The 1,151,089-nt window shown below is 45.0% G+C and overlaps 12 protein-coding genes and 8 long non-coding RNA genes across 73 annotated transcripts; 10 read left to right on the forward strand and 10 right to left on the reverse strand.

Annotated features, from left to right (window-relative positions):
• Positions 1 to 2,629: 2,629 nt before the first annotated feature.
• Positions 2,630 to 44,334, reverse strand: SH3BP4 (SH3 domain binding protein 4). 4 transcript variants are annotated; one of them, XM_083841371.1, is made up of 5 exons: positions 44,195 to 44,334; positions 20,483 to 20,695; positions 14,798 to 17,160; positions 5,852 to 6,040; positions 2,630 to 5,554 (listed from the first exon to the last, which is right to left on the reverse strand). In XM_083841371.1, the coding sequence occupies exons 2-5, from the start codon at positions 20,598 to 20,600 to the stop codon at positions 5,330 to 5,332; spliced, it is 2,895 nt and encodes a 964-aa protein (XP_083697497.1). In that variant the 5' UTR covers positions 20,601 to 20,695; positions 44,195 to 44,334; the 3' UTR covers positions 2,630 to 5,329. The 4 variants fall into 4 exon arrangements, with proteins under 4 accessions (XP_083697497.1, XP_083697500.1, XP_083697499.1 ...); XM_083841374.1 differs by lacking the exon at positions 44,195 to 44,334 and adding an exon at positions 26,735 to 26,763; XM_083841373.1 differs by lacking the exon at positions 44,195 to 44,334 and adding an exon at positions 25,983 to 26,701.
• Positions 44,335 to 75,594: 31,260 nt separating this feature from the next.
• LOC310901805 lies at positions 75,595 to 81,281 on the reverse strand. The gene is made up of 3 exons (XR_014586181.1): positions 81,194 to 81,281; positions 80,436 to 80,684; positions 75,595 to 79,906 (listed from the first exon to the last, which is right to left on the reverse strand). It is a non-coding gene; the product is annotated as an uncharacterized lncRNA (long non-coding RNA).
• An 11,686-nt stretch (positions 81,282 to 92,967) lies between these two features.
• Positions 92,968 to 95,303, forward strand: ARL4C (ARF like GTPase 4C). Its single transcript, XM_083842208.1, has one exon. It carries the CDS (start codon positions 93,198 to 93,200, stop codon positions 93,774 to 93,776), a length of 579 nt encoding a protein of 192 aa, XP_083698334.1. The 5' UTR covers positions 92,968 to 93,197; the 3' UTR covers positions 93,777 to 95,303.
• A 49,051-nt stretch (positions 95,304 to 144,354) lies between these two features.
• Positions 144,355 to 211,499, reverse strand: LOC310901803. Of its 6 annotated transcripts, none has more exons than XR_014586175.1 (3): positions 206,803 to 211,499; positions 167,707 to 167,831; positions 144,355 to 144,949 (listed from the first exon to the last, which is right to left on the reverse strand). It is a non-coding gene; the product is annotated as an uncharacterized lncRNA (long non-coding RNA). The 6 variants fall into 6 exon arrangements; XR_014586176.1 differs by lacking the exon at positions 144,355 to 144,949 and adding an exon at positions 152,681 to 153,897; XR_014586177.1 differs by lacking the exon at positions 144,355 to 144,949 and adding an exon at positions 167,222 to 167,604.
• Positions 211,500 to 215,676: 4,177 nt separating this feature from the next.
• On the reverse strand, positions 215,677 to 228,742 carry SPP2 (secreted phosphoprotein 2). 5 transcript variants are annotated; one of them, XM_083842203.1, is made up of 8 exons: positions 228,545 to 228,722; positions 228,319 to 228,443; positions 226,951 to 227,073; positions 224,639 to 224,749; positions 222,660 to 222,714; positions 222,181 to 222,270; positions 219,363 to 219,398; positions 215,677 to 215,904 (listed from the first exon to the last, which is right to left on the reverse strand). In XM_083842203.1, exons 1-6 carry the CDS (start codon positions 228,651 to 228,653, stop codon positions 222,191 to 222,193), a joined length of 603 nt encoding a protein of 200 aa, XP_083698329.1. In that variant the 5' UTR covers positions 228,654 to 228,722; the 3' UTR covers positions 215,677 to 215,904; positions 219,363 to 219,398; positions 222,181 to 222,190. The 5 variants fall into 5 exon arrangements, with proteins under 5 accessions (XP_083698329.1, XP_083698330.1, XP_083698333.1 ...); XM_083842204.1 differs by having other exon boundaries at positions 215,677 to 215,985; XM_083842207.1 differs by lacking the exon at positions 219,363 to 219,398 and having other exon boundaries at positions 228,545 to 228,742.
• A 14,333-nt stretch (positions 228,743 to 243,075) lies between these two features.
• On the reverse strand, positions 243,076 to 253,198 carry LOC310901298 (maestro heat-like repeat-containing protein family member 7). Its single transcript, XM_083840619.1, has 11 exons — positions 247,843 to 253,198; positions 247,220 to 247,407; positions 246,993 to 247,130; positions 246,314 to 246,428; positions 245,751 to 245,888; positions 245,304 to 245,480; positions 244,981 to 245,136; positions 244,310 to 244,411; positions 244,079 to 244,181; positions 243,886 to 243,942; positions 243,076 to 243,418 (listed from the first exon to the last, which is right to left on the reverse strand). Exons 1-11 carry the CDS (start codon positions 247,975 to 247,977, stop codon positions 243,225 to 243,227), a joined length of 1,503 nt encoding a protein of 500 aa, XP_083696745.1. The 5' UTR covers positions 247,978 to 253,198; the 3' UTR covers positions 243,076 to 243,224.
• Positions 253,199 to 260,276: 7,078 nt separating this feature from the next.
• On the reverse strand, positions 260,277 to 274,388 carry LOC310901605 (maestro heat-like repeat-containing protein family member 7). Of its 3 annotated transcripts, XM_083841512.1 has the most exons (13): positions 270,650 to 274,388; positions 270,324 to 270,472; positions 269,830 to 269,977; positions 264,893 to 265,080; positions 264,665 to 264,802; positions 263,962 to 264,076; positions 263,500 to 263,637; positions 263,052 to 263,228; positions 262,659 to 262,814; positions 262,313 to 262,414; positions 261,134 to 261,236; positions 260,959 to 261,018; positions 260,277 to 260,648 (listed from the first exon to the last, which is right to left on the reverse strand). In XM_083841512.1, the coding sequence occupies exons 1-13, from the start codon at positions 270,695 to 270,697 to the stop codon at positions 260,464 to 260,466; spliced, it is 1,707 nt and encodes a 568-aa protein (XP_083697638.1). In that variant the 5' UTR covers positions 270,698 to 274,388; the 3' UTR covers positions 260,277 to 260,463. The 3 variants fall into 3 exon arrangements, with proteins under 3 accessions (XP_083697638.1, XP_083697637.1, XP_083697639.1); XM_083841511.1 differs by lacking the exons at positions 260,277 to 260,648; positions 260,959 to 261,018; positions 261,134 to 261,236 and having other exon boundaries at positions 261,304 to 262,414; XM_083841513.1 differs by lacking the exons at positions 260,277 to 260,648; positions 260,959 to 261,018; positions 261,134 to 261,236; positions 270,650 to 274,388 and having other exon boundaries at positions 261,310 to 262,414; positions 269,172 to 270,450.
• A 136-nt stretch (positions 274,389 to 274,524) lies between these two features.
• TRPM8 (transient receptor potential cation channel subfamily M member 8) lies at positions 274,525 to 415,233 on the reverse strand (the record flags this gene model as incomplete). Of its 21 annotated transcripts, none has more annotated exons than XM_083841493.1 (29): positions 274,525 to 275,302; positions 279,321 to 279,407; positions 281,694 to 281,727; positions 282,672 to 282,771; positions 285,225 to 285,415; positions 288,570 to 288,747; positions 289,108 to 289,279; positions 290,411 to 290,552; positions 291,531 to 291,622; positions 295,400 to 295,616; positions 296,047 to 296,159; positions 296,902 to 297,047; positions 300,037 to 300,166; positions 301,145 to 301,240; positions 302,348 to 302,638; positions 302,976 to 303,094; positions 303,337 to 303,399; positions 303,565 to 303,667; positions 305,810 to 306,007; positions 308,425 to 308,492; positions 309,555 to 309,729; positions 310,927 to 311,099; positions 311,446 to 311,623; positions 315,042 to 315,198; positions 317,978 to 318,051; positions 319,621 to 319,725; positions 379,242 to 379,333; positions 413,393 to 413,491; positions 415,035 to 415,233. In XM_083841493.1, the coding sequence occupies 25 exons, from the start codon at positions 319,708 to 319,710 to the stop codon at positions 279,357 to 279,359; spliced, it is 3,351 nt and encodes a 1,116-aa protein (XP_083697619.1). In that variant the 3' UTR covers positions 274,525 to 275,302; positions 279,321 to 279,356. The 21 variants fall into 21 exon arrangements, 20 of the variants coding, with proteins under 20 accessions (XP_083697619.1, XP_083697616.1, XP_083697618.1 ...); XM_083841490.1 differs by lacking the exon at positions 379,242 to 379,333 and adding an exon at positions 400,439 to 400,500; XM_083841492.1 differs by lacking the exon at positions 379,242 to 379,333.
• Positions 415,234 to 415,498: 265 nt separating this feature from the next.
• On the forward strand, positions 415,499 to 791,329 carry AGAP1 (ArfGAP with GTPase domain, ankyrin repeat and PH domain 1). 11 transcript variants are annotated; one of them, XM_083841478.1, is made up of 24 exons: positions 455,105 to 455,366; positions 455,752 to 455,882; positions 456,276 to 456,335; positions 460,238 to 472,462; positions 475,964 to 488,697; positions 525,640 to 525,698; positions 533,734 to 533,821; positions 534,557 to 534,568; positions 550,715 to 550,800; positions 553,454 to 553,595; positions 557,512 to 557,646; positions 587,223 to 587,350; positions 598,104 to 598,259; positions 603,138 to 603,230; positions 642,410 to 642,514; positions 655,131 to 655,299; positions 672,791 to 672,952; positions 694,599 to 694,760; positions 728,420 to 728,497; positions 736,952 to 737,106; positions 739,351 to 739,441; positions 745,597 to 745,819; positions 782,189 to 782,444; positions 782,944 to 791,329. In XM_083841478.1, exons 5-24 carry the CDS (start codon positions 487,521 to 487,523, stop codon positions 783,145 to 783,147), a joined length of 3,681 nt encoding a protein of 1,226 aa, XP_083697604.1. In that variant the 5' UTR covers positions 455,105 to 455,366; positions 455,752 to 455,882; positions 456,276 to 456,335; positions 460,238 to 472,462; positions 475,964 to 487,520; the 3' UTR covers positions 783,148 to 791,329. The 11 variants fall into 11 exon arrangements, with proteins under 11 accessions (XP_083697613.1, XP_083697614.1, XP_083697605.1 ...); XM_083841483.1 differs by lacking the exon at positions 728,420 to 728,497 and having other exon boundaries at positions 455,107 to 455,882; XM_083841482.1 differs by lacking the exon at positions 534,557 to 534,568 and having other exon boundaries at positions 455,107 to 455,882.
• Positions 745,827 to 780,784, forward strand: LOC310901606. Its single transcript, XR_014585932.1, has 2 exons — positions 745,827 to 751,201; positions 751,303 to 780,784. It is a non-coding gene; the product is annotated as an uncharacterized lncRNA (long non-coding RNA).
• An 8,749-nt stretch (positions 791,330 to 800,078) lies between the features above and the next one.
• Positions 800,079 to 803,899, reverse strand: GBX2 (gastrulation brain homeobox 2). Its single transcript, XM_083841613.1, has 2 exons — positions 803,189 to 803,899; positions 800,079 to 802,891 (listed from the first exon to the last, which is right to left on the reverse strand). Exons 1-2 carry the CDS (start codon positions 803,700 to 803,702, stop codon positions 802,368 to 802,370), a joined length of 1,038 nt encoding a protein of 345 aa, XP_083697739.1. The 5' UTR covers positions 803,703 to 803,899; the 3' UTR covers positions 800,079 to 802,367.
• Positions 803,900 to 810,980: 7,081 nt separating this feature from the next.
• ASB18 (ankyrin repeat and SOCS box containing 18) lies at positions 810,981 to 827,584 on the reverse strand. Of its 2 annotated transcripts, none has more exons than XM_083840587.1 (6): positions 827,409 to 827,584; positions 820,931 to 821,189; positions 819,715 to 819,982; positions 813,050 to 813,560; positions 812,352 to 812,465; positions 810,981 to 811,417 (listed from the first exon to the last, which is right to left on the reverse strand). In XM_083840587.1, exons 1-6 carry the CDS (start codon positions 827,442 to 827,444, stop codon positions 811,232 to 811,234), a joined length of 1,374 nt encoding a protein of 457 aa, XP_083696713.1. In that variant the 5' UTR covers positions 827,445 to 827,584; the 3' UTR covers positions 810,981 to 811,231. The 2 variants fall into 2 exon arrangements, with proteins under 2 accessions (XP_083696713.1, XP_083696712.1); XM_083840586.1 differs by lacking the exon at positions 827,409 to 827,584 and adding an exon at positions 823,403 to 823,840.
• A 1,418-nt stretch (positions 827,585 to 829,002) lies between these two features.
• Positions 829,003 to 938,126, reverse strand: DRC11 (dynein regulatory complex subunit 11). 5 transcript variants are annotated; one of them, XR_014586183.1, is made up of 20 exons: positions 937,531 to 938,121; positions 928,893 to 929,217; positions 925,189 to 925,302; positions 922,678 to 922,866; positions 921,913 to 921,984; positions 910,059 to 910,246; positions 885,945 to 886,029; positions 878,273 to 878,395; positions 873,613 to 873,688; positions 867,818 to 867,924; positions 867,507 to 867,602; positions 861,399 to 861,457; positions 858,662 to 858,744; positions 855,793 to 855,900; positions 852,126 to 852,325; positions 843,654 to 843,740; positions 840,494 to 840,671; positions 837,041 to 837,279; positions 830,474 to 833,127; positions 829,003 to 830,311 (listed from the first exon to the last, which is right to left on the reverse strand). XR_014586183.1 is itself a non-coding variant. In XM_083842214.1 (19 exons), the coding sequence occupies exons 1-19, from the start codon at positions 937,539 to 937,541 to the stop codon at positions 833,041 to 833,043; spliced, it is 2,427 nt and encodes an 808-aa protein (XP_083698340.1). In that variant the 5' UTR covers positions 937,542 to 938,121; the 3' UTR covers positions 830,444 to 833,040. The 5 variants fall into 5 exon arrangements, 3 of the variants coding, with proteins under 3 accessions (XP_083698340.1, XP_083698338.1, XP_083698339.1); XR_014586182.1 differs by lacking the exon at positions 837,041 to 837,279 and having other exon boundaries at positions 937,531 to 938,122; XM_083842214.1 differs by lacking the exon at positions 829,003 to 830,311 and having other exon boundaries at positions 830,444 to 833,127.
• On the forward strand, positions 845,411 to 885,935 carry LOC310901808. The gene is made up of 5 exons (XR_014586184.1): positions 845,411 to 845,529; positions 867,129 to 867,303; positions 880,684 to 880,763; positions 882,214 to 882,393; positions 884,190 to 885,935. It is a non-coding gene; the product is annotated as an uncharacterized lncRNA (long non-coding RNA).
• Positions 929,232 to 936,794, forward strand: LOC310901809. The gene is made up of 2 exons (XR_014586185.1): positions 929,232 to 930,830; positions 934,169 to 936,794. It is a non-coding gene; the product is annotated as an uncharacterized lncRNA (long non-coding RNA).
• Positions 938,127 to 954,136: 16,010 nt separating the features above from the next.
• ACKR3 (atypical chemokine receptor 3) lies at positions 954,137 to 988,881 on the forward strand. Of its 4 annotated transcripts, none has more exons than XM_083842217.1 (3): positions 966,469 to 966,607; positions 967,807 to 967,879; positions 986,932 to 988,881. In XM_083842217.1, the coding sequence occupies exon 3, from the start codon at positions 986,959 to 986,961 to the stop codon at positions 988,051 to 988,053; it is 1,095 nt and encodes a 364-aa protein (XP_083698343.1). In that variant the 5' UTR covers positions 966,469 to 966,607; positions 967,807 to 967,879; positions 986,932 to 986,958; the 3' UTR covers positions 988,054 to 988,881. The 4 variants fall into 4 exon arrangements, with proteins under 4 accessions (XP_083698341.1, XP_083698343.1, XP_083698342.1 ...); XM_083842218.1 differs by lacking the exons at positions 966,469 to 966,607; positions 967,807 to 967,879 and adding exons at positions 982,817 to 982,844; positions 984,503 to 984,707; XM_083842215.1 differs by lacking the exons at positions 966,469 to 966,607; positions 967,807 to 967,879 and adding an exon at positions 954,137 to 954,172.
• A 10,996-nt stretch (positions 988,882 to 999,877) lies between these two features.
• LOC310901810 lies at positions 999,878 to 1,010,365 on the forward strand. The gene is made up of 4 exons (XR_014586186.1): positions 999,878 to 1,000,295; positions 1,001,212 to 1,001,395; positions 1,002,019 to 1,002,067; positions 1,006,975 to 1,010,365. It is a non-coding gene; the product is annotated as an uncharacterized lncRNA (long non-coding RNA).
• An 18,708-nt stretch (positions 1,010,366 to 1,029,073) lies between these two features.
• LOC310901651 lies at positions 1,029,074 to 1,032,115 on the forward strand. The gene is made up of 2 exons (XR_014585976.1): positions 1,029,074 to 1,029,219; positions 1,031,475 to 1,032,115. It is a non-coding gene; the product is annotated as an uncharacterized lncRNA (long non-coding RNA).
• A 35,443-nt stretch (positions 1,032,116 to 1,067,558) lies between these two features.
• Positions 1,067,559 to 1,072,414, forward strand: LOC310901318. The gene is made up of 2 exons (XR_014585727.1): positions 1,067,559 to 1,067,926; positions 1,071,444 to 1,072,414. It is a non-coding gene; the product is annotated as an uncharacterized lncRNA (long non-coding RNA).
• A 29,862-nt stretch (positions 1,072,415 to 1,102,276) lies between these two features.
• On the forward strand, positions 1,102,277 to 1,112,251 carry COPS8 (COP9 signalosome subunit 8). Of its 2 annotated transcripts, none has more exons than XM_083841428.1 (8): positions 1,102,277 to 1,102,297; positions 1,104,267 to 1,104,337; positions 1,105,844 to 1,105,892; positions 1,106,821 to 1,106,953; positions 1,107,877 to 1,107,984; positions 1,108,426 to 1,108,488; positions 1,109,508 to 1,109,549; positions 1,110,781 to 1,112,251. In XM_083841428.1, coding segments are annotated over exons 2-8 (477 nt in total). In that variant the 5' UTR covers positions 1,102,277 to 1,102,297; positions 1,104,267 to 1,104,335; the 3' UTR covers positions 1,110,861 to 1,112,251. The 2 variants fall into 2 exon arrangements, with proteins under 2 accessions (XP_083697554.1, XP_083697553.1); XM_083841427.1 differs by lacking the exon at positions 1,102,277 to 1,102,297 and adding an exon at positions 1,102,303 to 1,102,468.
• Positions 1,112,252 to 1,151,089: the final 38,838 nt, after the last annotated feature.

Raw genomic sequence — 1,151,089 nt, forward strand, 5'->3', positions numbered from 1 at the left:
ACCCAAGCCCAAAACCAAACCTGGAGCAGGGCTCCCCAGCCAGATGCGCTGGGATGCTGGCAAAGCTGAGCACAGAGGGCAGAAGGGATTTCAAGGGACAAAACGAGACCGCCAGGGTCCCAGTCTCATAGTCCCTCGTTATCATTGCAAACTGCACCGGTCGTCCGGACACTGGGAGCTGGGGAGGACAAAGCGAGAATCACAGCTGCAGCAGCTTTTCTGTACAGACACTGATAACCCAGAGGTGACTTCCCTCCCCCCCCTCCCCCTTCTGACATATCTTCTTCATTCATTTAGCAATGAGCTGAGCTGATGCAAGATGATCATTCAATTTTGATGGCTTAAGTAGAGGAGAAAATGGTGCGAATGCATTTCCAAGGGGGCTTGTGCTGAAGTAGGTCATTCCCTTGATTGGATCTAGGAAAAAAAAGACAATTTCTGTGAAGCTGAAACGTTAGAGGGAGTCAGTCATCAGAGAAGCAGCTAATGGGGAGCTGCTCGAATTAGATGGCTAGTGCCCTTTCTGCCCAGACTACACAGGAACAATAGGTGTAGGGATGAAAGGTGTAACCTGACAGCTTTATCAAGACATAGAAAAAAAACAGGCTGCACAAAAGTGGCTGATCCCAGTCAGAAGTCAACCAGAAGAGGATGAAACGGGTGTGGAACAGCCGGCCTCCCCCAGCCCCACGGCCACCCCTGGGTGGTGCCAGGTGCTGGAGCAGGCAGGATGGGACCAAGAACCCCAGCAGAAAGCCGCTCTCTGCAGCACACGAGTGCGTGAAACTAGAAACTGCAGAATGGGCAATGGGAATACCCGGGGGTGATCCTCTCCGCGTGGAAAATAGATACAGGGGACCAGTGGTGGCGGCACAGAATCAGAAATAACTCAGACAAACCTCACAGCAGACCTTCAGTGGGATGTCATCTCACATATGCTCCCCTTTTGCTTTCTCGGCAGGCGTACCTGCGGAGGATGGGTTTTCACACCGCGCTGCATTGCAAGGTTCCCAACATCAGTCACTGCCCTGTCCCAGATTACTGGCACTGCCTGATTGCAAGGAGGAAAGGGAATAAGTAAGGACAGCTGAGTTAAGAGACCTTATCAGCACAGGCTTGCTAGTAACTGAACATCGTTAGCAAATTGAGGGAGAAGAAAGAAAGGCAATGGGACAGCAGCTATCTGCAGCTTTAAAGGAAGCGAGCCAACACATCGTTATTGGAGCAGCAGATCCATACGTGTAATCTAATCCCGGATCATTACTCCCTTGTTTTTCGTCTCGGTTTACGTGCATCTCAAAGCACAGAGCAAGCAACCACCAGTTCTGGGTGAGCAGCTGAAAGAAACATAGGGCTGTGGAGAAGCAGCAGCGAGGAGAGGTGGCTCTGCTGCAATGGCTGTGAGCTGCCAGGTCAAGCATGACCCGAACACGAGGAGGGCCACCAAGGTGGGAGTCGTGGTGGTCCCCAGATGAACCCAGTGCACAGATACATCATTAAAGCACTCTGGGGGCAGCAGGTGGAGGAGGGCGGCTGGGGAAGGCAGCTCTGGTTTGCTCGGTGCACTCGCTGCCCAGCCCTGTCCGTGACTGGAGCTGGCGAGGGATCTCCCAGTCCGTGCCTCGACCCTCGAGCCCCTCAGTCAGAGCCGTTTTCAGCAGAAAATACGTGGGTGAACTGAGGCTGTCAAAGCCTCTCCTGCCTCCGAGGATGGGCTGAGGCTTTCAAGAGAAGGCAGAGCAACACCCAGGCAGACACGGATGGAGCGCAAGGTGCCAAGCAAGGTCCCACCACATCCTCCTCACCACCTGTGAGGAGCGCTGGGCCTGGCCCAGCAGCCCAGCCAGCCTCCCTGTTCCAGGCCATGAGGTGCGTTTGCCAGGGATTAAATCAAACCGTCAGGTCTCTCCTTCACCCTTGGCAAGCTGAAGCCGCAGCCAGGGGATGACTGAATATTTCATATCCATAGCCTGAAATCTGAATTCAGTTCATATCGACAGCACTGCAACTGCTGGCCTGTGGTGCGAGTCCAAGGCCAGGTGGTTTGGGACAGCCAGGACTGATAAAGGCCTCCCGGTAGCAGAGGTCTGGCAATGTGAACATTAATCGTTCGGACAGTCTCTCCCCTGATCTAGTTCTGCTCTCTCACACTGGGCAAGGCAAAGCCCATTTTATGCACCCACCAACCTTGCACAACTGCCTTAACGGGTCTTGGCTGAACACAAGAATCTTTTCTCCATTCAGAAAACATCTTTGGACTAAAAGAGATCTTGCAATCAAATCTTTTCCTATTTTAAAGCTTCTTAAGCAGCAATTAGGAGGCCAGAATGGACATGCTTCTGGAAGGGAAATTACTCCCCAGGCTTTGCTTTTCTCTCTGACAGCCACCAGTCGCAGCAGGATTGTTTCCAGCAACTTTCCTCCCAAGAGGGCAGGATGGAAACACAAGCTGAGGGAGGATCTGCTTGAGATCAAATCGAGGACTCAAGACCCAGAGGACGGCTGGCTCTAGCTGCAGACACATGCTGTGAGAAACCGTTGTTTGTACAGTGAAAAACCTCTAAATTAATCTCACCCACCAAAGCTGCTTTGAGATGAAGAAACAGCAGTAGATGAAATGCACTCGATAGCACTGGAATAGTAACAGCTTTAATTGCAATATTTTTTTTCAAAAAACATTTTTCTTAAAAAAAAAAAAAAGAACATAAATGGTAAGTACAATAACCAGTTACTGCACAAACTGTGGCAATGCAGAGCCCAGACACAGGTTTCAGAGACGGGCTTGATGAATAGTGGGCAGAAGGCATCTGAAGGACGCACGCCCAGTCCCAGCACGCGAGGAGAGACTGGATTTCTGACCGAGGACGAGGACAAATTAATACAGTGGTTACCCCACGGACCCCGAAATGCGCTGGCCGTGCTCCCACGGTCCTCAGGGAGGGTGTGCGCAGCCGAGGGGCTGAGCATGGCAAGTTTCAGGCTGCCACTGTGAAATGTTAAGCTGGGTATACAGAGTACCTGAGGTAGTTAGAAAAACCAAGGGCGGGGAGGGGAAGTGCTGAAATTATTTGGGGATGTCCCCATCTTGTCAGAGTCACGGGAGGCTAAAACTTCTGCTCAGGAGGGTAGGGGCTGCCCTCCCCTGCTGCGAACAACCCGGCCCAGCTCAGCTGTTGGGGAGCCCTGCACAGCCCGCGCTGCTTTTGAGCAGCAAAAGCCAAGATCTGGACAAAGCAGGTGAAGCCGCCATCCCTCTACCTGCTGTCTGTCAGCAGATCTGCCTGCTGGCACAGGCTGAGTCTCTTGCAGGAGCTTTTCCTTATTGCATTAGAGATTTTTGCTTGGTGTAAGGAAAACGTGCTCTTACGGTGCCCTGCTGTTGTAGAGAGAAAGCAAACACATCGTGGGCTCGGCTGCTGGCAGACCCTGCTTCTGTGCTATTTTATGTTGCATAGGAAACTCCTTAAAGCCCCTGAGGAGAAACTAAGGTGCTATTTACTTCTTGTGGGGTCTGGTGAGGGTGACTGCTTCTGAGGACACAGTTTTGGGAAGAGGCAATGAGAGCAGTGATGCTGTGCCACAGGAGGACCATTCCCTCCGGAGGCTGCCGTGCCAGCACCGTCGGCCACCAAATGCCCGCATGCTGCCTGGACCGTACAGCCCATACCATGCTGTGCAGCATGAGCCGGCCAAATCACCCCACACATGTCTCTTGCTGGGGAGTTAATGTCACCTTCAGCTTCCTAGGAGCTTCACGGTGGAGAAATGAAGTCTAGTGCCACCAGCCTGCTTGGCAGCGAGGCCAACGCAGCCCTTCTTGTGTGCTGCTACCAGGCTTTTAAAAGGTACTTTCCCCACACTTTTTTTTTTCTGGTTCAACCTGAAAGAAAATTATCCTTAACAACTAACCTTTCGGTGGTAGCAGCATTTCGCTATAAAGAGACTTTGCACTTAAAATAAAGTAATTTTTCTGTGCAAAAATATTTCCCTCCCATGTAAAATATTTCAAGGCTCGGGGGCAGAAGGAAGAGGGGAGGTCATTCAAAAGTCAGCTATAAAACACCAGGGGAAAGTGTGGGCACTTGGTACCACAAACATTTAGCTCAATGGCACCAGCTTTATAGCAAAGGATATTTACAAGTTCATCTGGAACTCAGCAGCTTTGAACAGCCCCATTCAAAGCCCTGTGAAATCAATGGCAATGAGCATTAAGTCACATAACACATCTGGAACATCTCTGTTGAGCTCAAGAATAGATTTCAAATAGGAGAAACATTTTCTCTTTTTTTTTTTTTTTTGGTAAGGTGATAATATGTAGATTGCAACGATTCCCTCCCCTTTTCTGGCCTCCTCTCCAGAGCAAGAGATTCTGGAGAGGAGCACCCAAGCACTTTGCTGCAATGGCAGGGCAAACCACTCTCACCACCCTCCCACCTATCTCACCAGGCAGCAAGGAGCAGTTCTCTGCTGAACCCCAAACTTCCAGCTTCTTCCAGACACGTCCTGCAGCACCCAGGTGGGATGAATCATTGGCCAAGCGCCAGGGGCAGTGTCACTTCTCATGGTAAAAAACGGTACCCACGCATCTGAACACAGGCAACGAGCATCTCCCTGTCCACAGATGATAAAATGCATGTTTGCAGGCAGGCTAAAAAAATAAAAATAAAAAAATCAACCAGAGAGGTCATATAGCCTGTGAACATAGGGAAAAAAAAAAAAAAAAGCTCCTTTCTGGTGTAAGATGCTTGCTGGGCTGAGGACATCCCAAGTTCATATGGTGCTCTACAGTCATGTCTGGGAGTTCGCCAAAACCTGACCACGGCAGTGGCACAGGGCATTCACTGTGCTTTGTCTTAAATACATATTTACATGAGTCATGTTCATCTCAAAAACGATAATTTAAAAGCAGTTTCTACAACATAAAAAACAGCAACAGCTTCCCTCCAAAGTGGTTACAACCTTTACTGCTCATTAAAAAAATTAGATTTTTATTTGTAAATGCTTAAAAAATGTGTTTTCTTTTGTGATCCCTCCCACTCCCCTCCCCACCCCTTGTCCCCCTTTAAACTTCTTAGTAAGAAACAGTTTAACCAATATCAATTCCATATGAAAAGCCATCCCTTCTGGATGCATTCCCATCAGGTGGAGGGTCATCTGCTGATTTCCAGTCCTGCTGAGAACTTGCAAACTTTGGCCTCTTTAAACCTGGGGAGAGCAATCTCCACATGTTTTTAAAATCAACCGCTATAAAAAAGGGACAAAACACAGAGAAATGTGGACACCACCATCAAATGAGATGTGGACAAAAGTATCACTGCAGGGAGCTGTGCTAGATGGCAAAATCCTCGTGGTCCTGCGGGCTGAAGGCAGCTGCCCGGAGCATGTCCAAGGAGTTGACAAGGATGAGGGTGCCGGTGAGATGCTTCCAGCGCTTGGTGATGGGGTTCTTCATCTTGTCCAGCCCCGTGTGCAGCTCCTGAATCACGTCACGGTAGCTGTCGCCCATCTGGCTGCTCCAGGTGAGGAGGAAGTCGTACGCGGGCTTCCACATGGCCTGCAGGGCAGAGGGTAGGAGAGAGCAGAGCTGAATGTGAAATCCAAGCCTTTAACGGCCTGCCTCGGTGGCTGCCTTCCTCGTGTCTGTGATTCAACATCCAGCACACAAGTGGTGCCATCCCCAGCATGCCCTGATCACAGAAAACACCCCCAGGTTTCCCCCTCAACGCACCCAGATCCTTCTCATTCCCCAAAGACACACCAGAAAACCACGCAGGAGGTATAGTGGCCGCAGGCAAAAACATGCTTGGGAAAGGCACGAGACCCTCAGAGACCGAGGCCCGTCTGCTCTCACCTCGCTGTCCACCACCCCCGTCTTGTCCCGGTGCGGGGCCTCGTAGGCATCCATCTGCTGCTTGGAGACCTTGGCGAGCTTCTCAGCGAGCTCCCTCCAGCGCTGGGCCACCTCCACGGCTGTGGTCAGCAGCACGAAGTCCTGGATCAGCCTGACAACCAGCCCCTGGCAGTCCATCTTCAGCAAGGCCTGCGGGACCATCACGAGAAAACAGGAAGACAGAGTCAGGGTGAGCCCAGGGAACTGCGTGGGGAAGTCCCTCAAGAAGCCATCCCCAAATCCTCCCACCTCCTTTCTGGCAACAGCTGGTGAAATTAGGCCAACAGGCTCGACAGAGGAGTAATCCCATTGATTGAAGGAAATGCCGACCCCTGTTCAATGAGGCCTGTAGCTGGGGCTGGCCACCACCTCCTCAGCCTCATGTTCTGGGCCATTGCTCAAGATCCTCAGACACCACGTAAGGAGGTTACAGCAACTCAGGGCTGAGAAGAACAGAGGCCTTTAGCCAAGATACTTAATCCACTGTGCTCCATGCTGCTTGCACCCAGAGGAGCAGTGTTCCTTGGTGCAGACAGCACAGGTACCTGAGGACTGTCCCGAGCACCTGGTGGGCACGGGCCAGCCACAACATTCTGGGGCAAGACCTGGAGATTTGCCTCAGGAGACGGGGAAACCCAGACAAAGGGCCAGGCCAGAGCACTGCAGGACGTGACCGCAGCAGTCGCGTTGCTTGGGATGTGCTTACTATCTTCACGTGTCAGGTCAGAAACCACCTCCTTTCCTCATCAGTTATTAGCCTACACGTTGAGATTCTCTGCAATTGGCTTTGAAGAGGTGGGGAGGAGAAACTGCTTCAGTTAGGGACACCCACAGAAGTAAGTTTTCTAGGTACCAATAGCTTAGCCAGAAAGAAATGGACAGAGCAGGTCCAACTCCTATCTTCTGGTAACAAAATCCCATTAATATCTGTTCAAAACGCAAAGCAAGTTGCAACAGTGAAAACCCATGATGCAGCTCAGGAAAGGAAGGATTTAAATGGCGATTATCAGAGGACCAACAGAATCAGCATCCCCCAATGTATGCCACAGCTAAATGTGGTGGAAGGGACGACAGCAGCCTCAGGAGTAACCTGCGTCCCTAGATAAATCCTCCTTTCAACCTTTAGTGTCTATGGAAATGTGTTTTACATTATGGAACAAGCATCCTTTTTAAAAAATAAACAAGCAAACAAACAAACCAAAAAGAACATCAAAACAATGCAAACAAACCCCAGACAATGCCTTGGGGGACAGTTTACCACCCAGAAAGGTTTAATCATCCCTCTCCCTCCATGCTGCCCGCCTCAGCGCGGACTGCAGCAGTGCCTTTGCAGGTTCATCACGCGCTACAAAAAGGAGACGCATTTGCTAGCTGCTGCCTTTCCTTTTTGTCAAGTACCCTCTTTTTTTCTTTGTTTTTGAGAGCTGGAGCCGCAGCGACAGCAGAATCAGGATGGCAGCCCTAGGATGGCTGAAGACCAAGGGCACCGCTTGGCGTTTCAGCAGGGGATCTCACTAAGGATGCAAACCACAGCTTGGGGATAAAGAGGACAACCCCCCATGAATGATGCAGAACACCAGAGAGGCACACCTGCTCCAGTGTTCCCACTGGAAACATCACCAACACCTCCACAGCAGCACAGGGAGGTTATTAGAGAAGTCATGGATCTGGGGAAAGCTCTCAGAGGTCCAAGCATGACCTCCAAGCAAGCCCCAGCTGCTTTAGCTCTGAAGAAGAGGGGTTAAATCCTCACATGCACTGGTTTTCACAGGGACAGTAACAAACAGCTGGGAGAAGATGGTAACATCTGAAACCACTCCAGCAATTTGCAAAGCAAATATATGTTGATTCCCTTATCTGTTTCCAGCTTACACAAAGCAAAGCTGGGCTCAAATCTAATTACCACTGTGGACCAGCATTTGCTTCTCCAGCAAAGTGCTTACACATTTCTTCTCCACAGAGTGCTAAGAGAAGTAATAAGCCCTCTTGTTAAGCAAGTAAAAGACATTTTAAAAAGAGCTTTTTTTTTTTTTTATGGGCATAACCATTTAGATCTGATATCTGTGCCGCACTTGTAACCACCTCTGCAGAGTGTCCTAGGTCCAGCTCCCCAGCAGTATTATCGTATCATGCAGCCAACAGATTCACGCCCCTTTCCGCTTGAAGAAGAGGATTCAGATGGTCCTAAAGAGGCACAGATTTAGGATTACGCTCTGGGGTCTTCTCTCAGAGACTGCCCATCAGCAGGTATGAGCCATTAGAAATCAGATGAGACAGAGGCACCTTGTCCTATGCGCTCCTCTGGTCACCTGCGGTGGAGTTTGCCACTGCAGTTTTGCTGTCGTCAGCTGGCCCTGGCCTGGGGGAGATGCATCCAGCTGATATTTCTCAGCCATAAAGTCCTTGGGAGAAATACACTCTGCTTCCCCATGGACACGGGAAAAGGGAGTAATGGAGGGGGAGAAAAAGGCAGAAGATGTGTTTTTTTCACTCATCTTCCCCAGGAACAGGAAGGGTATTCCCAAGGTTACCACAGAGCTGGTACCAAGGTGGTAAATCCTTCCTACAGATGTCTTTGAAGCCTGCAGACCCCTGCAAGCTGTCACCCCGCTTCCGAGGCAAGGCTGGACACAGAAACCGGCCAGACCCATTGAAATTTGTGTTTACAGGCAGCCCCATCACCAGCATGCAAACGCAGCAAACACTCAGTATTTAGCAAACAGCAGGGCACGCAAAGGCGGCAGCGAGCCGCTCTCCTCTCGCGCTGGAGCCCAGGCAGGGAAGAGGCAGCGGGCCCCTGCAGGCACCCGAGCAGGCTGCCCAGAAAGCTGCTGGTTTTTGCACAGCTCGCATGGTAAAGCTGGGCAAGGCTCCTTGCTGCAGCACTTGGCGGCGGACAGCCAAAACAACAAGGCTTTTTGAAATGATGGGAGGAGAGGAGTGACGTGCTAGGAACTGGTACACTCGAAGCCACAGCTTTGAAAGAGGCAAAGTTGCTCCCCTCAGCTCAGCACGTTAACTCTGAAACCTACTGGTAACCAGAGAAATGCCTTCTCCCTTCGCCGTGCCTCTGGAATTTCAGCTGGGAGGCTCGACCTGTAAATCACGAGCAGCGAGCGAGCTGGGGAAAACACGGGGCAGCGAGGAGGGGCAAGGGGAGATGGAGGGCTGCGGCCAGACAAACATATTTATGACAGGCAGGCACGGGGCTCTGCTGCAAGCCCTCGCTGCCCAGCCGGGATTAGCAGGGTTTACAGCAGACTTAATCCTCCAGCAGGCGCTTTTGGGATTATGCTACCATTTCTTTCCATCCTCCTCCCTCGGCCTGAACAGACCTCCCCGGACAGCTGGAGGGACACAGCTGGCTGTTCTTCTCGCTCCGTCCCCGTCTCCTCGGTACCCAGTGATGCTCCCTGCTGAGGCCTGACCTGGGCTGCGCTATTTTTTTCCACTGCTTTTAAGCTGTGCGTTGTTAGTGCTCGCCAAGGCATTTATTAACCTCGGAGAGGCCCCGAGCCTGCTCCACCAGCCGAGCACGCGGCGTAGCAAAGGAGATGGTTTGATATTCAAATTCCAGTTCAAAGCAGAGGAGCCTATACTTAAAATGCATCCAGGGGAGGCTGAATTTGCATCCCGGCTCTGAAATGCAGAATCCCATTTCCAATCCTCTAATCACGGCAAACAGCATCTAAGCAAACAGGCAGCAGGGAGCCCCGAGGGGGTTTCAGCACAAAAGCTGAGGAAGGAGCTATGGAGCGGTGGCTCTCCTTGGTTGAAAATATGAGTGTGTTTCCTGTGTGCCCCTTTCTGCTCCCCCAATTTCACTTATTCTTATGGAGAAAAAAAAAAAAAAAGTAAACCAGCCCTAAAGACTGACTGCACATGCATCGGGGTCACTCGTCAGAGCACACTTCATGGTCGCTCCTGCCCCCAGCCCCGTGAGCACCCAGCCCTGCTCTCACCCACAAACTCAGCCCCCAGCACGCGGCTCCAGAGGAGCCATGGGGACTGTGGGCACATTGTTTCCTTCCTCCTCTTTGGCCAAACCGAGGGTAAAAACCTTTCTCCTTTGCCCCAGAAGTGGGAACTATCACCGAGTTCACTCGTGCCTGCCAAGTGCAGTGCAAGCCCCAGAAGGAAGCAGTGATGGAAATGGAGTTTTTAAATTAGTTAATGATTTTTTAAACAGCATTTAAATTAGAAAGCACCCTGGAGGGTCCAAGTGTTATCACGCATTAATCACTGCCTGAAACGGCTGGAAGGTATCTGGCAGGGGAAGCGTAGATGTGGTTACAGCAAGCAGTAATATTTAGTGTCCCATTAACCACCGCGGGAACGTGCAACGGGGCCGGGCCGGGGCTGACGGGGGATGCCTGGGGAGGGGGCACCAGCAGCAGGGCCACGTCGCGTAGCCCCAGGCCAGGTCGGATTTTTGGCCTGAGGGAGCCAACTCTGCACTGGTGCCCCTCTAAATAACCCTGACTTCAGGCATTAAACATCCCTTACATTTAGTTGCACCACGGGTGCAACTGCAGGAGACTTTTTTTGCAAGAGCAAAATTGCACAGGAGCAAGAACGGAGGCAGCAGTGATCAGGCACAGGGCTCCGAAACTCTGAGGAACAGGAAGGCACTAACAACCTCCTGCCAACCCCAGCAAATAAAAGCGGGTTGTCTTGTTCTGTCTGCAGAGCGAGGAACCTGCAGGAAGGTCACAGCCAGCACCTGTGCCGCTTCTCTCCCGTAACCTTGCTCTGGGCAGCCTGCTTGGCATGGCCTCGGTGAAAGCATGTTCCCTGCCAGCTATGTCTGAGGGAACACTTTTCTTTTGTTCTGCACACATCACCTGGGCCAGACACTGAAATAAAAAAGAAGTAATTAGAGCATCTTTTTCTTTTTTTTTATTGTCTGATGGAGGAAGGTAACTCCCTGGGGAAGGAGGAGCAGAGCACTGCAGCTGGAAGGCATTGGTAGCATTTCTGCAGCTTTTTATTACTTGTTAGGGGTGCAGGGCAATATGTATAACTTTTCTGTATAAAAAGCAGCTTTTGCTGGAGTCTTGCAAGCTGTCCCTCCTCCTGTGCTGTTTCTGTAGGAGAAGCCACGTCCTACAGAACCATCCCCACCAATTTCACTATGGCACCAGATAAGTTCCCCTGAAGGCAGAAGAAAGGTAAGAAAGAAAAAGAAAAAAAGAAAAGAGAAAGGCAGGAAGGAGGTTTTACCTCGGACCCACATGCTTGCAAGGACTACCACCAGCCAGCAGATTGCTGCAGGACGCAGGAGCAACGGGGACCCAACGTGAGCAACCCTGGGCTGGCAGGCTGCACCAGGGATGAGAAACCAGCTTCATCCCTTCATTGCTTCTTGGTAGAAAAGTGGCAGCATCACACAGCTGCGGTCACAACAAATACAGAGAACAAAATGGGGGGGGAAACATCTTTGTCCTGTGTAAACTTTAAAAGTAGTCTGGAGAAGAAAAAGCTCACAGGTTCTGCAGCTCTCCGCTGACATGCCTACTGGCATTTTTAAAAGACCAGTGCTTTTCCTCAAAAGAAGCATTTATTGGAAAGGGTGATAAAAGTGACAGCATATCAAAAACCCAGAGGGAAGGAAATGCTGTATCTCACCACCAATTTAACTCCAGCTCCAAGGACCAAGCAGTGCACTCACTGCACGGCAAGTCAGGTCAAGTTTCTCAAATGAAACCTGGCATGGCTCTCTGCGGCAGCCTGAGTGCATTTGATCACGCTGCGGTATGTGACTTAATGTTTCCAAAACCACCCAAAGCCTTTTCCTGAAACCTGTGAATTTTCTGGGACTCCAAAAGGTTGGAAACACGGAGTTAGCACCTGCCTGCTGGGCTGCTGTCACTGACCACAGGGATGCTTCTGGTGTGTGTGGGAGAAGCACGTCACCATAAAGCTTTTCCGTGGAGAGGGGAGGGAACGCAGGTCTCTTCTCATCAGTAGCAGCCAGGTCTGGCAGCCCAGGTTACTTGCTTGTCTCTAAGCCCAGAGATGTTTTTGGAGATAGTACCTGCTCCCCGTTGGGGCATGGCTTGGAGACAAGGCTTACCGAGGAGTACAACAAGCACCTGAAACCGGAGCACAGCTCAAGCATCCCTGCTGCTCCGGGAAGGGAATGCTGTCTGTAGTGGGCAATGAAGGACACACCACAACCCTGATCCCACTGAGCACCTGGCCCGGCCCTGTACAGCCTGTCTGAGCAGCAGCAGGCACAAGCTCAGAGAATTTTGCAGATCTGGGGCTTTGATTCCTACAGGCTTTGTTAGTGAGACGATCTGCGCGCTGTCTGGTTTTGATGGGCAGAGAGGGAGGAAGGGAGAGGTAGGTTTCTCCTTCCGATGTGATGACTAACTTCTGAGCAACTCACTTACCCTCACTTACCTTCACACACTGCTGCTTCTGCTAGATTAAAAAAATAAATGCAGATTATTTATTAACTAGTCCTCATGACAGGGCTTTTCCATGCTTGGCTACTGGTGTATGGCTTTGCCAGGGCAATTTTGTGTACTCAACACTGAAGTCAGATAAGGGTGCTTACCACTTCTCTCTTCACAGTCCCTTTGAGATGAGACAATCAACTCTAACATGAAATGGCCCGATCAGGTTTTAATCCAACCAGTTCTTGCCAGCAGACACCAGAAAGCAAGTCCATTTGTTGCAAATAAAATGAGATTTAAACGCAGCAAAATACATTACTGCTCAGTTGTCATCCCCCGAAACATCTATTTAATTTCTTTTGTTTTTAAATCATGCTCACTGATATTTCTTTGTAAGCTAAGGAAGTCTGACAGCAGCAAGGGGCTTAGAAGAAGCACAGCCTTCCATCAGGAAAAGGGCTCATCCTTTACCAACAGGCTCAGGCTCACAAAGATCTTGCACGGAATAGGAAATGGAGCCAATGTTCAGGATTAATCTCCATTTAGCCAAGGACAATAAAACCTGCTCTGGGACTCTGCATGAGATGCATCCCTTTGGGAGCAGTATGTTTTCTGGCAGCTTATGGTCCTCCCCTTGAGTTAGTTGCTCTGTGAGCACCCAGAGAGCCTTATCTTTTTTCTTCATCTCCCCAGTTAGGCTTGGCGCAGCTTTTCCATGACCTGCAGACTGTTTTTGACCCTTGGAAACAAAGGGAATAGATAAAAGAAATGCTGACATGTCTGCAAGCCAGTAAAGCAAACAGCACAAAGCCCAAGGAAGTACTCAGCAAGAGGAGCACACATTTCACCCCATCAGCTACGGAGGTGAACGATGAAAGGTGCAGAGCTTCCTTTGGAGGAACCCTGGGGCCAGGCAGCAGCCTCGGCTGGCACCTCCACCCACCCAGGCTGATCTACAGCCCGTCAGCCTTCAGCTTGCCAGGCTCCTCCGGGGAGCGCAACGCAGCTTTTTAATATCCTCGCCCAAAATGAATGTGCGCAAAGAGAGCTCCAGTGATCAGTCTAATTGCCCTGTAACAGGCGTGAGTCACAGACTTTTGGAAATGATCTTCCCATTTTCCACAATGACACCAACACTCAGACAGAGCTTCTTATAAAGAGTTATTAATTGCCCTGTGCTGTTAGGCAGAGGAAGTACATCCACAACTCATCCGCCCTGAACTCCCCAGAAAAAATTTCCATAAGTAATGAAGGGATCCATGCTCGTCATAATGCCTTACACCTAATGCTCAATCCTCACATTTCCCCATTCTTATTAAAGGGACGTTGGGATACGAAAGACTTCATTTAGCTGCAGCCCTCTTTACCCAGGTTGCCTACTCATAATTTCATTTTGCATGCTGCATGTTCCTGCCCTACTGCCTGTCCACATCATTGCCAAGCAAAGCTTTTGCTATTTCTTAATTAAATTGGCATTTTAAGACACATGATTCACTATAACTCAGTTATCTACTTCTCCAAGACAGACTGTTGAGACGTGAGAGCTGAAATCTCTTCTAGACACAAAGTCCTGCATTTTCTTTGGCCCACTTCCTACAAAACGCTAGAAGCTGTTATCATGAAGAGGATTTCTCATAAGAGACTTTCTAACAGCATCCTAGAAATACTTGCAGACGGCACTTCCCCAAACTCCTGCAGAAGCTGTCAGGACAGAAGCAAGCCAGGCATTTTGGCCGATTTGCAAACACGATCCACAGCTGCACATAAAGCACCCCGACACAGAAGTGCCCTTGGTTTAGCTGTTACTCAAGGAGAGGAGAAGCAGACATAACCAGAATTGTTACAGAGTAATTTTAGGTTGTTTCATAAACATAAAGTCGTAGCACCCATTCTCAGAGCAGCCATAAAACCCCTCTCCGGCATGCTTTGATGAATTTGATCCGATATAAACACACAGCCTGAGAGGTGGTTTGCCTACCACGCACCGTACAGGAAAACTGTTTGTTTCTTGCCTTCTTCCAGTTTTCCATGCTCTCATCAGTGTTGCCATGAAAGCCAGGAGCTCATGCACAGACATCACTTTGCCAGCAGCTCTCGGGTAACTCCTTGACAGGCACATCTTTTAGCTATCACCAAAGGCTATGCAAATACCCAGAAGCAAGGCCCAGTGCCATGAAAGCACTGGATCAAAATCACCTTGATTTTGAGGGCCTTCACATTAGCTACCTCCCAACGCAAGTCTGTTTGCTTCCCTCACACTATATGTACATGCAGTTTCTCACCCAGTGCTTCCCTCATTTATAGCCACGATCCCATTAGCCTGTCAGTGCATGTTACCACACGCCTGAATTCCCATCCGGCTATGCCGAGCAGCCTGCGGAGGACCTTTAAAATGCACTTCATTCTTCACAGACTGAATTAGGAAACCTGAGCTCCCACTCTCCCTAACCACTCGGACTGCACCACGGAGAATTAAGATGCCCTTGGCAAACCTTGGACTCACCGTCATCAGCTCCTTCTGGAAAGATTTCCTGTCCTTGTTCTCTGTGTTGTTGCAGTCTTCCTTCAGCTTCTCCAGCACGGAGGCCACACGCTCTGGCTCGCTGTCCAGCTCTGCTCGGCAGAAAAACGTGAGTGGCAAGTTCAAATACCCCAGTGCATCGGCAAAGGACCGCCAGCTGCTGAGGTTCTCCATGAGCAGAGTCCTCACGGAGGCGTAGATGTAGGTCAGGAATTTGCAGGGCCTCAGGATTTGCTCGAGCAACAGGCTGGTGGTGAGATCAGGCCCAGAGAAGTAGCTGGGTTTGACCTTTCCAACCACCAGCACATTTTTGGTGTGCACAAGGCCTATTTTGCCCTGGTAGTAGCCAATATACCACTCTTTTGTCCACAGCTGCCCCTTCAACCTGATCTTCTCCTCACTGAGGAGGGCTATGACATCTCCTTTCTTGTACTCCAGCAAATAGTGGTTCTTGCTTTGCCGCACCACTGTTTTCAGCAGCTTGCCATACTTCAAGCTCAGTACTGGCCGGTCCTGAAAAACTGGATACTTGGCAGTGGCAGCCAGAGGTGAAAGGATGATCTTTCCAACCTCATTCTTCTTAAGGAACCGCCTCTGCCCTGTCGGTTTGATGGCACTTTTAGGAGGTGGCTGTGGTGTCTGGACGCAGAACTGGGTCAAAATGGCATCCTTGTCGTCCTTGACCTGTATCCTTAGTGTGAAGTCTGAGAGCTCATTGGGGTCGTGGGAGGCAATGGGGAAGATGAGGCGGCTGACCTTGCCCAGCTTCATCTGGAAGCCTCGCACAATTTTGGCTTGCTCACTAGCTTTCACCTCGTAGTTGGTCATGTTGGAGAACATGCAGAGTTTGAGGTCCTGAGGCCGGGACAGAGCAAACTGGTGCTTACCCCAGAGCTGCAGGGCAACCGGAGCTGGGCTGTGAGACTGTCTCGTGACCTCGTTCACTAGGAGAGTCTTGGGTGCACATTCATGCCCAAACACGGCCACAACTGTTTTAAAGGAAGGGTGAATATGTTTTGGGCCGTAGACACCAACCGTGATCTTCTTGCTGATATAATCCCAAACAGTGTAAGGGTAGAGGATGTTCTGCCCTTGAGCTACGGCCGCAATGTACATGCAAGGCTCTAGATTCTCCAGCTGCACCTGTATCGTGTCCCCATATGAATAGCTCAGCTGCATGGGTGTGTATGGCCCCTCCTTCATGTCGCTCCGTAGGCACTGTAGTCCTACCAAACTCTTGCTCATGATGTCATTCTTGACCTCTGCTGACACCTTCATCTCCAGAATAATAAATGTTTTCACCTCCATGTTGCTGAGTTTGATCTGCAGGACCGGACTGATGGTGCTGCACTTGTCACTGTTCAGCTCCAGCGGTGGATCTAGCATAGCTTTCATGGAGATCTGTTGCGTTTCCCCAGGGCATACATGACCCTCTGGCACATGGATGCTGATGTTGGTGTCTGGAAGCTGAACAGCTCCACCAGAGCTGTCCAGTTTGCAGACAATGTTGGTCTCCACCGGTTGTGTCTGACCCCAGCCAGGATTTTGGCCAAGCAAATCCAAGTCATGGCAAGACCGGGCCAGCTTCCTGTGGTTCAACCACGCGGTTCTAAAATCTTCCCGGCTCTGGAATTGCTCAGGGGTGGGAGACTTCAAACCGTTGAAGAAACCTGACGATGCTGGAGTATCTGACTTCGCTTGAAGAACAGACAGTTCAGACAAGCTGTAAGAGCGTTTACTTCTGAAGAAGGGATTGTCCCTTTTCACAGGCTGTTCCAGGTCCAGCCTGTTTGTGGATGGAAATTCATCAAAAATATTACCCATGCTGCTATTAGCGACCGAGCTAGAAACTGTTGAAGTAGGAGGCCCTGTGTCAAAGAGCAACAAGTCAACAGACATTTTAGAGTTGGGCTCTCTGTCTGAGCTGGTCAATGTTTGTAAATTCCCGTTCAGAAACGGGTTTGTCTGGACTCCGTTCAAGAAAGGGTTGTTATTGTTGGTTTTCAGAGAGTTTCTTTTCACGTCGGTCCATTCTCCAAGCAGGTCTAACTCCTTGACCCCCTCGTCAGGGCTCTCCAGTAGATTGTCTATCATCCCGCTGTCCGTTAAGGAAGAGTTGCGGTAGTTTACAGGCTGGACGTAGGAAGAAGGGATGTAACCCATTTCTGTAGTATTGTGAGCGTACCACCACTCACCTCCTGATGTGTCTAAGACGTAAAGATGGTCCCCCTTGGAGAACTTCAAAGTGGTAAAATTAGTTGGACAGTAATCTTTGATTGCTATTACTTCCTTCGCATTTCCAAAGGATGTGGGATTGTCAACCAGCAAGGCACTAGGAGAAGGCACTGCAAAATGAAGAAAAACAAAGCTGTAAGCAATCCACAAGAGTCACAAGGTACTTAAAATAATTTCTTTCAGGTAAGCAATCCGCGCTACTTTATGCAGTAAAGCCAAGGTAGTTTTATAGCATCTCAAACCTATGTTTGTTTTTTTTCCTCTAAAATTTTTAAACAAGACTTTCCCCTTTACTATTTCTGATAAATTCATGCTGCAGAAAAGAATGCCTTCCCCAGAGTGATGGGCATCAACACCGCTGGAAAGAGCAGCAGGAGTTGAGATAGGAAAAACAGCAATTTGTTACCCTCCTGTGGAAGCAAGGCCTGGGCAGAGAAAGCAGGTCTCCCAGTGCAGTCAAGTGTCTTAGCAACAAGCCTCCCCCTTGATTCAGGACCTCATTCAGCTGCTTCTAGAAGAGACAGCCTCTAAATTCACGGATGAATGATGCACGAAAAGGTGTGTTGGAGGGAGTTTCAAGGGAGTCACAGCCCCTTCTTATCAGCTATCTCTTTTGCCCAGCACGTCCAGATCTAAGCTCCTGAGGGTGCATGCTACTATAGCAGGCACCCGCCTAAATTTTCACATTTAAAACAACAGAAGTTAATTTCGAAAGGAGTTCTCAGTGATGTGCTGCATGGGAAGAATTTACATGATCCTTCACAACCACTATCCTACAAATTTGGTCAGCGGTATCCCAATGTCTTTGGCCACCAGCTCTGTAGCACTGCCATTTTTCATTCTCCATGCAAATAGTTAACAACGCTGCTGAAGGTGAATGCCTCTTCTACAAGCAGATTACATGGTAACTCAGGGTAACGTTCACAGGCTAGAAATGTTCTCACTCTTCCACAACCCCTCTGCTGAATGTGTGAAATATCTTATGTTTCAGGGTAAGAAACAACCACGGGTACCCACTAAGAGCACATCATAGCCCTCCTTTTTCATGTCACACCACCCAAAAAATCAGCACCTCACTCCTCATACGTAGCATTTATATTTCAAAGCTCCTCAACAAAAAAACTCCTTTTCCAAACAACGTCATGTTATTCGAACCAGCAGAAACAAACACAGTATTGACCTCCCACGGCACTGGCACAGACCGAGGAGCATCTCCAATCTCCCTTTCAGCAATGTTGAGCAGCAGGTCCGGCTGCAAGTTGTTTTGCTAGTATTATCTGATCCCAATTGCAAACAAAACAGTTCAATTAACACTACGCATGTTCACACTGTCACTGTATTTATTGGTTTTGCTCTCACATTTAGGACATACTTCTGCTAAGAATCACAAGAAATAAGCTGGAGATGATGTTATATCAGTACTCAAATGTCCATTATCTTGCGAGACAGACCTAAAAAAAACAATACCAAGGGGGAGAGAGGGAAAAGAGCTGGATTTCTCAAATACAGAGCAGCAAGAGAACTGGGAAACCATCTGCTACAATAGGTTTGAGAGCTCTCTGGAGGGAAAAGGGGGATTTAAGAAAGACAGGAAGCCCCTAAAATCCCAGAGACAAAGTGACAGCAGAACAGACTGCTCATCCCTCCGGGCACTAACGGCAGGCAAGCAGCACTTCTTGGACAAAAACTACAAGAAAAGGGAAAACACAGAATGTCAGAATGCCTGACAGCCCTACATAAAATGTGGAAATCAAAAAAATAGACTCAGTACAGCCATGGCACAATTCACAATACCACTACTGAAATACACAGCAACTGAGGAGCAAAGAACAGTGTTTAGCTATAAGTACTCTAGGACTCAGATATTGGAAAAAGAAGAGTTTGTACAAACTAAACAATTCATCATTAACTCACTTCCCCTGCCCAACCTCTGCCAGCAGGTAAGGAAAGTTGTGAGGACATTTATTCAGTGTAAAACTATATATAAACTCTGCACTGAAACTATTTTGCCACCCCGGCAGGAAGCGGCTGTTAATTTAGCTCTGCAGCCCGAGCTGTTTGCTGGAGAGAAGCATGGTGCAGGGCTACCTGCAGTTGCTCCCCAGGGATGCTTCTGGTCCCGTGGCCAGCCCACATGGTGCCATGGCTAAAAGCAACATGTTGCTAGAAAGCAGCATCTCTCCTTGGTGCTTTGAAGAGGCTTCCCAGCTTGGGCCACTTAATCTTGCCAAGACCATGTTGTTTGAAGTGATGATGCAAAGCCAAGCCCCAGGACTTGAAGACATCCATAAGACCTCATCAGAAAGCCCCAGTAAGGGGTTTAATAACTGAGCTTTTAATAGCTGCGGTGAAGAGCTGCCAGACCTCCAAACAGGAAATGCCTGTGATTTCAGCTACCCCTGCTTAGGGCCACGCTCTGGCTGCTGAAGGGCTATGAAGCCATGGAGATAGATGCGGTTTCACTTCTGGTGAAACCACCCGCATCCACAGAGCTGCCGGGAACACGCTTCCAAACACTTCTTGAACTGCGGCAGCTTGGTGCCGTGGCCATGTCCCTGGGGAGCCTGTTCAGTGCCCGACCACCCTCTGGGTGCAGAACCTTTCCCTAACACCCAGCCTGACCCTCCCCTGTCCCAGCTCCATGCCGTTCCCTCGGGTCCTGTCGCTGTCCCCAGAGAGCAGAGCTCAGCGCCTGCCCCTCCGCTCCCCTCGTGAGGGAGCTGCAGGCCGCCATGAGGCCTCCCCTCGGCCTGCTCTGCTCTGGGCTGAACAAACCAAGGGACCTCAGCCACTCCTCATACGTCTTGCCTTCTAGACCCTTCCCCATCTTTGTATCCCTCCTTTGGACATTCTCCAATAGTTTTATGTCCTTTTTATACTACGATGCCCCAAACTGCACACAGTGCTCAAAGGGAGGCCGCATCAGTGCAGAGCGGAGCGGGACAATCACTTCCCTCATGAGAATGAGTAATGACTAAAAGGATGTGAGTAATTCCTATTTTCGCATTAAAAACAAACTAACGCAAAAGCATTTGATGTTCTGGTCTCTTCTTGCCCCTTGTGAAAAAATAATCACTTCTGTGCATGCTTATTTTTAAAGACCTTCAGCACGTACTAACTTCTACCTCCACCTGGAGTTACTTCTTGGGATCCATTTATAATGAGGAAACAGTAATTTCTCTCTCATTTGAATGCAACTGTTAGGCTGGGTAAGGTAAATAAAGTATAAAAAAAAAAGTGACAAAAGGAAACAAAAGGATTATTCAAACAATCTGTTCTGGGGAAGGGAAAACAACCCCGTGCAATTGTCTTGTCACTGGCTCTGTCTGGCGAAGCCATTTCTTCTCCTGCATGTGACAAGGTGGCACTGGGTCAATACGTGTCCCGTCCCAGGGGGGCTGTGACCCCTGCTGGCCCACTGGGCCCCCGCACCTTTCACGTCGCACAGGCTGCTTTCTGAGAAGCCGTCGCTGAGGTCAATGAGCGTCCCCTCCGACTTGCACCGTGGCAGGGCACTGGAGTTGGCTGCCCGGATCCTCTGCGCCGCCATCTCGAGCCCGCTGAGACACCCAGGGCTGGGGACTGCTAGGTGGTCATGGCCTCTCTGCAGAACCCGGTGTTACCACAGCACCCTGGGGAACCAGCCTGCAGACAGAAACAAAGCCCAGCACGTTAGCAAAGCCACCAGCTCTCAACACGACACCCACACGACGCACCTTGAAAGACGTGAGCTTAACACGTGCCACAGCTTCAGCCTCAAGCTGACTCAGGGCAGCTGCATCCTCCCTTTCCCATTTGCTTATCAAAAAAGCACTCCAGGGAAAAAGCCATCATCTCTCTGCACCTGCAAGCCAACCCTACAGTGCTGATTCAGGAGAACTTCCTCATATCAGAGAATCACAGAACGATTAAGGTTGGAAGGGACCTCTGGAGGACATATGGTCCAACCCCTCTGCTGAAGCAGCTTGTTCAGGACCATGTCCAGGGTCATATTGTCATATTCTCCTTAAAGCATCAGCAACGATTACCTCGGTACTCCTAATAAGCAAGGTGCTGCCTACAAATCACCAAGGACTCTGGATACTCTGGATAGCAAGGACAGCCTGGCCTCGCATTACACAGCTGCTCGCCACCACCCTGTACAAACCAGCCTCTGCTTTAAGAAGCTGCTCCCAAGGTGCCAGCAGCATGACAGATCTCACAGGCGTTGCACAGTCTGTGCACACCCCTTTGCAGCCGTTCTCCCAGACCTCACCAATGGGACTGTCCAGAGACACAACCAGGCTGGGACAGCACCCACAAATGCAGACCTCTTCCTCTGCCACAAAGCCTGTTCTCCTCCACCACCTGGCTTCACACTGCCCTCCTCTTCCCTGATCTCTTACCCTTTCCCCATTTCACTTACATCTATCAGACCCAAAGTGTAAATGGATTTCAGGGTGCTTAGAGCGAATACAGAAATTACCTTGTCCTGCAAACAGCACAAGGCTGCCCCAGGGGATTCCCTTAAAAAGTCACCACAGGACCCAAGCAACAAGACGATGACAAAAAGGCTGTGGGTTAGGTCTCAGGCAGCTTCTTTGAAAGCTGTGCTCTCCAGCAGGGCAGCATAGGACAAGAAACACCAGCTGCCAAGCCATCACATGCAGCTCTGGGGCCATGCCCCAGTCCAGCCCACACCGCTGGCATCGCAGCTGGCCACGCGGAGGAGGTAATGGGGTGGCATTTCTACCCTCCTGCCTGACTTGCTCAAGCTTGTGGAGCTGGTGGCTTATTAGAGTCACTCTCCTAAATCACCTCAAAACCACATCCCCGTGTGCTGTCTCTGGTATCCCACAGATGCTAGCGGAACTTGAGCAGCAGAGGATGAGGCTAAGCCTTCCTCTCCGTTGGCTGCTTGCAGAGTTTCCAGGCTGGTAAGTGGGTACTTGCTGGAGATGTTTACTGACATGGGATTTGGGGATTAACCCACGTGGCAGGGTGGTGACAGAAAGGTCCAGCAGCTGCTTTCTTTTTTTTCCAGAAACACTTGCAAAAATACTCTACAGGGTTAAACATTGTGGAAGAACAGACACATCGCTGCACTAGAGCCAAGGGAAAAATTAACCCATTTCCTGCTGCCTGCAGAACACGCTGGTCCTTTGACCACAAACACAGTGGCTGATGCAAGCACTGGCAATACCTCCTCTGGTGTCACCAGGGCTGCTCTGCAGCTTGGAGGGTGGCCAGAAAGGCCAGGAGCATGCGGGCGAGCAGGCAGGCTCTGCTGGCTGACAGCACCGCTGCAGCACAGAGCCCGAGCCACGCTTTGCTCTCCCAGGTTTGCACCAGGGAGAAGGTACACGCCTCCAGCACCAGCCTGGCAAACCCCACCATCCAGGTCAGACCCCCAGCAGACATGCCAGCCTGGATACAGAGCACCACCAGCTCTGAACATAAAGCCCTCTGCAATCAAAAGCTATATCCAAATCCAAATTCCCTGCTCGAGCTCAGCAACCCAAAGGGCTTTTAATCCCCTCCTAACATTGTTCTCCCTTCCTCCCCGCCCCATACAAGTTTTTCCCTTGCTTGAAAACCAGATCAAGCAGAAAATAACTCCCAAGCCCAAATTCCTCAGACGGTAGAGCTCTGCTGGGAATATGGAGATAAAGGAAACATGAAGACAAGCAACTGCCGGGGCTGCAGCTGGCTGTTATTACACCAGTGGGTCTCCGCAGGCAGGGTGAGGAGGAGCAAGCCCGGAAGGATTCAGTGCCCTTTTCTGGAATGCAGAAAGAGGAAATTTGCATCCCAGGCGGGAGAGTCTGAGCAGGAGATACTCCAGCCTGCTTGAGACACTTCAGAAGCCATCCCGGGGCTGGTATGCCAGGAATGCAGTTGGGGTAAGGATGCAGGAGGCTTCAGACGGAAAGGAAAGAGAGAACTTTTGTAGAAACACTTTTCCCTTGGAGAAGACAGTTGTTTTGGGTCCCGCTGGAACACTCTGGAGGGAGAGGGGTTTGCACACCCTGGGTTCTGCCCCTGGCAAACCGTGCAGAAACTTGGTAGGGTCTTGTAGGGATTCTGCTGCTGGGCTGGAGGGTTAAAGCCCTCCACGGCTCCACACAGGCACAGACTCCAGCTCTAGATGTGCAGCATTATTGTCACAGGAACACCTAAAGTGGTGAATTTTTCCCAGTTTCAGCAATTCTTGCACACAATCCTCTTAAAAGCAAACAAAAAAAACTAGACTAAACAAATACTTTGACAGCCCAAAGGTTACCCCTGCCTGGTGAGCACTGCATGAAGGCTTCTTGAGCAAGAAAGAAACCAGTCATAGATAAGTGGCTTTCCTGAGAATCGAAGTGCAAGCCACGAATACATTTTCAAATACCTGCTTGGTAGTCCAGTGCCAAATATTTTTACTATCAGTAATCACGGCCGTGAACTGACAAATCTCAGACATACCCACAAGCCTCGCAGTGCCTGGAATGTGCAGGGATGCTCCCCCTCCCAGTCTTCCCTTAACTGCTACATGGGAAGCTTTATGCTAAAGGTCTGTGACAGATGTGATCGTGCGGAGAAACAGCTGGGAAAATAAGCCCTACATGCATCCCAAATCTCAAAAGACAGCAAGAATGTACATTAAAAATGACTGATTATGAAAAACCATTTCCTCTCCCTAACGCAGGACCTTGTTCTGGATGTAGCAACGCTACCACATGCACAGAAGGATGTGGGTGCACCCACCCCTCTGCAATTTTTAGGGAAAATTTTTAGGGGAACTGGGTGGGGAGAGCAGTGTTTTGGAGCTGACAGTCCCAGGGGAGGAACAGGGCTGATTCTGAATGCAGAGCAGGGACATAACAAATCAGCAAGAATAAGACTGCGTCTTCAAACCTGGACTACGTGAGAATAAAAGGGGACAGTCGGGTGCTGGGTTGCCGTGGCAGGAATTGTTTAGAAGTCACTTCTATAGCCATGGCTGAGACAATGGTCTGCAAACTCCTCTGAAAGCACTTTAAATATAGAATAGGAAAAAAAACCACAGCTCCATCTGTTCTCCCACAGCAATAAACAGCATCCTTAATGAGTGGAGGAAAGGAAACGGGGGGTGAGTTAGTGAAGACCTTTTCCCCCCGTGTATGTCCCTGTCTGGCAGCACGCGGGGATGAGGCGAGGAGCCCAGTGCAAGCGAGGAAGATGACGATATCTCAACACACAACCAGCTCCAAAGCACCTGCATCCACTTTTCATGCCAGTTTGCTCCTCCCGGAAGGGAAAGGCAAAAAATCCAATCTACCAGCTGCATGCCCCGCTCTGACACGAAGCACAGGGCCACCTCCACTAAGACTCCCCCATTTTATTCTTCCCCAAATCCTAAATGGGCTCGGGGGGTTACACATTGGGCAAAGCTTTAGAGAAGCACCACCAAGCACGCTCCCACAGCTGCTGGCTGGCACCACGCTCCTTCTCGCTGTCTTTCCAGGGCACAGAAGCACCAAGGATCGCATTGCTCCTGGACAGGAACAGCGTGGCACCCAAACTCCCAACCACCAGCACAAAAACGAGTTTGCTTTCTCCGTGCACGGCTCCTTGTGCTGACATCCTACGGGGTGACAGCAGCTGTTGTCTCCTCCCCACCCTGCCTGCTGGATTTCTGCGCCCGGGGGACATCACGAGCCTCTGGACTCACATCCTGTGACTCACCCCTAAGAGAATCAACACAGCGATTTGCAACAGGGACTCGCAGAGCAGACTCAGCTTTGCATTAGCCTGGGCTACAAATAAGTTTTGTTTGGTGGGGACAACACCCAGACGGGACACGCGAACACCAGACCCTCATCACACTCCTCTCTGCGAGCCGAAGGCTCGTGGCTTCTCAAGGCTAATTACCTCCACGTGCTGTCCCCGGCGAGCAGGATCTCCCTGGTCTTGAATCAGAGCCATTTGGGGAATGCCTGCTCCCGGACCTCCCTTCCGTGGGCCGTGGGGGCTCTCCTGGTGAGCGGGATGAGGAGCAGCATCGAGACCCCGGTGGCAGCGGGGGACCAGGACGGAGCCGCCACTCCCTGCAGCGGATGCTGCTCCTCGTCGGGAGGGGTGGCTTAGCCCGGAAACCAAGCCCCAGCCCAGCCTGCTCCTGCTCCTCAGTGCTCCCTTCTCTGCTTTTCGTCCACCCCACAGACTCCGGTGCCCACCATCCTGCCCAGCCCGGCCTGATGGTGGCACGATGGGGACAGCAGCAGCAAGCCCCAAACTCCCCCCCCGTTATAGCCCCGTCGGTCACACCAAGCCAATACTGGTGGGATTAAAGTACACGTCCACCTCTGGCGGTTATTTCTACAGCGGTTATTTCTACCATCAGCTGAGCCTCCCCTGCTCAGCACCTCTGTTTAAGCCTTATTCTCACGCTGGATTGACAAAGAGGCCCGTATCTTATCTAGGGAATTTAATCACCGCTGAACTACAAATCAAAGATGTAGCACAGGCATCCCAGCCAGGCTAAACTGGATTAGTGCAGAAAGCAATTTCAGGAAAAATACTCATCGGCGGTCTAATCCCCACGTCTGCAGGCAAAGAAATACAATAAAAGCTCGGACGCACATAGAAGCAAAATCCTTGAGGGCAGGTATCAGGATTTGCTCCCTTCCCGGGGGTGGCTTCCTGGGAGCATCCCCAGGCATGGGGCAAAACGCACAAGCCCAGGGAGCTGCCCAACAGTGCTGGTGACCACGGCAAATGTCCAGAGCAGTGTACGGGGAAAACCTGAGCCCCTGCAGGGTGAGCAGCACCTCTGTGCTCGGCTCCCTCACGTGCTGCGAACTGAGAGAGCTGACTTTGGTCACTTCTGTCCTTGTCAACCCTCTCCCATGGCACAAGGGGACAAGTGAGCTGTGAGAGGCCCCTCCTCGACCTCCCACATTAGCTGCATGAAAATACCCTTGCTTACCACCCCGTTTCACCCGTCCCAAGGCTCCGGGGCTGCGAATCCCACCGGCACCAGCCCTCCTCCAACAAGCACCCGCTGCAACCAGGGGTAGGTGGGAGAGGACTGCAAGGAGCCTGCGCTCATCCGAGAGCCGGTGATGGAAATCTCCTGACTGCTGAGAATTTTTGCTGATAAGAGGGAGGGCTCGCGGGGCTGCCCGGTACCAAGCACGGGGCTGGAGACGGAGCCAGGACCTTCCACGTGCAGCCAAACGAAGGGCAGCAGGCATGGTGCTCGCTGCCAAAGGGTGGTGGGGAGGATGCTGCATGTCCCCGGCCAACCTGCTCCTCCCAGCAGCTTGGCCAAACCAGGGATCTGCTCGCAGCACGCTCACACCCATGGGGAACAGCAGGAAAAGAGCCACGGTGACACAAGGCAGCCAGCTAATCCTGCACAAACTGCCGTGCTCACAGGCGTGTTCTCTCCGGGTAATAATAAAAAGCCCATCAGATCCTTCAGGGGAAAAAGTTCAAGGGGAACCCTCCCCCTCTGGCTGCACAGACCCTTTAGCCAGAGGCACCTTCCAGGCTGGGTGAACCTCTCGCTTAACAGCCCGTGAGCTACCGGTCAAATCAGGGCTGCATCTTGCCACGGACTGAAAGGTAGAAAGAGAAGAAAGAGCTTGTAACCAGTCGCTCATCCTCCTCCTCCAGCTTCCCACACCAAAGCCAAGACCAACCCCAGTCACTTGCTGCTAATTATTTTTCACTTACCTTTTATTTACCAAAGTCGAGATCCCCTAGCTCTCCTAAAAAAACAACAAAACAAAACAAAACAAATATAACAGAAGTGGTTTTGGAAGTTTTAAAACATAGTCAGCATTATTTAAATACAAGTGAAGTTAACTCTTTGTAGCTAGAAATTCACTTTCCATAGCTACCCTACCCATGGAGCACATTCATCCTAGACAATAAATTCACTGAAAATGTTGCTTCTGTCACTGCTACTATACTTTATGTGACTCAAAACCATGGAGACGGGCACAGCAGAGACTCCTTCCAGAAACCCAGGCTGTTATGTGCACGGGGGACACCCCACGACCTGGAAGAGCCGATGAGCATCTGCTCAGACAGCGCCAGCTGACGTGTCTGGGAAAGCACGCCAGAATTACGCTCAGGAGCTGAGGCCATGCTGAGCCAGATCTCCTGAGCCTGCCCGACTCTCCAAAGCTAAGAAAACCCACTAAATCCATCCCCACACACTGCCGGGACAGCGCAGACCTCCCCCTGGAGCCACCACCACGGTAGCAGGGTCTTGCAGCCAGCACGCTGCAGTGTGAATCCCGGCTTCTTGCATGCTGCTGACCTTGGGAAGACGGAGTCCTGGGGACAAAGCATCTCGCCCCTGCCATCCTGGCCCCCTCTGTAAGGTACTTTGAGCCCTGCTGGTAAGGAAGAGCTGCCTGCTATTGTTTTTTCTCTAGAAGCCTGGCACAAGCATTGTGGGCCACATACCCTGGTGATTCCCAAGTTTGTCACCTTTCTGTTATCTCCTCCTCCTACTTTACCACTTACGTTTGCACAGCCAATGCTTTCATCTTTCCAAAAAAAACCCCCAACCAAAGATAAAACGCTCCTTAAGACAACACAAAACACAAGCTCTTTGTACCAGAAAGAACATGTTTGTGTGAACTCACGTACGCCCCGGAACAACTCCTGGGAGACGTGAGAGAAGAAAACGTGTTATTTTAGCAAACGAGAAGGGACTTGCAGAAACACGGGGACCTTCAGTCCCTCCCACGGTGCCCTCATCTCCCATGGGTTTGCTTCAGGTCCCACCCCGGGAGGCTGCGTGCAACATGGCACAAACCCTGCCAAGCCCCAGCAAAGAGGCTGTGGATTGCCTCTGATGTTCAAGTCCAGAAATAAGAAACCGGAACATTCAGAAAGAAAAAAAATATATATATATAGTTATCTGCGCCCACCCTGCTGATCGTGCTGGAGTCCCACTTTGTGTGCCGAGCAGCAGGGGCTCGATGCTGGCAGCTGGCAGCAGTGCTGGCCAGGGAGCACAGCCCGTGCCAAGTGCTATGGAAAAATCCAGCCCGCAAGGACAGGACGGCAGGGAAAATGCCAAGTGTCTCAGCCTGAGGTACACCCGCTCACACTGCTCCCCCAGCGAGGATGGGCAGCAGGGAGCCAGAGGAATGGCCGGACGATGCTGCACGCCCTCGTCTTCCTCCTCTCCTGAGGATGCTGGCATGCCGAGAGCTGCAAGCTGCTCCCATTTAGGGCTCCTTACGAGTACGGCGCTCTTTGCCAGCCCCAGCACGCAGGCCGGGCACAGGACGGATGAGAATTTGGCTCGTGCAAGCGATTCGACTCACAGCTCTTGGGGGCATGGGGGGCACTGCAGGGGAAAAAAATGTGATTATTGCTGAGCACATGTTCCCGGTGTCTGCTGGCACCTACAGAGAGGGAACCCGTTACAGCCTCCTTAACGGGTGCGTTACCCTTTGCAAGTGAGGCAAGGAAGGACAGGAAAGCTTCCTTTTATAGCAATGACTTTGGAGCACGAGTCTCATTGAAAGTCAATGCTGGAGACGGAGATGCAAGCGGCTAAATACAGATTAGGTGTCTTTGGGGTAAGAGAGCTTTCCCTGCAGCGCCTGCTGTGGCTGCCAAGCGTGGGCCCCAGCCCTACAGCTCCCCACTGCCTTCGTTATCCATTCCCCATGCAACCAGCCACGGAGCCAGGAGAAACCACTGCTCCAGCAATGCTCACCTCTGCTGCAGAATTCAGCAAGGGGACCGAAACGCCACCAAAGCCAGGTCAGGACGGCTGGGAGCTGTCACAGCAAACCCACCGAGAGGGCTTGCGAAACGCATCGCGCCACCGAGCGCTCCTCGCTTCCAGCCCCGACCCAGCAAACGCGAAGCACAAAGTCCAGCTCAGAGCGTGCTCGGCTGGGAGAGCGGCCCCCAGGCAGCCTTGGGATGTTTCTTCTGCCTAAATATCAGGCAGCACTTCTGTGCTGGGCGGGTGCCGCAGCCCTGGCACAGGCTGCCCAGAGCCTGTGGGGTCTCCTCCTTGGGGAGCTTCAGGAGGCGCCGGGACGTGGGGCTGGGCACCCTGCTCGGGGTGTCCCTGCTGGAGCGGGGCTGGGGCGGGTGGGCAAATCAAATCTCTTCCAAGAGAAAAGCACTTCCTAATTCAGGTAGGAAAGTCCTTTGGTTTTATGTACAGATGCAGATGGAGCCTCCTCCACCAGGGCAGGGGGGTTCTTCCAACCAAGTCCTCACGGGGAGCATCGAAAGCACGATAATCCCAAATCACATCCAGCGCAGAGCTCCCAGGGGTTAAGCAGAGAAGCCACAAACCCCAGTATAAAACCCCCAAAGGGAACGGGAGCCCAGGACGGTGCCTGCGAACGTGCAGAGCCGAGCGGTGAGGCAACGAAGCAGAGGCGGCTCCGGGAATCGCTGCTGCGAGGCACCAATTAGCAGCTTTAGCACGAGCCACCCTCCCGCCCAGGCTCCCGATGCCTATTTGCGCCCGGAGGATGTTTGCTGGGGCAGAGGAGGGCAAGGAGCCAGCGCTTCAGGAGCACACCGGGCGCTGCCTTCGTAAGCACCCGGGCTGCGGGAGTTCAACCAGGGCAACTTTCCCTGCCCTCTGCACCAGCTTCGTTAATTGCTTTCAGCTCAGCAGCACGGCAGTTTGGGGCACGGCAAAGCGTGTTCTTGCTTTGGAACGAAGAGACGGGTTTTGCTCGGTGCTGTTAGTGGCCAGCGGCTTTTGCAGGGGTCGGGAACAGCACCAGCTCTTCCTCCCAGCCCTCGCAAGCCCCTCCGAGGTCTTTGCAAGCCCCTCCAAGGTCTTTGCAAGTCCAAGAGCTCTGCCGATGGCTGCAGCTCCTGAGGTTTGCTCAGAGCCAAAAGCAAGGAACAATCGACCTTTCAGAAAACGGGGAACTGATATTTGAGCCAGTCCGGGCCTCAGAACAAGCCAACACAGGGAACCTACGACAAATGAGGAGTGAAACCCAGATTTCCAGAGGCACAATCCAGCCACTGACTACAGGGAGACATTTTAAGGAAGAGACAGCCTTGTCTGTCAGCAGAAATCCCCCCTGTGGCTCACAATCTTTTATCTTATGCCTTAGAAGAGGAGGATGGTTGGCCCTGATGATCTTCGGGGCCTTTTTTTTTTTCGTGTGATGCCACGGTGGAAGAGATGCTCCTCACGGTTCCCCACGCAATCTCAGGGCAATGTTCAGAAAGAGCAGGCTAAGGGCAGCCAGAAATGTGCCTTCTGGCGTAGGATATGCCAAGGCAAGCAAGTGCACCCACAAAGTCACATTATTGTGCTGCCGTGGCCACCGTATTAAGCATGGCAGCAAGCTGGTAAACTAAAATGTGAAAGCTTGAAGCACTGTAAAAGGCTTTCTTTGAGGAACTGGGAGCAAGTCACTCCCCCGCTACTCCCAGGGCTACAGTCCCAGCAGCGTGTCCTTCCTCAGATCATTTGGATGCAGATTTGGTCTTCAAGCAAAGTGATCAAGTGGCCAAAAGCTAAGTGGCCGAGTCCCTGAAAACCCGTGCTTCCCTCAAGTGGAGATGATGACAGGGCTTTGAACAGCATCAACACTTCAGAGTCCCGTCTCCATCACCCTTCACTAATTTTGCTTTTGATGGAAAGAAGTAGCTGTCCTCAGCGGTGGTGACTTGCTGGTGCAGCGCCCAGAGCCACGTGCTGGCTTTCCTTGTTTCCAGCTGCAACGTCGGGAAACCAGTCTCACGAGCGCGGTCAGAGAAGGGCAGGCACAGCAAAGCCACTCGCGCTGCTGGCTGGGCAGGCTGGCACCTCACCTGGCGCAGCGACACAGGGAGAGGACAACCAAAAGCTCCGGAGATGAGCTAGCCCCTCACTTACACTCCAGCTTGCCCCCAGACCAACACAGAGCCAACTCTGTACAGCTCTCTGCCCACGTACCCGGCCAGGACACATCTCCCCGACACCGACCATTTCCTCGCACGTAAAACATCGCGGGCTGAAAATCCATCCTGCGGGGTCCTCTGGACTTACCTGAGCTGCTGCACTTGAAAAGATAGGGTTTTTGCTCAAGACCAGAGGTACCACATCCTAGGATGGCCCCACAGCAGCCCCCACTTAGAGGACGTTGCAAGCAAGTAGCCAGATGGAGCCCCAAAGTCAGCTGGGCTTGCCGCTGACCTATTTTGAAGAATCGTTTAGGAACTTCCTTTGGGGAAAAAAGAGGGGTTTCATTCCCAGCTCACTGCCTGAGCATGCTCCACAGCCACCACCTAGCAGCCAGCTCCTCTCACTAATGAATAAAACCTCTTTGGATTATCATACAGGAGAACTCACTCAAGTGATGAGCTCGTGCAAAAGCTTAACCTTGATTTAATGTTCTTACACACCTTGTTGATTAGCCCAGGTACTGATCTGTTGGTGGATTACATGATGCTTTCAGCTATGCTGAAAATGCTGACAGGAGCCAAAATCTATCACAAGCCTGAATTAGGCAGAAACAAATGCAATCAGCACATTGCAATGAATTTCCTCAAAACAGCATTTTTAAGCACTCTGCCTCGGTAAACATTCCAAGGCAGATTCCCCATGACACCTGGTTTTAAGCAGCTTAACCGTTTGCTGGAGCTGACAGTCTCTTGCATGAAAGCGAGGAAGAAAATGCTCTGCTAAACCAGAGTACACGTTACTCGCTCCGTGGGATGCTCCGCGCTTGACTCAACCCTGGCCCATGATCCCGTGCTGAAAAGCTCATCCAGAGCAGTAAGATGCCTGGAAAGCAAACCCACAGCTCGTTCTGCCATTCCTCAGAAGGGCAGGCATGCAGCCTGAGGTGAAAGAAGTAGATGCGAGGGCAGGCAGCTGCTCAGACCCAGGGCAAGGATTAGGATGTGCGGCAAAAAGCTGCAAGCAGTCGGTACTTCTGCTAACTTGGTCAGCATCGCTTCCCCTGTGCTTTCTCCTCTCAGAGGCTGTGGTAAACTCGCACCAGGAAGGCTCTCTTCCCACTGCTTCTTCCTCCTGAGGAGCAGAAGCTGTTGAACACCCCTCTCGGCCCTGTTTGCATTCTTGGCCCTGTTCTTTCAATTTAATCTCATCTACAATTCCAGCGAGTCGCATACCTGTACAGGAAAGCACTACTGGTTCAATCCTGAGTGTGCTTTCAACACCAGACTCATTACATGGGCACAAAAGACCACGTGGCTGACTTCAGGTGGATTTCAGCAGCCGAGTTCTTACCTTAATTTAGATTAGAGCTCATCCACACACGGCATTTTAACCAACAAAGCTTCCCAGGTGCAGACACAACCTCTGTCAGCCAACAGGTTTAAGATAAACCAAAACAACCCTCTGTTTATGCAACATAAGAGCAAATACCATGGCTTCTTGAAATCATTTAATTACAGTTATCCCTTAAATGAAAACCTTGTGAAACTGCACGGAGGCTTTAGGCAACCTGCAAATTAACCAGGGTGGAACACAACCCAGGGGTCGGGGATGCCAGATACAATCTGATCAGCGCCTCAAAGCACTTCCATAACATCAATAGTGCCATGAGAGGAAAAAAAATAATAATAATACAACCCACACCCCTGTGCATCAGAGTTCGCTGTTTCAGTTGCGTCAGGTAAAAGCTGTTTGATCTCATCGTCGTAGGTCAGATAGCTGATAAGAAACCAATTTCATTATTTTCAGACCAGAGCATTTTTGGAAAGGTTTATCTGCAAAGAAAGGTACACACTTTGAAGTGTTAAATTTTGTTTTAGTTGAAACGCACCAGGCCCCTGCCTGGCTGCTCTCAAAGCACTCGAAATTAATGTGGTATGAAATGACACTGCAAGTATATCCCGTGCAACTTCTCGGTGTGCAATGTCAAAGCAGCGCTGCTTCTCCGTGCTGGGATGCAGCCAGACCCCCCAGCAGCCCCCCCCGCTGGGGTGAGGCATTTCGGGGGAGGAAGCCTTTCTTTAGCAGGATATTCAGGCACAGAAACAGTCATTTCCAAACATTTGGCAAAATGCTCAAAATCTTTCTCGCTCCTGGACGAAGCAGGGCTGAATCTTGGACATGATCTTTACAGTGTTAGTCAGTTGGCAAAATTAAAACAGCACCTGAAAGACATGGGAAGTCCACGAAGGATCTTCCCCACTTAAAGCAGAGCTGTTATGGTTCAGTGGGGGTGGTCTCTGCAACTTTCTGCATCACACTTTTTCTTCAAGCTGTTGTCCTGCGGCATCCAAACACATTCCCATTTCTGCATTTTATCACAGTGAATAACCCCTGTCATCCCTTTGTCTTCATGGGAGCTTCCCTTAAAAAAAAAAAAAAGACAAATCTAAGCCACCACGGAGAGCAGAGGAAGCATTTCTGAAGGACAAGTTATTCACTCTTTGCTTTCTCAGAAAAGACTGCCCCAGGCAAGGCTGGAAGATGTACCTGCTCTCACTCCTCATCTGCTGCTTGCCATCGGCACGAGGAAAGCCGCCCAAGACGCGAGGCTGAAAGCAACCTGGGCAAGCTGCTTGCAGCTCCCCTGCTCAAGCCTGAAAGCGGAGTGCTAAATTTATCCCCGCTGAGATTTCTATGGTAACAGACTACACCGTCAAATTTCAGATTATTGCAGCTTGAATTAGGGGTGAAGTAGAGTTAACAGACTCAGACGCGGTACAGGGTTGTCTGAAGCCAACACAAAAGCATCCGTATTAGAGAAAAAACAGACAAAGCTGTTACTGACAGCCATCCAGTGGGATGCAGAAAACCCAATTCTTGTCCTTTGTCTCTGGAGGAACGCCTTATTTCAGAAACTAACAGCTAAAAGTGGGTAAAAAAATAATGAACATACTTATGGACAGATAACTTCGTTGTGTCAATTGAGCAATGGCCATTTGCAGTGAAGAACTTACTCCGTTTATTGATTTTTATGGAAAGTAACTTCAGTCCGAGCAGCGCAGTGCTAGCTCTGCTTCACAGCTGCTTTAATACCCATCGTTGTATTTGCATTTTAATTGTAGCTCCCTATTTAAGGCTCCCTATCTACGGTTTGGGATCTAGGGGCAGGCTGAATTCTGGCAACAGGCTCTTGGCTAGAGATGACAACGTGCAGGTGCAACAAACATGCCACGGCACCATCCATGGCCATCTTTACCAACCGGCCTACTCAACTGGAGCTACGACAGGGTGCTAAGGCTAATGTGGCCATTAATTACTCCCTTTCCTGAGCTGCAAGGAGCTGTTTCAGCCCCCTGGTCACACCAAAGCCCCCTCTACAACAACAAAAAAATATGCATCAGAGCACCCAGACACGGACAGGCAGAATTAGATATGCTCTTGATGGGAAAACTGAGCCTCCATATCAAACCAACGCAGAGGGACTTAATCTCTTTTTTCTTTTTTTTTTTTTTCTAATTAAAACTTACTTGAAGTAACACATAAAAGACGTGAAAACAAAGGCACGGCTGATGCTCTAGGACAGTTTTATATTTAGAAGAATGACACAAGTACTCGATCAACAGAAAAGAAACGGAAAATTCTTCTTACACTGACCAGAAGGGAAAAAGAAAAACAAAAGGAAGGCAACTTCCACCACCATTTACAACCTTGCCAGTTCTGCTTTTACACGGAATTCAGCTGGGTTTTCCGTGTGCAGTCCCAGTAAACTACATTTACAGCTCACAGAGCCCTGATGACGAACATCAACTGAAACGCTGCGTGCATTCACAAGAGAGCAAGCATTTTTTAAATTCAGTGTTTACTACTGCCAGCTCTGTTTTCAAAAGGATAACTAACAATGTTTTAGTAATTCAGCATAAAACAAATACACCGAGGTGTTCAAAAAAAGCCATTTCTAAGTCTTATAGACCAGAGTTTTACTACAGAAGAAATATAATGCTTTATTCATTTAAGAGGTATTATTTCAGAAGTCAAAGACTTGCTTAGCTAGATATCTGATCATCAGCTAGACCTCATCCCAAATTTCTCCAACATTACTTGCATTTTTGTGGTGAAAAAGGCATAAAAAGTGACTTTTTTCATGATGCTGAAAGGCAAAAGGGAGGAAGAAGTGCTTGCAGCACTACATAGGAATTGTAACAGTTAGGCATATACCTCTGGGTCTAAGTGATTCCCGCATAACCTGTTCACGGACAGAAAAAAGGACTGGGGACCCCAGCCCTTCCCAAAGGACTCACTTCACCCTGCACAAACATCTCCACCTTCCCCACAAGCTACCCAAGGCACCAGAGGAAGAAGCAGCCCTGAAAGTGCTTCTGCAATGCCTGGTGTTCATGCTACACCTCGAAGACATCACAACTTCTACACAGTCCAGCAAGAGAGAGCGGTTTTCCCATCCCGACAAGCAGATGATTACTTGGACTTAACCAGAAGTGTGATCCAAGGCACATTACCTGACAGATTTTCAGATGGATCCATCCAATTCATACAGACAACAGGCCAGGTCACCAAGTCCAACCAGCACCTAACACTACCAGGTCCACTACGTCCACACCTCTCTTAAACACCTCCAGGGATGGGGACTCTGCCACCTCCCTGGACAGCCTGTCCCAATATTGACCACCCTGTCTGTGAAGAAGTTCTTCCTGACATCCAACTTAAACCTCTCCTGGTGCAACTTGAGGTGTTCTCACATCCCCTGAGAAAAGAGACACCTCCTTGCTACAGCCTCCTTTTCTCCAGACTCAACAGTGCCAACAAACAACTCCTGTTTTCCTACATGCTGTCCCCAAGCATCCACCAGGACAGGGCCGGGTATTGGTGGGTGCTGCTCCAACCCAGAGCAGCCAGGTTGCTCTCAAAGCCACCGATCTCGCTGAAACCAGACGGTTTGTGTCCAACATGGGACAGAAGCCTGTCCTACAGCAGGACGACTGTGTGCGTGCAGCCCTCCCTTTCCCCTCCTGGCAGAGCAGCGCGGCCCAGGCCCAGGCCCAGCTTTATCTGAGGCGTGACTAAGAATAGCTCTGGCCAGCGTGGAGCCCCTAGAAGAGAATGGCCTGGGTCTCTGCCAGAGAGCACGTTTCCTCTGCTGCCGAGCCTACGGCCAGCCAGATACAAGGCAGACACGGAGCAGAGGCTGCCTCAACACAGGCTGGGCCGGGTTTACTCAAATCCCATCACCCCATCCCTATGGTCTGCAGAACACCATCTTCTTTAACCATCTGGGCAGAGCACAGCCTCAGTAAATTTGTGGATGACCCAGAACTGGGGGAAGTGGCAGACTGACCAGAGGGCCATGCAGCCATCCACAGGGACTTCCCCATCCAGCAGTGCCGAGAAAGGCCCTGGGCACAGCCCGGAGCCCAGGAGGCTCCCTCTGAGCACCAGGCAGCACTTCTGTGCTGGGCGGGTGCCGCAGCCCTGGCACAGGCTGCCCAGAGCCTGTGGGGTCTCCTCCTTGGGGAGCTTCAGGAGGCGCCGGGACGTGGGGCTGGGCACCCTGCTCGGGGTGTCCCCACTGGAGCAGGTTTGGGATGTGTGGACCTGGGGGGTCTCTGCAGTTACACACTGCAGCACTCGTGTTTCGAGCAAACACCCCAGTGGAGCAGGGCGGCCGAGCAGCCACCACCAGCCAGCCACACCAGTATTTCTTCCCCTACGTCTCAGGCTCTCCCACAGCAGAGCGAGCAAAAACAAAGGAACGGGAGGAATCAAAACCCCAGCCCCTCCTCGACATGCACGCCCAGGAGCCGTAAGCAGGATTTGCACCTGGCAGCAGAAACCCATCTCTGGCTACATGCAGGGAATTACCTCCTGCCCTGCTTTCGCAAGCTAAATTGCCTAAAGCAGCATTAAGCCAGGAACCACCTGCCCTTTTCAAAAGCAAAACACCTCCCCTACCCCCTCCGAGCGAGCAGACCATCTGATGTAGCCCTGGCATCGCTGCTTTCCATTCACAATTCACTAAAAATTAGGCCAAACTGCAAAGATTTTTATTCCTTTTATCTTGCCTGCCTGTAGGGCAAACAGGACACTGTGACATTTTTTCCCCCGAATATGTTTCTGAAGTGACTTTGGAGCCCATTTTTCGTGGCATGGGCTCCGCAACTGCAGAGGCCGGGGTTTGACCCTGGGATCACAGTGCCCCTGGGCAATGCCAGTGCTCTGTGCCTCAGTTTCCCCCTCAGCACAGCAAGCCCAGAGCTATCAGCCAGATCTCAAACCCTTCAGGACACGCAGCTCTGGCAGGCAAGGGCCACCTCCGCAGCCCATTTAAGCTGCAGGAGGCATCACTGTCTCGCTGCGTTGGGGCTTCCCACCATGGCCAGGCAGCAGGAAAGGTGGCAGCAGTAGAAGGATGGCAAGCAGCTTTCGCCAGGGATGCTTGTAACATGAGATTAACTCCTCTCCCCATCACATTTAAAACAGAGGTCAACACACCAAGGTAAAGCTGGGACAGAAAGGTCACCCCCCGCTGCAGGGAAAACACACAGAGGGGGTTAAATGCTTGCCCTCCTCCCCAAATCCGTGTTGCAGGGCCCTGCATTCCTCTGCTCCAACAGCATGCTGGGCTAAGGCTTTTTGCTCACTATTTCCATGCCTGGCCATGTCCTGCATCCTGGACTTGGTTCACATTTTAACAGTTCCTATTAATAGGCAGAGCAGGAGAAGCACCAGCTGCTCCGGCCAGTCGCCCTGCTGTGCTCAGCAAGCTTGAGCCCCCCAAATTCATTTCTCCCCCAGCTCTTTGGTGGGCAAGGTGCTAACATCAGGTGAAAAAAAAAAAAGCCAAAAAAAAAAAAAGCCTTGCTCACCCACCAGCTGCAGCAGAGGTCAACACTGTCGGTGACCTTCAAACCCCTCGAGTTCAAGGGATCTCAGCTGCAGGTTTGCAAGAGGAGCTCTTTCGACCAGGTAATTTGGGGCACCGGTGAGGACACTCTCACTCACCACCGTACGGCTGTGGCATTGCATCGGCTGCAATGACAACCCCGTCCGCATCCCACTAGAAGCCCTCTGGGTCTCTGCTAAAGTCTACACAGTCCCTTGAAAACATTTCCTCTTTGCTGCAGGTACCACAGCGCTGGGAAAGCAGCGGCACCAGAAACCCATCGCCCATCCCACCAGCACCGTGTCGGAGCCCACAGCACAACCCCGAAGGGCTTGAAGGAGTCCGTCCCCCTTCCCAGGGTAGAGCTGTGACCTCGTTTTGTGGGATTTAACGAAGCACTGCAGGAGTCCAGATGGACTGTCTGGCTAATTGAGTTAATTAAAGCGTTTTCTGCAGTGATTAACTTTCAGGAACAGGGCTCTGCGTTACACATTTTGGAAAGGCTCCTTATGAGCAGCTCGGGCACTCTCCAGGGAGCACAGGCCACACCTCAGCAGCAGCATGAAGCAGGAGAACAATTACTTGGAAACTCTTACTGATCGCACTGAGCTGTTTCTCAGCAGTGTTTTCGGACTCCGAGCAGCTTACCAAATAAAAAAAAAATAAAAAAAATCCATTTGTTTTTCACTATCAGGCTGGCTGAACAGGATGCAGAGAAGGAAAGACTGTGTATGCAGCAGCCATGTGAACACACAGGCTGCACGAGGTCTGCCCGGCGGGCCTTTTTTTCTGGGATGGAGACTTCTCTAGAAGACACGCAGGAAGGCTGTAGCAGATGTGGGAAGAGATCTGTCGCCCATGACCCGATCCTAGGGCATCTTTCCCCCATTCCAGCCTACAGCAGACACGATAAGCCCTGGGAACTGTGCAACGCTGCCCGTAACTCGCAGGACGATAAGCTGGTCAAGGCCAGAGCCGGCAGAACACAAACAGGCCATCCTGCACAGAGACGTTTTGCTGACGGAGGTAATCACCATCTCCCAGGGACAGTAAATACTTTGTCTGCCCGCAGCCCCTGCCTGGAGATAACCAAGCAACGCTCACAATGGCCAGAAGAAAGGCTTGCTTTGTGGCCGCTGTGTTTTTCTCCTGGATGAGGAGACCAGCTGCCGCAAAGCTCTGAGAAGGAGCCACGTCCCGGAAAGCCGGTATCGAAAAATCCTTCTCCAAAGAAAGCCCCGGGAAAGCCAGGGGAGGTTTGGATTAGATGTAAGGAAGAAATTTTTCGCTCTGAGGGCGGTGAGGCCCTGTCCCAGGCTGCCCCGAGGAGCTGTGGGTGCCCCATCCCTGGCAGTGCCCAAGGCCAGGCTGGATGGGACCTGCTCTGCTTGAGGGGACCCTGCCCACGGCAGGGGTGGCACTGGGTGGGCTTTGAGGTCCCTGTCAACCCAAACCTTCCTGCGATTCTGTGAAAAGGAAAGCAAAAAAAGAGAGCAGCCTAAGGTACATAGCATCAGAAAAGCGTTGCATCTGTCTTCAGAAAAGCAAACTTACACATGGAGCGCCCTGGGCGTCCCCTGCAGCTGTGTTTTTCAACGCAGGATTTTCCACCCTCCCCAGGGGATGTCGGTGGAAGGGACCCCAGCAGACCCAAACCCCAGCCACCGAGGATACAGCTGCAAGGAGGCTGCTGAGACCGAAGCAGCCTGCTCAGCGTAGGATACGGCCACGCAGCCAGCACTAAACCTCTTCCCAGTGGGAACGTCAGGAAAATCGCCCTGTGGCAGCGCTCCGGGAGCCGGGCTCTGTGGCTGAAGGGGCAGACAGCCGCACAGAAGTGTATTTAAACCCGGTGGGATTAAAGTGAAGAGCTCAGGGATGCACCTACAGATCTTTGTTTTTTTTTTTTCCCCATAATTTCAAACCTGATGAATGGCAAAGAACAGGCTGTTCGCAGACCAGGTGTGTTATGAACTATTCCCTGAGCTTTCCTGCGGACTTCAATAGCTCCACCTGTACCACAGGCACGGCCACACACACACAAAAATGCCGACCACAGTTCTCACGAGGGCAGAAAACGGCACAGAGAGTTTTGGGGTCGGAGACGCAGCGCCTGCTGTTCACGGGGAGAGAACAGTAATTCCCAGGGCTCAGCATCCAGCTGGGAAACACTGCTTGTCCAGGCTGCAAGCAACCCCACCCTGGTACAGCTAATCTGATCGCAGGTTTTCAATGCTGCGGTCAGGATGCAATGGGCTGGGGAGGGAGGCTGGCGAGAGGGAAAGAAAGAGAGGAAATGCCACAGATGTGAGGACGCTTTTTCTGGCCAGGCAAAGCCTTGTTTTGTTTTCCTCCCTTAAGTTAGCTGCCATTTTCTGGAAGCTGGATCGGTTACAAAAAAAAGAAAGTTTCTCTTTGTTTAATTACAGCTCTCGTAGCCCTGTGCCCAAGAGACCCAGCTCACAGACCCAGCGTCCCCGCTGCCTGCTCTGGGCACGGACACGAACAAAGAAAACGGCACGGCCGCCGGGAATACCGCGGAGTTAAACTTTAATGTCTCCCACAAACACATGACTCGAGCTCGGCACTGACAAAGACTATTTTTACTCCCAAACGCAACTCGGCAGACGTTGCTGCTCCCGACTGCCAGTGCTCAGTGACAGCAGAGGCTTCTCCAGGACTCCACGCCACCACTTTCTGCTGCCCATCCCCAATTTGCACAGAGGTCTCAAACAGAAGATCCAAACTAAACTAACCCTGGTTAAGTCCTTCAGACCCATCACGAGTGGCCGCAGCAGTGAGGAGGCACGCAAGACCTGAAAGACTTTGGTCTCAGTTCCCTGCAGGACCACCGCTTTGGTGTCCAAATTTCTGCTCGTTTCACTCTGTCCCCCCATCCTGTACACAGGCTAAGTGGTTTTTGTCCTAAAACCCCACACGCCGCCTCTCGCCATGCAATGCACGGTGCATATAACACCCATGCGAACAAACCCCGCGCGCTTCCACGCCTGCACCAAGGCACCTGGCACAGCTAAACGGCTCAGAGGGGTGCCTTCGTCCCAAAGCCACCCCCTCGCCAGTACTTTGCTGCTGCACAGTTACCGGGATGGTTGCACACTGTGACACCTCCGTCATACGGGATGGTCATGCCAGGCAAAGAGCCACACAAAGCTAGCAGCGAGCTGGTCAACGCCTGAAGCCCACGCAGAGCTCGCTGGCAAAAATCGCAGCAGCCGTAACTAGTCCGCCTGACTTCTCCTGCCTTCCCTTCTCACTGACAGTGCCACAGGACATGTCACTGTTCAACTCCACAAAGCTTTTCTGTTCCTACGGAAACAGCCAACGGCGTTCAAATAAGGCCACCCGCACAAAGTACCATCCGAGCCGCTTCTCTCCCCTTGTTCTTTCACAGGGCTGCCAAACACACGTGTTCCCGTCCCCCTAATTTTCACCCGAGTGCCTGGCTGATGAAGGAACAGGAGAGATGAAAACAATGACTCAGCCACCTTCCACATTTGTATTTTAATGTACACAGCTTTGAGGCTACGAAGTTATGTTCCCATCCATCATTCCTGTCTGCTCACGGAGATGAAGCGCGTCGCCCGACCTCGGCCCTGGGAGCAGCAGCAGATAGCACCCTACATGCGTGGTCTCTGCTGCGGGGTGCAGAGCAATGCCTCCGCCAGGGGCCAGGTAGAGCTGAGCACCTTCAGGCAGGACTGCACAGAAATATTCAGCCCTAGGACTCCCCTAGGGCTCGCCACGGAGGAGCCTCATGCTGACAGCAGGATGGCAGAAACCTCGCTTCCACAAACGGTGGGACAGCAGCCGGCAAGGGCTGGGAATGCTGCTCGCGGCTCACCGCCTCATGTCTCCTGCCAGCAGCTGATGCTCTCCGTATTAAAGCCCCTGGGGCAGGGCAGAGAGAACCTGGCTCCACGAGGAGCACCTGCAGGTGCCGCGGGGCGCCCCGTGGCCGCTGTCCCCATACCCCAGGTGGACCCGTGCCTGCCAGGTCCTGCGCAACTTTCAACCAACCCACCCAAAACGTGAACCTTCCTCAGCACAGAGGAAACACAAATCCAGGGACTGGAGACTTGGAAGTCTTACAGCAAGCTCTTTGACCCGTTAAAGACCAAACCCTGTCCTGGGAACACTTCCAACATGCGCAGTGGAGCTTGGCAGCAGCGCCTGAAAACCGCAGGGACAGTGGGGTGCTCCCAGCCCCGGTGAGCTCCGAGCCCCCGCGCCAGACCAAGCCAAGAAGCAAACCCAAACCGTTCACAGGCACACAAACAGGAAACAAAAAACAACAGAAAAAATAAGGGGTAGCGCTCCTTCATTTTCCTGTTGCCATGAGCCATGGGGTATGCCCCTCTCCATACTCTCACGCTTCCCTTTCCGAGTCCAAGGGAGCAGAAACACACTGCCATCACTTGACTCCCAGCGCTGGGGCTTGCAGTGTTTGGTATTTTTCATCAAGCCCAAACCACATAAAAAGCCAGCAACTCTTCTGAAAGAGCAGGCAGGCAATCCATCGGCTCCATGCCTCCACTACGAGCAGGCAGGGTTTGGCTGCAAAAAAAATCACAGTCTGAGAGTCCTCTAAGGGAGACGAAGTAGTTACAGAGATGTATTTGATCTGTGCAACGTGTACGTGATGTCCAAGGGCCACTGGGAGAAATTACGGACCCCAGACCGCTATGAGGACAAATGCCGCAGGTGCCCTTCGCATCCTTGGGAATTAGCCCTCAATCAGCACGGCCCTGTGGATGGTTGTGGTGCCACCAGGACATCAAGCGGACATTAAACGAAGGCCAGATCCTCCCAACCGAGCTGCTGGGAGCAAGGCTTTGCCTCGTTCAGAAAGCCAGGCTCCTTGCTGGGAGGGAAGGAGCTCGTCAGGACGTGTGTGTGCCTGCTGAGGGACCTGCTGGACTCACCCAAAGAAAGTCACAGGCCCTGCAAGTGCCTTTTACTCTTTGGTTTTTCTTTTTAAAGCAGCATTTCTAGCCACAAAGCGAGCTCAGGCTGCAATTCACGCTTCTGAATTTCACAAACCCCGCTCCCAGGCAAATAACTTTTAAAAGCTGTGTGTCCTCTGCCAGAGCAGCAAACCTCCGGCCCGCTCGGCATCCCTCCTGCGCCACCTGCAAAGCTCAGGCATTTTCGGAACGGCGTTGGGAAAGCAGAGGAAGCACGGCTGGGAGACCTGGAGGCCGAGTTACCTGCATTTATTTCAGCTCCCCTCAAGGGCAGCTGCCTTAAGAAATCCGCCCACCAAAGCAGAACGCAACACAACTTTCTGTCCTCTTCAAAAATAAGAAGAATGAGCGGGATGCAAATTTCCCTTTCTATCCTGACCTCTACAGCTGCTCGCTTCCTCGCGCAGACAGGCTTTTTGGATGAAAAGCTTCTCGCTGTATTTAAATGTTTTTCTCATTAAAAAAAATAAAAAAAAAAAAAGCAGTTTCTAAACCACCTCCTTAGCATAGATACAAGCTCTTCAGAGCAACCCCACCAGGCTAAAATAAATATTTTGTTTCACAAATGGTTTTCTTCTCATTAAAACGAAAACATAATTACCGTGCCAAGCGCAGAGGCGAGGAATGGCTGTGCTCACCCCACGAGGCACCGCGCTGGTGCTCAGCTCACCGCTCGGGCCCCTTCCCTGGCCCGCTCACGGTTATTTCGGGGAGCTGACGGCCGTGCCACAACTTAACCCACGCAGCACGGGGCTTGCACGCTGTGCTACACTTGCACGTGCACACCTGCACGGTGCTGCGTGCGCATGCTGTGCGCGTTTACACTGGGCACACACACCGTGCACAAACACGGGTTGTGCATGCGTGTGTTTCCGCAGCGCACGCTTACACCGCGCACACATGCACGTTGTACACAGTTGCACGGCACTACACACTACACACTCGCACTGCTTTGCACACGCACACTGCACGCTGCGTAAGGACACTGCACCCTCATGCACACCGAGGGTTGCACACGCACGCTGAGGGTTGCACACACAGCGTGCACGCTTGCATGGCATTGCATGCACTCGCACAGCGTTGCACGCACTCGCACGGTGTTGCACACTCACGGTGTTGCACACTCACGGTGCTGCACCTCGCACAGCATTACCCGCCCGGTGTTGCAGCCCCTCGCAGGGCGTTGCACACCCTCTCACGGCGTTGCACGCTCTCTCACGGCGCTGCCCGCTCTCGCACGCCGTCGCACACCCCCCGCCGCCGTTGCACGCCCAGACCCGCAGCACCCCCCAACGCCGCCCGCCCGGCGCCGCCGCAAACTTTTCCCCGGCGGAGCGGAGCCCCCGGCGGGGCGGGGCGGGGCTGGGGGGGGGGGCCGCGCTGCCGCCCTGCGAGCCCCCGGCGCTCACCTGCGGGCGGGCGGCGGCGGATCCCCGCCGATCCCCGCCGATCCCCGCCGATCCCGGACCCCCGATCCCCGCTCCCGGCTCGCGCCTCCCCGCCGGCACCGGACCGCGCGCGCCGCCCGCCCCGCCCCGGCGATGACGTCAGGGGGCGGGGCCGCCGGACCGAGCACCGAGCGGCCCCCGGGGGGGGGGGGGGAGCGGGGGGGTCGTGCAAGGGGAGTGGAGCCCCTCGTGCAAGGGGTCCTCGTGCACAACGGGTGTGTGCAAGGGGGGTGGGAGCTCCTCGTGCACGGGCTCCCCGTGCAGAACGGGCGTGTGCAATGGGCGTGGGAGCCCCGCGTGCAAGGGGTCCTCGTGCAAAACGGGCGTGTGCGAAGGGTCCTTGTGCGCAATGGGCGTGTGCGAGGGGCGTGGGAGCTCCGTGTGCAAGTGGTCATCAAAAAGGGGTGTGGGCAAGGGGCGTGGGAGTCACGCGGGCAAGGGGTCCTCGTGCAAAATGGGCATATGAAATGGGTGTAGGATCCCCTCGAGCGAAACGGGGGTGTGCAACGAGTGCGGGATCCCCCCGTAAAAGGGGGTCCTTGTGCAAAACGGGTGTGTGCAAGGGGTGTGGGAGTCCTACGTGCAAGGGGTCCTCGTGCACAACGGGTGTGCAAGGGGCGTGGAAGACCCTCGGGAAAAGGGTCCTCATGCAAAACAGGTATGTACAAGGAGTGTGGGAGCCCCTTGTGCAAGGGGCAGACCTTGCACGAAGCAAGCCAGCACGGGGGCTGTGTGAGCGAGCCCTCGTGCAAAGGGATGCCACCCAGCAGCGGTACAAACAGCCACGCAGCACAGCGCACCGACGTTCAGGCCGTTTTCCACGCAGACTGGGCGTTTCGGTTCTGATCTCTTTTTTGTGTGTGTGTTTCCAACATTTTAGTTAAGCAAGCGAAGCAGCGAAGCCCAGCCCGTCACCCAGCCCCGTGCTCCCTGAGGCACCCTGGCTTCCTCAAGCCATTAAGAAAATCCGTGGCAGGTTTGCACTTTGCAACCCCTCAGTTCTGTCTTATCCCTGCTGCGGGAAGCTGGCCCTCACCTGGAGTCACAGCCTCCAAGGATGTCAATTCCTGCACCGGGGGAAAATAAAGGGAGGAAAATGCTAGATGGAAATCAAACCTTTATTCTTAATAAAGCAACGAGTTGTGCAATTCAATGTTTTTCTCCTAAGTGGAGCATTTCCACTGAGGGTTTCTGGAGTTAACTACAGTTCAGGAAGGTGGATGCGAAGCCTGAAATGGCTCCAGCCTCCAGGCAGCAAGCCAAAGGCAAAACTGCACGAAAAAATACTGGACTAACGAAATATTCGCTACCAGACCCATCAAACACAAGATCTTACACAGCTAAAGGAACAAGGGTGCTGCTTTAGGGAAAAATGGCATCATCGGCAGCAAATGCAACAGGCCAGGGATGGAAACAGTGCACAGCAAGTGCTGGTGGCCACAGAAACCCTCGCGGGTGGCTGGGCCGTCCCGTGTCGAAATTCGCCTGGGAAAAGCAGGAGAGCACAAAGCCGCAGGACATCGAGGAGGAGGCACAGGCAGCCACTGCGAGCCGAGCTGCCGCTCCTCCTACCTCCCCCTTGTTTTTTCCTGGGGAGAATGGGGACCCTGCTCGCTGCAATGATTAAATTTCCTCTTCCTGGGGCTGGCTCCTCCTGCGCCCAGGCTTCCAGCGCTGCAGCAGGACGCGGTGTTTCGCCATTTCGCTGGCTACTGAGCACAGACGAAACGAGCAGTGTAACCACTTCAAAGTTACTTTGGGAGCTAATTTCTCAGGCACTGTTTTGGTAGGTTTGGGTTTATCAAAGGAAAGCTCCCTGGAGCTGGAAAGCCCGGTTCTCTAATTGCAATGGGGCATTTTGATCTGGCTTTCTGGTGGAAACATTTTGGGTGGCTCCAAAGTCCTCCTGTCCCCCTGACTCCCATTCCCTCTGCTTCTGCACCTGCCACGCGAAAACTCTCATTAACAGCATTACTGGAGCTGCTGGCTTATTAAGTAATCTCTTTGGCACCTTCCAGCAGTTGCACAGGATGAGGCCATGGTGCTTTTTTAGATGAACTCAGGATCATCAGGCTCTGCACAGCCACAGCCTGGCACACGCCACAGGTGGCAGCCATCGTGGCATCATCTGTGGAGCTGCTCCGAAAAGTCACTGTTCAGCCTCTCCTTTATCGATGTCCTAGCTGCTTGGTATCTTTCTAAACTGACCCTGTAGCAAACCAGTGCTCTGTTCTCTTGAGTAAGATAACTTTATTTGCATTTATGTCCCAGTGATATCGAAGCATGGCATCCTCTTAGTCAGACTTGGTATCTCTCTGGTACTTTAAAGTCCAAAATGACTTGTCTTGTTGAATGTTTTCCTTATTGGGAATACTGAATTATTGAATCTCACTATCAAAGCAACCTCCTGTCCCAACCAGCTGACATTTCGCATAATTTATTGCCCTGCTTTTAAATGAGTTAGTCTGTGTCAGGGGGAAATCACACTGTCCTCTGCAGTCCCCAACAAAGTCTAAATGTACTCGTTCTGTCTCTCTTCCAAGCCCCAGTTCATTCTCACTCATTTTAGTAATTTACTGAATAGCTAAATTATTCTGCCATCCTGAGAAATGACTGTGGGGATCTCTGGATCATCTCAGGCCAGAGATAAAAGATGCCTTGAGCGGCTTTGGGGGCAAAAGTGTCTTTTCAGATGAGCTGTTTTTTGGGATGGAGGAGGCTTACATGCATCACTCAGCAGCCTCGTGATCTTTCTGTGGTAAACCCAAATCTCCTGGCGGCAAAATGTCAAACAGAAATGGACCTAAAACTGTCTGCTTAATTGAAAACAGGCAATTCATGTGTGTCGACTTCTGCCCATCCTGGGATCGGGAAGCTGCTTCCCCTCTCTGAGGAGGCACATTGGGCACGTTGCTGGTGGGAAGGCCTGGCCGAGATGGGGATGGAGAGACGAGACTAGCCCCAGAAACCCTTGCTTCCACAAGCACATCTGTAAAACACCACCAGTGCATCTCATCCCTGCCTCTGCACCTCTCCTGGAAGGTGTTTCATGAGGTGCAGGCAAAGCTCAGTCCCTCAGGGGCTGTGGGGCTCGGTACTCATTTGCAGGCCGGGTGCTGTAGGCAGTAGGGACCTAAGTCAGTGGGGATGGAAGCAGAGGCTCCCACCAGCACCCTTCACAGAACCAGGGAATGGTTTGGGCTGGAAGGGACCTCAAAGCCCACCTAGTGCCACCCCTCAACCAGAGCAGGCCCCATCCAGCCCGGTCTTGGGCACTGCCAGGGATGGGGCACCCACAGCTCCTCGGGGCAGCCTGGGACAGGGCCTCACCGCCCTCTGAGTGAAGAATTTCTTCCATAAAACTAATCTAAAACTCCCCTCTTTTAGTTTAAAGCCATTACCCATGTCCTATAACCACAATCCCTGACAAAAGAGTCCCTCCCCAGCTTTCCTGCAGCCCCTTCAGGCACAGGCAGGCCGCTACAAGGCCTCCCCGGAGCCTTCTCCTCCCCAGGCTGACCCCCCCAGCTCCCTCAGCCTGGCTCTGTAGGAGAGGTGCTCCAGCCTCTGGCCATCCTCGTGGCCTCCTCTGGACCCGCTCCAACAACCCCACATCCTGCTGGTGCCAGAGCTGTCAAATGCTTTTGTCAAGGGCAGGCCCCGGAGCTGTCAAATGCTTTGCACAAGTCCGGGTAGATGCCATCAGCTGCTCTTCCCTCATCCACCAACACCGTGTCCCCGAGCAGGGCCGGTGTGGGCTGCAGCAAGGCTCTCACCCCGTCCCTGTGGCAGCCTTGGTGCTCCCTGCCTGGCAGCGGGGCCATCCCACCTTTGGAAATGTGCCACTCTCGCTTCCCCTGTCAGGAAGCGATACTGATGAGCAATTAGACCTGAGCAGGATGCCCTAATGAGCTCAGGCTTTTGTATTGCACTGCAGATGATCTTGGAGGAATTCCATGTTAAAGTTCACGTAAGACTTTCTCTGTCCATTCGCCTGTGGTGTTTCTCAAGCGTGGAGGCAAAACTGCCCGACGAACTGAACTGTCATTGTCCCCTCTTGGCTAAGCAGCACTCAGAAGGGCTGGTCCGGGATGACATCCCCGTGACTCAGATACGAGAGTGTGTTTGGCTCTTTGAGGAAGAGAGCTTTCTTTGCTTAGTTGCTGCCTCTGAAATTGCAGATAGGAGCTGAACCTCTGCTTGCTGTGCAGCAAAACCTCGAAACGTACTCCCCTGCAAACACACCCCCACGGCTAATGGCTCTGAAGAGCCAAGGAGCAGAAATCTCTCACCAGTACTGGGGCCAAAAACACAGAAGGAAGCTCTTGCAGGCAAAGTGGTGGCTTGTTGGCCCAGCACCACCAGCACCGAGCTCTTGAAACCTTGCAGAGAGCATAACATGCTGAGTGCTCACGGGTCCAAGCCAGTCCTACAATTCTGGCCCTCGGTGGGAGCGTCAGAGCTCCCACTACAGCCCCGATTTGTTGCAGCCTGTTGCATTGAGGGAGCATGTTTTCTGTTATTCACGAATTTTGGCAGTTGTCCAGCAAATCCCCTTGCCCCTGCAATGCTATGCATTGCTTTCCAGAGCTATGTAAGGGAGCGCTTTGCTGCCAAGGTATGCTTCATAGCGCTTCATTACTACCGTGAGCCCAGCAAACTCCCTTGGGTGGGCTCTTCCAGGCCAATCTTCCCCTTGCTGCAAATCAATTACAGTCACGATGGTGAGTGATGGTGTAGGTAAGTGATAGGGACCCTTGGCAGCTGGCAGTTTTAGATGTGCCTCCTGGGTCGTGCTGTAGCAAGACAGATCTTCTCCTACAGAATTGGGTGGCAGAGTTACTGCTGGCTTCCAGGTGAGCAGGGCTCATTTTGCTTTTGCATCCCTTGGCAGGGAGCAAGGCGAGCTCCAGAAATCCCTGACACAGTCTGCACTTACAGGTGTTTGAACACTGTTCGGTCAGGGTACTCTGTTTTATGACTAGTATAAACTAAATAAATGATTCAGACGAGATTTATTTTGTATGTATAACTTTCCTGCTGACTTGATCTCATTTCAAAACCAATTACCCACAAAAGTTTCTAATAAATAATTCTCAATGCATTTCAAATGGGCAAACAAAGCATCATCTTCCTTCTGCCAAGCTCTCCAAATGGATTTTTCTGCTTCATTTTCTGAATTAGATTACACTGGGCTGTAATGAAAGCAAGGCAAACTTACTCCTCTGACACAAGTCTCTGCTTTGAATGTGTATTTACCCAATTTGTAGCTGGAGTTGGGAGGATTTTTTTTTCCATTCTTTCCTTGTCTGTGCATTACAAACATTGTGCAAGCTCTCCAGCTATTGCAATGGCTGAAGGCAAAAGCAGTAACTATGCTACGTCGGTAAACCTGTCTTCTTGTTTTGCTTTTCCTTGAGACGCCCATTTCCAGCCTCCACACGAATCTCACGGCCTCTGTGGCTACTCACACCAAGCATCCAGCCCCGGTGCGCGAGGTGAAGGCAAACACCCATCCAGGTAATGATCACTTCCCAGTAATAACAAGGATTATTTTGTTAAGCCGCGTGAGGAAGTATGCAGAGCAAATGACAGGGCTTCCGGAACAGCTTTAATTTCTTTGGCTGCTGGAATGAATGAACAAAAGAAAGCAAAGAGACGGAGGTGAGAGATAAGAGAGGCCCAGGGCGCAGCCTTGCGCCGCAGGTGCTCCCCAGCCTCTGCCACCAGCACTTGAGCATCTGCCTCATCCGCGTGCCTCTAGCACCCTGCACCCATCCCTGTGGGCAAACCATTTTGTGTTTGCACCCGTTTCCAGCCCTCTTTTCCTAGCCAGATTCCCTCTCACCTTCCCACTATAAGCTGAGCAATCCCCTCGCAATTCCTGTTCATAATTCCCAGCCTGGTGAACAAACCAAAGCTCCCGATTGCAATGGCAAGGCTGCAATCTCTGAGTTAATGCTGCGGTTTCCTGTACAGAGTTTCTCCTCCTCCCTGAGTCCAATTGCACAAAATAAAATAGCTTTTGTTCCTGACAGATATTCTGCTGGCAACAGAGTGATGGAAGCTGCAAAAAATGCTGGGGCTCAATGACAGCTCTATCTAAAACTAACCGCCAAGATGCGTTTGTTTTATCATATTTAGGAAAGAAACGGCCAAGCTAATGGGAAGGGGAAATCGCTGCTGTTTGTGAAAGCTCTGCAGATGGACAGCTATCCCTGCGTAGCAGAGGAGGCGTGAGAAAGAGCGTAATTATAAATGCATCACCATGAACCTTGAAATGAGGTTGAGAGATGAGAAATTGGCTCAGATTTACACCCTCTGCCCCCAGCTCAATTCACCTGCCATATGGGATTTGTCACCAAGGTCTGCTGCAGTCCATGAAGTGGCCCCAGAGGATTTCTGTGGGGCTGGATCAGGCCCAGAGCTTGCAGGAGGGTGTTAGAGGAGCAGAAAGGCTAATGAGGACTTTGAACTTTGGCACAATGGTCACCTGGGATGCCTTTCTGTGTCCCCTGGAGCCACCCTGGGGAAATTGGCTACCCAATTTCCCCCTGTACAGCCAAAGAGCATCACTACTTCTCTGGGTTGAAGATGTGGAGAGCAAGAGCCATTTAACGGTGCTGTGGGGTGACATGCCTGTGAATTATTCCTTTCCATCGAATCACTGCTAGACCTTTTCCACTTCTCACACAGCAGCATGATAAGAAGGGTAAACGTTTCAGCCTCATTTAAGTAGCGTAGGTAGGGCACGGTAATTTCACATGTTCGGTGACAGGCGGCCTCATTTAAGATTTTTGCTGAGCTCCCGTATTAATCAATACGGTTAATTGAATTGGTGATTGCACCGACTTGTGTTCGGAGCAGCTGTTTCACATCATCAGCACCACTTAACATGATGATCTGCCAGAAGAGCTGCCCACACTCGTCTCCACCACGCTGCGAGCAGTACGAGATGCTGGGCGGGTCGGACCACGCTGCTGCAGCTGTGCACCAGCCAGCATCGCCACCTCGCACCATCCGTCCTGGCTCCATGTGGCTCTGGATTAACAGATATGTGCTGGCCTGAAAGCTGGTCATTGGGTTCATCTGTCTGTCCCTGCAGCTTGGGGCCTCTGCTTCGGCTCGCTGTGAAGCAGGAGCACAGAATAAAAGCAGGGGCTCGTGTCAAAGGGGATCACCGCGACATTTGGGGCATGCTGGGCTGCTCCTCTGTGACCTCCACCACCACCGTGTGTCTTCCCACCGACACACTCAGAAAACGCTGTGCTGCAGCCAGCAGTCTCATTTCTAGTGCCTGCTGGTGGATGAATCAGGTCTGAGCCCAAGGGATGAACGCACCCGATACAACGCAGGGGGAACCCGGGGGAAGCATCATTTTCTGCAAAATCACCCCAGCGAAAGTGTGCACAAGTCTCCTGGGATAAAAGTATTAACAGCTTTGGCAATCTGCCGTCCCCTTTGCAGAGGGGCTGTCAAAAGATACAGGAGAAATAATGATTCCCAGGCCTCCAGAGGCACATGGAAACAGGAGCGAGGAATTAGCCCCAAAATCCAGAAGAGACCAGAGACATAAATCACACGGTACCGAGGGCTGGAGCAAGACCCTGCCCGTGCATGTGCCCGCTCAGCAGCATCACGGCGGCAGTCGGAGGGTGCATGAGGATTACTTGGAGCAGTTTTATTTTCCCTCAGCCAACACTGGGTGCCCAGGACCACATGGTACAACCAGCACAGACCCATGCTGCCCCACATCCCTACAGCGTCCCCCAGCTTACCAGACCCTGACAACTAGCCCTTCGTCTGGGCAGTAACTCAGATTATTTTTCAGTGATTGCTCACCCAATTTGGGATGCTGGTCAGCTGATTTTGCATTATATAGCATCTCCTGGATGTAAGGGCTGTGCAGATACTAACTCAGTGCAGTAATTAACAATTACTTACTGATTAATGTGAAGGCAGCTGCCCTGCCAAGAGATGCTTTCTCCTACCAGCTCCTCACAGCATCCTGTCCAAGCCAGGAATGCAAAGTCCCGGCACGGCTCGGCGCGAGCTGCAGCCTGCCAAACAAACCACGTACCAGCAGGGGAGGAGTGCTGTCCTCTTGGCTTTCCTCCAGAGCGCTGGGCCAGATGGGGCTGCATTGCTCCAGCTGAAGTTAGAGGCTTTTCCTCTCATCCCAAAGCCTTCGAGCTGAAAGTCAGCCTAGGAGGAAAACTTCCCAGCTCCAGAAACCTGCATTCATCCTAAGTGTATTGCAGCCTGTGTCAGAGAGCATGAAGAAGATCTGCATTTCTACTCTGGATAGCGAGCCCTTTATATTTAATGCTGTTTTTAGGTTTCTGGCCAAGGTGATGAACCTCCTAAGCCTCCTAAGCAAAAGCAATGCTGGGAGATGTCTCTAAAGGAGTGCATCTGCAGCCACCCTGACACCCAGTGTTCATGTTGGGGCCAAAGGAGAGCAAGCTTTCCCTGCCCAGGGGTGCCTGTCTCTTCCCAGGTGACAAGGGATGGGACGTAAGGAAACAGCATCAAGTTGTGCCAGGGAGGTTTGGGCTGGATGCCAGGATGAACTTCTTCATGGAGAGGGAGCTCAGGCATCGGAAGGGGGTGCCCAGGGAAGCGGTGGAGTCCCTGTCCCTGAGGTGTTTCAGAGAGGTGGGGATGTGGCACTGAGGGACATGCCTTAGTGGTAGGGCTTGGCAGTGTTAGGTGATGGTTAGACCTAGTGTTCTTAGGGGACTTTTCTAACCTAAAGGGTTCAGTGTTTCTGTGTGGACCATAATTGTCTCTGAGGTCCCATCTTGGGAGGTGCTGAGCACCACCAGGACACAGAGAGCATTCAGGACTTCGCAGTACCAAACACACAGACTTTCAATCCTGTCTCTTTTTCTCAGTTCTGGCTACACTACGTGGGAAGAAATATCCTTGCTGATGCCCTCAACCAAGTGCTCTCTGAACGGGCTCCTGGGCAGGTCCCTCACCCTGCCTCCAAGGCTCCTTTACAGGTCCCACCTCCGCTACCTAGAGCTGCCTCTGTGATGAAACCGGGGACATTTGGTGCCACAGGAGGGTAGCACAGGAGTGCTGCTGGTGTGCCAGCAAGCCCCTAAATCCACGAACACAGGCAAACCTCTCCCACCTGTGCCAGACATCCTCTGTCCCCCCACCCCGAGGACATTTCTTTGCAATGGTCCCTGCTCCCAGGGCCCTGCCCTTGGGGTTATCACACACCACCAAGGGCAAAGAGGGACAAGATGCAACGAGACCGTTGCAAAATGATGTTAAATGTCAGATGTGCGCCCAGCGCCAGGTGCTCCTCCACGGAGCCCTCCGCACATTGCCCTGGGCATGGCTCTTGTAACAAAGGTTGTCTTGTACAAGCCCTGCCTGGATGAGATTTGAGCCGCCAGAGATAACCGCTCGGTTGTTTCTTACTTGGACCTCAATACCTCCTCTTGCAGGGTAAAACACACTTCCTTTCTGTACCGCCGGATTTGCTTTTCAATGCTTCATTATGTTTCAAGGTCATGGCATATCAAGCAGTGTGGTTGACTGCTCTGGAAAGAAACGAAGTCACAAGAATTTTTTGTTGAATAAATGCAAGTACCAAGCCTGAATTGCTTTCTTGTAAGCATGTAAAGGAGAACGGAAAGTACTCGCGTTTGCATTTCTTTTCCCTCCTTCTTTTATGAGTGCATTATTTGCACTTATTTTCTATGGGGAAGAGAAGCTCAGGTCTCTTCTCTTCTCCCTGGCAGGTGCTGGGCTCTCATTTAGTTCCCAGTGCAGGGGGTTTATTGGCATAGATGTCACAAACCTTACCCTTTCCACAACAGCAGTAGCCATCGGACAACACCAGCCCAAAAGCTGAGTTTCCACCTTAGCAGGTACCAGAGGAAGGACTTGTGGAGCAAGGAGCATTCTTGTCATTTTAAAAGCAAAAAGACCGACCCTGCAGGTTATCAAAGCAGGCGAAGGCAGCACAGATGGGTTGTTGCATCCCAAAGAGGTGACAGTAGGTGCTGGCACAGCACGGGAGCAGCAGGCTGCAGGAGGAGGCAAAACGCTGGTTCTCTTGAAGTCAGTGCTGAATTTCCCCTTGGCAAACTCAGGACTTTGCAAACCTGCTGACAGCAAAGGTCAGGGCGCATCTGGAGCCTGTCTGATGGCATCCCATCCCCAGCTCGTTTGCAATATTAATTAGGGATGTGAGCCCAACGTGTTTTCCAGCTCTGTGGCTCCCATTTGCCATGTGGGAAGGAGCTGGGATGGGAAGTGAACTGCCCAGTGCAAGGTGTCTGAAACAGGTTCCTTGTCATTTCTGCTTCTGACAACACTCCTCTCTTACTCAGACCTGTCTTGGGTGATGCTGTGCTGCCCATTGCTCAAAAAGCTGGCCGGCAGGCTGCTGTCCCCCCTGGGGAGCCTCCAGGCTAATTTCAATCAAATCTGACACAAGTATGGCAATTCCGAGGATAAGTATGTCGTGGCAGAAGTTTATATCAAGTGACATCTGTGTTGAGAGGAAAGATCCTGTAAATGTCTCAGTGAGGAAAAAAAATGCATGAGAAGCTCATACCTTATTAAACATCAGAAAGCCCATGCTGGGAGAGAGAGAAAAGTCCATGAAGTGAGAAAAGCATCAATCAGACCTTGCAGTCAATCTCGGGTGCTTCAGAAGCATCCTGTGCTCATCCAGCTAGCAAGTGTGCAACTTTCCACTGGTGGTGGAATCGTGTTGTGTCATCGCTGGCATTTCCTTTTTTAAATAAAAAGATACACTAAGTGAAATCTCACTGCATCGTCCCATCGTTAGTGCCTGTCGTGAGAAATTCCTGGGGCTGGCAGCTCACGGATGGGGCTTCAGCAGCTGAAATAAATTCTCTGCTGTGGCAAGGGTGAAATACAGAACGGTGATAAAAGCCTCAAATCCATTGCCGAATGAGATTTTTTGAGACTTTGAGGAATAGAGCAAGCAAGTAAACAAGCCAGGATTTTCCCCTGTGCAGGCAGGAGTGTCTCAAATGCAGCAGAAAGTGCCATCAATAATTGAGCGAGAAGGCAAGCCGCTCTGAGCTTTACAGAGCGCAGGCTGAGCATCCACTATTTATTTTCAGGCCTTAAATAATGTATCTGAAAATGCTTCTAACTGGATGTATTAAGGCAAACAAATTTATGTCATGAAAAGTTAATTGGCAAGAGCATCTTTGAAGGAAAATCCGGAGTCACAAAAATACCCCTCAGCTCATCAACACCTTGGTCCCGTTTCTCCTCTTAAGTTTGGGGGCATTTCTATAATTTCTAATTAAGGAGTCATTCATTATCAATTAGCCCATGTAAGTGGATTTCACTCTTGCTGCTGTGCTCTCCAAGTTAAATCACTTAAGCCCCAGCGTTTCCTCCTGGCTGCTGCAGCGCCAGCTGCCAGCGAAGCGGGGCGGTGCCAGGACTGGGGTCAGGCACCAGTTTCCTACATGAGTTTGGTCGAATTGTTCACCTCCACGGGTTAGCTCACTCGGCAGACGTGTAGCAGACGTGTAGCTACCACAGGCAAATAGAAAATAAATAAATACTAAAAAAGAATTGACTAGAATAACAGAATCCTTTAGGTTGGGAAATGCCCTTAAGATCACCAAGTCCAACCATCACCTAACACTGCCAAGTCCTACCACTAAACCATGTCCCTCGGTGCCACATCCACACCTCCCTTAAGCACCTCGGGGACGGGGACTCCTCCACCTCCCCACGCTGAAATCACCCAGCTTCCAGACAGGTGGGTTGGGCTGGAGGTGGTGGAGTGGAGATGACCGACCTTTATCTACCAGTGGTAGATAAAGTATCTGCTGTTAAATCCCTGATTATTTTAATGCTGGTGTGTTTCCTGCCCACCTCATCCTTAACACCGCATGCTGGGCATGAGAAACCCCACTGCGGTGCCCACTGTCAGCCCTGGGGACGCATCTTTGATCCTGGAAGAGACACAAGCCCTACCACCCACCGGGGCAGGGCTGAGGCTCCCCCTGCCACCTCCCCACCCCAGCCCCTGCCCATGGGGTGCCCCCTGAGGGGCTCAGTGTGAGCTGCCTGCATCAGGCTTCTCCTTAAGGAACCGAGCAGATAAGATAAGAGAGGTTCACAACCTCTCATCACAGGATGAGATTTCTCATCTCCAGCAAGGCTGCCCTGTCTCTGACGTTTATTTGCTGCTATATCTCACATCTAGCAGCAGATGAATTGCCTCCGCTGGGATTCTGAGGCAATCAGATCAGAGGAAATTGGGTTTGATAGCTTTGTGATAGAAACGTCTTGGGACAAACTCACCCCTGGGGTCAGCAGAGCTGCTGTAGGGCCGGATTTGGCGCTGGCTGGGTGGCTGGCCGAATACAAACCAGTAATGAAAAGCCTGGAAACAGAATAACTTGCTTTGGAATGGAATGGAACGGAACGGAACGGAACGGAACAGAACAGAACAGAACAGAATAGAATAGAAATAGGGAACGTTAATCAAAGAAAGCCCCATCCTGGGGCTGTTAGCACCATTGCAGAGATTCACACCTTCCCAGGGCTCAGCACCACGCAAGGACCAGCCTTGGCAGAGGGCTGCCTGCAGCTCTTCTCTTTGGTCTGGCTCTTTCAGAGGGGAAAGAAGATGGTAAATAAACATTTATACGACAAACTGCTTGGTTCTCCTTGATGGCTCCTTCTTCACGCCTCATGAAGGCCACAGCTGAGCAGGAAAGGGGGCATCACGTCTGTGAAGTGCATTCATTATTTAGCAGGAGGTGCTTAAAGAATTAAAAATGTACACTACAACGTTTGGTTTCCCTGCAGATGGCTCCCCTGCCTGAGCAGAGGCAGATGGCTCTTTTTGTGCATCTCAGCTTTTCAGCACATGGACAGCTTTAGGTAGGACCACACCAGTGATGTGAAAAGCCTGTCTCCTCCATGCCCACATCTCCCACCCTAGGTGGGTAACTTCGTGCAGCGGTGTTGGAAAAAATGCTGTGGCTGCTGTAGCAGCTGTCACGAGACAGGTTACGGCAAATGTTTCTGCAATTCGGTCTTCATTTGGAAGGAAAACACCATTTTGAAAGTATATCACGAATTATGTGCTAACACCATAAAACTTCAGAAAAGCATAAATCTGATAGGAAAATTGTTACAAAAATACTGTACCTTTTTTCTCATTTTCAAGGCCAAATTTCATTCCCAGTTTTGCCGTCCATAATGCACTCATGCTGACTACATTAAAGTTTCCTGTAAATCATTCCTAAAGTCAGAAGCTTGCCAGTTTGCATGCAGATAAATGGCATGTTTCACTTTGCTATTGTGCTATTTATTTGTTTCAGACTGTGTGAAAAGTCAAGCCTGTCTTACTCAAAATCAACGAGAGGAAAATGGGTAATAGGAAAGGGAAGTTTAGACCTGAGCCATTCTGTAATTAGTACAGTAAGGGCTCATGAGCTTTTAGAATATGATCGTTAAAACATACATAAACATAAATTTAATATCTAAATTATATATATTGATGTACATAATGTACTAAAAACCCTGTGTGTGTATATATAAACATATGCACTTTAAAGCCTGTTACTTCCTCCCTCTCTCCCAGCAAACCCAACAGTAGAGATTAGGTTTTGGGGCCAATCCAAGCACTTTCATCTGCTTCTATTTACACTGCTGAAAAGCCCAGCAGTCCGAGGTCACAGCCCAGACATGTTGGGAGCTGCACATATTTTGGCCAAAGGCTTTCTCTGTCAGATCGTGACCTTCCAGCCAGCCAGGACAGAAACCCTGATTTTCTGCAAGACCGCTCAGCTCCTCGTTCCACCACCAGGCATTTCAGAGGATGGAGCAAGAAAACTTGTGGTAATTGTGTGATAAGACCACAACAGTCAGAGACCGACTGGGTTTTGAAGCTGAGAAGTTTGCTCCCTCCCAGCTGCCGGCTCAACTCCTTTCAGCAGCTGGCTTTTGCTCCTCAGGGTCACCAGCTACCCTCTAGGAGCTCAGCCGGTGAGTCCAGCAACTCCTGGGGGATTTGCCAGCCCTGAAAAGGAACTATGACCCTCCTTGGACAGGAGAGGATGGGATGCCCTTCCAGACCTGACAAATGTCACGGTCCGCTTTCAGGTGACCTTACCAGGTGTGAGCCACCTGCTTGCAAACTGTTTGCCTTCGCTCAGTCATGAAAAAAGGAATTCAGCTCCATATTTCACATCTCTAATCACCACATCTTGCTTGAGTGGCATTTTCATTAATCCCAGGGTTTTGTGAAACGGTCTCAAGAGACAGCTGTCAGAGCTGTCAGACTCTCCGCGTCCCCTCAGCAGCAAGCAGCCTTCCTCCTGCTGCAGCGTCTGCTGCGCCAGCCGCTGCTCAGCAGCAAATTTGGGTCATTCAGGGGCAATCACTTATTTTAAGGCATAGATGCAATCACCTTTGCTGATTAGCAGCATGCTTCACTGGACTTTCGAACTCATTTGACATTAGTGTTCACATCACTATCCACTATTCACAAAACTGCTGGCTCTTTGCTGGTCAGGTGTGTTATCTCATTTGCTGTCTGAGTGCATCAAACTCTGCAGAATTTCACCCAAAGCATTCCTTCCTAAGGGCTGGGTGTTTTCCATGATTACATTTTGAATGCATGGCCTGGACAATCTGATTTGCTGTGCTTTTGGCCACTTTGAGAAGCACGGGTCGTGCTGTGTCTCCTTCGAGGTGTCTGCATGCTGTTACTGGGATTGCCCTCGTCTTGTCTTGCTTCTGCGGCTGCTGCAGAGCTCCAGTGTATCACCCATGCTCTCTCGGTCTCTCAGAAGGCAGTGGGCCCACAAAACTCTACTTATTTCACAAAATACGGGGAGAGATGTCATGAGGCAGCTCTAAATTGGAGCAACTTCAACAGCTGGCATTTGCCAGTGGAAGTGAGTGATGTCCAAGGACTTCTGTGCACAAAGCCTATGTGCCTAATCCCCTCTATTGAAAAGGAAGCTTTTTGGAATAAATAACAGAATAGAATAGAATAGAATAGAATAGAATAGAATAGAATAGAATAGAATAGAATAGAATAGCACAGGATGGGATGGGATGGGATGGGATGGGATGGGATGGGATGGGATGGGATGGGATGGGATGGGATGGGATGGGATGGGATGGGATGGGATGAAATAGGATAGGATAGGATAGGATAGAAAATAGGATAGGATAGTTCAGCTGGAAGGGACCTAACAAAGATCATCAAGTCCAACTGCAAGTGGACTTTTACGTGGCTGCATTTCAGAAAGGTACAGGGTCGCCCCCTGTCCTTTCAGCCCCCCCAAGCCCATCCCATCAGCAGAAGCCAAGCAAAGACGAGGTCCCAGCACACAGGGTGTGTGCCTGCAGGAGAGCGCAGTGCCCTCCTTGGTGAGGCAGCTGCCATGCCCTGCTATGAAGGAGGCAGTGCTCACACAACAGACAGGCTTTTCCAAAGCTGCTCTAAGCCTCTTAGAAGTGCAAATCCCATTCACACCTTCCTTCCCCCCCCCTCCCCACCGTGCATGTATTTACCAGTGCGGGGATCCATTTACTCCAGCTTGGACTAAACCACGTGGCTGTTTATTCCTGCTCCAGAATAAGCCCCTTTCCTCCAGCACAGCATAATGTCATCCCACAGACAGGGATTTGCAGTGTACAGAAGTGAGCAACACATCTGCGTTGGAGCAGAGACTCCAGTGTCATGCTCCTACAACTCAGCCAAGTGCTGTGTTCCTTTCCTTGCTGTTCCCAGAGACCACAGGGAGCCTGAAATAAGCAGCAGCACTTTGGTATCCCGAGATGTTTCACCCCCAAACACAGTTCCTTTCATGCAACACCTCCAAGCCACAGGGCATACAGAGGACAACTCCATCCTTGGAGTGGCTATCACGGTTTTTAGATGTTGCATGTACACTTGTGGGCATTCACAGCCAAAAGGATCATGATAAAGGTGCCTGCAGCATCTTTGCTCTGCAGGATTGCCCTGGCCACTCATCTCTGCAGAGTTATGCGTGTCTTTGGCAAGGGGACAGATTTGTCTGCATTTATTTCCCTGCCTGCTCACAGTCTGTGGATCCTCTGGAAGTTAGGTCCATTAGGACCAAGGGCAAGTGCAAGCAAACAGTCTCGTGCTCCCCATTGAGAGTCTGTTACTCTGGAGGTTTAGTGCAAATGTCCATTTGTTTTTAAAGTCAAATGCTGCAGGAGCATCATTTCATTACATGTCTTCCTCTGGGACTTCTTCCTCCATCAGTGGCAGGGAGGAATCACAGAAGAGGGAGGGGGTTTGCCATCTCCCTCTCTGCTACGGTACTGTCCTTCCTCGTGGGGACAAAATGCCTTTCTGATTAGCTGAAGGACAATTTTCAGTTCATAAACATTTACTTTTCTCCTCGTGGTCCCTGCAATTGTGCACGTACATTGTTGAATATATGTGGGTGGCCAGAGGAATGCAGAAGAAATTACAGTGGGGACTTGGGATCAAGAAAACTCATTAATTCTTGGCCACTGTACAACTGTCCAATCTGGATGTTTTTTCATTCAATTTAATCTAATCTGGATTGCATATGATGCTTCCAAGGTGGCAGGGGAAGATCATGAACAGCCATTTTTCCAACTTTGTTGATAAATGATACGGCCCCACTGACTTTCCTAGCCTTCCCTCGAGTTGCTCTGTACCAGCCCCTAAAATGGTAGAAAATAGAAACACAACCTCGGAAAGGAAAGACGTAGGACTGCAGCAGGGGATGGTGTGTGCCAGCTCCTGGTGCATGCAGACCAAAGAAAAGCACCCTCTGGAGCAAACAGATGGGTACCACTAGGAACAGTTTTGTTTCTGTTTTCTTGTTTTCTCCAGTACCTCCAAGGCATCACAAGGTGATGCTGGCTAAGCCTGGTATCACGGTACAAAATATCCAAGGCAGTTTTGCCTCTGGCAGTCCTGCATTGCAGCACCTGGTGCTGTGGGTTGTCTTTCTTTCCCCCCCCCTTCCCTCTTGTCGCAGTTGGGAAAAGGGATTCTGAGGAGGAAATGCAAGCAGCTAACGCTGTCACCACCAGCACCAGCACAGGAACCTGCTGACCCCCAGCCTGAGCATCTCCATCCTGCACAGAGCCTGAAGGGGGGGGGTGAGGGGTGAAGTGGGATGGGGAAGCCAAACTCTCCTTGCTTTAGGAAAGACAAAAACCTCCCAAAGAGCAAAGCCCCAGGAGCTCCCAAACAGCAAAGCCCCACAGCTTTGAGAAGCCGAGTGAGAGGAGGGGCACGTTCAAATTGTTCCCACTCATTTACCATCCCTCCATTGATTCTCTGTCCATCCCTGCATTCCCTGGATACCACAGGCTCATTAGGCTGCCCAGACCTTAAATACCTAAAGCAAGTTAGAGCCAGAACAAACACAAAGACCCTTTGGGGACCTCTTCATACATGTCAGGAAAGGATCTGAGGCATCAATCTGCTGTTTTGTCCTTGCCAGGGGACCCTTCCCTGCAGGCTTCAGGTCGCGCACGTCCTGCAGAGCATGCTGTGCCAGGACTTGACTCCTGCAACCTGGGCCTGGCAGGGGCTGGGAGGAAGGGCATGAGGAAGAAGAGGTTTTGCCGTGCTGAATGGAGATGTTATCCTGTCTGCTCTGGCCTCCTCTTCCTCAGAGGTTTTTGGGTGCTTTGTATGTAAAAGGCGTGGAGTAATCAAATGTTCCTCAGACTGTACTAACTGGAAAAGGACAGAGCAGACTCAAAAACCATGGAGAAAGGAGCCAACAGCAGCCCTATCTTAAGTATTGCTTCTCAGCAACTCCCTTTATAATGCTAATATCCTGTGGAAAATAAGTGCCAAGAAATTGCTCGCATTCCACCCTACAACAACAAACCCACAAGCGCCAACCCCCCGACCCCATGCGCTTATCCCGAGCCAGGGCACAGCCAGCTCTTGCTTTCAGACTGTCGGTTCTGCTGGGGGCTTTCCCTTTCTCTTCCAGAGGGAGTCACAGCCCAGCTCCACTCCTCTTTGCGAACACTTTGTGAAATTCATCTGCTGGACACACCTCTGTCTTCCCTTCCCACCACCTAACTGGGCTCCCTCTGCCTCTCTCCAGCCTCTCGTTCCCTCCTTGCTACTTGTGAAGCCTCGAGGTGACGTTGGCCTGAAATTTTTGTAAGGAAAAGCAATCTGGGGGAATTTCTCATCAACTTCTTTGCCTTGGCGGGGTGCAGGCCTGAAGCAGGAGGAGGGAGCCGCCTCAAGTTGCGGCAGGGCAGGCTTAGACTGGGTGTCAGGAAGAATTTCTTCACAGAGAGGGAGGCCAAGCAAGTGGAGTCCCTATCCCTGGAGGTATTTAAGAGACGTGTTACCCATGCTAGCAGGGCAGGGCAAGGGCTGGCAAGGGCTGGCGTCCCCTTAGGCCGTGGGCAGGAAAAGTCCGTGCTGTGGTGGCTGCAGGGCCTCTGCCCCAGTGCCAAGTGGCTATTCTGCCCTGCAGAATTAGCACCAGGGAGAAAACTGCAGTTTTGGCCACTGGGGTGCTGACAAGGGGCAGGACAGGCCAAAGGACAGCCTGGGAATGGAACATGGAGCTAGGCGAGCCGGGTTGGGCCTGGCTCAGGTGCTGGAGGAGGAGGGCAGCCCTTCCAGGGACCTGCCGCCTTCACCCAGGAGCTTTCAGCTATCTCTAACTCTTTTCCACCAACTAGATAGGCCTGAGCTCCTTCTTAGTGAGCAATTAACTCTAATTAACAGACAATTAGAAGTCTTCTATTGTATTCTAGTAAATCAGGGGGGACAGGAGCACTGGGGACACTGTGCAGATGCAGCAGCAACCCAGAAGACTATAGCCTTGGGGTGAACCCACATTTTTGAGTCCTGCCAACTTCTTGCTCCGTAATTCCCTTCTCTAATTAGGGTCCAGACACCCAACAAGGCTGAACATCAAATGGCTACTGTGAAAGCTCCTCTTATATAGCTCTGCATTTCTGAGTGGAGCCATTCCTGGGTCGGCTGAATTCGAATGAGCAGATTTCCACATGAGGGACGGCTGCAAGCCGAGCACATGAGAATAGTGCTGGTGAGAAACTCTGCACATGGGCTGGCGTGGAAGCTTATCAGTGGGATGGAAAAGCAGGAAAGCAAAATAAGTCCTACTGAGTTCATGTTCCAGTATAAATCTGAAAATAATTGCTTAGGAGACAGATGAGAGCATAAAGCAGAATGAAAATACTTTTATGTTGTTTAGTCACCTAATTCCAAGGAAGACGTCCATTGACAGAGCATGGCGGGGTGCGCAGTGTTTATCAGCCCCTCGATTTACTTTGGCACCAGAGCCATAAACAAGAACAAAACAGTGCTGAGCCTCTGAAGTCCAGAAGAAGGCTCTTGGCTTTGGAAGGATTCTGTAAATATTAGGACAGACGTTATCTTAAAAGGCTTGATGCCTTTGATTATGTTCCCGTGTCTAGCTTCCTCCATTTATTTTTGTCTCATCGTCTCCAATGTTGCTCTGTTCTACATGTAGAGAAGGCTGTGAACTGAAACACCAGAGCATGTTTCTTCTGATGAAGCCTGAGCTCCAGCAGAGAAATTGGCAGTTAGATTAGGAGCAGTATTTCCACCACTGGCTCAAAAGATTATTATTATTTTTCTAATGGCAAAACTTTTGTGGCTATGCTAATCCAAGGCCATGGGTAAGGTCAGGTCTGTGAGAAGAGCTAACCTCTTTTAACCCAGAAAATCCCCCTTTCCAAAATCCCACCCCCCAAAAAAGCCACCATTTTAGACATACATTTTAGACAGTATTTGTCTAAAAATAGTTTCCAAAAAAAACCCGTAAGCTGGCAACGCTGAGTGACTCCTGTGATGGGTGTAGGACCTGTGGGCTGGATGGAGAAGGGTGTGTAGGTTGGTAGGGTGCAGGGCTTGTGGATATGATGGTGTAGGACATGTGGGTTGGGTTGTATAAAGCCTGTAGGTTGGGACAGCCTTGTTGCTTTGTCTCTGACCAGCTCCTTGACACTTGTTTTGGAGATCCTGTACTCTGTTGCAGACTCTGTGTTCTAGGACCTAGCTTACAGCTCCTGTCCCACAGACCACCAAGTGGAGGCTGGATTTGCCCATTGTCCCCAAGAGGAAGGCCCCCCCAACCCATCCTATTGCTAATCCCCTGAGCCTCCACTGCTTATGGTCAGTGATCCTAATGCCTCTTGGGCTGTGGTCTGTCATAAGGTCCTGTTGGTCTAATCACGTTCCCCTCCAGGACCATGGCAAAGTTCCCACCAACTTCAATGAGAACAAGGACCCAGCCATTGTCCGACACCTTTGATATTTTCTGTGACTAAAAAGAGCTATTTTTGTGTAAGGAAGGTCAAAGTGAGAGCAGAGACATGGGAGGAGGTTGCACAACTTCAAAGCTTGGCTCTGAAGTTTCTGTGGGCAGGAGGCCACAGAGCCATGTGGACGTAGCCAAAGCAGTGTCAGGCAACCTCGCTTTGAAACAGAATCCTGAAAGCTGCTTTTGTGGTGCAAAGGTCCTTCTAGAAGAAGGCTTCATGAGCTCTCCAGAGGGTATCAACCACTTGGTGTGGAAGTCAGGCTGGTCCCAGAAGTCAGCCAGAAGTGGCATGGCTGAATATTGTAGCCATTAAGCTGTTTCCCATAAGAAGTAACAGCCTGTGCTCCGGTTCAAAACCATGAGGGTCTTGGTGTCTTTGTGTAATGACTATTCATGTTTGCCATGAGGGAAACACTTGATGCTTTAGCAGAGAGAAGAAAATGTTCCTTGCAGCTAACAACCCCTCAGTTGGGATGTCTGCTTGACTAAGTCTTTACTCCACCCAAGAAACAGTTATTAGGACATGAATTTGACTGAAACATCAAAAGCAATCCCTTCCTCCATTTGGTGCTGGCAGCTTCCATACATCGTGCTGGCAACCTGAGATTTCAAAAGAAGCCAGCAAGTCAGGACTGTAGGGGAAAGAGAGTCTGTGTCTTTTGGTTTTTGTAAGAGAGATGTCAATGAAAATTTCACTGTGGTGTATCCATCAACTGGAAATCGCCATGCTCCTGTACTCCTCCAGAGACTGAGCATCTTTCTTGGGTGAGAGTATCGCATGTACTTGTTCAGCACACACTGGTAGCAGACAGCCTTACAGCTCACAAGTTGAATGCCCCAGTCGAGACATGGCACGGGATATGTGGTCTGCTGGGGCTTTTGGCCTGTAAGCAAAGTAGAAAAATAAGGCTACAGCTCCCATTAAATGCTATCATTCATTTTTTCTGCTGATGTGTTTTAGGTTTGGGCTGAAGAATGAGAACATTTTTTACTTAAGGGCACTTGCAATTTTTTGGTTTGGCTCCCTTTCCCCTCCATTAATACTTGTACTGCTTGCTAGACAAACAAAAACCTCACAGACACTTTCAATTGCAGCTTGGTTTAGCTGAGAGCCCATTTTTCCATTTAAAATAGAGCTTCTGAATGAGGACTTGTGCGAACTATCACCTACCAGCTTCTGCAGGGGACGAATTCAGCTCTGCAGAGCTCCCCGATGCCTGCCTGCTGTAGAAAACAGATGCAGAGAAAAGCATCGCAGCACAGACATGGCACCTTCACCCCTGCTCCTGGAGTGTTCCAGGGGGCCCCCATTTTCAGCTGAAGACAAAGCCTCCTCCCAAAACTCCACCAAGATGCCTGATGGCAGCAGATGCCAGCTGACTTGGGAGATCAGATGGCGAAGGTGATATCCTCTCCAGCTTTAGTAGGAGCAGAGCCAAGCTCAGGCAACATTTGAATGCTCTCTTTCCAGCTGCTCAGCCATCACTGCAGGAGAATTTTTGCTTTGGAGTGAATGCAGGCACACAACCTTTCCTGAAAAACCTCTCATGGGAGGTGTATGTTTTATTGCAGGGAAAGCCTGGCGATGAGCAGTGAAACCCTGTAAGCAACTGAGAGTATCCTGGGCACGCACCCAAAGCATCGGTGGCAAGAGGACCGGCAGGGGGGCAGTGGCACTCGCTCCGTGATGTCCCCAGGGGCTTGCTGGTGGCAGAGCTGGCACCTGGCTTTGTAGTGAGCCTCTGCTAGCGCTGAGGTTTCATAAATCTGATCTCTGCAGTGGGCGACAGGAGGAGACAGATGGAAGTCATTTAGGACGATTGCCTTTTCTCTCTCCCTGGCTTTTTGTTATTCACCCTCCACACACCTCACTCAAGCTCCATATGCAACTGCAGTTGCTGGAATAAAACAAATTGTCTGTCTGCAGCACTGCTGGAGGAGGAATGAGAGCACTAGAGTGCAGAATTTCTGGGAGACACAACATGTCCCAAGGTCCTGGAGCAGGTACAGCTAGACCCTAACATCAAGGCAGACTTTCCATCCAGTTTGAAGTACACAAATCTCATCTGCAGCTGGACTGGGGCCCCTATTGACAATCCAGTCTTCTGCATGCCCTTGTGCAATGCAATAGCACCGAGGTGCTGTTTTCAGAGATGTTACTTTCATGTTCTTGTCAGTGGTGCCCAGGAGGCTCCCTCTGAGCACCAGGCAGCCCTGAAAGCCCATTTCCATCAGCTCCGAGTTCAAACCCACAAAGTAGGTGCTGACCCAGCCCATGGTCACAGTTCAAATGCTGTGGCAGGGGCTGACAGAAAGGTGGCCCTCAAAGCATGTTCCATGCCTCATGCGGGACACCTTAGAAGCCCCAGAACATCGTCTGTGCAGATGTAGGACTTGAGGCCCCACGTCCCCAGCATAATATCGCTGCAGGCCTGCTGAGTGCTGTTTACTCCACTAAGACAACTCACATTCTTCAGTGATTTGCAGAGCTGGGGTATGTATTAGTTTCCTGAAAGATTCACATAGTTGGCAAGGGAGGTTTGGAAGCAATTTCTTTTTTTATTGCATTTTTTTTGCTTATTGTTCTTTACCCTGCTAATAAAGAAGTACATTCCACAAGCTTGATGTCACTTAAGGGAAAAAGAATGAAGGTAGGAAATGAAAACACAATGGAAAGCAGAGCCATAGGCAGAATCATTGCTCATTGCCTTATTTCTTGACCAGTTTTCCAAATACCAGGCTCCTTCAGGATTATCTACATCATAATTCAAGCAAACGTCTTTCATCGTACAGCTCTTGAGCAGCTAAAACATCTCATTCACCCAAAGTCACAGCAAGAGAAGGTAAAAATTTTATTTGATAACAAATAGTGGACCCTCTTAGGAGACACAAATTTTCCATTACAGTCTTTGGTAAGTAGGGTTGAAGAGTTGGCATTAGCTCTTGGTTCCAGCAGGTGCTCTGATGTAGGTACCTGGGTTTGGTGTACCCCAAGAAAAGGGGACATCTGTGCAAAAGAAGGCTGGATCTGTTTTGAAATCTTATCAGACACCAGGTTCAAGGCCAGGCATATTTGAATGAAATATTCCAATTCCTGACCGTCCCTAAGCTTGTGCTGTAAATAACAGGTATTCTGTTGCGTTTATCCATGGAGAAGTCCTTAGCCACACTGGTGAGAAGAGATTGCATTACTAGAGGCTGCAAGATGAAGCTCTAATGAGTTTTTAAGATAAGATGAACTCTCTTGCTACAGGGCATGAGCTAGGGAAGACCTGGAAGAAAACTTTTGGGATGGTCATTCCATGCCTGTCTACTTCTAAGTTGTTTTTGCCTGTTTTGGGGTCACAGCAGTGGGCTGACGATGCCAGCAGCTTGATTCGGCAGCCTCAGGTGATTTAAGAAACATTATACTGCAGACTATTGTGTCTTTTCTTTTTCTTGAGGATTCTGTGCAAGCCATTCTTAAGCAAGGTTCATACAGGACTGCATTTAACGCAAGTTTTTGACTGCTGTGCTTCTCATCCGTTAGCTAATGAGCTGCCACAAGCTCAGACTCAAAACAGGACTGGGCATTGCTTTATTTCAGTTAAATGAAACTGGAGAGCAGAATTTTGGTACCTCTAACTTCAAATCAACATCCAGGTTTTCATTACCGAGAGAAATTAATTAAGTATTTGGACCTTGATTCAACAGCACATTCAAGTATATGCCTACATTTAAGCCTGTATTGGCAGTAGGGTTATTCCTTAAATTAAAAGGAGGTGAAGGCTTAATTACATTCCTGAATCAGGGGGTTCCGGCGTGGAGAACTCGAATGTTAAATGTCAGCATGAAGGCAGATTCCTACGGCCAGCTACAAACCACTAGGATTTATAATCGCTTTATATCCTGGAAACGCTGACAGCTTTAAATATAGCACCATGGCTGTGATAAATTGTTGGCATTTTTTTCTGGTTAGCCTTTTGTAACTAAATTTAAGGTATCCATTTCAGCATGATCCAATTATGGAAGCATAATCGGAACGGCTCCCCATGCAAGAGGCCACATCTATTTTTGTCCAGGAAGCTTAAGTCTGCATTTCTGAGCTCATGATTTATGTCAGGCTTTAAATTAATAATAAGGCATCTATCCACAGGCAAATATTTGTATTGCAAGATCCATTCAGCACAGGCTCAGAAGCCGGTCAAGGCTTCCCAAATAGCGAAGATTCAGTTACAATGACAGCACAGATCCTATTTCAAACATCACCTGGTCTTGCACAGCTATTGTCAGCTCCTTCTTGCTAAGGCGAGCCTGAAACTAGCAGCACGTCAGTGTAAGCTATTGAGCCCCAAAAGATTCATTTCTGAGACAAGAGAGGCCATAGATCAGTTAGATTTCAGCCAGACGGTACCTTTGCCTGTGTTGCTGACGGGCATACTTCCACAGAGATTTCCTGTGACAAAATGCAGGTGTCCTGCCTTTGGGGACTCAAGCAGCTGAGCATGCACAAATATTAACCACACACACAAACCCAAGGGAGGGGAAAAGCTGAAAGGGAGAAAGATAAATCCTGTAACCACACTGTTACTTAGCAGGAGCACATTGCACACAGGAGGGACATTGCAGGTATGGGAACAAGTCCCACATCTTCATTGATTTTTTGAGTGGACACTCTCTCCTGCATTTATCAATGGAAAAATACACTGATTTCCTTTGCAAAGTGCTTTGAGATCTGCCGGTGACAAAAGCAAGGTAAGAGCCACACTGTTATCGTGAGCCAAGTTCAGGAAACTTTTTGCCGTTAGTCTTGTTCAGAGCAGCTCGTCCTGGAGTTAAGGATTTGTTCATTTTCTAATCTACGACCAGCACAGCTACAGCTTACCTGTGGAAATGACACCTTCAGCTTTCTTCCTCTCGATTCAGTAATACTTCCAAACAAGCAGAACCACACAGGAAACACACAAATTAAAACAGAGGAGTTACACTTCAAGCTGACAGCAAAACAAGGCGCTAGGTGACCAACACTGAGAGAGAAAACCACCTGACCACTAGATTCTTCAGTGAAATCGTAACAAAAAATAAATAAATATTTCACACAGAGTTTCCTAAGAGGGTAAACTCCAAATAATTCTGCAAGTGGTAAGTAACTCGGTGTCACACGTGCCACACAACTTCTTTCCCTGAGCTGCTCAGTAGATCTAGGTGGAGGAGAGGAGCATTTGAGAAACATGGGACTCTGCTGAAACGTCTTGTCATGTCACATTTCATCTGAGCAGATGGCAAAGCTGCTCAAAGCAGGGACAGAGATCAGAAGATTAAAAGGCACAACTTTCACCAAATGTAATACATGACCTGCCTGTTTAAATGAGCCCCACACAAGAGAACCAGCCCCCAAATCCTCCTTCCATTTGCATATAACACCCATATTACTCAGTGTTGGCCTGGGATTGAGAGCAGAAACGCACCCTGTGGAACGAGAAGTGTGCTCGTGGTGCTGTGCTGTGCGCATTAGGATCGGTGAGGCATGGAGTTGGTGCCCCAGCACAGCAGACAGTGATGCCTGGGTACAAACCTACCAGAAACCACAAGGGCAAGGGGCACTCCCTTTCTACAAAGGCCGCGTCCCCTCAGAGACCAACATTATGTCCACAGCACTGCTGACAAGCAGGCCTAGGCCAACCTTCACCTGAAGTCCGCATGGGGAGAAGTTTTAAGATGTGAGAAGGCTGAAAACTCCTGCCTGCCGTTGATGTCTGGAAAGGATCTGAGCTGGGCTCGGTGTTCTCCTGCCCAGCAGTGGCAGTCACGCTGCCAATGTCCTCACAGCCATAACGTGGAAGCAGGTACAGAGATACACTAAAAAAGCCAGCACATCCATTACAAAGTTCATGCTGTGTACTTTGCTATTGGGGAATCCAGTTCTGTGATTTTAGGCAAGGTCTTAAAACTTGACAGTCTGCTGACTAAGGAGATGCTGCTTGTTGGCCCTATAAACTTGCAAGCCATAGTTTGAGCTGCTGCATTTCACCATCACCTGCAGCTCCTGCGGTCACAGCAATCAGGACAACACTCCGGCCAGCAGCTTTTACCACCATTATGACAAATTTCTGTTCATTTCTCCTTAATCCAGACCTCCACATCCCATAGACAGCTGGTAGTACTGCCAGAGCACTGAGCTGTTTGTGGACAAGGGGGGTCAGACATCGGATACAGGCCGCGCTGTGTTTGGGGTTGTGCATAGGAACATGACCTGGCTAGCGATGTGTTGGAGGCAATCTCTGGTTCACAGCCCGAAATGTGCCTGCTTTATACTTGTGGATTGACAGCCTTGCCCCTTTGTGTGCTGGCACAGGTGTCTGTAACCACATAACACAGCAGCAGAGTGCAAATCAGCCACTTCTTTTTCAGTAATTCAAGCCTGTGTTCATACAGCCCCGTGGTGAGGTGTTCCTGATCCCCGGCTCTGCACTGACACCTGCAGCAGGGCTTTGGCTCTGGGGTTGATCCCAGTGTCTGGGATCCAGTGGCAACTCCTGAGCACTGCTGCTAGGGGATATATGTGAAGGTAGAAATGTATATAAATGTGTATGTCACCCTGCTCAGCCAGAGAGGGGAGCCATCTGCGAGTGCTCCGTGTGTCTGTCTGTGCATGTAGAGATGAATATACATGTTTTTTACATGTGTTTGGGGTCTCTGCTGTGATACACTGCTGTGCCAGCATTCCCAACCTGCTCTCCAGAGCCTTTGACCCCCTCTTTTTCTTGCCGGTGACTGCCCTGTGTTGCCCGATGTAAGTCTAGGTGTGCTGAGAGCCACTCGGATGCCAGACAAGCTGATTTAACTCTGTGGACGCACTCCAGATGCATAAGGCCCCATGTCATTGCTACAGCCTCATCTCCTCGCCACTGGCAGACAGTCTGATCAATAACAAAGTTAACAATGCATTTAATTACATCTGGAAGTTCCTCTCCATTGCCTTCGGACCGTGGAAGAATTCATCAGCTTTATTTCTGCTTTTCCTCTTCGATTTTTCTCTGGGAACTGTCAGCTTCCTTTAAATCACTTACACATTTCCACATGAGGGGAGGTTCCCTATGTTTTCATCTCACACTGCTGTTCTGCTGTTTTACCACTGGGCAGGGCAGGCTAACAGCCATTTCATACAGGCAGGAGGTTTATCCTGAGTTTGAGAAAGGGTTCTCCAGTCCAGAAAGGAATCCGGTGGTGGAACTGGTGGTGGAACTTTCCCCAGAACTCATTTCCTAACTGCAAAGTGGTTCCCAAGCTGCTTTGCTGAAAATGAACTGGTGAGCTCTGCCTTTGACTGTCACAGATGTTAAAGGAGGCAGGTATTTTTCAACCAGCCACTGCTGCGAAGAAAAAACCCTTTGGATGAATGCAAGCTCATGTACGGCCTCCTTCAGCTCCTGCTGCTGCTGCTGAAGGGTGCTGCCCAAGCTGTCCCCAGGCACTGCAGGGAAACATGGGGCAGCATCGCCCTCAGGCATTCCCAGTTTGCCCTAATTAGTGAGATATGACCCATTTATCATTCCTTACTGCTTATTGACACCATTAATACAGCAGAGCCCACGAACCTCGCTGACACCATTTCAGCCTGTTGCAGACAGCTAGCTCTCCCCCCAGCAGTGTGGTTTTCTCTCTGTTTTTCACACCGCCTGCATTCCCACTGCACTTAGCTGAACATCTTCTCCTACCTCCTCCGCTGCACTCATTTCTCACCCTATCTGGTGACAAACCAAGCCCCAGTGTGGTTCATATCAAGGTCAAAACCGGCCTGAGGATATGGGCAAGCATTTGCTACAAGACAGCCTGATGTTGATAGGGACAGATAACAACAGCAATTTGTTTTTAACGCATCGGAGAACAAAACATTTTTTTCTTTTCTCCTAGGTTTTCCTAATTGAGGGTAATTCTGGTGATGTTTTCCCTCTCCAGCTTGTTTGCTCAGGAATTTAGAGGGTTCAGTAGCAGTAACTAGAGACAAGCTCATTCAGTGGCATTATCCTTACTTCTTATGGCAACATCATTAGTGAAAAGTCATGTTAAACAGCAAAGTGTGATGCTTTCCTTTCTGTAAGAAAGAATTGAGGGCTTCTCACCTCTACTTGAAGACTAAACGCAGCTGTGCTGAATGAATATGGCTCGACAAGCTACAAACTTTGCAAGGCTGATGTTAAAAAGCAAAGACAGAGATACCCCAAGGCACGACTGAGCCCATGGCTCCCTTACCCTGGGACACAGAGAGCACCAGTGGAGCTGCAGTGCTGAGCCCCATTTTGATTTTCAAATAGCTCATTTATTCTCTCCTCACTGCCAGCCTCTGCAATTATTTGCCCTTAGTTTGCCCAGTTCAGGGCATGCAGCCTTTGTTTTGTCCTCTCACAGAACTGCCTGTGCAAGGGGTGAAATGAGCCCTGGCAGCAGGGACTGTTGTTGCAAAAGTCCCTGGCTCCACTCAGATACCCAAACCTTCAGGAGGCATTTTCACAGCTCTGTTTGCTTTTAAAACACAGTCTGTTCCCTGACCCTTCATATCCTTGTTGGTCATCCCACCCCATTAAACACACACACCATTTTTAGAGGGTCTGCTGGTGCACAGACCCAGACTGTCTTTAATTTTCACCCTGCAAAACAAGGAACAGAATCCCTGGACCCTTTCCCTCTGGTAGAACATCTCTCACAGACTTAGCCAGTCTCCTGCTATAGAGCTGAATTACCAAGTCCTGGTAAGAGCATCACAGGCTGGCTGCATCACTGCCACGAGGGTTTGCAAGAACTGGGAAAGAGCACAGGCCTGTCAGTGTTGCTTCTTACCAGCTCAGGGATCCACCGCCACGGGACCCTATTAAGTCCTTGCAGTTCTCCAGATTTCCCAGGAGGGACATTTCTCATCCCGTGTGCTTTCCACACACACAGGATGCTCTCCCCCCTGTTCTGTTTCACCAGCTTTCCCATCCTCCCAGCATTAATGGGGAGATGCCATAGGCACCAAGCTGCTTTACCTGATAGTCAGTGATGCCAGTCTAGGCAGCCTCTCTGCAGGGAGCACCGTTTCTCCCAGGAGCTGCCAAACCATCATCACATGCTTTGGGATCCCTCCAGGACCAAAGGTGGAAGAATAGATGCAAGTTGGGATCCAGCCGGCCTATCTGACATAAATTCAGTAAGCTAATACCAACAAGAGTCGGGATTGCTTCAAAGAAAAAGAAGGAAAAACAACACAACACAGACTAATTTCTGTCAAGATTCCCATTGTTAACTAATTGCACAATCAAGAAAGATTAGGGTGACAGCTCATTTTGGAACAGTATCTCCCCCCAGGGGCCAAGTCCTTTCAAACTACTACGTTGGATAGCAGCAACTGCGGTACTCCAGCACATCCAGCCTTGATAAAAGCCCAGATTCCCTAACATCTGGACAGTAGGGGCGAAAATAGCAAATGCAGAGAGAAGCAATCAGTGCAGAGTTTATTTTAATAAACTCTTGCAAGTTAAATAATCTCAGCTCTGATTAGCAATGGAGATTAAAAAATGTAAATATTTACCAGAACATCTTCAATATCCTCATGGAGTCAAAAGGCCAGCTTCTGCATACAGCATGTCAGTACTGCTATTGCAAACTCTGAGCTTTCAGCACTCGCAGACTACTGCAAAATTAGGCAAGCATCTTAACTATAACTACATTATTACAAAGCCAAAGTATTAGAGTTTTGTTTGCTTTCTTTTCCAAGTCTCAGGTTTCTACATTTTCTTCCTCCTATGTGAGAATCAGAAGTCTCCTTTGACAAAAGCTGTGATTCCCAGCTATTCACTTAGCTCAAGGGGATAGCTTGTAATGAAAAAATAACAAGCATCATGATGCCTGTAGCCAGTCAGGGCTGTGAGACCTCCACTGCCTTCAGGGTAGCTGCCTTTGATTCTCCTTCACTTCAGCAAACTCTCGTTCCAGCTCGGCTTGTTTACTCACCAGCCTGCCAGTCACCTGCCTTTCTACTCTGGGAGGCCAGCAAAGGTGAGGACAGGATATTTGCATCCCCATCACGCACACAAAACACCCTCACCCGCCTGGCTTCACCAAGAGTTTTAAGCTGCTTATTCTGGCTCTGCAGCGAGGGGACATCTGCCCTGGGTTGCTGGTGACAACAGTTCCCAGTAAGGCCACGTCAAAAAGAAATCAGTTCCCTGGCACCTTCACCAGATTTGTAGGCACCTTATTCGAGGAGGCTTAAAGATACTCTTAATTAACGAAAGCAGTATGAAAGGGCTGGGTCCTGTCTTACCCTCAGTAGTAAGACTGCATCTCAAAAACATGGACACAGTGCCCAGTGTGTGTGTCTGCTTTTGGGTTAGACTGTGAATTTGGGGGTGAGAAAAAAACAGGCAGACTCTCCCTGCTTACATGTTAGCATCTTCTGCTGAATTCCCACCTTCCTTTCAATGTTTCACATTTCACAATTCACAGTTTTTGTACCGCAGAAGCAGTGGATCAAGATGCCACGGATGCCACCTGCCTTTTGGTCCAGGCTTTCAAACTCACTCTCCAAGGCCATCTGCCTGCAGGATGGAGCCCTTTATGTTACTGGGATGAACAGCATCACAACTTTGTGCTTGCTCCCCACTCCTCTCTTCCTTGCCACTCTTCTTCCAAAACACAGCTTGCAGGATAAGACCTGCCTAAATCGTCTCTGCCACCACTGTGGTGGGGTTGGGGTGTCACTGATGGAAAAAAAATAAAACAGGGCCTCTGCTTAGCAAAGCCATCGCTGGCCCAAGGAGGCATGAAAACTGTGCAGTCAGGGAGTGGCATATTGCAATAAAGCTGACCTAAAGAAGCAAAGTGGCATTTAGTTTCTTCAAAAGGAGTGGCATTTGCCATGGCCTGACTGAAGGGAAGGAGGAGGGCTTGTTCCCCCCCCCCCCCCCCCGCCCCCCTTCCTGGTTAGTGAGAAATGCATGCACCTTTCCTGAGAGAAAAGGAAAGAAATGACTCCTCACATGCATTGGCTTCTAATCCTTTCACCAGAGCCCTTGCTCTTCTCTGAACACAATCAAGCAACTCAATGTCCTTTGAGGGGCCCAAAACTGAGCACAATATGGAAACATTGCATGTGCTGGGCCTGCTCACACCCACTGCAAGCTGCAGCCCCGTCTGCATGGCCTCACGTCCTTCCCAGGCGTGAGCAGGCTCCCAGCTGCAAGGCCCTGAGATCCATGCCTCCCTCAGGCAGGCCTGGTGTGTCTGCAGAGGCCAGCCCTCTCGCTGACACGGAGTTTGTCCAGCCTGGGGCTGCCTGGTGTGGCCTTGAGGGAGAGGTGGGCCTGCCAGGCCATCTCAGCGCCCCACCAGAAAGCCAGCCTGGAGACCCATCTGCTGGCAGAGCTCGGATTCCACCCCAAATCTGACACTTGGCACTGCTAATTAATCCATCTTCTTCTTCTCATGCCTCCAACGGAGGGAAATCTTTGCTTTTTGAGGCATGGGGCAGCGGTGATGCATCGGGATGCTCAGCAAGACACAGGTCTTCATTTGGGCACTTCTTGCCATGCAGTTGTTCTTACGAGTTAGCAACACGGAGTAAAATTGGAGTCAGACAGAGTGAAAGCCATGCCTAATAAACCTGCAAAAGCCACCAGCTTGCTGTGATTGAAGAGGCAAAACCTACCTATCCACAAGTTAAGAGGCAGCACTGTATGTCTTGCTCATGAAGCTCCCATCAACTCTTCAAGCACCATCTGCAAGGACCAGGGTTGGCAGAGTTTAAATGAAAAAAAAGACGAATAAAAACCTCTTGCTGGCATCCTTAATGCATCAAAAAAGGCTCCTACAAGTCTTCTTTTACAAAAATCTGTTTCAAGTCGAGATTAGCTCAATTCAATGTGAGCAGAATATGCAGTGCTCTCTGAAGAGGCCGTGCACTAAAAGTTCATACAGTCACCACTAAAAATGGCGTTTTTACTGTCAGAAATCTTGAACTGAGAAAGAGGAATCTGAGCCAAGTGGGATTTTTGACCTGCTCTATTGTTGGACCACTTCCCACTTAAAGTCTTAAGGCTGAATTTCACAGCAAGCCAACCATTTGATTTGGCAGACGTGCTAGGGCCAGGCCTGACTTTTAAGTAATAGCCGTAAAAAAGAAAATACACAGCTCCACAATAAAAAAAAAATAAAAAATAATAAAAAAACAGCTGTTCTTGAACGGCAGTCAAGAGGGACAATAAGTCTTCTCATGTTGGGAAAAATTAGCCAGCCTTTCCTTCCCACTGAGCCGATATAAGGAAGGGAAAGGCTCAGCACATGGCCAGCAATGCCGACACCCAGAGTAAACAGAGGTGAGCTGCAAAGTTGTCTCCGGACTGAGCTCACAAACAATGGGGCCCAAAGGGAAATGGAAAAGCAAATATTAATGTTTTGCCATTCACATGGCCTCAGAGAAAACAGAACAATGCCTTTAGTTGGACAACACCTTGATGTCTTCCTCCTCTAAAATGTCATCTTAGGACTCGTGATTTCTTTGGATGAAGCAAGCAGTTGTTGAGAGCTGCCTGCTGCCCAGTGAGCCCTGCTGCCTGCTTTTCCAATGCCAGAGGAAAGGAGAACATGTTTATAAAAGTATTCCCCAGGAACAAAGTCACGCTCCTCCCCGTGAAGCAAAAATCAGAAGCAAACGAGAATCCCTTTGGCCTTGATTGTGGCCATGAGGACAGGGCTTGGATGAAGAAACACAAGCACCAGCTCCTCTGGAACCTGGTAGAAAAAGAGTGAATAAAACTTAGTGAGAAAATAAACCTGGGAACAACTTCAGGGAGAGGCAGAGATAAGGTCTTGGCCCGTTCTTCCTTCTACCTCATCTCTGTCAGGGTGTTGCAATGTGGCTTTATCAGGCAGTCCCTGCCCTGCAAAACCACAGCATCTCTGGGAGCTCCCCCGGTCTCTGCTGACTTGGCTCCCACGCCGGTGCAAAAAACAAGGAGCTCTGCTGGGGGAGGGCAGTGTCTCCTGTGCCATTGCAGGGCTGTGCAAGCCATGCCGAGATGCGGCTGGGCTCTTATCCCACCGTAATTGTTCCAGAGGCAAAGGAGACCGAGCAGGAGGGGAGCAGAGAGCCCTCGTGCTTGGGCATTTGGGAGAGGAGGTTGGCATGGAAACTGCTGCATGATTAAAGCCTCCCTCTCCACTCTGCTCTGTAGGAGATAGGCTGCGTCGTGCCGGACTTTGCTCTCATTGTGACTCTTACAAAGCGAGCTGTCACAGTTTCTTCGTGAAATCGGGCTGTTTCGGCAACGTGCCCCTGTCTTGGAAAAGATGTGGTGATGCTGTCATCTGCCATCGCCAAACAGGAGCTGACCTGCAGCCACATCCATCCCAAGCTCTCCTTTAATTGTTGTTTGTTTGTTTGTTTTTCCACAAACCTCCCTGCTTGGGATGAATACCTGTTTTATCATTCTCACATTCTTTTCACAAGTCAAATGGGTTGCAGTAAGTTTTAACCTAGTAAAGACAGAGGAGTACACTGAAAAGTCTCAACAGCACTGTTTCCTCTGCGTAGCAGCCAATAAATCATGCTGTCCCCTGTAATGGAACAGGTTCATTAAATTGTACCACTTTGATGTTATCTTGCTGGCTGAGATGCAGGGAAGTCTGGGAAAACACATGATACTTTGAGGGGAAAACATTTGTTTTGTTCATTAGTATGCATTAGAGCTTGGCTGCCTAGGAGCTAGTCACCGCACAGTAAATAAAGCAGCTCTGATTTCAGGTGAAAAGTAAGAGAAACATCTCCCTAGCAGGTGGGGTTAGCCAAAAGCCATTCCCAAGCTCAGGTTTTTGCAGAGAACTCCAGCCCTGACGCCCTATTGCTGACTCCTGCAGTCCACCTGGGGGCAAAACACAGGGCTCAATGTCCAGTCCTGGGGACATGCCCAGCCTGGCTGTCCCTGTGCAGCGTCTCCCCTGCACGAGGCTTTCATTGCCACACGCAGCTCCTCCACCGCTGCCCGTGCTGGCTGATGGCATCTCTCCCTTGCAGCCCACACGTAACAAGAACAGGAGCAGGGAGGATCCAACCCATCTGGCTTCCCCAGGAGGGGAAGGTGAGGAGATAGGGCTTACCTCGGGGAAGGGAGAGACACCACGAGGGCATGGCCATCACAGCCAGTGGGAGAGGTGAACAGGGAGTGAGGGACCACTATTCCCAACTGTGCATCCAGACAAGCGATCCCCCAAATCAAAATCCTTTAACAGGCTCTGTCACACTGCAGGGGGATGTTCTCCTAGCCTGGACCAGCTTTGGGGCTGACCCTACCCAGCGAGTCTTCCCCATGCTACTTGCTACCAAAATGAGCCCACAGGGATGGAGAGTGATGTGCCAGAGCTCCAAGCTGGCGTGCACGGTGGAGACATAAGGCACATAGGGTGCAGGCACCCCGAGAGGCAGCTGGTGAGCTGAGGGGGGACACAGGTGGTATTTTCCCCACTGAACATTGTGCTCAGGTTTTAATGCATCTCCTGTGTTTCCAGGAAACAAAGAGAGCTGCTGGGATGTGCTTGTTGTGTGGTGGATGTCTCTCATCTCTGCAAAATTCTGCATGTTGCTTCAATTATGAACGGGAAAAAAAAAAGGAAAAAAAAAAAAGAAAAAAAAAGGCAGCTAAATCGCTGTTCCCCCCTCTTTAAATAATAATTTATTTTATTATCCAGCAGCAGGTGCAGTTAGCATTAGGCTTATATAATCCCGCTCCTGGAAAATAGATAAATAAATAAATAAAAACGTTGAAAAGAACATTATGGAATTGCACCATCAAGTGTTCAGATACTAAACTGTGCTGGGATAAAGCTTGCCTCAAGCAGCCTTAATCTGGGTGCCTTCAAGTGGGTCCTCATCACTCCACAGGAGCTCTGAGGCAGGGAAAAACCCCGGAAGGAAAGATGACAGCCAGTGGGAGGGTTTCTAAGAGCTTATTGCAAACAAACAGAAAACCCCAGGAACAGCAGAGGCCCTTTATTTGCTGGTGGTAGTAAAGTTGCCAATACTGAGATAGAAAAGCCTTAAACCCTCACAATGCACACAGGTAAGGAAATGTCTTCCCAGTCCGTAATACGATAGATGATGCCCAGCAGATGTGAGCATCAGCTGGCTTTGGCAAAAGCCATGGGAGGCCCAGCAGGGCTGGCTGAGGAGCTTCCTCACGGGTATCCCTGTGATTCCCATGGGAGTATTCAGCAGCTTATCTCATGGCATAACCAGTGCTGTGATCGGAAACCATGGGCAGCAGGCTCATCAAGATGTGAGCTGAGGATATCCACCAGATTTCAGATTTCCGCCCTATAAAACATGGAGAAAGAGTGACAGAAAAATAAGCTTTTGAAAACTAAATTCATACAAACTCACCCAATTGTGCATCTTCTTTTCTGATGTAATTTATATTGACAGGGAACTCACTCCAGTGATAGGTTTTTTCCCCCCTTTAATTATTAAAGCGAATTCAGGCTTGGAAGATTTCAAATTAACATAGACAGCAGCAAATGGAGGTGTCACATCTCACCCTCATGGGAGAAATCTGATGGCTGTAAGTAGGCTGCACTCGCCTATCTGGGAAAAGTTTGGATACATACAATCCTCTTGCTCTGAGTGTGGTACCCAAGAGGAACATGGTTCATTTAATTGCACCATGCTTTTCCTACATCTGCTCTGCTGGAAGACTGTTCCAGAGACTCTCCTCACCAGCTTTCCCAAAGCTGGGATGAATTATGGACTTCAGAGACCCCCAGCTCTCCATCAGCCAAACATGCCAGGAGCTTCCCAGAGGGTTAAAGTAGTGATCCGAGAGAGAAAGATGGAAAACAGCACTCACGTGGAAAACCCAGCTTTGAATGGTCCAGTACAACAAATTGGAGCTAGATTTCAGCTTCCTTACAAATACAGCAAGAAACAAGTCAGAAGTAGCTCATACATAAATGAGCTGTCAGTAGATGACCTGAATTTGGCAATGAGAGCTGGGTATGGATGTTCTGTTGAGCCCCCTTAAGCCATATGGGAGCTGTAGACTCACGGACCCCAAACTCCCAGCTCTGAGATGTGGCTGCAGCCCAATATCTAAGTGCTGAATATATCAATAAGTAAAGGTTAGCGTGAATATACGATCAACCACACGCTGCTGTAATTGCACTGGTATAGCTGAGGCCTCTCCTCCTCACTAGCAATAAGAATTGCAAAATTGTAGCATGGGAACTAATGATTCCCTTATATATTTGGGGGAAAAAATGCACACACACAAAGAGGTGAATGTTAAGTGAGAGTAAAATTGATAGATTTAAACCGCCGACTCAAATTACAAGGTGAAACAGTGAGCCTGTGATTTAAATAATCTTTTCTGACAATAAGGCAAGAAAGATACCATATATCCTCCTAGCTGACTTCTGTTACCATCACAGAGTAATATATGTCTAAAATCAAAAACCCAAGTGCAATTTCTCTACCCCAGGACCTGCTTTGCAATTTCAACTTCTATGTATATACAAAACAATCACAGCAGACTGATGCCTTACCACATTTTTTTTTATGACCTATTTGAATACTGTCTGCTACCCCCCCAGAATCCTGTATCATCACCTCTCCTTCCCCAGAGGCAGCCTCAGTTTATGTTCTGCTTTCCTTGCTGATGGCAGGGCGCTGTGAATTGGTGCCGGCAGTGTGCAAGGGCACAGCCAGGAATGCAGCCTCCGAAACGGCTGGCTGGGCATGTGCCCTCCTCAAAATATGTTCTCATACCCACATATTTCAAAGGCACCAGCTACAACGAGAGATTGTCCGGGTAGATGGCCTGACTACGGCTCGGACACGGGCCAAGAGAGGCCGGGAGGGTCCTGCATGAAAGCACATTAATTCTTTCTACAGGGAAGAGCTCTGGGCACCTCTTTGAACAGCCCCAAGCCCTTACAGAGACACAAGTGAAAATGGAGTTTTTGGAAACCTCCGCATCTCCCCAAAGCCCTGCCAGAGCTGATGACAAGGCGATACTTTTCCATGCTTTTAAAACAGCAGAGCACAGTCTGGGACTTGGCTGGGTGACAGACCTTGGCCGACAGACATTCACGCAGGCGAGCAGGTCACAGCAAAAGCATTTTTTAAAGAGAAATATATTTCAGGGGGTATTTCCCTAAAGGCATTCCTGCCATTCCCTGTCATTTCCTGGCTGCAGCAGCTGAGTCACAGCTGGCTCCAGAGGGCTGAGAAAGTTCAGGAGGAAAAAGCTCATCAGTTTTGGTGTCTTGGGTGACCTCTACCAAAAATCAGAGTTGAAGGTTTACAGGTGATGGTGCAGAGCCCCTTGCTCCCACACTTGTTCCTCCCCAAATCCCCAAGGTCCTTCCCTTTCCCCGCTGTTGGTTACTCCACTAGACATCCTTAAACCCTGTGCGATCCCAAACTGCTCCTGCAACCCACTGCGTGCCCCATGCCCTAGGTCCCAAAGGCCATTGACTCGATCGGCTGTCAGCAGGAAAATTTGGGCACTTCTCATCATTTGTCCTCCCGGACCAGGCTCGGTGCCAGCGGTGCCGCTGGTTTGAGCGGTGGAGCGCAATGACAGGGACATTTTTAAAGGAGAACAAATCACCAGGCTGCTGCTTCTCAGAGCCTCTTTCCTCCAGTTTAAGTGGTGCTAATGAGGGAGGTCAATCCGCTTCCATTTGTCCCTGCTGCACAAGCTGGGACATTTCTCTCTTTTGACAAAAAAAAAAAAAAAAAAAAAAAAAAAAGAAAACCTGCTAGAGCAGACTTTCATTTTTAAAGTTGCTCAGCAAGTGTGTCCCTTCCTGAGGATCAAAATGCTTCCAGAGGATGCAGCAGGCATGGCTGCACATCCCTGTGCCCCAGAAGATGGCAAGAAGTAGCCTAGGGCAACAGGATCCTAGGGCAAAAGGACCACAGGACAAAAGTAGACTGGAAAAAAGCCTGCTACCCCTGCCCAGGACTGCATGAGCTGGACTCTAGGTAGTAACATGGTGAGATTCACAATAGAATTGCAAGAGATGGCACTGCCACAGCCCTGCAAGGGGCTGGGAGCCTGGTGCCCGCTGCTCAGCACCAATGTCCGAGATGCAGCCTTCAAGGTCACCTTGCGGTGTGCTGGGGCTGTCCTGCACCACAGGGACAGGGATGTGGCAGGGCAAAGAGGGGATACCAGCAGGATCTTTGTGTGGGGACTAGTGTCTTGCTAAGGGGCATATCAGAAAGGATGTCTCAGAGCAACAGATTTGGAGCCCTGATCTCATATTCCAGCCGTCTCATATCCCAGTGACCTACGCAGGAAGCAGTCCCATTTCCAGAAGACAAGATGCCAGACCATGCCACATGCCAGATAATGGTGGCTGTTTGGATAAAACTCAGCCTACATCTCCCCACGTAGCCAAACCCCTCAACCTTGGCACACAGTCTCCGGGGAGCTGCCTTTCCTTGCTGTTGCAGCAGCTGGAAGTGGCTCAGGAGCTCCCATCTTCATGGCAGCAAACCTGGACTCCCAGTTCCTCCTCCATGGGCAATTTTCTGGGCTTTTGGGTCTGTTCCCCTGCCCTTTCCTGAGGGGAAAGATGTTGCCTCCTCCACATGCACTGGATGTTTCCAGGCAGGAATAAAATGAAGCCGAACAATTCCAGGGCGCTAAAAACGGCTGGGGAAGCAAGAGTGCATGGGAGACATATCAGTCATTCCTGCCACCACCTTCCTGCCATTGTCATGTGTCTCAGCCCCTGGAATATCCACCAAAAAGGCAAAAGTGTTTCCACATTGCTCTAATAAAAACCTGGCTTGTGAGAGCAGTGGTGGCAGGCACTCAGCTCAAGACAGACGGATGTGTGGAGCGGAGCTGCTGCGGTGTGTGCCACGCCAGATCTCCCCAGGAGGGTGTTTACAGAGAAGAGACTAAAAATAAGCAGCATGCCATGGCAGCACAGCTGGGAAAACATGTCAAGTAACATTTCTGGGAGAGGCATATCAGGGCGATGGACGTATCAGGCCCTTCAGGTGGCTGCCTCTGGGTGTGTTTGCTGTGGCCATACAGGCAGGGACTTCTCCCCCTGGCCAGCAATGCGATGCAGGGCAGGCTGTGCAAAATGGCTTTTGTCACCCGTGTAAAGTTTGATTATAAAACAGCAGTCACTTCTTATTTATCCTGGCTGAGCGCTATTATATTTGTCAGCTGAGGTGAGAGGGCCAGTCTGGAAAATGAGAGCCGGCCCTGTCAGGCACCACAGCCTCCTTGGCACCAAAACCTCTCCTCTGCGATTAACAAAAGCTTTTGTTTGTTTGTTTGTTTTTGTTTTGTTTTGTTTTTGTTTTGTTTTGTTTTCCTTATTTAAAAGGAGAGGTGTGTTTTAAAGAGTTCAGTGGTGGTTTTGGTCCAGTCTAAGAAAAAAAAAAAGTATGGACTGATTTATGGTCAATTCAGTGCAAATTTCTGGCTGAACCATCTTGAAAAATGCCATCCTCCACCCTCCTGCAGAACCAGCGATACTGACACTATACGACACCTCAGAACCCTGGGGTGGTTTCTTAAAAATCCTGAAGGATTATTCAGTTTTCACAATTCTTACTTTCTATTCTGTAACTAGCTCCAAAACCATATTTTATTATTTATTTTTTTTTTCAAGGAAAGCAAAGATTCACAAATAATCACCTCTCCCAAGGTTTAGACCCTACAGAACAATATAAAATACTGTAAGAAATAGTGGTGACACTCTCTGTGTCTCAGAAGATCTGTTTTTTGCTTTATTGTTACAGATTGCTGATTGATAACAAGCCTCCTAGAAATATTCGTCTTTGGAAAGGGAGGGGGAAAGAAGCCTGAAACAACTCTAAATTCTCTGGAGCGCTTCCATTTGGTGAACGGGCTCAGTGTGCCTGACACTAATTAATTAATCTTCTCAATCTAAATTGCTGCTTCTGCATCCCCAATCTACAGCAGAACTTAAACAAGACCTGAATACATAAGAGGGGGAGCTGAATTTATTTAAAGTATCATTTAGTAGCATCAATTTGCTTGTCTTCATTTTGGAAACATGGAAGTCTGTGCTTTGTGGCTGTAGTCTGTGAGTTGTAAAATTTGCTTGGATTATTTTAAAATCTTGGGTCATCTCCGCCTTCCTGGAAGGGGGATTTGCTCGTGTGTGTGTATGTGTGTTTGTGTGTGTGCAACTTCTAAATAAAATGGGAATCTGTGGAACAACAGCTTTCAGCATAGCTGGGCTCAGCCCTTGCTGCCCGTTGTGGCCTAATGGCAAAGCTGTGGTTAATTTGGATCAAGAGAGACTTTTTACAGCGTGTCACACAGAATAGATGCAGATATTAAAGCAAATAATATCTGATGAGCTCCGGACTACACCACTGAGTGTGCTCAGGGGAAGCGACCCCCGGGCCCACCCGCCCCAGCCCCGCTCCAGCAGGGACACCCCGAGCAGGGTGCCCAGCCCCACGTCCCGGCGCCTCCCGAAGCTCCCCAAGGAGGAGACCCCACAGGCTCTGGGCAGCCTGTGCCAGGGCTGCGGCACCCGCCCAGCACAGAAGTGCTGCCTGGTGCTCAGAGGGAGCCTCCTGGGCTCCGGGCTGTGCCCAGGGCCTCTCGGCCAGGCCCTCGGCCTGCTGGCCGCACTGTGCCTAACGCAGCCCCGGTGCCGCCAGCCCTCTCGGTGACCAGGGCACGCTGCTGGCCCCTGCTCAGCGCGGTGCCCGCCAGGACCCCAGGGCCCTTCCTGCAGAGCTGCTTCCCAGCTGGGTGCCCCGGCGCGTCCCGGGGCCTGGGGCTGCTCCTCCCCGGGGGCAGGACTCTGCACCTCTCCTGCCTGGGCTCCCCCAGGCTCCTGCCGGCCCATCTCTGCGGCCTGTCCCTGTCCCTCTGGGTGGCCGCACGGCCCTCTGCTCGCTCCTCCCGGCTGGGGGCCCTCTGCCACATCGGCCACATCAGGACTCGACCTGGTACTGACCCCTAAAATGAAACTCCAGTCCGAGCCAGGAAAAGAAACAGCGACCCAGACTTTTGGGGCCAGGCTTCCCCTGCGGGGACAGCAGCGGACCCGTGCCGGCACCGTGCCCATGCAGCGGCCAAACGCTTCCCCCTAGCGCCGCAAGAGCACAAGAGCAGGAGCCCCAGCAAGCTGCGACTGCAGCAACCGTGGGCTGAGTTTATATCCCTGTTTAGGGCACGGTTTTGTGGGTTTTGTTAGTGTGTTTGTTTTATTATCCTTTGGTTATTTTGTTTGTTTGTTTCTTCACAAGTCAGACACAAGGGCCATTGAAATGCAAACAGCCCTTCTGCCACCCGGCTTCCTGATGCTGTGCCCCGAGGACCAGCGGGTGCTTGAACTACAAAGGTGCAGCTTCAGAAGAGGATACGGTCGGGTGGTTCATTTATTATTCCTTTATTATTCACGTTAATGCGTGGCTGCTCTGGCATTGGCACCTCGAGACATCCCAGCTGACGCAGGGAGGGCTAGGAGGAGATGGCAAGGAAAGGCAGTAGGGAAAGGAGCAGGTGCAGGAGCAGCACGAGGAGCCAGGGAGCTGACAGGTCAGAGCACAGCAGAGAGCAACGCCGTGCATGGGGTGGGATGGAGATGGATGGGGACGTGACAGCTGCACCAGCAAAAACCTGCAAATGCCACAGGCAAAGCGCAGCTTGGGCCGGGTGGGAGATGGAAGTGGTTGCTGGCAGGGAAATGCTGCCAGCTGGGTGAAGGAGAAGCTGACAAGGCTTAACATGAGTTTTTGTGCTCTGGGTGCTGCCAACGTGGCTGCTTGCTCACAACTTATCTCCCTTCCTCTCCATGGCAAGTGTGGGTCCTCCCCTGCCCTCACTGCTCAGCCCCTTGGTGATTCACACTCTGTGGTGGTGGCTCACAGGGACAGGGACAGGGACGGGAAGGGCAGGGACAGCACTTTGCCAGGTGACAGCCCCTGGTAATGCCAGGTGCGAGGGGCTCCTTTGGGCCCCCAAAATCCATATGTGAGGCCTGTCTGTGGGCCATCACCAGGTGGCCCTAGAAAACAGCCTATGTCAGTCCCGAGTCTTGCTGAGCCTTAACTCAGATTGCTTTTATTTTCCAGAAAGGTTTTGGCTTTCTCAGAAGCATGACAGACTCGTGCCATCTGCAGTCATCCCTCTTAACCAAAGGAAAATTCAAATCCGAAAGGAGAATTCATGTGAAGATTTTCAAGTCCTTCACTTGCCAGTTATCGCAGGGGGCTGTGACCCAAACATGTGCCCCAGGGGCTGTCATCCTCCTTAGGAAATAGCACAGCATGTATGGGAAAAGCAATCGTAAAAATCCTTTGCTGCTGCAAAGCCCACACACCTGCTGTGAGCTTTGCTCTCTGCTGAGAAAACTGAAGGATTACCATGGGAGCAAGAGGCTGTGGGAGGGACCCCAAAGCATCTGCCCTGGGGTGATGAAGTGCTGGCTGTCCCGGGCTGCTGCAAGAAATGCCTGACCGGGCTCTTTGTCTGCCTCTCCAACCAGCTAGAAGAATTTAGTTCAGTGAATATAAAAGGCCAAAAGAGGGCAGCTTTTAGCTCGGATTCCTTCCCCAGCCCAGCTAACAGAAGTTAGCTGGCCGGGGCAGAAATGTGCAGCTAGGACCAGGACACCCACAGGGCGAGCCCACAGCACCCCAAGGCTCTGTGCCTGTGGCTTTCTCCCCACTGCCAGCCTGTGTGGATCTCACAAACATCAGCATGGGCCTCCCCCAGGGCATGGCTACACCACTAAGTCCTAAATCAGACACTTTCCCAGGTCATGTCCCCCCATGGTGGCCTTCCCAAGGCTGACCTTTCATGCTCCCTCGTGCTCATCTCCTAATGCAGGTGGGCTGCCTCCCTTCCCCAGGGATGGCATGCCGTGGTGAGAGTGGGCTGATGGCCCAAAAGCATCACTCGTGCTGTAACTCCAGCCTTGTGAAGTGCACACGCTGCGTGCACACTTGTGAAGTGCAGCCTTGTGAAGTGCACACTCAGCCCCAGTTCTATGCTTTGTTACATGTCCCAGGCCCCACTCGCCTTAGTTACAAGTTGGTTGCATCGAGCCTCTTGTATCAGGGAAAGGCTGCTGTGCATATATCGGGTGAGAATTAGCAGCCCAGACCTGACCTCCAACATGATCCTGGTGTATTTTATCTCTAAATCAGGCTACAGCTGGCTAAAGTAGCTGCAAACAACTGTACATCAGCTAAACACAGGTAAATCAGCTCAGAACAGGATTTTCCCCTCTAATCACCTTTAAGGAAAAAAATGACGGGGGGGGGGCAGGAGCAAGTAAGGTACTCTGGTATTTTTGGGGGTTAAGCAGAAATTCGTGGTGCAAATCACACAAGGAGGCAATCTGAGATGCTGGCATGCCACCAGAGAGCACGGGGTGATTCATGAGCCCTAAATCCCCACCAGCGCTGCGCTTTCACTCTTTGCCACGCTTGCAGCTAGGTAGGCTCCCAGATTTACTGCCCTGAGAAGGGTGCTGGGAAATTGATAGTTTTTCTAAGCCTCCTGCTTATCGCAGGCAGCAAGGCTAATCCACTTTTCTTTCTGTGACAGGGTTGCAGAAAAATTGTGGGGCAAAATCTGCAGGTTTGGGCCGGAGTGATGCCAGAGCAGGGAATGGCTGAAACCCGCTGTTATAGGGACAGGAATGAGGGAGGGTGAGGGTGTGTTGGCCACATAGGTTGTGTCTGCAGACAAACCTGAACCACCCTTATTCATCCTGCCTGTGTGTGTGCCTAACCATCCCAGATTCAGCATCCTTTCTCCTGTGTGGGTGTGTTTAGGCTTTGAGTTTCCAGGCTGCCACCATACCTGGTTGCACAGGAATTGCTGCCAGGCTCAGGCTTCCCCAGGCCTTTCCTCCTCTTCTGCGAGATGGGGAAATGATTACCCCAGCCAGAAATGTCCCCATCACCCTTCTGAGGGCAGCGGGCAATTTATGTACATGGAGCCCCTGATGCAGCAGATAAAACCCAGGGCTGCCGAATCCTCCACCCCTACAACACATCTGTGCTTAAAGGAAGACATCCTCCTTTGCTCACCCTCTGCACACCAGATTTTATTCCCTCCGGCTCAGGCACCCAAGCAATCAGTCAGGACAGCCAAATGAGCCCTTTTTTTGTGTGACCACGAAATACCAGTGCTGCTTTGCTCCATCCAGCACCAGACCAGTCCCTGGCAGAGCCCTGCGAGCACACCAGCCTCGCTTCTCCTCCCGGTGCACTCACTCGTGGCAGTAGGACCCAGCACTCGCTGTGCAAAAATGACGTCTGTCATCTCAGCAAATAGCAGGAACAAAGGCACAGAGCGCTCCTCTTTTGTCTGTGCCTGCTCAAGTCAGGCAAAGGTTTTGTTCCTCCTGCAGAATTGCAGGGTTGGGGGGGGGGGGGAGTGACAGGCACAGTCAGGGCTTTGATGCAAGCGTAGTGCAAAAAGAGAGTCGTCTTTGGTGCAAATCCCAGCATAACCTGTCAAAAAACCCTCATGCTCAACTGCACGTGCTTTAACCTGCAAGCCTGTGCTTGGTGTGAGTTTGCAGAGGCAATTTCTGGGCAGGTTCACACTGAGGAGGTCCCTCTTTGTCCAGCACATGGGTACGTGCTGGTATTCTGCCACAGGATGTAGAGAAGGCTATGTTTGTAAAGCTTCAGAGATGGGCGGTAGGAATTCATGGAGAAAAACAAAACAAAACAAAACAAAACACCAAAGATGATAATACACACCTGCCCTGTTCTTGTGTTCCTTCAAGGGCCTCCGCTCCTCGTTGCTTACAGGGCCACAGTGCTGGGCTGTTTTCACACGAACTCCTTTGAAGGAATTTTTTTTTCCTCATTTGTGGCTGTTTTAGTATTTCCTGAAGATCAGGCTGCAAAATTGGCTTTAAGCTGGTCCTTGAAGGACTCTGCTTGGCCTGAGGAGAGGCATCTGAGGTCATGAAATGGAGCTCAGCTGCTGAGCTGCAGATGACCGGATTATTTCTCATTCCTGCATTAGGAGCACTTGTGGATTCAGTCATTTCCCCGCTATCACGCTGCTTTTATCCATCCTTCCCTCCAGCCCTCCGCTCACCCCCAAGGAGCTCCTGGGGACCTCTCAGGATCTTCCTCCTCTGAGCCACAAGACCTCCTTGGTCCTAGGAGTCTGCAGAGGTCAGCCCTTAATGAACCTTCATTACCTGGTTTCATTAGCCAGGGAGGGCTGTGGCCAAGCCTGGGCAGGTCCTCAGGAAGGAAGGGGAAGTGGAAAGAAGGGAAAGCAGGAAGAAGGGGGCAAGGAAAGGTTGCTGAGCACAACAGGTCCAAGTGTGCCATCCCCAAAAAGCCTCCCAAAGGACTGTCAGAGCTCGCTACTGGTGAGATTTCCTACAGCACGTTCCTCATCCAGGAGAGCGACAGCCCTGGCAGAGCTCACCCCAGAATCGCTGGCAGAAGGCCGGGGGGTCCCCCAAGCCAGCTGGAGGTGCCAGCCCCATGCCTCATCCCTCCGCAAGCTATCTGAGGTCTGTCTCCTAGTGCAGCCTTCGAGCTGTTCCCACAGCCCAGGCGTTAGTCACAGGGATGCTATTAATTAGCCTCAGAGAATCCCCGGGAACAGGGGCAGTCCTAATTACAGGCCTTGCCTGTTAACTTTGTTTGGGCTGGTGTCTCTGCTTTTAAGGCAGAAACAAAAGGGAGCAGACTAAGACAACTGATGCTAGAGAGAATAAACGGGTGAGAGGCGCCTGCATGCTCTAGGAGTTGCAACACTCTCTGCAAACCAATTTCCCCCCCAGGTCACTGGATTTGCCAGAGACTGCTGACAAAATCTGCTGCTCCAGGGCTTCGTTTTGCCCAGGTGATACAGGGCTAATTGGGTATAGACCAAAAATCACCATCAGGGATGTTCTGTGTCTGTGCAGTGGAAGCACAGGAAGCATCCCTGCGTTGTCCATGGGCACGCTGCTGGTGGATGTGTGCCGTCTCCATCCCTTTGTGTGCCACCGAAATAAAAAAAAAAAAGGAAGAAAAAGGAAAAAAATATACATCGAAGCACAAGATTAGCTGGGGGAGGGGAGATGGGTTGGTGGGGCTGGGAAGAAATAATTGCCGTGTCTGAAAGCAGTTACTATGGCAGCAACAGCCTTCTTGCTGCCGGAGCGAAATGTTGGGGACCAGCGAGCGTTGCCTTTGTCAGATGCTCCCAGACACACATTTAGATGCTAATGCTGGCTTTAACCTTGGCTGCATAACCTCGGGGTGAGGGATAGAAAGTAGAGGGGGGGGGGATTTATGGAAAAGATGGGTTTCGTCTCCCTAAATTTGCCACTGAATGGGCTTGGCATACTCCTCTCAGCTGCGATTAACGCTGGTATTTCTGCGCTTAATATTCAGCGGAGGTCTTAACAGCTTATTTATGGATAGCTGGCATTAGCTGCAGCATAATTCACCACTGCAACACTCCTGTTTATCTCCGTCCCCTTGGGATCATCTGATATAAGGCCATTTTTTAGAACATCCCCTAGGTTTGATCAGCCTGTCTACCTAATCTTGCCTTTATTTATAACTCACAATCAATGCCGGGGTGAAGAAAGGAGGGGCATCTCTCCCTTCGACTTCAGTTGTTGGGAGAAGGAAATTTTGGTGGCCTGTTTCGACAGGGAAGCCTTTCAACCTGAGCCTCAAATCTGTCTCCAGCAGTGGGAATGAAAGAGGAGCAAGGGAGGGGAGCTCCGGCTCCTGCAGTAGAGGTGATGGAGGGGAGAGGGCTTCCCAAAGTGTGTCCCGGGGCTGGCAGTGCTGTCCTTCATCCACACAGGGGGTTAAGCCTGCTGTAAGCCCTCTGTAAGATCCAGCTATTTCCAGAGCTCATGGCACACCCCTAATCCTGCTCTGCTCTCGTGCTGAGCCCTCAGTCAGGATGTGTTGGTTTGGACATCACCAGCATGTGGGTTTGGCTTTGTGCAGTGAAACAGAGGCTGGAGGGGCCCCTCGTCACCTCCTCCCCCTGGAGCTGGCACAGCACCCGGGTCAAAACAAGGCTGCGATATCAGATGGAGGGTAAACTCTGTGCTAGGAAGCAAGCCCTGTGCTCTCCCTGGGTAGAAAGTGGTGCTGAGTCCCTCACCGGCTGGCAGGGGTGGGTGCTGGGATCCCTGGATGGAGGCAAGGGCAGCCCAGCCCCGGTGGTGCTGCGGGGCTGAAGGGTGTGCTGGACCCAGGAGCTCACAGCCCGAAGGCAAATTCCTGCAGTTAACTCACAACCCCGTTGCACACAGATCAGCCACTAATTCTGGCGGGTTGCACTGGCTTTGGGATTATCCTTAAGGGCAGCGTTCAAGAACTTTTGCTGGAGCAATTCAGGCAGAAGAGATCCGAGCGGTGACACTGCCTGCAGATTTAGCCCTGCTCTCCTATCCCTGCCATTTTTCTTTACTGCTCCAGCTCCTGCAGCCAGGTGATCTCTCACAGCATCCCCCACTTGCTCACTACCTTTGTGTGGTCGCGGAGAAAAGCTGAAATTCACAGCAACTCACAGGCCAGCTGAGCACAACAACCCTGGTGCACAAAACGTTTTTATTTTCCAGCCAGCCCTGCACCTGCGTGATGCCGGTGCCTTGCTTTCTGTGTGGATGTGCAGCGTGTGGAGGTGATACCGTGCCAAGGAGCCTTCCTCCCAGCTGCACACCGGGCTCGTGGGGCTCCCTGCACTTCTCACGTTGTCACCACGTGGTGATTTCCACGAGAACGGCGCTCAGTGTCACCTCCCGAGCTGCCTGTGTTTTTAATGCTGGCATGTGTTAGCAGGTAGCCGCGTCTCCGCGCAGAGCAGCGGGTACACATCCTCGGGATGAAATATGAATAGGAGACATGATCCCGCTCCAGCCTGACAATCCCCACTGCGCCTTAAATTAAAAGCAGGATCGGTCTTCTGCAGTACGCTTCTTTCTCCGGGGCTTTTTAGTTAAGCTGTCAGACCGAGCGGATGCCCCTTTAGCAAATGCTCTAAGAAGGGACGGGGAACATGGCAGGAACGACCCCGCCGCTGCTCTTCGGCTCAGACACAAGGCCAGGAGGAACAGCAAAGAGCCTGGCAGGCTGTCCCCAAGGCATGTGGCAGCTTCCCCGTACCCACACCGACACGGCAGGGCTTTGAGGTGCGGAGATGGCTCCGGCGGTGCTTAGAAAGCACAAAGAGAAATGTGCCCGGGCCTCCTCGCACACCCCTGCCTTCCTCGGCCGGGAGGGAGCAGGGAAGGCGGCAGGGAGGCAGGGAAGGAGGCAGGGAGGGCGGCAGGGAAGGACGGAATGAGGGAAGGAGGCAGGGAAGGGGGGAAGGAGGCCGTGAGGGAAGCGGCGGCGGCGCGGCCCCTCCTCCCGGGCGGGGCGGCAGGCGGCGGCCGGCAGTCCCCGAGCCCCGCCGCGGCGTGGAGCCGCGCTGCCCGCCGCTCCGCCAGCGGCCGAGCCGAGCCCAGCCGAGCCCAGCAGAGCCCAGCAGGGCTGGGCCGGGCCGAGCCGAGCCGGGCCGGGCCGGGCCGAGCCACGCCGGGCCGGGCCGCGGCGATGGGCGCTGGGTTGTGAGGGGGGGGCGGCGAGGGGCGCCCCGGAGGCGGCCATGGGGAACATCTCGTCCAACATCTCCGCCTTCCAGTCCCTGCACATCGTCATGCTGGGCCTGGACTCGGCGGGGAAGACGACGGTGCTGTACCGGCTGAAGTTCAACGAGTTCGTCAACACCGTGCCCACCATCGGCTTCAACACGGAGAAGATCCGGCTGAGCAACGGCACGGCCAAGGGCATCAGCTGCCACTTCTGGGACGTGGGCGGCCAGGAGAAGCTGCGCCCGCTCTGGAAGTCCTACAGCCGCTGCACCGATGGCATCATCTACGTGGTGGACTCAGTGGATGTGGACCGGCTGGAGGAGGCCAAGACAGAGCTGCACAAGGTGACCAAGTTCGCCGAGAACCAGGGCACGCCGCTGCTGGTCATCGCCAACAAGCAGGACCTGCCCAAGTCCCTGCCGGTGGCCGAGATCGAGAAGCAGCTGGCCCTGCACGAGCTGACCCCCTCCACCACCTACCACATCCAGCCCGCCTGCGCCATCATCGGCGAGGGGCTCACGGAGGGCATGGACAAGCTCTACGAGATGATCCTGAAGCGGAGGAAGTCCCTCAAGCAGAAGAAGAAGCGGTAGAAGCCCGCAGACGCGTGGACGGGTGGGAATGCAGACAAAGGAACCGAGGGGGAGAGAGAACCAAAGCGATCCTGTTTTTTGTGTTTTCCTTTTTTTTTTCTCCTTTTTTTTTTTTTTTTTTTTGTCCCTTTCCAAACGAAACGACGACAATAGCGGAGATAACAATACCGCTCCTGCTAGCCAAGCCCAGATCCTGACTGCGGGCGAGAGCCAGGATCTCCTTCTCCCGCTCTCCCCCTTGCCTTGCCCACCACCCTTTCCCTGGCCGGAGGGCGGCGTGGAGCACGGGGTGGCTGCTGGGCTCAGAGCTGGAGATGTCCTGAGCCCCCTGGCCGGGCTGGAGATGTCCTGAGCCCCCTGGCCGGGCTGGAGATGCTCTGAGCGGGACAAGACGCCGCGGGCGGCCGAGAGCCCGTGGAGCCGGGGTGGCTCCCCCAGCGCCCCTCCGTCCTTGTGGGGTGCAGAGGCCGAGGGGTGAACAGGGCAGGACCCTGTTAAAGTGCATTTGAGAGAGGGCAAACGCGCGCCTGGAGCTTTTAATGCAAGGTCAGCTGGCGGGGAGGGCGGCTCTCGGCTGCCCGCATCCCTCGCCAGGGGGCTGGAGCAGCGTAAAATGGGGGAGATGGCCGAGGGGACAAAACCTGGACGAGGGGACAAAAGCCAGCCGAAGAGACAAAAACCGGCCGAGGGGACAAATCCAAACCCCGCGGGCTGGTGTTTTAGGGAGTAGATGAGTGCAGAGCACAAGGGCGGGCAGCCTTCAGTAATGCCGCAGCGGCTGGGGGTGTGTAGCAGCTGGTGACTGGTGCTGAGCTTTAAGCTGTTTGCTTAAAAAAAAAAAAAAAAAAAGAAGAAGAAAAAAGAGAAAAGGGTGAAGTGAGGGGCGTCCAGGAGTCTCTGTTCTCAAAGGCTTGGTTGTGGCTTCTCCTGAAGCAAAGCCACAAGCAGGTCTTTATTGTGCCCAGGCATGCTCCAAGGTGCTAATTTGCTCCAATAGGGGTGACCCAAAATACAGATTACTTAAAAAAAAAAAAGCTTTGTACACCACTGGGTGGACTGGTCACCGTGCTGCTCTGCAGCTGGTGTGGGAGGCTGGGGCAGCGCTTGTTAAACGGGAGTTTGGGGAGGTCGTGGCAGGACGGACAGCTGCCGGGTGAAATGGGCAGAGCTTGCAAAACCCTGCAAAAAGATTGCAAAATGCATCAGGAAAAAGGGACTCGGCAGTGCCGGGAAAACAATGGGGTGTGGAGAGAGGGGGTGAGGCAGGGGGGAAGCATGGGGCAGGGGGGAGGTTATTTTTTTATGAAGATTTAAACCCGATGGAAAGCAGAGAGCCCCTGGTTGCCAGCAGGTGAATGTTTGGGCACCGAGGTGGGATCAGGCTAGGCTGGGGGCCCTGGGGACCGTAAGCCATTTGCTGTCAGTGTTTTGGCCCAGGAACCAGCTCTCTGCGGGACAAAAGCAGGGTCCCCGCTCCCCACGTTGCCCACAGATGGGAGGGAGACCCGGGCAGCCCTCGGGGCCGAATGCCCCGAGTTTGGAGCTGCACAGGCAGGCAGGAGTTTGTGGTGCTTTTTCACCAGCCTTCCTGTTCAAAAACCCTCCCCAAAACAGCCAAGGAAACCACCAAGCAGACAAAGAAAAAAATGCCCTCAGGTTTCAGGGAGTTGATTCTCCCCTTGCAGCGATGAGCGCGGTACCTTTCCAATGGCATTTTGTCAGAAAACAAACGCTGGAGCCAAGCAGTACGTCTCTTTTATTTTTGCGGGATTTGAGTTCCTACACGAGTCCTGACTTGTGCGCGGAGCGAGTGGGCTGGTCCCATCAGCTTAGGAGGCTCTGTTCCTGCTTCGTTGGGTTTCCTTTGCTTTGTCTTCACCCGGAACACTTTGGTACTTGCTGTTGGGAGAGAGAAAAAAATATTTATTTTTGATGCCACAGAAGCCAAACGCTTAAACCTTTTTTTTTGGTGAGTGACCCGTTCCAGAGGCAAAACACAGAACTCCCTTTGCCCGCCACCTCAAAAGCGATCATGGTTTAAAAAGAACAAATGCAGGTGTTGGTTGTGTGTTTTGCCTCCTTGCTGTCAAGGTGTGGACCTTGGGTCTGCTGGCACCAAGCATCCCCTTTGGGATGTGACTGCTTTTTGGCCAAGCTTTCAGGCATGCGCTTCGCTCGCGTGCTCGAAGGCTCAGCTGAGGCAGGTGGGATGCTGTCGTGGTGCCATTCCCACCAGCTCGGCTTTCTGCAATAATTAAAAGTACTTCTCCAATTAGTAGCTAATGGCTTCCGTGGTATTTCCGTAACGTTTCACGACTGTGTGCTGATTTTCCTGTATGAAGATGAGCATCGCCTACGGTGGGCTAGAAGAAGAGGTGCTTCAGCAGAACAGCAGTTAAAGGAAACTGCCCGTGTTGTTGCTCTGAAAACGAGCCGAGCGTTTCGCAAGGTTGTGCGTCCTCTAAATCTGTTTGAATGACCCTTTTTTTTAGCAGACGTCGTGAGGTGCGGGTCTCATTCCACGAGGTACCTCGCCATGTGCCCATCAGCGTTGGGAAATCCTGCGGCCTGTGTCTTAGCCCTGCCACTGACCGTCAGTCTCTGTCCCTCCTGTCTTTCCTCTTTTTTTAAAAGATGCAGACATAATGCTGTGAACTGAAATAAATTATTTATACAATGAAAGGGCCTGATAAAAAAAAACAACACGTGTCCCTCCGCTTATTTCTCCTTGTCAACACCGCATTTTAGAGCCGGTTCCCAGAGCTCAACACGAAGGAGGTTGCTCCTGCCTCCCTTGGGCACAGGGACAGAGAAGTGACCTGCTTTGGGCCAGCAGCCCAAAGGACAAACCCTGGGGCCGGACATCCTCTGCCACCCGTCTCTCTGGGGCATCAGGAGCATGGAAAGCTCTGCAGTGGATGAAATCCAAGACCTTTGGCAGGTCACTTAATTTTTCAGCATCTGCGCTCCTGTGTGTAAAAGGGGAGAACACTTCTCTGCCGTGCGTATTTTCTTCCCCTCTCCCTTTTTATTTTAAACCTACGTGAAGTACCCTGTGCACGGCCCTTAGAAGAGTGAGGTCTTGCTTTTGCTCGATGTAGGAGGTCGGGGCTTTTGTGGTGCAGCCAGGGGCACAGCTGGGGCTGCAGGGGTTAAGGCGCCGGGCAGGCATTTGGGAACAGGATGCTGCTGGGCTGAGCTGAGCTGCAGGCGGCCCCTGCTCCCGGGTGGCTGCTGACACAGGAAGCTTGGGTGACATCTCGGAGATGAGAGCCAGAGCGGGTGGTAAATGACTTTTTATATTATTTATTTATTTTTTTTAATGGTGACTTTGCAGCTGGCGAGGAAATGAGTCGAAGTGGTGACGGTGCAATTTGACGAGGCATGTATAGAGCACGTACCCTGCGAGAGGTTTGCCCAAGGCTCATCCCACACGGCCTCCAGCGTGCCTGGGTGCGAGGACGTCCTGTGTGCGTTGCAGAATCAGGCCCATGGGGGAGGCTTTCTTCCTCCTGGTGTAAAGGGAAGGAGCCATCCCTGAGCCGGGCTCTGCAATGGAAACAGCCAGAAGGGTCAGGGCTGTAGGTTTTGAGAGGCTGTGGCTTGGTGTGTGGCTTCAACAAGGTCTGCCGACCCGGGGCTGCGAGCAGCGGGGCTTAGTAGGGGTGTCTTGCAATTTATCTAACCCAGAAGCCACTGGCTTGCGGGAAGAGGGCTGTGCCTCCGTGCAAGCAAAGCTCCTTGTGCCTTGAGCTGTAAGGACGGACATCCTCCTTCAGGCCACGCAGCCTCTCCTCCTGGCTGGAGAGTGCCTTTGTCAGCAGGGGGTCTGTGTGTTCAGGCCAGTTGTCATGAAAACCTTGCACAAGGAGCTCCCTGACCTCGCGGTGCCCCGACGCAGCACTCTGGCCCTGATTTATACTGCTGCACCGTCTCCCCGAGCAGGGAGGCCAGCAAAACAGCCAGCAACGCTGGGGCTGTGGTCCCCAGCACCGCGTTTTGGGACCCTGATGGTGTGTGGGGCCCAGGACACCAGGCAGTGCCCCAGGATGCTGCCCCTGGGGGAAAAAGCAGCGAGGAAGCAGCTGGGGTGTCCGCTGCACCAGGTCTCTGCCAGCAGGTAAGAGGGACCCGCGACTTCTGCCATTCAAAGGGCAAGAAACTGCAAAGAGTGTCCCATCTCGGTGGGCTTTGCTCCAGCTGAAGGTGTTTGGGACAGAAATAAGCTCAGAGATGAGCTAGCTGCTTCAGAAACCCCTCCAACAGCCTGGCGTGCCCCACATTTTCCTGCACATTGTTTCATGATGCCTCCTTCATCCCAAGAGCCCTGCAGCTCCTCTTCTGCACTTTCTGCCTGTGCCTTGCCTCCTGCTCTCTCAGCTGAGCACATCCTTCTCCCTCCCTCCCTCCCTCCCTCCCCAATTTGCCTTATTAAGCTAAGTCCCTCTGCTTTATTTCAAATGGGATTTGCTCCCAAGCAAGTATCTTTAGAGGGATCATCTTGGTTAATGTAATTCCTAGAGCACTGAAGCTTTGGAGCACAGTGCAATGCAAAGAGATATTTCTTTGCACAGCACAAGGTACTTTTGCTCAAGGTTTGGGTGGCGTGAGGGTGACCATCTCTTGAAAACAGGCTAAGAAAACCAACCTGCTGATTCAAACTTAAACCCTGTTTGCTTTGCTTTCATTCATCCCGGAGCTTCTTCAGTGTGAATTACCCCCGATTTTTGTTTAAGCAGCCAAAGGTCACTGCGGTGAGTCAGGTCTGCAGGACACCAGGCACTTTGCGAGTATATCATGCAAAAAAAAAAAGAGACAGCACTCGCCCATTAAGACAAAATTGAGACATTTCAGCACAAGCATATTTTTAATGAATATAGTTTGTGATGACTAGGGAATATGGAGGGAATAGCCTGGGAATATCTGCTGTAATGAACAACTCTGTTTATTTCAGCCTAGCTTGTGTTTGCTTCCATCAGATATTTAAGTGAGGAAAGCTTATAAAAAAAAGCAACTCTCCAGCAACTACATTAAAATATTGGTGGGAGGTGAGTTATGAGCCCATCGATCCCGCAGGTGTTTGCGCTGGAGCCATACCCAGCCGCCAGGTGACCAGAAATAATCCCCCGCACCCTGGGGCATTGAATCAGCACTAACGACCTCTTTGTCCTCCCTCCCTGACAGTCTTGACTAATGGCATCTCCTGGAAAGGTGCTTGCAAAAACGCTTCAGGATGAGGAGTTTGCCAGAAGCGTTGCTGCGCCCATGGCCATGGGGTGCTCGCAGACACCGGGGAATGGGAGGCAGAGCTCAACTCACCCAGCAGAATTATTATTGCGTTGTTGTTAGCATTACTTTGGCCCAGTGTTTTCCAAATTTTGCAGCTGAAATGGGCTACTGTCAGCTTGGGAAGTTTCTTGTGACCCAGTGCTGGGGCTGGAGGATTCCTGAAAGCTGGTGTCTGGGGAGACAGGCGCACCGTGTGAAGCTCCTGATCCCACCCGGCGCTGCTTTGGGTCTGTAAAGGAGGGTTGATAGAGTTTTTCTTACTCCCAAGGCTAAAAAAAATAAATGGGTGGTGTCACGATACTCAGATCCCCATCCTAAAGATGCATAATGCATAGGATTTACGTCTCTCATACGCTGGGGAAAGGGTTTGAGTGGTATTGGGTCAGTGGGAGATCTCTGCGGGCACTCCTGCTTGCACTGCGGGCAGCAGAGCTACATCAAGGTTCAACCCTCAGCACCTCCATGCCACGCTGACTTTATTTTACGAGTGGTGGCTCTCTGAAACCCCACCAGCCTCCCAGTGCAAGTGGCTCCCCAACCAGGGAAAGCAGAGCTGGTCACTGGCCACGATGCCGTGCCACCATGGCACCATGGTGGTCCCCTTGCTGTGCCAGCCCCCTCGGTGCTCGGTCCTGTCCCGTTCTGTGGCTCCAGCCCGTGGTGCTCAATGTGACATTCCCCGCTCACACTTGGCTGGCTGAGGGTATCCCAGCTTGCTCAACCGTACTGTGGTTTCGAGTGAGCACAGAGGTGGAAAAAAAAAAAAAAGTGGTAATGGGAAATGGGAACACAGGGCAATTGTTGTGCTGGCTAATGTTTAAACAGCTCTTGGAAAGCCCCCTCCCTTGCTGCTTGCACTCTCTACCCCTTCTAACAAGGGGACCCTTTCAACTATTTGGCAACTTCCCCATTCTCTGGCTTCTGCTGCCCATGTAAAATCTCCAAAGGCAGGAGGAGGAATGGCAATGCTGCAGCTTTACAACGTTTTCCTGCCCACTGCATCCTCCCAGGACGGACCATGCTCTTTCCCAGCCAGCCTTAGAAACCACCTGAGAAGGAGGAATTTGTTAGAAGGTGGTGGGTGCCCAGATGACAAGGGGTTGTAGGAAAAAAACGGAAAAATAATGATAAACCACACCATTCTTGTCCTGTGCACTTGCTGCTCTCCACCCAAGCCTTGTAGCTCATGCGCCACATCCTCAGAAGAAATGGCCTTTGGCCTTGGCTGTGCAATTCCCAGGTCTTAGAAAGGGATGAGAGGAGGGGATGGCTCCTGGGCTCAGCCTGGCCCTGGGATCTGCTGCATTTCTTGTGGGACTTCCAGCAGCCCCAGGGCATCTGGGGCTGGGACTGGAGGTTAACTGGAAATTGAACAACCCCATCCCCTGACAATTTTTCTGCAGCTTTTGGCACCAAACCCAGCTGTCTTCCCACCCAGCCCAGCATCCCTTAAGGTGCTGCCCATCATCATCTTTTCGTCACAAGGGTGTTATGGAAAGAATAAGTCTAGGCTGGAAAGGGATGAAATAATTCCATGATGAATCACCCCTCATCGGCCACAAAACCTCAGCAGGACAAATAACTCGTCTGGGGCCCCCTCCTCCCTCCCCTGCTGGCTCCCTGTAAAACTCGATTAGAGCAAAGAAGGTAGAGAAGGGAGTAAAGCTGTTTTATTGAACCTTAGCATCAGCACTTCTTTACAGCCTGGCTGCTTTGTGTATGTAGCAATTTCTAGGGTGGAATGGGGGAAAACCAGCACGATTGCAGACGAGAGGTGCTGGTGGGACAGTGTTTGAAGGGAGCAGTGGAGCATAAGGCCATAAACCTGCTGGGAGGTCACTGATGGGGCTGTTTTGGGAACTGTGAGCCCTGCTGGAGTTTTATCGCTGTGGTCTGAGGGGCTGTAACCTCTGAGGATGCTCTGAGCTGAGCAGAGCAGAGCATTGCTATGATTTACTGGCTTATTTTAAGCTAAAAGCTGCCTTAGCCCTGGATGAGGGTTCAAGTTCCTTGCTCCTATGCTATATAACTTTGCAAATTAGTCCAGGGCACATTTTATATATATGGATCGGGCCAAGACTGTACCCGGAAGGACAGCCGAGGTGTATTTAGGGGTCACTTGTGCTTGAGCATATATGCATGTTGGAGATGGGGGGGGAAGACCACATAAATCTCCCCTAGACAGAAAGAGCTATTTCTGTGAATTCTGTAAAACTGAGCTCTGGCATTCTTTGCACTGAAATGGGGCCTGGAAGCCTCTGTTGCATTTGGGGTCCCCATATGCTTGGTGATCAATAAACCAGGGTGCGAGATGCCCTGCCCAAAATGTTGGTGCCTGTAACAGAGCTGCTTGGAAACCATCTGGTGCTCCTCCTCCCTCACCACCCAAAAATGATAATTGGTAAAAAATGAGCCACTCCATGGAAATGCTGATGGCAAAACGCCACCAAGGGAGGTGGAGGGGGATGGCGGGGAGGAATCAAGCAGCACTGGCCTCTTTGTTTGGATAATGCTGAAACAGCAGTGCCGGAATGGATCATGTTTGCTTTGAGATGGCTCTTCATCTGGAATTATTTTTAAGGCAGGTTCTGTTACTAAATGTATATAATGATCTGATGATAAATGTATATAAACATCTGAGCAGGGCAGAAGGGGAGCGTGTGATCCACAGCATCGTACCTCTGTCTGCGTGGCAGCTCTCACCTCCTCCCCGGGCAGCAGTGCTCCCTGAGAGCGGCCCACCCTGGCACCTTATGGCTTGTCGTGGCAACAGGACAGGCAAAGACACAAATGGCCTTTTCTCTGATGACAAGGGAAGGGCCGTGGATGGACCTCCAGGCTCTAGGAAGGGGTAAGCAGGACCGTTTTGCTTCCCCATCTCCTGGGTTCACGCTGCCCCAAGCTGCCCAGTGGGAATCTCCTTCCATCCTCTCCATGTCGTGGCCTTTTTCTGGCTGGGTATCCAGGAGTCCCTGCTATCACTAGTCCAGAAATCTCAGGAAACTCTCATCAGAAGAAATCCTATCCCTTTTCCTCCTGCTCCTAATCTCTGGCCTAGTTGGAGCTTCTTTTATCATGAAATATGCAGAAAATCGTTGGGTTCTACTAATCTGAACTCCTTCAGTCAAGACAGGACTCGGCTTGCAAAGAATGTGAATAATTTATGTGCAGATAATAATGAGAGAAAGAGCAAGAGGAAAAGGGAATCTGTCTTTCGTTCTCCTCAGTGCTGTTCCTGAGGCTCTGCTGTACCCAGAATAGCCACTCCTGATTATCCCAGGTGGCCTAATTCATGTGGGGACCATCCTCTGACCCTGTAAGCTGAGCCTCCTTTTCTGGTTTAATGCAATCCACTGTGCATGCAATTGCTAAGTGGGGAAAAAACAAATACTTTTCTCCTCCAATCCACCCAAGACCTGTATTCCCTTGCTTCCCTGCATACCTCGGAGCAGTTTTTGGCTGTAGGCAAGTCCCCAGGAACAGCGCAGAAATCCAGCTTCCAGTTCAAGCTCAAGCCTTGCAAATGCAATGACTCACTCTCAAGAAACCACACGCTGCTGGCATGAGCCAGAAGCCCTGACACATATTTTGAGGAGCCCTAGCAAGGGTAAATACATAGCTTGTGAAAAAATGTAACAGCAAAAGAACAGCTTCGATATATCGATTTAATATACGAACTATCAGGAGATTTTTGACTGCAGGAAAATGTCTGGGGGCCTTACGTTGTATGCTGTGACTTTGAGAGACAGATTCAGTTCTCAGTTGTTTCTAATGTCCTGCAATGCATAAATAAGATAAAGACACAAAATAATTGAAGATCTACAGCTCAGCTACTCTTTGAGGCAGGGGGAAACATTGAAAGGAAGGGGAAGGTGTTTGGAAGTAGAACAGAGAGAATCTAGCACGTTTCTCCTCTTGATGTGAGCTCCCAGGACACTGCTAAAGGCCGTTCCTGAAAAGCCTGGTCCTGTCGGCGAAACGTATCTGCAAGCACGAGGGACAAGCGGTGGTTAGAGCTGAAAGGTAAACCTGCTTAAGAAGATGCATGCCCTTTATGGAGAGCGGAATATTTGCAGCTTGAAGCCAAATTCAGCAAATAACGCAGGGAAAATTTTCAAAAGCTCAAACATTATTTTTTCCCCCTTTCCATCTCAAAAGGGGATTCAGCTGTTGGTTTTCAAAGCGAAGAGCAGTGCGTGTTAAGCCTAAAGCTGAATTCTTCGCTTCATCCCTACGTTGCTTTTTTCTTGTCCTGTCTTGACTTTGCTGTTGATTGGGATGCTTGAAAAAATAAAATAAAAAAAATAATAAAACAACAGCAAAACAAACCAGCCCACAAGGAGACATTTTCTCCTCCCAGTCCTCAACATCCGTCGCTAGCAGAGGTTTGCTCAGATCTGCTGGGGATAGGGTGGTAGTGGGGCTGTTTTTCTGTTCCTGCTTGAAACTTCCCCTTAAGGCAGTTCCACATTAATGGTGAAAATGTCAAAGTCCCTGAGAGTTATGTCTTTACTGATTGAAAAGGGGTGGAGCAGTTAAAGTTTAGGAACAACCACGGTTAAATAGACGAGCGTAGACTAAGCCAGCTGCCTTGAAAAACCGCAGCTGAAGAGCCCAGGTGCCTTGAACTGTCACCTGTTGGGTGGCTGGTGGTGGCAGGGAGGGGGCTCTGGTGGCACCCCGGGTGTCCTATGGGGCTGACGGAGAGGACAAGCTGGTCCCACGTGGGGCTGGTCCCGTGCTGGTGCCCACCCAGGCCCTTTCCCCTTGACTTCTGCCCTTGCTTGGGGAAGCTGGCATAGGGCAGTCACTGACGCAGGGCTGTGAAGGATGAACACGGACAACATGCCCACGGATAACGTCCCTTTAATTACTATTAATTACTTAATTGTGCTCTCCATGGCTCTGCTTTAGACAACCACATTAATTGCTCACAAGCAAGCTCTGGACACTTACAAGCTGTGACAGTCAGCAGATCGTTTAAATCCCAGCCCTGCAGGTTTGACCTCAAGGCTCTCCCTTGTTGTCCACCTGAGCAGTCAGAGCAACGCAGCTTCTGGTGAATTGCTCAGGGTGTTTGTGTTGGTTTTCCAGACAATTTTCAGGTTGACCCAATGCCCCAAGCTCGTTTTGGGGTGCTGTGAAGTTATTTATCAAGCTTCACTTCCCCAAATACAGGAGGATTTGTTCAGCTGGTGACTATGCGTGGAGGGCAAGGTGAGGACTCCGCCACCTCCTATCAAGGCTTGGGAAGTCACTCAGAGCAGCTGGAGGGTGATATCTCAAACTCTGGCTCTCAAAGATGGGAGGAATAGGGCAGTCCCACAGTGCTGTCCCTCTTCTCAGCCCCCCCGAGACCAGGTCTGGAGGACCACCCAAGCCAGGTGTCAAGCCTCTGATGTGCACAGGGCTAAAGACATGCTGAAAACCCTCCTCATGCATGCTAGCTTCAGCCTCACACCCCTCACCTAGCCTCTCTTACCCTTCATTTTCCCCTGAAGTCAAATATGAGGGTCTCGCGATGGGGACAGAGGCAGGCTTGCTGGTGGCTGGGATGGGGAAAATGTCATTTTTTTTCTCCCAGCTGTGCTCAGCAAACAGCAGCAAGGAGGCCAGGGCAGAGCTCCTTGTCCCCTCCTGTGCACAAAGGCAACCCCGCTCTCGGCTGGCAATGACCCCGAGGGGCTCTTTTCCTTTCCTGCTGCGTTAAGGTATCCTTCTCTCCGCCAGTGCTTCCCAGTTCAGCTGAGAGATGGCTCTCACAGCTGTCAGGAGAAATGGCAAGCAAAAGCAGGGAATAAAACCGAAGTCCTTGCAGAGCCCTGGCTTGGCTGCAGCAAAGTCCCCAAGCTCGGCTCACTGCAGCAAATTCTGCAAGAGAAAATGGAAGTCAGATGGGGTGAAAAAGTCCTAAACTTGGAGAGCACCTTCCTTTTAATCCTTGGAAGGCAAGAAAAACACTCCCTTTTGGAAAGGGGTACATGTGAAAAGATCTTGTTATTACAAGGGCTGAGGGAGACACAGCTCAGCTCTGCCCTGTTCAGGCCCCCTTTCAGCCAACTTTGTACCAGGCTTAGCATCTTTGGGGGAAAGTAGAGAGCTCTAACTGCAGACGATTTAAAAATATATCAATACACAAAACGTAACACTCACAGAATCTCAAATCAACACTGGCTCCAGGCAACAAAATCAATCACACGCACATTTTCCATGCCATGCTGGCTGCAAGACATGTTCTTAGTGCAGGGTGCGAGCCGCTGAAAAAAAATAAGAACTTACGTTCGTATGGATGAAACCAAGAAAGCCTAAGGTTGCGACATCAAGAATCATCACATCAGCCAAAAATACGTGAAAGCCACATGGCAACCATTCCCAAGATGAGAAAGGAGGAAAATTCATAGACAGTATCAGAGGTGCTTCATTCCTTTTTCAAGGGTTGTTGCATCAGCATCCAAAACAGGGGTGTGTTTGAATCAGTCCTATGATTCTCCTATCCCAATAAATTATTATTATGCTCTATTAAAAGGCAGAAACGCCTGACAGTCTGGGAAACCTGACAGTTTCTGACCAGCCCTCCTCTCAAGCTCCTCTCTCTTATCACCAGTTCTGGCTCCGCACAAGGGGCAGGAGGGACGTGCAGATCGGTGTGCACATGTGTGAGTGTGTGTGTGTATACATGCCTTGCGCAGCTGGACTGCGGGCACAACTCCCAATGGATGGTGTTCTCCTAATATTGGCTCAAACGTCCCCAATTATAAGCCAGCAAGACTCCTTCCTGAGGAAAAAAAGAAGAAGCTGGGGAAGGGAGGGGCTCCCTCGGCTCCAAAAGCGCATCGGGCAGTAATTAATCACTTCGGGGTATGCGCTGATATGTAATTACATGCAGCAAAAGATCTGGCAATGCTGTTTGCTATCAATTATCTCTGCGTATCTGTCACGTAGACTGGGTCATCTCATAACCTGCAAGAAACTTCAAATCCTAATGTTTAAGGTAATCTAAATCTAAACGTAAGGTAAAACCTAAATCTTCAGATTTAAATTCCAGTGTTTCAAGTGTCTCATGCCCAATTCCTGTTTTAAAGACCTCCAGCAAGATCCTCTCCTGTAATGACCTGAAGCTCTGGAGGATTCACGGAGCAAAGACTTTCCAGAACTGGTGCAACACAGTGCCTTTGAGGGCAGTCACCGTGGATCAGGCCGTCTGGCTGGATAACACGGGAGATTGTAACCCTTGCTGGGAGGTTAATTCTGCCTGCTAGAGTTGGTGCAGTCCCTTTAGCAGTCATTTATGCAGAAGTTTCATGCAAATACATGAGAAACGCTAGGGAAGTCACGGGGAGAAAATAGAGGAAGGCTGCAGGGACCGAACCCCAGAGGGCCAGGGTTTTCCACCCACAGTGAAACAAAAACCCAGCTCTCCTGGTCCCTATTCTTGCTTTCAAATGCATAAACACACCCCAAGACTGTCTGCAATAAGTGACTATATTTGTATATGTATGTCCTGAGGGTGGGATGTAGAACCACGCAACTCGAAAAGAGCCAAGTTACTGCTGCAGAGTCAAACATCACAGCGGCAGGTCACAAGTTCTCCTTTCTGAAGGAAAAAAGGAGTCCAAGACCTCAGAAGCCCTCAAACAAAACTGAGGGCAAGAGGCTGGTTGTGAACCCCTGTTAGAAGAGGGTCTGGTAAAGCCTATCTCGGCCAACCTACAAAATATTTTTGTTTGTTTGTTTGTTTTTGGCACAGAGGACACCAAGTGGAGAGTGAGCACCCATTTAATGCCCATGCTGTCTCCCTCTCTAAGTCACAGCCCAGCAATGTGTGGCTGTCTGTGGCAGGCTGTGACGGTGCAGGAGGGTTGTAATTGTTTTAATCAGCTGCTATTTCAGCTCCTTCTGCCCTGAACTGTGCAATGACAACGACAAAACACGATACACTAAAAGCCTTGTGCCTCCAGCACAGAAGTGCCCATCAGCTTAATTTATCTCAGTTGTTGCAAGAGTTGCAGTGTGGTGTTGGGAAATAGCGGGCACTCTTCCACCCTGCTAGGTCTCCACTTGCAGAACTTAATTAAACCTTCAGCGACCATTTTACTGTCTCATCTGCCTCTTTCCTGGGGAAAACTTAACTCCATCGAGGCACAGCTCCCAGCGACAATGCAAAGAGACGAGCTTCCCTCCCTGTGTCAGCCCATCAGCTGGGCCTCTGATGTGACTTCTCCCATTGCTAGCACAGACTGGAATCACTGGAAGGAAGAGGAAGAAGGGACGGAGGGGCTGATTCACCCCTGGCCCAGCGTCAGCCCAGCCCTTGTTGTTTTTCTGTGGGGAACGTGTCTCAGCTCACAACTGGACAGTGAGGCCTAGGGGAGAGATGGCCCCCGCTGGCTCCCTGGCCTGGTGTCAGGCTAAGGGTTGGGCCTGGTGATCTTAAGGCTCTTCTCCAACCTAAATGATTCTATGGTTGCATGAATTAAGGGCTCAGCGCAGGGGTGGCTGGTGGCACCTCAGCACCCCCAGGGGAGGAGAGAAGATGGCTGGCTGGATGGCTTCCCCGCCGCATGGCCTTGGCCCTGAAGGATCTGGGTCTGGCCAACCTCCCAGACAGTTTCTTTGAGCTTCTTTCCCCTCTCGCCCATTCCCTGCTCCTCAGAAATGTACCCCATCATCCCTAGGCTCCTGCCAGCTTAACCTCTGCCAGCTACCGCAGCTGCAGGATAACTTGGTGCCTGCCCCACACCTCTTCTCCCTCAGGCTCTCATCGAGTTTTGCTGATATTCGCAGCATGTTTCTACGGCAGGCCGTGAACATGAACAGAGCCACCATCAGCAGTTTACAGACAGTGTAGGGCTGGGTTCCAGTGTCAACGAATATGGCTGAGGGACACACCGATCTCTTCTGGAGTGGCTCTGGGAAGGAGAAAGCCCTTCCCGAGCCTGCATCCCTCCCCAGAGGAATGCGAGCTATGCGGGGACAGGAGGTCACTGCAATCAGGTGCAGCAAAGGGCGGCTATAAAAGGGAAAGATAAAGCCAATAAATCAGGCTGTGGGAAGAGGAGGAGGGCACAAGTGCACAGAGCTGCTGGAGGATGGTGTAACGCAGCCCTCGCAGGCAGCGGGAAGTGGCACGTGAACACTAACCTGGGCTACAAAGCAGCCTGGGGCTGGGGGGATACACGGCACAGGCAGCAGGATCATAGGGACAACATCTACAGAGAGGGAAAGAATAGAATAGAATAGAATAGAATAGAATAGAATAGAATAGAATAGAATAGAATAGAATAGAATAGAATAGAATAGAATAGAATAGAATAGGAGTAGAGTAGAGTAGAGTAGAACAGAATAGAATAGGGAAAAAAATAAAGAATCAGTGGAATAAGTACCTACAGAAGAAGTCTTCAAATTTTTGTTTTGCTCATTATTTTATTTTATTTTATTTTATTTTATTTTATTTTATTTTATTTTATTTTATTTTATTTTATTTTATTTATTTTATTTAATTTTTTTATTCCAACAATGGGAGGAGATGGTTGGTTGTATTCGTTGGTGAAGGAGAAGACACAAAACTCTCCTAAATATAAAAATTATTTTAAAAACTGCATATATTTTTTTCTGTTTAGACAGGAAACCTCCCCCAGGCTTGAATCTTCATTGTGCAAACATTCATTCCTGCAGCTCCAGTTCCCTATTTGAGACTACAAAACAGTGGCTTAAGGGTGATGGGTGGACATCTTGGCAACTCATCTGGTCAGATCAACCTGCTCTCCCCGCCTTCTTGAGCCCTCCAGATGAAAACATGAGTTCAGACACGTTTTTTGGGACAGAAAAGCAGTCAGGCAGCTATGCTTGCCCACCCAGAGTGCAGAATAGGCCCTTGGTGAAAAGAAACACACATTGGTCCTCATCCATTTTGTGCAAGCAGGCAGAGCTATAATAAACCCACACCAGATGCTGTGGGTCTCATCCCACCTGGTCTGGTCAGAGCTGATGCACCCTGGAAGAGATGCTGCCGACACGATTCCAATTTCCCCAGCAAAATACTGAGAACCCAGCTCCAGTGCAAACTGAGAAACAAAATGTTAGCTCGCCCAACTGTGGAGAAACAGATGGAAAACGCAGCCCTAGGTGCCTCCAAAAATAAAGGCTGAAATGTGTAGTCTCGTGGCTTTTAGCTCGGTTTCTTAAGATGCAAGGCTCATGTGGTGGGGTTTAAAGTAAAAGTGTGTGAGAGGGCAACCTCAGCCAATCCATCATCCCAGTTCTGAGAAACTTTTGAACCCTTTGGCCAATCTCCCCTAGATTTGGCAGAGGAGTTGAAGTCTCACTGACACGAAGCGCCTACAAGCTCTGCGAAAATAGGTGACTCGCCTGAGAAGAAAGAAAGACACTATAAATATCCCGAGTGAGGGAAGAATTCATCGCTCACTCAGCTCTTGATATGCATCAGAGAAAGCTGTTATGAAAACCCCTGCCACAAAGAGAGGCCCAAGCATGAATCATTCCCTATGAGATATCAAAAATTCTAACCACGGTGGTGAAATCCATGAGGACCCAGACAAACTTTGTGCCTCAGCTCTCAGGGCCATGTATCCCCTGCCTTTGGCTGCGCAGGGGGCATCCTGTCCCTTTCGGAAACATCTCCTGGGGGCAGAGGGAAAAATCTCTTTCTGTTTGGAAAGCGATAACATCTCCCTTTGTAGATGCTGACCGTACTCACAAGGGCTTCTACTTCTAAAAGACTGAAGAGTAGCAGCTACTTAAGCCTCTCTGCCTTCCTCAGCCTCAAGGGAAATGGCATTAGGATGTGTAAAATGGAAGAGAGGAATCAGCATCACAAGCCCGCAGGGACTTTCCAGCCTCCTCCCTCCCTCCATGGGCTCCCACTGTGCCTTGTTTTCTTTTTTCCCCATAGGCTGGACTCAAGCAGTCAGGGGCCGGATGGGTAAGGATAGCAATTTCAAGTCCCAGCCGGGCCAGTGGCTACAAGGACAGCTGTCACTGCACCCTGCCCAAAGCCCATTCCCAGATCTGAGCTTTTTTGAGCAAAAACAAAACACCCTGAGCATTGCATTTTGAGTGCATGATAACTTAGCAGCCCAAATGAACTTCCTACACCACTTTTCAGTGAATACGGTGAAATTAAGTGAGGTATGCTGGGGGGAATTGGCATGTGATGGCCAGGAGACAAGGGACAGCTAAAAGTTAAAAATTCAAAGCTGTGGGGGTGAAACTATCTACCAGTTTCTCACTGTCCGGGATCCGGAGGGGCTGGATACTGAACACTGAGATAAAGCAGATGCCTAGCATAACCTAAATACCTGAGATAACCCCCAGTGTGGGGTACGGCACACATCCATCCCTCACTGAATTAGAGGCAACATACGGCAAGGTGACCAGGTCTGAAGCTGTGGCTCTGACTTGTGCTGGAGGGCTCTGCTGAAGCAGCCAGGTCCCACCTGAAGGCAGTCACAGCAAGCTTTCGGTGTGCAGAGGTGAAACAGACTCGGAGCAACATGGCACGTGGGCAAGGGTGCCAAGAGGAAGCATGGGCAGTGACAACGTTGACAGGAGCGTAGTGGGCCACCAGTGCTGTGTAAGGCTGAGGGGAAGTGTCCATAGCTCTACAAATCCTCCATGGTCTATGATCAGGAGTGTGACACACAGTAAATCTGTGGGGCCCTGCTTTTTAAAAGCTGTGAGGTGTGGAAGGGGGAGGATCCTTATGAATTTGTTCCACCTGCTGAGTTCACATCTTTGCAGGAAAAATCTTAGTGGCTTATTTTTCAGTCTCTCCCCACCGTGCCTCAAGCAACGATGCCAGGTCTTTTACTCTAGGTAGAAATGGTATTGAGGGCTTTTCTGAGTCTTATCTGGTTTTTGACTCCTCCTTATTCTGTTATCTGTTCTCTCATTTCTCCAAGCCCCCGTGAGTGCTGTAGTCAAGTCATCTTTAAAGTATGAGCCCTCATCCACCAAAAGGTCAAACTGTACCCCAGCATAATCTTGGTAGCTAATGGCTGAAGCCAAAGCAGAAGCCACACATCTCCCCTCCCCAGAAATTCCTGAGGGTGGGGAGCCCTGGGAAAGGAGGGCAGTGCTGCTAACACAACAGAGAAAAGGGGAGATGGATGGATGGGGAGGGGTAAAAGGATCAGAAGAGTATTTGCTTAGTGTGCTCTTTGCTGTCTGAGAGGCATTTCTCACAACAAGAGGATCACATCGCCCAGCAGACACCCACAGCAGAGCTTGGGAGCCTAAGTCAGCTCTGTCTCCATGATCGCACTTCCCAAAAGCAATAGCTTCCAGTGCTGGAAGATTAAATCGGGCTTCCCTCCTAAATCAGCTTGATGACATTTGGTTTTAAGCAGTTCCCAGGCTGGCATTTGAGAGGCAATTTTAGAGGTATTTTCAAATTTCATCCCACACTGTTCTTCAGATGGAGTACTCAGATGGTGGAGTCCCCAGAGCCTGTCTCTGAAACCCCTGTGAGATGCCAGCAGCCCTGCTCCACGAAGAAGGTTCAGCTGTACAGGGGTGTTGTGCTCTGGCACCCTGCATGACACGCACAAGGGCTTGGTGCTTTGAGACACTCTTGCCTTGCTAGCAACAGGCCACAGCACCTAATTTTCTCTTAGATTAAGTCATTCTTCCCAAATTTCCTTCTTTTGTATAGGGATTCCCTCTGCTTCCTGCTACGGGCTTCATGGTCTCTGAACTATGAGCACTTGGAAGTATTTGTACTCTCAGAGAGATCAGTTCATCTGTTTGGCTATTTTTATTCTTCCTGCCATAGCACCTTGAAAATCGGTTTTCCAGAATAACCTCTGGAGGTCAGGAAGGGAAAAAATCATCTCAGATACAGTCAAATGGATTGAAGGCAATTTCCTACATAACTGTACCCTGCTATATCGTGCTGGAGCCTTTAGAAGCTTCATTTAGAAGGAAATTCAGATCAGAAGCTTGCTCTTTAAACAGTGCCTTCAGCATCAAACCAGATGTTCACACCAGGTGTGGGTGCCAATCCATTGTGGGAATTGTGGGGTAGGGCAGTCCGTTGTGAACACTCCCCAAAATTGCTCTTGCTGTCTGTGCACCCAGGTCTGGAGCTTAGAAACATGGAAAGATCAAGTCTCTGAAAAAAAAAAAAAAAAAAAAAGAAGAAGAAAAAAAAAAGAATTTGTTTGGAGAAAGGTAATCCAAATATTTCCAAGCTCATCTCATTCTTCTTAATTGTATTTTTGTTTGGCTGGTTGCAGGATCAGGTTCCCTCTTGCTTCTTCTTGAAGATACAAGGCCATGATGTAGCTGTTGCAGCCTTGCCCACTGGCATGTTGTAGACCTGGAGCTTCTTTTGTCCACGGCTGCTCTGCACGCAGGTACATGCACATACTGGCCTGGAAAGCATGGGCAGTGCAGTTTAGGAAATACTGCCGCCAGTCAGTAACTGCCTCCTCCCACAACGCTGTGCAAAGAGACTAAACTTTTCCAGCTTCTCTTCCCTGGCTCCTACCTTGTACCCAGTGCTGGCACCAACTGATACTCATCTGGTCCCAGCAAGCCCCAGTGCCTCAGCTGTGTCAGCCATCCTCCAGCTCACACTTCACAGGGGTGCCACAAGGATGGGTCTACACCTGGTGGTTAATTATACAGTATACAAGTCCAAACTAGAGCATCTTTCTGAATTACCTATGTGGATACTGGCAGTGTGAAGCTGCATTGAGCCAAAATGCAAAAAGGCTTTCTCTTTACTACATTAAACAAAACAAAACAAAAAAATCAAACCCACACATTTATTCCTGAATTAGAGCATTCCCTTTAATCTAGTCTAGAACATCTGGGGATCAGTTGCTGTGAAGCTAAGACAGAGAAGTAAAAGGCAGAAAACATAGGTAGAGTTTCTTTGGACCAGAACGGTGTTTTCAGAGCATGATTACAAATTATTTGAGGATCATTTGAGGGACATATCTGAAGGTTTGAGTGTGCTTTAAACACACCAGTCTTTCAAAATGTTGCATTTCCCCATAGCTGGTAGTTCTGAGGCCCTTGGAAGATGGGATGATCTAAAGCTTCTCTATACCACCACGAGGTTTAACAAGGAATCTTCTGTCCCCAGAATCCAAGCCCTGAAGTGTGTGAAGACCTTGGGGCTTGTGGTTAGGATGGTGCTCCTACTGCTCTCTGACTCCATCAGAGTTACGTGAGGTGGTAGCACTTGAAGCACAGCAAGTAAACCGTGGGTAAGCAAAGTTCCCTGATCACCACTCGTGGAAGCAGAGAGGGCTTCCACCTACTCAAAACAGTCTGAGCAATGGGTTTGGTTCCCAGACTATTGGCAGAAGAGGGAAATATAATGGGAATTATTTGGCTTCACATCCTCTATTGCTGGCTGGGTGCCTCTGCACATTACCTGCTTATCCCTAATGCTTCCCCAATGAACGTAACCTGTTTTCCCTGGTTTGTCAGCATCGCTGATGCTGCCAGGGATGGTTGCATGCTCTGCTCCACTGGCAGCCTCTTCTTGACTCATCTTCTCATCTCCCAGTGAACAACTGCTCTCTTGCCAATGATAGCATCAACTTTGAGGGTATGAATGTCTCCTCTGACTCTCCATCCTCACACACATGACACATCAGAGTCAGGTCTGAACTTGTACCAGCTTCAGTTTTGCTTCTGAAAGCAAAGCAAGTGGCTGTCATCATCTTCCTCTGCTTCTCACACGACGTGGGGACTTCACACACTGTGGCACAAAGCCTCTGGTGCTGCAAGAGGGGCTGGGAGCCAGCTGGGCCCCAGGCGTGACTGGGGAGAGGGGACAAGCGTAAGCACTTCCCTTTGGCCCTGATAAATCCACATTTTAAAAGTTATGATTCCTGGGCCCTCAAGATTGATTTGGCTTGGGTAATCCTCCTGGGTTTGTGCTGGGCTCCCTTTTATGTGGACTGGAGCTGCCTGAGACTGGGAGCTGAATGGCAAGTCTGGGAGGAAGACACCTCCAGGGGCAGCCCTGTCTTATGCCATTGTCTAAAGGCTAAGGTAGAAGTCAGTCAGGCTCAGGCATATGAGGCCATGACTTTCTGAGATGCAGTGGAGGCTTTTGAACAGAGCCAAAACAACCTTGCTTGTTGTTTGTTGTTGTTTAATGGTGTGTCCCCAACGGTTGTCTAAACACCCTTCTGGCCCTCCTTCCAGAGACCTGACCAGCTGCCCAAGGGCCTTTTCCCTCCAGCTGTCCCTGCTGGGGGCTCACAACGAAGATCTTCCTTCTACCAGGTCCATACATCCCTCTGGGCCTGCTGCAAGGGGTTCTGGAGCCAGGCTGTGGCCTGTCTTTGGGCCCTCACATGTGGGCACACGCGCGTGCGCTGCCACGTACCCCGCTGGCACGCTGCATGGCAAACCAAACAAGACGCCTGGCCACAGTCCTGCTAATCCTTCCCTGGCCTCTTCCCTATCGACACGTCATCTAAACCATTACACAGTCCTGCTGTTGACTTTGCTAGCCTTTGATCATTTATTACCGGCTGGACAGATTCTCTCCGTTATGAATTACAGGCCTCTAATTGGATTGAGAGCCAAGCCTGCACCTTCCCCTGTAATTTAGCTTTAATTAATGATCATTTATTATTAACCGTAATCGGCTGGGCTTAGTCTTAATGTCAGCTGGTTATTATCCGGAGACCAGCATGGATTGTTTTCATCTCCTTTATTACCCATTTCAATAATTTCCTCCTCCCCTGTTGACAGATGCACACAAAATGCGTACGTCAGCATAAACGACCACTGTTAAGGAACAACGGGTCTTTCAAAGCAGCTGAAGTCAAAGAAAATTCGCCCTGTGTCTCCAGGTCAGTACTCTAGCCAGAGCGGACAAACCAAAATGCCCCAATATTTCTACAGGAGCTACAGTTTACCTTTTTTTTTTTTTACTTTTTTTTTTTTTTTCTGATGCACAAAATCTGTAATTGAGAGTGGAAATCAGCAAGGAGTATTTTGAAAGAATTGGGGCATTTTCATATTCTTTTATATTTTCCATTTTCTCACTTCTGGCTTTAAGAAAAAAAGAATTGGAAAATAAATCTTTCCTTCCTCTTCCCTTTTATCACATTTCTACCCCAAAATAGCTGCAGTGAAAAGTTATCACAAAATAAACCCAACAAAACAGCAATCTGAGTACTCAGGAGAGGTCTTCAGAGCCTGCTTAAAAATAGAGAGCTGGAGAAGAAAGAAAAATGCTTTGCCTCTAGCCTGTGTCCATTCTGCAAAACCACTCCACAAGGTCTACTGAGAGTCCTCCAGCAAAGCCAGAGGCTTCAAAACCAATACAACCACGTGCCAGGGTATTTCTCCTGTCCCTCTTTGAACGTCCCTGCAAGCTGAGCATGTTAAAAGGAACAGTGGCAAAGGCAAGAGGAAGCAGTGAGACACGGGAAGGTCCCTTTCTCTCTTATCTGGGGTTGAAGACCTCTTTGAGAAAGATCAGGAACAGGTCAGAGGAACAGAAACATCCCCAAGGACAGACACTTTAAAATGTTCAGCGTCAGAAGGACTTGAAATCCCACCTTGCTCCCAGAGATGTACTCCTTGCCTCGGGGGTGCAGGGGAATGCTGAATCCTCCTAACACTTTGCAAGCCAAATGCAATGCAACACTCGTCTTCACGCACTCAACATGCAGATCTAGAACCTGGGCCAGAAGAGACTGACATCAATACCAACCTGCTTCTATTTCAGCCACTTCCCAGTTAAATCCACTCCAAGCCAGCAAATCCTCATGATTTCTGACAGCGAAGAGGTCTGAACACCCTGCAAGCTCTGATCTTGAGGGCACAGGAGCTTGCTGATACAGACACTGGGATGGGATGAACACTGGGATGACTGGGGCTGGAGGAAAGCCCGTGCTGCCCCAAAATGCCCTGTTAAACATATCCTCTCTGCAAGCCTGCTTTTTTACCTGTCCACAGACCACTGAGAAGCTCTGCAGAGGAGACACAGACCTCTTCTGAAGGGATGTGGTTATACAACTGCAGCATGACCTGCACGGATCGGTATTTCTTTGTTGTCTTTCCCAGACCCTAGGAACGCGATCCCACAAACTCCCTGAGTCCAGAGACGTGCAATAGCAAGCTTGCGCACAGAGGATTGCCCTGGCACCCAGCGTGGCTCAGATCCACGTCCCACCATGGGGCAGGTCTTCCTCAGGACCACAGGGAATGTGGCAGCAGGAATTATTCATGCTTTGGCTCCAGACCAAGGCTGCAACCCATGCAGAAAAGCGCTGTACATGTGGCTGCTGGCTGTGGCCACAGGACAGCGAAGCGTCCTGCACAGGGAGCACCAGAAATGTTTGCCTAAATTAAATGCAAAGCTTCCCAGTTAAATTGCTTTAAGTCTCTTTGTGGCTAGGCTTAAGAAGGATTAATGCAGCTGTGATTCAAAGTGAGGTAAGCTAGATCAAACAGGCACCGGTATCTCTGGGTGAGACCAAGCAGGCACGGGTAGAAGTCACAAACTACAGCATGGACTGAAAGCATGTCACGATGACAGGGAGCTTCCCAGGCACACACTGCCACTCACAGAAAACAGATAGCAGGGAGAAATTTCAAGTGACAGTGGCAAATTATCTCGTCCTGACCACAGCATGAGGGCTGCCCTGGTACAACGAGCCTGAGCTGAGTGCATTGTCCATCCAGGGACTCTTCCCCCAAAGATAAAATTAAAGTGTGTTTAATTACTCTAACTGAGAAGTCAGTTCAGACCAGCTTTCCTGAAGGTGCATGCCTACAGCAGCTCTTGAGGAACTTAAAAACAACTGAAGCTGTTTTAAGTTGTGTACCAGCTCCCTGGGGCTTGACAAAATTAGGGTAAACATGTCAACAAAACACTTTAAAAGATGTTTTCCTAACTTGCTTTCTACCCAGACCCTGCAGCTTTCAATGCAGCCAACTAATCTCCAAGCCTTCAAGGTTGGAAAATCCTACCCAGGGAAGAAATACCTGGTACCATAGGAGCCCAGGGAGTGTGATGGGGAAGGAGAAAGTCCCTGCATGCCCACATCCTCAGCCAGTGGCTCTCTGCAGCCCCTCATGGAGGAGCCAGGCAGCTGGTCCTCAGCAAGCAAGCAGGGTGGGGAGATGTCCAGGTCCTGCTGCCCACAGCCACTGCCTCCGAGGAGGAGATATGTTACCGAGATTTACCTGTGCTCTGAAGCTGAGCTAGTGAAGAGCATCGAGGTGCACAGCACCACGATGGCTGTGCTCCAGCAAGGTCCCCAGCAGGGGATGCCCAGGGGACCGTGCTATTTAATGTGCTGTGACCAGCACGCCGTCATGCAGCCCGGCTGATGGCCGGCCGCTCGCATCCAGCAAGCTGTCATCCACATCAGCCATGAGGGCCACTTGTGTTCCCGGACAAAGAGCCAACCAGGGCCATGCCAGTTTATTTTGGGATGTCTAGGAGGCTTTAGTCTGTATTTGCTTCACTGCAGGCGGCACGCACACCTGGCTGATGCAGGGGCAAGGTTTGGAAAGGAACAGCATGGTGATAAGGAAGGCTTTCAGAAATATTTCCTAGCACTCACTAATGAAGCAAGGCTAATGTCTCTGTGAAATTTCACTACACCTGGAAAGAAAAATCAAGTGCAAGCTAGAATCATAGAATGGCTCGGGTTGGAAGGGACCTTAAAGATCATCCTCTCTCCTCTGCTACCTCCCCCAAATTCCTCCAGAGTAGGGGCTGTCACTGCCATGATCTGTGGCTTCCCCAGGTATAAACTGAATCAGATTTCAGACATCTTTAAGCCAGAATCTGAAAATAAGCTCTGCATGGCCTCATGCGTGACCCAGAAACAAACAGCAGTGCAGGGTTCAGATCACAGCTTTTAAATCCCGGCTTTCCTCCTGCCATCAGCCCTTGTCACCAGCTGATAACCAGAACCAAAGGGCTGCCATGGCACTGGTTAACAGTGCCCTGGACTGATAGCCATGTCCTGCATGACACAGATGGCCAGGATGGATGCGGGCGTCATCTTAGTTTGTTTAAAAGACTCCCAGCTGCCATGGCCAGGTACTCTCCTGGCCTGGCTGGATGTATCCTGGCAGCTCTCTTGCAAAGCTTGGGCTGGAGCTGCAAGCAGGTTTTTGAAATCCTCTTTGCATTGCGTGGAAGGGGAGGACCCAATCTCTCAGCCCGGGGCCATCGGAGAGGGAAACACAAGCTGAGTGCTGACAGCACGGGGCCCACGCCCTTGTTGCAGGCTTCAAAACCTGCCTGTTAGAAGGCGTGATGGAGAGAAAGGGGGTGATGATGTGGGACCTCTGCAACCTGGGCAAAATGCCACCTGAGGCGGCAGCTTTGTGGGGCAGCGCTTTCCCTATTTAGCTGAGGGGAGAGGAGAGGTGGAGCTGTGCCTTGCATGTGCTGCCCCTGGGACAAGCGCAGACAGTCCCTGACCCAGCTGGGAGGTGGCAGAGGTGTGGGAAGGGCAGCTCTGAGGCTGCTGCGACAACGGCAGCAAAGGAGCCCAGGGAACCCGCATCGCTGGCAAGCAACTGTGGGGAGCTGGAAACATGTCTCAGGGCACTGCCTCGCTGTCTGCAAAGCCTTCTTCCCACGCTTCTTGGGAAACAGCATGCCCGAGGTGCGATTTCTCTCATCATCAGCCGGTGCCTGGGGAGGGAGAAGGCGCACGCAGAAGGTGATGCTGTGAGGAGGGCAGGCTGGAGGCTGCCGCAGCGCCTGGCTGCCGGGAAGCGCGGCCGTGCCCCAGCCCCTTGCCAGGACCTGCTGCTCCTGGCAGCGAGACAGCTTGGTGCGTGGCGTGCAGCCCATTGCTGAGCACAGAAACCACCCGGCCGGGCTCCTCCCGAAAGAGCCAGCTGAACTCATGGCAAAATTTAGCAACAAAAGCGACGGCAAAGCAGGGTATGTCTGTAATGTTGCTACCTGCCAGCTGGCCGGTGTGACGTCCTTGCAGCCACCCCTGCCCATAGCAGCAGTGCTTTTGCTTCACACCCCACATAGCAGGGGTGTAGTAGGGGCTGGTGTGCACGCCGGATAAACCCAGAGCCAAATCCTTCAGGCTGGGAAACAGAAGGGCTGGGGGCATCCACCTGTGAGGCAGTAATTCATGCTAGCCTCTGTCCTCACTCCATTTGCTAGTTAATTGTTTCTGGCTGCCAGCAGTAAGAGCAGAGAGCATCAGCAAAAGGCCATACCTGGGAGAGCCCCAGCGCAGGCACGGACAGCTTGCAAAACTGGCAGCCCTCTGCAAACAGTGGTTTTCTCTTTCTGATTGCTTCCAGTCCTTCCCAAAGCCTTCCTCAGTGCACTTTCCAAGTGGGGCATAAGGTAGCTGGTCTGGATTCTTTCTTACGGATTGGCAAGTTAACAAAATGTACACCCTCCAAACCCTAAGTTTATTTTATACCCACTGTGGTCAGTCCCTATATCATAAGTAGGGCAATAGAGCAAGCAAAGTAACAAATTAAAAATAAACCCCAGCTATTCTGACACAAAGAAAAACTAGCATGAATAGCTGGCTTTAAACTTTCCAGATTGCTCCTCTTCTCCAAGGAGCAATCCCTCCACCTCCCCACTCCTGCCCTGGTGCAGGGAAATTTCCTGAAACAGCTTCTTCTAACCACTTCGTTTTGGATTCAGCTCATTGGTATTCTGCAAGAGGAGCTCTCACATGGAGAGCTATCCTGCCAGGCCTGTTCCAGCTGATTTCCTCGTGGAGCTGAAGCCTTTCCTATAAAACCATCAGCCGCAAACCGCTTCCTAAGCTATCAGCCAGCATTCGCCTCCTTTCTTCTTTACCAGTCCCAAAATATCCCCTCCTCATTTTGTTTCCTTTTATTTCCCTTCCTTCACATCTCCATACTGTGGAACACTGTTAACAAGATTTACGGCTAAATATTATCTGAAATTCAGATAATTTAATAGGCACTTGCTGGTCCGGTTTGAAAAGCAAACAGCTTCTCTCATCACTCTGCTTTCGGCTCAGCTACCTTAATTGCCTGTGACACACCATGCAGAGGGTAAATATTTGGTCCGGGCTGTGAAGCCTAAAGGCTCCCCTCCTGCACCCTGCGTGCAGGGCAGCCACGATCAGAGGCTCAGCAGCACTGGGGGGATGCCCTCACCCACGCCGGGCAGTTGGGCAAGGGGTTTCACCCCTGATTCAGGTCACTGCTGAGGGCTGACAGAGCAGAGGAGAGGGGAAAAAGGTGAGCAAAGTGGCTCTGCAGGAGGCAGGAAGGACAGAGCTCAAGTGATTTAGTTTAAAAGGACTTCTGGAGGCCACCGGTCCAAACCCCTGCTCGAAGCAGGTCCAGCCAGATCCAGTTGCTCAGGGCTGTATCCAGCTGAGGTTTGAATATTTTGAGGGATGAACTCAGTTTGTGGGAAGATGCTTCCTTTCAGGCAGGATTTTCTCTGCTTTACTTAACTCTACAAAAGCAGAAGAGATGGAGAGTTTGTCCAGGAGAGAAGGCAGTATATTAAAACTAAGACATGGTATGCCTCCAGCCAAGAAAGGGCAGAAGATGGGAAAAATGACTTCTCCAAAAGTAATTATGCAGCTTAGTGATTGAATGAAGGAGACAGCTGAGGTAAAATTCATGCTATGGACCCTCTGGCAACAGCACTGCCAAGAAGACCTTGCATGGGGTTTTATGCTAGGCAATGAGCAAGAGAAACTTGAATTTTATCTACTCCAGTGAGCCCACCAAAACGGCCATATTCGGTCAGCAGCAGGGGAAAATGCCACATTGCAAAGGGCATGAGAAATTTCGTGTCTGGCTTGCAAATAAACAGTCAGTTCCTAGAGCTGGAAGAAGCCTGCAGTCATTCCCTGCAGCTGGCTTATGTGCTTTCTGCAGCAGCAATGGGCCTTGCTGTTGCAGACTGCAACCCTGGGAAGTAGGAATTCGCAAATAATATTACAGAAATCTTTCAAAGAGATGTAGTTCTCCTATTAGTCCTCACTAGGACCATGCTGGTGCCCGTTCTGCCATGCCAAATGCAGCCTGCTTTCCCTCGGTGGCTAGGCAAGGATAACTGCACTGTCCTCATGCTGTTTGGGCAGTGTCAAGTTTGTCCAGAACACCAGTCAGACACACTGTCCTGTTTCTACTTGTCTCTAAATCACAATAGAGGAGGAATTTGTCAAATTGCCAATTTCTGTGGCTTCTGAAGGATGTCCAGTGTCCACCTCCATGCTGCCTCTGGGGCTCTTCGTTGGGGTGCCCTGTGGCCCTTCCTCATCCCAGCCAAAGTTCCAGCTCTCCCAGTGCTGGCTGTGCATGCAGCTCCTGCGCCAGGTTTGGGTGCAGGAGGACAGATTTGGGGACAGAGTGCAGGACCTTACAGGAGGCAGTATCTGGCTAGTGAACCTGGCACATGCAGGAGAACTTGAGAAAGAAAACCACAAAACAGCTCATTTGGAGTCAACATGGCCACAAACAGAGCCAATGACGCTGAATTCCCTTCACCTTCAAAACAAAATATTCTGTATTGATGTATAAAACACTTATTTTTCCAGCAACTTCTTTAGAAATTACTGAAAAAAACATTCTCTAGAAAACCTCTGAGCAGATTTACCATCTTTTATTCCCTGTAAACTCCATCTGTCTTTTCATCCCTTCCTCCCTATCCATGCAATGTTCACTGTCTATCATCCAATTATCCCAAAAGGCTTTCATTATCCAATCACCTACACATCTCCCCCTGGCGAAAGGAATAAATTTTAATTATCGCTGTGTTTATGCTTAATAAATTGGAGGGCACAGAGGCACCACTGTGTAGGACAGTCCCTGCTTTTCTGTGCATGGGCCATGGCAAGGGATCTTTCTTCACCAAGCTGCAGTCTGACTGGCTCCTCAAAGCATGGTGGTAAGTCACGAGAGTTGGGGCCACGTCATAAGGAGCGTGGTGAAAGGAGAAGAGCCTTTCCTTCAGCACTAAGGCTCCCTGGCAACATCTTTGTGAAGCAACAGAAGAAAAACAGTGCCAAAATGTAAGCTGAAAAAGCGCCCAAATCTCTCATCACCAAGCACAGCATAACGAGAGGTCTGCCCTTGGACAGGAAATTTGTGTAACCAAGAAGTGCACACAACAAAAACAAACACAAGGGAACTCTGTTTTGCATCCTGGAGCTTCCTCTTTTGCTGGCTGCTCTGAGCTATATTTTCTTCTTTATCAGGTAGTATAGTGATAAGACAAGGGGGAATGGCTTTAAACTAAAAGAGACTAGATTTAGATTAAGTTTGTGGAAGAAATTCCTCATTCTGAGGGCAATGAGGCCCTGTCCCAGGCTGCCCAGAGGAGCTGTGGGTGCCCAAGGCCAGGCTGGATGGTTCCTGCTCTGGTTGAGGGGGTCTCTGCCCATGGCAGGGGAGGCATTGGGTGGGTTTTAAGGCCCCTGCCAACCCAAACCTTCCTGTGACTCTGTGATCTCGCAGATCAAAGCCTTTGTCCTCTTCAGAACCTCGGGTGAGACCACCCCATAAAGCATGAATTTTGCTGCTATGCACAGATTGACCCTGTGCACCCTGAGCAGACTTGCACACAGCTAAGAGCAGCAAGCAGAGGATTATCCATCCCATAAGCATCCTGGAAGGCCCACAGGCAAGAACCAGAGCGCGGAGAGGAAGATGGAGGCCACATACAAATTTGCTTTTGGAAACTGATGATCTGACTAGTTCTCTCCAGGCACTACCTTGCTGCAAGTACCGAAGGGAGCTCTGCTCAGAAAACCCATTGAGGTGTACTTGGAGGTCGTGAAACAAGGAAGCGAAGAGCTTCAGGGCCTAAGTGACTGCCAGGCAGCGAGACATGGTCACACAGCCCCAAACAGCTGAGCTGCAATGCAGTGTGACAAAGGAACGACTCTGTGGCAGCCCGGACCCTTGATGAGACCGCGCAGAGTGCTACGTGGGCAGTTTTCCCTTTAATGGAGAGCACTCCCTTGGAACAAGCGCCTGGCACCAGATGAGTGAGGAATGAGATGGCTCTAATCCCATAATTTAATTAGAGCTGCGTAGAGCTGCTTAACAAAAAGGCCATTTCCTGAGCTGGCCGCAGGGCTGGGTGTCTGGCTGCTCTCTCTGGGCTGGCAACCCAGACCCTCTTGCTCCTGCTCTGCCACAGCAAGGAGTACAGTGCTCTTCCACGCCTTATAGGTCTTAATTTTCCTTCTCGTGGGTTTACTATCAGCTCCAAGACTGCAGGCCTCATATTTGTCAGCAAAGGGCTACCCAGTGCTGTCTGGTGGGGAGAACAAGGGCCCGAGCTCTGGTTTTCTCCTGCAGGAGGTGGCTGTGGAAACCTCAGCTCCACATTTTCTTCCATGTGGGAGAACTGAAACGAAGCAAAAGTTTGAACCGAGGCAGGGATCTGCTGAAGGGCTGTGCTGTTGGGGGGTAGGCCCTTCCCTGTACCGACAGCAGGGTCCTGGCACCCTGCTCCCACACCATCCCATGAGCAGAGATCTTGCCCTCGGATTTTGGGACCTCCCCAGCTGCACTGAGGAAGGAGGCAGCGCTGAGCAGCCCCCAAAATATGAGAGGGAGGATCCCCCATGTGTGCCCCCATATCCACTGCAAGTGTAGGTGGGGATGGCATGGGGCATCACCTCAGAGCGCTACCAATAATCCCTCTTCCACTTGGCCACAGGGCTGGTGGAGGCTGCTGGCGGCCTGCGGTGCCACCATTCACCGAGCGAGGCTGGCAGTGCCCTTGTTGCCTGCCGTCCTCTTGTCCTCCCCCAGGAGGCCAACCCTGGAGACCACAGCACTCCGGGGAGGAGAAGGAGATGGTCCCCGTGCAATCCTCAGGCCTCCTTCGGCCAGGGGTGGCCGGGTGTCTCTCTTGCAAAGGCCCTGCCTGGGGCACTGAGGAGCAAAGGCTCAAGGGGTGCTCCTTCAGCAACCTCACTTCTGCTCCTTGCAGGTCCTTCAGGGGCAGCACGGCCAGGCTGGGGCAATCCCTCCTCACACTGAAATCCACCCTGCTCTTTCCCAAGAGCTTCAGAGATCTGGTAGCTATGGCTGTCCTTGTCACAGCTCAGTAGCTATTTGAAATAAATGACAGGTTGGATACCCAGCTTTGTGCCAAACTGGAGCCAAACCAGAAGACACATTGTTCTGGTGGTTCAGAAGAGCTCTCCTCATTTTACCGTGTCAGTCTGATTGTTCCCTAGCTCTGTGCAGAAACTACACGGCAGGGAAACCACAAAGCAGACTATTTTGGGTCCAGCAGAGAGTGCGGAACAGCTGCAAGATGTTTCTGTCCAGGAGGATCTCAGCACATGTCCGCTGCAGTGGTCAGCCACCTCCAGCTGCGCTTCCATCACCTCCGGGCTGCAGAGCTCCCGGCTGCCCTGGCTGGTGCCTCATCTCCTTCTTGAAGAAAGCACGAAGGGTAAGCATGGTGTGAAATCTGCCCCACGTGAGGTTTTGGATGGAGCCATTCTGGCCAGCCCTTGACCCAAGCATGCCTGAACTGTGACTCCCAGCAGCAGCTCAGCCAGCCACAAAGCTCCCCTGGTGCAAACACATTCCTGCACAGCAGCAAAAGCCCAGGCTAGCCAACAGCAACATGCCTAATTAACAATAATTGGCTCCCCGCCATGTATCTCCCAGAGCCGAGTTTGCACCCGCCCCAGTAATTGCTGCCCCATTATGTTTTCCGGATGCTCCAAGGTGAAAGGGAGCTTTGTACAGGGGGCCCTAGGATGCAGAAAGCTGGCAAGCAGTTGCTTCTGCATGCACAAAGTCCTGATGCAGGGAAAAAGGCAGGGCGGGGGCATCCCGTTGTGCTCCTCACAGACTCAGCAAGAACCCACAGCCCCAAGGGAAGCCCCAAGAGGAAGAAAGCAGTTCTGACATATCTCTGAGTGTCCTGGCCATGGGGAGTTCCCACTGCTGGATGCTTGTACAGGACACGTGCCATGGAAATGACCCCAGGAGGTGTCACTGGACTGGTGTCACTTAACCAGGTAAGGGTCTGCCAGCTGTAATAAATGCAGGTGTAGTGAATGATCCTGCTACCCTGGCAAGGAAAGAGCCTCCCGGACACAGCACTGCCCCGAGCTCAGCACGGCCTGTCTGTGGCTGAGCATCCTGCTTTTCCCTGCGACAGAGCCCACTGTTGAGTTCCCAAACAGACTTGCAGCTGAGGGAGGGATTGGAGCGGCCCAAGTATTTGATGTCTTCAGAGGAGGTAGACAACAGGCACGGACAGAAGCTGAAGGCTGGAGGGGATGGAAAAACTCAGCTTAAAAAACTGGATCTGGATGCCATCCCTGCTGGTTCCTCCTGAAGGACATTTATCGTTATCATTTACTGTGCACTTGCTACTGCCTTCCTCAAAGGACTACCCTCCTCCTCCACTTTCAAATTATTTATGCAAAGGCTGAAGCGTGGCGCTTCAAAACCCAAGGAGAAGAAAATTGCCCCGATTTAGCTGAGGCCCTCAGCCACGATGAATTCAGTGCCCTGATCCTGGAAGCTGAGCAAGCCCGGCCTGCCCAGTGTACCTGTAGGAAACCGCCTCAAAATATTTACACTCCCACTGCTGGCACCCAAGGCAATCCTGGGTAAGACCTGCTGATGTCCTGTTGCTCAGGAGAAACCCAGGTCTTGCTGAGTTGGTCTGCAAAGCATCAGGCAGGACTCTTCTCACCAGTTTTCTTTTTTATAGAGAAACTGCTTGTGCAGTTGCACTCAGCAGAAGCAGAAGATCAGCTGGAAGTTCCCTGCTCCAAAATCCCCAGATCTAGCCGGCAAGCGTTGTTCCCATGAACAACATCTCTCTGCTTCCTCCAGCCACACGTGCGCTGCAGCATTTCTGGCTTTCCTAGCAGAACTCCTCTGCCCAAACCATCCGTGAATCCCTCCACTGCTGCTGCATATTGCTGGTAATTCCTGAGCTGTAAACCTCCACCACTGCTCCCAGATCTGATGTGGCACAGACAGACTTTGTTGATCCTTCCTCTGCTCTCCAAAGAAAGCTCTTCATAGATCCTAGCTAGCATTGAAATTGTGCTCAGGTCCCTAGCACAAAAAAGGGGAAACCTGTCTTTACTTTTCACCCTACTGCGTGCTTCTGGTCAAAGTGAGAAAACATGAAGATGAATCATGAGTAACTCAATCACTTTGAAACTAAGGGGAGCTGGGTCTCTAAACACCATAAACTGCTGAGGCGACCTGGGCACTTAGTGCATCTTGGTGATCGTATCTGTCCCCTGTTGGTAATGGGGCTCTAGCATCCCTCCCTACGTGCTGGGGTGGGCAGTGAGGTTCTCTCTTGAATGCCAGCAATCACTCCAGTAGCCTGCAGCAGCCAAGAGACAGGCCCAAGCTCACAATCATTCAGCATCTGTGTCTGGGGAAGTTAATTGCTGCAATCAAGCCTTGCCTTTTGAGCTTTCACCACCCTTATAATTATATAAGGCAAGCTGAGGAGAGAGAGGAAAAAATATCACCAGTAAAACAAAAGACATTTCTGAGCAATGATTGGTTTCCCACAACTGCATTTCCATCAAGTCTCCAAGAATTTTGGAACATCCCACTCCTATGTCATCCTAAATAGTTTCTGGAGCTGAACAACTGCCTTTGGGAGGGATACAGCACTATCTTCCTCCAGCAGGAAACCAAAACGCTGGATTTCTGCTTTCCTTTTCTGCATGAAGAAATGTTTTGTGGTAGTGTTGAGGTGGTATTTACATCTTGTGCACACATCTGGAAAGCCCTTCCAGTCCGAGGGAGAAGTCAGACCCACAGGCTGTCAGACCTGACTGCCAGAAAGGGAGCTCACAAGCATGTTTGAAGCAGCAGGGGAGTCAAAAAGAGAAAATGAGAGAACAAAGGAGGGCAGCAACATGGTAATTAGCCTGGGTCTCTCAGCAGAAAGGTGTTTACAGCAGGAGGATCTTCTTCTGGCATAAATCTGGGATGGGACAGAGTTCATCTTGGTCCTGAGTCTATGTTGGTGCTCCTGACCAGTGCTCCCAGAACACAGGGACATGATGGGCAACTGGGGTCCAGCTCTCTGTCCTGCCACGGCTCCCTGAAGGAAGCTCTGCATCACTCAGGGGAGGGCACAGGCACACAGAGCCAGCCCGCCTCATCTGGTGCCAAGCAGAAAAAACACAATTCTAGTTTTATGAGAAACACCCAAAGTTGTCCAAGTTCATCTGAAAGACTTTGGTGGGGTGTGGGGGGGAATATTATTACATTTTAGTCATCAGTATCATGGCCAACAAGATATCCATCTTCCTCCTCCACCGTGTCTGACCTCAGGGTATGCATGGCCCAGTCTGCTCACTCAAGATGACTAAAGCAGAAGGTCTAGCATTTCACACAGCTTTCCGCAGCCCAGAAATGCACCTATACTGTATTTCTCCTCCAAGGAAAGGCTCTGTGGGTTGTTTTTTGCCAGTACACCTTACCCCAAACCAAGGACAGTCACCCAGGAGCTGTGATGCCCATGTAAAAATAGAATCACAGAATCACCTGGGTTGGAAAACACCTTCAAGATCACCAAGTCCAACCATCAACCCGACCTACTGAGCCTCATCACTAAACCATATCCCTTGGTGCCTCGTCCACACATCTCTTAAATACCTCCTAGGATTCATCTAATTTTATACCATTTCCTTCCTATAGAGACAAATTTATGTTTTAATCTTGACTGTACACCTCCCAGCCTGAAAAGTTACACTGCATTGCTTCACAAAGGTCCTGTGAAGATGAGACATTGCACCAACATCTCATCTTATGTAGCAGTGAGGGGCAGAGATAGCCCTAAATTAAGGTGCCCAACAGCAACTCTCTCATCAGTGTGTAAAAGGAAATACACACCTCATTTTTCAGTGTTCCCCTTGTGCTAAAATGTCTTCCATGAGCAGATGAAAATGTCCTTTAATTGAAGATGATGACACTGGGAAAGAAGCCAGGTAATGTTTCAGATCTACAGGGAAAAAATGAAGAATACAGCTCCTCTCCCACTAAATTTGCACTCCATAAAAATCACAGCCCTGAATGAGTTACTTTAGGTTAGAAATGAACAGTCTTTGGCATAAAGAGAAGATGGTGATTAAAACCCTGTGTGTTTGTCCATTGACAAAGAAAACGTCTAACAAAAGCTTAATATGATAGATGGAGCTACTGACCATAAACAGGAAGCATTAGGGAAAATAGCTACCAATATACACTCAGCTTGAATACCAGCTCGGTCTGGCTTGTTAACCACAGATCCAAACCCTTCTGGCTGTGTGGCAGACCTTCAAAGTGAGCTGACAGTGGCTGTGTTTCATACAGTGCATAAACACGTCGCTTGGGAAGTGAAGCTTGTAAAAGACCGGGTTCGGTGGCGATTACACTGAGCTGCTCTTCAGCTACTGGGGCATGGGATAAAACCATAAAGTCACTTCCCGTGAGCTACTGAAGAGTCAAAAGATGGGAAAGGATTTGGGATCAGGAAGACTAAGACTTCACAATGACCTTTTCTCTGCTCCCACCTCCACTGAGCCACCTACTTCTGTCCTGCCAGCCAAGACTGTTGAGCAACCTCTGCTTACCGCATCAGTTAGGGATGGACTGGTCCTTCTGGGGAACCGAAGAGCAGTAGAGAGGACAACACTGCTCTAAAGTGTTCCCTTTGCATGCACAGTGAGCAGAAGTGTGTGGGTATAGATCTGGTCTAGGTACTGCACAATGAATGAAGGCAGGTCAGGACCAGCCTGTTAACAGCGAGTGAGATCTTGCTCTGTAGCCTGCTTTGAAAAAGGAAGTCCAGAGGTGCTTACGCTGGACTCAGCTCGAAGTTTCTACACGCATGACTGAAGGAAGAGGTTCCTGGCTTGTCATGGGAGGCCAAGTGACTCAGTTGTGGTGGGTGGGGGCATAAGAGAGAAGGGGATGTGGTTAGGGAACAGGGCATGAGTCACCAAGGAAGCACATATGTTGATAACAGCTGGATAAACTCAAGACAGAGACATGAGGTCTGCTCAGGAGAAAATTCAGGCTGTGCTGGAAGCCAAAACTCAGGAGACAGCAAGTCCAAGGGCTAGAACAAGAGAGCTGTAAGTGCCTGGCACAGACTCTTCTTGCTCTGCAGCTCAGCAAGGGTTGCAGGATATAGGTCTTGCATCAGACAAGGTCCAACAGTAGTGTTGGCCGTGCTGTTGTGTCTCAGGTGCTGTGGCTTCAGCAGTCAGCTGAGGCTGGTCAGCCTTGTTCACAGAGATTGGTCAAGTGCTCTCCATTATCGTCCTGCAACCTCACATCATTACAAGGGATACACACTTTTCTCCCATCACCCAGGGCACAAGCCCTGAACACATAGGAAGTTAAGTCTCCTAAATGAGTGCCTTCTGCACACTTTCTTGGGTGAGAGGCATGAGCACATCTAAGACATGGGACAGAGCAAATGACTGGAAGTCTGCTACTGCTTCCTCTCCCCCATCGCTCTCAAAAGCTCAAGTGAAGCTGACGTGGCTTCAAACTGCCTACAATCCCACTAAAGAAAATGATGATGAGGGAAGATTTGACACAGTTCATTGGTCAGTGCTGAAAGCCTCAAGAGAGAAGTAGCATGGAGAAGAGCATAAATACATAGATTATTCACCCCCCTCCCACCCACCCACAGTAAGCTCACCAAATATCCAGACCTGTAGCTCAGAGTGGATCCTTTATCATTGTCCAGAAAGGCAAAACCACCTTCACCCACAGTGAATGACACATAGGATGCGAGTAGTAGGTCCTCCCAAAGCACCGTGAAGCTCCTTGTGTGCATCAGCCCAAACTTCCTTTTCTATAATTTACGTTTTGATATTTCAGTTCTTCCTGCTATATTCCCACCTTCTCTGCCAAGTCATTTCCAACGAACTGCCTCGCTGCTCCCTTGGACCTTGGGCTGCCTTTGAAGGAAGTTAAAATTTTGCATTGAAAGACGCTAGAAATAGGGTTGGATTTGCAGATACTTTCTCCATATTTATACATGTCAGGATATTCATTCAGACAAGTTCTTAAACAGAAGCTGGGAAAGTAATTTACACATTTTTCACATTTTAAGTCATTTAAATCGCTTTACATGATTTGCATGTTTTACAGTGGCTTGATCACTGAATGTCTTGCAGAAAGAGCATGGGAAATATGCTGGCAGGGATGATCAGGATAAGCTTGGACTGGATGCGTTGCCATCCTCCAGGCAGGCCTCTTGACCCTGCAAGGAGACAGGGACTCAGGCACCTGGTGCTGGCAGCACGACACCGATCCCAGCTCTGACAGTAGCCTCCAAACTGCAGACAGGTCAGATTGTCTCTGAGGAAAATACAGAGAGATGGAGATCACACTGTTCAACCTGGTAGGAAATGACGCTGAACACAACGCGTCGTCCACCATTTAAACAAGGTAAAAGTGCTGCCAGCTCAGTCAATCACTCGCACAGATCTGTGGTGACTGTTGTGCTCTGCTGAGAGCCAGAGAATCATTTAGGTAGGAAAAGACCTTCAAGATCATCAAGTCCAACCGTCAGCCTGACCTAACCTGCTCCAGCACCTTCCATGACCATTTGGCTTGGGACAATGTCACTGGAGAACACAGCCGGCCAAAGGATTCCTGCATTAGGGGAAGCCAGCAACAAACTATAAAATACTAGGCTACAGGAACGCATAAGGCATTGGTCCTGCAACTGCTGATGAATCTATGGTCAAGCTATGCTCACTGAGGTGACCAGCAAGACAAGAATGCAAATGCAATGACCACTCCCTGGGACACGGAGGGCATTGCTTACCCATCCACGCTCCGTTGTGTCCACAAGCCTGGGAGGCCGCAGAGGCGCAGGTGCGGGGCCGGGCCCCTTGCTGAGTGCTTTGAGGTGAATAATCACCAGTGTGAGGAGAGCTGGCAGCCTGCACCCCTGGCAGGATCAGGCCTCCCCCCTCCTGGAGGACCTCAAAGACAGTGTCGGGCTCGCAGTTCTCCTCAGCACCCCCTGCACTGCTCTAAAACATCCCTACAACCACCCCCCCCCCACTTCTCTAGCAGCTCTGTCAGCGTTAGCCTGTCCGTTTAGCTGGATTTGCCCTCATTTCCTGCCTCTCCTGTAAATATTTGGAGGCTGGGACTCATTGCTTTGGCCGGTTTGAAACCCGAGATGGTTATTGCTGACTAACGAAAAATGTCTCATAGTCACAAGCTTGCTTCTGTGCAGCTGACAACGTGACCCTTTGCCTGCGGGGGGGAAATGGGAGAGAAGTAGGGCCGACGTGGCACAACAGTTTTGCAAAGCCAGCCTGGATCATGGATAGGGAAAGAGACGCCTATCTGGAAACAGCAGCTAAATTCCTCCGTGCCCTTGGAGTCTCATCCTTAATGCAGACAGAGCTGGGCCTTGCCCACAGCTCTGCCACATGCTGGGCCCTTCGGTGTCTTGCTGATGGAGGGCAGGCCAGCAGCGTGGCGAAGCCTCAGAGCACGCAGGGAGATGAGATCTCTGAGAGGATGAGGTGGGCACTGGGCAGGAAAACTGAAAAAGATGGTCTTTGGCACAACAAGGAGCTGTGCGTGTCACAGCCACAGAACTGGGGGAAAACTGGCAATGCTCACAGGATGGGAGAGGTCAGGTGTGTGCCCTGGGCAGCCAACAAGTGTCTGGGTGCACCCCAGGCTCAGGAAGTCCATGGGGCTCTGGTGGCTGGAATGGACATGGTGGGTAAGGGAAGGACCCTGACATTTGGCTTAGATATTTGTATTCTCCATCAGCACCTCCTTCTGCCCACAGCTGGAGACAGGCCCATGGAGTATGTCTGGGTATCTCATCGCTCGCCATGCTGATTGCTCTGTCACTGGCAAGCACACCCAAGCAAGGCTTGCTGACGAGGCAGATGGCTCAAGGGCCAGAATGGACCATCATGTGCAGGATGGAGCTTCCCGTCATCCCTTGACAGATGGACCACTTGGTGGGTAAGGAATTGGCTGGATGGTTGCACTCTTGCGTCGTGGTCAATGGCTCAATGTCCAGGAGGAGACCAGTGACGAGTGGTGTCCCCGAGGGGTCTGTACTGGGACCACTATTATTTAACATCTCTGTCGGTGACATGGGCAGTGGGATTGAGCGCGCCCTCTGCAAGAGGGCAGACAACACCAAGCTGAGTGGTGCGGTCGACATGCTGGAGGGAAGGGATGCCATTCAGAGGGCCCTGGGCAGGCCTGAGAGGTGGGCCCATGTGAACCTCATGGGGTTCACCAAGGCCAAGTGCAAGGTCCTGCACCTGGGCCGGGGCAAGCCCAAACATGAATCCAGGCTGGTTGACAAGTGGACTGAGAGCATGTAAGACTGACCACGAGCCAGCAATGTGTGCTTGCAGCCCAGAAAGCCAATCGTGTCCTGGGCTGCACCCGAACAAGTGAAGCCAGCAAGGCGAGGGAAGAGATTCTCCCCTTCTGCTCTGCTCTCATGCGAGCCCACCTGCAGCGCCGCAGTCACTATAATAAAACCCATGTTCTTTCTGAATCGCAGAGTCCCAGACTGGCTGAGGTGGGGAGGGACACCTGGGCCCACCCATCCCAGCCCCGCTCCAGCAGGGACACCCCAAGCAGGGTGCCCAGCCCCATGTCCCTGACTCTTGTCCTCTGTGCCCTCCCTTCAGGTGTCTGTGGACGTGGATGAGCCCCCCCCTTGAGGTTCCTCTCCCCAGGGTTGAGCAGCCCCAGCTCTCTCAGCATCCCCTCATAGGAGAGGTGATCCAGGCCCTTCAGCATCTTGGTGGTGCTCCATTGGACTTTTCCCAGCATGTCCACAAAAGTTACCCAGAGCGGGGCTGCGGAGGGGAAGCCCCCCTCGTATTCCAGGACATGCAGGTGGAAGAGAGCAAGGGTCCACATGCTCATTCTGAAATTGCCTACAAAAGCTATTGAGGGCAGCTTGTAGGGTGTGAGCCAGAACTCAAAGACCCAGTTGTGCAGAGAATACACAATGCTGCTAGCTCCCCATGGTCCTGCCTCAAGGAGAAAGGCACCCACAGCAGGGAGATGGGCTGAACAACGAGTACACTCAAGGAAGACCACAAGAAACTTGCCTGCTCAGTGTGTTCCTAAAACCTGCCCTAGATCCTGCATCTTTATGAGCTTCTCTGCTCCTGAAGGGAAATGAACACAGGGCAAATGTAGCTAAAAGGCAGGTTTTCAGGGCTGGGTGCTTAGCAGGTGAGTGCGGCTGGCAGATTTACCACAGGGCTCATCCGGCTGTGCTCCCCACTTCGTGTGCTCCCTTGGAGGTGCAGCTCCCCAGGAAATAAGCAGCCACCACAGGTGTGCATGGGTTCGTATCAGAAGTTCAGCTTAGGCAAAGGAGGCTTGATTACTCTGAAGAAAAATCACATTAAATGGAACACGCTAGGGGTGAATTACAGCATGTCAAGCCTTTATTTGCCAATATGTGCTATAAATGAATATTTGATTATGTTAACAACCCCAGTGGAAAACGAGATTTATGTTACCGCCTTTGAACTGGATACAATATCTGGTGCCTGCATGTTGTGAAAAATAGATCCTCCCTCCAAACTCTCAAAGCAATGGGAACCACAATTCCGCTTTGTGGGCCCTCAGCGAGGGTTCGTTTAGATTTACTGAAAAAAAATAATCTTTCTTTATGGATTCATTAGGTAGTGCCTGCCCATAGGCGTTTTGCAAATACATCACAGATGTCTTTGCTTGCCAGTATTAACCTTGGTTGCTGGGAGTGAGGTATGGGTGCTAAACACAGAGCTCTGAAGATGTGCCAAAGAGCAATGATGGTTAGGAAGTCTTGTTCCAGGGCAGACCAGCCTCCCCGAAAGACAAGGTTTCCTCTGCGTGTTCTGAAGGGTCCAAAAAACTCATTGTTTTGCTAGAGGGTCATCTGCGCTCAGAACTTGGCATCTCGAGGGAGCCCTATGCCAGGGCATGTCCTGGGCTGGGCTCAGCAAGTCCCACAGGGCAGAGGGACTTGCAAAGCTGCAAGTACACAGTTCCCAAGCAAGCTACCTGCTGAGAGTGCACTTCTTACCTTGTTCCTATCCTCTCCCTCCCAAAGGCAAAGAGTACTACTGCTGAGCAGCCCCAGGCCTGAAGCTCCTATGGAGAGGAATTCAACTGTTGCACTGATGGTGGGATGTTAGACCACTAAGGTGCTTCCTTCTGGCACTTGGAGCACTCCCTTTAAGGGTTACATGAGTTAGATGCTCCAGTATTAACCTAATCTGCAAAAGACATGTGGGATCATTTCCTTGCCTAGATAACCTTAATGGTGTTCCTGTGTGGTAAGCTGGGAAGACAGCTAACAGAGAATTTACAGGGTTAGGGAGGCTGGAAATGGAGCCAGCTAAGATGGTTAGAGGAGATATACATGCAGACAGACGAGTACACACACGCGGGTGTAGATGTCGCACTGGTAAAGTGAAACCATTAGGATGCAATCTTCTTTCTTGCCAGTTTTCAGTATGCCCTAGGCATGCCCTTTGGACTAGGACAGTAGTTTTCCTGGGTGGGAATAGCTGTGCCATGGGTACAGCACTTTCAGAACAACATCGATGACCTCAGTAGGAGGACAGGGAAGAGACTATATTCGTTCTAAGCAGAAATATTACATCTAATTAGCAAAACTAGCCCCAAATGACTGCACGAAAAATCATTGGAGAATGTCTATTTGACTCAAGAACTTTTTAAATGCTGTGGTTGGCCACTGTGCTGCTAGTAGGACTCACGCTAAGGAGGATAGGACATGTAGGGCAGTAGGTGTCTTCCACTGTGCATGAAGCACAGGTCTAGCTTCTCTAGGCACAGTGTCAATGAAACACTGCCAAAGGGGCCAAGCCTGTGACGTTGCTCACTTTTCTCTTTTCTGGACATAGAGAAAAAGTGCATCACCTGCCACAGCTCCTATTGTTGGAAGTAATGCAATAACAAAACAGGCACCCATGGAGGAAGAAATTATATTTCATAATTTTCCTATGGCATGGGACTGTTTGAGAGTTGGTCCAGAAACTCTCTCCTCCCCATATGGCTCTGAACCACACTGAGATCCCATCCCATGCCTGATCCATATCCAGCCCATGTTAATCTGTCCTGAGGCACACTGTCCTAATGTGTGGACCTTTCTCCCTCATTGATATCCCATGAGGAATGCAGGTGAGGGTCAGAACTGTACTTGTATATGGTTTTCTATTTTCACAAGCCCACTGTTTCACATCCCTGTGTAGGACAGGGTTACCTCCACTGCCTACTCTTCCACACCATTTCCATTGGCAGTTTGCTCTTCCTGAGCTATAAGCAACACGCAGGACAAGGTGTAATCAAAGCCTCATACAAAGGCAGAAATACATCCCTCTCTGCTAAGTACATCTCTGAGGATTGTGTTAGTAACATCCGCCTGTGCCTATAGTTATCCTGCAATTAGTTACTACCCCACTTCCTCTTCCTCTAGTAATTTTGAGCATCCAGCTAATGGGAGAAGTTTTTATTAATAGATCCAAATGCACTGTGATATCTCATACTGCTTCTGTAATGGCACCCCAAGTCACTCCATGCTTCCTGTGTGACACTGAGATCCTCTTCCACATCGGCAATGACCTCAACTGTCTCATCTGCAGAAGCAATCCATACACTCTTCCATGCGTGCTCAGCTCATTAAAGAGGATGTTAACGAGGACAGGTTCCAAAGTGAATCCTTGAGCAGTGCTGTTCACTTCTGAACACATCCTGTTGACTCTCTTTTACCTCATTTCCCACCTGCTTGAAATTTTTGTAGTAATACTCAGGTTTGTTCACTTCTTCAGAAAGAAAAATAACTTATGAAAAATGGTAGTGAGTTACTTTGACTTCATCTGTTCAAGCTTGCAGTATAACTTAGATGTTCATCTGAGATGTTCACATTGAGCTCAAAATATTATCTTTGCTTACCTTGATTAAAAGAGGTCCTTCCATCTAACCAGTCTGGCCAGTAGGTCAGAGGAGACAGAAACAAGGAGATGGGGCTAGAAAAGGACATCTGTCCATGGCTTGGACTGTGGAAGTGGGTGGAAGCAATGATGTGAACAGGTATATGTAGGACACAGTGATGCATTTACATGTGGGGAAGAAATTTCTACATTAATTCAACCTTTGATTTTAAAAGATGAACAAGAAGCTGGGTCTACAAATGGAAAGGAAATTAATGGGCATCAATCCTCTGGCACAAATGCCAGTGACATATTCTTGTGCAAAGAACGTCTCTGGCACAGCCGTTGTCACCTAGTCCAAATTAGAACAGGTTCAAAACGATGCTGAGCTTCTAAAGTGAAAACTTACCCAAATCTGTCTCAGGTTAGTGTACCGCTGATGAGCAATAACATGGTTTACTGTTTTCAGGAAAACTAGCTCACTCTGGCAAGGACAGTGTCATGTGTTTCAGGGAGAAAAGAAGCAGGACCTCGACCATTTGGAACAGCACCGCTGGTTTCAACAGAACCAGCATTCCCCTTCACCCCACGACTGAAATAATGACAACTTATCAGAAGCTCCTATCAGACAGAGAGGTGCTAATTCAACATATTGGAGACAAAAGAGATGATGAACCTCTAGAAGCAAACATTATCCTTTTCCATATCATTTTGTATAAGCTCCCTGGGGCATGTAGGGCTGCTGTGCTCCATGCAAGTCTGACCTGGCGTGCAGATGAAGGACCAAGTGGCAAAGAAATGTCTGGTCTTCTGCCAGCACTAGCTTTGCTTGAGCCCATACCCTTCTGCAATGCAGGATAAGATGAACTTTATGCAATTGGTTCAAATGAGCATTTTCTACCTCACACATCCCACAGCCTAGCAGCATGTGCGCTTCCTACTGCTGGGATTCACTTAGGCTCAGTAAGCCGTGAAGGTGCAATGACTTGGTTGGCTTCCAGGCTCTGCCTAACTGTACCTTTGTGTCAAGTAACATTGGAAATAATTTCTGGAGACAGGGAAGGAGTAGGCATAGCCAAACCTTGATGCATTCAATGTCTGATGAAGCCACATAAGAGACAGAAGCCAAAAGAATAAGCCAAGGACCAATGTCCTCCTTAGCTTTACGTGAAATCCCAGCAACCTGCACACTGGCTGCTGATATACCACTGTCACAGAAAGCACCGTAAATGCCTAACATATGGAAAATTACAGCCTGGGTTATGGTGTTTTTTCCCCTGTCCTTGTGCTCAGGCAGCAATTCAGATTCCCTCTTGGGTTATGTGCACAGACTATAAACTCACTGGGGAAAGACTATCTCTTCCTAAGAAGCAATGAGAAGAGCCAGGGTGGAGGACAGAACCCCAGAAGTCAGTATTTGAGTATCCTCCATCAGCGGAGCTTCCTATTGTGGTGCCAGCAACCTAAAAGGATAACCCAACTTTCCTTACATATTTGCACAAAAACCATATCCGCAAGCTGCTCGAGATTAATCCAGCTGATCTCCACCATAAGGACTTCTTTCTTCCTGGAAATTCAGAGAACTGTGGACTCCAAAACTTTTTGGTGGATGGGAAGCCCTGCATCACTTGCCCCGCTTTTGTCCTGAAGGATTTGTCCTTTTATAACACTCTTTCCAACCGAGCAGCTTGATTTTGGGAGCTACTGCCTCCTCCATTAACCCCTTCAGCTGCCACCCCTGTGATATTTTCTGCCTCCAGCTGAGGAATGAGCTCACCCACAGCCCGGCACTGGGGTAGGACATACGGAGTCCTGTGAGGACAGACATACAAGCAGCACTGCGCAGAGATGGGCAGGATGCCCTCCTGGCAGTTTCCGCTTTTAGACGAACTGCAGCAGCCACAGAAATGGCCCTAGGTAATGTTGTAACTATTCCTAGCACTTCTCCCATCCTATGCAGGCAGCTGCTCCTCATACTCCTCCAGGACAGCCTGATTCACCGCGCTGTTGCAATGGGGTGAGGGACGCATTGCAGGGCACATGTGCACCCAGGAAACAGAAGGGAGGCCAGGACTATCCATGCTACTACCTGAAACCCCAGCCTGAGCTTGCAGGAGCCCAAAGATGCTGTGAATTCAGACACCTGGGGGGCACCCAGACCTGGCAGTGGGACTCCCACAGCCCCACAGCAGCAGTGGGGAGCATGGGGGACCCGGCTGCCAGCTCCCAATGCGAATCCGCAGCAGCACACAGCGTGGCTCTGACCTCCCGGGGTGTTTTCCCCATTTCCAGAAGAGTTGTCACTATGGCAACAAAGATAGTTTGCATTTTTAAATGCTTCCACAAGGACATCCATTAAAGAGCCTGATCGCAGGGAGAGCAGAGGGATGCGACGCTGATGTGGGGCAGGACTGAGGGCCTCGGCACAGGGCAAGCAGCTCAGCAGCAAGCCCAGGAGTCCCATCATTTAATGCAGGGCCATGCTGGAGTGCAAGAGCCTCCTCTTCGTGTCCCCCCTGCAGAGATGGCTGCTTGTGCACGTGTTGAGGCAGATCCAGATCCAGAGGCAGATCAAGATCCAGAGGAAAGAGCTCTGTTACTGGCAGCTCCTCAGAGTCAGGGTTAAAAACAACCAAACAGTTTCACAAAAGAAAAAGTCTTTTTTTTTTTTCCAGAAGATACTAAAATTGAATCCTCTGTTCTCATTTACATGGACAAGGATATTTAGGCAGCGTTCGCCAAGTTTCCTTCCCAAAAGAGTCTTAGAGAAAGTCCTGTAAGGGATAATTAACTGGCTAACAGGCAGGAAACAAGGATAAAAATAAGTGAAATATTTCCGCCATGGAAGAAGATTATCTGCAAGATCTATTCTTGTGATTGCACTGTTCATTACATAGTTATTCATAAGATAACTACCCGAGAGTTGTGCTTGGATGCCTGGCCATTGCCAGAGAAAGAGCTCCAAAATCCAGCAACTTCTGAAGGCTGCCGATATCGATAACATGCCCGCAGAGCACAGGGGGTTATGTTTGTGCTGACTGCAACCTGATCTCTCCCGAGAAACAAAATGCACTCCATCATCTCTGCCAGACAGAGGTGGCAGCGAAGGTCTCCCTTCCTCCCCTAAGCACAGGACAGAAAGCTCAAGGAAAAACATGTGGATGGGCAGGGGCTCAGTGAGGTGCCGAGCATCCCAAACCTGTGTGGGTGGTCGCTGAGCTGGACTTGTGGCTCAGAGCAACACAGCAATCAAGTGCCTCTTTGCCGGCAAGGAGCAGCTCCCTTAGATGCTGCTTGGACGGTCGTTGTGGTCCACCTGGGGCTGTCATCCCCAAACCTTTTCCCCAAGGGAGAAGTCCTCACCTTTGCTGCATGACGGATCCACTGCATACCAGACGTGTTTGACACTCCTTCCTCCTCCCTTCTGTTTGCTTAGTGGGTGATGTACTTGCTTATATGCATTTAAATCACCTGGAAACAGGGCGTGATGCAAAAGAAACAACCCCTAGCACCCAGCTAAGTACGGCGCCAAAAAAAAATGTAGCCCTTATGCCTTCACTGGAAGCAATGGGGGCTGGGTTCCTTTGAAAGGCCACCAGAAAAAAGACTTAATATCAATGAAAAAATAAATAAAAATGTTAAACTGAGCAGGGTGGTGCTGAATGAATGGAGTCCTCCTTCTTGCAAAGGAATCAGAAGGTTCAATGAATGGTTGACAGGAGAAAAGAGAGGGGAGTAAATGTCACGACACCCAGGGCTGAATTCCTCCTCTCCCAGATGGGCTCTCTTCTGCCGCTCTCAGATATGTCCCTGCAGATGATCAGACCGGTCGTCTGCTCTTTTTTACACCACATGCAGTGGATGGATAACTTACCAACAGCAGTTTGCCCTTTGGCTTTGAGGACTCCTATCAGAGGTGATGGATGCCCAGCACGGGAGGAGATAAGCACACAGGCAGGAGGAGAGCTCCTGCTCCAGCTACCAAACCCTCACTGCAACCCTCCCTCGGCCTTATCCAGACCTCACCGAGGACAATTTCAGAGGAAGAAACCTGCCCAGTCCCACAAATTAGATCCAGCAAGGCCTTCCCTGCAGTTCACGTGGGGGCTCCCCTGCTATTATTGCAGCCACTAATGACTAGGTCAGCAGCACAGAAAGCCTCCGAGTCCTCTGCTGAGACAGTAAGAGTCCACGTGTGTGGGGCAGGGTTTCAGAGAGAGCCTTTGCATCATTTCAGCTTGCTTTGACAGCTAAACAGCAGCTGCAGGTTGAAGAGTTAAAGCATATATTGCCAATGGAAATAACCTGAGATAAAAAGCACATCTGGTCTACGGGAAAGGTTGGGTTTTGCTGGCAGCCCCATTGGGACATCACCCTGGGACTGGGTTAAGAAGCTGGTGGGCTTCCTGCTCTCACGCCTTCAGGGCAGACAAAGTCCCCAGGGACTGCACAAACAGAAGAGACACCAAAATGCCTGGGTGAGGTCACAGCCCGGGGATGGAAACCTGAGATCCCAGTCCCACTGAAGCACAGGGAGAGAGGGTGTAGAGTCTGTGTTGGGAGCTGGCTGCATGTCTCAGGGCTGTCCGGCCAGCGTGGGAGCTGCTGGTGGCCTTCACCACCCCTGTCCCCTGCAACCCCCCTGTCACAGCCAGCTGCATGCGGCACTCATGTAAAAAAAAGGTGATTTTTATAGGCTGCACCAAAAATAGCCAGTTTTGGAGTGAGAAGAGGGGGAAGCGTACCAGAGGCAAACTTTTAACTCTCCCAGTGTGTGTGCAGCGATGGAGATGACGATGTTTCTTTCAGCAGCTCTAGCAGCTGTGGTTTGGATTCGTGATCCTGCCAGCCACATGCATTCAAGCAGCGTGAATGTCCCTAAAAGATGATGGCTTGTCAGAGGGTTTGTTAATTGTTCACAGTTGTTTCCTTCTGCCTTCTGGGCTTTCATGGTTTTCGAGCTTCCCTCTCACCAGTGGGGTTCATCACAAATGTTTTTTGGAAAAAAAAAATCTTTTGAAAAGGCCAAAGCATGTATTGTAGTACAATTATACACTTTCAGAGCTGAGGTTTTGAGAAAAATAAAACGGACAACAAACTATTGCAAAGGGCTGTTAGCAATGCTGGCTTTTGGTTCTGGAAGAGGCTCAGCATGGGTGAGAAGACATCTTCCTCTGCCAGGGAGATCCCAGTTGCTAGAAATCAGTAACATCCTTCACACAGCCCTGCAAACACGCTGGCTTCCTGGTGCCCTGCCCTTCTGCAAGCTCCCCGTTGTCCCGCCGCCCACCTGCCAGCTGTCTCTTGGAGCATCTCCATCCCTTCGTGCGAGCCCGCTGCAGCCAAGAGCAAACGAGAAGCAAAAGAGCTTGCCCCAAACACCCTCCTTGTCTCTGTGAAGAGACGATCCCTGAGGATCAGGGACCTTTTGTTCTCTGGGCTCTTATTTTGTTCCTCCTTTAGTTCTCCGTCCGCAGAGATGTACTGGAGCAACCCAGGTTTGTGCGTGCGTCAGTGCTCCTGTGCCAGCGTGCTTCGTGGAGGCACTCATGGGAACACTGAGCACAAAATGGCTTTATTAAAGGCAGCAGAAAATCCTAATCCTTTCTTCCTTCATGCTGCTCTGCCCTGCTGGGTCATGTAGCTATGGCTCATTTTTAAAAAGAGGAGAATATGGATCTGTAGTAGTCCCCTGGGTCTGGCTAAGAGCTCCCTGTGAGGCTGGCAGTGTTCCCCCCAGGAACTATGGACAAGCCTTAGGGTGATTTCTTTAGTACTTCAGCCAATCTGCTAGCCCTGAGTCTGCAGAAAGCCCTTGAAAGCTGGTGGAAGGCATGGATCCAAGGAAGACTGGGTGTCATGAGCTAGAAATAGCTTTAGGCTTTTTTTTTAAAAAAAAAAGGTTTTGGAAAATACTTGCCTATCTCCTCCTGACTTATACCCAAACCTTTTTTTTTTCTTTCTTTTTTTTTTTTTCCTGGCAGCAGTATTTGTCAAAGAACCTCTTGGCCAGCAGTGGCCATTTCTTCTCTCTTGCACATTTGGCATGTCAGGGTTTTACCACCCATCCTTGATACAGTCTACTCACCTTTTCCTGTGGTCTACCTCAGGTTCCCTACCACTAGAGCTTATTTTAGAAATTTCTTGCCCTCCTACCACCTGTCTTCTGGCAGATGTAGATGGGGCAGCATAAAAGACCGTGGAGATATTACCTGCGGGGAATTATTGCACTCCCTGTCGCTCATTTTCCCAGGGCTCTCCAACACCACCTTGCCAACTGGTCTGACCCCACAGATCAAGTCCTTCCTGTACTTTCAGGAGAATTAGAAAGTTCATTGTAAAGGAGAAGCAGTGGAGATGGCTCACTCCCTGTGTGCTTCTTGCTCTGCAAAAGGTGCCATATGGCAGCACTTAGTTGCACTTACTGTGCTGGAATTGGCCTTCTGGCTTTCTTCTTCAAGACTGCACAACTGTGCAATCGCCACCAAGCCCCCACCTGCCAGCCTGGCAAGCACTGCCCCGCTCGCTGGGTCTGAAACTCCTGCAGGCAGCTCCATTTCCAGATAAAAACAACCCAAAAGCATTGCCTTTATCTCACCTCGGGTCTTACTGATCTCACCCACCTCTGCATTAACCCCACCGACATTCAGGCTCCTGGGGCAGAAACCTCACAGAGCCACAGGCAGACAGTGACAATCACTGGAAATCTGGGATGTTTTACAGGGCTACGGCTCCTTTTCAACCTGCTCTGCCTGGGATTTCGGGTGGCCACTGGCTGGCTCTCAGACAGGTGACACCGCAGGTATCTAGTTGATAGCTTGAGCACCAGGACAGGTGTGTGTGGGAAGGGATGGAGGGTCTCAAAGACCCAGCACAAGAAAGTTTCAAGGAAGTCATGCCTTGAACAGCACTGTCAAATACCAATATAAGTGAAAGAGCAGCTCCCTTGTTTTAGGTACAGCATCCTTCACCTTCAGCTGGGACAGTGCTTGGGGGGAAAAAATGTCAGATAGGAGATGACCAAGCTTTACCTCGATAGGTTCTGCCCAGCAGTGTCATGAGACCCTGCTGAGGAGCTCAGGGCCCAAAGACAGCAGAGGACCAACCCTCTGCATGGGCCACAGCAATGCCTCTGTGCTGGCTCTGTGGGTACAGGGCATCAGGTCCATGCTGTCCTGATGCTGATGGGATCTGCGTTGCTGAGCCTGAGATCCCGGCTGAGCCCTGGCCCATGCCATTTCCCTGACTTTTAGCTCTAAGCAAGGATAAGTCAGAGACAGTCTTCAGGTTAGATATTTCCTTGGGAGGTCTTCCAAGTGCTGCTCCTGATCTGAATGAGAACCTATTTGGGACAAATTCAGTGCAAACTTGGGAATGTTTTTTCCCCTGCATCTCTCTGGCATGTGCTCTCTCCAAACAGAGTGAAGTCACAGGTAGGAAAAGACAAAACAAAAAGCCAACAAACCTGATCATGTCAACATCTGCTACTTCCACATCATGTTGTATCATGTCCGATGCCCACACCCTGCTCCAAACTGTGCCAGCTCTGCCAGGCAGGTTTCCTGTGGGAAGAAACCGTGGCTTGAGCAAACATCCCTTCCTGGAGCAAGAAGGCTCTTTTCTCTGCCTGAGGGTGGGTAAGTCATGAAGGCTTGAGGGCTGCTTGTACGAGGGTTACGGAGGGCTGTGACTCAATGAGGAGGGTTTGAGGTATTTGAGATCTGATCCCTGCTCTTCCAACCCCAAACTCTCGTCCTGTCCATAGAAGACAAGTGAGCACCAAATGCCAGGTTTTGGTGACCAGGACTTGTTCTGTGTATCAGAGCACTGGCAAAGCCCTCTACCGAGTGATCCCCGTCCCTTCCCAGCATGACGAGGACACTTCCACGCAACCCTGCCAGCCCAGTTAGCAGCACAGACTCCAACAGGTGGAAACCACGGGAAAGACAAGCCCTGTCTGCTCTGAAAGCAAACACAAAACCAGAAAACATCGTAGAGGAAGCCAGGCTGGTGCTAAATCACAACAGCAGGGTATCTGCCTTATGATCTGGTCCACAGCGGCGTTAATGATAAAATCAAGGTCTCTGCTTTCCTATCAAAGAGAAGAAAGCTGGGCAGCTATTCAGCATTATAAACCCACATGGGTAACCAGGACTGGGAGCCTCCTGCCATGCCCAGCGGGCTGCTGTGGGAAAGCTGAGCTCTGCTGTTATCCCAGCTCTGCTGTCAGCAGATTGCCTCCAGCAGCAGCCTCCCTGCAAAGTGCTCAAGCTCGAGCAAGGTGAGCAAGAGAGGAGGGTGCGACTTGTGCTAGCTTGAATCAATCCGGCCTCACGCCGGCAAACCAGAAGCATGAGTTGGGCAAAAAAAATCCCTTTTTGCTAGGCCTCCCTCTTCATAGAAAGTGCAAAAAGAGCACCCATTAATTCAACTTGCTTTGTAAAAAGTTTTTATTTTTAGTGCTTGTGAGTGGAGTCAGATTGGCAGCATTATAAATAGAAGACTTCTATTTATCCTACAGTCTGGGTACCGCAGCGCTAAGTCAGTTTTATGACCTCAATAAATCCAGATTAGGTGCTCTCAAGGATGTGTCACCATAGAAATAACATTTCCTATTCTCATTCATATGCGTGGCTAGTGGGATGGATTATGCCAAGGCAGGGTTCTGGCCTTGTAAGCCAGCCCAATGTTGTCTGATCTGTCATGATGTGATACAGGCTGACATTCAGACGAGTCTGTGGATCTTGGTTTCGGATCTGGGAGCCCTTTCTCAGAGGTTTTTACCTGCCATACCCACACAGAGCATCGCGCTGTCCCTGAGCGATGGCCAGCTGCTGCTCTGCAGCGTCCAGCCAGTGGACGAAACTGCTGTGTCCTTGTCCACATCAGCATCAGTCCACATCACCCGTGGTGACAAAACGCCGGGGCTGGGAGTGAGAAAAGCTTGCTGCTCTGCGAAGGCTGAAAAAAAGGAGGCAGCATGAGAAAAAAAACCTATTTGGTAGCATACCTTGGTTGAATAGCTTATAGCGTACTGCTAAGACGTTGCTTGTCTACCAATCTGTCAATAACTATTAAAACACCAAAATAATTGTTTTCCTCTTGAAAAAAAAAAATAAAAAAGGAGAAGGTAACCCCTCCAACCCTTCCACCCCCTCAATTCCCTTCCATTTCTTTCTCCATTCACCAAATGATGATGCTTCATTAAATATGTGGCACTGAGTCAATTCCCAGCACGACAAGCATTTTCTGGTGGTCACACGCCTCCCTCTCTGAACAGGCTGCGCTGCTGCCAGAGAAAGGGGATGCAGAACAGCTCAGCAGCAGTAAAATGCATCTCCTGCAAGACTGTCATTTGGGGATATCTGATATCTCCACCTGCATCTGGCTGTGGACACTCGCTGTCTGCCCTGCAGTGCTGCCAGCCCCTAACTGTGAGCTACAGTGGCAGCAACACGGCTGTGGTCTTCAACAGGAAAGGGCAAGGGGAAATGATCTGTGACCTTCAGTCACCTCAAAACCCTGAAATTACCTAGTTCCCTACCTGGGAACCGGCCTGTTTTCGGCATGAGTCAGACTTCTTTGATCTCTGCAGCTTCCACTGGGAGCCCAGAGAGCAAAGAGGCCGGGAAGCTGAAGGTATCAAAGAGCGTATGAATTACAGCAGCTGTAGGTTTCTGATCATTTTCTGTTAGATTTTTATAGTTTCAAAAGCTGGAAGACTGGACCAGTACAGGCTGCTTGGCTCAGCTGCAACATTTTATCTTTGGTAGAACTGCAGCTTCCAGCTTCCCTTCTCCTCCTCCTCATCTGACCTTGAAGGAGAGGTCTGGAGGGCAGGCAAGTGGAAAGGGGGTGTTTCAGGCCCACTGGAGCCCACCAAAAGCATGAAAAGGTGACTGTGGAGTGGAACAATATACTGGAAATAAGGTTATACTGGCCTTCATGTGCATGGGGATGGAGGCAAAATGCAGAATGAGACAGGGGGTGGGGAGAAGAAAAGGTAAAAAAAGAAAAAGCAATATTTGTGCACAGCAAGATGAGAAAAAAATGAGCCAAGCCTTGGTGGGAATGTGCATTATATGATAAACGTTGCTGTCTGATTTTAGAGTTAAAAGCCTGAGCACTAAAACTGCCATGGAGTCATAACAGAGTTGCAAATCCAGCCTGCACTGCTAAATGAGGATTTCAGCTAACATCCCAATATTCACAAATGGCACTATATAGCACAAATGCCAGGCTGGGATGAGAATTCATTATGACTGCTGAAAGGCACAAAAGGCATTGGAGCTCTCCGGCAAATGATGATCCCATTTCATGGCAGCTCTTGAGGTTTCTAAATAGGTTCCCTCTGTCTGAAATGAAAGCAGCATCCTTCAGATGTTTTCAAAACTGGAATTTTGTTGAGATGCTGACTTTGGGATTAAAACCTAAAGCCTTTTCAGGCGAGGAAGGACGGGGACATCATATTGCACAAGGCTCTGGCTGAGAGGGCGAGAGGCCTGCTAGCACCCCGACCTGGTACAGGATCTCTGGCTGCCCTTCCAGCCCAAAGCCAGCTCCCAGGGACACGCTGCTCCTGCCAAAGCAGCAGCCTCTGTGTTGAACTTCCCAGCTCTGGCCTCCTCTGCCTGCAGACAGGAGTCGTGTACTTGTTCCTGGTGTGAAGAGTTATTGCTGGAGGATGTGGAGGTGAGTCTCTTGTTCTTTTGTCGTGACCTCTGTCCGAGTTGAAGTGACTTGTGCCTGCAGTGGTCTCCCACAGTGGCAGCCGGTCAGGACCATTTTTTCCCATCCAAGGACCAGCAAGACTTGCAGCAGCAATGCACCTTATGAGGGCTTGTCTTTCTGCTTCCTTCCCTGTGGCTCCAAGCACCTCAGCCCTGCAGAGAGCAGGGCTCCCAGACACGCACCAGGATGCTCCAGAGAAGGAGCAAACCGGCTGGAAACAGCCAGCAGCTAGCTGATCCACTTGGCTCTGCTCAGATCTCTTCTTGAGCTACCAGCTGAGCTAGACAGAAGGCTGTTTTCCCATTTATTTAATATTTAAAGTGAAAGGCATCTTCTGGAAAGCCTCTTTGTTTATTTATTTATTTTCTCATTTACCAAACGAGGTAACAATATTCAGCTGTTTGCCCAAAGATTTATGCCATGCTGCTCACTGGAGTGCCAGAGCTTTATGGAGCTGGGGGTGGATGGAAGGTCTTGCTGGAGGGCAGGAGCTGTGTGCATTCACCAACTACATCACTGTTAAAGCAAGCTGCAGGCAGAAGTCAGCCATTTCCCTTCTGCTGCACCCAGCAGCACGTGGCATGGAGCCTCTGTGATCCTGTGTTCAGCCCAGGACTCCTCTCCTGGGTTAATAGTCCCAAAGTCTGGTCGGGGGGTCTCTGCTCCTCCTGTGCTTCATCTCCAGGGCTGAGGGTTGGCCTGGAGGAAGGAAGCACACAACCCCTGGCAGCACGACCCATGACTCCTGCAGTGAAGTGTCTGAGTGCTTTCATGTTCATTGCAGAGGAAAGCATAAGGGAAAGGTGTTTATGTGTCTCTTCCAAAGGGGTAAGTATGGTGAAGCCTGAAAGATGTCATTCATGGTGGCTCAGGTTTTGCCAGGGCAAGGAAAGACATCCCGCAGTGTCTTTAGGAATGCTGTGCTATGGGTGTTCATTTCAGGCCACAGCTGAAGAGCTTCCTTCTTGTCAGAAACTTTCTTCAGGTCACAGAGAGCTCCAAAAGCAAGTTTCAGAACAACATCGCTTGCTAGCGCCTGGAAAACACTATTTTCCATCTCTCTCTGCTGTAACTCATTTCAAGACCAGCTGTCCCATTGCAATAACCAAGAGCTAGCTGCAAAGCAGCTCCTCCTACTCTGAGTTGTCAAACTCCACGGGAAGCTCTTCAAGAAAAGCCTACCCCCAGCCAGCACAAAAGGAAGACCTGCTTTAGCACCAGGTCCTCAGCTGAGCTAGCCAGCAGCTCAATAGATCGTTTTAGCTATTTTTTGCATTGTTCAGCTCTTCTCTTGAGAGCTGCGTTTCCTGAACAAGAGGCACGTGCTGATGTGGGCAGAGGAGCTGGCAGGGTGGAAGAGCACCTGGGCCCAGCTCATCCTGCAGAGCCCAGGGAAGGGCTTGACTGCTCTCCCCAGGGCCAAGGCAAATCCCCCGAGCCACGAGATGCAACGCAGCAATGGTGAATTTAAAGAAGAAGGAGCACGGGGTCCATCTTCGCTTTCGCATTTCTAATCCTTGAAGATGGGCTCGAGTGACCCGGCACACTCATCTCGCAGACTCACCACCAGTTATTTTCCTCCGTGGAAGCAAAGTGCCTGACAGTCACCTGCCACTGCCACCGGCTGTCCCTTGTACAAATTGCACGGAGAGGCTCTCTGTGCCCTGCCGAGCAGCTGCTTCGCAAGCACAGCACGGCCCTGACCTCTCCAAGGGTTTTCCTTTTTTATAGACACCGAATTGAGGAGCCTCTGAGTAGCACCATGCCTGACAGGGCTGGGGACACCACTGAACTGTGACCTACAGCTGGCACTAAGCACTTGCAAATCCTGCCAACAAAACTGCTGTGACTTTGTCCCCCCCACCCTGTCCTTTGGCAGGAGTCTGTCAAGAGCAGCCACTTACCTAAATTCAAGCAACCCTGAGAGTGCAGTTTATGTATTTCTAGATCATTAAGCCTTCTCCTAGTGACAGCATTTAAAAGGCATGCTGACGTTTCATTCCCAAACCCCCCTCCCCTCCTTTTTTCCTTTTTTTTTTTTTTTTTTTTTGTTTTTGCTGTTTGGCTCTTGAAATTAAAAGATAAGCTTTGTAAATCTCACAGAGAAGAGGGAACTGTCACTTTAGCTTTAGAAGACAAGCCAGTAAAGAAACAAAATTCCTCTTTTGGCAGAGGAGGAAAAATCCATTATTAAAGGCTTAGAAACAAAGGCTCTCAACACAATTAAAGGAAAACCTAAGCCTTTGAAAGCAGAGGGCATGACACTGGAATATGCACAAGAGATAGAGATGAAAGCCTGCATTGTAGCGCTGTTGAAAAAGTAAAGAAAGTATCAATGGATGCATTTGCCTAAACCAAACTAGATGAGAAGCTTTCTGCAGAAGGGCTGGAGTCTTCCCATGTGTTTGCACAATGCCAAGAGCTGCTGTGCTCAGTCTTAATTAGGATCCTGGGGCATTGCTAGAATAAGTTGGGGAGTGAGGGTCACTACAGTCATTATCAGAGAGAAAACAGGGCTCCAACATTTTCCATGGGAAATTTTCCACCTGGGAAACCCAATCTTTCTTTCCAGCTTGTTGAGCTGAAGCAAAAAAAGAAAAAAAAAAAAGTTTTGATTTGGCATTGTCAAGGCATTCAGTTTGCAGGAGAGCTCGCTGAGGACATGGTGCTGCACTTGGGCTATGCAGGTGGCTTTCAGCCCAGCAGTGGGGCTGATTTTGCCATTCAGTAAAATGCTGGTTTCGCTGTCCATCCTATGCTGCAACAGCCCAAAGCCAGGTATGACTTGACCCTAGATAGCTGCAGCTTGCTGGCAAGGCAACGGGTCTCTTCTCCCTGTGATCTCCTGTCGTCGTGCTCTGCTCCTCAGCCTGCTGCCACCTGGCACTGCTGAGCTGGCAGAAAAAATGGGAAGGCTTGGGCTTGGCATATGAAAAGGGGCATGGAAGATCGCCCGGTCATCAACTGGACTGAGGGTTAACGCAATAAAAACTTGTGATGATTTCTGCTGTCCTATGATCTGTTTCTTCTCTAAAAGGCTTAGAAGTCTTTATAGGAAAGCACATTCCTCTTCTCCGCTGATCAGCACAGGCTATAATGGCTCACACTTCCTGGAGAAAGATGGCTCACACTTCCTGGAGAAAGATGCTGCTATACAAGCAGAAGTGATTTTTCCCTGCCTGGTGTGTCAGCACGAACAGTCTATACTCTTACCCCAGATTCTCGGATTAATGCTAGTTTTAGTCTAGGGCTCTGCAGGAAAAGCAAAAGATTCTTTATAGCAAACTCATCATCCTCACTGTGAGGTTAGAGATGGAGACTACATGGTAAGGATGGTCCCCAAGGTCACTCAGGTAGCTTCACGGAGCTGCAGGAAAGGGCTGGACATGCAGAACATTGCAGAGATTGTTTTCCTTGCTCACATGGGGGCTATGCTGGCAGCCTTTCCCCTCATGGGAAAGAAGGTCTATCACTACGCCTGTCTGGTGGTTTAACCCTGTTTTAATTCCCCTCTCCAGGGATGCTCCTGTGATGTATTTTGGGATGACTTGGGTTGCTTGCACACAGAACAGAAGTACAAGAGAAGGCAGGAGCTGTACCAGGCCTGCTCACCTCCTGCTCCTTAGCCAGAGGATGCCCCTTGTGCTGGTGGTGAGACACCGGGGAGCTGCAAGAAGCCCTTCCAGAGGGTGCCACATTTCCAAGCCCAAGCTGGGGAATCAGCCTTTCCACTCCATCTGCTATTCCCTTTCCCCTGCTCTGAAACCCCCTGAGGGTTTCCCATTAGTGCCAACTAATAACACAGTCTCTGATGAAAGCAGACATCTGGGCCGAAAGGAAAAAGGCAGCTTGTTCCACCCAGGTCATCAAGCAGCTTCTCACTGATAATGACTGCGTCTGTGGGCACCCACCCGATACAAACCTGGTGGCCAAAAGCTGAAGGATTATCTTTTTACTTTTCCCCGTAGCCTGGATTTCCTGCTCATCTTTGTCTATGGCAATCATGAATCCTCTTTTTTTTTTCATTTTATTTTCCCCCCCTTTATTTTCATGGATACCCGTCCATCATGAACAACCAAGAATCAAAGCAAGTGTCCTCTGCTGTTCACCCATTTCTGTGGATATGAAAGCAGACAAGAGCCAGGCTAATTCACGGTCCTCCACTCTGAAAACAAAAGCAGGGTCCTTGGAAGGTTTTATCTCCTTTTTTTCATGTTTCCCGTTGGTTGGTTTTATCACCAAGGAGACTGAATTCCTACACATGCTGTTTTAGACATTCACCAGAAAATAAATCCCTGTTTCTGTGCCAATGGCTATCACAGCAAAATTACATAAGCTATGTGTTGTGCTTGAGAGCTTTTCTCACTGTATGTGTGATCTGCTGGGTTGTTTTGCCTGCTGAAAGGGAAAACAACGTCCTGCACATCTACGCTAAGTCCACGTTCCTCCTAGCATCATGGCAAGGAGTTGCCATGAATCTGAAGCCTCTTGCTGCATGTTCTTCATCCCTTCATAGAAAGTACTGCATAAAACACATGGGTGCACACAGTAAGGAAAATGAATTCTGGTGTGCTTCTGAGATGAGGCATCTGAGATGAGGCACCACATCAGAACAAACTCTGTAATTGTGTTCCTGTCCTCGATGTGCAGGAATGGCTCCCTGTACACACCAAGCCTGCTCTCTCAATGATTTTTTTCTCCCCTCCTTTTGACACTGCTCCTAAGAGTGAGATCAGCTTTCAAAGCACTCAGCAGCACCACCACCATTTGATGCTGTTCAGGGGAATTCAGTGCTGGGTTGCCTTTCAGAGCATGCACTTGCTGAGTTTATACTCACTCCCTAAGGACACAAACTGTCTCCTTTTGTTTGTACGATACCTGTCACACTGGGCTCCCTCCCCACAGCAATCCACAGAGGCAAATACCTGACTGGGAAATCAGAGGCAGAGCTCATACTCATCTCAGTGGGACAATGACATGGACTCGGCAATGGGCAGTGCTGGCTGTTCGACTGGACGGGCACAGTGCAGCATTACCAGGGTAAATGGCCATGGGGCAGTGATGCCATCAGGGCTTTCACAGCTGTGAAATCTCAGTGCAAGGCAAACCCCTGTCAGGTCACATATAAACAGCTACCTAATGATGTGTCTTCCCAGATCTGCATCACAGGGAACTAATATGCTGAAGAGTTGGCTCTTATAACATGCTGTGGAAGATGTGTCAGGAGAAATTCTCAGTCCTGAATTTTGAAGGCTTCAGAGGTGAACACGCTGCCTCATTAAGTCTCCACAAACAGGCTCAAAGCAGTATCCATGAGAAAACCAGGCGGAGAGTTCATGAGGCAGACCCCCCAGTATGCCTCTCAGTATCTTTAGATTTCACCTGCTAGCCTTTCAAAATACAGTCTAAACACATCTGGTCTTCAGGGATTTATACATATATACATATATATATATGTATATTAGCTCCCATACTGTCCTTTTCTGGAATTAGCAAAGAAAATGTTTCCCAAAGCTGCTTTACATGGTCCTATTTTCAAGCCTGCTCCTTAACAGATCCTCTGCACCTTTCCCAACCCACCCACCTTTCCCCCAAGTTTTAGTGGTGTTACTGCTCCATCTGGGCCCCCTGTGCTTGGAGGAATGCCAGTACCTCCTTGAGGAAAAAAAGGTATAAAAAAAAAAAAAAGAAAAAGAAAACTTTTCAGCTTGGGTTTGTTGGGATAGCAAGAACAGGCATTGGCAGCATATGCATTTACTTCCCTTCTGATTTTGGACTACTTGAAGATGCTTTGAACAAGTCAGAGGCTGACCTCTTTCTGCTGCCCAGTAAAGCAGGTCTCTGTGGCAGAGCAGCTTGGATGAGACACTCCTAACTGCACGTGGTGTCCGAGCTTTGCCATTGTCCACTGGGCCAACCTGAGGTGCAGGCTGGGGCTGACAGCTCGTGAGATATGGGGATGAGTAGGTGGCAACATATGACAACTCTTCTGCTCAGGTTTTAGCCTGTTTGCTGACTTGAGGCATCCCTTTCCTTCTGCCCTCCCCTCCACAAATGACAACACAAGGCCTTCTAAAGATGCTGGTGAAGGTATTGCAGGGGAAGTCCTGCAATATTTCTCCATAATCCATCTCTTCTCTCTGTTCCTACATCATGCAGTACTTGAGCAAAAATCCCCCTTCCAGCTCAATATGTGCTGTTCACTCGTGCATTTCTTGCCTGTTGAATGGAGCAAAAGCACTGCACCAGCTCTGTTTTCCTGCTCCATCCTGGTCCCAAGCCCTCATAAATGCAGCAGCAATGTTTTTGTGAGGACTGGGGATGGAGAACCCATACCTTGTTGTTTCTGGTTAAACATTTTCCAGTCCTGAGAGCTTCCTCAGATAACCACTCAGAGCCTTGCTAGGGGGGATCAAAAAGAGTGGGTGGGTTTGTGCTCCCTGAGCACAGGCTTTGTTAGGATAGCAAATGAGGTGTGAGGTCCTGACAAAGGCGCTTTTCCCTGTTGATATCAGCCACTTTTTCCCCTAACCCACCTGGGTCCAGCCTACCAGACCACAAGTCTGGTATAACCCCCTGTACTGCCTTGGCACCCCAAGTTTGGATGGGTTTGCTTGTTCACAGGCACCAAGGTGAGAGCATAGGTTGGTGACATCAGTATGGGGTGGAACTGCAAAATCTGCAGTGCTGAGGACAGACCCAAGCTCCTGCCCTGAAAGCAGCTATGAGCGTGTGCTGAGGGCACAGCACAGGCTGTGGATGAAAGCTCAGTTTGGCTCCCCTGTGCATGCAGCTCACTAGCTGCTCCTGCGAGCCGGCTGTCTTCATCCAGCTCCTGCATTTGACAGCCTAATCAGAGCAGGCAGCAGGGAGACTCACACTGACAGGCATCCCCCTGAGAGTGTGGCTGTGCCTGCAAGGGAAACATCTCCGCAGCGCTTTCTGAGCTTTGGGAGGAAGGCTCCTGTGCTTCCACAATTGCTTCCCAGGCAGGTGAGGGGGCAGCTGGCTCATGTCTGTGCCATGCCTTCTTCACAGATGTGGCCTCCTGCTGCTCGGAGGTCAGCAGCATCGCATCAGGCATGATTTCCTTCTTGAGAAGGCCTCAGTCAGGAAAGGTCTCAGGTCCATTTGGAAGCGCAGAAAGGCAGCCTCGGTCCTTCCTAAGACCAGCAAAACTGGAAAAGGATTATCTTGTGCTTAGTAACACACAGTGATGTAAATTACTCTTTTCTTTAAAGCTAATATCCCCCTCATCCTGTCCTGCTATGCTTGCACAACATTTTTAGGTCCAGTTAAAGCGACTCCATATGAAGTGCACAAACTGTGGCCAGCAACATGGCAACAGTGCCTCAGATCCCCTGTGACTCCCCACCCCAGCAGCCCTGATCAGAGACAGGAAGGCAGCTCAGGAATTCACAGAGCTCCAGGTCTTTAATCCATGCAAAAATTAACCTTTAAGTAAGTTAGAGAATTTGCCCTTGGTGAAGCCATGTTGCCTGCCTCAAATCACCTCCTGTCCTCCATATGTTTTAAAATAGCTTCCAGGAGGATCTGTTCCCTGCTCTTCTCAGGAACAGAGGTGAGGCTGACCAGTCGGTAGTTCCCCAGGTTGTCCTTTCTATCCCTTTGAAAAATGGCAGTGATGCTTCCCTGTTTCCAGTCGCTGGGGACTTCACCTGACTGCCACAACTTTTCAGCTATGATGCAGCGTGGCTTGGCAACTACATCAGCCAGTTCCCCTAAGGACTGGGGAATTCACTCCCCCAGCAAGTTCAGGGACTTGAGAGATGTGGGAAGAGTGATTGCCAGTGAAGACTGAGGGAAAAACAAACACAGAAACAAATAGCTCAAGGAAGCCATGAGGGAAGGGCAGAGCTGAGGGGATCTCTCACAGCAGCACGGCCCTGCCACACACAGGTGGCTGGGGGTTCATGGGCAGGTGGCATGCCAGAACCCTCGCAATGACCCCTGTTTGGGCTGTTGTGTCTACAGCTTCTCTGAAGTGTTTGTAGCATTAAACAAAGAAATACGTGCAGTGTACAGGCATATTCCTGCTCCCATCCCTTGCTAAGAGGGTTGTGTTTGCCTTGAATTCATGGCAGGCTCCTGCAGACAGGCCTAGGCCTCAGTCCAGTCTTTGACAATGTCAGCCTTTTTCTTGCTAGGTGATGCATATCATGTGAGCCATTATTCCAAGCTCCTGTTGCTGACAGCTCACCCAAAGCATGAACATGCGATGCACCTACCCAAAAAGAAACATAATCTTCATATGATATGGACACGGCAGTCACATGAACCACCCGAGGAAACTCAGTCCCAAATCTTGCACGCAGGGACCTGCAAGCAGCACCATCAACCAAGGCCACCCTCGCTGCCTACCTTCTGCTGCTCAGCTGTACGAGGCAGACTTCCTTCCCTTTGAACCACCTCCGAACATTACTTCTGCTCCACGTGAAGCGTGACTCATTGATGGATTGGGTTGGATCTGTCACACAGCACGGCGATATGGCAGAAAATAAAAGGCCAGTGCCGTTGTGCAGACAGACCCTGACCCGTGGAGCGGGGAAGTAATCTTTCGTCTCTGTAGGACCCTGCTAATTGCATCTGGATTGCATTGAGCTTCAGGCAGGCCATTCCCAGAAAGGCTGACAAACCAGAGCAAGCTCAGAGCTGATTAACAACAAACAACAGGGGTCTGGAGGGATTGATTTATGTGGAGGGATTCGCAGAGTTCAATAAGGCTTGCTCAGCCAAGTTATGATTAAAGGAGATAACAGTCTGGAAATACCTGTGGGCTAAAAATCTGATGACCCAGCACTGTGGGAGTGCCCAGAGGTTAACCTGGGGCCTGTAAGGCCTGAAAGCCTGGAGATAATAAAACACGCTGTGTATCGGGGGACCCTGTATCAGGCACAGCCCTGCCGAGGATTAAGCACACATACCACAGCAGTGTTCACAGGAAGGAGCATGACCCAAGGGGCAAAGCAACATGGCCAAGCCAGGGATGACCTGCTGCAGAGGCCCAGGAGGGTTGCATAGCTGGATGAAGACATCAGGGACAGAGGCTTGCCTTTCCTGTGGGAGAGCAGTGAGCTGGAGAGGAGCAGGGCATAGGCTGTTGTGTGGCTCTGGGTTTAGGGCTCTCCTGGCTTCTCTTCCTCATGTGGTGTCCCCTGAAGCAGCTGCACATCAGCACTGCCTGCCCCGAACCATTAGCGCCAGCAAGGCTTGAGAGGGCCCAGCAGCTAGTGCTGTGCAGGGCTCCCTCTCCCCAGCAACCGATTGGATTTGCAGTGATTCAGCAACATATTGATTTAACTATCTGCAGACAAATGACCTCTCTCTGGGCCACGCTTTTTAGCGGAGGGCTGCAGTCATCTGCATGAATATTTTAGTAGATTTACTGTGTAGTCACTTCACCTCAGCAGAGGGAAGGAGGTGAGGACAGGGATGGGGAGAGGCAGGAAGGGGCTTGGAGCGAAGCACAGGTTTGGGTTTTCCTTAAAGTAGACACTGAAATGAAGGTTTTTCATTGTAAAGAGGTGCCACTTCCTCCTAGCCTCTACTTCACATTTGCTTAGCACTGCCCCAAGAGTTACCCGCTTGGCTGGGCTTCCCTAGCCTGAAGCTCTGCAGAGGGCGAAGGACCAAAAAGCAACAACAGCAGACACCAAGCTGGCCTGCTTGCGGGGCACTCAGCCCCCTCAGTATGTGCTGCTAGTAGGGGAGCAGAGCATGTGAGAAGGGCAAATACGCTCCCTGGGTTAGTGACGGTGGGGTTGCTCAGGGACTACCTTCTGCACTGAGCAGTCTGTCCATAGCAAGCACAGGCTTCCTCCTCAACTGATATCCCGAGGCTTTTGCACACCCCACAGGGACGTTTCTGCCTTGGCATGCTCCCTGGCCACCAGCATACCATGGTTTTGTGGGGAACACATCACACTCAGACAGGTCTGTGATGGACAGCTCACCTGATCTTGTTCAGCAGTGCAAGGGCATCACTGCAACTGTCTCCAGCTAGACCTGCTGAGCATGGTTCCTCTGCTTTGTGCTCTTCTGAACAGGTGTGGTTCAGGCTCATTTGCTTTCCATTAATAATGGATTCCTTCAACAACCGTGACAGCAAAGAGTTTAGCAGTAATTAAGGAGATGAACTTATTGGCAGTGGAGAAAAACCCTTTGGTTTTGAAATAAAGCCATACTGCTACACACCAGAAAACAGCAACAAAGCAGAAACAGGTACTTAGGCAGCCACAGTAGAGCTCCAGAGCACGTGGAATGAAGTGAACTCTGCACCCTTGACCACTTGATCTTTCTCACCTGCAGCTGCACCACCCCAAAGCTGTCTGTAACACCGGCACTGGTGCCAGCAGTGCAACAGCACTGGCAGAGGGTTTCTGGATGGCTGCATGAGATGCAGTGCAGCCAGGTGGGGGTTCACTCCTGAAATCAGCAGCCTTTTTTCTTAGGGATATGTTTAAGGATTCAGGTGGATTCTTTGTTGGGCACAAGACAGTGTCCTGTTCTAATTCTGTGTTAGGTAACAGGACGCAGATGGGCCTTCAACACACAGAGAGCTGAGACATCACAGCATCTGCTCAACTGTGCCCAAACCTGTTTTCCAAAAAATGTTACCTAATTTTTTCCTCTAAACATGCAAACAGCACACAAACTGTAAGCCAGGCCCCAAGCTGTTATCAGTTATCACAGCCTTGGAGGAATACACTCTGATTTACAGCAGCTGAGAGCCTGTGTCTCTGAATTGCAGATATTTCATCACCACGTGGCTACTGTGACAATTAAAAATGCAATCTTGAGCGAACCACAAGAGACCATCTGTATCCCAAATCCAAACATGCTGTATTATTCTCTGCATCAGAAACTGATTGCATTTTGCCATGAGCTTTCAGACCCTGTGATACAGCTCCCTCATGCCTCCTGCCAGTCAATACAAGACAATACCAGGACAATATAAGAAGGGGAATGGCTTTCTTCTGCAAGGAGTAACCATGAATGGGGTAGCATGCAGATGCGATGCATCAGCACGGACTCCTGTTTCAGCCCTGCCACTCTTTCTCTGCATAGTTCTACATACACCATTATACAAAATGAGTCCTCCAAGGAGTCCATTTCCACATAATTTTTTTTTCTTTTTTTTTTTTTTTCCTCTAGACTCTTTCTTCTTAAGTTCATGCAGGCCTCCTCTCTCCATGGGACCAAGCAGCTTTCATCTCTGCACAATGGAAGGGATCCCAAGCTGTTTTTCCTTTCCCCACAGATGTGAATCTACCATCAAACTCAGATGCAGCTGGGACCTTCCAACCTTAGTTTTTTCACCCGTTTATAGTGATCAGCTATTGCCACACCCCCTCAGGCTTGGCCATTGCACAAATGAGCTTGAATGGAAAAAGAAAACAAGAGCTCCTTGGCTATAAAGGCCCAAGTCGTCTCGAGCTTGCCCCCAACCCTTTCCTTGCATTGAACTAGGTGTGGTTTCCTGAAACCAGGACAAAAATAGGCTATCAAACCACATTAGACAGAAAACTACTTGGAAGGTCCCGTCCTAACAGCCACTGAAAAATCTGCAGCATCTCAAAACCGTGTGAATCATTCCAGCTCTTCACTCAATGCCAGTCTTTGTATGAAACATCAGCACGATTAATTCTTCAACTCAAGGAAAAGGCAACAGGCCAGGGAGAATCCCATCACTAGCCTCAAAGTTTGTAGAAGAGTTCTAATAAAAAGTAACAATCAAATAAATAAAAATCTGAAGTGAGAACCACAAATAACACCTATTGCTCCATGGAACAACAAAGACTGATTTAAGAGTCAGCATTGTCACCCATTGTGACAGCCTCACTCAATGCTGGTGAAGAAGAAGAATCCCCAGCAAATGTAGGTAAAAAAACACTATGACCACACAACTGACCAGGATACACAACACCAGGAAGGCTGCATCTGCTAACATATTTCCAGGGAACAAGTCAATCAGCATAGAAGAAATACTGTATTGGAAAAGGGAATTGGGGTTTGAAAAGATTCATTTAAAGAGAACCAACAGAGATGGTTCACTGAGATGTAGAAACTACTGATTTCTACCATTCGGCTTTAGTGAATGAGACATTTTCTTTTTGTCTCTTAGTACAAATGTCATTCTTCTTTACCTTTAATGTAGTTTTCCATTCTCTGCATAGCTAGAAGATGAAGTGGTACTGTTAAAACACGGGTTTTTAGAACAGGGAGACGGTCATCAGCTCCCCAGCCAGAGGCTTATTAGGGCACCTTTCTCTTGTGTCAAGGGCACTGGAGGGGCTCTTCTCAGCTACTGTAGCTGCCTCAGCCAAGAATGGGAGGAATGCAGGAGGACCCTTTGAGTCTGGTCTGCAGAGCAGATGACTCTGGGTCTCCATGAAAGCACTGTCTGTATATAAGCACAACCTTTGTCCCTGTCCATGACTCCACATTTTCAATAAATGAATAACAGAAATACACTTTTTTACCAGCGTAATGGTGTGTGGAAGGAGAGGGTTTCTGGTCAAGGACCTTTTTCAGTGCCACAAGGGATAATAAGAAGGGGAGGAAGCTGTGGGCTGTGATAAAAGGTGAGAGGCTGTCACCAAAGAGGACTCCAGAAAGGCAGAGGGAACCGCTCCTCAAGATTTCCTGGCCAGCAAGTGTCACTGAAGAGCTCTGTTAGATCTCCCACACTGCTGCGTACTTACATCCCCAGCAGGGAGACAGGAGAGAGGGTTTTGACACAAACAAACAAAAACCCTCGCTGTTTGAAGCCTGCTCTGCTTGATCTGCTGCCTTTGCATTCGTGCTGCTCTCTGAAGCTCTGTCTGCTGGCTCCCACCACGGCTCTTCACGAACGTGACGTGGTGGGACAGAAACACACTGCCTTCCCTCCCTTGTGCATGAAGAGCACGTGTCTCACCCCTTCCCTGGAAGCCTTTTAGAGAAGCTGTTAAATCAGGCATCACGCTGCCTCCTACCCTATCACCATCACAAATAATTTTCCAGTGAGGACCAAGTGTCAGGGAAGGCAGAATTGATAAAACCTCTGAGTAGCTCTGCTTGTTGCTGGATGCATTTATGCATAAGTGGACCCCAGCTCTGGATATTTTATATATTTATATGTATGCTTATATTTACTTATAATATTTATATATAAAATTACATACTATTTAATAATATTTGTTTTATATATATATATATATATATATATGTTTCTCCCCTCTGTGGCTGAGAGACTTGTGTGCGTGCACTTTGGATTCAAGCAGGTTTAATGACAATAAGCTGATCTGCAAAATATGCATCTAATCTTGGACAGATTTTTCCAGCTGTCTTTTAATGAGATGTGGTCCTCTCTCCCCCTCGAGCCCCACTTTGGGTTAACTTTGTTCTCTCCCTGATGGGTTGAATCCCCCCACAAAATATGCCTCAGAGGCTACTGCTTTGTGGTGGCAAAGGAAAGGCACCCTACACAAATAAGCTTTCCCCACCACATCTATGTCGTCTGCATGCAGAGCAGCACCACAGCAGAGGGAACTGTCCCCACGTGGCAGGGAGAAAGCTGAACGCTTCGCTGTAGGAACTGCTGGGCATCTAATTGCATGCACACGCTCACCACTAATCTATCCCATGTGCACACAAGCGTAGACCCAACACAGCCCGTGCTTTGATGCACCCGTCCAAGGAAGTGTAGCAGATGTCTCCTGCACATTCTGCAGCCAGCATCGGGAAGTTATCAGCACCATGAGGCCTGCAGGCAGGGATGTGAGCTGCCTTTGGCTGGGGATGAAGGCACCTTTCTGCTTCGGACAACGAGAGCTGGGCCCAGCTCACGTTCCCTGCAAGCGACCTTGTCTTTCAGTTCTCATCTCTCTATGCAGAGTCTGACCTAAATTTCATTAGGGATGGCTCCCCCGCCCCAGTCATCAAATGGAGACCCTTGTAGTGACTCCCTGGTGGTCAGGGGACAACGATTTGGTTTTCAGGGGGTTTCCATATACAGATATACTCCCAAATCTCCAGCTGAGAGTAAGGTCTCAGTCTCTTCTAACCCCATGAACCTGAATCAGCTGGGGCACCCAGCTGGGAAGCAGCTCTGCAGGAAGGGCCCTGGGGTCCTGGCGGGCACCGCGCTGAGCAGGGGCCAGCAGCGTGCCCTGGTCACCGAGAGGGCTGGCGGCACCGGGGCTGCGTTAGGCACAGTGCGGCCAGCAGGCCGAGGGCGGCGATCCTTCCCCTCTGCTCAGCGCTGCTGTAAGGCACCTGGAGCCATGGGCCCAGGGCTGGGCCCCAGCACAAGAGAGACCTGGAGCTACTGGGTGGAGTCCAAAGTAGGGCCTATGAGGCCCTACTCTCCTATGACGTTGCTCGCTGCTACAAACATCTGTGCATGAAGATGCACATTACCTACAGAGAGCAGAATGAACAATCTGGTCATCAGCAGTGTCCCAGCCATGGCTTCTCCAAGCTGCTGTTGGAGGATGAAATGCTTTCACTGCTTGGCTCTGAGCTTAGGCAAACTCCACTCCTTACCAATCAACTACCCAAGGGGAGAGAATTACATTAAGTTTTGCAGGAAGCGATATTCCTCTCTCCACACTAATATTCTACTGCATGTGAGGGGAAAGAAAGAAATTCCCCAGACTTTCAGTGTTGCTCAAAAAGGTACTTTCCACAGGGAGAAGGTGCAGTTAACTCCACCACAAGGTCTCAGGTGCTTCACCTCCAAGGCTAACCTCCCCTGATTTCAGACACACAAGACTGTAGACATAGATAAGCAGAAGTGAACAAACTCATGTCAAACAATACATGTTTCCAATACCAAAAAGGGGCTGCAGTGAGGGTGGCAGCAGGCCACCCTTGTTCACTCCGTGCTTTAACCCCAGAGGCACCTGCCAAGCACCAGCTAGCCCTGAGATTCCTCTAATTTTTACTCTACTTCCCCAAGGAGCCTGTGCACCTGCATAAGTGCTGTGCCCCTGGGACAGGCTGCAGAGTCTTACTGCCACCAGGGAGCCCTGAGGGGCTTCTGCAAGTCAGCAGAAAGCTATACCACAAAAATAAATAAATAAAAATAATAACTATAGATTTCAAAAGCATTTTGCAAGACTCAGATAAACTTGTTCCCCTACAGCAACTCCAGCAAAGCTGACAATATGGTGGTGGGGATACAGGTCAGAGGCTGTAGTTCTTTTGCAGATTGGTGGTGAGCACCGTACATTCAGTTTGTCTGGCACATATAAAAGGAAACACACCCTCAGCCTTCAGGGAGTCTGGTATAATAAATGAATAAGAGACTGCTGGGGAAATGTGCAGAATGAGGGGGTGGGAGGAGGAATGAAATGGTGTCTTTGGGAGAAGAGCTTCAGGCACCTTTGGGCAGGATCAGCCCCTCAGTCCTCGCTACATAGCTCCTTTTATGAAATATTTTTTTTTTTTTTATGAAGGGAATGTGTTCAGCGTATTTGGTTGCAGCTTGGAGCAAGCTACAAATATTGAGATGCATCTGCGGCTGTATTTCAGAAGCAGTGCTCTGACCCTTGATAAGGGATTCTCCTTATATCTACTATTTATTAGCAGAGGTTAGGCATACACTCTATAATATGACCCGTACCCTTTTCAACTCCTGGTCTAACCTTGAAACTTTCTAGCGTGAAAATGAAGTTTGTCTCCACACAGCTTCAGTGAGGAACAATCTGCAGCTCTAATTGCACCAGAATGTTTGCAGCCTGACTACTCCCTACTCACTTCACGCAGGAACAGGAGCTGCCTAACAACCCTGGGAACAGAAGGCAGAAAAAAATATACAGCTACATATGACTTTAACTGCAGTCTGGCTCTCTTTGAAGCACAGAGCTCAAGGCTGACCTTCAAGTAGAAGCATGGTGGATGCACCATCACCTCTAAAAGCATTATTTGGCCTGGCTTTTGCAAGAAGCTTGGGGTACAGCACACGTATCATAACTGTTTTCAGCGGGGTAGAGAAAGCGCCTTAGTAAACTACAGAGTAATTACAATGTTCAGCCTACCCATCCTGATTCTTAAAAGCCGAGGAAATTGCTATGGGCAATAAATAGAACATGGTGGTCTGGCAGTCTGGTCCCCTGAACAAAGTCCATAATTTCCAACTGGCAAGGAGATGCTAATCTGCCTTTCTTTTTCATAGCACCAAAAATAAAACAACCGTGGATACATTTGAAGTGGTTTTATTTCAAAAGCCAATGCCAATCATGGCCCAGTCTTTTCTCCAATACAAGTGTTTTTGGCTTTGATGGGTCCCTGAGATGTTGCCTCAAAGCCTGTGAGGACAGTGGCTTACTTGCTGCTCCAAGAAGAAAAAGAAGCGTCTAGGTCTGATCTCTCCTTGGGCCACCTACCATTCACACCTACTGTAACTAACCAGACACACTCAGGAGCATCCATGCTACATCTGTACGTGCCTTAGCAAAATAAAAGAGCTGCACAGAAAGTTTTTCAGCCTTCAGCAGGACAAATACAGAATACATGTCATTCAGGGGCCAAAGTTACGTGTAGATCCCCAGATGCTGCTGAACATCTGTGCTTTGGAGCACCCTTCTCAGCTGTTCTCAGAAGAATTTTAGTTTTGTCAACACACCCAGTTCTTGCAAGTATTGACAAAAAGATCCCAGACAGGCCATGCCTCCAGCCTCAAAGTATTTGAGCTGCAGAACGTTTCCCAGGGTTGCTTGCCCATTGCTGATCCTGCTGAGGCCCATAGAAATCTTTCCCCCTTTCTGTGGACAACAGATGAGGTTCATATTTTCTAATTTTACTTGACATGTGCTCTTCCCCTCCCCACTCTTTTTCCCCTCTGTTGGCTCAATTCCACTATCCCTCTCATTCATGCCAGAGCTCGTGGATATGGGATATAACAGTGAGCAGCACTTCTTCACAGCTCAGTACTTAATGTAAAAATTTAAGTGGTCTGCTCTGCTACATCACATTTAGTTGCATCTTACATTTCACTTTAACTGAGAAGTTTTACCTAGTAAATTCTGCATAACAAACAACTGAATCCTACTGAAGCACCAATGAGAGATCAAACTCTTGACGCCCCAATGCCAATTTACATGGGCACAAGCTTGACCAGACCACAAATTGCCCCAGTGAGGACATGAGTCCCCCCAGCTCAACCTTGTCATTAGTCTAAAAAGGCATCGTGGCTTCGTGGCGCAAAGAAAAAGACCTGGCTGAAGGAAATGTGGCTCCATCTCATTAGCAAGAGCCGTATTTAAGCACAGCAGTGACATTGCTGTTAGCATTTCAGGCTTGTGAACACTGCAGTGAAACTCTCCTGTCCCCTCAGCTGACTCCCCAGACCTGCAGGAGGGAAGGCCTCCTCTGGAGCCAAGCTGCCAAGATACTCTCCGGCACGTTAAGCATTTAACAGCCTCTGTTTATTTATTGCCCTTAAATGCGATTCATGAGGGAGGACCTGGCCCATTTGCTCTTATTGTGCTTGCTCTTTGCTAGTCTCCTGACTGCAGCACAGGCAAAAACATGATTTCATTAAAATTAGGACGGGAAACAAACACAAAACTCCTTTTGTTTGAACCTACTGGAGCAGAAATACAAACCCCCAGCACTTCACACTGGGCAGAAACACGAGGGTAGGCAGCGGCATGACCCTGCAGGGGTCCTTGCTGTTCGTCTGCTTTCACAGCAGGACTGAAGAGGGATTTAGGCTTGGCCAAAGGATGCTGAGGTCCAGCACATGAGACCAGACCTCTGCTTGCTGCCAGCATGGGAGCACGACCGGCGCAAACTGCTATGTCACCTCCTTCTATGAGGAATGCTCAATTAAGACGTGTAAGACAAGCATATCTTTCTCTACCTTCTGATGCTTTATTTTAGAGAGTGCTGCTTAATGTGTGTAGCCCGCAGTGCTTTGTGATAAAATATACAGTAAAACCGATGAAAGAAGGAGTATCACTGACTATAATTGTACCTAAATTAACAAGACTTAGAGTAATCCCACTCATTGAAGCTGTACTCCTTATGTACAGAAAGTAAGCTGGGGGTGGAGTTCAAAGCCAAGGGAAGGCAAAGGGAAGGCAAAGATAGCTGCTTAAGCACATTTGCACAGCTCCAAAGTCTGTCATCTTCTACAGCACAGGCAATGCAGAAGTACAGCCCCACGGTTAAAACAGAGCTCAAGACAGGTGGTGTGGGCTCTTCTCTTCCATGCAGGTACATTATTGTTGTATGTGGTACAGGAAAAGCTGCTGAAACCCTAAGCTGCAAGATCTGCAGAGAGCCCCACTCAGGAGAAGCCTGTAAAGTCAGATGGGTGCTGCCATGTAGCAGAGCAGTGTAAGGGCATTTTGCCCAAATCACCATTTGCACATGCTGGGGATTGACAGTGATGTTTTCAGAGGGCTTTGAGGTCAGGAGTCTTAAACAGTCTCAGAACACTGTTTTCATCCTTAAAATGACATAGCACAAGGGAGTGGAAGCTCTTGGACATTGACTTTCTTCAGAAAATAGGGCAAGAGAAGAACCAGCACAGACAGTCCATAACAGCTCCTTCCAGCCTACCAGAAACAGAAAATGCTCAGGGCAAACCAAAGCCTGTGCAGGAGCCACAGCTCCGTAGATCCCTTCCCAGCTTCTTGCACACCCCGAACCTCCTCACTGGCAGAGCAGCACAAGAAGCAGATATTCCCTCAGTGTTAGCACTGATGAGCAAAAGTTAAAACCCTGGTGTGTCATCAACATTACTTTCATCCAGCAGACATGAGTAGGAGAGAAATGCCAAGCAAATTCATCTGAATTTTTCTATTTACAGAAGTCAGACTATATGTTCTTATATCAAAACACCACTGCCTAACAAAGAATTTGGAAAGTTATTCAATATAAGGCAGCTTGTGACTCAAGTGAGTTTACAGATGGGACTACAACAGTGGAAGGAAGAAAGCACCTGCTGAAAGCACTACTCTGAGAAAGGGCATCACTGCTGCCTTGAAGCCACGAGAAATAGTAGAATAGGAACTTCAACTGTGAGCCATTTCTGGGCTCAGACAAAAGCCTGCTACCCAAACCTGGGCCAGGTTTTCTTGGGAACAGAGCTGCCTCCATGCCCTCTTGGAGCTGTGGCTGTCTCCTTGGAGAGTGCAATTAGACCCAAGCACATGCAGAAATTGCGTATTTCAACTGCAAAAGGAGGCCATGTCAGTTCACGGGCTAATTGATATGAGCACACTGTGTGTCTTTGTGCAGATATATGATCAACCTTGAAGGAAAACTACTGATCTGCATCATGAACATGGACATATTGGAAGTCCAGAGGAGGCCACGAGGATGGCCAGAGGCTGGAGCACCTCTCCTACAGAGCCAGGCTGAGGGAGCTGGAGGGGTCAGCCTGGGGAGGAGAAGGCTCCGGGGAGGCCTTGTAGTGGCCTGCCTGTGCCTAAAGGAGGCTGCCAGAGAGCTGGAGAGGGACTCTTTATCAGGGGGTGGGGTGATAGGACAAGGGAAATGGCTTTAAACCAAAAGAGGGGAGGTTTAGATTAGTTTTATGGAAGAAATTCTGTACTATAGGGGCAGTGAGGCCCTGTCCCAGGCTGCCCCGAGGAGCTGTGGGTTCCCCATCCCTGGCAGTGCCCAAGGCCAGGCTGGATGGGGCCTGCTCTGGTTGAGGGGTCCCTGCCCATGGCAGGGGTGGCACTGGGTGGGCTTCGAGGTCCCCTCCAGCCCAAACCTTCCTGTGATTCTGTGATTCTCTGCTCATTAGAAGAACCGACAAACATCCTTGGCTGACAGCAAATCAAACATACAGGATTTCTTGCTCGTTCCTGCAGAATCACAGGAGAGCAGCCAATGTGGCACAGAGCTTTAATACACGAAAGGCGAGTTCTTAATGCCAATTAAATTTAGGATTGGATTTTTTTCTTCCTTTGCCTCTCTCCAGAATCTCTTGAGGCTTCAAAGGCACCTTTCACATCACACCAGGATGTTTTCACATTACAGCGAGCAAGCTTATCAAAAAAACGCTACTTAATTCCACACATCAGCCAGGAAGAGGTGACCCAGATTCTGGTCTCCCCTAAGAGAGGAGAAGCTGGCCCATGAGTATTTCAGGCAGGATAACAAGACAGCTAGCCTGCCAGAACAAGGACCCAGCACAAGGGGAGGCAAAAGTATATGAGTCTGAAGGAGCCCAGGAGCTTTGATTTCATGTTGTCACAGACAAGTCAGATGCACAGCGATGGGCTCGTTCACTTAGCTCCTAGTCTAGGAAAGGGATTCTCCATACGACAAATGAGACATCCCTTCCCTGGAGGCTGTTGCAAGCTCAGACCTAGTTTATGAGCACTCTAGCAAAAATGTGCAGTAACCAGCGGACTGGGAATGGCATCAATTGACTTTGGTTGGGTAAGCCCCCTCAGAGGCTAATTTCCAGGTTGACAGGCTCAGCAGGGAAACGTGGAGTGTGAAATAAAACATTGAGAACTTATAAAGAAACCCAAGGAGATGAGTACAATATAAATCACAATTCATTTCACAAATGCATTACATGCTTGAGCAGGAATCTGAACACCTTGTTTCCTGTATACTGTGTTATATTAATGAAGACAGGCTAATAGCTGTCAAACTACAACCAAAATCACCAGAATCCCAGAGAGGATTTGATGTGCACAGAGATTACAACCCACACAACGGATGCTCCTATCTGTGCTGTCAGGAGGCTTTTGCAAGCCAGGTTATACACCTATTGGATTCCAGAGCCTGTGCCCTAACAAACACAACTCTCCTCTGCTTCTGTCTTCAAATGAAACTAGATTTCATGAAGGATGACACAGTATGCATGTGGTTTTCTGGGAGCTATGTTGCAGTGATGAAGAGACCTAATGCATAGAAGAGGTTGAATGTTAGAGGCACTGGAGTAATTTTGACATTTCCCCAAAAATGTAGTCATGCCCATCCCCAGCAAGGCTATTTTCACCTACCTCAGTACAGAAACTCAGAAGTATAATGCGTGCAAGGCGTCCCCAGGTGAAGAAGAGATCTGCTGACCCAGAGCAGGCTCTTTCCCACAGCTGGTCCTGATTTATGCTCACACCACATAGAGGCCCTGGGGAAAAAGAAGTTCATTCTACAGAATTAAGGAGACGTCAGCAATTATCAAGTATCAAGGCTTGATAGGTCTCAGAGTGTGCTTGCTGCAGGTATAAGAAAGTGTTTTGTAAAGAAACAAGATGTTTTCCTCCATCCCCTGGCTGCTAACATGCAGCCTGAATTTAGAAAGTTTTGCATCTATTACAGAGGATAAAGTGCTCCAAGTAACAGGACACATGCAGAAGTACCCAAAGAGACCCCATGGGAAGTTTGGGACTCATTTTCTCAGGGTAGAGATGCTTTTCATCCAGACAAACACAGAAATGCAAGAACACAGGGATGCACTGCCTTACACAACCCCAGTGCAGGCCCTTGGCATGGGAACTGCCTGCTTTTGTACATCTGGCTCAACAATGCTTGAAGGAAGCTGCTGCATCAGTGCTAAAGAGCTGTTTGCTCAAAGTCCCCACTTGCTGAAGGCTTACTTGAGACCCTGACTGAGCCCAAAGGAAAAGGCTATCAGGAAATTCAGCAATTACCTCCTATGGCTTGTAATTGCCAAAGCAAACCCATCGTCTAGGCATATCTGGGCATATTTGCAAAGAGAGCTGCAGGTCTCTTTCTGCTGATCCCTCTCATCTTCAATTGGCCTCCTAGATGGTTTTGATTTTGTCATCTGCCGCAGGCAGCAATGTTTTAAAGGCACCTGCTGTGATTCTGTTCCTTTTTTATTTTTTATTTTTCCCATCTCAGTATGCACACAGAAAAGCCGCTGTTTAGAAAAACCTGTTAACCCATTGAAGAGTATAATAGGATTTGGGACAGAAACAGCATGTTAAGTACTTAGAGGCTTTCCAGGGGAAGAACAGAGCTGTCAGGTCAGTATGTTCAGCTAATGATGTGTAGACACTCCCATCATGGCTTGTAAGGACCAAGTGACCCATCACAGTGAATACAGCAATGGCTAAAGTCTAACTTGGATGCGCTGCAGCCCCTGCCAACAGCCCAGACACTGCAGAAACTTTCTGCAAAAGCAGGGCATCCGTGTTCTTGCAGCCTCTTCCCACAGCACAATACCCTGCAGATTTCTTCTGTCCCCTCTCCAAGTGTACCCTAACAAGCTGCCGTGAAGTCTTTGCAAGCATCCCAGCCCTGCTGCTATCTCATCATTACCAGCCTTTCATTGAACTGTGTGAGCAAGCACCTTATCGCTGTCATTTTGCAAGTTAATGAGAAGAAATTTTGAGCCATATTTCCTCTCCAGGTACCAGGCATGATTTATTTTGAAGCTATGTGATCATAACAAACCATTGCCATTTCTTCGCTTTATGCTTTAATAGTCTGAAGTCAATACAGTCACCTAAAATCTTATCCTTTGCAGGTATCAAAGCATTATTTATTCCCACAATAAAATATTCCAGATGAGATAAACTAACCAGTTAGCACAGCAGTATTTACTGTGGTCCTTCCTAAGTCACACAGACATGTTCCTCCCCACAGATAAATCCCTCTCTCCCGATTTGGGCCACCATGTCATCCCTGCAGGTCCAGTACCACCAACCCAGGCATACACACATAAGTACCCTGGCTTTGTGAACATGTTTGCAGCTCTGCATTTCCCATGAGCAGAGAAGCTTGGGAAGAGATCATATATCACAAGTTATATGCAGAAATGGCACCTACTGGTGCTGTAGACAGTCACAGCAGGCTTCAGTTTGACAGGGCTGGTATTCTGGCAGGCATCATTTCACTTAAGTGCAGGTGTGTTGAAAAAGTCACCAGCAAGCAGGTAACAGCAGTAGGATTCTGCTGGCATCCCAGGAGAGGATGGCAGGGTTGATTAGCAGCTGTTTCCCTTGTCTGCTCCAGGATGTGGCTACAGGTTTTGATTTCAATAGGCAATGAAAGGACCTTGAGGTCTCATGGCACAGGTCACTAGCATCCGTGAACATTAAGGCAACAACTCTTTGGGTTCTCCCAACACCTGGGGAAGAGTTAAATGTCTGTCCTTGCCCACAGAGGCAACTGCAACACCCCAAAAGGGGGGATTTGCAATAATTTATGCAGATGACAGCTTTACAATTACTTTGGAAACAGATGAAACTTATCACATGTGCAGCTACAAAAGCCGTTGCACCAGAAGAGGTTCAAGGCTATACAGAAGGGATGCTGAGACCTCCCAGGTAAATGTCACTGCCCACAAGGGCTGGAGGAAACAACAGGAAACACCACTACCACCACCAACAAAAAAAAAACCATTAATTTCATTTAATTTGAAGTGATTGAACCACAAGTTTTCCTAGGAAAAGTTTAACTAAGTAGAAACCACAAGGTCATGTTGAATCCCTTTTTCAATTTTTTATTTATTTATTTATTTATTTATTTATTTATTTTTGAGGGAAACCACTTGGTGGTACTGCCACATCCCAGTCTCAGGCTTCTCTTCCATTGCCATTTGGAGGAGAGACACCACTTCACGTCCCAACAAGCTCTTCCCGAAGCATATCCCTGGTTTCCCCACCTGGTGGGACACCGACCTCTTGCTTTGATCATTGCCAAGTGCCTTTGAAGCCCTACTGCAGGCCTGGCCCCAGCGAGTGTGTCACTCAGCATGTGGCACAGCACCACTTCCCCCTCCGCATTCCTGGCTGCTCTCGTCAGCTCGGCAGTGTCCTAAAGGTGACAAATAGCAGGTCTAATTTGGAAATGGTTTCACCATAAAGTGACAGAGATGGCACCAACATCAGCTCTGTGTTCAAGCAAAAAGCTTCACTGCAGCAGGCTACGGGCAGGCAGCAGGGCCCCCCAGCCTCGTTATTCACTGCTGGATGCAGCTTGAAGAGCCGACATGCAGTCTGCAGGCTCCCGGGATGCGAGGTAAGAGTTAGTGGGGACCCATTAATCCATGTAAACATTGGGTGCTTGCTCCTGCACAAACTGCTCAAAAGAGGACCACATCCAAATCCCAAGGGCCCTTTTCCCATAGGAATAAAAACATTGAAATTAACACAAGGACTTGTAAGAGAAAAGCGTGCCAGATTAGTCCCAGAAAGCCCTGAATTAATTTAGAAGGATCCTCTTACACCAGCACCATTTTGAGGCCGTGCTAGGGAGCAGGTGGAGTCACACCAGCCATGTTCAGAGCGCTCTGCAGCCCGGCAATGGCCAGTTATGAATTGCCAGCCTTTACACCGCTCCAGTAAGGTCTTGTTGCCACTTCTGCTTGATCTGAGTCCTGACTCGGAGGACAAGCACAGGACAAGCCACCAGCAGATCCTATTATTCTCTCCTAAGTGCCTGTCATGAGCAAAGAGCCTTTGGAAAAAATGAATGGATTTTACTAGCCTTACTGTTCCTCACAATAAAAGGCAGAAGAATGTCTACTGTGAAATAATTCTCTGTGAGGATGATATTATGAAATAAGTGATTGTAAGACGAAAGTTACTGTGTGGAAATTATTGATTACACAAATATCCTGACATTCTCAAACTGTGTGCGTAGAGACACTGTTACATCAGGCCTATTCTACATACTTCTCTCTTTGAAGAACAGCTCTGCTTTTTTCACAGTATTTTCTCTTCCCTCTTGCAAGTCTCAATCTTTTGTGTGACTATCAGAACACGAGTGCACCAGAAGTCCTCAGCAGGACAAAGATCTGACTTCAAAGGCTTGTAAGAACAGGAAACAGCCCACCACTGGGGCAGATTCTCGTTACAAGCAATCCTGCAAAGCGTTTCATTTGCAATGTCAGTCTCTTCAAATAACAGTTCTGGAGGCACAGCTTATTTTTCATTATTCTAAATAAATAAATAAAATAAAATCAATCAATCAATCAATCAAACTAACAAAAACACAGAAACAAAATCAAAAAAGCAAACTTCAAGTGATTTTCACACCAGGCGTAGGGCACGGGAGTGATGCTGCATGGTGCCTACGGCTCTGCAAGGCAGCTCCTGGGACTGGAATTTAGCAAGGAAATAATCACAACCAAGTTGGAAACACGGCCATGGGAAGGGAAAACCTTCTAGGAGAGCATGGGTTGCTGAAGGGACATCTCAATGGTCGTTCTGCTTCTCCACACCTCCCTGTCCCAGCTAGTGCATGTTCTTGAGCACCATCTGCTGGCATTTTCTCCATCAGCGGGCTTTCCAAGCTCCTAGGCTGCTCGGGCACCCAGGGTCAGGCGATTTGGGTTGAGGATTGCTGGTAACCTGAGCAGCAGCACAGTGTGAGAACAAATCCAGTATTTCATACTCCAAAAGCAGCCGATCTGTTTTCCAGCAGAGCCGAGGCTAACACACTGTGGCTCTGTGCAGAACCGGCCCAGATCACAGAATCACCGAGTGGCTGAGGTGGGAAGGGACCTCTGGGTCCATCTCCTCCGGCCCCTGCTCAAGCAGGGCCACCTAGAGCAGCTTGCCCACCTTGAAGCTCAGAGGGACACCACCGTCACCTCCTGGGGTAGAGGTTCCCTCCTTGCACTGTGGTTCTCTGGAACAAGGCAAAGTGCTGGATTTCCACAGGCACTCATGTCTCAGCAGGATCTGTGCTGCAGCTGGATGACTGCTGCAGTGTTCCTGCAAAGACATGTGCAAACACATTCCTAAAAAGGCATGTGCCGGATTCAGCCTTCCTGTTGGGTGGGCACAGGAGACACTTACTACTAGTTTGTGGGAAATACGAACCTTTTCTAATAAAAATGAGGTAACTCTCAAGTTCTGTGCCCTTCCCCATGCAAGCACTTTAAATGCAGTATGAGCTGGCTGATCAGTATCCTAGTAATGTCTTTATTTTATTTATTTATTTATTTATTTTATTTTAATCTTTGTTACAGTGGAGCCACATCTATCTGTGGTGCACTGCTGGAAATGATTTGAGTGGATGAGAACGCTGCGTGCAGCTAAGGGTCATCCATCAGCTGATGGATCTGCCCCCTGCATGCATGCCTTCTTCCCTCCATCCTCCCTGCAACCCCTCTTTGTGGAACAACCACACTGCCCTCCAGGACAGGCTTGGATCAAGCTTCTGTAAGACGATCTGCTTCCTGCCTTGGATCTGCTTTTGGATGCTGGGTGGTTGCGGGAGCAAAGGACGTCCCTGGGACAAAGATCCTGTGCTCAGCCAGGGGCAGCCTGGCAGAGCAGCAGAATTATTATTGGTATATATATATATATATATATTTCTGATCTGGTGTCCTGTACAATGGTCAGAGTTAAATTACAGCCAGGCATATCCCTGTTACAGCTGAAACTGCTGGCGCTTTCCACAAAACGTAGCTGCATTTATTTTTATTGTCTTTAAGTGCACAGGACAGATAAAGAGCCAACTGCATGATTACATACAGGCCTCTGAACCACACATAATCTGTTGTCTGTAATTAACCAAACAACCTGGGAGAACACCAAAATACAAGCACGTTCCCTTTGGGAACAAGTGCCTTGTATTTCAGGAACAAAATGCCTTTGAAATATTACAAAGAAAAAAAAAGAAGTCAGGCATACTGAAGGGAAGACATGCTTCCTTTCCTAGCTATCATGAATATTTTAATTGTGATCCTCCTGAGATAATTTAGAACTCCTAATTAGAATACTTCAGGACTGTAATTTGCACAATGCTTTTTGAAATGACTTTTTGAATGTGCCAGGTTGATTGCTGCCCTTCATGTTCTGCATTCCCCTCACCCACTATGCGTAACCCCAACCCCTTCCCCACACACAATTACACGTGCACACACAGAAGCACATAAGCATGTTATCAGAAGAGGAGAAGAGAAACCTACAGCCTGCATGGTCATCACCTTAGGAACTGCTTATGAACGCGCCAAACATCACTGGTTTTCTGGTAGGCTTTAGCCAACAGAGCTGCCCAAGGAGAGCAATATGAGGACACAAAGACACCTTGGAAAGCATCAGTAATGATCTCCTCCCTGTGTCAGTAGCCAGTGCAGCCAAAGAGAGGGGAATTCGAAGTGTTAACTGATGTTGCAGTGGCTCAGTGGTCACATCATCAAAGCTTTATGGTGGACGTAGTGTGCAGACGTGCGTATTGTTTCTTTCTAAGCCCAGTTCAGAACCAGCAGCTGAGTTGGAAAAGCTTCTTTAAATAGATGGTGAAGCCCTCTGCTGAGATGGAAACTTTAGCAGACCTCCACTATTTCTCAAGAGCCGCTTTGTTCATAATAAATGAGCACTCTAGCCATTTACTTGAAAAACTGCCATTTGCAGCAATTTTTGAGGTTCTTGTGGTAAATAACACTACTGCAGCTTGTCCCCCAGGCAAGAGGGGGAGTGCCCCTCTAGAAAGCTCTAGAAACATTAAAAAAGAAAAAAAAAAAAGAAAAACACCAACAAACAAACTCTAGAAATACAACTCTAGAAACATAAAAACTGAAAGGATGTTGTGATCCATATGATGACACCAGTAAAATCTGAGCCCCATGTGCTGAGTGCTTGTGCTTTTTGCTGATACGAAGGCAAAATGGGAAAAGAAAATACAGCTATCAACAGTATGAAAAGCCTGGGAAGAGAGCTTCTGTGTGCTTCTGGTCCCTTCTTTGTATGGATTTTGGGCAGGCAGAAAAAGTGGAGTCAGCAGAAAGTCAGAGAAGGATTTATGGAAGGCTAGGACATTCGTACTGTGCTTGTTTATTCAGTCAGCTATGAAGTGCTCTGTGAATGCTACTAGGTTTCAGTGGGTCGGAGAGATGTGTATATGATGGGACCTGCAGCCTGGTGCTGTTCCTAGAGCAGCTCCCTACCCTAGATAGGAGCTTCTCCATCCTCCTCTATATCTAAGCACCAGGGTGGGAATCAACAAGGTTGTGTTCAACAGCTACCAGGCTGCCTGCCTGGCCCAAAAGACCTCTCTTCTTCCCATCTCCCTACAGCCCTGGAGCACATCTGAAACCCCAAATAGTCTGCCCCGCTTCTTCTGCACCATATGACAAACCATCATCTGCATCAGCATTGCTTGCCACCACCTCAAGCTCACCAGTAAAAGGTGAGCAATCAGCGTGCACCAGTTGTGTCTTCTCTCATTAACTTCTCCCACCTTTGGAGAAAACACTGGGCTGTCGCAGGCTGGAGCAGGCATGCAAGAAGCAGCTTTTACCACCTCAGCCTCCACCTTTCCTTCTCCTCCAAGGACAGACAGCAGAGTAGGGAGAGGCACCCTGCCCACAGGTCCACGTTGAGGCACTCTCAGCCTTCTGTACACGTCTTTAAGGCCTGTGCAATGTGTCAGCCACTACACACATGCAAGCATTTTTTACACTGAAAGGTTTAGCTTCAGCCCATAGAGAGTCACTTTGCAAGGCTCTTTATCTGTAACACCAACAGCAAGTCACTCCGATGGACTGCAGCGAGCATGGGAAGGAAATCCTTAATTTCACATTACGTTCTGTGCTCCAAACGTATCCCATTTTTAGCATGCTTAAGTATAGTGCAGCCAGACGTCACCCGTCAATTATGAAATCTTATGTAAAACCAAACACGGAGCAGTAAAACGGATGTCTTGAAATTTGTGTTTGTAGCTCCGAAGAAATCGTTTCAGGAATGTTTTATATTTATTTTCTGGAAATGTGTGAAAATTTACACCCAGATGCTGAGACGTCAGGGCACCTGACAAGCCTTGTAAGTAGCTAAGGATTAATGTGCAACATCTGTCAAAGTCAGAGAGGGAGAAAATAAATATTTCCACTTTCTGGCTGGATTGCCTCACACTGCTCTGGCTGAGTTGGTTTGTAGGAGTGAAAATGATGTATCTTCTTGTACGAAAGCCATGGTCTTGAAGACTAGAAAGTATGTCTAGTGTTCCTACAATGAAGGAAACAATCCATTCTCTAAAGACGCCTTCAAGGGCTTCATCTCTCACAGATGGTTACTTCAAAAGGAAGGAACAGAGGAGCCATCCCCCTGAGCAGACATCCAGACCCAAAGTAACTCCTCACTTCTTCAATCTGTTGGCAGGAAGAAGAGCAGCAGTAGCAGGTGTTTTTATGTTGTAGAAGAACAGCTCTCCTCGCTGGAGGATTAAAGACACAGACTAAGATCATGTGTCACTGGGGAGCAAGACACATGCCTGGAAGATTTTCAGTCCATGGAAACTACATAACCATCCCAAGGCCCACCTTGGTCACTTTTCTACAGAAGGTAATTCTAAAAGATGATTCCAAAGAAGATCATCCTAGAAATCACCCAGTGCAGATGACTCCAAGCAATGTGCACCCAGAGAGGAAAGCAAGCAGAAGAGTTCAGGTGGCAGCAAAACAATCACTTTCTCCTGACCAGCATCCCTTTCACAAGAAAAAGAGCAAAACCTAGCCATCCCATATGGAACCTGAGACACTCTCCCCCTTCTGATTGCTCTGGCTCACAGGTTCCAGGACCTCCATTCAGTGTCTCACTGAAGCACAGAATCGTAGACTGATTTGGGCTGGAAGAGAGTCATGGACACTTACAGATCCCCCCAGTGCCACCCCTGCCATGGGCAGGGGCCCCTCAAGCAGAGCAGGTCCCATCCAGCCTGGCCTTGGGCACTGCCAGGGATGGGGCACCCACAGCTCCTCGGGACAGCCTGGGACAGGGCCTCACCACCCTCGTTGTGAAGAATTTCTTCCTAATATCTACTATAAATCTACCCTTTTTTAGTTTAAAACCATTATCCCTGTCGTATCACTACGCACCCTTGCAAAAAGTCTCTCCCATCTTTCCTATAAGCCCTCCTTAAGTATTGAAAGGCCTCCCTAAGGTCTCCCCAGAGCCTTCTATTTTCTTGTCTAAACAACACCATCTCTCTCAGCCTTTCTTCATTTCTCTTCTCATCCAGGCAGCGTCCAGACAAATCCATTGCCAGACCCATAAAAAGCAGCTATTCTGAGCTGTTTCACCTTGGATTCACAGATGCTTTCACCTCCTCCTCTCACAAATCTGTCCTTCCCTGGAACAGCACTAGTCATACCTTGTGATTTCATCCTGAAATGGAAACCAGCTGCAAGACCAAGCTATCTGTATCTCCTGTCCGTCACTGAGCCACAGTCACAGTGGGGTGCTGAAAACGTCCTTCAGGCGTCAGTCAGTGGGTCGCTCATCTTATGCACAGCATTCAAAGCAAGACGGCCTCCAACTGGGTTCGGTGTTCACTGGCTGAAGCAAGAGATCCTATTTCTAGGCTTGCCCTATTTTCTGATCATAATTCAGTGGTGCATTAAGATCAAGGTTGCTTTGCCTACCTGTATGCATTTAAAAAGAGAGGATTTCTCTAGAGGAAGCTTTTAGAAGCAGTTGTTCATGTGGGTCAGAAACCAGCTGATGTACAAAAATCTCAATCACTAAGTTACAAAACACCAAAATTAAAAAAAACAAAACAAACAAAGAAAAAAACCAATATTGTAAACAGCAGCAAAAACTTTTCATATTGGTCAAGTGCATACCAAAATCCGGTTGGAGTTCTCATCAAAGCAGTTTGGAACCCTGAAATCAGCGCAGGGTACCACGTCCCATGTGACAGCACCCTGCAGAGTAATTTGAAAAGAAAAAATCAGGAGGAAGGCTCAGGCAGCCTGCTGGTGACTACTCCTGCACTAAGGCATACAGGTGTGGGGTTGTGAAGACAAGCTGGGTTTGTGGACCCCAAGAAGTGAGTCTGGACAAAATGGCTGCATCTCCACTCTTCTAGCAGACTGCCATGTTGCATGAGGAAGGATGATTTTAAATAGGGAGAAGCAGGAAATAAAAGGAGCAGGTGAGAAGAGGAAGAAGGGGGAAGAGAAGAGACAACAAATGACTATTCATTTAGCACATAGAAACCAAGATGCGATTAATTAAGATGCCAAGGGAGGAGACAAAATCCTGTAATTGCATCTCCACCAATGTAAGAAGCCTGGGTAATAAACAAGAGAAATGGGAATTGCTCACTTATAGAGCATAAATATGACCTAGTTGGTATCACTGAAACCTTCTGGGAGGAATTTGCATGATTAGAATGTATAAAAGAAATCAGTGCTCATAACCTGTTTGGGAAGGGGATGTGTTTGCTCTGAAATGGCATTATCTTTTCAAGTCATGGATGGTTGGAGGGCTGTTATCTGCAGCACGTACTCTGCCAGCGCACAGGGAGAGCACTAGCTGCTGTCTGCTCTTGAATGACTAGACTAGGGTGTCTGACGGGAGGGTCATTAGCCTCCTCCTCCGCAAAATGCGAAATAAATTCTTACCAGGGGAGCAGTCTGCATGATTCATCCTGACATTTGCAAAGCCTCCCCAGGACTGTAAGTCCTATCTAAAAACTCTCAGGATTTACCAAAAGCGTCTCTAAAGCTGGGTTCCCTGCAGAGCCATGCTGACTTAGACTTTTGTCTGGGCAGAGAAATATGGAAAGACAGCTAAAATGAAAGTCAGCCTCTTCTTCAATGCAAGCAATCACATTAAGCTTTTAATGCACTGACAAAGCAAATGCTAAATGAATGAAAAATCATCTTATGTGTTCAAAGGGGAAAACTTGAGACTTAACATAGTCAAGAGAAAATAGTTGTGAGAAAACAAAAGTCAAAGTGAGGTTACTGTTCCTCAAAAAAAAAAAAAGTACTAGACAATCAGAAATATCATGATTCAAGGAAGATTGCTCTTTTAAAAACCTTGGGATGAAAGACCAGTGTAAGTGGTGAGACATGTAATCTTCTTGAGTGGATAGAAAAGCAGGGATGGATTTGATGCAGTCAGTTATTTCACTTCTAGTTTATATTGATTTGGAGCAGACAGGACTTAGATAATTCAACATCCAGCAGAGTTCACAAAAACTTAAAAAATCTTTGCAATGGAGTACCAAAAATAACATCGCTAAGAATAACGCAGAGAGCTATTGTCTTCTGCATCCTTGTGGCCAACATCCTTGGGAATAGCCACTGTGTTGGATTTCTTTTTCACCCTCCAAAGAACAATCATGCATTTGCTACTTACTTACTTTGGGGCCATTTGTTTCAAACAAAATGCAATATCTTGGTAGGAACTGAACTTGCTGCAGCCTCAGTCCCTGACCTGGTACACCACACACTAACACTCCCAGCTCTTGCACTCCAGCATGCATTTCAAGAAAGTCCACAGGGAAAACCCCTCCAGCACTGCCAGGTCTGAAGAATGTCTCAGGTTTAGTAATCCTTTGTGTCAAAACCCCATCTCCCAGTCATTCCCTCCTATATCCCAAAAACATTACTTTCTGTGCAGGAAAGTACATGCCAATGGCGAGCCCACACCACAGTTCTCCTCTACGGAGGTACCTGATAGTGTTTTTCTCTTCTACACAGAAGCCTATATTCACAAGACTGGAAGGACATTCATGTCAGACAAAACAACTTTTCTAGTAAATTTTGACTCAATTTGATAATGGGTTTGAAAGCTATTGAGGTATGAGGCATAAGGAAATAGACAGCTTAATTATATATGTCATTTCCTTAGGAAAAAACAAGCTAAAGGAAGCATTCAAGTTATGTTAAAAAATCTTTTCATTCCAAGCAGTAATGTTAAGTGTCAACTACTAACAACAGATAATATTGAAGTTAGGAATCTTTTTTAAACAAAGCCCCTGGAATGGACAGGTTGGCTCTCAAAAAGTCTTTGATCAAAATTAGTCCCAAGATAACATGAAGATACCTTGCACTTTCTATCCAGTCTTCAGTTCAGTCTTTTATAGATGCCCAGAATCAATTCTGGACACAAAGCAGTAGTCAGGATGAAACCCGATTAAAAATATTTAAAGGATGATAATATTTATTGATATTAATTACATAAGCTTTATTAGGATAACATATTTTGAAGTTTCTACTTATAAATTTGGTTGAGAGAGCTCGTGCTGTTCTAAACACCAAAGGTCTTAGAAGCATGGCATAGAGCTGGGTATCACCATTTCAGTTACTATTATGTTGAAATACTAATTAATGTGTGCAATAGAACAAATTAAAGTTGTTAATTGACAAGTCTCAAGGTTTAATTATCAATAGGGAATCAGCAATTGCATAGTGTATGTTTAGGGAATCCTGTGGGATTAACATATGTTATGCTAACCCATGTTGTCCATCAAAACCAAATTATGGTGAAGTTTGCAGATAATGGAAACCACGGGAGAAGTCTAAATAGCAAAAATATATAAATAAATGAAAATTAAACAATAAATTAAAAAAAAAAAGTAAAAAAGTAAAAAAAAAAAAAAAAAAGAGCTCAAACTGTTACCAAGAGTCATGTTCAAATACAGCCACATAAAGTCGTATCTAGGAAGTGGAAAAGCAGACTATTGTCAGAAAACGCAACTGCCAGCCATCATAACAAAAGAATAAGCAGGCATACATTGTTAGTCAAAACCAAGTTCCATAAAACTTCCTAGCTAAAAAAGTTTTCACTCATTTCATGTATAAACTCTAGACAATGAAGAGAGAGTCCTTTTCTTTTTTCTCTTTTTTCCCCCAGGGCATGCTGTCCCCAGGGAGCGAGGTCATCACATATTCCCAAAAGAGTCAACTGTAAAAAAGAATACCAATGAAGGTCTAGAGTGCCTGAGTTAGCTGGGCCACAAGGTTTCCACAGCACTAAAGTAGTAATTGCAGACATGCACCAGGAAAAAGCACCAGGAATGACGAAAGGAAGCTTAAAATCATACTCAGCCCCATGTGCTGGACTTATCACAACTGGTTCAGTTCTCATAGACTATGCAGGAGGTGCATGGAGAGCATAGCTTGTTGTAAAAATGTAAACTCCAAAGATTCCTCAGTTCAGAAAACGACACAAGACATTATTCATCCTAAAATACCTTATCGCACATTTAGCCACTTCCAGCATGCACCACCATAATGTCCACATCGTTCTAGGAGGGAGTTTGTCATGAGCAAAGGTTATTTATTTTCCCAGCTCCCAAGAACAGCAGATGCTAGGAGTCTACTTTAAATCACTCACAGCCTCTAAACTCATCAGCCGCTCTCACCCACTCCTGTAATCATGTCATGGTTTGCTGCAAATATTACTTGGTTACAGGAGCTCTGCACCTTACATTGTTCAGGGGTGCATATTAGATTCCTCACCCTCTTCAAAACTGCAACCTAAATAGCCTCCTGGCCTGAAAATATTCACTACAGAGTCAAGAAAAAGAGAGTGAAAAACACAGCACAGATATATTTCTATTCTTTTTACTTGGGTTCTCTCTCAATGCGTTGTTCATGCAGCTACATATTCAGTGCTTCATTGTTCATCTCCAGAAAGACTACATATTCACTCTTTGCATAAAAGGGAAATGACATGAAGGAGGTCTATTACTTTATTGACTTGCAGAAAGAAATTTACTGCACGTGCCCTTGACTACCCAATTGGTATTATGCAGGTTGTCTACAAGCTGGATTGTTTCTTTCATTTACAAGCTTGTTTAAAGTGCTCTTATCTCTTCCACTCCAGATTGTTTTTAATTCTATTTCAATAACATTGCTGAAGACGTCTACTCACAGAAAGCTTAGCAAGTATTTTCCTACAAAGCCACGTGGTGTTCAGCTTCTTAATTGTGTTCATTCATTTGGAGAAGAGACAGGGGTGTGGCTATCTGTGGACATGACCTACAGTGCTGTTACAAATACTGAGCTTCTGTATTTACAGACAACAGTACATTTTAAAAGTGACGATTATATGTATAATTACAGATAATTATATGTATAATTATCACAAATATGCTACAATACAAAAGGAATTGGCTTCAGCATTATTGCTTGCAATCATCTGGTTCTCTCAGACTACGCAACAATAAGGTCTGCAATGTGATTGTCAACATCAGTTAAGCCAGGTGAAAAAGATTAAATATACACTTGGCATGGTCTCTAATTCTGGAACTCTGTTTACTAACAAAATGTGTAAGAAGGTTTTAAAAATTATTTTTATTTTTACTCTTTTTAAGCACACCAGGAGGGGATGGAAAACAGACATTCTCAAGCCACAGGGTGGCTCCAGGAGGATGACAGAGAGAGAACCCCACTCTTGTCTTGCCTCCGGTTTGTGTTTTCGCAGATGTTGCCCTGCCAGACGGGCAGTTAATTAAACTGTTTTAGGGCATTTTCTAATGCTCATCTACCAGACAGAAAATGAGGATTGTGGATTATGAAACTGAGCAGCACATCCAACATGCCCTAGACACAACACCTGGCAGGAAGGATTCTATTGAAGAGTTTGAGGTGCTTGCTCTAATTGCATGAATTAACCCATCATAGCGATATTCACCATGTAATGCAATTGTAGAATATCCCCAGTGATACCAAAAATGACAGAGAACCCTCGTCAGACAGACAAGGGTTCGTTTCCATTAGAGCTCTCAGCAGTACAAAGCTATCCATCCTCAAATAGCTGGGGCATTGGCATGGCAGGTCCTTGCTTAAGAGGCAAGCATGGAAAGGGCTCCATTGGGAAGGGGAGAGCCTTGGCCAAGCCCAGTGTGTGCTGTGGCACAGAGATAAGGATGTGAGATTGCAGGCTTCGCAGTCATAACTCCCTCTGGTTCTTTGTTGGGGGGTTGACTGGCACCCCACTTAGTATACTGACTCAGGATTCCTGCTGAAAGGCAGTGGCAGTAGACACTCAACTATCTTTGGGGATGGCAATTCCCTAAAACAAGAAGGAGTGGCAGTTCAGAGGCAGGCATAGCTTTTCTTTTCCTTTTCCTTTTTCTTTTTTTTTCTCCTTTTATTTTTTATTTCCTTGGATCTCATACTAAAAAGCCAGCAAAGAAAATGAACCCTGAATTACTGTCCCTCTTACCCTGCCTGTGCTGGGAGTCCTTTACAAAGCCTACAGACAGATCCCTAAGCCTTACAGGGTATCCTCAGACTTCTCAATTTCTGACAAGTAAATACATAGCTACTTTGATGCCTTCTGCCACAAATAAAGAGAGGGCACAAAGATAAGGCAAGTTCTTCTGTTACAGGCTTTGCACAGTAAGTAAAGCACATCCCTGCATCAGCAGCTGAAAACTGCACCTTTCCGCCTCCCAAGATGGTTTTTGGCTGTATACTCATTTTTCCATCAAGGCATCTTCAAAACTCACTATTTCATTTTATATGTAATGCATGTTGAAGTTTCCAACTGAAAAATTACTGTTCCCCAGCCCCACTGCTGTGGTATTTTATGGAACAATTGTTTTGAGATATAGCAATGTAGAAGAAGCAGAAGCTTAGTAAGCACAGCAAGCCATCAAAATTTGGAGACAATCAAAAATAATTTCACCAAGAAAGCTCCTTAGAAGAACACAATTGATTTTCCAGTCCTTTTCCAAGTCTTCCAGACCAAGTATTTTAATTAATAGTTATGCCACCCACTGAAATGCAATAATCTCTGTAATATTAAAACTGAAGTGTTCAAAAAATAGAGGCAGTAAATTCTATACACAAGGGCAATTCCCTATCCCAGATGCACAGGGAACCATACAGCAGAGAGCAGATATACTTTGCAGCATTTAACATGTGCTGAAAAAGCAACAACAACAACAACTATAATGCTGGAAGTGCTCGAGCAGATAAACGTTACAAGACAGGAAAGCTTCTCGCTACAGCAATGCTTCTTAAAGCATCAATTTTGTCTTTGCCCCATTTGCAAGAATGCTTGCCATTTAGCCTAAATCAACAACAATTCAAGTCAGTGCTTTGCACAGCAAACAGCTAATAGGCCAGAGAAAAGCGTTCTGCAAAGATTCAGCTCATAGCTGGCTCATCCGGGAGCTGCTAAGAACCAGAAATTTTGACTCTGCTTTCACTGGCTGTGGCATGGGGATGGAAGCAGGTTTCCACACAGGGCAAGCAGAGTGTGCCATGGTCATGGCACAGAGCCACCTCCACCACCTTGATATAGGGTGGCCTCTGCCTGGCAAAGACTCAAGGAGAATGGAGGGCTAAACTCTCTCATCACCGTGCATCTTTCTGGGCTGGTATTTTTGCAGCAAGTCCATCTCTGCAAAGGCCCTGTCCAATTCAAATTAAATTTACCCAGCACCAAGAGGTGGTCATCACCTGGGGAAAGAAAGCTCTTATCCAAGCTTCAAACTGCAGAGAATTAGAAATGGAAAAATCCTGAGACTTATCAGGGAGCCCTATTAAGCTCCTTATTCGCTGTCAGAGAGTCTTCAGGCAGGATGCAGCCCGTTCTATATATAGACCCACTTAAAGCTTAAAAAAAAAAAATCAAAGTAGCTTAGAATGGGGAATGGCATGAAGACAGACCCAGAGCAGCAGAGACAGACACTATCAAGGTGTTTTTTAAAAGCCAGCCTTTGCACCTCCTGGCCAAAGACCATTCGTGTTTCTGTGCAGGGCTTCTTGGACAGTGGATTTTCAGCAAAGAGCTCCAAAGCTCTGCTGCACGAGTGCTGCAGCGCTGTCAGGAATTCCTCCTCCTCCCTGTCCTGGGAGAATCCGATACAGTCCTTCCCCAGGAGGCAGCCTCTATTTGTGACATGCCCTGCAGATAACTAGCGTGTAAGTGCCTGTGACCTGCGCCTTGAGCAAAATCTTTTTCTTGGCTTTCTGTGCTCCCTACCAAGATTGCTGCAACCCAGCAGCTCCCAAGAGTTGGGTGCCCACCTGTTGTAAATTAAGTCAACAGGGGCACAGCCCTCACGGACTGTCGTTGAAGGAGTTGTTATAGGGAAAGGCACCCTCAATTTCCTACTGACCACAGACCCTGACCTGCAGGCCCCCATCCTTTCAGGCTGGAAATGGCTGTTTACGGTGGGGGCCAGCTCTGGCTGTGGTGCCTCAGGACACTGCCATCCGGGCTCCCAGAAGCTGGAGAAGCTGGAGAATCCCCATCAGTCTGCTTAAGCACGAGTAGTTAAAAGTGGCAGAGCCCCAGACACAAGGGCTTATATCCTTTTCAAAGCTCCAGTTCGTTTTAATATTTATTCCAAGAGATATTCTTGTCATTTGTGCACATAATCCCCTTGGGAATCCTGAAGCCGTGGCTCGTCAGAGACTTCTTACAGCACTAAATCTCATGGGCTGGTTATAAAATGCAGAAGTGCTTTTGATCATGGGTATCTGCCAGCTTGCAGGGTGGCTTTGTGCCTCTTTGTTCTCCCAGCAGAAAGGATGTTAAACAAGGGATTCTTTTTCCCTCTCTTTCCCTCCTCCATATGCCACTCACACAGGCGTAGCCTTTTCCCCCACTCATTACCCTGAAGGCATAACAAAGATGACCTCCCCATGTTGGAGTGCCAAGAGCAGCTCCTGCACTTCCATTACCTGATGTAGTGGATGGTGTCACCCCTGGTGTTCACCACTACAGCAACCCAGGTGAAAGGAAGCCCAGAGGGCACTTTCCTTTCCCTGCATGGTATAATACTGTCCATATGAACTGTTCTGTCCACAGGCAAGTCCAAAGGGCTTGTCAACAGCAAGGACAGGCAGAGGAGTGTCCGTTCCAAGTATATGCTTCCACAGACACCATGGGTACGAACATCCTTTTGAGAACAGCCATTCTCACTTCGCTCTGTAAGCCAGTACAAGTAAATCAAATAAAAAGTTAGTCTGATTCCAAAAGAGTGACTAGATTCACATTTAGTTTCTCGAATTCATCCGGATTAATTTTCACTGTGTAGATAAAACACAATATCCTTACGTTAATATATTGCCCAGGTTTGTAAGTAGAAATGCAAGGAAGATATCCAGCTGACCCTTCACATCAGCTTGGCAGGGGACCAAGCCACCTTGCAGCCATCTGTGAGGTCGGTTCCCATGCAGGAGAGATTTGCTGTGGGATTAGCAATGCACTAGAGGGCCCCAGGAAGGCAGACCGAGTCAGCTCCTGAGTCCTGAGCGGGACAAACAATTCTAATTTGGACGCTGCTCTTTAACACAGTTTTCTCCTGCTTTTGAGAAGTCTGTTTTAAGACAAAATGAAAGCTTTGAAGCAGTACTGAGTCCTAACAGGCCTTGAATCGCAGACACTGTCCTCCCAGCACTGCAGCTCTGGAGATGCCTCCCTCTTCTCCCTAGCAGTCGTTACACCACTGTGCTGTCCTCACAGCACTATTACAGTCCGGGTTCGGACTGTTTTGGGCAGCCTGATTTATGTTTTCAAACCTGCAGGAGCATCCCCTGCAGCCAGTTGAGCTTACCTGAAGGGGGCTCAGCTAAGGGTGGATGCTGCAGCGTGGTAAGCGTCATGGCAAGATAATACTGCCACACTCCGTCCACCTGAAGGGACTGTCCACATCTAGTCACAGGATGGCCTGTCTTCCTTTATCACAAGTGTGACTGCACAAAACAAGCAGAGCAGGCACCAGCTTTGAGACTGATGCAATCTGAACGTACCTGGAGAATACCACGGAGCCAGTGTTGATGCCAGTGCACTCATCTCACTCGTGAAAACCTCAGAAGAGTCTCTATGATTCCCTGAAAAACAAGCCAGAAGCTCCCCTTGGCCAAATGTGTTAACATTACCAACCCCTGAGGTCCGTCGTGCCATGCAAGTCCACAAAGACTCCAGAAACCTTGACCTCCATCTCCCACACAGAAGAAACCATTCCCCAGCAGCTACGTGGATCTGACTCCACCTGAAACAAAAAACATTCTGTTGCCACTAGCAGTGATCTCAGCAGTCACAATGCCAATCCATAGGCATGCCAAGCTTTCCAAGCAAACACAGAAGTTGTTTAAAGGAAGACCTAGGGCAGATTTTCTCCCCAAGAGCTCAGACACCACCATAATTTTAGAATCGATGTGCATGTGGTGTCTGTTTTTTGTGAACTGTTTGCAAACTAACACACTTAGGGTCCTCACACAAGTACGTATGATACACACTGACCGACTCTTTTTCACTGATATAATATTAATTGAAAAAGTGTAGGGTGCATCTTGGAAGACAAAGAAACAAATAAAGAAAAATGCCACCTAATTAGCTAGAGGTGATCCATCCATGATTAGATTGCGTGATCCAAGAAATCGTAAGTGTTCAGCTCTGTGCTGAACACAAGTGTGAAAGGTTTGAGAAGCAAGTGGCAGATCAAGTTCAAAGCCCCCTGGAAGTCATTTGCAATAAGTTTAAATTATACAAAGCTTTATTTCTGAGCTGAGTCCCAGAGCAAGTACTGATGACATTCAAGTGAGCCCTAGAGTAAAAATGTCTAATATCATACTTAAAAAAAAAAGAGATGACTGAATATTTTCTAATACTTGTACACAATAAAATTTATGAAACAGATAACAAAAGCCATCCATCTTCATTTAGAAGTCACGGCTTTTGCCTTTTGTTAAATTTAATTGCTTCCCCCATGGCTTTAAATCAAGGACAGATTCTAATAAAAGTAATTATTTTGCCGTGCAGCTAGCATGGCAAAGCTGCACGATAAAGGTTAATCTACTAAGTGATGGCAGCTACTAAGTGAGTGTGATAATTCCCATTAATAACTCCATGGCAAAGATGGGGCTTGAATTTATATATTCATTGACACGGCAGCCACAGAGCCAGCACCCGGTGACTCGTTGGCTCTAGTGTCCGGGTGTCATTGTCCCAGCTAACCACGGTGCCAGGACACACAAGACAATTTCCATGGGCTCTTGCTGCATACCAGCCAGATGCCAAGCTACCTGCTGATGACAGCCACGAACAAAATGCTGGAAGCCTGCTCATTGTCCACATCGCTCACTCTCAGACCCAAAAACGTGCAGACTAGTCTGTGGTCTGCCAAAGCTAAGGGCCAGCACCTTGCTGCTGCTCCAGTATGGAAGCAGCATCCCCGACATGATCAGCTTGTTCTCTTTTTTTTTTTTTTTCCCCATGGGAAAGACAAGCAGGGGTAGGAGACTCCTAAAAACCACGAGATGAAAGGGGACAAGGTGCAGGAGGAAAGGGGGAGTTATACTGCTTCAAAAAGCTCGTTTTTCTTTCTGTTCTTTCTCCCATTTCATCTCTTCTCCATGCAGACCAGCAGCCCTGATGTGCAACACTTTCTGGGCAGAAGGCTGCTGGTGTCACTCAAAATAATGGGAGAAAAAAGCAGAAGATTTAAAAATGAACATTTTTTTTTCTAATGCCTACTTTCAGCAGTTTGACAGTCTACTGGTGGATTTTGCCACTTCTACCACTTACAACCTATGTGTTCAGTTATACAGTAACAGCATTGCCATTCATTACACACTAGCTGTGATTTTAGGTACCAACATTCAGCCCAGGACATAGGTGTCCAGTGTCTGCACCAATTTTCTACAATAAAATTTTCAATTTTTTACAATATTGTAGAATAAGTCAAGTCTCTTCGTGGTTTTAGTTATCAACTAGAAACACAGAATCTGATTTGAGAAGAACACGGTAGACATTTCATAGAAAGCTAGACTAGCTGTCTCAAATACAGTTGAGTTGTAAAACACAAATGACTCTGAAATCAGGCAAGCAAAAAGGTGAGAATTAAAACCCTAACACTGCAGCTATTTTTAATACAATACTGAGAGTAACGCCCTCCAAATGACAATACATATGTTCTATGAATAAACTAAAATACAGCCTTTTGCACATGCCTGCCCCTCTCCCAAGGAAGCTGCCATCTGCATGTTGGAAGGATTATTTTCCATGTGGGAGGCCAAGGAGGGATGAGAAAGAAAAATCCCAGAAATCTACTAGCAAATGCAGTCAAAATGGCAGGTTGTCTCCTGTTCCAGTAAGCAGAGGTAGTCCACACTGAACAGCTCTGGCAGAGGAAAGCAATGGCTTTCTAGCTTTATAACATTAATCCTACCTAAACCCTTCTTGCAGTACACTCTGTGGGGACAAAAGGGAGTATGGTTTTCCTGCTCTCCATCCCAGGCAGCCACAGTCAGCAAGATCCATGTTTTTTAGGACATTTTAAGCAGTGGGAGGTGGACACGAGGAGTTCAAGCACAGCTTGCTTTACACCTCCTATGCGCAGCGAAAACAAGTGCATCAAAACCAGCAGGCTTTCATCTGTTCTGTTCCTGAAACTCATGTTTCAAGACTGGGAACCTTCAGGCCAAGGGTCAGGGCTGCACTGTGCCGTGAGATCTGTCAGGAGGTGGTGGCAGGAGTCCCATAGCTCCTGGGAGGCTTCAGTGTCTCCAATGTTTGGAGGCAGCCAGCGGCTGTCCCCCTTCTCTCTTGGGGAGGGTAAAGCCAGAAGACAAAGCAGCAGTAGTTTAACATTGACATTGCTCTGATGTTTGCAGGTCAGAGGGGGGGCTGCAGCAGGGAAGCATGGAGTGGAGGGGGCAGCTGCTCCTTCATTGGAGGTGCTTTAGCCTGAGAGAAGAGATGCTGCAAGCTCTGCTCTGTGCCCTGGACTACACCTCTGCTTGCTCCGCACTTTCATCCACATTTCTATGTAATGGAAGAAACCTGAATTAAATACTCTGCCACCACGGCACACACACCTGCCTGCCTCTGTTTGAGAGGCACCCAAAAGTCGTAGCTCCACCAGGAGAACATCAGCAGCAGAACACACCTGGAAATTTCCATGCCAGCCCCTGGGGAGGTGGAGATTGAAACCACCTGCAGCCTCTTTGTTCCACACAAAGGGATGCCTGCTATGTTCCCCAACTGCTTCAATATTTGCCTTTAACTCAAACCTATCTTCCTGCTAGCAGGTAACCCCTTTACATTGTTCCTTCAACCCAAACTGCACCTTTTTCACCCCACTAACTATTGTTATGTCCAAACCTGCTAAAAATTTCAGCTACCACAGCCTGGCCAAACTAAGTCCCTGTTTTGGGTAGTTCCCAGACTGTCCTAACACCACTTTTTTTGTTGTTGTTGTTGTTTTGTTTTGTTAATGCACAGCCACAACCAGCACCACCACTACCAGCTCCCCATTACTGCCCCAGGTCTGAGTGCTGAAGGCCAGCCAGAGCAGCAGCAGCAGCGGACACTGCTGCTCCTTCCTCACCTCATTGCAAATTGTACTGAAAAGTCACACAAAGCTAAAATATTCCTGGTACTAGAAAGAAAAAGCAGCTAGTTATCTCTGCAGTTCTAGCAAGTGAGAGCCTAAAAGATGTAACGCTGCTGCCAGCTTAGCTACACATCCAAAAATAAATGTGCTTTCCTGGTCGTGGTGAGTGAATGCATGTCACTGAGGAAAGTGAAATCAAAATGGAAAGCTGGTGAGGAAGAGAGATTTATTCAGACTACGCCTGTCATTAGGGTCTGTTCCTATTTAGGGCTGTGCTATTGCCCATGGGCCACCTGAGAAACATGAGTAGCCACATCTGCAATTAGCAGGGCACTTGGAAAAGCACAAGTGCTGTTTGTAGCCTTTGTAGCCGAAGTAGCCAGGCAAAGACAACTCGAATTTAGCTCAAAGAGGACACTCAGACCCAAAACTCCATGCTGCTCATGTGTTTGAGCATCACAGCACTTGCTAGCATCCTCAGCAAAGGGCAAGGGCTGTGCCTGGGTTCCCAGCGAGCAGAGTCAGAACAAGCGGCAATTTTGCTGGAGCCCTCTTGAGTTTAATCAAGGCTTCGTGAGATAAATGAAATGGTATCAACGGTGCTGCCACATTGCCACTGCTCCCTCATTGCTGCTCCAGGGGACAGGTTACAGAGGAGGCAACTAATAACTCAGGGACACAAGAGGATGATGTTTTGAGAGGGAAAGGATCCGGCCTCAATGCACTGGACAGCAACTGCAGCAGTCCCTGGTGCAAAAAGATCAAGTTTAAGACAAGGCAGAGCAGTTAGATAAATTTATAGGCTGACTCAAATTGCAATCTCTGGTAGCAGTAAAAATAAAGAGGCATTTTAACCAGTGTTTTAGTGCAACCAGTTACACGGATAAGTCATATGGTTAGAATCAGGACACAAGTACATCCCATTTCCCTGTCCAGGTCTTTTGTGTGTGTGCATGTTCGTTGTTTTCTGTTGACTAATTTGCTAAGAAAATTAGTCTGGAATTATCAAAATGGAGAGAAAACAGAGCCCCATGCACCATAGTGGGGATGCAGCTCTGCTACTTTCAGTCTGGTCATGCCACACAAACGTGTTTCATACTCTTCCTCTAGCTGTGCATCGCAGCTAAGTCTGAGCTCCATGGATGGTTTGTGTGGGAAAATTGGCACCATCAGAGGACATATGAGCTGTCTAGATGAGTGGCACCATCAGTATCCCCCAGTGGTCTCTCCGATCAGCGTGCGGGCTGTCTGTGCTCACAGCATCATTAACACCCACACAGCCCCTGAGGCAGGGTGGGATGGAAGCTGGGAATCTTCTTCCCATCCAGCTCGCTTCAGCTGTATTCAGCACCAAGCAGTCTTTGCCCTGTGAGCTAATCTGACCATCCACACAGTTACAACCTAGTGCTCTTCAAAGCACTAACCTCAGTTTCAAGAATTTACACTAGACGGGATGTGCTTTTTATGCAAAGATGAATGAAATGACCAAAGCAGTTGCAAGACCATGCCGCTGTTCCTATGTCTCTAGGCAGAAACCTGTGTGATGAGAAAATAGTATATATGAATGTACATGGCAATATATGAAGACCCTTCAAGGGCAGAACAACACCTGTAGCATTGATGAAAGCTTTCCAGAGGATGGCAGACTCTTTCAAATTCCTCCTTCTGCCCAACTATCTCCTGTTCATTTACCTTTTAAGTGCACTGTTATTTGCGCTTAATCAGTCTACAGGATTGCTAAAGGCTGACCCACAAGATGGTAGAAGTGACCCCTGCAGCAGGCATCAGACAACAGTCACCTCCCTGCATTCACACTGGTGCGGTGCTGCCAAAACTGGGACAGCCAGGTTCTCTTCAGGCAGTAAGGAATATACCGAAGGATGGCTCCAGGAGTTCATCCCTCTTGGCACATCCCAGGCATCGTTTGCCAAGAGAATGCCTTAAAATATTCTGGACACACTCTCAAACTCCAGTTTTCTGTACATGTCCTCTAAAGGTGAAAGATTTATAGGAAACTATTCTTGGTGCCTCTTACCTGAAGAGATGTTAAATTTCTAAAGGGATCTGATGTTAAGAGCTTTCTTCCGCGTAAAAGAGAAAAAACGGAGCTAAAACTGAATGTTTCATTTCTTATTTTTATGGCCACTTTAAGGATCTCTGAAGAAAGATTAATGAAAAGCAATCACTAGCATATGAGTGGAGCATGTCTTCTTTGTATCATTCGCCATGTCCCACATAGCTCATCGCTCTGTTCCCTAGCTCAGACAAGCTTGGTGAATTTCTGTGCCTGCACTGCAGCTGGGGAAAGTAAAGCAAAGGTTTCTTTTTTCTAGCCACTAGGAACTTCACCAGACCACCACGACTTCTCAAATATGATGGATAATGGCTTAGCAACTTCACATGCCACTTCTCTCAGGACCCTTGGATGCATCTCATCAGGTCCCACAGACTTGTGCACCCCAAGATTCCTTAGATGGTCTCAGACCTGATCTTCTCCAACAGTGGCCGGCTCATCATTCTCCCAGTTCCTGCCTCTGGATTCTGTGAATTAGGCTGTGTGGTAGAGCACTGAGGCAAAAAAGTTGAGGACCTCAGCCTTTTCCATGTCAGCTGTAGCCAGCTCTCCTGTTTTGCTCATTGGGGTGTACAGTTTCTTTCATCTTCCTTTGCTGTCTTCTGTACCTGAAGAAACCCTTCTTGTTATTTTTTACATCTCCAGCCAAGCTCCGTTTGTGTCTTGGTTTTCCTCATCCCCTCTCTGCACTCCTGGGCCATATTCCTATAATATTCCCAGGATGTGTATATCTGCCTCTGCTGCCTATGCACTTTGTTTCTGTGTTTTAGTTTGGCTAAGAGGTCTTGACTTAGCCAAGTCGGTCTCCTGCCTGCCCTGCCCAACCTCTTGAGTCTCAGAACTGCGAGCTCTTGTGCCCTACACACACACACACAGAAAAACTCCAAACACAAATTCTTGCATTTTTTGACATAGGAATCAAGCTTAATATCTCACTGGGGAAAATGTAAGACTAATTGCAGCCCAGTGCTTCAGTCTCTAGAACAGAGCCCTGAGGCTGAGCCTCACCAGGGAGGCATCAGCAAAAGATGACACTTTAGCAGTGTCTACCACAGGGAAAAAATACCTTTGGATTTTCAGCTAGAAACAGAGTATTTGGTAACAAGAAAGCTCACTCTGCCTCATTTATATCAGAGAGTGAGAAAGAGTACATCCAAGCTGACTGTGTTCTGTAAAGTGGCATACTAATGAATATAAGGCCAAACTTTAGTGCTAACCAAAAAGCACAGCTTCTGATTCTTCACAATTTTAATTGGTTTCATTCCCAAAAGAAAGATTTCTGTAAACCTGCAGCTCTGAGCTCCTGGCAGTTGCAGAGGGATAGAAAGAAGAAAAAGCAGACAGCAATTCTAGAGAGAGATCTTTAAATGACAAAACTAAACCTTGGACACTTCAGTTGGTTTTTGTGTGGAAAAGCAGTAATGAAATTTCATGGTTCCTTCACAGCCACAATAGGACTGGTTGAATTTGAGCAACCTTCAGTGAAAAACATATAAAACCAATATTTTGTTCTTTTCAAAGAAAAAAGCTTTCTGCTTCAAAAAGAAAGAGAGATAGGGAGAGGGAGAAGTTAATAAGAAACTAAAAAAAAAAAAGCCTTTTTTTTTTTTTTAAAATCAAAGAATTTTTCCTCCCCTGAGGCAACAGAGATAAAGATAATCCCAAAAAAGCTGAATGAAGATAAAATTTTTTGGAGGTTCACATGTGGACTTGACCTAGATACAGTTACATTTCTTGTGATTAATTCATGGGTTGTGGTTTTATACGTGACTGCTCAAACTCCAGTTCTGAAACAAATTAGACAGTGTCATATTACTCTCTCTTACCTCTTGATAGATCACTAAGTATCTGAATATTTTAATTATTTGAAATAGCCCATCATTTATTCTTTGACCCTTGAATCCTGCTTTGAATCTGTTTTTTTTCTTTGTGCTTTGCAAACTGCATTAGAGTATAAAGGGACTGGGATACTAGAGAGATATTAAACCTTTTGCCAACCTGTGGAAATCTGGGGGAGGCAGCCAGGTGCTCATACCCACACTGCATACTCAACTCCACCTAAAAGATTATTTAAAGCTCTTAAAGCTAAGAAAGCAGATGAATAAGGATTAAAAAAAATAATAATAGTAAATAAATAAATGTAGGGGAACAGAGATACAGCTTCTTGAGAGCTCCAGATACATGTGTTTTGCTCATCCCCAAGCAGGCTGCCAGACTCTTAAAAAACTCCAAAAGCTCCGAGTCCTGAATCAGAGTTACTTTTCCACTTCTGCTCTTATCTAGAGTGGGGTTTCTTATTTCTACAAACAGCCTCTAGTCTGTCGCCCCTTCCCTGTGCCACCTGAGGTGACCCCAGCCATTTGAAGACAGCTCCTGTGGGTCTCTGTCCCACTCGAAGGTGGCAGGGACAGCATTTACGTGGCCGTGTCTTCATGAGACTGGCAGCACATGCACATACACAGGCCATGACCCAACCTGAGTTCATCTGGCTCCTAACACAGCTACGCAATGCTGCATAGCCATCGTCTTTCAACACAGCTGGCCGCAAGCCAAAGATAGACATTTATGGCAGATACAGTAGGGAAGAAGTGAAGTAATTTTTATTAGAAAAACTGAGCCTCCTTAGACAGATTACTTCCCTGTGAGACACAGCCTCCAAGATCTGAAAGCAAGGAAAATGCTCTGATCTCCCTGATGGGTCCCTGGGTGATATACACTTGCCAAACTTTAGGCAACCATTTCACTCAATTAGATGAAAAATAATAAATTATAATATCCCTGCCAAGGCATAGCTAATCTGAAGGCTGTCTTGAAAATTAAAAACCCTGCTCTGACTTGACAGATGTGAGCATCTAATCGCATTGTGATTCTTAACCCTACTTGAGCTGGCTTCTGAAATTTCTTCCATTTTTACCAATTAAACTTTCCCAGCTCACCTTTTCTCAGCTTTGATTGTTTCATTAACATTCTCCTAGGTACCTGAGCAGCCAGAGCTAATTTATAGCGTTCTGTGATTTCTGGCAAGCACTGAATCCATTAATGCTAGCCTGAGCAATCAAGGGTGGCAAAAACTGGACAGCACTGTATTACACCAAGTGACTGCTCAGCCAGGTAGAAGTTCCCAGAACAGCAAATTACTGGCTCCACTGCTTACCCTCCAAACACACTTACTTAGGTCACTGAACCTGGCAGCAAGAAAACAAGCCTATACCAAAATGCTGTCTGTAAGGGTGGCTCTCTTGACACATCTGTTCTTCTGGAAGCCATAAATTTGATAAAGTTCAGGATTTTCCTTGTTAGCTGAGGCATTTCAGTGAGCTGGGCCAACTGTACTTTTTGCTTGCACTAGTACTAGCAGAAGCACCGAAAAACAAAACAAAACCAAAAAAAACCCAAACCTGGATTCACAAGAGCCTCTTTTTCTTCTTCCGCCAATATCCCAACACGTGAATGCAGCCTCCCTATCCCCCACTGGCCAGAAAAACGCTGCTTTTATACAGCGAGAAATAGGGCAGATGGCTTCACCTTGCAGATGCCTCTTGTCTGGTAGGCAGCTGTCGACAGGGCTTGTCTCTAATCTATGAGTGGAGGACAGGAGGTAAAAAGTCTTGCAGAAATTAACTTTATGCTGATTGACTTAATGACTCTGATTCAGTTACGACGAGTCTCCTTCTGCAATCATGTACATCATCTGTCCGATCTCAGTGCAATCTCACATGGTCCTATCTCTGCTGCCAACACATGGCCTGAGGCTTCATTCTTGTCATTTCAAAGCCCATACAATATTTTATTTCCTCTATGAAGTGTGAGCCAAACAAGGGAAGCCCAAACTTTTGCATTGTGAAGCAGTAAGTTCTCTGCAGACATGTGAGCTTTGCACCAGTGTTTGAGTTCACCTTTTGTAGGATGAGGCTGCATGAGGCTTTCCTCAGAAAACACAGTGCAAGGAGTTTAACCAAGTTTCTGACAAGCGTATGCTAGATTAGGGATTGCTGTTCTGGCATTGCAAGCTCCCAAGGAAGACAAACACCAGGGCGTTGACAGGTTCCTTTTCAAATTCCCTTTATCCCAGCTCAAGAGTTTTCTCATGGCCATTTGTGGGGACAAAATATAAGGTTGCTTTGAGGAAATGAAATTAATCATCTATGTCCACTAAGTATCAGTGTGACGGCACTTTGAAGTGCACAGTCTGGAGAAGGGACCGCAAGCTTTTGGACACTCTTGCTTTCACCAATCTCATACATTTGATGAGTGTCTTAGACATTTCCAGGCACAGGCAGACCACACTCTCCACCCTCCACTTACATCCATCTGCCCCGTGCTGATACCACGAAGAAATGGGCCCTGGTGGGACCAGGTCGTGGGCTTGTCCTCTGTGCTCAGTGCAAGGGCTTTGGGCAGAAGGCAGTTCTGCTGGAGAGCAGCTGGAGGAAGGAAAGCAAAAGTGATGCCTACTGACACAGGATCCAGACACACAAAATTGCTCCTCTTTCTGCTGCCTCTTTCCATTTCTGCATAGATGCAAACAGCATGCTTGGAATTGCCATCTTGGCACAGGTGAACTTGATAGTTACCCAACTTGGAATATTTTATAAAACACTTCAGAACAGGGACGTTTTTTTGACCAAAATTTGAAAAAAAACCAACATATCTAAATGCTGTTTAAGCTGCAGTTTCTAAGGAAAGAAGTTTCAGTTTTAAAAAGCTTCCAAGCAGCTTCCAGCAGGGGGGTTTACCCGGCCACCTGTCTGTCTTCTCGTTGTCTCCTCTGAGCAGGCAACACACCATCATAGCAACAGGCAATGTATGTGAACTCTTTATTCAAATACCTATGATATCTCCCAGGTGCTTTGCAGAATCAGCTATTATTGCTTAAGACCAACACAATGTCTTCAGCTATTTTTTTGACTGTTGTCACCAACAGTTTTCACTAACAAAGCAAGACAGCCTGAGGTGGGGAGGGCCTCTCGGCCTGGCGCTGGGCACCGCTGGATGGAGCCCTGCTCCGTGCTCTGTGCCCTCCCCTCGGGTGTCTGTGGACGTGGACGTGCTGGGGCCCAGCCCTGGGCCCGTGGCTCCAGGTGCCTTACAGCAGCGCTGAGCAGAGGGGAAGGATCGCCGCCCTCGGCCTGCTGGCCGCACTGTGCCTAACGCAGCCCCGGTGCCGCCAGCCCTCTCGGTGACCAGGGCACGCTGCTGGCCCCTGCTCAGCGCGGTGCCCGCCAGGACCCCAGGGCCCTTCCTGCAGAGCTGCTTCCCAGCTGGGTGCCCCGGCGCGTCCCGGGGCCTGGGGCTGCTCCTCCCCGGGGGCAGGACTCTGCACCTCTCCTGCCTGGGCTCCCCCAGGCTCCTGCCGGCCCATCTCTGCGGCCTGTCCCTGTCCCTCCGGGTGGCCGCACGGCCCTCTGCTCGCTCCTCCCGGCTGGCGGCCCTCTGCCACATCGGCCACATCAGCAATGACGATGCTAAACAGCTAATTCCAGTGCTCCATACTGATGTTTCACAAAATCATGACCTTCAGGACTTTTTGTTGCAATGATTACTCCACTAAGATGCTCAAAAATACCTTATGGATTCACACAGCATTGTAATTGTTCTGGAACAAATACAAGATAACCTACATCGTTCCTTTTCCAACAGTTATTTTGTAGCATGTTTTTTTCTTAATGCAAAAGCATCACTTTTGCAGATAATTACACTCTGCTGGCAGAACAAATTTCAGTGAACAGTTGATAAAATTCATTATTAATGAGCTTTGGCTACCACAGTGCCGATTCTGTTCAAAATAAGCTTGCATTCCACTCTTGCTTTTCTAAATACTAACGAGTCTGCCACTAATAGAATCAAATGCCATTTAGACATATATAGCCTAAGGGGGAAGCACGTTTTTCAGCTGTTTAGTCTCTGTCCCAGTCTGTTTTCAGGGATATGTAGAATTTGGCCTTCTGGGCACAAAACAGGAAGAAGAACTTTCTCCTCTATTCTAGCTTATCTAAAATGCCATCTGGAGAGCAAGACAAATTTATGACAGGTGATACCCAAAGCATAAAATGGATGGCGGTCCCTATGTGAACTGTCTGTCTGCTCTGTCATCAGTAGTTTGTCTCCCTCCCATGACTTGTCCCTCCTGGAGGAAATACCTACAGACCTTTGCCGTGGCTTGTCTGGAGACAAGCCCTGTCCCAGACATGTAGCAGTGTGAGCTCAGAGAATTAGAAAGGCTTTGAGTTCTTCATGTAATGGGGAGAGTAATTTTGAAGAACCTTCACCATAAAAGCCTTGATGGATGCCCACAGAAATACCAAGCTAATGACCTAAGGAAGGGAAGCTCAGCAGTGCAGAAAACAGCGTAGGAAAGAAATGGCACCTTCTGTGCCATCTTCACTGTCAGCAGCAGGGAAGGACCATCATCTCTCCTCTTTCTACCATGGGGATGAGGGGACAGCATTGGATAACGCCTACCTGGACTTCTGTAAGACCGTTGACTCCATCTCCCGTAAGATCCTCATAAACCAGCTGAGGAGGTAGACAGTTTCGTGGGCTGAAAACTGGCTGGAGAGCCAAGCCCAGAAGGTGGTGATCAGCAGCATAAAACACCAGTTGAGAGCAAGTTACTAGCAGTCCTGTTTAACATCTTCATTAACAATATGGCTGAAATTATTTGAGAGAACATCACAAGAAAGAAAGGTAACTTCAGGAGTAGAGTGTCATGATTCATTAAAAGACAGATAGGTGAAAGGAATAATCACACCAGTAACACCTGATTTAAAAAAAATAAGGGGGGGATTCAAAGTGGAGGAGAGGTGTGATCAAATTGTCTGTGAGATTGTCTTAGATAGAAAAGCATGAAAAAGAATTATGCATTGTCCAAGGCTGTTAAATGACCACAAAGCCATGACTTGAGAGAAGTTGCCTGTAACCAAATGGGAAGTGGATATCGACATCAGTGATAAAAATTAGTTTGAAACATGGACAAAAGGGGTTTCACAGCTTCTATTTACATCACTCGAGAGAAGACATGAGGGAAAAAAAAGGATCTATGCATGGAAAGACTAATAAGAAAAATAATTTCCCCCATATATCAAATACAGAAAACTCCAACAATATTTCATACCACCCACCATCCAGTGTGCTGGGAATACCAGCAACGTGTTACATCTTGGATTGTACTGGGTTAGACAAGTAAGATTGTGTGGTGTGCTGACACCAACAGATGCCAAGAGGCTCTCACTGCCACTCTTCAACAGGACGGGGGAGAAAAAAAGATGAAAAAGTTCATGGGCCAAGACAAACACAGGGAGACCTCTCACCAGGTACTGTTACAGGCAAAACAGACTCAACTTGTGGAAAATTAACTTAATTTCCAATTAAAATAGATTTGGATAGTGAGAAACAAAGACAAAAAAATAAAACACCACCTTCCCAACTCCCATTGCCCAAGACCAACTTCACCCCTTCATTCCCAACTCCTCAACCTCTTCCCCATCCACAAGTGCAGCCCCCCATCACCAACATCTTGGCACCTACACCCAGTACAAATTGCTTTTCACAAACTGATCAGTAGGTGAGTTGTCTGTATTCAAAGAGAAGCTGTTGGGCTAAAAAAACCTACCTTCTTCTCAGAAGTAATAAAGGATATTAAGTGTTATTCCAGCAATTAAAACTAGTTAAAACTGGATAACTGTGTTTTGGGAGTCCTAGAGATACTGGTTGAGAAGGTCTTTGTTTTCCACTTAGGGTTTTAACACTGAAAACATCAAGGGCCTGGCTGATGTTACAGAACCATTCAGATTAGGCAACTGAGATGACCTTCAGTTACATTTCTGTTAAACAGATACACTGAAAAATGAGCTGTACGATTTGTCTTCCCTCCATTGTACCCTAATAAGAGCATAAACAAAATTGATTGTTACAGAGCCCTTAGTCAGCTAGGTTAATGACTACTGATAAAAACAACAAAAAGAACAATGGCATTTCTAGGATCCTTTCCAGCTGCAAAGATGTTAAAGAACGTTTTCACTAACGATGAACATTTCTTCCTAATCCAAGTTCCCTGTGATATTTTGATTGAATGATATTGCAAGGAGATAAAGAAGTATTACTCAAGCTGAAAGACAGCTATTTCTCTTGTTAAGTGGAGCTCCTTCAAATAAAATACATTTTAAAGACATGAGATGCTAGTCAAAAGGACTCGTATCATACCCCAACATGGGAGAGAAGCACAGTGGAGAACCAAATCTGAGCTGCCTGTCACAGCAGAGAACTACGGGCATCCTTGCCTGGTAAGAGCATAAAACATAAACATAAAACAACAGCAAGAGAAGCGACCTCCAATTCTTAAACCCACTAAGTGGGATCTTTACCTGTTCCCAGAGGGACTGCCCTTCTGAACCTGCTAAAATGGCACTGATTCACCAAACACACTACAAGTTTGCACTTGAAGGGAGGGCTGCAGAACGGGCAGCAGCCATCTGTGGCTGGCTTCAACCACGCAGCCTGCCAAGGGCTGTGATTAACGCTGTCCAGACAGAGCTTCTCCTGCCTGCTGTCAGCAGCGCTGCATGTTGCACAGCCTGCCCAGGGCACTAACAACAGATGTCTCTAGCAGTTCAAAAGCTTGCACGAAGCTCTGAGTTTACATTTCAATTTCTGTGGCGTAAGCAGTACCGCAGGAAGAGACTGCTAAAAATATTTCCTAAGTCCTCTTCCCTGTGTTCTAACAAGTAACCTAAAAACGTCCGCTTGGCAGCTTCTTGACACTGGAAGGAACCTCAGCAGACTTACGGCCAGATAGGACACTGAGGAAAACACACAGAAAAGCAGAGACATGGCTAGAGCTGAACTGCCAGCTTGAAGCAAGGGTCTGACACAAGCTGGATCCTCCCTCACAGACAGCTCACAGCAGTGCTCCGTACTATTTTGGTAAGATTACAAAGCTTTTGCCTGTAATTTTCAATCTACAGTTTGGGGTTTCTTGCAGTTATTCCTATAAGTTACCATTGATCCCATTACATTCTCTTCCATGTTGCTTAAATATAGGCAGCATACTGAGAATCTCTCATGAGACAGCTTTTTAATTATAATGGGAAGCGCTGTATTTGTTGGCACAGTTTGAAGTCCAGCCAGGGTCAATGACGTGTTCAAGCCGATATCAAGCCAGTGATGGTCAGAACTGAGATTCGTCTGTGCTCTCCACTTGTACTTTTCTGGTGAGAATCTCACAACCCAAATGAAGAAATTAAAATGAAAACAAAGGAAAACCCACCCACAGAATAGAAAGTAAACAGCCCATGAGTACAGCAATGGCTCATGCATATTTGAAATACCAGCTGGCTCCAGGATCTGAGCTGTGCGAACAGGTCTCAGCAAAACCTTCAGGGAACGTGCTCGGTTGTACTATTCCAGAGCAATCACCACTCCTCACAAACAACCATTCCTATGACAAAGCCTCTGTGAAAACACCAATAACTGTCAAGTTTGAAAGAAAGCAGCAGGAAAGCCATGGGCAAGCTGGAGCTGATGTAAAAGTTGAGAGTTCCTGGAATGCACTTTGCTCCTCTGCAATGTAATTATCTTATGGTGCAATTGGTTATTGCTGTTAGCTAATACTAAATAAGTAGGGTATTTAACATAGTATAAAGCTCTAATTTGAGAAGCAAAATCAGAGCTTTAAACAATCACTGGACGAGTGCAAAAAAATCTCTAGCTACATGTGTTACAGAAGGTCATTCTTCAGGTACACAGGTAGACAAGTTAATCTCATCCCACCTAGGTCCCCAGCCAACAATACAATTTTGATGCTATTTTGAAAGGACTCACAGCATGCCACGTATGCTGGCTAGCTGAAATGAAGTTTTGCTCGTGCCGCAGCGATGTCGCTCAGAAACTGGGTGCAAACCACACCAAAATCCTGGTTGCTGTCTGCCTAAACACCTGCAAATCACACAAAACACCTTCCCACCCTTTGCAAGATACCACACTAGAAGACAGCTGTAGGAGGCAAAGGTCTCAATACTGAATGACACGAAGGAAAATCAAACATCTTCAAAAATCTGGGGGAAAAATACAGTTGTACATGGACAGGAGTTAGGCACGTTGTTCAGATGGTTTTACTCTGAGAGTGCTTTTCCTAGTTAGCAAAGAAGGATTGTGGACCCTGAGTTGATTGTGTTCAATGCTCTTTGGGGATCCATACCTTAAGCACGCAGCTCCCACTGGCATTTATTACAGCCTACACCAAGTGTCAAGAGTATAAAGCCTCTGTCTTGCTTGCCAAGTTCCTCTTGGAAAAACTGCAGTGCAAGTGCAGCCTTAAAGACAGGCACTGCAGCTTTACAAAGCAAGGTTTTTTTTTTAAGCAATCAAAAAAAAAAAAAAGTGGGAAAAAGGCTGATCTCTCAGGCAGATTTTACAACCTCTTCATTCATGTGGAAGGAGACCCTAACTACAAAGTGGTTTGCTTTAAGAAAGCTGATGTGGAACTGGGACTGTGAGTGCAACAGGATATTTGACAGTCACTCCTCAACACCATTTCCAGATAAGAGTAATGATGGGTATTACGGCTTGTTAGAGCTTGGCCTGACTCGTCCTTCGGAGTCAGATAGGAGCCAGCAATGTCAGCATAGGATGGTACTAGTTTTGTCCATAGGAATCAGCATTGCTACTACCATTACAGCATTATTGGCTTGCATTCAGAAGTCCTAACAATTCTTATTTTATGTAGAGGGAAACAAGTTTGGCTTTGGTAAATTGTAACTGGTACATACCTGGGTGGTGAAACAGTGTTTTTGTCACATAATGGTTTTAATTCTTCTAGTGCTCAGGCCAGTGTGTACAGCTCTCAGCAGAGAGAAAGGCAGTGGTTCCTAACTTCTAGAAGAGCTAGCTCTTTCCTTGCACAGCAGGTGAGAGATCAGGGCAGACCCTTTCCTCACACATATTGGCCTTATAAGCAGATGACTGAAAAGAAAGAGCAATGACTCAGATTTTGTGGGTTTGCTTACTTATTTAAGGATGCAACTGATTCATGCTACATCATAAAAATTTATCTTGGGGCAGAAAAAATCTGAAGGTTGTTGAAGACAACCCTTATACTTGATAGTTGTAGTGAAAATTTTGTGCTGAATCCATGTCCCACCTATTCACTGAAGTCACACCATTTACAGCAGCCATTGTCTCTAACTTTTGGGGTTGAATGATAAACACTATATAAATGGACGGTTAATGCTATGAAGAATTTGGAGAACATTACTGAGGGAAACATCCAGGGGCTCCTTATGCCATGTTTTGGGGAAAGAAGGGAAGTCTGAAAGGCCTGGTTCAGGTGGAAGGATCTGCTCCCACTGGAAGAAAATGCTTGGATGCAACTTCTGATTCTAAAAATGCCTGAGTGTTTTATTCTGAGCCTACACTTTTTTTTTTCTTTTTTTTTTTCTGGCCTACCTGATAAAACAGCCAGGTGGGCTGTCAGAATGGGATTTTCTTGCCAGAGCTATTGACAGCTGGGGTACAGGTCTCATACAGAACCAATGCTGGGCATCCCCATGCTATGGTCCTGCTGACTTGGCCACAGTACTTCTAGTAGTACATAGCACGTTCAGTGCTTTGTGTTTTCCTTCCCCCAACAGCAACAGAGCATTGCACACGTGGTGAATAAGTTCTAGGAAAATAGCATGAGAAATAAATGACAGCAATGCTGCAGATGACTTTCCAGGGCCTGAACTGGACCATGAAGCTTTAGTCTTGGCAGACATAGGAACCAAAGATGCTTCCCCAGAGAGGTGGTAGCAGTTGGAAGTGGCCTGTTTGAGGCATTTCCTCTCCAGAATTAGGCTATCGCTATTGATATGCCAAGCAGGTTTGTATTTGTGGCTTCTGCAGACTCTTCAGGCTTTACCTAAAAACTTTTCTGTGATATCCAAAGCCACTTCTCACACCCACGCACGGCTAAGGTCAGCCACTCCTGCTGGAGGATACAGATACCTGTCGCACAGCCCAGCTGCTCCTGTGTACACAGCAAACTCTTTTTCAGGTCACAGCCTGATGAGGAGTAAATATCGGAGGAAGCGATTCCAGAGAGCAGTCCTGGTTGGCAAGGCAGTAGTAAATGCCACCATTCACACTGTTACAGCAAAAGCCCAAGCATTCATGATTAAGGAAGGGTGAGGGGAAGAGAAGTTTTTTCTCCTCTTCTGACTTGAGCAGTCGAAGATTTCCACTTTTCTGCAGAGAACATTCAGATTTTAGCTCTGATGAATTTCCATAACAACATTGCTCATCAGGGGAAAAAAAAAAAAAAAAAGCAAAACCAGAAGGAAGGTAAACAGTCTCTCTGCTCCAGGTACCCAACTGAAACACTTGCACGTTGCAGAGACTTGGAGGTTTTATTCAGCGAGCCATCCAGCCCAATTTGGTGTCATGTGTCACGGGGGCATTTAGCAGAGATGATGAACCAGGCCCAGCCTTTTCTTTTCTGGAGCAAGATCCCAGCTGCCTAGGCTGAAGAAGCAGCTCTTACAGTGGAGGCCCATAAGCAGCTGTTACTGCTGTAGTATCTGCCAGGAAAGAAGGGAAGTGGGAGGACCACAGAGTCGAGTTTGCTTCAGATTCACTATCCTGGCTGAACGAAAAGCAGCCTATTTTTACCAGCATGGAGAACATTCCTGCCCACCTCACAGGAAAGTCAACCCTGCTACAAATTTCTCTTGCAGTCTACCCCCATCGTTGCCTTCAGTCACTGGGTGAGGCAAGGAAGTACAACTTCTGCAGTGACTTCGGGTTAAGTGCTAAAATCATGAATGCAGTTATGCAAATGCCGAAGTAACACATATTTGAAGTGACAACCCATTAAGCTGTTTTAATTCTTTTATAGTGTCCAGAATGAACAGGGAAATATGGATTTTAAATAATTTCCAATATCACTACGCCCTCAACTAGGACAGTTATCAATGGAAACACAAGGGAAGGTCAGCAGTTTCCTATGTTGGACTTCGAAATTAAAGCCCCAAGAAGAAATTCGTGAGCCCGTGGTCCCTTGGCCAGACAAGTTTCTTATGCCTCAGACCATGTTCTCTACCACTATAGCAGCTCTGCTGTCTCTGTCCAGTACCCAGGAGGTACTGGATGCTGCGAGTGAAATTGTATAAGCCCATTGCCTGGATCAGTGAAGCAACAGTATTTTTTCATCCTTCACTTTACTCAAATTGTAAGCACAGTTTGGCACCTGAAATCGAACTCAGCAACAGTCAGCATTTCCCATGGCCTGAGATATGCATTTCTCATCCAGCAGAATTAAAGCAGCATATAGGCAAGGAAAGAGCATGAAGTGCAGCTGCGCTACTGACTCATTCTTAGCATCACAGTGAACTTGCAATGTGTGCTCTTGCAGAAGCTTGGAAACGGTTTCAGATGAGTCTGTGAACAGGAAAATGGGCTACAGCAATTATCAAATTCTTTAAGAATTTTGAGGACGTTCTCAAATTTTTCTCTTTTTTCCCCTCACAAGATCTCAGCAGGAGCCATCCATAGTGCACTTGGCTTCTGTACTGCTCTTCTGTCTCTCTGACTCCTGATGATGATACATCCTAGAGATCTTTGCTCTCAAGTGCTTTCCAGCCTATTCATCAGAGCAAGACAACAATCCAGCATCACATAGTTGATCTTGATTGTATGGTACATAGTAGTTTTCCATGTCCAGGAGGTTTCAGTTTAATCCCTAGAGGTGTTCAAGACCAGGCTGGACAAGGCTCCGGACAACCTGATCTAGTGGGTGGCATCCCTGCCCATGGCAGGGGGGTTGGAAAAAGACGGTCTTTAAGGGCCCTTCCAACCTGGGCCATTCTATGATAACGCTGACACCAGGGGCCTCATTTCTACATTTCATCATTTCTACATTTTCGTAATTTCTACAGCACAGCTACTCAGGACTAAACCCAGGACTGCTTAAAAATCCACCTCCTAGTCCTTTGATAATGCATTCCATACAAGTTTATTGTCCTGGGAGACATAACCCTAGGAATGACCTTCCTCTGGGAATACAGAGTTGATTCTCTGTGCAGCTCTTGGAGGCAATATGGGGCTGCAAAGCTAGCTGCCTCTTTCTCTAGCAGCAAAATCAGGAACACGACTTAGTCCCATATTTCTCAGAACACTGCCTCGGGTACCAGGCCACAATGAAGTGTCTCATGTCAGACAGCTGAAGAACTTCAGAGCAAAAGGGGAGAAGAAAATCTTCTGGGTGTTAAAGAGAGACATATTTATATCTATATACATATATGTGTATATTAACATACACGCTTAGTCTCCAGGTGTCCCTCTCAGCTGCAATTTCTTGGAGACACCATCTTCGTGGTGCAATTCAAGTAGCTTTTGCTATAAGTTTGCACAGTAGGAGGTAACCACTCATTAGGACACATTGGCTGCAGAAAGCCAATGCACGTGTCTGCAGTTCTGAAAGTAAGTCATTTGATGGGAACAAAGAGACTGGTTCTTTGAACTAACTCCTCATCAACAAGAGTTTGATTTTTGTACAACTATTTTATACCATAAGCATTTGGACGTGATCAACAGTGTTGTATTTGCATACTTAACTAGGGAAAAACAAACAAAAAACAAAAGACCCTTGAGGGCAGAGTTATGTCATTCCAAAGCCTGAATCTATTAATCTAACAGCAGATACAATGAGTTCCCACAAACTAGTCTCCAAGCTCTGAAATCTTCCCTCTCCAAGTTGATGGCAGGTGTAAACAGATTGAGCTCTTACTGAGACTGCAACAACACCACTTGCAGCATTAGCTGTTACTTGAACAACTCACACCAACTTTCTGCTTTACTGAAGTAAGAATCAGCCAGGAAAAAGCAAAAGAAGACCTGAACCCCGAGGTTCCAGAAGGCAGTAGGAAGCTCAGGAGACCCAATGTTCCTGATGCACCAAAATTTCTGCTCTGCTCAGGTGTTTGATAGACAGCAGTGAAGGTAAGAGCAAATACCAATACATAAAATGACATACCTTCTTTGTTTCCTGAGCCTCCTAAACTGAGGAAGGACAGCTTTGCAGATGGTAAATCCCAATACCAGCTGATGAATCAATCCAGTGGTAGTAAAGGCCATATTTTAGACTACATGGTGCAGTAAAACAAACATGAGGTTGCCTTAAGGGATCTACTTGCCTTCTGGGAAACTGTTCTTGAGCTTTCTTCTACAGTACATCATTCACACCCACACAGCTCCTCTCAATTTCTGTCTTCAGGATTCAAACAGAATTGCAATCCCATGATAGGCTAATAACACCATTTCATTAATCATTTTGAGCCCTTTCCCTAGGGCAATCCAACCTTGCCTACAGCTGCCAAATATCAGGCTCATTTAATCTCTAACCTAGTTTCAGAACTGCCTCATCTCCCTGCCTTTCAGCTTGCATTTTACTTGCACACTTGAACTGGCTGTCCCTGATCAGTGAAGACCAGAATGAGGGGAGGGGGGAAAAAAAGGGGAGACAGACTTTTATTATTGTTTTTGTTAAACTTAGTGTCTTGGAACCAGATGGTGTTTGACTTGTTTAATTCTACTCTAAAAGTGGGGTCAAAAGAATGAGTAACCACAAACTGGGCAGCTCTCTGTGCTAGCAAGTATATATGGCTCTCTGATAATTGCAAAGCATTTGTTTACTGTATGAAGCAGCATCTTCATGCAACAGCATGTCCTGTAGTTGCGTTATATGGGATTATATAGACCCAGCCACTCAGAACACCCTTTACCAATTCACATTCTATGATTCTGTGACTTGGTGCCCTGGCATCAAGTACCACAGACAAAGAGATTAAAAATCCAGAGTTTTAAAATCCAGGTCCAAGTCTTTCAGTTTCTCTGGGAGCTCAGACGTGCATATTGAGGTCACACTCCACTTCTACAAGCCAGGCCCTGGGACACAGTGGCCTCTTAAACCCCTGCAGGGCCAGGCCGAAAGCCCTGCAGTATAAACAGAGCATGGGTACGAATACAAAACAGATGGAGTTTCCTGAATCACTGGCAGCATTCACATTCAAACCATGGCTGACTGCAGCCTACCAGTATGTCCCAGTGGAACTCCAATCCTCTGCTCCAAGCTGCTGTTCTCCAGCAGAGAGAATGCAGATGTCACTGCAAATGTCAACTGATGACAGGCAAGAGCGCCACACTGAATGTCTGTGCTTTTGTTCACAGTGGGACCGTGCAACATTTTCAGTAAATAGTAAGTTCTCCTAAAAATAGGATTTTTAGGAAAACTAGATCATTGGCAACTTTTAGCAGAGTTGTTTCAGCCAGAGAAGGATGAGAAATTCAGAAGTGTCAGAACATAGTCTGTTATACAATAGCAGATAGCGATGAAATAGACATTTCACTATGAAATAGTCATAACGAATAGTTATTTTAAAGAAGATTCAGTAATGTATTGGGGCAGAAAGCCAAGGTCCAGTATTTTAGCCAGGGGCTTTTTCTCCACTGCCTTGCAGTGAACCTACTAAATCTGTGACACTCTTCAAACTACAGGTTTAACAGTAACAGCACCCAAGAATCCCTTGAATGTATTCACACCTGCCTCCTGGAAATCTTCTCATCTTCCTACTTTACTGACCACATAGGGTTCAAAATAGATCCCCCTTGCCTAGCTCACAGTGGTTATGCTGTGGTTATGTTCACATGCTGAAAAGAGGTTGCTGCCTTGCTCCAATGGCAGGAGGTAAATGGCACCACTGTATTGACTCTGCATGGTCTCTGGAACTGCAGTCACCTCCCCATTCACTTCTGGTCTTTCCCCAAACACCCAGGTCCGTTTGCAGGCTTTGACAGAAGCTTTCTGGAGAAAAAGCCTTGTTCTGGTTCACTGAACACATTGCACATGTACAGACCCCCTTGAAAGATGCAGGCTTGGAACACTGCTCTTGTGACAGTCTTTCTCGATGCAATAACCTCATCTATTTGGAACATTTTCTCTCTGATAGGAAAGAGGGTGTGAGGTCTGGGTTATTTTTTGATACTGCCTGTTCCAACCAGAAAATTCACCATCAGGACTGGTAATTTTTTTAAAAACACTTAGGAGCTCAAGATGCTGAGATGATAAAATGTTTGCAATTCACAAAACACCAGTTTTTAGCTATCTTGGAAAACCAATCAAGTCAAAAACTTGTTGTCAATTCTAGCATTTCATACATTCAGTGCTTCTTCCCCTCAAAATACTCCGGAAGACCATTCCACTGTGCAGGAATGGTATAAAATAATCCTTAGTGGCCCCTGCATCAGAAACCATCCCAGATTTTTTTTTTTCCTATTTTTGCTCCTCTTCAGATTTCACAAAATACCTGGCAAACCCTCTTGATGGCAATTTCTTGCTGTTGTACAAAACTGCCTTCAGTATTCAAATACCAAGGACAATTAAAAACCTTTAAAACACATAAAGAAAAAAAGGGTTAGTACTGAGGCTTCCACTGCTCCAGCCTACTAACCCATAGGTGTCAAGTTGCCCTTTTTAAAAATAAATACGATGCATGTGAAGGCACCAAGGGAACTGTTCACTGCAGCCTCAGAGATTGTCTACAACTAGATGCACTTGTGAAGTGCCATCCACAAGCTTTGTATTTTTGTTCACTCCAGTTTTTGAGCTGTAACTCTTCTTTGCCTTGTATCATGGCTGTTTCACTTTTCTAGTATTCTCCTTAGGGAGACCTGTCAGAAGGCTTTTGGGAACTCTAGATCAGGCTTCTACATTCCTGATGAATCCCAAACGTTTCCAAATTTTGCCAGAAACAGCACTGGCAAGACTTCTTGATATTTCTATACTCCAGGTGTACTTCCAAGATCATTTCAGTCAATATGCTTGGTGTGGACGCAAGGACTCCTGCTTAAATTTCCAGGTTTAAATGTTTCTGACCACCAGTCCTCTGCTCAGTGCCTATTTTCAATGAGATTATAGGCTTTTTTTTTTTTCCTCCCCATTTAAATCAACAGTCTCCAATTTTGGAGGCACTTTTTTTCCCCCTCCGTTATTTATTCCAGACCTGGAGGCTCAGCTAGCAGCAGCACCTACCCTCCTGCCTAGAACAAGATTCAGTCTCCAAAAGCACATAAGATCCTTTTTAAACTCACATTAATCATTGCCTGTAATCCCTGGGATCCTGCCAGACTCTGTGGTTTTCCGGGTGGTCTCCTGCTTCAACTCCAAGTCTCTGAGCTAGCTAAAGCCCTGAACCGGTTTGGTCTCTGGAGGTCAACAAAAAATCCCAGTTTCCATCTTACTCTCTGTTTGTTCCAGTTCAACCTCCCCCTGACTTAATCTGCAATAAACGTCTAGATGAATTCCAGGAGCTTGAATTCCTTGAAAGAATAAGGCCCATGTTTTAGGCCTCCCTTTCCAGCACTGGTTTCCAACAGTGGTCTAACACCAGTTTTGTAGTGCAGATGGTCACAAAGAACAGGCAACACCCACCAAAGATTCAGCATTAAAGCTCAGTGAGGAAGCAGTAACAAAGTCAGGGCTGGAGTTTTAAGTGCTGCGAAGATCGCTGGTGGTAAATTCTTGTTTCACCAAGAAAGTGACACAGAAACAGCGTGAAGAAAACTCAAGGTGAGAAGGAAAAGAACATCATGTTCTGGAAAGAGAAGAACCAGCCGAGGCCAGGTCAGCAAAGTGCCTCCTTCCCTGAGAGGCCTCTTGGGCCTTGACTGAGGCCATCAGCCAGTGAGGCACGTGAGAACATCGTAAAGGAGAAGCTCACTCCTTCATGCCACAGGAAGAAAACAAGAACAGCTCTCCTTGGCCAAGATCCAGCTGGCAGATTTTCTTGGGCCTTCACATGGCAGCTCTTTCTGCTGAGCCCCCCAAATCCCCTCAGCAATGTGCACAGAAGCTCCCTCAGGAAAACTGGTCTGAGGTTCAAGAATCCACCAGTGGCTGGAGATCTCTGCTTCCTGCGGAGAGCACGAGGCCTGAATGCACCGTGAGACAGACACAACAGGCTGCCAGGCCCGAGCATTTGTCCTGGAGCCACCAGAAAACAAAAAACACGGTGGCAGCTGCCAAATGTGAGAGAGCAGCAATTTTCTTCCTGGTTGGGTAAGCATTAACTGGTGCACCTGAGCTTTAAAAGCCACGATGTTGCCCTTGCTGATGTTAATCAACTGCAGGGAACGAGCTAAGATCTTGAATTAGAGAGCCTAGAGGTAGGAGCAGGAGTGAGGAGAGGTGGGTGAGCAGCTCAGTGGTGTCACAGCAGCAATACAAGAGCAGCTGTGCAAGAAAAACTCCAAGTCCCACTGCCCTATATTGAACTTGTTGCTCTAGAAACTGCAACTCTAAAATTAAACCCTCTCCACAACCACCATTTCACTAGCTCCCCTCTTACCAAAGGTATCTTATAGCCTGCAGCCCAGTGCAAGGGATGGATGGGAAATATGATTAAAAGCCATTTTATCAAAAAGCATCAGCTATCATACAGGAAAGGGAAGCATCTACTGTGCTCAGAGATAAAAAAGCAAAACTACCTTTGTGCCTGGAGCGGAATTTAAACTCAGGGCTCCTACATGTAAAACAAGCACTCTAGACAGGCCAGGATTTTTTTTTGTTTGTAATTTCTCCTCCTCTTCCTCCTCCCCCATTCTCTTCACCACCTAAACAAGCAGGTCCTCCTTCCCCAAAAGTCATTTTATGGCACAGCAGGACGGAAACCATAAAGAAATGAAAAAAAAAAAAAAAAAACAGAAGAATTTAAAAACTCAAACCTTTCTCCCCTGTGTCAGCCTTGCATTTATTCCATTCTGACACCTAGTGGGCACCACTACCAGCAGGGGGTGGAAGTGGCTAGCCATGCTCACCAACAGCCTTATCAGTAATGCTGATGCCCATCAGCTGCTGGCTGATGCTGCTGTGAGGGATGTGCTCCATCCTTAGCACAGCTGTGTTTCCTTAAGCCCTCCCAGGCCTCTGTGCTGAATTTGCACTTGCAGATGTATTGAGAACTGCATGTTCTGCGGTAGAGTCAAGGCTGGAAAATGCTCGAGCGCTGATCCCAACGTCTCACTGCCCTGCGTCAGGAAACAGGCTTGGCGATTAAGGCCTATCCTTCATTTCAGAGGGATCATCCAGGGGTCAGTCTGTTTTGTCACCCACCTGAGATTAAGTTGCTGACAGTGAAGCGTGTGCCAGGAAATCTCCACATTCTTCCAGGATGAGCAGTAAGCTTCTTTTGAACAAGGGCTTGGTTCCATTCAGCTTTTGCTCAAGATGATCTCTGCCCTCGGGAAATTTTCTAGACTAGTTTCACACAGCACCAAACCCCTATGGTTGCTGGTAATTCTATCCATTCCCAGGCAGCCCAAATGAACAAATTTGCTGTGGGGCTACCAAAGCACCAGTACACTCTCTATAATGGCAGAAACCAAACTAGTGTAAGGCACAACATGCACTCTGTGCAGCTGTAATCACCGAGCATCTGTGGTGTGATGGCAAAGAGAGGGTCTAGGACATGAAATGCTGTGCCACCTGGGAGTGCAAATCCCACTGTGTTTCCCCAGGTGTTGATGGAAGGGCAGGTAGGGAACTGAGAACAGGTTTTTTTGCAGCACTGTATGGTGTCACCCTTCATCAGTACCACACCATGGGGATTCCTGCTCAGAGACTGCCAGCAGAAGAACTATTGGGGTGTACACACACACAAAAAAAAAAAAAAAAAGAGAGAGAGAAAATGCATGTCAAAGGAGTGATTCTGCTGTGAGTGCAGCTTTTCTTAGCTTTTCACAGAAAGTAAAAATTCAATAGGTTTCCTCCTCCCACAGGGACAAACTGAGATGCTGAAGGTCTGCATAGGACATGCTTGTTCACTGTTGTGTGCAGGAACAGATACCCTGATGCTGTCCCAGCCGCAGCAGGGAGCTTTGGTTGCTCCTACTCATTCCTCAAATTATTGCACTATTCTCAGACCACATGCTAAGCCTTTTCTTCCGACTTCAGGTTTAGCACTCCAAGCAAATTAATCAATAAAGCAACTTGAAATTTAACTCTGAGGGGAGAAAAGTGCAAATCGTCATAAACCCTCACTTCTTTCCTTGTCCTACAATTACTGCTGCTCTGCATCGAAAGGGTGACTGCATTTTCACCTTTTGGTGAGGCAAGGCTCAGACAAACTGCCACAAAGTCTCTGCATGGAGCCAGCTCCGGTCTGATACCACAGGACCTTGTTGTCTCCCTTCAGGCAAAATTCCCTTTTCTGCTGTTGTTTCTGAACAGGCTCAACAAGACAAGAATTTCTGCTCCTCACATTCCTTCCACTGCAAGTAGCACCTCTGAGGGGCACAGGGAAAGCTCCCTCCCCATCCCTGCTGCTGCATGCATCTTCGCTCTCCAGGCAGTATCCAATAACAAAACTAGTGGTCCACTTGCATAGAGCCTGCCTCCTCCTTGGTGCACAGAGCTCTGCATCTTTTTGTTTGCAATGTTATTGACACACACAGAATGCCAGTGTCCCTTTACAGTATAGGAGAAAGGCAGTGTCTTACCTTACTTACTTTCAAAGCTAGCAAACTCCTGCGTAACACCCTGGTTCTCACTTAGCAAAGTTACTGTAATGAACAGCTTGGGGAGAGGGGCCACGGGGAGCCAAGCATGCAGATGGACAGTATGTCAAAATATTTCTTGTTGCGGGAGTGCAAAAAGGGCTCGACGATAAACTTCTCCATTTAAGCTGTCTCCCTCCGAAGTAGGCATCTTTGGAGTCTGTCAGCGCACTTGGAGGCGAGGAGCTGACAGCAGTGAGGATGGGACTGAATACGAACAGAACCAGGACCCCAGTATGATTTCATGCCTCAGTCCCACTGAGGAGATATTTGCTCTTGGACATGGTTATGGTATTCCAGACCAGACTCTCAGACATGGGACTTGGAAGGAAACACCCATAGCAACTATCATTAGTGTGTTGGAGTAACAAGTGCTTGAGCCAGTGATCTGAGACCACGAAAGACTTCAGTAATGCAGACAAAAAATTACTCCGCAGCCCCAGAGAAACATCTGCACAGCAGATGTCACATCAGCTCCTCGATGTGAAGGTATTTCCATACATAGAGCAGGGACGTTGAAGTACCCGTAATCCATTTTGTTGGGGAAAAAAGCATCAAACCATTCACTTTGCAAACGCTGCAGAGAAGTGCATGTAGCGTATACGTGGCCCTCGTATGCTGGAGAGGGCTGGTCTTTCGTTGCTGTTATTACATCAGGCAGCAGAAGATGTGACAGCCCGTATTGCTCGCCTGCAGGTCTTGCCCCCGTTCCCAAGGGACCTGGCTGCTATGTCCTGCCTTCTGAGACGTTTTTGCTCATAGGACGTCCATGTTATCAATGCTAAGAGACCAGAAGACCTTTTCCACTCATTTAGCAAAAAGGTCATATCTGGAGGTCAGAGGCAACCCTGCCTCACTGTGAAGAGTTTTTGGCTCAGACAGTAACTGTGTGTAGATAATAAACTAAATGCCCTAAGCTCACACACTGCTAGTAACGATGTACCGGCAGTGTTTCCCATGAGTGATGGACAGATCCCTGCCACTGACCTTCTGTCCTCTGAGGGCAGATAATGATGCTGAAGGTAGCTTCCTGAAGGAAATTGGTGCTCCCCTTGTTTGCTTACAGATGGTTATTTCTCCAAACACACTGTACCTTAAAGAGCAATGGTCAGGCTCTGTTCATCATTCTGGCATCCACTAGCCCGCCCTTAGCTCAAAGACAAGTTTTCTACACCACGTCTCAAAAGACCCACTGTCAAACCCTGTGGTCTCTTCTGTCTCTTAGCCCAGACATACAGTGCCATGACATAAGGATTTTGTAGCAACCACACTCCCTTCCTCGTCCCCAATGCATTGGCCTGCCACTGCTCTCAGGCAGCAAAATACAGAGATCGTTTTTAGGCCCGGAAAACTGTCTGTTGGGAGCAGTGAAAAATAAGAGTGAAATAGGGAAAAATACAAGCACAGCTGAAGCTGGCTCATGTGTTAATCCACCCATCCCTTCCAGGCAACAAAGAACAGCTCTGACTTAGAAGAACAGCTCAGGAAGTTCTTCTACCCACCCATGCCTTTGCCTGATGGGAAGACATATATGATTGTTGCCGTCTCAGAAAATTCACCTATTATTCTGATCCAGATTTGCACAGAGCCAGTACGAGCATTGCAGAAAACACCTAGCTGGATCTCCAGAGGCCTGCCTCCAATTAATTGCATCTTTCAAGCTATCAGAACAAATGGCCTAATCAACCCTATGCTTATACCAGGCAATTCAAAAGCGTTAAGCCCTGACAAGGCCTGTAATTATAAAAAGGAACAGAGTCACAGGACTCTGACATAAAGGAGCATTTTAAACACAAGCTTAGCTCAGTGGTCTATGTTGGTGGCTTAGGGAGCTTGATTGTGGGAAGCAGAGTGTACCTGCAGTGCCAGGGGAGGTTTGGGTTACACGCCAGGAAGAATTTCTTCATGGAGAGGGAGCTCAGGCATCAGAAAAGGCTGCCCAGGGTGAAGTCCCCATCCCTGGAGGTGTTTAAGAGAGGTGTGGATGTGGCACTGAGGGATATGGCTTGGTAGTGGGACGTGGTAGGTCAGCAACCAAACCAAAACACACACATCACACACAAAGAAAACACAAACAAACCCAGAAAAGACAAAGCTATTTGGGCTATATCTAGCCATTAAAGCTAGATGCCTGATGGACTAAAACTCATGCCTTTGGAGTTATGGCAGGACAGCTTGTCCACAGCTGTTGCACCCTGGAGAAAAAGGAATTAAGTGCCTTTATTAGTATGAATGAATTGATAATTAGCTACAAGCATTACAGAAAATTACAAGCAACCGGCGATGCAGAACACAAAGATGGAACAGTGATCCTTTAATAGCATTGTTATGAGATGATAGAACATGTACTAGACACAGTTACGTGAGGTGTCTGAGACTGTCCTCCCACTGAGCTGTAACACATCAGAATGCTATCGACTGACCGGTGCACCCATATAGCATCTTACGAACTCATCCAACGACCATTTGACTTTATAGCAGAAAGTGATTGTAAGGAAAGACTCACTTCATTACAGAATAGATTTTCCTGAAAAAGAAAAGGAAATTTGCATCAGCTTTGTTCTTCAGATGCTGGATCTTTGAGTCTTGGTTCATCATATTCTCCAATCTACTTCAAAAAAAAAAAAAAGAGGAGGGGGGGAAAAAATGTCATAGCTCGTAGTTTGTCTCATACTTAACAGAACTAAGCAAATGTACCCAGCCCAAGAAAAATATATTTAACTTCACAGAATTGCTTATTAATTTCTGTGGCATCAGAACCATATCACGAGGAATCTGTACAGAGAAATCTGCATATGCAAAACACCACATGTGCAAAAGTATCATGTTAATTGCTAATTAGTGGGGGGAAAAAAGCAAAAACCAAACTGCTAGAAAAAAGTAAAGACAGTGAAATAAGCAATATATTGCTTATACAGTATAAACCAGCTCATACTGGCGAGTCTCTGAAGCAGAGGTGATAAGCAGATATATGGTCTCCTGAGAAATGCAGTTGAATTAAGAGCTACAACATGCACAAATTTGAGATCAGTTTTTCAGGAGAACACATGACTGCCTCTACAGCAGTCTGTAGCCTACACTGTATTTTCATCAAGTTTGTCACCATGGCAATGTGAAAATTCTCTGTAATCAGTTTTGTTTGTAAAATTTTAGGGATGGATTTGTGCCAGAAATGAATGTCCACAGGTGGTAACGACAATCGCAGCAACGCCCTGAGAGTGACTTGTCCAGGAGCAGGGCTGGGGCAGGACCCAGGTAGAGATAGGGAACCAAGATGATTTGAAGTCTGGAGCATAGGACATGGAGCTGAGCTGGGTTTGCTCAGCCTGAAGATGAAGCTGCAAGAAGAAAGACCTTAGTGCTGTCTGCTACCTGGTGGGAGGGTTTAGAGAAGGACAGGCTCTTCTCAGGGGTGCGCTTAGGTAGGATGAGAGGAAACAGGAACAAGTCGGAACATGGGAAATTCCAGCTCAGTATAAGAAAGATCTTCCCCCAAGAGTGCTCCAGCACTGAACCAGGAGCCCAGAGAGGAGGAGGGATCTATATCCTGGGATATTCAAACCTCAGCTACACAGCCAGATGTAACTGGCTCTGCCCTGAGCAGAAGTTGGACTTCCAGAGGGCTTTTCCAGCTTGCCAAATTCTTTGACAAGCTCATTTCCAGTGCTTGCAAAATGCAGTATTGCACAAGGCTAGCAGACAGGTGAGGGCCCTTTTTGTTCCTCCACTGAAGTCCTCTTGGTTTTCTTTAGCAATAAAGTTAACGGACTTGCAATCGGGCCTTAAAGACACTGTAAAGTCTAAGGAATCCTCCAAGCTCTGCATTCTCCAGAAGCAGGAACAATTTCCGCAGTGCAGCTGTGGGTCTAATCCTTGAAAACAGATCTAAAGGAGGTGAGCAAAGGGCAAGACAAAAATCACTGCCACTTAGAACAGCAACAATAGATTGTCGCAGCGATTCTTTCTGCTGTTAGATGTCTGCTTCGTCCCTGCACTGTGATCTGACCTAAGCATCAGAAAAGGTCTTGCCCAGATCTGTATCAGTTTCAGTCCTTCACCTCCGAACACACGAGGGCATGCTTCTTCTCTGCTATAGCATGTCACGAATGCCAGGCGACTCTGATGGCCTAGCTATCACAGACAGACTCCAAGGCAAGAGGAATACAATGGTACCCTGTCATTTCCTCCTTGTTACTAAAGAGGTAAATTGCTCTAGCTCTCACTCAGAGCTGATCTGGATGTGGAGCTCATGCATTACGCAGCAGATCCCATTCTGCAGGAATGTTCCTTCCTTCTGATGCGTCACTTTTTTCCCCAGAAAGCAACAGGCTGCTTTCTGGGAACTAGATAAACTGGGGTGGATGAACGGAGAGGAAAAAGACACAAAAAAGTCTAATACAAGCCACGACAATAAAAATAAAAATAAATCAGGCAGCTTCTTACTGAGAACACTGGGGATAAAAGCTCTTCTTTCTATGCCCCAGGAGGGTTATGCACGCTGCCCTACTATTACTTTTCTGGATGAAGGATAAATGAGCATTCAAGTCCACTTGGAAGCTTGGATCCTGGATTTCTTGGGTACGAGCAGAAGAGGCCCAACATTACCAGTTATTCTTCCATTAGAAAAAAAAAAGTCAGGATAACGATCTATTGACTTCAGCTTCTGCAAGGCTGCTAATCAGCTAGTAACAACTGCCATCATCACATCCCAGCCAGCAGCAAGCTATTCCAGGTGAGAATTCAGCCAGAAGGTCATTTTATGGAAATACAGAAAATGCAAGGAGGAAATCACAGCCCTTTGGCTTTACACAGAAGGAATCTGATTATCTATTAAAAACAAAACTAACACTTTCCCTGTGTGATTAATGACAGCAAGAGAAAAAAAATCAGTCTTTACAACCTATACATATATTGCAAGCAAAAACAAGAGCTGTCTTCTTTATTTTCCTGTTTGCAGAAATGAAGCACTGCTGGTGACCCCAGACTTAAGTCATAGGTCAGACTCCACCCTGCACTAAAGGCAACTGCCTTAGGTGGTTGATTTTGGAAGAGCAGAGTGCTGGGGCCCTTTTCTTTCTGGAGTTCAAGGTATTAGGTGAGTTAAGCCATTTTTTAGGCTCCTCTTTGTGATTCAGAGCTGCAAACACCATTAAGCGGATTCCAGCTCAATGGAAACTGGAATTCCACACACCCCTGCACACTCAAAAAGCCTTTCACCACAGGATGTGCAAAACAGCCTCCTTTCAGAGCAGGCTATCAACAGGGGACAGACTGCATTACTAACATGCCATTTGCTGACACTGTGGCAACTGACACAGCTTCGACAGGCTCTGCACATACCTTGCAGCCAGGCTAACTAAGGACCTTAACACTTGTTGCAGGCTAAGGTTCTTAACCAGCGATCAGCTGTCTGTACAGCAGCTGGCTCTCCTGCTCTCCCCTGCTCATGTGCCTGAGTTGTCTGTTGGAAAGGCCAGTCCACAGCTAGGACATGTAATATTCACAATCTCCCCAGTTCCGGAGATGCACCAGGAAATAAATCCAGAAAATCTGATTAGCACTTGTCAATGAAGTAAGCTCATTAGTCATTGATGTGGTTCTTTCATATGCAACTTGATAACTCTGGCAGGCATCAGCAGACCAGTGGGTCTGAAGACTACAGACCTGAAAGAGTTCTTTATATAACAATTGCATTGATTTCTTCCTCTTGAATATTTAGCACATTCTAATTAAAAGAGAGAGAGAGAGAGAGAGAGAAAGCACCAATGAGATCATTTAGCCTAGCTTTCTGCATAGACTCGGGAAGGATTCAGGCACAGGATTCTACTGAAATAATTCCTGTTGCCAAAAAGAAGAGAAGAGCTAGTTCATAAAATGAAAAATTCAGCATGAAAAATTCTTTCAACAACTCGCCTTCGTAATTTTTGCAGCAGCTACATATTCTGTTGCGTAAAAAATAATAATAAAAAAAATCACATTTGTTACCTGAACTTGTCTAGCTTCTCCTGTCAACAACAGGTCCTTTGAATAAAAGATAAAAGTCTTCTATTATTAAATTGCTGTTTCCCCAGCCTCCTCCTAAATATGCTCAGCTGAGAGAATATGTCAGCTGAGCTACTGCCATTGCAAAACACAGCATATATTTCCCACAACCCAGCAAATACCTTCATCACAGAAGGGCTTGTAATAATGCCAGCCATGATCACACAGTTGCCAAAACACAGGAGGAAAAAAAAAGTCATGAATGACCCTCCTTATCCTGAAGCACACTGAATAATTTGGGTACAAGTGGCTCCAAATTTAACCCACAGATAAAACCCTCTAATTCTAGGTACACATGTAATAGAGAAATAAGCACAGCTCCAGACTTTGCAGCTTTTTATTATAAAAATAAAGAAAACTAGGAGATCTTCAAAACTGCTTAAGTATATGCCTCTGAACTGTTGTTGGGCCAAACAACTAGGACTCTGGCATGAAACACAGCTCCCCAACTGACACTGGCAGCCTATCTTCAGGTTAGAACAGAAGTATTAACAGAAAGTATTAAAACTGGAGCTCCACAGGGTTTCAAGAACCATCAATTTATGCCCATTTGTTTCATGGTCGCTTTCAAGATGGTTTCACAACTTGCTTCTGATTTAGAGATTCGTTAGGCATTAGGTCCAGGAACAAAAATATTTGTGATTACTGCTTAATGGGAATGGCTCCTCTTGAGTGACAAAGAATTAATTTAAGACAGCTGGCATTTTCCAAATGCAAAGAAAAGGATGTCAGCCCATTTTGAGAACACAGACCACCTTCCCAACAACTTTTCTGCAAGATTAGCTTAGGAAGGTATGACTCAAATTCATCCAGCCAGACTGAGATTGTTTGGTTCTCAGAAGCCAATGATAGGCATGTTCACAAAATTTGTCCCTCGGTTCTCTGGAACAGAAAGTCAATTTTATGCTACACTTCAGTAAGCCTCAGTCTTTCCACACTGTCTCCTTGGATTAAAGCTACCCAGAAGGACACAGAATGCACACCATACTGCCACTGCATATGCTAGGGACGTTCAAAGGCATTTAGAAAAGTTAGAGAGTCCTATAAGAGGAACAAGAACAGCATATCACTCACCTTTACTGGCTCATGGATAAACTAAACTAACATATGGATTTAATGAAAGCATTTATAGGAAGACCTGACCTAGCAGAATGACTGCATTTTCCTTTCAAGTCTGTTTTCTATGAGAATAGGGGCATGTCTCCTTCAGCACATACAGATTTGCCACAGATATGTTTATGAGTAACATGTGTTAGTTTTTGGTGAGTCATCACTGCTAAATAACATCTAAAACTTTCTTGTTGCAAATGCAATGGGCCTGAACTGAGCTCCACACACATACAGCATTCAGTTCTGTCCCTCTGCAGGGAGGAAGGCCTGCTAACAATATGTACCCATGCAAGCGTGTGAAGCCTTTTTAATCACACAGACATAGTGCTAAGTAGTTCAGTAGGACAGGCTTTGCCAGCTCCAGGGAATCGTGAGTGCCTTTCACTATCATTCCCTTTAACTGAGCTCCAAACATCTCCTTCACAGCTTCCCTGCAACAAACACCTGCCCTGGACAAGCTTCTTTGTTCTCTCAGATACCTTACTGCTTCATTTATTTCTTGTTTGCTGAACCACGTGGCCTCTTGCATTAGATTCAGCACAAAGACGTGGCCATTCCGGAAAGCATAAATAGATAGAACAAGCTGTGGGCTGGAGGATAGCACTGGCAAGAAGGTGGCAGGTGACTTGCTGGAGCCCACAGTACAGGTCTCTAAAAACTCATCTGTGTCCCTGTGAGTACACAGACAGGACACACTCCAGGTCCCATGGTCAAGTGATGCACCCCTGCTAAGGGCAACCAGCTTGGGAAAAGGACAAAGCATCCACATGAAACATGGCTCTGCCAGTCAAGACAGGCAGAGACAAAAAGACACCATAATAACTGAAGGCTTGAGCCCCACACCAAATTCAGGACAGCAGATTGACTTTGTTGCACAGCGTTCAGGCTACCTGCACGCCAGAACGCTGGGGTTTGCTAGAGGAGAGTGAGCAACAGCCAGGTGCAGCTACAAGAGAAAAACAAAACCATCTGCTGCCTCAACAACTGGTCAGAGCCCTGCCCTGTGAGCCCTCACAGAGGCATGAGGGATGGCCACCCCAAAATACAGCTCCTGCCTGTGAGACCAGTGAGGGTATTCAGACCTCTGGGTGCTTTTGATGACATGGAATAGGGTAACTCCCACAAGAACGCCATGGCACTAACAGCTTTCATTCCCTAAACAGGCACTTCAGACCTCAATGGATCTTAATCCACAAAGACTACAAACCCGAAGCTCCTGCACATTTAACCCAGTCTCATTGAATAAAATGCCTCTTTATAACCACTCTCAGAACTGTATAAAAGGGAGAATTTGAGGGATCAGAATTATAATCCCTTAGCTTTTTGCACCAGTTAATTGCACCATACAGTTGAGTAACTCTTGCTTTCCAGGCAGAATCAGGCAATTTATGAAAGTGCTTCCTGGATTCGTCCTTTGAGCTGTAGGAACTGCATGTTTTGCCTCACATTTAAGCAACACTGTACTATTTGCATCACTGCATTTCCCCATAAGCAAGTCCCATATATGCCTAGGGTACTATGGATTTTAAGATGCTTGCATCCAAGAAGCACCTTCCCAAAGAGGTCCTTTATCCTGAGCAGCCACTTTACCACTCTGGTCCGAAACCTGCAAACCTAGTGTGCATAGAAGCTACGCTTGAACTGTACTCACCTAAACTGTATTATTCGATCTTGCCAGAGCTGAAACGGTTGGGTTTATGCCAGTCTCCATGGATGCTGCCTCTTCCTCTTGAAGAGAAGGCTTCAGAAAAATATACAAAGAACATGGAGACATAAATGGGTGTTACATGCTGTCAGACGTGTGTTACATGCACTCATTCTGCACAATTTTATAAGAACCTCGATGCACACAAGTGCAGGTTATGAGAGCACAGATCTGACAAATCAGAAAAGGACTTCATAGTGTTTATAAGCCACAGAATTACCCTATTTTGCAGCCTAATGCCCTCGCTGCGTTCTCACTGAGAAAACCCCTACACAGCAAAAAGAAGATGGATGTGATTTGAGCAAACTGCTGGTCTTCAATATTTTCTTCTCCCTCCATTGGATGACCTTCAGATGGCCAATCAAATGATCCAAAAGGCAAACCAACGTGTGCCAGGAATGTCCAGCATGGCAGAAATGGCTTACCTTCTCTGCGACTGCCGCCCCACTTGCCACGGTTCATTATCTGCATAAACATCATCTACAAATCAAATAAATTTATTTTAAAAGCTCAGTCAAGAAGTCAGACTCACCTTCATTTCTTCGGGTACTATGTGATCACTGAAGTAATTCCAGACTTCATCATTAATTTCTCTGAAAATGAGGTTACTGCTGATACTATTGCAAAGCAGTTATACTGCTATGGAAGTCTTGTGCAGGGCAGGCTCTCAGGTCAACATCTTTGGTACATAATACTTTACCTGACTTTACTGTAGTGCAGGTGCAGACAAGAAAGCAGAACTTGGAAAGCTGAATTAGTTTGTTGCACTCACACATGGCTTTGACTTATTTATCCCAAATTACTCTTTTAAAGGCTGTCTATAATCTTCTTTTGTAGGTTCCTGTCCCACTAATATGATCCCAGCCTCAAACAATCACAATTCCTCTCCTATCCAAATACCCATGGCACTACAGGTGCTACACTAACACCATTTGCAGAGAGCCAAGCTGAGATCCCTTGAACTGATTTACAACCTTCAGAGCACGGGCTGCAGCCCTCTGCAGAAATGCTTTCTTTTTGATGTGCAGTAATTCTCTTTAGCATTTATTCCATACTAACTTTGCAGGAAATGTATTCCCCAGCATGAATATTGGCAGCAGAACAGAATTTTAAGAGATGGTTAAAGGAAGAACTCTGCTTGTAAAAGCAAGTGTTTATACTCAGTGCCCAATTAAACAAGAGTTATGCTTAACCCACAGAGGACAGACTGAACATCCAAGACTACCTTACATATTCCAGTACTTCACATACAGTCTTTTTGCTCTGCAAATCAAGAATTCCTATGGTGTATTCACTAGCTTACTCTGAGTAGAGGTTCTGAACAACATTTGGCAATTCAAATCAAGAGAACACAACACAGAATCCTTTGGTACTTGAAGCTTCCAAAAATAAAAGCTGTCCATATCCTCTGGCACCTTGCTTGTGAAACTAGTTTCATTCCCTGAACATAATTCTCAAGCACAATACCCACTGCAGATATGAGTTGTAAGTGCAGGCATCCAATTTCAAGTGTTGGTTCATGGAAAAGTGGCATTGTCTGAAAAGAGCTAGCAGGAATTCACAGGTTGGGTCAGCATTTAATCACACCTTAAAAGCCAAATTAGTGCTTAAAAATAAAGATGAATGGAACAAATCTCAGTAGAGCGAACCCTCTTCACCTATCCTATGATTACATGCTCAGCTGAGGGATGTGATAACAGAGCCAGGATCATTGATATTTGTTTCTGTCTCTAAGATGTGCCAATCACTGTTCTCCAGGCACAGACATGCTATATTTCAGTGGAGAACAAGTGTCAGATTTGGTGGATGTGCCAGACTGTCACAGAGATTCACACTCTCCCCAGGCATCCATCAAGCAAGGTCAAACCTCTCATATGATGGAAGGTGAAGCATTATAGGAGACAGCTGGATTTCAAATCACATACGGTTTCCTGATGAAAACCTCCAACTGCCCCTAAATAGATGTCAGGAGCTTTCACAGCACAGAAAGCACAAAACAAGGAGGTTATTAGAAGTCTGAGTAAGGACAGAAAAAGAACACCATCCCATGTGCCACCATTGGGATGGAGAGGCCTCTGGCAACATGGCCGTGCGCAGAAAAAACACTGCAGACTTCAGTGACTGTTGCATTTAGGGTGGAGGAAGTGGGACATAGTGATGTGATGAATCATGGGCAAAATCCATGTCCCCTTATGCCTCAGTTTCTTCACTAACAACATGGGAACACTGTGAAGTGAGATGATACATAAAAACCCCTGAATTGCCATTCAGAGTTTCAGAGGGTCAAAGCCCGGTGTAAACCCTACCTTCACACTACACTTACATACCTGGCCTCCCCTTGAAAGAGAATGAGCAGAACTTTACGCCCTGCAAGCAGCAAAAAAACAGTCTTCCTGTTCCTTACCTCCTCGCTGCTCATTGATTCAGAGCTGGATGTGCCCTGATGGCACTGCACAGTGACATTCCCAATCAGCTCACCGGAGACTTCCACAACACTTCTGCAGAAAGCAGTTCGCTGCAACAGATAAAAATAGAGCACCTCTGGTGGAGCAAAGCTACAGTGCAAACTATCTCATGGGATTTTCACCTGGGGGAGGAAATCTTTACAGGGAGTTATTAATCAAATTCCAAAAGGACAAAACTCAAGGAAGACTCTACACCTCACAAATATTTGGAGCAGCCTGCAGCCAGGCCATTATATTCTAGTGGCATATGACTGCACACGAGTTATTGCTCCACAATTGCATGCTAGCTGTACGAAGCCTTGAATCTGCTAGTGGTAGCCAAAAAAGCATCGCAAATCACAGACAGGAGAGTTATTCAGGGATATGGTGATGGCAGCTCCAGCTCTAGAGGTTGGGCTACCTTTAAAGAAGTCGTCTCCATGATTTGACAGAAGCTCCAGCAGAGCCTGCACCCAAGTTTGGAAAACAGACATCCTCACATTACCTTTCATTCTATATTGCACCAACAAGAAGAGAAATGGGATGTGTCTTCTCAACCGCCAAACTGTTGAGACTAAGGTGGAGATTTCTCTCTTTACACTCAATCTGTAATTAATATATTCAGTACACACATCAAGATGAATCTATACGTTCACTCAAAAAATCAGGTCGATCTAATTAGACACCCTCTGATTGGGATGACCTGTGGAATGGGGTCTTACTTCACAGCAGCCAGCTCTTGTGATTTGAAAGAAAACTTAGCAACTTTCATCAGTTTTGTGTTGTCCCAACTACACACACACAAGCTGCTTAGCTCAAGAGCAGTGATACCCAAAGAGACCTTTGCCTCTCTATAGGACATAAACTACCTCCTGAGGTAGTAGCACGACTCACTATCTACTAGAAAAGGCTTTGCACCATCTGTTCCAGTGCCTTCCCAGAATCCCTCCTCTTCCCTAAACTCTGTGCCAGGGAAGGACAAACTTGGCAGTCGCAGGGGAAAATGAGACCAGAAGAACTCAGAAGAGCAAAAGAACTATACTTAGTCTCTCTAGGAGTCTAATACTGTACGTAGTATAGCAATATTAGGCACAGGGACACAAGAGCTACCCCACATATTTTGTGGGATTTGTGCTAGCAGTTAGCACACAACCACTCAGAAGCTGGCAATGGAAGCCATATTTTGTCAAAAACATCTGAGCACAGATTCAGAAACGATGCACTTACACCAAAGCTGGTCATCTAAGAATCAGAGTCCAGCAGGAGCTATATCAAAAGTCTGATCTGCCTTTATTTCAGGCTGAAAAGAGAGATGAAAACTAAAAATAAAGTAAAAATAAATTTAAAAAAATAGCACTATTGGCACAAGGTGGGAATCAGCACTAGGTAGGAAACTAAGCCTTTACATGGTACTTTCATAGCCTCATCAAAGAGCACTCAAAGCCAACAGTAAAGCATCTGTTGACTTCAAGGACACTTAAGTGGGGACAATGGATTGCCAAGTGAGTTCTGTTTTCTTTTGAAAGCTATACAAAATTCACACTACGTTCATAAATGAATACACTTACTATCAAGGCCTAGTAGAGAAAAAGCATTTGGTCTGAATTTAGGCTTCAGCCACCCCTTGGCACTCAGGGCTGAAAATCAGCAGAGCTCTTCCTTCTTGGATATATCACCTCTGCTGTAAAAATACTGATAACGTTGCTTTCCCCTTAGACTTCCTGGAAACCCTAGCTCCAAGAGCAGGGAGGTAAGGCTGCCAAAATCCTTCCTCATTCCTACCGTGCAGTCAACACATCATCTTCACCTCACATACAAGTCCTGGCCTTACTACTTACTGCAGCACAAAGCTGTGTCTGTGAGGATGCCCCACATCATCCTGTACAGATAGCCAGCTCTGTTCTTGTCTCCTGCTTTCCTGACTTCTTACCTAGATGTGTGATAGACAGAAGCAGGTCAAACATCAGTTTTTCCACCCCTTAACTTGGAAAAGAAGGATTTGGTCCCAAAGCAGAGACACTTTCACTACACACTGCTCCAAGGCACACATGCTCTCTTTTCAGCTCAGAGCAGCTCCTGTATTCCCCACTGGCCAGGAAGATTTCCCAACACTGCCCCTTCCCACGTGATACCCCCTCTGTTCGGCAGGTTGTATTTGTGTTTGTTTTTGTTTTCAGAGGGCCAACCACTCTTCAGCACTAGGAGTGTTTCAACATGTTCTGAGAACATCCTGCACTGAGGAAAGTTTCTCATTCGCACCAGATGCACTTACCACAAAGGGCCCTATTTTGAAGTCACATGTGAACGGGTCTCTTCCTGAAGCTTTCGTGCACACGGTTTCACGAATACTGAGCTGCAGCTCTAGTCTATAATCATTGCTGTTCCACATATCAACCTGGTAAAAGAAAGGTCAAGACAACTAGTGCCTCACCTCTTTGTCAAGCATAAGCTGGATATAAGGGCATAATGGGTCAGCATCTAATTTAGAGCAGATTACAGTGTGTGACAAAATTTGCATGTGCTCAGGAGTTCCTCTCTTAGGCAGATTTGGTAAACACAACACAGAACAGCTTTTCACAGAGGTTTCACTAAAAATCCCACAGCCTGCTGCAGGAGTCAGTGGCAGGCACTGTGACTGTAAATGGCAGATGAGCACAGATAGCACCAGCCCTACATGCTGCTGCCCACCAATGCCACAGCAGTCCAGCACTTCAGCCCAGCACAGCAGCCCAACACTTGGAAAGTAAAACACACAACTGTAAATGGTTGAATTAATGCACCTTGTACAGACACTCCTTGTGAGCTCGCATGCCCCAATGGGCAATGTGCATGCCACACTACAAGCCTTACATCTTGGTTGCTTTTGTTGACACACTAGGTTTTTCTTTTCTCTTTCTCACAGCCTAATCAATGTTTTAGCTCAAGATAAGACAATCAATCAATCAAGCAAACAACAACAAATCCACAGCGCTTTCAGCAATTGCTTTCAAGAACATTTTTTCCAAACTAGATCACTATAGAAGTTATCTCACCATTCACTTTTGCAGAGGACTTGATACATGCCATCTATAGAAACAGAATGATTCTGAGGATGTCCAAGCACATGAGCATGCCATCTTTAAATCAGGAAGATCTAACTCCTTAACTCTGCTCCAGTACAGTAGATTTAAACCAGGTGTTTTGGTGTGTGGAGACAGATGATGTAAATGGAGATTGGAGAAAGAATCCTGGATGTGTTTCTGGTGCTATTTAATTAGCAGTGCAGACATTCAGCTGAGACCCTCAGATGTCAATTAGATGTAAACCAGATTGCTTTATGCCCAAAGCAAAGCTGTCAGCTGGAGGTATTTGAAAACATCAGCTCTTTTCTGAATGAATTTTTGAATAAAATCTTACAAGACATCCCTCAAAGGCTTCTACTCAAGAGGTGGACAATTTGAACTCCAAAAATATTTTTAATTAAAACCCAACATACAAAGAATATTTAAAGCCATAACTTTGGATAATGCCCCCGGACCACCCTCTTCCAAGAAACATTAGAAAAGTCCAACTAAATCTGGGTCTCCAAGATCAGGTGAAAAATGGTTTTCCAACAAAGCAAAGCGTACTTAAAGTAAAGGACAGTTGTCAGCACACTTACACTTCTAACGTGGCTCCTGACAACTCCATACAGGTTTGGCCCCCATGACTGAGAATTGATCCTTGCGATGGATGCATTGAGAGCCTCTTCTGTGACAGGCAGTTCATAATCGTACACTGGAAACCCTGAGACAGACACGCACATCCATTAGAAGTCCAGTGTCACCTCGCGATTTTCCTGCCTGAACCGTATGAAAAACGACATGGTAGCACTCTGAGCAACTTACCTGAACATGAGAAAATGCTCAGTGTGAGGACAAAAATTAAGATCCTCATAGTGTGCCTTTCAAAAATCCTCTGGTCTTTTCCCTCTCTAAGCAAGGGTTTCCACTGCATATTCCTGTCTTTATATAAATGCAGCCTTGATACTATACCTGACCTTCCTGTGTCCAAGCTCTGCTACAAACATTGCACTTTAAACCAAATTGATCTGAGAGTAAATATTTGCTGTCAGCTTTTCTCCATTTAGCAGTAGTTCTCTGATAAGAGATGGACTGCTGTGCTTTTTCCTTAGCACTGTAATTAAAAAGAACCACTGGATTTCTGATGCCTCCACAGCCAAAGGCAGAGTCTAGTTATTTTGTTCGCTTTTAGCCACTTGTTTTTGATTTAAGGCTGATGAGTCAACACTTTCCTGATTACCTTACCAGCACCTTTGTGTCCCAGCCACAACTGAAAGCACTTACAAGCTGGAACTCCCCCATTCCCCAGGACCAGAACGGGAATCCACCCACATGGACTTGTCTGAGACCACAACACACCGGGCCAAAGCATCGAACAGAGCCTCTCTGACACAAGGCCCATGGCAGACCCTTGGGACACCCGGGTCCATTTGCCCTGTAAGCTCCTGGGGTCTTTGCTGTTGAGCTGTGCCCGAGGGACTCTCTCATGGCTCTGACTCTTTGCCAAGCCTGAGCCCAGGTAACCAAACAAGTAAGAGTCTGTGACCATTTGGTTTCCCCTGTCAGATCCTCCTGATGCTCAGGCCTCAGTTCCAGTGCAGAAATGAATGGGATTTTTGAAAAATGATGACCTTACTTCAGTATTGAAAACATCATCAAGAATTACAGGGACAAGGGAGACATGGCATCTTAGCTAACTGAAGCCAGACTGCACCTGGGCAAGGTGTTCTCTATCCCCTCTCCAGCACAAGGCATTCAGCATTTGCTAGACTTGCTTTCGAAATGCAGGCAACACATCGTATGACTCTACCACAACTACCCCATCTGCAGCACGTTTCAGAGAAGCACCTGGGTTTTAAGTGCTGAAGGCTGTCCATGGGAGTTGGGGAAGGGGGGGAGGGAAACTACAGCCTTCAAACAAGTTCACCCATTGCTGTCTTTTCACAAGGCAGAGATGTGTCTAACCGTATTTATTTTGAAGATCCCGTGTGTGAAATTCCTCCATTAACCTTCAAATTACAGTTCCACTTACATTATATGGTACCGAGTCGTTGTCAGAACTTCCCAAATGACAAGCACTCAGGAAAGACATGGGAGCACACTGGGACTCAGATTTTATAAAGGAGAGGATAAAGTTGGTTTTGGTTCTTAGGCCTTAGGATTAAGATAGCCTAACAATACACAGCAATGGCAATATCATGCCTCCTTGCCATTTCTCATTGCTACATCCATAACTTGCGCTAGAGGGATAGCTACAGATTATCATCCATGGCAAAAACCTCCACATTCTTGCAATCAGAAGGGAAAGATACCCCCATCTTTATTCAAAGTAACAGTCTCATCCTTAGCAATGGTGAAAGAACAGGCAATTATGCTCCTGCTCAGCCTGGGCTTTGCACTCCAAAAGTGACAAAGATGTTGCAAAGCTAAGTCAAGCGAAGTCACCAGAAGAATCCCCCTTGTCCCTGGCTCTGACCAGGGACATCTTCCAGATGAGACAAATACAATTCACAGCCAAGCACCTCAGGGCAGGAGGGAGGGAGCTGGACCCAACTTAATTTACACAGCAAACAGTTAGGCACCATTTAAGAAAAGAGAATATTAGAGTTTAATAGCTTCTGTTATATGGCTATTTTCAGACCACTCTCACTCCCAGTAATCAAGTCAGCTGTTCCCAGACTACTGGGAGAAGAATAATTTATCTTTGTGAGTGAAACTTTAATTATTTCAAGATACATTTTCATTAAAAATGTAAATTATGCAGCAATGGCGCAGTCCAAACATCATCCCAGGCACTGAGGAACAATTTCTGATCACATTTTCCTAGCAGATTAAAGTAAATGATGTCCCTTTAGGTAGATGAAAACCCAAATAAATTCAAAACAGTTGATTTTTTTTTTTCTTTTCCTAGCTCTGGCATTGGCAAATCCAAAAGGCTCCCTAAAAGTTCTCTGTGGGTAACTTCTTCCTCACAAATGCAGAAGCCTATTTGTTGTATTGGCTTTAGCTGATAGAGACAGGAAAAAGGCTTCCCGATTTTGCTCAGACTAACAAAGACTTTGAGACCTGATCCATTGTTCATTGACGCCAACAGAGACTCAGCTGTGACTCCCTTTGGATCCTGTCTGCATGTCCCTTGAGAAACTAGCTCTTGGCCACCTGGGGCAGCTGGGATGGAGAACAAGTCTTGGTTCTTCCCATTTCTCTACCTGCTGTCATAAGATGGCACCCTGTGCCATGCTGGCTGCATTTCTCAATGCCACATACAGCTTTCTGCTAAAGCACTAGCAAGACTCTTAAAGATTTGATAGTCAACAGGAGAGTAGAGTGAAAACAAATGAATATAGTCACACCTCAGCTTCCCACACCTACACTAGTAAGGATGAAAACAGATGCATTTCATAGGTCTGGACTTTATACCATCCAGCTTCATATTCTACAAGATTTGCTGATGCTCCAGAGAACCCACAGAGTTCTGTGTCAACACTGAAAACTACTGGAACTGACGTCTTAACAGTAATTTTACAAAGATTAAAGGCAACATTTCAGTGTGTACAGGCAGTGCCTAGCCCCTTTGTCACTGCACTTCTGAGGTGCACCATACATGCTGGTCTGAGAAATGCAACCTAAACCTACAGTTTTCTCTGCTGTTGCTGTGGACTTTGAGAGTGAAGCAATAGAAAGCACACATTACAGCAAACAAAACCTCAACAATGCATACCGGGTGGTTATTCGGAAACATCATAGGCTGCAGCAGAACCTCAGAGATCTCTCTTCATTCCTTTGAGCCTTTGAAACTTTAAATATTTATACTTCCTGTTTCTGCTAGGTCAGCAGTAATAGTTCTTATGGGGTCACTGGCATAACTTTGTAGTTGATGCAAGACAAATATTACCTGCAGACTCAAAGACTGTTACCTGAAAAGCCAAAGAGAGAGATGTCTTCTTTTTTTTTTTTTTTTAACATTTTGCTGACCATACTGATAATTTTCAAGGTTTTCTCCCTCTCCCAAACACTGTATGCATGGGACACATCATCAGCTAATTCTGCTCTTATATCCTTTTGCATTCTTAGTTACAGTTAGTTGCAACCATGGGTCAAACCAAGCCCTGGTAAAATTTGAAATCCTAAGTGAAACCAGGCACTCTTCCCACTTCACCTCCCAATTCAGAAGCCATTTCTGTACAGCGCAGCCACCTGTGTCATATGTTCTCCGTTGTGAGTCTCAGGCTGTCATTTACTGAAAGTGGCTTGCACTGCACCTTCTGGTATTCAGTCATGTTACCAGCATTTCTTTTTACTGGTATTTCAGCCCTATCCCTCAGCATCAGTGTAATTCAGCACACAAAGGGTTGTATCTGGCAGTGAGTCATGAGAAGGTGCTCATTCAGAGGAACACGAGTCATGAATTTTTAGCTTGAATTAATAAAAAAAATACAATATTTTCTCATTTGAGAAAAGTAGTATATTTTTTGTAATTCCCTTCAGGGGTTAAGATCCATAACCAGAAAAATCAGAAATCTAAACTTCAAGGATCCTTAAACAACAAAGCTGACATTCTCATCTCTGGTCTTTGGAGTCTCTGGCCAGCTACACCAGGTTTTAGACATTGGGGAGAAAGTCACTGGAGGTGAGATCAAGCTTTAAATCAGCATATATTTTAAATAATGACTTCAATCATGAGGAGCAAAACCAAGAATTTGCCAGCCACGCTACTCCAGGCACTGTTTTGTCTCATGCTCTGCACAGCAGCAGTCTGCCATTTGGATTCAAAAGTCTGAGGGCACACATGGAAGCTCAAAGCACAAAATATTTGGGGTGAAAAGATGGAGGTGAATTGGACCGCTTCTTCCCCAAACTGAGCACAAAACCAGGATTCTACACAAGTTCTCAGCTGCTACGCAAGCACTGCAGCACCAACAGAGTCTTAAACCTCCAGTTTAGCCTTCTATAGCCATAACACCAAAAGCTCAGCCACAAGTTCAGCATCTTTATTGCCACTCTAGGCCCTGAAATTGGTGCTTGGTCCTGACATTAGATTATCCATAGGCAGTAGAACAGGCACTGGCAGAGCCAGAGGCTTGCTCTTCTGCTGAAGAAAGCCACATACAAAGGCATGCCTGTCATAATGAGCTCCTTCTGGCACAGCTCAGCACAGAATGAGCCCAGGAGAAATTCTCAGAAACAAACAAAAACCAACCAAACAAAACAAACTGAAAAAAAAAAACAACAAAAAACAACAAACACCTGCAGACAGCCCTTGTCCTCATTGAGACACTCCTAGAAACAGCTGTGTTCACATCAAGAGGCAGAGGTGCTGGCTGCAGGAGTTGTTAACCTGAGACAACAGAGAACAAGTGCGTGCAAATAGTAGAATATGGATTGAATGCACAGATTTGAGACAAACAGTACAAGGACAGAGCACCACAGCATGCCAGTCCATTGGTGAGTATATACCACGTGGTAGAGGTACAAACCCATCTCTCGAGAGGAACGTCCCAAACACAAAACCCTACTCCTCCCACTTTAAGTGTGCCCATACCTACAGGCAATACCTACTCAGCACAAGCACGCTTCAGAGTGGACACAAAACTCAAGAACGTCTGTGACCTCCCATGCTACCTGAGCTACCCTGTGACAACCCCAAACCACTTAATCACCCCTTGCCCCAGCATCAAGAACAACACACCTGCTCTCCCAGACTAGACATGCCACAACCACCCGTGTCCACTCCATTGAAAAGATAAAGTAGTGTATTTGTTTAACTACGACTCAATTACTCGGAGCAATTAGTTTTATGAATTCATTCAAGAATTCATTTATGAATTCATTCATGTCTTGCACATCTGCTGACACGCTTTCCCTGTGAATTGCTGAGGGACATGCAAGCGCATCAACTCTGGCTCCAAATACTCTGCTCTCAGAAGAGGTATTAGCAGCCTGATCTTATTCCTTTATCCAGGCTACCTAAGCTCACATTTTACAGCCAACAGCCCAAAGCTAGGAGAAGAGCTCTGCTCTTCCCACCATACCCCAACCCCAGGTCCCTCAGGAGATAGTCCATGGCTGGTCATGTTCTCCTTACAGCAAAGATGAATCCCCTCAAAAATATAATATATATGTATCTCATTTCCCCACCAGGAGCATGCCTCAACTCTGGGAATTCTTGTTTATTAAGGGATTCTGTCAATACACTCTAGCCCCAGCTTTTTACCTGAGCTACAGCCCACCCATTTCTGAGATAGTTAGCCACAACAGAGAACGAGAGCTTTTAGCCCCCTGGCAGCCAGTGCACAGAGGGCAGGCCTGTGCAACAGAGGCAGCCTGTGCAACACATGCTACCTGTGCCAAAATGGCAAGATACAGAGATACAGTGTGATGTGTGCAGTGAATGAAAGCAAGATGAGATATTCTATAGTCCAAACAACCAGCAGTAATTACTTACACTCACACAAAGGAAGCAATAGTACAAAGAAGAGTGCTGAACCTCTTACAGGTCTCTTATTGTAGGTTTATAGTGCAAATAAGCTCCGGAACTGAACCACAACAGAAAAGATCTGAGCAGGAAAGCCATGGGTCACCTGCAAAGGTATCAGTCTGTCCTAATTCTGTCATTGTGCAAGGAATAACCACTTAACCAGACACAGCCCAATGTCCTTCATGGGAGGGGTCATAGATCAAGCTCAGACTCTGTGAGCCCAGGCAGCAGGTTCACAACTGGGACCACTCCTGATACTAACCTGTGCCCTGTGGCCCACCTGGAGACCCCAAGTAGATCCCGTTGGTCATAGGCAGGAGGAACTTTACCAAATCAACTCTTTTCTGAGACAGAGACTTCTCAACACTATCTTAACTTCTTGTAGTTTTCATCAAACCCCTTATATGCACACGTAGACAAAGTTTGAAACCTCACCTCCTTTGGGAGCACCATGGGAATAGAAATTGAATCTATCCTATCATGCAGCACAGCTTTTGCATCCAGACTACAAAATGAGGCTGAGAACTGGCATTTCCTGGTTCACAGAGTTACTGCAACACTTCTTCCTCTGTTACATTTGGAGGAACCGCTTAAAATCCTTGGTTTGATTTCACCATATCTCATTACCCTGATGGTTAAAAAAAATATAATAATAATAGCAACAAACACCTTTCTAATATCTATTTTAAATCTAGCCTCTCTCAATTTGAGACCATTGCCCCTTGTCCTATCTTATGTGATAAGGTCTCCATGTAGCTGTCTCTTCTCTAGGCTAAACAAACCCAACTATCTCAGCCTGTCTTCACAGGAAAGGTTCTTAAAAACAGCTGTGATATTTCCTTTTTTCCAGTCACTGGAGATTTGACCTGTCTGCCATGACTTCTCAACTGTGATGGAGAGCAGCTTGACAATCATATCTGCCAGTTCCCCCAGTACCTCGAGATGTACCTCAACAAGTTCCATGGACTTGTCTATATTCAGATTCCCCAGACAGTCTCAAACCCAGTCTTCTCCTACAAGAAGAAGGACTTCATTCACCCAGGCTCTGTCTTGAGGTTTAGGAACTGGGGAGATTTGAGAAGATTGATTATCTGTGACAACTGAGACAAAACAAAATTGTTGACTACCTCAGCACTTTCCTTGTACAATCATCACTAGGTCTCCCGACTTGTCTAGCAGGATACTTTCTTTGGTTCTTTTCCAGCCAACCTGCCTATAGAAGGCATTCCTGTTATATTTTACTTCCCTTGTCAGGTTCAGTTCCAGATGTGCCTCCCAATCCCATCCCTACGTGCCCAGGCAGCATTGCTATATATTGCCAAGATGTGTGTCCCTGCTTCCAATGCCTATGCATTTCCTTCTTGCTCCTCAATTCAGTCAGCTGTTTATACAGTGATGCAGGTTTCCCACCTTCCTTGCCTGATATCTTGCACTTGGGGATTGAGAGATGTTGTGCTCAAAGAAAAACATTCTTGAAGATATGCCAACACTTTTCTGCTCCGATGTCCCTAAAGGCAGTTCCCCAGGGGATGCAGTTCTTTAAACGGGTGAAAGCTTTCCTAAAGTCAGAGCTCTCAACTTTGTTCCTTGCCCGGCCCATATCCCTCAAGGTCATGAATTCTACCACAGCATGACTGCTGCCACCCAGGCTGCCACCTATCCTGACCTCCCTAATGAGTTCATCTGTGTTAGTGAGCAACAAGTCCAGTAAAACTCCTCCTCTGGCAGAAGCATCTATCACCTGGATTGAGAAATTGTCCTCAACACGCTCTTAAGAGTCTCCTGGCCTGCTTGCTACTTGCTGTGCTGCTTTTCCAGATGTCAGGCTAGTCGATGTCATCCAGCACGACCACAGGGACTTGACAAGAAGTTGCCTTGAGACACTATAATATTAATATTTTAAATCCAGTTAAGAATGGGAAAGCAGGCAACAGTTAGTGGCAAAAAAACATGTGAGCCACCTCCTCTATGAGGAAATATGGTATGGTTTATTCACAACACCTGGATACCGCTTTTGTCCTGGGATTCCTATAGCAGGCTCCAGCAACACATCCCGCTCAACCAAGAGCTGTATTCCCAGGCATTGCCTGCTCCCCCAGGAGGCTTGAGTATCAGCAGTGGGCCACGATGCACCCTTCCTGCCCTCGCAGTTCTCCATCCCATTCCATGTTCCCATCCCTGGAGCAGAACCTGCTCATGCTCTTCAGCCTGGCAATAACCTTCTTCTTCAGCACTACTGCATGAGCAGAGAGCAAGGGAGGAGAGGGAGTACAGACACATTAGAGCTGACCACCAGCACCATCAGGTAAGGGACTTTTCTGCCCACAGTAATTTATAGATATCCCATAGGAGCAGACTAAAAAATAATCACCCTAATAATGCCATATAAATAACTATCCACTGTTTCCATTCTTTGATGGCTTATGAGAGACAGTTGCTTTACAACTGTGATCTCATACTGCTCAAAGGAGGAGGCTAATGCAGGACATTTCCTCAGGAAAAAATCTTGTAAGATAAGATGTGGAAGACAACCATCAGGTCAACAGATACCCAGCAGGAACAGTATATTCTGAAGGACATCTGAATAAACATCTTTGTGCTTGATGTGTAGGTACCCAAGCAAGCTTAATATCACGTCTCAATTTCAAGGACAGCTCAGTCTTGACCAGCCATCCACCTGTGGATGGAGGCCTGCTAGGAAGTTTTGCTGGGATGTACGGTGACAGGAATGGTTGTCTAGAGGACAACTTGTGTGCACATAGTACTATTGTCCCCTGGTTTTGTTTGTCCCCTCAAAGGAGGGACAACACTCAAGTGTCATCCTCAAAGCAGACAAACCCTCACATGGTAACAGAGAAGACCAAAAAGCATCCATCTCCTTTCAGGATATCTAAACTGTGTTTGTTCAAGAACATGCCCTGACTTTAAGGTTGTCTAATGCCCGGCAGTGGCAAGCTCACAAAAATGCGTGCCTTATTCTCTACAAGATGCATAGTAAGGGCCAAGCTTTGGGAGCCAAAACTTCCAACCCTTACCTGAGGCCAGGGACACATCAAGATCAAGTGGTGCCATACAGAGGACTCTCCTAGGTGCACGGCCTCTGCATCTCAGTTCTGTGCTGGCTTTGGGCCAGAGCAGCTTCCACCAGGGAAGAGGCTGTGACTCATTCCCCATCTGTGTGCAGCCATCTCTGTACAGAAGAGGCAGATGGCCTAGAGAGATCAGAGAGAATATCATGACACTAAAATTATGCTCACTGAAGCTGGGCTGGAGATGCAAAGGAAGTAAAAAGCAGGATAGATCCATCACCTCCTGGGGCACAGCAGCAAAAGCCAGGCAAACACATATTGTAATGGATTTAAAAAGTCTAAATATATAAAATGTGCTTAAGTGTGTGGGTAAAGGCCTTTTAATTCACAGCTCTCACTGCCACGCTAAACTGACCATGCCACAAGAGCTAGCCAGCCACCCTTAGAGTGCGTTTAATGTAGAATAATGATTTGTGGCAGAGCCACGTCAACAGTGTAAACAGTTATGACCTGAGGCAGCACCCGGGATGTGGGGAATGCTTTGCCTCTGAAAAGCAGCAGAGATGCTTATCATGGTGCCCCACTGAGATGGGCCACTGCTGTCTGTAACTGGGCTGGGCATGACTGCCTGGGGAAGCCCCTTGCCTCCACAGCGGGGTAGGGGGCTTTTGGGGTGCCCCGCATGCAAGCAAGGCCCCAGCCTCGAGTATGGGGAGGTGTTTTCTCAACATCAGCTGGGACAAAATGGTCCTGTACAGCAATTACCTGGAAGGTGAGCAGCCAGGCTGCAAAATCCTGCAGTGCTTTGGGAGTTGCTCGGGCCAGCTCTGGGAAAAGGGCAGGCCAGTCGGGAGAGCAGTGGTCTGAGAAAAACCAACCCCACGCAGGGACATGTGCCTGCTGTGCCACGCAGATGGGAGCTCACGAGCACAACATCTCCAGCACATCGCCTGCCTGGCGAGGCTCAGCTCCTCCATCTTCCCAGCACAGGGGCGTCCAGGCAGGAGAAGATGGGGAGCCCTGCTCCTCTGCCCAGCATCACCTTCCCCTTCCAGCGCCGCCCGCTCCAGCCCTGCTGCTGGGGACGTTTCACTGTCTCTGCTTGCCATCGTGTGGTAGAGGCACGCACTGGCCCTTGTCTGGGGAGAGCAGTCCTGCGGGAAGTGCGTCAGCCAGGGACGGCCAGGACAGTGACAGCACCCAGGGAGGGAAGTGCTCCTGTGGCAGGGACCAGAGCTGCTCCCCTCCTGCGCGGTGGGCACAGAGCTGCACCAAGCTTGCTCAGAGGGGAGCGGGGCTAAGTTGAGGGTGCTTGTGGGGGCACGGGGCTGGTGTGAGTGCGTGTACAAGAGCAGGTCTGCTCTGTGGCTGCAAGGATGGCAATGGAGCTGTCCTGAGCATACTCAGAGGGACACTCAACTTTGGGAGTGATTAAAGCAGCTTGTTCTCAGCAATGAGCACCTAGGAAATGAGTGGTTTTAGAGAGAAAGCGCAGGAACAGAAGTCCAGCACTTCCCGCCCCTAGCCCAGCACGCTGATCCCTCTGCCCCTTAGGGGATAAGGCCATTCTGCCAAAGTCTGTTGCCAGATTCTCCTCTGCAGCACTGAGACGCAGGCCATGTACAGAAAGAGCCTCTTGCATCTCCAGAGGGGATGGGACCTTCAGGACAGGGACTCCCTCCACTGGAGAACCTTTCCTCCGTCACCCGCCCTCCTTCCCCTCCGTCTCTGCGCACAGCTCAGGTTCCTGCGGGCATAGCTGGGAAGCCTGTGGGACTTGCAGAGCGTTGGCCTGCGTGGCCACCCAGAGCTGCTGACGGGAGCAGGTGCTGCCAGGGCCCAGGCCCTCTGCCTAGGAACAGCCCCCGGGAGGGCGGCGCCAGTGTGTGAGCAGCACCCGCAGCGTGCTTCAGTGCTGGGTGTGGGAGATCGTGTGGTGGCACACAGGGCTTCTGCCCCTCCTCCCCTTCGAGTCCATCCTCTCTGCTGGCAGTCTCTGTGACCGCAGTTTTTACCATGGTCTCCGCCAGGCAGAGAGCTTGCCCCAAAGAGGCTGTGGCGACCCAAAGGGAAGGCCTGTCCAGAGCCGTGGCCGTACAGGTCTCTGGGTGCAGGGAGTGCCGGTGCCTGCTGCTGCCGGGGGAGGGAGGCAGGTATTGCCCCTGTGTGAGGGGCAAGCGGGTAGAAGATCTGGTCAGCATGGTGGCAGAGCTGGAAGAGGAGGTTGAGGGACTGAGGGCTGTAAGGCAGTGTGAGTGGGAGATCGGCTGGTGGAGTAGCTCCCTGGTGTGTCAGAGGGAATGGTGCCAGGGGGATACCCCACAACCGGTGGTGGACCCCCTGCCCACAAGTCCATGGGATCAGACGAGCTCCACCCTAGGGTGCTGCGGGAGCTGGCGCAGGTGATTGCCAAGCCACTTTCCACTGTCTATCAGTGTTCCTGGTTATCTGGAGAGGTCCCAGAGGACTGGAGTCTTTGCCGATGTGACTCCCATCTACAAGAAGGGCCGTAAGGAGGACCCGCAGAACTACAGGCTTGTCAGCCTGACCTCGGTTCCAGGGAAAGTTATGGAGCAAATCATCCTGGGTGAGATCACCCAGCTCTTGTGTGGCATCCAGGGGATCAGGCCCAGCCAGCACGGGTTCACAAAAGGCAGGTCGTGCTTGTCTAACCTCATCTCTTTCTGTGACTGTGTGACCAGACTGGTAGATGAGGGAAGAGCTGTTGATGTAGTCTACTTAGACTTCAGCAAAGCCTTTGACATGGTCTCCCACAGTATTCTCCTGGGGAAACTGGCTGCCCGTGGCCTGGACAGGTATACTCTTCTCTGGGTAAAGAACTGGCTGGAGGGCTGTTCCCAGCGGGTAGTGGTTAACGGAGGTAAGTCCAGCTGGCGTCCCGTTACGAGTGGTGTCCCCTAGGGGTCTGTACTGGGGCCTACCTTGTTTAATATCTTTATTAATGTCCTAGATGAGGGGATTGAGTGTACCCTGAGTAAGTTTGCAGACAATGCCAAGCTGGGAGGTAGTGTCCATCTGCCTGAGGGTAGGGTGGCCCTTCAGAGGGGTCTGGATAGGCTGGACTGCTGGGCTGAAGCGAATGGGATGGGGTTTAACGAGGCCAAGTGCCGGGTCCTGCACTTTGGCCACAATAACTCCATGCAACGTTATAGGCTTGGGGCAGAGTGGCTAGAAGACTGTGAAGAGGAAAGGGACCTGGGAGTGTTGATCGATGCTCGGCTGAACGTGAGCCAGCAGTGTGCCCAGGTGGCCAAGAAGGCCAGCAACATCCTGGCTTGTATCAGGAATAGTGCAGCCAGCAGGACCAGGGAGGTGATCGTCCCCCTGAACTCTGCTCTGGTGAGGCCGCACCTCGAGTGCTGCGTTCAGTTTTGGGCACCTCACTACAAGAAGGATGTTGAGGCCCTGGAGCATGTCCAGAGAAAAAGCTGGTGAGGGGTCTGGAGCACAAGTCTTATGAGGAGCGGCTGAGGGAGCTGGGATTGTTTAGTCTGGAGAAGAGGAGGCTCAGGGGAGACCTCATTGCACTCTACAACTTCCTGAAGGGAGGTTGTGATGAGGAGGGGGTCGGCCTCTTCTCTCAGATAACTAATGATAGGACTCGAGGGAATAGCCACAAGTTGTGCCTGGGGAGATTTAGATTAGATATCAGGGAAAGCTTTTTCTCTCAAAGAGTGGTCAGGCACTGGAACAGCCTGCCCAGGGAGGTGGTGGAGTCACCGTCCCTCGCAGCGTTCAGGAAGCACCTGGACAAGGTGCTATGAGATATGATTTAGTAGCTTAGTGGGTAGTATTGGTGATAGGAGGACAGTTGGACTAGATGATCTTGTAGGTCCTTTCCAACCTTGTGTTTCTATGATTCTATGATTTCTAAGATAGCTGACTTGTTTGAAAGTAAACCCAATCCATAAAACGCCTGTGTTGCTCTGGTGTTGTCCCAGCATAACGTATCGTGTGATGAAACTAATAGCAGGCTAGCTGGGGACTGATACAAGGTTCACGTGCTGTGTTGGCGGTGGTCACCTGAGGACAGCACTGAGGCAGACTGAGAAGTGTCCGCTCCTGGAGGGCTAGCTGAAACAGGATGGTTTGGTTGCTTTTAATGCCGCTGATCCACGAGTTCATTTTTGATAAGAACTTCCTGGGCCTCTTTTTCTAACGTCTTCCCCCCCACACTCAGGGAGGAGAGGATCAAACCACCAAGATACCATAGTCTTTTCCTCCAAAACTCAAAACTGCATGCACTTCTCACTTCTGTGTCTCAGTTTCCAGCTTCCAACATGCAGGAGCTCAGCCAAGCTAATGAAAATTAAGCATGCTTTTTTGACGCTCCCTTCCTTGGTTGATATTCTGTGCAGTATGGATTTCCCATTATCTCCTCTTCCTTATCTCCTTTCCTTATTCCCTCATTATCTCCTTTTCCTCTTCCCATCATCTCCCAATATCTCCTGCATTATCTCCTTTCCACCCGGAAAACCTGTGCCCAACTTTCCTACTCATGGCTCCTCCACAGCACAGGATGATGGTGAGCATCCTGAAAAACCTGTGTCCAGATACTTGTCCAAGGAGACACGTTCTCTGGTCATCTCCTTAAACATCACTGTTATTTAAGGCTTCAGATGCATTTGTGAGTTAACAGACAGCAGACGGAGGGACAGGAGAGGTGTCCCTGCAGAAAGGTAGTACTACTGTGAAGATTATCTGCAGTGGAAGAGAGAGCTTGACTGAGAATTTGCAAGATTTAGGGCTAAAGGTAGCTAAGTCAATTAAAGTAGAAGAAGCTCAAGTCATAGTTTTGGAGTGCTTGTCCACCCTGAATTGTGACTGATATTTGTCCCTCGGCCCTATTTACTCCTGTCCTGGTTTTGGCTGGGACAGAGTTAATTTTCTTCACGGTAGCTGGTATAGTGCTGTGTTTTGGATTTAGAATGAAAATAATGCTGATAACACACCAATGTTTTAGTTGTTGCTGAGCAGTGGTTACACGGACTTTTGCTGAACCACAATGCTTTTTGTGTGAACCACACGCTCCTTAAATCGGGCTCAAACCGGGGAGGAGCGTGTTTACTCGGGGAGGAAGGGGGCTTCTCATCTGGTTTAACGTCTACTGGTTAGTGTATGGGAAGAACGTTAGGTGTGCCCTCCTCTATTTTATGGGTATGCCCATAGTGAGCTCTTTGCGCATACCGTTTTCTAAGGGTTTCCCTTTGTGCCCCTGCGGCAGGGGGTGGGGTTCCGGCAGTTAGCGGTTACTTTAGCACTTTGGAAGGCCCTCGCAGCATGATTGACTGTTGGTTTATAATTCTGCCACCCTCCTGTAAAGCTGGATGGATTATAAAAAGGCCCTTTTCCCAGGTAGAGTAGGGCTTCTCGGCATCCTTGAAACTTTGGGAATAAAATTGCTTGGGGCGAGTGGGACCTTTGGGTCCGTGCTGCCACATGTGAGTTGAGAGCCCATGGGTGGCATGGTGGCCTGGGAGTTTTATCTTTTCTGCTGGAGTTTGGAGCCCTAAACTTAGGGCAACGGGCAACTAAGTTGGGCAATCAACGGGCAATCAAGACGGGCAACGATATCCTTTTGAGTCTGCCCCACCACAGAGACACTAGACGCTGAGGCCACCAATTAGCACATCACTGATACACCAATATGCTTGAACTCCTTCCCCATGCGTAACTGGGGCAAGGTGTTTAGTCTCAGTAAGTTCCACAGGCAGCCATTCTCTGGAGGTTCCCAGTCACTTCAGGGCCCAAGTCTTCCACGATTTCATTGCCACAAAGGAAAGACACGCAGACAAGGTGAAGAAGCAGGACTGCTTATTTGGGGAGGGCCAAGCAGAAGGGTGATCTGGGAGCAAGCGAAGGGGACAGGAAGGTCCTGAAGGCTGGAGATGTGCCACGTGCTGGGAGAATCCAGGGGCCACCCAGCCTTCCACACACTGTCAGGTGGCCCCAGCACGCAGGATGCCTGCCGTCATTTCTACGCACGGCAACAGGAGCACAGGAAGGACAGTGCAGAGCACTTCGTCTTCCACGCCTTCCGGAGCCGGTAGCTCAGCCCTCGTACTCCAGGTACAGTGCATGACAAGCTCACTGCAGCTTGTATAATGAAGAGAGTCTGAGTTGCCAGCGAAGAGACAGAGGAACTGACGTCGTCCGTCATGCCTTGAATGGCTGTGAGAGAGAGGAACAGAGGCAAGGTCAGAGCCTTTGTCTGCGGGGACCCCAGGAAGGGCCCCATCCCTGGAAGTATTCAAGCAAGGTTGGACGGGGCTTTCAGCAACCTGGTCTAGTGGGACGCATCCCTGACCATGGCAGACAGGTTGGAATTCGATGACGTTATAGCTCCCTTCCAACCCAAACCATTCTACGACTCTCTGATTTTATGATTCTAACAGCTCCTGCTGTGGCCAGCGCCACCCAGCTCTTCCTGTGGTCAGGCAGGAGCAGGGGGCAATGAGACCAGCAGGAGGGGGCTGGCCCCAAACAAGCCCCTGAAATCTCTCTCCCCTCTGCCCACACCGCCCCTCTCCCGCACAAGCAGCAGAGCCCTCCGCGCCAGGGCAGGGGCTGGAGCTCCCAGCCCAGGGTCTTTCCCCCTCCCCACCAGCCTCCGCCGATACCCCACTGCCCTCACTCACCTTCGTAGATGATGGGGAGCTCCTCCTCGTGCCAATCCATTTGCCTCGCAATGAGCCCTAGGCACACACAGTCTGTCACAAACCCTGCCTGCCAGCCCTTCCCAGCAGCACAACCCCCCCCCAGTGGCCCTGCCGGCCGGGCCACCTGCCCTCCTCCCCTCGGGCACAGAGGGACCCCGGGGCTCTGGCTCACCTATGAACCTGACCGCCTCCAGTCGCAAGGGCTGCTGCGGGCTCTGCAGGTAAGGCAGGCTCTGGCGCAGGTACCCATCCGTTCGCCGCCTGTCGTCGTCCAGCTGCACAAGGGAGAGCACAAGGGCATGGGGCTGGTGCAGACCGTCCCCCTCGGACAGCTGCCTGCCCCATGCACTGGGGCGCTGTGCGCTTGTCCAGTCCCGGTCTGGGGCTTCAGAGCTGTCCTTACCAGGCACTCGCTGAGTCTCCATTTTTGCTGTGTCTCCAGCAGGTTCGCGAGCTGCTTCCTCTTCAGGAAATTGGCAGCATTGAGAAGGGCTTCCTCAGCGGCCTGAAGAGCAGGAGAGAATTTGAAATGCCACCACCAACTCTCAAGGGACCTGTGTCCCCAGCACCTTGGCAAGGCTGCAGGGGCTGCACGCCTCTGCATGGCCCAGGGCGCTGTGTGGGGCAGGGTGACCACAGGGAGCAGGCGTCTGCTCCGCGGTGTGGTGCCCGAGGGAGCTGGGGCAGGCCCAAGCCCGGACATCTGCGGGGCACCTGGGCATAGCACAGGGGCGGAGGGGACCGGCGGTCCAAGCCCAGAGCTTCAGGTTCCTGCGGGCATAGCTGGGAAGCCTGTGGGACTTGCAGAGCGTTGGCCTGCGTGGCCGCGCACCGCTGCCGAGCACTGCCGAGCAGGCAGAGCAGCTCTGGGAAATGGCCGTGCCCACCTTTTCAGCCATCGCCAGCTGTGGGGCTGCAGGCAGCCGCCCTGCAGAGGGCTGGATGCAGGGAGCAGGGATGGCAGCAGACCCCACGGCTCCGTCCCTCCAGCGCCCCTTGCTGTGGGTGCTCAGTCCCACCCCGGGGTGTCAACATTGCCCTCCCCAAATGACCACGCTGGTTAGAGAAGCCAACCTTGGCCACTTGCTGGTTCTCATCGTGCAAGTGGAAGAACAGTGGGATCACGCTCTGGCGCACGTGTCTCTTCAGCTGCTCTTTTCCACTTCCTGCTACTAAGTTCATCACATCTCTGAAGAAGTGGATGGAGAGCAGCTGCGTGTAGCTGGATTCCTGGTGGGAAGGAAGAAGAAAAGACCTCAGCACCAGCTGCTCCAGGCCCACCTGGGCAAGGGTCCGAAAATTCACAGGGCACAATGCTTCCGGACAGCACCCAACATCCATCAGGAAAGGCACCGCCCCTTGGAGACCCCAGCTGGGCCCTGTGCCCTCAGCCTTACGTTGTCAAAGAACGTTGGGAGCCTCTCTGCCAGCTGCAGAGCGATGGGGCTGGCCATGTGGACGTCCAGCTCCTTGAGCACTCTGATGAGCACAATCAGGGTGTTTAGAACCATATCCCCTTCCACTTCTGGCAGTAGCTTCATGATCTCCGGCAGCAGGAACGCCATTTTTCTTGCCTGTGTGGAGTAACAACACCATGTTGGGAAACCACAGAAGGCTGCACAGGCAAACATGCTCAGGCTGTTAGAACCCACACCGCTGCCTTGGGGCCTAGAAGTCAAAGTCCTGCCCCAAGGAACTTGGACAGATGCATGTGGAGGCACGAGAGGTGGAAGCAGCTCCCACAGTGCCTAATGCCCAGCAAAATCCAAGCAATGGTGTTAGCCAGCATCCCTGGCCCGGAGCCACATCACCAATATGGCTTCAGCCAGCTGAACCCTGCTTACTGTACGAGGTCTTCTGCTGAGCGTCGCGAGGCCCCTGAGCACCAGCTGATGCATCACCGTGCACTGACTCCTCAGGTATCTTGCGAAGAGCTTCAGGACTCGGACAGACACTGCTCTGAGGTCATCAAAGGCCAGCATCTGAAAAATACGCATCAGTGAAAGGTGGAAATGGCCAGCAGGACACACCGCACCATGGAGGGCTGGATACATCCACCGGTGCAGGGATCAGGCACCAGCGCAGGCAGCTGAGCCCAAAGGCAGCAGCGGATGTGCAGAGCCCCTGGGCTCCTTGCCCCGTGTGTGGCAGTGTTCGACCGCTCCTCCCGGCCCCCAGCAGCCGGGGATACCCCAGCCTCTGAGGAACAATTGCACAGAGAGACCTTGCCCAAGGGAGGCACGAAAAACTGTAGCCAAGTGTCACTCTGGCAGCATGTGCCAAGGGGATGAACTGGGGCCCACCCCCGCCCCAGCTCCACCGGCTGACCTCTCCCCACAGCTGTGGCCACAAGAGGGTGGCGTGGCGAGAGGCAGCTCAGACAGGCACCGCTTGCCATCAGGCTCACCTCGACCAGGAAGGCCATGGCGGGGACCTCCCAGCATGGCTCGTTCCTCCTGAGCCACTTTTCCAGACATAGCACAATCTGTTGACGCTCTTTTCGTGCGATACGTCTCATCACCCTGGCAGAGGGAAGAAGACAGGGTAAGTCCTGAGCAGGATGAGTGAAATGCTTCTGGGTCTGACTGCCCCCCTCATCCAGCCGTTACACCACAGGCCAGGCCAGGGCCCCCTCGGCTCTGCTCCAGCAGCCACCAGCATTTAATGCTCACAGAGGCGTGGTCTTCCGCCACCTCTCCTTGCAGGGAGAAAGCCAGCGCCCCAGAGCAGCGGGCACCTTGGGTGCACAATGGGCTTCCTGCCCTGCAGGCTTCCTGCCCCTTCTGAGGAGACCTCATTCTTGCCCACGGGCGATTCATGTGCCCCGGGCTCTGCCGGTGTCGCTCAGTGCTTCCTGCCCTGCCCCGGGGGGCTGCCCTTGGGAGGGGAGGCCGGCACTGTGGCAGGGGACTGCTCTCGTGCAGCCACCCTCTCTCAGGCTTTGCCCTTCTGCTCGCAAGAGCCAAGGCTGCAGCCCCTTTCTTTGAGAAATGGGGCCCCTGCCAGCCGCCACCAAGGGGATCGGATGGGGCTCCCCGTCTGCAAGGGAGAAATGCCGGGGGGAGAAGGGAGCAGGGTGCCCTCACCTGGCCAGCTGACCCACTGCCCAGTGGTGGCTCTCAGCGTTGACTAGTGTCTCCCAGGCATTCTTCTTTTCTAATTCAAGCACCAGCATGTCATACCCAAGACGGCATAGCAGTGCTTTCAGAGTCAGCACCGCAAACCTGCAGGCAGAGCAAAGCCCAGGTCACACTGGGATCCCTGGCCCAGGCTCCAGGACCACGGGAAGGGTGGGAGGAGTGGGACAGAGCACCTGCTGGGGCTGGTGGGAATGCTCTCCTCCTGCTGCCATTCCCTGTAGAGCGTCTCCACCTCTTCTGGTGTCTGCTGTGCGCTTGCGGAGATTTGGAAGAGCAACACCAGCAGGAGTAGGGGGAAATGCGCCTCCACCTTCACTGAGTAAATGGTTGGCTGGAGGATCTCCCGCAGCACCTTGGTTGCCTGCAAAAAAGACCCAGAGATGGCACTCACTGCTGAGACATCCCTGTGGCATGGCCCCAGCGTGGGAGGCTGAGGCTCGGGTGCAGACGTGGGCCACGGGAGATGCAGGCAGAGCACCCGGCCTGGCTCCCAGCCAGAGCTCAGCCACCAAAGCTCTTTGGGCTCAGCTCTTCTTTGTGCCACAAGCAGCCTCCCTGGGGCGGTGGGAGTGTGCCCTGGCTGAGTCTCCTGTGTCCTGCAGCCAGCCTGGGTTCTCTGTCCCAGCCCCTGCAGCCTGCTGGGCTGTGCCTTGGCCCTGCCCTGTCCCCTAAACCTGCCCCTAAGCCAGATTTGCAGCCCACCGCCTGAGGCAGGGAGATGTAGTGACAGGGGAGGATGGATAGCTGCCCCGAGATGCAGCCCCTGGGGGAAGAGAGGCCTTGTTCAGAAACTCACGGCCAGGACGAAGACATCCGTGTTGTCCCCGTCAGAGGTGGACGTCCTGTGAAGGGGCCAGTCCTTCAGCACGCAGCACAGCTCTGCCATCACCTTCCTTGCAGTCCGGGCTGAGGAGGTCATCAGCCTCCACATGGTCGCGGCAGCTCTGGAGGTCCAGAGAGCTCAGTCAGGGGGGGCCTCGGCCACAGCACCAAGGCCTGGGCAACCGTGGAGGGGCCCGGGCTGGCCACCAGTCCTGCCTCTGCCCCCTGCCCCTCACAGGCAGCACCCGGCAGGCCCGGCCCTGCAGGCTGCAGGCAGCCGAGGTGCGGTCCGCTGTGGGGCGGGGAGGGATTGTGGTGGCAGGCTCTGGGGCTGGTGTGGCAGGGCTGGGAAATGGGGCGATGGAGGGCTCGGCCCCTGCAGGGCATCCTGAAAATCGCCAGCTGGCAGCTGGCGCTGGATGGGCTCGAAAGGCTGGCGGGCCCCAAGCCATCAGGGCAGGCGGGCCCCATACCTGTCACACGATGGGGAGCAGCGCAGCAGGGTCACCACCACGTCGTGAGGGTGCTCCTCGGCCAGCTCCAGAAGGCTCTTGTCCAGATGGTGCTGGGCAGACTCTTCTGTGTTGGACACGAGCCACTGGTAGATGCTCTTCAAGATGTTCGGTGCCTGGAGGAGAAATGTCTGAGAGTGGGGCTGCTGCCAGAGCAGTCCCTTTCCCGGGGTCCACTGACAAGTGCTTCTCTTCCCACCACTCAGTGCTGGCCAAAAAGGGTGTCACATGCCCAACGACAGAGCTTCAAGCGGGGCACACGATCCCCCAAGGGCTTGAGTCCCACCAGCCGGATACTTACATGTTTTGAAAGGACGACCCTGCCTACTACACGCTCATCCAGCTTGACTGCAATGGCCTCCTGCTCCTGCTTCTGGTCCCTGTCCTGCTGCTGCTGCTGCTCCTGTTCTGTCTGGTCCCAGCCTGGATTTGGTGAAGACCAAGCACAGACAGAGCTGAGGGTCTGTGGGAGAGGCTGGAGGACACAGCCAAGACCACACTGCCCGGGCAGGGTGATCCCCGAGCCAGGAACTAGCGGGGGCACTGAGCCCAATCTCTCTTGTGCATGCGTCGGAGCCAGGTGTTCCCCAGCAGATGGGGCATGTTAAGGGGGGAGAGCCCTGCGCCCCACAAGGTGCTTGCTGCCATTGGGCAGGAGAGGTCTGTACCCACAGGATGGCTGCCCATGCCCTGCTTCGTCCTGCCTCTCCCTGCTCATCCCATGGAGTCGGACGGTTCCCCTCGCCCCTTGCCCCTGGGGATGCCACATGGGACAGCAGCTCCTGTGAGGACGGGAAGGGGCAGAGGCAGCTTGCAGCTGCCAGCCCTTCAGCCCAGCTTGGCCACTCACCTGCCTGCAGCACCTGCACCTCGGTCAGCTCATCAGGCTGCTGCGCTGGGCTGGCATTAACCTTGTCCTCCTCCTCCATCCAGGCCTTCTTGGGCATGCTGGGGTGTCGCCCCGCCATGCTGCTGAGGTCTGGCCTCAAGGGCTCCCACCACAGGGATGGGAAACGCTTCCAGGAAGCACCAAAGACACGGGCAGTAGGAATGGGGTGGCTCTGCAGGGACTCCTTGCAGCTCCACTCCTTCCCGTCCTGTCCCGTCTCGTCCTCCAGGCAATGTGGGGAAACCACGCTGCCAGCAGCACTTATATCACAGAGGTCACAAAGGGCCCCGTGACCCGTTGCTGCACGCCCATTGTCTGGACAGAGCCCGCATCACGGCAGGTCACAAAGGGCCCCGTGACACGCTGCCACCTGCCTCGCCCCTCAGACCCCTCCTGCCACCCCATCCCCTCAGGGCTTCCCACCAGCCTGGCTCTGAGGGCCTTCCTGCCAGCCTGGCCCCTCGTAGCCTCCAGCCTCCGCAGCCCCTCCAGTCCTCCCACCACCCACCCCGCACGGCTTCCCAGTGCCCCAGCTCTCTGAACTGCCCATCAGCAGCCCCTTGTCACAGGCCCACCAAGCGGTGGGTGGGAAGGGGCCTGCGGGGCTGGGTCACCAAACTGGTGGTGACAACGTCTGAGTGCCCAGACCCGTACACCTCTGTGTCTGGATTTCCAGGGCATAAGGAACTGGATGGATGGTCAACAGCAACTGTGATGCCCAGGTGGAGACCAGTGACGAGTGGTGTCCTCGAGGGGTCTGTACTGGGACCGCTATTATTTAACATCTCTGTCGGTGACATGAGCAGTGGGATTGAGTGCGCCCTCTGCAAGAGGGCAGACAACACCAAGCTGAGTGATGGTTGGACCAAATGATCTTGGAGGTCTTTTCCAGCCTTCATGATTCTATGATTCTATGATTTGTGAGGGGTGCAACCCCCCTTTTTGCTGTCACTCAAAGAAATTGTTATTCCAGTGCATTAGCATTGCACTGGAGGCATAGCGGCTCTTTAGGAAGGACACGCTGGCAAGATGAGGAGGGGGTGTTGCCCTTCATGGGAGCAAGCAGATGGAGTGTGTGGAGCTCTGTCTGGAATGGCTGAGGAGCTGGCTGAGAGTTTATGGCTTAGGATGAAAGGGAGGACAGGGAAAGGTGACATTAGAGTGGGTGCAGGCCACTTGACCAGGGAGAACAAGTAAATGAGGCCTTCTACAGACAGATAGGAGCCTGTTTGCAGGCACTGGTCCTCACCGGGGCCTTCGACCATCCTGATTGTCTGCTGGGGGGACAACACAGCAGGGCATATGCAATCCAGGAGGCTCCTGGCCTGCGTTGATGATATCTTCCTTCTCCACGCAATAGGGAAGCCAAGGCTTTAGGCGGCCTTGTCTGCAGTGACTGTGAGATGGTGGAGCTGAAAAACTTCCCTCTCTATTTCCACTCCTCAGGAGGCTGTGGAGAGCAATGAGCTTGCCTCTTAGCCTTCTTTTCTCTGAACTAGACAACAACCCAAATGTCCTCAGCCTCTCCTCACAGGACATGCCTCCCAGTCCTTTTTTACCAGCTTTGTTGCCCTCTTCTGGACGCATTCAGATGTTTTATTTTCCTTTTTAGATTGTGGAGCTCAGAACTGCACACCATATTCAAGGTGGGGCCACACCAACACTAAGCAGAACAGGAGAATCACGTATTTTACCAGCTGGCTATTTTATGTTGAATGCCCCAAAAGGCAGTTTTGAAATGCCCCAGCTGCCAGGGCAAACTGCTGGCTCATATTGCACCCGCTGGTGACCAGTTCCCCCAGGTCCCTTTCTGCAGAGCTGTTCTCCAGCCGCTCGTCTCCCTCTGTGCACATGCGTCCAGCATTGCTCTGTCCCAGCTGCAGTTGCTAGCATTCGTACTGGTTGAATTTTTACAGCCTGAGAACAACCATCCTGACACAGGGACGTGCACCCACTGTGCCACATGGATGGGAGCTCATGAGGCTGCGCACAACATGTCCGGCACATCACCTGCGTGGCAAGGCTCAGCTCCTCCGTCTTCCCCAGCACAGGGGGGTCCAGGCAGGACAGATGGGGAGCCCTGCTCCTCTGCCAAGAATCGCCTTCCCCTTCCAGCGCCGCCCGCTCCAGCCCTGCTGCTGGGGACGTTTCACTGTCTCTGCTTGCCATCGTGTGGTAGAGGCACGCACTGGCCCTTGTCTGGGGAGAGCAGTCCTGCGGGAAGTGCGTCAGCCAGGGACGGCCAGGACAGTGACAGCACCCAGGGAGGGAAGTGCTCCTGTGGCAGGGACCAGAGCTGCTCCCCTCCTGCGCGGTGGGCACAGAGCTGCAGCAGTGCTGCTGAGGGGAACAGAGCTGACTGGAGGGTGCACGTGGGGGCACAGGGTTGATCGGAGTTCAAGTACAGGTGTAGGTCTGCTCTACAGCTGGGCAGATGGGAACTGAACTGACATAAGGACACACAGAGAGGAAAGGAGCTGTTTGGGGAGGGAACAGATGAGGATGGAGCTGCTGGATGGCTACAGAGAGGAACTGAGATCCTGCAAGTGTGCAGGAGGAGAGCAGCAGATCTGAGGGCACACAGTTCAGTTTCAGATGTGGCTAAGCAGAAGGGTCTGTCTTAGCTCCCAGCTTGTCCTTCCCTATGGGGCAGCCCCCTTCTTGCTGCATCATGCTATCGGACTCCATCTGTCCGTGCAAAGCACACCAGTCTCTGGAAGTGTGCCCATATATTTTTCTGCCACCTCCATCTCCTTCTGTAGAGCAGAAGCGAGCTAGGCACACTCCTTCATTCCCCCTAGTCCTGGTTTCACCTAGGATAGAGTTAATTTTCTTCACAGTAGCTGGTATGGTGCTGTGTTTTGGATTGAGGATGAGAATAATGCTGATAACAAACCAATGTTTTAGTTGTTGCAGAGCAGTGCTTACTCTGAGCCAAGGACTTTCCAGCTTCTCAGACCACCTGCCAGGCTGGGGGTGCACTACAAGCTGGGAGGGGACAGAACCAGGACAGCTGACCCCAACTGGGCAAAGGTGTACTATATGACTCCATGCTGAACAATTAATATGGAGTGGCTGGCCGGAGTGGGGGGAGACCGCTGCTCGGATACGGGTTGAGCATCAGTCAGTGAGTGGCAAGCAACTGCACTGTGCATCACAGAATCATAGAAAAGCATCACAGATTCATTTAGGTTGGAAAAGACCTTTAAGATTATCTAGTCCAACCTTTAACCTAGCACTACTGTGAGAAGCAATATGTAGCCAGTAACACAAGCTCAGGCGAGGATCTCAGTGAAGTAGCATTTTTGTTCGCGACTGCAATGGCAGACGTCCTGCAAGCAGGAGTGCACAGCAAAAGTATATCGTAACCTTATACTCCCTATTACCCAACGCATAATTCCTCCCCTCTTTCCTCACTGGCTGAGTACTACAGGTTCAAGAACTACTCAATGCTTATTACTATACCATATATGTACAATTTTATTTGACCAACCGTTAATTTCTCCTTTTCTTTTTGTTTTTTTTTCTTCTCTCATGACTAGATGGCCTGTGATTTTTTGCTTTTACTGATTTCGCACTGCTTGTCCTGTTTTTCTTAGCCATCCTCTTTATTTTTGGGCAGTGGGACCTTCCCCTTATCTGCTTATCATACTCCCCATTGCTATGCCGCTGTCATGCCTGCACAATCACTTTTGAATATGCAAGGCTAGTGGAATTTTCCACTGCTAAAACACAACTTTGTGTCTCACAACTGCCAAGTCGACCATTAAACTATGTCACTAAGCTCTACATCTACATGTTTTTTGAAGAGACCAATCCTCACCTCCCTAGAGCCTCCTAAAAGGTGATTCTAGGGAGTAATAAGTTGAGCCTCCTTTTCTCCAGGCCACAGCAACCCCAGCTCCCTCAGCCATTTCTCATGAGACTCGTTCTCTAGACCCTTCACCAGCTTTGTTGCCATCCTTTGGACATTCTCCAGCACCTTGATGCCCTTCTTGTAGTGAGGGACCCCAAACTGAACACAGTATTCGAGGAGCGGCCTCAACAGAGATGAGTACAGAGGGACAATTACTTCCCTAGTCCTGTTAGCCACGCTATTTCTGATACAAGCCAGGATGCTGTTGGCCTTCTTGGTCACCTTGAGCACACTGCTGGCTCATATTCAGCTGCCTATCAACCATTACCCCCAGGGTACTTTCCGCTGAGCAGGTTTCTAGCCACTCTTCCCCCAGCCTGAAGCATTGCATGGGGTTGTTGTGCCCCAAGTGCAGGACCCGGCACTTAGTCTTGCTGAACCTCATACAGTTGGCCTCGACCCATTAGTCCAGCCTATCCACATCTCTCTTGAGCCCTCCTACCCTCGAGCAGATCAATACTCACTCCCAACTTGGTGTCGTCTGCAAACTTACTGAGGGTGTCCTCTATTCCCTTGTCCAGATTATTAATAAACACATTGAAGAGAACTGGACCCAGTACTGAGCCCTGGGAGACACCACTAGTGACCGGCCTCCAACTGCATTTAACTCCATTCACCATGACTCTTTGGGCCCAGCCACCCAGCCAGTTTTTAATTGAACGAAGTGTACACCCATCCAGGCCTTGAGCAGCGAGTTTCTCCAGGAGAATGCTGTGGGAAATGGTGTCAAAAGCCTTACTGAAGTCAAGGTAGACCACATCCACAGCTTTTCCCTCATCCACCAAATGTGTCACCTTGTTGTAGAAGGAGATCAGGATCATCAGGCAGGATCTGCCTTTCATAAACCCATGGTGACTGGGCCTGATCGCCTAGTTGTCCTGTCAGTGCTGCATGACAGCACCCAAGTTAATCTGCTCCATGAGCTTCCCCAGCTCCGAGGTCAGACTGTCAGGTCTGTAGCTTCCCGGATCCTCCTTCCAGCCCTTCTTGTAGATGGGTGTCAAATTTGTTAGCCGCTGGTCAGCTGGGACCTCTCCTGCTGATAAATGATGAAAATTGGTTTGGTGAACCAGCTCCCTCAGTATCCTTAAGTGGATCCCACCTGGCCCAATAGACTTGCATATGTCTAAGTGGTTTAGCAGGTGGCAGTTCTGCTAATCCACCTCCCTACTTTTCCAAGAATCAAAAAATCATTAATTCATGACCACTATGCCCAAGACAGACTCACACCTTCACATCACCCACAAGTCCTTCTCTGTTCACAAGCAAAAGGTCCAGAAGGGCACTGTCCCTAGTTGGCTCACTCACCAGCCGTGTCAGGAAGTTACCTTCCACACACTCTAGGAACTTCCTAAACTGTTTTCCTCCCCACTGTTGTATTTCCAGCAGATACCTGTTAAGTTGAAGTCCCCCACAAGAACAAGGGCTAGCGATTGGAAGACATCTCCAAGCTGCTTATAGAACATTTTGTCTGCCTCTTTAGCCTGGTTGGGCTGTCTATAACAGACTCCCACCATGATATCTGCCTCACTGGCCTTCCCCCTGATTCTTACCCATAAACACTCAACCCTGTCATTGTCATTGTTAAGCTCTAGGTAATCGAAACACTCCCTAGCATACAGGGCTACCCCATTGCCTTTCTTTCCTAGCCTGTCCCTTCTGAAGAGTCTGTAGCCAGCTATTGCAGTACTCCAGTCATGCAAGCCATCCCACCGTGGTTCTGTGATGGCAAAAGTGTCATAGCCCTCCTGCTGCATAATGGCTTCCAGCTCCTTCTGTCTGTTGCCCAGAGTGTGTGCATTACTGTAGATGCACTTCAGCTGGGCTAGCAATCCCATCACCTTTTTTGGGAAAGAACCCTAATTCCTGCATGACCATTCCCAAGCACTTTTGTGACTTCTAATCTGCCAATGTCCCTTGTGCCTCTGCTGCCACGTGGCTCTCCATCCCCCACCTCAACTGGAATGGCAGACAGGTGGACCTTGCCAACACACCATCCCATAACCATTATCATACCAATCCAATCTTGTCTCTGTCAAGCCTGGTTTTATCCTTTTGAGAGAGGGAGTTAGGAGAATCTTATCAAGTAGAGATAGAGCGCTAACGGCATTAAACTAGGATGCTACTTAGTGTCTTTGCTAACTATGGTGCGTTGTGCAAATTAACTAAAGCAAGAAGCCTTGGGCCCCTTACCAAGGTCAGTCTCCTAATAAGAGTGTGAGCCTATCTTAAGAAGCTGGTAGAAATTGGTCCTGCAGATGGGCAAGAGCCAAGGAGCAACTGAGTCTGTGCAAAGACAAGAGGTCAACTAGCAGTGACGAGGAAGAGTCAGCAATCTTCATCCCCATGACCCCCGACGACCACCACCAGAATACACTGTGCAAGCACAGATGGGAGGAGCTTATGGGAATGACTCCTTGGAACTAATTTTAATACGAAGTGGGGACAGGTTATGAATATGTATAGGTGTATTGTGAAACTTCATGCATGTGTAACTCTTTACTGCATATAACCAAGGCAAGTTGCCGCATCAGGTGCGCACGACTTTGTCGGGACTACCCCCCAGCTGCCCAGCACTGAATAAACATACCTACTTTACAATCTTACTGATTGTGGAGTCCGTTTTCCGCAAATCGCTTTCCCCCCTTCAAATCAGGTTTAAAGCCCCACCAATGAGCCCTGCTCCTCAATATTATTCAGATCAACCTGCAAACCTTCCTACCTACTGCCCACAGACACCTGGGAAGGCAGGGAAGGCCCTAAGGGGACACACCTGCTAGCCCAAGCAGGGACTTGTTGCCACTGCCCCTTATCCTAGTGCACATCAGCCGGGTGAAGAGAGGATAGGGAATCTTCCATACTGTGTGTCCCTTCAGCCTGTTGGGTCTGCCTCAGGGAAGGCAGGAAGTGACTGCAGCAGCCCATCTCCCCCCTGCGCTATGCACCGACTGAAAAGCCATGCTCCCTAAGGGCTGCCCGGGTGTGTGAGGACAGGGGGGCTGCCGCTCCCGGCTCCTCCCAAGCCTCACCAGCTGCTCTCAAGAGGGCGGCCGGTGGCTCCCTCGAGGGGCCTCGAAGCAGGAAGCCCCCTGCAGGCCGTGTTACCCCCAGCTGTGCTGCAGAACATGTCTGCCCCCGAGAGAGCGACTGTTAAATGGCATAACCGCCATTATAAACGGCCTGCCGCTACTCCTGGCCTTGCCCAAGCCTCATCAGCTGCTCTCAAGGCATTGTTTTGTACATTTTATTATCATCATCGTTATAATTTTTCTCCTTTTTCAGGCCAATTAAATTGTCTTTATGCTTAACCCACGAGCTTTTACTTTTTTTTCCCCCCTCCCGATTTTCTCCCCCATCCCACCGGGGATCAGGGAGGGAGGCAAAGCAAACAGCTGTGTGGTGCTGAGCTGCCGGCTGGGTTAAGCCACAACAGTCCTTTTGGCACCCAACATGGGGCAAAAAGGGTTGAGATAACAACAGAACTGACCAAAATATGTTAAAACAAAATTGTTATAGACACTAGATCAGTTTAATAGTTGCTGATCACAGTGTTGATGTTTTTGATTTCTGGTCTGTGGTGTTTGTTTTTGGAATTGTGCTGGATGGCACATTACTTACTGTATGTGTTCCCTGTTGTGCTGTTTATCATTTCTGGGGGCTGGTTTAAGATTATTATTTTGCTGTACTGTGTAACACTGGTTTATGATATGAAAAATTACTGGTCATGAGACTAATCTGGTATTTGAACTCAGCAGTGCCATCACCTTCTGTACTTTGTGAACCATCTCTTGGAAACTGTTAATAACTACACACTTTACCTTTTCTCCTCAGGAGACCAGTCTGTGGGGGGGACAAGGGGAGACACTTCACTTCTTCCCCACTTCTTACTCTCCCTTTCTCCTTCACCTCCCCCTTCTCCAGGCTAGTTACAATAGCTCTTTAAAACTCTGAATATCTTTGGGATGTTCAAACCTTCGCGTTCCTATTGTTATGCCTTCTGAATGTATTTCAGGTTTTGTTTAAGGTTAAACAACTACTGAAGAATGCCACCCAGAGATCTGCCCCGAGGCAGGATAGTTATGAGCAGCAGGTAGTGTGGGAGGATATGGACAGCCACCTAGAGCAGTGGGCACCTCCAGCGCTTTGGAACTTCACCCCTGAACAAGTGCAGAATCCTAAAAAAAAATGGTAAAATGCTTGGAGAAGGTGTGTCATTACTCTGGCAATTCCAAAGAGACACAAATCACTGTAAGGTGTTGGGGCTTGGCCTATGTTTACTAAGCCACAGTCAATGCCACTCCAACTCCTGTGACAGGCCCTGCAGCCACTCCAATCCCTGCGATGGGTCCTGCAGCCATTCCAACCCCTGTGATGGGCCCCATGGCTGGGCCAGAGAACCAATCTGAGTATCAGTCACCTCTATACGCAAGACAAAACAATGGATGAGAAAGTCAGGTTGTTCAGAAAGGAAAGGAAGTCCTACTCAGACAACAAACAAGGAAGATGATGATGAGGAAGTCTACTCTGAAGAGGGGCCACCATGCAAACAGGAGGACAAAGAGGAAGATGTCATAAAAGCATCAATAACGATGCAATTCCTATTCCAGGGTGAACTACGAGATACACAGAAAGATTTCAGGCATCGCCCAGGTGAGCACATTTTGTCACCTGGCTGCTCCAGTGCACCGGCAGCAATATTGTTCTAACCAAGACTCTGATTCCCATCCATTAGCTGATTTATCAACTGGAGAGCCAAGGCCGCAGTGAGGTCTCCCCAGAACCTTCTCCACGCTGAACATCCCCAGCTCTCTCAGCCTTTCTTCACAGGAGAGGTGCTCCAGCCCTCTGATCATCTTTGTGGCACTCCTCTGGACTCGCTCTAACAGGTCCACATCTTTCTTGTGCTTTCTTGATGCAGTACTCCTGGTGGGGGCCTCACAAAGGAAAAGTAGAGGGGAACAGTCACCTCCCTCAATCTGCTGGTCATGCCTTCTTTGATGCAGCCCAGGATGCAGTTGGCCTTCTGGGCTGCAAACGAGCACTGGTGGCTCATATTGAGCCTTTCATCCACCAGAAACCTCAAGTCTCTCTCCACAGGACTGCTCTCAATGAGTTCTTCTTCCAGTCTGTACTCCTGTTTGGGATTGCCCCAACCCACGTGTAGCACCTTGCACTTGGACTTGTTGAACCTCATTTGGTTCACATGGACCCACTTCTCCAGCCTGTCCAGGTCCCTTTGAATGGTATCTCTTCCTTCATTGGTATCAGCTGCACCACTCAGTTTTGGTGCACTCAATCCCATCATCCATGTCATTGATGAAGATAATCTGAAGATAGACCCCGTGAGGGACTGCTGCACACTGCATCAAGCCAGTGTGGCCAGCCATACTCCGGAGGGTCTCAGTCACCTCAGGACCAGAGTCACCCATAGTTTCATTGCCACATAAAAAAAAAAAAAAAAAAAAGAAGGCACAGACAAGGTTAAGAAGCAGGACTGTTTCTCTGGGGAAGGCCAAGCAGAGGGGTGATCTGGGAGTCAGAGAACGGTTGGGCAGAACCAAGGGCTGGAGGTGCCATACAGGCAGGGAGAAGCTGGCAGCCACGCAGCCTTCAACAAACGTTCTGGTGGAAAGTGAAGATCACACCCCATGGGATCACAGCAGTTCTGCAGGCCCACAATGCTCAGTCAGAGGCGTCTCAGCCACTGTACTGTAGCCTGGAAAATCCCGGCAGGGCCTAAGCTGGCCACAAGTCCTGCCTCTGCCCCCTGCCCCTCACAGGCAGCACCCGGCGGGCCTGGCCCTGCAGGCTGCAGGCAGCCGAGGTGCGGTCCCTTGTGGGGCAGAGAGGGAGTGTGGCGGCAGGCTCTGGGGCTGGTGTGCCAGGGCTGGGAAATGGGGCGATGGAGGGCTCGGCCCCTGCAGGGCATCCTGAAAACTGCCATCTGTCTGGATGGGCTCGAAAGGCTGGCGGGCCCCATACTTGTCACACGATGGGGAGCAGTGCAGCAGGGTCACCACCGCATCATGGGGGTGCTCCTCGGCCAGTGCCAGAAGGCTCTTGTCCAGACGGTGCTGGGCAGATGCCTTTGTAGTGGACATGAGCCACTGGTAGATGCTCCTCATGATGTTCGTTGCCTGGAGGAGAAATGTCTGAGAGTGGGGCTGCTGCCAGCATGACCCATTTCCCCTGATCCCACCAAGCACTTCTTACCTTTACACCACCCTGGGCTGGCCTAAATGCATGTGCGGTTGCTAGCAGACCCAGCTTCAGGGCAGACATGATCTCCAGAGGGCTCAAGCCCCACCACAGGTTACTTACGTGCTCTGAAAGGGAGATGTGGAGTTTCACGAGGCCATGCAACAGCATAGCAACCTCTTCTGTGTTGAAGTGGCCTGAGGCTGCTGCCTCCTCAGTGGCATTTAGGATGATATGAACCTTCAAGTTGGGCTTCAGGTCATCCTCATATGCCTAAGGGAGGCATATTTTTTCTTCTCCAAAAAGTCATGGACATATTCCAGGGACAAATCCTGCCACAGCTTCTCCTCCTGGTGCCACCACCAGCTCCCTGCCTTGCCGCCGTGACAGCATGAACCTGGCGCTTTCATCGTCCACCTCCTGCCAGGCCTCCATGGGCTGGCTGGGGGGTCTCTCCTCCATCCCAACAAGGCCCTGCCTCAAAGGCTCTTGGCCACAGGGATGGCAAACGCCTTGGTGAAGTGCCACGAACAGGGGCAGCGGGGAATGAGGGCACTGTGTAGGGGGCTCCTCACAGTCCCACTCCCTCCTGTCCTGTCGCGTCACGTCCTCCAGGCAAAGTGAGCTTGCTGCTTGCTGGTAACGTCTATAAATACAGAGGGTCACAAAGGCCTCTGTGACCTGCTGCATCCTCATCCTGCATCCTCAAATCAGGTTTAAAGCCCCACCAATGAGCCCTGCTCCTCAATATTATTCAGATCAACCTGCAAACCTTCCTACCTACTGCCCACAGACACCTGGGAAGGCAGGGAAGTCCCTAAGGGGACACACCTGCTAGCCCAAGCAGGGACTTGTTGCCCAGGTGAGCACATTTTGTCACCTGGCTGCTCCAGACACGCACGGGTGTGTTTAGAGGGTATATACAGGCACTGGTGTGCTCCAGTGTGGTGGGTGCCGGGAAACACGCCCAGGAGGAGAAACCAGAAAAACATGAGACAAAGGCGTAGTTAGCGATGTTTATGAAATAATTTTGTATACTAGTTTATTGATTTAATTTGTATTACTCGTTTATTGGCTAGTTCAGCACCACCAGCAGCTGCCCAGCCAAGAGGGCATCCTCTGCCATGCCTTATGGAACTGGGTGTACACTGTGTGCTTTCCAAATGTGGAGTTACGCCTTCTTTCCACAGCCCGTAGAATTAAAATGTTCTGAACCGCCAGGCTGGAGATGGTTGCACTGGGGTCGTCCGTCATGGGTTCAAGGGCTAGGAAAGAGGAACAGATACAACTTATGAGCCTGTGTCTGTTGTGACCCCAGGAACCGCTGCTGCTGGGGCCAGCGCCACCCGGCTCTTCCCATGGCCAGGCAAGAGCAGGGGGCAATGAGACCAGCAGGAAGGGGCTGGCCCTGAGTGCTTCACAAGCCCCTGGAATCTCTCTCTCTTCTGCCCACACCACCCCTCTCCCGCACAGGCCACAGAGCCCCTCCTTGCCAGGACAGGGGTTGCAGCTCCCAGCCCAGGCTCTTTCCCCCTCCCCACCAGCCCCCACCTACACCCCGCCGCCCTCACTCACCCTCACAGATGATCTGGAGCTTCTCCTCGCGCCAGTCCATCATGTGCCGCCCGAGGAGCCCTAGGCACACACAGCCCATCACAAACCCTACCCCAGCCTGCCCCAGGCCCTGCTGGCCTGGCCACGCACCCACCCCTCCCCCTGGGCAGAGAGGGACCCCAAGGCTCTAGCTTACCAAGGAACCTGACTGCCGCCAATCGCACGAACTCGTGTGGGCTGTTCAGGTAGCGTAGGCCCTGGTTCAGGTAGAGTTTTGTTATCCGGCCGCTTTCCTTGGCCTGCAGAGAGCAGAAGGCACAATATGGGCATGGGGCTGGTGCAGGAGACACGGGACTGGCTGGAGTGGGTTAACGTGGCAAGGTTTTGGCAGCAGGGTGGCCATAGGGATGGCTTCTGCAAGAAGAATCCAGAAGTTGCCCCATGTTAGGTAAGGGCCCCACTGCTGGCCAGAGTCGAGCCAGTAAGCGATGTTGTTTGCACCTTTGTGAGGGCATACTTAAGAAAGGGATGGACCCTGTGGTACGGACCCATATGTGGAGCAGTTATTGAAGAGCTGCTGCCTGTGGGAAGCCCACGCAGGATCAGTTCGGGAAGGATGGCATCCTGTGGGAGGGACCCCACGGGGAGCAGGGGCAGAGAGTGACTGAGAAGGAGCAGCAGAGACGAAGTGCCATAGACTGACCGCAGCACCCATTCCCCTGTTCCCCTGTGCCACTTGGGGAGAGGAGGTGGAAGAGGGTGGATGGGGGAAAGGTGCTTTTGGTTTCTTTCCTTTGTTTCTCACTTCTCTAGCTTGTTAGTAATAGGCAATAAATCTTACTATCTCCCTACTCTGAATCTGTTTTGCCTGTCACGATAATTGTTGAGCGATCTCCCCGTCCTTATCTCAACCCCAGAGCTCTGTGCATCATATTTTCTCCCCCTTCCCCTTTGAGGAAGAGGAGTGAGAGAGTGGCTGTGGTGGGGCTTGGCTGCTTTTACCCGAGTAAAACCACCACACTGGCCTCCCCTGCTGGGACACCCCCAACACCCAGCTGGCAGCCGGCTGGTGCTGGGGCCGGGCTCTGCAGGGAGCAGGGGACAGGGTGCTCCCCAGAGGGCTGAGGTGCCACTCTGATGCCCATTCCCTGCTGGGCCAGGGACCCGTCAGCATTCCCAGGCTCCAGAAGTGAGAGGAGCCTGGAGAAGAGACTTTGGAGCTGCGTGCCCGAGGAGAGGCAGCGTGTGCGCAGTGCAGGCTGGCGGCTCCAGGCTGCAGCCATGGGCAGGGGCACAGCTGCCTGCCCTGCACACTGGGCGCAGGGGAGCTGGGGGCCTGTCCAGACCAGGGCTGGGGCTTCGGGGCTGTCCTTACCAGGTACTCGCCAGCCCTCCATTTCTTTCTTGCCTTCAGCATTCTCCTGAGCTTCTCCTTTTTCAGGAACTTGGCAGCAAAAGTCAAGGTTTTCAGAGCAGCCTGCAGAGCAACAGAGATAGAGATGCCACCACCGCCCAGGAGACAGGACCTGTGTCCACTGCTCCGTCCCTCTGGGCAGGCAGAAGCATGGCAGGCAGAGGAAAGTGGGGGGTGGCCTGGGCACGCAGGGAGGGGGCTCTGCGCCCTCCTGCAGCCCTTGCTCTGGGTGCTCAGTCCCACCCAGGGGTGTTCTCCTACAGGGCATCGCCCTCCCAAAACAACCGGTCGGGCTAGAAATCCTCACCTCAGCCACTTCCTCAACATCGTCGTCCAGGTGGCAGAGCAGTGGGATCAGGCACTTTCGCACTTCGGACCTCACATGCCGTTTTTCGATCGGCTCTGTGAAGTCCATCACGTCCATGTAGAGCTGGATGGCCAACAACCGCACGGTGGCGTCCCGCTGGTGGGAAGGAAGAGGGAAAGCCATCAGTGCTGGCTGCTCCAGCCCCACCTGGGCAAGGGTCTGAAAATCCGTCTGCGGGGCACAAGGCTTCCCGGCAGCGCCCAGCACTCACAGGGCATCGGACACACAAAGTCCCCTGCCCATGGGGACACGTGCCAACGGGGAGCACACCACAGCCTCCGCCCCATGCACCAGCCCACAAAGATGCCAGTCAGGCCCCATCCCGTGCCTTACATGTTCGAAGAGTGGCCGCAGATTCACAGCCATCTCCCTGGCGGTGTGTCTGTTGAGCAACCTGTCTATGCACTGGAGAATCCTGATGAGCAAAACCAGGGCTAACATAGCCAAATCCTTTTCCTCATGCTTCAGGAGAGCCAAGATGTCTGACAGCAGGTATGCAATTTTCCTTGCCTGTGTGGAACACAGCACCGTGTTGTGAAGCCAAAAAGGCTGCACTGGCAAAAACACTCAGGCTGTTAAAGCCCACGCTGCTCCCTCGGGGCACAGGAGCCACAGGACTGCCCCCGAGGACTCGGACAAAGACATGGGGAGGCAGGAGAGCTGTGAGCAGGTCCCAACAGCTCCCGCTGCTCAGTAAAGCCCAAGCTGCTTGTGTTACCCAGCACCCCTTGGCCCAGCCCCGTGCTGCCAACATGGCTTGAAACGGCTGCCCCCTGCTCACCCTCCTGCGCCCATCGCACATCTTCAGGAGGCCTCTGAGCAGCAGATCCAGCATCATCTCGTCCTCACTGTGCAGGTACCTCGGGAGGAGCCTCACAATGTAGTCATCCTGTTCTCTTAGGTCCTCACAGGTCAGCATCTGAAACACACCCAGCAGTGACGGGCAGGCACAGCTGACAGGACCCCCGCACCATGCAGGGATGGATCCAGCCTCTAGTGCAGGGCAGGAGCAGCAGCCCAGGCAGCCTGGGGTTCCCCAGACTTGAACAGTGAGAGCTGGCGCAAGGGAGGCACAGAAGACTGCTGGGGACGGGAGTCATCCTGGCAGCAATGGGCCAAGGGGATGAAGCGGAGCCTGCTCCTGTCCCAGCTCCGCTGCCTGGCCTCTGCCCACAGCTGTGGCTACGAGAGGGTGCAGTGGCCAGAGGCAGCTCAGCGAGGCACCTCTTGTCATCAGGCTCACCTCAAGGATGAACGCCATGGCAGCAATCTTCCAGCGGGGTTCTTCCCTGCTGAGACGCCTTTTCATAGCATGCAGGATCCAGAGACGCAGCTCGAATGAGGTAGTTTTCAATTCTCTGGAAGAAGGCAGAAGACATCGTCAGTGCAGAGCAGGACGGGCAATCCATTCCCCAGACTGACCACCCCCCTCATCCAGCCGCTACACCACAGGCCAGGCCAGGGCCGCCTTCATGCTCTGCTCCAGCAACCACCAGTAGTTAAGCTCACAGAGGCCTGGTCTTTCCCCAGCACCGCTTGCCAGGAGAAAGCCAGTGCCCAGCACCAGCAGGATCCTCTTGGAGTGGAGAGTACTCAAACGGCCTTTGTGCCATGAAGCCTGACTTTCTGAGGAGACTCCTGGCCCACCCATGGCGGCTTCATGTCCCTTGGACGCTGCCCTCCTCAGGGGAACCCTGCCCTGGTGGGCTGCCCTTGCTGGGGCTGCGTACAGCCAGAGCCCCTCGCTCGGTGCCATTCAGCTCAAGCCCCACGGGAGGGGATGCCGATGCCATGGGAGGTGACTCACAAGCACCGAGGCTTTGGCCCCTTCCAGCCCCAAGAAATGAGCCCCCCACTCCCTACCCCACCTGCAGACGAGGGCGTTGCATGGGGCGCCCCATTGCAGGGGAAAAGCCCGGGGGAAGCAGGAAGACGGTGGCTCTCACCCAGCCAGTAGAGTCAGCCCAAGGTGGTGGACCTCAGGGCTGATGAGTAGTTCCCAGCCCCTCCCACGCTCGAAGGCCGCCAGTTGCTCCAAACAGTCCACACGGGCGAGCAGTCTGGCCATTGTGTACGCTGCAAATCTGCGTGCAAGAACAAAGCTCGGGTCATGCTGGGAGCCCTTGCCCTGGCTCCGGGGCTGTGGGAGGGATGGGGAGACTGCAATGGAGCACCTCTTGGGCTCATGGGGCTCCTTGTCTTCACGCGTGCATTCCCTCCAGAAGGCGTGGACCTCCTCTGGCGTGTGCTGTGTGCTGAAGGAGATTTGGAAGAGCACAGCCAGGAAGAGATGTGGGAAATGCTTCTTCACTGCCAGTACACAGGTGTCCATATTGAGGATCTCCCGCAGCGCCCTGGTTGCCTGAAAGAAACAGCCAAAGACAGTGCTCATTGCTGAGATGTCCCCATGGCACGGCCCCACTGTGGAAGGCTGAGGTTCAAGCGCAGCCCTGGGCCACGGGAGATACTGGTGGAGAGAGCACCCAGCCTGGCTGCCCAGACAGAGCTGAGCCACCAAAGCTCTTTGGGCTCAGCTCTTACTTGTGACAGCGCACAAGCAGCTTCCCCGGGTGTGGAGTGAAGGTATCCCACAGAATCACAGAATCGTCTAGGTTGGAAGAGACCTCCAAGATCACCCAGTCCAACCTCTGACCTAACACTAACAAGTCCTACACTAAACCATATCACTAAGCTGTACATCTAAACGTCTTTTAAAGACCTCCAGGGATGGTGACTCAACCACCTCCCTGGGCAGCCCATTCCAATGCCTAACAACCCTTTCAGTAAAGAAGTTCTTCCTAACATCCAACCTAAACCTCCTCTGGCGCAACTTTAGCCCATTCCCCCTCGTCCTGTCACCAGGCACGTAGGAGAACAGACCAACCCCCACCTCTCTACAGCCTCCTTTAAGGTACTTATAGAGAGCGATGAGGTCGCCCCTGAGCCTCCTCTCCTCCAGGCTAAACAACCCCAGCTCCCTCAGCCACTCCTCGTAAGACTTGTTCTCCAGACCCCTCACCAGCTTGGTCGCCCTTCTCTGGACTCGCTCGAGCACCTCCATGTCCTTCTTGTAGCGAGGGGCCCAAACCTGAACACAGTACTCGAGGTGCGGCCTCACCAGAGCCGAGTACAGGGGGACAATCACCTCCCTAGCCCTGCTGGCCACACTGCTTCTTATGCAGGCCAGGATGCTGTTGGCCTTCTTGGCCACCTGAGCACACTGCTGGCTCATATTCAGCCGACTATCAACCAGTACTCCCAGGTCCTTCTCGGCCAGGCAGCTTTCCAACCACTCATCTCCCAGGCCGTAGCGCTGCTTGGGGTTGTTACGCCCCAGGTGCAGGACCCGGCACTTGGCCTTGTTGAACTTCATGCAGTTGACCTCAGCCCATCGCTCCAGCCTATCCAGATCCTCCTGCAGAGCCTTCCTGCCCTCAAGCAGATCGACACACGCACCTAACTTGGTGTCATCTCCAAACTTACTGAGGGTGCACTCGATCCCCTCATCCAGATCATCGATAAAGATATTGAAGAGGACCGGCCCCAGTACTGAGCCCTGGGGGACTCCACTAGTGACCGGCCTCCAACTGGATTTGGCTCCATTCACCACAACTCTTTGGGCCCGGCCATCCAGCCAGTTTTTAACCCAACAAAGCGTACGCCAGTCCAAGCCACGAGCAGCCAGTTTCTTGAGGAGAATGTTGTGGGGAACTGTGTCAAAAGCCTTACTGAAGTCAAGGTAGACCACATCCACAGCCTTCCCCTCATCCACTAAGCTTGTCACTTGGTCACAGAAGGAGATCAGGTTCATCAAGCAGGACCTGCCTTTCATAAACCCATGCTGACTGGGCCTGATCGCCTGCTTGCCCTGCAAGTGCCGTGTGATGACACTCACGATAATCTGCTCCATGAGCTTCCCTGGCACTGAGGTCAAGCTAAAAGGCCTATAGTTCCCCGGGTCTACCCTCCTACCCTTCTTGTAGATGGGCGTCACATTCGCTAGCCGCCAGTCGTCTGGGACCTCCCCTGATAGCCAGGACTGCCGATAAATAATGGAAAGCGGCTTGGCCAGCTCCTCCGCCAGTTCGCTCAGTACCCTCAGGTGGATCCCATCCGGCCCCATCGACTTGCGTACATCCAAGTGCTGTAGCAGGTCGCCAACCATTTTCTCATGGATAGCGAGGGCCACATCCTGCTCCCCATCCCCTTCCACCAGCTCAGGGTACCAGGTATCCAGAGAACAACCGGTCTTGCCGCTAAAGACTGAGGCAAAGAACGCATTGAGCACCTCAGCCTTTTCCTCATCTTTTGTAACTAAGTTTCCCCCCTGCATCCAGTAAAGGATGGAGATTCTCCTTAGTCCTCCTTTTTGTGTTGATGTATTTGTAAAAACGTTTTTTGTTATCTTTAACGGCAGTAGCCAGATTGAGCTCCAGATGAGCTTTGGCCTTTCTAATTTTGTCCCTGCACAGCCTCGCAACATCCTTATAGTCCTCTTGAGTAGCCCGCCCTCTTTTCCAAAGATTATAAACCCTCCTTTTTCTCCTAAGCTCGAGCCACAACTCTCTGCTCAGCCAGGCCGATCTAGTTCCGCGTCGGCTCGTCTTTGGGCACGTGGGGACAGACTGCTCTTGAGCCATTAAGATTTCCTTCTTAAGGAGTGCCCAGCCTTCCTGGACTCCTTTGCCCTTCAGAACCTCCTCCCAAGGGACTCTGCCAACCAGTGTCCTGAACAGCTCAAAGTCAGCCCTCCAGAAGTCCAAGACAGCGGTTTTACTGGTCCCCTTCCTGGCTTCGCCAAGAATAGAGAACTGATCCATTTCGTGGTCACTCTGCCCAAGACAGCTCTCGACCACATCTCCCACCAGTCCGTCACTGTTTGTGAACAGAAGGTCTAGCGGGGCACCTCCCCTGGTAGGCTCTCTAACCAGCTGCGTCAGGAAGCTATCTTCCAGGCTCTCCAGAAACCTCCTAGACTGCTTTCTCTGGGCTGTGTTGTGCTTCCAGGATATGTCTGGGAGGTTGAAGTCCCCCACGAGAACAAGCGCTGACGATTTCGCGGCTTCTGCCAGCTGCCTGTAGAACTCCTCATCCGTCTCCTCATCCTGGTTCGGTGGTCTATAACAGACCCCCACCAGGATGCCTGCCTTGTTGGCCTTCCCACTGATCCTAACCCGTAGAGACTCAACCTTATCATTCCCAGCCTCAAGTTCCTCAACATCTAAACACTCTCTAATATAGAGAGCCACACCACCACCCCTTCTGTGCTGCCTGTCCCTTCTGAAGAGCCTGTAGCCAGACATTGCAGCACTCCAGTCATGAGAGGGGTCCCACCACGTTTCCGTGATGGCAACCAAGTCATAGCCTTCCCGCTGCACGATGGCTTCCAGCTCCTCTTGTTTGTTACCCATGCGGCGTGCATTAGTGTAGATGCACTTCAGTCGGGCCATTGCCTTCTCCCCCGGCTTTGCCATTGTTCCCCCCGGCACAGCTCCAACAAGCCTCCTTTCAGCCCCATCCCCCTTCTTTCCTAGTTTAAAGCCCTCTCAATGAGCCCTGCCAGCTCCTGGGCTAGGATCCGTTTTCCCCTTAGAGATAGGGACCCGTCTGTGGCCATCAGGCCGGGTGCCGAGTAAAGCGCCCCGTGGTCAAAAAAAACAAAATTTCTGTGTTGGCACCAGCCTCTGAGCCACGTGTTAATCAGGTGGGCTTTCCGTGTCCACTCTGTACCCCTCCCTGCTACTGTAGGGATGGACGAAAACACCACCTGTACTCCCGCTCCATCCACTAACCGTCCCAGTCCCCTAAAGTCCCTTTTGATAGCCTTCAGCCTTCTCTCTTCAATATTATCACTGCCAGCCTGGACTATCAAAAGGGTAGTAGTCAGAGGGGCGAACCAGGTTGGGAAGCTTCCTGGCAACATCCCTGATCCTGGCCCCAGGGAGGCAGCGGACTTCCCTACGGGTAGGGTCAGGTCGACAAATAGGGCCCTCTGTTCCCCTGAGAAGGGAGTCGCCTACTACGATCACCCTTCTGTCTTTCTTGGTGGAGGCAGTCTTGAGGCGTGGTGTCGGCTTCCTCGCCCTAGGCATCCTCCTGGGTAGACTTTCTACCTCGTCCTCGCCCACCGGTCTCTCAAGCTCCAGGGCCTCAAACCTGTTACGTAAGGGCACCTGGGAAGGTGGGGCCGGTAGGGGGGGGCGTTGCCTGAAAGGTCGAGCAGGGACCTGTCTCCATCCCTCCTCAACTCCTAGGTCGCCTCCCTTTGCCCGACAGCGACAGGGCAGGGGGTCCATACCCATTCGGGGTGTCTCACCCCGGTACCTCTCCTTCAGGCCCTGCAGGGAGTCACTCCACCAGTCTATCTCCCGCTCACACTCCCTGATAGCCCTCAACCTCTCCACCTCTTTGAGTTCTGCCACCAGGCGGCCCAGGCCATCCACCTGCTCGCACCTCACTCTGCTCTGCCTCCCTCAGATGGCAGCAACAGGCTCAGACACTCCCTGCGCCCAGAGACATGAACTGCCGCATTGTTGAGCAGGCGGTCAGTCTGGGTGGCCACAGACTTTCTAGAGAGAGCGCTCTGCCTGGTGAAGAGCCCAGCTAGCGGTCGACAGCCGTTAAAGCTGTTGTTCTTATGGGCGGGGGGGGAAACTCGGCCCTCTCCGCCCTCCCCGCGCGCACTGCCGCGCTACTCCCTTGTGCCGCGCCGCGCCCTGTTTGCCCGCCCTTTTCGCCGCGCTCCCTGGGGGCCGCTTTTGAACGGCCGGGGCGGGGGCGCTGCTGGCTCCGCCTACGCCTCGTCAGCCTCCCCCGCGGGGGCTGCCGGGCCCTGGCGGCTCCCTGCAGCGGCCTCGATATCGGAAAAAAAGCCCTGCCTGACCGTCCCGGGGGGCCTCCTGCGTCCTGCAGCCACACCAGCCTCCCCGTCTCAGCCCCTGCAGCCTCCTGGGCTGCGCCTTGACCCCTAAGCTTGGCCCGTCCCTAAACCTGCCCCAAAGCCAGGTTTGCAGCCCACCATGAGACAGAGAGATGTAGTGATGGGGGGAGGACAGAGAGACATCCAGAGAGGCAACACAGGGGGCGAGCAAAGCCTCATCCAGAAACTCACCGCCAGGGAATAGACAGCCGTGTTGTCTCTGTCAGCGGTGGATGTCCTGTGCAGGGGCCAGTCCTCCAGCACACGGACCAGCTCGTTCATCACCAGCTTCGAAGTCTCACCATCAGAGAACATCACACCCCACAGGACCACAGCAGTTCTGCAGGCGCACAACACTCAGTCAGAGGGGTCTCAGCCACTGTGCTGTAGCCTGGGCAACCCTGGTGGGGCCAAGCAAGCCACCAGTCCTGCCTCTGCCCCCTGCCCCTCACAGGCAGCACTCGGCGGGCCTGGCCCTGCAGGCAGCCGAGCTACAGTCCCTTGTGGGGCAGAGAGGGAGTGTGGCGGCAGGCTCTGGGGCTGGTGTGCCAGGGCTGGGAAATGGGGCGATGGAGGGCTCGGCCCCTGCAGAGCATCCTGAAAACTGCCATCTGTCTGGCAGCTGGCGCTGGATGGGCTCAAAATGCTGGTGGGCCCCGAGCCATCAGGGCAGGCGGGCCCCATACCTGTCGCACGATGGGGAGCAGCGCAGCAGGGTCACCACCACGTCGTGGGGGTGCTCCTCAGCCAGAGGCAGGATGCTCTTGGCCAGCCTGTGCTCGGGCCTCCTGACGGATGCGAGCCACTGGTAGATGCTCTTCACCATCTTCGGAACCTGGTAGAAACATGGCTGAGTGGGGTTGCTGCCAGTGTGACCCATTTCCCCTGATCCCACCAAGCACTTCTTACCCTCCCACCACCGTGGACTGGCCTAAGTGCATGTGCAGTTGCCACCCAGCTTCAGGCCAGACATGATCCCCGAGGGGCTCAAGCCCCACCACAGGTTACTTACGTGCTCTGAAAGGGAGATGTGGAGTTTCACAAGGCCATGCAACAACATAGCAACCTCTTCTGTGTTGAAGTGGCCTGAGGCTGCTGCCTCCTCGATGGCATTCAGGATGATCTGAGCCTTTGTAGTGGGCTTCAGGTTATCCCCATAGGCCTAAGAGAGAAGGGAGAGCAGGGATGAGAGATGCCACACACCGAGAGTCTTAAGGGCAGTGCTCGGCTGAGCAGGCCCTTCACAAGGTGGTAACGGTGCAGGTACCTTTTCTTTCTTCTCTAGGAAGTCGCGGATGTACTCCAGGGCCAACTCCTGCCACAGCTCCTCCTCCACTGCCTCCTTTGACAGGGCTGCATCTGGATTTGGTGAAGACCACGCACAGACACAGATGAGGGTCTGCCAGAGAGGCTGGGGGACCCAACTGAGTCCCCCACTCCCCGGACAGGGCGACCCCTTAGCCAGGGACTAGCAGGGGCACTGAGCCCCATCCCTCTGCCCGCACATCGGGGCTGGGGATGTCCAGTAGGTGGGGCATGGTGGGAGTACGGCCATGAGGGAGAGCCCTCCGCCCCACGAGGAGCTTGCTGCCTGAGAGCAGGAGAGGTCCCTTACACAGGATGGCTGCCTGGCACCTTGCCTGTCCTGTGGAGAGGGACCAGTCCCCCTGCCCCTCTCCCTCTAGGGACACCCAGCGGGGCAGGCCCTGGACGGTGCAGGGTCTCCCATAGACAATGGGAAGTGGCAGAGCTGGTTGGCAGCTCCCGCCCCGCTGGCCAGCATGGCCACTCACCTGCCCATGTTGGCGCCACCACCAGCTCCCTGCCTTGCCGCCGTGACAGCATGAACCTGGCGCTTTCATCGTCCACCTCCTGCCAGGCCTCCATGGGCTGGCTGGGGGGTCTCTCCTCCATCCCAACAAGGCCCTGCCTCAAAGGCTCTTGGCCACAGGGATGGCAAACGCCTTGGTGAAGTGCCACGAACAGGGGCAGCGGGGAATGAGGGCACTGTGTAGGGGGCTCCTCACAGTCCCACTCCCTCCTGTCCTGTCGCGTCACGTCCTCCAGGCAAAGTGAGCTTGCTGCTTGCTGGTAACGTCTATAAATACAGAGGGTCACAAAGGCCTCTGTGACCCGCTGGTACCTCACCTGGGCAGCACCCACATCATGGCGTGTCACAAAGAGCCGTGTGACCTACTGCCTCAAATCCCGTTTCCACAGGCCTCTCGCCACCCTGTCCCCTCACAGCTTCCCACCACTGCAGCTCTCCAAGTCACAGGGCCACCAAGCAGGTAGTGGGAAGGGACCCCTGGGGCTGCCTCCTCACCCCCTTCCCACAGAGGGCCTGGCCCAGCGTTACCAAACTTGAGGTGACAATGCCTGGGCCCTCGACTCCAGACACGCACGGGTGTGTTTAGAGGGTATATACAGGCACTGGTGTGCTCCAGTGTGGTGGGTGCCGGGAAACACGCCCAGGAGGAGAAACCAGAAAAACATGAGACAAAGGGGAAAGAAACAATATTTATGAAATAATTTTGTATATTAGTTTATTGATTGGGGATAGTAAAACCCATTTTGCTCTCACTACAATTGATAACTACTGTCAAGCAGTGAGTATTATTGATGAATATCATGGCTAGTATGTTCTTCATAGTAATGTTTCAGGGACTGCCTTCTGATTGAATAGGCTTATTACCTTTGATCATCTTGGCTTCACGCCCTGCCAGAGAGCGATTCGCAGGCTCCGTTTGAGCTTCAGGGAGGTTTAGTGTAAACCAGTGTACCTGGCTTTATGGCTGCCGTCGCAGAGAACAAGACCTACCACACACATGAAGCTGCAAGAGAGGCACACCACTCAGTAGTTCTGGCAAACTAACTGGCAAGTGGTGGAGCCTTTTTATATTTTTAACAAAAAGCTTCCAACTTCCACTTCCACCCCTCTGTCTCGGAGATCGTTGAGCAGGTTACAGAAGTCTAGCTCCAGGCTTTGTAAGCCTACAGACACAATGGTTTTACGGGCCACTCGCTTATGTCATTCTCAGCAACCAAATTGTTGAACAATGGAAACGTTTCCAAAGATCCTTTTCAAAATGGTCTGTCCACAGCACACTTCCTTCCCCAAAGCAGCCACTTTCTCACTCCATGTTCACACATCACCATCACCTTGATGGGACAGATCTTCTGAGCATTTCTTTCTTCCAAAATAGCTGCCAGGTTTCCTACTCCTGAGAGACCTTCATGCTCACAGAAATGACAGCAAAGCTGGAGCACATGCCTTTTAGTACAGGAAAACGCCCAAATCACCATTATGTTCCCCAGATCTTTCAAAAGCTTTGGCACAAGATGACCATAGAGCAAACATCTGTGCGGCAAAATAGATGTCCATGGTCACTCCTCATCTCATGACCAAACATTGTAGAGACTCCCCTGCTTAAAGGTTTCAGTTGTGTATGAGCTATGTCAAGGCAGCACTTTGTGGACTCCTGGTTCCAAAACCTCTGTGTGAGGGACCCAGCCAGGCTCCCCCAGACAGGTGCCAGGGACAGGGTGCCAGGGAGCCCCCTGGGCACCTCGGGCCCATGTTGGGCACTCGGGGCTCTGTAGCCATGGGGCCGATTCCTGCTGCTGGTGCAGCAGCCAGGGCTGGGACAAGCTGCTGTAGAGTTTTGGTTTTTCATGCTGTGTCTCAAAGTTACTTTCATCGTTTTACGTAGGAGCACATCACTGTGTCTTCTGGCAAGTACACTACAGGTTTTATACGTGAAAGAAATGCACTGAAAGCACAACTTTCACTTTGATGCATACAAGTGACATTGAAGAAAGTTTCCAGAAAGGAGGCTTATCTTAAGGCTTAACTTATGATGTGAGCTATGTGTCACAGAAATAAGCAAAGGTCTTACTGAGGACTTTGCAATCTTTTTTACAGGAAAGGACTGAAATACTTTATATATAAGTTACTAACACTGCTATTGGCAATGCTCTAGACCCCAGCTTTGGGTAAGGCAAGGCATACAGTAATATTAGGTAATGTGAAATAGCAAAAAAAGAAAAAAAAAAAAAAAAGCAGTAACCCTTCTGGCAAGGCCTCATCACAGTTTTCCCTGGACAACTTCCATTTTGAACTATGAAGACAGATAGAGCAGCAGCTTCAGTAAACAATGAAGCAGGAGAGGGTCTGGCATGTGTTCTAGGTATGTTAATAAAAAGAGGTCGGTTTGAAAGATCTCCCTGCAGAACGCACGCATGTACTGGCCTCTTTGGTCAGTCAGCTGCACCTCAGTTGATTGCATCTCAGAAGCAGAAACATTCCCCCAAACATCCATGCTTTGTAGCCCTGTCCTGTCCTGGTTGTCTTCACCTTATGGGCCAACATGCTTTCACAGCACACATGGACTGGAACATAAAACTGCTGTGCACAGAAACAGGCTTTGTACATAGGCTTTGGTTTCCAGCCAGGCAGTACATGGCTCTATTTGCACAAGTCAAGTTGACTAGCCTGGGGAGTGTTCTGCTACCACAGAAGTTCCCTTTCCACCACCACCAACTAGTCACTTGGAGATCTCACATATCATCTGCATAAGCACTCATATATTTTGCCTAACAGCCCTCAGACTAGCTGTAAGTCATGGTGAGGTGTATGGACTAAGATAGCCATTGCCAGCAAAAGGAAAATATCTATGTCTCCCGAATCAAACATGTTGAGAGATTATTCCTAGTCACTGGGGATGAAGATGGATACAATATTTTCCAAGGTATATGCATGCCATTCAGAGTAGTCTTCCTTCAGCTGGTAATGCACCATTTATACCACACAAACCACCACAAGATTCCACTGCTATTTCAAGAAAGACAACAGCAACCTCGCCATAGCAAGCATAAGAAAATGTAAAGCTTGCCAATCTTTGCAATTTTATATCCGTTATACAAACATCTGCAAACAGATGTTTGAAAAAATTAAAACAAATTACAATGCTCCAAGTATAAAAACTATCCCCGTAGAAACAAGCAAAGATAACACACAAGGCCTTTCAAAACTATTTCAATAAGGATTGTATCCCTTCCATGCAAGACTGCAACAGTTGAGCTTCTGCATTGCTGCACAGTTCCAGGTAGAGCAGGAGTAAGTTTACACTGTTCTTGTGAAGTCCAAGGTGTTGGTGTTGGACCAAAGATTATCTTTCCCCAGGGGGATGATGCAGCAATACACTTCATTCTGGCATACCAGCATTACAGGCTTCAGCAGGTCTTACAGACAGACTGTATAATTAACAGGCTAGATTTGGTTACTGCATGAAGAGGGAAGGGAGATTCATTAAGACAAGCAATTAATGTGTAAAGGATTCTCATGAACAAACCCTTTTGAGTGAAATTCAAAAGCAGAGTGAATTTGGCAGCAGCAGCACAGCACTTGGAATTAACAGTACATTTTAACAGAAGCTGATAAGGACTACCGTCTGCCATTGAACATCTGGGGAGATGAAGAAACAGGAAAGCTTGGGTAACCTGGGAGTTCTGACAGGAGAGAAACAGCCTTAATGTTTTAATGTCATCATCCAACAAGCAGAACACGTTGTCTTATTAAAACCAAATAATAATAAAAAAAATCCTATTGTCTCCATTTACTTGGTGGTTTCTGCCGGCTCCAAAATTCTAGATGAATTGGTACCTGGGTGAGCAAAAGAAAAAATTTTAAATTAGAGCTTGCAGCCCAGCACCACGTTTTGTTGTCATCCTGAAGACATCCACTTGGAACCTTGGATGTCTTGCACAACACTTCAGATCAAGGAGCTGTCTGCATTACCTATCCAGAATATCATGTCTTAGCAGAGTAGCAGAGATGCTAGCTGTGAGGAAGTGAAACAACAATCACAGGATCATAGAATATCCCAAGTTGGAAGGAACCCACAAGGATCGTCAAGTCCAACTCCTGGCTCCACACAGGTCTACCCCAAAATTCAGACCTTATGACTGAGAACATAGTCCAAATGTTTCTTAAACTCCGACAGGCTTGGTGCCGTGACTACATCCCTGGGGAGCTTGTTCTAGTGCACGACCACCTTCTCAGTGAAGAACCTTTTTGTTCCAACCTGAACCTCTCCTTTCGCAGCTTGAGTCCATTCCCTCAGGTCCTATCACTGGTCACTAAAGAGAATAGATGGGCACCTGCCCCACTGCTCCCCCTCGTGAGGAAGCTGTAGGCCGCAATGAGGTCCCCCCTCAGCCTCTTCTTTTCCAAGCTGAACGGGCCTAGTGACCTCAGCTGCTCCTTGTACATCTTCCCCTCTAGGCCCTTCACCATCTCCATAGCCCTCCTCTGGACACTCACCAACAGTTTCACGCCCTTTTTGTACTGTGGTGCCCAGAACTGCACACAGTACTCGAGGTGAGGCTGCACCAGCGCAGAGTAGAGCGGGACAATCCCTTCCCTCGACCGACTAGCAATGCCATGCTTGATGCACCCCAGGATACGGCTGGCCCTCCTGGCTGCCAGGGCACACTGCTGGCTCATATTCAGCTTGCTGTCAACCACAACCCCCAGATCCCTCTCTGCGGGGCTGCTCTCCAGCGTCTCATCACCCAGTCTGTACGTATAGCCAGGGTTGCCCCATCCCAGGTGCAGGACCCGGCACTTGCTCTTGTTAAACTTCATGCGGTTGGTGATTGCCCAGCACTCCAATCTGTCCAGATCTCTCTGCAAGGCCTTTCCACCCTCAACAGAGTCAACAATTCCTCCCAGTTTAGTATCATCAGCAAACTTACTCAAAACACCTGCTAATCCTACATCCAAATGGTTTATGAAAACACTGAAAAGAACTGGCCCTAAAATGGAGCCTTGGGGGACTGGCCACCAGCCTGATGTAATCCCATTTACTGTAACCCTTTGAGCCCTACCCATCAGCCAATTATTCACCCATTGTATTATGTTTTTATCCAGCTGTATGCTGGACGTTTTGTCCAGTAGGATCCTATGAGAAACTGTATCGAAAGCTTTACTGAAATCCAAAAAGATCACATCAGCTGATTTCCCTTAATCAACTAGATGGGTGATCTTATCATAAAAGGAAATGAAATGTGTTAAATAACACCTACCCCTCTCGTGAACCCACGTTGGCTGGGACCTATGACTGCATTGTCCTCAAGGTGCATTTCAATAACACCCAGGATAATCTTCTCTGTAATTTTACCAGGCACTGACATGAAACTGACAGGCCTGTAGTTATCAGAGTCTTCTTTCTTGCCGTTCTTGAAAATTGGCACAACATTTGCCAGCTTCCAGTCAATTGGGACCTCTCCAGATTCCCAAGACCATTGAAAAATAACTGAGAGGTCCTGTGATGATGTCAGCCAGCTCCCTGAGCATCCTGGGATGAATCCATCATCAGTGTTGAAGACAGAGGCAAAGAAGGCGTTAAACGTCTCCGCTTTGCCTATGTCCTTCTTTTTGAAGTGACCATCCCCATCAAGCAGTGCACCTATGTTTTCTCTGGACTTCCTTTTACTGTTCACATATTTTAAAAAGCCCTTTTTATTGTCTCCCACAGACCTGGCCAGCTTCAACTCTAATTGGGCTTTGGCAGCACAAATTTTCTCCCTACAAAGACGAACAGCATCCTTGTAGTCGTTCCATGTTGCCTGACCCTCCTTCCAGCAGCCATACACTTTCTTTTTAAGCCTAAGCTCCACAAGAAGATCCCTGATCAGCCAAGCCAACCTTCTGCCCTGCCTGCATGACTTCCAATATTTTGGAATTGACTGATCTTGTGATTTTACAAGGCAGTCCTTAAAGACTGACCAGCACTGATGGACACTGACGCTTTCAAAACCAGTTTCCCAGGAGACATTGCTAGCTAGTTCCCTGAGCAACCTGAAGTCTGCTCTCCCCATATCCAGGGCTGAAGTTTTGGTGACAGTTTTCCTTCTGTCACCAAAAATTTTAAACTCAACCGCTTCATGGTCACTATGACCAAGATGGCTGCCAACTGCCACATTACCCACAAGACCCTCTCTGTTCTCAAGCAACAGATCTAGGAGGCTCCACCTGCGCCTCATCAGCCACCCTTGGGAGGGCTGCCAGGTCCTGGCGGCTCCCTCAGCTGCCTCAAGTGGCCTCAATGCAGGAAAAAAGCCTTGCCTGCCTCGATACCCTGCTCTGCTGCAGCACACGTCTGCCCCGGAGGATTGCCTTGGTGAGTGACTGCAAAATGGCGGCTGCACCCGGTTTCAATGCCCCGCCTGTAGTCCTTCATGATACACCTTGGACTGCTCTTGAGAATGTCACTGGTATCCATATGAAATAACAGCAGTGCGCAGTAGTCTCTTGGAAATGTCCCAAGTCCCTGGTAGGAACATACCTCTCTTGAAAGTAGTTCAGGTTGGCAAATGGGCGCCTCCGTTCCCCACAGAAGAGACTCCTACTACTATCACTGTCACTGCTTCTTGGTTGGACTGGTCATTCTACAGGGAACAGGCTGAGCTGGCTTTGTCAACACCTGTATCTCCCCAGAGTGACAGGTCTTCTGCAGTCCCCATATCTACAAAGAGGTTCTGCAAGAGCACCTCAAGCAACAGGGGAAGTCTCTTCCTCCACTAGTCCTTGCCATAGCAAGCTGCCATTCCCTCTGTGTTTTCGGTATCACTCCCTTCTGCGTTGTCTTGAGGCTGTGGGTTGTGGGTCTTTCTGGCTGTGGGTCCACTGCAGACTGCACATAGAACCAACTGTCTAACTCCTCAGCCTTCCTAATATTGCAGCCAAAAGGACCAACAGTACTCTGGGGTGCATCAAGCACGGCCTTGCTAGCCAGTCAAGGGAAGGGATCGTCCCACTCTGCTCTGCATTGGTGCGGCCTCACCTCTAGTGCTGTGTGCAGTTTTGGGCACCACAGTGTAAGGACATAAAGCTATTGGAGAGTGTCCAAAGGAGGGCTTACAAAGGTGGGGAAGGGTCTAGAGGGGAAGGCGTATAAGAAGTGGCTGAGGTCCTTTGGTCTGTTTAGCCCAGAACAGAGCAGGCTGAGGGGAGGCCTCATGGCGGCCTGCAGCTCCCTCACGAGGGGAGCTGAGGGGCAGGCACTGAGCTCTGCTCTCTAGTGACGTGTGGCCCCAACACAGTTCTTCCACAGACCGTAATGGAAAAGGACACATGGCTTATGACCAGACACTGGACTGTAGCTCAGGAGATTTGGAGTCAACTCTTCACTCTAAAGTTTATTGTATAGGACCCAGAAAGGCTATAGTGATCCGCCATAATGCCCCACTTTGATAGTGAAAAAATAAGCGTTACTCCTACCCACACATCTGTCTCTATTTGGCTTTTATGTTCTTCAGAGTTAAAATGAGTCAACTATAAAGGATTCAGCATAGCAGCTCCTAATTTTCCAGAGGGCCTCCAGCACAAAGACAACTAAAGTAACTTTGGTCCATTCACAGTTTTTCAAAGACAAGGGAGCAGAATAAGGTATTTTAAGCCTTGCCAAAAAATGTTAGAAACACCACATGGAAAATTATATTTTTCAGGAAAAAAAAAATGAGGAAGAGAATTTAGTTCTTAAGTCTCTTCCAATATTAGACAACACCTATACAAGCATCAATAATTAATACCAATCGTTCTTCCAGAAACATATGATTTAACATCACAGATGATGATTAATCATTCAAGCCAGAGAATGGATTTAAAGAGGACTTACCCTGCTCACATAGTTACTTTAGGATTTCAGCTGCATTCATTTGATTTTGCTTGAAATCTCTTTTAGGAGGCCTTTCAAATCAGAAAGCTTAAGAATAATAAAAAAAAAAAAAAGAAAAAGTGTTTGTATATAAAGTCAATCTAACTCACTCATTCCAACAGATGATCGCAGCTCAGGATGAAGCGAAGAGAGCAAAACAAGCAAGCAGTTATAAGTACCTTAAAATACTCTAGAACATACGTACTCTAGAAAATACCATGCATCAGCCGATCAGCAGCAACAGGCATAAAACCCCTAATCTGGACTCCTGCTTACCTGGCTATGCTGCGGATGTTAGCAAGTTAAGAAAGCAATAACTGACTTCTCTTTGTATTCAGTAGTCACACCATGGTGGCAAATGAAGTAATGTTAATATTACTTTTCACAGGAAAGCAATACTAATAAGTAATATGATTAACAAATAATTGCTGCTCCAAATATTATCTCAAATACAATAGTACTTGAAAGGATACTACCCGTTACCGTTTTCAGCAATGCAATTAATGCAGTGAGCCCTAATAAATATGTAATCCAGACAGTTAACAAGCAGGCATCACGACAGCTACAAGTGCCAATCTATATTCTATCTCCTTTTGCTCCTTCAAAGCAAAGATTGCAGATCAGTGTAGTTTTGTGGAGCCAATCTACCATAAAAGTACGTTTCTGTGTAGTTGTTGTTTTTTAACCACTTGTTTCATTTATCACCTGTTACACATATGTCCAGAGATGCCAAACCAAGGAACAGTTTCTAGCACTGTGATTCACATGGAACAAGATCTTATTCTTTTGGGAAGTCACTACAATTTTTCAGAAAAAAATACTTCAGAGAAATCATTCTCATGAATGGAGCAGCCTCCAAAATCTAGGTAGAGCAATATGGATGCTCTGTCACAGAAACAACAGCATAAAGGGCTAGAGTGAATTTCAAAAGGCCATCTGGAGCAGCCCCCAGAGGCAGTATTCACTAGACAATCCTGATCAAGGCCTACAGCAGAGACCCCTGTTGCACTAATCTCACAACTGCTCAAAGTTCTTCTTGAAGTCTAACCTTGCCTTCCCATGCTGTAACCAATGCCCATTATACCTCGAGACATTCACAACAGCTTTAAAGAAAAGTTTATCCCATGATCAGGGCTTATGCCTAGGACTCAGTTATGTCCTCAGACTTGTTTTTTTAAATCATCATCTCAAATGAGAGTCAGTGAGATATCTCTGGAGTTCTTGCTCTCAAGGACGCTACTCTTAAGCACTGGCCTCAGTACATTTCCATCATTAAAGCTGAAGGTATGAACAGAAAAAACAGCTTGCTCCAATGCAGCTCTAAAGTATTACATCACAGAAGAGGCACTGTTTGGGTATCGCTTTTCAGCAGAAAATTAAGGTTATTGTATTTCCTCTGTTTTAAGAGTATCGTTATACACATACTCAGCCACTCACCATTTCCATTTCAGTCTTGAGAGAAAGCTATGATTTTGCAACCTAAACTATCAAAAGACGTATTGTGAACTGTATGTGGGCCTTTTCACCCTTGGACTTCTTCACACGAGTGCAACTGCTAGCCAATTCAGAGGCGAAAGTCACAAAACAGTCACTCCCTCAAATATAATACCCATTGTAAAGCTCTTTTCAGTTTCACAGTCATAAAAAGTATACTTGTATGACAATTTTGATAATGATAGGGTCTCTATTAGATTGGCAGCTTTATATAGCTTCAACACAGTATGTCTCTGTGAACCAGATGAGAACTGGTCATTTTAACCGTAATTACAGATCTTCTCACCCTGCAATACATACAGAACATTCTCTATTTACCTAGGTGTTGCCTGTGCTGTCTGAAGTATCACCAGGTTTGCCACAATATCTGAACTGCCATCCCATTTTAAAAGCAGAGCTTAATTTTTAAAAATGTAGAATTACCATGTTCCTTCAGCACTAGAGGCTAAAGTTGACAGAACACACGTTTGAGAGGGGTATAGTCTGTGTAATGCCTCTTCTTCCCATCAGTGTTTCAAAGGCCATATAAACAGCGAAATACTACAGCTTTATAGATAGAAGTTGTTTTTACTGCTTTCCATCCAATAAAGAGTACAGAAAAAAACACTTCTCCAATACTAAGTAAGCATCTTTCTACTTCATTTTCCAGCACAATATGAAGCTACACATGGAATCAAAGGTGCAAAGGAGCCCATTCAAAAAGCACAATGAAGATGGGGTCCTGGCGACAGCAACAAAGACTGCAAATGGCTCTTGGTGGTGCTCATTTTCCAGGTGGATTGCTACCTGCTTTACAAGACAGAGGCACATCCCCCAATATGAGCAGTATGAAACAAGTACCTTTGCATCCAGCTGTCTGAATCGATGCACCATCCTGAAAACAGAAAGAAGACACAGAAAAGAGGGGCTGAGTCCAGGAATTAAATAAAGTCTTGGCTAACCGCCCTCCCATTGCAAAACTGCAGAACTGCTTTACAGAAGTCTCTGTAGCTAAGACATCTAGTCCTCAATGGCCAAAGAGTTTATGTAAGGCAACTACTGAATTTGAAGGTTTCAGACGACTTTCCTCTTTGCGTGTTGACAGGGGTCAGTTAAAAATAGATTGCCTGCAGATGCCCCTGGTCAGGAACAGTTTGGTTATTTAAATTTTTTTTGTGTGTTTATTTATTTATTTTCTTACAAGTGCATTAACATATGAATTACTGTTAGTGCTGCACTTTTCCATTTTTCTTGTTGAGACTTTTCTGCTTCAAATTTTAAACACGTATTTTGGGGGTATTTAACTTATTATCCAATGTTGAGTGCCTCTGTAGTCTTAACATAAATATATACTTGTGAATGGCAATGTCCACTGCGCGGGCAAAGGAGCATAGAATTCTCTGGCCTTTCCCACCCATTCTTATCAGCTCTTCCCTTACATTTGATTTAGGGAAATTCTGAAGTTCTTGGAAGCTAGCTACAAATTAAGTCATCATACACAGCAGGCAACTGTTGCTGTTTTCTAGCTTTCTTTACTTTCTCTTTCCACTTATACTGTTATTCTGAAAGTGCTGGGACAGATCCCAGAGATAATCAAAGCATCATGATGTGGTAGTCTTCACATTTTGCCAGCTCAATCAACTATTTCTGAAGCCAGTCTACAGCAACAGATTAAAAGAAGCGGAAATCATTTTTCGTAAAAAATAAAAAGGCAAGTTGATGCTGAGTTTACTCATATTTGGATTAGTTTGTAAACATCTAGAGCTGCTGAAAACTTGGTTTCACTAAAAATATTCAACAGAAAGTTAAGAGATTGAAGACAAAGAAGTGCAGACGTACTCTTCTGATGAATCACTTGCTTTGGTATTGATTTTGACAAGGTAGTTTTCCTTCATGACAGCTTCCCATGACAGAGTTTCATTGTCCTCATTTTTTGAGCCTGGGGAATGTACATGGAAAAAAAACCAAACACCACCACACTAGATTCAGTTCATCTGTGTCTCCAGTGTCAAGATGCAAAAAGGCTGGGTTAGTGCTTGCATCCAGAGGCTAACGATTACCTCCTCTGCATACAGAACATTCACAGCCCCACTTCCCACCTGTGATACAGCTCTGATAAACATGACATAGATGCATGTTACTGTATGCTCCTGGCAATCAGAGTTGGTTTAAAAACACACATGTACACACACAAAAAACAACAAACTGCAAATTTTTGGTTTTGCGGCTTGGTTAGCACAAGTGTTTTGAGAAATGGAAGCCATTTCACCAAGGCATAGGACGTTACAGAAAGTTGCTTTGTGGTTTTCAGCTTTGTTTGTACTTATTGTTTCTACGTTATCCCGTATTAGACTGTTAAGAGTAACATCTGTTAAGAATGTGTATGACTTTTCATTGAATATAAACATTTCAAAATGCTGAAATATGTTCTTCTCTAAAAAGCATCTCCTGTTGACGCTGTAAATTAAAGAATGACACAGAGCAAGACATCAAAGTCCTCTAGGATAATATTTCTGCATTTTATCCTGTTCCAACCAGATTAGCACAAACCACATGGGTATTAATAAAAAAAAGTTAGCTACGTTTTTCCCATCAATCATCAGCACAAGGCCTGTATATCAATTTTAGACTCTTTATCTGTTGGCAACTCCAAACCAACTGCTGCCCTCTAAAGAGGCACTGGTGTATGTGTACCTTCAAGAGCAGTTAATTCAATTCAAGAAAAAGCTTTAGCTCAAAAACTGTAGGAGTGGGAATGGAACTGAGGCAGTCTCATGAGGACTAACACTGAAATGGTATTAAATTCTCCAGTGCTTTCTCTGGGTTCAATAAATCTACGCTTCACATGGCTTGTTGCTGTAGGACATAAACATCCCTCTTCAGCATCACATAGTACAGAGTGTGACAATAATGCCTATTTGGAAATGGAAGCTCTGAGCTGCGCTTCTCCTATGCATATACACATTTCACACAGGGAAACCCACAACAAAAGCATTTTGTGCTAGAGACAAGGGAGCTAGGGAAGCTCCAAAGCCTGGATTTTCTGTCAGTCATCACTCCACAACCCCCAAATACCCTTTCCTGAAACAAAAGAAGTCAACAGCTGACAAATGATTTAAGTTTTGATTCCTCCACACACTGCTCCTCTGACCTCACACAGCACCATTCGTTGTCCCAGACACCAACGGCCATTTATTCACCCAAATCCCAACCAGAACACTTTTACAAGAGTTTAGTAGGGAAGCCAGGATTTTGCAAGTCAGTGCATTAGTATGCTTTCTCCCTGCAGTTCTCAGTACCCATCAGCAGCTAAACCAAAGTGATATTATGGCTTAAATTAATTCTTCCATTTGCTTTCACTAGAAGATCAACTGTGCATCATCTGACAGAAATATCTGCAGTTAAACAACCTCCCCAGAAAGGGAAGTGCTTTGGACAGCCACGATGATTTAGTCAATGGTAAGGAATTTTATAGCCCAAAGCAGGCATCTTTCTCCTAAACGAGTCACAAATCCTGTCTGTGCTGCAGGGCAACAGTCAGGATGCTGATGGAGAGGAATAAGTCTGTCAATTAACTCAACTTATTGTCTCTCATCTGCTTCTGAATAGCACTTAAAAATTGAAAACATTCAATTTCTTGGGGGTAAAAAACCTTATTAACGCAATTCATATCTGTGCCTTCTGACAGAGGAATTAAGGAGGGAATAACTAGAGAGCTGAGCCACTCCTGTGCTTTTGAGTTGGTTTGCCTACTTGTCCATCCACCAAGGCCCAGAAAAGTACCTGCATTCTCTTTCACTCACTCACAGGCAGAACAGCCTCTGAAGAAAACTGCTCTACTAGGCTGCCCTTGCAGCTACCAGCCGTATTAGCTGGTAGATTGCAATGGAAAGAAAAAAAGAAATGCAATTCCAGAAGGCAGAGTCAGAGACTAAGGTCACCACCTCTTTTACAAGTTACCTAAACAGTTAGAGCATGCAAGATGAGGGATCAGTGCACTTGGGAACAGTGCAGGAGGAATACACTATCAGCTGCTGAAAAACAATAGGAGATTTTGCATTTTTTGTGCAGAACATGCAGATAACTTTCAGCTGCTGCTGAAATGGCTCTGAATTAATTTATTCAGTGGTTTTATGCAAAAAACTTTGAAAGCTACAAGCACCAAAAGCAGCCCTAATACAACTAATAGATTTACATATTTGAGGTAAATCTGCCTCAAAACAGCTTGGACAGGAAAGCACTGGATAACTCCACACAGTACTCAAGTGGAGCAGATCTCATGGTAGAACACTAAAGCTCTCTGACCAGACCAAAGCCAAAGCTGTTGGGGGGTGGGAGATGGGAATCACAACACCAGCAACATTTTTTCCAATACAAAATAATCGTACTCACAACAAATAGATGGCTCTTTACTTTCATTCTTACAGCAGCATTTAAAACATTTCCTCATCACCATGAATATGTAGGCAAAGATGACAAAAGGGAAGGGGATAGTCAAGCGACTGCAGTATTCTTGGACCAAGAAATAGCGTTGGAACTTCCACACCTGGTCATTGTTCTCTTGTACTGATCCCACGGTGTAACTAACGGCAAAGAAAGCGAAAATGCATATAGCATTGGTTATTCACCAAAGAATCAGAGGCAAGTTACACAGTGTTTCTCTTTATTATACTAGGGTAAGTTTTTGAAAAGTCATCCTGGAGTTGTTCATTTCTACTGGTTGGAAGGTTATTGAGTTTGCACACCTTTTTAGAGAGCAGTCTGAACAGGGAAGGAACTAAGAAGGAAAAAAAAAGTTAGAAATAAAATGGAAAAATTAGGAACAGGAAGAAAATATTCCACACACTTTCACTACCTTAGCTGTAGGCAATTTTCTTCCAGCCTAAACATGAGAACAGAATGCTTCCTTGCAAGATACTGTATCTCATTAATTCACCAGCTGACTTATTTCTTTCTAAGCAAAAAAATATAAAGAGGCTATTTCCAGGAAAAAAAAAAAAAGAAAAAAGAAAAGAAAAGCTCCTGAGATTATTTAGTAGCAGTATTAATGAGAGCTTCAGGCATGGACCAAACCTACTGTACGTAAGCACTGTACAAACCCAGCAAAGCAACAGCCACAAGAGGAAGCAACTCACAGACTGGCTGACCTTTTATTGCTGTCATTAAATGGCAGGTGGATGTTTTCAAAATGTCTGTGCTGAGATCCTAATGGACTCTTACACAAGATAACCAAAGACCTTCACCTGCAAGTCTTCTGGTGGAAATTGTCTATTGTTTTAGATGATAAATATAATCCTGAATTTCAGAAGTATCTAAAACATGTGTAATGTAATATGCATCCTTTTCAGTTAATGCATACTAGGCATAAAGAAGTTGGATTCTCTGTCATAATTACTCCCAGTGATATATTAATTTTAACAACAGATAGAGACTGATTGGACTGATGTCTCATAGACATCAGCATTATTAGAGATTGACAAATACAATGTACACACTGGACTTCAGAGGAACCATTTCAGATTCAGACATTTCTAACTGCATCAAGAAAACATGTTGGGTTGCTGTTTGCCCACAAGCCTTCCTGAGTTCAGTACAAGGAAGCACTCCTGCTTGATTAAGTTGTTCAGTCTACTGTTAATGTGAACTAAGAGAACTCCTGTAAGGTCCTTCCACAAAATTAGCTGAACTGGAAAAAGTAAGTTTTTATTGGCATAACTGTATAACCCACAACTTTTACCATTACATGCTGTTAAAATAAGTGTTCTAACAAATACCACAGGCTTCTAAGGTACAGCTGGCTTACCGCTACGCTTTCCTTTATTAATGTGAATTGCTTTTATCCTTTCTAGGGAGTATAAACATTATCTTATGTTTCCAGGTCCTGTGCAGGTTAGGAAAACACAGGTATAATAGACTGATAGGCTTCAACACTTTCCTGGCACTCATCCTAGATGCCTTGCCAAAAATCACATTTCTGACCTTCTTTAGAGTCCAGGTCAGCATGGTAATAATGTTCAGAGCAGAGGGAGGAGCAGATCCTGAAGCTGAGGGGTTCTCAACTCACGGCATGGACCACAGCCTAGCTCTGCCTTACCCTACTAACTGCTCCAAGCTGACAAAAAAACCTTGAGCATCTCTGCCAAGGAGAAGAGCCAGTGGTGGCTGTTGCGTATACAATGCCCAGGGGCTGTAATTATTTTTGTTACATTACAAGGGATTGTAAAACACCAGAGAAGCAGGGCTGGGCAAGAGGGCAGAGCCACAACACCAACCTTACTGCATTCACAAGTCAGAAATCAGACTGGAAAGCAACATGCTCCAGAAGGCTGATATGAGGGGCTTCCGTGTCTAACTCAACTCTTGAGTAAAAGCTTACAATGTAAACACCAAAAGTTTCTCAAATGAGGTCTGGGAACTTTTCCCCAAGGACCAGTTCTGGTTTGCTCTGAATGGTCCTAACATAGTCAACATACACTTGGTGACATGCTTAACTGCCACCATTTGGACTTGACTTTACTTGGCTGTACGATTAAGTCAGCAGTTACCAGCAGCACAGTTCAGGTCAGTTCAGATCCATCTGCATGGTCTAAAAGTTCACAAAATAACAGAATAGGCCTCCTGACCAGTAGATTCACAGACAGGTGTATTTGTATAGAATCACAAAATATTACTATAAGATAAATTACCATATAAAAACAGTCTTGAAAAATGCCATCACCTCTAAGTCCCTTTACATGTTCCAGTTCCCCTAATCTAAGGGAGAAGGAATTTGAAGATGTCCATGCATTGCTATCACACAAAGCTTTAATTTCCAAAGAGCAACAGCAGTAAAGTACACCTGTGACCCTAGGAAGGTGACAATCTTTCCTGCTAGATGTTGACTCCAGCTGTGTCAGGTTCATGAGGGCAAACAGATGAAGCAGCTCTATGTACATCCTACATAATCTCAGGGTAAAATTCTATGGAGCAGTACTTACAGTCAGGAAACCCTCCCACCACAGGAGCAAGCAGGGACACAAGGAAGAAGGCTTTCCTAAACACAGGAGTCACACACCCTACATTTTTCCACAGCATGAACTGTGGCAACACATGAGACTACAGGCCTGTTAGAAACTCCAAATATAACACCAACTCTGTCTCATAGGATCTAGCTGACAGCTCTTCCCTCCAGGTGATGATGGCTAAGAGCTGTTTAATTGTTTCCAGTTTTAAAAATATTAAAGCTGTACAATACCTAAGCAGATAACATGGCATGCACTCCGAAAACTCATGGGAAACTCAAATATTCCTGTCATAACACCAAAATCTAAGAAATCTGCTTTTCTTCCATGATACAAAGACAGTAAGTTTAATATAAAAGGATGAACAAACCTTTTGGGGCAAACCTCATTTATTTCATTGTCGTCTTTGATAACTGCATGCAAAGAATACTTACAGAAGTAGCAAAAGGACAGACAGCAACCCATCCCCAGAACATTGTACCAGCTTCAGGCAGACTGCTGTGAGAAATGCTGAATAACCTTGCCTTTGGTCACCTTCCCACACCACCCTTAACTTGTGAGGTCTCTCTTGATTTGGGAACCCCGTTCCAGACTACTACCACCAGCAGTTTGTCTGCAAAAGTGACAGGCAGACTCCAAGGCATGGCTTCCTGCCATTTTCCAGGACTTTATTCCTTTTCTCGGAGGGATATCGATGCAGTGATCATAAGCAAATGGTCACTCCTTTATTACATACCCAAACATGGCCACAAGCAGGTTCACGAGGAGGATGTTAGTTGAGAGCATGTATATGCACACCAGGGGAATAGTAATCCACTCTGGGAAGCGGGGCTGGTTGTTGGCATCCAGTTCCACACACAAGGGCTTGGACTCATTTCCAGAAAAGGTGCAGCGGTCAAAGTTGTAGGTGGTACCTCAGGGGGCAAGAGTGGAGAGCAGTGAGCCCTCTCCCCTTCTTTCTGTTGGTCCTAGCCCCAGATACTGCAACTGAACACAACACATGTGGCCTCCTCTTTCCCCCCTCCCCGTCAGACACAAAACCTTGCTTTGTTGCTCTTTGGAGAAAAGGGGACAAAAGGGCAGATGCTGTGTGTCAGAAATATGGACAGTGGGGGAACTGATTTCACATGGCAGGCCTTGCTCCAAAGGCCTTAGCAAGGGCCACCAGTCAGCTGCTGACCCCCTCAAGACCACAGACGAAGGAATTCCTCGAACACAGGACTGGGCAGCCACTGAAAGGACAGAGCATTCCACCACCCACAGAAGATAGCTACCATCAACATCATCAGGGTACTGGCCAAACATAGCCAGGTACGGCTCGTAGATGACAGATCGAAATATCCACTCCCAGCGATGCTCATTCTTCCTCAGGATGCCTTGCCTGGCCACACCAAAGGCCACCATCCACACAGCAAAGAGGAAGAGAAAGAAGAAGACATCTATCATCTGAAAAAGGACAACAAGCAAATACATCAGTATGCCTGTTGCAAGCCACACGTTTTTTTTCCGCCTGATTTGATATGAGGGTGGAGAACAAGTATCAGAAAAGCCTACATGGCTAGCACCATTCACCATTTTAATGCAAATTTTCAGATCACTGTTCCATAAATTTACAGTCAGCAATATGCACATACAGAAATAATTGACCATTCCTGTGCAGGTAACTTAGAAAATGTTTATACAACCATAAAACTAAGATGTTTCAGAATATAGAGCATCCCATTGGCATCACACAGGCTTCACCCACAAAAGCCAAATCCACATGTAAAGACTATTTATGCAACAACTGTAGTGGTAAACCTTGCAGCCAAGTGTCAGGTGAAAGCAGTCACCACCTCTGAAAATGCCACCTTAGATGTCTTAAAACTGGCATTAGTGTTCCAGGTGCTCTGGCTAGTGGTTTCATAAATTTCCAGCTCTTAACAACATACAGATAAGCGAAGACTGATAATATCCTAGCTGAGCCTTCCAGTTTGTTGCAGACCCACTTCCACCAAGATCTGCCCTCCCTCCAGCCCTAAGCAGCTTTATTATTAGACTTATTCAAAAAATTTGTCTCTTTTGAACAAGGCCAAATGAGAGAAGAATGTACAGGAAACAATTCTGTGTTGTTGCTTCCATGTCATAAGGCACTCTAGGACCAGATATTCTCTAGAATTCAGCTTTGCAGCAGTGGTATAAGGCAAAATAAAACCAGACGACAGATGCAGTGGAAGACAGTAGTGCTGTTCCTATATTGCTCACTTACATTTTCTTGTTTATGAAACACCCATGTGAGCAACAAGACTGAGTGGAACCAACCACTGAAACATTTGAGACATGCAAGACAAAAGCCACTAGGAAGAAAAATTTCTCATCTGCTCTTCAGCCCGATCTTTTTTCAGACTGAAATTCAACCTTGTACAGAGGAAGAGGAAAAGGCCCTGCTCTTAATTAGCTCCTATTTAAATCTTAATTAATTCTGTTTAGCAGATTTAAGAGAAGGAGTGAACTTGCTGCCATCAGCAGAACAGTGGTGACGTGGCACCCTGTCACATCATTTATTTGAACTCACTTGAATAGCTGCCAGAACCTTACCATCCTCTGCAGCATAATAATTTTGGGTCCTAGATTCCTGCTAACGGTGAAAATATGGATCAGTCTGAGAGTAAAAACTATGTAGTCCAAACAGAAAATGACTCTCCCAGAATACCAAGAGCTTTCATCAGATGAGTGCAGCCTGATGGAGACAGCAAAAGAAAATGAAGAGAAGCATTGGGTAAAGCATGCGGAAGTCACATAAAAATACACTGAAACATTGAAATGGGGAGTGAAAAGTGAATTAACTGGAAAACAGAGCACAGATACCCAGGGTCCCATGCCCACCCCTGCCTGATGACATATTTTCTTTACATACATCCTAGCTTAGCTACATCATTGCTACGTTTCCTCTTCCTTTCTCAAACTATTAACAGCAAGGAAATCTTGTACGTCTAGCTACTCGCCCCCCCGCCTCCCAAAACACCACAGTGCAACAGCTGCACTCAGGCAACGAGAACCAAGTTACAGTTGACTAAACAACTACACTTGAAAATGTATTCCCACAATTTCTTTGCCATGGTTGTTAATTCATCCATTCATGTTAAACAGCTTATGTGAGCTAATGACATTCTCTTAGACTACTGTATGAAAAATTAAATGCAACCCACTAGAGGTCAAAGAGTCCAGATTACTACACTAAATAGTTGATAGTAGGAGCCAGGGAAAATCCCAAAGAACTTCTGACTCTGAGATATTACCCGTCTTATCCTACAACTCTGATATGTTTTGTATAACCAGTCATTGTCACAAAATCTATGCCCATTTCAACCATTTTCTTGTAAACATGCTCACACAAATCTAGAGATTAAGAAAGGCTTTCTGATGGCCCAGAAGGATCTGAGTTTAGGGAAGCTGTCTTTGATTCCAGGGATAGACTCACCTTCCATTAAACCAAAGAGAGAAAATATTGCATGCGGGTGCTTTATTCAATCACCTTATTTTACTTCTTTAATTGCCATTAAAAATTTAGAGTCAAGATTTGGCAGTATGCCTGGCCCTCATAAAGAACAGGGTGTTTCAGGAACATGTTGTTTCCCAAAATCTAGTTAGAGGTTGCAGTCAAAACCTGGAAAGAAAGGAATGCCATAGTATGGCCACAAGAAAAGGTGCTACTCACCTGAACACAATTCCTGCTATGAAGTAGAAGATTGCTAGAGTATCCATAACATTCCACAGATCTAAGAAATACTTACTGCCATTCATGTACCACTGGAAAGGAAAAAAGAGCAGAAAGTAACCACTGCACAGTTACTTGGAAAGCTCATACATCAGTAGGTCCTCCCCCATTCTTTCCCACTGGATGTCCTCATGGGTAAATATTCCACCGATTGCAACAGTTAAGGGTTGTTTCCTTGCCCAGGTAATCTTTTGTCACACACAATGGGCACAACAGAGGTCAGATTGTTTTTAATTTCCCCCCAAGGATTTGTTTTTAGTATACACAGCAATGCCAGACATTACTGGCATCGTTTTTCTTGTTAACTTTACTAGGACGATAGATTGGGATTTTCTATGTTTAGAGCTCACTAACACATTTTCTTCTGCAGCCCAGATGGCCTAGGCTAATGCTCTTGCACTGGGACCAGTTAGGCACATCGGTGACACAAGCACTGTGTCACAGCGAGGGTTACTGTGCTCACAGGACACAACCAGCTCACACGGATGCTTGTGCAAGGGGAGAGGAAGGAGTGCCCCTGACATGGGCTGAGACTGATGTGCTGAGCGATCACATATGTATACACATGCTGCTAGGGGAGCTTCAGAGTAGGTGACAGTATGCTCCAGCAAAACTGCTGCCAAATGGTCAAAGGAGTCTTGCTTTTGCACCCTGGGAGCAGATAAAACACTGGGGGGAGGCAGGAGGGTTGCTGTTTCAGGGCTTCTCTTTCTTCACATAGCTCATTCAGGGATCTGTCTCTGGCTACACACATGTTTTTGATCAAAGATACACATTTAATTTATTTTTCTAACTACCTAACTCTAATTCTGAATTGCAAGGCTAATGAGAATCTCTACCCTGTTCCAGATCAAATAACTGGTAGTGCATCCTGGATCCAAAGGACGTGCAACCAACTCCTGGGTCTAAGTCAGAGACAGTTTAATCAGGAGAAACCTCCACTGGGCCTGAAGAAACAGACCAAGCCCTAATTATAAAAAAATCCACTGCAAAGCCTCTGCTGAAAGTCAGCCACCCACACTAACTCCCTAACTTTATTCATGTCTGTGATGATCTGACTTGTGTGATCAGCAAAATCAACTCCAACCCCTTAATTCACGTGCAGTTGTTGAAAGCAATTTCATGCACTGGCAGATAATTGGAGGTTCAACAAGCCATTACAGTGCCGCAGCCTGTGTTGGGTGCAGTCTCCTGGGAGAGCACCAGCACTTCAGGAGGCAAAATGCTGGCTCATTATATCAATTTCCAGATTTTTCCCTGCATATCCCAGAGCTGTAAATTGCTACAAACTGGAATTTTATTTTCTTTTTAATTTACATTGAAATAACCAAGGCTTAAATAATTCTCAATCAGTAGAGTACTGATCACTGAATCTCTTTATAACTAACATATCCATGGCAATTCTGTTCTCGGTACTTTAAAGGGATACACACAGATCGAAGGGAATTTTCTTCTAAATGCAGAAGTTATGAGAGCGACACTTTGCTATTCCATTTGCACAACTGTTGCATTTTCTTCACCTGATCGAACTCATTGCTAAAGACAGACAAGGATTTGGCAGCTACCAGGTTGTCAGACTCAAGATAGTCCCAGACACTATTTCTGCATCCTTGAACCCATACATGCCCTTCTAAATATTTAAGGTAGCAGAGGTTGGGCACTGAGTGAGGACAATGTGTCTTACACTCGTGACACTGGGATGTATCTCTCTGGGAACTCCCTATATCAAATATAAGTTGTCTCACTTTCAGTAAAGCAATGATGGTGAACTGGTGCTTTATGTGAAGAGAGATGCAGAGGCTCCAAACATCCTTCACAGAGAAATAAGCATAGCACTGCACTACAGCTGTATTAAATGGAGCAGGTTTAAGCCTGAAGCCTCCTCTATTAAGGTCACAGTTGTGGGTGGAGAAAAGTAAATGGGCTTTGGTCTAAAGCAGAAGCAGAGAGAAAACAGGCAGATGTGTGTAAACAAGAGGGAACAACTGAGAATGCAATGCAGTTCATTCCTTTGAACATCAAGCAGTTTCCAGTGCTGAGACTTAACATTCATGGAGACTCTAACCACATTTCTTCTCCATTTGAGAAAAAAATTGATTTTCCTGCACACCCCATGAGTCTACCCACTCACCTGGCTGGAGGCTACATCCATGTGGCTAAGAAGATAGCAGGAAAAAAGCATTTCTAGTAGTTGACACCTTCATAGACACACCACTCAAGTCAGAGGGCTGATTTCTCCCCCCCCAGAAAATTACCTGACTGCAGCAGCTACAGTGGAACCACAGGCAGTGTTATTTTTACTCTTTGATGTGAAAACAAAATCTGAGACATACTTCTTTTAAAAAATGATAAGGACATGGATACCGTTTTGACTGAAGAGTTAGACCAATGCGTACCCAATCTATCTCAGAGAAAGCCAGGGAGAAAATTTCCTAAGTTCAGGCAAAAGAGGTCTGAAGCCAGGATACTGGCTTAAAATGTGTTTAAATCCTCAATAAAGTCTCTGTTTTAGCTGCCTCCACTCCCAGAATCGAATTGGTACCGTCTGGCCACTAGCTATTAATGCAATGACTGGGATCTGAAGCTGTTCTACCTGCTCAGATTAGTGAGAAATAGTGGCATAGGAAAAAAGGTCTCTATCCCTAAGGCTTTCCCCTGGATCTCTGCTGGGTACACACAGGAAGTGCAATGACAGGTCCAGAGACACCAGAACCTAAATCAGCAGAAACAAACACTCCATTAGTGTTTTCATTGCCACAGTCTTTTACTTTTCCCCCATTTTCCTTAGCAAGTAAATTTGGCTTAAACAGGGTGCTACCTTGACTATTAAAAAAAAGAAAAAGATTGCATAGAAATTTAAGCATAGCAACATCAACACTAAGTAATGTCATTTAAGCTCACGTAAGAAATGTGATTGCAGGGTAGCCTGATCCAGCAGGTCCCAGAAACACTCGTTTGGAGACTAACGCCTCACAGGACAAGCAGAAAGCAGCACTGCACTGAAACCACACATCCATTTCTCTTCTGATGGCCCCAGCATTTCTTGACTCAAGTCTCCACTATTCTGAGCACAGACTGGCTTGCCTGAAAAGCCTGATCCTGAAATCTTCAGAAACAGGCCAAATCCACCATACTTAGGGAAGGAGAAAAAACAAAACAACTAAACAAAATTCCCCAAACTCATCTGGAATACTCATCTAACCTGGAAAGTATTTATTTTTTAGTAGATGCCAAACCTTCTTCATTAACGTGGTCTTACTTACAAAGTGAGAAGAATATCAGCTATGGCTTTGGCTATAAAGGCAGTCCTGCACACTGTTCCCACACCACACCAGTACAAAAACGTAGGCAGTCCCAGGCTGGTACTTGGTATTATGTAAAACTAGCAAAAACTGTATTTATGACTAAGAGATAAACAGAAATACATAATGATACGTTGCTCATTGAAAATAAAGGGAGATGTGGAGAAGCGAGGGCAAGAATCACTTGACCTACAGGCATGTATCTAAATATATCTTCTGTTAAATCTAACCTCTATAATCTCAACTGTTTTAGCAACCTCAGCCAAGCAGTCCTAAGAAGCATCTCCAGTGGCATCAGCTTATCCATACAGCCTCAATAGCTGTGTGGATCACAGCTTAACAACCTGCAGATATTGGGACATATCTAGGAATTAAACATCGGGAACTCCCAGGAGGTGGTTCCCCTGTAACTTAGAAGCAGCCTGCACTGCCTTAAGCTACAGGCAACTGCCAACATAAGGCTTTTATTCTAACATTAAACATTTTTGGTTTGCAAGCGCTGCCTACTTGTCTCACTTCATCACAAAGCAGGATGAAGACCAGCACGTAAAGGATCATCTCCAGGACAGTAGGTTCCTTCTGGAAATCCATAAGCAACACGTAGGCGAAGAGCAACAGGAAAGCAATGTAGAAGATAACATTCCAGGAGAAGACCACAAAGGGTGAGGTGAAGAAAGACACATAATACAGGAAGAGTTTCTTACTCTTCTCCACAGGTTTTTTCCTGAGAAATTAAAAGAGGGAAAAGGTATCAAAAGCATAGCCTTATGCCTGGAAATATTTGTGTTTTGTCAAAGTGAAAACTAGTATAGGACTAGCACTTTAAAAGGTAATGCCATTCTGCATCCACTGACATCAGGCATACAAGTAAATTGGCATATATTAACTCCAGATCAGAGTGAGAAAACAACCTGTTAAAAGACCTTTGAGCCATTAAATATCTTTATCTGAAAATGACTGAACACTGGAACAGGTTCAGAGAGGTTGTGGAGTCTCCATCCTTGGAGATATTCAAAACCCAACTGGACACAGTCCTGGTCAATCTGCTCGAGCAGGGGGATGATCTTGAGAGGTCCCTTTCAGCCTGATTTGCTGTATGATTCTATGATTAATTGACTTGTTTTACTTCTGTTAATGAGAAGCCAGTTGATTACCTGAATGAGATGAAACCACAGCCTATTAAAGGGAAAAAGAAGAGACACAGTATAATCTTCCAATTCTTAGTATCTCTTGAAATCTCTCCATACCACTGCTTGGAAAGGAAATTCTGCAGGGAAGAAGAAAATACCCTAATTTGTTTTAACAGCAACAAAGTAACTTCAGAATGCTATTAGAGGATATTCGATTTAGGAGGAAAAAAAAAAAAGCTTTGAGATTTAAAACAAAATAACTGTGATTCCTATTTCAATAATAGAGAATGTTTTCTGCATCAGTAACAGTGTGCTGGTTCCTTAGTCCAGCCATCCGCTAGCCTATTTGAGGAGGAGTTGAATGTGAGGCTAAACAGGACCTGACCTGATTTATAAGGCACTTTACACTGGGCAGTACATCCACACGGTGTACACACACGACTTGTGCCAAGGGGGAAGTCACTTCAGGCAGTCTTCATCATCTAGGTTTTTATAATTTACATCTCTAAATCGTCTTCCCCTCTTGACTTAGCATTTTTGGGCAAATCAGCCACCTCCTGTTAGCCACACGTTGTCCCCCACCAGGCACAATCCGTGCTCTCTGGGACGCATTTCACAGCACTGCAGAAGTGGGTTCTGTGAGCATCCTGTGGGAAAGGGCTTTGCCGCAGCCACGCAAAGCTCTGCATTCACACGGCTGGGAAACATCGCCCATAGGTTCTGACCTCCGTGATGGCAGTGTCTGAGCCGTGGCCTCTCATGGGCTAGTCCCGTGGATGCAGCATTTTGGCAGCACGAATATTTGCTTTTCTTATTTTAGAAGTCACCCAGATCACATGAGTTACAGCAATCCGTGTACCTTCTTGTCACTGATATTACCTGCACCCCTGGCTGTGCAATGAATTGCTGGTCTTTTGCTTCCACTGCTAGTTCCAGGCAATTGCTCCCTCCCCAGGCTTCACAGGAATAGGTCAGCAGCTGCTCAGCCAGATCTTCATCATTGCTGTAGCACTCGGTGAACAGCTCTGGAGGAAAGAGGCCACCCAATAAGGGGAGAAAGCAACTCTATCAAATCTGTCCCTCTGACTCTGTCCCTGTTTGACAACAGCTGTACAGCCCAAAGGGCAGGAATTACCCAGCCCAGCCCTGCAGCATTAGCGCTCATTCATATGGTACCCGCTGCATATTTCTACGTATGCTTTCCAACACAATCACTCGCACACTGAGCTCCAAATTCACACTCAGTTTTCCACCAACTGGGATGCAATTGCCTTCAGTGACTTAAAAAACATAATATTAAAGCATAGAGATTCAAGAACTCTTCATCATGCTGAACATTGGGAAAATAACATGTACATACACTCTATTCTTAACACACTTGCATGTATTCTTTCATACAGAATTCATGTCTGGATGAAAAATTGTAATATCAAATCAGCTTGCACAGAGATAATATTAAGATGAGTTCTGCACTGAAAATTGAGGAAAAATATGAACTTCTACTCAAATGATTCAGTACTTCTGCTAGTATCATTTTCTTTTTATTCATTTAGCACTGATATAATGAGTTATAGTCAACTCTGTAAGTTGAGCAACGTGGGCAGAATGTGATGGTTTTTCACTGAGAAATGCATTGCAAACATGGTTGTCGAAGAAGAGCTATAAGCATCTTATTCTGCCCGTAGATTTTTGCCACCAACCATCTGCATGGTGCGAAAAACAAAGTTTGACTTGCAGGACAATTCTGTATGGAAAGAAGCTAGACCAATGACCCAGGTAACACGTCTGGGTTTTGTGTTGTACACACACTAGGCCAGGATGAAAACTCAGGCCACCGTTTCACTACAAAGACATTTAATTGCAATAAAAAGTAATTTCTGTTTCCAGCTTTGGCCACTTCCCACTCAACAGCAGTGCTGTTGGCGTATCTATGACAGAGCACAGCATGCCACTGCCTGAAGAGCAGTCCAGCCTCTCAGAAAACAAACCAGCCTTTACTAGTAGTGCTTCTCTCCAACAGGACGTTTTCCCAGGCATTTTCTGAACAGCTTTGTTAGTGTAACTGCAAAAATGCACACATAACAACAACACCTTCAGCTGGTGTTACCATATACACTGCAATATGCAGATCGGTCTTGATAACAGACTTCAATGGAGCCTGCTCACTTCTCAACATCAGGCCCAGTGGATCTAGATACCTTTAGGAAAGCCTAAGCTTCACCTTGTGAAGCAGGACAAGCAAGAAATTTTCAGTACATGCACTCCTTAATAGCTAGTGAAATAGCTCTGTAATCATTCTGATATACACATAAATAAATATAAGTTCAACAGGTAAAATAGAAGTTCAACAGGTCAATCTAGCCTCCATTAGCCCTAGAACAAGGACAAACATGGTCTGCTTTTAGGAGCGATAAAACACTATCAGTCTGTGGAGATTTTCAAGATTTGGCTAAGCAAAGCCATGACAGAAGAGATTTAGTCCTGGTGAGAGCTCCACCTCAATATGAAGGTGGAACTTAAGGCCCCCAGAGGCCCTTTCCAGCAACATTTCCATGGTTTCCCTACTCAATCTGCAGGGCTATTACACCTTAACCGTCACCTAATGTGACTCATGATTATGACAGCAAATTGCTTGACAGAAATGGAGTTACAGATTGACCATTTTCCATATCCAGATCAGTCAAGAGAACAAGGCCATAACCCGTAATAAAGCCCCCAGAGGCAACACTATTGTATTTCCCTCCAAGTTAAGGAACCACAATCCTGCACTACAGGGCGGATCACAGGTAAGCCTGAATTTGTAAACTGTGGGTGCTACAAATTAATCTGTCATCTGCCACCCGCATTAGCTTTCATTTGTGTATTTCTCTGAATGCTTTGCAGGATAACTAGGCATTAAGAAAACATGAGCATTATTGTTCCAGAAAATGGTAGTCTTAAAAAATAAATAAATAAAGAGCACCCACTCCATTCTGTCACCAATTAGTCTTTAAATAAGAAATATTTGTTACTGTGGCCCACGAGATGCCGGGCTCAGTTCTGGATCACTGACAACCCTTTGTAACAGGAGAAACTGAAGGCCATATAAAGAAAGAAAAACGACTGAGATAGATCTGCATTCTCAGTAAGCGACAGTATTGCTTGTCTTTTGGGAACAAGGAAAGGCATGTGATTTTGTAGTTTAGAATTTAGGGATTCAACACACTTTTCAACTGTAATTTATTCTCACTCCTACTTTGCAGTACTACTGCAAATTTGAAGGCGGACACTTCTCAACTTGAACATTACCAGTACTCATGAAGTTTCTCTTATTCTGTATTCTCTTTGCTATTTCTGGGCACCCTTCTTCAGCCTTGCCATTACAAGAGGCAACTCTTCCTCCCAATGAAAGAAGATCTCTACAAAAAAAACGCCCAAACTCTTGCTTTTGGAGGCAAGCTGTTCAGATAGGACACATGGATTTTAATGGGAACGGACAGTGTGGAAGCATTAAAAACATATTTCGATATTACTGGAACAGGCTGCCCAGAGAAGCTGTGGATGCCCCATCCCTGGAAGTGTTCAAGGTTAGGTTGGAGGGGGCTTTGTGCAACCTGGTCTAGTGAAACGTGTCTCTGCCCATGGCAGGGGGTTGGAAACAGATGGTCTTTAAAGTCCCTTCCAACCCAAATCATTCTATAGTTCTATGATTTAATGATGGATATCTAGTTTTCTAAATGAAAGTTTCTTTCTACTCCCTTTTGAGATGTCATTCTCTTCTTTCCAAATCAGGCTGAATTTCTGGGTAGCATTTCAGGCAAATTGAATGAATTCTCTTGCCTTGCATTCTGCTAAACAAAACCAGCATGGTTTTCAGTTTGCATTATCTGTACAAAATAAAAACATCGCTGTGCAATCATTGCTATACATCAGATATGGGGATCATTAAAACAAGTAATGTTCCAAAAAATGAAACAGCATCCTGATCTCTGACTCCTCTGTTAAATTTCTAAAGGACTTAATGAAGGCACTTACCTACTGCTCTTGTCTCATACTCATTAGCAAGTTCCTCAGACTCACCAGCAGCATTTATGTCATTCTTCACCTTTGCCATGCTTTTCAGAAGCTTACTGGCCCCAAGGGCTGCCAAAGTGCAACCTCTGGTCTATGGAGAGAGTAAAGTCATGTAACCCTTCTGGAAAGGGAATGTGATATATTCTTTAAAAGTTATCCCGCTCTTTTTCCAGCTGCTCAGTTCCCAGTCGAGACTGGCAAATGAAGAACCACTTCCACAAAACGAATGGTAATCATCACTTTACTGGTTTGGTAACAACTTTGTGACCAGTCTGAAAAGTTCTCCTGTTTAACAGTTAGATATCAGCTTTGTATCTCTGACAGAAGATTCGCAGAAGAGGGTCTGCTCTGCCATGAGCTACACTACCATATTTATTGTCCACCAGCCTGGACCAAATGTACTACTGTTAGCACATACCAGGGTAGACATACTCAATTTTGGAGACACAGACCAATATGAGCAGGAGCATCCATCAGCTTTGCTTTCATTTAGCCTCACATTTGCAGCCTGGGAATTATGTATTTGATGAAATCATAACTAAAGGTATTGTGCCTGGGAATTATGTATTTGATGAAATCATAACTAAAGGTATTGTCTAATGAAAATTAGAAATGGATTTAAATCAAATACCCAGGATCACAACACATCCATATTACAGAATGGTGGGGGGAACTCGGTGGAATAGAGGGGTTAGCAGAACTGCCACCATGGGCTTCCAGAGGGCAGACTTCAGGTCTGCTAGGTTAGACTAGATGATCCTAGAGGTCTTTTTCAACCTGACTGATTCTATGAACTCAGCCTTCAAGCTTGAAAACAGATAAGAAAATGTAACTATATGTAAATGCTAGCTTGGACTGCTGACTCATACCTGACATTATAAAAGGAAGGTATGAAATCCATAGCCAAGCACAAAACGGGTAATACTCAACCTACTTACAGAGCCACATAACAATTATCTGCTGTGGTTTTGTGTTCGAAGATGGATCCGGAGCCTTCAAAGGCCTACAGCCCAAAGACAAGGAACACCACTGTGATGTGTGCAGAGGAACAAAGAAGAACTCAACTTACTTGCTCCCAAATGACTTTGGACAACTCTTTCTTGTTCTGAAGAACTGACCAAATAAACAGAGCTTGCAATGGATGCCTTGTGATAGGACACTCATTCTGAAAGAAAGAGCAATGACTCCTCAGACCTAAGCTCCTGGAACAAGTCCTTAGCCTGTCATTCTCCATTCTCTGTTTTCTTCCTTTTAAAGCCATCCTACTTATTCCCTTTCCACATATTCCCTTTCTTGGCCATCTGGCACTTGTCACACACTACTCTAAGTTACAGCAGCCTTACATTTCCCTGTTTTATTTGGAAGACTCAGCCCCACTGCTTTTCCTAAATGTGCGTTAAAGGACATTTGGGTCAAAATCACTTTCTGCTTTAACCCATGCAGTTCAGATAGTCTCATTCACAGCTTGACTTTGCGTTTAAATAACAGAGATTAGGATCCTCTAAAAGGAATGCTAATTTTACACCAATAGGCCTTTTGTGTTTAAGCAAGACCCTGAACTTCACAAAATCTGAAACAGACACGAAGTTCTATACTACCAACTGCTTTGTATTAGGGCAGTTTGCACCTGCAGATTGCAAAGCAGTTGTGAAATAACTCCTCAGCAACAAAACTTTTAAGAAGCAAAAAGCTTCAGTGGAAACTCTCAAAGCTAACTAGCAATTTTAAACCAATTTTCCCCTAATTGTCACACATGTTGCATTATGTCTCTGAAGTCCACAACTGATTTCAGAAGCTTAATATCTGATCCCTAAGCTCCGGTTTTGCAATTTAGATCTGGATCTTAGTGATAACTAAGAAATGCGGTTCTATCTGATGATGAAATAAGGTTCAGAAGGTGCTTGACACTCTTGTAATAAGCAAGGTTTAGAACACAAAATACAATAGTCTGTACCCAGATATGAGTCCAGATTACTCATGCCCAGCTGGTACTTCAGTACTGGGCTCTGAATTTATATTGGTGTAAAATACAAGCATAATCACAGCACTGATTGCTCTAATAGAAAATCTTACAACTCAACATCCAAATAAACCACCCACTTTTCTCATAGCTAAACAATCCTTACAATTATTTGTAATATGAGTAAACATGTTAAGTATAAAATAAGGCTGACTGTTAAAAGCAAATCCTGCTATACCAGAAACAAAACATATTTTTTGCTTTTTTTCCTTTTCAGGGACACATAGTGGAATGCAACTGTTCATCACTTACTGAAATACGTATCTCCATTTCATCCTTGCTATTTTTATCATCTTTTTTGAGACCTCTTCGGAAGTCTTCAACCATCTTCCACACAAATGTGAGAAGTGCATCATTATAGGAGTTCTTTGCAATCTGCAGGTTCTTGAACACCAAGCTACTGAAGTTGTGGGTGTACAGCTCCTTAAGGACCTCTGTGGTAAGGAATTTCCTCAGGTTCAGGCCATTTTCCAAGAAGAGACGAACAAATTTGGGCCTGTCTTTCACTAGGGCTGTGAACATGACATCCTGCAGGTCAGCAGACTAGGAAGAAATGGAAGAACAAACATTAGGAGGCATGTGAGGTGTGAAAAGATGAATTAAGGGCCTGACACATGTAACTAACTGCCACATTTTCCTTCATGCTGGCACACTTTCATCAGAATCAGCTTTTTCCATATGCAATTGCATTTGTTAGGTGGTGTGGACTACTTCCAGCATGAGCAGATCACCTTTGCAATCAGTGCAAGGAGGAAAAGGTGGTCTTACTTAACACAGAGGATAGGATGTTGAGACAGTGGCTGCTGTTACATCTCTCTGCTCTTTTACATCACTGCTCCCCTGGCCCATGCCACTGTACTCAGACAGAAGTCATCTGTACCTCCCAGTTTCGGTCATTGGTGAAGATCTCATCACTGGCCAGGTCCAGTTGGTTCCACTCCAGCAGCAGCTTCAGCTGCCCATTCCAGTTATCCCTGTCATGTTCATTGGTGCTGAAAGCTGCAGAGGAAGAGCAATCCTCTAGGTAAAAGACTAGACACAGAAGAGCTTCCTGGCATACTTACTCATCTCTGCTTTTCACGCTCTACTCAACAAGACCCCTACCAAGCATCTTTCCCCAGATTCATGCACATCTTCCTGATTGGGTTTTAGGGGACTCTGGAAACTTAGAAACACATCTAGTGCCCAACACATGTGTATATCTTTCCTTTCATGCAGCATGCAGGAAATGGGAATGTCACCTTCCCAGAACGCTTCAAGTAACACGCCCGAGTGCTCTGCACAGAGCAGGGTATAGGAATCATCTGAAAAAAAAAAGCAAGCATGCCTCAAAGCACAGTAGAGGATACATATGTCTAGGGCTAAACCTCGCTATTCAAAATCCCAGAATAACCCACCCTTGTCCATCTATTTAACACACACACCAAAGGAAAAAAAAAAAAAAAAAACAGAACAGAACAACGACTTGCCTTTGTAGAGAGCAAAAGAAATGGCATTGCTCACAATTTCATCTCCAGCTTCTTCTATTTTGATAACTGTCAGTAAATGAGGGTTCTCAAGGACTTCTTTGATCTACAAAAAGGAGAACCATTCCAAAGCACTCTAGACTGTTTAGCAGTTGATCTCCTAGAGCATCTTGAACAGAAGCTTCCCATTCACATTGTAGCAATCATCAGTCCTATTTTCAAATCCAGTTAAAATTTATACAAGTCCAGAAAGAAGCAGATGAGATTTAAAGTCACCAAGACTAATTATCCTCTGAATATACAGCAAGTAACTGTGATTCCTCCCTATGCAGATCGTTACAACCAAAAAGATATAATCTCAGAAACTAGAAACCACTCAAAGAAAAACAGATTGTGACAGTCCACGTTTCAACGAATGTCTAGCAGTTTATTATAAACCAGTGCTTCTACCTCCTTGTGCTTTGTCAAAACCAGATAATTTTTCACATAACTAAGCTTTCATTCTAGCATACAGAAAACAAATAATCTTAGCCATTTGTAAATGAAGGAGAAGGCCCTGTCCAAGACATCTGAGCAGGAACTGAAGGTGACTCATCTGTGAAAGATGCCTTCAGCAGCTCCTCGCTCTCCAGTGCAGGTCTTTCTGGAAACCAGAGGCTTGTGATCTGTTCAGAGGGCAGCTCTTTCTCTTCAGCTTGGGATGCCACAGCCCCCACGCTCAAAGTACAAGTTCAGATTTATTTTCTGCAGGCCTGTCTGTCTCTGCAAAAGACCACATCCTACTTTTTCCTGTAAGCTTGTTAATACACAGTCGGAAGAAGGTACCTCTGGAGATCTAGTCCAACCCTGCTGCTCAAAACTGGGCAAAGCACAGCAAGTTGCCCAGCAAAACTTGTAGGATGTCCCATGGACTCGCTCTGCCAAGCTCTCACTGAGTTTTGACTCAGGATTTATCAGAAAAAATAGCTCCTTAAACTTCAATACCAGAAACTTTATTTGGTTCATATCCAAGGAAATACATGTGGAAATACGAGTGTCTGAATTCTCCTCCAGGGTCTGCAAACAACTTGTAATGCTACATTCATTAAAAATAAATAATAATAAGTTAAAGGGGGGAAGAAAAGCTGAGTGAAAGAGACTTAAATGTACAGGATGGAACATACCATTTTCCATCCCCCATTATGAACATGCAATCACTCTCCAATGCCAGCTCCCTGCTGTGAACATGGGTAGGAGATAATTAAGCAAGAGAGGAAAACAGAATCAGACCCCAGGATAAAGCATTGGGCTTTTAATTGAGAAAGTCAATTAGCTTAAGTTAATGTATTGTTCAATGGGCTGAAGTGTTGTTGGAACTAAGACTTCTGAAAAGTAACAGAGTAAGATTTTCTGGAGACCCATTTTTTCTGTCCCTGTCATGGAGGGCAGAATTATGTCTAAAAACAGGTCACTCTGGAGGGCAAGTAACTGGAGAGTTAAAACAGTTTCCTAAGTCAGGCCCAACCAACTCAAGACAGCAAATGCTCTCCTTAGTCCTCCAGTTTCCTCAGTCTCCAAAAAACCCCTAGGATCACAATGGTAACTAAATTCTGAGGACTCTGTGGTCAAAGACAGAAAGGAAAAAGATTTTGCTGGCGTATGTACAATGTTCTACCTTCAACTGCATCCCATGTACACAGTACTTATAAGTCCACAATCTATTTAGCAACAGTGTCCTACTCGAGATGATGCAGGGATGCTGCTGTGGTGAAATCCTGACCAACTAAGCCTCTAGAACTAAAGATCTTGTCCCTGGTCTGTAAGGGAAATCTGTCCAACCTGGTATCTTAAAGGATGCAGGAAGAAAGGCAAAAACTTGTTGAACTTGTTGAAATGGGAGAATCCTGGAGTAGAATTGCTACAATTTGAACACCCGCAGGGCAGCGGCGATACCTCTCTGCCTCTAAGCAATCCAGTAGGATCTAGCAGTGTGAGGGCTGATTCAACATACCCAATTTCACACCTTCTCAAAGCACACAAGGGAGTCAGGACACCAACCAGCACATCTGCCAAGAGACACATCCAGCAACCAGTGCTCCAGAGGAATCACAAGCACCCAGCAAGCAGACAACAACCTGGCTTTAGCAATCCTGTACCCAGAACTACACCCAAACACAAGCTGTCTTTCCCCAGACTAGCTGCTCCTGACCTCCCATTTACTTTCTACCCTTCTGCCATGTTCAGCCTCTCTACAATAGTATACACTTACCCATTTGATCCAGCTTTCAGTCTCCTCTTCTGAGAGCCTTGAAATGGTGCGAGGCATATACCTGAGCAAGCTCTCCTTGACACATGAAGAAGCCAAAGTGCCTTCTGCCTCCATCAAGCTAGCTATAACATCAGCGATCCGTCCAGAGCCTTCCACGACAACGCAGGGAATTTTACTCTTGATGGCCACATGGATAGACTAGGGAGCCAAAGAAGGAGAGATGATGTGCTGAAATGTGCTGAAGTAACGACGGAAGGACTGCTAGCCCTCCTGTTATAAAGACCATGACAAGAGATATCTATTTCATTTGCATCATCGCCACTGAGAACACTACCATAATACAAGCTTCCTGCCAGAAAACTGTACAAACGGAGCAAATGGAAGTTATGATCGACCACAGAGCATCTATTAGCTATCAGAAGAGACTCAGAGACAGTTTCACAAAGCAAAAAATCATTCTGGAACTGTCAAAACTATGAGCATATTACTTACTCATTTCAGTTGGACAACGGGTTCATGACAAAAGCAAGTCATTTTTTCTTGCCAGCTAGATCAAAGTGGTTTTCTTAAGAAGGGTCCAACTAAAGTGCATGTTTTATATCACAGGGAGTTTAAAACAGAAGCTTGAAACAGTTTTACCACTCCTCTGCTAAAGCAGATTCCTGTCATCAAACAGGCACAGAAGATGAGTAATAGGGAGTTTTTCTGGCCAACACCACCAGGAGTAAGGCATGGCAAGGACAGACACCCACACCATGGAACCTACTGTGTCACCTTGGGCTGATCAGTCTATTCCTTGTGAAGATAGGCTTAATAAATGATCAAGATCATTTATCAAGAGATAAATGATCAAGAAAGCAGACACAGATGTCTCAGTGTACTAGTAACATTGATAAATAACCCTTAACTGAACTATTATCCAGTAACTTTTCAGAGGAAGCTCTTTTCAGGAATTATGCATTTGATTTAACAAGGCTTTTATTCATACTGATTAGATAGCTGGTAAGTCTGTGTTATGTATCATTTCTCAATATTGGGTTTGTTGTCTCTCCATGCATGTAATCATAAGGCTTCTCAAGTAGCTATACTGCATGCTGTGTAGAAACAACTCCTTCAGTGATGACAAAATCCTGTCTTAAAAGCTGGCAATGTGGATGGAACTAAAAGAAGATACCACTTTCAGCAAAGCTTCACTCTAAAACCTAAATGGATGCTTTTACCTCATCTTAGAACTTCATATTAGTACATTGAACTGTGCATCTGTATTCATCTACAGTCTACTTGTGGGCAAAGCTAGAATTAATCACGTGCATGAAACCAAAACACCAGAAAACACACAGAGAGGCTGGGGTAATGACATGAAATTTCACAGAGTGCTTTAGATTAATTGATTAATGTTAGCAAAAAAGAGATAACAGACACTGTGCTTAGAATTGTTAAAAACACATTCTCTGTCATCCTGACAGCAAATTAGTTTAATTAGCCTCAACATTAAAACTACAATTCTAGTCAGAACAGGTAGTATCAAGATCAGGTCTTCAAATTAGGCAATTATAAATATCACCTCTGCTTCAATTTTACTACCACAAAAACTAACATACTCTTTCCATTGTACCCTACCTTCTTGCAAAACCCAGACCTTTTCTCAGCTCTTTCTCAAGGTTCTTCAACCCAGGCTATGTCAGCTCTTCTATTTGCTGCTAGTCAAAACCATCTCGTCCTCACTTGCTATTTCTGTTTCCTTTCCACACATCCTGATTTCACATCTTTTCACTCTTACCCTAGCCCCATGTTCCTTTGCTCTTTCGGTCTCATACTCCTCACTCGGGTCACTCATGTTCATTCCTGCAAGGGTGCAGTGGGAAGTACCAATCCTGTTATTTAACACTCAGTCAGATCTAGAAGTCATCTCTTCTTCCCCTCTTCCAGTGTGACTTAGACATCCTGTTTCAAGAAACTTCTTTTGGCTGGCTCCATTCTCCATTCTGTTCATCCTCTTCCTGCCTGTCTTCTATTTGAAGATGATGCCTAATCCCTCCCCTTCTATGGGATCAGAATCAGCAGAGCCTTCCTGCCTTGTTCAGCTGTCTATATTTAAACTATGTGTGGCCCACAGTTCTCAGGAGCAGATATCAAGTCAGCTCAAGCAAGCTCTGAACTGGAGAATCTCCAACACAAACTCACCTTCCTTGCATATTAGATGAAAGCACTAAACTCCACAAAGCAAGTGCAAGCTGAATTTTGCCAAACCAAAAAATTAGACAACCTCGTACAAAGAGGATCAAGAGCTACATGGCTGACAATGACTACTCTGATTGCTGATCAAATAAACTTGTTATAGAAGAACAAAGAGAACTGAACTGTTCCAGCCAAAAATTTTTCAGAATGTCAGCCTGTGGTAGAAACTTTGCACAGAAAATGTCAACTGAAACACACTTCGTATGCTTAAAAACAACTGCAAGCCAACATTCTTGCAAGTAAGCATTCTTTAGTGAATAATTGGACGGGATACTTTATCATGTTGCTCATGGAGTAATATCTAATCTCTCTTAAATATTAGATCAGTACCCCTACTGTCAAAAAGTGAAAGAAAGAAATGAAAGAAATAAACTTACTTTCAAAGTCTCTTTCCCTCCACCTTGGGCAAAACATACAATTGGAATCTTTCCACCGTAATTCGATTCTGTGGAACATGCCAAAAGAAAAAAGGAAAAAGTTTCAACCCATTACTGCAATTTGATCAATCCATTTCTTCTCAGTGTAATGATAGAGTTTCCAAGCTGCTCATTTTGATACTAGTTTACTGTTGATTTTGCTAAATTTATCTACAACTTTACTTTTTTTTTTAAAAAAAAAAAAAACAAACACGAAAGCTCCATTTTGACTAGCAGTCTGACTAGGCTGGCATCAGACAGCCTTCTCCAATAGATACTTTCTTCCTCCTAACAATCATAATTTTTATTAGCTCCAATGTCCCCCAAACATTTGATTTTATTCTATTTACCTACTGCTTTGACTATTTTGAGTCTAGATACAAGGTCCTTATCGAAAGCTGAAGGTTCAGAACCGCTGACTCTTCACAGTTTCAATTGTAAAGGATAGCTAAGACTCCCATGACTCCAGCAGCTAGTGTTTAAGAGATATACCAAGTTTCATAATAATTCTGGATGCTTCATCATGACTAATAGCAAGTGTGCTTCTAGCTGAGGTACACAGTTAAATATATATATATATGTGTGTGTATATATATACACACACACAAAAATGTTTAATTAAGAACTTCCTGTCAAGGCCTTTGTTTTTTTCCCTTCTTGGCAAAGGAGCCAAAAGATAAATGAGCAGGTTACAGATGGATCAATCACCCTCACAAATGAATATTTTTGGAAAAGCCTAATTTCAGCTCCTGTGTACCTGTGCTTCAGCTGCCTGGAATTCAGTGCCAGGTGGGATATATGCAGAAGCCAAAGGTCAGCCTCCCACAGATAGCTCAGCAGAAACATTATTTGCTGTGTCCGTCAAAGGACTATTGTCACATGCAGAAAGGAAGATGAGAGGAGATTGCACTGAAGAAGCCTGGCTATTCCTGAAAGAGCATTCACGTAATGCAGACAACACAGCCCTTCCAGCCTAGCATTCAAGGGACGCTACTACTACTCTTCTGTTCCTGGAAAAAACATTGTCAATGAGCTCCAAAGCATGCAAGGTCTAAGGAGAAGGAGGTCTGCAACCTGACGTCCACACCTACCTGGGATAACCCGCTCCGAAATGTATTTTTCTAACTGAGTTCGTACTTTTGCCTCTATCGTTGGGTGCCCATGGGTGCCGTTGTCAACCAGTAAGAGATGGGTGTGATTATTATCCAGGCAATAGAGGGGGTCTCTCTTGAGATCGTCCATTATGTAATGGGCCAAGTAGTACCCCTAGAATCACAAGCACAGTGTTTAACAGAGATGCATGCACAAGCCTTCGAGGACAAGACAGTGACAGCCAAACCCTTAGCCACCAACAATTCCTCATTATTTAGGAGTCTGAATTTCCTGATTCAAGACACTGCTCACGGACAGCCCCACACACAGTGGATAAACCCCATGAAAGAGCACAGTATAAACATTTGCAGAGAAAGTTTTTCTTTACAAGAGCAGCCTGATTTGAGACAATCCTCTCAGAACTGTACCTCAGCTAATGGAACAGAATGAAACCGTTTGTGACAGTTTAGTCCTTTCAGAAATCCTATTAAGCAATGCAGAAGGAAAGTATGCTTCCTTCAGCCACCAGAAACATTAAAACTGTGGAAAACTTACTTTCAACACCCCAAAACTTACTTTCAGCACCTCAGAGAACTGTACAAATATTGAGGTTGGAAGGAACCTCTTGAGATCATCTAGTCCAAGCCTCAAATCTCCTCAGAGCCCTCAGCTAATTAAAACTGTTTTTCCTTACCTAACTGGATAGATTTTAGACAAGCTTTGTAACAGCTGGCAGACACAAGATAAGGGGAGTTATGCCAGTGTGTCTGACTGATGGGATGACAGTACCCTAACAGCAACAGCTGGCACAATGTATCTTAGTACATGGGAATCCCCACTGTGGACTACTGCCGTGTAAGGATTTCACAGCAGCTAGAGTAACTGTGGAAGAGGTTATTCCCTAACCCTCTGCCATATGTGAAATTAGAGCAGCTGAACATCCACACAGGTATGCTATGCGTACAGCTGAAATCCCTTGCTTCTTCCCCCACCAGGCCTGACGTGTGACCACCTTAAACACTTGAGTTCCCTCCTGCTCTGGGAAGAGCATGTGGTAGTGCATCTCACTGCTACGTATGCTGAGGAAAAGCTGGCCCCAGACTGAATTGTTCAGGACACACAAAGTCAGGCTAAGCAGACAGATGTGTTTCTACACAAAAACTGCACTGGAAAAAAAAAGTCTGGCAAGCTCTGCTTTACCAGAACATACGAGCAGAAGAGCTCTTGACTGACTCAAGTCAGTCACTACATGTCCGATAGCATCAGCCTAGACATCGTTCTTGCTGAAAGCACCACTTGGTTAGAGAGAATCTGTACAATTTACAGCAGAGCCTTGTCTTCGTTTCCCCACTGACTGAACAAGTTTCTTACGTCGTTATCACCACTGCGAATCAGGCTTTCTCGGTTGGAAATCATGCCCCAGGCGGCTATGCCGATAGCCACCACATTCTCCTCCGAGCTCCGACTGATGGTGTTGTCTCTGACCACTTCCCCAATGTACTTCATCAGCCCATAATGTGTGCCTCCTGTGAAAATCCAGGCTCCTGGGGATAACACGGGGGATAACCTGGGAAAATGCAGCGGAATACCCACTCTCATAACACCCACCCTTTAAAATACCACAACCCAACTCCCTCTCAAGACCTTACCTTAAAGGAAACATTTATTCTTCAGTTAAACACAAAAGATACGGTACACAATTTACATTATCACAGGCATCCTGATGGCTAGTTCTCAACCCTGTTACTTACAAACTGTTAGGCAACATTTGTCCCAAGTGCATCAGCCAAGCAGAAACAAACTGAATGCACTGCTTCCCTTCTGACCCTTTGAGGTGCTTCCTCCCCGACACTGTAATAAAATAACATAGACCCATTTGCAGGTCTTTACCTTTGGACTGGGCAATGTAGATCAGCCTGCTGAATATCTTGCGCATCCGGGGCTTGAGTGCAAAGTTCTTTGCACCTCCGGTGACAGAGATGACAAGGTTAGGGGTTTTCAGGTGCCAATGCTGTGTCATGAGATCATAGAGTGTTTCAGAGTCTGTGTCACACGACAAACGGATGTACTTTGGAGAGAAAAATATAAGAGAAACAAATAACAAGAGATAAATAGTGTTAGCTGGGAACAGACCAGGAATTTTATCTTCTTCTCTAGTCTACACTCTCATTCCAGTAGCTGGCAGACAGAGGCTGAAGTGATGAAGAATTGGAGCTTAAGTATTCATTTCTTCCTCTAAAGTATCTTTATATTCCCACTACAAGCAGGCACCATTGCTAGGACTTCCAAGGTACTTTTGTCTCTTGACAGCTCAGTGACCAGGTCTAGAGATAAGGCACAGTCTTAAAGCGGAACATTGAGTGGTAATTTCAGACCCGCAGCACAGTAAGGAACGTGACTGCAAGCCTTACAATCTCCAGCTCCACCTTTTCTGGGTTCAGTCCCAAAACTTCAACCTGTCAGGAGTTTGCAACTCAAACAGAGTTGCAGTGCTGAAACTGCACTACCACCTTCTGCCACATACAACTTTAACTGGGCAGAAGATGAACTGTGTAGTCCACGAAATATGATTTTTGCCACTACTACTAAAAGTCCACAGTCTTTGTACTGAACTGAGAGTGCAGATTCTCAGAATCTATTTGTCCTCAGCTGATTATAGATGTGATAGCAGTGCTACTAGCTGAAGGCAAGAGCATTGATCATGGGATTCAACAGGATGAACCATAGGAAGTTTGCAATATAAAGATTTTAACTTTAACAAAGCTATGTATAGCTTTGTTTATGGATTAATGGTAGTATTCTTGTAAGTGAACAATAATAATTAGAATTGTATTTTGAGTACACTGTGAAAGTCTTAATTTGACAAACTAGAAATTCTAGACTCCATATATATGGTGTTCCTATCATAACATATATATATATAACACATCATGAAAACTTTATCAAATTTGTAATAAATCTTGAACACTCAATGATGATGCTATAAAGAACATAAGATAGATAATCTGTCCTCAGATAGACCTACCATCTTTCCTTTTACATAAAAGCTCTGGGGCTTTTTTTGATTGTTTTCTCTGCTAAAAAAATAAAAAATAAAAAAAATAAAAAATAAAATATTGAGAGGCAGTTAACTTAAACTGAAGAACATACTAATTAGTTCTAGGAAGGGTTCCCAGGGCTAGTTATTGCATCTGGCTCAGAACAGCACATCACAGAGAAAGCCTAGAAGGCTCAAGGTGCTACACGAGAGCTAATGGAATCTCACAGCATCTACTCTAAGGAAAATCAAATGCATGGAGAATTGGGTGTTCTGCAGGAGAGGGGAAGCTGCCAGAAACAACCGCTCCACAGAGCTGCTAAACCATCTCCAATGCAAACCTTGTTAGCTCTATAGTTAGAAGAAATTTCTCCTGTACAAGGCTCTGTACTAATAACACAAAATCCTTTATGTCTTTATGAATACAGCTTTGTTTCATCAGCAGATAAAGGTTTCCGGCTGAATAACTTGTTTTCATTTATATAAAGCAATGACAAAAAAAAAACACAACAGGTACTAAAGCTGACCTGCCCACGCAGTTCATCTTGTTCTCTCGTATCTCATCACAATGTGTAATCGTAAACACACCTCAGCTTTATTCCATGCACCACCAACTATTCATCTGGCACTTCCCACCTCTAGAGTCCTTGCTGAGGCTATACTCAGTCAGGTGAATGCCTCGGGTTAGCCACTTGCTTTCTCCAAGATGCAACAGTGCCATCTGCCTGGTACACCCAACTAGTGCACTCCAACTATTCCCGCTCACACTCAGCCACTCCTCAAACACACGCAATGAAGTTTCTCAAGAGCTGAATTCAGAAAGGTATTCGAGTGCAGCACTTTTCAGATTGGAGGCTACCAGAACATTACATACAGAAACAACAAGGTTCTTGGATGCTGCAGGTTCTGAGCAAAACTGCAGAAGTAACTGAGCTCAAGTAGGACTTGCTAAACGCAGAGGTTTTATCGATCTGTTCAAGCCTAACATTTCTGCCAAAACACTCATGTGTCCTAGGAAGTGTGACACAGAATAAAACATCTTTTCACTCACTGAAAACAGTCTTTGATTACCTTGGATTTGAAGGGAGGGGCTGCAAGGTGAGGAGGAAAAGGGAGAGGGGAGGAGGAGGAAAAACAATAAAGCCTCTGAAGTTCCACTGATATCTTATATTTCCTATGAATTTACCCTCACTGTAGGTTCTCCACCCCAGGGAATACTCAGACTTCAACTGGGCAGGGGCCTGAGACCTGCTACACAACTGGGTGTGCTTTGAGCAGGAGTTTTTACTAGAAAAAATCAGAAAGAGTTCTGAACAAAGTTACTCTATTATTCTACGTGCAGCACAAAAGGCCTCATTCCAACATCCCAAAGCACCTTTCAGAGTGTCCAGTACAGGGCATAAGATAGGAATGTATGTAAAGAAAAGCTGTAACTCCACAGACTGCGCACATAGAACAGTTAGGGAGGAAGGCAATATACATGAGTGACCAGCAAGCTCTGTTGGCAGGTGCTGAATGACATTGTACACAATTTTAAAGCCATTATAAAGCATCAATAATGATTTTGTGGAGTATCAAGCAGGCATGTGCAAATTCTGTACTGAAGAGCACCGGTCCTCAGAAGAAAGGTCTTACATCCTTACGGATGTTAAAGCCCTATGGTTATCTCATGGATCCTGTTGCACCTTCAAAGGCAAAGCATGCTACACATGCTCCTGTCCCAAGAGTTACACTGGTGTACATCCTCACACCATTCTCTTTCTAAAGCATAGGTTAGTCCACACTGGAAAGGAGGAGGAAAACAATCAAGAAAACAATCTCGCCTTGGTGTTAAAGTCAGACAGTCAGGAACAACATATCTTTATTAGCAACCTGATTGTTCAAGCATTGGAACTTAGCATGTTGGGTTCACTACTGTAGATAGGTAAAAAGGTGCTGAGTTGTTCTTCAACACCATCACATTTCAGTATAGATGAGGACCACAAAATGCTACTGCGAATGGACATTGATACACTTGGGGTACAGAGTCCCAGTGACAGACATCACAGGTCTAGTTGAAATTATCTCCTCCAAACTCCAGGCCTTCAGAATTGTATTAATATGCAAATTACAATAAAACTAGGTACATGAAGAGAAGAAAAAAAACAAAGTAAATGAGCATCACCTTCATTTTTTTGCCACACTTGGAAAAAGATAACCTCTTTTAACCCCACCCACATCACCTGCCTATAAAAACTATTAACACAGAAGAAATTATTCTTTATTATAGTTATCATAGCTTGATATGTTGTCTCCTCTGTAGCCTAACTCTTTCCATTTCCATGAAAATAAAATATACTCCAGCTTCACCTTCTCTGCTTTTAGAAGCTTTTGCTGGCATCGGATTCAGGACTCCTAATATGGTGCACCCAACAGGGGCCTAACACATACCGTTAATATTATCACTTACCTTGCCTCTTTTTCCCATGTTTTCAAAGTGAATGTCCCCAAAGGCATCAGTGGGAAGTTCCTTAGTGTGCTTCTTATAATTCCATTTTTCATTGTTATTAATCTGAGTGCCCTCTATATGTTGATTTTCAGGGTATCCACACTTACACAAGTTGCCCCTAAAAGAAGAGTGAACAGGCACCAAACCCCAGTTATTGTTCTGAGTACAGAAAAGTAAGCCCTGAGTGCTTTCAGTAACTATTTTTATTAACAAGAGACAGAAAATTTTCACAATTTACACCACCTTCAAAACTCCTCCTCTACCAGGACATTTCCAAGAAGTATTGTTCTGCAACAAACCTGGAGCTTGTGAAACACAGTGTAACTACAGTAGCAGTCCCAAATGAAAAGTCTGGGAGCAGGGTTGTACAAATAAAACAAACCAGGGAGCAGGAGGAGTTGTGGCACCAGTCGTGCATGGGACTCAACCAATTTGCTACATGACAAATTAGCATGTAAAATGAGCCATGATTATCTGAGACCAACACCTAATCAAAGAATGGTTTGGGTTGGAAGACGCCTTAAAGACCACCTAGATCCAGCCACCTGCCGCGGGCAGGGCCCCACTCTAGCAGAGCAGGCCCCATCCAGCCTGGCCTTGGGCACTGCCAGGGATGGGGCACCCACAGCTCCTCGGGACAGCCTGGGACAGGGCCTCACCGCCCTCACGGTGAAGAATAATCACACTTCCTCCTCCTACAATCTGCTTCTGTTCTTACTTGTGCCAGGAAACAAAGTGGAATACATCTCAGGAATCAGTCCATGCTGGCACGTGAGATGACATCTTAGGATAGGTCTTACCTATATGACCTCTGTCATCACCACAATCCTAGTTAGATCACTAGCAGCTTAATTTGAAACTCCTAACAAAGCACAGAAATGAAGCAGAATTTAGCATCAGAGAACAACAGATGTGACCTCATCAGATGCAAACCTAAAGGATACAAATAGTTTATTTTCATTTTTGTGCTCTTAACCAGGTATGAAGAGGCCTTCTTGAATGTAATCATTTTCCATGTAAACCCAGGGCCTGACTGAGCAGGGCTAATACATTTTCACATCAAGAGAGAATGGTTATCAGCTTCTACTCTTCCATATAGCAACCAATGATACGGCAACAAGGCAACTCAGAACCATCAAGGTGGACTACACGTCTCTCAGAGCAATGAAAAAAGGTTTGGGAGCACAGTTAACATTCTCCTTAGTCCTCCCAGTCAGAGGTAGGGTCCAGGTAGGCACAGATGAGTTGAAACAAGTCAATACCCAGCTACGTGGCTAGTACCACAGTCAAGGTTTCAGATTCGATGATCACAGTACCTCCTTCAAGAGGCCAGGATTGTTGGGAGATGAGATCCACTTGAGTAAGTGGGGCAAGACCATCTTTACCAACAAGCTGGGCAGACTTATTGATTCATGTTTGAAGCCATCAGGCAGCTGGAAAACTATGAGATAATTGCTATCACAGAAACATGATGACTCTCACAACTGGAGTGCAGTGATGAATAGATATAAACTCCTCAGAGGAGATGGGCAAGGAGGGAGAGGCAGTGGACTTGCCCTCTCTGGAAAAGAAAATATTGACTGCATGGAGCTGTTATTGAAAAACAGAAATGAATTAGAAGTCAAGCCAATGAAGGAAACCTTGTGGTAGGTGTTTACTACAGACTGCCTGATCAACAGGAGAATGTTGATGAATTGTTCTTCCTTCAGCTACAGGAAGCATCACACTGGCAGGCCCTGGTCCTGCTAGGCGACTTCAGCCAGCCTAACATCTGCTGGAAACATGGTACAGCAAGCAGTCTAGGAGACTCCTGGAGTGCGTTGAGGGTAACATCCTAGTCCAGGTGATAGAAAGCCTAACCAAAGGAGATGCATTACTGGACCTGCTGCTCACCAATGCAGAGGACCCTCCTGGAGCAGTCAGGACTGGAGGTAACATGGGCTGCAGTGACTGTGCCCTAGTAGGATTTATGATCTTGAGGGATATAGGCTGGGCAAAAAGAATAATCAGGACCCTAAACCTTAGGAAGGCAAACTTTCAGCTAAGAGATCAGTGGATGGGAAGCCCTGGGAAACTGCCCTCAGGCATGAAGAGCTGGGATATATTTAAAGATATTTTTCTTAGGACAAGAGAACTCTCAATTCCAACATGCAAGAAATTGGGTAAGGGACGCAGGAGACCAGTATGACTGAGTCAGAACCTCTCAGTCAAATTAAAACACAAAACCAAAATGGAGGCAGGGACATACATCCTGGGAAGATAATAGGGATATGGCCCAGTAGTGGTCAAACACTGGAACAGGCTTCCTAGCGAGGTGGGTACTGCCCCGGGGCTGTCAGTGTTCAAGAGGCATTTGGACACTGCCCTCAGTAACATGCGTTAGCTTTGGGTTAGCCCTGGAGTGGTCAGCCAGCTGGGCCTGATGGTCTTTGTAGGTCCCTTCCAACTGAACTATTCTATAAACATGAATCTACGAATACGAATCTTATAATGTTCATAACTGGTACAGTAGTAAATTTGTGAAAACATATATATAGGTGGTGCTCAATTATTTTTTTTTTTAACTGATAGGAGTGTATGATCAAAAACGTTTGTAGAGCACTGTCCTAGAGCTGGGAGAAGCACCCTTGGGTGTCTATCCTACCATCAGATTCCAGCTCTTTTGACCACAGCTGAACAGTATCTCAGATATATGCTAACAGATCAAACACTGACAATGAATATAGTTGTACAAGCAAGACTGATGTGAGGTTGCACTGCTAGATTCAGACTCTTTACAAAAAACTAGCCAAGTCTGCTCCTTGACCAGCCACTGCCATGCGGCCTAGCAGGAAGAAAACACCCTCAGCTCCCAGCCGCCCTGATGTCTGCAAAACAAGAGAAAAATATCTACTTACTCTGACTTGGTGTCCTTTGTAAAAAAGACACATTCTCTCTTCTTGAAGTTATCTTGAATGAAGTTGACCAAATCCTTGAGGGGGAAAGAAAATATTACTTCCAATAGCTCATGAAACAGCACAGACCTCAGTAACAGCATAGTCAGCTCAAGCACAAAGTGAAACTAGTGCACTTTTCAAGTCTCCTTTCTCAACATGGATGGCTGGGAGAACATAAAAAGCACTAAGCTAAATTGACATGACACAAAAGACTACAAAAAATCACAAATGGGCATTCCAAAAAACAAACAAAAAAACCCATACATTAAAGAGGTAAAAAGTGGGGCTTCCTCTCATAAGAAATCCTGAACAGCAAAGCAGATTTGATACCCTAAGAGTTGCTAGAGAGCCTACCCGAATTTCAGAAGTTCTAATCCAAAAGACCCCCAAAGAAAACATCTTGCTTGTATCAAATAGCACAATACAGTCAGCTATAGGTTAGGGAGCATTTCTATTTGCATGCATTGCCACCTTTCCAAACAACTTGAAGCACTTAAAACTGAACATACGTTATAAACAGTGGTTAACTCTGGTCAAGATAGTGCTTAAATCACTGTAACCAACGCTGTTTTTCTGAAAAATAGACATTAATGTCCTCTTGGGTAGGGGCTATTTCAATTCAACACAGAGAGACGCCAGTAGGAGACCTGAACTGAAGTCATGCTTTACGTGAGCTCAGTGCAACACAAAGTCTCTCCAGCTTGTTTAACCAGTACCTGTCACATTAACCTTTAAACTCCAGAAGTTCAGGGGAAGCTTTCAAACTTTTGAGCTACAAATTCTTTCCTAATCTGCCTTTGCAGGCCAGGAAGACAAAAGGAAAAAAAAGAAAAAGTTTCTCACTTACAGACAAAGGCTTGAGGTTGGTTTTTTTTTGTTTGTTTTTAAAGCACAGCTTGGATTTGCAATCCAAGATTTTGCTTGGGACCAAAAGCAAAGGAATATTCCATGATTCTATGAATACAGTTATAGCTTAGTTTACCAGTTTGACAGAATTCATAGTTAAACAGCAGTTAAGGAAAGTTCTTCCAAGTGGAAAAGCATTCTTTAAAATGAGTGTAATATCCAAAACAAAGGAAATGGAAAAGAACATAATTAGCAAGTGGTTCCCTCCACTTTTTTTTTTTTTCATTTTTGTGGTTTTTACAGGCTAAAGACATAAGAGCTAATCATTACAGCACTTTCAAGCCTAGCAGAAGCAAGAACACTGCCAGACTGTGATCAGCAAATGACTGAGGCTTGAAAGGGATTTTAATGTAATTATCTGTTGTCTGCCTTTGCCATCAAATGAAGAGGTGGAAGTTCCTCTCTATAGAGGCAGAGGATTTGTCTCAAACCAAAATGTGAAAAAGGATTTTAAACCAGAAATGACTAACAACAAACAATAAAAATTTATACAGATCAAAAGGAATACATACACCTTTAGACTTTCACCAAGTCAGCAAAGCACCATTACTGCCTGAAGGTTCACTTGGCTGTGAAAACTCCATGAAAGGAAAACTGACAAATCAGTCAAATTTCTCCTGACATGACCTATTTCGCAACCACTGTGTCCCACTCCCAAGACAGTACCCAAGCCTATCAAGGATGTACCTGATACTTACACTGTCATTGTATGACACGTCTATGCTGCGAGACATGCTGGAACAGAGAAGTCTGGAACTCTCAAAATTGCCATTTCTTCGGTGTCGCATGGTGCCTGTAGAAACCTGAAAGAGCATGGCAGAGGTGGAAAGGCTCACTACAATGGTCACTGCTTTCAACAGGTAAAATCAACAAGGACACTCAGTGCCCTGGGAAGGCGAAGGAAGACTTATTTAAATCCAGCAGAGAGATTTTAAAAGTGAATCGACTCCTCACATGTGAAACTACCATTCAGAGAAGATCTTTTCTCCTATTTCATTCCACAAAAAGACTTTCCCCCTTCTTTCCCTACTTCAGAAAGAACTCCAAGTCAACATGCTTTGAGAAAGGAGTGTATGTGCTGCCCCGCACACCACTCAATTCACTGCAGTATCTTAGCTCTCTTTGTCTTCCCATCTCTGATGGGCATGCTGAGGATTTGGGCTACTGTTTCGATACAATGAGCAGCTCCTAGTTCAGCGTGTTTACAAACTAAATGGGATATTATTAAGACACAATTCAACCACAGAATACTGACTGCAGTGTAAAAAGAAGTTGGTCTAGAAGCACACCAGAAGAGCAGATGCAGCACTGCAGCACCTGAACTCAGGTCCCTCGTGTCTCCATCCACTCCTTTAGCAATGATGCAACCTGAAGAGTAGGTCAAATTAAAGTTTATTGCATCTGAAAGTTAACGAGCCAGCCCTGGAGTCAAACACATGTCAGTCACCCTCTAGAGCAGACACCTGTACTGACTTCACTGTCTTTGAAGGAGGATCACTTCATTTGCACCATGTCCCAAAGCACAGAACAAATTTATTTTTATGCTAACAGCAAGTGCTTCAATTCCCTATACATTATTTGCAACAAAATATTGAAAAAGATCTGCCAAAAAGGAAGGTTGGCAGCCAGCTATGGCAGTGAGCTCAAATTCCACTTGTTTCAATACTAATTTCTCTCCTGCCTTTTCTTCTCACTGTGTATACTGGGCTTGCCTCCCAGGTGCCATTGGCACCACATGGAGAACAGCAGCCTCCCAGACACAGGAACGCTCATTCTCCAGCTCTAATGAAGCAGTCCTGAGTGAGAATATATTATTTCTGAGGACCGAAAACTAACAAGTGAGAAATTATTTACTCACGGTGTTCGACAAAGTAGGACAGGCAAAAGCAGCTGGAAGCTGTAGTCGTAAATAGAGCATCTCCGAAAGCAAGAAAAAAGGTAAGTTTTCACAGAAACACGTCTATTTATACATCATAGTTAGTATATAAAAATACTCTGAAAACCATTTCCTGCTGAAGGGGAGCACAACTGACTCCTTCAGCGTTATTACTGTGTACGGGAGGCCACAGCAACTCCATCTGAACTCCTTGACCTAGCTGGGATCACAGTCTCTCTTCTTTTTCCCCGTGTTAAGAGTACGGCTTCAGCTTTTGAAGTTGTTTAAACTTCATTTATGCCACACTGATCTAGTGTCGTGTGAAAGCAGGATGCTTAAAAAGGTGCCTGTATACAGCTGAGACACAGTTTTCAATGTGACTGCTTAGAAGCAGCACCTATGGAGTGACAGAATTCACCAAAAAAGCCAGTGTTCACCATCTGGGTGTTACAAGGGGAAGAGCAATGCCAATCTCTCAAAGAATGGCCAAGAGCACAGCATTTCAAGCAGAGCCTGCATTGCTGTTCCATAAAGAGTGCGCCCTGTTTCAAATGCATGGCTCCTTGCAGAAAAAGAAGAAAGGAAGACTATGCATATACCCCCCCCAAAACACAAGTAGCAGGACAACCAGTTAAAAAAACTCATCTCAGGCCTCCCAAGTCAATGGTGAGCTAGCTTGCATGGCACACATGAATCTGCAGTACTGCAAATGATGAGGGCAGGTGAGAGGGTTTCCTCCAGCGAGGTTATCTGCTCAGGGACCATGCCAATTGGGAAACGGAGGGAAAAGGGACAAGCCAGACACAAAATATACAGACACACGGACCTGACAAAAAACACTTGGAGACGATGACAAGAAAGAAATCTCTCCAGGCACTCTAACTGGTGAGGTACCAAGAAACTGCAGGCAAACTGGGATTTTGCAACTGCTAAGGATGCAAAGCTGAGGTTTGGGAATTTGGGTGGGAAGGGTCAGCAGAACTGTGCCAGCTGGTGAGGGGAAGGCAACTGGGGAGGAACAAGGGAGAAATGGGCAGAAAAGGGTATAAAAGGAGCTGGTTGCATGCAAAACAGGGCTGGTTACCAGGCTGGCTTGGCTGACCACTGCAGTCTGTGCTGTCTTCCTAATCAACTCTTTCTAAAATATCTCTGTTCTGAACCGCATGCCTGCTACTGAGTGAGACTGGAGGGGGCCACGGCCCCTGCACCTGGTGCCAGCTGCTGGGGGTGCCAGTTTCTAAATCCTCCCCACAGTGGGTTTGTGTGGGGCACAGTGAATGTGCACCCACTTGCAAACTCCTGGCAGGATCAGCCCCTCGTTAGGGTGAACCTCAGGTCCAGGCTACAGAGGTGTGCTACAGAGCACTAGGAGGTTGCAAAGAGCATTCTAACTAATTCTGGTATCGACCAAGAATGTGATGACTGGGAGGGTATTGTCCCTAAAATTCACTAGATTGCTTAAAACAAAAGCAAGCATTCTCCACCACATCGCTCATTTAACTGAATGTCTGACAATTGCACTGGGAGACAAGTTCCAAGTAACCCAGTATACAATTCTCACCATTTCACATCATTGATTTTTGATGTAGAAAAATGTTTATAAAAGGCATGATTTGAGATAAAAGTTGTGCAAGAAGAAATATGTGTTGGTCTGGGTTTATGCAACATTTATTGGCTGAGTTTTACTTTACCTGTTGATTTGTTTAGTAAGTTAACACCAGAAAAGTGGCCATGGATATAACTGTACAGAGAAAAGATTAAATGGAAACAAGGGCATTAAGTTATTCATTCAAAACGCTAAAGAAATTCAAAGTTTGTCTCCCTGCATTTTTAAATAATTGATAAGACTGAATAGCCTGCAAACAAATTGAAAAAAGTTAGCAAGAGTGCAAAGGAACACTGAAAATCTTAGACTTATATTTCAATTCAAGTTTTGATACCACAATTTCAATTTCAAGTTTTTGATACCACAGTGCTTAGCAGATATTTGGGAGAGAAACTCATTAACTCCACAAGTGTTAGAAATAATAGCAGTTGTACACACTTTAATAGATGTGACAGCTGCAGTCTATGTAACAGGCAAATGCAATTCATTTTTGATCAGATTTCAAAACAATTAAATATATAGGAAGGCATTGTTTAGAGCACAGACCATTGCATTAAAACATAAGCTTTTTAAACTATCAAGTTTTTGAGAATACTAAACATCAGATAAAAACAAGAATAATCCTCTAAACTGTAAGACTAAGTATATGATTTCCATAGCACTTAGAGGAGCATATTCCAAGGAAATCTTCATCCTGGAAGAGTCTAACGGGGAAAAAAATAGAAGTCATAAACAATAACTTTTAATGAAGAGACTTGAATAAATAGGCTTTTAAAAATCTTGTCTGCAACTGAAAAACAAAACCAACTTCCACTTCCAGAAAGGTTTCAGATAAATCTAACCACTATTTACATAAACATAATTCTAGCAACTGGCTTTAAGTGTCAGCTTCTAAAAAGGAAAGGACAGTGCCAAACTTCAGAGGTAGAGCTACCTCAAACTCAGCGTATGAAAAGTATTTACTCCTAAGCACAGATAAAAACAAAGCCTAATCATGTACCAGCGTGGAGCACTTACCAAAGTCTCCAGAACATGCCCCAGCAATCCTACTGAAATCATTACCCAAAGAGGAAGGTTTTGATATAGTTCGGCTTGCAAAGCCCCACCTTTTTCAATCTGTGTCATGCTTTCCTTTTAAGGGAGGGCACAGTGGAAGAGAAAATGCACAGGAGCAAGCACCGGCAGGATTATTCACCAATTAATGATGGAGGAAGACATAATGGCAGCTGGACACGGGAAATAAATGACTGTTGCAGGTTATTTGCAGGAGGTGGAGAACAGCAAAGTTTCTGCTCCACCTGCTGCCAGTGTACTGTAGAATCTGATAACAATACTGCAGCTCATTTATCTAATCAGCAGCTCTATTAAAAAGCTAGAAATATAACAAAATGCTTATGGGAATAAAGAAATAGATTTTAATGTTTACAGTTCCAAAATGAACAGCCATGAATCTCTACGCTTTGGTAAAAGTAATTTCTATTGCCATGAAATTCACAGCACCTCCTTGGAGAGCCACCTTGTTCCCAGCCCACTCCGCCTGTGGAAAGCAGAGTTATCCCGTGTGCTGCTGAATTACCTCGTACATCCCTCTAGTCAACCACTTTGGACAGATGTCACCCCGCGTCCAGCTCAACCACTCCCCACAACCCTATTTTACTTTGCACTGCCGTGGATGGGCAAGCAAAGGACAAACTGCATCCAGCCGTGGAGGACAGAAGTGGTAACACGTCAGGAACCCCAGAACCACAGGAGGAAAAGAACAAAAGCCATACTGCCCAAAAGGCCCAAGACAAAACCAGTCTGTGGTGTAATTACACAACCTGTAATTGTGTTGTGTTGAAAACGCAACCATAAAAGACAAGTAGAGGCTCAAGGTGCTAGCTTCTGGTAATCAGGAATGTCACTAAGCCGTGCAAAGGCAGTCTGAATTATGATCCCAAATCATCCAGGTTCAAAAGCCCCCTGGTGTGTGCTGGGCTCCCTCCACGCACCCCATTCCAGGCTTTTCTCCTCTCTGAAACTGAGGGAATGATGCTCCCAGGAATCTGTTCCCAGCATGCAGTCAAAGTGGGCCCAGACATGTATGTGGATAACCACCAGAAAGTCTCAGCAAACGTACCTCTGTTGCTTTTGCAACAGGAGGAGTAAGGCGGCTCAGAAGCATTTTTGCCTCGTGTCACACCGTGCAGTGACAGCATGAAGATGGTGGTGCCAAGCAGCATCAGCAAGAAAGGGAATGGATCTGGATTTCCCCGTCCTCAGAGCAATCTTTCCTTCTGTGACAGAGATAGCTTTACTTACCCTAAATCTCACATTACCTTGTTGTACACACATCTGCATTTGCAGAAGATTTCATTTAACTCACTCTGCAGTTTCTAACAGTGATATGCCTGTCCCTGCTAGACATACTGCACATTAGCAATTAATGGCTTACGAACAGGCAGCTACCATGCACTTCATTCCTCCATTTTCCTTCCCTCTTGGCTTGGTTATCCAGTTGGTTCAACTATGAAATAAGGAGCAAAAGGGCAGAAGGAGCTTAGACTCTAAATGTTGCTCATTTTAATCAGAAAATGATTACCATGCAGAACTTTAAGTCCTCACTAAAGGCAGCGCCTGTAAGCATTACATACACATTCCACTTCACCTGCTCTGTAAGAGCTGCTATCCCATGAAGCCTACCTTAAGCTGTAGTAAAAACTGGTAGAGTTCAAACCATTGGAGGCTATTACAGTTTGTATTTTATTTCCTGGGCTCTGCCAAACTGAAGGAAAAGGTTTCCTTTATTTAATTTCCTCACTCAACCTGTACCCAGCAATGTGGGATGCCATTTCACCATCCAGGAGGTAAATCTGCACTAGAACAGCACATTCCAGTGACTTTTTTTTTTTTTTTTTTTTTTTTTTAAAGTCAGGAGGGATTTTCAGTCTGCTTTTGCCATGTGTGTTCAGCCCAAAGACATAATCCATCCGTGATCTGCTACTTTTCAGGAACATAAGAAAACATATCAAAGACTTGCAGCTAATGCTCAGAGGTAGCTAAAACACTTCTGTTCACAGGAACAGAGTTTTCAGAGGCAGACATTAGCAATGTGGTCACACACCAAAACTACTGAAGCGCTGAACGTGAATCTTTACCTGGGGTTCATACCTGCAGTCAGCACCCTAGCCACATAAAAGGGGCCCTCAAACATTCTTTTAAAAAAGCAACTGCAGAATTCTGCCTGGTCCTGGGCATAGCAAAAATGGACTTTGGGAGCGCTTCGTGTCTCTCAAATGTAGCAAATCCACCTGTACTTCTAATGAGGGAGTATGCACCCCAAGCTAAGTCAGAAATGATCTCTGAACACGTTAGGAGTTTTTTAATCTCCCCAGGAAAAGATGATCAATAGTTTCCAAAGACAAGAACTCCTCCATTAGCACTAATTCACACTTTCCAGCACATCTGCATTCTTGATTTAAGAATACCTATCTAAGATGTAATTGCTATCATTTGTATTCCAAACCTACACCAAATACACTAATATTTCCTGTATTCCAGCAAAATCAGGTCTCTACTTCCACTGGAGAAATTTCAGTGAGAATTTGCCAAATGCCACAGAACTTGCTGTCTTTCCTAATTCACAGAGCATTCCAAGGAGTATTTTGAGTTTATATTTCATAATATCTATATATTTTCATACTTGTATTATATTATAATTTAGTATATATTTTTATATTATATATATATTATAATATTTATATATTTTGAGTTTATTTTGAGTCCAGTTTGGGACTAAAGCCAGGTTAGTATTTCTGAACAATAGAAACGGTGCTAATACGGATTCTTCTTCAGATCATGTCCAAAGAGCTATGTTTCTATGATCAATGAAGTAAAAATCCTCAGGATCAGCATTTGGATATTACCAGTGCCACTATCTATGCAGGTATCAAAATACAGGAAGCACTTGTATTACTAAGAAATGGAAAGCAAACGTAGGTATAAAAATATTTTCCATTGCACCAATAGCCAATAAGAGACTGTAAGGAAGAAAGATGCTTCTGCACACAAATGAACATTATGATCCTTTAAAAAAATACAAAATAAAATAAAAAGCATAAAGCAAAGAGCAGATTTAAGTCAAATGGTGCCTGAAGAGCTACAGCGATTTCTGAACCCTGCAGTCTCCGCTCTGCAGAAAGGCAGATGCTATGAGATCAGTAGCTGGCAGTAAATCACCTTCCAACCCGGGACCGATGAGAGCTTATAACTAGCTTTTTGTTGCTGAAGGCAGAATTGACAGCGCACCTGTGAAGTTGACCAGTATATTCATTCTCTTGTAATGTCTTTTTTTGTTGTGTTTAACTCAGTTATTCTCACCTCACCACACTGAGTGATTTTTTTTAGTGTCAAATAAATAGACTGTCATGGGCTGACAGCATTAAAATTACCAACTATTGGCTGTGAAATCCGTATTAGGATCAAAGTTCTTTTGGCTGAGCTTTGAGCCGCATGCTACTAGCTCTGTTTAAAGACAATGTCTTACTGGAGGTAGGTTTATGGAGTTTCACAGTATAGCCACCATGCTACGGCATTCAATGGCTGTAAATACTCTGAGGTCATCTGTTCCCACCCAAAACTCATGGTAGAGTCCAAGCAAACGCATAGATGGGCTTTGCAGCACTATCCAAGCATGATGGATCAAATGGGCAAAAAAGTAAAATATTTAATCTGTTGAGTGTCATCGCTATCCTTTCCTCATCAAAATTCTCCCCACTGATCACCAAGAGAGAACAAGATGCCAAATACTGTTATGGAACAGCCAGGGTACTTAGTAATTACAGAAACAAAAGTAAAGTGTTACATGGAGATTCACAAAAAAACAAACACAAAGACACACCACCTATTTCTATTACTGAAATCCCTTTGGATTTATTTTGCTTTGGCTACAGTCTACTAACAGTCTTGAGGAAACGTTTCTACAGATGCAGTTTCACACAGGAGCTCATTTGCTGTGCATGACTTGCCCTCTGCACCCCCTGGCCCACTGCATCCTGCCCACTTTTATGGCTTCCTATAATGACCCACTTCTTCCCTTTTCATCCAAACTGCAGAAATTCACCTTGGGCAGGAATAACAGCTTGTATGACTCTTTACCCTGTTATGTTGTGATTTCGGAGGAGGAGACAGTCTGATCCATTCTCCCCTGGGGAAAACAAATCTGTTTCATCCTGTCTCCAGCTCAGCTCAACTGTATTTCTGAAGTGTTACAAGAGAGGGAGAGGAAAGCAATTAAAATTGTTTAATGTGAACTACGAGATAGGACATTAGCACTTCTCCCCAAAAGCACCTTGAACATAGTTGGCATGAACTACACAACAAACCTGTGAAGAAATAAGAATAATTGCCTGTCATTTCAATCCCATCCCCACTGTCTCTCCCATCAGTGGCTAAGGAGAACATCGGAAGATGCTGCAGGGAGGGCAAATCAATATTATAGCAGCAAGGAACCCACAAATGCACTGAAATAAAGTAAGCTCTTCAGGTTAAGTAAAAGGACAAGGATAGACTTATACACACACACACACACTTTTTGTGACAAAGAAGTCGGAGATCTGACTCCTACTTCTGTACGTGTGGATCACATCTCTCTTGGTCACCAATGCAACATAAAAGCTACAGACCTTAAACTTCTGAGTATGAAGTCAAAATAAGGGGTCTGGAAATGAGACACCTCTGAGCTAACACAGCTGTCCCAGCAGGGACACAGCAGGTTGGGAAGAAGGACTTGTTGAAGCATTTACAAGAAGACCACAGCAGAAATTTGGCAGGAAAATGCAAAGATCTGAGGACTTAAAGCTTGGAAGAACGCTACAGAGCAAACCCTAAAAAGGAGGAGTGAAACAATTACACAGAGAGCACTCAGGACAAGTCTGCACCCCTGGCCAAAAAACAGATGGCTAACACCTCCTCTAGATACTTGGGCATCCACTTCAGGGCTACACAGTGCTGTAGATTCTGTGGCAGGGATTCAGAGCGTGTGCAAACAGCTCCAGGACTATCACACACAGGCCTGTACGTTTCTTCTGTTTTTATCACTATTTCTGGGGAGAGCAGGGAGAAGGAAGAAGGCAGCACTTTGCTTTCAGCTGAGTCCCTTCCCCATCCTCTTCCAGCTCAAGGGCTATGCCTTGATCATGCCTACATAAGGACAAAACGTTGCAGGTGTGGGGTCTGATGAAGAAAAGAAGAATCACAGGCTGAGCATCAAGTTAGGCACCAGCTCCATCAGTGTTACGGGGCTGTGCATGAGAACTAAGCGTGGGTGAAGAGCACCAGCTCCTTCCCCTCACACGGACCAGCCTGAAGGAGAGCAGAGAGCAATCTCCTTCATGTGGCTTGCCACCACAGAGTCATTTCTGTGCCCAAAACAAATGGAAAGGAAGTACGTCACGGCTGAAATAAGAAAGGAGGGTCCCTCCCGAGGTTTGTATGTGGAACATGGTTTGGTTTCTCCCTCTGTTCTCTAGTACCTACACTGCAATGTTGGAAGACCTGGCTTTCTCCATGCTAAGACCCCAACTTACTCATTTCTCCCAGCAGAAAGGACTGTGCCTGAAGTACTGGGATGCTCTGTGCACCTACCAGCCACCACAAGTCTCTTTTCTTTCAGACAATACAGGCAATTTGTTGGTTTCACTTCTTGTTGTTAACCAGAAGTTATAATTACCTTAACTGAGCTACTTACACAGTTGAAGTTATAATTAATATATTAAGATTACGTAAAATGAGCAGCTTCAGAAGGTGTTTTTCATTCCAAGAAAGGTCAATGAAACTAGTGAAACTACACCAGAGTCCTACCTGAAGCGTAGGCATGATAAATCCTGTTCCGGTATAAGTCTGGCAATGAAAACACAAATAGCAGAGCTTCTTTGAGGTCAAGGTCTTTATGGATCTTGGAGAAGCCGAAAGAGCTAAAGTTGTGTCTGTGGAGACAATTGCTCAGAAGATATGGTTTTGTGAAGAAACAACACTTGCTGCTTACTCATTTCTCTCTATATTTGGGTAGGCAGGTGCACCGCTGGAGGTCAATCAAAGTTGTATAAAAGGTACCAGCTCCTGTGATTCTTACTCCTTTTCAGTGGAAAACCATGTAGAATGTCATTTCCAGCTGGCTGCTCTAGTCACAAGGATTTAATATGAATTACAGAAAGCAATTTTGTTATTTTTAACCAACTGTTTTTCCAAGATGTAACACACTACTCCATCAAGTCTACAATGACACGCTAAATGGCACATTAAAAAGAAAATAACCTGGTGCAAAATTGCTATAGTATAGTGATTACAGATATTTGAACTGTTCAAAAAGGAATTACTAACATTGTCCAAATTTATTAGAACCACTTCTTACTAGTCTGAGTGTCCTGCTATGCTCACTTAAAGAGGACAAGTCTCCTAGACAAGTTTAAGTGTCACCTTGCAAGGGTATAAAGACCTATTGTTATGGGAAGTTGAAAACTGGGTTATGACAGAACAGAAAGTTGTAGTCCTACCCTCTTTTATTACTTATTCTGCTGTTTCACTAGCATTTAAAATCCTTTTTAACAATTTAAATTCCTAAATGCAGACACTTGTATTTATTTATAATGTGAGAGTACATTGCACTGGGAAAAAAATGGGTGAAATCACTGATATGCATGTTAGCCCAGAAAGCTTTAAAAGTGCATTTTTGTGTGAAATATTAATAGGTATGAACTGAACACTGTCAGATTCTTTCTGTAAAAGCCTTAAAAAATGAAATAAATCCACCAAAAATAATGTAATGAGAGGAGAGGGAAAGGACAGCGATCTCAGAAGCGCTGAATTGAAAGGAAGGATCGCTTTGCTGGACCTGCTGGCTATACTGCTGCTAATATAGCCCAAGATGTCGTTGGCTCTTTTGGTGCCACAGAACACTACTGGATCATGTTCAACTTCATGTCCAGCAGGACCCTCAAATCATTTGGCAAAGCTGCTTTCTAGTCAACCAATGACCTGGTCAAACTGTTGGGTTGGTGAAACTATATAAACAAGGGCTCAATCCAAAGTCAACTGAAAATGCATTTATTGTAAACAAGAACTAGGGTTGGAAACGATCAGAGATAAATAACTTTTTTCCTTCCCTAAAGACAGATCAGATAGATTTTTTTTCATTTCTGATGGATGGCTCATGAATCTGTCCTTAAAAACATTTATTGGTGGAGATTCCATACTCTCCCGATCAACATAGACTACTTTCCACGTCAGACCTCTCTTCCTTGCTGAGATTTTCCCAATTACTATTTGTGATCTTGGATATTTATTTCTTTTTCCTGAGAATGGACCAGAGCACATGCCATCTACATAGATACTGATCAACAAGTGGAGACAGCCTTGTCTTTATACACTGCTTTGAGACATTGACCCTTGGAATCCAGCAAATGAGAGGGAAGCTCTGCAATGCAGGGTGTTTGTCAAGTATCTTCAGTTTGACTTTGTTTCACTCAAAAAGTCCCGACAACTGGCAGTTCTGCTCCCATCTGTGTCAGAGCACTGATTTCAACATCTTCAAGCTCGACTTCTGCCTTCAGTAAATACCAGACTGTATTAGACTTCCTTTCATCTCGATGTGAAATTTAAGTGCAACATTTCTGGAGTGCTTAGAACACACAAGATGCTGAATGTGGAGCTTCTCCTTTTAATCCAGACAAAAGCTGTACCCAGAAATCAAAGGTTTTTCAACAAAAGTGTTACCAGAAGGGACACTTTTAGGAACATGCTGCCTACCACCAACCCGTGAATAGCAGTCAGAGATAACTTGTCCAAGTCCTATTGGTTTCTGGTTTTATTCTCCCACTGCCATAAACCAAAATGGGACAGCAAGCATCCATCCCAAGGAGCTAACATGAGGGGTGTATCAGGAATATTGTTCAGTTGGAAAGTGTGGTCAAAAATGCAGGTCATCCAGAGCAATACATTTAGGGTGCCCCAACTTTGTGAAAACAGCATTTCTGGCAGCAGATACTGCACTATTGCTTTAACAGCTCAGAACAGATGTGGACTCAAGCTAAATTCACTTACAAATTGTTACAAATTGCACAGGTGCAAATGTAGCTGTTGTAGAAGACTGAGTGGGACTGCCAGAGTCAGCATGACAGTTCTCAGTTATTTTTCCTCAGTCCAGCCACTACCTCACTTGCATACTTCCCAAGTCCTTCCTCATAATAATACAATTCCATCGTACATTTTGTGAGAAGCTAGTTAACTGGCCCAAGATGCTCCAGGATTCTGAAAATTGAAGAGACGACATTAGAAAGGAGATGGGTTTATTTTTAACTTCAGGCTGACATGCGTAGGAAAGAGATCAAGATTAGGTGCTCAGAGGCAGAGAAACAAATGCCTTCGATGCTGGTAAACTCCTGTTACAGCTGCCCATGTAGCCACAGATAGCCTCCTCTGCATTGCAATAGCCTGAGTGCAGCATCACACACTGCTCTGTCCCATTCCCTTTGAGACTCCATGTGATACTTCCCAGTAGGTAATCCAATGACAAACAGAAAAAGCTCATCTCTTATAGTCCTACAGTGACAAGAGTGTTGGCACCTCACTTGCCAGTGATTCTACTTATAGTGTGGTGACTTCTGAGCATATGATGAAAGAAGTCAGATGAACTCCCTCTTCATCAGCCTGCCAAGCTTTATGTTTCAAAAACGAAAGAAATGACTTCACAAACTGCCTATCACACGTGCATTGGGTTAGTTATGTCCTGGTTGTTTTTTTTTTTTTGTAGGAGAACTCTTGCCAAGTCCACATTAAAAAATAGTAGTCACCCTCCAGGTTTGAGGTGGGAAAACATGACTGAATTACCTGGTTTGAGTGGCCACACAGAGGAGCTGACTCTGAGCCCTCTAAAATACACAGTACTTTGTTCTCAGCACAGCTGCTGCTGGAAAGTCAGTTTGAGAAAAGTAGGACCAATTCTTCTTCCCCAGTGATGGGAGGAAACTGTTTTCAAGAAAATTAACTAAGGTCAAATTCAGCACCAAACCTCCACCTAGACGAGACTGTTCAGAAAAGTTTTGAGCTGAGGACAGTCTTAAAATAAGAAGCATTAAAGGCAAAATTAGTAGATAGAGCTGCCAGCTCTGCCAAGAATTTCAGCACACAGGGAGAGGCAAGGAGAGAGATACAGTCAAAGGAACAAAATTCCCTGGAGGCTGTCAGACTGATCAAGTCATTGTTTCAGTCAATATCCGCTGAAAACCATAGCTGAAAGCAAACAAAACACTAAATATACTTTTTCAGAGTCCTGCAAGGAAAAGACACTCATGGAAAATGTATGCAGAAGCTTCTGAGTAATTAGCAAAAATATATTTCTTTCATTGACCATTATTTTCTGTAAATTATTAATCTGCTACCACTGTCAAGCCTATGTGCTTAAAAACACTAAGCAGCGCTGAAGTCTTTACAGGGGGAGTTTATAAGTTTAACTTTATGTACAATAGGCAGCACTATAATGAAAGAGAAGCAATTTAAAGCAAACCTTGAATTCAATCCACTCGTTGATACATTTCACTGTTTTCCCAAGACCAAAAAGAGTTTGGGGTCTGGGGATTTATGTTTGCCGTAAGGCCCTTGTCCTTAAAGGGGACTTCAAGAAGATACATAGATATCTGCTGGAGGAACAACACAGCAGGGCATAATAATCCAGGAGATTCTTGGTGTACATAAATAACAACTACCTGACCCAAGTAATAGAGGAGCCAACATGAAGAGGTGATCTGCTGGACCTGACACTCACCAACAAGGAGGGCCTTGTTGGGTCTGTAGTCAAAGGCTGCTTTAGCTGCAGTGACCATGTGGAGCTCAGGATCCTGAGAGGAGGGAGCAGGGTAAAAGCAAGATCACAACCCTGGACTGTGGTCTCCTGGATTCAGGAGAGCAGACTTCGAAGTCTTCAAAGATCTGCTTCGAAGAGCCCTAGTAGGGTAAGGCCCTGGCTGTAAGCAGGAACAAAGAAAGCTGATTCCTATTCAAGGAGCACCTCCTCCAAGCTCAATCCACCTGTGTGGATGAACGAAGAGGTCCTGGCAAAACTCAGACACAAAAAGGAGGCCCAAAGGGGGTGGAAGCAAGGACAGGGAACCTGGGAGGAATACAGAGACATTGTCCGAGTATCCAGGGATGAAGTTAGGAAAGCTCAAGTCCTAAAGGAGTTGAATCTGGCCAAGGATGTCAAAGACAACGAGAAGGGTTCTGTAAGCACATGTGACAAAAGGAAGACTAGGGAAAATCAGGGCCCACTGCTGAACAAATCAGGAGACTTGGTTACACAAGACAGGGAAAAGGCCGGTACTGAAGGAAAAGCTAAACTAACCAAACTGGACTTTGATTTTTTATTTTTTGAATTATTTCTATTGAGTCAGAACCACTGTTAACTAGAATGAAGCTGGTATCAAAACCAGAAAGATACACCAAAGATGTGGCCCCAGTACTTCTGAATTTGATGAACAACTACAGTTACTGGTAGTTAATAAGCCTTTAGGAAGCAGAGAAGAAGAAAGGCTGCAAAGTACTGACAGATAAGGATCAATGAGACGCCCCATACAGAGCTGGGGAAATGAGAAGGGTAAGAAATACTGTTAAAATCTGGAAAGATTTTAAAGAGAACTTCAAATACCTAGATTATAAATACAGCTGCTAGCAGTTCCTTTTTTTTTTTCATCTCAAATAAGAGTCTCAATCAAGACAGCATCATTCAACTTTTCACACTGCAAATGGAAGTATTAGAAAGATTTGTTCCAAACTTTCACATCAGCTTCAACTCTCCAGCTTCTCCAGTCTCCCAGATAGCTGAAACCACAAACACAAAGCATGTGTTTGGAGCTGCCACTCCCTCATTTGTGAGAGAACACATTCCTGATCAATCGAAAAAATAATGAAAGCATTTATGATTTCCAGTTTCTCTGGAACTGCTGAGAAAGGTTTTCACCATTAACAACTTGTATTAGCTAGCCTGGAATCTGCAACCAGCAGCATTTAAAAAGTAATTTGAAACTGAAAGTGTACTTTTGGGGAAAGTGTCTCAAATGTCAGACAGATCTATTAAAACAGCTTTTGACAGACTAATCTATAAACTCTTCTTTTTTTAGTGTGATATTTGTATCGATTTTTTAAAATAGCAATCCCATTACTACACATTAACAGCATGGATAAGCATCTCTCAGAGAGTATTTAGTATTGTAACAGAACAAAGCAAGAACATGGGGGCAATAATTTTCCACCACATAGAAAGCAAGGTTAAATGGTGAAAGGGCTAGATCAACACTTGGTATCTGAAAATCTCATCTCTAAAGCAAGTCTTCCGACCTCTGTTATTCAAATCCACTCTATGCATACTACTCTGCTCCCTTCCCAGCAGGCTCCCTCTCTAAGCAGGCTCCCACTGTCACAATTTTAAGAGCAAGGGAGAAAAGCCAAGAGCAAATGTACGTATACATGGGGCTGATTCACCACGAATGCAGGAAAAGAGACACTCCGGGGGAAGACAAACAGGAGAGGCAGGCATTTCTCTTCACAGGAGTTTGAATTTCCATGGGCCAAAAAGACTAGTTTCTCCTCTCACAGAGCCCTTGGGATGCTCTACACACTTGTCCCCATCATCAGAACCATAGGACCCAATAGATTTTCAACAGCGTCGTTTTCACAGTCAAAATAAATTTATGCTGTTCCATCAAATCCATCTGTTCACTAGCCCAGAGATTTCTTGAGCCAACCCTGAGCATGCTGGTATAAGGTAGCCTCACAGAAGATACACGCTTGTCTCCACCAGCTGCCAGAGGTGTGTAAGGACAAGTTACTTTGCCCTGAATTCCAGACATTTTTGTGTGATATACCTGTCACATGCACTGTTGGCGAAACCGGTCCAGTAGATGTGACAAAATTGAAGAACTCAACCTTCGAGGTTTTAGTTCAGAAACATTTGCCGAAGTTCTACAGCATGAGCAATATCAGTCATACTAATAAAAAAACATTCGAGTCAGCTCAGCTACCACTCTTGCCCTAGGAAGTTACTTCTATTACTAATTATTCCTCTCTAGCCAAGTAATAAAACACCCAGTGAGTCCATTGCAGCCTCAATCTCAGTATTTTTTCCTCCCCATACCTCTACAGTTTTGTGCAACCCTATATAGCATGAGAAAGGCAACTACATAAGTGACAGTGAGACACCAGCAACACAACGAGGGTGCTTAAAGTTTCATGGGACTTTCATTTTCCATTCTTGAAGAAGATTCAGCAGACCAAATAAGAGCTGCTATTCAGAACCACACTTCAAATGCAGCTTCTCTCTGAAAGCTGTTAGATGGCAAGCAGGAGATGCTGCTAGCAGAAATATGCATGACTAGTATTGGTAAGCTATCGTCATTTCAAGGTTTCAAAAGCCCCCTCTCAAAAAACACTGTTCAAGTTATTATGCCACTCATACAGGCTTTTGCCATAAATATACATCTAGCCATATATATGCATCCAGTGCTCATTTTCAACCAAGGCTTTACAACAGTTTAGATGATCTTAAAACGCAGACCAGCACCAGGTCTGGGGAATAAAGCTCATAGAAATACAGCTGTTCCTGGAAAGAGACAACAAGAAGATGTTCAGAGGGGCACAACACATCTTCGAACTCATCTGAATCTCTGGCTTTTCAACTACCAGAGCTGAACCATATCAATCACCTGCAGAGCCTGAACCTGCCATTCACTTCCACCATTTATTGTGCACCATCATGATGGGCAGGTGTAATCACAGGCTATTATCCACTCTGATAAACTATTGGGGAGAAGGGATTATCCAAGCACACAAAAAAAGAGAGAGCTGAGGACAGTTTCCATGTGATATCCATTTCCAAACTCAGTCGTCTTGAATGGTCAGGGTCAAGCAAACAAACAAAAAAAGACAGCTATAAGGAGGCCCTGAAATGCACCAAGAAGCAGTTTGATGAAGCTATTTGATGGACTTTTCAAAAACAAGGAAAAGCCTAGGGAAAGTGTAAGGAGCAGGTCTTAAAGCTTTATGGATAGGCAAAAAGAAGTGCAAGACGCCAGACTGCAAAGGATTTCCTCTATAGAAAAATGGTTGATGAAAGCCAGACAACCCAGAAAATTATGGATATTTATAGGAGGTGTCTAACAGATACTTCTGTAAAAAATAGTCCATGAAGGTGTACGGAGGAGCGATTCTGCTTTATCCAGGCAATGGCACAACAAGTTTGCTTCTGATACATGAAAGGAGAGAACAGCCCAGCCCCTCCAGGTAGGCAGAAAGTTGTCTTTTATCCTAGTTTTCCTATGAACGACAGAGAGGAACAGTCCACTCAAGGTTTATGAAAGGAGGAAATGCTCACAGCAAAGGGGTCTCAATGAAAAGGAATCCCTCCTTTAATCAGATCATAGACTCATAGCAGCACAGGATGGTTTGGGTTGGAAGGGACCATCAAAGATCACCTAGTGCAAGCCCCTGCCATGGACAGGGACCCCTCCCACTAGGCCAGGTTGCTCCAGCCAACACCACTTTGAACAGTGGGACATCCACAGCTTCTCTGGGCAACCCCTTCAAGGGTCTCAGCAACCTCATCATGAAAAACTTAGATTTATATTGCATATAAAACCAACTTTCAGTTTAAAACCATTGCCCGTTGTCCTGTTGCTACAGGAGAAAAGCTGGTCATCAACGATAATATTAAATAACATTGGTCCAAGCACAGACCCCTGAGGGACACTACTCATTACTGGTTTCCACATGGATGTTGAGCTGAAACTAGCCTACAGTACTCTGCTGTTTGTGACAACAAATCTTAAACTCCCTAGAGTAACAAAGGACACGCATTTGCATATAAAATCTCTTACTTTAAGTGCCTCAAACTCCCTTAATCCAGAGAGAAATGTGTCCCATCTGCCCCAACCTAAGGGTTATCTGACGTGAGGGTATATAGAGATTGCAACAGCAGGTTCACAGGATTCCGGAATACTGAAGGATACAGAGGCTTTACTTTCTAATAATTTGTTTCCTCCAGATTACCACAAATCAGCACTAGCAAGTAAATTGTGGTTAATAAGGTAAATATATAAGATTTAGATATCAAGCTATTACAGATATTACCAGGAAAGCATATATAGAGAGTAGATATTGAGAGAATGGTACTAATAACTAGCATCAGCAATTAGAGCTAGTAGGAAGGCAATTAGAGGTAGTTAAAATCAGCAACATAGCAGCCAATATAGATTGGTATTATATATTCAACAAATCTAGCAATATTATGGCAGTGCATATACTTATTATCAATTACAAACTTGTCGATACTTTAACAGCAATATCAATACTACACATACGACAGATTATGTACATATATATATTTCATAAAATTACCAGTACCAAATGCATCTAATCAATCCCAGAAGGGGAGGGTCAAGGTCAAACTGACCTCAAAGTCTAATCCAGCAGTATCCCTGGATCAATCACCTGTAGGATTGTCTACATGATTTTTTTGTTTTTAATACTGAACTCATCCAAAATACCCAAAGAAATTTTAAACAGGAAAAAAATAGGCGTTATCAAAGAATGAGCTAGAACTGCTACCTGAAACTAGAGGAGACAGGGTGAGTAGGACAAGGATTTGCCAAGAAGCCTCTCTCCTGACTTGCAGAGAGGGTTGTTACCTGTCCAACCCCAATATTCTGAGTTACAACAAATTCCATGGTCTTCCAGGTCTCTACAAAACGTCTGCCTTCCTTATGTCCCTGCAGGCCTCAGTGAATGCCTCTGAAGCCCCCAGTCTTCCCTCCTGAAGCCTTTCTGCAGCAGGTGCTCTCATTCCAAAGACCTCGGTCTGCCCAGGAGCTCCTCTCCCACACATGATCCAGGGATGACAAATGCATTTGCACTTCCCATACACCAGAGTGCTGCGATGGTACCAGCTGAGTACCAAATGGGGGAGGGCTTTAATATTGGCTATTCCATGCCGAGGGCCTTGGGGGATAATAGAATTATAAAGCAACTTAATTGTCACCTTCACTTGGCAGATCTGGCTCTGAAGATTCATGGTGTCTTTTCACCACCCCCAATTACACTGCCTGCATGTCAACAGTTTACTACCGGGATGGAAAAAAGTTGCCATTCTGTATGTACTACCCTACCTAAGTATGGGTCACCGAACAGTGCTCGTACCAGGAAGATGCCTGCTGAGGTAGTATTGCATCGCATGGTCTCAGCTCTCTCCCAAGCACACCTCTTTCCTACATGCAATTTCCATCTAGTTCCAACCCCTCTGCCATGGGCAGGGACCCCTCAAGCAGAGCAGGCCCCAGCCAGCCTGGCCTTGGGCACTGCCAGGGATGGGGCACCCACAGCTCCTCGGGGCAGCCTGGGACAGGGCCTCACCGCCCTCAGAATGAAGAATTTCTTCCACAAACCTAATCTAAATCTAGTCTCCTTTGGTTTAAAGCCATTACCCATGTCCTATCACCCCACCCCTGACAAAGAGTCCCTCCGCAGCTGTTCTGCAGCCCCTTCAGGCACAGGCAGGCTGCTACAAGGCCTCCCCGGAGCCTTCTCCTCCCCAGGCTGACCCCCCCAGCTCCCTCAGCCTGGCTCTGTAGGAGACGACACTTCTGCATCACTTGTTCTCTTTATCACTGTTGGCTTGTGTTTCTTTGGCTTTTTTTTTCTTTCTTTCCTTTTCTTCCATCTTTTGGTTAATAACCCATCTTTAACTTTGCTTACTGAGGTACTTTTAACTCAACCCACAAGTCTTGCGTTTGCTCTTCCGATTTTCTACCCCCTTGTGCTGGGAGGAAGGGAGGGAGCAGGCAGCCGTGTGGTACATCGCTGCCTAACCAGCTTAGGCCACAACAGAGCCTCACTGGACCCCTTGGGCTCCCATCCTCTCAGAAGAGGCTGCCTAGCACATAAACGTACATCAGCCCACATTCAGTGGTGTTATCATGTGGCAGGTGTGGGCTGCAAGGGGAAGAAGTGTACGCTTCTTCAGAATTTCAAGTGCAGACACCATCTGACAGAGCTCAGAAGTGCTTACAGGTTTTTCAGCTAATCTTTCCATTACAGGATCCTGTTACCTAAACCCCCCAAACCTTAGGGTCAAAGGGATATCAATTTACTTTCTAAATGGATTCTGTGCCGTTAAGGCTACAGGACGTAATTGAAAAAAACTCAGACAAGGTCACATACCAGAAAGGTGATATAAACCACACCATTAAAGCAGAGATTTAAAGCCAGTCACATTATTCTACAGCTCTGATTCTACTATGAAATATCTGAGGCTGCTATGGCACTGGAAATTCAGATTAGCCATGCCAACTCCAGCAAAGATTGCTTGCATAGACTTTTACTCACCTAAGTAAAAAGAAAAAAATGAGGTCCTACAAAGCCGTAGGAAAGAAGCGAAGAGGCCTGTCCATTTCTGCCTCTTGCAGCCAGCACAGGGCAACCACCTACATCAAGACACATCTATAGAGAAACATGGGGACCTGGGAGGATGCAGAGCAGCCCCAGTGTCAGTTCCTCGTCCCTCGTGTTTATCTCTAGGTGCACTTCACTAGTGCTCTATCACTAGGTGCAGGGCCTTTTTTTTTTTTAACCTTACCTTTCCTCATTGACCACTGGCCTCCGATTTTCTTTCAGAGTCCCCAGTGGGTCCTCTGATGTCATCAGTTGCAACCCACAACCCTCCAGCTGCCTTTTCATACAACCCAGAGGTCTCCAGTTCCTTTAAGATGTCTCAATTTCTCTTTTTTCCCCCGCTCCCAGGCCCAGGTCACTCACTCACATAATCAAACATGTCCTCAGCCCCAGCTGCCCCACATGGAGCCAAGCACATCGGGTCTGGGGAATGGCAGTGCCACTGTCCAGGCAGGAAGCTTTTCTGTCCTGCCAGGCTGGCACCCCAGGGGCCTCTGAGTGTCTGAGTGCATCTCAGGGGCCATATGGAAGAGAAAGGACAGAAAAGACAGACCAAGTGACAAGAGGAAGCTCAACACCAGTTCAGTCCACAAAAGACCAGAAATCGGTGAATCTTGAATTTTATTCACAAGCATGACAAAACCCAGCTGAGTTCTGAGAAAGTTTACTGTTGCTTGTACGGTGTCTCATCTCAAGACAAGGTGCTGTGCAGTACATCACAGGGAAAGCATCACAAGTCCCGAGCATAATCAAGTTGGCTAGGGTGGAATATACACAGCCCCCTACCTACATTTGAGAAGAGGCTTCCATGATTTATTGTCAAGCTGGAATGTTGTCTCAACTCTGTGTTTACTGTACTGCAGTTTGATCCAGCTATAAGAAGCGACCAGCTAAGGATTAGATGAGAAGGTAACCTATGAAGTGAGCTTTGGACCAGGAGTTGGCCAACAGATGACAAATTACATAGTACAAGTCAGTTGGTAAGCCTGGATTTATTTCTGCAAAGGAATTATCCTTGGCCAATAAGGACTATAGGACAGCCATAGCACCCTCAAAAGACTATCTACTGCTAAAACACCAGTTTAGATCAGAGCAATCTTAGAATCCATTAAATTGGGGTGCAGACCAGTACTGACCTACTTAAGCAACAGAAAAGGCTGCCTGATACATCTTGTCCTTGCTTCTCAAAGCGATACTGGGAACCTTGTTTGAATGTGGAAAGTCATAAAGCGGGACTTCATTGCCTAATCAATATTTATCTGTGAAAACATTTCCCATTCTTACAAAGCCTGGGGAGCAGCAAGCTTTCCAGGTAGCATCAGCACAGGGAAAAATCAATGAAGACACCGCTGGAAGAAAGAGAGAGCTAAGTACACAACCACAAAGATCAGCACACTGCAAACTACCAGGACCCTGAGTGTAAATAGGCTTTAACTGCCCTGAGCAGACATACCAGGAGCCTTTATCTGCAGTCCAACCCATGGCCATGGGCACCCAGTCCTGCACCAAGCCCTGCGGCAGGCAGGCCTGTCTCCAGTCCTGCCTTGGACTGTGGCTGCAACCTTGCCCACAGCCTCAACTCCTCTGCTGCTGCTGCTGGACCAACTGGATGGTCCTGGCCCTGGTCCATCTCCTCACTTTGTCCTGGGCTTCCAACAGCCCCAGATCCCTGCAGCCAGCTCCAGCACTGTGTCCTGCCTGTGCACCACTGGCAAGGGCAGCCCCCAGCTCAGGAATCCCGTTTTACTCTCTTCACAGCACACGCAGCATCCTCCAAGGCATGGTGTGATCAAACAGTTCACAGAGTGAACCAGTCCATTACATCCTGAAGCAGAGAGACACAGCAGGAGGACCTTTGCTTTTGCTGTTCCAAAGTTGATGCGTCTGTGACAGCTGGACACAAACCCCAGCTCCAGCAGGCTGTTGCAAGTACTAGATTGATGCCTGCCTTACAGACAGAATAAAAGCACTGTATTGGGTAATAAGAACAGATCGAGTACATATTTCAATTTCTCTTCTCCAGATATATGCCAGCTCTGCAAGGTGTATGGAGAATTAGGCAATGCATATTTCAATAAATATTCTAGGAATTGGTACAAACACAATCTGATGAAACATTTAAACAGGAAAAATATACTTTGCATTGTTGCTTCTTTATGATTTAGTACGATAACAGGGCCACAGATTAGCTAGTTGAACTCTTTTGAATAGCGTTATTTAATTAAATGCTTTGGTTAAAGTTTCAAAGCTTGTAGCCTTGTATACATTTAGCTCTTTGCCTACATGCACAGACTTTCTATTTTAACAAAAACTGTAATGTCTTCAGTGGATTAGTTTACCTTCAAAGATAGCACTGTGTGTCAGGGAAGGTCACTGTTTGGCAGTCCTAAAGCCCAAACCTTATTTTTCTGATTTGTCCAACATCTGACCTGGCTGGCAGTAGAACTATATGAGGACATGTGCCAGCTTCCCTGTGGGGCAGAAGGCAATTTTAAAATCAGCTGAGACAAAAGGCAATCACCTTCCCGGAACAGTAAATGCAAAACCTTCCACTCTGCCACCTTCTGGCAAAAAATGCATTTGCAATATAGCTGCTGGATACAGCTATATTTGTCCTAGATAGCTGTATTTGTCCTAGAAGAATAGTGTAAATCTTTTCATACTTATTGAACATCTTTTCTCCGTAGTTGTTGAAAATCTGCCATGAGCTAAGGAGAAAATCCAGTAAGTTAGACCAAAATAGCAAGAGGGAGGGATGTTCTGACTTCCCTGCTTCCGAGCTGCATATTTATTTCATAAAGCTCATATAGTTATCTACACAGGGCTAACATATATTTATAACAGGCTACGGCCAACGTTATTAGGACACATGCTTTGCAAGCTCAGAAATTAGAGAAAATTGGTGAAAGCAGAAAGCTCAGTGAGTAAGGAGATTGCTTTGGGGACCAGAGCCAGATACAGCACGTGTATGTATGACTGCTCTGCCTGGGGGTCCGTGTCCTGCACAAGAAAGAACCAGTTCAGTCACAGACAATTAAGCAGCAGGGTGTTCTGTAAAGCCAGCTACAGAAAACATGCATTGAGCAACACTACACAACCGCTCTCAACCACCCCATGAGCTTTTAAGGAACCAAAACGAGAGCTTAAATACATGAACCGGCAGCGGGGCGAACAGCTGACAAACACAACACCGCACAGACGTTGTGTCAGCAGAAAAAGAGTCCTCCTCCCAGCTGAAGAGTGACTGCAGGGCATGGTATGACAGCAGAGCCTCACACGGGAGGCCCCAGCAGCCCCTCTCAGCCCAGAGCTATTCCAAGGAGTGCTGGAGAGACGGTTGTGTTTTACAAGTGACTGTGATATACCACAAAGCTGCTTCATCTCCAGATACTGCCAGCTCATGTGCTCCTCATGGTCTGGAAGATCTGTGTTCCTTGATGCTACATGGTCCTCAAGAGCCCCATGCAAACATCCACGCTGCACGAGGAATGGTGGTGACAAACACAGCCTCCAGGTGGGGAAAAAAGGCATTGTCACAGATGTAAAGGTGTCAAAAAGAGCATGATTATATATATATATATATATATATATATATTAGAAATATATAGTAGAAAACTCAGACTAAAGCAAGGTTTATCTTTGTCCCACCAGAGGCAGCTACAGCTTCAGCAATAAACACTCTGTCCATACAGAGCCACCATTTGGTCTTTTTAATTCTTCCAGCTTACACTGTGAGGAAGTACTTGTAATATCAAGGCTTAATATGGTCATATACAGGGCTCTGAAAATGCTACAAAGCCCTTTCTGAGCAAGCCTAACAAGTACCCTGGCAGAGATGCGTTTCCAAAGAACAAAATCAGTTTGACAACTGCTTCCCCTTTACATTTCTTAAATTTATGAGGGAATTTTCATGCATGTAGAACAATGATAATAAAAGCAGTGGGGAAAAAAACACATGGAAAGGAACATATAATATCATGTCTGTCAGTGCTCTCCCTTAAATCTAAAACTAGAGACTTTCCAGTCTGCTTCCATTTCTGAAGGGGAAAAGGGATTGCTGTAGAGCTCTCTCTTTCCAGGTGGTAAGGGGTTTTCTGCTTTAATTTTTTTTATTCCCTTTGCCCAGGATTAGGGGAATACGAATATTTACGTATACACAGCCATATTCTTTCCTTAGAAGTATTTTAAAAATCCAATGTTAATATGATATTATCAGAGGGGAAAAGTAACTGCCAGTCACACCTATTTTCTTGGACACTGATGTTACAGCTACTCCCATTAGGAGCCTGACAGTCTGAGACCAAATAAACCAGACCCTCGAGCTGGAAGCCTGCACCCAGCATTAGGGGCACAGGGAAAAGGGTGAAGTGATCCTACAGAAACAGGGGCGAAGCCAATTTCAGGCACCCAGCAGAAGACACCACTGCACATGGGCTCTGAATGGACTCCCTGGCCAGCCCTGGAGGCATTAAGCAGGTGTAGTTTCCTTTGGCTGTCCCAAAAATGGAGGATACAGAAGAAATACAGTATTTCCAATCCCAAAAATGAGGCTTTCTTTCTACACAGGGAATCCTCTCGTGCATACCTGGGTGCAGAGCTCCTCCCCTCTGTCAGAGGAGGCTTTGCACAATCAGCACAAAATAATCCAGAGCCCCAAGCAGCTGAGCTAGTAATTGCACACAAAATGCATGCCACGCGAGACTGAACCCAACAAAAAATTTCATTGTAATTACATGAACCTGTACATAAGATCCCTGATGGTAGCCTGAGATAAACTTGCAAGTATTTCCTGGAATTATAAGGACTAGACAGGCAGCATAATTAGCTGTTGTTGCTAGCCTGCTTTATTACAGTCTTTCCACTGCTTCTTTTTTATTTTTTTTTCCCATATATAATTCAGAAATATATGCATGTGTATTCTGATTTTTTAACTAAAACATGAGCTATGTCTGTCTTTTTACTTACATTCAGGTGAAGTTTTGTTTTGTAGGATTTGAGCTACCAACTCATGCCAGCTTCAACTTACCTGGATTAAATCCACTGTATCTGAAGCCCACAGGAGCCTGCAATGATAAATATCCCCTGGTGCCTACAGAAAAGCAATCGGGGCATTCAGAATTACCACAGCTATTGTCTTCAAATGACAGGATGCTTTATGGTTTCCATTCAAAACGTTTTGGTGCCTGTTTCACTGCAATGCCAGTGACATATGAACCTCAATTCTAATGCATGTTCTGCTACCAGCTTGCCCTGAGACATTTTAGCAATTCAATTCAAGTCCTATTTAATTCATACTTTAAGTTTCATTACAGATACGTAATGCAGAAAAGACATTCCACTGTGAAGCCCTCATGCTTCAAAACGCTGGCAGGCATTGCTGTAATGAAAATAAGTTTACTCCAGGACTATGTCCAGGCAATTCTCTCTGCTGTGGATCTCAGCCACGCAGTGAAAACGGTGCCTGTATCACTGAATGAGAAATTAGACGTGTGCCATGACTGCACAGGGAATATCACAGAAGTGGCCACCTTAGGGCCATAAGCCAAATAAACCCTGACAGATAACAGCAAGCACACACTTGAGACCTCAGCTGAGGATTGAAAGCTTTAACACCTGCTAGGCTTCAGTAATACGTAATAAGTAATAACCCAAGTGTGACAGGAAGAAGAAACATGCATAAATCAGAGGTGACACGGTCCAAAAAGTTATGCAAAGAGGTGCAGCGATTGCTTTCTCATTAACCCCTGGGTCTCACAAGCTGCAAAAACTCAGGAGCTGTTTGTTGGCACCCCCCCCACCTCCTGACATTTCAAGGCTGCGAACCTTGGAAAGCTGCATGAACAAACCGAGAGCAGCTCCAGGAGCCTGGGTCAACTGAAAGCCACAAGAAGTGTAATTCACAAATCTAGAGTGATAATGCGGAAGCAGTGTGGAGAGAAAAATCTAGGGGACAGAAAAAATCCTAGCTTTTTTCATCTATCATTACTTGAAGACCAAGGAATGTTTTCCCAAGGGGGAAAATAAGAATGCCACATGTGGTGTAAGAGTCTAGTAACCAGTAATGGCAACGTCATTACGGACTGTGGACGTGGACCTAAAGCACAGCAAATGGAAGATGAATTTGAGCATACTTGCGTGTTAACCCTAGCAATCTCAAGAGCGTGGTTTGACAACCACATCTCTGACTTCAGGGTTTGTTAAAAACCTAGTACAAAATTCTCTGGTCCCCCAGGAGAAACCACTGATCCTGAGTGATCCTGCTCAGCCTCTCCAAACCCATTCAGTCAGATAAATCACTGCTCTTATTTGCAGGGAGAAGTACTGGTGTTGCACTCAAGTGCCTGTCTGGCTGGACCCGACCTGGCTCCCTACTTCTGCTCAGGTGGGATGCAAGGGGAGCAGAGCAGTTCACCTCCTCCTTGGGGGAGAGCAGAAATCCAGAAGCGTGCCACCAAATCTCAGCGCAAAGTGTAATTATATCCTTTGCCTCCTAGCTTACGCATGAACCCAGCTGCAAAGACACTTTTCATACAAGGACTGCACGCACTAGATAAAACTAGGGGATTATTCAGTGAACTGTGGACCCCCACACTCACAGTGTGCAGCATCAACATGCAAATTTAGTTTCATTCAAGAGCTCAGACTTTAATTTGGCATTTAACGGCCTGCTGCATTTGCTTTGGTAGTTTTCCTATTACTGTTGTGAATGTTGTCTGCGCTTCCACATAATTAAGAGCAGCATAATGCCTACTGAGTGCTTCTAATTTACTAGGCTGCTTTTTCATGCAATTGAAAAAAATGTAAGCAGACATTAGCAAGTAAGAGGCAGCAACAACACTGCTGGTATTAGCAAACTTTTCCTTCTGCTTTGAGCAAAAGACCTGAAAGGACTAGCAAAGTGCTTCGCTATTCAGCTGTGAAGTACCTTTAGTAATCAACTTATATCACACTTTGTGCCTTGCACAGTTGTAATGCAGCATCAAGAAGAGACCAGCTAGCTGGTTCAGTGTACAAGGCCTGTTCAAAACACACACCTTACTCTCCCCTCCAGAATATTCCATGGAGCAAGAACCCATTGATATCAAGTTCAGAAAAACACATACACGTAAGTATATATTTTCTCCCTGTAATTAATGAAACTTGTTTAAATTAAGGGATTTCTTTGCTCTGAAAGATGAGTGATTCCCCAAGGTAAAAGAACACAAGTTGTACCCTCCAGATCTGAGACTGGGTAAACACAGTATTTGTGTCCTCAGAACCATGGAAGTCACAGATGGCTATCATTTATAGTGAAATGACCTACAGTCCGATGTCCCATGCTTTTGCCATTCCCCCACAAGTTTCTCTGTCACTGCCCACCGTCTAACACTGGTTAAACCACTGCAGCCCTTCCTGCCTCTCTACGTGGAAGAAGCTTCCACACCGCTGTCCCAGGACTGCTCTTTCCACCCAGGTGGCAATGGCAGTCCCCCAAGCCCTCTGCGTGCCCATCGTCTCATGTGGCAATCCCTCCTCTTCATGTTCTCCTTTCTGCTTGAGCATCTTCAGTAGGCTTCTCATAAAAGGGAAGTGCTTTTCTCCACATCTCTTCTCCCTTTCCCTTCCTCTTAATTGCCAGAAGGAGAAGGAAAAAAAAAAAAAAGTTTTCACCTTGAGTTGCTAAGTGGCCCAGTAGTGCAGCTACATTTAACTAAGGCAGTTTAATTCTGCATGACGTTCTGCATTACAGTGGCCAGCATAACAAACCAAACCTTGAGCAACCTAAAAGCAGGATGTTGACAATTCTATAAATTCAGAGCCAGGCACACGGATCCTATAAACACACACAGCATCCAGTAATTCACGTGCAGCTAGTATAGCTAATGTTTTGATCAAGCTGTGAGGTTTTATCTTAGCCGACGAAGGGAAAGCAGCTACTGCTGTGTGTTTATGTTTTGGGAAATGTTCATTCCCTTCAGAATCAGGCATGCCTTTTTTTCTTTTTAACTCCTCTGATTAAGAAGTACATTGTTTACAGCAAACATTTGCACAGGATTTAGTCTGCAACTGAGGTCAGGCTCTAGTAGATGTTTTTTAGCACAGCTAGAACCAGATGAAGGGACGCAGAGCAGGTCATGCCATCTGTATTTTTTCCTGAAATGAAGCAAGCCATGTAGAACTACATAGATTCTAGGTGCAAGACTTCATGTTGCTCCTTGTAAAAGTGAGTTGTACCTGTAAAATTAAAAAAACAAACCAAAACAAAAAGTGCTTCCAGCTTCATTTGTTCTACCAGGGAAACAAATCTTCCAGAAAATGAAATAAACGTGGTACAAGCCTAATTAGCACAGCTGTTTGGGGAAAGCCTGTCTGTCTCTTGTGGCCTCGCACAGTGGCCTGACAAGCAGCTCTTGTCCTGGGATGGAAACCCAGAGCTCACGAAAGGAACTGAGCACGGGGTCATACAGCACATACATGCCCTGGGTCATTCAGGGCAGCTGTCCTGGCTGTGTCCCCACCAACTCCTTGCCCAGCCTGGGCTCCTTCGCTGGCAGCGCTGAGCAGGAACAAGAGGAAGCCTCGCCACAGTGCAAGCACTGCTCGGCAGCAGCCAAAATGCTAGCCTGGCATCAGCACTGCATTAGTCACAAATCCGACGTGCAGCACCACCCAGGATGCCGTGAAGAAACTTAACTCCATCCCAACCAGACCCAGTAGAGCAAAACAGCCTCATCCCCTTCCTTTCATCCAGCTCACCTCTAATTCAAAACGTCACAATTTAAAACCATATCAGAGTGAAGGACTTGGCTCGTCCTTCCACACACATTTCCCACTTATTTTTAAGCAAAGATAAACTGTTCTTGCCCTTACTTTCATACTGAATCCCTGAGCTTTCCAAATGAATTCCAGTATCCCAAGGCTCTGAAAAAAAATCCAGCTCAAAAAAAATTTTTTTTATTAGACATTAAGTTTCTTTAGCATTTATTTTCCAGATCACTCCAGTTGCAATAGAGAACCCCCCTACCAGAATCCACCAGCCCAGCAGGGATCTGCTTTAATACCTCCCCATCCCACTAACATAATGGTTGTGGAGCAAGAGGCACCAGTGCCAGGGCTGGCTCCAGTACACTGAGTGCAAAGCTTGCGAAAGCACATCTGACAGCAGGCATCAAAGGAAGGATTTTGTATCAACAGAGCAAAATAGTGCTCGCTTCAGTTTGATTTCTTTAGACACCATCAAATCAGTTCTTGAACTACAGAGAAAACCATACAGTCCCCTCTTCTGACAGGCTGCATCCTTCTCTGCACCACGGACTGAATCTAGGCATAGTTAAATCATGTTAGAGTGAAAGCAGCCACAAAACCTTCCTCCTCCCGTGAACAGCATCACCACTCAATGTGTGCATCGCAGCCCTGAGAGCAGCTTTGTCTATGGATGGCAACGTGCTCCCTTCGCTGTCCCGTCTTTAACGAGCGTATAGAAGTTGTGCACATTTGAAGCAAGATGACTGCACAGCACCCACCCCTGGGAAGAAGATGAAAGCACAACCAGCACATGACAGACATTACCCACGTCACCTCGCACGTTGCTGGGAGAGTGCTGGGATACTGCAGAAGCAAGCACAGCCCAGGAATGTGTGAAACAAGCAGTTCTGTTTTCCCTTTCCTTCCCACGCTGCGGAAAAGGCACTGGGATCTCCAGGACCTGAACGTTTCCCTGTAGCAAAAGGTGACAAGATCAGGTACTTCGCTGCCCATACAATTACAAGGACCCCCCAAAGGGAAATTATATCTTCAGCCACCACATTCAGCCACTCAGCATGCACGACACCAAACGTTCAGGTAGGTAATTAGGAATCAATCTTTTAAATTACAGGGGAAACAACCCCCCTCCCCTGCCAAGCTAACAAGCTTCCTCAGCCAAACATGCCTGAAGTCTTATTTATGGCTTGAAAGCGCTGAGGACAGGTTTAGATAGCCCTCTTCAGGCTCTAAAGCATACTTTTTTCACCATTAAGTGTCTGCATCTGCAAACAATTCCAGTGGAGAGTTTAGGAGCCTGCTGTTTTAAGCCTTTCATGTGTAGTCAAACAGATGAATCAAAAAGTATTAGTGCCTTGGCTTAACGAAGCCCAGCTAAAAACCAGCTGACAATGCTGCTGTCAGAGCCATCCAACTCATCACACTCAGCTCTGGAAGAAGCAAGTCTATTTCTGTGGAATACAGGTACGTGTTACAGATAGGCTTGAGAGAGGACTAAAGAGAGACAAAAAGAGGATTGCAGCTTACGGGAAGCTGTCACTCCAGCCTGGTACTTCCCACGAAAGACATTATATTTGCATGGATGATCTCATTTCTTCTTTGGAAAGGCTAAAAGCTGAGGCCTCCTGTTTTAACACATTCCAAGAGTAAATGCTGCTTGCAGAAAAGATGCTTTTAAGCCCAGGTTTCATGCCAGTTGCATGTCTGTACAGATGGAAATTTTGTCTGTGCTGTTCTGCTGTCCTCCCAGGGCAAAGCATGGCACACTGCAATGGCACCTCACAAGGCCATACCCCTCCAGGTGCATCTGCCCTTTGATTTGTCCTCATTTTCTACCTGGCAAGTCATTGGCATCCTGCTATTAACGTGCTCAGTAGCTTAAACTCAACCTAAACGAGCCTACATCTATAGAGTACTTACACTTTCCTGGGGTCATAGGCCTTCCTACACCATCTACCCAACGAAGCTGGGGCAGGACATTCCTGGCAGAGTATGGCCACTCAATCCGAAAAAGAGGAGTTTTAGGCTCAGAGCTGATCTTTGTGAATGTGTCACATCTTCAGAGCCTGCAGTGAGTGAGCCCAGCACATTCTGGATAGATATTTGCTCACATACCATCACACCCCAGTGGCAGGCACTTAAGAAAACCTGAATTCCTCACGCAGACCAGTCTGTGCTCGTTCTCACTTCCTTTCACGCAGTTGCCATTGTCTTTGCTTTCCTTCAGTGAGCTGCTGATATTTTAGCCAGTCAATGCTTTGGATATATTGTGTCACACATCTGCCTTCAGGAACAAGTAGTCATCACCTGTGCCAACACGCTTACTGCTCAAAGGAAGAACCTGCCACAAGCCACTTCAGAAAGTTTGAGATATTTTCTTCTCCACTGAGATTGGTCTAATCTTTCTGGTCTGGAACAACAATTCCCACTGAGAAGGATGCTTACCTTCTAGATGCCAAATCTTGAATCAAGTCCTGAAACAGAATTAGACCCTTTGTGTCTTCACCTGGAGTGCCTCCAGTTCCCCTTGCATTGTAACGCTCCCAGACAGGCTTCCTTCGGATTTCCACAGAAGGCAGAGGATAAGGCAAGCAATTACATTTTTCTTTGTAAATCTTCCTGGGAACACCAAACTAGAAAGCCATAATAAATCTGGATGAAAATAGACTTGGATTTCTTTCTAATTCTCTATCTTATTCTTAGCATTTTGGAAAATGTGCTACAGATGGACAAATGTTTCATCAGCTGCCCACCGCTCTGGCCAAGCAGCACAGATTAACCAGTTGGGAGCAGGGTCTTCCTTCTCACACTTCACCAAGACTGAAACATCCATGCTCCACTACTACATTATTTCTTGATGGTGTAGCCTTCCAGCTACTCAGGATACATGCTCCAAGGAAAGCACTCAGAGGCACTGGCTGAGAGGACTTCCATTATAGACAGTCAAGTTTTTCCGGCTGCAAACATACGGCTCAAAGAGAAACACCTTACCAGGTCCTGGTGCTACTTAACTGCCTCTGTAGATAAGAACAAACATTCTACGTCTCTCCTGTTCCAGCAAGTTTAAGCTTTCTGCTCTAACTACTAAACATCTACACTCATCAAGTGCTGGCAGTCACAGTGGGAATCATAGAATATCCTGAGTTGGAAGGGACCCATAAGGATCATCAAGTCCAACTCCTGGCTCTACACAGGTCTACCCAAAAATTCAGCCCATATGACTAAGAGCACAGATACAGAACAGCAAGCCCCCCAGCATTTCAGCCACCGGCTCAAGAAGCAGGTCGCATGAAAGTACAAGACCAAAAGGCAGAGAACCTGCACGACAGAGGTGAGCTGTCACATCTTACTACTCAAAACTAAAAGTGATGGAACACAGCAGGGCACCAGCTCCCACAGAATGCCATTGATTTATACACATCTGCAAAGAAAAAGTAAGACAATCCCTGACCTAATCTCCTCACCCAAAAAAAAAGGATGGGAAACTAACGAGAAAAGGAATTTACCACCATCTTACAAACTGAAGCAACCCCAGCACAGAGCAGTACGAGGTGGGACCAGCAGCACATCCAAAGGTGTGTTCACCATTAGTGTTCTTCCTAACAAACAAGCCTCCAGTTGCCTTCGCCTGTAAGACCTCAAACCTATCAACTATGAGTTCAGCTTGTGCACTGATTACTCAGCCAAGTTATTACATCAAAAGCAGTTCTTTGTGCTTAGCCACACTATTAGAGTGCGCCAAAGCTAAGAAGTTTGATGTAAGTTGTCACGTCCAGTATGCTTTGGTTGAAATGAGGAGTTAGACTCAGTCTCTCCTCCTATAGAAAAATGCAGACAGTCCACTCTTGTTTAGAGAAAAAAGGATCCACCTTAAATCATAGGAAGTGAATTAATTCAGAGGACGCAGTAGTTCCAGCTAACCTATTGCCTGTGCTGAAGTGCAACAAACTCCATTGGTTACGATCAGTGCAGAGCACAGGATGGCCAGTAAATGCTCAACAGAGCTTCTCCCCCCTTTTTTCCTTCTTTTATTTTAAAGCCCTGTATTAGTCACACTGAACACTCTACTGCATAGCTGCAGGATAAAGGATTACGTGTCTAATGTACACCAGAGAAAAAAGGTTAGCAACTTATTTTTTTTTTTAAACAGCCAGAATAGCATCTGCTTTTCATAGCCAAAAGCAGGTTAAAACTTTCTTCCTCCCTCTGGTTTGGGCAGCAATACTCAGAGCTCACTTTCCCCAACCTCCTTCGTATTACCCATTAGCACAAGTATAAGAGAAAAATGCTCGCCTTCGCCACCAGTATTTATAACTATTCAAGCCCATAAAAGATAAGGAAGTGGATTTATGGTTGCCTGGGTACAGAGGTTAAGTGATATAGTACCGAGCCCTACCCAAAACATGTGTCAGTCAGTTCTTAAAATACTTCTTACTGCTGAACTCCAAATGAGAGCTGTGCCAGAGTTGTCAAAATCCTTCTAAGCCATTTGACCCTCAGGAGAAATCAGTCCATAGGTTCAGCACAGGGAGAAAAAGTTGACCAGTAAGGAATTTCAGACGCACTGCAGCCACAGAAGTACCTTCATCCGACCTGCTCCAGACATTGTTAAAAATGACATCTAGTCTAATATCAGATGCACATTTAAGTCTCCAAGCAACTCTGCGCAGGAAGATGCAAGCTAGGGAGACAGGGTTAGTCAGTGCCCTCACCTCTGCAACGCTGGGGCTTGAGCCCCTGCTCCCAGTCTGCTTTTTTTCTGCATTATAATAAGCATCTTGACCTCAAACTCTAGATATTCTCATCTCAGTATATATGTGCTGATCTCATCATAGAATGGTTTGGGTTGGAGAAGACCTTAAAGGTTGTCTAATTTCAACCCCCCTGCCATGGGCAGGGACACCTTCCACTACAGCAGGTTGCTCAAAGCCCCATCCAGCCTGGCCTTGTGCACTGCCAGAGATGGGGCACCCACAGCTCCTCGGGGCAGCCAGTGCCAGGGCCTCACCACCCTCCTTGTCTTTGTAGAAGAGGTGCTCCAGCCATCATCTGGATCATCCTCATGCCCTCCTAGTGACTCATTCTAATATGTCCCTGTCCTTCTTGTGCTTGGGAGCCCCACAGCTGAGCACAGGGCTCCTGGTGTGGTCTCATGAGAGCGGAGCAGAGGGGGACAATCCCCTCCCTCACCCTGCTGGCCACACTGCTGTTGGTGCAGCCCAGGGTCCAGCTGGCTTTCTGGGCTACAAGTGCACATTGCTGGCTCATGTCAAGCTTTTCATTAACCAACACCCCCAAGTCCTTCTCCACAGGGCTGCTCTCGATCCACTCGTCACCCAGCCTGGATTCATGTTTGGGCTTGCCCCGGCCCAGGTGCAGGACCTTGCACTTGGCCTTGGTGAACTCCATGAGGTTCACACGGGTCCACCTCTCAGGCCTGTCCTCTGGATGGCATCCCTTCCCTCCGGCATGTGGACCGCACCACTCAGCTTGGTGTTGTCTGCCCTCTTGCTCAGGGTGTGCTCAATCCCACTGCTCATGTCACCAACGGAGATGTTAAATAATAGCGGTCCCAGTACAGACCCCTCGGGGACACCACTCGTCACTGGTCTCCTCCTGGACATCGAGCCATTGACCACAACGCAAGAGTGCAACCATCCAGCCAATTCCTTACCCGCTGAGTGGCCCATCCGTCAGATCCATGTCTCTCCAATTTATAGGGCCAAGGTGAAATGCTTTGCACAAGTCCAGGTAGACGTCAGTTGCTCTTCCCCCATCCACCAATGCTGTAACCCTGTCGTAGAAGGCCACCACACTTTCAGGCATGATCTGCCCTTAGTGAAGCCATGCTGGCTGTCACCAATCACCTCCTCATTTTCCACGTGCCTTAGCAGAGTTTCCAGGCAGATCTGCTCCGGGCACAGAGGTGAGATAGCCAGCACATAGCCAGCTCCCTCCTTCAACACATGGCACTCCCACTGCAGGTTCTCATTTTAGCTGTTCAACCAGCTAGGCCTTCTGTTATGAGAAAAACAAAATTCCCAGAGACCAGGGAGTCTCAAGTGACCGAAAAAGCCCACAAACCCGTGGCCATGAGTTTAAGTGAACAGTCCATACGAGTTTAAAAGAATAAGCACAACAATCAAGTAACTACATCCCAGCAGGGAAAGCTCCGAGGTTAGTGCTATTTGTGCTGCCGAACTATAAGAACTCAGCTTTTCCTGTATCATTATCTGATGATACTGATTCAAAATCCACTTACATCAATACGATTCTGAGACAGAGGTTTGATTGATATTTGCAACTTGCATGTATTAAATAAAATTATCTTATCCATTTGTACCAAACAGCTTGTTTGAGCCACTCACACTGTCAGGTAATCTACATTATGCTGCCTATTTTTAAAAACAGAATAAAGCCCAGTGCAGAGCCTACTGCTGCTGGCCCTGCATCAAACCACTGGTCCAGGACCAGGTCCAGCCCAGAGGTAAGGAACTGCATGCTGTACAAGCTGAGGAAGGTGCAGCTCCTTTGCTGACAAACCCTATGCACCAGCTCATAGGTACTGTAGATTTTTGTTTGTTTGTTTTATACATCACTTGTCTAGATATATAGCATAAAGATAATGCTTTTTCATTAAAGGATCTATTCTGAGCTCGTCTTCTGTCTTCTCGGGTAAAGAAAAAAATATTTCCAGAAGACAAATTGAGCTGTATTAACCTCAAACTGCTTCAGATCACTGGTTTTCTGCAGGCATTTCTGTAGATGTCATCAGCAAAGAGTTATAGTTAAGATTTTTTGATCTCTGCAAGCCTGCAGAAAACCCTACTCAGTTGAGTTAGATTAAGAATGCTTCCTGAATAGATTTACATTAATTACTTTCCAAGACAAGGAGAAACAAACAACAGAACTACCACATTTTAGTGTCAGATGCTGCTTCGAAACCAACTCACCTCTAGAGAGCAAATCCTTGCGAACATGGCAAGACCTAGTTCAATCAGCAGCTTCTGTTCTGAGCTCATAAAACAGAAAATATTTGGGAGCAAAATATGCACCCACAGTCTCCTTTAGAATTTCAGTGATTTCTGAGTAACACTTGCAGACTCAGTTTGGTGTCAGACCAATTTCAAATGCCTGGAGGAGAACAAGAGGGGGATCAATAAGAAGCCTAGCTTCCTATTTCAAAGGCATGCAACTTCAAAACACACTAAAGACCTAACAAAATTTGATTCAGCTGCACACGACCTATTTGGTGTACTGTATTTTAATATCTGGGACATGAAAGGAGAAGACTTTAGAGCTGATGGAGACATACCTATCCGAAAACCTGGAGGGGTTTCTTCTGATGGTCAAAAAATTGTTTTTCATGTATTTGTTTATATACTTTAAAAAAAAAAGTGGCAATTACAGTAGAAGCAAGGCCAGATTGTTCTCTCTGGCTGAATCTCCCACAGGATGAGCTGATAGAAGGATGATCTTTAGCTGCAAAAGGAGCTCTGAGCCCAATCAATCCTGGCTGCATTTCCTGGAAAAACAACCACGGAGCAAAAGCTTCCGTAGCACAAAGAACCAGGAAAGGCAAAAAAAAATCTGAAGCAACTGCAGCAGTAAATCCACCTTCAAGGTTAAGTTAGGCTTTGAAGTTTCACCTCCTTGCTGCAGAGATGTGGACAGACAAATCTGCAAGCGAGCATTGCAGAGCATGTCAGGAAAAAGAGTCTCACAAAGAGACAGACGATCTATGTGCAAGCATGGACATGGAGGAGATGCTCCACACCCCAGTGAAACCTCTGCCTGCTCATAACCAGGGAGGACTTGTAGAAGTCTTGGTCTCCACAGCCAACACTGCAGATAACACAGGTCTGGGACATCCACAGGAACCAGGCCACTCATGTTCGGGTTTTGCTGCCAGACTCTCCATGGAGCCTTACCCTCCCTGATCATTTCACTCCAAAGCTACCACACTTAGTTTCCAAGGGTTAGATATTTAAGTTATGCCAACACAGATCATATTGGACCACCAGCTACTTTTTAAAAGGCTATTGCAGGAACTTGCAGACACTAAGAAAGCAACCAAGCCAGGCAGGCAACTTTGCTACAGCGGAGATAAAACTGCGTTGCTTAGCTCATGGAAAACTGCAGCTAAGAATAATTTCACAAGGTCAGAAAGGTGCTCTGAGGTCTTAAATTCTACAGTTGCATACTTAATGGTATAAACTACAAAAAAACAGAAACTGCAACTTGCATTTCTGCAAGAGGAGTAGAGCCAGGACTCCAGCTTCACAGGTTCACTCCAACATTAACAAATATTTGCAAACCAGGTGGGAAATTTACGGAAACAACCTGTATGAGTGAGTTTCACAAAGCCTGGTACTTGTTTGGACGGTGGGCAGGGGCGGGTTTGAATCATGAACAGCAGGATACAAGGATCAAAACGAGCACAAAAGGGCAAGTGTAAAGCCAACAGCTGTTTCTTTCCTGCTCCTCTCAACTCTATTTTTGTTTCTATGGCAGATGATTGAGATCATACTGTAAACAGAAGATTAAGGCTGCTAGCGAGGAGCAGCATAGGCTGCAGTCTCATTTAAAGACAGCTGACCAGAACAGTCAAGTCCCTGCAATCACAACAGCATTAGCAATCATGTCTGAAGGCATTGGATTTCATAGCATAGTATTTACTACATCAAGTATGTTGTGGGAGGGATGCTATTTAAGCCAAGTCTTCGGTTTCTAAAGGCAACAGACAAATGATTATTTGGAAAATGCTATCTACCCCCCATCTTCCTACCAGTTTCATCTCTCTCTGAAAATCCCCTTTTTCATCAACTCAAGCCCACCACTAAGACTTCTTGACTCTGCAGCTGAATGGATCATCTCATGTTAAATAGCTGTTATTTTCCGCCACTCCTACACAAACTGACATAATCACAGCGCAGAAAACAGTCATTAGGCAAGCCATGACTCTCCATCCCAGCACTGGCAAAACATCCCCTCTACAAAAATAGAGATGCCTGTAGAACAGAATCATTTTTCAGATAGAAGCACATAAAACTACAGCTACAAGGAGTTTGTGCCTGTGGGAGCACAAAGTGCTCTTCACCTCAAAAGACATTGTTTTAAAGTCACTTATGGTAACAAGTCATAATTAACTGTGGCCAGCACAGACCCTGGTTATGTAAGTGAGCCTTCTTAGCAGGACTTCACCCTCTTCAGACTACTGGCTTAGCATCAGAGGTAAGAGATGAGTAAAATATTGGATTTGATAAGTGGTTTAATTCATGTCTTAGGGTAGAGCCTCAGGTTTCCTGGCTTTTATTACTAAAGAAAAAAAGAAAAAACTGTTTCCCATAGCTTCTGACCAAGGACACGAACAACATCCCTGCCCAGATGCTGCTGTTAATACAAGCTCAGGTGAGATACTGGGTTTACATGGCAAGGTTTTGGTAGCAGGGGGCTTCAGGAGTGGCTTCTTGAGCAGAGACCAGGGGCTACCCCCATACCAGACCCAGCTGGCTCCAAACCAGAACCACTGCTGGTCAAAGCTGAGCCCACTAGCAAACCTGCTGTCACCTCCGTGATAACATTTTTAAAAGAGTAAAAAACGCTGTGCAGCAGCTCCCGTGAGAGGGAGAAAAGTGCGAGAGAAAGAACTCTGCAGACACAAGGTCACTGAAGGAGGAGGAGAAGGTGCTCTAGGCATGGATCCACGCAGCCCACGGAGATAGAGCAGAGCAGATATCCATGCTGCAGCCCACGGAGGATCCCACACCAGAGCGTGATGGCAGCTGGTGAGTGGTCTCCCTGTCCTTACCTTGACCCACAAGCTTTTCTATCTTATTTTCTCCCCCTGGTCTGCTGAGGAGAGGGATTGAGAGAGCAGTTGGTGGCTCCTGGCAGGCAGCCATGGTTAACGCACCACAGGTGAAAACAGCTTTCTAGCCAGAAATGGAAAAGGCAAATATTTTTACATGATGAACAGCTTGACAGAAAGCTGTTCTCCCCAGGGAAGAAGGATTGTTAAAGGATTTTAAGGACCGACGTACTTTTAAGGATTACCCTAAAAATAAGACATGTACCAGAAGCAATTGCTGCTCTGGGGTTTTATTCTGGACTCTGCTTAGGAGAGGAGCAGCGACACTGCATGCATATTGAGTACAGCAGCCACAACAGGTAGCTGGCACGCTGGCTGATCAGTGATGTGGGGATTGCTCCTACATCTGCCAGAGACTACCTGCTCTTGTCTCAAAGGTGAGCACGTCGCACAGGGGAATGGTCTGGCTAACCACACAAAAGCAGCTACTCCCCCAGCTGCGCCACTTGGCTGCACTGGCAGCTCAGCATCCTACAGGGCTTGGTTCTTCTCCACCATGAAACCTGTACAAGAGATGCTGGCTTAGCAGGGTGTGTGGCTGCTCTGTGCCAATGACAAGCTGTGCATGTGTGTCCTGGGGCAGAATCCCAGAGACAAAGAAACACATCTCAAAAAGGAAAAAAAAATTAAAAAAATGACTAAACCAAACGATTAACATTAATCAATCAAACTTTGATGTCTCATTGCCAATGGAAGATGAAATCACAGTACAGGGGAGATGCAAACCAAAACATAGCTGGCCTTAAGAGTGTGAGAGGCAGGAAAAGAGCAACCATACTGCCAAGGATCCTTTCTATAGACTGCCCTGCTCCGAACAAGCACACAGCTGTGTGCAGCCACCAGGACAATGAGCATCTGACTTGCATGTCATTATCTGCCCGGTGCCTGAGCTGTGACTAAAAAAACTATAAAAACAGCAGGACAACTGCATGAAGGCTTATAACGAATGATACTAGCTCCATGCTTGCAGAAAAGTTAGTTGTGCAGCTGCCTGACCAAGTTTCACCAAAGCCATTACCCTTGCTGTGCAGCACGTCAAAGCAATTATATGTGTTTGTGATGAGCTCTTTGTCCTCCTCACAGCCAGTTTCTCTCTGCCTGTGTGGCAGTGAACCAAAGCCCGCATACAAACATTTAAATTCAGGATAAAAAGTCAGTTGCCTACATGGTTCAATCACACTTAGTTTCATCAGCTTTGGCTCTGTGCAAAACAGAAACAAATGAAGTTGTTTTGTCCAGTCACTTCGGTTTAGCTGAATTCAGGAATATATGGCAGGAGTAACAGTTTTGCATTAGCACAAATACAAAAATGAAGCTTTATTTTTCCCCCATACAACTTTCATTTGCTCAAGATATGACACAGAAATCCTGAAGGATGAAAGTAATGCAGTACAGATCTTAATTGCAGGAAGCGTGCTGCTCATGAAGCCTTTCCCAGGCAACTTATAACCAGTCATCATATAGTGTTTGCTGCAAAAGGTCTTGCCAAGGTGGTGCCTCTTCTTGTGACTTATTTCATCAGCAACGGATCTCTGGGACTCAGAGAGGACAGGACAGCAAGAGCCAGCAGTCCTGTTTCGATGGTTAGCATTTAGACACAGACTGCAGGTTTTAGTCGTCTCTTAGACTTGCTGGACCACTGCATTGTAAAGCACCTTAACAGAAATGCAAACCTTATTATGAACTAGGGGTTCTGTGTTTCCTGTTTTCTGCAATACCTTTCCTTCCATGTTGCACTGAATAAAACTCATCCCGTCCTCTGAAAAAACCTCTGAAGGGCCTTGTTGGTCCTGCACTGCCAGACTGCTTATTTCTTCTCCCAGGTGCAAAGAGGCACAGGCCTTCAGCACGGAACTGTATTAACATGTGAGCAAACAGGAGATGAGAATACATAACCGCATAAGATCAAATAAGTAAGGATCCCATCTGGCTCGGCATCCGCACCAAAAGGACAGTGACATACTGACAAAGAGATGTTGAAAAAGAAAATACACAGGAAAAAGGTAATCCAGTCACCAGAAACACAGTAAAATAGGGCAGACGTGCAATGTATGTTAAGACCAGGGAAGTCACATAACAGGTTACAAGTAAACATCATAGAAAGAGGAAAAAAATGAAAAAAGAAACGAAAAACTCCTTTAAATCCTGAACCAAAACTAGCAACACAAATGCTACGTTTAAAGTTTCTGATGCCACATGTATTCATTACAGCAAAGGATTCAAGAGCTTTTGTGTTGCCCCCCTGGGGTCACTGCCTATTTATGAAAGTAATCCACACAAAGGCAATCTCCAGAGTTGCTTCATCCTTTTAGGTTAGATTTAATTTTTTGAAGTGCCCTGGTGACGCTACCATGTAAGCCTAACAGAAGGAACAGATTACATGGAGAGCTGCTGCTCCTGTGTGCACAAGTGGAGCGGTAACATATTTAATTTAACCTCTACCATCGCTGCAGTGGGATTACTGACAAGTCCTTCTTTTAACAAAGACACACCAAGCACCTTGAAGCATACACCGGTACCAGAATACCTTTACCAGAAGTTCTTCAACCTGTTTATTAGCACGCTTGACTTGTTTAGGCACTAGCAAAATGTTATTTTGCAAGCATGACGACAATCATTAGATACCTCAGCAGCCAGCGTAATTTCCAGAAAATTAACAAGATGATGATTATTACAGACCTTAAACACATGAGAATTAAAACATTGGATGGCTGTGAAAGACTACCGTCATTAAGGGGATTAGCAATTCTGTGTGAAGAACATATACAGCACTTTTTAATTTAATGTAATACACTTATGTTCCATAAATCACTGCCTCACAATAAGGCATGCACATTATAAATATAACAGCGTAATTACATGGCAATTACCATACAACTGGGAAGGGGAAACCCACTACGCCATCCAACACAGTTCCTTTGAAATGGACTAAGCATACATCAAAAATAGAATTAAGCAGCAGAAGGTGAGTTGTTTCCTGATAGTAATTACATTATTTGGTGTATTTTCAAGTAGGTCATTTCTAAAACAACAGCCTAGTTCAAGGGAAACTGAACTCAACCAGAATTTTGATGTCTCTGTAAATCTTACTGCGCAGCGTTTGTGCCAGTGGAAGCTCAATTTGTCACGGACTTACCTCCCAATCTATTTGGTTAAAGAGCTTTAATGCCAAGAAGTAGGTTTGCTCCTTGGCAAACTTTTGGGCAGCTGCCTAATTTTGGTTTTAAACTAACACAGACTTCAGTCAAAAGCTGGACTTGCAGTTTTTGCAACTGAAGCAAAAGCTTGCAAAGGTGAGCTGCAGCTGGTTACACTTCTATACATCTTGAAGAGCTTTGCCAAATGAAATGCAAACCACAGACAAGAGTACCTGCAACTACCACATCTAAGCCACCAGCTGCTAAAAGAGGAGAGGATGTAGCAGAGGGTACGCAGTGCTCCTGGCTGCCAAAGCCAGGTTTACACACACAGCTCAAGCTGTGGAGGACTCACCTGAGGACACAAAACTGGCCTGGGAACCACAGCTGAGCTCTCCCACACTGGCATCTGATGTGCTGAAGAATTTAAGGACTCCATTTATGACAACTCATTTAAATGACTCAGGCTCCAAGCACCAAGCTGGTGGTGGAGAAATACAGCAATGAACTTGATTTCTCAGGTCACGTCTGTTACAGAAGTGTTTCAACCTCTTTGGAGAAGCTGCACAAATGGGTAAACCCAAAAGCTGAGCTGCCATGGCCGGGTAAGGTTGGCTGCTATTTTCATATGTTCCAGGAAAAAGCCCTACTTTCAAAAATGTGTTCAACTACAGAAAGCATCGTATAGTCATTCCTTACTCCCTCTGAAGAGATACAGCTTATAGAATCCTCCCTAAGAAAAGCTATGGCAAAGCACAGAAGTATGAACCTGGAGCTACCATTTCTCTGGCTGTCTGAGGCACTAAGCTACCAGGTGCCGGTTGTTCCTGTCACTATATTACCTAATATATCACAGATGACACAAAACATGATTATTGCATCTTAAATTTTGTGCCCATTCACACTGCAGATTTATTTCAAAAAAAAAAATCTCAAAGGCTGGAAAAAGATTTTATATAAAATATAAATATTAAAATATTAAATTTTGTATATATATATTTTTTTTTTAAATCAGCCAAGCCTGCTAACATCCATTATCACCTACTTTCACCCAGCCGTCCTGGTTTGGTTGGGATGGAGTTTATTTTCTTCATCGTATCTGGTATGGTGCTGTGTTTTGGATTTGTGATGGAAACCGTGCTGACAGCACCCGGCTGGTTCAGTTGCTGCAGAGCAGCGCTTGCACAGAGCCAGGGCCTGCTCTGCTCCTCGTGCTGCCCCCACAGCGAGGGGCTGGGGGTGCACAGGGGGCTGGGAGGGGACGCAGCCAGGACAGCTGGCCCAGGCTGCCACAGGGACACCCCGCAGCCACAGAACTGGGGGGGAAGTTCAGAGTGATGCTGTTTGTCTTCCCAAGAAACCATTACGTGTGATGAGCCCTGCTTTCCTGGAAGTGGCTGAAATCTGCCTGCTGGTGGGAAGGAGTGAACGAATTCCTTGTTTTGCTTTGCTTGTGTGTGCAGCTTTTGCTTTACCTAATAAACTGTCCTTATCTCAACCCACAAGCTTTCTCACTTTACTTTCCCAGTTCTCTCCGCCATCCCACTGTGGGGGAGCGAGCCGCTGCGTGGTGCTGAGCTGCCTGCCAGGTTAAACCACAACAGCAGCCTATCCCTATTTGCTTTTTACGACATCACAGAAATCCAATGCCACAACAGATATCAAGAACATCTGATCCAGACACACTTGATTCAGTGACTCCTGAATCCTCATCAGTCAAGCTGAGTTACTCCATTTCCCACTTGGTACCTCTGTCCTAGGAAGGCCATTCTATTGTCTTAAAAATCAATTTTTCACATTTATTTCAGGTCCTTGCAACTTGAAGACTCATTTTGAATTCTCATCTGTGATCCACAACATTTTGCATGCCATTTAGGCCATAGAGACTGGTGCATGCTAACTAGGAAAAGGGGTGAAAGGTCACAGTGCAGATTTCAGCAAAGAACACAGCCTTTTCTGAACAAAAAGCCCAGATAAAACCTAAAATCTGATTATGCAGATTATTCTCCCACGTCACATTCTGATACTCTTATGGTGCATTTGAAGGCTTCTAACATGCCTTTCAGAGAGCAGGGCTTTCACGGCTCGCTCAAGGAGAGCTAGGAAGGAAAAAAGTAGATTTATTCCGTAATTCCAAAAGCCACCACAACCACAGCAGGAATCTGGGAGGGCATGGCATTCTGCCACAAGACAAAGCAGAAAGAAAACTGTGCTGCTTTTAAGCCAGCCACACTGAAATTAAGCCTACAATTTCAATATGTTGAAAGCAGCTCTTACAGCTTAGTTACTGTACTCCTAGAGACCTACACTACCCGGGCTCCAAAATCAAGGAAGAGAGTAATATGTGTTGGCTTACTGTGTCTACTACCCACCCAAACAGAAAAATCATGAGAAACAGCAAGTTTTTTCTGAAAATACAACTCATTGTTAAAAAGGGAAGAACATAAAGCTCCCCAGCCTACTCACGGCTTGCCAGAAACGGCTGTAAAGCTCGTGCCCTTCTTCCAAAAGGACAAGAAACTCAGTGGCTTCATGAGCACTGCCTATTTTTTTTAAAGCCTATTGTTTTTGACTTCACAGCACTAACCTCCTCTTTCTCCACTCCTCAGTAAACATCAGCAGAACAGGAACAGGCAGGTTTAGCCTCTTCCCATTAACACCTTAACCGTACTCACCTAACAGAACAAAATCATTCAGAGGCACGCTGAATTCTGAAAAATTTCCTTAAAGAAAGTTTTGTATTTTCTCCCAGTGAGTCACTGGTCTGTTACCATTGCCAAAGGAAAGGAAGGGTAAGCAGAGCACTGTGGTTACCCAGGACTACCAAAACAGTTGTGGGTTTGGTAACCACTGCTGGATACAGCTGAATTGGAGGGGCTGTGCTCTTGTCTGCTCAGCAGAATGGCAAGAAAGTGGCCCCAAGAACAAGAAAGCGGCCCCAAGAAAATGACCACCTGCTGAAGACAACCACTCAACCCAACCCTGCTACTTGCCTTGCAGGTCTCAGATAAAAACCAACATCTTTGTGGTGAGATGCTGGCTGGGGCACTGGACCCCACATGAAGTACCTACATCACCACCATGGAGAAGCTGAGCAAGCCACTTGTGTGCTCTGCCTTCCTCCAGTTCCCAGGGGGGCAGTACTGAAAGGTAAGCACAAGCTGTTAGCAGCTGCAGGGGACCAATTACACAGAGCAGCACTTCAGACAAAATGGGATTGCAGACTGGCTATGGCATTACCCTAAAAGGTATAAACAAGATTGCCCCCCAGTTTTGTTTACTTTTGTACAAACTTTCAACTCCCTCTGAGACTTCCAGACAAAAAGCTGCAGTCAAGTCCCTTGCAGCAGTTCAAAGTGGACGGGACTATTTTTACTCCATGTATTTAAGAGCTGGTTCTGATTTATTTACCTCGAGCTGCCTAAAATCTGCGGAGTTGAACCTGAATCTGTTAGACTTGGCTAAAAGCCACACTTCTCTATGGAAGCCTGTAGTGCTATCAGAAGTAAATGCCACCTACTTGTCTCCAGGTTTCTGCTAAATTTGTTTAAGAAAAAACAGGTAAGAAAGAAGAAATGGTTGCATTTGCCTGTTACTTTCTTGCTGTGCAAGACCATACTACTTGACAATGCGCTAATACTGCACTAAGGGTTAAGTAAAGTAATGCCAGTGACAGCTTAAGAGCACAGTTACACAAACAAATTAGAAATATCACAAAATAGGAGTATCATGCCTCATGTGCCTGATATTGTTCTTTGCTTCCTGCATTACACTGAAAAGATTGTAGGGTTTCTTCCCGTTTCACAGTCCCTTTTTGTTAAAGGTTCATATTTTACCTGGAATTTGGCATTGATTGCACTCACTTCCTCCTTGTCCCCCTTACCCTTTTCCTTTGATTGATATTCCAGAAAGAAAAAGGAGTGTAATCCCTGCCTTTTCACTGTATTCAGTCTTTAAACTCCTTGGTCCTCCCCTCTATTCAGACCTTGCTCCTCAGAGCTCACCCACACAGAGATTCAAGCATCTCTCTCTTTGCTTCTGCTTTCTCATCTTCCCATGCTGCAGGCTGCTATTGCTAACTCCACCTCTCTTCTCACTCTCTCCTCTTTAGATTCACTTCAAGGCCAAATCCTCTTCCTTGCTGCTGGGCTGACACAGCTGGTAGTGTAGAAAAAGCAGGGGGAGGGTAGCAGAGCAGGGAGCTTTTATTCAGCAGCACTTCCTTAAGCAAGCAGCTGCTTTGAAGCTCTGGGGTCCAATTTCAACTGCTGAAGTTGCTAGCAGTAAAAAACAGCTACATATAACACTGCTTTCAACTGCAGTTTTAAGATAGTGGACTCTGCCTTTACAGTTCTTTGTCTGAAATACGATCAGAAGCTGTAAATACACAAAAGCACTTGCTAGGACACATATTAGAAGGAGGAATTCAAGCTGCAGTCCTCACCGCACAAGACCTCACCTTACCCTGCTCACTCCGTGGCATGCACAAGGTGCTCCCCACAGGTGTGTTGCTATCTGCTCACTTGCACACAGGACTGCAGAAGAGAGAGACAGAAAGCACTGAAATGTTCAGCAGCACACATATGCCCTCCTAAGGGCTAACGTGGTGTGATTTAAGCTTCAGTCCTCCACCTGCGTGGGATTTACGCTTAACCTCCCTGCAGACTTCGACATCAGCCTCCCAGCTGGTTTGGCACTATGCTAATCAGATCAATATATTATTGGATTTACAGTCCATAATCTTGGCACAAATGTGTTAGTCATGGAGGCAGTGCTGTAGTAACATTGTTCTCTGGTACTGTCATGAACATTGCAGGTCATTAAATGTTTTATCATGCTTTTTGTCTGTGTTTTCCAGGGCCACCTGGTAGTTAACAAAGGAAGAGCTAACAGGCAAGTTGAAAATCGTGAATTCAGCTGTCAATGGAGGACTTGAAAGGTTTCATCAGGAGCCACTAATTTCACAAGGAAGTACAACATTTGTCACTGCACAACAATGTCAACACACATTAAAGCCTTGAGGGATGCCAGTTTACAACAGTGCTGCAGAGACCATGGGCTAAGTTGATGAGAGAACAGATCAGGAATGGAGAGCCTTGTCAGGCTGGCAAGCAAAGTTCCTGTTCCCTGCATAAAAAATGTGGATGGTCATCCCTTGATCTTGTATCCTGCAGTAGTTTTGTTTGGGTAACATGGAGATAAAATGGAGAAGGCTGGGTAGTTTGCAATGCTAGGCTTAGACACGAGGAAGGTGTATCCCACGGGCCTTCTGCCTTTAATTCACAGGATCAGCACAACACCTCTGCTCAGTACCACGCATGTAGATGACTGTTATTAGCAAAGACAGACAAGAGCTCTGCTTTACACTACAAAAGCATTACTCACCCTTGCTGCTACATCTCCCTGAAGCACGACCATGTTCATTACCCAGCGTATGTTTAACATTAGCTGGAGCTGCCGGTACTCAGCCTCTTCATAAGACTTTTCAGCATCACCTCCCAAGAGCACAGGATTATCCACAGGGTTGAGTTAGCAAAGCTAAGAGCTAGTGGAGACAAACTGCAGTTTTCTGCCTCTTTTTACATTCACGGATATAATTTTGATGGGAAAAACAGAGATACCAACACCCCCAGGGTTGTTTTTTTTTCCTTTTCAAATCTACTCTCTGCTTGTCTAAGGCTTGTGAGATCTCAGGTGCTACAGGTATGTGTGTGATTAGTCATCTCGGAGCAATACCAGCCAGAGGCTTACCTTCACACAAAGCTTCTGTAGGGAGCCCGGGCAAGAAGAAGAGTGAGGAGGATTACATTACAGAAAATAGGCTGTGTTAAATGAATGTCCTTCACTAGGATGTATTATTCAGCAAGGACCAAGTTAAACCTTTATACAGAGGCCTCAAATTCAAAGTTGTACTAGTTGAGCTCAAATATTCTGCAGATAAAACTGTACCCTTAGCGTCATGACCTTGTTATTTTGTTGGGAAAGGATAGAAAGATGGCCTTTTTCTCACACTGCAAGAAGTAGCCAGTCTTAAAGGCTTGATACTTTGCTGAAGCTAGAAATAGGAAAGTCATCTTGCCTTCTGTTCTGTCCCAGTTTCTGCAAGGAGCTTTGAAGGTTTATTCAATGCAATAATGAACATGAACACAGTCCATCGTTGCTCCTTGGCAGTTATATTAAAACACTGCATTGCTTGACTAGGTGAAAGATTTAATTTCAATATCTACATAACCGTAAAATAAGCCAATTTATTACGTAGATGTTTTTCTACTAGGCATGAGTGAAATGTTCTCTAATCTCTAAACATTACTGAAGTTAAGAGCTCATTGCTCTTTGCCTCTGAAAAATAAAGTCTTGTAACCCCTCAAAGAGAAGAGATGACGTGTTATGAGAACATGTTAGATGACTGCACTGCCAATCTATCTGGTTTCTATCTGGTTATATCACAAGCTATTGTAAAAATGGTTGTACAAGCTATTTACACACAAGGGTAATGACAAGACAGGCAGCAATAACTCAGAAATCAAACAGAGTGGCCTAGACTCAGTATGAGGAAATTACTTGTTTTCTTAAGCAGATTTTAAAGGTATATTTCACCTCTTGCAAGTGCCTTTTCCCTCCCTGTGAAATACTCCCTGCTGTTCAGAAGCTGAAGCTGCACTTGCACAGCTTGCATGCATCTCACTCAGAACTTTTCAGGATACTTCAAACACAGCAAGATTTTGCCTCTTCCATAAAACACACACCTAAAAGCTTTGAAATTACAGGTGAAAACATAGGTTAGAGACACACCTGACATTTCACTGAGAAAACAATCTTACAACAAGGAAAGCAATAACCACAAATTAAATCAATGATTAACTTAAGCCAAAGACAAAGGGGTTTTGTTTGCCAGGGGAGCATCTTCCAAAGCAAGAACTGCGAGGCCAATGTTGATCCACTTTCATTGCAGAAAGCAAGCAGAAGGCACACAAACGAGGCTGAAGCCCCTCTCACCTTCACATCCAAATTATCCACATTGCAAAGCTACAAACCCTCGGCAGCCATTCAAACTAGGGTCAGAGATGGAAAGTCCGCTGTAGTATCTACACCCAACTCTCTGCCTTTGCATACCGGTTAAATAGCTGAGACTTGTTTTCACCCTCTGCACTTTCGGGCAGTGCCACGCTCTCAGCACACAAGCAGCAAGGTGGCAAGGCTACATGGTCACAGGAGGATGGCATCCTGCCATCACAGCTCCTGGTCCTGTGGCTGAGTTCCTCCGATTCAAATGCTGCAGGAGGTGTGGTGCCTCTCCCAGGAGCACATTCCTGACTAAAACATATCACAGGCTTCAATGAAACAGGATGTAGAGCAGGATGCTTGAAATTCAGGTCTGTGTTTCAGGTCCAGGGGCTCCCATCCCTGTGAACAAGCCCCCCCAACCCACTCCTCTCTTCTTACACCTCCCACACACCCCTCCTGCAGTAGCCTGCAAGCTTTCAGCCTCATTTACAGCCTCCATGATAAATGTAATGCATCTGGGGGCAAAGCCTGAGTCATCACAGCTGCCTTAACCCAAATTCCTACAACTGAAGGATCTTTCCAGTAGCAAAAATGGCCACTGTGGTCAGTCTGTCTCTAGTAGGGAAGTATTGGGAGATAATGAGAGCTTAACAATCATTGCTCCCACCGGAGACCTAGGGTAACCTTGGGCTGGTTATTTCACCTGAGCCTCCTGTCCCTGAGCTTTGTGAAGACAACAAAGATCAGTGCTCAGCACCCAAATTCCATCATAAAAATAGATTATTCTGCCTTTCAGGTCTAACATGCTATTCACACAACAACTTCCCAGCTTAACTTCCTTGACAGCTTGGTTTCCAAAAAGAGTACATGAAGACGCCTCCTTGGGATTACGCGGAGCTATGGTAGTAACTTCTCTTTACTAAATTGCAAATGAGCAGCCCCACTGCAAGTTTATTTTTATAGCTGTTCAAATTAAACTTGTATGACCTGTCTCTTCTGTAGTCAGCATCAGTGTTATCTCTGCAGAGAAATACAATGGAGAACAACAACATTCTCTCTTCTGCAGCCAAATAATTTTTAATCACATTAGACATAGGAATCCTATTGGTAATCTTTCCTCTGGGCCCTCCCAATTCTTAAAGCAGAGGCTTACAGAGAATTCAATTAATATTCCCCCCAAGGATATCACATTCAATCACAGTAAGTGACAAAAACCATGCTCAGATGAAAAAAAATAAAAATCCCAGCCCCAAACTTCCAGTAGAGAGCTTTTGTCCCGGTAGGCAGAATACCATTAGTCTCATGCGGTAGGGAATGGCTTTGGGTCTTTGCCTTGTCAAGAAAAAAATTGTTTCCCCAAGTCTTTGTTGTTGCTGAGGGTTTTTCCCTCTAGGATGAATTCCATCTTAATCCAGAGAAGCCCAAAGGAGTTCCCAGGGTCAAACCTTCAGAAGATCAGTGCTGGCTCTGTTGCACTGACTCAGTTTCCACCCTCTGCACAGCGACAGCTGAAGACCACGGAAATCCTGCGTACCACCACCTCCACCGCTCAGGCTGCCAGAGCCCAGAATGCGCAGAACAAGAGTGGATTAAATGCCAACCCCTTCTGAAGGGCACCTAAACATGTTCTCAAAGGAAAATGGTGCTCAGACTAAGTCAGAATTTTCTACTGCAGTCAGAGATTTAGCTCAGCTTCGCCATGTCACTGCCAAACAGAGAATTAAATCCAAGCTATAAGCACTCTGAGAGCTGGCATTCACCAAGAGCAAATGACAAGACCTGGTCATGCAGACCTTGAACAAAAGTGGCCGCTAGGTCATTCCTGCGGAGGAGGGTGCCCAACTTGAGCAGATGAATATTCACACAGATGGATGCCACACAGTAAGGGCAGAAATTAAACTGCCCTTAGCTGAGTATTCAGATTGCACAGGCACAACGTCAGGGAAGTTCCAGCAGCTGAAGCTGGTGGTTGCTTTGCATTCTCATCTGAAAGAAAAAACAGTCAAGCACTGACTACTTCAAGGAACAAACATTGCCGCGCAATGGGCTGGGGACACAACACTATTCCAGCCATGAGGATCTGTGCTCTCCAGTTGTTGCAGCCTCCAAAGCTCCAGCAGCACTTTGACCCTGCACTGACACGGCGCATTTTGCAGCGATTGCAGAAATGTCACTCTTCAGAGCTGACCTTTACTGAAGAATTTGCAACCTACCTTCATCCCTCACTCCCCACACACATTGAAAAACAACCCAGAGAGCAAATCTGCAGCTCTTGACAGATTTGCTCTCCATGTTACGCAGCCTAAATCATAAAGAGCAGCCTTATCTGTTTGTTTCCATTAGGGCAGAAGCCGTTCTGCAACTCCGAGGACTGTGGCTTTAATAACATATATTTAGAATAAGTTTCCCACATATCCTGTCACAGCAAGCTAAAATATGCAGGCGCTGGGTAGAAACACAGCTTCCTAAACCACTCCACTCTGCTGTCAGCAGCTTGAATGCTGCACAAACATACCGGCAGCAGCTGCTGAGTCACAGCAGCAGCGTCTCCCTGCTGCACAAGATTATCCAAGGTTTGAGAAATCTGGATTTCAGAACAGAAACCACTGCCATTACCGACAGCTAGCAGTGAAACAGAACACAGTATTGAGGGGAAAAAAAATTAAAACAAAGCTAAACTGTTGGCTGTGTTGGGTAACTTTTCTAGTCTTACCAGCTTGTGACAGTGGCAGATGGCCCAGCCTGTAAATTAGCGACTACCAGATGGGCCCACTAAGTAGCTTACTGCAGCAAATTGATTTGGTCGTGGATTTGGTATTAAAATGTCCTTCGCTGTCTGGGTACCATTTGGCAACGGAGCTGCAGCTTCCAGTTGACTGTGATGAAAGCCCAAAGCCCGAGCATTCAAACAGGGCAGTGACTTCTGCGACACATGGGGACGACGGAGGCAGCCCCCATTCACACGTCTGACAGGCATCCAGTGGATTTGTGGCTCCGACAGCCAGAGCCAGCAATAGGTAAGCAGAGAGAACAGATGAGGGGAATTAATTCTGGCTACAAATACAAAATCACTTTCCACTGAGCAGCTGGAGAAGGACACCATGACCTAGGGAAATATCCATCTGGTTGACACAGCTCCTTGAGGACTCACCATTGTGGCTGCAAATGTCAATAGGGAAGGGGTTGCAGCCTATGTGCTACTTCAGTGGCACCCCTCTGCTGCTCTCCTTCTTCCATCATTATTCTTTCTTCCACCCATTTTGGCCCCAGCTCTTCTGCAGGAGCTATTTATTGCACTTGCAGAATTTAGACCCTTTCTTGTATATTTTGCTCTTGACCTTTGGTGTAGAAAGGACCCTGTGGCAATGCAACACATGCTACCTTGTTATTTAGGGTGAAGTTTGGCCTATGAAAGGCCAAGGCACGTTTAGAACCGGGATTTCAGTATCTCAAAGATGACGGAATTACTGGAAAGAAAAAAAAATATATAAACATGTCATTTTCCTCCATGTCATGACAGAGGCTGAGAGCCAAATTTCCTAGCATGGTTGTTGTCCTGCCAGACTTCTACTCAGGTTAGAGGAAATTGTCTCAGCAGTTGAGAGCTGAAAGCTGGAGACTGACATTTATTGAAATGAAATACTCCACATTCCTTACATTTCTTCTTAAAACCACAAGCATTTTCATCTTCCTAGAGCTTCCTTGTCATGTCCTGGTGTGATACCCTTTAATCCTCAAACCCAGAAACCTTTCCATACAATTTAGCTTGTGTTGAAGTCTGGGAAATCTTGACATAATCCTCCCAAGTGACACTCTATGACTGCAAAGGCAATCAAGTCACCAAAGATGAGTAGCAAAGAGAAATGACTCAAGATTTCTGTAAGAGCACTGTCACACGATGTGTTTTTTGTTTTTTTTTTTTTTTTTTAATTTCTAATCTGTAGATAGCTGGCAAAGCAAACCAAACAGCCCTCTGTCTAAAGGCTAGGTAGTTAAATCATTTGTCAGTCTGGAAGCTCAGATTTCCTTATTTTACATCGATGATGACCACCAAATGGGCAATGGAGGTTTTACCCACCATATGAATTGTTCCATCTCCCCTCCTCCTCCAGAAAATCTTTTTGAGACAAAAAGACTGTCACACACCAGGAAGTACAATGACCTTTTGAAGTTGTAGCTAACTTTCAGAGCCTTTAACTCTTGACCAGGATTTAAAAAAGAGAACAATTTCTCCCCTTCTTTCGAAAGAACTGCAAGTTAGAACTCCTACCATGAGCATACATACATATTATTGCTCCTTATTATTAATAAATCTATGAAAACATCTTCACAAACAAACTTGAGTCCTTAATCCAACACTTAGTGATCCAAACCTAACCCTTATAACACATGGAAAGAGAATCAAAGGCTGACCATCACAGTCTATGAGAAGATATTTGTTGTCTTAGTACCTTTGGACGAAAGAAAGCATTTAGCACTGGGCCAGGCAGCATCTAAAAACACCGCTGTTGTATTAATCCTTACTGTTGAATCTTGTGTTTTCCTGCTGTAAGTGAGGTAACGAGGTCATTTCTGAAAAGTTTTTACGAGGGGAATGCGGGGTTTAAAGGGCTTTGTGCTCTAGCTGACAAGGCTGTCAAAATCCAGTGAACCGTAAATATTGTGTTATACACAAGCTAACACATAACTATTTATTCCCCAAAAAGGCATATGTTACACCAAAACCAGCCCAAGGAAACCACGGGGCTGCTACATCAAGAGAGGAAGCAAGGAAACCTCGGTCTCAAGGGAGCACTGGGAACTACAAGCAGCTCTCTCTCCCTCTTCTTCAGCTTCATGACTGTTTCTCTAGCACGTTTTTTCCTTCTCAGTGCAGACAAGGAGAGTTCCTGTTGTAAGAATCACATCTGGGTGAAGCAAACTCTGTTGTCTACATCACAACTCTGTTCTCTACATCACAATTCTGTTCTCTACATCACACATCAGGCCTACCTGAATTCACAGGCACGGAACAATGAATAGCGTGTGCCTTCCTCTGGTCTGCAGGGGTCATTTATCACCCCAGATCTTTAGCCTGAGAAATCTAAATTTCATGTATGCTAAATCTGACTTCAGCAGGAAGAGCGAAGCACTTCACTCAGCATCTGGACATCTGGCACGTCCCATTTTCCCCAGTGAACTCACTGTTTTCTCTACGATCCCACCAAATGGAGTCCTACCCTGAGAACCGAGGAGATATTTTTTTGGAATGAAAAACAATCTGGCATTTTTCAGGATAAGGTTTATTGTTGTAGCTTCATTTCCTGTTCGTCATTCTTCCTTCTGAAACTCTCCTCCACTGAATCTCAGTTTGTCTTCAGATTTTACCCATGACCTGGTCTGACCTGCCTTCTAACCTCTGTCTCTCAAACTGCTTTACTGTCATGTCCTCCCATCCAAAAAAAAAAAAGAAAAAAAAAAAAGACACCAAACAACCAAACAGCTCTGTCGGCAGTGAAGCATGCAAATTCACGTTTAGCAAATTAACCAGCAGCAACAGAAGTCCACAGTGCAGGAAATCTGTCTCTGCTGCTTGGGGCCCTGTCTGCCATCCTCCTGATTTTATGCCTGCTCTTATCCTCCAGCTACACCTCCTCTTTCTGCTGTCTTCCACACCATCAACATCTTTTTCATGGAAGGCTAAACTGATTTTTCTGGATACTTCTGCCACTCAGGTGGCTTATTAGTGTGCTCTTACCAACGGGCTCACCTGCTCTGGAGCCACTCAGGATGAGCAGCAAGGGGACATGTTCCAGCCCCTCCTCATTGAAACAGATTTCTGGGTTTTAAATAAGTAACTGAGAAATAAGTAATTTTATTTAAGTAACTTTAAATAAGTAATTTTCACTGCAGTGAAAATAATCATTTTCTGTTCAAAAAGGAGAATTTACCCTCTAAACCTGATCTGCTCACTGTAATGCTAGTCATCCTAACTCATTACTAACTACATATTTTTGCTTCCACAGACACCAAAAGCACAGTACGCCCTTTCTAGATCTGTTTTCTGAGTCATTAATACATCCCAATTCAAGTCCTTCTGGAAGAAACAGAAGCAAAAGCTTGCTCATAAGACCACAGCCCAGCCTGAGCTCTGATCAGCTCGGTTTGCTTTCACTCGAGGTTTTTCTCTCCATTTACCATCCATTCCACTTCTTTCACAGGATGGCAGCTTCACTTTAGCACCTTCCATTCCTGCCATGTGTTTGAGATCCTGGCTAGCTTGTCTTGACAGTAAGGACACTAATGTTATGCTTCTGTTCTGGCAGTTTTCATGCCCTCCCAGTTGCAATGCACTCTGTTGGTCCCATATTATCTTACGGAAGCCATGTAGACTAACTATCCTTTTTAGGGGATAATAGTTATCCAACACATTCCTCCCCATCTGTCATCATCATCCTCCACACTTCTAGTTCCCTGTCTTCCTTTCCTTGTTTCCTTTATTTTCCTTTTTTAAGGAGTAATATCCACAGAGGGAAAGGATTTGCAACACAACCTGGAAAAGCTGTGGATACCGCAAGCAAGTGAATTCTGTAGTAGAAAACAGCATATCTCCCACCATGCATGCACAGAGCTTCCCAGTGAACATTTCTGCCCTAGTTTTGCCATAAGGTGAATAGTACAAAAGGGTTCTCAAATTGTACCAAGAAGCTACACAGGGAAGTGCTATCTTCATCCTCCTGTTGCAGATATTAAGCATAGGAGAACGGGCTTCAGCTTTTTCTAGCTCTTGTGCATATTCTTTCCTCATTTAAATAAAAGCAACTTTTGTGTACCATACAAGTATAAGGAAATACTTATTTAACATTTTCTGAAATCACTTGTATCAACTCCAAGCTATCAAGCTATCAACAGTTACAATAAGCCTAAGTTAGTCCAATTCAGCAGCCAACAGCCCCTCAGCCCCTCCACATGACTTGTTGCCCATCAGGTCAAACACAGGAGCAGCTTCTGCACTGTTATTTATGTCAGCCCGTGTAGGCTGTACAGGCTCATGCGGTTGACATACTTGACTGATGAAATGCATCACTAGAGCACGTTATCCAAGTATGCCCAGAAAACTGCAGATAAAAATATCTGAGAGCCCAGAAAGCTAAGATAAAAATAGGTTAAATGTTGGGATTATGAACTGCAATACTTTCTCATCTTAGAGTCACCTTAACCTCAGCTGTTCATGGCTTGGTAGCTTCTGTGACCCCCTCCAGAGAGCCTGAGCTGTAACAGGAACCCCTCTGTGATACAGAGGCAGGCAGCAGTATTGTCTGTTCAGTGAGTGCCTTCCTGCAATGCAGATCATGACAGCTTGATACGTTACTTTAACTACAATCAGCTTTTATAGCTTCTCTTATGCAATCCAAACTGACAATAAAAGGCTTACTCTTCCAGGTCACAGCTCAAACTGCTTCAAAGTCAGGACAAACGACTTATGCTCGTACCTGCTATCAAACTGGTTGAAGCTGCTGATGCCCATGAGAAAATTGCCAGCCACTTTACACCTGTAGGAAGTCAAATTGCACACCATGCCCTAACCTTCAGCATAGCCGTGTCCTATGTGTCCTATTAGTGTTCCTTGTGCTAGTAGAAGTGATGAAGCTTGTACAGATTTGATCAAGTTTAGACATTAAGCATTCATGAGCTCACAGTATCTAGGAGTCCTTAGCTGTCAGAGTACTTGAAAATAAGGAACAATAAGCAAGTAACTTATTATTTTCCTGCAGTCTACAAATTGCTTGATTCTGTTAACGCAAAAAAAAAAAAAAAAAAGTACACCAGCTTAACCTCTGCTGAGAGAAGGGACAAAACATGAATTATGAAATGAGTCAGGCCTGAACTTTGTTGGGCTATGGATGAAGCACTCCAGCTAAATGGTTCAACTGTTTACAGTTACACTTCATCACAGTTTACTGCACTTTTTTTTTTTTTTTAACAGTGAAGCAATGAAGACTTGAATAAAGCCTGGTCCTCTGTTGAACTGATTCCCAGAGCAGAACTATTTAACTTCCCTCTTTAGCCAGGCATGAATTCAGCTCTGTTCTGTGATATGGCATTCAGAGCTGTGTCTCAGACTCTAACTGTGGATGTTTGAACACTGTACACCTGTGGTACACATACAGCCATGCAGAAATATGTAAAACTTTTCTTCTAGTCACGTATTGTTGTTTGACAATAGGGAAGGCCTTGTGGGAGAGGTGATGGTAGGTGGCTGTCTTAGCCACAGTGACCATCAAAGAGCTGAGTTTAAAATGTTTGGTGTAACGAGAAAAAAGGCCAACAGTTTTTAATATTAATGATAGATCTTGGGCTGTCTGGTCCTCAGAGTTGGAGGACCATTGCTGGGGGAGCAGGGACTTTTTACTTGTAGCCACCAAAATTGCCACTGGTTATATCAGCTGGATGCTCATAAGTCCATGGGGTCCAAGGGGATTCACCGCAGAGTACCGAGGGCGTTAGCAGATGTTACAGCTGGACTCCCCTCAATTTAACAGAGGTTTTGGGAGTCTGGGAGGGTCCCTGCTGACTGGAAGCAGGCTCAGAGCCAAGAGGGCAAACCACATTTGGAGGTGCATTAACCACTGCACAGCCAGACAGTCAAGAGAGGTGATTCTCCTGCTGTATTTAGTGTTAGTGCAGCCTCACCTTGAATATTCCATGTAGTTCTGGGGTCCACAAACCAAAAAGGATGTTGAGGTCCTGAAAAGCACCCAGAGGAGGGCAACAAAGCTGGCATAAGGGCTGGAGGGCATGTCCTGTGAGGAGAGGCTGAGGACGCTGAGTTTGTTTGGTCTAGACAGGAGGAGGCCAAGAGGCGACCTCACTGCTCCCTGAGGCGGGGAACTTCTGGTGGAGGTGTCGGCCTCCATGACAGGACAATGGCTGAGGCCCCACCCCGTCCTGTCCCGTCCCCAGGCGGCACTGAGCAGTGCCCCGGGACCCTGCTCAGCTCTCCCGGAACCCTCAGCAAGAAAGCCTTGGGGTGCCCGGCAGGACTGGGCAGGATGCTGGCTGTGGCTTGGGGCTGCCCCTCACCTCAGCGCCTGGGGACGCCTCCAGAGCGAGGCCTGGAGCTGCCTTCGGGCCTTTTGTTTTTTTGCCTACATGTGCTGAGCAGGCACCCGCTGGCCCTACATCACGGCCAGACCCTAACCTCCTCCCCCCTTGCGCTTTCCACACTGCCCAGCCAGTGTTAACCCCCCTGGGGCCTTGCAGCAGCACCAGCAGGACTTCCCAGCGGCCCATTTGGGCCCACACGTGCCCAACTGGCATAGCTATACCCATTGCTCCATGAAAAGGGACTGTGAAAAACTGCCACGAGGGCAGGGAATAAAGCAACTTTTTATTAATTCACACACATCACTTCTGGGAGGGAGGATGCTGTAGTGTCAGTGTCTGTATGCTCGTCTTTCCTCAGGTACCCCCCTAGAGCAGTGATCGTCCATCCCATGGGAAACAGTCACCTCCTGTAGCTCTGCGCTGCAGGGCAGAGTTGGAGGGAGAAAAAATAGGGCTGGGGAGGAGGGCAGAAGCACAGAGAGGAAAAATGGGAGAGCCAGCTGGAAAGGGAATTATTAAGAGAGATGAAGGGACTGGTATTGGGAATGAGAGAAATATGCCCCATGGCTGTCAGTGTTCAAGAGGCATTTGGACACTGCCCTCAATAATGTGCATTAGGTTTTAGTTAGCCCTGAACTGGTCAGCCAGCTGGGCCTGATGAACTTTGTAGGCCCATTTTCTAACTGAAGTATTCTAGTCTAAAAGTTGAGTTGATATTCTTGGAAATTTAGAGCAGACAAGTGCAAATCCTGAGCCCTGAACACATGGCAAGTCCTGCCTCTACAAAGTAGCTCTGGGGCTTAGTTCTCAGCGGGCTCACAGGAAAGCATGCCTTTATGTGAGGATCAGAGAATTTGAGACAGGAGGCTAGTCTTTAAAAACTTCAAGACAGCAGTCCTGTGGTTAAATCAGTACTTCCAAGCCTGGCGTACCGATAGTCACTTCTGTCAAGGAAATTATTCAAGTAAAGTACTGCAACAGAGTCTAATATTAACCCTTGCAGAGTGATGCATACACTTTTGGGTTCACATTACATTCAGTTACAAGTTTGACATTTTTTCAAGTGCTCCCACTGGGTTAGCCCTACAGGACATAGCTGCACAGCCAGGATTACAAAAGGGTACTACTATAGGTTTATGCTGCTAAGTGCTTCCATTAGAGTAAAACACACTGACTTCACGCAGCACCCTTTGCCACAGAGGCTGAGAAGGGGTCTTGATTCTTTTGGAGGATCTGGCCAGAAGAAGCAAGTAACTTTAGTTAGAGATTAGCCTTGCACCCACTAAACAGTTTTTATTAATATTCTTTATCCAGTTTTACTTCCAGGCATTCTTAGACAAAAGCTCTTATTGAAATACCAATTCCACCCCCTACAAGTTGAAAATATTTTTTCCCTTATGTTTTCTTCCAGCCTATAAATAGTTAAGATCCGCTTTTATTCAGTTGCCATTACCACCTGAAGTGTTGCTTTGGCTTTTGGAGAGCCCAGTTCCATTCCTCAAGCTGTCAGCTAAGCAAACAATTACCTTGCTTCCTCAAATTATTTGGAAAAGACTCTGGCGGTCTTCTGTTGCAGCATACACCATTTTCTTCAGTGCAATTAAAAACTCAACTATTTCTGTGGGAAAACAAAAGGGCCAAGCCTCCAATTAAATGTACAGTTCCAGCCAGAAAAGGGGCAAAAGCACATGAAAGTGTGGAATAATACGAAAGAATATTTTTTTCCTGTCTGATAAAATTTGGACAAGTAAAAGTTCAATACCACCGTTTATTTCTGGAGGCATCTGATTGTCTCTAATATCAAGCATTCAATATCATAAAGCTAATAAATTGTTTAACCTCTCAGGCATTTACAAGCAGTTTTTTAATCCATAGGTGGTATTAGTTATGGAAAATCAGCTGTTGGTACAAGCCTTCTCCTTGAGATTGACTGATAGCTAAGTAGTTCCTCTTTAGCCATACAGATACTTTTCTGTTGACAAGTAAGAGCATGCAAGAGAGGAGCACTTGACATCTGTGCCCTAACTCCTCCTGTTTTGCACAAACTGCTTTGCGCATTCTGTGCTTTGCACTAATTAAAGGGTCGTCAGCCTCTGGATAATTTGGCTGCACAGATCTCAGATACCAACTTTTGCTTTAAGCTTAAACTTATATGGGAAGAGAAAAATATGAATTGTCTGATGTTACGTGCCCCAGGCTCCTCCACACACATCTCAACAGTGATTCAGCAAGGGAGCATTTCATAGCTTCCTCCTCAGAGGAAATAAACATCATTGCAGTTCTGCATGTTTATACAGTCCATCTCTATTTAGCTGAGGGTTAAATAGTTATATAAAGCTGAGATGTTTCTCCTCTGCAGAAGACAACTAAAGGGTGGATTTACATTTCATAATATTTCGTTTTTCACTAAAACCTGAATAAGTCTTAGTTTTCTTCTGTCAGATTGGGTAAGAAAAATACATTGCTTCTTGAACGCAAAGTATTCATTCTGCCAGATCTAAGCTTTTCTTAATCTTCTCAGAGAAGTAATTATGCTGAGGAACCACTTGAACTCCTCTGAAACTACAAGGTCCTGGAGTGGCAAGCAGCCAAATTCTATAAAAATTATTGGTATAAAGAAAAACGTATTTGATGAAGGCTCCTGCTGATGTCGACATGAGACACCAGCAAGGCTGAGGGCTAAAAAACTGCATGTGCAGCTAGAATTAAAGCCAGCTCCATGCGGGATGAGTGTAATAAACTATGAAATACTGCCAGCTCCTGAGTCCTGTTTGCATCATTTTAATTTTCCACATAACACATTGACATGCTTCGTTTCAAAGGGGTTTATAGCAGCATTAAAAATTTGTCACTGCCTTGTTTTGTTTGGAGCCGTTGCCTCTTCGTTATCAGGATTGACACAGCACGCTTTTTGCGGATTGACAGACATCTCCCTCCCTTTAGGATATGGAAATGGAGATGTTTGGGAGCACACATTCACATGGAACCAACTTTCCTCTGGTCCTGGAAGCAAGCAGCATCATCAAGTAATTAAATGGAGTTTAGGAGTTTTATTTCTCAGGCTGACCATCAAAGCAATAGCTTAGTAGATCAAGTTCTGTCTGGAGTCAGGGACTCATCAGTACAGACATCGCTAAAAAGGTCTGCCTATGGCAAGGCAATCTATACTTCCAAGTGACATTTTAGCTGTGAAGACATCTTCAGCTCCAGTTCTCCCTCTTGGTAAAAAGAGACTGATTCTCTCTCCATCTTCACAGACACCTAAGCTAGCGCATAGTCCTCAGTCTATGTCAAAAACAAAATAAATCTGTCAAAAACTGATGCTTTGCAGCCCAGCAGTCTGGCAGTGGGGGTTGCAAACTCCTGTGAACATTTCAAACTTATTGCAAATGGGAGATGTTAGCACCGGAGCATCTCAGGTTCATGAATCACGTCTCTTTTCGAGAGATTTGATGATATAAAACGGGGGCACTGCAGCGTAGGCTTTAGGTGAACTGCTGTGCTTATGTGAATCGCAGGGCTGTCTCACCAGCAAAGAACTCCAGCTAACCTCAGCTTCCTGAAGGGCTGCCTGGAATGCCATTTAGCCTACTTAATAAAAGAAAAATACACCCTCAAGGGTCCTGAGCAACAGTTAATAACACCCAGTGACAGCAAAAGAGTGACATTACAGAGGTTTTGGTAAGGGAGCTCAACTAATGGCTTTAACACAGCAGAGGCTGCTATGAGCTGAGTTTGAGGGAGCCCGATATTGCACTGTTGACTGATTCTGCAATTGCTAAGGCAGCCTAAGCACTGCATGATAAACTCTCTGAATGCAGACCTAATGGGCTTCAACGCTTCACGTTCACTTCCAGCCTTCCGCTTGTGGAGGTACAATTGGTTGTAACTGGAGTCAAGTGGCTTGAAATCCTCTTGGGCCTGACCTGCAGTGAGTAGGAAGTCACAAATTGTGACATTACACTTTCTAAAAAGAGTAACTAACTTCTGTTCTGTACAGCAGCTGGTGCTCGGTACAGTGTTACTGGTGCTCAAAATAAAACCCCCACTGCCTCGTTAGCTTGGTCCTGAAGTCCTGAAGTGTGCCCTCCCAGGGAGGCTTGTATTGTTTGGAGCCTGGAGCTTGGTGCTGAAGGATTCACGGCTGCTCTAGAAGCTGAGTTTTACCACCAAAGGCTGACTTTTCTGGCTTACTACAGAAATGGGCACTTGTTGGCACAGAGCTGAGCAGCTGCAGTTTTGTCAGGCTTGTTAACGAGTCAGAGGCCACATGTAATATTGCATTTCAAACACCACTCTGTTTCTCCTCTGTTTTAGTTCCTAGAACTGCTCTTCTGCTTATCTGCTGCTGGCTGGCAATGCTTGGCATGTCTCCTGCAACCAGGCCTCCTCGAATCCCTTAATTAAGTCTGATATTTAATAGATGAGAGAAAAATGGCTCCAAAACCTCTGTGAATTGCAGGCTAAGTAGCCAAACATTTAGCCAACTGTGACAGTTCTGGGGACACAGACTACCACTGTTCCTCCTCTGTGACTGGCAACTTTAGCATGCTTCCAGCCTTCACCTACCAGGCAGGCACTGGTCCTCCTTTTCAGGAGATGCTCTAGACAGGGAGGGTGTCACTTTCTTTCCTCCCTCCTCCTTTGCCAGCCCCTGCAAGGCCTTACCAGACTCTAAACAGCCCTGCATGTTATGAACCCCCCCATGGCTGTGTCCCAGTAGAGGTATACCAGACCCACACCAGGAGCCCCACCTGTGGAAAGGCACGCAGCTTCTTCAGACACCACTTCTGCAGCAAGGTGCTTGCAAAAGAAAATCAGAAGGATCATGCGCAGGCTCTGTGGCAGTGGCAACAAAGAGGGAGCTCCTACATGCACATAAACCCAACAAAATCCATTCATGTTTACCAGAGTGCACAGTCAACAATCGTATTCCATTTCCCTAGTGACTAGCAGGCTGCTGCATCTCACTGATGCATAAGCTGGCTTTCTGCTGCTATTATGAAAACAAATTATTTCATGCATGAATGGCCTTAATATCAGTTCACGCTCCAAGCTGTTCTGCTGTGCTGACATATGTACGCCCCGTTCACCCTCACTGCAAAAGGAAAATTTGCTCCGTGAACTACTGATCAGATAAAGCAGTAAATGGATGAAAAAATAACATCAGCATCGATACATTTCCCACTGTTCTGCCCCTTTGCCATGGGAACCCCTGCTTTGCTGCTCAGCGTAAATACAGGGTGAGTGGACAAGCAAGAGGGCTTCAGCATCTCTCTGTCTTCACTTCCATCCCAGCCTCGCAAAGCACGCATTTCTCTACCTGTCACAGTTGCATTGCTCTTTCCCCACTGAGACAGTTACGTAAAGGAATAAATTTTGACCTGAGCAGTACTGGCCACCTCAACTAGTAAACAACCATAAAAACCACCAGCTACCGACACGAGAATATTATAAATAGAAATATTCCCTATAAGCAGCTTGTGACTAAGCTCACTTTTGAGCTAATAACTTCCCATGGAGATAAACTCTGCAGGAAAGCTCACAGAGCTATAAATACCCAGAATTCATTAACAGATCTTTTTGCTGCAAAAATTCTTTTCCGGCTGTGCCTCATGACACTGGTGCTCCCAACCCATTCTCTTTTCAAAAGCTGCAATTGTTTAACCTCCAGATCCAGCTGCTCTCAGAAATCCACAGGAAGAAAACATTGGGGCAGTTTCACATAATAAGACATTATTCTAGTGCCAAAAAATAAAAGAAGAGAGAGAAAAAATACTGCAAGGAACATATACTATGTCATGAAAATTTCTTAAGTTTCATACTCTGGAAGTTTTAACATTTTAGTAATCAACCACTGGTTCCAATAAAAAATAATATATTTTAATGACCTATTAATTTATTTTCTGGGTGCTGAGGTAATGAGAATCGAGGATTTATACTCAGTTCTGTATCTACTCTGCCCAGATCTATTTCCCAGCATTGCTCTGCTGAAGCATGAATGCTGACCGATGGGGATCACTGGAGCGGCGCATGCTATGCTGAGATATTTTTGCTTCCATGTGGTTACCCAGCGTCAGAGCTGCACATGGCCATTTTACTTCATAAAAGGCATTTGTGAATCACAGCACTATTTGCATCACAATTATCTCTCACTTAAAGGTCTTCTGTTGCATCCGCACGGTGATGCTCCCTTGAGCAAGAGTCTATTGTGCCTAGTCCAGCTTAAATTCTTTCCATTTGTTACATAGGCACAACCCACATGAACCCAAGACATTTTCTTATGTTGAAAGCCAAAGCCAGAGCAGGCCACTATATTTTCGCCTAACTATCTGTACTGGTTTGGTTGGGATGGAGTTAATTTTCTTATAGTAGCTAATATGGTGCTGTGTTTTGGATATGTGATGGAAACCGTGCTGACAGCACCCGGCTGGTTCAGTTGCTGCAGAGCAGCGCTTGCACAGAGCCAGGGCCTGCTCTGCTCCTCGTGCTGCCCCCACAGCGAGGGGCTGGGGGTGCACAGGGGGCTGGGAGGGGACGCAGCCAGGACAGCTGGCCCAGGCTGCCACAGGGACACCCCGCAGCCACAGGACTGGGGGGATGTTCAGAGCTGAGCTGCCTGCCGGGGTTAGACCACAGCACTAACCACCGTTCAAAGTCACATCTGCTACAGGACAGGTACGGGCTGCCCCTGCCCTCGCCGTGCTCTCCCAGAGGTGCAACTGGTGTCGATCCCAGCCCAGCTGTGGCCAGCAGTGGGTCCTTGCTGGCTGGAGCTGGCTGGAGCTGGCTCTGCTCTCACGCAGGGCAGCGCCGGGGCTCCACACCTCCCCGAAGCCCCTGCCATCACAGCATCACCATGTAAGCATAATATAAATTATTTTTATATTCACTTTATATCCCCTCCTTAACAGCTTCCAAATAGTGGAATAACACAGATGATTATCCTGATGTCTTACGGTGATTCTTTCAGCAAATTTATTTCAAACAAATAGTTGCACCATCTCCAGACTTGCAGTGACGTGGACCACACAACCTCTCCACACATGAAGCACTGTTTTGTTTGCATTATTCTACCTGCTCAGCACACAAACTGTGGTGCGAAAACAGTGGTGAGCAGTAGAGAGTTGATTGTCCCAGCTTCTAAAGAAGCATTTTTCTAATACCTGATTGAGTGCAGTTATGGGCAATTGCAAGACCACCTGCTGCATCATGTTTTTTAGAAACAATGTCAGAAATACACATCTGACATGTGCCCTACTGCCGCCTTTGGGTAAACCTCGTGGCTAAATTCCTACACACTGGCCTGGAACTATGAAGGTGGCAAGTTAGCCCAGCTGACTCCTACTCATCCTCTAGCAACCCATCTTGTTCTCTATTTTCTTTGGCCCTTGGATGAAGTTATTAAAGGGTCATTACCTGAACAGTGATTTCACTGAAAATTACCTTCCAGTAGCTCTTCAATTCAGATGCCGTGCCTAGCTCCAGCTATTGGCAACTTCTCCATGTTAAATTCAATTTGGCTACGTCTTTCAGACGCTCGAGATTTTACTTCTCAACTCATGCTTGGCACCAGGGATAAGAGGATTTTGCAAATATTTCTTGTTGAAGGTTTAACAAAAGCCCTAGCTCGATCCATCTCTAATAAGGTTTTTGAAAATTATCTTTCAGGAGTTAGAAACAGCTCCTTGAATGATCTTTTTACAGTATAAAATTAATGAAAGCCCCAAATGTTCCCACTTATTTCATTACAGAGGACTTCATTTACATTCCATTTAGCTGAATCATCTCTAAGCCTTCCACCCACACTGGGCACGCAGCCTACACAATTTACATATGTGTTGGTAAAAGGTGAAAAAAGCTTTGCCAGACAAGTTTCCTAATTCATTTCTCATAAACCCTTCCCTGAGTGCCCAGTTTTTATTATGACATGCTAAAGGTAAAGCCAAGTTTTGAACTGCATCTCCCAATGACTTAGGTAAATTAAGTCAAAACTGGCTTTTTTATTATTGTTATTATGTTTTGTTATGTTTTTCTGGGAAAATTAGCATCTTTACTCACTATAGTTCTTCAATCAAGTATGGAAACACTTTGCAAAATAGGTCCTCTAACCCTGCAAGCATTTATACATGTAATTCTTCTCCAGTGACAATCGTCCCAACAGGGCAATGATCACTTAGCTGCAGTTTTATTCCTCAATTTAAGCACCTGAATTGCGAGTCACGATACACACTCCACACACATCATCTCATATCCAATATTAAAGAGGCAACAGTGGTCTCCAAATCCTATGCTGAGAAAGACCCTCAACCATCCTACAAAGGTCTGACAGGACAAGTAAAATCAGGCAGCTTATGTTATTTATTTCTGGCCTCTGACTGTAATCCATCAATGGCCTTTGTACTCGACTTGGGAGATGAGGAGAAGACACAAGAGTGGTGTTTCATTTCATCTCCAGTGGTTGCTGTGCAAGCAACCCAAACTGCTGGCTTTAACAGCTGATAGATACTGAAGACAGAAGTCAGTTCATTGGGAAGTCCCAGACAACAAGATCCTTTTCCAGCTAGGTATCTGAGGATACAAGAAAGCATTAACGGACAGCAATCCCACCCAAAGCAGGCATTGTGCACATCACCTGCTTTGCATTCGCATCAGTGGTTCCAGAGCTCTGCCCATGCTAGTTCAACGTAGGGTTAAATGCATTACTCTTCATCCTAACCAAACCCCTCCTCTCCACATTATCTCCCCTATCTGCAGTGTCTTTACCACCCAGAATAATTCTGTATGCCATGTATAAATACACTGGCTGGGCTGGTACCAGTCACTGTCATTTAGAGTCCTAGACATACATAATAGGAAAAGTTGGGAACTCAGGAGGCCCAGTAGTGACCCCTGCCATGAGCTCTATGTATCAAAATGTTTGACACCGCTAATTCCTGTAGAAAAAGGGGATGCTGGATCTGTGGGGCAGTTTTCTGAGAGTACTTCCTTAAACTGAAGGACCATTTTCTAACTGAGAGCAGCTGACAGCGAAGCTTGCACTGCATGCTGATGTGAACGAGCTAAAGCTCAGACACTTACAAACTTAGCCAAGTGTTTCTCCCAGGTATAATGCCAAGAGAGACGGGATGCAAGTCACAGCTAGTTCTAGTGCGTAGATTTAGAGACAAACACTCGTCCCTCAAATGCATGGAGCATGCGAGCAGACTTGGTGCATCCAGGCAGTCTTTCACTGCACAGGATGATTCCTGATTTGTGAGGCAGCTCCAGCCCATCATTTAGTCCATTATTTAGCCCATCATCTGGATTCAAGAATACCGATTTCATTAACGCAAAACAGCACCGTACGACAAAAAAATGGGACAGGTTAATCAGTACCAATAAAGTCCAATACTCTAGAAAGTGAGTTATATTCTGTTACAAGCTCATATTCTTCCCTCCTAAGTTTACAGTCTAAGAAACATTTGTAGCCAAGCACTGGCAGCTCAGAAGGAAATCCCTGAGCAGTCTTATCTGTTTCAGCACTTTGTTCTTACGGTTGATTTCTCTTCATCTTGCCATTCCAGCTTTTATCTGTCATTTCACAGTAAAATGAAAGCTCAGACCCATCTGCTTCTGTTTTTTGCTCCCGTTTTGATCCTTTTCCTGTATTTTATAGGGGAAGAGGGAATGTTCAGGTTGCCCTATGCCACTCCACTCACAGCATACCTACCCTTTGTATTCTTCCTGTTTACTCCAGCTTTATACTTTACTCCAGCTTTATACTTTTCGCCTTGTTCTTCCTGGTCTTGTCCCCTTCCACTCATGGGCACCTTCACAGTTGACTGACGATTGTACTGTGTGATTGCACGGCTTTCAGCTGACAAAGTGCCACTCACACAGGCAAATTTAAATCTGGTTCAACAACAACAAAAAAAAGACTGTGTACACCTGTGCCTTATCTGCGCAGGACCACAAACTCTTCCACAAATTCTTGCCGTTGCAGAAGCCTAAACCCAAGTAGCAAACCAACCAGCTGTGCTACTGGAGGCAGTGCTGGAGACTTCGTAATCTTTATAAATGGCACCTACACTCATACGGTGAAGATCTGCTGCCTACAGGGTGACTACAAAATCAGAAAGCACCCAGAGCTCCAGAGCCATAGCCCGTATGGGTTGCCTAGGGGCATCATGCGCTGACACTGCTGCAGCCAGCACCCAGTTTGCTTCCCGCAGGTCCATCTCCCCGAATCACTGCGGTTTTAAGGGAGACTGAGTGCAAAAATCAAGCCTGAATCAGCAAACGGATGGTCTAGAATAGATTGCCCAGTCGGATTCTGTTGTAACTAAAGAGAAGGTTGTACCACTATTGGTTCCTCAGAAAATTACCAGAAAATTTCACATCAGCCACTGGAAAGCAGTTTGGTTTCAGTACATTGCAACAACAACAACAACAACAAAAAAGGCTTTTTTTTTTTTTTTTTTAATCTTCATAGCTTGTTTTTTGACCTCTGTGGCAAAGCTGACCCTGGAAGTAGGCTATGTGTCTGAGCTGACAAGGATATTATCCCACTGCCCTGTTATATGAACGGATAATAAGTGAGGTGAACCAGTTTAAAGATGTACCAGCTGCAGCACACTCTAAGAGAAGCCTTTGAAGGTATCTCTGGAGATTTTATTCCTCCTGTTGTGTCACAGCAATGGTGCTTCTAATGTGTACAGCCTGAAGATCCCCTGACTTAGTTTGGAAAATGACAGTTGTTGAAAATATGTTATCAGGGAGGATTGCAGTCTTTCACTTGTTGAGCTTAGTCACTCAAAGACTGAAGTGCATATAGAGAGAAATTTGTCACAAAATAAGCTGGACTTTTAGAGACTGTTGAGGGTCTGTTTATGAACCTGGATTAGAAACGGGTGCTTGTCACACATTACTTTGCACCCAGTGCTTAAGTCACAGTGTAAATCACAATGGGTGAAATTTCCTTTTTGCATTTACAAGTTCACCCTTTGGGAAACAGAAGGATGACCTTCATGTCACATCAAACTAGAAAACCAAGTAACCTACGCTTTATGGCTCCTATAAATATCCTCTGTCTTCTTGTTAATGTGCAAATTAACAACCATCGAACCAAGGAGCTGCAAGATTTGGCTGTCAAGCACAGTTTAAAACTACCATCTTGCCCCTCAGTTGCGCAACATGGCTTTCTGCAGCCAGGTCTGGAAAACCCTTCCAGTCAGGGCTTGCTCTCTGGACCACTTCTTATTTACAAGCCGCCGATGTCTTGTGGAGAGGTTACTAAAGGCCATCTGTCTAAAGAATTCTTGTTTATATTCCTCTTGCTTTATCCTTAGGAAAAACAGTTGCATAAAGGCAGAGGTATTTAAAGCCTGACCCATCTTCCATCATCCTGCTGGGAGCTATAATCTGTCTGTGCTATCTCAACTGATATTTGTGTAGCTCATTATGTTGTCCAAACAAGGGATTATGATTCTGATTTGGGGAATAAGCAGCGTGAACAGAGGATGTCTGAAGGGACAAGCTTTTTTTTTTTTTTCCCCAAGTAAGATTCCTTGAACAAAAGGGAGAGAGAAGAAATGCATCTTACATAAAGGGCAATTGTTTCCAAGTGGAACATTTCATGTTTTTCCATTAAGCACAAGCTGCTCTAGCTGTTACAGAGTATTTTATTAACAGGTCTGGTAATGCAAAGCCCAGTTCCAGCACTGACTGCATGAGGAAAATAAAGCTAGCACAAGCCATCCTTTTGTCTTCTGATTTTCTCCTTTCATACACATAGGATGAATCAGAATATTATCTTCTAGTTTTTATGAATATTGGATGAATATTCCCGTGTCTCTTGCATAAAAGACAATTTCTCGTACTAACTTCTCAATTTCTTCATGCAAATTGAGGGCAGGATGTGCCAGACTTGGCTTCCTGGGCACTGACCCAAGGAATACATTTGGTCCATGACATAACCTTTGTCACACATCTTTAGAGTCTTTAAAAGACCAGACAATCAGGGAAACAACTGCACAATACGTCTCACAGGATAATTAAGATAAAAGATAAACAAGCTCTGGACATTTTACCTGAGGATCTGGCCAATTGAAGAGAGCTATCATCATCCGTGGCATGTTTTAAACCATTCAGTACGAGCAAGGACAAGCTGTGCTGTTCAGATAGCCAAGAACACCAAGTTACATTGGGCTACACAACCCAAGCAAGGAGTCTGCCCATTTGTAGTGTGCCAGGTCTCTGAGGACAGTACGTAAGGTCATACAACTCTGCCCAAGGCCCAGCTTTCTCTTTCTAAAAAGTAGAAGAGTTTCAGATGGGGAAGTCCAAACCAAAAGCAAAGGTTGATAAGATCTACAATGTATATATATATTTTTTTATCTGGCCCCACAAATAACAACTCTGCCTTGTCCAGACAAAAAAAAATTACCTTTTCACCCCTTTCTGCAAACACAAAGTCGGATTGTGGAGCTCATTATATTTTAAATCATGAAAGAAGCTACTGCAGTAGGTTCTACTCTAGTACTACTCTAGCTAACCACCACAGAAAACCCAAACCTTGCCACATAAACCTTATACAGTGTAACACTGATTTTTTGTTCAGTATGAAGGTGTTATTTAACAGGACTGTGCCTTATTGGTCATGCCAAGGACAACAAGCAGAATGACAACAGGCACAATGGAAGACAAGAGAGGTGTTATTCCTGGCTGGGATGCCTTCTTGGCCACCTGGGCACACTGCTGGCTCATGATCAGCCTTTGCAATCCAATGCAAATCCATTGCATTAGTCACAACTGATACCTAAATTTAAATAAATCAGGTTAATCAGAGTGGAAACAGTGCTGTCAGAAAGCCCCTTCTGTCCTCTTGGTTGTTTTTCTATTGTGTTTTTTCTTTTTTTTTTTTTTAACCAATTGGTAGTATACTGATCTCAAAGAAGCTGCACAGTTTTTTGTTCAGAGCCTTCAGCTAGACATGCACTTCTCAAGCTGTGTAACTTCAGAGCTGAGTTAGTGTCTCTGCTCCTGACAAGCCACCTGCAATATTGAGTTTACTCTGCTAATGCAGCAGGCATCCAGCTCTTGAGAGCTGCTCCTTACCTGTGTATGCATCACTGGGCACGGACTGCAGATCTTGATAACTTCAGAACAAGCAGACATTTGGGTTCATTTTTCAGAGTGACAAACTAATTCTACTGTAATTATAAGGACAAGGGCAGTAGCTATGTTGCCCCCTAAACAAATTACTTGTATGTTTGAGCTGTGCTATTAGAAAACTGAGCAGGCCATTTGCACAAGAGATCAAAGACATTGCAGCTGTGGAGACAAGCATCCAAAAGTGAACATTTGTCTGGAAATTTGGGATTCTGCCCAGCGCAGAGCACCCAGCATCAGCATAATCCACTTAAGCACAGTTAATCTCTCCAGCACAAGTATCAACTCTCCACCACAAAGTATTAAGTCAGTGCCTGAAAATCTGATGAAATGAATTGCAGATCTACTGCTACACAGCTCTGTTTCCTAATTTGTAGACTTTTCTGTGTTCTTGATTTCATGGATTGTCCAATATGTTTGTTTCATGCTTCATTCTTACAGAATTGCAACAGGAGAACTCATTGTCAGCCAGATCCAACCTTCCCAGTAATGTGCCAAGGAAACAGGAAGGTTTCTTTAGCAAACAATTTCTGTTGAAGAGTCTTGGCTCTAGTCAAGGCTTAAGTCTGTTCTCTTTGCTTTTTAAGAGCCAATTCTTTTTATTGTAGAACAAATGCTTTTATCATCTTTGAGCTCAAAGAACTATTTGACAGAGAGGCAGCAGTGGAGCAGAGGCCAGCGTTAGCACTTTGTGGAGATTCAGACACCACAGTCAATAATATTATGGAAAAATACAGTTCATGAGCTTGACCAAGGGAAGTGCAGTGAGGTAGAAGGTATCTGCCCATGCATAACACAGGCACCAGGATGCCCACGTGGCTACTGGGCCATGATTTCCAGCATGTTTGAAAAAGCCAGGTTTTAGGAAAAGTAAGTTAGAAAAGAAGCATGCAAAACTGTTGCCTGCCAAGGGAGAAGAGAAGACTGCAGGAAGCACTAAGGGACAGGTTGGCAGAGCATCAAGAAATCCTTCCTTGGCCTTCTGCGGCCAGCGGGGCACGTGGGCAGCTCAGGGGCTCTGCCTGCCTGCAGCACCCCCAACCACAACCTCACCACGTACACACAGCGGGGAAAAACTGGGGCAGAGGCAGTCTATCTTCTTTTAAATGATCCCTTAGACAAAGATGAGCAGTAGATTGGAAGATGTATGAATTGTTTGGATGCAACAGCTTTGAATGAGAATCCCCTCTCAGAGCTTAGAGAAGGGAAGGTGATCTGCTATTAGCAATTACCGAGCTGTGAGGATGCGCCTCTGTTGTTCCCAAGTTATTGTGAATCTCATTTATTACGATGCCAAAAAATCTCATCTGTCCTAAATGCCAGTATTATGTAGCAAATGTTGGCAATGCCCTAGGCTTAATATGGGAAATATTCTTCCAAATATTCTTCCATTATTTGGTTAGAGGCCATTAAGTTCTATCTCCTGCAACACCAGCAAAAAAGACTTGTGTTAGTAGAGCTGATTAAGCAGTTTTCTGCAAAAGAAAGGTCATGAAAAGTCTGGTTTTGAAGTGATTACGACGTAAGATATAAAAATAAATGTATCGTGCACAACTGCCAGAAATTCATTGTTAATGATCTATGTTTTAGCTGTGTTTTTCTGCAGACCCACCTACAAGGGCAGTTATTCAACATTTTCATGATCTGTATAGTATTAACAGAGGTACTAACACAATGAAATGCCAGTCTTGCTACTTTTGTACACAGAATTTGACTAGTTGAAGACTAGCCTGCTATGATGAAATCAGAGCATGAACGTCTGAGGTCTCTGGGTCTGATGGACAAAGAGTTTCTTGCTCTGAGGACAAATAGGCTTCAAGCTCCTCAAGTGCTTGAAAGTTGTGGAAGAGATTTGGCAGATACTGCCATTAAAAAATTCCGATCTGCTCACACAGGAGAACACCAGGAAAGAGAGAAGGATCCTGTCAGTGTCATACCAGGACCGAGGACCAGCCCGAAATGTCAGTTCAGGTTCAGCACATGGACACACCAGGTTATAATCCTCCTGCCTTGCTTCCACAGTCCTCAAGTGCTCTGGTCTGCCCGCTTTGTGCTACATTAAACCATATTTTCTCTCTCATCTAATTCTTCTGCTTCTTGCTCTCTTAATGTTAATGGACATAAGCCGTGTACCTTCCAGACTCACGCTTTGCCCTTGGAGTCCCAGGTTTTATTCTTCTCAGGAAGAATGTGAGTGCAGATGGTGTGCTGCAACCTGTGTCACTTCAACGTGCCGGTACTCCTGAGGATCAAGACAGCACAGGTGGCAGAGTCCAGCACTGTGCACACACACATCCTGGTCCCTAAAACATGTTCTTGTAAAGGCATCAGCATCTGGACCTTAATCTGGAGGGAGATACCACCTCAGCCCAATTTCATTGCTTTACTTGGTGGCACAATGTATGCATGTCTGGGTGTACCGCAGCAGCAGCATAAGGGGAGTTGGAAAAAGCGCTGTCAGGAGGAGCTAACAGCAACATCCCACAAGCTCATGGGATCATCTCCCCTCCAGAAGGCAACAGGAAGGAGTGGGCAGAGGAATTTCTTTGCACTGACCGACTACACCGAACAACTTGCTATTGTGGATATGCTCTCTTTCCAAGTCCATAAACTGAGGCTTCGCCTCCTGCAGCTTCCCAGGGCCATGAAGCTGAGATTCATGACTTATAAGAAAGCATCAGCATTTATGATAATCAGCCATATTAAATAAAAGTGTGACACCTGGGTACAGCTGCTTTTTGAGCAACAATCAGTAACATCAAAGCAAACTGATGTTTCTAGCATGCCATTATTTTCATATGAAGATGGACAGTATAATTCTTTTTAATTAAGCCTCAGGAGAAAAGCTGGTAAGCAACTCCAAGCACAGCTGAAGAGCAGCACTGCTATTTCAATTCTAAAAATCATCATCCATCATGCTATCCCTTCTTGTAAAAGCATTATGCTTAGGTACATCTGAAGTCATAAAATCTTTAATGGAGTCAGCACAAAACACTTTGTGCCTTTGGAGAGAATTTCTTTTTCAGTCTAATCAGTGTTGTTTGGTTATTCCTAAATTTCAGTTTCAATAACACATTTATTTTATTTTGTCCTATGTATCTGAATCCTAATTGTGATTCAGTTTCCAGCTGATATGAGTGACATTGGCACTGTGGTGTTGGTGTGATTCAAGGAGCAAATTGTGAAGAACTAGAAGGCATAAAGGAAGAATGGAAAATTACGTTATTATCATGCAATGCTGGGACCCATGTTAATTAGTGAAGGTTGAATTCAAGTTATAATTACCAAAGAGCTTCTTGGTGTGATAAAATAAGAAAAAGAAAAATGGTCTATGTAAGCTGAGTTGATCTGTTTCCTAAGAAAGACTCTTAAGTTTTCTGTCTGATCCTATTTGATAAAATTTGCCTTTTTATTAAGCATGGCACAGATCAATGGGCCATTTCTATTTTGGCCATCTAGTATATATTTCACATACCATTTTCTCTGCAAATGGCAGATCCTGCTGAACAGTGCGAGTACCAACAAGCAGCTCTCAAAGCTGCACAAGGTCAACATGAAATCACTTGAACTAGTGCAGGTCCCCAGCACTGTAGCAACAGGAGCCCTGGAAGAGTTACATGGCACTAACAAAAAATGCATGAATACATGTGCACAGACGTACACTTATGCACACATATGTGAACCCTAGAAGGGAAAGTAATTTACAACTTGAAAAAAAAAAAAAAGCTAGGTAAGTTCAGACATCACTCTTCAGTCTCTGACTCTCCAAAGAGCTGTGGAAAGTGTAAAAAAAAAAAAAAAAAAAGACAAAAAAATCAAGTGTACGTGAATGTTATAGCTTTTCTCCCGTAAACATTTAAATTACTGTTCTTGCTGTTAGCTTCTGATGTGATATCTAGTACCATCTCCTCACACTCAAGGCTACAGCCCGATCAGCAAATAACTTATGGTATCAGTAAATACACAATGAACAAATATCACAACTGATAGCTGAAATACGGCAGTCTCCACGCGCACACTGTTCTCTTGCTCCTCCCAGCCCACATCAAGTATCCGGAACAAACAGAGCAGCTACCGGCATGTTACACCAGCACTTAGGCAAGTTTTTCTGTACCTAAGCCCCAAAATTGTACAGCTTCCTTTACAGCTTGGCTAAATGACAACACCACTAACACTAGCTGCAAAATACCCCACCCAGAACTTTGTACAGCTCATTGGCTTCAAACATCAAGTAAAAATTTTTATATAGAAAATAAACGAGTGTTGCTTTTCCTGAATCAGTCCTAGCTTCGTGGGGGAGCAGCAGTCTGTAGTAGTTCAGTCCACTGACAGCAGAGCTCAGAGAAGACATCGGTGGGACAACACCCCTGCTATGCAATATATTCTCAGAAACCACCAAACTACTGACAGCAGTGGGGAATATTCCCATCCTGTACACTTAACACCAACACTGAACCCTCCCAGTGTGGGGGTTACCTAACAAACATGTGCCTGATGAGATAAAATTATTAAGTGACTTATGTCTGCCTCAAGCCCCTGATATGATGGCTAGAGCTTAGCTATTGCCACAGCGCTCAGAGCAGTGTAATGATAATGCCTTTTAGAAGTGAGATGGAGCTGTAAGAAACTAGATAGCAGGCAACTATGATGCATTTGACTTCCTACATCCGAACCATCAGCAACAAAATTACCTAGCAGTTTCCACCACTTATTGAAGACAAGAGCCTTACTGCTTCTGCCAGGAGCTCGTTTCAGTTTTCTTCCGAAGTGTTTCTGCATTTCCCGCGTGCTGTAGCCTTTTAGCCACTTTATTACTCAGAAAGCAGCTTGCATCTTTTCTGATGATGCAACGAGCCTGTGGTGGTTCTGTTTGCCTAGGCAGTAGATGGCAAGGCTCTCATCTGCCTGTGGAAATGAGAGCCCGACTGAGAATAGAGGTTAAATCCTCATGACAGCCATATGGTTGTGGGAAGCGAGTTGAAGAGCGCCAGGGAGATATCACAGGCAGAGCTGTCAGCTGTGACGGCTCCGTTCAGAGAAGAATCACCGATTTGAAGACAATTAAAAAGACAATACTCAGGATTTCAGGGGGAAAAAATGGAAAAGGCAGAGTTTTTTGCTCTGATGCCTAAGGCCGCCAAAACTCAGTATCAGTCTGTTTTGTTCCAAAAGTGTCCTTTTACTGCAGTCCAAAATGTCCAAGGGAAGTTGTGACTAAATAACTGATTGCCATGGATCGCTCTTTCTTAGATGGAAGCTGGCATGCCCCTTGAAACAAAGTTTGTTAGAAATAAGTATTGCCAAAGTCCAGAAGAAAAAGGCAATTTCAGTTAGACAGACTGGCTCACCAATGTGGATAACAGATGTGTTCTTTAAACACGGTCATTTCTCAGAAAGTTTTGAGTGTTTTAATACACCCTTAGTAGTTTTACTCACTAATCCCTCTTAAAAAGAAGAGGAAACTAGTCATGTGGTTATGAGACAGGCCTGCCAGCCAGATTTAAGCTGCGCTGACTACCACCATAGCATTCCTATGCAGTAGATGAGACTGTTTGCATCGCTCAAGTATCTTTATGAGAGATAAAGCTATTTCCTGACTAGAGCAATAAACATTACTTCCCTTAATATGAGTAAATTCCTGGCTCTCATTTAAGCCAGGGCAGACTGCTAAATGGGGTATTCTCTATTCATGGGTTATTTAGGAACAAACTGCTGGGGTGCCCCCAAGAAAGAAAAGCCCCTCTGCCAAAAGCGTACAGCTGCGCCACAAGTCAGCCCTTCCAGCACACGGCTATTATTAACAGTTCAAGGAGCGCAGCAGCAGTCAAAACTCAAGCTGAAATGCCAGCTGGGCACGCTGAAGAGAAGGGGAGCAAGCAGCAGGGTCAGGGGCTGAAGGAATGTATGGCTGGATCTGGAGAGATGTGAGCACTCACTAGTGAAGCCAGCCGGCATCTCACATAAAAGATATTTAGTGTGGAGCTTATGCAGGGACACTGATAGAAAATTTTGAAGGAAACAGACAGACAAGACTAGGCTTGCAGAGTAGCGAGTGCTGGCTGCAGAGCAGACTGCAGGACAAGCTTCTCAGCCCGGCGTGTCATTTCATTCAGGTCAGGCCGCTACGTTCCTGTGCTTGTACTGCACTGTGCCAATAAAAAGTTGTATTCAGAGTTACTTTCTCTGCAGTAAAGTATGACTTTTCGTTTTGTGTATGAACAGGGGAGTGGTTTTACTAGAACAGTGAAAACAACTTTCTAATATAGCATAAAATCTGATCATCTAATTATTTCCAACACACTGTACCCAGTTCCATCCTCCACTCTGATGCTTCGACAAGCCGTGCTCTCCCTCATACCAAGCCTGGGTTCAGTCATCATTTATGATACTAAATGTGTAGAAGTTTGTGCTTTATTGTTTCCCCACTTAGGTGATGCACCCAAGGGGTAGACCTTTCGATGCCAATCAAATCTCTAGTGTTCAAGATACTCTGAGCCTTCCACATTAATTCCGGAAAGGGCACAACACAGGACACATGAGAGCTGCGAGGCCATGAAGCAATTTCAGCTGTTACACCCAAAGGTTGGGCAGCAAAACACTGACAGAAGACACGTAATTTTGCTTACAGGCTCTGGCTGTATCAGAGGAGTGTTGTCCTTGAGTGGCTACCTGCTAAACTGCAGGTCATGCCCCACATTAGGAATTCTGACGTGGCTCCGTTGTGCTCTCTGTATGTCAGATGGCTTCATACGAAGTGCTAGACAGTTAGCTCTCTGTAAGAGCTATCGTTGTGAACCATTATAAGCTTTCCTCCCCTCTTTGTTAGCAGCTTTTTGCTTTTTTTTTTTTTTAAGATTCCATTTGATAGCAAGCGTTAATCATACACTGTATGAGTTTCTAAAGGTCTGATGAGAGCTACTGCTCTGACCCAGTAGCCTGTTATCTGTTGTATATCTACAGTGTCATTGCCTCCTGCTCCATGGTATTGCCCAAATGCTCAGTCCAGACACAACCCTGTCAAGCAAAACAGCACTGACTACACTGGGTTTTTGCCTGGAATGACTTTTCCTGGCAGCCATCTTCTGAATTTCACATACTAATACTCCAGTCAGGGCCTGGCAGAGTCTGTCAGAGGCAGAAACTAAGACCTAAATAAGGCGGTTGCCTTAGCTAGCTGTAAGCAGGGCATCAAAGCAACAGACACAAGGCAGAGACAAACATATTGGTGAAGTCTGGTGTTTGCTCTCACACCTAGAAAACACTTCTTCGTGCACCAGATTGGAGAAGACTGACGTGAACAGTGGAACTGGGAGGGAGAATGCCTAAACAAAGTGGCGCAGCTATAAGAATATGCTTTTGTTTATACCGTTGTTCCAAGTGCACTATGTGTATACCTTAATCTTGAGTATTACGATTTTTCTGAACTCTCCTTCTGTTTCACTTCTAAGTTTTAAGTCCAAGAACATTTATATTAATAGAAACGGAATCTGCACTTACAGCTGTCATTCAAACAATCTGTTCAAGGGCTCCACTGCTCCTATTCTATTTTCAAAACCTCAGTTGCCTTTCTACTTGGTGCATCATTTTAGAAACATACCAAGCCCATTATAATCTTGGACAGGGATATTTTTGACTTTATCAAGTGATATAACCTTGAAAAACCTTCAAGTGTATTCGATATAGAATCATTCCCTACAAGACAATCTGGGCAGATTGCACCCCTGATAAAAGATAAGTGTTAAAACACCTTGCAGTCAGTGTCTTGAAAAATTAACCTGGCATTTGTCTAGCTGTCTAGACAGCTGGAACAAACAAACAAACAAAAAGGTTAGCCATTTATATACAGTAATCTTGGGTGTCCTTTTTCCCATTTTGCCTTCCTATGCCAGCTAATAATCGCCAGGGTGCTGGATAAGTTTTAACTTTATTATTGCACCACTTTCCCACTTTGCCTGTTCGGCTTTCATAACTGTTAGCATAATGAAGCATTTAACATCACTAGAGTACAGTTAAAGCTACTTAGAAGTTGCATTAAGAGCTCAGTGGCTCAATCTGGTCTGCATACAGTGGGGTGACAGGGACATGCAACTGGATCTATCAATTACTGATTAGGTTTCTGCTCACTCGATGCCATGCTTATTTAGAGATCACTTGAAGCTTCAGCTGGAGCATGGAGGACCTGTATCATCTAACAAGGTAAAGCTAAAGATTAATTCCTAGGCCGACTTTGAAAAGCATTTTGCATCGTTCTTACATTCACGTCGATCTCTTGCAAGCCAGGGCTATTACATTATCACACTTTTTGTCAGAGCCATGAGTGGCTGATTGCATTTAAGAACATCACTTTACTGCATTCATTCACCCAGTTCAGATCATAATTATTTAGCTGTCCCAGGCAGCGAGAACAAGATAATTAGGGACCAGAGGCCCAGTTCTTAAAGAGACTTGAAAAAAAAGCTAGTATGTTTCTCTGAAGGACACCAACTAATTAAACTCCTGTAGAGATCTTCATCTGCAGCTTACTGTTTCCTCAGGGACCTTTTCTAGAAGTAGGTTATTAAACTGAAGCATGCTCTCAGCGAGGCAGTAAGAGCTGATTACTGTTTCTTCAAGGTTTGTTGTTACCTGGACAGCACTAAACCTGGGCTGAGCCTCCTGCCTTCCTCAAGCCTGGCATCAGGCAGTCTCACTAAATTAGATGCAGTGTTTGGTTAGCACAAAAGCTGCATGCCACTTTCCACATTCAGGGCACTGTTATTTAGCTAGGGAGCAAGTTGTACAGCCTTCTAGACAGCAACTGCATGATCTGGAGAGTAGGGTCCGGACAGGCATGATCTCGAGCTGCAGCACCCCACGGCACATTAAGGAATGCAGCCGGCTCCTGGCCTTGCTGAACAGGGGAAATCCTTGCTCTCTAGGGCCAAACCACAATACTTGCACTAGGTCACATTCAGAGAGCCATGCTGAGGTGTGGCAGATTGACAGGAACTAGATACCAGTTTGGAAAGGCACTTGTGCTGGATCCAGGTACCAAGAAGCATTACACCTCCTGAAACATTCAACAGAGGGAGATTTTTCTCTGCAAATACCAGGTCATCCAGCAAATGGAAAGGATGAGCGCTACTGACTTGCTACTCAGCATATTAAGTATGTTCAGCTTACAGACTGAAATCTCATTTATTTTGTCCATTCACTCCTCCAGCTGACAAGGTCAGTCAAATATCCCTGTATGCTTAATCAGCCAGAATGAGTTTATCAGAGTGCTAGAGACTAAGTATATCTATATAATTTTATATATTTTATATATTTTATATACTGCATACCTGTCTCTCTGCACGTGGTTAGAGGCCATCCCTCCTCTCTCCAGATCTTTTTGCAGAAAATGAATATGTCCTGCTAACTAGTGATGGCAAGCTGCATGTTCCTAAGTTTTAAATAAGCGTGACTGTCCATTCCCTTGGCCAACCCAAGTTAGTCAACGTCCAGCCTAACATCAACACCAAGAATTAGTTATTGTCTTTAATGCTTAGAAGTGCTCAGCAGTATTCCACTGCCTCACTAACCACCCTACCAGATCACAGACAAGGTTGGTCCAGTCCAGCATCCTATTTCAGTTCAGCCAGAAGCTGTTGCCTAAGGAAGAACACAAAAAGTCACATCATGACTCCCCCGGTCACAACCAGTTTCAGCTCAAATATGGTTTCCTGTACTTAGTAACTTACTTAAGAAGTCCTGACAAGGAAGGAAGGAAGGAAGGAAGGAAGGAAGGAAGGAAGGAAGGAAGGAAGGAAGGAAGGAAGGAAGGAAGGAAGAAGGAAAACTATATCAAAGCAGATCTACAGTCTCATTCATTCTGAGCAATTTCCTTTCCTGTCTTTAGATGCCATATGCAGTATTCAAATGCACACGTGCTATGGACTTATGCAAAGTAGCATAACGTTCTGTTCAATTCCTTTTTTGAGTTTGGTTGCCACAGAGCTGATGTTTCCATAGAACTAACCATAAACTCATTTCAAAATGCTAAATCATCTGATGAGAGCTCATTGCACATGAAAATTAAGAGCGGGTAAAGGTGGAAGGTGACCACACCACTGTTTTCCTCTCCAGGCTGCATGGCTGCAAACCTAGTCCTCCAACTATATGTGTTCACCTGGCATGTAACCAGCCTAGTGGCTACCAGGCAGGGTCATAGTGATGGTACAGCTGCAAGCTCAGGCCAGAAATTTAAATTACATGTTGAGGTCAAGATCACCGGGGTCTATGGCCAGGTACGCAACTTAGCAGAGCCGGGACTGAGCTGGTGAGCAGCTCTCTGCCAGTTTTGCCCAGGAAGCGAGCGAAGTCCCTGAACTGAACTTAAATGGGCTCCTGGGCAGCAACTAGTGCCCTTAGGGTCATTGCACAGCACAGCTGCCAGCTATAGGCAGATGCAACATAGTGCCCGAGCTTAAAACCAACAAGAACCTCCACTACTGAGTTTCAGACACGTTTATAGAAAGCTTTATCTGGCAAAGTTTCATCATTCTCCAAATCCATTGTTTTCAGGCTTAAAATCAGGTCTTCAAAACAGGCTTTGTTGCAATCAAATCTACCCGTAAAAAAAGCTTCTAAGCATGTGGAACTCCAAAATGGCTTCTCCAGTTATTTTATTTCCTTTTTGAGCTTTTTGCATTAGACACCTGCAAGTAGTCTAAATGAGACAACAGAAATTGTTGGTCCCAGAGCAGGAGCTAATATAAAGTACTGGGATGTTTTCTTTCTTCCAACTGAAAGAGATAAAGTCTGACGTCTAGTTCAGGGGGATAAAAATTCTCTTGCAAGAGTTCATCATTAGCTTGTCTAGAACTGAACCAGTCAATTTTCAACACATTTTTACTCTTTATTCCAATTAAACAAATGCTGGAGTGAGTATCACCACCAGGACTCACTCTTCAGGAGGCAGCCGGCTGACTCGACATCCCAGTGAAGCTATGCCAGGACTGATCATGTCAGCTAGCGCTCTGAACTCCGCTGTCTTCTTACCTCAAACAGCAGTTGCAGCCATGGAAGCAGCCTGACGAGACACAGGAGCTGCTCTTCTATCATATTCATTATGGCAAATCATTACAATTCTTCAGATGATTAACAAAGTCTCAGATCTCTGACAAACTCATAATTTTATTAAAACCCATTGCATCATGGACAAAAGCAAGACTGAAAGTTGAACACTACTTTAACACTAGCCTTGACATCAGTCACAAAAAAGTGTTTTGTTTTTTTTCACAATGTTCTCATTGCCAATCACAATTTGGTTATTGCTGGGGTGATTTTCTTTGCAACAGTGCCCTATTTCTATTGCTGTTACACAGGTATTTTGACACAGCTGAGAGCAGCTTACAGAACTTTTGGCTGTTTTACAGTTCATGTACTTCTTCTGTGTTATGTTGACTTACGGCACCCATGTGCCATACAATTTGAATTTTGAGCCCTTTGTACATCTCCAAGCAAACATTTGATTAACCATTTTCAGACAGTTGGTCCTAGAAGACAGGTAGAAGCAGAAAGCAAGCCTGTAGGTATCCCCCACTTGGAAAAGACCCCAAGTTTCTTTCATTCCTTACACTGCCCACATCCGTGCCTCATGTCTCGATATAGATGAGATATGATTAATGCTATTTAACCTGAGTATGCCTGCAAACTACACAGTTCAGCAACAAGTCAGACGCACTTTAAAACACTGTACGAGCAGTTTCAGTATTACCTTTTTACACAGAAAACAACTGCAGCCTGCTTTCTGTCAACCAGCTGTCTAGCAGCAGAAGCCAACTCGCCTTCCCAAGGCAAATGCTAGCCCAGTGCTCCGTGAAAGTGAGCGTGCTTTTTCCTTACAGGCCCAGAACCGATCCACGTATTATGTAGCTTTCACATCCATTTTGCTGTGAATGCTTCCCACAAATATCTAAACACTGAACCAGAATTTTGAGTCGAGTTTAAAATGTCTCTTCAGACCAGGCAGGGTCTCAACCAGGAGGTGGTCACACACAGCCCCTGGAGTCTCCTGCAGGAAGGGTGTTGCTGACTGCCTGTTTTTTCAGTCCTGTTACAAAGGCAGCCATTGACAAATGTCACCAGCTCTTGCATTCAGCTGCCCCATCTCCTAGTAAACACTACATTTCCAAGTGGATTATGGTTCTGCTTTTAACTTCAGAGGCAGTGGCGATTCCCCTACTGCAACACAATGAAAAATGCCTTTGAAAGGTTTCTAAGCAAACTGTTTAGAGGAACCAACAACAGTATATCTGTGTCTTGGTTACTGTGATAGGGGAAGCTCCAAGTCACTCCAAGATTGCTCACTCTTGCCATAGTAAATGAAACAAGAGCTACAGAAGGAAATCTCTTCTGGGAAGTGACTTCTCTTTATTTCTTTGCAATGCTGCTGCTGTTTTGGTTATGAAGTTGCTTTGCTTTACTCTGTCTTTCCCAGCTATTTCCCCATTTTCATTTAGAGGCACACTTCCTCTTGGTATTGTTTTCGCGAGGTATGAGATGCAGAATTACTGCATCAAGTTTTCTGCTTGAGGCTAGGCACCCAAGAAAGAACAGGCTGCCATGAGTACTGCACCAGTCGATGCATCCCAACCATGACCCTAGAGAAAAGACTAGGTCCTTGACTTGCCAGGAACAGTCAACGTAGGCAAAGAGTGCAGAATACCATGCAATTGTAATCTCTACTGAAGCTGTGCTCTTCATTGTTTTCCTATCCATTAGCAGACCTTGATAGCTTGCAGTGATCCTTGGGGGCTAACTTTGCTCCTAGAGAAGTAATTCAGAAACTAGGGTATTTGCAGAACAGCGTGTCCCCTGAGCTTTATAGCACAAGAGGATGCTGATCCTTGCCATGCACTCACTCCAGCTAGTTAAACTGCTACTGAATTTAAGGATACAACCTTGACCTCTGTCCCCCAAAGGTGGGGTATCGGACCATGAAATCATTTCCATCCACATAAGTAATTCAGATTGGCATCAGACAACCAACTTTATGGGCAGGACTGGTAGATCCTTGGAATACCTTCTTATCTGAAGTCGTGAGACCTATTCAGATGTGAGAGGCATGAAGTTCCTGATATATGCAATTTAGTTTGGCCTTGGTGACCAGTATCCTGAAGCCCTTGCTAGACATTTTATCTCAGTTAATTCCTGCAGCCCCTGACTTTCACCAACAGGAGCAATGCTATTCCTAAAAAGTAGTAACGTTTTTTGTCCTTTTGTGCATGATGCTACGAACAAAAGTATTAGCTGCCAATTAAACCTATTTCCCCTAAAGAACAGAGTAGAGAGCTGAAATTAGCTTTTGAGACTTCTGCCAAGTATTTCATGTTAGGGAAGCATTCGTCTTCCAGATTTCATGTTCTGCAAGGCAACTGCAATTCCAAGTCTATTTAGCATGCACAGCTCCAGCAGATGTGCAAGTGTTTGTCAGCTGTATGAGGGATGAGTTTCCGATCCCACCTTCCAGTCTAAAAACCAGAACTGCTGCTGCAAAAATTTATCTCATCTTCAAGAGTGCTTTATCCCAAGTCCCTTTCATATAGCTTATCACTCCGCACACACAAACACAGCAAAAAAAAAAAAAAAGGCTCAGGGAATATCCAAAGGTCTACTGTGCCTTTTCAAATCAAACAGTGAATCGATAAAGCTATAAGTAAGCGTTTACAGTTCTCAAGACAATATACCTGAAGCTATTGGAGACCACAGCAGAAATTTCTCACTTTATTAAATTTTATGATGGCTGAGTTGACTTTAAATCTTTCTGATCCAAGACTTTGCAGCCTTGTGTGGAGTACTGAGGAGTGTGTAGTGGTAGCTTCAAACATTTTCCATGCTGGTCATCAAAATTCAGCTGAGGGCCCAAGGATAACGACGTGGTGGTATTTGTAACAGCTCAGATGATTGAGAAAGGAACAATTAACAACCCATGACATACTTCCATCTTACTTCATCCAGCCAGCTCTTCTGAAAACTAGTGCCAAAACTTCACTGCTTTTTTGGCCCTTAAGATCTGGGACAATAGCAGTCTGCTGCATTCTGTATTTGACTAAGGACAGGGTAGAGACAAGTCTGCATCCTAGCCCCTTGCCTGCAAAATACAGGTCCTTCATATCTGCAGCTTCCTCAAGTCAGTTGAGTTTGAGCAGACCTACGTATATATCTGGTTTTGCATTTCAAAGTAGTGACACCAGTTTAAAAATGTAGACAAGATAAGGTGAGGCTAAGCCTTGAGGTCTTTCAGCTTTGTATGCTGTCTGAAATCATTCCATCCCATACTGGGGATGCGGTCGTTTTTCCACCATAGGAACACTTCGGGGATAATAGAGCCCCAGGAGCTGTTCTAGAAGTAACAGCTGAGCTTTCTTTGAAGGCTGTGATACTTGTTTTTTGACTTTAACTGAAGCGCTGTGCCTAAAATACTCAAGACCTCTTTTGACAGCTATTGCACTGCACTTGACCTCTCTTTTTAACACACTGTCCACCTTCAGATGCGAGCAAAGGAGATCAGCCCTTCCCTCTTCAAGTGTCAGGAAAGCTAAGGCAAACTTTGCAAAAAACTCAAGGGCAGGAGAAAGAATCTAGTCAGCCTCTGAAGAGCAGAAGAAATGTTTTCCAGCAGAGAAAATACATCTGAGTCTGTACATCTGAGTCCTCACAACGGATGTCAGCAGATTACTGTGGCACTTACAGAAACTGTGCCTATGAGCAATGTCCAGCTTTTGGAAGCTTTCCTTTTCAAATATTTTGGTGTAAAGCTGATGGTAGGGGTTTTTGTTTGTTTGTTCTTCAATTGGTAACAGTCCCTCATGGCCGTGATCCTACTTATTTTTCAAACTCTTCTATTCTTCATTTCCAGTGAGTTGGTCTCCCTTTAACATGCATACAGTCCAATCACAAGACCTTCCTTTCCCTCCTAAGCACACCAGCAAGGCCAGCCGCATTATTTGCCTTCCTACCAGCAGACAGTTAGTAAGACAACTCCATTTTACACAGGGCATCTCTGGTGAAGGGTGAATTTCTGATCCCTCTGGGCACTACATAATGGAAGGCCGTGGGACCAGGGCTCAGACCCTCTCAGCAACAACAAAAAAGCTATATTATAGTTAATATTTTGTAATATCAGGCTTTAAGAGTTCATCCTGCATCTTGCTTCATGGATTGTACACGAGCTAATGAACAACGAAGAGAGGATTCTGCCACTGAGATACCGGAACTGTGCATAAAAGAAATCATGCTATTTGTTTTGAAGAAAGGGATGTACCCTATGCAGGGAAGGATTTATACTTCTCAAGTAGACACCTGCGGTGGTTTTACTCGGCTGGGACACCTCAATCCTAGTCACTTCCATCCACATGAAGAAGCACTCCTTACACAGGATTTCTGGCACTTGCTGGATGACTAGGCACTATGTTGATTGAGTTGGCCTTCTGTGGTATCAAACCTGTACCTCAGGTTGTGTGGCTTGACTTGGAGCAACTTACCTGCCCCAGAATGCAAAATTTCAGAAAACCCTTCCTCCTGGGCAGGTACCCAGCGGCTCCCAGACTGATTGTTGTACCAGCTCATGCTGTTGGCTCCACGGCTGTCAGTAAGCTGGAACCAAGTGCAGCCGACGCAGTTCGGGTCTGGGAAGCCTGCAAGGACCCACCTCAGGACCTGCAAAGCCAGAAGAAGGTTCCTCTGACATTCACATAGTCGGTAGCTAATCCAAGCACGTAATATTTGCTCCAGTAGAATTCTATCAGCAAACCTCTGGCTATTTATAAAGCAGTAGAATCAATAGGCTTTACAGTAGTATCCTGCTCTGTCTGTTAAGGATGTGCATACTAAATGGCATACTGAGACAGAGCTCAGCTATTCAGGGGGATCAGGCACAACATTTTGAGCTGCAGGTTGAATATTCTTGACAGCAAGCACAACAGGGAAACTTACTTTTAAACAGTAACAGCTAGGGAAGCTTTCAAAGTTTAGGACCTGAGGTCCTTTCTCTAGTTTTAGCGTTCTGAAGGTGACCTGAAATTTGGATAAGTCCAAAGCATTTCAGGATGAAGCTAACTCCACATGGAAAACAGGACTTTACTTTGTCCTTTACCTGATTTAGATCTAATGAGTATGATTTTGGCACCCTAAGTTCAACTAAAGGTTGCCTCCTTGCTAGAAGTTTAGTACTAATGGACCTCCCTATCTGTAATAACTGCTGAGCACTCTCCAGGAGTTCAAATTATTATTGTATCACATTTCAATTAATTACACTTTTTCCAAAATTCCTTTGTAGCAAGTTGATGGCAAGTTACTCTGGAATGAAAAATCTTGCCCAGCTTAGCGAAAGCAATGCAAAGCTTCATTCTATCCTGCGATAACAGTTCTGTAATGGGTACACAGGAAACAGATTTTCCAGTTCACTATGTACTTAGCAGCAAGAAACTGATGAGCGGGGTCCCACGGTACCATTGTGATATTGAATGTAAATCTCACCACTGTAAGGAGTTTGTTCAAAGCGTAAAATCACAGAGGACATGGTTTGTTTGTGTTTTTTTTTTTTTTTTAATTTATTATTATTTTTAAATGTTAATGTTATGATGCGTGGCTGGCGAAGGACTTTTGAACTGCAATTAGTTACCGCAGAAGGAATAGCCTGACTTTAGCAGCCGGGAACATTTCCAGGACTCCACCATTAAGCCCAGTTAATGAACAGAACTAGGTCAGACAAACCTGGTCAAACCATAAGCAAAATGTGACAGTGGAAATGTGCCAAGAGCCCCTCCTTGTCTCTAGACAAATAGTCCACGGGATCTTATTACATCTTTGTGAGAAAGCTATGGCTGCTGAGAGGAGGGCATATAAGGCGACGCACACAAGCAGTGAGCACCAGCCCCTTCTCAGGGAATTCTGCCCAGGATCTCTGCACGGACTGCACCACACTGCAGTGCAGGCAGGCCACAGGAGCCCTGTGTCTGCTAAGAAAGGTCATTTTGAGTTATGCTGACGTCCAATGCACACAGGAATAAATGCCGTCAACAGAACTGCTGCCATCGGTACAAGCAGCAGGGCTCTCCTCCAGATGTTGTTGCTGGGAGTCCAGAGCCATCCTGCGAGCACAAGCACCAAAGTGGGCAACCCTGCTGGCCCACCACGTCCTCCCATGGAATTTGGTGTTGCCTCTACCCCTCGGCCAGGAAGCCTTTTGCACAGCTACAGCTGAGTGCCTGCTGCTCCCTTCTCAAGTGACAGTCTGCTGCCCGCTGTTTTTTTGATATTAGCACTGAGAAGCAGGACAAGATCCAAGCGGCACACACAAGTATCTAGGGCATGTAGGGAAGTACCATGACCCCCCTGACTACCATCTTCAGCTTCGTTTTCATGCTCTTTCACACCCCTTCACTGTTTAATGATGGCTTGCCCTCTTCCCCAAAACAAGAAAGAAAGTTTTGCTTTACTAGCAGACAAATGTGGAGATAGCTGTGCTCTGCAGCTGTGTGTCTCAAGTTACTATTTAAAATATGCAATCTGTCACCTGCGTTCCACATCAGGGGATGCTGAGTTAGCTGTTTTTGCAGCGTCATGCTCTGTGGGATAAGCTGCACGCGATCTTCGCCGACAAGTGAGCACATGGTTCTGATTTCTCTCTTGCCTTCAGACCAAAGAGAACATTTGTGGCAGCACAAAGCCTGTGAAAACTCCTGTGCTACCTTCTTCTTCTGGAAAGGGACAGGGAAGTGCCAGTGTAGATCATGACCTCAGTCACACCAGGAATATCCATACAGCTCTTTAGACCTTCAGAAGTGGAGCGCTCTTGGTGTCTCACCAACGTATCTTGCTGTGACAGTCCTGGATCATCATCTTCCTTGATAGTCACCTACAGGTCCTTGTAGCATAGCATCCAGGTGACAGTTTTGCCAGACTTAGTTGTTTTGACGCTCTGTATCATTTTCTCATCCTGTTTCTCATTCCTTATCACACGATTTTAGAGCATTATCCATGCAATATGCAAAATTGAGGTCATTGTTCTGGCAGATTAATTTGAACTAATCTAGAGTGACCTCTCCTATGTTTTTTCTGCATGAAATCAGGAGCACGTTTGAAAGTTCAAAGGTGAGCGTACAGGTTTCCCTAATATTTAAAGCCCTGCCAGCATATACCACAGCTGAAGTGAGATCTGAGCTTAACATGGAATTATGTGGTGGATCAAATATTGATTCTCTGTCAACAAATGTGACAACAGGAACAAGCTCAGAGTCACTTTCAGTGTAATCATATTTAGCGATGATAAGGCTCAATAAAGTGCTGAGAGCTCAACACTGTCCTGAGTATTCTGGAACTGGGATATGAGGCTGTCACTGAACCCACGCTGGTATAAAATTCAAGATATTAATCTGACTCAAGGGTACCAATATCACCAGGCACATAACCTACAATCAAACAAGTATTTTACTGTGTATTGTTCAAGTCTTTGCTGAAATGAAGCTGTCTAAGCTTTGGATAGCGTGCATAGAACTTAATGCTTAAAACCATTGTTCTTTCATCATCTGAAGAAGCCATTTATTTTCACTGTGAACATTTCAAGTCCTTGCTTTAAGACTAAAACACAGGCTTTTATCAGCCTGAGCAAAGCTGCAGCACAGCTCCAGACCTGAATAATGTCTTTGGTTTCATGCAGATGATAGTTCCATAAATCTGTAAATACTGCAGATGTTTTTACAGAGAAACTAGATTAATAAGAATCACAGAATCATGGAATCAAAGTATCATGGAATCACAGGATCCCAGACTGACTGAGGCGGAGAGGGACCCCCGGGCCCACCCGCCCCAGCCCCGCTCCAGCAGGGACACCCCGAGCAGGGTGCCCAGCCCCACGTCCCGGCGCCTCCTGAAGCTCCCCAAGGAGGAGACCCCACAGGCTCAAAGGGATATTCTTAGTTCATTGCTCTGCAGCAGAATGCTAGCATGTCGTTCACTTCTAAGCAGAAGACATTTAAAGGAGGATTACTTGACATTGCAAGGAATTTGATCCATGCCCCCTCCTTCAGAAATGCAGGTTGTTTTTGCCATCCTATCTTTTTTTTTTTTTTAGCAGATTTAGTATAAAATAGCATTTTCCCAGTTATGACAGGAACACTGAGGAACAAGCTAGTGCTTCGAAAAATGCTTGTTGTTGCTACCCCATAATTAGTATTGTTTGAACTAGTTGGCATTTATCCTAGAATAGATTTCACACTCTGTGAATGGGTTAATTCATTAGTTACATTTGTTTCAAAGCCTCTTGAGCAATCTAATCACTCCGTAATAGTAACTGACTAACCCAAATCTTTACCCTGTAAAATAACGTCGTTTATTACCAGAGGAAGAGTAACCTATTTAAGTTCTATACTGACATTTCACTGCAGAATATGACAAAAATTATTCAGGAACACCTGATGTTTCCATATTTGCTTTCCATATAGGTTTCATTTCCATTTTTATGGCAATGTCAGTATCAGTAGGCACAAAGATGCATCTCTAACTCTCTATCACCTGTTTTTTTCCAGACATGCCCTGCATATTAAGCACAATACTGCTCATACCAAACATGAACAGCTAGGGTGTAAGACCATGAACAAGCCACAAAGCAGGCTAAGTGAACTGAAATCTTGCTTACAACTATCAGCTAGGATTCTCTTATAACCATCCTCCCTTGGATGACCCAGGAGTACTTATATTCTCCATTCTGTCACCTAATCCCCTTTCTGCTAGGTCTGCAAATGAGCCTCTGTGTCTATTTATCTGTGATGTTTGAGTGTACTTACACCAAATCCTGTCACAGATCAGGACAGGATGCTTCATCTCTTCTCAATCAACATTTCAGCTCCTGGTTTAGGAGCTGAAACTCAGAGCTAGTCCTGTCTAGTTCCCATTTCATCAGTCAGGAAAGCATGCTCCATCATGCAACAAAACAGCAGAGGAAGGTAACGGTTCATGCTCAAAGGAAATTCCACGAGAGTTCCTCATTTCCAAGATCTGTATATAAACATCAGCTGCATGGATTGTGAACCCCATTTGTAACTTCTTGGTGGAGGTTTTCTACAATCACACTTTCATTAAGGTCTAACTGCTTCTTGCTTTTTCCTGGCATGCTTGGGCTCAGCTCCAAAAGCAAAATTTAATTGTCCACATGCTTTAAGTCCGAGTTTACTAATTGCATATCCTCAAAATTCTTTCCCACACTTTCTGTAGAGTTAGGCCACTGGGAATAGCATGAAGTGCATAAACAGAGTCATCTGATAGGAGCTCGAGCTGTTTGAGATGTTGATTCAATGCTGCTTTCCACTTGCTGAATACCTTCAAGGAATAACAGTACCGAAATCATAATGAAACCATGTAATTTAGCTTTCTGTAGTCACGGCAATGAGTGGATTTGTCAGATAGGGAGGAGGAGTAGGAGGCTGGCGCAGATGGCACTTTGTTACATACCTAACCACAAAGCCAACTCTGTGGGAGCGTGGTGTGATGGGAAGCTCATCCTTGGAGAGCTTTCACCTTCAGAAAGGAAAACTGGGCTGAGCTCCAGTGCCAGCACGGAACGCTAACCTTTCCTGGGACCGCTCTGTACGCTTCACTTAAAGCCCATCAACCCTTCTATAGTTGTAAAAAAAAAGTCTAAAAAAAAAATGATCTAGGTTTCATGACCTGCCCAGGTTCAGAGATAAGCACCAATTTCAGCAGTCATATCACCTTTGACAAACACAGGCCACGAAAAGCTGCGAAGTGCCCCAGCTAGCCATGTCCCAGACCAAAGTAAAACTAGATTTGTTAACGCTCACAGCGGTGCTGCCAAAGTCATTCTCTTTCCCAGTTCACATTAAAGGATGATGGAACACTTCTGATGCCAGACTCCCTAAAGCCGTTTAGTAGCTGAGAGATGTATCCAGCATCGCTCTGTGCATCACGAGCAGCATTTAAGGATAATCTCTACTACAAGCACAGGAAAATATTACTTATTGTTACAGCCTTCTCATGTGAGAAATCTGAGTAGGCTGCAGTAGTAGCTTATATTTTGCTTTAATTTTACACGGCTTGCATACAAGCTGTAGCAGCAAAAAAAATCAGGATAGCAAAAGCCTCATAGAAGGCCTATGGATCATAGCATTAGAGAAGTATTATTAACACAGGGTTTTCATGCTCCAATTATTTGCATGTAGTAGTTGCATTTATTTGCAGTTGACACTACTCTGGCTGGGAATTTTTTCGTGCATCTTAGCCTCCCATGAATTTTAGAGCTGGAAGAATACAAGGCGTAAGGCCGCAGTGGAAATAGTCAGCCTCACATGCAGCGGAGGCTCCTGCTTAACTCCCTGCTCTACTCTTGACTTAGGCATTTTCCGGAAGGACCAAGTAATGTGAGGTACTTCCTCTGCTCCAGATCAGGACGGAGGGAAGAAAATGACAGCGTTAGAGCTTACATTTACTAGCTTTCTACATACCATTAACTTATTCAAACAGTCTAAGGTAAATGAAAGCCAAAATCCTCTTATGCTTCACAAGTTATCCTCATTAATACCGTGTTTAGTTCCCACTAGTTAAAGCCGTGACTATATTTCTCTTAAAATTTTTGCTGTCTACTCAAGAGTTTCCTACTAGGATTAGAAATTTAAAACAAGAAAGCTAATAAAAAATACCAATCCCTATTGAGAAAGAAGATGGAAGAGAACACAGCCATCTATGAACATTATTTGTCCTCTCCCCCTCAACTATTTGAAAGAGCAGAAGACAACTCACACAGTAGTCAGCAATCAATACTGAGAAAGCTTTAGTCCTTCAGCTTGAATTAAAGACTTCCCCATTTGAGAATCAGAATGGGAAAATTGGCAGTAAGTGGTTCTCTGTGGAAAAATAAGTGTTCTTTAGTAACCACTGGTTGCTGCTTCCTCACCCGCCCCAGGAAGCGGGGACAAGGGAAAGCCACCAAAGGGATGCCCTGTCTGCACTGTGCCATTTATCCCCTGGTGACATGGGGATATCACTGAGGCTATCCCACACTGCTGGCACCCTGGGGATGTAGTGACAAGCCACAGTGTTGCAGTCTCCCTCTCCCCTACCAGGTCCCTACTGTGTTCCCATCTGCAGATAACATACTTGGAAGTCTTCCTGGTAGAATTCATAGGCACAGACCCAGACGAGCAGACTGGGTTTCAGAGGTCCCTCCTCTCCACCCCCATCCCTGTCCCCTTCACTGGTTGCTGGCGGAAAGGCAGTTCATTTCATACACATGTGAGGGTGAAGGCTATTTGCTGTTAATTAGGCAATGTCAGTTCTCCAAGTAATATATTCAGTAGTACCCCAAAACTCCATCTCGCTTCTCAGCTTCAGTTTTCACCTCTGTTGTGTAGTTTTGTTTGTTTGTTTGTTTTTGTATGTGTGAGCCATCACATTGAGAAGGTTAATACCCAAGTGTTACTGGGACTATTTGCAAATGAGACACTAGTTAGTACGTGTATGGTACAAATTGGTAGCAACTGCTTACCTCAGGCATAATAGCTGATGTATTACGTGGCAGAATTCACTGAGAGGCAATTGACAGAAGCAGCACCACAGCCATTATCTGAAGGATCTTCATCATCCACTTACATTCCCAGATGGTTTAGAAGAGAAAAGAAAACAAAGCAGTTTGACTTTTTTTTTTAATGTAGCTCAATGAACTTGATATATATGTTAAATTTTCAAAATCTTTGCCTCCTCTGTCCTTAAGACTTAACATTACCAAATAACCAACTGTCAAGACAAGGATTACACAAGAAGATATTTTTAAAACCACAGAAAATCTAGTTACAAGTATCATAGCAAAACAACTGCATTGAGAAAAGAGCTTAACAGCTCTGCGAGGCCAGAGCTGTATGCCCAAATAATGACAAACTGTTTAAGCATTTTGGCAAAAATAAGTAAGTTACTGAAATTATTCTATTCACTGCTGTGTTATATGTCAGTAGAGCTAGTGGATACAGTTTTCCTGAGACTATCCCTTACCAAGGTGTCCTCATGCTAAAATGTTTCTTCTGTTAAAGTTTGCTTCACATTTTACAGTTTTGGAGCTTAAATCCATAAAACAATGATCCTAAATATGAATTTATTGAGGTGAATTCCCAGCTGTGTGTATAGCTAGCTTGAAAATAATTTGTTTTACTTCATAATACTTGTTTTACCTCATAATAATTCTTTGTGCTAGTGACAGCAATGTTTCATCGCAACATCATTTTTTACTTCTTTAACAGGGAGTGTAGTGATAGGACAAGGGGCAATAGTTTTAAACGGAAAGAGCAGAGGTTCAGATTAGACTTATGGAAGAAATTCTTCCCTCAGAGGGCGGTGAGGCCCTGTCCCAGGCTGCCCAAGGAGCTGTGGGTGCCCCATCCCTGGCAGTGCCCAAGGCCAGGCTGGATGGGGCCTGCTCTGCTTGAGGGGTCCCTGCCTACGGCAGGGATGGCACTGGGTGGGCTTTGAGGTCCCTGCCAACCCAAACTGTTCTGTGATTTGTAATTTACCTGAAGTAGATTAGATATTTATTACAGAATCCCAGAATGGATGAGGTTGGATGGGATCTCTCAAGATCATCTAGTCCAACCCCTCCCTGCCGAGCAGGATCACCTAGAGCACATTGCGCAGGATGGCATCCAGGCAGGTTTTGAATATCTCCAGAGAAGAAGACTCCACAACCTCTGTGGGCAACCTGTCCCAGTGCTCTGTCACCCCCGCAGCAAAGAAGTGAGCAGTTATTACTGCTCTAGGTGTTCCTGCGTGAGAATAGTGGCATTTTTAGCATTCCTCTTTCTTTTATTGGGACCACGATCAAGTTTTCAGGGCAATTCTACACACTTTATCATACGTACAATCATAGAATAGAATCACAGAATCATTAAGGCTGGAAAAGGCCTCCAAGATCATCTGGTCCAACCATCCCCTACCACCAGTATCACCCACCAAACCATGTCCGCAAGCACCACGTCCAACCTCTCCTTGAACACCCCCAGGGATGGTGATGCCACCACCTCCCTGGGCAACCCGTCCCAACGCCTGACCGCTCTTTCTGAGCAGAAATGTCTCCTCATTTCCAGCCTGAACCTCCCCTGGTGCAACTCGAGGCCATTCCCTGTGGTCCTATCGCTGGTTACCTGCGAGAAGAGGCCGACCCCCAGCTCCCCGCACCTTCCTTTCAGCATGAATTGCAGTTACAACTTCTTAAACGCTCAAGTCAGCGCCTCGCTGGCACCGAGCCGATTACTGCATTTATCATTAATCTGACAGGAGCAAACTTAGCGACGTGATCCCGCGGACTACATTTCCCGGCGCGCCCCGCAGCGGGCACGGCTGTGTGACGCAGGGGAGGGGGGCACGGCCTGCGTGTGCGTGAAGGAGGCAGAGGAGAAAGACGGGGGGCGGAGGGGGGCAGCCCGGTCCCGGGGCGCGCGCCGAGCCGTTAGGACCGTTACGGCCGTTGGGACCGTTGGGGCGCGAGGGGGTGAGCGCGGCGCTGAGGGGAGGGGAGGGGAGGGGAGAGGGGGGGCCGGCCGCAGGCTGCCGGCGGGACCGGCCGCCGCCACGGAGGTGAGGGAGCGGGGCCGGCGGCCGGTCCGCAGCTGGCAGGGGGCCGCCGTCTCGCCCTGCCCCGCCGCCATGCAGTGAGGGCGGCCCCGGCGCTGCCCCCCCGGCCCGGTCCCTCTGTGGCGAGGCGCTGCCGGGGAGCGGGGGGGGCCCGGCGGGGCGGGGAGGGGACGGGGACGACGACGAGGAGGAGGGGAGCGGCCGCACCATGAACTACCAGCAGCAGCTGGCCAACTCGGCAGCCATCCGGGCCGAGATCCAGCGCTTCGAGTCGGTGCACCCCAACATCTACTCCATCTACGAGCTGCTGGAGCGCCTGGAGGAGCCCGTGCTGCAGAGCCAGATCCGCGAGCATGTCATCGCCATCGAAGGTGAGCCTCTGCCCCGCGCCGGCTGCCCCGGGGTGCCCCCAGACCCCGTGAGGGGCTGGGTTTTGGGGGGCCCGGCTGGAAAGCGGGGCTCGGTGCCGCTCCGAGAAGTTGCTTGGCTGCCCGCTTGCTGCTGGCGTGCAGGCAGAGCAGCATCCTGCGAGCACCGGGGTAAGGTGGGGAGGACGATGCCTGCCTTCGGGAGAGCTTGAGAAAAGGAGATATTCGGTGTTCCGTACGGCTCCGATCGAGACACTGAATGTACGGCTTCCGTTTCAGTGTTTCATTGAGTAAACAAGATGTACAGCCGGATCACAGAGCAGTAGTCCATGCGATAGTATAAAAAAACAAAAAGCAAACCCGCAGGTTCGATAGCAAGATGGAGATAAGTCTTCTAAGCGTAGATTTATACGTATCTGTCCTCAAAGCAGCGCTACAGATGCACATCCTAAGCAGTTCAAGAGTGCAAAACAAGAAAAAATCGCGCTGGGAACTCTGTAGATATTTTTCTTAGCTACCACTGGAGTTAAAAAGAGCAAACAGTATTGGCTAAGAACGTGTCTTTTAAGAAGAGATCTTTGAGTTATTTTGCGTAGTCGCTTAAAGCCTTGTATTGTGTGCTTTTGCCATTGAAGTAGTCTGCCGCTGTTTTGGAAGGGATTCGAGTGAGCAGAGTATGATGTATAGCATCTGAAATAGAGAGCTGGTTACAGCTATCAGGTTTTGATGGCCTCTGTCCTCCTTAAAGCATATGTCGTAAAGAAAGTAACTGGGATTTGTGACTTCAAAAGCTAACTGATTCATCTCACTGGAGCCGTGCAGCTTGAACAAACAGGCAACGTGGTATTAAACACGGGTACCATCAACATTTTAGGGGGAGGGGGCAATAATCCTTGTTAGTGTCCTGCATAGCAAGCTGGGGAGCCTGGCAGCGCCTGTCACGTATTGAAGAAGGCAGTTTGATGAACGGACTTGACTGGGGACTGAGTATGCAGTAGAGGTTTCTGCGTGTTGCCTATTGTACTTGTCACTTGTTGAGATGATGATGAGTGGCTGTCAGCTTCTGCGCCCCTCCTGGGAGTCCTTCCATTTGCTCTCTGCTTTCACGGAAGAGATGGAAACTTAATATATGTTGTGGGAAGGGGACACAGGCACCACTGTTCCTTTCGCAGTACTGCTGGTGTTTGGATTTCTGTGGGATAGATGATGTCCTTCAGGGAAAAAAAAAGATATATATTTAGTGGTAATTAATGCATGTTTTTGTGGTTCTAAATGTCATGTTTCTTGATGCTTAGTGATGCAGCCAAGCTTGTGCAGAAGTGGGAGGAGGATGTGAAGTGTTCTCTGTAGTTATCTTCGTAGCATGTGACTCGCGTTTGTCTTGTCAAGTATTAATGGCTTGTTACCTAACTGTAGCTCCGTTCCGTTGTCACTCATAAAGGCTCTAAAAACAAAACAGCAGCCTGCAAATGTCTTTCAAAAGCAAAGCTGATGAGTAAAATTTTCGGAGACAGTTTGCTGTCTAACTTGCGTTGGACACTGAGTCATGCAACCAGCACATCTGATTCATGGGAAAGATTTATCTAGAAAAAGTGCCTATTTTAGGTCATTTTTCATTTGGAGGGCTCTTGGAGTAACCCTGAATTTTACATATATGCAATTTTTAGTAACAACAGCAAAAAGAAAAAAGGCAAAAAAGATTCACCTCTCTCCTGGATTACAACTGCACCAGGTTGTGTATTTTGGTAAACCTCCTTTGACTATTTTTCTGTGAAATTAGCTCTTAGCTTTACATGGTAACTTCTTATTGCGTGTTTGGAGAACTTGGAGGGTCTCATCTGTTTTGCTGCTGTTGCAGTCTCGTAAGTCCTTACTGAGCTGCAGAGTTGAGTGTTGTAATGATAACTCCCTAACTCACATGAAGCCTTTTGAGTTCAAGGTATTCAGCTTTTTTACTGATAGTGAGGAATTGTGGTGTTGGCACGTGGCTGAGATGAGAAAATATTAAGTAACTTTGTGCTGAAATAGTTTTTTCCAGTGGAAAAAGAAAACGTACCCTTTAAAGAAAAGAATGTGGTCTCGTTAGTTCAGGCTGCTTTAAACCGTAACTCCAACCAGCATGTGCGCCTTGATCAGCTCCAATAATTCTTACTTGCTCAAGAGAGGTTTTATGGATCTGGAGGAGAACACACTTGGAATCTAAAGCAGTTTGAGACTTAATTCAGCAAAGTACACTATTACTTATTCTCAGAATTTCTTTTTTGTTGTAGATGTCACTGGCTTACTCAGTCTACTATTAAAAAAAATAAATTATTGGCAGTGTAAACTCCTTTCTAGGCTTTGAGCTCTGTTAGAGGAGTGTCTGGGCACACTTTCTGGATCAATGACTGTTGCAATAATGTGAAATGAAGCTGGTCTTCTAGCAGCAATGATTCTTCATATTCAAGGACAGGAGTTGTATCTAATCCTAAGAGAGCAACTGCTGACTGCTAATTGTGTCCTGAATTGATGCTTTGATTTGATTTGATTTTTTCAGAGATTTCTTTCCTTGTGTTGTCCTGAGTTTGGTGTGGTAATTGCTAAAGCATTTGTGTGATATTGGTTCGTTAGTTTTTCCACATAGGATAAAAGTGCTAAGAGCTGGTTACTTTCAGGTTCTTGCATTTCACGGTTGCAGAATTAAATTTGAAAATTGAACAGAAGTATGTTTTTTGTTATGAAATCCATGATAAGTAACCAAGCAACTTTAGATGCTGTCACTTAGGCTGTTACCTGTTCTGTGGCTCATGAGCTGAGTTCTACGAGTAGAGGCATCAGTACTTGATCAGCATTCAACGGTTCTTGGATCAAGTATGTACGGTACTTATGAACAGAGAGAAGGAAACATGAGTAGACTTCAGCAGTCCTTAAACTGCTGGAAACACCATAGATTTTCAAGACAGGATACTCTCAAGGTGTGAATGTAGTTATGTAAGGGTAGGTAACAGCTGGATGTATCAGTTCCCTTTTCTCTTGTCCAGAATGAGGCTAGTGCTGTGTTGCTATAAAATTTGAAGAATGATGCAAAACCAAAGAAAAGGAGTGAAGCAATCTGAAAATTTTCTAATCCTTCACGAAATTACGTTAAAACAACTAAATGGTGTCAATGTCTTATTCTTGGCTGATAGTCCATAAAAATTCTTTTGCTAATGTACTTAACTTGTTACTAACAGGCACTAATGCAGCAGGCGTTGAGCATCCAAAATAGTTTGCTATCCTTTTGCACAGTGGCAAGCCTGTCAAAACACTCTGCTTCAACACGGGGTTTGAGCAGATTTTTCTAACTACGGGAAAGACAAGAAGTATCTTGAATCCTCTGCTGATAAAACAAAGCCTAACGACCACGCTTAAGATACTGGCTTCAGTGTGCCCTGACAGTGATTTGAAGATCTCTGTGGTCTGTGGGTTTTTTTTGAGGGTTTTTAGAGGTTGTTGCTTTGAATCTTACAGATGCTATACCAAACGGTGCTTAGCTATGAAGAGCTTTGCGCCAGAGTATCTTCTTGTGATTCCTATTTTAATCTTTCTGTTAAAGAAGAAGGAAAAAAGAAGGGATTTCAAAATTGTTTTGTGAATGCTAATTTGGGTTTTGAAGTTATGATTATTAACTATTTCCCTTCAGTCTTGGGACTTCAGAAGTCATCTCAATCTTAGAGAAAAGATGAGGTCTGTATACTTGGAAATGACATGTTCAGGGCAGTGCAGAGATTGTGGTGCTGTGGGGAGTGGGTGCTGGAATGTGGTGGAAGGTATAAATAAGCTGTGCTTTATTTTTTCTTCAGTCATTTTTAAATATAGTATTTTTTGATAAAAAAGAAACTTACGGTTGAGTGAAAGCTCTTGAAGTGCAGGTTAGGGGCACCTGTCATTGCTGTGGGTCTCAAGCTGTGTTTTGTTCCCTGCCATGGCCCTTCTTTCCTTGGAGCCCTCTGCTTCGTGACTCCTTAAGTGCTGGTACTGGGGGGCGCCGTCTCACAGAAGTTATGTTCGCTTCTGGGTTTGAGATAACAGTAGTATTTTAACACATCTTGAGACTGAGCAATGAGACAAATTGGGTGAATGTACTGTTAAAAAAAAAAAAAAAAAGAGTTCTGCTGTGGGATATGAGTCTACAGACAGAAATGACAAGGATGCCAGCGATCAGCCTGTTTTGTCTCCCTGTTCTGGAAGGGAGGCTGCAGCGAGGAGGCGTGGGTCTCTTGGTAACAATGGATAGGATGTGAGCAAGAAGTCTCAGGTTGTGCCAGGGGAGGTTTAGATTGGATGTGGGGAAGGATTTTGTCACGGGCAGGGTGGTTGGGCACTGGAAGGTGCTGCCCGGGGGTGGCAGAGTCCCCGTCCCGGGAAGTTTTTGGGATGTTGGGTTTAGGGATGGGGTTTGGTGGTGGGACCCAGTGGGTCAGCTTGGTGGTTGGACTCGATGACCTTGAAGGTCCTTTCCAACCTATGATTACTTGTTGAAAATACGGGATTTGTCTTTAACTTGCCTGTTTGTGACGAGGCAGGGGTGAATCGCTGCGGTGAAGTAGATGCTCCTTAATAACGTACAGGGAGCTCGTGGGAGGCTGCCAAGGCTGTCCTGCAATCAGCTTTTGCTGAGAGCGGTATCAAAGCTGCAACTTGAAAACGATTATAGCCACTCTGAAAGCTGAATACCGGGCACCCCTTTTACTTAGCCCTTCGGTTGAAACAGACTTAGGAGATCAAGCATCTGTGTATCTCCTTGCAAGCAAATAATTTAAGTCAAGCTACTGGGGAGGAGAGTTTGGGAGTATGTTGTAGTATTTAAATAAGTCAATGGAATGATGGTGTAGTTTAGATATTTAAGTGTAAATGAGCAAAGCTGAAGAAACAAGTTTTGCATAAGACAGTGGCATCTTGAAACCTTAATACTAGTCACCCTGTTCAAGCTGTTTTACTGCTGTGCTTTTTTAAACTGTGGATCAGTCTATGGGATTTGTAGTGATAAAGCTGATACTCCAAACGTAATGAAAAATGATGCAGACCCATTTCATATGGGTGCCAAAATGCTTTAAAATGGTTTTGGAGGCTGATTATGACATCTTAGCATGCAAAACAAGGGTAATTTTTGCTCGGTTTGCTTTTCAGGTCTGCAAAATAAATAATTTAAGATGTAGTAATTTGTCTGGCAGGAGTCTGTAGTCTTGCACTGAATTTTACTTTGAGGAAAACTTTTTGAGGCAGTGTCTGGGGAACAGTTTCGTAGCATGGCCATCTTGTTTCAGATTTGTGGGAGAGAGGGCAACAGTAGAGCATGCTAGCAATGTGCTTTTTTGTGTGTTCTGTTCTGTTCTGTTCTGGGGGATTCAATTCATGTGGTTCAGTCAGATGTAGGGAATCCAGTCAGCCAGCACCTTGAATATCGTGCTCAGTTTGGGGCCCCTCACTACAGGGAGGTGTGGAGATGCATGAGCGAGGACTCTGGGAAGGGCCTGGAAACGAGGCTGGGAGCGGTGGCTGAGGGAGCCGGGGCTGCTTCGTCTGGGGAGGAGGAGGCCGAGAGGAGGCCTCGCGGCTCCCTGCAGCTACTGAGAGGAGGCTGTGGCCTGGCGGTGCCCGTCTCTTCCCTCAGGTGGCAAGGAGATGGTCTCAAACATTGCAACGGGCAGCCTGGGGCACTGGTGGGATCCCTGTCCTGGGAGGTATTTAGGAGCCGTGTGGATGCGGTGGCTGGACTGGATGTTGAAGGTTTTTTCTAACCTAGGTGATCCCATGAGTCTGTTACCCAGGGTGTGAGGTATCCGCTCTCTAGCTGTGAACTTCACTGTGTGGAGCAAGGGGGTTGAACCTTGCAGCAAGTGATGAAAACTGTGAAAATACCATGTATTCCATTAATTTGCAAATACTTATGGGGTATACTTAAAAGTAGCCCATCAGACTACAGTATAAAATGGAAAAAAAAAAGCATACTTTTTTGGAGAACGGTGGAGTTTGGGAATGGTGCCAGGCAGATGAAGAATGTCTCCACAAACCTCAGGAATACTTCACTCTCTGCTGCATCACAACTGGGAACTTGTTTTGTCCCTGCCAACGAGAAGGGTAAATGGCGCTGTTGGTATTTAAGATAACACGAGTGCAAAATAACGTAGTAGCTGAAATAGAGAATTCATTTGCATCTTAACTGTGTGACCTTTTGCTTACAGCGCTTTTAAAACATCGTTTCTGCAATTGTTGTTTTTTGTGTTAAGGTTACCCTTTCTGACTTTGATACAGACAGCCTTCTACCATTTGTGGAAAAAATCTAAAATGATTTCTTACAGTCAGTGAAAATTACAGGGGATAAAGTTCCCCTATTCTGAAAAAAGAAAACATTGCTTTAAATGTTTTCGGTAATCCTAACCTCTGTGAGAATAGGAGATTTGTCTTCTGTAATATTAGTTTTTGTCCTTGACCAGCTTCAAGGACTGCTTGTGCTTCATGTTACCCGTACTGACAGGGATCTATGCTAAGCTTCTCTTTTGTGCTCTGGCTTGTCTTTATAACGTGCGATAATTGAGCAAGGACTGCTGGATATGGACAAACTGCGGGATGTTGCTCACTTGTTTTAAGGGCTTCTGGGAATTGGGCACCATCAGGACTTAAATATGGCTTCATGGAGAGAGACATCTCTGTGTGGAGCCCTGTGGCGAGGCTGTGCAAGTGCCCTGCAGGGGCTGCTGCCTGGGTGGAGGCTGGAATATTGGGGGCCTTGGGACAAAGATCCCAAAAGGTCCAGGACCAGGTTGGAGCAGGAGGCAGTGACACAGAGGAGGAGATGCCGCAGCTGTCCCTCTACCTGTGACTTCAGCAGACCTGTGCACCGCTGGGTCCACGGCGGTGCTGAGGCTCCCTGGGATGCTGCAGCTGGCCGCAGACCCCTGGGCACATGAGGAGGATGAGGGCTCTAACCCCAGGTGTACCCTTCGCCCCCTGTCCAACCCCACTCCAGCCTTGGTGTTTTTCATGAGGTGCTGTGTGGGGACACCCCACTATGGCTCTGGGGCCTTCCTGGGAGTGCAGGGCTTAGACCGGTTTGGTTTGGGGTTGGTGCTGGGAGCCCTGCACCCAGGCTGAGGGTGCTGGTGTGGTGAGCGGTGCCTGTACCCCAGTGGGAAAGCAGCTTGGCTCAGGTGCCTGGATCCTTCCTGGATGCCTGGTCCTTTGCCAGCCTACCATACTAGGGGAGGGTATCTGGGGGGAAGATTAACTTTTTCTTTTAAGAAAATAAAACTAAGTTCTCAGCATTGGTAAGTGTTGGGTCCAGTGCTGAGTTCCTCAGTACAGGAGAGACCTGGAGCTACTGGGGGGAGTCCAGTGAAGGGTCACGAAGATGCTGAAGGGTCTGGAGCACCTCTCCTGTGAGGGGAGGCTGAGAGAGCTGGGGCTGCTCAGCCTGGGGGAGAGGAGGCTCAGGGGGGAGTTCATCCGCATCCACAGACACCTGAGGGGAGGGCACAGAGCACGGAGCCGGGCTCCATCCAGCGGTGCCCAGCGCCAGGCCGAGAGGCCCTGGGCACAGCCTGGAGCCCAGGAGGCTCCCTCTGAGCACCAGGCAGCACTTCTGTGCTGGGCGGGTGCCGCAGCCCTGGCACAGGCTGCCCAGAGCCTGTGGGGTCTCCTCCTTGGGGAGCTTCAGGAGGCGCCGGGACGTGGGGCTGGGCACCCTGTCTGAGCTGAGGCGGGATGGAGGAGGTGAAGCAGTTTCACTGAAGAGTTCCTCCCCAGGGGCAGAACTCTGCACCTCTCCTGGTTGGACTCCCCCAGGCTCCTGCCTGCCTGCCCATCTCCGCGGCCTGTCCCTCTGGGGGTGGCTGCGTGGCCCTCTGCTGCATCAGCTGCTCCACAACGTCTGCAGATGTGCTGCGGGTATGCTCTGCCCTGTCATCCAGGGCATTCATTAAGACGTTAGATGAGATCAGAGCCAGCCAGTATTGACCTCTGGGGTGCACAGTTGGTTACTGGCCTCTGTGATGGCAAAATTGTTAATATTTCAGAGGGAGAGGTCTGGCTAAGAAGCTTATCCTAACTAAAAGAACATTCCTTTGAGCTCAAAGCCAACAGTCTGTGGTTTTCCCAGCTCCCTGCTTCTGAGCTAAGACAATACTGGGTGTGCCACTCCTGTGGGCTCCACCAGGAGCCATCTCTCCCAGTCCTCCTGTTATCACTGATTGATTCCCTAGAATTGTGGCAGTTAGCAAGCTTCTTAAGGAGTCCATCCCTTCCAGGGATGCATACCTGCCTTTGTTAACACCGAGATGATTGTTTTTTCTCACCTCTCTCTTCAATCAACTGGCAGAGAACAGGGAAGCAGAGGATGAGATGGAAAATGCAGCATTAACATGCAGTGAAGGGAGAGGGTTCAAGGGTGTTCATAAACTCTCCAGCCTGAGGGTAGAGGGTGGGGAATAGTGATAAGATTAAATTTCTTTTAAAAGGATGTTGTAAAGTCAAGAGTATTTCAGTTCCCCGTATCTATACGGAATGATTTCAACAACTTTTTAAGTCTTCTGGACAGCTTTTGATCCAAAGTTGTTTGGAGTAATGTGTACTTCTGTGTAATTGTGATAAGGTTATAAATATTGCACAAATTTTGTGAATAACCTTAGAAATAAGGTAATAATAAGATGTGGTCTCGCATTGTTGTGCTCAGGCTACCGTGGAAATGTGACCTCATAGAAAGTTCCACTTTGTAATTACAAATGTAAGAGGAAGCAGGCATTGTTGGATTCCCTCGTTCGTAGTGCATCCATTGTGGTGCAGCTGACAGCCCCAGATCTTCCTGGAAGTGTTTAGTGTCTCTTAAAAAGAAGATGGAAGCAGATGCATTATTTAACCGGTCTATACACATCCAATCTCATTAATGCTATTTCAGGCTTCTGACTAACGTCGTCTTTGGAGGCTATGCAATGCCACAGATGAAGGGGTATTGAGATGACAGTGCATTTCCAACTCAGTGAGCGGCTTTGCTTTCTTTTTCCCCCCTGTTGCTTCACTGAGCCACTTGAAGAAGCAAGCACAAAAATACAGGGTTGATATGACTGAGGTGTATAATTTTTGTGTCTTGTGTAGTAGCTTTATTTGCTTACATACTTGGGTAATGAATGTAAGCCTAATGATTAGACAACTATTTTATTTGCTAATTTCCCCTTCTATGCTTAAGTAAATAAATACAGGCAAGCAAAGTGACTCTTGCGAATGCTGTAATTGAGTCTATAGCTTTAGCTGTATTGCAATACATCTGTGGGCTTTTTATTTGTTTACTTATGAGAAGCTTCAGACTTGTATTGGTTTTTATCTTTTTTTTTTTGGTGTCATTTTGAGGGAATTGAAGGGCCATTTATAGCCTAGATGAAAACAATTGGACATAATTTAATATGAAAACTGGAGGAAAATTCTCCTTAATGTGAATTTGGTAGTGTTTACAGTTTCTATTAAGCTAAAACTGCAGATGATGTTCTTCCTGTTAGTAATTTTTCTATGAATTTATACCACTATATCTGTACTTCAGAGCTACAACTAAACGTGAGCCAGCAGTGTGCCCAGGTGTCCAAGAAGGCCAATGGCATCCTGACCTCCATCAGAAGTAATGTGGCCAGTGGGGCTAGGGGAGTGATCATCACCTTGTATGCAGCACTGGTGAGCCTGGGGTCAGGGTCCTGGTCTCTTCCCTCAGGTGACAAGTGATAGGACACGATGCGATGGCCACAAGTTGCATCAAGGAGGTTTAGGTTGGGCATTAGAAAGAATTTCTGCATGGAGAAGGAGGTCAGGCACTGGAATGGGCTGCCTGGGGAAGTTGTGGAATCGCCATCCGTGGCGGTATTTAAGAGACGTGAGGATGTGGCACTGAGGGACGTGGTTTGGTGGTGGGAGGTGTTAGGTCAGGTTGATGGATGGATGGGGTGATCTTGCAGGTCTTTTCCAACCCAGATGACTTTGATTCTACGTTTTTCAGTAGCAGAACCAGGAGGACACAGCAGGATAGGTACTGTTGCAGGATATTTTAGCATCCTGTAACCAGTACTGTGAGAATGTGCAATTTCTGTTATTTCCCTACTTCACTTAGCATGCTCAGAAGAAAAGCCAGGAAGCCTGTCTTTTAGGTATCACAGCAACTGTGTTCTCTAGGGGAAATGTGCTAAAAGCATGCCACTGGCTGCCAAGGCAGCAGTCATTTAAATGTATCCCACTTAACTTTGCAAATGTTTGTGTATCGGAGTTAACTAATTGTGAACCAGAAGGAAGGCTTTTTGCATCACTTGGTCAGTAACCCAAGAAAGATTTCCTGTTTTTAATCCAGCAGTGAATTTCACCAGAGATACCAGCCAAACTCAGGAAAACACACCCAAACCAGAGATGTGGGGAAAAGGAGAGAGATGTTGAAGGCTGTGTATGGATTGATAAAGCACACAGTTGAAATAAATCTCCAAATGGTCCCTCATTTTCCCTGTTTTCTAGAGTGTCACAGCCAGAATTAGTCATTCAGTGAACCTACTTGAAGTGGTTTGAAGCTTTATAATCATTTTAATGTCACGGAGACAAAGATCCAGTCGTCTAGTCAGCCTTCCTGTAGCAGCTGTCCTAACACTCCAGCTCGGTGAAGACAGGGTGCCAACTATAGCAGTCGTGACCTGCAGTATTTCTGGTTATGAGCTTGCCCTGCTAAATTACCTGTATTGCTTTCAAAACGTTGAGCTGCCTGCACGGGATACAGAAGTTAAATTTTCTTATGGATTGTATGGAAAGCATTGTTGCGTAATATTGGACTTAAATTTGTTTGAACTATGAAGAAGCAAGCCTTTGGTTTTATTGCCTTCCCCTCTGCCTGTGAGGTGAGATTACAGTATAAAGGGGAAAAAGCATTCAAGAGTGTTCAACCCTTTCCGAATTGAAAGGAAGAAGCTTTCTTGGGTTTCTTTGCAGAGTATTTGAGAGACAAGATTTGTATGTGGGTGTTTGGAAAGATATAGTAAGAATTGAGAAACTGGAATTGATGGAAAATAGAGTGTGAGGACAGCAAGGAAGGCAAGGGAATGACAAGCGTAGCACCGCAAATGCTGAAGCAGTTGTGGCATGGGTCATTTGCTAGAGTTTAGACGCCTGCATGATGGAAGCCTGGTGTGTGTGTGTGTGTCACCTAGTACGTGTGGCTTCCACTGCTGCAGCTGCAGTCTTCTGTTCTGCACACTTAATGCTTTCCTCTTGAGCAGCATAACTGATGATACCAAGACTGATTCGGTTTGTAAGTTAGATACAATGAGGCATTTCAGTTATCAGCTCCAAGCGGCTGCCTTCTGGGAAGCCTATTTTTAATGCAGTGGGATTATCCTGACACAGGGGATAGATGCTCAGCTTCTCACAGCACTTGTCCTGAAGGGTAGTTGGATCTAACTGGAGACTTGATACTATCAGTGAGATATAAAATGTTCTAAAAAGGTAGTGAGTGACTATCCCTGGAGATGATCCTGACTGATTTTGGCTGTTAAAATGGGGGCTTTGCTGTTTTCACATTTCCGTTGTTAGCGTCATAAGAATGAAAAGAATTCAAAATCCATTGTAGGGAGGGAAGGAACAAAACCTCCTGAAAACCGTGCCTTCAGAAGTTTTGAAGGAGTATGAAGGAGTAGTTGAGCTGACATTTGATTTTCTACTTAGACTTGAATATTGCTCTCTCTTCTTTTTAAGCCTAATGTGATGAATGAGTTAGGCTTTAGTGTCTAAATGCTTCATGATATGTTAAGATGAGATAACTAATGCTTCTGTCATAGTAAGCCGTTACAGTCTTCGTAGTACTCATGATCATCTGTAGCATTGGCAGGCTTTTATGATCGGGCAAAGGTGGAATGCTCTTGGAAAAAACACAGCTAGGGCCTAGGAAGCGGTAGCTGAAAGTCAGAGACAGGATTTCCATGATGTGAGCCAGTGACCTGCTGTCACTGCTGTTCAAGGTGCCAGCTCTCAGGTTCTTCAGAGAAAGATGGGCTGTGTGCATCTCATTTGGATAACTTCATTGTTAGGAGTAGAACAAGAACAGCAGCTTGGAAAACGAAAATAGATGTGGGCATTTGATGATGAAAATTCTGATAAAGCAGTTACTAACCATTTTGTTGCTAATTGCATGGTCCCTGTTTTTGGCTAGAAGGTGTTACTGGCTGTGTTGCCAAGGGTACGTGTGTCAGCTAGGAAAAAAACAACCTAGTATATAACGGCAATGAAGGAAAATAATGTTCCTTTCCTTGTGTGAATATAAAATCAGTGATGTAGTAGAGGTTTTCCATTTTTTTTAAGCATTTATAACAAAGCCTTGTAAGTATTTGCATAATTTCAGCTTTTTGAGTCTTTCTTTTTTTTTTTTTTTTGGTATCATGAATAATGCTGAGTAACAGTGCTCCCAGTTCTCCTTCAAAATATGTTCCTTCTGGAAAATTAATTTTAGGTTGTTGTTTGAGGTTGGAGTTGAAAGACTTCTGTGGGTCTCTGTGCAAGCTTCTGATCCGTTTGCACACGATGTTGACAGTGATGGGTGGCAGCTCTGTATTACATGAAATTGTTAAAATTGACGATGCTGCTGATACGCTCCAAATATTAAGAAAACCAATAGCTGGAGCCTTATCGCATTTACAACTCTTCCGTAGTCATTGATCATCTTACTATGGCAATTCAGCTGCTCCAACATGAATCTGTAGGTTGGAGTTCAGTAAGAGAAGGCAGGCAGAAATAGAAGCAAGTTGTGGAAAGCTAGTCCTGTACCCTGTTGGTAATGCATCTGTTTCATTGCTTTCCTAATGCAGAAGGAGACTTCGATTTTAACCTGTGTTAGCTAACCTTTGAAAGTACCTCACTGCTGTGGAACTGCAGCATTTAGTAGTGTTCAGATGTATAACGGTGTGTTAGCTTATGGATGGGGCTCCTCTTGCGAAGCTCTATTTGCATATGGTGGAGCTGACCAGAAGCCACGACTTGCTTGGGGCTAGAGATGTGTTGAACGTACAGGTGCATGGCCCATGAGGGGAGGGAGAGAAGTGGGAAGAGGGAAGGGAGGTGCATTAATCCTCTGGTGCCAGCAAGGTGGGGGCACAAGTATTGACAGTTGGCACCTGCCTTGGTAATGCTGAATGCGTTTGAAAGACAGGATTATAGCTGAAGTCAGGAAACCTACATGACTCTTTTTTGGGGCATTATGCGTGTATAAAAAGACAGTACTTCTCAGGGAGTATTTTGCTAACTGGAACATCTTGCTTCCTGCGTAATAGAGTGAATTCTGTTAGAGGATTGCTGGTTTGATTTATTATGCTAATTGATGAGGTAGTTGATGTGAACTGCATGTACTTATTACTCACTTGCCAGCAAACTCCAAATTATCTCAGAAAAGCTTTTAAAATGGAGCATTGCATGTTTTTTAAACCTGGTCAATATACAAATACAAGCAAGCCAGAAGCCACCAGCTGTTCGTAAGTGCTCAATCTAAGTGTGACCCATTTTAGTCACTGGAATATTTCAGGGAAAGTGAAGTAGCTTTAATGTAGTCTCATACTTGTTCTTCACAGTATTTAAGCAACCCTGGAAGATTTTTTCAACTTCTTTCTTCTTCAACTGGACCGCTACTGTTATCTGTGTAGTAAAAATAGAATACATGAAACTTGATTGGGCATTTTTTGATAATAAAAAGTATGACGTACCATTTGAATTTGTATTCAGGCATATGTGCCAGTCAGTGCAGCAGAAATCCCAGTTTCATAGGAATAAAACTGGGGGTAACTCATGCAGTGGTATTGAGGTCCTAAGAGTGTCAGACATTTGTCTGACTGGTGAAGGAAGCGTTCATTAGATATTTTACTTAATGGGCAAACATTCAACTGTAACACCAGATGGAAAGCTTTTGTATTTCTGGGCTGATAGGGGAAATGTTAATGTTAGATTATGGAATGCAAGAGGCTAAAGAGATGACTTACGGACATGTAAATGAGGAAAAATCTGAGGAGAACTCTGTAATAGCCGATTCTTTAGTTTTAAGAGCTGTGTGGGCTGCTGTCTGTGCAAATGGGGTAGCTGGGCAGAGCCTCCTTCCTGCTGGACTGTAGCTCTGCCAGGTGCTGCGTGCATTGTGTTAGCTGAAAATTCCTGTCCAACTGAGGTTTGACAAAACATCCATCCACCTACCTTGAACTTGATATTCCAAAGAGATTTAGACACGTGAATGAATTCAGAGCTTCCTGATTTGAGGCTTGCTGTGGGGGCAAGCCATTAAGCACTGAAGTGAGACTATGAACAGCTGAAAGAGGCAGTCAGTTGGGAGGGAAGAATGCACTGAGGTACTGGTGGTGGGCTGGGACTTGAATGTAGGCTGTCAACAGCAAAGTACCTTGGTGACCTAAAAAGTACTAGTATGTCCCTTTAGGGATTGCTTGATGTTAGGTAGTGACATGCTATAAAAATCAAAGTACAAGTATATATCCCTTGGTTTTCTAATTAGGCCAGACCAATAGTGTTTTTTTTTGTTTTGTTTTTTTTCTCCTTTCAGACACTCTGGTAGATAAATGGGAAAAATCAGTTTTGTCAGTGTTCGTAAAGAGCCTGGAGCTGCAAGGTAGCCTACAGGTGTTCCCAGAATTTTTTTTGGAAATTATTATGTAAATAAGGTGGCTTGCTCAGACTGAGCCAGCTGCCTGTTAGTAAGTTGCATATGGCTATCATCGTCTTGGAAGGAAGTGGCACCAAAACAAGGCCTTCTAAATGTTGTCTGGGAGTCTGTAACTTCAGTGAAAGGTGCTGCCAGAGGAACCTGTGTTGTCCAGTGGTGACGCATTTCTTCTGGATCGTTTAACAATCTTCAGCTATTTTTCTGCACTTCTTGTAACTGTCCTGTACTCAGCAGATGGGGATATTGCGTACTAGGTACGGGGTGATACAGGATGAATGCTGGGTACCCTGCTGTCCTGTTATGACAAGCTAGGTAAGTTGGGTACTGAGAAACAGATCAAACAGATCCAATCACAGATGGGATTAGTGTTTTGTTTTTTTTTTAAGCAGGATCAGTGAAGTAGTGATATTAAAAAACAAAAACAAAACATTATAAACAGGCATGAGGACAGCTATATAAATCTGTAGGGTTCTCCCTGACTTGCATATCTTTATTTACGTTTATTTAATTATAATCAGTAGGTGGCTCCAGATGCTGTTTTACTTGCTGTAATAAATCAGAGGTACTCAAATTAGCTTGTTCCACAACTTGCTTTAAAAGATTTGGTGACAGCCTAAAAAAAGAAAAAAAAAAAAAAAAAAAAAAAGAGCACTGAGTGCAGTAGTGCGTTAGAGAAAGCAGTGCCTTAGAAAAGTTGCTTGTTTCCCATGATGTACGTGGTGGTTGCAAATGTGACGTGGAGGTGTGTGCGTTTATTTGAATACTGGAGCCAACACAAAACTGGTTAGCTTGGATGGAAACGTTAGTGCCAGTGCAGAGGCCTCAGTGCGGGTGGGGGATTGGTCAGGGTCTAAGTACAGGCTGGGTTAGTCTGTTGGCATTTCTTGCTGTCAGTGCCACTAACACTTAACCTAACTAGAGTGAAGCTGGTTCAGGTGCGCGGAGAAACTGCTGTAGTTTTAAGTATGATTCATTTTGAGCTGCGCTTCCCTGATAATTCTAGAACAATTGCTTTATGAAAGACAGTAAGTAACCCAAATATGAACTGTCTTTGTTCTCCCAACATCAGTCTTGTTTCCCTCCATTAACTTGTTAAGTCAATAACAAGCCAGTTCGTATCTAGGGATGTCAGCAGAATGAGGGGATGGTTATTGACCTCAGTGGAACATATTGCCCAGACAGTGATTAAGATAAAGATTTCTCTGGGTATAGTGTATGGAGAAAACTACAAGATGCTACAAAACCCCTCCAAGATCTCATAAGTCTTAAGGGAAAACAAATGGATGCATAAGAGGTCAGTATGAGAAAACTGTATTAGGCTTAGTCTTCTCAGAAAGGAGAACAACTAGAAACTAGGGTGCTGACAAAAAAAAAATTCAAAATCCTAATGTGGAGTGGGAGAGAAAATGCGGGGTTTATCTTTTAACCATATCAGCTTGACAGTAGGTAAGTCCTATGTAGCTATAAAAAATGATTTTAATGGGAAAGATAGCTGTATATACTTGAAGTATGGGATAGTTAGTGGTTTCCTATTTTGAATAAATCTTTTTTTTTTATTTTCCTTGAAGCAGGATAAACAAACCATTGAAGTGTAGGTGTTCACTGGAATATAGAGGTTTCAGTGTCTGTTGGTTTTACTCTAGCAAATGGTTCAGGTGATTGCAGGATGCTGACTTTTGCAAATAAAGAAGCAAAATCCTCATAATACTCAAAGACCAGCAGCTGGTCTCGGGAGACTTCAAGGTAAAAAGTAAAATGACAGAACTTGACAGAATTCCTAAGGATTCTGGAACAGCCCTTTGATTTGCTTTGAATGTGTTAAGGGCTTTGACTCTGTTCTGGTTCTGCTTCTGGTCTCCATCAGTGTGTATCAATGCCAAATTTAAGAGTGACTTTGGCATTACAATGTTTATATACTGTGTCATAATGAGCATCTGATTTAAAAGCAAAGATTTTTAACGGTAAGTTGTTTATGGCACTTGTTTAATTTGTGCCTTTCAGGAAAGGTATGAATTCACAGTTAATGCACTATGGTTTTTAAACACAACTTCTGCAAAAGAACAGTACTTTAATTTATGTTGTACTGAAGTGAAATGTGACAAGGGAATGTTTGTAAGAAGGATTATATACAGTACCTTGCTAATCACAAATTGTGATACGTTTGAAATGAGATTCATAATCAAATGTATTTCCGATCCTACTTAGTGAAGAACATTAGCCCAAGCAGGAGTCAAGCAATAACTCTGTTTCCAGCTTTTGTAGAATGGCAGCCCTGACCAAGTTTGATTCCCCATGGTTCTTCCTCCCATGCAGCTTCACTGTGAAGATGCTGGCGATCCCGTGCTGCTTGTCCGCTGTCCTGTGTGCTGCCTCCTGTAAGCCCCCTGCTAGCTGGAAGGAGGCAGCAAGTGCTGGGGCTGCACCCAGGCCACCCGCTTGCCTGTGGGGTGCATGTGGGGTCAGGGCTCGTGGGCAGGTGGATTGGTGGAGGCCAGCCGGGGCTGAGCACATGGGGAAACATTCAGCATTCCCAGTACTCTTCTGCTAGGAACTTTGATTTGACAGCAGAAGTCCAGAAAACAAGCTGAAAGTGGGTGAAGGACTCAAAATTTAAGTGGAAACGAGGATTTGTCATCTTATTTAAAAGATACCATATATGTTTTTGTGTGTGTGTGTGTGTATATATATATATATATATAATGTGATGTGGTTTATCCAATGGCTAAGCTGACTTGCATAAAAAGAGAAACTGTTTTAACTTGTGCTCTGTTTGCTCTCTAAGAGGTTGAAGCTTTTTGTTGAGAAAAGTATACAGTATTTGCTGCCATGTTGTAACATGCAGCTGAATGCTGACCTTACAAAAATGTCTTGAGCCAGTGAGGCCTGTATTACAACTATTAGTTACTACTGTACTATCAGAGCCTTTTGAAAGAACTTAAGCTTTTTCATTAAAAAAAAAAAAAAAGGCAGAGTAATGTCTCTTCAGGTTCCTCAGGCAAGCTGAGTTTGTAATTTGGGGCTGTATTTCTGTGCTCCTTTTTCTTAGAATTATTGCAACTTCCATTCAGGTTGAACTCAAGCGGCGGTGGTTTGCCTTCTGATTCCTAGTTCAATTTTAGCTGAAAAGAATACTAAGAATGTGAAAAGGTTTTGGTAAAGTTGAGCAACTACTCAGAAGGAAGAGAATCCTTCCATCCCACCAGCTCCCTTTCACAGGTTCTTACCCTTCCTAAACCAGATGGGTGTACAAGTGAGTAATTGTTATACTGGAATAGCAAGCTGAAAAAGCTTGCATAAAACTTCGGTGAGCTCCAGAGCTGTTGCCGGAAGGGGTGTGGGTTTGGGATAGCTTGTTAGGGTGCCAGAGGGCTGCTGGATCTGTTCAGTGGGTTGTTGGCCTCCATCCAAACCTTGTTTTTCTTAAGCAACAGGGGCAGGTAGCTGGATGCTGCACAGAAGCCATTGCAACGGAACTGATCAATAGGCTCCAAAATAACTTGGATGCTGCTAAGGAGATAACAAATGTGGGTTCCCTTTATCTGCAGCTGATCGTGAGCATGTGGAACCTGAGTTGCTTGTATAATTAATGGTCTAAGGTTTCAATTTATATTGCCAAAGGGCTAATATGTATCATCCTTATGATTGTTCTTTCATTTGCATAATGTGCAAATTAAAATACCGCTAGAGTTGTAATGCATATAAGGTCATGCAGCTAAGCACAATTTTTCTTTCATCGGGAAGAAATTTATCATTCCAAAAAGTGCTAAAAATGATAAAACACACTTACTTTTGCTATATGTTTAGGATTTTGAGATGAACACAATGAGACATAGCTGCAATTATTGCTAACTTGTATGTGTGTTACTTTCATAAGTATCCCTTAACATTTGTAGATAGTACCAAAAGGAAGTCTTGTCTTCAGTACTTCTGAGACAATTATTTTAACTTTTTAATGTAACTCTGACTATCTGACACTGTTCCTTTTTTGGTGGATGCTCAAGTTGTTTGTCAGGGACTTGTGAGCTGGGAACATGCACCTTTAAAAGATCCCCATCTTTTATATAAGAGGGGAGTAAGAGTATTAAGAGGAGATAAGAGTATAAGAGGGGCAGTTGTTGCAAGCTTGACACATGCTGTAGTGAAGAATGAAGGTTTTCTAAGACTTGGTAAATATGTAGGCTTGAATGAAATGAAGTGAGTACATTTCTGAAGTCAAATTGTTGTCTTATGATACTGCTGTTTGTTGTTGACTATTTTGTACGTTATAATGTAAGTCATCTTTTGCGTAATGGGCAACTGTGCTAATTTGTGGGTGTTAAAATAATTGCAGTGCTTATGGGAACAGCTGTTGGCCAAAGCTTTCAGTTGTTACGCTCTGAATGATAGAGCTTTTCAGAAAATGCTTGCTTATCTCAAAGTATGAGAGTGATCCAGTACCATGTACATTTCTCTTGGTCCCTCTTCTACCTTATCTGTTTGTGCTGTGAAACCAGACTGCTCTGGAACTGCTGCCTGCCGCAAGTTAGTGTGGGAGGCCATGGAGTGTTGTAGAGGAGATTTCTGCCACACACTTACCAGGAAATGTTACTGAATGAGAAAATAAGCTAAGGCCCACCTTAGGTCAGCCTCCTCATGTTGATGTAATACTTCTTTTTTCCTAGTTGTCCTGAGAATGAAGGGTTTTGGAGGTGTCACATCAAGTCATGACAACTATATTGACCTTCTTCAGGTTTCTTCAGAACAAATAAGAAATCGTCACACTTCAGTCCAGTCTAGCTTCCCTTGTCAAATCTGACTCCTTATAGACCAAATATCTGTTCTGAAAGTAAGGCAGCAGAGGAGTTCTGGTGTTCTTGCTGGCATCAGACTGTGTGCTCTGTGACACAGTGGTTGCAGCTGTGACAGTGATGATGCAGCAGAAGATAACTGAAGTTACTGCAGGACTTACCGACTTTGCAGGAGGCCCGTTTAATTTTCTTGATAGCAACCCAGGTTTTATATGCTACTGGGAGTACAACATCGTTTTATTTATTGGATTTTAATTTTTTTTGAGTCCATTCCAAAACTGTGTGCTTTAGCAAAGTGAAGCTGTGTGCTGCTGTCCCATGGTGGATGCACAGTTCTGCATGTAAGATATGATCTTGCTGTCAAGGGTCAAGAACAGTTCAGTGATACAGAAACAGGTGCTGTCTGCTTGACATCTGTGTGGCATTGATAAGAGCGAGCTCGGTGAATCAACACCAAGTAGTCCTTTGGATTTTCTCATCTCTCTGAGAGCCTGAGCCTGGAGTCATCAGCTGCTTTGTGCCTCTACTCGCCACAGACACTGTTGTTAGTCTTGTACCTGAGCTGACTGATCTTGGTGTTTAAAACAATCACGAGTTTGTCTCCGCTGCTCCTGGGTGAACAGCTTCTGCATTTCGATTGTTCTGGTAGTTGTGTGCTGTCTTCTGTTTCCATCAAACTCGCCTTGCCTCTCTGTGCTGTGCTTTTTGCTGTGGGAAGAATGAACAGAAGTTGTACATAACAGAGAAGTACCTGCTGAAGAGGAACTGGCTGCCTGTGTAGGGACCAGAAATGGTGTGGTCAGGTTACTTTCAGGAAGCCTTGTAAATGGGATCATTTTCCTAATGACGTGCGCTGAAGTGCAAACAGTTCTGGCTTAAACGTGACCGTGGTGGTGGTGTGAGGAGAGCAGGCAAGGCAGGATGCCGTCCTCTGAGCCAGTGGTGCTGCTGCCGCCTGTGGCTGCACTCGGCAGCCTCTGGCAGGGCTCTGCTTCACCTAAAAGTTCCCCTTTAAGGTGACCATTTTCTTAAGCTGCCTAGAAAGACTCTGAACAGCTAATATATATATTTTATTTATCTCTGTCTAGAACAGTCAAGTGTTACCAAGTGTTTGAAAGATGGTTAGTACTGGGGGCAGCATTATTAGGTCTGGTCAAATGCTTGATCCTAAAACCCCTCGTAGTGATTATCTGCACAAAGAAGTTAGTGACATGCTATGCTCTTTCCTAGAAGTATTTAGCAAAGTAGTTGGTCTGATGCCCATCTGTGTTATAACTGGACAGGAAAAGAAACCTCTTCTGGCAGAGGGACTTCATTCAGAACTGGAACCCTGGCTTGGGTTTGTTTCTGGACTTGGCAGGTTGGGTGGGACGTAGTGACCGGTGACAGCCACTTGTCTGCAGGCTGAACTACAACATGACGGGAGCTGAGCAGGCCTTACTGTGCGAAGCTGTAACCTTCAGACCCTTGTTTAGAAAGCCAGTGCCTACGAATACAGGTCTGCATACAGAGCACGTATGCAGGTCAGAGACAGCGATCAATCTTACTGTGCCGTTACCTGCTACTTGGAGCTAATTTTTATTTCATTAGGTTTTGTGAACCAGGAGACTTCCTTTGCAGTTGAGAGAGTGATGTCTAAAGTCGGTTGTTTGTGACCGAGTAGCTTGCAGAAGGTTGTAAGCAAAATGGTAATACATTTGAAGCCTTTCTAAGGTGCGTGCATGGCTGTAACTGCTGCTAGATGGTAACTGCAGTAATAAATATTGCAGAGAAACTGGATCGCTTTGCGTTCTCTGAACAGTTGGTATGGGATTTATTGAATTAGAGTTCTGGGAAAGGCATGAAGAACAAGTTACTATGACAGAGCAGGAAGAAAAAGATTTTGGTTTAGGTCTGCTATCTGTGCAGTGGAAAAAACTTGCATTGAATTAGAGCAACCTAAGTGAAATATTAAAAGTCAAGACACCAGGAGACTCCTGGACTGCTGTAACTAATTAGGACTTGACTGTTATGTATCTTTTCGTTTACTTTTGGGAATGACAGAATTGGGCTAATAATTATTAAACAAAAAAAAAAAGAGGAATTACCATGAGAGAGTGTCAGATGCTTTTTTCTAAGCACTGGTAAAAAAAAGTTTAAGAAATATTCTAATGTACCGATGCTGTACCTTTGAATTAATGTTTTCAACTTATACTTAATATTAAAGGGAGTACTCTAATAGGTTATAAGTGGGTAAGTAAGAATCTGATGCCTTTATTTTAAGATTGAGCTATAAGCTTGTTACTTTTTGCATTGTTAGAAATATTAGGTTGGCGATGTTACAAATATTAAGGTGGTTGCTTGAAAATGAGTTTGCTTATTTGCTTGTAAGCCACCTGTGTCTGATTTTTTTAATCTGAAATTCTGATAATGGTCTGAATGAAACAGAGCAAAAGGACTCCAGCATGGTGTCCATGGGATGTGCCTTCTTCTTGTTTGAAGTGCTGAAGTTAACTCCTGTGCTGCCATATTGACCTACCACCCCTCAGCAGAGCCTCATGATGAGTTTCCTTTTAACTTGCCTCCTTCGTGCTAACAGCTAATGAAGGTGGACAGAGGTTCTTCAGAAAGGTCTTCAGGATGTTTCAGGCTCTTACCAGCACTTGCACTTGGAAGTGGAAGAGTAGATGGTAATGGTAAGATGGTAGATGGTAAGCAGAAAAGTGAAGCTCCTTCTACAGGAAGGAGGTATGCAGATGCCCAAGCTTTTTTTGCTTGGAAGAGGTACTTTCCCTTTGTATGGAAGGGAAAAAGTGAAGTCAATCTGCAGCCATCCCTCTCCACTCAGGAGCTTAGTGAGAACAATTAATTACTGAAGGCAAACTTTGAGTGCGATCTCCATCTGTAGCCCTGTGCTAGTAGAAAAGGTGGTGAGCAGCCCGACTTCATTGTCAGGTAGGGAGCAAATGCAGAAGTCAACCTCTTAAACAGCTGGGAGTTGTGGCTGTTAATCCTCTCTCCCCTGAAGCCCCCTCTTAGGCTGAACAGCTCAGTTTGTCTTGAATTGCACAGCCCAGCTGAAGAAGGCCTTGCCTGTCGTGTTCTTGCTGTCTCTTGCTTTTCCCGTTGAGCTTTTCATTCAAGACTAAAGACACCAAGAAGTAGTCCAGTGGCTTTTCTGTAAAGGAACCTCTGCTACAGAGGAATTCCCCATGCTAGAATGGAGTAAGCTCTTTGAGGCATAGGATGTGGCAGCCGGAGTTGGCTGTTGAAAAATGAACCAAGTGGTCATAATTTAGGAGAAAATCAAAAATTCTAAAATGAATGAAAACACAGTATGTTGGACTGTAAATAAATAGTAGCTCTGCATTGATCAACTTCCTAACATGACTGTTGTACTAGAGAAACTATAAAACTGAACCTGAACCCCCTAATTTTCAGTTAATCTCTGAGGCTATCAGCACATTTTTAGTTAGTATATGTTAAAAAAAGTTTAAAGTCAGATTTAGTGTGCCATCAAGTAATTGTGTTAGAAAAGAATTTTTAGGGCACTTGTAATCTGAGGAGTGAATAAACAGAAGGCTAGACTCTGCGAGGTCTGTGTATTCGTTTTTGTGACTTAAACAGGTAAATCTTTTATCACTTGTAGCAGCACTTAAAGTATAGCCAAGGTCATATTTTACTTTCATGCCGTGTACTATAGAACTGGTTCTTGAAGTACGTTGACTACACTCTATAAGTTGAGCTGAAACATGCATGAGAATCATGCTAAAGTTGGAATGAGACAGGAATGAAAAGGGAACTAAACGGTGGATTTCTGTAAGACATAATCGGAGTATGGCTTCTGCGTTAGGCTGTCCTGTGCCTCTACAACACTTTCCAGTTGGTACTGTTGGATCCTCTGTTGAGGCACGTGTAGGAGCCAGGCCTAAAACTAGATGTGGAAATAGCGATAAACTTCTCCGTCTAGGAAAGACAAAACAACTAATGGAAGCGGAAAGACTTGCAAATCAGAACATGAGTTAACTTGATCTGCATTACGTTGTCCAGTCAATGAAAATAGGTGGTGAATGTTAATGAAACATCCAAATTACACTTAGTGTAGGCTGGCTAATCCATAGCAAGCCGTGGTGAGGCTGACTTTGTCCCTGCTTAACTATGTTGTTAATGAAATTGGAAGCAGCAGGTTATGGCTGTGTGTTAGGGCTTCAGAAATGTGAGACTTTGTGTTACTGGTTGCTATTCCAGTGAGGAGGAGGCTGTAATTACTTGAATGAAATTTAACCAACACCTGAACAACTGTAGTTGCTGAGGGCTTATTGCCAAATGTGGATTTGTACTTAAGTAGATAAAATTACATGGACTTTGTACTGGATTGTTTAACAGATTATATTTCTATAGTGATAGTGCAAGATAGCAGTAGGTCACAGTCCAAAAGTAAGGTCCTGAAGAATATTCACAGCTGTGGTGTTAATGTGATTAATTGAAAACTTCATAAATTCAGGTTACAAATGCAAAAACAACAAAGCCAGCTTTCAGTGATGTAGGTGTAAAGTCAGTGTGAGGTCTATGCAGTGCTAATGGTCTTTGACAGTAGTGCAGGCAATATTTGAGTGGGGTCTGCACTTCTTTCACCTCTTCGGCTGCTGCTTGGAGCTTGAAATGGTCCCCGGCCTCCTACAGTCTGAAGTAGTGACAAGTGACGTGCACTTATGCTAGCAAGAACTCTTCATCCTGGTTATCAAGCTAAGAACTGTGTCATAGTAGGCAGCCGTTCGCCAGCAGATACTGAATGTGATATACATCTGTCTGACTGCTGTATTGAGTAAATAGGAAGTCTTACGTGAGGCTTGATCGGTGATGATGGGTATTGAGCACGTGGATACCGACAGCAGCTTGTTCTACTTTGAAAAACCTCCGAAGAGCCTTGATCTGAAAGCATTGATCTGCTAGCCTCTTAGGTCAGCTCATGGACATGCAGCAAGGCTGTGGAGCAACTGGTAGCCTGATTACATGGGCAAGAGTGTGGGTGGAAACAGGCATAACTTGGAATCCTTATTCTTATGCAAGAGGAGAAGCTTGTTCCCTGGTATAATGCAAAAGCTGAATGTCTTTGGGTGGCTGAAGTTGCAGCTTCAAAGAGGTTCTTTGACAAGTTCATTTAAAGTCTTGGCAGTGTGTTTGTTGCAGCATGAAGTGTATATGGGTAATGCACAAGCTGACTTCTGCACCTTGCTTTTCTTGGGAAGGATGCTGATCATTGCAAAGGGATTTGAACAAGATAGCACATCAATTACAGGCTCTTTATGCAGTGCATGTAATTTTATGTTGGTATTGAAGTTCTTGCTTGTGGAAGTGATAACCTGGAGATGTGGCTGATGTGCTGAACTCTGGGGTTAGAGGCTTTTGGAAAAGCTTCAGTGGGATACATCTATTGCTTAAGACTGTGTGGAGAGCAATGGATTTCTATGAAGCCAGGACGAATCTTTTCTTTTAAAAGCCTGGGTAAGCAAATGCACTGTTAATAGTTATAGAAGAGCTTTGGACCTGAAACCTTGGAGGAACACTCGTTTCCAGTTAAAAACATCTGGAGAAAGGTAATGATTTGTAGAAATGGAGTGTTTGGAAACAGTTAATGTAATTCATGTGTCCTCTTTGCTTGTCTGGAAAAAGCTTTTAGAAATGACTGCAGACATCTGCAGTGCTCTTTAATATTTGATGGGCTTCTACAATTCTGCTTACAGAAAATTCATGACCTGCTCTATTTCTGAGTCTGGTTTGGAGAGGGCATGAGTAAAGAGGTTAGATGGATTCCTTATCTTTGTATTACAATATAGCTATTAAGAGACTTAATGTTTTGTTCTAGATTTCCTTGTAAAATGTTTTTTTTAATTTTCTTGTGTCTCTTAGGTCTGTGTCCAGTAGATAATTTCTAGGGATCTGGAACTGAATCGCGTTCTGCCAGGATGCTTGTTTTGCTCATGTTTGGAATAAAAGAAGTTTCGCTGCCTGATGCTGTTGAGATTCTTATTGTCAAAGTAGTTATTTTTAAAGCCATAGGGAGACCTAGCACTGAGATTGCTGAGGACCACCTCAGCATGCCTTACGTACAGAAAGGCTTTTAGTGAAAGTAGATGCAAGCCAAGCCGAATGTCAGATCTGTAACAGGCTTCAAGGCATGATGCTTTCAGTTTGAGGAAATCATGGAAATGTGAACTTGCTTTGTCTGTGGATCCCTTGAGCTTCCTGTTTGACATGCTTTTACCTTTTTCTTTCCATTTCCAAGCAAAGGGAAGATTGTTGAAAACTGATTTATCTTCATCACATAGCATTAGACTGCTTAGAAAGTAGTTGGGTCTTCGTGGTAGTGAAGTTATAGAAACCTACTGATGTCACTTTTGTCATCAAGTCTGGAAAAAGGAGAAAATACACTCTGAAATGTTTCAGAAGAACCGTTTGTTCATAGCATTTCTTCCTGAGCTAATGAGAATAATGCTGAATTTACATAGTAAAATTCTCTCTTCTCAAATGCATTCTTTTTTTTTTACTGTGCTCTGTTTAGGGGCATCTTATGTATACTGTGGCTGCAAGATACAACAGAACTTCAGTTGTAGAAAGCGTGTCTTTTGATGCTTCAGATGACCATGATATGTATTAGCTAAATACACAGTGCTGTATTTCCAAACTTTTAACAACATTTTGGGCAGTGCAGACTTAATTCTGTAGCTGATGATGTTGGTTCTCCTTTCCATGGGTAGCTCTGATAGCTGTCTGTCTGTATGTAGTCTGTCATGCAGAGTAGTGCAGATGGGCTGGGGCTGGTCTGGCCAGGCATCTGTAACATCAGCTGAGCGTTATTACAGTAGTTCAGGTAAAGTTATTCTGAAAGACAAAGAAATCTATTCCAGGGTTATTTCAGGTTACAAAATCCTTGTAAGTGACATCTGCTGCTTCATGGCATGGTTGCGATAACAGCAGCTCCTTCCCCTGATAGAGCAAAGATGAACATCTGACAAAATTTTGTGGTGCATGCTGTGATCTCACTCCTATGCAGCAGAGGCAATCTTGCAGTGACAAAGTTTGAGCTTCTTTCTAGAAAGCTTTTATATGGAAAATATCTGCAGTTTAATTACAGTGGCAATAGTTAAGAGATAGTAATGTCTGAAGATTTTTCTGAATGTTTGAATGCTTGCTTAAATTAGTGAATATTGAAAATTGAATGTGATGAAAAGTTTGTAATCCATGATGAAAAAGGCCATCTGCATTTCCAACAAATACCAGAGCTCTTTGCTTCCTAGGATCACAGATCACAGATTTCTAGGTTGGAAGAGACCTCAAGATCATCGAGTCCAACCTCCGACCTAACACTAAGTACTCCACTAAACCATATCACTAAGCTCTACATCTAAACGTCTTTTAAAGACCTCCAGGGATGGTGACTCCACCACCTCCCTGGGCAGCCCATTCCAATGCTTAATAACCCTTTCGGTAAAGAAGTACTTCCTAACATCCAACCTAAAACTCCCCTGTCGCAACTTTAGCCCATTCCCCCTCGTCCTGTCACCAGGCACGTGGGAGAACAGACCAACCCCCACCTCTCTACAGCCTCCTTTAAGGTAACTGTAGAGAGCGACAAGGTCGCCCCTGAGCCTCCTCTTCTCCAGGCTGAACAAGCCCAGCTCCCTCAGCCGCTCCTCGTAAGACTTGTTCTCCAGACCCCTCACCAGCTTCGTTGCCCTTCTCTGGACTCGCTCGAGCATGTCCATGTCCTTCCTGTAGCGAGGGGCCCAAAACTGAACACAGTACTCGAGGTGCGGCCTCACCAGAGCCGAGTACAGGGGCACAATCACTTCCCTACACCTGCTGGCCACACTGCTTCTTATACAGGCCAGGATGCTGTTGGCCTTCTTGGCCACCTGAGCACACTGCTGGCTCATATTCAGCCGACTATCAACCAATACTCCCAGGTCCTTCTCGGCCAGGCAGCTTTCCAGCCACTCATCTCCCAGCCTGTAGCTCTGCTTGGGGTTGTTGCGCCCCAGGTGCAGGACCCGGCACTTGGCCTTGTTGAACTTCATACAGTTGACCTCAGCCCATCGCTCCAGCCTATCCAGATCCTCCTGCAGAGCCTTCCTGCCCTCGAGCAGATCGATACACGCACCTAACTTGGTGTCATCTCCAAACTTACTGAGGGTGCACTGGACGCCCTCATCCAGATCATCGATAAAGATATTGAAGAGGACCGGCCCCAGTACCGAGCCCTGGGGGACTCCACTAGTGACCAGCCTCCAACCAGATTTGACTCCATTCACCACAACTCTTTGGTCCCGGCCATCCAGCCAGTTTCTAACCCAGCGAAGCGTACGCCAGTCCAAGCCCCGAGCAGCCAGTTTCTCGAGGAGAATGTTGTGGGGAACGGTGTCAAAAGCCTTACTGAGGTCAAGGTAAACCACATCCACAGCCTTCCCCTCATCCACCAAGCGCGTCACTTGGTCACAGAAGGAGATCAGGTTCGTCAAGCAGGACCTGCCTTTCATAAACCCATGCTGACTGGGCCTGATCGCCTGCTTGCCCTGCAAAATCTTAACGTTGCAATTATTATTATTTTTTCTGTAGAACATCCACATTAAGGAATTCCATTTTCTGGGAGCTTAGATGAATTGTAAGCCTCATGTGCTTGTTGTTTTCTCAGCAGTAACTAGTGGGAGTGAGTGCTAAGGCAGTAACCATGGGCAGTGCTCATTCTTTGCCGTGGGATCTGGTAACGTGCCAAACTTCATGATTTTTCTTCAAGTCATTTTAAAAACAAGTAAATATCCCAAACAAATCCTGAACACAACCTTTTGCTATTTTCTGCAATTAGCAGTAAATGCTAATTACCTTTCTTCACGATGTTCATTCTGTTGTGCTTAATTCTGGTCAAAGCAATGTGTTTGGTATAATGCAAGAAAGAAAAGTAAAACTAAACCCACAGATGCTCTGATGCTGTTACCAGTTCTTTGCTGGGCTGTAGGTGAATGTAAGTACATGCTGACACTGCTCACTGGGCTTGGTGTGTGTAGATAACCGATTCAACGTCAGCTTGTGTAAGAGTCCCTGAGATACGGACTGAATGACTTAGTGGATGTTCATCAGCTTATTGGCACTGTAGCTCTTGGCAGCATCAGTGCCTCCTTCTATCTTGCACCTAGAGATCTTGGTGGTGAATGAGTTCAACAACCAGAGCTGGTCAGGAGGTAGATGTTGACTTCTTTTAAGGAACTGTTTAACTTTCAGAAGGTAGGTGATGCGATAGCAATGGAAATGTCAGTTCTGTAGCTTTTTCATTTGTTTTTCTCATATGTAGATTATATCTGCCTGCTAGGGACTGAACAGAGGCAGCACAAAGTGTTGGTCTCAAACATAAGTAGTGGAATTACAAATGAACAGGGGCCTTTATGAATTCTGCTCTATCAAAAGGAATATTGTCAAGCTGCTAGAAGCGTCCTGGCTCTGGAAATGGAGTAGGAATTTTGATGAACTTCTGAGTATTCAGGCTATTCAGAAGAATTGGAGCATTTCATTTTTGCGGGAACTTCGATGATTAATTGAAAGTATTTATGTGCTGGGAACTGCAGTAAACTAAGGAAAGGGAGGGAGCTCTATAACGAGGGGAAGAACATTCGAATTTCGTCCAAGTGTTTTACTGTATAGTTCTAATGTAGTTTTACACGCTTAATGCTTTTCAAAAATTAAATTTCTTGTGTGAATTATAAATGAAACTTGGCACTTAATGGTGGATGAGGATTGTTTCTACTGTAATTAGCAATGATTATGATGGTCTTGTCATATGGAGATTGGCAAGTGAATGGTCATGCTGCATTTTTTCTTTTCTTTGTTTAACTGGCAATATCTACTGTCTAGTGGTGGAACAGAGGCAAGATGAGTAATGTGCTGCTGGCAGGTCATTCGTGATGGATGGGTTGTACCTGTGCAGGAGAGAAGGCATAAATATTGCTACTGATCTCTGAAGGTAAAAAATTGATTCCCCTTGTGAATCATCTCTTCTATGGGGAGGAACTATGCTGGTGTGAGAATCTCTGCCTAAGTAGCAGTTACCACTGCCAGTACCAGAACATGGACTAATCGTGCGGTTAAGAAAGTGAACAGAAGGGCTTGTGCATCTGTTTTCAGTTGAACTTTGTGTACTCATACCATTCCAGTATCGTCAGGCATGGACTTCTATAAATAGGGATATGGCGAGTTAATTAGCAGTAATCATTGGTATGTTAACCAATGCAGAAAGGCTAAATCGGGGTTGTACAGGAGGAACTACAATACCAATAATGCTGGGGATGTTTGGAAGCAGGTGAATGTTCAGGTGGGTGATTTTCCTGCGGTAGCGCTGCAGTGGAACTGAGGCCAACTTGCAAATGAGGTTCAGATCTTCCAGTAACACTGTACTAAAGAACGTAATTTGCTAATGTGTGTCCATGGGGTAGGACTCCCATAAACCGTAATATTGGCTCTAGGCTCAAACATCATTTTGTTTTTGTCATTTAACAGAGAACACAGCTTAATGGAAAGTACAATACTCTTTTAAATGTAGCTAATTTTCTCCAGTCAGAAGAGCAAGTATATTATATTTCATAAGAGGCAAAGCGACGTATAAATAAGGCATTTGCTATGTATAGCAAGCAGGATGTTTTATTGATCATGAACTTTGATTGTTAGGAGTATGTGCTGCTGGGTTGGGGGGGGACGGGAGGGAAGCATGTGTGTTATTGGTTAATATTCAGCAGTGAGTATGGAAGGATTGCTTTTCCAAGCTCGGGAAGCTCCATCCTAACAGAGGAAGTCGGGCAGAAGTGTTGTGAGGCTTGTGTGGATCAGCAAGCTGCTCCCGGCCAGACTCAGAAAGGAGAGAAGGCGGCCTGCCGGGGGGGGTGACATGGGAAGAACAGCGAGACTGCGTGCGAGCGTTCAGGGATGAAGCTGGAAAAGCCAAAGCCCCGGTGGAATTGAATCTGGCCAGGGATGTCAGGGGCAACAAGCAGGGCCTCTGTAAGTATGTCAGTACCAAAAGGAAAAGGAGTAGAGAGGGGGGCCCACTGCTGAATGAAGCAGGTGATCTGGTGTCACAGGGAAGGGGTCAAGGTGCCGAGTGCCTGCTTTGCCGCAGGCTTGACAGGCAAGGCTGGCCCTTGGGAGTCTCGGGCCTCGGAGACTGGGGGCAGAGACTGGAGCAAGGAGAACAGACCTCCACCTCTTCTGTGGGTGGGAGATGGCCACGTCAGGGGATCCTGAAGCAAACTGGAAACATGAAAGTCCATGGACCCTGATGGATGCACCCATGAGTGTGTGAGGGAGCTGGTAGATGGTGTTGTGAGATCACTCTCAATAACCCTGAATTGATCAGTGACTTTTTAATAGCCATAATAGCCACTTGCCCTGGTGTCTTAGTTGTAAGCCTGTGCGAATGCTCTCCTTACAGCAGGAAGTGTAGTTCTGGCAAAGCAGCAGGGGGTCAGATGGATACAACACTGAACTCTTTGATCTTGGGCTTGGTTCGTGATTTTTTTTTTTACCGCCTAAGAGAACTGCCTGCTTAATTAGCCCTAAGGGACATCTTATGCAGACATGCTGGAAAAAAATGTGAAACTTCATGTCCTCTTGGTGGCGTAATGCCAGACCAGAAAAGGACAGTTTGTATTCTGAGTTTCCTACTAGGCTAGTAGGAAGAGATGAAATGGGACCTAGAGCATCTAAACCAGCGTTAGGAAATCAGTGTGGCGCTCCCAGTTCAGCTTCTGTGGCTTGACTTGGTGCCTCTTCCTTTGCCAAGTGCTACTTAAGTGGAGAACTTTGAGCTCGAGAAACATGCTCTGCTCCTCTGAAATGTTGACTTCATTCTGAGTTGAATCTCTTCAAAAACAAAGCAAAGTTTGTTCATTCTTGTGTGTGGCATACCTTAAAAGTTTTTTCGTGTGTGTGTGTGTGTAAATTTCTGTGTGTCAATAAAAATATGGAGAATTTAAAGAAATAATCATCACTTTACTACTTACTTCTATGAAAAAGAGGGGTAAACTTTTTTAAGGTTCTGTTACTCTATCGGGATTCCAAGCATTGTGTCCTCACATCCACACCGTGCAAGATACCTTTGGACTGATCTAGCAGTTATCACCGTAATGAGCATCTGAATGCTTTTTGTATGCATTAGATTAGGGCAGGTACCAATTCCAAACAAAGAAACCGTTTTCTCCTGGTCTGTGAGCTTCCCATGAGCCTTCAGGAATGTGTATTTTGCTTTGTCCTGCTGCTTTGCTGTGTGCTTGTCACAACCTTGAACAGAGCTGTGCAGGCACATCAGCTGGAGTCCTGGAGCTATGCTCCTTCGGGGGTCAAAGCCAGAGCTGTGCTTACTGAGTGCAGCGCCATATGAACAGCTTCAAATGATCCTCAGATGAAACTTTAATGGTATTCCTTCCTTCACATTTGTCTAGTGATATGGTTCATTGCAAGTTCTGGGTTACTATTTATCATGTTTTTGTGGAGTTGGAGGAGAAATAATCAGGGAGCGAATCTCACAAATTGGTTTGCATAAATCGTTTTGTTTTTTGGGGGGGGGGGGGGAACAAAAGTAAGTAATGCAGCTTGGTTGGAAAAATAAAGCTCTCTAGTTAGGTGAATCCTAGGCAAAAGTTGATGCAATAGTGTTCAAATTCTCTCTCTTGTAGATTCTGAAACTCCTTTTTTCCATTACAGTAGCATTTTTCTCCTGCCCTTCATTTTCACTCATTTGAAGCAGGCTGTTTAGAAACCGGAGGAGCTCTTTGCCGCTGTTCTCCGCAGTGGTTTTTTTGGACGTTGTTCGTTCTCTGAGACATCACCATAGCAGCATTCTAGTGAATTTTCCAGCTCAGCTTGTGGATCAGTGAGCGCTACTGTCTTGAAATTAGTTGGTCAGAGCATGTTTTACTTGCTGTATTTCAAAGAACAACTAATTCAGTTTCTTTATCGTGAGACAAAAAGGTTTCTGCAATAAGGCTTTGCACGTTCCATTTGCTAGATTGTTGTTTTGACTTCAGTGTGAAAGTTTAAATGTATTGCATTGAAAAAAAGCTTGTTCAGTGGCATCTATGCTAACTGTTCCTAATTTAGGAATTCACTGAAATAGAAGTGCTTCAGGGAAAAAAACAAAACAACTATTTGAATTAAAACTCAGCATGTGAAATACCAAGTGTAGTCATTTCCTCCAAGCTAACAGTGTTTCTATGGAATAGTTGCTGTGTGAAATAGAAGCATCGTAGTGGTGCATTGGACTGCTTGTGGTGAAACAGAATTCACTGCTTCAAAGTTTTCCGATCAAATTGCTCATCCGAAAGTAGAAAGTGGAAATGCATGAAATATCTGACAGATTTTTTTTATATTTTTTCCTTGTGATATTAAAGGAGGAGCTTTGCGAAGACATGATGACTTGGTAAGAATAAATATATCAGCTTGACCATTGAGCAATTTGGTATTTTTTATATACTACTTAAAATGTTGCCCCCTTCTGGTTACTGACACCTCTGTGAATTGGATATGGGCAGAAGAATGAATTACAAGTATCTGAAGAAAGGGAAAGCATGCTTTTTTTGTTAGAACAAGTAGTTTTGATGTCTTAAAATATGGTAATACTTGAAATTAAAAATACATTAAAAACCCAAAACAGACAAGGAAAGCTTCCAGGCACATACAAAGATCATGTCCAATAAAAAGAATGAAGATAGGAGAAACAAGATTTTGGAGACTGCCATACAGTTTCATGTAGGGTAAAATAGTATTTTTAATGTGTCGTATTTGTATTGTGTTACTTGAGTTCTCATTGGCTTCACCTAATTCTTAGAGGACTGCTTTGAAGGATCCGTGTGGATGAGCGCTGTGGGGCTGTGTGAGGGAGCAGTCGCTGTGTGCTACGTACAGCTCCAAGCTTGTGTGTTACCTTGCACTAGAAAAGATGCTAGCAATTTATTGAAACAGAAGTTATGATTGCTTCCTGGAGATAGCGCTTGGCAGGGGGCGTGTTGGTGCTCTCTGATGAGCATGTAAAGCTTTGCTTTCTGTAGTAATGCACACTTACTGAGTGTTTCCATGCAGTCTTACAGTAAAGAGATGGCTATAAATAGCGATTCAAAACCTAACCTGGGTTTTGAGTTCAGCAGAATAAATAAATGATGTTTGGGAATTTTTTAAAAAAATAGTAATATGTCATGATTTATTCACAGTTGAGAAGTTGTCTGTCATTTCGATGACCAGCTGTGGAACTGACATGTGTAACCAGCAGTGCTGGCAAGTAGCTGCATCATTCCTTATTGGTAATAAGGTCGTGTTGAAGTACTGCCAGGTTAGCATGCTATGTTTTGTTTAATGTGTGCATGAATTAAAAAAAAAATTAAATAATAGGATTTGTAATTGAAACAATTAACGTTTACATAAACTATGTGAGGATTATCACAGAAAACAGGTTGTAAGAACATTGAAGGCTAATGGTGCTTTTCCGGTCAAAAAGGAACTGAAATATTCATGATGCTATATGGGGAGGAATATGTTTAATATGTTACTGGTAAGGGCTGTGAAGCTTAATGTTAAATCACATTGGTCTCTTAAGAGTTAATTTTATAAGTCAGTGTAGGAGTGGAACAAATACAGACAGCGTACACCTGGCTGACTCCAGTTGCAATCCAAAGATGAATTTACTTGCCGCTACCAGTACAGGAAATTTTGGACATCAGAAACCGGTAGTGTGTGGTGTATTGGCTTGTACCTTCTGGTTTTTGAGTCGAAACTTTGCATTCTCCTATTTTACTTCCTTAACAATTTTTTTCTGAAATTAAAAAGTAAAAAATAAAACTGTGTGAGATGGTGTTTTTGCTGGTGGTGTTTTTTTTCTTTTACAAGTAACAACTCTCACCAGTAGGTGGAGGTAATGAGATATGTGAATCAAACCTGTCCTGTGAGGCTGGGATGAGAGCTAAGTGGTACACAGCAGAAATGAGAGCGGGTACTTCGTCTGCATTTCATTGGACTAGTAAAGAAATTAAGAAGGCCTGTTTTTAACAGGACTTGAACTCAAAAAACACTAAGTATTCCTGCATCATGTGAATTTTTGTAGGTTTTCTCCTTTTCCCTCGTGGTTTGTTCAAGTAATTAGAAGCTTTTCTAACGGCATGAGTCATGATGAGAATTGGTTCTCTTAGAGCAATTTTCCAGTGAGCCTCCTGCTTTATAACATTTCATCCTCCTTTTTAAAATTAGATAACAGGAAGGAAACTGGTTTTGCTGAATTCAGGCTCTTTAGGATACATGTCTAAGTAGTTCAGAAATTGAGCTCGTGGGACAAGCCTGTACATGAACTGTTCACAGTATAAAATCCTCTCGCTACCTTCAGAACCGTCCTGTTATGACCCTTTCTGATAGTGGGATGTTCTTAATTGTGGAGATGACAGCAGCTGTGCCAGCACCATGCTGCCATTCTCTTCAAAGGCATCAGGACAGTCTTTTTAAATCACTGTTGAGGATGATCCTATAAATCAAACTTGTGTTGCAGTTCCCATAGCTGCTTTATAGCTCAAGAAAATGCTTGCAAGCAGTTCTGCAAGTGGAGAATTTAAATTTACGTAGTTTTGTGAAGGCTTTCAAAGGGCATTAAGACAGCTTGAGGTCTAGGAGCTCTCTTATGTTCTGTGCTGATGCCTTTTAATTTTAAAACCTGAGGTTATTCCCAAGTTGCCTTGTGTTGTTGCTGCAGAGTATGAGATTTGAGCCATGGGAACATTACCAGGAGGTAGCAGCAGCAGTGGTCTTCAGCACAAGGCTGATATCCCACCAGAGACATCATTAATGCGTTGGACAGAGAGTTCAGTACCCTGCTCCCCAACTATTAAAACTGCTTCCATGAGAAAAGTTGCAGAATGTATGGCTATTACTTGCTTAGAGGCCAAGGTTTAAAAGAAAAAAAGCGGAGATTGCAGTCAGCAAGTGAGCTGTATGTTTAAGGAGTAGACTGTTCCCAGACCAGTTTTAATTAGTGAGATGCTTATGAGCACGACTTCGGAGATTTTCTGTGAAGAAAAAGTGCGTGCCTGAAAAGTAAATAGTATTTCCCTAGAATTGTCACCAACTTCATGAGTCAGCACCAGCTTTCTTCCTTGTCTGCAGAAGTAGAACTTGCCATAAGTTAACTGTCCTCTGTCCATCCATCTCTCTCTCCTATGGCCCCGTGACTTGTATGGCTTATATATATTGTTTTGTGGAAAGTTACCACTGAAGATGAACTGTTTTATGGCAATTATGCGTTCTCTGTGGAATAAATGACCTTGATACAAGCAGTTCGTGCCTGGGGAAAAAATAGGTGCATGTCTGTATTTCTCTTATCCTGTTTCACAGCTGTGTAAACAACTGCAGACTTTGTAGAAGCTTGGTCGTGCAAGGCCATGTGGAAAATGATGCTCTGAAAGGCGTGGTATTCGATAGGGAAATGTGCAAAGGGGTTTCCCCCAGCAGGAAAAGGTGTAATTCTAATTTAGGGATCTTCTCTCAGAATGTATGTCAGGGTACACCTGTGTTCTGTAGGGCTCTGTGGGAGTCGTGGTCCTGCATGTCCCAAGAAGGCTCTCAAGGTAGGTGTTTGTCTTTTGGCACTTAAGAAGCTAAATAAAATGAGACATAAAAGTAAAGTACTGCCATAAAAATGTAAGACATTCTCAAGTCTTTCTTGCCAGGTCTTTCCTCTCTAGCCTTGTACACACAGCTTGTGTGCACAGTAGTAGAGCTTAATCCCTGGAAATTTCCTGCATCGCCTAACACTTCAAGTCCGAGGTAATGTGCAAGGTGTAATGCAGAAATTCCCATTTCGGATTGAATTATTTGTTTGTTAGGCCAAATTGTTCATTTTTGTCCCTGCAGGCATTATGCTTTGTGAGGATGGGTTCGCTGTGGCCAGGAGAGGAGTTGGTCCCCGGTTTGTGTTGGGGGGACTCCTGAGTCTGGTGGGGATCAGGGCCGGTGCTGCTATCTGCCAGGGGAGCACTGTGTGGAGCGAGCCCTGTTCTCCTTCTCGGCTCTGGCTTTTGATGTGGTCCAAGTAACCTCAAGTTCTGTTTTCTGCTTGTTCCAGTTTTTCAGGCTTTGTATGGCAAGCAACTTTATTTCTAAGAATGCAGTTTTTCTAACATCTGTTAAATCTGTTTGCTAGTGCATCACCGCAAGTTTACGATGCGAGGTGTGGTGGTCTGAGGCTGATGAATTTCGCTACCAAAGCTGCATTTCCCATTAATGCAAAGTAATGCTGGAAGCTCATCCGAACAGTCGCTTGAATTTTAAAACCATGGTCTTTGATTCAAACAAGGCGAGCAGTTAAGTACAAAAATACAGCTGTGTACAGAGGCAGGAGCCAGGCTCAGTAGCTCCTATTTCCTCTCCAGCTGGGACAGTGGCAGGCCGTGCTTTGCAGAGGAACAGCTGCGGCAGTGTGCCTCCAAGTCCACAGATTTTGGGGCACGAGGCGATTGTTAATTGAACACGCAGAGTCCTTTCTTCCTTGTCTCGGGGAAGAGAGCTTATAGAAGGCAACTGGTGGCTGTTGCAACAGAGGATGTAATGTAAAAATTGAAAGGTCCCTTTAGAAAGGTTTCAGAGGAAAGCAGGTGTTTTGGGGAGGGGGTTGAGAGCTTGAGTGGTTGGAAGTGCTACAGGGAAGGAGCCAGGCTGTAGGGAAAACAAAATGGCAAAGAGAGGGTCTCCAGCACGTGTGTCAAATGCACTAGTAGCAGAGTACTTGTAGTAGGCTTTCTGCTTTAAAAAAAAAAGACAAATATTGCATTTGCACCAACAGTTTAAAAACGATATTTTGCTTATATGTGTGAGCTAATGTTCTTTGTGTCTGTTTGATGTATGAATGTAGCTTTGTTTGATTTGAAGGAAAATAAATCCAAACACCATGAGCATGGCAAGTAAAATAGCAAAGGTCAGAACTGTTTTGTTTTCAGGTGCTATCTGTATTCTCCTGTGGTCACTTCATTCAGGAGGTAACCTGATGTGGTGTTCTATGGGTATATCCGATTTCTCGTTGGTTGATGTTTTAACACTCACAAGCCCTCCCGAAATCCCATTGCTTTTAAAAGATCTCATGTAGCACATCTAGTTTTGTGTTTAAAATTAACAATGTAGAAAGCTTACAGGTCTCTAGAGGATGTGTTTCTGTTCCCTGTTGGCTTGATCACTGCTCCTTGCTGTGTTATGCTTGTAAATACCTCCAACTTGATAAGCAGTTGTCCTGCTTATCCTCCTGGAAGCAGATGTTCCCTTTGGCCCACCTGGTTAAACTGCAGGACGGCCAACGCAGGCATCCCTTTCCTCCTTCCTCCCCCTTACACATCCCGGGCTGCTGTGCAAAAGCGCTGCACATTTGCTGTAAAGAACAAGGGGAACAAGCAGATATACCAAGTGTTTCTGAACTTGATATGGTGTGGAACTGTGCTTTAAAATAAGTATCGGGAGCTGAGCTCCTTCTTGTGTGTATTGCATGCCTACACGACTTCTCTTCTACCTTGGTGTCCAGGCGCTGTTGACTAAACATTAGAGTAATGGCTTGCAGTGCAATAAGAGTTTACTGAACAGGAGCAAAGGTTTCTGTTTTGTACATACGAAAGCTTTTGCAGAAATGGAGTCAGATTGCAGTTTGTCTTTTTTTAAAAAAAAAAAAAAGTTTGCATCCATGTACTAGAATTTGGTGAAGGAAATACCTGACCTGTAGCTAGAGGTCACTTCTGAGAACTTGGTTCTAGTTTCTTATACTCGCTGCTGTAACTTTTGGAGCTTTCTTCAGTTGTATGAAAACTAACTTGTGGTATCTTAAAGCTGCTTAACAAAATGATTGGAATGACAACAGAATATTGATGTGATAATCATCTGGTTTTTTTCATTCAGGAAAACTATGTTGCATACTCAAGTTGCTTTTCAGGCTAGCATTACAAATACTCTAAATTCTGTTAGATGAAATTATTGCTTCTGAATAAGCTGAAGACGTGGATTTAATACTGAAATGGAAGATACCAAGTTGATCTTCGGCAGCCACCTTGATGGCTTTTATAGGCATGGGCATTATTTATGAAGACATCCCTTGACTTAGGTGATGTTAATGAAATGAAAATGTTAAATGAACCTATGATTGTGTGTGAATGCATGTGTAGCATGGTTCGAGAGCAACAAATAACATTTCAGAGTATTTGTTTTAACGACACTGCTGTCAGGTAGCCCATTTCTGCTTTCTGGTAGAGAAGGAGGAGGAAGGAAAAGAGGTGAGGGAAACTCCCCTGTTGGAGTTTCAGTGCGGCAGTCCATAAGCTGTCAGAGTGTGTCCCAGATGGGTAATAAATTTTCGTCTGAAATCCCATTGTAGAGGGGAGAGACAGGTCTGACACAGGTGAATGTAGCGAGAATGAGTGTGTTTTAATGTCTCTGCGTCTCCCTGCGTGCTGTCACTCAGATAAGTGAAAGAGATTGCCATGTGCTTTGGGTACACACGATTAAGACCAAAAATTTTACTTTCTGTAAGTGTGTCAGAAGAAAAGAAAGAAAAATGCATGTGTTCTCCAGCCTATTATCATTTCTCTTCAGGGTGTATTGAAAACATCTGTGTATTATCACGTGTAAACTTCATCTTATCAGCCAAGAGCATCATCTTGTTTTGGGGAGTGGATGTTGTATTTTAGCTTGGCTTTGTTTCCACGTGACTGTTTTAAAACTGGGGCACAGATGCACCGTCAGCATGTAATGCATGTGCATAATCAAAAGCATGGGTTTGCAGTAAATAATTCATGTCAGCTGGGGCACTTGGTTCTGATAATGAGATCTCAGGGGCTTGGCTCTTTCCAGATGATACATGAAATATTCTTTGCTGTTAGTCATTCACACTGACAAGTACTTAGTTAGTAGGTAATAGCATTTGTGTGCTGAGAGAAAGGAAATTCCTTAAGTTTGTTGTTGCTTCTATGGTTTCTTGATGTCTATTTTCCCTGTGTGCCTCAGCTTTGAACAGCCCTGGATGTTAAGAGTTAGGTAGGGCAAGTGAGTACCACCCTGGGTTAAAATATCTAGGAGCTGGCATAGGTGAGGATATACATCTAAATTGTTTTTTTTGACAACCAGTCAAAATGGAATTGGAAATCCTCTTTGAAGGGGGGAAAGGGTGATAAATGTAAGGAGAGGTGTTGGCCCTTTTATATTTTAAGAAGAGTTGTGAGCATGTTGATGGGGAAAAAATGCATCTATTTATGTAGCCATTAAAGGTCTAGGAATGTGGAATTTCGGTTAGCTTTGGCTCCGCCTGTAGGTGAATTTCAGTAGGACAGATTAAGTAGCTTGTGTTACGTTCAACAACTGGCGGGATGTTGAGGTAAGAAGTTGCGAGGTAAGCTTTTGTTTTCATCTCTTCGCATGTTTTTCTTACCAGCTTGCATGTCGGAGTGGTGATGAATAACTATTTTTGCTCAAACTCTGATAATCTTGAGCTTTTGAGTCAGCAGACTGAAGTTTTCATACGGGAGGGTGATACAAGGAAGGACTATTTAGGAGCAGGCTGTGGTAAGTGTTCAACCCTAAAACAATAATGACTAGTTTCAGGATTTGTGCTGGTGCCTTGCATGTCTGTCTCCTATAATCTCATGTTCTGTGTGCATGATAGTAAACTTGATCACTGTAGGTTCCCCACCCTCTTATTTTGGTCATTAAGAATGTTATATATTTTATCAAAAACTGTTTTTACTCAAATCTTCCTTAGTGAATGTGTTTAACTGGCACCCTCCTTAGTGCATAGTACTGCAGTAGTCCTGAAAGCTTGTGTAATTAACAGCAAATTGGCACATGACCATGGTTTGTGTTGAACCTTATCGCATCTGTTGCTCTTGATGTTGGCTTCTGTGCATGGATGTGTCTGTTGAGGGTATTAAAGAGAAGGTCCATGTTACTCCCTTCCAGGGTCTTTAAAATATATGTCACCTAAGTGAGCAAGGAAGAGATTTCTGGAACGTCTGTTAGGTAGGTTGGTGTGTTCTGTGCTCTTCACTGGCATTCCTCAACAGCTGAAAGGTCAAAAGTGGTCTGCTGGGAGCTTCTGTGCTGCTTCTCTGCTGGCAGCCACGTTCACGTTGGTCACCTTGTGTTTAACGCTACCACGCACATAGCTGTCTGGGACACCGAACTGGAGCACACACAGAAGCATGGTTCTCAATTGCTCTTCCCTACAGCTGGTTACGGTGCTTTCAGTGACTTTCTGGTTCCCATGTTCCCTGCCCTCCCTTCCCTTCTCCTAGTCTCTGCTTATGGGTGTTATTTCTGGCAGCAGACTCCGTGCAGTGGCATTGGTAAGTATGGAGTGCGATAGGTGGGAGGGGAGTTGGACCCAGAGGGGCGGCTTTGGCCGTTGGTTTTGGTCCAGGTGTGGAGTTTTTGATCAGGTTTCGGGGTCTGCTGTGGCTTCAGGCCAGCTGGGGTCAGCATGGGGCAGCCAGCTCTGGTTTTTGACCTTGAAAGTCAGGGGCAGGCTTTGCTTCTGAGGTGGAGGGACGGAGCAAGAATGGATCTGTCACCAGCGCGAGGTACATCAGGGGGAGTGTCTCAGCTGCTGCAGGTTGAAAAAGAAAAATGGAATAGTTGCTGGATACTTGTCAAATGTCACGTTCTCCTTGAATGAGGAGCTATATGTATGCTTGTATGCCAGTGGCTTCTTTGTTTTGCTATTGTAATTAAAAAAAAAATAAAAAATGCTGGAGGTTGGGTTCCTGAAAGATGAAGAGCAAAGCTGCATGTGAAGGGATAGCTAAATACATGCATGTATCTTGCCTTTACTGTTGTCATTTTGTTACCCTGATGAGCTTTTATATTCTCAAAAAGAGCTCTAAGTATTCCATCTGCATGCTGATGATTATCCATTATAAGCCTTACTTCTGCAGCGAAGTAACCCTGGTGGGAATGGTAGAGGCACTGCTGTTACAGTGAAGGTTTCACCTATGAGTCTTTTTATTTCTTCTAAGCTCTTCTGGTAAAACATATTCTCTGCTACTTTTTGTCTGCAAATAATATTTTAAAATATTTTCTTTCATCAGAGCTGATTTTTGAGATGGCATGTGAAGAGAATTAACCCTTAGATTCAGCTGTTTTCTGCAGGCAGTGAATTAACAGAATAGGAATGCATTCTGTTTGTGAGCTTAATGTGGAGTGCTTATATCTCTCTCTGCAGAAGTGGGTCAAAGCTATTTTCTCTTTTTGCTACCAGCCATTAAGAGAAGAGAAAAATTGGATACCTGGCTTTCAAATATGCCAGACATTTCATGTCTGTTTGAACATGCCTTAACCACAAAAAATAGAAGTCCTTTCTGCTCGTGTTCTCTTAAAAGAATAATAACTTTTTAAAATTGATGAATATCTTTTCATTCAATGATGATGGTAAATTTTTCTGTGATAGAGGTGAGGTGATAATTGAATAAATCATTATTTTAAGTCTTAAAAAACACATCACACAACAGCATTCCAGGGTCTTGGAAATGCTCTTTGAATTGAACATACAGCTGTGCTTGCAGAGCAGGCACACCTGATTTGGAAATGGAACTAGCAAAATGATGTAAAAACTGATAGAAGCTGGCTTGAATTTTGTTGAAGTAGCTTAAAATACAGCACAAGACTTTTACTGGCCATCCAAATGGATCAAAACCAAATTTATTACCAATATGCTCAATCCTTGTTTGTAAGGCAACAAGGGGTAACAGCACGTCAGAAGGAAATTAAAACTAAAGTAGGAAGCACATCTTCAGTCTCTTAAGAGCATCTACCAGGTTTTTGTTCTGTGTCCCTCTGCTTCGGGGATGCCCTCAAAGCTTTGTGGTTACATTATGTGCGGGCTGCAGCAGTACGCTGAGTTAAGTATGTGATAGTAATTTTAAGGTGTTGGTTTGGGGTAAATAATGAGCTGCTACTCATTAGTGTTTTGCTAGCTTTCTTTCAATGAGGAGAAGTGCTTGGCTGGCCTTTAACGTTATTTATAATACTAATTTGAGTTCCCTGGGCTCCTTTCATCTTCCTCTGCTTCCTTGTCCCATGCCTCAAACAACTAGTACCGTGTGAGTCCAAGGGGCTTGTGATGTGAACAGAGCAAAAGAATTCATTGTTTAAAACCTTGTACAGAGAAGTAGGAAATGCTGTTTTTTAGGGGGCAATACAGTAGCAATAGCTATTAATAAATAAGTCTGGTTTAAAATCAAGCTATACTGGGTTGTTTGCCTCCAAAAGCTGTGAGCCCATGTCGGTGTGGCTGCTGCCCACCCCGTGCAGAACGACCGCCTGAGGTGGTGGTGCCTCCAAGTGGTGGTTACCCTCTCCAGATCTCCAGCCCCTATTTCTTGCTCAAGTACTTGGGGTCAAGTTTGCCACCTTTAGTGTTAGTGGGACGTGCAGAAGGTATACTGTCCGAGTGCATTCTTCTGGATTAAATACTTTCTCTTTTTTTCTCCAGTGCTCTGGGCTGTTTAGATACATTTGTCTTCAGTAAACATACAAATACTTGGAGAGTAAAAGTAGCGTGGTAGGAATATGTAAATTATACTTCTAAGCCGTATCAAGCCGGACTTGTAAAACTGTCGAACATTCATGTAACTTTCAGAGTGCTTTGTGCTTCTTTTGCTATGAAGGAAGCATTAGGATATGATTGAAATACAAGAATTTACGTTAAACTTAAAAGCTGACCACTTCAGCAGGTCATCTGCTAATAACAGCAACGTCGTTCTGAAATATGACTGGTTTAACATCCAAGCTGTAATGGATCATTTGTTGCCTCCAAATATTCATTCTCCAAGGTGTTGTGGATATATTTATTGTGCACCAGCTGTGATAAATTGTGTGGCTTCCACCTCCCAATGTCCAACATGTTGGTTTCTGTGCTGTGGTTCAACTGCCCTGTATGCATTGTGCAGGTTCAGGGATGATGGTGAAAATACTCAGTGTGGCTTGATTGCCTGCACTTCTGTCATGCATAACTACTCTGAACTTGCTTGGCCGGGTCCTGCCTTCCCCAGGAAGGTATTGGTACTGAAGTTCCTGGAAAAGACAGTTTCAGGAATTTGGTAAGGATTTCCCTGTTTTGTGGTTCCTTGTAGCCAATTACTTGGGCCAAACCAAGTTTAAAAAGTTGCCTTTTATTCAGATGTCTCCGGGAGAGTGTGCCTGTATTATGAAAAACACTGTAGTTCTTCCCATACAATTTTAACTGGCTTTAATACTGCTTATGGACATAACAAGGGATTTCACTTTCAGCTGTTCTTGCAGACTGACTCTATCATGTGTTTTCTGCTTGACTGTAGAGTTTTTTCTATGCTTAAAATCATTTCAGGAAGGAATTGGCTTGAACCATGTTTCCTCTGTTCTTAGCAGGTACTAATTCATCCGCTATACCCCAGCGGGAAATGCTTAAGTAGTATTAGGATAGGGAGACTGTCATATTTAGAACCCATCTGGTGCATAGCTGTGTGTGTAAGAGAGGTCCTTCTAGGTAAAGCCACATACACATCCTGTTTGGGGTGAATGCTACTGGTGACGTGCTTTTTGGTACTACATCCTGAAAAGATGCTGCTGCTTTTTAGCTGGAAAGTGAAAGCACGATGCGACTGAGGTCCAAAGACTAGCACAGCTGCACAAGCACTGTAGTTTGCCGGGTGAATGAAGGATTAGGAAGCAGAGCATCCTTTGTGCATTGACCTTGGTTGGTTGGTTCAGGGAACATATCTACCTGGCGTGAGCCCTTATGTGAAGCCTGGGGATGGTTATGCTCAAAGTAAAGCATCACAGCGTTACTTTGGCTGTAGTCAAAAGGTCCGGGGCTGGCTCTTGTAAATTTACTTTTTTTCAGCTCTTCAGTGCATCATGGCTGTTTGCAAACTGGTTTTCCACAGTGCTGTGAGAAAATAGAGAGTAATGTGGTGTGGTGAAGGCTCCTGCTGCAAGATGCTGCTGTTGACGTACTAGAAGAGTCAGCGTGCATCTGCTGAACCTCGGCTGCTGGAAATCAAGAGCTGGGAAGGAATTGCTTTTTCTCATCTTGAAGACAGTGAAAAGTAGTCAAATACAAAGTTTTCATGCGATCAGATGTACCCTTTCTAAAGCCAGAGACTGAGTTCCCTTGGAACACCCTTGGATGTAGATGTTTTGTATGACACACTTGTGACAATCGTACCTTGTTTGACTTAATGTTTTCTCTAAATATAACACTGACTGCTATTTTGTTAATGCATTCTGCAGCTGTTTTAAGTCAGTATACGTTATTTGAGAATGACTTCTGAAATGTGACAGTTTGTTTTCCGTCTTTAAGTGTGGGTGCTTGGTTTGCCTGCAGTGTCTGTACCATTAACACCATTAGCTGCAGCTCTGTTTGCAGCATGGTGACTGGGGATGGTAAATGGTTCTGAAACAGCAGGAGTGACCTAGTTCTTAGAGGCATTTGCCTTCTGGCTATTTTGTGCATTCTGTGAATTCCCAGATCCCTTACGTGTAAAGACAATCTTCTTTCAATTTTAATTCTCTATAAAAGTCAACAGACATCTAATTTTAAATACAGGAATAAAATACTGCTTGTTTGTACAGTTGCCACTGCACTTCCTAAAATGTGTTCAGAAACAAGTGTGGCATGAATAATAACGGTTCATGTGCAAACTGCATAAACTGAATTGCCTCCTTGGGTACAGGGAATAATTAAAAGCAAAATCTTGGTGTATTCAGATTTGTGTTCCTGTTATTTTAGGTCACTACCACTTATGTTGAAGAACAGTGAGTGTCTGTTTCTTGCTTGTTTAATGATACCCTACCAACCCTGGATATTCATGATAGGTTTACCTAGGCTGGCTTGTAAAAATACAGATCTTTGGCTGGAAGTGAGAGGTGATTCCCAGTGCTGCTGTAGTGCTGCTCCTCTACACCATTAGCTCTTCCTTACCAACCAGAAGTTCCTGGGATCACTCCATTATTTCTGGTGGTATTTTGCTGTTTTATGTTTTTGGTGCGCTGTTCCTGAGGGATTTAAGTACATAACTAATTCCTGGGTGAACTGCCCATCCCTTCCACAACATCTTTGTTTAATAATGCTATGGATATTCATCGAGTATGAGAAGTTTGTGTTAAGCAAGGATGGTGTTTATTTGCAAAGAATGTCATTTACCAAGTTAAACTAGTGTAAGGTGTAGAATGAGGGCAAAATAAAGTGCATCATCTAACATTAAATGATGTGGATGGGGTAAAAGTTCAAAGCATAGTGGAGGTCTAATTATACAGTGAGGAAATAGAAAATGCTTGGTAGACCTCAGAGTACTCAGGGACACTACTGAAATTACCCTAAACAGGTTGGCAAGGGCAGGGGCTCTTAACAATGGATTGCTGAAAAATGTCCCATTAAATCTGAAACAAGATCATTAAAACAGAAGACAGCGTAAAATGACCTGACTTAGTTATCAAAAATATAAAACTGTGAGAAGTTCCAAGTGGAAACAAGTCCAAAGACTTTTTAAAAAATTGTTAGCCATTCGAAGACCCTCACCTAGAAAAGGTTATGGGACTTGCTTCTCCCATCCGCACCTCCCAGAAGAACTTCAGGTATGTTCCGCAGGGCGGAGGCACTGTTGTTCAGCGCGAGGCTGTCCGGCTGCTCGGCCCAGGGGCCCCCAGAGCTGCTGCGCTGCCCTGGCTCTAATTGGGCTCTGCTGGGAGCGGGCCCAGCAGCGCCAAGAGCGGTTGCCCTGGTACCCTTCCCTCTTTGTGTTGGTTAGAAGCAGTAGTGGCTCTCTTCTGTGAGGGTGGTGGGATCCTCCCGAGATGAAATGATTGGAGATGGGGAAGCTCGCTGGGTTAGGTTGATGTAATTTTTGAAATGATAGGTTCCTGTTTTTTTCTGATATCCTTAAATTGGTTTTGCAAGATGGAGAGTATTTACTGCTCGCTTGAATTGTTCTGGAAAAATGAATCCGACTGTAACTTGTCATACTGGCGAAGCCTCAGCAGGCACCTTCAGTCTTAGCAGCAGGCAGGGAAGGAAGGATATTAATTTAGCTGCCTTTCAGGAGCGGAGCTTAAGGCCAGTTCTGACCTCTGAGCTTAACCTCTGTGCTTGCTTTCCCCCCATAGATGCTCACTATCACTTCTAACGAAGCTCTTCATTAGGCCAAAAGCCAGCCTTACTTAAGATCCTTGGGTGCAGGAGTCTGACCTCATCAGCTACTGGGTTTGCATCTTTGCTCCTCCAGTGCAGGCGGCCCTGGGCGCTTCCACGTGCGGCTCTCAGGCTGCTGGGGCCTGCCCCGCACTTCTGCACCTCAGGGCTGGAAGCAGAGCTGTACATTGCGCTGGTTTGCACTCACTCCGCATGTCTTCCTCCTGTTCTTCTCACCATAGTGGTGCTCTTCTACAGTAACCAGTAAAAACAATCCATTTTTCAAATTTTTGGTTTAATGATGCTAGCTGCGTCACGCTGGCCAAGAGGACTGTAGTGTGAATTCACTGGGCCCATGCCCTACCACTGAGTTGGGAGGCTGAGCTCACCTTTGCTACACAGAGCGGCTCGAGTCCTGGGGTTGAACTTGTGCCTGAGAAGTCATCCTCTCAGATGCAGGAGTACCTGGGTCTGTTACCCGCTGCTCAGCTCCTGATCTTGGCATCTGTGCCTCCATGGGCACGTGCTAATATTTGTTTTGGCTGCAATCCTCAGATTTGCCTTCCAGCAAGTGCGTGGCTTTCTGCAAGCCATTCTTCTTGCCCAGTGTTTATCAGCATACAGCAAATCGAATTGTCTTTCCTCTGGACAGTGAAAGCATGTTACTCCCGTCCCTTGTGACTGGCAAAAAGAGCCTTTGTTTGGGGCAGCAGGATGTATTCTTTGTAAGTTTTTGGTTTTTTTCTCTCCCCCCTTTTTTTTCCCCCTTGAACACCGAGGATTTTAACTTAAAGGAGGATGGAAAAATATTTTTTTGGCAGTTTTTATTCCTCTGCAAATATTCGTGAAAGCTTGGTGCAGTGGGGTTAAAGGTCTTGGAGGGGGAAAAAGCATTGTCATGCTGGGTGAACACTTCTCCTCTTACGCAGTATTATGACCAGAATGGGAAGTCATTCCATAAGCTTCACTAAGATGATAAAAATTCAGTTAAAAGGAGGGGAACCTGCAAATGTTCCTGTCAGGAATTCAGTGCAGAAAAACAGGCTTCTGAAGGGCTCGCAAGAAAGATGGAAAGAACAGATAATTTGCTGAAAATCAGATGAATGCACCTGCACTGCATGGGGGTAAGGAAGTAAAGATTTGTTTTCTGTTTGGGTAATGGACAGGGAACTGAGAAAGCAATTTCAAGTAGCTGATATATTCACAGCTACAATGTTCCGATGAATGCTCAGATGTTGGAATGTAGTTACAAAATACAGATTCAGAATACCATTAGACTGGAAGGCCATGCTACTCTTTCTTGTTCCAGGATGCACATCAGTGCATCATTCTTGTCCCCTGTGCTGCATGTAGCAATGCTTGAACTACAGGAGAATATCAATTACCTGCAGTGTTCTGCTATCGCAAAAGCCTGGCTTTTTCCAGCTGGGCTGATAATACAAAAGGAAATGCAAGTCACTTTCACTGTCTTGATTGAAATGATTGCGTAAGTCTAGAAACATTCCTTCGGACATGAGGCCAATTTATGCACTTGAAAATAGTCCTCGGGGTGCCAGGTGACATCATGTAATACTGCAAACTGAATGAGTTGGATGGTAGTAGCTGACTGTAACAAACTGAAGATGGCTTAATCCTGAATTGTGACAAACACAGGGAAACATATCTATGGGGGCTGACGTGATGAGAGAGTTCACAAACCCCTAAGATCTTGGACAGCATTTTACAGCTTTATCTCAGTGGTCAAACCTCTCTGAAAGCTTGGTTGGGAAAGGAGACAATCATTGTTTCAGTGATAGCAATTGCTATCAACAATAGCAATCTTTTTGTTGTATAGACTTTCTGATACATAAGCTGAAAAAAAATAAGAATGAAGATTTCTTTAGCCTTGGCAGGTATGCTACCAATTTAAAGGAGATGAATTTCTGTTGAAGCAGCTATTTGCTAATCAAGCGTATCAAGTATTGCCTGCTATGTTGTGAATGGTGAATTGGGCAGTAGATGAGCATGGTTTGATGTTGCTGTGCTTACAGTATAGATATCATTCTTTATGACTTGATGTTTGGAAATAAAGCAAACAGAAAATATCTGCAATATTCGTAGATAGGCAGCAATCTTTGCCTAAAGTTCTGAAATGGCTATGAATTTAAGTGGCATCTTACAGAGGAAGTCTGAAACCAAAAAGCTACAGGTATTAGCTCATGCCAGCAGCAAACATGATAGAAATGGTTTGTTTCTGTCATGCTCTTGCCTAAATGCTTATACTGTTACTTATTAAATAATGCCAAGTGTGGTGGTTTTACTTGGGTGGGCGGCCGAGCTCCACCACAGCCGCTCTCTCACTCCCCCTCCTCTAAGGGGAATGGGGAGAAAAATACGATCCACAGGGCTCAAGGGTTGAGGTAAGGATGGGGAGATTGCGCAGTAATTATTGTGATGGGCAAAACACTCAGCATAGGGAGATAGTAAGATTTATTACTTATTACTAACAAGCTAGAGAAGCAAGAAACAAAGGAAAGAAACCAAGAACGCCTTCCCCCCATCAGCCCTCTTCCACTTCCTCCCCCTGAGCGGTGCAGGGAATGGGGGGCTGTGGTCAGTCTATAGCGCTTCTTCTCTGCCGCTCCTTCACGGTCACTCTCTGCCCCTGCTCCCCGTGGGGTCCCTCCCACGGGATGCCGTCCTTTGCCAAACTGAGCCTGCGTAGGGTTCCCACAGGCAGCAGCTCTTCAATAACTGCTCCCACACGGCTCCGTACCACGGGGTCCATCCCCCAGGAGCAAACTGCTCCAGCACGGGTCCCCCACGGGCGGCAGCTCCCCCCAGACCCCCTGCTCCTGCGTGGTCTCCTCTCCACGGGCTGCAGCTCCGGCCCGGGGCCTTCTCCAGCAGGGGTCCTCCACAGGCCACAGCCTCCGTCGGTGCAGGTCCACCTGCTCCACCGGGGTCTCCTCCACGGGCTGCAGCGTGGAATCCTGCTCCACCGTGGTACTCCATGGGCTGCAGGGGGACAGCCTGCTTAACCACGGTCCTCACCACAGGCCGCAGGGGACTTCTGCTCCGGCGCCTGGAGCACCTCCTGCCCTCCTTCTTCACTGACCTTGGCGCCTGCCTGCAGGGCTGTTCCTCACTCCTCTCACTCTCCCAGCTGCTGTGTGGCGCAGCTTGGTTTTTTTTCCCTGTCTTAAATATGCTCTCACAGAAGCGCAAACAACATCACTTATTGGCTCAGCTCTGGTCAGCAGTGGGACCCTTACCTAACGTGGGAAAGCTTCTAGATTCTTCTCACAAAAGCCACCCCTATGGCCTCCTGCTACCAAAACCTTGCCATGTAAACCCACTACACCAAGTCTGCTCTGAACTTCAATTACGTTGTCTTTCCAGCTCAACTGGAAAAAAGGTGTGTGTATGTGTTTTGTTTCCTTTCAGTTACGTTGAGTTGACACAGATCACACAGATCATTCATTTACTTTTGGGGTAAACCCCCCCCCCCCCCCAAAAAAAAAGGCTTTAATAGATGGAGTGAAAGCAAGATTTGACCAACGAAAGCTCTAGTGCGAGTAGTGTGGGACACAGGCCTGTGTGTCTTGGCTAGTGAATTATACTTGTTTCCTGAGTCAGTTTTCTTCCTGCTGACTTTAACCTGACAGTTTTAGTGTAATCCTCTGGCCTTCATTACAAGTTCTTGAATAACCCAAGTCCTTACCACTTAAGCATAGGGTATCAGTGATCAGCACGACCCACGTGCAGAGGGGACCCTCCCTTTGAACGCCCAGCCCAGCACCAGCAGTCAGGGTGTCAGGAGGAGCTGTGCTGCAGGACCAACCACTTCCAACACAGCTCGAACCCCTCTGTATGCTGCCAGTCTCTCTTTTTTGGTTGCAGTGTAGTGGGCCTCGGGTCCTCTGAATCCCTGACTCTAAAACCCCAGGGGTTGACCAAGTCTTCCTAGGCTCTTTCTGCCAGAGCCTCCACGTGGGGCCACTCTCCCTGGCTGTGGTGCAGAGCACGTTTTTCACATCTTGGCATCCTCACACTGGCCCAAGGGCTGCTGTGTGAACTATCTCCTGTTTAATTTGTTCAAAGGCTTGTTGTTGCTCAGGGTCCCATTTAAAAGGGCTCTTGTGGATTGCTTGATAGAGAGGGCTTACAGTCAGACTGTTATGTGGAATGTGCTTTCTCCAAAACCTCACAATGCCTAAGAAAGCTCATGTTTCCTTTTTGCTAGTTGAAGGAAGATGCGAAGGTATAGTTCCTTGTCTCCTCCACAGACTGGCTCTGGGAGGAGAAAAGGTAAAACGTGTACTTGTTAACAGTTTCCAAGGGATGGCGGCCGTGCTGAGCACAAATACCACGTTAGGCTCATGGCCAGAGCCGCTACCGTGTCCTAAGCGAGTGTTGCACAGCACAGGGGTGGAACCAAAAGCAACCTTTGGCCAGCCCCTGGGGGTGATAAACAGCAAAACGGGGAGTGGGTGCAGCAAGAGAGCATTACCTGAACCAACTTTGAGAGCAAATAAATCAACACCATGATCACCAACTATTAAATAGAATAATTATAACAAATTTTGAGCAGATGAGTTCTTTAACATGCTCTGGTGAGGTCGATTGTTATTTCAGCCCTTCGGGCCCCGTGTTGGGCACCAAAAAGACTTCTGTGGTTTAACTTGGCACCATGTGGCTGCTTGTTTGCTCCCCACTTAGCAGGATGGAGGGAGAATTAAAGGAAGAAGTGTGAGAACTTGTGGTTTGAGACAGGGAGATAAGGACAGTTTAATAAGAAAGGGGTTGTGTGGGTGATGCACAGAGCAATTGCTCACCACCAGCTGACCCAGAACTTTTAGTCTTACTTGATTCTACTTCTTAAATTACTCTGCAAATGATTTTCCTTTTTAAGGAATTTTGTGCAATTGGACACTGACTAGCTGAACATCTGGAGTTGAGTACATATTGCACAATTAGCCACAAACTTTGCATTTCTCTTGCCTGTGTATTGATCTCTTCAGCTCGCCACTGCAAGCACCTGAAAATGCCCTGCTGATAGTGCAGTGGCTTGCTGAAGAACTGCTCTGTTCTGCTGGGTTGCAAAAGATCTCAAAGACAGGACATGTTAGAGCCTGAAAGGGATTTAGAACTGGTTTAGAGGCATCCCATCATCCCATCTCAGACTGGGTTTTGATCTGAGAAACCCTAAATGAATATCTGATCCTCTTTGGTGATGCGTTTTATCCTCATTTTGAAACCTAGTCTTCCACTGCCACATGTAACTGGAACAGCTATTTGCAGCTGTGGTTGGACATCTGCCAAACAAGATATCTTGATATATATTTCATTTTTGGCAAGTAAAAAACATGAAATGCGAGCCAGAGATAACTTCCTAATGTTTACAAGCAAGTAATGTGTGTTACAATAATGTTGTGTTATTTTGGGTTTACCTCAATATTTTATTTCTCATGCTGAATGAAGCAAGGTCTGGCAAGGACAAGAGATTAAATTTGGCATACACAAATGTTCTTCTAGATGTAAGAAACATATGTAGAAAGAAACGTGATATGGTAGTCCTTGACCTAGCATTAGCCTTAGATTAATTATTCCTAATGATTGCCATGGCTGTCAGCAGTGAAAGGCACGAGTTTGTGCCTTTTCTAAAGGAGGACTGTCGGAGGCTGAGCAGTGACCTTTCTCTCTACTCTGCACTGGTGAGGCCACATCTGGAGCCCTACTATTGGTGCTGGGCTGCCCTGTACAAGAAAGATACCGACTCACTTGGGCAAATCCCGTGCAGGACCAGAAGATGATTCAGGATCTGGAGCATCCTTCATATGGGGAGAGGCTGAGAGAGCTGGGAGTTGTCAGCCAGGAGAAGCGAAGGCTCAGAGGCTCTAAGCGATGTGTCTAAAGTACCTATGGGAGGAAACTAAAAGAGAGGCAGGCTCTTCTCATTAGTGCCCACTGATGGAACAAGAGGCAGAGGGCACAAACGGAAGCATGTGATGTTGCATCTGAACCCAAGAAAATACTGCTTGAGAGTGATCAAATGCTGGACCGGGCTGCCCAGAGAGGTTGTGGAGCCTCCACCTGAAGGGAGCCCAGCTGGGCACGGTCCTGGGCAGCATGCTTTTGGTGACCTGCTTCAGCAGGGGGCTTGGACTAGAGGTCGGGGTTTCCATCCTGTGTATCTGTGAAGGGTGTAGGGAGGATTCCTATGACTTATAAATGCCTTTGGAACTGTTGCCTTCATTTGTTTGCTCGGATACTCTAGCTGTAAATGTCTAAGTTGCTAACAAGTAAGAAGACATCACCTTTTCCTATTGTGCGGGCCAGTTTCCACACTTAGCAAGCTTATCCAATGGGATTTAACGTACCTCTGAAACGTTACGCTGTTCAGAAGCGTGAGTGCTCTGTCATTTAAGCTTAGATTTCAATTGCTTAGATTTTGGACTACCGCAAGTAGATTTTGAAGCTAGTAACTAAAGTCCATATGCTTAATATATGAAGCACTTATGTGAGAATTGTGCTGTTATGAATGATGGTGCTGAAGTCCTCAAAGCTGGTATTTCTGTTGTACACGCAGTGAAGTTGGAGGCTGATTCATAGTTTTCCCAGTTGTATAAGTGCGGTGGGAAATTTGTGGGCTGGAGCAGATTGGAAAGACAAACTTCCTGGGTATCTCCTCTTGAGAAAAATTTCCTTTTGACTGAACATCTGTTTCCCTGTCTCAAGAATAACCTTTAGCATTATATTTGCCTAGCAGTTAAATCACGAGTACATGTGAAACAGCTAGATTTTTCTTCTCTGTTGTGCATATAAATACATAAAGTAATAGATGAGCAAGATTGTAACTTGCTGTAAAATTGGACTATACATCTTCAATAATATTTTAAAGCTAGGACTGCATGTTTTGGAAAAGACACGAGCTCTTGAAATGAGCGATGAACTTCAGCAGGTATCTTTCAGCATCTGCATGAAACCCTTCCTGAATTGAGATGCTTCAGTACAGGATAATGCTGGATATGAGCATCAGCCATCAGTGGGTCATCCTGAGGCCTGTGAGAGGAATAAAATATTTGTGTGCGTTAAATGATGGAAAGAATGTAAATATTTAGATAACTTCTTTGCCTCTAGTTCTGTAAACTCCCTAAAATGTAATTGTATTCAGTTTGAGAGCAGTTTCTGTCCTTGAATTTCCCTTGCCAAAACCAAGAATGCTTGTTTATTTGCGGGAGCAAGTTGACTTCATTGTGTCTATGAAGGTTCTCCATCCCTGCATCTGGTCCAACGGGATGCATCTGAGGGTGCAGAGACTTTGCCTGTATAGTTGTGGAGCTGCTGTCACCTGTGGTAGCTTGTGCTGTCTCGGGTAGCTCCTGGTGGCGGGAGAAAGCTGAATATTGAGCTTGTTTTTTCTTTAAAGTGCAAGGAGGATCCAGGGGGTGATGGGCTATCAGCCTTACTTCCCTCCCTGGGAAGGTTATGGAGCTTCTCCTGGAAGCCATGTTGAAGCACATAAAGGACAAGAAGCTGAAGGGGAACAGCCAGAGCAGGCTTACCAGCAGAAACTCATGCCTGACCTGATTGCCTTTTGTGATGGCATGGCTGGGACTACGGACAGCGGAGCAGTGCATCTTGTCTGCCTGGGTTTTGGCAAGGGCTTTGATGTGGTCTCCCACCGTATCGTGACAGCCACGTTGGTGAGGTCTGGGATGCGTAAATGCACAGTGACGTGGAACACTGGCTGACCTGTTGGCTCAAAGGGATGGCCATCGGCCACAGGAGGCAGGTGGCTAGTTACTACAGGCAGACAGGGGTGTCTGTATTAACGGCCTGGGTGGCGATGGGTTGGAGAGCAGACACACTGCACAAGTTTCTGTATCCCCTCCAATTTGAGGGAGGTGTCAGCGTGTTGAAAAGCACAACTACTTTTCGGAGGGACCCCATCAGGCTGAGGAAGTGGGCCAATGGGAGCACCCTGAAGTCAAACCTAGACAAATGGCAGGCATTGCCCTAGGTGGGCACAACCTGGGGGTTCCTGCGGGTGGCACGCTGACCTGGTGCTGCCACTCTGCCCCTGCAGCGAACGCCCAAATGCACTTGGGCTTGTTAGAAAGAGTGTAGGTAGAAGGTCAAGGAGAGGCCTCCTTGGCATCTGTTTAGTATTTGTGAGACAACATCTGTATAGCTGTGTCCAGTTTTGAGCTCCCCTGTGCAAGAGTTACACTGATGCAGTGTGTGCAAGTTCAAAATCGGGCTGTTCAGATCTAGATATGAGGAGAAACTGCGCCGTGGGTTAATGGAAGTGGTCTGCAGAGGCCCTGTATGACCTCAGGTCTCTTGTGTGGGAGGGGAGAGCGGAGGGGGCAAGGTGTACCCAGCTTGTGCATAAGGCATCTGGGTCCTCAGGTGGTCTGTTGGTGTCTCTGATGTTTTGGGTAGCCAGTGAGAGTGACTTGAATGCTCCCCTTCCCTGTAACAGAAGAGGAGAAACATCCTGCATGGGGCAGAAACTGGTGCAGAAGTTTAGATGTGTTTCTGCTTGCACAGTTTGATTTCTCGCTGTGCCAGCCTGTTTGTCAAAGCTGAAGGAGCCTCTTCCTTAGTCTGGATAGCAAGTTACTCTTGCACTGAACTCTCAAACCCTTCCTCCCACATGGAAAAGCGTGAGTGGGTTGTTGGAAGCTGTGCTCAGTCTGGCAGCTGATGCTCAGCGCTGGGTGTGGGAGAACCTACAGCAGCCCGAACTTTGAAGTCACTTGTCCAAATTCCTATTTGGGGTATTTTAAGTGTCCATTGCTCTTCTGTGGCAGAACCTAGCTTTTATGTGGCGTGGTGTGTGAGCCTGTATTGCCCCCGCCTCCTCCAAGTGATGTAAGAATGTGTAAAAAATGTTAATTGGAATTAAGAAGGTGACATTTGCCAACGTGGCTATGTAAATATTTGAGTGGTAGGGATTTGATGGTAATATTGATGAACTGTTTTAGGTTTGATTAGTTAAATTGGTAGGAAGAACTGTGAATTTCTTGCAGAAGCTGCTGTTGGATCTTGTTTGCAGTTGGAAGGAGTGCTAGCAAAGCATAACTTCGTGTACATCTGTTTCTGAAATTGGGAAGGGCTGGTGCTGTACTCAGAGAACAATGCTGTGCGAGAGGGATGACTCGAAAGCGCTGGTAGGTGTGTGGAGATTCTCTTTTAGTGTATGATTATGGTTGAACTGGGTAGAGGAGCACAATGTCTGGCATGAGTTTTCCATCCTCCCTAGATGACCAAAGGTTTTGTTTTGCATTTAGACTGCCTGCTCACATTCACAATTCAAAACCAAACCAGAACAAAATGGCAGTGTTACAGATTCACCGGTTGTGTTTTCTGTTTAAGTACTTGGAAAATTAACGAAGGAAAACTCTCATATGGGTTGTTGCAGAGATGCAAGCAGCCTTGGTGTTCCCTGAGGGAGGACTATTAGTGATCCATTGATCAATTTACTAATTTTGCCAATGAACAAGACTTGTGTTGTTGCGATTGAAACTGTTTTTCATGGGAGGATTAATCCTTGAAATAGCTATATTAGCCTAAAGAATAAGCAAGCTAGTGCATCGTAGGGGAGTGCCCACATCTTTTAGCCATAGTAATTGGTTTTCTTTGCTGAAAATAGTGTAGCTAATTAGGATTTTTTAGTAGGCAAATAAAAAGTAAGAGCTAAAAGAGGTAAATTACTTTGAAGCATGAAGGGACACCTGAAGTTCCATGTGAAGTCAAAGAAGGGTGTGGTGTCCCTCCTGTCGAGCTGCTGATTTAGCAGAAGTGGGGATTGAGGAATTCAGGTACAGCTGTACTTCCCATCTTGAAGAGCTGGGAGAAAGCTGGCTTTTGGGGAGGGGACAGTGGAAGGAAGATGGAAGTGTCACCATGCACGTTGGGCAGGTTTCAGGGTAAAACACGACCTATGGCCAAAGCGGTGGGTCAGTGTGGGTGCAGCGTTGCTGCTCCTGAGGTAAGGCTGTAAGTTGTTCCTCTGAGCACTTTTCTCGCTGGGAAGCAATGGGAACTCAACCTAGCGGCCTTTCACATGGTGGACATGGTATTGAATGACCTCTGATTCCACACAGTAATATCCAGTGTTTGATGTAAAGCCTTTTAGTTCTGATAGTGAGCGTTTGTTTGTTTTTGCTTCCAAAATATTTTAAAAAGATAGTTCAGAGTCTTTTGTTAAGAATGTTAGTTTGGACATGGTTCTTGTCTTCTGTAAACAATATTCCAAAATAAAAGCCAATTTAAGCTTATTCATTTTTGATAACTTATATCAGAAAACATTATTGCAATATCAGCATGGCTTTAAAGAGATTTTTTAATGTGCCAGTAATGTTATGAATAGCCCTTCTTTTGTTTTTCTTAAGCTTGAACCTTCATCAGAAGTGTGTGCTTGTTATAAGGGGTAGAAATGTCTTGAATTGCTTTATTCTGTAGGACGTGGTCTTCTGTTGCAACACACATGTTCTTGAATTCACTAAAGAAGAGGGTGGACAAAGGGGTTAAAAATAAAAGGAGAGGGGAGTATTGTATAATCAAGGAAACTGACTTCAGTGTTAGTGGTTCAGTAATGGACTATCACTTCTGCTCTGGTAGACTTTCTTCCAAATTCTGCTAGTACTTTGTGGGTACTGTCCTGGTGTTGGTAAAGTTGGTTGAGAGATAATTCGTAGTACAATAGCACGTGTTCAGTCTCTCTGCCTTAAGAGGCAATGAACTTCAGTTCGAACTACTGGAATTTAACATGAGGATCCAGAAAGCAGGGGAGAAAACACTTTCAAGTAGCTTTTGTCTAAGAATCTTTCACTGCAGACCAACCGGAGGGGGGAAACACAAAATGTGTTTTGTCTTCAGATGTGAGGTGGGTGAAGCAAGGGAACAAAGTTAGAAGCAGAAGTAATTTCTCAGCATGCTAGGAAATATGAACATGTAGTAGATATTCCCTTTGCTAGGTTAAGATGACCAAATGTATACAGGCAGCATGGACTCTGAATTCTGTGAGGTGATCCTTCTGGGTTTGCATATGCTTTGAAAGCATCTGTGGAGTGGCTGATTTTTTATTTTTTTTCCCCTCCAGCAGAGAACAGTGTGATTTCTTACACCACACAGAAAGTTAGGAGGGGGGCAGGTATGAGAGAGTTTTCCTTCCATTATGTAAATACTCAGATTGTTTTTGGTGAAACAGAACCTAAAATAGCAAAACTGTATTTGACCAGTTTTGAAACCTTCACCTGTATGTCATAGCATCATAGGAAATTTCAGGTTAGAAGACGCCTCAGGAGGTCATCTTTCTGTACCATTGCTCTGCTTCCCCTGCATAAACAGGAGTATTTAGGAAGACAGGGATTTGAAGTGGAGTGGAACCCCTGTCGGTTGCAACTGACCCAGATCATCACCCAGTCATGCATCAGCTACCTGGGGCTGGGGCTGAGCTGTAGGTGATGACAATAAAGGATCGTGAAGGCAGCAGCAGTCTGTGCTCGCCTGGGAGGGAGTGGTGAGGAATTTGTTATAAGGTGGTAAAGGGACGAGGGGTGGAGTGCATGTAAATTGTCCACCTGTGTCAGTGTTGTGGTGATGATTTTGGTGTGGGGAATTCTTTTTGGTGGAAATGGAGCTTGTGAAGGCTTTGTGATGAGTTGGTGAAGAGGCAGAGGTTCTGAACACTGCCTTTGCCCCAGTTGTTTGGTTAGTTGTCAGTATTTGGCTTTACAAGCACCAAGAGCAAACTTGAACTTGGGTGTCAAAGCTGTACTAGAAGTTGGGAGTGGGTGGACACTTGAAAATCTGTTCCCAATGATAAGGGAAGGAAAAATACAGCCACTCACTGCTACTCAAGGTGGACAGGATTTGAATTTTTGAATGAAGTTCTGACATACCACGTTCTCTCCACTCAGGAAGGCAAATGCATTTAGCTTTTCAGTTTTCAGCTGTTATGACTGACCTTAATTTTAAAGCAGCCTGTTAGTCTTCAGCTTCAAACTCTTTGTTGTGTTGTTTGTTTCCTTGTACTTCTCAGGATCTTCAGGATTTTGGTTCACAAAGCTTGTTCCGCATAGAGGTCATAACTAGAGAGCTTTTAAGACAAAACTTAATTTCTGCGAAGTAATCTGAACCACTGGAAAATGCGTTCACTTTGAACTAAAATCACTGGTGGTGGTAAGAGCAGCGGAGTATTTAGGTTTTCTGGAATTCTTTGTTTTTACAAGCAATTTACTGAAACCTGTGTTTGGGATATAAATGCCAGGTAGCTGGAAGGGTGCCCACGTAACAGTGTTCTTGTGCAACCATTTGTATGAGCCAGCCGTCACGTAGGTGTTGGGGACAGTGCTTGGAGGTACTGGAATTGATGAAAAAAGGTGTACTTTCTTCCATGTTAGATATGGAAGTTGCTAATATTAGGCATAGCTTGACTTCAAAGTGTCCTTTAAAAAAAAGAAGCCTGGCTAATGCATGTGTAGTAATCGTGTTTTATGACTAAAGGGCTCTCCTCTGACTTGTTCCAGCATTGGACTTGGGTTCTTGCTGTATTTCCTGTTTTCAGCTGCAGTTTAACTGCAAAATTATTCAATTTTTATTTTATTTCTTCAAAAGCAAAGAGTCTTGCTTTTGAATTCTGGGATCTGTTTTCAGCTGGCGATGCTGTCTGTGAGAAGCTGGAGTGTAAGGCACTGAGATGTGTCCCGTTACATTTCTAGGTTTATGCATGCTGTAGTGCATAGGATGGTTTCTTCGCGTTGTCTTCGTTGCAGCATCTGTTTGTTTACTTGCTGCTCTGCGTTGTGTGGTAGGTGTCAAAGGGCTGAATTTTTTCCCAGTTTGCTGTGAGGGTCATGGAGAAGGTGCTGGCCTGAATCGCTGGCAGGCACGGGAAGGTCAGGTGTCTGTGTAGGGCTGGCCCTTTATTTCGAGCTGCGCCCAACTGTTCTTGACCTTGTTGGCTAGATGCATATGTGAAGCTTCTACAGAGTTTTCAGAGAAAATGTGCTGAAGAGCAAACCGCTAGCAGTCTGGAAAAAGAAATTCTTGGCTAAAATGAGCTTCTATCCTCTGTCAGGTCATGTCCTCGACAGCTAGAACCTGTCTCAGTACAAGCTGTTTCCTTGTTTAAACTAGTGTCCCTGCAACTTTCAAAGATTCATTTAGGACAAGTGCCCCCTTGGAATAACAGATGGCATATTGTGATGGAGGAAGTAAGCCTGGAAATGATATTTTAAAGACAACGAGGCAGAGAGTGGAGATGGCACTGTTTTTTCATGAGTGGCTTTGTGTTATCTGCTTCATGTTCTCCCTGGCCTGCATCCGGAGTTACTGGCAGTGGTGTCAGTACTGTTCCAGCTGTATTTTGGTTTATGTGGCGCAATTACGGATTTAATAAATCAGATCAACTTTTCATAGAAATAATAATGAGTTGAGTATTTCCAAGCTGAAAAAATGGTGTGCAAAGTATTTTTTTTTTCTACAGAGAAATCAGAAAAAGTAACTGCAGCAGCCAAAATGAGCAGTTCCATTACCAATGCTTAGTGTGCCGGTGGAGCAGTGACTGCAGTGACTGTCCTGGATGCTGGCTGACAGAAGATGAGCGCTGGGAAGGAGGCAAAACGTGTCTGTGCAGAAGCCCCAGACCCAGAGCTGCGGCCTGTTTTCCATGAGCTGATGAGGAACGCGTTGCAAACTTGAACTCTTCCTGGAGGCTTGACCTTGCTGGATGACTTTGAAAACTTGCGATTGCATGAAGAGAATTAAGTAATGGATTGACTTTAGTGTCTACGCGTGTTTTGCTTGCAGTAACAAAACTGTTGTGGAACAGAACGTGGCCGAAGCATAGCCTGAGCCGGCCTGGTTGTTGTCAAATGTATTCTGCATGTTAGCTGGCAACAAAAAATCCTGATCTCTGTCCTGAATCAAGTCTGAAAACACATAGTTGATGAAGTTTGTGCTGAAATACTCAAAGGTGATGCTGCAGAACTGTCCATGCCATCTCTAAGTCCTTCCCTGTGGTACTCCTAATAAACAGTTGTAGACAAAGGCGAAGCTTCCCTGAGTGAAGATACCCTCTATTGCACTGCATTAGAAATGAGAGTTTCTTTGGGTAACGCTTGTGTTATCCATACCGCTTAGGACCTTGAAGACCTTTAAATAAAATAACTTTGGGTTGTCATACCCTACCTGGTCACAACTACTAAAGATTCTTTTTGTTAAAGTGGCATTTAATAAATGGTCTTGGCATGTGTGCTTGTCTGAGCCCAGGGTGGCTTTCTGACCTTACAGCAGTTCCGTGTGTGAGATGATCTGTTGGTGAGTATATGCAAGCCAGTGTCTCAGCAGTGTTCCTGCCACCAGTGCAGTGTTCTGGACCTCACGTGAAATTCACACTGGATCCCGAAACGTGACAGCACTAATAATAACACAATGTTTTCTCAGCTTCCCAAGCAGTGCCTGTGTTGACAGAGTTATTTGACTTCCTAGTGCAGGTGTGTTGGATACTCTGCTGCTCCTGAGCCTTTTTAGTAGCTGATGTAAAAGGCTGTGCTTTTACTGTGTTTTAAGGGATTCAGACATCTTGCTTTGTTTAGGGATCATCCTTTTATAAGCTGCTCTTAAAGTACCTGTTAGTTCATTAAGCTTCTTTGATGATAAAATGGATATGTGCTTTTAAACACACTCCATGAAAGAGAAAAAGCCGTGGCTTAACTCAGATGCTACTGTGGATTTAGTTGAGCTTAACATCTCATGAGCAAATGAATGAGGTATCAGTGTGGAGTGGAGTTTAAGGGCTGGGTACGCCTATATTAATGCGAAGTCACTGTGACAGCTCGTCGAAAACACTGTAAGCAGAAGGTTTTGGGGAGCAATGGAGAAGAAGAGGGCAGAAAAGGCTCGATGGTTTATTTTTATATAGAACTTTCTTCTTGATGCTAGGTGGAGGGATAAGAAGGTGGCTAGTTGAGCCTACTGTTCTGTTAAGTAAACTGTACCCTTTGGGTTGATATCTTCTCATGATGCGGAAGATTGATTATTTTTTCCCCATGGAGACGTATAGTCCTTTAAGGAGGTGGCACCTTCGGTAGGTACAGTAGAGTAACTAACCGCACAGGAGATGCTGAATACATTAAAAACTTCAGATACTGTGAAACAAAACATTGCAGTACTAACGCCCAGAAGATGATCCTGCAACGTGGTCAACACAGCTGGATGAACAATGGAAAGCTCAGCATATCTGTTGTTTCAGCATGGTAATGGAGGAATATGTAATCTACAAGAAGTTCAGTTACACAATATACTTGTTTGCATTGCAAGATCTGGACTGTAGGACTTCATGGAGGATGGCAGATACTCTTTCTGTGGAATTAATAACAATCCCAAAGATGTACTTAGAAAAGGAGCTATATAGGCAGTTAGATTCCACCTCTTCCTCTTGCAGGAGAACAGACTTGTCGGAGGTGTTCACCTCCGAGTGGCACGTCATTATGGAAATCAAAACCATAAGCAAGCCAGTCTGATGCGTTGGGGTCTGAAAGCAGGATGTGTGAAACTTGTTATTTTGGTCACAAAATGGGAGAAATCGTGAGCGACCTCTGGAGCTCTGTGCTCACCCCCTGAGAAGCAGGGCCACCTTCATACATGGAGGCTTCACAGCTTCTCGCAGCGGTCTGTGGCCATCATAATGGGGAAGTGTCTCATTTCTTTTCTCCCCTTGTATTTTCACCCCTTGTATCTAGTTGGTATTTCAGTTGTCACCAGCTGCACCACTTCCTGTGCCTTGTGATTTCAGCGAGCACCTCCAAGACAAGTTCTCATCTTCTCTGTACCTTGAAATTAGATAGCTAAAGGTGCTTATAAGATGTACCTTTATATTCTTCTGTACCTTCTTTATTCTTCTTCTTAGGACTGATGAGTGTTCATTACATTGAATTACAAAACTTGTAGATTAAAAGGAGTAGAGCTGTTTAAGAACTTTCCCAAATTACAGTTGTAGTAGGTAGTCTCTAGCAGCTGTAGGAATTCTGGTATCATAGGGTTCTTCATTACTGTGAACTGAATAAGAAACCTCCAAAGTATTCATAATGAGATAGGATTAAGCTATCCTTTAAAATGGTTCATACTTTGTGTGTTGTCAACAAATTTATCACTACAGAATACAAGATGAAAGCAGTCACGAAATGAATAAGCTTTCCTGTTTGAAAGGAATTAATTTCTATCTACAGTTTTTTCCTTGGTTGGTTTGGAGCAAATGCAATATCAGAAAGCAGGGGGGCTAGGGCAAGTGTTAACAGTGAGGAGTAGCTCACATCTGCCTATTGAAATTACTGTAATTCACTTCTTTTGCATGTGATTTAAAAGAAAAAAAAAATTTAATCATGTGCCTGACTCTTGAAAGATGATGTTGTTTAACATGGCTGAGAATTGTTTTGGAAGAGCCATTTGATTTCTGGCCTGTTTGCAGCATGTGAAAGTTTTGACAGAAATCTCGATTGATTCTTCCATGTTCAATAATGTGTTCATTACAATGGTATTTCCTGAGCAGCTGGCCTTGCTTAGCTTGGGAGCTAAACCAGCAGAAGCGAGGAAGTGAATTTTCCAACCCCCCATCCCCTTTTTTTTGTATGTACAAAAATTATGTTAATTTTCTTATCCTGTTGATGAAATGGCATGGAAACTATTTGCCTAATGGTGGAGGGCAAGAGCAGAGGCAGGGAGGACAAGGGGACCGTGACCTGCTGCCGTGGTCCTCGTGTAGGGTGAGAGGCCTTGGGAACGAGCTCATCCCTTCAGAACTACACTCACAGCTAGGGCTGCGTTTCCAGCTGGCATTGGGGTTAAGGGCTTCTGTTTCAGGGAGATCTTCTGAAGTGATAAAAGATGAGTCCTTTGTGTTAAAACAATTTGGTAGGTATTTGGATAACGGGCAATGTCCATCTTAATGGCTCTTAGCAGCAATGTGGCCTAACAGTATGTGGAATGACGTTCATCTCTAAGGGGGAATCGGTGCACCATCTTACTTCATTGAGAGAAATATTTATCTTTTACTGCAAAACAATATCTTTCTTATATGCTGTTCTTAAGGTTTAAATCATGTGTCTCAGTAGTGTCCATTACACAGAGACAGACTGAACATACAGAAATCTGTTGAAAGTAGTGGAGCGCTGCTCTTCAGCATCATTTTCCAGCTGATGTAAACTTGTGCATCAACACAAAATTTCAGTGGTGATTTTTCTTCCTCCTTTTTTTCCCTAGTAGTGTCTCTGTGTGTCTGGTCTGACCCCTGCCACCTCTCAGCTGTTAACAACCCTGCAAATCAGGAAGGAAATGGTTGAGCCCATTTAGCTCCCTGGAGTGCTTTCTAACACTGTTACACCCTTGGAGTAACGAGGATTTGCCAACTGTCTGTGCTTAGGTACCACAGTACAGCATCTCAGCAGTAGGCACGCTCCAAAGGTTATGGAAAATTCTGCATCTCAGTGGAGAACTGTGTGTCCCCTCTGCTGGAGGAGGTGGTTGGAGTACAGCTAAGCAGATCCACGCAAGCTGGAGCTCACCAGCGGGCTCTGAAGCACCGCTGTCTGTTGTCCTGCTTTAAACTTCCCGTGTCCTGCCGTAGTTTTGACTAGTCAGCTCCGGCCTGCGATTAGTTGGCTTGTCAACAAGCGGCTATTATCGAATTGCTGGCTGGGTTTGGGGGGAATTGTCCTTCAAAATAACGCATGAAGGGCAGAACCAGGCTGGAGTTGCAAACGTGGCAGAGCTGTGAAGACAGCGTTAGGTGTTTGGGTATAGCTGCTGGGTAAATAAAGGCTTGAGCAAGTTGCGTAGGAATTAAATCTGTTTGGGTTGGCTGATTTTGCATGCTCAGTTTTCCCACTCTGCTTTAGGTACCTCAGTGCCCCTTGGGTCAGTCAGTAGCTTTCAGCACCTACCCAAACTGTGATCTTTGTAGTTACAAAACCTTGGCTTGTTAGCTTTTGGATGGCTTGAAAACACTGCTACTCGAGTTGGTTACACATTACCTTCTTTACCATGGTACTACATTTTTGAAAACAGAAGCTTTAAACAGTTTCAGCAAATGTTAAAAGCTTTTACAGATGTCACGATTTGTTCAGTTGCAGAATGGCATTAAGCAGGCTTTTGATGCAAGCCTTCCGTAATACACAGGTGGCTTATTGAAATACAGTGACTGGGGGGTTAGGGGCCTAAGCCCTTTCCATCCATCCGCTTTTGTATTGAATCAGAAGGCATGCTGGTGTAATTCCATACCAAGTCATAGGCTTAGCACGCAGATGTATATCATACAAAATAAACTATACAGTATATAGAACTATATATATATTGTTCTAGAGTAGACTGTAGTTTGAATCAGAAACAGCACTCTTTCTGAGTAGAAGGATGCACCACAAGCCTCTCACCTGAGAGCTGTTTGCTTTGGGAATATGGAATAGTAGTATTTGGAATAAGAGCTGTAGAACAAATGCTCTGTTGGAGAGTTTGTTACCCAGTTATATATTGGACCAGACTGCACTCCCCGTTATTTTCATGTTCTTTGCTTGCTACACTTTCTTGCATACAATTCAGAAGTCTGGGGTCAAATATATGCTGTGTGTTGTGGCATTTAGTTTTGCTGAGATGTGTTGTGTACCTGGTTAAAACAGCAAGATTCTGCTCGCTAATCAGGAGCAGGGTTTCCACTGGCTCTTGCACCACTCAGTTAGTACTTGGCTGTGTCTGTAGCAGGTGTTGTAACATCCCTCTTTCTACACTGATGTTTTTATGTTCATGCTTTTGGAGTTAGCACATTTTTATAAAAATTTAAGCCTCTGAATTTATGGCACTTCAGAAGTGTATCTAGGCTTCGTGCAGATAGTAATTTGACTTTAAGAACTCAATTGGTTTGTGCCGTTAAGGAAAAATTCACATGCTTCCAATACTTGTTATATGAAACTTCAGGCAAAAGTAGTTTAAGTTCTGATGTTTTTTTTGTCACTGCAATGCAGTCTATCGAAGTGTAAATGATTTGAGGAGAAAAGTGGCCTGCCTAAAAATGAGTATCACTTGATATAGTTAGCAGCTATCTGAAAATTTTCCCATTTCATGAGCTATTCAAATACCCAATGTAATAAGCAAAAGTTGCAAACCTGAGTTTGAGGGATTGGAACTGCGTGTTGATGCTGCCTGTCAGAATACTTTATGGTGCATGACCGGGGTATTAAGGGAAATGAATGAGTTGGAAAGCACTTACTTTTTTTTGGGGGGGGGATATTATTCATTTTTGAGAGTTAAAGTTTTTCTGAAACTTATTTTTTGTATTGAGACAAGCATGGCTTTTACATTCACGAACGGTGCATTTAAATGGGATTTTGAGGTGATACTGTACATGAACTTTGCTAACAGCCTGATGAAGTACTGCCAGGTGGGTAGGAAGGTGAGCTGCCTTGCTTGTTAGAGGAAGCTCTGTGATCTTCGCCTGCTAGTAGCTGGAAGGCACCCAGGTGAACGGGGCAGTCCTTGCAAGTTGCACCCGCTGGTCCTTCTGTGAGCACCTGCCTCACCAAGTGTCACTGGTGGTCGTCTGTCTTGAGAGGTGAAATGGATAGTGAGCAGTTAGCATATCCTATATATATAGGTTACATTGGCAGCATACCTGGAAGCAAATTAAAGTTCTAGAATTCATATTTCTAAGGTTAGATAGATGATATGTCAGCAGCTTAGATTAACCCTTTTTTCTCTTCAAAGTGAAGCCAGGTTGTGGAATCACCTGAGGGTTGACTGCAGGGTTGCAAAGAGCAGTGACCCTTGTTGCTTCCCCAGGAGAGCAGACTGAGCTGCAGGTAACTCAGCGTTGGCTCTGCAGGGGCAGCGAGAACTTCGAGCAGCTCTGATGAGTGCAGTAGGATGATCACGAAGATACATAGCGTTACTGCCTGTTACCTCAGTTTTAACACTGTTTGAATACGAAGTGCTTCGGTAATTTGTTTTTGTGCAGGTAGTTTGGTTCATCTACAGCCTCTTTAATGGAGATCGCTGACATGTATTTGCACTTTACTTCCCATGCACCAGAATGCTGCCTTGGTACTAGCTGAGTACAAAATGGGGATAGGCTTTAATATTGGCTATTCCATACTGAGGGCCTTGAGGGATGATAGAATTATAAAGCAACTTAATTGTCACGTTCACTTGGCAGATCTGGCTCTGAAGATTAACGGTATAACTGTAAGGATGGGTACCGGGTGCTATAGTGTGCTACAGGGGAAATGCATGTTTGCAGCATCTTAGCTTAAAGTATTAATGAATGTAAAAGTGTAATTTGTGTTTTCTTTTATTTGTCAGCTCTGCCGTTTCATTAAGCTCTGTAGCAGCAGAAGGCTGTAACTCTTCTGTCAGAAAGCGTGACATGATCCGCGCTTGGAATGGGCTGCTGCTCACTTCCCCTGTCCCGGAAATGCAACCATTTTATTTCTCTCCTGGTAACAAAGGCAAATAGTTGACTTGCATTTCAGCTGCACATCCCATCACCCTTTTTCCCTTTCCTGCTCAGCATCCAGTATTCTCAGGACAGGAATGTAATTTCATTGTGCTGACGGTAAGATTGTTATTGATAGCAAGTGCTGACGTCTCGCTGGTAGCTTCTCTTCTCTGTGGTGGTGTGAGTTGTCACTGTTCTTTGTCTTAGCAAAGAATTGCCTCCAGTGGATTCGGGCTTATTTTAATGGACAAGTGCGTAGTGACAGAAGAACACAGATCAGTGGCTTAATGCAATAACCCCGTGGCTTGAGAGAGACTTTGGGTTTGGTCTCTGTATTGCCGGTACCCTCCAGCAGAATGTTGTTCTCATCCAGATGCCTTCCCTCGTTTCCTCATTGAACACTGATCTGTAATGACAAACAGCGGATAGAACACTGTTTCTAGAAGAGGAAAGTGAAATCACATCTGAATTACTGTAAGAATTGTTCAGCTGACCTAATTTCGTCTTCCACAACAAATCTGTTAAAGGAGCACCTACTTGGAATAATATCATGTGTCTAGAGTTTAACCTGCCTTCTACAAAAACATGAAAATAGATCTGCTCATCTTAGAGCAGCCAAGATTTGAATGACTGGAAGTCATCAAAAACAAAGTGAAGCATGGGCATATAATCAAAACGGCATCACAAGAGTTGTGCACTCCAAAAGCTTTCAGTCCAACACGCTAACCTGTCACCTTGTTTTCAGGACTGAAATTCTAATGAGCAGATGCTACTGATGTATGAGCCACATACCTTCTCCTTGTTGGGGCTTTTACGTTTGAGTGGTGGTTGTGTTGAATCTCCTGGCAGACTGAAGTTCCTGTAAGGAATAAGGAATCAAGGAATTACTCAAGAGTCTTTTTGCCCAGAGTTGCTGGGAAAAGAGTAAATGCGAAGCCTATTCTACATCACTTCTAATGATTTAAGAATTCTTTGCTTTATCAAGTCAGAAGCATTTGCTGCTAGCAGGAAATTTGCCTTAATAATGCCTCTGCTCCCAGCACAGCTGTCTTTGCTGTGGTTCGTGTTCAGCACTGTGTGCTGGTGGTTTGGTCAGCAGTGGCATGAAGTTGAACTCAGGAACATCGTGAGCAGCAGCGTGGTTTCCTCCTGCTTTTTGTGAAATGAGCGAGCTTCCTACGTGAAAAAAGATCATATCCCATGTATCCAGAAAGCTTTACGTTGCCTTGTGGTATGTGTTGGGGTTTGATTTTGTTACAGATGAAGACTTAAAGGCCACGTTGGTACACTTGACCTTGGCAGTAGTATGCAAAATGGCAAATAACGGCCTTTAATGGGCAAGTTGAATGAGGCTTATACAGCATTGCTGTCAGTGTAAATGTCTTGGAGAGACAGCACGGTATTTTGGAAGCACGTCTTGTAGGTGGCAGAAGGCAGTGTAGGTGTTAGTGATGTTGGGAGTTTGGAGGAATAAATGAGGTGTATATGCGTGTGCCATCAGATCCTGCTGGTGGACCCCCTCCCTTTCGGAAGCCCCCAGTTCACAGTGTGTGCGCCTTGTGCTCTCCGCTTCCAGCTGCTGCCGGGGGAAGAGGTGCCTGGAGCTGGCTGCCGGGAGCCCTTCAGGACACAAGGAGTAGGCTTGAAGCCAAATGACTTGTTTGGGTTGGCTGCAGGCACTTCTGGCTGCTCTGGTCACCAGGCCCAAGGGATGTCTCCTGTTACGGGATGGGATCTGAGCTTGGTATGTGACGGGGCAGCAGTAGGGCAGGAGGGGATGCGCTGCTGCTGCTAAAACCCCTGTGGGCTGCTGGGCTGGGCACCAGCCTCCGGGGCAATGCGAGGGCCTGCATGGAGCACGGAGCCTCCTCCTGTGAGCTGCACCGTGTCTGTGGGACACCCGGCAGGGTGCTTGGGTGGCAGATCTCCTGAACTGCTCGTCGGGGGGTGACGGAGCTGCAGGCACCCGCATGGCGGTCTCTGGAGCGCCAGCGAAGGTGGCCGCGTTAGCAGCCGTCTGATCGCAGTTGTGGGGCGGTGAATAATTTATGAGGAGTCGTGGCTTGAATAGCGGTGCAATCTCTTTGAGTATGATTTACTAGGCATAGAGGGGTTGTTACAGCATCGGGAGCTGATGATTAAGATCTATTCCCACCATCCAGGCGATAATAGCATCCCGACCAAAGCACAGCCTCTAGAGGACAGACGATAGATGCTAATGCTGGGGGGAAAGCGAGCTTCCCAGCGTGCCGCTAGACCCAGCGAGCAGCGTGGCCGGCAGCCCGCACATCTCATCCCCGGCATCAGGAGGCACCGGGCTGAGGGCGGCGAGGAGAGGGGAGCCCGAGGAACGCGCGGGCTGCTGGGCCCTTGTAAGCGGCTCCCGAAGGGCTCCGCCATGCAGGGCCGATGCCGATGACAAATGGTTTGCTCCACTCCACTGCTGCTCCGCTAGGGAGCTGCTTCCAGCCGCTGGCGTGCTGCAAGACGTGGCGTGGAGCTGTCCCTGAGCCACACGGGTCGTGGCGCTTGGCTTACGTGCTGCGCCGGGTAGCTAAAGGGCAGCGGTTTTACCATTGGGTTTCCTAAAGAGTGTGCTTTTTTTCTAATATGGCTTCTGTGTGTTTCTGATTAGACCCAGTCTTTGTTGCAGATTCGGCTCCCCCACCTCCAGGTTAGAAATACATGTCGGGAATGGCCTTCTGGATGTCAGAGAAATGGGAAAATGTGCTATAATCCTGTGTGAGCAAGCACTGGGAGGCTGTTTTCAGACCAGGCAAGTGTGAGCTCAGGCTGATTTTAAGGCTGTTTCTCTTAAGTGCAGCTGGTTTTACCTGCAAAAGGTACGTCTGCAAGTCTATTCAGCAATGTGAACTAAGCAAAGATGAATAATAAATGTTAATTATTTTGGGTTAGAGACAATAGCACCTGTCATATCTGGAGAATTGGCTTAAACCAGAAATTTACTGTGTTCCTATTAGGAGCTGTTCCCCAGGGTGTGTTCCAGGACCCCGGTGCAGTCAATAAACCAGTGTTGTGTGGTAGTTGTAGCCAACAGCATCCACACGTGTTGGGTGGAGCTGGAGGAGAATGTCCTGGTGCCACCTGGACATGGTGCTGGTGCCCTTTCCCGTCCCCTCGTGCCTCCTGCAGTCTGGAACTGCCAAACTTGCCTGGGCTGTGCCCAAGAAGGTGGTTTTTTCTTCTCCACTTTCTTCTGGCTGATTTTGAAGCCATCCTGGCTTGCCTTGGCAGCCTAGGGGTTCACTTCTGTTTGAGGTACACTGCTGCTTTCCTTTGTTTTTACATTTACTGCTTTTAAACATTGCTAGCAGTGGTAAACAAGGAGTGACTGTAATGTCGGAGGCACTGTACAGAGCAGCTAAATGTAGCTTATGAATCTTGACTCTTCTAATACCTGTGTGTGTGCTTTTAAACCTTTTTCCTCAGTGTTGAATTTCTGGTGTCTGCCATCATAGCTTACTGATGCTTTTTTCAATATTGTCTCCGTGAGTTGTTGGGCTGCCTGGTCTAGTGGGAGGTGCCTGACCAGGAGGGCTGCAACTGGACTATCTCTTAGGGTCCTTTCCAACTCAGACCTTTCCAGGATTCAGCAATGACTTTGTTGTGACTGCTCTGGACCACTTGAGGATCGGTGAGCTGGGTGTGGAGGGAGCAAGTGTCACCCTGTCGTCCCGCTCTGTACAATGTGTGTCACCCTGCTGTCCATCTGCTTCTGTTCAAACCTGTGGTTGTGAAGGATGTGGTAGGTCAGAACTTTCTGCTTTGCTAACCATATAGTAACCATGTAGTAACCATATAGTAACCATGGCTAACCATATAGTATAGAAACCCCCAGTAACATGGCTTTCTGCAAAGCATATTAGCTTCAGAGATTTATTCAGGTTTAAAAAATATCAATAATTCCAGGTGACTTTGGCTCTCCATCTCCCTGAAGGCGGTGTTGCCCTCCCATCCCTCTGCAGCCAGCATCTCGGGGCGCGCGTACTCGGCTGGGCTCTGAGCCCCTCTGGGAGCCATGTGGGCAACGTCTGCCCTCCCTCCCTCCCTCCGTCCCGCTCCGCTCCGCGCCGAGTCCAGCCCGCCTCTTGCCGGAGCCCGGCCGCCGGGGCTGAGCGGCCGCCGGAGCGGCGGTTCCCGGGCCGGGGCCGGGGCCGGGGCTGGGGCTGGGGCCGGGGCCGACCGAAGGGCGCAGAGCCCGGCACCGCCCGGCGGGGAGGCGGCCGCGCAGCGCAGCCCTGCCCCGTCCCGTCCCTGCCCTGCCCCAGCCGAGCGGCCCCGGGGCGCTCCGCGGCCTCCCCGGGCCTCCCGGAGGCCGGCCCGGCACCCGCCGGCGGTGCGCGGCCTCGGGAGGGGGCCGGGCGGGCTGGGCACGGCGGGCTTCGGGGGCCGGTTCCTTATTGATCGCTAGCGTTGTCTGTTCTCCCCAGCGGTCGGCGCTTCTGCCTTGGGATTCGCGGTGCCGCCGGCGCACGTCTGCGGTGGCGCGGATGCCCGGGCTGGCGGCTGCTGCCTGAAGGCAGGCGCGGGCAGGGCGGCAGACATGTACCTTCTGGACAGCAGCGAGCCGCCGGCCGCCGCCTCCCCCGAGAGGATGCAGCGCGGGACCCCCCAGAGGAAAACCGTCTACCGCATCTCCGTGACCATGGTGAAGAAGGAGCTGCTGGGGCCGGAGAGCGGCGGGCAGCCCGGCCCCGAGCCGCCCCAGCACGGGCGGTGGGGCTGCGGCCAAGCGCCCGGCTCCTCCAGCCTCACCAGGGCCGGGCTGCTGCTGGTGGAGGAGGAGGAGGGCGAGGAGGAGGGCGAGGAGCAGGACCGAGTGCCCAGCCCCTGCGGCTTCCGCAACTTCAGGACCCTCAGCACCGGGCAGCTGGAGCTGGGCCGTCTCAAGGTGCCACGGAGGGCAGGGCAGCCGTTCCCTGCCGAGCTGACCTTCAGGTGTCCACGGCAGCAAGCCTCCACAGGACCGAGGAGCAGCCCTTCCCTGGAGGATGCCACCCTCACCCCGGAGCCGGTGGCCACCTGTAGCCGCAAGGAAGCTGGAGCTGCAACGGAGCCGGTGGCTGCTTCTCCTGTGGAGGATGCTGGGCTCCAGGCCCACCGCTCACCCGCAGGCCGCTGGGGTGAGGCCGTGCAGCTGGGGGAGCCGGGCCACAGCCCCGGGCGGCAGCCGGGCCTGCTGCGGCGCAGCTTCAGCTTCAGGCACTGGAGCGGCGCGGAGCTGCTGCGGGCACGGGCGCTGAGCCGGGTGCGGCGGCACAGCAGCTCGGGGTGCCTCCCCGCACCACTGGAGCCGCAGCCCAACCAGGCGGCCGGAGCACCGGGCTCGCCACCCGCCGAGCCGCCCGCCGCCGAGAAGCGCAATACCCTGGACGTGGGTGAGGTGCTGAGCAAGGCCGACCCACTATCCGAGTTGGAGCGCTGGGAGCGGAGCAAGAGCAAGAACCGCACGCTGGATAACAGCGACCTGCAGCGGCTCTCGGAGCGCCTGGGGCGGGACGGCCCCACCAGCAGCCCTGCAGCCCACGAGCACCGGCTGCTGCGCTTCTTCAGCGGCATCTTTGCCCGCAAAGACGGCACCTCCACCCTCTTTGGTAGTCCCCACGGCCGGTCCCCACGCAGCAGCTTCTCCAGGTCCAGGGCTTATTTTAGCAGCCTCAGGAGAGCCACCGCCGACATAGAGTCCAGCTCCGAGAGCATCGATGGGTCCCCCCACAAAGGTGCCTGTTCTTGCCTGATCCGGGAGGCTGGGCGGTGGGGGATGCGAGTGGGAGCGTTTGCTGCAGAGCTTTGGAGTGGTGGTGGGGGGAGTAGAAGGGCCTTTTTGTGTGAGGAGAGGGAAATGCCGTGCTGCGAGTGCAGGTGCGTGAGCTGACAGTCGCTGTTCTACGCAGTGCTCTGTGATTTGAAGTGCTCGGTAGTGTTTTCTGCTCAGGTGCATAGCACAGCAGTTCTGAGGAGGGCCAGTTAGGTGTGCTTTGTGAACGAAAATGTGCTCTGGGTTGATGCACTGTGCCTTCTAGGATAGTTGGGTGAGACCAGCATGGCTTGTTTAATTGTGCAGTGGAAGCTGAATTCCTGTGCTGCTGTATGTAGGTCACTGGGTGACCCAGTGCTGTGCGGCGCCGGGCTTTTCCCCTTCTGCAATCCCAAAGATGGGTTACGGGGGTCAGAAATGTCTGCTCGCCTTGGAGGAGTAGGCAAATATTATGTAAATTATTAAGTCCTACACTACTTTTGTCTCAAAAATACTTCAGCGGAATGATATTTTTTGAGAACACAATGCAGCACAATCTTACATGGTGCATGTAATCCAAACCTTCAGCTAGCCGAGTGCTACTAATGCTAGGTGGAAGCAGGTTGGCAATTCCAGGATTCGTGAATCCTCAGGATGCAGGAGGAACTCAAAAATGAACCTTACCGCGGGATGGAAGTCAAGCTGAATAGCTGTGCTCGGTGAGGATCTGAGAGGCTCGTGGCAGCGTTGGCTGGGACGTGTCAAACCAGAAATGCTGGTTACGGGGCTTTGACATAGGACGGCGCGTGTGCTTTCTCCCTAGCTGTGCTTCTCTGTAAGGTATCGGGGATCAAACGTTTGCCTAGTAATTATGCTAACCTGTTGAGCACTAAGTGCTAATCTGTAAGTTGCTGCCGTTGTAAAAACAAAGTCCTCAATGAAAAATATTTGAGCTTTCCTTGAACCACAGATCCAGCAGTGGATTTTGCAGAAAGCAGCCAGGGTGGTTTGTTGTGGGGAAGCAATAGCAGGGGATCTTCCCTGCACCACCAGCCTGCTGCAGCTCCCCCAGCCAGAAGTTGTGCTAAGAGAATGCCCCGAGTTTGAGGTGCAAGGAGCAGAGCCGAATATTTAGAGCTAGTAACTGAGGATTGTAATATTTTATTGATGTAGAGGCATTTATGTGGGTTTATAATAATCGTGGCGGAAATTGTGGTCTGACCTTGGTTAAAGCCTGAGGTAACCACAACAGAGAGTTGCTTCATATGACTATTTATGCCTGTCCTGTGCCAATATGCTTAAGCTGTTACTCTGTTTTAATGGTATACGACCGTATATATGTGGAGCACAGCCTTTTCAGCCTGGGATAAGCTGAAGACTTGAGTTAATCAGTAACCACCGATATGCAGCATGAAGATGTTCCAGAGAGGCTTTTGTGGATGTGCTGATATCAGGTTTATCTGTCCCAAGGAAGCATTCAGTCTCGTTTTCCAAAAAGCACGTGTCCTGGGGACAGCAGTGCAGTTACACACTGGTAGCTGCGTTGCAGGCTTCTGGTATGGATTAGCAGGTCTCCTGTCAGTCCAGCATCTTCGTCCACTTTCTCCTTTTTTATCCAGAGAAGCGCAGCTTCTGCAGAAGTGCAGTGAGTTGCCTTCCGTTCAAGGCAAAATCGTACGCAGAGCCTCTGTGCGAAGTTTCGGCTGTCGCTTATTGGTGTCCTTCCAGAAAGCTTAAGTTTAAATTTTGTCCTTAATTTCCCCTCTTGCTTCTTAAGAGGAAAAGTTTCATGACATGTTATGATTAGCGTGCCAAATATATTTTAGTATTTTAAGATTGGAATGAGCTGCTGTTCAGCCAAGACTTGTGTGTTGACAATTTGGCTTCTTTTAGTTGAAATAAAACTGGTATGCTCTTGATAATCCTGTGCCTAGATTTTAGAGTAATGATGGAGGTATGGGAGAAATCCTTACTTAAATGTTTTTTTTCCTGTGTAACTAGTTGTAAAAAATTTATTACTTGAAACTTGCTTCCCATGTGACATTGGTATTTAACATGTTTGGTGCTGTGCACGAGTCCTTTGACTTTGTACTTTCTGTGCAATGCCTGCCTAAGGTCTGTAGGGAAAGTATGAGTGTAAAAACATGCCTTTGACATTTTCAACTTGAAATAATCACCCAGATATCCCAATATCAGCCTGTATGATGTACGTTGAAAATCTGTTCCTAATTACCTTAGTCATGTAATGCAATTGTGAACAAGCTGAAGTTTCAGAATTTTTAAAGCAAGAAGGAAGAATAGTTAATCCTGCGTGTGCTTCTTGTTGCTGTGACGTGGGAGAAGGTTGATTTGGAGGGAATTATTCCTGATGTGGTCAGTAAACTGTCTTTGGGCATCAAACGCTTTCTTTTTGTTCTTGCAAACCCATTTGCCATGGCGTTGCTGGCATGAAGCTGACCGAGGTTTTGGGTGGTGGTAGTGGGTGGCTGGCAGAGGTGGTTCCAACACCTCCCTGTAGCAGGAGCACAGCGAGCGGCTGCTGAAGCACTGCGTGCCAGCTGCTGTGAAGGTTTGAGCTGGTCTTTCTTGAGGAACCTGGTGTTAAGGATGCTGCTCAAGGTGGTGGAAATGGAAATGAGGGAAGTGTTTTTGTCCATTTTGAAATAATAATTGTACTGTAGACAAATTCTATATTGATGTTGCCATTCTACTAATGGAGTGTTTTTCTATCTAAAGTATCAATTAGGGTTTTTTTTGAAGTTCACCAGTCCCTATTTTAGTGGTCTTTGTCACGGTATTCAACCTGTAGATGGAATGAAGAAATATATATTCACCCATCCATCCCTCCCTCCCCCTTAAAACTACTTGGAAGAACTGGTCAAGGGAAGTTTTGTTCCTCATCTAAACATTTTTTCGCTTTGAAGTTTTCAGTATTGTTTCTCAGAATCTGGGAAATTATCAGTGCTGCTCTGGAGGAGGAGGACAGCACTGGGGCTGCTTTAGAACAGCAGGTTTCCTCTCAGTGGTCCTCTCTTGTTGTGTTTGTTTTCAGATAACTTTGAATAACACCTCTTGAGGATGTATTAAGCAGATTTGTGGATCAGGATTGTAGACTCAAAAAAAAAAGTGGATTATAAAATTATAAACTGCTCTTTTGATTTTTGGTGGTATTTTAGAGGAGTTATGTTTAAGCTTTTATCTCAAATTCTCTGTAGTTCGTAATCATGGGAAGCAGAAGGAAGCTGAAGTGATCTGTGGGAGGCCTCCGGTCTTTGTGCAAGGCTTCACTTGGGAATCCTTGTTAGTTCTGTGTTGTCTCTTGCTTGCTACCCCGATATGTTTTTACACTGTTATGCTGCAGGCCCTAGCTCTGTAGACCTGCATGGATGAGCAGGCTAAGCTTTGGAGCATTCGCAGTTTGGGCGATGTGCTACCACTGTGCTGGAATTGGCTCCTTTTGGTGTGCCATGTTGGATTTGGAGGGTTTCGGTGGTGTGCTGGTATAAGAGCATGCTCTCTTTCAGCACTGGGGAGGCTCTTTAATGGACTCAAAGTCTTCTGGCTGGTTCAGTTGCTGCAAATGAGTGTTGTCTAGACACTGTGAAAAGAAGATCCAGCAGGTAAAGGAATTGCAGTTGGGTTAAGCATTGTTGAGTATTGACTAAGAGGGTTTTTCATTATTATTTATTGGGCAGTCCCGTGTCAAGCGAAACGAATGCCAGCTGCACTGATACAGCCAGATGATTAAGAACTGAAGTGGTATTAAGGTCACTGGCTGAATTAAAGAATGAGATGGATTAATGCTTGCACAATATTAAAGTGTATGCCAGATGCTAGCAGTCATGGTCTCTCTGTTAAAATTAAAAAGAAATGTAGAATTTTAATGTTGCTCTATATTAACTTGGCAGTTACGCACCTTATGACAGTAATGGATAACTTTCTTGTGATATATCACTGAATACTTATGTAAAATCATTGTAGAGGCATTCATCTCCACTCCCTCATAACTAAACTCCATAAATTACATTAGCATATACGTATTTTGCCAGGAATCTGCCTATCGCTTAGTTTACCAGTGTTGGTAAGTGCGTTGTGTTGATGTAATGAAGCTCATGTGGAGCTGACTAAAACAATTTGCACGAAGAAAAGGGCATGCAAAGCGTGATCTTCTTGCACCTTTCTGATAATTACTGGTTCTGAATTTGAGGCTGCTCAGCGTGACAGGAAAGATGAGGTTAACCCACAGCTGTTAACTAATCCTAGTGAGTCTGGAGTTGATAAAGGAGCATTTGATTTTTCAGAAGTGGATTGTGCCTGTGGAATAGTACGTGGTCTCTTCTGAGACCCAAGGAAAGGTTGAAGTTGCTTGTGTATACTGCTTATAGAGAACTTCCAGCTTCGCTAGTTTGGCCATTAGCAGTTTTACTGGATTTAGCAGTTCTGTTGCACAAGAAAGATGGAATCACTTGTACCAGATGTTGAACCAACTCTCAGCTGCTGCATTTGGCAAAATACAGTTTCAAAGCACCGTGCTCTGTGCGCAGAACCTCAGCTCGTTAGGGTTGTGTTCAGATCTCAGCTTCTTAGGTCACCGCAGAGGAATGATGCGTGAGTTGTGAGTGATGGCTTGGCTCTGCTCTGCAGCCAGAGCTAGTCTCAATACTACTGTGCTGATGACCATTAGCAGTTTAATCCTGATTACTGAAGTACAGCTATTAGGTTACCAAATGATTTGTGAAATAGGGTACTGAAAGAGCATGTAGCCAGTGTTTTGTTTGGCACGGTTATAATCTTAGAAATAGATACTTGGAAAGTGGAGAGTGAGTGCAGCTCTATTTCAAACGCGTGCGTATTTGTGTTCATTCGAGCCACACAGGGTTAAAAAAAAAAAAAAAGCCGTCGTTAATGCAGACTGTTAATGTAATAGTGTTGCTTTTGATAATTGGTGTTAGGATTTCCCCTAGGCAACTGCAGTAAACACACAGCAAAAGGCAGCTTCTGCCAAAAAAAACAGAATGGGCTTTTTCATGTCTGAGGAAAAAGAAATGTCAGTATATTGAACTTGAGAAACGATAATCTATTCTGTTCATGAAAAGCGTACAATATCAAGCTCTTATCTCGATGGAATTTTTGAAACGGAGCATTTGATGGTGTTCATGTTTCAGGCTGGTTTGTAATGACAGTGTTTGACATACTTCTGCGTTATTGACAAAACAGTAGCAACTGTTTTCTTACAACAAAACAGGCAACAGATACCATAAAAACAATAAGCACACAGTGCACTACAGCTTTGTATGATTTTTGTTAACCTCAGAATACGGTAATAAAACTTAAACAGTGGCCCTTGTGATTTGTCGAGGCGATGAGGAGTCAAGCGGGGCTGAGCCCTGGCTGCCTCTGGTGCTCACGGCTACTCCTCAGCCGTGCCGCCCTGCGTGCCTCCTGCACCCTGTGTAACCTCACCCCTGCACGAGGCTCTCACTGGGAGTTCATCTTCATTTACAGCTCCAGGTTTTTACAGTGCGGTGGAACCAGAAAGCGAGCGAGCCTTGGCCTGTAGCTCAGGCTGGCTTGCTGCGCTACAAGGGCTGTCAGCTGTGGAGGTTGCTCAGGGACCTGGGGCAGCGTGCTGGGCGTGAGGGCTGATTTCTGCCCCGGTTACGAGTTGTGCTAGTCTTGATCAGTCTAATTTGAAGGGATATTCATGGGGTGATTTCTCTTAAGTTTAATGGTGTCTTTCTTCATGGGTATTGTTTGTTTTGACTTCTGTTCTTTGAGGTTGCACAGAGAAAGCTGCTAAGGTCACTTGTCTGAAGTTGAAGTGCAGGGTAAATCTCTAGGAGTATAAAGGCAGCATAGAGAAGTCTTTATGAGGACTCTCCCATGGGGTTTGGCCCTACTGCCAGCTACAGTTATTGGCATTTCTGAGGTAGGTACGTTATTTGTGTGGTTCCTGGTTATAAGTATTCCACCTGGATGGTACGCAGGGTTGTATCTAACAAATATGGGAGGTGTTATTTGTAAACTAACTGGGACCTTTTACCTGTGACTTTATTTTCCACTAGCTTATAGATAGAAGAAACTAATAAGTTAAATAACTTGCGAAGTCAAAATTTATCTGTCAGTTCTAGTTGCTCAAACAAGGTTTTGGTTTTGGATGAAGTGGTAAATATGTCCTCTCAGCACCTGGACTTGGTGAAGTTGATTTGAACCTTGCAGGTGCTTAAGTAATCTGAAAGATTGTTGGAAAGAGTTGTGTAGTTATTCCTTTCCTGGTGTTAGCAAAGGGTTCTTGTTCTTTGCAGCATCCAAAATACAGTGAAGTTTGAATGGCTGTGGGGTAAGCTTTACTTTCGTAGATAAAGTCCCATAACAGAACTTTCCTTGCTGGACATTTTAAACACCAGTTTTTGCAACTCAGACTTGAAGGGGAGCTAAAATATTGTGCTGACTGCTGTCAGCTCCTGGCATGTCCAAGTTTTATTTATTTGTTTGCATGTATTTGTCAGTAGGCTTTTCTGGCTGGTTTGCTAGAAAATACAGTTTCCAAAACCACTGTTTTGCTTGTGCTGGGCTTAATGTGTACATATGTACATGTGCATGTATTTTGAGGAGAAGATTCTGTACTACCATGATGTGATTTTTTTCCCCTGCGTATTCCCATGTGAACAGTGGCTTAGTGGCAGTGCCTGTGATTAAGACACGAGGGAAAACTGTTTTGCAAAGCAGGTGCTAAACCACTCAGTGCAGTTGTAGTTGTAAGGACGTGCAACACCTCTAGCAAGCTGCATGCAGTCCTTTGTTGGTTGCTCTGCTTCCTGCAGTGGGTGCATACATTTTTGGGGTCTTAAGACCCAAATATTGTTTCATCCTTGTCTTGGTGTGCAGTTGCATTAGTGCTTACTGTCACTATAAAATGGCACTTTTTCTCAGATGGGTTGCTGTAAGAACAGGGGCCCCCAGCACCTCTAGTGCTGCTCTTATGGAGCATTTTTGCAAAGATGATGCTGTCCCTGCAGTTCTTGAAAGCTGAAGCCTTCTTTGGGATGAGCGTCAGAATTACATACTGCCCCAAATATCTTCTGCTCTTCCAGGACTGTGACTGCATTTGTATCGCGGACAGGCTGCCTGGGAAACTGTGATGTTGACCTAACTGTTCCTTATGCAACATCCTAATTCAGAAGCTCCTCTGTTCAGTGATACAGAAATATTTATGTTGGCAAGGCAACAGCTTTTCTGCCTCAACCTCCAAGTTCTGCAGCGAAAAATCTCACTTTGTGCTCGTGAAGCATACAAGGTTCAATTCTTCTGTAGTTTTAATTATTGAAGCTGTTACACTCAAATACGTAGTGCTCTTCACAACTTTCAGGGTATTGTGTGCAAGACTTGGAGAGAAATCTGGTTTTCCTTCTAGCTTGACTTGACTTGAAAACCACCTGTTCTGTGACATCCTGAGGAACATACTGCTGGTTTCCTTGCTCAGGCTGTTCCTTCTCACAGTCCTCTATGGCAGATCTGTACTGGCTGCCACTGGTATCCATTTTGGTCTGTATATCCTCTTGCCCCCTCTTCTTTGGCAGCCCTACATCTTTGTTAATTTGGTACACTTCCTGACTTAACGTTTATATATTATCTTTCTTCTAGTTCTCTTTCTAGTCCTTTCTATATAGATAGCCCTGTTCTCAACCTCCCCTGATGTGTGAAGCCCCAAGGATTGTTTAAGTAGAAAATAGTAAGTACAGGTAAGTTCTGTCCAGCCAATCCATGGTCTTCCATGCTGACATCCACCTTCATTCCTTATTCCTTGGAGCTGGGGGTGTTGCTTTTCATTAGGTACCTAAAAGGAACCAAGCCTTGCTATCTTGTGGCAGTGCTTCAGTAAGAGACAGATCCATCTGTCTGGCTTGAGTCATTTTTCTGAGAAGGGAGAGCGATTTATCCTTCCTGATTTACCCTTCCTGTTTCTGGCTTCAGTCCTCTCTCACTGGCTTCAGACTTCTGTGACTCCAGGTGCTGGGCAATGAAAATCTCTGAATGCTTTTGCTATTGAAGAAGACATTCTGCTTTAACCTTTTGATTAGAATTAATTTTAAGGTAAACTAAGCAATTACACTTATTTTAAAACACGTATGATTTTGTCTGTTGTCAAGTAGTTTATTAGCTGTTCATGATTTGCTTTTTTTGTCACTGCTATTATTATGTAACAGGTGTTGTAGCACAGTATTGTAATCCCTGTAAATGTCTGCAGGTGACTTTCAAGATGATTTTTTTTCTTGGGGAAAGGAAGGAGTTGGGGATATTAAGTTGCTTAGCCCAAACTCTGCAAGGTGGGCGTGAATTTGGCATCTGTCACTGCTGCTTCAGAATCCAACCAAATCCTTTTCATTCAGCATACACTGATACACGATGTGACTGTTTCGAAAGCTGCTTGTATTGCACTGCTCCTCTTGTATTTGTTGCTGTTCCTGTGCCGCTTCTTTCTTGTGTGGGCACATCTGTGCATTGTCACAGGCTGCTGGCTTTCTGTGTTGTCCAGCTCCTTTTGGCTTCATAACATGTGGTAAGCAGGTGTCAGTTGTGCCATGTTGAGTGAATAGAGGTACGAGTGTCTTCTTCCATAGGTAACCTTCCTTGAACTGTTCCTATAGCTATGCTAGTCCTTAATCTTAGTGTTTCTTGTGTTTAAGAAGTTGCACTAATGTGCTGTTGGTTCTGTAACTTCAAGTGACTGGTACATGTCCTTAAAACTGAACCTCAGCTGTTGAACGTCTGCTGATGCTTTGTACACAGAGAATACTCTTTGTGGAAAACTCCTTTGCTGAAGGCAAAGGCAGGCCTTGAATTATTTAGGAGGAGTTCCCCAGGCATTGGAGATATTGAGTCAAAAGTACTCAAATGCTTCTGTCAGCCTACTGTAGGTCTGCAGGTCAATGCATAGCCAGTAATGCCTTTGGGTTGCCTGGCTCCACTGCTGGCACTGGGAGGACACAGCTGCTCTGCTCTTCCCCTGTTCTTTCCCCTCGCCTGCCCCATATCCCAGGAAGCCAGGCCAGTGCCTCTGCACCTTCTGATGGCACTTTGGTGCTACAAGCGAGTGCCGAGGGATTCATCTTGTTTCCTTGTGTGAGAAACGAGCTGAGTGCTGCCATACAGACGCATACCAGTGCTCAAGACACACCTTGTGAGACTTGGTTAGCCTGACACCAAGCAGTGCCCTTTTCTGCTGAAGTCACTCAGCTCAGTGTGTTTCCAAGTGAGATTTTTTAAAAACTACTGCATCATGGTTATTTCCATAAAATAATCCTTTTTTTGATTATAAAGGATGCTCGGTTTGTTGTCTTCAGTACGCCTCCCATGCTGGCTGCCAGTTCCTAGTACCCAAAATGTCCTTGTTAAATGTATCAGTGATGGTTTGCTTTAATGAAGAGAGGCTAGCTGCTGTCCCCAGGAGAACACGTGTTGTGGCTTTGTCCTGCTGGCAGTGAAGTTCCCTCGATTTACAGCCTTGTATTGGACAGGCTTCTGATAATCCAGAGGTAATACCAGAGGCACAGCGCTGGAGAAGTTTTTGTTTCCACGTGTAGTTGCACCTCTTAACAGTGTTTGCCAAGTGTCAGAGGAAGAAGATGAAGCTAAAGGACTTCCTCTAAAAAAAGGTATAAGAAAATGGTGGTTAAACTGTACAGAAGTGCATGGGCTGTTCCAACTCATGGTGTCATCACAAAGCTTTTGGTCTGGGTTAAGACTGATCGGTGGCAGGCATCTGTTCACACCCGTGTCTCAGAAGCCATCAGTAATACCTTGTTGTATTTGAGACCTGGTGAGAAAGTTGTGCTTGGGCGTGGGCGAAGTGGTTAGCTTTCTGTGCTGGTGCTGTGTTTTATCTTACTGAAAGAAAACCATGTAACATGTGAACTGCTTCTCATAAAGGACAGTGAGTGCTCTTTTTGGGGGCCTGACCCTTGTTGTATGCCCTGAGCAGGGCTCTGGGGCAGCTCATCCTGCTGGTGGCCTGCAGTTCTTCTCAAGACATGGGGTGAACGGGTGTTAGCTGAATGCCATTGAAGGCAAGCAGCTCCACTTCAAATCACCTTTATTACTCACTTTTAGTCTTAAAAGTGTCTGAGCATATCTCATGTCTCAGAAATCCCTAGATATTTTCAAGTAAGGAAATACCAGTGCTTGCTGCAGCTGATGGTATTTGAGCTCATAATGTTGCTGTGAACGAGGAGTGAAGCTCATAGGAACAAACTTCAGGCTCTGGGTGAGGTGGGGATGGGGCCCTCTGGCAGAGGGCACGAAGCTCTCGGAGGGAATTCTTGATTTCCAGTTCAGGTATCTGTGAAGCTTCCTGGGTGACTCAAGGTAAAGTTGTTACGAATCTGATTGCAGGCCCCAAATTTGCGAATGATACACTACCAAAAAAAGTAGGCTGAGATCAGATAAGTGGGATCTGTGTTTGGAGCCTTGGCGGTGTACAAAGACGTGCGAGCAGGCTTGGTTCTTGCTGTGCTGGTGTAGGGGTGGTAATTCCGCAGTCACGCTGAGTTGCACTGAAAGCTTGGTTGCAGGAATCCTTCGCTTTTTCTTTTCCCTTCTTATCTCGTGCTGTTGTGAGCATAATGGGTGGGAAGCACAGAAGCAAAATCGTGTTGGTGGTTTGCTTTATGCTCAGGCTCGGTGGTTGAGCCCGCCAACTGGTGCGGCTGCCCTGCCTTTCGGGTCTGTGGGAGCTCTGCAGCAGCAGACATCTGTGTGTGCCTTCTGATTTTCGTGTGTGAGCGAATTACCTGCTAACCTCCAGCCCTTTGTATTTGCCTATTTTTAACCTGAAGCAAGGAGGAGGCTTTCTGGTAAGTAGGGGCTTATCACAGGGCACTGCAGGCATCTTAAGGCTTGTGGCTCTGCCATCTTCCTCCAGCAAACAACGCTGATACAATGAAAGAACACTTGCTAAAAATCATTTTGAAGAGCATCCCAAGTTGTGCTCTGTTAATCCTCTCAGCTCTGAATTACCACTAGTGGTTAAATGTCGCGTGCTGCTGAATTTCTTCTCTATCTTAAACTATTTCCAAACAGAGATGAACTGAGCAGCGGAGGAACAAAGGCTGAAGCTAACCAGGTGTGGTGTGCGGCTGGCACGGCACCGTTTGATTCCCGCGGGCTGGATTCTCCAGGAATGCGCGTGGAATTCCTGCTGCGAGGCAGCCCCGTGCTCAAAGGTCAGCAGTGCAGGGTGCAGAGGAGTGCCAGAGCCTGCTGTGGCTTCCCAGCTAGCGCACTTTCTGGAAAGGATTTTGAGGATCCTGGACTATAACCGAGCCTAAATTAAAATGGAGATTTTTTTATTAGTTCTCTGGAACAATGATTTATAATCCCAAATGCCCTATCCATTCCTGCAGCTTGCTAGCAGAAACGAATTGTCTTATCTTCAGGGACAGTGAGGATTAAAGTACAGATCTGTTTGTCGCTCAGCTGTACTTGCATCTTTCAGAAGTGCCCATCATTCAAACCGTGGCTTCTGGCACTAGGTCCTGCGGGGTAGATGAGTAGGACTCTCAATACCATTCATGATTTTTCCAGAATCTTCCATGACACAGACTCGGCCAGAGCAGCCAGCCACCAGGATTGCCTGCACTGGGTGCTTTGCTCAAGGGAGAGAAACTTCCTTTAGGGGGGATTTTACCAAAGTGTCTATGGGGCAATTTTAATCTGAATTTTTCTGAAACTGTTCTGGATGCAGGGTGCAGTCAGGTATTAGGAAGCGTTAATATCTGTGGGGTCTCCTCCTTGGGGAGCTTCAGGAGGCACCGGGACATGGGGCTGGGCACCCTGCTCGGGGTGTCCCTGCTGGAGCAGGGCTGGGGTGGGTGGGCCCGGGGGTCCCTTCCCACCTCAGCCAGTCTGTGAAGACTTGGTTTGGAGGGACCCTGTTGTCCCTTTTAATTTTTATATCAAGGCAGGAGGTCTGCAAGGAATCAGGAGCTGCTGCTGATTTTTAACTGGAGATTGTAAAGCCTGTGGGTTATTTTCATTAGCCCTTTTCTTCTACTCCCTTGCTACAGACATGCATTCCCAGCCCAGTTCCCTAAATTCCTGTTGGCTGTTCATCCTCGTCTGTGGCAGCAAGCAGGTGATGAAACTGCCTTCCCACATCTGTCTCCACACAAAATTGATCGTTACTGCCCCGAGAGCTTCAGTGATACACGCGAGCATCTGGGAAGGGCGGCTTTCCTGGGGTTGGTTTGGTAGGGGAGCAGAAACCTGCCTTGAAAATAAGGGACTCCAGAACGAAGAGGGGTTTAGTTGCTTTGTTAATTATAGTTTTCCTCCAGGTAATTGTTAAGTGATGCTATGTTAACTCCCTCCTATGCATAAATGCTTTTCCCCATCAAAACAGAGGTTCTGTTGTGCTTGTGGATTATGTGCTTTCAGTCATGTGTTAGTATTTAATGCGAGTATACTTTGTCGTTCAAACTTAATTATAGTTATAAAATCTCTGTAGGTCTTTAATGTGCTTGCGGGCACATTGTGGGCCTTCACCTAGGGTTCCTTTTATTCAGCTGGAGTAGAAAAGGAATGAGAACACCAAAGGAAATTGTTCTTTGAGTAGCTCCCAGCAATTCTCTCAGAGATATAGGCAACACGCGTCGAGGTTTTCTGCAGTAACCTTGCATCCCCTCTCCCCTCTAAGAAAAGGTGTTGGGATTAGGATCCTCTTCTCTGTACTTACAGAGTGCATATATCACAGCTTGCCTTAACCTCTACCCTTGCCAAGTATGTAAGGAATTGACTGATAACAAATCCCTTCCCATCCCCAAATAAAGAAGAAATGTGATGTGTTTCAAGCAGGCATGCTGGTCTGCATTTTTAGGGCCCCAGGTTGAAACATTAGTTTTAATGGACTTAACGTTGCCCATGAATAGTATGGATAAAGTATGAGCAAGGCGAAATACATATTTTCACGTGAAAGCAGTTCCAAGCTGAGGGCTCAGCTTTAGTACTGGGTTATGGAGCAGGTTACTGCGTACTGCTGACTTACCAAAGTGTGCGCAGTCCTGTCTCCATGAGCATAAGATATAAAACAAGCTTCCTTTGGTTCTAGTTTCCTTCCAAGTCAGTACGTATCCTGTCCCCAAATGCTCTGCTTCTTGTGCAGCTGTAGTAAAATGTGTGTAGCTGAAATAAAACATTCATTTCTTTTTGGACCTGATCTGAGTTTATTGCATAATGCTGTGAATGTCACTGTGCTCATCAGGGATATTGCTGGCCTTCCTGTTTGCATGTGCTGCCCCTTACCCATCACCTTGTACCAGCATGACAGAGAGCTCTGGCAACAGGATCCCTCCCTAGGGGAGGCTGGTGGAAGGGTTCCTTGCAGAATCCTGCCTGTTCAAGTGAACAGAAATGAAGTCCTGTATATTCTGGGCATTGGCAGAATTGCCTTTAATAAATACTTGACTAAGAAGCCTTGAATGTTGGATGTGAGCTCAAGGAGCTTCAAGTGACAAACAGAATGGTTGGTGGGAGCTTGTATCTTCTGAAATGTTTTCAGGGTGGTTCCTTTGCTTTGCAAGCCTGTAACATCCAAATGGGCAGCGTTCCTCCTGGTAGTCCCAGTTCTTCAAAGGATAATTTGCAATATTTTGGCCTTTCCAGAGTGAGTAGACAACTGTTCTCAATGTACCCTTTGCTGACTTGTTTAGTCACTTTTTTTAGCTTTACTTGTGATTGCATGTAGTATTTGGGGGGAAAAAGGCGTGAGGGGAGTTCTGTTTCAGATGTGAAAATGTTTCTATCCTGAAATATTTTCCCATTGTTGTTTGTTCTGGAAAGGTACGTGCTCAGAAAACTGGCACCGTGCTACTGTTTTGAAAGGAATACTGATGGTAGTACTGGCATTTGAGTGGATTTGTCCTAGATATTTCACATGTAATAAGATAAGATTGACGGTGTCTCTGAAAAAACAGGTTTTATTACATTTTTTTAGACCAGAGATACCTAACAGAGCAGTGAATTACAATAGGCAGTTTTCTTGATCTTACTGCTTGTGGTTGGTTTTTCAGCTGACTTCCACCGGTGTCACAGCTTTTCCTGAATATTTTGACTTTTAGTAAATATTCCAGAAAGTGAATTCCACATATGAGTTGAGTGCCATTGCCGTTAACTGTAGAATCTACAGCTGGGCTTACTGTCTTTGCTCTCCGGTGAACCCAGCTGTGTGGTTCAGTTTCCCTTCTACCTCCCGAGCTGGGCAGGTTGTGGTTAGGGTTCCTGCTCCTGTGCTCGGCTGCGTGGCTCTCAACACACTGGTGTGAAGCAAGCGCGTGCATTTGTCACCATGCAGTGGCTTGTCTTTAGACTTGGTCAGACCAAGACTCGACGTATTCTTTTTTCAGCCTGCCGCTGCTCCCATGGGTATGATGAGCTCGTTCAGTAATGGTGCATTTTTCCTTACAAAATGGCTGGCTGGTTGTAGGACCTTCCTAAGCTCGCTGCCCTTGTTGTGCTGCAGCGGGCATGCTGGGGACTGGCATCCAGAGGACCCCTCTCATATCTAATACATAAATACATACACAATCCTAGTCTGGTTGCAATGTCTGTATTTCAAGCAAGCTCCTGTGCACATCAAATAATCTTACGTATGTGTCTAGGCTAGTGAGCTCCTGATGGGTTTTGGGGTCAGAAGGTACATCCTGTTTCTCTTCACTCCTGTGCTCTCTTTCGCTGTACTTTGGAGCTTTCTGTGCTAAGGAAGCTTGGAGTTACAAAAACACTTGTGTTAAACTCCAGAGCATAAAATCCCTTTAAGTCAGTCTTACCACCTTTGTTTTTTCGTCACATTTGCTTTAGTGGAATACAAACCCGACGGGCTAAGACTAGGAAACTGTAATTGTGGAACCAATAAAACCAGCGGGAAGTTCAAAGGTATTGAAATAAGCAGTCTTTTCGGAACTTTTTAAAAAAACTTATGAAGTCTTGTTTTTCTTTTTCCAGCAGATGACTTGAGCTTAAAACCTCAACCCTCAAGGTGGTTGTGGGTATAGTGGTGGCGGTTTGTGTTTTTTCTTCTTTTCGAGGGCTTCAGCCAGAGATGCTGGGAGTGCTCCTGGGGCATGTCTCTGGGGCACAATGTATAGGCAGCACCTGAAGCTGAGACAGCTCATGTAAATCCAGGTTGAACTACAGTGTAGCTTTTGGAGTCTTTGGGTTCCTGGTCAGGTAAGAAGCTTCAGGAGTGCAGGAGTGTCATTTAATTTCCATACCATTTTTTTGAGCTAGAAACTCGGGTGGCTGTTGAATTTTATATAAAGCAGGAGGTGATTTTAGAAAGCAAGAGGTGATTTTAGTATTGGCTATTCTTGGAGAATTGCAGCAGCTGCATTACATTGAACCTACCGGAGGCTGGCAGGCCAAACGAGGTGTTTTCGTTGACATCTTGAAGCATCTGACCAGAGTTGTGCAGATGTGTTCAGCACGTTCTGGTGCTGCTATTAGGACAGAGTACTTGAAAAATGAAGCCTAAGTCTAGTTTTCAGTATGCTCCTGTGCTGCTTGTAGCTTTTGTCCCTGGGCATGTTATAAATAACTTCTTCTCAGTAGGTTTTGAATTATTTCAAGAACTTCCACAACCTTCAAGTTACTGCAAGGGGAAAACATCCTGTGCTGAAGGAGTCTTGAAAGAATGGCATCGTATTTCTCCTTTACAATTAAATCTATGCTTAGGGGAAGGTGGGGGATTTTTGTGGTTTGGAGTAGTTTGGGTTTATGTATTGTTTTTTGATTAAAAACAAAACAAAAAAAACCCTCTCCTTTAACATAGTTTGAGTCTGTTTTTTTTCTTTTTGCGAGAGTATTCACATTTTTAGGGCAGTTACGGCATGTTTAGGCTTAGTGTTTTGTCAGTACTAGTGGTAAATATTTTCATAACCGACTTTCTGTGGAACTAACCGGCAAATGTCTTCCTGTTAACTTCAAAATAATTAAAAATGACACTTACTGTATGTCTGTATTGCATACCAGGGTAATATACCAAGGTTCAATTACTTACACCTAAAAGCTTGACGTTCTTAATCTTGACTAAGCTTTCCCATTTTTTTTTTCCAATTTTGAAACGGGTGATGTTGGCTTTCCATTTTCTAAAACATGTTTCCCAAAAGAACTATGGTCATGAATTTCAAAGGTTCTGTTTAGCAGGAAAAAAAAGATCAACAAAGGTTTGAGTGGCTTTTCAATTTAATATGAAAAACAGCGTGTGTGACTGTGGACTTTTGAGCTACCCATGCAAATCACCTTCCAACGTGCTTAAGTTTGCTTTTTCTTTTTCCTCTAGGTGAAAATGCCCCCGGCTTTAGTTGTGTTTACGGCTGCTGAGCTGTAGCTGCCCAGTTGCCCGTCCATCTAGAGAGGTTTGTTGGAGTCTCCTCTAGGTGCACGGGAAGATAGCTGTCTGCTCGGTGAGCAGCAGGTCGGGCCTTTCTACATTTGTTGGTTTCCACTTCGTTTGGGATGTTATCCAACCAGATTTCGCTTGGCCTCATGAGTATTGAGACTTCGGCAGTATTTTATACTTTGAAGAGACAAGTAAATTTTGAAAGCATCATCTGTTGATGCAAGAAATCTACCAGTAGTAATGGCATTTTCTTCTCCCCTTGACAGCAGCTTTTAGTTCAAGTTCAAGCTGGTGTGTGTGTGTTTTAACGAAAAGAAAGAGAACTTCAGCTTGCATTCCTCAGTTCAGCAGGTTTGGGGGTAAGGGCAGCAGGTGATTATCAAGTCTGAAAGACAACAGGGAAGTAGAGTGACTTGTGTTTACAGATTTATTGACTACTAACATGCTGAGATTAGTCGAGATAAGTCTTCTAATAAGTTGTTGCAAAGAAATAAGCTTTGCTGCTGGTTTGATTTAGCACAGTGGTTGATAAATACAAATACTTGGGAAGGATGGAGGGGCAGGCATTGCAAAACAAACCATGTAGATAGTGAGGCTGGGCATTGCTCGAATAGTAGATCAGAACTTTATGGACAAGCAAGTAATAGATAATTTAAGGTGCAATGCTGAAGTACTTATGGAGGAGGAGATAATTTCAGTTCTGGAGATGTTAGATGTGGTCACAAGTAGATAGGTAATGGAGAGACGTAACTTTCAGCCTAAAATCCTTAGCGTGATCGTATTCACTGCATTTATCTCAAACTGTTCCTTGATAGAGACTTGCCTGGACAGAAATGTCTTCAGCTCTTTGTTTAGAGAGCCCCGTGTGGCTGCTTGCTTGTTTTTGTTATAGGGTGAACGGTGAAGCTATTTGAGTTATTTAGAAGTGGTTTGGGTAAATGAGTCCAGTAGTCACATGTGCTGTGACATGTCTGTTAACGTGGTTTTATAATCATCCCATGAGACATTCCCCATGACACGTTTGTCAGATGGGCAGGGTTAATTTTGGCATTTTATTTTCTGCAGGCAGTGCGCGAGGTTTTTCAAAAGCAAACCCCCCTCCACACACACACACACAAACCCCTCTCGTGTAAGAGGCAGCCTGGATGATACGATTTTATCAACTGATGCAGATTTCTACTGCAGTGCTGGTTGTGTATTGTTAATCTGCTAGATAATTTTGTTCTTGTGCATTATGATGCATAGAGACATTCAGTAGGCAACAGTGTTCAAGTTTTTTTTCCAATTTAGCTTCAGCGTAGTTTCCAATACTCATAATCATTTTAAATTGCTATAGGTGACAAACGTGCCTGTGATTGTGTACACACTGCAGCTATTTAGAAACCGGAATGCAAGCAATTATTGGTGTGTATAGATAGTGTGTGGGATAGAACGGGAATGGTGAACATATGTCATCTGTAATGATGAAGGTTTAATTAAAATTATCTGATGAGAAGCCGCAGAACAAAGCATCTGGCCGGCACGCAGGCAGGGTTGGCAGTGCTGGAGGCATGTGCCCAGCCCGGCTGTGCATGGCGGCGGGGAAGCGAGCGCTGGGCAGGGGAGCGTGGTCTGGCTGGAGCGGAAGGCAAGGCTTCGGGTCTGCACGCACCCCATACCCAGCTCTTGGCTAAAAGCAGCAGGCTGCTGTTCAGTGCTTAATTCTGGCTGGCCACCTAGCAAGGTGATCCAGCATGAAATGCTATGTGCCTTTTCACCTTTTTCTTGACTCATTTATCTTTATGTATATCAGCTTATTCACACAGTGTCAATTTATTTAGCTTTATATCCATTGGCTCCAGCTGACATTTAAGGAAAGGGCAGCATTATTTGATAGACTTCTTCCATTAGGTTTCCTCACAATCTGTAGCCTTAGTGACTTGGCTTGAGCCCACGACAGCGTTCTGTAGCAGTTCCTAACAACACGTAAATATTAACACGTTTGCACTAAAGGCTGGCACCAAAGCAGATAAACTCAGCAAATTATGCCATGTGAGCTGAGTGAGAGGAAGGCGAGGTGGACAGTATGGATTATCTCAGTCATTTTATTTTTGCTGGTTTTGTAGCACATTCTACTACCTGGAAGAATGCTGCTGTAACGTAAGTACAAGCTCCTAGAACTATTCATCCTGATTTTTTTTTTTTCTGTAGTGGATATTCTGGCTTAGAACCAGATACGTCTTGTCAAATGTGGCCTTGCTCTCAGTGGATTTGTGGCAATTTACCTATATGAAAGAACACCACCCTTTAAAGTCTGATTGCTACTCCTGTGAGTCAGCAGAGACATGAATGAGGGGTGGTTCTCAGCCCATAAGGAAATACTTCAGCGAGTGATAAAGGTGAAGTGTTAATTGGAGCCAGCTGACTGCATTGCCTCTGCCTTCTGGAGGCTTGTACTTAAAATTTTGTGCATCCCTTACCCCAGACCACTTTCTGTAAAATGACTTGTGTTTTCTTGGCTGGCTCTTGTTGCTCTTTAGGATGTGAAATATTTTATTCACCCATAAACATGAAATAACTTTGCAATTGTGAAGAGTGGAGAGATTTTGGTAGTGAGAATATCTCACTTCTGGGATTATAACTGGAGACAAAGGCCTGCCCGTTTTTTTTTTCCTGCGTGTACGGTCAATAAGCACGTCTGGTTGATTTGAAGACTTGAAGCTAGCTGCAGAGCTCTCTAAACAGAATAAAAAGCGGTGAGAGGCAGACTGATTGTCCAGCCTTGATTGCCCTGACATACAGCTCTGTGCCAAGTTGTAAGTCTTGGGGTTAGGTGGCATGAGCTCTGGAGGAGACAGAAGTAGGATGTGGTTTGAACAACCTTACAGGAATCACTTGGGACCAAGTGTCAAGCTGAGACTTGTTAGAAAAGCCAACCCATGGGGCTGCAGTTGCAGTATACAACCCTGCTGGCTGCCTTGCTGGCCGAGGCAGTTGTTAGGCTTGTCCTTCGGTGTCATTTGTGGCCCAGATTTGAAATTTGGCTGCTTTTTGGTTTTTCATCCCCCCCAGGCTGCATGAAGGACTTTGTAGTTGAGTATGTTTATGTGTAACAGTGGACAACAGTAGAAATCTTCAAAACAGTTTCGAAAGGTACCTATTAAAAGCACAAATTAAAGCAGAACTATTCTGGCACCAGTGAAGTCCTTAATAAAGCACGATATTTGTACTTGGTTGATATCTGGCCTTTTGAAAGCTCAGCTTTTGTGTACTTAAGATTGCTTACTCTAGCTGAAATTGCTTTCTGTTGGTTCAACTTCTGCATGAATGTAGGAAAAAATAGTGTCTTAGGCAATTTAGGATCATCTCTCTTTGTTTCTATAATGGTAGAAGTAGAGCAGCCGGGTTCAGTCAGCTTTTTCTGTCACTTGAAGCTTCTTGGAAGGTAATTATATTGTGCGAATATGTAAATTCTCTTTCCTGTTTGGTTTTACTGTAAAGGTTTTTTTATCTTTCAGATCAGATTTTCTTCCTGCAAAAGTGGGTTTGTGTTCTTTGTACTCAAAATATCCCAGGTCAGCATGGAGTTGTGTATTTAGCCCAGTGGCAGGAAAATGCTCTATAAAGCAGCCTGGCACGGCTTCTTTGAGCTGTGTTGGTTCCGTTCCTGGTGGTGGCAGTGACTTGGAGCCTTGCTGAGTAGGTCGGGTTCCAGGCAATGCTTCTGCAGGTAACGTCTGCTGGTGGGATGAACTTTTCCTGCTCCATAACGTCATGAACACGATTTCCTAGAGCAAGGTTCCCCTGGAAATACCTGCTTTCCCTGCCATTCCAAGACCCTTCTCCTCCTTTTGCTGTCAGAATTAGGCTTTTGTTATCCAACGAAGAATATCACTAATTGGTATTGTAGCCTGCAGTGTGGCAAAAACTCACTTTTATGCAGCAAATGGAAAGTTCAGCAATGACAACTAAGTGTGTATTTTTAGTACCTTGTCAGATTTCTTGGACTAAAATAGGTATATTCGTTACAGTTTGAGCTGGGTGCTGCTCGAATGTTTCAGCTAGAAGTGATACTACCCCTGCCATGCGCTGTGTGCAGTAAGCAGTATGTTGTACACACACCGCTCTGGGACAGAGCCAGACTTCACGTCATTTGCATTTCAGATGCATCCCGCTACTGTTGCATGGCAGACATTGAGGTTCGTGCTTATTATCAGAGTATTAAATCTCCAGCTGAAAAATTATTAGGCAGAATCCCTGTATAGGTTATTGCTAATATCCACTGGTGCTCGTTAAGCTGCTCGTCAGTGCCTGACCCAGGGAGAGTGACTCGCCAGCAAAGGGCGACGCAGCTGAAGATGACTGAACATTTGCTGGCTGCTGTGTAAGGATTAAAAACCTTGGTTCCGGAGAAAAAACAAATTCTGTGTTTTTGAGATTTAGTGTGTTATGCAACTGTCCTGTGACATTTCAAATAAACTCATATGAAAAGCCACTTCCTAGAGTTTTTCATGAGGTTACATGGATGGTCGGGCTTTGGCTTGCTCATATGGTCTCTGTGAAAATGTTGGAGAGACGGAGTGCTAAAAATATTTTCTAAACCCCACAGCAGTGGTTTATGTCAGCCTTCCTGAAGGAACGAATCCCTTTAATTAGTAAGACAGTTTGGTTTATTTTTGGGTTTACTTTGTTTTCAATTTGGGTTGTGAACTCCTATGCACTGTAGTTCAAAAATAAAATTAAAAAAATTTAAAAAAAAAAGACCTAGTGCAGCTGTTAGCAGCAGCTGCAGTGTGCACTGTGGCTGTCCTGTTGCCTGTCCTTGCCTGGGAAAAAATAAATCCTTTTTAAGAGGGAGGAGAAGCCAAAAAAATTTGATCCGCAACAGTAGCTGACTTGATGCGATAACCACATTTGTTGTCTTTGCGCTATCAAAAGGATGGTTTCTTGTTTCCCTTTCTTTGTAGAAGTTATGCATTCATGGCACCACGGAAGGTTGAACTGAAATTGTCCAACGTGGGTGCGCTGATTTTTTGCAGTTAAATCATTGTTCAGGTAAACGTGTCAAACCTGGTCTCATTACTGCCATCCCTGAGAACAGGAGTGTCAAAATGCTTGAAATGGGGTTGGTTGGGTTGTCCTTGGGTTGCCTTCTCCTAGTGCTGGCTGCAGTGCTCTTGTAAGCACAGGGGATGAGGACTGAGGTGATGCCAGAGCATTTTCGTATTGCAATCCTGTTGTACACAATTGGAGGGGAGGCCCTTAAAAGGGGGAAAAAAATGGAGGAATTAGCATTTTTTCACCATGAAGACGAATTTTCAATAACAGCACTATTTCTTGAAGCTACCGTGTGTGAAGTAGCACTACAGCGTCCTGCTTTGGGCTGGGATGGAGTTAATGTTCTTCACAGGAGCTGGTGTGGTCCTGTGCTTGGCTGGGGCAGCCTGGGCCAGCTGTCCTGGCTGCGTCCCCTCCCAGCCCCCTGTGCACCCCCAGCCCCTCGCTGTGGGGGCGGCACGAGGAGCAGAGCGGGCCCTGGCTCTGTGCAAGCGCTGCTCTGGTTTTTGGTCATTTTGTTATGACTCACAGGCTGTAGCCATTGGTGTGGCTACAGTTGTTTTATTTTATGGCTTTAAGGCTGTTTGGGGTTATTAAGAGCCTGCACTGGTGGTGGTGCTACAGTAGAGGCCAACACCCTGCTTGCTAGCACTGAAGCGTACCAGAGATCTTCCTATGGTTTTGGGTTTGGGATTCTTCCAGACACTTCTCGTAGTGAATTTAGGTTGTTAATGTGCTTGAGTTCACCTTAGTAAGTAAGAACATTGTTGGGAAAGAATAAAAGGCATTTTGGGAAAATTGGCCTCCAGCTTTCTTTTCTCAGCTCATTGAAAGGCAAGAGGAGGCTGTGGTGTTAATAGGGAGCAGAATATGAAGAGACAGCAACTTGTGACATGTTGGAAGCAGCATTGTAGAAAGGGATTAATTTTCAATGTGGCTTTCTCTAGGATGTTGTAGATCAGCCCAGAACAGCAGCATGAAGGTGTAGCAGGAAGAATCGGAGAAAAGTGGCTTCTTTTTCCGAGCTGTCCTTTCAGTGGGTAGCACTTGTGTTGCAGATCAGTGGCTGCTGAAAGCATCAGAGCCGGTCTGTAAGTAAGGTGCAGGTCTCTCGGGTGAAGCTCAGTTGTTTGCGAATTCAAACTCTGTGTAGGTTTCTGCAACACTTGGAGCCTGAGGTGTGTGCCCGAGGTGGTGGGGCCTGCTGAAGCTCAGGGAGCACACTCAAGTTTCTTGGCATCACCCAGGAAACACGGATGAGAATATAGCCAGAGGGGAAGACTTTGTGAAGACTACGGAACAGTTTCATTCCTGGTTGAGTGTATTTCAAAAGAAAATATTGCCAGTTTTGGGCTACAATTCAGCTTTGTAAATCTCAAGTAGAAAAATATTAGTGAGTTAATATTGTTCATAGCCTGGATTTTATTTATTTATTTATTTTGATTCCAATAAAAAGCCACAGTAGCCTCAGAAGCCTCTGGTTCTGTGTGAATTTAGATCCCAGTGATTCACACTGCTGCACTAATTTTTCACACAGTGCGTGGTGCTGGGCTTGGAGCAGAGCTGGTGCGCACAGTGCTGATGGGCAACGCGGTGAGTGCTCGTTTCCATCCCTTCGCAGGTTCACGGCATCACTTTTGACACATTCTCTTGCTTCTGCTCCAGGCTTCTCAACTCTGCAAGGGTAGATGGGGGACAGGTTGGCTGCAAGGAGAAGGTGGAGCAATAGCTGTTGGTTGCAGCTCCAGGGATTTGGGCAACAGGTTTTCTTTCCTTTTTTTCCCCACAAACTTGTGGTTTTATATGGGAATGGGAGTTTAAAGAGGCTTTCTGCTGTAGTTAGTCACCGAGTCAAAAGCTCATCTGAGAAATGTTCTGAGTTTCCAAAATAAGAATTTCCTATATGCATAGGTCTGTTTTCTGAAGTGCTCTGCCATAACCGGTGCATTTTAAAGAGGAAACTGGTAAAGGAAGCTGCTCTTCTAAAGGACCATTTAGCTATGTGCTAACTCTTTTAACCTTTGCTGTAAGTACTTCTAAGGCAAAAGGTAATGGTAGCCCTCAGACCTCTTGCATGGTTGCTTTCTGCCTGTTTCAGGACATTTCTCCTGCTCAGCTGTACCTTGTACTAAGATGCGCAGGTTTTTTTTGATGCTTTGCTGGTTTTATGCTGTTTCAGTGTCCTGATGGGTGAACTGTCTCTTAGGCAAAGCAATAACAAAATCGAGTAGGTGGGCATTTTCTTTATTACAGGAAGAAAACAACAAAAGCTAATGAGGCATTTGAAGGAGCACCAAAGTTGGGTGCCCGTCTGAGGCTGGTTCCAGATGCTGGGAAGAGATGAGAGAAGGGCATCGAGGTACTTGTCCCGTGAGCACTGGGGGGGACAATGTCTTCTGACCTGGCAAAAACGGGGTGTTTCAAATACCTGCCCCCGCCCCAGTTTCGTGCTTTGGGTTCTCTGTCCCAGCTATTAGGAAATAAACCTTTCCGTCTTAGCGGATCTATTTGCAATTGAAAAAGGGGCCCCTTTTCACTGCTTCCTTGGGGCTGAAACTAAGGCTTTCGTATTGGTTCCAGTTCAGCATTAATTCCCTTTGAGAGCATGCCTTGGATTGCATTAACATTTTTTTGACGTTTGACAAAAGCCTTGTTTAAACAAGTTAGATGTGCATCAGGCTAATAAATATAAAAACATAAGATTGTTCCTGCTGTGCTGCTCTCTGGAGAACAGTGTCTCATTTGTATATTTTCCACTAATCATCTCCAAATCTTGCATGGGTGATATCAAGTTAGGGAAAGTGGACTTAGTCTTACATATGGTGGAGTCAGGGAAAAAAATGCTCTGTTTTGACAACCAGCATAGCAATCTCTGAGACATGACTTGAGTTCTAAAAAATGTTTTTAGAAATGTGTTGCATAAACAAGTCATAATTTCCCTTGTGGAGAGGAGAAATGTTTTTCTAGATGTACTTCTGTGCAAACATGCTGGACCCATTTTCTGTAGCCACAAGTGAAAGAACTGAAAGCAGGGCTGAACGCTGCGATGCTAGAGCACAGACCTGGGTCGATAAGCAAGGGGGTTGGGACACGAGTCAATGTGAAATTAACTGAACTTAGGCGCAGAAATTTGCTGTATCAGGGTGCTGGGGTTTCACCAGACGGTGCGGGCTGCCCTTGGTGCCCTGCAGAAGAGTCGACATCCTCGATTGCACCGCTGCTTGTCTCGCAGTCTTGTCTAGCGCCGCTTCCTTGCGGGTTCCTTGGGAGGGAAGAGCGCAGCGGTAGCAGGCGTGGGGCATAGTGTGGCTCACAGGCTGAAGGCTCAGCTCCGTGGTGGCTGGGGCAGAGCCGGCCTTGGTGGGCCTTCATCATGCAGTGCACAGGCCTCCGCCTGCCGGAGGTGGCTCTGAGGTGTACGTGATGTACTGGAAGTCACGGCTCACAAAGTTACAGGAGCTCTTTAGAGGAGGACAAGGGACATGTGCTCAGTGTTTTTTACTTGAGGGCCGAAAGCTTTACTCTTGCTAGGGACTTGAGCTAAGCTACCCTCAGTTAAAAGGGAGGCTTCTCTTGTGTATAAAACTAATTAAGTAGGAAATCACCTATAGAAATAAATATCTTATTTTTCCCTTTGGAAAAAAATCAGCAGAAAGTCTTAGAGGAATCCATTCTACGACCTCTTCTGGTTACGGTAATAGTAAGGAGATGCAGTAGGGTGACAATTGCCTGTTCCTTCAAGGCAGTGACACTCAGGAGCTCATTGTGCAGAGTTGTGGAAAAATCCTGTGCTGGTTGGTGGTTGATGAACTGGCAGGTTAAACTGAAGTGTGGCTGGGTGCAAAGGGTTGTATGGGAAGAGAGCAGTCCTAAATAATGTATCAAAGGCTCTGCGTGTTTGCATTTTGTGGAAAACATGAATGAAGTGCCCAGGATAGCTCAAAGCAGACCAGAAATCAGAGCAAGCTGCTGTGCCTCCATGGTAGGAGAACAGCGTGCCCACAGCTGTGGGCTTTGTGGGGTTATTGTCGTCCTTGCATCTGGAAGTCAGTACGGGGAACAAAAAGTGCATTAGAACAGCAGTAAGTTGGGTCCCTGCAAGAACCTAGCAAGAGAAGCAGAACTGTGCAGGGAGGGGAGGGGAAGAGGGAGTCGCTCTTGGTGAGCCCTTCCCATACAGGAGCTAGGGGGCATCCTGGGGGGCCAGATCCAGAAGCAGCCCTATAATGTTCCTTACTTCTGTTTTGTTACCCGAAGATAACTGAGCTGAGAGGCCCTGTAGGACCTTGTGAGTTTCAGCACTTAGAGATGCACTGCTGTTAGCTGAGGGATAAAATACGTCAAGGGCTTCTTTGATAAGAAGAGGAAGCCAAGGTGTGTGATACCACCTCATCTGTTCTTTGCAAGAATTGTTCTTGTTTTACCTGTAAAAATTTATTTTCTCTTCTGCCAAGCAGTCACCAATTTTCCCCGGTTCCTTTTTTGCTTTGTGTTTGCTTCTTACCTATTGGAAAAGCTAAAACTATTTTCAGCCTGCCAAGCAATGTGTCTCAGTCGTGTTTTGTATCTCGGGTGACTTTCTTCTTTCTGGCTTGCCAAATAAAATCTTTTTCTATACTCATTTAGAATCCACTTCATGTTTCTCGCACTTCATCTTTTCTTAGTTTATATTTTGACGTTGATTCTTTTGTGTACTTTAATCCATCCCCCTTCAGCTTTTGTCATCCCTCGTACGAAAGTCTCTCATTAATACTCAGATCTGAAAGTTAATTCCTGCTTGTGTCATAGTCAAAAAAGGCAACAGATGACAATTTCCTCCTTTTGGGTACTTTGGGCATCTTTGCTCAGACATGGGTTTAGTTCAGTATTTTCAATGCTGATACTCAGCAGTTTGTGAAAAGCATGTCACTGCCTTGATGCCCTGAGCACAGCTTTTTGCAGCTCAAAATCTTATTGCCAGGTTTTCACTCTGTTACGTTTTAACATAATCTTTCTGGTGCTGCCTCTGTCCTTCCCTTGAAACAGGAGACAGCAGGGAGCAGAGCTAACCTTTGACACAGACCTGCTTGCCCGTGAGACCAAGCAGAATAAGACACTTACCAAACATTTCCAGTGGCTTCTTTTTCTTCTTGGAGTTGAATTGTACCGATTACTTGTTTAGCTGCATCCTCTGAAGCTTTGGTACGTACAGAAATACTGTGTTGCACCCCCCCCCCCCCCCCCCAAAATGGTATGTTTTCAGCACAGGCCATCAATGTAACCTGAGGCCTCATCACAACCTGGAGCCCTAGCTTGGGACTAATAAGACTTCCAAAAAATAGAATGCCACTAAGATATCCCTTGTTTGGAAGTGGTGATTGACTTTCCCAGTGTTACTGAGAGAACAGTAGGGACTGGCCTTACTACAGCGGTGCTTTCATTTTTTATTTCTGTCTGTTTTTATATTCCTTTCAGCTTCTTGCTGTGGTTGCCATTGCCCTGTCTCTAAGAGCGGACAGCCAGGACCAGTATTTTTGTGTCGCATTGCCTCGGAAAAACAACTGAGTGTTAAGGAACTTGCATTTTGTTTGAATTTCTTTGTAATCCTGATAGTCTTTGCTCTGCCTTTTCTGAAGTGTGCTTCTGTTATCTGGTGGCAGTGTTGCCTCAAGGGAAAGCCTTTGTTTTATCTGTGGGATTTTATTTTTACTTAAATGAGAGCTGTGCGTCAGCTCCAGAACCCTACCTATTGAAAAACTTTGCCTTCCCTGTATTTTTGCTTGTAAAGTGTCATTTATTTAGGCTGCAAGCTCTTCTTGATGAAAAACATCCTTGCTCTTTGAGAGAAATGGTCTCGGTTGGAGCTGCGTTACGTTTGAGGGCAAATCAAATGTATTGATGGTATTAGCTGTGAAACTTGAGGCACAAAACTGCTTTGGGAGATGTTGTTTGGAGGGCTGTAAGCCATCCCTTTCCCATCGGAGCAAGAAGAGGCAGTGCCCAGCTGTGGGCATGGAGTACATAGCCTGAGGTCAGGCTCTTGGGCAGCTTCCGCAAGGCCAGGCCAGCCCTGGGTGCAGGCTGGGCGAGGGAGGGACTTGCAGTTCAGCAAATACTTCACAAAATTACTTTCCAACTTCAACTCTTAAATTTCCAAGCCAAGAAGTGTGTTAGAAGAGGCTGCTGTGTCAACCGTCGGCGTTGCATAGCTTCTGCTGGCTGCAGAGGCTCAATATCAAAAGCTGATTTTTTTTAACTCCTTCAACAGCCTGGTATCCTGTGAACCTGTGCTGAAGCTGAGGTGGTGCTTTAACTTAAAATGCTGGGGGCTGAATTGGAGAGGGAGTGTGCTGAGAGATTACCCCATTCTTAAAAAGGCATGTTTTATTGCTGTCAGGAGTCTCAACCCAGAAGTCGCGTATCTCCTGCGTTGTTGAGGGAATTAGCACACGAGCTTTGGGGAAATACGCTCTGAAAGCGCTCCTTTGATAAGGCTCCAAAAGAGCGATGTGTGCATCCATCTGCATCTGTGTGGGCAAGTGGGAGCTTGTATGCATATTTTTGTACCCGTTTGGTCTCAGGTTTTTATTTCAAAGTAGGAAATAGCTCTAAATACTGCCTGTCATGCAGATGTTCGGGGTGGTGGGTCAGGGTGTGATGCAGTTGGTTCTTTGTTCCCAGGTTTTCGAGGGCTCCTGTTCTTAAAAAGAAAAAGATCTTTTGCTGAGGGTTTCCAGAGAAATCCTTTGGCTTTTTTTAATAGCTTTTCCCCATTTAAAAGGACAGCAAAGGAACTTTGGGATAGCCTGAGGGAAACTCTTAAGAAGTTGTCCAAGATTCACGGAAGATGTGAGTCTTCATGTCACACTGTAAGCACTCCTGCCAGCTCTTTGCTCAGTTCTCCTTTTGGACACGTTTGTCATTACATTTTCATCTCGATTAGGCCAAAAAAAAAAGAAATCCATGAGCTTCTCAGGCTTTGGTTTAAACTGCTAATCAAGAGTGAGATATTTCAGTGAAGAAAACGAGGTGAGTGGAGCAGGGGACAGCACAATGTATGGAACGAGGCAGAGACTCCTGCACCGGCACTGGGGACGGTGGGCTGCAGGGTGCCGTGGTGACATTAGGGCAGGTTGGGTTCTCCCACAGTATTCATCAAGAGATGGATTTTTTTTTTTTTTTTAATAGGATTGACAAGAAGGATTGGGAGGGTGGTGTAAATCTAATGAGCCCCCTCTGTGGGCTGTGTAGCTGTCTTGCTACTGCGTTCTGGGGTAGTAAGTGGAGCTCACTTCAGTGACTTGGTTCTGAGTTGTACATGCAGGTGTGTTGGGGGCATCCTTGCTGGCTGTGTCTTATTTAGGGGAAAAAAAATTCCTGAGCTCTGCTAGTCTGTACTGAAGTACTAGGGAAGTGTTGTGTTTGCAGGACAGTTTAAAGAGGAAAAAAAACAAAAACAAACAAACAAAAAAAAACCACTCTCTTTTAGTCTATAGCTTCTTCAGCTGTTCCACTGGGACAGCCAGCTAGTGTGTAATGCAGTTAGGGCAGAGAGCTGAAGCTTTCTCACGTAGCTTCAGCAGCAGAGGAGGAGGCTGAGTTGGGAACAGCTGACAGTGACCCACTGCTACAAGAAAACCTCAGGTTTGCAATGGAAGCTGTTACCTTATGGTGAGGTTCAGTCCACTTGTTTCATTAGCTCTCAGGAAGACTTCAGGCATGACCAGGACACTGCTTGTTGCAGGCAGATGAGGGGGTTTTGAATTTTTTTCTCTTTGATGCTCTTCTGAGAAGAGTACGTGCTTCTGGCCTGACATGTTGAGTCTGAAACCTGGAGCAGGGGCACAGGGAAGCCTTTTATGATTGATGATTGTGGATCTTACCAAGGAGGTAAGCCTAAGTTAAGTGTTCCTGAAATCTCAGAAGACTGGTAGTTAGGGAGGAGGTCACCATCTCCCCGTTGGAATGGAGCGATGATGAGCTGGAGTCTTGGGGACCATATCTCTTGTCTTTTTGTGATAAGCTGAAGGTCAGATGGCACATGGGTGAGCAAATGTGCTTCGGATAGGCAATTTCTGTGGCATCAGGGTGGCAGAATAGGGATGCTTTTGTGCTGGCAGAGCATGAGCAGTCAGCTAGAGAAGTGTGAATTTGGCCAGCTAGCTGTGTGCATCTCATTTTCGGTGTTGGCAGCTGTGTGTCGGGGGCTGTGGTACCTGATGGAGGGGACCAAGCACCTGCAGGAGGTGACTTCATAGAATCATAGAATCATAGAATATCCAGAGTTGGAAGGGACCCTTAAGGATCATCAAGTCCAACTCTTGACACCGCACAGGTCTACCCAAAAGTTCAGACCATGTGACTAAGTGCACAGTCCAATCTCTTCTTAAATTCAGACAGGCTCGGTGCAGTGACCACTTCCCTGGGGAGCCTGTTCCAGTGTGCAACCACCCTCTCTGTGAAGAACCCCCTCCTGATGTCGAGCCTAAATTTCCCCTGCCTTAGCTTAACCCCGTTCCCGCGGGTCCTGTCACTGGTGTTAATGGAGAAAAGGTCTCCTGCCTCTCGACACCCCCTTACGAGGAAGTTGTAGACTGTGATGAGGTCTCCCCTCAGCCTCCTCTTCTCCAGGCTGAACAGGCCCAGTGACCTCAGCCGTTCCTTGTACGTCTTCCCCTCCAGGCCTTTCACCATCTTCGTAGCCCTCCTCTGTACACTCTCCAACAGTTTCATGTCCTTTTTATACTGTGGTGCCCAGAACTGCACACAGTACTCGAGGTGAGGCCGCACCAGCGCAGAGTAGAGCGGGACAATCACCTCCCTTGACCTACTAGCGATGCCGTGCTTGATGCACCCCAGGACACGGTTGGCCCTCCTGGCCGCCAGGGCACACTGCTGGCTCATATTCAACTTGCTGTCTACCACGACCCCCAGATCCCTCTCTTCTAGGCTGCTCCCCAGCGTCTCATCGCCCAGTCTGTACGTGCAGCCAGGGTTTCCCCGTCCCAGGTGCAGGACCAGGCACTTGCTCTTATTGAACTTCATGCGGTTGGTGATCGCCCAGCTCTCCAACCTATCCAGATCCCTCTGCAAGGCCTTTCCACCCTCATTCGAGTCCACAACTCCTCCAAGTTTGGTGTCATCAGCAAACTTGCTCAAAATACCTTCTATTCCTACATCCAGATCGTTTATAAAAATATTGAAAAGTACCGGCCCTAAAATGGAGCCTTGAGGGACCCCACTGGTGACCGCCCGCCAGCCTGACGCAGCCCCATTTACCATAACCCTTTGGGCCCTGCCCGTTAGCCAATTGCTCACCCATCGTATGATGTTTTTATTTAGCTGTATGGTGGACATTTTGTCCAGTAGGATCCTATGGGAAACCGTGTCAAAAGCCTTGCTGAAGTCCAAAAAAATCACATCAGCTGGTTTCCCTTGGTCCATCATACGGGTGATCTTATCATAAAAGGAAATCAGGTTAGTTAGGCAGGACCTACCCTTCACAAACCCATGCTGGCTGGGACCAATGACTGCTTTGTCCCCCAGGTGCGCCTCAGTAAGTTCGAGAACCATCTTCTCCATGATTTTACCAGGCACTGACATGAGACTGACAGGCCTGTAATTGCTAGGGTCTTCTTTCTGACCCTTCTTGTAAATCGGCACAACATTTGCCAGCTTCCAGTCTACCGGGAGACTTCTTGTCTAGACTTCTTGTCTTCCCTTGCCTCCATGGGGTGTGTTGTGTCAGCAGGGTGATTTTTTTGTTGTTTTAACAGATAAAGTACTTGGAAGTCCCTCATAGGGAACCATCATTGATTTTAGTAAAACAGTCGTGGTTTTTGTGGCCTTTGATCTGATTTAAGAGACTCCTGAGTTAAGTGCCCCCGAAGAGTCTCCCACCCCTCGTGCTGGGTCTCTGCCTGTAGCTGTTACAAGACTTGCTGGGCGCTCAGCGCCTCGTAGGACATGAGGAGCCTACCCGGAGCCATGTGGTTATCACACCTTCTGTTACCTCCTGCTAGAGCTTGGCGTTGTCAGCTGCCAGTAGATCCCGTGTTTGTTTCCTAGCCCCTAGTTGTTCTCTTAAAATCTAATGCTCGCTAGCCCGTGCAGCAGCTAACAACTAAATAAAAGCAACTTGGTCTTCTTATGGAAATTAAATTTAAGCTTTTAATGCAGTTAGGCTGTATTTCTACTCAAGCAGTGATTGTCTATTCTGCTTTTTTGAGTTCTTCATCCTCTCATCTCCTGGTAACGCTGTGTTTGCAGGTGTACCCCTTACACATTTGCCGTTAGTGAAATACATTGCGTTTTCACATCGGTATTAATTGCATGATGTGAGATTCAAACCTCTTGCCCAGGGTAGTGAAGTTAATGGACAGACTGAATTTTGCTAATGTTTGTTTAGCTTTTTAGTGATGGCTAATGGTTTTAAAGGGGAAAGTTTTTTCTCTTTGTCAATGGTTATTCTAAGCAGGGCTTTTATGTCCAATGCGTTGAAACAGACCTTTTTGGAAGTCTGCCATCGTGCTAAGCTATGGAGAACTTAAATCTTGCCAAGAATGGCCATTAAGTCCCAGTACTGCTCCACAACGTCGTGTTAATGGGGAACCAAAATAGCTTGTACACCTGACTCCTAATTTCGGAACTAGCAGAGGAGGTTCCTCTGGCTAGAGTTGAGTTACCAAGCTGAGGTTGTAAAACAGTGAAGGACCTCGCTCGTTCGTGCGTTACATCAACGTAATGATGTGCAAGTAGAACACAGATCCTAAATATAGTGGTGGAAATAACCAAAAAGAGGGGGAGAGGAGGAAAGTAAAAAGAGAAATATGAAGGCTATTTTGTGGAAAACTTGGCTAAGAAAATGCAACTTAAGTTAGCTTGGTGCACATTTTTAAAAATAAATGGTTGACACCATGCATATTTGAAGCTTTTGATCATTGATGCAGAAGTTAAATGAACGGGACACACAAGTGTGATTAATTATTGACCAAAGTACTTCCTTTTGTATGTATAGTCTGCAGTTGGATATGAAGGTTGAGTTCACTTGAATTCCCATCAGAAAGTAATGCAAACAAGACAGTTGATCAGCTTCACACACGTGGCTCTATTTGTTATGCAGATCTTTGCCAATATGTTTAAATCAACATTCAGTAGTGGAGTTTTGTTGCTCTAGCATATTGTGGACTACCCAACTTGTGCTTTGTATGCTGCAATTTGACGCATCGGATGGTTCATACTCATGCTGCAGTTTCTTTGCTTTAAAATGTAATAAACCCACCCCGAAATAACTCCCCATAACCGCAAAATCCCCAGGCTTGTTTGTCGTGCTCTATCTGCAAGTATTTGACCTTTTCGCCTTAACTTCCATGGGTTTGGGGATTAAGTCAGAGTAAACCACTACTTAAAGGCATTTATGCTACAAGTTAGCTGTGTGCTTCAATGTTCACATGAATGATGGCACGTTAATCTCTTTGCTGAAGAGACCAGATACTCCTTCATGACATGTTCTGGTTTTAACTATAATTCATTATTCCTTGTAAAAATGCCAGTGTAAATTATACTGGGGAAGGAAGATGATTTTGTAGATCTCCTAAGAAGCTTTTTTAAAGGGGCAATAAAAGAACTACCCAGATTATACTTGTATAACTACAGGCTGACTAATGAGTTTCCTTTTTAAAAGGAAAAAAAAAGGTAATCCAGAGCATCGGATCTGTAAGTATAAATTAGTTGGTGTCTTTACTGGGGAGGTAGTAGTGGTTGAACACACAGTAATAGAATTTACATCAGCACCTGCAGGTTTTCATGCATTTGTTATATGAATCTTTTTTACTGCTTTGCAAGTGAGGACCAAAATAATAGGTGTGTGCTCCAGAAACATCACCTGGGGAATCTGTACCTTATGCAAGGAAGAAATAATAGAAAGGAACTGCTGGGTTTGTTAGCTGCTCGCTGTGGCCAGTTCTTTCCTATCGTGGTGGAGTTCAGTGGAAATTTCTTCTCCTTTTCCAATGCTTCCCAAACGAACAGCAGGTCAAAGTAAATCCGGGAGAGCTGTAGTAGCTCACTGCTGGGGGAAGGTTGGGTGAGGAGTGCCCTTCTCACCCAGCTTTGTAGCTAAGGGCTGTAGGAGGCTTCTGGAGCTGGAGTTGGATCTGCTGCAGCTTTGGTGCTGCACAGCCTGCTGGGGGCTGCTGGAGAAGCGCTGGGAGCTGGGGTGATGCTGTCCCACCAGCTGTGTGCAGCACGTTTGGCACCGCTCATGTGGTCAGCTCTGCACTCCAGCTGTAGCAGAGGAGCCCTGCTCTGCTGGTTGGGGTATTTGGGGCACTTGTGTCTGTGCTGCTGTGATCTCGCATCAGCCATGGCACGCTCTAAGGGATGACTTTCCTTCCTGGAGGAAAACCTGTAAGTCAAGTAGTGGGCTCTTAATCACAGGGTTTCTAGAGCAGCTCTCATGCTAGGAGCATAGAATCAGGGAATGGTTTGGGTTGGCAGGGACCTCAGAGCCCACCCAGTGCCACCCCCTGCCATGGGCAGGGACCCCTGCCCCCAGCCTTGGGCACCGCCAGGGATGGGGCACCCGCAGCTCCTTGGGGCAGCCTGGGACAGGGCCTCACCACCCTCTGAGGGAAGAATTGCTTTTACCGCGTGCTGGAGAAAGATGTCCCTGGCTCCTCTGGTTGGAGACTTGCAAAAACCATGTTGCCTGATTCCGGATTGTGTTCTGTATGCAAGAAAACAGAGCAGCAGTTGCTCAGGTCAGGTATCTACCCAAGTTGAATCCTGTCTCTAAATGGAAGGACAGCCTTGGCTCAGGCAGTCATTGAACTAAACCGCTGTCAGCCTGGAGGAGATTTAGATTCTTCTCTAAGTATCCTAATTCTTTACCTAAGTATCTGCTATTGGTCTCTGCTGTAGAAATAGGACACTGCCATAGCTGATTCTTCAGCCTGATCCCCTGCAGCCTTTTTATATACCAACATGATATTTTCTAAGCAATGAAGTAAATATGTGTTCCAGCTGCACTGAATTACTTAAAAGCAAGGAATGTTTTGGAGAAGACTATTTTGTGATGGCTCTTGAGGCGTGCATTTTTTTCTCTCCACCCGAACAAAGCACTGCTCATAATTTGCTGTCCTCTGTCCTCATCTTCCCCTTCCTTGGCTTGGGGTCTGTTTGGTCTGAGGCTGTGATAGTGTTTGACAAACGCCTGCCTGCTACGCGACATAAACAGCTCTGTCTGAGTTCAAGATGAGGTGATAACTAGAAAGTGCTGCTCATTTTTCACCCTGTCACAGTGCTTCAAGTCATTGCTAACCTGATAATTGAAACTGTAACGCTTAAACCCAGAAATGCTTAGTTTGCTTATCCAAAGCGTATTTAGTAATCCTTGGTGTTCTTTCTTTTGTAACTAATACCTACATTGCCATAAAGGCTGATTTGGTTCTGAAGGAAAAAAAAAAAAAGAACAATAATTTAAACCTGTATTTGCTTGCTTAAACCATGAATAGATGAAGCAGAATTTAGAAGCATCATGTCACAGTGAAATGACTCGTGTGCTGCCTCCCCGTCAAACCCTGTCAAAGTGCCAGCCAGTACAGATGTAACCCTGGGACTTCAGTTCTTGATTACTTCTGACTAGTTCAAATCATAAGCATGAGCCTGGTGACCATGGTGTCTTCTCTTACTGCTTACTAAAAGGCTTCTGCTGCCTGGCTTGAGTTGTAGTAATGAGGTAGGGTTTAGGGCATCCCAGTTCAAACATGATCTTCAAAATAGTGTTCTGTCTTTTTGGAATTCTGCTGCTAAAGAGCAGCAAGTAAAACAAAACAGTGGAACAGCAAATGCAATGTGACACAACAGAGCAACAGTCTTCGGAGTGTCTTAATACAAGCCTTTGTTTTTCCTTCTCCTTCCACTGAGTGACTGGGAGACAGCTCAAGATTGTAATATACCAAAATAATTTTGTTTTAAAGAGTCTTCGTGTAAATGCACATCCTGCTAGTACACACGAGCTTCTACTTGTACCTGAAATGTGAAAGGATGCATTAAATAAAGATGGAGAAGGCTTCCGAGTTAATGGCTAAGGTGCCTTTGTAATACCGAGCAAAGTGAAGTATTAACGGGGAATACAGCTGTAAAGCTAAATACAAGTTTGCTTTGAGGTTTGTTTTTATTTAGGCAGGGGAAAGCTTGCTTACAGCTGAGAGCTTCTTAAGCTGGTGAGGACACCGTTTGGGTAAGAAACTGCTTCCAACTTCTTTGTACTCTGGATGGAGACAGAATGCAGTAGCCCTATTCTGCTTGGGGTATCCGTCCCGAAGTAGCTGCGTTCAAAAGCTTTGCATGCGTATGGACACCGTAGTCAGGCATAATTTCTCACCTGTTAGTTCCCTTAACACTGGGAACTGGATCTGTTGCACTGATGGTACTTCAGTGCTGTTAATTACTGTACAGTTTAATCTGCCGGGTAGGAGTATTCTGTGACTGGGACGTGCAGTAACGTAATCAGTTTTGCATTGCTTTGGAAAATGTTAAATCATGTTGCAGAGTAACGCTGCTTGAGCTTGTAACTGAAACACGATTGTTGTTTGGCTTTCAGTTGATTAGACCGTTATAGAAGGAATAAAATGAGAAATGTTTTTGGAGGTAGAAACGGAGCCTTGTTTCTTTTTTTTGTGTGTGGGTTTGTCAGTGATGTTGGACATGGGTGCAGCTCCAATGAGTGACTTTCTGTTGGGAGCAATGATGACCTTAACTTGCCAGTTCACCAGAAATCAATTCCCTCCTTCTCTCAGTTTTCTTTAGTTTTGTAGTAAATGTTTCTGTGGTTTATTTAAGTCTAAATGGCTTTGGTTTAGTTTACTCTTTGGTGAAGTTTTCAGAAGTCGTGGACAGACGTCATCAGAATCTAATCAAAGTGCAGTCAGATTGTGTACGATGTATAATGGTTAGTGACTCCACGTTTGCTCTTGAAAACTAGCACGTTTCTAAAAGAAGCCAATGTTCTTGCATTCTTGGGTAGGGGAGTTACCGCTGATGCTAGCAATTGCGGTTGTGTGATGTGCAGTAAAGAAGCAGCGCGTTTTCCAAACAGACAGATGTTCTCACTTGCCTGGGTGGACAAGCTGCTAAAGGTGGTAACAGCGGTTGTTGACGTTTTGTATGATGAGCAATCCAAGGCCTTCCTTGTAGAGCAGAACTTTCACTGTGGTGGATGGGAAGCAGTTGAGCTAGGTACGACTGGGGAAATATTTTCATAACACAGAACTGTGTTGGTTCTAGTCTTCTTAATTCCAGCCGAAGTGGTACCCTGAGGCTTGCAGAATGTTAACCTCCAGATTTCATGAGGTTTTTGTATGATTTAGACCAACGCTTGGAGCTTGGATACCAGTCTTCTAAGAGCAAATGTGAATCTTGGTCTTGAGTATTCAAGTCCTTGACATGAAATTTTGGGCAGCAGAGTGTTAAGTGAAGTTGTACTGATGTTGTGAATGTTGTCTGCTTTTACAGATGCCTTTGTAAATAGCCAGGAATGGACACTAAGCCGATCTGTACCAGAGCTGAAAGTGGTGAGTTTTTTTTATTTACTTCTCTCTCTGAAAAACATTCTGAAAATGCTATGCACAAGTGAAAAGTCTTCTCAGGCTCATTACATTTCCTGTAGGAGAAAAAACATAGAAAATGATTTTTCAAAGTGAACCGTTTTTCTAAAACAAAACTATCTTTCTGAAGTTTATGCATTTTCTGGTTTTGCAAGCATGCTTCAAAGACCTACTTGTGTTTTATTTCTGCTTCAACTTGTTTGCCTACTGGAACCGGCTTCCTGGTGTGATCTTCTGAGCAGGGGAGTCTTACGCCTCTGTAAGAGGGGAAGTGACTTAGCAGGTGATATCTAATGCTCCTTTTATCTCCCTGTAGTAATGTTTCACAGTTTCTTCAAGGACTAAATGTCTTTCCTCCCTGTCTTAAGATATTTTAAAAATAAATGTTCTGTCTGGGGGCTTGCTTGCATGTATTTCCTGGAGCTCTTTATTATACATAACAAAAATGAAATATTTGGGAGGTTCATTTAGGGAATGGAAACCAACGCTTTAGTATGAGTGAACAGTGATTTAAGAGCTGCTTACAATAGCTTTTCCATTGGCTGAGCCATTTCATATACAGATGGAAGAAAAGGCAAAAGAAAGATTGGGGGAATTTCCCAAATTTGTTCTTTTAAAGTTGTAAACATGGAGGCTGGAGATGGGGGCTGAGATCTCTTAGCAGTGGATATTGAACAGTAGGCAGCTTGTCAAGCCTGCAGCGCAGAGTTGTTGAGGTCAGATCACTGATGTTTGCTAGGTGCAAGCCCGGATTTAATTAAATATGATCAATTTCTAAAAGCCTAAAAAAAGGAAGAAAAAAAAAAAAAAACACTATGGTAAGATACTGTACTTGGTGATAACTTTGGACATCCACGGTCTGCTCCAGATGGTCAGACGTCTGGACAGCACCTTGTGCCTAAATCACTTCTGGTGTCTTGTTGTAACGGTCAGAGCTGCTCCGATCGAATGTCCACTTGCTGAGCAGCAAAGTGAGTTGGACAAAACCATATCAATTAAAGAATGGACAGCTGGGGCCATGCTTCGTTAGTCCAGTGCTCATGCAGTAAATTTATTTCTCCAAATCTGAGCTGATGATAACGTTTATGAAGATGAGGGAAAGCATAGGTCAAACCTGACATGACAAATGCGCTTGATAGCAAAGACATTCTAGTGGGAACAGCTTCCTCCTAACTGGAGCTGCCTTCCTGCTTTTATTTCAGCAGTGCACAAGGTAAGTAAAAGAGAAATCTCATAGTCAATGGATAGAAATATATATATTGCACCAGAAGGACCTGCAGAAGGTTTACCAGATTGGGTTTAACTGGTGGTATGTTTCGGAAGACAAATATCTCCCAAAATATCTTGTAAAAGAAACTCTGAAGAGCTTAGGACTGGAAGGTGTTGGCTGGAATCCAGTCCACTGCGGTGGCTGCTAGTTTATGCTGGGAGTTTATCTATGGAGGGTTTTCTTGTTGTCCTGTCCCTCTCCTAGCCCTTCCAATTCCCAACACCCAGTAATGAACGTATGGCTTGCAGGTCAGACCAAAGCTGTAGTTCCTGTGCACTAATACAGAGTTGCAGGGCATTAGGAGTGGTTTTGGGGCACAGTCACCTCTTGTGACACCAAGGCTGCATTATCTGAATACTTTTGTCTCGGGTATCTTTTCCCCACATTGTGTGAAGCAGTGGTATGGAAATAAACTTCTGCTGTGTAGCTGCTGTAGAGAATTGATTTTAAGTGGTCGGCATGCGTGAGCCTCAGGATCGTTGTCTAAGGCTGTAGCCTGTTTAGCACCGGATGAAAGCAGGACTCTTACCGCTGTGCAGATAATAATTTGATTATACCGCAGCAAATGATTGAAGCGAGCAGCGCCAGCTGGAGCTGTGAACTTGGGTCCAGCAGAAAGGGCAAACTAGGTCTTCCGTTTGGAAAGGGATCTGCTCCTATAAATCTGCCCTCATGAAGGAGCACGTGTAGCAAGTTACCACCGTGTTGTTGCCTGCTTTCAGAGTACTTGGCGGCTCTGGGCTGTGGCAAAGGAACGAGAAGGTCGTGCTGAGAGCCAGCCCTCCCTTCGGCCCCAGCACTGCCATCGGCTCACCACCACAGGGAGCTGCGGGCGCGTTGTTTCAGCTGGGCTCTGCTGGGCTGGTGGGGAGGTATGAGAAGCATGGGGTGTTTGCTCCTGTCACCGTGCAGGGCAGGTGGGACAGTCAGGCTTAATGTCACTGGGTTATGAAGGAAGCCCTGCCCAAGCCAACACTGTCCTGCAGGAAAAGGTGGCTGGTAGCTCGCTGGGACAGGCTGTTTACTGCAGTGTCTGGGCAGCCCTTAAATTGAGGCTAACGGTTTTATAGCAGCTGTTATTACACTTCTAGGCCCCACAGAAGTTTAACAGGAATAGAAAAGGACTTGGGGAAAACACACAGGGAGAAGTCTATTTCTTGAGTGATGGCGATGCTCCTGGATCCTGTTGATGGAGATGCAGAATAAGCGCTTGTTCTCCTTGCAAACCGTAGCAAATTGTGTGGCACAGCTGGCTAAGCTGCTCAGCCCTGTCTGCTGCCTTCAGCTGCTGGCCTGTTTAGGAGGAAACAGGTTTTGGTGTCTGGAGGCTGGCCTGCAGCAGGGCGATGCCAGTGTTGCTGCCTGTGGGGTGTGAGGGCGCTGCCAGCAGACAGACACTTTGCCAGGTTTCACCCAGCCTTGGGAGCTGCCATCGGGTCCTGGGCTGGCCGTAACCATGCTCCTGCTGCTTGTGGAGGGCCTTCCCGGCACTGTAGCAACTTCAAACATGGCCCAGTGGTAGGCAGAGTAAACAAGAGAACTTTCTGGACAAAATCTTTCCATTTATTCAAAAAAAAAAAAAAAAAGTGCCAGGTGCAGTCAATCTGCTGTGCTGAATAGCTTTAAAATGCCCCGTGCTATCAATACATGAGGCATTTTCATAAACAGGCTTCAGTAGGGTGTAAGCGCAGTGGTTTGGGGATGTATAAATTGTGTCTGAGCAGACGTGCAAATAAAAGATACAGTCATACTGGTGGGGCACTGTGTTATGTCCTCGTCAGAGGGACTTTCAGTTTCGGAGCTGGGTGGTGGCTTTGTTCCCTAAGGTGCTGTAAGGACGTGGTGCACTTCACATGGATCTGCAAACAGACATGGCTCGGTGCGTTTGCATCTAGAGTGCGGGGGACAGGAGTACACATGCTCTGAAAGCATGCCGGGGTATTTGTCATAAAGTGTGGGATCATCCCTAAAACAAGCAGAAATCCCAATTGAGAGCAATTTCTTGGTACTAGAAGTCAGAATTTGCCGGTGTGAAATCTGCTGCTCCTAGTTTCAGAGGGTAATAGCAGACAGAGGCTGGAAGCGCTATCACTGAGCGACAGGAGGCTGGTTATGCCAAACTGCAGTCTCACGTACTGCTTCCATACCTGGCAGAAAAGCCAGGAGAGACTGAAGGAACCCTCTGCGGGCAGACAGGAGGAGCTCGGTGCCTTGTGCCTGCTTTCTGACCTGGCTGTCTGTGGAGAAAGTGAAGCGGTGTTAGACATGCAAATTTTGTGGGCAGCTTGGAGGTGTTTGCTTGGGGTTTGTGTGGTTTTGAGAAGTTAGCACGGTTTTATGCTGGAATACCAATGTTAATAGTTTTTCATGTTTGCTTCTTTCAGTTTGAGCTCAGTTTGTCAGTTCAGTGGGTAGCTTAAAACCAATTCAAAGTATAAATCCAGGAACTTCTCTGCTAAGAAGCAGCTGGCTATTCTGATCCAGAAAGCCAGTCCTGCTTTATCTTTAAAACTCCCCAATACTTTGCTTTCTATATTGAAAACAGCTTATGAACATGAATAAAAAGAGAAAGAAAGGAAATACACTACCTTTCTTTGAGGCTTATTTATGACCTATGAGACAGTGGTTTTAATAGTTTAACTTAATGGGAAGAAGGCTCTAGGTCTGCTACATACATGAAGTGGTTTCTCAATTGAAATACACATCTTGTTCCTCCCGATCACTGTTTTCTGCATCAGTTTGTAGCATCCTGTTTCATGATGCTCTTCTGGCCAGGCAGACATGTTTTTCTGGGTGCCTGTAAGGAGGAGCACGCTGGCAAACCTCCAGTGCTGTAAAATGTCCTGTGCTGGTATGGTCTTTGGGATGCTTGGGGCTGGGGGGGGGGGAACAAACTGACTTGTATTCTGAAATCACTGGATGTCCTACAAATATTTGGGGTCTGGCTAACGACAGTATCACTTCCTAGCCCCAGGCCAAGGACCCAGCAGCTCCCTCTCACTGCAGCCTGAGCTGTTGCTTTTCTGGTCCTGGCAGTTTTGCCCTCTGACTAGGTAGGTTTTTGGCACCAGTACAATATAAAGTAGCATTCGTTTGTGTACAGGCAGGACTAGAGTCACTTGTAAATGAAGGTTTAAATATCTGCTGTGAGTTTCTGTGCCTGTGGTTGTACCTCATGACATAATGGGTTTTTACATAGGTGGCATTGCTGCATTGGCTACAAAGTAGGTCAGAAATTGCATCAGTGATGTTTCCAAAGTTATAGAGTTGTTGGTTGTAAAGTGAAAACACAAAATGTTCTTCTCTCTCGTTATTTTCCTAGTAAAAACACGCAAAGTTTGCTCGCTTTCCAATTTTTCAGAAAGTGTGTTACTCATAAAGGACCTTGGCCAGGCTGTTTATCTGCAGGGGAGACAGCTGAAATGGCATCTCCAATCTACTGATTCAGAGATAGGAGTTCTGGTTTTCTTGCTATTCTTGGTCTTAGACAATCATAACACAGGGCTGGTGGGGAAGGAGGCGGGGAAGCTTGCCTTGGGCCCGTGCCGAGCTGCTCCTCAGCAGTGAAGTTGCTGGTTCAGTGAGTATCGCGTGCTGGTTAGCTGCTTGCTGAAGGTAAGACAACTAGCGAGCACCTCTATCTCTTTATCAATAAACGCTAATCTCTTCAGTGTAGCTTTTTCTGAGTGGATTGCCCAGGGGGACTTAAATGATCTGTGTACCCAAAATCTTGATTTGCTCAAATCAAGAGACCTCCTTTCTAGACTCTCAAAACCTTTGATGTCAGCAAGTGAGCATGGGCATCTTGGAGGCCTTCGTTGCCTTGCATGTCTGACCAGCTTGCGAAGCATAGTGTGTAGAGCAGATTAATGGTTTAAGAGGATTGAAGCATCAGCTGTATCCTTTCATTGTTGGTGTTTATCTTCCTACATGGTGAGGCTTATCAGGTAGATGAAGTTACACACCTGTGGACGCTACCTGCTTCACAAGATGTAGTTTTGCAACTCCACGGAAAAGAACAAGTGACTAGTAAAAACTTGTAGGGAGAAGGGTGTCTTCTGTAACCCAGAAAAAAAGACGTTCCTGGTGAGGAGCATTGCTACAGCCAGGATTTAAGCCAGCCTGTGAGTTATAAACCTTAATGAATATTTCGTTTTTTAGCATTTATACACGGATGGAGAAAAGATCTCAGAGATGATTTCCGAATTTCAGTGGTGGAATTTCAGTGATGCAGTTGTGCTTATAATTTAAAGCTCACTGGAATAAGTTACTCGTTCCTTAGCCCTGGAGGGGAAAGCAGGTCTGGTCAGTGCTTCTGTCACAGCCAGCCCAGAGTGAAGCTCTGCTCTGTTTCCAGAGCCTAGTCCCACGGAAGTGCTGGCTGAGAACGCAAGGTTCAGTCATCTGTGCAGGTGGCATTTGCCTCTGCCACGTATCTTGCACTGACCCTTAGATGCTGACATTTTGGCGTATGCTTCACTTGGAGGGCGGTGAGGCCCTGTCCCAGGCTGCCCAGGGAAGCTGTGGGTGCCCCATCCCTGGAGGTGTTCAAGGCCAGGCTGGATGGGGCCTTGGCCAACCTGATCTGGTGGGGGGAGTCCCTGCCTATGGAATGAGATGGGCTTTAAGGGCCCTTCCAACCCGAGCCATTCTGTGATTATATGCTAGCATGGCTTGTAATTTCTAAGATGTAAATTAGATTAAAAGCTTCCAGTACAGCGGGTTAAACACTTTTCAAAGTCAACTCAAAGCCCAGTAAGCAGCTGTCTGTTGTACAGCCACTAGGGCTCTGGCTTCCTTTTTGATGTTTTGTGACTTCTCTGGTAGCAGCTACACTTGCAGTGGGTTTCTTGTGTTGAGTTTCTTTTCATGCCTTTTTTTTATAGTTCTACCTGTTTTCTGTCTGTTTGAGCACTTTCCCACTAACCCAAATAGAGGAAGAGCGAACCTAGTATTAGGTCAGAATGGGATCTGGGGTTTCTTTTCCCTGCTTCTCACCCCCAGGTTATGCCATATGTTGTTCTTTTTTCCTGGTACTTCTGAAATCTGTTGGGGTTCTTGGTTTTTCTCTTCTTGCTGCAGCCCACGCTTTTCACTACACTTAAAGCTTACGCTGTCACGGGGGCTCAAGGGGGATGCAGAACTGCCTTCCATTTGCTCCCTGCCTAACTTCTGCTTTAGCTGAGCCATTCTTGCATGCCAGCTGTAGAGAGAAGGCGGGCATCCTCCAGGCACTGTTGTATTTATCTTAATTGAAGGCTGTTCACAGTTGTAAAGAATAGATTGGTTTTTGCTGCCCCTCCCAACCTACTGACTCTAAAACTGTCATCACAGGTGACACCACTCTGTTGGTTTAAGCAACTTTTTAATAAGGAGGATAGCTTCTCACCATTTAGGATTAAGAAAGTGGAATAGGGACCGTGTATTAATGTGGAACTTGTTCATCCGGCCTCTGACTGTTTGGCAGTCTTAAGCCAGCCAGCTGAGGGTTCATCCTATCTCCAGGGAGCTTCTGTTCTGAACCTCTTGGTTAGGGTCAAGATAGACATGTACGGCAGAGCAGGGTTAGGTTTGTTTAGAAGAGGAAGCTGGTTCCCATCTCATCCCCAGAAACGGAGGAAGTACTGTCTCTGTGGAATCCTGTTTCACAGGGAGATCTGAATAAGTGAGTGACTCCTGAGCAAGAAAGCAAGACGTATGTTTGAAACGTACAGGTGTGTTCTCCAGGCCCACATGGCCCCCTTAACCAGGCAGGGCAGGGCAGGCAGCCAGGCTTGGATCTGGCTGTGTGTATCGCTTGCTCCACTGTGGGCTGACGGGCCCAGGGACGTAGCAGCAGGAATTGTTTTGTCTGCTAACGCAGATCTGCGTCATGAAGGGGCAGGCTGGTTTGGGACTGTGGGAGTAGTGCAGGAGGACTTGCATCACACCTCTTCTGAAAGAACAATGGAGTCACAGCTTATCTTTGGCATTTGAGCACCTTGAGGAGGAAAACTGTTTGTTGTTGAGCTATGTTCTACCACTTTTGCTTGTTCTTTAAAAGCAATTGCGAGCAAACCAGCTTAAAAAAAAATCCTGTACAGTTTAAGATTATGTACTTACATTTGTTTATCATCTGTTCCAGAGGAGGTGTTTGGGCATGGACAGTTTGACTTGTAAGCTTGTTGGAAAGTTCAGCTGGTGAAGTAAGGACTTCAGTAAGTCCTGGCAGGCATGAAATACAAATCCGTATTTCTATAGCCCTAAATATCTGTATCCTATATATCATATATGTATATAGCTGTATCTGCATCTCTATAGCCATATAGATCATGCTTAAATAGAGAGTCAGTGTGAATCACATGGATGGATGGTCTGCAGAGATACTTTACAATATTAGGATTTTAAAGCTTCTCTGCATTTTCAGTACCGAGGCGTAAACTCAGAGGTTTCTCTGAGTTTCAGCTTTCTTCCTTGAAATCTATACATTGCCTCGTATTCCCACCGGACATTAATTAGTGGCAAGAAGAGTAAAGGAGGGCTACTAATTTTGTTTTATGCTATAGCATTTATATTTTCTGCTGTAGCCTTAACTTTTTGGCAGATGATTTAGCTGTTGACATATTTTGAGGTGCTCCTGTGGCATGGGCTTTTTCCTCACGTCAGAGAAATTATTTGTGTGTTAAGATCTTGCTTGAAAATACTGCTTTTTGTGGGAATTAATTGCAGTTTAACTTTTTTCCTTTTTTCCAGGGGATTGTGGGTAACCTAGCTAGTGGCAAGTCTGCACTTGTACACCGGTATCTGACTGGCACATATGTCCAGGAAGAATCACCTGAAGGTATGTGGATATGCAAATTTCTTTATTTTTCCCCACAGACCACATCTTTATTAATTTTTAATCATGCAGAAACAAATTGGTAAAGAATCCTATTTGCTCTTTTCAATATTCATGGAGAGTTGTCCTTTAACATTTTCCAAACTGAGATAAGTACATGTGATAAGTGTAATTTTACCCTTTTCATAACTTCTTAGCATCCTTAAATAGTTTTTCGTCCATTGTTTGTCCATAAGGAAAACTTATAGCCCTGTATAGAGAAGAGTTTATCACCCTCAGTGCTGGTGCTTTCAGCTGGGCTGTTGAAAGACAGAATTATTTTATCTGGTACTGGATTACTGGATTTCTGCAGAATTGGGCCCTTCAGCTTGTCACGTTGGGAAAGTAAAAATAAATAAAAGAAAAACAAACCCCACAAGCTAAACCAAAGATGTAAGTTGTTCTTTGTTTAATATATTAAATCTTTGGTCTTGAAATTTAAAAAAGGAAGGAAAAAAACAAAACCTGTTCTTATGCCATAGAAAATTAATGTATACTTGGAAAGATTGTAGCGTTTAACAATAATCCAAGTCTGTGGCTTGAAATCATGAATATCATAGTACCTTACAGAAGCGTGTCTTACACTAAATACTTTTTTTGGTTTCTTTATTTATTCTCCTTATGAACTTTTAAATCCAACTCTGAGACACTGAATTTCTGGTTCCTTCTTTTCCTTACTGGCTGTTCCATTCTTTGCAGATATGGATGCAGGTAACTATACATTGTCTTCATGGCAGCTCTTGTTTTGAAGAGGCAGAAGGCGGTTTTTGTACTGTAGCGTTTTCCCCTTGTTCTGTGTATCATTTTGATTTGTTTCCTTTTGATTTCAAGTCTTTAGTACATCTCACTGTTTTTGTCCCTTGCTGTAGTTGTCTTTTCAGCAGTAGTAGGTAGCTTCATGCATCTCTGATAACATTTGTTTTGAATTAACTCCTACCAAAGGAAGCTGTTAAGTGTTTTACCTGACTTTCTAACAGTCTTTAATTGTAGTTAAAATGGGAGGAGAAGGAAAGGGAGGGATTGCCGTGGCTGCTGCTGCATAATTGCAATTCCAGTTTATAACCTTGCCTTACGTGATTTTGCTTCTTTGTAGCTAGGACTGAGGGGGTGATAACTCAGCGTAGCAACAAAACTGCATGTAGATGATGTTTGTGTTTGCAGCTTCTGGGTGCTGATAGCGAGAAATAGTAATGCAGCATGTAGATCCACAGAACAAAAGTGTTCAGAAAATAACAAGCATCTCTGCTGATTTTGTTCCTCATTTGATGAACAGAAAATATTTTTTCTTGCGAAATTTAAGCATATTGATTGTTTACGGGGTTAATACTACTCTTCTCCTAAACTATGAATATTTTAGATGGTGTTCCTTGAGAGTGTTGCCATCTGTCCTCTTTGTCTTCAAGGATTTTTATTTACAGTGCTTGAGTGACATTCAGACTGTTTTCCCCGAAAGGATTAGATTTCAAAAGCAGTGTCAAATCATTTCTTTGCACATAAGTGTAGCTGACAAGCCTCACTAATGACACCATTCCATCTCATTAACGGTAGGAAAACTGAAATAATTAAGAGCTCTAATTCACCTTGTAAGCAACACAGTCAAGATTTCTAATCAAGTTAGTATTAAGGAAATTCAACCCACGTAGTTTCTCTCTAGTAAATGTCTACTGAAATTATTTGTTAGTGTTTTATTTCTTTCTTATCCAATTGTAAGTCCATCCACTGTCATTGGGTATAAAAGACAGCATCAGTGTGGATGGTTCTGTTGCGTTGCAGTGCGGGCCCTAGGATTTTTACATTCTGCGTGGGAACAGAGCGGTAGATTAAATCGATGCACTTCTTCTCTTTGTCCTTTTCTGAGGCTTTTAAATATGCTGGTTTCTTGAGTTGGATAAAGAATGTTTTGTATACGAAGGCATTAAGGTCTCAGCTGCTTGACTAGTTATGAAGAAAAGTTTATTAACTGAATGGCTTACTAGCAGCGAAATTTATCAGGCATCATGTAAGTAGTATCTAATTGGTAGAATGATTGATGCATACTTCATGTGCAAACAGTGATTACAACCAGGGACCACTTTCTGCTATCCTTTGCCTTTTAAATTGCTACAATTACCATGAAACCTGCCCTAAATTAGACGAGTACCAGATCTCTTTTAGGCCTTTAAGGTAGCTTCAGCATTCCGGTAAATGAATGTTCAGTCTATAAAGATGGTTTCATGTTTCCCTCAGCTCTTTTAAGATGAGGCTTTCTTTTTTTTTTCTTTTTTTTCTGCCCCAAGCCTTTTCCCCCCACACTCCTCACCAGGAGGAAGAATCATATAACATTAAAGCATAGAACAGTTTTCTCTCAATGTTTGGCCCAATTTTATTCTCTACTGTAACTTGTAAACCTTTGGATCCTTGGAGTAAATATTACCTGGAGATAAAATTGACTTTTAGACTCCTCTTATGCATATTTAACATGCACATAGTTACATTCCTGTGTGGCAGGTTTTTAAATTAGTTGTATCTTGATGTAAGAAAACAAGTGATGTATATCCTTATAACAAGTTGAAATTACAGTAGTTTGAGATGTACGTTTTTTCCCTTATAATGATACAGCAAGAAAATTATTGGAAGTATAGTATTTATCAGTGATTTGTGGTCTTTTTGGAACATTCCAAGCTGTTGGAAGAAAACTACTGTGCAACTTTTTTTTTTTACATAGCTGAAACAACTGTAAGAGAGCTACAAATAAGATGTGTGCAACCTAATGTCTTTTTTCATTTGTTTAAAATTTGATTCTACCCCTAGAGACATAATAAAACATACGTGTTTGCAATTTGAAACTAAGTAATTTGTAGTCCAAGGTGAATTGAACTTTGTTGGAAGACTGAGTATCAGGGCTATTTGTTACCGTTTGGGTTTTTCTTTCATAAAAAGCCACAGAGGCATGGAACATGACTTAAAGACCTTTGCAGATCTCTTGTATGCCTGTGAGTGCCATAATTCATGTAATGGTTTTTTCAGTATTCTTTCTGATACACTTAAAAAAGCACAAAACAAAGTTCTGATCAAGTACTTTTGTCCAAAGTATCTCCCCCAGGATGGGAAGAAACAAGATTTTTCTGTCCCACCTTATTGCCGAAGTAATGTAAAACACTAAAACAGATGAATGTGAACAGGAATTGCTGAATCTGTCCAGCAATTTATGAAAATATCATTCATTTATGAAAACAAAAGTTTGTTACAAAAGATGGATACATGAGTTTGCATTAACACAATCCCCTTAAAATAGAAAATAACAGAATAATTAAAATGAGAGTTGGGAAGAAAGCAGCTTCCTTATGGAGGAAGCAGTTAGATTTAAGATCGTGGTACCTTTGGGTAGGCAGTAAAACATAAGGGAGAAAACCAAAGCAGTAGGTATAACAACTGCTGTGGTTTTATCTGTGGTAAGCTTTGAAAAATCTTTATGGCTGCACATCTCCAGTATAAAGTATGCTTACGAGACTGGCTTAAAAATAATGTGAAGCATTAACTTCTTTCCTGAAATTGAAAATTACCTTATTTGCTGCTGGCTTTCTGAGAATTAATGATTAGTGTCAATTTGCTCTAGAATGTTACTTCGCTTTAGAATGAGACATATATTTTAAGTTAACTAAATTTGGGGGTATATTTAAGATTGCTTTTTCCTGGAAGAGTAGAATGTTTTTGTGTTCTCAGATGCATATAAAGCCCATCTAACACCTTGCGTCCAGAGGGCAAATAACTGCTGCAGTCAGTGGAAACTTCATGTGCTTGTGTGTGAAAGAAGATAGAATAGAAATGAAAATGTCAGATGTGTCTCTTTGCTGTACCTTCTAGGCTGATGGTGCCTAGGCTTCCTGTGCAGTACACAGTGCAAAGGAAAGGCATGGGAAGCTCTCAGAGTTACTTTAGCCACTACTTCAGCAGAGTGTAACTCTGCAAGGAAGGTTGAATGTGACTACTTATAAATTTAAGCTGCTTGTGTTCAACATCCCCTTACGAGATTTTTGTCTGACCAAAGAATATTATAAAACACGTTTACAGAGAATCAAAGTATAATCTGTTAATCTAGATAACCTTCCAATTTACGTCATTCATAGAAAAGATCTAAGGCTTGAGTTGCTCATCTCTGTGATTGAAGCAATGGTGGAGTTTGTTCTCCTAGAAGGGGGGAGAAAAAAGGAAAAATGCTGCTTCTTGGTCTGCAATTGTGTTAAACTAAGTGGACAGACAAGTAAGACTGTTCAAGGTGTAAAGACCATCAAAAGTGCTGGGAGATTTAGTAGAGATAGATATCACAGATCGGAATTTTAGCCATTCCTTGGTGCTTGCTGCCTGCCCCTGCTCTGGCCTGGGGTCCCTCCCGCGGGACGCTGGCCTTCCCTGGCCTTCCCTGTGTGGCCACGTCCACCCGCTGCCACCATGCTCCTCTCCGCGGGCTGCGGTGTGGAGACCTGCCCCGCCGTGGGACCTGTGGGCAGCAGGGGGACAGCCTGCTCCACCGGGGCCTCTCTCCTGCCCTCCTTCTGCACCGACCTCGCAGGCTGGAGCTGGCTCTGCTCTCACACGGGGCTCGGAGGCCTCCCTGCAGCTCCCATAGCCAAAACCTCCCCACGTAACCATAATCCAATAGGCCGAAAATGTAATTGTTTCTTCTGTGAACAATTAAGCTCCTAAATTCAAAAATCTGTTCACAGAAGTCGTTAGCTATTTTTATCTGGCTAATGTTTTTCAAATATGTAGGAATCTGTAGGCCGTATCTACTAAACAACCAAATATATATTTTGTGTATCAAAGGAGGGGATCTGTCCCAGACTAAGCCATGTGTTCTGTTCCTGGTGAGCAAGCCAACTGAAATGTGAATGTAAAGTAGTAAAATTTGTCCTCTGAAATATGTGCGTGCATGCATTTCTTAAAGAGAAACTGCATCCTTTTTCACTTGTAGTTTCCTGGAATTCCATAAAATCATCCTCGTACTTGCAGCTTATACACATAGCTTATGCAGTGAGACCTGGTAAGAGTTCCAAGTGCATTTAAGTTCAAAATAACATCCTTAACTTTAGAATCCAATTCCTTGCAAGGAGCTGGATGTTACATCCATTAAAACACCTGCGCCACAAAAGAAAAACATGGGGGGGCTGCAATTTTTCACGTTGTGTTTAAATCCTTGATGCAGTGTTTCATGGGCTTTAGGCAGCACTTGGGGCAGCTGCAGCTGTGGAGTGCTTTCTTCATCTGTGGAAGCGCAGACTGACGCTGCGCGCAGAAGGCACTGATAACATTAGACATGGGTTTCAGAGTGATCTCCTCTCTTAGTTCTTTGTCTGCTATCTCATTATTACAGTATCAGCTAATTATTTTTATTTGGCACTTCACACTGACATCCAGATATGAAATAACACTTGTCTTTTTTGATCACTTTAAAGTATTGCTGCAGTTGGCTCTCCTGGGCTTTGGGAGCCTTTCAGGCTTAGCATAAAAGAGCATGTTTATGTATTCTGAAATCTTCATTCTGCAGCCCATCTTCCCCTCTTTCCCTCTCCTCATCCCCTGGAGACTAGCTGTGTGGTTTAGCAAACCCTTTGAAAACCTCTCTGTTCCAGCAGGCAAGTCAACGACTGTTTTAAGTGCTGTGCAAATAAGGAACAGTTATTTTAAGGGAGAGGTTAGTATTTGCTCTTTTCCCAAGGAGAAGATGCTGAAGACACAATTTCCTCGAAGGGACTTCCTTTCTAAGTTGCATGCCTTGAGGACAGAGTGATCTTTAAGATAATGTCTTGAATGCACTGCAACTTGAATACTCCAAGATTTTGATGACTTATGTCTGTAGGATTGGTTGCCCTTCTTATAAAAAAGTTCATCTGAAGGTTCCATCCCAGGTAAAAAACTGGGATTTAGGTTCATAGCTGTTGTTCTAACTTCGGGCTCTTAATAGTAGTAAAAGAGACAATGTATAAATCCCTAGTGTTCTTTGCTTTGTACTGCTGTTGAGTCAGAATTCAGCTTGGAGTGGCTATAGCTGGAAGAAAGGCCTGTCTTTCATTTTCTCTTTCAAATTTTATTTCTGGATTTATTTTAAAATCACAACCCAACATTTAACTCTTAGTCTTAAAGCAAAACATAAGCATGTTCTCGAATGCCTTTTTTTTTTTTTGTTGCTTGCATTGTTTCTAATTGTTTTTCTTTGATTTAGCCTTTTGTTGTTTTGGGGAATGGTATCAGAAAGTAAGGTAAGCTCTCTGACTGGATTCATACTATGTCTGAATCTCAACAAACTTGAATTTGCTGCTACAGCAGGCTGTCACTAGTGTTTTCTTACACATTTCAGGAATTGTAAAGGCCTTCCACCTTGCAGCATAGCAAAATTATATCTTGACAGCCTGTTGTCTGTGACGATGATTTTTAAAATCTTCCAGTTATATTTGTAGGGCTGTCACTTGGCATTAGGTAGGAGTGTCTGAAAACCTTGCGATTTATTTCACATGGAAAGAGAACACACTAAAATACAACATATAGATGGAAAATATTTCTTCTTACCGGTAAGATATATAGTATACTATTATGTAATAATTGTGTTCTCATATATGATTGGGAATATTGTGGGACACAGTTAAACAAACAAACAAAAGAAACCCTAAACCTGAGATGATGGTAGCTGATTTGTTGATTTTTTTTTTCCTTAGATCTCACCTTTTTTTTTTTTGGTTTGTGTTCTGATAGGTAGTAGCATAATTGCACCTGGATAACTCCGATGTTAAATTCAGGGCTACTATTTGCAATGTAATACTGCAATAAAAGGGCAGATATCAAAAAAGCTGGCTATAACCTAAGTATAAAAACCCAAGGAATATTTAAACAAAAAAGCAATCAATCAAACAAAAGCCTGAAATCTGTGCTTCTTTTCTTGTAGGAGTTTTAGGCTTATCTTGGTTATGCAGCTTAGGGTTTGTCATGTGTTAATATCTTTGAAATCACATTGAAAGCTTGTAAAGTTCAACTTGTGTAGAGAAATTTTGAGCGGATGCTGTCAGGAGGCAGTTTATGTTAGCTTGAAAGGTAGAAGCTGAGTGAATAGGCTGGTGTCTGAAAGATGAAATGTGTGATAAACCAATTTAATTTTTAAGGAATTGCAGTAAAGAAGAGCCATGTTATTTTCAGTCATGCGGCTAAAGATGTAAAGAACTTTGTTTGGAAAGTGGTATTTTTGTGTGTAGATTCTTAAAACAAACAAACAAAAACCAAATACTTGGCCGATGGAAACAGGTAGGTAGGAGTGTACTAAAGTAGCATCACATCCTGCCCAAAGAAGTTGATTGCTGCTTTTTGTTGTTTGTCTCCAGCTGGCTTGAAAAAAATAAACTCTTAAAATTAGACTTGTAGCATGCATGCAATTAGTGGGTGTGATACGTTCAAGCGTCTGTCTGCACCTGCTGTCAATAAAATAAACCAGAAAAGTCAACAGCAAGTGAAAAAGGCTATCAGGAATGCCTGGTTTCCTATCCTAGGAGTAGAAATGGGACTGTTAATGTAATCCTAGGCCCTATGAAAGTACAAATACCTTTTTTCTTGCTTTACGTTTTAGTACTTACTTTGGTATAGCTCTTAAAGTACCGCAGCGTGTTTACCTGAAGAGTTCTGCTGTCTGATAAAGCTTGAACAGCTGACAGCCATGGCTCTGCCTTGCTGTGCGAAGTTCAGAGATTATGGTGCTGGAAAGAATGTTAAATACAAGTAACAGAAGCAGCAATGCAGGAAGTGCTGCGGTAAGTCAGTCTAAAAGCCATTTCAAGCTGTAATCACAGGATTCAGCATACGGAGAAAGTCGTGCAGGTGTTGTGATAGCGGGGGTGCTGCTGGCAGAGGTCTCCTGGCACTTGGGAGGTGGAGGCAAACACGGGATCTGGGGGACTCTTGGAGGAGGGAGATTCTTGCAGGTTCCTGCTGTTTGTTTTCCCTCGTTAAACTGTCAGAGATATTTTCTCACTTGAATGAATTATGAGAAAGGGCATACTTAACACATAAAATGTTATTCAGCTTCTATTTGCTCAGTGTCAAAATTTTCCTATGTTTGTGCAGTAAATGGATGAAAATGTGGTACTTCATCACGTCAGCTTGATGGGTGTCTGATACCTTGCTAGCGCAGTAATTTCTAAGGTCTGAGTGCTCACTTGCAAGGCACAGGCCTTTACCACTTAGAAGAGAATATTTCAGAGTTTTGCATATTCAAGCTAGAACCTTGGACAGTTAAAATCTCAGGTCTACTTATTACATTTTAAGATCTCACATGGGTTAATATGCCCTTCTTAGGAGGAAGGACAGCCATAAATTCCAAACAGGCCTGTGCAAAGTGACAGTCATAATTCTGGTGTACTAGCTGGTATTTTTTACACTGATTTTTATTTCAATATGAGTACTTTGCTCTGTGAGGGCTAAACATTAATGTCTATAAGGCAACAGATATCTAAGGTCTGGAAGGTACATATCAACGTTTTGACTCAACATTGCTAGAGAGCTTTCGTTAGGGTGTATAAAGGTGGCATAATCTTATTTTTGGAATTTCATACAAACATGGAAATTAGGAGGAGAGATATGACTTGCAACAGCCCTCAGTGTATTCTGCAATAGAGATGTGAAAAGGAGGGAGGGCAGACGTCCTGCTGTCTGTCAGTCTGGCTGACAGTATGCTGTAAGCCACTTCGTGTCCTCCAGCTCAGCCGTGTGTCCTGCACTAGTGCAAAGCGCTCTGTTCAGGTTCTCAGCAAAACCTTGGCAGGAACCAGGTCAGTGTTTTCTCTGGTCTGCCTGGGTCAGGACATCCACACCACGGTACTATTTCTGATGTCATATTCTTCCGTACCACCTAAACACATCTGTGATGCTGTCTTTGTGAGAGAGATGCTCCATGAATGGCTTCCGCAGAAAAGGGAGACGCAGTGCCAGTGCCTGCCAGGCGGGTCTGGCCAGGTAAGTTCTCATGCTTGTTAGAAAGCCCATCAGTTCCCAGTTAGGTTGTACGCTGGGTGCTCTGAGGTACAGGGATGCATATTGGTAGAGTGAAACAGTGCAAGGTTTGCAGTACCATGAGCACAAACCAAATCAAAATGCACACGTTAGCAGTGTCTTGTCCAGAATGCGGTCGTTACTGAGCTTTCCTTTTAGACCATAGATCCCAAGGCTTACACCTAAAGTTTTGGTGAGCCGTGAGTAGAGCATTGTCTGTCAACTTCCACTCCATACTTTTGCCTGTTTACCTGGGGTCATAATAAAACAAAAACTGAAAAAGGAACTGAAAAAAGCACCAGGTCTTTCCCTTGCTGTAGAATGGGATCTGCAGATGATTCCTTAGGAGGAGCACTCAAGTCTTCTCTCTTTCTGGTCTGTTCTCCTCAAGTAACCTCAGTTCACTCACCTTTTTTTCACCACTGTTTATTTTCTCGGCTGTTAACTTTTATTTTTTGCAAGTGCTTGTGAGCTCTATTCCTTTGCTCCTTCCCTCCCTCACAGCGCACTTCCCAGAGCGATACGAGGAGTTGTGGCCGAGGCTTTGTAAGCTCCTGGCTGGAACAAGCTTCTTGTCTACAGTACTCAGTAACTCCCACCTGCTCTTCTGCAGTGCCGGTGGTTTGCTGTCCTACCCGTCTTGCTGCAGCTGGTTGTTTCTGCTTAGGTGGAGAACTGTGTTTGTCCCTATGATGTGGCTTCTGTTTTCTTTCCACACTGTTTTTCTGACTTGTTACAGCTGTATTGAAGTATGGTCCTATTTTCTAATATGATTGCAGTCCCTCCTGCTTCATTTTTTACAAACTTATTATCTTGTTACTTCCATATTCCAGGTTATTAATAAAATACTTGCACGAAGCTTAAAACTCCTGCAGAAGCTTTTCTGTGTCATTTGATGAGTACCAAGGATGGCTTACTCCTACTTCTGCACTCACATTACTGCTTTCATTGCGACTGGGCTCCTCTAACTGCCTTGCAAGCAATATTCCACTGACTGTCAGAAGCTTTATAGGGGAAATATATCATGCACTGCTCCTCTGCAAGCCTGTTTCCAGATAGCAAAAGAACCTTAACTGTTCATAGGCTTTTTTTCCCCACAGTTATCTTGGTAGTGAACTCATCCTTTTGTTCTCCTTCTGTCTGAAGTAGAATATTGGGTAGGAATCCCAGCCTGTTTGCTGTGTTGTGACTTCTTTTCCTTTTGCCAAGTTCCTCTAATGGAGCAGCAGTCTGCTATGGAAGTATTAGCTGCACCCAAATTTATTAATTGCGTTTGAGAGGAATAACGTGGTTGGCTCAAGTAAATGTTCTTTCCAGACTGGTCTGTGAAGCAGCACCATTTTTTGCTTTCTCTCTATAGCCTGGCAACTATTTGAAGTTTGTGGAAGCAACTACTGAATATTTCCTTCTACTTGGCTGGTTGGCTGAGCTAAGAGTGTGTGGCAGCAGGACATCACCCTGTCAGGGGGCTGTTTCTTATTTGCTTAATTTGCAGTCCCAGTCAGGCAGTTCAGGGCTTCTCTGCTCTGTTAAATTTTATGCCACTTGGGAGTGAGACCAGCACCTTTGCAGAAAAATTCAGCATAAGTGCCTCTGTGTGTCCTCCAGATGAACACCCCCCCTCCCCCCCTTGTTTCTATCTAACCCTATTTAAAGGCATCAGTTACAGTCTCTGATTCTGTGCAGTTTGAGTAGTTAATACTTTTTTGAAGCATAAGCTATATTTTCCCTGAGTGCCTAAAATCAGTAGATCTCCATTCAAATCGCCACCAGGTTTTGTGGACCCATCAGATACAGCCTTCTGCAGGAGTACTGCAAATATGTCAGGGAATGCATCTCAAATGGTTAAACGTCATTGCAGCTTGCAGCTGCTACTAAGGCACCAGCAGTAAAGACCTCTAAACCTTCTCCCATGGAATTGCAAGAGAAGAGATTAGTGCTTCCTTGGCAGTTTTTATGTAACTATACAATTATCCTCATAATGCGATGATGTCATACAACACATGTTTTGAACCCATGGGTGTTCTTTGCTTTAATAGTAAAAGTGAGCAAAATAGGCTAAAGGTAATCAGCAGGAGTTAGGGAAGAATACATCTGCATGGGTCATTACTACCCACTAAAAAACCAGCTGATTTTGGTGGGGAGTGAGGTGGTAACGTGCTGCCATCTGAATTACTTCCTCTTCGTGGTCAGGTATGAGGGGGCTGTGGCAGCCGTTCTACATGCTTCAGCTACCGTGAGCAAAAAAGATACCCTGGTGTAAGTAGGGGTATTGCTTCATACCTCGAGGAGAATGCTAATATTCTAGCCCATGAATCGATCCATGCATTTCCTACAATGCATCGTAAAGCTACATTTCAGGATAAACAGATGGTGAGTTTTGAAAAGCCCAGACTAGGTTGCTTTGGGTTTGTTGGTTTTTTTTTCCCCCGTGTACTTTTCTGGAAAGCTAGTGCAGTTTACTGCTTGTGGCTAAGTCTTGTGTGAAAGTGGTGGTTCCCCAATCTTTGTGCTTACATGGTTATACACACAACCCAGCTCAACCACAAGTTGGTTTCTTAGGTATTTTTTAGCGTAGTTTTTGGTGTTAGGGAAATACCCAAAAGCTGACTTTACGTGTGGCTGAATAATAGCTTGTGATGGCTTCTCAGCTGCTGACACAAATTGACATCAAGCACAGAGCACATCTAGATGTGGGTGAAAATGAATTTCAGTGCTTTTTGTATGCTTTACTTCCTTAATGTGCTTTATTGGGAGATGCTGAGGGGAAAAAAAAAAAGATACTTTATTGAAATCCAACTTCCAAGTAACGTTGAGAGATGCTAGCATTGATTTACTGGGCTGCTGAACTAATTTTTTTAGTTGCATCTTGTGAGAATTTTGTTATTTCTGAGCTTAATCAAAACCGTTCATATATGTATTTGGTCCCAAGATGATGGATGTATGAAGGGAGGGAATAAATGACTTCTGAATGTGTTTCCCTGAAAAGGAGTCAATTCTCAACATGGTCTTCTCTATCTTAAGAAAAAAGAGACAGTCTTCGCTTATAAGACTTGTCTCATTTGTAACCCCAGTTGTCAAAAATCCACATGTCACAGGGAATACGAAACAGAGGCTTTTACAGCAGATTCAGCCTCATCTTGCACCTCTGCTTTCCAGCCCCTGCCTGCCCTGCCCCCATGTCGTGGTAGGCATTCAGCTGCCGCATGGATTTGTCATATGGCCAGCCCCCCAGATTTATCTTTCTCATACGGCCAAATAACTTCCTCCCTGTGGCAATTTGCTTGAATAAAGGGTCTGGCAAATGAAGTTGAGCCTGGGGATATAGTATGAAAATCAGCGGTTGCTTCAGTGCGCAATTGCTCAGTGAAACAGTTATCAGCTAGATGAAGGGGTGCCCAGGCTTTCCTAACCGGATGAAAACCTTCATCTCTGGAATTCCCTCTGCAACACAAAAATTTCACAATGCAGAGCATCTTTGGTCACAAATGTGTGCAGTACTTAGAATCGGTATTAGTTTTTACTGAAGGATGTGGGTTTTCTCTTACTGCTGATTCAAACCACTAATCTTTGTAGAACTGACATGCATAGAAATGAGATTAAGAAGCTTTTGTTGATTCCATCAAGCCGGTGTTCTGACTTATGCGAGGTCTCTAGCCCTGGCTGCAAGTTGCTGATGCACAGCTTTTATTTAGCTTTGCGTGGAACAAAGCTGTATTTTTATCCAGAGCATTTTGTATTAGGAATCTCACCTAATGCACGTACCAGACTGAGTGTTTTTGTGGGCTGCATCACAAGCACTGCTCTATATCTTCTGGTAGGTATTAGGTGTACTTCATATGGAGAAATAATATTTGCCTTCTTATGTGAAATGTCTGCAGATGAGTCCGTGTGAGTGGATACCGACCTTTCCCAGGAAAGCTCAGAATAGTGCAGCAATTCTTGGTGCAGAGTTTTAGAGAGGAAGATAAGCCACATGCTATAATCTTCCCAAATTGAAACTTCCATGCAGTTTCAATGATTTTGATCTCTAAATTTGTTGTATTTCATAAAAATCTTTTCCAGCTGCACCTGGCTGTAGAGAGTTATTTAGGTGTTCACGGAAATGTCTTTTCCATCATTTTAAAGATGGGACTGGGCATGCGAGTGAGTGCAGTTCAGCTGTTGGTTGGTGTCCTTCACTCTGCTGTCTTTGTGCTTTGCCGTGCCTGCTAGGGCATGGCAGGAGCGATCATTCTGTCCTTCAGAGCTGTGGTCCACGCTGCCAGTCTTGTTATTTCTGTGACCTCTTTTGGCAGGTACATATGGGAGCTGAGAAATTTCCTCATTAAAAAGCTGCATGTGTCATAATAGTGATGTGACTAGAACAAAGCTAGTTGCCTCCTTTGGGACTACTTGATGTGTTTCTGAGACTTTCTTTTTTAATTTTGAAGGTCATTTCTTTGTTTTCAGTGTCTTCAGCTTAGATGGTGTGCTGTGACTCCATCGTAGAGAAGGATATTAGAAAAATAGAGTGGTATTTTGTAGCCATGGGAGACCTCTTGACTTCCTCCAAAGGCAGTGGTAGTTCAGTATTCCGACTGGCTGATCTGGCAAATTCGTTGTGCCCTGTGGCCCTGTGATGCTTTTACAAATTCCAGAGATGCATTTTACAGAAATTACTAGTGCAGTGCTGTCCATGCAGAAGCATGCCAAAGCAGCTGCCATTGCACTGCTGTGCACTGTGTTTAGCATTGGTGTGGCCTCACTTTGGGTATTGTGTGCAGTTCTGGGCTCCACAATCAAAAGAGGATGCTGAAAGCACCCAGAGGAAGGCAACAAAGCTGGCAGAAGGGCTGGAGGGCATGTCCTGTGAGGGGAGGCTGAGGACACTCATGTTTGGTCTAGAAAAGAGAAGGCCAGGAAGTGACTTTGCTGCTCCCTGAGGGGAGGCGCAGAGGGAGGCGCTGGCCTCTGCTCCCTGCGACCCGATGTCGGGACACACAGGAACCAGGAGAGGCCCAGACTGGGCATTAGGAAAAATTCCTTTACCATGAGGGTGATCAAGCACTGGAACAGGCTTCCTAGCGAGGTGGGTGCTGCCCCGGGGCTGTCAGTGTTCAGGAGGCATTTGGACACTGCCCTCAGTAACGTGCATTAGCTTTTGGCTAGCCCTGGAGGGGTCAGCCAGCTGGGCCTGATGGTCTCCATAGGTCCCTTCCAGCTGAACTTCTTCATTCTAGGGCATGGTTTTAAACACTTGGGTTTGGGGGATTTTCAGATTTAAACTATTTATCACGAAATATCTAAATCTAAACAAAATTGTACTCCAATGAGTTCATGGGGGTACACAAGGAACAGATGAGACTGATGCATATTCCAGACAACAAGCGTAGTCAGCGTTTAAGGGCAGAGAAACAGGCCACTTGAATAGATTCAAGTTTACTGTATGCTTCTCGACTGTAGTACTGCTCTTCCAGCAAGACAGACCTTATTGAAGTGGCACAGTGTGTTAAGATTTGAATTTCATACTGGAAATAAAAATAAATTATCACACTGAGCTCGGAGCACAGTGTTTTTGGAGAAGGCAAGGAACAGGTGTATTTGTTAAATATGGTACATTTCTCAAAGCTGTTCCCTTAAAATAAGTGAATAAAAATCCAGTGACCCTGAAGTGGCACTCAAGAGCAAATTTCATATCATTGCTCATGTGTGATCTGTATGCATTTTAATACTAAGTCTATGGATTTTTTTTCAATTTTCTCCTTAAGCATTCTATTTCACCTTGTCTGTAACTTCCTTATGCCTCTGAGGACTGTGTTTGAAGATGCAGTGAGATTTGAAAGGCATCCTATTGACGAGGGGAATAATGAGGTCATTCTTAAATGTGTTCATGGTATTTTGTAATTAGCTGGGTAAACTTTCAGTATTAAAGGAAACAGGAAATGGTAATTATACAAAACTTTCACTCTTTGCTCACATCTGCTGCATTTCCATTGTTACTTAAAGCTTTAAAGTGTCCCTCTGGAGGGCTGTGTATTAGATAATTCATTTTATTTAACACTTCTTTATGAAGCACATACAATTAATTGATAACAGAGCAATAATGATGTGGTTAATTGAAACCGAGATCCGAAGAGCTGAAGCTAGTTTCTTTTCAAAGTTTTATATTTGGATTTGATTATTCTTTTCAAGTTCACTAATGGTATATGTTTATCGGCTGCTTGATCTTGGAAGGCAAAATTGAATTATTTTTTTTAACAAAGATAATGAAAGCCTGTCCATATGTGCTCTAATCATTCTGTGCAATTAAACAGTCAAAAATGTGACATTATTAATTGTTGCATGCTTGTTACTGCTGAGCTGTTCTTTATGGGGTAGATTTGAAAAAATGAAAACGTAGGAAAATAAAACAGTACCGTTCTTGTCTTTTATTGAACTTGAAATGTGTTTAAACATGCTTACATACTGCACATAGCTGAACTGTTGAGTGATCTTGACTTGAAGCCTACTCTGGGCTGGGGGAATGGTGGGTCTCAGCCTGTGCCTTCCTCTAAGGCTAGTCATTTCTGAGTGACTGCTTGGAGGATCAGGGTTAGCCTGTATGTGCTGACTTGGTTGCTTGAAGAGCCTATTTGTAGAACAAGTGAGAGCTGTTCACTCACCCAGCAAGTGTGTAAATGCATTTATTGTGATAGTATTGCAGGTTTTGAAGCAAGCAAAGTTCGGAAATGGGGTTCAAATCTGAAAATAGATCTGATTGAAAATGGGGGTGAGGAAATAATTTTTATGTTAGTAGATATGTTTTGTCTTAGTTGTAAGTGGAGATGTGCGATGGTTGGACAGTGTTCGGCGTGGAGGCTTTAGGACTGTTGTGGCATGGTTGGTGAGATGAGAGCCCGCTTGGTTCCCGGAGGGGGATCTGAATGCAAACGAGATACGTAAGCAGGCCACGCTGTGCTAATCCTGGTTTAGGCTCGGTCACACCAAAACCCCTAAACGTGATTTGTCATTGCCCAAAGTCTGTCAGGAGAAGCAGCAGGATGCCTGAAACATACTTAACCCCAAAGGAAAGTAATCCCAATTTTGCCCTTGGGTCATGCTTGAAGACATTTAGACAGTGGAACAGGAAGGTAGCAGTGCAGCTGCCTTGCCTCAGTTTAGTTCCTTGAGTTCAGTGCCAGTTCTTCACCTTCTCAAGCACTCAGTATATTCTGCATTTCAGTAATAGGCCCAGGAACAAAATGTGGGTGGCTCTGCTCTTTTTATCTAGATCTCCAAAATAGGTCTTTAATTCATCCTGCCAGTTAGGGCACATCATTCTCTGTTAGTTTAGCACATCTCTACACAGGTACCACCATTGTAGTTTTTTGTCTAACATGTGTCTGGTATTTTCCCCTAACTGTGATTTGTGAATATAGAAGTACCATTTTCATAACATTACATGTGTGCTGTAAGAACTGGGCTTCTCTTGAGGAAAATCTAAGACCTACAGTAAAATATTCTGGTTCCAATACATGATCTTTTTGTATCTAGCTGTGACATAGTTGCCCTTTATAGAGATACATTTCTCGTTGTTACATAAAACAGACAACTATCTTTTACCTGCATATATCAAAACAAAGTACATCTACCATGAGAGTTAGTGTTTGCAATGAAGTTTTGGATGTTTTTTCCCCATTAGCCTTAAAGTATGCAACGTAGCTTTCTTCAGTAATTTCTATGCTAGTGCATACGAACTGAATTTATATTCCCAGCAGTTCATGTATTTGTGAAAGATCTTAGATACACTCTTTCCACAAGTGAAGCCTTTTTCTATTTTGTGTTTTGTTTTACTTTTTCACTTCTATAATGAGTTACTTTGTGTAACAGGTGGGAGATTCAAGAAGGAGATAGTAGTTGATGGACAAAGCTATCTGCTGCTGATTAGAGATGAAGGGGGCCCTCCAGAGGCACAGGTGAGCATTGCATATTGAGCTTTATCGGGCTAAAATCACAGTTTCCACTTGTTTTTCGTAAAGGTACCTGAACCTTTCTTTATGAGAACTTACTACGCTTTGTTCTTTCCTGTGTCTGCTTATCTTTCAGCTGGTAAAATGCTCTCGGGTAAAAAAAAAATATTGGGGAATTCAAGTATAATATGAAATTATATTTAAAAGTATAGGCTACCTTCTGTTGAATGCCTAGTCGTTATGATTCCAGTGATCACAAAACTGCATGTTATAGTCTTAAGTTTTCTTCTGAGCTAGAATCTCTAAATTCTTAAAATACAGATCAAGTAGATGCATACATGCACAGTGACAGTCATACTTGTGTATGAATCTGCGTTCCTTATTGCTTCCATGTCTTCCTCCCTGTGCCATTTTAAGACTCAACCTTCCAACTTCCAGTTCACTGTTGAGGTTCTCGGGTTTGCCATGTGGTTTCTGTGTACTGTCACCTCCTTGTCCCATAGAAGGAGTCTCATCAGAAGAAGAAAATTGGGTTTGTGTACCTAACGCTGCTACGCTATTTAAGTGAGGTGAAGCATTTGCTTATTGCTTAAACCTGTGAAGGTTCTGCCAGCCTGGCTGCAGGGCAATGTCCTTGTCTTCAGGCATCCTCTTGGTTTTCCCTCTCTCTACCTGTTCTTAGGTGGGCACTAGCGAGGTTTCTCAGGCGCTGGCCTTGCTTTGCTCAGCTGTTCGGTAGCGGATTAGCAGCAGGAGCTGCGCTGTTGCCAAACAGCTGAGTGGGAGCGGTGCCAGCGGCGGCAGCTTGGGTTTCAGTGCTCCACTGTTGCTCGTTAGCTGCAGGAGGATGAGAGCATGGGGGAAGGTGGCTGGGCAAAGGAGAAGAGAAAGGAGGTAGGGGAAACGGAGACCAAAAGGGACATCCTGGAAGGAAGTCTGGTTCACACATCTGCAGCCATGTGAGGCATGAGCCTAAATGAAGTTCTCTGTTTTGGTCTGTGAATGACTTGGCTGAAGTACATAATGGTTCTGAGGCCTCACAGCTTAGAGAGTATTCACTCATATAAAAAAAAATGATAATACTGCAATTATAAAGGTACACACAGCCATCTAAATATTCGTGTACCTGAAGAATTGGTTTTGCAGAGCTCATTTGAACTAACTGCAAACTAATGATCAGGCACTGTTTTGCCTTTGATCCATGCTAGGTAAATTGGGGGTGTTTAATTACTGCTGTGGCTGAGATTGTTCTTCAGAAAAAGAATGAAAGGCCTAAGGTGTTAGTGCTGTTTTGCTTTTCAGAAGACACATTTCACTTGTAAATTCTCTTTGTTGTGTTGTAGGCATAATTTCAAGTTGCATGTATGATAAATATCTTTAATCTGCTTATTAATTCCCTCAATAAAAAGTTTGTTTCTGGGTTAATGAATATTTATAACAAAAATATGAAGAAAAATGTTCACCTCAATATTCACTTATAATACAGAAAGGGCTGGTTATTGCAGCCTTGAGGCTGTGCTTTTTGCAAAAGTATGCTATATTTTTGTGGGTAATTGGGATAGAATCTCAACCTCCATGAGAAAGAGCTGAACTACTGTCAGCAGAGCAGAAACAAAACTGCAAGAGTTGGTAGGACTGAAGTAAGTGCTTACAAACCTAGACTAGTTATGTAAAACCGCAAAATGTACCAAAATGTTTCTCAAAACAACCTGTTTGCAGCTCTGTATGTTCATGTCCCTAACCTACCTGGCATGTTGTAATAGTAATATAATAACAAGCATGAGTACTGGTGGCTGAAACTTGTTTCCATCGGTCTAAATTTGGGTAGGAATGGAATCACTTAGGGAAAAATAAGGGCAGTGAGGTAAGCTTAACTTCTTTTTTTGATGTGCTGTATACATTTACTGTTATGTTAAATGTGCTTAAACCATGTTGTTTCACTTGTAAGCTAAGTCTTTTTCACTTGCATGGTCACTAAAACAGCACCTTGCCTTGGCCTGTGCGCACTCGTGTCTTTTAGTGGATTACTGATGCCAAGAGAGAAGAGTTTGCTTTCACACTGGAAGCTGAATGAGACATTCAGTACTGTTTGTCCAACTAGAGTTCTAATTATAAACTCACAGACAATTTGAAATTAATGTTTTTGGACGTTGATCGAGATGTGAGAATTATTTTCAATGCTTGGAAAACCACAGCCATATTTGTCCTGGCATTGACAGAAACACCAGCATGCAAGCACATAAAGCACAGGGTGGGGAAAATAACGCACTAAATGGGGCATCCGAATGCTAGGGGTAGGTATTTTTCATTTATAATTCACAAATACAGAAATCTGAGGCTGTGGCATTCTCTTTCTATGAATCAAAATCAGTGTGCACCGATAGTAGCTTACAATATCATATACCAGTGAAGAAGAGAGACAGTTTTGAGTGTGGGGGAAAAACCTTTGCTTTTCCCAGATACTACCTTGCACAGTGATAAATGTTGATTCGTCATTTTATAAATAATACACCCCTTTTTGTAAGACCTGGTTATTGTCACTAACGAAGCTTCTCTGATGTGTATTTCCTATTTCCCCTTATGTCAGATTAGAATGTTTTTCTTGTTTTCCTCTTTATTGCTTTGTGCTCAGTCTGCCTTTTCCATTTTTATTCTGCAGTTTGCCATGTGGGTGGATGCTGTTATATTTGTCTTCAGTTTGGAAGATGAAGTCAGCTTCCAGACCGTTTACCACTACTACAGCCGTATGGCTAACTATCGTAACACTAGTGAAATTCCAATGGTACTAGTGGGAACTCAGGGTAAGTGCAATCTTGACTACAACATTTCCTCAGAGTGTACTTTTGTGGCTGTACAGACTGTTCCAAGCTGGCAGTGCCATGTCGGCAGTGCCATGTCCTGTCCTTCCCTATCAGCAAGGTGATTTCCTAGGTGTCCTCAGCTGGCTTGGTACATTGCAATGATCTTGGCATTGCAAAGACTGTTTTAAAATGGGAGACAAATGTCCACGCAGAGCCCTAGGGATGCTGAAAGAGTGTAGGGTATTAGCAATGATGATTTAGAATGGTTTTCTGTCATGATTTAGAATGGTTGTACTGTGGTACTCAGCCAAAAATGATGATAGATGTGACAGTGCACAAAAGCCATTTTAAATATGTGTAATTTGATCTGGCTTCTTCCATGGCAATCTGAGAATTAGATTTCCAAGGCAGTGTAGTGTCTTCCAAAAGCTAGTAAATAACTTTTTCTCTCATTAGATTTAAAAATAAATATATATTCAATGCTTGCCAGTCATGGTGGCTTTCCTGGCCAGCAGACATGCTAACACTGAATTCAGACAGGTGAATCAGTTGTGTAAGTTGTGAAGAGGGACCAGTTTGCACTACATTAGCAGTCTGAAAGTGGTCAGTGCTGTGGCATTCTTAGGAGGCAGACAGATCAGAGATTGAAAACCTTCCACAAAATGGGAATGCAGCCTTTTGTCATCTGAGACAAAACACCCCAATTGTTTTTTTCCAAAACACATTCTGAAACAGCAGCTGGCTTAAACTGTTAGAGGATGAAATCTAGTCAGGGAAAGTTCTTGGTAATATTTCAGTTTCTTTTGTGTCTGAGCTGTCTGGTTGATGCTCTCTGCCTTGCTTGACCGCAGCATCAGCTTTATGGTGCAGTAGTGTTCTGCACTGCGGGTGTTTGGGCTGGAACAGAGGCAGAAGAGTTGAGGCTTCCCTGTCACGTAGGTGTCCTGGAATGACTCCTACCACATAGGACTTGCTGCATAGATGCCTTACTTTAGAGACCTGCTGTTTTGGAAGTACAGTTTAAGACATGTTTGTGTTTCTTTACATTGAAGCGCTGGTTGCTATATATTGCTAAGTTCCTGTGCGAAGTTAGAGGGAAAGCACAAGTGTCACGAGCTACTCGAGCTACTCTTGTGGATTTGGGTGGTGAGGCCCTGTCCCAGGCTGCCCAGAGAAGCTGTGGATGCCCCATCCCTGGAGGTGTTCAAGGCCAGGTTAGATGAGGCTTTGGCCAACCTGATCTGGTGGGTGGCATCCCTGCCATGGCAGGGGGTTGGAACGAGATGGGCTTTAAGGGCCCTTCCAACCCAAACCATTCTGTGATTTGACTGTGGGCGTCTTAGTGTATGCCATAGATTTTAGTGCTGCTGATGCTTTTGATTGCTCTCTTTGCTTGTGGTTTTTGTGAGTCCTGTGGTCAGAATGATTTGCCTCCAGCCACATGCCTGCAGAGCTGCGACACCAGCCCTGTGCCACAGGAAGCAGGGGGAAGTGTGGGGAGCACAGGAGGAAGAACAGTGACAGGGCCTCAGGGCGGAAACAGATGATAAAAACATGAAAAGGGAAGTAGGTACAACAAAAATCCTAGGATAGCAGAAATTAAGAGCCAAAGCAGAAATGAACTGCTCTGCAGGGCCACGCAGTCCACTTGAAACTTCAGAAAAATGGGAGGGGGAAACACTTCACTGAGGCAGTTTTATGCATTTCTGTCACTTTGGAGTGTGGTCTCATCTCCTTCCAGTTAGTACCAGAAAGGAATTTGTTTTGTAAAGCTCATTTTCTGTTGCAACGTCAATGCAAAGGGAGTTGTTAATATGTGACTAAAGACAGAAATATTGCTAGTTTTTGGAGTAAGCATCAGCAGAAAATAGAGCCTTTTGGCTACAGCGGCTTTCAGACTGTGATGTGTTTTATTACAAAATTTACCTGTTTGACACCCAGCTTGTTAGATACAACCAGTATTCTTGAAGCAATCTGTGAAATGAAAGCTTTCCCCAGACATCAGCACTTGCCCAGTGCTTACAGAGATGTGCTTTCTGCCATCTCCCCTGGGAAGTGAGGGGAAGTGGAGGTGCTCTGCCCTGGAGGCGCACTGCTGCCTGCAGCACTGCCTTTGCTTTGGAAGTTGAACTTCTTGTAGCCATGGTGGTATTTAACAGTTCAATTCTGGTTACATGTTGTCAGCGCCCTCTGCTGCTTAAAAAAAAGAAGTCTGTGGTTAGCTTTCTAAATTAACTGCTCTGTTTTTATTAATCAGATCCTGTGAATGGAGCAGTAACATCAGTGCCTTATCATGCTCAGATCCAAGCCTCAGGTATAGCATTGCAGCAGTCACTGACTTCACGTTTACGATGAAGTGAGGCTGTTTTGTCCTGAAAACAGTTGCTACCATGGAAAACAGCACATTTTAGAAAAACTTTCTGAGCACCTCTAAATGCTGAAATCAATGCCTGTTGTGGTGGCCAGGTGGTAGCTGCAGAGTTTCGTAGATTGGGCTGTACTTTTCTCTCTCCTTGCAGCTTTTTTTGCCAATGCTAATTAACTACTATGATATTCCTGGGAAGGGAAAAAAAATTGCTTTTGAAGATTTGATCATAGTGCTATCACTTTGTAAATAGTCAAACATAACCCTTATAGAGTTCTTTGCTATGATGGAGGGCAGTAGTGAAGAGATTTCTCCTTAGCATGTCTTTTTTTTTTTTTCCTGGAACAATTTTTTTCAGCTCCTACAGTTAAGCCCTAGAAATTGCAGTTAAAAAGCACACCTGAAACGTAGCTCTTGCAGAGAGGTTGAAAGTATTGTCATTTAGCTCTGAAAAATAAATTACTGTTTTATTACTAGCTTTACAGTAAGTGCCCACAATATTTCATCAGTATGTTTAAATCAAGGTTTGAGACTCATTCAAAGCCATTTACGATGAGTTTACTGGATCCAGTCTCGGCTGTGACTTGAAAGTCAGGTCAGCAGCAGAATGTGAATATATGGACAACCCCAGTTCTATGTTAACCTGGTTAGTGACTGCTTAGGCGGAGGTGTGTGTGCTGGGCATGCGCAGGGGTAGGTTTAGACAGGAGGAGTCCTGTGATGGTGGCTCAGCCTAGCTGGCTGCTAGCTCTCAATGGCTAAACAGAGTGCAGAGAGAAATAACCTGCCCACTGGGAAGGAATCGACCGAAAAAAAGAGCATACTTACAGTGAGTTATGCTGAGGAGCTGAGACAAGAACTGGATTTCAGATTTTTAGCAAAGTGTTATTCGCAATTCCATACGGTGGTGTTATTTTTTATCTGCCACCTTGAATTTTATTTCCCCAGCTGTCTTAGTATTTCTTGTTGTGTTTTTGTTCTTTAGAAAATTATATCTTGTACAAATCTAACTCTTTCTGGGTGTTGCAGTAATGCATGGTACCATTTATTCACTGCATTTCATTGTTTCACTACTGGAAGTGTTCTGTTCTTACAAGCATGAAATGTTTCATGCTTCATGCTACAGGTGAATGTTACCTGTGAGCCACTCCTGATATTTATAGGAGGCTTAAAAATCATTTGACATGTTTATAATTATCAGCCACTTGTTTTTTCTAAGTATGCTTTACTTCAGAGCTCATGTTCTCTTTTGTAAGATTATGTATTTTATTTGAGCTGGTGATCCAAATATATTTTAGGGTAACTTAAAACCACTTTGTTTTTCCTAGCTTTTTAGAATGAATCAGTGTGCTGTTGATTTTAAGTATTTTAAGATATAAGTTGATTTTTTTGAAGTATAAAATTTGGAGTTATGTCCTCTTTTTTCTAAAAATTCTAAAAGTCACATGGTTTGTATTTAAATTCATTGTTTGGGTATTGGTAATTCTAAGATGTTGTTTTCAAACTGTGTTTAAATCTGTATGTATATATATTTTACCCCTGTTGCTGTAGATGCTATAAGTTCCAGTAACCCACGCGTCATAGATGATGCCAGAGCAAGGAAGTTATCAAACGATCTCAAGAGATGCACTTACTATGAAACCTGTGCTACGTACGGGCTCAACGTGGAGAGAGTCTTTCAAGATGGTAAAGATTACTTTTTCTTCATCCAGCATATCACGTAGTACTGTAGCTATTTTTTAAATAACCACTGATGTCTGACAGGTCTGGTGCTTTCCCATTTTGCAAGTATTTGTTAATGATTAGGTAAAGAAAATATTTGTTTCTAGGGATTTATTCATTTTTTGTAATACCTTAAGATAATTAGAGACCTTATTATGCTTAACATGGCATGTGCACAGTGTTGTGCTGTCTACCACCCACCACCTTTAGTTTTTGGCATCTTAAGCTACTTTTAGTCCTTATTTTTCTATTTTCCTTTGTGCTTGCTTGCTTTATATTAGTAAAGTTTACTTCGTTTTGATTTGGTGCTTGTGGAGATGCTGAGAGTGTATTTGTGCCAAATAGTTTAAAATTGTCTTCCACGTTTGAGAAATCAGGAATAAACTGAGAAAATTGATAGGAATAGAATAATCATGAAGTAACTTGTGGCATTCATGGAGTGTTTAAAGCTGGCAGTTTTGTGTAGGTGTTTAGAAGTAGTTGGCTGCTGAAGGATGATTTAAAACATGAATAACAGCAGTGTTCTAGTTTGTCTTGTATGAGGTATTAGGGATCATTGTGTACCATCTAAAAAATGAATAACAAAAGTCTTTTTTTGACTATTTCTAACTATTTTGGACAGTTAACCTTTTGGAAGAACTTTTGTGGCTGCAGAAGCCACACAGAACTTAATCTTTGGTACATGAAATGGACTTCGTGCACCCTCTAGTGGAAATTCAGCCATGTGTCTTGGGATTTTGTTGCCTTCTGTTCTAGTGATGGGTGTGTAGTATCTGAATATGACAGTTCTGCGTTTAGAAACCTTAATTACATTGAACTACTGCTCAGAAGTCTTTAGTTCTGTGGGGTTTTGTTTTGTTGTTGTCAGCATTTTGTTGCAAAGACCTGCACTGTTAGTTGTCGTGAGATGGTGTCATATCAGTGTGTATCAGAGTGTAAAGATTTGTGTATCTGCAAAGATGGCTTAAAAAAAAAGCAAAGCATTCTAATTTTCAGATGGAAAACACTGACATATGCTGCACTGTGCTTGATTCCAAATGAGGGTATGCTCAACCAGCCTGTTGGAAGTATCTCAGAAAACTGTTTAAAGCTTTCTTTGTAATTTCCTCAATGTTTTCTATTGAACTAGTTGCAGAAATTACTGTTTTCACTGCCTGCATTTTCTGTATTGAATGAGTTTCAAAGAACCATTTAGGGTTTTTGTTAGTACGTTTATTTTTGAGTGCGAGCTATAGTTAGATTTATAATTATATATTCTAAGTGTTGGTGTACAGTCTACTTTTTTTTTTTTCACCTCAAGGAGCTTTTGAGAGAGAAATCTCTTTGCAGAAAGGTAGTGTGATATACTCATAAGCTTCCAGGAAGCTTATTTATCTCTACTAAATTTCAGGAGTAAGTAGAAAGAATTGACAAATGTGTTCAAGAAATTTCAAATTCCGTTTTACCTACATGGCGGTCAACCAACTACTTAATGTTTACCAACTAATGGAATTAGGAATGCTTCTGTATAAATGTGTTACAGTTGCCAGACACGTCTGGGACCAAATCTAATTCCTGATAATTTTTGCTGTTTTTTTTTCCGGCAAGAAGCAAAGGAGCTTCTTAACCCCATTAAATGAGAGGGTGTGAATGAACAGTACAAGTTGTTAATAGGGAGGAATTGATTAAATGACTCTTGGTCTGTGCAACTCTGGGTTATTCAGGTTGAATGTAGGCTTAAGTTTTTAGTGGTTGATTCAGAGGGATCGTGTGGTCTACAAAACTGCAGACCTTTTGGAAGGCAAGGGATAGAATGACAGAAATCTGAAGAAAGTTTTTAAGTTGTCTTCCCTTTAGAAAAAGGAAACTTGCCAGAATGTGAGAGATCCTTGTCATGTACATCAGCAGGCTGACTTACTGGGAGATAGACTGTGTCATAGGGAGGGCTGTCACTGGGGCACCAACTACAGCCGGGAGTGACCCATGGCTCTGTCACCTTTGCTTTAATGACCATTCACGCCATGAGAGCCTATGACTTAGTGAGAATAACTTTGCCTTTTTATTCAGTAGGAAATACAAGCTAGCATCGTGAAATATACACTAGATTTATGCGCACGCTCTAATTTTATTTCAACTTCTTTGTGTGTTGATAGGTATTAAACAAAGTGTACAGAACAGCATGTACCTCATGTAATTCCGTGAAACTGCCCACGGTGTTGTGTGAGTTGACCTTGCTGGTATGCAGTTACGAAAAGTTTTCAGTTCCTTGTGGTTCTGACTGTGTGCAGCCAGCCTGGTGCCTTGCTGGGGTGTGCTTAGCAACTCATCCTCTCTGAAGCTGGTATTCAACTGGAGCAGCTCTTCCTCCCCTTATCCTAAATTTGTCAGGCCGCCTCTTCAGCAGGGTAGCCAAACACCTGCCTGGTTGCTCGACTTTGACCCCATACCCGTAGTTAACTTTTTTTTTTTTTAAAGTAGGTCTACAGGTAAATTCTCTGCTACAACCCTTGAGGGATGAGCTCTTCCAGGTCACTCAAAAGCAAGCAACTGTCAGCAGTGGTCAGTAACTTCTCTTTGCATTCAGATGCTGGCCAGAATAATTGCAAACACTTGTCCAAGATCAGGAAGCCTAGCCTGACTTAAAACGAAAAGCCACAGTGCTTCTTGATATAGATATTGGCGATGAAAAAGGAGAAGAGATGAGGGAAGGATGGATAGGCTAGCTCTTCACCCAGTAAGACGATGCTGTTGAGCGTTTCTTATTATTTGAGGGAAACCTGAGTCAGTGCTAGCAGCCTTGATAAAATAACTGCATTTTTTCAGCAAACATGAAAGGGGTACAGACCAAGTGTTACATTAAAAATCGTCATTAATACATGAATGCATAAGACAGGTTCTTGCTGTTTTTTCTGCTGAGGAGAAAGTGTTGTTGACCACTTTGTCTCCCACAAATATGACAGTATGCAAGACATGGAGCTACTATTCCTGTGTATTTCTGTGTATTGGAATTGTTTCTAGACTTTGCTTCCAACTGGGTGGATATCCATTCCTGGAATTCAGGTTTAGGATTTAACCATTTGCCATGATGTTCTAGGGTAGCTTGTGCTTGGTATTGAAATGCTCCAAGGTGTCTGCTTTGGTAGTTCTGTAAGGGTGCCTCACTATGTTGTCCAATAGCCTGCTATTTTTGCTGGCTCGTAGCTTTGAAGGACTTCTTTTAAATTTTTAAAATAACGTTGATTGCCATGGGCTTTTTTGTTAAATGTGGATGTCGTAGAGGATGTAGCAGGAGAGGTTGGTTTTCGTTAACTCCTGTTAACTTTAGTGCTCTTGTTTTGTGTGCTATGACTCCTGTTTTCATCTAGTCCAATGCTGCATGTAATGATTTGTGTCAGCTGTGATATACCTGTATAGTTGGTGTTCCAAATGCAACGCTGCTTTTCAGGAAGTCTGAATTGCCAGCGGGGTGGTGTTAAATCTGTAACTGTCTGTAAATTTCCAGTGTCCAAAACCCTGCTACAAGTCCTAGTCCTGATAAGCTTTCCTTAAACATAGCAATTAGTAGTTTTGTTCCAAAAGGTGAAGTTTTACAAGCTTTTCTAAAAAGTTAGTGTTTTTTTTTCCCTTTTATACATTAATATGATGTAGACCTACCTTTCTGCTGAAGAAACTAGAAGTTTCAGTGAAGGGTTTTTTTACTCATACCTTCATTGTACTCAGATTAGAAATCAAATTTCTAATTTTTATCCGTGCAAGCACTGAACTCTGTTAGTGATCATCCGTTATGACTTATGTCTGTTATAACTCAGTTCCTGTTTTTCCCACTGTTGAGTGTTAGAATACTTCAACTTGAATAATTATTATGAAGTTGTTACTTCATTCTTTAGATAAATCCCAATATATTGTTTACAGTTCTTCCTTTTCTTACACTTGATAAGCTCACTGATTGCAGCAAAGTAAGTTCATGCTTTTGTTATATGAATAGTTTAATTTTTGTGTGCAGAAACATATTATGGAAGCTGATGCATAGTTAACGTACTTTTATATGTTTTTATTTGATTGTTCTTTAATGTTGGATGAAGTTGAAAACTAGATTTGTAATCAGAAGTTGTCAGTGAGGTCGTTCATTGTATACACATCTCAAAAGACTAAGGTTTGCTCATTTTCTTATGTCCTAATAATCTACAAATTAAACTGCTTTGATATTGTGATACAGCTTGTAATTTCTGAAGTGTGGTAAGTATTCAGATATGCAACTTGACAATCTGCTGTAAGAGTTTGTATGCTGAAGTGAAGCATGGTTTTGAACACTTTAGAGGGGTGTTTGTAACCCCTCAAGCGTTGTCCCACTTGAGTCTGATCTCTGATGCTGTTTGAAGTTGGATCTGTACAAGCAGGCCCTGAATTTCAGTCTTAAATGAAAAAAAAATATTAATAATTCCAGCTTAATAAGGTGGCAGTTACTCTTGCTATTTGGAACTGGGGATTGCTGGACAGGGGAGTTTGGGTTTTAAAGATAAAATGGGTCTGTTTAGTATTTTGATTTATTTGATCTCGTTTCAGATTTCATTGTTAAGAATTAGAGGGGGTTTCCTGCTTATCAAAATGAATTTTATCAATGACACTGGAAATGATTATTTTAACATTTCTTGTCAGTGCAATATAGTAATGACTGTGTACTGCCCCAGGATGCCTTTTTAATGATTTTAGCCTTCTTGAATTAGCTTGATGTACCATTAATGCATAAGGATTGCTTTTATTTTTGTTCATGATGTATTCATAATTGCACGTCTCTCCCTAGTTTATGTTCATTTTTTTTTGACCCATTTAACTGTGTGCTATGCAATTCTTAAATCACAAAGGAAAAAGAAATGTTCAAATATTTATAAGAGAAACTTTCACCATCAATGTAACTTGTATCGCTGGGTATGGAAAAAAAGGGTTTGAATCTGATTTCAATTCAGTGTTGAGCCTGGTACTGTATCTTAACAGTTAGAGATGAAAGTGGAAAACTGTTATTTTTTTCAGCATTGTGTTTTAATGTGGGGATTCTCTATATTGCTATGGCTTACTACTGTAATGCTGCAAAATGCTGAAAATCTTCTGGTTGGTCATGTTAGTTTTTATAACTCCCGGATTTCTTAATTGGAGGGGATGGTTCTGAAGCCAGTCTTAAGGGCTTGCGGTCTAACCCACTTGCATAGGTAGTAGCAATGTATTTTGGGGAAAAAAAAAAAAAGTGTTTTGTGTCTGTGTTACTTATGAGTCTTACTGGGAAGGGATTTTGTGATTTTGGTGTTTAGAGCTTCATTGTTGAGGTATTGTCAGACGGATTAGATCCCGTGAAGGGGCACTTGATGGAAGTTTTTTGTTGCAAAGTACCTGTCTCAGATACTGAGGATGGCATTGCTGCTGTCATGTCGTAATGAAAAATGAATTTGTTTGGGATGGGGTTTGGTTTTTGGTACTTTGTCATGTGCCCTAAACAAGGGAGAAAGTGAAAATTCGAATCGCCCATTCTGTTGTACATGCAGTAGTATATAGGATATATATATCCTGTATACCTGAGGTATCAAACACAGATTTGGGACACTTTACCTTGTATGGATGGCTGTAACACAAAAATTTTGAATTAACGCCCAAAATAGCAATAAATCCCTGGATATTGGGGCAGGAATTAGCTACTTTATGTCAGTGTGGATGGAGCAGGTCGGTGCTGCCTCACAGTTTGGACCTTTAGCTCAGGTGTTGTGCTGTTGCAGGGTTTTTGCATGTTTTCTTTGCAAATTGAACTAATCTTGTATTAGGGAGTGTGTGTGTATAAATGTTTATTGGATATTTATTTCCAAATCCTTTTTTGAGAACATTTTATTTTCAAAACCAAATAATATTTCCACTGTTTTGTTGAACAACTGTGTCTAAAAGGGATACCTTGAAGTATAAATAGTCCATTACAGGATAGTAGATGACAAATTAATCCTTGTAGGCCTGGATTGCAGGGAATGGCTGTCACTTGTTATCAGTATTAACGAGTCAGTTTTTATAGATGTATTTTCATTAAGAAATGTTAATCAGTCTAATGGGAAGTAAATAGTCTTGCTGCTATCGTGCTGACAGATTTTTAGGAAGAGGCAGTATTCACTCTTGCACTAGATATGGCCCTAAGGGTTCTTCAGTGCCGATGTCAGAGGCTGAAGCTGTGTGCACCCGAAGTGCCACGCGGAGCTCGAGAGCAGGTCCTCTGGCTCCTGTAATTACTCTGATTTCAGCAACGTACAGCTGTGACCTTTCTGTGGAGTGCTTATGGCTGCAGCACGGCATCAGAAGTGACAAGCGGCTCCAATTACTCATTAGTTAGACTTGTCAAAGATGTACTCTATCAGCCTGTTAAAACTTTGATTTTTGTCTCCCATGCTGCAACAATACTGGGAAACAAATCTCTGTTTTATGAGGTCCAGCTATTTTTATTTTCTGAATTTTCTTAAGAAGGAGCAACAAAAGGGACAATTTTTTGTCCTTAGTACTATGGCTTACCCTATAGCAATAAAACCTCTGACCTCATGTTTTAAGAACTCACTGGCATATAAATGAACTTAAAATTAACACCTGCATATAAAATTTTAGTGTAAATAAAACATGGGAAGAGTGAGCTGCTGTTGGTTGATGTGCAGTATTTGAGACTTATATCCAGAACTAGGTTAAACATTTGTGCTCAGTACTTGTGCCTTCTGAGCCGAGTGCCCCTCGCCGTGCTGTGGTTTAACCCAGGGCTCCTCACCTCCTCCTTCCAGGAGCAGTTATTTCCGTAGAGATGCCAGCACCATCGCCTGCTCTAAAGCACCAGGTGATACGGTATCTCTGCAAAAATCTGCAAGGTGTGGTGGTTTTGTGCTGATGGATAGATAAAGTCCTCCACGCTGCTCTCTCACACACCCAATCCTCAAAAGAACGGGGAGAAAATACAGTGGAAACCCTTGTGGTGTGGGATAATGGTGGGGACATCCCTCACCAATTCCCATCGTGGGCACACTGACGCCCTTTGCCACCTGCTGATGGAGCCGGGCGTCTCAGCCCGCACTGTGCAGGGTGGCACCAGCAGCCTCCCCATGCCTCTGGTGCCGGAGGACACAGACTGCCAACAGGGATCGCCTGAAGAGACCGTCCAGGCCCACAGCAGGATGAGCTCCGTGAGGTTCCAGGATCAGCAGTGCTTTCAGAAGCAGAAAGGAGGTGGGGAAGCCTCCAGGGCTGGGCAGGAGGGATCCAAGGAGCCTGCAGGCCTCAGCACCCCCCAGCTGCAGGCGGAGACCCCCAGCACCATGAGCTCTGGCCGCTGGCAGTGCCCAGGGCACAAGGGTACGTGTGCCCGCTGCTCCATCTGTACAGAGCCCTGGGCGTTGCTCCTGAGCACTCCTCCTTGCCTCCAGCCTTGTTCCGTGATCAACAAACTCCATGCGGTGGGCCCCGTGTAGCCGGGGGCCTCTGCTGTGCTGGGTGCTTGGGACAATTAGCGTTGTAGTCTGTTAACGCTGCTCATAAATGGGCCAGAGGGGCTGGTGAACAGCATAACAGCGTGCTCCATCTCTGCAGGACAGGGACACGGTGTTCTGAACCTTATGGCGCACTGAGGTTATCTGAAGGTGCTACAGAAACTTCAGAGCTTCTTCCTGAATTACATATGAAAAGGAATACGAGCATTACATTGACTTGCATTATTTATTTCGATAGGAAGTACACTCTATATCTGAACATTGGAATGTGTTTTCAACATATATTTCCCCTCATTATACTGTTTTCTCATGCTGTGGAATTTTGTATTTGCAATGTTTTAAACTTTGGAATGAAAGGAAGGGGAGTTTGAGGTGAGAGCTGGTGGCCTACAGAAGGTGAGCTCCTGGATGAAAGCTGTATGTTCTTTTGTTTGTTTTTTAAAGAATGTATGTGCTGGGGATTTTATTTCCAAATGTGGACAAGTCACCAAGTTTAGTTTGAGGCTTGACTTTTTTTTTATGTGCTGTTTAAAGAACAGCTGAAGCCTTGTTCTGTCATCACCTTAATTTCTTATATTGAGGAGCGGTATTTATAACTTTGTTATTTCTTTTGAATTTGAATGTCAGTGAAATGTAAGCTTTTGGTGTTCAAACAAGACTTCCAAATTTCAGTTATTCTTCATTCCATGAGGGATAACTGTTTTTAGCATGCCTTCTATGCTTCCTTGTTAAAATCAATAAATAAAGAAAATTTAATCCTGCATGGAAGGAGGTCTTCAGGGTTCAATGGACCAAATGTAATGTGGAGCAGTCCTTTCCAAGACCCTTCTTCACTTGTTCAGGGATGTGCCTCTTCTCGTTAGTTTGTCTTCAGGAACATATGGGAGCTGAACATAGGGGCAGTAATAGTTTATTTGAAAATAAACCACTATGTTGTGTTCTTTCTTTTCCTATTTTGCATTGCTTTGGAAAATATAGCAAATTTTAAATAAGTTATAATATATTTTATAAACTGTATTTACAGACTGTAATCAGCTTTGTATAACTGAATCAAAGAGTCAAAGTACTTAGTGCAGAAAGTCAACAGGAAAAAGTTTGCTACAACTTGTTTTTCAAACTCCATTTCTGCATGCATATTTTATTCTGAACTTGATGTTATTTTAATATTGAACTTTGCCCTTACTCCAGACCGTCCGTAACTCTTATGCACCATCAGTAACTGCGAAGATGTAGTTTGTATGATTCTGGAAAGAGGAATTTCACTTGATCAGTGGTTTTGTAGTGGCTGCTTTTATGTCTGTTTAGATCTCTCTCAAAGCTTACTGACTTCCATATGACCTCTCAGACCCATGCCCACAGGTGGGAGCTTTTCTGTCAGTTCTGATATGATGGTATCATAAATCAGATTTGGCATTGTTATGGGAGGGTCCCACAGTAGTTGGTAGGAGGAAATTTTTCAGTATATCTGAAGTAATTGTCATATAGAAAGCCTTGAAATGATCTGTACAAATTTCTCAACTTCCTGCAGAGAATAGCAAAAGAGTGAAGAAGTCTTCATTCTTGAAACAGTTAGCACTGCAGACTGGGTTGGACTGGAAAAGACAGATATTGGTGTGAGTTGGGTAAGAAAATACTGGAACCCCCCTTTTTCTATGGATTTATAATTCCTGATTGACTGAAATTCATGTTTTTTTTTTTATGAATTATAGTTTAAGCTTTTTTTTCCTGATTTCTTGGGGATGTAAAGGTCACTTCTGTGCATATTGTGTGTCTCTTGCTTAGCAGTTACCTGATGTAACAGCTACTGTTGGGACCTTCACATGTCCTTTGCCTGGTGGCATAGTTTCGTGAAAGTTGCAGGGACTTTGAGGCTCTTAGTGCTCCATCAGATTTCTTCAAGTCTGCCCTTGAATTCAAAAGTGAGTGGAGGAGAGAGAAGGATCTTCCAATGACACAACTGCATCCATTTTTCTTATTCTTGGAATTGAACAGTGGGATCAGGAGGTGTAGTTCTGCGTATGTCACTTAAGAAGCGACGTATGTACAGAGGAGTTGAATGCTGTAGTGCTAATAAAGTTCCAGAGAGGTTCAGTTTTTAGCTACAGTGGGTGTGTCATTCACTAGGCTATATGTAGAAAACAGTCTCTTAAGAACTTCTTGTGTGCCTAATTTTATAGGGTTAGTTTTACAGCATTTTCTTTATTAATTTGAAGTATATGCAGTAGGCATGTTACTTGAAACCTCGAACACATGGTGATGAGATAGTTATGCAGTAGGTGACAGCTGCTGTGTTTTCTGAGGAGTAGGATAAACGAAGGACCTAGTTCATCCATGATAATCCTTCACTGAATGGAAACAATGCTGATATATTTCATTAAAATATGAAAGAATATGGTTTCTATTACTGAAGATTCAGGATTGGTCCATTAGGTTTATGTACTTGGATGCAAATGTGAAAAGAAATTCTGGGGAAGGAAGCACGATGGTTGGTTGGTGGTCAGTCGCTTTTTATTGGCAATGGACCTGAGCATGAGAGGCATAAGCAGCACGTTTTATAGGTTCATGTACGTTTTGAGTTACAAAATGTCCTAAGCAGGTTCATTAAGTGTCTTGCAAACAGATAAAGGTTGTTTTCCATTAACACCAAAAACTGATGTGAATGCAAGCTCTAGAAGAGGGAGAAAGCTAGAAAGTTCCTGATGAATTATCTCTGCATTTGCTACAGCCAAATATTTCAGACTTCAGTATTTTGGTTTTGTGTGTTGTCTCTCCTTTGCTTATGCAGTCAGTGCAATGAATAAATGGGGATTTCTGTTATTGTCCCAATGTATTAACTTGTCCTCCATCAAGCTTTTAAAAATTACTTTTGAATGTGTATGTGTCAGTAATGTCAATACTTGAGCCATAGATTAAATTTTAGCTCAGTGCGATGTGGATGTTTGCGCTAATCTGAAGGCATGTGGTGGTTCTTTCTGCAGAGCTGTAGGTTGTGTCAGTTCTGTAAATGTACCTGAAGAAATGACAGCGTCTGCTCTCACTTTTTAATATCAAGTATCACTTCTAATCTGGTAGCAATCAACTAGTGCTTTTTTAAAATGCAGGGTATTGTAGCTATAAGCCTCTCTGAGTGCATTGCACTTTTAGTATAATGCTGAAACACGCTTACAGGTTTTTTGCTTGTATTTTCACTTCTAATCTGTTTCTGCTTTGCTGGTTTACAGCCTGCATTAGACATTTGTGTTGCTGTTGTGTTTAGTACCTGGGGAAAATAAAACTGCTGCTAAATTGTCTTGCATCCTGCAGAGCCTTATTCCCAATAGAGGAGAAAAAAGGGAAACCAACAAAAATAAGACAGGTGTCCTTTCAGGTTGTCAGAGGTTGAATTATGAAAAACATCCGTCTGTTAAACTTTCTTGTGCTGTGTTCCTGGTGGACCTGGTGGCAGAAGTTGAACAGAGCAATGGTGATTACGGTCATTCTGCTTGAGCAAAGTGACCTGAAAAGCAAACAGGTGGGTCGCGCAGCTGTGCTTTGAATACCAGTGACCGCACCGCCACTAAAGGCACAGTCACAGAGCATGTGTCCAGCCACAAGGATAAAAACCTTTTGGTAACGCCCGTTAGCTCAGTGATTCGTTAGCCCATGCTAATGCTGCTGTAATGGAGGACAGCAGAGCTGACTACGAGGTTGGGAAGGGCCAAAGAAGGGCTTCACTTGAGCTTCTGGAAGCAGCTGTTTGTGTGCTCTTTCTCAAAGCTGCAGCCTTTTTCTTAGTCACATCCTTCTGATTTCGAAGAGGCCTGTCTAAACTGCAACTCATTTGCTGCGTGTTGGGGGTATAGCCTGCCCTGCTAGTAGCCCCTGCTGTTCTTACTATATACTGGTATGCTCTATGTTATGATGCCATCAATTAATCTGTTTTTCTTGATTTTGAAAAATATTTTTAAATTAGATTTTTATTGACAAATCTTAAGACAACGTGTAAAGGCCTCATCTGCTGTCTTACAACATGTATTCCTTACAGCTTGCCCAACAACTTCTGAAATACAGAGGGCAGCGTGAAACTTCTAAAATCAGATCTCTTTAATTATTGCCAATGTGCTGTCCCTCGGTCGTTGGTCTTAAGTCTGATGTAGATTTAGCTTTGGATTCGTTAGCACAGAGTGACTTTGCAGGCATAGTACTGATGAAAGAAAAGATAAGACCTGCCCTGCAATGTGTCTTGTCTCAAGACAAATGCAGGGAAAAATACCTCCCCCCTGCCCCTTGCTCTAAAACTGACTTTGAGAACAACACCGGCCTGCTCAGAGCATCACCAGAGCCTTACAGGACACCTGGAAACAAAATCTCTTCTTTGCTGGCAGAAAGTGCCTGCTTCCAGAATAAAGGCAGCAGGCAATGCCAGGCCTGGGGAGTCTCCTGAAGAACACACCGCTTTCCCTTGAGCAGCAGCCATGGCACGCTCCACTTCTGGTGTATCAGGCCTTGGGACTCCTGGCCATCTTTTGAGTTTCCCAATTATTATTATTGCTCTGATGTATTTGTTACTTGTAGCATACAGCATACTGAAGCTGTTTGATCTGAGTTGTAAAACAAGCAAAAAGCTCTGCCAAATTACTGGTATTACATTAATATGATTCTTAGGTTCCATAATTTCTATCTTTTCCTGGGTGTATTTGTAGTGTATTTAGTAATGTGTTGAAGTGAATAGCATTCTTTTCCTCTTATGATAAAGGGATGGTTTTGTCTGAGCTATCAAACACTTCCAACTTGTGTAATAAACATCATCCTTTTGTAATGTTTTCTGTTGTGTAACAAACACGTTTTAAACTTCAAAGTTTATTATTAGCATAGATTGTTCTTCTAAAGCGATTTCTGAAATGCATTGCAAATCATTCCCTTTCAACTAATCCGTATGCATATGCAAATCCTATTGAGGCCGTTTGCTTCTGTGGGATTAGCACACGTGTATTCAGAATGCAAAAGCCTGAAAGAAGGGATGGAGGTGGCGCATGTGGAGTGAGCCAGAATGGTTGTGGGCATCGCTCCTTCTGAATTCCTTCCTATGCCAGGAAGCTTCAGCACTGCTGCCGAATTGTTAAAGCCACGTCTTTTTTCCCCATTCTGCATAAAAACAGAGAATCCTCAATCTGCTTGCCTATAAATTTAACTTGGAAATTAGCTTTTGATTTGATGAGGCTGCTTGCAGTGCTAGGTCCCTGGTGTTGCAGGAGGAAACTTGTGGTTGTTAAAGGTGGAATTCCCCCTTAAGAATCAAAAGAAAAACAAAACACAACTCTTGTGATGTAACTTCTGTCGGCATTAAATGTGCAGTGTTATATCTGTAAGCTACTTGTTTTATTTCTGTTTTTAATTAAGATGGCATTAGTCCGTGTGCTGAGCAGTCTTACACAGTGAGCTGCTTAACGAGCAGCGTTATTTGCTGCCGCACACTGAGACTGCAGGTGGATGGTCAGGCCCACCAAGCCAGGGGTATTTCAGGATATAAACTTCAGCAGGATGCGGGATTGTGCTAGGATATCTGTAGCCACCTGGACATCCCACATCCCTTGCAAGTTTGTTGTCCTGTTCTGTAGTGACACCTGGATTCTTGTGATATCGCAATATTAAAGGTGTGTTTCGTAAATGAACGTTTTTCACTTCTATCAAGATGTTTTGTGTCTTTCCCTTAGTTATTTCTTGGGTTGTCATTCAGACTTCTCATAGGATGCGTGGTAAAAATTTTCCAAGAGTGTGTGAGAGTGCCCAAAGGAGCACAGCCAGACTCTGTTCATTGTAGGATCTAGTTAGTACTCAGTGAAAAATGGGAAACACAGCTTAGTATTGTAATGGATAACTCGGAGGTAAGTCTGTAGAATACAGGGGTACTTTTTGAAGAGTGTCCTTTCAGGTATTTTGGTATTTCATTTATTTTGTGTTTCTTGCAACTGTACCAACGCAGGCTCTGTTTTGTTTCAAAAAGTGCTATACTTTTTGTCCAAACTGCCTTACTCAATGCTGACAACTAGTTTGTGTGATGTGCTTTTTTTTTTGCCACAACCTGTGCTTGGCGTTGTAGAAGTGTCCCACCAGTGAGACGGCTTCCTCTGCTGTTAGGCTTGAAAAGGCAGCAGATATGTAAGGAAGAGATGGGTATAATTTCAAATGTGGTACAAAAAGACTAATGTGGAAACAAAAGCTTTTTCTTGCCTATTTAAATTGCATTGGGTATGAGATGCTGATGGGTGCCTGGGGTGGAGGGGAGAGGGGTTTCCGTATGCTTACCTTGTCAGCACATCTGCCTTCGTTATCTGCTGGTGATTGGTAACCGATGTGAAGTAGCCATGCTGTGCTCCTTTGGCCCTTAGCTTGCAGGTCCTTGCTTTTCTTTGGTGTGGGGTTTTTTTTGTGTGTGTGTATGTTAACTTATAGCTGTTGAGTGAAAGTTTTCTTGAGCTTTTAAAGCCTTGAATTGACTTTTTAAGAAATTTTATGCAGATAAAGAGAAGGCAGGTTTTCTGAGCATGCTTTAGTCATGTGTCACGTGCATTGTCCTTGCATCATCCCAGTTATTTGTAGGCTTCTCACCAAGGTAAATTTACGTTGTGCCCTACACACGTGCATGACTGAAGCCTTCATATCCAGTAGAGCCTCTCCTGAGGAAGACGACAGATCTGAGATGTGAGCTTCTGCCGGCTGGTGTGGTGTGGGCCATGAGGGAGGTAGTGCACATCGTGGAGCAGAGTCCTGGTAATCACCGGGGAGAGTTCTAGTCACTTTGTCATGGGCTCAGGACGGAAGGAGAAATCATTGTAAAGCTGATACACTGCTACAAAAGCCAACAGAATTTTGCTAATAAATGTGTGAATGCTCATTCTTTGCAGTGTCAGTATAGCAGACCCCAAGATTTCTGGGCTCCTGAGGTGCTGCTTTGTTCGGTACTTTCTGGGCTGCCTTGCTATGTGCATGCCCTTTGAAAAGGCTGAAAATGGTTTTCAGCATCACAAAAACCATTCTGAATTCAGAGCTTAAAAAAACCAACCAACTACCAAACCCCTTGCCTATCTGCAGTTAATGAAGGAACATTATTGGCAGATGCTGAAGAAATATTTTTTTCCATAGAAAATTGGATTTTGTGCATAAAACTTGTTAATATCAGTAAAGACAGGTCATTACTGGTTTCAAGTCATATATACAAGCTTCAAGAGACGTAGCATGCTAGTGATGCTTCTCTTGCTGATACTTTTGTATATATAAGAAAAATAATGATAATTGAGGAGTAAATCAGCTTCAGTTCAGCATATATACAATTGACTTGCTCTCATCATTTATGCCTCTTCTGATGACTGGTATGGTTGCTTGTGTCTTAGGCATCATAATTTACAGTCTTACGGAAAGGTATATTTATATTTGAGCTGTGCAATAGTGTAACTAATGAGAAATATAGGAAATTTATAGCACTTGGTGATAGATTGGATAAGTATCTAGATGTTAATTGAAATCTGAGGACTCCCAGCTGTCTTTCAGTTTAAAAAATAATAAAAAAAAATCTTCTTGGACAACTAAAACCATTTGCTTTGTAGTATTTTGAAAGTACTTTTCATGGTCATGGAAAACATGGTTGTAACAGAGAGGTGGGAGGCTGGTAGCTTTGTCTTTTGGTTTAATAATTTTCTAGTGCTTAGATAACAGTTGTGCAGCTGCCTGTAGGAACTGATTTGTACGTACAGGAGCATCCATTTCGTTCCTAATTTTACAATATGAGTATGAATTCAGCTGTCATTTCCCAAAACGTGTCTCCTAGAGGATGGTGCATTTTGGCTGCAATTCAGTACGGGGACATGGCTGTAGTCAGTGTTTCAGGCGCATCGTCCCCCTCTCCAGTTAGCAGAGGGACGCACAGCTCTGGCTGTTGTGCGGAGAATCGCCTGGATAAATCCTTCCCATTTCTCTCTCTATTAATAATGCCGTTGAACTGGTCATCTCTAAAGAGATTGCGTAGCTGTCTTCTGTGCTGTCATTTTGTAAATGTACCATTCGTGCTGAAGCTTAGTCTTGTGAAAATGTCTAAATTTTCCCATTAAGTGCTTAGAAAGTAATAAAACTGAAGTCATTAGCCTTCACTCGTCATATCTGTATCAAGAGAAATATTCTTCGGTGCAATAAATCTGATCAAGTGTTCGACATTTATATCATTCAAATTCATTCTCTGGAAATGGACCTTTGAAGGTAAATTGCATTAAGTAGGGCAGTTTAAATTTTTAATACAACCTTATTGTAACTGTTAGCAAATGATTAAAGTGCGAAGGTGGGGGGGCTTATATGTTTTGTGAGATTTATGTAAAAAGCTCTGATGCTTCTGCTCTGGAGTACAGATTTTGACAATTGCTTGTACATAAATGCCACAAAAACAAGCGAAGAATTTAGCCTTTAGTATAGAATAAATGACTTTTTATCTAGTTTTGGACTTATTGAGATCATTTTGATATGGGATTATTTCACCTGAGAGTTCATCAACAGTCTTAGGAACAATAAGATTAACCCTTAAACCAGCAAATTTAAGGCAAAAGGTACTATTTTTTAATAGGAATTAGTGTGTCTAAGAGATAGATTTTGAGGCATGTTATTTGGGCTGTTTTGAGAAGTTTTTTTCTTTAAAGTACAAGAATATTGTGCTATTTCTGGATATTAATGGTGAATGACGTACTTGTGCTTCAGAAGACGTGATGCAAGTGCTGGTGCACATCTTCTTGGATGCTGGTGCAGTTGTATTCACTTGTTTGTGTATGTTATTATATTACAACTCCGTTTTACATGGGAGATTTTCATTTGGCTGTAGTTGCATCAGTACTGTAGTAATGAAGTTTGAATGTCGTAAGAGTCCCTCAGATTTTTATTCTGAAAAATTCTGTTAGTGAGGGTTAACAAATGTGTGGTATAATCTATTGTTCTAAAAGCCATCAAGCTTACTTCATTTTAAGATGTTACACATTTTGAAAACAGCGAGTTGTTGATCTTTAAGACAGCAAGCTGGAAATACCCTGCATGAGAGATGATACCTATTTTTTTTTCTTTTTCCTTCTGAGAATATTCACATCTCAAGGAAGAAATTCCATATTCAAAGTGAGGGAAATAATCTTTGTGCAAATTTGTGTGGAAATAAAGTGGCTTGGGGATGTAGGGTCTTGTTGCTGATGTTTCCATAATTTTAGAACCGACGAATGCCATGGGAACATGAAATCTTTGATGTACCCCAGAAGCTGGGTTGAAACGGAAAGTTAAAGTTGTTTGGTTTTTGTTGCTGTCTTAGGTTTGTTTATTTGTTTGTTTTGTGGTTGTCTGACATGCCCGGATACTTCTAATTAAAGCATGGATCACTCCCCTACTTGTGAATAATCATTTTTGTGGTATTCAGTCTGCCGTATGAATGGAGATTGTGTCTACCAGAAGTGCCAGGAGGGCAGGGGAAGGCAGAAATAGCCTGCAATGAATTTTGACAAGTCACTATAGAACTGAAATGTTCCATCAGTTCTATGGTTTTATTCATCAAGACGCCATTTAGAATAATATCATCATCCTTGCATCACAAAGTGACGGGTAAAGCTTGCTATGGTTGGAAAAAGGGATAAAAATAACAATTTTAGGAGACAAAATGCTGGTTTTGATTAAATATATGCATTACTATTTCTCTGCATGTGTGAAGTTTGATATTAAAAGCATAAGGAACCAACAGAGAACCAAGTTCTTCATGACAGAGCCACCTCTATGGGTTATTTCATCTAGATACTTGTTGAAAATTAATTTTGAAGAGCATAAGGAAGTTTCAACAGAATGCCAATGCAACGTCTTAAGTCTTTGTTGGTTAACTAGATAATACCCAAATGTAACAGGCTCGTCTTGCTTATGAACAAGCTGGCTTTATGACCGCTGTGATCCTTCACACTTTGTGAACGGAAATGATGCATCTGCAAACTGCATTTTCCACTCCTCCATGCTTGGTACGCAGCCCTTGTTTTGGGACCATACAGCTCTGTGAGCACGAGGCGTGCGTGCACCTTTGGATTCACAGGCTTCCTCTTTTTAGGAAACTATTTCAAATCATTTTGGTAGTTTAAAAAAAAATCATTGATTATTCTAATGACAGGCCTTTGGTTTTGGTAGCAATGAAAACCTTTTCACAGGTCAAGGAATAATACTCTCTGAAATGAGGCACAAGTTAAGTTGAATTTATTTGATATAGTAAATATGAACAGGTTTATTTACTTCTATAAGTGATAGACATATCTCAGTCTTCCTAATGAAATCCAGAGCTTTCTGTCATTTTATGTCCTTGGCTGTGTGCTGTTAGTGACCTTATTGGATGTGTATTAATCTTTGGCGAGTACAAAGGTTCATCTGTTAAAGCTATAGTTTAATAGCGCGCCACAAGAAATAAGCTTTTCATGAAGCAAAAGGTAAATACGAAATTTTGTCATGTGCCAAAACTCGTAAGCACAGTATCGTTGTATATTATTATATTCTGTGATTCAAAAACCAAATATTTATGGATATTTAATGAAACCTTAATTTGACATCGTTGTATTCCAATATGCTGTTTTCTAAGTTGTTTCCTTATTCTTGTGTTCTAACATTTCTTAAACTTTTCTTTAAAATTGTAACTCTGAGTGGAAATAACAGGATTTATGACTTGGTCCCATTGTAATGGATAAACAGAGCTTCATGATTTACAGATTAGGTAAATCCATGTGCAAAATTCTTAACCCAGAAGTCTGGCAGTGTTTGCCTTAATAAATCCTGAAGCCATATGCTTTTACTGGCAACACAGTTTGTGTATTGAGGCAAACTTAAGTTTATTTTTTTGATTTCTTCAGATGCCAGATGCTTTCCAGATTGTCTACCAGATTTATTGGCATATTTGCTTACCTTATCTTGGGAGACAGCGATCTGCATCAAATTTATGAATAAGTGATATGCAGCGATAATCATAGTTACATATGTAAATAAAAATTACATGTATATTGCCATTGATTAGAGATATTTAATTCTAAGACTTATTTATAACTGTATTTTTATACCAGGTAAAACAAGAACAGAGCCAGAGCTAGAACATGAATTTCAATGATAGCATCAAACAAAAAAATCAAAGTAGCATTAAAGTGCAGTGTTACATTTATTTGAAGGGGAATTCTATTATAATTTTCTAGAAAAAATAACATTAGCCCATTGTAGCTGAAAATGTTTAACGGTGTTGAACATAAAATGGTGTTTTGTGGTATAAAATTCATTAGGTCATACATGTGTGTTCTATTCACTTAACTCATGACATAGCTGTGTAGTTCTTGGGAACTATTTGGATGTGTGTAGGTAGAAAAAAATATTTTGGTAGGGTGAAAGAATCTGGTTTTAGTGATAAGATGCAACTTCAAGATCTTTTGAGGAGCCAGTCTAATATGTGTAGTAAAACTATCAACTTCTCTTTGTAATTTCTTATTCTAAATCCATCCTTCACACCTCAAGGTTGCACGTGGAACTCTGTACGATGCTGGGGCTTTGCCACTGAACTATTCCAGCAGTTCAAATTACTGTGACTGAAATTTCTTAGTAAATGCTAAGTTCTAACCCCAGTGCTTTATCTTGTGGGTGTACTTACCTGGCTAGTTCCAAACCCAAATCTCCATTTAAACAAACAAAATCACCTCCACCACCAAAAGAACAAGCGACTTCTGCGGTGTAGTGATATTGGAAATGTAGTTATATGAGCAAAAGTGTATTGTTATGGGCAAAGTTATATTAGCAGGATAACCTAAACATGAAAAATAATTTGGTCAGTGTAACTCTGTTCAAGGTATTAATTTAGATGTACTCGTATCAGCCCGGGGTCTTGTCACATATGGGTGAGCACAACACTTTTGGCAGAATCCTTCATGGTGCACTTACTCAACATTAATATTTTCAAAGGTGAAGCATTGCAGAGTGTTTGTACACGTGCTTAATTTGAGAATCTCATTTTGAATGGTTCTTCCTATTGCCCTTAGAAATTTTTATAATTGTTATGTCCAATGACTGTGCATAGCTTGAAGTGTTTCAGCCATCACGCATTACAAGTGGACTGATACAGATAAGCGAAGTATATAGCACTAGTTGTCTTGTATCCTGCTGACATTGTTCATGTTTCACAGAAGCTATATTTCTAGCTTTATTGCTGTATACTTGGCTGCCATTTTTTATTCCATAATTAACGTTAATACTGTTGACTTTGTTCTGTCCTGAAGGTAACTGTTTATTACAGTCAGCATTTAAATCCCCCAAGTAATAACAGCGATTACACAATAGCTTCATTTCCAGCAAATTAACAGCCCTACAAGGTAATTGGGACATAAATGAAGATGAATTTGTTTTAATGAAATGAGATAAAGGGAATACCTGCTTGCCAGGGAAGAGGGCTGTCTCGTTAAATGCTTTGCTTCCTGAGGCAGAAGGAAGCCAGAAGAAGGTAACCAAAAGGCTGTGATGTGCTTTCCTTTATAGGTTGTGCGTGGGTGCTTGACAAATTGTAATGCAAAATAAATTCAAGAACAAAACAGTACAAGAACAAAAGCGATCTGGTTAATGTGACTATCCAGTGCTTCAAAGTGAGGTGTGTCTTATTAAAAGTCAGGTATTGTGTATGTAATCGCTTTTTTTTTTTAGGTACAGATTTGGTTGCCAAGAATTTTGTCCTGTAAAACTTTCTAATGCATTTTGGTGTCATGCAGTACAGTTTTTTCCATCAGAGTGACTCCTTTCTTGCTGTGTGTGATGAAGGTACCTGTACATTTAATTTTCCCACCCTTGTTGGTCACCCTGTGCTGTGAAATAGAGCTTATCCTGGCAAGCATCGCCATAGTCTGCTAGCAGGTTAAATGGGTTTGTGTACAGAGCAGAATAGTAATTCATGTGTTTGGGTATGACTTTGCAAGGCACTGTTTCTAGAGCGGAAAACAGCTTGAGACATTTCTGGCTGTGTGGTGCACTTTAGCCATGCTGATACAGCTTATTGTTGGACCATGGACCACTGAAAGATCTTGGTTAAAAAGTTCTTAACCTGATTTTGCTGCTCAAGGCAGCATCTCGTGCAGTTGCATACTGTGTTGTGTACTGTTCTTGTACACTGACTTGCCTTGGCTTTACATTTTACATGCTTGCACACAGGAAGACCATAATAAATTGAATGCTAACATTATATGAAACAGATCAATTGTCATTTGAAATAAACGGATGAGAGTTCTGAGAATAAGGCTTAGGGCCTTTTTTATACATTAACGAGAAATGGGAGGCTCCTCAGCAGGACAGGGAGGCGTACGTTCCTCTTGGCATGCAGCAGTACTGTGAGCATGTGATGCCCATGTCCGTCCCTCTCCTTTTAAAGGAAGAAGTGTAAAAGTTGTCTAGCCTGGAAATTGAACGGAATTAAAATAACAGGTCCAATGGCTTTAAAAGTGGATGCTTATCTTTATGCTTCCCATTGAAAAGCATTTGTGGTTAGTGCTTGCTCTGGCAGGTATTACCGCTGTCCTGTAATATGTAATTGTGGAATAAATTTATTTTTATTGAACACATTTATTATGAACATGGAATATTAAGCTAAAACAGAGCTACTGTAAATATATAAGCTGCTAGCTGTCTTAAATTCCCATAGTGTATTTCTGAGGTTGTGCTTTTCACAAGAAACAAGTAAACTGTCATCAGCGGGGCTTATGGGCAGAAGCAGATTAAGTTTATTCATCTGAAATGCGATTTATTGACGTGCCAGTTATACTAGTGTATAGCTGTGTGCTTGTGGTGAGGTTTTGGTAAAGGGGGCTGCAGGGAAGCCTCTGTGCACAGGGCCCCGGCGCTGCCCCGTGTGAGAGCAGAGCCAGCTCCAGCCTGCGAGGTCGGTGCAGAAGGAGGGCAGGAGAGAGGCCCCGGTGGAGCAGGCTGTCCCCCTGCCGCCCACGGGTCCCATGGCAGGGCAGGTCTCCACACCGCAGCCAGTGGAGAGGAGCCCAGGCACAGCAGGTGGACGTGGCCACGTGGGGAAGGCCCCAGGCCAGAGCAGGGGCAGGCAGCAAGCACCAAGGAGCAGCGGAGCCACGTCCCAGGGCCTGGCCTCAGCCGCCATCCATCGCCCTCTGCCCTGCGCCGCTCGCTGGGGGCAGCAGGTGGAGGAGGGCGAGGGCGGCTGGGGAAGGCGGCTCTGGTTTGCTTGGACAGAGCCGGGCAGCGAGCACCCCATGACGGGAGCTGGTGAGGGATCTCCCCGTCTGTGCCTCGACCCTTGAGCCCTCTCTCATTATATTTTCTTCCCTTGATCTTTGAGGAAGGTGAACAAGAGAGTGGTGTGGTGGTGCTGAGCTACCCACTGGTGTTGAACCACCACAGCTAGTTGTGTCACTTCCACTTTCTCTGTCCTCCTTTCTCCCTACGAGGTCCCGCTAGAGATTTTTTTATAGGACCCATGACTTCTGTAGGAGTTGGTTTAAATACATCTAATGTTTTTTGTTTCCTGATGTTCATATTGTTGCCTGGAGATGTTGGCTAGGATACTTTTTGCTGTATTGTTTTTTTCTGTTCTGTAGGAATTACAGTAATAAACTATGGTGACCACTGCTGGTGTCATAAAATACCTTTTAAAAGGATTAGTCCATGGAAGTGTTAATTGATGAACAAGACTGAGGCAGTGACAAGGACAGTGTTAAGTACTGGACATGAAAAGAGTGTGTTCTCTCACGCCTCTTAGTCAGAAGGACTTGCAGGGGTCTTTTAGCTTCTGTATGGCAGATGTTGAACACCAGGACATGCATGAATAACGTCAGACTCACTACGATGCAATTTACAAAGCCTGAAATCTGGCAGGGGAGGGAGCAAGTGAAGAGTAGGGATGCCAGCAGTGCTGGATCAAGCAGGGTGCGGGAGTTCCCAGTTGTCTTCATGCTTGGTGTCCAAAAATGGATGGCGACAAATTTTGTGGTGTTTCTGAGCCTGTTTCCCTCTCTTGGAATTTTAAGCACTAAACAAATATTTTGACCTTGTGCTCATGGGAAGATTGTGAAAAATGCATTTAAACAGAGAATCAGATTTCTTATGTAAGCCCGGTGATGAAGCATTCATTTTCTCTTACTTAAAAATATCACGGTGGCCTTTGATAATAAGGAGAGCATGCCCTTTTGAAAGATTCAGTGTAGTGCATGTACGGCTTGGCCTTCCTAATAAATCATCATCTTATCAAGAGCCATCTTTGGCACCGGTTGCATTAAGGCTAATAGACTTTGCTTTTTGTAGGCAGAGGTCTCATCGTGGTCTGCAAAAGCAGCCAAATCAGTAATTGCCATGAATGTTTCATTCAAAATGCTCTGTGTGCGTGCAGGGGAGGGGGGTAAGCTTTGTGTAAACTCCACAGTTTTTCCCAGTAGTAAAAAATAGGTTGTTCGTCCTTTCTGTTGTTTTTCAGTCAGCCGTGAGCATTCCAACTTCAGCTGAAAGCTGTTTTTTTCAGTAAGTGGAAGAAAATTTAGTGCACAATTCATGTATTCCCGTCTTTTGCATGATTCAGGTTTTAACTGAGTCCAGTGTTTTCTCATACTGAGACTCTGAAAATAAATAGTCTTGGATGCGATTTTATGGGAAACCAATTTTTATTTAAATTAGTGGTAATTTGAGAAGACTGTTTTCGTCTCCTCTAAACACATGATGCTTTTCTAAAAGTGTTAAATGCTAAGTATCACCAAGTTTTACAGGTAGTGTGTGCCTGGAGTCTTCCCTTTCATTATTTCGAGCATTCCTTAGTAAAAAGCAGCGTAAAAGGCGCAGCGGTAACCCTATTCACAGCCTTCTGGGCAAGGGAGCAGCGACCAAATTGTTGATACCTCTGGACGTTTTCCAGGACCTGCCTTAAAAACAGGCAGAGAGCAGTTCTCAGGCTCGATGAGATTTCCCTAAACGGATCCATTGTGCAGTGCAGAGCTATCTTTGTATTTTAAGTTTTAGGAGGTGGAGCTAGATGAGACGGTCGTACCTTGTATCTTGAACTTCTTGTAAGGAGCATTTTTCCCTCAGGCCTCTGACTTTCTTGTCCTTATACTTGAATGAAGCTGCGCTAATGAGATTTTAGAGACCCAGCTGCCCCTGCCAAAGCAGCCTGATGCTGCACAAGAAGTTGACATATGAACGGCCCTTTGAACCAGTGAAAGACAGCTCTGTCAGATCAGTTACTCTGGCAACAGTGTTTCTAATGGTGATTAGCTCAGAAATTGAGCACAATGAGGAGTTGGTTCATTATGGAGGCACAGTTCTTGGTTTCGGGGAGAGGGGGTGACCTGAGGTGCCCGCCTCGAGTGCGTTCAGCTGGGTGGTGCTCACCCGTACCCCCACCACCTCCGTACTGCAGAGAGAGGAATTGGTCAGCTTCATTTGGCTGCTGTCAGAATTGCTCCAAGTTTCCTCTCCGACAGCAAATAACTTCAGAGTGCGTGGATGGGGCAGGGGAGGAAGCGGCAGTGGTCCGCATGCAGATCTGCGGGGCCACAGGGAGCGCGCTGGCACTGAGCGGTGCTTTATGGCTCACGGGCTGCTGTAGCACCAAGCTCTCCTGCTTAGCATGGCTGTCCTTCCAATCAAGATGAAATAAATGAGCCGCTGCGGAGTTAGTAGGAGCTGCTTACAAAGGAGCAGTTTGACTAACAAAAAGTAGTGTTTGAGATGAAAGTGGCAGGGGGTGGGAAGGTTCGTTTTGTTTTGGTGAGCTAGGTCAGGCATAGAAGAAGAGGCATTCAAGTCGAGAGCTTTCTATCCAAACTTGAACATTTTATTCATCTCGCAGATCAGGAGTTTCACATGCTTTTGATTAACTAAACCTTACAGCAGAACACACATTCAAGTCATTCTAGTTTGTGATTAAATGTACATGTACAACAGAGAGGCATCGGTCTTCCCTAACGACCAAATATTTGCTAAATATCAATTCTCCTCATTCGTAATTCTAAATATTCTTGGCATATCCCTGTTTATTTGCAGAAAAGTTCTCTACTTCCCAAATACATTTTGTTCAGCTTGTCATATCTAGATAGATGGCTTACAGTAACATCTCTGATAGTTTGAGTATGTGAAAGCACAGAGAATACAGTTGATTTAAAAAAAAAAAAAGTTAAAATGTTTGTCTTGATTATTTTTGGTACCTGCCACACAGATTAAGTTGGTATTGATTTGGTTTAGAACCATCCCGTAGCAAATATATTTATATTAAATTCAGAAGTGCTGAATAATCTTTTGGATGAGATGACACCTGAAAGCTCCAGGGCAAAAATATTTCTGCTTTCCTTTCTCTATTTGCTTTGTAGAACAGCTTTTTTTTTTTTTTTAAATTGCCTGGCTTTCTCTGGATGATGTTTCAATTACAGGCACTTCAACGTTAATCTGAAGATACATTGTCTTAAACTGGTTAATGATGTACACAGGTTAGCTTCTGTTAACAGTAAGAATTTGTGTGTATCCACAGCTTACATCAGGCATTCTTGAAGAACGATTCTTACTGTATGTTTTCAGCTGAGGTCCCACACAGCCACTTGGTTGCCTAAACTGTTTTGTTGTTGCTGCTGTTGGGGAAGAAAAAATCATGCTTGTGGACATTTCCTTGTCTAGGAATACTCCGACAAAGATGCTCACAAGTCCAGTGTGAACCTATTTATAGTTGCAGTTGTGGAAACAAAGTGTGTTGGTTTAAGGATTTTTCCTAGCACTGAGTGGCTAATGAGTTGTCACTTTGAGTCCTAACAAAGACGTAATAACAGAAACAGGTTTGGAGGCCGAACGGGCAATATAGCTCGACTGTTCTCTGGATCCAGTGTTCCTGTAATTATGGTGTATTTCTCTTGCTACACAACCATTTAACTGTGTTTTTTTCCTCGCTGACTACTGTGTCTGAAGATCTCAGCAGCAGGAGTTAGCAGGTCTGTGGGGTTTTTAGTGCCAGCCATTTTAAGTTTTGTGTATTTCAGGGCTTTTTTCTCTAGAATAGAAGATGTAGAAAATGTGATTTTGCAGCAGCACTGCTGAGGAGATGTATGCTGAACCCCTTTTGTTGACTTCTGATAGGCAAGATTTAGGTTTCATCTCTTCTCTCAAGGTAGCTTTAGAAAGAGCACAGTAGGTCTTTTGACAGTCCGGCAATTGCCCCACAGATGATCAGTCACGTCTTTCATATGTTGCAAACTTTGAAGGGTCAGGGTACTCCTTTAGGTACTTCAGAAGCTCCTATCCCCGTAATATCCAAGGGCAAGTAGCCGCGAGCACTTGAATATTGAATGCAGTCTAATTATGGAGTGACAGCTACATGACTGCACTGAAAGAAGCAAAAACTGTTTGGTGTCTCAAAGGAGAGCGAGTTGCCTAATGAAGGAGGGGGAGAGGCAGGAAGAATCGTGCTCTGGTGGGGCACATTAGGCTTGTTGCCGAAATGGAGGAAGAATTGGGAAGGTTTGGCAGCTCAGGTGGGGATTTCCATTAGGGGGCATGTCATCTTTCTAACAGGGAAAGGCTATGAAATTTGAGGATAAGAATGGTCTATTTTAGAATTTGTAACGCAATTTTAAGAAGGTAATGTTAGATCTTCCACTGTAATTTTACCATTTTTGCAGCACACAGGATAATTTACCCTTTGTGTTGCTCTGTGTAAGCTTTGGAGTACAGTTTCCAGCTGCTTTGTGGGTTGCTCTTCACATTTCTAGCTATATGCTAATCTACATAATTCTATTTTGACTTTTTAAAAAAAATCTTGGCTCAGCTGTTGAATTCATCTTGCATCCTTTGTGTCTTATGTGTTTATGAGCTTTGCAGTTTGAGCTAGGGTGAACTGTGCAGCTGAATGTCCCATCTTCCTCCTCTAGTAAGCAGGAACTCTCCTTTGCAGCCAAAATCTGCATTTCTGTTCAAATGACACTGAAAGGAGCTAATAATAAAGTGTCTGCTTTTGTGGTACTTCAGCTAGCATTCAAGTAACCCATTTGAGTTGGTGAGTTCAGACTGTCGTGGTGGATTTTTTTACTGACTTTCTAGAGCAATAATTGGGCAAGACTGCATTGTGTCTGTTACTGTGATGCTGCAAACACCTATATTCAGATTGAAGATGAGAGATAAATATTTTCCTTGACTAATTACCTCTCCCATGTGAGAACGGAAGCTTTTGCTGAGAAGGTAGTTTTCATTTGTGTGTGGTTTTAATTCAGTTTTGGTCTTAATTTAGGTCTTTACCACATGTGATGACAAATCTATGTGCATACGTTAAAATCTGACCTTAGGTTTGCTCTCTGCATTCACTAATGTGGTCTAAAATATTTTTATGTATGGCTTTCCAGGCTTGAGATCAATAAACCAATGGTTCTGAAATGACAGAGTGCTACGATATTCCTCTGTAATTTAAACATGATTAGCTGATGAAGGTTATGATCAATATGGCAGGGGAAAATAAATTAATTAATATCATCCTTTCAGGATGATAAGGGGCCTATTGGAGGTGGGATGTAACTAATGAAGCTGCTTCTTCATATATACAAGCCATTTTTTATACAATGTATTCGCACTAAATCATCATTATGCCATCATTCATTTACATGAAAAACATAAGCCCACAGACCAGTGTGTTATTAAAATTATATTTGAGAAGAAATTGTATGCTTATGCTGCTAAACAATATCTCTGCTTATGTTACAATGTATTGAGTCAAAGCGATCATGGAATTTACATAATTATCTTCCTTTATTCTCTGAATAATACAGATTGAATATTATTAGTTTAGTCACAGCAAGTTTCTATGCAACTTTGCCAAAGTCATTGTAGTTCTGCCTCACTGACCTGTTTTGGTGGTGACAGTCCAAGTGACTATGGACTCCTTTGCAAAGTTCTAGTACAATTAAAAATAAACCGATGACATGATTTTGGAGTAATGAATAAGTGGTAATGTGATCCAACGTCAGTTTGTAAGCTTGATGGAATTTGAAAGTTGGGGTTTGAATTTGTTTGTATGTTTGGTTTGAATTAAAGTTCCGGTGTACTTAATACAAATTAAAGTTTCAGTATTCTCTAGCAGTCCTGAATTTAAATAAAGCTGATTCTTAGATTGGAAAAGATTTTTTGATCTTGAAATATTTGAATGTTTTAATGTGTGCAACGTAATTTTCACCCCCTTGTTATAGAAAATATCCTGACATTTAAGTCTTACCGTTATCTGTCTTGTCATTACGCTGTCCATGCTTAGTTATACCTGCCAGTCCTGTGCCATATACCATGGCAGGAGTTAATATCTCATTGCCTAAGGTGGCTTGGAACCCTTAAACTCTCCTCAGTAGACATAGTCCACAGAAAATCCTGATTTTCCTCTGTGTGCCAGTAGATAGTTGTTTCAAAAATAACATCTAAATTACAACATGCAACTTTCCAAGTATAGGAAGATCTGAGCAGTATCCCTTGTGGTAAGGAAGGCAGAACTTGCTGTTACTTATCGGCACAGAAGAACAACTGCATGCACCATCCATTACTTTTTTGTAATTGCGTGGGGAAAACCTGTGTATTGTAGCCTAAACATGCCACCGCACCACATCCAGTGGCACAGTGCATGCTACTGTCTTTCCGTTTTCCTGTAGATTGATGACTTTGAGAATAACCTGTTTGTCAAATGTGGAGGAGTAAAAGGAATTGTACCTTTAGAATCCATTGCATTTTCCTTCAGGGTTACTTGTTTCTGTTCATGTAACATCTTGTGGGGCTGTGCTGCCAAGTATCGACTGTCCACGTGGAACAAAAGGTGCTGCCCATGCCTTGCGTCCTTTGCCTCAGTTAGTCATTTATAGAATCTTTATGAAACTTGTGTAGTCTAAAATCACTTGATGAAGATCACTATGTGCACTACTAAATTTAGTTAGTGTTTTTAATTAACCATTACACTAGTCTCTGTTTCTGAAGATGGAAATTTTTATTTAATTTTTAATTTGTGAGCCAAGAAGGTGGGTGACAAATGCAGCCTACGGACTTTATTTTTAAAAATTGATGACCTAAAGAGAGCCTTTAGATCTTAACTAGGCCTTAACAGCAGAATGAGCTGAAATTCCAGAGTCTCTGAAATAGTTGGACTTTTTTAAATTGAAAAGTTACAGGAGAGGTGTATGGATTTTTCTGCATTTCAGATCAGCTCTGTTTCCATTTTTTATTACGAGTGTGCTAACCTGTATATGGAGATACTAATCTTTCCTTTAGGTGTTGTAGAAAACTTCTCATTAAATTGCAAAATAAATCTGGCATTTTTCCAGCTGTGCCAGTAGTGCTAAGTAATAAAAGCTAAAACTGGAAATTATGATATATCTTCTTTTTGTAATTAGTTTAAATTGGATGCAATGTGCAGCACCACTAATCCAGGTATTCTGTGTCAGGGACCCTCTCTGTTTTGTTATTCTGATTGCCATTTGTTTCAAATGTTTCTTACTTTTGGTTTCCCAACTCCTGGCTGGTGATCCAGAACGGTCCACCTTATTCCTCAGCCCCAGAGTACGAGCCTTACTGTAAACTGCAGCGTGCTGCTTGGAAAGGGGAGCAATAGCTTTCCTGCCAAACCGCCGTCCTGTGATGTAGGACTCCTTCTAGGATCCTTCCAGGATCATGCTAGTGAATAGCACTGAAATGCACTCAAACTGGATTGTGCTAGTGAGCATGCTTCTTGTATGAATTCCTGGTATTGCGTTTTGTAACTTGCACGCCTGCCTTTTCCCCTTTTGCTTCGATGTTACTGGTTTAGTGGCGCTTACCTGGTGGATTGATAGTTCAGGGGCAATTTCATCCATGTGGAGAACAGAGGTGGAGTCTCATGTGGAGCATATTGTAGAAAACCAGCATCTGACATCTTAATTGGATGTATTGCAGTCAGTTTTCGGAGCAGCCTTTGACAATGGAAAAACTGCTTAGTAGCCATGCCCTGTTTAGTATTTTGTGTATTCTGTGTATTTCTGACTTAACATATTTTTCAGTGTAGTCTGTAGCTTATCTGCCCCTGTGTTTTGTTTCTTTCAGTTGCTCAGAAGATTGTCGCAACAAGGAAGAAACAGCAACTCTCGATTGGACCCTGCAAATCCCTACCGAACTCTCCAAGTCACTCATCTGTGTGTTCTGCCCAGGTTTCTGCTGTACATATCAGCCAGGTACAGGCTAAAATCAATGCTTGCCTGAAAAAGGAGCCGATAGGTTGCTTTTCATCTACTATATTTAATGCCATTGCTCTTTTTCTTGCCTGATAGGTAGTTGGTATGTTTGAAAGGTATCAGTGATCTGTAGTTTAAAGCAGTACTTTTTAATTGTCTTGACTTTGTTTCAAGAAACTGCTGTGGTGAAGTAATTTGGCTTTAAAACCATTTTTGATAGTACTGATTATGCCCAGCAGCCTGCTGCTCTGAGTAGACCAATTGTTACAGTAGCAGGATTTGCTGTACTGCTTTTTAAAATTACCTCACAATGATTTTGGTTATTGTTCTCATTCAGTTGTATGCTGAGAAATAATATCTGGTGTATCACAGTGGTTGGCACACTAGAATTTTACATTTGTTACCACTGTGTGTGGTTGTAATTGCCTGTCTCTGTTATGCTCAAGTGAAATGATTCCCTCTAATGGCCTAGCAGTATATGTTGCTAATGATTTGTAGATATGCTCTTTAAAAAAAAAAAAAAAAGCCTTTATGACAGGAAAATCTGGTGGCCTTGATGCCATAGATGCGTTATTTTGGGAAACATTGGGCTAATACCAAAATTTTCTAACGTGCACAGTTTTTTACCCACATACATTAATACTGACTTTTATATTCCACTGTGATAACCCTCCCTCAGTATCTTTTTCTATTGTCAAGTGATAAGCTATGCACATGTTCACAGTTTGGGTATATATAAGCTCCATTGCTCATATCTGAGACCCTTGCAGCCAGGAAGATCGTGTTCCCACTGTGCGCTCTCTCTTGGTAGATGAATTTACAAGGCCATCGTACTGGCCCTTACAGTCTGCGGCCAGCACTGTGACCTAGCTTCCTGATACTCACTGGAGCAGACAGAAATGTCTGATACGCACCAGCTTTTCTGGCATCTTTTTCAGTCTGAACTCAATAATATAAACCAGTAATGTTTCCTAAGGTTATGTCTTCAGCAACCCATTTGACATTTTGTTCTATCTATGGACTCTTCTCCCATGCTGTGTGTCTGCTTCTTGGCAAAAGCAGTATAGTGAAGAATTGTTCTGTCTCTATGGGAAAGTTATTTTTTTTCCCCCTCTCATTTCACATGTCAATGTCTTCTGGAAGCACTCTGTTTAGATTTATACCACAGGGTGAAGTTTCTGGTTCTGCTGTTCTTGTAGTTACTGGTCTCCTTTTGTGCCCTACTGGAAACTTTGACCATTGAGTTAACTCTACAGATGCAGATGCCAGTTTGTTCTTAGAGTTCTTTGCTGCGAGATGTTCTGCCTTGAGCTCAGCCCAGATACCAACCTCAGACTGTGACTCTCACTTCTGCTGATTATGCCCCAATACAGTGTTGAAATTCAGATCCCTCTTTCTGTAGCAGGTGCTAAGGCTTGTGACTCCTCTGAAGAACCACAGCACCTCATGGTGAAGTAACAAGCTCCTCATATGGAAGAAGTTCTTCCATTTCTTGACATATGTGACATTAAGAATGTTTCCTCTACACTTTCTTTCTGACCAGGTCATTGCCACAAGTACTTGGAACTAGCCCAGTGTGTGAAATGCTTTTTTCCTGAACAAATTTCTCCAGACAGTTGTGTATGTTCATACTTCTGGACTGAGATGAATTATGCTCTCTGTAGAGGCTGTCTTTGGACCCATCCTATTCAGTGGTGAAGAAGGAAAGTTACTATAACAGAACTGTAGAGAATGAATGGCACCATTTCCAGTAGCGATCTTATTCTTGGATCCAATGAAGACCTCTTTTACTCTGATGATTGCATAGTTTTCCAAGACTTTCTAAAGAAGATAGGTGATACTTTGTACAACCCAGTTTTAGCCAGGTGCATTTCTGTTCTGCATTTTCTTAAACCCTTTTTGTTGATGAAGCTTGTTTGATTAAGGACATGAAACGTCTAGGTTCTCACCACGTTCACACTCAAGTACAGTTTGGATACCAGCAGCAAATACAGAATTATATGCGAGTACTTCACCTAAAGAGTAAACTTCTTGCCAGTGATAAGAATTACTTGGGAAAATCAAGGTAACTTTTGTGATAAGGATCCCTGAAATCTTTTTCAATAGGTATGAAATAATATTCTTTGCCACTTTTACCAGCTGATGCAATTTTCTAACAGAAGCAATGGTAATTTTGACCAAAGATGTCTGTCTTCTGAGACTGATGTCAGCCTTAGACCATAATCCTGCTTCACTTATTGTCTTGGTGCCACACTTGTCAGTGCGACCTTGTTTAAGGAAAGGGAGCTGAATTCTTATCCTAGAGTTGAAAGAACATTGCAGCTGCAGTTCTGAGTTTAAGATAATCTTGGGGAAAATTTACCATCTCTGATCCTAACAAGAAGATTCTCATGTTCTTTAGAACATCTCTTTTGACGTAATGATGTTTCAGTGAGGATTTCCCCCATGAATCAAAATGGTATCATTAGAGTGCACTGCCACTTGCATTCTGCACAGGAGTTAAGGTTTTCAGAAGTAGTGGTTTTACAAATTACTTCGTATAAAATTAGATGTTTCTCCTTCTATGGTTGGATTACTTCGGTGCAAACTCTCCAGATGATTATGCAGTCAAGAACTTAGGCTATAGAAAACAAAACCAAGACAGTGTCACCCTACCTAGGCTAGCCCTTAGCGTGTCTTGGGGAAAATTCTAAGGCTTTATATACACAGGGGCTTCTCCATATCATAGTTTAAATTTCCAAGCTGTGGAAATGCTGTTAGTGTGGTTGGATGTGTATACTCATGTCCAGTAGTCCTAAGCGACGAGCACCTAGGTTACATTACCTGCTAGAAAATGTTCTCCGATATGTCTGTGTTCAGGTATCTATGTATTTCCACACCGTAGTTTCACAGAATGAAATGCTTCCTATTCCAATTACAAAAAAAACCAGCACATTTGTGTTTGCAGTAGGTTCTGCTTTTGTTTTCCTTCTGTCTAGCTTTTTTTTTTTTCTTTATAATGTCAGGTTGAGGGTTTTCCCTGGAAACTTTTGATAGTCAGGGTCAATAACCCTTGGTATAAGTACTTCACATCCGTATGTCGGCTTTCAGAGCAATACAGAATGCGTGCAAAAAATTTATTTTCAAACCCAAGGATATCACTGAGGATTGTTCAGCTTCCGGTCTTTCTGAATGCTTCAAGAGGTAGATTGAGTTGTTGTGAGAGGAAGAAGTGTTAATTAATGAAGGCTTCAGTGTATTCCACCTCAGTTCAAGATGCACCAGAAAACCTCAGTGTGAAGTAGCTCTGCACCTGATAACCTGTCGAGTGGTTGCCTGGAGATGTGTCAATTTCCTTTGCAAAGTTTACACTGTTGTAAACATCGGAAAACAACATGGCACTTGATGCCTTGCCGGCTCTCCTGGAATTCAGCTGTTTGAGTTCGGTGAGAGGGAACTGAAATGGCAACATGTCCTTGCCACGTGTGCCAGCACTTTTCCACGTGTGCATGTGCTACATGTACTCCACCATGATAGAGAGGGACCTTAAATGCCACGCCTTCCATGCTCTGAGTGTTAAAATATTGCTTGGATGAGTATTGAGTGGTACCATGTAAAGTCAGCCCCCAAATCATTATACGCGTGGAGTGCTGCCCAAAGAAATGTGTTTAATGGTGCAGCAGTGTTGTTCCCCTAGGAGATGTGTTACACCTGAGAAGGGTATGGAGCTTAGCATACTGCTAAATTGCAGCTCAGTTATGGCTAGCATACAAGCCTGCTCCCTGCTACCTGTTGCAAACTTGTAAAGATGCATTATTTATGTGTGCATTAGGCCTCTATAAAGTTTTTACTACAGCGAGATTGTCTAAATATGTAAATTAAACTATTAAAAGGAAAGCACAGTCTGCTTAATCATCCATTATTTTACTGTATATGAGAACTGATTATGGTAAGCACTAAATAGTAGGGCACCATTATCTTATTTATAGTGGGGGTCATTTAGGATGAAATGTTTTGTTATATTTTGCACATTTGATTGAAGAAGAGACTATATTGCTTAGTCAGTTTTTCGTTCTGCTTTTTCATGTAATTTGCAAAACATAAACTAAGAAGTGAAAATTATTTGATACCATTGGAGCATACATCATGATGCTTTCTTATTTACACAGTTATTTCTAATCTCTAATGTTTATTTAAAATAAACAATTTATATATATTTGCATTCCCCTTCTTTCATGTGCACAGTAAACATGTATATGAAAGGGCATTCTCCAGGCTTCACGTGTTAAGTTTCAGTGCATCTGTTAGCATACTTCCTCTTCCTTTCTTTATCCTCACAAGACCTTATTTATATTCCTATTAGTTTTTGTTGAGCCTACTTTTATCTCTTCCTAAGATCTCTTAAAATTTCTATTTCAGACTTTATTGTTTAGATTTTCCAAATAGTAAAGCAGTTGCTGTAACTGTAGAATTGAAGCCTACTGTCACATTTTGTTAATTGAAAGTCGTTAATGTTTTTTCTGAGATGATTTTTTTCTATGTGCCAGCTTATTTTAGCCAAGTTGTCTCAAAGTTGTCTTGGTGATTAGTCTTTGATAGGTCTAATAAGACAGTTCTGCTTTTTCCTCCTCTTTTTCATAACAGGGAAAAGGTAAAAACTCTTTAGATGGGCAATTTCTTAATATGTCCCAAAGGATGAGGTTAAATTGTCAGGATTACTTTCCCTTATTGTGGAGGGCTAGACATACTGAAATCTCCGGAGTCATTTATCTGGACCTAAGTTTGAAATCTAGTGTAAAATTTGTATTCCATGGCAATGCAATCAAAGCTTTCTAGCTTTTGCTGAGGCAAGGACTAAACAGTTTCATCTTCAATCCATCTTTGGATGTGTGCCTGTATACGACCAAGATCCCTTGAATAAATTGGATTCCCACCTATAGTGGTTTTAGATGAAAGACTGAAATAATAGGTCTTTCAAGAACAAAATTGTACACAAGTGGGCGAAGAAAAAATGTGTCCTGACTAGAGAATCTTCCATGACTCCTGTATTTCTGCAGAAATGCACTTTTCCCTTCTTTCCCCAGCAACAGAAGGTGCAGAGAGTGGCTGTGTTCTGTCACAGAGTATGTAATCTCTGTTTTTGATCAAGGTTTGGTTTATTCCAACAGTTCTTAGGCTCCCTGAAGCTGTGGCAATCTCATCTGTTTTAGATGTAGTACTTGCCACCTTCATTTTCTCCTCAAGCAGAGGTTAGAGATGATTTTTCTTGGAGGGTGTCCTGTTACATCTAGAGAGCAGAAAAACATTGAATCCGTTATGACTGGGTTACTTGTCAATGAGAAAAAAATCCGCTTTATTCTTCCTATGCTGTCATTTAGCATTTTCACCTGATGTTTTTACTATGTATGCTTTACGAATAATTTGGCAATACAAGGTTTATATAAGGCGAATATTTTGCTGCCTTTGTATAATTGGTCAGTCTGGAACATGCCCCTAGCAAACGTGAGTGTAAGTCCAACTTTGTTAATGCAGGTCACAACTGAGCTCCTGATGTGCAAGGTAAACTCACTGGTTTTTTTTTTGTTTTTTTTTTTTTTACTAATGGACGCAGAAATATGTAACCGCTGAAATACATCCATGAAAGTGTGTGTTCTGGCTTGATTCAGTCTTTTTTTATCACAGAACCTGTGGACAGTGTATACAGCATTCTTTTTTAATAAGGTATCAACAGGAATCTCATAAGTTTTAAGTTTTATGGTCCATATTGGCAGTGTTTTCCTTTGAGGTAACTGCATTGAATGGACCCAGTTGGTCAAGTGACACCAGAGTGATGGGTTCATCTGAGTTCTTAAGCAGGTTACAGTGTAGTGACAATATTCTACTAAATTTGTGCTTGCTGTCATGACCTTGGTTTTTTTTTTTTTTTTTTTTACAGTGTCAATCCATGTGGTAACAAAGCTTTAAGTGTATATAGATGCTAGAGTTATTCTGTAAATGGAGTATTGGACATTGATGCAAGGTGCATTCAGGAAATAGCATATCTGTATAGCTTTCTGTAATAGTGTGCTGAAGTTCATTGGCCACCATCAGGCTGTGTATTTTCCTAGCGGGAAGAAAAGATATCGTTGCACTGTGTACTTCCAGAAGTCTAGCACATTTGAGAATGGACATGATGCCTTAATGAGGACAGAAAAATCCATCACCCAGGAAAGCCAACAGGGATGTATCTGTATAAATGCTTCTTCTACTGGGGCTAATAATTTCCCTGCCGAGGTTCATTTGGTTAACCTCTGTCCCCATGGCCAAGACTGTGGTTAGAGCAGTGATGCGCAGAAGTGGCCCTTTGTACTGATGAATAAGGTATGTTTATGTCTTGAGAGCAGTGGAAAAACTTGACTGAAAAGGTAATGTTAAGGTGTGTAATGTCCTTAAGGGGAATTAGAGTGCTTATTCGTTTGGTTTTGACTGCCACAAATTTGACCAGTTTGTCTACAGTTAGCAAATGAGTTTATATTTGTTATGTGTTGGATTACATGTGCTGTACAGATTCACTGACTTGATTTTGAAGGCTTTGGATTCTAAATTCTGTGAATCAAAGTTATTTGCTACGTGCCCTAAATTCGGTACTTCACTCCAGTGAGCTTGTTATTAAATGCTTGCATACAGATTGCAGGAAGTTGCTTTCCACAATCTAATATGGCAAGGTCACTGGACTCCTACTTGATGCAAACTACCTGACAGAGACCACTCACCACGCTTTATTTCTTTGAGTGTATTAGGCTCAGATTTTACCAAGGATATGCTTTCCAAGTGCTTGTCTGGTTGCATTTTTCATTGCTTCTGTCTGCGCAGGCTGTAACTTGGAAGTCATGTCAGAGCTTGTTCTGGTCAAACCCATTCTCTCTATTCAGGTGTTTCATAGCAGCTAAGTGGATTTATTTGCTAATTACTGGTAGTCTTGGTAAGAGTTGGAGCTTGCTTAGTATTGGTATTCAATGCTTTCATGCCTTGAATATTTTTTCCTTTTAAGTCTTATTGAAATAGTTGTTTTGTTTTGTTTTCCAAACGGTATATTTTGAAACCATTTCAGAATTTTATTTACAAAGTTGAAAGTCCAGTGGAGGTACACGTGTGTGAAGAGAGACATTGCCAGCAGGACTTCTTTTATAGAAGTCTGTATCCGAGCATCTGTCTTTGGGGACTAGAAAGCCCAACATGTATGTATCTTTGTTTAGCAGTTACTCCTTCAGAATAAATCACTTCAAAATCCATGAAGTAGTACTTCAGTGGAATAAATATAAAGCATTTCTCTTAGATAACAAAATATTAAAAAGGGAAAATTTTACGGAATCCTTAAAGTCCTCCGTCTATGAGTAAATGAGTACGTAGGGTAGAAATCCGCATTGTTATATTTATGTGGCAAGGTTGTGTTGAGAAGGGGGAGTGGGAGAGCAGCGTGGTGGAGCTGAGCTGCCCATTGGTGTGAAAACACCACGGTCCTTTCTGGCGCCCAGCAGGAGGGCACAGAATTTGGGATAAGGATGATAACTGGGAGTTAACAGGCAAAATGTGGACTGGACATTGCCGGAGTGTAGTAACTGTGCAGAATTTGTTGTAAGGTGTTAAAGGGACAAAAGGTGGAGTGCGTGTAAACTGTCCACCTTTGTCAGCATTGTGATGTCATGTTGACTTTGGTGTGCGGAATTCTTTTTGTTGATGGAAATGAACTTTGTGAATACAGCGTGATGAATGCTGTTGAATGTGTATTTTAATGATAATTCCTAAATATGTTTTTCACGGAGGTGAGGGGTGGCCTGTACTGTGTGTACATGGTAAGGCTGTGGTGGCGGGGGCTGCAGGGAGGCCTCTGAGCCCCGTGTGAGAGCTGAGCCAGCTCCAGCCTGCGAGGTCGGTGCAGAAGGAGGGCAGGAGAGAGGCCCCGGTGGAGCAGGCTGTCCCCCTGCTGCCCACGGGTCCCATGGCAGGGCAGGTCTCCACACCGCAGCCCGAAGGAGGCTGCGGCTCACAGAGAGCCCCTGTGGAGAGGAGCCCCGGGCACAGCGGGTTGTTAAACTACCACAGTTATCTGCTTCTAGTTGACAGCTATATGCCTTCACCTTTTTAAGTTGATCAATATTATTATGAAACAGAACATAGAACCGAACACATCACTTTTTTAAAGAGTTTATGGTTCAAATCCTGTCATCAGTGTACCTGTATTTTAGTCCTTCCTTCTTACTGTTTTCCTGTCTTTTCTCTATTAGAAGCTTCTAAATTTTCGAGGCATAAGCTTGATCTTCTTCCTGTTTTCATTGTGTACTGTCATCTTTTTTCCCCTCTTCTCTTGAGCCTTTCAGCAGCGTGGTTTTAATCTTAAATGTGTTCAACCCACTCGGTTCCCAGTGTTGGTTGCTTGCTTGGATTTCCCACTCCCTCATTCCCTCGCACGTTTGGTTCTGTCACGGCAAAGTGAACAGTGGGTCCTCACCATTCTCGCCCAAACGCAATTTCTTTAGACCAGTTACTTATTCCACTGTCTTTGGTCTTCATCTCTAATGCTAGTCTATAGTGGCTGAAGTTTCAGATCTCCTCCTTGTAGACCTTTCATCAGCCTTGCTTCTTCCTGTGTTTCTCCAGAGGGGTGGTCACTGACTATCACAGATTGCGTGTGTCTTCTTGCAGGTATTAACTCTCTTGTCCATTTGGTGTGTTACTTGCTGTCTCAGCAAGAAGTCGTAGAGAAAAGAAGAGTGAATGTGGTGTAGATTAAGGTCAGCTCTTCCCAGGTAGTCCTGCTCATCACTCATTATTATTCACTGTTAGGACACTAAAAATGATAATTCAATTCCAGTTCTTGTTCTTCCATCATCTTTGGTTTATACACTTGGTCCATCTCCAAATTCTGCTTGCTACTTCTTTGTACTTGAAAGTGTTGTAGGAAAAACTTGGTCAAAATCCTCTGTTATTTCCAGTATGGCTATCTCTGGCTTCCTGGCAGCCATCCTTCTTCGATTCAGTCAGAATGAAGGGGAGATTAAATTTAATATCCTTTTCTTAATACTTCAGGGGGAAAGAGAACAATTTTCTCCATAAAAAAGTTCACTTGGTGGACTGTAAGTCCTATCTTGTCACATAGAGATGAAGAAGAGCATGTCTACAGAGAAACAATGACTTCAGAAGGGGTATTCCTGGATTTCTGACTGCATCAATTGGCCCTTTGGTCCAAGCATGAGTTTCTTGACTTGTGCCTCTTCCTTTTTACCATTCTCTTCTTGAATTTTAAAAGAAAAAATAAATTTGAAAATGCAAAAAGAAACTTCAACTGGATGATGTAAAGAAGGATTGTCTTCTACCTGGATCTCCTTCAGAGGTTTCATTTCGATGGCTCACCTCTGCCTGCAATGTGAGGTCCATACAGTGACCTCTAACGTGTGTGTCATGGGAAGTCCTGGCCCTGCTGATGCCTCCCAAGCAGAGTGCCCTCCGCATGGCAGCTTTGTATGCGTGTGTAAGGTCACTCGCTGGTGGAGGAGCAGCGCTGAAGAGGAAACACAGGAGTGCCTTCTTTTCCTGTTAAGCAACTTTACCTGGTGAATTCCTAGCTACAGCAATTAAAATTAGTTGCCTCATGTCATGGGAGAACCTTTCCCCCCAGACATCCCATGAATACTCTGTTTTACCCTCTTTCCTCACCTCTTTTAGGCAACTTGACTACTTCAAAGATACTCTTGCACCTTCTCACAAGTGTTACAGACCTTTATTTCCCCCCTCATAAGTTACCTGTGAGTTGTCCAAAATCTCCGTATGCTGCTGCTCTCCTGTTGAGCTTTTCTTCAAATGCATACAGAAATTTCAGTCTTTGCTTTGCATCAGTCCCCACTCAACATATGCAGTATACCCTCAAAGGATATACATGCACCTGATTTAAAAAAAAAAAACACTGTGCTTTTGTGCTTCCAGACTGTCTGCATCATTTTTAGTACTCTTTCATTATATCTCATAAAAATCAAGACTTTAATCACCTTTTGGTACTTTCCAATCTGTCTATTTTCTTCACTTTCCTGCTATTAGTTGCTTGTTGCATCAATTCATTAATTGGCTTACTGAGTGACTACTTTATTTCTCATGAGACTATGATGTAACTTTACAGTTTTGGCTATTTTGAATAAATTGGAATGTCTTCCTTTAAATTCTGTATCCCTGTACCAATGGATTTCATGGCTTCAGCAAATGTCTCAAGTACCTATTACTATAATAGGTATTCACAACATTGTGTTTTTTTTAAATTTTCTTGATTAGTTCTCAGTGGACTGATGATTCCAGACTAGGATTTAGTCCAGCTATGCAGTGCTGTTGCACTAGGTATTTTTTCTTAGGTTCGAGGCAGAATTCAGGTTACCAATTTTGAAGTAGAAAAATAGAATTTACAGATTTTCCCTAGCGTTTTGCTTAACTTTTACATTAGTAAAACAAATGAAATTGTCATTCTACGTAATATACCCATAACTGGATATAAACAATGTGCCTACCACATCAACAAATATCTAGGTTTTCAAAAATTAAGGCTATAGGAAAAAAAAATATATATATATATAAAAATATATTTGAAGGCTTGGAAAGGAAATGGGTGGAATAGTGGCAGTAGGGCAGGCCTGCTGTGTTCCTGAGCTTAGGCTGCTATTTGTAGGTATCAGAGCTAAATAAAATACAGCTGTGGATTGCAATTTCTTGAAAGCAGTGTATCACTGTTTAAAACTAACTTTAATCCTTGCAGACCAGTAATGGAGGAGGGAGTTTAAGTGATTACTCCTCCTCTGTCCCATCAACTCCAAGCACCAGCCAGAAGGAGCTACGGATTGATGTTCCTCCCACTGCCAACACACCAACTCCTGTCCGTAAACAGTCCAAGCGCCGATCCAACCTCTTCACGGTGAGTGAGCCCAGGAAGAGACTATTGCTATATTTTTAGTAGTGCTCTGTGGTGTTGGCCTGAACTTCAACCTGGTTGAGTTGAGCTGGTCTAATCCAGACAGGAGTGGTGAGATGGATCTGTAGGCTTGAAAACAAAAGCATTTTAGAATTACAGTGGGGCTGTTCTGTTTAAGGACTTAAACAGAGACTAAGTAAGGTGATGTTTCCATACTGGGAATTTCAGTAGTTGAATTCTGGAGCCTTTGTCTGACTTGAATTCTGAGCTCTGTCTAGATTCCCAGGTTTGCCAGCCTTCCCACCATCAGTAATGAAGACAAAGCTGGGTTTCTGCTTCTAAACCCTGCCCTTGTGCTGAATAATACTGCTGACTTGGGGCTTCTTTGTGAAGTATCCAGTGTTTATAGAGAGGTCACAGTGTTTGCCATGGGAATTCCACTGGGTACTGGAAAATAACTACCCCTTGCTGCTTTTGTTACTATACAGTCTCAATTCACTTTTATTTTTCCAGGGCTTAAAGATATGACGGAGATTAAAATGACTTTATCTTCCCCGACCATGTGATTTTTGCAGAGGAAAAAAAAAAAAGTTACTAAATAGGAAGCGTGACTGGTCCACTATGATCGATCTTTGGTGTGCACAATTGCTTTGGGAAGTAATGAAGCCTTGAGTGACGATTCCCTTATTTTAGCGGTCTTGCTGAAAGCTTTGGGATTGGATTGTGTAATTGTGGGTTTTGTAATCTTTTTTTTGATACTCTCCTAACAAGTCCTTATAATAAACAGAAATCCTGTGGGCTTGCATACAAACTCATTGGTGATGGTAGCTACACATCAGTTGCATTTAGAAAGTCTCCCCAGTCATCATAAAAAGTTTGTATTTTGTATTCCAAAGATGACCCCGTGCTTACTTCCCAAAGCTATCTAGCTCCTCAGTTGTATCCAGGAAAACACTTATAAAAATGGTTTAAAAAAAAAAAAAAGTTTTGCAATCTAAACAAAATCCCGTCTTTCAGCCTTTAGCAAGTAAAAAGTTTTGTTATAGTTTTGGAGTGCTGAGTGACAGCACAGAGTCCCATAGATCACCCTTGGTGTGCCCATCTTGTCAGTGATATTTTGATTAAAAACTTTACCTGTTCAAACTCCTACAAAGTAATTAAAATGATGCATTTTTGTTCCGGGAGTTTTAACAACAAAAATGCAGAAGTGAGTGTCGTACAAAAGCTTGTCAATTTTGACACTGACATTTTGTAGCAATTGTGTGGATTTTTCCCTCCGATTGCGGGAATAGTGGCTCCTGTTGAGGAGTACTCATGAGTTATTAACTCCACTAGATGTCAGTGTCATCCTAGAAACTGCGAGTGCAGTCATAAATCTGGGAATAGAGCCGAGACCACTCCAGCGTCTGTCAAAAGCATTTGCCGACCGTTTCCTGTCTTAAGTATGCATAAAATGCTGTGAGGGCTGTTTAGATGTTGTTGACATTTGGAAAACTGGGGGTGATTTATATTTGAGTAGGTGTAAATTTGAGAAAGTGAATAAAGAGAAACACATATATCTACAGTCGAGGCAAAGGTCTGAGAAGAATATGAAATCAGCTGTTTGCTATAAACAGAATGAACTGACTGGTTTGCGATAGCTGATAGCACAGGGAGAACCAAATTTTCTAATACAGAGGATATTGGCAGTTGTCTTAAAGCCAAATAACTGGGGAAAAATTAAGGGAAAAATAAGTGGTGTGGGGAAAAAAATGTCTCTTCAGAAATATTTCTGTCTTTTAAGATCTGGTCATATTGAATGCAGTGCAGAGTTGCCTTGTAATCCCAGTCCTGAAATACTTTAATACTGACCCTGCTCTAAAAGGTTTCATGCCGTATCAACCAAGTTGTAGCCCAGAATTATTTAACTGAATAAACAGATGACTAATATTTCCTGTCTAGTTATGAACAGAGAGGGAAATCAAAAATATTTTAGTTAGCTGTGGGTATTTTCTTTTTTTGCTGTGCTTGTTTCCTAGACTGTTACTTGCTTATGACTTTATTGCTTACATTTGTTTAATTGCAAATTGACCCTTGTTATGTAGCATAGGTAATAGGTTTAGTTTTCTCCGTGAAGATCTTCCAGTGTTGGAAGAAAAATTGGTTAAGCAGAAAAAAGATGTGATTTTTTTTTTCTTAAATCTATTACAGATTTTGCATTGGAATAGTGTTGAGAATTTTAAACACATTTGTGTTTCAGTGCATTGTGTGCAGTACATGATCTTTTCAACTTTGTTGGATATTCATGTTTTCTGTCAAGCTATCGTTGCAATAGCTGACTTTCCACTTGGGCTTTAAAATAGGTCGAATAAAGCAGAAGGGTAAATGTCTTGTTTTGTGCACTGCACAAACAGGAACAACTAAATAGTATTGTGTAGCACAGGTGAGGATTCACACTTGAGCAAAGCACTGATTGCAACTGCTTGTCGGATTACGTATGGGGCGAATGAACTTCAGGTGCAGTAAGATGCATCTCCTTTCTCGTATTCAGTATAACCTGTCTTACATTATTGCAGATTTGTGAGAGTGTCTTTTCTTAAAAGTTAAAATGAACTCTATTTCAGTATATTGGAGATCAGTATTTGTACTTTTGGGACTCTCTGGACTGTTGATACAGGATTCTGCTGGTGCCCAAACTCAGGTGCTGTATCAGTCTGGGTCTGAAGCAATCTTATTTCGCAGTCCTGATTGGTGTAAGGTTTTGAATTGACAGAAATCTGCATATGACTTCTAATGCAAAGGGAAAATGGGTCAAATGATATTCATGCAGCTTTGTTCTGTTGTTTTTTTGGACTTTCTCTGGTTTGCCTTAATGAAGCTTTAAATAGAACTACTTAATGTGTAAACATGACATCAGAAAAAGTCCTAGCAAATGTTGATACACAATGGTTTAGATTTTTTTTTTAGTCTATTGGATATAAAATGAAATATGTGCATTATGGATAGATGCAAAACTATGAAAGAGCAGGTTCTCTCTCTATTTTACTATAATTTTTTTTTGTTTTTGAACAGTGGAGCCTGATAAAATTCTCCCCTTGAACATTTTATGTATTCTGTAATTATCAGCAGCTAAAACAGAATTTGCTTAATATACATTCCTATATTTCTGTACTTTTAGCACTTGGCAATATTTTGTATATAGGTATTTCCCTTCTATCTTCAGTGTATTCTTTCCTGATGCAGTTATTTGTACGGAATAGAAGATGTGATGATTTAAAAACAAAATAAAAATTAGTGCATAGGTATTTAGTCTCCCTTTCAGAGATGGGATCCTTTCTTTTTAAAAGTCAAATAAAAAGAAACATTCAAGTTGACAACTTCCCTCCCAAGGATTTGGCTACCTTCACTGAGTTTCTTTAAAATGTCACTTAGGGACACTTTGCGCTATTGAAGTATTGTTTTGTGTTTTATTATTGGGAAGTGGCACTTTCAGATTCAGAAATCTGTCTTGAAGGAAGAGGAACAATAGTTATCTTGAACATCGGATTTCACCCCTCCCACTTGTTTTGCTTTCTTTCATTTATTCTTTGTTTAATTCCCTGGCATGTCATTCCATTGCCCCTAACCATAGTAACTAGTGATAGGAGCCTACTCCCGGCAGAGCCGGGAAAAGCACGGCTTCCCTGCTGGGTAAATGTGTTGCTTAGAACGCTGTTACTTGAAGTCTTCCTCTGTGGGCTTTCTTCCCTCCCCTTCCCTCCCCTCGCCTCCTAAGGCAACTGCTTTGGGCATTTTCCTCCTTCCATCCCTCCGCCCGCTGAATGCTAGAATACGGAAAACGGGTATTAGCTATCCACGATTCTGATCGTTCTCCTGATCCCGGTGTCTTTCAAATATCCCTTTATACTGCAAATCAAACCCAGTATCTTGTAGCGTTCTGGTTTTCATTAACTTTCCATTGTGGTACTGGACATTGCAAATGTATTCGTTTCATATATCATCAGTGATTTGAAAAGCACATGAAAATGTTTTCCCATTTTCAATATTGTGTGAGTAATGTTCCTATTGAAAAGTAATGGAGTGAAGTTGTCACTTGTCAGTTCAGTTATTAAGGAGGATGACTCTCAGCTCTTTTTTTTTTTTTAAATAAAATAAATCTGTCAAAATGATTATACTTGTGCGTTCTTTCACAATAATGGGCCAGAATCTGAATGTCTTCTTAAAATTCCTATAGAGTCATGAAGCAGGCACAGGGAGCTTACTCCTCAGGGCACTCCTGTCTTTTGAATTGCCTTATTTTGGCTTTCTGTTGTTTTAAATATTGGTTTAATCTTCCTTACGCTGATATTTATTTATTGCGTTCAGAAAACTTTTTTTTCAGCATCAATTGCTACCTTTTCTTGAAATTCCAACTTTCTAACCGTCCAAAAGCAGAAAAAGAGTTAAAATCAATATGACCAAAGACCACATCATAAAATCACATTTCTAAATAGCTGATAGCCTTTCTAAAAATCACACAAATTTGTTAAATATGTACAAGCATATATATTAGATTTTCTAAATGAGAAGCTGGAACCTTCATTCTTCTTTGGAGCTGCTATTGGAAACTTGAGAAATGTGTCTTCTGATCTGCTGGGTCTTCAGGCAGTGAAATTTTAACTCTTTAAACCTAAATCCCATTTCAAACGAGCGGATGGTTAAAAATTAGAGAGGGTATGTAGGTATTCAGAGTATTCAAATTTTTGGACAGTCATGTACTTGTGTAGGTTCTTCCCCTCCTGCTTTGTGACTATATTTATATTTCAAAATTTTTTTTAATTGCTTTTTAAAAAAAAAAAAAAGTGCCTTCTGTGTGAATAGCTACCTTTAACGGAGCACAAACTTTTTCTTTTTCCTCTGCAGTCTCGGAAAGGGAGTGACCCAGACAAAGAGAAGAAGGTCCTGGAGAGCAGAACAGATAGCATTGGAAGCGGTCGTGCAATCCCAATTAAACAGGTATGCCGAAACACTTTTTTTTGCTTTCCGTAGTTGGAGACACACCTCGGGTCTTAAGCACTCTGATGCCGAGCCTGTGCGCCAAGATTTGTTTGATGTGCTCCGGTGATGAATGTGGAAGTCACTCACTTGACATCAATTAGGAGAGGTTCCTATGTGTATTAAAATAGGATCATTAGAATAAGAAGAGGGAAAATGTGACAACAGGCCTAATGAAGTGCAGTCTGCCGGCCTGCATATGGAGCGCGTTTCTAGGCTGAGCTGGCTTCAAAGCCTGCCTTTGTAGAGCGGGCTTTGATTGGGCCGTGTGCTGCCCGTCGACAGGGGTAAATCAGCGCGCTGTACAAGAGCCCCTTGTGATCGCAGAAATAGCCTGATGTGGCCCTAATTTGCTATTGCAGACGGACATCTGAACACAGTTTCAGGCTGGTTTGTAACAACGAGGCAATTAGTTGTGATAATCATAGCCGGTGTGTCAGCTGTGCACTCTTGTTTGTAATTTGCTAATGAAGGAATTGTAACTTTGATTAGGTTCAGTTTCATTTAGACCTTATTATATAAGAGAACATTTACAGCTGTAATGTGTGGCCTTAATTAAACTTCCTCATTACACAACAGGACTTGAATTCAAGGATTTGTTTTGGTCTGTTTTACTAGCCTAGATGCACTTTCATTAGCCCGGAAACTGAATGCTAAATTGTAGCTCTGAACGCTCCTTTGAAAGGCAAAAGCAATACTGGAATCTAATGCAAAGTGTTTGGGTAAATGAGATCATTTACTTTTTCAAATTAAATTACACTGAATTCATGCAGTTAAGAACACCGCACTAAGCATTTGTATGGGATGCTTTACAAATAGTTTCTGCAATAGCGTTCGCAAGTATTTGCTTTCATGCGAGTTACTGTGCTGTAGACAGCAAGAGTGCCAAGTGAAGGGAGCTCATTTTCTTCCTGCAGTCTTTTCCAGTCTCCTTTGGTTGCTTTCCTGCCTTCCAGAGGCTCACTTTGCCTCCTCCTGGCATGTTCCCAAGCCTTTCCTCAGTCCGTGCCTCTTCTCATCGAGTGGCCACAGCTCTCCTGTTGGTGTTGCTTTTGTGTGTTTTGGGGGGTTCTTTGCATTTTTTTTTTATTGGGAATGAGGGGAAATGGCTTGGTACTCTTAATTATTTGTAGTGATTTTCTTTCTAAAGGCAGTTAAAAAGACCTTTTGGGACCATCAGGCAGCAAAAGCGCAGTCATGTCTATGAATCTTTAGCAGACAAATTTTAATCAAATGCTGCAATTCAGAATAGCAGTTTGAAACCAGATAAGCTCAGTATTTGGCTCTGTGTTCAGAGGAGGAGATTGCAGGCATGTAAAACAAGCTACAATTTTTTCTACAGCTTTTGTGTCCTATGAGATGGGTTAGACAGGCTGGAATTCTTTTGGGTAATGCTAATTAAACGAAACGGTCTGTGGATGCATCTGAGGATAAAAAAAAAAAAAAACAGCCAGAGGAACTGACTTTTTCCAATATTTATTCAAGATGTACACACTGTTCTTTTCTAAAATGGTGTTGTATTAAATTAATTTGATTAAAAACGCCCTTGTAGGACAGGTAAGATGGGCATTGTGAGTGTGATCACACTATAATGCAATGGAATGAAATATCTTCCACAATCACCTTGAATTTCTACATTGAAGAATTCTCCCTCTCACCCCCACTTTATGTACAGAGTATGATCAGTCTTTTCATAGTGTCTGCTTTTGTTATTGATCACAGTTGTGGCAATTTAATTTTGTCATGTACAAGCAACTTTAAACAAATAATTGAGCAGGTCTTCAGTCAGTAGATGCATATCCTACTTGTGGAGGTATCAGAAAGGGTGCTGTAAGAAGCGAGGCTGAATGGCACACAGTGTTGTGGGGGGCTTCTCTCAGTGGTGTTCCACATCATATGCGGTCTGTGTCAGGAGAAAGGATTTCTACATTGTACACAGCCTTCAGTGAAGGTTAGGAGGCCATCGTCACCCAGCAGCTGAAGTAAAAGATGGAGTAGAAAAGAAAACACCTTTTTTTTTTTAACCTGGAAACATTTAATTTAAATTGGAAAAGCAATGTGTATTCATGTTGACAATGTTTCATTACAGTTTAAAACTATTAGTTTGAAGTGGTTTTTGATAATAAACTATACAGTTTTGAGCCAGTATATATCTTTCACCATCAGAAAAAGCTCCTGGAATTAAGCACTGGGGTAGCTTTTTGTCTACCCACTATTTAGAGAGCTCTTATCAGTAGAGGTGGTGATGAGTTAAAATGCTGATATGACTCTCTATTATTGGTGGGTCCTACAGGTGCGAGACACTTGGAGATTTCTCTGAGGAAGTAGAAATTCCTGACAGAAAAGATGGTGTCTCTTTCATTTAGTGCATTAACTATGAATAAGACAGAGGTGTGAAAAGGAACTTTTGGACCTAAAAACTTCAGTAATATGTCATGCTACTGTGCTTCTTTCAATGAGAAACCCCTTCCATCATGATATGTTTCAGTGACAAATGGTCACTGAATAGAAAGAGAAATCTCCTTTCAAGAAGTTGAATGCAGATTGTAGTATTCACAGTGTTGCTGTGGAAAAGCTATCTTATTATATTCTTAAAAGACTCTTTTTAATCTCTTTGTCCCCATGTTTTCCAGTGTTTTTCCTCCTATTAGCCCGCGAGTCACATTGCTGCACTACCCATGCTGCAGTCGCGAGTAACCTCCAGTTAGGAAAAATGCCCCGTGACTTCTTGAAGCTGCTGTTGAGCAAGATGCCTTTGCCAGCTTCAGGCACATACTCTCATCTTCAAAAGCATGTAGTGACCAGATTGTTTTAATACCTGTTGTCAGCACTGTTTTTTTTTCTTTATAGCTACTTAGGATATGTGCATGGCAGTAATAGTCCTTAAAGACTTCAGGCAAGACAGGTACTTGCAGATCACTGCTTGTTGTGTTGGTTAAGCTTATTAGCAAATTGAAGAATAAAAAAGCCTTAGGAGACTTCTGGTTGAAATTCAAATACAGTGGATTTTGTATGCTTGGTTTAGTGGTACTTGAAAAAAGGGTGATTCAAAAACAGCTGATAAAAAAAAAAGTTTTACTGACTGTTCAGATGTTGAAGTCAATGGCTTGGTTATCTGATGCATTTCTTGCTGCCTGACTGTAGGTTGTTCTTTTGGTGTCCCAAAAGTCAGAAGCAGTATTTCCCAACTCCAAAAAAAACAGTTACTTGGAGATTGGAAATGTTGAAAACTCTTCCAAGCTAGAGGGGTACACAAAAAGTCGGGAGGAAGAACTGTTATTAGGCAGGTACGTTTCTTTTTGCTGGGGAGAGAACACAGAATATGTATTCAAAAACGCTCACGAGAAGGTGTAGAAAACATGATGAGATGACGCAAAGTCCTCATCAACCACTTTTTTTTTTCCTCTCCAGAGATGGTCTCTGTTGCTGCTGTTTAACCAGCGTAGCTATGGTCGCTGTATATCAACAGCGATGCTTTTTTGTATTTGGAGGCGGTTTAAACTGGTAGAGGAGTGCTTTTTTGGGGGGGGACAATTCGTTGCTCTCCTGGTTGCTCTCTAAATGCACATACACATCTTGTTAAGCGAGATGTGCTGGCATAGCTACAGATTTACTCTTAATTCTGTAGTACAGCCTTTCTGTGATACAGATACCAACCTGTACAGCCACTGGAGTCACATCAGCACAAGGAGAACTTGGTGTGAGCTGGTTTAGTCTGAGAATCAGATCACCGCAGCAGAAGGGACTGTAGCATGCCTTGGACTACCCCTTGGCTGGTTAGGTTTCTGTTGCTTTTTTTTGTCCAAAGAAGTCAAGAGTTGTACCCTTCTGCTTAATTCCTGTTGTCTGCCCCTGAATCCCTGAGGGCGTGGGGTAAATACGCAAAATTGTAAATGGAGTCTTGTTTCCCTGCGAGGAAATACCTCAATCCTTCATGGCTTTTTCTTTAACTTGAAGCAATCTGGTTGAAAAGAGTTAATGTTCTTATTCTGTCTGTCCTTTCTAAATGTTAAAAATTACTTCTTGCTATGGTGCTAAACATGGTTTTATTCAGCTAAGTCATTTAAAACTGTTCTGGAGATCCTTCTGTCTTCCAGCAAAAACCCAAAATGTAAGCAATGAGAAGTTTTTAAAATATGAGTGTTAACTTTTGCCAAAATACTCTAGGGTGAATGAAATTTCAGGAAGGTCAATTTTTGGGGTAACTAAAAAAAAAAATTGCTGTAAAATGAGAGCCTAGCTTTTGCTTATACAGCAGGAACAGCATGCCTTAAATTCTGTGCTCTCAGCTTCCTTTGAGGACTTTGAACGCCTTAACTTTCCAAAAAGAAAAAAAGGAGAAAAAATGAAAGAATGCTAAGATTGCATTTGACACCTTCCACGTTTTGGGGGACATTATAGGAGACTGCAGACTTTCTTCACTTTTGCTTCATTTATTTGTCACAATCTAAAATGATTGGTAATGTAATTGTTTTTTTCTGCAGTCTTACTCATATTCTGTCTGAATACCCTCTGCTAATCAGAGGGAGACTGAAATTGTCTGGAACAATATTGGCCCAAAGTTAAAATCCACAGAAAGTTTTGTACGTCTGAGAAAGAGGAGCTTACACTAAAAATATTCAAGCTGCTTTCTGTAGCATTTCTAATACTACACTTAGAGCAAAATTAGGGTGAATGGCTTCCTTGATAAGGAGTATCCTCTGTTCAAGACCCGTTTATTCTGAAAATGAAGACTTGTTCCTGGTGGCTTGAGTGAATATTTTGAAGTATGTATTAGGCTATACATTTTAGGGTGGCATACTTTCTAGCATGTTTTTTTTTTTTCAGCGTTTTGGGAAGATTACTTTGTTTTCTGCAGTCTTGCAGTAGGGCATATTCAAATAATAATAATAAAAAAAAGACGACAAGAGAAATAAAAGCAAGAAGCTCAGCTCAGCGGTGAGTGGGCTTGTCATGTATTAATTTTTCATTGCTGTGGAGAATTGTACATACATAATCACTTGATTGCAGTGGGAGTTAGCGAGCTCCTATGGTGTCATTTGCATAAATCTTGTTAAGTCAATGGCAGTTAATGAAGTACAAATGAGCCTGGAGAAGGTGACATGCAAATCGTGGGTGGCAGATGGGAGGTCTGTTTTTGGGATGGCAGCTGTGTGCTCTTTTTTCTCCTCACCCCCTCCCTCCCAGATTAGAGTGTAAATAAATACGTAAGAGCTGGCCTTGACTTTCTGCTTTCAGCAATTCTTGTATTTGGTATTTGCGCTCATCGCAGATGCTCATATTATTATATAGCTGAACTATATAACCTTGACTGCTCTTTTACCAAAAACTGCAACACCGAAGCTTTGGTCAGGGTTTGATTTTGACAGGTTGCTTGAACCCTTGGCTTAAAGAGGGAAGTGCCCCCAAATTCCTGCATAGTTCCCGGGTACGTCATTTAGGAACAGCAAATTTGAAGTCTGGCTTAAAAATAAATGTTCTAACGTTGAATATTACACTGATGACATAATGAAAAATTTACCATCCATGACTTGCAAAGGTGAACTTCAGAACCCATTCCCTTCTCTGTTTGCAAATGGCTATATTAATGGAGAAAGTTGGATATCTTATCGGGCTTTACTGTTAGGTGATATTTCAAATGACCTTTGCATACCAGCTTTGTGCATTTAAGTACATTAACGTAATCTTTGAAATCACATATTTTGTCTTTTTTCCTCTGAACTAAAAATGGGAAGTATTTTCAGAGCCAAGATACCTGTGGTTGGATGGCATAACTGTGGCTGAAACGGATTTACTTATGAGAAGGAAGAGTCTGGTTCCTGGCTGCACAAGTTGCAGTTTTTCCTGTAGATGAGCATAGAGACAACTGGAATGTCATAATGTACATCTGAATTTTCTAAAAGAGAGCAGTAAACTTGGGGAAAAAAATATTTTTAAATTATTTTAACAAATGGGAAGCTTTGTCTCAATGTCACTTTGGTTACAAAACTTCTGAAATAACTGAAGTTGTGTTGTGACTTGCAAGCCATTATCAGCAATTATTCCAAGTAACTTTTAAATCAAGTTGTGTACTCCCAAGAATTTTTTTTTATTTTTTTTTTTGCGTTACACCCAGCCATTGCATTGTCAATTTTCAAGCCTTTCACAAGTGCCCTGGTCTTAGAGTGTAACTGAAGCAATTTAAACAAAATTCTAATCAGGGAAAAATCGGTGCTAGTTTTAAGATGTACTTAGAAAAGCTAAAGCACAGAAGTTGTATTTGATTGTTTTTTGGTAGTGACCTCTCTTAATACATCGTCTGTGTACTGCTCTGTGGAGAGAATCTCAGGGAAACTGGGATTTGCTTTAATTCCAGTGATTTTCTTCAAGCCCTGTCCCACCTGGGCACCCTGCTTCAATCGCAGCCACTGGCATGGCAGCCCCTGGCCCCAAGGACCCAAGGAAATGCTTGTCACAGGGAGGCTCCAGTACCAGTGATGAGGCTCTTGATTAGTAAATACCAAAAGAAGCTAAAACACAGTGTAACAAAAAAGAGGAATTAAATACAGGTAGATTTAAATACTGTAAAGTGTGCCTGATTTTTGTGCAGAATAACACACAGTGCCATGTAATCTTGGTCCTGGATTTCGGCAAGTATGGTGTCTTTGAAATAGGTTTTTAGAAGTGACCATGTGCCACATCTAGTCAGTCAAACCGATTTGCTCAGTCCCTCTCACTCGCCGAAGAGTGCCATGGTGCTTCAGGCAAGTGTCAGACCTGAGAGCCACCATCGACGTAAACAACAAATGCTTTTTGCAGCAGGTTTCATAAATGTAGATGTTTGCTTTGCCTATCAAAAGAGAGAACAAATAAGCAATCATCTTAGCATCTCTTCTTGCTTAATTCATCTGACTTGACAGGGTGGAAGAAGCTGGTGTAGCCAGAGTAAGACTGCTACCCACTGCTACCACCACTGCTGAGCGCTAAGGCTTATCCCATGGCTCGTCCCTTCCATCTGCATACAGCATCAGGTTATATTGTGATGTAAAAATGGCCCATACATGTTATGACCAAACTCATATGGGTCCAGAGGACCCATTCAACTCCAGGATTTGCTTGCCTTCGTTACACACATGCCTGGGGTAATCTGGCGTGCTGCAGAGCTCCTGCAATTAAGCTCGTGCTTCACTTTCCCAGAGACCCAAACCACTGGTAAGCTGCTGCTGCTGCTGTCTTCTATCCGAAGGGCTTACCGAAAGTGCTGCTGCTTTGGTTTTGTATTGGTGGTGTTTGTGTAGGTTTCAAAATAGCTCTTCGCAATCCAGGATTGCTGTCTGGAGGGTGGCTTTCCAAAACTCAGAAATGACACAACTAACAAGGAACTGGCAAATGGCATAGTTTTATTTATTTATATCTACTGTGAGGTGTAATTTACTCTGTCACACTTCTGTCTAATCACTGTAATCAGTATCCAGATATGCTTGTACAAACACGAGAATATGGTTTTTAGCCAAATACTCCTAGTGCTGAAATCTTCTGTGTAATTCCTCTGCAATTGTTTATAATCAGAGCATACACATTTTTGCTGTGTTTTTAATTAGTTGATTACTAGTTATAAAATGTTTTGTACTCACTCTGGTTCTGTAAATTGTTAACTGGTAGCTACCAGTATAATTAAATATTTCAGAGCACTTGGCTATGGTTGCATTGAACTGTGAAGAAATAATGTTATATAGCCAATCAAAAAGAGATACTTGTAAACTCATTTAAAGCGTCAGAGTGTGTTAGGACTATCATGGTGATGCTTATTGCAGGAGAAATTAAAGATACAGTTTTGTGCTAAGAGGCAATACAGAAATTAGTTCCTGAATTAGTTGTTAATTGATTTGGTAATTCCCTCGGGTCTGCATGCTCTTTTTTCCTTTTTCGTTGTTGCATTCAGTTAACAGTGACTATTCCCAGTGCACTTGAAATATTTTTTCCAATTAGATCAAATGTGCCCTTACGTCAGAGGAACAGCTACAGCTTTACATTTACCTGCCTCGAATAATGTTTCATTTGGTCAGGAAAGCTATTCTCGTGTGTTGCTACTGCTGGTGATTTTCAGATGCTGTCTCAAGAAAAGCAGTAGTCCTAAGTATATTCGAAATGAAATAGCATTAAAAAGTTCCTGGTTTTAATGCACTTTTTTTTGTGTGTGTGATTTCAGGAAACTTGCTTTCATTTATGTCTCTCTGTTTTCCAAACAGTGAAAGATACAAACTTCACTGTCAAATAAAAATAGCTTAACTGCTAGGGAGGGATGAGATTTCTGCTCAGTCAGGGTGGGCAAAGGCTGGCAAAAGTGAATATTCTTCTTTTAGAACAAAGATTCTGTTATTAATAATTATCATTTTCTATTTTGTTCTGTTAAAATGGATGCATGCAAATGTTTGTTTTCAGCTCTGAAATATAAAGACCTGCTATTTTCACATCTTGGTGTTCTCATCCCAGTGATCTATGTGGTTCAGCTCAGTGCACTGCTCTGTTGGAAACCTGGCACCCAAGCGTTAAGCCCTCCCCTGCCTGAGGTTAAGGTTTCTACCTGTCAGTCCAGGGAAATCACCTCTTTGGGCCCTTAGCCAAAAAAGGTAAGCTAAGGCAAGAAACAGCACCTTTCAGATTGAGACAATTCTATTTTTTTCCCCTGTCTGTCAGTGGGTCAGCCATCACCAAGTCCTACCAAATCATCTGTTTCCTCCTGTTTTCTGGATTCTACTGTTTTCTCTTCCTGAGATGTCAAATTGTTGCAGGAAAAAAAAAAAAAAAGGAATTTTCTTAAAACGACTAGATTTTTGCTGTGTTTCTTTTAATTGATCTCCTCCTAGTATTTGACAGGCCCTAAAACACGAGTTTTCTATCTCCCATCCTATAAATTGCCCCTATTATGTCTCAAATGCCTGCAAAAATTGTAGTGATAGTCCTGAGTACATGAAGATGAGGTGAGTGGTGTACGGTTGCTCCACAGACATATTTAAAGTCATTTTATCAGTTTCCAATTAATGTTAGGTAGGCTGTTGAGGTGATGTTCAAGAGTTATAGAGGCCTTACAGTAATATTATTTTCCTAAAATTGACATCTATAGTGATGTGCGTATTGCTTTCAAACCTCTAAGGATCTATAAATGAGATTATTAATACATTTTTCAGAGAAATTAACTTTCTATCAATTTTTTACTGCCTATGACCCTAAGAAGCTCCAGCTGTTGCTGAAGTTAATGGGAGCCACGCTCTGATCCTTGTAACAGAAACAAACTGGTGGCTTGTGGTAGAGAGGTGCTGAATTTATAAGTTTCATTTCAGGCTGGCTTGCTCATAAGTCTTCCCAGCTCAAAAGCTTGTCTTCATGGTATAACACACATTAAATGTAATGTCTTTATTTTTACTGAATTTACTTAAAGAGTACTATTTCAATGTTTATTACTGTTAGCTATGGCAGAGGACATAATTTCAAAAATAATATTCCACTTGTATGACAAAACCTCAGAAATGAGCAAAAGTAAGGCAATGATGAAAGGAAATAGTATCAAACAACTTTAGGAAAGATGTGAAAACTTTCTGTTTTGGTATTCAAGTTAATGCTGTAAGAACCACAGATTGCTCTTGACTGCTAGCAAGAGGCATTCAACTGCCTCCCTTTCTTCATCTATTCTGTCCAAGTACAATGTTGTTGGTTGTCTGTTTCTTCAGGATAAACCAGTCAAAACCTAGCAGAAAGGACAAGTAGGTGAGGGGCTCAGCAGAAACGATTTGCTTTTTCTGAAGCTCTGAACATCCCCATAATCTTGTGCCCAGTGCTTGATGCTGGTGGAGAATGGCATCCCCCAGCCTCAGAGCTTCCAGTCACCTCCAGTGGGGCAGCAAGCAGGTCTGGAGCCTGCAGAAGGAACACCAAGCAGGCTCTCCAGCAGAGCTTTAGAGAATTTAACCCACTTGGTCTTCTTGTCCTTTTCTGTGTGCTGTTTTTGGGTGTTGCAAAACGTGTGCATGTTGAAAGCAAAGTACAGAGCATGGTGAAGAGGTGTCAGAGCGCTTTGTAGGAGAGGAGGAGGGAATGATCGAAAGCAATGTAGGTATAAAAGAGAACATCAATAAAGAAAGCCATAATATGACTTTAAAAAATTTATTAGAATTTTCCAGTGCTGAAATGGTGTAATATATCAAGGTGGCATCTCAATGTGACATGCAGGGATTGACAGGAACGAGGTCACTAAGGTATCTTCACTGTTGCCCTTAGGCTAAGAACTGGCCCCTAGCCAAAAGCCTTTGACCATGGTTGTTAGATATAGCTGCTGCTTTAATAGTTTTCTCCAGGCTGCGTCTAGAAAATAGTTACAAGAGGCATTCTTTTTATTTGAGCCATCTCTACCCAGCTAATTAAAACAAACAAACAAAAAAAACCACTACGGAATCATTCAGTGGCCTATTGAGTGCGTCATTTTATAAATGGTGAGTGGAAATGATTGACCTTTAGGTATTTTTAGTGGATGAGATCTGCAGATGCCTTCATAGTAGTGATCTCTCATTGAGTGATAATGGTTGTAAAGAAAATTACAGCAAATCCTTCAGGACTGAGATCTGCTTTCAAAGCTGTGCATGTTGCCTGTTGATTCTCAGTTCATGGAAGCTTGTTCAAGGTATCAGTGCAAAACAAACAATCCTCTTGCACAAACGTCTTTGTTTTGAGGAGCTGCTCTGTTTTAGAGGTGAGTCTGTGTGTATCTGTGCTAACTTCAGTGGCCAGAGCTCTTCCTCTGAGGGCATGAGTGAGGAATTAGGAAGGAGAAGTGACATAACAAGATTAAGTAGAACGCTTATGACAGTTACCAAGTGAGACTGCCTGACAGACTTTGGTTGACACAGAGATTATTAATATGTTGGAAAGATGTTTTGGGGATTCCACCATATTTGTATGGTTGCCAGCAAAATGTTGACAGTTGCATTGTGGTTAATAAATTCATTTAGATTTATAAGCATTGTTTACAGAACCTGTTCGCCTGCTGAAACTCTAACAGCATCTGTTCCTTCTTACTAATTAACTGCTAATTACGAATGAGCTTTGTGTGTTTGTCAGTATAACTGGCTCATGCATTTTGTAAGGAACATTAACAAATTGATTTACATAGTGGTAAAGCAATCAAAAGAGTAAACTGAACAGCACGCATTTAAAGCCCTTTAGCCTAATTTTTTGAATGAGGCGAACTTTGGGCATTCAAAGTATTTTCATAATTCTTTTGCTACCTTTACATTTTGTGATAATGCACCCCTGAATCAGGGGTGTTGGTCCAGCATTCCTTCTTTTGTTTTAATTAAAAAATAAAACAAAATAAAAGCATTGGCACTGTTAGTATTTAACACTTCTGAGCCAGTGTTTATCTACAGTATAAGCAGCAGTGGCAAACTCAAAACAGTAAATGGGGTGAAGAAGGAATATTGCTCTTGGAGGGAGGTGGAGGAGCAGTAGGGTCTTTGAAATGTAGGTACTCTGAGTATAACTTCTTTGTAATTAATCTTGGAAATATCAACTATGAAAGTCATTGCACTTCTGTTAAAATACAGTTTTCTCCAATCCTCCTATTCTTCAAAAACCTTCTGACTCCAGTGATTAACAATACATCTATGGAGCAATCCCAGCAGATGGGCCAGATGTTGGCACTAAAATATTTTGAATTTAAATGGAATAATTCAGTAGCGCAATTCTTTAAAACAAAACAAAAACACCAGTTTATTTTCCATGAGTTAGAATAAGGAGAACAATCAGATAACAGAATGATCTGTTTATTATACAGGATCCTTTGCTGTATGATAAATTTGAGGTGAATGAGATCATTGTATGACAAGGATAAATTTCACTTACAGTTGTCCCAGAGTTGTAAAGCTTGAAATGAGCTAGCACTGGGGAGAAAACTGAAGTAACGCAAATACTCAGCTGCAGGATTTAGTTTCCCAGAGCAGCTTAATGTAAGTGTGAGAAATAGTGGTTTATATAGAATAAAATTTGCCAGAAAAAAAATGATTGCTCTTTTGATAGAATTTCAAAATAAGTGCATAAAGCAAATGTAACAGATGTAAAATATTTGGGTTTTAGTAAAAACATTTTGATAATGCCTTGTTAAATCTTAATTGAAAAATTATTCAAATTCGTTTGGCTAAGAACTGTGGTGTGGATTGAAAACAGTACGATCATAAACCAAAGATGAGGCTAGACCACAGTTGAGCTGGCTGGAAGCAGGACAGCGCTTTGTTCAGCATTAGGTCTGTTTCCATTCAGCAGTACCATCAATGACAGGGTTGTAAGTGGAAGCAAACAAATAGCAATCAAATTTGTAATCTGCATTATAAGGAGTAGAGAGAGGCATATCACGAAGGGGATGAGGAGTAGAGCTGGTGACAAAATAAAATGAGATTTTACTTGGAAAGATGCAGTCTCTTGTTAGCAGAAGCCAAATAATCCTATTGTGTCCAGACTGGTTGCCCGTCAGGCTTTTCTTCTTGTTTCACGTTTGCCATTGCTAGCAAATTCTTGGCAAAGCACTGGGTTTTGTCGCATATTACTGCTGTGTGCCTGCTTGACAAAGTGTATTTCCATCCTCTTTTAACGGTGAAATCAAGGGCAGTGTGGTAGAATTGTCTTGGCAGGAAGATGGGAGATGAACTCAAGATGCTAACCTGAACTGAAATCCAGCTGCCCTCATTTATACTCTTTTAACCTGAGTTTGGGATGTACACTTGTGATGTGTGCCTATGATATCCCAGCAAGACACTTCTGTGACAACCCTCAGTGGCATCAAGCTGTTGATGTGCTTGGAGTGGGCATTCACCTTCACAGCCACATCTTCGGTAGGCTGTGTGGGGCAGTTGGGTGGCTTTCCTTCCAAAACGACCACGTGGTTTCTTTCTCTCCTACTCTAAAATAGACCCACAGGTGACAAGTGCTTGCAAGTTTGGCTTGGTTTTATATCTGAGAAGTGAGTGCAAGAAATGGTGGGTATGCTCTGAGGGTAAAAAGCCAGTGCATTGCAATATAAAGGAGATCTGACTCGAGCATTAGAAATGGCACGTGGGCCATTTGAGAGTCATGTGCTGCAAGATGCATGCAGCCTTGAAAGAAACACACTGATGAAGCAAAGTATTGGAGGCAGTGCTGGAGAGAGAATCCCGACTGTGCCGCTGCATCCAAATTGGTCTTGGCTACAGGTCTTTCACACTGGCCATCGCACTCATCGGTGTACGCTGGCCCCAGTGATGCAGGTTCTCGTGTTAGATCACTGCTTACAAGATTATGGGAAATTATTGCAATTTTAGCTAAGCTATGACAGAGCAGTTATAATTGTTTGCAGGAGTTCAGAGCATTTGCCACAGTTGCTGAGACACGTGCACACAGATATGGGGTGATTAGAAGGAGATTATTTCAGGCTTAATACGAAGAGAAACCTCCTGGACTTAGGGGGCTGTCAGACTGTAAATTTTTTGTTATAAAGAAATAAAAAATTTAGTGACTTAGTGGACTCCCCTCCTTTTTTTCTAAGAAGCTGTTGAGACACACAAACAGTTTCTGTAGGTAAGCGTGAGCACTGAGTCATTTCTTCCCCCTTTATAACGAATATGATTCTTTGTCACAAAAGAAAAATACCAAGAAGTACCATTTGCAAAATGGTTTATAGTACAGTATATCACCCTATTATGAATGACAGTATTTAAATGGTTGGGTAGAGAACTGGAGAACTGCAAATCAAGTAGCTAGGCTAACATCTCATGTTCTCTTCTCCTGTGTGAATATTTCAGGGGGGGAAAAATGAAGAAATCTCTGAGTGCAGGAGGTACTGGAAAGAAAAATCAATTAAAATATCAGTGTAAGTAGTTGAATTGTTTAGAAATTCTGCTGTTTGAAAGTGAGCAACAGAACAGAAGAGAACAGGGAATGTTTAAGGCAGGTGTAGCATCACTTATGGAATCAGTTTTAAAAGCTGCTTCATGGCCAAATTAAATACAAAATCAAAAACTTCGTGGGGAGAGTGATGCTTTATAAGCTGTAGACTAAAAGCATAAGTGAGCTCTGAGCAAACTGAGTGGGGAGGAAAAAAGGTCTTGGGATACGAATTGAGTAAGTATAGAAATATATGGTTGGTGTGCTTCACATAAAAAATACTCAGGTCTGGTTGCTAAAAATAAAAAAGTACCTCTTGTGCATTACGTCTCCTGAAATACGTAGTTTTTCAGGTTTCCAGCACTGTGTCTGGCAGATGAGCTGTGCAAAACTCTTTCTGATGCTGTAAGAGGGCATGTGCATCCAACCATTGCTGACGTGTACTCAACATTTTGAAGATTGACATGTCAGTTTTGTTTAAGTTAATGGCATGGCAAAGAACTTCGTCAGAATACTTTCTGAATTGGATCTTTGTATGGTAAATGTTGCTGTCGGTTTGCAATTCATGGCAGTGTTACATTTGTAGATGAGAAATAATACATGCATGATCACTGTTAGTGCTTTAATCTTGCAGCCTTGTGATTTCTGTAAGTCATTTCTGATACAGATTAAGTCACACTTAATTCAAATTAAGTGACACTTCTTATTGTCAATGTGATGTAGTGAAGAGAGAGGTTTCTTGCACATTTATTGAGTACAAAGATGGCAAACTCCCTGCTTCTTTAGAAGCGAGGGGCTTTAAGGGTAAGAGAAGATGGGAAAGATTTCCAATATGATGGATAATGGAGAGGAGCAGAACTCATGGAAAATTGTGCTGCTGTGAGAAGCCAGGTGAAAATCAAAGGGAAACAAAATCCATACTGAGTTAGAAGGAGGACAAACAGTGAACAAAGACTATGGCAAAGATAGGAAGCAAAACCAAAAAACAGGTGACACTATCAATAACATTTAAGAACCTTAAGTGTCTTTCAGAAAGTGGCACACCAGTCCCTGGAGGTGCTTGGTTCATAAGGTGCCGATGCCTTTAGCCATGAAGCATGGTGATCGATTGCCATGTTGAAGCAATGCATCGGTGCTTCTGGTGCTCTGCTGTTTCGGCACATTGTCAATGCCTCTGAGCTGTTTCCAATTGAACAGTCTTAGGAGCTTTCAGTCTATAGATTTCAGTAACAAATGCATTGAAGTTGATGCATGCAAACTGTCAGAGGATGGGTTTTCCCACTGTTGAAATCTGAAGGCAAAAAATCAGCATCAGTTCACAATAGTTCTGATGTTAAAATAATTGCCTGAATTATCTAAGATGGGGGTTTCCTTTGCTGGAGGAGGAAAAACGTGTCTGAAAAGAGTCAGCATCTCTTGGTCTAGGGTGCAGAACACCTCCCTGGGCCTGGGCAACCTTCCAGAGCAAGGTTTTGTGCTCCATGAACCTTCCAGCACACAGCAATACTGACCTATGGGTCAAGGGAAGAGGCTCAGTGAGATTGGTTGTACTGGGCACAGGCTTCAGAGAACAGCAGGTCTTCCCTGGGTAATGCACCGGTCAGGTCAGAGAATGGCTGCAGGAGGGGACTTGTGTCTGGGTCACAGCAGATACAGGCCAACCTTAATTCAGAGACTGCAACTTGGAAGCTAATAGGAAATTCACACTGCCAGATAACTTGTATTTATTCACAGATATTAAAAAAAATAAAAATTTGGTAGGTGCTATACAAAGAAAAGTGCGCTGTCCTTAGCAAAGCTGGGTTTTAAGAGTCCACAATTACTTCCATGATTTTAAATGATTTGGTGCCACAGATACATTTGTATGCTTTGTATTATTATTAGCAATGACTGTGTAATTTTATTTGAAATAGGATCTATATGATGTAGAAATTCTTGTGGTTTTTTTTCTTGCCAATAGGACATTGATCAACAGGTAAGTATGTTAGCCAAAGAATTCTACTGTGCAATTTTTATTGTTTACTTGTAATTGTTTCAAGTTTTATAGACAAGCTTTGAGATTTGAAATTTAAAATTTAATCTCTTTGGAAGATGAACCAGTGTTTCTTGCGTTGTTTTTATTACAAATAGAATTTGAAGAAGTTGAGATCCTCTAACCCTCGAATTAGAAAATAACCAAGATGCTTCATGAACGGTGGAGCCATGGAAGGCAAGCTTTCCTTGTGCAATGTTCCTCTGTTTCGAACATGCTACTATGAGCTCCCATGAGCTGTACACACCATCTCCAGTCTTCCCACCAACCACATTGCCTAAACCCACCTTGGTCTTAAATTCCCGTAAACAACAAAGGCAGAAATTACATTTCTTTCACCTTGCCTGTTTGGAGGTAGGAAGCAACCATGTGCCATGGCTGGTACCAGCTATGTGTAGGCAGGCTCACTGGTTAGCACCCTTGCAGAGCAAACTGAGCTCAAACTGTGGTCTTTTTTTTTTTTTTTTTTTTTTTTTTTTTTTTAAGTCAGGGACTCTTTCAGTCTTAGAGACAAATGCTGAATTTCACAAGATTTGTCAGAGCATCCCTTTTGTATTCCTGCGCCCCCATCAAACTTGCCTGAAATTGAGCTTAAAGTCAGGACCGGGAAGGAGGCCTAAGCATTTATACCTTGGAAACCTGCTGAAAATTGAACTTGAAACACCCCATAAAAAAGCTTTTAGTTTGTGTATGACAGAAACGATTACGGCATGCTTGCCAAAATGAGGAAATAAAAAGCCCTTTTAATAATATGGGATTTCTCTCTCCCTGGACCCCTTTCTTGCAAATGCCACAGGTATTATTGCAACCCTAAGTCGGCCCCCAGGAGATGCAGACAGCAGTGCTGCCATGCGCCGTTCCAAACTCGAGCCAGGCAGCATCCAGCTAACACAGCCGTCACTTCTGTCAGCAGGAAGAAGAATGCTGGGGTTACAAAGCATTCGGTTGGAAAGAAGCGTGTATTTACATGTCTGCTTGGACCAGCCGCTCAGTCCACCTCGTTTTAATCATTTACTTTCAGCAGCACGGTCAGGATTTTGTAAGAGCAGGTCTTTATGGCATCCAGGTCCGAGGTAACTGCACTTCGTATGAGCGATGGCAAATACATTGCTGTTCTTTCCCTGTGCAGACATGTGGGCCCTTCAGCAGTTACCCGATAACAAGATTTTGGTACAAGTGCATGGCAAGGGAGTTTGTGCCCTCCGTGGGCGTCTTTTTTGGAGGTTGGGAGGGTGGTGTAGGAAACAGAGCTGGGTAGCTGCGCTTGGGTTTAGTTTCCTTTAATTATCTGTCCGTAGCGTACAAGTGCTTCCCAACACCTCATTAACAGGGATTTTGTCTGGTACTGTCTGTGAAGAGTTGTCACCTTTAAACTATGTTATAATAGTGACAAATTAGTGCACATCTGTGCTTTTCCCTATGGTATGTAAAGAATAATATGTTAATACAAGCTGCTTGGAGAGAACATGGTTTAAATATTTCAGTAGTGTGATATCTACTACTTATCTGACACATTTCTAATAACTTATGGGTAGTGTTTGCTTTGTAACATTGCTGCACAATAAATGGAGCTTTTTCCTAGTTGTGTAGTTGTGAGGATCCTTGAATTGGTTCCCTTTCATCTGAAAGGTATCCTGCAGAATGGTGTTTGCCAGAGCTCTAAGTAAAAATGACTTTGTTCTCTGCTATGTTAAATTGGCTGGTTAATTCTGGTGTTATTTACCCTGTAATTCATTAGTTTTACTCTACCATTGGCAGCTGACAGGCTGTAATTTCATGCCTTGCAATAAAAGATGTCTCATAATCTGCTTCATTTAGCAGCAAGAGAATTTAATGAAATTAACTGCAGTCCTAATTATGCCAGTGAATACTAAAGACTGCTATCAAGTTTCCCCAGAAAAGGACAAGGTCCACCTCGTGAAGGATTTAGAATATAATTTCCTGGGAAAAGTTGCAAATGTCTCCTTCTATTGGCCAACAAGGGCCAATTACAAGTGCTGATATGACTTTAATGAACTAGTTTGTTCTGAGTATATCAAAAGGAATAATTTTATTTTTTTATTTTTTAAATTTTTGAGCAAATTTTTAGAGGGCTCTCTCCTTAGCAGTAACTGATCTTTGAACGTGTGTTTTACTTGCATTTCAAGGAATTTGTCCACCTTTTTGTGGTGCCTTATTGCTGAATGTTAGCTTTTCACGACCGAGGAGGTAGCTCAAATAATATGTACTCAGATGGAGTGAGGATGGTGGTCTTTGGAGATCTACATCCCAGACAGCATTAGGCAATTTGTTCCGATACGCCATGATTCGTTGGAAGTTCATACCTCAATTACACAAAAACAAGGTATGGAAAAAAAGAAAAAAAGAAAATTCTCAAAGAAACATGACAGAAGAGCACTGAAATTGCATGAATGGAAAAGAAATACTGATACTGAGGAGCATTCCTAGGGTGGTGGAGACAATGAGGCCATTCTTCACCATTTTGTCAAGTGTTTCTTCTAACTTGTGCTTTTTCGTGCATATTTGTAATTTCATATTTAAAAGACCGTACTCTGTTTGTGGCAGGGTTCTCTTGATTTCCATTTCAAAGTATTGGTTGATGTATATGCCAAATGTGTGCTAACTGCTTTCTAAGCATTGCCACACTTAAACAACATGATGTGAAATGTAACCACCATTTTATGGCTTAAATGATGTTAAATGTAGTTAATTGGAAAAACTTTTAACTGCAGAGAATTTCCCTATGAATAGCCTTCATAATAACCATCTCACTATAAAACGCAAAATGCTTTGCTCACAAGGACAACTGTACTATAAAGGTGAAGTGTATTGATCAAATTACCTGAGATAATAAACTTCGGATGAATAACTTCTATATTGATGAATGGGAGAAGTCTTCCTTTTTACCTAATATTGCTAGTGTGATGGGAAGGCAATTGAGAGAAGAGTATTATAGTGTCTGTGTGTGCTTGTTTCAATCATTGTTTATATTTTTAAGTTAAATAGCTGTATGAAATTGTTGATGGGAAATTTCATTGGAGTTTTTAGTGTTCCTGTTTCTTTTTTTTTTAAGCTTTAATTTGTTCTAAGTACTATTGTCTTCCTTCAGATAAAAAGTGATAGGTCTATATAAAAGTGAGTATGTTTGGACAAAAGACTTAAATTGGTCTATATTTGCAGCAACTTGTAAAATTGAATAAAGAAACAACAATGAACTTTATCTCCATACATATTAGTGAAAAGTGAGGTCAGGACACAACTGGACTCAAGTACTGGAGGTGCCTGCCAAAACATGGAAGAGTTTAGGACCCCAGTTGGAAGAGTTTAGGACCCCATGGTTGCTCAGCGTGCGATGTTCCCCTGCTTTCTGCTGAGTAGGGATTTCATGAATTTTGTTAGAATTCTGAGAAAGAAAAGTAAGATGGGTGGATCTGCCCCTCTGATTTGACCACAGACATCAGCTACCCACACAACTTCAGATATGTAACTTACAAAAAAGGTCTGCATTACGTTTATTGCATTTCAGAATACAAACAGAAAAACATATTTTAATTCAAGGTGTAGTAATCACTTGTTGTGTTTGAGTGAAAAAGTTAAGTGACTGCTGCAGAGATGGAGAGACTTAAAAAAAAAAAACTCATTAGTAGAACATCTTTGAATATCCTCAGAATCCTGGACTAGAGCAGAGACTATAAAAGTACTTAATATTTCATTTGATGTATGCAAAATATGAAAGAAGTGACCTAAGAAAGAGGCTGTACATCTTGAATGAACTGAAATGTAATGTCATAAATACACTTTGCAGTAGTTTGAAGTAGTGCTTTGTGTTAGAAACAGACGAAGCAGGTTCCTTTGTTCTACATATGGGAAGAAATTATTCTTAGAAAAAGTTCTGAGATGATGTGAGATACTATGTGGGTGTGATCACCTTGTTGTTTCATATATGCATATATAAAATCTGTGCCTGTTTCATAATTGCATATATGTGTGTGTGTACGAAAATCCCATATAAAAATATCTGTCGAAATGGAAAAGCTGGAGCAGAGGGCAGCCAGAGCAAAGCAGGGATTTGAGAATCTCAGTTTATTCAAAAAGGTGAGAGAGACAGGTCTGCAGTCTTTGGAAAGAGATTAAGAGGAGCTTTCTTTTAATGGAAAGGATGGATTCTGCGGGGCTGTTTGAGCTTGTGTCAAGAGCAGCACAAGGGGGCAAGAACTTGAGCAAGAGGAAAGGCCAAGCACCACGGGAATGGAGACGGAATCTGAATAGTGATCAAACGGGAATTTTTAATGCGTTACATGCAAAATTCAGTTTGGGTTATTAGCAGCCATTAGCTTGGTTAAGGGTTTTTAGAGTTCACTGCTTAAATACAATTCATTTTTGCTGGCTGCCTTCAGACTTTGGGAGAGTAATGTTTAGTTGATACCTGTGAGCTACACTGCCAAACTTCTAGCACCCAAAATTAAAAGCTCAATTTAAAATGTGGAATAGATCAGAAGCCCATGGAGACAGAAACTTGGCTGTGAAAAGGGGCTTTGATGTCCATTATGTCTATTGTTTAATGTCTGGTTTTTGCTTTTAAATGCCAATGCACAGCATGGAGGCCAGGCCCTCCCATTGTGCAACAGAGGGTGCTTTGGGTGGTAGGGGGAAAAAAAAAAAGAGAAATGTTCCATCCTGTGAGCACAGAGTTGACAGGTATGAATGCTTTTGGAGATCTTTTTAAAGAAATTGTGTGTTAAAGTGTGCAAATTTGAAGTAAGCACGCTGTGTATGTGTGCAAGAGAAAGTTAGCAGTCAGTCAGGTTTTATCTCTTAATGAATAGAGACTGCTGAAGTAAGGGTTAGGTAATTGAGTTTATAATTAATTAGCCATAACCCTCATCAGATAAAGCAGTTGTCGAGATTTTTTTTATCTCCTTTCTCTCCCCAGGGCCTGCCCTTCTTTGTCCTTGCACTGACAGCCAGCACTTATCTCAGGCCTTCTCCAGGCCCGTGCCCATCAACCCCTCCCCCTGCTGCTGATTTTGGTGGTCAGCCGAGACCCGCATTGTACTACAAGGCTCACAATCAGCCTAGCTGTCGGGTGCTGGGATGATGAATTAGCGGTAGGAGTTAACATGGAGGTGAACTCCAGATTGGACTCCTGATAGCTCGCAGAGCGGCCTCTGTTTGTTAGTCACTCTCGGCGGCGCTGAGGCACTGCTGACACTTCGCAACAAAGAGGTTAAGAAGGTGGATTTAGTAAAAAAACGGCGCACCTCTCCAGAAAGTTAGGATGCTTACAAAGAACCCTTAATTTCTTCTGCTGTGCAATTCATTATAACAATACAGAGAAAATAAATTAGATTTTATGCTGGTTCTTTTGGTGGCCTTATCTCCCTTATGCTGTGGGTTGAGCTGGTTCGCCTGCAATAGGGGCACAAGCCTTAGATACGTATCTGAAGAGCATCAAGATTGTGAGAGGTGTCTAGCCTCTCTGCCTGTTGAGCTAGATTAAGGGGATTCGGACGTTGAATTTATCCTCAAAGCGCTGTACTTTTACGGATGTATTGGAGAAAAGAAGCTTTCTTGCTGTGTTTACAGTAGGTTGTGGCATTGAGCTGTTTTTTTTTTTAGACCGGTTTACCTGCTGGAGAAGAAAAAATTTCAGAAACAAGTCTGTGGGTTTCCTCTTCATCTGGAGTTTTTGAATTAGAGATGAAGACTCCTCTGTCTTATAATATTGATTTCAGGCTTCGAATGAGCACGATTTCTTCTTAATCTGAGTGGGAGCACTAGAAAATGTAGCTAAGTCTCTTGATGTAAGATAAGGTTGGATCTTTTTTGAAACTGTATAAAGCATTCTTCACCTGTGGTCACCTTAATTTTCAAGTAGACTGGTAAAGCTTTCCTTTTTCTTTCTCATTTCAGTGGCAATGTGTGTTTTTAGTTTGACTTCAATTCTTTGTGGACTTGAGCACCACAAGTTTCCCTGGGCATATGTATACCCCTCTAGGATCTTTCTGAAAGTTAAATCAGTAATATATTAGTTAACCTACATTGAAGATGACAGTGTAAGTACATAAAAGATATTACTGATGTCAGAACAAACCTGTTCCGTTGTAGAATAATAGCTTAGCAGTTGCCATAGCGAGTCTTACGGCACTGCAGCTGCTGTACTGTAATCCTTGTGGTTTGTTAGGCTCTTCACTTATGCAAAACGTGTACTTAATCCAAGTAAGGGAAAGCAAAATTTCACATACCTCACTGCCGCTAACTGACTGAATGGAAAGGAAACAATTCTGTGAATGATGTTTTGGCATGGGTTGTGGCAGGGGAAATTCTAGCTAGATTCACAGAAATGTTACTTTCCACCATGATGTTGTTCAATTATCCCATCCTTGGAGATGCTTGGGACTCAGCTGAACAAGGTGCTGAGCAGAGGTCTGGACTGGATGACCTGCAGAGATCTTTCCAACACGCATGGTTCTGATTGTGTAAGACTAGGTGGTTCTCAGATAATCTAATGTGCAAAGTCACGTTTTAAACATTGCTGACATTGGCAGTTCTGGAATGGTAGTCACATACGTTTGTATTCCAGTGAATAGAGCTGCAGTCAGGTCAGTTAAAATAGGAAGAAAAGATTACTGGAAGATCGCTTCAAAGAAGAATGCAAATTAGTGATCCAATATGTAGAGTCCTGCTGCATGAGAGGTTCTGCTTGTCTCCGGTGGAATACTGCTGCCATTCGGATGGGCTGCGTGGAGACAGCTTGCTGTTGCTCTCCAGTAATGCAGAGGTGCAAGGAAAATGTAGATGCCCAAATAAGCCTGAACAGAAGTCTTTATACATGAGTCCAAAAAACTGACATCCACTAATCTTTCTGTTGGCGATGAATGATCTTTCTGCCTTCTTTTAATATGGCCAGGGGAACTTCTTACAGCATGCATGGGTTTTCCTCCATGCAGCTCCTAGTGATGGGCCAGAATGGGTGGGTTTGGATCTAGCAGTTGGAAGTGAATCGAAGGCCGCAAAGAGCCTTCCCATCCTCAGAAGAGGCAGTTAGTTGTTTTATATTTGAGAAAGGCCAAGCGTGAATACAGTAGAAGAAAATAACATAATGATCATTTGTGTAATATAAGACCTGTACCGAATTTTTTTTCCAGGTTGAGAATTTGTACTTCAAATGAATATCAGCTTTGTATTATGTTGTCTCATGCAAAAGGATAACAGTGTTTTAATTTTTTTTAACACTTAATTCTGGGAAGCAGAATGGGGATGGGCAGGGGGACACCTTTTGCTTTAAATTTGAGTCTGAAATGTAAGATGTTTGAAAATATTATCCCTGAACAATATTTTTAAAGCAAAGCTGACAGACAGTGTCTTCTGGAGAACAGGTGTGGATTAACAGCAGTGATTCGGTGTGGGTTGAGCTAGTGCTTACATGGTTGGTTTTTTGGTTTTTTTTTTTTTGAAAGAATATTCTTAATTTTTTTTTCACTCGAATTTTTTGCTATCAAAAGTGTATAAATACGTATAACAAACTAAAAATATATATAACTAATAATACTACATTAACATGCCATTTATTGTTGGAAGTTTTGTTTTGAATAGGACACAATTGTAGGATGGTTTGGGGTCGGGTGGGACATTTAAAGGTCATCCAGTCCAAACCCCCAGCCTTTGGCAGGGATATCTGTCACTAGATCAGGTTGCTCAAAGGTCCGTCCAGTGTTTTCTTTTCTAATATCCCTTTTGCTATGCTATCAGAGAAAACTATGTATAGTAGAGCAACTCAATTTGAGGCTTCTTAGCTGCTGGCAAGGGAAAATGACGTGCTTTTGTTCCTCAAGAAATGTTTGAGGTTCTCGCTCTAATCCTCAAACATTGTTCAAAACTTCACAAACAAGTGGAGTGTGTTACAGGATGTGTTAAAGAAGGTCTGTGCTTTAAATCAATACTGAGATTCTCTTGTTTATGCTAGAGAACTATGGAGAAAGACATAATAAAAACTGTGCATGTAGCCTTTTAAACTTCAGAAAATTGTCTACAGGAAGATCTCAGGGATGATGTGTTTGAAGCAGAGGACTGCAACTGAGAAATAGCTTAATCCTGTTGACTCGACCATAAACCATGGACAGCCTTTGGCCAAATTAATAAAATTTTTGGTTCTAGTGTCAAGTGAATGGTAACTTCATTATTTTGCAGGAGCAGTGAGAAGTACCAGTTGAAACTTCTCATGCTACCCTTACCTTAAGTCATCTCATCCTGGTGATGTGGCACCTAGCGAATACCCTCACTGCAAAATTGAAGCTGCACTTAGACATGGTTTGGTCCCATGTGCATCTAGAATCCTTACATCTGCTGTGCATCCATGTGTCATTTGTTGTTATTGCACAGGACTATTGTGATACACTTCAATGAAGCTTCAAAAGACGGTGGGAATTTGAAAGAAAAACTGCATTGAAAGCAGAGAAAATAAGGCCACAGGATGGATAGTGCAATTGTTTTTGGCTTTGCTGTTTTCAAAGCTAGTATTTTCCTGTTTTATTTTTTCGCTAATTGTTGATAAGTCTATCGTTGTTTTAAGTTTTCTGTGCTACTTGCAGGTACACTGTTTGGAGGACAGGACAATGTTTCTGCAAGACTGGGCAAAACAGTCATGAAAGCAAGCAAACACCTCTCTGAAATTGAGCCAGTACCGATACTGATAACAGCTAATACGACAGTAACAGTTCCACGGTGTGAGCAATGCTGTTGTACTGAAGGATATATACTGTGTCACATGTAGCACTCAGGTGTCTGCTCATCTGGAGTGCAATTGTTATCTAAATCTCTAGAACACACCACAAAATCCTTACTGTATATTTTTGTTTTCCTTTTTAAACACTCAAATTATAGTACCGTTTCAATAGGTGTTCTCCTGGAGGATGCTAGAGACGATGATGGAAGTTTTCAAATGTTGAAAGTTTTAATTTTATTTTTTTTTAAATAGCAAACGTGAGGTAGTAAGGCAGAAGTTGGAATGCCTGGATCTAAGGTTTGCCACTTTGCAGTTAAGAATTTTTTCCGAGTGCCTTTGAGGCATTCAGACTTTGAAAGAAGCAGTTTATGAAAACTTTCTGCTCTTGCATCAGGCAGGCCAGATAAAGTTGCAAGGGTAATTTAAATTATGCCGTATTTGCAAAAACATTCTGTTTGTAGGAGACAAAGCGACTATTTTTTCCTGGCAGGTATCTTTGAGAGAAAGCCGTGGTTTCCTGGGTGACATTGGTGCTTTCTACCCCACTGGTGGCTTCAGAGCATGCATTGAGGGGATTGATGGATCCCTCTTCCTTAACGAGTTTTCTAAATCGATTTGATCACTCCTTTTTGTCACTTTTGTAGGACTAACATTGAAACTAGGGGGACAAAGTCCAACTGACACACCCAAGCATGGGGTACTAAAGTTGGTAGTACCAAGTATCAGCAGCAGCCATAATTGACAAATAATACCCCTCATAAATACTGCCAGTCTTTTCAATTAGTTTTCATCTAAAATTCGGGATGCAAAATGATGGCCTGTCAACTGACAATGGATGACAAAAATTAATAAATTGTCTTCTAAATAGTATGGACACTTAAGAAAAATTGGGCAGCCAATTTAGCACAGCATGAACCGGGGGGAACCTTTTGTACTGTTGCCGTGCCACTAATGTTGTCTGGGTCTTTATTAATGGTGCTTGGCTGCTGCTGACAGTTTTGTTGCTACTGGCAACTTTCTTCATTAAAATTAAAGCCAGCGTCAAATCCCATTAGCCGCACTCTGGATACCTTGCATTTTTATTTATACTTTTTTTTTCTTTACAAACACATTCTTTATCTATGGGAAGTTGGAAAAGGTGGTTAAAAATTAGTACTTCATCTTGTCTGTGGCCGATTACTTAACTAAATAATAAATTACATTTTTTTGAGGGATATCATCTCCAACGTGTTATAACATACCTAGTCTACAGTCCAGTAACTGCACACAGAAATCCGTAAGCAATCTTTATAAATTACCTTTTGTGAACATAGCGTTCTTCTCTATCACCTGCAAGCTAGCTGGTTTTTGGAAACTCTTTCATAAAACAGTAATAACCTCTGAAGGAGAGCAATTCAGTTGTGTGGCGTTCTTCAATTTCTCAGTTGCCTGTTAAACTAAAATATTAATGATGATGCATACATGCTTAAAATAGAGTGATCAACATGTGTTTGAAGACTGGTCTTACAGGAAAACGATGCTGTGTGCATCCTCACTTTTTTTTTCCTGAGTGAATATTGTTTCTGGAAATATCTTTTGGTTTTCTACTTCAGAAAATCCAGGATTGAGTCCTTCAGACATAAATCCTCATTCTTAGCAGCGTATAGCACATGCTTATAGCCTTGTACCTCCTGCTACTGCTGAGTGTTGTAGAGTATTGAAGTGCTGAGTGACCATTGTATTAAATACCTGAGGTATGACAAAGCAGTTCTTTATATGCAATCTGTAACACAGAATAAGAGTTCTCGTCAACTTCAAGGCTTCATGTGAAAAACCTGAGGGTACCAGAAATGTCTCCAGCAGACCTTGTGCTTTTACTAACAGGATGCTCTTTATGGAGTATCACACGTTGCCTCCTGTGTGGTTCAGCCTTCTTGCATGCCAACTCACTCAAGGGCATAGAAATTTCCAAGATAATTTAGTCACTGCCACCTTTGTTACAACAGCGATCAGAATATCTTCTGCTAATTGTACTCCTTTGTACAGTGAGCGCATGCACAAGGATGCTCTAGCTAGTTTCACACAACGTGCCTTTTCTGACATCCTTTGTGTATGAGTCAGTGGAACAAAATTGTATCGTCTGCTTCCTGATTCTTGAGGCTTCTGCTACATGGAAACCCCTCGTGAAACACAAAATAAGAGCTGGGTTCACAGGCAGACAATATCCATGTGATGGAAGCCTGAAGTGTGCTGAAACATCCTTCTGTGTGTGCACAGAGGAAGGATGGAGGTCTTCTGTTGTCACCTATTTTCCCTTGCTGCCAGTAAGAATGTCCTGCATTCAATGCAGGAAGAGAGGTGTTGCCTCCCGTGCTCAGGGCGGAAGCAGTAGCCCCAAAACACTGCAGGTAACCCAGGCAGAAAGCTGATGGGCTCGTTTAGGAACCTGGCAAGTGGCTTCAGATGCACCTGTCTTCTGGTGCACTGTTTTCTCACCAGTGTAAATAGAGCAGGTACTATATGCAAAAGACCATTTAAATATTCACTTAAATGGTTATTTTTGGGAATGGTTTTATATGGTAAATTAAAAATGATTAATGGTTTAAATGGTGTTTCAAACATGTACTTACAGCATTTTTTTTGACTAAAATACGTGCTATGTGGCTCAAATCTGAATTTCAGTTCAGCTGAAATTAAGGGAGCCTATCATTCTGAAGAGTGGATACTTCCCATAGAGAAAACAAACTGGTACCATTGAATTAGCATCAATATAATAAATCTAAGTCATACTTTAGCTTATCAGCTGAATCTTTTTGGCTTAAAAAACAAAGTTGTCAGGAGATAATTGTTGACTGGAGTTTAATATCTGTTAAAGCAAATGAGGCATGACATACAGTGCATAGGAAATATTGTATCTGGAGTGGTTTTAACATTAAAACTATTTATTTATTTTTTAACTTTCTGACACAATAAACTTGGTAGATGGGGGAAAGGAGGAGTGTTTGTTGTATATAAGGCAAATCAGGCCCAGGTGAAATAACTTTTTTTTTTCTCAGTTACCAGTTTGAGGCATACTAAATACACTTTGGGCTCTTTCAGGTATTAACTCCATGTGCTAGAGGAATCCTGATCATATACTTGTCAAAAGCATTGATTTATAATTTCTCAGAAAACTTTCCTTGAATGATTGACACTGGCAGTCTTTCACGTTTTGTTACTGTAATTTCTGTAACACCCATCTATCGCAGGATTACTTCTGTTAAGGACAGAAGTAGCTTAGCCCCTTTGCAGTAACAATTTAAGAACACTGTGTAATAAACCTGTATTTGGAAGTTGCCTTTAGATTGTTACCTTAAGTCACTGGAAATGGCCTTGGATAGGTTCTCTTTGGGGTTCAGGAAGTACTTGTAGATGCGGAGGTACCTTGATATGGAACAGCCGTGTAGTATAAATTGATTGGGCAAGTGAAGAAGCTTCAGAAATGTTAATTACAAGCTCGTTGTGAAGAGACATACCTGCCTCCTTTGCCGCCCTTGCCGATGCTGTGGGTTGTCTCTTGGGCTTCTGGGAACCAAGAAACTTTTTCTTCTCTGCTAGATGTTGAGTTGGTCTTTGGCAAAAGGTATAAATTTGTTTCCCCTCTTCTCCTAGAGGCTTCACATACCTGTTTATCTGCAAAAGTCACCTAGGGTGGGGTTGTTCATTAGTTTTGAGGGAAATCTTACAGATAGTAAAATACATTTCTTCTTTCAATATGCTCAGCAGTGTAACGCAAGTAGCGGCCCTTAACTGGTGCTAGAAGATTTGGGGGTGAATACCTACACCTCTTTAGAAATACGAAGCTGAAGACCGAATTATTTTGTTTTCAGATGATACAGTGCAGATTAATTTGTCAGCACAATCAGAAGTCATTTGCTTGAAAGAAAAAACGACAATTGTGACTGTTCTGAAAAGGATTATTTAGAAAGACACGGCTGTGATGCTGCTAGTAGCTAATATATCTGTACCTGTATTATCTATACTATTTTGAAAGGGTATTCTGCTAGGGAGAAAAATCAAATACAGGAGAAGGCTGTGTTCAAAATCCTTAGTGCTATTGAAATATTGCTGAGCAGAAACTGGACTGTGTCATTTTGGAACGAGAGAAGGATTTCATAAGTCGTTTACAACAGCTGATCTCTGACGCGCCGGGATAAGTCTTGCCATAAAACCCTGTTTCTGTTATTTTCTAGCAAACATGTATGTGATGACTCTGTTTTGTGTAAATCAGTATTTTTTATGAAGTTTGCTTTTAGAATAGTCTTAGCTCAAAGTCTACTCAAACGTTGAGCAAAAAGTGAACAGATGTGGCTGTAGCAGTCTCATTATACCATTGCATGCTTCATCTTGGAATGTCCTACCTAGATTTTTCCTCTTGCTTAAGATGAAATTGAGAGCTTCAAAGTGCTTCAAGACATTCACATGAATGTCAGCTATATCTGGTAGCTCACTTTGTCCGGAGTGGTCTGTGTTCCTCGAGGTATATAGTGCATGCATCGCAGTTTTTGCAATACATTTCCTTCACTCTTCTTCTCATGTCCTCTTGGAGCAGCATGATGGTATCCATGTAAGCAGCTCAGACACTATCTCAACATGGAGTATGGTAGTCTTTATTTTTTTTTCCTCTTTTCACAAAATATGAAAACCTGGACCAGAGTCCATTCTAAGGAAAAAACGTTTGCGTCTGTTACAATTATATTGAAATATCCTGCCTGAAGTGATCCTTGTTGTAGGTCATGCTTCAAATGAGCCAGGTTATACAAGAAATATAGTTACGAGTAAATGGATTTTCACATTTTCTGCAGCTTTTTTTTTTTCATAACATTCAACATGGTTTTATGAACTTTAGGAAGTAGGATCCAGTTTAAACCCAATGACATTGTGTCTGACTGAACCATTCCATTGGGTAACCCTGATACCCAGGCCTGTTGGTGTGTCTGCTCATGTGACTGGTCTTTCTGACTTGCCCTTTATTAACTTCTACATCTCTGCAGGTATGTATATGCCTCAAATGAAGTATGAAGTGTTTCTCCAGTAATTTCTTGAGACACACATAGCACTTGTGATCCATCTCCAAAGCAAGCAGAACTGCTGCCTATTGGATTCTGGATCATTTCTGACAGCTATCATGCAGGGACATTGACAAGCCTCCCCTAAAAATCCAGCCATACGTACCATTTTGTGAGGCCAGCATGGGAACGTGCCTGGTGTGGAGCGAAGCACCCCTCAAGTCCTTCTGGAATTATGGGTGCGTTTTAAAACTTCTCTGTCACTGAAGCAGCTGCCTCTGGAAGAGGCTAATTCAGTTATGTACCATTTCCCTTAGCAGGTAAGGTGAGTCAGCTAAAGGGCTGAAGGAATGTTTTCTCAGTGGGTTCCTTATTGTTTTGTCTTCTGTAATGGTGAGAGGATACTGGGTGCCTAACATATGTTAGCTGTATCTCTGAAGTTGTCATCTTCATTCCTGTTCCTCTGAGTGCAGTGTGTGTATACACACATACATGCACGTACGTATATATTTTGTCCTTGGTCTTGGGAGAGATTTGGGGGGGGGGGGGGGGAAATGGGGTGGGTGGAAGGAAGAGTGGTGGAGTATCTTTGCACCCTGGAACCATCTCAGTGAGTCCTGGGATGATGGTCACATTGTGAAGCAACCCAAAGAGTGTCACTACCAAGCCGATACAGGACGGTCACTGGTACCAAGGATCTTGTGACCAGAGGACAAGGTGTGAAACAGGAAATATTGTTAAGGAGAATAAAAAAGGTACCCTTCTACTGTCAAACAAAAAAGATTTTTCTTATCTTACCCCCACAAGGATTAAGGGCCAGAGGTAAAACTGTCCAGCAAAATTATTGTATTTTTTTAAATGCAGGACAATCCTTTTGACTTAAAAACAAACACCACACAACAACAACAAAACAATGCATTGTAGTGCAGTTTCTCAGGGCTGTTCATGAAGACCTTTTTGGGCCCAAAATTTCACAATATGAAGTGCGAGTTCTTGCTGCACAAAAAGATGGAATACAGTTTAAAATAAAAATAAAAAACCTCCACTTTTTTTCCTGACGGTGTTCTTGGTTTTGTTATTCAGTAGATGCTGTATTAAATTGGATTTTGTGTCCATCATTATTAAAATGTGAAGTGTGTCGGTCACAAAGCATACATTTCAGGGCAGTTAGCTGAATAATTCTTTTCTTTATTATCCCAAATTACTGCTGAGCTCTGGAGAGGTGAGCAGTTTAGCCAATTATTGCTATTTGAGCTGGATTTGTGGGTGATTAGCTCCTGGTCGAATTCAGTCCTGGCAAGGGCTTTGAAGCCTTCGCTTGTGTGATTTTCACAGCAGTGAGGTAGGAATAGACGCGGCTAATGACAGGAAGGTCGCGTGGGTTATGTGACCTGTGAGGGGGGGGCTCGGGTTTAGCAAATAGGGCATCCACAATAACAAGTGTGTCACTAACCCTGCCGTGCATAATCGGAGTTTTATAGGATTGTTGGAGATGCTGACAGCTCAATTAAAGTGTAACCCTTTGTACCATATACCCTGGCAGAATGACAGAAATATTACCAACAAAAAAGGGAGGGTGCCACAAGGGAACTGGTTAAAGATCCAGTATTCTTTTTCTTCCCCCCTTCATCGGAGCCTGCACAGAACAAGCTGCAAAAAGCATCCATTTGTGAAATAATAGGTTGTCCAGGGGAGGGGTATGGTGCCAAACATGGCTACAAAAAAAAGCTGCTCTTAAGTGGTCTTCCTGATGTTTCTATGGAAACACAATAGTATCAGGATAGAAAGTTAAAATTGGTTTTTAAGCTTTTCATGGCTTTCTCCCGTGGACCCCCCTCCCCCCACAAAGCCCTACTTTATCTAAAATATGGTAAAGTGGATTTCAGGGTTCAGGGAACGAAGCGCTGCTATAACGAGAGCCCTATCGGCTACCTGGAAGTTGCAGTGTCTGCACAATGAATCCCTTTTTGATTTCCTTCCCCTCCGATGCTGGGTTTGTTTCTTCAGTGGAAAAAAAAAATAAATGTTTTGTTGCTTCTTTTTCATGCCTGACCATACAGCCACGAACATTTCTGCTCTCAGAGCCTTTTCCAAATTAACTGTGCCACACTGCAATGTTTGCTTATACTGAATCAGTTTCCCAAGCTCGTTTTTTTTGTTTTAATTTTAGCCTAGGTAGCCGTGCTTCACCAAGCTGATTTGTGTAGATGTTAACTTCATTTGTGTCCAGTGCAGTTAGAGCGCAGTGCCTGATGTTGAGCTCCGGCGAGAGGTAGGAGTTCAAACGGAACTGATCGCTGCTGGCTCCTGTACTCCTGACTTAGACCCCTTGGCATCAGCTGTCTGCTTTCTCCGACACTAAGATAATGATTTGCATCGCAGCGCATTTCACATCAGCACTGACGATGGTGTCAGGGAAACCACAACTGCCAATGCCAAGGGGTTAATAAACCAACTACTTGAGATTATTAAGGGCTGTGATTTTTTTTTTTAAGCAGTGCAGAGGAAATGGAACAAACCTCAGAAGGCAACGGAGCTCTGTATACAGTAGGGCAGAAAAATGTTGTCACTTGTTAGGTGGTGTGCCTTCGTTCAGAGTGATAAACTGAGTCTGGAGAAAGAGATGTGCCAGTCCTTTAAATATGTAACTGTTTGCATTTTGTAATACACTTGAATTTTCAGCTTTGTAGAAAATATATGTAGATAACTAGAGAGTATGAAATGTGCTATTGAATTTATCAAATTGAATTTTAGAAATAATCAGAAACTATAGCTTCCAAAGGAGTGACCCTTTCACAAATTTGTCAATGGAAGGAGTCCTTAAGAAGTCTCCTACTTTGCTAAACATTTTTGACGTGTAAGTATGAGTACCATGTTGTCTTATGGCTCACCTGCTGGCAGTCTGGAGTATTTTCTATCCATTGTGCAGGTAGGTGTTCCTTTACTTTGCCATAGCAGTGTGCCTGTTGCTCCATCTGGATGCTGCAGCAGGGCTGTTTTTTCAGCTTTCCATTCAAATTCTTTAGACACGAGGGTGGCTGCTCTTCCATGGTCATCTTTTTGCCTTTCTAAGAATAAGAAAGCTCCTTGTTAGGTGGATGAGTGGGATGTGCCACTTGATGGCTCCCCAGTCTCTAGTCCGCAAATTGTGGTGTGTTCCTCTTTTCTCCATCACATAGTGCTCGTGAGAAAGACTAGTAGGTTCCTGTACTCAGGACATCCTGAGGAGTCTTTGTCCATGCTGTGCTGGAAAATACGTAGCCTACAAACGAACAACAACAACAACAAAAAATTACAGCTGCAAGCTGGGGAGTTGTGAAAACCTACCTTGAAATTATTTGCTCAATATTGGAGGAACTTGTGCATTACCCAGTTAGTGGGTAAGGTCAAAATCTTTAGGTTGAATTGCTGGACCAGTCATTAGAAATTAAAACACACTAACAATAAGCACTAAGCTTGTTCTTCTGATTCACTGTGTCTTTAGTGATGAGGTTCCTTGGAGGAATTCAGTAGCCATTCGTTGTGGGTGGCAGCCTGCGCTGCTGGTACTACAATGAACTGTAGGACTCACCTGTAAGCATTTGAATGATTTTCTTAGTAAGGGTTTTTAATTTTTGTTATAGTAGCCTGTGTGCTGAGAGCTTGTTAACTTCCGTGCTGCAGGTTCCTCAAGTTTTAGCAAGTTTTTTGCTCCAAGTCAAATCTTAGATCCTCTCTTTCTTTTGACTCTAGGTGGAGCAGTAGCTGATCAGCCTCAGCACCAGGTAACCGCTATGGTATAATTACCTCTTCTGCTGAGTTACATCCCTGTGTTTAGGGAATGGCAGAAGAGAGTTGGATTCTGTGTTCTCAATTGATTTCATTATAACGTTGGTGTATAACATAAATTTGAATAATTTCCTTCCCTGTGGAAGCATCTTGGAATCTGCCGTAAAATTGTAATACTGCTGTAGTGGCAGGTTTTAAGGAAGGCACGTGTTTTTTTCTGTGTGCCTGGCTGCAATAAGAATATTCAGGGTATTTCATTTTTGGTTTTGTTTTATTTTGTTTATTAATTTTACTGTTAGATACCGAAGTTTAAGAATATCTGAGGTTTCCTGTTTGGAGACAGTGCACTTTCACATAGCATTTCTTCTGTGGTTCCATTGGTCCCACTGCCCTCTTAGTGCTAAGACTATGGGTTTCCAGTTTTAAAGTGTAAACCATTTCATAGCTAGTCATCCAAAAGACCAACCACCATTCCCTTAAAATCCTGGATAAAAATACTTAAATTTGGAAAATCGTGGGGAAAAAAATTACTTTTGTACGCAAAGATTCCAAATACCTGGGACATTTTCAGCAGTTTATACTCTAGAGGATTTGTGCTGAGATGAGTCGTTGGAGGGAGCAGTAACTACCATAATCTTCCTGTAGTGTGCAAGTATTGTTTGTAGGTGAGGTGATTTCAGCTGGTGCCTGCTATGTGCTGGAAGAATGGACTTTAAGTCTAGGAACCTGTTGCAGTTAAATATTCTGGAAGCAAAAACCATCAGTCAAGAAATACTCTTGCTTGTTAGGACAAGCTAGACCAGTCCCCATACTACTAGCCAGGCTACGTGTTGTTGGCTAGTCGTGCAAACCAGGAGGCTTTGCCAGCATTTGTTTATGATGTTAAGCAATTTAAAGGAAGCATATGTTTTATTGACCAGGATTCATATGTAACAGTTGTTTGAGATCCTGACTACGAATGGTTGCCGTTGCAATTATTTGGGTGAGGATGTTTGTGACAAGTGCGTTGTGGTTTTTTTTTTTTTTCTTTTATGAACAGGATGCAAATGACAGAGCTGTAGAAAATTCATAGCATTGAATAGAAAATGAAGAATTTATGCTGTTAATGATTAAGTGCAAGATTGCATATTTCATTCTGTCAAAACAACGTCAGGGTAACAGTATGGGGTTGGCTTAAAATTAAGGAGGAAAAAAAAAAGAAGCTTGCATGATGCTCGTACCTCTGCCATGGCAGTGGTTTAAGTTTCCAAAAGAGAATAGAGAGCTAAGTATTGTTTCTTTTTCTGAAGGTGCAGTCCTGGCTCTGATGCCTTCAAGAGGGTCCTGCCATCTCAGCTTGACATGCTAACAGAAGTCAGATGTACCAAATTGTCCTTAAAATAAATACAAAACTAAGCAAAGTCAAATGCTATGGCTGGAGCCAGTGGAAAAAAAACACTGCAGTCAGTTAAGCTGGGATCACTGGTATTATTACCCTGTTTGTGAAACGTTCTTCGTTTCTTGTGGCCCCTGGAAAATCTAAAACACACTGGAAAGTTACAAAATCAAAATGGAGCACAACAGGGAATGCAAGGTATGCTGCTCCCCACGTGGTATTGATTCTGCAGGCCATGCAGTGGCAGCTTTGATGCAATATTAAACAACTTCAGGAGGTCGCTCTTTTAAATGCTGGTAATTTGCTGCTTAAAACCTGAAGTATTTCCATAAAACAAATTCATAATTGCTTCACCATTCGTCTTCATTTGTAAGCAAGGTTTGTAGCTCACGGGAGGGCGTCTGGAGCGCCGAGGTTTAGCTGATTGCCGCGTATTCAGATGAAGTGGGCGCATTATGCACAGTGGTCCCTTGACCAGTGGTCTCTTCCCATCAGCCCGATCGATCCCGCGCTGGAGGCCTTTCATTAGCTGCTTGTACTCTCGCAATAATGATCGGGCTGCAGAGCCTGATGGCAGTCTGTAACTTCTCCTGGTGCCCTGAAGCTCAACAACATAAGCTGATTGACTCAGTTAGGGCCCCAGTCTCTAACAGCAAATGCAATCAATAAATCTTTGTTGGTAAATAATTGCTATTGAACAGAGTTTTAATATAAATTTATGAGTGGTGTTTTATCACAGCTTGAGGCTACAGCAAGCCACTGAGTGATGGATTTCAGATAACACTTACATTCATTACATTAACTTTGTAAGTTATTTAAAGCTTGTACACTTAACATTGCTTTTGGCTTGCAATGACCTCCTGGGACTAGACGTAGCATACACATTAGTAATAAAGAGATTGCCGTACATACAGACAATTCATTCCTCTGTTTTCTTTGTACGGCAACGCCGTTGGTCGGGCAAGAGGCGAGAAGAGAAGTTTGTGCGCTCTGCTTGAGCGTTTTCCTTGTTACTCATTAAAAGTACAGCTGCGCTGTCTGTTCGAGGAAGTGGTCCTCTGTTAGATGCAGAATTGCAGTTTTGGAAGGAAGGTGGTAAAAATTTAATTTGAAGTGTTAAATTCTTCTCTGTTTATGAGCAAATCGGAGGCGTTATATCCGTAGTGTTGAATCTCGAGGCGTAGGTCAGCTGCGCTAACTGCAGATGGAAGAACGTAATGAAAGTCTTCATGCAAATTAGGAGAAACAACGTTATCCGATTAATAATAATTTGGGGCAGAGATTATTAAAAAAAATAAAAATAAGCCAACCCCAAGTTCAAAATGTTACTTAGTCCCTTACTGCGTGGCTGCATTGAGGCACGGCGAGCTGCCTGCCCGCTGCTTCGCAGGCACCTCGGGGCTCATTTCCCAGGCAGAGCATCTGATGTGCCTTAAAGGTAGGCGTAATGCGACCGAAGTGAAGGCCTTTCTTTTTCTTTTCTTTTTTTTTTTTAAGTAACATTTCTTGTCATATCTGGGCCATTTATTTATATATCTATTATTTAAGTTCAGTTAATGTTAAAGTGCATTTATAGCGGATCTAAACTCTGATACTAAGAGCATTTCTCCAGACCATTCTATATAATTATCACAGACAAAGTGGCGAACTCTAGCCTTGGGGGGAAAAAAAAATGTGGCTTATGTGCTTCTCCGCTTCATAACACTTTGTTAGCTCCTTGTATTCAGAGCAGCTTTCTCCACAGATACTGGAAGATATTTTTAATTCTCACATAAAACAAAAAATCTATTCTTTATGCATGGTAGGTAGTGCCTTAAAAAAATGGATTGGGAAGTCTGATTTGTTAGTTAGACCCAAATAGGTGAATGATACATATTTGATAATGAGTAATTTTTTACATGAAAGCACCGAATTGCACTTGAAAAGCAAGGTGAAGCCCCATTTTGAATTTCTTCATTTAGATCCATAATTCATACCTAGATACTAACAAAACATCTGTAGTAAAAATCATTAAACTTGGAAGTTTTACTATTTATTGAGTTTATAATTGGCAAGAACTGAAAATTACGTAATAGTGGCATATTTTCTGTATAGCAAAGGGATAGGTAAAAAGGTGTGAAATATATTTCTACTTTCTTCAAGACTTCAAAAAAAGACAAGGAAAAAAAATCACAGTTGTGATCCTTATGGCTTTTTTCCCATTAAAAGGTCTGAAGAACAAACACATCAGAACCAGTGCAGGGAAACAGCTTTAGGAGAGTAATTTTTGATCCACATAGCATAGTGATAACTGAAATTGGGTCCCCCTACATGTGAGCGAATGTGCTATAGGTGAGGTATGAAAGATTGGAAAGGTGAAGTGACAGATCACCTACTATAGACAAACATACAAGTCAAAGGCAGGAATAAGCTTTCATTTTTAATGGAAGAAAACAACGTTTCTAACCACTAGAAGACAGTAATTGGGATGTGTAACTCACGCTCACAAGAAGCTTTTGTAAGAAGCCCTTTCAGAAGTCCCATTCTGTTTTGTAAAAGTTTGAGGGTGAGCCGCCTAAGTGTAGCAAAGAACAGCACAAAAAAAGAAACGTGACCCCCAGATGGTCAGAAAGTTAGGGGTTTGCACTAGTTTGTAATTCAGTCCTCCGATACGAGCTCTTATTTACAGTCCCGTCCACCGACGGCTTTGAATTGTGAAGGGTTGCTCATAGAACTTTTATTCCAAGTGTGTGTCCAGGAACAGGCGGTTGTGAACTTTGATTTTCCATAGGGATCATCTCTGTGGCTGCAGAAGGAGAGTTATTAGTTCCTGTGGATTGTGGCAAGGGACTTCAGCTGAAACTTTTCACATCGGGATCTGAGGGAGGAACAAATATGTATAGCTCTGAAAGAGTTCTCGTTGTGCAGTGGCATAGACCTACCCCTGGTCCATTTGGGTCTTGGGATTTGGTCTGGAGATGGACCATTTTATAAAGCTGCAGGTTTAATGGGAAGAGGCAGATAGCATAACTTGCTCACAAAACGTGACTGCTTTAACAAAAACAACTTGAAATATTTGGAAGCACCATGCTTAATGGTGCATCTCTTTTATGTTCTGCCTCCTTAGTGATGTTTTTTCCATTTTTTTTCTTTAAGTTCCATCAGAATGGGAAGACTTTTTATGGGGATAAGAAAACCGAAACTTGTATTAGTGTAGATTCCTGATGATGATTTATTGAAATTAATAGAAGTGAACGCTTTTATCCAAACTTGACCTGTGAAACTGCTACCTGTGGCAGTACTGTGTGTGTTGAAATGTCCTGGTAGAGACACCACGACTTCCAATAACCATGTTACTGTGTGGATTCATCAGGAAAGTGCCTTCTGACTTGGCTTTGGAAATGAATGTTTCGTAGGGAAGAACATTGCTAAAGCATTGTTTGATTTACCATCAATTTGTGCTACAAGAAGTTACATTCTGCTTTTCAAAGTGAATTTCTCTTGTTAGGCTGAGAAAACACATTGGTATGTGCTAGTAGTCCTTGGCCATTTAAACACGATGATGAGTTTTAATCTCAGTTATTGATTGTTGAAATTCATCACTGATGTGTAGATTGACTATGATTTATGGAAAAGTGAGTCATCTTGCCCACCTCCTTTCCTTATCGACTACACCTTTTTCCTCCAGTTATCCAGAATTCATTGGAAAAGTGCTGTACTTGCCCTGTTACCATTTTGCTGCTCTTGCCTGGCATTAGTGTCATCTCTTTTTGCTTGGAATGAGTAGTTAGGGCAATTTCTATTGTGTCACCTTACTAAAAACGGGAATGGAAACATAAATGTGCACCATTCCCTGTTTGTGGAGGGCCAAGACTGAACAACAAAGGAACCCGCAGGTACGTGCTAAACGGAGCACAAGCCATATAGTATGACCCTCATGCAACCTGAGATTCATCATTTATTTCACAGTGCAAGGAAGTACACACCAAGTGTGTTGTCTTTACCAGCTGTGTGTGTGCAGAAGTAACCTACCCTGTGACATGTTAAAATGTGCTTTCCTGAGGAATGAAGTTGAATGCAAAATGACTTTCTCTACCTGTTGGACAAAGCTGACATTACACAGTCTTTCCTGTTTACATGACTTGCTTTATAAAACTGCGCTTAGAGCTTTTGCTTCTAAATTGCTAGCACTAAAGCTTATGATGGAGAAAAATGTATTATGGGAAAAATATGAAAATGAGGAATTTGTAGGAGAAAACATCTCAAATTATATTTAGTCCTTTCCTGTGTCTTAAATAGGTGTACACTGGCAAAATAATGCTTAATCTTTTTTCTTCTTTTCTCTAACAGGGTATGCTGCTAAAGCGAAGTGGCAAGTCATTGAATAAAGAATGGAAGAAGAAATATGTGACATTATGCGACAATGGTGTACTGACCTATCATCCTAGTTTACATGTAAGTACATCGTGCTCTCTGTGCGTTCAGCAACTATCGAGCCCTGATAAAGTGGTGTTAGCAAGCTCATCTGGGAATGTTTTTGGTGATCCCATGTAGTTGGGGGAACTTCTTTCTCTCTCTCTTCATTCTCTTCTCCTTCCCTTCAAAAAGGCATAATTGGAAATATAGCTCCACAGTGAAACAGTGTGTCTACAGTCAGATTCCTCTGAATGCCTTGGAATAGGGGTACCCTTGGATTTCAAGAGGCAGCTGAAACAGCTTAAGCCTTCATTTTGTGCTGATGCTTTTAGGGACTTGTTGTCCATTAAAAAAGAACCAAAGCATTTTAAAAGGAAAATTATAGCACAGTACAACTTCATAGATGTAGTAAGGAGTGAGAAAGTTTTCTGGTATTTGTCAGTGTGCAGTGGCTATGGTTTAATCAGAAAATAATTCTGAACAGCCTTTTGAAAATGACATCTCTATTAAAACGTGCTGTAAAGCGTATTCATATTAAGATGTCTGTCGTTGTCTGCCCAAGGATCCTGTCAGTCCCTCTCAGTATGTGTAACAGTCCCTGGGTTTGGTTTTGGGGGTGGAAGGAGCACAGGTATGAGACTCAAAACTAGTCCGTCCCATCAGTCCCAGACAGGCCAGCAGGAGGAAAGGTGAGATTTGTCAGAACTTGTGCCGTGTCAGAGCAATTCAAAAAACAGAACCTATATAGACAGTCAAGGTTTTGTAATTCCCAGCGAATTCCAAGCTCCTTCACTTTGCTGTGTAGTACAGGCAAGAGTGAAATACAGAAAACATAGTATGACCCTCGCCAAGATCTTTGGGATTGTCTCAGGTCTTAAGCTTTACCATCATATTCTGAAATTAGAGGGTGACCAGTTGTAACGTTTTAGGGCCATTTGACGCCTATTGCTGTCATTGTGAGCTCCTGGGCAAATTTTTCATTAAGGAGTAAAAATGAAGGTTTTGAATAGATGTATTTCTGTAGATGTGCTCTAGGTCTTACAGACCTGTACATAGATCTGGCAGAAAGCTTCTGCTTTCAATGGGTGATGTCTCAGGAGCATGGCCACATTGATGCTGTGCTTGCACCAACTTTCTCTTCCTGTCTGCTGAACATTGGCATTTTCTCTGGCTTGTCATGAGACTTAATAGTCTTGCTTCCTGCCATAATCATGCTGTGCTATTACTTCTCATGATTACTTCGATATTTCTTAAAAATTACATGGCAACTAGCTTCAAGTAATTGCTGCTTTCCATCAGAAATCTCGTCCCTCTACCTGTACAGTCCGGAAGAAGTGACTGTCCAGTTTTTCCCATTTGTGGAACTGGCCACTTTGGCCGTACTTTTAGTCTCTAATGTGGGGGGAACTCTGCTGAGAAGTAGTCCTGAAACACCCAAATTGTACATCAGCACGGCTGGCAGAAGGGAAGCACGGAAGCTGCCTTTGAGGCAGCCCACGTGGGTTTGGGCTGTGGTGGCCACTCGGGGTCAGTGAGGGAGAGGAGGCAGGCTGCCGTTGTGTGTGCCCAGGTCCCATCCTCGCTGTGGAAGTGCTCTATTGTTCCTGATGGTTTCTATGCACATATGTTAGTTTTTCATCGCTCTTTGCAGACAATAGAGTACTTCTCTCTCAGCTTCCCTGGAGCTGCTTAGTCTTCCCCAGAGTGAGAATCCATTGAGATTAGAGGTAATTACTTTGAGATTAGAGGTAAATCCATTGGAGATTAGAGAGAATCCATTTAAAGAAGAAGTAATTACTAGCCTGTAATTGTTTCCCTCTATCCCCCACCGTGCCCCCCCACTCCCAAGAAAAGGTACACGTCCATGTACTTCATTTGCTCAGATCTCCTTTCATAGATGAGAGAGGTTTGTAACTTAGTACTTTTCCCTTGGCTGTGTTTTGGTAGATCATGGTGAGGGACCACACTCAGCTCCTAGCTGCCAAGAAGCTACTGGGCAAAGCCTAGTGCTTGTTCTCAGGCTTCTTGAGACGCCTTCACCGAATCCGCTTTCTAGGAATATGTAGGCTTATGTTCATTCATGTTAAAATCTTTCTGTGATGTGATTTATGTTATAAATGATGCTGGCTTAATGTTTTATTTCTATTGATTTTAGCCTTCAAAGAGCCGCTGCACTACTTGAGCAGTGCAGTTCGGTACTGTCAATAAACTATTTATTGTCAGTTAGCTGTTGTTAATATACCCTGCAGAGCGTTCTTTATGCATCAGGCAGCTGTACATCCGTCAATTACCATACATGTATTTTTCACTTAGACTTGGGTTATTTCAAATATGCAGGTAATTTGGGTTACATGATACTTCGCAGCTGCAATTCTGTGAAGCGAGCAGTGGGCTGGCCTCTAGTGGTGGCGGGAAGAAACCAATTCAGAAGGTAGCTTGGTCTTTCTGGTTCGTAGTTTGGGTCAGAACATAAAATTTTGTTCATTTCCTGCCTTGGAAGAAGCTTTTTAAATACGTGATGGCTGTTAGCGGGCACCGTATTAACGAGTGCTTGAGATCTGGCCAAAAGTGGATCAGTTGTCTCTGCTGTCAGATGTGTTCAGCAGCATGTCAGACATGAAGAAGGTGTTTTTTAATGTAGTGAATGCGTTAGTGTCACAGAAATCAGTACTGTTGTCCTTGCTGAATAAAGGATTGCCTACAAAATGAAAGATTTTGGGGTGGGGAGTGAAAATCAAATTAGTATCATACTTGCAGAGGAGGTATTCCTGGAAGGGTCAGGCCTGTTTGGCAGGGTAGTGTGCTGAAATGACTGCTGCATTGTTCCAGCTAAATAAGTAACTACGAATGCCACCAGGTTGACATTTTACACAATAGCTAAATTCGTATTCCTTCTTCTTAAGAAATCGGGGGAAGAGAAGAATGGGGAAAGAAAATACATGTACATAAGCACCCTACTGTTTTCTGACTTGGTCATGTCAGGATTTTTCAAGAGCCTCAAACCTTCCCTTCCCTTGGGATGCTGAGGAGCTGTACCAATAGAAAATGGTGGGGATAATGAGAGAGAACTTTGACCTGCAGGCTTCAAGGTTCACCATAGCTACCTATTCATCATACACTTGTGGAGTGTAGCCATTGAGTGGATGACTAAAATTCTGGCCTACAAATTCAGTGTCAGCCTACCCAAAGGGACCCATGGGAATTTGTCTCGGCATCTCCTGGCTTTTAATGGCAGAATGCCATGTGTAAGGGCTCCTGAAATGTATTCACTGGGATACCTGCTGGGCAGTGCTACGTGCAGCTTCTTTATCTAAGCCTTATCCTGATGAATAGATGATGTTTCACCACTGTCTGTCTTCCAGGCTGTTGCCGTCAGGCCACAGGTCAGTAGACGACAAAGTTTTAGCTGTGGATGTCCATTCTCTGCTGTTGTATCCTCATCATCATCGCTGCCCCTCATTTATGGATGGAATAATAAATTTTAAAAAGCTGAAAACAGCTATTTTAGGGAAGGATTTTTTTTCTTGCCTTTTATGTTTAATCTATTCTAGACTTGTTTTCAAATAAAAGGACAGCACCATGGCAACTTACAGGGGGAAAGAATAGCCTCTTAAATACATGAGGAGGAAAGTCTGATGCCTATCACTTAAAACCCATCTAGAACATGCATGCTATGTAAATACCACATACCTTCACAGCAAGGTTTACTTTTGCTTGCTGACATCTATATTGCCACAATGCTGCTGTTAAACCTTGCTCCCGTCATCACTGGTCTGGTTTGATAACCTGTGCTAAAGGGTGTAGGATTGTAGCAGTGGTCGGGGGGCATGAACCTGTCCCTTACCTCTGTGAGAAGTATGTGAATTCACACATGTAATTCTGCTCAATTAGTTTGACAGCAGCCACAATTTCAAAGCTCTTAATGGGTGAGCAACCCATGTAAGCAAACGCAAAGCAAGCATTAGCAATGGTTTGTATTCAAATAAAGTGAACGTACTTCAACTAAATAAACAAAACTTCAGCCTGGCAAAGAGTCATCCAATACTAGGCTACACTTTTTGCACAAGGGCTTCAACAATATGCTATGAAGACCCGTCTTAGAAGATGATACAAAACAGACCCAGTTCTTGTGCCTGCCGAGTTCCTCAGAGCCTTGGGGTGGGGGACTGGCTGTTTCCTACAGGAAGAGCATGCTTTGTGAGCAATGGAAGGCATCTGAAAAGACCTTGTAAGTAGGTATCTCGTAGTGTTGGAGATCCATGTGGTTTTCTCAGGCTTTTCAATGTGGTTTTGCTTCAAAGGAATGTAAAGCTGGACGTTGGCTGGCTATGCACAAGTAATCCCCAAGTCAGGCCTAAATAAGTACTTGAACTCACAAAATGGTACGTATGTGTTGTTTTTTCACATCACGTGTAGCTCTACCATATGGAAAGAGCAGTGATCAAAGCTAATCCTACAGAGCAGAAATGGGGATATAGTTTGAGGGGTGAGGAGGACAAATCTGTTAGAAGCATGTCATACTTAAGTTTTTACTATAGTTATGGTATCCATTAATATGCCTAAAACACTGGTTAAGATAGAAAAACAGAATGATAGGAACAGTTACAAAGTATGTGTATAACGATTGCTTGTTACAGTTGATGAGTTGATGCCATATTTTTCCCCTCACCACAGCTGGCAGTCTTTCTGGAAGTGTTTTCATCAAAGCTGTGCTCGGAGCAACGTCCTTTCTACCATTATAGATTTGAATTTCCCAGGGCTTGCCTTTCTTAATTCTGACTTGGTACATTGTGTATTTACATTGTTGCTAGTAATAACTAGAGGATAATTGACCTTTATGGGAAAAGTGGGAGCTACTCATGCTGCTGTAAATTTATTTTTTAAGATACCAAATAAAAAATATATCATCCACAATGCTTTTAGAAGCAAAAGGCCTGACAGAGATCTACCTATGGCTTTTATAAAGTGGTGTACCTCTACCTCTTAGAGGTCAATCACTCACTTCGTATCTTCCTGCCAAACTACTTAATTATCTTAAAAAGGTAATGGAGTGGAGTTCAGTTTGGGAGAAAACTTTCAAAAATAAATGGGAAAAATACAAGCTAAAATGTGTTTGCAGTCCTTAAGTGAGACCTATAATTTGGGATAGCTGTCAAGGCAAATTATTTTGACCCCCCTGGCTTTGTGTCCTTTCAAACTAAAAATAGTCTTGCTTGAAAGTGCCATTGCACCTGTTCTGCTCAGTGAAAAATAAAACTGTAGTTACTGATGGTCAGCAAGCTACACTCTGAAATACTCCTAAAATACATAATCACTGTCTGTGTTGAAGGAGAGGAAGACTGATTATTCACAGCAACTTCTTATAATCACTTCTGTGACTTGTTACAGATATTCACAGGTCAGTAAATGCACAAACAAGGAGAATGTGAAGCATTTTTCGTTTCAAGTCCATTCATTTGAGAGGGTATGACAAGATTTATCACATCATTAGTGTAGGCTATTGTAGCAAATGCAGTACTGCTACTTGCAGAGCTGTGCAAACTTGCAGTACATAGTAAGGAGCAGCAAGCATATATTTCATTGTTGTGCCCCCCCCCCCCCCCTCAAAAAAAAAAGTAGGGAAGATTTTTTTGGTATCTGAATGAGTTGCAAATTAATGGCAAAAGCCAAGCTATTAATTAATCACAGGGTTTTATAAAATTAGAGCTTCCTGTCCAGCAGAGCTAACTGCTGTGGATATAAATGCCTCATAAATTACTCACGATGGTAAAACTCAAATTTGTCTTTTACAGCAGTTCTTGTTACAAAGTCTGAATGAGAAGTGAGGTGCAGACATAGTTGTCTTAACATTTCATGAAAATGAGTGATCCATTTAAAAAAATCGTAATTTTTTGAAACTGCTTTTGTGTTGAAAGTGTTGCCACCGCCACTGGAACACTGATTGGACTGATTAATATTGTAGTATAGACATAGTCAATGCTTTTTATTACTGAAATTTAATGTTCTTGATTCCCAATTCGAATAAAGCAGATTCAAGATGACTTCCTTTTTGTCAGGAGAGAGTGCTTTAGGCTGATCAGCGTCTTCCAGAACGTATTTTCATTCCCATGGTCTCCTCAGAAAATCGCATTTCATTGTTTTTCTTAAGCTTAACTATATATTATGAAGCTGAGTGATATTATGCCCATGTTTATATGCAAGAGGAGAGGATGGCTACATTAACAGGAAAACTTGATGAATATATTCCACTGTGGATCATAACCTGATCTTAGGTTTGTTGCTGAGGTCCGTGCAAGAAGGTGGGGAGAGGAGTTGGAGACTTTTCTTTCTTCTTAGGTGTGCCTGTGGCCCCAAATGGAAACCAATCAAGGAGCGATTTATGTTCATTAAGTGCTTGTCAAAACTGAAAAATTTTCTAATCAACAGCAATCTAGCGGAGGCCCCTCAATGGCTGGGAGTGTCGCCTCCGCAGTATCGGCTATTTGCCTGTTACAACTCTAGGCTAGAAATCCGCTGATGATTACATTAGGCTAAGCTGCGAAGTAAATGAACCATGTCTTATTTAGGTGCAACTAGCTTCAGTGTAGTCCTGCCCCGCAGGGCACTTTATAGCGTTTTATGGCTTTAAAATTAGTGTAGCTTCCCATTTGCTGCAGGGTGCTGCATGTTATGCCTTTGAACTCAATAAGCAAAGGGAAGGGGGCCTTTTGTTTCCCCCCCCTCCCTTCTCTTCTTTTTGCAGTTTAGCAATTTTGTTTTGCATCTTTTCCAGACAGCGTTTTGCAATAAAAACGTCTGACTGCCGTGTACATGCACAAAAGTAAAGGCTTCAGCCGATACCAGTCTGCCTGGAGTTTGGGGTTTGCTCTGCCTGGGAGGGAAGGGGCCGGGGCTTTGCTTTTCCAGGCACTTGGTGCTGGTGCTGAACAAAGGCTGTGCCGGTCGCCACTGTCAGCTCCAAAAGGGGAATCATGTTCAAAACACATGCTACCCTCAGACTTTCAAATGCCATCCAGAGATGCAGCCGTGAACTTTCTTTTCTGTAAGCACGTGTCTTTATTTTATTTTTACCTCCGATCAGGAAACAGCATCTCAGCAAAATGGCTCAAAATAAAGGTGTTATCGTAGTGGCAGGTCTGGGAAGGAGCATTTAGCTGTCTGTTCTGGGCCTGGACCTCTACCTAGCATTGGAAAAACAGGCTTGTTCTGAGACGGTTTAATAACTCAAAATGAGAAAAAGATGTCATTCTTTCTTCGGTATCATTAAATACATGGAAAGGCACTGTTCCAAGGGGAATGTGGAGGTGTTACATTTTGTACAATGTGCACTGGGAAAGGGTGGTAGTGGGACAGGTACGTGGTGGAAGAAATGCACGGGAGAGGAGGGAGGAGTTTTTTCTGTTAAATGTTAACGTTATGGCACCTGGCAGTCCTGAGATGGGAGGTTTGGGTGCGAACCTTGAGTCCCATTCACCTAGCACCAAGATGCAAAAGATGCAACTCCAGCAAAAGGGGTTTCTCTGCAAGGCAGCCCTATTCACCGTCCAACCGAGCCTGACCAGAAGAGATCCTAAGTACCGTATTCTACAACTGATCCTTCTGTCATCTTGGTGAGGTGTCTTGGCCAAGAAGAGCTTGCAGCATTGGCCTCTTCACTGCAATCCCAGCACAAGAGTATTGTGGAAACCTGGCCAAGTAATCTGCTTCAGCTCTTGCTCCTTGTGCACTTGTTTTCTGTTACCTTGGGAGTACTTTGTAAGTGGGCTCTTCCAAGAGGAAAACACCTACCCTTAAGACTGGGGACTTTTTGCTCCCGGTTTGCATGTGAGTAGCTGTGCAGAAAAGCAAGGGGAATTTAGTTCTCAAAGTACTAGTTGATAAATACTATATTCAGTTCAGTGCTCATATGCATTGTCTTGTTTAATACACCGATAATAAAATGCTGTGGTTTTGGAATACAAGCTAGGTAGCAGAAAGACTTCCCCCACCCTTTTTTTTCCTTTTTTTTTTTTTAACAAGGATGACTATCTCTTGTATTACAGCCCTCTGAAAATCCTCATACACCATAACATTTTTTGATATCCAGAGTGTTATACACCTAAAGTGTGTGTATTCATATTCATATAAACATATTTGAAGGAAGTTAAGAATCATTCTGGGGAGGAACTGTGCTGCCGCGTGCTCCAATGTCATTTACTGAAATATTTGAGACAACTGTGGTAGACTTGAATGGTGTGAGTTTGAGTCCCAGCTTCATGGAGGGAGGGGCCAGTGGGCCGCAGCAGTGTTAAGCGTAGCTGTGGAACAAGAGTTGTTTGGCTGTTGAGAAAAGTGAACAGTTTCCACAGAAAGGAAGCAGCTAGCTGGAAGCATCACATTGTCTAGTTTTAGCTTGCAGCCCTTGTTGGAGTGTCTTTTCTGGCTTTGAGGGCCATCAGAAGCCGTTGCAATGCATGGCAGCAAGGTTGTTTGCAGCCACTGGCACTGAAAACAAAAGGGGAACCCCAAAATACTGCTTTATTTTTGGTATGTCTGCTTAGAAATCACACCTATTTGCCCAATTTTGATGTCCAAAAGGTTTTTATCCATTGAATTGGTTAAATTAATTTCTGCTGCTATAAACGGAGAGCTGTATTAGGACCAGAACTAAAGTAATTTTACTTTACATTATTCTGTGTCATGGCACATCATTTCTTTCTTACTCAAGGCAATTCATTTTGTAGTGCTGTCAAATAATATTTTGTGTCATCTTCAGTCAATGTAGTTTTTATGACTTTCGCTGGTATTTTAACAGTTTATTTAGTCCTATGGATAATGGTCAATGGCCTTGAGTAGTCAAATTAACACCTCGGCAGCCCTATATTTGAGCAAACCACTAACAGTAACCTCAGGATGAAAAGCAATGAGAATCAATATAGCAAGGGTATTTTTAGGGATTATTGATTGATTGATGCGTTCTGGCCTTAACTGGAAGCAGCAGCATTGCCCCACAGCTGACTAAGATTAAGTTGCCAGTTACTGATAACTGTGGGCCATTACCTGTGTAGTATTTCACAGGCTCGCAGATTAGATGGAGACCTTTCACAGTCCTCAGATAAAGAAACTGTGGTTTTCAGTGTCCGTAGAGCCTACCAAGCTGCAGGAAAACACTATGTGCTTTTCCCCTTACTGCGCTGCCGTGAGACCTGGAGCCGGCCCCGTCGGGATGCAGCGCTGCCCGTTGTTCTGTAGGGGTGCAGGTGGGACACCGAGGGGGACATGGAGGCACCGATGGCTCGGCTCCCCCCTCCGCAGGAGGAGGCAGCCATGTTAAGCTGTGCTTCTGCTGGTGAGCTGAGAGCCGTGGGTCTCTCCGACACAACTCTCAATTGCTAGCAGGTTTCTCTCATTGCACCTCATTTGCATCTGGGACATCAATTAGCATGTTTGTTGAGGCTAATTGAATGAAACTCAATCATAGCTCTTAATTGCTTGACTATGTGAAAAGAAATCACATTAATGCAGCTAATTAAGTGTATGGCAATAGATGCAACATAATTAGGAGCGAAATGTAAAAAACAAGCGATGGCGAAGGTGCAAGAGCAGGGGTGCGGGGGACTCAGGCGCTTGGTTATCCTGTTATCGACACGTTTGGGGAGGGTTCCCTTAGCTTTGCTGCTTGTTTTTTTTTTTTCTTGCGTTGCTGAATGATGAACATGGACAACTTGAGAAGAAAAATGCAAATGGATTTGCAATTACTACTTTTTCAAGCTGTTGAGGGGCAGAAGATGGCACTTCTGGGGTGGCCCGCTGTTGAGTAGGCTCTAGGGACTTGTTAAGTGCTGTTTAAAAGTACTTGGCTTTGAATTACCCTCATGCCTTGTTAAAGGGTTTTTTCCCCTTTTTTCTCGGATCAGCATTTTCTACAACTAACATCTAGGGGAGTTATATCTGTAACATTTGCATATCAAAATCAGGCTTGCTGTCTTCTCTTTAACACAGCATATTCCAGATGACAGCAAGACCCTCATCTGTTCTAATCTGATCAAACCATACATTGCACTTCTGAAGCCGCCACATTATTTGTAGTTTTAACTTTTATTTCCCGAGTGCAGATCTGAAGGAGCATGTGCAAGGCTGCATGATCTGCTGACTGGAAACTTGGTGCTTCCCTCCCCTGCTTCTCAGGGGAACGCGGAGATTACCACTATGCATCTTGCACACAATGAAAGAGTCTTTATTGTTTACATTTGATATATCCCTATAAATATTTAAACTGACATTAATACCAATGTGGCATCTGTTCTGTTCGGGCACTTTGATATAATAATGGTATGGCTACAGTGCATTTATTTCCTGTTTGCCAACATTGACTTACTCTCTTGAATTGTTTATAGCTCACCTAAGCCTGTTTTACTCTCAATTAAAAGTGCTTTAATAATGTCCTGTCACATCGCACAAGTTGGCAAGGTAGCAGGAAAAATGTGCACTCTATTCATCTGACGCATTTGGAATAAAGACTTCATTATGAAATCTAAATGGAATACACTGGTTGTTGTATGTTAAATAAAAAGTGTCTATTAAAAGGAGTACATGCTGAGGTTTAGTCACTATCTGATTAAGCCTCGTTTTACAGCCCATAAGCAATAAATGCTCAGTTATGTTCTGGTTATTGTATTTTAATTTGGGAAGAACTGACACTGAACAAGAAAGTTATGCCAACTTGATAATTTATAGATGAAACTGTTTCATTTGTTTCTATCTAGCAGCCAGTGAAGTGAGTTTTTATTAATGGATTGCCTTTGTTTCTTTTGGAAGCAGAGCTCTGTCTGCTTTCTCAGCCAGGGAACTGTTCAGACATCCCTTCTTTACTGTTAATAATTCCCAAGCAGCAGGAGGAGGGAGGAAAAAAAAAGAAAAAGAAAAAAAAAAAAAGAAAAAAAACCACCAAAACCAGCTCTGGTTTTGTTTTTATCACAGATTAATCTTAGCTATGAAAAAATGAATGTTAGTCAAGTAGTATACTTTTGTGTTTTGAGCAGAATATATAATTTGTGTTGTACACAGTCAGAGGTGGAAGGGTTTTTATGAGGAAGTTGATTGTTCCCTGTATTGTGCCAGGAGTGGTTTAGATTTGGAGTGAGCTTTTAGTCCATTCAGGTAGATTTACTTGTAATATTGATGCTTTAGTGGTACACAGAGGCCCATATGCTGCAGGTTTGGAATCAGCCTAATGAATATTTGTAGTCTTTTGTGTAATACCTTGTTGTTTGATTAAATTTTGTCCTGGACGCTTGGAAAACTGGAAGAAATGTCATCGTCAACATGTCTTTGCTTGCACAAGTTTTACCCAGTCTTCTGTAAATTGATCGAGTCTTACTTGAAAAGGAGCTAGAACTTTTTTCCCCAGTTTCTCCCCACAGAAGATTGTTCAAGACTAACATTCCCGTGGTTTCCAGCTTAACTCAGTTATGCCAATTTCTTTTTCCAGTCTTTGGTACAAAGTGCTTTTTTTCTTGTAGTGTATATCCTCAGACATACAACGTTTGCCTTTCATTTTGCTATATTGCATGACCTGTCCTGCATTTCTTTTCATAACATACAGTCTCTTTTTGTGATTGTCCTCATATTTGTTCCAGTTTCACTTACATTGTCTGGAATGTGAGTAACCATAATCGTGTGTACCAGGATATGAAAACTTGTTAACAGCTTTAGCATTCACCATCTCTACTGGAAGTATCTCTTCTTATGTACCCCAGGATTGCAGATTCAGAGGCTGTCTCACCTTAATGAACTGTCATTTGTCCTCTGATAAAGACACCCATGCTCATTTGCTTTTCTGTTTTCATCTCAAGAAGCCCACAGGCAATTTAGAATATGCCATTGAAGCTGGAAAGCAAAATTACGAGGCTGTTCTTCCAGCAGCTTTTTACAGTTTATAGAACTGCACAGCTCAATTCCTCCCGAATTTCTCAGAAAACAGTGGCTTGGCTCCAGTCAGTTGGCCATTGTCTTTCCACAAGTGATGGTATTTGCTTATTTCCCCTTTGTGTGCTTTCCAAACAAGAATTAGGAAAAGCCTTTTCCACTTCTGGCTTCCAGCTTTTAGCGTGTTTACTCTAATCAGACATGATTTGCATAATTTTCTCCCTGCTGTGATTTTTTTTTTGGAGGAAGGATCACATTCTAAAGCAACAGTGTTGTAATTTCAGAACCCTTAGTAGTGCCCTTTTGTAACTTTTGTGCCTGTCAACCAATTTCAGCCACATTTTATAGAGAAACAGATAAGTACGTAAAACACTGAAGTAGAGAGGAGCTGCAAGTAAAACATGCTCGTGAGAGACAGTCAGCCTCGTCTTGTTGTTCTGTTTGGGACCTGCCAGCTGCTGAATTTGTACACGTGGCTCAGAAGCAGCCACGGCGTGAGTTACCTCTTACCTTACCCACCTAGCTGTTGGTGGAGGATGTAGTAGAGCTCAAGACTTCGTGGAGTATCTGTTGTTAAAAATGTGGACTGTATTACCTAGAAAATGGAAGGAAGGGGAAAACATGATGGATGATGGCAGATGTAGGACAATGAAGTCTTATGAAAAAAAGTCTTATGAAACTGTGTCATTAGATCTGTTGCTTACAGAACTACCTGTTTGATATTGTTGTTTCTTTTTCCTCTTATCAGGACTATATGCAGAATGTTCATGGGAAAGAAATCGACTTACTGAGAACCACTGTGAAAGTTCCTGGAAAGAGGCCACCCCGAGCTACGTCAGCTTGTGCACCCATTTCCAGTCCCAAAACAAATGGCCTCTCCAAGGACATGAGCAGTTTACACATCTCGCCAAATTCAGGTAAGACAATTTAATGCTTGGCAAACAAGGGAAGGACTGCTTTTCCAAATGTATGTAAGCAGTTGTCATGTACCACTAGGATGGGAATTATTTCTGTTACTAATTTGTAAATCCAACTAACCACTGATAGGCAACTTTTAAACCCTCTCTGATTACTGATCTGGCCTCCACAAGAGATTCTGAATTTCTGAGTAACCTTCAACATCCATGTTTTAAATTTATTACCTTATACTTGCTGAAAACGTACATAATTCACAGAAGTTAATATTTGTGAATAATTGATGCTGCCTTTCTACTGACTTAAGTCTAATACTTTGGAAAAACAGTTGTCATTTTAAAGAGCTATTTGTGGCTTCCTGATGACATCCACACTGCTTGTTTCCACCTTTAGAAGGATGCATAGTTTTGGACTTTCCAGCAGCAAGATTCTTCTGCAGAAAGCAGCTATTTTATTTTGTTTATGGAAGCGGTTTATAGCTCCTTGTGAGCTCTAAACAAAGAGTTTTATTGTTCAGTGAAGTACTTGGCTGTACAGCTAAATGGATTTTAAAAATTGCATTAAGGAAAAGCGTTTAAGACAATTTATCTTGTAAAACGCGCAGCTTATACAAAGCACATAATGGTATAGTGTCGATATAGAAGTTCTGTCAGCATGTTTGGGATGGCATCCATAAAGCACCGAGTGGCTTTTCCGTTTATGGGTGACGTAGACATCTCCAGCACAGGCTGACAAAACCACGCAAGCACACTTCTGTCCATGCGCAGTACACACTGCACAGGTAGGATGAGCAGCCGCAGGAAGGAACTCGGTGACCTGCTGTTCGAGTGTCTTCGGTTGGGTGATAATGGTTATCTTATGTTTCAAGTCAAAACGTATTCCTCTGCTTTTTCACGATGCAAATGACCCTGTGTTAGGGGAAGAGGAAGAAGGATTTTCCTTCCAGCTTCAGATGCTGCTCTTTGAGATGAATGTTTAAATAAAAATAAAAAATAAAGCCTTGCAGCTTTACAGTGGTGCCACAGAGCAGACGTCCCTGCAGATAAACAGTTCTTGTACGGCATGTTGTATTAGTTTGGCTGGGGACCTGATAGGTCTGAAGCCATGATTTCATCAGAGCCTTTTTCAAGTTGTAACCTGTGCTTCAAGAGGCATGGAGCTGGCATTGTCACTGGAAGAGTTCATAAGAGAAAATTATTCATGGTCGGTTTGTTTTTTCCATTTTGCTTTTTAATTTAGATGACTGGGAATGGGGGGTGTTTTTCAACATATCCCATTATTTAGGGAAGAAAAGTGCTGGAGTGAGTCAGTATATCAACAGAAAGGCATGTGTGCTTTTAAGACATCCGAACACTCTGAAACAGGCGAAAGTCATTTGATTGTTCCAGAGAATTAAGCTGTAGAAAACGTGGTGATGCATACTTGTAGGTTTATAACATGGAACTGAGATATTTTGGCCTATACTTAGATTTGCGGGTAAGAGGGAAGCAGCTTGTACGTGGCTTCAATGAAACTGGCAATATTCCTTTTATTTCAGGGGTTTCTGTATATGCATTGCTATCTGTATGTGAAAATATACAGTAGGCATCTGTATCTGGTGGTAGTGTTAGCCACTGTGTAAGTATTGTGGCTAGCTTGAGGTTTTGTCACACAGCAATTGCTTTGAAAGGAAAAAGTGAATTATGCTAGAAAGTGCAAATGCTAGAAAACAGCTCTGCTTTTAGGCAGTTTTTCAAATAACATGTTGGGGATAGTTATGTCTTCTGTCTTCTCTAGGTTTCTTTGTCATGTTTTTTACAAATACCAGAAGACATTTCTGTTGATGTCTGGCTACCACAGCTCAGAAGATCTACTACAATTAAAGTTTTAAACTAATTAATGCTTTCCTAACATAGAAAAGAGTGTATCCAAGAAAAGGTGAACCTGATTTCTTTATCATTACCCACTTGAATGCCTTCATTTCCCCTCTCATGCAGCTGTGAAACTACACTGATCTTTCTTTAACCTTAAGCAAGATCTTGACCTGCTTATCTTTGCATGGCTCTCTTCCCATGGATAAAGCATACAGTGATGTATTATTTATATTACCCCTATAGCTGGTGGGAAGCATAACTAGGAGCATCTTTATAACTTACTGGGGGGAGCAGGTAAAGGTAGGTGGGACTAAACAGCTCGGTGTTCTATGTGGCAGCAGTCAGCATGCTCGTACCTTGCTACCTGCTGTCTTGTGCCCACTTTGGGTGCAGAGGGTGTTGGCTAAGGTCTTAGTGAGAGAGAGGGGTCAGTTCAGATGTGCACATCTGTGCAGTTGCATTTCAGAAGTTCAGTGGCACGCATGGTGCAGTAGTTTCAGCCCTGCTGCAGTATTTTTCCACATAGTCATTGCTTCTAAAAGTCAGGCAGGTACATTCATTCATTATCAGCCATGATATCTCTTCTTTCAGGATTTTTCTTCTCAAAAGGAGTTTTTTGCTGAATCACCCCCAAAGTTTGTTATTTTTTTTACATAAAATTTGTTTCTTCTGCATGAGCTTCTTTGATTGAATCTTCCTTACTCTAACTAAAGGCCAGATTTGAGGTCGGTCTGGTTGTTGCATTTCTGGGCAGAGTAATCATCAGCAACAAGAGAGAGGAGCTTTATTAAGAAAGCCGCGTAATGTTTTCCAAGCCTACTGAAATCAATCAACTGCTGATTGATCCAAGCAGTGATTACTAGTTTAAAAAAAAAAAAAAGACATTACAGCAGACTAGATCTGGGAAACACCTGGCAGCAGCTCAGCTATGTATTGGTCTGTATGTCATTCCCAATACTCTCACATTCAGGTAAGATTGAAGAGAGCTGCATTGCAGACAGCGATTTTAAAATATATGGGGAGTGTTAGTATTGTAAAAATACATTGTCACAAGCTGTGCCTGGCTTGGTAGTCTCAACTTTCATGTGCTCAAGTGTATTGGCAGTGGTTTTTGTGCAGAGGGGTCACAGCTTCTGATCAGTGGGACACCTGTAGGTATTCACTGCTCAGCTCCCACAGTACCAGGAGGAGCCTGGGTATCTCTGCAGTCGTCTGTCATGCAGCTAAAGATATTTGCAAATTATCCCTTGTTCTGTCTGTCACGCTGTCTCAGAGCGTTTTCTCAGTTGTTAATATGGGCACAATGTTGTCTTCATTTTGAGTGATGTTTTAAAATTGATCTCGGACTGAAATTGTCTGTTACTGTTTTTCCGTTGACAAGTTTATGTACGCAGATCTGCTCTGTACAGAGCAGGTTTGGACCAAGCACCAAAAAAAATCAACACTTGCTATTTTTATTTGTAGGCATGCAAATACCCTACATTCTCCCTGCTTCACATTTTAGGTCATTCCCAAAACAGTCATGTTTTGTATTTCTGTAGTTTTGCCACTGCATATTTGATATGTGGAGGAGAGTAGTATTTTCCATGCTTAGAACTGAGGACGGTATTTCATTTAGCTGTTCAATGTGATCAGGAACAGGCTAATTTTCCTTCTGCTGTTATATAATTGTGTACAGTTTAGTGAAAAAGTTATGGTATTACAAGAATACCAGTACTCAATTAAAATGTCTGAGATTGCTCCTGGAAATCAAGTTCAAGTTCTTTGGGTATACACAGTGATAAGCCCAATACCACTAAAAGGATCTCTTTGATGAAATTGCATGTTTTCCATTTAGTATGTTCTTAGAAAGGGTTGAAGTTACTTCCAGTCAAACATTCAGACCAGAAGAGTCAGTTTGCAAATCTTTACAGACCCTTTGTACTGTACTTAGAGTTTATTGGTCATTATCCTTGTTGACTTCTACATATTAAACGCTGGGTAGGGGAGAGGAGGTTTCAACTTTGTCGAAAAATAATCAGTAAAATTAGTCTGCATTTTAAATACTGTGCTATTGAATCTCAGGCCTGACTACTGTATGTAGTCGTACAGGAAGAATAGGAGAAGGAATTAAGCTAATTAGAGAGATTGTCATGAATTCAGGAGGGATATACCCAGTTATTGGGTAATATGAGTTGAAATATTCAAGTAGTAAGAGAAAGTTTTATGTTAGATCTGTTAATGCAGATGTCACATGCAAAAGAAAAAATCTAAAAGCATGTCATTCCCAGCACACTGAATTTCACGTTGCTTTGGGGCACTTCTCTGAACAAGATTGTTTCTCTGGTTTTAAAGACTGTTTGGTAAACACAGACATATAATAACCATCTCTGTGACAGCTATCCTGATCTGCAAGTGTGTTTACATCCCAAACATCTGGAAGCAGATCTCGGGGAAATAATCATCTCGACAACAAAAGCCAAGTTCCAATCCTTCTCGCAAGTTTCCATTTCAGAGACATAAGAAAAATAAAGACCAATCTGAGAATATATGAAGGAAAATAACATGATTGTTTACTGCTAGGCTTCCACACTGGCACAAGAGCTGGAAAAAACATTTCCTTAGTGTGTATGTGGTAGGGCAGTAACCAATCTGGAACTAAAATGAGTGGGGAAAGGTTATATTCTCTGTAAGAAAACAAATTAGTGGAAAGTAAGGCTGCTTCCCCTCTTGCAAAGCCAAAGGGCTTACGTGGCGGCAGGTTCATTTTCTCTCTCTATAAGTTTTGCCATGACACTTTAAAAGTAAAACCTGGTCTCTGGGCTTTCTTGTTTTCTGTGGAAGTATAGTTTGGGGTTTATCCTCTAACAGCTGAGATTGTGTCTGATTCTCCTAGGCCAGGATGGGGCTGTCTTGCTTTTGTTATGTAAAGGTTTTAAATCACAGGTTTCATACTAGGGCTTTATGAAAGGTGCTCGTACTTGTCTGCTAGCTTGGGAGGGATCTGTGAGTCAGGGGAAATGGAAGCTTGTTCCGTTTAATATGCAATCCTGAAGTTGTTACTTTTAAATCAAAGATGTTTACTGTTGCTTAAGTCACTTAAATAATGTAAATTTAAATTTAAATTTGCATGGTATTGGACATCATATTGTTGATGTGCCTAATCTGGAAGTACTTCAGAAGAGGATAACTTGTGGATTTGCTCAGTTCCAAGTTCATCTAACAGTTGGTAGTTTATGGGAATACTGTTAAGAGCCAGCACCCCAGTGAATCAGCCTCTGGACAATTCTCCACACCTTTTAGAAGTGGACTCGGTTCTTGCTAGCTTTGGAGCAGGGCCAGGTCTGGATTTCGGTACTCCCACTTTAGGTTAGTTTTGACCCGGCGACCTGAAGGTGAACTTAATCCCGTAATCTCTTCCAGGAGTCATTTATTTCTTCTCCTGTGGTGATTCCACACCAGTGGGTAGCTCAGCACCACCACACTGCTCTCTCACTCTCCCTCCTCAAAGGACCCGGGGTAGAAAATATGACAGAGAGGGCTCGAGGATTAAGGCACGGACGGGCAGACTCTTTGCTAGCTCCCGTCACGGACAGAGCCAGGCAGCGAATGCCCAGAGCCGCCTTCCCCAGCTGCCCTCCTCCACCTGCTGCCCCCAGCCAGCAGCGCAGGGCCGGGGGCGATGGATGGGAGCTGCGGCTCCACCGCTTCTTGGTGCTCACTGCCTTGCCCTGCTCTGGCCTGGGGTCCCTCCCACAGGACGCCGACCTTCCCTGGCCTTCCACATGTGTCCCTGGCCTTCCCCACGTGGCCATGTCCAACCACTGCGCCTGGGCTCCTCTCCACGGGCTGCGGTGTGGAGACCTGCCCTGCCATGGGACCCGTGGGCGGCAGGGGGACAGCCTGCTCCACCAGGGCCTCTCTCCTGCCCTCCTTCTGCATCAACCTCGCAGGCTGGAGCTGGCTCAGCTCTCACATGGGGCACGGAGGCCTCCCTGCAGCCCCCGCCACCACAGCCTCCCCACGTACACATAGTGCACCTCTACAAACAACCCCAAGCCCGGGCTACAGCAGGAGCTGCTGATGTAGAAAGTTCACATCTAAAAATAGCATATGGTGTAGGGATAAATTGTTCCTGATTAACAGTTCATTTAAATAATTTGGTGCTATTAAATTTACTTATGATAGTGGATGTAGAGTATTTGAAGCCTCCTAAAATGTGTTAGCTCCATAGCCATCATTAAGTATGTTAAAGGTTGTTATCTGCTAACGATATGTGACATTTCGGACATGTTCAAAGAACACCATCTTCACATTTTTACAAATGTGCGTTTTCTATTTGTTATTAATTGTGATAATCTATCAAATCAATGCAGTGGTCATTAAATAACCTTATTTTACACTGAAGTGCTTGGAATCAGGCTGAATTGTAATGGACTGCCTTCCAGATTTTTCTTTTAAGAAGGTAGAGAATTGATTTCTAAATTAGACTGGTATACCTTCAGTGTATGACTTCTGATCTAGTGTCTTTGGATTCTAATATGTCTAATAGTTCTGTTCTTTAAACACAGCATTTTTTTTTCTTTTAAGCCTATCTTATCTGCAGTCCTAACTATCATGTTGGGTATCCGTTTTCTGTGGCACCTGAATCGTAGATGCTGAGTCCAGAGAGAGCCAATACCCTCAGATATGTGGCATGCCACATGCAGGAGGGGAAGCATGATGTACAGCTGTGGGTCTGTCTTTTCATAGATTGTTATTTCTTTATTGATTGATTGGAGGTTACTGTGAGAATTTAGCTGTTATGATCAAGCTATTAATTAGGTTCTGGTTAGTAAAAATATATGTCAAGCAAAGAGATTGCTGTCACCAGCAATTGCTCCAAAGCCTGTAGGTCTTGGATGTATTAGCAAATGTATGCAGAACTGGGTCCAAAAGTCTTGAATCTGCTCTTAACTCCTTACTTGTAGGTGACTGAGGTTTTGTGCTGAAGCACTGTTTCATCTCTGGTTTGACAATGCCAGAATTTATCTGGTTGAAGTCTTAAGAGGCCAGAGACTGCTGGTTAGCATTTTTGCTACTAATTTTGTAGTCTAACGTCGTACACGAGAAGACTTAACACGAATTGTTTTCTTTGCTTTAACTTGAGCATGAGTTTTACAATTCTACCACAGATCACAAACGCAAGTTTGTGGCTTACTTTTGTCATTAATCACCCAAGTCAATTTTCCATTTGGTTGGGTTTGCTGTTAGTTCAGTGATATACAGCTGTAGTGAATGAAAGGAGAAGTTGTCACTTTGCACATTTTGAAGGGAAAAAGAAGCCCGGTTTTTAAGTGCATTGGAGATTTCCCTTTCATCCCACTAGAGGGTGATCCCTCAAGGTCATCTCTTCCAGTTTGTTCATGCCAAGATTTGCTCTTTCTAGAACCAGGCAGAGAGAAACTTGCAATTTCAGTTCTCTCTGTTCCCTCCTATCAGGAAAAATATTAGTGCTAATGAAGGAAATAGTCGATAAAAACACTGCATTGGTTAAATCTTGGGAAAGAACAAATTAGCTTGGATTTTCAGGGCACTATAAGTTGTTTTGTTAGAGAAGGAAGGAAACGACGTGCTGTCTTAGGATTCCTTCTTTCTTACATGGGCGAACGGTGTCCATCTCCTGACGATGAGCTAGCTGAACAGCAGAAATGTGTCGTGAACCTTCCTGTGGATGCCTGTAGATGCCAGACAAGATGCAGGCGTTGCTGATCATGCTGAGCCTGTTTCACTCTGGTTGATTTTATGCCTCTGTTGCTCCGTATCCTGCATAAAAATCACGGATCTGTCTTGTCCATCCGATGCAATCTTGCCGAGTTTTGATGGTTACACGTTGTAATACTAACCAGTTGGATGTTAAGACCTTTGCGAAATTGCTCATTCTTTTTCCCCCAGTGATTTTAAAATATTAAAGCCATCAGGAGGGTTGAAGCTGATTTACCAAAAGGGAAAAAAAATTCACAAATGTGTTTTGAGTATTGAACTGCCGTTGACATCTAAAGTCCCAACCATGCTGTTTTCCTCCACACTCCAGCAATCAGGACATCCAGCAAACCCATAAAAAACCAAACTAATAGCATGAATATTCAGTGACCTAGAATACTAATTATTGTCATGAATATTAATGTGATCGGACTTGCTTTTTCCTCTTCTCTTTCTCTCTGGCTCTTTTTTTTTTTTTTCCACTCAGCCGGCTCTAAAGATGGGCCATAATGAGAGCATTTAAGAGAGAGAGCGCTCTCCGCCGTGACAGGGACCGGGGTAATAAGGAGAGCTTGATTAACGTGGTGCACTTGGGGGAGAGATGAGAAGATTCACGTGGGCCTGTTGTGGGGGAGGCAATGAGGCACCGGCGGCTGTGTTGCTGCTCCCTCAGATTAATGAGGCCTAAGAGTGCATTAGGAACAGTGACAAAGGTTTGATCTAATGGGCTCAGTCATTTTTCCTTTGAGTGACAGACGCACAGAAGTAATTGGCTGTGCAGAATGGCAGCTCATTGGCAGTACTTAAGGATACATTATCCCCGTTGTGTGGCCCGCAGAGGCTGTTTATCAAAACTGCTCACACTGCAGACATGCATTCACTTAGCTGCTGTTACAGTGGCAATAGCTATATGGAAAGGAAGAGTGATATCACATATCTATTGTCTCTTTTTCGAAAAGAAAGTTTCTTTGTTCCAATTTCTGAAGAGTCTGGAAGATACTTGAATGCTTACGGTCTTCCCCCCATCTCGACAAGGCCCTGGTTACAACTCGTAGGATTTAGGATGGCGTTGTAGGCTTGCGGAAAGCATCCGAAGTTAGTTTGGTTATACTCAGTTTCGATACAGATACTGTGTGCAGGTGAGGCTGCCCATCCCCTTTCGTTATTATGAACTTCCACAGACAGCCAAAGGCATTAGGAAGTGTTTTATGTCAGTTGCCTGAGGCCCCTACACGTGCTTCCCTATACATGCAAGCAGCATAATGTCTCAGAATTAGCTGGTTTCGTGGTGTTATTGTTGCAAAGTTAAATTCGCAGTTGTTAACGGGATTCAGCAATATATTCAGCAGTTCAAATACCAGCAATATAAAATAGACCATTTATCAATTTTAAATGGTCACCTCTGGGTCTTAAAGCTTTACCAAGCAAGAAACCTCTAGTAGGACCCTAGAAAGTGATGTATATCTTATTTATTACAGTTATGCCTGCCAGGAAAGGGAAACTTACCTACAAGCGCACTTTGATCCCAGAAGAATAGCCAGGCATCTTGAGCAGAAGCATTTCATGAAGATCTTGGGTTTAACTTTCTTTTAGAAGAGATGTCTTCTCAGATGACTTAATTTTCCTCTACTCTTGCTGTGTTGGCTTGGCACGCTCTGAGAATAATAGCTTTTCTCGTTATACTCCCAGCACCATTTCCTTCACCGCCAGGATGTTTCTTGGCATTGCCTTGTTTGTTCATTAGTATTGACCCTTCTCGGTTTGTACACTACTAATCAAGCCCAGTTCTCAGAGGCTGCCCTGCCAGGCTGTGAGATGGAAGGTCTTCCTCTATTAATAGCTGCTTATCTTTGGGAAATTTGTTCAGAATGTAAACACTTAATCTTAAAAATGAGTAAAACCCACAAGCAAATCATTTGCTACAGTATTGAAAATTATTATTGGCATATTGAAGAAGAGTTTCAGTGCTGAAACCAAGGACTGTTTTGGACAGATGCTGTAGTCTCACTCTTTCTCATTCCCCATACAAATAATCTCAAATTATTTTAGGTCCCTGATAAGCCCAAGGCCAAAATGATGTGCTGTTTGCACATGGCAGTCAGATCAAAATCAGATCAAATCCATAGCAATACTTCGGTAGGTTTTCCCCATTAATAACCCCACTCGAGAACTAGATTAAGGAAGTTTGAACCTTGTAGCCCTGGTCCCTCTCTTGCTCTTCCTGAAAACACGACCAGAGAGTGCTCTGCCACCTGGCTGCTTCCCTGCCCTTCAATGCTGGCTGACTTGACTTGATCGGACAAGGAGGTGCTGTTGGGATAGGAAAACAGTGGTTTAACCAGATTTCAGTGCTGGGCATGACATAACTCCAGAGTTGGCAAAGAAAGGAGGATACATATTTAAAAGCTGGGTGCTGGGATCTGAGATGGCAAACTGATGGGACCCAAAGGAGTCATTCCCAAATTTTCCTCAGCAAAAGCAGTGGTTGTTCCAACATTCGTACTTATTGGAAAGCAGAAAGCAGTGAAGGCAAAGAGTGGCACTGCTTCTTCGTAAGCTACTACTTATGAAAGTTTTGTCCACTGGAAAGATTTCTGCGTAGTTCTGGGAATTAATTCATAAGCATAACGCAGAATTGAAGAAAGGGGTAGGGAATACTTTTAATATTTTTGCAGCTAGCAAAATGGCCTCTTTCTTTTTTCTTCTGCACCCTAATGCCTGAGGAAACTTCAGGGAGCACTATTGGATATGATTTTTTAGCAGGGAACTAGCAGCCAATCTAATCTACTTGCAGTGGCTTTTACTGAATTAGAGGGCATTTCAAGAATATGCAGTATACTTGCAACATAAATTGACCCAACATGATTTGAAACAATTAACCCTCTGATATCAAGAGTCAGGATTTCCTGACCCACAACTCTAATGTATTTTTCATTAGTTCTAACAGCTGGTGAGCAGAGCCCTCTGGCCTTCAGAGGTTTATTTCTTTTTTGGGAGAGAAACTCATAGTGAACTCGAAGAGCAGAACACAAATAAAACATGGCCATGGTGAAAGCGTAGCAATAGGCTGGTTCATCTGATTCAGTCTTTCTCTGCATCTGTGCAGCCATTCCCTGCAGGTCTCGTATGCTGTGGCTTCATGAAAAATATAGTTCTGCTTCACAACTCTAGCAGTGTATGCTCATCTCAAATTCAAAGGCATTAGATGCATTTCTGAACAAAGCTCCTTGCAACTCAGTGATCTGTTTGGGAGTTGGTGGGAGATCACAAATATGTATGCAGCAATGAACGGGGATCACCTGCATGTATTTAAGACACTTTTATCTCACCTTTTATGGTACGGTTGTGAATTATATTCATTCTGCATTTGTAATTAGTGGGCGGCATAGTTGGTGAAGGCTTAAAGTGATGTGTCCGTTAAAATAACCTGTGCTGCCTAGTTATGATTCACTATATTATTTTTGTTAAGTTGAAATACAGCAAAAGAGGAATTGCTAAAATGCTGTCCACTGTGCTATTCTATTACAAGAGCAACATGACGGGGGGGAATGGTCTTAAACTAAAAGAGGATAGATTTAGATCAGACATTAGGAGGAAATGCTTTGCTGTAAGGGTGGTGAGGCCCTGTCCCAGGCTGCCCCGAGAAGCTGTGGGTGCCCCATCCCTGGAGGTGTTCAAGGCCAGGCTGGATGGGGCCTTGGCCAACCTGATCTGGTGGGTGGTGTCCCTGCCATGGCAGGGGGTTGGAACGGGATGGGCTTTAAGGGCCCTTACAACCTGAGCCGTTCTGTGACAAAAACCCTGAATGTTTTTTCACAGAATCATCTAGATTGGAAGAGACCTACAAGATCACCTTTTGTTCTTCTTGGGCAGGTTACTGAATGAATACACATAAAATAGCGTTTACGATAAACCTTGTTTATTATATGTTTTCATTAAAGGTGCTGTATTTTACAAAATTTTATCTTTGGGGTTTTACTTATTAATTCGTACCTGACACCTGGTATGGTCCTGCATTTGTATAAATCTTAGTTATTTTCATGATGTTTCTAATTATTATCTGACTTTGCCGTTATGGTCCGTTGTTTTGTAGATATGAAACAGTAGTTCAACTGTGTATGAATCACAGAATCAGGGAATGGTTTGGGTTGGCAGGGACGTCAAAGCCCACCCAGTGACACCCCTGCCGTGGGCATGGACCCCTCAAGCAGAGCAGGCCCCATCCAGCCTGGCCTTGGGCACTGCCAGGGATGGGGCACCCACAGCTCCTTGGGCAGCCTGGGACAGAGCCTCACTGCCCTCACAGCGAAGAAATTCTTCCTTATGTCTAATCTAACTCTCCCCTCTTTCACTTAACATTTTCCTTTGTCCTGTTACCACACTCCCTAATAAAGGGTCCCTCCCCAGCTCTCCTGCAGCCTCCTCTAGGCACAGGCAGGCCGCTACAAGGCCTCCCTGGAGCCTTCTCCTCCCCAGGCTGACCCCCCCAGCTCCCTCAGCCTGGCTCTGTAGGAGAGGTGCTCCAGCCTCTGGCCATCCTCGTGGCCTCCTCTGGCCCCGCTCCCACAGCCCCACGTCCTGCTGGTGCTGGGGCCTGGAGCTGAGTGTGGTGCTGCAGAGGGGGTCTCGCAGGAGAAAAGCCAAAGTCCCAGCACAGGAAAATGAGAATAGGCTCTGCCCCCAGTGTGTTTCCATCAGCCTCTGAATTTGTACGTATGTGCACACGTACGCATTTGTCTGCTTAATTCTTCTTATGCTGAGTCCATTGTCTTGACTTGCTGTTTGTGGCTATTTACACTGAGTAGGTGGATTAAAAAATAATAAAATTTTGTATGAGCACACTGACTTTTCTCGAAGGCTCTTCTGCTGAGCATTGAACAAAACTGAAAATTACCTTGAATCTTAATTTGGGTGGTTTTCGTAGAGCTTAATTGTTTGAACATTTTGTAAGCGCGATCATAACAGGGTATTTTATAATATCAGAAAAGGTAGTTTTAATAAAGCTGTCTAGAGCTAGAAAAAGGAACTCTTCCTTTGATGCTTCTTTGGTAGATGAAAACATTTTTGTTCAATAGGAGACCAGCATCTTTTTTTTGCTCATTTGAGACCAGTTCTGGCAACATACTGATATTCATTCAAATATAAATGCCATATTCACTTTGAAATGCAAATTGTTTAAAGAAAAATAGCATATGGTAGAGGTAAGTACCTTTTCAAATCAGCTCCTACACTTTAGGGATGTGAGTACAGCTAAAATTATTCTTTGGAAAGAATCTGGAGCCTTTGACACATTGAAGCTTGAACTAATCAAGGCTTCCCAGTAAGCATATACACATATCCATATCAAGGAAACAGTGCTGAGAATACATGGATTAGCATAGTAATTTAACTGCCCCCTGCTAATCAACTTAAGCAACCAGCTGATGCATATATGATGTATTTGAAGAGGCGCTCTTTCAGAGCTCCAGAGTGGGCCAGGTAGCTGACCATGAGTTTCATGGCAATGTTGAGATATGTATTTATATCCATCTGTGTACGTATAGGTAGATGTAAATATTATATGCACGTGTGTGTATACATGTACAGATGGGGAAGACAACAGATGCAGAATGCGTTGTCATCGCTGGTAAGAGCTTAACATGAAGGCTGCATATACCTACAGGGCTTACCTTCCAGTGAGTATTGTTGCTCTCCTGTTTTTAACTTGTCTGCTAAAAGGCTGGGACAATTTCTGCTGTTGAAGCTTCATCTTGAAGCAAAAACAAGGGACAGTTGCTTTGTGGAGGTGAGGACTGGGGTTTTCCTGGTACAGAAGGAAAAAAACATAGGATTGTTTGTAAAAGCCTTATGCAGGAAGAGCACAAGAGCAGCAGTTAACTTCCAGTAACCCTTGTTTGGGTGCAACAGCATGCATTACTGCATACTGCTGCGGTGGAATACATGTCTTGGGCATGCTGCAATCAGATTGAGAAATGGGAAAAAATAGTAGTAGATTGGGAAATTACAATTTTTAAATAAGGTTGTAACTACAAGTTTGTGCTAGAGCTGAACCCGTTTTGGTGGAGCAGGGAATGGACCTGCTGTAGGTGTATTGTGTAAATCAGCCCTTCTGATGTCTGCCTGTGGGTCCTGACTTGCATAGCCTGACGTGTTGAGAAAAGGTCTCACAGTGTGTCAAAAAAGTGGAATTTAACCTTGAATAAAGGTATCGCAGGGGGCAAGCTGGTAACAGGGTTATCAGATGGTGGCAGCAGAAAGAGCTGAGTTGGGTTGTATCATGGATCACTAAGGTATAAACAATGGGACTTGGCAGCTATTTCTTGCTAACAGTCCGTAGCTTTCACAAAGTGAAAAAAGAATTCCCATTTGGTTTGTAGTTTCTCAACAGATGAATGTCATAACCTGAGCTGCAGAGTTTCAGGAGATGGCATTAAGGCAAAAGTAAAGCGCTTGGTGCTGCCATGATGATGTGTAAGTCTTAATGTTATGCCAACTGTCCTTTTAAACTTTTGGTTTTGCATCATGGTCAGAAAGCGACTGGACACTTGGATTAAAAACAAAAATTTGTGAACTGGACAAAAGCTGTCAACATACCAACATTGTTGGTCTCTGCAATTCAGCCACCCAGCACAGAATAACAGTGATGTGTCAGGCAGAGATGTCCAGTAATTGTTTTCCGTTTTCCCATGATACCTAGGAAATGCTCCATCTCAGCTTTCACATCCCAGTTTTCTCCCTCATGATCTTTGTTACAAAGATACTCTTTCAGGAATTCATCAAATGTAGCTCCCCGTTTTACTAGGCGCAGAATGAAAGATAGCTACAGGCTAAAAGTGCGCTTTGCTCTTCTGTCTGGCAGGGTAGATGCCATTTGTCAGGCACTTGATGGGAGGAGGAGGCTTGTGTGTGTTTCTCAATAGGAAACCTAATTGTTTGTGAAAAATAAGTTGTTTCCAAAGCCATTTACCAGTAATACTCTGAAGGTGCCGCAGCAAAAATAAAGCAAAGAGTTTGGATTAATCTGCCACATAATTGTCACCTGTAAATTCGATTAACTCAACTCAGTCAGTTGAGTTAATTGCAAAGTGAAAGGCTAATAAACAAATTCAGAAACAAGACTAGAGTAAAGTTGGTAACTTTTCTGTAAGCTCATTTAAAAATAATTAAATAAAGGATCTGTAGGGATCTCTTGTTTTAAGTTTTCATCAGAGGACCGCAAGGCATCGAGAAAAGGAATAGAAGTCATTTTTCTGCTTAAACGTATCAAGGTGCAAATTGTTCAAAATATTTTGAATCAAATGGGAAAACAGAATAGCTTCTGAGCTTGAAAAGCTCAGTCTTGTTTTGCCTTGAGATGGAAGAAAAAGGAAAAGACAATTTAGTCATTCACAGAGCCCTGAAATATTGGTTGACAGGAGCTCTGGAGATCATCATCCCTGCCATCCTCCTGCCTGAAGCCGGGCTGTTACCAGTGCTGGGTGGGTTCAGCTGTGGTTTTGTGTAGCTGAGCTTTGGAAACCTGCAAGGACAGAGATCCTCCAGCTTCTTTCTGCAGCCTGCTCCACTGCTGCATTTGCACTTCCAAGCTGCAGTGTTGCTACTGCCTTCTGTCATCTCCCACTGCCTAGCATTTGGCTCCCTCATCTTTGTAAGTTTCTTTCTGGTAGCAGTAGGTGGCTATTAGATCAGCCATTCACCTCCTGCTCACCAGGCTAACCAGCCCAGCTCCTACAGCACTTGTAGGCCTTGCATTACTAGAACTGTGACCATCTTGGTAGTTCTTCGCTGGATCTGTTCTTGTTTCCTTGGCCTCTTGAACTGGGGGACCCATGACTGAGGACAGTGTTTGAGATGCCAGTCAGGGTGTGCCCAGCTCAAAATGCAGAATGTCAGCTAGCATTTCCATTTTCTATTGCAACTTTAAAATACTGAGCTGTAATTTGAACCTCTGCTTTGTGCTTCCCTTTCTGTAGGCCTGGTTTCTTTGGTAAACTTGTTTTGGACAACGTGTTTTTTGTTTCAGAAGGTCCTAAAACACCAGCCTAAGCAAATTGCTTTCAGTTGATGAGTTGAGCACAGTGTCCTGAAGGGGACCAGTTGGAAGCATGAATTTTTTCCACAGTTTGGCAGATGACATTCTGATCATGGAGTTCTTGTGAACAAAAGAGTTGCCTGGGGAAGGTGATTATAGAGGGAATACGTGCCAGTGGTTAAAGTGGCACTGCCCAACACAGTTCCAAAATCCATCTTAGACTTGGTGTAATTGAGCAAATTGTTTTAGTATCTCTGTATGTGTTTCACGTCTACAAAATAGAGATTGCTGAACAGAAGTTCCTGAGACTGAGAAGTACATTCAGGACTCATGCGGACAGGTACTGTAAGAGATGGATCTGTGTTAAGGGCTAGAGTTGAGATTTAGTCTTGGGAAAAGGAGGGAGAGAAAGGGACAATTATGCCAACTCTAATAAACACAAAGTAGTTCACTAAGCTCTGCTGTCTTCCCAAAGGCTGCTCTGGGAAAAGACATAATGATAGAACTGGGAGTCAGGAGATCTGGGTTTTATTTTCATGTCTGCCACAATCTTCCTTTGTGGCCCTGGGTCATTTAACCTCTGAAAAATGGGGGAAATGATAGCAGATAATTAACAACCTCACAGGAGCATTGAAAATTAATTCATTAATTTTTCTGAACTCATCAGCAGAAGGTGCAATGGAAATCCAAAGTGTTATAGTATCTTATAAAATTGTGTCCGTTTCTTTCTCTTTACATATATTTTTAAAGAGTATTCTTAAAACCATATAAGACCTGTGGGGTGTCTTCTGAGAGCAGTCTCTGAAATTCAGCAGTGCCTGATGCCCTTAGGAAGATCCTGCCATGAAGAATGAAACTAGCGTTGTAAAATACTTGTATTTTTATAATGTGCAAGTTCTGTGCCAAGAATGGAGTAAAAAGTGGTCAGAAACAAAAACTATAGCGCAGACTTTATTTTGCCAATGTCAAGTTTTGAGTAAGACTACCAGAAGTCCCAATTTCTGGAAAAGTTTCATTCATTTTGACTTAAATTTGATTCAGTAAAATCGCATTTCGTGTGTTTTACGGGAAGAAAACTGTCCCTGTTACACTCCTCCATGCTGCCCAGCATTTTATAGTCTTAGCCCTTATGGATTGTGAAAATACTAAAATTGTGTCTAGTGTTTACTCTTTAACACTGTTTTTCTTTGTATCTCACCTTTTGTGTATTAAGCTGTCAGAATTGTGAAAGGTGCATTTCTGTGGACCAAGACACAGGAATTACATTCACACTCTATGGCAGGAGCCTCTGTGGTGTGCTTTTTGTGTCACGATACTGCTTTAAGATTAAAAAATCTGGAGAAGTTTTTTGCTTGGTCTTGTAACAGTAGTAGTTACTTGCTTGCCATCCCTGTATCATGGCTTGGGGGACATAATTATTTGAAATTTTATTTAGAGTTAGATTGTTTTAAGCTCCTCAGGTTGAGTGGTTTTCTCGTTTTGGTTGCTAGTGTCAGCAGTGAATTTCAGGGAAGAATTTTCCATGCTCAGTCTGTCTTTTGCGTTATACCTGTAACAGTGGAGAACCTATACAAAGTGCGTCTGCTGGCAGGGTTGTCAAAGCTTGTGTTTTCCAGTAGATGAATGAACAGAATGAGCTGAAATCTGGAAAATTTAGGCTATTTTTTTGTCAGAAGTATCTGGTGAGCTTTGAGTGGGCTGCTGAGATCGGTGGTGCCCCAAGCTGGTCGCTGGACTGTTGTCTTCAGAGTTTCAGGGAGGGCTGCGCTGGTTTTTGTGTTGGTTAAGTACTTTCTTTTTCTGCTCTGTTAAGATGCACCCATCCATCTTCATGTAAATCAATTTTATCTTCTCTATTGACACGATTTGTTTTCCATTTATGTCTAGGGAACGTGACTACTAGCACATCTGTGTCTCAGATGGCCAGTGGGATCAGTCTAGTCTCCTTCAACAGTCGTCCGGATGGTATGCATCAGCGCTCTTACTCGGTCTCCAGTGCAGATCAGTGGAGTGAGGCAACAGTCATTGCAAACTCTGGCATTAGCAGTGGTAAGAAACCTGGAGCTTGTGGGTTTGTCTGCTTTGGGGTGAAGGGAATTTGGTGTTTTGCAGTTAAAAGAATAAAACCAAAAAAACCTGATGGTGTTCACGCAGATGTTCTGTTGGAAGCCAGACTCCTAGCATCTGAGAGGAAAAGGAAAAATTACATGAAAGAACAGATCAATATTTTTTTCAGTGGGAATAACTAATGTAATTATAATAATGCTCAATTTTAATTTCAGGTATGTAATGTAGGTTGTTCGCTTTGTATTCTTATTTGCTTATTCTGTGTGGTAGGTATTAGCAGTAAATTATCCTGCACATCTTTTTAGCGGTGTGTTTTCATTGTGGTCTTGCTTTAAAGGATGCGAATGACTGGCATACTTTTTTTTTTCCTTGTAGTATTTTCTCTGCAGAGTGTTTAACAGCATTAAAAGGAGTAAACACTGTTCTGGGTGGCGTTTTGCAACGATGGCAGCAGTGAGATAGAAGGAGGTGTCCTTTTTAAATGATATATAGGATAGTAAAAAAAAAAAAAATGTATGTGTATATATATACACATCTGGCCTCAGTGGAGGGTAGGGAAGGACAGAGGGGCAGTGCAGTGCAGTTCACATGCCGCTGGCCTGCTCAACAGAAATTCGGACACCCCTGGGGCAACCATGGCGGGTGGGCTGGGACTGGAGAACTGCTGTTGGGGTGTATTGAGGCACGTGGGTCTGTGGGCATGGGGTTTGTGACGGGCAATCAAGGAAACCATGGAAAGCTCATGAAACAGAAGTTAACAGGTGGAAAGGAGATGTGTATGAGAGCACTGAGAAGAAATGGAGAGAGATTATGGATAACATGGGTGAAAAAAGTATGTAAGGAGGGAAGAAAAGTATGTAAGAAGGAGGGAAAAGCTCATGGTTGTGCCAAAAATACTGAGAATTACAGGTGTATGAGAACTATTTAATGTGTCGCATATGTATCTGTATGCTGTGTAAGGTTTGTGTCTGACTATAGCCCTCTCCGGGAGGGTTTAAGCAGCTTTGGACAGCTTTTCAGTGCCACCTTCTGAGAACAGCCAACTTAAAATCTTAGCCACCTTGGCTCTCAAGTTCATAGTTGCTTAAGCACGGCTGTTTCTCGAGCTCTCAGCTTGTGGCCAGCATCTTCAGGAGCACAGTATTCGCATCAGAATGATACGGATTTTGATCAAGAGGTTTCTAAAGCCATCACCCTGTTACTTCAGCCTGCGTGACTGCAAGAGATACTTCTAAGCAGAATGATAAAATTCCTTCGTATGGTTCTCTCCTGCGTCCACCCAATTTACCTGTTTCTTTGGAAACTGGTTAGTCTCCTAGGGCAGTCAGTGTTCTCCTTCTCCAGCTTGTTTTTCTTGCAGCAAGGAGAGTATTTTCTCTTTCACCCTGTGCTAATGTACACGGCCCTTTAGACTAAACTAGTTTCAGTTAAGGCTGTATACTCGACTCTCTTCTCCTGAGCTGCTTTGTTATTTTAACCTACCTCAATTCTACCTTCCTTTTTAAAGGTTATACCAGACCTTCAGCTTTTTTGTGCCCTTCTTTTATACTATAGCTCTTCAAAGAAAAGTTGCAGAACATTGTATGTTTTCACTGGAATGAAGGCAAGTGAAAGACAAGATTTAGTGTCTGGTCTTCTACACCTGCCGTGCCTCCAGACAGGTGAGCAGGTACTGGCCCCTAGCCAGCTGTGGAAACTGAGGCTGCAGTGGGACTTCTTCAAATACAGAATTCAGTGACTTCCTAGAAGTGCCATGTAATTAATACGTTGAAAAGTAGAAAAACAGCATAAATACCAGCTTCTTCCCTTTACATCTACTTTGTAATGCTGTTTCTGCTTTGGAAAGATTTGCTGGACTTGTCTTTTGCTCCTGGTGCCATACTACAGCTAGCTGTAAATTACTGGTGAAAGGAACCTATTCTCCTATACAATCTCTGTACTCCAAATAGATGCAGTACCTTTTTCTGACTTGACGTTCATATGTGATTACTTCTGGATCAAAAGAGATGACAGCAGGAATTATCTATGAAATATTTATTCAAAAAATGAAGATGACTAGTGGATAGTTATGAATTAGCCTGACTTAATTTCTTGCAGAGGTTCTACTTTTTAGAAATAAGGAAAAGTTGCTTTATTATCATATGTGGGGGAAATTGTGCTAATAGCGATTTTTAGGCAACTAAATGCCAGCATAAACAGAAGTATTGTAATAAAACTGCTGCAAAACATCAAGAATAATTCATTTCTATCAGTGTATCATCTTTCAGTAAGCTCATAGATGTGTCCTTTATGCTGGCAAGTTGACGCATGAAAAACCCTTTTTAATTTCAGGGTTTTTTCCTCCATTAAAAGATTTTGAATTTTAGTCATAAAAAGATAATACTGTGAAAGCAGCAGGTATGGAGAGAAGCTAAGCATCTTTTGGAATTCAAATGCCAATGTACTGGAGGATATGTCTGCTTATTGTCACATGGCTTTATTGTAGACAAAATAACATATTGGGATTCAATTTTTCTCTGCACCTTTTTTTTTCACATTAAATTAATACTTTGTGTGGCTCTGGAGAACTTTTCAAAGTCTTCCGAACCAGACCTTTGGTTTCCTGGGGCTTCTGTCTTTCAAGCAGCTGTGAACATCTCCTAATTAGATAAATTACTTTGTAGTGGGCAGAGCCACAAAACAGGAGGTGCTGGATAAATTAAAGGGGAAAAATAGAAAAATCCATTCTCTGAAATGGAATGCCCCACTGCTTTATGACTATTACTGTTGTAAGGTTTTACATTTAAGTACCTGAGGTTTAAAATTAAATGTCTAATATAATTTGGCACTGGTAACATGAAGCCTGTGACTGCCCTCAGAGAAAATCTAGACAGCTTAGTTCAGTGTTTCAAATTGCTGTCTGCTTGATAGTGAGCACACCGTGCGATTGGGTCACTATTTAGCTAAATACCACATGCTGTTCAGCATAATTTTAAATTCAGTAACATATTTGTCTTAAAACTTAGAAATTTAAAAAGACTGTTCTAGTAGTACATGAAAAATTAATGCTTTTTACATTTTTTTCTTACTCTTGTAAGTACTTGACAGAAGTAATTTTAGCAGCAAGAGAGAATAAAAACTGGGGGCAGTAAATCCCTGTCCAGGAACCTCTTGTGTGGATTCTTTATGGACCCAGAATTGATCTACATGTCAGATCCTGATGTAGTTTAAACTGTTTATCACCCTAATGGTGGTAGAGAGACCATGAACATCAACTTATAATCCTCCATGAAAGAAATTGGTGTTTGCAGTCAATGAAGGAGCAGCTTAGCTTTATTGATAGATTTAGAACAATTACTGCAGCTGCAACTATTGGCTGATAGGTTTTCCTGGATCGGATTGGAAGCCTGCGATTTTTTTTATTATTTTTTTGATAAATCTTGATGGATAATTTTTTCACCAGGAATTCTCTATTGTTGCTCTCTGCTGGGGAATAACAGGGTCGTCTGGTCTCAGGAGAGCCATTTGTAATCTGCTCAGGTGTCAAAGTTTGGTTCAAGACAGGGTATTTCTGTGTTACAGATGTGTCTTTGTGGCACACCTCTTAGGTCTCCTGATCGGTATAGGAAAGAAATGTACATCTGCATGATTCCTCTTCTGCACATTCAGCTCTTACTTTATTCTTTACATTCTGTTTGTTTCGCAAGCTTTCTTAGCTAGAAAAAGCAGGGCTATTCTGAGGAATCTCGGAAATGCTGGCCAGGAATACTGCTGTGAAGCATCTGAAACTTGAGCAGAAAACAGCTTTCCAATGGAAAATAAACCTAATGATTAATATTAACTAATGGTGTTGCTGCCATTAATGAAAGATGGTGCTGTCTGTCCTTCAGTCTTTACAATTTGCACATCTTTTTAAAGAACTTGAGAGACAGATCCTCAAACTTAACAACAGTGTGGTTTGTTTGTTTGTTTTTTTTAATGGAAGAAACCACAGCCAGCTGTATTAGATAGCAAAAAAATTAAGTTCACAAGACTTAACTCACAGAAAACTGAGGATGAAGAATTAGCATATTCGTTCTCTTTTTAAATGTTAAGGTTTTTAGTTTGGCTTCTGAGACTGTGCCCTGAGAAATATCAGAGTCAAGAATTTCCTTTTTTAGAGATACAATCTTAAGTGTTTTGCATGGGACGGGGATTTCTTTACTCTGGACTTCCAAACTCTCTTTTGAATTCCAGCATGATATAAAATTCTGCAGATATAAAATAAATCAAATATGTGTTTAAATATCATCCACTTAGGTTTTATCACTATACGATTGCTTCTACAGGCCATTTGATCTCTGCTGTAATTTATATAAATTGTAATACCTGGTGTCTTTTCAGTTTCTAACAGTTTGATGTTAGGGTTTATTAATGTGAAATTGAGTTCTCACTGTGCCATGGGGTATGAGAGGTCATTGGAGTGTTTATATTAATGCAGACCTTACAACTTGCCTTACTTTTCTGATCGTAAGCACTTGGAATGATTAAATGGGAGAGTCTTGTGCTGTACATTGTCGTAACACTTCCATTTCAAAACTGAACCAGAAAGCATGTTTTAGAGTTGTTTGAATTTAGTAGGCAAGTTCTTGACTAGGATAAATTACATAATTTCAAATACATTTATAGAATTTCAGAATTGTGTTAAGTGGATATAAATGGCTGAGCCTGGAAAAGCTTTTTCATCCTTCTTAAAGAGGAAATAATTAACTGAAAAGCAAATACAAAGAAAATTTCTCATTTTTCTAGCTGCTCTAGAGCTGCTCTGGTGTTTCCTGCAGTTTGTTAATATGTAATACTGTAAAACTGACCACATACAAGGAGGTATGTGTGCAAGGAGTTTACATTGCCTTCAGGAAGAGGAAGGAAAAAGGAACATTCATATACTTCTTACACCTTTTTGTGATCAACAAACAAATCACTTCAGGGTAAACCCTGCTAACAACCACATAAACCTATTGCCTTTACTTTCTAAACAGTCTAACATGCCTCGAGGGAACCTGGGTTTTAAAGGACTGCTTTTTTAGCAATTTCAGCAAATCGGCCCTTTCAGCCTGAAGTTTCATACTCAGAAAGTTCCAGGATCACACTCCAGGTGACGTCCTTGACAAGCTCTTACCTGAAGCACCTCAGTCAAGCAGAGGGATTGCAAAATCAGTGCCTGTGCCTTTACTCAGTCTCGAGAGGGAGTAGGAAACTGTTTTCTTACAGTTCCTGTGGCACCTTCTTCCCTATTAGCTGTGGCTAATAACGTATGGCAAGAATTATCCTACAGAACTTCAAGTTTCAGATTAATTTTAGTTTATACACAGGAAGATGCAATTTTGTGACCTGTGGTTCCCTAAAATAACGTAAAGCATGCTGGGAAGAGTAATCGCAGAGCGTGGGCATGACAAATAAGTTCCTTACAATAAGAAGTTGATCTCTAACTTCATCTTTGGTTTCAAAGCCTATTACAAGTTGCTGCAGCTCACTTTTGAGAAAGAGGACAGAAATCTCCCTATTGTATTTTCCTGGTCAAAGAAATTTGCCGAGTTCCCCAAGTGGCCTGCAACCACCGCCTCGTTTAGCCTGGCCTTCACTTGCACAGAACTGGGTTGTTTCTAAGCATCACATACCTCTTCCTAGGATCCTTACCATGAAGTGGGTGAGGTAGGGGTCTTGGTGCTCTCCCACGAGGAAGGTACTGCAGCTAGATGTTCTGTGGTGGTCTCGTAGGTGTGTTGTTTGTTGTGTTTCCATTGCAGCATGATGAACAAGAGTCTGATGATACCAAAAGCCTATCTGATATTTAAACGAGACCCTAGAAGACGTGTTGTTTCATGCTAGTTTCAATAACTCTTTAGAGGAGAAAGCAGCCATATCACTTCAGTGCTTGGCTAGAAACAGGAGGTCAGCAAGGAAATGTAAGTATTGTCTAATAGATCGAGAATTAGTTGAGAAGGTGGCATGTTGCCTGTGCCCAACCCGAGCTGGAAGGTAAATGGGAATTGTGAAGGAATTGTGAAGCTTCTGAAATGTGGGCAGATGTCCCTTTTCTCTTTGCAGTGAGCTTTCTTCTCTAAAGAGTAAGGACAAGTTGTCTGAGAAAGGCTTCAGAGCATTAAACCAAATGATGTGCCTTGTATTTTCTGTGTACTTATTTGTTGCCCAACTGATGTGCATCAGGAAAACCTGTGCTGTCGTACAGATGAACACTGTGAGGCTGTACCACAGGCAACAGAGGCAAAACCTCTGCAATCCCCTCTGGTGCAACGGGGGTTCAAACACTGCCGGCTTGCTTTCTTCTCTCAGCATGCCTTTTTAACCAGGTTATCCAGGCTGGAGCTGCAGTTCAGTGGACCTCAAACTGCCGATGAACCGTTGCCATTGGGTCCCACTGGACTCCACATCCAGCACAGAATGTATTACTACAAGATGAGCTAAAAGGATGAAATACATGAGAGCAATTCCTCAGTTGCTGTATCCGTGATGAAGTGGGAGAGATGGTGCTGATGCTTTGAGTCATCGGCAGTGAGCTGTTGCTTGCGAAAGGCTTAAACTGAGCTGCACTGAGGGTTTAGTTGAAGGATTTGGGGAACGTGGGCATTTCTGCACAACTTTGGGTTTGAACTAAATATTTCTGCACTTAGCGGTGCTAGTTAAATACTGAGTTATGTTATATGGATTTTTACAGTTCTGCAGCTCTACAGAAAACCATCTGCTTTTCCTGTTTAAGATCATCTTCTTTCCAAGCTCCCCCCACCCCCTATTAAAACATAAAGAATTGTTGCATGTTTCAATTACATCCTGTGCTTGGTTCCACAATGGCAAGAAATGTGAGTTTTCATCTTCAGATAATTTGACATTGGCAACCTCATGCTCATCTTAATCTTGTTGACAGCCTGAAGTGCCAAATGTCTGTCAATAAATTGTTTATGTGACTAAATTAACTTTGTGAGTGGAACTATAAAGCTTTGCTTTTCCCGACATTTACTTACGGATGCTTAAATGCATATTTTGCATTTAGTTTAGCTTAGAATTTAAACAGAAGTAGGAATGTGTATGGCATGTTCCATCTAATGGGAGGGGAAAAAATCTGGTTGCTGATGTTGATTAATCTGATGTGATTGTCCAGCTTTGTTCAATGAATCTGTGCCTTTTCTGCCTGTAGCTAGGTTTGGTTGTCGCACCTTCTCCTTTTGTCCCCAGTCACTCCCCACACAAGAGGGGAAAAAACAAACCTCAAACCAAAGCAGTTCTTTTTGTTATGGAGCATAAACTTTAGCCTGACAGAGTTGCGAGAACAGCGAATGTGCTCTTGATCAGGCTTTAAGCTCCAGCCTCGGAGAATGCTGTACATTTCTGACCTTTCGGGTGCGGGGTTAGTGTGGTGCAGTACCACTCATGGGATTTAACCATCACCAAAAGCCAGCACTTAAAAAGTAAGGAAAGGGGATACCTGGCACTGATATCACTGGAAACGTGGCACTTTTACCTCGAGGTTGTGTTTAAATGTATATCTTCACAGCTGCCTCCTTGTCTAACAGCATCTACAAACTGGTTGTCTGTAGCACAGATGCTTGGTGTTTGTCAGATACAGCACATAAAAGTCTGTAAAATATACTTAGTTCTCTGTTCCTCTGTATTACTATCTGTCAGAAGGGAGGGTTAATACTGCAGATGACTGTGCCCCTGTACAAAATGAGTTCTTCATCAGGAAAGCAGTCCTGTAATCTCATTTGTATAAAGAGGGAGTTTAATCTTTCAGATATATTTTTTTGTTGTTGTTGTTTCTTGTTTAAGATTGCTTTAATCTTAAATGTTTGTAGTTTTGGAATGAGTTTTGCTGTGATCTTTCTTGGCAGGTGAGTCACCAGATGGTGTGAGATACACTATCAGCTGTGATTGTTTTTCCCAGTATCTCAGAAATAAATGTGACCTGTGGTCTTAGAGCACTGTAATAGTGACAGAGGCATCAACACATTGACTACATCCAGCAGCAGCAGGAGGACAGATCTTTTGGCACAAGCTATTAAAAGTTGAAGAGCTGCATTTGATTTACGGATGCCTATATGCATTCGGGAGTGATGTATCTTGATAAATTATAATTGCAAGGAAATAAGTGCATGAGCATGATTCACACGATATCCTACAGGAGCTTTTGAACTTACAAAACATTTTTTTTTGTGGAAAATAATATAAAATCAGAGAGAGATGTTCTTGGGTCAACCTATGGAAAAGACGTAACACTTCCCGTATTTTAGGACCTTATAATTAAGACTTAAGAGGGGAAATGAGTAAAATACCCAGATTAGAACACTTTTATTTTTCTTAACCATTTAGTTTTATCTAAATTTTATTCATCTAAATTTATATAATAACAGTAATAGAAATTTTAAATTTAGGTAAAGTTCAGAAACGTTTTAAACACAAAGTTGAGAAGGTAAAAGGTTACATATAGCTACAATTGAAGTAATTCCCAATTTCAGATTTTTTTATGTCCATACTTTTGAAGTTCAAACAGCTGCTTGTAGTAATTAGACTTCTTGTTTAATGTATGTCCAGAAGCACAGTGCTTTGTTTTGCCAGTATCTGGATGAAGTGTGTGCAAGAAACTCAGAAGATGCTTTTATTTCTTCTCAGGCTTAATGAAGTTTCTGTTCCAATTAACATGAGTGCTTGCCTCATCAAGCATGTCTGTTTGCAGTCTCGGTTTCTTTCCAGTCCAGATCACAGAGCACTGGGTACGGGGATGTTGTGTATACTTTACCTATGGAATCCAACACTTCAAAGCTTCTTCACAGTATGGACGGATCAAGGAGTGAAAGAAGCCTCTGTTAAATCTGATACACATCCCCTTCACAACCTGCTGATTGTTGGGGGACAGCTGAAGCACGGAGGCTCGGACTTCCTGCAGGTGGAAGAGCATCTCCTTTCAAGTCTGCGGGCTGTTCATTTGTTACAGTTGATATAATCCCTTAATTCAGTGATGGTGTGTGCCACCCACAGTCCACATTGATGAGGAGTATCCAGTTTACAGGTCTGTCAGTTGAGGCTGTTTGTGAGTGACTTTTCTGAGGCATGGATTTTGTGAGACCAAAAGAAGGGCCTGACTTCAGTTATCCTAAACTCTCAAAAGAGCTGGGAAAAGCTGGAAGCAGTGCTTGATGAAATTAAAAAAAAAAAAAAAAAAAAAGGTTTGTCAATAACATTTGTATCCTCTGACACATAAAAAGGAACAAGAACATAGCTTTATGTGAAGAGCAAGGTGTGTTTTCCTTTTCAGCTACAGCCTGTTGTAAAAGTATGTTTGTTTTTGCCTTTAAGAGCATCGTTGGTGTTGCTGTCATTATTTCTTGTCCTTTCTGATGCTTGTGGCATGCATTACCAGGAGAGCCGTAGCCTTTTCCTACCTAGCATGATGTACTTAGCTGCCTATTTAGAATACGGCAGTTTTTCAGCTTAAGTTGGAAAATGTTAATAGTAAAAGTCTCTTGGCTTTTCCAAAACGCTGATATTCGGGCTTGTCACAGAAATCCTGTGGACTGACAGTTGAGAGTTTCCTGATCTCTTCTCAATCACCAGTGACTGGTTTTGATGCTTGAAGTTATCCACAGGTTAGGCAGACTGAAGTTTAAAGTATAAGGCTAGAGCCAGAATACATGGCTCTTTTTCTGGCTCTGAGCATTTCTTTGAAGAGAGTCAGTTTTTCCTTTATTTCAACATACGCTAAGTAAGGCACACAAGGTAAATATTTTAGTAGGAATTGGTTCAGTAAGGCATACATTCATTATTTTCCAAGTGCCTTGAGACCTCAAGGCTCTGTTTCAAAGCAAAATGTTGATGCATGAAGTTTTTTGCAATCAGAAGACAATGCTGATTGTTAGATCAGGGCGGAGCTCTGACCCCGTCTTTGTAGTTGAGGTGAATTTATTATTCACATCATTTTGACTGAGGATATAAATTAGTATTTTTTCACACAGTCTAATATGTACTTAATCATTATCTAGCTTGTTCATCCAGGATGCATTTTTTTAGTGGTACTCCAAGTGTTTATTTTCCTGCAAATCACAGTTAATTGGGATAGTCTTGATGGGGTCACTAGGTACAACAAACAGCATTTGGTAATTGTTGCTGAGTATCTACCTGGCTTCGGAGGTTTCAAGGCCATCAAAACCAAGTGGCAGAGAGACTAGCCAACACGTGTCCTGGGATCAAACCAGGAGATTCTGCCCTAAAACCAATTCACAGCCATATGTCTGCCTTCAAAAGGACCATCCATCCGTCATTGTCATTGGGGTGGCTAGGAGCTAGTTACCTGAATGAGCTAATCCCCGGGGCAGTTGTCTTTCGTAACACTCCTCACCTCTCCATTTTGTATGAAGGTGACAGGTGGGAGAAACAATCCCTATAGCACCATCCACGCTGCTGTAGCAGTTCAGGGTGACACCGTGTAAGAATCATATCCATCTTCTCCACAGATCTGAGCCTGCCCAGCAAAAGCATGATGCTAGAGAATCAGACATCCCTTATACATCTAGACTGTAAATCCATTCAATGAGAGCCAGGACATTGGTTTGCCTTGGGATGTGGTGGCATCCATGTAAGACTTTTTCTATTTTGTTGTCCTTACATATCCAAACAGCTCGTCACGTTTGGTCTTTCCACAGGGCATATTCAGCAAACATATAGCTAGTCTTCACTGCTTTTGCTCGTCACTGCATTGGCAACGTAGTGGGTTCACTTAGGGAAAGATGCTTCCTCTCCTTGTATCAGGTCATAAATTTCTCCTGGACACAAGGAGCTCGCTTCATGAGATGGCTTTGAAAGGAAGTTAACTGGATGTGGTTTCCCCTTTTCTTGCTAGCAGCGCGTAGATTTCTAGGGAGCAAACGTGCTTTGCTAGCGCAGTAATACATTGCTCCTTAGGAGGGAAAATGTAGTGAGCAATGTTCTTTTTTTTCCTTTTTTTTTTAAGTACTGTGTTGCGTTCTTTGCTTTCATGCATCCTTTGTGATGGCCAGACATTGCACATTAGTAGGAAATGAACTAGAGGTAACTTTGTCTTTCCTTCAGATAAGAAAGATTCTAACAAGTGTCTTACTATCCTTGAAATTATTGAAGCCAGTCCTTCCGATGTATGTGCCATAGTGTGATGAGACTAACTTTCTCTCTCAAGTCTGTGGATTATGTCCCTTGCTTGTCGCAAAGTGGCTTATTAGGCTGCCAAGTGGAAATGATCCTTTCATGCCAAACATGCCTTCAGGTCTGCTTTGCGTGAGGCATGCTAAGATGTATCAAAAGCCAGAACCTCCAAAAGTAGGGAAATCTTTTTTGTCAAGAAGGAACCTTTGTTTTTCTTATTTAATTGAAATTGCCATTAAAGGAGAGGAGATGGTAACTTGGGCATTCAGTGGGGCTTTCTGTACATGACAGGATAGCTTTGTGATTTACAGGCTCTAGACATAAGGCTGGAAAAATGGTAGACGCCGTGGAAAGAGAATACTCCTGAGGCTCTTTCATCTCCATCCTACAGTTCTGCTCAGAGCTTCCTTTTAATTTCTTTCAGTGCAGCAGGTTAATTTAAGCCCTCAATAGCTTGAATGTCCGAGCTAAATCCAGCTAATCAATGACCGGATGTGCCCGATTTCTGCCGAAGGTGTGAGCTGGGTGTACTTGAAAAATATTTGCATTTTTTCCTGTATGCTAAAATCTTATGTCACCCCTTCTCCCCCACTCACAAATGTTTATCATCGTCTGCAGGCTTCTGCCGAGCTGCACTTTTGACAGGTTTTTAATGTCAGCCCTGTACATCCGTGCCTGGCTCCAGCCTTATGCAGTCATTGTGCAATTGCAGCATCCCTTTAACTTCAGTTTGAGGCAGAGTAGGAATATAAAGAACTTGATAGAACATTTATGGTAATAGCTGTAAAGAGAAGCTGTAGAGCATTGGATTTCACAGCCAGAAAAATCTCAGCTCAGGGAAATAGGTCTGAAATACAACTACAGATGGTTTTAGTCTATTGCTTCTCCGTTTAAATAAAAGGATTGCTTTTCTCGCCTCTATTTAAAACACATGTGTAGAAGATGAAAGTGTCCAGCTATTTTTTTTATTATTCAGTCCACCAGCTACCGACATCTTTGGCTTATTTCATTTCAACACTAATAGCATAGTAAAAGTTCTGAAACACGCTCGTTGGATTCAGCCTTCCTTGGGTCGTGGCAAAGATTCCTGCTGCAGCCAGAGCTGTTGCTGTTGTTTTCGTCATCAGTGCTTTCTTTCTCTGTTGAACCTGGAGATGTTAATTGTGTTGCTGCTTCTGCTCTTTAATTGATCCCATTCACCGTTCCTGCTTTTGTGTAACGTCTGACTTCTTGTCACTTCGGAAAATCAAAAACCCAAATTAATCAATCTCCAGCCTCTTGGGAATAAGGCCGCATTAGGGAGCTGGGCTTGACAAAAAGTCTAATTTCACTTTGAAAGCCTGTTGGAAAATTTTAACAAGAAGATGCAAGAAAAATGTAAACCAGATCAAGCTTGACTTTGGTCTGTGGAGAATAATATCACCTGTTGAGTTTGTTTCAAGTTTTTGTAAATAGGTGATTTGACAAAAATATAAAATAAATCAAAAGACACAAAGATAGAAAAGGTCAGAATATCCTTGTTTCCACTTTAAATCGTTACACAAGAGAGAAAAGGTTGTGTGTGTGTGAGAGAGAATAGGAGCCGTGGGCCAAAGACGAAGCTTCATTCTCACACTTTTGTATCTCAGCTCAGCCTTTGTGCTGTGCTATTCCTGTACAATTTATGTTGCCCGTTTTCCTCAAACTTAGGTCCCCCCCTGTCTTTTTGCCCTGGCTTGGGGCACTCCCTCCTGCTTTTTGTTCCTAATTTCTCCCCCTTCTCAAATCCAGCAGGGCTCTTGCGATGTCCTTAGTACAAACGGAGTTGTCTTTGGGATGTTTGTGGAGTGTGTTCCCCGGAGGAGAGCTTATAAGGGAATAAGAAGTGGGATTTTTGCGGAATATTAACTTTTACAAACATTGTATAGTACTGAGAGAGGCTATCAGGCGTGTTTCAGATGGCAAATAAAGTGCAGTACAACAGCACAGCCCTTGAGACTCTGCCGAGGATTGCTTGATTTCTTTTTTCATTTAATGTTCCATCTCATAATTCTGGATTGTAGTTTTAGACAACGTATTTCTTCCCTTCTGCCTCTCATTTCTCCTACCAGTATTTGTCGTAATTGAATGGAATTTCTTTTATGACTATAATTAAAAAATGCATCTAGGAGAGAGGCAGGCAAGGAACTTGGTTTGCATAATAACAGCTGCATTGGCTTTTTTTGGTTTTGTAATTTCTACCAAATGAGTGGTAGTGTTCAAGATGGACTTGAACAAGGAGACCCTTATACTACGTGTCATGCACTTACAAAGAAAAATCACCACTCGAATAACAGAGTGATCTTTTTTGATATCCCATCTCTTGGTAACTTGAGGATAGCAAGCTTCACTTGTTGCTCCAGAGCATGGAGTGAGATACTGGATTTTTTAAAAGGGCCTCGAATAGCTTGCGTAGATGCAGACTTACTCTCAGTATATGGTACATTGACTATTCTACCACTTTTTCTGGAATGAGCACCTATATCTTGTCATAGCATTTTGCTTAGCACATCTCCCACTCCTTGGTATAAGTCTGTTGGTGTTTCTTGAACGTAAAGCTATAAACTCACATTTTGTCATTGGCATGGGACGTCACCAAACGTGCATGTGAAAGCCATGGTGCCCTCCTGAAGGCATCACGAGTGTGTGGAGGTGAACCACGAGGGCCCGTGCTACACCAGCTCTTAGAGGTGAGCCTTGTTGAACTGCTCCAGCCCTGCTGCTCGGCACTGGGGAGGGACGGGAGAGGCCCCATCCTTCTCAGCCAGCTTCTGCACGTGCACCCAGCTGCAGGTGATGGCTGCAGTGCGACAATGCTCCATTCTGCAGGACACGGCACTTCAGTGGTGTTGCTGCACATCATTTACAAACCTGGCACGGCAGTTCGGGAGCAGAGGGTGTGCTGGTCGGCATAACTGGCTCCCAGCAACGTGGCAAGGAGAGAATTTTGTCCTTAATGCTGTGTAATACAGACATACACCCTGCAGATGATGACCATCATCGAGTAAAGCTGCCCGTACAGTCCATCAAAAACTGCAAAGCTAATGATGGGCTGGGCAGATAATCGTGGGAGAGTTAATTGTAAGGTTCGATATGCCATCTTGTCAGCAGAGATAAGTTGTCACGTTTTCCACTTGAGCTGAAACTAAATGATTGTAAAATAAGTTATGAGTGTCCTTGGGCCTGTCTGCCAGAATGATGGCTAAGAATACATTCCTGGCCCATCAGTCTCAAGCAGCCTGCTTGATATTTATGCGAACTGAATGTTATTTTATTCCCCCTCTAGTCATGCTTGTCAGCTTCCAGAGTGAAAAGTGAAACTGCTTCTTTGACTCATACTTCAAGTATTGAAGCTCGGAGAGGCTGCAGATTGTTATTATTATTGCTAGTATTATATATTTTTTTGGGTGTGCGTTGAACATTGATGCCCGATTGGGAAGAACTAATGGCTGACATTGAATGTACAGGATGGCTGCAAAACAGCCCATCCCAGCCCAGTGAGACGCGTCTTATGAGTGCTCGTGCCTCTGTCAAAGCTGGTTTAGATGTGGAGTAATGAGGCGCTTGCTTTTTTAATTTGGCGTGCCTTTTTCTTTTCCTTTTTTTATATTTAATAGCGCCGGCAGTGGTCGTCTGTTCTCACGCGTGGTAATTGATACAAAATAAAATGCATTATTTGTATTCAGTCAGGAGTATGAAATTGCTTTCAGCGGGCTGAAGCCTGAACTCATTTACAGTTTTCCGAAGCAGGGCTTTCAGGAGCCCTCTTTTCAATTTGAAGAATACCTTGTCAGGCAAGAGAAGTAGTCGGAAATGGGAAAGCACGGCGTGTAAGCCTAGCACGTTTTGATTGCTCATATTTTAAGCTGGTGGAATGTTAAATAACTCCCATCTCCAAAGGGTGGTCTGGGAAGCTGGGATGCAATGCGGGGCGTTCGTGCACCAACAGCATCAGCTCGGCACCCACATACGAGCGATGCGTTCCCCTCCTGGTTAGGGGGAGGGAATACCTCGGGCTCTCCCCATCAGCACGATGTGACCCAAGGACAGCAGGTTATTACCAGGTTGTTATTCCATGGAAAGGGCTGCAGAGCATGAGGATTTACCATTGTAGGATAATTCTTCGGGTCCGCAGCGCGAGTAGTTGGACTGCACGTTTATAAGCATCGTCGTTTTTCAGAGCTCATAAACAGGTTTTGTTTGTGTAATTTATAGCCCGGAAATTGGAGTAAGCTGCAGTAAGCACACAGGTTTACATGAGTATTTTTTTTTTAACAAGGAAGGGTTTTGGAGGATGCCCCTCCGTGTATTACCGGGGGGGCTTGCAGATGTACACAGAGCTGTTACGAATTTGCCTTTTTTTGGAAATCTGACTATAGCTTACAAAAAGCTCTCAACCATTGTGCCTGTAAGAGTGCTGAAAAATACACTCTGCAGTTTTGTGGCAGAGTGTGGTTTCTTCTCCATTTCGCAGGTCCTGCTCAGGGCATCATGATCGACGTTCAGGTTGTCATACAGTGATGAACACAGCACATGTACTCCAGCCCCGCAGATGGGAGCGCTGGCAAACTTAGGCATGCAGCTCCAATATTTGGGAGCAGCCTTTTGAAAGGCGTGGGGAAGACTGGTAGAGATGAATTTTCCTGGATGTTTTCTCCCCCTGAGTAAAATGGGATAATTTTTTTTTTTAAGTGAAAGCTGAGAATTAGAGGCCTGTCCGTGTGCTACATTCCCCATATTTTCTGAGGGGGGAAAGTGAAGCATTTCTGAGAAATTATATTATATTCTTGCTGGCATACTCTCTGGAATTTGTCCGTGATATTTATGAATATCCGGTGTGATATATCCGGTGTGTTTTTCTTGATTTAGCAAGCAAATTAAAATCAACAAGACACAGTTTGCTACCACAGATGAGCAGCACCTTGCAGTATCCAACTCTGCAGTTGACCTGTCTCAACATGAGAATTTTCATTTCATTGCTGCGAAATTTGATGGTTTTTCATTTTATTTTGTTTTTAAGTGCCCAATGTAGGAAGTCTTCCTAAGTCTCTATGGAGGAAAATATTTAGACCTGGAAGTAATGAACTTGCGTCCTTGTTCATGCCTCTGTGTTGCTGTCATCCTCTTGTGAATCTCCTCTTCTTTCAGTGTAAGGGAGTAAAAGGCGCCAGTATCCCCTTTGCCAAGTACATGCTGAGAACGGGCTTGGATTCTCATCAGGGTTTGCCTTCCTCTCCACTTGGAGAGGTGGTAAAGCTTTTCAGGATAACTGCTTTCAGCATTTCTTGTTCCTATACTTAAAAATCTCCTGTACAAGTATATACTTCCCTTTTTGGGTGAATACTTGGTTATTGGTTTCAGAATAGGAGGCATAGGGGAAAAGAACAAAAATCCTTACTATAAAGGTTATGGATGGACTTTGATTTGGGCCTCATTGACAGCCAATTAACTATATAATACGTCCTGCACCAATAACTTACAGCACAACTTTAATAAAACTTATTAAATAAACTTTAAAACAATAAATAAATGTTTATTTGCCAAATTGACATTTGTACAGGGATTTAACTACTCAAAGAATAAAATGAAAAGCTACTTTTTAAATAGTTTCTGACTTGACATTTTTGTAATATCTGAATTCATCTGAAGTGCAGCCCTGGTTTGGTGTCTAACCAAGGTTCTGGAAACAGCTTCCTTTTAAATAATATCCAGCACTTCAAGTAAAGTATAGGAAGTTACTTGAAATTAATATATATTGAAATGTGTTTAGCACTAATCACAGCCAGAAAATCATCTGCTATTAAACTAAAATCACATTGCCACCCTTGGGGAAAAATACTAAATTAAGGTTACTTGAGTACTTGCTATGTAAAAGAACTCAGGCGGTGACTAAAACTTCAAGTACATCCTCATTTGCTAAATTTTTGTTAAATATTGCTGTTAGATGTTTCTTGACTGAAAAAGAGAGAGAACTAGCTGTGTTTCTTGCAATTGTTCTTAATATCACAGATCACAGAGTTGTAGGGGTTGGAAGGGACCTCGAAAGATCATCTGGTCCAACCCCCCTGCCAATGCAGGTTCCTTAGAGCAGGCTGCCCAGGTAGGCGTCCAGACGGGCCTTGAATATCTCCAGAGAGGGAGACTCCACAACCTCCCTAGGCAGCCTGTTCCAGTGCTCTGTCACCCTCACCGTGAAGAAGTTCTTTCACATGCTGTTGCGGAACTTCCTGTGCTCTGTCTTGTGGCCATTGCCCCTTGTCCTATCCCCACAAACCACTGAGAAAAGGTTGGCCAAATCCCTCTGTCTCCCACACCTCAGGCATTTATACACATTGATGAGATCCCCTCTCAGTCTTCTTTTCTCCAGGCTGAACAAACCCAGGTCTCGCAGCCTTTCCTCATAGGGAAGATGCTCCAGGCCCCGTATCATCTTTGTGGCCCTTTGCTGGACTCTTTCCAGGAGATCCCTGTCTTTTTTGTACCGGGGAGCCCAGAACTGGACACAGTACTCCAGGTGAGGCCTGACCAGGGCGGAGTAGAGGGGGAGGATCGCCTCCCTTGACCTGCTGGCCACGCTCCTTTTAATGCATGCCAGGATCCCATTGGCCCTCTTGGCCACGAGGGCACACTGCTGGCTCATGGTCAACCTGTCGTCCGCCAGGATCCCCAGGTCCTTCTCCTCAGAGCTCCTCTCCAGCAGGTCGTTCCCCAGCCTCTACTGATACATCCGGTTGTTCCTTCCCAGGTGCAGGACTCTACACTTGCTCTTATTAAACCTCATTTGGTTTATTCCTGCCCATCTCTCCAGCCGGTCCAGGTCTCGCTGAGTGGCGGCACAACCTTCTGGCGTGTCAGCCACTCCTCCCAGCTTCGTGTCATCAGCGTTCTTGCTGAGGGCAGACACTATTCCCTCATCAAGGTCGTCGATGAAGATGTTGAACAAGAGTGGACACAGCACCGACCCGTGGGGAACACCGCTAGTCATAGTCACAGGTCTCCAGCCGGACTCTGCGCCACTGATCACCACCCTCTGAGCTCAGCCAGTCAGCCAGTTCTCAAACCACCTAACTGTCCACTCCTCTATCCTATACTTTCTCAGCTTTGCTATCAGGATGTCATGGGAGACAGTATCGAAAGCCTTGCTAAAGTCAAGGTAGATGACATCCACTGCTCTCCCCCCATCTACCCAGCTGGTGATGCCATCATAGAAGGTAACGAAGTTGGTCGAGCACGACTTCCCCTTGGTGAATCTATGCTGACTACTCCTCATAACATTCTTTTCTTCCAATTTCTTGGAGATGACATCCAGAATGAGCTGTTTCAACACCTTTCTGGGCACAGAAGTGAGACTGACTGGCCTGTAGTTTCCGGATCCTCCTTCTTGCCCTTCTTGAAGACCAGAGTGACATTGTCTATCCTCCAATCTTCAGGCACCTCTCCTGTTCTCCAGGACCTTTCAAAGATGATAGAGAGCAGTTCGGCAATCACCTCTGCCAACTCCCTTAGCACACGTGGATGCATCCCATCGGGACCCATGGATTTGTGTGTGTTGAGCCCACTCAGGTGCTCCCCAACTACCCTCGGGTCAACCACGGGGGAGCCCTCCATTTCCCAGCCCCTTTCTCCCCCCACCAGGGTCAAGGAGTCCCAGGGGGGAGTCCTTGAAGCAAAGACTGAAACAAAGAAAGCATTCAGTATCTCCGCCTTCTCGGCATCTCCCATTACCAGGACACCCCCCTCATTCAGCAAGGGACCTACATTATTCCTAGTCTTCCTTTTACTGTTTACATGCTTAAAAAAACCCTTATTATCTTTTATCTCTTTTGCAAGCCTCATCTCTAGGTGGGCTTTAGCCTTCCTCATCATGTCCCTGCAGGCCCTGACAACACTTATATACTCTTCCCAAGAAGACAGGCCCTTTTTCCACATTTCATAGACCTTCCTCTTCCTTTTGATCTTATCGATTAGCTCCTTGCTCATCCATGCAGGTTTCCTGCCCCCCTTCCCTGATTCCCTACTCTTAGGGATGCACCAGTCCTGAGCTTGGAAGAAGTGCTGTTTAAATGTAGCCCAGCTCTCACAAGCACTCTTGCCTTCTAGCAACCTAGCCCAGGAGATACTTCCAAGCAGGTCCCGGAAGAGGTCAAAGTTGGCTCTTTGAAAGTCCAGGGTAGCAATCCTGCTTTTAGCCTTACTTCTTCCACCAAGTTCCATCTTGAACTTCACCATCTTGTGGTCACTGCATCCCAAGCTGCCCCCAACCTTCACATCCCTAACAAGCCCCTCCCTGTCGGTAAGGACAAGGTCCAGAAGCACCCCCCACCTCGTCAGCTCCTCCATCACCTGTGTCAGAAAATTGTCTTCAACACGTTGTAGGAACCGTTTGGACTGTGCGTGCCTGGCCGAGTTGCTTACCCAACAGATGTCTGGATAATTGAAGTCCCCCATGAGAACCAGCGCCCGTGATCGTGAGGCTACTACCAGCTGTTTGTAGAAGGCCTCATCGACCACGTCTTCCTGATCTGGTGACTTGTAGTACACCCCCACAACAGTGTCTCCCATACCAGCCCACCCCTTAATTCTCACCCACAAGCTCTCCACTTGTCCTTCACCTTCCCCCAGGTGGAGCTGGGTACACTCTAATTGCTCCCTCGCATAAAGGGCAACCCCACCCCCTCGCTTCCCCAGCCTGTCTCTCCCGAAAAGGACGTAGCCCTCCATGACAGCGTTCCAGTCATGCGAGCTGTCCCACCAAGTCTCTGTGATCGCAACGAGATCGTGGCCCTGCAACCGAACGTAGATTTCGAGCTCATCCTGTTTATTTCCCATGCTCCGCGCATTGGTGTACAGGCACTTGAGGGAAGCAGCGGGCGCACTTACCTCTGGAGGGGTGCAAGAAGAAGATTCTGGATGGGGTATCGGGATCATTACCATCTCTGAGGAGCCCTCAGACAATCCTATGGGACAACTCAGAGGTGCTTCCCTTCTGCCTTCAACAGTGACAGCAGTGACAACTTCCCCCAGCCCTTTTCTGTCACTTGTAGCTCCCCTCCCTTCCCCCATCAAACCTAGTTTAAAGCCCTGGTAACCAGTCCAGAGAGCTTGCTCCCCAACACACTTGTGCCCCACTTGCTGAGTTGGAGGCGGTCATCAGCCCACATAACCGGCTTCTCAAAGGACTGACCGAGATTGAAATACCCAAATCCCTGGTCTGGACACTACCCCCTCAACCAGTCATTTACCTGTCCCGTTCTCCTCCGTCTTTCTGGGTCCCAGCCACCCAGTGGGAGGACAGAGGAGAACTCTACCTTAATATCCTTTTGGTTCATATCAAGATACATGTGGGTTTTGAGATTTATTTTTTTTTTCACTTCTTAGAGGGTAAGAGATGCTGAGGATCACAGTTCCAGTGCATATCAGTTGATGTGCTCCTTTGGGGTTTTATGCTAGCAAAGAAATGAGAAGATTGGTTCGTTGTTTATTAAAAATGCACGACCTGTCTGAGTTGGCCTTTGCTTCCTTTGTCACTTTGATATCAAGCAGAGTGGCAGGGAGTGCTTGATCCACTGATCTGTCTGTCCTCAGCCTGGGGGAAGTCTGCTGGTGCCTGTTACAGTCCTTTGCACCGAGATCCAACAGAGAGCTCGGTCGGTCTGCGTGGATGAAAACTCCTTGGTTATTGGACAGCAAGTTTGTCCTGGGGCATGCTGTGGCCCTAGAGAGGAGGGATTTTACTTTGTGCTACTCAGAAGGTATTATTATAGTGTATTACTGCCAGCCATTACATGGGCCACGGAGTGGACTGCAGGTCTCTGCTTATGAGCGAGGGGAATCATCAGCCTTTTATTTTTATTTGGTTTTATGGGCTGCTTCATGGGGATGGGTGAAAATTACTTGGTCGTTAGGACTTAAAACTGTGCTATGTTGTGCTACCATAGAAAATACAGTGGGAAACTAAACAAGCTACTGAACGTGGGTTTTTTTGCTTGTTGGGAGCATGTAATAAGTGACCTGTTACCGCACAATATTAATTGTACCAGGCATATGTGAGATGCACACATGGAAGAAGAGAGTTGTTTTTCCACCTTGATTACTTCTACCACCTCATCTATGTGTGTCTGTCTCTAATATTAAACAAAAGCAGATAGTGAGCGTAGAGTGGTTGTTGTGGTGTCTGTACCATTTTGTATTAAACTGTCCTAGCACTACATGAGTAAATTTGAGGGTTAGTAAGATTTTTTTAAGAAAGAGCAACTGACAGTAATAAAGCAATTTCCAAGTTGCGTATTTGTACCTTTTTGCAAAAGTAATGGATATTGTTAGAGGCTCTCCTGTAGTCATTGGAAGCCAATGAGCTCAAGAGGTTAGCTGCTAACAGACAGTAAGGGGTTATATCTTGGATTCTAGAATCATTAATTTAAATGATGCAGTATTTTTCCTTTTTTTTTTTTTCCCCAAACTGCAGATACCGGGTTAGGAGATTCTGTGTGTTCAAGCCCAAGTATATCTAGTACAACCAGCCCCAAACTTGATCCGCCTCCTTCACCTCATGCCAACAGAAAGAAGCATCGCAGGAAGAAAAGCACCAGCAATTTCAAAGCTGATGGTATCTCAGGCACAGCTGAAGGTAAGCTTACTGGAAGGTCTGTATTTAGATAATATTTTGTCATTTGTTCCAAAGGGCATTGTTAAGTACGACCCAACTGTGTTGTTGGTTTTGCATACAGAAGTTAAACAAAATTATATTTAAACAGATAAATTAAAGACGGATCTTCTAATGATGAAGCTCAGTGATATGTCACGTGACAGTGAATTCTGCTGTCTGAAACATGTTTGGAACCAATTTTTTTAATTAAAAAAGTCTCCCCAGGCTGATATGGAGCATCATTAGTGGTAAAGGTAAGGTACAGGCATACTTGTAAGGTTTAAAAAGAAAGAAGTCAGATTCACTCAGCCTATACATCACGTTAGAATTTGTATATTTCTCAGTGTTATTAAATCTAGTGTTACCTCTTCTGCTTAGACACATCTTGTGCTCTAGAATCGTGAATGCTTCTGATGCCCCTTATTGTTTGAATATTCAGCTGCTCAGGGAAAGATTATGTTATTTGAGGATAAAAAGGAAAGGGGAGAGTTTAAATGTTTGGGTTCTTTTATAAGAACCAGAAAGCAAAAGCCAGAAAGAACTTCTTTTTTTCCCTTAGTTTAGCTTACTATTTCCAACATGAGCACTGCTATAGCTGTTCAATGCCTTTCTGAAGGAGTAACAATGTGTACAGTGGCCAGATATGATATAAAACATGCTTGTATCTTTAGAAAAGAAGAAAAGAAACATGCTAGGATTCAGCCAAAAGAGCTCCAGAAAAAAGATGAACAAGGGTAGTTGGAAAGCTTAGAAACTGGGGAGTCAACATATAGGAGAGATGAAAAAGGGAGACAATGGAATAACCTTGTTGGAAAAAGGGGAGTGTTAAGTAAGAAAAAGATGTGGTTGTAAGCATTGGAGAGTAAAAAAATAAAAAAAAACAGCTAATTCAGTATCAAAGAGTGTTGGAACAAGTTCTGAGAAAAGGATGACAATTGCAGACAGCTGAAGAGGCATTAAAAATAGATGTGATAATAGTATACAACTGAGAAGGGGCATGTTAACTACTACTTCGTCATCCTTGTTTTCCATTTATTTAATTTCCCGATTGCACTTCTATCACATACAGAATTTATTTCTCAGCTATCTATACAAATCTTTTTAAAAAAAAAAAAATCAGCCTTTTTCATAATAGCTCCTGTTGTGTTCTCTTTCCAGTCATTTAACTATCTTTGCTGTTAGTTTCCCCCCTAGCTATGGCCTGCAGCCAAATTTTATTTTAAACTTCCATTTTTAATTTATCCTTTTTTTTAAACAATCCCCTTTACACCACTTATTTTCATACCTCAGTGGCAAGTTACAGAGGGGATTTTTCAGAGCACTCACCATTTGTCCACGCGTATTTTGTGGAAGTCAATATGAATCAAGACCAGCTGGGTATCAAAAGCCTTTGAAAATCTCTTTCTAAGTAGTTAATGCATGTATGTTTTCTTTCTCCTGGTGAGCTTATTTTCACAAGTCACTGGAGCCTGAGCCTGTGTGGTCCTGGTCTGCAGGGAGACTTTTGAAGCACAGCAAGCAGTCGGGAATTTGCAGTTGTTGTGCACCTTGCCCTGAAATCCCTCTTCTGATTGGAGTGAGGAGTACGGGGCTCCTTTATCTGTCTGTTTTCTCTTGCTCTTCTCCTTCTCTTCCAGCATCTTAACATGCTGGTCTGAAATCCTTTTACAATAACTTTACAAAACTGCCTCACTTCATATAAATGGGATAAACATGCTTTGAGAAGGGCATGGACTAACTGATGAGCAACACCAAATCTTACATGGGCAGTTCTTAAAAGTAGCCGTGAGTGCCGACATCTGCTATTACAGCCTTTCTATCTTGACATCAGCACGTTAGCTTTTGTTGACCTGCCCTATCATGCTGCATGTCTTCTGCCATGGGCACCCTTTGGGGTTCACAGTTGCCTGAGTGGTTTTAAGCTGTCTTGGGTGGGCCACAGCAGTTATTAAATTCTTTTATCTTTGAAATATCTCAGAGCACAACCCAGTGAAAAACTACTGATGGCCACAAGAATATAATTACAGCTGTATACACAGCCATGTTTGAGAGGAACTCTGGGCACGTTCAACAGGTGACTAATCTTCCTGGCCTTTGAATTTGTAGCAAGGTTGGAGGAGATGGTTAGGACAACCAGCCTTATCTGCCAACAGCGAAGGAGAAGCAATGACACCTGCTTGAGCTCCCTGCCCCTTGAGAAGAAGGGTGTCTCAGAAAAACAAGTACATGTTGTAGATGTCCGTAAAGTACTTTCTATAAAGACTAACAAAGGAAGGAGAGGTGGTTTTGTTGTTTTGTTCTGTGGGTGCTCATGTTAGTGCAGGCCAAGAGTCATGTTTGGTAGACTTTGTTGTTGACCATAGTGGTAGTGTTGATCTCTTTGAGGTTGCAGTGATGCTGAGCAATGGGAATACTTCCAGTCCCGGGACAACCTGTGTCACAAGCCAGCCTGCTGCTAGGGCAGGGTAGTCAGATGCTTCAGGTTGTTACATGTTTTTCTCCAAGGTGGGAAAAGTAACATTTTCATGACTGTCTCGTGATGTGCAGTAGTTTTCAGGTCAGTAATTCAGGCTTTTCTCAGGAAAGGCTGAGTTTCTCTTTTCTTCCATGCTTATCTAGAAATCTCCCCAGTGACCTGACAGACTTCCATTTTGATTTTTTTTTTTTTCCCTCCACACTTGCAGTAGGCATAGATTTAAACCGTCCTAGGTGTTTGTCTGGATTACTGCAGTTTTGCAGACTGATCCAAATTAAACAGTGTAAGGACGATGCTCTGAGAGATACATGCTTAGCCTTAGCAACTCTGATCAAGTTTCTGAGATAAGGCGGGTGACAGTGAACATGGGGTACAGAAAGCTGTGTTGATAACTGTGGAAGAGCTACATCTTCCTTCTTTCCTTTGTTCTGGAAGTCCTGAGCTCATTGTGAAGAGGAGGAGGAGGATTCTGCTGGTGTTACCTGCCTGGTGTTATCAGGCAGTTATGGTGGGCCAGAGTTAAATGACTTTGGGTAATTCTAGTTTTTATGTTGCTTTCCTTTGAGCCCAGGCATGTTCCAAGTGTCAGCTTTCAAACAGAACTTCTGGGTTCCTGCATTTCTGTCTGTAGCAGTGAGTTTCAGTGAGGTTCAGTCAGGTTCAAACCTGGTCTTCAGCCAACTGTAGCAATTTTGCTACATTTTTCAGTCTTTTTTTATTCTTGAACGTGCCTGCTTTGATCATTGACCTCTGCCCAAGTATTCAGGTATCACGATGATGGACACTAGCGTGCCCAGGGTGGTATTAGCCACTCCAAGGACTGATGCTCATCTCTTTTATACCCTTCTGCAAAGCCCATGCCGAATCTTTCTCCATGCTATGTGCAGATGCACAGCCCTCTCTTTCTGGGATTGATTCTTTCATGTTACTTTATTTCTCTTCCTACTGGTTTTCTAGGAGGGAGGTTGCAGCAACAAGAATGTTAAAGCAGCTGTGCTGCAGTTGGGTGAAAATTAAAATTCAACTCATATTTTGGAAAATCAGGTTCTTGTGAAATTTTCCCAAGTGCAATGAAAACCAGAGAGAAGGGTTTTTTATTTCTCTATACAAGACTTGTCACTGAAAAAAAATCCTCTGTTTTTGAGGGTAACAGCAGGAATGCTTACATTAGGCAAGGTGCCAGAAACCAACAGTGTTTTTCCCACCATGCTGTCTATACTTGCTCAGAGCAGGATTGTACAGTGCTGTGTTTCAAAGAGGAATAGCTTCTCAGAGCCCGGTCTGTTTTGGTACCCTTGTGCTACCGCAGATATGGAACAGCCAGTGATAATAGGAACGTTTTTCAGCTTGAAAACAAGTAGAAAAAATGAAAAGCTTTCCTGTAAGTACTCTTCACAGAAACATATTTGCCAATGTTTTATTTTTCTTACTCCTGTTAGGATCTGGTTTTTAAGACTTCATGGCTATGGCAGCTTCAACCTGCCCGCTTTCAATCCATGTCAGAGCTGCAGAAAGCCCATTTCAAGAGCTATAGAAAGCTCAAGGCATGGTATCATCAAGTCTGGATGATCAATACTTTGCAAGTGTTTCCATGATTAGAGCTCTGGCCAATGGGGCCAACTTTTCAATCTGTTGTAGGTGCCGTCTGACTGTGTCAGACGGGTGTCAGACGGGTCAGATGGGTGAACACGTTCCTTGAGTCAGGCAGATCCAAATCAGCTGCAGGCGGGGTGCTCTTAATTTATGTTCTTTCCCAGCAGTGTAGGCAAAATAAGTATAGCTTGGTGTTCCCCTTTGTGCGGACGTAGCCTGAGAAAGAGGAATTGATGGTGGAGTAATAAATGTGATTAACGGCTTGGTAAACTTTCCAAACTATTTTCTCTGCAAATCCATGTTCCACATTCTTCTTTATCGCTGGTTTCTAAAGAACATGTGAAGGACAAGGAGAGTCCTTTTATGTTTCTTTTTAGAGCTGTTTTCTTAACACAAAGATGGTTTGTTCTCTGCCCCTTGTAGAAGTGATTGTTTTTCCCTGTGCTTCTCTGATCCCTGCAGTCTAGCCCTATCCCCGAGGTGTACACTTCCTGGCTGGTAGCTTAGGATGAACCCAAGTTTACTGATAAATTGTGGGTGTTGTTTTCCTATGGTGAATTAATATATGTATTTGAAAAGCTTGTGTTCTCTACCATGTTTTACAACGCTGAATTCATTCTTGTTGTCTGAATCTCAGGGAGCATAGAAAATGAGATAGTTGCATTTGAAATGAAAATATGTTTATTTGTTTTCTGTGGCTGCAAAAATAGGGCTTAGTTGGACCTTTGTACTTTCAGCAATAAGCAAAAAACTTCACTGCTTTCATCTAGTTTGTCAGTTCAGTGGGGACTTGAGTCCAGGAGGGTAAGACAATGTGCAAAAAGCCAAGGGAGACAGCACTTTATTCACAGGACGACTTGTCCTTTTTCAGGCATTCCAAAACCAGAATGGCAAAGCAAAATAGGGAAATGCAGGTCTTAGTGTTTGTATCTGGAAACTGTATAACAGCTGAAAAATTGACATTTTGTGTAAATTGAAAGCAATATAGCAGTTAACTGACTGTGTAGTATATGATGCATGAAAAAAAAAAAAACTGTGCATTTTACCTGCAGCTTCTCACCCTAAGCTTTCCTTAGTCTAATCCTTCAAGTTTCCCCATGATTTACCTGCTGGTGTTATTTGTGGAACTGATTTAAATATGCTTGGCTCTGTAAACAGGTCAGTGCATAGTCTTCTCCAGACAATTTTAACGTACTTCCCTTGGGTGCAGAGTTCTATTCAGTGTGCTGTGGTTACACTGAGCTAAATGGAAATATCTCTATCCGTGTATACAAAAGTGTTAGTTGGGAGTTCTGGAAATTTAGTGGAGACACCTCTGAGACCTGCTGCATGGAACAGATGAAAACAATGAGCTGCAGTGTTTGTGGGAGAGTAGATTCTTCATTTGACAGCTGAACTTGGCATTGTTAATGCTAATATTTATTTATAATCCGTTGAATTAAGAACCATGACAAAGGAATATATATTTTACTTTGTGCTCTTTATTTTTTTTCCTGGCTTTTTATGGTCTGGAAGAAACCTTCTAACGTTGTCAGAGGACAGCATGTTCAGAAACCTTTCCAGCACAAAAAGTCACAGCATCGTCACTCCCTGTTCTCTGGAAGGAAGATGTGAGACGTAGTATCTTGACCTGCAGCTGCGATGAGGGCAAAGCTACTCACCTATTAAAGAGTTTGTAACCTTTGGAACAAATCTGTTAGATGGATTGCATTGCTTCAAGTAATGCTGCCACCAAAACTTCAAGTAAAAGCTCTTTCCAGTCTGTTAAAGGGTAATTAAGTATACTGCTGAGGTTGTACAAGTAAATAGATGTTGCCTTGTAGGAACTCCACAAAAGTTACTCCTGGTAATCTTGTCATCCTAGTTATTTTACCTGGTTCCTGTAAATTATATATCAATGATTACAACCCAGTGTGCAATAGGAGTAGATATGGAGGTGTTCATGGAAGTGTTATTTCAGTAAGAAGGAATGTTTTTGATACTTGTCTGGAGACACTGAGATGGGTAAACATGAAAATGAACTAAAACTTTACTGCTGTATGGCATTAAGGGGGAGTTCTCACCTTTACTCTCCAAATATTCCAGTGGCCTACATGTGGACATATGAATGTTAATTAAAGCTAGGTCAATTTAGAAGCTGTTAGTAAGGTAGCTGTCGGTCCATGCCGGCTGCACAGCCCGCCCGGCGCCTCACCTGAGTGCTCAGCCTGTGCTGGTAGCAGCAGCCCAGGGTCAAGACTGGGGACAAGTCAGCAGAGGAGATCAGTTGTTCCTTAATTGTTTTCATGCCTGTTTTTTTTGCAGTTACATTGCACTTAGTGATATCTTAACAAGATTTTATCCTCTCAAAAAAAAAAAATAAAAGTGCAGACCCGTGTCATGCACGGCAGTAGTAGCTTTCAGTCCTATATTTATATGCATCTCGTGATGCACGGTTGGTGAGAGCAATTTGTTTCTATTTCTGGTCTCTTAAGTGCCTGAAGTTTATGAAGTAAATGTTCCATAGTTTTCAGAAAGAATGCTGTTCTGCAGTATTTGAAGTGAGATTGATACAAAAGGGGCATTTTGACTGCAGTGTTGGTTTTATTTAGTATTAAAAAATGAAGCAAAAACCAGCACAATATCTAACTGCATTTTCTTTCTCTGTCTACATGGGAACTTAATCAACAGGATGTAATCATATGTGTTGTCTGTAATGCCAAAAGCTTGTTTTGATTTAAGCGTACGGCGGCTGTCTCAGAGGTTACCACCTATTCAGTGTCAAAACATCCTTTAGTTGTTATTCCACTGTTCATCAGTAACTTCATTCACTGCCTCGTAGGAGATACAGCACTGGACAATTGCTGTACACCTGAGAAACAGGAGGGCAGAAATTAATAAAATCTAGACCGAATCTTCAGAGACTTACTTTCAACCAAGGCATAAAGGTCACTTGTTGGGAAACCTTCAGCCTTAGTCGTCACAGCCTATCTGACATGAAAGGTTTGCTACTGAAAGACATTTATGTTGATGCTGAGGAGTGAAAGACAAGGGAGGTGAAGCTCATCTATTGTTTTAACCTACTTCATTGCAGGCTAAACAAGTTGAAAGATTCCTTCTTCTTTTTAAAACTGCTGCTAGCTCAGGGTCGGAAGAGGCTGCATGTTCCGCCTACCTGCTTGAAAGGAGAAGTGGCGCAGTGGTGGTCAGCAGAAAAGAGGATTCTGGAAAGGATGAGGCCCAGAATGAACTGGTGGAGGTTGCACGCAGTAGTGTATCTGGATATCCGGAGACAGATAAAGCTTTTTTTTTTTCCCTACATTTCAATGAAAAATGGCCCCACTCTCAGTGCAGTAGGTGTGCTACGTTGTGATGACAGAGGTATCCTTATACTGCGTATCCTCAGTGTAAGTGCTGCACTGTGTTATGTCTTGGTTTCTCTGGAAAAGAAGTTTTAAGTAGCTTTATAAGTGAAAGAAACCAAGTGACACCTTAGTGTTTTAGGCTTCAGGTAATGAGCGTGTCTCTTAGAGCTATGCTGTCAGCCTGAGACGGAGATCTTGATTAGGAAAAAGGTTCCTGATGTTCACAAGATGGTGTTTTACAATATGCCAAGAAGTACTTGTAAGATATTAATACTGTTCCAGTAGTTAGTCCCTTTTTGTTACTTAAGTGTTTATTCTAAAAGCTATTTGCCTATTTTTCCAGAGAGTAAGACTATGTAATTTCATTATTAATCTATATACCTAAGTTAAAATTCCTAAAAAATATAAACCAAGATGATTATGCATTCATTGTATTAAATATAACTTATCTCCAGATCACCACAATACATGAAGTCTTGAGCCAAGGTGTTTCAATTTAACTGAACAGGCTATTTCGGTATGGAAGAAAGATTTAGTTTATGAAAAATTTGTTGTCTTCAGCTTTCTGTGCATTTGGGTTCATCAGCTTGTTTGGAAGTCCTAAGCAATTTCATTCAGAGGACCTTAAGCAGCTAAAACAGAACTACTATCTGTACTAGATCAGACAAATATGATAAAGAAAAATACCTGAAGGTCTATTAAAATGAAGATTACAGCCTCCCCCAGGATGTCCCCAAACTGCATGCTGCTAAGGAAGGTATATCAGGGTGCATATTACTGTATATGTGCTGTTCTTTTCTATAGGTATCCCCTACTAGCTGCTGATTAAAGCATGGCAGACTAGATGGACCTCATGCTGTGATCTGTGGTGGCCCTTAGTGTGCTCTGATTCTCCACAGAATTCTTTGTTAAATTGAAGTTTGCCTTAGAAGGCACAGGGTATATTACAGGCATGCTTTTTTGTTTATAGCATGTAACATGAAATTAATGACAATGGCTTGATTGCAGAGGTTGGCCATGTATATCTCAAACCTGGAATTCAAGGGGGGATGTAGTCAGTGGGTCTGATCTAGCCCTAGGTGTATGAAACATGCTCTTGGCATTATGCTACAAAGAACTAGGAATCAAGGAGCACACACACAACAGAATCTAAAATTCAGAAGTTAGTCATCTGTTAAATAATAAATAGAACTAAATAAAACTAATAGAACTAAAACGCAGGTGATTTAGTCAGTTACGGATAAGCACTGAGGAATATACAGTGCTACTCAGCACGCTGGTAGGGCTAAGACCTGGTCTGAGCATTGAGTGCCCTCAAGTACGCCTTGTGTACTCAGCCTCCTTGCATTAGGCCCGAGGAACCGCCTAGTCCATGAAGTGTTTCTCACTTCTGTGCAGTAACGGATGTTAGTCTCCACACACGGTGGTTTTCAGGGGTAGGTTGGGGTGAGCTGGGCATATTCAACCTGCCCTGGACCCCGCCTCGCAGTGGCAGCTCTGTGTGCTCACAATCGTTGTGCACCCCCGGTTCTTGTGCTGTCATGGAGCGTGTCGTTGCCGTGCGTTGGTGCAGCACGACGTGCTGGGCCGTGTGGAGCCTGACATCGCGTCTTGCCCTCAGGAGGAGTCTCCAAATGGTGTGTGCTGGAAAGGTACAAACCAGCACTGGAGGGTGGGTTCCTGAAAGTGAGGTGCCAGGCGGGAGCTGTGGTGTGGGATTTGCTTTGCTGTAGACACAGATTGTCATGCAGTCACAGCAGCCTTAACCATTTGGAAAAAAGCAGAACTGGAGCAATTCCAGTTTTTATGCTATGTGGTGTCAGTGTCACACATTTATTTGCAAGACAACCCTTAACGGTAATGTAGACCTCCTTTTATTTCCAGCTCCTGACCGGTCAGTCATTTCAAACCCATGTTGTTTTTTCAAGTTTTAATCAAATGTTTGTCTTAAATTAGCTGTCAAACTCTGTGAGCAAATACTTTCTTTCCGTCTGTAGTCTATAGTGCAGATACACATGCTGTGCATGAGATGTTAGCAGTTAACTTGCTGCATGTTTGTTTTATACTCTGTGCTTTAATCTACTGTTTTCAGTCCCTCCACCTTTCTCTTTATAGAGATAGGCTACTTCTGAGGGATGTTATGCATTGCATGTAGTGTGCAACTCCAGTGAAAGGAGTAGGTAAAAAGAAAACTTCAACAGACCTCATCATTGACATTTTCCACCACTTCCCCCCACCCCCCAAAAAAAAAAAATTAATAAAGGTTTCTTTTGTGAGTATGAGATGGAGGAAATTGGCCGTTTGTCTGTGAGGTAATAGGCTTTGGTGTAATATGAAAATCTATCAAATGATTAAATTCAATGACATTAAATCACAATTCATGAAAGGAGAATACTGCACAGTTTAATTCTATTTAATTTTTGAGGGGAAAAAAAAAAGCAAAAAAAAAAGTTTGAGTTTCTCTTAAGCTGATTTCTCTGTGCTCTTTCTTAAAAGTGCCTTTCTAGTTGCCACACAGTGATGTGATCATTATCTGTCACCTCGTCGCCTTGCTGCCTCAACACGCAGTAAAATACAAAAAAAAAAAAAAAAAAAAAAGACCAGAGGAGCTTGTGAAGTATGACTTCCTATCCCAAGACTCATTGCCTGCGATTCGTACCGCTTGACAGTAATGATCTTATTACAGTACTCTGGACCTTGAAGAGATTTCATGAGGAGAGTGAAAGGACGTGCCTCCATGTAATCAAGTGGCGCTGAATATTCCACGCGTTTTTGATCACACACTGATTGGGCACAGTTTTAGCCCATCTTCTAGTCAATTATGCATGGCCCCTTGTGCTCCTGTGATAGTCAGAAACATTGATAGCTGTTGTCTGGGCTTTGGCAGCCAGCCAGTGGTTTGAAGTGCCTTACGCACAGTCATTCCAGGATAAGTGCTTTTTAGTTGGAATTGATTACCTTTCTTTAGGTTTTGCTTAATAGCAAAACTGTATTGGAGAGGGCTTCAGGTGAAAAATGGACATATTAGCCATTTAGAGTATCTGAACTCCTAGTCAATTTTTAGCTTTCCCCTGTTTCCATCTAATTTATATTTAATGATGTAACGTTTGATAATGTTTAAGATATTTCATTTCAGTTGCTGCTGAGCACACATGTTGAGCACATGTTAAATTATAGTGTATCAATTTTCAGGTTTTCTAAATTAATCCAGTTTAACCTTCAGACTGCAAGAACGTGTCTCTTTTGGTGCCTGTTCTAGCGAGCATTGGGTTTGTCTGCAAATGGCACAAAGATGACATTACTAAGCAGAGCGAGTGCTGTTTCGAATCCCATAATGAGGATAAATCTGCATGCTTTAAAAGAAGCAAGGGAAGGGGTCGGTAGCTGGGTGCTTGGTTTACATTTTCTTGTCTTAGAGGCTGATTAGGCTTCTGTTAATTTCTTGCCTATAAAAATGTCACATCTTTCTTAATTCAGATTCCTCCTAAAATGAGAAGACAATCCTGAAAGACGTGCATATCTAACACAAAGCACCGTACAACAAAATATTTAGTCCTAAGTGATGCTTACTGTTCCACTACCACTAATCTGTTCTCATATTTGAATATCGTACAACATGTAATGTTGTATTCAGGGAATAAGGGAAGAAGGATGCTTTTTGCCAGGACTCTTCGCCCAGTAGCAACCTCATGTCTGCGCACACGTGTGGCTTGGAGAGAGCAAGGACTTTAAAGTAGGCTGAAGCACGACATAGTATCAGCCATGTGTCCGACGAAGAGCTCGCGTTTCTCCGGGTTGGTATTTGCTAGTCATGCTGTGGCTGTCAGTGAAAAGAGCCAGTCAAAGCACTCCGGTGGCACCCCAAATTTCTTTTTCTGTATGTCAGCATAATTCTGCCCTACCTGTCTACTGCTCGCTGAAATAATGGAGCAGTCCTGCAAAAGGCATTGCAGGCTTTCAGCCTTTTCTGTCGGTGTTTCTGCCTCTAAACGCCTCCCTCAAGGGACTGCTTCATTCTGAGGTCCAACAGAATTTACAGCATGGCTTCAGCAGGTGAGATTGGAGCAAAAGCTCAGTGCTTCTTAAACTTGCAAGTGACGTTCCTTATTGCCCCTCGCCCTCTTTTATTGCTTCCCTTTTAATTGAATTATAGTTCAGTGTTTGTTTTTTTTCTGTTAGTGGTAAAACTAATCCTATGCTGGCCAATCCTACCCCTTAAAAAGCAGCTTTAAAATATTTTGGTTTCCTCTGTTCTTTAATATCGGTTTTGACTTCCCATTTAAGGGTCAAACCAGGATTAATAGTAAAAATAAAATAGTCAGTCTTGGTGGCTTTTTGCTCTTTTAAAGCTATTCAGTTTTCTCCCACTGATTTAGGGTTCAGCTGTTGTCTGAAACTCCATATTCTAGTTTGGGGGGGATTTGTGTGGTATTCTGTAGTAATGTTTTACTACTACTAGGCAACCCACAAGAGCCATGAGAATCAGTTTTTTTCCCTTCTCCTTTGGAAAAGAAATCTGCCCTCTAAATCCGTGTGTTTGGTGACTTCTGTGTGCTTGACCCCTGGCCAGCAACCAGCAAAGAGATATTAGCGTGCACAAACCTTGCCTTGCTTGGAGGAGGAGGACCTTAAATGATGAACATTTTAGTGGAAGAAGCTCCAAATCTTTGTCCCTAATGACTTTATTTAATTGGTAAGACTCAGTTTGTGCCTGCTACCAACTTTATCTATGCAAGTAAGTACTTTCTCTAGAGGATAGTTTTCTAAGGACTGGGAGAAGACCATGATGGAATGTGTTCCTCTGCAGCATAAGGTATCTTGCAAGCATCTCATAACCTGTTTAACACCATGGTGTATGCAGTGACATCAGCAGTTTGGTGAGGCTGATTCCCATTGAATGGGGTGCTGAAATGTGTGAAAAATCTGTTTTAAAAGAAAAAAAGAGTAAAATGGAAGGCAACCATGTGTTGATCCTCTCTGGCAGGCTTGAGTTTCCAGGGTACATCCCAGGGGAGGCTATGTTTGACGCTTGCTGGCATAAAGCTTGTCAGCCTCTACCGCCACATACACATCATCTTCATTGGTATTTTCTAACTGATACGGCATTGACTTGACTTTGACTTCCCTTTTGCCTCCTTCCCCGGTGCTTTGAATCTGTCTTTTTAATCTGGGGAGGAAGTGCTGCAGTTCGTGGTGATGGATTACAAAGCCAAGCTGGAGTATTTCTGACTCTGCTTCATTTGACAAGGAATTGGCAGCTTGCTCTGAGCTCCCTTTTTATTTCTTCTTCCCAAAGCTCCTCCTCTTGGGGCTTCGGTGGTTGTGTGTGCAGTATGCAATTGTCATGCAAGGTGGTATTTCAAGGGGGAAGAACGGATGTTTTAGTTTCTAAATTATTATTTAAAAATTGTTAGTGACAGTAACTGGTTTGTAGTTATCCTAAATTGTCCCAAATGTTGATGCTTTTCAGCCAAGGTAATACTTTGTAGTGATAAACAAAACACCAAAGTGAACATGCCAAAAGACAACCTGAATGCTTTAAGCAACATATTTGTACATAAAAGTACAGTTCATGATTTACTTAACCTTAAAACTGGAAGCTATCCTATTACTTTGGGCTTAATATCATCATTGTCAGACACATAATTACTTTGTGGTTGGATGGCTGCCAGTCAGTAGGCTGTGAATGGGGAGTTATAAATAACTTTTTTTGAAAAACCAATTCAGATTTTATGGTGAGACATGCTGTTTATCACATGAATGTTGCAGTCTGAGCTTAGAAAGGTGGATTTAGTGAAGGAAATCATACAGTACTTATACAGTGACCAATACATGTCTTTCTGCTCATTAATGATTGTAAAAAACATTTTTGCAGTCTCTGTAGATGTCTCACAGCCAGTACTGTTAATTAAGTGACTTTTTTTTTTCTCGGCAGTCTTTATTTGGATCTTGTTTGGTTAAAGGACACGCTGAGTTTCAAATTCTAAAAGAAAAAAAAAATGAGTAGGAAATCATCAAACGTATTTTCCATTCCTGGTAACTCATTACCTTAGTCTCACAGTGCACTCCTGCCATGCGTCTTCCTCAGTTGCAGAGGAATGTGGGAGGTTGTTTCTAACATGACTTTACACAACTGGAAGAATCAGCTATCACCTGTAAGAAAATTTTATACGCTGATTTTCTTATTTCAACTTCAGCTGCAAGTTCCTGACTTTAGCATGTGAAGAGGAGGTGTTCTAGGTGTGGTGCTGACGTTCCAGCATCACGCGTGCGATGTAACCCAGCCACATGAGCTTCCTTCTCCATCTAAGGTTGAAGGAGTTGTGCAGTCAAAACTCAGTGTATAGGCACCTGTAAAACCATATATGAAATAGTTGGGTAATCATGGGATTTTGAGGAGAATATACTTTTTAGAAAAGGCATTGTCGAAATTCAAATCTGTTTCAATACAATCTATGTCTATAGGTGGAGTCTCAGATGAGAGATTCCACTGAAATACTGTAAATAACAATTGTGTACATATTTGTCCATAGAGTATAAAGCTACAGATGCTAGCAAATTCAACGGTGAAGCAAATTCCTGCTTTCTGGTTTATTTGTTTTGAGCTAACCTGATTTCCTACTGTTTATGACAAAACACATACATTAACTCTCCAGTGCTGAATTTTTGGTATAAGATAAAATCATCTAAATTGATCCTTGCCAAGTATGAAACTTGTAAGTTTCACTCAGAAGTAAAATATGTCAGTGAGATTTAAACTAAGCTCTCATCTGCTCATGGTAGGTAGTCCATAATCAAGCTATTTAAAATGTTACCAAGGATTCCTGAGGAATTATTTACAGAAAATCCACACTTGCTAGGCAGCGTACCCAAGTTCCATGGAGTACGTGAGGCCTCAATACTTAATTAAATCGGAACAGACCTTGTTGTAATAACATGGATTAATATGTGCTTAATTTAATTAATAGTAAGTTTAAAAGTAGATTAATGCTTGCCAGGTTACATAAAAAATCTGTTGTGAGGATCCATAGTGATTATTAGCAGAATGTGAAAATAGATGCATTTTTAATGATTTGTCTACTATTTATGGTTTCTCACAAGCTGTCTGTATACCATAAGATATCCGTTTGCCCACAAAACTCTAATTAATAATTAGGTCACCACTGCTTATAGATAATATTTTGATTCCCTGATGCTGAATGAGAAGGTAGAATGCGGTAGCAGACTTTGTGCCCTATGAAGGAATGGGATATACTTGAATTCTGGAGAGTTATTTCATTGCAGAAGTGAAAGCTTGGGCTTCAACCTGTGTGATGCTCTTAAAGAAAAAAAAAAACATCCAACATTGGACTAGTAGAGCAGGTAAAGTCACTGTATTGTTTACTCAGTCAAGGCCTGTTATAGGTGATGGTGTTTTTACTCCAAGATCAGTGAGGTTTGGGACCTGCGCTGTCTTGTGGATACGTGGTTGTGAGCTATGGCTGACATTCCTGAGGGGAGGTCGTCTTCAGATCTGCTGCTGCAAACTGTACCAAAGATTTCCAGTGCAATGTTCTAGTTTATTGCTAGCTAAAGAGTACAAAATACGTTCCGAGCCATCACTTACCGTACTGTGGTATGGAAAAACAGATATAGAGGAGACTGGAAGTAGGGTTTTGCTTTTTTCTTTACCATATCAATAACCGCCTTTAGTAATAAAAATTTCAATATAGTTGACAGGTTTTTTTCTTTTCTATATTTTATGAATGCTATTAAAAAGCCATTCCCCAGTAAACAGCTGATGACACTCACAAAATATTTGCAAATAATCTATTAATAATGAACTCTTTATTCTATTTCTGATGTACTTTTAATTCTTTGCTGGGAGATTTTTTTCCAGAGGCACTTGCAGTATTAGACTGCTGCTTCCCTGCCTGCAAGATACCAGCACGGCTTCTTCACCAGCTGGTTGGTATCACAGCTGGCTGCGTGATGCTTTCAGCCCATAAAGGCAGGGGCAGGTGGACTCCAATGGAAATGTTCACTTCATACAGGTGATCCCCATCATGAAGCCTGATAGCAAAGAAGTATAGAAAATAGGATGTAAAGGCAACTTCGCTTCTAATAAGATGATTTTCAGAGTTTTTCAGCTGTCAGTACAGCTCCCCAAGCAGAAGAAGACCTTGTCACGCTACGCATCCTCTACGTGCTGTCTCAAGTGAATACAGCTCTTGTGTAAACCCTACTTTGTGGTTAATCGAAGTATTTCACCATCTGCAATTCCTTATACTAATGAAGAGGAAGAAGTTTCTTTTTTGCCAGAAATATTTCTTCTAGGCTTTTTCTTCCTCCACAACCTTTAACTGGCGTAGATGTTCTGCTTACATACCATCAGGTCCCATAATTTGTCATAATGCTACTCAATGGCTCGTCTAAAAAATTTAAAGGGATGTTGTCAAGGTTGTTAGGCCCCAAGTTTAACCTGCAATACTTTTGGAAAAAAAAAAAAGAAGAAGAAGAAAAGATTGACATAAACTGTCCCCCAGAGCCTGAGCATTTTCACTGCGTCCAAAAAGAAAGCGGCAGCTGGGATAAAATCCAAAATGACTTTTTGAGCAACACAGGAACCAAAAGGTTGGTCTCTTTGAGGCTTTGCTTGTGAAAGTTGTTCTGTGCTTTGGTCCTGCTTGTAGGAAGACATTGAATATACAAGAAACTTACTTTACAGTGAGTGAAGAGGACAAGATTTGTTCCAGTCCTCCTTCTGGAGTGAAGGAGGTCGCAGAGACTCTGCGAGGTACAGAGGAGTTTCGTCTTTTCAAGGGCAGCTGCCCTGTTGAGCTTCTGGGAGTTGTTGCTTCCTAGCTCGTACGGTCCTTGCCATGTACACCATTTTTTAGAGTACCATAGTTCTGTCCTAACACATCAACCAGTGCAGGACATTGAAACCTGAGTTCTTGATTGACAAATCCAAAATGAACATTTGCTACCTGTGTGGGGGGAGGAGATCAAGATTATTATCTCCAAATAAAAGGTACTGTCAAATGCTGTAGAGCCTCCTTAATGGCAATCCAAGTAAGAATCCCAACTGCTTTTGCAAGAGGACAGAAGGAATGGACTAGGTTGAAATAAGCACTGTGCAAAGGATGAGAGATTTTAAAGGAAAAATTTCAATCCCTGTTTGTATCTCAGCTGTATGTCTCTGGGGGTAGGTTTCCTTATTTCCCCTCCTGGTTCTGGGTGAGCAAGCAGTCCGTAACTTGTACATACGTGCACATATGCACAATAAAAGGAAGAATCTGCTAGTCCATCAACCTTTATTATATTTGATTGCACAGTATTCTGACAGTAATCTTGTACTATTATGTGTCATGTTTTTTCTGTGCTATCAATTACTATGACTACCTGCATGTTAACTCCATGCAGAAGGTGGAGAGCCTCTGCTTTCTTTTAAAGGACTGATTGATGGTTTAGAAGAATACAATGGGGTTGTGTTAATACCTTATGATGCCTGGGAGGTGCAGAGTACAAAACAATGTTGTTAGTCCCACTCCACCTGGTCAATAAGGCATGTGCCTAAAGTTGAGATTGTATAATACAAGCCAAGTCTAATTATTCTGCCCTGAACAAACACAGCGCAGTTCTCTATTCATGTGTGTATATATATATTATATATATGCACAAATTTTAGGCTTTTAAATGGCTTATTCTGTATAACCACAATCAATAGTAAGATAATTTATGTGGGAGGAAAAGTTATTTTAAAAAGGAAAAGTTATTATAAAAGTAATTATGTGAATAATCTGAAAATGTTTAGGAAATGCTTCTTTTTTTAAATGCAAAAACCATATGGTTTCTCCACTCAAAAGAACGCTTGTATCTTAAATAATATGATATATATACTTATATATATACTTACTATATATTTATTTATACATATACTATATATATGACCATCTGCAGTGCTTATTTATTTATTTATGTATTTATTTGTATTACATCTGCACAAACGCATTAGTTGTGCTCAGGAGTATTGCAGAGTTGGCTTAGAAGCTTTCTAATCAATTGTCATTTAATTTTTAAGGGATCTTGTAGCAGTGGGAATGGTTTAGAAAAACAGAATAAAATGAATATTATGCTTATAGCTGAGAAGAAGAAAGGGATGCTGAAGAATCTATGTATTATTTAACCTCATACCGATCCTGAGCAAAATCATGGGAAGGCCAATACGTGATATAATCGGAAAATAATTTCCAGTGAGGGATTAAGTAACAAACAGAGTTATCTAAATCTCTTACGTGAGATTGTGAAGTGATAACAAGCTGAGCAGTTTTTAGTGCTGTGTTATCACAAATATCTTGGAAGAACAAATACTCTGAGTTAGCCCTGCATGACAGTATGTACATAAAAAGCAACTTTGAAAAAGTTGTATAAACACTAGAAAACTAATCAATATAACTTAAATTGAAAGTGTTGAAATGGTTAACCATTCACAAGAAGGACTTGTAGAGGTATGCATCTCCCAGACACAAGGAAGAGTTGACCTGGGCTTTGTTTTCAGCCAAATGCTGCTTGGTGTTAGGGGTGATTTTGCTCCTCTTCCAGTTATGTTAGTCATTTCCATACTCCATCCTCTTTTCTCTTGTCAGCGAGCCTGCAGCCTGTAATGTTTTATCTCTCTGGGGATCTTTTAGGCCTTTTGGAGAAAATTCTTGCTGCTTCTCCTGCTTTGTCAGGTGCCCTTCTCCTCTTGGCTGTGTTCTCTGAACAATCTCACGTGGGCTCCTACAAACTGAGCCTTTGTCATTCTGTAGCTGACTCGGAGGCGTTCATCTGCATGCGGCTTTGTATTCTCCATCCAAACAGGACACTGGGCACACATGCCCTCATAAAGCTAACCTTAAGGTCCTCATTGACCTTCCATGTCACTGTGACTGGGGAAAAGTGCCATTTTTAGGTCTTGCAGTACGTGCTCTGGGCTTCATCTCCATGTGTCAGTTGTGTTGTGAGCGTGGTGCCTTACCTCCGGTGTTGTCGCCTGTCTTGGTCGTTCAGCTAAGGCAAGTTCACACTTTCACAACCCCGTATCTCAATTGCTGCAGCCCTGATGAATGTAGTACGTACCCACCCAGACACTGCTACAAGGACTGCTCCCTCGGCCTGTCACCATTCCCGTGGCATCCTTCCCAGCAGCTTCCTCTGCTATGTCGCAACAGAAGATGAGCCGCTGCTTTTTGCTCTGAAGACCCTTCGCAGCATCCACCCTGATTCACCTTCATCATGTTGGTGTCTGCCTCATGTGAACCTCAGCATCTGTTTGTTAAAATTTTATTCTCTTTTATGGGTTGAGTGCAGATGATCCAAATAGGTTACTGTAGGGTTGCTGCAGCCTACAAATATGTGCGAAATTGCAATGTGCTGTACTACATCAAGGCCTGCGTAAGCAAGTACAAGAGAACTGAGTGAAAACTCCACTTGTCTTTGTAAGCTGTAATCTAAATAGGCACTTAAGGTATTGTGTAACCTTTAAATATGATGGGACTGCTTGACCTTCGGCATTCATACAAAAGCTGTTTTTTATTGTGGTTTAGGTGGATTGTAATGTGCTGGTTATTTTACATTTAACTTTTTTAACAGCAAAATGAGAGGAGGAAGTAAGTTATCTTAACTAGTGCTACTGTATGTGAAACTGCTCTTAAATCAAGTGGGATTGTGTTGGAGTTAATCATTTAAAAGGTGTGAGCTGTAGCAAAGTACAACTGTGTTGCATGAATATAAAAATCTTTGTCAATATTTTCAGTTTGCAATATTTCAGTTCTCCATCTGCATCTCTTCTTTTTCTTCCCGTAAGTTGTTTTTCCTTATTGAAGTGGATATCGTTTGTTTGTTTGTTTGTTTGTTTTTTAATGAAAAGTTGAAACTTTTGGTTGCAAAGTTGCAAAATAATGCAAGAGAAGGCAAACTCCAGGAGGCTCAGCACTCGGAGGGGTTTGCTGCTCTTGAAAGACTGGCCTGATGAAATACATTTGACTTCTGCAGGAAGTAGGATGTTACCGACACAACCAATGAGATAACGCTACTGTTGATGGACTGCTGATAAATGCAATGCTTCATTTGTTTCTCAAGAAGGGGGGGAAACCCTGTCTCATACTGACTCAAAAGAAGTCACCTCCCTCTCCCATCTGAGGGGAAAATGGGATTCGTGGTACACGGCAGGCGATGTGGTATTCCACCACAACATAACAAACAGTCTTGACAGCTCTGTATGATGCTGCAATTTGGATTTTGCCATCAAGGAAATCTATAAACTATACTGAGCTTTCTGAAATCATTAATGCCTTAGTTGTATTGATGATTTCATTTCTGTGTTACAGGAGCATGGCCTATCTGCTTAGCTGCAAGCTGTGGCTTAGCGTTTTTATGATGTTCTTTCTTGCCATGCGCTCCCTCCCCCACCAAAAAAAAATCCATTGCGTAAATTGATTTGGGGATCAGCCTTGATAAAATACCAGCATTCAGCCCCTCGCGACAGCGTGGCTGTATTGTTAGCTGTTCTTGATTATTTGGATGCTCCGGCAGAAGCTGCCACATCAGAGTTGGAGGTGTGCAGAGATTAACTGGTGTCTGTCCAACCATTTGTCATACAAATAACAGTGCCAGTAGAGTGAAATACTATAAATCACTTTTTTCCAGGATTGAAATCTTTTATCAGTTGTGTCAGTTTCATTATTCAATAAGCGATTAGTAACAGCCATTGTCATTTACCCATTTAGTAGTTAACAACTCAGATCTCCAGCTAGTAAGGGAGCGTGTGACACAAGCATCTGATGTAAATGCGGGATTTAATATTTATCTTTTCAGGCAAAATGCAGTTGTTACTCAGTGCTTTGCTGAGGGATGAAAGGCAGTGGGACTTAGACATGAGTCTCTTAATTTGAGCCTCCTGGTTTTGCTTTATCACACAGTCATGTGTTTGTGTATGCCCTGACAAAATGTGCTGTATTTAAAATATACAAATACACAATTGCATCCTTGTTTTTCTTACTTTTTAACTCCAGCTTACAGCATCTCCCCAGGGAATTTCTGCAACTGCATTTTTTGGGGAAAAAAAAAAAAAGTCAAATTACAGAAATTCTAACTTTCACATAAGAGCATCTGCATAGGGTCAGAATTTAACCTTGATCTTGCTGGATTTGTTCAAAACGGTATCTGGACAATTGTTGGGTAATACCACATCAAGGGTGTCTTCAATTTTTTTTATTTTTTTTTGCATTTTTTCATTGGTTAAGTTCAAACAAACAACTATCAGTAAATCTGAGGGGCCCCAATCTAATAAAAGTATAGATAGCTTCCTGCACTTGAAACCCTTGAAATCCAGATACAACGTATGGAGAAGACACAACATGATGAATCTTCCATAGGGAAAAAAAATTTCTATTCCCATAGTAAGTTTAAAACGGACAGGTCTGAATAGTTTCCTTCTCCCTAGGAAGAGTCCTGGGTTAAGACTACCTGCCCACAGAGACCTTCGTGCTCTGTTGCAGGTCATTGTGGCAACCACTGGTTGAACAATGGCTTCTGCAAGTTAGCCGGTCCACAAACAGAAGGTTCTTGGTCCCATTGCCCAGTTTGAGCCAGGAGTTGTGGTTGTGGTACCAGACGTGAAATGCTACCTGGATTATCCAAATGAACCCTCTGTGCCCCAGGTTGTCCTCACGGTGTAAGACCCAGAGCTGTGGGTCTGTTTTCTAAGAGGTCAGATGAAGGGGGGCAAACTGGAAGCCGTCTTCCAACTGTGTCGGTGCAGAAGCTCAGTCAAAAGGGGAGGTGGTGACCTTCCTGTTTTAGCACGAGCTATTTAGCACGAGCAGGTTTATAGAGAAATAGTCATTACAGATGGCTTGGTAGTTTGTAGGAAAAACCTTGACACAATAAATCTCTCCAACTTGAATATATCTGGTGAGGAATCCCTATACTAACATGGAAAGTTGCACCAAAAACAAAGTAACGTGCTTAACAATTGAACACCTAATACCAAGAAATTGTCTAATGCTTATTTTTACAAAGGATGAAAATTAAAGAGTGCATGTCCATATAGCTCCAGCGGAAAGCATTGCTGCATCTGGTCACATATGGATGTCATTCCCCAAGAACAAACACGAGTTCAGTGCGTGCCTGCTCCTCCTCTGCCCTTCAGATGTGCTCACCGTGCTGGAGGGCAAACTGCTGCCAGCCTGGATGATGGGGTGGATTTCACAAAAGACTGAAACTCTTCGAATAAGCCCATTTCTAAGTTGCTTCATGGATAGACTTTTCCAAGGTGTTCCTTTGCACTACTTGGACTTGCTGGTGGTGTTGAGCAAGTTATAGATCCTCTTGCCTCTGTTTTACATCAGCTATATACATAGGCTATATCTGATGATCCTTGGGAACTGATAAGGCCAACAATTGCTTTTTCGGAAGAGTAGGCTGTCTGTGACATCTTAATGCAGCCATGACTTTTACTCAGGTTTTTATTTGCATAGTGTGAGTTTACATTTCATAATAGTGCAGATAATATGGATTAAATGTGATGAAAAAATGTGCCAACGGTAGGAATGGAAATTGTGATTTCTATTCAATTTTCTAATTGCTTTACATTTCAGAATATGTAAAAGGTAAAACTCACAAAATTACTCTAATGCCTAATCTATCTTTATCTTAAAAGATTTCTATAGACAACTTAGATGCCTCCTTTGATAGCAACGAGTGTGGTGGGAAGTCTCCCTTATCGTCTTATGAAATGCTGAACAAAATAAATTTTTCTTTGGAAAAATCTAACCTCTTATCGTCTGTATCTAACAAAAAAAATCAAGAAAATGAGAACTGTGACAATTATGTAAATATTGATGTTACTTACTGCCTGCATCCTGCCTTAGCTTTGTTATGTTTCTTACAAGGTGCCTTGACAGAAGTTGCTGTGAAGCACATTGATCAGTGCACAGAGACCTTCCTATCCAACTTGGTACATAAATATATATATATATATATTTTTTATCTTCGAACACGTTATGATTTTTCTACCACGTGAGAAAACAAACGTGCTCTTTTGGGCTTTAATTCAGCCACTCACAGTAGTTCCGCATAATTTAGGGCATTTTGGTTTTAGCTTGCAATATTTCCACTGTGACACCTTATACACATTGGAAAAGAAATTTTGTGGGAAAGCAATGGCCAAATACTTTGGAAATTCAGGATTCCTGCGCTGGGAACCATTTTTAAAGTAAGCACTGAAAATATAACTCCACTGAGCAGAAACAGCTCTTTCTGTTGTTTTGTAACAATTACTGCTGACAGTAATTGCTTGCACTATCAACAAAACGTGGCTGCTTTTTGTTCGGAGAGGGAGAAGGGTACAGAGCAGTGCATCTCTGGTTAATGGATTTAAATGCTGCTTGTTTATCAGCCTATAACGGGCAAGATTGTCGTCTCCCTATCCATAGATGAAACTGATGGTCCGAAACAAGAATAAATCCATCATGCCATAAAACTAGTGGTTCTCTGTGGGGCAGGCAAGGAAGCGTTTTCTCTTTCCACTGAGCAATGCTTTGTCTAAACAGCAGAAAGGAGGTAGGCTGATTGCGAATAACACGTGGCCCCCATATGTCCCACACTTGCTCCTCTAATCTTTTCTTTTGTGTCCCAGATGCTTCCCTCGCACGGCGTTTCCTCTTCAGCCCTCTGCTTTTTGCTGGTCTTCTTAGAAATGCATTGCGTTGGTTTTAACGGCGATGCACTGTACGTTGTATAGTGGGAGCGTTGCCAGCAAGGACCAAACCCAAGAGGGTTTCATGTGCAATTTGTGCGCTTTTACAGGGTTTGTCACAGGTGTTACTCAGCCAGGTGCAGCAGTGTGATCAGGTCGCAGTCAGCTTTCCCTCGTGCCCCTGCTGAGCCTGGAGGTGCATCGGGCTGCAGGGTAGGGCTGAGAAGGGCGAGTTCCTCGGTGGTGTCTGGTTCAGAGAGCAGCGTCCCAGGTGGTGCTGCCCTCACTTGAGCTCCCCCTGTACTAATTACAAGAACGGGGCTGATCTAGAAATCAAGATGTTGTCTAGCTAATTGGATAGGTATTCAAATATCTTTGAAATTCCAGAGGGGCCAGTGTCTTGTATCAAATCTAATGGGGGGGGGGGGGGGGGTGAGAAAGCACCGCAAAATAAGTGTGATAGTAGTAGTTCATATTTAGCATTTAATGTTAAAATATAGTAACCCAAACAGCTTTTTCATAAGTACTTTTACTAAACCAAAAAATAAACCAACATGCACTGTACACTTGCTTAGCTTCTAGATGGTTGTGATAAATACTTGGCTCTAGACTATTTTTTTCATATTTCCAATTGTACAAGACATGACATAAACAATGAAACAGTGTCAGAAGGCCCACTTGCATGCTCTTCCACCTATTTAGAGTAGATTAATATGGACAATAAATATTAAAATAGAAAAAAATATAATTTTTAATAGGCACATTTTGGGTTTTTACATTTGAATTACTAGAATGGAGTCAGCTGGGGTTTATAGAAAACTGTCTTGTATCATTAAAAATGAAAAAAATCATTGATTTTTATAAATAGTATTTTGTCAGGGTAATATTTTTGCATGCTGTTAGGCTTTTTTTTTTTCCTCTGCAGTTTTTTTCTTAGTACAGATGTGTGCAAAAAAAAAAAAAAGGAGGCAGTTTGACAAACTGATTATCTAATTCTGTAATAACTCAGCTAGCCTTGTGAAGTCAACCCAATTGGAGAAACTAACCTTAGAAATTGGTCGATCAAATGCTACAAGCAAAGTACTTGTTTTCCAGTATTGAAGCTGGTGGTCTAGTGATCACAGCCAAGCAATTATGGCCCTGTTAGATAGCATGAGTAGTAGTCATTAAATAATTATACCTTTGATTAGCTGCTTTAACTGTTCGTTGCCTTTGAAATATGATAGTATAATTTAAAGCTTTTATTAAAAGATAATTTTTCTAGGTGGTTGAAAAGGATTTTGTGTGTGTGTATAAAAGACCCATAATTTTCTGCTCAGATAATGAAAAACTGAGAAAAATGTTTCCAATTAACATTTACGTTTGTCGATTTGAATCTAGTATATTTATAGTGTATTTGAAATGCACTGAATAGTTTAGTTAGTCCTGTACCTGCTGCAAAAGTTTCTGTGGAGAAATGTGATGGGGAAAAAAAAGGAATTAAAAACATTTTTTAGAAATGTTTAATTAAACTAACTCCTAACTTTCTTCCCTGTCACGAGTAGAAGTATGAATGTGTTTTCATTTTTTGTCTTCATTCGAAATGTTCCAAGCTGAATCTAAGCCAAATGTAATTAAGTATTAATGTGAATGGAAGTATTACTTTTAGAGTATTTTGTGGGCTTAAAACAGAGCACTGGAAAGGATTTTAGTTGGGGAGGAGAGATTTTTTTGTATCAGGCATAAGGTTTTTACTTGTGTTTGGGTTGGGTAACTTTACATAACTTGGCATTTTTAGTAATTTGCTTTGCTCAGAAAAACAAGCTGATGGGTATCCTGGCGTTCAAAAAGAACCCATTTGATATATAAAGGGCTATTACTGTCAGGCTTTGGCTTCTATTTTTATTGAATAACCATCAGTGGTTATATTTTTTGTATTTCGGCTCCATTTTTTTGGTATGTTGGGATGCATGCCCTGTTAACATCAGCATACAGAACGAATGTAAGGTTTGGAAACCTTAGAGTTGCACTGAAGTGTTTAAAGATATTTTACTTTGGAAATCTGATTTAATAGATCTGCTATATGCAAATATGACCATTTGTTAGGAATTACACAAAAGTAGTGTATATATTTCTGAGATCCTTGCACTTGGCATTTTATTCTAAAATTTAGTGTTGGTCAGATCTAGAAACATTATGTATAGATATAATTTGACTTTCTAAATAACATCATATATTATATATGCCCTTTTTGTAACCCTTTTTGAGGAATTTTCATCATTGCTGCTTCCATATAGGGTAAAAGAGACTGTCTCAGGCCCCTTCACAGCTGAAGGAACAAGTTTAAGTGGTGTAAGAATCTCCTAGGCTGCATCTCAATGAAATAATTTCAACCCTCTTATGAAGGAGTATGATCTTGTTAAGCAAATCGCTGTTCTGCTGACCAACAAAAAAGGAAAATCCCCAATCTGCAGTTTCACAGCTCCTGATGAAACCACTCGTGATGAAGAGTGAGCTGAAAAAGAGGGTGAGGGCGACTGAAACGTAGAAACCTTTCCCCAGTGTGGTGGCAACTTCACATAGATTGTCCTGGAGTTTATCCTTAAACACTCCTCTTGCATTCAAGGTTGCCTCTTACCCAGATCTTACATATCCCTATTTTTCTAGATAGATGTTACACAGGTATTGTATGTTTTAAAAAAAATCACCTGGTATATGCTATGGCAGAAGATTTTTCCTCATGTATCTTCTCAGTCTTTATTGTTACACAATAAAAACAAACAAACGTCCTTACGTGAATGAACAGTGTTATTATTTTGAGCTTACGATGATAAGATATTCTGAGAAATGAGTGGCATGCTGACTCCATCCCCAGCCCCCTTCCTCCAGTGTAGGTGAAAAGATCCTATTATTTCTGATAATTGATGCTGAGGGCTGTGGCGTGCCTCATTTAATCAGCACTGTTCAGCACACTCCAGGGATGTAATTCATGCACACTTTAACATCCAACATGGCTGACAAAGCTTGGACACACAACCTAACGGCTACATCATTTTTTAATCAGCTATCTGAGGACTATTTATCTAATCAACAAAGAACTCTGTCACACGGAGACCAGAGGTGACATTAGCAAGTCTGTAGTTTCTCAGTACAGCAGTGGAGGAGGATTTTTAGGGTGAGACTCTAGATATTGAGACTCCCCTAAGAAAGAACGTGTATTTCTGCTTATCACGTGTAAATAGTTTGGTTTAAGAAACTTGAAGAGGGTTAATGTGATGTTTAGGTGACCAGCACCTTAACCATCCTTAGAGAACTTCACGGGTATTATTAAACAGAGGTACCATCAGACGTGCACGTGGCTTATACAGTAGATGCGTTTTAGAAATAATGGTATGTGATCATAGTGGTGGTAAACATATTTAGTACAATACCTAACTAATCAAAATTAGACAGGAAAAGTAGATTCATTAACACAGAATAAATAGCATCCCTATTAAAGAAAGCAAACACAGAAGAAACTCTGTCTGCAAGGGGTTGGTCACAGATGTAAAGTTATTGCCTGAACAAATACGAAGATATGCGGTAATTGGGAGTCATTAAGCTTAATTGATTCCCAGTTACTCCGTATCTTAACAAAAGGCTATTCCAAAGCCTAATTTTCTTCTTCATCTGCTGACATGCCTATTCTCACTTTATGACATAAACATTTAAAACATGACCAAGCTCATTTTACATACAGCATGTATGTTCAATAAGTATAATTCATCTCACAAGGTGAAATACTCAAAATTAACAGCAAATGGAGGATTGCCTATGCCTCCAGATACAGCTGGATGTCCTCCCAGAGCTTCAGCTGAAATGACAAACTGTTGCCACCATTTTATCATCAGGGCTTGCTGCAGTGGGCAGAGACCTAATGTGTAATCATCTCTCACTAGTTCTAACTATCTTCTATTTGGATTAATTTTTTAGAGCTCTATTACAATGGTGTTTGGGTGGTCAAAGACTTGTTCAGCCATTAAATAACATGTACAGCTTCCATTTCAGAGAATGTGCATTGCAGTCTGTGCCGTCTAAACTGCAAATTTAAAGATAAGGACATGGAAAACTGAAATAACAGAGTGTAATTGCATCTGGTAAAGCACAGTGAGTCCCTTCAGTACCTAAGGAGTCGTGACAAGGGCTTCATGACTCCTATGCTGTGTGTGCTCTGCAGGCACACGTAGCCTCTGTCTGTTTGCCAGGCTGTAGCATTTCTACACATTAAGTCGCATGTGCCCTAAGTCATGCTTGATTTAAGCAGTTAAGGCTTTCCATGGGAAACCCAGATTTTTATTGTTTTTTAAGGTCCAGGTTGTAGATCTGGGAGCTTTATGGTTCTGCAGCTGGTGAAACAGAAGGACGAATTGGTGGGAGTAATTCATTTAAAAAATAAACAGGAAAAGCTTGTTTAGAACAAAAAACAAAAGTGTGAGTCTTGCTTGTGTAAACTCTAGAAGAGGTCAAAGCCTGTGTTCTGAAAAGATGAGTTTATCGAATCAAGATCAACTCCTGAAGGCATGCACCACTAGCAGTTTTTAGGTAGCTAGATGCCCAGGATGTTGTTTGGTGAGATACAAAACCCCTTTGCCTGCAGTTTGTCTCTTAATTAATCACTTGTTCCCAATGTTCTTAGAAATTGCTCTTTCTAAGGGCTTCTCTGGTGCCCTTATGACATGAGCTGGGTGCTTCTCAACACCCTTTTGTGGCAGGGAGTTTGTCTTGCATTATTGGCAGGTGCAGCAGAGCTGGGGGAAAAATGGGTCTATGGGCTTTGGAAGTGCAGTCTGTCCCATTTCAAGGCTCTTCTGGCACAATAAAGTTGAGTTACATTTGCAGAGCAATGCATACGAGAAGTTTGCCTTGCAGCTTCCCAGTAATGGCAGTGCTTTGTTCAGCAGGGCTGTGTGACTGGTGAATCAGCGTGAGGTTTTTGAGGTGAGAATGAGGGCTATGTGCTACCCGTTTGAAATGACTTTCATATAATGTTATGTGTAGAGCAAGCAAACCTTGGCAGCTGTCGTGGGTAACGCAACCCCTGCTGACACATGGATCGCTGGTACGATAGTCCCATTTGATAGAGAGCACGTCCTTCTAAAAGTAGGTGTCAGCCCTCGTGAGTGCCAAGCAGCGGCGAGTTTCGGCATACTGCTTTGCAGAGCTGTGCTTGGTTCCCAGCTGTACACAGGGAGGATGCAGCCAGAGAAACTGCATTCTGCATTTGCTAACAGAAACTATGCAAAAGGAGCATTTTTCTATGTGTCTCAACCAAGAATTTTTTGAGCCCAGGCTTAACACTTGGCACCAGGAGGCATCCGTCCTGGCCAGGGCTTCTGCAGGCTGTGAACTCTTGAGGCAAAGAGCAGGAGACACTGGACATGTCATGTCATGTCATGGACAACACCTGAAATGGTGTTTGAAACCTGAAAAGGGTTTCCATTTTTTTGTGTATTTGTTTTTGCTGTGTTTTTTTTTTTTTAATCTTACAAGGGGCCATAGGTGAGGCATGAATGAACAATGGCAAGTGTTTTGTCTTACTGGACTCATAGTGTTTAGGTGGAGATGTGGCAAGGTACTTTCTAAAAGTGAGAGCTACCACATTCACTGATGAAACACAAAACTGATATTAAAAACACCCATAAGATGCTCTTGCAACTCTTTTGAGTGAATCAGGAGGAGTGAAGGAAGGAAATGGGAGTGCTTCTGGAGAGACTGCAGGGAACGCATCCAGTCCTCCCTTCTGGATGCAGAAATGGCTGGGAATGTATCCTTCCAGAAATGCAGTTCTGCCCCAACAGAACTTTGCAATTGTGCCCATCATTTGTTCACCATAAAAATTATGATGAAAATTAGGATGAAGCAAAGAGGAATACAAGCAGTTTGAACTGGTATGTCTGTTTAGGTAGCATGTGGTTCTTTTACAGTACATGGAGATGATTTTTACTTTTACAGTACATGGAGATGACTGCTGACCTCTGACTACCTGGGGAGTAGTTCCTGCTATAAAAAATAAATATCTGTATGGTCCATTGTAACACTTGACACAGTTATATAGAAGCACATCATTCTTTCCTCCTTACAAATCAATGTGGTAGGTTCTAGTCCCTCAAGTGGTGTATTTGAACTAGATGTCTGAGCGTGTATGTGCCACACGAGTGACGCATCAGATCATAGATGGTAAAATTGAGAGTAGCTTCCTTGCAAGAGCTCAAGAAATCATTTTAACCCTTCATCGTAAAACCACATGTCAGGCTCCGAGAGTCAACGCTTTCATGGTTTGTTGCTTTGTGATTTCTTCCCATGGTAACTACTGGGAGGAACTGCCGGATGATGGCTTGCACTGAGTCGAACATTGCAACAGTTAAGGCGTTGTTTTGCAGGTTTGTTAAAAGCAGAGCTCAGAGCCATTGGGTGACAGATAATGACTTATTGTGCTAGTCCAGATTGAGAGTTTGGAATCACAAATTTATTTGCCTGGCAAAGGTAAGAGTTTAATCTCAGTAATCTAAATTCTGGAGTTAATGAGCTTGGTAAAGATCAGAAACTGTGCTTCCACTCTGTGCCTACATGCTAGTTGGGATGGGGCCCTGCTTTGATTGCTGCAAGTTGTTGTTTTCCTTTCAGCATTCAAGCCAGAGATCAGGGCAAGTGTCGATGTTAATAAGATTTTCTCGAAACGTTATTAAAATACATCAGTCATTCAGATTGTGGTAGTCCTGCATACTAGGCAGAATACTAGTTGCCATTTCAGGACAAGCTAAATCAAATACTTGTATCTTTTGGGAAATAGTTATCTTCATTCCAGGTATTTGTTGTTTGAGAAAAGTGTTTGTTGTTTTCTATTTAGTATCTCTAACTAGAGATGCTTCTTAGTAAGATTATTCTAAGAAAACAGACTTCCAGAAAATACTTCAACAGATCAATTCACCTTAAAGATCTTTTCTAATTAGAAAGCTTTGTTTCTGTTAAATAATGAAGTATTTTTAATAGCTTTTCATTGGAAACCAGTTCTGGCTTGCATGGTTTTCTTTATCTATGCACACACATATACATCACCAGAGCTGGCAACCAGAGCTCACACTGAGCTAACTTAAAACTGGGGAGTGAACCCAGACTGGATGGACTGAATATTCTGGCATGTAAGTCAAAGACAGATCAGGCAAACAATGACCTCCAGTGCCTGCTGAGGCCTTGTTTGCAGGTAGCAGAAATTTATAGTCAGCCTGTAATTTTGAAGGCAGTCAGGGTGGGATGGCTGGGCTAGGCCCTGGTGGTCGCACGCACATCAATCACGCGGTGGAGGCTGAACTTGGCACTGTCCAGCCCTGCTGCTGATCATATTCGTGAATTCTCAGAGACCGCAGAGCACCACCAGGAAGCAGACTGGAGTCTAATCGATGCTAAAGGACACACTAGGATGTATCAGGACCTCAGCTTCACTGAGAAAAAAGTCCATTTGTTTAAAAAGAAGAAAAAGGCATGACACTTAACACATTAAAATGGACTATTTCATCAATAGGTTAATAGAAAACCAGGTTGCAAGTTCACTTCCTGCTTATATGTCCGTACTTTAACATGCGATTAAAGTTTGAAAAATGAAAACAGACTGGGAAAGGGTCTTTGTATACTGGAAACGGTCTTCCTTTTCTGAGGGTGCCAAACCTCGATTTTGTCTATTTATATGTAAATTTTTTTCAGGAAAAACAAGTTTTCAGCTGGGAAATTGTGCCTTTCTAGTTGCTGGTACCTGCTGGGACTAGTTAAATATTTCTAAAACCGAAGATTTTTCATATTGAAGGATGCATACAATGAAGATATATTTAGATTTGATGAACTTTAATTTTTAAATAGATCTAACTTAATCTTCCAGATAACATTATATATTTTAATTTCAGTGATATATAGTCTAAAGGATGTCACTCAGATGAGTGACACGAGCCAGCAATGTACGCTTGCAGCCCAGAGAGCCGATCACGTCCTGGGCTGCACCCACACGAGCGCAGGCAGCAGGGCGAGGGAGGGGATTCTCCCCTTCTGCTCTGTGAGACCCCCCCGGGGCCCCAGCACCAGCAGGACGCGGGGCTGTGGGCACGGGGCCAGAGGCTGGAGCACCTCTCCTACAGAGCCAGGCTGTGGGAGCTGGGGGGGTCAGCCCGGGGAGGAGAAGGCTCCGGGGACACCTCGTAGCGGCCTTTCAGGGCTTAAAGGGGATACAGGAGAGCTGGGGAGGGACCCTTTATTAAGGAATGTGGTGATAGGACAAGGGGTAATGGCTTTAAACTAAAAGGGGGTAGATTTAGATCAGACTTATGGAAGAAATTCCTCATTCTGAGGGCAGTGAGGCCCCAGCCCAGGCTGCCCCGAGGAGCTGTGGGTGCCCCATCCCTGGCAGTGCCCAAGGCCAGGCCGGATGGGGCCTGCTCTGCTTGAGGGGTCCCTGCCCATGGCAGGGGTGTCACTGGGTGGGCTTTGAGGTCCCCTCCAGCCCAAACTGTTCTGTGATTGTAAGGTACCCAGTCCTCCATTTTCCCTTTCAGCATAGAGCACTAAAGCCTGCGGATTACTTTATTACAACAGGACGTCTAGCTTAACAGTCTAGGGTGCTGAGGCATTTCTCTTCAGCTGCAGTAATAACTTTTTTATAGCTGTTTTACTGTCTGTGCGGTTTGAAGTTCTTTCTCGGTGTGTACATGAGGATAGCTTTACACAGGCAACTTTGAGATAGGGGCTGGAGAGAGAAACGTTCTCCTTTCAGTGCCTGAACACATCACCTCCTGCAAACACAAGCTCTGTGCTGCTTTATGACAGGTATCCATGTGCAGCAAACAAGTGCTTGTTCCAGCCTTAGATCTTCAGCCAAAAATCAAGCTTTTTGTTAAGCATTTGAATGACTTTGTGTCACTGTTCCTTTTCTGTGGAAGCAGCTGTTCAGTCTGAGTTCCATGGGACATTAAAAAAAGTTCTCTGTTAAATTTAGAAAGAAAAATTCTTAAATGTTTTATCACCGTACTCATTATGTTATGTGATGTTCACGTTATCCTAAAGGATGAGGAGCGTCTGTGCTTAGGGGGTCTTAATCCAAATTCATCACAAGTTTCTTCATAATAAGCTGAATCAGAGTGGTAGAATGTTCGGTTTTAAAGCGTCATAGAAATTAATCATAATTAATAACACTCTAACCAATACTGTCCTTTTCAGAAGTCTCACACCTGAGCTCAAGCTTTCCACTGTCTGTGGGCACTAGGTCTGTGTGACCTGCTGAGAAAAGTCATAGAAGGAGGTCTTGGTGCTCTTCCATTTCTCACTGACCACAGTGATCTCATCCCTGATCCTGTACAACACATTTTACAAAATTATTACAGGCTAGGCAGTGTTGCATTATTATTTCTTGAGTGGGTGACCTGATGAGGTGGTTGAAAAGCTTGTAGAGATACCACTTCCAGTAGATACGCCATTCCCTCCTTGTCCATGGGTAGAGGAGAGGGGACGTTTCTATTATTTCAGCGTAAGTCACTGTTAGAGGCCAGCGGTACCGTGGTGTGCTTGGATGTTTCATACAGTTCCTGTCTGATGAAACTGAGTCTAAGCGTGTTGTTGATTGAATGCGCTTCTCATGCTGTGAATTCACTTTCAAGGCGAAACATGTAGATTTTAAAGAACATAAAAATTTAGTCTCTCTTAATGAGCACAGGAATTGAGTGCTTTTGAGCAATATTTCCTGCTAATTGTAAAAACAGCAGCTGGGATCTCAGAAAATCTAAAAAATTGTGGATTCTCATAAAGCGATGGTGGTGTTTGTAATATAAAAAAAATATATATATACATTTGTAATTTCCAATTAAAACTTCTGTTTTGCAGTGATTTGCTAGGGGCAGGGGGGGAGCACAAACATAATTTACACAGCATCAATGTCTACTTGACAGTCTTCAAAATAATTGAGTAATGCCTGTAAGCTCAATCCTGCAAATAACATTCGTTCTTGTTTTGATGATTTAAGCCCATTACATCATCACCTCAACTTTTAAAGGTGTTATAACTACAGGCATCAAGTGATTAATATAGGCTTTTGGAGGAAAAGAACTCGTCTAGCTGAGTTTTGGTATTAAATAGCATTTTACAGTAGTTGTTTTGACTAGTCTGCTATCCTCTGTACAAATATGTTGTGCATTTTTAGTTCTACTGGTCTGGTTTTGTCTGTTCTAATAGCAGATCCATCTGGTCGTGCCAAACCTTGTCATGTTTCAGAGTTTTAAAAAACATTTCCAATAAGGAAGAGGCTTTCCATATTGTTTGTGGATCTGAGAGGCTGTATAGTCCTGTGTGCATTTTCTGTGTGTAACTCTTCACATGTAACAGGCTTGTGCTTGTATTTTACTTCACATGCTATTTTGATGTTTCTTTTTCCCCCCCTCCTCATTTTTTTTCTTTTCTTTATTTTTATTCTATTCTCTTTTTTTTCTCTTCCCCTTCTGCTCTCTGGATGCAGCCAAACGCAAAGCTTGGAAACTAAACCGTGTTGGTAGCCTGCGAAATATATACAGCAGCAGCAGCACCAACACTGAAGGTAACAAAACAACACGTTTTAGATGAACACCTCCTCTCTACCCCTTTTTTAACCCGCTTTTCCGAAAATTGTCCTCGTTCCGTCTCTCGCTTACCAAATGCAGGAATGGAAATCAAATTTGCCCAAAGCATGCGTGCTTTCATCTTGTGTTTGCAGAGTCATTCCAGTGGTCTTTTCATCTTTTTGTTTGTGCATTTTATTTTACCATTCATGTTCCTTTCAGCTTACTTAAATTTTGACCTTTCCCTCTAGTCGTGGAGTGGTGATGTTTAAATTACTTCAAGAACCCATTTTCTTCTTTTATTTATTTATTTTTTTATATTCCCTTTATACATGTGGGCACTCAATGTAATATTTCCCAAGTTATTACAGTTTTTAAAAGTGTTAGTATCAGGTGTAATGATCTGTAGCCAAATACAATAGTGTGCCGTGACATTTAAGTAACAGTCTTAATTTGTTTTGTGAAAGCGTTCTCCATAATGCTCTTTGCAGCTCTAATCCAAAGGCGAGACAGTGCCGGGTCATTTGCATGTGCTACTCTTGCTTGTAAATTCTGTATATTGTTGTATTTCTAAAGGTCATCTGGTGCCAAAGTTCACAAATTGACTTACATTGCTTTTTTTTCACCGAAGACAGCCGTCATGGCTTTTGTATAATAGCACATTGAATTTTTTTTCCCCTCCACCTTCATTTGAACAACACAATTATAAACTTCCTTCTTTTTTTATTATTACAAATGTCAAAGGTCAGAATTACTTGGAAGCCAGGAGAGGAGAAAAAACCTCTGCCACCATCTCCAGCGGCATGTAAGAGGGATAGTGTAAGAAATATGGAATGCAAAATAGGTCACAACTCAGTAATCTCAATATAATGGGGGGGGGATTTTTTTCACTTAAGTGCGAACCAAATGGGTCAAGTAATCGCAAGCGCATGCCCTAACACTAATTGACTTATTTTGGAATGATTATAACTGTAATATTTTTCTTAATGTCACTGTTTTCTGGGCTGTTGATTTTAGTGATTGCCAAGCAGTGGCATTAAATCTCTTGTAAATTTTAAATTGCATGCTATTTCTGTAAACAAGTCCCTCTGTTCACATCCTGATCATTAACCTTTGGTGATTTATATCACCGTCCTTTTTTGCACAATTACTGCTGTATTGCTGTTGGATGCCATGCTCTCACTGCCAAATAAAGTATATGTGGGAAACAAAAGTGTAATTTTCCTGCAGCTTGTTAAGGAGGCTTTTTTTAATTATAATTTTGTTTTATTTCTCATTGTAAATGTAAAATTATTACCTTTCAGAGCAACAGTTGCAAAATTCTGCCTATTTTGATCATTTTGATGTCTTTTCAAGTGCAAAATATGAAATGAGAGAAAGTGATTATTGGACATAAATGTTTTCTTTTTCCATTTAATAGGAAGCTAAGTAGATACATTTTAAAAATATTTAATTTTGTATGTACGTGCTGGTTTTTATCTTTTCTGTTAATCAGTGCACAGACATGTTTGTTACAGGTATGCTCATGGAGGAGCTGGTGATTTTATACCTACTTGTTACTAAATTGTAGCAGTGAAACAAGTGTAAAGAATTCCCTTGTGTCTTACAGATGAAGATTTCGGGGTTTAGGGCCTGTCTAGTTTAAAAAATCCCTTACTTCACTCATCAAACTAGCTATTGAAGGCACACTGAATAAGCTTATGGGAACGTGTTCCTGATAGCTATATGGTCCAAAGAGTTTTGAGAGATGTCATCAAACGAAATTCTGAAATTAAACAAATACATCTTTTTTTTGGAAGTATAATCCCTGCTAAAAACTGAAGATCCACTGTTCTCCATAGTTTTGCATCTCTGAGCTTGTATGTTTAACCTCAGTGTGATAGCGGGAGTTGTGAGACTGGCAAATGTAGAGTTAATGAGCAGTGTAAGTATTAAAAGCCACATGTTTAGATAATTATGCCTTCAAAAAAGAAAATGTTGATAGGAAATGACAGTCCAGAATAACAAATCTGCTTTAGTCTTTAGCACATGCTTGCTCAATTGCACTTACACGTTTTTACAGAACAAAAATATTCTCATCATGTACAATTCTCATTTTTAAAAGCTTGATCTAGAAAGCAGCTTCTCAGCTAGTTTTTAATTCCAATCCTATTATTTAGGGATTCTGTACGCTTCCATGTAGCAAAATCTCCAATTAAGATGGGGAAAGCAAAGGTCTGCGCACCTCAACTCAGATGCTGCAAAGGTTTCATCAATGCTTAGCAGCAAGTGTCTGCGTGGTCCTCGGCATGGTGTGTCGGTCACTGGTCCCTGGTGCTTGCACGAGGTCACCTTTTGGTACACGCCGTGCAAAGCTGAGAGTCCTCCCTGAATGTGGCTCCTCTCCGCTATTTGATGCCAAAACCAATGCATTTCTGTCGTGTCTGTTCTGGCCGGATTTTCACGAAGGTGACTGTCTGGGTGTAGGATTCACAGCTGGATGACTCTAACTTCTGAGGGCAGAAAGAAGCGGGCACTGTACTGCTGTGTCCTTTGCTTTTCCTTCATCACTTTCTTACTGGTGTTATTTAGAAAGATTATTTCTTAGATTAAAGAAAGTAAAATTTCTTGCAATTGTAGAGTTTGACTAAAACCGCTCATTTTCAGTGGTTTTTTTTTCTGTTTGTTTTTTTTTTCATAGGGAGTCACTGACAAGTGAAAAGGTCCCACCTGCTCCTTATTGCAGGCAGCCAGGATTTAAGCAATCCTTTGATTTTCTAGGGGGAAAGCATGTTATAGCATGTCGTGCTTAAAACAGACCCTGCTCGATTTCACTCTTCTGAAGCTGGAGTCTGTTGTACCTGCTCTCAGAGCAGTATTGTTAAAACATGGAATTATTTTTCCTGTAGCACCATATTTTGCACCACCATTTAAAGAAGTAGCTTTATGAAATTTAATGACTGTGCACTGCGTGCTATGGTTAAACATTCAAAAAGATACTAAATCCTCATTTTTCCATTCTTTATGGTTACATGTGATGTGTTAAGCCGTGCTGCATCGGAGTTGCCAGGATCTCATGGAAAACTTGTCTTCTGCATATTCATTAACTCCCAAACTACCTTTTGTTGAAAAGGTCGCAACGCTGTTGCTGCCGTGATGCTGTGCCAATGCAGAAAGTTAGCTTTTGCTCAACCATAGCAGATGCAGGGGGAGGCTGTTCAGAACACCGAAGATAAGCTCTACCCAATCGACAATTTAAAAAGTAAGCTCCAGGCTTGAAATGTATTGGGGAACACCTAGTGCAAGTATAGACTTAGGTACCCTATGAACTGAATTTAAAAATGACTTCATGGATTTCTTCAAATCGTGTTGTCTTAAAGCAAGTATGTATGGTGGGGGGGCTGAGCGCCTTGAGCTAGAAACAAGCCTTTCATCAACAGTTTGTCATTCACGGGTAGTGATATAAAACAGTACCACTGAAAAATTCTTCCAGTGGAATGCAACCTTTATCAAGAGCTGTGGGCAACTGATAGCAGAGCTACATTGTCCTGATAGGGTTGATTTTCAAAACTAATTAGATTTAGACACTGGGTTTGGAAAGGGGAGAGAAGTATTAGCGTAGTCATGCCCAGTGGGACATGGCACAAATATTTCCTTAATTGATGCTGCTAATAAACATGCTTATCTTCCAAGTTACAGGGATAATTTACACCAAGTGGCAAAATGTAGCGATAGTTATCATTATATAGTACATAAATAGCATGCACCTTTGTCGTAAACAAATTGTATATTGTAAACATCCAGTGTTGATTACTAGGGCACCTCAGCAGTTTTTCATTATCATCCTTTTGAAAAGATTGAGGGTTATTAAGGAAGGATGCTTGAGTGGAAGTGGTTTTTGAGAGATAAAGGGGGATGTGATAAAAAGGGAGTTTAAATAGGTCTCAGTGTTACTTCAGGCAGGCTTGAATAGGTTTGAAGTTGTAACCTCAACTCTAGAAGATGCTTTATGGGTGTTTGAAATATGCCATTGAATCTCTTGGTTCTACACTTGCTGTTTCTGGAAAGTATACCCTGTGCCAGTGGCATCGTCCACCAGACGTGCACAGTCAGTTGCTATTAATTTACCTAGGTAGCATTAGCACCAGGATCCTCTGATGGCAGCTGCATTGTGCAGAGATGCAAATGCACGATTTAGCATCTAAGGTAAGAGGCTGGTTGTAGACCGCTGACTTGGAAGTTAGAAATCCAGTTTTATTTCTGACTCTGTACAAATATTCCTGTGGGCCTATGAAAAATGCCTTAATCTTGGTAAGTCTTCATTTTATACCCTTTGAAAAGTAACGATACTGGGTTTTTTAAAAGCAAATATTGGGGATGGGTGTGACTTCTGATTGTAGAGTGCCTGGCAGAAAGGGGGCCTTATCTTCCAATGACGTGAAGCTGTGCTTGTGGTTATCCAGCACTGGTGCAAGGTGTCAGTAGCTATTTGTGCAGTTCTTAATATTGAGAGTAAAAGATCTGAGAAGTGGAAACTGCAAACAAAATTATATAAGCACATTGTTTAGAGCAGCTCTTACTGGGATACCAAGATGTGTGTTTTCCCTACATTTTAGTAGACTTAATTGAGCTCTCTGGAACAAGTCATAGACTAATTGTATCCTGTAGTTATTTTTAGTGTAGTTTGCTAAATCTGATCTCTGTTACGTACAATGAACACAGGCATTGGTGTGGGAATGCAGCAAGACCATGCCTAACTGTTTGTTTTCCCTTGCACAGCACTTGCAAGGAATTGCGCATCGTTCTCCGTAAGTGGGTGGGCTGTAACAATGTATGTTGTTTGGCAGGGGAAAATATACGTGAAGTTCTGTTGAATGAAGTAAACTTACTACGAAAAGATAATGGTGAAATCGGTATGTGCAGCATCAACCGTGGTACCGTGTGGTTCCTTGAAAGTGGGGGTACTAATGGTTTCCATGCCACCATATGCAATGCAATGTAGTTTTCCTAAAACTCCCTGGTTGCACATCCACTGCTCCTCTAGTAAAATCCAAAAAAGTCTCACGTGTTAGGTTCTGTATCATCACGGTCTTACAGTTTGGGCTTATTTCCCATTTTAGCCACCCCTTCCCACTTATACCAAAAAAAAAAAAAAGGAAAAGAAAGAAAAAGAAAACCCACAACATTTGAGACATCTCATGTTGATAATAACTTCCAAATGTAAATCAGTTGCAGCTGTTTCTTAGCACTTTAACCCTTTGTCTGCTGGGCTTCCAGGAAATAATTGATGACTGATTGGCCCATTAACCTTTTTAAAAAAAAGTTTGACAGCCTGGACTTGTGTAATGAGGAGGGATTCTTAGTGAAATCAGTTTGATGGCTGAGTTGCTTGCCCCTGAGGAAGAAAAATTAGCCCCATGGGACCTCGTCTGCATAGAAACTGGACACAATTAGTGTAATATCCGGTGTTATTAATGTAGTTTGGAGTAATTGGGCAGGTTGATTTCGACAGGTTGATGGTGCTAAAATACTATTATAGTGGACCTTTCTATGAATAACTGTTAAACATGGAAAACTGTTTAATAAAATTTTGTGATTGGGCTCATAGGGATTTAAATAGCACAACCCATAATTTTACCGAAGAGTAAAACAGCAATTTCACCCTGCTGCCTGGATTTTTCTGTTTGTGTTTGCAATGGCTGAGGATCTACATGTTTGCTACCTGCATGGCGTGCCTGTCTTACACATTGCTCTGCAGGTGACGTGGCGTTGGCTCTGGTGCTTTGTTTTGCAGTTGTGTTTGCAAAAACAAAACTCCATCACGTTTAAGGAGAAAATGTATTATTGAACGCATCTTCAGCGGGTGCTCTTGCTTCTCGTCTGAGCTTTTTAAGGAGCAAGCCTAATAAAATATGCAAACTTGTGCATTCTTAATGTATTGTCAACAACAACCAAGTTGTCAGCTTGCTTTCTGATGACATGAAGATGCCCTCCCAGCCCAGCCTTAGGACATGCTGCAGCCCTCACAACCCGTGGTAGGGCTCCGCAGGGACAAACGCACCAACGCACCATGCAGACCTGGCAATCCCAAGCCACAGCGGCTGCGAGGCATTTGCAGCTTTTGTCACAGTGTCATCTGGTCACTGCAGAAGAGGTCAGAGATTAAACAAGAGAGCCTTTCCTTTGAAAAAAGGATACTTCATGTGTAAAGGAACACCGACAGGAAGCAGCTGGCAGTGTTCCCCCAATTTCACTCGAGTCGCCTGGATGGCAGGGTTCACACACTGCGCAGGATGTGTCCAGAAGCAGAGGGTAACTTCAGTGCAGTGTTCCTTGCAAACAAAGCCTGCAGGGGCACTGTTGTGAGCAAGGACAGTATTTCAAACTTGCTTTTAAAGGGCAGACTGGCTGGATTGCACAATTTATTTCTCATAATAAATTCCTAAGTACGCAATCAGGATTATTGGCAAATACAAGATGGGAGAGTTCAATCATGCCGAGTCTTGGCTTTATGCACTTCTTTCAGGTCCTGGAATTATGGTGCTGGGAAGCCACGTAGTTTGTAGATGCTGAAATTTTGGGCTGGACTGTGACAGGATTCTGTCTCTGCAGAGAGTCTCTCTAAATATATAGCACATATACTTCTTGATCGTTATGTATGCGAAGCTAGCTCAGTCCTGCGTGCTTTTGAGGAGTCCTCTCTCTCGTTGCACCGTTGTTTCTTTGCATCCATCAGGCCGTCCTCCCTGCTTAAAAAGGAGGCATGGGGAATTCATTTTCCCTGTGGTGACAAAATGACCCCAAAGCCACACGCCACCCCGTGCGATAGCCTTGTCTTCCAGCACCAAGTAGAGGAGAGATGAGGGAGAAAGGCATAATGCCTAAGAATGAGTCTCCTGAACTGGACTCTGCCAGAAGCTGCTTCATGTGAGATTCGGTTTTCTGTGTTCTCTTACTCTGCCTGTGTTCCCTGGCTTTGTCAGGACCCTCTTCCCTCCAACAAGGCTTTCTGGAGGTGCGTCAGTTTTTATTCTGCAGCACTGCATTGTCCTGCCAATGACAGTGCACAGGACCGAAAGCAATTTTAGTCTCTCTGTTGGATTTACCCTTACATCATCTTCATAAACTCTTGAAGCTCCATTTGATAAATGTGACTTTTTTGTGATTTAATCAGCATTTTGCTTAGTGATCCTACCCGCTTTTTACACAATATTGCTAAAACAAATGTAGTTATACCTGCACAGTGCATTTCTCTCCTCTTTCTGTTTCCACTTATTCTACACATTTATTTTTATATTTTTTTTAGTGTAACTGCTACTTCAGGTGTTCTCATGCACCTGGAAATAACCTTCAACTCTGTGTGTGTTCTCAAGGTGCAAATTAACCTACTCTATTTTTTGAGAGTTCATTAAAGCAGCATAAGCAATGGCCTTACTAGCATGGAGCTTATCAAGAAAAAACAGTTGTCCCACAGGTTGAGAAAATGACTTCCAGCGAGCAGCAGTACTGTCTTTAAAGCTAGTGCTAGATTGGTCACTTAACTTTACATGCTTATGGATGACAAGGTAATGCAGGAGGTTCATGGCTCTGAATACATAATAAGTCATTAGTAGACAAGTGAATGTAAATGCTCTTTCTAAAGCCCGTTATGTCTGATGTTCACCAGAACTTTGTGCTCTATTATTATGTTCCTTTCATGCTTCATGCCTGCCATTCCCTATTCCACTCTGTTTCAGCTTCTTTGATTTTTTTTAATTTGACTTTGCTGTCCCATGTGTAGTTAGCGTGCGTACTTTCGTTGATGTTTTCATATGCTGCAGTGCTTCGGCTTGAATACTTGTCCTTATGGTCTAGTGGCCCTAAAGGTTTTTCACTGACCCTTTCTGCTAGCTTCTCAGGTCATTTTCTCATCTTCCATGTCAAATGTGAATGTTGAATAAGTTGAACTGATTTTAATCCTGTATAATCCGGTGTATTTGTGCTGTAGACCAGAAAAGCACTTTTTTTTTTAACATATCTGTGCATGTACACGTGTGATTGAAGGAAGAATTGACAAACTGTGTTGTCACCTCTTTATAGTCCATCTTTTTAAGTTATTTTGTGACACATGTAGCTCTTAGCACCTCAGGTTAAAGTCTAAATAATGTCTGTTGGCCACTTTGTGTTAGAGAAATGGATAGACTCAACACTAAATACTCAAATACACAGAGGAACTGAATATTTATCCAAAAAAAAGTATCCAAAGTATCCAAAAAAAGTACTTTATCTACATAGCATTTAGAGAGAAAAATTTTGGATCTGCAAGTTGTTTTGGGTTGTGCAGCTTCAGGGTAGTTGGATATGCTTAGCCTTGAATCTCAGACTTTCAGACCTGCAATTCCTTGTTACATTGCAGAAATGCTCATCAAACAGGATTGCTTAGGCCTATCTATCGAGATCCTTAAACTTTTCTTCATATTGCATGTTTTTTTCAGAACAAGAAGAAAACTTCGAGTTTATCATTGTCTCTCTCACTGGCCAGACTTGGCACTTTGAAGCTACCACATACGAAGAAAGAGATGCATGGGTACAAGCCATAGAGAGTCAGATCTTGGCCAGTTTACAGTCATGCGAGAGCAGCAAGAACAAGGTATGGTACACAGAGTAATACTGAAAATAAGTTATGGTGGTTGATGATTAAAAGGAAAGCAAAATCAAGAACCCTGAATTTTAAAACTTGCCCTCCTAGAGACATGCGTGTGCTAGGCACATGGCACAGTCGTGTTAGAGCTGCATACATTTCTCAGATATTTCAAGATAACTGGTACTGTAGCTTGTTTTGCAGTTATTTTTTTAGAGCAATTGAGTAAATAGAGCTACTAGATTATATTTGGGTCTTCTGGATTGCTCTTAAAATTTGGCTGAAACTTGGAGCAAAGTCATGGACTCTCCCTACTGAGAAGTTATATCGTGTATTCACTACTGCAGATTGAGGTTTGTTGCAGGTTAGGGAAGGGCTGCAGAAAGTTCTTTAAGAAGAGCCTGTCTTGGAGAAGAGTGGGGGCAGACCCAAAACCCAGCTGATTTACTTGCCAAATCTCAATTAAAAATTTTTTTGCTCCTGCATGGCAAAGTTTAATTAAGCATTCTGGTTGGCCAAGGCACAAACGTGCAGTGATGTTCAGGCACCGGGCTCCGCAGTGATGAAGTGATACAAATCACAGAAATCAAAGATAAGCTATTGCCTGTTCCTAAAAGGAACTGCCTTTCTAATTTGCAATGCTGTCACATTACGACAGAAGTAGTTTGTTCTTTTTTCCTATTAAAATACACATTTAAAATCTGAGAGTACTTCAGCCGTTGCTCATTGTTGGAGGGGCAGGAGAACCTGTGATTCCTGAGTCTTTGTGACTGCAAACAGTTCACAACTAGAGAGCAAGGTGTTGAGTGGTAAGGGGGAGAGAGAGAAATGGGGAGTAATTGTTCAGACCTGTATACCCCTTAACCTTATCCATCTGAGAGATGTCTTTAATGATTTCATATTGGAAGAAGGAGACTCAAATTTTGAAATGAATTCCTGCTTTCATTACCCCAAGCTACCAGAACAGATCAGACATCAGTAATTATCATCACTGTAACATAATTTACTTCCTATTTGGTTAAAAAAAAATGTTTATTTCTAATATATATTTCTGAGAGGGAGAAAAATTACTACCTGTTTGGTTTTGTGCCTGACTTTCATGGATTTACACATTTTAGTTTGTATGTTGAGAGAGCACAACAGAGGAAATGAGTATACTAACACCTATGTTAAAAAAGCCCTAATAGAAAAGAGGGCAAAGAGTGGCTGTTAACATTTACTATGTGATACCTACAGAGAAGATTGTCCTTTGTGTATATTAAATATTCTTTTGAAAAGGAGAATCCATTGATAAGATTTTGCTTGTTCAGAGAGCTTTTTTTGGTTATATATTCAACCTGCTACAATGCTCCAAGAGATTTTTCTGTAAAATATTTCCAAGGTCTCAAAACAGAAGAACTAACAAGAATACCATAAGCACAGCTAATTGGACAGGTTTAGTAAGCCTCCCATTGACAGACTGGGAGGACGTATCTCCACATGCCCATATGTAAGACCTGGTCCTAATCCTGCTTAAATTATTTAAAAAAAGATTTGGCTTTCATTTGAAAATTCATTTCAGAGAGCCCATAATTTGGTACAGCTAACAATTTTCTTCTCAGAAAACCCACAAGAAGGTTTAGGTGCATAGAGCTGAACTACTTGTACATGGTGACAGACACTCCGGGTCATCGGCCGGTCATCATGGAGAGAATCTAAATGGGAGCCATCTGATTAAATCTGACCTTTTGACAATAAAAGGGTTTCGGTTTCTTTTGCAAGCCATCCCTTAGTCTTCATTAGCAAAAGCAAAAACATCAATAAAAGAAATTGATTTGATACAATAATATTCTTATCTAATTTATCTGAAGAAGTAAACCTACGCTGTGAGTACCTTTCTTGTGAATAGCAGGGCTCATTCTGAAGCTCAGCTTTCCTCTGCGCAGACTCCCCACCAGTTAGAATCCAGGCAAGAGTCCCCAGAGTGCTGGGAGTTCCTGTGCAGGGTGGGGACAGCTCTGGGAGAAATCCCAAGCCGACAAAATTAGGGGAGGAAAGAGGGAATTTCTGCTTGGCGGGCCTGGTCTTGCAGTACTTGGAGACCCTATTGAGGTTGCTATTTCTTGAGAGGCAATCCAAAGGCTTCAGGATCTTTCATCTTATTTGTTGAAACTTGATCTAAGCTTTGTTTTGTGGCCTTTGCTGACAATTTTTATCTAACCCTTTTTATTGGGCTTTTGTTTGTTGCATACGTGTTTCTTCAAATCTACACAGTCCCGTATGACGAGTCAGAATGAGGCCATGGCCCTTCAGTCAATAAGGAACATCAGAGGCAATTCTTACTGCGTGGACTGTGAAGCACAGAGTAAGTACAGCCATTGCTGAAGGCAGCACGGGGTGCTTGCTTTCAGAAAGCTGACCTCATCTCCTTGGCCGAGACTTGGGTGTACACCCACCGAGGGCTTTGTCTTTTTTGGTATTGTATTCCATATGTTGTTTGCACATTTCTTCTTCATTATGGAGTTTGCTTAATCAGACTTAATTTATGTTAATTTTTACTTAATGTATGCCATGTCAGATGAGTCCTAATTTTTCCCCCTTGTTGTTGTACTTGTCTCTTCAAATGTGAACATTTTTTCACTTTCCTTTGAAGAAAGGGGAAAAGGACTTTGCTCTTTGACATCAGGTACTTCCATTTTCTTCCTACTTTGGGTGGAGAGGGCATATGTACTGTGGTAATATTTTCAGAGGTAAAGCTTAATTTGTGGGTTTTGGGTTTGTTTTTTTTTTCAGGGTTACTTGTCAGAAGGAACCGAAGTCATTGCTCGTTATGTCTGGATACTAGAAAACTGATTTGGGAATTTTTTCCCCTTTATGTTTCTTTCCCTTTTTTATTTTTAAGCATATACCTAATGTTCAGAAAAGTGTTCTCAAGAATACTTTGAGCTGCTCTTCACCTCACTAACCCCAGCTGAGGTCATTATTCTGTTGCTCTTTAGTTCCAGAGGTTTGTAACAAAGCCATAAAAAGGAAGTACTCTTGCTCTAAAGCAATTAGCTGTAGAAGCTGAAGGATTGGGAACTTGCGCATTTTTATTTCTGTGATGTTTGAAAGTCAGAACTTTTCTTGTGATTTTACATGTGCTTAAAATGGAAAAATATTCATTTATTTTTCTTTTGATACTTTTTTTTTTAAGACTTACTGTTTAGGATTCTGACTATTTGTTTAAGCCATTTAAACTTCCCAGCTAAATTTAAAATGAACATTCATACAAAAGTGTAAGTGTTTTTGCATGATTAATTTGCTGTCTGCATAGTTAACAATTCAGCTGATTCGGTCATCTACCAAGCAAGCCTGCCTCATCCTCAAAAGGTTTGAAGAGAAGGTGGTTAGCACATTAACAGGCATTTAAAATGAAAAGTTTTTTCCAGTCCATGCCATCAAAATGTTCTTCACACTCAGATTGATTTTAACTGAATCTTTTGAAATTTGTCAGATATTCATATTCTGTCCGTAGGCGATGGATCGAGAACAAAGGCAGGTAGGTGCTGTGTCCTCAGCATGCAGGGATATGAGCCTTGACTGGACTAGGCTTTGAGCACCAGGACTCAGATCCTGTCCAAACAGTTTGATGACCTACTTGTAGGAAATCTAGTAGTAGAAATCTGTAGGAGATCTGTAGTAGAAATATCATGGATCTTTCACAGACAGAGAGAAAAAAATATCAACCGTGATGAATTATGGTCCTTACATTCCATTGGCTAGTAATCCAGAGTGTGATAAACAAGGAAAAATGTTAGTTTGGCTGGTATTTTAGCATACACAGATGAAAGTGACTCATATTTATTCACGTTCTTTCATATTAACCTGGTAGTTGTTCAGATTTACTCCAAGGCTTTAGTACAGTTGAAGTAGTACGCATATAAGATGCAGTGCTGTGTATGAGAAGGATGGGGTCTTCAGGTGACCTAGGACGTACATTTAGCTTCTCTGAGGTCTTCTCCAGTCTGTCTGTACAGCTGTGGGTGGCATTTTCTTAGACCCTGCTACCCGGTCACCCAAGCAGAGTGGAAAAGTGTAATTCCTTTATGGCAAACAGGTTCCCACACCCATGCATGTCCTTTCAATGTGCCCATGAATCCTTTAAGCTCTACCCAGAGTGCACACTATCCCCGAGGTATGAGTTTCTCTCCTAGTCTTGTACCCCAGTTATTTATGCAGCTCAGCTAGATGTTTAATCAGAACATGATTGTGCAAAAAAAGCCCCCCCCCCTTTTTTTTTTTCCTTTTCCTTTCAGCCAGGTTGTTTTTCATCCAGATTACTTCTTGGGTCAAGCTGGCCACATGTGCACAGTGCCAGCAGATGGGCTGTGCCAAGAATATGTTGCTGGGAGAGGGCAGGATGGGACCGCCCTTTTTGGCAGCTGTCAACGCTTGGTTGTATGGCTTTGGGGGTAGGGGGCAATTTTGGAACCTCAGCTGGAACCTCACTGAATTGTTTGTGTTCTCAGAGATGATTTAAACCTTCCTTGTCTCTTCTTGCCATTTGCCCTTCCTAATTTTAAGGCCTCTATTTCCTTTGAAAATCCTGAGATAGTTCCTAAGTGATGTGTCTTAAAACATAAACATGCATGCACACTATGTGAACCTCAGCCTGCTGCTTTTTATGCCAGGCTTTGCTTTATTCCCTTCACTCCCTTTCTCTGTTGCCTGGGCAAGTCCTTACCCCGAAGCATTTTGCATCACAAACACCAGGGCCCTTGTGGAAGGCTTGCGTAGTTTGCATCTTCACAAAGCCAGATGTTTGGGAGCAAAGGAATATGAGATGTTGCTGTCCCTCACTTCCATTCAAGGGCCATCAATCGTCCACTTCAGAAGTCTCATTCTTCCTCTTTCTAGAACGCTTTGGCTTTTTAGCGCTTCATTACAGCACTTTGTTTCACTGGGGAATTTCTGCTTTGTTGTATGTTAACCAGCAGCAGTAGCACCAGGAGCCCTTGTGTCCTCCATCCGTCTGCCCCTTTAGCAGTTTCGGACTGCTAACTCCTTATTAACTTTCCCGTCCCGGAGAACACAGGTGACACTGAGGCAGGGAGGCCTTCAGGTACTGAATTTTTAGCCCAAGTGGACTTCATGCCGGTTTCACAAGGAGACAAACCTTGCCTTTTCCTAGAGGCCTTGCAAGGAGCAAGAGGCCCAGTTCCAGATGGTGAAGGCACTGAAGATGATCAAATTGCTTAGGCAAACAAAGCTAAATTTCTACCTCCAGATGCTTTTTGCTCTTCCAGTTGTAATGCTTAAAGAGCATATCAGAAGAGAAATATTTCACTCTTGTAAGGTATCTGGAGAGCATGGAATATTAGATCTTTTCTGTTGCAGAAAAAAACAAGAAGACTCATTACGAGTTTCCCAGTCCAACAGAGTTTAGTGTCTAGACTCCACCATGGTGTATTTTGGATTTGAGAGCCAAACACGGACATAATAACTTCAGTGTCATTGTCAAGCCTATCAAACCCATCACAAGATTCAATTTTCCATAGGTAGAATAGAAGAAAATTCTCAAGGAAATTAAAAGATACGGATTTTTCCCTCTCTTGCTACAACCCTGCAAGATGCCTTCACCAGCTGCTGCTGCTCCTTAGTTTCCTTGCTCTTCTGTTCCTCTCTTTAGAGATTTCCTCTGTTCAGTCCAGCACTATCTTTGTCACGCTGAATCCGGATGAGTTTAGCATGTGCAAGTCTTTCATCAGCCACCCCATGTCCAAAGGGATGAAGGAGATGGTGTGAAGAGGTTATTCTCCTAAAATAGCTGTGTCAAGAGCATTGGCCTTCACATGACCAATTTGATTGAGGTGCAAGTCAAAGTGGGGAAGAAGTTTTTTAGAGAAGGAGAAAACTGAATATCTTTAAGAATATGGACAGATGAAAATTTAAATCTGGGAATATTCAGTGATGTAAAAATTCTCATATTTTGATTGACAAATTATAAGTAAAAAAGAGGGAAACTAGCTTTATTGTACCTCTAGCTGCACAGAATGGGCTTTTTCCTTCTACCATCAAATTTGGGTGTATGCATACTGAAGAAATGCCTGCCATGTGCTTTTAAGTACTCTAAGCATCCTCTAATTCAAAATTACTGTTAGTATCAGCAAGAAAAGTAAGCTAATTCTTTTATCTTCCTCTTCTTTACAAAAAAAAAATGGATTGTTTACAGCTTAAAATTTCCAAGAATGAGATTAAAAATTAAAAAAATTCTATTTTATGAGATCAAGAATACCAGTTTACAATAGCTCGCCAAATTAATTGGTCAGTAGTGACTTATCATCTAGCATATATCCTTTTGAGAATATTTTTTCATGTGCACACACACTGAAACATGTCATCAATGACATCACGTCATTTTTTCTTCAGAAACCAAAGACTGATGCTGCTTGTCCGAGCTGCTTATTAGAGCCCTGTCATGCTTTGCGTTATCCAGTTGTGACCAAAATCAACAAGTCTGTTTTTTCATTGAATGTCTATAATGAATTCAACACTTTCCTTTTCTAGTTTGCCACATTCTTACTCCATTGTGTGTTGTCAGATTGTTGAAATTTAAAATACTATCCTGACAAAATTTCTTGGTTACTTGGTAACTTCTTGGTTATCCGTTCGTCGGACTATTTCAATCTTACTAGCACTGTTATTTGGAAGTAGACAAATATTTTAGAAATGAATTTAGTAGAAGATACACTAGATGTACTTCAAATACATAGATGTATTTCTGGAGGGTGTGGGGATCAGGTCCTTAACATCGGTTCTGTTGGAATAATTATAAAAATATTAATCAGTAATTTTTCTCTTGCTTCGTTCTGAGTTAGTACTTCTTTGAACTCATGACGCTTTTTATGTCTGTGAAGATAACCCTGCCCTTTGCAGGTTAGGGGCAGAGATTTCATTCCAAATCACAGTTTGTAAATTTTAAACGGATATCTGCTCTGTTTAAGCTTTTACAGACAAATTAGTGTTTCGGGGGTTTTAGTGTATTTCGAATACACTACTTGAGTTCCCCCACTGGCAAGACACCAAAAGTAACTCGTGGAGGTGACCTGGAGAAATATGCAAGAAAGGAGTGTTTCATGCTTGTCTTACTAAGGACTTGTAAAGCATGGCAGGTGTTTTGTCTTCTGTAGTTTTGGAGATCTGAAACACCTGCTGTCTGTTTCTAGAGTAAGGTTTAGTACAGCTGAAACTTTTTAAACAAAAGATCTGTTTTTCTGCTTAAGTGAAATAAGATGGGGCGTTTTCTTGTTCATTTTTTTTATTATTATTTCTAAGGACTGACAGAAAAATGTCAATCAGTCTTTTCAATGAAATGTTGAATTTTGCCATTATAAGTATCTGCTTTCCTTTAATATTTTTGACCAAAAGTGACATGGCAATTAACTAGGAAATATTTTCTTTCCACTTATTTTGGCTATCAAAAATAACTTTTTCAATTTTGGGTTACACAAAATAGAAATGAGTCCTTTGATGATATTTATAAGAACGGAAAGAAATTATTTTCCAGTCAGCTCTAAATTTTGTTTAGATTTGAATAAAAATTGCCTGCCCTCTCAATTAATCATGATTTTCCTGCTTGGTATTTGTGATAGCCTACTTGTTCTTTGGGAGGCCTAGGGTAAGGAGAGAAGAAAAGATATGACAGCAGGTGGGAAAAAAGCCACCAAAAATTCCTCCCATAAGTCTTTCATTGCATTTGTTGAAATGAATGTTTGTTGAAGAGGGATATTCATACAAATCTAGATTTAAATAACACAGGACAGTGACAAAAAGTGAACCATCTTGGGAAATGACTTTGAATTTCCCGGCTTTTGTCAGGTTTGTCACTGCCTTATCATTTGTGGGGTTATTTTTTTTTGTCTGTGGAATCCTTCTGGCTAGTACACTAAAACTGGCACTGTTCAAAGTATCACATTTTCATCTTAGTACTTATCTCCCTGATCTTAGAGATGAAAACATACCCCATAGTGTGTTAGATGTAAAAGCCATATGTAGGTGATGATATAGATGGTTATTAAGGGAGTTGATATAGTTAGCAACAGCGACATTGTATCTACTCTTTTTTTTTTTTTTTCTTTTTCTCTTGTAATTGGCTACGAGTGGCTCTAGATTCCCAAGGAGGGACTTCTACTACTACTTCTTCATAAGCTGCCTGCTACTCAGTTTATATTTTCCTTGTTTCTTCTTTCCTAATTCACCCTTTCCTTTTGACTGTAGCTGGAACAATACCTCTTTTGTGACACACACACACCCTTAGGGTTTCTCAAAATGGCTGGTGTCTTAAGAAGGCAAAATTGACCCTTCTGCCAGACCTCCTCACTGTGCTTGTGAACAGAACACCTGATTTTTTTTCCATTTTTGGAGGCAAAATCTTTTTCCACAAACATTAACTAGAAGGTTTTGTTAGGTGTTTTGTTGTTCTAATGGCTTTTCTCCCTTTTCCTGTAGATCTAATGGCTTTTCTCCCTTTTCGTTTAGACCCTGACTGGGCCAGCTTGAATCTGGGAGCCCTCATATGCATTGAATGCTCAGGTATACACCGAAACCTTGGCACACACCTCTCCCGGGTCCGCTCTCTTGACCTGGATGACTGGCCTATAGAGCTCATCAAGGTGATGTCTTCTATTGGGAATGAGTTGGCAAACAGCGTCTGGGAGGAGAACAGCCAAGGCCATATGAAACCTTCATCAGACTCCACAAGGTATGCTTTCTCACTCCATCTGACAGTGGCATGCACTGCCAGGTAGCATGTGATACTTACTGCACATGGCAAAGACTGTAAACTATAAGGCTGAGCACATAATTCCTCATTTTGGCATTTCAGTCAGAGGTGGTAGGGCATTACAACATTTTACAACATAGTCTTTTAAAATTCTACCTTCAAGCACCCCTTGTAAAAATCAGAAGGTATATATCTTCACTGCATGCCCAGGAAGAACATATGTCAAATGAGGTGTGTGTCAAAAGCAGAGTGACCCTGTTACATTTTCATGCTTGTGGAGGTTTCCTCAGCAGCTCTATGATTTTTTGTTCAACTGACTGACCGACAAAACAGTGGGAGATTGAAACCTCCTACATGGTTATACCTCAATCTAAATTATATTGTAATAACTTTCTTTGTTTCATTAAGCCACAAAGTTCCTGGCTCTTGGACTATCAGTTTATGATTAATAATCTGCCTTCAGTAGACCAAGCTCACCCAGGACACTGCTGTGTAATTTGTCCCTGGCTGTCAGGTCTTTGGGTTTGCATCGCAGCTGTCCTGAGAGTCCTGCTCAGTATGGACTTGCTTGCTTTCTTTATGTGAGATATATATGACGGCATAAGTTGGTGGGGGAGTGTGTGTTTCCTATGAGAACAGTATTTTACCTACCAGTCATAGCTCAGCACAGTGAAAATCTTTTCTGTGATACATTGTCCTACTGAAAACTGAAGGTTTTTTATGCTTAAGTTGTCTGATCGCTGTCAAAGGAGGAAGATTTTTTAAAAATACTTACCTGATTTTAGTGGAGGTAGGTGTTAATAGTTCTAACTAACATGTTGTCTTGGGGGAAACAAAGTGACCTCTGGAAGACTGGGTTTCAGCACAGTGGGGTTCACACAGGTGGAAGACCTTCTGGACCATCTTGCCCGGCTGGGCCAGTCCTTTAAGTTATCTTCGGAAGTGTGTTATAATTGTCTTAGTGTGAGCCCCGGGGGGGAAACCTGCATCTGAGCACTGTTCAGTCCCCAGGTAGCAAATGGAATGATAAAGGTTTAGCTCTCAGTGTTAGCCTCGTGCATGTAAGAGAAATCAAACAGAGGTAATTGTGGTCTCGTTTTGTTTATGTATATTTCTGGATTCTGCTTTTTCCAATATCAGATCAAGTGAAATTATAACGTGGGAGTATATACCAGGGACACCTCCTACAGTACAAGAGTAGGTTTGTACTGTTGTCTGTAAGAAAGTCAACTGTTTCTTATTGCATTATTTCGTTAGCACTGAAAAATGAATTTGTGGTGCCACCTTTGGTTCATCTTCGAGAATGAAGCAAAGTACATTAACCAGGCTACTTGGGTGAATTCCTATGCATATAAATGTGTTCAGGGAGACTAGCACAGAGATTTTGTTAATACATAAACTGTATGTCTGCTGTGTATGTGTATATTATTATACAGCTAATATAATGATTTCATCAGTTAGGTTGAAATCAACTTCTTGTTGTCTTTCAGTCATTAGTATTACTTTGTGCGTAATCCAGAAATCTTGTATTGTTGCATCTAACAAATATATGTTGCTCCTTACTGTTGAGGTGAACAGAAAGACACTTCAACTGTAAATATTTAAAAAGAAAAGGCATACACTCAATCGGATGTTTTTTTAAACATGATTTTAGAATTCATGTAATAAATTTAGGATGTTGTCATGATAAATCTAAAATACATGTGATGAAGATGAAAAGAGAGCCATCCATTTGCATTAAAAAACTTGTTTTTTTGTGTGTGTGTGTTTGGAAGTGAGGCTTACATATATAAAGTCAACTTTTTTCTGTCTCATGCTCAGTTTATTTTAATTATCTTTGTTTCTGTACAGTATGTTTGTGGTTGGCTGTTTGTCAGTGACATCTTTTTATTTTCTTTCTTGGGCTATAGCATTTTGGGACAAAAGGAATAAAGATTAATTTTATAAATATGCATTTCCAGTTATGAGATCAAGTTTGATAGAAAAGCTGGTAGAAAAAAAAAGAAGTAAGATTTGAATTTTTGACCACAAAGCAATTGTAATCTTGCTTTGCTACTCCCATTTTTTTCTGCTGTTTGGAACAGGATTTAAGTGGTATTTTTCACATGAATATATGAACATTCTGCCTTTTCAAAGTGTCTGCTTCCTTTTGTGCTTTACTTTGGTCTCCATTAGCCTCATGATCCTTCTGTCCAAGATATGGCAAGAAATAAATCCGAGCATCTCTAGATATAAGTTGTGTATTTAGTTTTCTCTCTGCTGTTCTGAGTTTTGCATGAGGAATCCTATCAGAAGCAGCTATAATAGACCTGTGGGGTTTTGTTTAAGTGGGGTTAAACAAAAAAAAGTGGAGGAGAAGGCAAGGAAGTACCTCAGGGGTCACTACTGGATGAAGTCCTGTTTCACATCTTCATTACTGATGTGGCCGATGTGGCAGAGGGCCCCCAGCCGGGAGGAGCGAGCAGAGGGCCGTGCGGCCACCCAGAGGGACAGGGACAGGCCGCAGAGATGGGCCGGCAGGAGCCTGGGGGAGCCCAGGCAGGAGAGGTGCAGAGTCCTGCCCCCGGGGAGGAGCAGCCCCAGGCCCCGGGACGCGCCGGGGCACCCAGCTGGGAAGCAGCTCTGCAGGAAGGGCCCTGGGGTCCTGGCGGGCACCGCGCTGAGCAGGGGCCAGCAGCGTGCCCTGGTCACCGAGAGGGCTGGCGGCACCGGGGCTGCGTTAGGCACAGTGCGGCCAGCAGGCCGAGGGCCTGGCCGAGAGGCCCTGGGCACAGCCCGGAGCCCAGGAGGCTCCCTCTGAGCACCAGGCAGCACTTCTGTGCTGGGCGGGTGCCGCAGCCCTGGCACAGGCTGCCCAGAGCCTGTGGGGTCTCCTCCTTGGGGAGCTTCAGGAGGCGCCGGGACGTGGGGCTGGGCACCCTGCTCGGGGTGTCCCTGCTGGAGCGGGGCTGGGGTGGGTGGGCCCGGGGGTCCCTCCCCACCTCAGCCAGTCTGGGATCCTGTGTGCGTGGAAGTAAGCAAGCAGAAATACAACTGGGGAACTCAGATCTGCAGTTCTGGTGGAGGAGGGATGGAAGGGCGCCCAAGGATATTTGGAGATCAGGAAAGAAAGAATCATTCAGCACGACTTCTCCTGATGGGGAAGAGAGCTGTTGGGGGGCATGTTCGTGAGCAGTGGAGTCACGCAGAGTTTGAGAGCTGCTGTGTGAGGAGGCAGTAACTCAATGTGCTTCTGCTTTAATGACTTCTCACCAAAGCCCCATTAGACTAGAGAGAGAAGAAATTCCATGTTTTCTTCCAAGTTTCTACTAAACTTGTTCCTATCTCTGTTCCCTTCTGCAGCCCCACTTATTACATGTCCTGTATAGTTGCTCCTCTTCTCAGTTCCACTACATATACTCATTAATCTACCCTCCATAGTTTTCCACAAACTTGCTCAGACTTCCAGTTCATGCCTACAAACGTGTTGGAAATGCAAGAACAGATTCCTTAACCATTCCCCCAACTGATTCAAAGGCCTTAGCACAAAGCCTCAGTAAAAGACCTTAGACAAATACAGTTTTCACGTGCTTCTGTGTAATAAGTTGATGATGACAACTGATACACGATAACAAAGCCAAAAGTCGTCAGCATGATGATGGACCCTCTGTTAATAGACATTTGTAGTGGGAATCAGGTAACTGAGGGTTTCACCTTTTCATGTTGTGTCTTTCTATTGGAGATGAAGCCATCAATGGAAACCCCCAGGCTTTCAAGGGCAGAGAAGGACTATTGACTGCTCCACAAGTACTCAGTCTGTTGGACTGGGAAGCTCAAGGAGCGTTCACATGCTGGACTAAGAGGAATCTGAAAACCTTGACATATGCATGGCTTCAAAAGCAGTCCCTTCAGCTTGTGAGAAGTTGGCACTGAATCATTGCAGTGTATTTCTGTTGAGCAGAGGGAAGGGTGAAGGAGGGGTTGATGTTTTGCAGGCAGGACTGCCAAACGGCTGACTGTAGGCCACAGCATAAATAAGGAGTCTTACCCAGGAAAATGTCACCAATAGTTATAAAAATTGAGCTATGCCAGCCTTGGCATACATTTTTTTATTACATTTTTTATTTTGTACCCTCAAAAATAAATTAAACCAATAATCAAACCGCATCGAACATATCATACTGCTGGCCTTTCCTAGTGCACTCAAATTCACTTAAAACTCTTTCTCTGAGAAAGTCATGGGAAAGGCAAACCTGAAAGCATATTCTGAAGGTCAGAAAGGCTCTCAGATTGGAGTTTAGGAACTCAGAGCCTGAAAGCTTTGTAGCAGAAGTTCTTGCTCCTGCTACTTTCATCAAGGATATTGTCCAGGTACGCTCTTTAATGTTAACTTGTGCCAGATCTCGTAGAGTCTGAGAGATGGTTTATAAAATAATCAGATCTCTAGGTCATTTAGCGCCTCTGGATCAAAAGCAACACCTTGGATTGCATTACACTGGAAACCAGTGCAGATAATGGGAGCACAGGTGCAATAGGATCCCCCAAGGAAACAGCATAATGCGAAGCAGTAGCGTGAGCCAAAGTTCAGATTGAGGGTGTTCGCATGGTTACGGCAAGGGAAGAGGAATTAGCATGAGCTCCTGGTGAGTAAGAAAAGTTGGCGAAGCAGCAGAAAAACCAAGCACAGGAGAATATGTGAGTATAGAAGAAAAAGGGGACCAGCTGGCCTCGGAGTGTTGTCCGTGGGCCCCTGATTAGGTCAGCTTTAGAAGGCTGGTAATTGGTTCCAGCAATTACCAGCAGCCCTGAGAACCGCCGCTCAAACTTCGGGAGCCTTGTGACAAATTGAAGCTGACTGCTGGTGAAGGAGTATCGACTTCCCATTTCTAAACAGGGGGATCATTAGTCAAGAAAAGCATCTTTTAATTACTCACAGGAAGAAAAAAAAAAAGGAAAAAAAAGGAAAAAGATCTTTCAGTATGGATCCTGCAACAACTGCCATTTTTTCAAGTGTATTCAATATTAAATTTATTGTCTTGGAAGGGAGGGAGGGAGTGGGGAGAGCTTGCCTGCAATCCCTCCTTCAGTAATGTGGGTTTAATTTGGAGTGAGAAGTCAAATTAGAGTAAATCAATGTTGCAACAATTAACTGGGTCTGGGGATGAGAATCAGGATTTTCCCCTGTAATTGCTATTGATACTATTTAAGCACACTCTTAAAACATTGATTTTGAGTGGTGTGACACAGGACTAGTCTGAGCGGCGCAGTGGGGCCAGGGCAGAATTTGCTCCATGGAGGAATGTTGCAGATGTTGTGAAGCCAGCTTCTAGGGATCAGTGCTTCGGGTGTCTGCACCGTGTTTTGCCTGGGCCTTTTGCACCGGTACGTAGGTTTCATGCCTGATATTTAACTTTCTTCTGGACACACCTCGTATGCTTTGCTTTCCTGTATCTATTCTTGCTCGTATTGTTTCTGGTTTGCAGACTTGCTTGGCACCGTTGGGTTCCTAAGGTGATGCTGGCCTTTTCCAAAGGAGACGAGCTGTCACCATCCCTCTCCCACTCCAGGAGGTGGTTGTTTGCTCCCTGGTCCTCTCGCTCTTTCTCTGAGCTCCCAAGGGCTCTGTCTCAGTCCTGTTGGGAGGGCTGCGATACGCCAGCAGCAAGGCTGCCTCCACCAGCTGGAAGCTGCTGGCCAAGAGGACAAGGAAGGGCAGCTTGCTATCCAGAGCCATATCCCAACCATGCTTTTTGTTCTTCTGCTGAAGTGATGCTCAAAATTTGCATTAGCTCTCTGCAAACCGCAAAGTTGAAGGGCTCCACCGTTTCAGTATCGTTTTGAGAACGTGCGTAAGTAGAAAGAACTTCCAGCTCTATGAAGAATGTATTACAAAAGTGAAGGATGAACAGTTTGTAGAAGCTCAGCTGTTGGCTGCCCTTTACGTCAGGCATAGTTCTAAGCTCTGCTGAGGCTTTAAATGGAGCTTGAATATTGTGGTTTACATCATGGTGAATATAGCATGTTTCTGAGCTGAGATTTAGATGTTGAACTCTACAGCCTGGTTTTTGTATTCTGGTTGATACAGCTAATTTAGCAAAAACAAATATGCTTGAAAATGTACCTTTTTTGCTTTCCTGTGGATGACAGGGTGGGGGGAAGACTTCAGATGACAACGTTCTGAGTATTAAAAATCAAAGATGCACATAATCCTCCCATTCTGGAGCTTTCTGTTTTTAAGAGGTGGTCTGGATCAACGATGCAACTTTCCAGTAACTGCAAGTGCCTGCCACAGTGTCCTTGCAATTTTGCTCAAGTAGTTTGTTTGCATAGCAGTTACTGTGTTTATTCTGGTTAACAAAGGTCATAAGAAAACAGAGAGGTTCTTAATGCTGTCTGAAAAGTCGTGAGTTGGGAGCTGGCAGTGTCGGGAATTGACTTTCACCTTAAGATGTAAGATCCAGTTTGATCCCTCGCTCACTAATGAACTGAATTTAATGGTGTCAGAAAAAACATTATGCAGCTCGACTATATTTAGCAGACTTTCACAATTCCATGCTGAAGCCTGGCTTGCCGTTTCAAGGCTAACGTCCATTACGCTGGTGAGCGACTTCTGTGAAAAAAATTAAGCCGTGCTTCCTTTTTTCATAAAAATAATTATTCCTTCATTATTTGTACTCAGAGTGAATTCTGATAAAGGGCAAGCACAGGGATACTGCCTCGTTACATCACCATATCTTGTCCTTAGCCTTGCAAAGGTACTCCATTTCAGCTCTCGTTGATTTTTCGCTTGTTCTGGCCATCAGATTACTGTTACAGTCCTGTTGGTCTCCAGTTTCTGGCATAAGGACGCACCGCTACAGATGCAGCCCGGGGGAGCATTAGTACCTCTCTATCCACGACTGTCAGGTCTGGTTTCGTAGCGGTTCTTGGCCTGATGAGGTCAGTGTTTTGTCCCTTTTGAATGCTCTTCCATGCTTGACACCTTGCCCATTTTAGGGGTGGGGGAAGGGTGTTTAAAAAAAAAAAAAAAAAGATTTTATTGTGAAGGGCTGACCAGAACCCATCTGCAGTTGGGTGGCATCTGCTCCCCACATGTCACTTCCCTCATTAACAAGCAATTGAATTAATTAAATGCTACTCAGAACACGCATAACAAGCTACCGGCAGTGTCCAAATTAGCACTGATAATCAAGGATGATTTCCTTTATTATCCTGCTAAGTGGTGTGCAGGCTCTGATCTCCCTGTCTGCCCTCATCTATTTACATACCCCCAGCTTCTGCCTTTAGAAGCTGAGGTTATCTTACCTAGTTAATTTGCCACGATCACCAAGCATGGCGGATTGATATTCCTGCCTCTGCTGAAGCACCCCCCCTTCTCCCCCTTTCCTTCCTCCCCAAGCCTGGTCCTTTGTATCTCAAGCTCACTGATAAATTAAAAGCCACCCCTGTGGTCTCTCAAGTGAGTAATAGAGGCAGAAATTTCATTTTGCAACTGGCTGATTTAATGATCCAAAGGGTAATTAATGGCCTGATTATCTTAATGTTAAATATGTCCGGCAGCAATTACTGTGACCTCCCGCTTGTCAAGGTCCAGGCTATGCTCTTCTTTCAATTAAGTTCTCTGGGGCTTAATGGTATGAATAAACTCCTCTGATTCTATCATTCCGGACTCTGAGATTTAAGCGAGCTAGGGGCTCGTTTGGAGTTTTAATCAGCCCGTCTTCTACTTGAGCGATCAGAGTTAACAATTATAACAAGGACAGTTTAACTTTCTTCCCCCCCACCCCCCACCCTTTCTACTTCTTTATATTTTTCCTTTTTTTTTTTTTTAAGCGCTTGGAGGGAATTTTGTTGGCTGCAGAAGCAGCTTTGCTAGGCTAGTCTCTCCCTATATAAATTATCATGTGAATGCTGCTGTTTTTCCATTTGACAGGCTTAATTAATTGGCAGGAGCGCCCAAAAATGACAGTGCCACTAATTGCAACTCAAAGTAAATTTCTGTCATTGTGGCACGCTTGTCAGCGGGCATGCCCCAGTCCTCACCGCGGCCAGAGTTTGTTGACGTTTTCCATTTCAGTTTTCACATCTCGTCAGGGAATGTGATCATATGTGATAGCACTAACGGACCAAGATGTGCCTTTGGGTTTTCCAGGCATGCAGTTTGTGTGCAAGAATGACATTTACTGCCAATAAAGTTTAGACAGCTGTGCTTCTGCCGACCAAACAGCTGCTAAGGGACTTAAGATTTTACTTAAGATATTTCAGCAAGTCCTATTAACTGGGAGACTTTGGGAAGGAGTGGTGAGGGGGAAAAAAAAAACACGCCAACAAACCCTGAGAGTTATAACTCACCCCTGGTCTTCTTCGTGGTTGAACTACACTAAATAGCACATCTCCTGGTGAGCTGGAGTTATATTAGCTCTATTTTAGACAGTAAATATTTCATAAAGATAATGAGGAAAATGTATAAATTATTAGTACAACAGTATTGCATTTTCAAACACACACACACATAAATAAAAAGACTGATTCACTACTGCCAGTAAACTAAAACCTTTCCCCGTATTACTGTAGAAATGAACTGATTCTGACATGTTGGATTGCATGCTTTCAGATCAGAGTAATTGTAATTGTTTTAAAATTAAATTTAAAAAAAAAAATTGTCACTTACCAGTAGCTTCCAGGAAATGCATATAATAACAATAACTAACTGAGCCAAATGAAATGTCAGCTTGGGTGGTGGCTGTTCGTATTTCACCATTTGGAGGCCTCAGAAGCTAAAATGAAATGCTCAAAAGATGAAGGTTAGTAGTACGACGTATTTTATTGTCCTTGTAGCTGCTTGGCAGACCTTGTAATCCAGGATCTGATCCAGTAAAACACTGGTGCCTATATAGCAGCGTGGGAGATGCCTGAATGATTAAAAATAAAAACAACAACAACAAAAAAAAACAACCCCAGTTGTCCAAGTTAATGAGCAATTTAGATAAAATGCTCCCTAGTTCAATTGCACTTTTCTTATGTGCAAATCTGCCTTTGATAAAAACTCAAACACTTTGTAAACAGAAGCCTAGTTTGCAATTATTATTACAATCATCATTCTCATCATTGTCAGTGAAAGAGAAACCTACAAAAGAAATATTTCTGTCTCACTCTAGTGCATTAGAGCATTCATTAAAAAGCAGAGGTGTAAGAGCCACAATCTGAATAGCGTAAGTACTGCTGTTAATGCATTATCTGAATATTTGGTGTATTCGGAGCTGGCACACTCACTGCCTTCTGTGTTCACACCTCACGTGGATTATATGCATGCTTTGTGGATATAGCGACATATCTGTGACATAGTGTGTTACAGACCTGCATGGCGTGTATGCAGCGGAGATTTCCAGTTACGCTGCTTTTATGGTATGTCCTTTGCGTTCTGCTTACCAGCTACCTTCTGGATGGTCTGCCCAAAGGATTACTGCTGTTATCTGGAGTTTCTGGAGAAAAGAGCCAAAGAAATTCTCGTTGCTTTTTGTCTTTTTCTCATTTTCTCTGAAGTGTCTCACATGTTAGATTACCCTTACCCCCATTTATTGTTTTTCCTTTTAAAAATCTCTCTGAAGAGGACAGGGGAAAGCAATATGTTACAGCCTTGTTTTGAAACCTGCTAGCTAAGATACTAAGATCCTTCCTCAAGCCCAGATTTTACGAGTCTTTTGACAATATAAAAAATGAAGACCTGAATGAAAATAAACTGTTGAGACCCAGTCGTTTTAATGTTGTATTGACGAAGAGGCGGTAGCTTCCAAAATGAAAATGTGGTTTCACAAATGGTAAAGATTTAGCCCAGCCAGCATCAAAAATATTTTGTTCTGAAACCAAAGAATTAGCCGTGGTTTCAGGCAGCGATGGATTGATGAAATATGCCTCCTTATTAAAGGCAGATCAGGAGGCTGCAGTGATGCCCTCAGCTCAAGTGCTAAATACTGTAGAATTGCATTTGCCACAGTTCCCAATAATTTAGACTGTCCCAAGTTGTATGGTTAGCACAATAGTAGATATGTTTGCATTGACAAAACGTTGGGGAACCTTGGTCACAGTTCATGACTAACCCCACTGACAAAAGGCTATGTGCCAAGAGAGTCCCTGCCCCAACTTGCTGTGCAGGAGTAAAATGGTTCGATAAATGGGGGTGTGCAAAGAGACTCTTATTTTTATTGCTCGGGCAGTCATCTCATCATCCCCTAAATCAAACCAGTGTTTCTTTGTGGATATCTCATCACTGGAGAATTTCAGGATTTACTGGGAGCTGTTTCTCACAGGCGAAGGAGCACTTCTGGGGAGAGACCGTGAATTTGTTTGCTAGAAAATTGTAGGAGTGGGGTCAGTTTAGTCGAAGATCAAAACAGTGGGCCAAAGGCAGCAGTCAAGCTTTGAATACTGAACCAAAAATTTAAAAAAAGAAGGGGAGGGCCTTCAAAGAGAAAACAAGTAGCTTTTCTTTCATGCAGTAGAGGAAAGGAGAAGCATCAGTCCATATTATTTTAGCAGCTTTGTCATTTTTCTTACAATACCTGTGACTTTCAATGTTTTTTTCCCATAATGTCATTCCAAGGAATTGTGGAAAACTCACCATTTGTTTTTGAAGGTAATTTCCAGTGTTGACAAAAAAAATGGAAATCCACTCTGAATATACCCAGAAGATGTAAAGACCGTCAGGTGTGAATGTATTAAGCTTACAAATCAGAGCTTTCTGTTGGAGAAGGACACCCTGCCTCTAGAAATTCCTGCAGGAGGACAGGTGATAGAGACTGAAATGTTTTACCTTGGAGGTTCGATCAACCCTGAATACCTTTATTCTGCTGAGATTCTTGGCAATTTTTTGGTTCTACTTTTATGTTGTGCTCTTTGTTTAATCTGTTTGGCTGCCACACTGAAAAGCACCACGTTGAGCTGAAATTCCCTAAGAAATAAGTTGATTAGCTTTGTACTTCACGAAAGCTTAGGATTTGAGTTCAGGACTGAAGTTAGGAGGATTTCTTTCCATTTTATGATCAGTGGTGGGTAAGAGAATAGGTGGATATATTGGAAAAACTGTATTTGTAAGTCGTAAACAGCTGTCAGAAAACATCATTTTGCTCTTACCAGAACAGAAGCAGACTGTTAGCTGAGAGCGTGTTTTAAAGGTCTCAAAACTGTTAGGATCTTAGCTGCAGAAATAATTTTCAGTTTAAATATGGATTGATTATATCTGTTTTTGAATCAGTTCTCTCCAAAACACCTGACAGAGCTAGAGGGTTTCTCAGATTTGAAGACTCAGAGTTGGACTCGATGATCCCTGTGGGTCCCTTCCAACTCGGGATATTCTGTGATTCTAAAGACCGAAGTATGGGGTTGTATCTGCTCGGCTATCAGGTACTTGAAGAGGTCAACCCAGAACTTACCAGCAGACAGGTAACCATCGCTGTGTAATATTAGAAACTTCATGGCACAATGTTTAACTGTGTTCCTACAACAGAGAAATGGAAGGGCTAATTGGAATGACAAGGTGAATTTCGAGTGACCAAAATTCGATATACGGTATTAAAAAACAGTGGGGAAATACGGCTGACATCAAACTAACAGCCAAAGGCCAACACCATTTTAAATATGTCGGATCCTCCTCATGTGGATTAGTCTTTCACCAGAACATTCTCTGATACCTTTCAAAGCGCTTGGAAAGGAGAAACGTAGAGGTTCAATGGCCACAGAAAATTCAGCCATAATAAAGATGGACAAAGGAACCATATGGAAGTGATATTTCCAATCCTTTGGTGGTTATAGCCCCCTTTTATATCTAACTGCAGCCACAAATCGTTGCAAACTTACAAAGGGACAGGCCCATAAGGAAATGCTGTATGTTAGTCCAGAACCCAGACCAAGATCGTAGTTCACACTTCTGCAGAGTACAAAGACCAGGTGAGTTTGTGTTCAGCTAGGGTCTTGAAGGGATCTGGAAGCCCAGGGTAGCAACTGGTGCCTTTTACTGAGGAAGAAGTTCGGGTAGCGTGAGTTACGTGCTGAAGGCCATCCCCCTCTTCCCTCCCTCCACCAAGAAGTGCATGCTCCTGTCCTTTTCCCCTATAGCCACACAAGCATGAGTTCAGTTGTCTCATAGATCAGATGAAGTGCAGTGTAAATGAGTTTAAAAAAAACAACCAACCTCCCTCACCACCACCCCCAAAAAATCCCACCACTAACAGAAGCTACATTAAGCTCATGGGGTCCTGTATTTCAGGGGCTAGCATTTACTGTGATAACAACAAATGTTTCTGTATTCCTTGCTCAAAAGCACAGAAGTTATTGAACTTCACAACAGAACATATGCAGAAGAGTACATTTACATCAGCTATCCTTACCTGAATGCATTTTTTATCATCTGTTCTGAAATTACACTGCTCAGCGTACGTGTGCATGCACATAGTTGCTGCTCTGCAATACCCGAGGAATAAATACAGAGAGTTTTGTCCTAAGTACGTCAATGCAAAAGCAATTGAAAAATTAAATTTACTCTTTAAAGCATTGGGCAGCCTTACCAAACAGATCTTTGCCCTCACTATCTTTAATAATAGCTATCTAACCAATTATATCCGAAAGGAAAATCATTTAACACTGCTGTTGTTATCAGCATTCAGACATTTCAGGGGCTGAATCTCGTAATAATAAAAATGAATAAATAAATAAATAAATGAAAGCAATTGAGGAAAAAAAAATCCCAAATACCAAACATCAGCTATTATGAGGTCCACAGGGTCAGATCAAAATCTGAGATGCGTTCAGCTTAAGAAAGTACTGTGAGTTGAGCACTTACTGCTGCAGAGCACACAGATCTCTGTATCAGGAACTCAACAGAGCTGCTTAGCTGGCAAAGAAAATACCCAGTATATTACAAAATATGTGTTTAGTTAGAGATTTTATGTAAAACATTTTATTTGAAACTTTTCTGTGTACTTGGTGCTTAATCTGTTCTTTTCATTTCTCCTGCCTTCAGGTCCTGGCTCTGTCTCTCTCAGGTCTTACCAAACATGATGTTGTTTAACTAGACATATAGCCGAAATTGGTTGCTATACCTAGTATAAGAGCAGTTACTCTAAAGCCAGTTTACTCTGGTTTGTACTGTTGAAGCTTTTTTTAATGTTTGTACACAACAGTTTTCTACTATTAAAAGAAACCTGTACATATGAACCAATTGTGGTTAAATACACAGGGCAGGTTGTCACTGGCTGGGCTGAGTGTGTGACAAGGTGATCCTCACATTACCTTTATCCTGGTAAAGTACTCAGATAGGTATTACAAGGAGTGTGCGTGTGTTGTTGCATGGGCAAAATCTTAAAGCTTTCAGCAGTGGTCACTACCGATGGCTGGAAGTTACGTTAATTCAGCCATCTGCATCGGTTTTGGCTATTTCTGCGTCCGTAGGTTGTTTGGACAGCAGATAGCTTTGTTTGAGCTCATGGTACAGCACAGAAACGAGCACACCAAAAACCAGCAGTGGTGATGCTGAGCAGTACTTGACAAAAGGCAGTGCCTTGCCGTGATACTGGTGGCTGCGCTGGCCGGTGACACTAGGTACAGAAGCAGCAGCATGCCTTTGCTTTGGTCGTGGCTACAGAACCTGCAGGGCTCCATAACAGTAACTGTGACCAACTTTCTCTCTTTTGTGATTTTTTTCCTTTTTTTTCCTTTGTTTAAGACTAAGCTTTGTTTCTGGCTCTGCAGGAAGCTGGTAGCCTATGGCAAGGGACTGGGGAGATAAGACTTCAGTAAGATAACTAAATGAAAAGGGCAGCAGTGAAAAGATGGTGCTGGCTTTTGACTGGACTGAAACTTGATATACACATCAGCCCAAATGCAGTTTCCCCACGGTTCTAAAATATCCATTTGACAGAGGCAATGCGCTTACTGCAGGATTTTAGACATGCGGGTGCTGGAGGGGGAGCAGCAGTGAACCCCTGAAAGAGAGGAGTGACCACAAGGAATGAGACCACCATTGCTCTTGCTTTGAAGTAATTAAATACCAGGCTAAAATGTGTTAAGGTGAACACAGGTGACAAACTGGAGCCTTTAGAGAATCGGGATTACAGTGAAATGAAATGTCTCACTGTGCCTATTAACTAGATTGTGCAGACAGTGCAAAGTCCTGTAGCTGAAGCATTTTTGTGCAAGTCTGCAGACGTACAGTAGTGAGCAGAAGCCATCTCTAATAATTGGTAACCCTCAAAAGGTACGGATGGGATATGCTTCAAAAAGTCTTCGTGCTGAACAGATGATTATGTCATGGCCTAGAAATCTCCCAGCTAACTTTTCTTTTTCCCAAAAAGATTTAAATTTTTCTGGTTTCATCTAGGTCAGAATTTCTAAGTGGCAGTTTTGTTGTATTTTCACTTGACTGCAATGCCAGCCAAACTTGGAAGCCTGTGGTGTACGCACAATTAAATCACAGCCTTAATTAACACTTGTAGGAGTCTTCCACAAGTGGAAGGGATAGGACTGTGTCACTGTGTACTAAAACTGAAGGATACCTTCAGCCTTCAGTCTGAGCTATTACCCAGAAGTTGAATTTTTCTTTCTTGACTCAAGAAGCAAATATTTGCAACTCTAATCCTTTGCTAATGGCATGCACGTGCTCCTCTCTGAGCCAGATCTGCTTTGGCCACCTTGTGCAACTCCAGCAGCTCAGCCCAGTCACAAACAGATACTTGATATTGCTTGGATTGTCCTGTTGCATTAAGGGGAAGAAAAAAAAAGACAGAAAGACAGGGATTTGCTGGTGTGCACATGCTGCATGCACTCTGCAAGTGATCCACGTATAGGCAGATAAACCACAATCTCTGGGAAATGCCAGACCTCTGCCTGTGCATGGGATAACTTCGTCACAGGTTTGCTGCATGCAGCTTTTCCTTACTGTTCAAGTCAAGTAGTTAGTGAGATGAGAAGGGTGGAGAGCCATGGCCTTAGCTAGGGCTGGCCTGTGATCTGCGCTGAAATCTGTAATAAATGACCCGTTTCCTGGTTGTGGAGACACACAGACCATGTGCAACATGCCAATGAGCCGTGGTGGTCTTAAGAGCTGCCCATGCTCTAGCTAAAGACTGGGGCCCTTTTAGACACAGTAAAATCATTCAGCTTATCAGTCACTTCTGGAAGTGACAACCATGTCCTTCTGTGGTATATTGCAAGTCCTATGCTGGATTAGAATGTGGCTGGATCTTTCTATGTTCACTTTCTTATTTAAATAGAAATCCATTGGCACTAGAATTTTGCAGGCAGGATGTAGATTTTTCTCCATGAAGTTCAACTGTAAAATATCGCTTAGCTTACACATTAAAGAACCGTGTTTGTTTGTTTGTTTAAAAAAGGAAAGATCAGCCTGTAGTTCTAAATGTGAATGGGGTAGGATCTGTGTAGAGACAACTTGCTTTCTACTTTTAAGAGTTCGCCAACCTCATTGCTAGGTTTATTGCTCTAGGGCAAGTTAATTAAAGCCAATGGAGAATTTAAAAATGGGGAAGGGGAACCAAGCAAGGGGGAGCATTTCTTAATTATGTTGCGGAATTTTCTTTAATTCACGTCCTTTTGAAACCTTAGTAAAGCACCTGCCTGTGTCATCCCAGAGAGATCAGCACCAGGACCCTTAGAGCAGCACGTAGCTGGCACACAGGTTTTCTGATGACTCAGTGAAACATATTTGGAGGCAAGATAAACTCAGCTGTGTAAGGTCCCTTTTAAATGCAAGGTATCTGTTTTGTGTGATTGAGTACAGTTCTGTTACAAATAAGTCCCCCAGAATTTGTATTTTCTTCGTGTGGACATAACACGATTTCACAAGGGGTCTTGGGATGTTCGGAGGGAAGGCATGTCAAAGGAAAGTTGGACACCCAGCTCCTGCTGATTAGCTGTGACAGCTGAGTGACCAACTTCTCTGCCTTTCAAACATCACCCTCTAAAAATACATCTGCCACAGGCATTTCTATTATTTAAATGAAACACAGAGTAACGTGATTTAAATTTACATCACATGAAATAGCCTAAAAAACAGTTCATCTCCCATGGGTTGTGTTTCTGTAGAAGTGTTCCCTCGGAAGCGTACTAGACCTAGGGATGAACAGAATGAGAAAAGGAAACTCAGAATTAAATGAGAGAGGGGTGTGTCTAGGAAGTGACTCTTCTAATGAAGTTTTGGAGCTCAAGAAATGAAGATATGCCTTACAATTGCCTGGTGTCCATACTTAATGTTTTAACTTGCATTCCTTTTCACATTTGCATTTTTGTGGAGCTAGACAGCTCATTCAATACCAAAATATGTTAAAATGTGGAATAAGAGAGGAGAATATGATGTCACTGGGTAAGCTTCAGAAAGGATATTTCAGTAGTGCAAGGAAAATATTCTTCCATTTCACTGTCATAGTGGGACATAAAGAATCAACCCAGTCTATGGAGAAGGCTTTCAAAATAAAGCAAAAGAATAGCATTCACAGCCGAAGAAATAGTGAAGTGGAAAAGAAAACAACCTTATTCCTCAGATTTGAGTCAATATCTAAAGCAACAGAGCTTCTTGTAGCACCAGAAACATAAATAAAGCACCAGAGCTCTCACTTGCCTACCAAAAGCAGGACTGCTAGGTCAAAAATCCGCCAAAGCCTAAGGTGAATTTAGGAGTGAGGAGGGGAATTGGATGCAGTGCCTGGCTCCTGTGCAGGGAAACTGGTTGAGTCTCAAGTTAATCATGAGACCAATTTGTCAAGCAGTATTTAATGGACAGCTTATGAGCGTGTATGTGGGCAGGGTAGCTTGTAAATTTGAATGTGCCTATTTTCTTTGACAGCAATCAATGAATGTGCTATTTATTAATGTATTTTGAGAGGTCTTCTCAGACTTTTTATGATTGTTCTGTGCTCTCTCAGATCAGTCAAAAAATGACAGAGCAGAGCAGGATTTCTGCATTTACAATCAATATTACACTTTTATTTCTTTTGTTTTCATGCAAATAGAGGAGTCGCAACATGTTTTGTAGTGGTGCCTTTATACCACTGCAAGGGAGCAGACTTGGTGAGGAAGGTTGCATCGCAAAGTAGGTGCCAATATCTGCGTCAGTGTTCTGGTAGTATCAGGGTTTTAAAGCAAGTCGTCCACATGCTCCCTCTTCCCAGGTGTTGGTTTGGTTCATGGGATGGTCTTGGTGTGCTGACTAGATACCCTTTGGAGAAACCAAATTGGAAGCTACCTGTGCACTTAGCGTGCTCCAGACCCTACTTTGAACATGAGTATCTAGCTCATGGTGCTGTGAACCTCTTCTGTCATCAGGAACGTTTAATTCAAAGGACCAAGCTAGATCAAGTAAAGGTAACCCCCCTGGATCGTTTATATATAAGTTTCTTGGCAACAGCTGCTTCAGTCTACCCATCTTGTTCCTGTTGCACCTGTTTATTTGCTGGTGTAGACAGAGCCTAATTTTTCCGCAGAAAATAGTAGTTTGAATTATGCAGCCTGGCCCAAACCCAGCAATCATGTCTCATTGGAAGTGACAGTTCCACTGCTTAAACAACCACACACAAAAAAGAAAATATTTTCTGAAATATGCAATTTCTGTCCAAAAGTACGTTTGGTAATCGTTCGCAATGCTTGTAAATAAAACTTGGCTCATTGATCGGGTTTGTGCATCTCAGGCGTCAGTGAGACAGGTGAGCTGCCTCTAAGCCAGAGCTACGTCGGCAGTGGAAGTGGGATAAGAATCACATCAGCTTGATATATGGGGTCGAGATCAGTGCATGTTGTGGCCGAAACCTTCCAAAATGAAAGGGAAGTCCAGAAAAGGGCTATAAGAAGGATTGCAACTCTTTAGTATCTTCGAGAGGAGACGCTTAAGGGGCTACTAAACTGATGATAATTGTGAAGGGATGAAGGAGTTCGTGAACATTTGGATGTGGAAAATGGGTTCTTGTAGTTCAAGCATGTGCTCCAAGGAACAGCAGATGAAACTTGAGAAGTGTTGAGGCTGGTTATGAGGAAAATTGTTCCACCAGCTTTCTTGAGCTGTGCAGTTATCTCCCAGAGAAAAGCAATAAATCCCATCAGCAGTAAGCACATGATGGGCAACAAGGCAAGGGGATGAATGATCTAGAAGGGCTTTACTTTCTAGATTCACTGAATCCCTTATAAGAGATAAAGCATACAGCAGCTCTAGCAGACTTTTTCAGCATTCCTTTCTGTTTCATGTTGAGTCCTCCACCACTCCAGAAGACTACAGAAATCCGCTCTCAGCTGAAATAAAGAATCTAATTCCAGTGCTCTTTCCTCCCATGTCCCCTGCTCCCCTTTTGCATCCGCTGGATGTCCATTTCAGTAAGTTTTCCCTTCAGAACAAACCTATCATTTTTCACCACAGGATATTTACAGCTTCAATCAGTGCCAAATTCAATTGGCTTCTGATCTCATCGCTGGAAGTTATAGATGCAGATATTATTTGCACTGCGGTTAATTATGGAGCAATCAAACTTTGGCTTTTCCACTGTAATTTCCTCTGCCAGCTAATTTAATTAATCACCCCCAGCTCAGCTCTTCCAGCTGCGACCGGCAGGGTCATTAATTAGACATGTGGTGGTAGCTCATAGACCAGTTCCTGTTAAGGGGCTGCTGCCCACTTGATCTCTAAGGGAGCGATAGCATTTTCTAAGCATCCAGGCAGGATTAGAGGTAGCTAACACATTAGTGTATTCCTCAGAAGTGAAAGCAATTCCCAAAAGGTGTACCGCAAGCAAACAGCGTGATTGCTGCGACTGCTGGCACTTAGCTCACCATGCGGGGCTCGGAGAGGCAGAGGTCTCTGCTTCAGGCAGGAGCGCGATCAGATCACCACTGCGGTGCGACTTAGGGCACAGCTCCTCGTCCTGCAGATTGTTCTCGTCCTGCAGATCGTCCTCGTCCTGCAGATCGCGCTCACTGTGCTCTTAGGCTGGTTTTCATCGCTGTGTCAGTGCAGGTGCCTGCTGCACGTGTGCTCCAGAATGGAGACTGCCGGGCAGACCTGGGATTTCTCAGGTTTTCTATCCTTTGTGACCTAATCCATGAGCTTCAAAATAAAAAATGCTCAGAAACTTGAAAGGCGTCCTTCTGACTGTTCCTGGGAGCTGAATGGCTTTGGTCAGATGGAAAAATACAAAATTTCCTAATGGAGAAAAGAAATTGAACATGCATTCTCATTGCCAGAACACATCAATAATAGGAATGTTTTGTTTTGTTTTTTCCCCCACACACTGTAAAAGTTGTATAAAATAACCAGCTATGTCTGTCATATTGTTTGGATCTCAGAAAAGTCAATAGTTTTCAGGGGGCGGAAGAAACTTTTACAGTACACAAAATAGTTTGATTGCATCCAGCTTAAGAATCTCATCCTGAACGTTATCAGCAGAAAGCATGTGGTCTGGGATGTGTGATGAGCCAGCCTAATAGCTATGAGCACTTCACACATTTTGGGGGGGAAGACAACTGAGCGCTAGTCTTCACTCTCACATATTGTCTTAATATTCAGTAATATCAGACCCTGCCGTTGGGTTCTGCTCTGCATCCCAAATATCAAAGCATTCTCCAAAACTCAGCCTGCAAATAGTTTTAAACTTTCTTCATTTTGTTAGCAGGCTCTTCTTCATCCTTCCAAGAGTACCAGCAAAGTCCCTGCTGTTCTTGTCCCACCGTACATAATTGCACAGGTTCTTGGAGTGGGTAGGCTGGAAGAGTTGAAAATAGGATAGCTGTAGCTCTTAGGCAGCTTTTTCAACAACATATGACAGCGAGGGAGTTCTGCTGCAGTTAGGTTTGGAACTTGTTGCAGAGCTGTCGTTTCTAATCAGAGCCTCTGTCTGAGGTAGATTGCTGGTGGTTAGAGTCTCCCCCACTTCTTTTCAGAATAGACAAACTCAAGACAACTGTTGTAATCGTCTTGGGTCACAAAGCCTACTTTCAGATTTCTCCGTCCAAAACATCCATCAGCCCCACCCAGCAAGAGTAAACTGAAAATAAAGAATAAGTTCTCTTCCCCACGCAACTGTAGCTGTGCTTTTTTTTTTTTTTTTTTTCTCTAATAGCGAAACCTCACTGTGGGCTCGTGAGCTTCCCTTTCTGAAGGAGGAGAAGGTGCTGCTCTGATGCAGCCCTCCCTTCTAATGCATCATACTCTGCACTGGTGGCTTTCTTCTTCATTGTATCTCAGAAGATTCTCTTGGTCTGAACTGTTTTGGGAAGGTGCTTTCAATACAAAGTCCCTTCCTTGTGCACAGTCAGAGCGAGCTCCGGGGATTTTCACAGAGATGCAGTTCAGCAACTGTTTCAGAGGGAAGGGGTCACGTCTGCTTTTACCATCACGAGAACACAAGGAGAATTGTTGACATGTTATTGCCATCGAAGCCCCGCATAGGAGAGATGTGTAATTGATAAGAAAGCAGCCTTGTCTCTTCACAGAGGCTCTGCACCTTTCCTTGGCACAAAAGTTAGTGCCTCTGCTAGACATCAGTGTGCACAAACTTCAGTAGGTAGCTACGAACGGTCTTTTGGAAATCCTTTCTCAGCTCGAAGTCCATAGTCTCGTAGCTGGAAATGATGCCACTGGAAGGAGCGAGGCCCAGGAGGATGTTGGTGCTGCAGTTATCACTGGCTGTCTGCGAGCACAAATCACAAATTCTCTGCTTGCTGGAGGGAGAGCCAGCAGCATATTACAGAATAAGACTCTTTTTTTTTTTTTTCTGACTGAGCTGATAAATGCCATCAATTACAGTGTCTCACCAAAACCAGAAGTATAACAATGAAATGATTTGGTACAATAGACCCTCAATGGAAGAATTGAATAAGAAGTACTCAGTTTGTCAATTTTGACAAATTGAAGAAATTGGCTGATAAATTGTTTCAAAATGGGCATATTAAAAAATACTTGCAAGTGTCTTACATCTTTATCTTTAAAACGTACTGCTAAATAATTTACAGCCTGACAGTAGAACAACTGCTAGAGTTAACTAAAGATAATTTGCTATGAAGGCCTGAATCTGATCCTTGTTGAAGAGAGGCAGCACCTGAAATTCCTAAAATAACCTTCACTGTTCTATAGGCAAGCTGCAAAATGAGTTTGTTTTTGCTCTGCAAAAATTGGAATTATATTTGGTCTTGATCAGCAGATTGCAATCACCCCATGCTACTTCACCTACTCATCTCACTTGGTTTTGTTTTATTTGAGCAATAAATATCTTAAATCTTCCCAGAGCTATTGCGTGTCTTCTGTGGAGACTCATCATGGTCCTGCCAGGCATTCATCAAGGCTTCCAATGAACCACTACATTAAGTATTCCTCTGCTCCTTATCAATCAAAACAGTTTACTTATAACTTTACTTTTTCTTCCTGGAGTAATCAAAATTTGATATTCCACAGATTGCAGAAAATTGTCACTCCTATATTCTGTGCTAATTCATCACACGAAACAGCCATAATTTGGGCATCAGAAGAGCATTAAATGTTTAAATAAGCAAGAGCCAGTCAATGAGAGAGTCCATTAACCGCTCCAGATGACAGGGCAGAAAAATGTTTGGATCGCAGGTATATTGGGAATTGCAGCGCAGACATTACAGAGCAATGGGGCATCTACATGCTGCAACAGGCAAGGTGTTTTCCGTGTGTTTTCATGATATTGCTCAAGTATTCAAAGAAATACATAAGCAAACAGCAGAGCATGAATTCTCCTTAGCTTGACCTGCAATACCAAGCTCGTTCAGCTGTCTGTGGCAGAGTATTGAAACCTGGCTGCTTCTTACCACTGTTTTTCCAGGAGGTAGTATGGGACTGGATCATTTTCTTCTGCTGTACACACTGGTAACAGCTATCAGGAGAAGCTTGTCTACTGATGATGAGAGGAAAAAAATCATTTTTATTGTGTAGACTTGAGCAAAATACGCTCGTTGGCTATCCTCAATTCTTGAAATAGCTGTTCTGATAACAAATGCAGCGGGCAGGCCCTGTGGGATGGGACATGTATACAAGATGTTCCACCACTTCCTGAGACGTGCTAGGTGACTTAAAGTGATGGAAGGCAATGGAGAGGCTTATCACAGACACTTGTCCTTAGCTCAGGCCGAGGGCATCTGCAATAATGCTCTGCTAAATGCCAGTTCCAGTGGGTTTGGGAGAAAATTCTCCCAAATCACAGAGAGGCTGTGGATGTGGGATTTCTTGTGCCTTTATTCTAGGGCAAAGCACGCTGTCCAAAAGCCTCGTTGGTGGAGGAATGATGGTCTTCTAGTCAGTATCAGGATCTTCTTGTGACTTGGCAAAGCATGGGCTAGTCGATGTTCTGTAACACTGAACCAAGGATGTGCGCTGTGCGTACTCGCCGCCCTCAGCTCTGCTGTCCTGTCATATTTGATTCAAGTTGGATTCTAAGCTAATTTCCCCTTCTAGTAGTAATTACGTGTATACCATTTCCCTTCACTTGGCATTGTAAACTAAGCTCTTCCTTTCCAAAGGGAATAAATACTCCGCGCAACCAATGGAGTCTGCAGTGTGGGGGTATTTTTCACCTATCCAGGGGCACTTCTTATCTTCAAAACAAAAAAGACCTATTGTAATTAGAGTATAAGCCTTCTTTTAAAAGGGCGGCTGGCAAGTATAAAGACTTGAGACAGTAATTATCAGCCACTGAAACAGCAAATCAAGCTGTCTATACCAATATCCCAGAGCAACATGCCACAGAAGCCATGGAGTGGTTAGATTAGAGCCGCCTGGGCAAGAGCTGTCTGAGCGGCGTAAGGTGCTGATTGTAGTTGTCAGTTTGCTGCTGCTATAAGCTCTCCTGTTATAAATACACCCCAGCCACTGTCATCTTAAAAGGTTCCTTAAAACCTTTCCTTTCTCCCCTTCCACTGCTTAAAAAACACAGCGGCTGACAGTCCAAATGTTTGAAATAATTGGATTCTGCATTCTAATTCATCTGTAAAGTATTCGTTGATTAAATTAGCCTAATAGATATTATTTCTTACATGACTGCATAATTTCATCCTGATTGGATCACTATGGCTCTAACGAGTCCCCCCCCCGTCCATTTACTATTGACTTGAGAATCACAGAAGGCTAGAGATAACTATCATCTTGTTTCCATTTTTTTTTCTTTCCAGGCTAAAAGTTAAACTGATGTGTACCAAAAGGGCATACAGCTAATGCTCAGGTACAGTTGCACAGCGTATTCCAGTCTCCAAGACCAGCGTTAGAATGAAAAAAAATGTTGGTTTATATAATCTCGAGCCCCCTTTTATTTACTCAGTGGGTTGTTCTGAAGCAGAAAGATTAACTGACCATTTAAACTCCTTTGGGGGAAAATTGAAGTATTTTTAAATAAAATACATTTTATTATCTCATCAAAACAGACATACACACTGCAAATGAACCTCGTAAGGACTGCGCGCATTCAGGGAAATGAAAACACTCCTTTAAAGATAATGTTTCAAATAAAGCGGTTTTATCTTCTATTAGTAAGATTTTCTCGGCGCTGCAATTTGAGTGTAACCAAGAGGGAGGAAGGGCCCACAAAGTGACATTTTGTCGCTAAATAAGAGCAGAAACTTCTTTGCAGGGTACCAGCGAGGGAGAACCTCGCAGACCCGCGGTGGAGGAGCTGATGGCAGAAGGGGTTAACAGCAGGGCGCACATCCCAGCCCGACCCAGTGGCTGCAAACAGCTGGTGGGTTTTGTATCGCGCCGGTGAACTGAGCAGCCAAGAAAAGTTTTTGGCAAACACTTGGGACAGAAGAGGTGGGTCGGCTCAGGAAACTGTGTGCATGAGGGAACGGGGGAGACAATGGCCGCTCAGCGGGAGCAGGGGGTAGACCCGCTCCCGCTGAATAGCTCCCCAAAAAACCCCGCTCAAAAGGAAGAGGGCCCATTTGCTCCTGGGAATCCAATAAATTGTTTCAGGAAGTGAGAGTCTGTCCAGGCTAATGGAGCCGTGATTGGCAGGTGGTTCTCATTATGGTGCCCATCAGGGGACAGAGTGAATTCCAGTGTTATTTAAGAGGTTAAGTAGAAATAAGATGCAGGTGACAGCCCAAGGCTGGGGCATCTTGCAATGCTGTTCTTGAGGTGTTTTTTTGTTGAGAGTCTGCAACCTTTGAAATGAGTAGGGGCAGGGGGTCGTAGTTTGCCAAACAAAATTCGGTCCTACAGTGACTAAAAATGGGCTTACCTGGCCATACATCAGAGGGAGCAGGAAAATGAGGTGCTCTGAAGATTGCTTTGGTAGCTCTTGTGTGGAAGTGTTTTCTTTTCTTAGCACTAGGAGTGGTGGTTACCTCTGCCAAGTGGGCACAACACGGTGGCCAGGTAAGTTTCCAGCGCATGCAACCATGGCCTGGTGCTCTCAGGGATCCTAGTGCAGGAGGAAGAGGATGAAGGATCGTGGAAGAGAGTCCATGCTGTTTTTTCTTGGCACAAGCCTGGTACCTTTTCCTGGGCCCCCACAAGGATGTTGCCCTAGCGCTCAAACCAACTACAGTCACTACTTTTGACTGCCACTGGTGCTCTTACTGTGGGAGCTGACAGTAAATCACAAAGCGTTTAGCTCAATCAGAACAGATCTGATCAACTGCTGGCACGAATGCAACATAATTTTGAAGTGGGATGTGCAGAGGCCACCTAGGGTTGGGTCAGATTTCTGGGGTGTGCTTCTCTGAGGTCTGAACCTAGCTTGAGAAGGAAAAATGCATTAGTAGGGATTCAGATTGCCTCCTGTTCCTAACCAGTAGGTATCTTTCTGCTGCCTTAGATTTCAAAGCTGAAACTGAAGTCTATTTCTAGCCTTATTCAGCAGAAAATGAAAGCAAGTTTGCTTTGCAAAGCATCCAAAACACAATATTACTGGTGTAGACTATAAGCACCAAGATGTAGTTTACTCTGTGACCATGATTTTAAGGTAGATCAGTGTGTATGCTGAACACTACAGACTATATTTCTCTCTGCTTCTGTATTTTCCCTTTTTCTGACTGTGATTCCCAAGTAAACAGCATCGGGTATCTTCACACTTGTGGATGTCATAGGGTGGGGATCTGCTGTGAGTCGCTGTATTGATAGAATATTGCATGGTGCATGGTCAGATACAAGGATGTAATTTAACCAACAGATTCACGGATGGCTTGTGAATGACGGTGAAACTCCCAAGTATGACGCGTGTAATAAATCTGGTTCGATGCAGAATTAATGTGGTATTCAGAATGATTATTTACCATTTGAAGTTCGGACGTGACTGTGTGCAAGAAGTAAATAGCTGTGCGGAAGGGCACGTAGAGGGGAGAAGAAAAATACCTGCTTGCATTGTTTCACAAGTGCATTCCTCGGTAATACTAATGAGACTTGCACACTAAATGCAGGATTGATTTGTGATGAGATCAGCTCTAAAGAGTACATTTGTGGGATGATAACCTGATTGGTGGCACTGCCTCTTGAATGGCTGAAGGGGTCTAATTGGCATATAACGCACTATAAATTTATTAGCAGGTTCTGCTTTCTCATTGGCAGACCTTCTCCTGCTAACCACCAGGAAATTACCAATTTTCAGGAGTTAGTCACTCAAGTCGCACTGTGTCAGGGTTTTAAAAAAGAAACCTACATCACTACTATTAGAAATCCTGGGCGAGAGCTTGTACATCAATAGCCGGCTGAAAATTGGTCACTTGTGCTGTGGACAACTTGATCAGAGCAGAGAGCCGCGTGTTTGCTGTTCAACTTTTATCCTCCTTCGGCTGTTCCTCCTTCCCACCTCCTTGTTGCAAATCCATGGTAGACCATTAGAAGCAAACTAATCTGTTTGGCAGCCCTTGGGCTGCAGCTGCCACAAACCAGCGTATGCACTTCACAGAAATTACAATTTTTTGGCAGTTCACATTCGGGGCTTTGATGTTCTTATTGATACATTCAGCCCTGGGGCACATCAGGCAGAAGAGGACATACCCACATTGTGTTTTTTTTCCAGGAGCATAATAGAAATATTCAGGAGTCAATGTAATTATTTCAGTTACTTTGCTTTTAAGAGGCACATTGGAGTCACAAATTAGAAAATAATATTCATGTGTTCTTCTAATTGGTAACAGATATGGGATACTTCATCTTTTTTAAATAATTTCCAAATGTGTCCTGAAGAGGGATTTCAGGAAAGTGGCTGAGAGAGGGCACTTATGCACTGGGGGCGCTTTGGCAAGTGGCAGAGGTTTTCATTTTGGCACGTGGTTTAAATTCCCACACAACCCTCTCCAGAGGTGCTCTCGAGGTGGAACTTGCTGTCACTTTTGGCAGGTGTCTCCTGCTGTTGGGTTTTATCTGGGTTTCTTTTTGTTAAGCACCGACCATATGGCTTGTAAATCATAAAAGCCTAAAGGTTTGTAAGCAATTAATAGAAGTAGGCTTGCAATTAGAAATGCCTCAGCAGTACTTGAGCACTCGAGTATCTTCTGAGAGCTGAGCCTCCTTCTAGTCTCTTCTCTTTGGGCGCCCTGATGGTGTGTGTCCTTTCTGGCAGTTTTGTCCACTGGCGGTATTCTACCTCGGTACAAGGCGCATTTCCCTTTTGTCTCTTATCCCCACCTTTTTTCTAGCTCTTACTGTTTTGGCAATAGTAGCACTCTGCATGGCTAGTGCCCTAACACCCTGCTGTGTCACATACCAGGAATGACATTTCATTCTTATTAAAAAAAAAAAAAAGTAATAAAAACGGTGAAAATATGTAAACAAAGAAAAAAAGCATTGAGGTCTCATTTCTTAGGTACAGAGGAAACCCCAAAGATTTCTGTGAATGTCAACTGATGGTGATTTCTCAAGTTTTTTTTTCTTTTTTAATCTTAGTTACTGAAATTAATTCTTCATCTCTTGCTTTCTAAGCAACCAGTGTTCATTTACCAGCAGCCTTTTTTAAACTAAGTCTTGTTTGTGGTTGTAGAAAGGCATCAAATACCTGCAGTCCACTAAAAGTGAGGTAGAGGGAACTCCCATCACTTTCTGAAGGGAGAGTTACATCTCCCCCGGAGATCTAACTTGGCAAGACAGGCATCATTTTCATTAAATGAAAGTAGGAATGAAATATGAAACTAATGTAAGAGCCTGATTAGAATCGGCAAGAGTTAAGAGGAGGCCAAAGCAGTGGATTAAAGAATGATAGGAATTGGCGTAGTAGAACAGGCAAAGGTGTTGGAGAGAGAAGGAGGAGGGTACAGCATGCATTAGAAACACTGATAAGGAGAAGCTGGGAGGTGATTACAAGCAGAGGGGAGGCCTCCAAGTCACTAGGGAGAAGATGGAAGCAAGCAGGTCCCTGTGGCATCTGAAGAACGTGGGTCATGAAAATGCTGCCCATAGGGATTATGTGGGTACAGGTGCTTCCTGGCCCTCTAAACTTACAGCTGCAAATATTCTGTCTTTCCACTGCTGACTTGCACAGAAGAAGCATTTGTTTTTATTTGCTTGCTGTTCCAAATGTGTTTTTCTTCACAGTCTATGCTTGAATACAGTGTTTATTACTTCTGTTTTCTCTTTTATGTCTTAGATAAATTCAGTGTGTTGTTGTTGTTGTTTTTCCCCTAAATACTCCAAAGAGTATCTTCTTACTGCTTCTGCTGGAATTAAGATAATACTAAAGCCCCCTGGAAGGGTTTTTATTTTTCCTTGTAAACCAAAGGTAGTAGTGCTTGGGAGTTACTGGTAACACAGGGTCAAAATTGTCAAGAAAAATTCTGGATGTCTCTGTGAAGTATTGTATTTAGACTTCCCTCTTTCAGTTCCTGATCCTCAGGTAAGGATTACATTCACATTCTGCAGCCCAGAATGTGCTTCTCCATTTCAGGTCACTGAAACCACCTTTGTGTACTAAGCAAGCTCACATTTGAGATCTCTTTAATGTCTACACAGCAAGTTCGTTAGCCCTTTGGGTAGACCTTGGAGGTTTTTTCCCATCTCATTATTTATAAGGCATTGGTGCACTCCTAGTTATGATACTTAGCCACTTTACAGCGTTATGAGCAGAGGAAAGGCTCCATTTCTCTTCTTTCATCTGTTTATGATGTGATACGTTCCAAAGCAGATCACATCAGCGACTGTTATGGTATCCTTAATGCACTGTGATAGTCGCATCGCGGGAGGAGCTGCTGCGACGCACGTCGCTGATGTACATCCCTGTTATATGCCACATTACACCGGGCTGTGGGAACCGTACTCGGCTACCTCGCTCTGCCTCTCACCTGGCACAGATTATTGAGATTTATGCATGGAAATATTTGTATGTCAGTATTTTTCTCTTTGAATACTCGGTCTTCCTCTAGATGTTGAACATAAAAGCAGAAGCCTGATTTTAGGTGAAAATAGCTGCATTTTTAGACATACATAACCAAGATTACAGACTACCTTCATCTTCACAAAACATTCCCTAATTGTTCATTGTAGTACAATTATCTGCTCAAAACTACTTCCATGTTTTGTTTGAAAATTGATTTCAAATGGAATTTTCTTATTGTTCCCTAGAAAAAGGGGGGGAAGTATGTTGTGATTTCTGAACTATATTTAAAACAATACTGCATTAAGTATATCCTTCATATAGGAGAAAATTAATGTTAACAAACTGGAAATTAATGGGATCCTTTAATCTGAGTGATTGTAAGTGAGATTGTAAATTGAAATTTTGAGACTTTATTTGGGTACTGGCACAATGCAATTTGGTCTTTACACTTAAGATACCGGATTAAATGTGGCCATACAAGAATAATGAAATGTGTTCAATAAATATTTGCTGTTCTCTTCATATATATAGATAGATAGATGTCACTGCAACAAACAAGAAACAAATGTACTCCTTTTTAATATTTTCATGCAGCTGTTCTAGAACAGCTTTTGGCTTTTTTATTTTTAGGTAGTTTTTGTTTCCCTGAGTGTTAAGGTTGACCACCCAAGAAACGGGAGCAGGTTCTGTATGACCTATGCATGGTCTGGAACCACACAGTGACAGCTCGACTTCTTTTTGGTAGCTAACGCAGTGATAAGTTTTGTTTTAAATTTTGCATGGATATTTACGTGCTTGTCCATCAACGTCTGGGTAAAAGTAATGGGGCCATGAACACAATGTTTCTTCTGTTGGTCAGTAAACAGTTTGTGGAGGTGGTGGTCCTTCATTGCTGTTGTATTCCAGATTCTCATGAGGTCTCTCCTTGCACATCTTAGCAGGAACCCACCTTCCTCTGCTGTTTGCAGTGCTTTTTGAATTGGTTTCATGGAGTGAACTGCTTAAAGTCCTTAGAGTTCACTGTTGTTAATTTTTATTCTTTTTAAATGTTGCTGGCAGTGCTGTTTAAAAAATTCTGTGAGTTTTGGCTTTAGTAGAAAAGTATAATTTTTGGTGTTCTTCAAGTTTTTTCTTAGATCTCTAGGGGCTGTTTTCATTCCACGTAGTTACAGAGAACAAAAAAGCTTGGATTTGTATTGAGAAAAGACTAAACATCTTTCAGAGCTTAGAGTTGTCACTGCACAAACTGTATCTCAACTTAATAAGCCTTTTCTTAGTACCTGCAGTATTCCCCACCGTTGTATATCACATAACTTTTGCTTTGCTTTATACAGAGTAATCCTCAGAGTTGATATATTTTATTGAGTGTACCTTAAAAATTATCATATTGAGCACTGTGCAATGAAGACAAAAGTTTGCTGTAATGGTATGTGATATTTCAGAGCCCACAGCTGAAGGATGTTTATCTAGAAAGCCTTAAGTCAGTAAAGCCTTGGTTTCTTGTCTAGGCCGGTAATTAATGTTGTACAGTAATAAATCCTGCAGGTGTCTTAACACCTCAGGGAGAATGCTGGCTGCTCTCTGGCGTCACTGAAAAGCTGACCAAGAAGTGCAGAAATTGCAGCTATTTTGGAGCCCTCCCTAGGGAGGAGTACTGCCACAAGGGAAGGCAAAGAAAGTGGAGAAGCTCCGCTGAATCCAAATTCAGATTATACTGGTGTCATTCAACACATGATGACTTTGAGAAACACGTTCAGCTCTGTATGTAGAAGCAACATCTGCCAGTCATCATGTACAGTAGGACTTTTCTTCCTTACACAGCTGTAAAAGAAAAATGGGAAAGTTTAGCGGTAGAGCTAATGGTATAGAAGATCCTGACCTGTGGGCTTCATAGAATAGCTCCCTGCAAGTGTGAGGGAGCTTTGAGCACGCTTCTGATGTGAATTCGCCTTGATTTGTGTCTTTCAGGAGTGGTTTGTTTGCTTGAGGCCTACCTGACGTCAGGAGGAGAAACTTGAATTTGGATTGCTTTTGTGGCATTGAACTGCTTCTTTATGCCTCTCCTCTCTGGTGGACAGCACTGCAAGTTTAACAGCAGTTTGAGCTCTGTCCTCAGCCAGATAACTTTCCCAACAGAGATGGCAAATAAATCATTCCCAAGCTGAGCTGATTGCCCCACCGGGCCTGGAGAGGGCTGGCCTGGCATTGCAGGCCGCCCATGCCTGAGGTCAAGCCCAGGCATGGACACGTGGTGGCTCCTCGGCAGTTTTCCTTGTCTGTCGGGGATGTTTAACTTGTAAGAAGTAATAAGCTTAATAGGTTGACTTTATTTAATTATTAATGATCCCTTTCTGTCCTTACAGCTCATAAAACACCCTCTAGGTTGGCAAAACACTCATAATATTGATCAGGAGCCAGAGAGATATTTATTTCCTCTTTGCCCCAGTGCACATAAATCTTGGTCCTTTGCCTCCTTTTCTCGGTACGCAGGGATTTACAGTGGCCCGTTTCTTGAAAGCTTTCTGTAATTAAGGAATAAATACCCATCGGTCTTTGTTTGCTGTCTGGAGCCCTCTTGTTTGCCAGGGACCTCTATATCCCCGGTGGGCCTGTGCACCTTCCCCCTTAGCAACGCAGCCGGGGAGAGAAGGCATGCGTGCTAGGGGCAGTCAGCTGCTACGCACTCGCTTTGCTATAGAGCGGGGTCTTCTCCTGCAGAGAGAGGAAGTCCCGGTGTTTTCTCAGCACATTGTTCCCGGCTCCTCTTCCATGCCTCTCCTCCCAGTTCCTGCTTTGCTCAGGGCAGGAAGACACTTTGGAAATTCCTTGCTGCTAGCCCTTTCTTCTCGCATTTGCTTCTTCTCCCCCCCTCTCCTTTGCTAGTTGCAATTAAAAACATCATGAACTTTTCCAGACTTTGCAGTCCTGTCCCCCGCAATATTTCTCTTCTCTTGATCGCTGACTGTCCAAAGCGATGCAGTTTATCAGACGTCTGTGGGGTTGTTGCAAAGGGTTTTGTTTAAAAGGCAAGCCCCAGCACAGCCAGCCACCCTGCTTTGACAGCACTGGTCATTAGGTGATGCATGCTTCTTGCATGCTGGACCACGAAGCTAATGACACATTCTGGGACGCTCCCAGAGTTTGGGAGTTATGGGGGTTAGATTTACTTCATTTTCTTGGAACAGACCCATTAACCTTGTCAGCTGTCCAACAACAGAGAAAATCTGGCAGTTCTCTTGCTGAGCTAGCCAGGTCACTACCGCGTCAAATGGCTGCACTTCAGTGAGCATCCAGAAATGGCAACGCGCAAGCATGGCACCTGCACAGCACGGAGGTTTGGGTGAATGGCACTAGAGAGAACATTTAGGGGCCTCCTCAGTTGCAGAATTATTCTCTTTAGCAAGAGAGAAGAAAAGATTTAGTATTGTTGGAAGCTGCAAGCTTTTAACCAAGGTGGGCAAGCCAGGAGATGCACTGGAAGGGGCTGAGCTGTGCAGGACATGAGCTCCTAAATGAGCATCTCTGGTGCAAACTCGGAAGCAGAGAGCACAGTGTAGCTCCAGAGGGAAACTGTGCTCTAAGCTAATCTGCTTTTTATATTCTCTCATGCTACCTAGTTAACCCTCCCCCTTACAGTGCCCGGTATTTATGTTTCCAGATAATAATGATGTGATGTGGCTGGCAGAGTAATTTAAATAATTGGACATTATCTTGAGAAGCAAGCACCTAATGAGTTCAAAATAAACTGAGAAGTGAAATTTTCATCTGTTTCTAATAACCCTTACCTATGTACAGTATCATTGCCGTGGCAGGGTTTTCATTATTCATACCACTGTGTACTTAGAGTTCACTAGTGATGGAGACTCCTGCAAGAGCTAATACTCCTGGTATTTTTTGGCCAAAGCTTAGTGGATTATCCCTTTCCTGCAGAGTATTTTGCAGTCTTACCCTGTACTTTGGCCCTTGTACATACACTGAGGTTTTAAATTTATATTTGCAGCCTGGGTTTGAATGGACAGCTTCAGAGAGAAAAAGATCAAAGTCTGATCTTACTAATTATATATCTTTTTCTTTCTAAAAATTTGTAATCTATTAATCAGGAATTTATAATCTATTAATTCACATGTGCATGTGCATTAAAAACACAGGCAGCTAGCCTGATTGCTGTAGAAAGTATATATTATTTTAGTACATCTGAGGAAGAGGCAGCTCAGATATTCTCCAGCATTAGGTATCATAGGGACCGTCTGAGCACCTGATGATGTTTCCTCTCCAGTACACTGGCTTTAATCTGGTCCTGAAAAAGGAATTTCACTGGATTTAAAATCCCAGTAAGTAAGCAAAATAGTCTTGTTTTGGCTTACAGGTGTCATGTGGAGACAACTAGAACTGGAAGTCGTAGTGTTGAAGGGGTTGTTTAGAGTGGAAGTTGCCAGGATTACAGGCAAGGGAAGAAAACAGAAATATTTACTAGCAGATGTTTAATTGTACATTTCTTTTATTTTTAGGGACTGGTTCAGTATCTTTCTCCTGATTAGTTGCTCTTCCTCTCGTTTCTTTGTACTCTTATTCAGTTGATTTATTTAAAGGTATGTCAGTGCTGGCTGAAGTGAAACACTGTGCCTCCTCTTCCTGCTTATTGCTGACCGCTCCAATAATTCATTTTTTAGCTCATTAGCTAACAGGGGATGTGAACAGTGGTCCTCCAGGGGACTGGAATGAGGTTAAGTGATCTACTGCTGACAACTCTGCTCTTGGACTGGCCTGCCTTTGGGGAAATGAAACCTCAACCAAGACAAGCTGTGGATCCCAGAAGTGAAATTGTGGCATCAGAGCAACAATTGCAGTATTTATGTCTTGTTGTTGGGATTTCTAAGATGAGTGCATGTCGTGGAGCTGAAGCTAACTTCCAAGAATGTCCCAGAACTTGCCTTTCAAAATGAAGCGGTTTGTGCCAGAGACGGAGAGAGGATGTCTGCGGATGTTGGCTTTCTAGATACTCATTCAAAAACCTGTCCTTCTAAATTTTGGTTTTACCAGTCCATGAGGTATGGGCAAGTGTGCTTCACCCCCTACCTCTGTTATTAAGTATAATTTTCTATGAGAAAATCCAAACAGCATATCTTTCTTTGTGTACCCAGTTTGGGCTGTTGAATAGGATCTAAATCTCATTTGATAGCCGATGTCAGTGACATGCTGCCCCCAAATGTCTGAGACTTTTAAAACACTTTTATTTTTGTTTGTAGAGTTTGCTCTGTTCCCACCATGACCCTCAGGTAGAGTTTGGGGGGTACTCTCCCAGTCAATTACTGTGACTGCAAGGGTAGAATTTGACCTTAATGAATTAAGTCTATTGGTGCCCGAGATGGTCAAGAAAAATGAGCAAGTTTTTCCAAGAAGGAAGACTAAAGTAAGGTAAAAATAATCATGTGAGAAGGTCAAAATTTTAAGTGGTTGTAGCCCAGGAGCACAGTCCGCTGCTGGCTGCAGGGTCCTGCTCTGGCCAGGCATGCATCTCCCAAGGGACTCACTATCTCTTCAGTTGCTGCCTGGTTGCAACAATTTTTTTCCAGTTAAGGGGTTTTTGACAGTCAGTGTTAACACAGAGCAGTTACAGGTTATACTGCAGGACAGTGCTTCAAGGAAGGACCGTTTGCATCCTGCTTTTTTCCTCTCCATCAGTAATGCAGGTGTGAGCACGTTCCCCTTCCTCAGATTTATTTTTAAATGGGTTTTCTGTTCTTTTCCCAGCCTTTTGAGACAGTAGGATAATCTGAGTAGGATTTGGTTGATAACGTCTAGCCTTGCAGCTCTCTTGCAGCCTTCCAAGAGCACCAGGATTGCTTTGTCTGACGTGCCTTTGCACTGCTCCCATGCAACACATGGCAAAGGTGAAATTCATGCCAAGGAATTTGTAAAGCAGCAGCCTAAAACTCTGAAAGCCTCCACCTGAAGTTGGCATTTATTGTCTCTGTTTAGGTATATATAGGTATATATATGAACTGTGATTAGAGCTGGGAGTTGTGTGTAAGGCAGCTTGGTTTTTAAACAGAAAGGGACTTCACACGAGCCGTGCTGGTACAGCAGCCGATGCTCTGACTGGAGCCAAAAGTAACTACCACTAAAAGATGGTCCAGGGCGGAGAAGGGGATTCATTTGCAGACTCCCAGCTAGGCTCAGAACATTTTGTGAGGTACGATGCAGGAAGAAGCTGTCTGAAGCGTGTTTTGCCTTTAGGGTGCATGGGCATATGAGAAATAAATTCCCAAAGCCCGGACATGTGCTACTGTTGTGAAGCAGTGCAGGTTGAATCACCTCGTTTTTCAGTGTGGCACATTGAAATGTGGAGTGGAAGCACTGGTTATACTCTCAGTACCTCAATACAGACTTTAAAAACTCAGGAGAGCTTTATTAAATACTTGGGGTGGATACTGGACCTGCAAGTGTTGCAACACTGCAAGAACGCACATTTTATTGTTAATAATTGCATGTTATGTTACTTCATTGTCCTCAAAGCGTTGCCAATGTGTTTTTTTTACCTGAAAACAACACAAATAAAATAAATGAAATGAAATGAAATGAAATGAAATGAAATGAAATGAAATAAAATAAAATAAAATAAAATAAAATAAAATAAAATAAAATAAAATAAAATAAATAAAGAGGGATTGCAATGGTAACAGAAATCCTTTTCTTTCTCCTCTCCCTCTGGAGCACCTGAACTGATGCTCTGATTATCAGAGCCTGCCATCAAAGGTTAATTTGGAGCTCCCTAAATTTTTTGTGTGTGTGTCTTTTAGCTTGCAGGAGCCATTCAAAGGTTTCATTTAAACGAAGCGCTTTTTGTGTTAATTTTCTGTTTGCCCTCTTTCTCTGAAAAAGCCTGTACCTGTCTGCAGGGTGAATTGCCATTGGTGCAGAGAAGTGCCTGCTTTGGAAAGCTTTGCATGAAAGCATCCAGGGAGGTCAAAGTAAGGTCACTCCACATGTACCAGGAAATGATGCAAAACTAATCCAGATTTGCTGTTGGAAGGATCTGTTTACATAAGTATTTAAAAACAGATTAGGGCTAACCTGACACTAGATTACTGGGAGTAGTGTAAACAGTGCTGAAAGGGGTAAACAGAGCTTTTCCTTTTGTACTCCAGAGGAAAAAATATGTCACCAGTAACAAGTTGCCTTGCTAGGTGATGTATATGGTTTTCACAGGCTGAACAGATTACCTAAGGTACTTCTAAATGGGACTTTGTCTAGGGCTAGATCTCTTAGATCATATAATTGTATGTTAATTTTTTTAATGGGCAGTTGAGGCAGTTGTTTGTAGTCCTTGTTATCCTGTAATATAATAGCATCCAGAAAGCTTTTGATAGTTATTTGACATATCAGGAGGAAATGGTGCTTCAAAGTGTTGTTTTGTTAGTTTGCATTTTGGAAAAACAAACAGGAGAACCCTCCATATGTCTTTTGCATTTGGAAACATGACTCAACTTTTAGGAAAGAAAAAAAAAAAAAACACCCTTGCAAGCAAGGCTGTGTCTTCCAGGGGGTCGCAGTCCTGTCTGAAATGCAAACCTGGGTGCAGGAAGGATGGCTGAAGGATGGAAGCGCCGTACGGGTTACTTCAGGTGTTAGGGATGGAAATTCTGCACATTTTCTGTAATGTATTTTGCAGCACAGCTTAACCCCGTGGTGGAATTGGTCTGCCTGTTTTCCCATTTAACAGCAAGGGCTCTTACCTTTTGCCCATCCTCATGGCAGCCCAGGGTCTGAAGACCTCGTGGCCGTTGTGATCTCGCCACCACCTCACAGCAGCTGGTGGCTGGGGCGTACGTCCCACAGGCAGCTCAGCCAGTGTCACAGTGATACAGCTCAATAGTGCCGAGACGGGTGGCACAAATCCTGCTGCAAGGACAAAGTTTGAATGAACTGCCTCTATAATGGCTTTTTTGCCAAAAATAATGGAACAGGGAATAATTTTTGTGTTGATTAACTGCCGTTTCCTAGCATACTGGTAGGCAAAGCCGAGCTGGCACTGTTTTACACATTCCCTTTTGTTTTCTAGGGAAGAAAAGGAGCGCTGGATACGTGCAAAATACGAGCAGAAGCTCTTCCTCGCCCCGCTGCAATGCCTGGAGCTTTCTCTGGGCCAGCATCTCCTGAGGGCTACAGCCGAGGAAGATTTGCGGATGGTCATCCTGCTCCTTGCCCATGGGACACGGGAGGAGGTGAACGAGACCTGCGGGGACGGGGATGGGCGCACTGCCCTGCACTTGGCATGCAGGAAAGGAAACGTGGTGTTGGTGCAGCTCTTGATTTGGGTGAGTACCTGCTGCCTGGGGAGGGGGCCTGCGGCGCTGGGGTGGCTTTTGCTGGGCCACGTTCCTTCAGCAGGGCCTCCCAAACCTGCTGCCTGCAAATTTCACCAAGTGTCCGCTGCTGTCCTGAGTCTGGGTCTTGCTCATCGCGTGCTCTGTAAAGAGAGCAACTTAAATTTCTGCCTGTCTACTGCTACTTGATAGAAAGCAAGCAACAGTGTAGGAGATGGGGAAGGAGAATTTCCCTGGCACTATTTGAAATGCTATTTGAAATACCAATGATACAAATTTAGCTCCAGGTAGGAGACCCTCCGTGTAGAAACCTTTTCATGTGTAGCTCTATGCTCAAAGAATCTACATGGTCTCCTGCCCTGTCCCTCTTCTCCCTTTCCCCAGCCTTGTCCTCAGTTACATTCAAACCCTTCTGTCCTGAGTTTGCTCCCTCTGTTTTAATGCTCTGTTTGCACCAAAGCTTCAGACGCCATCTCTTCTTTCTATATAGTATGGCGTTGACGTGATGGCACGCGATGCCCACGGGAACACGGCGTTGGCCTATGCCAGGCAAGCCTCCAGCCAGGAGTGCATTGATGTTCTCCTCCAGTACGGCTGCCCCGATGAACGCTTCGTCCTCATGGCGACTCCAAATTTGTCCAGGAAGAACAATAACCGAAACAACAGCAGCGGAAGAATGCCCACCATCATCTGAGGAGCTTGTTCGTGTATTTGCTGACCTGAATTACATCCGCAGCCTCATATTCCTCCATTCCCGTCACAGCTCTGCTCTGTGAGTCTGACAACTTCCCTTTTTTCCCTTTTCCCTTCGGTGCATCCCTGTCCCATCCAGAAACGGCACGTCTGGATAGCACGAGGGGGTGAGAAGGAGCGAAAGGGGCTGCAGAGAAAGCAGTTGTTTCAGTGACAGCTCTCCGACAACGACAAGCGGGCAGCAGAAGCGCATGAGGGCGCGTGGGTTCTCTAGGACACGGCACGTGGCACGGGACCGTGGGGATGGTTGTCCCTGGGCACAGGCTCTACAAGTGCGGAGGGAAGGGGCGGAGGGAGACGAGAGCGGGAGCGAGAGGAGAAGAAAGGAGCGATGGTAACTTTCCGTAACTGACAGTTAAGCACATCAGTACATTTCACCTCTACCAAACGGAACGGCTGGATTTCATTCTCTTCTCTGAAGAGCTTGACGGCATAAATCAGAAGCAAGCACAGAGTTTGTCAGGTTTGAAGCTCCTATGATGGTATGTGTCAAATCAGTTGTAGCTAATCTGTCCAGGGAGAATACTGGCTTCATTACACTTGTATAGTTGAGTTCTTCCAGCATTACCGCTGTTTAATAGAACATGATTAGTCATCACGGAGAAAAAAGCATATTAGCTGAGGAGGTAGTTACATGGCACGCTTCGGTGATTGCTTGGATGTGATTGCAATATTCTTAGAAGCATCATATTATCTCAGACATGTTCTTTCAAGCCCTTGGAGCCCTCCTTTCTAAATTCACTGTCATAATTTAGTATCTGTTTAATTTTTCAGTCCAAAGAGAGGAAATGAGTTGCTGAGTGTTATTTGACTGCAGTCTCCTTGGTGTAAAAACAAAATGGAAAAAATAAGTAAGAGTAACTATGAAACACAAAAAGGAATAATGAATACTGCTAAGGAAAAACATTTCAAGTACATTTAGTAAAATTAATAAATGCATTAAAGGCTAATATTTTTTCAGCCAGCAGAAATATGTTCTGTCATTTTGCCAAGGTAAACGTGTTGAGTTTTTGGTCACTCCTGTGATGCATTGCCTAACTTATACAGATTTTGTATTGTGTCTTTAGATTATATGTATGTAAAATCTATTTGAATAAAAAAATCATAAATATGCATTGATTTTTTTGTACAGAAAATGACATCTCTGTTAATTTATAAACTGTAATGGATGTGAACTAAATCATGTGCAACTAGTTAGGATCTGTGGAGTACAGATCATTGTACATTGAAAATCTTCCCAGCAGTGAACCCTATTTCCATTGCAAGCCTTTGAGGAACATATCAGAATGAGATTGTGGCACGCTTGGCATGAAAAAAAAAATGTATGAGACCTTTTAGAAAGGAAAAGAGGCTGTTTCTCAGCACTGTAAATATATTTTACTTCAGAAGGCATGAAGCTTTCACAAGCCAAGACAAAAAGCCATAGTCTGGATGTGTGAAGATCAGATTTGATTAATTTCAGAATTGATAGCCTTCACCAAGGCGGGCAGGGCATGGCTGCGCTAACTCTGAACTTGGCTGCTCTCTGGAAGAAAAATGGCTTGTGAAAGTAGCCTGGACAGTTCATTTAAATTCCACCTTTTAATACGTAATTTGATTTTTTTTATGATTTTTTTTATTATTATTTTGCTTATTGCCAGACAGATCCTAGCTTCTGCCATTTTCCACAAGCTAGGATTCTGGCACAGGGAAGCAGGCTGTAAGGTTTTTGGCAGACAGAAAAGTGATTTTTAAGTGGCATATGGCAATGTGAAGATGGGGGAAGGGCATATCACAGAGAAAGTTGAAAACTCAACTGAATTAGATGGCAAAGGAGCAATTATGTGAAGTCAGTGAGGTGCACACAGCATAGTAATTTGCAAATCTACCTGCTCCGTCTGTATTTCCCAAGCCTCCAGTGTTGTTCTTCCTTGGGGCTCTGTATTTCATTTGACATCCAAACGGGAGGGGGATAGCAGTCACTATAGGTGGACAAAATGTGAAGGGAAAAAAGAAGAGTATTCAGGGTATCTTAAGGAAAAAAATCAGAAAATTACAGATTTGGTGTAAAAATCATAAAATCTTGGAAGAAGAGCATGCCCCAAGGTGAAAAAAAACTAGAATACTGACCAGCTTTTTCCTGTTCTGTGGCGTTGTCATTTTATAGCTTGTTACTGTAGAGACCTCTGGCTGTAGGGAGATCTTTCTTTTGCTGCGCCAGAATAACGCTACATCTAGTTCTGTTCACGCTGGGAGGTGGGTTTTTTTTTAATTTTTTTTTTCCCTTGAGGAAAGGTGTCTGTTGTAATTGCTGTTTCTCCATCGTTGCCGTGCAGCTCCCTGATATTTGGTACTGATGGGTGGTCCTACGGTGACAGGACAGCCCACCTAAATGTTCGGCTGAATGGGATGCTCGGAGCCGACCGCATCCCAGCGCTCACAAGCCTTACACCTGCACCAGGGGATGCGGGGAGATTCAGGAACTGCTGCTCGTGTGCCCAGAGGTGCCAGCTGCCCGCTGCTCCCCTGGGAACATCAAGCGCATTTCTATTGGAGAATCAAGGCCAACGTTTCAAACACATTGTCGGCGAATTTGCCACGAATAAGTTCTCAATGCATGTTCCGTTTCAGAGCTGAAAATGTTTTCTGTACCTAATGTTCTCTTTGGGCCACCTTCCTCCTACGAGGCTGGGAGTGATGTTTGAGAGACAAGGACAGCCAGGCTGCCGTGCAGATTTCAGGTACACTCCTTTCGTAAATACTTTCTGAAGGTGAACCTTACAAAATAATTTTTTTTAGGAAAGGGAATTCCACTGTATTACAGGAAAAATGATGTATCCTGGCTAGCCAACTAATAACCTCATACTTTAATCAAGCGGTAACACTTGCTTTTAACCTAAACAAAGCTTTCCCTTGGACACGTACATGTCAGCAGTGATGAAGCTGAAGCCTTGCTTTTGTAGGCTACGTGGTGGCTTCCCCAGATGCCTGGGGGTCTGCAGGGAGGACACCCAAACCCCTGGGAGCCAAAGAACCGTGCGCCTGTGGTGGTGGGAAACAAGGAGGCAGGCTTTGATGGCTCGGATTTTTTTCTCAGCCATGGATTTCCCTCTCCACGCAGCTCTGGCCAGCAGGAGAGAGACAAGGTCTCGGGGCTCTGTGTGCTTTTCAGGGGGTGCGTTTGCACTTTGCAAAGGATGTTCTTGAAGCCGCCCAGGTGCGGCACCGGTATCAGCGCTTTGAGAACCTGCAGGAGTTGTTCCGTTGCTCTCACTCTGTTAACCTGTCCGTTTTCTGTTCCTCATCTTGTGTCTAGCCCCTCTTGTTGCTTTTATGGAACCCACTTGCCAGGCTGTTTACGCCCTTTGAGCATGTTATGAGCAAATTAAAAACAAATTGAAATCCAGTCAATAAGAAATCCCAGCAGAAACATGCTAGCTAAATCTGTCGCTGTTTTCTCAGAAAATGGAGTTTGTGGCAGTGGTTCTCACCGAGTGCCCCATTTAACCCTTTGCATGATCCCAAATACTTTTGAATCCCACTTGCTCTGCACTTTATCCACCATGACTACAACACTAGGATTGAGTGAGAGTTTGCTACTAACATCAGCGCTTTCCTGCTATTGACGCGAGGCTAATTGCCTAGAGTGGAGACGAGTCGGATGTGTTGTACCCGGCACCTGAACCTCGGTATTCCAGGACTTCAGGAGGGTTTATTTTTTCCTCGCTATTTGTGAAGAGATAAGATCCGACCTTCAGAAAATTCAGGGTCTCGCCACTGCAGAGATTTGGCCAGGGGCTCTCATTACCAGATTTCCAGTTTCGTTGCTGAAAGGGGGCAGAAAAAAATAGCTATTTCTGGCATGACTTGGCATCTCCCGAGCTAGGCACAGCTTGGAAAGCCAGGCGAGCTATTGGAAAGGAGAGGGTTTTTAAGCATTTCTACTTGGGCGTAGTGTATAATAACTGTGTAAACATTAATATTGTTTACCTTGCTGTCTTTCCCCATTTCCCTAAATTATGTGTTAGTGCAAGAGGCTTTAGCTGCACTTGGAGATTTCCCCTGGCAAGAGGAAGCTGAGTAACGTAGGGAAAGGCATAGAGGTGTGAGTGCAGATACACTCGTAGCGATGATCTCCAGCGCTGTAATGTAGTGTAATTAGCTGACGCGGTTTTCGGATAGCTTCATCTTTTATATTTGTATGGAGATCATGACAAATGAAGTAATTTGTAGTTTCTAGTGTAAAGTAGTAGTAGTGGAGACAAGCACAGATTTCACACGAGGACTCTGAAGGGGCCCTCTACAAATGTCTCGGGGAGCCGTGTTTGCACCTTAACGGGGAACAAATGTGCGTTGTGCCGGGAGGTACTCAAGGTGAAGAAGGAAAGTGTTGGGGACCAAACGTGGGGCAGTTTGTGTGGATACATGAGAGCTTGCCCGTCACAATTCATCGTCAAGACTCTTTGATTCCCCTCTGATGCCTGCTGCAGTTATTAGCACATGGGATCTCTGGCTGTTAGTCTCAGATCCTCACTTCAACATCGCCTTCCATTTTGGTTGATTTTGGGGTAAAATGTATTGCGGAGAAAAGTTTGGGATATTCTTGTGTCTGCTGCATAGCAAAAGAAAGCTCGCTCCAGATTAAAATTCTTTTTGAGCAAAGTAAAAACCAAAATCAAACAAACAAAAAAACCACAAAAGGTCCTGCAATGAATTTTGACTTCTTAAATTCTAAGTTACAAAAAGAAGGTTGGTTTAAATGGTTTTATTCAAAGGGTATCTCCTGTTTAAAAAAAAATAGAGAGGTAATAGAGCAAACTATCCAAAGGTGTAGGTAGGTAGGTCTGTTGTACTGCGATATTCTAGGTTTTGTTTTGTTGTTTATCATGGGCCAGTTTTTAAAGTGGATATTTGGTGATCTCATCTCTGACAGCTATCTTGAGTTGACTGAATCCGTCTCACATTTTAAATAGAGGGTGGGGAGGGTTGGCCAAGATTTTCCAGAGCTGTGAATAGTTCTTGTTTTGGGAAAAGGATTGCATGATTTCTGAAAATAAGATGGCTTTTGTTTATTGTTTTTTTAAGAGCCACAAGTCACTAGTCATACCTTTGGTAATCTTGGCCCCTGTGTTTCATTTCAGGCGACAGCAATATGTGGGTGAGTTAACTCCCGTAGTTTACTCTTGTTCCCTGAGTGTCTGGGGGACTTTTGTTTCTGGGCAGATGAAAGACAAATGTCTTTGTACATTTCAGCAGTTTTAGCCTCTTCTTACATGTCCGCATCTCTCTCAAATCTCTGTAGCATATTCACGTGGTAGTGGTCAGCTCTGCTGACATGCAAAGCTTCAGCTTTCTCTTGGCCATGAACTGCTGGACGTGTGTTTGCTTCCAGTACTAAGAGTTGACTATTTTGCAATGCTTCAGAGCTCGTAATTTTTACCTGTGTGTTATGTACAAAGCGTGGAGGGGGGTGGGGGGCTTGTAGAGGTCTAATGGCATGCGTTTGGGATGACCGTGTTGCTTGCTGGCAGTGAATGCACCATCAGCTATTTTGTGCACGCCACGTTTTACGGAGCCGATCAGTGTTTTGTGTCTGAGAACTTCCCATTCTTCCGTCTTTCTCACCTCCCTCTGCCTGTGGTTAGGATAACCAAATACCATGAGTGCAACCGCATGGGGACCTTGGAGCAGTCCCAGCTCCTCTTGGGTAGCTGAAAACACTTTCCTGGTCCTCCCAAATTGCAAGGTGGAGGGAATAAAACCCCAACAGCAGACGTGGTAGCACCCAATCTTTGGTAGGAGTGAGGGAGGGTTTTGGTTCCCCCGTCTGGAAGCGAAGAGGTTGGGTTGAATCAGTGATGAAGTGCAGTGAGGGTGGCTTGAGTCCAACGGTAACGCAGTGTCATATGGGTGTACCAGCAGGAGTACCTAAAATTTAGTGCTCTGCATTTGGCATGTGTGTGTATGTATACGCATATATGCTCTACATACTGCTCTTAGCAATTTGTAAGTGTCCGTGCACACATTTACGTGTGACTCAAAACCTGTAGCTAGAGCCCAGTGTTCAGGTAGATGTTTAGAAGTGGGCAAGTTTCCCAGTTTAACTCAGCCAGCCATTTTCTGGAGCACAGGAGGTACGCACAGGGCGGGGGTGCCGGCTCAGAGGGCAGGGAGAGGCAGGAATAGGAGGTAAGGGCTCACTGTGGCTCTTGAAAGCCATCAAATGCTCAGGATTCAAGAGAGAACCCGGCTCAGAGCAAAACCATAGCTCGTTCAGATGGCAACACCCAACTTGTGAAGCCCTTTAACTTGCCTACCGGGACTGAAATAGCCACCTTGCTTCAGGGTGGGAGCTGGTGCTGGAAGGAGATGCAGAAGTGAAAAGGACAGAAGACATGCTGCTCAGAGGCCCTTTCTTTTCCATACATTTGCTCCAGCCTCAGCTTACCGGCTGAATTTAAGTGCGGGCCCGTTGTGCTGCCCTCCTGTAGTTTCTACAATGGTGTTTTTTGGGTCATGCATGGCCAAATGGGGTCACTGGAGAAGAGGACATGCAGTGAGATGTTTCCGAGGAGCACCAAGTGGTCCTTCCCCAGGTGTTTGGGGCCCCAAAATGTTGCTTTGAGGGAGCCATGAGCATCAGCTAACACGTGCTAAGGCTTTGTGCGTAGCGAGGGGTCCAGGAAAGCCTGGCCAGCTGTTGTCCCTGCCATTGCTACTCCTGCTTTTGGTTTAGGGTCATACTGGGGGACACCGATAGGGATAAGGCAGGGTCGGCACGCAGAGGACTGTTTGCTGGAACTAGGCAAGGTATTTATGGTGGAAAACAGCTGGGTGTGCCAGGGAGGTGCGGGTGCTGTTGAAAACTCCTCTGAGCATTTTTTTCTTATGTATCCACAGAGTTTCACATGGATTCAAGACCTATTGAATCCACTGGCATCATTTTGCCAGTCCACAGGGAGAATAGGATGTTGGTCCTCTAAAAGCACAGCCCTTTTCTCTGGGGAAATACAAACTTTCCAGGGGTCCACGATGGGCCCCGTGCATTTGGTCCAGTTCTCATGTACTAGTGTAACCTCGTGAGCATTTTTCACTTGTGCACAGCTCGTACAGACGGGTGCACACACCGCAGGGCTATGGGGAGGAGTGTCTTTTAAAACTAGAGGGCTCGTTTTGTGTGTTTCCTTTGCGTTCTCTCACCTTGATGTCTCTGGCTCAGGATCACCACGGGCCTAATTCTGCAGCTATGTGAAACCTCTCGACTTCACTGGGATTTGAACATATCCCCAAATGCTTTGCCAAACCCAAGGCAAAGCTGTTTGGGAGAGGCAGAGTCGGGCCCAGACGCATAAAGTGCTGTATCCCAACCTAGCTGAAGTCGGAGTTTGGTTTCAGTGGGGCCGTGGTTTGGTGTGCAGTCCTAGCCAGCACCTTTGTTTCGGGAACCAGCATCATCACCGCTTGGAAATGGATGTGTGCTCTTGTTTCTTTGTGTTCCTTCTCACCCTGTGACCGACCACACGGCTAGATGTCACGTTCACGCGTGTTTAGCCCCCAGGTCTTTCCGTTTTTCTGCTTTTGTGATGTTTGTGTTCCTGGTTAGGATGGGGAGAAAGGGAGCCCAGGTGAGTAGGGACACCTGAGAACTGTGTTTGGGGTAGAGGCAGAAGATACCTAGCACATGGCAGACTTTATAGCAAGGTTTGTTGGTTTTTTTTTTTGTTTGTTTTGTTTGTTTGTTTTTTCTGTTTCTGTAAATAGTAATGTATAAATGATGACAAGACAGTGTGGAAATTATTAAAAAATACGTCTTTTGTTGTTGTTTTTATATTACCTCATTCAGCAAGTTTGTTTTACAATGACTCAATGATGCTTTATTTATATTGTTTGTACTGTAATTAAAACAATTGACAAACATTTCACTTTGCTTGTTGTTTCATATGATTTTGTTTTGATTAAGTATGCCAGTCTGTATTATGTTTCCCTTTACTCTCTCTTCGCGTTGAGATTTTTGTGTCAGCTGTACAGTATTCTGAATAAAAATAAATAAATAAATAAGGAAAAAAAGTTGTAAAGTACTTCAGAGGGAGACTGCTATATTGTATAGGTCTCTTTCTAATAAAGACAAGAAAACTTGTTCGTCACAGCTTTGTTCTTTGCTTGAGTCTTCGTCGCGGTGTTATTGAGAGATACCTGCCCCGGCCCTACTTCCTCGCAGTATTAATGATGAGATCCTGTCACTCTTTGCCAGTAATAAAGATGAAGTATTACCTGAGACCTGGGATGTCAGAAGAGCTGGTAATGGTGCAAATTGATAAATTAAAAAGCAATAAGTCACCAGGCTGTAATGGTGTATATCTAAGAGTTCTGAAAGTGCTTATGAACTAGATGACAGATCTCCCAGCGAAAATACGCGAGCTTTCATTAAAAACAGTTATTCTCCCAGAGGAAGGGAGAGTAGTAAATGTTGCACCTACGCTTTAAGAGTCTCTGGAGGAGATCCAAGGAATTAGGCCAGTAACGGTTACATCTGTATCGGCTAAATTGGTTGAAATGATCATTTAAAATAAGAATAATAAAACATCTTTAAGGTCATGGTATGGTATGGTCTAATCACTTCTTTGAAGGAAAATCATGGCTCTCCATTAGGCTCCTCCGAACCAGTCATTTAAAGCACCGAACAAAGGGCACCCGGCTGACATTTATTTACGCTGTTAAGGATCTGTGCCCTGGTACGTCGTGAGAAGAAGTGGGGAATGGGAGAAGGCCCGAGGAGAGGAGAAAACATTGGGCAGAAGGCTGGGAGGTGGGAACCAGGGCAGGGCTGGGGGGACCAGAGGGTCTTGGACATTTGGCAATGGTTGGCAGCACTGGGGAGATGGGAAACCCACATAAGGCAAGAGCTGAGTGGCATTTTGGTTAAGTATGATCAAGGTTAGTAGAGAATAACATAAAATTCAGTATTAAAAAAATGCTATTAATGGGAAAAAAAAAAAAGGAAGGTGGCTTCAGGGGTGAAGAAAGAAATCAAAGATTTTAAGGTCCATACGGGCACCATGAAACAAGACAGCCAGTGCTCCAGTTAGGCCACCTGTGCTTGTCCCACCTTATAAAACACAGAGAAATTTTGGGATGTTCGGCAATGAGTAGAGCTATGACAAGGGCAAAAAAACAGTGCCTGTGGCTGTATGTTTTATGTCTGCTGGTACCTGAGAGGAGTCACCAGTTCTGTAGCCATCTGTTGGAGACTTGTTTGGGGTTTGGGGAGGTTTTCCCTTAACTTTCCTTCTCTCCAATTCTCAAAGTGCTCCAGGGAGGCTATGCCAGCAGCGTGGGGATGAAAAACTGCAGGACTGCTTGTGGATTGTTTTTCTTTCTTTTTCTAAGTGTGTTTTTGGGTTACATTGCTGTTTTGTTGTGCAAGCTTTGTTCTCACAAGGTTTGCCCACCATGTTTAACCCCATCGCGTGTCAAACCACCACTGAAGCAGGAGGTGGGTGCCTTGTCTTCTGCCCTTCCGAATTTGAAACGGGAACTTCGAGCGTGAGAGCTTGCTTTGGATTCCCACTAGGTGTAAGGCTGCAGTAGTGCTTTCCCTAGGGATCGTCAGCCCTCCCCTCCATCACCCCCCTAAAGGGCTGTAGCTGTGATTCTGCCGTGAGCGTCTGGCTGCTCTCTGCAACAGCCCTCCTAAGGTCTGAATTCTTATGGAACAACCCGGTGCCGGGGATGCCTGAGCAGCTTTGAGGCTGCCTTTAATTCCCTCATTTCCCACCTACCCTGATCCCACCCCCGTGTACCCCTGCAACGCTCTCAGCTGGTGGCATTCGCAGATAGCGTGGAAGAAAAGAAAAATATTCTACTGGAAGGCAACAGAGGTCGGAGAGAGATGTTGAAGGAAAACTATTGCCTCCCGTAATAGAAGTAGAGGGGACCCAAACACACTTTTTTTTTTATATATATATATATATATATATATTATTTTTTTTAAGAACAAAGCAGTAATTACTGTAGAGACCTTGTGGCTGCTCTGCCATGAGGCCTTACTGTGTCTCCCTACCCTTGCCTACCAAGGATTAGCTTTGATGGAGCCTGGGAGCAGTCACTGAAGAAACCTTCTCCAGAGACCAGAAGTGTTGCTCCGTAGGTAGTGCATGCATTCGCTTCATTTAAAATCATTCCCTTGGCATTTTTCCTGTTCTTTACTTGTTCCTTCACAGCAATCCAAACTGGTGCAGGGGGAGCAAGAAGATGAGATGAACAGCAGGAGGCAGAAGGAGCTGCCTCCAGCTTTGTTTTCCAGGAAAGGCCCAACCTCACTCAAACCTGGCAGTTTTTCCGAGACACACAAAAGCAAACATTTTACACTTCATGAAAAAAATCAGGTGAGAGGCGTCTCCAGGAGTGGATCCTCAGAGAGACACATCCACCCCCACTTGGGGCTTTTCCTCCAGCTGTGGCCAAAAACAGTGCTGGGGAAGGGCATAAAATAAGATTTTATGGGGCCTCTGCTACGTGTTCCCCAGGCACTCATGCCCAGAATTGCCCAAAGACTGGGCAGCAGAGGCTGGATGTGGTGTCCAGTGCTGCTGGTTGTTCCCTGGCCATGGAAACCCTGACGAAATTTGGGCTGGGAGCAGCGTGTCCAGCACAAAGCGCTCCTGAGCACAGCATCGCCTGTGGCCGAGCTCATCCCTTCGCCCCTTCCCTTCTCTCCCTTGTTTCTGTGGCCGCTCAGAGGCAGGAGGATCAGTAAGTGGCGTGGTGTCGCCCTGATGAGAGATTCCCCCCTGCAATTCCCACCTGAGCGATGCCCAGAGCAGGATTAGGGGACTGCATGGGTTCCTAGGAAGGGAAATGCATTTTCTCCTGGTGAAACCACCAAACGTGTGGCAGGAAAACCACAAACACCTTTCCCTCCACGCCAGTACTGGGAAACCCACCAGGCAGTAATTTATCTCGCCTAATGTCCAGTAAAACCCTTAATTGGCCAATAAATGTGGTCGCAATAACTGTGCTTGACACGCAGTGCCACTGCCAGCAATTAGCACTTATTTATTTGCATACTGCCCTGACCAACCTCTCCATTGCCAGACCTGTTTGTTTTTAAGCCAGGGAGGCTCCTTGCCTTTGCCAAAGAGAGGATGAGAGGGGCTAAAGCAAGGAAAAGGCTTTGTGTGCAGGAACTATGGGGGGATGAGGAGCTGCAAAACCCTCTGCGGGGCTGTTCGTGTGCTCGGGGAATTAACGTCGAGCTCCCAGGGACTGCGACTTGCCTTTAGGAAACGGCTCAGCATCACTGCTGCCAACACGCGGGGCTGCTTGTTGCTCCACCGGGAGACTACCTCCTGATCACCTTCATAGCGGAAAATAATCATTTATTGTCATTTTGGCACGGGGACACACAGTTCACATCATTTCTGAGGATGAGTGGAAATGGAAGGCCGGGTATTTTCATCTGATGAAACAGGGGCTGGGAGCCCAAATGGCTTCGAGTTGCCAGAGACAGAGGGAGGATGTGGAAGAGAGAAAACCCAGCACCCAGTGCCCACCGGCAGCTGCAGCTGGAGGGGGCGAGGAGGCCCCTGAGTGCCAAAACACCTTGTCCTGCTCTGCTGAGAGCGGGTGGGCACGAGTCTGGAGACAGGTCCTGGGTCCCCAAAATGTTGGTGGGGTGCAGGAGGGAACAGGAACGAGCTGGCTAGCTGCAGGTAAGCAGATCCACAGGAAAAGGGGGAAACAGCCAGGCCTGGCCAACAAAATCACCCCATACCCCTGTGTTTATCCTCCCAAAAGGGCCCTCTTTGAGATTTTGCATCCTGAACGGACCCTTTTTGGAGGCATTTTGCAGTTTCTCAGTTTGTGGACCAGAAAGGGAGCGTGGTGCCAGCAGCCCTGGGGCCGAAGCATTGAGGTGCAATCTCCCCCCACATCACGGGGCAGGAGCCTGGGGGCTGCGAAGGCTCTGGCACAGACCCCGAGCTCCAAGCACTGCCGAAAAAGGGGGATTTTGGTGCCACCTTCCTCCACGAGCTGCCCCCTCCCAGAACAGAGACGCGTCTGCTGCTTCCACTCCGCATGTGGACTGCTCACGGCCAGGCTGATTGACTGCAGAGCTCCCTGTAACTGAGCTTAATTAGCAAGCTAATCAGGTCTGGAGATGGTTCCAATTTATTTACTGGCTGCCACGCCGAGGTTCATGCCAGGTGAACAAATATGACAGGGTTTTGCCCTTTGCAGTGCTTGGAGCTGGCAAAGCCTCTGCAGCCGCGGGGCCAGCGCGGGCAGTAGGGCAACGAGATGCCCAGTGCCTGGGCTTTAGCGTGTGGCTTCCCAGCCTGCTGCCTGCAGACGAGGACAGAAAAGGGACACATTCTGCCCTTTGCACACCAGCAGGGCACTCAGGGAACATCCCAAATCCTCCCTGTGGCAGGGACAGCACCAAAGCAGCGGTGTCCGTGGGTCCCCTCTTTTTGAAGGTGACCTAAAGCAGGGGTCATACAACTCATTCTTCTTATTTTTTTCTGGGTGCATGAAGACAACATAAAAAAGCTTATTTATTTATTTATTTATTTATTTATTTATTTAAAGAGGGGGGATTTGCTGGAATTTTTTCTTTTCCCCTGGAATTAATGCCAGGAACGTCGCATCAGCGTCCCTTGGGTTTGCTGGAGCATCCTTGGGCTGATGCAGGATCTCTTGCCCAGGACAAGGAGAAATGGGCATGAGGGTGCCAGTCCCTCTCCTGGGTGAGCTGCTGAAGCAGGACACATTAGCAAAGTGGCATTTTCAATGCAGAAAAGGGCTGAAAGGTCCCTTCCATCTCCACGCCCACCTAGCCCATCCCCAGCTCCTGTCCCTCCAGCCCCCAGCCCCTGGTGCAGGATGAGGACGCGCGGTTGTGGCGGCACCAAGCAAGAGGAAGAAAGGGGAAAAATGGCAAACCTGCCAGAGGAAGCACTTGCCATGGCAAGCCCCAGATCTGGCTCAAGCATCCCTCCCCGAAAGGCAGCGGGCCCTGAGCTGCAGACCCCTAGGGTGGGGAACCCCCTGCCTTGCTGGTTGGCTCTGATCTTTAATGGCCCTCCATATTTTAAGCAAAAAGCAGGAAAAAAAGCCTTGCTTCTCATTTGAATCTGCCTGGGTTGAGCTGCCAGCATTGATTCTCACCCGGCTTTTCTCCCGTTGATTAAAGAGCCCTTTAGCACCCATTTTTCTCCCCACAAAGGCACATAGGGACAGTAATTGGGCCATTTCTTCCTCCACGAGGGGCGTGAATCTCGCTCCCAAAATGCAGCCAAGGGTACAGAGAGGGTCTGCAGCCACCCCTCTTGGGGGGCACGGGCACCCCCAGGGGGTTTTGGAGCTGGGACAATGGGATCATGGTGCCAGCAGGGCTGGGAAGCCCCAATAGATGCGGCAGCACTGCGGGAGCAGAGGCTTCCTTCGGCGCCTCTCTGAAATCTCTTGCCGAATGGAGACAGTTATTAGAGGGAGTAATTGGGATCACCTTACTTTACAAATGTTACTTTGCAGAATGAGGCAGGAAGACAGATCGATCTCAACTATTATTCATTAAGGAAAGTCCTTTATAAATCCCAAATTAACAATTTCTCTTAGAGAGACTTCCTATTACCCTTCTTTCGCGGGAAGTTATTGCCGCTTTGGAAATGTTGAAATATGAAAATAATTGGGGAGGGGGAGAAATAGCAGTTGTGGGCTTCGGAGCCGAGCATCTGCTTAAAAAAAATACAGATGTGTGTCTTAAAAATGACCATTACCATAATTCAGAAAGGCAACGTTTTTGATAGATATGATTAGGCTGCGGATATAACGACGTTCATAAAAGCCCAAGTGGCTTCTCAGCAAGGAACAGGCTATTTGTAAATGTTCAGGGCTCGGTGCCACCTCCACAAGCTGTGGTGGTTTTTGGGAGGTCTGTGCTGTCCTTGCAGGACGAGCCCCATGGGCACAGGGGACCCAGGGTCTCGGTGGAAGGGACCCGAGGATGCTCCGTGGATGCTCACGAGGGGATGCTGGGGAGCAAGATGTTGCCCGAAGAAGCCAGCTGCTTGGCTTTGGCTAGCAAAACACTATTACTCTTATCCCGTACATCCATCCCCATAGCTTCTTTTGGCTGTTCTGGCAATGCCAGCAGGGCAGACCGACAGCTCTTGGAGCCTTTGGGGACTGTACACACGTTTTCCTTGTCAGTCAGCAGCTCGGATGCTTCCTCGGCAGGAACAGCCGTCCCTCACAGGACCACAGGCAGAAGGAAAACAGCAAGCTTTAAGCTTGGGCAGATGCATTTTTTTCACCCCGGTTTCCCAGCACAACAGGTTTTGTTACCTTTTAAAAAATAACCCCTGCTGATGCCCCTTTTCGGGATGCCAGTTTTGGGGTATTGGGGGGGGGGGGACCTCAAGGTGGCTCGGTGTGCAGCTGGGCACACAGGAATGCTTTTTCACCCTACAAGCTCGAGTTCCTCACTGTCGGAAACGTGCTCCTAGAAAATTATACATGGGAGTCCCCCGTTTGCCTTTCTCTCTGTTAATTAATAGGATTTGGGCATTAAAGTTGCCCCCTGGTGCCGGTGATAGGCCCCTCGCCGCTAATTCAGGCCCCTTGTTGCTCACCCAGCCGTCCTCAGAGGTCAGCACAAACACCCCATGTTTTACTGCCATTTCTCGACGAGCCCCCTGCCTCGTCGTTATTTTCCCCGGGGACGTCGGGGATTAATCCCAGGCGCCCGTTCCTCCGCAGATGGTGGCGTGGCCCGGCACCGGGGCGATGCCGAGCAGCCGTCCGCTGGCAGGGAATAAGTCAGCGCCGCGGATTTCGTCCCTACACCCGCTGACGAGGAAATGTCATTAAGCCTGGGCTGCCTGGTGCAGGCGTGAGCTCCTCTCCTGATGGCTTTTTTCCTCTATGAGGGGTCGGGAGGGGAAGGACAACCCGCCCCCCCCCCCCCCCCCCCCCCCCCCCCCAATTCAGCCTGCCCGTGCTGGTTACCCGGTCCCCTGTGCGCAAAGGAAAGCGGGGCATCATCAGGCAAAGGCTCAGGGAGCTGCTTGCGGCTAAAATGCCCCTTTCTGTGTTATTTATCTGGATTTACTCCTGTATTTTCAGCTGGGGATGGGAGTTGAGGCACCCCATGGGATGGGGAAAATGATGCGGTTCTCACCAGGAGCTGAAAAGCAGGGCGTTAAAATCCCTGTGGCTCCGAAAAAAAAAAAAAAAAAGCCACCTCCATTCCCCAAAAAAGCCTCCATCCCCCCAAAAAAGCCTCCATCTCGCCTTCCTCCAGCAGGCCCGATAGCAAACACAGCCCTTTTGCTTCTGCGCTCCCGGGCTGAGCCCCGGCCGGGGAAAGTTTTGTGAGTAAGTTTGCAGAGCCGGAGGGAGGGCGGCACAGATCGATTGGCGGGTTTAATAGGATCAGGTCAGTGTAATCCTGTTTTATCCATTGTAATTCAGGCAGGCAAGGAGACCTCAAACTATAGGGGAAGGGGCTTTTAAAACCTCAGCGGTCCTGCCACAAAGCCAGAGGCTGGGGCCGGGACAAAAGCGTGAGAGAGGATGAAGTGGCTTGAAATAAATAGATTAAGGCTCTCTATGGGCCGGGCATAGCGGGAGGGAGAAAAGAGCAAGCGAGGGGCGGCCCGTGGCGGCTGGGGGGGGACAGGAAGGGACCCGGCACCCCTGGGGGGTTTTGGGCAGCCCAGCAGTGGGTCCCCTCCCTCCGTGCCAAGGGGGGGATTCACCCCTGGATGGGGAGCCCCCCCCCCCCCATGCCCCACCGCACGGTTTCCGAAGGGTTGGGGCAGGCAATCAATTTTTATGATGCAATTTATAATTCATACAGGTTGTCTTCGTGCATATGGTGTTGCTTTTGTGTGTCAGGGTGCCGGGTGCTTTATGACGGCGGCAGCGCGATTTGCATTCACGCCCGCTTGCCGGCCTCATCGCTCTCGCCGCCGCGGCAGAAGGGGAGGCAGATGAAGATGGATACGGCCCCGTGGAAACGTGGGGGGACCCCTCGCTGTGCCCTGGCCCTCCCGGAGGAGGTGACACCCCCAGGGGCCAGACATCCCGGGGTGGGGTCTCCCATGGGTGCCACACATTTGGGGATGGGGGAGATGCTCAGTCCTTGGAGCGCTCGGTTCCCAGTAGACCCCCTTGCACATCTCTTTTGACCCCTCTTTCCCACCTCGCCTGGTCCCCTTTCCCACCTCTCCAGGTCCCCTTTCCCACCCCTCTGGACCCCCCCATCCGTCTCTCTGCTCCCCCAGGCTCAGCCCCCCCCTCCTGGGGATCTCCCCCCAAAGGGTCTCCTGTTGCCAGCGGGGTCAGCTTTCGTCCCCTGGGGGCCGGAGGGGCAGGTAAAAGGCACAAAGCCTCCCCTTGCCCGGTCCCAGCTGAAATAATTAAACCAATTAAGTCAACACAAACAGAAACAAGACGGAAGGCGGCGGTGGGTGCCCCCCTTCCCCTTCCCAGGGAGCAGCTGTGCCCCCCCCGGGCAGCTCTGACGTGCCCGGCCAGGCTCCCCCCGAGCTGCCTGCCTGGTGGGGGGCTTGGGGAGGATATTTTGGGGTGGGGGGCATTTAAAAGCAGTGATGTCTTAGTTAAGAGCGAGGGGGAGAGCTGCCGGAGAGGGCGTCCCTCCTGCAGCCACATCCCACTGCTGACCACCGAAAGGCATCGCCCTATGGGGCAATGTATGGGGTGATATAAGGGGGTGCTCCCGGGGGGATTGGGGGGGACTAGGGGGGTTTTCCCCCCCCTCCAAGCCGGGGCTGCTCGGAGCAGGCCGGTGTTCCTGCCGCACTCCCCGTGCAGCGCAATTATTTGATCTGCAGATGTAAGAGGAATTTATTGTAACAACAAATATAGTGATGTCAAAACCCAACCTTGGATTAAAGCCGGCAGCCAAAGGGGAAGTGTATTAATTTCAAACAGCATCAGAGGCCAGTGCCTATTAGGACGAGCTATTCTTCAGACCCCCCCATCAGAATTAATCATTGGGAGTTAATTTGAAGCTCAGACAAGTTGCTGTTAATTTAGTGCAGGGAGGACGGGATGGAATAAAAAGCTGAGGTGCTGGCCGGGCCTCCTGGGTCTCATTAATCAGCGAGCTGAGACGGCCTGGCTTGATTACAATTTGCAAAAAAATTCATTAGAGCCTGGGCGATTGACAATTTTTCTCTCTGCCTGTGATCTGACTCATTAGGCAGCCAAATGAAAGCCATGATGATGGTGATGATGACAGCTATCAACCCCCTCGCTTGTTTATCTCCTTCTTCTCCTCTGGCCCCGGCCCGGGGCTCCCCCTAGCCCCACTGCTGGGGGGCGAGGGGGACCCCAGCCTGCCGAGCAGATAACTTCCCTGTGCCTGGGGCAGGTGCCAGCTTTGCTAGCGAGGGCTGCCAGGCTTCCCCCGGCCCCTTGGCGGGGGGGATACAGGGGTGAGGAGCAGCTGCTCCTCCCTAAAATGCCCCCCCTGCACCCAGGGGTGGGGGTAGAGTTGGGCTGCAGCTCGCCTGAGCTGGCCCCAGAAAGAAAAAAATATAGAATAATAATAATAATAATAAAATAATAATAATATTATTAATAATAAAAAAAACGAAATAAATTGAAAGGGAAAAAATACTACGAAATAAAATTACCCACGAAGAGTGCTGCCCCACGCGTGTCGCTGGCCGCTTGCACCCACGCGGAAAGGAAAGCCGCAATTAGTAATAATAAATTATAATGGTAATGAGGAGAATTAAAGCTGGAGGAGCGGGCGGGGGGATGCTGAAGGGCCGGACCTGCTGCCAGCACCCACGGCCCCGCGCGTCCGCGGCAGCTCCGTCCCGTTTCAGGCCCCCAAAGAGGGGAAAAAAAAAAATTAAAAAAAGGGAAAAAAGAAATTAAAAGGCGCAACTGAGCTAAATGATGTCAATATCAGCACCAAGCGCTGCTGCCCCCCCGATGGGCTCACCGAGTCCCCCCAAGACTCCCCCCACTCTCCCTGCCCTGCTCCCTGTTCAATTTTACCATTTTAAAGCAAATCCAAGCTTTTTATTTTTTTCCCCCCTCCTTCCATCCCTGTCCGGCCCCGACAGCTGCTGGAAGTGGGGCCAAAAAGGGGCAAAATGGGCAGCAGGGGGTCCCCCCCAGCCCCGGCCCCCCCCCCCCGACCCCATCCGTTTGCGGCGGCCACAGCGAGGAAAAAATCAGATCAATGCCAAATTCGGGACCGAGCCGGCGGGGGAAGCGGAGGGCTTCGTGGTGTTTGTTTTTTTTTTTTTTTGTCTTTTTGTTTCTTTGTCAGTTTTTATTCACAAGACTGAGTTTGCTTTTTAAATTTCATAACTTATAAGGAAATAAGCTACATTGAAATAAATTAAACACAATTGAGAAGATCGTGCTTTTTTTTTTTTTTTCTTCCTTTCCCCCCTCCTCTCTTTCTCTCTCTGTTTTAAACATGGCTCGGTAGAATCGGCAAACCAAATCGACAGAAAGCCAGGCAAAAAATATATTTAAAAACCCGTCACCCGGTGCCTGTCCCTCAGCCATCCGAAGTAAAACAAAACAACAGAAAAGGCATGAAACCAACCCCTCGGCTTCGTTTCGTTTCGCTCTCCTCTCTCTCCCTTTTTTACCTTTCGCACCGCTAAGAAACAAAACCCCAAAGCTGGCTACGTGTGCGCTGCGGGTTTCGCTGGGGGGGCTCTGCCGGCGAGGAGGGCACGGGTAAATTTCGGCTGGATCCGGCGGCGGCGGCAGGGCTCTGCTCGCCCGGTCCCGTCGCAGCCGCGCCGCCGCAGCCAAGGCAGCACGACCGTGTATGTACAAAGTGGGGCAGCACGGTAATAATAAATATCTGCGCGTCTCTCCCAGGGTTTGGTATTCCCGCTTCCCAAACAAACAAACAAAAAAAAAAAAAAACCAGTTTCAAAGCCTCTTCCCTTCACGGGCTCTCGCTCGGCTCAGGACGTGGAAAGTTTCGCTGCAAAGTTCGCTCGAGGCTGGGGTTTGCTGTGAGCTCGCGGAAGGGTTTTGCTGTCGTCGGGGGCTCGGGTTTTGCTTCTGTTTTTTTTCCTCTTCTTCTCTTTTCTTTTCAGCTGGGTTGCTGTCAAACCCCGGCTGGGAAACTTTTCCTCCAAACCCCGTGGCTCTGAGGGCAGGGGGAGATCAGGGTCGGGCTTGCTCCAGCTGCTGGTGCTGACTCCTGATGGCAAACCTGCTGACGTGCACCGGGATGGGCACCACGATCTTAGGGTTTCGGGACGGCTCCCCCGTCTTGGAGTTGGCATTGCCCGCCTTGACCCGTTTCCATTTGGCCCTCCTGTTCTGGAACCAGATTTTCACCTGCACCTCGCTGAGTTTGAGGGCGTGCGCGATCTGGGACCTCTCCGTCAGGGACAGGTACTTTTTGCAGTGAAACTCCTTCTCCAGCTCCAGCAGCTGCTCGCTGGTGAAGGCCGTTCGCCTCCTCCGGTTTTTGCCCGTGGACGTGGTGTTGTTGGAGTTGTTGGCGTTCTGGGGGTTCTCCTCCAGCGCGTTGCCAGAGTCCTCTTCCTTGTGAGCCGCCTGGCCGGGGATGTTGTCGTCGGAGCTGTAGTCTAGGTCGCTGTCCATGGAGAAACTTTCCTCCTTGCCCTTCGCGTCGTCCTCCCCCTTGGGGTCCTCCTTCCCCTGGCCCCGCAGAGCCCCGGCTGGAAGCGAAGCAGAGGTGGCAGAGGCCCTCGGTTAGCGTCTGGCCCCTTACATCCCGCGCCCCACGACCTCGGCCCTTCGCTTGGAGGGGGGATCCGGGGATGGGGAGGGGGATCCGGGACGGGGACCCCCGGGGATGACGACCTTTGGGGTTGGGGGATGCGGGATGGGGGCTCCCGGGGCTGGCGGCTGGGGACCCCCGGGGCTGGGGACCCCGCCGCCCCTCGCCCCCCAGCCCGGCACCGTCCGCCCCGTCGAGGCGTGCGGCTGCTCCCCTCGGCCCCCCCCCCACTCACCGAGGGAAGCCTGGACGGCGTCGGCGGCCGGGAAGGGCAGCAGGGCGCCCCCGTCCTTGCCCAGGAAGGCTTTGCCGTCGTCGCCGCCGCCGTCGGGGGGCAGCCCGTCGGCTTTGTCGAAGTTGCCCGGGGGCGCGAACTTCCTGGCGGCCTCCTGGTGCTGCGGGGAGGCGGAGAAGGCTCCGGGCAGCGTGGCCATCAGGGTGGAGGTGAGGGCCATGCCCTGCGCCAGGCCGGAGCAGAAGCCGGAGGGCAGGCTGGGCAGCTGGTGGTGGTGCGGGTGCGCGGGGGGCAGCGGCGGCTGCAGGGCGCCCTGCGGCAGCGCGGGGGGCGGCGGCGGCGGCGGGGGCAGCACGACGGGCCGGTAGGGCACGAACATGGGGTAGCCGGTGTAGACGAAGTGCCCGGGGGCTGGCGGCGGGGGGCTGCCGATGAGCGAGTCGATGCTGAAGGCCGTGCTGCTCCCCAGCGGGCGCTGCATCATCATCAGCGAGGGCTGGAAAGCCGCGCTCATGCCGGAGCAGCAGCAGCCGCCGCCGCCTTCCTCCTCCTCCTCCTCCTCGTCGTCCTCCTCCTCCTCCTCAGCGCCGCGCAGCGCCCACGCGTGGGGCACAGCCGGGGCGGAGCGGGGCCGCTCCCCGCCGCCGCCGCCCGCACATGGGGGCCCGGCCGCCCCCCGCGCCCCCCGCCGCCCCCCGCCGCTCCCCGCCGCCGCGCTGCCTCTGCCCGCCCGCGCCGCCCGCGCCCATTCACATTTTGCCCGGCTGGGAACCCGCACCGCCCCACGTGCCCGCCGCCGCCGCCGCCCATTGGGCAGGGCGACGGGAGGGGCGGGGCTTGCGAGCTCTGGACACGCCCCCGCTACGAGGCCACGCCCCCTCCCCCGACCCACGCGTGGGGGGCGCCCCCCGTGGGGTCCCCAGAGGCGCGGCGTGGGACGGCCCCCGGCAGCCGCCCCCCGGCTTACCTCCCGTTTCACTATCGTTTTTTAACTAATTTATTGTGGTTTTTTTTACCATTTTATTATTTTTTAAACTATTTTGTTATTTTTTAAACTACTTTATTATTTCTTAAAACTATTCTTTACCTCTTTCCTTGTTTTTTAACTGCTTTTAAACTGTTTTACGATTTTTTAAACTCTTTTATTCTTACTTTTAACTCTTCCATTATTTTTTAAACTACTTTATTATAATTTTAACTACTTTATTATTTTAACTATTTTAGTTTTTTTTAAAAAAAATTCTATTATTTTTTAACTCTTTTCTTACTGCTCTTAGCCTTTCTATTGTTTTTCTAACTTTTTTCTTCCTATTATTAACTATTTTCTTATTTTTTAACCGATTTTATCACTTAACTATTTTATCACTTAACTTTTTCATTACTTAACTAGTTTATCACTTAATTATTTCATTATTATTTTAAACTATTATTTTAACTATTATTTAAAAAACTATTTTATTATTTTTTAAACCATTCCATTATTATTTTAAAATATTTTACATTTTTTTAACCATTCCTTTATTTTTAACTATTTTAGTATTATTTTTAACTATTCTATTTTTTTAAACTACTTTATTATTTCTTTAAACTACTTTATTATTCCTTAAACTACTTTATTATTTTTTAAGCCACTTTATTATTTTTTTTTTGAACTACTTTATTATTTTTTTAACTACTTTATTATTTTTTAAACTATTTTATTCACGCTTTTCTCTCCCTCTCCTTTTTTTTTTTTTTCCCCAATCTGAAAAGCCCCCAAATAGGCTCCATGTGGTTCTGGGTAAAGTCAGCCCCTGGCTTGGCTTTGAAATTGCTTCTGCAATTATGTAAAAGAGCCATTCAGCATCACGGCGGAATTAAAAGCGAGCGAGGCTGCTCCCTTTTCTCCGGCGAGCCTCTCATGTTGGCCGGCTCAAAGCCTTTCCAACACGACGTCTTTGCTGAGGACAAAAGGCGGAACAAAAAAAAAAAAAAAAGAAAGAAAAAAAAAAGAGGGGAGAAAAAAAAAAAAAGCCCCCAAACTTGTAAATTGAACGTCAAGGGAACTTTACACAATTTCAAAGGCCATAAATAATGATAAAGGGACCAGGCGAAGAGGCAAACCCAGGCAATTAATGGAGGTTCCCAAGCAAAGATCAAGTGGTTTGGAAAATAAAATTAAATCAAAAAAAAAAAAGAAAAAGAAAGAAAGAAAGAAAAAGAGCTAAAAAAAAGAAAGAAAAAGGGGAGGGGGCTGCCCAGGGTGGGCCCCCTCCTCCTGGGACAACGGCACCGGCGGCCCCTTGGGGCTGGTTTTGGGGTGCCCTTGGGCACGTAGGGCTGGGGAGAGAAGAAGTGGGGGCCAAATCCTGCCCCGTGGTGCTGGAGAGCATGTGGGGTGAGGGGGGCACATAGGGAAAAGTGGGAGCATGTGGGGTGTGGGGGGCACGTAGGGACTGGGGAGCACGTGTGGCAATGGGGTCATGCACGTGGGGTGAGGGTCGGGGCGCCTTTCGCCCCCCGGTGCCCTCTTGCCCGATTCCTGGCTGCGTTTTTTGGGCCTTGGCACCAAAACTTTGTCACGCCTGGGCCTGGTGGCGGCTTCGCTGCCCGGCCAGGCGTGGCTTTTGGGGTGCTGAGCTCCCCTCAGTGCCTCGGGCTGCTCTGGCCCCAAGTGTCCCATCTCCCCGTGTCCCATCCACGCACCGCAGAGGCCGCTTTGAGCACATCTTTGACCTCCATGGGCACAAACGGGGCTGGTGCCCTCCACTCGTCCCCCACCCCGTGACCCACCAGACGCTGGGGCTGACCCCAAAGCTGTGCTTGCTCCCCATGGTCCTGAGCCCACCCTACACCACGGTGGGGATCCTGCCCCCCGTCTCCCCCCAAGATAGGGAAAACCCTTCTCCTTCCCCCAGCATCCAGAGCAGGCTCCGAAGGCTTGGGGAGAAGCAAATCTGTGCTGGCGAGTCGTCGTTTCAAAAGAAAATTTAAAAATTGAAAATAATAATAATAAAAAAAAGAAGTCTTTTTTTCAGGAAACAGCCTTGGATGGAGGATCTGGGAGATAATTAGGCATGGTAATCTGCCGGGGCATGGAAATGTGTACCAACACCCAGCTCCTGCAGCTGTTTTTTATTGTCAGCCCTCTTCAAAATTTGCCCACAAACAAGTGCCTTTGCAAGACGGGCGTATTATTTCGGGCGAGAATAGGCTTTTGTTCGGCACATAATTAGCTGATTTTTCTCCGGTGAAGAAACGCCGGCGATCGCTGGCTGTCGGAGGAGCAACCGGAGCGTGGTCGTGCCTGGGAAGTGGGGCAGGCGGGCAGGGGGGACCCTCGGTGGGCCCCCACGGGCAGGCCCACGCAGCAGGGGCCTTTCTGGGGGTCCGAGAGTGGGCACAGGACGGGAAGGGATGTTTTTGGGGACCCCCGGCACGAAGGTGCTGCTCCAGGAGGGTCCCGCACCACCTGGGGTCCAGGCAGCCCATGGGGGGGTTTGCTCTCCCAAAAACCTTCTCACCAAGGGGTATGGGGTCGTGCTTTAAGCAGGAGGATTTTTGGGGGGGGGGGCTCCCACTCCAGCTGCTGCCCGGACAGGGGTAGAGACTGTGAAGTACATGAAAAGAGGGATTTTTCCCCCAAAAAGCCAGCACAGGGAGGAGATGGAGCTTTTTGGAGCAAGTAACCGTGGGTGCAGTGGAGGGGGAAACACATTGGGGGGTGCTTGAGCCCCTCGGGGGGGGGTTAGTGGTCAGGACCGCCCCCCCGTGTGATCAGGACCCCCCCCAGTGTGGTCAGGACTCCCCACCCCATGTGCTGTGGGTTTTTTTGGGGCGTGTGGGGTCGGCTCCATCCTCCCGTGGGGGCTGCAGGTGGGGCAGGGGGCTCCTGCGTGGGGGCGCTGGGGGGCCCGATGGCTTTATCAGGGGCTTGCGGAGCCCCCTCCCCGAGGTGACTCCTGTGAACCCCCCCCCCCCCCCCCCCCCGGGGAAATGTTTAATTACACGGGAAATGTGAAAAAAAAAAGAATCCCTTTTCGCAGGGAGCCCCTCGGCTGGGGAGGGCGGGCAGGGCTGCGGCGGGAGGGGGGCGCGGGGTGCGGGATGCCCCACGCGTGCCCGTGGGGGGCTCCCCGGGAAGCCGCCCCCCCCCCGTCCCTCCGCCCCCTCGCTTTGCAGGCGGGGAGGGAAGCCCTCGGTCGCTTAATCCCATTAAACTCCCTCGCAGGTTCCCGTTTGAACTCGTTTCGGGCTGGGAAACGCGCAACGCTCTTATTTTTTTAATTATTATTTTTTTTTTTGGTGGCGATACGTTTGTCTTTTTTTTTTTTTTTAGGGGCGTGTATTTTATTTTTTTTTGGTGTGTGTATATGGCTTTATTTTACTTATTTATTTATTTTTATTTATATTTTCTTTGGGGTTTTTAACAAACTTGAAGGCGCCGCCAGGCGCTCCCCTCCCCGGGATGTTCGCTGTCGGAAGAGGATGCTAGAAGGAGGAAAACGACGCCGTGCCCGTTTTTCTTGCTTAAAAAGAAAGAGACCTGGCTTCGGTAACCCCGGTTAACAGCCCGAAATTCGTTCGGATGAGGGGACGCGGGATTTTATTTTATTTTTTCTTCTCAATTTATACGTGTTCCGATATCCGGAGCCAAAATCTTTTAGGAGCTCCGAAGGGGACCTTAGCGAAGCGCGGCGGTACGGAGGGCTCCTCTCCAGCGGTGTAAACCCGCACCCACACGCACGCACATTGCCGCTTTTCGGGCAACGTAGTGGAGAAACCTGCCGGTTTAAAACCCCGAGTAAAAGTCTAAAATATTCCCAGGTCAGGGGGGCACCGTCTCATTAAAACCACCACGGTCCTGAAACTGCACTGCAGACATTAAAGTGCAGTATTTTTCAATTAGAGCTGACGAATTCAATCAAAATTCCATAGATTAGGATGAAATGAGGCATGGGTCATTTACAGGGGAATTTAATTGCAGAGCCATTAGACAAATAGTATATTTGCCATTCTCACATTATCCATCATTTTAGACATCAATAGAAGGAACAGCATCTTTACTAATACAGCAGCACTTCCCAATCTCTGCCTGTAAACACTCCCTTTCCCCATAGCTCCTGATTATATCTGATTTCATTTAAAGCCATGGGGGATTATAAATGTTCATGCAATCAGGTTCATTAGGACTTCAAAAACCTCATTTCTGATTTGGATTGCTTTGCGGATCGCCCGCCTCGCTGCAGCGTGCGCGGTGCCTCCGCTTCTCAAATCAAACGCCGCTTCATTACCGGGGCCAGCTCGGGGCTTGATTAACCCCCCCCCCACCGCATCCCCCCGACCCCACGCGTGTCCCCCCCACCCCACGGGACCCTCACGGGACCCCAAAGCCCATCCCCACCCGACCCCGCGCCCCGGAGCCCCCCCGGACCCCGCGCCCCCCCCCCCCCCCCCCGAGCCGAGCGTGGGAAACCCACGCGGGACTTTCCCACCCGTGGGAAACGATCGCGGAGCCGCCCCACGGGGGGGGTGCAGGGAGGGAAAACCACGGCCCCGCCGAGAGGAGAGGCGAGGAGAGAAGGTCCCTGATGTTTTCCCCTAATAGCAGCTCAGTATTAAGCGAGTCCCATAAAACACGCGCGTCCAGACAGACCTCGGGAAAAAAATAAAAAAATTAAAAATAATAATAATAAAAAAATAATAAAACCCCTCCCGGAAAGCCTTCATTTCACCCAAATGCCTCGTGTGCGCAGCGCTGCGTTAGCTGCCTCAGTAATTTAATTGGAATGAAACGTGAAAAATGTGTCATTTTTGAAGAATTTATGCATCGCTTCCTGGAAATCTCATTGTCTTAACTAGCAGCCTACTGCGTTCTGTTTAGCAGTCATAATCGCGTTTTTATGCGTCTCCGTATTACAAGTTAATGTGACCTCCTGTCTTTGGCTGCCGAAAAAAAAAAAAAATGAGCCCTTCCCATAACATCTGCATCAAAACAGGGCGCCTTTCCCCAACTTGCCAACTCTTCGCGAGGCCGGAGCATCCCACCCCGGCGGCAGGACGGGAAAAAAAAAGGAAATAAAACCCAAACAAACAAACAAACAAAAAATCAAAAACCAAAACTATCCCCCCCCCCTTTTTTTTTCAGGCAGGGTGTTTTTCTTTTTTTTAAAAATATATCATTATTAATTTTTATTTTTTATATTTCTTATTTTGTTTTATTATTTTTCATTTTAATTTATTTCATTATTTTATTTTATTTTATTTTATTTTATTTTATTTTATTTTATTTTATTCTATTTTATTTTATTTTATTTATTATTTTATTTTATTTTAATTTTATCTTATCTTATTTTATCTTATTTTATTTTGTGCTTTTATTTCCGTTTTTATCTTGTTATTTTATTTTGCGTATTTATTTATTTGTTTTAATTTACCCCCCCCCCCCCCCCCCCGCAGCCCGGTGCCGGTGCGCGGCGCCGTGCCCAGCGCGCCCCCTGCGGGCCGCGGGGAGCCGCGCACCCGGCGCCGCGGACACGCGTGGGGCCCGCAGCCCACGCGTGTCCGCCCCATGCATCCTCTCCCCCCCCCCACGCGTGTCCTCCCCGACCCCACGCGTGCTGAGGTTTCTTTAAGGTTTCCCCATCGCAGAAATTATTTTTTCTTTTTTTTCTTTTCTTTTTTTTTCTTTTTTTTTTTCCATTTTCTCTTTTTTTTTTTCCTTTTTTTTTTTTCCCTCCTTTTGATGTGGATTTTTTTTTTCCCCCCAGCAGTAGCTGCAGGACAGCGAGCCCAGGTCATGTTTTTGGGGGGAGGCTGCGGGCACCTGGTGGGACTCTATCTCCATGCAAAGTCGCCCCATAGGGATGCAAAACGTGCCGTTCTTCCCGCACAAAAGATGAAAGCCTCATCAGAGGCACCAAAATTTAGGTTTAGCCAGGACCGGTGTGCTGTAAATCCCTTCCAATGCAGGGAATGAAACAAAATGGTGAGGTGAAGCTGCCACCGAAGCGGCAGGGTGCTGGGTCTCGGTGTGGGGCACCAAACAGCCCACGAGGGCAAGGGAGGAGCAGCAGGTGGAAAGTCGGGGAAGAATTTCCTTGCCCTCCCCATCTCCGTGCTGCCTGCTCCAGCCGTGGGTACCAGGGCTGAATAACCCACGTGTGAGTAGAGGAAGGGTGTGCCGACCACACGAAAAGGCTGCATTTCCTTCTGTTTTTAATTTTTTTTTTTTTTTTTACTAGGGAGTAGTATAATTAAGCAGCGGAGCAATTTGGCGAGTGCCGTGGCAGAGCTGCTAACAGGAGGCCAGCTGCTCTTCAAGGGGCACGTGCGCACGCTCGCTTTGGCACCATGGAAATTAATTTGGGGAGCCAGGGGGCTGGGAAAGAAAATCTCTGCTCTGGGTGCCTTTCACCAAGGAAAATCACGCCCCAGCTCCCCCAGGCTGTGCTCCTTGGATGCCAGTGCAATAGGCACGGAGGTGCCATGGTGAAATTGGGGCAAGATATGGCCAGCCCTGGCTTGGTGGCTGGTACACCAACAGCAGCCCACAAGGTTTCAGCTGATTTCGGTCCATTTTATGGTCTGTGTTAACACCCCTGGGTAAAGCATCCTGCTGGCAGCCTCCGTGCTGCACCCACAGAGGCAGTGCCGCTCGTCCTGGTCCCAGGGAGAGCCCACCCGAAGGGGTGCGAGGCCCCCGGCGGCTGGTTTTAGTGGCCTGCTGCTTGTGCTTGCCTCTGCACACCTGAGGAGCCCCGCTGCTTCGTGAGAGCCTTCGTAATGAATATTATTCATATCCACAGCGTACTTGTAGCAGCTACTAATCATTTTATTACTCTTTATAATCTATTTAAAGCACAATTAGAAAAAAAATCTATACAAAGTTACAGCTCGAAGCACATTTTAGTTATGTTATAAATCCCTGGAAAACAACAATCTATCATGAAAACAGTCGCTCCTTAGCCTGGCTGACAGAAATGGATGCTGCTGCAATACACCACAGGAGGATGAGTTAAGGGAGGGATGCTCAGCGGAGCTCGGCTGGCATCTCTCAGCCCTTCAAAACACGACTCCTTCGGGCTCCAGCAGCAGGTAGTCGTGCAAGGGCTTGGGCACAGGCAGCAAGGGGATCAGGCAGTGGCATTTGTTGCCAAACTTTTTCCGAATGGCGAAGCGACACAAGTGTTGCAGGCACCGGACTGTGCCCGACAGCCGGAAAAAGGACTCGTAGAATAGCCGGTGTTGCTGCAAAGAGGGAGGCAGAGAAAAAAAGTGAGCATCTGTTTTTTTTTTTTTAAATTTTTATCTAGTTATACCAAGCAAGCCAGAGCTGGAGATCGAAGGTGAGGAGGTAAGAAATCCGTCGTTTGCCCAGGGCTTAGGGGTCCATATGCTGCTACAGCTCCCTGCGTGGGGAGGATGGGGACAGTTTTGTGTCCTCGACGAGCAGCAGCAGCCCTGAAGAGAGCTGTAGAGCTTTGCTTTTGCTTGACCCGCTCATTTCTCAGACGGGAAACATGAAGACAGAAGGCAGAAACAGGCTGTGCAGCCTCAGCCTTTCCCCAGCTCAGAATAAAATCATTTCTCACACCCCCCCAGAACATACTGAAGTGTATTATGTGCATTTCAGCAGCGGCCCTCTCGCGGGCAGGCTACCCAAATTGCTGCAGGGGCAAGACGGGAATCCAAGTTACCTCAGCAGTGGGGTGGTCCTACTTGTTGCACAGCTGGGGACAGCTCTCAAGTTTTCTAAAATCAAGAAGAGCTGAGATGGCTCCTGTAGGGCAGCGGTCTGCCTCTCGGATTTCCAGACATTTATGCTGTATTTTTTCACAGGCCAATGGTGGTTTGGGGGCTGAGGGTGTTAAAGTAGTGCAGATCTGCTAAGATGATGCAGGAGTGCTGTGTTAAAGTGGACTTTAACCATTAGAACTACCTTTTTTTTTTTTTTAATTATTATTATTTTTTTCCTACCCAAGCTTCAAGAGTTTTAATTTCTGTCCTGGAACCTCTTTGTTTTGTTTTGTCTGGCCACCTGGAAGCTGCCCACTCATGATGGCATTTCAGTTTCAGTTTTCCTCAGAGAAGGATTTTATAGCATCGCCCCCAGATCAGGAGACCATCCTGGGGCCCCCATTTTGGTGCCATGGGGTGAAAGGCCCAGCCACACCGTCCTCACCTGCATCACCTCCTCCGGCACGACCTCGGCCCACTTCTCAGAGACAGGGATTTGTGAGTAGGAGTTGATGAGGACTTCAATGATCTCTGGCACGGCCGCGCAGGACTTGAGCACCTAGTGGTGGTCAAAGAAGCAGGCTTTGTCTGGATGCGGCACTTGCTTCTTGTTTACATTTTTGGCTTGTGCGTGAGAAGCCGGGATAATATTTTCTTTATTGTTGGGTGTAAAATCAATGAGACGCACAGCCGTAACCAGACTGCGCTGATGGCTGGTGTGCCAAGGCTGTGACATTAGGATGCGAGGAAACAGCCTCATGTTGCACCAGGGGAAGCTTAGATTGGGCATTAGGAAAAATTGGGGATGGAGAAGGGAGGTCAGGCACTGGAAGGGGCTGCTGGGGAGGTGGCAGAGTCCCCATCCCTGGAGGTGTTTAGGATTTGTGTGGACGTGGCACTGAGGGACATGGCTTGGTGACGGGACTCACTTGTGATCTTAAGGGTCTTTCCCAACCTAAGTGATACTGATAGGCAGGAAAAATTCTAATTTCTATCCCTCATGCCATCACTATCCTCATCCCACCCTTGACCCCACCCGCCTTTCCCCAGGGCACACTGCATCCACCCGTCCCTCACCCTCACCAACCCCAACCCCTCCAACCCCCCCACTTTTATTTACCCATCCCGTCACGCCCGGGGTACCTTGGCGAAGGCGGGGGGCCATATTTTTTGCGACCCGTGGTTGAGCAGCAGCTGCACAGCCTGGTGCGGCCTGCGCTCCCTGCGGAAGGCCGCGGCCTGCAGCGCGCAGCCCAGCGGCGAGAGCCCGTCGTAGTCAATGGCGTTGACGTCGGCCCCGCGCCGCAGCAGGAACCGCGCCAGGGCGGCGTTGGCAGCCCTGCACGCCTTATGCAGGGGGCTCCGGTGCCCCTCGTCGCGGGCGTCCAGGTCGGCGCCATGGGCGGCCAGCAGCCGGCAGAGCCGCAGGAGGTCGTCGTTGTCGCCGCCGGTGGTGTCGGGTGCGTGGCCGCAGAGGACACCCATGGCTGTCTCCTCCCGCACGCTGCGGGCATCCACCCGCGCGCCGTGCCGCAGGTAGAGGTGGGCATGGTCGTAGAGGCCGTGCCTCGCCGCCACGTGCAGCGCCGTCTCACCGGCCTCCTCGCTGGGCAGGTCGACGGCAGCACCGTGTCTCAGCAGCAGCTTGGCGCATCTGCAGGGAGAGGGGATGAGGAAGAAGAGGAGGAAGGTGGGGCAGACACACACAGTGTGGGTGCATTTTTGGGGAGTGGGCACCGGGTGGAGGGGGAACCGTGTCAGGTATGGGTTGAGGGTAAAGCTGTGGGGCAGAGGGGTGATGGCATCAAGGGGCAACCCTGCATTAACAAACTTCGTTCAGGCTCTGGGTGATGTCCCCCTCATGGCCCTGACCACCGTTGTTGGTGAATGGTCACCCTTGGGCCACTTGGACCACCAGGCCCCTGTCCCAGACCCAGCAGGAGATGGATGGAGGTCCTTGTCCCTGCTGTGCCCCTCCTAAGTCTGGCCCAACTGGTGAGGGATGCATGGGGCCATGGTGAGGACGTGGGGCGATGAGCCCCTTGGTGCCAGCCATGTGTCGGCTGCAGTTTCATCTCCCAGCACAGGGTGCTTTGGAGGAGATCGGCACAATCCAAAGCCTTGGTTGACGCCCATGCCTTGGGGCCACCCGGTCTGTCGGCGGTGGTAGGTGGGACTGTGGGAAACCCTGGGTCAGTCTGTGCACCCGTTAGCAGCAAGCAAATAACACCGAGATTCTCAGCCGCAAGCACCCACGCCACTGCCTCGACCTTAATCTGGCACGATTCATGTCAGGAATGGGCTGGCACGTGGGGAAGCCCTGGTAACACCTCCGTGCAGCTCCATGTGGGTTTGCTTTGGTATGAAAATTGCATTCCCCTGCTGTTAGGGGCCCAGGCGCCCGCACTGGGCAGCAGGGCAGCACCAGGCACATTGTCCTCTGCTCCTTTCACACAAAACACCCAGTTCCCTTTGCCCTTGGGGTGCAGGCTGGGTCCCCATCCAGGAGAATGAAGCTGGGGTTTGTTTGGCACCCTGCTTTGGGGTGATGGAGCAGGAATAACTCCAAGATAAGCAATCCTCAGTGGTTGGTGGTGGGAAGGCAGCTGCAGGGTGGGTGAGACCTTGAAAACATTTTGAGCACGCACATTTCCCAAGAGATGCTCCCAGGGAGGTGGGAAGAGCGGTCCTCCCCCAGGTAGCATCAGCAGCAGGGAGGCAAGCAGCCTTCAGAAAGCTCTGGCCAGCTTTATTCTCCTCCAAAACACTTTTCGTTCTTCTCAGGAGTCTTTCAGGGCCCCCAGTGGGGATCAGAACAGGTAGTGAAGCAAAATGAGGGGGAGCAGCACGGGAGCAGAGCCCTGAACTCATCCCTCTGGCAGGAGGAATGGGGAGGAAGAGGAGCCCCGGTGAGGAAGAAGGGTGTGAGGGCGGTACTTGTTCTGCCTGGCCCAGATGAGTGATAATTTATGTGGGGAAAATAGTAATAACAGTAACAATATTGATAAGACAGATAATATTGATATTAATAATAGTGAATAACGATGATGATGATGATGATGATATAAAGGCTACTTGAAGCTCTCTGGGACCGCAGCACCTCAAGGCTTGACAGGCACTGGGGAGACATTTCAGGATCTGAGCACACCTCCTCGGCTGCTTTCCCTGTGTGTCTCAAGCCCCGTTTTGTGGGGAGAGCTGCAGCAGGACTGCGTGACTGGGCTGTTCCTGCAGCTTTGCAGGCTGCAGGTGCTGCCAGATGCTGCTCGTGCTCTCCGCTGGCAGGGCAGCTGTGGGTGGGTTAAGTGCGGGGTCACATCAGCAACCGAGTCCCTGGGGCTGCAAACTGTGGCTTGGCAAAGAAGTCACAAAACTGCTGTAAAGATCACGAGGCATTAAAAGGACCCCAAGCCCCAGCCTTTTAGCTTGCCTCTTGGCTTTGAGGCTGAGCGTACGAGGTTTGGTTTTGAGGCTGCAGTGTGTACGAGAAGCTGACGCTCGCTATTTTCTCTGCGCTAGCCCACTGTTCCTTCACTGACGTCTGAGACTGTTCACCTAAAATAGTTGCTCTCCAAACTCAGACATTGCAAAAAACAGTCTGGCAATACAGGTGATGAGCTCAGGGGCTGGTCATCGCGCATACTTGTCTCTGTGTTGTGTTTTGGAAATGACTGAATTTGCCCAAAAGCTGTTGCACGTACTTTACAATTCCCCTTTCACTCTAAAATGTGCAGAATCCCCTTTTCAAGCAATGGCTTGTCTCACTCTTTTTTTTTTTTTTTTGGCTCTTGCAGTCTGCTGATGGTCAGTAAAACTTTGTTTTTTGCTGGAGCAAATCACACCTTGATTACCAGTCTTGCCTGTTCTTGACGGCAAGGAATTTGTAACCCTAATTATAATGACTCTGTTGGGACCTCTCTGGGTTGCCTTAATGCTAGCGTCATGTCCAGCTCTGACATCCTAAAATAATATGCTCTGGGTGAGCCAGCTAATGGCTCTGCAGGGAAAAAAAAAATATTTCTGACTTGGGTGCAAAACATGCAGCATCCTTGTTCATGCTAGCAGGTGTGGGGAGAGGGGACAGCAGGGGGAAAGCCGTGCTGCAGGGGCCACATGCCATGGAGCAGGTGGGAATTGCAGGGAGCTAAACTCCTCTCTACAGCCCAAATACTCATCTAGAAATATTGTTGTGGACTCCCCTCCTGGGAAAAGGTGCTACTTTTGCAGATCGGTGACTCTTTTTTGTTGTTGATGGCTTCCTACCTCATCCAACCTCCCAGAGGAAGCCCAAGATGTTTTATTCCACATTTTCCCCCTGGATATGCTTCTCCCTCAGCACAGAAGGGAAGGTTGGTGAGGGGCTATAAATAAGGGGTGATCTCTTCTGGAAATCGTGGGCCCCTGCGAGGGGCACGCGCCTCCTGTTTCAATGTATGGGGCAAAAGCAGGTGCTGTTTAGCAGCCAGCCTGGGGCCATGGAGAGGGGAGATGCCATTCATGTTTGCTGGCTATATGCTCTTATTTTAGCCTCTAATCTCTGCTGCTGAACTCATACTTTCTAACGCTTTGCCAGCATTTCTGGCTGCTTGTTTTTTTTATTCACGCCGCGTTGTTCACCATCGAAGCAGACTGAACTCCCATTGCATCAGGCTCAGTTAAACTTGCTGCTTTCTGGGGCTCCTCCATACCCCGTTTATCCAGGAATATTTGCAAGAAGACATGGCTTCAGTTCAGCAAGACTTAAAGCAAAGGAAACTGATTCCTTTTCCACCCATCCTGGGACCATCTATGGGCAGGCAGAGCAGCTCACCAGCATCAGCGATACCCCTGCAGGGAGCCCTTAGGAAATGCACTCAATGCACATCAGCCGTGCCTAATTTTGGCTAGTTTCTGCTCCCTTCCAACCACTTTCTGACACAGTGGCAGAGGACGGGTAGCACATCTGGATGTCTCACCGCTTGTGCAAGCCACTCGTGCTCAAGCACACGCAGATTTGTGATAACTGCTGTTACCACAGCTCACCTTGCACTTGCTTCCTGGCTAAGGGCGATTCGGGCGGTGATGAAGTGGGAGAGAGGATTTGGGTTTTATTTTCCTTCTTCACCAGCCAATAGTGCAGATGCCAGTGCTGTGGGCACTCTCCAAAGGGCTCCCTTTTGCTTCCAGCCCTGGCCGCTGGCTGGTGGTGAGAGGGGAAGCCCCACGAACATCCACACCTGCGGGGTGGCTCCTCCTCTCCTTCCCCAAAACTTGAGATGGGTCCTGTCCCCCTGCCAGCAGGTGTGAGGACCATGATCCCTGGGAGCTGGGAGGTGCTGTCCTTGTGCCCCATGCCCACTTTTGGTCTCCTTCCTTCCCACTTGACACCCGACAGACAGATGGCTTTCCCTCATGGGGGGGCAAACTTTGCAGTGGCCCTAAGTGCTCCGAGTTTTGTGTTCTGGCAGCACTAAATGGAGCAGAGCACTCGGTTTAGCACTAGATGATGCTAAATGCTGCCTTTTAAAACCCACAGTTCTTTTTATTTATTTTATTTTATTTGCACTAACACCTCCTACACAAAGCCAAACTGGGCAGCCAAAGAGCCTCTGTGGTTTGGGAGCTCCAGTGTCCCGGTGGCATTCCCCTTCCAGCCATGGCCAACTCTGCCATCTTTTTTGCCAGGGGTGCCATGACAGGAGCTGGGGGCTATGTCATGTGCCCCCCACCAAGTTCCCCACATCTCCCTGCCACCCCGCCACGAGCTGAGGCTCTTCCTCTCCCCCTCAATCATTTTTATTGTAATTTTTTGGGGTGCCAATAAAGGCACTCTCCTTTAATCATCCCAGCTTTAGAGGGAAACGAGAGAGAGCCTGGGAGAGAGTGCAGTGAATTTAGAGACTCATCTTACCCCACCATGTTAATTATCTCTGCTGTAAAAAAGAGGTCAAGGAGAGGAACTCTACTAAATAGGACGACGTTGGCATGAACAGCTCCTAAAGTGAAGAAGGTAAGACTGAACTTTACTGGAACTTTTTTTTTTTAAATCTCTTCAAAAAGCTCCTAGATTAAAGCTCTGATATCCTTTTTGTTGAAATCTCATGGATTCTGAAGCTCAAATGGCTGGAAGGAAGCCCAGATAATTTTTTTTATCCCAGTCACTGAGAGGCTCAAAGGTTTTAAGTCCTGCCCCCATGGTGAATTGCCGAGTATATGGGAATACAGAAGAACCCGGCACATAGGTGTTCTGGCCATTGTTATCAAGAGGGAGAAAAATAAAATAGCTCTCTATGTAGGTCAATGACCTGCTCTTTATTGTCAGTAAAAAATTAAGGATGACCTAAAATCTACTACTTAAAAAAAAAAAAAGGCAGGGTAAAGTAGTCTCCCCCTAATCAAAGAGGAAATGTTTGTGTTACCTAAAGCTTGACCTCCTCAGTCTCTAACTTTAGCAAAGTCTTTGCAATTGAAAAGCAGTGGTCGAAACCTCAAAACCTGTCTGAAATGTCTATTAATTTTTGATCTTCCAAGGGAGTTGGCTTAGTTATTGTAGAAGCCCCCGTAGCGCTGGGTAGCGTAGTTAAGGGTCTCTCAGCATTTCCATTATAAAGCCCCAATATTCAAGGGCTTATAACTCAGCTGTTTCCACGCCGTGTCGCCCCAGTCCCTGTGCTGCTGTTTGCTGGCTCACCTGCCATCCCCCTCTGCTGTTACAGGGGAAATAACATCCCGACTGGTGACGATGGGATGCTCCCAGCACTTTATCCGAGACAGACAGCGCCTGTCCAGCCACTCGGACCTCTGTGGGGTGAGGGGATGGTTTCTGAGCCCTCTCCTCCTTTTCTCCAGGGGTTAGAGCAAGTCTGGGGCTCTTCAAATACCCCCCAAGGCTGATGCCATGGTTGGGAGACCATCGGCTCTTGCTCCACATTTTAATTCAAGTGATCCGTGTTGTGCACGCCGACACAGACCTCGCCACGTCGAGGATGCGTTTGATTAATGCTGGGATTTGGGCTGAGCGGTTAGTGCCTTTTGCCGTCTTGCAGAGGCTCTTATTTGTGCGATGGGTTTGAGATATTTATGTCTGAAAACCTTTTCCTCTCTGGCTGCCTTTCTCTTGCAGAGCTCCTGCTTGAACAGATATCTGACATCTGGCCCACAATACGTGGGATCTGTAGTGGGAACCTTGCCTTCAACACCTACTTCTATTTAAGCTCGCTGCCTGCCTAAAGGGGAGAGGTTTGAAGCCAGGGTGGCTTTTCACTGAAGCTGGCAGGCAATGAAATTCACTACAGCCCTAAGCAGTTTCATCAGGATATCAAGGGGCCGAGCTCTTTTTAAAATCCTGATTCCCTGGGCCTAATGATTCAGGCACTTAAAGTCCTACTGGGCTGAAACTAGACACAGGCGCGCGTGCACAAAGCCCATGGCGAGGGCAAACACGTGTATTTTTCAAGGCAACGTTTACGCCTGTGTCTGAAGCGCTGGCACCGCTGCAGGTGAACCGGAGCAGATACACGGGGTGATATAAACTGAGATAAACTGAGGTGGCCCGAGATGAGCCAAGGTAAACCCACAGAGCACGAGAGCGAAGCCCTCTCCCAGCACCGTGAGCATCCCCGTGACAGCTCGGACACTGCTGGTGGCAGTGAGGGAGGATGCCCTGAAGCAGGAGCTGAAATTTCGGCTGTGCTGAGCCAGGATGAGAGGCAAGAGCGGGCGGGTGGCTTTGCAGGGACCATGGCATGGTGCTGGCATTGCACATGGGGATGCACGGCAGGGTGCTTTTTTGGGGGATGAAATGGAACGGGACGGGGATCTCTCCTTACCCCAAGGAGTTGCGGGTGGTGCAGAGGTGCAGCGGGGCCAGCCCCTCGTCGCTCCGCAGGTTGGGGTCTGCCTTGTGCTCCAGCAGCAGCTCCACGCAGGCCGTGTGCCCCCCCTGGCAGGCTTCGTGCAGGGGTGCGCGGCCCCCTGGGGCCAGGTCGGGGTCCGCATGTCGCAGCAGGAGGTGACGCAGGCAGGCAGCGTGGCCACGGCTGGCAGCGATGCACAGCGGGGTGGTCAGCTCCTGCTTGTACTCCAGCGACCACAGCCCTGCGGGGACGAGGGAGAGGGGCTGAATGCACCGGGGGTGGCACAGGGGGGTGCTTGTAGGGGTTTACAGCAGGGAGATGGGACATGGGGATGTTTTATGGCCCTGTGTTGGGAGCGCACACTGGGGATGGCCAGCTCCTTATGTGAATGGAAGATCTGAATGCACCACGTTTTCCTTTTTTAAAACCTCTCTCAAAACTTTGGGTTTTGGGAAGCATGGTTAAGGGCAGTGCCTGCTCCAAGCACCGTCGGCAAGAGACAGCAAACCTTGCCTGGTGAGCTCACATCAAGGAGCAGGATGTCATACGTCACCATCCCTTGGCTGCCCCCATCCCTGCAGGTATTTAGGGGATGTGTGGACATGGCACCGGGGGATGTGGCTTAGTGATGGGGCTCAGTGGATCAGGTTGACATTTGGGCTTGGTGATCATGCTAGGTGATGCTGTATTTCTACAACAAGGCACCAGTGCTTCCTCCGGCTAGGTAGACCAATGCCCTACCCGCCACGAGCTGCAGAAGGGACCCCATTTGCAGGCTCTGCTCCTTTCCCCTTGCCTGAAAAGCAGCCTGTGAGTTTCCCACCTACAGCAGGGCAGAAAGAGCTGGGCCAGCACCCCATTGCTGCCAGACAGGAGCAAGGTGATCTTTCCAAGCCACCATGTGAGGAATCTGGCTGCGAGCCCGCTTGCAAGCATGCCTTAAGCCGTGGGCCACCCCATCCCAGCCTGGAAGAATGAAGTGGACGCACGCGTTTTACATGTCCCTGCCCCTCTGGTGGGTTAGTATGTGCAGAAGAGAAGCAAGCAAAGGAAGCACCAAGCATTTTTGGGTGTGGAACTTTAGCCAGGAACAGCCAGCCTGGAGCTGGCTGCACCAGGGCAGCGCCTCTCCCGCTGAGGTTAGTCAATACCAGGGTTTGCTCCAGGCTGGCCTTTAAATAAAAGGTACCTGAGAGTCCGTAAGATGATTGGCTTTTCACCTGCCACTCCATCTCGTTTTTACTGATCTCAAACACCAGGTTGACGTCCTCATAGTATCTGTCGGTCAGCACCTCCAGGCTTTTCAGGTCTCCGTTGACCAGGGCTGTGTAGTACTTGTTGGCCAGAGACCTTAGCGGATGCTCCGAATCTGATTTGGGAGAAATCTGCACCTTTTCTCTCACCGGTCCTGGTAACTCTTCCATTCCAGTGCTTCCTGTGTACGAGTCCTAGCAGGGAGAATGGAGGGGCTTTTATAGTTCATTGTTTCCATTGTCCTGTCCTCATTGTCTAATTATAATCCAGTTAAGGCTCTATTGTTGTTGTATTTATAACGCCAGAGGGGTCAGACGATAATGGATACTTGATACAATGAGGGTCAAATGTGCACAGAGCTGTGTTGTGTCAGCACCTCTTTGATTAAATCGCTGTTTTAATTGCAGGCAGCAGCTTGGGACATGCGTGTTTAGGCTGGGAGGGAAACTTTACCTATCACTTAGGGGGGAAAAAATTGAAATTTCGCCAGCTTCTCTCTGTCCAACCCCATATAAAATTGTCCATGTGCCCCTGAGTGCTGTGTAAGAGAGAAACTGACAAATTGCTTTTACTCTAAGATTATATATTTTTTCTGCTTTCCTTACCTGCTTGCAACCTTGCTGCATGGAAAGACTGCAAGGAAGGCATTGCATTCATGGGCAGCGCTGTGCAGCCCGGCACGCCGGCATCTCACCACAAGGATGCAAAGCACTTGGCAAAGGCCAGCGAGGTAAAAACCTCCCAGGGCTTTGGCCGGGCAAGCTGCTTTTCCCAGCAGAGCCTTGTATAGCAGAAAGAAAGCGCCTGGCCTCTGCTGCCATTTAAGCATGGGGCAGGTGCTGGGGTGGCGGCGAGCCCCCAAGCAGGGGCTTGTGGCTCAAGGTCACCCGAGAAGTCTGTGACGGTGACAATTATAGAGCTGGCATCCCGTGACCTGCTGCTGCATGGCTTCAGCATCACACTCCAGGCACGGGAGGGGGCAGTAGGGTGGTGCTTAGGGCTGGTGTAGCCTCAAAACCCCATCACCTCCCTATTTTTTTTCATTTTATTCCTTTGGGCATGCGTTGCTATTTTGCTACCTTTTCTTTTTCGCTCCACTCACCCTTCAGGCACTGACTGACCACTAGCATGGTTTCGGTCTGAAGAAGGACCCGTTGTTATCCCTTAGGGTCCCTTGGCCACAGCAGGAGGAGGTTTGCCCCTTGCCTCTCCCCTCCACCCGTTAGCAGCCACGCCGTCATAATTTGGCAGTGCCATGGAGGAAGCCTGGCTTCACGTGCCCCCGCTCTCACTGCCCTCCCGAGGGCATCGCCTTCCCCAGCCTGCTGTATTTAGCACTACGTTAAATACTATTTTTAGTGTAGTCAATATTATATTTAGCCCGGACCTTCTTGGACGTGGGCTAATTTTGCAAGGGGTGTGCACGAGACACTACACTGCCATCGGGAGTGTGTTGAAACCTCCGCGACCCCTCCTGGCAAGCATCTATTTGCACTCATGCCTTGGGTCATGGTGATGACAGATTCAACATCATTTCTGGCAGGGGGGTTAAAAATTGCTGGGGAGAGAGAATTGGGCAGCCGGGACAGCTGGGATCACCTTATGAGTAGGGGGTGGCTCGATGCAGCGGGGATGGCCCCGGCCAGAATCGGGCCCCCAGCGGTGGGGAGCCCAAGGATGCTCACTCCATTAGCAGTAGCCTTGCAATCATTAATCTCTAATGCGGGGTAGTATCTTAACCTTCTTCCCGAATACGAATGTTTGCAGAGTACACCTCATTTAACAAAACATTAAGCATTTTACTTCCTCAGATCAAGTGTATCTATTAATAATGACTTAAATTGTCTGCGCCGGCTTCGCATTACGAGGAAAGCTCATTCCTGCCACATGAAGGAGCACAATATGCAAAACCAAAATGACTAAAGTGAGAGCTTGTTTCCCAAGTTATCGCCCTAAGCTGCCGCATAACAACTTAGTCGTAACATCGCGGAGAATTCAGACCCTGCTAACTTGTTCTGCCGACTCTGAAGGTTCAAAAACTGGGAGCTGGCTGCCTTAAAAATCGTCAGGGTCCGGATGTGCATGTGCCGAGAGCCCTGCCTGCTCCTGGCATTCCTGCCGTGATTTAAAGCTGCCCTCCGGGAGCGGAAAATGGCATTATGGTTTTTTTTTGTTGTTTTTTTTTTTACCCTTTCCAGCAAAATTTCAAACGCGTATGCGTGAAGCAGCCCCCGACACGGCTCTGCCTCCACCAGCCACAGACTGAAGCCCACGATGGACTTAAAGCTCTCCCCCTCCCACCCACCCCCTAAAAAATAGGAAAACCATCTGTCAGGGGGAAAAGAAAGCGTCCGAGCTCCCCACGATGGGTCCAAGGCTGCGCCCCCCAGGTGCCGTCCCAGCCTACCTTGTGGGGCTGGTGGCGTGAGGGCGGCTCTGCCCGCTCCCTGCCCGCCTGCCCCGCTCCCTGCCAGCCTGCCCCGGGTGCCGGCATCCTCCGCTCGTCCTGCGGGGCCCACTGCTGCCGGCCACGGGCACAACCTGCCAGGCAGATGTCTCCACCTTCATATCCCCTGCGCTCCTCGCCCCCATGTGACAGCACCGCTCCGGTGCCCCCCTGCCACCGCCGTGCCACGGGCAGGGGGACAAAGCCGCCCCAGGACAGGAGGAGCAGCTTTGCTGCGAACACAGCATCCCGGGGAATGATGTGCTCTCCAGGAGGCTGCATTGATTTTGTCTGGGGGTTATTGGAAATGAGATAATATTTAAATAGTGCCAGAGCATTCTCCTTTAAGAGCTCTATATAATACGATCAGGTATTCTGCACTATAGCAGCCCTGCTATCTCAAATGCAAATAACTCGATTCAATAATAATAATAAAAAACCTTTCCAGTTCTAACCACATAACATTGCAGCCTTATTTATTTATTTTTTAAGGTTGTCAATTAACTTGTAGACAGGAGTAAAAACCTGCAGCCATTAGCTGCACTAAAAATACCAAGTGCCAGCTTCCCCTGTCCCCCAGGCTGCCCTCCCCGCTGAAGAAATGCGGCTGTGTTAATTACTACGTGCGAATCCGATCCCGGTGTGCATCCTGTTTTAAAGGGAATCACATTTCCAAGGGGTGGTGGTGGCTGGGGGGTGGCCAGGGGAGCGCTACCAATTATTTAACCCCTAAGCAATGCGGCCGTGAAATGTCACACCGAGTGCTAGCACGGCAAACGACATCAAACTGACCTTCCATCGCATGGCCCCGGCACTGCGGCGGGTAATGGCATTTGCTAATTAGCAAGCGCACAGTGGTCTCGTCCCCCTTCCCGGCAGCAGCGAGGTCTCGTGCTAGTCAGGCTGGGTTATTTGTGGGATCACCTCAGGGGGGATGGCTGGAGCACGGGAAAGGTCTTGGTTCCCCCCCCCAGCCATGCGGCTCTGTTTGCCAAGAGCGAGGCACCGGTGTCTGTGCTGGGTGAAGCTGTGGGTGGAGGGCTGTGGGGTGGGCTGGCAGCGAGAGAAGGGGTTTTGGTGTTGCTAAAGCCATGTTTTGCTGCGTTTTGCTTCACCAAGGAACAGACTGCATGTCGTTGCATGAGGCATTTTGGAGGCAGAGCCCTGGGCAGGTGCAGCTGCAGGCCTTCCCCATGTGGTTTTGCTCCCGAGCTGGAGCAGCTTTTGCCACCTGAAGGCGTAAAGCATTTGTGGAGGGAAGGTATTTAGAGATCTGAAAGTGTGTTTCCCGAGTGCACCCTAACGAGAAAGTTAAGGGGATAATTGCTTGCCCTCTGGGACACAAGAACAAACTCAACTATCCCTTTCTGGACGTATGCATTTCTGGGGAATTGATTTATTCCTGACCAGTGGACACATCTGAACTTCACTTGACAGCATTAATTAGTGGGGACTCGTCCCGATTCATTACGGATACGACCTCTCCTTGGCACAGCTGCACTTTAACGAGAGGGCCATCTGGTTTGCTTGCTGGTCCCTGCCCCTCGCTCACTGGCTATGGGCAGAAAACACCACCTCAGAAAATTATGGAGCATCAGGATGAGGCAGTGGGTTTGTGGGGCCGGCTGCGGCACCTGGGCCATCCATCAGGGCAAGCTGTCAGCAAGGTGCTGGCGTGGAGACAACCCAGCTTGGCAGTTCTTCGTCGTGTGGGGTGCACTGCATCTCCTGGACGGGGCTAGTGGAGCCCTCACTGTGACCCCAAAAGCATCGTCCCCCCGGCTCCTCACTGGAGATGTCCGAGGGCACCGTGAATTAGAGCAAGGACGTGGACAAGTTACCCCAGCTTTGTGCAGAGAGCAGGGATGTTGGCTTCAAAGGGCTCGCTTGCTGTCTATCACTTGTTAATCCCTCCTGTCTAGTCGCTGCTCCAATTGCTCATCAGGAGAGGGCAGGATCCTGCCCAGCCATTAAACGTGTGTCAGCCCCACGGGGGCTTGGCCGATCGCAGCAGCCTGAATGGCTCAGGCCCAGATCGGCTCGTGCTCTTCAACTCATTGCTCGTGGTGCTCTTCCTCTCCTTGTATTCCTTTCTCCTTACCCTCCATCCTTTTTCTTCCTGGAGTGCGATTGCGATTAATTTTTACTTAGAAAGCTCACGTCCCGCTCCATTAAATAGCCCTCGGGTGGGCAGGCTCGGCGGCTGCTCCTCGCTTTCCAGGATGAATCAGGACACCAGAAGCTGGGGCAAATGAGGATGCACCTGGGGCTGAACAACGGCACCCCTGGTTCTCTTCCGTAAGGGTTTATGGCTCTGAAACATGGGTGAAGACACTGCTGGAGGCAGCCGAGGGGCCAGGGACAACCCAAGCTGGTTGTCCCGCTGGTGTTGGGGAATGCCCCTTGCCTTGCTACTGTCCTCCTGGGGACAAACAGCCTTGGCTCACGCCTTCTGTTCCCCCCTGGTGCCTTGGTGCATTTGGTTCTCTTGTTCGTGCTGCTTTTACACAATTTAAAGTGTTAATATTTTTAAGGAAACATGTCCCACCTATGGGAAACAACACAACGAGCTGGTTTGGTGAAGGCAAGCATGGGAGCTCACAGGGGAACACCATGAGGGTGCTCATTGCAGCTCTTCAGCTGCCCACCGTCATCTCTGGGTGCCTCAGCAATTCTAGGTGTCAAAAGATTAAAAAAAAAAAAAAATAGTTCCCCTGTCCTGTGCGCAATGGTATTGCGGTCACGCCAAGTCTGCATGCCGTGTGTAGGAGCACCAATGCCGCGCTCTGGATTTTACCCTTTACCCACCAAATAAATACTTGTTCACTTATTAGTGGGAAAACCTGAGGGTGTGAAGTCTGTGTTCGGTACCACAGTCGGGGCGTCTGGCTGGAGGAAGCACCCTGCTTTGAAGAGCACAGCCCCATGAAGACTGGGATTGTGCAAAGAGCCCTAAATCCTAAATGATCTGGGGATCTTATGCAGCTTGTTATCTTAGGCATGTGCCTTTTTTTTTTTTTTTTTTTTCTGAAATCCCAGCAAGAAATAATCCTCTTTTTCTGGCCAGAATAGAAAAGGCTTGATGCCATGAGGAAAAATAAAAGGAAGCTCTACCTGGTGCTGTGATGATTTGCAAGGCTAGTGAGAGACTACACAAGGCGTTTTCAAATAGACTCCGATATTTTCAGTGCTTAAAGAGGACCAACTACGTTCCACCTTTTTTGAAGTCCTGATTTACAATGGGCCCAGGCTGAGTGCATTATAATTTGCTGCGAGAAGTTCCAAAGTCACAGTACTTTCAATAATGAGGAGAGAAACCCTAATATGATGAGACTTTCGTATTGTGTTTAATGAAAAGCTAAAAATGTGCTAATTTGTAAGTCCTGTTGTGGTAGTGGCATCAGAAGCTTTTGAAATGCATTACTGACTTAGGAAGTATTAAGAAAAAATGACATTTTGCTACTAGCAGAAAAGTCAATTATAACATTTCCACACTTTAGAAAATTGCTGATGCAGGATGGGAGTTAATAGAACAGTCAGTTTCACTTTGTATTACAGGATTTGGGGGGTTTTGCTGAGAAATGTCTTTTTTTTTTTTTTTTTTAATTCCAATGGCAACTTAAACAATAAACCACTACAAGAACCCTGTGGCTGGGTCTCGTCCCCGGCCGGAGTGTGTTGGGGGTGGAGGCATTGCCTTGTGTCGAGCCCCCAAATTGGGCTGAGCCCAGCACCATGCCCCCTTGGGGTGGGAGCACCGCAGGCTGCCCAGAACCGGGGTAAATCACCCTAAATAAAGATGTGAGCAGCTTTGTGAATGGCCTGATGGCCATTCCTCCTGGTGACAGATGAGCATGTGCCAAACCCGCCAGGTCCCCCGCGGTCTATCCCCAGCTCCTTGCAGAAGAGCCATGTTAATTTATTTAAAAGCGTTTAAACCAAGAAACTGAAAAACAGCTGTCCTTACCCACCGTGCTCCTGAAGGAGCCTTTCCCATCTCCATGAGAAGAAAATATTTCTGAAGCTCCTGGAGGCCAGAGGCTCGTGGAGGCTTGCAGGGATTGCCAGAGGGCTTCGGCGCTGGATGCAAAGTCCCGACACCGGAGGAGCCGGCAGCAGCGCTCCCAACAACCCTGTCTCTAAATCAGCCTACCAAGGAAAAACAGCTCATGTGGAGTTGGCAGGAAGCAAGGACAAGTGTTGGCACTGCTTTTAACAGGACTTGCAGCGCCTGATTAAAGGGCTTTGGCCGTAGCGGCACAGCCTGAGCACTTGACATAAGCCAGGGATCTAATAATACCCAAGGCGCATTGTGAGAGCGTGACTTCATGGTGTCTGCTGCCTTTTTACCCAGCAAGGGACGTTTTTAGGGGCTGAAAGCTCACTGCCAGGCCAGAACCCCTGCTGGGGGCAGTCAGACATGGGACTTGCTGGTGAGGACGGTGCTGGGGTCTGCAGGAGCCCGGAGGCTGTGGAGCAGTACGGAGGTGGTGGGCAGCACCTCAGGCCCCCGCAGGGTGACAGAAAATTCCCTCAAAGCCTGCAACCACCCAGCACCTGGGTACCGTGGGCAGCTGGGCTTTCCTGCGGGGCGGGGGTGAGGTGCTTGTATGAGCAAATGGTTTAAAGGAATTACTGAGGAGAAGAGACTGCTTGGAGGTCAGGAGTGTCAAAAATATATAAGCCTTCTAATTCTGCAAAGACTGTTGTGCTCAGTTTTGGGCTACAAGAAGGCTGTGGAGATGCATGGCACATGCGGGGAAGAGCGAGGATGCTGTGAAGGGCCTGGAAACAAGGCTGTGAGGGGCGGCTGAGGGAGCTGGGGCTGCTTCGTCTGGGGAGGAGGAGGCCGAGAGGAGGCCTCGCGGCTCCCTGCAGCTACTGAGAGGAGGCTGTGGCCTGGCGGTGCCCGTCTCTTCCCTCAGGTGATGCAGGGACATGGTTTCAAGTGGTGCCAGGGGAGGTTTAGGCTGGGCATTAGGAAGAATTTCTTCACGGAGAGGGAGGTCAGGCACTGGAAGGGGCTGCCCAGGGAAGTGGTGGAGTCCCTGTCCCCAGGGGTATTTAAGAGAGGTGAGGATGTGGCACTGAGGGACATGGCTTGGTGGTGGGACTTGGTGGGCCAGGTTGATAGATGAACTTGGTGAGCCTGAAAGCCTTTTCCAACCCTGATAATTCCATGATTCTGTGACCATTTACAATTTATTTGTGCACGTAGGCTCATGTGATGTTTTCAGTGTGAACAAGGATTTCCTGTGAATGTCTCAGCCTTGAGAATGATCTCCCTGCATTTGCTCTTCTGCTCAGTGCCTTCTGACTTAGGGATCTCCTTGTTTTTGGTTTCTTATCTGTCCTATTCCAGGTACTTTGGTAAACTGCTTACGTTTCTTAGGCTCATCAATACTGTTTAAATCAGGTGACAGGCATCTCATCTGAGGCAGGGTATTTACTACACGCCTAAAATCTTATTTATGGCATTTTTCTTACAGAGGGTCTTGTGGCAAACCGGCAGCTACCCACCTCTCATAGAGCAGGTTTGGCAGCTGCCACCTGAGCCTCCAGTCCATTTGATGCCCAGGGGATGGGAATTGGGGGTCACTGCTGTTTTGGGGAGGTGAAGACAGCCTGGTGAGTTTGGGCAACAGGGAGGCTGTCAAGAATGGCTCCGAGGTGCATCCCTTGCCTTGGAGGGGCCAGATCCACAGAGGCTCCAAGTGCTGGCACCACTGCCTGGGCTCCTGCTCCAAGCTCAGCACTGCACCAGGCCATGGGGTCTACATTTAAAGCACTTGAAAACTTGCAGGGCAAGGATGTGCCAAGACTCAATGGTCCCCAGGAGAGCAAAGTCGCACTTAGCTCCCTCATCCTCAGTTTTTCCTCCCCATCGTCAGGAGCCTGGGTGTTTTAGAGGGGGGTCCCGCTTGGTGTGGTTGAAAAAGAAAGACCGGGAGTGAGCATGAACACTTTAAAAAGTCATGTCATATGTAGCTCTCCCGGGTTTGGAGGAAGCAATTAAGCCAATTAATTTATTGGTAAATTATCTTATGATGAAGTACAAAATAACTGCAATGAAACGCTGACATTCACATTAATACCAAATTAGTTACTGTATTATGACTGTTCTTACAATGAATGCCCAGTAATTTAATAGTAATGGGACATTTAAATAATTTAGCTGATAATTCTCTAGATCACTTACATATATAAATGAGCGTGACAGCTTCTTTTCTCAACTTTGCTGGTGCTGCTGGATTGCCTCCCACTGCCACGCCAGGAGGCAAAGCAGCCTGGTGCCCTCTGCCACAGCTGCTTGCTGAAGACTGAGGAGCGGACAGGGGTAATAATGGGGATTTTCCTCCCTCATCCCGTTTCGGGATTGTTGTGCCAGGACGCTGCAGCTGGCAAGCATTAGTTGCCCTGCGGCTGGGCTCAGTGTAGCCACAGTCCTTTTTGTCTGCAGCAGCCCGAGCCCAGTGCAGCACCTCTGGCAGCACGACGTGTGAGAGCACTATTAGCCTCACAGCGGGACGGGCGTCGGAGATCCAGCCAGGGCCACTTAATTGAATAGTTCAGCCATTGACACTGAAATTACTGCCTGTTGGCTCTGCTTGATGCAACAGCTTCATTTTCAAGGAGCTGCACTTTCTGTAATAATAATTATAAATAGCATTAAAATTGCTCCTCACCCCCCCAAGAGGACAAAAGGAGAGCTTGAGCTTGACTAAAGGCAGCTCTACGCGGCAGAATTTGTCTGCTCTCTGCCAGTTTTTGCCCTGGGAGTCAGCTTGCTGCCTGGTTTATCCCCTCTTCACCATGCCCCCCACACACGTAGCTGGCTGTAGATACACCAGCCGTGGCTTCCAGACCGCCCTGGAAAAAAAAACAGAAATTCAGCTTTGCAATTTATGCCACCAGCAGCCACCATTGCAAGCTATACCTAGAAGATAAATTGTTCCAGGGCTTCCCCCCCCTCCCCCCCCCTTAAACTGAGTACTGGGGGAAAAACGCAGGCTTCTGCCCTGCCAAGCCCACCTGAGGTGAGATGTTCACACGTCCTTCCTGCATGGGCTCAGAGTTGTGCCCCCGGAGATGGATGTTCCCCGTCAGCATGTTACTTCACTATCGAGGCTGCACTGAACCCGCTGAAATATTATTTAATGGTCTTGCTTACATCCAACCTAAATGCAGTCTTTTCATCACATCACGTTCTGCTGTCAAACCTGTTGTGGAGAGGAGTATTCCACTGTCTGCAAGATTGAGGACAGAATTATCCAAATCAGTTTGCCTGTAGAGGAGAGCAGTGAACAGGCTTTTAGCACAAACCCTGCCACTTCTCTTGAGAGTCTGGCTCTTCTCACAGAGGACAAAGTTGCAGAGACTCTTTTTTAATTTGGACCTGCTGCCAAATCTGTGAAGCCAGCCTGCTGCAAGCAAGCAAGTGTCTGCAAAGAAAGAATAAGGAGAGGAAAGCCAAATGCTCTAGCTGCTCTGCTGCAAGTGATTAAATCCAGGGCCTGGCAGCTCCTACTCGTGGGGTCCCTGGTGTCAGGGTTACTGCTGGGATGGCTGGAGGCTGGTGGCGAGGACTCACATGCAAGGAACAGTCCCGAGGTTTGCACAGCAGGCATTTCCTCTCCTGGGATTTGGCTCCCCGAGGCAGCTCTGGGGACACAGCCTCAAGGTGGGATGGCTGAAATCCGGGGAAACCCCGCGCCAGGCAGCCAGAAGGAACCAGACAAAAAGGACCGCGGGAAGCCCGAGTCAGGACGGCTCTAGCCCATGTGTTGTGTTAGCACAACAGCCTGTTCTTCCCTTCCCTCAGGGAGAAAATTCACTTTATTAACCAGAGCCATCCAGTTCCCTCTGCTGTGCTCAATGATATGATTACTTGAATTGTTTTCTCTACAGTTAGCTGCCTATAGAATATTTACGGGCTTTTGTTCTGACTTCACCTTCTCCAGGAGCATCTTTTTTCCAGCTGATTTCTCATTACGAGCAGGAAGGGCTCAATTCCACCCCCGTCACAGCATGCTGTGTTACAGCAGCTTCTCAAGCAGGTTTCTGGGTGGGCATTCGCCTTTCCGCAGAATTTCTGTCCTAAAACATGTTGTGTACGAACCACCTGGGTCAGAGCACATTTTCTACAAGCCCCTGGCCAGTCTGTTTTTGATGAAACAACTCTGTTCCAGCAGGGAACCGGGGCAGCAAGGGGTTGGGATGTACACTACAAAGGTACAGAGAGGATTAAAATGTGATCATTCCCTTTTACCCAGAAGACACATTAAAAAGATGTTAACACACAGTGAGCAGTTGCTGTGACCCAGAATTGTGCCCAAAGTGAACTGTAATGGGCAAGGCGTATGTGGCGCAGCTGTTTACAAATACCTGTCCAAATACTATCACGGACTACTTGGTGCTCTGTGTGTCTGAGCAGGCTTAGCTCCCTGAGCTTGCTCCTTGTGATAGCTGGACTTTAGGCCTAATCCACTCTAATGAGTAGGAAACGCTACATCAAAGCATAGGACCAGGGAATCTGTCCCTCCAAGTGGCTTAGGTCCTTCTGCGAAGACAGCATTCGTGTCACAGAGCTCCATGTGCCCAGTCACACAGAAACATCTGCTGTGATCCCCCCTGTGATCAGCACGTTGCAAGGTCTGAAAGTGTTGGGGCAGACTCTCACCAGTGGGTTCCTTGCACACACACAGCTTGCAGGACTGGATTTAGAAGAAAAAGCTAAAGCAGTCTGGGCTGGACTGGGTTTAACACAGCAGGAAAAAACCTTTTAGAAAGCTGAGGCTCCGTGACCATATTCCCCAATGCCATAACCGCTGCTGTTCTGTTGCATATCAGTTTTTTTTTTTAAGCAACAGATACATTGCAGTTTGGGCAAACAAGATAATTGGACAGGGTTTTGTATTGCAAAATAGATTCTCAGGACATCCACTAAAACGAACCTCACTGTTTGCTTTTGCTCTTGTTCTGCTTTTTAAAGTTGTTTTCTGTGATGCATCAAAAGGTGAAAAAGTGGTGGTTCTCATGTGGCTATGTAAATATTCAGCTTCTGGTAGATTGCATTAAGTGTCTTATAATCCATCCCAATTAAAAAGCAGTCTTTATAGCCGTAATAGTTTTATTGAGAACTGTAACACATTAGACTTACAGATATATAAAGCAGTTAGTTTTATAAAGCATATAGGATATTAAAGTAATGAAAGACATTAATGTGACATCAATTTTTAAGGAGAGTTACTTGCTGAAATAAATGAGGATAGCCTAAAAGTTGATGGCATGTTTCAGTCCTGAGTAATGAACCCCTGTGCCCCCTAAAACCTCTTAGAATAAATAATGCTTGAGCAAGTCAGTGGCCATTAACTCTTTATCCTCTGAGAGCTACATGTCACATTGATGTCTCATCCTATTTTGTAACTTTTAAAAATACATTTAGAAATGACTTCTCTTTCCTGGGATAGCTGTAACTTGTGATGCATTATTCTGAAGTGTCTGCTTTCCTATCGTCTCCCCGCTTTTCGCTGAAGTAGAGCTGTGACTGGTGTGCAAAAGTCTTGAGGAAGTTAGTTTTTCTCTTTTCCTTCATTTTCTTATTTTGTTTTTCCCTTTCCTGCTTTCTCACTCTTTGCCAGTGCTCTGCTTCGTGCTCTACCCAGAGGTGTCTTGGCATACCAAGCCTGGAGAATCAGAAACCACGCGTATGTTTTAATAATATTAAAAAAAAAAATCATGAAAGAATGTTTAAGAGACTTTTTACTAGTAAAATGGAACATTCCTTACAAAAATCTTAAAATCCTGGCTGGTTTGTGGAGAAGCAGAAATGAAATCCTTAGATCTCTTGAGAACATTGTTATAACAAGAAGTATAGCAATTGCTCGCTTGAAGTGTGTCTCATTAACAGGAATACTTAGCTCGGCCATTTGTGTTGCTATAGTTATGGAAATGTTAGAAGTTCTATGATCAACCCTATTTCCGAGGTATATAGCTCTTGTCAAAACCCCCTCTGGTCTGGAACTTGGCAGCAGACAAAGCATATGCTTCTCATGGTTCTGCAAATCAATCCAGACAGTTTTTATTTCAATGAGAGAGCTTAAGAAACAAAACAAACCCCAAACATTAAAAACCTGTTTATTGCTTTCAGATGCCTGTTCACAGTCGTGTGACTTGTAAATGATTTTGGTACAGTCGCTCTGCAAACTTGCCAAGCTCCTGGGCTGTAATGTCAACAAGGCAGTTCTCGGCCACGTTAAAATCATGTAAAATGAAGGAGAGGGTAGTGCTTTAAAATTAGTAATGTGCAGGGACTCGTCATTCCCCACATGTACATACAGGAACCTTTATCAGCAACGTCCTGCCTACACCGGAGACTAAAATGCCAGTAGGTGTTGACATGATTGATAAAATGCATTCCCTCTTGGCTGTACTCATCCATACGCTGCCCCAGGAATGAATGTCTTTCCTCTGATCACAGACCACTATTTAATGCCACCACTGCGTCTCCTCTGCCCTTCCTTTGGGCTGCTGTCTCCTGCAACCCTCCCACCCTATAACATCCTATCAAGTCTGCCTTTTCCATATGATCCATCCAAAATGCTGCCTCCAGCTTGAACCTGGTAAGGCTCCCCGTAGGAATCTGCCTTGTCCAGTTTCCTGCTATGTGTTTATGTGTTACAGAGGGGCAGCAGCGAGAGAGGTTTTGGGGAGAAGAGGTTTTGGAAGTGCAGAGGGAAGATAAGCCCTTGTTGTTCCTCTCCCAGTCCTGGATGGTCCCCGTCGGTGTCCAAGGGTTCCCTGGGTCCCAGAAAGGGGCTGATGACAGTCACCCTATTGGTGCCTCTTGTGATGCAGATTAAATACTGTCAGCAGGTAAATGAAGCCTGACAGCTGTCAAACGTTCAGCTGTAGTGCTGATCTCTGCTCTAATTGCCTGAATCTGCTGGGCATCCCCCTTCCAAGAGCCCCGACTCCACGGATTAAAGCATCACACAACCTCTCACACATCCACGTCTCGGTGCTGTGACGGGAGGTGTCTGGGAGGAAATCCTGCGCTCTCCGTGTGATGGTCAGCTGGATTTCACTGTCCTAAACATGGCCAACCCATTCCTCCATCAGAAGAGACACAGCTGGGATGGGTTGGGGCAGGGAGAAGTCTGGAGATGGCTGTTTCTGGTCCTTCATGCATGAGTGGGATACAAAAGACAAGTTGCGCTCTCTCAGGAGCTGCCCATTTTGACCACTGTGGCCTTCGCTGAGGACCTCAGCGCAGCGCAAGGAGAGGAGCCCTGCCTGCAAGCAGAGTTAAAAATCCTCGCTGCTTGGAGGGATGACATCCACAGCTCTTTCATATGGGCTTTCCTACATTTCACATGGATTTTGTACCTGTCGCTGCCAGGCAGAGCTAGCGTGCTGGCTGGACCACCCTTTGGTCCCGTAGGGCTACTGCTATGTCTGTGTAAGGATTTCTATCAATCACCCTGGCGCAATAACTTATAATTTCACAACCACGGATGTATAATTGGGGCAGAAATTTGAGTAAATTGGATGAAGAAATCACATTATCACAAATTTTTGCATTATTTATATTCATTTTGGAACACTGGCAGAATATAAATGTCAAACAGGGAGATTCATGTTTCCAGTGAATAGAAATCAAAGATTCATCACAGTGCTAATCTTCACTTTGAATGCCGCTTTAAGTTTTAGCCACCCCACTTCAAAAGGGACAAAGCAAAGCAACAGAAGAGGTCCAGCAATGGCAATGATTAGAGGCTCAGGAAGAGGGGCTTCTGTACGAGATGAGATGAAGATCCTGGAGTTAATTAATGCACAGGCCATTTTGACAATCCTCTTCCCCCGTGCCACGTTACAGGTGCTGAGGCTAGGTTCCATGACATTTAAGGGAAACAAATTTAAAACAGATAAAAGGAAATACTTTCTTAAGGGCTCTAATTAATGCAAGGAAATGATTGCCATGGGATACTGAGAACAGCATCATTTTAGCAGTGTTCAAATGAAGTGCCGTCTGCATACCCGTGCTGTACAAAACAGGAACATTTATAGTAAGGGGAATAGTATTTGCAAGTTAAACTTGCTCTAAGTACTAGCTCTCATGTTTCAGGCTACAAATGGATTACTACTTGGAGCTGGGAACGATATGAGCTTTTTCTTCGCTGTAACACTGAACCATTAGCCTTTCCCCAAGGAAAGATATTGGTTTAGATAGGAAGCATGAGGAAAAAAAGAGTAATTTGCCAAATATCACAAATGCTGCCTATGCTGAACGAGCCAAATGGCTCAAAATGGAAATTGGAAAGCGTTCAACAGGGCTGGGAGAAATATGCACTATCATTAGGTTAGCAGTGGAAGAAGACTTGGACAAAGTTGACTGGAACTACATCCTGTTTATTGTGCAGGGCGCTGTGGGGATTCAAAACCAGAGGGCATTCAACGAGCAGCATGAAAAGGAAACCTGTCAGCCAGGGGAACTTGAGGGTTTGTAAGCATGTCTGTGTAAAAGTTGGCAGGGGTGGGGAGACCAGAAAGCCCTTTTGGGTCTCTTGGCATCAGTACTCAAGTCCTGTCCCGTTTGGGGCCCCTGGTGCGGGCTGCAGCTCTCCTGGGTGCATAGTAGGGCCGTCCTGCTCAGTGGACAAGGGTTTTACTAGCAGTTAGTAGGCTTTCAGAGCCTCAGCCAAGTATTGTGCCATTCTCCTGCAGTGTTAGTGTGCCAAGCTCTAGTGTTGTACTCAGCAAGCTAGTTCAAGCCCAGTTCAGCTGTCCCTAAGCTACATTGAAGTTATTACGGCAAATAAATTGTAGACCTGTAGTTGAGACTGATAAACTGTTCCCATTATTAGGAAAATCAAATGCAATATAGTGAAAGCAGAATTAAGCACCACATAAAAATAATCCTAGTCTAGGGAAGAATAATTATTACTGAGCTACATGTGGAAAAGGTATCTCTCTGCAGGATGATCCCTGTATATTTGAGGTGTATGTAGTGCACCAAGTTTATGGCCTTAGGGGATGGAATTTGAGGCAGAAAGTAACTTTTTTTTTAATCCCCTACACAAAAACTTGCATGAGAAAATTCTTGTCTGAGAAAATTTTAAAAAACAGGACTTGCTCCCTATGTGGAACACCCTGAAGATCCCAGATGTCCAAGATTTCTGCCTTCTCAAGAGAATACAGCCAGACCTGCCAAGCGTAGCAGCTCCAAAAGGGATGAATGCACTGTGCCACTGGCACATGCATCGTTTACACGTGCATGTGAGGGCCGCTCTGCTCATGACGAGCTGGGTGCAGGCAGCAGGTTCAGCAACGCAGCGTGCTGGGCGCACTGCCTGTGCAGAGCTGCTGCCTGTAATTATCACCACTTGCCTGGCACATCCAGCTGCCCAACAGCCGGGGCTGCCAGACATCCAAAAATGGAGGAGATGGGTGCTCAGCGCCGTCGAGCAATACATCATCACTCAAACAGCGATGTGCCAACCCATCAGCAGAATTAGCAGGTCCCTGGATCAAATGTGCCGACAAGGACACAACAGGGGACGATGAAAGACAGCCGCTTAACATAGCTCTTAATGTCACCTTAAACGTTTCCTCCTCCTCTTTGTACACTGGGTCCTGTCTGGCCAGGGGAGTCATGAACTCGGCAGTCCGCAGCGGCTTCCTGGTCATCTGCAGGAGGCGCAGCTCGCTCAGGACAGCTCGCACCACCTGGACGATGTGTCCCTGGGTGAAACCGTCAGACACCATCGCTAGGCAGCTTATGTTCAGCAAGTTGGTGATCACTCCTCCATTCTGCTGGATGATGTGCTTCCATAACACTGCTCATCGGGACCCAGAAAAGAGAGAATGCCAAAGACATGCACGAAGGAAAGCAGGAGAAATGTTTTTGCGTTTGGAAATGGAACTAGGGAAATAAGGGTATTGGTCAGCGAAGCCAAGATTCAATTTTTTCTCATTTGCTGCTTCTTTCATCCACAGATTTGCAGCATAGAGGCCTTTAGGCACATCTGTTCTTAAACCATTAGTGATCCATTGCTGGCTACCAGTCAGTACTTTCAGAAAGTCATTAAGGGCACATAACGTGAGGTGGATATGTGTGTAAAAATGGAAAGAACTACTTAAATATGCCTGCGTGTATATGGAAGGAGAGCTCGTCCAGAATTTTCCCATTTGTGTGTGTAGAGAGAATTGCCTTTATTAACAGCCTGCTTTTATTTCTGTGACCCTGATCAAAGGTGACTCCTGCTGAACTGAGGGCTACTATGGGGACTCAATGTCTGGTTTAGAAGCCAAAGGCCTCCAGCTATGCAGGCACATGTTGCAAATGTCAGGTGTAAATTTCTCTGTGATTGGCATTTTGCTTAATTAAATGGTGAACCTGTTTGTATCTTTTAGCTGCGAACCACCGAGACATGGAGCTTTTACATGTTTGTGGAGTGCCTGAGATTTTCCTTACAAAAATAAAGTTATAGGAGTAAGAATTTTTGTTGTTGTTTTGCCTTTTGTAAAGTAATGGACTGTCTCAGAGAAGCTTATTAAAACTTTCATACCATCTCACCATACTTTTCCTTTAAAGCTTTATATTGGAAGCACTTGGAGGAAACAAGAATCATGCATAAAGAGCTTTAAAAGGTTCTTGAATGATTACAAGCTTCTGGTTTGAGTATCCTTTGTTTCAGCGCTCACTTGTAGTATGAAAATGCTGGGTGGACTGTTAATGTTACTGGCTGCTGGGTCAGTCATGTAATGGAGAAAACTTGCCTTACTTTTCCTTGGATTGTAATGTAGATACTTAGGGACTTGTGCCCGTAACTATTGACAACTTTGTACTACATTTTTCACTTGGGCAAACTGTGATCTTCCACTGGATTTGTAGCCACACTCAATAGCTATTGGCTGAATCACTGACTCATAATGGAGGAATTGATGCACACAACAGCGAGCACTACTTCTGCATAGCTGTGTATTTGGTGCTGCAGCTTATCTTGCAGGAAGGGTCATGCATAAATATGAGATAATGACCCACCAGGTGATTAATAGCAGGAAACCAGTAGAGGACCGTGACTCTCCTAGTTTACTGATTTCCATCATATGCTTGCAGTTTCCATCATGCACAGATTGGAGTATTCTGGTTTGTAGCAAAACAGAAGGTTGTAGTGAACACGTAAAGTTTGTGCACAGTGGCTATGAATGTTTGTTATGCCATGGCTTTTCTGCCCAAACAGGTTTCTTTAGTTCTCAAATTGGGTGTCAGGCACTGGAAATTGTCACAATTGGAAGATGAGTACTGCTAGTATCTTATTTCCATTGAACTTCAGGGAAGGTGTGAGCTAAAGAACAAGCCAGGCACTTAAATGGGACAATGTCAGATAATTAAAACTACAAGTTTAATCTGCTTTATAATGTCAAGAGTTAACTTTTTGGGGGCATTCTGAAGTTTGCAAGTTGAAATCCCTTTGGCTGGCCCTTTTTGTGACTCCAAATTAGTGGTGAGAATCCCAGAATGTGACAGGTTGAATCCCCAGCAGTGAACTAGCTAAATTCAGATGCTATCACCTCCTTTCTCTAGGTCTTACTCATGTCCCTTATCTGTTAGTAATTTATCAGAGCTGTAACCTAACATGAAACACATGTTAGCTCGCTTAGAGACCGGTTCCCATCCACACTATGAAAATTATTGAATGTGGGAGAGATTTACAATGCGCTAGGCAGTCAAAACCTGTCTTAAGCTTGCCCAAACATGCATCATCTCTATACCTTGGCTGCCTCCACAAAAGGCAGTACAAAAATGGACTTCACAGTACAGTTGCATCATTTTGTAATAAGGTGAGTATGTGGAGCAATATCGTCTGGTTTACTCAGAGTGCAGTTGTGTAGTGAGGTCCCTGAACTGAATGTGGTTTCTTTTAATTCTGTATTCTTCTGGGGTGTGATCCATCAGAGATCAGTGGCATGAAAGGAGTGTTTTCCTTGATCTGATGATCAACAGGGATATTCATGCTAGCAGCTGCTGGTAGGAGAAATGCACCACTGAGAGTCCTAACTTGGAAGTGTTTGGTATCTTTGTGAATAGTCCTAAATCTTTTTTCCACATCATCTTTAGACTGAACCTGAAAAGCCCTTCTTCCTACAAGTCCCCACATCTAGAATCCATAGTACTCACATAAGTGTATTAAATCACATGATATAACCAGAAAAAAAATATGTATTTCTGGGAACAAAAGCCCATCTGCCTGCCACTTCTGAAGAATGTGAACAACTACCATTTTTCTTGCAGTAATTGATTCACATTATTAATTTGGAGCATTTCATCCTAGTCAATGCTTAGCTATTGCAGACTTCAAGGCAGTTCAAACCTGAAGACAAACTTCCATGCCTAAAAGTTTGTCTTTTTTTCTAGCCATGTAAGTTGGTCGAATAAAAGACACCGTTCTCCTTAGAAGCTTTGACTTGCAGCATTGCTGATACTCAATGAATTTATCAGACCTTGGAAGGGCCTGTCTATCACTGTAAACATTTGGTAGGCTAGAAATGCAAAATCTTGAATGTCTCTACAATGTCCCTCATGATTTGTAAGTACTAAAATGGAATTTGATAGCAACAAAACCCAATCCTCCAGACATCATTCTGTTTATGGAGAGGCCCAAAAATGTATTGTTTAGAATTTGGAAACTAGATAGGAACAACAGAAATTCCCTATGTAAAAATAAAAGCTTAAAATAAAAAACGTGCACTGAAAAAGGATCCTGTTATTCATTTAGTGAAAAAACAGCTTGGGCTGATTTCAATGCACTCTAAACAAAAACTTGAGAAGAAATGTTAGTCACCACAGGAGAGCATTTTAAACCATTCTCCCAACTTCCACTCTTAATATCTGATCTTTGGGGTAGCGTGTTCTAGTATTACTTAAATTATCTGGAACTGAGAAGTACCTGGAGTACAAACCAAATTTAAAAACAGTTCTGAGGATAACCAGACAATAAACATGGATGTTAAGCAGTAGTAATTGTCACAATGATTTGAAATACTTGCCAAATCTTGAAGCATAGTCAGGCCTAGGAATCAGAATAATTTTCTGGTAAACTTTGCAGAAAGGTTTAAGATTAGCATCGAAGGGACGTCTGGTGGTTCCTACTAGCAGCACTCTGTCCTGTGCTTTCAAAGCCTTAAGGAATTTGGGGAGAATCTTTTCCAGACGTTTTGGGTTCATCTTCAGAGTGTACATGTAAACACAAGGAGGCAAGAATTGTTATTAATACTGACAATTTAGAGTGAACGAGGTGAAGCAATGTTAGATATAAGTAACGTAGACATGTACATTGTACATAGACATGTTATATACAACAGGATTTTGGGCTCTTTTTCAGAAGCCTATTTGCATTTAGTATAAACAGACTAGATTCTCAACCTAAGTACAAAGCCTTTGTCTTCTGCAATTCAAGTTGATTTCTGCCTATGTATTAGTGGGTTTGGGTGCTTGTGTCTTTTACTAGTCCATCTGCTGGTCCTCTTATTGAAAAGCAGGAGCGAAGCAACAACTCATTTAAAGAAGGAAAGCCTGATTTTCAGTTCAAGGAGAAATATTGCTTGGACTTGTGCACCTGATGAATCTTAACAGATAGAAAAATTAGCTGGGTGTGTAACCTGGTCTGGAATCCTCACAGCTCTTGGATGGTATGATCTACCAACCCCTACCAGTGTTTTAAATGTGAAAGATATGCTCCCTGATTTCTGTTGCGATTTTAGTTTGCTGAGGTTCTAATCCAGGAACACAAGCTCTTTGAACTCAACATTCATTTCTTTGTCATAAATACTATTTGACCTTACTATAAAAATTGAACTACTGTTTACACAACAGATGACTGCTGAGCAAAACTTCTTATTGAATAGTTACATTTGATAATGCTCAAGTGAGTATTGGTTGGAGAAGCTTCATCAAATTGCTGTGATGTCGCTCTACAGTTAACAAAGCCATAAATGAATAAATGGGTTAGGGTGGTATATTGTATTCAGAAAAGTCTAATGACTTAGAGGCCCCTCCAGAAATGATTGAGACTTAACATCCAAGTCAGTCACACCCACTTGAAAACCTTTCACTGGGTCACCTTGTGATTTTTACTATATAGTAAACAGGTACCTGAGAAACCTTGCCTCAATTTCAGACCAGCCTTCCTTATGTTATTAAGGTGTCTTCTGCTGGGAAAATAGACACTATTAGAAAATGCAGAGTTTTTATTTATTTATTTTTAAATGTCTGCTTCCTTTTTCACCCCTTACTCATGAAAATAAGTCCTAATTTATTCCATGCATTTTGGACATCAAGTTTTTGGATGACATAATATCCACGGATTCGCACTAATTCATGGTTTGTTAGCACTAATTCATGGTTTGTTAGACGTGCTCATCTTAATTTTAAAAATTTAAATGGCCGTGCCAGTTCCAGACACAAGTGAAAAGTTCCACTCTCGTGTTAAGCCTACTAAGATAGGCTGGCAGTTGTGTGCCAGCAGCTCCTGTTACACTTTTGAAACTGATGTGTGTCCACAGTGCACACACTCAATGGATATGTACTGAAAGCTAATAATATCTCCTCCGCCTTGAAAGAAATATATCAGCAGCAAGAGAAGCTGTCAAACAGGCAAGCCAGGATCTCAGCCATCACGTGCACCTGAGCTGGAGAGAAGTGGGGTGAATTGTGAAGGTGACCCCTATTTGCGTAAGTATGAGTGGCTGAACTGCTTGCACATCATCCTTGGCAACTGGCTTACCATAACATATTGGATATTTGACTGCTTTGCGTCCCTTACAGAGAATAGGAGAGAGACTATTTTTGAGTGGGCATTTGAAGAATTTGAGTTGTCTTTTTACCAAGTTCTCAGTAACGGTACCAGAAATGTCATGCTGGGATTAGTAAAGTGACTTCCAGTCCCTCCAGCTTCTGAGGGCTTAATTTAGCTCGTCTTCTCCAAAACCCACCTCTCCTGAGTGCTCCTAGGGAAGGCTCCCCACACTGCCAGTTGCCTCTGCCTGTCCCTCCTCTTTCATGCTGTCTGGCTCCGAATACTGGTTATGCTGTGAGCTAAGTGGGACATGAGTGATTCCAAGCCTGGAGCCCCCCACTCGCACCAAGTGCACAGGAGACATTTCAATAAATACCTGCAGATCTAGTGATTGGATTGCAGGGACAGAGGTGATACTCCTGATTCTGAGGAGGGCATGGGAAAAAATTTTTCCTCACTGGAGGCTTTCAAAACAGTTAAAAACCATGAGTGCGCCAGGCAATCTTTGGTCCCTAGTCTTAATCTGAATCCTCATCTGCACCTGCTGTGAAAATTTGAGCCCAAGAGAAAGGTTTGGTTTCGGTGTAAGGACCACCAGAGGGCATCAATCAGTGCACACCCATCAGCTCGTGCAGCCCTCGCAGAAGTTAACAGCCTCATCCAAGGTGATGAGGTCTTCCAAAACACCAGGTGTGTGTCCATCATGTAGCCTAGACACACAGGACTTGCCTTAGGAAAAAAAGGTTTAATTTTTCACGTGGAGCTCTAAAATCAAAATATTTTGCAAGCAGCATGAACCTAATCAGGATTTCAGGGGAATTGCTCTCTGCTGTGGTGGCTGAGTTGCTGTGCCTATTGGGCAGTGTTTTAATTTTCTTTCTAGTGGGGAAGCTACACAAGACAGGAAGGAATGGAAGCAATGGAAATGGGACTCCCGGGAGCCCAAAGAAAATAATCTGTAAACATAACTATTTAATATATGCTCTTTGTTTTCACAGTGGAAATTTATCCTTGTTCCTTTATTGTTCACTTTGGCTCCATCCAATTTCTCAAATTAATAGAGCTGAACAATTTAAGCTCATCTTAACTTTTAGTTTCTCGCCTCATATTTTGAAATTCTCCATTATTCTCTTCTGCTTTTCAGTGCACTGATGAGCAGCGACTGGACTATTTTTAAATAAAGCAAGTATGGGTGTGTAGGAGAGAAATGTGACTTCTTAAGAGCCCCCAAGAGGTCACAAGACTCTCTTAAAAGAAAAAAAATGTTAGTGAGACAAGCTATTATCAAGCAAGCTTTGGCAGGTCTGGTCATATTGGTATGTGCTAAGCTAAGAAATACACCTGTTCCTTTGTGTCGGCTGTAAGGCAACAGGAGAAATTATCTGCACTGAAATAAAAAGGGAGCAACTCACCTGTTCTTCAGCCTTCGGCACTGCTTTATAAAATGTTTTTTCTGTCTCTCCAATCCACACGACTGAAGGCTGCAGCTGCTTAGCCACCTAAGAGAAAATGGGAGAGAGAACGCAAGAAGTTGATTAAAATGGCTACAATTTCATACCTGGGTGCCTGTAATTATGCTTTTGAATCCATATTTCAGCAGTTAAAATTAGCTTGGTTTACTTTTTTCCAGGAGCATTCAGCACTCATTGATAGCACTGGCTCTGCTCAGTAGACCTGGCAAATCAAATGGTTTCTGTTTAGGAATCTAACGTGGAGAACCCAACCCAAATCAGATCACACTGACTGCTATGCTTATGCTGCATTTCCCAACCCAAATTCAGCTGCTAAAGCCTGGACTTGGAGGTCAGTGGCAAACAGACCACCAGCAGCTTTACGCTGGTTGCCCGTAGGATCCCTCCCCAGTTTTCTGAGGGCAAAACAGATGGGGAGAGAGGCAAGACATGGCTACTGAATGCTCATCTTTAGGCAAAATAGGCTGGTATGCAATCTTCTGGATTACAACATAGTGTTTAATTTGCAGTTAGCCAAAGAACGAAAATGGAGCCAGCTAAATTTGAAGGGGGGTCTGCAGAATTGGGCTTTCCAGCTCCAAAGTCAGAGCACTATACCTCTGGTTCACAGCAGGATGGCAGCAATGCTACAGGCTTTTTCACATCTTGCACTCTCCCTATTGCTATAGAAACGCCAGTGGTTTAGACATTCTACTGCCAAATTTTAATCACTTTCCAGTGGCTCTCTGAGCTCTGCTGCTTCACTCAGCAACAGAAGTGATGGCTGGAGGAGTCAACGGGTAATGAGGCAGCATTCTTCTTTCCTGCTTTTTTTTTTCCCCCTTTTTTTCCCTAGTTGAAGCTGCTGTTTCCAGGAAGGAAGCGTACAAAATCCATAGGTTGTATTTATCATAAGCCTAGTGTTTGATTGACAGACAGTGCAGGAAGAATTAAGTCATGAACCCACAGTTCATTTTTATGGACACATTTCAAAAGCACCAAGAGTGTGTGTGTGCCTGTACAGTAAAAATGGACGGAAGACAGGGGAAAAGAATAGTAGATGAAAGCTGTTAAACTTATTTGCTCTGCTGTGCTGCCAATGGGGTGAGGTGGAAACAATGCCATCTTTGGCATGTGGCACTTTATTTGCAGCTACATGTCAGCCCTAGAGTATGTCAAGTGGTACCTCCGAGTTCAGAATGGCTTCATCAAGGAAAATAAAGCTTTCTCTTTTGTTGGAAAGCTGGGACTATTTAGCATTAATAACGAGGATTAAAGAAAACAATGCATCATATCATGAAAAATAATATGAATATCCTGCAAAAATGGATATGTGCACCTAGGCAATTATGTGAACATTTATCTGTACGTACAACTTTAAAGGGTAACTTCTCAGTCCTGCAATGTATTGAGTATGCAAGCTGGAATAAAATGACGGATTAAAATAGTACAGCAATACTAACTGGCCTTTTAAGGTCAGATGATTTTTATCTATCTTCTATTTATCTGTTTTCAGAGGTCTGTTTTATATTCCTAAGCCTGCATACTCTATAAGGTACAGCAGAGAGGGCAAGCTTGGGGTTTTCATTGAATTGAACTGTGCAGCAGCCTTAGACACAGGGTTTTTCTGCTGAGTATCCTGTTAGCCAAGGGCTCAGACACCTGCAGGAAATGCAAATCAGCCCCACTGATTTGCACTTGCAGGTGAATTCAGTCAGCGCCTGGCAGTTTATAAATAGGTCTGGCAGCAAGCAGAGAAGAGTGATGTTGTAGGGGTCATGTAGCAATGGTGGAGTGATGGGTGTTCTTTGGATAATTAAAATTTGGGAAGAAAAAGGTAAGTTGTAGGTTAGTTGCTAAAGTAAACTTGTGCCTTCTTAAAGAACAATATTTGCATTTCATGTACTGACTCTGAAATCTGTTCTAATGTGTGGAAACTGATTCAGAGTTCCTTACTAAATTCAGTACTGCTAATGAATGGATTATCACCTGGGCTCTTCTGATGTTTCTAATGGTTCCCTTTACCTTCTGAAGCATAAGATAACAATGAATTTTTGCTCTTGTTGTCTGTGTGTGCCTGGGGAGGATGTCAGATGAGGTAAGTTGAGACTGCTCCCCTTGAAACCTGCCTTTCCCTGGCTGGGGTTTGGGCTAATGGCATGCTGTCTAGTCAAGTTTACCAGCTGTGTGTGCATGCGTTACCATCCTGGTAGACTCTGTCACCACGGGATCTGCTCTTGCTGTGATGCGTTCTCCTCTTGCTGTTCATGTTTATGACCCTGGTGATGTCTCAGATACTGACATGGGTTGCTGCTCTGTTTAAGCTAATGTAAAGAAGCGCTGTGTGTTTTGCTCTGCGAGGTGCTGCATCTGTATGAAGTCTGGGGAGCAGTGTAGCTGTTCTGCAGCATTTCCTCCATACCTGTGTGTCTGATGCTGCAGTGTGATGTGACATGGGGAATCAGGATGGGGGAGGCTACTGAGGCTGTTAGAGCTTTTGGCAGTGGTTGAGATCTGCTTAGGTACTTCAAAGGGAGCCATGTCATCTCTTCAGTGGGGCTGCTGCAGCTTGGAGATGCAGATCTTCCCCATTTGGCTCAGAGGTGTCTTCAGTGGTTAGCAGCTCTCTAAAATGGAGCCTGAAGGTTTTAATCAGCCTAGAGTTTCATTTTAACTCTTAAGAACGTTCAGTATTTTCACACCTTTCATTGTCTTCTTTTTGTCCCTTTTTTTCCCCTACCAATTACATGGAAATACAATGAATAAGCTCAGTTCTGGCTGGCTCTTAAACAGGTATTTTCCTGGGCTTTCTGTTTTAAGGCAATGACTTAAATCTATAAAGTGGCCTGAATCTATTTTTCTGGCATTGGTAGGTGCTAATGTAACTGAATTCAGCACGCTGCTTTTCAGTCATCTTCCTATTGCCAGATCAGGCACCCAGAATCTATCAGCATCTAATTTACATTGTTGGCAGATATGTAGCAGACTGCACATCCCTGTGAAAGTGCTTCATTTGAATTATCCATGGACAGTTTGAATCCATGGATAATTAAATGCACTGTACATAATTAATTTGTAATTGAAATGTTATTAGCTTTGCTGCATTCTCCAGTTTGTTGGAGCTGCCAGTAGATGGCTCCTTAACCCTTCTAATACTGCACTGAGTCAGCAGCTGTCTGTTCTGGAAGCTGCTGTCTGATGGTCAGCACTGAGCAATGGAGGCTTCCTTTGCTCTTCCAGAAGACTGAGAGAGTATTTTCCTGCTGTCTATCAATATTCAAAGATCAATCAGCATTTTTGTTAGCTTGGGTTATGGTTTTCACACTTGAGGGCCAGAGTTTAACAGTGAAATCAGTTCACGTCAAAATACAGAAACCCGATTCTAGCAGGGGCTGCGTGCTCATGGCTCTTCCAGACTTGAAGGTTTTGATTAAACTTGAAGGAATTTTGTTAAAAGATGCAAGTCTAAGTTTTCCTGAAGATGAATTTGTTGCTGAAAACTGCTCAATCTGGAGTATATATTCATGAAAATGCTCCAAAACAGCTAATGCAGAGAGATGTTGAAACCTCTGATCAGACTTCAACTGCAGGAGCAAGTATTTCAGTGCTACAGTGATGATGCCAATGTACTCCAGTTTGGCAGAGAGAAAATAACTATGAATACTTTCTAACAGGATGCAATTAATTTTTCAACATTGGAGTAGCAGTGTAAAGCTTTTGCGTCACAGAAATAAGTCAAATTGAGCACTGGTGATGCTCATTGCTTCCAGGAGCTAGGCTTTTAGCAGGCTGTGCTGTACCAAGACAAAAGAATTGCTCCGGACAGCTGGAAGAAAGGCTGAGGGTGCTGTTCCAAATTTCAGTTGTAATGAAAGGGTCTTTTTTGGCACTAAATACAGATTTCTGACAATGTACTAGATTTCAAAATCGTTGCTTCTAAACGCAAGGATTATATAATTTGGACTTGAATAAGCTCAATCATTTTTTTGGTTAGTATAATGCTTTTTTATTCAGTATTATCTGCTAAACAGCATAACCAAATAGCCTGATAATGCAGGCTCCTAATGATGGTGTTGAAATACTTCTGCAGCACTGTAGCACTCCTCCTTCAGTACAGGCGGCTGCACAGCATATGCTGAGCTGTTGATACACATACGACTTCTGTGCTGGTATTTCCTCCTGACCACTGCTTTCCCAACCTTTTAGTCTGGTCAGTGTTGCACTCATAACCCTTTCCCATGTGTGGCTTTTCTGCACAATGTGCTTTCTGTTTTTGTGGCCCTGCTGAAAGACCTTAGAGGGGCTGTCTCACTCTGGCAGTGATTAACCTGATAGTTGCCTTATGACTGCTAATGGAAGACCAGTGCTTGTGGCTTTTATTGCCTTGGAGTTAAGCCCTGTGAACTACCTGTGTTTTAACACCTCTGTGTCACTGAATCAGCCTTCTATGTTTCCTCCATGATACTTCCTGGATTTCCTTTAGTTTGTTTCCCTTCACTATCTTCCTTCATACCCTTTCTGTAAGCTGTAGCACTGCTACAGCAGTGTTTCTCCCTTGATGGGAACAGGGGAGAGCCAAGCCCTTGGTTGGTACAAGCTGGCAGAAAGCTCCATTTGAGTTCAAGCTGGCTCAGTAAATGGAAAATGTGGCTTAACTGAGAGATTCCAGGGTGTTTTGGTTTGCACTCGAAGGATGAGATTCGTTTTGAGTACTGCAGGGAATTATTTGGATGTTAGAGATGGATCCTTTCTTCTCAGAAGCAGAGCTGACCTGGTGGGCTTTGTCTTTATGGAGGACACAAGAGCTTGGGCCTGGTGTTCCAGCTTTTTTCAATAGCTTTCCTATTCAATATTAATCTTCCCTACATTTCCTTTGAATAGGCAGATTGAAATGTTGGTGTTTTCCTGTTCTGGTATGAGAAGTCATTTCCTCCATATGACATTTAAAATGCCTGCTTTGAGTAACACACAAGCCTCTTTTTTGGATCAGGGCTGGTATGTCTCTTGCAAGTTTCCTCCCAGAAATAAGGGGGGTGGGGGATGAATTTGGCTCTTGCATCTGAAACAAATTAAAGCTTCATTTTTTCCAGTGCTATTCACTTGTTTAGGGTGTCTCCCATGAAACAACTGCCAGCACTCAACACTCTGTTGTGGACAGAAAGTTTCTTGATGGTCGTTTTATGCTCTCCAGAGTTTCCTTTCATTATAGAAACCCTGTTGTTTGCTGATATGATAAGTAAATGAAAATGCAAGGTTACTTCACCTTTATCACAGAGCACCATTAATTCATATTTAGTAAATCCTGGTGTTTAACAGTGGTTACATGGATTGTATGATAACAGAAACGTAACTGCCATGTTTCCTGTCATTCACTTACAGCTGTAGGCTTGACTAACTCACATAAGGCACTTCTGGAGAGCTGGAGCAGAAAGCTTGCTTGACAACAGTCACAGTTGCTGTTTGCAAAAAAAGACCAGAAGTGTCCGATTATAAAGATCAGGTGAATCCTTCAGTAATCATCTGCATGCAAAGCACTTCAACGAGATGTACTGCAGTAGTTCTGACAGTAGCATTTTATATTTACAGCTCTCAGACTGCATGTCAGCTGCAGGATACCATTTGCTTTCACGGCTTGTATGCTGTACATACCACTCTACTGTAGTCTTACAATAAAGCAAGTATGTATACCTGATATTTTCACCATGGGTGAAAATAGCTTTTTGCAGGAAAGTGTTCATGTTTCTAATGTCAAGGAAATTGTTTGCAATGTGTCTGTCTTGCATTTGCTGTAGCTTGGGTAACAGTGGACACCTGCAAATCAGGATAAAGGTTTGCTTATCCTTTTCCCTCTTGTTTGATATTCTCAGTTAATCAACACTGATTAAGCAAATGGTGTCTAAGAGTATGGTATAATCCAGTTTCTATATTGCTTTAGAGCACAGGACTTGATTGTGCTAGCAGCTGTACAAGGCGGATTCTGAGCACTACTGGAAACATAATAGATGGCTACAGACCAGTAGGAGAATAAGGATTATTATGACAGTACTGCTCAGTGTGATGGCAGACTTACTCTGTCAGTGCTCTAACTGTTGCCAGATGACTTTCAGCCATCGCCGCATATACAAAACTTGAAGGATGGTGGATGTTTGTGGGGATATGGCTCCAGGTTATGAAGGGCACAACAGAAATAGCTCTGAGACATGGCAACCGGTATCATAGACCAAATCAAAGATGGGAGCTGACCTGGTAGTTGACCAAGATGACAGGTAGGATGGAGATCTCTCAAAGAGTTTCAGCTCATTGGTCAAGAAATAACTTGACCAATCTGTTGCATGAAATTATTCTGTCCCGGGTGCAGGACTATCAAACTGGATGGGATTACTGGATACTGGAAAGAAGCAGCAACTGATGGTAAGACAAGAGGAGTAGGTGGCCTTGGTAGGGACTTGAGTTTCCCAGAGACAAGGAAAATGACATTTAGCATCCTCAAAACCAAGGAAAGAGGGACTGTAACTTTAGTGGTGGCAGCCTCAGAGTGCTAGCTGTGTAGATGGAGGATCGTTTCCAGCCTGGCTCTGAGAATAATCAACAGATGGGACAAATTAGTGACATAGTCATGTGGACAGAAGATGGCAGGGAGAGGTCAAACAACCAAAAGAGTCAAGAATGGAAACAAAATGTAGTTGATGTGAACAATGCTAAGACAGGTGCTATGCCAATATGAGCTTGCAGAGAAATGAGCACGCAGATGAGCATTCCTTGGGAAGAGACTGTGCTCTGCTATTTGCTCTGTTATTAAAGGAGTGGAGTGTGGAGCAGTACTGCTGTTGCAGCTGGAATGAGTCACCTTTTGATAAGCAAGTGCCTGGACAGCCTTTATTCCATGTGATTGACTGTGAGCAACTTCCATCCTGGTACCCTATGGAGGTGCCCTGAAGTGTCATTGCTACTTTTGCAGGAGCTATAGTAGAGATGTAAGCTTGGATTGCTTCTCCCTAAGCTTCTTCCTAATTTTGGATAATGTTACCATTTGATCTTGTGTAATCTGGAAAAAAATAAGGGTTTTTAAGCATCTATCTCTATGTATGATTATTCAAACATGTATACGTTTATATTGTGTATATATACCTCTTACGTATGTTCCAGCTAGTGTATATTATGTATAGATGTATATAAAAAAACACACCTTAATATCTTCAGCTGGAACCTCTTAGGAGTGAAAATGACTGCCCTCCTTTCTCCTGTGTTTAAGTGCCTTGTGTTCCAGCAGGGACTGGATGATGGAAAGGATGGTGTGTGTGCTGTGCCTGCAGCCAGACATGTGCTTTGCTGTTGATGAGGGCACAGAAACTGAGCAGAGAAGGGTGAAATGTGCAGAATGGAGTGAGGGGAGGGAGTATTAGTTTAGTCTGATGGCACTAGCTTGTGACAGGGAGTGCTAGATCCAGTGTTATCAAAGGGCCATGATCACAGCATCACAGCTTTTCCTTAGGTACTACTCTGACCAGAAAGAAATTGGGGTCCTTGGGGATTGCTTTACTTTTAACTGAGAAACCTGTCTTTTCTGGAGATGGAGACACCTGTCAGAGAACCTGTTATAATACTAGACTTAATAAAATACAGCTGATAAATCCCAGGGAAAGCCAATTTGAATACAGTCTTTTAGTAGGCCTCTGGCACTGGAAAAATATTGCATTTGGCTTTTTCTAGTGTATGTGCTGTGTTTTTTCTTTTTAAGAGTATTTCTTCTGGAAATGTTTACCAGCTTCCTTCCTTAGCAGAAATGCTGAGGACTTAGAATGTGGAAGAAATCCTGCCAGGATAGTCTCCCTTTCTGATGAGGATTTGGGATATGTTTTTCACAGCTCATATGCCTTCTTTCATTTCCAGACTTCTCATACATTTCTGCTAATGTAATCCTGAACTAAGATTCCCTCTTCTGAGAAGCTTGCTGATAGGTAAACAGAGCAGTACAGTACAGGGGAGAGCTGTTTTGCAGCGATAGTCCCAGAGGAAACTTTTGACCACCCCTAGTCTAGTATTTGATTAAATGCTGCATGGCAAGCATTCCTGACCGATGTGCATATAAACAGAGAACAGAATTTTCTTTATCTATGATGCTTTTCATATTTGAGGCAACACACAGCTTGCATAAATGTTAATGTGAAAAATATGGCTACTATAAGCAATTTCTCAAGGGGCATTACATCCTCTACAGTGGCACACATACTGGCTGTCAGTGAGTGGTTTTGAAGACTTGAAAACAAGAAGGCAATTTAAAATATGGGTTGGCACCCCTTTGGATCCTATGTGAGTGGTGTACCTGCTGAAACCAGAACTCAGTATGAAGGAACTACCATACAATTTCCTATTTGTACTATAAAAGAAGTGATGAACTGAAACAACTTTGCAGGGAAGTACACAAAATGGTACCTTGAGAACCATGTGAAGCATCATTTGCAGGCCATTCTTGCCTGGATATTTTCCAGCAATGTTGGAAGCAGATAAATTGAAGAGGTTGGCTCCTGTTTCTGTGCAGATGGCATCGACCAGCATTTTCTTTCCAACACCAGCGGGTCCAGCCAGTAATAAGGCTTTCACCAAAGGAGCCTTCTCATGAACTGTTTGGGAACCTGTAAAAAGTCATATGGCACTATTATTGCTTTCATTTAAGTCTGCCATAAAGGTAATGGAATGATTCTACTTTTTTGTTCACAGTAAATATTTTATAATGCGAATTCATTGTTTCATTAATGTAGCACAAGTGCTCTGGTGTTAACTTCTATATAACTAGAGCTGTGGCCCCTTCAGCTAACATCCCCGTTTGCAGCAAAACCCAGCCATCCTTACTTGTACCTTTGGATAGGCAAATGTTAGCTCTAAATCTACATGGGTTAAAAGAACACTACTTCGCTGGCAGATTTCTGAGATAAGAGCACTGAAATGACACTGTATGTGGATGTGTACAGACAAGCCTGGTGCTCTGCACAAGGCCACTTGCTTTCAGTTACACCACAGTTGTTACCTAACTCCATCAGCTGTCAGACATATAATTAGATATACCTGTGGCTTTACGTTTGGCATTTGTTGTCAGAGCAAGTCTTCACTTTCTGCAATTGGCCTTGGGCGTAGATTCCTGCTGCACATAGGACTAGCAGAATTCCTTCCTGCTGTCTGAAACGACACTTTCCAGCTCCTCCAGTTTTAGAGAAAACAAACTAATGGGACTATCTATTACAGCTGCGTTTGTCAGTGATTTTGAAACCAGATGTTACCATGTATTTTACTTTCTCTCCTCTGCCTTCTGTCTGCGCCTCCATTTTTGGACAATTTTTCCTCTTAAATGTTGTTACTGTTCAGTGAGTACTGAAGACTGACCATTTGTCACTTAGGCTAGCTCTACTCCAAAATCCTTCACTGCTGATATCCTTTCTAAGCACTGCTGCTGTGTGGTGTCAGCTCATCTGCAGAGGAGCAAATGCTATTCCCCAGCTGGAGTATGGCAGCTGCATGTGGCAGAGCAGGTAAAACATACCTGCTGGGAGACAGAGGATCTTTTCCTGTTCCCTTAATTTTATTTGGGTGAGCAAATGCCAGGACTGCTCCCCTTTACCTGCTCTGCCAGCACTGACTGCTCAGCATTTTGAAATCTATTTCAATAGCTGCTCCAGGTAAATTCATTCTGGGCTGTAAAAAATCTGCTCCATCACCTGGGAAAGCTTAGTGGAAATGCCTGTGTTGTGAAAACAGCCATAGAGAGGGATTTAAGTGGTTGATGGTGATACCTTGTCTTCTCTGCAGCTCTGTCATTGCATCATTTAGGTACTTTACAGCAATGTTATAGTAAAGCCCTGATGAAACTCCAGAGGTGGAAGCAAGCAGGAAATATGAAATGCTTCATCTATACCCACACCACAGCAAAATTGCTGTCTTGACGTTAAAAAAAAAAATAAAAAAAAATACTGTTGGTAGTGGTGATTGTTATAAAGTCAGTTTTGAAATCGTGTGTGTGCATCCACTTCTGAAGGCTTCTGATGCCTCCCAAAGTATGGGATTAGTGGGGGAAACCAACTCCAAAGGTGTTGGTGTGCTTCTGAAGGAGATTAGCCTGGAAAAGTCCCCCAAGTATGTGAAGGTAAGGAGGAACGCTCAATTTTAAGAACTTTAAAATTAAAGAAGGGGATGGGAATAAGGGGGCAGCTAGGTAAGAGCAGTATTTAACAATAAATCAAATCAGGCTGCATATCTGTGTCCTAATGGTTTAATGTTCCAAATAAATGGCAATGAACTGAGAGCTGAGATGAATGCCATTATTTCAGCACTGTGCAGGATGTAGTGAAGTTGTCAGCCACCCAGCGTTTTTATTTTTGTACCAATCTATGACTATTATACATAGATTTATTATGAGGGGTGCAGCAGACTCCTCTGTGGTTAAAGATGAAGTATCTTATCATAGAATCATAGAATATCCCGAGTTGGAAAGGACCCATAAAGATCATCAAGTCCAACTCCTGGCACCACACAGGTCTGCCCAAAAGTTTAGACCATGTGACTAAGTGCACAGTCCAAATGCTTCTTCTCCAACCGGCTTGGTGCAGTGACTACTTCCCTGGGGAGCCTATTCCAGTGTGTGACAACCCTCTTCTACAATTATTTCTACTTTCAGCTGCTCATAACTTTCTCTGTGCCATTAAACCTGTGGCTTTCCTTACCATCAGGTGAAAATTGAGGAAACTTACTTCTACACATATACAATCACATAATTAACTAGTTTTGAGACTAAGTAAAATGTCATCATAATATATTGCACTAAAGGTGAAACCATTCCTGTGACTTTTTTTTGGCTCAGGCACTATTTTTTTTCTCAAGGCATTTTTCAAATTGCTATTGCAAATATGCTCTAACTAGTCTGGGGTTTCTTCTCTTTAGATTTTTTTGACAATTTAATAAATAGTGGAACACTTAAAGACTCTTTCCTCCTGCCTTGGGAGTGTCTTAGGGCTTGATTTCACTAGATTAGATGGTGTTAAACATAACCTTGGAGTTATCTGATAGGTGAAGTACTACACTGAATCAGTGCAGAAGGGGATAACTGCTGAATCTTGCAGCTGACTGTGTTCAAGCTTATGGCCAACCCCTGAGGGCTTACCCAAAACCAAAAGAAGATTTGCGATGGGAAGAATCTCACTGATGTTGATAGCAGGGTGCTGCTAGCATCATGTTTGTTAACCTTGCTCTTCAGGTGGGAATACCCGAGGAGAGCCCCAGAGTGCGTCCTGAACAGCCTGAGCACTTCTTTTTGGAAAGTGTGTGTCAGGGGGAGAAGGCTCTGTCAATTGATGCATTCCCCAGAAGGGGAGGCAAGGAATGTTAGCTGTTTTGCCCTGTAGAGGGGATGAGCAGAAAGTGACACAGCCTGGGGGAGGATATGCCTAGTTAAAATCTCCCTCAAAATCAAATCGCAAATGGAAAATGATGCAAGTGAAGTATGAGTAGAGGCCCTTGAGACAGCCACTTCTTGCAATCAGTAGAGCTTGGCTTAATGCCATTCCCAAGTAAAATATGGGGTAGGTTTTACATTAAAAGCAAACAACCCAGCACAGCTTTGTTAGATATTGCTTAAGTCTGGCATTAAAACTGCAAGGGCATTTAAGTGTTCTTTCTGATGTCCAAAATGTATTCAGACTAATTCCTTAAGTGATTGCATTGTTTAGTGCTGAGTAACATTAGCCAGCTTGTAAAAGGTAAATTGCAACCTTAGCCCTTCCCTTAACTTGATTAATTTTGATCACTGGAGCTTGTTTTAGCTATTATCTTTCCCAAGTGATTTTCTTTTATGTGCTGCCATTCACAAACTGTTAACATGCAAGCAGAGATGGTATGGAAATGCAATACCTGACAATAGCATGTGCAAGCTCCTTTATGCACTATTAAAATGATACGGTCTTCACTTGGAACGCTTAATTGAAAAACAATTATACTGCAAAATGCTTTAGATTACGATTAATCAAGCCCTGTCAAAGCCAGTAAAAATGCATGTTAGTGACAGGAAGCAAAACCACTGTATTCTGCCCTCCAGTAATTTTTGCTGTGCTCTTACCTAATGGCAATATCCCATACAGCGCTATTAGCTGCCTGACATCTGCAAGAGAGGGCACCGGCTCTATATCTACCTGACGAAGTGTAGTCCCCAGATAGCTGTACTCGCCTGTAGGGAGGAAGCATGGGCTTAATAAATGTGACACTGCATTGTTATAAAATGCATAACTCAAGTAATGAAAAACTACTACGGAATACCAATACAGCATGCTCTCAGCAAATCCTCCCCTGTCAAGGGACAGGGACTCGAACAGGGCAATATCGTTGTGGAATGTGGCCCCAAGAAATCTGAAAGGTGAACTGAAAAAAGGAAAATGACATTAAACACACTCGACTTTCCCTGCTAACCAGATTGTGGAAGGCATTCAGTCAGTCTCAAATAACCTTTTAAAGAAACTTTGTGGAAAAGAATCATTAGTAGCACCATAAATCACACTGCTGGCAAAGGATTTCTAGATTTGGGATTTTGCAGGGCTGGAATCCCAGTGAACCACACTCTATCAAAAGGATTTCAAAAAGGGGGAAAAGATATTTTAACAAGCTTTTCCCCGGGCTGCGTCACATCTCAGCTTCTCACTATGTGAGACATTTAAGTGTTTCACCTAATTTGGTGGGGATCTCGCTTTGCTGTTCACCTTTTCTGTTCAAAAAAAAAAAATACCAAGGAAATGGAAAATCACTGATATGAACTTAAGTGATCTAATCTTGCCTCAGCTCTTGTCACAGAGCCATAATCACATTGCTGGACCTGTCAAAATCCATACAGAAGATGTTAGAAGCCAAAGAGCCAAAAGGACGGGCCACAAGCAACAAAACTTGTTGTGACAACATGGTGGTTATTTTTAGCATAGATTACATGTCACTATGGTGAATATTGGTGAAAAATAATAGTATACTGCATTTTATAGGAGACGAAAAGGGAAAGCACTAGAGCTCTCTGCAACAAGAGGTAAATCAGCAGTGGCAAGTGCAAAAGTGGAGCTGTGATTTGGGGCAAAAGGTAGAGGAGCCTTGGTGCAACTGCACCCTCCCCTTTGAAGAATAAAATTCATTTCAGGTTTTATCTTTTATTTAAGGAGAAATCAAAAGAACTGGATAGGAATTAATCTTCACAGATTTAATTAGAAGGCATCAAAGGGTTTAATTGCAACTGAACATAAATCACAGTGGATATTCTCTGACTAATTTAGATAAGGTCACCAAGAAAATTAGTTCAGTGATGTCAGTTTGTCATAGAGAGGGACATTTTGGTGCTTTTTACTTGCTGTGTAGCACAATTCCACTCTTTGTCCTTTTCTCAGGAACTGGGAAGGAGTGACCTTCCTTATGCTTCAGTCCTGTAAGAGCAGAACAGTTGAGGACCTATTTATCTAGAGGCTTTGACTGTCCCTTTGTAATTTTAAAGGGAGGCTTTTGATATTTAAAAAAGCTAGGTCCAAAACCCAGGCCAGCTTTAAATACCTTCTGTATCTTCTGGCAGCTTAAGCATGCCTGATTTTGGTGTGGGGAGCAGCTAGGTTGGCAGCCTGTGCTGCTTCTTGCTGCCTGGTGTGCTAATGCCTGTGCTGTGACATGCAGGGGACCTGTCATGGGGGTAGGCAGCGATGTGGACATCACTTTTACGCCCAAGATCATCTGCTGCTGGGAGGTGAGTGTTGCCAGTGAAACTTGGAGCAGCCCTTGTGTTGCTCTATGTGTTGCTGCAGAGGAGCCAAGGCTTCAAACCTCAGGGTCAAGGGAAGATGGCCCAAGGACATCTCAGCCTGCTTCCAGGTTTGATGTTACCAGCTGTAAATCATTATCCACTGGCTAGGACGTGCTTTCAAAACATCTGCAGCAGGGCATGTCTGGCCAGAAGTGACCTTGAGAAGGACGGATAGTACTGGTTGGGTGAATGAAGGAATAATGAAAAGCTTCCATTACTGTGCTTCATGCTTTTTAATGAGCATAAAATAGAATACCTATTAATTCAGCCTTCAACAGAATGGGTGAAGACCCTAAAGGCAGCAATTGTTGCTTCTAAGAGTTTATATAAATATGGAACTTAGAAGTGATATGCAAGACTGCAGCTTTTCTGGCTCACATACATGCTGTACTAACAGCCAGTGGCTTTGTAGCTTCTGGATGTCTGCAAATTCAAACAATAATGATCTTTGACACAATTGAGGTTGCTGTGATCTTACTACATACCACCAAATGCTTTTGGAGATTGTGGCAGACTCCCTGTGAAGCCTGCAAGTGGGTTTTATAGCTCTGTGGAGAACATGGGCTGATGTTACCTGCAGCTGCAGGCAGACGCAAGTGGGGCGAGAGGGTTTTAAAATGCAGAATGAGGCAGAGAGGCATTTCATTCAAATCAAGGCCCAGACATGCCTCAAAGCACTGCTCAAGGTTGAGGGGTGTTCAGGGAGGTGGAGGTAAGGGGTGAATTTTCTCTGCTGATTGAGCAGATAGTAAGGACATGATTTTTGCTGCTCTCCGGGAAATACTCAAGATGAATTATGACCCCCAGCCTATTACACTTGTGGTGTCTTGGTGCCTGACCAGTGCTCCTTAAAGGATGTCTTATTACACTGCCGAGTTGCTTGTGACATCCAGAAACGTTCAAGGCCTCCAGGTGCTAGTGCTTGGGGCCAAGTACCAGCCCTGCAAACAGGCCCTGGCTTCAGAAGCAGAAGTGAAAGGTACAAAGCACCCCTAAGAAACAGACTTGATTTGCATACGTGCCTTTAGATATTCATGTTGGAAAGTCCTAAAAGTGTAATTACTCTTGAACTCATTCTTGACTGGAAATAGGGGTTAGTGAACCTTGAATGGCTTGAGATTTGGTTAGATTAAACACCATGTTAGCTGTAAAAGGTGTACTTTACCAATGTAATCGGAGAGATACACTGTCTTGGGTTTTATTAGTACTCCTTCTTCTACTAGTTCCCTGTACAGAGAATCGATGGTCCTATGGACAAGAAACATCACTCAGAAATCCCAGGGAATTGTAAATGAAAGCTCAGTCCTTCAGTAAGTGAGCTAGCCTCAGAGTTATTTATCTTCTTCAGCTTTATAAATGAATTTTGTAGCTCAGAGGTTGAGGTGATTAGCTTCATTGATATGAAATCAATAAGTACAGTTTCCTGTGTTATGGCAAGAATTCTTTTACTACCTCACGCACTGCATGGCTCTGTCTCACACCAATTCCATTACCCATTTCCAGGTGATGCAAGATCAGTTATGACTTGTGTAATAGACTCATTCATTAATATCAATTACTGGGAAATTATTTTTAAATTATACAATAATAGCAATCCTAACACTACTATACCTATTCACTTAGCTCTCCAATTAGTAGTAATTCATTAATTCTTCTGGGAATTTATTCTGTTTGCAATAGCCTCGCTTCATCAAGAACATACTGTGAATGATTTGACTGGAGCAACCAGTGGTCCATCAGCTGCTGTGGTTGTGTGATAGCCAGAGGAAGACTGGGAGAAAAACACAGTGGAAACCGTGGCATAGCTTGTTCAGGGGAAAGGTTTTTTCCTGTTTCTATTAGTGGTTGGCAATAGCTCCTCAGCTACTGAGGATTACACTTACATTTGTATCTGTTTTTCTGTTGGTGTGGATGTTCTCCTCAGTCTCTTTTGGAGATCCAAATATTGATTTCAGTGACATTCTTTGGCACTAGGTTACACAGACTGATACTGTTTCAAGGATGCCATAAAATGAATAAGCTTGTGTGTAGCTCTTGTTATAATGTTAATGTAAACGGCACTGGTCTGAGCCTTTCTAGATGTTTTACCATTTGTGCACTTTTCACATCTTCTCCCTTCAATATCTGAGCATTTTTTTCTGCCACCTACCTTAATTGGGACACTTTGGTATCGCTACAATAAAAATATTTAACAGAAGCTCTCAGCTGGCTAATAAAACCATATATATAGTCTGAGGTCTGCAGTCTTTTTCCACTTGAGCTGGGAAGTTTTGTGTTTATGCAGTGTTAGTGGTACAATTAATACAGGAATAGTAATAAGCAAATATGAAACTTAACACACCTTCAACATTGACTTTGCCACTCTGACTCTTGCTCTCATTCTGAGATCTTTATGTTGAGTGTGCATCATAAAAACAAGCAGAAGGTAGAATGGGACTAACCTGGCAGTTCTGTTGGGAGCATGACTACTTTTCCTGTCATTATTTTTACTGTGTAAACTTAATGATGCGTGCCCTGAGTCTCCTCCAAGTATGTGTGATGCGATCAGTCTCCGACTAAAGCCCCCGTGCCTCTCCACTGTGCCAAAACTGAGATGAACCTGAACTTCTCTTGGCTATTTCTGGAATACTTCCTTCTTTCCTGCACAGCAGGGAAGAGCAGAATATGGACCCCAAATGCCACAGAAACTGATTAAAAGCCAACAACTAAAGAGCATGCATTCTTAAATGGCTGTATGTTGTGTTAAGCTGACACACAAGAAGCAGGTATGTGCAAGAATAATTTTAAAAACACAGACTATACACATACTTGTTAGGCTTTGGCACTTTTCTTGTATGATAGGTCATGCTCTGTTACAATCCATGACACGTATATTTTAAATATTTGCTTGGAGAGATTTTTCATTGTAAAGCAGGTAAAGAGATTGATTGTATAGTGCTAGCACCCGAATGATCTAGTCCAGGTCTTGCTGTGCATTGTACAAATGGATTTAGGGGTGAATCCCATCTGCTGCTTCCTGCAGTGGCTGTTTGTCTTCATGCTGTTCTCCAGCCCTGCTCCCTTGGGAGCTCAGGATGCTCCTGGCCTGCACTGCTACAGAGTCAGCAGGTCCCAGAAAATGGTATCTCTGTAGGTGTATTATGTGCACAGGTGAAAAATGGCTGGGTTATCAACGAATGCATCACAAGATCACTGAAAATGTACTGTCAAAAGAACAAAGCCTCTCAAATCCTCCAAGTAAAATAAGGTTGTTTAAAAGAGTAAGGGTATGCAAGAGGTTGTCAGGTCTGCCGGAACTTATTGGTAAGTAACTGATTTATATGATACGCGCTTTACCTCAGACATGATGGGTGACTTATAGAGTACAGGGGCTTGTCTGCAGCCTCCCTTACCAGTTTTCAGCTGAGATGGAAAAATCTGCTGGTAAACAAAACTGTCAGGTGCCTCTGTACCTGCCACCACTGGGATCAGAAAGAGGCAAATAGGGCCCATATTCTGCCTGAATGTTACATATGCTTAGCTTTACAAACTGGAATTAACCTCACTGAAGTTAATGGAGACTGGCTCTAGTGGTGTACTTTTGCAGAACAGGGTCTGTGCTGTGCACCATTAAAGCAGTGTTTTGTCACCCTGTTATTTGTGACCCTATGTGGTGGTGTTCCTAGGGAATGCAAAAGTTTTAGTGTCTGTACTTCAAGGTTGTGATAGATATTTATCATCTAGGCTTCTCCATGGAAGTTTATAGATGTTATTAAACAGATTTTATTTATTGTGCGGCTCCTGATGCTGGTTATTGCAGGAGGACCATCTCAGCATTGCTGCAGCTAGAATCTGAAGGGGTAGGCAGTGCAAAGAAGACGCAATCTATCATTGAATCTCAAGTAAAGAGGTCTTATCTTTACCTGTCAGGAGTCAGATCTTCTTCCAGCTCAGATATTTTCTTCCCTGCTGTCTTTTTTTTCTGAAGACCACAAAAACAGGCAGGAGTTAGTGGCCTTAGTACAGTTATATATCTGAACCTACTGAAGCAACGTGAGGACCAGAACAACATTACAACATTTGTTGTTGGAATGTGGCCCTCATCACTGAGGAACCCAAAGGAAAAATCATATCCTTGAATGCCTTTAGTTGAGGAAGTCATGCCCCTATTTATAAAAGCACAGGAGATGTTCTAATTTGTAAGCCTGTCACCAAGGCATGGGAGAGGTGAAGCAACTCTGGCTTTGACAGGGCTGAGGATCTGTGTCCAACCTGTGAACCCCATATACACCCTGCAGTAGGTGCTCTTGAACTGGATTCTGCACACTCACCCCCAAGAGAACTCCTCTCTTGCTTTTTCTGGAGCCCAACTTTGTAGCTGAGCAAGTATGGCCCTTACCTGAGTGAGAGGTATGGGATAAGGGGTGTGGGGTCCCAATTGCTGCTCCAGAGTCTGTTCAAGCTTTATGTTGTGTTTAAATATGTATGCAGAAGCATACATAGGTCATGCAGGCTGCTTACAGCTGGACCCAGACCTGAAATCAACCCTCCTGACTCTCTAGTCAGCTTCCTAACCATTAGATATTCTGTCTTCACTTTCTTAATGCCTTGGGGAAAGAGCTTGAAAAGGCCAGAAAAACATGACCTGCTCTTCTCTTGATACTTTCACCATACTTCTACTATGGGGAGATTTTGTCTTGGGTTTCCTTATATGTTGGGGAAAAACAAAACCACCACGGAAAACAAAGTTAAGATGTGAATCAGTCACATCAGGCCCCTCAATTAATTACAGCTCACAAGACGTAACTATGGTTAGGGATAATTAGCAGAGGAGAAAGCATCATTAATCCATGCACCATATGTTAGTGCCCAACACCGGTGTCCACACTTCAGTTCTGCAAAGCACTTTGGTATGACTTCAGGAGAGCTCCTTACACAGTAATACTTCGGCACTGTGGGACTTCTTCAACGGCTTAAATTTAGGCATGTGCTTAAATGCTTAGTTGATCAAGACAGCTTATTCTTTCCAAAAGTTTATGTTCAACTTTCCTGGGAATAGTCATTTCTTTTTTTTCTTAATGAATACTTCTGCAGAGCTCTAGAGGTTATTCTGTAGAAAGAACACTTCTAGCCACTCATACAAAAAATGCCGTTTTTTCCTAGAATAGGTCAGCAACATTAAAAAATGTACCACTTATAAATTTTCAAGGACAGTTGCAGACTAAATAACCTATGGTTCAATCACCTGTAACTATCGACAATGCAATAATCTAGATGAAAATGCAAACTAAATGCAGAGCTATATGGATAAGCTAACTGGGGAAAAAACATATTTTAAAGTTTTGGATTAGAATAATGCAAACAACTCCATTTCTGCAGAATGACACTTTGGGTTTCTTTACGTAAATAATCTTGGTAGCAAATATTCCTCAAAATGTGCAAATGTTTTCTTCTAAAGAAAAAGATGAAGAACAAAACATATACCATGCTGTTTTAACAACTGAGGAAATGCTGAGACTGTCAGTGGTCTATCTGCAGTGTTCCTCCAGCTTTGTCTCTTTAACCTTTCTTCCAACAAGACAGGAATTGTATATCATGGGGTCTGACTGGGAAGAAAAGCTAATTTCTACCTATGTAAAGACACTAAACATATGCTGAATTTATTGGCCAACTGGTATTGTCCTCAAGGCAGCTTTACCAATAAAGTAACTCAAGCAAAATAAAAATGTACTATGCAGGGGAAAAATGTGTTTTCCTAATTACATCAGCATTTACAGGAAATTTGGCAAACACTGAGATGCGATAAGGGGAAATATGAATTGTAGACAATGGCTTTCCTCCAAAATGTCTTACCGGGAACTGCTTTTATTTGGAAAATGATAATGTTTAATGAATGTGAACATGCTCATCGTTTATAATGGAAATCTCCTTGTTTCTATCTCTGAGATGTCAGTCTAATTCCTGGTTAGCCATCCATTTACAGTTATTTTCTGCTTTGATACATCACTGTGTAGTGAACTGCATTAGTTATTAGTTGGCAGCTGACAGAAGACTGTCTTCTGTGCTCAGTGTAGTATCTTGTCTTACTGGGTGGGCTCATCAAAATGTCTTGAGTAGCTCAGAGGTTGCTATGTGAAAATACGTGAGGAAAAATAATGAAAAGAAAATACTCCCTTCGTTTAAGGGAAGTGAGTGTCCAAGTCTACCAAGTGTTTGAGTGTCTTCCTTGGATCACATGTGATGCTTGGAGGGTAGGCTAAGCAAATGCAGCCATACTGGGGGAAGCAGGAGGCAAAGATATTGTTCCCTCAGAGCTGGTGGTGGGAAGTGTTCATCCCACATCCACTCTGCACTGTGTGAGCATCTGCTCTTGGTTAGGTTTTTTCTTGCCATGCCAAGGCTATTAATATTTGAGCAGCTCCTGGTACTTGTACTGAAAAGTCCTTAGACCAAGACGTTCCCATTCACTGTCAGGACCTGGCTAAAAGATGGCTCTGGCTTGTGATCCCTGTTGGATTTAACCACAATATCCACAGAGTTTGCAGCCCCCACAGCTACCTGAGGGCTCTGGTTGTTATTCTCTTTCTCACTAGAGAAAATCCAACAGGGGTCATGAACCACTGTCGACAAAACCAGCCTTTTTTCAACTCTGACCCAGCCTGTGTTCTGGCCTTATTCACTGTGGCTTTGCTCTTATCAAGTCTTTAGATGAATGTTAAAACTCCTTCCATATGTGTTGCTGTAGTTCATCTCTTCTGGGTTGCTTTGCTTATGCCTGGCTGCATCAAAAATGGATATCCAAACCTGAGTGGAGATGCTAGCAATGCCTGTTTCAGCAACTTACTTAGGTTCCCATGCCCTACTCTTTGTCCAGAGTTCTGGCCATGCTTTTAGTGTATGTGTGGGTGTATTTACTTACAATGGGTTGCTTTACCTACAGTTGGATCAGAGACAAATCTTTAGGGGACCAGAGCAGGAAAAGCAACACAATAGGCTAGATAAAAAGCATTCTGATAAGCACTCAATGTAATTTCCAGGTCAGAAACTGCAGAAAGCTGATCTGTAAAGCTGATCTGTAATTTCCTGTATTGGGTGCAAAGCCAATGTAAAGACAGCAGGTCTGCAATGGTATATTTGGCCACAGGTTATCAGGAGAAATGCTTTCAGCTGCTAAACCTTCTGGGTATTGTGGTTAGGTACATGGCATCCATCTATAGAATAAACATTTGTAGAGCTGCTTGGTTGTGTTGAGTCACTCAAATCAGAAGCTTGAGCTGTCAGCAGAAAGGGGTGGACTGCAAAGAACAAGATTTCAACTCGAAAAGTTCATGCTGGTGCAAGAATGCCACCAACTTAAACTCCATTGCTTCTGAAAATACTAGCCATGGTGCTTTCTAACACACTCCTCTAGGCTGGCTGGGGACTTAAGCCTTCCTAGATATCAGTGCCATGTTTCCCTTCAAATTTTTCCTCAACCTGCCTTTACACAGGTGCTTACAACCCCAGCCTGCTGATCCACAGTTTGGCAGACAAGCTGGCACTGTGTATCATGAAGAAAAAGGTAACTGGCAGCTGAGCTGAACCACTTTCCTTTGTTTCTGTTACATATTTATTCCCTCTCCTTAGATTGTCTTCAGATCAGGAGTCATCTGGACAGCTTTCTACTCAGCCCCCAGCACAGAGTATCTCTGGCTGAATGAGGAGGACAGTTGTGCTCCTTACCCAATCAATACTGGACCATAATGACAATTAATAGTTGGCAGGGTGAGATGCTTCCAGCATGGGTAGAGTCTGTACCTCAGATGATAGTGGTGTGGTTTGTTGCAGATCAGGTGCAATCTAATTAGTTCAGATATTTCCAGACCATCCTAATGGTCTGGAGACCCATTCATAATGAGCAGAGCAATTTGCCTTTCCACCCAAGCTTATTCTTCCACAGAGGCTGGGGCTTTTTATCTTCAGGAGCAGTAAGAGTAACTCTTGACAGGGTTAAGTGTCCACTTTTAAGTGGTATTTGAAGGTTTGGGAGTCAGTGATAAAATTCAGCTAGGAAGTATAATGCATAGAAATAAGGAGTGGCCTAGGGGTATGCCTGGAGCTGTTAAATTTTGTTTGTCTATGAGCTGAGCCATCTGAAATGCTGGCTGTGAGGGTGCAATTAGCTTCCTGATACTTTTCCTTTGGAGTCCAATTTCAAAATGCTCTTGTTGAATTTTCCCCAAAAAGGGACTTCCGAACAGGTTCTGAAGCTCAAATTTTCTAATAGATTTTCTAATATGGACCTGACAGATTTTTTTGAAGTTGTAAGCTACTTATCCAAAGGTGCTTTTGAAAAGGCAGAGGACATCTGCCCTGGATGCTCCTGGGTAGTGACTGTTCCCTGACAACAAAAAACCCTAGTTCTACTCTGCACAGGAAGATACCACAGTAGAAGAAATCTCACTCCAGATGTGTCCATGGATGTGATGAAAATCCAAAACCATTGTTATTTCACATTGTGTAGCTCAGAAGAAGGGTATATGGGACCCAGGATGTTCTAACGTAAGCCTTGGAAAAAAGGATTTTTGCTAAATAACAAGTTAATAAGCTTTTTCCGTTTTTTTTCCCAGTTTGTATTATCCTTGTTATTTAGGCCAGACTGCTGGTTTATGGACTGAGACATTTATGTAAATACTAATTAGAAAAAGCCGTTGCCAGTGCTGATGGGAATTTTCAAATAGTTTTGCACAGGGAAGACGTTTTGAACTGGATACCTCCTTACATTCCCCATCCCTAAAATAGAACTGATATTTTTCAGAGAAAACCTTTTGGGAACTGGTATTATTTAATTAGTACTACTTTTCCCTCTCCCTCATTCTCTCAGGCTACTGGCACAACATGGGAAAACAACAGTTAAATAAACTCTTACCACCCAAAATTATTCCAACGCTATATTGAAGAAAAACTGACGTAAATCTTTAAAACTGCGATGTGATGTTTTGAAGCAGAATTTCAACCAGTTGATCTGAAGTGGCCAAACATGTCTACCCAGAACAACTTACAGAAGATTGTTGCAATACTTTGTCTGCATATCTTAAGCCTCACTATTTTTGAAACAGATTTAGAAATCCAATCAGTATCAGTTTTCAGAGTTGCTCCAGTCTTTCATTATTAAATTGCCCTTACGCCTTTGTCAGGTGAAAGAGCATTTTTAAAGATAATTTGAGTAGAAGTACTGCAAAATCAAATATTTGCACGCTAAAAGGATTATAGAAATAGAATACAACACAAGATTAGGGTTGGCTATTTGCCCTGAGCCTTTTAAGTCGAACTGCTGATTGAACCATAGGGTCTGTAAGCTTTGAGTTATTTTGTACTGACATGATCTATAGTTTAAATGCTTGGGTGAGGAATTCAGGGAACCGTGGGCTGTGGAATTTTGCATATGGTAATGCTGTGAAACTAGATGTGAACGTGACATGTGGGCAGCACATTAAAATAAAGTATGTCTTTAACCTATTTGATATGCTTAAATAAACTTGGCTTAATCACAAATTCCCAAACCCTTCAATAGTAAGTAGTGACATAATTAAGGTACACCTGGCTGGATATCATCTACATGTTATACATAAATGAAAGGTTTTACCAAGGCACTTCATTTTTTTGATGTACAGTTTTGAAACAAATCACCAAGACCTCACTTCGAAGGAAAACAGCAGCTGGGAAACTTACTGGCATCCAGGTCCATGCCCTCCTTGGAAGACTATCAATCTGAGCCAGTCACCTTAAGAAAGAGTGGGACTGCTGAAACATCCTTATTGTTTCTCTGGACCAAAGGATTTCAAAAAGGTGTGTATCCTTCTTGAAAGTCTGATCTATCTTGTAATGGTTTATCTTTGGAATAGTTCAGCTTGTCCCAAGCAATATTTATAAAGGTTAATCAACAATAGTTAAGAGACAAGGCCCTGAAACTGGGGGTTTGCACTGAATACCACTGTATCTGTGTAGAGAATTGAGATTTACCCTGAATTTTCACAACTTGCTGCTCTTACCTTTTCGCTTTTTCTTCCTTTTTTCTGCTTGCCACTCTTCTCTCCATCCACAGCCAGTTTGAGATTCTCTAGTTTCTGTTGCATCAATTCATCAACCTGTCCAGACATACAATGTTGAATCTTTAAGTCTTCTGTTTTGCCACCACACCACAGACAAATGCTTGTTCAGCCAAACAAGCATTAAAGCAGAGAACAGATAGTAGGGAGTCTGGAAGGAGGTAAGGTCTATGCCAGGGCCAGTTCCTACAGCTGTAGAGAAATATACACAGGCAATGCACGTTATTAGTGTCCTCTTACTATTGTAAGCTCACCTGCACTCTGATCTCTTCCTCCACTTCTTCCCGTTTCTCTTCTTTGATCAGCTCCAGGTCGTGATCCTGGAGGAAATCCCATACCTCGTCTCTGTTCTGCCAAACGGCTGTTATCCAAAAGAAAGAAGAAAGGGGAAAAAAGTTATAGAAGCCATCAATTTCTTCAACTGCTTCTGGAGGCACAAAAAAAAAGCTAGTCGTAGGCTGCTCTTATTAAATTATTAGCTGTATGAAAGTAGCAAGCTCTAGGGACCCTTACCAAGTTCAGAGCCCTGTTGTGCTAGGATCTGCAAATCTTGAGGTTAACTTCTTTTTGCCTTGGGCTGTAAATTGGTATTGGATTTCAGGAGGATAATAATGGGATATTGAAGTTGTCATTTTCTGGTTGTAAAGCTGAATGCCTGGAGTGTTGCTCACCTTCAAGAGCAGGTAGTACAGTAGCAGCTTAACCATATTGTGTCTGATCTTAGCGTCTCTTGTCTCTGCTTACCAGCATCGTGTTTAAATCTTTACCATTAAAGAGTTGCAAAGACAGCTCCTGTCCTGAGGAGTGTGCTTTCTATGTATCTCTTGGCTGGCATAATGCAGGCTTGGGGACCAAAGTGAGGTGTAATCTAAAGCAGGAAGTTTTCCCTGTTCTTTCCTGGTCTGTTATCTAGTGCTCAGTGAAAGAGGACTTTCAGCTGCAGCGAGCATTTATAGTAATTCCCACGAAGCTGAAATATGGGCCAGGAGCACTGGAATAGGTATAAAAGCCTGCCCTGAGAACAACAGAAAGGGGAGGGAGAGGGGACAGCAAGTCTGACAGCAATAAACTGCATCCAACCCCTGAGTGGCATAGAGCCACAGTTCTAGGGAGTTTTAAGCTTGATGCACTAATTAAAGGGCAGCTGAAGTCCTTCTGCAAAAGAGATGAGACTCAGCTGATGGAGCTCCTTTGTTTCTCAGTGCTGTGCATGCCATATGTGTTAAGGAGACCAAACTCAAGGAACCAAGCAAACTGATCAAAAAAATCCTATTTAGAATAAAGTAGCTAATGATGCTGAGGTGCAGTTCTTTATTTTTGTTGATGCAACTGTCATTTGCTCTTTCTAAAGAACTAAATGATGTCTGGCAAGCTCTGTGCATATCTGAATCCTCTGCTATTAGCAGAAGGTACCTTTTTAATGGAAACGCCTCCCCTTTTTCTACATTTTTTAAGCTAATTTAAAGGAGGACAATTCATATCTTTAATTTCCTTGCATTTCAAGCTCTGACAGTATCTCTATAAATGACAGCTAATCTCCAGCAGTATGTGTTAATTCAATTTCCAGATGATTTAAAATGACAACTCTCCACTTTAAGACATAGGCTCCTTTATGAATCTGTTTTGCACAGGGAACTCTTTCCTGTACCTACTGCCATTTCTAAGGCACTATAAATTCAGAAATGTTTTCACAGTACCCATAGGAGATCGTTCAGTTTTTAGTTCAGTTAATATAATACTGTCTGCTATTTCCATCCTCTACGAATTTTCAGAGTCCAATTATGTGCAGAGTATTTGTGACTTTACTCAAGGGGAATAGTTTTTGCAGGTGAGTAGTCTTAATTTCATAACAAAAAATGGAAGAGATGGAGAAGGACAGTGGATTTTGGGGAATGAAGAAAAACTCCAAGGTATAGACATTAATTTCTTTCAATTACTCATGGGTCATCAGATGGCATGACATGTGTCACATAATATTTCAAGAAAGAAAGCTGATTCGCCCTAGTTGCATGGTACCTCCTCCAGGGTTATCAGTTTGGAATTCCAGCCTTGGGGAAAGGGTGTACAACTCCTCTGTAATGTGAATTTTTAAACACTTTCTTGACTGGGTCAACAGGTTGCAAGTGCTGTGTTTTCATAGAGGAGTACTAGGTTTTAGGTATTTATCTTTCATGGAGGGATCATAAATTTTTATTGTTTTTTCATAATTGTTTATTATCATTTTGTAAATCGATTAGCAGTTAATATCCACTGCAGGCAAAGCAGTAACAGTCCTCACACAGCTTAGGCAATTGCCTTTGATATTACCTGGCACTGAGTTCTGAGTGCTATATTAGACACTAGGTTAGAGGTCTCTAATTTTAGAAAAGAGATAAATAACTCATAGGTGTTAGGTGCTATGTTGTTCCTTCATAGATCAACAAAACATTTCAAAGTTATTTTTAAAGCCAGGTCAGAAGGCTAAGGATGTTGTTTTCACTGGCCAGTCAAAAGAGCCTGGTATTTTGTTACAGATGGGTCGTGCAGCTATGGGAGCTATTTTTGTGTGAGCACTGCAGTTTATATTGCCTCTTCTAAAATAGAGCATGCTTATCTTTGGATTATTTTATATGCATAACTCTGGAGCTCAGGACTCAAAAGGCAGCCAGTGCACTAATGTGATTGTTAACATCACTTCAGCAGCATTAGCTTTCCTCTGCAGACTAGCAGGTAATTCCAATATCTCTGAATTTCAAAGCAGCTTGTGACTGATAATTGAAGTCCTTTTTATCTGAAGTACGAAGCTTTTCTTCTTAACATGACTACTTTCAACCTCCTGACAAAAGGGTTTGAATCTTTTGATACAAGGCAAAATACACAATATCATCCCACCTTAAAATTTGGGTCATGCAGTACTGAAGTTGAACTCTAGTTCCAACTGAAATATCCCCTGCAACACTAACCAAGTCAAATATCAACTGGCTACCTGTAAAATGGGGGAAATAGCACTTTGTTGCCTTACAGCACTGTGTACCGCAAAACCAAAACCCAGGAAGACTGAGGTAGTGATTCAGGCTACTTACATTTATTCCACATACTCTTGCTATTCCAGTGTATAAGTAGTGTATAAGTAAGCCTGCAGAGAAATCGGCTGTTTCCAACAACAGTATATAAAATAAGTGTTTTAGATAGGGCTTGGCAAATGTAGTTTAGCAACTAGTAAAACTGCCAAATACAGTTTTGGGAGAGCAAAAGTGTTCGTGAATTCCAGTGAGGTTTATTTAAGTAGTTCTAATGTGGGGTGGGGGTGGGATTGGTATGGAAAAGTCTGTAAGTGAAATGCTTACATCTTTGTGAAAACTGATCTACATCTTTTACAATGTTTAAGTAACCCAAGAACAAATCAACCAGTTTCAGGGGATGGGAAGACTTTCTAATTGTAAGAGTTGGGGGAGAGGTGACAAAATGAAAACGTTCACTGTTTGAACAGCTCTCACTTAGTAGACTGCAGCCACATTCATAAGGGCCTTTAATTCCATTGTAGGCACCTAATATAAATCTTAATCAAGCTCCCTTACTTCAATGATGCTTTCAAGATTTATGCAGTAATAAGTTTGAACTTCTGCGCAAATTGTAAGAATAGCTCAATTACTATCACATAAGAATAGAAAAATGTTTCCAATGTAGAAAGATCAAACTCAAACCTTTTTGTAAACAACTCTGCTACTGAAATGAAATCAGGTTAAAATTAAAAATGTAAGAAATTGCTTACGCTGTTCCTATCAGATGTTCTAGACTTCTGGGTGCCTTGAAAAACTGAACCTCATCCATGACTAAATTCAATTTTTTGAACAACAACCAGGTAGTATTGTGATAAAGTGGTGATAACTGTGCGGTTAGGCACAATAAAAGCATGAAGTGCTGCTGAATGTGGAAGGAGACTGCTGAGTAGAGGAATTAACAGCTCCTTACTAAAAATAACTCTGGTGTTGGATAGACTTAGATCATTAGAAAAAAAAAAAGAGGCTTAACTGGACAGCTATAGGTTCTTACTGTACATAAGACAACTGCAGCTATTCTTTAAAGCTTGCATGAGGAGCTCTTTCCACTCTGAGGAGTTCTGGTTGTGCTCTGCAGAAAATGGTTCCTTGTATGCTTTAGAGGGTATGCTGTTAGAGGTACAGGTGTCAACTCTGGTGGGATAGGCTGGAGACGAGCACTGTGTGTCCTAACACAAAAGGATGATGCCTGTGTCTGACCTACCTGAGTGCATTATTGCATTGTATTAGCAAGTGCTGTCAGTATGTCATGGGATGACAGAGGTATTCACACCAACTGGCTTTACATATCCAATGTAGGTGCCTGAATGGGAATGTAGATTCTATAGACAGATAATGAGCTGTTGAGTTGTCCCTGGGAGGCTTTGTGAGATGTATAGGAAAACAGCACCTCCCAGTTTAGCACTCCTCTTCATGCCAAAAGTTGGCCAGCATGAGTAACCCCAAAATGTGTTACATGCTTTGAGCTCTGCAAGGATGTATCTTGATAGGGATGACAGTATATGAAATGGTATTCAGTTACAGTCTGGGTGACAAACATGTCCCTGTCTTCTCATAAGACCCCTGACTTGTTACTTAAGATAGCTGTGAAATTTGGGAGTATCCCTACCTATCAAACTAAATTATCAACCCCCCGGTGTTTTTATTCCTAACACTCACGTCCACTGTGCTGGAAAAGCACTATTTAAAGCTCATGTGTGAGGTCTTCCACAACCTGGAGGAGAGTTATTAATAGGCACAAATACAAGGAGTTGGTGAATTCACAGTTCAGCATTGTACTAAATAGTGCTAGATGCTGCAAAGCCTCAGCAGGGGGTTCAGGAAGCACTGGAAAGCAGAGCTGCCCTATTGCCTACTCATCAGCAGGATGCTGGATAAGTGTATTTGCCAAACCTACTTAATGTAAAACCCTCCTACCCTCTTGTTGCTATTTTGCAAAAGGTAGGGACTCTACCCTGCCTCTTGCAGCTCTTGGGACTAGCTGGATGGGAAACACGGGTCTTGCTATTGCTGGTTTTGGGTTGCAAGGTGACATCTGGTCCTGAGCATATAAAAAAGCACAAGTAATATTCTGGGCTAGTTAAGGAAAATAGTATAGATGAAATTGATCCTTATCTAAAATTCCTGCTAACTTCAGTAGGGTTCTGATGTAGCAGTCAAGAGTAAAGTTTGGTACTAAGAACTTTTCTTCAAGCATAATGCCCCTTTGATTTACAATGCAGAACAGAATCTGAATTGTTAGAAGCCAGAAGTCTGGCAAAACTGTGCTGGTGCATATTTAAAGTTGCTTGCTTTCTCTCCAGCCAACTCAAATCGGGCAGAACACTCTGCTAGTGATTTGTCAGAGGGAGGGAAATGAGTATTTTTCATATAAAGAACTCTTAGCAAGCCATAAACACTGTAGAGCGAGGAGAAGAAAATATTTTTAATTATGATAGGGCTTCAATTATACAACTCCTAGCTATATGTTATATATTCGATCGTATTTGGGAAGTTGCAAACAGTTGCAAACACTTTGAGGTATTTTCATACTTTAGCAGCATTTCTCATGCCTCTGCTTGAAAAGATTAAAACATCAAAAATAATTTGACTAGCTGTAGGCTGTGTAGATGGTATCTATAGACACCTTCCATGAACGAGAGGCAGACAGGTGTTAAAAGAGCATGAAAACACTGATGCTGAAGCCTCATCAATAGTATGGTGCTATTAAATCATTTGCTGTTCAGATGTAATTTTTATCACTCTTAGAAAATCTGTATGTACTTCTGGTTCTACTTTGGCCACTGTCACTCAGACAGGAATGTACCATCCTTTGTGATTAGCACTATGATTTTGAGACTCCTGGGTACTTGAGATACTGAGACTTCCTAAACACCATTTATCTAATGTCCTCATTTCTATAAAGTTACACAGTTTGGGCAGCTGTGCAGTTTGACCTTACAGGAATGACTTTCAGATTAAACTGAATTAGAAGAACATTCCAGCTGTAATTGTTATCTTTTTCTACTGACCTTTGTATTGACTGCTTCCTTCCTCCATTATTGAAAGGAAATTACTGGGAGCCATTTTCCAGCCCTCATCCTCTTCCTAGACTCGAGGGGGGTAAAAAGAAAAAATCAGAATATTAATATGTAGGAACTTAAAAATGAAAATTATGACTTTTTCACACTAATTGTTGCAATTTGAGGAATAAGACACCATTTTATCACACTGTGATGAAATTTTTCATCAACTACAGTTTTCCTAGCAGGCTATAAAGAAAGTTTATCCTCTTCAAAAAAAAAAAAAAAAAGAGGAGGGTAGAGTGTCAGTTCATCGACTGACCTATTGAGGTCACAAGAATTATATTTAGGCTGGTTGGAATCTGTAATATAGGTAGCATACTTGCAAAACATGTAAATTAAATTACCTTGCTATTTTTTCAGTTATTCTTGGGTTGCACCCTCCGTGCACCAAAGGAATTCCCAACCTGTGGGTAATTCCAAGCTGTTGAAAACTCATTTTAATCTGTTATTAGAAAAATAATGAACTTGGTGTATTTTGCAAAACAAAATATTTTGTTTCCACTTCATCAAAACATATTGATGTTTTTCTATCTGAACTAAATGACATTGACATGTTCATGAAATAGTTTAATTTCTTTGAACCAGTATTTCTAATGGAAAATCTCATCAGAAAGATATAAAATATTCTTCACATTGTGTGAGTCATAAGTCCTCAAAATGTTAGTAAGGTAACAGTTACGTGGGAAGTTAGAAATCTGAGGAGGGGATGGTGTGGATTTACCCAAGACAACAGAAGTTGTATCTGGCTTTGCTAATCAATGAGTAGTCTGTAAGGTGCTGGTTATCAGAAAGTTATAAGACGCAGTTCCTGAAATAACTGGAACCAAAACAAAATCCCTACAAGTGCCTCCTTAACTAGATGCCGTTACGTACCTGCTTATCAGATACAGCTGCAGACAGGTCACATGAATTATTAAATGTTTTTAATTAAATTATTATAGCAATTAAAGTTTAGGCCCAGGAGGACATGCAGAACCTAAATACATTTACCACTTCTATGCCATGGTCTATAGGTATACTTGAAAAAGATTCAGGAGTTCCTAAATTAAACATTAAGAATCATTGGGGTTAACTATAGCCAAGTGCTTGAGGATTTGACTCTTGGAATCTAAATTCTCGCTTGTGCACGTATTCAGTTTTGGCAGGGTGTGGCACTTTGAGATTCATCCTTGGCACTTTGACATTTTTAGAAAACGCTTAAAATATGCTCTTCTAAGAGCATACTTGTAATTGCTAACTATTAAAAGCCTAAAAATGGGATTGTTATTCATTTTTAGCCACTCAATAGCATAGGATGCATGTTAACATTTATTGTTAAAAATAAACCAATAGATCATTTTAATTACTAGCTTCAATGATTTCTGTAAACTGACATAGCAATATTTACGTCAGTGTCATTGACTTTAATCAAAACCGTTGTGTGTCCAAAGGACAGTTGCAGAATGCTGTTCTGTATTCCCTCTTGCACGTATTAAGAGAACAAGGGTCAACGTAATGTATAAAACTTCTTTTCCTTTGAAGTCAGTTGATGTATTTTTCTGTGTTCAGTGGATTGATTCCATGCTTATTCTGTGCTGTGTACTAAAGTACCCTGAACCAACAATATACACTTCAACTTAGGCACAAATATGAAGATAATAGTTTTAACGTTTTTGAAGCTTTCTGAATTCTAGCCCATGCTAGATGGCTTTATGACTTTACATTCTCATTCAACAGCAAGGAACATTGTGAATTGACTGTTCTGCACTTTTGTTATGGAGATTTTACTAATGGATTTCAACGAGGATAAAATGCACCTCAGTGTTTTATATTTCTGGATGAAATCTGTGAATTGCACAGCCATGCTCAAGTTCTGTGAGCAAGACCAGTTGCAGAATGTTACTGGTTGAAGCAGCCCAAACCGGTCTAATGTGTTCTGCTCTTGGAAAGAGGAATCAGATGGTGCTGATGGTTTTTTTTTTTTCCTTAAGTGCCCAATGGGAAATCAGATCAACACCTTACAGAGAAGAAAATGAAGTTACTTTGATATCAAATACGTCTTTTTAAAGATTGCAATCAGGCTTCAGAAATATTTAAATTTCCTTCTGGGATCAAACTTTTGTTTTCTTAAAGAAGTGAAGTTATGAGCAAGGGTTTTCTTTGACTGCACTGCTATGACTTATCACCTACACTTATTTTAATAAGAGTCCTGCTGTTAGAACTTTTCCATACACTTCTCAACTGGTCTTAGATGCTATTTTCCCTGTCAGTATTATAACCTTGGAGAGAATGTTCCCTTTGTTCTTTCTCAATGAACCATAGAGAACCTGATATAATGGCTCAGAATTTTACTTGACAGGACTTGTGATGGCTGAAGAGATGAGAACGACATCAGGTTATAAAGCCCCAGAGCTCTATATTGTTATTTCACCCTGTTTCAAAAGAACCTTGCAGAGGCTGCGACAGGATAAGGATTCATTTCTGGTGTAGTCTTGGTTCTTATCTTATGGAAGATGAAAAACACAAGGAATCAAATTTATTGTGAGTCATATTTTTAAGGAGATGGGTTAGTTGACATCCAGTTTCAGAAGCTCAGATTGGAGATCGGGCTTGGCATTTTTAGCATGTCTAAGCATTAATGCCTCACTTTAACTTGGACTGAAGTGTCTGGAACAGCCTTCTCTGCTGCCTTTGCATGACTAGGTGCATCACAGCTTCGTTCTGGGCTGGCCGAGTTGGGAAGGACAAATGACAAGGACAAAGCCATATAGAAAGATGCTAGAGGACACCCTTGTGAATGCTTCCAAGCAGAGCTGGACAGTTTGAGATGCTACACGGTCCTGTAGCTGTGAATGATGCTCTTTTATGTCTGTAATGGCAAAAGCTTTTCTAAGCAATGGCTTTCATTATGTGTAATTTTATTTGATCTTTCCCCCAGAGCACTGCAATGGCCATACTGATTAAAGGGGTCACAGGAGGAAGTGGTCCTGCAGAGCTGAACTTGGCACTTATAAAACTCCCTAGAAATCTATGGACAACCTGGTATCAGTATTAGGCTTAGGTCTGCAGGGATTATGCTTCACTTTCTGCCCTCCTGCTCTTCTGGGCTCAGCTCTGCCAGCTAAGATACAACGAGGTGGTGCCAGCAGTCCGCTTCCCACTCCTTGGAGCCTGGTGCCTTTACTAATGCTGTCACCCTGTGATCTGATGTCTGAAGATGTGTGTGACTAATATCTGGAGTTTCAAGTCATCCACATACTCTGCACAAGATGGGCCTCAGGCTCAGAGCTTGGAAAACGCTTTTATACATGCTTTTCCTTCAGCCTGCTATACATCTTCATTTATAAAGAAAAAAACCCAAAACCCCATAACCCAGATTCTTGGGTCTTGTATGACCCAAACAGCATCTTTCCAAGCTGAAAACACCCTCAGCTGTGGGTTAACACTTTATCTTCATCCAAATTAGACAGACTGATGCTTCCTAAGTTCATGTAACTTAGTTTCCTGGCTAGCTGTTACAAGAGCTTTGGCCAAAGTGATGATTGTTGCCTGAGAAAAGCATGTTTTTGGTTTGTTCCAGGGTTAACACTTAAAATCAGAAATTGTGTAAAATTTGCAGTGAGGAGTAAGCTTTGTGCTAGAGTATTGACCTTTTCTCTTCCACATACTCAGATTAATGACTCTTATTAAAAAACAAACAAACAAAAACATTATTTCAGGTTTGTTTATACTGTAAAGTAAATGATAATTAAAAGTTGCTGCTTCAGCAAAACTATACAACTTTTGTTGCAAAGCTTGGTTTTGAATATGCCCTCTGGTCACTGCACTGTTGTCTGGTCACTGTGCTGTTGCAGAGATGCTTTTCTCTGTAAAGCTGCTCCTGAAATAATTTGGGAGAACACCTTCAGGGAAACCACAACCTTAGTGTAACAAAGATTTCAGGGAATATATCGCACATTAAGTGGTGTCTGCTGTGACATGAAGCAGAAAAGAGTTCATATCCTAAGAATGCGAACTGAAAATGCATGACTGCTATTTACACGCTTACAAAATACTGGCTTGCAGTACAAAACACTGTCAGCCATTAGTGAACTGTATGTAAAATAAGTTTTGAAATCCAAGCAAGATAAGAAGTGGGTATCTGATGGAAACTGAGGTTCTTGTTTCCTGGTTCTTGTGTGAAGTTACTAACTTCTCCCTACTCCACATTAAGAGTGTAAATGCCTGGTGAACAAAATGGTGGCCAGTTTTCCACCCGTATAAAAGGCAGCAGTGCTTTGAAAAGTGTGTGCGTGCTGTCTTGGTGACAAGGTCAATGCCATAAAGTGTATTTTCCCCCTCTCATCTCTTTCTGGCATTCTGTCCACCTACATCAGTTCTTTCCACTGAGCTGAGTCATGGCCATGCAAATTCCTTTCCTAAAAAATGAAAAGTGAAATTCAGTTCCCTGGGAGCATCAAGGTGACTGAAAGTCCATGGGACTGGCCTTAACCAGTTCCTATATCTTCTGAGCCTAGGCCTTGGTGGCAATACAAATTAATATTCTCCGCCCACACATAGTTGAGTAGGCTGGACTTCAGCTCTGTTTTCACAAACTGCTAACTGATTTTACTGCAGGAAGCCTTACCTTTTTTCCAGTTTTCTGTGTTTTTCCTTTTGTTTTTTCCTTTCCTTTCTCTTTTTCTTTTTCTTCCTTTTGGGGTTTTTTCTGCGGAGCCATCTCCTTTTTGGCAGCCAGTTCTGCGGCAACCTGAAAGAGATGAAAGAAACATGAATATCTGGACAGAATTTTCACATGCAAGGTGTTAGATGTGTCCTGCAAGATTTAGGAACTAGTATGCATTTCTCCTGCCTTGGTTTCAGCTTTCCACTACTGGGGAAATTCAATATCCAACATGTTGCTTGGTATAGTCTTCTATGGCTAGGTTCTGACTAGACCTTTCCCCTCCGCTTGTCATTCAGATGGTGATGGGCAACTCCAGCAACTCCAAATACTCACCCTGCACCATGAGGGGTACAGGAACAGAACTTACATGTCACTGCAGCATCTGCAACCATTTTAGAGGTGAGAAGGGAGTGGGGAAAAAAAAAAAAACTCTGAATTGAACATACAAGTCTACAAATCTAGATTTCAGAAGATGCTTGGCATGGTGTGGAGAATTTCAGAGCAGCTAATCCATGACAGTGCGACCCCTTTCACTTATGCTGACAGCACTCCTACCTGCAAACTTTGATGGTACTGACTCTTAGCATGTATTTGAGAAAGTGATTTCCATGTCCCAAACCACTGTGGCTTTTATCGAGTAAGACCAATTCCTGAAACCACCCAGAAGCACAATATCCTAATGATATACAACTTTGAGCTCCCTCTGGACTTGCATTTGGATTATGAATGTGTCTTAGCATTTTTAAGGCAGATTGATATTATACAGATAGATTCTGAGAGACTGCCTTGAGGCATGTCTAATTTCAATATTTGGCTAAAGACTGAAATTGTTGCAGTGGATGAGAGACTGGATAGAGATATTGTGATGAACTCTGACAGATGTACACTGATAGCCCAGCGTTTTTATCCCTGCAAGGTAGCAGTAGCTGATAACTGGATAGAGCTACTTCAGCTTAGTTCCTGTCCATTTATACATTACTATCTGAAAAGGCAGACAGGGAGATTTGCTTTTTCTATCACTTTTCTTGTTCCCAGACACCTTTCATTGTGTTCTCTTGTCCCAGAGATGAACTGTAAGATCATCCACTGGTGAGTGTAAAACAATCTGTGGACACTGAAGCTTATTAATGAACCATTAATACTGGCAGTACTGTGGAAGTGTAGAAAACAGATTTCCAAGTTTAAGACAAGTGTTTCCTGTAACAGTAAAAATACTTGTTTTCTAAAAAATGCCTTTTAATGAATTAAAGATTGGGCAGTGGAAGCGAGGGGCGACAAGGGCTATATTTTGCAGTCAGTGAAATTTCATTACTGGATTTCCCCAAGCATTTCAGTACCTTACATTTAATTAAATATGGTAATTTAAACCCCAAGCACCGTTCAGTCATATCTTGCGGTGATAAGCAGTGAAGCATTTCATTCTCTTGGATAGATTAATAGATTGACTAGAGTTCAAAATAGGTTTTTAGTGTCCCAGCAGGCCTCTTGTATCCAAAACCAACAGAGCTACTCAGACTGTATCCTTTACTGTAGCACTAATACCCGGCCAGATATCCAACCTTGTCACCTCCACCTCCAACCTCTGCTCTGCCTGCCTGCTAACGAGTAGCTGTAACCACTTCCAGCATCCAAGGGGTGGGTTTATCCAGCAGGAGTCTTGTAAGCACGCATGTGATTAACAAAAGGTTTTAATTTTAGGCAGTGCTTCCATGTTCTACTGGCAAAGTATATGCAGACTTTGATTGGAACAGTTTCTTTTTCATGTTTTTATACAGATGAATAAAAAGATGCTGAAAGGGGTTAGTTTCTGTTCTTATGAACAAAATATACAATGGGATGGAATCGTTGAACTGCCCTTCTCCTTCTGTCTTGCCTTCATCAGCTTTGTAGGGTGGAAAAACAAAGCTTGTGTTTACCATTTTCAGAGCTGCTTGTGTGGGGTATGAGCAATGGTGTGAAGCCTTCTACTAACTGCTTAAGTAGGTAACAGCAAATGGTGCCTGCAGTCAGTGCTGGGTGAAACGTATGGGGAAACGTATGGGAACACAAGAAGTCAAGTCCAGAACCATGCCCAGTGACTGAAGGCAAAGGTTGCATACATGTAGGGCCTTTGTCCTAGGTGGTGGCATCGCCAGCATGTAAAGCCTGACTTTTCTGAAGTGTGCCTCTGTTTCCCAAAAGAGAATGATAGAGCAAATAGGATTTTTCCTTGTCTGCATCAGATACACCTTCTCCCCTATGTTCCTTCGGTACAGCTTCTCCAGCTCTGCTTGCACTTCTGCTCTAAGCAGCTTCGTAATTGCAGAGGACTGGGAGGTGGGGTGAAGCTGGCTGTGTACCTAACCTTACATGGCTTGTATTCTTCTATACAGAACAATTTCCCCTCCAGCTACAAGAAGAGGACTGAAGAATCTGACAAAAGAACAGGAAAGAAAGGAAAGGACAAGCAAAGGTTAGTTTGAGAAACTAAGCAATTCACCTGCATTATAATACATTTTTTCCCCTGAAGAAAACTTCATAGTGGAAATAAAAGCAGATGTCTTCCTAAATTATTTCAGCCTGCCCTTTTCTTTGCGAGGTTGTTTCTTTTTGAAATGATGCTGAAAGCACTTTGAAAACTCTTAATGTTGGGGAAGGGAATGCACATCGGTGAGAGTGGATGAATTTTAGTCTCAATTTTTACTAGTCTTGCTGTAGGAGCCCTGTAGACCTAGTGATGACTTTTATCCAGTAACTTTTTATTTCAAGGCTGAAAAGACATTTTCCTCTAAACTGATCTTCCACAAAAGCCAAATTGACTTTCCTTTTTATACATCAGTTTAAGTGTTTCCAAACTTTTTCAGTGCAAATCCCCTTTTTTGGGAAAGACAGGGGCGACGAAACTGAGGGCAGCCAATGAATGGAAATGCCTGATGTCAGTGTATGAGCCAAGTATCCGAAAACCACTGGCTGCCAGTAGGACTCACTTGTGTTCTGTGTTCCTCAGTCACAGAAAGCTTGGTGTTGGCTCAGGCAAGCAGACACTTGAAGTAAATGTTCCTCCTCAAGAATAATCCCTTCCCTCATTCCTTGAAAGAAGACCTCGTTTGAACCTTTTGCCTTTATTAGTGTTGTGGGCATAAAAGAAAAAAGCAGTGATAGAGTGAGTTTGGGAATTTTAGGTCGCCAACTGTGGTGGGTGAGACAGCCTCAGAGCCTTGAAATTCTGGCTCTAAAACCATTTTGAACAGAAACAATGTGCTCATAGCCTACTGTCTCTGGAGAGAATTTGCTCTCTTTGAGAATTAGCTCTTCAGGAAGAAGCTATTTTGATGTCTAAGGCAAAAATGTTTCTTCTCCAAGGAAACAAGACTGAGATGGGAAGAAATGTCATCCCCCTGTCCCAGAGTAGCATCCCAAACACCACGCATTTACATCACTTGTGCATAACATACAGTATGCTGTAAATGTTCTCTACCTGCCACCTTCCCTCCAGCTTCAGGACACTTAATTAAAACAACTTCTACGAGCTGATTATTTCTATAAGGTGGTATTTTTTAGAGGTGGTATTTTTTAGCTTTGGGTGTGCACCTGCAAGTAAAGCTTAAGCTTTAAAAAAAAAATCCCAGGATTCTTGCAGGAATGAATTCAAAATGATGGGGAAGATTTTATAGTTATAGGGGATCTTGCAAAACCTTACAGTTGGATTTAATAGACTGTCTTGCATTTCAGTCCAGGATTGACACATGCTCTCCTCTTTTTGCATCTGGCAGATGTTGCCCAAATGTAGCTTGACTCACCAGTTAAAAACTTGCTTGCTCTTTTGATCATTTTCTGGCAAACACTTCAAAATGTTAGTCTCCATTGAGCGTGTTTATGAAAAATCTGTTACTGTTGCTTGCTGTATTTTTTTTTTTTTTCAGGGAAGGTGGGTGGTAGAGATGAAAAAAGGGGTTGTTGATACTGCCTGGCTTTTAGGCACACGACCTAGCCTGCTGACTTCAGCCAACAGAGAAATAATCATGCTCAGGGGGCAGTGGAGAGCTGCTGAACCAGGAGCCAACCTGCCCAGTGGCTTTGTTGCAGTGCATCAATGTCTGGAGGTGAATACGTCTGCCTGTTGTGTAGCCTAACAGAGCCTAAGTACCTTTTTCTCCCTTCTGCGTGGTTAACTTTAATAATGATGGTATAAGACTTGGAGGTGCCCAGCCTCAGCTGATGGCACTGTTTAGCACTTGTGAAAATCCAGCCTGATAATTTCTAAAAGGACCATCCAAAATAGTGTGGAACACAGGAGAAAATGGTAAGTGTAATTGTAGGCATCTATTCCGACTGCTGAAAAACTCACAGTTGGTGTATTTGCTGTCAAGATAAAAGTGTATTTGCAGAAGGCTGGATACTACAACGTGCAGCTCCACAGAGCCTCTTAAAGCCACCTCTGGCACTCTAAGGCTGTTTGATATACTCATTTGGAAGAAGATAATGCATTTAGGTGTGTGTATGTGAACATGGTGGTACTTGATTGCATAATATCACTTTACTGTCTCAACCTGGGAAATAGGTTTATTAATTATTAACTACTGGGATCCCTTGCACTGACATTCACAATCAAACTGATTACTGGGATTCAAGAGGACTTTTAGCTGCTGGTAATAATGAATGCTAATTAGTGGTATAGTGTTGCACGGAGTGCCAAATGAGGATTAGGAGCTTGTATCTGTAACAGCAGTTAACGCATACTCTTTCTTGCCCCTTTTCTGTGCTCCTGGATCAAATACTGAGATTATGTTAATGTGGAAATGACTTTGTGCTCCAAACAGCAATTGAATGTATAACCAAAATCTCAGTCTATTTTATTATACGGTGCTTAATAGTGGAAGCGAGGGGGAGTTGGGAGAGGGGGAACGTGACTGCTAAGTGACAACTCTCTTGGCTTACTTTCACGGTGATGAGACTTAATGAACTACAGGAAGAGATAATTTTGTTGGGAACAGTATAAGGGCAAAGTCAAAAATTGTCATATCTGATGATTATCTCTGGAGCAAAACACAAAAAACCATTAGGGATAGACATCTGGAACAGATGCAGGGAGATTACACCGAGTCTCAGAATCTTAAATTTCTCCTGAAAAGTGCATCAAGCAACAGAGAAATGCTTCTGTTCGGTTGAGACAGTACATATTTTTCTGACTAAATTGCCAAGTCCTTCGCATCTGGATGTCTTGGGCTTACCTTTTTGAAAGATATTTGTAAAATGTCATGAAAGCAGTTTGTGCAGAAGGCTAGCTACATTACAAAGTCAAGTAAGGTCAGAGTTGTCAAAAGATAAAGAAATATAGAATGTATAATAATGCAGCAATGGTTCGTGAAGTGATTAATTTGTATTTTATTTTCCCCAAAGTGTCTTTACCTAAGTCTTATAAAATGCTCACTTTTTAAATGCAGTTCTGTCCTGATTTTTCATGGAGTTTAACTTGAGAGTAACCAACCCATTCACAGAAGGTAATATATACAAGAGGTGAAATCTTTTGTCTCCCCTGAATTCAAGGGCAAAGCTCCCATTAACTTCAATGGGGCCAGGATTTCATTTATTATGTTGCCCAGTAGACCAGAGTGAAACAAACCCAGTTGCCTTTGGGATTTTTAAAATGCAGGCTGACTCAGATGAACAAAAAATATTTTACTTTTCTGACATTCAGGTAGAAGCATGAACAAACTGAACTTTCTTTTGCCAACTACCTTCTGGATGCCTGTTAAGGGCATGTAAAATACATTCTGCTCTCAGTTGTGCTGGCTAATAAGGGAGGAAAAAATGGCTCCAGGGATCTCTTCGAAATCAGATAACTGCTGGTGAAAATTTGCTGGGAAAATACATGCTTTTTTTTTCTTTTTTCTTGCAGGTATTTTCCTTTATGCAGGGAAACCAGGCAGTAAAATGATCTCTCCAGGTTTTTGGATTCCTTTATTTTTTATGCAAAGAGAAAGCAAATACCCAGGAACCACAGCAAAATAGCTGAAGGTGGAAATTCAAAGCTGGGAGTAAGATAGAGAAAATATATTTCTCCAGTATTTACTAACATACCTAGTTTTGCTCATTACAATTTCTTGTAATTTTTATTTTCTTTCTGAATTGTATTTATCCTTGTTGATAGCACGTCTAATTAGCACTGTGACCCCTGAAGCCTTCTCCAGCAACAAGCCCACACGTGCTGGGTGGCTTCCCTGCTGCTTAGAGCAGCCAACAAAGCCTTCTTGACACTGGCATGTGTTTCTACTTTAGAAGCTGAAAACTTAATGGACTGGTCTCCTTCACTCTGTCTGGGACTGAACAACAGAGCGACTTAGATACTGAGGCTGGCAGGGTTGACCTTAGCACACTCCGAACTTGGCTAAAAGCAGGAGCGTTCCCTGAGCTCAGTTTTAGTGAGGCACACAGAACTGTTTGTCGCAGTTTTCTTGTGTGTTTCTGTAAGCAAAGTAACTAATGGTTAGAGCACTGTGCTTTATGCTGGTCTGGTCTGTATTTATATCTCCCCAAATCATACCATAGACGCTGCTAGCATGCCCTAGACTTTTCTCTGTGATTCCAAGAAGGACTGAATTCAAAATATTGTTTTGCCATAGTTGTGTGAGATCATGAGTTACAAGCAACTAATGAATAAAACAGTCTGTCTCAATAGAGGAACATTATTTTAAGGACCACAAAGGTCTGTCTTTCGTGGTTTAGTTTTCCTAGCCCACTAGTAGCTTGGTTCACTCATCATGCTTGGTTCACTCAGGGGCTAAATCCTAGCCCTCTGTGCAGGGTTTCCTGTTTGTAAACTCCCTCAACAACCTCATCATCCTGTTAAGATCACTGTGGAGGCTGGAAAAGGCTCCAAGTGCCAACTACTGCCTTCACTTCTTTGACTGGTCTTAATCACCTTCTCTGTGTGAGACCCAGATGATCAGAGGAATTGATTATCAGCTACTTCCATTAGTCAGAGAAGCCAGAAGAGTGTTTTTTCTCAGGAAAAACAATTGAGATCATTACAAGAATACATAAGATAAGCCAAGATGATTCCTTCACTTGAATGTGCCCCTTGTTCAAACTCTCTTGGCAGTAAATCAAGGCCTAGGCTTGCCTGCATATGGAAACTCTTCTCTGCTCAAACTAAACAAATTGCTATGCTGGTACTGAATGTAGATACATTGGAACCAATCTCAGTTTTTTTTTCCTGAACTTGGTAGCTTTGGATGCGTGTTTAAACCAAAGCTTTTTAGATTAAAGTAAAACTTTGATATATACTTCCACTAGTGTCTAGCACCAGTCAAACTACATGGATTTTTGAACATTTGAGCAATTCTTTGTAGCTGAGCCCATTGCTCCCAGCTCCCTCACACATTTAGCTGTGTAATTTGTCTGGCTGAGCACCTTCCACTGTGACTAAGTGGTTACATATCTTGAAAGGGAACAAATTTTGGTACCTGAGTTTTGTGGTTTACCCTGGAAGAAAAAAGTATTTTCACTAGCAGCAAAATCCCCTTTAATCATAAGGCACCCGAAGAACTAGAGGGCATTGTCATGCAAAATTGCAATTTAAATAAACAGACATGTTTTGTGGAGGTTCCTTCCCCAATCCCGTTAGCCTTTTGCATTAGACGAGTGACAGTACCTGCTCTGGGGTTTTTTGAGAAAAAATAGTCGCTGAACCTCCTGCTTCTTTGGTAGGATAGTCAGGAAACCTGCCTATGATGTGCCTGCATGAGAAACAAAAGATGGAAAAGGAATTAAAATCCATAACTTTTCATGCAGTTGACAAAGATGTCAGGTGGTGGTGAAGCATACTATTTGCTCTCCAAAAACAGAGTGCTGTACTGTCTCCTGTGTCAGTAGCTTTTTGTCCAGCAAATTCATTAAAAGAGCTACAAGCCCATTTCTCTTATGTGGTCTACCAAGCACTGAATGTCCTTATGGAATTTCTTAGGACTGTGCATCACTTCATAGCTGAGACGTTGCTTAAAATGCTTATATTTATAGCTCTGCTCTCTGCTTTCAACACCCAGCTTTATTAAAAAAAAAAAAATTGATTTTTGATCTACACATTCCAGATTGTATTTGTATGTGAGGATCTCCAACCCCCAAAATTTCCAATGCGCTTGCACAACTGGGCAGTGATAAAAGCTGGGGAGGTGACAGTGAGAGGCTTTGTGGTAGGATTTCACAGATGGGTATGGATAACATTGATGTTTCCAGACCCTTCAGAAAGAGATAAAACATATGAAATTGAAACATATAAATAAAACATATAAATAATTACAGTCCAAAAGCCATTTATAGTGGTGAGAATTTTTCACTTCTTTCATATCTGTAGCTTTTTGGATCATATCAGTAAGAGTTTCTGTTTGGTAACATCAGGACAATTTTGTGTTCCAAAGAAAACTGACACATCAGAAAACTATCTGTGCTGCTGTCAAATCAAATGGTAACATTTCTTCTAAATGCAACGAGATTTCCCTTGAGAAGAAAATAACTTGGGAACATCAACATGATTCATAAAAATTACTTTTTTTTTAAAAAAACTGGTACCTTAAGGGACTTTCCTCATCTACAGTTAAGCAGCACTCAGTTTTGAGCTCAGACCCACGTGTATGGTTTGGATCCCTAGCTGGTATTAATGTAATACCAATTAGAAAAGAATGAACAAACATTCATCTGTGTTTGTAATCCCTGACTTGCATGTTCAACAATTACTAGTTCTGTATGCAAACAGATGTAAAACTTTGTTCCTTGCATTCCCAGAAACCAGTCTGCATCAACAAAGGGGTGGCATTGTTAGTGATTTTTTTCGAAAATCTAATAAGAATGGGCTTTTGGCTTCAAAAGACTGCATCATTTAGTTTATTTAATGTTAGATCATGTTTCTTTCTTTCTTTCTTTCTTTCTATTTTTTTTTTTTTAAACAGGCAGAAAATAGCTCAGTTTTGTTAAATGCACTTTTATTTTAAATGTTGCTACAAGTCTGGCTTACAGCAACAAAAAAAATCTTAAAATCTGGTCTTAAGGCTGTTGCTATTTTACTAACACCAGCTGGGAGGAAAGAAAGGCAATATGCACTGTGGGTGAAGAACCAGTTTGGAGTCCACCACCCACTGAATGTAGTATCAGTGCCAGCTTTCAGTATTTACTAGTGCTGCATTTGCTATTTGTGCTAGCTCTTAATTTTGAAATTATTTACAACACTTGCAGACAAATATTTACCCTTTGGATACGTATGCTGAGTTTATAGCTGAGTGCTGAACAAATTCTATCACTCTCCAATTTGGAAGCAAGTTGCAATTTGTCCATAACCTGTATTTTCTGTGTGATTTTTCTGCTCACGGTGCAGCAGTTTAGGATGACATAGCTCATGTTTTTGTAGCAGCTACAGCAGGAGCTTACATCGCAAAATAGTTTGAGGTTAAGAGAAGGTAATGCCAATCTTTTGAAACAATTGGAGAAAAAAGTGTCAGCCCTTTACTAACCAGTCAGCTGTTTGGGGACTGGGTCTTTGGTTGAGGGCAATACAGAATAAGTTCCCATGGTCATCAGTGACCTGGGAGCAGACAGCTACTACACATTTCAGGCATGCTAATTCTTCAGGGACATCTGTTTTTTCTTTCTGGGCTTCATCCTTTCCTGTGTACTGTTGCCTAACATATCAATTGCTGCCCAAAAGTCTCAGAGCATCGTTCTTGTCTCACTTTCCTACCAGACTTCTTGTGGACTTTACTCTTTCTCCTGTAGGTTTAAATGCCTACAACTTCAATCTTGTAATGCTTGGAAATGCCCATGCATGACCCCTACAACCAGATTCCTTTCTTTATGAAACCTGCAGAGTTTAACTCAGGGATTCAAAATCTGCCTGTAAAATGTGTATAGAAAAATCAGTAATTGATCTTCCTGGTCAGAAGTTCATTCTAAAGGTAATGAATCACAATTTTCTTTCCCCGTTCACTTTTTGGCAGCAGTTTACTCAAAGCACCACCACGCTGGGTAGTTTCACGTACTTCTCGTAAGATTTTATTTCAGATTCAGCTGGGCCTAAAGCTACATTTTGCATAAGCTCACTTTACAGTTGCTGATAATGGCAAAACATTAGGACAAAATAAGTGGACAACGCGCACTTCGTGAACAGCCAGGGATGTTCCTATATCCTTGTTCCATCAGATGCACTGCATGTTATATGGTGTAAGAAATTCCACCCAGCATATTCCACATCGAAGAGGGAACAGCCCTTGAACTAGGAGGATCTTCCAAACATGTGGAATGACTTTTGAGGTTGCTTTATAGTAATAATTGTTCATGTAATGTTAAACTGCACTCCCCTCTGGAAACATCCTAGAAACAGTGAAGTATTCATGATCAGAGCCAGTTCTAAGGCAATAATACTGAAAGAAAACAGAAACAGATGATGTAGGAACTTGCTCCAAGCCCGAGCCTAGGATGCTGTTTTGTTCTGTGGAGCCAGGAGGGTGCAGTGTAGAGGAGGGCTGTACATCTGAAATCCTTGGTTCCATCTCTAGCATCAAAGGTACCACCACACTCTGAACCAAAACTTGCAGATGGTGAAGCTGCAGAGTTTCCCACAGTCAGCAACAAGCCTGAAAATCAACCTGGGGACGAGAGCAGCATTATACATGCACCTGAGTTGTTCGTGTACTCCAAAAACTGAGATGCAGCTACAGTCACTGTAAAACTTTAGCCCATTAGAGATCACTGGGTAAGATTCTCAGGCTGGTATTTGTTATTTAGATTGCTCTTTCAGTTGAGTGAAAAAGAAAAGTCCCTGGCTGTGTTTCCTCCAATCTACCTGATATTTTTGGTGTTCATTAGTACCTTGACACTTCCTTTGCGTGCCAGTCACTATAGACAGATTACCCACAAAGTTCATAGACCCCGATGCTTTCGCTACATGTTACTGTAAAGAGAATAATATGTAAAAACTATGTAAAAACTAAAAAGTGGTCAGAAAGTCTGGTTGCACATTGAGGGGGAGTGGAGAATGTAGAAAGGTTAGGTACTGGAATGTGTGTGTGTATCTGAGAGGTATCCTACATGTCAGGAGCACCTGGTTCTAAGGCAAGTCAAAACTCAGTGAATCTGTTACTTGCTGTCTCAATGCTTGCAGGAAAATAATCTAATTGTGCTTTTCCAGCATCACATAAAAATGTGCAATTGCCAGAACTGGAAGACACGACTCTTATTTTCAACATGACTGCTTCAGTGGGAGGGTTGACAATGTGTTAAGGATAACAAGAAAAAGCAGAAGCGAATTCTCTTGTAACCATCAGATTTCATATGAAGGATGCACTTCTAGTAAAACTGTTCAGCCAGCTGAGCAAATGAAATCTGTAAAGAGTATGACTGCTCAGTAGGACTGGAGTTGGTGGCTGCATAGAAGCAAACAACGTGAGACTAAAGGGTAGGGCTGGGAAGAAACTTCCACATTGTGAGACAGAGTTCATGGTAGGCAAAATATCTTTCTTTGGGTCAGAGCCACTGCTTTAATGGAACTAATAATTGTATCTGCTGCAGAGGACATTGCTGAAGGACTGTGGAGAAGGGACCTTTTGAAATCGTGGTATGTGAGAAATCTATTATTTCTCTGGAGAGCCTAGAAATCCTTTCAAAGGGAGCATAGTATGGGTTTGGTAAGCAGCTTTACAGAGAAGGTATCTCATTGGAATAAGTGGGAGCCTTAAATCTAAATCAAAACAGCTCAACTGGACTAATAAGAGGGGATGAACAGAGATGCAGGAGTGAAGAGACAATCTTCCACTCCTAGCTAAGTAAGAAAAGGATCTAATGAGATTCTCGCGTTGTTACTCTAGCTACGTTCTGTTCTCTCTGGTTCACTGTTACTGCTCGCCCCTTTTCCAAACTTATCCTTCATATTATAACTTAGATCTGTCAAAGGTAATTGAAAAAGAATGATCTTTTATGGTCTGCAATGTAAACCTTTGTCTCTGGTCATGTAGCATAGAATTCTGGCACTTTGGGGCTCAAATTTGTTTTAGTGTACAAGCCACATACGAGTCTGGGTTTTAATGAGGTTCGAATGGTTCTTTAATGTCTCCAAATCACCACCAGACTTGGTATGAGTCAGTATGATTGGCAGCCTACTGCAAGTCTCTGCTTGGCACTGAAGGCTCCGATACCTTAATTCCAACTTGTAAAATAAATTCATTGTCTGAACAATGTCCATGCACTGCGCTCGTCTCATCTGGTGCTTCCTCCTCTTCTTGTTTCAGGAGCATCACCAGAGAACCAGAATTTTTCCTTATGTGTTTTCTCTCTAAGCCACATTGCTCAGGGATGGTTATAGTTAAGGCTAAATATGGCTGATTTATGAGAACATACTGTTGATTTAAACATTTTGCCTGGTAATAGACTCAACAAGTTACTACCTACTCTGCTCTCTGGCAAGATTTTACATGTGTTATTCTTTCTTTTTTGGCTGTCACTTCTCTACCTAATTGCATAAAAGGCCTTGTCACGAAAATAAAAAATTGTTGTTTGGAGAAAAAGGAGTGTTTAACTCTTTTCAGGTTAAGAAAGGATGTGGGCTGTGCACAGAGGAGAAGGCATGACTGATGGCTGTATGTTCTAGGCAGAGGAACACCAGAGTGTTCTGCACAGAAAAGAAAAAAAGACAAAGGGTGGGGAGAGCCTTGTAAAGAAATAAACCCCTCTTTGTTCTGTAATTTTTGCCTGTTCCTGTAATCCAACCTGATATGGGTTCTCTCAAACTACTTAAACAGCAGCGTTATTTTATTTTAGGTGTCTTTGCTCCAGCATTTTCTTTCCTTGTGTGTGCTTTCTTTAGCTCTTTGAAAAATCACTTCAAGATAAATTTAACCTAAACAAATATCAAATTACTCATAAAGCAAGATTGATTTCCACAGGCTACTTGTCATCTTTAATGGGTTTGGACACAGACGTATTACAACCAGACATATTACAACTGATGCTTTACCTATGGTCCTGATCCTCCAAGCATTAGCTTGGATGTGTGGTCGTTATGCATGGATGTAAGTCGGTGGGGAGACTTGCAGGGAGAAGTGCTTGGAGGATTGGAACCTTTATTGTTCTGGCTAAACATTTGGTTTCAAGTTTAAGATCAAGTGTTGAGGCCAACAACGTGCAAGAAGAAACATTCCCATGGATGGAGAAGTGGGTGTGAAAGGTTTTGGGGGAAAGGTGGTATCTCTTATTGCAGTAACTATCACAATTGAAAACAATAGCTTGTCTTTTGGGGGTACCCACTGCCTTCCTTAGGTCTGAAATGGCAGAACTGAGCTTCAAAGCCAAGTAAGAGTTGGGAACAGTCATTGCAGGGGACAGGCTTAAGTGTGGAATGTGGTAATCCTCTGTGATAGTTTTATTACACGTAGTATTAGTGGCCAGGAAAGGTAGACCTTTGGCTGACCCAGTACAGTTGTTCTTAAGCTTCTTGAGTTCCCAACGAACAGTTCCTAAAATGAAATAGTCTCTTCCACTTTGTCATGAAGTTATTTTATCTGTTCAAGAATCCTCCTGGTCTTTTAAGGATAGCAATATGTAGTCAGTGTACTAGGAAAAAGGGGAATCTCTGCTCCCTTTCAGACAGGCCTGGCCAGTCTGAAGTCACACTTTTGGCTATCCTGCTGTAAACCATGCTGGGAAAAGGATGGAAAAGGGATTTTTGACCTATTGGTAACTTCAAAATTCTGACAAAAAATGTTCCTGGTTTAAAATAGTGGTAGGTTTTCTCCTTGAAATTAATCAGAAACATGGGAAGGTGGCGGTACAAGTTACTGCTCTGTTTTTGAATGGAAAAAAAAGGCAATGTGGGCAAGAATAATGCCAACGAGAAACAAAATTTTATCACTTTCAATATTTCAGCTTAAATTAAAAAAAAAAAAGGCAATATCAGCACTCACAATGTTTCGGTGCTGCTGATTTTGCATGTCCCTTCCTATCCCGCCCCCAAGATTGCCAAAAATTTCTTGGAGCTCAAATCTGAATTAACTCAGGACAGGAAGTTGGTCACAACCTGACCTAAGTAACTGAACTTGTTTGCAAGATTTAATAACATCTAACCCACACTGAAAGCTTAGATAAACCTACAGAAGTTGAATATTAAATTTCTGCCACCATGGCACAAAAATGGAAATAAAATTAAAGTGATGAGAAAGCAGATTCCTATGAAGATATTCAGTTTTTCTGGCTTGACTCCTGCAATGTAGAACGGTCTTGGGCAGAGCTGCCGGTAAGCCTGGTGTGAGGCTCTCTGCAGTAACACTGAAAGCATCTCCGGGTGGACCCAAGGACACTGGGATCCCATCACCACCCTTGGAGGGAAGAGTTTCTGGGCAAGGAGCAGGGTACATCGTGGTTGTCACACAGCAGCCCAGCCTGCAGCACTTCTGCTGCTGTTGGCCTTGCCAGGCCTATCTGTATCTGCCTTATTAGTGAGTAATTCGTTAAATTGAGTGTACTTGCTTGTGTTGGGGTATAACTTGATTATCAGACACATGCCCTATAGAACCAGAAATCCTGTTTTGCTTCTCTGAAACCTACAGGAGAAAGTATTATGGAATCTGTGTTACTGACAGGATACTAAGAACACATAAAGCTAGTCTAAAAGCAAAATAAAAACCTGATCTATCTGATTTAACCTGCACTAATAACCAGAATGACTTCATGTTAGGTCTAGAAATAGAGTATGGTGAATCGTACCTGCTGGAATTACCTGCAGGTACTGACATCCAACACTGCACTCATTATTTGTTTCCTATAACGTTTACACTTTTTTAAGTTACTGTCATTCTATTTTGGACTTTTTAATGACCCGTTATTTACTGGAGCCATGAAGCGGGCTGTCTTCCACACTGGGCTGTCTCATAAAGTGAAGGGCTGCTCACCAGCTTCCACAGACAGACTGTCCTTAGGCTTATTTCCAGCGTAAGCTTCCTGTTGACTGTCTACAGCCTTTCGAAGAATGCAGCTCTGTCAACCAGGCTGTAATGAGGCTGCATTGAGCAATCCTTATGCAGAGGAAGCTCCCCTCAGGGCCTAGCACCACGTCTGGGGGACTTGGCTGCTGGAGTAATGAGTATGCTGGAGCTCAAAAGTCTCATTAAACTCTCATCTGTTTTGATTTTCTTACATCTTTCCTTTCTTTTCAGAGTGAGGTCAAAAATACAGAAGCTGACTCAAAGAAATGCCAGGTCAAATTCCCCTTGCTTTTACCGAATTCCTTACCTTTGGTCAGCTTATCCTGCCTTCCCAGAATGTCAAATCCTGACTCAAATTGGCAATATTTCTTGTGCTTAGTATTAAACTTAAGAGACTGAAACAATTATGGCCAGTTTTAAGCAAGATTACTTTAACTCAGACTAGAAGCTTTGCAAGAATAGCTTTTCTGCAGAGTCAGCCAGAGGGAGTCAACAGTTCTTTATTAACACAATATGAATTCTGTAAAGAGGAAAATAAAGCATGCAATTGCGTAGCAAGGCCAGCCAAGAAAAATAGCTTACCCTCCAACATCACCAAGTCACTTGGGAAGCGGAGTGAAATGGAGTATGCTGAACATTTTCTCTTATCGGATTTGTTTATGAAAAATTTGAGCGATCACTTTTGCTTCTAGAAGTCAAGGTGTCAGAAGCAAAAAAAAAACAAAACACATCTCTTTTGGAGGAGAAAGAAGGTGCAGGCTGGGCATGACTGCTTTGTGTTGTTTTGCCATGGCCCTTCACCGACCTGTGCTTTAACCTGATGGTGTTGCTGTGGTGAGGGTGCCCTGGACAGGTCACCCATCTGGAAAAGTGCTGCTCACACTTGTGCTGTGTTGGCTCTCTCTGGACTTTGCCCTCCTTGTTCTGTGATGTTTTGGCATGTGCTGTATTTCTTCTGCCACCACCTGACTGCGAAAGGTACTTGAGGTATTTCAAGGGTATTACAGGTATTAACTGATTAAAAACTCTCAAATGCCTGTGCTCTGCCTCAACCTTTTGTTCATATGCTGGATGGAGAGTTGTGTGCGTGCATAATAAATTCAACACACTTGGGGCATGTCAAACTCCCTGCACGCACTGTTCAGCATATGCATCCTTTACGTCTGTCTGGGAAATTTGGGACCGATAGCTTGAAAACGAACAGAGAATCTTTGTGCTTTGATCTGCCCTTATTTAAATACTCAAATACAGCACAGTGTATACGCATAATAGTTAACCTTGTCTGTCAGTGGTTAAAACAACCCAGCCTACCAGAGGCAAGGTCTAAAACAATGTGATTTTTATCTGGTTTATAACTGCTTGCATAATTTTACTGTGGGGTGAAGATGGGTAAATCTGAGGTGATGGTGAAAGCAGCATCAGATGTATTTCAGCAGTTAATTTCCTTCTTGTGAGGAGCTCTAAGCCTGCCTTACTTCCATGGCATCAGTGCAGAAATACAATTCAGTCTGACATAACTGGCAGCATTTTTCACCTCCCTGTATTAAAATGATCTGCATGTGCATGCTGTCTTATCCAACTACTATATCAGAGCTGTCCTATTCAAGGATCCTTGTGCCTCAGACCTGCTGCACGTCCATGACTTGTCTTTAAGCGTTTGTAGAGGACAATGTGTAATCAGCATCTGTCAGGCATCACATTACTGCTTGGGAGAGTGGCTCGCAACTTCATTTAAGATCAATATCGCAGTGTTGTGCAAATGGCACTGCTTGTAGCTAAGATGACGCTTGCTTCAAAAGCACTTGTGATGGGGAAGAACTTCAGTGGGGAATGAGAAGTTGAAAATGTGGCATGATGTATTCTTAAGTTAAGAAAGCAACCAAATGCCGTGCTCTGAGATTTTCTGCTGCTAACATTCTTGTTCACTTTGAGAGATCCAGTTCTCTGTGGTTTCCATGAGTGTTTAAATGAACTCTTTAATGATAAATCTGAGGCAATTTCATGCATATGAAAGCAGTCACAGTGCATGATTTTCAGTGTTCATCCCAATTGGCTTGAGCAGCCTTATTTGAATAAATCACAATCAGGTATACACAGAACATAAAAAGGGGAAAAACCTGAGACTGATCTTGAAGAATATTGCTGAGAAAATGTATACAAAGTTAGAGATGTTTAAACATGCCTGGTCTTCAAAGGCTCCTGGTCAATACTAACAACCTAACAGTCCAGTACCAACAAAAATCACTTAGAATCTCTGCATTGGCAATTTAAAAGCAGGTGGGAAAAAAAAAAAAAAAGGAGAAACATTCTAGATGAGCTCAATTAGAAACTAGTCTCAGGCTGGTACTAAGAGCATCCATTTATCAAAGGTGTTAATTGAAAAACTTAGTCACCTTTGCAGTCCAAGAAACACACTGCGATACCTGGAGATACCAAGCTTATTAACCCTCACCTTTTAGTTATGTGAAAGAAAAATTGGAGTGGTGTGTATGTATACATAGATAGATTTTTGTTTACTTGTTTTCTGCATCTCTCTGGTGTATATTCTGTCATCTCCTGAAATTGGCTGATAATGGGGGCAATCTTAAAGACTGATTAAGAATTGAGTTCTTAATTCAATTCTGAGTCCTTTTGCAGGACTCAGGCATTGCCTCTCCAAATGAATTCTTTTGCACATGCTACTCTCAGTGGAATACACTCAAATTTAAACAATTATAAGCACAAAATGGAGCTTTTTTATTATTCTTCATTTATGTTGTGGCCTGATAACATGGTTTTTAAAAGTTTTTTTGGTACACAGGGCAAGTCCTGCAGAGAGTTGCTGGCAATGGGGCAGGAAGGGACAGACAGCTGGCCAGAGGTCTAGGGGCTGTCCTCTGGGAATGTGGAGCTGGACCTGCAGCCCACTCGTGGCAAAAGCAGAGCGCCCAAACATCGGTAACATCCTTCTTCCCAAGTGGTGTAACAGGTAAGGAAATGTGGGAAGCGCAATCTGAGGAGAAAGGCTGAAACTTGAAGGGCAAGCTGCTTATTCACTTGCTAACCCTAGAGGTGTGTATTTTTCTTCTCCTCTCTTTCTTCTTCTATTTTCTTCTTCTTTTTTCTTTTTTTTTTTTTTTTTAATAGTGGAGATCTAAATGTATTGCTTTATGGGCCTATACAGAGGATCAGTTCTTTGGAATGGCCTTATTGTAGGAAAGCAGAGCTCACGAGGGGAGGAATGTAAAAGTTAGGTTTGGACAGGAATGAAATACAGGCGTATACGTGGGAGAGGCTACAATCAGCTTCTCCCACCTTCACTCCCACCAGTTCCCAGGCCTCCCACAACTGCAAACCTTGCAATACATAAAGAATAAAAGCCCCTGTTATACATGATTTCCCAGAAGAGGATGACAGCGAAATGATATGTTGGGCATAGTGTTACCCTCTCTGTGGCAGCCACGAGAGCTGAGCCCGTGATGGGAAGCACATGTATGCAATATGGAAGATGGCAGAGCTCCGGCTCTGGAATTTGCTCCCTTGGAGAAATTGTATTTTGTCTTGGAATACTTTGAGGACTCCTGCAGCTACAGAGACTGCAGGCTTTAACTTACGGCCACACTTTAAACCAATATCTTCAAAATTACTTGCTGGATTAGATGCTTTCCAGAAAAATCTGCAGGAAAGAGCCAGTCTCCCTATGTGATGGGGAGCACAAAACAAGAAAGTAGATTTCCTTTCCAAGCCACCACAGGATTAATGTGTCAGTAAGACAATCTAAGAGGAGAGGGGAGTGTTTGAACAGATTTTAGTTAGGAGTGATGCAGTTTCTTGATATTATATAAATATCTCAGTAAGTACTGAACTCTTTTATGTAAGTACTGAGTACGTCTTTTATGCAAGTATTGGGCTCTTTTATGGTTCTGTGCTCTTTGCCCAAGTGAAACAAGTTTCTATTTGGTGAGGCATCACACTGAATGGGACTATGCTGAAATCATTATTTTTTATGAGCAGAGCCTAACAAGAACCAGCAAGCCCCTTACATGCAGTGTAAAATCTCTCTTCCTCTGCCTAGGATGATAACTCCTAATACTACAACTGCATAAGTCCTGAGGATGCCTGACACAGCAGACAAAACATAGTTTGTGATCCTAATAGCTGGGCGTGTTTAAAGTAAATTACTATAAATAATTAGATTTTCTGTTGCATCTGCACAGGGCTGAAACACGGCATGACTTAAAAGCCCTGGACTCTGACCTAGATAATAAAACCAACCTGATTGATGGAGTCTGACTAATCTCCCCCATGCCGAAATTCTCAGTAAAACTGAAACACATTGATTCTGGAAGGAGTGGATGAGACTCAGGTTTCAGGCAAGTTCTTGTTCCGCTCTCAGAAATACTATCTCAAAACCTTTGTGGTGTTAAGTCAGGATTCAATCCGAGTAGAGAATTTGGATGGACCAGCTTTAATGCTAACTTTGCACTGGGGAGGATTTACCTAGGTGCTTGCCAAACCTTGCAGCACACTGCTCATCTAGCAAATGTGCAGTTTGGTGCTCCAAAGGGAAATATGCAAAGTGCTCAAAGGAGAAAAGATGACTCGCCTCACCTGCCCTTGGCACCTTTACCAGGGTGCAATATTACCCAGGTAATATTGCTGTCACCTGGAGCCTGTACTGGCTATTTCATTATAGAGACCTGGAGGCTGATGAGATAACCTGCTTCTTCCACCCTGCTGCCCACATTTCCCTTTGCTTAACCCTACGAGAATTTGAATTATGCCCCATATTGAAGGGCATAGGTGTGAAACCTAGTGGTATCTTATGGCAGCTGAGCATGAGTCTAATTGTGTATTTTGACATTTGGCGTGAAAAACAGATGAGCTAAGGTACAGGTGAAGAAGGGCAAGGAGGAATGAGACCAGGATGGAAGCTGTCACAGCAGCGTCGTAGATGTTACACTGATTTCCAGTGGAAGCCTGGATTTTCTGTGCTAGACGGTGCAAGTCCCTTGTATGTGGGATTCACTTGAAATTCAGCACTTAAGTAACTTGTCAGCAGCTTGTTAAATAAACATGCTGGCATATTGAAACCGCAATGGCCTGATTCAGCCTTATATTCCATCAGACACACTGCCGCTATGGTCCCCCGTATGTAAACTCCGAAAAAACCCACTGTCAGTGAAAACAGTGAAAGGACTGTATTTCAGAACTAAATATATCCCTCTTATCCCGTGAGAAAGAATAACAGGCTGTCATTCACAGCCATATTCCCAACCATAACTCATATGCCTTCATCCTCTCCATAGTCAAATCAGACTTCCTGGCTGTAGACAATCGAGTCTTTTTTTTATACATCCACCTGAGCTTGCTTGGTGGCATACACGTCTGGGGACAGCTCTTGTCTTTCCATTGGACATGCTTTGTATTTTCCATCAGTCTTTGGTTCTAACTGTCCCTGTTTTTCAAATTGGTAGCTTAGGGTATTTTTTCCCCCAGTTATATGCCTCTTTCATCCCTCCTTTTCTGATTCTGCCTCTCTAGCTCCTTGTGAATGTTTCTGCTACCCTTTTGCTCTGCTTCTTGTGTCAGTCCATGCCACGTTTCTTTTTTCCCCACTTGCTTCCTTTCTTCTTTGCATTCTATAGAGCCAAGGCTGAAAATGTCTTTTCTACCTCCTTTGCTTGCTTTTCCAAAGAGATCTTTCTGTGGAGCAAGGGCTGTAGTTTGGGAACCACTGCTCTGTGCTTCCTGTTCATTTTTATTCACCTTACTTCTAAGCTTTTCCTTACTCTTTCTTTTCCCAGAATATCTTTTAAACACCTCTCCTCTGCCAGCCACTGACTCCCCAGTACCTCTCTGTCCTTCCACCAGGCACCAGTGGGACTCCTGATGCTTTTTTCTCTGCCTGCTCCTTGTTCCTGTATCCCAGCATATCTTCATTCACTCTGCGGCAGGAAAGGGGGAAGTGGGAGAATTGGTTCCTCCACCTGCTCTGTATTAACTTGCTGGAGAAGATACCTCTCTGTGGTAGAGTGAAGTGAAAAATCTGCCGGGCTGGGTCCCTTCCTCTTCCCCTTGGAATTTACTCCCTTGTTCCTTTCTTATTGATTAGGACTGTGCTGTGCTGCTCAAACGAAGAATAGATCAGACTGCAGAGCAGACCCATCTGTGCCAAGCATGGTAGGTATTGAGATGGATTACTGAAACAGAAACCAGCAGCAGACAGAAATCCTGTCTGCTGTGTGGGGACCCTGCTTGAGAAAGTAATACAGAAAATGCAGTGTGGGAGAACTGCGACCTAACGTACCCATTGTGCAGGGCACTACTGCAGCATTTCCCAGAAAAAAGCCCGATCCAACCTTTAAAACATGTGGAGCTGTATTATAATAAGCTGCTGGCAAGTGCAAGCCCTGAACCTTACTGGTGTTTGTGTCTGTGTGAGTATCTATGACAACAAATAAATCTGCTGTTCGGGAAGTGTCCTTGAGAATATCAGTGGGGGGTTGTTGCATTATGTCGGCAACACTTAGCGTTTTCAAGCTTTTAATTCCCAAGTATTACTGTAGATGGCTATGAGTACTTTAGGAAAATGAACTAATTAGTTACAAGATTTTTCTTCTTGCTTGCAAATGGGACCAACTCAGAGTAATGCTATTTACTTTAGCCGATTCCAGACTTTTGGACGTATAAAGGAATGAATATTTTTAGGAGCTTTAATGCTAAGCAGGAGGTTTAAACTCAAGGTCAAGGGACCCTGAATATCTGTGAGTCCTTTTCAGCCATTTAAGGAAGGTAGGAAGGGAAGCTAACCTAAATTTGTTATAATGGTCAGTTTTGCCTCTGTAGTGCTACAAATCCAAAAGTAGAAAGTGAGTGAAGCCAGGAATTCAGCCTGCAGAATAGTGCTCGGGATGGGTATGTCTGTAAGAACTGGGCTGGAAGTGACTGGCATGACAGGTCAAAGAGCAGCCTGCCCTTGGACTAACGCTGTGGTTTTGGTCCTTCAGTTTTCCCTTGCTGAACAGCAGCTGTAACACCCAGTACACATACTGAGACTTACTGCTTTGGTCTTGCTCGCTGCATCCATTTTGCTCCTGTGTGTCACTGTGCTGTTAGGAACAAGAGCAAGAATACACGAGGCATCCCCTGCCTGTGAGCAGAACCATACCCCTGGCTGCCTCCAGACTGTGCTGCCTAACCTCCTGAAACTGGGCCTGTAATTGGGAGGCTAGAGTCCCCTGTAAAATATTTGGAAGAATTATGCACCAAAAACATGATTCTGAGAGCCAAATCATAGGCAGCACTGGGTAGAGGAACGTGCTGTAAAACCTGCTTCCTCTCTCATCTATCGGTGCTTTCTCTGGGGCTTCGTGGTGGGTGTCTCTTGTGTCGCTGTCAGGCTTGAAGCACTCCTAGCTCGAGCATCTGCCTGCTCTTGTTCTCATCCCCCTTGTGTTCTACCCTCTGATGATTAACCTTCTCCAGGCTCTCATCTTGTGTTGACAGCCAGACCCATTTTCCAGTTCTGGCGTTAGCACGTCCCCACTGTCACTGCCTGGCACCATCCATTACAAAGCTCTGTTTCTCAACTGATCACAGATTTTTCAAACTTTTGACAATTTGGGCTGAAAGTTTAGATGCCGAACATCCAACTTACAAATATAGCTCTGAAAATACCATCCCAAATGATTCAGGTTTTTCCAGGAAGGAGACTAGCTGCAGACACCATTTTGCCAATGCTAAAAATGCAAATATTTAATTGGACCTATCCTTTTGATCTCATGATGTAGGACAAGGAGCTGCAACCCTCTGGAACAGATATATCTTTGCTGTCCCTGTAAAAATCCTACCTCCACAGGCTGAGTCTCTAAAAAATTTTGCCTACAGTCTATAGTCACCAGAGTTTTTAGGGCTTTACAGTTGAAAACTGCAGAGGCAGAAACTGGGGTTGTGAGATGGGATGGTGAAACACAGAATAGTTTGGGTTGGAAGAGACCTTAAAGCCCACCCTGTGCCACCCCGGCCATGGGCACGACCCCTGTCACCAGCCCAGGATGCCCCCCCACCCCGTCCAGCCTGACCTTGGGCACTACCGGGGATGGGGCACCCACAGCTCCTCTGGGCAGCCTGGGACAGGGCCTCACTGCCCTCAGAGGGAAGAATTTCTTCCGTGAATCTAATCTACATCTACCCTCTTTTAGTTTAAAACCATTACTCCTTATCCTGTCACTACATGCCCTTGCAAAAAGTCCCTCTCTAAAAAGGTTAAGTCTTTCTGAGCAAGTGATTTAGAAGGAAGCAGGTTGAGGAGAAAAGTGGAGGAGGAGGACAGAGTGGTCTGAAGAAGAACCATGCTCGTTACGGCTTTGTAACGTGTGACTGTTCAAATCTGAACGAGCTTTTAATGCCGCTAATGAATAATTTATATGCAAGTATGACAAGAGGTGTGCAATGCAAATCATGCCCAATGAAAAGATGAATACGTGTCTGCAGATGCTTGAAGTCCTGAGTGTTCCTGCAAGATGCTGAGCCCTCCACGGCACTGACATAGTTTTCCCTGAGCTTGCACTGGTGGTGAACTGCTTGGAGAGCAAGTCCTTGGGGTACAAGAGCATGCTCTTCTGTCTGTAAAACCCTTGAAACAGCCCTGATTTTGTTAAACTTGCGCCTAAAGTACATGAACCCCTCTTTAGAAGCTAACAGGAGTCTTCTTAGGATAAGGACTTAGCTGTGCTAAATAATTTCAGGACCTGACCCCATTTTCAGTAACAAACTGTCAGTCAAAGGAGAGATCATTCAGGTAAGGTCACCAACAACTTGTAGTGATTTAAGATATCTGAATGTCTATCTGGAAGGGAACAGCAGAGTTTGGAAAGCTGGTGCAGATGTGTTTATGTGCAGCAGTGGCTCAAAAGTTACGCTGAAAACTGGGAATCTTGACTTGCACCTGAGATATTTTAATAATCTTATTTTTGTTCCTTGATTATTTCAAACTTTTGAAAGTTCAATGAACAAAATAGGAAATTAAGTAAGAGCAGCAGGGTCCTTTGCATATGTTTTTAATCACTATGCAGAGCTGCCAATCACTATAAATTGAAGTGTAAATTCAAGGAGCCTTACAAAAATGGGAAAGCAACATATTTCAGAGTTTGTTATGATTTAGAAAGCAGAACCATTGATACTATCAATGCGTCTCTGGAGGCCTGACACCAGGGTTCAACTGGTATTACTGTTGCATATACCCGCTACCAAGATTTATCTGTGTTTCACCAAGTATGAGAAATATATGAATCCAGGGGATTCCTGCTGATCCCCCCCAAAAGCCATCAAGCCGCCTCCATTAATGTCAGCGCTCTCATAAATTCTTAGCACGCACTGAAGTAGGCAACTTCTGCCACTGCACAGAAGCTTCCAGAGGTGTCCCCTGCCTCCTGTAAATCCACGGACACCCAATAAAGTAGATTAACTGCAGATGGACTTAATAACAGTTGCCCCTCCTTTGGAATTAGAGGGGTTCACACTTTTAAAAGAGGACAATGGTGTTCCCACAAGCAAGAATGACTGAGGTTTTTTTTTTTTTTATTGGCTATCAGATCTTAATAGTTGATTCCAATCAAAGGGAAAACAGGTTGCAGAACTGTGGGCTGCAGTCCTGGTCTCTTCAACATCCTGCTTCTCAGATAATATTTTTATTTAATCCTCGGCACACACTCTCTGCTCTCCCCCACCATACACAAACAACCCTCTTGTTTATGATAACTTATTTTCCCTTTGCTCAAAGAAACCTGGTGGGTTATTTGTTCTGGTACTCCTCTGGTAAGCCAGTGATGCATCTGCATTCCATTCCCTCGCTCCCTCCAGCCCTGAAGATGTCTGCCAAAATTAGTCAATGGATAACTACTCAGTGGAAGCTTTAGGAATGTGTTAGGAAAGGCTTGAACATTACCCATTAATGTTTACAGCTCCTAATTATGTTAATTAATCACTCTTAGAGGTTGTCTCACCCTGCAGCCCAGAGGCAGGATTTCAGTTCCCACAGATGTGCTCTGAACTAACCGGCTCAGGCTCAGATGGCGGCGTGACTGCTTGCAGCAAGGGGCTCAGCATAGCTGACAAAATCTCTCTGTAGGGTCCTGTGCAGGTTTTGCTGCCAGGGCTATGCACTCTCATGGCTGTGGTGTTCCTGTTGGATTTTGAAGCTAGCTTTGAGTGTCTACACAAGGTACAGTTGAGCACCTGGGTGCAGGCTGAGCCATGCCCAGAAAGGCTGATGTTAGATGTAAGCTGTTCCTGACGAATGGCCTTTTGGCTTTGCAGGAAGACATACAGACAGCACCTTGTACTAGCACTAATTGTTACAATGCAGAGGTTACTGCCTTTACAAAATCTAAAGTTGTTACCTCTGTCAGAAAACAGAGGTGAAGCTATGGACTGAAAAACGGAAGTCATCTCTTCTGTCCCTTGCTTGGAGGTTTTGTACAAGACAAATCTTGTCCCAACATGAAATACAGCAACAATTCTGGATAAGTTGATTTAGAGACAACAGGAGTATCTCCTCCTTAGATTTTTTTTTTTTTTTGGAGTACTATTATTCAGCTTTCCTGAACCTTCTCTCTTGTTCTCCGTAGGCCTGATGAAAGAACAACATAGAATTTTTAGTATTTAGCCAAAATTTAGCAAATGTGCCCATTTGCTGTAGTATTGATGTCTCTGTAGTTCTGCAGGAAGACAAAGTACTGGGAGAGAAGACCCCCAAGCCTCTGCCATCCCCTTCCAGAGCTTCACCTCCACAACTCAGAGCTTGTCCTCGCCCTCCTGAAAAAAGGCTCAGAGGAGAAACACCTGGCTGCAGAGTGATTCAAAAGAAGCTTTGACTTCTTTTGTGACATTCTCTGAAGAACTCACTTTGTGCAGGCTTTCAGTGCACTGAATACATGAGGCTAGGAGAGGGTATGATCAACTTCAGTGAGCAGATAAGGACGGGAGAAAACTGTGCTGCAGATATAGACCTCTTTCTGAATTAGTTCATCTCTTCCTCATCTGATGCGATTTGCAGACAAAAAAAGATTCCCTTATTTATCCCCAGTTGCAGAACATCCTGTTTTTTTTACATTGAGCTCACAGCTACTTCTGGCTGGTAATTTTTGCACCCAAATGGAATGTTGCATACAAGTGGCTTGTGAGTGCGTGATGATCCTTTAATGATGACAGGGAAAACAAGTAATGACAATATGGATTAGGTGAAAGAGAGCGTTTCATCACCCATCTATAAACAGCTCCTGTGGGCAGTAACTCCTGTCTGTGCTGAATATAAAGCACCAGATGCAAGAGAGGCATTCCTCTGTAGGTTTCTATGGGAGAAGTGCCCTTGCAGGGGTGGCGGAGAAGAAGGAAAGGCATTTTTAAAGGTAATGGGGCATTGTAAAGAGTGGACTGTGATTAAGGGTCTGGTACTGTGTCTATTTGGTCATGTTCCAAGGAGTTCCAGACTGGAGCTTGCTCTTTAAAAGAACTGTCTGCCATTGTGGCTCGCTGCACAGAAACTAGTTATTAAGCAATTTTCCTATCAGCTGTTTTGTGAACTGGTGCCATATTTTGCAGAGACTGCTCTCTGTACTGCTTGGTTCCTTGGAAAGAGCTTCTGGCAGGCTGAGGGCACGTCCAGTAATCCCGACGGGGCCGGAGACCGAGACGGGTCCAGATGGACTCGGAGTGACACAGCTCCTCCGACCCAGGGCCAAGGGAGCAGAGGGCAGGGGTGGCGTGGGCTGGCATGGCCAAGGTGCAATCTGTCTCTGTCCTGTTGGCAAGACTTCGGCTGCTGATGGATCTCCTGGCAACTTGCACACACGTTAATATTAACTTCATAAGGAGCAATGTGTTTGGAGTGTGAAACGCGATATGGGCAGCGCCTGACACAAATGAATACTTGCCCTATTCTGTGGAGTTTCAGTGCAAAACCTCTCTATCCATTCATCTTCCTCTTGCCTCCTCATTGCCCAACCCCTGCTACCTAGGGAGTCCTGTGAACAGGCATATTGGCAGTGAACTCGTTTCAACAAAACAGTCCTGTGAAAAAGGGAAATATAACACGATCACTTCCTATTTCTATCTCCCTTCCTCTGCATCAAAGCCTGGGCTGGCTGTCAGGAATGCTCCAAATGAATAAATAAAGCACAGGAACCCCCCGCTTCAGAAGAAGTCTCACTCGCTCACCATGAGGCCTGGCCAATTCTTTTTCTGACGGCACTCAAGTCAGCAGGCAGAGTGAGAAGATCATTCAAAGCTAATCAGTAAAGTGTAAACCTATTATGAAAGCACATTTACCCCTCGCCTCCTCCTTCCTCGAGAAAACCAATCCCCAAATCTGTGGGAATAACACATAACGTACATAAAAGTTGCTATTACTTAGATCCCCTGTTATTAGGTCAGCAATGCCACTGATGAAATGCTCCCCAGAGCGCTGAGCAGAGGCATATAAATCCTCCAAGAAATTCACAGCATAATTTGTTACAGCTAGAGGGCATAAGATACATTACAGCAAAGCCTGTGTATTAGGCTCTCCCCTGTGATTCTTCAGGCTATCTCTGGTAATAAAAACCTCATCTTGATTTCTGATCCTTTGTATTGATTTCTGTCAGAGCAGACTTTTCTTAGACAAAAATACTACAACATTTTTCCATATAATAAGGGAATCCTTCTCTACCCTTCTCCCCACCTTTTTTTTTTTTTTTAAATTTAGGGATGAATCCAAGAAAGATTTGTTATCTGGGGACTGTTGGTATACACCGTGGAGAAGACAATGACGACAGTTTTTGCATATGCAGTGCAAAACCCTGAATGTGAAATTAAGAGAAAAATGTTTCTGGTCTGGAATAGCACAGGAAATTGAAAGTAAAGCCCCAGCTATGTAATTGCTACATTTTAATATAAAACTCTGTTATTAATATAATGGATGGAATGTGTGGGAGTCATTTGATTAAAATCCAGGCTCAGAGGTATATAATCACAGCAAGTATTAATTTTGGAGCATTTCTACTCCTGTTCCATGAATAACATAGCTACCTTGAAAAACAGGGAGGCCTACAGGTAGATTGCATTATGTTTTTTTTTTTTCCAAATGATCTCAACCGTTCAAAAAATCTTTCTTTTTTTTTTAGTATTGACCACAGGAACAAGGCAAAACAGAAATCTAGAAAGCTGTATGTGAATAATCTGCCACCCACATAAGAAGAGCTCCATAAAGTTTAATACAGATAAAAAGAATGATGGACACTAGGTTTATTAATTGTAGTGTTATATAAAAAAATATTTTTTGTTATAAAGTAATTGAAACTTTTTTGTTCAACCTATTCCTCCGGGTTTTGCTTCTTTTTTTTTTTTTCAGAGCCTATCTTCATAAGAAGTTGTCTTGGTTTTTGAAATGACTGAAGCTACTCCTATTCCCTTGTGCAAACAAAGTGGTAAATATTTATAACAGTTCTCTGTATAAGAGGAGAAATTTAATATGTGCTCATTGCTTTTGTAATCTGATAGTAGCTGTGCTGAAAGACAACACCTGCTAATTGTATTTCCTATCACATCCCTTTCCAATTGAAGGATGAAGTATGGAAGTTTGGGTTTATTTTTTTAGTACATACAGCAAAATTCATTCAAAAGAATCTTTGTTCCCTTTTAGCTATCTGTTTATTTAATAGACTACGGAAAATGGTAAACTCTGTCAAAAAGCCTAGTTAAAGAATAATTTATAAGCTACATTTAGATGTTGATCTCGTAGACTGGCTTAATGGAGAGCCAAAGTATATCCTGGCAGGTAATAATGTAAACCTTGACACTTCAGATCTGGCCCACTGCTCAGCAGGACAGGCAGGAGCAAGACACAACTTGGCTCTGCCTGACACACGTGCTTCCCCTGTGTAGCAACACGCTGATTTTTCTTTCACCTATTTTGGAAGCAAGTGAATGTGTCTGCCGGGAAAATTATTTTGGTCATCTCAATGAAGGTCTCCCGTGAAGAGCATCGTGGCAGGCAGCTCGGTGCCTCCTCTCTGTCCCACAAACCACGGCATCACTCAGCCAGATCCACATGAGCTGAAATATTGGGTGATGTCCAGCCTCCGCGGAAGCTGATGGCAGCTCTCCCGCTGGCTGCAAAATGGGGACGGGGTATTATCTGCCACATTGCTAAGTCACTAGAACAGATTTTATTAATGAGATCTGTCTAGTCTTGGCTGAAATGGGCCTTAGTGATTTTTAGGTAAGCTGAGGGACGGTTCATTTAAAAGAAGATAGTAACAGGCAGTATGATTGAATGCACTGCTCTGATGGCAACAAGTCTGTTGCTGTCCCTCTGCCACCCGATAACCCCACACCCAGGCACACCACGTAATTGCCATAAACTCACATGCAGCATCTCTTTTAATTGTGCTCCATCAAAATGATCTGTTTTAGCCTAAAACTGATTTTCATTTCATTTTAAAAATCAGATTGTTTTAGATGGGTGGGTAGAGAAGCAGTTCTCTCTGTGGTTATAACACAAGATCAGAGGGGAGCTGTTTTCTCAGTCTTTCTCAGTTGCAGAAGAACAACTTGTCTGACTAAAGCCTTGTGGATAAGCAGTGTTGTCGCTGATTAACTCTGTGTGTGGGTGTATCTTAATCCCATTTAATACAATCACTTGCTCCGGAAAAGCATACCCATAAAGCTATCTGAGAACAGTTAATGTGGTGCTTATACTCACACATTGGCTTTAATCTTTGTTAATTTTCGAGTCTAGATGAGATTTAAGACTACTGAACCTGACTAGATCAGACCAGACAACTTACTGGGTAGTTAAAGACTCCCTACAACTTCTTTAATCACATATTTATATGCTGGGATACTGACTCTGTCTGCCTACAGTCTTGAAGTCTCATCTGAAGTTGGGCCCCTGGGCACATCTGGGATATAAATTTAACAACAGGGTCCCATTTTGCTTGTAAGGCTTACTGAATAAGAAGGCTCAGCATTTAAACTCCACTTTCCTTCTTCAGAGTATTTCACAGATACATGAGGCTCAGGTCACTTATAAAATAGGTAGCAAGGGTTTTGATGAATAGCTCCTTCAGCCACTCCTCTCTGCCTCCAGTGATCAAACATTGGTGTCAGCTTCCTCCAAATGATTATTTGGATTGGTTAGGCTCTTTGGTATCTGCTGTTACTGCCTTGATAGGAAGGATTTTACTTTTAATAGTATCTTGTAACTGTTTTTAAAGAGGTTTACAGCTGGGTTTATTCTCTGGGAGATTGCCTGTTCTCTGTTAATCTCCTAAAGAAACAATTATACACAGTATTTCAGCTAGCTTTCCTCAACCTCTAGCAACAATATAATTGGACACGATTGACCTATGCTAGAGAATTACTATTAGATGAGTAATATTAAGCAAAGGAAATAAGATCTTTCTGTACCTCAGAACATGGGAGTTGTGGGAAGAGGCAGGAAATGGCAGCTCAAGCACTGTGCAGTCTGGGCCCTAAGAGCAGGGTTGATTTAGGGGATGGGGAAGTGCTTTGTGAAAACTGAGGTTTGTAAAATCCTGTGTTATTTTTAAAGGAGGGCTAGATGGGGTAAATATATACTAGAGTCTAAAAGGTAGATAAGATCCAGAAGTACAAGAAAAGAAAAATGGATTGTGATAAACCTGTGTGCTATTTTTATGACTTTTTTTTTTTTTAACAAACACGATTGCTGTTGTATAGTCACCAAAGCCTGACTGAATAGTCAAGGGATAAATAAGAATAAGAATCTTTTCATGAGAAAGATTTCATCAGAAAGCATTTGTGTTTCCAACTGGAAACTACACGCCAGTACACTGAAAGGTCCAGTACACTGAAAAAAACACCGAGTGATGAATGGATGTGACACCAGGTCACAAGATGAATACAACCCCTGTAACGTCACCAAGCAGCTCAAGACACAAAACCACTGGAAGTGATCATACGCAGAGCAGCTGAAATTTTGCTGATAAATCCTGGAACTTCTGGGCCCTGCTTCCCAATTTACTTTTACATACTAACCCACTGGATAGAGTAAATCCTGGAAAAAAATATCTGTATCACAGGAACAGTGTGTATTCCTTAGTATGAGGCTTTACAGTATTGCTGTATCAAAGTTGCCAGTTTCAAACTTCAGCTAAAGTAAACTTCCTGAGAGAACTATAGGTGTCAGCACTCAGTTTAAAAACGTGTAAGTATGTGCTTAACTCTACTGAGACGTGAAGTTTCACTGAGATCAGCAGCACTACTAAATAAAGTTATGTTTGGGGGAGTGTCTTCAAGGTCAGGCCTCAAGTACAAGCATACTTCAGATTCATAGAGGCTGACAGATAACACCACCAGCAGGCACCTGGACTGCAGTACCAGTGATGTGACGTGATTTGCTAGAGGAAATAATTACTCTTCTGTCTCATGGAAGTCTATGTTACTCTCTTAAACCTTATGTATCCAGCCAGGGAAAAAAGTCAGTGTTCCTAAACTGTAGGTATGCTTTTTATAATTACAAAGCTAGAGCCCGACCTAGCATGCAATTTGAATGCATCCCCAGTTTAATCTTTGTGGGCCTGATTCTGCAGTCAGTCTTTCAAGGTGCACCTCTGATCCCTGCTGGGCTGTGTAAGGAATAATGAATGCTCTAGCCTGGGTTCCCCAATTATTAGCCCTGCTGCTCGTTCTGCAGGTACTGCTTGCAGTGGGATTGTAAAGTGGATTTTGCAATTTGTAAGAACTACAAAATTAGGCTCCCTGGGGCAAATGGTTTTCTTGAGGGGCAAGGGTTTCTCTCTGCTCACCGACACTCGATGAAACATTGGCTGATCTGATCCTCGAGAGTTTCCTTGATATCAGGCCCCTCTGTTTCTCTCAGCTGGCCCTTGATAAATACCTCCTCGTTTCTCTCCTGGACCTCACCTTGCAGGGCATTTACTTGCTTGGCATGCATCTGTGAAGGGCTCATTGCCTTTAAGTGAGGAGGTAGGCTCTGAAAACGACAAGGGAAGAAAACAAAAGATACGAATGAAAAGAAACTTAATACACCCTGGAATGCCAGGTTGACAGTGAATCTCAGCTTAAGCCTTAACTTATTTGTGGGAAGCCAGGAAAAAAGCCCTATGCTCATAAAAAGTGCCTGGATGCACACAATGGCCTATTGTTAGTTTTTCAGCATTAATTAACAACATTGCAATGTACAAAAACAACTCTTTCAGCGTGGGATCCTCGGAGCTCAATGAGACAGGTGAGAAAGCTGCTGTTCTGCAAATGCCAACTTTATCCATGTCAGAAGGGTGCCAGAGATTTTTAATTGAAATTTCAAATGTTTGGACTTCCCATTGGTACTTTTTAATTAGCCAGTATTGTTTTTAATTTGTTCACTTAAAATTTTTATATGCACTGCTTGGTCAGTGGTTTCCTGGTATTTTGTTGCAGCTGGTCATATTCCTTTAGGAAATCGACTTCCCTTGAGGAACAAACAAACAAAAAAGAATAAACAAACCCCCAAACACGGCAATAAAAATCATAGCTCCCCAAGTTTCCCATGATTTGATAACCTTGGCAAGAAGGACTTTTAAACCAGTTTCAAGTCTTACAATAATAATTTCTGCTCCATGATTGATTTTACATGTGCACTTTAAGAGAGATAAAAATGAAAGTCGTTCTGGTATGCAAATACAGAAGCATGAAAAATACCATCTGTCTGGGTGGTCTGAAACTTTATATTTTTTAGTTTGCAATGGCTGATAAAGTTAAGATGTTCTCAGTGTATCATGAGCTATTCCTAGCTTGGAAGGTAGAGAAAAGAGTATATTGAAAATAAAAAAAATTAAAATAAGCTTTGATTTTTTTTTTCAATTCTAGAACAAAATATTTTCCATATACTTGGAAAGTATTTATATTTTATATTGTATGTCATATTTATGAATGGAAAAGAAGATAAAATCTAATAAGCTGGTTTTGTAATGCAGTGTGTTTTACTCCTCGAAGTCAGTGACTCACATATAGGTGGCAGCATATGTGAACAAAAGCCCAGGACTCTTGGTTTGCACAACCCCCCCTGCATTTCTGCTCCGGCCTTCCACCTTCAGAATGTATAGAGATTGTCCTCAAATCAGCACATCTCACACTAATTTAGTCATAAATTCTCCTTGCTCTGGTGATGTATTTTCTATTATGCTCCAAGTCCTAATTCCAGAGGACTCCCGCAAAGACAAAAAAGCTTCTATCAAAGGTTTGGCCAGCTTACATTTAAGATCTGTTATTCAGTGTTTTTCCATGCCTCAGCCAGGTTCCAAAAATCACTAACAAGTGCCAAGCAAATTTGGTTTCAGAAAGTACACAGCACGTTTGCACACTATCCAAAGTAAGCGTTAGAGGCCCCGTTCAGGAAAGCAATTTACTGCCCTGCCTGCATCTGCAATGTGTGACTTGCACTATGCAAAAGGAATTGGTCAAGGCCACCGGTGAGAAAATATTCAGAAGGATACAAGACGAGCAGCATGCATTTGAACAGCAGCTGCACATGCTCTGATCCTGAATATATGACCCAAAGATGTTGCCTTTCACCCTGAGATCTTATCTTCACCCATTTCTCACTTTCCATTAGCAGTCAAGTGTTTCCAGTTCTTCCCACAGCAAGTATTTTAAAGTATGCACAGGTAATGTTGGTGCTATTTATTTGTATTTTACCTGTAATGTTAAATGCACCTCAGAATAGCCATACCTAGCAGACGTGATGCTAATTCCTCAGTGCTCATTTGGAAACCAGTGGAGGGCCCAAGAGGCTTGCTTCCCAGATTGCAATCTAGAAACAAGATCCACTTCCCTTAGGCAGTTTCCCACTCAACTATTTGCTTCACTAGTGCAATGCTCAAGGGACTGCTGTTCTTAGAAGTTCCCATTAGAGTACTAGTGCCTAGAGGTACTGGTACCATTGCTGCTACTGAAGGGACGAGCAAGCTAAAGCCAACACAACTCTTCCATGTCTCTGTAGCACAGCCTGCAAATAGGCAGTGTGTTATGCACAGACAACCTGCTAGTTTTTCTAACCAGATGCTCACTAGGGGAAGTGAGGGTAAGGGATGTTTTATATACAAATATGTTTTCCAGCGTTTCCTGGGAAGATATGCAAGAAGAATAGGGATAAGGGAAAGAAACCTGGGAAAATAAGGGAGTGAATGAATATTTCCATGAGCAAAGGTAGTTGTGGTGAATATCAGAGGTGTCCTGCTGGGTGGGCAGAAGGTTTCCCTGGCCCATCTCCTTTGAGACAGAGGCAGAAAAAATGGAATCAACGTTCAGGCCAAGGCAACTGGGCGCAACAGGCACAAGGATATCTCCAGCTTTAGTATGGCTGACTTGCAGTTGATGGAGAAAGAAAGGCTCCTCTACAGAATTTATCTGAACACTTAAGGATGAAATTTCATGAGCTGGCTCGTTAGATGAACAGCTTATTGGCACTGGAAATGGCCAGTTTCTACCTCCACTCTGTCTGCTGGATGGGTGGTCCCTGTCTTCTCCTGCACAGGCTCTGGCACTCACCTGACCCTGCAGTGAACCAGTCCAGCTCTCTAAGAAGTAGAAAATAATCTCCTTTATCTTTTCTCCCTCTCCCATCCCCTCAGGTTAATTCTCTCCCAGGATAATGAGGTGAATCAGTCAACCAAGGCGGCAGCTGAGGGCCAGAGCCATTGCAAGGGGAGTGGTGGGTGAGCGCAGAACAACACGGAGGCCCATGGAGCATGTAAAAATATGGAGGCAGAAAGGCCCATGCAGTAGCACAGCGAGGAGAGCTTCCCTTCACCATTTCTAAACCTCGTCTTCGCTTGGCTCCTCTTCTGAACTGCTCTCCAGTGGGTGCTTGGGGAGCCTGTGATGATCAGCTTCTTGTCACTGCGAATTTACTACCCCCATGTCTCATCAGTACCTAAGGCAGGTGAGGTAAGAACATGCCCACATGAGCAAGACCAAAAGTAGGAGATTCTTATCTCTCAGTGAACTAATACAGATCATACCTATGCTTGAATTCCAAGTCACGAAGCTCTAAGCTAACTGTCTCAGATGCTGATAGCAACAGAGCTACAGAACGTGCTCTGATGTGCAAAACCCACCCAAGGCCTTGAGTAAATATTTGTGCAGCTACCTGTCTGGTCTCCATATGGTTATCAATATGTCTGCTGATATTTGTGTATGAGCTGCAGTCAAAGCCCTAAGGCTGAAGTACAGACATATCCTTCTACAACAGCTTATAAAAAGAAGCTCTGTTGTATTTGCCCTTCGTGTTTTCCTCATTCTCTTTTCCTTGTACTGTTTTACTTTCATAAAACAAAACAAACAGGAACCACAGGAAAACACCTACCCATGAGTCTGGTTACCCACCTTCAATAACTCACTAAAAAAAGGGAAAAAAGAGATGAAAGAGAAGAGGAAGGCTGGTTAAGACCACACTCTCATTGGACTGTCTTTTCTTCCAGACCTATTCCTTCCTTGCTGTTAGTATTTTCTAAATTAGGGTACAGCCACTGCTTATGTGGAAAAGAGTTTATTTACAAGGAGGAAAAGGCTGTTGCTGACATGAAACGTGCTGTTGCTTGATTGCTTCCATTGCTGGGAAAGTGGAGCTGGCTCGGAGCTAGACGGCCAGATAAGCCGGATTCACGGGGAGGAGGCGAGGGGCTGGAAAGGAGCCAGCGAGATAGTATGACATGGCAGGTACAAAAAGACACTTGATCTGAGTGGGAGTCAGCTCCGGCAGGCAAGCTGTTGTGAGGAGTAATGGCGAGTACGTTAATAACAAATGACTGCCTTTGAAGTTGGCCTAGCGGTGGACAGACAGTTGCCAAACAGGGGCTCGTCCTGTAGTGCAAAGCCTTGGAACGAGTACACTGCAATTCAGATGGGTGAGGGGGAGCGCGAAGTGAAGAGCCAAGCTGGTCATGATAAATGAGTCCTGGAGGATTCGTGGCAGCCTAATGGGGAACATACGCAACGCACCCTGTTTATGAGTGAAGACCAGGAGGCCTACACATGTCAGGAACCAAAAGCTGGCTTCTGTTCTGGGGGAGGAGGAGGAAAGCATCGAGCAGCTGTGAGGAAGTCAAGCCACAGCTATTGGATTTTAAGGGAAGCTTTACAGGTGAGCATACAACTGGCCTGGCTTTTCATGCGGTTACTTTGACATCGATGCAGTCATGTCAACAACAAATGAATTGAACTTGGTGTCTCTCAGGATTTTCCAAGCAAATTCCAGCTGGCTGGGCATGAAAACTGACTGAAGAACTGCACAGAAAAATGGCAACAGGAAGAGCATGAATTTTGTTTAGTAACAGGAGGAATAAGGTTCTGACACATGAGGAAACACCAAAAGAACTTAGGTGTATGTGGGCTAACATGTAAAACAGAGACTTAAAAACTTAAAAACTGCTTCCTTGGCCTGTAAGAACTGATCCAAGTGTACTTCAGGGTGTGAAAGATCAAGATAAAGAATCAGTGTTAGAGTATAGGTAGGGAACAAGAAGATGAAATAGATAAAATTTGAGTGTGGAAGTGAATTTAACAACATCACCTAAAACAGACATATCAGCAGCAGGAGCTGCTGGAGAGATATACCAAGATGTCCAGATGATATTAGTTTAAAAATGATGTAATTGTACCATTGTTTTATCTGTCAGTTCTCTACCATCTGTTGTACATTTGCAATGCATTTTCAGAGCAAATCTTTTCTTCTTTTGTCAAATAAAAGTCTCAAACTGAGGAAAGAAAACTGAGTCCTCAGGGAGCCTGTACAATGGATGGTATGAAATGTTTTAGACTTTTACAACACCTTAAAAAAAAGATTTGGATAGCACGTGCAATCTGAATTAGAGAACGCTGTTTCCATTGTCTTGCTTTACAATTGAAGAAATAAACTATGTTAAGTTCGCTTTCTCTTGACCCAGTGTTCTCGTCCTAATCACAGAAGTGTATGTCACCCTAAACCTCATTGGTTTCGGAGTTCAAGAGATTCCTAATCCTGCCTTCGTTGTGAGGAGGCAACTGCAAAATGTTGGAACTTAAATTCATCCTTCAAGCACTCTTGGGTCTTCAGAGGGAGACGGCTTCAGTGGCGTTTGTGTTCTCTCATCAAGGAGCAGACTTCAGAAGAAAGTCTGTCTGAAAAACCTTTGCCCATCTGATGATGCAAGAGAAAATAGGTATTGAAAGGGCAGAAACAGTGCCAAGACGGAAGGTCAGTGCAAGAGGATGGTTTCAAACAGCCCCAGCAGGAATGTCTCCCTGCTGGCTAGTCTTTGACTTGTCCCTTGCTGTATTGCAGATCTGCTTTCCATGCACCCCCATACTTGCTCCGGAGCTCTGAAGAGTTATACTGAGACGATATGACGACTGAAGCTTTACAGCTATCTATACTTAATGTGCACGTTAAGGAAGACAAAAGCCAATTTATTTCTAACATCACTTCTCTCAGTGCCTCTAATGTTTCTGCTTCTGAATCAAAGGGAGGCATTCTACAGTAGGACATAAATAAATAGCTTTTCCTTGGGGGAAGAAGCATTTTCCCATCTTAAAGAAATTTCTTTGGCCATGTGAAATTCAGATTTGTTAACTTGCCCTATAAACAGCAACTCATTTAGAAACAAATTACAAATATTAGATGGAGACAGTGAACTTGATAATGCAATGCTGCCACATCAGTTGTAGAATAATGCATCTTAATGAAGGCTTCCCATGTGAATAAACCATTATATTTACAAGCTTTTCACAGTTAATGACCCAGAACTGGATAACGAAACTCACATTTTTAGTGTGGTCCTCTGTCAGCAAAAGTATACATATTAATAATTGATGTTGCTGTAAAAATAGGGCATAATAGGAAGATTCCTGAGTTTGTGGGAAAATAGGACTACATGGTCCATTAACTTAAAATGCTTATCTAATGTTTGATGGGCTTTGTCTTTAAAATCCTTGTTTAAATTAATAAGGCAAAATGGACATTTGTCTAAAAGAGAATTTTGTTCCAACTCATCAGTCACAAGCACGCTGATGAGAGAGCTGTTTGATCTTCTGCTCTTTTCTGCTCCCCCTATCCTCCCCAAAGAGAGCTGAGGTTTTACCAAAGTGGAAGACCCACCAGGAGAAGGAAGGAGAAGTTCCCTACACATTCCAGGTAAGCCAATGTGATGAAAGCCTCTGTACATGTTCTCTTTCACACGTAGGAATTCAGTGGCATAGATCATTCTTTCCTAGCTTGAAATGTCTGTCTTTCTGCTTAGTCAGCTCAACAGCTTTTTCCAACACAGACTGCTTTATTGTTCATTATAAAACACTTAGAGGTGTGCAGGCTGGCTGAACATGCTTAAGGCTAGATTTCTACATATAGGAGGCCCCATACTGTGGAACTAACTGCTCTTCAATTGTTCCATTACGACTACACTTACAAGGAAAGATAGTCTTCATTTCAGAGAAATAAATAAATTCATTCTATTTCATGTTTTAAGGCTACCATTCATATTATGCCTGAAAGGTAGATTTACTGCAGCTTTTATTACTGGGTACTTAATTTAGGACAGTTTCCTTTCTTAGATCTGAAACGGCACAGCTGAAAGATATACAGTATGGTTTTAAGAGACTTTTCCAGTATATGTTCTGCTACAGACCGTATCGTCCAAAATTGTAATCTTCCAATAGATGTAGTAATCGAGTAGCATTTTGTTGCTCAGTATCAGAAGTAGCAGAGTTTGCTTCTCTGGAGGACTATATTTCCTAAGCAAAGTAAGTATTTTTAAGGGTCATTTGTTTTCACCAGTAGTGAAAGTGAGATTTTTACATTTGGACTACACAGACAAGTAGCTCCTTACTAGCAGAATAAAGGAACTTACTCCCTAAACAACCAGGGTCCTGTTCCTTACTAACTTATTATACTGAAATTTAAGCTGTGATCCAAATTCTCTTTAAAAGTTTAATATATGAGTTAGCTATGCTCTTGCTCTCTTGTTCCCTCAGTGTATTTTGTCTGGCTGCAGGAAGAATGTATTTTGAAAAAGTCTCATCTGATGAATATTGTGTTCATATAGATTCCATGGTACACAAATGGTGATAGCCACATCAATTATATGGCTGAATTCCTAAATTAGGCACAAAAAAGGAACAACTAAAGAAAATATATTGCATTCATTAAAGCTTCCCTACTATATGATTCACTTCAATGGCTTTGCCAATTAAAGTAATTGTCATATGCATTCAAACAAAGCATTTGTAGTAAGAGGTCTTGTTAGAAAAATATTGAAAAAGGCTGTTTCATAGATTTATATAATATATAAATAAATATTGACATGCAACATTTTTTCATAAGACAAAAGAAAATTTGGACTGGGAGAAACATTCATATTCATGACCATAGAAGTTTATGTAATTATGGTTATGTTTATTTAGATATTATACCTGGGCATGCTGTCAAACATACTAAAAATGGCAAGTATGCTTTGGACTCTGAAAGGCAGTGATTTCATTGCTAGTGTGACTCTAGTCAATGAGAGCCAAAATATTTAGTGAGATTCTTGTGTGCCAGCGTCTTACTACTTCAAAAATAACCAGGTTTGAAAATTATATTGAAAGCCTAGCAGATTATTTATCACTGTTTAGATGTGTATGCATGCCTGGTGAAATAAAACTTCTTGCTGATGTTTAAGCATCATCTAGGTTGCAAATAATAAAAAAAAAAAGAAAAAAATAAAAAAATCTTAAACTGGATTGAAACAGTCTGGTTGTCTAATACTACTGTTTTTGCCTATTTCCAACAACTGAAGAAATATTTTAAATTTTATGTATTTATGGAATTTGCAGTTTGTTAAGTCCCATATAATATTTATTTAGCCATAACCTTGAATGTTTATACAGAAGGCTATTCTGGGAAATGCTAATTTTTTTCCGACTAGATGAAATGAATTATATTTATCAGGAATTTAAAGAACAAGAAATGTTTGGCAGACTCTTTTCTCAGATATAAATAAAAGCATTACCCAAGACAACATGCCTAAATTAGGGTATGTTTAAAAGAGGTAAGCAGGAGAATACAGTTATTTATTTAAGACCACATAGATCCTTTCATGTGAAAAGGATACAGAAGGAGGAAGACTAGTGGAAATACTATGTGAGAAAATTGTAGATAAGCACATATTGTACCACTAACTGTTTGGCAAGGGTTGAAATTATGGAACAGAACAGTGTGAGAGCTGTGTAACCGCATAAGTCAATAGATTTATCTGTGAGACAAGAAGGCATTTATGCGTGTGCATGTCCAAAGCATCCAGGGTTCAGTCCTATAAATTGTCAAAGCATGTGAAGCACTTGGCTTCAATGGGATTGATTACTTGTGCTCGTTATGTGACAACATGAGCAAGGGAACATCCAGGGCCTTTGGAATACTCCAGCTGCAAAGCTGCAACAGTAGGCTGGGTCCCTAAATTGAGACAGATTTTGTCTTGTCTTTTTGTATTTGTTGTTCCTAGGCTCCTCCTCCCCTTCCATAAATCAATCATTGCAAACTTATCATAACATTTTATGCTAAAACCACTTTTTCCTCTTTCCAGTAGCAAGTGTTTTGAGATTGTAAGTATAATGTCCTGCAGGGTCTACCCTGTGAGGAGAGCCAGTAAGTGAGAAAGCTGCGTGCAGATTCATTATTGGGCTGTTCTGCACCACTTTGAGACAAAGCAGTTGCCAAAAACCACTCTGCAAATCCATTTACGCCAGGCTGACAGCTAGCTTGCACTGCTGTGGAATGGAACAATCACACATCCTGTAACTGTGGTGCTTAATGACAGAATTTATGAGCTAAAAACAGACAAGTGCAAGTATATGCCAGTTTAAAAAATGGAAAAATGGTACATTATAATTGGCCTGTAACTGCAAAATAGCCTGAGCAAGAAAATACAGGTTTGTTTGGACAGCACATGCATGTTTTCCAGACAATTTAATGTTTCCTTGCAACATCAGTGTGGTCAGTGTGGCTTAAACACAGACCTTGGCCTGGAACATTGATTGTGGTGCTAATGCTGGGGCTGGCAGTAAACAGCACTGTGGCAGCGAGGTGAGGAAGATCAGGAAACAGGTCAGGATACAGTTATCAAGATATATGTGCTCTTAGTGAGGGTTGCTTCTCTTTACAAATTAAACTGGTATTGCAAATTGTGATTTATCGGAGATTTAGAAAAACATGTGCTGAGGGAATCATGCTGTTTCTGCAATTAAGCTTTAATAAATAATAATAATAATGAGGCTTTACTTTTGAGCCAAGAAAAATCTCCGGAACATAGACTTCTACTCTGTCATCAAGCAAAAGAAAGAGAATCAAATTCCAGAAAACATACATAAATTTTACAGAAGTAAGTAGACAGTAAAGAAAATAAAATTGGATTAAGCAAAAGACTGAACTATCTTTGTTGCACAAATTTCCATATTTTTAGACCAACGTGACTGAGTTTTTCCAAAAACCATTATTCAGAACTTCAAACAGGCTAGCTCTTTTTGTAAGGCACTCTTTATATGAAAGCAACATCTACATTTTTTAAATAGCTGTAATTATAAGAGAAATTATATTTATTGCAGCAAAAGTCAGGTCTCCTTTGGGATGGACTTGGAGTAATGGATGGCTAGGTCTTCTAATTTATCTAAGTCGTGCAGCATTAGAAAAGCAAATTCAACATATTTACACATGAAGATCTGTGTTCATTTTTTAAGCGGCTGACATGATCATACATCAAAGAGACTTGACCTTTGGAGCTCACTGGCTATCTGTCAGCATGAACCAATGCCTGCTTGCCACTCACTTCCTGGGGAGACCATGGAAGGGAGCGTGGCATGAAAAGTACAAGCGAAACACGAAGGGGGAATATAAAAACATTGGAAAGATGAACAGATTTTTTTTTATGTAGAGGTATCCATTTTTTTTCCCACATCCTTTGATTATATACTTGATAAAGAGTAATGAGTCTGAGTGCGGAATTGAAAACATCAATTCTCTTGCTCCTAAATGGAGGTCAGGAAATGAATTCACTCCATGTGTTTGGTTTTAATTCCCTTCTTCCCTATGATCAAATAGATCTTCCTCCCCATAAAATACAGTAGATGGCTATTTACACCCCAGTTATCAGTTACTCCTACAACTGGCCACCATGGAAAGAGTGCTTGGCTGTGAACCCTCCAATAACTGATACCAGACTTAGACTTCCTCCCTAATGCTCTAGTTTTAAGACTGTATTGTCATGGGATTTGATAGGAAATGATCTCTTGTTTTGCAAAAGGTATGTTTTATAATTTGTTTTCAGTACATTCCAAATATTCACCATTTTAGGTCTGCACTACTTAAAGTCTTTGCCTTTTTCTTAAACAGAGGCAGAATCAGCGCACAAAACTCTGGTTACCTGTGCTGGCCATGTTTACTGTTAATGACTAGCTGATATTAAAGGCAACAATCCACAACATTTTATCTATATTTATCTTGGTAAAACTTAGATAAATGTACATGTTACTTCCTAAAGATAAGATTTTAAGGTCATTCTTAACTGATGATACATGTTTGTCAGATGTCTGCTACAGGTACAATTAGTTTTCTTAAAACCAAAACCTAGCTAAGTGTAATTTTATCACTGGCTATGAAACTCATCAGAACTGTCTAGTAGAAGCAGAAAGCATGTTTTAGTTCAAAATTAAATGATTAGTTTTCAAATTATCGTTTAAGAGCTACAGAACACAGAGGTAATAAATACATTTACCAAATATAGAGCAGGGATGAATGTTTCTGTAAGGCAGGTGCTAAGCAGTAGCTTTACAAAAATTTGGTACGAGGGACGCCCTACTATAGTTGGAGTTGAAGAGAGCTGCAAGGCTTGACGCCTGCTAGTGTCTAATGGAGGCACCCAAAGAATCGGTGGGGGACAAAGAAAATATCAACGCTAAGGCGTCTATTCTCCTCCTCAGTTATTTGGTGGGTGCTGGTGTTGGTGCACAAGATGTCGGTGGGAGGAGATGTACCTTCTCAGATTGTGGGAGATTCCTTCCTCTCTGTCTTGTCAGTAGGGGTGCTTTCATTTTCCTTTCACCCCATACAATCTAACTGACCACAGACAACTGTTCACTTCCCCATACTTTTGCAGTATGATGCGAGGAATTTTTAGGTTCTTTATTTCTATGCGGACTTACTGACACAGTAATATAGCAGTTTTAATATCCCTTTCCCCTTCTCTTGAGATACATATACACTGGCTCGCAAAAAGGTGTGAGAAGACACTGCTGCTTTAATTCTTCAGCAATAAGGCAGCTCAAGTGTTCTGGCATTCTGAATTAAAAACTGATTAATGAAATTCCCTTGTTCTGTCATGCCTGCATCAAATTCCCTAGAACCTAGGGCAAACTATAAACTGTCCACATCTGCCATATACATTGGACTATGTATATATCGCATATGAGCGTGCAGCTCAAGACAAATTGGGCTACTTACGTGCCATCTATCATTTCTGCTTAGTTCTGTATTCCTTAGAGATCCCCTTTAAAATGGGAAGAATCTTAGAAATTAATTTCTTGTCTTCTGGTAAATTACAAAAGTCTGAAGAACAAACAGACTATGGTATTTTATATTCTCTAGACAGCATCACTTACCATCCCCAGAAATATCATTTCCTCTTCTCTCATTTTCTCTGTTTTCTTGCGCTGGATATATCCACGCCAAACCTGAATTGTAAACAAAACTCTAATGAGATAAATGGGCCTTGTTACAGCTTCCTTTACTGTGGCAGACACAGGAAAAAACAAATAGAGGAAGGAAAGGCACAATATACAATTGAAACTATTACTCTTTAACACGTTGCCAGCTGCTATATTTTTCTAAAAGTATTTCTGAAGTTTGTTATCTCCTCACACTGGCATATCTACCTTCTAACACAACAGCATCAGGATTCAAAAAGTGTTTAGACTGAAGATTTAGACTGAATTCCTGTTCTCGTTTGGCTGAATTATCTGAATTATTCATGTGAAAGGACTTTTTCTGGAATTTAATAGTAATAAGCTGTTTTCATTTTCTCAAGATATGGGACGAACCATTTCCCCGGAGACCTCAGGAAAAGGCACTGGATTTCAAGGTGGTGCCAGAAAGAGCAATTGAGGTCATAAAAATCAGAATGGAAAAACAACATGTAGGTTATAAAGTCATCCTGTATTGTCAGTGCAGGACTGTTTCCATTGATCTCACATCCAGGGTTCTGTCTCATTTTTAAAGCGGTTTAAATGATATATTTCACCTTGCTAAACACCCTCAGAGCAACCCATTCGGAATGCTTCCCACCCTATGAGCTCTGTTTCTCCCTACTGCTGTTCTGAATAGAACACTTGCCTCTACCAGAACTGTTGTTACATCAAAGATCTCACCTTTTGAATGCAAGTGGCAGCATCATCTGGGTTTGGACCAGTCTGTACCTGAAGTTTTGTTTGTCTTTTTGTCTTTTCTTCAAGGTACATTTGCTTCATGAATACTGCTCGACGACGACCCTGGCGAGCCCGCTCTGCGACCTGGATCATTTTAACTGCTTCTTCAAATGTCATGGCCTTGACAGGTTTCTTCAATGGCACAGACAAAAATGAAATGACAAAGCAGAGTGTTTTGTTAACTGCCTAGCTAAGCTAGCAAATGAGACAATCAGTTAACCTTTTGTGGAAACTTTCTAAGACAAAACATCCCTGTCACAAACAGCAGAGACTCCTCTCTTATGCCACCTTGCAGTATCTTTGAAGTTTGCTGTCTTGAGACATGTTTTTCTGAGGACCTTAAGGTGAAAGTGAACCTGACATGTTGATGAAGTTTCTATAGCACTCCAGGTAGGTAGATGGTAAGGCTGGGCAGAGCCAAAAGAGTCAATGGAAGATGGAGAGGAGACAGGCTGCAGCTCTGGGGAGCACCCCTGAGAAGCAAAAAACTCCTGATGCTATAGTGGGAAACATGGTTGGCTCTATATATAGATTTATGCAGACTGCTAAACTTTATTCATTTATTCATTTATATTTATTTGAGAAAAACGGCATAAAGAACCATGGGGCTTTCTCCTATTGAAGAAAATTCCTTAGGCTACAGAATGTCTTCCTTTATTTTTCCCCTAGTTTCTGAAGGGATGGGTTTCTGGATGTGCTGCCGGGTCTCCAGCTCTTTTGTTGAATAAAAGGATAGGTTTTGAACAGGCACAGGCCTGGTCAACCCAGTCCAGGTAGAAGAGGGTTAGGAAAAAACAAGTCAGAAAAGGGCAGCTGGAGAGAAGGACTCCCCCTTCTCACTCCTGGGGACTCTTGTTAATGCCTCATGCTCGCCGTGGAAAGGCTGAATGGTTGTCCTTTCCTAACATGAATCCCCCTATTGGAGACAGTTCACACCTGACGCTTCAATATATACTGTGTGGAGCTCACTATACCACATTTTCAGTAGGGCTTTCTGCAATGGAAATACACAGGAGGACAAACGATCTGCAGAGCAGACTCCTCTTATGAACTCCACAGTTTTGGATGTACACTAAACTGCTTGTCATGGGGCTGCCATGGACACTCAAGAACACATTTGTCTGCTACACAGCAGGCAGGATTTCCTGAGTGTACATGGCTTGCTATGATGCGTGCGTAAGTGCTGACAACCCTCTAGAAATCACAGTGGTGATTGAACTGGAAGCATAGCACAGGGCACGGCATTCATACTATGTTCATAGGAGATTGTTTTATTCATATTTATTGACTCCTGTGTGTCTCTTGTGACATCCTGGCAAGGGAAACCTGGGTCCTGCCAGGGCCTGGTGCTCCCAGGTGAGCTAGCTGCACACCAGATAGTCTTATCCGTAGTGGATGCCATGCTGAAAAGGGGTGAGAGCACAACTGTGGGAAACAAAAAGGCTCCAGGATGTAATGTGCTGAAACAGAGGATTTCCACAGACCAACACCAGACTATTAGAAAGTGCAGAGAATATACCCAGAAATTTACTGCGGAGGCCAAGGGAACCGCAGCTGCCCATTAAAGTAATCTAGCAGAGAGACTGCGCTCTGCCTCTGCAGACTGCCTCGTTCTGTCCCTGGGAACCTTCCCTCGGTTGCTTTGTGGGATCAATACTACCATGTAACGCAGCAGGGAGGCAGATTTCCCCCAACGGCACAATTACTGTGGAGAATTCAGTGGTTGGGGCAGCGCAGGAGTTTGACTAAGTGGCCTGATCAGGACTGTCTCTTACGGCTACAACGTCTATGAATCTCAGTCTCCAGACTTGTAAGCACAGTTGTTTATTTCAGGAGGTTAGAGGACTGCTTGCAGGCAGTGCGCCATTTCCAAGAGGTCAAAAGTATATCAAATCCAGAACAGTCTTCACTGGAGCACTCATGTACTTCTCTGTAATGACTTTTGCTCTGCCAAAACTCAATTTTCTACTCCTCCTAGCAGCTGCAGCTCGATAGCTGTACAGAAGAGACTGCAGTCATTGTTCAGAGGTTATAAACAACTGAATACTAACAGTTGCGCTGACCTGAACTCTGCGTTTTGCCTGTTCCAGCCAGGAGTCCTCGTTCAGTAAAACTTAAGCCCACCTCGATTTCAGTAGGACTAATTATGTGATGAGAGTTAGCTAGGTAAATAAAGCACCTACTAAACTTGGCCAAAGTGCTGCCCTTTCGCTGACACTCACACACATAAAGCAGTCGACTCGTTTCTTGAGTCTTAGACCCAAGATGTGACTGGATATTACTAGACAGGAAAATTTAAGGTTACTTTTTATGTGTGCCGTATCTGTAAGCAGACTTTTACTTCCAAACTACTATAAAAATACTTTTCACTTCAGTGGCTTATGTGCTCAGACATGTGTAACTATAAACTAAAAAAGTTAAGCATGTTATTGTGCAAATATATGGGATGTTTACCTGTGTTTGCAATCCAGCATTACATAAAATCTCGTCAAGCATTTTCTCTCTCTGCTGCAAGACTTCCAGGTTTTCTTTAATGAAATACCTTGGGATAGGTATTTCTATGTCTTCCTAGGGGAAGAAATAGTCATGAGATGCTTTTTTAGAACTGCATTAAAATCACATTACTTATTAATTGAACACCTTTACAAAGCAATTAAATTGGACTGAGATTATTGATTTTTTTTGGAGTGTTAGGGAATTTGACCTCTGTAACAGCTGCCGAGCTGTTACTTTGCAATTACTTAAGACCTAATTCAACAACAACAAATAAATCAACCCAGTTTCTGAACCATGGCAGCCCAGAAATCTTTCTTTTTATAATGGCTCAATTATATTATGAAACTGTTGAAACATTTGGCATGGTTGCCAGTAATTTAAACATGATTTCCACTAAATTGAATACCTCTGGCTGTGTGATCATCCCACTTCTTTTTTAATCAACATGAAAAATAGATCGGTTCTCTTGCATTTTTTGGAACCATTACAAAGAACCAAAGCACAGAATTCTGTTTGTCTACAGGTATTTCTGCACTGTCTGTAACTGTGATATCTCAGTCACTTCTCAAAATCAGGCTCAATTAGAAGTGGCTGTCTATTCATTTCCATCATTAAAAAGATGTAACTGATTCACTTTTTTGCCAATTTGTCTCCTGGAGAATTTCACAGTTGAGAAATGAAAGAAGTGACAGACAGGCAGGTAGACAAAAAACACCCCAGACACTAAGATGCTGCAGAGCAGCATCACCTGATCTTTGTATTGTGTTGAAGGCTAGAGACAATTCTTCAGAAATAGTTACTGCCAAGTATAGTTCTTTGGGGATGGAGGGCAGGACCTATATTTAATAGGTCTGGTTCATACTGGTGCCATGTTCCCTATACATTATTTCAGGAACATCCAAACATCTGAAGCAAATGATTCACCCTGAAGGACAGAAGAAGGGATGAGGGGAGACAGGCAATTACCCTGCCATACTACTCATCAGGAGTTGCACAATCAAGTTCTACAACAAAGTCCCCAGGTCTTTTTGCCCAGGGAGATTGACAGGTACAAGTCTTGACGTTGCACTACCACTGCTCTCTGTTCTGTCTTCTGCGGGAACTGGTGGGCTTTGACCTGCTCAGGGAGACCTCTGACTTGATCCTCTGCAGCCTCAATGCCAACTCTGCTGTGGACAGATACAGTGAGCAAAAGCAGGAGAACCGTGCTGATTGAGAAGAACAGTGAAAGCTCCTGGGCACAGGGTAAATGTGCTGCTTGCAAACTCTATGGCTTTCTAATTTCTAGAGCAAGAGTTTGCCGGGAAGGTTGTGGGCAATGAAAACAGCTCCTGCAAACTGCCAACCTACCCATTTCGTTACTAATACACCGCTGCACACTGTGCAGAACGGGGCATCCCTATTATGGGGACAAAGCCTCCAAGTAGGATTGTGCTTATCTCTATGGATTTTATCAATGCAGAGGTCTGGTCTGCTGAAGTTTCTAAATATTTGTCTTGTTAAGGTCCTTGTTTGCATTTACCAGCATTTCGACTGTTAATGGAAATGATTACATATTGTATGTTAAGAGTGCAAATTGCTCTAGGAAGGATGAAAAATCCATCTGGCTTTAGGTATAAGAAATCAAGTGGTTTGTCTGGACATCCTTGCATAGGATGGGATGGCTGTTACACTGCCAGGTAGCAGTGCAACGCAGTCAGTGCAGGGGTGGCGAGTATCTCTGGTATCTAACCTGGGCTTTAATCACCAGTAATTCTGGACTGTGACTTTTACTGACTGGAAAGATGAGATCAAAGCCGTAACACTGGAGCTGGCAGAGGTGGGGAGTAGAGACTACTCCTCTTCATAATCTCTTTTTGGGGCCCAACACTGAAAGATTAGTCTTGCAATGTTTATCCTCAAGTCAAATTGGCAGCCTTCTAGCCACTCCCAGCTCCACATGGGATTTGCGTATCCAAATACCTTTACAATTACCCTAATAAATGGAGTCACTGAGGGTTGGAAGGCAACCATAAAAAAACATGAGACACAGAACTAGAGAAAGATGAAACTTCACCCCAGCTGGCCTCAGTAATGCAGCAAAAAGTAGAGGAAGCACTCTGCAACATCAGCCATGAGGTATGAAATGAGAGTTAGCATCTCTGTTCTGCTCTCTGATGATAACCATGCTGGTTTTTAACCCATAATAATACGGTGAAAGAAAGAACTAGAGACAGCCTTTCTGGACAGATTCTTTAAGAATTGGAAGTTATTTTTCAAGTACTGGCCAATAATTTTGTTTTGAAACCAAGAATATGTGATTATTTTATAAGAAAATATAATCAGGTCTGTATTTCTATCTACTGTGGAAAACAATGTGTTATTGAAAAAGTCCAAAATTTCTTCAGGGCTTTCCTCTATTTTTGTAGTAGGAAGCTATTTCAGGCCTTCTTCAGTTTAAGGTGTGGCTCAGGAATTTGGATTTATGCTTGTTTTTTACTAGATGTGAAGCATTACTTTTCAGACTTGCCAACTATTTCCTGCAGGTGGATTTACTGATAAGTCATGAAAACAGCAATCCTTAGCGATTTCAAAATATGATTTGAAGGATCAATTTCCCCAGAGGTGTGTTTAGATCCCCAGTATACCTTCTCATAGTTTAAAATAATTCTGTTATGATTAAAAGAGAAGGTAAAGAGCTGGTTGAAATTCTTGGCAATTACTTCCTAAATTTGCAGAATTAAATACACATGCAATTGCAAACAGTAATATGTCTGCAAATCTCAAAATAATTCTCTAATGATATTAGGCAATTTATCTCATGTTATAGCTGAGATCCAGAAAACTGCAGTAACTAAGTTTCGACATTTTTCTTTAGCAAAGCTGTTATCAGCGGTACCTAAATTTGGCAATAGGTGGAGCTGTCTGCGAGAGAAGTGGCTATCTTTTTACAGCTCATTTTTCATCCTGCTTTTAAAGCACAACTTCCAGACTTTGCCTTATTGTCAGACTCATCTGGTTTAGCAGGCATTATGTCGGGGGTGCTTCTAGTTCAGGCAGTCCTGAACCCTGGATGTTGAAAACGTGCTCAGCTCCTGCCTCCTTTACACTAAGAGCCTGGTTTCAGATCTCTCATTCTAGTACTCATTTTAGAAGTCCAATGTACTATGAAGTACTGGGACAGATTATGCAACTTTTAGCACTACCTGTAACTTCTGGAAGAGGCCTGGGACCAGGCTGCTTCAGAGTGAAGCAAAGGGCAGACTGAAACAGACTGTACCTTAGTTATCAGTTGTCCTTTTCTGTCTAATCCCACTGTAAAATCAGGTGGAGTTGTTATGGTCATTCACATTGAAGCTGTCTAAGCTAATATGACTTCGTGTTAGGACACATGCAAGAGGAAGACCCACAGAGCCTGTGCTGCTATTGATAAACACGAATACAACATACTGATCAGGCAGATCAACTTAAAATCTTGCTCCAGTACATAAAGTTCATCACAGACTGAATGTACTCTGATCTTTAATAACCATGCCATAATTACTGATTACTGTACACTAGTGAACATCCAAGAAGCTAAATCACTCCGTGCAACTTCACAGACAGCGAGTAAATGTGACTCTCCTTAAAAAATAGGATAGGCAGAGTTCCCGTGGAATTGCTCATTACAGAGGTACACCTACCGGGAGAAGCTTTAGATCTTCTAGGATATTATCGATGTAATGAAACTCGGAGTTCTCCAGCGCCACCATCTCCTTCTTCATCTCCAGGATCCGGCCAATCACTCCATCTAGCACTCTCCGGATCACTGCCCGTTTCTGCTGGTGAACAAGTCGGTCGTGCGCCTCCTCCAAGTTGCGGAAGATCTGCATGTATTTGATGTAGGAAGAAGCTAACATCTTGAACACTTTCACGCGGTCCTTCTCTGGCTGGAGGAACTGTTCTCTCTCCGTCTGGAGCTGGATGTCGAGGTCTTTCTGGGCATCTGTCCATATCTTGTTGTAAGTGCTGATTGAAAAGAGGAGACTGTCTTAGCCTGACACAGCAGCAAGAGCCAGCACGCAATGTTATCAGGACTCTACAAGCAGGGATTTCTCAGAAAAGGAAGTCTGGAAATGCAAGCCACTGTATTTCCAAAAGGGATTTTAACTGCAGTTAATTTTTAAAATTTAAAATCATTAGCAAGGTTACTCTTTTGGGTTGTTTTAAAAATTGGCATCTATTGCCTAAACAGCATCTTTTATTGCTTAAACAGCATCTAAAAATGCTGTTTTATTAGTGAAACCTCAAATGTTAAAAACTTTTTGACTTCATCTTTACCATCCACTTTAAGCTACAACCCTGACAGGGCAGTCAGTGAGTTTCATTCAACTGTGTTAAGTGAGAAGATGATTTCATAAAAAAGGTGTCTCTCCCTAAGCCCTTAGAATAGGGAAAATTCTATTTTAGGTCTCTCCATGTTTGGGATGAGGACTACTTGATGTTGCTAAAGGGTGTGCTGCTTTCCTGCCTTTCTGAAATGGTTGTTCTGAGTTAATTTTAGGGTGAGGACTGTATTGGTGCCAATGCTACACTGTGGCTGTGTGTGCTATTTCAGACCTGAAGGGAAGAAAAGAATTAATTTATTTTCTATGGAAGCAATTGTTGCACTTCAAGCAATTGCTACATGTCTGGTCCAGTGGCTAGGGAGCTATGTGACATGGAAGATGTCACCTAAGGCCAGCTTCATTTCCAGAAGCCATAATGCTATTTACCTGGGGACTTCTGCACTTTTGGTGTGAATAGGCTGAGCTCTGCTGGGTGGGCTGTCAGTGGATTTTCACAGTAAGGTAGACCAATGCTGAATAAAGAAATGAACTCTGGGCAATGACTTGTTCAGAAAAGAGCCCAAACAGCAGGTTTGTCAACCCTGCCAAGAAAGGTGATCACACCAAACTGCTCTGCCTCCACTAAACAACTTTCAGAGCAGACTTCTTGCTGATCCACGCAGCACTGAGGGTGTGCTTGGTGTTAATTGTGACAAGAAAGCCGGGCAACTGCTAGCTTTGCTTGTGCTTGATAATAAACACCTAGGTGGGAGCTCTGCCAACTGGCCTTATCATTTCTGGTATCAGAGTACGGACTGACCACGGCCAGAGAATGCCGGGTGGCAGGACACTGCCCCAGCCCGATCCCAGTAGGACGCTTCCCGGGCTGCTGGGACTCGCCGCAGCACTCACCCAAACCCCCTAACAATCTAAACTCTGCCATTGAATTTGCTCCATTAACTTTTTAAGTGCATATTATGCTTTTCAGCTGACCTGGGTTTCTGCAGGATGCAGCTGGACTTGCTTTTCCTACTGCCTCTGCAGCCCACCCATGTCTTTCCCCTTCCTTTTTTCCTCCCTCATTTACATCCCATTACACCAACTGAATCACTCAATTGCAGTAATTAACCCAGGTGCAGGAGATAAACAAAATAAAACCAGCAAAGGGGCCAAAGATGGCCTTAAACAAGACCCTTAGGTTTGACCTGGTGGTTTGGCCAGCTGATCAATGGGATTTTTGTGCACTTACTCCGAAGCCAGCCCACAGAAGAACATAAACCGATGAGATTCATCAGCGCAGAAGGAAACAACGTGGTATTGTACTTACTTAGCTGTTGCCTACCCATGGATGATTTGATAGTGGGGAGGCTGTAAATCTTTGAGGAGGTCCGCAGGCTGTCCCCACAGCTATATGGCTGATTTATGAACAGTGATGTCCTTGGGCTAGAGTGTTTTCAGCACAGGTTACTGCATGAAGACACCAGAATGTACCCAAACATGACCTAGCTCTGCAATCGGCCCCTCCAATTCACAAAAACCTCTCTTTCTCTCTCCTCTAACTGAGGAATGTCAAGTGATTCCCCCTGCTGAGCCAGCAAATATCCAGTTTCTTTTTCTATTTTGAATGACTTTTTTTAGGGCGGGGAGGGAAGGAGCGCTCTAATCCTTCAGAGTACGTTAACATAAGGCCATGCAAACGGGATGTAATCGTTTCCATAAAGTATTAGTTTATCAGATCAGCACTAAGATGATTGCAAACACGTTGCTGTGGGTCTAATGCTAAGATTATGGATATTATGTTATGGTTGGAGCTCTTGCAGCACTGATGTCCTGTGTAAATGAGGGCAGAAGAGGGGGCAGACTCAGAAATGAAGCACTGCGGTGGACACGCTGAACTTCCAGCTGCGGGAGGCTGGTGGCTCCTGTGAGCCTGCTGCAGGGAGGGTAACCAACACCTCTGGCCCTAGAGTTTTTGGGGTTGAGAGCAGTGTGGCTGGGAATTGCAGGCACTTAATAGTTGGCAGTGCCAGCAGAAGGATGATTTGAGTGTCTGTTTGGATCCCCTTGACTAAAAACTAGAGGATGTGCACTGCCAATTGCTTCCTTTCCCTGAATCCAGTTTAAAATAATTATTTTGGGGTTTCCTAGTGTCCAGATAAGAGCCCTTCTGGACTAGTTTGAAGGATAAGATGTGCTTGGTGTTTATAGCCCTTGCTGGAGGACTCGGCTCTCGAGGAGTTGTTTAGGTTTGAGGAAGAAGTGACCGCAGAGAGCGTGCATCTCGCTGCCCCTGAACACTGTCACGCTTTGCTTAGGGACAAATGTGTTCAGGAGTAGCAGTGCACGTCCTCAAGATGCTGTGTTAAAAGCAAAGGATGGGACTGACTCTCCTTGCCTCTTAATCAGACAGCATGCAACCCCAAATCCTATTTGGATTTTTCCCAATTTGCTCAGTGTCTCTCTGCGTTAAGCTGCAAACTCCCTCCAATTGCTTCCACGTGCTGAAGGGGGAATACAGCACAGCCTCGAGTGCCGTGGCTCCTTATTTACTGATGCTGGTTCGTCTGGTAGGTTCGTTCCCACTCTGTAAAGGCTGGGTTGTGAGCTACACACGTGCCTGAGGACGATATTGCACCAGAGATGGATTAGAGCACCCGACTAGCCTGCTACTGCTGGTAATCTGCAGGACTGAACGTGATTTCCCTACTCAAGGCATAAGCTTATTAAAACCTGGGAAAGAAGGAAGTCGGTTTCTTGATCTCTGCAAACAGTCTGTGTATAAATGATGCTGCAAATTGTCATAGCAACTACAAATAGGAGTGCTATGGGAAAAATAAGCAATGCTTATCCCACATAATGGGATGAGGGAAAAAACACATTAAGTGACTTAACTTCAGAGCCCCCAGAGCAATTTCTGGCAGCTTACAGTGGGGAGGGAAAGTCAGGGCTTGTTTTCCTCACCAGCATCCCTTCTTTTCACTCCCACGAAGTGGAAGCAGAGCCTAGTACAAGTGTGTAAGAGGACTCTTGCCATTGCATGACTTCCAGCTTCAACTTCATTTTTATTGCTCCTGATCTGCTTATTTTGAGTGAAATTTAGACACAAGATTTTCTGCTGAAGTTATAAAGAGACGATTAAAATCCTGGCAGGTCACGCATTGCCTCATTTTTAATATTCCAGGGCCCTTTAGCTTTACATGTTTGTTTGACCCATCTCTTCTTACACTTAGAGAAATCTGTTGGTTTTCAGTACAGCTGAGATTAGCCTGCCTACTTGTGTTGAACTGGCTTTGAGACTTAAGCACACCCTTCTTGGAAGGATTTGTGCTGAGCATGCAAACTGTCCCTCAGACCACTCTTGAGCCAGGAGTGGAATCTGGCATCAGTGGGGTTGCTTTTGTTTCTTTTCTTTTCTTTTCCTCCAAATTGTCTCTTTTATTTGGCAGCCAAAGGGAATGCTTTCTGCTCTTCCAGGCCGTGGCACAGTTTGTGCTCCAAGCTGCGCCAGTCTGGATTCATACACGGGCTGATGAACCCAGGCTGTCTTGATGCCTGGCTTTTCTGGGGTGTCCTCTGAGGGCAGAAGTGCCTCAAGCTCCCACACTCCAATCGCGGAAATGCACAACGTTTTCTGATGTGAAGAGGTGGAAGCGAAAACTTCACTCTGAGCTAGCGCGGCTCTCTTTAGCCACCTAGTGTAGAAACTCCCTTGTTTGGTTATGAGTGTTGTGGTGTGTATTGCAGAACATACAGCATGAATCAAGGCAGCAGAGGCTGTATGCGGAGTCACGGTGTCTGTGCAGGGCTGCAGGCAACCGAGGCGTGGGCTGAGCGACAAGGAAGCGTGCGCAGGGTCCTCAGGTCTCCTCTGGGTGCTTGACAGGTCAGCCATTGTGCTAAGCCCTGGGCAAACAGGAGGCAGGGAAACCCTGCCCTGCAGCATTTGTAAATATAAAGGAATAGGAGACAAAGGTTGGAGGAAAAAGCGAGGCCCCGAGAGGAAAAGGGGCTTGCAAGAAAGCTGCTGCCTTGCTTTTCTCTTCTGAAAAATCACCGGGCTTGGGCTGGCTGCTGGATTACTCACGTCAGCAGAGTACCTGCAACCCCATGACAACCTGCTCGAGCATTGCGTGGCAATTGCTGGGCTAAATGTGTTATAGGACAGAAGCAGATCAGTGTGGCCTGTAAGAATGAGAAAGAAATGGCCTTAAAGCAGGAACTGATTCAGACAATGTTTAAAAGCCTTTACCTTGTGGTCCAGAGCAGTGCTGGCTCCCAGCTCGGTCAGGCCTGCCTGCCTTGCTCCTAATACAACAATAGCCTCGTAATTATGCCAAACTGCCTAGCTGGTGGCAGACACAAGGCTGCTAGATGACTTCCCCTAAGCATGCTCGCTCTAGCTGCGATGTCTTACAGCTTGAAGTATTTGAGGAAACCGAAGGATAAACCTCAACGGGCTTCAGTTGTGAGTGGGGCAGAAAACACATACAGCACGAACAGCTCTGTACTTCTGTCATCTCCAGTTCCAGTCTTTGGTACTACAACAAAGGGTGATGAGAGGATAAAAGATTTTTGTAGGCATGGGAGAGTTGCAGCCTTGAGTCTTGGTGGTGATCATTCTGATTGTCTCTGTTTTCCTCTGTTAATATAAGGGGGAAGACACTGATGCTCGCCAGGGGTGGAAAAAGGGACGAAGATGAATCCGTGAATGTTTGGGAGATGTATTGGCGAGAACATGATAAGAATGCCCAGGAGGGAGCTAATAATTGTGGTGTTTGGATGGAATTTGAAGAATATGGCCTGGGGCCACACGCTGGATGAAGGGATAAAAAGAAACATTCAACAACAGCCCAATCACTGCACGAGGCTTGGGACTCACGGGAAGAAAACAGGACGTGATCACAAAATATGGAACTACATCATAGTGCAGCCACGTAATGCCAGGGGAGAGGAGAGAAGGAGAAGTCACTCTGACATTTTCTTACATTTTCAGTGCTTGATTTTGCAACCTTCATTTTCTTTAACTGAGCTTTGGGGATGTAATATAAAGTACATAGCTCTCCTTTGGTCGCTTTTGTCAGAAGCAGAAGGGGAAATGCTGAAGATCTTGTCTTAGATTAATATTTAACCATTGACTTTATGTAAGTTCTTCTTGTGACATGAGATTAAATTTTAGAGCTTTTGGATTGTTTAAAGCTCCTTGGTGGCAGTGGCAAATGTCTTGCAGCCAATTAAAACCTGGTACAAATGGCAGCAGTGCCAAGACTCGGCTCTGAACATGTCTGGACTGGGGCTGTAAGGGTGAGTTAAGAAATTACCGGTCAAGAATCTACAGGTCAAGTAAATGGTAAGCGAATTCATAAAAGAGGAGGAAACACAGCAGGAAAACACAAATGCAATAACACCTACGCAAATCTCCTGCTCAATGTCTGGAACAAAATGTACATCTGTATGCAAATGCTGGGGCTTGAGCACTTTAGGAAGTGGGATACATCGAGCACCTCTTAATCAACCTCACAGCAAATGTAATGGGCGTGCTTTCTTGTGAGCGCTATCAACTGTCCTTAGAAAATGTCGAGCGTGTCTGGACACGCCAACTTTTCTTTTGGCCGGCCGCTGGAGCTTATCGGCCCCGCGGGGATGTAGCCGAGCACTTTGAGTGTCCTGCCTACAACCCCAAAAAAAGACAAAGCTTACTACAGCAGGGAACAATGTGCTTCCACCAGCTGCAGAACACACCTCCGTGAAAATCACAGGGCCTTGAGGATGGTCAACACTTACATGGGTGAAAAACACTGAAACCCTCGCCATACAGGCTGTGTGCAGCGTGATGCTGCGCTGCAATACTGCCAGTCCTGCTGCTCGGAGATTCAGTGCATGCGAGGCAGCTGCCCTTTGTGTGCACTTAGTAACTCTGGCACGTCCAACTGGCTGCACAAGGCGCGTGCGATTTCTCTCTGTGCATACCAGCTGTTTTTCCAGATGTCCGAAAAGCAGCAGTTTACCTCAAACTCGAGGAGGGGGGGGGGAGAAAAAAGCTATGTGCTGTGCAGCTTTTCTATACAAGACACAGGATGTGACTGTACAGTATTGAAAAATCTGCGTTATGAACTCAGCTGTGGCTTACTGATGTGCCTGCCTCTTTGTAGGATGGAGGCTGGCTTCCACATGACATGGCAACTTAGGCAGCCATTCCTGCTCCCAATATTTAACTATACCTTGCAAAATAATATAGCCTAGGACAAAATGAAAGCATTCTCCTATTTCTTAACTATCAGCATTGATTTCTGTTCAGCTCTGTGCTGGGATGCACCAAGTTGTGAATACTGAACGTTCATCTTAATGCTTATGGGCATACCAGCACTGTCAGCCTCAACCACTTAAAAATCATAAAATTAAACCTACATATATTTAACTAAGAACTCAGTACTTTTTATTTTCTGGAGTGTTTGGGAGGATTATGGATTCACGTTTTTTTTCTTCCCAAAGGAATTGTGTGATTCTCATGTGATAACCCAGATCTAGTTGCTGGGGAGGTAATAAAGAGCATGAACTACCCCAAAAACTTGGCCTAGGGAGGCACAGAATACATGAAACAAAACTATCTAGTCTGCTGCTTAAATTGAGCTCTCCAGATGCAGTGCTTGGTGAGCTGGTGTATATTCAGACTCGTGTTTATGAAGGGCAGAATTCGCCTAGCTGTAAATGTGCACAGCTACAGCGTGATTGCAGTAAGTGAGCCAAGCAGCTTCAATGTCAAACTGGAGTCCCTTGGCAGTATCACTACCTCGTTTGGGAGCAGGAGTGTACATATATTTTTGTCCTGTGGTGTAGAGATGCATATCATGTCTATATGGATTTACTGTGTAGGGCTGGCAATGCGGCAGGAAAAGTAAAGGGCGCTCTCTCTATTAATATTAAACTAAGTTAAACCAAACTGTGGAAGCACGACAGTTCTTCAGCTACGCTCAGTTTAATTCCTTCTGTGTTAATCAAGCCCAAGTAAGAGTGGCTGTATTTCAGACAGCAGGAACAACAGATTCTGAGAACTCTCCTGCGAAGAGGTCAAACGCTACTTTTTCTGCTTGTTTTAAACCATGCAGTTTAGATACCCATTCATGATTTTATAAACCTCCCCTAACAAAGTTACAGTGCCAGTTCGAGGCACAATTATTGCGCTACAGGCCAGGGCCTGCACCAGGTTAGCCAGCCACCAAATTGAGCCTTTCCTGAACGTGCAGCAGCCGGAGGCTGGCTCTGGGTGCTGGGACAGAGCCTCTGGACACTCTGCAGCACCCTTGCAGGTGTTTTTCCTTATTCCTTTCAGCTCACCCCTCTCCTGAGCTGGGAGAAGTAAGCTGCCTGGCTGGAAAAGAAGCGGCGTCCGGGCGTGTGAGGACGGCTGAGGCAGTGGCTGGAGGCTGAGGCGGGGAGGCCGAAGGTGGAGCTGCTCCAGTTCAGAGCTGGAGGGGTGTTTTAAACCCTCTGGGGTCTCACCTGGCACAGAGCCGGGGTCTGGGAGGAAGGCTTCCTAAGCGTAAGGGGTGGGTTTTGTATGGGCGGTATTTCTGGAGGAGCGGGTAGGGCTCCTCGCAGACATTTTGATGCGATGCCATCATCGGTGTCTGGCTAGTGCAAATAAACTTGTGAGGCTTTGCATTGCGCTGAAAGCATGAGGAGTTCATTACAGAGGGGGAAAAAAAACCATCTGTGCAAACTTTGGTCTGTAAGGGAGGAAAAAGTGTGTTTGGCGAGCAGAAGAGGACCTAACTCGGGATAGGTCGTATCAGGGTATGGATAATATTTCTGTTGGTGATCTGAGGCTTTGTGGGGATGAGCCCGGCGCTCTCCAAAGGGCCCAGGATCCTTTTTGGGGGCTCGGTCTCAATTTTTGGGTTGTTTTCTCCCCAAGCCGCGCAGCTCCCCGCGCAGCCCCGCGCCGGCTCCAAGCCCTCCCCGGCCGCTCCCCCCCGGCCGCCTCCGGGCTCGGCCCGGTCCCCCCGGCGCTACTCACGCCTGCGACATGCCGGGGCCAGGCGGGAGGGCAGCGGGCACCGGGACGGGGCCGGCACCGAGCACCAGGCACCGGGCAGGGCCCTGCCGCCGGGCCGGGCCGGGCCGCACCGCGCCGCCGTTGTCACGGAGATGGGGGCGGGCACGGGCCCGCCGGGCCCCGCCGCTGCCTGAGGAACGGGCGGGGCGGCCCTGAGGGGAGAGCGGCGTGCATCTATTCTATTTTTTTTATTTTCCTTTTTGTTTTCTCTTCTTTCCCCCTCATTTTCTCTCTTTTCTTTTTATTCCCTGCTATTTCTTTTATTTTTTCTCTTTACCTCCTTTTTCCCTTACCCCTCTTCACCCCTTTCCTCTCTCCTTCCCGCCTTTCTCTCTCCTCCTCCCCTTTCTCCCTCTCCCTTTTACTTACTTCACTTTTCCCCCCTTTTCTCTCTCTCTCTTTTTTTTTTTTAATCTTCCCAAGGGGTTATTCCAGTCATATTCATCTTTTTCCTATTTTTTTCCCCTGAGTTACTATTGAGGCAAGCTTCCCTAGTGGTTTTCAGTACACTTATTACTTAAAAAAAACCCATATATATATATATATCCCCCTCACAGCAGATGGAAACCTGTCTTGTGTTTTTATTTCCTTCTTCAGTCTCATCTCGGCAGTGTTCATCGGGTACATCTGCAGGCAGAGGGCTGCTCAGAAGCGAGCACACACTCGGCTACGTTTGCCTCCCGTCCCGGACACCCAGCCCACCTATTGGCACGCAGTCATGCGTAGCAAAATTTGCTCATTTTTCTGGCTTCATTTTTTTTTTTTTTTTTTTTTTTTTTTTACCCCCAAGCCCACCCCCCCCCCCGTCAGCGAGGGGGGACGCAGCAGCGTGTTGCAGTGCGGCCCATAAAATCACACCCGTAATTTTGGAGCCCTGCTTTTGTAGGAGGCTGGCAGCGAGGGTTACACAGCTGTTTCCTTTCCTTGTAAACAGTGGCTCGTTGGCAGCCCTGCAAGCCACTTACACGGTGGTGAAGCTGGAGTCTTTAAAAATAATTCCGTTTTAATTTATTGCATGTATACAGAATGAGAAGCATCCATTACAAAACATTAAAGGCCGCCTCCTTTAAAAGGGGAAAAATAAAAGCTAGCAAGACAGGATTACAGCACATCATTCTGGGGAAAAAATGCACCCCTCCACAGAGCGGGTGGGGAAGGAAAAAATAGAGAAGCTTGGGACAATGAGTGTTTGCCAGTGATCACATTTTTTGCCATAAATCTCTGTGTGTCTGTGTTCCTTTGCCTTTTTTTTTCTTGAAGTCCTGGCTTGTATAATTAGGTGAGAATCTTGGCTATAGTGTTTTCAAAATAAAGTTCCTAGCCCCCATGGCTTTGGAGAAAATTTTGAAAACGTAAGCCTTGAAGAACCAAGGCCATAATAAAAAGCATGTAAGACACATTATTTTTTCAGGCTGTGTGATGGCTATGCCAGTCTCGTGATTTTGTTGGTGTCCCGTTGGACTGGTGGTTTGGCGCTATGTGAACTGAGTACCTGTTCCTTTTCTTTTGGTCGGAGGACACTGAAAATCCGCTTGTAATTAGCAGTGTTAATCTGAAAGCACTGCTTCATGCTGGTTCCATTTCCATCAGACATCTGTCTAGTTCCTTTCAATGTCTTCTGATTCTCACCCACCTGCAGGTCAGGGGATATTCTGCATCGGTAACTTGTTTGCATTTTGCTCTCACTGAATACCTTAACCACGGTAACTCCACAGTCCGAATGGGAACCTCACATTTTTATTTCCATTACTGCGGGCATCTGGCCAGCGCTTCCTTCTGAGTTATTTTTTCAGCCAAGGGTTTTACCTGCAGAGTCCCAGTGATACTGTTTCCGTAAGTGTGTGTGGTTTTAAGGACCGATTTGGCTGTAACCCCCAAGCAATATACATTTTCTCATCCACCTCAAGATACCTTTCATTCTTTTGCTCAGTTCCCAGATCACCAAGAGAAACGGAATGACACTTGTGTTTCAGTAAATAAATTCAAGAGTCAGTCCTAATAGAAAATTACTGTGGTTCTTGTACTCTACAACATGTTGCTCAAAAATAGCTTCTAAAATAATAGCTAAGAAACCCATCGTGTGTGCCTGAGACTAAAAAGCACAAAGCTTTCTGAATCAGTTGAAATGGGAAATGACAAGATCTCTCGTAATGATGTGGATGGCAAAGGCGGTGCCTCAAGTGAGAAAGCCTGTGTACAGTTCATGATGCATGAAAAAAAGATCTTAAAAAGACCTTCCCTTTTGTGAGCCACACAGTGGAAGTAAGGTTTGTCTAATAGGAAAGGCAACCACTCTGGTGTTGATACTATGTTAATGTGAATTCATTGCCCTCTGTTAGCACCTCAGTGCAAGGATGATCTTTATTCTGCTGAAAGCGGTATGAAAGATGAAGTAATGCACATTGCTCATTTTGCTCCCCCTCTTCCTCTCCCACCAAAAGAGAAAAAAAAAAGTTGGAGGAAACCAAGCATCTTCCTTTTAAGAATGGGAAATTGAGCCTCAAAAAGTGATGTGCACAAGTCTGTGTAAAAGTTCAGGGGCTTTTCATTTTCATCACCTGGTAGGGAACTTGAAAAGAGTGAATCACTTTGCTGAGAAAAGTCATGCAGTAAAATCAATCATGAAATACACAGAGTTCATATTCTTGTTGTGGGAAAGGAGCCTGCTTTGTAGCCGAAATAAGAGTAGTGTATGATTGAGAAAAAGGGATTGGTTTAGGCTAAGAAAATACACATTTATCAGGAGAGAAACTGAGGAGTGTGAGATGTTCTGTTTTACTGTAGGTTTCCTGTTGAATCCTTGAGCTTTCAAGTAAAGATTTGAAGTGAAATGGTGCAGGTTTGCCTGGGCTGTTCATCCTCAAATGATTGCCTGGTGATGTATTTTCTGCTGTGGCTGCATCTCTGCCTTGGGTCTGTCTCAGCTGCTTTCCATTCCCTTCTTCAGCTTTCTTCTCCTTTTCCTTCCTTCATCTCCCATCCAGTCTTTCCCCGTGGAGCTACCACAGCCCTCTTTCAAATTCTGTGCCTCTTTCTGAGCTTCCTTCATGTCGTGTGGATTGTGAGCCTTTTGGGGCAGGGGAGGTCCTACTCTCTGATCCATTTCTGCAGAAAAGATCTAGGCACACACCGAATTGTAATTGAAGTCCAGCAGATCATTGACAGTCAGTCGATACTGTGAAGTGTCTCAGTCTTTCCAGTCCAGGATCACGCGTCTCTGACAATTCCTACAGGCAACAGGCTGATACTTCTCACTACAACCAGAAATTAAAGGGATTTGTAGTTGTTTTTCCACACATTGTATATTTTCGTATAGCATCGATAGTGACTTCTTGTCCTGATCACGCTGCATTAAAAAATAAAACCATGTTATATTAATCTATCCAGCAGGAATAGGTGATGGTTTTTCTACAGCGCATTCCTTTTGGCGTCAGTAATTCCTTAGGCTCTTGCAAATACGAGCTTAAAAATTCTGCTGCCTTGGAAACTAGGTGCCATCATTTTTCAAAAAAGCCTTTTATTACAAGCTTAATAGGCAACTAGTGAGCTTACAGGAGGATAACTTTTAAAACTGGAGGGCCTTGTTCCTCTAAATTCAGGTCCCTGGCAAAGAGCTTAGTGCACCTGTCTCTTATTGAGTGGGGGCTTAAAGTAAAGCGAGGAACATAATAGAAAAAATGTTATGCCTTTGCAACTCATATTTCAAAGCACTTACAAAGGTCTGGATTGTGCCCCAAGGCACAGTACTGAGGGAGGAGTGCTTTTTTTGTGCATTGCTGCCCCAAAGAGCGTGCAAAAGCTGGGTAAGGGCTTTCTCCAGCATGCAGGATAGATGATCGGAGGCTTTGGGCCCCAGCTTGGGAGTCCTACTGCTCGCTTTGCCATGGGGATGTGGGGCACAGCATGAAATATTTCTGAGCATGAAATATTTCAGGGAAGTGGTGTCGGTCGGCGTTTGGAATAGACCCAGCAGCGTGAGGGGTGGGAGGGCTCTTTGGCCAAATTCATTCGTTCCTTTGGGATGGGAGACTTGCAAGGTTTTCTCGATGTTGTGGCAGCATTTATCAGTATGTAACCCCAAATAGCAGTGTGGATATTGCATTTTTTTGGCCTGCAGTACAGTGTGGGATCGCATCAGGTCTAAGGGGCATCTCTTGACAATGTGAGCACTCCTCGAAGGGGCCCCTCTGCATGCTGATAACACACTGGATGAAGCTGGGGTTGCAAAGAAAGTGCCGTGGGGGTGCATGTTGCTGCAGGCTTTAGACCTGACAACTGCCTTTGTCCAGAGCCCCAGCCCAGAGTGCAGGTGACCTTATCCTGGAGGAGCCTCCTGTGAGAGACAGTGGCTGTGGCTGCCCGTGCAGCAGGTCTGTATATCTAGTAGGGCTTGTTCCCAAATGGGGACCTGGTTGCAATCCAGTTACATGGCGAACTTGCGTGTTCAGGGCAGGGAGAAGTAGGAGCTCTTTCAGACAAGCTTGGCGAGCTGTTGCTCTAGGCTTCCTTGCAGATAGATGTTTGGTTTCCCTTTAGGCTCGGACTAACGCGCGTAAAGGAGCTGTGGGCGGCTTTTCACTGCAGGCTTGGGGACTTAGGACTGCATTATAGCTTCAGAGCTGACTTCTAGCTCACATCCTTGCATGCTCTGATATTGGGGAGGAATGGCGCTGCCAGTAGGGCTGCGCTGACCAGTTCATTTTGTCGTGTGATGAGTCTCTGAGCTATTTGCCAGTTAACATTAACTACCATGATCTACAGGAGGTTTGCTGCTTACTTCAAGGCTAAGTGAAGGGGATTTGTCGGTAGTCAGGTCTATTAGACTTTGATATAGCACCAGCATGTTCATCAGGCCCGAGCATGGTATGTGGAGGAGGAGGACTGGAGCAGAATTAGAAGGTATAAAGTTCAAATCTAATTTGAAGAATTTTCCTCTATCACTTAAATGTGGGAAATGTTCCTGTGGTTTCAGGTATAAAATGTCATACTTCATAAGGAGTGTGCGTTTTAAATCTCAGCCAGATATTAAATGCCATGCCACACTCCACTTCTCTCTTTGTTAAAAAGTAAAACCCCAAATCATCTCTCGTGAAATAAATGTTGTTCAATAAAATTAAAGCTTTCAAAAGAGCCAGTTCAAATAGTGTCAGCTCTCTATCATTAGGAAACATCTGGTAGCATATTGATTTTTTTCAGTATTGACAATTGTTCATCAGCATTCAGCCTTTTAATTATCTGCGATGCTGTTCGTAAAGTCGCCGACCAGAATAAATCTTGCAGTCAATACAGATTGACAATTAACATACACCAGATGTTTTTTGGTGAGAAAGAAATAGAAAAAGGGATTGGACTCAGGCTTCTGGCGATTATCCAAGTAATTTGTTAGCAGAGGTTTTAGAAAACTAGTTGGCTTTAACATTTGGCTTCACCTAGCAAGTTTTTAATAAATTAATGCAAACCCTGTGTCAAGCTTTAATCACTTAGGAGGGTAAAGGTCACCTCTATATTATTCTGGAAAACAAATATTGGAAATAAGTAGCATTTCTTTTGGTTGTGTAATGTGAAGACGTATTCAGCGTCAAATGTGAAATGGCACTTCCAGACAGGCCCATTTCAATTCTTTTTAAGATATACAGATCCTCTAACCGTTCACACACTTTACAGACTCAACAGCCAGCAATTTAAAATACTGTATACATTTCCCTCTGATGTAAAGGTTAAATAAGAACCTACAAAGCCAAAATCTGCCGCTCTTATTTGTTGCTCACCCTTGTCAAAATGAAAGGAGGTAAATGGGGTTGAACCCGCTCTTGGAGAATGGTTGCCAATGCAGCTGTCAACCTAGTTTTTTCCCATTCTGTCCAAAGCTTTTGCTGTGGTTTTCTATCTGATGGAAAATTTTCACAACCCTTATTGAGAGAGCTCAGAATATCTTGTACGCTTTCATTTTTTTTCCCCCAGTCTTTTATTTGGTGTATAATATTTAGTTTATTTTGAGCCAAAGTATCCGTTGGATATTAACGCTATACATCACTGTCTCTTAATTTTGCTTGTTCTTGGGTTTATGAAGAAATCATGGTGATTATCCGTGTTTATGGGGTGGCCTCTGTTCAAAACTTATGGAGAGGTGAGAATGGCTATAAGTCTATCTGTGCCCCTGTAGGAAGGAAAAGCGTGCCTGTTGTACGGGCCTTCAGAAGAGCTGAAACGGGATTCGGAAGGCAATGACAGTTTGAGCATGTTTCTTGGTCTCTGTGAATTACATAAAAGTGTAATTTTTAGCAGCTGCCTTAATGGCATTTTATGCAGCTTATGAAAGTCCAAATGGTGGTGGTTTGTGAGGAGAATGCTGTGAGCTGTTTTGAGGCCCCCCGGCTAGGATTTCAGGCAGTTTCTGAAGCTGCTCCAGTGATGCTGGACTCAAGTGGCCTCGTCCCGTCCTCGGTCACCTGGTCCTGCTCCCATTTCTGTCCATGACCGCTTTGTGGTTTGAGAAGGAATCTGGGGACGAGAAGGGTCCTGCAGCTGGGTGGCTTGTTCATGGAAAGCTCTGGTGGGATGGGCCGCGCCATGTTAATTGTGTACTTCCCAACAAGCTTTTGTTTAGCCAGATTCAGAAGGCTCATGTGGAGAAAATGTCAGACAGTTGGTATTTTCTGGTGGCTGCAGCTGTGGGAGATGGTTTGGAGGCCTCAGGAAAGAGATCCTTGGTTCTCATGCTGCGTGAGGCACCGAGCTGCTCCAAACTTGTAGCTGCAGGCAGAAGGGACATAAGATGGCTTCAGGCGATCTTCACAGCCCCCTTGACACTGCAGGGAGAAATGCTGAGATGTAATTTAGCTTGTCCTGTGGTGGCTCTGAGCCTATGAGGATTTTTGTGGTGCTTGGGGACATTTCTCAGCTGCTCTTTCTTGGCTATCCCAGGCCTGAAAGGCTGTTGTCAGGGGAAAAGCCTGGAGAGATCCCTGCAGCACTTGAGGAAGGGCGTCCTCCCTGGCTGCAGAAGGGATTTGGGAGCCATTTTGCTGCCATTTTGCCCTTTTAATGTAAAGGAGCTAATGGAAGATGGAGGTCCCTCCTGACCTGGTGACTTCAAAGCCAGTCCACCATCCCATGAGGTCCCACTTCTGCTCTGCACACTAATGCCACGGACTGCTGTGGGGGAATCTGTGGAGCAAGAGCACCTCGGGAGGGCGAAGTGAGAAGAGCTGCCACGGGATTCATAAATCTTCATAAAGTGGGTGGAAATCCTCACAGAAAAGCCACGTTTAGACTCTGAGTTCACGCTGAAATTTAAAATTTTCCAAATGTGTATTTTTGTTTTGTTTTTGTTCTTTTTAATCAACAACTTTCCTTGGAGTATTCCAGTTTGGAGGGGACGTGAAATTTACTGGTGTTTTGAAAACACTAGCAAGGGCAACTGAAAATATGTTGGGTATGCTGCTTGTGGTGGTTTCAGTTTGTTTTGCATCTCTAGCTTTATTCTCCTCCCCTGATTTTTAGCATACCTTTCCTTTTCTCATTGTTTTTGCCACCAAGGGAGAAAAGCCCAAACCCATGTTCTGAAATGTTTTCCAAAGCCAAAAACAAATGTATGATTCTGATGGAAAAATGGCAAAAAGTTTGACTTCTAACACTAGATATGTCCGCACATTCATCACGGAAAACTTCAAAAATTCTCATGGTTTTAACAAATAAAGAGAAAGAGCCACTATCTGTTCCTTTCAATTGCATGAGCCATTATCTGTTCCTTTCAATTGCAGTTATTGTCCATGGGGTTGTAGTTGACCTGAGTCAGCGTGTCTCATGCTGTCTTAAATAGGCAGGAGATTCGGTGTGACCGGCCTCCCGGAGAGCCCTGGGTTAGTGAGAACTCGCAGCAGTAAAAGGCTGCTTGCTTTCAATGGAAGGAGGGGGAAAAGGGTCGAAGATGCTGGTCAGTTCATAGCCGTGCTGTTTGATATTTGATGGTCTTCCTATTCAGGGGAAAAAATAGCTGTTTTACCCAGTTGAGGGAATTAAGTAATTATATATATCTGCAGTGAGCTACTGCAATGAGTTTACAGGGCGGTGGACTTGGCTTCATCTACCCTGCTCAATGCATAAAATAGAGAGACTGATGGAAAATCTCTCATCTAGGGCAAGAAATTGTGCATATGACTAAGGTGCCTTTGCAGTCCAGCTGGGGAGCTGGTGTTTCAGAAGATGACCAGGGAGGAGACCGTGATTAAGGGGCAGAGGAGGCATGTCAGCCTTTCAGGGGTCACATCTGGATCAGCAAGATCCACTTCCAGACACTCAGTCTGATTGACGGGAGGTGTTCAGGCTCTGGGACTTGATGTCTTTAAAGCCAGTGACATGGGCCTAAAGGAGAAGTGGATATTAGCCATCTGCTTTAGCAGTTCCTCACCCAGAAGATGAGTTCATCTGGTATTTGTGCACGTAGGCTGTTGTTCCATTGTGTTTTGTTTTGTTTTCCCTCCCACTCCCCAGTAAAGCACCTGTTGAGTTAATCTGCTTTGATTCATCTCAAAAGTAAGGAAGTCAAACTCCTTGGGAGGCCAGGCAGCTCTGTTCTCTTTTCTCTGGGTTTCTGGGGGGGCTCTAGCTAGCATGTTTTGAAGGCTTCCAGAAGTGAAACTCTTGAAGCAGGGAGGATACAAGGGGAGAAGGGGTATAAACGGATGGAGTACTTTATTTTGCTGGATATAAGGATGACATAAGTCAACAAACATTAACGTGGAATAGAGAAATACCTTGGAGCTTCCCATGTTATTGTTGATGGGGACCAATGTTCTAGAGGTCTCATTTTGGTGCATCTTTAATGAAAACTAATTTCTAATTTGAATTAAAAAAAAAAAAAAAGTACAACAACAGCTTTTACTAAAAACTTTTACTAAAAAACACTTCATTGGAACCAGTTGCACTGAAAAAAGAAGAGTGGAATACAACTTCATCTCAAAACTGTGGTTATTGTAAGTAGCCACAGCCCATCAGCAGCTGAAATTTGATTGCAACCTTTGGTTCTGCAGATGTGCGTGATGCATCATGCACTCACATTTCTAACCCTGAAGGCTGGGCAGCCAGAACCATCTCTGGAGGGAAGGAAATTCCTCCAGAGGGTGTACTGGGAGGACCCTCTATGTCCCCTGTAAGCCGTCAGCTCTGGAGGAGCCTCTTGCACTCTGCTGGCCATAAGGATCAAAACACAAGCGCTGAAGGCTAAGATGGATGAGCAATTTCCATGATCCCTCCCCCATAATTGCCCATCTCTTTGTGTTGAAGCTCTAGGGACATTATATTCAGTACATGATGACTGAATTTCCATCTGGAGTGCCCCAGAATGAGTTAGCAATGAGAGGTGCAACTGATACGGCTGTATGAATGAAGCAAAACCAACTTATACCCAGCTAATTCGTTAGTCATGTCAAGAGCTCAAGGGTTAATACCCTACCTAGAGCTGAAGGAACAATGCAAGCAGAGTGCCTGCTGGCCAGTCCCTTTCACGTTGCTCGTGCGTCACTTCTGTATCACTTCTGTATGGAAATGAGTGTGAAACTTATTTTCCTCCTCCTGGTTCAACTTCTCGAGCTATAAATAAACTGTACAGTGTGAGAGAAAAATGAATAACAAGGGGCTGTAGTTTTTAGGCGCCTGTGGCAGGATGTTTTCTTGATTATCCTGTTTCTTGTAAACACTGAGATGGCTTTTGTAGCCCAGATGTAAAGGCTGCCTGGGTTCATTGTTCTAACACCTGCTGTCCTTTAAAATGCACCCAACACAACCCATTGATAAAATTCAGACTCAGAAACCTGCAGCACCAGACAGAGCTCCTGTAGATAGCTCAAAAAAACCCACAAACCTTGAGAATCTGACATCCGCCTGTTTTTTTTTTCCCATTATATTTGATTTGAAGTGGGGAGGGGAAGGGAAGCCCAAGATTATTTTTTCCCTGCTCTTGTTCTCACAATAGCAATAAAAACAATACGTTCTGGCTACAAGGTGGTAAACTGTGAGAAATGACCACAATAGCTCACTTTACTGTGCCAAGGATTCAGCCAGATTTATGAATGAAGCTGGTGGCTGCAATCTTGTTTCCAGGCCTGTCCCTGCTTTTGGTGTGATGAGATGAAATAAAAATGCCAGAGAGAAAACAGCTCCTAACTGTTGCAGTCAGGAGAAAGCATGGGGTAAGACTGTTTGTCAGAATTGGAAAGGGATAGCACAGTTTCTTTCTGCTTTTTGCATCAAATTCAGAGCACAAAACAGGTGAAATTGCTCAGTTAAATCGAGGCTTTGCAGTTTTTTTCTTTATCTGAGGCTAGTGCATGGTGGTGAAACACCTCTGAGACTTCTGTCTGCTGTTGCTGCCATCCAGCTCTTCCCAGGCTGGCCGCATGGGGTAAATGAAGTAAGTTGTTTTTTTTTTTTTTTTCTTTGCTGCCTATTGAATCACTCTGTTAAACTGCAGACCCTTGCTGGGATGGGGCTGTTTTACAAGGCACGCAGTGTAGATTATAATGCCACCAGTCCTTTTCAGGGAGGGGTAAAAGTTAGACTTAAGGTACCGTATACATTCTCTTTTTTACAGACAACCATGTGGAAGCAGAGATAGTTTATGTACCTGAATTTTTCACTGGCTAGGGCTTGAGGTCTAAAATCAGGGAGAATCTCTAAGACGTGTCCTACAATTGTATTTCCTTGGCCCTCCTCTCATGCAGGAGCTCCAGCCCATTGGCTTAGGCCCATGTTTGTGCTGGAACTGGATGTGTATCAGTAAAAATGTCATTTGTGCAAACTTGCACCTGAAGACAGAAAATCACACCAGTGCAAAGAAGGAACCTGCATGCTCTACATCCGCATCCCTACCAGTGCCTGCAGCGTGAGGTAGCATTGCTGTGAAAGCAATCCTTTAGCTGCATGGGTGTTACCGAAAATATCACTAGGCCTGAACTTGGCAGCCCCTGCGGTCATTTTGTGATGAGCAGAGAGAGCTGGTGTGGTTGTGATGAGAGCAGGAGCACCAGGGTGCTTCCTACAGCAGAGCTAGCTGGTGGCAGCACTCCACGCCTTCAGTATTGGACTTTTTGGGCCCAGGCACAAGATTTGCTTTCAGCATCTTCAGTTACTGCATGCCTTTGGCTCACCCTGAATACTGAGGAAATGTTTTTTGCATTACGCTGTGTCCTGTGCTGTGGGAAGAGGAGAGCCTCCCAGGCTCTGGAGTGCGGGGTCGAGGAGTTGAAATGGTTGGTTAGGGCAGCGTGTGGTTTAGCAGCATCTTCTCAGGCAGAAGACTGTTTTCTGCAGTGCTTTTCAGAGTGGGAGAGATTTTCCTTGTGTCGAGGTCTCTCTCTTGCTCCCCCACTCTTCATGCGTTGCCCACCTGTGCCTTTGGCTGCACAAGCAGAGGAGACGTGCTGCTATTTATTTGCTGCTGCGCTGAGCGGGGGATTGGACCAGATGGTCTCCAAAGGTCCCTTCCAACCTAAATTACTGTATGTTTATCTTGCTGAGAGTGTTGGATGCTAACACTGAGTCCTTCACGAAGGCACTTGACAGGTCAAAGGCTTTTTCCCATCACCTCCGAAAACAAGATGTGGGACTGCAAAGGAAGAGGTCCAGCCCCCCAGATAATCATTTTGTCTGTGATGCATGAAATTAGGTGGCAAGATCTGTGTGTGCCGTGGCTTCATTCTGCTGAGCAGATGTGGGCAGCCCCTGGGAGCACTGCGCCGGCAGGAGCCAGCCTTTGCTGGAGCAGGGGAGCGCAGGTCTCTCCCGCAGCAGTGACCTCTCACCAGCCCCAGCTCTGCACCCTGGGGGAATTTGGCTTTTAAATCTGGTTAGGTTTGTAGGCTGAGCTCCTCTGGACGTGACTTCGCTTCGTCAATGTGAACTCTTGCGTATGCAGCCTTTCCTATCCACCGAGTGTTTTGGTTTTCTTGATGTTTTTTTTTTTAATGGCTGTGTTTAAGAATAAGATAAAAAGAAGCTGGAGTGTGCTCAATGTACTCAGTTTTCTTATGCAACTGCTTTCTGAGAAAAATGCCTGTTTGCTGAAATCATCTCAGATGACACGTCAGCACTTAGCTACTTTTACTAAAAGAGCTGCATTAACCACTTAAAATGCTTACATCAGTTTTTCTTGCTTGTAGAGGGAGGTGTTCTTGATAACTGTTCACTGTAATTACAGCAGATAGGAGATGCTCGTCCCAGGTGTGCTAAGTGCCCTCTTCAGGTCTTCAGCACTGTACGATTCAACAGCTATTTTGGATTTCCCCTTGCACATTATTCTGTGAAACAGCATTGTGGCCACCAATGTTTTAGTTTTCCCCTAAAATCTACCAGTTGCTCTCCAGAGGCAGTGAAAGCTGCAAGGTATTTTTACAAAGAATCCCAATATGGTTCTAAGGAAACATTTGTATTTCCTATTTGTGTTTTGCTTTTAGACCCTGGCTTCCAGAAACCCTTTTTGCCCAAGAAAAAAGGAGAAAATCAGACTACCTTTTTTTTAAAATTATTATTATTTTATGGCTAAAGGTGAAGGATGAATATCCGTGAGTGGTAAATTTCCTTTTCAAGCAATTCTGAGCAAAACTGAAGTCTTTTTGAAGTGGTTTGTTGCAATTGCTCTTTCTCTTGCTTCCTGTTCATACTTACTGCAGTTCATTTTTGGGGCGTACCTACCAGCATTTTGTGTGTGGTTACAGGCAGCAGAGGAAGCTAGAAGGCCAACAAGAAGCAAGGGGGTTTTAAAACCTTGTTTCTTTTTATTCTTAGGATGCTGCTAATGAGATGGTGCTTTTATTCCTTCTTACCAGCAAGGTGTGATATAGTCCCCCAGATCAGCACTGGCTGAGGCAGGGAGGGATGTGAAAGAAAAGGGAATAGCAGATTTCATGCTGTATGATTCTCCAATTACAGGTCCAGACTCTGGGCAGCATAAAAACTTTTGTTTAGTCTGCGGGCAGTAGCTGGTGGCTGCTTTTAACTTAAGCTCTGGGTGCCAAGCTGGGAAGCTGGGTATCTTTTTGAAGCGATTTCAGCCGGTGCCCTTTACAGCACTGGAATAAAGCTGTAGTGCAGCTGTGGTATGGACAGAGCCCAGGCTGACAGAAACGTGCCGGTGGTGAGATGTGGGGGCAGAGCTGCACCTTCCCTGAACCCATGGTTGCAGGGGACATTTGGCTTGGTACTTCTGGACCCTTCTCTGCCCCAAGGTTGTGCTGTTCATGGGACCTCGGGATGGACTGGGTAAGGATTAAGGAAGCCAAATAGCTTTGCAGCAGAGAGGAGTCGCAGCCCTGGACTCTGTGGGATGGTCAGGAGGGAGTGAAAAGCAAAGGCTGGAGATGCTGTGGCCCTGCCAGTTGGTCTGCTACATCTGCGAGAGCAGGAAGCACCTCTAGAGCACCTCTAGAGCCCCTCCTGGCCTAATTTGTTTAATAAACAAAATATGTTCTCGGAGCAGGACATGTTTTAGAGCAAGATGCATTCTCTTCATTTGATCAGCATGGGAGTTAACATGTGGAAAGCTGTGGTGCTTTGTTTTGCCTGTCCTTTTTGTTAATGGGCCCTAGAAAAACACTGCAGTTCCTGGCCCACGTGTTTATTCCTGAAATTCCTGAATTCTTGAAAACAACATCACTATTTGGAAACCACCTGCCCACAGCTGCATGACACCTTGTTCCCATGCTTTCCGGGTGCTTAAACCAAGAAAACCAAGTTAAAACTTGCCTTATCCATGCAACAAATTAAAAATACTCTGAATAAGCCATTCATGCTAATGTTTAGTCATCAGCTTGTGTTTTCAGTTGTTTTGGTGCTGAATTCTTCAGATCTGCTGGCCTGGCTGGTGGAGCAGACTGAAAGAGCATGGACGTGATGGAGGCCCACAGCCAGGGCTGGACACCAAACAAAAAAAGGTTCCTCAGTGTGCAAAACCATCGAACTTGAAATAGGTGTGTATGGTCTGATGGTTTCTGGGATATGGAGCAGAGCAGGCTCCTCCAGAGGGCTTGGATATTAATTTAAAACAACACTATTTCTGTACACAACAGGGAGTGTGAGTACCTAACAAGATGGGTGCCACAGGGCTGGTAATAGGGTTCATGTTGGGTGATGCTTCACAGGGATGGGAGATCAGACCGAGGTGTTCCTGTCTCCCTCTTGATGTGTGAAATGTGGCAGGTTTGTATCAGTTCCTTGGGTTTGGGCTCTTTTGAGCTATGGCTGGGTTAGATGTGGTTGTCTCACTGAATCACTTGACTTGTGAGCAAGGCTCTGGTTTCAATTAAAGCCCAGGGTTGGAGTCTACTAGCACAGCAAAAATGCAAATCCGTGAGTATGATTGTGAGGATTAAGTGGGAAAAACAAGCAACAAATGTTAGGACTAATTTGAAAAATGTTCTGGTGTTTGCTTAACCTCATGCATTCTTGCTTTTTCCCCCCCCGAACTTAATTTTGCACACAATTAACCTTTTTTTTTTCTGAGAGGCAATGTGGCTACAGTGGATTTCTGTCTCTCAAAGGGCTGCTGAGGAGCAGAGCTGACGGCAGGCTTCTTCATTATGGTGTGTTTCTGCACCGACTGGGCAGGGGCAGGCCTGGGGCTGCAGCTCAAACCACGTGGAAAATGTCTCTTGGTTGGGCAGGTCAGCTGCTTCCTGACTGCCCCTGGTGCCACAGGACAGCAGCAGGGGTGATTTGCTTTAATATTAAGCAGTGCTAAGAAGAGAGATCTGCACCTGGGCCGCTCCCCCGCCCTTGGAAGCTGAGGGCTTCTGAGGAGGCCGAGCCATACCGCCAAGGGCCGCCCAGCAGTGACTGTAGCAAGCCCAGGCCCCTAGCGCTTTCACCAGCACAATTAGAGCAGCAATTAGTTTAATTCAGGGTTGTTTAAAATGTGTTGTTCATCTTTCAATCCAGATCTCGGACTCCACCACGGTGTGAGCCCTGCAGATGGGCTTGTGGGGTCTGGGGCTTCCTTGCCTAGCCCTTCAGCTCCCCCTTGGCTCTGGTGGGAGTTCAGTCCAGGCAAAAAAGAGCAGCCTTGATCCCAGACTCCCTGAAGATGCTAATTTTCCCACTGACTTGGGTTATTGTGTGCTATTTCCATTCGGACGGTAGCTTTGGGCTCTGATATTTGTGCAGGGCACTATGCAGTCCCAGCACAAAAAGACAGCTTTTGTCCTAAAGGGTTTACATGTCAGGCAAATGGGCTTTGGCTTTGAACCCAGAGATTAGTGAGGAGCATATGGTCCCTAAGAGGTGCAGCCTGTATTGCTAAAAACGCCTGGAAAACTGGAACCAAAGACATTCTGTGTTTCCCCCTTCCCTTCCCTCTGCGGCAAAAATTCCTGTCAGTACACGCCATGATAAAATTTTGAGCAGCTATGCATCTGACATAAAAGGTGGGAAAAAAGGGGGAAATGAGTCCCTTTTTGGCTATAGTTGTATGGGGAGTGGTGCCTGCGTTTTCAGCCTTTGGCAGTCCTCTTCCAGAGATGTCGTGCCATCGGAAACCCACTGATCAGTTCCACACGGCGGCCTGTCGAGGGGCTGCTTGTTAGAGCCTTGTATTTCCCTGGGATGTGACTGGGGCTTCTGCCCTGAGCAGGTTTCTGGCCAGGGGGAGATTTTGTCTGGGACTCCCCCTCCTCGCCATGCGATAGATACTGCAGCAATGCAGCTGGGAAGGCAACGCCTGGGTGTTTGGGTGGAGGAGTGGAACATAACCTCACGTGCGCCAGCAGCCTTCCTCATTTATTAGCACTCGGCCTGGGGAGGATCTGGATTTGAGCACGTACTTAAATTTCAACATGTGCTTTAGCGTTGCCCTGAACGGAGACCATCTCAAGCTTTTGCTGAAGTGCTTTCCTGAAGTGGTGCCAACAGACTGTGAAAGTTGTCTCGTCTCTTTTCTGCTCCACTGTGTACATGCTCATTGTGGCATGCTGGCTATTGATTGCAAGAAAAAAAAAAATCAATTGAGTTAGAACTAGCTAAGTAACTGAGAGTAGGCTGGTTAGGAGGGTCATGCATGAGTTGGGAGCAAGACATCTGACCGTGCCGTTAGTCTCTCTTGTTTCTATGATCCTAATTCTGCTCTAAATTAATTCTTTTGTTTAGCTGCTGTTTTTTTTTCCCTCCTTTTTGTTTTCGCATGAATGCTTGTCTCTATATTTAGGTCTGCCGGGACGGGATGTTACGAATAATTGTTGATTGATATTATTAAACACTAACACGCTTGGCTGTGTTGCACTAATGATGGGGCTTTGGGGATATGCAAATCAATTAATTGCAGTAATTGCTGTAATAGCTGTTTTGGAGGATGCTGTTGAAGAGCCCTTGGGATGGCAGACAAAGAGACATTTGGAAGTGTGGAGGAAAAGGGGTCCTTGAGAGTTGCTGAAGATTGCTGCTACAAGCTGCTGATTTGCAAAACTGTGTTTATTTTGTACTCCAAAACCTACTCAGAGCAAATCCTTCTTTGCTTTGTTTCAGGTTTACCCGTGTGGCTTCTCCTGGACTTCTTCTGAGGCCCTTTCTTCTGAGGCAGAGCTGAAGAAACTCAGAGATGAGGCAGAGCCTTTTTCAGGTAACATCTTGACTTAAAAATATGGGAGACCTGCTTGAAAAACACCCGAGGAAAAAGTGTTTTCCAGCTGGCTTCAATATTAGACCTCTGTGCCACCTTGCACCGAATGATGTTGATTTGCCAGCTGATTCTCATTCATGACAAAATTTTTCCCCGTCTGTGACAACATCATAGGGCCTTACAGTGGGCACAGAAGGGACGTGAGATGCCTCAGGAATCATTGAGGGGAGGCTGTGAAAAGAATGGGCTATGGGTATTGTGAGGATGGGGAGGAAAAGGTCTCTTCTGGCTTCTACCCCACCTTACATGTGTTCTCCCTGCCTTTGAGCATTATTGTATATTCTTTTGTCTTGGTTTCCATATGCATCATGCTTTACTCTCTGCACTCTGGGGTGAGTGTTCAATGTGGTGCACAGATGGTGATCCCAGAAATCCTGTTATTTGCTAATGGGATTTTGTGCAAAGCGTTTCCACTGTTCTTAAAAAAAAAAAAAAAAAGTGTGCGTATTTGTGTAAATATGTCCAGACCCTCATCTTGCTGAAAAATCCCCACCCGTGCAGCTGAGAACACAGTTTTATTTTTTATTTATCTGTCTGTTAATCCCCAAGAACAATGTCAAACCAGCTTCTGTGGGAGGCAGCGGCTGCAGGAGCCAGCACTGAGGGCTGTACCTGTGCCTTGCACAGCACAGGAGGGTCAGTCCCTGCCAGCTCTGCCAGATGTCACAATCCTGCTGGGTGGCCTGGACAGATAGGTTGGGGCAGTCATGCCCTCGTTGCCTTGCTGGTGGTCCTGCCCTCACGTTTTGTGCCGGTATATGGCTGAGAGATGCTTAACTATTCAGCAGTCTCCCCCGGTCCAGCGATATTTCTCTAATGCAAAGTTCAGCTATTATGCAGCTATCCCCCTCTGTGCCTTCTATTCTTCAAGTAGTGCCCAAAATTATGATATAAATAGCAAAGGCCTAGAGGATGTTGCTTTTATCACCAGAGGCCTTTCAGAATAGGTTAGCCACGTGCCTGACAAGGATAATACAGCGCTGACTCTTGCACGAGGTGCAGAACTGGGCTAGGTGACCTCCTGAGGTCTTTTCCAACCCTTATTTTTCCATCGCTGCGTGACGTTTGCTGCCAGTGTCAAGACCAGTAAGTGGAGCTTTGTTTTGCGTCATGCTCGCTGGAGGGAGGTCAGGGTTCAGCAGCCGTCGTGACTAACAGACAGTTACGGGGTGTGTTTCAGGAAGCTCACTGTCCGTCTGTGCTCTCCTCGCCCAGCAAAATGCTGTTCCCCTAAAAGTTTCTCAGCCTTGTTCGCGATGGGAAGGTGAGTCATGCGAGGGCAGTGGTTCTCCTTCAACGGGGCCAAGGACTCCAGGTGGTTCCTCTGGGGCTGACTTTAGCCAGAAAAATCCCTGGCTCATCACAACCCGGGTTCAGAAAGCATGGGCAGCCTGCGACAGGAAACCTGCCAGCTGTGGGATATGTGTGTCTGTGCCAATGCCGGGGGGGAAACCACGGTGCTCTTCCAGATAGCACAAGCATGAGTCCTGCACCTTTTATCTGCTATAGGATCGACACTTACTGCTTCTCTGAACAACCAGGACTCTGTTGCCCTCTAAAGTGGGGTCCAGGTCTCAGAAAACCCTCATCTCCAGCCTTGTGCCTTGTTCTGGGCTGGGGAGGGGTGCTAATAAAATCAGCCTGCTGTTGCTGCCGACTCTGCAGCATCTGGATCTGCCTCTGTGGCTTTTTTGGACATCATTGCACCGATTAAGTGTCTGGCTGGCTGGTGTGGTGTTAGGCCATCCGTTGTGCTTTTGCGACCACTTTTCCAAAATTTAGGAGCCGCAGGGAATCCTGTGCCTTACCTGTCTTCCAGAGGCAGACTTTGGGAAGTAACATTTCTTAAGGTCTGCAGAAAACGGCAGAGAACCTGCCCAGACACCGATCTTCAGTAATGCCCCAGTGAGATCTTCAGCCTGATGTCCTCTGCGGCATGGGATCTCCACAAGAAAACAGCTCTTTGGAGGTGTCAGCTTTCCGTGCTTTCGTAGCCCCTTGGTTTTGCTGATTTTATCGCCCCTTCTGATAAGGGCGGCTCGATGGGATTTGTTTGCGTTATAGCCTGGCAGCTTTCAGCTCTCACAGACACAACACCGTGCCGCACGGCGTGAGGGAACATGAGGGGCTCACTCCAGCTCGAGGACAGGGGAAGGCGAGGAGGGGAGCCTTGCCGACGCTCTGGTATGTAGCAGATGCGATACCATTACCAGGGCAAGGATCTGAGAGCATCAGGCAGCGGAAAAAAGCGGTGCTCAGATGGTACTTTAAAGTTGTAAAGAGGAGGATGTGGCTGGGGCTGAATCATCCTGTGCTCAGCAGCAGGCCTGAGCACTGCTCCACAAGCTTTTACAAGCTGTGGTGTATTTTAGTAGTCCTGGTCTGGACCCAGAAGCCATTTCTTTAGGTCTGCACTAAGCTATTAACAATTTCTTCATAAAAATCAAGTCTGCTTGTGGCTCATTTACTGCCTGAGAGCTATTTGCAGCCAGTTTGTTTGTGCTCCATATGCTTTGCTTCTAGGGGATTGTGATTCTCCTTTTTTTTTTTTTTTTTTTTTTTTTTTCCATTTTTAGAGGCTTCTGGGCCACTAGAAAGGCTTTTCCCCTCTAACCAGGTTCTGTCAAGACTGGCGACCTGCTATGAGCCAGACTGTGATGCACACAATATTAAAACCCAGCTCTTCAGCTTTATTGGGAAGGCTTTTTTTTTTTTTCTTTTTTTTTTTTTTCTGTAGCACTTGCAGTAGCTTTCCAGGGTAGTTCAAAAAATCTGGGGCAGGCCGGACTGCCAATTATTAGTGTGCCCTTGTGCCTTTGTCCTGTGATCTTGTGACTGAAAATCTGAAATGTGATGTGATTCAGCTGTGGTTTTGGGGCCGTTTTGGATGCTGGGAGGGAGGCTGAGCTCTGCAGGCATGTCCTTTCTGCAGAGCTGAGCAAGGCTCATCCCTGGGCCTCTGCCCCCCTACCCCACAGTTACCTGGGGCAGGTGATTTAAACCACAGTAGGAATATCATAAATATCTAAATATCATTCCTTGTAGGAATGATATTTAGAGAACAGGCTGTGCTTTAGCTTTGACTGGTGGTCTCAGTGAAAGCAGTATGGCTTAAAAGCCACGTTACAGTCCTGGGATCTATACAGAAAGAGCTTCCCAAGTTCTGGCCTAATGTTATTGTTAAAGAGCAAGTGGTGGCTCCTAGCATGAGGCCAGGGAGCTGTGGGATTTTTAAGGAGAGAACTGAGCATGCCTGCAGCACACCAACAAGGCATAAAATACCTACAAGTACAGGAAAAAGCCTTGAGGAGCCATTCTGGGTAAGAGGCATTGAAAGGACCGGGACACTGAGCTTTACCTGAAGCTGGGTGAGTTACGTCTTTGAGGGCTTCTTACGGGAAAAGGTATGGGAGCAGGCTGGAAGGGATAATGTGGCAGCAAATCAGCCTGGCAGCTTCAACTTAAAGTGAAGGTGTGTGTTAGGAAACAACAGCTCAACCTAGGATGTCTTTTCATTACTGCTGTGGGTGGCTGTTACATGCTTTCACGGTGGCTTCACGGCAAAAAAAATCCTTGTCCCTTTCTGGTTTCTGTTGCCTTTCCCCCCTGCTCGCCTCACCTCCAGCAAGGTGTCCTCCAAGATAACTGCTGGATTACAGAAGGACAGGCTGCGTGTTTAACTTAATGATTGATTTCAGGACGTGCTGTGCGAATGCAAAGCAGGGGTTGTAAGTACAGCCAAGAAAATACCAAGGGGATACAAGTGCCTGTACGTGTGAGCGGAGAGGCTATAAATAGCATGTAGATATGCATTATATTGAAGCTTGCTTTTCTGTTTTGCTGATGGCATGTTTTCTGGCAGTGTAGATGCCAGGCCCCACTAAGTGATATTTGCCAATACTGAGAGCACATTTGAGCTCTTAGTTGCTGCTGTCTTGCCATCCAATGGACATGGGGAAGAAAATGGAAACACTTCCAGTGTGCTTGTTCTCTCCCACCTTCCCCAGCTGATTTGACGAGGTCACTCCCCATCTTTGGTTCCTTCCTTTTATTTGAAGACCACCCGTGGCTGCATTGTCTGTAAGAGCTTTGGTAGAGGTTTTGGAGCTGCACTTCCACGAGGGTAACTGGAGAACATGCTCTCATTAACAGCCCTCAAGGAGGGTGAATATTGCTCCTTCCCTTCAAAGGAGAGTCTGAGGTGCTGAGCAAACTCCTGGCCCTCGGTCAGACGGAGCTCTGCTGAAGACATCAGCAAGATGAAAACGTCAGCTGGTGAGAACAGAAGGAGTGCAGGATTCCTCTGTGACGCAGGAGGTGCGGTGGCTTTGTGGGCTGTGGAGGCATGAGGTGAATTGGCTTTAACCAGCTCTGGTACCAATAAAATGCAGCCACTTGGGCAAACGGCCCAACTACTTGCTTAGCCTCTCGGAAGGGCTTCATCACACATGCCGAGCTCTGCTGCTGCTGTCAGCGGTAACTCTGCTCGTTGGTTTAAAGTTAGCTTGGGACTGCTTGCACCATCTGCATTTGCACCATCTGCAGAAGAGATGTACCCTCAGTTGCTGTCAAGTGAAACCATGCTGAAGCTCGGGAGTCAAAACCCTCTTCCCAGCTGCTATTCGAACACCTTTGCCAGGCGCTCAGTCTCTTCCTCAAAGTTGCACCTCGATGGATGAGCTCCAGATGGTCGAATGGGAACCTTGCCAAGCATGGAGGGCTATCAGCAATGTTATGGATGACTGTAGGCTTCCTGCTGGGAAGTATGTAAAGATCTGTTGGCTTCTTATTGTAGTCCCCTAAAAGAGTGCTCTCATAACTGCTTTTGGCTTTCCTTATGGCTTAATGAATTCTTCTCCCTTTTCCAGAAAGTCTGAGACAAGTCAGTCCTAAGCTGTCCACAACCTCCATTTGTCTGATTTCCCCCCTTTTTTTTGGAAGTGTATCAGATGAGCGTGATGGGGTGGAGGTAGATTGGACTTTGGCCATCCTTTGGCTTCTGCCATGAGTCCAAAGACTTTTATCTTTTCAATGTGACCATTAAAGAAAAAAGGAAATTAAACCACAAACAACTGCATTAGAATAATAATCAAAGCGTCATGAAAGCATACGGAAATCCAGTAAACTCTCTGTTCTTTGAAACTTGAATCTTATCTCCCCCTGTCAAGGTTAATTGTTGCTGGGTTCAAATCATGGACAAGCTTTCATTACGGCTGGAGTTCCGAGCCGTGGCTAGGCAAGGTTCATCTGCTGGGTGGTTTGAGCAGGGCTGAATTTGGTCCAGCACGTTAAGGAGGGAGTTTCATCTGTAACTGCATTTCATTATGCCTGCGGATTTAGATCTAACCTTTAATGTTTTGTGAGTGTCTTCTCCCAAAGTTATAATCTGTGGGGCTGTTTTAAAGGTGGTCACTTTACTTTGTTTCCTTCCATGTTATCAGATCTGGAGCGCCGGAGCAGCTGTTAGAAGGTTGCCCTAACATAAGAGACCCTTCTAGTTTAACTGGTGAGGAGCAAGTATTCTGTCTTGGAGGCAAATCTTCCTCATTTCTCAGTTACTTAGCCTACCAAGAGCCACAACTGACTTTTGAACCCCTGTTTGAGTCACTCTAAGAACCCAACCCGTGTGTTCAGAAGCATGGCTCTATTGGTTGTGGTTTTTACTCCTGCAGCTCATGCTCTCCTGAAGGGGAACATTGATGGGGAGGGCTACTGAGAATGTTTACAGTGAAAAAGTGGTAAACTACATCAGTTTTAGAAATATATTAATGCAATGGGCATAACAAGTATTAGAAATAGCTTTATAACCCCTTGAGCTAGGAAATGTAAATACATATACTGAATGACGGTTACCACCCCCTGCCCCGAGCTTCCATTTTAATGAGTCATATGTTCAACTGGCTAGGTTAATTTGGGAGACAATATCCCAAACTGAGTTAAGGTTATGGTTCTGCTTGGGTAAATCACAGGAACTGTTCAGTGCCTCAGTTTGCTCAACCTTAAAATGTGGTTATCAGCATTTCCTTCATCTCTGTGCTGTCTCCTGAGGTCCTCAAGCATGAAAGGGCACTGGTAAGATATTAGAAGAGGATCGAACTTATTTTCTGACTTTCAGCCATTTTTATGGAGTGGATAAGAGAGTTCCTTGTATGAGTGCTGGAACCTTTCTTGGTGTTTGTGTTGGAATAACAGTGGGGAAAACAAGCTTGTTTTGGAAACAGTTTTTTTACAGGAATTTTAATGACTTTATCAAAACTTTCCATTTTTTTTCATACCAATTCATGAATTCCTATCAACTGTGACTCAATATGATCGATTAGCATTACATCTCCATCTTTTCCTTCAGCCTACTCCTTTCTTGTGGCCTGTTTTCATTTCCTTGCTAATTCAAGCACATCTAATGTGCCTGGTTAGCTTGGGGAATTTTTTTTTTATGGTACAGATAGGTCAGGGAGATGTGCCTGTGATTGGATTTCACAGTTGGCATCCATAAATACAGGTGGAGGAATAGGACAAGGGGTCAGGGAGATGGGACCTGTGAGAAATGCTGTGGGTAAAAGTAGATGGTGGGAAGTTTGGGAAGGTGAAATGTATAAGAATAACTTTGGCAACAGTGGAAGAAAAACTCTTGCAAGTGGATCTGCATGGAGTGAGTGCAGTCCCTTGGGTTCTGCATTACTTTCTGCTGTCGTGTTGGTTGCTCAGAGAAATGTGAGCACCCTCTCCCCGCCTGTGGCCACCAGCCCATGCCTTCAGTCACAGGGCTTTGGCTCTACGCGCCGTCACATTCTTCCTTTGGCGAGCTCAGGAGTGCCGGTGATAAGCAGGTGTCCTTCGCTGGCATGCTGAAAGAAAAAACATCTTGCTTCACAAACGCTTTCTCTGAAGACTGCTTTGATTGTTGTGTTTAGGGGGGTTAGTCCGTTCAATCTTGCTGTGAATTACAGAAAACAGACCTCTTGTTTTCACATGGACTCTATCCACTAGCAACCAGCTGGTGCTAGTATTTGATGTCGGCTGGGAACTTGGTCAGGAAGCTTTGATTTAAAAAAAATAAATATATATATATATCTCCATTTATGAAAAACCTAAGTTTTTACGCTTCCAAGTCTCTTCATAGCAAATTCACGTTCTGCATCTATGGTGGCGACAGGAAGGTCTGCAGCCTGAGCTCTGACCCAGCAGGAAGGGATTGAATTGTTGGTCTGACTTCTAGGTTTTGTTAAAGGCTGGTGCCATAAAGCAGCACAGAAAGCCTCTCGTGGCTGGAGGAGGATCCTCCGGAGCCAGGCAGAGGCCTGGTGGAGGAAAGACCAGCAGCAAGGTGAGGACAGGAATCCAGCCCGACTGAGGCACAGTATAAGATTTCACTTCTGGGGGTTGGTTCTTTTACTAAAGCAAACAAAACCTTGGTTTTGACTTTGCTCATTTGTTTTTCTTTTTCTGGAAATGTATTGCTTTACCAAGTGGTGCAGGAAGCTTCCAAACACTTGACTCACAACAAGACCCTCCCAAGCAATTTCGTTTCTTTTAAAAGCATTTCTGTGTATGGGTTCCAGTCAGTTGAGCGTTGACCAGTGGACCCTCTTATAGATTTAGTGTTTCAATGGCATTAGACAGCTTTTTGAGGTTTAAGCACAGGTATGTTTGCTGGATCAGGACCAGGGTACTTGGCACTTTGTAGGATTGTGCCCCAAATGGGGTATGAGAGAATGATCTTAGGTGCAATATGTTAATAGCAAGTGTCAAAATCCACCCATTCTTTTTCCTAGCACTTAGTGCTGTATTAAAGTGGCTGCATCATTTGGTGGAAGTGAGGAACGCAATTCCTCTCTACTTGCAAAAGCAGATTTTTTTTTTTTGGCTCTGCATCTCCTTACCAGTATGCAAGTGCTGCTTCTATTCTGAACTGATATTAACTGCAACTGGTAAAAAAATAAAAAATAAAAAAAAAATCAACCAAGCAAGGAGAAAAACAAAACAAGCAAAAAACCTTATGGGCTTACCCTGTTGCAGGGAGGGGAGCAAGAATTTGTCCTGGAAGATGAAGCACATCCCTTCCTAAACAAATCACGTTAAATCCCACACCTCCCCATCTTCTCTGCCAGGTAAAACCCACCCTGAAATGGTAGGCATTAGCACAAGCTAAGCTAATTCACTAACGTATCTCCAGTGTACCATATAATTCATTTCATCAAATAAAATCAGTGTAATAAGGCTCTGGAAGTTAAGACAGATCTACAACTTAATTGTACTTCATCCAAGAATCAATTTCTCATTTTCCTTCTTGTTTTCTGTCAATTTTAGCTGGTTGGTGAGGCCAGAAAGGATGGAGGTTTTACAAGTGTTGACATGCTCTGTATCACTGACATTTCATATCCTGAGTGAAAATGAAAGGAAGATTTTTCAGATATTTTTTTGGATTAACCACAGCAGGGAAATGTCTGGGTCAAAATAGTTGTCTAGCAATGAAAAGCTTTACCCCTGCATAAAGCTAAATACGGTTTTTGTCTGTAAATTTTGTTTTCAGCTGTTTTTGTGCTTTCCCCTGAACCTGGAATCAGGAGAGAAATGTATGTATAAGATTTCTTTTCACAGTGTCTCCATTTCAGAGCTGGAAGCAAAAATTAAGATAGATTGCAAATTTTTCAGCTTCATTTTGCAAAATGAAGATGTTTTATCCAAATTGTTTCCTAATAAAATCCAGTGCAGTTTTGGGGCTTTTCTGGAAGGGGGCTACGTCCCTATTCTGCCAAAGAGGAAGGTACAGAAAGGTCTTCATTTTCATGATACTTCTGGGCTGCGTGAAGCCAGAACTTGACACTGACCAAGAAAAATCCTTGTGGGTTGCAGGGAGGTCCTGGCTCTCAACACAAGAGCAATTTCCCAATTTTAGTGGTCAGCTTACTGTGTCCCAGTGACCTGGGGAGCCCAGGAGGTGCCAACTGCTTGAAGCCTATGGTTTGCTAGAGCCAGCATCAATCTCTGCACCGAACAGACCGCACCATCGGACACAGCGGTTTTATGTTTCTCTCCATGCAGAGTGATTTATTAGGTTTTGATACTGGCACTCTACTTTCTATTTGCCTTTCTTTTACTGCTGCCTGAAGCCTGAGAGAAAAGAAGCTGTAAAAGTTACTGAAACAAAACTCATCTAACTCTCGTCTGCGTGGTGGTCCCAGGATTTCTGGCCATGCAGGGAGGTTCCTGGTCTCAGCTACTGAGGGATGAGCTGGGAGGAGGAGAAAATTGGCAAGGGGTACTCGTCCCGTCCATCAGTGGGAGCTGCTAGCATGCAGCTTGGCAGAGGTGAGCTCTAAGGATGGATTTGAAAATGGAGAAAGCAGCAGGGTGAGCATGGTAACACTTGCTGTCTGGGGAAAGGAGAGGAAAAGGTGGGCGTCTTCAAGGAATGGAGACAAGTTAAGCATGAGAAACTGGGCAAAGCCAGAGAAATGGAAGTAATAAACTTCAGCTGGCTTTGAAGGGGCAGTACACATTTAATTTTTTTTTTTCCCCTGGCTGCTGCTCTGTTTTATATTCAGAATAAATGCCATGTCAATGAGCAAAAACGAGAAATTAGGCCACGTTTTCTGGGATGCTTGGGTAACTGGAGGAATGATGGATACTCTAGGTGAATGACCACTGCACATGCAAAAATAGCCTCTGAAATATGTTCTGTGGGAGTACAGCCCATCCAAAATACCATGTAGGGTTTTTTTTTTTTTTTTTTTTTTTTTTTGCTGTAGATGGAACTGTTTTCCCTCTGGGTGCTTTTTTAGGAACAGCTTGGATCTATCCAATGAATATGTCAGCTGCAGCTTTTGAAAGCTTTACGAGGCTGATTCTTTTGGAAAACCTTGATTCTACTTTGTCTGTCAATTTGTTGGTGCTTTTCATGGCTAGAGTGAATAAAGGATATGTTTTAGCCAAGCAATAAGCCTTGGGGTCTTCAGAGGACTACTTTAAAGGGAGTGGTGAAGTGAGAACTGGCGTCTCCTATCCCTAATCTTGTCAGCCTTTTGATTTCCAAATTAGCTGAGTAATATATGGATACTTCATCTAGGCTGCCTGGGTGCTATTTTATGTCTAGTTAGGCCGAACATGCCAGATGGAGCAACCTGGGTTCAGCAGGTTTTATTAAAGCACTTGTGTCATTGCAGCCTTTTTATTTTGGGATTGTTCATATTTGTTGTGAAAGGAGCTAAGCTGAGAGACTGCACAGATCGGGGAGGTTCAGAAATGGAAGGAGAAGGAAAAATGAGCCTTAAATTTCCCTCGTCCACCATCCACCTTATTCTGGAGCACGTGCTGCAGAGCTCCAGGCTTCACCAGAGATACTGGTCCTCATTCACTTTGCTTACACAGCTGGTTTTCAAGTGCTCTTGAAAAACATACATTCAATACAAATATTATCCCTGTACATCCTCCCTCTGTTATTTCTTGTGTGCAGGATCAGCAGTTTGCAGAGCGTACCTCAAATCCCAAAAGACAATAGGGCTACCCACAGTCCATGAGAAACATCGCCTTAAAAAATCCTTCACCCGGCCAGCTCGGAGGAAATGCAACTGGTGACTGTGAAAGGTATAGCAGCCCTGGGATGGGTAGTGTTCAGCCAGGTTGTAAAAAGGCGATGGATTCTGAGAGAGGTTTCAGTCCGTGGGGAGAAATTGGGAGGTGTGAGATTGCTGGCTTTGTGCAGGTTATTATGCTTCCATTGCTGATTTCTAAATGGAGTCCTGTTGCTGAGAGAGACCAGGTTTGTCTTTGCTAAAAACATAGGGGTGGATTTTTTTTTTCTGTACCGAGGTATGTAGCTTTAGATGGCCATCTCTGTGGCTTGTCATCTCTGAGATTTTTCCACTGATATTCACCTTGAGAAGCTACAAAGAGGTAAAAACTACAGTGGCTTGCCGTGTTTTTACTAGTGTCTTGCTTTGATATAAATCCTCAGGGTAAAAAACACCTCCTTTTGCAGCAAAACCAAAGGCTAAAGTATCTTTCATGAAGCAGGCTTAGTTCCTCTGGAGGACTGACATCCCCATTTTTAAGGCCTAATTGCATGAAGTCTCCTGTGATAATTCCTTAGACAGCACGGAAAAGCAGCTGGAGCCAGCCTCCAGCATCGAGTGGCTCGAGCCCAGCAGGTCAGAGGGTGGCTCGGTAGGGCAACAAAGAGATCCAGAGAACTGAGCCATCCTGTCACATGTGGTCAAAGCTTTTTTTCTTCATCTATTACTAACACAAATTCCTTGCGTTGATCAATATCGAAACAGTTCACTTAAAGGCACGTTTTCTCCTCAACTTGCCTCTATTTTTATGACGTTCTCATGATGAAGGAATGCTCTGTAGTATCAAGTTATCACCACTTTAGAGCAGAGGCAGTGCTCGTAGCAGGCGTTGGGCTGACACCCGGCTGATGTTGTCAGCTCGGCCACGCAGGGCTATTGCAAATCCATCAGCAGCACGGGCCACGCTGCTGGTGTGCCTTTGGGACTGAAATCCAGGCTTCCCCAGCACTCCCTGACGCTAGCCAGATCCGAAGCAGTAACCTAGAGGTGTAGTGTTACTGGCTGCCCTGGACCCCTGGATCCACCAGCGCTGCACTGCCCACCTCCACGTTATCCTGCACCGAGGAAAATGGGCACCTGGTTATCCCTTCTTTCTTCGCTTTGTCCGTGACACAATGTCACAACCCCCTGGCTCAGCTTGTCGCTGTGTGGGGTATCGGTTTCTGTTTCCCAAAACGAGAGAGCCTTCAAAGGATGGCTGTGCAGAATGAGCTGGGCAGCTGCCAGTAGCTCCGTGTCATTGGGAGCCAAGCGTGTTAAAGCTTTCCTGCTCCTCAGTAGTTCAGAGGGCTTTGTGCCTCTGAGAGCAGGCACCATTTCTCAGGTTCTTGGGGTGTGCCTATATCTTCTAAACTCTTTTTGAAGCTATTTCAGCATTTGATTTGACAGTCTGAAGCCTGCAAAAAGGAAGAATGTAGCTGGTTTGTAGGCATGCAGCCCCCGCATTTAACATGGACATCGTAGCCCACTAAGAGCACTTTTGAAAGCCCTTTGCAGTGTTGATTTATACGTTTTTTTCTGCAGCATCAGCATTGCTTTAAAGGACGAGGGATTTTATAATACAGTTGTAAATTATTCTTGTAACTATCTTAAGTGCCTCATGGGAGTGCCTGATCACTTGAGATGCTTCATAATTTATTTCTTCTTGTGTTTTTCACCAGTGCAATAAAACATTTGTAAATACCCAGGAATGAGGGTCCTTACAGATGGCACTGACATGCACCAGGCGCTTGCATCATCTGCAGGAAGGAAAAGATGAAGACAGGAATGACGAGTCTAAAGTTTTCCTGAGCCTATGTGACAGGTGTGTGCAACTGAAGCTTCTGGAAAGGCTACATAAACATGGTATTTTTGCTTTCTGAATCTTCTTCCTGGGGTCTCCACTGGAATCCCTCTCTGCTGCATTATGGCTCATGCTCAGAAGTTAGCTCCTCTTGTGAATTGGTAAAACAAACAGAATGATACAAAACCAGCTAACAAAGACAACAAAAAATCCTTGGCAGGTGAGAGCAATTAGCATCAGTGCTTACATCCCCTGATGTGCTAGATGTGCCCTGGTGAGGCACATACAGGTGTCCTGATGAGGACTTTATGTTCCTGTTGCTATTTCGAGAAGCAGAGGGGCGTTGTGGAGGGGATGGTCTCTGCCAAATCAAACTGCTACTGTTGGGACTCTCAGCCACAAAATTACATTATTATTATTTTTTTGTGTGTGTTTGAGGTTTGGTAAGCAGTTCCTTTTCTTAAACAAGGTAATTCTTGGCAGACACAATCAGTTTTATTTTAAAACTATACAACCTTACAGTCAGTGATAAGAGTGTTTTTGTCCAGGTCTAATCTTGGATGTCTGGGACAAACATAACTTGTATTCTCTTCAGCAGAGCCATATTTTGACTTTCAGTAGTGTTGTTTTATCAGAAAGGTGCTCTTTCTGATAAGCACCTGATATGCTGTTTCATGTTGAACTGCTAATATCAGCTCCTAAAGTGACTGTCCCAGCTATGAGGCTCCAGGTGTAGCTCTTAGAAGGGCTCAATGACCAAGTGTAGGCAAGGGATGAAAAGCCTCAGTTTCTTCAGTGCCTCTTGCTAGTGAGGGAGGCTTATGCAATTCTTAGTCAACCCAGACTGTTTTAGAGAGTAAATAAATGACTTTGTTTTCCATTATTTGAGAGGGTGCTTTCTCTTCAGCATGAAATTTGCCTGAAGAGTGCTCTGTTGACTTTTACAATGAGAGGTTTCTGAAGGGACTTTACTGTGCAAGTGTCTCAAAGCTCATCAGCTGTGTGATCAGCCCCCCCAGGTTATTATTGATCAGCTTCTGCTTTGAATGAGATCATCAAATTCGTCATTTCTCTCAACTGCCACTTTGCTTTCCCAGTGCTCTTCGTTATCTCTTTTATATATTTTTAAACTATAATGACCTTGAAAACACTTGTAGCCACTTTTTCTGGCTGTATTCCCCAGTTCAATTTCTGTGTTAATCCGTGTTGATTTGTTACAGGGATGGAAATGCTGGTTGAAATCTTAGAAGTACATGCCTTCCTTGAGTGAGAAGGCCAAGAGATTGCTGCTCAGTAAGTAAACACAGAGAAACGGTCTTTTCTTCTCTCTAGATGCTGGGATTTCTGGCTAACTGTACCTCCAGGCGCACTTGCTTCATGCCAGCAAATTCTTGTAGTAAGGCACGGCATGGTGGTCCTTTGACAAAACTGATCTTGAGGGGTTAAGATATCATCAGCACACCCCCATCTGCTTACGTTAGATCAGGCAGAACCAGTAGCGGTTATCTTGCTCATGGCATAAAATAAATACCAGTCACTGAAGAACATTGATCTTTGTAGCCGAGGAATTGTTCGTGGCATGTTGACCTGCCCTGAACCTGTAGTAAATCACAAAGCGTTATTGATCGTTACAGCATGAATGTACTAAGTAGTATCTTTTGCTCTGTGTAAACATACTATGCATGCTGTGTGCCTAACTGTGAGGCCTGTCCCGGTGCCTGCCCTAAATTCATTCTCATTTTGCCTGTGACCTTCTGGTGTGCTCCTCACTTGCTCGAGAAGTTGTTCTGAAGCAACTGGTTGTTGGCTCCAGATGTTTGCCTGTGTGTCCCTGCTAACCACACACCTGCCTGTGCTAACAAGTACTTTGTGCCCGAGTCCTGAAGAATATAACAAAATGCCTGTCTTGAAAACCAGGAAAGCCCCAAGTGCACGCCTAATGTCTCTTTCACAAGACCAATCATCCTTGATGTGTGGGCCTCTTTCCTGAACAATTAGCTGCTCAGTGAAGATCTTGCAGACCTGTTGGAAGTGCCTTTTGACCCCGCTTTCATTCATCTGGCCATTAATAGCTTGCTCAGGGATCCCGAGGATTTAAACCAACCAGCAGAAATTGCAGCTGGCCTGGTCGCTGTCCTGCTGCTCACAGCTCTGTCTCCTGCCTTCGTGTCATAATTCATAAATAACTCTCTCCCTTCCTTCCCCTGCTTCTGGAGCCAGTTGTGGGTGTGTGCTGATTGCACTGTTGTGGTTGACATCAGAATCCCCACTCTCTTAGTTGCAGCCTAGCTTAAAAAACAAATGTCTCTCTTCTTTGTGTCAAGAATGTGATTAACTCCTCCTGTTTCTGTGCACGCAACATGACAGGCCCGTGCAAGAAAAAAAAGCAATCAACTTGGAGAAGCTGCGTCTGTTCTCCTTTGGCTGGACTGTGTTTCTCAGGCTACAACAGGGATGCCAATGAAGCAATGTCTCTCCTGGGAGAGAGTTGGCTGAATCATGTTAACGGAGCTCCAGCAGAAAGCTTCACCAGCAAAGGGTGGGGAATAGCAGTGATCTGGACCAAATGATGACTTGAACTTGCATTAAGATTAAGTAGTTGTTCCTTCTTTTTTTCTTTTTTTTTTTTTCTGCTGGAAAATTGAAATAATTCCATGACACCCGACATTTTTTCTTCAAAAAAGTCAGTGTTTTTTTTATTTCTATCCAAAGCCTGTCTGTTGGAAAGTTCCCCACCAGCTCTATTGGTGGGCCAGGGTGTTTTCCAGGGTTAGCCTGAAGTTTCCATTAGGCAATGGAAGGCAGTTTTCTTTTTCTTCTTTGCTCTTTTTTTTTTTTCTTTTAAAGGCAGACAAGCAAATCAACTGTTGGTGAGAACTTCAGTACCTGATTTGTCCCTATAAAATTTTCTACAACGTGAGAGGGCTTTTCCAAAGCTATCTGCTACTTGCTTTTAAGACTGAATTTTCTGTAATGCCATGAGTAGGAGTTAATAAATAGCTTAGGAGTTCATTTCATTTTGGATTCCTAATTGGATCTTAGTTTCTTTCAGATGAGTTGTTAAATTTATCCCATGGCCCTGTAAATATAATTTGCCTTTCCATCTCTTAAATAGCCACCATCTCCTTTCAAACATGATTTTGCGTTCACCTTCCTGGCGTCCAGTTTCAAGTAAATATTTTAAACTCAGAGGAGCTTGGTTCTCTGCTTTCCACCCTCCTGGCTTTGCTGAGGACAGCAAGGGCTCCGCTGATTTGTGCCGGTAGCCTTGAGATCAGCTCTAAACATATTTCTTGCCTTTCATTTGAAAGCTGTTCTGCTGGAGAACAACTTTTTGGCTATTTAAGAGTGGAAAGGAGCCTCAAAGAATCTGCTTTTTCTCTTTAGCGAGTGCCAGTAATATCACGCTTGGAAAGCAGTTGCTTTTTTTTTCTTTTCTGCCTTGTGAACTCAGTGCAAGGGAAGGGTGCTGGGGTGGACCCTGGGAGCAGAAGATCCTGCCATCCCTGTGGAGCAGGGTGGCCTCTGGCTCTCCAGTAAATTTCATGCCTTCCTTCCCCAGGGCATCACAACCCTCGGCTCACGTTCTGTGGGTGACTTCATACTGACGTGGGGATGAAACAGCACCAAGAAATGAGATTTTACTTGCATTTTTAAAGCTCTTGGCAGAGTCTTTGGTCCAAGCCTGGCTGGTAGCATGTCAGTGTGCACTGGGAGAGCTTGTAATAGAGCTTGTAACTTTTAATTTTTTCCTTTGAGGGAATGCTTGGCTTTCACCACTTCATCAGGTGTTTCTTCGTGTGCTCTGAAATGTGATTATTTGTGAGGTAGTGCTGGATTTTTTCTTTTTCTCTCCCCTATCCTTAATGACTACCCCGTTTGCATTTTTTTTTATCCTGGTTCCTCTGGTTCAGACTTATTTACACTGGTGAGGAGAGATGGAGATATAATGGCTGCAGCTTTGATTTGGAGACTGGTGCATTGAAAGAACCACTTAATTTTTTGTTATGGAAATAACAAACTCACAGTATGGAAATCAATAATCCTGCTCCTCTTCCAGTTATTTTTATTGGTGCTAGCTGTCACGCCATGCAGAAAGGGCTCAGATGCTCTGACTGCCTTGCACTTGTGTACCCAAGCAGAGAAGGGGTAGGTAGCGGCTAAAAGACCGTGTAGGTCCCCTGACTTGCTGTAACCTCTGCTGATGGGTGGAAAATTTCCAAAACCAGTTTTCTTTGTGTTTTTGCCATTCTAGGTGGAACTGAATTTTAAAAAGGGAGGGTTATGTTCATCCTGCAGATGTATGTCTTGGGAAAGACAGGGGTTGAGAAGTGGAGCTGACATGATGATGGATATTTTTCAGAAGGAAAGATGTGTGTGTCCATTAGAAAACACTTGCACTTCCATGTCTGTAAGCCCTAGACCTGCTCCAGCAGAGCTGTCCCCACTACAGTTCAGGTGAGCTTTAATCCTACAGCCACTGGGAGGTGACCAGTGGCTGGGCACTTGCTGTAAAGATACTCCAGGGAGGCTGATCCATGCCTTTCTTCTCTCAGTCCTCATCAGGAGGACAGATCCTTACCAGAAAGCTACTGTTAGATGGCATTGGTTGGCCGTGAATATTCATGTGCAGCTTGTTTTTGGAGCCAAGCATGAGCAGAGCTGTCATACTGCTAATTGCAATTGAAAGTGTTAATTTTCGCACGCTGGTGAAAGAATCCCAGTTTTTGAGATTTCACTTGAGTCAGGGGTGAGGTTCCTGACAGCTTTAAAGTGTGCAGATGTGAAATGCTGAGTTTGAATATTAAGTCCCTCTTAAAATACTTTATTCCATTTGAAAGATTCCGAGACTCTGTGTTACTTTGTCAAACCCACTTTTTTTTTTTTTTTCCTTTATAGAGGTTGAAACCTTGACTTTCTATTGCAGCTTTGTTTAGATGAATTTATACATTCTTAGATCAAACATTATACAGCCTGACCAGGAATCATGCAATCCCAGTGGGAGATGGGAAGAAGCAGTATAATTTATTCTTTAAACAATGGGATCATCTACATTAAGAGTGCAAGTTAGTTAATAAAATGGGCTTTAGTGAAATAAAAAAAATGCAGCTTTCCCTGGGCTATGTTTAGAAATAGTTGCACTCAGATGGGGGATGTGATGCTCGTGTCTTGGCGCAGAGATCAGCTTCATCTCCTGTGAACATCTACCCTGGTCACTCTTGCCTGCTTTGATGTATCCTGGGTGAATTCATTCCTACCATGTCCGTGCTGCTGGTGTTCCTGGGCACAGCCCTGTGTGCCTCTGCGCTGCAATGAGCTCAGCTGCTCTGCTTCTTCCCTGGCGATGCGTAGAAGAAGGTGTCTGTCTCTTTGTGTGCTCGGGAGAAAGGAGTGGTGGAAATGGACTGGAGAGACTAAAGGGATTTGACCAGATCCTTATTGCAAAATGGGGTGGATAATAAATGCCAGCAGAAAAACTAAACTACGCTGTTCTCCTTACCCTGAGATGAGCCAGCTGTTCTAGGTTGGAAATGCGTGCAAGCTGCAAGCTCTGAGGACACTTAACAGGCACAAAAGAAGGTGATGTTCAAGGATGTTCAGCACAAGAAAGATGTGGACCTGTTACAGCAAGTCCGGAGGAGGGCCACAAAGATGATTAAGGTACTGGAGCACCTCTCCTATGAAGAAAGGCTGAGAGAGCTGGGGATGTTCAGCCTGGAGAAGAGAAGGCTCTGGGGAGACCTCATTGTGGCCTTAAATGGGTCTTATACAAAGGATGTAGAAGGATTCTTAGGTAGATAATGATAGGACAAGGGGGAATGGCCTTAGACTAAAAGGGAATAGATTTAGATTAAACATTAGGAAGAAATTCTTCACTGTAAGGGTGGTGAGGCCCTGTCCCAGGCTGTCCAGAGAACCTGTGGATGCCCTGTCCCCGGAGGTGTTCAAGGCCAGGTTGTATGGGGCCTTGGACAACCTGATCTGGTGGGTGGTGTCCCTGCCATGGCAGGGGGTTGGAACGAGATGGGCTTTAAGGGTCCTTCCAACCCAAACCATTCTACTATTTTATGACTGCTGGATCTTGTTATTCATAACTCATTCTGGAGTGTGTAGGCCAGATCCTTTCAGGACAGCTTTACACTCTTGAAGTTTTAACTTTGGTAAAATGATTGCAGTTTGACTGCTAGATGGACAGAGGTTTCTTCTGACCATTTTCTGGACACCAGCAATTCCAGACGTATTTAGAAGCTGAAGAATGTATTGAATGACATCTGCATTATGGATCTAGGCAAAGGGATGGTGAGTCAAACCGCTGCTTCTGAATTATGAGTTCTGGGACGGAGGAGAGTTGTGGGGAATGTGCCACTTCTCTCTGAGGATATACTACTGTGTGGATAGGAAACATCTCGCAGGATCCCTGCAATGCAGACCTGGGAAGTATCACCTGGTTAAAAAGCTTTATCCAACAAATGTAAAAGATAATGTGGATGAGGAAAAATGCTAGCTTCAATGAAGTTAATGGTGCAACTCCCCTTAGCATGAGCTGGGGCAGGATTTCACCTTGGACTTGCAGTGAGTACAATGAGGGTTTCTCCTGGACCATAAACCAAAAGTTACTGCGAGTTATTATGCACACGTGCACACAATAGTGCTCAGAGCCTGTCCGCTGAGATCTTTCCTTGGGGATCCATATAAAATACCTCTCACAAAAGCTGCCCTGTGTGCATACAGAGGAACTCCATCTAGTGACGTAAAAAAAAAAAAAAAGCCAACAAAACCTTTTCACACACACGTACAGTTGTGTACCTCTTATCTTACTGCCAGTCTGTTGAAGATATCAGCCCAGCTAAACAGCACTCAGCATATGTGAGACTAAAAATGCTGCCTGGGAAGCACTTTCAGTCCCTGTTCTGTATTCTGCCAATGCAAAAAAATGTCCCCTTTGTCATGTTAGTGAATGAATATTCTTGTTCCCCTTTCTCCTTGGATTTATGTTAACCCTGGGTTTCAACTGAGTTTGATCTCCTTACTTTATTGTATTGCAAACAGTAGTCAATAGCTCTTCAGCTTGAGATTGCCTGGATTTATTTTAAGGTCAAGTCAACTCTCCTTGACCCAAGTCTGAACCAAAATACATTCCCAGAAGATTCCCCCACAGGATATCGGATCCAAAGACAGAGTGACATTGTAATGAGTTCAAGGTTTCAGTTCAGTACAACAGAGTCCCTGTTGGTGTGGGGAAGGCAAGCAACCCATCCTTCTTATTTCAGAGCTGGGACCTCTCATGGGGCATTTCGGAGCAGATTTTGTCATCCACTGGTAACTACTCTTCACAGAACAATGTGTTCGATTGCAATCCTGGTGTTTGCTGCCTGAAAGGAGACCACTCCCAGCTCCTTACACGTGTGTTTGTATGGCTCTAACATGCATGTGTGGAATGTGGTGTGCAGGCTTTAAACAACTGATGAATTGATCTACATTCATGCTTTTCTTTTTTGTTAAATATTTTTAAAGAGAAGGAAGAGTGGCACCTCTTGTGGGGACTCCTTAGCACACAGGCAGAACCAAGTGATCATAAAGTAAAAACACCACTTTGAAGAGCTGAGACAAAAAATGGAATGAACTCATGAATTTATCCTGGATGATAAATCTTCCTTCAAAAGAAGGCAGCCTTATGTTTAGCACAAAAGACTGTTTATTTCTTCTGTGGAAAAAAAAAAAAGAAAGAGTGTAATCGGATAGGATTAACTTTCCAGGGGCCCTGGACAGAAGCTAAAGCGCAGACCACTTCCTTCTTGTGCTCACATTGGATAACTTGAGCTCTGGAGTAGTCTAAGACCTCTCTGGCTTCCTAAGGCTTTGGGCCATGACCAGCTGCCAGTGTGACTTGCACCTAAAGCCAACATTAAAGACCCAAGCAACAAGAGTTTGTACAGAAAAAAAAAATTGCCCAAATGTTTGGCTGGTATGAACTGCTTGTCTCAGCTGGGAACCTGGCCCAGGTATGGATGAAAATACTGCCTTGTTAGTGTTTTTCATCTCAAGCAGGTAGTTAAATACATTTATGGCAAACATAAATAACGTAAAACTGACTTAATGTTGCATTAAGAATCTTTGTGGTCTGTGTGCACTGACTTTGTTGTTTTGACTGTTCATGGTTAATGTTGCATTAGCCCTTTTAATTTAATCTATTCGTTTAATTACCTAGGAACAGCCTTGTGTGCACTTTTGTTGGTGGGAGCAACGATGCTTCATGTTTCACACCTCACTGGGATGGATGGGAAAGTTTTTACTGAGGCAGCTGGGTTGGCAAAAGGAAAAAGTGAGAGTCCAAGCCTAGTTTGCATGCGTGTGCTTTTATTGGTGCAAAATGTCCCATGCATTTCAGGTGATAAGCAAACCCCATCTTCAGACTTCTCTGATGGGCCAAGTTGAGTTGCTTGTGCTTGAGCTGGTTAAAACTCGCATGAGTTGCAATATTCTCAAGAGCTGTTCATCGGGCATTGTTATTTTGAGCGGTAAGCTTTAGCTATCTTCTACCCTTGTTCCTCTGGAATAAGCTACTTTGAATAGCGAGTTATCACAGAGAAAGGATGTGGTCATGAACAGTTACTGTACGGTAACTCGTATGTAAGTTGAAGGTCTTCCCATAGCTGTTATGAGAGCAGCAGCACCACAGAACGACGCTGAACCCCTTTGGGGTGATTGGACTTGTGCTGATGGTGCTGTGTGAAGTTGCTCTGAGCTGCTCTTCCGAGGAAGCCAGTCTTGGAAATAGAAGCAGGTGGGTTAGAGATCATCGTGAGCGCAGCTTCACTTCTTGGCTAAGGCAAGCAGTTACACCTAGGCACCTGGGCTACCCTAGCCAGGTGAAAGGAACACCATCCCTGGACCTCCGTGGTTCCCAGGGGAGGTCCTCTAGGATGCATCACCAGCCTCTTACAAGAATTGCTGGAGAATTTATTACTGTTAAAGGGCAAAAAATTACAGGGAGGAGATTTGTTGAGAACTTTCCCGTAAGTTTTTGATTAAATGAAGTGCCTAGCACCATTTTGTGGGGTCAGGAGAGAGGCTGGGCGTGCATGGTGGAGTGTAATCATAGCTGTGAAAGGAGGCTGCGAGACCCGTCCCACCTCTGCATCTCCCACTCTCGCAACACTTTGCTGCCAGTGTGCTCTTAGATGGAAAGTCTCCACCACCACTTCTACAGCACAGATGCCCCATTGTTTGGAAGCTGCCAGTCGTGAGGAGGCCTCTTCCATGTGCTGTGGCTGGCTGTGTGCAGGGTGCTCCTCAAATGTCTGCCAGATGTGGTCCCTTGGGGAGGGAGGTGTTGATCAGCTTTTATCTGATTGCAATTTAGGCAGGAGATGGCTATCAGTCTGCTGCAGACACTTCTGGCCATGTGCCATCCTGGGACTCCTGGAGAACAGAGAGAGACAGCATGTAGGGTATCTGGACCAGGCAGCAGCCGAAAAAGGGCTTTGGTGAGCCCATGTTTTGCAGCTGGTTACATCAATTGCCAGTTGTACCCAAATTTCTACCCAAATCTTGAGCATCTGTCTGGACTGGGGGCTTGGCCGTTTCTAGTGCTGAGCCCAGAAGTGATCAGAGCCCCGAAGGAGTCTGCCAGGTAATACCCAACCAAGAAATGTCAAACCTGTAAAGAATGCATCTGTAACGTGTGCCATTGGTCTTTGCAAGCAGGCTAGACAGTGTTCACAATAGGCTGAGTAAAAAATTGCCCTTTGTGTTCGTTTACTTAACATTTCCAAGGAGCTACAGCTAAATCGGGGTGACCTTCATTCTCAGCTCCCATGCACGGGCTTAGCTCCAGTAACTCCAGTCAAGCTATGCTGAGTTTCGGCAGCTGGGACTTGGGCCCTGCTTTTAATGTCCCTTATTCAGTGCTCATGTAGTCGGTTTTCCTTGCCAAGACTATATTTGCTTTCCTTCCTAAAGGACTGCTCTAAATATCATTCTTTAAAACAATGTGTCTTTTCTCCCCACAGAGAACAATATGATATGCCACTGTTGAATTAATATGTCCATGAAAAGTGAATATAATCTCCCCAGTAGATCCCCTTTCCAAAAGATTTATGATTTAATGATTTTTTTATTTCTTACCGGCGTGTAGCGTTTAGTCATTTTACACCTAGCAGGGCTTTTTCCCAAGGAAGCCAGTGAAGGCAGGGGGATTCCATCATCCCAATTCAAATCCTTTCTTCCCTCTCTGCTCCTGGTGTGCCACATGTAACACTTGTTGTTGGCACAAAGTTAAACCCAGAAAACCCAAATTCTGTGAGAATCTACCCTTGACGCATGCATGTCGTAGTGCTGGTCTGAGGCAGAGCTACGTAGAGAGAGAAGTTTTGAATAGTGTTTATATAAAAACCAGTGCCTCTGAAAATCTTCATTGCTAGCTGCTTTACTGCTCCAGGCAGGATTTCTTGCTCAAAGTCCTGTTTTATCTAACTCATGGTCACGCTCTGTTGCGTATTCAAATAAATTGCACTAATGCCGATGACAGGAGGTTATGAAGCCACAAATAACATCCATAGGTAACACTTCCATTTAGTCAAAGAAGAGTAAGGCAGAAATGAGCTGTGAAGGAGAGAGCCATCTTAGATAATTATTAGCTACGCGGGCAATATTCCTAGTCACACCGCCAATCGATTTCTCTTGAAAGCCCTCTGTGCCTTGAAAACAGTACATTGATTGCTCTGCTGGCCCTTTCCTTGGCAGATCCCGCAGGGATGCGTGCCCTACCTGTGCTTGGCTTTCAGCAAACTTCCCGGGATCAACAGCTGTGAATCCTGCTGGGATCGACAGAAAGGCTGGACAGGGGCATTAACCTTTCTCATGCTGTGTCTTTGGAGGAGAAAGACAAAGAGCAGCTCAAGTCCTGGGTGGCCCCACTGATTGAGACACATGTGAGGCACTGCATGCTTTATATTGTCTCTCTGAGTCAGCGCTGTTCACCATCACTTGTCAGGAGGTAAATGCTGAAGGCAGCATCCTTTCAGCCTGGAAAACACCAGTCTCAGACTGCAGGCTGTCACAGGCCTTTTGGTGTATGGGCCTTAAAACCTCAGATGCTGGAGCCTTGCAAAATCCCAAGGAGCCCAGCTTGCTTTCTCTAAAATTGTACTCTTAAATTCTCTCCTTATTGTTGCAGTGGAGTAGTTGAAAATACAACTTTGGAGCTACAGCATAGCTGGAAACCAGCCCACAAGGGTCTGTCTGTCTGTGAAAAAATCTCAGGAACCTTCAATCTAATGGGTGAATGATATGGAGGAGAAAGGGAAGTCCCACGCTGCAATTTCGCCAAGTGCTTGGTTTTGTGGTTTAGGGCCACAGCAAGGGAAGCTGGAGCAGGAGCCTCGTCCTAGGACAGCTTGTGGTCATCTCCACAACCCTGCCTGCACGTCTCTTCTCTCGCTCTCCGGTTTTAGGAGGTTGACTTCTTTGTGCCACAGTTCCTGTAGCTATAAAACAGGGCAACACAGCACATTCACAAGTGTGAGCACGGCGTCCTGGGGCACACTGAGTGTCCCACCCAGCACCACCAGCATGTGCCTTGTGGTGGCTTTCCCAGCTTCCCGGGCTCTGCTCTGGAGGTTCCTCCAGTTTGGGGCACCCCTGGCTCGCTCCATCCTTCAGTGGAGAAGGACCTTGGTGTCCTTGGAGGTGTGTAAAGGTAAAAGTGTCTTTCCCCGTGCTGCTTCAAGCACAACCAGCACCTGCCTGTGCTGCAGCAGTTGGGAGCATGTTCCTCCTTGCTCTCTTCCCCTTTCCTCCTCCTCTTGCATTTCTTCCAAACCAGAAAGGTCAGAGTTGGACAGGAGACCTGTGGCTTTCCTGGCGACTGCTGAGGGCTGCTTTAGGCATGGTTGGCGTTAAATGGCTTGATTGTTTTCTGATGTAGGGGAAGTGAAACCGGGCAGTACCACAGTCATTGCCTTGCCTGCTGGGCACTCGCTGCTTGTTTCCTTTCTGCCTTGCGATTTCAGAGGTGACTCCTGATGTAGTCATCTATTTATTCCTTTTGTCAGCGCAGCGTCTTTTTCTCCACCCATCATCCAGTTCATACAGAGAGGAACGTGACCGGCAGAGGACAGAGAACTAGCTGTCTGAGAGGAGGGAGGAAATGAGCGCTGCATTTCCATCCAGCAGCCTACTGGCACCGACTCCCAGGACTGCAGGAAGCTCTTTTACCTTTGTGCACTTCATGGATCACAGCCTGATTTCCTGCAGGCGCCTGTGTGTTCGGGCTCTCCCTGGCTTTGTCATCTCAACGTGGGTGTTTGCACTCCTGGCTGGCGGTAGCGGTGCTGGCCAGCACATTGTTCCCCGCCTGTGCGTGATGCTGCTGCCTTTGGACACCCTCTTGCGCACACGCTCGGCGATGCTGCTCCCGCCTTGCTGATCCTCTCGTGCGCAATGGAGAAATGTTTCCCTTTGTCCCTTTTTGGTGTTTGATGTGCTATTGAAATGCTACCCCTCCCAACACACACATGCACTTTGCCTTATTGGTTCCCCCCCAGTCTTTCTAGCATTTGAAGCTGCCAACTTGCATTTTCTTTTTAATTTATCTATTGACTTAAGTAGGCAGGGCTGGGTGTTAGCTTCCATCTGACTCCCAGTTGGAAAAGGAAGCCTTAAGAGAAAGTGGGGAGACTTTCAGCCCTCATTCCCAATGGCAGCAGGGAGAGGCTGCAGGGACTGTGGGAAATTCCTGATTTTCTGTTCCTTTCCCCCGCCCCCTTTACTGCAAGCACTAAAAATTTGTGCTTTTGGAAAAAAAAAATAAAAAGATGCTGCTATAGTACAGGCATATTGGATAGGCAGTTAAACAAAGCAGTAATCTGGCTTTCAGCACCATGTTGTGCCAAATACCCTGAGTCAAGTTATTCAGCTGCATTTTCCTTGACTTCTCCCTAACAGAGCTAACACTGTCTTTGCTGTCCGCCCCTCCTGCCATACCTATCTCCGCGGGTCAGAGCCCACCCTGACATGTGTTTATCTCCGGCACAGTATCTGAGCACAGTGGAGCCTTGACTTCACACCATGCCCCGTGCCGTGCTGCCCGTGGACCCCAGGTAGCAGAGGGTCGTGGTGGGAGAACCCCAAGAAATGTGCATCGAGATGAATCCAGCATCCTGTGAAGGTGACCGGTCCCTCCCTGGCATGTCGCCACGGACTCCTCTGTGAAGAGCTTGCCACTTTCCTCAGCATCTGGAAACAACTTGTTTTTAATGAGTGATGGGCTGCAATGAGTGTGTAGGGTTGCAGCGTGGTAGCACGGGTCACTTTTCAACCCCAAAAGCACAGCCCTGGAGCTGGAGGCTGGGGCTGCTCTCTTTGTCAAGCAGTCATCTGATGTTCAGGACTCAGTAGCCTTTATGGTTTGTTCACATCAGTCTGGGCTGATGAACCACTGGTGCCAAACTACAGATTGATTGCTGCATGTGTTTATTGGCAGAGTGCTGCCCTGTACCCATGGTGTAAATCCACATCCCAGGAGGGAGGCAACTTTGGGCTCGTAAGAACTCATCTTGCCTGCCCAGCTGTGTCTGTACAAGGAGTTTCTGGTTGCTGGACTGTCTCGGAGATCACATCTTCTGGGGCCCCTCATTGGAGTGGCTCTAATAGCAGTCCTAATAGCAGCAGATATGAACTAATCTCACCAAGCAGGTGGCATCAACCCTGTGCTGATCTTATCCGGGGTGTCCAGCTTCTCTGCAGCTCTGTTTGCTGTGTTACAGGGGGATGGTTTCACATTGTGTGGTTTTTTGAGACCGTGTTGTTTTCCTTACTGCTCAAGCATTTCATCCCCGAACGCTGAGTAAAATCTGGCTTTCATAACGGAAAGGGAATGGGCTCGTCCCTCCTGCGTGTGGAACGTGTTCTCTGTAAAAAGATAGCTGGAGGGAGGAACCTGGAAAGTGGAGCGAGGGCAGCGAGGGCTCTGCTCTCAACAAATGCAAGAGAGGAGGTTGCCTGCAACTCTTGGACACCAAGCAGCCAAGCAGCTTTGGGGTTGCAGAAGCTGGATGGTATTTTTGGAGAGGCTGTAGTACTTGATGTTATTTTCTGGCACACCAAGTAAGGAAAAACCACTCTGCTTTTTCGTCCAAGTGACTCTGGACTTCTGCTAGAATACTTTTTTTTTTTTTTTTTTTGCTTAGGATTTTCGGAGCCCGATTTAGCCAAGTGCTTCAGTACATGCTTATTTTTAACCATAAGCCTGTCGTTGTCTGAACTCACCATACTTCAATTCCGCCAACATTCACAGACTTCAGCGAGCACTCAGCATTTAAGCAGATGCCAAAATGCTTTGCTCATTGACAGCTGTGAAGTTTGGAGGACATAACCATCCTCATCCGGGGAGAGTGACGGTCAGGGAGGGAAACGAGGTACATCTCATCTCACCTGCTCCATCAGCAGGACAGTGAGAGGCTCATCCCTCTGTTCTTCTCCTTCCCTGACACCTAAAATTGCTGTATGGGAAGCATGGGGCTGAGCTTGTGCAGCCCGGGCTCCACTCCCAGCTCAGCCTGCCTAAAGCTGGGGCAGGAACCGGAGCTGCCAGCTGGTCTGAGGGCTGGGCAAGCTTCAGTGTGTCCTTGGAGCTGCAGGAGGTGTAATGCCCGCAGCTTAATCTTCTCTTTGCTGGCAGAAAACCTGAAGCTAATTGTGCCTTCAGTTGCAGGGGTGCAAATCTGATGCATCCATTGACTCTGCTGCTTGATGAGGGCAAGATAAGGCATCATTGGCTGCGAAATGAAGCGCAGTTATAAAAGCAGTCTGCTTTTAAAACCTAAGACTGCTCTGCTGGCAAGTAGGAGTCCTTTTAGGACTCTTTTTAAGTGGATCCTTTCTGCCACAGAATAAAATGCCTTGTTTTGCTGCATCCCAGACTCTCTTGAAGTTTGAAAACTTCAACTAGGTGCTTTCTTTCATGGAAAAATACATGGTCTGTTTTTAAGCACAGATTTTCCAACAGGTTTTAAGGCAAGCTTTTAATTGCCTGTGGAAATAAGATTAAGCATCACCAGGGAAACAAAATACGTACTTTTTGGTGGTGTCGAAGCTCTCAGGTTGCTGAAATGCCCTGTAACTTCCAAACAGTGCCAGTTAAAACGTGTTAGCTCATGAGTTTCTCAGTAATGGCTGGGTGTCTTGGGCTCAAAGCCACACGTGTGCTGTGTGTGTGTCTGCGCTCCAGCAGCGGGGTTTGGGCAGCAGGATGCCAAGCCCCTGCCCTGCATTATCTGGTGTTTTTGGAGCAGCCTGGTGGTACAGGAGTGCGTCAGACCCTCTGGAGCTGTCAGCGCTGTTTTCAGGCTTCAGCAGTTGTGCAATTCGTGGTGTTGCTCCAGGGACAGGCTGTTTTGTTGGCAGGTAGATTGCTGTCTAATCTCACATCTTCCCCAGGAAAGACAGACAGACTGACCCCACTGGAGATGAACACAGACCTACCCCTTCCTCTTCCCCGCATGGCAGGGCTTTCCTTTGCAGAGGAGGAATGTGACGGAAAATATTTTCAGTTTTAGTTAGCAAGCTTCTTGCATCCCATGAGCTTTCCTCAGCATTACTTTTTCTTGCCTGTGGTGAGGGAGTAAGGTGAGAATTTGCTGCCGCTCTTTGCCTAGTTCGGTTATGCCTAGTCTTTAATTTTTCTAGTCTTTAGTTTTTCTAGTCTTTAGTTTGCCTTGTCTGTAGTTCATCTAGCATTTAGTTTGCCTGGTCTTTTGTGTTACCGTGGCAGGGAGGAAAAAAAAAAAACACACAAAAACTGGGTAACTAAACCCACTCTTCCCCTCCTGCCGACTGCCCCCCTTCCCTGTCTCTGGTCACTTGGTGACTGAGGCTTTCTCTGCTTCTAACACCAAACCAGTCTGTCAGTTTTAGTGGTGATACGGACAGAATCGTGCCCAAGAGTTACAATCTCTTCAGTATTTCAGGAAGGGGGGTGCTGTTGTGGGCTCAGGTGTAGCTGCCCCGCGAGGCTCTGGATGCGCCTCGCACCCCCTCATGGGGCCGCGCTCCCCGACTCATTTAACAATTTATCTTCCACGTACGGTCCCCTGCGACCCCCCCTCAAGCCTCACAGCCCACCCGGCTGCCCCAGGGCCGGGGGCGGGCGGCGGGGCCGGGCCGGGCCGCCCTCTGGAGGCGGTTCCCCACCGCCGCCATAAGGCCCGGGCGGCGGCGGGCGGCGCTCACTCGCTGCCAGCGCCGGGTTGCTGAGGTAATGGCGGGCGGGCGGCGGGCTGCCCCTGCCTCCCCGCGGCCCTTCGGGGCGGCGGGGCTCGGCCGAGGAGGGGCGAGCCGGGGCACGGGGGGCTCTGGGTGAGGCAAGGGGTGCTGCTTCGCCCAGAAACGGGCGAGGGGTTGGTTGGAAGCCGTAAGCGAGCTGGGATGCTGGGCGCCCCGGGATGCTGGTGTCCCTCTGGGCTGCTGACAGGTCCTGGGCTGGGGGTGAGGGGTAAGAGCCACGGGATGCTTTGTGGCTTTGTTCGCAAGTTTTTAGGGTGTCTCGCTGTCCGCAGAGAGCGCTGAGAGTGTTTTTCAGGGACGGGACGTGGCTTTATTTCAGCTGTATGCTGCATTCCCCGCGCGCCTCCCTGCTAATCTGGGTGGGAATGAGGGCTGGGGTTGCGTACAGCAGCTAATCCCGGACTACGGGCAGCACGGCCTCGTAGCGCTGTAATCCCTGAATCCAGACAGCTCCTCCCCGCCAGGGCTCCCAGCCTGGGAGGCCGGATCAGTTTCGGGTTTTATTACCGCGCTGGGGATGCGAAAGCACATAGGCATGCAGGCGGCCCCGGACAGATGGATGCACGTGCACGCCATGGACCTGCGCTCGGAGTGCAGGCAGGCTGAGATTTGGGCTAAACGTTATTTGCAGCATCCCCAGCGTGGCACGAGCCCCGGTTTTAGGGTTTTCTGCCACCCTGCTCCTGCTATCCTGCCACCGGGGACTGCTGGCTCTGGCTGCCTTTCTCTCGTGGCACCGGTGATCCGACACACACAGCCTGCTCCGGGCTCCTCCTTGTGCTGAAGGCAGAGGGTGGTCACAGCCCCATCCTGGTGGTTGGCTTGGGTTGAGGTCCTGAGGTGTGAATGAGCCTGATCCCCTTGCTAGAGCAGGTGATGTTAGACGCAGAAGGTGCCCCTGCCCACCCATGCGACTTGTGTGGGGCGTTAGGGGGTTAGGCTGGAGTCTCTCCTGCTCTGCTCTCCTCACTGCCCACAAAACACAGTGGGAGACCAGGTCCTGTGCCACGGGGCCAACAATTTCATGGTGTATTTGAGGCAGGGGATTTACTTTGGGATTCTGAAGTAGAGGGATGTGGGGATGGTGCTGTTGCGCTTCTCTCCAGGCTTGGAGGCCTGGGATGTGTGCGTGCGTGGGACGAGGGGAGGTGGTGGAGAACATGAGGGTGACTTTCATGGGACCGCCTGTCTTGGAGCTTGGGCTTCAAGCAGAGCAGCTGAAGGGTGGGCAGCAGCCAGGAGCTCCCGTGGTCACGGAGAGTGGGGGGATCATCTGTCCCAAGTCAGAAAGCTGCTGCTGTCTCAGCTCCCTCTTTAGCCAGTGAGGCATTTTTCCTTGGTGTCTGAACTTGAGCAGATGCATGTAGAGAATCCCTTTTCTCCCCACTGGCTGTAGGGCGGGGCAGTGATTGCTCAGAGGCAGGCCCCTGAAGTTTGCTGGGGTGCTGCTGCGTTTGGCAATACCCTGACCCATCCTTCTCCACCCAGGGTGAGCAGGAATTGCAGCGTGCACTGTGCAAAATCCCACTTATTTCTGCCCATGGATTAACCCCTGATGCAGGTCTCCCACGGTGGTGATGCTGGCCGTGGGTTTGCTCCCTAGCTTTCTGTGGTTTTTTTTGGTTGCAGGAGCCAGTGCTACCTCGTGTGTCTTGTTGGAGACAGCACTTGGGAAGGTGGGATGAGGATAACCTGAGATCTCAGGTCTCCCCACGGGACAGTGCTCTCTGTTGCTGCAGTTCTTTGGGAGCATCACATATGTCATCCTCGTCCTTGCACAGGGCTCTGTGCTGACAGGGGGGAGCTCGAGCTGCTTTGACTGTGTTGATGCAAGGTACGGGGCGGGGGGTCCTAGCAAAATACGCGGTTAATGTGGTTTGGATCTCAACCTTGTCTTTCAGCACTTCAGCAAGATGAAAGGCTGGAAGGCTGTATAGGTTTGCAGCAATAGGCTAGGTCCCCTCGCGGGGCCAATTTGGGCCCTGTTTGTGGAGAGATTTGATCTCTGCTGGCCCTCCTCATTGTTAGTGCCACAGGCCTCCCCTCAACTGGGACAATAGTGCCTTGAATCCTCTCCTGTAATCTCCCCCCTTATCTCCCTTCTCTTCCTTAGTTTGTGTCTCTGGCAGAGCCCGCGCTGTGGTGGGGCAGGAAGGGTGGGAGCTTTGGGAAGAGCCAGTTACACAGACAGAGGAGTGAAGGGTCCCTTTTCAGAGAGCACAGAGCTCCTTGGCCCTGCAGCCTGTCCCCTGCAGGGACAAGAAGAGGCTGCTTAACACAGAACCACATCCAAACTCTTCCATGCTCCACTGTCTCCTTCATGCACGACATCTGGGGACAGCTGAGGTTTCCCCACAAGTTTCAGCAATGCGGGCAGCCCCGTAAGCCCCACCAAAACCTGCATCCCACCCAAGAGATCCTTTGGGGAGGTGAGGCTGTAGGATTGAGGACGTTCAGGGACACAAGCGGCCGAGTAAGTTGTTTCTCCCCGTGCTTTCTTTGGCTTGGCTTGTTCCAGCCCCTTGCTCGTGCAAAGCAACCTTGCCCCAGGGTGGGAGCAGACAGCGGAAAGATGCTGTGAGTTACACGGTTTACCTCTAATTGCAAGGGCTGTGGGCTGGGGGAGCGGGGAAGAACAAGGTTCCTGGCCGTGGTTCAGGATGTTAGTGTCCAAAGGATTTTATATCTTACGGAGTGGGAGAGAAAAGAGAAATGCAAGCTGAAATATCAGCTAAGGAGGGCAGTGAGTGAGGAATGCTTGTCTTGACAGACCCGTTGCACGCTGCATCCCTTGACAGCTCGCTCAGGCTGTCCACCTTGTAATAACAGTTTCAGTGGCCAGACAACAGATTAAGAGAAAGCTGCTTGTTACAATTAAGCCCGGAGAAAGGAAAGGCTGCAAAGTAGAAGGCCTGTTGGTGTCACGGCCTTGCGTCAGAAGAGATGCAGCTGCCATGCAGCCTGCAAGCCTCATACAAACCTTGCACAATCTTTGTACAAGCCTTGTTGCTCCTGAAGCACGGCGCTCCCGGGCCAAGGCGGACAGAGGCTGTGGGTGGTGGTGTTGGCCCTGCGGGGTGGGAGGGTCGCAGCGGGGCAGGAGGCCTTTTACACCGCCCCAAAAGCACAACGGTAATTAGCAGCCCGGCTCGGATTTTGTGTGAGCCATGCGGGTCTGCTGGGGCCCTTCCTTCTGCTGGCAAGGAACTGAACAAGTAGCCCCGTGCTTTGTCTGCTGCCTGCCAATGGGGGAAGGAGCTGAAGAGGCAAGAAAGTAGATTTAGAAAAGAGAAAGGGTGGGGAGGAAGCAGTTGTTGTGGAGCCAGCTGTGATGGGGGAGCATTTTGTAAATCAAAGCTCTCTTCTAAAAAAAAAAAAACTTAAGCCCACCAGATCTACTCAGCTCTGATTCCTCCCCCCCTCCACTCCCAAGCTACGTGATAATCGTTAAACACAGGGGATGCTTTGTAAAATAGAATTGAAGGGAAGGGGGGAGGATGGAGCCGGATTTAAATTTAAAATTGGATGAGGGTACAAAGCCCCTTAGTTCCCCATTTCTGCTTAATGCAGCTGGAGCTGGGCTTGACAAGATGCTTACCAGAGCTAGTGGTAAATGTTTTACGGGACCGTGTATCAGCCAGATCAATTCTACTATGCTTGAGGGAGTGCAGATAAAATGGCTTAAAGATTCCCCTGCTGAAAGCGATAGTATCATCATTTATGCTGGGGAAGACAGATTTAGTCGCCTGACATTTATTTGGCCACGGTGTACTCTGCGGATTTCACACCCGGGGATGATAGCCAACCTGATGATGTCAGACACGAGCTGCAAGGAAAAATCACACAAAAAGCTTGTGTTGCTCCTCTTTCATCAACTAGATGAGTTTTGTTATGGGTCTGTTCTGTTTCTTTTACTCTGCAGATCTCTTTAATGAAAGTGCGTTACGAGAGTAGGACATCACTAAAACAGCCTGTCTTGTGTGCGCTTTTTGGTACAGAGGTGGTAGCAGAAATATCTCTAACTCGGGTCTTTTCTTTGGATCCTGTTTGTTCTGTAGGTCACTCGAACCCTGAAGCGAGCGAACATGAGTGCACTTGATTTGACTTCAATCCTTGATTTTCTGGAGAAGGCCAACTTAACGGAGATCAACTGGATGTGCAACAACAGCGACTGCATCACAGTCGATGCGACAACATGCCCTGGCACACTAAACAAGAGCGCCCTGCTCTACACCCTATCCTTCTTCTGCATTTTTATCTTTGTCATAGGGCTGGTGGCCAACTCCGTCGTGGTGTGGGTCAATCTGCAAGCCAAAATGACTGGCTATGAAACCCACCTCTACATCTTCAACTTGGCTGTTGCTGACCTGTGTGTCGTCATCACCCTTCCCGTCTGGGTTGTCTCCCTTGTCCAGCATAACCAGTGGCACATGGGAGAAATCACGTGCAAGATAACTCACCTTATATTTTCCATCAACTTGTACGGCAGCATCTTCTTCCTGGCATGCATGAGCGTGGACCGCTACCTCTCAGTAGCCTACTTCACCAATTCCAGCAATCGCAAGCAGAAGATAGTCCGTCGCTGCATCTGCATCCTGGTGTGGCTTCTTGCCTTCTCTGCATCTCTCCCAGACACCTATTTTCTTAAGACAGTCTCCTCCAACAATGAAACCTATTGCCGTCCCGTCTATCCCGAGGAGAGCTTCAAAGAGTGGTTGATCGGCATGGAGCTCATCTCTGTTGTGCTGGGCTTTCTTATCCCGTTCCCAGTCATTGCTCTCTTCTACTTCCTCCTTGCGAAGGCCATCTCAGCCTCCAGCGACCAGGAGAGGAAGAGCAGCGGGAAGATCATTTTCTCCTATGTTGTTGTGTTTCTCGTCTGCTGGCTACCCTACCACGCGACTGTCCTTCTTGACATCTTCTATAGCCTTCATTTCATACCCTTCAGTTGTCAAATGGAGAACTTCTTGTACGCCACGCTTCACATCACCCAGTGTTTCTCTCTAGTCCATTGCTGCGTCAACCCCATCCTGTATAGCTTCATTAACCGCAACTACAGATACGAGCTCATGAAAGCCTTTATTTTCAAGTACTCTGCCAAAACTGGCCTCACGAAGCTTATCGATGCTTCCAGAGTGTCGGAAGCAGAATACTCTGCTCTGGAGCAAAATGCCAAATGACTGCAGCTCCATAAGGAACCCCCCTCGGCTCTCTGACTTTATTTTTTCCCTCTCCCCATGCTTGTTATGAACGGGGCATGAATTACAGCCTACAGAAGAGAAATAGCAAACTGTAATTTAAAAGTAGAATCGGGTGCAAAATGGAAGTGGTACCAAAATGAAGCATTTTGTTGCTGTGTTTTGTTTGATCTCCTCCTAGCCCAGTCTGGACTTCTTGACAATGCTATGCAAATGGAAATGACTTCCTAGCAGACAAAGCCATTGTGTACTATAGATAACATGCATTTTCAGGATAAGCTTGTTCCTTCCACTTGTAGATTCCCTCTCGTCTCATTGTATATGTTATATATATAGTGTGTTGTATTTAAAAGCTCAAGACTTTATTTTCTGGCTATTGGTGTACCTTATACAATTGTATTTGAAATTTAAATATATTTTTATCATGTATTTGAAGTATATTGCTGATGAGTGTATCTGGAGTGCTGTAGTCCGAGTGTTAGGATGCCATTTGGTTTTAACTATCCTAGGTAAGAGGATGGCAACAAATAGCAGTACGGAAACGACCTCGTACCTGCATCCTCACTGGCTGGCACACTTTATTGACCACAGCTTTATGTGGCGGTTGTACCCATATGTCTGGAGCATGAAATGTATGTATTGTAATATAGTTACCATCATGTTAAAATTAACAATATTGTAAGAGTTGTTAACTCCTACGCCTGTACTTCACAAGGCTGTATCCTTATGCACAGAATGAATGATCTTACTTCTGAGAGTTGTCTCTATTTGTAAGTTATTTTTGTAAAATAAAAAGCTGGAAAAACTTTACGTCCTAGTGGTTTAACTTGTTTTCCCTGTCCCCTGCCATCCTTCTCCGTAGAAAAAAGCCCCAAAGAAGAAGTTGTAAAGCTGCCTTCTAGACTTTCTTTGATGTGGGAGCAAACAGGTCGGTTGTTGGTTGTGTTTTTCTGATGTTTGTTGATGGTGGGCAGAGACCATTGAATGAGGAATGTGAGGCGGCACCGGTGAGAGGGGAAGGGGTGGGAGGAACCGGTCTGTGGAATAATGTGCTCTTCGGGAAGGTAAAGTTGATGGATTTATAAGGTTAAAGCTGTTGGCAGTGATGAAAAGCTGTGTCTGTAGCTTAGAAATAAACATTTGGAGCAAAAATATGTAAGTACGCAAATGGAGCGGCATTCAGGCTCATCAGGGTTCAATCCTGTGCAGTTCTTGCTTGCAGTGGAATTCGGGGGTTAGCAGTCCTGAGAGATTTAAATCCCTTTTTATCTCTCCTTCTCTTTGTTACGGCTTGCTTTGAATTTCCGATGTCATATTGTGAAAGTGTGGGGCGAGATTCAGCCGGTGCAGGATGCATGAAGCAGACCTTTAAGCCAGTGAAACACTCATAAAACAGCCGTCTTCGTCCCAGGACAAGGTAACTAATGTGAAATCAATGTCACCGATTGCTGTTGCTGATTTGTGTGGTTTGTAATTCCAGCATAACAATGGCTGCTTTGCTGTAAAAGTTACACTTTAATTTCCGTTATGAACAAAGCATGCCCCATCCCTCTGACATCCTAACAGCCAAACAATTTTATAATGACTGTATTTTGTTTCTTTGTGGTGCTTTACTTGCTTCCCAAAGATGACACTATACAGATAGAGGTTTGACAGTGCTGCAAAGTCTGCTATCCCCTCCTGGCACTTGGTGCTTTTAAAAAGCAGCGGTCTGTCTCCAAATGGAGCAGCCTGTGGCTGCAAGGAAAGTGCTCCATCACACCATTGTTAAAATTGGACTCCCTGTTCCCTCACCAAAGGTGCTCTGGCTCCTGGTGTTGGGCTGTGCCTGCAGCACGTTGCTCTGCAGGTGCTTACAGCAGCAGAGCTCTTCCAATTCAGGTCCTGGCTCAGGCTGGATGATGTTTCCATGTGATGCTCGAGTTGGCAGAAGCTCATGGCTTTTTCTTCACAGTTTGCTGCTCGCAGCACAGCACCAGCCCTAGAGATCTTGGGGAGTGCTGAGCCTTGGGGAGGTCCTGCGGGCTGGACAGACTCCAGGTGTTGTGGCACGATACCCCAGCTGGTGTTCACGTTGAGAACAAAAAGATTGTTTTGCCCCCCTTGGAGTCTGACATGAAGGAAGATTCTTCATCGGTAACAGGTGAGTGAAAATGCATGTCCTCGGGTAGGAGCCACTGTGACTTCCAGTGACGGATGTGGTGGCTATTGTGGTCTTGTTTGGCCCAAATGTCCCGGTCCTGGAGCCGGGGCTGTGACAAAGGGTCTGTGCTTTGTCCCACTGTTCAGTGCAGGGCTTGTGGACTGATCCCATGCCCAGGGATTTCTCTCACTCCTCTGGCAGCTACAGGTGTGCAGCAGGCTCAGGTCCTCCCTTCTGTGGGAGGTCAAATCCACTGTGTAAAAGCCTTGTTGGAAAAATGAGTAAGGTGTCCTAATCCACATCGGAACAAGTCCTCCTGCTGAACTGCTGGGCTTTATGGCCAAAAGGATCCCAGCGCTGTCAGGCTCCACGTGCCTCGGTGGCAGGCGCTGAGCAAATAAAAATACATCTGCTCCGTGAGAAAGGATATATATTTTTTTTATAGAAAGTGCAGTCCTGCTTTATTGTTACTCAAACACAGATTTCCTTTTATGAGCCATAAATGACATTCAGGTGTAGCGCAGCGACTTTAAATCAGATCCTCTGGCAACCATCGAGATAATGGGTTGTAAGAAACGCCTAACAGGCTAACTGGCCCCTTTCTCCTCTGGCTAATTCATGGTTTCAATGCTGCTGACTTTAGATACTAGCCTTTGATGAGTTCACTGAGCATAAAAGCCATTTAAAGTTACTAAGAAGCAAGAAATAACTCAGCTGTGAGCAATATTTAAGCACGTGTCCGCGGCAGCGCTGCCAAAGCCAGATCTTAATCTGTTTCAGAGAGCTACTTGATGAGGCGAAGGGGACTGGTGCAAGGTGCTTTGAGCACTGGGGCTTGCCCCTGCGTGAAGCACAAACCGGGAGGGGTTTTGGGGGGAACTGACTTGTTTAGCCTCACCACGGAGACCGCAACATGCTTCAGAGCTCACTGCTGCATTGTGATGTGCGGCTGGAGAGCATCAGAGCCAGAGTCTGCTCTGATTTACACCCTGGATTTGCAGTAGAATAATGCTGCTGATTTGAAGGGAGCTCTCCAGGATTTATAGGGCTTTTTATAAGCAGGATCAGGATTTTTAGCAATAATCCTGGACAAATGTATGTGTGTGAGTGCATATGTGCGCATCTGCATCGCTAATGCAACATAATGCCCATGTACAGCAATAACACAAAGATGTAATAAAGGCAACCAAACAGATAACAGCAATGTGAAATTGCTTTTGCAAAAGCACTGCTATTACAGAGCTATAATATGATTCAAACCAGGCTCAGAAAGATCTTGTGATGGATAATCCATCTGTAACCTCAAAGCAAGCAGACCTTTCTAACGCCCATGGTCACGAGAAAAATCAGTCTCCTTCTGTTTTAGTAGCTGCTGTTTGAAAAGAAATCACTTTTTTTGTCCCTCATTTAATTAGTAGGACTTGACCCAATTTTTTTTCCCCCCAGAATTATGGGGAATACATGCAAGGCCTTAGATAAAGGCCTACATCCCGGAAATGCTCTGACTTCCCAGTACCAGAGATACCAACATCCATCCATAGAGGGACAGCTCACCAACAGCAGGTTTTGATGCTCTCCCTCGGACAGCTCAGCCAGTATCGCGGCACAGGAGTAGGATGCTCTTCAGCCCTCAAGGGCGAGCATCAGCCTGAGGCCTTGCTGGATATGGTTTTGCAGAAAAGCGCTGGGAAACCAGCCAGCCCCTCTGCAGATGCCAGGGGGCTTAGGACTGCTGAGAAGCACGAGATCAGTGCCACTCAGCGGGTCCGCTTCGGCAGAGCATTGGGGCTGCTGTACGTCAAGCAGTTCTTGACGTCGACTGGTTCTAAGCCAACGCTGATGATGGATGCTTTTACCTCTCCCCTCTAGGTTAGGGAGAGAAAAACAAAACCCCATCATGTTTGCTGTCTGTACAGTGCTGTTTCCAGACTAAAGAAAAAGAGTTAAATTACATTTTATCAGAACAATACCGACAACAGCAAAGGTCAGGAAACTTTCAAGTAAGGTCACCCTATCGATTGCAACAGTGAAAGGATAGACATCAAATACTTTGCCATGAAAGGCTGAAAAGGAGTAAATTCAGCATGATATATTGAAACCCAAGTCTCTTTCATACGTTGCAGAGCCTCTGACATAGCAGGTTTACTGTTCAAGCTGTGATATGTTGCCTTGCCAACATATATTCTGAGTTATCCAAGCAGATTTAATGTTTTTGCAGTTGCGACTTTTCCCTTTTTTGGGGGGCACTTTGCTTTTTCTTTTCAAAAAATTGTTGCAGAAGATTTCAGACCTACCTAGGAAATGACCTTAATCAATTTAGTTCCACCGAGGAGTATGAAAACTCAGATCTTTCTTTTTGCTTTCTCTAAACATTGTCTTCGCTGCTTTGAGGAGGGTGACCAAGTCACAGCTTGACGGAAAAGTGCATTTTGTTGTGCTTTTTTTTTTTTTTTTACCCATCCAAGTGGCAGCTATGTTTTGTCCAGAAGGATTGATGTGACTGACAAGTGCTTTGAATTTCTAAACTCTAAGGTCTCAAAATGCATGAAAAGCGCATGACACGCACACAAAAATGTAAATCTCTGGAAAACAAGCACCAACTACACACACAAAAAAAAAAATCGGCAAAAGGGTGACAGGCGTTGCATTCATTCCCCACCCCCCCATCCCCCCCCACCCCCCCGCCTTTTTCTTTTTAATAAGTCAGTGTTTTTGGGCCACCTACAGGCACATTTATGTCTTCTGCAGTGGGGAATCTGGATACACAATAAGCCAAAGCCACAGCCATCGTGCATCAGCATGGATCTATCTGTTTTTTGGGGTTATGGCTCCCTTCACACCAGCATGCAGGGATCTGTTCCCATCGGCTCTGTATCGATCAGGGCGACACCCTGGGCCTTCGTCCAGCAGGGAAAGCACTTGGATGTTTTTGTTATTTAGCACCTGGTTGGCAGTAGTGCCAGGAGCGTGAACCCATTGAGCTGGGCTTTTTTGCTCTGTCCGAACAAATGCAGCCGGTGGCGGTGCTGAAGGTGGGTGAGGTGAGCTTGGGCTCATGGAGATGAGATGTCTGGGGCGGTCGCAGCAGGTGGCACGGCCGCAGCGTGGGGCTGTGCTCGGTGCTATGCAGAGAGAGAATCGAGTCACCTGGGGCTGCTGCAGGCTGTTTCGTTGCAGGTTTGCTCCTGCAGAGCAGGAGGTGAGAGAGGGAAGGTTTCATGCTGAAGGGAGATTTCTGGTCTCCTGACCAGCAAGCCAGCGGCCCCGTTGCACCCCTGCTGCTATCATTGCCTCTCGCTGCCTGGGGTAAAGCCGGGGGCAAAGAGGATTTGCTCAGCTCAGGATTATCCATGACAGAGGAATGATCCTGCTCTTCAGGACATTGTATTCCTTTTTTTTTCTCCCTGCATCAAGGGCTAGTGAAACATCGGCAAGCACAGCACCTGAATGTGGGCCACGACTTCACTAAGCAGCCCATAATTCCTCTGCAGCATGGTCATGGTCCCTCCAGGTTCTGATTTTCCATGCAGCCTCCCTCCAAAGCCAATGCAATGAAAGGTACGGGAATCCTGTGCTGCACAGAGGATGCTGAGCCTTCAAGGACGAGGCACTGAGCTCTTTTCTCTATCCCAGCCAACTCGTTTCAATGGCTGGCTTGAATTTCAAGGTTGCCCCGTCGCTTTGGCGGGGGGCGGAGGTGGTGCTTTTATAAAGAGGGTGGTGATGGAAAGAAAGTTTCTCTCCTCATTTCCCGTCCCGTCTGGCCCGGTGAATGCGGCGTTTTTGGTTGACGGGTTCGGAGGGGCGAGGGAGGCAGTCAGTTGGAAACATCGATTCTGCAGGAGCTCAAGGATCACCCGCCACCGCTTCCTCTTGGTTCAGCTCGGCTGGTTCATCATGGGCCCAGAGTGGTTGCTTTAATGGGAAGAATCTCTACCTTCCCTTTGCAGTGAATCGATGAAAAGCTGGGGTGTTTTGGATTCCTTCTTCCAGGGGAGAATGGCGCTCATTGTGAGTCCGGAGAATAAAATAGCAAAAAGGGAGGCTCTTCCCCATGCATGCTCCAGCTCTCTTGGCTAAGAGGCAGGCTTGCTCTGCATGTCTCAGCCACATTGTGTTTTGGCATCGCTTGAGACTTCCTAAACCTTGCCTGACAGTTCTGTCTTTCTGCGGAGGTGAACGCCAGGCACTATTTGTCCAGTCAAATTACAGGAGGAAGGTGATGGAGCCTCGCAGATCCCTGGGAAAGGAGGAGAAGTGAGTGTTTAGTGAGAAAAGCAGCACCGATGGCTTCCTTTGGTGAGCTGCATCCCTTCCTCCGCCTGTCACCCCATGGATCTGCTGTTATCCTTTTGCACTGGGTCATCTCTCAGTCCTGCTTTTGCAAAAAATGCTTTGGGATGAAAGCCTGTATTTTGGGCTGGAAACTCTGACAGGCAAACATCCTGAACGTCTGAGAGAGGTGACTGCTTGGCTCAGCCCCTGAAAATTTAGATGCGAACCTGAAGTGTATTAAAACCTTCTCCAGGGAGGGGTTTCACACTCGAAAAGCTTTGTGAGGTTTCCAGCATTTGCTGCTTCCAGTCAGGCTGGGATCCAAAAGAGTAAAGGCCCGTGAAAGCGATTAATAAAGAACAAAAACCAGACCCTGAGACAGGTTCAGCTCCACGACTCCTCTTAGTTGTAGGCGCCCTCTCTGCCGGCTTGCAGAAGCCTCACTGGGGTACATTTGCTCAAGTAAAGCTGAAAGCCCACCCTTGAAACTGGGTCCAACCCAGGGTGCTGCTTGTATAAGGGATAAGAGCCTCTCCAGGTGAATACTGCAAGGTGTCCGTCCACATAAGTGGGCTATACACCTACATGTGGCTGCAAAGCCTGCTCAAGATATTCAGTATAAGGGAATGGGATTTATTTGCCTGGGCAGGTGCTTCTCTAGATGCAGCTTTCTCCCTGCAACTTGTCATTGTGATTGATGGCAGCCTCTTTTCTCTTGTTATGTCATGGAGGAAGTCCCAAGTGCTCATTGCCTGGATTTCTTCTTTCTTTTCTTGATGCCCCCTCTGCTCTCTGAGACCAGCGGCGTTTTGGCTGCGGTGTGCGCTGGACCTTGGAGGTGCCTGGGGAAGGGGAGGCTCTTTCCTGCTCAAGTCAAGAAGTGATTTGGAGCTGTCTGCATTGTGCATAAGGAAAGTCTAAGGCAAAGACTCCCTTGGAGACCGTATAGCCCCAAAGATGAATGGCCATCACATGGAATATAAAAGGAAGCAAACGCCTGCAACTGTAAGTCAAGCTTTGGTGCCGATTTAGCATTTGCTGGAAAGCAGCCCTGGCTTGAAGGGTCCTGCTCTCTGGCTGTGCATCTTCGGATCCATTCCCACGTGTTGAGCGTTGTTCCGACGCAGAGACATCTCCTGTGAATAACCATCCATCACCGGTTCCCCATCCGTCCCCAAGGGATTCCCCCTCTGAGTTGCAGGCAGCGCTGCTGTGCTTGCAGTGATTTACAGGGTGAGAAATCTTGGCCTTGCTGAATCCAATGGGATATCACTGATAAATGGGAGCTGGTCTCCACTCAGCTGTCCTGACCTGTAAGGTCAGACCCTTGGGGACATCAGGGCTTCCAGATCCAAAAGGTTGCCTCTGACCTCTCATAATTTTCAGCTGTTCAGAGCGTTGGGACACCCAGCAAAGGTACAGTGAGCTCTCTTGGGGCTTGTGTGGTTGGTGTAACGAGGTCTCAGTCCGATGCACTATGGCGACAGAAATCATTGCTAAGAATTAAACGGTCATCGATAAAAATCACTTACTGAAATTAGCTTTTTTCTACTCCTCAGATAATATTGAGTCAGCCCTGGGGGAGAGAGGAGGTGGAAACATGCTGCACCCTACAGAACTGCTACCTGGGCACTCACAAAGCCCTCCTGCTTGCTTCGGGTGAGTGACCGACCACTTCCACTTCACAAGGGGTTGGGTTACATCCACGCACTTAGAAGAAAAACCTTTTCAGCTCGCGTGATGATGGAAAAGGGAAATTTCAACAAACCGTAAGTCATCAAATCCGTGTTACATGAGAATCTTCATTGGGCATTTTAACACTCACCCGCCTTATTGACAGCTAAGTTTGGAGGAAGGCAGCAAGGCAGACAAAACAAGACTCACAGTGGTAACCCTCTAGCCCATGCCTTGCAGGAGAGCAAAGCTGGAGACAACCAACAGAGGAACAGCAAAGCTCTTGACTGTTTCCAGGCCCCGTGGTTCACAGGTAAGGATTTTTTCTGCCCCTTGCTGCCTTGTGATGTAATTCCTCCGTTGCTGTCTTAACAGAAGCACATTCAGATCTGATTTTGTGTTGGTGTTATTCAAGCTTTTGAGTAGCATGCTGTCTTTGGTTACATTTGCTGTTAATTTGCAGGGGGTGAAGATGAGAGCATGGGTTTAGGAGAGCCAAGGAGCCCGTGTTGAAGTGGCAGTGCTCTGCGCAATTAGTTAGTAGGACAGGCAGCTGGCTGATAACCAGCTCTGGATTTATCAGGATAGATGAAACTCATGGGAGGCGTTCTGCTGGATTGATTTGTCTGTGCTCTCCCTCTGCCTTGTGTTGCCCTTCTCACCTTCGTCTGCCTCTTAGACACCCGGGTCTGATTCTTGCCCTGCGCCTTCCCATTGGTCCCAGGGGCCTTATCTCAGCTTTGCACCTGGGCAGCCTTGACCCAGGTCCTATTTCTGGTGCTGCAGGCACAGCCCCGCATGGGGCAGCAGCCCGAAATCCCACCAGGAGAGCTGGCAGTGAGCACAGAGTTCTCCACTTGTAGTTCCCCCTGTCCTTGCAGGGCTTCACCCCCCCGGAGTGCTGGCCTTTCTTCTTCAGCACTGAGGAGCATGGATGTTCCCTGACCGGGACTTCTTCCACTTGCTGCTCAGGGAGAGGTGGGCAGTGGGGTCAGTCTGTGTGTCCTGGGCTCAGCCTGTAGTCTGGTTCGTGCCGAGTTGGGTCAGACAGGGGTCGCAGCTCACCTCTCGGTCCCAGCACCACTGCTCTGACCCTTAACCAAAGGGGGAAAGCAGTGTGGCAGAACCTACCTGTGTTTTCAGGAAAAAAAAAAAAAGGTTCGGTGAGGACAGACCTTACAACCTGCAGCAGTGGTTGCCCTCCCAGAGGGCTGAATTCCTGGTCCCCACTGTTTGTTCAGACTTAGCTTCCTGTCAAGGGTCACTTCTCTGGTTCCTTTCACGAACATGCACAAGTAATTATGCTCTGTAAAAGCTGTTCTCTTGCTGAAGGAACAAGAGGTACGTGTGTTTCAAGCCTGCTCCCTCCCCTGTGCACTGATGCTCTCGCTGCCTGCAGTGCTCCCAGAAGCGAGGCAAGGTTTGTAGGAAGCAATATCTCTTGTTAGATCAGCCAATGGATTTCAGAAAAAAAAAAAAAACACAGACAAGCCATTCTTCAGGCTAAAAGCATATCTGTTTTTCCCAGTTGTGTCAGCACTGGCTTTTCCAACCGTATCTGTGTATCGCATATAACCCACTGATAAAAGACATGCAACGTGGTCCCTGCGCTATCGAAGTGAGACGTTGCAGGAACAGTGCCTCTTGTTGGCAGCTGCCTGTGATCGGGTAGAGTCCAGTTCTTACTTGCCTCTCTCTGAAAGCCCCTTGGAAGGCAGTCCATGCTTGGATGGGGCCTGGCATCGATGCTCCATCACATTACACACATCGCCTCTTGGTACGGAGCATCCCTGGAAGTGCCCTGCCCAGGCAGCTCATGAGAACCACGGTTGGATGCAACCCTCTTCCTATCCACACGTGACAGACTGAACCTTTGCTTTTTACAAAGCTCCCCCAAGATCATACCATATTTGATGTTTCTTTTGTTTTATAGTGCAATCCACATATTTTTACATTCCTTTCCCTGGCTGCAATAGCTGTAGTTGTTTCTGTACAAGCCTAATACGGGCTAGTAATGTATGACAGGGGTAAAATTATAGGTTTTTCTCTAGTGCCAGACATTTGGAAGCATCTGGTTAGATAGAGAAGTACCCAGCATGGATAAATCACGTTTAAAAAGCTTGTAATTTTTTTTTTTATGTGTGCTTCCACCTCCTGGGGCATCTCCCCAGCTGGCTGTGGAGGAGTGATTGCCAGCGAAAGCACAACCCAGCGGATGCTCTGCTGGAAAGACAAGAAAGTAGTGGAAAGGCTCTGAATTCAGTTTTATACCTCATTTACTAGGGATTGCCTTTAAAATTTGGATCTTCAGCTAAACTGGGTTTCCTTTTACGTTTTTGGCAAAAGAAACATCTTGCACGGGGTTTTCTCAGAGCATCTGTTCTCTTCATTTAAAAACTGGCTTTTTAGGCTATGCTTTATAAGTATGTCATATACCAGTGCTCATATAGTAATTCCCTGCTCCTTCTTATGACAGGATACTCTTTCCAGTTGCATATATCTTTGTCAGACTTTGCTTGTTGGGACTGGAGATTTCCACCTAAGGTGTCTGCTTTGGACTGAGTTCTTCTGGGGAAATACCAGCTCAGAGCGACCCAGTCATTTCTAAAAATAAGTCTGTGGAAAATCAAATAATTTTGTCCATATTAAAGCAAGTCTGGCTTGCTCCCATGGAAGAGGTAACGGGAAAGGGCGCAGCATACTTTGGAGCAGACACCTTGAAATTCGGTGATGGAGGGGTGGTGAGGTGAGGGAGGGAGAGGGTCTGTGCACTGGAGCCATGGTTTTTGTCGTCTCTGAAAATCTATCCAAACCTGGCCAAAACATCCTGGAGTTTGCAAGTGCTCGGAGAAGACCTACTAGAGCTTTTCAGCTAAACTTCCTGAATACACCTGTATATTGATCATGTTTTGCTTTACCGATATCTCCATCATAACCAGTGATACAGAGCAGAACTGTCCTTTTTGTGTGTGCAGGCTGAAGAGCTTTGGTCTGAAAGAGATGGATAGCTTGTTCCTGGGGGGAGCTGGCTCTCCTTTTGGTGGCTTCCAGTGGCATGGAAAGAAGCAGTGCGCTAGCTGGAAATGTGGTTGGTTTGCATTTCATGCTTTCATCATGATTGTGACCATTTTTGTTTAAAAAAAAAAAAGAAGAAAAAGAAAGACCATGTCACAAAATGGAGGAAGTTACATGGTTTCTAGAACCTGTAAAAGTCTATTTACAGCATGGTGTGCCTAGGGTGGTCCATCATCCTAAAACCACCAGGGATGCCAAGCTGCCCACTAGGACAATGGGGCTGTTTCCATGCAGACAGCAGGAGTTGCAGCGTGTATTTCTGGCCAAGAGCAGCACCAGGGAAGAACTGTCGTGGCTGCTGGAGAAGGAGCATCAAAGTGAAGCAGGTGATGGGCAGCTTGGACCACTGGGCTGCCTCCAGCCTGGGGCTTGTGGTTTGGGAAGGAGCAGACTGTTCCTGTATCAGTGCCCGGGTGCTCCCTTTGCTAATGCCTTGCTGCCGAGCCAGGCTTTTCTGTTTGCAGGAGGGAAGGTTTGCTCTGCCAGCACCCGCCTTTTGGGTTCATTTTCCTTGGCATCATGGAATGGGGCTTAATACTGTTGTTTATTAAAGACTCCATCCCAAACTGCAGCGATCCTGCAGCATTTGTGTCATTGCATGTAAAATGACTGTGAATCAGTCAAATGCAAGGACAGGGATGAACGAGGTGGGAGTCAGACCATGATGGTCTGCTGTCTGAAGGACAAAGAAAGGCATTTTGCCCTCCAGAGAAACCCTGAAAGTGAAGATATTTAAAGCTTAAAATGAAAAAAAAAATCATGTTTACATGAGCTAGAGCCCTGTCCCGTTGTCTGTTGGCTGATGGGCAATTAAACTTTCTAAACAGGTTGTCTGCCCGGGTGTGATAAGATAGGAGGGTGTGGGCAGAGTGTTATTGATAGCTTCGGGACGCTCCGTGTCCTGGGGATTTGCACTGGGGAATGGCGCAATGGGAGATCTCCCCGGAACACCCTTTATGTTTGATTCACAACCGATTTGCTCCAAACAAACGAAGACGTGCATAATCTGCATGAGAAAAGCTTGCAGAGAGACTGGGGTCTCGGCCCAGCTTCAGCTGTGAGATCCAATAAGATAACGTGTGTGTGCATATGGTAGCTGGGTGGGCTTGGAAGGGCCTTTTTGGCTACGGTCCACCTTCCAGGGAGAGTGTGAGAGGCAGCTGACTCCACGAGCAGGTTTGGTAGCTGAGGGATGAAAACTTGACGGAGCAGCAGGTCGTGCAAGCTTGACTCACTAGGCAAAGTTTGTCTGAGCTGATTTCTGCAGGGCTTGGTCTCAGCATTCATCTATTTTGAAGCAAGGAATGGCTGAAGCCTGCAAAATGCATTGTTACCCCTCATCACACAAAGAAAAACTGAACTTCTGCAACACCGCCCTTCCTAGGAGAAGGGCAGGAGAGGGGTTTCGGTGGTGCAGAGCTCTAGAGGACTGTTGAAAGGCAGAGAAAATGCCTTTGCCTTTAGTGGTACTATAGCAAAAGGCTCTTTTTAAACAGTGGTGGAGGTGGTCTGTGGAGAAAGGTCCTCTCCTGTCTGTTTGTGCCCTTCGCGTTGTTACAGAGTGAAAGGGAAGGTGTTTTGCGGTGTTGCTTTACTTCTGTTTGAGCTGACGTTTTGCGTTTCTCTCATCTCTTAATTAATCCGTCCCCTGCTTCTTTTCAGTCCTGCTGCGGTTGGAAATCTTGAAGTGCAGGGCATTGCTCGGCCGAGCATTTAGCCTGAGTAGATTAGGGAAGGGCAGGAAGAGCTTCTGATTGTGCTGTATCTATAGCATAGGTGTTAAAGATGTATTTGTGAGCCAGTCAGAGAAGAATGCTGAGGAAATCCTGTTTGGGTTAATCTTGTTTAATTTTACAATCAAAAACATATGGCTGGCCATCTGGTGCTTCTTGCAATCAAATATCTCACAATTAACAGTAATTTACTTGCCCTGAGACTTCCACGATCTTTGCATGTTTTTTTTTTTCCTTCAGCCCTCGTACGTGTGGTCCCCCTGGAGCACTGCTGGGAGTAAGCCGAGCCCTGAGCTGCCCATAGGATGTCCTGGTGCCAAATGGTGTGGGGGTCCTGCTGGGTTTTCTGCTTATACCCCCAAAATCAGAGGCAGGCAGCGTGTCTTCTCAGGGCTTCTTGGGCCCTGGAAGAACCACATTCGGGGTAAGCTGCCACTGTACATACCTGCCTATGCATCGCTGCAAAGAGAAATAAGACTGCAGTTAAGGGCAATGTACTAATTAGATCTATGTTTTCCACTGGGCTATGGGGTTTCTTTAAAGCTCTGAATGATTATAGCCAAAGCAGGTTTTCTGTGGCAGTTTAAGTTACTGAATGTAATTAAGAAAGATGCAGAGGATCCTCTGTACTGTGAAAGCTTTCTGGGGGAATTAGCAGCAAAATGAGACGCAGAATAGGACCCACCAGGCAGATAAACCATTTTTCTTTGCAGTCTTTCCACCAGGAAGTTTAGGGACCCCCAGCATTCATCACACTTAGGCTGGTTAGTGGCAATGCCAGGTCTGATAGGCAATTACTGGCTGCAGAACCAGACACCGTGTCTTGGTTTAACCCAAGGATGAATTTGGGCCTTCATGACCTGCAGTACAATACAGATGCTTTCTGTTTCTGATAACACCAATGAATGTGCAGACAGAAGGAGGCAGAATTCTGCCTTTCTGGATGATGGGAGCCATATCCGTTTAATAATGCTGGTGCTGTTGAAAAATGACATTGCTTCTTCTGAAATACTAATTGGCTGCTTTGGTTCCTTCGGTTACATCCAGAGGTGACATTGGAATTGGAGACTGGTGGCAGCCCCTTCAATAACTTCAGGTCTGTTTTGAATATGTCCTTGCCCAACTACCTCTGTAGCTTAATAGTATGAATAGTGAACATGAATAAATGAATTCCAGATGACAGATCTGCATACCAGTAGGTAAGAGCTCTCCCGGGCATTTCTATGTGATTGCTAGCTCTGTTTACTATCCTAATATTTTTTTGATAGCAGATGAGGAAAAATAATTGAGCTCTTCCACTCCTCCTCCACCAAATCACTGGCTTCATGTGCATCTAGTGTGCGGGTGCTCGCTTAATCAGGGAATCAAATCATGGAGCAAAAAGATGTATTCGGATGCCAGGGTATGTTAGACTGCTCTTATGCTCCATCTTCCAAGTTGTTTATTTAAATAGAGAGGAGCCTTCTGAAGGGCAAGAGCACATTTTAACAGGGTTCCCAAAGGGAACTTGCCATCAATTGGATATGCACAGCTAGCAGGTATAGAGTTTCACATTGCTCCAGCAGTCGAATTATCAGATCTCGGGGGTGCAGCTTGGGAGTGGAGCTGACATTCATCCAGAGCAGCTCACCATCCAGCCTAGATAATGGCAGTTAGAAAAACAAAGTGATTAGCGGAATGCCATGAAAACACAGGTCAATAAAATGGTTGTTATTAGAACAGTGGAAAATGCTGTGTATTATGGTTCAGGACCTGTGTATATGAATGTTTCTAGGTAAATGCTGTTAAGTTCAGCACAGAACCCATTTTATGATTTCTCCATCCTGATTCTCCCTTTTCCTTTTTTTTTTTTTTTTTTTTCTGGTGGGACCAGGGCAAACTCTTTTGTCCTTCAGTGCAGTAGTTTTTGTGGAGTGGACAGAGGCCCTGAGGCTCTCTGGGTGGGATCACTCCCACCTGAATGTGCCCTGTCCTTGTATCTGCACCAGCACAGCACAGCCTGTGCCACCAGCCGAGCTTGGCTCTGTCAGCTTTCATGCTGCCCCAGGGGAGCAGCCCATGAGACTTACCCAAGCCTGCTCTTCACCCTGCCTGTGAACACTTGGCCTTGTGGGGCTCATCACAGAATGGTTTGGATTGGAAGGGACTTTAAAGATCATCTAATTCCAACCCTTCTGCCATGGGCAGGGATGCCTTCTGCTAGACCAGGCTGCCCAAAGCCCCATCTAACCTGGCCCTGAGCACTTCCAGGGATGGGGCATCCACAGCTTCTCTGGGCAGTCTGTGCCAGGGCCTCACCAGCCTCATAGTAAAGAATTTCTCCCTAATGTCTAATCTAAATCTACGCTTTTTAGTTTAAAGCCATTACCCCTTGTCCTATCACTGCACTTCCTGACAGAATCACTCCCCAGCTTTCCTGTAGCCTCCTTTAGGTATTGGAAAGTTGCTATAATGTCCCCCTGGAGCCTTTTCCAGGCTGAACAACCCCAACTCCCTCAGGCTGTCTTTGTAGGAGAAGTGCTCCAGCCTCTGGCCATCCTTGTGGCATCTTCTGGACTCATTCTAATATTTCCATGTTCTTGTGCTGGGGTCCTCAGAGCTGAACGCAGGGCTCCAGGTGAGGTCTCACAAGAGCAGAGCAGAGGGGGACAATCCCCTCCCACACCCCACTGGCCATGCTGCTTTTGGTGCAGCCCAGGATGCAGTTGGCTTTTTGAGCTGCAAGCACACATTTCCAGCTCATGTCAAGCTTCTTGTCAACAAACATCCCAGGTCCTTCTCATCAGGGATGCTCTCAGTAATGCTCTCATCATGCCATTGCTGCTGCCCACCAAGGTCCGTGAAAGCCTGAATAGCCAGAAGACCTCTGATGCTGTTTTGAAGGGACTGTGCCATCCCTGCCAGGCAGAGGAAAGTCAAGAGGCACTGGGGACAAATAAAAGACGATGAATCAGCCATACCAGGAAGTGAACCTTGTTCTTCAGGAGAGCTGGATTTTGCCAGCACAATAGGTAGATTGCACAGCCATTTCCTCCAATTACTTTCTCTGTCAAATCTTTGTGTCATCTGGCACTAGGAAAGCTTGGATTCAAATTCATTGTGAATTGGGGCGATGACACCAGAGATTTCTAAATTAATATCCTGCCAAGAGGAATTGAACTTGTTTTTTCCAGTCATGTCAGTTCTGATTCTGTTGCATGTCAGAAAAAACTTTGGATTGCCATCTGGTTTTAGGGGCGTGGGTTAGGGAAATCCTACATTGCTCAGCCCAGCACTACAAGCTTGCTGTGGCCAGTAGTGTCAGAAAGCTTTGCACTGGGTCCTTGTTGGCACCTAGCAATGGAAAAGTGGGGAGGTCAAGCTCAAAGGGTGCTGGTGCGAAGGAAAGAGAGGTTGATCTCTTATTTGAAACAGTAAAAATGTATATAGGTTGTGCACAGTGAGATCTGAGTAAGGTGACAGGGTCATCAACATCAGTGATCAGTGTCTGTATTGAGGACAGACTGGGACAGCCTTCGTAAAGGGGGAGGGCAGAGTGTTACTGTCACTTGTCATGGGACCTGTCTCTGTCCCATGTCCTCCTCTCTACATTTCTCACTGCCGGTGTGCAGGCAGGGGCTGTGGGGCTGGGAGCGTTCACAGGAAGATCTCTATGAAGTTCTTGGGCTTGGTGGCCATGGTGATGTACTGGTGTGGTAGTGACATAACCAGAGAATTGTAGAATCATTTAGGTTGGAAAAGACCCCTAAGATCATCAAATCTGGCCATCAACCTAACACTATGAAATCTACCACTAAGACATTTCCCCAAGCACCACATCCATATGTTTCTCAAATAATTCCAGGGACAGGAACTCCACCATTTCCCTGGGCAGCCCATTCCAACACTTTACTACCCTTTCTGTGAAGAAATTCTTCCTGATATCCAGTCTAAATCTCCCCTGTCACAACTTGAGGTTGCCCTCCCCCTAACTGGTGGCAGAGAAAGCCTGTCCCAAGTGAGAGGTTAACCCCAGAGGCACTTTTCCTGTTGGTTGCTCTTCATGCAATGAGAGGCTCCCCAGGGAAAAACTGGGGCTTGTGCTAAGGACTGGCTTTGGGACATCATCACCCTGGTCCAAACTGCCTCCATGGCTCAGTGGGTGGCGTGGTGAAGAGGCCAAACGCTGGAGGCCTGAAGATGGCCACTAGGCCCATCTGTGCACTGTCCTCTCCCTGCCAGCAGGACCACAGCTCCGCCAGGGCACTGTCGGCCCTGGGTACCATGGGCTTTGCCCACCCTTTGGGAAGGGGCACCCGGTCCCACCACAGGGACTGCAAGCATGGGGGCCACTGGGCCACGTGCGCCCTTTATCACCCTCCTGCAGGCTGAGCCTCCGCGGCTCCTTATCTCCCCGGCTCAGCACCGAGCTGGCTGCAGCAGAAGCCGCCTGGCTTTTGCTTGCCCCCCAGCACCCCCAGCAAAAAGCAGCAGCACCGGTGTTCATTTGGGAGCGTGTGGGCTAGCCTGGGGTTTGTAACCCCCCATAACCCTCCGATGAGGGGCTGCTGGAGCCTTCCTCAGCCACGGCCCTATAAATGCGAACAGATGTCGCTTTGAAAAACTTCAGCTTTGAGGCGATCTTTCTTTTTGTACTGGTTTGGTAAAAATTTGCACTTCGGTGGATGTTTGAAAAAAAATAAAAATGGTGTTTTCAAAGTGAAGATGAAATGAAAACCACCCTATCCACTCCTCTTCCCACAGTGAAACATTATTTGGAAAGTGGGTCCTCTGTTATGAAATATTTGAAGCAGAGAGACATCCTTCTTTTTTCTTCCTCCACTTCAATATTCCTCTGCTTCTTTTTCCCTTATTTTCCTCACTTCTCAAGTCCATTTGCAGCCAGCTCATAGCTCCCCTTGCTCCCCTCATCGCTCAGAGGGTGTAGGATATCGCAAGAGTTCTTCTGAAGGGTTAGCCATTGCTGGTTTATGTGCTCATACTGCTGAGCTCATGGTTGTCACAGCAGGGAGATGCTATCAGCCCTGTCCAATTTATTTATTTTTGTTTGGTTTTGTCCAATTTATTAATTAATTTTTTTATTTTAATTGCTGCTACAGTTTCAAGATTGTCAGGGTTTACATTAAGTCCCTCTTTTTCCAGGGATTTTGGGTAAAATGTACTCCGAAATGAAACTCTCTTTAGAAACTTTTAAGAAACTTTAAAAAACTTTAGAAACTTTGTTCCTATACAATTTGCTGTATAATTTATGCCTGGTTCCCTGGGGCTATGAGCTGGCTGCCTTGGGCCCTGCCCATGCATAGGAAGGAAGGTGGATGGCTTCCAAGGAGCTGCTGGTGGTTTACCTGCAGCCAGGGAGCCTATTTGCTCTGGCAACTTGCTAAAATCTTCCTGCAGCTCATCCTTCCCTCCTCGCCAGCTGAATGACACTCTGGTTGGGGAGATGATGATATATGCTGTGGTCCCACATTAAAACAGCTCCGTGCCTTGCCAAGGAAAGCTGTAGGTGGTCTCCTTTGGAGACCTGAGCTCAGCGAAGCAGCTTAGAGTTAACCAAAGGGGTTGTTTTGGCCTATGAGCTTTGTAAAGGATTTTTAGCACCTTGCAGCTTCCTGCCTGAAATCTGTGATAACAAATACCTGCTTGCTCCCCAGCGCTTTCATGTAGGAAGGGGGAAGCATGGACCTTCTCTGCACATGTGAGGTTTTAAGGTCAAAAATCTCTGAGGAACAAATAGCAGGGGGGTGGCAGAAAGGCAGGGCTGGAAGAACAAGCTAGTGAAACGGACTCTGTGCTGTCCTGTTCTTAGATATCCACCTTGAGGGATCTTTCTAACTCCCTAGTGTTTGCTACCAGGGTCTCAGGGCCCTCAGTCTCTCTTCTGACTAACGTCCCTCACTGCTGCAAATGAAACTGGGCTTTTTTTTTTTTTTTCTGCCCCTGCTGGGTGAGGGTCTCCGTGTCCTTCATGTTATGAACCATTATGTTTGATCTTCTCTACAGTGATGAAACCTTGGACCCCTTCCCAAGCCACGATCCACAAGGAATGTGAAGCCTGGACATTTGTAGCCTGATGAGAGCAGGAGCTGCTGGACCTCCCCAGATCCCAGAGACATCTGCTAGGTGTGTACAGAGAAACTACTGTCAGCTAACAAATTCCTTGTCCTGGTTGTCCTGAGACCTGCTGCGTATGCTCTGCCTACCTGATCTGGATACGCATGGTGGATTTAACATGTAGGGGCTGTGCTGCATAAGCAGAGATGAGCTGTGCAACTTGTGTGTGTGTCATCTTGGCCATGGTGTCCTGAGCATCCTATCAGAGAGACTTTTCTCCTCATTCAGTGGGGTATCAAGACTACAATGGATGATGTGAAGTTGGTGCTTGTGCATTGCTTAGACAGGAAGATGCGAAGGAGATGCTGGTCGCTCACTGCACGTCCTGGAGCTGTGCTGGTGGAGCTGGGACCAGAAGGTACCACTGGGAGCAGGAAAGGACGGGCCCAATGCTGCGGGTCCATGGCAGTGAGGCGGCCGAGGCTGTGCATTGTGCATGGAGCCACTCACGTGATTCCCACAGAGCCAAAATATTCTTTCAGAAAGAGAACTGACCAGATGTCTTATTATTACTGCTCACAATGCTGTGCTCAGAGTACAACAATCCATCAGGGGGCTCGATGCAGCCCTACAGAAAAGTCCCTGACACATTTTTACAGAAGGGCCAGGTTCTCACCACTTGTGTGCATTAGTACTCCTTGACAAATAGCTGTTTGACTTCGGTTTTGTTCAAAGTCACAGTAGTGTCAAGCACAGGGCTCCTATTCAAGTGCCCACCAATGGTGGTCCACAACTCATTGCTTCCTCTTCTTTTCTTGCTTTGTTTCTCTGTGACAGTCACTCAGGGACTTTTTTTTTCTTCCTTTCTTCCTTTTATTTTTTTTCCTGCTCACAGATCTCATAGTTTTTTTTAAAGATAATTTAAAAGGATTTATCCACAGCAATACAGTGCCTCTAATAAGGACTGAAGAAATGGCTCAGGAATGTGTGCTGTGAGGAATTTACATTGATATGTTGCTGATATAATGCTTGCTTGCTTTTTTTTTAGGTAATTTTTCCAGCAAGTTGATTAGTATATTGGCCAGCAGAGCCTTGGATATATTACAAAATGCAGCTCTTTCCACAGTGTGTTGTCTCATCCTTAATGGATGGTTCCTCTTAAAACTGAGAGGTGTGTTCCTAAGTGGTGTGAGCACCTCGGGTGCGTGGTGGAATTAGCACCAGGTTATGGGCTGTGGTGTTTGTCCTGCTGTATGAACCTTTTAGGCAGGCCGTTGACTTGTCCCTCTGTTATATGTCCCTCTGTTTCAAGTGGATTGAGACTGCAGGGACTGAATGATCTGTAGGAAATCTAGAAGGGAGTGGAAGCATGGCCAGAAATGCATGTGCACAGGGAAGGGGTATCTGAATATAACCTCCTCCAGAGGAATCTGGTTCATTATTTAAAAGTAACACCCTGAAGGGTGTCACAGGCTGCAGCAACTGGCAGTGGGAGCTCAAGAGTGTGGGTCAAATCCATGCACAGCAGTCAATGCAGTCCTGCCGCGTAATGCCAATATGACTTTTCTCCTGGTTGTTGTTGTTGTTATTATTATTATTATTATATTTGGTTTTGTAACTGAGGAGTCCTTCATGTTGTCCAGATGGTGACTTTCTGCCATGCTTCACTCTTTAACTTCAGCAAGTACTTTGTGTGTTCAGAGAGCATTTTCCATCACTTGAGCCTGAAATGAAAGAGTATTTATGGAATGGGGAGCACAAGCAAATACCAAAGTGCGTATGTAAGCGTTTGCAGGTCTGAGATCTAAGTATGCAAGTGGTCTTGATCTTCTTAAGCCACTCCATACCGCTGATTCCGAAGGCTGATGTGAGAACCTGCAACACCGTTTGCGCATTTTCAGATGTCTTGTCTAAGGAAAGCTTTCTCACTGCGTTGATCATGCATCATCTTCTAACCACTGTAATTCTCAGCCTGTTTAATGGATTTGCTGCTACTCAGCACCAGCAGTGAATGCTGAATGTCAAATCGTGGGTGCAGGAGATTCATTACCTTCTTATGATTTTACTCTCAGTTCTCTTAAATTTCGGCAAGTACTTTATGGTGAATCTGACCTATTACTGTTTCTTCGTCTGACCTGTTGATGCCCCCCAGCTATGTATCATCATAACGGGGGTCTTTGGTGGCCCTGCTTATGCACTTGTACTTTCTCTAGAGCTTAGCTCTCAAAGCTTAGCCTTCAAAGTCATCTCACAGCACATTGCAAACATTTTTTTTCTAGCCAGGTGAAGCCTGAGGGGTCTTGTGGCAGGTAATGTGAGTGTTTCGACTGGTAATTGTAAAGTTGGGTTCTGTAATTAATTTTTCTATAAAACTCTCAACCTCAAGGTGAACCTTTATCCATCTATTAATTATCATGGGGGAAGGATACCCTTGTCCGGAGGCAAAAGGCAGAAATGAGAGTGAGGAGGAAAGAGAATTGGTTCCTTTGTTTGAATGGCAAATGTTGTTCACTTCGTGTCTTAAGACATAAAGAGCCATATGAAAAGAAAGTTTGGTTGAAAGCAGTGTAATTTTAGCTCTTAGAAACACAAGCTTAAAAAGAATCAGAGAAAATAGTCCTGGAATAGGCACCAGAGACCCCACGACCCCACCCAGTAGATTCCTGTCATTCCAAGTCAAGCTCAGCTATACCTGTGTGGTTCCTCACAGAAGTTTGTTTAACCTGTTTCTGGGTTTGGGAACCATTGAAATGTTGCTTCCCCCCCCCCCCCCCCCGCAAACAGGAGGCTCAAAAGCATACACAATTGCTTGGATTCTCATGTTAACCTCTGTGAGCTATGGCTTTGGGAAAAGCACCAAATACTGCAAGAACTGTTAACACTTCATTATTTGCATAAATTATTTTTTCTTTTATTTTCTTTTTCTTCTTCTGATTTTTTTTTTTTTATTTTTAATAGCAACTTGGAACCAGTTTAAACTCCTGCAGTGGAGGGTTCTGTCAGAGAACAGATTTTTCACAGATCTTCATGTGGAATTGATTATCCACTCTTGTGAGCTGGAGTTCTTCATGGAAGGACACTTGGTGCATCTCCATGTAAATCTGTGGGCAGCAGGGCTTCTTCTGCCAGATTCAGAGGAAAGAGAAAAGTCCCCTGGGGATGAGATTAATATCTAACAAAAGCAGATAGTGTATGACAAATCTTATTAATATTGAGAATTTGAAATCTGCTGAGCTGGAGAGGATGGCATTATGTCCCCATAGCAGCTAGTAAAGATATCTGCTTGAAAACCATGTAGCTTTGCAAAACAAGAAATGTGGATTAAAGAAAAGTTGAACCAGATAGTTGAAGTGTTTGTCAATTGGCTGCACTAGCTAGAAACAAAAAGCAAAAAGCAATTTCAGTTGACCCTGTTGAAGGCTTTTGGGGAGCTCTTGGGAGAAAATGTTAAAATGCTTTTGATCCAACATCTTTCATTTGCCATGAAGTGTAAAACTAGTTTTTTCAGACTATCATGCAAAAAAGCACACCCTTTTCCCCAATAAAAACTGAAGGAAATTCAGAGGCTGTTTCAACCTGAAATAAAAATGCATTTCAAAATGTTGGAATGAGTTTACCTTTATCAGACCTTTCTCTTTTATTCCTTTTGTCTTCCCTCTGCTTGTCTCTGAGCAAGCGTCGTGCTTATGAAAGGAAAAAGGTGATGCCTGTTGCTTCCACTCAGTTGCTAACATGCTCCCCTTCACCCCTTGTATGATCCTGGCTTTTCTCCTGTTTTGGCTAGATGACCTTTCCTCTTTGTGGAGTGTCCCTGCTCTGTAGTTGGGGCATAATGGCTGGACTTTTCCCCTCTCCCAGATTTTGTGCTCAGAAACCAGCCTGTAGCTGCTAGTTGTGACTATAATCTATTGCAAAACACAGCCTGGGGTGATAGGTTAGAAATCAGCTCACAGAAATGCCACCTTTGCAAGTGATCACAAGTCTATTTGCCACCTTCTGATCTGGGCTGATGGCTACCTTTTGAAGACCCTCACGGCGATTAAGGGATGCACTGTGATTACATTTCCAAGCCTCCACTACTCACATATCCCACTAGAAAGTTAATGGGAGAGAGATGTGTTTTAATGCTATGAACCACTTTGGAGAAATTGAAGTGTAAGTGCATTAAGACATGATTTATTTTCACCGCTGAGCCTTGAAATTTCTTCCAGAGGGATCCCAGCATGCTTGTATGTCTTGGCTTTGTGGGCTATGGGGACGCTGAGAGATTGAGCTATCATGGGCAGTTCTGATTTGTGGGGTTCCTTGGGGCAGGCAGCTTCCTGATGGGTGTGATTTTTGTTTTTGGTTTGTTTTCTTCATTGCAAAATTCTTTGGCATGACGCCTTTCACCTTGTCTCCAAGTGAATGTTTTTCCTCTGCGTCCCACTCAGTGACTCAGGTCAAAGGCATCCTATTTAGCACAGTATGTTTCTTGCTTTTTGCTTTTGCCAAATGTGTGTGAGCTCTAGGAAGAAAACTGGAGTGGAGGCAAGTGTTATGAGTGGCTTTGGTGCTCAGCTGGAGGGTGAAAGGAGACAAGGCTTCGATGTAATGCTACGGAGCTGGGCTGGATAGCAGGTAACCACTGAGATATTTAACTCTGTAACAGTGCTGGCAAGAATTTCAGATGAAAACACCACCTTCTGTACTTCCTAATGACATGATAAATCACAGTGATTGAGCACAGATCCCCTTTAGAGACAGCCTCATGAACCACCCTGCCCAGGCTTTTCCCACTGACCAGTCATGGTTTGTCACCAGCTGCTGCCCTGCAGTGTGGGGACATTGAGAGTTAAAGCTGAGCCAACAGCTTTCGACTCGTTTCAATGTGCAGAGTACCAGGCATTTTCTTGCAGACTCCCACACAGAGAATTTAAGCCTTCTGACAAGAAATGTGCATTTCTTTTTTTTACGTTTCAAAGACCTATCCGTAATTCGTAGCTCACCAGGGTCTGCAGGGCTGAGGCTGAGAAGTGCTGCATCAAAGGAGCTGAGCACTGAAGTCACGGCTGAGAAGGAAATGAGGGTCTAAAGTCCCAAACTGGAAACTTCCCAGGGCTCCCTACTCACCTCCCACCTAATGCTGTGAGTACCTCTTCTCAGTCTGGTTGATCTTGGAGTCTTTAGGGTGGCTGGAGGTTCTACCTCTGCCTTGGTCTTAGCAGCCTGGAGTTTATCTAATGACGGGCTGATCAGGACAAAGAAATCAAATGCATGCACGTCTCTGCTCAGCTGGTCAGCCTCCGCAGTGTAAGCTTATGGGATGAGACCTCCTTGGAAAATCCAGCTGTGGTTCTGTCCCTTGGCCATGGAGCTGCAGGACACGATGTCCTGACTCTCCTCCTGCTAAGGCTTGTGTTGAAACACTTGCCCAAGAGAATAAGCAGCCTGGCCCGCTTCCCTTTTTTTACACAGCCTGAAAGATCCCCGCCACAACTCTACCTCTGAAACAAGGCCACTGTGCAAAAAGTCAAGACTGATGGGCAAGGAAAGCAATGAGTGGCACAAGGGTCAGCTGCGGTGCTTGCTGCTCATCATCCCAGCACCTGGGGACTTTGTCTCTCTCTGGGCACCGCTGATCACTGCGTCAGGATTTCCCTTGGGAGAGTCCAGCACCATCCACGTCTCCCTGCAAGGACTCATTGGGCTCAAGCCACATCAAATTTCCAGCTTGGACTCTCCACAGCCAAAGCGAACCAAACCCTTCAATACTTTTGAACACCCTCGGATACTCAGATGATGAGCCCAGAAATGCTTGCATTATTATCTGCTAATAACCATGGAAGTATGCCAGCATTGGGAACGGCTCGTGCTGTCATCAGAACATGGGGAAAAATGGTTGGCTGAACAGTCGAATGCCTTCATGTAGATGTTTCTGAAGAGCCTCTGCTGATGTGCTCAAAATGGTGGATACAGCTACAGGGCTCTCATGTGGCTCCTACTTATTTCTGATCCAGTACTTGAAGTCCTGGCCCATATACAAGCCAGGCTGGCTTCATCCAGTTTACTCTTTCCTATATGTCAGGCAACGCCTTAGTCTGAAGTGAGAAGGAATTTGCCTCTGGTATGCTGAGAATATGGATTTCTGATGATTCCTTGCTAAAATGTTTCTGACTGGGGCTCTGGCCTCTTGCTTCCTGGGGTACTTGCCTCACTTTGCACTGACTTGCAGAGAAAAATATGTGATGGCAGTTTGAAGGATTTGCATTGTGCTTTCCATCCTGCTACCAAGCCAGATGCTTTTCCCCTAGGCAGATCTCTCTCTCTCTTTTTTTTTTTTTTTTTTTTTAACCTCCCCAAGCTAAGACTTTTAAATGAAATCCTACTGGTAGAGTTTCCTCCCTTCTTTTGTGTTGTGCAAGGAGCTGGCAGTGGGCTCAGGACTTGTAATCCACAGATGGCCTGATGGCCCGTGATCCAAAGCACTATGAAGTAAGAGGGAGAAGGAAGGGCAGGGGGAATTTCTGTGTATTTCAGAGGGACAAGGATCTGCCCTAGCAGTGTACGATGTTGAAGCACATCTGCTTTTGTCTAAACTGAAGTACATACACCACACCCCTTCGTAATGGAGCTATAATGTTAATTAGAGCTGATAGGGAATTTCCCGATCTTTGATATATAGTGATTTTTGCAGGATGAATTTTCCAGCTGAAAACACATTAAAAGACTGCAGGGCTTTTAGAAAATCAGGAAAGGAAAGGAAAGGAAAGGAAAGGAAAGGAAAGGAAAGGAAAGGAAAGGAAAGGAAAGGAAAGGAAAGGAAAGGAAAGGAAAGGAAAGGAAAGGAAAGGAAAGGAAAGGAAAGGAAAGGAAAGGAAAGGAAAGGAAAGGAAAGGAAAGGAAAGGAAAGGAAAGGAAAGGAAAGGAAAGGAAAGGAAAGGAAAGGAAAGGAAAGGAAAGGAAAGGAAAGGAAAGGAAACCTTTTAATACATATCTAACCTTACTTAGTCATGCAAAATCCTGGCCTATGTTCTTATTGAGACCCCAAGGCTCCCTCACTGCAGAGGTATGAGATAAGGACTGCTGAAGGGTGACCACTACAGCTGACTGCTCTCTGTGGACTACAGAATGTGGCTCGGCACCTGCCTTACTCTGATGGTTAAAGCCAAGTGGATGAGTGCTCTAAGTGATGTGTCTGAGGTCAGGCAACAAGTCTGTGGACGCACACCTGGTGTTACAGATCGCTTGTTCCAGCTGAGAATAACTTCAGCCAGTTTGACCTCTCCAAAGCAGAGTTAATGTGCTCCATGTCCTCACCATCAGTGCTTCCACCACCAGGAATGGAAGTGGAGGAAAATGGAGATGAGATCGTGTAACATGGTCATAACAGGAAAAGAGACTGAAACCGCATCCATTTCTGTCTCGTCTGTGACTTCTCAGCTGTCTGCGAGTAACTGGAAGGCTGCTGGGAATAGCAGGAATCTGACTGCCATCTCTGCTGTTCTCTGTCAAGATCAGGCAGCTCTGAAAGAAATTAGAAATGGATGTTATTGTGTTTGTTTCATCTTGCTGCCATAAGAGGCTGTTCCTCCCCTATGTCCCGGCTCCTGGCTGTCAGAGGGGCGGCTGCCATCTCGCTGCTTGTCTGGCGTCTCGTTGCAGTTCAGCTTTGTATAGCTGGGAAGAAGAGAAGGGGGGAAGCAGCCCCTTTAGTGACACCTCCATAATGACAGGGGTAATATAATGTAAGAGAAGCAAAACATTAAGAAGTCTATTACATGAGAAGTGTATTACATGATTACTGTAGTTCTTGCTTGTTACTTAGCCATGAGAAGAGCTTTAGGCATTGCATGCGTTTTGATTATAACTGCTACAGATGGTCATAACCTGAAAAACTGACCTTTTTGCAACTCTTTGACCTTTAACACACGCTTAGTGATGCAATCTTGGCAGCACCTTGCTTTTCTTAGCATTTGGATGCCGTAAAATTACAGAGCATCCCAGGCATCTCAAGAAAATGTGTATCTTAATTTATTCCAGCCTGGAGAATATTCTTAGATTGTTTTGCTAATCAGCCCTTCAAAGGAGGTGTATCCTCCATGCTCCCCACCAATTCTAATCCTTGGCTTGGTTAAGGATGCTTGCACGTTATTCCACTATCTTGAGCCTTGAATTAAATCAGTATTCCTTATCTTTCAGTGGATGGTGATAATGACTTTGCAAACCATTTAATTCTAATATTTCTCACATGAAAAAGTCTCTGAACTCTGGAAACAGTCTCCTTAGTGTTTCTCTGTGTTTAAAAATAAGTCCAAATGATTATCTGTCCTGCAGACATCATTGCCTCATGCTGATTCTCCCATGTGTTTCTCCCATGTGTCCTTCCCTCCACCTGTGTGTTTCTTGTTAATCTTTGGCTTTCCTTCCACTTTCTAACCTCAGAGTGAAAGCCCTGTGTAAGCTGTGAATGCCAAGCCCTGCTTCCATGCCTCTCAGCTTCTCATCTCCTTTCCCCCCTAATCTCTCCACCTGTTTTTACATAACGAGTGGGGATTATGGCCAGAGACACCCAGACTGCATCCAACATCTTGGCTCAGGAAAGGAGCAGAAGTTTAAATGAGGCTCAAATTTTAAATTTCAGGTTAGAGTTGTTTGGGGAACTAAAAGCTAGATCTTGATGGCTTCATACATAACCTGTGAATTTATTATAGTTGAAAGTATCCAGGGTAGTGATCTGATGAGGTCGTCAGGACACAACAAAACAGGGAAAGCTTCTCTGTTGAAGAGCTGGATGGGTCAATTCCTTCAATTTTAAGAAATTTCTTGTTGGCATTTTTGTGGTGTTAGCTGAGTAACCCATACTGGTACAGGTAGGACCCTCCTGTCACCCCGTGATATGTGAACCTCCAGAAATCAGAAACCAAAGTACCTCCAAGCTGAATCACTTGAGAAGTCAGACCTTGGAAACTGGGCTCATTCCCTTGGGCACTTTCCTTTGCTACCAGAAAAGTGACTCTTTGCTGCTGGGTCATAACCTAAGTTACCTTGTGTTACCTTGACAGGTCACCAAACAAACAGGAATTTAGACTTAATTTAGACTTTTTTTTTTTTTTTCCTCAACCTACAGTCTTGAGGGCTTAAGCAAAGCCTTACAGGCAAGGTCATGGACAAAGATTTGAGGCAGGATTTTGCTGTTGAGGATCAGGCTTTGGTTGCTATCTTGACTAAATTAAGCTAATCACCATGCATGATGAGTTTATGTAAGATTAACACTCTCAGTGCTTTATTGAGTGTTCTCATTGTTTCAGACCCTTTTCTGCGTGTTATCTTAGAAGTGCTTTACATCCTTGACTTTATCTACCTTTCTACAATGGTTGATGTGGCTTTTGAGGGATGGGATCTTTGCACCAGTCTTCTGTTTGGGAAATACGTCAGACCAACCCCATGAACAGACCAGAGGCTGATGACATTGCTTTGCCCGGAGGCTGCTGCAGGGGAGGAATTATAATCTTAGGCCTCAGCAGGCTTTGGATCGATTTTTCTTCCAAGAAGACCATGTCAACATACTGCTATTTGCTGCAGAGCTAGCAGGAATCCCATGGCTTCTCATTCAGAGGGCTCTAATGGGTCCCTCTCCTCTTCCCTGCTCCTCTTGGCCTACCAAGTGGGATCCAACCCATAACCTCTGCGATTATAGCAGACACCAAACACTAATGTAAGGGCAGAATGATTCTTTTTCTTTGTTTATTTTGAGCATTGCTTTAAGCACAGTGTTGGCCAAAGTAGCACTGGTGGTAGAAGAGCGAAGAGCTTATGCCTCTCCACGTCAAACGTTACTTCAATTTCCAGCTACTCCCTGCCCAGGGAAATATTTTTTTACATGTGGTGCAGCCACAGTGCGGCTGTGCATAGCTCCATTATTATCAAGATGGATTTATTACTGCCGAGAAATCTTTCTTCTATCTCATTTCCTGTCCTCCCCCTCCCAAAGTTCACTCTCCCCACCAAAGTGTGGAAGGGTTCTGCTCGAAATCTATCAAATAGCAAGACATAAAACCTCAACATCTATAAATTTGGCAGACTGGTTGGCTGTTCATTGCTTTAACTCCCAGTCTAGGCTTGGCATGGTGGACAGAAATGCCTGGTGCATCTCCAGAAATGCCTGGAGATATTTAGTCTTTTGGGGGCCAGCTATGGAGAGGCTCCACTCCTTGCATGCAAAGCAGTTGCCAGGGAAGATGGAAGCCTTCATGTGAGGTCCATCGACCTCGGTAGTATCACATCTCTGAGAGGAGGTGGGAAAGGAAAAATGTTCAGCCAGAAGGAAGGGAAGTAGGGTTGCTGCAAATCCCTCCTCTGACTTCTTTGCTCAGCTGCCCACGTGAGGTGATTCAGCTGCTTGCCTGAGGCCAACCGGTAGAGGACAATACCAGAAATAATTGAGGAATTTTGAAGAAATATTAAAGGATATGGAAGTAATGCCTTGAGACACACCGTAGACAGCAAGAGCTACCTGGTAATGCTAGGAAAGGGGCTCTCCATCTCCCACCATGTCCATGCCTGAATGGTGCAAGCATCTGGCTACAGCTTCCCTTGAGCACACTTATGAAGGCACACACTTTTAGGATCCTGGCAGCCTGCCTTGAAAGCTGGGACAGGTCCAAAAGACCGCTCTACCTTCAAGCTAGCTGAGACATGTCTCACAGGTGAGATGAATTTGTTCCTAACCACTATGGTGGAGAGAAACAAAAATACTCTAGAAACCCATGACTCCGAAAGAACAATTATATTTCCATCCCAAGCACCCTGGCACAGGGTTTGTGGCTGGGGTCAGGCAAACAACAGCTACACAGGGTTAATGCTCCTGGGAGAGCTCTGGGCTGTCATCTCAAGAAGGTTTTCTTCGAGTCTGCGCAGATCTCCGTGCCCTGGTTATGCTCTGTTACGTTTTCAAACCTTCCCAGCTAGCAGCAGTATTTTTGGAACAGCATCCGCGAAATTATGGTCTTGCTTCACTGCACACACTTGGACGATAGCTAGTTATGGTTGCATCTTATCCTTAGCTCTTTAAATCCAGTGCCCTGCATTTAAGTGCATTTCATTTATTAAAATTTCATGATACATAACCCTTTCCATAACAAAAAATCACATTTATATTTTTTTTTCTGAAGACCTGCTCTGCGGTTTAGTCTTTATTTTTTATTGTAATTCAGCATTTCAAATAATTCTCTTTTTAAAAGTAATATGTGCTAGTTATTTATGTGTGTACAGACCAGATTTGTGTGGGCTCGATGCTGACTGGCTGCATGTGTGTTTACAATAGCCCTTGTGTTATCCCAGACGGCAGCCTAAAAACACTTCCAAATTATTCCACATCAGAAGCAAAGAGGGTTTGGATAGACTCCTAGGGGAAAGTCTTGAAGTGTTGCCCAAACCTCAGTCCCAGTGCTGTAAGTCAGGCACGTGGCTGATATTTTATCCACCCAACTTGGACTTTTGCAAGCTGTTTCGTATGTGGAGGGAACAGGAACTGGGGAGCAATTTTAATCAGTGATTTCTTGGAGATGGGCTTCCTCCTTTCCTTTGTCCTCTTTCCTCTTGATACATGTGCGTGCACTCCGTCTGTCCATGTTTTCTCAGAAATGATGGAAAATATGTGCACGTAAGCACAATGGTAAGGCTGTTCTGTAACAATCCCCCACAGTGTGTAGGGACCGACCTGGTTTCAATTTATTCCTTTGGAGTGTTGCTGATTTTATGCGCAAAACACTTGAATGGCTGTAGGTGGATGTGCACTAGGGATTTCAAGTTCAACTCTGCCATTAAGGTTTAGTGTTTGTTGCTAATGTCGCTGTGGGCTGGAAAGTTCAAACCTGAATGGTGCCATAATCACAAGCTGGTAATGCTCCAGAAAGCGTCTCAGGTTTTGTCCTCCTAAGTGACACAGTGGTAATGATCAAAGCTTGTAGACTGCAACTTCTGTGAAGGGGAAGCGAGTTTCTGAAGAACTGCTGCTCCGCAGGGTCCTCAGCCCTTGGGCAGGGATCTCCTGGCTGCCCTGGGACTGGGCAGTGCTGGATTTTCCAGGTCCGAACTTCGATGCTAATGCTCTAGGATGTGGTGTCCAGATGCCAGATGCTTCCCAGACAAGCTGAGCTCTGCAGCCCTGGGAAATTCCCAGGAACGTGAGTCACCAGCTCTGTAGCTGTCTCTCTCGGCAGGTCAGCGGTGGCCAAGAATGCTGGGGGGATGATCCTACATCATTTGGACAAAACCAAAACCAAAACAAAACAACAAAACACACATGCAAAACCAAAAACCAGTGTCTTGGTGTCTCAAAACCAAACTCCTACGGTAAGATTTCAGTTCTAGAAATATCCACGCTCTCTGCATTTAAACTGGACTAAAGATGACATTGTTTTCCAAAACTGTTGGTATTATTGTGGCTTGGAAACTCAGTGCCTGAGCCAGCTCTGATTTTGCTCTTTGAGTTACTCAAGGAATGGCACACTTTGCTATTGTAAAGAGTAAATATTGCTTTTTAAAATGTAATTTGAAACCTGTACACGCATTGATTTAGGAATGCAAAATGGTTTTATTACTATCTCATCTCAAAACCTTTTCCTTGACTGTCTGTTACTCTGAATTGCAAAATGCATTACAGAAACACATCTGTCATGCTTTATAATGTGAGATAAGACATGCTATGGTTGTGCTCTCTCTCTCTCCCCTCCCCAGAGCAATGCAGAAATCATATATATAATGTCAAGCCTGAAGTCAGGTGCATCACACTTTACCCATCTGAGTATTGGCTGAAGTATTGAAGAAGGACATGCTTTGGACCAAGAGGAGTCTTTCTTACAGAAACTTGTAATTCTTTTAGTTGAAACTTGAGCAGGGATTGTGCCCCAGGGCTGAAAGAAAGAGCTGCACGTCTTTACAGGTGGCACAGAAGTTCAGAAGAGGGGCACCTGGAAGGAGCATTTTGTCACTCACAGCAGCAAGAGTTATTATTGCCAGTTCGAATGTTTCACAACTGTTTAGCACTTGATTTTGCAGTTCTACCATTCTTTTAGTATTGGTTCATCACTTGACCCAGTACAGCCACAAGGACATTCAAGCAACAGCTTTCATTACAAGCCTTAAACTGTCTTTTAAAGAAACCTTCTCCCCCAAAGGCAGATGCAGTCAGGATTCTGCAAAGTAAACTCTCAGAGTTAAATTATTTTGATAGGAGAAACCTGTAATGATTGCCCACTGTGCTGCACAGGCTCCGAGCAGTTTGTCCACTTTGGGATACATATACTTATGGAGTCACCTCAAAAAAAAAAAAACAGGCATGGCTTACCCTGGCTTGCAATGAAATTTCACAGATGCTGGGCACAGCACAAGCAGAGCAGCCCACTAGGTAGATCCCAAAACATTGAGCTTGGAAGGAAATGAACAACTAATGGCTTGTTGTCTGCAGTTCCTAGACTCCCCAAGATTCACCGTATCCCATCTTTTTTTCCCTGCACTGTGTGAATACATCACTCTAGAAGGAAATGTAGTTGATGCTTATGATCACTTGACTCCAGGATCTGGAGCTTTGAGACTCTTGTCTTTTCCTCTGCAACTTTATAACAGAAATTCAGGAAACCTGCAATGCTGAGTGACCTTAAAGAGAAAAGCAATAATCGCTCTGGAGCGTGTGCCAATTCTTTCACTCATTAGGGCAATGAAGCTTTTATCACTTGTGCAGTAATGATGCATTTTTAGAGTATTTCACACCTACTTTAAATCTCAGTAAAGAACATGAAACTTCTTTGGTCATGGCCACATGGTATCTATTGTTAAGCAGACTGTTAAAATGAATCAACCTAGATTAAGCAGCCAAAATTACCACTTGCTATCACTACCCTGAATCCATTCCCTCAGAGACAGCCCCATAAAGAGGCTGAACACTGATTAAACACTTCTCTGCCAAGCAGAGTCCAAAAAAATCTGGCAAGAATTGTGTGCAGAAAGCTCAGAAAAAAAAAATGTAAGAGACGTAAAGGGCTCAATGCATCAATCTGCTTGAATCCAAACCATCCCCTGCTGCAAAATCCTTCGTTAGAGATCCTTCCATCTGCCTGATGAGAGCTTCTGTATTCTGGCCCTGAATTTTCTTGCTCTCTCCCCAGTGGCATTATCTTGTGAGTTCATTATTATTGCTGGCTGTAATTCACACTCCAATACGCAATGCTATTAGCAAAAAAAGAGAAAAAAACACTCAGTACATGGCCTTGATTTGCCTCAGAGTTCAAAACAGAGGCTTAAACTCCTTGGAGGATGCAGCTGCCCAGGGCAAGGGTGCAGGCAGAAGGCTCAGCCCTTGTGCCTTCAGATAGACTTCCTGCCAGAGGAGGGCAAGGAGCATCTCTTTTGTCACCTTTCCCACTGCCCCTCTTCAACAGAAGCATCCTTAGCATCCTTTGGGGCTGGGTAGGCTGGATCCTCGAGTGGGAGAGCGCTGCTTTGTGCTAGCCGAAATTCTGGCTCCACAGCCTCCAAATGAAGCTCGTGGCTGGTGAAAAGCTGAAGGGTGAGTAGAAGTCCTGCCTACAGGGGAATACAGCTTTGCACCTTCCACCACCAGGCTGGTTGTTCTTCAACCACGGGATACAATGAATTTGGACAATCTCTTATGTCACTAAAGCCAGTTCTGAAAAAAAAATAATAAAAAAATCATTGCTTTAATTTTTCATTTTCTTCTTCTTTCCCCTGCCCTTCTCTCCCCCCATCTCTGAAAACCAGCACATGCAAAGTCTTAAGGGAGCAATTGTGGTTGTTCCCAATGAAAGATTTAATCCCTTGGTAATTACAGATGGAAAATCACAACCTGGGAGTGCTTTCACTCAAACAGAAGGATGTTTCTGCCAAGACTTGGATTGTCTTGGAAGAAGGAGAGTGCTGTCAGGATCACAGGGTGCTGAGCGGCAAGCTTCAGGGGCCAGATCCTGGCTGGAGGAAGCGGGTGCAATGTCCCTGCCTTCAGCAGAGCTCTGATTTATGTCGGCTGAGGACGTAGCTCCCGTGAAACTCTGCTGGGATCCTGAGAAATGTTGCTGGGTAAAGGCTTGCCTTTCAAAACACAGCAGACGATGTCTGAAAACCCAGCAATCTGTTTAATATCATGTACGGTTCCCCTCCACCAGTGCTGTGTAGTCTGGCCCTTCAGTCCAAGTGACATCTGTTCTGAATAGATGTTATTTTATTTTTTTTCCTGTTGTTTTGTTAAAGGCAAATGGGTTTTTGTGCCGGGCTAGTTGAGGAGCCACCATCCCAGCTGAGGGATATGCTGTGCAGCCCAAAGCTGAAGAAAAAGAGGGAAACCCCAAATTGATCATGGACTACAGATTTGCCCTCTCTTTTTCTGTTTGCCTTTCAAATGGGCTCACAGTTACAGCGGGGAGGTGTAGGCAGAGCAGGGTGTCTTTCTGAAGACAGAGTGCTTCGATAGTCTTTGAGAGATTTTTAATTCCTGCCAACAGTTTGCCTCTGCTTGGTGGGTGAGAAGCAAGTTAGACTCTGAAGGCAAAAAATGCCTCCCTGCTTGGCAAATCCCCTGAGAGCCTGCCATAGCTTTTTGCCAAAAGAAGCTATAAACAGAGATAAACAGGTAGTTGATAACAGATATCCTTATTTTCCAGACAAATGCCCTTTCTCTCTTAATTTCTTCCAAGCTCCGCCTCAATATCTTGCATCCTTCAGAACTCACTTTGCTAACGGCGTATCATTACCTCTATTTTATCAGGTGGTGTTTTTATCTGCTAGCCCAGTCCTTTTCTTTCTCCTTGTCTACACTTCACCTCAAAAAAGACCTTGCCAAGTGTTTAAAACCCCGTGTCAATCACTAATATTTTCTACATATGAAAAGGAGAACAATTTGTATTCAAATGTTACTTCCCGACTTAGACATTTGTTTCCCACCCCAGGTTCAAAATGGGCATTAATTTAAGAGTGTTTCTTATATGTACTCTGTTAAACTAAATTATAACTTTTTTTTTTTTCCAGCAGAAATTTGAAATTATTGATAATGAGACTTTTGGACAAATACATTTGAAATGCTGATACTTGAAAGACTTGAAAAATATGGGTAAGGCTGACAACTTGTTTTAGAAATTAGAAAGTTAGAGATTGGTTGTGATTCTTGGAAGGGACTTATTTATCCCTACTTCCTTCTGGTTCTTTCCACCAACACACTGTGTTCTCAGTGCTGATGGAAATCCAACAAACATTATATCAAATCCTCCTTCTTCTTCCCCCGACATTGATGCTGATGTAAGTCTGCTCCTGATCCTTGCCAGGCTGCTGTGTGTGCTGCTGCTGGCTCTTGCTCAGTGGAGATGCCCAGGCTTCCTTCTGAAAGCACTGCCACACAAAAACCAAAAAGCATGCGGGTCCTATAAGTTCCTTGGAGTCAGCCAGCCTTGCATTTTCCACAGCAGGCTAATGCCACACTGGTTTAAAAGCTGCAGTGCTGGAAGGCAAACAAAGAAGAGGATTAGACCAAACTAGCTCCAGAGCACACATCACACATACTAATGTTGTGTTGAAACAGGAGAAGGCTGCAAAAACACTGCCCGTGCTTCACTGCTTTCTGAAACCCTGCCTCCTTTTGCCCATCAGATAGGGTGTATTCTGCATTGCTAAAGGAACCAAGCTAACGAGATTATAGTTTATCACTTTGGAAAATAAAACAGTACCACTGGAAGCATACAACTTGTACAGGAATGGTGATTGGCCATCTGTATGATCACTGGACTCTCCTCCTGAGATTGTTTAGGGGAAAGCACTCAGCCTTGCCAGCGCTTCCACATAGATGGGTCTGCATCTCCAAGCAACAGCCTCGAGCCATTTGACAGCCTGAATTTCATCTCAGCCAAGAGATGGCAGAAGAAAAGTCAGCCTTGGTGAGCAACAAATGTGCAAGATTCAAATTTGGTGTTTCAAATATCATGCATCGTCTTGTATTGAACTGTCTGTGTGGCTGGGTCTGGCTGCATGGCAAAAATTTGCATTATTCAGGATTTTCCCCAAAGGCTGCCATCATATCACACCACCAGATGTGGGGTGTCAGAGGTAGACAGTCTGCAGAGGGGAAAACCTCTGCAGTAGTCCTCATTACTGATCCTGTGGACACCTGTAAGAAGAGTTGTGGAGTCCACTTGCTTCTCCCCACCTCTGGAGCTGTTTCCCACCACTTTTCCCCCCTGCCTGTTTCAGTGCCTGTTTCTGCCAGTTTTAAAAAAGTAGTTTCACGGTTGCATTTCTTTATCTTTGTTCTGCATGAAATCCCCTGCTATGCAGAGCAGACAGTGCTGCCAGAGAGAGAGAGATCTCTGGAAAGAAAGAGTATTCCCCCACTGCCATCGCTGCTGGGTAGTGCAGGGGCTATCTCAGCAGCCCTTAACTACTAGCTCAGCAGTAGTTCCAGTGCAGCAAGAACAGTTGTTAGCACACCGTGCCTCTACGGTGGGCTTAGTGTGTAAGGATTTAACCAGTTGTGGTTTGTTTCCTTACTGATGCGCTACAGGTCTGGTTTATGGGGTCAGGGAATACAGCAGCACAGAGCACGTAGCTCCTTTCAGCCCTTCTGTGAGGAGGTTTTGCTTTTTGCCACCAGCAAAGTTGGGTGAAAAGGGATTGGGGACCCCAAAGCACCAAAGCCAGGGGCACGAGCCCCAGCACCACGTATGGCATTGCTCCCAGCTGGCTGTCAGACAGCACGTGGGCTGGTGTTTCTGCGCTGGAAATTCCTGTCATTTATGGACTTTTGACTCAGTTATTTTTGGAAAACATTAGCTCTAGCTTGGAGTCCTGCCTAACGACTCCTGCTGGAGCATTGGTAATTCTCTCTGTTTGGGGAATTCAGAGGCTTCCCTCTCCTGTGTATAAGTTTTATTCACGGGACCTGGTGCCAATCTAAGAGCTAATGGTGGTGCCAGTTTTCCATTAGAAAGCTAACCGTAATCCCCCCTTCTCGCTTTATCCAAACAAACCTGGCGTGCCACATTCCTCCTGTTGTCTGGTGTTACAGCAGAGAAACAACCCCAGGAAAGCTTAAGTGTGATGTGGAAAGAAGCAGAATACTGGAGGGGAAACTCAGAGGTGTTCAGCTCTGGGAAAATCTGGAAGTCTGGTGCAAAACTCCTGCTGCTGGTGATGGCAGTCCTGGTATTCCCTGGGGTCACAATTTGAGGGCAAATGCTCCCGTGAAGCTCCTGGAAGGTCCCTTTGGGGTTGAGGGTTAGAGGGCAGAGAGGAATGAGAGTAGTTCTGTTTGTTGCCAGCATCACATTTGGCAGAAAGGTCTTCTGGATTAGACCCTTCCCATTTTCTTTATGTTAAACAGTGCTTATGCTTTGCTAGAAGCCCCTAGAAATTTTTTCCTTTGGTTGATACTTCTGCAAGAAGGAGCCTTTTCTGAGCCCAATAATAACTTTGGGCTTTACAGACAGCTTGTTATCGTTCTTTCCTCCAGAAGCTATGGATATTTATGATTATTCTTAATCAGTTTTTAAAATTATTATTATTATTATTTTAATTTATTTCAAAAGTGTGCTAATGCCAAGCTGGGAAGCCCTGGGAGGTAGCTTCCCCTTGGGGACTCTCGCGGTCTCCGCGCCCTCAGGTCAGGAGCAGTGTTTAAAATCCCGGAGTTTTCAACATGAATACCTGTGGGCCCTTTCTTTTCAGTTCACAGCTTTTAAAGAAGTGTCTTAGAAAGACTTTTTTCCCCATCTTCACAGAAAAAGACGAGTTTCTCACCTGCAAGTCGAGAACTGAAGAATTTAAGATACTCCAAATACCTTAGCGCAAGTTTCAAAGCTGAGTGTTGAATTAAAGGGCTTTTCCTTCTCCTCTCCCCCATACGTCTCAGATGAAGCATGTGGGATTTCTCAGCACGGCTGAGGTTTCCGTGGTTCATCCTTGCCAGCCCTCCTGCAAACACCACTGTCCTGCTTGAGTTCTGCACTGGGGGCTACTGGATGGCAGTAGGATTTGAGGATGAAATGGTGGGAAGCTGCTGAAACCAGGTCTCAGCTGGTGCAAAGCCCTGGAGCATCTTCCCTGCCCACGCTGGGGATCTGACCGCAGGTGCCCACATTGGTTTGACCTGCTGTAAATGAAACCTGCATCCCGAGGGCTGACTTTCGCCCCGGCAGACACCCGTCCCGCATCCCCGGTAATGAATGGGAGGCTGCAGAGCGCCTGTCAGGGCAGAATTTGCCCTTCAGTGTCAATAACTTCTCCGACGGCCTATTTACGCTTTCATCTCCCGGCTCTTACTGCTGATTTATGCAGCTTGCGGAGCTTAGCGATGTGGCAGCTGCAGGGAGGAGGAGATGAGAACCAGAAACCCCGCAGGCTTCCTAGGAGCCGTGTTCCCCAGCAATAAATCTCCGATGGAGGAAAGCCCGCTCTGATCCCCCATGCGTGCTCTGCTGTGCCGCTCCTGCAGCGGGGACGGGACCCAACACCCAGATGCCGCTCTCCGAAAAGAGACGTGCCTCTTTGTTCCTCTCCTCCCCGGCTTTCCAGCAGGCTGGAGCCAACAACTGTTGGCTGGAAGATGCCGTTGGCTCGCCCGTCTCCTGCCGTATTCAGCTGTCAGCAGCTCCCACCAAGAGGCATTCTTCCTCCGTCACGCATGAGCACGCGCGTGTAGAGCTCCCCAGGGACGGGCTGGAGCGCGTGGGGATCACAAAGGAGCGGGGACCACAAAGAAATGCCATATCTGCCAAGCCCGAGATGGGGGGTACAAATTGCGGCCGATGGAGATGTGCTTCGCCCCATGGAGCTCGTGGAGCTGGGCTGCGAATCTCACCCTGGGGGCTCCGGGATGTCTCCGGCACTGCCGTGGGACGCAGGAGACGTTTTCTCCTTGTGTTGTGTGAGTGAGAGTGGTGGAAGCGGTGGGCAGGATGAGGTTAGGTGATTGCTGTCCCTAAATAAGGTGTGCTGCCTGTCACCTGCACCCGCCGTCACCCTCCTGGTGGTCCCTGGTGGATCACAGGGTGGTGGGATGGAGCTCACCTCACTGTCTCCTCCTAGGACACATCAGTTCAGGACGGGGATGTGCCTCAGCCATGCCCATCTATTTTCATTACTTAAATGAAACAGGAGGGCAGCAATAATGTCCTTTAATGGGGAAACACAGTGACGGAGCACAGCAGAACTAATACCACACACACCACTTGTTGCTGTGACTGTTCCCTTTCCCATTCTCCTGAATTACCTACCGAGCATCTCCTAAATTTGCTTGCATACTAAAATAACTGAGTAATCAACTTTTTTTTTTTGTTTGTTTTTCAAGGAAATGCGTTTTTCTCTAAATTGGAAGGCCTTCTCCCATTTGTGGTTTTCTTTATCAGATTACCAATTTGTTTTCCCAAAGGGATTACAAGCTATATACCAGGATCTCTATGCAGGGGAGCAGATAAACAAATGAAACATGCAAATTGCTTGAATTTTCAGTGGGTTAAAATAAGCTGTAGTGAAAAAAAAAAGTTTTTTGTTTTGTTTTGTTTTGTTTTTTTAACCGGCTTCTTACTGAATGAACAGTCTGGCTTCTGGCATCTGAACTTTTAACATGGAAAGGAAAACCTACAGCTGTTAGCACAGAGGCTGGCAATGTTTTCTCTCCTTTCTGGTGTTGTTAGATCTCTCACCTCCTGGGGTGGGTTTGCTTGGGCCCTCACCCCATCTCCTGACACTTCCCCATGGCCTTCTCCTATCTGCCCTGCAAATGGGAGAGGGTTTGTCTCAGAGCGAAAAAGCAGTTCTGTCCAAGCAGAAGGATGTCCATCCAGGAGGATGTTTCAAGGAGGACGTCTCTGGAGAGGATCCTAGGGAAGGTTTTCTTTCCTCCAATGGGGAATTTTGGTGGTGCTGGTGAGAAACGTGGGGTTTCATCTGCAGCCACCATGTGTCACCTGCCAGGTTTGGTTTGTGGGGTTATACATGGCCCAAGAATGGCCTTGGCAATGCTGGTGTGGGTCCCACGTGCACGTGGCACTCACAAGGTGACAGGGATAAAACATTTTTCCCACTACAGACTTGCTATCCACATCTAAACCAGAGGTGGCATCTGTAGACCTGGCTATGGATGGGGTGCAGATGGTCCATATCGTGCCTCCTCCTTCTGGCTGCTGAAAATCACCAGAGGCTCCCCTGGGACTGGGATTTAACACCCGGCTCGTGCTCAGGATTGCTCAGCTTGTGCCCTTCAGCTGTTCCTGCTCGTGGTCTGTCCCCAACAAACCCATGCTCGGGGTGTGCACCTCCAGCAGCACAGGGTTGAAGACCCTGGGAACACCCAGAAGAGGCACAGGGCTTCCCCCAGGTACTCCTCAGCTTGGGTAAGGGAAGGAAACCCCTCCTTCTGAGTCCCAAATCTAGGCTTTGGGGTCGGGGCTGTCCATTTATAATAATCTGTAGGCTCACTCTGCTCTTCTAGAGAAGAGAGCTGGCACGGTTTCAGTGCAGAAGTTGAAGTTCAGGGTTAAGAAACCAAGCGGAGTTAGCACCCTGCTGATTTCTGATTCCCGAAGGCCTTCAGTCTATTAATTTCTGAGAAAAAAAATAATAAAAGAAGGTGAATTGAAATAAAGAAAAGTGGTGCAGTCCAGCCCGAGCCCCATGCCTGGGGAGCCGGGAAAAATGCGTCCCATCTCTTGGTGCGATGCCACGAGGCAGGCAGAGCTCATCCATCATGCTGAGGCACGCACCCCAGCCTTCTAATTAGCAAATATAACCGGGGGTTTTGGAGCTCAAACTGGTTCTGACCTGTATTTTTTAATTAAGGCATTTTTTAATATAACCCCTGCTTCGGGTCATCTGATAATACTGATCTGGATGTAATGCCTAACCTTCTTAACCCAAGACTGTTACTTCTGCACTTTAATGCCAGTCCTACAGAAACATTACCCCGTAAATTAGACGCCAGGTACTCAGAGGAGCAGGGCCAGCTGCGCATTATAATGCTTTTAAGGAATAATTGGATGGGCCCTGATGATGGGCTCCCAGCTGACGGTCTGAGGCCTCCTATAAAAGCACAAAATGCTTATGTTTTTCTTGTTAATGCTGTCTCGTTCCTGCTTGGTCTGTTCGCCATGGGGTCAGAAGGGGGTCCTGGCTTCCCCTTGGCAATCCCACGCGTGGTGGCAGCTTGCACCGAGCAAGGTCCGTGCCTGCAGGTACCATCCCTGATCTTTGCTCTCTGCCAGCATCCCAAATGCCCTCATGGTCACCTATTCCCCTGGTTTCTTGGAAAGCCATGAGGAATTGGGGTTTCTGTGGGTCTGGCTTTGGCTGCACAAAGTCCCTGAGGCAGCAGGCGAGGCTGAGCTCAGATGTTTGATAAGCTTTGCCTGCACAAAAGCCTGGTGGAGGAGATCCTTGTTCCTATTAGCAGATAGAGCAATTGATGAAGTCAGGGGATTAACAAAACAAAACTGAGCACTGTACGGTTTTATGGGAGCCTTTTTATGGGTCTTTACTTATTCTGTGTTATTCTGTGCATAGCAGAATTGCAGGGAGAAATGCTAATTCAGTGTTTTATATAGGGGAAACAGCATGCTAAGTGCATTCCTTAAGTCTGTCCAGAAACCACCTCCTGCAAAAATTCATGAAAAGCACATGTAATGCCTTGTCAGGCTTGGCTCTTTTATCTGGGATAGCTAAAATATTTTCTCTAGAGGAAGAAAGGTTGCAGGCTGGCTTTTTTCTTTGCCTCTTTCTGGATAAAGATCTCCCAAAGGTGGGGAAAAACACCCTGCTGCGTCTGAGAGGCAATAAGGGGCTCTCAGCCCCTCAGTGCCCAGTGGTACCAGGGGATTATAAGTGGTCTCTGGGGTTGCATTTCATTTCTCTGTCACTTGTGAGCAGGCTGCTCGTACTGGGAGTTGTTTCCTGCCCACCAGTTCTTGTAACATTCTTAGGAGTGACCAGCACGGTGTAACGAGGCAGAGAAAAATTTCCTTGACATCTTAAAAAAAATAAATAATTGAATGAAAGAGCCTCAACACTCCAAATCATTCCCACCAGCTCTCCAAAGCACAGCGGTTCAAACATTCGTGGCTCAATTTACCACCTATCTGACGAAGGCAGGAGTGTTTATGACACATTCTCTGCATTCCCATGCTGGAAGTGCTGTAAAATTGGACTTTTCCCCCTTGTATGCGATGCAGAGAATGACTCACATCTGGAAAATTTACCTTACAGCTCAGCACTGAGCTCTCCTTATAGCATCTTACCTAAAGGAAAACTCTGGCACGGCCGGATCCTGGGCACGGCCACACTGACGATGTGGGTGTGCAAATGAGCTGTGGTGTAATTAGGGTTAGTTCAAGGCGGGGTAATGGCAAAAAACAGAGAGACATGGGCTTTTGTGGGGACTCTGCAGGCTCTAGCAAGTGAGAACTGGTAAAAAAGACATTAGGTGATGCTGAAGGGTCCTGTGGTCGTGGTTATCCGTGCCCAGCATGGCTGGGTGAAAGCTGTTTGTAACTGCAGCCCAGCCAGCTACAGGGATGTTGAGCTGAAGGCACGATGTCTCCATTGGGTTGGTGCTTTTTAAAGATGAGGGTTTTATCTATTAGAGTGGACGTCCAAAGGATCTTGTGCATTTGTTCTCAGCTTTCTCTCAGGTTTGTGTCTGTCATGCAGAGGTGGATTACAAGTTATTGGACTTGATGTAGGAATTTCTGGGTGAAAAGCACGACCTGCCCTAATGCAAGGGGCTGTGTGTTTCTAATGATTTCTTCCTGCTTCCAAAGCTTCAGATTAACTCGGTGTCCTTTCCCACAAGCTGGGAGCCGAGCCCAGGGGGTGACGTTCCACGCGACTCACCAGTTAATTCCACCTTCGTTCCTGCATGCCGCTTAATTGTGAGGTCTTAATTGGTCCTGATGCCTTGCAGTGGCCTCACTGTGCAGAAAGAAGAATCTCTCCTTTCCCAAACACCCTCTCCTCTCAAGACAGCAGCCCCAGCTTCCCATCAAACCTGCCCTGTATACAGCACTACTGCTCTTCCATCTCCAGCGTAGGTGCTCCTGTGCCTCCTGGTGCTATAGGAGGGTGTCACGACTCGTTATGTCACATCAGGTGATGTGGCAGAGCAATACGAGCTCATCTGATGTGGCAGCAGCCGTCCTGAAATTAAAGAAAAAGGTTCTCTGTGCAACAAAGAGCACATCTGTTTCGTGGCACAATTCAAATTAACATGGGGGAATTTGCTGCATCTCGGGTGTCTTCCACAGTGACGTGCCACATAGAAATGCAGCCATGGAAAGCTTTTTATGAAAGTTCATCAACCAGAGAGGTTTAAAATCACCTCTTTTTTGTTTTTTAATAATAAAAAAATTCTGATGTCAGTTTCCTACCTTTGGCTGATTCTGCCAAATTTGCGCTTGTGCTGATTGTGGTTTTATGAACAGGGATTGCAGGGCTGTGAATCTCTATACCGATGTCGCACCTTGGGACCTGCTGGAGGCTACGGAGGGGACTGACAGTGCTACAACGTGAGCTGAACTGCACAAACCAGGAGCTGGGCAGGAGGATCTCCTGGGGAATTAAAAGCTTAATCCCTGAGGATGCGACACGGGCCATTTCCAAGGCGAGGAGGCACGGGGAGGCTGCTGCTTGGGTTGCAGAGATGTCTTTAAGCCTGCTCCAGATGGCAGCCTGGCCTCACAAAGCTCACTGTCTCCCTTGCAAAGACAAAGCTGGAGGGAATAAGGGTCTGGTGGGGGCCTGGAGGAGAGGGTTTCACCCCTTAAACCGTGGCCTGTGTTCCCCTAGCTGTCACCAGGTGCTTTGCTGAAATCATTGCGGCACATCCCCTGTGTCAAAGAGCAATAAAAAGCTCTCCAAGTACTGTTTTTTTCCCCTCCTCTTAATCACAACTGAGTATATCTCTTGTGTGGCTTAAGTGTGGAAAATAAGTTTTGAGCCTCCCCGAGATCTGCAGAGATTTCAGAACCCAGCAAATCATCCCTGCAGGGACTTGGGGCAGAGTGAGTGACACTCGCCCTCCTGTGCCTCTGTTTCCCCGCTTGTTGTGATGACAGCAATGACACGAGGGGGTCACCCCATTCACTGCACAGCCCGTGGTGTGCCCAGAAGACTACGTATGTGCAGGCTGTGTGCGCATGCAGGGTGAGCCTCAGCTTGGCTTATTGCTGTTAGGAACTGGGAAACTCTTTGAAATGGGAGGAATTTGCAATGCTCTAAAATCCACACGAAAAAATGTCTTTCTCGATTTGGTCTCGGTGGTATCACCACGTTCAAGTGGCTGCTCAGTAGGAGTAAATACAATTAGGGTTAAGGTAGGAGAGACCAAGCAAATAAATCCAGCATGTTGAAATTCAGTTTGAAGGAAGGGCACTAAACAAAATAATTACTCATCTGGGTGAGGAGGGTAACTGGAGGCACCAGGTGAAACCAGCAGGAGCCAAGGGTGAGACAGAACCTGCTCCATTTCTATCTGAGAATGTGTTTCTTTATTTTTGAAGCTGTTTCACCACGTCTCAACCCTTTTCATTTCACTTCCCCCCTGTTCCAGCCAGGCTGAAGCTCTGAATACACCTTAGCAGGTTTTGTTCATGGGGGTCACCCCCAAAAGAGTTGGGGGGCAGAACAAGAGAGCATCCTGCCTCCGCTCCCATGGCAAACCTTAACTTTACGCTCAGCTCTCACCCGTGTGGCTGCCCCAGCCTGGAAGAGGAGTAGCTGAAGCCGTGGTTTTGGCAGGAGCTGGCTGTTCCCTGCTGCCCTGTGGTGGGCTGGCATCTGCGCCCACCTGCCCTCCCACCTCCCCCAAGGGAAAACATCAAAACATTTCTCCATTTTCACTCCTGCTACTCTGACCATTCCCCTCGTCCTTGCTGGGTGGCTTGTGGTCTGCATGGGGTTGTGTTGTACCCTATGATATACAGAAATACTGTGGCTAACACCCAGTTTTCTTATCAAGCCCTGTGTGGTTTCCTTCTCCCCTGTTCCCTCCAGGCTCCCAGGGTTTGGCTCTGGGAGGCAGCTGGAGGCAATCTAACAGCTCCCTGCCTTAAAGAAGTGGAGGTTTCCCTTTTTTTATCATCTTGCTCTTGTCCTGCACTCCCTCTGTTTATCTCGTGCTGGCTTCAGCGCTCGTTGGACCTGGCAAAAAAGAGATCCAAAAAAAACACTGAGCAGTTTTCTGCTGGGCTCGTGAGCTAAAGCAGCTCCGAGTGTCTGGACGAGGAGCCCATCTCTGGAGCCTGTTGCTATTCGCGTTGCTGGCAAAGCTCCTGCTGACTTCAAACGGGAGCAGGCCCCGAGCAGGACCCGTGGTGCGTGTCCTTCGGCTGCCCCGAAAAGGCTGCCCCAAATTTACAGCGGGTGTCATTGAGGAAATTGTGCTGGGACTGCATCCTCGTCCTGCAGCTCTGCAGGAGCCTTGCTGGGACAAATCCTTCTGTGTCCACGCCGCTCCCCGGCCATTTCCCTTGCTCAGCTCCCTCCCTCCCCTGACTCCTGCTCTTCTGTTCTTGGTTTTTGGGGGATTAGGAGTCCGCCGTGGGCTCGCAGCCATAAGCACCTGGAGCAGCATGTTGAGCCTCGGGGTATTCTGCATGACGTGCAGCTTAAAAGCAGATTTATGTCAACAGCAGCCGTGCAGTGCTTGGTTTCGCAAAAACCACAGGCTTTTCCCCCAGTGCTGAGAGGCAGGGAAGGTTAAACTGTTCAACCACAGCCTCCTCTGGCCATCTGCAAAACCCCTGCCCCTCCACCTTTTGCAATGGGATTTAATGGGAAGCCTTTGAAGGTGACATGCTGGAAGGCTCCTGGGCTTTGATTGGGAGAGGAATGTATCCAGCTCCACCTTCAGCGAGTCCGGAAAGAGATTTACTTCTTTTTAACTACCATGTACACAGGTTGTGACGTTTGCTTCACCCCATGGAAAAATACCCCAAAAATCTTGTGTCTGATGCTCAATGCATGTGGATGTCTCTGGTGGCTGGGTACAGCCATTCTCTGCTGTTCCTGAGGCCTCCAGTGGCTTTTATTGGGTATGGAGGGAGCTAATTGCATCCTTTCAGCTTCTTTTTCTTTTCTGCCATTTGCCAACTTTGCTGTGATGTTGGTCAGAGAGTTTGAATGGGGAGGGCTCTGCTAATTAAACTGGGAGAGATGCCTTTTTGGGCATGCAAACTCCTGGAGCTGGAGGAAAGAGGACTTCATGTGACACAGAAATGGGGCCAAGAGGGTGCAGCTCAGGTGTCAGCACCAGAAGAGTTTTGCATTTTGGTGTGTAAACTGGTGGCAGGTGGGGCTGGCTGGAGAAAGGACCCAGTTCCCTTCTGGGTGAGCGTGCAAAGAAAGAGGAGGAAGAAAGGCAATGAACAAGTAGGTTTTGTTTTCCCAAGGGCTTTTCCTGGACGGAGTATTTCAGCTTCACCTTTTTCCTGATGGCTGCGGGAAGTGAGTTCAGCAGTTTCTCAGGGCTCGGCTCTTCAAGTTTTCCAACAGAAAGACGTTGCTTTTTTTCAAGACTACTTTCCCCCTTAGACAAAAAGCATATTGCCCAGGGAAAGATTCTAATTTTACACTTTTTAAGGTGGAGAAGCTCCCTTCAGCACCTTTCTAGCGGGCTTTCCCAGCAAGTGTGCTCTCACCAGCTCCCTGGGGTGTTTGGCAGTGCCCCTGAGCACGGCTCGCTGCAGCCACCTACACCCTGATACACCTCGGGTCTGGCACAGACCAGTGCCTTCATGACGATGTTAACCATAGGATAAAAGGAAGATGGGTGTCAGGCTACAATCAAGCTGCAGGGGAGTATCATAATTACAGATACTGTTTTTATCCCTGCCTCTTTGCCCCATCCTACACCTTCAGCCAGACAGAGAAAGCCACGTCCCCCTCAACACTTTGCCAAACTCCCCTCTTCGGGATAATGGAAAGAAGGGGGCCTCGTTGGGTTTGATTCCTATGGAAATGGCACACGTTTCTCATTCTGCAGAAGCCCAGCGTAAGCTCAGCTGCCAGACTTTTACAAGAGGAATTTGCTAGGCGTGTGTGATTCACGGTTCAGACTGCTGCTTCGCCCCAGCAGGGATTTCGGAGCAGCCGTTGCCGTGCTGGAGGCTGTCACGCATGGCTTGATGCGAAGGAAGGGTGTGCTTCCCTGTGGCTTGGCACTACCTTCCTCAAAGAAAATCCCGGAGCGGGGAAAGATGCGTGATATCAATCTTCTCCCACGGCCATGAGGATCTAATCTCCCAAGGGAGTGGTCAGGCTGGAAGTCAAGCTCCATGAGCTCCGCGCTTCTTGGGGTGCAAGGCAAGCCCACCTTTGCTAATTTAATTTAATCTCTGCTAATGGTGGTGGCCCTCTCCCTCTGGCTGATGGCCACCTGCTCCTCTTGTCATGCGGCACCACAAACCATCAGATGCTGAGATGCTCCAAATGCCAAGGTGTTCCCCCTGTCTGGTCCAATTCCACCATTAAAGCAGGTTTTTTCCCTTCTGCCTGCTCCTGGAGGGATGCTGTCGTGGCACATGGGCACCCTGACTCTTGGGCACCCGTGTTTTGTTCTAACAGAGCTTCCTCCCTCTAACACATCTTTTACCTTCCTCCCTCTTCTGGGATTTTATTTGTGTATATCTAAATATCTGTATGGATATTTATATACTTATATATCTGCATTATCTATCTGTATATTTATATAAATACATATCTGCACCTATCTGTATGCATATTTATATACATAGATATCTGCATGTGTGTATATTTATATAAATACATATCTACATCTAGCTGTGTGTATATTTATATACATACATATCTGCCTCTATGTATATTTATCTAAATACATATCTGCACATATCTATCTCTATGTATATTTATTTGCCCTCTTTCTGCACTCCTTTGCTTTCTCAACATGTTGAGTTTTATTAAGCTCGATGCTCCCAGGTTTCCTCCGCCAGAGTATTAAAAATACAGGAGTGAGGCACCTCTGTCCACACTCAAACACAGCCATGAAATGATGCTTGAGGATGGAGGAGAGACATCCAGTGCTGAGAACTGATGCTCTCTGGCCTCTTTTGGCTGTGAGAGTTCCCCTTGGCTCTTTCGGTTAATGCGGCAAAGCCCTTGAGAGCATCACCCCCCCGCACCTTTGCAGCCACAGCAGGCAGAAGCTGCAGTGGATAACAGCAGTGAATGCTCCTCATCCATCCAAAACCAAGCTAAACCCTCCCAAAACATGACCCCTCTGTGCTCACCAGCCCCTTGGCTCGGCTGGAAGGAGCCGGGCGGCAGATGGTGGGGATCTCCTCGTGCAGGGAGGAAGGGGGAAAGCGTTTTCTAAACAAAATCCTCCCTCATGTCCTGCAGTTTCCTGAAACTGCTCGTTTGTGAGCTACAGATATTTATGTATCCCGTTGTGCATGTGTATGTGTGTATCTATAAATATATAGATATTTATGTGTGTAAGCATGTGTATACACACAATGTTTTATTCTGCTACGAGTGCATTGCTGTCATTTCAGCAATAGCAGCAGTACCGTGGGCAGAAAAAGCTTTATTGTCAGAGCTCAGCCTTGCAAATATCGTGATTTTTTTTTTTTTGATGTCAGAATATTGGTGGCTTCTTTAATGTCTTGTAAGGACACTTGATGCTAACCATTCGTATTATCTCATCCATATGCACTCCAGCTATCAAATTAATCTACTTTGATTTTCATGCCTTTTATTAGCCCATTAGCAGAAACCACATGCCTACTTAGATTAGAGAAATCATTTTACAGATGTTTTTCCTGTACTCCTGGGCATCCAGTCCTGGCTGGGGCAGGATAAGGGGCTACCCACGCTGCTTCTTACCGAGGATGTAAATGTTTGAGCCACTGCCTCTTACAGGAGCCCCAAAGAAAACAAACAAAAAAACAAAACAACAACAACAAAAACTAATGACTGTATTTACTGCAGATCAGTGCTGTTTTCTTTACTGGAACCTTGCTCAAAGCAAAATTGCAGATTCAGAAAAAAAATGGGGTTACACGACCACACCCTTCCCCAAAAGGTTTGCATCAGTCTTGGTGGGGATCCAGTGTTGTTTTGCTGTATGCTATCACTAACGCAAGAAACCCTGAGAGGACAAAATCCAGCTGCAATATTTTCCTTATTTTAGTATGTCTGTCTCATTCAAATGCAATAAGAAGGAGGCTGAAGGGGCGTGCATTTGCCTTCACGTGTGTTATGCTAGATCAGATTATCAGTTCTTCAAAAGCCTGCATGAAACTCCTCAGTGCAGGTGCGCACGTGGTCTCAGAGGATGTTTCTTCTGTATCTTTGCTAAATTGATCACTTGTATCTCATGTCTACCTGTGCATAAGTTCTTTTGAGCTGCCTAAATGTTCCTTCTCCGAAAAAAAACAGATAATTTCTTCAATGATGTGGAGGGCAGGACAGCTGGAGATGAGTCAAGAGCCAGCACCTGACAACACCGATAGGTGTTGGGAGGCAGTGTGGCAGCACAGGGTGATTTTGGAGGGGCTGAAGGCTGGGACATTTGGGTGGGAGAAAATAGACTTGCCCCAGCTCACAGGACTGTGCTGCAGGGCACAAAGAAGGGCTGGAGCAGGGCAAGGCCAGGCAGGGAGGCAGGAGAAGCAGCGAGGGAAAGGATCTCCAACCCACAGGTGAGCAAGAAGTTGATGAGCATTCAACAGCACCTCTGTAGGGCTTGTGACAGCCTGGCCTGGCTCCTTCAGGAAAGAAAACCCAAGGCCTGGCCCAGGGATGTCAAAGCAGATGCCAAGAGGAGGTGTTGCCAAGGACATTTTTCACGTCTGAGCAAGCTCCCTTCTCACAGGGAAAGATGAGGCGATTTTCCCCTGACTTTCCCTCTGGGTCTGAGGTTTGCTTTTGTGGATTTTAAGGCAAGTTTGTTTACTGCAGCTAATCTAAATATTGTGCTGCGTGTGTATTCAAATCTATATGCAAAAGTGATGATTGTTTGCCTGATCTATTTTTCTCCTCCTACAAGCAATTTGCTCACTTACTTCGGTATAAATCAGGAGTGAGTTCCCCAGCATTGACAAATTCTGGGTTCATATAACCCCTGCGGGGGAAGAACCGGGCTCTCTGTGTTTATAAACAGTGAGAGAAAATATATATCTCTGCACACAGAGTTTACATTCCACGTGGGCTCCCTTGCCATGGTGTCCAATAAAAGGAGAAATGCATTTCTTTTCAGAAAGCACTGGAAACATCTGGCTGGGTGGCACCACCATCCCATATGTGGAATCCGAAGGAGGTCAAGCTCGATACGGCAGCCCCATTAATTTTTGGGGTGTTTGCTAGGGACTAACAGGCTCCCTGATTAAATAAAATTAATCAAAACCAGGAAAATATGTGTTGGGGGCTCTCAGAAAAAGGCCTTGGATGGGTGGAACTTACTAATTAAATTGGAAGACGTTCAGCATTCTTGATTTGTCATGGTTATCTATGCATGGTTGTCATCCCGTGCAATTCCTAATTCACCTGGAAGAATTTTTGGCAGGTTCCTAATAGGGTGAGGTTCAGATAAATGATTTTAATCTTTTAAATATTACTGTTATCTGCTCTCCTGTTCCAGCATTTCCCCTTCCTTCACTAGGAGTCAAAGCTGTCTCAGTGCTGCCTGTTATAAAAAGGCTTCGTCTTAACAGTGGTTAGGAACAGACTGGAGATGGGGAAAGGGAAACTTATTATCTACAATGGGGAGAAAGCAGACAAAAATAGTTCATGTATGCATGGAGACTAAATAGGGGCTTCTGCATCTTGGGCTAGCCAGTCTGCAAGACCCTCCCATCTTTCTGACGTGGTTTATCTTTTTGCACATAACATAATGATGATGGCCATGCTGCTCTTGATTGTCCACAATGCTCCAAATTTTCCATGTATCTCTGATCAGATTGAAAGGATGAAAGGCCATAAACCAAATCCAACTATGTGCATAAAGACCAAAGACCTCTGTGGTCAAGTGTTAAAGTGTTCTTTCTAGCAAAAACAGGTGTAAGACCATAAAATAGACTTTCCTGAATTATTTTGAGGGCAGCTGTGTGCAAAAGGATGGAAAAGGTTGAAGAAAATGTGTATCACTTTGACCCCACAGGGAATTTATAAGTCAGCAACTGGATGTGCAGAGGACAAACTTCTCTGTGCCCACCCCAAATCCTTCCAATGGACAGAGTGTGCCTCTGGCACGAGGCCACATGTAATTTGACTTATTGACAACCTAAGGCCCTGTTTATGTTTAAATTTCATTTTTCCTATGTTGGACTATGGCTAACCACTCTAAATCTTTTACAAAAATCTCAGCTTTCCCACAGAAATTGAGAAGTAAATTTAAGGCTTCCCTTCCCTCCCACCCAAAAAACAAACAAGCAAACACCACCAAGCCACTTCTGCAAAATGAAATGTTTCATTTCATGCTTGTGATTCCCCTGGCATGCCTGGATGAGACAACTCAGTGCTTATGAATGGGGCTATTCTGGCTGGAAAAGATGTTAATCAAGCTTTTTGGGCTTTATTGACTTACTGTTTCTGTAACCAAGCTGATTCATGCACTGTTAATTCTTGCTGGTTGCACAAATTCACATTTGTCACTTCTGTACTAATGGGATTGTTAAAGGTACGCAGAGTAGCACAACTGTCTCAGATACATCTTCGCAAAAGAGACTGCACTCAACAGTCCTTGACTTTGAGATACCCAGGGGAGAAAAATATTTTTAAAAGATTTCCAAATGTCCCAGACTAGCACAGATCTCTAATTTACCTTTGCAGGTGATGGGCATGATCACGATAGACTTTCTAGGTACTACAGCAGGGTCTTGTTGTCTGCACAGTGACAGGTTAAGTTGCTTGTGTCTAGCCAACATCTCAGGCCCTATTTTTTCATCCTTGCTTTTCTGCAATTCTAAAGTCAGCCCGAGGGGGGCCAGTGCTCATCTTTCACCCCCGAGGAATATTTTTCTCTGGAATTGGTAGTTTGGCTCCTGCTCATTTCATGGCTCTTCATCACACAGTGGTGTCTTCACTGGCGCATTGGCTTGGCCATCTATGATCCCTGCCCTTAGAAATGTGCAGTGGAAATCTATTTGGCTAACAAATGAGGTGATTCTTCCTTCTCTAACATCCTCACTTTTTTTATGTTTGTTTGGTTTTTGGTTTGGTTTGGATTTTTTAACAGCTTGTGGATGGGAGAGAAAGCTGACTCTCCACTGGGCACAGCCTTCCCATCCCATCACCAGCTCCCCCTACAACATTGTTGATAAATGAAACTCAGTGCTGGGTGCTTATGGTCCTGCTGGGATGACTGACCCGAGCACATTCCCTTTTATGAATGAAGACAAAGAGAAGATTTAGTGGAAGTCACCAGACTCACGCTTCTTCCCAGGTTTTACCAATAGCTGTTAAACGCACGTGGGGCATGCTGCTGGTCATGAACCCTAAGGGCCGGGCCTTGGCTGCAAAGCTCCCTAAAGAAGGAATTTTCCCACTACTAATCTTTTTGGCATGGAACTTGGCCTCTCTCGATGCAATTGTTAGTTTTATCCATCGCCGAATGCTCTGCAGTGCAAGCTGGGTGGTCCTTAAGATGTTGCATGTAATTAACGTGGGCTGTCCTGGGGGGAGGAGAGGTATTTTCGGGGAGGAACATGTGAGTGTGGGGCCAGCCAAATTCCTCTGAAGCTGCTACGGCAGCAATGAGGGAACTGAAGCCTCCCCGTGTGTCCTCACACGGCTCAACGGAGGTGAACTGGAAGGGGATGTCTTGTTCAGAGGCCCACATTTGCCGACCCGTGGTCTTTCTTCCCGAGAAAGTGAGATGTGGGGCTGTCAGTCCTGTCAGGAGGGCCTTGGGTCAACAATCTTATTGGGCTGGTCTTGTCAGAAGTGGACGTGATGGTTTTGACCTCAAAGCCCCCATCTGAGAAGCCAGTGTGATGACCCAGGGATTTAGGGCTGGATATGAAGGTATTTACACTCCACTGGGGAACACCACTATGGGCATCGCTCCCTCCAGCCTGCTTTACAGAAGCAAGCTCTTCCAACCAAAATTTGGAGGGCTTTGGCAAACACGAGTGCTGAGCAAACCCACCTGCCATGGGCAGAGCTGAGCCCTCACTTTCTGAACCCACCTCTGACCAAGGAGAGGTGCCACCAGCCCCACGTCTCGTTGAAAGCCCCCCATCTCCTTCTTTAAAGGATAATTGAGGCTGGAAATTATCTTCAGAAAGGGACTGCTATTTTTTCCAACTTCTCTGCTCTGCCCTGCCCTGCCTTGCCCTGCCCTGCCTTTTTTTCTTTCTTCCCCCGCCCCCCCCCCCCCCCGAAAGCATTTTACCAACAACTGATTCAGTTTTGCAGCATCCCGTGGCAGCTGTAAATGGTAATAGATCACTGCTCGATTTCCGTCTTCTTTTCTTCAGTCTGAAAAACCTCAACTAGTTAGCAGCAAACCAGGAGGAGAAGACGGGCTAATGAAACATGTAATTGAAAAAGAAGGGAAAAAAAATAAAATCTCCATCTGTGTGAAATATTATGGCCATAGAAGTCCCCACGCACTGGGAGATGTATTAGTGGCAGGTAGGAAAAATCACCCCAGGTGTTCGGTGGCTCCTGGGGGGGATGTGGCAGCTCTCTCCAGCCTGGCCCAGCACCACTGGCAGCACCAGCCCGTCCTGCTGGGGATGTTGCCTTGCTATTTATAGCATTTTTTTTCCTTCTTTTTCTTCCATATAATTTTCCATCTCCCCACCAGAAATTGAAAAAGAGGAGGGGGAAAGGGGATTTGATGCCTTCCACTTCCATCTCAGCTGTGATGGGCACAGTTAAGATGTCCCAGCAGTGGGGGAAACAGGGATTTTTGGTCAACCTTTAACTCTACACCCAAAAAATGACAATCCCAGAGGCAACGTTAACTCTTTCACTGCTTCCTCTAGTGAGAGAAATGACTGGCCTACAGTTTTTAAGCAGAAATATGGCAAGTTAACACCAGATCCACAGCCCAGCCCTAGCACTGGGTGTCTTGCTCTGTCCCAGGAGGAGAGCGGCTAGGAGCTGAGCTCAAGGCCTTTCCTCCCTGATGTCTCACTTGTGTTGAGATGAAGAATTTAACAACCTCTCTCCTGCCAATACATTTTGCCTGGCCGGCATAGCATAAACATTTCTTAGTCATTCAGCACCTTGCTAAGCACGAAAGCGAGCAGGGAGGTTTGGGGAGCTTGTGTGGGCCTGGCTGGAACAGTGTGAGAGGGAAAAAATAATAAAAAAGGTGAAAAACGTCCCAGATCCAGGAAGGATGAAGAGCTTGGAAAGGTTTCTGCAGGTGGGGGAGGACTGGGTTAAGCAGATTTAGGCTGTTTCATTTAGTGAGGAGCAGAGTAAGAGGTGCCCTGATGGGGTTTATGAAATGGTGAGCAGAGGTCAGGCAACCACTCCTACTGACCAGCTCGTACATTTTACTGAAAGCCTGTGCTACTCGAAGGGAGGGGGAAATATGAAATAAAACGTGTAAGGTGGGAAATAAACCTGTTTTGCAAGTACATGCCCATGCTCCAGCTGCTCCTGCTGGGTCTCCCCCCTTGGGGTGCAGGAGCTGGCATGTGTGCTTTGCCCTGCTAATGATGCTGCCTCGATCCCTGCTTATTCCCCTACTGACTCTGGGGACCCTCTGCTGCACTCTCAGCTGTGTTTTGATCTTCTCCAATAAGAAAAGAAAATAAACTTGTGCCTCTCATCTGCTGAAGCTGCTTGCTGGATTGGGGACGAGAGATGGGTTTCTCCACCTTGTCCCAAATGAAGGCTTTGCTGCTTGTTGCTCTAAGATTTGTATCATGGCATCTGCCTAATGAGGGCTCCCTGGGGAGGGATATTTAAAACAAATGAACAGGAGCTTCTCGAAAGCAGTTTTTTGAGTAGTGGGTTGGGGCAGCAGGTCTGGGAGCAGAGCACAGCTGTGGGAATGGAACGGGGAGACAGGGCAGAGGGGCCACAGTGCCATGCTGAGCTGTATTGTGCCAAATTGGGTGTCTATATCTATACCTATACCTATACCTATACCTATACCTATACCTATACCTATACCTATACCTATACCTATACCTATACCTATACCTATACCATCTGTCATCTATCTATATCTATATCATCTATATCTGTGTCTATATCTATATCTAATCTTAATCTACATCTATGTCTATTTTTCTATCTATAAACTGCAGAAAATTGGCACTGCTAAGACCATTCAGGTGGAGTTAAACTAAGCGTGGTATAGCCTGTCATATAATATCCTCTTACAGAAGCTAAGCATAAATCATTTTGATGGAAGTATTTTAACCACCTGGGCCCATTGTTCCAACACTGTGTTTAATCGAGTTCTGGAAGTAACTAACTCGGCTGTGTTTCATCTCACCTTTGGAAAGTTTTGACCTAGTTTTGTCAGGAGCAGAAGTGAGATGACAGGTCTGTCTGTGGACAAATGTTCTCTTCACTAGGTCAGTTGTTCACCAGCAAACACCAGGGAAAATCTCGTGCTATAAAACCAAAAATTCTTTCCCCCAGTCATAAATTTATGGGGCCAAGTTTTGTCTTCTCAACATGCTTGGTACCTACTCTTTGCGGCAAATGTTGGATTTGAATGGCTCAACCATCAGTATCCTTCCATCTTCAGTATTAAAAAAAATGTGTTGGGAGAAGATGGATGCACATTTTTATAATGACCCTTGTTTCATTTAAAAACAAGAAGCATTTGCCAAGTGGTATTTGTTATGGCAAAACTTTAAAAATAAATATTTTTTTAAAAAAGGGAAAAAGGAAGAAAGAAATGTAACTGAGCCTCTGAAACCTCAAAAAAGTTGTGTGATTGTTTTTGGCAGGAAATGAAAAAAGTTCCTTTTCCCTGATATTTTTCTCTTTCTTTTTACTTTATTTTTTCTGAAGCCAATGTAATTTCCTGACTACCTCTAATCTGAGCAGAATAATCAAAAGGGAAAGAAGACAAACTGGGATAGCTCCTTCCTGTAAGGAAATGATTTCCAAGCTTTATTTGAATGCACGATAGCTCTGTGTGCCTTATTGATGTCCCTCCAAAATAGGAAGAAGTACTATTTTACAAAGGTTCTTGTTCCAGAAAGAGGGATGGGAATGGAGGAAAGAGAAATAATGGGGTTATATGGGGTTATATGCAGACATACATAAGGGTATATAAGACCCAGCCCTGGAGACTAGCTAGGGAGAGAAAGCGCTGGTGCAATTTTTCCTTTGTTTGACTGCACATTGATATAATCCAAGTAGTTTTTTATTTTTCACATCATACCCTGGCTTGTATGTTTGGGAGTATGATGCTCAGAGCAATTGCTCTTATTATCCGATTAATATGGCTGGCTCTTCCCTTAAAGGCAAAATTATGGGAGTAATTAAAACTTGCTCAGTTTGCAAAGGGAAAAGGGATTACAGCTTGCAAAACGGGCTGAAACATCAACAGCAGTTACTGGAAGGAGAGCCAAACAAAAGAAGGAAATGCTTACCCCCAAAACTGCTATTCTCTGGGCCATCCTTCCAAAAGGATGCAAAACTTTGGCCTCGAGACATCTATAGAGAGCTGCTGTGGTCTAGTTTGGTCGGAAATTAGGTTTCAGAAAGGATTTGGGCTCAGCCTCGTAACATTGTTGAAAAATGGTCTTAGACTGGACGATGACAGCTTTTGCTAGTGGTACTTGTGCTCTTGGCTCAGACCAGGACTGCAGCAGAAAAACGTTGGAAGATCTGTTGCTTGCTTAAGTTCTCAGCCACATCTGAAGTGGTATTATGAAACTCATCTGATCCGGGTTCCCACATTAAAACAGGAGTCAACTGATCCAGTTTCAGGGCATCTCATCCAAACCACAGTTCATTTTAAGAAGATTGGATTTGTAGCTCTAGTTTCAGGCCGCTTATGATAGGAAAATGACTTTTACTTTGGATGACCCCCAGGATTTTCTCTATCTTCCAGGCTGCTCCTTTGAAGGATTGTGCATAGCATAGAGCAGGGGGGAATCCTGGCATATCAGCTCCTAGGTTTGGTCTGCATAATCCAATTGCTTCTGCTTTCAGCTAAGTCAAACTCACTGCTAGGGGAAAGCAGAAAACGTTGCACGTGTTCTTTGGAAAGTCAAAGCAACCCGCACGTGAACAAAGCCCGTCTCCTATAGACTTGGCAAAGAAGCCCCACACTCGCAAGCAGAGGGCCCACAGCCTACTGCAAACACCCCTCCAGCACCCCTTATTCAAACCCTGCTTCTCATTATCATTTCTAGCCTCAGAAATTCCCCCCTGAGTCGTGGCGGGATCTAAAGAAAAGAAAATGTAATACTTACAACTAACAACATGGGTTTTGGTCAGTTTCGTGCTGTTGTTGTACGAAAAAGAGCAAACACTGAAGAAATGTTTATTTTAATGCCCTTGTGGAACCACACTCCCATCCCTGGAAAAAGCCAGCAACAATTAATGTATGTTACTCATGTATAAGTACAAACAGGCTTATTTAAACAGAATGTTCAGTATTGGTGGATGCTGCAGAAATATGGCATTTCATAATAGAGTGATTTGACTTGTAAAACACCCACAAAACATCGAAAACCATTCTGGTGTTCGCAGGGGGAAACAAAGTCTTTGGACACATTTTGAATTTTTTCCTCGTTTTGCCAATACTAAAAACTCAGTGATGTATTTATGTTTGCCATATTGTGGGATTGTCTTCAGAGCCTTTAAAAAAGAAGAAAAAAAAAGGGCTATGTTTTCCAGACACGGGACCTCAGCTTTCTAGTTTAAACTGGGGTCTAAAAGTGGCAGCTTTTCACAGGAAAATGTGAAAACCTTCTTCCAACAGAGAAAATCAGGGCAGTTATCAGTCCCGGGCCCTCTGATACGGCACAAAGAGGTACTGTGAGCAGTTTTCTCCAGAAAGCAGATGATGGATAAGCCTCACTGATGCGAATCCCTGACCCAGTTTCCGCAGCAGACTGGCTAAGGAGTATGAAAGTGCTGCCGAGTTTGGAGAAAAGGCTCTGCAGGCAGGCCAGGACATGAAGGCTCACGAAAAACTCTGTGTCTCCACCACCCCCTTCTACCCTCTGCCCATCCTTTCTCCCACGTGAGGTTCTTGGGCAGCACCAATTCGTCCCCTGGGTTTGCAAGGAGCTGGCACGTCCTTCCATCCATCCCATTTTGGGTATGGAAAATGGGAGACTGGGGGGACGCTAATATTTTTGCTATCCCCTAGTGCTGGGCTGGGGGTCCATGACATCTGGCTGAGAGCCTCCCCAAGCCACGGCACATTGAGAATGGGGGCTGAGATGAAACCTGCTTTATAGCATGAGCGTAAGCAGCTCCTGAGTCAGCTGCCCTGGGGGCTGGAGGCTGCTCCATCACTTGAGATCACTTGGCTCGGTGCTTGATGTGCTCTTCCAAACGTAACTGTTAGTACAGGGGCTGCTTATTGGGTTTCTCTGCATGCATTTGTGTGGTAGGGAAGATTAATTCTCCCTGCTGCAGGGGTCACTGGATGAGGCCATGCAGAGGGTCTCACTAGGACAGGGGGTTCAGAAAAGTGCAGGGACACCAGACCCCCAACTCCAACATGAAAGCAAGAAGGGAAATGAGTGCCTTATCCTGCTCCCCCCTGGACTGCCACATAAATTCCAGTGTTCAGAAACATGTGTCTCCCTTTTGGCCTTGCAAAGTGCAAATCTAGGATCTAGCCAAGTGAAAATACTCCTTCAAGTGCCCATTTCATTCTCCTAGAGTATTCTTCAGACCCAGCAGCAATCTCTCCTCCAACATAGATTTAACATTAGGAGTCTGTAGGCTCCAACTCAGCAAAACACCAGGTCATCGGCCGTGCTCATGCATTCGTAACTCGCTCCCTCCTTATATCTTATTGGACACTTGGGCCCTTGGGAGACGGCTGTTTGGAGCAAGGACCTGAGTTGGTTTTTTTTCTGTTTGCTTTGCTTGCTGTCCAAATCAATAATAGGTTAAAGATGTCCCACTGATTAGCCATAACATCCCGACAGCTCTATTTGTTCTGTCACAGTAGATATCAGGGTCCTGGGGTGCTAAGGAAAGAGGACACCAGCTCTGCCACAAGGAGAGGCTTCTAGTCTTAAGAAAAGGGGTGGCAAGATGAAGTGGCCTTAAAAATGGACTGGTGGCCTGGGTTTCCCCATCTATTAAGGGAGAGATGGCTGAAAAACTGTAACAGGTAGAAAACATATGGAGGGGAAAATTATATGTGAATTGGAGGCCTTGAGTCCAAGAAGGAGGTGCCGTGCCCTTGGGAGAGATGTGGGTGAGAAAGGACGAGCTTGAGACGTGTTGTTATGTATGAAACCACTGAAGAAGTGACCTTCAGCACCTGAAGAACTGCACAGAAGTTCATTTAAACCTATCAAACACGTGCAAAGCTTCACATCAGTCCCTCTGCTTTCTATCCTGCACCCTTACTGCAAACCCGAGGGTGTTCAGATCTCCTCTCTGTGCCCCACTCCCCAGCCTCTTGTGTCTGAAAGCATAAGGAATAGCATAATTTTCCACAAGGAATTGGGGCTGCCCAGTGGTCTGCATCTGGCGGGCTCTGCACACTTCAGAACAGAAAAAAAAATGACAGATCTGTCCAACTCAATATCTATCTGTGGGCATATATACACACACATAAAAAATGTGTATGTATAAATATTATATATATGAGGAAGCTTGTCTGGAACCGCAGCATGCAACTTTTCTCTGTCAGCAGGCTTTCCCCCAAGCTGGGCTTACACATGGGGACCAGATGTGGCCATCCAAAAAGATTTGTTCATTTCTATGCTCCCTCTTTTTTCCCCCTCCTGCTTAAGTACAGCATGAGACATATGGGCCAACCTTCCATCTGAGGCTAAGTGGAAACCAAGAGTGATTGCTTACAATGCCATAAATAGCTAAATAGCCATTTTCAATAGTAAATGGGGATATGTGAATTCAGAATGAACTCTCCAAATGGTTTGTAGACATTCCAGTTCCTTGTTTTAATATCTTCGTGCGCCTTTTTTCCCCCACTCTTAGCTCCTCTTGGTGGGAGGTGACACATTAACAGTGCTTCCCATGAGCGAGGGGCCCACTCTGGTTATCTAAAGCAGAACAAAATAAAGGCTAGGACTCTTCAAAAGGAGCCCAGCAGAACTGGAGGCCTCAGGCGTCTTGGGAGCCATATATTCAATTCTTTGAGGGGACCCTGAAAAATCCCATCCGCATGATATTGGCAGTTGATGCAAGGACTGGGGGATGCGTTGCCAGCTTAGAGACTTTGGATTAACTTTCAAAGCTTTCATGAGCTGCCTCAGCCAGCCACCCTTCTTCTTGACAACAGTGAAAGCCATCCAGAAAGACAAATTCCCACCGCATGGAATGAAACTTTCTGTCATTTCGCTATTTGCTTTTGTCCCAGATCAGGAAGAAATGACAAATTTTTCACTGAGTGGAAGTTCTGCTGAAATTTGGAGTCGGAAACATGGAAGCGACCTGATTGAAATGGACTGTTTCACGTTATAGTCTAAACACCGTAAAAAGTTATATTAAACATGGGTGTCAGAATGAAAGGCAAGGCTAGTCTAACCAACATGAAAAATCTGGGATGAAGCTTTGGGTTTCAAACTGAGGTTTTGCTGTCCAACTCTGTCAAAATCAAAATTCTTCCACAAATCAAATGATTTTGGCTGAATTGGAATTTAGTGTTGGAAAGCTGTTCTGGGAACTTCAGCAGTCTGCCCTAAACAAAATTTGCTGTCACATCCATCACATCTGTGCACCTCTTTGCCTTCTACATGCCAAACTTGGGATCATGCTTTGAGGCTGGCCATGCTTGGAGCAAGAGGTTGGGCTGAAGACCTCCCCAGGTCCCTTCTGACCAAAACCTTCTGACCTCAGTGATGCCGTCATTTGGCATGGTTAACAGAAAACTGGCATGCCATTTTTTGGCATGGTAAACAGAAACTTTGCCAACAACTAATGGAGGAGGAAGAGGAACTGAAGAGTGGAGACAAAGAAAATGGCAGAAGAAATATGGATCTGACCACTCCTTTGGGAACGTGGCAGCCCCAGCTCCCAGAAAGGCACAGGACAGTGGGCTATGCACCTAATTAAGACATAGATAAGAGTCTTTAATTTTGATCTACAGCACAAGTCCTGCTGCAGAGAGCTGTCCCTGAGACCCGTAGCCGTTGGATAAATAGGTTGGGCATTTGGTGTCGTAATTCCAACAGTGCTCGGTATTGGCTCGGCTCTGTTTTATTCAAAGTCAGCGGGAACTGCTGACTGCGAGCCAGCACAGCTCTCACAATCCCTTTCTCTTACTAATTACTTCTGGCTGCCATGGAAGCCCCAAGGACTTCAAAGAGATGACACTGGATTTGCACGAGACTGTCTCTCTGGATCTTCCACCCCGGTTTCTCAGCCCATGGTGGTCCATAAGGTTTCAGAGAGGGACCCACTAAACAACTGCAGAAAACATTAAAACACATTATGCGTTCCCACAAAATGCACATTCCCACACACACAAAGGCAAGGAAAATGGAGAGAAATCAAAGGGCGAGATGAACAATAGAAATGCAGCTCTTTTTGACTCTTTCTTTTTGGCTGTAAATGAAAAAGCATGTGCACAAGATGGATTTTCACTCTCCAAAAGGTGAAACGGTTCTTGCATAAAATATACAGAAGAGCATACCCTACACCAAGAGCACAAGGGGATGCTGCAGAGGTGGTCCAAGTCCCCAGGCACCATCAAATGTCCCTAGTAATGTGCCAGACTGAAGATAGGCCACCCCAAGCCGACTTTTTCTTTCTTAAAATTATTAGCTTCTCTTCAAGGAGCTTTGTACACATCACACCTGAGTGACTGCGTCCCTGGCGCTTAGCCACTCCATTCCTGGGGCCAGATTTTAAAGCAAAACAGAGATGTGCTCTCTGGACGGCTCAAGGTCAGGGTGAATGGAAGCCGAGAGCCAAAAAGGAGAAATCCTGGCTCAGGTCAGACAGAAAAAGCACATTTTTGGTGCTTTTTTTGGTGATGAGATTGAAGAAGATGCTTCTGCTGAGGACAGGGCTGCCAGCTTGGGGCAGGGGAGGTTGGGCTGGGAAGTGATGCTCTACATGTCCCACTGTGAAACACAGCACCAAAACCACAACAACAGAAGGGTTGGAGCCTTTTAAAAATATATTATTATTTATTTATTATTTTTATAGAGCATTGCCCATCTTCTCAGGGCTTTTTCAGGTGGAAAATAATAACATATATATATATAATATTATAATAATTGAAATTTCTTTTTAATAAAGTCTATAGAGCACATCGCCAGCACCACTGCTGTAAGCAAGCTTCCTGACATGTCCTTAAAGAAAAAAGGGAGAGGTTTGTTTTTCACCAGAGATAATCATTGAATCATTTAAGGGTAGTGAGCCCGTGGCTCTCCTGGGCAATGCACTGCAGCAGGGGGCAAGGGAGAGGTGTCTGCTTGTCCCCAAAGGCTTCTCACAGCCTTGCCATTTCCGTGGGGTGACTTCAGGAGGTGGACAGGAGCAGGGTCACGGTGGTGGCTTTCCACCAGGGAAAGCCCCCAGGGTTTTCCAACCCCAAGGCTGGATTGGCCCTGCCCAATGTGGATGTGCTTTATATGCTGTTTTTATAAAGCAGGGATCTTTTACAGCCAGTCAATGAGCTGATGGGATGGCTCCAGACAAAGCAAACAAACGGCAGCATTAGATTTCAGACAAATTCAAGAGATTTTGGCCAGGCTCCCCTCCTGCTTACACCAGCTGTACACACTGGGCTTGCTCCATTTGTTCCACTCCCTTCCAATGACTGGAAAAACTGAGGTTTCCACTAAACCATTAAGAAAGAGGTGATTGCAAACCAGCCAGGCTGATTTGACCGTGCTCATTTGAATGGGCTTTTAGTAACCTTCAGAGACTGGCAATTCGGGTGGTAAACCCTCTTTATGACCTGCTATTACCTGTGCTCTGCTCAGAGGCAGCAGAACTCATTACGGGCGTAAATGGCTGGAGTGCTCCCGCGTATCAGCGCAGGCAGCCTTTAATGCTCTCCCTTTTCCTGCTTCTCCATGATAAAAATACATTACTGGTAAAAGAAAAACAAAAGCCACGGAGTTAGCTGCCAGTTTGCCTAGTGGCTTCTGTGCTTGAGGTTTTATTTTGCTGCTGATGTCCCATGGTTGACTGCAGTAAGCGCACTTATTTTTTAGGAAGACGGCCAGTGTGGTACAATTTCTGTTTTTTATTTAGCTGCACATTAAATGTTCCCCTTTGCCCCAGCTTTTACAACGGATAAATTAAAGAGAGCTTTGCAAAACTGGAAACATGGAATGAAAGCAGTTGCCTGTCCATCCTGTTGGGCCAAAGAAACAGCCTCAGGATCAACACTATGACATTAATCCAGTTCTCCAGACTTGGTATAATTATGACCATCCCAGATCATATAGGGCACGGGAACTGTAAGCATTCCTCTTGTTGAAAATCAGGGAGAAACTAAGGTTGAAAGGGACCCCAGTTTATTATTCCAGCCCCCAAACTCATGACTGGTTGGATGTCTGTGCAAGCTAATCGCCTCCGGTGGTAGAGCTCTCTCGATGGCCCTGCACATCCTCACACTGTTACAAATTTACTCTCAAATAGGAAAACCTCCATAACTCCACCAAGCAGAAACACTGATATCCCCCAGTGTCCCATCCAGCTCCTTCAGCCCTGTGGTATCACTCCAGAAAAACTCAGCAGCCAGTCCCATGGAGAAGGCCTCCAAGGAATGGAGGCCTCCAGCGGGTTTCCAAACCACCAGAGGGTTTCCAAAGAGCCTGAGGGTCCGTTGGCATGTGGTACAGTGTCCTGGGTGTTGGGACACGCACACACACACACACACGCACACCTCCACCTTTGCTCTGCCCACCCCATCCCCAGTGCTTTGGCTCAAGGCGATGGTGCAGCCAAAGGGCCACAAGTTGCGTTTGGCCTTGAAGGTGCATTTCAGCACCTGTAGCCCACCATCTCCCTCATAAACTTTGAAAACGTGTCTCTGTTTTAGGTTTTTGGGCCATGTTATGCCTGGGACAAAGACATGTCACCTAGGTGCTCTAGGAAAACACAAAAACCAGTTGCGCTTCACGGCATGTCTCCACACCCCACCTGTGCTGGAGTTTCTCTGCAGAAGTGAAAGGAGCAGATAGTTAATACTGAGAGCACCATCTGGTGGGCTGCAGGGCTGGATAACGTGGGCGGTGAGAGCTGGGAGCAGGTTTGGGGCCTCAAAACCACCCAGAAGCGCATCAGGTCAGGGCACCAAGCAGCCATGGCCCACTTGGTCTGGATTCCTACAGCCACTGACTGGCAGCTTCAAGGAGAAGGTGGTGTCACCCCACAGCAGTGATCAGCAAACCCACAAAGCATGGTGAGCTCGAAGAACTGTGTGCCATGTCTTTGTGAAACCCCTCGGAGAAAACTCTAGCTGGGATGATTGCGCTCCAGCCATAAATACCCATCCTTTCATTGACTATGGGTAAAAATCTTAAAATCAGCTATGGTGTGGCAATGAGTTCCATAGGTTTATGTATGCATGTATAGATTCCTCCCCATCTATCCGTATTAAATTGACTAACTTTAGCATTACCACCCTGACAGCTTCATCCAGAGCCCTGTGATATCCTGCCAACAAGGCTCTGCATTGTTCATGTACTGAACAACAGTTGGAAAAGGTGACCTTCAACAAGCAGATGACCCCGATGCACATCATACAGCACTTTAAAAACCTCAACTTTTTAACGACCCTTCAGCATAACCCCCAATCTCTCAAGTGCTTTGGGGTAGGGGTATCCTCTAAGATGTTTTCAGGCTTTGCCGTGGCTCCAGCACGTTCCCTGCATACGAGGTGCTAGGAAACACGTCTTTATAGGTGTTTGTGCAATTCCATCCACCTGGGGCCTCACCTTGAGCCCCTTAAGCCCCTTGGGGGCTTCGTGCCCTCCTCCCTGTGTTGTCACCACAAAGGGAGCAGGGAGGTCTCGTCCGCTCCTTCCAGCTCCTGCCTCATTCGGGCTTCTTCAGCAGCCAGAGAAGAGGCTGGCAGAGTTTGGGCTGGAGAAATAAGGGGGCTAGAGGGGGAAATGGTTTGCAAATTTATTACGTCTTAATGCTCGTCTGCTGAGGGTGGTACCGCCAAGCAGGCGCTGTGATTTTCTCCGGGGCTGGGCAGAACAAGGCTGGTGATGCTCTGTAGCACACTTCCCGTGAATTTTTTTGCCATTACTCACTGTGTTTCTACACAGCCATCAAATATTTCATAGAAAAGTCTCGGGCTCCACAGCCTCGAGATCTGCTGTGTCAGCTCAGCCACTTAAATCTGTCAAACGCTTTGTGGGGAGGGGGACGTGGCCACACAGAAGGGCTTCTCTCTGTTTTCCTGGGACTAAAAGAACTGCTGTCTTACATATAAGTCAATATATGCATGCAATGACATGTTTCCAGCCTTTTAGAATCTCCTATACCATTTCTAGCCTTTATATTGCAATATTAATATATTATAATAATATATTAAAATAAATATTAATAGAATAATATTATAATATATAATTAATATATTTATACTTCTTATACCATTTACCTGTCATGTTTTATTTTTACCCTCTCTTTTCACAGCTTTCAAGAAAAGAACAAATAATATCATTGATGGAGATCAAAAAGAAATCTTGGGATTACGTGACCCTCATCCTGATTCCTGCAAGGACCTCTGCACTCTATGAGCTCTGGCAGCCCCAAGCTGCAGTTTGGAAATTATGTAGATACACATGCAAATCCTCCCTGGTGAGTAAAACATATGAAACATATAAATAAGTATAACTTATTTATGAGATCAGTGGACGTCAGGTTGTGCACAGCCACTCAACTAAACGTGATGTTCTCCTGGTACACAGTCCCACCTCATTTGACTTAATAACCTGAATTAATCTGGGCATTGCTTGTCCACTAGTAATTTGGTCAACGTGGATTATTCAACAGCAGCTGTGGTCATGGTGCTTTTCCATCAGCTCTCCTGTTTGCGCCTTCAATGCTTACCCTCTGTACGCTCTCCACTCGGTTGAGGCTACATGGGACTGGTTCCCATATTTCCCAGAAGAAAAATCTCATAAGAAAACACAAGAGTTATTCTCATAGCTTTCATAGCTTAGCAGGTGGAAACATGCAAGCAGTGCAGAAAAAAAAAAAAAAAAAAGCCAGCTGGGTGGACCCAGCTCTCTTGTCAGTGTCAAAATCTGGTTAGTAGAAACTCCTACTGCTGCTCTTTGTGAGTAAGCACCCCTGAGGGCTCGTCTGCATATAGCAAACACTCAGATAAGCTGCAGACATGACCAGAAACACTTGTCAGCAAGGGCCTGGGGCAGTTTTCCCAAACAGAACATGGATGTGGGCTTTATTTTTTGAGAGGAGGGTCACAGGATGTGTTATATTTTCAAGTCTGTCCCCTCCTGAAAGAGAGGACTTGGCAGAGGCTCATCTGCCCAGTCCTACATACAAACCACCCCTGGGTTTGCTCTCCCGAATATAAGAGAATGAATGGAAGAAACCAGATTTACACTCCACGCTCCTATTACAGCCCTTCTTTCTGTTACATCCTTTTTTTTTTTTCTTTTTTTTTTAATTTTTTTTAATTGTTTTTTTTTTTTTTTTTTTCTCATATTATTCCTCAGTTTGTTAGAGACAGGCACAGGAAAATAGATGCTTGGTTAAGACCATTGGCTGATGGATGCCAACCTGTTGCACTCCAGGCAGGCTCTGCCTCCTGCCTGCATGCCTGTGCGATGCGTCCCCAGCGGTTCCTTGCCATTGTCATGGAGGAAACCAGGAGCATAACACTGCTGGGCTGCAGTTTAATGAGCCGAAATAGTAAAAATCTGTCATGCAGATGAGCTTTACCCCATGATGTTTCCCTTCCCCCCCCTTTTCCAAGGGCTCTGAATCGCAGCACCTGCTTACTTCGGCAGCTGTGATTAAAACGGGGAAAGAAAATGATCAGTGAGGCTTGCTTTCTTCTCCCCAAACAATACCGAAAATCTCCTGAAACTGGCATGCTCTGTACAATCTGAATCAAAACCTCGGTGGTAATAAGTGTGCCTTTGGACACTAAGAAGTGTCCTTTGTGTGGGGTTCTCCCTGAATTTTAATAAGCTCAGCTTTCCACAAAGACCCCCAAAAAAAGAGGAGCGGACACACACACACAAAGACAAATTTCGTTAGGCTCCGATCTCCGATGGGCAGCTCCTTTCTGACAAATGTGCTCCTGCAGCCCTCTAAGCCCTTTCAGCCCAGCCATGCCCTGTTGTTGTTGTGTTGTTTTTTCTCACCAAAATACATCTTGTTCCGGGAGGGCACGAGGCACCAGACTGGACACCCGGAGCCAACACCATGTCCTGGCACTAAGCGAAGCGATGCTGACAAGAAGAATGGCAAATTTTTTTTCCCTCCTAAAGGTGCAAAGTTGTTAACGAGGTGTCCCACACGGTAGAAGCCCGGCAAATCCTTTGATTAAAACCAGCCCAAGTGGCAGAGGCTGAATTATTTGTACTCGGTCCCTTTGAGGGATGGCAGTGGCAGGGGCTCGAGAGAGAGGAGAAAAAGATGAGAAATAATTTATTCTGGGCAGTGGCTCACTTAATTTGGCAGCGTGGTTTAGGCTAATGTCAAGAAATGGGAGAGGGTTGTTAAATGGCACTAGAGCCTGTTTTTTTATAAAGGGAGATGCTGGCAGGAGGAATTGCTTCGAAACACAGCATTTTGAGGAGGTGGTAGGGAGAACCCAACAGGACACCTTTAGCTGGGGCTCCTGGGCTGCGCTGCTCTCTGGCAGGACAGATTTTCTGCCGGGACAGAGGGACATCAGGCTGTTACTGCCCACCTCCTCAGGCCGCCTGAAGGATCCCAAGGATCCACTCTGAAGGCTTTGGCTGCGAGCTCCCATACAGTCACACCAAGGAGGAAAGGAAGGCTGGGCTTTCCTGCCCTCTGAGCTTTGCATCTCCCCACCTATAAAAGCTCCCAGTCTCTCTGTTTCATTCTCACTTTGCTCACTGGAAAATCAGGTCCATCACATGCATACGGGAATGGCAAAGAAGGCACGAGGACTACCAACACTCAGAATCAAGGCAAAACCAGCACAAATAAATAAATCCTAATGGAAGGAGGAAAACACTCAAACTATCCAGCGCGTTGCCGGAGGAGTTCATGTTTTTGGCTGGCAGCCCTCTGGAGCATTCCTGGCGTAGCTTCTCCAGCCCCAGGGGTATTTTGTTGTTTTGGGGTCTGGGCATTTGGGATGGGAGAGGTAAAACCAGGTCGTGGCTGTCTGGGAGCTTTTGCCGCAGGTTTGGGGTCTGGAAGGGTGGTGATGAATCAGGGCAGCCCAATCTGAGCAGCCCAGGAGTCCTGGGGCAGGACAGGGAGCCTGCAGCCTGCCGGAGGCACTGGCCCGAGGCCATTGATAGGGAATGAGCCAGGAGCCAGTGCTGGGAATGGCCAGCTGTCCGACGGGAGCAGCCGGGAAAAACAAACAGCCCCGATCTTTCTTGCTTTTGAACACCAAGGCCCAAACACGCTTAGTGGGAACGGAGCCCCAGTGAGTGCCGGCAGCTGCCTGCACTTTCATTCGCCCCCCCCCCGGCTCCTGCTGCACGCCGACAAAAAGCTTTCCTGGGGCTGAATTTGCTGGCGAGGGCAGCAGCGAAGGGCACGCATGCAGGCGGTTGCCTCCGCTCAGCTGGCAGGCAGTAACTCATCCGCCTGCCATCCTGCATCGCTCCTTGGGGCACTTTGGCGGAGCCCCGGGGTCCCCCAGCATGGAGCTGCCTGGCTAAGATCTGTGTGGATAATATGTCATGCAAAGCCTGTCACAGCAGCCCTCTGTAGAGCCCAGCTACCAAAATAAGCAGCCCCTGGGCAGGAGAGGACAGGGGACATCACAGCTCTGGTCCCCCAACAGTGCTGGCATATGTGCTCCCCAGGGTTTGCCAGGAAATGGCCTCCATGCCCTGCAAAAATGAAATTACAGTCTGTCCAGCCCAGGAGAGATTCAAGGTCTTAAAAACAGGAGAAACACCTGGGAGAAACCCCCTGCATGCGGGGGCAGGGTGGCCAAGCACCACTCCAGCCAAACCCCAATGGAGAAGTGCAGCGAGGCTCTGTCCAACCCTGATTTATTTACATTATTTACATATATAAGAAAAAAATAAAAGCCCAGCCAGGACTGAGATTGCCCTTTCCTTGTAGGATGGCTTCAGAACAGAGGCGTGTTGTCCTGCCCATGAGCCGTGGCTGGCACGGCACGCAGGGGAGCATGGCATTTTGCCCAAATTGAACGTGCAGCCCATTTGTGCCCCCTGGGCCGTGTCCAGAGGATGCACCCGGCAGTTTGGTGGGAGGGGAATGCAGCTGCAGCCCTGCGAGGTCTTCCCAGAGGAAACTTTTTGGCCATATAGAGAAAAATTGAGGAAAAGTCTAGTAACTTCAAGTATTTCAGAGTGGGAACTTATTTTGGAGTTTCATTGGTGCAGTAAATATTTGGTCACCTAAGAGATTTCCTGCACATCATTTGTCTTTTAATTGAGCGTTTTGGCTTCGTGCTGTAGCTCTTAGTGCATGCAGATAGTTTTCCATTCCAGATCAAAAAGGAAAAAACCGGCCATGCACCCTTGTGTTTCATGCCTGCTTACAGGTGGGCTTTTGCACAAATGAAATAAATCAGGGGCTGCAGCGAGTGGGGAGGTCTTAAAGGTTTGCTGTAGACTCCTTTTAGTGTGCTTACATGTCGAAAGTGCCACCCAACTGCTAGCAGAAATCTTGCCTCATCCAGTATAAAATCCCTTAATGGCTGCACGCAGCGCAAAGAAAACAGCAAATGCTCTCTAGTGATCTTTGGGTGAGCAGTCCTGCTTCAGACAGAGGGCCCGCAGAAGGACTTTTCCACTTGAAAGCTCGTCTGGTTATTTTACCCAGTGACATCCTTTGGGCTAAGGGAAGACGGACCTTGCTCTGCAAAGGCTCAGCTATCCACGCTGCAATAACACTGCTCTACGCGTAACAGATAACAAGGGCTTCTAAGGCAATGAGTTTGAATGCATTTGAAAAGTTGCCCATCGCTTACAAAAACAAAACTTGAGTCAAAAAGGGGAGGAAAGTTTTCAGATGCCTTCTTTACCTCCCTCCGTGTGACAGCACAGGCTCCTCTGTGCTGTACATGGCAATAGCAAGTCCATAAAATGCACATTAGGCAGAGATATTTTGGGAGGAAAATCCCAGCACCAAACATCTGCTCCTCGGTTTCCCGTGGCCAAAAAGTATAGGTCAGGCTTAGCTGGAGTCAAAGTGCTTTTTACATCCTGCTCCTCCAAGTGGCTCTGTGCAAGCTCAGTGTTGAGCAAGGGGAGAGTATGTGCTCTTCAAATTAAACACACGCACCAGCATCAGTGCACGGGGTTTGAGTTAAAGCAAATGACGGGGTCTGGACCGGACCTCTCTCAAAAAGCTAATAAGCTTCTGCCCTGATGGCTACCTTTGTGTTTAATGTGAAGACAATGTGCAGAAATGGCCCTTGACAGTGCACAGTTGGTACCTGTTGCTCTCTCTGCAGCAAAGCAATCTAAAACTAACTACCTGTCCCTCCCCAGCTACCAGGCTCCGTTTTAATGGAGCCTCTGTGGGGAGGTCAAAGACTCCCCGTAGGGGAGATTATTACCGAATAAATCAGAGCAGCTCCAAGCGAGCGGCTTTTTTCCATTAGAGATCAGATATCACCAGCTCCGTCCTGCTTTGCATGCTAGGGTAAGGGGAAGCTGCAGCAAAACATGTGTTTGCTCTGCAAAACGGTGGTGGATGCGGCATTCAAAAAAAAAAAAAAGATTTTCGGCCACGTGGAAGGTGGAAGTGAATAATTTGGTGGGTTTGATTTAATGATTTAGTGGGTTTGATTTTTAGAATGATTTAAATGGGCACTGGATGTAAACATCTCTAAACTTCTCTTCCCTCTGCCCCATTGCAAATTGTCTATAAAGCAATCATCCACGTGCTCATCTTTGGGAAAGGTTTATGAGAACATATTGCAGCCTTGTCTTTGCTTGTGAGCAGTTCCCTGCAGGTCTGAGCCATGTCCCTCCTTCCCCCATCCTCCCCAGGAAATACAAGGGGTAAAAAGAAATAAAAACGCCTTGGTCCTCTGGAAAAGTCAAGGCTAGCCCAGCTTCGTGGGCTCCGAGAGCTCCAGTTCCGGGAAAAATGAGGCAGGTTCAAGGATGCTGGGCACAGAAGATGAGTAAACTGGAAGAACAATAAAAGTGAGGGAACGGAGCGAAGGGCGAACGGAGCGAAGAGCAAACAGAGCAAAAACCGTGTGTAATGCTTCCCTGAATCATCTGGGCCCGAAAGGCTTCTAAATATAACAAATACTGAAAACTTTAATCCTGTCCAGTATAAACAACAACAAAGAGAATTTTTTTTTCCTGCCTGGCAGAGAAATAGGAAAAAATTCCATTCGGATCCCACAGGCAAATTAAGGACAGGACGAAATCCTGCCCCACGCGGTGGCATGGCCCTTCATAACCCCTTGGGCTGCTCGGGGCGATGGCTCAGCTTCCCGGCTCATGCTGGGAATATCCCAGCATCTGCAGAGCTGCTCCTGCTGGAAGGAGCACGCAGCAGAGCCCACCCTATATCTTCAGCAAACCCTTTTAAGGCTGTGTCCCAAGCCAGGGATTTTGCCTTACCGAAGGAGCACGGGGCCGAGGAAATTTCCAGGGGTAACATCTGGCTGCTCAGAGCAGCTGCAATATTTTTAACTGCGTGTGGTTGTCCATGAGAACTGGAGAGACCCTGCCCCAAGCAGTGTCAGCTCGGAGTTATAATAAGGTTTTTTTTCCTGTGTGAATGGGAAACACAACTCGAGCAAAGGGGATGGTGGTGTGTGGCCCAGGGTGGGGTGAAGCACTGCTGAAACCATGGAGGGGATGAGGCATTGAGCAGCTGAGTCCCAAAATCTCTGTTTTGGGGCCGGGTTCTGTGACCCCGATCAATAATGAGATGTAAGTCCTCCTTGTGCAGTGGGTGGCATTAGGTACCAGCATGAAACACATTGTGCTTCTGCAGGGGGACACCTTGTCCTGCAAGGGGACACGTTGTCCACTTGGGACATGTTATCCATCTCGTGGTGAAGGCAGAGAAGAGGTCTGACCTGCAGGGAGGAATTCAGTATGCGGGTAACCCGCTGTAAAGGTTAAACACCGCACACTGTGTGCTTAATAAAGAGCTCCCTTGATAGAGGCAGTGCTTAAAAATGAATTGGATTCGATTGCAAAAGCCCTAATGCGATACAGAAGAATTCTGGGAGTGGAGGAGCAGCTCCTTAGCTGGTAAAAACTGCCACGGCCCTGTTGATAGGGGTGGAATAATAAGGGGTTACACCAGAAAACTAAGGCAGAAGGTATGTGAAAGAGGCAGCAGCCAGCAGAAGCTGGTGACCTGCTGTGGACTCAGCTGGGTAAAGAAATCCCTGAAAAATGAATGCAGGAATTTAAGGGTCTTTTCGTGTCATCTATTTTTGATATCCCAGAGCCGATGGTGGGAACGCTACCTTGATATTTCCGGCCTATCTGGACCGGGGAGGGGAGAGTTAGGAACAGATGAGCTGCTGCTGTAAAACACAAAACATTGCAAATAAATCATGTTTGCAATAGTGCAGATGTTGGCGTGTTAATAGCATTGAAAGAAATGCACGTAAAACATTTACAATGCACGTAAACTCCTCATTCCAGCATGATGAATTCAGGCCTGGAATAAACTACCAGGTAGGGATAAACAGCCAAATGTAGGCTGCTGTGCCTACAGCAGTGCTTTGCTGTGCAATGCACTGTTAGGCTGTGGGTTTGTCCTGAATTGCAGCAGGATGCTCATTTGAAGTGCATTTGGCACCTTCGTAGGAGAGAAATTCCCCCAGAGCAAGACATGGCAGCAAGCTCCTGGGAATCAGACAGAAACCTCCACGGAGGAGTGGTGTAAATCAGCTTGGACCTGCAAAGGAGGAGCCACCTCACCTCTGGGTCCAACACGGCTGGTGATATTTGGCAGTGAGCATTTGCAGTGCCACAGATTTTGGAGGACAAGTGAGCAGTAGATGGATGGCAGTGTTTTGTTTTGTTTTTTCTTTTTTTCCCAAAAAATATCTGGCCAAGACACTATCTAAGCTATAAAGGATAAACAGTGTTAACAAAGCAATGGATAAACAAACGATGTCAATATGACCTGATTTCTATCAGTATTTGCCAGCATTTAGTCCGCTCCCTGCCATGTGGCGTGGTTTCCTGTTTATACATGGCTTGTAGAGGAGATAGTCACAACAAAAACCATAGCGGTGGATGTCTATAATTTATCTCATTCCTAGAGCTAAAGCCAGCCCCCTTTGCTACAGACACAGTGGGGTGGTTGGGTTGGGCAGCCACCCATGATCAGGTATTGGACTTGTCTCTTGTAGCTGTGTCTTTTTAGGGTCTGAAATCATTCAGTTAATCCAAACAAGGGAGAAAATGTCATTTGCTGACAAGAAAAAAAAAACACAGGAAATTATTTCTCTGTAATTTTTGTAGCTTCTTGTTTGACATCTGATGACAAGCATCTCTGGAGTCAATCTCGGGAACATATGTACAGAGCTGTTTGAGGAGAACTTCTGCCTTATCGCCTGTAATAATTTATACTCCCAAGGCTGCTTATCTTGTGCTGACTGGTGGGACCCCTACGTGCACGCTGAGCTTCTGTAATTAACCTTCTTCCAGAAGACAGATATTTTCAGTGCCTCCTGTGGTGCTCTTGACAAGAGACATCTCGATCCGTCAGTCATCACGTCCCCAGCACGGCAGAGGGAATCTGCACAGGCCTTCACATTTCCCTGCAGAAAGAACATGAAAAACTTGTGTAGTTTTGGTGTGTGTGACCTAAAAGAAAGAAGGAAGTCCCTGTGGGATTATGGTGATGCAAGGCAGGGGCGCAAGGCCTCTCGAAAACTCCCAGCCCTGGTCTGTGCTGCTCCCGAAATGTTGGCAGGACTTGTGGGGATGACCGTCATGGGGTGCTGTTGGTTTTAAAAGATAAAGCCATATACTCATAGGATCATTAGGCTGGAAAAGACCTCCAAGATCATCAAGCCCTGCCTCTCAGAGCAATCAAATTAGTCGTCTACAGATGCGGATGACCATAAAAGCAGGGCGAGTGTATATCTGATGATTCCCCCCTGCTATTCTTCCTGGGCTGGATGCAATTACTCTATATTTAGTCCTCATCGCATGAACCTGTGCAGACCTCACAGTGTGACCACCATGCTCTGGCAGTGTTCAGTGAGGAGGGACGCCCTGGGATGTGGGGAGCAGAGGTTCCCCAGACCCTTCTCAGCTCTGCGTCGGGTCCGTCTGCACGTGGGCTGTGCAATCCTTCCCATCCACATGATCCCAGCTCAGGAAATGCCAGGAGAGAGTTACTTGGTTACATCTTCTCCTTTTGGCTTTTACTGTCTAGAAAGGGAATGAAAAAGGTATAACGAACCACAGATATCACAGCAGCGAAACTTGCTTTAGAACACGAAAAGAGATGCTGTTATGTGGGTCCCTTTCTTGAAAATCAAGTACACCTGACTCCTGGTCCCACCCTGGAGTCCCAAAACACTGCCATCTTCATGTTCACGGTGGGAGCCAAGCATGAAATCGAGCTTCAGACTAGAACGGCCACACGGTTTGGCAATGCTCTCACTGGATGAAAGAAGAGCAAAATTAGAAAAGATTATTTATTTATTTATTTATTAACCTTAAATGTTGAGCTATGTGGTGAGAGCTGCTGTTATTGCCTTACATATTCCATGCTTTGTTTACCTTTGTGTCACTCTAGCGAGCATTTTGAATCTATTTTAGTGGCATATAAAGCATTTCCTGTTTGTTCCTATTTTAATGGACTTGATGAGAATTCCCATATAAAGAAGAGGCTTCAAAATAGAGGGTTTATCTTGCTGTTTCCAGGGAGGTGAAATGTTTCTGTTTTCCAAGGTACCCCGAGATGATGCTGTGCACTTATCCACAGAAGCATCCACTTGGAGAAAGGCGGTGGCCAGGTACGGACACAGGCTGGATGATGTTTTTTTCTGCTGAGATATCTGTTGAACACAAGCAGACCAATGTTACCCCTGCCAAGTGGCTTTAAGGTGGTATCATCAATCTATACCAAAAACTATTAACATTGGGGCACTGCAAGACATAGCTTCGACAGGATCATTTGTGAAAGTCTAAATCAGGAGACAAAAAGGCAGTAGAGCTGTCAAGCCACCACCAGTCCATTTCTTCCTCAACAAGAGCCAGGGTTATGGCTTGAATAATGGATTATTTTATATATTACAGAAAGCCCTGGAAAAAAGAGAACACCAAGAACATCATCATCTTGGAGGGCTTCCTTGAGAGAAGACCCATATCGGGAGGAAGCAGGGAAGATGGACAGACGGACATCCCTTCCTTAAGGAATGGGGTAGAAAACAGAAGGAAAGGCTGGCGCAATGCTCAGGAGGGATTATCCACCCGGCCGAGGCCAGATGCAGTCGTGGGGGCAAGGCTAAAGCCGGAGCTTTTAGCTCTGACCGAATCTTGGGCTGGGATCCTTGCAACAGCAAGTTCAAAGGTCGGTCTTTTGTTTGGCGTGCGCTGCGTTAATTTGTCAAGTTTTATCTCTCCCTGCTACCCGAGCAGCTGCAGCGTGTGTAAAATGCTCCCGGGTCCGCCAGCCTTCAGCTGGAAAGCAACAAAAGCGGGGGCCTGCAGCCTTTTTCATGTAAATGCTTGTTAGCGGCGTAATTGTCTCGCGAACCCAACCGAAGGCACTTAAATGGCTTTAAAGGGTCGCAGTTAGGTGCTTTTGACAGCCGCCGTGACAGCTCCAGTCCTACCGAGCTTGTCCTGGCATCCGTGTGCTCGTCACAATGGTTTTACTATCAAATTGAGCCTTTTTAATTGCTTAACATCAGCTAATAGACACTTAAGATGAAGTAATTTCCTTTTTATTTTCCTACCCGGGCTCTGCTGATCAATGTTGGATGAGATCACCTGCATTTTATTTGGGGGTCAATGGAAAAATTGGCAATGTCCACCTCGGGCTTTTTTTTTTTTCCCTTTCCCTTTGAACGGGGTGGGATTTCTGCAGAACAATTAACATTCATTTGCTAAGTGTTTTTGCAAGCGTGTTTACAAGAAATGCAAATACCCCAGGACTATGGTGTTTTTGTTTTCTAGGGTTCACCTAAAATGAGGCCCTGATGCCGTGGAGGCTTTATGTATGCCTTTAGCTCTCGGCTCATGGTGAAACTATGTGGATGGCTGTGTGCATGAAGCTGTACGTTTCTGCAAGCCTCGGCGCTGAGATGCAGGGATCTTCAGCTTTCTAAAAAAGCTCTTGTATCACAGCTTAAAAATAGAGGCTGTTTAGACCTCTCAGGGTGTCATGGAAAGGAATTTTGGTGTAGTGCAGCCGTCCCAGCGGATAAAGTGAGTCTCTGATGTCAGTCTCCCACTAAGATAACCCAAAGGCACTGACGCCTCCAGGACAGTATTGTTTCACAGCAAACCGTCTGCTCACAGAGCAAACACGATAGTGGGGTGTTAATTTATGAAGTGGTGGCCGAGTTCCCGACCAGAAGCAGCAGAGACATTTTGCATTTGAAACATGACGGTCTGCCCGGCCTCCGTAGGGTTCAGCCTTTACCATGTTTCAGGATCTGCCCTTCCCACATGTATCTGGAGTTCTCAAACCCAGTGAGAGTCACCAGGAGATGTGGGGACATCAGATGGGTTCCTCTCGCCTCTCTCCAAATGCCTGGTTTTTGTTTAGCTTGTAGGCACAGAGCGCCAGCGAGACAACTCTCCTCCCTCTGTTGGCTTTGCGTGAAGTTGGCCAACACATCCAGGAGGGCTTATGGGAGGACAGGCAAATGAACATAAGCTTTCCCTCAGAAACGAAGCTAAAAATGCATTTACTCCTTTCAAAACCAATTAATGGACTTCAAAGACTAAAACCGGTGGATGGCTTGGGCTGTGGAAAATATTGGGATATGATGGTGAGAAGGGATAAATTTAGCAGGATGGGACAAACCAACCTGAAGACCCCATCCCACATCACAAAAATAGCCCCTTGAGGGCATTCACTTGGAAAGTCTTTGCTTAATTGCAGCCTAATTGCTGTTGTGGGTCCAGTTCTCATGCCTTTTGAAGATGTCTTGAGACTAGCCAGTGGAAAACTGCTCTAAAACATGTTGTTTTAAGATATCGGGCCAAGCCAAATGAAATATGCCAGGGAGTCATGGAAATGATTGGAGCCTATCAAGATGCAGGGACAAGGAAACTCATATCTTTTTCCCTCAAGTGGGGAGAATTAACTGCATGTGAACAGGGATGTTGAGAGTCCTGGAAATAGTCACGGGGATGGCAGCACCAAACACAGGCACAGTTTAAGCCTTGGCCTTTTTCACTTCATACCTCGGAGCAAAGAAGCTTCTGCTTGCAAGATGATGCCCCCATGATCACCCAAATCCCCATCCAGGGCTGAAGATGCTGCAGCCACCACGGGCACGGCAGCAGGTTGGGCTTCAGCAGAGGTGCATTAATAAAATCACCCTTGTTCAAGGTTACGGTGCGAGTTGATTGCTTCTGATTAGGGATTTGTATTCAGTTGTGACATCCTGCAATTTTTATTGCCTTTACGGTAATAATTGCAAATAATAAAATGACAAATTATTGTAATTAAATTTTAATTAATTACAAATCCATTACTTTTAAGTTTATTCATGGTAGAGACAATGATACTGACAACAATTCATTAAAGCACTTGATATGTAAATTGTGAAGTAAAGCATTAATATCAGGCAGCTCATGTATTCACTTTCTGCTACGCAGCAGAGAATTTGCACAAGGAAAGGCACTTCTCCTGGATCATTTTAGCAGTTTGCATGAAGGAGAAGAAAAACACCAGGTACTCTCGAGCTGAAATTATTCCCAAAGTCAGGTTCTGCATCCTCTAAAGCAAAACACCGAGCAAGTGAAAAGGGAGAGTGCTGCCTGCTGCTGTGCAGGGCTGATCACTTTAACAGCCTTGTGGGGACGTGGCAGTCCTACCGTGGGATGAGACTTTATAAAAACGTTGCTGCTGGCCAGGTTTCCTGGTCACAGCATTGGCAGGGCAGCTGTTTGGGCTTCTTCTCTGAGAAGTGCACAAAAACAGACCTGGATTCATCAGCAAGCAACACCAAACAAGGTTTTTTGGAGTGACGTGTCTCTGCCCAGCATCCTTCCCCTGAGATGCTCTTCTGCCAGGGCAAATCTCCTCTCCACACGTATTTTTTTCTAACTTTGGCCATCTAATGAAGGAAGAAGCTCTTCTGTTAAGGGGGAAGACAGGAATAAAGGGGAGACGTGATCAGACAGCAAGGCACCTCCCGCTCGGACAAGGAGAGCCTAAAGCAGGGAGGCACACCCAAGGTTAATAACACGCTGCTCCACCAGCTTCTATCTAATCTTGGAAAATGTCCTGTGCTGAAAAGAAAAATGGGAAAGTGATTATGTGACATGAAATAAGGTCTTGCTGTACTGTCTAGACAGCTTTAAAAAACATCAAGCTAGGGTGTTCCTATTTATGAAAAATGCAGCTGTACTTCTGCCTTCCTCGAGCAAGAGAAGAAAGCGGTGCACTTGAGGTCATTTGGCTGCGACAAGCTCTCTGTGCCTGTCCATGGGGATTTATTTCTCTCTCTTTCTTCTCTCCTTCTTTCTTCATTTTGCCCCTGGTGCTGCACAGGTTGTGCTTCCAACCCTGTGCCCTGGTGGAGCTGGGTGCTGAGCCAGGCTATTGCACCCACAGGAAGGCTGCTGGGTGCCAACCTGCACATTTTTACTGCAGCACTGCACTCAGGATCACTTCCCCGAGCAAAACTGCAAGCAGCCTTCAGACCCTTAATCAAGTCTCTTATAGCCTCTCTTAAATTAGAAGCATTTCATTCACCCTGGATGCAACCTCAGCAATTCCCTCCCTGTGATTTTTAGCCACGATAAATTATTCATAAGGTTTAAACATTTTTTTCTGAGGGGGTCTATATGGGTGGAATCTGAACCCCAAATGACCACACGACACCCCACGCCAATCAGAGCCAGCACCAGCTTGCTGCCAACGCTCAGCCTTGGGTGCCCTGAGAAACCTATTGATCATGGCTCTGTGCCCTACAAAAGGGAGAAATGGGTCAGCAGATATGTTAATCCCAGCTTGATCTAACGTCTTCGGGACAGGTGGCAACCTTCATTTAATGGAACAATGAGATCATTAGGAATTCATAATGAACCATGCCGCGGCCATGAAAGTAGGTCACACTTACCCCAGGAAGACTTCAAAATGAGCCTGTCCCCATTCATGTGCCGCAGCAGAGATGGCTGGGGGCAGACTGACAGCTCTGCCTTGGGATTTGCTAACCAGACAATTTTAGGAACAAAAAGGGGCACGCGCTGTGGACATGAAATGAGTTCTATTATCCCAAGCGGTACGATGACTTTCAACTGTGGGCTGATTCAGTTTCAGGTGTCGTGTCTCGCTGGCCATGGGCTGTAGCCCTGCTGCCCTGGGTGGGCCAGGAAGATGGGAAGTTTGGGAAGAAGCAAGCATTTGCCAAGCCAAGTCCCTGGTCAGTGTCTGTAACCACCCTGGAGAGATCCTCCCTTCACTCATCCCCAACAGATGCTTTGTCCACCTCCAGGTAATATGCAGGTAACCCTGCTTCTGGATCCTTAAAGCCTCCCAAAAGCTCTCTCAAGATGGAATCTTCGTTGTTTAGTTGGAGGCTTTTGGATGCTTTGTCCATCGGGATCAGGGCTGAAGTTTGGGTGCCTCTGGGGCTGATGTGGTGCCCCACGCCATGCCCAGACGCCCATGTAGCTAGCCCAGACCAAGTGACTTTTGGTCACTTTCCAGCATACAAAAGACAAGCCTCACCTTTCTTTATCCCTTTCATCCTTTATTTATTTTTAAACTAATAAAAGGATAAGAAGAGGGAAAAAATGGTAAAATAGGACATTGCACAAAATGCCAAATTTTATTCTTGTTTGGGGTTTCAAAATGTTTTGCCCTCCCTTGCCAGGAAGGTGTTCCTGGTAAGAAGTCACCCCACAGCCCTTCTGTCATGACATCCAGCCCATTCCCAACAGGGCTGGCTGATAACGGTCAGAGTTACAGAGAGCAGAGATCTCCCATGCCCAGGACACACAGAGCAGCCCTTCAATCCTGCCTAAGGTCCCAAGCCTTGAAAGTCAAATATGCTGCACGTCAGCAAACCATTTTGCTCCCTGATCTTTTTCCTCACTCCCATTGACCCCTGCAGATGAAACCCAAGTGCTTGTGATGGGTCTGTGAATCTGAAAAGCTTCTTTTCTTCCCTCTACCTCCTTCTGCCCCCAAATCTTGACGTCCTTACAGCCCTGTGTGACCTTATTAACCACCAAGCAAGCAGTTTGCTGCCCTGAGGGAGGAGCATGGGCAGGCTGGGGAGTGGGGAGGAGAGAGCTTTGCTCAGCTAGCAGAAGCCCCAGGGTTGAAGATAGGAAAGGTTACGAAAATATTTTGCCAAAGATGCAATAAGAGGTAGGTTATTCTTTGGAGGGTTATTTTATTTTATTTTATTTTAAAGGGGTATTTGAAGCAGGCATTTTATAAATATTTATACACAAGAAACTGTTAAAATAACACCTGGGGGCTGGTTTGAGCTCCTCCAGGAAGCTAGGGCAGCGCTCAGCCACCCCGTGAACCTTGTGTTGCTTCCGAGGATCCCTAGGAGCAGGGTTCACACATTTCCCATATTATTTCAGCTTTTGCCATGGCAGTGTGAGTGACCCCCTGGATCTGCCCAAGCTGCTCCATGCACCCGGTGGGATATACCATGGCCAACTTTCATCATGCCCATGTTGCTTGGTCTGTTTCTTGGGATGCGTCCTTCCTTTCCTCTCCCGGTTTTGCTGTTTTCACTCACATTTTCCATACCTCTCTTCTTGCACACACGGCTCCAGGCTTTCTTTCTGTACATGCTCAGGCATTGTCCGAGTCACTTCATGAAGACTTTCTGCTCCCGCCCTGCCAGCTGGAGTCTGGAGATATTTTGCTAGAAGAATGGAAAAGAAGCTAGAAAATGCTTCAGGTCATTTCCCAGCAAAAAATGGGCCTCCGTGAGCAAGAGGATAACCCTGGAGGGGGCCGTGGAGATCTGCAGCCCGGTGGGGCTTCATGAGGGGGCTCTGGCTGGGGACATGCTTTGGGGACACACGTGGGGATGAAAGGGAAAATGGGGCTGGGATCGCTTAATGATGGAGGAGTACTTTTCCCCTTATTAGAACGGGCTGATTTCTTTGGATTATTCAGGAAAGGGCAGCCTAAATATGTACCCAATCCTGTTACTCACTCATTTAAAAGAAATGTCTTTCTTTTGGGGAAGGGAAGAGGAGCTCCCAGCCCCCGGCCATGAACAAGGCAGGAAGACTGCCCGCTGCAATGCCAGCCCCTGACCCCAGCCCCGAGGACTTAAACAAAATATCACGGCATAACACAAACATCACACCATGCCGGGCAGCTGATAAGAAATCGCCTCTTGCTTTTAATGAGGAAGCTTGACACAGCCTTAAAAAGCGTTCAGGAAAAAAGGAAAACATTTCAAAGACAGTCTTGAAATGGAACATTTTTTAGTTCTTGAAAAAGCACAAAGTATGGTTCATGTCAGTAAATATTTTCAACTTCCTCTTAAAAAATGTAACAACTGTGAAATTTAAATCAAAAGGGAAAAACTTTCTGTCAGTGTACAATGACTCAAAGACTAGCCTGGTCCTGAGAAGTTTCTCCCAGCAAGGCAGCTCCATGTGAGTTGCAAGAGTAAGATTTTTAGTTTTTTCCCCTTATGATTTAGCTTTAAATATTCTAAGCAACCAAAAACAGTTAGTAGTGTTTCATCCGATCCAAGGAGACCCAGAGATGTTGAAGTGGTTCTTCAGGGGCCCAGCCAGAAATGTAGGTCCTAATGTTTGATGGACTTGCTGGATGCTATTCATGCCTCAAAGCAACTGTTGTATTGTTGGATATTTTTCCAACCTGTCTCAACAAACTGTGGGACCAGCTGGGAGGAAGGTAGCGTTCATTTATTTAGAGATCTCCTCTTGAAGTTCTGATGTCTAAATGGAGATTTTAGTAGAAGGGTGACTTGAAAAGCCAGTTCCAGCATCAACGTGTCAGGGATTCATGGGAGCTCTCCAAGGTCTGCCTGGAGCGACCCGCTCCAACCTTGACCAAGGCTTGACCAGGATGGCCTGAAACCCTGCTGTCCCTTGTGCACACAAAGAGCTTATAGCTAAGAGTAGTGGGATGATGCTGCTGGGCTCTTTTTAGCTTTAAGATTGTTTATTTAAAAAGGAAATAAAACTTGAGGTTATTTTTCAAATATAATAAATACAAAGCACTGGTTCCTGGTGCCTGTCTGCTAGAGTTTTTGGTAGCTGCTGGATTTTGTCCTATCCTGGCAATGTAGTCTCACAGTAATAAATCTTACACCTCACTGCAGACAAAAGGATCACAGCAGCCTGGCTGACGTGTCAGAAGAAACCTCTTACCTTCCTCTTGCTTTTTGCACCTGGACAGCCATATTATTGTTTCTTCATTTTCAACAAGCATCTTTGAGATATACAGATGAGATAAACTGTTGTTCCACTGCTTTGCCATTCACAGTGGTTGGAAAGACAATATATATATATAAATAAATAATAATAAAAAAAATCAACCAAATAAAAACCAGTTAAAACAGTTATGCAAAGCTTGAGTAAGATGGGAAGAGTCTTACAGTACACAGTGTTGACAAGTGGAGTGCTAAAGCAGCTTCCAAAACACACACACGGGAGGGTAGCTCTAGCTGCTTATCTCATGTGAAATTGGCAAGTTCTCTATATTGTTGCTGAATTACTTTTCCTTTTTGCATGCACATGGAGACTTTGAGTGATGTTATCTTACCTTCTTTTTTCATTCTTGGTGGGGCAAGAATTCATTCTGGCAATCTTCCTGCTAACTCAGCCCCTCTATAAAGATAAAAATTGGCAGCAGACTCCCACAGTTAGTATGCTGGCGTGGTAGGAACGGAGTCCAAGGCTGTGTTTTCCTGTCAATTCTTGCTGTACAGGCAAAGCTAGACACCTCCATGAAGGCGTTCATCCTCAAACATCCTCAAATGTGTAATATCTTCTATGCAGAAGGATGAAAAAGATTATCCCGACAGGACTGCACATCCATGGCGTTCCCTCTGGAGTGAGGGAAGGAGTGGACTACCTGGGGAGGTGACCGAGCCCATCTGGAAACTTCTTGCTTTTCTTCACAAGAAAATGGGAAAGACAAAAACCTTTCCTGTGAGTCACTCAAAACTTTCTGTGCAACCTGGGACAATCCATTTTCTTTTGATGTTATGGTTAGTTAGTCCTTATGAATTTTACTTTAATAGTATGCTAGTTTGGGAAGAAAGAAGTCTTTTGAAGAACACAATGTTTCCACTTCTCCAAGAATGTGTTTCCCTTTATACCAAACAACTGGTTGACAATTTCAACTCATATGCATAGATTTCATCTCCAAATTGAATTTTTTTCAGCACAGTTACCATTTGCTGAAAATAGCTTGCCTTATGCCAGAATTTTTACATGTGCTATACATTTCAGAAGCCAATTTCTCCAATAGCCTCTAGATTTCATCAGACTTTGGACAGTCTACAATACATGCTGCCAGTTAAACCTGGTTACATTGCTTCACAGACAGCAGTGAAATTTAATATAAATTCATAATTTATAGGACAGACAGACAGAGAAGACATTTTGTGGTCCTGTTCAACACTTTGAAGTCAGCGAGAATTCTTCCTCTATGGGCATTTTGGATGAAGACCTTAGAGAAATAATATATATATGTATTTTTAAATGTTTACATCTGGGGACATGCAGACAAGTCTAGCTTAGATGTGCGTTTTATTAACCAGATGGCAATGTCTTATTTACATTTGCCGTATAAAAACATCTGTGCTTAAACTGGGGAGATGCTGTCTCTTGCTACAGTTGGGAGTTTGGCTGCAGGGGGTGTAGCATTGCTTTTGTTAGCATCCAATTTTCCTCGCTCGTCAGAGCTGAATATGTAACACTAGTTTTATTTAACCTTGTTCTAATTAAAGGGTTACAAAGCTGCAGTTGGCTCTTTCTGCATTATTTTGCTGGTACTCTGGATTTTGCTGCCTTTAAACAAAACTGAAATCTCTTGCCTTGTTTTCCCTTGATATTGAACTCACATTTTGCCTCTATTTTTATCCCAGAGATATCCCATAGTTTATCTCTGTGTAGCCTTCTCCACCACTAAATAACTCCTCTTCCTCCTTGGTGTGAAATCCTGGATATGAAGAAGTCAATGAAAGTCTTGACATCAGCTTCAACAAGGTCAGGGTTTCTCCCTGGGTGTTTATTTTCTTTAAGCGCTCATAGCCTGTTATTCTGTCCAATCCTTCCTCGAGCCAAGTTCAACACCTCCATTTCCACCATCGCTGTTTTTCTTCTATGAACTCCCTGCAAATTATAGCATTGGATGCCCAGAAAGGAAAATGCTGTTTCAGGTGTTCTCTAACCAGTAACCTCATAGAAATAGAATTTTTCTCTTATTGACTGTGCAATCTTCTTTTTTCTTTTATTTTCCTTTTTTCTTTTTCTTTCCCCCCCTTGTTTTACTGCCATATCACGTTGCATTTTCATGTCGTTAATAAAGACATAAAAAAAAGTAGGCCTAACACTGACCTCCCTACGGAATCCACCAGCTCTGCCAACAATATACTCTGTTGGTTGTCTTTTTGCTTTTTCTCCCATCCAGCTCTTAGCCTTCATGGACTGTTCTCATCCAAGCCAGTTTGAATTAATCTCGTGTGATGTGAAGAGACACGATACTGGAGGCTTCATCATGGTAAAAATCAGAGACATGTGGGAACCAGATGCTGTTTTTTATGAAAATTTTCATAATTTGAAAAGAAATTTGAGGTAAAATTTGTTTTCCTTCCATCTCAAAATGGACTATCAAATTTCCAATTTGCCTGCAAAGTGATTTTTAAAAATCATTCACTGATCAAAATTGTATTATATTGAATTATATTTGATTATAATGATTTGAATTATGTAAACTTTTGTAAAACTTGAATAAAATTGACAAAATACTCTGATAAAATCAAAGCTGTAAACTCTGATAAGATCAACCTTTACTGACGCAACACTCTCAAAAAGCAAGGTAGCTTCACAGAACTTAATTTCCCAGTTAAAAACTTCCTCATAAGAACTGTATAGACTAGCATCAGTAACCTATGACATGCAGTTCCTTCCCCCAACCAACAAGTATTTCTCATTTCCTGGAGAAAAAACACACCACCAAAACAACAAAAGACAACACTTTTGCAGAGTTATGTGGTCTTTCTCATCTTAAAGATCTTGTTGTTGTCATATCTGCTATAGAAAACATGTCTCTTCAGGAAAGAGGCGGGTACCAACCAGGCCACAATTACCCAATGAGACAAACTTATTTGTGATCCATTCTTTTGCTAATTCATTAGTTTTAGGAACTGAGTTATTGCAAGGAATTAATGTGGGTTTACTCTGAGCTGTCTCCTATGTTCCTTTTCCTCAACAGTTTTTAAATTAAAAAACGACCAGCTGTGATATCATGTTTTTGTTCGATTCGAGCATTTCCTGTTTGCTTTTCATAATTCTAATCTCTTGCTGTTCAGTTCTGAGTCAGCAGTTTGTTTTTATGAAGAGCACTTCATTGCACGCCTCACATGGACAGGCATTAAATCCCATTGATATAGTTAGCAGCCCATGTGAAAACACTCCAGCCTTTGTGAAGGAGAAGAAAAAACATCTCTGAGATGTATGGAGGGGGTGGTTGTGGGGGCTACCTTTGGAAAAGTGAAAGAAGTGTAAAACCCTCTCAGTGACCAGAACCCACAAATGTTTTCTTTCCCAAATAGTCTGAAAACATGGTAGCCAACAACTGAAGGCCTCCAAAAGGATGCATTTTAACCATTTTCTTGCAGAATATGTGCGTGGGATGAACCAACCTGTTGCTTGGCTCCTGTATATCAGGATGTAATAAAAGAGCCCCCATATACGCACTAACTGTATGCCCACGAGGCAAAATGAGAAATTCATACACTAAACAATGGAAAATCTCTGGTGATTTACCTCTTGTCTCTCTACAAATGCCTTTATTGTCTCATTATAACACCCAAGGCTGTGTTTGCTTGGGAGAATCAAGCGAAATAAGTCAAAGGGGACTGTGCTCTCATCAGCTTCCTACTTCTACGTGGAAGGCATCAGGAGAAGGCAGATCCATCGCATTTGTTTGTAGACCTTGGAAAAAAGCCTGGGAGCAGCAGAATCCCAGGTGATTGGGGGCAAGCTTTTCCCTCAGAGACAGAGCAAGGAAGAGATGGGAAATGTTCATCGCGGGCTGCCCATTCTTAGGGCTTTCCCATCTCATGGATTTTATTTGTGCGTCGGGATAATTCGAGATTCGCTGGAGCTTGCATAAAGAGGATTGTGCTGGGAATCTCAGTCAGGGTCAAGGCAGACAGTTTTCTTTGGCAAGCATGGTGTGAGTGTAGCTAGATGAGTGGCTGACCACCACCTTTGCCTCGCCTACGGATGATCCTGCCCATTTACCTTGGGCGATGGCCAGCAGTTCCTGCTAGACTCGTGTTACAGGGCTGTGTTTGAACTCCTCTCCATCATCCAGGCACTCAGATGTGTGGCAGACGCAGACACGCACCGCGCTACGGATGATATGCATTGGCTGCAGCTGAAGTAAATATTATTTCTATACCATCATGAGGATGAAATAATATCTCTGGAGGATTTGGAAGAAAGACGGAAGAGACTCAGTTTGTCATGGTCTGCCCTTGGGCTCCTTTTCTTTGGAACACGTTGTTATACAACAAGAAATAAAACAGGAGAAGAAAACACAACCCGCTAATGAGGGGGATTTCAACCCTCACGCAAATCCTGGGCAGCTCCTTCCAGGAAAACAGAGCACATTGTTTGTGATGGCATTCCCCACCAAAATGGCTCGGGGCCCAAGTTGATGCTGAGGAGGAAAATCTGCATCTCCAAAACTGAAAGGTCTGCATGCTTTCATCCCTTGCCTCCACCGGTTCCCACACACGCCTTGCTGAGGGATGGAGGAAGGGAGAGGGTGGTGGAGAGCAAGGAGATAAACTGGACCTCGGGATGCTCCACCTTTGGAGACCTTGAGCCTACATGACATAGCAACGTGAAAGCAGCACAGCCACCCCATGCAAAAGGAGAGGGGCACATGTTGCACTTACTTATTTTACAGATAGCTGCTCATGCAACGATGCTTGCTCTTGAATTGCACCCAGCTGCTGATCTCCCCAGCTCCTGCCTGGGATAACGTTTCCCTTCTCTCCCCCTTGGTTTCCCTGTGCTATTAGGATGGCTGCCTCTCCCTCGCCTCACCTCTGAGGAGCTCACAGCTGCTCAGCCCCAGCTTACACAGAGCCTGACACCGGGGGTCCTCAGCCTGGAGGGGACAGTAGGAAAATACAGACTAAGGTAATTGGTAAAACCTCGTCCATAAATTAAAAGTTCAGGCTCGCAGCTCATGTTTTTGAACTCTAAGCACATCTGTTTTCTCTGCCAAAGACTCTCATTCTAGTAGGAAAACTATAATAATGTCAAAATCCTATTTAATGGGGAAAAAAGAGAATGCGGCAGGAGCGTGAGGTCACTTTGGATCATATTTCTTGCCCCATACCTGGTGCCATGTGTCACATTTAAAGCACATCACAGCCACAGGAGGACCCTGTCCCTGTCCCCATCCCTGTTCCCATGGGCAGCTGTGCCATGGGGATCAAGAGGTAACCAACACCATGACAATGTGCCCTTTCCACCCCCTTCCTCTCTTACCTCTGTGTAAACATACTAAATTACCTGTGACATCCCAAGCCAAGTTTGTAAACAGGGTTTTCTGAAGAAGAGACTGAGGTGTGCCTTGCCGTGAAGGCAGCCAGGGGGAAGGGGAGGGTGTTTCGTGGTTCCCCCTGCCAGATGTGCTCTTCTCCCCTTTCCAGTGCATCCCTCCTGTGTAAAGTTACCCGCCGCGAGTAATGCTTTCTCCTCACCCACGTCTTTCTAAAAAGAAGGGAAAAAAAGAAAAGGAGAAAAGAGGAAACCTTCCTGGGCTGCCCACCCTTTAAATAAAACAGGAGCAGGTCACAACCCTTGGTTTGACCCCATACCCCTATTTACAGCTGTGCTCCCGGAGCTGGGACACTCAGCGCCAAAAGTCCCTCCCAGTCCGGGCTGTAAAGCACCCCTGCTTACTACCTTTTTTTCCTAAATATCTAAAGCGCAGGGGGGCGTTTCCACACCCTCTCCTGGTCCTCACCCTCCCAGCCCTGTGAAAACTGAGTCTGGAGCTCAGGTTTTCTCACGCTTCCCATCTCCTCGCTGAGCAAAGCAGCTGTGGGCTCTCCATCAGAGACCTCAGAGGCAAGGGATCCACCGAGGAAAAATTTTTGTATCACCCAGGAAAACACCCGCAGGCAGGGCTTTGCAGGAGCTGCTCTCTGGCAATGCCAAAAAATGCCCAAAGGCAGGAGGTTACGTTGAGGTTACATTGTCGTCATGCCTCCGACGTCTCACCAACTGCAACACATTAGATCACTTGAGCAATTTTGTCAAAAAATGGCCTTTTAAAGGGAAAAAAAAAAAAAAGACACGCTCGAATTTGTGGCTTGATGTAAATTTTTAAATTGGAAATACTGCCTTTTGGGGGGAACTTTTCAATTCTTTTATTTAAACATTCACACAAGTTGTGAAAAAGCCTGAAAATCAATTTCAAAACTGAGCTGGAAAACCTCCTCTCAGGCAGATCTGTTTCCCAGCTTGTTCACCACCACTAAGAATGTGTGCCTTTCTAGCCCCGATCATCTTAAAAGCCCAGACAACTTGAGATACCATGCTTCAGCATGGTCCTTAACTGGAAATAGAAGTAGCCATGCATTTCCCATCAAAGAGACTGCTGCTGGAAATGTTTCATTGCTATAATTTTCTGCCTGTAAATGTTGGTTTTGCCCCATACCCCTTTTAAAAAAGGTTGGTGGTACAAATAGTCTCTCATCCCTGAAGTAAATGTCTCAAGGGCTGGAATGCAAAGTTAAAAGCCCTTCCAAGATCTGTGATGGTATCCTCTGTAGCTTGGAAATGGCTCACAGGCAAGGCTGTTTTCACCACCTCCATCAAACGTCATTGAAAATCAAATGCAGAAAGATGCCATAAATGCTACTTAGGGACAAGGCACAGAAATTGGTGTCTCAAAATCCAGCACCCACTGATCTGTGTTTGTTCCTGCTGCTTGTGGGGCTCAGTGGCTGTGGGTTTGATGTCCTGGCTCCGGTGGAGCGACGCAGTCCTGCCGAGAGCAAGCGGCACCACCGCCCCTGCGAGGTCCCCTCCAGCTCTGGGATCATGCATTTCTCTGGCGTCCAAAGCTGACTCAGTGCTAGCACGTGTTGCTATTTTGTCTTATTTATTACTATTACTTGACATCCAAAATAAACAACGCCTGAGGTCCTTCCACCCCTTGCCCTGCATGGTGCTTCGCGCGGGAGTGGTGCTTGTGCAGGGACCGGGCTCCCCACACGGGGACCGATATCCTCCAGGCTCAGCAGGCGATGACAAATCACACGGCATGGGCAGTGCCTTTCAGCTGAGCCCTAACCTGTTTAGTCTAAGGGGCAGAGCGAGCTGAAGGGAAAGGCTGGTTGGCAGGTCTGGTTTAAACAGCACAACCCAGCCATCCCCTGTCCTCCTCCGCAAATAAATCACAGTTCAAAGGAGCTGGCGTTGCAGCAGCTGGGTTATTGCAGCCAGGCAGCAGAAGGCGATATGTGCTTCCAACCCATCCCTCACCCCTCTTAAAACACACAACAAGGAGCGAAAAGGCCAGCTCACATGGGTCTCAGCCCTGGGTGCACAGAGCAAGGACTGGATGGGCAACTGTGGGCATGGGGAAAGGGTTGGGGCAGGAATGGGAAAAGCCATGGGAGCAGGACTCCGGCTTGCTGGCTCTAATGACGCGAGTCTATGCCAAAGGGCAGCTTGATGGATATAATTTATTGCTAGTCCTGCCCTACATAATCTCTGAGAAGAGAAGTGCCACTTTTAGTTTGTATATCTTTCACTGACATGTATATTTAGCACTCATTAACCACTTACCTTGGGCTAATAACTCAACTTGTTGTTCCAAACTCTATGTTTCTTTATTTGCATGAGCTCTAGAAGCCAATGAGAACACTTCTGACAGATTAAGTTCAACTTTCTGTGAAGGTTCACTATAGCCTTTTGGTTTATTTGTACAATATTTTCCATGTTTTTCAAAGATTAGTCATTATGAAACCATTTCATTGCCTTAAACCTGTAAACAATTCCTACCCATTTCAGATAAAAGCAAGTTCAGAATGTCAAAAATCAGTTGCTTTTTACAAGGAAAATTAAAAAACAACAAAAAGCAACAACAACAATAAATTAAAAAAAAATAAACACAAAGAATATTACATCTGGGTGCTTTTACCAAGCTGACAGCAATTAATTTTGCTGTTTCTGCCCAAATCCTTTACTGCTGTAATGTATAAGTGCTATCATAGTTTTATTCTAGATTAAATGGCCTGATGGTTTCTTTTCTATTTAACCTCTGCCAGCACATGAACTCCCAGGAATGACGGGACCTGAGGCGAATAGCTCGTGCATACCTTTAAAAAAATATTTAAGCACATTGCAGTGCTTAAGGACATGCTTAAACCTGAGAGTGAATCTTCAGTGAGATGTAAGCCATGGTGTCAAACCAATGCAGAGAGGATTAGGGCTGTTTCCTGGAAAACCACCTGCAATGGGAGGGCGACGGGTGTTGTCGGCACCGGCAGCCAGCGCGGTCGTGTTGGGGAATCCCCAATTGTGTGCATGAACCTGCAACAAAGCTGCCTCGACGGGATTTCCTGCCTACACAGGAACAAAAATCAAGGTGACAAGTCAAAGCAAATGCAGACTGAACCCCTGGGGTTTTCCCCATAAGAGCAAACCCAGCTTGGCTCACAGCCGAACCCAAACCAGAACCATTAAGTGCAGGAGTTAAATAATATTTCAATGGCTCTGCATCACCCAGATTTGGTGCAAACCCCACGTGGCGTCTCCAGGCTCAGAGCTGGTGGCTCCCATTCTGGGTTGTGGAGAACCTGGGGAGGTGCTTGGGCAGGAACCCACTGGGGCTCTGAATTTCCTCCGCCTGCCTTAGGGAGCGCTTTGATTTTGGCAGATCGGCAAGCTTCTCCAGGAAGTGTTTCATGGTTGGGTTTGCGTAGTTTGTTTGTTTTTAAGTTATTTTATTTCCGCCGCTCAGCAGTAGAAATGAGGGATGTTGCACATGTACAGGGAATCCTCTGCAGAGTGCAGGGAAACAATAAACAGCCCAGGCTGGGTCGGAAATGGAAAACCCAACCCAGAAGGTTGAGAAGAAAAGCGTTCAGCCTTGGGGAAGGTCTCTCTCTCTGCTGTAGGACACTACGAGCAAAACTGACACCAGGGATGGGGAAGGATGGAAGCAAAACTCCCCGACCCCTGGGAGAAGACTGGAGAGGTGTGAAACCCTCGGGCTGCAAAACAATCCCTGCCCCCAGGATCCCATCTGCGGAGAGGGTTTTCAAGTCGTGTAGTGCTAATTTGTGGTTTTGAGGAGAAACTATTGGAAAATAGAGTAGCGGCATGAATCCAAGCCAAACTTGCTAATTTTGGCTGGTCTTCCCTTTTCTGGGTTCCAATTGCAGTTACATTTTGGGTATTTTTGTTTGAAAACATGGAACTCAGGCATAAGAAAAAAAATGAATTAGATTATGAGGATTTCCGCTGACTACTATGGCCTAATACAACTGAGTTTTGCACAGCACAAGGACAGGATATCTTCACCACCACCACCACACTTTTTTGTTCTGATACTGAATTATGTTTCATATTGATACTGGGCTGAAGAGGTAAAAATCAAATTTGAGTGTCAGGCACCACAACATTTGAATTTAGACAAATTAAGAATTAGTGTCACACGTAGCATGTTCAAAACCAGCCTCTACATGAGGTCAGCTGCCTCGTCGTAGGAGAAATCCCAGAACGTTTAAACTCACTTTATGTTGACACAGGGCAGGAAAACACCCCTTCTGATTTTTTTTTATATGGTTTAATGTGAATGTAATGACTGAAATCCTTGTAAGCACTGAGGCGTTTATGACAGCTGGGGAATTCATGCTCAACTCTTTGGTTTTTTTTTTTTTTTTTGGAGCTAGGTTACTGATTTCTGCACAGACTCAGGAGCGAAGCCTCCCGTGCCCATGCGTGGGCTGGTGGCTGGATGCCCTGGGTGGTGGGTATGTGTCCTTGGTGCAGCGCCTGGTGGCACCCAGCAGGCACAGGGACACGAGCTCCTCTCCAAAAGCACAGCAGCTGAACTTCATAATTGTTGGACTCAAGGTTAAGTCTGCATCTGCTCATCGAAAACAGATTTAAGATGCAGACGTAGGATGCGCCAAGATGGCAGGAATATCAAATCTGCTCAGGGAAGGGTCATTTTCCATAACACCTGCTTGTTATTGTCTTCTGCTCAGCGTGGAGTCCTTTTACAACCTTGCGTTTGGGAAGCTTGGCTGGGCTGCCAAAAAAAACAGAGGGAATCACTCTTTTATGAGCTGTCCCTTCCTCCCTTTTATGTTGTTAGGAACTTCCCCGTGTGTATCTCTTTCACAAATTCCTTTTAATTATGTTGCATCCAAGCGAACGTAATCCATCCCAGTTTGGCTTCTCTAATATTAGCAAATGGAGCTCTTGGTCTCCTCTTCTCTCTCATTTATTTTTAGGGTTTCCAATACATCAGCCCAACGGCCTGCAGAAGAAAAACAATCTCGGGCGAGAACCAATTATTGCCGCTGCCCGTTCTGGCTGGAAGGAGATGTTTACCTTGAATTCCTCTTAGTCGTGGATTTTTGATTAAGAAGCAGCAACACATCTGCTGAACTCACACATGAGAACTTGGGAGAGGTGTTACTGCACACAGCTAACACCCACCCTGGGTGAAAGACTGTCTTCACAGCTAGGGCAGCAGAGCCATAGGTCTATGGGTGAGATAAGGGGTCGATACGGCACTGACTTAAAAGCATAATGTTGGCATCTCCGCACTGTGTCACTGTGACATCTGAGACTGCAGTAAACACTGAGCCGAGGAAAAAAAGAGGTGGTTGAACGCTTTCCAAGGGAGTGATTTTTTTTTTTATTTTTTTTTTTCCCTGTGGCAAACTCCCCTTCATCAAAATGAAAACTTTCCAGGAGAAAAAATAGCTTATAAAGATTTTGGTCGAGTCTTTCATTTGTTTGTTTCCAAATGTCTTTTTAATGAAGTCGTAGAGCCATATCAGATTTTGTGAAAGTCAGAGTGAAAAAAAGATGTATCCATTTCACCAATAAATAGGGCTGGAAATGAAGGCAAGAGATTGTACAGTCCATTCCCCTGCCTCTACATGGGATCAAGTATTTTCAGGATACACATAAAATGCCAAGAAACATTGATGCTCCTTGTTGATGCCATGTTTTTATCCACTTCCCCAAACTGCAATCTCCCCGTTCACACTGCTTTGCTACTGCACATTAAATGCCCTCTGTTGCCTTCTGATTTTAGCCGCCCTGAATCAGAAATACAAAATTATAAACCTGCACTGGAGCATCCCATCCCGCAGCACAGGCTCTTTTGCAAGATGCCTTCCTCCAATTTTCCTCTGGTCCCTGGCCCACGCTCTTGTCATGCTCCGGTCCTGATGCCAAGCCAGATCCTGCCACGACCTTCCTGTGGCCTGTTCCTCACCCCCTTTCTCACTGGGGTTTTACAAGTCAACCCAGGAAGTAATTTATGGCAACGCTGGAGAAAATCTATTATATCTATTAACTGTTTAAACCAGACACGCACTGTTGCTGCTATTGGATCCGGCCAAAAATGGCAATTTAATGAAATCCAAACATTTTGGGAGAATGTATCTATTTCACCTACAGTTTAAACAGGAAATTATGGAAACATTTCCATCCCATACAGTCAAAATGTTTCCTTTTGACCACTACATTAGTTGTTTTTCTACCACAACTATAGCATGCAGAGCAGTTGATGTTCAGATCTATATCTGATATTTTTCAGTATAAAAGTCAAACCAAACAAAACATTTCAGCTTCATTGGTAATCTGCTCCCATTTGTACTTGGAAAAAGAAAGTCACATATTCAAATGGCTGCTTCCCTCAAGACAAATGCTTTTGAGAGAGCTTTTTCCTAACTTTAACGTTCAAAAGTGTCAAGGAAATCTGAGTCATTTGCCTGCTTTGAATCAAACAGAATAAATGGGCTTCTCAATCCCCTGGGCTGTTTCAAAATCTCAGCCAGAGGCCTCTATTAATAACCCAGCTAACTCTTGTATGGCACTTTCTTGTCCCTGCCGTACAGATGGGAAAACAGCATGGCAGTGATCCTCCAAGGTCACCCAACAGCAGGGCTGTGGCCAGGGCCCAGTCCTCCCGCTACCCATTGATGTCCTCCTTGAACCAACTAAAATGCATCAGCCTCTTACCCAACAGTTTTTCTGCTAATGCTCACCAGAAAAAGAAAAAAAAAGAGGGGGGTGGGGGTGGGGATTTTCTTATGGAAATTTTCACGTGAAACCCACTCCTTCCGGTTTAGAAATGTCTTTCTTGGAAAACTCTTTTTTTCCTGTAAGCAAGTTTGAAAATGTGAGGAAGTGAGTGTTAGCTTCCAGCTCTCCTCCTCCCCCACATTTCCCAGTTAGAGAAGGGACTTCAGGCCCTACATATTTATCACTTGTAGTCTTTGCTTTTAGTAAGTGGCCAGCAGGGCTGGGGAAGTGATCGTCCCCTCGTACGCAGCACTGGTGAGCCTGCACCTCGAATATCATGCTCAGTTTTGGGCCCCTCTCTACAAGGAGGCTGTGGAGATGCTTGGCACATGCGAGGAAGAGCGAGGACGCTGAGAAGGGCCTAGAAATGAGGCTGTGAGGGGCAGCTGAGGTAGCCAGGTTTGCTTGTTTTGGGGAGGAGGAGGCCAAGGGGAGGCCTCACGGCTCCTGCAGCTACTGAGAAGAGGCTGTGGCCTGGCAGTGCCCGTCTCATCCCTCAGGTGGCGAGGGGTGGGATGTGAGGGCACAGCCTCAGGTGGTGCCAGGGGAGGTTTAGGATGAATGCCAGGAAGGATTTTGTCATGGAGAGGGTGATCAGTCATTGGAAGGGGCTGCCCAGGGAGGTGGTAGAGACCCCATCTCTGGAGGCATCTAAGAGATGTGTGGATCTGGCACTGAGGGATGTGGTTTGGTGTTGGGACTTGGTGGGTCAGATTGACAGATGGACTTAGTGATCCTGAAGGTCTTCTCTAACCAAGACGATTCCATGATTGCAAGCGATGCCCTGAGGCACCACTTATGTGAGCTCTGCTGCGTGCTGGAGCAGCTGGTAAAGTGCCAGGGCGCCCAGTACATTTGGGAAGCGTTGCCCAAAAGAGCCAGGACAGGATAACCTGGCTTGGTCACCATGAGCTGCAAATGCAGCAGTGTCTGCAGGCTCAGGATGTGGCTTGCTGGTGGACAGTGGCCAGTTAACTTCTCGAGGGATATCCCTGATGTACAAGCAGAACTACACATGCAGCTGCAGTTGTTTGTTAGGCAGGGAGCAGCTCTCCGCCTGAGAATCAACAAAAACACAAGCCAAAGCTACACGACTTATTTGCACACTGGCAGCACAGGCTAATGCTAACTGTGCCGAGTGAGAGCTAGTAAAATCTTCAGGTTACACCCCATTATCATGTGTTGTTTCTAGTGCCATGGCATGTTCTCCAAAACTTCGTGTTTTGAGAATGACAAAGTCCAATGAGGTCATCCTTTTAAACTCCCCTGCCTGCGAGGCCTGGTGCGTTAGCCTTCACAGATCCAAGCCCCTACATCTCAGAGGGATAAAGAGGAAAACAACATCCTTATCCCTGAGAAACACAAGGAGCTCCAAACCCCTTTCCGATCCATCTGTCACCATGAGGAGATTCAGGTCTGGTTTCTCTCTGCTGGCTGTTGGAAGAGGAAAGTGTTCAGCCCTTCCTGCGGCGTGGTGGGGAGTGCCACTTGGCTCATAGGGAAAACGGGAGGGAGACCACTCCAGAGGATTTCTGTTATTGCTTTTTTAGCAGCTGCACTTGGAAAGCTGCTTTGAGTGTGCTGTGTTGGAACGAGCAGCCGGAGTGACAAATAGGGCCAGCTTGTCACTGATGTGACCATGCCCTCTGAAAAAGATAGGTCTCTCTGACCCCATTAGTGGGGACATCCTCACTTTATCTCCACTGCTGTCAAGTCTCTGGGTGGCCACGAAATGGCCGCGTTTCTTGAGAATAAGATAGCCAAACAAGATCTTAGAAAACCAGACATTTTTTTCTGTAGTATACTCCCCTAATGGATAGATAGATAGATAGATAAGTAGATAGATAGAGCTCAAAGCAGCATATTTTTTCTGGATTTTCTCCCATTTCCTTTACCAGAAACATGAGCCTGAGCTGGGACTTGATGAGACGAGGGCTCTTTTCCACTGGCAGAGTTTTTAGGGATCTTAAAATGGGTGCCTAGGGTGGTGGGACAATTCCGGGGTGGCTGGAGGCTATTTAATGTGCAGACTGCTTTCTGCAATTAGTATTGAGCAGGCACCCTGTGCCATGGGCTGGTAGCTAGTGAGGTTTTGTCTGCCATGGATGGAAAGGCCTGATCTTTTCTACAGTAACTGCTGTTCATGGAGCAGTCTTTTCCAGAGAGCATGCAGGATTTCTGTCTCTTGTGTTAGGGAGGTACAATAGAGAGGAGAATGCTTTTTCTGTGTTTTAGAGGGTTAGACCCGAGTGACTGACAGGTCAGGTGCTGACCTGAGCTTGGTTTCCCAGAGGCAGAGGGTCAGATGGGAACAGGTGGCAATTAGAGTGGGTACATCACGTTACATCCGTGGCAGACGCCCAGGGATGCTCAGGGGGCTGTGAATCATCCCAGCGTACCATATTTCCCTCACCAAAAGCAGTCCTCTTTTCTCTACAACGCTGTCAGCTAAGCCAGGCTCATCATATGGGTAGAGTCCCAAAGGGGAAGGCTTCTTCCATGGTAGGAACAGAGCTTCATTTTAAATTCCACCAAACTGAGATTATCTGCATAGCAAATGTGCTTGTATACCAGGATAAAAGCAGCCATATGGGAATTTACAGCAAGATATCCAAATGACTGAGAACTCATGTCCTAAATCCATTTAAGTGGCCTGTACAGACAAATACACAGCGTAGGGATGATATCCTATGCATGCTATTGTATGCTGAATGAGGCCACCTGTATTTGGAAAACATTGTCTTCTGGTTCCTCTTCCTGTTGCTGGTTGCTTACATCTTTTTAAATAGCAGTAATTTCCTACTTGGCAGCCTGTGGCCCTACTGGACCAATGTATGATTCCTGCAGTGTGGCCATCAACTGATCTAGATCTAGATCTTGATCTCCTCAAGGCTGTGGGTATGACATCTGTCCCAGCAGGCCACAAGTCCGTGGGTTTTGGCTCTTTGCATCATTATTTAGTCATTCTGTATCATTTCACAGCGAGGGGATTGGGAGCATCAGGGCCATCGCTCAGGTTGAATATCGCTCAGGTTTAATGGTCACCTTGGTGTCCCAGGGCAAGGACACACAGGATGAAAGCCCTGCAAGGTGTTTGCAGTAAAATCCCCTATACCTCAAGTTCCTGGGAGCTACGATGTCTGTCCCAGTTCACCAGCTCACCAGGTAAGCAGGGCTATGGAAATTTTGGTGGGAAATGTAGTCTAGAGGAAACCCAGCCAGAAAAACTGCTCATGAATAGCAGCGCAGCAAAATTGTTGCAGGTTCTGGTTAATGCTATACTGACGAAACTTAACATCTCGGCTCGACTTCACAAACTTAGGCTTTCATCCTAAGGAAGCCAAACTGAAATTAAATATTGTTTGGCTCATTGGCTTTTTTGTTGTTTGCTCCCAAGGAAAGAAGGAACTCTCCGAAACAGTTCCCTGCAGAAAATTCCAAGTTCACAGAAATTGCATTTCCCTGCCCGCAAGAGCTATTTCGGTGAGAACTCCCAGCCAGCTCCAAAGCTCAGTTATTTAGGGGTGAGCTTATGTGGAGATGTCAGCGGTGTAGCCAACTATTAGCTGTTAGCTGCAGAATTTGATCTCTTACATATTTCTCTTTAATAGAAACAGAGCCATCGACAGACTCAGTGGTTATTTGTGTTTCAGATAACTCCCTGCCCTCAGCTTGGGGAAACTGTCATTGTTTCCTTATGCCCAAGGAAGGATTTATTTAAAGCAATAGTCTCTTCATCTAATAACTACCATAAACAACATGTTGAGGTGTCAGAGAGCACATGGCAGAGGCTGGAGAAAACCTATTATCTCTGAGAGGAAACTGTCCCGGGGGGCATCAGCTGGGGATGGAGCAATGACTTAGGGGCATGGCAGTCTCCAGCATGGTCCATGTCCCTCTGCTCCTCTGGGTGCTCATCTGCTTTTGGTCGTTCCTTGTCCAGAGAGAACCAGCACCTCTCGTGTCGCTCCTGGAAACAGAGCTCTGCCCTTTTGGGAGTGACCCAGAAGCCCACAGGGGAAATGGAGACACCTGGTGATGCTGGCTTTTGCTTAGCAGAGCCAGCAGCTATGGCCAGGCCTGTAATTTCCCACAGATCGAAGGCATGGTTGAAAGCAGCTATTTAGCACCAGGAACATTTCAGTGTGCATTTCCTGGGCCAAACCCATTTCTTTCCAAAGAAGAGACGGGCTGACCTGACATATCTCCTAGGGCATCTCCAGATGCTGGGTGAGTGCTGTCCCCAGCTGATGGCTCCTGCCCCATGGCTCCTGACATGGGCTCCATGTCACCGTCGCCCTTCTCATCGTCCTCAGCTCAAGCCAGCCCTGGTTAAAATTACCCCTGATATAATATCTTGGGGCTTTTTTTAATCTTTTTTTTTTTTTTGACAATGCATGTGGAAGGCAACCGTCAATTAGCAGCTGAAAAAAACATAGTCTGCAGTGCTAATGAGAGCAAACTTAATAGAGACCTCTTCCAAATTGTTTCCATCCATTTTTCAGTGCTTTTAATTGCTGTCATATTAGGAGGATGCCAGAAGGAAAACACGAGGGAAAAGCGCCATTCAGAGGTAGATTCCTCTCTGCCAGGACTGGCTCAGAGGCAGCCTCCTTCCCTGAATTTCATTTGCAGGAGCTTCTAAAGTCTTCTCCAAAGTTACATTTAGGCCTGGACCCCAGCCAGCTCCTGTAATGTTTCCCCCGCAGCGAGGATGGGAACGGGGGCCCTTGGTTTTACACCAACCTCCACAGCCATACCAAAGGCTGGGGACGGATGCTGTCTGCCGCTGTGCTGCATTTTGTCTCTGTGTTTTGGAAAGGATGTAGTTGAAAGGGGGATATTATCTATGGAAACAGCAACAGCAAGATACTTGATATTTCTAAATCCTTACCCAATAAAGGCTTCCTAATTATTATGTTGGTAAGGCTAGGTGTGCTGACCCCAGAGTGCTAGGCACTGCGGACAGTGAGCACGCTGATTAAAACATAAGAAATACAGGGATTATTAGAGAAGGCATCCGTCTGGTCTGTCAGGCCAATACCTGCTCTTTGTAATTACTTTTTTCAGCTGTTAAGATGATGCCCAAGCTTTGTACTCAAGGAGAGGAGAGAGACGAGGTTTCCTCTGGCAGCACCCCTGCGTGCAGTGTTTCCAGATAACATCGCGATTTGAGAGGCAGACTTTGTGAAAGGCTGGGTGAGGCAGTTCAGTGCATCCCACCATGGCTGTTAAAAAACATGGAAAAAACACCCCAGCGGCTCGTGAGGGCAGCCACAAGACCATGCACCACGGCCGCCCCAGCTTGGGGAGCTTCCTGCTGCCTGCGGCTGATAAGGAGGCCCCAAGCCCACAGATTCACCCCGCTGCCAGTGCCAGGAGGGGACGGGAAGGGAGGGGATGCCATTTCCTGATGCTCCAGAGCCAGCTGGGATTGAGTTACGTTATTAATTACTGGTTGTTATTACCGGGTTTGTGCGCGCTGATGCTGGGGGATGAAATGCCAGCACAGTGTGCACCGGGGACGGCCCATTGCAGGGACGTGGGGACAAGCAGAGAGGGACACAGCTGCTCACATTAGCTGTGGGGGCGTTGGGATGGTGCTGGTGGCCAGGATGTGGTGATGAGTCTCCTAAAATGTTACAGCCCTCAATGCAAAGGGGCTGTGCAACCCTTTGAGGTTCCCCTAGCCAAAAAAGCCTCTCCTCCCCGTGATGCTCGGCCCATCCTGCGTCTCACCAGCATGGCCTAAGTAGGGGCTAATGCACCAAGCGTGCCTTTATGACCTTGGGACAGTAGCAGCACAGCAAAATAAACTTTCCCCAGCTGCACCCGCCTGGAAACCAGCCTGCTCAGGAGTGCAACTTCCCGGCTGAAACTCCCACAGCACACTGTCGGTTGTTCCATCCACCAGTCCGTGCAAGATGAAGCCCTTTCTCCCCCCAGATTCCTGGAATACCAAACGCTGGGGAGGACCCGGAGCATTCCCCCAGGTCCAAGCTCCATATGTCCCGGGCCGAGCTCACCCAGACCATCTGCGAGGTCACGATCCCCAGAGCTGCCGACAGCGCACGTGTGTGTGCGTGGGGTGACGATGGGGCCGGAGCGGTCTGAGCACCGAGCCAGCCATCTGTTCCATTAAACGCCACGTGTGCTCGCTGTTTTTAACAGGGAACCAAGCAAAACAGCCCCTCGTGAGATAACGGTTCACAAAGTCCTCAAAAGTCATCAGGGGCAGAAAGGTAAAGGGGGCAGAAAGCCGGTGCTGCGCAGCGAGGGAGAGCCGGACACGCACACCAGGGCTGTTCGCAGCTTTCCAGCACCACAGGGAAGACACAGCCCTGGCCAAGAAGGCAAGCTGCAGGAGGGCTCTGTAGGCTTTATTTAAGCTCAATATATGCCAAGGAGAAGCAGGGGACACAAATCCAGGAGCTGGGCAGGTTCAGGAAGGCAGCACTCAGAGAGACCTTAGGAGACAGCCAGGAGCAGAGCCAGGTTTCAGGTACAGAATGATTTTTTTTTTTTTTGCATATGGTTTTGTTGTTGTGGTGGTTTTTTGCTTGTTTGTTTGTTTTGTTTTTAGCAGCAGTGCTTCCATTTTTCTGCTTGGCCATCTGCTCTGAGGACAGCCGCCTGAGGTCTTACACCTGTGTGTGGTTAGAGTTTAAAGTGGACTTAAGTTAAAAGTGGACTCCTCCACAAGCCAGAGGAGGGGAAACATCTTCCCTCGGTGCTGGCAAGCAGCAGGACAGGACTTGGGGCAGCAGGACAGGGTCTGGGGACACCAAATTGTCACTCCATCCCCAGCTGCTCTTCATCCAGACCCTGTTTTCCCTAAGCCCTTCATTCTCATGGCTGTTATTAGGTGGCAGAAACCCTGTGCTTGCTGACATCCAAACCTTGTCTTGGCTGAAAACAGAGCTGATTTCTCCCACCACCTACCAGGTGGATGCAGCACGCTGTAGCAGCCCTTCCCGTGACAGCTTTTCCATGCTGGAAGGCTGTTATCATGCCCCTCTGCCTTGCTATCCCGGACTAGACTAAACACAGCCAACTGCCTCATCCATCCCTCGTAGCTCATGGCTTCTCAGCCTCTTGTCACTCTTGCTGGCTGTCTCTGGATTGTCTCCAAGTTGCCTCCGTCTTTCTTCCTGTCAGCCCTATTAAATTCGGGTGCTTGCATCACGGTGGGGCTCAGCACCACCGCCAGGCGTAGGCTTACACATGACAACTCTGGCAACGCCAAGTGGGGAGAAGAAATGCAGCGAGCCCTCCAGGTTTATGTCAGCGAAGCAGAACAACAAGAAGTGATTGCTTCCAAGAAACCTCCCTGAAACCTGCGATCCAAAATACTTTCCGTGCCTCTGTTGCTCAACAGCATGCCATCATTCTCCAGGGGAAATGGTTTTCTTTCCATGGAGCGCAGCGCTTTCACGGCACTCCTCGAGAAAGGGAGAGGCACCGGTGACAACTGGGTATTGGGGTCATTCACTAATGGGATGGGGTCTCCATTTCCTCCCATCCTATCCCGGGTGCCCTCAAAGCTCCGCTGACCAGAAGAGAAGTGAGATACCCACCCCGGGGCAATGTTTTTAGGGTGGAAGGGCAGGCAAGGGGCTGGAGAAGAGCAGCGCCTGGTGGCACCAGGGTGTCAAGCAAAGGGTGTGCCTGGAGAAAAATCACCCAGCAGGAAGCAATGAGGACAACAAATGGCATCTCTATTTCAAACTTTGAGCAGCAGGTCTTGAAGGACTTGTTCATTTATCAAGCAAGGATATGACAGCTCCTCATACCACCTCCAGGCCCCTGGACACCCTCAACTTGGTCTTACCCATGGGAGCTGGTGTCCTTGTGTCCCTGAGGAGCTCTGGGCCAGGTTTTCATGGAGGTGGCTGCGTTCAGAAAGCACATGGGCACCCTGCCCTTGGTCACGAGGTAGGGGCGGTGACACTGATATCCTGTTGTTCCCTGCAGGAGAGGGCTCCTGACACCTACGTTAGGGTTACTTAATCTCCCTGCACTTCCCCAGGCCTCCAGGCAAAGGGCTGTCTCACTGTCTGGGCTCAGCAGAAATGGCTGATGTATGTCACAGCTTTGTTGCTGCTGCTTTTTCAGATTTTGGTCAAAAAGCAGCGAAAGCCCCCAAAATGCAAAAGATGAAGGCTTGGGCTTACCTCTTCTGTGGGTACAAATTGACCCAAGCTCATTGACTTCAACAGAGCTGCTGGGCTGTTGGCTCCGGAGGCACTTTTATAATCAGCTCTATAAATAAAGGGTCAGGGAAAAATGATGAATGAGACCCAGAGTTATCTATCCAGCCAGGGTGGATTACTCACAGGCACTGTGCGTAACTGATCTTGAAAATAAATTCCAGCTAAATACTTTAAAAACTTTAAGGAGGGGGGGAGCGGAGGTGAAACAAGCTGAGCTTCAGGCAGCCCTTAAAATTAACTCTTCCAACCTCCATCCAGCAGCAGCAGAGGAGAAATCTGTCCCGTGTGTCCCTTTGCAAAGACCAGGCTGTGGTGGGTCAGCAGTCGACCCCTGCTTATTGATACCTGAGTGGGCTTCCAAAGGCAAGTTCAGTCCCCGTTGCATTTTCAGGGCATTTTCCAGCCAGCTCCACTTGGAGAGATGTTAGGGCAGACGCGAGGGCTTCGAAAATCCAGCTCTGGAGATGTGCTTCATCAGGACAAATCTGAACTGAATTAGGGCCGGCTGGAAGGTTTTCTCTGCAAAGCTCCCCTCATGCAAAACAGAGCTTTAGTGAAAAGGGAAGATTATTAGGGATTTTAGAAACAGGGTGGATGCTGTCATCGAAAATGCATTCTTCAAACAAATGCTCCTTTGGGGGCTTTGAAGTGATTCGGTTATTTATTCATTCAACTGTCAATGAAACATTTTTACAGAAAACTGCTCTAGCAATGGAGCCTTTCCAGGCGTGGTGGGGTGACGGATTGCTGTTCTGTATGAAAATCAGTTAAAATTTTTCAGCCTTCCATTCAAACGGGAGACTTCTATCACTGGCACAGCAGTTGATCAATTCGCCATCACGCTTTAAACTCAACAACCTCCAGTAACCTAATAAAGATATATTTAAAATATATATGACCAGTTATATGTAATTTAACAAATGTATTCCTCCTGCTCCTTAGCCTGACTTTACACAGAAGACATTTTAACAGCCTGAGTGATGTTGCTTTTATGATGCACAAGTCATTTTACCAAACAGCATGATAAAAGTTTGCTCAGGCAGGAATTTCATTAACTTCAGGGTCCTTGTTGCACTTAGCGGCATTGCTCTTGGCATGCAAGAATAATGGGTTCCAGGGCCTGGAATCTGCATTATTTTCCATCCACTTTATTTAAAAACCATTGGATGGATTATAAAAGGCTGCTAAACAATGAACATGCTGTTGTTCCTTATTGCTTGTTGCTGTGCCCAGATGTTTGGTGTTGCAGGGTTCCCTAAGAACACTTCGGGGTGCCACAGAAGGAAAGGCATTTGGTAGAACAATTCCTAATCATTATGATTTATTTATTTTTTTGGCCTTCTCCCGCTGAATTGTGGCTGCACCTCTTCCCCTCCAGGCATGCACACGATGTGCAAGGGGGGCAGAGGGGTGCGATGGGGTCTGGGGGTGCAGGATCACCAGCCCTATGCCTCCCCAGCCTGCAATAAGGTCGGTACAACACAAAGTGACCATATGCATGGTGCCCACCTGTTGTTTTTTTTACTTTCAGGAGATGGAAACTGAACTCTGGACTCCCTTGGGCACCTTGAAATATATATTTATAGGCGAGGGATGAATAGTGCCTTATAGTGGCCTTGTTGTCAGAGCCCACAAAATGGCTCTGCTCCACTTGCCAGCCTTTTTATGGGTCCCTGCTCCATGGTTAGTGTAAATTAGAGAAGACTCCAAAATAAATAGCCTCCTTCTGTGCTCGTGAGCAGGTCATGCACGTGGGGAATGCCACGTACTGTAAATAAATGGCTAATAAAAGCACAGTGTTCTTGCAGAATAAATAGCTCCATGGCTTAAATTAAATAGTTATGTCCACAGCCAGTGAAATATGGAGATGCTGGGTCCATCCCAGAATACCTTCCTGGGGAGAGGGCTCTGAAAAATTTGGGAATTAAGGTATAAAGTATTAAGGCTAAAACACATCAGTGTGGCAAAACGCAGGCTAACGCAGGGAAAGCCACTCACCGTAACAGTGACATTCAAAGAAGCAGGGAAAGTGGTGATTTAGTAATAATTTGCTAAAATTATATATTTTTTTGCATTCAGCTTTCGCTGACAGGCTTTTCAAGATCATTAAATAAATGTCACAGGAACTCTGGAGGTGGCGAGTAATCAGAGCAACTGGGAGAGCTGAAACGGCTGCAAGGGCAAAGAAAATATTTTGCAAAGGAAACATCGCTGAACTCTTCCACGGAAGACAAAGGAGGTGAAAAAGGAGAAACTTTCTGTTTCATTTTGAATGGATATTTTTCCGCTCGCATTGCTTTCCGGAAGACAAAAAAATGTCAGCAGAAATGCTTTCATCAAAAGGTAATTCTGCTTGAGATGTCTGGCGGGTGAAGAGAAGCTTTCATCTCTCGGCTCTCCCCGCTGACGGCCGGGACAAGTCACCTTTCCCAGCGGGGGAGCTGGGATGGAGCAAGCTGTTTTTTTCAGGGACGCCGGCATCGAGCTGTCCTTGAGGTCAGGCCTTTTTTGCCGGGCACATGCAGTGCTCTGTGCCAGCTCACAGGCAGAAGAAAAAGTGGAATTTAGGGAGCTTGTTTATTGGCCTCCTGCTCCAGCCCTTAGTCTGGAAACCATTTGAGGAAAATTGATCGAATGATTATGTTATGAGTTGTGCTCTTGCCATTGTTACTGTCATAAACTCTTACATTTCCTCATTTATGGAGTGTGCATGTCTCTTTTTTTCTTCTTTTTTTTTTAGCCCAGGAATTATTTTAATGCTGGATGACATTGCTTCAGCCTTTCGCACAGCCACCTTTCCTTTATCGATTATTCTATTCCTTTCAAACCGAATGGCACAGCCTGTGCTAAAAGCCCGTCTCCCCGCACTGCTCTCACGTTATTGATGTAAAACTGGCTGTTTCCAGCCAGAAGCAGAGAGCAGACCCAGGGTCAGTGTTCCCCAAACCCTGCAGACATATCCTCCCATCAGGCCGATAGAGGAATTAAGGAGAAGTTACAAAACCCGCTGTGAGAGAATTAAATCGGAGCAGACAATGGCGATGCTAATTGCCTGGCAAGCTTTTACTCAGCACTCAGAGGATTTTTTTCCAGCTGGCCATGTCCAGCCTTATCCCTCCCGGCACGGAGGCAGGTTTACAATGGGATTACACTGGCTGTGCCTCTCAGCCCCTTTGCCAAACGGCTGCTTTTGGATGTCCCCCAGCACCAGAGGGTTCACGCGTGTCTAGTGCTGGGAAACCTACCCTTAAAGACCTACGTTTAACCTCCTCTTTAATCCCTTTTTGCCTCGTGCACCTCCTCTGATGATGCTTAGTCCCTTGGGAAATGCCCAGAGATGCTGTATGTTGTCTTGGTCAGGGTCCCCTCGATTTGGTTTTGGCATATATGGTGCCACAAGGAAAATCCTGGTAAAAACTAACATTTCGAGATGTCAAGAGGAGGTGAAGTGCTGCAGGAGCATCCTTGTCATGCCTCCAGCCTCTGCTCCTGATGCCCAGCCCCTGTCACACGATGCTACCATCCAGAACCCCTCTGCTCTTCACTATAGCCTTCTCCTTTTGCTCTCCTCCATCTCCTCTTTCTAAATCTTCATTTTACATAAAATCCCCATCTCACCCAGCACCAGCCGGCTGGCCTGGCCTTCCTGGGAGAAATTAATGAGGGATAAAACCCAACCGTGCTGCAGATAAAGGCTCATCCGAAGCCTTTTTAGCTTCGTGCTTGCCTTAGACCCCAGTGGAGGATATTAGGGGGAGCGAGGAGAAATATCAGGATTCCTTTATGGGGAGCAGAGGACCACCGGGCATCATGCAGGGCATGTGGGGTGAGAGTGGATGGGCTCCATCCCCGCCAGGTCACCACGTCCCGACTCCGTGCACGGGGCACGGGGAGGCTTCGGCAGCGGGCAAAACCCCTGCAGTTGATGGAAGACTTGCTTTGCAGTTAAACAAAGCCTCTCCTGGAGCCTGCTAGCCCTCCCCAAGGAACAAAATATTTATACGAATGTATCAGGCTTGTTATAAAACCCAAACTTCTCTAATGAAAAACTTTTGCTTGGAGAAGCAAACTCCCCGGCTTTGCAGTGAGGGATCCCGGGCAGACATTTCGCCGAGCGACCACAGTGAGAGGCTCTGCGGATCTGTTTCCACCTGCTGCTTCCTCGGGGAGCAAAAATAATCCCCTTGCTCTCGGATCCTGCCACCACCTCTAACTGAGCTCATCGCTGCCCGCCGGCACTCGCTGCTTTGCAGTGACAGCTCTGGCGTGGGCTTTGACCGCATGGACAGCTCACTGTAAACAGAGAAATTCAGGCCAAAACTACGCTGATGAACATCCTCCATGTGTAAAAACCTGTCATTTTCCGTGAGTGTTTGCAAACGGAAGGGTCTTCATCTTTCCTCCCTGGTTTCTATTATTTCTTCTGTTGTTTTTTCCATGAAAGAAAAGGAGGGGAAAAAGAGAACATTTTTTGTTTTGGTTTGTTTGCCTGATGGAGTTAGATTTCTTTCCCTGAGATTTTTTTTTTTCCTCTTGCTTTGTATCCACCTCGCTTCCTTTTCAGACCCGCCTTATTCCAGCATTTATGGAAACTATGTGGCAGAAGACCAGAAGGAATTTTTTTTCCCTGTCCTTGTTTTAAGAGGTACTTCCTCCACAGCCGTGCCTACAAAGACACGTGGAAATTTGGGATGGAAAGGACCTGTTGGGTTGGCTTTTGTGCTCCTGCCAAGGCAAGATCTACCTGCACGGTGCCATCGCCAGCATGCCTGCTGTTTGAGGGTTAAATGACCCAAACGATGGGCTTTGAGCTGCTGTGCCCTGGTTTCTTGGGCTGCAAGTGGACATATGAGGCTCCCACACCTCGCCTGCGCATCCCGACCTCCCCTGCTCCATGACAGTAGAGATAACACAGGGATAAGGAGTCTTTGGGTGATGTGTGGTCCCCATGGTGGCCTGGCTGCAAGGCAAGGTCAGCATCATGATGTTTGGGACCTCTGAAAGCCCAACCACACATTTGAGCTTCCCAGGAAAGTGCTGGTCTGATGCAATTTGGTTTTAGCTTTCCCCTTACCTGCTTCCGGTCCTCCTGTGCTTGCACTCCTGGTTATAATGACCTGAGAGCATCCCCTTGCTACATGCATGCACCAAACCCAGCAAAACCCGTCTGAAATCACAAAGGTTAAGCATTTTAAGCCCCAGGTTAAAGCCTCTGTGTTTGCCTGAACAGAGTGTCTGCTTCCACACTGCTCACCCTCCAGGGTTGAGCACACTCCAGCTGCATTAGCAAGGGTAGAAATCTGTTCAGCTGCACGCAACCAGCACAGCATAAAGACATTTGCTGATGCCGGCTGGGATCCTGCTTTGGCAGCTCCTTGTCTGGGTTTTTTTCATGTGAACACAGTGCAAAGGCTTGGAGGGAAATGCTGACATTGAGAACAGGCAGCAAACTGCTTGGTGCAGCAGAGCATCAGCATCTTGTTCGTGCTCCCCCCGTTGGCAGGATGCTTGTGGGGACCCCTGCATGGCGAGCACACCTGGATGGAGGAGCCAGCTGTTCGCAGAGGACATTGCAGACCCATTGCAGAGTGGGTTTGGAGTAACTGGGACCAAAGCCTGGCAGCTCATCGTGAGCATCAGGGCCACCCCTGTGCCAGCAGCGATGGGTGAGGTGCCCGAACAGTGCGCACAGGGACAGGCAGGAGGCTGGGGCTTGGGAAGGAGCCGTAACGAGGCGTCACGGACACAAGGTCTTCTTTGTTAGGATGTCACCGAAGGAGAAGAATGACTGCACGAGAGGCTTCTGCACAACTGCCTGGACTCCTTACCCCCCCGCAGATCAAAGCCTGCCTTTCTAATTGCGCCTGTTATTACGCTCACCCAAACGCTCTCCCAGAGTCCCGGCGGCTTTGCAGGGGAAACAGGTGTTTGCAACACACGTGCGATTACAGGAGATTAGTGGGTTTAAAAGCCTGCCCCAGGAGACACGGCCGTGCATCACACTCCCGTTAAGACGGCGGGGAGGTTTGCTGGCATGGGGCTGGGGACGGTGCCGTGGGGCAGCCTCGGGCAGAGGCATGTCCCCACCCCATTCCCCAAAATACTCCCATGCTGGGCCCCTTCTATTCCCCCCCAACTCCCCCCAAACACCCTGTGCTGGACTTGGGATTTCCCTTCTCCATTCCCCCAAATCTCGGGGATTTCTGGGATTTCCAAGCAAGGGAGCAGCGTGGTGGAAGGTGCAGTGAGGGCAAGTGCTGTTCTCTTGCTCAAAGCTACCCAAGGTCTTCACTGCAGAGGATTAAAATATGCGGAGATCAAAAACTGCTGGCCGAGGAGTTGGGGCTGTTTGGGAGGGGACAGAAACTTGGCCGAGGATCCCGTGGAATGAAGCAAAAACAGGAAAATGCATAGACATGCCTCAAAAGTCATGAAAACAAAGTTTAGGTTAAATACACAGAGGGTCTCCTTTTCCCTTCGCAGGTTAAGAAAGGGCAGCCTGTGCCTCCAGAGCTGCTGGCAAAAGCGGTCACCCCTGATAATTCCCTGCTCAACCCAGGCAGGTCACTTCGACACAACCCCATATGAACAGTGGAAGGGATGGCGTCCGCTTCGTGTCCTTCCCTGCACACTGCTCTAAGTGTAATACCATGCCTGCTCAGTGCTGTAAACACCTGCATATAAAGTACCACGTAACGCAGAACAGCACATTAAATTTGCAGGATCCGCTTTATTCAGAAAGCCAATAGAGCACAGGCAGCACTCAACGTTGCATTAAACTATCTTGCAGTAATAAAACGCAAGCAAGGCATTTCCAGCAAACAGAGTTTTCAGGTTGGAGTTGAAAGAACAAGGATGAGGCAGGGAAAATACCAATCCCCTAGAGAGCTTTTGGTTTATTGGAGTTGAAAATGATGCCCTATAAAAATGAAAAAAAAGTAAAAAATAAAAAATTGGGGGGGAGAATTAATAGGTTGGAAAAATAACTTGGAATTTCTTAGCGATGCCCCCAGCCCACTGCTCTTTGTGGGATACTCCAAATGCCCCAACGCCAGAGCAAGCACGCACGGGATCCCCATGTCAGGACGTTCCCAAACCATCCCCAAGCTGTTTGTTTTGGCTGCTGGTGCCCTGTGAATATCACAAGGGGGGACCTGGTCGTGGGCTGCGACCTCGTATCGAGCACTCGGAAAAGGGCTCGGCGTAGGAAATGGGCTCCTTCAGCACGCCAGCCGCTCGCCACTTCCTTTCCGCTGTGCACAGCTCGTAAAAACGAGGCGTTTGTCCACTCTGATTGCAGGGGCTGGTGTAAAACAGGCTTTGATGTAATGGGAGGAAATAATGTATTTAGGTACAGCCTTTAGTCCGGTCGGACGCAGTTCATATAAATCAGGGTACTGAGGAGATGGGGAAGGGTGTGGAGAAGTTAAACTTGACCCTTTACCACCGTTTTCTTTAACTTTCACATTAAATTAACTTTCCTATTGTTCCATATCAGTGTGCTGAATCTTATTTTCCCCATAATGATTCTTTTGTTCCCCTGAAAAGCTTTTGAACAAGATGAGAAAGGGAAACCTTTTGTAATCATCACTACAGAGCGTGCCTTTGGATCCCAGTCAGCTCACGAAAGCAGCTGGGGAAATACAGCCCTGCCCCAGCACCCCTGGTAATCTTTCTTGGAAATGGCTTGGTGCGACTTTGAGAACAAAGAACTGCTCCTTGGGACGGCTCGGCCCTGCAGAACTAGGACCCATTTCTGCTGCTGCATTAAAATTCACACTGGGTGTAAATGAGTTTCTGAGATGTTCGTGCCATCACCGCCATAAGGAGCTGAATAAAAATCACATTAAATACACTTTACACTTCCGCAACAGCTGGAAGCCAAGACTTAAAGTGCTTTTCAATCCCACAGGCCAAAGGCAAAACCAGGATCCTTTCAGTACAAGGAGTTTTCCCATTAATTTAACCTGTCCAGATTTGCTGCAGGCCAGATTCTCGTACGTGCTTGTCTCTTTTCCCAGGCTGGGCTTTTATTTTGGTGCTTAAATTGAAGAAAAGCTCCCAAATAGAACAGATGACCCCATGACGGCTGGGATGCCGGGTTGACCCACCTCAGTCAATGTCTGGAGGTGCAGGACGGTGCCCATAAAGCCATCGGTAGGGATGGGATGGGTCAGAGGGTTTGGGAAGCACACAGGTGAGCTTCAGGAGCAGGGAATTCATGGATGGATCCTGCAGGATGGGACTGGAAGGTTTGGGAAGAGGTGGTCAATGCGCTGACCAAGGCCTGGCAGATGCCTCCTGCAATGGGCTGGAGCAAAACCCTCCACAAACCAGCAAGAGAAAAATGAGAATGAAAAACCCAAACCTAAAGCCTGATCCAAGCTCTCAGTCCGTCCTCCATAAAGGGGCCAGAAAGCAGCAATCCCCCAAACTTTGTTATTGTGTTTTGGTTACAATGCAGCCTTCTTTTACATGTTAATCATTAAACCATGCTGAGCCTGGGGCCGATTTCATGGTTCCTTTTCAGAGTAAAATTCTCCATTCGCTAAGCTAGTCAGAACAGAGCTGAAGGAGAAATCAAAGTTAATCTTTCCTGACAAGATTATTTCATCGAGAAGTTTTCAGTCATCGACACTTTTGGTGATGCTGAGGGCGTAAAAAATGCAAAAAAAAAAAAAAAATCCCCTCTAAGATATTTCCTCCCCCAAAATGCTATCACTTCCTTATGCAGCTTTTGAAAATTTTGTCCTGCAACCAAAATGGTCAAATTTGCCTTAATGAAGCTACCTCCTAAAGAAAACCGACCCATGGGTGACAACCCTCCACATATGGCTGTGCCACCTCTCCTTGCACCGGGTGTCTGGGGACATTTTGCTGTATTAACCAGACCCATCCCCTCCTGAAGTCAAATATTTGGGCTCTTTGGACATCCCTGGCTTGGAACTGCACTGTGTGAGCAGACGATGTCTCCTGGCCCAATGCTTGGCCTTGTCCCTGACAATTTAACACAGTCAGGGGAAAAGCTTGACCCCAGGGGGAGAAAACCTCTTGGGAAGCAGTCATCAAGCCTCCAGTAAAAGAGATTTTGGCTTTTTGAGGGGCAGAAAACCTCCAAGCGGTTCACCTCCTAGCCGTGGTCTTGGTGCATCAGGCTGGGCACAGCATCACAGGCTTGCAGGGGGATGTCCCTGGGGGCAGGAGGGGTGGTGAAGAGGGAGATGAAAGGCAAGAGGAGAGGGATGGGGAAAAAAAGAAAAAAAGAAAAAAAAAAAAAAAAGGGAGAGGAAACAGTATTTCTGGCTATTCTGGCTACCTCCACGCAGAGGCATTGTGTGCAGAGTGTCAGGGGTCCTGGTGGCTTTGGGAGGCTCAGCTAACAACACTGGAAAGCACGGCTTCCTCTCTTGTCCCAAAAGCTTAATGAAAGCCTGAAAAAATAAACAAAAATGGCCTGACTGCCCCCAAATAGAAAGAGTTTCTGGCATGGAAGGAGAGCAGGACATTCGGAGGTGGCCGGGAGCTGCACTGGGGAGAAGCGGAGCACGGTGGCGAAACCTCCGTCTTATTTCTTTGGACTTTTCTGCATTTCCCTTGCAGCCAGTGCCCTCTCGTGGGAAGCTCTCACAAACCAGCCCGATTTTGATAATTTTTTCCCAATCTTTGGAGCAATCGATCACCCAGGTGAGAGGAGGAGTGTGCCACAGATCCGTGGCTTTGCTCAGGCCTGTGAGTGCCACCAGGGGAGGCCTTTGTAGGCCATGCCGGCTTTGGGGGCGTGGAGGGCTCAAGTGAAGGCTGTGGGGGTTTGTAGGGGTGCCCAAGACCCCCAGGGCCCCTGTCCATGTGTGTGCTTGCTCACTGGGAGTCAACGTGTGGCCCTGATGGCTCATTAAGGATGGCTAATTAACCATGGAAACCCTCTGTCACCATCGGCTCCCATTCCAGGTCAAGGAGGGAGGGATTGCCTGCGGGCACGGAGCTAAACACATCTCGGGGTGCTCGCCTCCACGGACAGCATTATGACTCTGTCCTGTTGTGGGGGGTGTCCCACTGCTGCTCCCCACTCTGAAAATTGAGAGAATTGGGAGCATGAGCAGCAGGTGAGAGCAGCGCAGGGCCCAGCCCAGCGCAGCAAAGGACCCTGGGGACGGGGGCAGCTGGCGGTGGGAGCAGCTGTGACCTGGTTCCTCCCTTCTCCAACCCAAAAGCACCGAGACCACCACCAGAGAGCCTGGTTTTGGTGCATATGCTAATTTATAGGATAGGTGTAGCCATATGTATGTATGGTTATGTATATGGACACATATATCCTCTAAATATGTGCGTATGGGGATATATATATGGGGATATATAGACAGAGGTATGGGGATATTTATATGGAGGTATGAGGATGTATATATGGGGATATATATATGTGGAGGTGTGGAGGTATATATATGGGGATATATATATGGAGAAATACCAGGAGGTATACATGGTTATGTATATGCATTATAATATGGATATATATAAATGGAGTATATATGTGGATATGTCTATATACATACACGTATATAGTCCATATAAATACATACATATATACCTACACACATACATGGGTATATCCATATATATATATATGGATATGCCCCGTATACATACGTATATATATCTGTATATGTACATGGATATACCCCATATACATATGTATATGGGATACATAGATATGCTCCATATACCTACATAAATATCCATATACATATATGGATATACCCCATATACATACATATATATATCCATATATATACATGGATGTACTCCATGTGCGTACATATATGTATATATATGGATATAGCCATGTACATACATAGATATAACATATCCTTCGTATATACTCCATATACATATATATAAATACAGGGATATATCCATATATATACACGGATATACCCCTCGTACATACATATATGTACCCATATACATACAGGGATATATATATAAATGTTCACACACACACACACGCCTCTGGCGCTGGCCCCGCCCTCCCCGAAGTCCTCCAGAGCATAAGAGCTGCAGGACAGAGGGGCCCGCCTGGTGCCGCGGGCGGAATTACGGACGGTGCGCGCCGGAAGTGACGTCAGGGCGGGGCCGCCGCCTGCTGTGAGGCGGCAGGGGCCGGGCGGCGGGGAGGAGGAGGAGGGGGAGGTGAAGATGCCGGTGGCGGTGATGGCGGAGGGCGCCTTCAGCTTCAGGAAGCTCCTGGAGCAGTGCGAGACGCAGGAGCTTGAGGTGGGGCTGCGGGGTCGCGGTGTGTGCATATGTCCCGGTGTGTGTGTCCCTGCGCCGCTCCGTAGCCGCGCTGCCCCTGCGGGCCCGGCCTCGCCGCCGCTCTGAGCCTGCGTCTGCTCCGCTGCGGGCCCCTCGGTACCAGGAGGGCATCGGGGCCCTGCAGCGTGCCCAGAGCAGGGCTACGGAGCTGGGAAGGGCCTGGAGCACAAGCCCTGTGAGGAGCGGCTGAGGGAACTGGGGGTGTTTGGTCCTGAGAAGAGGAGGCTCAGGGGAGACCTCATTGCTCTCTGCAGCTGCCTGAAGGAAGGTGTGGGGAGCTGGGGGTCGGCCTCTTCTCACAGGTAACCAGTGATAGGACCAGAGGGAATGGCCTCAAGTTGCGCCAGGGGAGGCTCAGGTTGGAAATGAGGAGACATTTCTTCTCAGAAAGAGCGGTCAGGTGTTGGGACGGGTTGCCCAGGGAGGTGGTGGAGTCACCATCCCTTGGGGTGTTTAAGGAAAGGTTGGACGTGGTGCTTAGGGACATGGTTTGGTGGGTGACAGTGGTAGTAGGGGGATGGTTGGACCAGATGATGTTGGAGGGCTTTTCCAACCTCGATGATTCTATGAAATGCTTCACTGTGAGGCAGGAGAGTGCCTTTGTATGCATGGAACAGCTGTGTGGCCAGCCCTGCCTGTTGTTTACACTCAGAAGCTGTATTCCAGTGCTGTAGAGTGTGTACAGGGTTATTGCTGCTTCTCCTGAAGAACAGCAGTAGCGCTAGTTTTGCTTCCTTCAGTGGTGCTGTAGATGTAAAACTGCAGATTGTCAGGCTGGTTCTTCTGGTGGTGGTTGGTTTTCCATCTGTTCTTCCAGTCTTCGGACAGAAACTAATGAATTTTGTTTAATTTGGCATGGGGAAATGCCAGAGGTGAAGTTGCGCAGTACTTACAGGTGGTATTGCTTGAGCTGGCTTTGTTTTAGCAGTCGTAATCCAAAGAGCGTTTGCAGAAACTATTCAATTTGTAGGTAGGTGATGATCCCTGGAAAACAGTAGGAATAGCTGGGGATGATATCCACTCTGACACAGCTAATCGCCTCCTCTTGGCTTAGGTGAGCTCGTAAATCACGCACGTAATTAAATCAAGTAGCTGCATAATTGGCTTCCTGCGAGTGCTTGCTGCACTGCCCTTTTGCAATAAGCTTTTAGCAATTTATCAATCATTTCAGTTTTTAAATGATGATGGGCTATCAAAATTTTATAACTTTGTTATAATTCATTTTTCCCACTTGTATGATTTGTGAAGCCTGCTGAAGTGTGGTAGTGCTTAGGCTGGCTTTTTTTTTTTGGAAGAGAAGTTCAAGAGGGCAAAGAAATTGTACTCTGGCTGGAACTTCCAGAATGGAAAGTTCCAGGATAGATGGAGTTTTTCTTCCTGCATGGAACTGAAGTTCAGATCAAGGTGATGAAATTGTGAGTGCCTAGAACAGTTTGTGAAGAAGTTTAAAGATGGTTACTGCTTCTCTGAGCAAGAGCTAGAACATTAGTGTGGTGAAGTGTCACTTTCTTATCCATGTGGCAAAACACAGCTAAGTTTTCTAACTAAAAATTCTGGCATGTGCAAGTTCCTCTGCATAGGAAGATACAACTATTAATGAAATACTGCAACTCCGACAATTTGTCCACAGCCATTACCTGATGTGAAAAACAGCAACTGCCTTGGAATGTTTGGCTTTAATGAACTTAGCTGCTTGCTTAGTTTGTAAGATGTCTTGCTTTTAAGTTATCTAACCAAATTCCTTGTGCTTGTTTTTTAGGCCCCTGGAGGAATTGCAACGCCTCTTGTATATGGCCAGCTTCTAGCTTTATACCTGTTGCATAACGACATGTAAGTGGTTTGTATTAATCTTTAACTTCAGGTAGTGGATTTGTCACTGTTAGGCTGATCAGGATTGACCTGTAGCTGCCAGAATACTAATGGTTTGTTGTGGGACTGACAAAATGCATGTGGGTAATGCTGTGTTCTTGAAATAAATTAAAGTCCAAGCTTAAGTTTCTCAGCCCCTTGTTCTGTCAGATTATTTTTCTCTGTTGGCTTTTGCCCACCTTCCCTAACCAAAGGGAAAGGGGCAGATTTCAGAAAGTTGTTTAAGTAGTGAAATGGACTCTGCTGGAAAACATTGAACACTTCGGTATTTGATTTGTGGCTTTTCCAAGCTTTACTCACTTTGAATAAGATTGCAGGCTGCTGCTTGCGTCTACAGTGTAGTAGGGCAGCTTTAAACTTAAAAATGAGGGATGCTGATGGTTTAAAGTAGTTTAATCTAGATCCATCTGAATGAAGCTGTGATCCTTTAAATTTAGTCTGGTGAGCTGTTACTGCATCCCTGTATGAACTCGATTCTTTCAATTTAGTTTTATTGATGTGCTGCTGGTTACTTATTCTGGCAGAGTAAACGACGGTGCCACATTGGATGACAAAGCCAAAGCGAATGTCGATGTGGTGATTCCATGATTTGTGTTTTCTTGCATTGGAGCTGTATATTCTCCTGTGGCAAATTCTACTGTGTGCTGATGTTGAATATTAGGTTTAGTTAATTAATTCTGACTTGGTGTTGTAGAACTGTGCTTTAATAAAATGCGGCGAATCGTATTTTCTGTTTTGTTTTAAATCTTTCTGAGCATTTGTAATCAGTTCCATTCTAGATTTCCTCAGCTGTGCTCTGAAGATCAATGACTAAATATTTCAATATGTTTCAACCTTTTAAATGCATGTGAGAAAGCTGGGTTGAGAAGAGCAAGCAGTCTAAATCTTTAATCTCCAAAGCAGGGTGCAGGCACACCAAGAACATTTTCTTGTACTACTAACAAATAATGTTAAGCTGGAATTGCGTTTTTGGCTCATCGTTTTAAGTTTCTACTTCTGTGTTTTATATCAGTACGATAGCGCATGTGTGTAATTTCTAAATATACATGTGTTGGTGGTGGTGGGGATGCTTAGGGAGGTTTTACTGGTAAGTGCACGATCCAAGTTTGGAGACCACCAGTCTAAACGACAACTGACAGTGTAAGAAGTTGTGCATGTGTGTGTTCAATTTGCAACTGTTCCAACAATAGTGCAAAGCTCACTTTTGTGAAGTTCTGCTTGTGGTAGAAATGTGGAAAACCTCTTCTCAGCTTGTATTAAATGAGTCAGTTAATGAGCTATTTTGTTGTGACTGTCATGTCTTCTTGAAAATAACTTTTTCTACTTCATTAGACATAAAAGGAATATTTGAAAGCACCAAGACTGTGCCATGCTTGAGTTAATTTTAACATCTGAACCAGCCTTTTGGTGTCCCCTTGTAGCAAACATTTGGTCACTGAGAAGCATTTTTTAACTTCCTCTTTCTAGGAATAACGCACGATATCTTTGGAAAAGAATTCCTCCTGCTATTAAATCTGTAAGTACTTCATAAAATGCCAGCTGATACTAAAACAGTTTTGTGTAAGCTCGCACATGATGATTTTTTTCCCCCTCCAAGGATTCTATTTGATGAGTAGCTTTGGACTCAGTTCTTTGTTGTGAGCTGTATGTCCAGCAGATGGCATACTGGTCTTCCTAAGGTCTTCTAGTTGCAGATTTGACTATTCTTTCTTCCTTCCAAAGTAATCTGTGATGTAGGATTCTGTAAATCTGGAATTCTTCTTTGAAAGCCTCGTGGTAAGGGGTAGTCAGCTGGAGGAAGGCAATGGCTCTGTTATGAATACCTGATTCTGAGATGGGGCCACATACCACCTAAAGGTGTAAAATACCTTGCGCAGTGAAATGCAACTTCAGATAAGTTACACCATCAGATTTAACTTTCTGAAGGCACATTGGTTTGCATTGCATGTGGATCGAAGATGCGTTTTGAGTGTTTAGCTAAATATACTAGGAATGCCTCCAAACCTTACTTGTTTTAGTTTGAGATTTTTTTTCCAAAGAAACAGTTGGGGTCGTATATTTTACAAGAAACAAGTGCTCTGTAGTCCTGAATTAGGAAGTCTCAGGGTCAAGATGGGACCTGTAATATGGTTCTGAAAGATTCTTTTCCTTGAAAAAGAAAAAATTACATCAGTTCAGTCAGCAGTTGGCTGAACCAAATTTTATTTGGGCCTTCTCTGGAACTTGCTGTGTTTGAACAGCAGTATTCTGTGAGTAGCTGGTCTATTTTTTAGGTGTAACTTGCATTTGGTGCGAAGCAACATTTTTATTGGGGGGGGGGGGGGGAGTTTGTTACATGAGTTATTTTGGGAAGGTTACACCTCTGAGAGTATAGTATTTTACATTGGTAAAATGGTCATTGCAGAGGACAGACAACTATGGATTAACTTTTTTTGTCTCAACAGGCAAATGCTGAACTTGGTGCAGTTTGGTCGGTAGGCCAACGAATCTGGCAAAGAGACTTCCCAGGAATCTATACAACGATCAGTGCGCACCAGTGGTCTGAGACTATTCAACCAATCATGGAAGCACTTAGAGGTACCTTAATTTTTTCTTGTTCTTGACAAGCAACAGCTTAGTATCATTAAAACCCAGAGGTGGTCAGCAATATTGTTGCCAAGTATCTGTCTGTTTTAATTAAAGGATCTTAGGTATCAGGTGTAAATGAAAAGCTCATCAGAAAAACTTTTAGGTATGACTTCAAATGCTTTTATTTATTGTGTCTGGTTGTGTATTCTTTCTTACTGGATTTTCACAGTGTTTGACTCTGTAATAGCAAAATGCACTATTAGACACTCAACTTTATCAAACTCGTTTAACCAGGAGTGTAAGCAGCTTGGTTTGACATTTCAGAACCTTGTGATGCTTATGAAAATTTCTTTTAAATGTGGCTTTAAACAAATGCTTTAGTAGTTATAGGCTGTATAATTGTGACATGCAAATAAACAGTCTTGCTACTAGAGGGCGCTACAGACTGCTAAAAATCTTCCAAGGTATTTTGCAATAATTGCTGTGAGTTTTAGAAACTGATTTGTAGATGCTTTGGTATTAAAGCAGATGTGGGGGTAAAAGGGATAAATGATTGTAACTCATTGCTGTTTTTCATCATTTTTCATGACTTTCTGATTTGGAACTACTTGAGACAAATCCATTTCAAACGGCAAATACAGTCAAAAGTGGAGTTCCTCAAACTGCAGTTTACATCCTGGTGGTAGTACCCAAGCTGCTGCAAGCAACATTTTGAAGTTAAAAGCAATCTCTGAGCAGTTTTGCCCTGGCCATAAGCAAGCTGTTGTCAGTATCTGCTGACTGAGACTTGAACAAATTGTGGGAAGGAAGGGGGAACTTTGAGGTTTTGGTGGTTTTCCCAAATGGATTGTGTGCTGTTTGGATTGGAAGCATTTTCTGAGGTTTCTTTGCTATGGAGACTAGTATGTCTGCTTACATTTATCTCTTTTTAGATGCAACTAGGAGGCGAGCTTTTGGACTGGTTTCTCAAGCATATACATCAATAGTTGCAGATGATTTCGCAGCCTTTGTTGGGCTTCCTGTAGAAGAAGCTGTGAAAGGTACTTTCTGCTTATTCACTGAGTAGTTTTTCTGCAAAAGATTGAGATCAGAGAGCTATAAGTGGTAAATAAATGTATATACAGCCTGAGTTTATTTTAGAGAGTTGATGAGGCAGTGCATAGAGGTAAATGGCTTAGTTTTAGACAAATGTTTGAGTTTTACTTGCTACCAGTTACCTTTATCATCCCCTTCTATGTGTAGAAGTGTCAAAGCAATTTACTGGTGAACAAAGTGAAGGTAGTGGGCTAAACTGGTTTCATGTGCTATTACTTTCAAGAGCTTGTTTGTTGAACTAAATGTCTAAATAATTATGAGAAATGTGTCAGTTATAGCATATAGGCAGCATACAGAGATGCTTTTCTACCGGTCTTAGCATGTATCTGGTTTGTTTCTAACAATTGTATAAGATTTGTTCTTAAATTATTTAAATGTCTTTTCAGGTGTGTTAGAACAGGGCTGGCAAGCAGACTTTTCCACTCGTATGGTAATGCCTAAAAAGCCAGGTGGGTGGAGCTGTTGTTTCATTGGACATTGAATTTACCATTCTAATAACTATGCAATAGTTTCTAATTAAAATTTTGCATAATGTTATTTCAGATATTTTATGTGGATTTATGCAGCTGTAAAACATGGGATGTTTATGAAATGTAGGAAGGACAGACTAGTGGGTTTTGTTTGGTCTTACAAGCAGTCTAGATTAAACTAAATCCTCAAATTAACATTTTTAAACAAAAGCAGACAGGATATGCTATGACTTCTCCAGCTCCTCCTCTGCTGCTGGCTCTGACTCAGTGGAACATAAGTTGGATGACCTCAAATGACATGTCTTAATCTAATAAAGATGAGTAAAAATATACCATTTTTGAACCTGAGAACTCTTTCAGAAGTTGAACTTTTTTAGGCAGGGATTTAGTAGATCTTTGTTCTGAGGACCTCAAGTTGTTGGTATAATTTCCTTTGCTTTTAAAACTTTCTACTGAATCTTTTAACTATCGTGGTGTTGATAACGATCTGTGTTCCTGCAAAGCTCAGTCTACAAAAACACTTTTTCATAGTGGTATCTACGGCTGTCTTCTGTTTGAGGCAAAGATAAATGTTAAGCTGTGAAGGTGGAGATAAAATGACTGCTCTTAAACTGTACAGTACTACTCTAGAAGCAGGAGCCAAATTGTCATGCATCTTAAGAGAACATAACCAAACAGAGTCCTGAGCTCTTTTTTGACCATTTTTTCATGAACTAGTTGCAAAATAAGCTGTTTTGAGAGCTAGTTATGTGTGGTTCTTTTCCAAAATTGAGCGCAAGAGCTACTATTGGGACAAAAGAAGGAGGCAGGAGGTATTCACTGTTCTGAAGCTGCATGTCTAATTCATTGAACATTGGGTATTGTATGTATTAAATATGAACTGAAACCTGGGCAATGAACAGGCTTAATTTTAAATACCTGTTTATCCAGGTTTGGCTTGGTGCATATAATCATTTAAAACTGGTCCATGGGGCTAACTTCTGTTGTTTTTTCTGTAGGTGTACTGGAAGCTTCCTTTAACAGATTTATTCCTTCATCAGGTACTTCCTGTTTGTGTACAATTTGCTTGCATATGTTGAAGACTTGCGTGATTAGTATGATCAGTTTCATAACTTAGCACCACAGAATAGGAACTAGTTCCTACAGAACTGTTGTTTTTCCCCCTCCTCCAAAATAAAAATCAATACAATTGGGCTGCTTACATATTTCTCCCTAGTCTTCTCATCCCGTTACGTATGAATCTGTGATTTAAATGGTGCCCAAGATTCACACTTATATAGCTGATTCCAGAGCAGGAGTAGGCAGTCTCTGTAAAACAAAAAGGGGTTTGGCTAAAATTTCTGATGAAAAGGTAACTTCACAAAGCAGCTCTGAGTACACTTCATTGCTTTTGTGAGGAGGGATTTCTGAAGTCTTTTGTGTATAAGAAAACAATTTTGTTTTTCTCAAAGCTTGGCTATAGGTTGTATTGACTATAGGTTGTATTTTGTCATGCTGATTCCCAAAATTCCATTTTTTTACAAGAAGTAACAGTAGATCTGAATTGGTGGCTTGTTGTGTCCAATACAGTTGTCAGAAGTGTCTTCACTTTACAAGTTTAATTTGAAGCCAATTTGAAGAGCTAGGGTCTTGGTTTTAGAAACTATTCTAAGCAGTATGTCTTGTTCAACTACATGCATCCCTGTTAACTTTTCAGGAAGAATAAACAATGCAATTTTCCTGGTTTTTTATTTTCTGATTTTAATTCCTGATTTATCTACCTAGTTCTAGTCACTTGTCTTCCAGACTGTCCTTAAACTGTAGTCCCACATTGGCTGGTGTTTATTTAAGCATCTGCACTGCATTCTCCTGCAACCCGTGCAGTGCTTTGTTTTGTTAGTCAGATAACCCAGCAGATTTTTGGTGTCTACAGTATGTCAGCTTGTAAGGAAAGGAGCACCTTAAGAGCTCCAGCAGTGCTTCTCCTCAAGTGAAGCTGTCACTCTTCAATATTTGCAGATTCCAGCACGGACAAAATTTTTTTGAAGCTTGCTGACAACTGGAACTTGGTAGAAGTATTTTTGCTGTTAGTAGCTCTTTGGCAACTTAATTGTGCAGATGATAAAAGTAGTCTGTCAGCTAAAGCTGCATAGGCAGAAGTTATAGTTCAGATGTGCCCCCCTAAGATTCTCATGTTTAATTTTTTCTCTACTGTTATCATGAATGGTATTGGGGATTGATTTACTTAATTCCATTAATGCTGTGTTTTTATTATTTTCATTATTTTTCTAGAACCTGCTCCCGTTCCACCAATTCCAAATGAACAGCAGTTGGCCAGATTGACTGACTATGTGGCTTTCCTTGAAAATTGATTATCCTGCTTCTCTATCCAGAGCAACTTGGGAATCCTGTGTACTGACAGTTCTAGAAATCTAAGACTTATTTTGTATCTGTTAAATGTTGCAGCATCCTTTACTCAAATGTGTGAAGTATACCATATATGTTATCCCAGTTTGTGTTTTGCCAAAGCCAAGATAGCTACTGAAACAGTCCTTTAACTCCTGTAACTCTTGTTCAATAGGTACACAGCAGTATTACTTAGTAAGGTTTTTTTACTGACCTGTAGCTAAGAGGTGCAGAACTTTTTTCAGGTATATCAGAAACGGAGAAGAAAAGCTTTGAGGAATGAAGCAGATTAAGTGTACTGGGGGATTAAGGTTACTGGGTTACCTGCTTCTGTGGTGAGCACTGTAGTGCTTATCGCAGGTCAGTTGTGTGTTGATCTAAAGTACAAACTGTGGAAGACTGCTACCCATATCTGTAGAGAGCAAATGTTTTGATGAAACAGTAACTTAAATAAGAAAACTATTTACAGTAACCCTTTTGAAAGTCTATTTGTGACATTTTTTATAGTTGATCTTTTTTTTCTTGTTGGTCTTTCTGGTTTGTCGAATCTTCCTTTTTGTTTTGGTTGTGAGAAATTTCACATCAGGCATGTTTTTATGGCAGAATAATTGAAAGGCAAATGTTCACCTTGAGGAAGAATTTTACTTTTTGGAAGGTTTTATTTTTGAGTGAGTGCACATAGGACACTAGATATTTTGCTTGGAAACTGTACACGTTGGAACCTGTCATGTCATGGTTCTTTTCAGTACACTGAGCAAGGATCTGCTACCAATGACTCTTACCTGTCCAAGCTTTCTGGATTGGTCCTGCAGTTACTGGAAAGGAATTTGAAAATCAGAGTAGGTGTTCTGGAGTAGAGGCCAGTCAGGATAGGGATGATATTTTATGCTGCAATATCAGTTTGAGAAATAGATTTCCTGTACCAGAGCACTGCTTTGTTAATTTTTAAGTTGAGAGCGGATTTTAGAAGCAAAAAAAGACTTGTATTTCCTGGCTTCTTATCCTTCTTATTATGCTGGTAAAAAGACTGTGGGAGAATAGTGGTGCTCTAAAGGGCAGTGCATGCTTTCACTTCTCACCCCCATTCTTCAACATCATGGTCAGTGGTTTTGTCATTGAAGATGGCAGGTGTGCTCTATGTTGTGATTGTTTTTCCAATGTGCACTACCTACTGTACATTCTTTTGGGGGAATGTGTTAGGGAGGAGTTGTAAACTGTGCACTGCTGCTTTGAGAGCTCCCTTTGTACGTAAACATTTAGTCAAAGTGATTATTTATTTGAAACCCACCTAAGACTTGGATTTCTTAATATGATGCAGATTTATTTTCAGTGATATTAAAGAACGTGTTTACACTGATCTTGTGTACTTGATTTTTAATTTTCCTCAGAGTACAGTTCTGGTTTGGCTAGTTTTTTAATGGATTCTTATTGGCATAATTTGTATAGCGCTAGTTAAAGATTAGTGCAATGCTTTGTGCCTAAACAGGTATTTAGAACAGCTTTATGTACAGCAGTTGTATGAGTTTATATTAAAAACAGAACACTGATGCCACACAAGAGTCTTGTAAAAATGTTTGAAGGTGTAAAGTACTTGAACTAGGTGAAAACTTCGCCTTCTATGCATGTATTGGGCAACCCTGTTGCAGTTTTTTTGCAGGACATGGAAACAATCCTACTTGTGGTAACAGAAGTTAGACATGATTGCTAACTTGGCTAAATACTTGGCTAATTACTAACATGGCTAATTATTTGCACTTAAGTGTTAATAGGAGAAGCGTATTGTGTACGCTGATAATCTGACTAAAGTATAGTAGCTTGGCTCTTGTCTGCCAGCTCTAGCAAGGTCATCACTTTGGGATAGTGTCTGGTCTGCTGTAAAATTAAAGCTGGCTTTTAACTTTGGGTGTGGGATTAACTTGTTTCTTGTCTTGAGTTCTGTGCTCTCAGCCTTGCTGTTCTGTTTCATCTTTGTAACCAAAGTTGTGCCAGACCTTTTATCCTTGTCGCCTTTTTTGGTGGTTTCTGGTTCATTTTTTAAGTTGATCTGCTTGTCACTGTTCCAATAGTGGATATAGCATGGTTTGCCACAGTGGCAGTGTATTTTGTTTCTTTCTTGATCCTTTCTAAGATTGCCTTTGTTCTACCATCTCTTGAACACTGCTCTGTTCTTGGGATAATGAGTTATTTCAGTATCTTTCATCAGTAGTGATAACTAGTTTGTGCATCATTGCATATCCATATTCAGTTTTTTCTCCTCTGGTTAATGTGATACATGCATGGATAACAAACAAATATGCAGTGAAACAGTCAGTAAAATTAAGGTATTTCTGGTCTCTGCAATCAGAATTTATTCTCACTTCGTGAGTAACTTCTATGTTTACATTCTTGCCTTGCTAGCATAAATAAGTTTTGAATATAGCAGGTCTTGTGGTGATTGGTAGTGGTCTCCTTTGTTATGAGAACTGACTTCTTGCTACTCAACCAGTAACTGATATATGGAGAGATCTTTCCTATTAGCTTGCATAGTTTTTTTGGGGAGGAAAAAATCACTATGTGAAGTAGGCCACTTAATACACATCTGTTGATTCTTCCTGGAAAAAGCTAGCAGATTTGAAGCTGCATGCAAAATGTAACTCCACACTTCCTCAAAAATACTTTTCTCCTTTTTTCACTAGCACAAATGCTATTTGATTCTCCTGTATAGATACTAAAAACACTGCCTTGGTTTTCAGATTTAAATAGGCAGGTGAGGAGTAGGCTGAGTCTTAATACCTCTAGCACCTTTAAGAAGTCATAAATGGTGGTGGTGTTGGAGCGAAATGAAATGCTCTGCTTAGTGTCTGAGCAAGGCAAATGGGACAAGCTGCTGTATTCATGTTAATTTGGAGTAAAACTAATGTACTGCCAATGATACAGCTTAAAACAAACGCCTTTGTGGGCAATACTGTTGATAACTGTCATGAGACCTTTAATGAATTTATGTGGCTTGTGTTGAGCTAATATAAGGCAAACCTACAAATTTTGCAACCTGCTGTTCAAATCAGTGAGCCTTTTCTCATTTTGTAGCTGACTATCAGCTGATTAACAGTACCTCTAAATAGGGAATTTACATCCAGTGGCAGGTGTATCTTAGTCCTCCATGGAGATTGCAATGTGCTGTCCTGAATGATTTGGTTTCTAAGGTTAGTTATCCCATAGATCCTCAGAGTGGGAAGGAGGGCTATCTCAGAGTACTGTGAAATGACAGGGTTGAGTTTTAAAGTACTGGATCAGAGTTTGGAGTTACAGCAGATAGCTAAATTTCACTATGGATTTAGTGGCTGAAGGCAAATGCAGCTTTTTCATGTTAGCAGAGGGTCACTAGGTAGGGTAGGAGGAACGTTATTGTATAGCATATTTTGCATGATGAGATTAAGATTTATCTCTGAATGCCTTGAGAAAGCTGTGTGTAGAGCTATGGTTAACCTAGCAAGCTAAAGGGAGGAGTTTAGTTCTTGTAAAGGCAGTGAGTAATCTCAGTGCAGGAACTGCTGTTAGGCTTGCTCTAATGCACATCATGGCTTTCAGTTGGTGAGTGTACTTGTATGCTATGGAAAAGTATAAACAACTTTGTGACACATAGCATAGCAAAAGTTGAAGTTACACATCTTTGCTTTTTTTAAAAAAATGTTCCTTTCTCTTTTGGCTTGGGCCTATTTTGTTCTAAAATATCGCAGTCTCAAAAGGGTCAAAAACAAATTCTGCTGAATGGAAACATCAGTCCATCTGTTAGATGTGATCCATGTTAAAAGTTATTTCAGTTTACACTTTCACTGCTTTGGCAAGCCTAGCATAGCTTTGTGCGTCTTTGTCCAGAGCCCTGTCTTAGGAACGTATTTACACAAGCAGTTTACTAAAGTAAGATTTGGCATTTGAATGCTTACCTGGGCTGCTTTAACCCTGTGCTTTCAACTCAGCAACGAAGAGGAAATACTTTTATGGTTTCATTTGTTTTTTAATTGAAGCAAGTAATGTGGGTTTTGGAGTTCTTCCAAACACTTTTGTCAGCAGTTCTGGAACTCTGGAGTGGGAGGACCTTTGGATTAAACCATTAAGAATTCAGCTGGGAGCAGGGATTCTTGAAAGATTTTGAAAAAAGTTCCATTTCAACTCAGTGTTTTCCATTTTCATCTGCATCCCACATGTAACTGAAAATCATTTTTTTGCGTTGTGTTAGTCTGTCCTACACAAGTCAGTGATCACTTACCTATGGTTTCAGTCACTGTAGAGAAAGTTGTCTTCAGCTCAAATATGGTTAGAGGAGAAACTGGATATGGAGGCAGAATAGTAGGGTATGGCTCCCTGCTGAAGATCCTCATGGAAACCTTCCCTGGGTTTGAAGAACAAAGCTTAGTAAGTTTTCCGGGATCTGATCGGAGATGTTAGTGACTCAGTTAAATGCATTCTGCTTCATTTTCCTGTAGAAAACTGTCTTGCTGAAAATTACATGGGAATGGCACTGATATTGCCACGGTACACTTGGATTCTGTTGCAGATATGTTACTTAGGCTAATATTTTTCCATGGTTTTGTAACCTGGATAGATGGTGAAAACCAGTGCAGGTTTTCCTTCATTGCTCAAATGCTGAGCATTTGAGAAGGTCCTGTTAAGAAGGAAAGGGCATCAGCTCAGCCTGGTGCTGCTCATTCCTCAGGTGGCATGAGAAGTGCTGATTGTGACCAGAGTTTGTTCTGGTGATTGGACCCAAGATACACACCACCGTGCTTTGGGGGTCTCATTGGATTCTTTTCTCTCACCATAACTTACTTCCAGGGTTTCTAAAATGAACGCTGAAGATGATTCAAGGTAGTCATAAGACTTCTGTCTAGGCAAAAGAGAGCTAATAGTGTTGTCATTACATCTGTATTCCAGCAGCCTACTGTGTGTGTGGCAGTAAAGCCCTGCGAGAGAAAGTAGGGCAGAACTGGAAGAAGATCTTGGGTGGGTGGCTTGTTGTGCCTGTGTCCTTCCGTGCTGGAGTTGGCTGGGCTGTCACCCAGCCAACGTGTTGGTGTTTCCTCCCATACTCTGCAAGGACTGGTTTGGCCCTTCCACTTCCATAGCCACAAGCAATTCAAAGCATCTGCTGCCCAGGGCCTGGCTTTCTGGATTGACGGAAGCAGTTCTGAAGCCTTTGTAAGGTGTCCAGAAGCATTTATTAATGTTTGATGATGTCCAAGAGCAACTAAAATATAACAGTAAAAAGAAACTGCTTAGGATTTTACTGAGTAGGCTTAATCTTGTGAAAACTAGAGTTAGTAAGATACTGTGCAAGTCCACAGGGAAGCTTTTCTCCTCAGGTCCCAGCTGATGGTCACATCTGTTCCCATTTACATGTTTATCTTTTAATATGTAGTCTCTTGAAACTTGTAATTTAGTTAATGATTGGTAAGCTTCGTGCAGACCATTTATGAATGTTAAAATCAAAGCCTAGGCTTATTTGTTACAATTCAGTGTTTTTGTCAGAAGCAGTGGGAAACAAAAGTAAATGGCCATTCTCTGAAGATGCCTCAAAGTGCCTAAATGTTGAGATAATGGTTTATGTACTCTGACACCAGCTCTCTTAAGTCTGAGAAATGCTGCTGGATGCTGCTGATGGACCTTGTGGCTCTGTATGTAGGATCTGGTGCACTGTAAAATGATGCAAGTTATGAGCCACCTTGCTGTTTTGGCAGCCCACTGCACTGAGGCTTTGTAGTTTCAGCCTGGTTTGCTGTGGATATGACTTTAAAACAAAACAAACCCCTGCTTTTGTCAAGTGTCAGATCTCAAACAAAAGAGGGTTTTGCAGTCAGCTGCCAATGGACCATGACAAATGGAAGGCAAATGACTTTCTGGTTGGTGATGGGAAGCAAACTTTAAAAAATACTAGATTCTTGTATTATACCAACTAGCCTGGGAAGTTTGATACTTTTTCTAATATTTTCTAATATATTTGTGCTGAGCAGCAGAAAGTAGCTTGTGTTCCTGGTGTCCTGTCCATGGTGTGGATTGTTAATGTTTTCATAGCAAAGAACTCCAGGTGGGATGGTAGGGCTGTGTGCCATAACTCAATGTAAATGGTGAGAGGACTTGTTAAGCATTAGAAATCGAGATGCTTACAATCGATTTTGAAGTACTGCAGTAAATGTGGATGTCTCTCAAGCATGTCCTCAGGCTAAGTAACAGTACAAGGCTGGGAAGGAATGAAGACTTTTGGAGCAGGAGCCCAGTTTGTTTATTCTATGTGAGCCTTTTGTTATGTTGGGATAACAACAGATAGAACAGACAGTGCTGAATCATGACTAGTATCTCACTTTGTGTATTATAACAGCACAGCCAAGCTGAGATTGATGTAAAAGTATGTGATGAGAATCCATCTGAGGTGAGAGGACTTGTAGATCACTGACTGCACTGAGAACAGGACTTGACCTCTGATTCGCAAGGTAGGGCACACTCCCTTGTAGGTGTTTTAATCTGACAGATGCTTGAGGTATATGAAGCCTGTTTTATTTCTTTGTCTTTTTGTATATAGACTTGAGCATGCCTGAGCGCACAAGCTCTGATGGCAGCCCTTTGCTTCTGACCCTTATGAACTCAGGAAAGAAAGATGACACACTGTGCTTTCCTGTCCTATTTGGGCTCTGGCTTTAGACTTCAAGTGTATGAATAAACTTGTGTGATTTAATGAAGTACGATACATAGCGAAAGTCTCACTGTGTAACTCAAGTCAACAGCAAACAAAGGGAACTGTGCTTCAAGCATTTTACTCTAGTTCCAACTCATGTACTGCATTCTTAGTCTGTCAGTACAGTGCAGCTGGTTAAAGGTAAATGGAGTATTCATTTTATTCTGACCTTAAAAGAACTAATAATGGTACTGGAAATGATCAACATCTGGTTTAATGCTGAAAGCAAGGTTATATAGTTGCACTTTTCATATACTCCTATATTTTTACAAATAGGTTAGCTGCATATATACTGTCTGCTCCCACGTATTTAATGCTTAATACTGTTTGTGTGATAAATCACAATGGCAAATGGGTTCAGCCTTAGTCTGATGCGTCACCAATGTTTGATCTTCTAGTCTTCTAGAATTGGGCTCTTGGGATCTAGCTGACGTAAAATCTGTGGAACTCCATGTGTATTTAGTCTTCCAGGCGAGCCTGTGCTAAACTTTGAGTGGAAAACACTGGAGATTGCCTTCTCTCTTACTTTGTGGAACAGCACCTACGTGAGACTAACATTGTCCACACAAAGGACATTGCTTCAGCCTTTGCAGTGGTAGCATGAACAAACATCATTACTACAACAAAATCCAAAAGTAAATCAGACCACCTGCATTATCAGTTGACTCACCTACATTGTCAGTTGACTGGCACATGAATTTTGGGTGATGGAACAGGAGCGAAGCTTGCAAGTGCTTCTACACCAGGTGGAGAACCTGTAAAAATACGTGGTGACTAAACTGCTAGACATCAAGCAATCACCCTACTGTAACATGCTGGAAAGGTGAAGGTAATGTCAGCAGGCCACAAGCATTACAGAAGAAAGTGGGATGTGCAGTGGGATAACAGTGTAAAAATACTGGGTGTTTTAGGGTGGGACTTACTGTGAAATCATCATGGCTGGAAGCCCTCTATTGCTTTTTTTTAACAGGACATTAGGAATACATCCTTAAGAGCAGAAGGCTGAGAAAATGGTTGGGACAGATGGTAGTGGTGGGGTATTCCCACCTCATGGACAGGCCTCAAAGTTTCCATGGGGTGAGATGTAGAGAACTTCAGTGTAATCGTAGTTACAGCCTAGAGCAGCTAGCGATAGATGAGAAGACTTGTTTTTTGTTTAAGTGCCAGTTTGACAGATGTTAGCCAGAGATAATAGCTGTACAATAGCTATTGTAACGTGATTAGGCTTCAAGTGTGGTTGGAGAGAGCAGACAGAAACGTTCTTCTTGTAGTTTTGTTTTTAAACTATCAGAAGCAACATGCCTACAATGCGTCTTGCAATGTACAACCTGGATATTTAAAATGACTGTCTTAGGAACCCAGGTAGAACATTCCTCGCTGCAAGTAGAAGTCTAACACCCCTCTAATGGCTTGGTGGGAAAACTGAGGAGGTATTTTGGGAAAAAGATTGGCACGTTAAATAGAAAGCTTGTGCAAACAGGGAGCACAGAAAAGCCTGTAAAATGTGGAAGATCAAATGTAAACAGGAAACAAAAAGGGCAAAACCAGAAAGTAGTTTGCAAAGGGTGCTTGAACATATGGGACCATAGGTCCTTAAATGTATTGCAGGTGGGGAGTCAGCAAGGGAATTTCCAGGAATGTGCCATGGCAGAGGAAGTGGTAGAAGCTTAATGACTTTGCACCTGTCTCTGCTGCTGCAGGGATTGGGTGGATTTCTACCTCCAACATGTTCTCTGCATTGGAGTAGCTCTGGGTACCTGTATAAAAGAGTAAATATACAGGAAACATCAGGCTGTGTATGCAAGGGAGATATCAGGAAGCTGCCAAGACCATGATATTTATCTGAGAGTCCTGAATGAACTTGAATATTTGACTGGAAAGTTGCAGGCAGATGTCCAATCTTCTGTTGCAAAGAGTTACTGTGTCAGAGGCCTTAAGGGTCTGTCGGAGTTATTCCTGTTCACGGAAAAGTCTCTAGAAGCTAGAAGCTGTCAGCTATCTTGCTGTGAATAAAAAACAGTGGTAAAGATAATGAACACTGAACATAAAGATAAGTACAGTTTATTTGGGAAGAACCACTATGGCTTCTGTAAAGAAAATCTTCTGTAAAAAAAAAAAATCCAGCCTCATCTGCTAGAACACTAGCAGTGTGTCTCTAGGCACGTGGATAAAGGGGATCTAGTCAATGTAAGAGATGTGTGGGACATTGTCAGAGGCCCAATATTCATCAAACATTAAGGAAATAATATTGCTAAAGGATCAGAGGAAAGTTTAAGTTCTGAAAACTGCTTAAAGGGTAGAAAGCAAAAGGTAGGGCTTACTAGTCACTTTGCAATAAAGAAGAATCAGACTTGGGGCCCCAGAAGTAAATACTGGGACAAATGCATTTGGTGATTTTATTCCTATTCTGGGAGAGGGCATCTCAACAATTTGTTTGTCAATGGTAGTTCAGGTAGTCAGTGCAACACTGGTGGTAAGAAGTGAAAATCTCCCCAAACTGACTGGATGACCAAAGTGGTAGCAGGTGGGCTTCAGTGCACTGGTAGGACAGCACATCTGGGGAAAAACAGTCTACAGGTGTGTTTATGTGATGCTGAACTTGAAACTGGCACTTGTAAATCTGGAAGGAGACTGGAGAGTCTTTATTGATAGATACCTAAAGTCATAATCAATGTGCAGCAGTGGAAAAAAGCCAAGAGGGTGCTAAGCTTCAAGGGAGGGTATTGAGAGCAAGAGGGTGTCATCTTCTTGTTAGGTAAAACTTTGGCCCACTTGCACAAAAGTTTGCTTTAGTGTTACGGTTCAGACTTCCACTTCAAGAATGAGAGTGGGGTTGGAGAAGTTGTAGAAAAGGACCTGTAAAATGATGAAAGGGGATGGAGCAGTTGCCTTCTAGGTAGCCACTGAAAATGCTGGGACACTCCAGTTAGGGAGAACATATAGAAGAGTGTGAGGCTTATGAAAGCATGAAGGCAGTGGATAAGCTGAATGCAGAGCTACTTTGGTGAATCCCCTGATTCCAGAAGTAGGGAACGCTTGAACATTAGTTTAAAGCAGATGAAGCATACTTACGTACAGTGCATAGTGAGCTTTGGGAACTTGTTACTGCAGGAGGAGCTTCAGGCAGAGTGTGTAGTCACAAAAGGATTACCAACTCAGAGGCATCTGACCTTTATATAGAAAATAAAAAGAAGAGGTAAAGATGTGCCTTCTAGCATCTCTATTCTAGTGCATTCTGGAGGAGTCCGAGCAGAAAGATCCACCGAGAATAGCCAGGGCTAAACAGCATCAGATTGGCACCATGCTGGGCAGGCTAATGGGCTAGGCTAACCTTTGGTCTGACCCAGTGTGATATTTCCTATGCTCCTATCTTGTTGAGCCCCTTTCTCACAGGTAGCGTGTTCCTTTCTCTGTCTTGTCAAACAACACTTGGAGAAGAGTACATTTTTCTTGGCTGATTAGGGCAGGAGCCTGTGAGTTTTGGAGGACAGTTGTGAAAGAGCTGGTATGGAAATATGAGCTGTGAATTTCTAACATCCTTGGATGCTGGTTGTAATGAAGCGTGCAGTTACATTCTGACAGGTCAAAGAACCTTGCTTGTTTTCTAAGCAGTTATTTACTAGATTAAGGATTACTTAACTAGATCTTAGACAAAAGGCATCTTACTGTATGTTCAAGCAGTCAATGGATGAAAAGCTGCTTTTGGAACATACAAGACCCAAAGGGCATGAATCCTTGCTGATTTGTGGGGCATGTCTTAATGTTTTGTTTGCCTCCCATGGCCCTTGCGTGTTTGTGGTCCTTTAACATCTGGTGAGTTAAGTTCAGGATTAGTAAATGCTCCCATGGGGTTCTGAACAGCAAATTCCACTTTCATGTTAAAATACTAGCTGGTTACAAGATAATCTTCTGTAATAATTAGACATTTCTGCTTTGATTAACACTGTAGATCTGTGCTGAAGTAATTGGTTTAGATTTCCAACCCGGCCTCATTAATACAGACTACGGTGTGTAACTTAAGGTTCTCACACTGATTTTACTTTTTGTATGCTATTTCAGATAGCTGTGGAGGAAAGCTTAGGTCAATGGGAATTCCTTGAATGACATCCAAAGGTTTAGAGTGTCTCTAAGCCCTAATGTTGGGAAAACTTTGTGGCCACAGGGAATTCAGTTAGACTTTTAACACACTATCTTTTGGGCTCTTTGTCAGGGCAGAAAGTTCCTTTCTCTTGCTTCCACCACTCCTCCTTTTACCATATGTCTCCTCGGAATGTCATTTTATATGTATATACGATGTCTGTCATGATGTAGCTGACTCCTGGGGTGCTCATGTTCCAGTTAACACTTTAAAAAGTAAGGAAGCATGTGGGAGTAGAATTAGGAGTGGGAAGAACTTGGATATTCCAAAAAGTTCTGATTTTTCCCCCCTTGCTGTTCAAAGTGACTCATCCAAACCATGTGTTGTGTGTCCAGTTGTTACTTGGTTTTGCAATAGTTGATTTCCATGGGACTTCTTAAATGCTAATCACCTGAGGGGTTTATCTAGACTCATTCTTTCTTGCTTTTTGGCTGCCTGCCCAGGTCTCAGCTGGTTTAAGGATTTAATGGAGCACAGCTGAGCTGTTAATTGATTGTGATGAGTTTTCTTTGGATGCTGGAGGTGAGCACACCTTTGGGAATAGAAGAGAGAAATTTCCCCTTTTTTAAAATGCAAAATGGTTAGTTTGAAGACTGCAGTAAGAATGGCCTGAGGGTGGACAGATGAGGCTTAGTTTTGAAACCTGTGTCAACTAGTTGATGGTCTGAGATTGCTTGAAGTGGGGACGTGGTTTTGTGTGCTTTCAGAACTTAAGGGAAATTTTGTTTCTCATTCAAGAATGGGATTTGCCTTACTGCCTTTAGGCATGTGCCAGAAAAGCTGCTAAGACCACCAGCAGCACTGGAAGCAAGCAAAAGTTATTCTCCAAGCGACATGGTCCTAAAAGTCTTGGAGGGTTATTAAGATGGATAAACCTGTCAGCAGGTGTCTTTGATCTGTTTTTCAGTTCAGATAGAACCTTGCTGCTACAGAAGGAGAGATGCATTAAATTTGTATAGTTGGATAATTTTCCCCCAGATTAATTACAGGGATGTATAACTGCCTTAAGACATGCATCTTCACTGGTATCTCCCAGCTAGCACCTTCTTCCAAGCTTGGAGTTTAGAAGAAACTGAAATCTTCAAACCAGCAGAGAAGAGGAGACTCACTACTGTGAGTACCCCAGTGATCCCTAGGAAGCCCCTGACCTAGGGAGGGAGATGAGTTTTGCTGATGTCTGGGAGGTGAGAGGCCTAGGCTGAAAGTCCGTTACGTTGCTGCCAGCAGCTGTGGCTTTGCATACCTTTGGTTGTTTGGTGCAGAAAGAATATCTGTGACTTCTTCCCCTTTAGCAGTGTCAGTTCTCAGCCAGGGAAGAAGGGAGAGCTGTTTTTTACTGGCCAGTCAATTAACATTTTTGTGAAATGCACTTTGGGATGCTTCTGTAGCATGAAATAAACTTTCACTCCTTGAGGTTTTTTTCCTTAAAAGAATGTATTTGACAAAACAGACTATAAGCCAGGCACTGCAAAGTTTTTACCTAATCTGGGGGGTTAAGATAATGTGTAACAAGTAGCTCTTCCCATCTTCATGGCTTGTCCAAGTACCATAATTAAGCCAAGGCTTTCAAAACTCAGCAAACTTCACATTCTGACTTTATGCATCTGAAAGGTGGATGGTCTTCAGTGTTTGCAAAAGAGTGAAAAAGCTCAAGTTCTTGGCTGAGAAATAAAACCTGGTAGGGTTGCACTTAATGGCATCCTTTTAAATTTCCCTGTGGATGGGTCAATGCCTGTGACCGCAAAGCCTGGTGAGAGGAGAAAGTGAGCATGTTTCTGGTAGCCTGTGTGGTTTCTAAATAAATCCCCAGTCCCCAGAGAAGTGATAGGTGGTGTTACTGACAGCTTTGAGGACCCTCCTGAGGCTTTGCTGATGCCCTTATTGTTAGGTGGTGAGAGTGTGCTATTTCCTCCTCACAGAAGGGGTAGCTGTGGAGTGCTTAACCACCTGCCTTGATGGATCACTCCCAGGTGGCCTTAGAGCATGGCTATGTCCATGCAGCAAATGGACATTGAGTTATGTGCATTGACTGCTCCCATGTCATCTTGCAGCATACTACACCTTGCACAGATGGCTTCTACTCCCTTGATTTGTGGGAGGTTGCAGATGTGCCAGCAAGTGCTATAAATAATGTCAGCAAGTCTGCTGCTCTTCCAAGGGAGCTTCAGGCTTTCTTGAGTCAATGTCACCCATAAGCAGCACTTCCCTGAATCCATAGAATACTTCTGTAGAAATCCCAGGGTGGGGATGGATTGTTTTAAGTTATGATAAGGGAAGGTGTGTACAGTGTGAGGTAAACCAGGGCTTGTGAAGCTTATTTATTACCATCAGCTTCCTTTTCTTAGGAGTAATAGCCAGAGGGCGGGGAAAGAGGAGAGAGGGGAATAAAGTTTGAATGTGCTGCAGATGCTCGTGGTGGGACAGGAGGTCCTGCACTAAGCACTACAAAGATGCAGTTGTGTTCTCTCACTGGGAGGTGACAGTAAAGGAGGAGCAACTTGGGCAACAGCATTTCTTCTGTTCAAGAGCATCTGGTAACCTGAAGATGAGATCTGCAGCTTCACTGTTTGGTCTAGTATAGTTGATTCATGAGTGAGTTGGCTTTTAAAAACGAGCCAAAACCCAAACTGTGGGTTTTGAGTATTTACCTGAGGATGAGATCAGCGAATGTTTGTTTTGCTTAGTCTAGTAGCCAAGGGAATAACCAGGTCTAATAGCTGGAAGCAGCCTGTAAAGATCACGTGGTTTCTGGGGCTTTCTTCCCCTTAGGCAAGGAAGCTGAAGGTTTCTGGAGTACTTATTTTAGTGGCAGTCCAATTAATGCATGTCATTCTGCTGATATGCAGAGGCACAGCCGTGCAGCTGGCCTTGGTGTGGAAAATGCCAAAACCTTGTCCTTTCTTCTGTCACAGACCAATGTGGGTTTTAAATCTCAAGCAGTTTACACCTCAGAATATGACATAACTCTTCTGACCTTGGAGATCTGAGCGTATGTAGGTGTTCACATAGTCACCTGTGGTTTCTGAGTGGCGGGTGCCATGGTATCACCTCTGTGCAAATTATCACTAATATAAAGAAAAGGTCTTTTACTGGGTGATACTGTGATCAGACTACTGTCACTAAAACTCTTGTTCAAAAGCTCATACTCTAAACTTGTTTTCCCAAGTGTCATCTTAGCAGATGATTCTCCATGTGCTTGTGGATATGAGAACATATGTTCACTGTTCAGTTTTGCCTTCCTAGTAATGATCAAAGCTTGAGTGTTCAATTGTTGCAATTGTTTTAGTTAACACTATGGTGTTTTAGTTGTTTTTTTTGTAGTTAAAATCTAGTAATTACTCCTTCATGACTCCTTCATGTTAACACAGGTCATAGAGGAAGGTTCTATGGTCACTCTTTGTCACATAAGCAGTGATTTTTGTGTGGGAGGATCACTACCAGGAGCCACCACTTCTGTTGCTGAGTATTTGGAAAGACAAGCTGTCAGGGAGCCTTGTTCTCCCTTCTTGGACTCCTCTCCTGACAGACCATGGTGGGTGATCATAATGAAAGCATAACCACTGCAGCAGACCCTTTTCTAAACTTAGTAGCTCTTGGACCTGCAGACATAGATATAGAGGATATACAGAGAAAGTTCAGGTGGGAATTGCAAGCAGACAAAACTTTCTGTAGAGTAGCTGCGATGTAAAAGAGCCAAGATAGCAAGATAAAAATCAAAGGAGGAATTTCATGGTGGTAGCGAGTTCATTGTTTCCATTTGGATGCTGCTAAAGGAGAAAGTCGTGGTACAAAGTCGTGGTACAGTTAAACCTGAAAGGGATAAAACAAAAGTCTGTATGCTAATGGACAGGAAAAGAGTGAACCTATTGTTCAAAATTCTGCCTGTTCATTCAGCCACCATTTTCTGGAGTAGTTCAGCGTGGTGGAAAGCAGGTACCCAGGTATTATTCTGTCTAGGCAAGAAATCAGTTCTGAACTCTCAGTTGAGTGATGGAGGGTTTACTGCAAGGACCTGACTTGCTGTCTTTTGTGAGAAATTTTTGGAGCAGTTCTCAGTCCTCATTCTGCACCCTGTGCATTCACAGTGCAAGAAGAGATGCTGATGTAGAAGAAAGCCAAGCCCAGCCAGAGGAAATCAGGAGATCTGGCCTTGAATGTGAAGTGAAAATATCTAGCTGAGTAGAAGAAAACCGAACATCAAATTAGTGGATTATAGCGTGGTTCTGAGTCTGCTGGTAACTTAAGGAAACAAGACCTAGCTTGGCCACACTCAGAGCAATTTAGTGCTGTGCAGTTCTCTCCTCCTGTGTCAGCAAAGGAAAATGTTTCCTTAGACACTCCCTGTTCCTCTGCAGATAGGAAGGCTGGGTCTTGTGAGAGTTTATTCTAAGTTTTGGGAGGTCCAGATTAGCGGAGTTGATACAAAATCTTTACAGATTTTGGGGAGCAGTTTCAAGTGTTTTAATCTGTTTGGACTTGGTACATTGGAGATCCATTTATCTTGAAATAGGAAAGGTTCAAATCTGGATCTGCATGCTCACCTGGCTTTTACCTCTATTTTGAGAGGTCCTTGATATTTACTTGGAGCTTTTGTTGTTACAGATGGAAAACCTCCAGTTCAGTCCTCTTAAGTTTAGAGGTCTTTCAACTTCGGAAAGGTGAAAAGGATTCCTCCCCAGCAATTTAGTGCAAGTACTGATTGGATATTTGAGAGGTTTGAAAATCTCTTTATTAATAATTAGCTCACAGAGAACGTTAGGGGTTTCATTTCCAGGCATGCTACAAAATAAAAGCTTTCATTTCTTCTGTATTAGCTGAAGCTGGAAATACTGGCTTCTTGCTATCACTGCAGAGTAGGATATTTCAACTGAGCTAATGTCTGGGGGAGGAAGGGAAGTATCTTCTTTTACTGTCTTAGATACATGTTTGTTTTAAATCTTTTGGCCTCAGCAGAAGGCTGAAAAAGAACAGTGTGTTTCTGTAGTTTCCTAGGACTGTCTAGCCTTGGGGGCAAGAGGTCTCTCTTTAAAAATCATTTCCTGTTCAGTTTATCTCCTAAGGGTTTTGTCCAGTTCCCACTGTAGCCAGTTAAAGTCTTCTGCTGACTTAGTGCAAGTTGATTTGGATCAAAATATGCAATTGTAAGTGTGGAAGAATTTAATAGATCTGACTAATTAATGCTTCAAAACAAGGCTGCGTACTCTGATATGGCAAGTAAAATGGCTTTTTCTCTTCCAGCTGCTGTGAACACGAGTAGTAATACTGGCTGTGGAGCTTTAAATGTCACTGATATTAGCTCATCACTAGAAGTAATGGACGATCAGTTTCAATACTTGCATTAGTCCACCGGGAAGTTAAATTGCCCTGTTTGTTCTTTCATAGAAGGGTGTTAATTGATACCACAATGCTCTTTTTCTTATAAGCAACTTCACTGTTTTACTCTTTATAGAAACAAAACTTTTATGTTGGTTGAGTGGTCCCACTGTGACATTAGCATATGAGCTAGGAAGCATATGGGAATCTGGTCACGCTGAGAGAATATTTTCACCCTTTAAAAAATTCTTACTCTAACTTGCACCTGTCCAGTTTTCAGGAGTTTGGTATCTGAAGGGCTTTTGATGAAGCCATAATTATTTTTGTTGGTTTTTTTGAGAGCAAGACTCTTCAGAGGAACACTTTTGCAAATACTACTGTCCCAACAAAAAGCCATTAAAAAGAATTTCCAATTTACTTGAAATTTACCTACCTTCTGTAATTACTACTCAGAATACCTGGCTGTAGGAAGGGCACTGCAGGAGGTACAGTTGTGGTACCACCATGGTAAAGAAATGGAGGCAGCACCAGTCCCAGTTACTCAGCCTGTCTAAACAAGAAACACAATTGTGTGCTGAGATCTTCAGAAAGTGAGGCAGAATATATGGGAATCCATGAAAAAACGGGGAAAGTGCATTAAAGTGATTAGTCTTTAATAACCAACTTCTTCCAACATCTTTGCAAATATTGACTGTGAGTCATTCTGAAGGCTTGTCATTTTTCCTGTGGTTAGAGTTCCCAGACTTTTGTAAGATGTGTCCCATTAGAAGCATGGATCTTCTCCAGCCTCTCTTAGTGATCTAGGCTATTATAAACAAAAGTCAAGAAACCGTAGCTCAGAGCTTTTACAAAATGTCTATAAAAGTAGCATTGACACAGCCAAGGTGAATGTAAGGGGCAGTGTCATGATTCATGCATGGCTCTAACAAAAGTTTACTTATGCTATTATATTTGTAAAAGGTGCACTGTTTGTGCCTTGGCACAGCAAATGCCAAAGACTATAAACAATAGCACTTTGCCTGGGCTCAGTGTGGAACCAGATGTTTGAATTAACTTGCTCTCGAGCACCCGTATTTCATCCTTTTTGTCATTCAGAATGCCAAGTTTCATTATTCCCCAGATTCCACTATTCTTTGGGGGGAGCAAGCACAATAAAACTTAGCATGGTAAAAAAAAAAAAAAAAATAAAATTAAACCTTATCAGAAAATAGCATTTTTTAATAGAAATTTGGGCTTGGGAGGGAACGTTTTATAATTCCTGCTTGGAAGGTCTCATGTGGTGTTTTTGGGAAGAGGATAGGAACTGAGAGTTGGCTACGCAGTCTACATCTTGAGACCCAACCAGACAGTAGGAACAATGCATCTTCCAGAGCATGCAAGACAAAAGGTGGAGTCGTGTTCCTACTGAAGCCCAGGGGAAATCTCCCACTGACTTCAGAGAGAACAAGAAGCCACCTCAAATCTAGCACGACATCTAGACAGCGCATCTGGCCAGATGGCAAGAGAGCTGTGGGAAGGAACTGTGCAGGCTCTGATTGCTTGGAAGATGGTAAGAAAGACTGCCTAAAGTGTACAAAACAGCAGAGGAAAAGGAGGAGGGAAGAAGTTATGGATATCTTTAACCTTTGTTTCAGGTCTTCTCTTTTTCTCAGTTTTGTAAGAGTGAGAAGGTGAAGCTGCTCTTCCTCCCTTTTACCTATGAATCTCATGCTACTTTAGGCATCTAGTATAGAACTTCACTAAATGAGTAGAGTTCCTAGCTATAGACACCAAAAATTATTAACAGGGGGAGTGGAGTTGGAGAAATACTGGTATATCCACAGTCTTGTCACCTTAATGGCACACAACACCAGTGATTTCTTTCCCATGGCATCATATCCAACACACTGGCAATTGATGTTTTTCCCAGTGAGCCTTCTTGGGCAGCAGGTGTGCAGTTGAAGTGGTGAGTTAAAAAGAAAAAGCTCTTGACTCGAAGAAAGGCCTTCCTGCCCAGTTACTGGAGGGCTCTCCTTGTATGTTACGTGCAGTTGGCAAACCCTAAACAACTCAGCTTCTTGTCCCTGCAGTGTGTTTAATAGAACTTGTGACATGTTGCTCAGAGATCCTTCAACATGCATGTTTGAAAGCTAGTGGTGTTTGGCTTTTTGTATTTTCCTGTTACCGTTATGTTTGGAAGAACTGATCTCAGCGCTTGCCATTGCAGTGATTGTTGTCCTGCATATGGTAGTGGTCAGCTCTGGAGCAGCAAAATCAGTCAGTAGGAGGAATAACGGGGGAAATTCAAGTCCTCATCACATCTGAAGTGTTATAGTTACAATATTTTGGCCTGGTAAATTGCTTATTTAGGTAGACCCACTTAACTAAGAACTCATGCACGTTTCTTGCAGATGAAGGCAGGGAATGTGAGCTGTGATACTTAGTGGTACCTTCCCAACCTGAGTGTGTGATTGAGAGAAAGGAGAGGTAGAAGGCATGTTAAGAAATGCTATGTTTTGGAGTATTTCTCTCCCCCCACACTTCTTAATGTGATTTGGTTCAGTTTTCTGTAATTCTTCTGGCCCATGTGGAAAGGCACGCCTGAGATAGAGGAGGTGGATTTAGCCAAAGGAGCTCAGAATTGGAAAGAAGATGAGACAATATGCACCCAGAAATTTCTTGGCAAGGTTATTAACTCAACAAAAGCTTGCACTAGGTTTGATATCCAGGATAGAGCTTGTTCCTTTGACTTTTTCTTTTTAAATTAGGCCATGAGCACCTTTGCAGTTTTGTAACCCTCCCAAGGTACATGTTATGGACAAAATAGAAACCCTTGCAGTTCAGAGATACATTACCATGTTTGCAACACAAGCACAAAAGGCAGTCTTATGCTTAATTATGTTTAAGGCTCTAGATCATGTCTGTGTTCAGGCAGAGGCTGGCTGTAGCCTGTGTGCTGACTTCTTTCATTCCCTGTGGCATCCTTGTCTGCAGCCCAGTAGCTTGCTGGGGAAATGAATCAGTGGGGAGAAGAGCTGTAATTGATTACAGCAGACAACTTTTACCCAGTGCAAGACAGAAGAGCTCCTCTGACTCCTTCGGAGCTATGCTGACTCATAGCAGGAAGAGTCCTCCCTCTCTAGTTTCTCCGGACTGTCTCCTGGGCTCACTTGTTTTTCATATGGTGGTGGGTTCTGCTGCATGGACTGCAAGTCGAGAGCTGCTTTCGTCTGACATCTCTGCTTTGCACTCCTCCTGGAGGAGGCCACTGGCACAGGCCCCTCTCCTTGAAGAGGTTAAGCAAATGGCTGTATTGGCTTCGTTGCAGGATGGAGCTGGTAGGAAATTGAGTGGTGTGCAGTGCCAAACCCATGATGTGTGCTCTTTCCATTGGGAACACTGAGTCATAAAAGGAAATAAAAGCTGTTACATTTCTGCGTGATGAAAAAAACGGGCTCTAGTCTAGCCTCATATGAATTCATACAATTTCTGTCCAGTGAACACTTTCCCTATTATAGGTTATGAAACCTGGCTCCCCTTGGTAGAAATTCAATTTATTTCAGCCAAAAAGAATCGGGCGTCACCTTGGATGGGCCTTCTCCTTCCTCACCCCCCAGTCAGGGCCAAACGCTAGTCTTGTGACTTTCTAAATACAACTTGTGCTCCTTATTTGCTGTTATTTTAATTTAGCTGAGAAGAGCTTGGCAACATCTCCATTTGGCTGTGTTGCCAGCTGGTTGTGTTGTTGGCCAGTTTTCCAAGGTATGTTTGGTAGAAAGTAGAGAAGGAAGTGCTTCTAGTAGCCATGGTTCTCAATTCTAATTCCGGTTTCAGGTGCAGAGCAAGAGTGTAAGATATCACCAGGAGAAGCAGTATCAGATACTTTGAGGCAAGGAGTCTTAGGAGAGCATGTGAGCATTCTCCCTTCCTACACCCCAGCATAAAGTGCAGTAGGTAAGTGCCAGGTTTTATTGCCTGACCAGTTACAAAGAGGTGGTGATCAGATGCCATTTTCTTCATATGTAGGCAAAGCTTAGGCAAAAAAAAAAAAGACTTCTGACTATTGCAGTTATGAACTGGTGCATAGTTGAGTTTGTTGTCCACAGACTGCTATGGTAACTGAGATTTCTGCAGCTGCTTCTTTATGTTGCCTCAGATGTGAGTAAATGCATAATGTAAACTGTGACAGAGCTCCAACTGTCTGTGGTAGAAGCAGCATAAGTGTAAAAGGGAACAGACCATCCAGCAAGAACAAATGGGCAATGTTTTTGCTTTGTTAGTGCTCAGATGTAGCTAAGAAATTGCTGCTGCTCATACATGCTATAACAGTTGGTAATTGTGTGTGTTTTCTCCTGTGTCTTAGCTGAATCCTGTTATGTTCTGTGCAGTCTGGGCACAGTTGCTCAGCTACTGTGGTTTTGCTGGTGAGAGGCTAACTTCTTGGGGTAGGGTCTCTTGGTTGTTCAGAGGTTGAATAACAGGATCTCCCGGGTGAGGCCATTTTGAGGTGGCAATGTGACTGACCTATACAGCAGCCAACTAGCTGGAAAGCTTGGAGCCCAGCTACTGTCAGAAGGCTTCATGTTAAGAAGCAGCCAGCTGCATGACTGAAGATAAGCTCTGGAGCCTGGGTGGGAGTGCTGTGCTCTGGCCACTGGCTCGCAGATGGATGTTACCTTTGTGCAGTTGCACTGTGCTTTTATTAGCCAGGTGACGTGGACATCGGGCATGGCAAACTGCTTGCTTCCTTGTCTGAGCGAATCCAAAGGGTTGGTGGCAGTCAGGTGCTTTCTTCTTATTGTGCTGCAGGTTCAGATCACCAGTAATGACTGCCTGCGTGCAGTCTGGGTCCAGGCAATTCCAAGCAATTCTTCCAAGCAATGCGATTCTTCCAAACAGCGTCTCCTGTGGCGTGTGCTTAGGGGAGCTCTGCTGTTCTGCTCTCCAGGGATGTACGAGCAAGGTTAGACACTTGGTGACAATTGGACTTCTCTCCAGTGTCCTGCTGGGCAACTAAATTCCCTTCTAGCTACCTTACATTGTGTTAGTGAAACTTTTTGGTTTTTTTGATTGGACTCATTTTAAATGGTTGGTTTCTTGTGTGCCCTGTGAATGCACCCTTGCTGTTCAGTTCAGCATTCTGAATAAAATGCTGAAGCTATCAGTGCATGTGAATTTCTGGAGGCAGGGTGGCTTCCTGCCCACAATGGGAACAGAATTTAGAGCCAGGAACTCTGAGTTAGTCCCTTTCTTGTTAGGGGAGTGCACTGTGGCCTCTGGCATAGCAGTGCTGTTCCCTAACTCTGTTTCTCTGCCAGGCAACTGGAGGTAATTATGGTACCTACCATTTGCAGGAACATGGAGGATTACTTGAGATGTACGCAGCTTCTTTCAAAATGTAAAACGACACATCTGAGTATTGTTTTGTTATATTTATTGAGCACTTTGGGGTTGTTGGATGAAAAACCTTATATAAATGGTACTTAATTATTATTATTGCTAGAGAGGGACTAGTACAAAAGCAGTTTATCTGGGAATCCATGAAACAAAGGTCTAGAGCATACTGCCAACATCTGCTACCACTTAGAACTTCAACCCACTTACAGTGTGAGCTACTCAAGCTTGGAGATGCACAGCGAGGAGTTTTTTTGCAATTGCTGAGTTGCAGCAGTCCTTTGGTCAGGCTGCTTGTATGTTAGATAAATTCTCTACACCCTGCCCTGAGGGAAATACTCTGTCCTGGTAGGACCATGACAGGGATCTCGTGATATTTGTATCACAAGTCTGCTGTAAGCATTGCTGTTTCCCTCCTCACAGAGTTGAACAGAAACGTGCGCTGATGTTTTTTGTTTGTGACCTCAAGTGTCCTCTCTAACACGAGCAGGACTGTACTGTAGAGCACAGTGCAAAGTTTTCCAAGGCAGGTAATGAAGCTTTCTGTTGGCTTGAAGCCCTAACAGCTTCAAACTGTTGGGTTTCAGCAAGTGGAAAAATCCGTTAGTGTGTTGTTTGGCTCCGTGTGCTCCAGCTGCTTGGCTTCTGGAGTGGTAGGAAGGTAAGCAGAAGCTCACCCCTTGGCCTGAAGAGAAACGGTAACCTTGAACTACCCATCTACTGTGAGGTGTCTGCCCAGTGCCTTCTGAAACCTTCTGCCCCTAAAGTTGGTTGCTGATTACTGTGGCAGTCTCTTTGGGCCCATTTCCTAGCATTTTGATCGATCCTATAATGAGTTCACTGACAGGCTTGCTTGCTTCTAGCTCTTTCTGCAGTGTGGGAGCAGGTAGGGCAAAGGGCTTTATTTTAATGGTGCTATTTCTGTACATATGGTTGGCCAATAAACCACCAGCTTGTTTGTGTGAGCAAAGCTGTTGGTCATGAGGAGCAGACTGTAAATGAGTGGTGGAAAGGTTTTGTATGGTGATTGAACTAAAATATTTTACCCCAGAGAACCATTCAGATTCATCTGCCGTATCTTCCAGCAGCAGTTGTAAGGGTATTTTAACTTTTTGTACACATACTTTAACATTTTTAAAATACTTCTGTATTTATACTTTATACAAGGAGACCTTTTCTTTGGGACTTGGGGAAAAGGGAAGTACTGGTGAGTATTGATTCTTTTCCTATGAGATCTTTCTTCTGGCCTTAGCAGCTCAACTACACATGGAAGCAGCAAGTGTACCCAAAAATAAAAGCTGTGAATAATCTAAGTACTTGTACTCTTGTTTGTTCTTTCCTGGTCTTATGACATGTATTTCTTGTTGCTCTTTCCACCTGAATGCGTGTAGAGGAATGTTTCCTCTAGCAACTGCCCACCCATGAATGCATACAAGAAAAGATTTGTGGTTGCTCAGCACACTTGCATCAGTAATGTTTTGGCTAAGAGTAGTGCCAGTCACAGGAGCACCCTGTGCTCGGGTTACATCTGTGATTGCTTTTGTACTTGGTTAGTTAGAATACCAGGAAGGAAAATTAGAAGATTACCTCAATAGTTTGTAGTTCCATGCTTCAGGAGACACATACGATTCTCCATTCCTTGACTGGGCTTTTTGGTGGTAAAAGCTGGTCAGCCTCCCTTCACTCTGTACAAGAGAGCCTTGCGGGGTAAAGAGTGGCAGGGATTAGTTCCCAGTTAATCTCATGGTGACAGGAGCTGTAATGTCCGCCGATTAAATCTATGGGTTCTGGTTTTGAACGTGACTTTGGCTTCCCACATGTGCTGGATCATAAGAGTGCATGGCAGGGGAAATATTAATTTAGGCATGGAAGATCAGTCCTTTTGCCAGTGGCTCAGTAGAATGGAACTTAGTATGTGAATTCTTGTTTTTGCAGAAATCTTGCTGCTTTTTAGGGCAGTGGATCCAGATTTCCTTCCAAAGGCAAGTGAGAACATTGCACATAATGACTTGTCTATAGTTGACTTTGAGGACTGACTACATTTCAAATTGCATTAAGTAGTACTTATCACATCATTTCTGATTCTAAACTGCTCGGTTTCAGTGCTTCACAATCTGCCTTACCTAGTTATTGATGTTTAACAGGATAATTTCCTCTATTAATAAGGAACTCATATTCTTCACAGTCTTCCTAAAGTTTCCCTTTGGGAGCAATTAAAGCTGGCTTCTGATATTTTAACCTTTATACTGCCTTTGATACTTTTCTAACCAAAGTCTTAAGTCTTAGTGCCTAGTGGTTTTGAAACTGTAAGTCAGAACCTCCCAGACTGAAAAACTGAAACATTTTTTTCTACATATTCTCTTTAAATTTTTAGAGCTTGTTAGTTCCTAAGGCCTATAGCTGCAAAGTTAAAGTTTTTCATAAAATAGTATGATTGCAGGAGAAGGGTCTTGAATAAATGTTAGGTATTGCAAAAGTTGACAGCACTGTGCGGAGTATTGTTGATATATTATTCCCTGTACAAATTCTGACAGTCACTGATGTTGGGTATTGCTCAGAAGCTGATGAAAATATTGTCATCCTCAAGCTGTACATATGAAAGAGTTACACAGGCGGAAGTTCAGGCTGATCAGATGGCCCTGCTGAGAGCTTTCTGGCATTTAAAATCTAGGCTGTATGGGGAACACACTGCATATGCATCCCCTAGCAGGGGAAGTGAGATCAGGACATACCATACACCACTGTGCTTGGGAAGGTCATGGTCAATCTTGTGCTGATGGCATGTGCTGCTAGGGTAGCCCATGACGCTGGGGAGGAATAAATCCTGGTACTGCTGTAACTCAGTTTGCACTCCGGTTTTATAACACCTGAGAACTCTTAAGCACAGCTACTGCTGAATTTATTCCTCGAGACACTTGAGCAGACCTATATTGGATATTTTATTTGGAAAGGAGAGAATGCCTGATCCTTCTGAATGCTGTGCCCTCTTAGAGCAGGGGCTGAGCGAATTCTGTCTTCCTTGCAGTAGTTTCAGGAAACATTGTTTTGTTCCTGGTGGTAGTCCATCAGGGTTGCTTTGAGGAGAAGCTCTGGCTGGCATTCAGCTCAAGCCTCGACACTTGCTCCAGAAGCACTTCTGCCAAATGCTTCGCCACTGTTACTGCTGCTGAGTGCCAACTGTTTGTTCTCTGCAAGGTGGGGAACTGCTGAGGAGTGGATGTGTTTAGTGATTCATAACTCCCACGAATGCATCCCACTAATTCCCAGCCAAAATACTTTCACCCTCACTCATACCAGATACCACCTTTACTCCAAGATCTTTTCCATCAGTCCTGCAGACTGCAGTGCGTAAAGGTGATAAAAGGTATAGTGCAGAAAGAGGCTCTGAAAAAACAGATGGTTGACCTGAGGCAAGAAATACCTGTGTGCAGTCAGCAGGCATTCAAGTTACTCTGGTAACTTCTGTTTTCATCTGTTACTGCTGCTAGTTGCTATCACCAACACAGAGGAGATAGCAGAAAAAACAGTTACCCCTTGATTTGGCTTTAGGAATATGTTACAACTTGACAAGAAGCAGGATCAATTTAAGTAGGTGCTTCGAGAAGCTTTCTCAGCTCTCTTGGTTTTCAGTGGGACTGTGCTAATCCTTCATCGGATCTATATTTAATAAAAAGCCAGACATATTTCCTCTGGATCTTTAGCTATGTATAGCAGGGGTTTGTTGTAATAGGGCCTATTTTAAGCACCTTAAGACATGTGCTGACACTAAAATGGTTTGACTTTAAGATTTGTATGTGTTGATGCCAAAACAGGACTCAGTCATTCATCTGGACTATTAGACACTAGAAAAATCATACTCAACCAGATTGTACTGCTTGTGCTACTGCTGTGAGTGGTTAAAATCCACGTTTCTCACTGATACCTCCGGTCTGAGGTAAGTGCCTCCTGAGTCTGCACAAAACCAGCCTCCAGAAGTGAGGCTGTATAGCATGCAGTCAGCAAGTCGGTTACATCTGTTTTCCCTGGGGAAGTGAAGGGGATGAAGTGGCTGCTGTTTGTACTGCTGAGATTTGAGGCAGCAGGATGAAGATCCAGGGTGGAGGCAGCACAAGTGGAAAGCCACAGCCTGGAGACACCAGGCCTGAAGATCCGACTTTGTAGCTGACCCTTTCTTCTGGGCCTGGATCATGGAGCTGGTTCTTGCCTGAGGGTCAGTGTCAGAACATGGCACTGGTGTGAACCCTAATCTTCCACAGGATGGAAGCTCAGCCTCAGGAAATAGGGAGCATCAGGTCAGATATTTGCTTCTCCCTGTAACTATTTGAGCTCACTGTGCAGAGAAAAGGAAGGCAATGGTGTCTTTACTGGCACAGTGTTTGAAGGACCTGGATGTGAGCATCAGGCAATATTTGAAGCTGTTGTGACCTAATGATATTAGCAGAGCTTGGAAAGGAAGAAATTGTTTTCCTGCTGGTATGAAGTGGTGGAAAAATGTTATAGTAACATTAATCATGAAGCTATGGGCCTTGATAGCCACTTCCATCATATAGAGAGATGAGTGTTCTTTTCATCAGTTCTTTTCTTCTGTTTTTCATCTGTGAAATGGGGATGATTTTCCTCGTTAATTTTCCTAGATGTAATGGATATTTGTCCTGTGCTTTGAATTGATATTTGGATATCTAGTGAAATGGATGGACTTTTAACTGACCAAATCCCATTAGGAATGTTTAGATTCAGTCCCAGGCACCTCTTTGAGGACTGCTAGCTACAATAAGTACTGCTCAAATATGAATTGGGCCATTTCAGCTGGGCTGATGACGTTGAAGGCTGTTGGGAGTGATGGGAGCTGGCTCATGCTTTGAGGGGGCAATGCCAGGCGGGAGTTGGTCACTGAGTGACTGATACTGCTGCATCCGCCCTGCTCCCCTCCCTCAGGCTAAAGCTTTCCATGGAAACTTTAGCTATGCTGGCTCCGGCTGGGGTTCTGGGCTATTTATGGAAAACTTAAATGTCCTTGTACTTCTGCTCACTTTCAGGTCTTCAATAAAGCACAGCAACGAGCCAAGTCCTGTCAACTTAATCTGGTTAATGTGGCCTTCCAAAAAGTGATGGATAAAAAGTTGGCCTCAGCCCCCAAGTTGGTGGTAGTTATTTTCTTTATGGCCATGCCTAGCAGTCTCCAGGGTGTTCAGGTTACAGAAAAGGGGTGACTCAGCTATATCAGCACTTGAACTGCTTTACAACGTTGTCTGTCTCTCAACCATGTGGAGAGCTTGAGCAAACTAGGAGTGGAGCTAATGCATGTGGTTAGCTGAGCTGAATCTTGGCCATGGCGAGAGACAGCCTCTTCTCCTTTACTTAATGATGAACCATTGACAAGCTTGGCTGGTGCTAAAGTTTAGCAACCTTTGTTTTAGAAATTCAGAATTAAACAACAGTCTCAAGATGTTTGTTTTGTTTGGGACTGAGATAGAGTGAACTTCAACATGTTCTGACTTTTTCTTGTCCATGAAGTAATATTTTATTTTACAGCTTTGTTCAGCAGTAGCTGGAGTCAGGGCTCAAGAATCTGCCCAAGTTCACACTGTATCTGTGGCAGAGCTAGAAATAAGCCCTGTGTCTGCAGAGACGTGGCCTTCGTGACAGTCAGGCAGTTCTTGAGGTGTTTTGTCCCCTCCTGCTGTGTGAAAAGAAGGCTGGACTGGAGCGCCTGCCTTGACAGAGTTTTTCCTTTTGCAAGGAATAAAGGAAGATTCACTCCTTCCAGTGGGAATGAGAATTGCCTCTGTGCTAAAGTCCATGTATTGCAAGAGATGAAGCTGAACACTATGTACAGATCAGAAATGTAACTTTGCCTGAGAATTAAAGATGCAGGAAGAACTGAGTCATGGCCTTGGCAATGGCCTGGAACATACAGCAAGTATTTATGTTGGGTGTGGGATGTGATGCTGCTGCTCACTACCATTGCAATAAAAGCTGTAAGTCTATCCAGTGATGATTGCTGGAGACTTCCTGGGAGCAGGGAGCTCAAGAAGGCTGTTGGGGAATGCTCTGGGATTTCTCTAAACCAAATCAGCTTACTAAGCAGTTGTCTTAAATCTCTAAACCTGCTCTGCTCCCCAGGTTGAACTCACCCCATTGCTCTCAGGCTAAGTCATGCAGTTTAGGCACTTGGATTAGAAAGCAGGAGGCACACTTTTTTTTTTCTGGGAGATGGAGGTACAAACATCTAGTACAAACAGTTTTTTCCCTTTACTGTCTGGGTGGGGAAGAATTTTTTTAATAGGAATGAAAAAACGAGGTGTAATTCTTTTTCCATGTGGAATCTGAGGGGGTAGAAATCACACCTCCAATAAAAAGAGAAAAGTGTGTTTTTGGATCTGTTGAGGACATGAAAATTTTATTGTTTCAATTCAGCTTCAACAGCTGAGCTTGGAAAAAAAATCTGTAGAAGAAAGAAACATTGTTTTAAATAAAGCCACTTTAGGCTCTTAACTTGGAACTTTTCCCTTGAAAAAAGTTAAAATGAAACATCTTGAGAAATTTGAAACTTAAAGCTCATCTGGAATAACCCTTTCCTGTGAATATGTTCACGAGGTCTGTTTGCTTCCCTGCTTTGGTGAAATATTCCTAGACTAATCCTTCAAAAAGTCTCTTCCCCGCACTCAAACCAAATGTTATTCAAAGAATGTTTCAATGAAGGGAGAAGAAATGTCAAGGTGTATTTGTATTATGGAGCACCTACAGTTTGAATCAGCTGAGTGACACTGTACTTGAGACTGGAGAGACCAGCATGCTGAAGGCTGAGTGCTTTGTTTTTTCCCTACTTGCCTAATTTCTGTCTACAAACATAACAAATTGTTGCCATGCTTTGAATGCTGTTGGGAATCAGAACTTGATCGCACTTTCCTATCACTTGCCTTCAGGTACCCAAGTTACTTCAGACCAGTGTGGGGAGAGATTGCTGGCTGGGACAACTCAGAGCACCTAGAGTAAACTTCTGTTGTGCCTTGCCCTCGGAGCAGTCTTTCTCTGTTAAATAATTGGGGAGAGATTCTGTCTGGCTGCATTTGATCCCCTAGAACAGCACGATGTGATAATCTCCCTATGAAATCCTGGCTTGCTGAAATGGTGAAAACATCCCTGTTGACACCCTGGATTTTACCTGCAGCCCTACAGTGACTGAACATGACATTTCTTTTCAATCCAGTTCTTCTGGGGGTCAGTTTCTTAAAAGCAAAGCCCCAAGGAAGACGTCTGGCACTGTGCCTCCTAGGTAATGTAATGGACTGTGATTCTTAAAGGCTGCTACACGCAGGGAAGAACTTGGTCTGGTACAAACAGGTCAGCCACGTAGTTATGGTTAACTTACGTACTCTGCTATTTTGCTGAGACGCATCCCTCTTGGTTTTGCTTGCCAGCAGTCTTCAGCTGACATCGTGGTCATACAAAGGCAACACCAAGTAGGAGCTATGTTAATCAGTTTATTATTTTTTCCTCTAATCTTCCAGTTTTGCCATCTTCTGTTCCTCTATACCTGTTGTTTTATATGGAACATTTTGAATAGAAACATTCTGAGTTTTTGTTTTTATCTGCTGTTAGCTGCAGGCAGTGTAACACTAAGCATGCAGAGAGCGGGACTGAAAGCTGGTGCTGGGGATGCCAGGACTATGATTCTGTAAGTTTTAACCAACCAGACTGCCATCATCTGTGTAACTTCCCCCAGGTCACCATTGCTCAAGAGGTAGAAGCAGGATCCAGTGTGAAACTTCTCATGCTACAAGGTCTGCGTGGTCACACAGTGACTAAACCTTCCTGATGAGTTAACTCCGCTGATGTGGAAAGGCTTACGTGTGTCCCAGCTGCTGGAGAGGGAGCAGTGGCTCCATGCAGCCAGGAAGGGCCATGCTTGGTGTTCTGTGGCTCCCCTGGGAGTTGGTGACACTGCTGTCCAGGTACCAGTGGTGGGATATAGATGAGGGCTCTGCAGGTTACTGCTTGGGCACAGCTAGATTAAAGCACCAACTTGCAAAGGCTGTGTGAACTCAACTAATCAGGCTCAAAAATGGCAAAGCAAAATTAGTGTGAGCCAATAATAGGAGAAAGCAGGTAGAAAGCAGGTATTTTCTGTTTGAGAATATAAGAATGGCTCTGCTAGATCAGATCATAGGTTTGCCTATGTGGCTTGGTGTCTCATTCCTCACATGGTGCGGGGTTAGAGGTCTGGTGAGAGCATAAGAATACGTAGCAATACATCATCCAGATACCCTCCAGGCCTCCAGCAGCTGTGACTGTTAGGCTTCCTGAGCCAGAAATGGTTTCTTTGTTTATTAATTCTCATTGTTATTTCTGAAAACACCTATCTCCTCTAGCACAGGGAATTGCAGGAAGTCCTGCTGCTTCTACCTGCTTCCACAGCCCAGTGTAGCTGGCCTTCCTGGGTGCAACGTGACCTCCAGATGCATGTCAGCTCAGTCCAGCTGCTCTTCCTCCCCGTGGGGCTGTGGTTTGCCTGGCTTGGAGGACAGCCTCTGCTCACAGAGTGAGCAGGACGTGCTCGGCTGCCTTTGGCTTCTGACTGTGGTGCCAGTGTGGGTCTGGAGGGTGGTTATGGGGAAGGAAGAGGGCAGCACTCTCAGCTCTTAAACTGGTAAGGGAGGAAACCCAGGCTGTGGTTTCTGCTGAAAACAGTGCTTTCTGCAGAGGCAGACTTGGCTCTTAAGTGAAAAAATTCAGTTTACTGCTGCCACAAGCAACTGTGCGTGTGCTGTCTCCTCACGACATTACCTTGGATGCCTCAGTTTCCATGTCCATCAGCTGGAATGGGACCAGTCTTCTGCTGTCACCGATCCCCATCGCTTTGACATGTACTTTGCAGTTCAAACCAAATCTGATTTGCATTAGGCATCACAGACTAATGAAGTTGAGCACATGCAGGGACAATGCCAAGCAATAACCCTTGCCATATCCCAGTACTGCACTAGAAGTCACTCTTGTTCTGTACTGAGGCTGTTCTGGTAGCTGACAGTGAGTAAAGAAATATGTCACCACTGAAGATGCCACAAAACTTCTTTGTATGATGATGGAGACATTCCTTGTCTGGTTTCCTTGTGAATCATAGGGAGAGTGAGAATTTACTTGCCAGGCCTCCTACTCAAATGTTTCCTGAGAATATTAGTCTACGGTCCTGATGCTTTTCTCCAGAAGTCTCCTAGGCAGCCAAGCCAAGACAGCAGAAGGGACTCCAGGAGCTGGTCCAAGGTCCTACAGCCTCCAACCTTCTTTTTGCATTATGAAGTTTCCATTGTGGCTTTGCAAGACCAGAGTCCAAACACGAAACTGACTAGTGCAGAAGGTGCAATGCACTTGTTTCAGTGCACTGCAGTGGTGTCAGGGGGATTCAGGTAAAAGCCACACTCTTCCTCTTTCTATAAAGTGTGATGTATTGCAAAGAGCTTCAGGTACAAGTCCCAGAAGCAGTGTCTAGTTCTTTTCCAGTGTAATCACTGGGAAATCTACTCTAATTACTCTGTTTATCTGCCTCTAAAATACTGTAGTATATACCTCCTGGGATGAATTCATAGTATCAGTATTTAATATTCTTAGATGGAGGAGGGGATGAAAATGCAAACCTGAATAGGTGGAAGGGTGTTAGGGTCAGAGTCTGAATCAGTACTCAAGGGTGACATACATTTTCTAGGGTGGTCCTAAGAAGATTAAGATAAGTACTTTGCAAAATGAGTGGCTTAATCTCTTGTTTCATTTTTTTCCCCAGTGTCTTAATCTGCCATGCTAATAGGAATACTCTTACTTCAAAATTTGATGCCCTCCTTTCCTTCTGGCACACTGAACAAAATGCTAGAGCCTTAACCACAAGCCTTGCTTTAATTACGTCTGTTTCGAAGAGCAGACATACACACATGCTGTAAAGAATTATGGACCGTCCCTGCCAAGGATGCCATAAAATGACTGAGTGAAAAGGAACTTTTACAAACAAATAAAACTCATTACTGGGGGGAGGGTGTTAATGAAAGTGTATTTTGTTTGCAGGCCTCTCTGTTGTCCCCAACCACCACTGTTAAGGTGTTGTTGTTTTTGAGCTCCTCATTTCTCTTTAGTAGACTTCATGGGAAGATAAATACCCTGCACTTCCTCCGAAGAAAGTGCCTAAAGAAGCAGTCAGCATCAGATGGGGCAGTTGTTTGGGACCTGCAGGTTTCACAATAGTTCCTGTCATGTCTGTCTGTCCACCCTTGCTGTTTTGCACAGATGTAGTGACCTTCAGTCTGCTCTAATGAGCACCAGGGCTGATGAGGTGTGGAGTGGGAATTCAGGAGTGGGGGAATGGAAAAAGATAACATTTGGTTTGGGCTAGCTAGGAAACATGTTGATAGAGCTGGAAAATATGACTTGGCACTGAGGGTTTTGTTTAGTGACTAGAGGTGAGTAGCTGAGAAATAGGAATTAGTTTGTCTTCCTGGATTTTGGATTGTGTAGTCAGTTTTTTTTGTTACCTTTGCTTGCTGTGCTGGCTATTAAGGCTTTGCAGAGCACTGAGCTGACACTGTGAGAGCAGCAGCTCTTTGCTGTGTTTTGCTGCTGGGAGGTCACTGCTCCCTGGCAGAGCAGCTCTGCTGTGTCCTTCCCCTCCAGCTCCTTAACCAAAGCAAATGCTGTTTCTTAGTGAGTGCAGGTTGGTGACACCTGGGCTGCATGCCCAAGAGTTCTTCATATCCCGGGCTGGATGTAGGTTTAGGTTCCCTAAACCATCATTTAGGTTTCCTAAATGATGGTTTTATTCTCTTTTGCTGGCATTCCTTATCTGCTTAGTTTGATTGCTCTCTAAACCAGAACCTGGTTCTCAAGGGAAGCAAGATCAGTGATTAAAGAGACCTGTCCTCCCACTCTTTCCATGGCGAAGATGACACAAAAGAGTGCCTGCTCCTCACGTCTCTTTAATCACTGATCTTTCCCTAAACCCTTTAAGCAAGCAAGTGGCAATGTGAAGAAAACCCACGTCTCTTGAAGGTCTATCTGTATTCCTGCTTGCCCATAGCTCATGGTCTGAGCTACAAGGTCACCCTAGACCCCTTGTCCCTGTTGCAGTACTGAGTTCCTTCTGTCTATCACTTATTTTGAAACCAAGCAGGGCTGGTGGGCCAAGCCCAAAGCCTCTTTTTGCATGCAATGGCATACACTGGTGTTATGGAAAAGGATAGGTCTTGCCATGCAATCCCAACTGTGCATGGGGCGATTCTCTCCCCCATGCTGGTGTGCCGTAGGCAGGACAAGAGAAGCCCAGCTCTGAGCTGGAGGCTGGCTGGGGCTTTCCAGGGCAAACTGGAGTGGTTTGGCAGATGCCTGGGTGCTAGAAGAGGTACCCAAAGGAGGAAGGTTGATCAAGAGAAGAGGGAGGGCAAGGCCAAACAAAGGACCTGGGATGGAGGAGGCAACATGTGCAACATCAGTGCTGGTCTGATGCTGGTCGTGAGCTCAAACAGCTGGTAGAAAATGGATGATGCAGGAGCAGCATCACTGGGGTTGGAAGCAGTCAAAGGCTTGGCTTCTTCCACAGCAAATGTTTCCGGGAATCGCAGTGGGGAAAAAAAAGCTCAGCTGGAGCAGGAGTGTGCAGCTGGGAGCTTAGAGACCCTGCCAGTTTCTCCCTCCTTGCTGTCAGTGCAAAGAAAAGCAAGGGAATGCATTTAAAGGGATTTCACATGATGCAATTACATCTTTCCTGAGGTTTGGGAGGCAGATGCCTTGCTGATATGTCTTGCTTGCATCCTACGCAGATTGCCCCGAGGGCCGTATCCTGGTTGCTCTGTCTCTGGAATCCAGCCATGGTTTTCTCCAGATGAAAACCTCTGCTCTAGAGAAACCAAGGACCTAAGCTGCTGCTCTGATGAATGAAACAGTGATACTGGACTGCTTAGGTAGAAACCTTAGGTGGGAATAATGGGAAATTCCCCTAAATGAGGGGGAAAATGGGAATACATTGGATTCACTATCTGCTAGTGCTCACTGCTCCTTTCCTGCTATCTGCATAGCCTGGTAGTGCCCTCACTACCTAGTGTAATACGTAGTACTTTTAGTACTTCTCAGCACGTATGTGCTGTGTCACTGAAGCTGTGCATCTCCTACAAATGCCTGGAAAACCCCTGTACTGCATGTCGCTGAGCTGGCATTCACAGGAGCCATGTGTTCACCAGCAAGTGCCTTGCAGTATTTAGACTGCAAGCTTAGGTGGCTGAACACAAAACGGAGATCAGGTCCCTCTGTTCAGGAGCTGTCTCACTTCAGAAGCATGAGCAGATAGCAATATTTTCCATGTTGTACTGTTAGAGCTCTTGCATCTGGTGTGGCATGTGCCCAGCAAGGCTGCTGTTAGGCAAGGGAGCTTGTGCTCAAAGATCTGGATGCAGCTGCCTGCAGCAGAAAAGGCCCCAAACCCCACAGCCTCTGTCCCTTGTTGGACCCAATAAGGCAACCCCAGAAGTTGGGGTTGTCTTGCCCAGTGTTTGAACGCCCTCCAGTGAAAAGAGGATCTCAAGGGAGGTGTCAGAGCAGCAGTAGCTAAGTGCCTTTACCTGCTAGGGCTTCTGACTGGTGCCAGGAGCTGGGGGCAGGTGTCTGTCTGTCACAGTGGAAGATGTGGGCAGAGAGGTCTGCGAGTAACTAACTCATCATTTGGGAATGTTTTCCAGCTTGCTTATTCTTGAGATGACTCTGGCTTAACTAAAGGGGTTGCTGCCTTCTGTACTGAGCAGGAGGGGAGGATCGTAGGCACAGCCTGCATCCTCTGGACGATGAGAAGGAGCAATCCTCCAACAGCTGGCTTTCACCCCTTTTTAATAGCATAAGATTATCAGGGCAGCTATGCTTTAGGCCTTCCAATTTCAACCTATCCCACATTTGTTGAAAACATTCCTGTGTTGAATGCTTGTGGTCCTGTTTGTAAAACTGTGCTTTCTGAGATTCTTGCTTTTAATAGTCCTCTGTACTTTCTTTCCCTTGGGGCTTGAAGCTCTCCAGTTTAGCATCTGGGTTTGCATTCACTTTCTCCCCTTCTTTCTACATACCCTCCTTGGCACCCTTACACTTGCTTGAATCTCTCCTAGCTGTTTGTGTGGCTGATGTCTGAGCAGCATGTGTTTTCAAGTAACCTTGACACAGTCAGGAGAGCTGGGTATCTGCAGCAGGGTGATTTAGGCTCCTTGTCATTACACTATTCAGTGCTCCATAGCAAGCTGGACCAGAAAGCAAGCCTTTGTTAAAGGCTGTAGAGAAAACGCTTCACTTTGATACTTCCCCCCCCTCAGGTTCAGCCTTTCCACTCTGTTCCAATCTGTGTCCTCAGTGTCAGTGGGTGAGTGGGTGCATTGCAATGACTCTCAAACAGATCTTGGTTAATACACAGGAGGTCTGCAGGATCCCCTTACACCTCCATTTGGTTCTGCCTCCTTGGGTAATGCTTTCGTGGGTGAGGCAGATGGATGGACTTATCTGTGTAAGGATGGCAGAAGGGAAGCATAGTAGGAAATAAATGCATCATTAAAGACAATGATAAACATATCCACAGGGATCCACAACTTCATATTGTAGTTCTGTCTGTAAAGAGGGGGAAAAATACCAATGGGGAATGCATGGGGTATTTTTTTTCCACAGCTATGGTTCTCTAAGAACTATTATTTGAAAATGTTTATATTTAACAAATCAAAACAAAAACAATTTTTTTAATTGCATCTAATTGGTTGCCTAGTTATTTTTGGAAAAAGTCTTATTCTGAAAAATATCTATTTTGGTCAGAATAAACATTTTCCACTGGAGTAAAGACAGTTAGATGTGGAATGTTTTGACCCATTGTAGTCTCACTCCTGACTTCATGTAGTAATTAGTCTGGAAGTATAAGCTTCTCTAATGGTTCAGACTATTAGAAACATCTGCTTTCCCATGTATCATGAAACACTGCAGCATTTGAAAATGGAGAACATGCATCATGCTCGTCTTAGCCGCCATAAAATGTCGGCTCCACAGTTTAAGTTGAGGGGTTTTAATTACGGTGCGGATATCTTATTCAGCCCAATGCAATGCACTTCTGGTTGTGCTGCGGGGATCCCTTTTCCTTGGCTGGACTGGGGCCAGCTGCCTGTATCTGGAGTTTGTGGCCAAACATCAGATGCATCTGAATAAGCAGAATAATCATTAGCAGACTAAACACATTTCAAATTTGTTTTAAATGTTGACCAAGTTTAATGACTGGGAAATGTCTCTTCTGTGACATTAAGCTGCCAATGCCAGTCTTTCTTGTGGTTAGGTCTAAAAGCTCTGAGTCCCCTGAACTGTACTGAAATCTTCCTTTGACTGCAGTAACTGTTGACTGAGGGCCAGTCTGTCATATGCCTGAGCATCTACAAGCATTAATAGTTACGTCTTCACAGTGGCCCCTGGAAAGCGAAAGGTTATAACCATTATCCTCCTCTTTCCGATGGGAAAGCTGGATTGTGAACAGACAATCCTGGTCTGTTTAGCTTGGGATGACCTGGGGGAAGCTGGTGGCAGAGCCAGCTAAAAGCAGAGATTAGGCATTAGTTGAGTTCACTATACGACCCCTGTTTCTTTAGCAAAACTGGTTGGTGATTGCTGGTGGCCAAGGAGAAAGGGAACCAGAAGTGCTTCAGATCTCAGCTCTGCTGGAAGGGAACAAACAGAGCCCATGTATGTGGGTAACTTGTATCCTTTCCTATTAGTGCACCAGGTAGGTTATACCTACTAATAACCAGTTTCATGGTCATGATTTTTAAGGCTTTTATCTGTTTTGGTTCTTAGTCCTGATCTTACCCCAACATCACACTCTGCTTCTTCTTGATTCCTTTGCATTTGTATTCAATTTTCCAAATCACGAAGGTGGGAGTATCAACACTTACACTGATTTGAAGATGGAGCAGTGAGAGCTGAGATGAACAGCACATATGCTACATCCATCTAGAGGCTGATCTGACAGTGTCTCACACTGGTATGTCTACACCATAGGCAGCAAGGGTGGCCAGCCCTTGTAGGGTCTTGTGCGAATGCTCCCACAGCAAGAGGACAGCAGTGCTGCTGTAGATCCTGGCCCAGAGGTGTGCCACAAAAAGCTGCTCACCATGGGCAGTCAGGTGGTTGGTGGGGCAAGAGCAGAAGTTTCCACCATGAAACCGTCCTTTGAGTTTAACAAGACATTTAAGCACATAACTCCTGGCAGAGGTGAGGCCTTGGGCTCAGGGATGCTGCTTATATTTAAGGTTAAGCATAAGTTTGAGCATCCTGATGAAGCAGTGCTTTGGATGAGAGTTAAAGGATGAATTCCTGAGCAAGCTCTTTCCTACCCAGAGATACAATTTTTGTCGTAGGCTTAAGTTCCTTACAGTTGATCCTTGCCTTCCTCTTCTAAAATCATTTATCTTGAATAGCAATGTAGCTGGTCGTTTCAACCTTATAATAACCATTTCATGTTATTCTTATGAAGTCATGAAAGCATCTGGATGCAGTATGAAAACCCTCAACCAAAAACTTTGTCTCTCTTTCTAATAATCACAGGGATTACTCCACTGAACTATGTGTTTATTGGATTTTGATGGAAGACCAGGTAAGAATTAAACTGATATTGTTGAATTCAAGTGTTAAGACTAAATAAATCACTGCAGGGACGGTCAACTGTGAATGTTAACCATGTGCTGTTCTTGAAACCTAGTTGATACTTTAACAATTAATTCACAACAATCGTGAGTCAAACAAATTAGCTAGAGAGCAATCTGTAAGGTGGGAATAGGCTGTATTTTAATTTTGGATTCAAAGCAGCATTGTTGGCATGCTCTTTTCCTTAAGTATCAGGGAGTAAAGCAGCAGTAAATTGTGTGTATAGCCCTGCATTTGCAACACATCACTCATACTTAACTTCATCAGCATCAGTCCCTTAGTTACCAAGTGGAGGTATGTTTGCAAAATATGTAAAGTTTTTGTTTCTGTTAATTATTTTTTCCAGAGTTCTTAAAAATGTAAGTGCTCCCAAGTACCCTTGACTTCTTAATGCCCTCCTTTATCTTATTTTAGTCTTCAACTTCAGAAGAACTGCAGTCTCTTTAATTTTAAAAAAAAACATCTCCTGCTCTTACAGACATCAGAATCTTTGGAGGGACACTGAATAGCACGTTTGTCCTGACTCATTTGCCACTAATTTTCCAGTGCTTTACATCACTTCTAAATAGGAAAACTCAACTAATGGTAACAAAACCTGAGGCACCACCTATTATGTATTGTCCCAGGATGGAGAGCTTTACCCTGGTTTTATTGCTGGGTATCTCTATTGCTGCTAAACCTGCAGTTTACAGAATAATGCAAGGTGTCATGTACAGGTAACACGTCCTTGTTATCATTTATCTTTCCCCAGTCTTCTATAAATTTTTCAATAATATTTTTGTGTTCTTGATGTCTGATATGTGGTAATGCTGTTACTGGCAGGTGTGTTGATACCTGCTCTGATGAGAATAGCTGGAGTAGCTCAGTCTGAGGGTCCATCTTGCCCAGCATCAAGTCTCCAGCAGTAGCCATGCGTGGATGCTGTAAGGCAGAGCTCAGCATTGCTGTACGTGATGTTTTCCCCTTATATTCACCTGGCATTCAGCAACTTTCAGTATGATTTCTATCGCTGATAATTGCACTTTGTGTTGCATTTGTAGGAGAGCACTGTTTTAAGAGAAGCTGTCCACAAAGAAAAAGTAGCATTGTTGGCTGTTTATCTCCATGTACTTTCATACGTGCTTTTTCACCACTGTGTCCCTGCCTTAGAAGTTTCCTAAGGTATCGCAGATATCCCTAGGAGAGTTTGTTTCTGAGCTGAGCAGAAAAAGTTCATTAAGTTTCTGATTATAGTGTAACTTAATTCTGCTTTTTCACATAGCAAGGTCACAGCTGTTTAGTCCATGATGGGAATTACCCCTCTAAGTATTTCCAAGGAAGTCCTTGAAGTGAACTACTTGAAATGATGCAGCGTAAAAAGAACGCGATAGCTATAACATTTATTTCTTCCTGTTTCCAAGGCCAAAAGAAGCTGGAAAAGAGGGAATGCAAACAAATATTGGAGTGTGACCCTGGTTGGATAGTAACTTTGTTCTTTATGTTGGGAAGCTATCTGCTATCAGCCTGCTTCAGGATGGCTGACAAAACATCTCATGTTCCCTGTATACACAAGCCCTTCACTGCATTCAACATGGTGAGTGAGATCCTCAGTGATCAGTAGAAAGATAAACAGCAATGAAATGGCATGAGTTTGTGCCAACTCATCTTTGCATCTACATTTAGGCCACATTTTCTGTGCTACCCAAGTAGCTCACAGCTTTTGGAGCGTTTCTGTTTCTTGCACACCAGATGAACTCTGCTGTAACTGTTTTCTGTTATGCTCTGCAGGGACAAGAGATCTTCAAAGAGAAGAAATACATCCTTTACTATGAGATAGGAAGCAACCTGGGATGTCTTCCAAGGATCCGTGCCTGAAACTGAAGCCAGCTGATGACTGGAGGACAGTTCCTAGTCTCTTGAAATCCCCCTTCAAACCCCACCCCTCGGCTTGGGGGGTTGCTGGACTGTAACAGGTAATGGGGACCAGAGCAAAGAGCCTTCTGGAAACTGCTGTGGGATAATGGCTTGTGTCTGAGCTGAAAACAGGTCCGGGACTGGTGGATCAGCATCCAGCAGCAGCCATGTGGATGGCCCGGAGGAAGCAGCTGAAAGCAAACATTGTTTACTGTACTGTTTTCAAGGATTGGCTAGGTCGCCTCCTTATCTGTGATTTATGTATCTCTTGAATAGGCTGCTCATCTGTCTGCATGAGGGGACTCACTGCCTTGGGATTAAAGCTGGGAAGTGCTTTTGGAAAAACAGAAGATGTGCTGGATGAGAATAGTGTCTCTGGCCTGGCAGGTTCACACGGTTTTTTTTTCCATTAAGAGGAAAATTGATTATATTATTTGGAGAGAGGTATTCCTTTGAGGGGGAGATCATAATTTACAAAACATGCACGCAATGTCCTGTTGCTATGATCTCAAGAGAAACAAACAAGTTTCCTATTCAGTGAGCAGTGCCCCAAAAGCTCTGTCTTCCTTCTTACGCTGGCATGCATCCCACTTGAGGCTTTCTCCTTTCCTTAGGTACCCAAAAGACAAGTTGCCTTGCCTTTATCTAGCTCTGTGATTATCTGTGGATCTCAGAATCAGATGTTACCACCTTCCAGAGCAATTGTGCATTTATAATATCATGGGAGGATGAAGACAGCCCTGGAGTAAAGCATTTGTGCTGACCTTCCTTTTACTTTTGACTCTTTGGACTATGAATAGATCTTTTCACCAGCTGGTAGATTCTTCACCCCTTGTGGACTTTAGAAAAATATCAAAAGGCAGTCAAGGTAGAGGGTAATCGGATTAAAAATAGGTTTTGGTGAGATAATGTGATGGTTCCTTGTGGCCTTAGTCTCTGAGTTTATAACTGAAGGACATGCAGTGCCTAGTGTCAAGGTTGTAGTGAGAAGTAGCTAAGCGTGGAGGACAAGAAGAAGGTAGCACTAAACTGCAAGAGACACTGTGCTATAGCAGGGTGAGATAATCTGGCCCACGTGGGACCACATATGCTAC

This window comes from Anser anser (assembly GCF_964211835.1).
Source record: "Anser anser genome assembly, chromosome: 6".
Lineage (NCBI taxonomy): Eukaryota > Metazoa > Chordata > Aves > Anseriformes > Anatidae > Anser > Anser anser.

Excerpts from the sequence above, each read along its gene's own strand:
- DRC11 (XM_083842212.1), bottom strand. Across the intron at positions 843,741-852,125 it reads TGCTTCACATGGTTCTCAAG|GTGGCTAAGCAGCTGCAGCC; the intron begins GTACCATTTTGT and ends ATTTTCTCTTAG. Across the intron at positions 840,672-843,653 it reads TGCCGAAGGCTGAAGAACAG|ATGAACCCAAAACGTCTGGA; the intron begins GTGAGTTGCTCC and ends TACACTCTGAAG.
- SH3BP4 (XM_083841371.1), bottom strand. The coding sequence starts at position 20,600 with ATGGCGGCGCAGAGGATCCGGGCAGCCAACTCCAGTGCCCTGCCACGG. Across the intron at positions 17,161-20,482 it reads CAGCCTGTGCGACGTGAAAG|TGCCTTCTCCTAGTGCCTTG; the intron begins GTGCGGGGGCCC and ends TTCATTTTGCAG. Across the intron at positions 6,041-14,797 it reads TCCAGAAGGAGCTGATGACG|GCCTTGCTGAAGATGGACTG; the intron begins GTGAGTCCAAGG and ends ATGGTCCCGCAG.
- AGAP1 (XM_083841481.1), top strand. The coding sequence starts at position 487,521 with ATGTACCTTCTGGACAGCAGCGAGCCGCCGGCCGCCGCCTCCCCCGAG. Across the intron at positions 587,351-598,103 it reads CTGCTGTACATATCAGCCAG|ACCAGTAATGGAGGAGGGAG; the intron begins GTACAGGCTAAA and ends TAATCCTTGCAG. Across the intron at positions 655,300-672,790 it reads ACACATCTCGCCAAATTCAG|GGAACGTGACTACTAGCACA; the intron begins GTAAGACAATTT and ends ATTTATGTCTAG.
- COPS8 (XM_083841427.1), top strand. The coding sequence starts at position 1,102,391 with ATGCCGGTGGCGGTGATGGCGGAGGGCGCCTTCAGCTTCAGGAAGCTC. Across the intron at positions 1,104,338-1,105,843 it reads TACCTGTTGCATAACGACAT|GAATAACGCACGATATCTTT; the intron begins GTAAGTGGTTTG and ends TCCTCTTTCTAG. Across the intron at positions 1,107,985-1,108,425 it reads TGTAGAAGAAGCTGTGAAAG|GTGTGTTAGAACAGGGCTGG; the intron begins GTACTTTCTGCT and ends ATGTCTTTTCAG.
- ACKR3 (XM_083842215.1), top strand. The coding sequence starts at position 954,152 with ATGAGGCAGAGCCTTTTTCAG. Across the intron at positions 954,173-986,931 it reads TGAGGCAGAGCCTTTTTCAG|GTCACTCGAACCCTGAAGCG; the intron begins GTAACATCTTGA and ends TTTGTTCTGTAG.
- GBX2 (XM_083841613.1), bottom strand. The coding sequence starts at position 803,702 with ATGAGCGCGGCTTTCCAGCCCTCGCTGATGATGATGCAGCGCCCGCTG. Across the intron at positions 802,892-803,188 it reads CGCCGTCCAGGCTTCCCTCG|CCGGGGCTCTGCGGGGCCAG; the intron begins GTGAGTGGGGGG and ends CTTCGCTTCCAG.
- ARL4C (XM_083842208.1), top strand. The coding sequence starts at position 93,198 with ATGGGGAACATCTCGTCCAACATCTCCGCCTTCCAGTCCCTGCACATC.
- LOC310901298 (XM_083840619.1), bottom strand. The coding sequence starts at position 247,977 with ATGTGGAGGCTGATGACCTCCTCAGCCCGGACTGCAAGGAAGGTGATG. Across the intron at positions 245,481-245,750 it reads TCAGCAGAAGACCTCGTACA|GCAAGAAAAATGGCGTTCCT; the intron begins GTAAGCAGGGTT and ends TACTCCACACAG. Across the intron at positions 244,182-244,309 it reads GGAGACTCAGCGAGTGCCTG|CTGGACGACGACAGGCGGCG; the intron begins GTAAGGACAGCT and ends TCCCTTGTGCAG.
- LOC310901605 (XM_083841511.1), bottom strand. The coding sequence starts at position 270,697 with ATGTTGTTGCATGGCCTTGTGAAACTCCACATCTCCCTTTCAGAGCAC. Across the intron at positions 269,978-270,323 it reads TGCTCCCCATCGTGCGACAG|AACTGCTGTGGTCCTGTGGG; the intron begins GTATGGGGCCCG and ends GTGCGCCTGCAG. Across the intron at positions 262,415-262,658 it reads ATGTTGAGGAAGTGGCTGAG|GCTGCTCTGAAAACCTTGAC; the intron begins GTGAGGATTTCT and ends GTTGCTCTGCAG.
- ASB18 (XM_083840586.1), bottom strand. The coding sequence starts at position 823,723 with ATGCAGCCTCCTGGAGAGCACATCATTCCCCGGGATGCTGTGTTCGCA. Across the intron at positions 813,561-819,714 it reads ACCACCCGCAACTCCTTGGG|ATGCGCCAAGCTGCTGCTGA; the intron begins GTAAGGAGAGAT and ends CTCTCCCTGCAG. Across the intron at positions 811,418-812,351 it reads TGCCGGAGGAGGTGATGCAG|CAACACCGGCTATTCTACGA; the intron begins GTGAGGACGGTG and ends CCCTCTTTGCAG.
- SPP2 (XM_083842207.1), bottom strand. The coding sequence starts at position 228,653 with ATGCAGTGGAAACCCTTGCTTAGAGAGGGAAAAGACCAGAGGATTTTT. Across the intron at positions 224,750-226,950 it reads TCAAAATAGGGCCCTTTGTG|CGAACTGCTTTCTGCAGAAG; the intron begins GTAAGTGCATCT and ends TATCTGTTGCAG. Across the intron at positions 222,271-222,659 it reads GGGCGGCAGTCGCAGAGAAG|CCTTCTCTTCAAGAGGAAGA; the intron begins GTAAGCCATTTC and ends ATTTTTCTGAAG.